The sequence below is a fragment of the Pseudophryne corroboree genome, chromosome 4 (assembly GCF_028390025.1).
Source record: "Pseudophryne corroboree isolate aPseCor3 chromosome 4, aPseCor3.hap2, whole genome shotgun sequence".
NCBI classification, from domain to species: Eukaryota; Metazoa; Chordata; class Amphibia; order Anura; family Myobatrachidae; genus Pseudophryne; species Pseudophryne corroboree.
Window position 1 is genome coordinate 146082717 of NC_086447.1, and position 975953 is coordinate 147058669.

The window sequence follows — 975953 nt, forward strand, 5'->3', positions numbered from 1 at the left end:
TGAAACAGTAACAAAAAAATATATATATATATTTTTTCCAGGCAGTACATGCCCCCGCATTCCCCCCAAAGAGGACCAGTAAGGGTCTGTCTGTGCAGTTTTTATGCAGAGTACTAACCACTATACGATCACAGCAACTTAAACGAGCCAGGTAGGACCTACAATCTTGTTATCCGTAGTCAGATGCGTTATACATTGCGCCACTGGCCCAGATTCGTATTTGTCCGACACACTGTGTGACCGACTTTGCAGCGAAGATGCTTGTTTGACTATGCATTAGACTTAGTGATCATGTACCCCAACTAGTAAGTACACCACGGAAGTAACGTGTGTATAAACCTGCATTACCGTGCATGTGGTTACCAGCAATAGTGAATCTTCCTGTAGAGTCATGCTGTACAAAAACTATTAATAAATTAAATTCCTAACAACACCCCGCTCCTCCAGAGGCTGAGTGTTGTAGGGCAGCAACCTCCGTGGAAAGAACCAGGAAGTAACGTTAAAAAATGGTGTCCTACCATGTTTTTTTTTTTTTTAAACACCTGTTAAACCAGGATCTGAACCAGTGTCCATGCAATCACAATGTTCACTGTGGCCCGGAAGCCTAACCACTTGGCTACAGAGCCACCTGTAAAAACAATAAGCAAAGCTGCTGCAGGTGAGGCCTGAACTCACCATGGCCCTCATTCCGAGTTGGTCGGTCGCAAGGCGAATTTAGCAGAGTTGCTCACGCTAAGCCGCCGCCTACTGGGAGTGAATCTTAGCTTCTTAAAATTGCGACCGATGTATTCGCAATATTGCGATTACTAACTACTTAGCAGTTTCAGAGTAGCTCCAGACTTACTCTGCCTGTGCGATCAGTTCAGTGCTTGTCGTTCCTGGTTGACGTCACAAACACACCCAGCGTTCGCCCAGGCACTCCCACCGTTTCCCCGGCCACTCCTGCGTTTTTTCCGGAAACGGTAGCGTTTTCAGCCACACGCCCCTGAAACGCCGTGTTTCCGCCCAGTAACACCCATTTCCTGTCAATCACATTACGATCGCCGGAGCGAAGAAAAAGCCGTGAGTAAAAATACTTTCTTCATAGTAAAGTTACTTGGCGCAGTCGCAGTGCGAACTTTGCGCATGCGTACTAAGCGGATTTTCACTGCGATGCGATGAAAAAGAACGAGCGAACAACTCGGAATGAGGGCCCATGTTTGCAGTGCTCAACAGATATTGTTTAATGAGCACTGTGTGCTGACCAATTAGTCTTGCTTACTGCAAAATAGATTTTTAATGTCAGCATATTATATATATATATATATATATATATATATATATATATATATATAATAGAGTATAGACGTGGCACTCACGGCAATTGGCAAGAACTCACACAATCAACAAAAGTTCTACAACTTTTGTTGATTGTGTGAGTTCTTGCCAATTGCCGTGAGTGCCACGTCTATACTCTATTATATCTACTTCGGTTTTTACGGAGGCACCGGCTGATGTAAAGAGATTTTTAGCTTTGGGAGTGCCGTACCTTTCCTCTTTATATATATATATATATATATATATATATATACACACACATACATACAACAATGTATATTCATACATACTCAGACCTTAATAAATATATATATATATTCCATATATGCATACATACACATATATATATATATATATATATATTATATACCCATATACATATATCCAGATATATCCTGATACAGAGGTATAATAATTCTTAGAAGTCTGAAACTAAATGTGACCTCACACAGGCTTAAAACCTGAGATGACTGCTGCTTAACCGCAGCTTAGTTAATGGGCCCTATCTAGTGGCCGGCGCCGGGAGCGCGCTCTAGGGAGCAGGCTCTGGGGAGCTATCATGACTGTAAAACCTATGGTAGGTTTATATTGATAGTGTAAGCCCAAACTGAGCTAACCAGAATGTATCTTTTTTTAACAGTTTAAACTAGCATGCATTAGTATGCAATCTAGTTGGATCACCAGTTTCCTCCCAGATGGCAAAACAATATGCAACACTGCTTAGCTTCCAAGATCAGATGAGTTTGGGCGTATCCAGTGTGGTGTGGCTGTAGATTAAAAATACCTACAGCACCTTGTACTCCCAGGTGGCTAACCAGGCCCAACACTGCTTAGTTTCCAAAATCAGATGAGATTGGGCGTATCCAGTTTGGTGTGGCCAAGTGAATTAAACCAAAGCTGCTGCAGGTGAGACCTGAACTCACAATGCTTGCAGTGCTCCACAGATACTGTTTTATAAGCACCATGTGCTGACTAATTGTTATAACATATCTTACTTTACAACAGTGAACAAAGCCAGTACTTGGCTGCCACGGTCATGATTCAGATTTGCAGTCTTTAGGATAATATAATTATAAACAGTTATGATATAAATAATAGTAAGAGAAGTGAGTGTATATCCATGTAATACATCTTAGACATGGCAGGGAAACAGCTTATTAGTAATTGCTGGTGTCTTACTCATTATGCAGACAGACAATACAAAAAATACAAAGACAGACAACTTGCACGACTCAGTAAATAGCACTAAGGTGTCTCTATAAATATATATCTGGCCAAGTGCAGTGCACGCCAGCAATATGCCTGATCCAAATTCCCCTTAACACCCCTGCGCCTTCAATGGAGGAGAGATGTAACACAGGAAATTCTGGAAATACAACAGGAAAAACAACAGGAAGCATGGTTAATATGTCCCCATGCTCACAGTATAACACAAAGTGCCGACTTATAATTATGTAAGCAGATTTAATAAACATCTTATGTTGCATTCAAACCTGCACATATAACTTGTATCCTGTTTAACAAAGACTTCATAGCCTATTGTAATACATATGCAGCGCTGCTGTATTCCCTTTATCAATAAGAGTTGAAACATGAGATTTTATCCAGTGACCCTGACATTTCTGTGTGCAGGGAACATCACTGTGGCAGCAAAGTTACTCACTAGGCTATGGAGCCTGCCTTTTACAACTCTCATTTGTATGCCCCCCCGTGCTCCGTGTACCGTTCTCTATACACGGAGCCGGGCTATGGTGGAGAGGGAGCCCGAAGCGGCATCGAGGGCCGGGGAGCGCGCTGCATAGAGCCGTGGAGCGGCCTATGCATAAAACCACATGGCCGACGCGGCTCAGAGCGGCGGTGGAGATAGCATAAACAGCGGCGCTGGAAGCGGCGGCGGGCGGCTGAAGGCAGTGGCGGGCGGCCAAACACACAGTATCCCACACAGCGGGGCGGCAGCGTGAGCTGACCGCCCTGATCAACATACCTGGACCCTGTGGTGAGGGCTATGATGGGGCTTCTTCTGTAAGTTCCGTCCAGCCTTTACTGCAGGTTTTAGTCCTGCACGTGGTAGTGAGGGAGCTCTTTTTAGAGAGGCCCGACACCCACAGCTGCTATAGCAGCCTTCACTATCCCGGACCCACACCTATTGGAAGGGGGGAAGGGATGTGGTAAATCGTTGAAAAACTTAGAAAAAATTCCAATGAAATGTGGACAAACTCCACAAGCCTTCTAACTGTGTCGAGCACAGAAAAAACACTGAGGTACTCGGGGATATGGAGGGGAGGAGGAGTTTCAAAATTAATTTATTCAGTGCCTTCTTCCTGTGGAAGCCGTCCATATCCCAAGAGTACTCCAGTGACCCCTAGTGGATGAAAAAGAAAAGCATCTCCGCCGTGCGATGCTTTCGCACGCAGGGGGGTAGGGGGGAGGTCCTGACATGTTGGGCGGACTAGGACTGTGCTGGACGTCCCCCGCATGTCAGAGAAACTGATTATAGATGTGCTAAATTTAGCACATCTACAATCAGGTCTGAATCACCTCCATAGTCAATACAGTCACTGACTGAGGGGTGCAATAATGGCAATAATGGATATTATAAGGGATAGGGGACCTGCTAATAGGGGATGGTAGACACGCTACAATCAGTAGCGGGGGCACTGTTATATAATGCAGGCACCCATACATTATAATACTTATTATTGCACCCAATTATATTAGTGTTGACTGCATTATATATGAGTGCCTCTCTCACTCTTACTGATTGTTGTAGCAGCCTAGCAGGTCCCCCATCCCTTATAATGCCCATTATTACACCCCTCAGTCAGTGTGACTGTATTGATTATATATCAGTGCCCCACTGATTGTAACAGACATCTCCTATACACGGTAGCACTTAAAATAGAGTATATTAGCATATTGACATATCACCAGTCAGCGTGTGCCTCACCCCAGCCATGACTGTAGCAGGCGGATGTTAGACACTGTACGTAAAATAACACTGCCCACCCCCCTGTCCCCCACTCCTGCCTGTTGGAATTTGAAGTACAGCAGGTGAATGTTATATAAAATGAAAACAATACTGTAATAAAGTACACTGTAAGACCTCATATTTTTTTCTGTGCACATCCCGGCTCCTCTCTCTAAGCATCCAACGTCATTCACACGTGTCATGATTGGTCACACACACAGTAGTGCAGGACTGGAGACACTGGCCCTCATTCCGAGTTGATCGCTCGCTAGCTGCTTTTAGCAGCAGTGCAAACGCTAAGCCGCCGCCCTCTGGGAGTGTATCTTAGCTTAGCAGAAGTGCGAACGAAAGGTTAGCAGAACTGCTCGAAAATCTTTTCATGCAGTTTCTGAGTAGCTCCAGACCTACTCCTACCTTGCGATCACTGCAGACAGTTTGGTTCCTGTTTTGACGTCACATACAAGCCCTGCATTCGGCCAGCCACTCCCCCGTTTCTCCAGGCACGCCTGCGTTTTCACCTGACACGATTGCGTTTTTTAGCACACTCCCGGAAAATGGTCAGTTACCACCCAGAAACGCCCCTTTCCTGTCAATCACTCACCGATCAGCAGTGCAACTGAAAAACGTCGCTCGGCTTTGTGTAAAACTGCATAGTTTTGTGTGAAAGTACTTCGCGCGTGCGCACTGCGGCCCATACGCATGCGCAGAAATGCCGATTTTTAGCCTAATCGCCGAGCTGCGACCGAAAGCAGCTAGCGATCAACTCGGAATGACCCCCACAGGCATGCACTGGAGCTGGCACCCAAAGCTGCCTAATCACTGACAGCCTGCTGGGAGTATTCAGCCAGCCCAGCTCTCAGACTAGCTTGTGGCCCGCTGGAAATGCCCTTTATTCAGCCTTGTCAGGTGGCCCTCTGGGACCAACAAGGCCGCAAGCAGCCGCTTTGGTTGACTTGTGGTAAATCCTCCACTGCTGATCACTGTCCTTCAGTCTCTCTCAGGGGCTTTGATGTTTCTCATGACACCGTATTGCCATCTGCATTGCTCTGCACATCTGGGAGGTGTAGGGACTGTGCTGTGATTAATGGCATCATTGCTGCTTCACTCCCTGCTGCTAAATTAACTGTATTAACTGAGCCAATGTACTGTATCTACCATTCTTTTTCTGGTGTGTGATTACTTTCCAAACCTCATTTCTGTTCACCCAATCTCTAGTCCATCACTCACACATACTGAAGTGCCTTAGCAGGAGCTTTTGCCACAGCCTCTTTGGCACACATAGCTATTGCTGGTCACACATACTGCAAAGTACTGATGTTTGTGAAAATGGAGACGTGTCACCGCCATTTAGGGGGAGGGAAGAGGTCAGGGATCTCCGTTGTAGCAAGCAGAGATCCGCATAGGCTCGAAGCCACATAAGCACCCGGAATTTTTGTGACATTTGTTGAGGATAGGCAGGGCTAGCCTTAGTGATGGGCAGTGGTGGTCAGGTGACCTAGGGTGCCTATTAGGGATGAGTAGGAGGAGTATATGCAGGGGTATATAGTCCGGGGTATAGGCAGCCATCTTCCTCTTGCCAGTTTTCTTTGGATGTGGTAAGGTGTATATTGTGCAGTCTGTACATTGTTAACCCCCTTCTCACCCTCTGCATTTATTAGTCCTGTGCCAGCTTTGTTTATAACCCCCCCCCCTTGCACCACGTCCTCGTAGAACAGCGCCCCCTCCCCGCCGCCTTGCTGAGGCCGCCCGTCCACTCACAGCGGCTGGCTACCGCCGGCCGCGTGTGCGCGTAGTCCCCCCCCCCCACGCTACGCCGCCCGCAGGAGAATTGGGGCTGCTCTCCCCGGGCGGCGGTGTTTCACCAGCAGCTGCCGCTCTCGGAGCTCGGCGCGGCGCTGGAGCCGCGCGCGCCGGGTCTCTGGCCTCCCTGGGCTGTCAGCCTTCCCCCTTCGCGGCCGCAGTGAGCGGGTCCCGCGACGCTGCACGGGGGTGTGCGATGCCGGGGCTCTCCCCAGCCGGTTCCCCTGCGGGTGCCTGGCTGGTGGAGGACGTGATATCCATACCAGCAGTTTCGGGCACAGCTCGGGGGGCGGGGCCTACGTTTACACATGCATCTGGGGTTGGTAGCCTTTTTCCCCCCGCCGTTCCCATGGTTTCCACTGCCGTGGTGGGCGTGGGGGCATCAGGGGTGAGCGGGCAGGCATCTGGGATTCACCTGGGGGTGCTACCGGTGTCCCAGATCCGGCTGCCTCCGGTCGGTGGCCTGTGGCCCGGTGATGTGACGCCATCTGCTGGCCAGATCATGGTACTGCAGATGGGGTCAGGGCACAGTTCCATGGTCGCTTCATTTGCGGCATTGGGGGGTGCGTCTCAGGCTGCGCCCACGGGTTTCCTGCCGGCTGCTTCGGTGTCGGTGGCCTGGTCCGGGGCACTGCAATTCCCGGTCATGACTTCCGGGGCGTCGCCTGATTTACGAGGGGGTCGGGCCCCTTTTTCGGCCCCTTTTTGGCCACCGGCGTTTCCGCACTCGCAGGGCTCAGTGACATCTTGGCCCGTCCCGAGTGGTCCGGGGTTTGCCCCGTTTTCGGGTTCTTACGCCGGCGGTTTTACTCACGGGGCCCTCCCACAGACGCCTTACTGGTCGGTGCCGTTTTCTCAGGCTCCGTCATCTTGGCACCCTGGTTTTACCTCCCCGGCCACATGGCCTCCATCGTTTGGTGCGGCCGTTGGCTCGGCGAGAGCTCCGGCCTTGGGCGCGCCGGCCCACTGTTCCCAGCCCCCCCCTTTCTGCTTCCCCCCCTCCATTGCCTCCGGTTCCCCCCCCCCGGCGGCTGCCGTTTTTGTACCCCCCCCCTCCCCCCCCTGCTGTCTCCCCGTCAGGTGCCGGTGTGTTGAGGGGGGTCTCTCCCCCGGGCGGATTGTCTGGAGCCATGGCGGCAGCAATGTCCAGTGCAGCGCAGACGGGATTGGTGACGCAGACCGAAAAAGTGGGAACAGGAGAAGATGGGGGATCTCGGGTCCCTGAAGAGGTGCCCTCCGGCCCCGCTGCCGGGTCCGAAGAGGTGGGCGGTCCTTCTGGAACTGGTGAAAACGTTAATTCTTCTTCTGATAGTTCTTCTTCCTGCTCTTCTTCTGATACTAGGTCTTCCGGGTCCCCTAGGCGCCCGCGTAAATTAGCCAGGCTCATTGCTCATCGCTTGCACAAAAGAGATAGGAAGGCTAAGGGCAAGGGTTCGGCAGTCGCGCCGGACCCTCCGCGTTTTGCGGAAATGGTGCACTGCGCAAACACTGCAGTCACCAGGGGTTTGCGTAAACGGATGAGGGAAAAGATTAGGAAGGGGAAATATGTCGACATGTTCACCCTTACGGACGACATGCGGAAGGCTTTCGATAAGGCCAGGAAGGTCGGGGGCATCGTGAAAATGCATTTCGCAATTTTCATCAGTGGCTCCGAGGGTTTTTAGTGTTTACAGCATGCTACGCCGAGACGAGGCCGACGGAGTATCATAACACGGTCAAATATTTGTTCCTGGTGCACGAAATGTACTTGACCTCCAAGGATTACGCGTGGCGGGACTACGATGAGAAATTCCGTCGTAACCAAGACGGTAACTCGACACTACCCTTGGGGTTTAAGGATGTTGAAGTCTGGTTGGAGGTCACCCAACATAATAGGCCCCTTTCCGAGGCCCAAGGCGGCAAACCGGGTTTGGGTGTCCGGCCGAGCCCGCTCTGGGGAATAAAGGGAAATGATTCGCTTTCAACGAGGGCAAGTGTTCCCGGGGTTCTAACTGCCGTTTTCGCCACTCCTGCAAAGTGTGCGGCGGGGGGCACTCGGCCAAGGATTGCACTTCCACTCCCGGGTCCCGGCCCTCTGAGGCTGCCGAGGTGCCTGGAAGTGGAAAGTAAGGCGTTTTCTCCCATTAACATCCCTGAATTGACTAAATGGTTGGGTGCTTACCCTGACATCACTTCAGAGTTGTTTTTGTTAGACGGTTTCCGTCACGGTTTCAGGCTCCCCATCCCGGATTCGGTCCTCGTTGTCTCTAGGCGCAATTTGAAGTCCGCGCGCGATTTCCCTTCAGTTGTCTCCCGTAAGGTGCAGACTGAAATCAACTTGGGGCGCATGTGCGGCCCTTTCCCGTCCCCTCCGGTGCCCCGGCTGTGCATCTCTCCTTTGGGGGTAGTTCCCAAGAAGGCCCCGGGTCAATTCCGCCTCATTCAACATTTGTCACACCCCCGTGCTCGGTCAACGACGCCATCCCGGAGGAGGCGTGCAGGGTGCGATACCAATCCTTTGATGAGGCCTTTCGGTTATTCAAAAGGGCGGGTCCTGGTGCCCTCATGGCCAAGCTGGACATTGAGTCCGCTTTTCGCCTGATGCCCATTCACCCCATTTCCCTTCGTTTCTTAGGTTTCCGGTTAGGGGGGGGGGGGGGGGTTACGTCGACAGGTGCTTGCCGATGGGGTGTTCCATTTCTTGTGCCTACTTCGAGAAATTCAGTTCGTTTTTACATTGGTGCGTGGTGTCAGCCTCCGGCCACTCGGGGGTTGCCCACTACCTAGACGATTTTCTCTTTGTGGGTCCAAGGGATGGTTCGGTTTGCGGGGACGTGCTGGGTTTAGCCCAGAGTTTGTTCGGTCGGCTAGGTGTGCCCGTGGCCTCGGATAAGACCGAGGGGCCCACGGTGTGTCTCAGTTATTTGGGCATTGAAATCGATTCGGGGGCCGGTTGCTGCCGGCTTCCCGCCGATAAGGTGCGCAAATTGCTGGGTCTCATAGAGCAATGCCTCCTCAGTCGTAGGGTCAGATTACAACGGGTGCAGTCGTTACTTGGATCTTTTCATTTTGCGTGCAGGATCATACCCATGGGTCGCATTTTCTGCCGTAAACTTGAGAGGTCCATGGCGGAGGTTCGGAAACCTCACCATACGGTTTATATTTCGCGCGAGATTAGGGAGGATTTGCGAGTCTGGTCCGCTTTTTTGGTTTCCTTTAACCGGGAGGTGTTATGGCCAGCTGAGCGTTGTTCCAACGCCGCGTTGCAACTTTTTACTGATGCCGCCGGCGGTTCGGGCTTTGGGGCTTTTTTCAGGACGGAGTGGTGCGCGGCGCCTTGGCCTTCATCATGGGTTTCACAAGGTTTTACAAAGAACTTGCTTCTTTTGGAATTGTTCCCGTTGATAGTGGCCGTCGAATTGTGGGCGCTTAGCTTGTCGGATCGGAGTATTGTGTTCCGCTGCGACAATCTGGGTGTCGTACACGCTGTTAATAACCAACGCTCATCCTCTCCGCAGGCGCTGCGCTTGTTGCGTTATTTAGTGCTTAAATGCTTGCGGCATAATATTAATTTCACGGCTGCGCATGTCCTGGGGGTGGACAACAGAATTGCTGATGCGCTGTCGCGTTTTGAGTTTGGTAAGTTTAGAGAGCTGGTTCCTGATGCTGCTGTTGGGGGTTTGTCGGTTCCGCCCTTCCTGTGGACGCTCGTTGACTAAGGGCCGATTTGCCTCGTTGACGATATGGCCAGGGGGGGCGACGGTCATGAACACCGCCGCGGTGAGTGGTCTTGCCTATGCGGGCAAGATACCGTCTGGGGTTATGGAAGCCCGGTCTCAGTTGGCTGGGCTTACGTCCTGACTTCTGGAGAGTTTAATATGTTCGTTGTTTTACTGCGCCTGTTGCGCGAACCCAAAAACGTGTTTTACCCGTCGGTTCTTGAACGGCTAGCGTTCAGGAATGGAGGGTGTGAAGTGAATTTTTTAATTTTCCTCCGAGGGGGCCGAATTACAATTGGCATCACTCACGGTCCACGGGAGGTTTTTTGAGTTTTCTCCTTCACTTGGGTTCTTTCGCTGCATGTTTCGTTCCGTTTTCTGTACTTTGAATAGTTTGCTGACGGTAGGAATTTTCTTTTGCAGCTGTTTTGGACGTCTCGGATCATATTTGGCTTACTGGCCATTCTTTCATTTTTTGGGCGGAGAGGCATCCTATGGCAAGGTGAACGGGCGATTTCTTTGGGGATAAGGTAGTCAGATGGTTGGGCGTTAGAGGTTTGCGTTGGATGGGTTTACTTTGCCTGCTGTTCCGCCACGAACGAAGGTGGGGGCGGCCTGGCTGGATTGTCATTCACCTCGGGGGGAATGATATGGGTCGTGTCAAAGGCATCGACCTCATCCTGAGTATTAAGGCGGACTTGGTGGCGTTGCGAGCATCCTGGCCCCGAGTGACAGTTGTATGGTCTGACATGGTGCCCCGTTTTCACTGGCGGGGTTCTGTTCGTTTTTCTGCAATTGAGAAAGCGAGGAAGAAAGTTAATTCTGCGGTGTCAGTGTATGTGCAGGCGATAGGGGGTTTGGTGGTTAGGCACCCGCATTTGGTTCTGGGCAATGTACAGTTTTATAGGGAGGACGGTGTTCACCTTTCCCCTGCGGGTATTGGTGTGTTTTTGGAGAGTATCTTCTGAGTTGTGTCGGGTTGAGTCTTTTCCTTTGGTTTTGGTAGGATGGCGGTCTGCGGTTTTTTGGTTAAAAATCCTTGTTGTGGCGGAAAGTCGCTACCAGCCAGCGGTCAAAGTTACATAAGTGGTCACTGTGGGGCACCCCCTTTTGATTGAACAGCGAGTGTGTCCTCCCCTTGCGGGTGGACTACGGATGTTCCCGTGCGGGTTCGTCCACGGCTCTGCTAGAGTAAGGGGGGTGAGTCCTGCACAGTGCGGGTTATGTTAAGGAGGCGGTTGTGAGTCCCCTCCTATTTTTATTGGTTTATTATAGTTGACTGGTGCTGGTGAGTTGGTAGCGCCTTTTCTCGCCATCCTCCAATATTTTAGTTTAAATGACAGGTCATCAAACAATAAATACCAGTTTTGACCTTTAAATCTAGCAGTTGGTGTCTGTGTGGTTATTTCTTAGTGATAAGCTAGCTAAGTTATAAATGTTAAGTGTGTCAGAATAAAGTCATGGGTGACTTATGGATGGGGATTTTCTGGCCTCTACGACTGGCAGCTGTGTGGCATGATGGGTACTGCAATTTCTGCTTGATGGAGGGGGAGGGGAGGCAGCGGTCAGCATGCTGGGCGGCCTTGCCCTGTGATGGGCGGCCCCCAGCATGCACTCAAATAGATTGAAAATTCGGCTACTTAGCAGAATTTGCAATACAACATGAATCAGGACCTAAGCCTTGAAAAGTGATACATTTCACCATGATAAAGTACAAAACAACCAGCTGTGACATGGCAGTTAGGAGCTGATTGGCTGGTACCTTATCACTGTGAAATGTATAACTTTCAAGGCTTAGTACATATCCCCCTATTATGCCTTGAAGAGTGATAAAGTGGAGGGAGCTAAAGTACCAACCAATTAGCTCCTGTAACTTTTCAAACACAACCTGTACCATGGCAGTTAGGAGCTGATTGGCTGTTACTTTATTCCTCTCCACTTTATCTCTCTCAGTTCCATGGCTTAGTACATAGACCCCTATGGGGTCTATGTACTAAGCCTTGGAGAGAGATAAAGTGGACAAAGAGAAATTACCAGCAATCTAACTGCCATGTCACAGGCTGTGTTTGAAAAATGACAGCTAGGAGCAGGTTGGCTGATACTTTACCTTTGTCCACTTTATCTCTCTCCATGGTGGTTACTCACAATGGGGAACCTCTGAAGAAATGTATCCTCCCTGGGATATCATCAGTTGGTATTCACTATTCATGTAGGATATCACATGATTCTGAAGATGCCTTTTCTGTAGGTATATTACCAAGGTCTTCATCATACAACAGTGGTTCAACCAGACTCGTACCCACTGTGTCATTTCCTGCCCTCTGCATCTTTCAGCCACACCATCATCTCCAGGTGTCTCTCAGCCACACTGTCATCTCCCCCCTGCGTTGTCTCTCAGCACACCACCACCTTCCCCTGCATCATCCCTCAGCCTACCATCATCTCCCCCTTGTGTCATCTCTCAGCACACCACCACCTTCCCCTGCATCATCGCTCAGAATGCCATCATTTCCCCCTTGTGTCATCTCTCAGCACACCATCACCTGCCCCTGTGTCATCTCTCAGCATACCATCATCTCCCCCTTGTGTCATCTCTCAGCACACCACCACCTTCCCCTGCGTCATCTCTCAGCATACCATCATCTCCCCCTTGTGTCATCTCTCAGCACACCACCACCTTCCCCTGCATCATCGCTCAGAATGCCACCATTTCCCCCTTGTGTCATCTCTCAGCACACCATCACCTGCCCCTGTGTCATCTCTCAGCATACCATCATCTCCCCCTTGTGTCATCTCTCAGCACACCACCACCTTCCCCTGCGTCATCGCTCAGCATACCATCATCTCCCCCTTGTGTCATCTCTCAGCACACCACCACCTTTCCCTGGGGGTAATTCCAAGTTGATCGCAGCAGGATTTTTGTTAGCAATTGGGCAAAACCATGTGCACTGCAGGGGAGGCAGATATAACATGTGCAGATAGAGTTAGATTTGGGTGTGGTGAATTCAATCTGCAATCTAAATTGCAGTGTAAAAATAAAGCAGACAGTATTTACTCTGCACAGAAATAAAATAACCCACCCAAATCTAACTCTTTCTGCACATGTTATATCTGCCTCCCCTGCAGTGCACATGGTTTTGCCCAATTGCTATCAAAAATCCTGCTGCGATCAACTTGGAATTACCCCCCCTATGTCATCCCTCAGCATACCATCATCTCCCCCTTGTGTCATCTCTCAGCACACCACCACCTTCCCCTGCATCATCCCTCAGCATACCATCATCTCCCCCTTGTGTCATCTCTCAGCACACCACCACCTTCCCCTGCATCTTCGCTCAGATTGCCATCATTTCCCCCTTGTGTCATCTCTCAGCACACCATCACCTGCCCCTGTGTCATCTCTCAGCATACCGTCATCTCCACCTTGTGTCATCTCTCAGCACACCACCACCTTTCCCTGAGTCATCTCTCAGCATTCCATCATTTCCCCCTTGTGTCATCTCTCAGCACACCACCACCTTTCCCTATGTCATCCCTCAGCATACCATCATCTCCCCCTTGTGTCATCTCTCAGCACACCACCACTTCCCCCTGCTTCATCTCTCAGCACATCATCATCCCCTCTGCGACGTCTCTCAGCCCACCATCACCTGCCCCTGCAATATCTCTTAGCACACCATCACCTCCCCCTGCAATATCTCTCAGCACATCATCATCTCCTGCCTGCATCTCTCTGCAACACATCCTGTTCTGCCTGCATCTTTCAACATCCTCCTTCTCTCTGTGTCTCTTAGCATCTCCACTTCACTCTGTATCTCCTAGTTTTACTGTGTTACACAGCCTCCATCCTTTCATTCTGCGTCTCTATACCCCCCCCCCCTCATTTTGGGACTCTGTGTCCAAGCCCCCTCCCATTCATCCTATGTCTCTCTGTGTTTCCCCCTCCATTCATTGTATGTATCTCTCTGTTTTCCCTCTCCAGTCAGTCTGTGTCTCTTTGTGTTTCCCCTCCAGCATTGTGTGTCTCTCTGTGTTTCCCCCTCCATTCATTGTGTGGGTGGGATGTATCAACATACATCGCCACCCTCGCCGCCTATCAATGCGATGTTGATCACATATGTACTAACATATGCGATCAATATCGCAATGCGGTGACGGAGGCCCCCCTGCGATACCTGTGAGGAGGTGTGCGGTGGGTCTCCGTCACTTCCCTAGGCTCAACATCTGCTCCCCTGCATGGAAGCAGGCAGCAGGCTGTCCCCGGTACCTCCTCCTCCTCCCTGCAGCCGGAAGGACTTCCTGCTGCATTGCTAGGGGGAGGAGGAGATTACCTTCCGGGTCCAGGCTTCCTGGAGGAAGGTATGCCGGGGGAAGGGGGGGTCGGCGTCTGCGGCAGGTTGCGGTGGCCGGCAAAAAGAAGCCCATAGGCTTCTATATGGAATCGCTATCCAGAGATGGCAATACCCCCATGGGCGAAAACGCGGCGGTCAGGTGATAGTACATATGAAAATGCGATAAAACCCCCGAAAACAGGGTTTTTATCGCATTTTCCCTTTAGTACATCCCACCCTGTGTCTCTCTTTGTGTTTCCCCCTCCAGCACTGTGTGTCTCTGTGTGTTTTACCCTCCATTCATTGTGTGTCTCTCCGTGTTTCCCCCTCCAGTCATTGTGTCTTTCTCTCTGTGTTTTCCCACTCCAGTCACTCTTCGTCTCTGTCTTTCCCCCTCCAGCATTATGTGTCTCTCTGTTTCCCCCTCTAGTTATTGTGTGTCTCTCTGTGTTTCCCCCTCTTGTCATTATGTGTCTCTCTGTGTTTCCCCCTCTTGTCATTGTGTGTCTCTGTGTGTTTCTCCCTCTAGTCATTGTGTGTCTCTCTGTGTTTCCCCCTCTTGTCATTGTGTGTCTCTCTGTGTTTCCCCCTCTTGTCATTGTGTGTCTCTCTGTGTTTCCCCCTCTTGTCATTATGTGTCTCTGTGTGTTTCTCCCTTTAGTCATTGTGTGTCTCTCTGTGTTTCCCCCTCTTGTCATTGTGTGTCTCTCTGTGTTTCCCCCTCTAGACATTATGGGGGATATTCAGTTGTTTGAAAAATCAGTTGGGTGTCTGTTTTTTCCTGTCTATTTGACACCTACTGTAACTGACTTTTCAAACAATTGAATACCCGCTTATGTGTCTCTGTGTTTCCCCCTCCAATCATTGTGTCTCTCTCTTTGTTTCCCCAGTCCAGTCATTGTGTGTGTCTCTGTTTCTCCCTCTCCAGTCATTGTCTCTTTGTGTGTTTCCCCCTCCAGTCATTGTGTCTCTTTGTGTGTTTCCTCCTCTAGTTATTGTGTGTCTCTCTATGTTTCTCCCCCTCCAGTCATTGGAGGGAATTCAAATGTTTGCAAAGTCAATGGGGTGTCTGATTATTCCTGTCTATTAGATAGGGAAAAACAGACACCCAACTGACTTTTCAAATAATTGAATACCCCCCATTGTCTCTCTCTCAGTGTTTCCTCCTCTAGTCATTGTGTGTATCTCTATGTCCTTGCTTGGTGGCACCATGGTCCTTGCTTGGTGGCACAATGGTGGGTCTGTGGCAGGCTGTATGGGTACGATGTCCTGGCCTGTGGTGCCCCCCTCTGCTGGGTCTGCCACGACACCCAGGGCACGTGCCCTGCTCACCCCACCCTTGTTCCACCACTGGATGTCGGCCCCTCCCCTTGATGGCGATGTTTGTTATTCACTCTAGTTAAGGCATGTTTTCAGCAGTCTCAGTGTTATTCCTGAAATGTTCTGCATGAATGTACATTACTCCTCAATATCAGTGTCCCATTTATGATATGCATATGGGCAATGGTTCCGGATACCACAGTATGTGTGCTTACTCCACTGACTCCACTTCTTCTTACATTCTTCTTACACTCCACTGTCCTATATCTAGATTGCCTTCTAGTGTGCCAGAGCTAGATTATGGGCCTAATTAAGACCTGATCGATGCTGTGTAATTTCGCACAGCAGCCGATCATGGGGGTCATTCTGACCCGATCGCTCGCTGCAGTTTATCGCAGCGCAGGCTGTCGAAGGCCGTCATTGCCTAGCGATCGCCTCTGAGGCAGAGGCGGTCACTGAGTGGGAGGGGGCTGGACGGCGGCGTTAAGCCCGCCTTTTAGGGGGGCGCGGTCCGGCCAACGCAGGCGTGGCTAGACCATTGGGGGGGGGCCGCGGTGGCTGCGTGACGTTACATGCAGCCGCTGCGACCCAGGGCAGCAAAGAGGTTCTCCCGGCCAGCCGCAGGAGCTGTGCTGGCTGGGAGTAGCTCCTGAGATGTGCAATGGTTTTGAATTACTGCAGAGGAAGGGGGGGCGGCACTGACATGCGGGGCGGACTAGCCCTGTGCTGGGCGTCCCCCCGCATGTCTGAGTGCCTGATCGTAGCTGTGCTAAATTTAGCACAGCTACGATCAACTCGGAATGACCCCCCAGGTCTGAACTGCGCATGCGCTGGCACCGCAGTGCACCGGCGCATGCCAGACAGCCGACGGCCGTATCAGCCCTGCCTGTCAATCAAACAGAGGCGGTCACTGGGCGGGAGGGGGGCGGGACGGCGGCGTTTGGCTGCTGTTTAGGGGGCGAGGTCCTGGCAACGCGTGTGTGCCCGTACCGTTGAGGGGCAGGCCACGGTGGCTGCATGACGTCACATGCAGCCACTGCGACCCTCACAGCGATGAGTAGCTCCTGCCAGCGTGCAGGAGCTGCACTGGTAGGGATTTACTGTGCGATGCTTTTGTACTTGTGCAGGGGGGTCGGTCCTGACATGTGGGGTGGACTATCCCTGGGCTGGGCATCCCCCCGCATGTCTGTGTGACTGATCGTAGATGCGCTAAATTTACCACATCTACGATAAGGTCTGAATTAGGCCCTATGTTCAGACTATATTTGTGCCCATGCTTATTATTCATCATTGTGCCCACAAGTGCATTATTATCTGTTCAGCTGCACCAACTGCTCTATGAACACCATCAGGGAGTCTCTCTGACATATTAATGCAGCAGTTAATTCCACAACATACAGTAGTGCAGACATTCTTTATGCTTTACAGTGAGAGGATCTATCTATGGGTGTCATTCCGAGTTGATTGCTAGCTGCCGCTGTTCGCAGTGCAGCGATCAGTGAAAAAAACGGCTAATCTGTGCATGCGTATGCCCTGCAATGCGCACGCGTGACGTACGGGTACAAAGAGCATCATGGTTTTGCACAGGTTCTAGCGTAGCTTTCAGTCGCATGGCCGAACGCAAGAAGATTGACATGAAGAGGTCGTTTCTGGACGGGAAAAACGCAGGCGTGGCTGGGCGAACGCTGGGCGGGTGTGTGACGTCAAAAGCCGTCCCTCCGTCGTTAGAATCAACGCACACGAAGGGTAACTACTGGGCAGGTCTTGTTTTGCACAAAATGATTTTGCAGGCACTCTGCTGCACAAGCGTTCGCATTTCTGAAAAGCGAAAATACACTCCCCAGTGGGCGGCGACTATGCATTTGCACGGCTGCTAAAAACTGCTAGCGAGCGATCAACTCGGAATGACCCCCTGTATTTCCCATTCCACAAGTCTCACTTTCAAGTCTCTGTCTTTCAGTATCTGAGTTTGATGGACCACTTTCTGCAGTGCATCATTTGTTTCTCTCTGATGTTCCTTTACAGTGTCAGACTGGGGTATGAAGGGTTCACGAGCAGAATACAATGACGGGCCCATATAGTGTGCATATCGCCACCAATGGAGAACGAAGCAAGCCACTAACAGACATTGCATTATAATGTGCAGGCTCAGATTTGCAGCCCCATGTTTACCATATTATATTTATTCTAATAATCTTGATATATCTTACTTCAAATAAAATAAAGGGAGTAATTCAGACCTGATAGTTCTTCTGCGAATTTGCAGAGGTTTGCGTTCAGATAGTCACCACCCTGGAAGAGTGAAAACCCGCACGGAGCAAGTCTGCATACACCTTACGAAAATCTCTGCGTACGCCGGTCAGCTGCAAATCTGTTCGCAACTCACTCAGTATCTAATGATTTTTCCAGTCTGGGCGTAGCCCAGGACTTACAGTATACGTACGGACTGTCTGACATGCCTACTTGGAAGCTGTCACTTATATAATCCTCCACCATTCTTTCAATGGTGACAGAATCATATGCAGTGACAGTAGACATGTCAGTAATCGCTGGCAGGTCCTTCAGTCCGGACCAGATGTCAGCTTTCGCTCCTGACTGCCTGCATCACCGCCAGCGGGTGGGCAAGGAAATGGTATCCTTTTCCTTGCAGCCCCAGTGGCGGGAGAAATTGAAGGAGGAGCTGTTGACGGGTCACGTTCCGCTTGAGTTGACAATTTACTAACCAGCAGGTTTTTGCACCTCTGCACACTTGTGTCTGCTGGAAAGAGAGATACAATGTAGGCTTTAAACCTAGGATCGAGCACGGTGGCCAAAATGTAGTGCTCTGATTTCAGCACTTTGACCACCTTTGAATCCTGGAAAAGCGAATGAAGGGCTCCATCCACAAGTCCCACATACTTTGCGGAATCGCTCCGTCTTAGCTCCACCTTCAATTTATCCAGCTGCTTCTGCAAAAGCCTGATGAGGGGAATGACCTGACTCAAGCTGGCAGTGCCTGAACTGACTTCACATGTGGCAAGTTCGAAGGGTTGGAGAACATTGCACAAGACGGAAATCATTCTCCACTGCGCTTGAGTCAGGTGCATTACCCCTCCTTTGCCTATATCGTAGGTGGATGTATAGGCTTGAATGGCCTTTTGCTGCTCCTCCATCCTCTGAAGCATATAGAGAATTGAATTCAACCTCGTTAAGACCTCTTGCTTAAGTTGATGGCAGGGCAGGTTCAGGAGTGTTTGCTGGTGCTCCAGTATTCGGCACGCAGTGGCAAAATGCCGAAAGTGGCCCGCAATTTTTTGGGCCACCGACAGCATCTCCTGCACACCCCTCTCATTTTTTAAAAAATTCTGCACCACCAAATTAATTGTATGTGCAAAATATGGGACGTGCTGGAATTTGCCCAGTTGTAATGCACGCACAATATTGGTGGCGTTGTCCGATATCACATATCCCCAGGAGAGTCCAATTGGGGTAAGCCATTCTGCGATGATGTTCCTCAGTTTCTGTAAGAGGTTGTCAACTGTGTACCTCTTCTGGAAAGCGGTGATACATAGCGTAGCCTGCCTAGGAATGAGTTGGCATTTGCAAGATGCTGCTACTGGTGCCACCACTGTGGGAGGCCAAACATCTACCCAGTGGGCTGTTACAGTCATATAGTCCTTAGTCTGCCCTGTTCCACTTGTCCACGTGTCCGTGCTTAAGTGGACACTGGATACAACTGGATTTTTTAGGACCATGGTGACTCTTTTTCTGACGTCTGTGTATATTCTCGGTATCGCCTGCCTAGAGAAGTGGAACTTAGATGGGAATTGATACCGGGGACACAGTATCTCAATGACTCTGAACTAATGGTGGATACCGGACGCATCTCTAACACCAACATAGCCGTCAAGGCCTCAGTTATCTGCTTTGCAAAAGGATGACTGCTGTCATATTTCATCTTCCTCACAAAGGACTGTTGGACAGTCAATTGCTTACTGGAAGTAGTACAAGTGGTCTTTCGACTTCCCCTCTGGGATGACGATCGACTCCCAGCAGCAACAACAGCAGCGGCAACCGCAGCAGGTGTACCACTCAAGGATCCTACAGAAGAACCCCGGTTAGGAGAGGACTCCTCAGTCTTGACAGTGACATGGCCTGCAGGACTACGGACGTTCCTGACTGAGGAGGAAGTTGACGTTGAGGGAGTTGGTGGTGTGGCTTGCAGGAGCTTGGGTACAGGAGGAAGAAGGAATTTAGGTGTCAGTGGACTGCTTATGCTCTTACCCAAAGTTTCTGAACTTGACAGTGACTTCTGATGAATGCGCAGCAGGTGACGTATAAGGGAGGATGTTCCTAGGTGGTTAACATCCTTACCCCTACTTATTACAGATTGACAGAGGCAACGGATGGCTTGACACCTGGGGGTATATTTACAAAGATTTGTGTTTTGTCCGTTTTGAATGGTGTTTGAACTCGAATGGTATCGGGTGCATTTTACTGCAACTTTTTGAATCCTGATACGATCATTCACTAAGCTGCCGAGTTTTGCACAATCGTTTTTTCCGATGTCGATGTGATTCGTAATATCAGGCAGTGTTTTACGGGAGTGATGAGTAAAACACTGCCTGACAAAACACAAGGAATCCCGGCCGGATCTGTGAGATCCGTGCAGGGCTTCCTTGTGTACCTTAAAAAGTTGATTAAAGTCTTAAAAAAATCTGAAAAAAATTGCGTGGGGTCCCCCCTCCTAAGCACAACCAGCCTCGGGCTCTTTGAGCCGGTCCTGGTTGAAAAAATATGGGGGGAAAAATGACAGGGGTTCCCCCATATTTAATCAACCAGCACCGGGCTCTGCGCCTGGTCCTTGTTCCAAAATTACGGGGGACAAAAAGCGTAGGGGTCCCCCGTATTTTTTAAACCAGCACCGGGCTACACTAGCCAGGTACATAATGCCACAGCCGGGGGACACTTTTATACTGGTCCCTGCGGCCCTGGCATTACATACCCAACTAGTCACGCCTGGCCGGGGTACCCTGGAGGAGTGGGAACCCCTTAAATCAAGGGGTCCCCCCTCCAGCCACCCAAGGGCCAGGGGTGAAGCCCGAGGCTGTCCCCCCATCCAAGGGCGGCGGATGGGGGGCTGATAGCCTTGTGAAAAAATGTGAATATTGTTTTTAGTAGCAGTACTACAAGTCCCAGCAAGCCTCCCCCGCAAGCTGGTACTTGGAGAACCACAAGTACCAGCATGCGGTGGAAAACCGGGTCCACTGGTACCTGTAGTACTACTACTAAAAAAATACCCCAATAAAAAAACAGGACACACACACACCGTGAAAGTATAAGTTTATTACATACATGCACACCTCCATACATACATACTTACCTATGTTCCCACGAGGCTCAGTCCTCTTCTCCATGTAGAATCCTTGGGGTACCTGTGAAAAGAATTATACTCACATAATCCAGTGTAGAATCCGACCTTTGAATAATCCACGTACTTGGCAAAAAAATAAAACGGAAACCCGACCACGCACTGAAAGGGGTCCCATGTGTACACATGGGACCCCTTTCCCCTACTGCCAGGACCCCCCCTGACTCCTGTCAAAGAGGGTCACTTCAGCCAATCAGGGAGCGCCACGTCGTGGCACTCTCCTGATTTGCTGTGTGCTCCTGTAGTGTCTGTCAGGCAGCACACGGCACAGATACAATGTAGCGCCTATGCGCTCCATTGTAGCCAATGGTGGGAACTTTGCGGTCAGAGGTTGACCGATAGTAACCTCACCGGTGACTAGTTGGGTATGTAATGCCAGGGCCGCAGGGACCAGTATAAAAGTGTCCCCCGGCTGTGGCATTATGTACCTGGCTAGTGGAGCCCGGTGCTGGTTTAAAAAATACGGGGGACCCCTACGCTTTTTGTCCCCCGTATTTTTGGAACCAGGACCAGGCGCAGAGCCTGGTGCTGGTTGATTAAATATGGGGGAACCCCTGTCATTTTTCCCCCCATATTTTTTCAACCAGGACCGGCTCAAAGAGCCCGAGGCTGGTTATGCTTAGGAGGGGGGACCCCATGCAATTTTTTTTCAGTTTCTACACTAAACAGACCCTTTCCCATAGATAACCATGCACAGATCTCACTGATCCGTGCATGGTTATCCAAACTCGACTGGAAAAAGCAGGTCTATTTTTTTGCTGCTTTTTTTAACGATTCGAAAAAAAACAGACCCGCACTTGAGCACTCAGAAACTAACACCCAAATACGAATGAATAGTGAATACCCGTATTGTATGAAATATCAGCAGCGTTTGACCGATGGTCTATTCATTCGTATTTCGGAACTTTGCAAATCAAACCATTACGAATAGTCCAAACACTGCCGAGATTGCTGCTTAGTGAATTCCCGGATTGGGACTTAGAAAAAAAAACACAAATCGGACAAACTCGAATTCTTAGTAAATATTGGCCCTGTTGTCCGGATTTGTGGTGGAATAATTCCACACCGAAGAGGTGGTTTTTTTGGTATTTTGCCCAGGCATCACAATGGGCTTCTTCATCCCACAGACAACAGGTGTCTCCCCCGGTGCCTCATTTAAACAAACCACATCAACATTAGAATCCTCCTCGTCAACTTCCTCCTCAGCGTCAGCAACACCCATATTCTCATCCTGGTGTACTTCAACAGTGACATCTTCAAATTGAATATTAGAAACTGGCCTGTGGGTGCTCCTTCCAGCACTTGCAGGGGGCGTGCAAATGGTGGAAGGAGCCACCTCTTCCCGTCCAGTGTTGGGAAGGTCAGGCATTGCAACCAACGACACACTTGGACTCTCCTTGGGGATTTGTGATACCATCTCAGAGCGCACAGGCCTTTTCTGTGCTCTTTCCAGCTTAACTCATTTAATTTTTCTAGCGGGAGGATGAGGGCTTCCATCGTCATGTGAAGCTGAACCACTAGTCATGAACATAGGCCAGGGCCTCAGCCGTTCCTTGGCACTCCGTGTCGTAAATGGCACATTGGCAAGTTTACGTTTCTCCTCAGACGATTTTAATTTATTTTTTTGGTTCTTTTTACTGAACTTTGGCTTTTTGGATTTTACACACCCTCTACTATCACATTGGGCATCGGCCCTGGCAGACGACGTTGATGGCATTTCATTGTCTATGTCATGTTTAGTGGCAGAAGCTTCAGCCCTAGGAGGAAGTGGTTCTTCTTGATCTTTCCCTATTTTCTCCTCAAAATTTTGGTTCTCCATTATTTTTTGGGAGTTATAAGAGACATAATACGTCACAGAAATGACTGGAATTACTGATGACACAGGACACTACCAATGGTCTGATGCAGCCTAACAGGTTGTTATAATTGTTATACTGCAGCAGTGGATATATATAGCAGCAGCGTATATCGTCACTGGAATTACTGATGACACAGGACACTACCACTGGTCTGATGCAGCCCAACAGGCTGTTAATAATAATATAAGTGTAATTTGTTATACTGCAACAGTGGATATATATAGCAGCAGCGTATATCGTCACTGGAATTACTGAAGACACAGGACACCACCAGTGGTCTGATGCAGCCCAACAGGTTGTTAATAATAATATAATTGTAATTTGTTATACTGCAGCAGTGGATATATATAGCAGCAGCGTATATCGTCACTGGAATTACTGATGACACAGGACACTACCAGTGGTCTGATGCAGCCCAACAGGTTGTTAATAATAATAATAATAATAATAATAATATAATTGTAATTTGCTATACTGCAGCAGTGGATATATATAGCAGCAGCGTATATCGTCACTGGAATTACTGATGACACAGGACACTGGATATATGGCAGCAGAGAACACCAACACTGTGAATGGCTGGACTGATACAGCACAATACACTGACTAACATGGACTGGTCTGTACAACACAGCCCCACTTTACAGCTACACTGGATATATGGCAGCAGAGAACACCAACACTGTGACTGCCTGGACTGATACAGCACAATACACTGAGTGACTACACTGGACTGGTCTGTACAACACAGCACCACTTTACAGCCACACTGGATATATGGACTGGACTGAGCAGCACAACACTTGTCACCTCACTTTCCCGCCCCAATAAACAGAGACTGAGCACACTGAATACACGTCCTCTCACTCTCCGAGACTGGGGTGAAAATGGCCGCAACGCGCGGCTCCTTATATGGAATCCCCAAATCCCGCGAGAATCTGACAGCGGGATGATGAAATTTTGCCGAGTTCGGGTTTCCGAGTCAAGAGGGAAGATCCGAGCCTGGCTCGGATCCGGACTCGGAAGTCAAAGTTCGGGGAGGGGGGGTTGGTTCTCTGAGAACCAAACCCGCTCATCTCTAATAAAAACAATTCTTAAAACCAATCCATGACAAGTACAAAAGAGCAACCAACTTCTTCATCAAACCCGACCATCTCTCATCCTAAGCTGTAGGCACACGCCAAAAAATAGGGACGTGGCCACAGTTGTGCCCCCTGTAGTTGTGCCCCCAGTAGATTTGCCCCCTGTAGTTTTGCCCCCTGTAGCTATGCCCCCAGTAAATTTGCCCCCTGTAGCTGTGCCCCCAGTAGTTGTGCCCCCTGTAGTTTTGCCCCCTGTAGCTATGCCCCCAGTAAATTTGCCCCCAGTAGTTGTGCCCCCTGTAGTTTTGCCCTCAGTATCTGCGCCCCCAGTAGTTTTGCCACCTGTAGCTGTGCCCTCAGTAGTTGTGCCCCCTGTAGTTTTGCCCCCAGTAGCTGTGCCCTCAGTAGTTGTTCCCCCAGTAGTTTTGCCCTCAGTAGATGTGCCCCCCTGTAGATGTGCATCTAGTAGCAGCGCTTACAAAAAAAAAATACTCACCAGCCACGCTCCTGCTTCCCGACCGCTGCTGCTGTCCTCCGTCTCCGGCCGCCGCTCCTCGGATCTATGAGTGAGACGTCATGCGTCTCTCCCATAGCGCCGCACACTGCACAGACACAGGAGGTCAATTATGACCTCTAGCGTTTGCAGGTGCTCCCACAATGCAGTGCGGTGCGCGATGACGTCAGCTGCACCGCACGGCAGCAGTAGCGGCTCTTTCCACGGCAGCGGCGGCAGCGCCCTCAGAACAGCGGCGCCCCGGGCAAAAAGTCTGCTTGCCCGTGACAAGAGCCGCTACTGCTTGTGCTCCCCTTTCTCTCCTTCTTCCCATACTCTCTCCTTTCTTCCTCTCTCTCTCCTCTCACTCTCACTCCCCCTCTCTCTTCCTATTCTCTCTAAACCCATCTCTCTCCTCTCTCTCTCTCTCTCTCTCTCCCTTCTCTCTCTCCCTTTACTCTTTCTCCCTCTCCTTCACTATCCCCCCTCTTCCCCCACTCTCTATTCCCCTTTATCCATTAGGCAGAGAAGGTTGCTGATTAGTATTGTATTTAGTTGTACAGCCCAAGGGATATGTGAAAGAGGGGCAGATTCTATAAACCACAGGACGTACAGTATGGCTGCAGCTCTGCCATGAGCTATTAAATTACCGCAGCTACCCTAAGTGCTAAGACCCAGATGCAGTGTAATTCTAGAGCTCTGGGCACTTAAAACAGAAGTTATGAGTTAACATGCATTTGCTGTGGGCTTACAGCACATGGAAATTGGCAAGTAATTGAATAGCTTTAGGCATTAAACCTGGGATCTGGAACTGCCCGGTAGTCCCATGGCTAACTGAATCGGCCCCAAATTGTAAGTGAATGTATGTATGGTGGCTGGTGAATCTGCATGTCCTACCTTTGCCTCCTTTTATTTGTTCTACTCCTACCCAGTCTGTGGTATAATATTAACATTTGGTACTTAGGTGTTACATGTATTAGCACCAGTGGCGTAGCTACCATAGGTGCAGGGGATGCGGCTGCTACGGGGCCCGAGAAGCCTGCAGGGTCCGTAGCTCCCCTGCATCCTGTCATGCTACAGCACAAAGCAGCCAGGTCGCTGAAGAGACGCTGGTCACTGCTTGATGCGGTTCTGCTGTTCTGTTGAAAGACGTCTGTGGGAGGAGGCAAAGACATGACGTCCCAGCAGGGCAGGCAGCACCACAGCAGCTGACTGTTCCACGAGTCCCAATCTCCCCTCGCATCGCGGGGCCCCCGAGCGTGCATTTGGCAGTTTTCTGGGTGTGCAGTGTTGCTGGCGTGTAAGTGCCGGCCGCAGGCGCCGCTTCTGCTGTTTAGTGCAGGGGGGGAGGGAGGTGCGCTGGGGGCCCTGTGGAAATTGTGCTATGGGGCTCCCGAAGGTGTAGCTACGCCCCTGATTAGCACACACAGGGGAGGGATATATGGGTGCGAGGGTTGGGGCTAGTAAGGTTGGCGGTGGTGTTGGGGATCGAGGGGGGCCCCATAGAAAACAATGTACCGGGCCCCAAGATTTCTGTTGCTCATCTGCATCACCCCTGTCTGTCTGCCCCTCCACTTTAGAATGTAAGCTCTCAGGAGCAGGGCCCTCTCCCCTCTACTCCATTCTCAATACAACAGCACCTAACCCTCGGTTTCTGCCACCCTGCTGTTTATATATGAGTGTTCTGACCGCTGATGCAGAAATGTTAATAAAACTTATCCATGTTTTGCATTGTCTTGTACTGTAGTCACTGTTTTCTTGTTTTCCTCATTTGTTTATGTACTTTGGGGTTAATTCAGACCTGTTCGTAGCAGCAAATTTGTTAGCAGATGGGCAAAACCTTGTGCACTGCGGGGGGGGCAGATATAATGCAGAGAGAGTTAGATTTGGGTAGGTTATATTGTTTCTGTGCAGGGTTAATTCTGGCTGCTTTATTTTTACACTGCGATTTACATTTCAGTTTGAACACACCCCACCCAAATCTAATAGGCCCTACAAACTGCGCGATTTTAGTGAAAGATATGAACGATCTCGTTCATTAATGAGCGATATACCATTTACATCTTTCTGTGTGGAGGCACCAGCGATGTACTATGCGCGGCACCGCGCTCGTTCATCGCTGGTGCCCCGTCGCTTGTGCATGCAGGCCAATATGGATGATCTCGTCCATATTTGCCTGCACTGCTATGGTGCCGGGTGACGGGGGGAGTGAAGAAACTTCACTTCCCCCATCACTGCCCCCCGCTGCCGGGTCGTCCGTCGGCTGTATCCTCTGTCCGGCAGTTCGGCGGCGGATCGGTATGTGTGTAGGGCCCATAACTCTCTCTGCACATGTTACATCTGCCCCACCCACGGGCGGATCCAGAACAAAATGACAGGGGGGGCACCACAATGTGCTCCTGTGAAAGGGGTGTGGCTTTGTAGCAAGGGGTTGGCCTCACAGAGAATGCCATACCCATGAGTCACTCCCTCGTTTTCATCACGCTGGGAGCATAGAGTACTCATATACGCAGCCACATATGCGCAGATACAGACACACATACAAAACACAGTCACGTATGCACGGACTGTCACATACAGTATACACACACAGTCACATATACACAGACAACCAGATACAGTAAACACACAGTCACATATAGTCGCATATACACACAGCCACATATGCACAGTCACTTATACACAGACAGCCACATACAGTATACACACACAGTCACATACAGTTTACGTGTACACAGACAGCTGCATATGCACAGTCACATACTGTATACAGACAGCCAGATACAGTATACACAAAGTCACATATACACACACAGACAGCCACATACAGTACACACACACACACACACACACACACACACACACACACACACACACACACACACACACACACACACACACACACACACACACACACACACACACACACATACAGACAGCCATATACAGTATACAGTCACATAAGCACAACCAGCCACATATACACACACAGCACATATATACAAACAACCACATATGCACCCACACACATATACACACAAACACAGCCACAGAATGTTAAAACATTAATACACTATGCCCCCTTCCCATTGTATTTTGGGCCACATAGTTACAGACTCTTCTATGCACCCTGCTGCATATCTGGTTGTTTGTAGAGGGTGACTGAGGAGGCTGGGGTCACAGGGAGATAGTGGGTGCCATGTGCCCACAGTGCTAGATATGCCCCCACAGTGCCACATATGACCTCACAGTGCAAGATATGCCCCCACAGTGCATGTGCCCACAGTGCCAGATATGCCCCCACAGTGCCAGATACAGATATGCCCCCACAGTGCCATGTGCCCACAGTGCCAGATATGACCCCACAGTGCCAGATACAGATATGCCCTCCCAGTGCCATGTGCCCACAGTGCCAGATATGCCCACATAGTGCCAGATATGCCCCCATAGTGCCACATATGACCCCACAGTGCCACATATGACCCCATAGTGCCAGATACATATATGCCCCTACAGTGCCATGTGCCCACAGTGCCAGATATGCCCACACAGTGCCAGTCTGACAGATATGCCCCCACAGCGCCACATATGACCCCACAGTGCCACATAGACATATGCCCCCACAGTGCTGCTTACCGTTTTGTGTGTGGAGAGCGCAGCACAGCGCACACTTCTCCTGCCTGCCGCTCTGCCCCTCAGTCTGGTCTCCGGCGGCGACGGCAGCGTGTATATCTCAAATCAGGTGCCGGTTCACGAGCTCTGATTGGCTAACGAACCGGCACCTGATTTGAGTTATACATGACTCCGCCGTCACTGCCGGAGACCAAACTGAGTGGCAGAGCGGCAGTACTGCAGGCAGGAGGGGTGCGCTGTGATAGAGCGTGCCGTGGTCCAGGCTGCAGGCTAAACTTAAAGATAAGAAAAAATCTTCTAAAAGACAGGGGGGGCACGTGCGTGGGTGCCCCCCCCCCCTGGATCCGCCACTGCCCCACCTGCAGTGCACATGGTTTTGCCCATCTGCTAACAAATTTGCTGCTATGATCAGGTCTGAATTAGGCCCTTTGTTAGGTGCTGTGGAACCCTTGTGGCACCATAAAAATAAAGGATAATAATAATAATAATAACCTCAACCACTACCTCACCTTATTTCAAAAATCTCCCTTCCTGGGAGAACAAAACACAGCTGATATAGCTGAAACACGTTATGCCTGATTAAGAGGTGAACACGCCACCTCACAGGGGGCGATGTCTTTGCTACTGCGCACTGCCCAAGTGCCACAATGGATTTTAGACAGTGGTCGCACTGTGGATTTGGATGCAGAATGATTGCCAGGTAGTGAGTATTTGTGGGAGGTAACGGGCAGTGCGGAAGAGGGAATAAAACGTAGGTCTGTCACAACCATTATGGGGGCATGTAATAGCTTTCTTTGCAGTGGTACTGGCCCTGGGATCTTAGTTCCGACAGACAGTCTGACATAACTGTAGGGCTAGATGTATCATCGCTTGGAGAGTGATAAAATGGTGACAGAAAAAGATCCAGCCAATCAGCTCCTAACTGCCATGTAACAGGCTGTGTTTTAAAAATGACAGGAGCTGACTGGTTGGTACTTTTCTCTCTCCATTTTATCACTCTCCAAGCGATGATGCATCTCACCCTAAGGGTTTGTCAGATCTTCAATGGTGCAACCGACGTGCAAGCGATGTTCTTAATCAGGCCCAATATTACACATGTCCTGTGGTATACTCGCTGTGGAATCATTCATGAGTTGCAGGCGATCCTATTGTAAATGGAATATGTTTTTATTTTGTAATAGCCCTGGTACCATTAGGAAGATTAGCAGAGACACTTGCAGACTGGATGCTTAGCATTCTGCATTTATATAGGGATAATTTATGATTTCTTTCTAGCGCTTAAACAAGCATGTCATAGAGCCATCAAACGCACTGACGTTAGCCTCACTAATATGCAATGTGAAGTGACCCATGACCCTACAGACAAGCCAAAATGTTAGTACTCAGTTATGAAGATCACCTTTAGGTCAAGATTAACAGTACTTAGTGACCTGAGACATGACATGCAGAACAAAGCTGTACTTGGTCCATTAGTTTTGCATCCACTTTATTCCGGCCTGTACTCATTTGATATTATTTGACTTGCCGTTGTCTTCCTCCTCAGATACACTCCTACACTTTACCAAGTAATGCACAGTGTTTTTTGAGAAGTGAAACAAAGGGACTGAATAGGGCAGGAGTGGGTTAAACTCCTCAGGCTGGGGTCGGACTTGGAAACAGAAGATAGTTTTTAGCCTATGGGTGCAGAGGGTAGGGGTGGTTTCTATGGGGTCATTCCGAGTTGTTCGCTCACTAGCAGATTTTAGCAGCATTGCACACGCTAGGCAGCCGCCCTCTGGGAGTGTATCTTAGCTTAGCAGAATTGCGAACGAAAGATTAGCAGAATTGCGAATAGAAATTTCTTAGCAGTTTCTGAGTAGCTCGAGACTTACTCCTACATTACGATCAGCTCAGCCCGTTTCGTTCCTGGTTTGACGTCACAAACACGCCCTGCGTTCGGCCAGCCACACCCCCGTTTCTCCAGACACTCCTGCGTTTTATCCTGGCACGCCTGCGTTTTTCCACACACTCCCAGAAAATGGTCAGTTTCCGCCCAGAAACACCCACTTCCTGTCATTCACACTCCGATCACTTCAATGATGAAAATTCTTCGTTCGGACGTGAGTAAATCTACTAAGTTTTGTGCTAAAATACTAACCGCATGCGCACTGCGTACCATGTGCATGCGCATTTTCGCCTTAATCGCTCCATTGCGAAAATCGGCAACGAGCGAACAACTCGGAATGACCCCCTATGTTAGGTCAGGGTGCTGGTCAACTTGGACCAGCCTCTTTTCTAGAAGCTTTGGACTGGTAGGAGTATTTCATATTGCTGGGTAATTCATACCCTCCAACTGTACCTTTTTAATAGGTACAGTACCTTTTTTTCATGGTCTGTACCGATTTTTGCCTCTCCAAACTTCCATTGAAAGTATAGGAAAAGGGGCGTGGCCACGCCCCTTTACACGCGGCCACGCCCCTTTTTCGGATTTGTACCGATTTTTCTGTGTAAAATGTTGGAGGGTATGGTAATTTAGGCCTGCTTGTCAGTTAAAAACAACTTGTATTAATTACTTTCTAGTGTTGCTTTATTGTCAGCTAGCATGCCCCGTCCTCACCGTACTCTTAGGACCCCGGCGCGGTTTAGGGTTGAGGAGGATGCTGACGCTGCCTAGGTTGCTGAGCCGTCAATAGCCCCCATAAGTTCCTGATGTCGCCCCTGTGGTTGCTGGCGGCAGGCGGCGGAGGGGGCGCACGGAGCGGAGTCTTCCGGCAGGTCCTTCACCCTCATCGCTGGACATGCCTGAGCACCGCGGCCGGCGGGCACACGGTGTAAGGGGGGAGCAGCGTGGAGCTGTCGTGCCTGGCCCGTGGCCGGTGCACGACCATCCCACGGCAGCATTAGCAAGACAGCGGGCGGGAGAGAGCAGGACAGCCATGGTCCACGCAGGCGTCCTGCTCCCCGCTCAGCGCAGCAGGGGCGGGATGCGGCGCCCCGGTCACTAGCTGAAAAGTTTTCAGGGACTGTTGCTACGAACCACCGGGGAGCGGGCGCTGGAGCTTGTGTGTCCGAATCAAGTGGCGGGCAGTGCGCATAGGAGGAAGGGGAGTAGGGGGTGGGTTGCTGGCTGGCTGAATAGTGCTGTTGAGGCAGGAATACAGCCGTTTTCCCAGGGACACAGCAAGCTGGCCGCAGGCGTGCAGGGACATTATCTCAGACAGGGGCTACTGCGGTGCAGGCAAGGGGGAGGTGTTGGAGTGGCAGAAGGAATGCTGTGGGTAGCAGTGTGCCCGGTGTTGACCCTACGGTACAAGCATCGGCCATGGCAGCCGTGGCTTCTGAGTTGTCCCCAATGGTGGCAGTTATGGCGGAGGATGAGCCATCAACTTCGGCCAGCGCAGGGGGCATGGTTTCCCGACCCAGCTCTTCAGTTGCTTCAGGCCTGCCAGGACATTAGCGCAGCCGCATCTCGGATGGGTGCTGGTGTGAGAGGTTGGTTGGACTGCGGTGCGTGTGGTGGTGCCTGCTGCCGTGCAGGTGTAGACTCGGTACTCACCAGGCGCCGCTCTCTCTCACCTTCAGGTACCGGAACCTTCAACGGACCTGGAATTCTTCAGTCGGATCCGGACACGGCGATTCCCTCTTGGAGCTGACCGTCGACCGAGCTGAGGAGAGAATGGTCTACATTAAAGGGGGTATCGACCCTGCTTCCGGTGGAACAGGGGATACCCCAGGGGTGGCTGCGACCTTCACCGGCTGGGTGAATGGTCATCACCGGCACAAAGCCTCAGCTACCCAGCTTTCACACACTCGCGCTTTCGCACGTAGTGTGATGAAAGGGATTCTCACGTCCGTGAGCAATCCTAACTCCGGCGCTCGGGGACAAACAAGGGACAGACGTACACGGATGCTACTCACCGTCACAAGTCTTGCACTCCGATCTTCTCCACTTACAGGTCCCTGTAAGGAGGCAAAGAGAAACAGCCGTGCAGGGCCTAACTCTGACCCAGTGTCACACCCTATACTATCTACAACAGCAGAGCCCTCAAACTAGCTCTGTGGGTGTGGTGCAACACAACTATGCACAACTTACACAACACATACACTTTGCCCTGCACGGTAACAACATATATCACACTATCGGAGTTACAACATAAAACGGTGCTGTCCCTTTATCTACCCGACTCAGAACACCCAGCAGTGGGGACCGCACAGCTCACCCACCTACCGTACTCTCAGGGTGGCCTGAGCCTAACGCCCAGTGTCACCTTTACTCACCTCGGGGAAAACACTGCTTCGATGGGCCTAGCGCCCCCTAACTGTCCACAGGCCGGAGGCCTGACTTTGCCCACGGGCCTAGCGCCCGCCTACCTTGCTGCCCGTTGGGTGACCTGGGCCTTGTGCCCAAGGTCACCTTATCGTACCTATTTGGCCAAAATCCACTAGGGCCTAATGCCCTCTAATGCTCCCACAGGCCTAGTGCCTGACCGTGCCCCTCGGGCCTAATGCCCGCCTAACTGTGCCCACAGGCCGGTGGCCTGACTATACTTATGGGCCTAGTGCCCAACCTGCGCCCAGGCCTAGTGCCTGCCTATGTGCCCCCACGGGCCGAGAGGCCCGACCAAATGCCCACTGGCCGGGAGGGCCCGACTACATGCCCACAGGCCGGGAGGGCCTGACTGTGCCCACGGGCCTATTGCCCGAACACCCGGTGGTCTAGGGAGGGGCGGGTACAGGGGCGCCTGATAAGGGCCTACCTGACCCGCTGGGAGAGGCACCAGGGGGGAGCTTCGGCAGCCCTTTGCTTCCCACCCCTGGTGACCCCTCCGGCGCTGTTCTTTAATCTTCGGCCGCTGGCCCGTCCTGGCCAGCGGCGCCGCCGTCGTCGCGCCCCGTCCAGCCGCCGCTGGACATCTTCTTCTCCGAGCCCGTCTTCTTTCTTCTTGCCGCCGGGATCTTCTTTCCTCTTCGCGCTCTTCTGCGCGCGCGCCCTCTTCGGCTCCCGCCCGGCGTCTCTTCTGCCTTCGCCGCTCTTCGGCGCGGCCTCCTGCTCCCCGTCCCGCCCGGCGTCTGACGTCAGACGCCGGGGGCGGGGCCTATGACGCGGCGAGCGCCGATTGGCTCGCCGCGTCTCTCTACGATTGGCTGCCGCTCCGGGAGCCGCGATTGGCTCCCGGAGGGGGCCAAGATTCAAACGCTGCGGGCGGCGCTTCTGATTGGCGGCCCGAGCGGCGCCAAGTTCAAAGCGCCGCCGCACCGCTCCCCGCCGCCGCACACTCCGCGCTGGGGACAGACAAGCTGCCCCAGCGCGGCCCCCAGTTAGGGACAGCAGCATGGATGTGCCCACAGGGCACATCCTTACACTGGTGCGCCAGCGCCAGGTCCGGCGGTTCAGAGACGGGATGCTGTTTCTGATGCTTTATATTCTGCGAGCGGCGCTTCGGCTCCGGTTTGTGTTCCCTCTGTTACAGGTGCTTCGAGCGGTGATGACAGGGATGCCGAAGAAGGTGAATTGCTATCGTCGGGGTCGGCCCAAGGTGATCCTCCCACTTCAGTTGGTGAGTCTACGTAAGAATGTTTCTAGCCGGGATTCGTTGTCGTCAGGGTCCCGTAGTTGCGACAGCAGGTCTTCGTCGACGGCATCTTCATCCGTGACGTTGGAGTCTGCGAGTAGCGCAACCAAGGCTAAGAAGCGGGCGGCGCGGTATGCGCAACACGAGGCTCAGGAGGGATGGCAAGTACGACGTTTGTCTTCTAGTGCGCCTAGGGCTAGGAGGCGTCGCAATTTGCCGGGCGCGGTGCATTGCGAATATACTGCGGGGGCTGCGGGATAGCTGTCAGAAGCGGATCCGCAGGGGAGAGTATGTTGACATGTTTACTCTCACTGATACAGTGAAGAAGGAGTTTCGCGCAGCAAAGGCAAAAGGGGGTATAGGGGTTGATGCCTTTCCGGTCGTATTAGAACTGGTTGGCCGGATTCTGCGTATTTGCAGCTTGCTATTTAGAGGATCGGCCAGGTGAATTTTTAAATATTATTCGCTATATCCACCTCGTGCATGAGATGCAGCGCAAATGCAAAGATTCCGAGTGGAAAGTGTACAATGAAGAGTTCAGGCGCAAATAGGATTGCTTGGAAGTCATTGACATTGTCTGTAAGGATGTCGAAGTCTGGTTACGAGATCCACTCAGGGTAGTAAGGAGGCGCCGACGGCAGCCTCTGAAGCGCAGGAGGCGCTTTCTGGCACTTCCCGTGCATCATCTGAAAATTTTTCGACGCGGCGCGCAGCCGGGACGGGCCGTGCAGTTTTTCCACCGAAGGGTAAATGTTATGCTTTTAACAACTCCTCCTGCGCCCTGGGACAGCGACACCTCTGCCTGCATTGCAATGGGGCCCATCCCGCTTCCAACTGCTTTCGCTGAGGTAAGCGGGGTTCTAAGCTCGGAGTTGACGCAGCGCCTAAGCCAACCAGTGGCGTTGTCTCTAAGTAGGGCCCCTACCCTGGTACGCTTGGCAGCTATGACCAAGTGGTTTGCGTTGGTACCCGAACCATGTTGATGCTGAATTTTTGTTGTCTGGTTTTCGTTTTGGTTTTCATCTTCCATTTGAAAGGGAGGTGGTGGTTCATTCTCCCAGGAACTTGCAGTCGGCCCGGGATTTTCCTGAAGTCCTTCAGGAAAAACTCAGTGGGGAAGTTAGATTAGGTCGGATGGTGGGTCCCTTTCCATGAGCTCCGTTGGAGAATTTGATCATATCACCTGTAGGGGTAGTCCCTAAGAAAACTCCTGGCAAGTTCCGACTGATTCAGCACCTGTCTTACCCATCAGGGTCCTCGGTTAATGATGCTATATCCCCCGAACATTGTTCCGTAGGATATCAGTTATTTGATGACGCTCTGGACTTGGTACGGGCTTCTGGCGCTGAGGCTCTGATGGCTAAGATAGATGTGGAATCTGCTTTTCGTTTGCTTCCCATGCATCCGGACTCTTTCCGTTTTTTGGGTTTTCGAATCGACAGGGACTATTTTGTTGATAAATGCTTACCAATGGGATGCTCTGTCTCGTGCATTCTTTGAACGTTTCAGCACTTTTCTACACTGGTGCGTTGAGTTTTCGTGCGGGGGTCGTGGGATAGTTCACTATCTCGACGATTTCCTCTGTGTGGGCCCTGCTGGTTCCAGGCGTTGTGATAGGCTTTTGTTTTCTTTGCGGGCCTTGTTTCTGCATTTTGGGATAACGGTGGCTGAGGACAAGACGGAGGGACCTTGTACATGCCTATCGTTCTTAGGTATCAAAATCGATACGATTGCAGGCGCTTGACGGTTGCCGCAGGACAAGGTGGCTAAGCTTTGCGACGCAATTACTTTGTGCTCTGGTAGGCAAAAGATTACTCTCCGGCAGGCTCAATCTCTTTTGGGTCTGTTGAATTTTGCTTGCCGCGTAATTCCTATGGGTAGGGTGTTTTGCCGCAAGCTCGAGCAGGCCAAGGCCAGGGTTGTCAAGCCGCATCATTTTGTCCGCCTTTCTTCTGAGATTAGGAGAGACCTGTTGGTTTGGATCTAATTTTTGGACGATTTTAATGGTGTGCTGATTTGTTTGGCCCCGGCCGTCGACAACTTTGAGCTGCAGCTTTTCACCTATGCCGCAGGAGCTTCAGGATTCGGTTGTTACCCGAATGGTTCCTGGTGCGTCACATTTTGGCCAGTGAGTTGGCAGCAGAGGGGTCTGAAGAGGGACCTTTTGTTGCTTGAGTTATTTCCGATCATGGTGGCTTTAGAAGTGTGGGGTGCGCAGCTCAGCAATCACAGCATCATGTTCAGGTGCGACAACCTTTGCATGTGCTTCGGGTGCTGGCGTGAGTGGTATCACTTTTGCATGCAGCGCAGTGTTTTGTTTCGGGCTCGGCAAGTTCCCGGCGTCGATAATGCAATCACTGATGCATTATCCAGGGGGCAATGGGACAGGTTTCAGATGCTGGCTCCGGAGGCTGACTCCGTTGATTTGCTCTGCCCTTCTTATGTTTGGCAGGTTATCGAGCAGGACTGGAAGGTTTAGCCCAAAGTTCGCTGGCACCTGCCACCTTACAGGCGTACCAACGGGCCTGGATGGAGTGGGAAGCATTTTCCCGTGACCAAGGGCCTCGAGGTGAGACGGGTTGTCAGCTGTTGTTGTCATTTGTTTGGAAACTCTTTGTGGATGGCCGGTCGAGAGCTGCTGTTTCTCGATACCTCGCTGGGATCTAATTTATCTCCAAATTGAGAGGTATTCTGGATTTCACCAAGAGTTTCTTGTTAGCTAAGGCAATGAAGGGCTAGGCGCGTCTGGCATCTTCCCCTCCTGATAAGAGGCATCCCATCAATGTATCTCTTCTAGCCTCTATTTCGGCGGCAATTGCAGAGGTGGCGGAATCCAGTTTTGAAGTGTTGTTGTTCCGTTTGGCTTTCTCGATGGCTTATCACAGAGCATTTAGAGTTTCGGAATTAGTCGCTTTGTCCAAATGGACAGAAGCACTCATGTTGCGTGCGGATGTGGTCACAGGAGAGGGGACTTTGCTATGCAGATTGCGCCGGTCTAAGACAGACCAATTGGGTAAAGGTAGATGGGTAACGATGTTACCCTCTTGTGATGAGCGGGTGTGTCCGGTGGTTTTGGCAAATCTTTATGTGGGAGTACGGCCGTCATCAGGAGGTTCGTGGCTTCTTTATGCAGATGGCCTACCGCTAACTAAATATCAATTTAGCTGGATGCTACGGCGCTGTCTGTCTGGTTTGGGCCTTTCTCCTCGAGACTTCGGGACGCACTCATTTAGGATTGGTGCCGCCATGTCTGCTGCGGTCGCGGGACGCTCAGTGGCTGAAATTAAGGCTTTGGGCCGTTGGCAGTCGGACAGCTTTAAGCTTTACTTTTGGCCACTGCTTTGCTAGTTTTTGCGGAAGTTGAACCATTGTTACATTTTGTTGAAACGTTCTGTTGTTCATATTTGGTCTTGTTATGTTTTGTTTGTCTTTGTCTGTCTTCCCTTTCTTTACCTACTCGGGGATTAGCTACTCGCCACTGCTGGCAGTGGGGGTCTGGAGTTCTTTGATGATTTTTTGCCTGAACTGACGGACTGAATTCGGATCTACAATTGCAATTCGGCTAATTGGCTTTCAATTATAAGTCCCTCAGCAGGTTTTTACGTTTCACCTCCAGCCGAGTTCACCTGTTTTTGCCTAACTACCCCCTCTCATTACCCCCTCTACTCCCTCTCATTACCCCCCCCCCTTCCTTACACACACACACAACACACACACACACACACACACACACCAGGGACGTGCGGTGAGGTAAATTTCTCAGGAGGCACTGGTTAGTACCAGAGCCAGATTTACACACAATATATGAGCCAAATGGTGCATGTAGGCATTATACACAGGTGCAGAGGTATAAACTCCTGGAAATTTAGTGGGTTTTGATCAGAGATGGGCTGAAAAGATAAGTCTATGGCACTGCCTCACCTGCCATAGACTTTTTACTCCAGAGATTTGACTATAAAAATTATTAGAATAATATAAAGAAGATATTTTTAACATATTCTTTGTATATTTAATATACTTTATACAGTAAAAACTCTAGCACAGACGTTAGTATGACAGGAAAGGCTCTGTCTCACCTGCCTCACCCCACCGCACGTCACTGACACACACACACACACACGATCACCATCTTAGTTTGTTTGGCCTATCCTCTTGTGTCTTTTTGTCCCTTCGATTGGCCTGAAGCTTGTCTCTTTTGGAAATTTACAACAAATAATTTTCTTTTTGGCAGATCCTCTGTTCATATTTTGCATGCATGTGGGTTGACATGGTTCCTTTCTATATTTAACTCTAACTTTATTTTATTTTTCCCCCGATTTATAGGTAGGTTAGTGGATAGTTTGGATGTCTGGGTGATCGGACACTCGTTTGTTTTTTGGGTGGCTGAGTTAATGGCTTCAGACGGGGCTCTGTCTTTGGTCGGTTGTGAAGGAGTACGCTGTATTGGTGTTCGCAGAATGTTGTGGCAAGATTTGAGAGCAAGCTGCTTGAGCAAGTAAAGCTGTTCGGCTTACCGCGAATATTGATTGTTCATCTTGGTGGCAATGATTTAGGAAAGGTCTCTACGTTGCAGCTGCGTTTTGACATCGTGCATAATTTACTGCGCATTATGGAGGCTTGGCCTTGCTGTACTGTGGTGTGGTCTGAGATCGCGCCGCAATTGTTTTGGCAGGGCGTGGTGGATGGCAGGACTTTGGATGAGGTTAGGAAGAAGCTAAATTCAGCCGTTTCTAAGGTAATGTTGTCTGATGGTGGTGCGGTGGTTCGGCATCAGAGAATTAGGTTGCGGTATTTTTATCTGTTTAGGAGGGATGGTGTGCATTTGACTAGGGAATGCCTGTTTATATTTATTGAGGATCTGTTTTCGGTGGTTGCTAGTTTGGTTTAGGGGTATGGTGGCGGTGCTTGGTTTCTGTTGTCAGAACCTCGCTTATTGGCGGGAAAGAACGGATTATTACCTGTATTTGATTACGTTTGCTATTTGGTTTGGGTGCGCTCACCTTCGATGACTGTTATGACATCTGCTGGATCACCCTAATGGGGGCAGCCTCACAACCCGGATGGGTGGGTAGTCAAGTAAAGGTTGAGTGGATACCTTGTTTGGTGTTCTTGGTGTTGTGCTTCTTGTTGGCACTATACAGGGCATTAGTAAGTATTGGGGTTAGACCGCTACTTCCGTTCTTTCTGGCCACCATACTCTTATTTTGTTTACACTACGTTATCAGGTATATAAGATTACTGTTTATAAATAAATAGCCGTCAAGTTTTCTGCCAAATATATGTCTCCGAGTCTTTATTTTATGAATGTCAAATTGAATTTATGTATATGTCGCTAGATGAGTTTGACTGGACAGCCCTCAGCCGTTAAGGGGGTTTAGCGAAACGAAGGGACTGAATAGGACAGGAGTGGGTTAAACCCCTCAGGCTGGGGCCGGACTTGGAAACAGAAGATAGTTTTTAGCCTATGGGTGCAGTGGGTAAGGTTGGTTTCTATGTTAGGTCAGGGTGCTGGTTAGCTTGGACCAGCCTCTTCTCTAGAAGCTTTCCCTCCCTTCAGAGTTCTATTCTATTATTGGTGTTGGTTGTCGGCTGTTGTTTAAGGTGGGAAAGAACGGATTATTACCTGTATTTGATTGTTTGCTATTTGGTTTGGGTGCGCTCACCTTCGAGGACTGTTATGACATCTGCTGGATCATCCTAACGGGGGCAGCCTCACCACCCGGATGGATAGATAGTCAAGTGAAGGTTGAGTGGATACCTTGTTTGGTGTTCTTGGTGTTGTGCTTCTTGTTGGCATTATACAGGGAATTAGTAAGTATTGGGGTTAGACTGCTACTTCTGTTCTTTCTGGCCACCATACTCTTATTTTGTTTACACTACGTTATCAGGTATATAAGATTACTGTTTATAAATAAATAGCCGTCAAGTTTTCTGCCAAATATATGTCTCCGAGTCTTTATTTTAAAAATGTCAAATTGAATTTATGTATACTGTATGTCGCTAGATGAGTTTGACTGGACGGCCCTCAGCCGTTAAGGGGGTTTAATGACACAATTCCTTATTGGCCTAATTCATATTTGTATGCAAACCCAAAGGTTTGCAAACAATTACGATGTCTGGGGATCTGCGCCGGTGCAAGACCTGTTCTGCACATGTTCAGAACAAGTCTTGCAATGTCGCTCACAGTCCTCTTTTAGCCCTAGCATGGTCGACCTGCTGCAGCTTTTGGGAGATGGAGCGGGGACGGCAACTGGCACTGTTTCAAAGGAGTAATGGGTACAGGGTCTGCGATGTTGGAAACAGACTTCATAGACCCAGGTGTCCGGATCTTCCAGCCAGCTTCAGCTTACACAAGCTGGCCAGTGCCTAAAACCATCGGGAATTGCGACTGATGGTTGCAAATCTACTGTGATCCGATGCTGCATACTCAGACGCAACACTCGGATCCTTACTAATGCTAACAGGAGGCATCTATCTCCTACAGACACCTCCTGCTACGTTAGAATGTAAATGACACGGAATTGCACAGCTGCTTACTTGCGCCTGTGCAATTCCTTACAAACATGAATCAGGCTCTATGCGCACACTGACTAGTTCATTTTAGCAAAGATCGAATACTGCAAAAATCCCACTGAAATCAAAACGTAAAATAGAATGGGCTACTGATTGATTGATTTACAGTTTCTTATATAGCGCAGCATATTCCGTTGCACTTTACAATTCATGATTATGCCCCTAATGTCCCTCATTAGTTATGTATGTTTCTCATACTGGGTTATAAAGGTTGATCCTAAACTACCAGATCAGTTCAATATTGCACCGATGTTGGGACAGCTGCTCTGAAAATCAGCTGTCCCTGCGAGTCCTAACACTGTTGACCTTGCCGCTAGTTGTTAGAGTCAGAATTTTATACTGCCTTGTCAAACTAAGTTCAGATATATAGTACGTACTGCCGGATGGGATGCCACGCAAATGGATTCCTCTTTCTAAACGGGACCTCATGCCCATAGGAAGGAGTGGAGCTCCAGAAACCAATGTCAGCCATATGGCAGGAGCACTTTCTCTGTCTGTCCATGGCCTCCTATGCCTGTGGATGTGAATGCAGCTGTTTGCATTGATATGACCACGACACTCCCATAACACGCCAACTGAGAGGACAATTTTTTGCATACACTACGAGCCATGTAGCCGCATGTGATAGAATGGGGAGGCCACACAACATATTTTCCTTGGGACAACTACTGTGTGACCACTTAAAATGAGGTACGGCTGCTTGTTCCTGTCTCTTGAAGCATAGGGATGGACATTGACAATTGACAGGTTTTGTAACTATTGATGGTCTATGGCTGAGAGCAAGTGTTGTTTTTTTCAGTGATGGTGGTCTACTGATACCTCACCGTCTATGGTGGTTGTCCACTGTTGTAAGTTTGTGCATGTACAGCACTCAGACATCCCTGGCTCAAGCAATGATGGTTTTCTGCCAATGGTTTAAAATCATCGACCACCCATGGTGGAGGGATGGATGGCTTTGGTGCTGAGTGTAACACAAGCCTATAGAAGGCTATGGGTCAGTTTCGGCATTGGTGCTGTCAGACGGATCCAATCTGATCCCTCCGCAGAAGGACTCCTGGGTCATAAATCTGGAAGTCCAGGGATCGGCGGCCATCACAAAGAGTAGCTCTTACTGCCCTTACTGTTTAGTACATATGCGGTTAGTATGGCACGGTAAGTGGCGGGATGTACTGCACAAGGTATATGGAGACGAGCATTTATTGCTTTGTCCAAAATTAAAAAAAATTGGATACCTCCCAATAGAAATCCAGCCTCAAATAAGGGGTATCCGGACTCCAGGTCGACAACAAAAAGGTCGACACACCTTAGGTCGACGTCAATTGGTCGACACACCTTAGGTCGACATGGACAATAGGTCGACAGGAACAAGGTCGACATGGACAAAAGGTCGACATTAGTTTTTTATGTTTTTTTTCTTTTTTTGATCCTTTTCATACTTAACGATCCACGTGGACTACGATTGGAACAGTAATCTGTGCGGAGCGAAGGCACCATGCGAGGGAACGTGGTGCACTAATTGGGGTTCCCGGTCACTCTACGAAGAAAACGACACCAAAAAAACATAAAAAACTCATGTCGACCTTTTGTCCATGTCGACCTAAGGTGTGTTGGCCAATTGGCGTTGACCTAAGGTGTGTCGACCTTTTTGTTGTCGACCCTCAGTCCCAGACCCAAATAAGGATCACCCAGATTCCCAGTGGGAGTGAAAAACTGGGTAAGAGATGCTTATTATTCACAATTTAAAACAAGCACAGCTTTATTTACTGATACTTTGCGCTAGTTCCTTCTATTCAGAGGCGTACAGGGAGAGCAGCTGTGTGAAGACTCATGATTAAGAAATTCACAAGCAATCATGCAAGCCATGGTAGCAGGAGAGCCGGCAGAGCCATCGGGAGGACATGCTGGATCAGGCAAATGCTGCTCCAAAGATAGGTGGATTCAAACATATATTAGTGGACTCCAGCCAAAAATAAAGTTTACATATTGGGTAAAGTTATTCTATTACTTTCTTGCCCACTGTGCAGGTTGTTAGTTGTAACTTTTTTATATTTGAACTATGATAAAACTTTACCCGGCGCCTGTTGTGGCTGTACAGTAGCTGAAGTACCTGTCTGAGCGAGAACCTGTCAGCTGCAGTTCTCAGGGATTTTCAGTGATTTTGTTCTTCTAAGTATAAATTGTAGCACTCAAGACAAATTGTTCTTTTTTGTATCTGTCACCACTAATGTGGAAATCAATGTCTAATGTAGAATATCATATTTTCACATAGTTGTAAAATTGTTTTATAATCTAGGCTTTGTTGCTAGCCATATGGCTTTAAATGAAAGCCTATAATCTTGAGAAAACGTCTATTTTCAGTATATTCCCCTTCCTTCTCTGGTAAACATTAGCACACGCAAACAAAGAAACATTTTACAAGACAATGCTGTTTATTAATGTAGACATAAGACAATTTATACGTTATAAGTTTAACTCTTTGCTGCCTTGGCGTGGAATTGATTTAACCTTTTGACACCTTTGAGCGCTTATGTTAGATAATAGAAAGATGGACAGAGTTCACTGAGGCATGCGAAGCCTAATCCCAATAAGTGCCGGCTTCGTGGGAAAAGGACGCCACCTTTAGGGCTGATAGAGTAGCCCCTGGTGATCCTATTAGCAGCGTTAAAGTAGAGATTTATCAAACTTTCTAAAGAGGTCAAGTGGAGGTGTTACCCGTAGCAACCAATTAGATTCTAGCTATCATTCATCTAGTACATTCTGCAGTATAAAGCACTGTAATAGCTATAATCTGATTGGTCGCTATAATCAACACCTTCACTTACCCTCCTTAAAAGGTTTGCTAAATCTTCCCTCTTGGCTTGAATCTTGACTCTGAAGTTATGCTGCGTGTCCTGACCCCTGGCTTGCCCTTGACACTACTTGTGTATTCTATCCTGTCCACTGTTACTGCTGGCCTAGTGGAGTAACCTAGGGACCACACCTATCGGCATTAGCCTGGCTAGACTATGGTTACTTTCAGTGATCTATTGTTGGAGCTCCTGCACCACTTGTGACCGCAGCTGAGACATATAAAAAGCTGGGCAATGTGACTCACAGTCACATCCTTCATGGGCTGCGTGCATACAGTACCATCCACTTTTGCCTATATTGTGTGCACAGATTGGGCTGATCTGCATGGTCACGAACAGTCTGGAGGAACTCAATGGTTGGCAGCACATGGGGCCCCAAATGATTCTTAAAGTCCCTGCCTGTGAATGTCCCACAACAAAACACCATGACCTTTATGACTGGCCCCTAGAGGCAGAACTAGTGGCAGTACAGCCGGTACATTACACTAGGGGCTGCCACAGTGCAGGGGCCCACATCCGTAAGTATTACAATGAGCCACTCTGACTGATTATATGCCACGGTGCTGCCCGCTGCTACTTAACATGATGATTGACACTGACAGCAGTCATGGTCAAGGACCAGCTGGAGGGGAAGGAGGGTTCGCATTCTCCCTTCTCCCCTCTTGCGCCTCCACCCCAGAACGTGCAGCCCCTGGCTTACTTGTTTTTCTGTATGGCTAAGAGTGAGCAGCAGAGAGACCTGAGTGACAGAAGTCTGTGCCTGGCTGGAGGAGGAGTAGGCTGCTCTTTCTCTTTTCCTCCCCTTTCCACTCAACTCCTCTTCCCCTAGTGACTGGACCCCGGCGCAAAAGGAGAGGAGCCTCCCTTACCCCATAACTCGTTGGTCCCAGGGCTTTGCAGCTGCTGTATCAGTCAGGGGAAGCTAGCTACCTACTTCTCTGCATTCAAACAGCTTGTCGTGGAGTGGGTGAAAGGTTAGTTCCTCAATCAAAGCAATACCCTCCCCCCCCAATCGCTCTCCACCTCACCCCCCTCTTTCTCACATCTCAATCCCCTTCTTTCTGTTTCTCCCCATCTGTTTCTCTCTCCCCTCTATCCCTCTCCTTCTCTTTCTCTTACCCTTCCCCCTCTCCCATCTCTCTATCTTCCCCTCTCTCTCCCTCTCTTTCTCTCCACATGTCTCTTTCTCCCCCTTTCCCCCTCTAAATAACCCTCTCCCCTCTCTCTCTCCTAGCATTCTTTCCTCAGCTTTCATATTAAACCCCCTTGTTTCTTTCTGCTTACATCCCCACTGATATTTCCCTTCATGTTCACTTGAACCCTTTCAACCCAATTTACCCCCTTTAATCCCTCTTACAGAGACCTCACATCCCCATAGCTTCTACCCTTCACCCTCTACCTATCACCCACTGCCTCTCCCTTTCACCCACTGGGTCTCCCCATCACCTCATGTCTCTCCCTGTCATCCTCTTCCTGTCACCCACTGCCTCTCCCCATCACCCACTCTCCATCACCCTCTGTTTATCCCTGTCACCCACCCTGTCACCTTCTGCCCGTCAACCACTGCCTCATCCAATCACCCACTCTCCATTACCCTCTGCCTCTCCATGTCCAACTCTCCGTTACCCTCTCCTTGTCACCCACTTCTTCCTGTCACCCTCTGCTTGTCATTATCTTGCTGTCGTCCTCTGCTTGTCACCTTCACTTTGTCACCTACTACCCATAACCCTCTCCCCATCACCCTCTGCCTATCCGTGCCACCCTCTCCCCCCCTGCTTCTCCATGTCATCTTCTACTTGTCTCTCTCTCTTTCTCTCTCCATCACCCACTCTCCATCACTCTCTGTCGTGTGGCATATTGCGAATTTGTGGTGGAGTGGAGGAGAGCCCATAACATATTTTTGCACCTGGACCCACTGCTCCCAAGTTTCATCACTGCCCCTGTACATTCAATAGATTACACACCCTATACACATCCAACTACCAATAGCAAGGTATAATGTTCCCAAGTTCTAGTCAGATAGTAGTCTGCAGTCTGTGTCTGTGTCACTGACATTATCTTCAGAGAGGTAATGTACCTGTCCACAATGCCAAGAGAAGGGAGAGAACCTTTCTTGTTGGGGTAAAGAAAAATGTGGGCGACTATGACCACACCCTATTTTGAACAAAAGAGGTGCTACCATGCTGAGGCTTCTAGTACCACACAGGAAAAAGAAAGAAAAATACTGATGCACACTCTAAGCACTAAGAATACGGATAGCCAAAATAATATTGATAAACTCTTACAATTAACATGGAGCATAAGTGAAGTTGGAGTAAAGGAACACATTTGTGGAAGGATCTGTGGGACAGAATACAAGGGATTATTAAAGTACAATTATAATAATTAAACAACAAATTAATCAATTGATTAAATTAAATGCAGAACAACAAAAGATAATATAATATAATACTGATATTAATGTACATACGGATATACTATAATATGGTATCATGGCAGTTAATTATATAATTTACAGTACTTACTTGTTAAGCCAACAAATATCCAGGAAAACCTCTGTTGTTTTGTTTTCATGGACTTTAAAGTTATAATTGACTTTGAACAATTCTAAAACAATCAATTAATCACTGTTATGTACCTTGATCTTAAGGGGGGTACTCACGGAGCGATATTCTAAGCAATCTGACTAGATTGCTTAGAATATCGGCAGGATCGCTCCGTGTGTAGCCCCCTCGGCGATAGCGATGCGCGGCCCCGCACATCGCTATCGCCGCTGCTAGATTGGCCTGCATGCAGGCCAATCTAGCGGGTCGCTCACTTCACCCGCTGGGTGAAGTGAGCGGCACCCCGTCTCCCCCCGCACGCTCAGCACAGATCGCGCTGTGCTGAGCGGCAGGAGAGATGTGTGCTGAGCGGTTCGCTCAGCACGCATCTCTCCTTGATCGGCCCGTGAGTACTGGGCTTTAGAGTGCTCTAAATGATGCTCTTTGAGTTCTATGCTAGGGCTCATGAACATGTGCACTATACAGTAGCTAAATGATTCAATAGCTAAGTTTGGGGTCCATTTAACAATGCGTTTTAGCTATTTAAAATGAGAATTTACTCACCGGTAATTCTATTTCTCGTAGTCCATAGTGGATACTGGGTACTCCCAGCATCCACTACGGACTACGAGAAATAGAATTACCGGTGAGTAAATTCTTATTTTTTCAAACACTTGACAGTTAGGAACTGATTGGCTGGAGAACCATTTACCATACACAACTCTTTATCTTAAATAGGGAGTACATTCTGCAACTATGCTGAAGGAGTGTGGCCAGCCAGTAGGGGGTGTGGCCAGCCAGTAGGGGGTGTGGCCATGCACAGAGACATGAGGCCAAGCCACAACAGTGGGCATTGCCAACCCACAAATTAAAGTGTATTTTTTATAATCAATTATATGTAAGCCTGAGCCATATATGTAAGTGGACGTAGTGGTGCAGAGCTGGAAAGCCACAGTGACATTCCTACTGATTACACTTGTGTCTTTGCTTGATTTTAATGATTGTACTGTATTTTCAAATTTTCAAATGGTTGTTAAAAATTAAAATGTGTGTTTTTTTCTGCTGATTTCTGATTGGCTGGCCTGCAAAGTGTGGCAAAGGGCTTACTGTAGTACACTGATCCTTGTGATGAATGTCTAGTGTCTCATGACTTGCTGTACTTAATAATAAGCACCAGCTGCAGACATGTCTATAAGAAGTTAGAACTAGATTTTAGATTTTTATTTTTTTTGCATTGAATCTCCTTAATTACATTTACTCACAATTTATTTTATTTACCTTGGCCAAATAAATATTAATAATGAACAGTAAATATTCCCACTAGTCTTATTATGCCCATATGGGCTGCAGTGCACAAGAAACGTGGATCAACTAATAGCATTTGTTGCATTTATGAGGTTCTGAGTGATATACGAGTTTGCTCTGCTTGCTACAGTACTTTTAGTATGGGGTGGACTAGAATGAATTAGCTATCTCAGCAATTACTTATCATTAAAAATCTGCCCTGATTTGTTTCTGTGCATATGACCAGTTCTAGATAACCTTTAATCCTTGCTATATCTGGTCTTAGAGATAACTCAGATAGGTTTCACAAGGTCAAAAAGCTAAATTCTCTAACATCTCTAGCATCTCATAATTTTATAGGTTCTATATGTGATTAGCATATAATTAATATATGACCTGTCATTAGATGTGCAGAACACTCCTGTTGTGTAGTAGACGACAGAAAATTACAAGGGCACAGGTTCCACTAAAAGTTAAGATACAAATAGCTTACAGTATGTCTTATATATCCTTAAGTTATTCTGGGTAAATTCACTAAATTGCATCTTACACTGTTTTATAAGAACAGTGAAGGCAATGGTGCAAGCCCAAAAATTTCACTTGTAATAAAATGTAGACAGTATTTAGTCAAAGCTATTGTTCTTTTGGAAACGCTTTCCGCACATCCGTGGTTCTTTTGTACGTGTCAGCTATTCTCTATAATTGATATAAAGCACCAAACTGCCATCCTGAAATTCCCAGGTGCAGTTGTAGTTATACAGTACATTTAATTTAATTTCATTCTGCAGTAATTTCCCTTTAAAGCGAAGTCTGCTTGGGTTTTTCACCACATGCGACTTTAGATTATTGCAATACATGGTTCACTGAGCTTAAAAATGACATAAAACAGTGATCCTTAAACCTATGTTATACGGATGGTTCTGCATTCAGCTGACTTTGCTTTTCGGGGCTGACCAGTTTGGTAAATCAATATGAGTTATGTGACAAGTGGTGAGTGATGAGGACGACTAATCAGAGATGAGTGATGAGGGACAGTTGATGAGTGAAAAATCATGAGTGATGAGTTGTAAGTGTAAGGAATGGTAAGTGGCAGGTAATGATGGATGAGTAGAAACCAGCCAATCATAAACCATTAATTGTTTATTAGATTTATCAATGTTATTTGGATGACAGATGTGACCAAAAGTGACCGAGGGACCTTTTTTTTTTATCATAGGTGGTGCAGTGCCAGCATAATGCAATCATCAATCTAGAGTTTCTCTTGGAGCCCCGTTAAAAATCCCACTCCTATTCAGTTGTCCTCTCTGCCTTACCGCTGCTGCCACCAAAGGGTACACATGTGGCCACTTACATACACATTTGGCCCCACTTTGATATTTCCCCATTGATGGACATAGGTAGCACAATCTTAAGATACCGTTAACTAGCAATGAAATATCTTTCACTGTATTGTTAAATTAACTTAAACCACCATCACCATAGATACAGTATCCACAGGGATGCGGAAAACAGCGCAAATAAAGGGACAGCAGGAGAAGTCTCTGCAGTACCCCATCCCTTGATAAATAGGACAATGCGGTGATAACCCAATTCTACAGCAAAGAAGCTGGAGAGTGGAGTTATTGCTGCTTTATAAATAGACCACCATCAGTTAGATGTGATCAGGGATAAGTGAAGAAGTAAAGCAATGAGCATTGAAGCATTTGCTATAGTCTTACGCTTTCATACAATTAACCACAATTGTAAACAATAACCATATTTTAAAATTTGATGTAACATCTTTCTCTCTACGGTGGAGATGTATCAAAGCTTGGAGAGAGATAAAGTAGAGATATATAAAGTACCAACCAATTAGTTCCTAACTCTTATTTTTCAAACGTAGCCTGTATTAATGGCAGTTAGACGCTGATTAATTGGTATTGTATCTCCCTCCACATTACATCTCTCCAAGCTTTGATACATCTCCCCATAAATGATGAATGGAACAGAAGTGATGTTTGGACTTTACAAGTACAATGGGGTCTATTTACTAAGCGTTGGACGGAGATAAAGTGCATGGAGATAAAGGGTTCTATTTACTAAGCCTTGGATGGAGATAAAGTGGACGGAGATAAAGTACCAACCAAGGCTTAGTAAATAGACCCCCTTAGTTCTTAAATTTCTTAATTGACATAAATAAGTAGTAGTAATAATAATAATAATAATAATAATACATTTATTGTCCACTTAGCAAATCTCACCAAGAATGTTTGTTCATGTGTCAATATGTTGTTGGGGGAAAATATTCCATATTACCAAAATTCCAAGTGATCGCAAACAAAGACATTTTTTTTTTTTTGCTTATAAATGTATATAGTACAGATTAGTACAGCTAGGGATAAATGTGTGATAAACATTAGAGATGAGCGGGTTCGGTTTCTCTGAAACCGAACCCGCACGAACTTCATGTTTTTTTTACGGGTCCGAGCAGACTCGGATCCTCCCGCCTTGCTCGGTTAACCCGAGCGCGCCCGAACGTCATCATGACGCTGTCGGATTCTCGCGAGACTCGGATTCTATATAAGGAGCCGCGCGTCGCCGCCATTTTCACACGTGCATTGAGATTGATAGGGAGAGGACGTGGCTGGCGTCCTCTCCATTAGAAATTAGATTAGAAGAGAGAGAGAGATTGTGCAGAGTCAGACAGAGTTTACCACAGTGACCAGTGCAGTTGTTGTTAGTTAACTTTTATTTATTTTAATATAATATATCCGTTCTCTGCTATATCCGTTCTCTGCCTGAAAAAAAACGATACACAGCAGCAGCCAGTCACACAGTGTGACTCAGTCTGTGTGCACTCAGCTCAGCCCAGTGTGCTGCACATCAATGTATAAAAGGCAAAGCTTATAATAATTGTGGGGGAGACTGGGGAGCACTGCAGGTTGTTATAGCAGGAGCCCCCAGGAGTACATAATATTATATTAATTTAAAATTAAACAGTGCACACTTTTGCTGCAGGAGTGCCACTGCCAGTGTGACTAGTGGTGACCAGTGCCTGACCACCAGTATAGTAGTATATTGTTGTATGTATTGTATACTATCTCTTTATCAACCAGTCTATATTAGCAGCAGACACAGTACAGTGCGGTAGTTCACGGCTGTGGCTACCTCTGTGTCGGCAGTCGGAACTCGGCAGGCAGTCCGTCCATCCATAATTGTATTACAATATATACCACCTAACCGTGGTATTTTTTTTTCTTTCTTTATACCGTCGTCATAGTGTCATACTAGTTGTTACGAGTATACTACTATCTCTTTATCAACCAGTGTACAGTGCGGTAGTTCACGGCTGTGGCTACCTCTGTGTCGGCAGTCGGCAGGCAGTCCGTCCATCCATAATTGTATTATTATTATAATATATACCACCTAACCGTGGTTTTTTTTTCATTCTTTATACCGTCGTCATAGTGTCATACTAGTTGTTACGAGTATACTACTATCTCTTTGTCAACCAGTGTACAGTGCGGTAGTTCACGGCTGTGGCTACCTCTGTGTCGGCAGTCGGCAGGCAGTCCGTCCATCCATAATTGTATTATTATTATAATATATACCACCTAACTGTGGTATTTTTTTTTCTTTCTTTATACCGTCGTCATAGTGTCATACTAGTTGTTACGAGTATACTACTATCTCTTTATCAACCAGTGTACAGTGCGGTAGTTCACGGCTGTGGCTACCTCTGTGTCGGCAGTCGGCAGGCAGTCCGTCCATCCATAATTGTATTATTATTATAATATATACCACCTAACCGTGGTTTTTTTTTCATTCTTTATACCGTCATAGTGTCATACTAGTTGTTACGAGTATACTACTATCTCTTTATCAACCAGTGTACAGTGCGGTAGTTCACGGCTGTGGCTACCTCTGTGTCGGCAGTCGGCAGGCAGTCCGTCCATCCATAATTGTATTATTATTATAATATATACCACCTAACCGTGGTTTTTTTTTCATTCTTTATACCGTCGTCATAGTGTCATACTAGTTGTTACGAGTATACTACTATCTCTTTATCAACCAGTGTACAGTGCGGTAGTTCACGGCTGTGGCTACCTCTGTGTCGGCAGTCGGCAGGCAGTCCGTCCATCCATAATTGTATTATTATTATAATATATACCACCTAACTGTGGTATTTTTTTTTCTTTCTTTATACCGTCGTCATAGTGTCATACTAGTTGTTACGAGTATACTACTATCTCTTTATCAACCAGTGTACAGTGCGGTAGTTCACGGCTGTGGCTACCTCTGTGTCGGCAGTCGGCAGGCAGTCCGTCCATCCATAATTGTATTATTATTATAATATATACCACCTAACCGTGGTTTTTTTTTCATTCTTTATACCGTCGTCATAGTGTCATACTAGTTGTTACGAGTATACTACTATCTCTTTATCAACCAGTGTACAGTGCGGTAGTTCACGGCTGTGGCTACCTCTGTGTCGGCAGTCGGCAGGCAGTCCGTCCATCCATAATTGTATTATTATTATAATATATACCACCTAACCGTGGTTTTTTTTTCATTCTTTATACCGTCGTCATAGTGTCATACTAGTTGTTACGAGTATACTACTATCTCTTTATCAACCAGTGTACAGTGCGGTAGTTCACGGCTGTGGCTACCTCTGTGTCGGCAGTCGGCAGGCAGTCCGTCCATCCATAATTGTATTATTATTATAATATATACCACCTAACCGTGGTTTTTTTATACCACCTAACCGTGGCAGTCCGTCCATAATTGTATACTAGTATCCAATCCATCCATCTCCATTGTTTACCTGAGGTGCCTTTTAGTTCTGCCTATAAAATATGGAGAACAAAAAAGTTGAGGTTCCAAAATTAGGGAAAGATCAAGATCCACTTCCACCTCGTGCTGAAGCTGCTGCCACTAGTCATGGCCGAGACGATGAAATGCCAGCAACGTCGTCTGCCAAGGCCGATGCCCAATGTCATAGTACAGAGCATGTCAAATCCAAAACACCAAATATCAGAAAAAAAAGGACTCCAAAACCTAAAATAAAATTGTCGGAGGAGAAGCGTAAACTTGCCAATATGCCATTTACCACACGGAGTGGCAAGGAACGGCTGAGGCCCTGGCCTATGTTCATGGCTAGTGGTTCAGCTTCACATGAGGATGGAAGCACTCAGCCTCTCGCTAGAAAACTGAAAAGACTCAAGCTGGCAAAAGCACCGCAAAGAACTGTGCGTTCTTTGAAATCCCAAATCCACAAGGAGAGTCCAATTGTGTCGTTTGCGATGCCTGACCTTCCCAACACTGGACGTGAAGAGCATGCGCCTTCCACTATTTGCATGCCCCCTGCAAGTGCTGGAAGGAGCACCCGCAGTCCAGTTCCTGATAGTCAGATTGAAGATGTCAGTGTTGAAGTACACCAGGATGAGGAGGATATGGGTGTTGCTGGCGCTGGGGAGGAAATTGACCAGGAGGATTCTGATGGTGAGGTGGTTTGTTTAAGTCAGGCACCCGGGGAGACACCTGTTGTCCGTGGGAGGAATATGGCCGTTGACATGCCAGGTGAAAATACCAAAAAAATCAGCTCTTCGGTGTGGAGGTATTTCACCAGAAATGCGGACAACAGGTGTCAAGCCGTGTGTTCCCTTTGTCAAGCTGTAATAAGTAGGGGTAAGGACGTTAACCACCTCGGAACATCCTCCCTTATACGTCACCTGCAGCGCATTCATAATAAGTCAGTGACAAGTTCAAAAACTTTGGGTGACAGCGGAAGCAGTCCACTGACCAGTAAATCCCTTCCTCTTGTAACCAAGCTCACGCAAACCACCCCACCAACTCCCTCAGTGTCAATTTCCTCCTTCCCCAGGAATGCCAATAGTCCTGCAGGCCATGTCACTGGCAAGTCTGACGAGTCCTCTCCTGCCTGGGATTCCTCCGATGCATCCTTGCGTGTAACGCCTACTGCTGCTGGCGCTGCTGTTGTTGCCGCTGGGAGTCGATGGTCATCCCAGAGGGGAAGTCGTAAGCCCACTTGTACTACTTCCAGTAAGCAATTGACTGTTCAACAGTCCTTTGCGAGGAAGATGAAATATCACAGCAGTCATCCTACTGCAAAGCGGATAACTGAGTCCTTGACAACTATGTTGGTGTTAGACGTGCGTCCGGTATCCGCCGTTAGTTCACAGGGAACTAGACAATTTATTGAGGCAGTGTGCCCCCGTTACCAAATACCATCTAGGTTCCACTTCTCTAGGCAGGCGATACCGAGAATGTACACGGACGTCAGAAAAAGACTCACCAGTGTCCTAAAAAATGCAGTTGTACCCAATGTCCACTTAACCACGGACATGTGGACAAGTGGAGCAGGGCAGGGTCAGGACTATATGACTGTGACAGCCCACTGGGTAGATGTATGGACTCCCGCCGCAAGAACAGCAGCGGCGGCACCAGTAGCAGCATCTCGCAAACGCCAACTCTTTCCTAGGCAGGCTACGCTTTGTATCACCGCTTTCCAGAATACGCACACAGCTGAAAACCTCTTACGGCAACTGAGGAAGATCATCGCGGAATGGCTTACCCCAATGGGACTCTCCTGTGGATTTGTGGCATCGGACAACGCCAGCAATATTGTGTGTGCATTAAATATGGGCAAATTCCAGCACGTCCCATGTTTTGCACATACCTTGAATTTGGTGGTGCAGAATTTTTTAAAAAACGACAGGGGCGTGCAAGAGATGCTGTCGGTGGCCAGAAAAATTGCGGGACACTTTCGGCGTACAGGCACCACGTACAGAAGACTGGAGCACCACCAAAAACTACTGAACCTGCCCTGCCATCATCTGAAGCAAGAAGTGGTAACGAGGTGGAATTCAACCCTCTATATGCTTCAGAGGTTGGAGGAGCAGCAAAAGGCCATTCAAGCCTATACAATTGAGCACGATATAGGAGATGGAATGCACCTGTCTCAAGTGCAGTGGAGAATGATTTCAACGTTGTGCAAGGTTCTGATGCCCTTTGAACTTGCCACACGTGAAGTCAGTTCAGACACTGCCAGCCTGAGTCAGGTCATTCCCCTCATCAGGCTTTTGCAGAAGAAGCTGGAGGCATTGAAGAAGGAGCTAACACGGAGCGATTCCGCTAGGCATGTGGGACTTGTGGATGCAGCCCTTAATTCGCTTAACAAGGATTCACGGGTGGTCAATCTGTTGAAATCAGAGCACTACATTTTGGCCACCGTGCTCGATCCTAGATTTAAAGCCTACCTTGGATCTCTCTTTCCGGCAGACACAGGTCTGCTGGGGTTGAAAGACCTGCTGGTGACAAAATTGTCAAGTCAAGCGGAACGCGACCTGTCAACATCTCCTCCTTCACATTCTCCCGCAACTGGGGGTGCGAGGAAAAGGCTCAGAATTCCGAGCCCACCCGCTGGCGGTGATGCAGGGCAGTCTGGAGCGACTGCTGATGCTGACATCTGGTCCGGACTGAAGGACCTGACAACGATTACGGACATGTCGTCTACTGTCACTGCATATGATTCTCTCAACATTGATAGAATGGTGGAGGATTATATGAGTGACCGCATCCAAGTAGGCACGTCACACAGTCCGTACTTATACTGGCAGGAAAAAGAGGCAATTTGGAGGCCCTTGCACAAACTGGCTTTATTCTACCTAAGTTGCCCTCCCACAAGTGTGTACTCCGAAAGAGTGTTTAGTGCCGCCGCTCACCTTGTCAGCAATCGGCGTACGAGGTTACATCCAGAAAATGTGGAGAAGATGATGTTCATTAAAATGAATTATAATCAATTCCTCCGCGGAGACATTGACCAGCAGCAATTGCCTCCACAAAGTACACAGGGAGCTGAGATGGTGGATTCCAGTGGGGACGAATTGATAATCTGTGAGGAGGGGGATGTACACGGTGATATATCGGAGGGTGAAGATGAGGTGGACATCTTGCCTCTGTAGAGCCAGTTTGTGCAAGGAGAGATTAATTGCTTCTTTTTTGGGGGGGGTCCAAACCAACCCGTCATATCAGTCACAGTCGTGTGGCAGACCCTGTCACTGAAATGATGGGTTGGTTAAAGTGTGCATGTCCTGTTTTGTTTATACAACATAAGGGTGGGTGGGAGGGCCCAAGGATAATTCCATCTTGCACCTCTTTTTTCTTTTCTTTTTCTTTGCATCATGTGCTGATTGGGGAGGGTTTTTTGGAAGGGACATCCTGCGTGACACTGCAGTGCCACTCCTAGATGGGCCCGGTGTTTGTGTCGGCCACTAGGGTCGCTTATCTTTCTCACACAGTCAGCTACCTCATTGCGCCTCTTTTTTTCTTTGCGTCATGTGCTGTTTGGGGAGGGTTTTTTGGAAGGGACATCCTGCGTGACACTGCAGTGCCACTCCTAGATGTGCCCGGTGTTTGTGTCGGCCACTAGGGTCGCTAATCTTACTCACACAGTCAGCTACCTCATTGCGCCTCTTTTTTTCTTTGCGTCATGTGCTGTTTGGGGAGGGTTTTTTGGAAGGGCCATCCTGCGTGACACTGCAGTGCCACTCCTAGATGGGCCCGGTGTTTGTGTCGGCCACTAGGGTCGCTAATCTTACTCACACAGCTACCTCATTGCGCCTCTTTTTTTCTTTGCGTCATGTGCTGTTTGGGGAGGGTTTTTTGGAAGGGACATCCTGCGTGACACTGCAGTGCCACTCCTAGATGGGCCCGGTGTTTGTGTCGGCCACTAGGGTCGCTTATCTTTCTCACACAGTCAGCTACCTCATTGCGCCTCTTTTTTTCTTTGCGTCATGTGCTGTTTGGGGAGGGTTTTTTGGAAGGGACATCCTGCGTGACACTGCAGTGCCACTCCTAGATGGGCCCGGTGTTTGTGTCGGCCACTAGGGTCGCTTATCTTACTCACACAGCGACCTCGGTGCAAATTTTAGGACTAAAAATAATATTGTGAGGTGTGATGTGTTCAGAATAGGCTGAAAATGAGTGTAAATTATGTTTTTTGAGGTTAATAATACTTTGGGATCAAAATTACCCCCAAATTCTATGATTTAAGCTGTTTTTTAGGGTTTTTTGAAAAAAACACCCGAATCCAAAACACACCCGAATCCGACAAAAAAAATTCGGTGAGGTTTTGCCAAAACGCGTTCGAACCCAAAACACGGCCGCGGAACCGAACCCAAAACCAAAACACAAAACCCGAAAAATTTCAGGCGCTCATCTCTAATAAACATCCCTAGGTTATTATTGACATTGAATGTGCAGCTGTGGTTTTGTGGCCACCATTATAGCTTACAACAGTAATCAGTACAGAACACAGATGCCCAGAATGCAAACAAAGATAGGAGATTTTGGAAATGGTACATCTGTTTTTTTCCACTGTTTATGTTGATTTTGTGTAGTAAATGTCATATTATGCGTATTTAAATTTGTACACAATAGATGCTAAGTGGTTGGTATTAAAATTACCTGAGCAGACGGAATAAACTCTATCATGTTTGTAATCATAGCAGCCGTCCTCTAAAGACTATACCCACAATAGAATTCCACAGCAGTACATAGGCTTCCCACTCAACATGATAGCAGGTGTGCAAGAATTTCCATGAAATATGGAGTAGTTGGATTTAGATGGATTTTTGTATATCCCATTTCAAACTATGGACAGACTTCCTGAGGACTCAAAAAGAGACAGTCTCACTTATGTATATATAATAAACCCATTTAGTATCTCTGTTTCTATATTATAAAGAGGCTTTTTGAGTGACCAATGTATTTCTTTATGGAGACATACTGTAGGGCTTCATTCATGTTTGTAAGTAAAGCAAAAAAAAAGCAAGTAACTTTGTGTCTGGAACAAACCATGATGCTATGCAAGGGGAGCAAATAAATGTTTTTTATCTTTTCTGTGCAGGGTAAATACTGGCTGCGTTTGCGTGTAGCCCACAAATGTTAGACATTTTTTTTTACACTGCAATTTAGATTTCAGTTTGGACACACTCCACCCATATCTAACTCTCTCTGCACATGTTATATCTGCCCCCCCACCCCCCCTGCAGTGCTACATGTTTTTGCCCAGTTGCTTGCTTTTTTGCTTTACTTACAAACATGAATCAGGCCCATACTAATCACACCTGCTGGACATATAAATAAACTACAGTATATCAAACAAGTATATCAAATAAGTATAGACATTTATAGGATTAGTTGCATTTTGAATCTCCCTCTTCCACTTGCAAAAGAGAGCACTATGAGTTATATGATAACAGACGGTCTACTATTATTATTATTATTATTATTATTATTAATAATAATAATAATAAAAACCTTTATTTATATGGCACCACATGTGGTCTGCAGCAACATACCGAGGGCAAACAACAAGACAGTACATGGTAAAACAGTACAATACAGTAAACATAACATTATAAGTAACACTACAACTCTCAGAACAGCTACAGATAGCATGCATGGATGAATAAAGGGGTGCAGCGCAAGCTGAAACTGGTGCCCATTAAAGTGTCACTGAAAGAAGTGTGCAGAGTGAACCAAGACAATGGGCAGAGAGCCCAAGGAGGAAGTGTAGGTGTAGTTGGTGAGCAAGAGTTGTAGGTTATGAGAACAGGAGGGAAGTGGGTTCTTCTCAATAGGACTTACAATCTAGAGGAAAGGGGGCAAACAGACGGTTGACACATGAGGTGAGCAAGAGTAATGGGATGTGATGGCAAGAGTGGGAGAGATGGAGGATGACAAAAGGAGAGATGATTTTATGGTGAAGTGGTTAAGCAGAGGACTGGTATGCTTTTAATACCAGGTGGGTTTTCAAAGATCATTTGAAACTGTTCATGCTATGGAATAGCCTGAAATAACAAGAAATCTTGGGTATGAGTGAGGAAGACAGGTGGTGGTAACTGGTAGACCAGAGAAGGCGGGAGGGAGCATGTATGGAGATAAGATGGGGAGAAGCATCTGGACACCCAGTGGGAAGGGGAGAGATCTGGAGATGAGAAGCAGAGTTGGGTGTCATCTACATAAAGTGGCCAATGCCACACTAGGTGACTTTTCATCATGCTTCTCAAATAATCCATGGGTGCATTATGTCAACAAACAGCTTATATATGATGGTTTACCATTTACCACTTTCAGTTAATGTAAGAAACATTATTCAAAAGACTCATATTACTCAAAAGGAATGAATATGACTGGAATTTCTCCATACAGAATAAAAACTAAAACTGAGGACAGTATCCTGAATATAGTCTAAAAACAATAGAAACATGGAATTATTATTTAATGGACCCTCCTAATTTTATCTTGCAAACAGACCTCAGTCGGCCTTCCTAATGTGATCTTGTAAATACAAGAATGTTCCTCATTGCTAAATGCACCTGGTGACCTGATACAGTGGTGTAGCAGTAAGTAACTGCCACTGGAAAAAGAACCAAGCTGCTACTCCTATTCTAAGGGCAGTTAAGAAACAAAGTGGCTGCATGAATGAGAACAGACACAAAAATTATGGAGCGCAAAGCAACAGGAACTGATGAAAGTATGAGAAAGAACAGGGTAAGCTGATGACACAGACTGGCAGGTCCATTGACCTGAGCACCATAGCCTGGAAGGGCACAGCCCTGCAACCCCCCAGCCACCATCTGAGCATCTGGCCTGGGCCGCTTTGGGCTCATCTTCTGGCTCAGATGCAGCCCAGGATTCCCCGCTACACTCTATTTAAATGAGCGTCTGGTAATACAACTAACTGTTCCACTTGCATCACTGTCAGCGCATCACCAGCCACGCCATTGAATCTGATCATTGAGCAATTATGCTAATGTTTTTAATTTGTTTAATGCACTTTTCACACATTTCTGATGAACTTAGTGCTGAAAGAGGAGTGCGCTACTGCGCAGACTCCAGTCTTCCTATTCTTCAGGAAAGCTTCATGTCGTATGACAAAATGGCCACCAAGATCTCTAGTAAACATGTGCAGGGGCCATCTTGTCTGTACTGTGAAAAGTAACATGGTGGGAAACAGAAGTTTCCTACTTAGCTTCAGATAGACCTGCAATTACCTGCAATCCACAACATTTTCCAGTGTTCCTGCAACACTACCTGGTACCTACTGTACTGTACATACACTAACTGGTTGGTGAGCTGTATAACACCTCACTCCACTCCATCTACAGTACAAGTGTGTATAACAGTGAGTACAGCTGTACCTATTTTCTCTTCAATAAACCACTCCACTAGTTAAGAAACTAGGCTATTGGCAGTTGTAAGGCATCTTCTGGTGTGTACAGAAACTCTGCTACATCCTCAAGCCAGTACACACTAATTTCCAACACTTAGAAGGAATCTTTTCTAATTGAACTGAACACTCCAGGCGAAAGCTGCTGCAATTCCTTTTAACTTCATTGCATACAGAGTAATGTCTATGTGGTATCAAGGGGTTAGGGCATTGGCGTTTCTACCATGGGTCCAGGGGGGCCCATACCACACACACTGCACCCATGCTGTGTTAATACTTACCTTTCCGGAGTCCCAAAATGGCCACTGCGCATGCGCTGTAGTAAATTAGTCACTGGACCATGGAGGGCTCCATGTTTCCGGAGACTTGAGCATGCGCAGTAGACCGGCACATTTCCGGAGCCTACGATGCCATGGAGAGGAGGGGGCCCACCCAGAGTCTGCCCACGGGTCCCCTCCTCTCTTAAAACGCCCCTGGGTTAGAAAACGCCCCTGGGTTGGGGAGGGGACAAAGTACAAAGGCCCAGGGTGTCCAAAGATGCAATGACAGACCCTCAACAAAGGGAAGCCATGCCACTTCAAACCAGTTTAAAAAGATAATTTTTTTAAATACTAAACACTACACTTGGGTGATATATAAAGCTTAGACATAGCATTTACTAACAATTTGTAAATAAAATTGTACTCATTGAGATGTACCTGTTAGAAGAACACAGGAAAGATATGTAATACGGGAGGCACTCAAAATACCGGCTGTCGGGTTCCCCGCGCTCAGTATACCGGCATCGGGATCCCGACAGCCAGTATATGACGACTATTCTCCCTCTTGGGGTGTCCATGACCGTGCCCGCAAGGGGCTCTTTTGCGCTCTCCCTGCTGCTGGCATTTCACCGGTCGGGATCCCAGTGCCGGCCAATCGTAGTACACCCATGTAATACATAACAGCTTTTGTACTTAAATATGGCCTATACAGTACAAGTTCTGATTGCATTTTCTTTTACATTTATAATCCATTGCCTGACTTCCTTTCTTAAAATCACAGTTAAAAAAAAATAATCTAAGTAAATCTGGGTAGAACAATTTTCATCCTTTAATCTGAGTTAAATCAGCTATCTAGGAAAAGTAAGGAAAGCCATGAATGACAGGTCTAAATAAGTCTTTAATCTGAGATTCATTCTTCTTCCACATGTTAAATCATTTCTCCAAACTCTGCTCAACCCAGCAGTAGTATTTGCTTTAATACATACTGTAGGTAGAATAGGCCTTTTATTTTGCCATCCTATTTTAAAGGCAAATACTGTATTTGCAGTATTTTAACTCCTAAGATACAATGCTAGTTTGTTTCAGAATAGGATTATATATATATTAATGTGCCTCCAGTTTTTGTATTATAATCACTACAGTATTATTTGGGTTCCAATGTATAGAAAGACAGTGTCTAGTTAGACAGTCAACAGGTCAACTCCATATGCTCTAAATGCAATTGGTCGATATAGTAAAAAAGTCCACAATGTCAAATGGTCGACTATGTTTATGGTCGACATGTTCAAAAGGTTGACATAGCAATGGTCGTCTACAAATGGTCAACACAAGTTTTGGGGGATTTTGTCAGTTTTTTCCAACTTTATCTTCTTTTACCACATATATGGACTACAATTGAGAATAGCAACCTTACTTGCAAGCGAAGCGTGGCTATTGTCTAAGTTTGCACCAGTTGTGGTCACAGACTGGGAAATGGGCAAATTTTGTCCAAAAAACATTAAAAAAAAAATCTGTTGACCTTTTTTGTGTTAATAATTTCCATTTGCCTCGTGTGCCTGGTGAGTAATCTGCCACTGGATGTTGGTCTGGTCGCACTCTCTATATTTCTATTATTATGTAGTATTCAAATCTCATTGCTGATACTTTTCAGTTGGTTGTGGAAAATTTTTTTTTTTTTTTGTTATAGTTTATAATGGGGGTCATTCCGACCCGTTTGCACGCAGCGGTTTATCGCTGCAGTGCGAACGGGTCCGGAATGCTCATGCATGGCGGCCACAATGCGTGTGCGCGTCGTTGCCCGGCGACAGGGGTCGCGGGTTACGCTGCTTCCTATGATGGAAGCGGTCGCAGAACAGACCGCAAAGAAGATTGACAAGAAGAAGGCATACCTGGGCGGATCCGGACCGTTGGAGACCATCTTCGGGGAGTGGTAAGGAAAACGCAGGCGTGTCCAGCAGAACGGAGAGCGGATGTCTGACGTCAAAGCTGGCTCCAGCATCACAGAGATCGTCGCACAGGGTAAGTAGGTACAGGGCTGGTCTTCTTCTGCTTGAAACTTTTTTAGCTTAGCAGGACTGCACAAGCGATCACAGCCCTGCTAAGCTAAAATACACTCCACCATAGGTGTGTACTAGTTGATCGCAGCAGCAGCAAAATGTTGCTGGCTGCGATCAACTCGGAATGACCACCAATAGCCCCTTCTTTTCATGCACCTGAGAAGGATTACTAAATCTATTGAGCAGTCACCAATTTATATTGCTGTTCTGAGAGGCACGGATAGGACAAGCATTTGTAAGGTATGCTTGTCCTTGCAGTTCCTTTTGGAGGATCTAGGGGTGACTCCATGTGAGTTAGCTCTCAACTTAGATATATTCATGAATGTGCTATTATCATGTAGCATAATAATAAGCAATTGTATGACCCAAAATGGGTGCTATTATCACATAGCATGACGGACTGCCAGTAGCAGAGATGCCTTGATGTGGCCTGGCAGCCTAATCATATCTTAAGCAAATATATGCAATGATATCTCTGTATTTCTATTATTATGTAGTCTTCAAATATCATTGCTGATACTCTTCAGTGTACTGGGGGAATTCTTTTTTTGTTGATTAGAATAATCCCTCTCTTTCATGCACCTGAAAAGGGTTACTAAATTGATTGAGCAGCTACCATTTTATATTTCTGGCAGCACTCTGCATCAGCCCCAGAGTTCTTATAATTCAGTGTTGAATTTTGCACAGATCCCTCTGCACTATATTTCATACATGTTACATAGATATGCAGTAGAGATGCCTGAAAGTTATTAAGAAGGAGTTGTACTCAATGAAACAAAAGGAAAAGACAATTTTCAGAGGGGCAGATCTGTTGAATCGTACATCAGAGCCAGTTGCACACCATGGGCATGATTCTGATTCAGTTGCGATATTTATGCATGAAACTGCAGATGCAAGCTTTACTGCCATATGCTAATGCCAGATTCAGTTGCCGTTGAGTTTCAGCCCATTTCATGCAAATTGAAATCCAGCAGAGATCCAATCTAATGCAGGTACCCAAAAATGTATATATATATATACTGTATATTTATACTAAAGGTTTTTAATGCTTACTAAAGTGTGGGCTTGTAGAACTTGTTGCCCATTAAAAAAATCAGATTCTGTACTGTATCTTCCAGAAGGTGCTCGATAAACGACAAGTAGAATCTGATTTAGTATAGATACAGTACCCCATTTCATCGTAGGCTAGAATAAATGATTAATTAAGTGCCTGTGAAAACAGAATTGATGCATTAATGTAAATACATCCAATTCAGATTTTATATATATATATATATATATATATATATACACACACATATTGAATAAAGTAAGGGTCCACTGTATCTTCCAGTCTGCTGTCCTCAACAAATTTTACATTGAGACAAGACTAGGGACAGTTACCGTATTGTAAGTAATTAGTATTCACAGACATAGTACTCAAGGGCACCTTCTAATTAAAGGAATATCTTCCTTTGACATAATGATATGTCCTCCTATGGATTAATTAGTAATGCAAACATATGCAACTATAGGACACACATTGTTAATTAGCACTTTTACACAAAACACATTGTCATTTGCTTTCTCGTATTCGTTCATTTACACACAGAAGTTGCCAGATCTCTATTGTGTCCATTTCTTTTTTGAAAAATCTTTTTATAGAACAATTTCAATGAAGGATAAGTGACAAGGATTACAAAAACAACAGGGTGGGCGAGGAAGTGGAGGGTGTGTGGAGTAACAGCATAATATAATGTGATGACTACATTAAATCATGCAATTCAGGTTGATATTGTAAGGCAGATTAATAAATCCATTAGAGCATCAAATTAGTGTTGTAATGAGGAACCTGTGGGAGGAGAGAAGAGGCCTCTGGGAGATTGGGGGAATGTGCACTAAGAAACAAATTGTCCTGATTGTGATATAATCTACAGAGTTTAGTTATGGGCCACATCTGAGAAGTAGGTTTCCCAACGTGTACAAACCCTGGAGCCAAACAGCGGCAAGTTTATCAGGGGAGTTGTAAATCATGCAGGTGCTGTATTCCACTTTGCAAACTTGACAGATTCTGTTTACAATAGAAGAAAGTGAAGGTGGTCCTAGGTTCTGACACTTTACTGCACTTCTACTCTAGTACTGTATGTCAAGTTACATTTTATGTGTCTATGGCTTCCTCAGATGGGCAGGACAAGTTGAGAATATGAGAAAGAGTGAGCCAAGTGGAATTGCTAAATCTGTAGAAGAGTCATGAACCTACTTACAAAGAGAAATTAATTTTGAACAATTGCACCAAATGTGGGACAGAGTATGCCCCATTCTTGTATAATGTCTTTAGCATAGTTTGGAGGTACTAGGACGATTTTATTAAATTCAGAAAACAGGTAATAGTTTTAAAATTCTTTAAGAATGCAAATGCAAAAAAACCTCTTATTTATATTTATTCTAATGTTCAAATTTTCATCTTGCTCCAGGACTTCCCCCATGTCCAGCTCCCACATAGGTTACTGTAGGTTCTATGTGTGTCCTAGATATTGGGGTATCAGGGTTCCTTCTTACAATCAGTAACTACCTTTTACCGGCTCTTCCTATGGTGTTACAAGAAGTTTAGTCACTACTGTCACAAGGTTCCTTCACCATTACCTTGAACCACTTACAGTACTTAGTGAATGTTCCTTAACACTGCTTCAGCACCTACTGGTTGGTGACGGCTAATTCACCTTGACTTATTAGTATGGATCAAGGCTGCTTTGGTAGATAGTAGATGCTGGAGGAAGAATGATTTATGTTTTTAATTGGGTACTAGTCAATTATAAGGATACCACAATATAACCAACACCATGATGTTTCTACTACCTGAAACACTCTTTTCATATTTTGCACTGCCTGTCTGATATGGAGACAAGGGGGAGACATATCAAACCTTATAAAGAGGTGGAGTGGATAAATTGCCGATATCAACCAATAAGCTTCTAGGTATCATTTACCTAGTACAGTATATTCTATAAAACAATAGCTAAAATCTGCTTGGTTGCTATGGTCAACTTCACCTGTTCTCTTTAGAAGCTTCAGTACATAAAATTGTTACTTTACATATACTGCACTTTTTGATGTTTCTCATGATTTGCACAACTTTATATCAAGAGCATAGATATGTCCGGCACAAAGATGCGTCCATCACCATCATCATCAACAACAATTTGGAAACTTGAACCCAGTTTATGGGTTTTGCAAAACAAGTAGACTTTAAAAGATACAGAGGAGCCCTCTTCATCTTTGCCTTTAATAGGATCACCAGAGCCAGGGCAGGCGGACTTAATCCCTTGCTGTAATGACTTAATCCCCTGCTGTAATGACTTAATCCCCTGCTGTATTGTTCTCTCTGTATTGTATTGCAGCTGAGAACAATAGATGAAAGGTTTATGCTAATAAACCATGGTGCACCTAGGCGCAGCAGAGAAGCCAAGATGAGCGTGGCTCCATCTGTACGTGTAAGTCAAAATTGTATGTGTTGTATCTCTTGTGGGTGTAGTGGACTGAACCTACACATGAGATGTCCATGAATGGCATCTCCAAACACAAGTTTGAAATATGGGCAGGAGTTTTTTTTTTTGTTTTTTTTTTACGGGATGATAACGGACTTACATCCAACTGTCAATCTAATCCTTACGGTCATATTTAATTATCAGAATTCTCATTTCTGATAGAGAGTAATATCCTGTGGAGCCACCAAAAGGTATTTGCTCGTCAGCTTGTGGGAAATTTAATTGGCCCCTTTATGTAACCTTATCAATTTACTAATGATCTACTCATGTGTATAGTTCTTAGGAGTTTATAGATTATTCCACTGTGGGCAGTATAGTAGAATAGTGGTTAGCATTGCTACCTCACAGTGCTTGGCCTTGGTTTCTGCTTATAATCAGGGAACTCCCATTTTGCATTTTATAGGTTTGCACTAGGTGTTCTTACTAGTGATGAGCGGGTTCGGTTCCTCGGAAACCGAACCCCCCCGAACTTCACCCATTTTACACGGGTCCGAGGCATACTCGGATTCTCCCGTATGGCTCGGTTAACCCGAGCGCGCCCGAACGTCATCATCCCACTGTCGGATTCTCGCGAGATTCGGATTCTATATAAGCAGCCGCGCGTCGCCGCCATTTTCACTCGTGCATTGGAAATGTTAGGGAGAGGAAGTGGCTGGCGTCCTCTCCGTTTATTAATGTTGATGCAAATATTTGTGCTTATTGCTTAATTGTGGGGACTGGGGACCAGCAGTATTATATAGGAGGAGTACAGTGCAGAGTTTTGCTGATCAGTGACCACCAGTTTTATCCGTTGTCTGCCTGAAAAACGCTCCATATCTGTGCTCAGTGTGCTGCATATATCTGTGCTCACACTGCTTTATTGTGGGGACTGGGGACCAGCAGTATTATATAGGAGGAGTACAGTGCAGAGTTTTGCTGACCAGTGACCACCAGTATTATACGTTGTCTGCCTGAAAAACGCTCCATATCTGTGCTCAGTGTGCTGCATATATCTGTGCTCACACTGCTTTATTGTGGGGACTGGTGACCAGCAGTATTATATAGGAGGAGTACAGTGCAGAGTTTTGCTGACCAGTGACCACCAGTATTATACATTGTCTGCCTGAAAAACGCTCCATATCTGTGCTCAGTGTGCTGCACATATCTGTGCTCACACTGCTTTATTGTGGGGACTGGGGACCAGCAGTATTATATAGGAGGAGTACAGTGCAGAGTTTTGCTGACCAGTGACCACCAGTATACGTTGTCTGCCTGAAACACGCTCCATATCTGTGCTCAGTGTGCTGCATATATCTGTGCTAACACTGCTTTATTGTGGGGACTGGGGACCAGCAGTATTATATAGGAGGAGTACAGTGCAGAGTTTTGCTGACAGTGACCACCAGTATATATAGCAGTACGGTACGGAAGGCCACTGCTCTACCTACCTCTGTGTCGTCAAGTAAACTATCCATCTAGATTCTATACCTGTGGTGCATTTTAGTTTTGCAGTTTGCTGACAGTGACCACCAGTATATATAGCAGTACGGTACGGAAGGCCACTGCTCTACCTACCTCTGTGTCGTCAAGTATACTATCCATCTAGATTCTTTACCTGTGGTGCATTTTAGTTTTGCAGTTTGCTGACAGTGACCACCAGTATATATAGCAGTACGGTACGGAAGGCCACTGCTCTACCTACCTCTGTGTCGTCAAGTATACTATCCATCTAGATTCTATACCTGCGGTGCATTTTAGTTTTGCAGTTTGCTGACAGTGACCACCAGTATATATAGCAGTACGGTACGGAAGGCCACTGCTCTACCTACCTCTGTGTCGTCAAGTATACTATCCATCCATACCTGTGGTGCATTTTAGTTGTTGTGCGCAGTATATATAGTAGGACAGTGCATTGCCACTCCTAGATGGGCCAGGTGTTTGTGTCGGCCACTTGGGTCGCTTAGCTTAGCCATCCAGCGACCTTGGTGCACCTCTTTTTTTCTTTGCATCATGTGCTGTTTGGGGACTATTTTTTTGAAGTGCCATCCTGTCTGACACTGCAGTGCCACTCCTAGATGGGCCAGGTGCTTGTGTCGGCCACTTGGGTCGCTTAGCTTAGTCACACAGTGACCTTGGTGCGCCTCTTTTTTTCTTTGCATCATGTGCTGTTTGGGGACAATTTTTTTGAAGTGCCATCCTGTCTGACACTGCAGTGCCACTCCTAGATGGGCCAGGTGTTTGTGTCAGCCACTTGTGTCGCTTAGCTTAGCCATCCAGCGACCTCGGTGCAAATTTTAGGACTAAAAATAATATTGTGAGGTGTGAGGTGTTCAGAATAGACTGAAAATGAGTGTAAATTATGGTTATTGAGGTTAATAATACTATGGGATCAAAATGACCCGCAAATTCTATCATATAAGCTGTTTTTGAGGGTTTTTTGTAAAAAAAACACCCGAATCCAAAACACACCCGAATCCGACAAAAAATTTTCAGGGAGGTTTCGCCAAAACGCGTCCGAATCCAAAACACGGCCGCGGAACCGAATCCAAAACCAAAACACAAAACCCAAAAAAATTTCCTGTGCACATCACTAGTTCTCACTCTCTCTCACTACAACCGTACTGGTAGATTAATTTACTTCTGTGAAATTAGCCATAGGGTAATGGGGGGCTGATACATAATTGAAAATACACCTGTTTGTGGACCGCCTTATGCATTTAAGACACATCTGAACTTGTAACTGAGAAGGGCAGTAACTTTGAGTTTTGTATGTGGGCAATGTTCAGTGAGGGCGTGTTGACACAACAGAAGGCTAAGTATAAAATCAAGTGTTACCATGTGAATATTTTACACAAAGTATGGGCTAGTTCAAGTCCTGATGCCCACTTGTGAAGCATTAATGGCGTTAGCAAAGTAGCACACTCCATATGTCAAGAGGAAGTCTGCTTGCATAGATGGGTACAATTATGAATATAGGTGAAAATATGCATTTGGGATAAATGTAAGTAAACCTTTAAGGAGTAGAGACGTTATTAAATGGAGAAGTTGCCCACACCAACCAATTAGCTTCTGCCTTTCATTTTCTAGAATATATTCTAGCTAAAAGCTGATTGTTTGTGGTCGGCAACTTCTCCACTTGTCCACTTCACTCTTTATAAGGTTTGACTCATTAGGTTATTCTGACCAATTGCTGCAGACTTGCATTCAGCCCTGCATTGGAGCCTATGTGTGCTTTTCTGTGTGGTAGACAATTTATACTGTAAGCATCACTTTGAGCATTTATAAAGCAGTCTCTGTAAAGTGGTGTGGTCGGCCCATTTGTTCCAGAAGTTCCAGTCGCTCCCAAAGCTTGCTTATCCCTGATAAAAACTATTACCAGTGCTCAGGGGTTTAACTCCCAGAATCAATGGAGACACCTGTCTCCGGGCTCCAAACCCTGAAGGGGCACCTGCATGTACAGCAGCAACTGTGCGGTTCACAGCGGGATCCATGTGTGACTGCTGCTCTTCCAACAGCACTCTGCAGTACACCCGCTTCTGCTGTAGAGGTATTTGGCTCTGTCCCAGGAGCCCTGCTAACACCTGCAATAAGGGGACAGGATGGCTTCCATATGGTTCTGCTCATCCTGCGCTGCATCAAGCGATGTTGCAACTCGTCGCTGCAGCTGAATTGTGAGATGGGACCCAAAAGTAAAAGCTGATTCTGCATGCTGCAGATGGCTGAATCTCGTGAGTCTGACCCTGACCCACCAGCCATTGTCACACAGCTGGAGCCCTGTCAATTTACTGCGGGCTCTGGTCCCTGTAGACCTGCTATCTATATAATTTTGTAAGTCGTGTGTGTATAAATTCTATATATATATTATACACACATATTTGTTTTCCCTTTTTTTAAGGAGGATGGGTACCAAACTCCAACTTGTCTCCGGACGACTGGGATGAACTTACACCACTGCCAGTGCTGTTATTTTTTCTTTAACTTGCACTCGGGTAGATGGTGCCAAAGGGCAGACACTAGTGCTGTAAGGCTGGTTTTGTCTATGTCCTGGTGATGCCTGGTAACATACAAGTGGTCCAGCTGTTCCCTTTTGCAGGATGAAGCATTTGTGACCATATTTCCCCCGCCCTGCAGTACAGGGAATCCCTTCTGACCACCAGAGACCTCATAGGGTACGTTCAAGAATGCTGATGCCGGAAGAATGACACTGCTCAGAATGCCGACATCTGCATCCCGACATGGATAGAAATGCCAGCACTGGGATCCAGAATGCCGGTAACTTAAACCTCTGCCAAGACTCCATCTTGGTAAGCTGCGGGGGGAGGTTAGGTTTAGGCTGCGGGGGGAGGGGGCATTAGGGATTGGCTGTGGGGAGAGAGGGTTAAGGTTAGGCTGCAGCGGAGGGAGGGTTAGGTTTAGGCTGCAGGAATGGGGGTTAGGTATAGGCACCACCGGAAGGGTTAGGGTTAGGCTGCGGGGGCGGGTGGGGGTAGGTCATGTTTAGGCTGTGGGGAGGAAGGGTTTGGGTAAGGAGGGGAGGGTAACCATGCTTACCCAACCCACGTTGGGATTCTCTGCATTAGGATGCCGGTCTCAGTCATATGACAGCCGACATCCCGTCAGCCAGGATATTGTATTTATCCCACCTCATGTGTGTGGGCAGATATCTCCCTGCCACCACCAACATCCCACACCTGCATCTGGAACCTCTCCAGGTGCTGGTGAGTGGTAGAAATATTATCTCTCTATAAGCAATATATTTGAACAGAACAACCTAAGGACATGAGGGTAAACTGGTCTTAGAAATGTACTAATTATCATTTATTGGTTTATTTGCTTAAAAATAAGAAATAAAAAGATTACAATAATGTGCCTTCTATGTCATTACAATGTACTACATCACTGCTGTATTTCCTTTAACACTTGAATTACACTGCAAATACTGTACATGTAGAAACTGTTTTTGCTACTTTGTATAATAAAGTGTTTGATGACTTTAATAAGTTGTGAGCTGCTCGTGTTCTGTATATACAAGTTTCAGCAACTACAGGGTCATTATACTCAGTACTTCTTCCATCCAACCATCGATATTTCACATTTAATTGGCCAAATCCTCCAGTAATTTCTTGTAATGGCTACATGTCATACATCTAGGAACTATTTTCTAGCATTTCTATTATTGCTGCAATTTTGTAATGATATACTATTTTCTCAAGAACCTGTATTATGGTCATGACAAGATCACCTAGTGCCAAATGATTTTTTCTTTTTTCTTTTTTTTGCTGTACTAGTTATGTAAACGGTTAAGTAACAACATTGTCAGATCAAAAACGGATCACAACATGAACGTCCATACACATTAAGGAGAAAAAAATGTTTAAGAATTTTGTGGCTTATAAGTAAAATAAAATGAATTTTATTTTCTTGATGTTCAGCACGTCAAAGTGTTTGTCAGATTGAACTGTAGAAATGAAACATAACTGTACAGATAGATTACTTATTCACATAGGATGTTCAAATACAGGCCCTCATTCCGAGTTGTTCGCTCGGTAAAAATCTTCGCATCGCAGCGATTTTCCGCTTAATGCGCATGCGCAATGTTCGCACTGCGACTGCGCCAAGTAAATTTGCTATGCACTTAGTAATTTTACTCACGGCTTTTTCATCGGTCTGGGGATCGTAATGTGATTGACAGGAAATGGGTGTTACTGGGCGGAAACAGGCCGTTTTATGGGCGTGTGGGAAAAAACGCTACCGTTTCCGGAAAAAACGCAGGAGTGGCCGGAGAAACGGAGGAGTGTCTTGGCAAACGCTGGGTGTGTTTGTGACGTCAAACCAGGAACGACAAGCACTGAACTGATCGCAGATGCCGAGTAAGTGTGGAGCTACTCAGAAACTGCTACGAGGTGTGTAATCGCAATATTGCGAATACATCGTTCGCAATTTTAAGATGCTAAGATTCACTCCCAGTAGGCGGCGGCTTAGCATGAGCAAATCTGCTAAAATCCGCTTGCGAGCGAACAACTCGGAATGACCTCCACAGTCTGTTAAATGTTAATTTGGCTGAACTCAAATGGCTTCATGAGCTTCATGTTACTGCTGTATTTTTTATACCAACTTATATAATTTTGCAAGTATTGTACCTCACACTTATCTACTATACTTTCTCTAGCTCTCCCCTGGGAAATCTTAGAGAGGGAGATCCTGGGACCCTGTATAAGTGTGTGTGAAGGGGGGGGGGTGGTGGTGGTGATGGTGGTGATGTGATTCAAAGCATAATTCAACAGGGTGGGGCTTAATTATTACACCCCCATCCTGACCACTTCACAGGGCAAGAATGCAGAAAGTAGACTCCTCTCCCAGGACATGGCCGCAACTAGGGGGGCACGCGCCCCGGATGTGGCATTTGAGGGGTGGCACACAGGGCTCTATATACCCACTGCGTGTCTGTCCTCCAAGTGTTGTGCACCTCTACCGCCAGCTTCCCCTTTGCTGATCTGACTATGCCACCCCCTAGCCTGTGTGCTGTGAAGTCTGACCTAAGCAGGAAGGAACCAGAGAAGCCAGAAGTGCACCTTGCCACCGCACTATGGCAGAATCGGAGGTGAGGGCAAAGCTGCAGTTTTGGGATGTGAAGGGGAGTGCTCCTGTGGGTTCTATTTCCTAATTGATTCTCATCTCAGATATGTAACTCGGGCAGCCGAGGGGAGGTGTGCCATTGACGGTGCGTGTGCCCACCAGGTCTGGGCACTAGGTGGTGGTGAGTGACAGGGAGCTGGCAGCAGCTCTCCCCCTGCCCCCGTAACCTGTATGCGCCGAGAAGTTCTTATCTACAGTACCGTCAAATTCTATGTTTCTATCTAATGATGGAGCTGATACAGGTGAAGGTCAGCTGCACAGACGGACCGGGACTCCACTAAACCATTTATCATTGTGGTAGTCTCTAACATACACGTCCGATACATTGAGGACATGGATAACCCAACACAAGACTTTTGTTTTATTTATTTATTTATCATTATTTTTTTGTGGGGAACGCGCCTAATTACTGCCTTGCCCCGAGTGATGAGAGTCATAGTTTTGGCCCTGTCTGGGAGTCAGTCAAACTTTCTGTTTTCTTTTATTTATTTATTCCAAATAGTGGACCCTTTCGATCTTACTCCTGTAAATATAAACATTGATGCTCCTATACCACCCTCCTCTGTAATATGCCCTTTTCACAATTACAGGTGAAACTCATAAAATTAGAATATCATGCAAACATTCATTTATTTCAGTCATTCAACTTAAAAGGTGAAACTAATATAGACTCATTACATGCAAAGTAAGATATTTCAAGCCTTTATTTGTTATAATTTTGATGATTGTGGCTTACAGCTTAAGAAAACCCAAAATCGAAAATACATAAAACCAATAAAAAAAGGATTTTAAATACAGAAATGTCGGCCCTCTGAAAAGTATAATCATGCATATGTACTCAGTACTTGGTTTGGGCCCCTTTTGCATGAATTACTGCCTCAATGTGGCGTGGCATGGATTCTATCAGCCTGTGGCACTGCTGAGGTGTTATGGAAGACCAGGATGTTTCAATAGCGGCCTTCAGCTCTTCTGCATTGTTTGGTCTCATGTCTCTCATCTTTCTCTTGGCAATGTCCCATAGATTCTCTTTTTTCTTTAGCCCAGGTAAGATGCTTCTGACGTTGTTTGTTGTTCAAGAGTGGCTTGACAAGAGGAATACGACATTTAAAGTCCATGTCCAGGATCTGTCTGTGTGTGGTGGCTCTTGATGCACTAACTCCAGCCTCAGTCCACTCCTTGTGAAGCTCCCCCACACTTTTGAATGGCCTTTTCCTGACTAAAAAAAAAAAGAACTGGTCTGTTGCTCAGTGGTCCAAAGTCCTCTTTTGTGATGAGAGCAAATTTTGCATCTCATTTTGGAAACCAAGGTCCCAGTGTATGGAGGAAGAATGGAAAGGCACACAATCCAAGATGCTTGAAGTCCAGTGTGAAGTTTCCACAGTCTGTGTTGCTTTGGGGAGCCATGTCATCTGCTGGTGTTTGTCCACTGTGCTATATTAAGTCCAGAGTCAATGCAGCCATCCACCAGGACATTTTTAGAGCACTTCATGCTTCCTTCAGCAGACAAGCTTTATGGAGATGCTGACTCCACTTTCCAGCAGGACTAGGCACCTGCTCACACTGCCAAAAGTACCAAAACCTGGTTTAATGACCGTGGGATTACTGTGCTGGATTGGCCGGCAAACTCGACTGACCTGAACCCCATAGAGAATCTATGGGGCATTGCCAAGAGAAAGATGATAGACATGAAACAGAACAGCAGTAGAGCTGAAGGCCGCTATTGAAGCATCCTGGTCTTCCACAACACCTCAGCAGTGCCGCAGGCTGATAGAATCCATGCCACACCGCATTGAGGCAGTAATTCATGCCAAAGGGGCCCAAACCAAGTACCGAGTCATGTGCATGATTATACTTTTCAGAGGGCTGACATTTCTATTTAAAATCCTTTTTTTTATTGATTTTATGTAATATTCTAATTTTCTGAGATTTTGGATTTGGGGTTTTCTTAAGTTGTAAGCCACAACCATCAAAATTATAACAAATAAAGGCTAGAAATATCTCACTTTGCATGTAATGAATCTATATAATATATTAGTTTCACCTTTTAAGTTGAATTAGTGAAATAATGAACTTTTGCGCAATGTTCTGATTTCCTAAGTTTCACCTGTATTCAAAAGTGCTATTGATGAATATAATTTTTTTCCTGTTTATTAATTTAAGCTTTTTTTTATTTATTTTCCCCCTAATTTTATTACTATTGTAACCATTGATGTCTTATATTCTGGTAAAGTGTATGATATTTTACAATTTTTTGTATACATTTAAATTGTCAACATATTTGTAAACATCTTTCTAGTTAATAAATTAAAGTTTTGTTTCAACTTTATGGGGTATATTTACTAAAGGTTGATTATTCTTTTTTAACGATTTCAAATCAATGAAAATCGATCTGTTTTCTGTACCAATGTTGAGTTTCAGGTGCTATAATATACCTGTACTACAGGTTGAGTATACCTTATCCAGAATTCAAAATCACAAATTTTTGGTTCCCCTACTGAGAAAATGACACAAATATATATATTTATTATATTATATATCTATATAATATATCTATATATACACATAATATATAATATTTATGTCATTATCTCATTAAGGGATGCAAAAATGTGGGATTTAGAATTTTGAATAAGGGATACTCAACCTGTAACAGCAGTGGTATAACTACCAACCCTGCAGCCATTGTGGAGGCTTGGAGGAGCAGGACTGCAGGGGCGCCGCCACTGCTTCAGAGAATATTGATATGCGGACTAGCCGTCCGCATGTCAATCTGCTAAATGTCCCTTCCAAAATGGCAGCCGCCATGGAGGAGAAATTCTTGAGGTCATACTTGACCTCTAGCGTCTATGAAGTGCCGGGACCCGCGGGAGCGCATAGAGCTGCCCGCGGCTGTGGCACCCTGCAACCCTGCCACCTTGCCACCCTGGTGCGGCGACGGCAGCAGCAGTGTCCACGGCTCACTATAGCCTTCAGCTGCAGCGGGAAGGTGGGATCGGGCAGCATTGCCCACGGCTCACTAATCAGAATTGCCCGCAGCTCACTTTAAACACTGGCGGCAGCAGCAAGAAGGGGGGATAGGGCATTGCCCGCAGATCACTGTAACCTCCTGTCAGGGGGAGGGGGTAGTCGCTCACTGGTCAGGCTGCACTGTACTGCACCTATTGTAGTGGCTGGGAGTGTCGAGCATTACTACACAGTGCCCACAGCAGTGTAAACACCATGGGGGTGTGTTGTGGCTAGAGATGAGCGCCTGAAATTTTTCGGGTTTTGTGTTTTGGTTTTGGGTTCGGTTCCGCGGCCGTGTTTTGGGTTCGAACGCGTTTTGGCAAAACCTCACCGAATTATTTTTGTCGGATTCGGGTGTGTTTTGGATTCGGGTGTTTTTTTCCAAAAACACTAAAAAACAGCTTAAATCATAGAATTTGGGGGTCATTTTGATCCCAAAGTATTATTAACCTCAAAAACCATAATTTACACTCATTTTCAGTCTATTCTGAATACCTCACACCTCACAATATTATTTTTAGTCCTAAAATTTGCACCGAGGTCGCTGTGTGAGTAAGATAAGCGACCCTAGTGGCCGACACAAACACCGGGCCCATCTAGGAGTGGCACTGCAGTGTCACGCAGGATGTCCCTTCCAAAAAACCCTCCCCAAACAGCACATGACGCAAAGAAAAAAAGAGGCGCAATGAGGTAGCTGTGTGAGTAAGATTAGCGACCCTAGTGGCCGACACAAACACCGGGCCCATCTAGGAGTGGCACTGCAGTGTCACGCAGGATGGCCCTTCCAAAAAACCCTCCCCAAACAGCACATGACGCAAAGAAAAAAAGAGGCGCAATGAGGTAGCTGACTGTGTGAGTAAGATTAGCGACCCTAGTGGCCGACACAAACACCGGGCACATCTAGGAGTGGCACTGCAGTGTCACGCAGGATGTCCCTTCCAAAAAACCCTCCCCAAACAGCACATGACGCAAAGAAAAAAAGAGGCGCAATGAGGTAGCTGTGTGAGTAAGATTAGCGACCCTAGTGGCCGACACAAACACCGGGCCCATCTAGGAGTGGCACTGCAGTGTCACGCAGGATGTCCCTTCCAAAAAACCCTCCCCAATCAGCACATGATGCAAAGAAAAAGAAAAGAAAAAAGAGGTGCAAGATGGAATTATCCTTGGGCCCTCCCACCCACCCTTATGTTGTATAAACAAAACAGGACATGCACACTTTAACCAACCCATCATTTCAGTGACAGGGTCTGCCACACGACTGTGACTGATATGACGGGTTGGTTTGGACCCCCCCCAAAAAAGAAGCAATTAATCTCTCCTTGCACAAACTGGCTCTACAGAGGCAAGATGTCCACCTCATCTTCACCCTCCGATATATCACCGTGTACATCCCCCTCCTCACAGATTATCAATTCGTCCCCACTGGAATCCACCATCTCAGCTCCCTGTGTACTTTGTGGAGGCAATTGCTGCTGGTCAATGTCTCCGCGGAGGAATTGATTATAATTCATTTTAATGAACATCATCTTCTCCACATTTTCTGGATGTAACCTCGTACGCCGATTGCTGACAAGGTGAGCGGCGGCACTAAACACTCTTTCGGAGTACACACTTGTGGGAGGGCAACTTAGGTAGAATAAAGCCAGTTTGTGCAAGGGCCTCCAAATTGCCTCTTTTTCCTGCCAGTATAAGTACGGACTGTGTGACGTGCCTACTTGGATGCGGTCACTCATATAATCCTCCACCATTCTATCAATGTTGAGAGAATCATATGCAGTGACAGTAGACGACATGTCCGTAATCGTTGTCAGGTCCTTCAGTCCGGACCAGATGTCAGCATCAGCAGTCGCTCCAGACTGCCCTGCATCACCGCCAGCGGGTGGGCTCGGAATTCTGAGCCTTTTCCTCGCACCCCCAGTTGCGGGAGAATGTGAAGGAGGAGATGTTGACAGGTCGCGTTCCGCTTGACTTGACAATTTTGTCACCAGCAGGTCTTTCAACCCCAGCAGACCTGTGTCTGCCGGAAAGAGAGATCCAAGGTAGGCTTTAAATCTAGGATCGAGCACGGTGGCCAAAATGTAGTGCTCTGATTTCAACAGATTGACCACCCGTGAATCCTTGTTAAGCGAATTAAGGGCTGCATCCACAAGTCCCACATGCCTAGCGGAATCGCTCCGTGTTAGCTCCTTCTTCAATGCCTCCAGCTTCTTCTGCAAAAGCCTGATGAGGGGAATGACCTGACTCAGGCTGGCAGTGTCTGAACTGACTTCACGTGTGGCAAGTTCAAAGGGCATCAGAACCTTGCACAACGTTGAAATCATTCTCCACTGCACTTGAGACAGGTGCATTCCATCTCCTATATCGTGCTCAATTGTATAGGCTTGAATGGCCTTTTGCTGCTCCTCCAACCTCTGAAGCATATAGAGGGTTGAATTCCACCTCGTTACCACTTCTTGCTTCAGATGATGGCAGGGCAGGTTCAGTAGTTTTTGGTGGTGCTCCAGTCTTCTGTACGTGGTGCCTGTACGCCGAAAGTGTCCCGCAATTCTTCTGGCCACCGACAGCATCTCTTGCACACCCCTGTCGTTTTTTAAAAAATTCTGCACCACCAAATTCAAGGTATGTGCAAAACATGGGACGTGCTGGAATTTGCCCATATTTAATGCACACACAATATTGCTGGCGTTGTCCGATGCCACAAATCCACAGGAGAGTCCAATTGGGGTAAGCCATTCCGCGATGATCTTCCTCAGTTGCCGTAAGAGGTTTTCAGCTGTGTGCGTATTCTGGAAAGCGGTGATACAAAGCGTAGCCTGCCTAGGAAAGAGTTGGCGTTTGCGAGATGCTGCTACTGGTGCCGCCGCTGCTGTTCTTGCGGCGGGAGTCCATACATCTACCCAGTGGGCTGTCACAGTCATATAGTCCTGACCCTGCCCTGCTCCACTTGTCCACATGTCCGTGGTTAAGTGGACATTGGGTACAACTGCATTTTTTAGGACACTGGTGAGTCTTTTTCTGACGTCCGTGTACATTCTCGGTATCGCCTGCCTAGAGAAGTGGAACCTAGATGGTATTTGGTAACGGGGGCACACTGCCTCAATAAATTGTCTAGTTCCCTGTGAACTAACGGCGGATACCGGACGCACGTCTAACACCAACATAGTTGTCAAGGACTCAGTTATCCGCTTTGCAGTAGGATGACTGCTGTGATATTTCATCTTCCTCGCAAAGGACTGTTGAACAGTCAATTGCTTACTGGAAGTAGTACAAGTGGGCTTACGACTTCCCCTCTGGGATGACCATCGACTCCCAGCGGCAACAACAGCAGCGCCAGTAGCAGTAGGCGTTACACGCAAGGATGCATCGGAGGAATCCCAGGCAGGAGAGGACTCGTCAGACTTGCCAGTGACATGGCCTGCAGGACTATTGGCATTCCTGGGGAAGGAGGAAATTGACACTGAGGGAGTTGGTGGGGTGGTTTGCGTGAGCTTGGTTACAAGAGGAAGGGATTTACTGGTCAGTGGACTGCTTCCGCTGTCACCCAAAGTTTTTGAACTTGTCACTGACTTATTATGAATGCGCTGCAGGTGACGTATAAGGGAGGATGTTCCGAGGTGGTTAACGTCCTTACCCCTACTTATTACAGCTTGACAAAGGGAACACACGGCTTGACACCTGTTGTCCGCATTTCTGGTGAAATACCTCCACACCGAAGAGCTGATTTTTTTGGTATTTTCACCTGGCATGTCAACGGCCATATTCCTCCCACGGACAACAGGTGTCTCCCCGGGTGCCTGACTTAAACAAACCACCTCACCATCAGAATCCTTCTGGTCAATTTCCTCCCCAGCGCCAGCAACACCCATATCCTCCTCATCCTGGTGTACTTCAACACTGACATCTTCAATCTGACTATCAGGAACTGGACTGCGGGTGCTCCTTCCAGCACTTGCAGGGGGCATGCAAATAGTGGAAGGCGCATGCTCTTCACGTCCAGTTTTGGGAAGGTCAGGCATCGCAAACGACACAATTGGACTCTCCTTGTGGATTTGGGATTTCAAAGAACGCACAGTTCTTTGCGGTGCTTTTGCCAGCTTGAGTCTTTTCAGTTTTCTAGCGAGAGGCTGAGTGCTTCCATCCTCATGTGAAGCTGAACCACTAGCCATGAACATAGGCCAGGGCCTCAGCCGTTCCTTGCCACTCCGTGTGGTAAATGGCATATTGGCAAGTTTACGCTTCTCCTCCGACAATTTTATTTTAGGTTTTGGAGTCCTTTTTTTTCTGATATTTGGTGTTTTGGATTTGACATGCTCTGTACTATGACATTGGGCATCGGCCTTGGCAGACGACGTTGCTGGCATTTCATCGTCTCGGCCATGACTAGTGGCAGCAGCTTCAGCACGAGGTGGAAGTGGATCTTGATCTTTCCCTAATTTTGGAACCTCAACTTTTTTGTTCTCCATATTTTATAGGCAGAACTAAAAGGCACCTCAGGTAAACAATGGAGATGGATGGATTGGATACTAGTATACAATTATGGACGGACTGCCACGGTTAGGTGGTATAAAAAAACCACGGTTAGGTGGTATATATTGTAATACAATTATGGATGGACGGACTGCCTGCCGAGTGCCGACACAGAGGTAGCCACAGCCGTGAACTACCGCACTGTACACTGGTTGATAAAGAGATAGTAGTATACTCGTAACAACTAGTATGACACTATGACGGTATAAAGAATGAAAAAAAAACCACGGTTAGGTGGTATATATTATAATAATACAATTATGGATGGACGGACTGCCTGCCGAGTTCCGACACAGAGGTAGCCACAGCCGTGAACTACCGCACTGTACACTGGTTGATAAAGAGATAGTAGTATACTCGTAACAACTAGTATGACTGACTATGACGGTATAAAGAATGAAAAAAAAACCACGGTTAGGTGGTATATATTGTAATACAATTATGGATGGACGGACTGCCTGCCGAGTTCCGACACAGAGGTAGCCACAGCCGTGAACTACCGCACTGTACACTGGTTGATAAAGAGATAGTAGTATACTCGTAACAACTAGTATGACTGACTATGACGGTATAAAGAATGAAAAAAAAACCACGGTTAGGTGGTATATATTATAATACAATTATGGATGGACGGACTGCCTGCCGACTGCCGACACAGAGGTAGCCACAGCCGTGAACTACCGCACTGTACACTGGTTGATAAAGAGATAGTAGTATACTCGTAACAACTAGTATGACACTATGACGGTATAAAGAATGAAAAAAAAACCACGGTTAGGTGGTATATATTATAATACAATTATGGATGGACGGACTGCCTGCCGACTGCCGACACAGAGGTAGCCACAGCCGTGAACTACCGCACTGTACACTGGTTGATAAAGAGATAGTAGTATACTCGTAACAACTAGTATGACACTATGACGGTATAAAGAATGAAAAAAAAACCACGGTTAGGTGGTATATATTATAATACAATTATGGATGGACGGACTGCCTGCCGAGTGCCGACACAGAGGTAGCCACAGCCGTGAACTACCGCACTGTACACTGGTTGATAAAGAGATAGTAGTATACTCGTAACAACTAGTATGACTGACTATGACGGTATAAAGAATGAAAAAAAAACCACGGTTAGGTGGTATATATTATAATACAATTATGGATGGACGGACTGCCTGCCGACTGCCGACACAGAGGTAGCCACAGCCGTGAACTACCGCACTGTACACTGGTTGATAAAGAGATAGTAGTATACTCGTAACAACTAGTATGACACTATGACGGTATAAAGAATGAAAAAAAAACCACGGTTAGGTGGTATATATTATAATACAATTATGGATGGACGGACTGCCTGCCGACTGCCGACACAGAGGTAGCCACAGCCGTGAACTACCGCACTGTACACTGGTTGATAAAGAGATAGTAGTATACTCGTAACAACTAGTATGACACTATGACGGTATAAAGAATGAAAAAAAAACCACGGTTAGGTGGTATATATTATAATAATACAATTATGGATGGACGGACTGCCTGCCGACTGCCGACACAGAGGTAGCCACAGCCGTGAACTACCGCACTGTACACTGGTTGATAAAGAGATAGTAGTATACTCGTAACAACTAGTATGACTATGACGACGGTATAAAGAAAGAAAAAAAAATACCACGGTTAGGTGGTATATAATTATACAATTATGGATGGACGGACTGCCTGCCGAGTTCCGACTGCCGACACAGAGGTAGCCACAGCCGTGAACTACCGCACTGTACTGTGTCTGCTGCTAATATAGACTGGTTGATAAAGAGATAGTATACAACAATATACTACTATACTGGTGGTCAGGCACTGGTCACCACTAGTCACACTGGCAGTGGCACTCCTGCAGCAAAAGTGTGCACTGTTTAATTTTAAATTAATATAATATTATGTACTCCTGGCTCCTGCTATAACAACCTGCAGTGCTCCCCAGTCTCCCCCACAATTATTATAAGCTTTTATACATTGATGTGCAGCACACTGGGCTGAGCTGAGTGCACACAGACTGAGTCACACTGTGTGACTGCTGTGTATCGTTTTTTTCAGGCAGAGAACGGATATAGCAGAGAACGGATATATTAAATAAAAGTTAACTTAACAACAACTGCACTGGTCACTGTGGTAAACTCTGTCTGCACAATCTCTCTCTCTCTCTCTCTCTTCTAATCTATTCTAATGGAGAGGACGCCAGCCACGTCCTCTCCCTATCAATCTCAATGCACGTGTGAAAATGGCGGCGACGCGCGGCTCCTTATATAGAATCCGAGTCTCGCGAGAATCCGACAGCGTCATGATGACGTTCGGGCGCGCTCGGGTTAACCGAGCAAGGCGGGAAGATCCGAGTCGCTCGGACCCGTGAAAAAAAAAGTGAAGTTCGTGCGGGTTCGGATTCAAAGAAACTGAACCCGCTCATCTCTAGTTGTGGCATGGCGTGTCTGCAGTGCAGGCAGCGGTGAGGGGTGGGATCCGACATTGCTACCCAAGGTTGATCTGTAACATGTGTCAGGTACAGTGGCGTAACTACCACCTCCGCAGCCACTGTGGAGGAGCAGGGCTGCATGGGCACCGCCACTGATTCAGAGCAGATCGACATGCGGGATAGCCGTCCACATGTCAATCTGCTAAATATCCCTCCCAAAATGCCACTGCCATGGAGGAGACATGCTAGAGGTCATACTTGACCTGTAGCGTCTAGGAAGTGCTGGGAGCGCTTGCCGCGGCACCGTGCCACCCTGGCATCCCTGGTAGCAAGCATGAAAACTCTTTGGCAATGAGCATTATGCCCTGGAAACACTCATGACATCCAGCTCATGAATTCCCTAGCAACAGGCATTACTCCCTAGCAACAAGCAAGACACCCAGTGCATGAAACCCCTGGTAACAAGCATTACCCCAAGCAATGAGCTTGAAACCCAGCGCATGAAACCTCTGGCAACGAGCATAACACCCAGCACATGAAACCCCTGGCAATGAGCATGACACCCTAACCATGAATCCCCTGGCACCATGCATGGAACCATAATCATGAAACCCTTGGCAATGATCGGGTAATTTAAAAGTAATTAGAAGCCTTACTGTAGGGCTTAACATGTAATAGGCATTGCGGTGTGTGGCATAATGTATAACGGGCATTGCGATGTGTGGCATAATGTATCACGGACATTGTGGTATGCGGTATAATGTTTAACGGGCAATGCGGTGTGTGATAATGTGTCACAGGCATGATGGTGTGTGGTATACTGTATCACGGGCATTGTATATGTGGTATAATGTCTCAGGGGTATTGCAGTGTGTGGCATCATTTATAACGGGCATTGCGGTGTGTGACATAATGTGTCAGGGGCATAACGGTGTGTGGCATAATGTGTCAGGGGCATTACGGTGTGTGGCATATTGTCTAATGGGCATTATTGTATGTGGCATAATGTCGAAGGGCCATTGCAGTGTGTGGCATAATGTATAAGGGACATTACTATAAAGAGGAAAAATGGCAAATAATGTAAGGGGCGTGAATCAGGATTATTTTTTTTCCCCTGTGGTTGCCAATGTCTCAGCGTGCAGGTTGTTAGTTAATTTGACTCATTACAAGCCGCTGATTTTAGGGAATGGGGGCCATTGCGCCCTCAGTGTGACTGCGCTGTGTGCCAGGCACACCTGCCAAACATGTAGTTACGGCACTGACTATTGCTGTTGTGGTCATAATTTGAGCTTTTTGTCCCTGTGTTGGCCTATGACACAATGGAATGCCATAGCTTAAGTTTCAAACACTATCAGGCATCACGGGTGATAATCAATTCATTACATAGTGGTCCTGTACCCAACTTAAGGGTGAGCGGACAGAGTCAATGTTGCTGAAGAGAAGATGACTCTGGCGACATGGAGTGTCAGGGGCAGATGCAGGATTTACTGGGGGTGGTTCCATATTGCGCACATATGCACATTGCAGACACATACATTGCAGACACACATACACATTGCACACGCATACATAGCACAGCATACTTATACCCCTTTCGCACCGCACAAATTACCCGGTATCGATCTGGCATATTTCCGGTTCGACATGGGTCGGTTTGCGGTGTGAAAGGGCCCATGGCGAATTCCCGGGTCGCCTGACGCAGTAATTAAACCCTGGAATAAAGCAGTGTTATTCCCATGTTGAATACTGGGTCAGTGGCAGAGTGAACGGGTTCCCACTTCCCGGGTCGATGTGGGAGAGGCAGCTCATCTCCCAGCACCTCCTCCGCCTCCACTGCAGGCTCAACCCCCTGCCACTATGGCAACCGACCCAGAAAATTGCTGTGTTGGTATGCCTGCTGTTAGGGTCCAATGCCGGATCCGACACAGGAAGTACCCGTTTCCAAGTCCCTGGTGGGATCCGGCATTGGCTTTGTGAAAAGGGTATTACAGACTTTCTATCTGTCCCCACACTCACACATACATAGTACACCATACACACTGCACACAAACATATACATAGCACACTATACACATACAGTACATAGTACACTATACACACTGCACACACACATATACATAGCACACTATACACATACAGTACATAGTACACCCTACACACTGCACACACACACACACACACACACACACACACACACACACACACACACACATACATAGCACACTATACACATACAGTACATAGTACACCATACACACTGCACACACACACACACACACACACACACATATAGCACACTATACACATACAGTACATAGTACACCATACACACTGCACACACACACACACACACACACACACACACACACACACACACACACACACACATATACATAGCACACTATACACATACAGTACATAGTACACCATACACACAGCACACACACACATATACATAGCACACTATACACATACAGTACATAGTACACCATACACACTGCACAAACACACACATATACATAGCACACTATACACATATAGTACATAGTACACCATACACACACACACACACACACACACACACACATACATGGCACACTATACACATACAGTACATAGTACACCATATACACTGCGCACACACACACACACACACACATACATAGCACACTATACACATACAGTACATAGTACACCATACACACTGCACACACACACACACACACACACACACACACACATAGCACACTATACACATACAGTACATAGTACACCATACACACTGCACACACACACATATACATAGCACACTATACACATACAGTACATAGTACACCATACACACTGCACAAACACACACACATATACATAGCACACTATACACATATAATACATAGTACACCACACACACACACACACACACACACACACACACACACACATATACATAGCACACTATACACATACAGTACATAGTACACCATACACACTACACACACACACACACACACACACACATATATACATAGCACACTATACACATACATAGTACACCACACACATACACATTGCACACACATGCATAGCACACCATACACACTGCACATACACATATACATAGCAAACTATACACATACACAGTGCACCACACACACATACACATTGCACACATATACATAGCACACCATACACACTGCACATGCAGCACGCCACACACATAGCACGCCATACACATTGCACACACACATATACACATATCACACTATACACATACATTGTACACCCCACACATACACACACAGCACACTACACACATATATAACACAGCATACACACATAGTACACCACACATTGTATACAGCATACAACACACTCATACATAACACACCATACATACCTACACATTGAACACACTCATATACCCAGCACACCACACACACATTGCACGCACATACAAACACATTGCACACACAGCAAACTACACAGCATACACACATATGCTCACCATGCACATTGCACATCTAGTAGACAACATTTATCAAAGATCACCCCCCCTCCCGCCGCGAGACACACACCTATCTCTCTGAGAAAGAGTGGCTCCGGGAAACACCAGCGACTACCGGCAGCAGGTCTCTTCAGTGCCTCATGGGAACTGCCTTAAAGGGGCTGCGTGCTGACGTTGCAGCTCCCTTTACAGTCACCTAGCCTTTACGTCGGTGTGGAGAGCAGACAGCTGCTCCGTTACAAATACAGCTGCTTGCACTCTGCACCATCTCTCCCCACACCCCAAATGAAAATTAAAAATAAATAGGTGAGCTGTATGATGAATCGCGGGGGGGGTTTCCAGGTACTCGGAAACCCCTCTTGCGTGTGCGTATGAGTGTGGTAGAACATGAGGGATCTTAAATACTGTGGGTAGGGGATGCACTGTTGGGCGGTGAAATGGCAAATATAAATACAGTAGTAGAGGGTTGGGGAAATAGCCAGTTATATGGAGGGCTGGTGCGCCATAATAAAAATACTTTATATGTTTTAAGGGAGTGTTTAAAACTGGCAAAGCTGGAAGACAATGTGACTGGGCAAGGCATTGAGTTCCATAGGATGGTGAGGTACAGAGAGGGTGGGAGGTAGTGTGGACAAACATGAAGTCAGAGGTATACGGAGGAATGCAGTGGTCTAAGGATTTATAAATGATGGTGGAGAGATTGAGCTGGATTATGACCAAGACATAGAGTCAATGAAGCATGTTGCAGAGGGGGAGCACTATACAGCGGGAGAGGAAAATGAGGTGAGCAGCAGCATAAAGAATAGTTTGAAGTTAGTAGAGGTGAGGAAGAGAGATACCAGAGAGGAGGAGGTTAGTCTAAGTGGGAAATTAAAATTCTGGTGACATAAGGGATTGAGAGATGCAATACTACACCTTTCAACAGTGTTCTAGCGCTGACAGATAGAGGTATTTTTCCCAAAGAAGTTTAAAAACCCCAAAAGTGCACTAAAAATCTTGATGCATAATCAGTGATAGTAAATAATTCCTAAAGCACATATACTGTAAATTTGTCATTATTTACTAAAAATATGTATATATCAAAAACACAAATTTATACAGATGAAAGCAAAAAGGAGATAAGATTGCTGATGGATTTTGGATTTGAATTTAGTAGTGAAGTAGGTGGCAAAGTTTAGGGCAGAAAGGAAGGAAAGTAATGTGTGTGTGTGTGTGTGTGTGTGTGTGTGTGTGTGTGTGTGTGTGTGTGTGTGTGTGTGTGTGTGTGCGTGTGTGTAGGGTGGGGGGAGGGGGTGCAGACGAGAGAGTTGTAAGTAGCAATGAGGATTGGAGGATTGGGAGGAGATAAAAGATTTAAGTAAGATTAATTAGGGATTAGTGTGAGACAGAGCACAGTTGTAGGAAGTGAGCATGATTTGGAATGCTCACTTGAGTGCCATAGTTGTGGAGCAGAACGTCAAGCATGACAATGAGAACCAGGACAGCAGACTCAAGACCAGAGGTCAGTGTAGAATTGTAAAAAGTAACAACTTGGTCAGGGCAGGAGAGGGTAAAGATGGGAAAGAGGATGGTGTCCAAAAAGAAGAGGAAGAGGGCATGGGTGAAGAGCAGCAAGGTTATATTTGGTAAGTGTAACTTTGAAAGGGGCATGAAGGTGCAAGAAAACGGCCAAAGGAGAGAAGATGGTGGCCATATAGAGGGAGGGGAAACTTAGTAAAGTCATATATATCACAATAGTCAAGGTCAAGCGAGTGACCAGTAGAGTTAGTGAAGGAGGATGTCCATGAAATAAAGTCAAAGGATGAAGTGGGGGTTAGCAGCTTGGAGGCTGTGGCATCTATGGGATTGACCAATTGTATATTGAAGTCATCCAGAATTAGAAATAGATGGTCAGATGAGAGGAAATGTGAAAGTCAGGTGGCAAATGTATATAATAAGTGGGAGGAGGGATAAGAGAAGCAGTAGATGACCACAATACAGATGTGAATAGGGTAGAAGTGGTACACAGAGTGAACCTCAAAGGAAGAAAAGCAGACTGAGATTTCTGGACTGATAAGGTGTAGCAGGGGAAGAGAAGGACTCTCACACCTCCATGAGGATTTGAATGCAAAACTCTCACACCTGTGCAAGGGGTTTGGGAAAGAATTTTTAATTTAATGCATCTGGTAGACTTGTCAGGTACTCACCTATGCCTGCAAATAGACATATATACCCCATAACACCTGGACAACTTCTTTGAAAGTCAATTCCTAACGTTAAAGGAATTTGTACTGTTTCCATTATGTACTTTTCCAGTTGTAGCTACAATCACACAAAGTGTGTTTTCTCTTTGTTAGTCCCAAGGTCAAGAATCATATGTATTTGCGCAAACAGAAATGCAATTTTCCTGTGTACATACAGTATTTCATAGTTTTATTTTTGGACCTCTCACTAAGATCTTCATGATCCTGTTATTGTGCAGACAGAGATTGGATTATGACTTGTGAATTGCATCATAAAGGCCCTACCCTCTTCTCCAGAGTAGGCAAATTTGACATATTTTGCAATTCATGTAAAGTTGCCCTTATTGTATAAATGTTTGTGAAAATGGCTGCAGTCATGTGTACCAAAAGTTTTTCAAAATGTTATCACTTTTCTGTATATAATACAAATACATAACATATAAAGTATATTATACTATAATATAAAACAGGCCTATTAGAGCCAAAACATAAAATGAATGACACTAGACTAAGTAAGTAAGTAAGTAAGACTAATTAGAAAGTGTTAAAAAAAAGTCTTAATTTGGCAGCTTTTTATGGGTAGCACTCAAGTGATACTATTATATTACTGCTATTACGTTTTATGTTTTGATTCAAAGTGTACAGGATATGAATTCATTTAAAAAATAGACATCATCAAAGTGGGTACATAGCCTAAATAATGTCACATAAAATCATTTGTCTGTATTTATTTTTATGTTCTCTCATTTATAAAGCATTTAACCCACATATTAGGTTAATTACAGGGTATTTGATGACCTCCCACAAAGTTATAATTACAGGTTAATAGCATCCACTTAGCGTCACCTGGAAAATAAAATGCCAATAACATTGGTAGAGATACTCCAGCCAATCTCTTTCACAGACATGGTCACCTTATTATATAGGTTTCTCAGAGAAAAGAGAATAGGTGATTGACAAGCTGTAGTTACTAGAGTTTTTCACACATATTTTCAGCCACATTATTGCGCATGTTTTGTCTGTTTGTTGTGCTTTGTGATAAGGCTGAAGATCAGGATTCTGTATGTAGTTGCTTCCACTTGTAACTTTATAGTGTTTAATTTTAGGGACAAACTTGTCTGCTCCCATAATACACCATTGTTAACTGCAGTACTGTAACTAGAAATTTTCATATCCTGTGGCAGAAAAAGAATTGGTGCCCCCTCTCCCACCATATTTAAAATAGGGATAGTGCACACCGAAGGCGCTCACCAAAAATATAGGGGCATGGCTTCATGGGGAAAGGGTGTGGCCACAGAATAGTACCAGTTCACATTACATGGTACAGTAGTGTTGGTTATTCACATTACACTGCACAGTAGTACCCCTTATTCATGTTATGCCAAGGTAGGGCCCCTTATACAGAGTATGCCAAGGTAGAGCCCCTTACACACATTATACCACAGTGGAGCCCCTGATACACATTATGCTTGGTAGAGCCCATATTATGCCAGGTAGAGCCCCGATAAACCTTATGCCAGATAGAGCTCCTGATACACCTTATGCCAGGCAGAGCCCACATTATGCCAGGTAGAGCCCCTGATACACCTTATGCCAGGCAGAGCCCACATTATGCCAAGTAGAGGCTCTACCTGGCATGATGTTAGCTCTACCTGGCATAAGGTGTATCAGGGGCTCTACCTGGCATAATGTAGGCTCTGCCTGGCATAAGGTGTATCAGAGGGTCTATCGTAGAGCCTCTGATACACCTTATGCCAGATAGAGCCTACATTATGATAGGTAGAGCCCCTGATACACTTTGTGCCAGGCAGAGTCCACATTATGCCAGGTAGAGTTCACATTATGCCAGGTAGAGCCCCCGATACACATTATGCCATTCAGGACCCACATTATGCCAGGTAAAGTTCCCGATACACATTATGGAGGGAAGTCCAACTAGGCAAGATTGGTAGAGCCCACCTTATGCCAGGCAGAGTCCACATTATAATTGGGTGCTGCAGCAACATGCCGCGACACAATAGTACTGCAACTGTTGTCTGAGGTTCTGCCCCCACAGTTCATATGCAATGAACCTTTAATGACATAGTGCACTCCATTGCTTTCCGATAGCATACTGGTAAAACCTAGTTTTGCGCTTTTCTCTCTCAAATCCATATTTGTTACTTTATGAGAAGTATCATTCAGCCACCTTTCTTTATTCATCCTAGCCCTAGCCAGTCTTGCCCTGTGGACACAGCTCCGAATATGATACAAACTCAGACTCTGACAGTTTTTACTGGCTAAATTAACTTGACTGGTATGCAAGCCCATCTGGCAGATTTAATACAAAGTCTGGCTAGTAGGCTACAGAAACATGAATCAACACAAGGACAAGTGAAGCAGTTCCAGGAAGTTTCGATTTGTATGGATTCTATTCAACAAACACTTGAACATTCATGCCCGTACAGTGCCACAGACACTCCAAGTAACATCGAGCTCCTCAGCACCTTACTGTACTTGAAGCGAATACCCCAGAGAAATTTTACGGCAAACCAAAGTTATGCAGAGGATTCCTTAATCAATGTAGGATTCACTTTGAACTGCAGCCTCACAAGTTCCCATCAGCTTGCACCAAGACTGCTTATGTAATATCTAAGCTCTTTGGGTCAGCCGTACATAAGGCATCTCCACTTTGTGTGTGCTCCGATCCTATCCTCTTTGATTATCAGGGGCAGATTAACAGAAAAGGGGGCACATGTGTAGACTCTGTGTGGGCCCCCTCCTCTATATGAAACAGTAGACTCTGGCATTGTGTAAAAGTCTACTGAGCATGCGTAGGCCTCAAGAAACATGGCACTCGCCATATTACGAAAACTAGTCACTAATGTGCATGCTCAGCTGCCATTTTCCTGGTGACATTCGCCACGGCTGCAGCATCGATGTGGGACTCCGGAAAGGTGAGTAATTAAAAATGGGTGCAGTGTGCACAGTGAGGGCTCCCATGGACCCAGGGGCCCATGTGCACTGCACACACTGCACCCATTATAGATGAACCAATGCTGATTATGGAAGATTCATGGAGACTTTCTGAAAAATATTTGAAGAACCTGGGAGAGAGGACTCTGCTTAAAAGACATACAGTGAATATTCGTCAAGGATCTTGGTCTGCAACTCAATACAGTATGCCATTCACTTCCATACTTTCGCATTCAAAGTAAAGTGGAATAATGAGGCCCTGCTTACTGCATTTTGGCAAAGGCTTTCTGATAAAATCAAAGATGATTTTACAGTACCACTAGAGAGCTTCCTCCCGAATTGGAGCCATTAATCTCCTTGTGTTATAAAGTTGATCTTTGCTTCAGGAAGAGAGCTCTGTAGAAAATGGAAAGTGGAGAAAGATATGAATCACGTTATACCTCACAGGGGCAACATCCTCTGCTTTTGTCAATGGGTATTACCCACCTGTACTACTCAGACTACTAAAAACTGTAATCCCACCTGTCTGTGCCACATTTTCAAATGTATTGCTGTTTAGCAAGCAAGCAGCAGAAACTTTTACCACCACATAGAGACTGGGACTGTGCCATTGATCTCCTATCTGGAAAGACTCCTCCCAGGGCAGTACAGATGATGTAATGTTTAGCATCACTGCCTCACAGCACTGAGGTCATGGGTTTGAATTCCCACCACAGCCCTGTGTGGAGTTTGTATATTCTCCCCGTGCAATGGTTTCTTCCCACAATCCAAAAATATACTGGTTAATTGGATCCTGAATTTTTTTTCTAAAACCTAGTGTGTGAGCATGTGCGTGTACATGTGTTAAGGGCAAACTTCATCGGCCAAGTGGTTCTTATCTGCCATTAAATTCTATGTTTCTGTATCATGTCTATCCATTATCTCTACCAGAAGCACAAGCCATTTCCAACTTTATAAAGAAGAACCTGACCAGAGGGTTTATTTGTCCATCTACCTCCCCCGCTGGAGCTGGATTCTTTAGAAAAAAATGGTGGCTTGCTTCCTTGCATAGATTATAGGGGATTGAATTAGTTTAACATCAAAAATTGATTGAAATTGATTGAGAAGTTTCTTATACAAGAAAGAACCCATGAAGATAAGACATTTGAAAAAGACGGATGACACAGCATTTCCATCTACAATACTATGGAAAATTGAACTTGAAACATATATTGGACATACATATATTCAACAATATCACAAGACTGAACTAGACTTTACAGACATTAGTGACATTAGTGACCCTATAATGGCCAATATCAAGCAAGTACCAAAGTTAAAGAAGGAGATAAGGAAATCTCACAATGATCTAGATTGTACAGCATGGCTATCCTGGTTAAATCCAACAAATTGATTCTCTGGATGAAAAAGGTTGCTCATAGGCATCCTACACCTAAAAGGATGCTTTGCTTATGCTTTTAACAATATATTTGGTTATTAAATGTGGTATATGGTTAATAGGTACATTTTGTTCTAGTTTAGAAAATGTTAATATGATAACTGATACAGGCTTTAACTTGCAAGGTATATGGAGCAAAACCACCTGAGAGCAAGGGCGGAGTGTATCAGGAGTGATAAAAATGTGTTTCACTGTTATCATTCCCATGTTACAATGCTTTCAGGCAGTTTAGCACTTAATACAAAGAACACAATGAGTAAACATACTGAAGATAGTACTAGTTACCTATTACATGTCAGGTTGTATACTGACTGACCAAAAATGGCGGTATCAACCACTGTAGGCATAACAAGTTTGACACAAAATTGTGTGTGGGTTATACACCGAGCAGTAACCACAAGCATTCTCACCACCATAGTCTACTCCTTCATGCCAGGCCACACCTGGCGCATAACCCACACATGCCTACGAAGGTTGAGACCGACATTTTTGGTACGTGATTTTAAACCGAACATGTGTATGAAGATGTTGGAATAAATCTGTATGAAACGGTTTTATGCACTATGAGGCTCCCTTTCTTACTTTCATTTTAGAAATATCATTGCCTTCAGTGAATACTGGCTAAAGGTGACGCCAATATCAAGGATCTAAGTGCTCGACAGACCCTAATTAGACCATTGGACACAAGTGGTTGGTCTTGGAATAGTGTGCTGTTGCTGGGACTTGTGGTTCCATGAACTGGAAATTCATTTGAGCACAGACTTTTTAAACTTTTATATATATATATATATATATATATATATATATATAAAATACAAGGGAAATATATATATTTATTACAAACTGATGTGTTTCTGTGCGTGTCAGTATTTCTGACAGATATATTTTGCAAGCAAGGGCAATGTTCATGTCTGGTTATATAAGACCAAACAAGACAAGTGTTTGGAGTAGGACATATGTCAACATAAGAATCCTTGCTCTCTAATCTTGGAACAATTGTTCACCTTGGGTCTTAAATCCATATGATTAATGTTAAACATTGCATATATGTTATTTCTAACACTCAAAATTGAGGCAACAGTGCCCTCTACTGTTCTTAGCATTTATGTATATTTCTTAATTTGACCCTTGTACCCATAACATTTCTTATACAGGAGTTTTCCAGCTTATATAAGATAGAAATTGTAAATGTTAAATCAGCCTTGATCTGCCTGGATGAAACACGGACTGCAGAAGTGCCAGGATGATCTGAATATAACTCGGCCTCTAGACACAGAGGGAGAGGCTTGTGAGTATACTGATGTGATTGCTGTATTGAACATCTGCTGAATTGATCAATAACCTTGGCTAAGTGTATAATAAATTAATATATATATATATATATATATATATATATTCAAGTTATTTGTTGAAGTACTTTTCTGGGAATCCACCCATCTGGGTCTCCCTGAACTTAACCCACCTGTAACACTTCTTCAATTAACATCTGAATTATTTGACAGGGTGCAGGGGGCTACTATATTCTCCATGTTGGATCCCTGCGGTGCCTATAATCTTATTTGAATCAGAGAAGGAAATGAGTGTAAAACACCATTTAATACTTGAGATGGCCACTATGAAAACCTGGAGATGCATTTTGGTCTTAATGCTCCTCTTGTTTTTCAAAATTATTTCTATGAGATATACTGGGATTTACTGTACTGATTTTTGTCTGTGTTTCTTGGTAATATCCTAATCTTTTCTCATTTGCATGTTAAAGAGATATTTCAAAAACTCAGAAAAAAACTAACTTTATTGTAAACTTGCAAAATGTACTTTTGAGGCCAAAACTGTTCCTTTCCTGAGCTACATCATTTCAGGTCCAGGATTGGAGATGGACCACTCAATCACTCCTCAGCTGGCCGTAACCTACAACCCTGAAGGGAGTCCAGCAGTTTTTAGTATTTGCCAATTATTATAGAAAATTCATTCATCTGTATACTACCTTGGCAGCTTCTATCTCCACATTACCCAGCAAAGCAGCTGGTCCTTCACATTGGTCATAAAAAGCCTAACAAGCTTTCTATACACTCAAACAAGCATTCATATTTTCTCCAGTTCTTAACCAGATACCTCTCAAAAGTTCATATGAGAAGTGGATGCTTCCGCAGTTGTGTGTTGGTGCTGTATTATATCAGTATGGTGAAGATCCACAGTTACATACTTATGGGCATTTCTCCAGGAGATTTCTTCAAGCAGAGATGAACTATGCAATTGGAGAGAATAATTCTCGATAAAAAAGTTGGCACTTTAATATTTACGACATTTGTTAGAAAGTGCCAGGTTCCCTATAACTATTTTTACTGACCATAAAAATCTCTAGAGTCTTATGTAATATGGTCCAAGTTTGCCGGAGGTGTGGGATGCTGGCAGACATTTTTATAAAAGGGGCAATTATTTACAAGGCAATATCATGCCTTACAAATGAATGCCGCTTTAAACAAACATCTAAGATAGGCCGGTATCCTGCACCTGTGGTAAATTCGGACCCTATTTCATATGCCCCCTAATATCTAAAAACTGCAAAATGTGTAAATCTTTGCAAGGCTCGGTGCTCTCAGAAAGGAAAAAAGAGCGGTATCGAACCGGTTAAAACGACTGCATCTCACAAAAGAATGCGTCACCAACCGTTGTGAAGGAGACTAACTCACGAAGTTAGATTTACCAGCAGTATCCGCCGAGATTGACTGAACTGAGGCATCCCCAACAGCGGTACACCGTCCCAGGAAGAAACTCCAGCATCTCTTGGAGTCAGTCTCAGCATTCCCTCGGCCACTCCTGTATACGCACTGCAGCCTGCCGCAATGTTATAGAGAAGAACCAACATAATGAACATCCCCTCTCTCTTTAGGGTAATTCTATCGGATGCCTTTCCGAATATAAACACTCCCTCATGTGCACATAATGCAAATAAGCCCAAAGCATAGAAATAAAATATCACTTAGCTTACTGTATACGATCCTTTGTGACAGGGCCCCGTGTCGACCAGGAGTTGACTTTCACAGTATTTTATCTGCGCCGGGAAAAGAATAAACATTCGGCCTCCTTATAAGGATCTGAGGCCAATTCGTCATGGCCGATCTAGAGCTTTTTCAACAGAGCAACCAGCACATGAGAAGGAACATTTCATTATAAACATAATGTAAATATACATAATGCAAAGCACAAAAATAAAACATATCCTATATATATATATATATATATATATATATATATATATATATAAATAACATACATATAAGCGGAATGTCTGGAACCCTCGGGTCCCTAGTGACCTTAATGTGTTCTGAATGTGTATGACCATGTACTGAATGCTCCAATTGTGGATCTACAAGGAACCTTATGGTCGACAGATAACTCAGCAGTCGTCGACAGCAGGGAGTAGTAACCAGGCAAAATAACATTCTTGCGACCCTGAGAGGGTCCAGGGGAGTATACGTAAATAATTTGAATAACACTCCCCCACATAAACTACCGAGTCTGTGCACGAGCTACAGGCCCATGGAACCGCACCATACATACATATTAGTGATGTGCACTGGAAATTTTTCGGGTTTTGTGTTTTGGTTTTGGATTCGGTTCCGCAGCCGTGTTTTGGATTCGGACGCATTTTGGCAAACCTACCTGAAAATTTTTTGTCGGATTCGGGGGTGTTTTGGATTCTTTTTTTTTTTCTACAAAAAACCCTCAAAAACAGCGTAAATCTTAGAATTTGGGGGTCATTTTGATCCCATAGTATTATTAACCTCAATAACTATAATTTCCACTCATTTCTAGTCTATTCTGAACACCTCACAATATTATTTTTAGTCCTAAAATTTGCACCGAGATCGCTGGATGACTAAGCTAAGCGACCGAAGTGGCAGACACAAACACCTGGCCCATCTGGGAGTGGCACTGCAGTGTCAGACAGGATGGCCGATTTAAAAAATTGTCCCCAAACCGCACATGATGCAAAGAAAAAAAGAGGTGCACCAAGGTCGCTGGATGGCTAAGCGACCCAAGTGGCCAACACAAACACCTGGCCCATCTAGGAGTGGCACTGCAGTGTCAGACAGGATGGGCAATTTAAAAAATTGTCCCCAAACAGCACATGATGCAAAGAAAAAAAGAGGTGCACCAAGGTCGCTGGGTGGCTAAGCTAAGTGACCCAAGTGGCCAACAGAAACACCTGGTCCATCTAGGAGTGGAACTGCAGTGTCAGACAGCATGTCACTTCAAAAAAATTGTCCCCAAACAGCACATGATGCAAAGAAAAAAAGAGGTGCACCAAGGTTGCTGGATGACTAAGCTAAGCGACCCAAGTGGCCAACACAAACACCTGGCCCATCTAGGAGTGGCACTGCAGTGTCAGACAGGATGGCTGATTTAAAAAACAGTCCCCGAACAGCACATGATGCAAAGAAAAAAAGAGGTGCAATGAGGTCGCTGGATGACTAAGCTAAGCGACCCAACTGGCCGACACAAACACCTGACCCATCTAGGAGTGGCACTGCAGTGTCAGACAGGATGGCCGATTTAAAAAATAGTCCCCAAACAGCACATGATGCAAATAAAAAAAGAGGGGCACCAGGGTCGCTGGATGGCTAAGCTAAGCGACCCAAGTGGCCGACACAAACACCTGGCCCATCTAGGAGTGGCACTGCAGTGTCAGACAGGATGGCCAATTTAAAAAATAGTTCCCAAACAGCACATGATGCAAAGAAAAAAGAGGTGCACCAAGGTCACAGGATGGCTAAGCTAAGTGACCCAAGTGGCCGACACAAACACCTGACCCATCTAGGAGTGGCACTGCAGTCTCAGACAGGATGGCACTTCAAAAAATTGTCCCCAAACAGCACATGATGCAAAGAAAAAAAGAGGTGAACCATGGTCGCTGGATGACTAAGCTAAGCGACCCAAGTGGCCGACACAAACACCTGGCCCATCTAGGAGTGGCACTGCAGTCTCAGACAGGATGGCCGATTTAAAAAATAGTCCCCAAACAGCACATGATGCAAAGAAAAAAAGAGGTGCAATGAGGTCGCTGGATGACTAAGCTAAGCGACCCAAGTGGCCGACACAAACACCTGGCCCATCTAGGAGTGGCACTGCAGTGTCAGATAGAGATGAGCGCCTGAAATTTTTCGGGTTTTGTGTTTTGGTTTTGGGTTCGGTTCCGCGGCCGTGTTTTGGGTTCGACCGCGTTTTGGCAAAACCTCACCGAATTTTTTTTGTCGGATTCGGGTGTGTTTTGGATTCGGGTGTTTTTTTCAAAAAACCCTAAAAAACAGCTTAAATCATAGAATTTGGGGGTCATTTTGATCCCATATTATTATTAACCTCAAAAACCATAATTTCCACTCATTTTCAGTCTATTCTGAATACCTCACACCTCACAATATTATTTTTAGTCCTAAAATTTGCACCGAGGTCGCTGGATGACTAAGCTAAGCGACCCTAGTGGCCGACACAAACACCTGGCCCATCTAGGAGTGGCACTGCAGTGTCACGCAGGATGGCCCTTCCAAAATACACTCCCCAAACAGCACATGACGCAAAGAAAAAAAGAGGTGCAATGATTAGCTGTGTGACTAAGCTCAGCGACCCAAGTGCCCGACACAAACACCTGGCCCATCTAGGAGTGGCACTGCAGTGTCACGCAGGATGTCCCTTCCAAAAAACCCTCCCCAAACAGCACATGACGCAAAGAAAAAAAGAGGCGCAATGAGGTAGCTGTGTGAGTAAGATTAGCGACCCTAGTGGCCGACACAAACACCGGGCCCATCTAGGAGTGGCACTGCAGTGTCACGCAGGATGTCCCTTCCAAAAAACCCTCCCCAAACAGCACATGACGCAAAGAAAAATAAAAGAAAAAAGAGGTGCAAGATGGAATTGTCCTTGGGCCCTCCCACCCACCCTTATGTTGTATAAACAGGACATGCACACTTTAACCAACCCATCATTTCAGTGACAGGGTCTGCCACACGACTGTGACTGATATGACGGGTTGGTTTGGACCCCCACCAAAAAAGAAGCAATTAATCTCTCCTTGCACAAACTGGCTCTACAGAGGCAAGATGTCCACCTCATCATTATCCTCCGATATATCACCGTGTACATCCCCCTCCTCACAGATTATCAATTCGTCCCCACTGGAATCCACCATCTCAGCTCCCTGTGTACTTTGTGGAGGCAATTGCTGCTGGTCAATGTCTCCGCGGAGGAATTGATTATAATTCATTTTAATGAACATCATCTTCTCCACATTTTCTGGATGTAACCTCGTACGCCGATTGCTGACAAGGTGAGCGGCGGCACTAAACACTCTTTCGGAGTACACACTTGTGGGAGGGCAACTTAGGTAGAATAAAGCCAGTTTGTGCAAGGGCCTCCAAATTGCCTCTTTTTCCTGCCAGTATAAGTACGGACTGTGTGACGTGCCTACTTGGATGCGGTCACTCATATAATCCTCCACCATTCTTTCAATGTTGAGAGAATCATATGCAGTGACAGTAGACGACATGTCCGTAATCGTTGTCAGGTCCTTCAGTCCGGACCAGATGTCAGCATCAGCAGTCGCTCCAGACTGCCCTGCATCACCGCCAGCGGGTGGGCTCGGAATTCTGAGCCTTTTCCTCGCACCCCCAGTTGCTGGAGAATGTGAAGGAGGAGATGTTGACAGGTCGCGTTCCGCTTGACTTGACAATTTTGTCACCAGCAGGTCTTTGCACCCCAGCAGACTTGTGTCTGCCGGAAAGAGAGATCCAAGGTAGGTTTTAAATCTAGGATCGAGCACGGTGGCCAAAATGTAGTGCTCTGATTTCAACAGATTGACCACCCGTGAATCCTTGTTAAGCGAATTAAGGGCTGCATCCACAAGTCCCACATGCCTAGCGGAATCGCTCCCTTTTAGCTCCTTCTTCAATGCCTCCAGCTTCTTCTGCAAAAGCCTGATGAGGGGAATGACCTGACTCAGGCTGGCAGTGTCTGAACTGACTTCACGTGTGGCAAGTTCAAAGGGCATCAGAACCTTGCACAACGTTGAAATCATTCTCCACTGCACTTGAGACAGGTGCATTCCACCTCCTATATCGTGCTCAATTGTATAGGCTTGAATGGCCTTTTGCTGCTCCTCCAACCTCTGAAGCATATAGAGGGTTGAATTCCACCTCGTTACCACTTCTTGCTTCAGATGATGGCAGGGCAGGTTCAGTAGTTTTTGGTGGTGCTCCAGTCTTCTGTACGTGGTGCCTGTACGCCGAAAGTGTCCCGCAATTCTTCTGGCCACCGACAGCATCTCTTGCACGCCCCTGTCGTTTTTAAAAAAATTCTGCACCACCAAATTCAAGGTATGTGCAAAACATGGGACGTGCTGGAATTTGCCCATATTTAATGCACACACAATATTGCTGGCGTTGTCCGATGCCACAAATCCACAGGAGAGTCCAATTGGGGTAAGCCATTCTGCGATGATCTTCCTCAGTTGCCGTAAGAGGTTTTCAGCTGTGTGCGTATTCTGGAAAGCGGTGATACAAAGCGTAGCCTGCCTAGGAAAGAGTTGGCGTTTGCGAGATGCTGCTACTGGTGCCGCTGCTGCTGTTCTTGCGGCGGGAGTCCATACATCTACCCAGTGGGCTGTCACAGTCATATAGTCCTGACCCTGCCCTGCTCCACTTGTCCACATGTCCGTGGTTAAGTGGACATTGGGTACAACTGCATTTTTTAGGACACTGGTGAGTCTTTTTCTGACGTCCGTGTACATTCTCGGTATCGCCTGCCTACAGAAGTGGAACCTAGATGGTATTTGGTAACGGGGGCACACTGCCTCAATAAATTGTCTAGTTCCCTGTGAACTAACGGCGGATACCGGACGCACGTCTAACACCAACATAGTTGTCAAGGACTCAGTTATCCGCTTTGCAACAGGATGACTGCTGTGATATTTCATCTTCCTCGCAAAGGACTGTTGGACAGTCAATTGCTTACTGGAAGTAGTACAAGTGGGCTTACGACTTCCCCTCTGGGATGACCATCGACTCCCAGCAGCAACAACAGCAGCGCCAGCAGCAGTAGGCGTTACACGCAAGGATGCATCGGAGAGGACTCGTCAGAATTGCCAGTGACATGGCCTGCAGGACTATTGGCATTCCTGGGGAAGGAGGAAATTGACACTGAGGGAGTTGGTGGGGTGGTTTGCGTGAGCTTGGTTACAAGAGGAAGGGATTTACTGGTCAGTGGACTGCTTCCGCTGTCGGCCCAAGTTTTTGAACTTGTCACTGACTTATTATGAATGCGCTGCAGGTGACGTATAAGGGAGGATGTTCCGAGGTGGTTAACGTCCTTACCCCTACTTATTACAGCTTGACAAAGGGAACACACGGCTTGACACCTGTTGTCTGCATTTCTGGTGAAATACTTCCACACCGAAGAGCTGATTTTTTTGGTATTTTCACCAGGCATGTCAACGGCCCTATTCCTCCCACGGACAACAGGTGTCTCCCCGGGTGCCTGACTTAAACAAACCACCTCACCATCAGAATCCTCCTGGTCAATTTCCTCCCCAGCGCCAGCAACACCCATATCCTCATTATCCTGGTGTACTTCAACACTGACATCTTCAATCTGACTATCAGGAACTGGACTGTGGGTGCTCCTTCCAGCACTTGCAGGGGGCGTGCAAATGGTGGAAGACGCATGCTCTTCACGTCCAGTGTTGGGAAGGTCAGGCATCGCAACCGACACAATTGTACTCTCCTTGTGGATTTGGGATTTCGAAGAACGCACAGTTCTTTGCGGTGCTACTGCTTTTGCCAGCTTTAGTCTTTTCATTTTTCTAGCGAGAGGCTGAGTGCCTCCATCCTCATGTGAAGCTGAACCACTAGCCATGAACATAGGCCAGGGCCTCAGCCGTTCCTTGCCACTCCGTGTGGTAAATGGCATATTGGCAAGTTTACGCTTCTCCTCCGACAATTTTATTTTAGGTTTTGGAGTCCTTTTTTTACTGATATTTGGTGTTTTGGATTTGACATGCTCTGTACTATGACATTGGGCATCGGCCTTGGCAGACGACGTTGCTGGCATTTTATCGTCTCGGCCATGACTAGTGGCAGCAGCTTCAGCACGAGGTGGAAGTGGATCTTGATCTTTCCCTAATTTTGGAACCTCAACATTTTTGTTCTCCATATTTTAATAGGCACAACTAAAAGGCACCTCAGGTAAACAATGGAGATGGATGGATACTAGTATACAATTATGGATGGACTGCCGAGTGCCGACACAGAGGTAGCTACAGCCGTGGACTACCGTACTGTACTGTGTCTGCTGCTAATATAGACTGGTTGATAAAGAGATGTAGTAGTAGTAGTATGTATGTATAAAGAAGAAAGAAAAAAAAACCACGGGTAGGTGGTATACAATTATGGACGGACTGCCGAGTGCCGACACAGAGGTAGCTACAGCCGTGGACTACCGTACTGTACTGTGTCTGCTGCTAATATAGACTGGTATATAAAGAGATGTAGTAGTAGTATGTATGTATAAAGAAGAAAGAAAAAAAAACCACGGGTAGGTGGTATACAATTATGGACGGACTGCCCAGTGCCGACACAGAGGTAGCTACAGCCGTGGACTACCGTACTGTACTGTGTCTGCTGCTAATATAGACTGGTTGATAAAGAGATGTAGTAGTAGTATGTATGTATAAAGAAGAAAGAAAAAAAAAACCACGGGTAGGTGGTATACAATTATGGACGGACTGCCGAGTGCCGACACAGAGGTAGCTACAGCCGTGGACTACCGTACTGTACTGTGTCTGCTGCTAATATAGACTGGTTGATAAAGAGATGTAGTAGTAGTATGTATGTATAAAGAAGAAAGAAAAAAAAACCACGGGTAGGTGGTATACAATTATGGACGGACTGCCCAGTGCCGACACAGAGGTAGCTACAGCCGTGGACTACCGTACTGTACTGTGTCTGCTGCTAATATAGACTGGTTGATAAAGAGATGTAGTAGTAGTATGTATGTATAAAGAAGAAAGAAAAAAAAACCACGGGTAGGTGGTATACAATTATGGACGGACTGCCCAGTGCCGACACAGAGGTAGCTACAGCCGTGGACTACCGTACTGTACTGTGTCTGCTGCTAATATAGACTGGTTGATAAAGAGATGTAGTAGTAGTAGTATGTATGTATAAAGAAGAAAGAAAAAAAAACCACGGGTAGGTGGTATACAATTATGGACGGACTGCCCAGTGCCGACACAGAGGTAGCTACAGCCGTGGACTACCGTACTGTACTGTGTCTGCTGCTAATATAGACTGGTTGATAAAGAGATGTAGTAGTAGTATGTATGTATAAAGAAGAAAGAAAAAAAAACCACGGGTAGGTGGTATACAATTATGGACGGACTGCCCAGTGCCGACACAGAGGTAGCTACAGCCGTGGACTACCGTACTGTACTGTGTCTGCTGCTAATATAGACTGGTTGATAAAGAGATGTAGTAGTAGTAGTATGTATGTATAAAGAAGAAAGAAAAAAAAACCACGGGTAGGTGGTATACAATTATGGACGGACTGCCGAGTGCCGACACAGAGGTAGCTACAGCCGTGGACTACCGTACTGTACTGTGTCTGCTGCTAATATAGACTGGTTGATAAAGAGATGTAGTAGTAGTATGTATGTATAAAGAAGAAAGAAAAAAAAACCACGGGTAGGTGGTATACAATTATGGACGGACTGCCGAGTGCCGACACAGAGGTAGCTACAGCCGTGAACTACCGTACTGTGTCTGCTGCGACTGGATGATAAATAATGATATAAAAAATATATATATATCACTACTGCAGCCGGACAGGTATATATTATATAATGACGGACCTGCTGGACACTGTCTGTCAGCAGAATATAGATTTATTTATAGAATAAAAAAAAAAACACCACACAAGTGAAGTCACACGACGAGTGTTTAACTTTTTCAGGCAATCACAATATAGTATACTATACTACTAACTATACTGGTGGTCAGTGTGGTCAGGTGGTCACTGGTCAGTCACACTGGCAGTGGCACTCCTGCAGCAAAAGTGTGCACTGTTTAATTTTAATAATAATATGTACTCCTGGCTCCTGCTATAACCTATAACTGGCACTGCAGTGCTCCCCAGTCTCCCCCACAATTATAAGATGTGTGAGCTGAGCACAGTCAGATACGAGTGTTTAACTTTTTCAGGCAATCACAATATAGTATACTATACTACTAACTATACTGGTGGTCAGTGTTGTCAGGTCACTGGTCAGTCACACTGGCAGTGGCACTCCTGCAGCAAAAGTGTGCACTGTTTAATTTTAATAATAATATGTACTCCTGGCTCCTGCTATAACCTATAACTGGCACTGCAGTGCTCCCCAGTCTCCCCCACAATTATAAGATGTGTGAGCTGAGCACAGTCAGATATATACATAGATGATGCAGCACACTGGGCTGAGCAGTGCACACAGATATGGTATGTGACTGAGTCACTGTGTATCGTTTTTTTCAGGCAGAGAACGGATATATTAAATAAAACTGCACTGTCTGGTGGTCACTGTGGTCAGTCACTAGTAAACTCTGCACTCTCTACAGTTCTACAGTACTCCTAAGCTCCAGTAAATCAGGTCAATCTCTCTCTCTCTCTCTTCTAATCTAAATGGAGAGGACGCCAGCCACGTCCTCTCCCTATCAATCTCAATGCACGTGTGAAAATGGCGGCGACGCGCGGCTCCTTATATAGAATCCGAGTCTCGCGAGAATCCGACAGCGTCATGATGACGTTCGGGCGCGCTCGGGTTAACCGAGCAAGGCGGGAAGATCCGAGTCGCTCGGACCCGTGAAAAAAAACATGAAGTTCGTGCGGGTTCGGATTCAGAGAAACCGAACCCGCTCATCTCTAGTGTCAGACAGGATGGCCGATTTAAAAAATAGTCCCCAAACAGCACATGATGCAAAGAAAAAAAGAGGTGCACCAAGGTCGCTGGATGGCTAAGCTAAGCGACCCAAGTGGCCGACACAAACACCTGGCCCACCTAGGAGTGACACTGCAGTTTTCTAGTGAGAGGATGAGTGCTTCAATCCTAATGTGAATCTGAACCACTAGCCATGAACATAGGCCAGGGCCTCAGCCGTTCCTTGCCACTCCGTGTCGTAAATGGCATATTGGCAAGTTTACGCTTCTCATCAGATGCTTTTAATTTTGATTTTTGGGTCATTTTACTGAACTTTTGTTTTTTTGATTTTACATGCTCTCTACTATGACATTGGGCATCGGCCTCTACACACTATATACCTCCTCAACTAATATATATATATATATTGCTGACCAGGGCGCCCCCACTGCACCCTGCACCCATGTAAACGTTGGTGTGAGTGGGAGCAATGGCGCGCAGTGCGATCGCTGCAGTACACTGGTGGGGGTAACGTACCCGGTGCCGGGGCCCGAATATGACTTCATGCCAGTTAAAAAAGATAGACTCAGTAATTGCTGCCCAGGGTGCTCTCTCCCCCCCAGTGCCCTGCACCCTGTTAGTGCTGTTGGTGTGTGGTAGCATGGAGCGCAGCGCTACCGCTGCGCTTACCTCTGTTACTGAAGTCTTCTGTTGTCTGATGTCTTCTGTTCTTCTCATACTCACCCGGCTTCTTACTTCTTTCTTCTGTGAGGGGGGTGACGGCGCGGCTCTAGGAACAAGCAGCTAGGCGAACCAAGTGATCGAACCCTCTGGAGCTAATGGTGTCCAGTAGCTTAAGAAGCAGAGCCCTTGAACTAAGAAGAAGTAGGTCTGACTTCTCACCCCTCAGTCACACGATGCAGGGAGCCTGTTGCCAGCAGGTCTCCCTGAAAATAAAAAACCTAACAATAATGTCTTTAGAGAAACTCACTAGAGCTCCCCTAGTGTGTGTCCAGTCACTCCTGGGCACAGAGTCTAACTGAGGTCTGGAGGAGGGGCATAGAGAGAGGAGCCAGTTCACACCCATTCAAAGTCTTATAGTGTGCCCATGTCTCCTGCGGATCCCGTCTATACCCCATGGTCCTTACGGAGTCCCCAGCATCCTCTAGGACGTATGAGAAAAAAACAATACTCACCAGCCGCGCTCCTGCTTTCTGACCCCTGCTGCCGCTGCTGCTCTGTCTCTGGCCCCCGCCGGCTCCTCTCTATGGGAAATACATTATGACGTCTCTCCCATAGCAGTGCCGCACAAATACTAGATGTGACCCAATTTACCTGGAGTGCCAATAAGTGGGGACATTAGTAACATTGTAATTGCTGTATATATGTATTATGTATGAGGAAGGAAAGGTATGGTGGTAGAGCCATAAAATACACATGCCCCAAAAATGACTGAGATTCAGTACATATGGGGGTGGTGCCAGGATGATGTACCCTGGCTGTGGTGGAAAATCAGTGGTGCTATGGACTGGGGGTGAAGGGGAGGCTTGGTTACCAGGGACTGTTATGACTGTTAGGAGCAGCGCACGGGGCTGTAACGACAAAATGAGCCTCGCCCTCTTCCTGCTGTGTCTCGAGGACTGAGCTGCCTGTATAAAAGGAGGAGAGACAGCGCTGAGAGGGGTCTTGTGTCAGCTGCTAGGGGAGCCACTTCTCTCTCCTCTCTGCACTGCTTGAGCTGTAAACACTGCGGCGCCAGAGGGAGAAGAAGCAGCATACCCGGCGCAGAAGAGCGGAGGAGCAGTCTAGCGGGAGTCCCAGGCTGAGCGGCAATGCCTTTCTGGGAGGCGGAGAGCGGGAGGTGCGGACAGTTCGGAGGAGGGCGCGGCCCAGGAAGGGGGCAGCATCGGAGCAGCAGCGATAGGCTGGGGGAGCACTGGAAGGAGTGGCCATCCATGAGCTGGGCTTTCCCTGAACCCGAACTGCAGCGCTGACAGAAGCTAGTGCCCCTGGCGGAAGAAAAGCATCCAGAACCCGGCCGCCTCAGGGAACCGTCACATCCGCGAAAGGTAGCACCAGCCTCCTAGCTGATTAGAGCGACGGAGCGTTGGTTGCTAAGGAGAAGAAGGGGATTGAAGGCACTCCAATCAGTGAGCAGGGGGCAGGGCTACGCAGGGACTCGGTTGGCCATAGGCTGGAGCGGTGGCTGAAGACAACTCAGGTCTGTCCAATATACAATGCACTATTTCAACACTTATAGAGACACACACCAAATGACAGTTGGCTAATCAGTCAGCCCAAGCTTTTATGCACCCTGTAATTGCTAATACCGGTCTATACACCTGTAAGTCAGGATGACCAGGCTATTGTCCAGAGCTAGTAATTGATAATTCTACAGGGTGACTTTAGCGACCTCCTTTTGTTCACTAACACTTACCTGGACAGGAGCTAGTGGAGTCCAGCATACGGGACAGTGACATCTGTAACAGGAAGGATTATAAAGGCTCACTATTGTTCATAAGAGACTCTCAGCTTCTGCAGGCAGACACATTAGTGAGTCTCCAGCATAGAGACAAAGGGATCTTTACAAGTAATACATCCATCACAAGAGCCTAGTAAGGCGAAAGCAGTGACATTTAGTGGGAGATATTAGAACTACATACTGGTGCTCAATCAACTACTTATGATATAAGCAGAGACAATGGATACAATTACTTCGCTGATAAGGACACATATGGATACAAATAATTAGAAGCAGGAGAGCAGCTACGGAGCAAGGAAATAGCTACTAAGATACTTGTGACACGTTGCCAAGGGTCTAAAGCAACTCAAGGGAATATATATATATATATATATATATATATATATATATTACATGGAGATCAGCAGCACTCCGTTCAGAAGTATAATAAAATTGCTAAGCCGGTGCCCTCCAAGTAACTACCCCAAATGGGGTGTCCATAAATAAATATAGCAATCAGCGGCACCCACGTTTCCCCGATAGGGAAATGAAGACTCTCAGTCGTTGTGCAGTCAACGTTTCAATGTTATTGAGTTTAACATTTTCATCAGGACATAAACAAACATAGTGGAAACACATACCTTTATACCTGTCCAGGGGAAGTCCGTGGCGCCCGCCGTCCGCCGGGTCTCGGTCCTCAAATGATGACGTCACGGAGCGCCGACAGCCGCGGCGTCACGGAGAACCCTGGAACACCTGTGTGTGCTGATTGCAGCCGAAGCCGCGTGATAAAAAACAAAAACACATAGATACAGTCATGACTTATACATGCTGGAAACTAACTTGGATATTTTGCAACATTATGAATTCACAATTAACAGAGATATAGCTACATAAAGTGGCATTGATGGATACAATATGATGCATGGTCTAAAATAAACTTCAGTGATGGGGTCTATACCAATTAACCCAATACATCTCCTAGTTAACCCCATAAGGGAAATGCATACGGTAGCCAAATATAATAAGGAGAACTTCACAGGTTATGATCGTCTAATATTATGTTGCTTGGTTCTGTGGACCAAACTTATAATATGGCGAGAAGCAAAATTGTCTGCCCCTGAACCCACAAGTGCAGAATATTAGAGAAAACAGTGTAAACCCGAGTGCTCGTTGAGTCCTCTGGGCGACAAAGTGTCTAATAGGAAAATCCACCTGGCTTCAGCTTGAAGTAACCTAAGTCCCCTATTGCCACCACGTTTGAGTGGAGGGACATGGTCTATAATTTGATGTTTAAGAACGGCTAGTGAATGTTTGGCGTTTAAAAAATGTCTTGCGACGGGTTGGTCGCTTCTACCAGTGGTTAGGGCTGCTCGGATCGATGTCCGATGTCCGGCCATGCGTTCTTTAAATGAGCATTCCGTTTTGCCGACATAATGTAGCCCACAAGGGCAACTTAACAAGTATATTACATATTTGGTGGAACATGTAAGTCTATATCATATTTTGAACCGTTTGCCTGTATAAGGGTGGCAAAAACTGGTGCCTACTATCATATGATTGCTCGTAGTGCAACCCAGACATTTAACACATCCAGCCCTTTGTGGATTTAAAAAGGATGTGGTGGTGGATATTACGGCTGGTGGAAATTGTACATTAGTTTTGACTAAATGATCTCGCAAATTGCGTCCTCGTTTATATGCGGGCATTAGACTGGTGTTTGATAGTGAACTCAGCTGTTTATCAGGTTGGATTATGGGCCAGAAGTTTTTGCTGACATGATTAATTTCATGACTTAAAGTGTTGAATTTATTGACCCATATAAATTTATTAAGACTCGTTTTTTTCTTTGTTTTTAATAAGTTTGATCTAGGAATTATCATGACTTGTGTTTTAATGGATTGCAGCTCAGAAAGTTGGTAACCTCTATCTGAGAATTTTTCTATCATTTTATCTAATGCTGTACTCACTTTTGTCTCATCGCTAACTATCCTGCGTACTCTGAGCATTTGTGAGTATGGAAGCCCTTTACGTAATGAAATAGGATGATGGCTAGAAGGAAGTAGAATATTATTACGATCCGTGTGTTTTACATACAAGTCAGTGACAATTTTATTGTCAGAGATCATAATTTGTACGTCAAGGTAATTGACGCTGGTCTTATCAATACTGTATGTCAATTTTACAGGAGATGGAGACCCGTTATGTGTTTCAATAAGTGTAATTAATGACTATGTTGAGCCTGTCCATAGGACCAACAGGTCATCTATGAATCGCAAATACGACATAATATTAGAAGAAATGGTAGTGTCAGAAAAAAATAAATCATCCTCAATCTGAAACATAAAACTGTTAGCAAAGGATGGGGAAACATTACTACCCGTAGAACAACCTTGTAATTCGAGACAGTATTGATTATTAAACATAAAATAGTTTCGTTGTAAAGCAAGTTGTAACAATTCCATGAAGATATCTATACTGGGTCCCTTGTATGCAGGGTTGTTGGTAATTAGAGACCTCACTGCCGAAAGACCTTGGTCATGGGGTATTCAAGTATACAGATTGTTAACATCTATAGTGGCCAGTATACAATTTGATGGAATCACTGGTAACTTGTCCAGTTGGTTTAATAAATCTGTAGTGTCCTTGAGGCAGGAGTCTCTAGCTTGAATACAAGTTACCAGTGATTCCATCAAATTGTATACTGGCCACTATAGATGTTAACAATCTGTATAGGTCTCTAATTACCAACAACCCTGCATACGGTCTCTGCCTGAAAAACGCTCCATATCTGTGCTGCATTGAAGTATATAGTAGGAGGACAGTGCAGAATTTTGCTGACCACCAGTATATATATAGCAGTACGGTACAGTAGTCCACTGCTCTACCTACCTCTGTGTTGTCAAGTATACTATCCATCCATACCAGTGCTGCATTTTAGTTGTGCGCAGTATTATATAGTAGGAGAACAGTGCAGAATTTTGCTGACCACCAGTATTATATAGCAGTATGGTACTGTAGTCCACTGCTCTACCTACCTATGTGTTGTCAAGTATACTATCCATCCATACCTGTGCTGCATTTTACTTGTGCGCAGTATATATAGCAGGAGGACAGTGCAGAATTTTGCTGACCACCAGTATATATATAGCAGTACGGTACAGTAGTCCACTGCTCTACCTACCTCTGTGTCATCAAGTATACTATCCATCCATACCTGTGCTGCATTTTAGTTGTGCGCAGTATTATATAGTAGGAGGACAGTGCAGAATTTTGCTGACCACCAGTATATAATATATAGCAGTACGGTACAGTAGTCCACTGCTCTACCTACCTCTGTGTCATCAAGTATGCTATCCATCCATACCTGTGCTGCATTTTAGTTGTGCGCAGTATTGTATAGTAGGAGGACAGTGCAGAATTTTGCTGATCACCAGTCTATATATAGCAGTATGGTACAGTAGTCCACTGCTCTACCTACCTCTGTGTCGTCAATTATACTATCCATCCATACCTGTGCTGCATTTTAGTTGTGTGCAGTATTATATAGTAGGAGGACAGTGCAGAATTTTGCTGACCACCAGTATATATATAGCAGTACGGTACAGTAGTCCACTGCTCTACCTACCTCTGTGTCGTCAATTATACTATCCATCCATACCTGTGCTGCATTTTAGTTGTGCGCAGTATTGTATAGTAGGAGGACAGTGCAGAATTTTGCTGACCACCAGTCTATATATAGCAGTATGGTACAGTAGTCCACTGCTCTACCTACCTCTGTGTCGTCAAGTATACTATCCATCCATACCTGTGCTGCATTTTAGTTGTGTGCAGTATTATATAGTAGGAGGACAGTGCAGAATTTTGCTGACCACCAGTATATATATAGCAGTACGGTACAGTAGTCCACTGCTCTACCTACCTCTGTGTCGTCAATTATACTATCCATCCATACCTGTGCTGCATTTTAGTTGTGCACAGTATTATATAGTAGGAGGTCAGTGCAGAATTTTGCTGACCACCAGTATATATATAGCAGTACGGAACAGTAGTCCACTGTTCTACCTACCTCTGTGTCGTCAAGTATACTATCCATCCATACCTGTGCTGCATTTTAGTTGTGCGCAGTATTATATAGTAGGAGGACAGTGCAGAATTTTGCTGACCAACAGTATATAATATATAGCAGTACGGTACAGTAGTCCACTGCTCTACCTACCTCTGTGTCGTGAAGTATACTATCCATCCATACCTGTGCTGCATTTTAGTTGTGCTCAGTATTGTATAGTAGGAGGACAGTGCAGAATTTTGCTGACCACCAGAATTTTGCTGACCACCAAGGAGTAACCGGGACCACTATATTCAAAAACAGGGTACATAGAGGTCAATTATCACCTCTAATGTCTGTCTGAAAATGGAGCCTGCTGCAGCGGGTGCCCACACTGCCCGTGGCGCTTGCTGCAGCCAGAGTGCGGGATGCAGGGTGCAGGTGGGCGTCGGGCACCCACGGGCTGCAGTGCCCCAGGCGCCCAACCTGCTCGCCTGTACCTAGATCCGCTCCTGGGTACAGTGGAAACCCCCGGTGGGCCCTCTGCCTGGGGCCCCATCACCTCCTCTAAAGATCAGGTTCCAGAATGTGCACTTGAATTATACATTATACCTATGTTACCTTATACTGCACAGGACCATGGTATATTCTCTACAGTGCATTGCTGCTATTAATCTGGTACATTGTCATGCATGCACTAGCAGTATTTGCTAAATATATTTGTCAAGGGGCCCAGACCATGCGCTCTCTAATGATTAGCCAAGCCTCTGAGGCGGCTGTCCCCGCTTACAATACATGTTTTGTTGCAGAAGTGTCACCAGTGTTGCATCCAAAGAACAATGACTTACTTTTGTGTTTTGGATTCTGGTGAAATAGATTTGTATTTTTGCAGTGTGGTGTTTGTGGTCAAACTGAATAACTTTGGGTTTGCATTGTTTGTGATTTATATTTTAAGGAGGTTTCAGGCACAGATATCATTTCTACTACAGCATTCCTTCAAAACATCCCAATTTTGGTGGGACCGTTCTTCTTTTAGTGCACAGTTTCAGCTGCGGGACGCTTCTGGAGCAGTGGTCATGTCCCCAGTTTGATAAAAAATGTGGGGCTTGTGGCATGGCAATTCCTGCAAGGCCACACCCATTGACAAGGCCACTCTCCCTTTTATGGTGCACAAACTGCAGCTTTGGTGCATCCCGATCTGCTGTTCCAAAAATGTGGGAAGTATGAGGGTCATTCTGAGTTGATTGCTCGCTGCCGTTTTTCGCAGCGCAGCGAACAGGTTACTACTGCGCATGTGTATGCACCGCAATGCGCAGGCGCGTCATATGGCTACAAAGTGGATCGTTGCTGAGCGATGGATTTAACAAAGAATCCATTTGCACAGCCGATCGCAAGGAGATTGACAGGAAGAGGGCATTTGTGGGTGTCAACTGACCATTTTCAGGGAGCGGTGCGGCAAACGCAGGTGTGTCCAGGCATTTGGAAGGCGGATGTCTGACGTCAATTCCAGGACCTGCAACGCTGGATTGATCGCACAGGGTAACTCTTACCCTGGTCTTGTTCTACACAAATCTTTTCTGCATAGCAGGGCTGCACAAACGATTACAGCCTTGCTATGCAAAAATACACTCCCCCATAGGCGGCGTCTAGCTGATCACACGGGCTGCAAAAAGTTGCAGCGTGCGATCAACTTGGCATGACCTCTATGTGCTTTTTTCAGACTCAGTCATAAGTACATGTTGAGACTTTTTCAGTTTGATCTTGTGATTTTTCGCACTGTGCATTTGCATATTTTCACAAACTGCATCCTTTTCTTACCTCAGGTCTGACGTACAGCTTTCTGTGACTAGGAGGTCAAGACCAGAGCATCAGTGGGTGTATAATCACGAGAAATGTTCATAAATGCAGGCGCAGTAAAAACAACTACAGCAATGTTATTAAGACACTTTATACAGCAAGGAACCCTTGTTATTCAAGAATGATTCATGCACAAAAGCTTTGCAGGTCATTTCTGATGCTACAAGCCACTTGTGTACTCAATAGCTGGATAGACCAGCCACCAAGTTAAGTATATTTTCATTCTGTGCTGCAAGTTTAGCATTTTTAGTGCCACAAAGCCATGCCTCCAGTCTCATCTCAGCAAGTTATTACAATGGGAGATAGCCGCAACCAATGGAGTCACAGCTCGAGGGCTGATGATGCGTCTGACTTTGAATTGGCCACAAAAAAAGTGAGTTTTAAAAAAAATCGTACACTGCAATTAAGTTTCACAGTGTGAATTGCGGTGTTGCGAAAGTAGCATTGGGAACTGTTTTTGGCAACTTGTCCATTGAATTCGGGATGGAAGATTGTTCATTTTTCTAATATTGGGTTTTAGGACTGTAGGTGTAATTTCCTACAAGGCTTACAGCCTATAGACTTATTTACTTAATTTTCTGCTACAAAATTAGTATACATAATAATAATAATAATAATAATAATAATAATAATAATACTTGACAAGGACTATGAGAAATAATTATAAATAATTATAAACAATGAAGGGGTACAAGCACTTCGAAGGGTTATGAATCACAGCTCTAAGGTGAAAATGGAAAACCAATACAGTCATGTGACTCAGTAGCAACATGGAGTCACTGGACATCAAATGGGACAAACAGCACCAAAAACCCTTGCTGTAGATACAGGTATGAATGCAAATGGTTACAGACACATACAGTATGAGGGTTATGTAATAGGTTCCATTGTTAAGGAACCGGCAACTTTTCAGGGAATTTGCCACTAAATTTAAAGCGGCAATTAGTAATAAGGCATAACCAGCCTTTAAATTTAGCGCCAATCTTGCTGAAAACACAACCGCTCATTAAACTCGGAGCCGATTACATGCTGTCCATAGTATAGAATTCTTTATATTTTTAGCTGCATTTGCATGCAGTGCACTTATCGTAAAGTCAAGGGCAGCACCTGAATGTTAGCAGCTAATCACCTTAAATGTTTTTAAAAGGAATTACTACATTATTCCACAAAGTAAAACATAACCTACAGTAGCTCCCTGCCAAGTTGTATTGTAATGAGTAGAGAAGTAATGGGATGTGAGCTCCTAGATTCTGTATAATTTCAGATGTCAATCTACAAATGTAAAATATGGTCATTTTTTACAATAAGAGAATACGAAAAACATTTATTTCAATAAATTGCATATAAACAGCCATTGCAGCTTATGCATGTAGGGTGGAACACTAAGGGGTAAATTTACTAAAGGTTCTAAAATGAAAAGTGGTGATGTTGCTCATAGCAAATAATCAGATTCTGTCTATCATGTTCTAACATGCAATAGAGAAATGATGGACAAAATCTGATTGGTTGCTATGGGCAACATCATCACTTTCCATTTTTAGAACCTTTAGTAAATTTGCTCCTAAGATTTTTGCTAAATTAATCTCCCATCCTAAAGAGAGAACAGGTCATTAGTCAGCCTCATAAACACATTGCCTGTAAGGAGGATCCTCCTATTGGAGTTATATAAGAGAAGAGTTCTCTGGGATCCACAGCTGGGAAGTGACTCGGACAAGGGAATGGGTGCCACTGGCGTTTCTAGAATGGGTGCAGTGTGTGCGGTGCACACGGGCCCCTGAGTCCAGAGGGGGCCCCCACTGCACACGCCGCACCCATTTTCTAATTACTTACCCCTGGAGTCCTGCACGGACATCCACTGCAGTGTTAAAACTCTGTGAAAATGGCCCAGCGGCCATTTTCAAGCAGTTCTGCGCATGCGCAGTAGAGAAATTTCAGGGAAAATGGCCGCTGTACCATTTTCTCAGAGATCTGCGCTTGCGCAGTAGAGTCTGAGCGCTCTAGTGCTCACACTCTCAGCGCTGCTGGCAAAGAGGAGGGGGCCCGAAAGGAGGAGGCTGCACCCGGGCCTCCTTCTCTGTTAAAGCGCCCCTGGTAGGTGCCCATACTTAAGTGGTGTGGCCAGCCACCATAAAAGCTTGCCCAACTATTAGAGAGGACTGGCAGGAGGGAGGATCTTAGTATAGTTTCTATAGAAACAAACGAAACACCCATGATCATCCATATTCCTGCTCTATGGCTAACTGACCCTTTAATAGAGTAATAATGTATAATACAAGTGCACAGTCTGGAACCTGACATTAGAGGAGGGGTTGGGGCCACTGGCAGTGGGGCCCACTGAGTTTTTCACCCCTGTACCCCTATGGGCCAGTCCAACTCTGCAGCTGGGTATGGGGGCAGGCGTTTTACAGTTTCCCATATATTCTATTTTAATTGCTGTGAAATTAATATTCACTGTAGAGCACATTAACTTTAATTCTTGCATTAAAAATGTTGCTTAAGATCGGCAGATGTCTGCTGCTACTCCGCAGTGCTGAGGGAAAATAGTTTATTGTCAAAAGTACAATAGACTGAAATGCAAAGCTGTATTCCCACAAATAATACCTTTGTGTCAGCCGCTATACTTGAAATAAAGAATCATTAGTTGCATGTATTATGTTTATAGGAGGCAGCTTCCTACCAGCTATGTTCTTGTATACATGCAACAAGAGTCTGTCACTAAGACATTAGTGAACTTAAGGGACCCCAAACGTGAGCGTGCTAATGATCTGCTGAGTGATTTACTTTATTATCTGAATTATTCTAATACATTTGCTTCTGGGATTTCGTAAATAGTAATCTACACCATGGGGCCCATTTACAAAGGCCCCTGCAAATTAAAGAATGTTAATATATCCTAATTGATACACATGGCCATAAGCAGTTTGGTATTTTATGCACTTTCAATACAATCACTTTGCTCCACAGCATACTAAGTATTTCAGGGCACTGGATGCTGGCTTTGTACACTCTTCTTTTCAGGTTATTAAGGCATAAACTTTTTTTAAAGTAAATATACAGGTACAAGGTAAGATATGGCCCACAAATAACACACAACTGAGATGGAGATAATGGGTGTCACGTCAGAATGTTGCATGTAGTGCTGTCTCATCTGTTTTACCTTTCTCTCTAACATCTCAGGACAGCACTAGCAACGGGAGAAAAAGAAAGCTCTTGTGTGGGCGCACTCTTATACAAAGAAGAAAGCTCTTCAAATATGTGTCAAGAAAATATTTAAAACATCCGTTTATTGTTCAAAATTAAAATCGTTACCCATATATGATCCAAAATGTGAGATAAGGAGGATTGTGAGAAAATATGAAATTTTTTTAAAATGTTCTGGTCTATTTTTAGAAAGGTTGTAGACACTTGGTTGTCTAACAGCCGTTTCTCCTGACCACTACAGAGATTCTGTATTGATGGGACCAAGGAAGGAACAAAGTGTGTGATAGGTGTATCTTCAAAGAACCACTATGATTGGATCTATGTTATACACTTGGCTGGCCACCAGTTGCTCCGATTGCACACATATTTTGGATATCTGTTAAAGTTGTCAAAGCCTGACGCTGAACTATTATATAACAGAACACAGGAAGGAAAAAAGATTAAAGTTGTCAAAGCCTGAAATATAATAATATTTCTTTACAAATTTTTTTCTGACTTACTATCCTTCCGTGGACTCTTATCCACGATCCAGGGCGCACGACACCACGGTGGTGGTAGGCGTTGCACCTTGCCTAACGGAGAAAGCAGATCCACACTTTATACTCTATCTTCTTTCAAACCATATTCTTTACTGTGCTTATATAGGTGTACTCTCATTGGTACATAGGCCCTCATTCCGAGTTGTTCACTCGCAAGCTGCTTTTAGCAGCTTTGCACACGCTAAGCCGCTGCCTACTGGGAGTGAATCTTAGCTTAGCAAAATTGCGAACGAAAGATTCGCAATATTGCGAAAAGACTTCTCTGTGCAGTTTCTGAGTAGCTCAAGACTTACTCTTCCAGTGCGATCAGTTCAGTGCTTGTCGTTCCTGGTTTGACGTCACAAACACACCCAGCGTTCGCCCAAACACTCCTCCGTTTCTCCAGCCACTCCCGCGTTTTTCCCAGAAACGGTAGCGTTTTTTCAAACACTCCCATAAAACGGACTGTTTCCGCCCAGAAACACCCACTTCCTGTCAATCACATTACGATCACCAGAACGAAGAAAAAACTTCGTAATGCCGTGAGTAAAATTCCTAACTGCATAGCAAATTTACTTGGCGCAGTCGCAGTGCGAACATTGCGCATGCGCAATTAGCGTAAAATCGCTGCGATGCGAAGAAAATTACCGAACGAACAACTCGGAATGACCACCATAGTTCCTCTACTATCATACCACGCTGCTAATGCCCGATCTCGTCCGATCTTGGAAGCCAAACAGCGTTTGGCTGGGTCAGTACCTGGAGAGGAGACTTCCTGGGAATACCCGGTATTGTAGAGTAGGAACTACTCCTTTTATTTAAAAGGCGAACACCAACAGCAGTATCACCACTAATCGTTTTTCCTTCCTTTGTTCTGTTATATAATAGTTCAGCGTCAGGCTTTGACAACTTTAACAGATATCCAAAATATGTGTGCAATCGGAGCAACTGGTGGCCAGCCAAGTGTATAACATATATCCAATCATAGTGGTTCTTTGAAGATACACCTATCACACACTTTGTTCCTTCCTTGGTCCCATCAATACAGAATCTCTGTACTGGTCAGGAGAAATGGCTGTTAAACAACCAAGTGTCTACAACCTTTCTAAAAATAGACCAGAATATTTTAACATGTTTTCATATTTTCTCACAATCCTCCTTATCTCACATTTTGGATCATATATGGGTAACGATTTTAATTTTGAACAATAAACGGATGTTTTAAATATTTTCTTGACACATATTTGAAGAACTTTCTTCTTTGTATAAGAGTGCGCCCACACAAGAGCTTTCTTTTTCTCCCGTTGCTAATACTTGTACTCTCTGGCTCTGGGCGCACCACCAACTAGGACTATAACTGAAAGATACAAATTTCTTTCCAAAAACCAGAATTGGCCACATTTGGTTTTCTACACATAAACCATAATCCATTCTGGACCAGTGCCCGGTCGTTCTTTGTTCTTTTGCATCTCAGGACAGCAGTCAGATATAAGCCAGGTCAAACACAGCAGCAGGTAGTCAGATATAAGCCAGGTCAAACACAGCAGCAGGTAGTCAGATGTAAGCCTGGTAATACACAGTAGCAGGTAGTCAGATATAAGCTAGGCTATACACAGTAGCAGGTAATGTAGTCAGATGTAAGCCAGGTCATACACAGTATCAGGTAGTCAGATGTAAACCAGGTCATACACAGTAGCAGGTAGTCAGATGTAAGCCCAGTCATGCGCAGTAGCAGGTAGTCAGATGTAAGCCCAGTTATACACAGTAGCAGGTAATGTAGTCAGATGTTAGCCAGGTCATGCACAGAAGCAGGTAGTCAGATGTAAACCAGGTCATACACAGTAGCAGGTAGTCAGATGTAAGCCCAGTTATATACAGTAGCAGGTAGTCAGATGTTAGCCAGGTCATGCACAGAAGCAGGTAGTCAGATGTAAGCCAGGTCATGCACAGTAGCAGGTTGTCAGATGTAAGCCCAGTCATGCACAGTAGCAGGTAGTGAGATGTCAGTCAGGTCATGGACAGTAGCTAAGGTTGCCACCTCATGCATCATCGATTCCTGGAGACCCACCCCCCCAATCCCAAACACTCCCCTCCCCCGACACCAAGCAATGTTCATGTAAATAAAATGATGTACCAATATTTATAAAATAGTAAATATGTATTTTCTTAGAACCTTAATTAGCACCTGTTGCCCTGGCTGTCACGTCAGTGACCTCCTTCAGTAATAACTTTTTCAATGCATTTATTAAATACATTAAAGTTATTATTTAAATGTACTCACCTAGGCTAGTGCGGCACTAGTAGTGCCAAGTGTCGCTCAGCGCAGCAGACAGATAGTGCCAGCTCTCCCCCTCACTCAGTCACAGCCATCCCACGCGCCGCATGCACCGCCGCCAGAGCCACCCCCAGCAATCCCACTGGTTTGTGGGCTGGTGGAGGCAGAGCTCTGCTAAGACTGACAGGTCTGTGTCAGACTGACACAGACCTGTCAGTCTTAGCAGAGCTCTGCCTCCACCAGCCCACAAACCAGTGTGACTGCTGGGGGCGGCTCTAGCGGCGGTGCATGCGGCGTGCATATAGGGGATGGTCATGACTGACACAGTGGCAGACCTGCCTCCGCTTCTAGGTCCCCTTATTCCAGGTGAATGCGGAATCCGGGTGAGGAGAAAGCCTCATGGAGGGTTGCCACCAAATCCTGGAGAATCCTGTAAATCCGGGAGAGGCAACCCTAACAGTAACAGGTAATAAGATGTAAGCCAGGTCATGCACAGTAGCAGGTAATGTAGTGAGATGTAAGCCAGGTCATGCACAGTAGCAGGCAGTCAGATATAAGCCAAGTCATGCACAGTAGCAGGTAGTCAGATGTAAGCCAGGTCATGCACAGTAGCAGGTAATGTAGTCAGATGTAAGCCAGGTCATGCACAGTAGCAGGTAATGTAGTGAGATGTAAGCCAGGTCATGCACAGTAGCAGGCAGTCAGATGTAAGCCAGGTCATGCACAGTAGCAGGTAATGTAGTCAGATGTAAGCCAGGTCATGCACAGTAGCAGGTAATGTAGTGAGATGTAAGCCAGGTCATGCACAGTAGCAGGCAGTCAGATATAAGCCAGGTCATGCACAGTAGCAGGTAGTCAGATGTCAGCCAGGTCATGCACAGTAGCAGGTAATGTAGTCAGATGTAAGCCAGGTCATGCACAGTAGCAGGTAGTCAGATGTAAGCCAGGTCATGCACAGTAGCAGGTAATGTAGTGAGATGTAAGCCAGGTCATGCACAGTAGCAGGTACTGTAGTCAGATGTTTGCCAGGTCATGCACAGTAGCAGGTAATGTAGTGTGATGTAAGCCAGGTCATGCACAGTAGCAGGTACTGTAGTCAGATGTTTGCCAGGTCATGCACAGTAGCAGGTAATGTAGTCAGATGTAAGCCAGGCCATGCACAGTAGCAGGTACTGTAGACAGATGTTTGCCATGGCATGCACAGTAGCAGGTAGTCAGATGTAAGCCAGGTCATGCACAGTAGCAGGTAATGTAGTCAGATGTAAGCCAGGTCATGCACAGTAGCAGGTAGTCAGATGTAAGCCAGGTCATGCACAGTAGCAGGTAATGTAGTGAGATGTAAGCCAGGTCATGCACAGTAGCAGGTAATGTAGTCAGATGTAAGCCAGGTCATGCACAGTAGCAGGTAATGTAGTGAGATGTAAGCCAGGTCATGCACAGTAGCAGGCAGTCAGATATAAGCCAGGTCATGCACAGTAGCAGGTAGTCAGATGTCAGCCAGGTCATGCACAGTAGCAGGTAATGTAGTCAGATGTAAGCCAGGTCATGCACAGTAGCAGGTACTGTAGTCAGATGTTTGCCAGGGCATGCACAGTAGCAGGTAGTCAGATGTAAGCCAGGTCATGCACAGTAGCAGGTACTGTAGTCAGATGTCAGCCAGGTCATGCACAGTAGCAGGTACTGTAGTCAGATGTTTGCCAGGGCATGCACAGTAGCAGGTAGTCAGATGTAAGCCAGGTCATGCACAGTAGCAGGTAGTCAGATGTCAGCCAGGTCATGCACAGTAGCAGGTACTGTAGTCAGATGTTTGCCACGGCATGCACAGTAGCAGGTAGTCAGATGTAAGCCAGGTCATGCACAGTAGCAGGTACTGTAGTCAGATGTCAGCCAGGTCATGCACAGTAGCAGGTACTGTAGACAGATGTTTGCCACGGCATGCACAGTAGCAGGTAGTCAGATGTAAGCCAGGTCATGCACAGTAGCAGGTAATGTAGTCAGATGTAAGCCAGGTCATGCACAGTAGCAGGTAGTCAGATGTAAGCCAGGTCATGCACAGTAGCAGGTAATGTAGTCAGATGTAAGCCAGGTCATGCACAGTAGCAGGTAATGTAGTCAGATGTAAGCCAGGTCATGCACAGTAGCAGGTAATGTAGTGAGATGTAAGCCAGGTCATGCACAGTAGCAGGTAATGTAGTCAGATGTAAGCCAGGTCATGCACAGTAGCAGGTACTGTAGTCAGATGTTTGCCAGGTCATGCACAGTAGCAGGTAATGTAGTCAGATGTAAGCCAGGCCATGCACAGTAGCAGGTACTGTAGACAGATGTTTGCCATGGCATGCACAGTAGCAGGTAGTCAGATGTAAGCCAGGTCATGCACAGTAGCAGGTAATGTAGTCAGATGTAAGCCAGGTCATGCACAGTAGCAGGTAGTCAGATGTAAGCCAGGTCATGCACAGTAGCAGGTAATGTAGTGAGATGTAAGCCAGGTCATGCACAGTAGCAGGTAATGTAGTCAGATGTAAGCCAGGTCATGCACAGTAGCAGGTAATGTAGTGAGATGTAAGCCAGGTCATGCACAGTAGCAGGCAGTCAGATATAAGCCAGGTCATGCACAGTAGCAGGTAGTCAGATGTCAGCCAGGTCATGCACAGTAGCAGGTAATGTAGTCAGATGTAAGCCAGGTCATGCACAGTAGCAGGTACTGTAGTCAGATGTTTGCCAGGGCATGCACAGTAGCAGGTAGTCAGATGTAAGCCAGGTCATGCACAGTAGCAGGTACTGTAGTCAGATGTCAGCCAGGTCATGCACAGTAGCAGGTACTGTAGTCAGATGTTTGCCAGGGCATGCACAGTAGCAGGTAGTCAGATGTAAGCCAGGTCATGCACAGTAGCAGGTAGTCAGATGTCAGCCAGGTCATGCACAGTAGCAGGTACTGTAGTCAGATGTTTGCCAGGGCATGCACAGTAGCAGGTAGTCAGATGTAAGCCAGGTCATGCACAGTAGCAGGTACTGTAGTCAGATGTCAGCCAGGTCATGCACAGTAGCAGGTACTGTAGACAGATGTTTGCCACGGCATGCACAGTAGCAGGTAGTCAGATGTAAGCCAGGTCATGCACAGTAGCAGGTAATGTAGTCAGATGTAAGCCAGGTCATGCACAGTAGCAGGTAGTCAGATGTAAGCCAGGTCATGCACAGTAGCAGGTAATGTAGTCAGATGTAAGCCAGGTCATGCACAGTAGCAGGTAATGTAGTCAGATGTAAGCCAGGTCATGCACAGTAGCAGGTAATGTAGTCAGATGTAAGCCAGGTCATGCACAGTAGCAGGTAATGTAGTCAGATGTAAGCCAGGTCATGCACAGTAGCAGGTAATGTAGTGAGATGTAAGCCAGGTCATGCACAGTAGCAGGTAATGTAGTCAGATGTAAGCCAGGTCATGCACAGTAGCAGGTAATGTAGTGAGATGTAAGCCAGGTCATGCACAGTAGCAGGTAATGTAGTCAGATGTAAGCCAGGTCATGCACAGTAGCAGGTACTGTAGACAGATGTTTGCCACGGCATGCACAGTAGCAGGTAGTCAGATGTAAGCCAGGTCATGCACAGTAGCAGGTAATGTAGTCAGATGTAAGCCAGGTCATGCACAGTAGCAGGTAATGTAGTGAGATGTAAGCCAGGTCATGCACAGTAGCAGGTAATGTAGTCAGATGTAAGCCAGGTCATGCACAGTAGCAGGTAATGTAGTGAGATGTAAGCCAGGTCATGCACAGTAGCAGGCAGTCAGATATAAGCCAGGTCATGCACAGTAGCAGGTAGTCAGATGTCAGCCAGGTCATGCACAGTAGCAGGTAATGTAGTCAGATGTAAGCCAGGTCATGCACAGTAGCAGGTACTGTAGTCAGATGTTTGCCAGGGCATGCACAGTAGCAGGTAGTCAGATGTAAGCCAGGTCATGCACAGTAGCAGGTACTGTAGTCAGATGTCAGCCAGGTCATGCACAGTAGCAGGTACTGTAGTCAGATGTTTGCCAGGGCATGCACAGTAGCAGGTAGTCAGATGTAAGCCAGGTCATGCACAGTAGCAGGTAGTCAGATGTCAGCCAGGTCACGCACAGTAGCAGGTACTGTAGTCAGATGTTTGCCAGGGCATGCACAGTAGCAGGTAGTCAGATGTAAGCCAGGTCATGCACAGTAGCAGGTACTGTAGTCAGATGTCAGCCAGGTCATGCACAGTAGCAGGTACTGTAGACAGATGTTTGCCACGGCATGCACAGTAGCAGGTAGTCAGATGTAAGCCAGGTCATGCACAGTAGCAGGTAATGTAGTCAGATGTAAGCCAGGTCATGCACAGTAGCAGGTAGTCAGATGTAAGCCAGGTCATGCACAGTAGCAGGTAATGTAGTCAGATGTAAGCCAGGTCATGCACAGTAGCAGGTAATGTAGTCAGATGTAAGCCAGGTCATGCACAGTAGCAGGTAATGTAGTCAGATGTAAGCCAGGTCATGCACAGTAGCAGGTAATGTAGTCAGATGTAAGCCAGGTCATGCACAGTAGCAGGTAATGTAGTGAGATGTAAGCCAGGTCATGCACAGTAGCAGGTAATGTAGTCAGATGTAAGCCAGGTCATGCACAGTAGCAGGTACTGTAGACAGATGTAAGCCAGGTCATGCACAGTAGCAGGTAGTCAGATGTAAGCCAGGTCATGCACAGTAGCAGGTAATGTAGTCAGATGTAAGCCAGGTCATGCACAGTAGCAGGTAGTCAGATGTCAGCCAGGTCATGCACAGTAGCAGGTAATGTAGTCAGATGTAAGCCAGGTCATGCACAGTAGCAGGTAATGTAGTCAGATGTAAGCCAGGTCATGCACAGTAGCAGGTAGTCAGATGTAAGCCAGGTCATGCACAGTAGCAGGTAATGTAGTCAGATGTAAGCCAGGTCATGCACAGTAGCAGGTAATGTAGTCAGATGTAAGCCAGGTCATGCACAGTAGCAGGTAATGTAGTCAGATGTAAGCCAGGTCATGCACAGTAGCAGGTAATGTAGTGAGATGTAAGCCAGGTCATGCACAGTAGCAGGTAATGTAGTCAGATGTAAGCCAGGTCATGCACAGTAGCAGGTACTGTAGACAGATGTTTGCCACGGCATGCACAGTAGCAGGTAGTCAGATGTAAGCCAGGTCATGCACAGTAGCAGGTAATGTAGTCAGATGTAAGCCAGGTCATGCACAGTAGCAGGTAATGTAGTGAGATGTAAGCCAGGTCATGCACAGTAGCAGGTAATGTAGTCAGATGTAAGCCAGGTCATGCACAGTAGCAGGTAATGTAGTGAGATGTAAGCCAGGTCATGCACAGTAGCAGGCAGTCAGATATAAGCCAGGTCATGCACAGTAGCAGGTAGTCAGATGTCAGCCAGGTCATGCACAGTAGCAGGTAATGTAGTCAGATGTAAGCCAGGTCATGCACAGTAGCAGGTACTGTAGTCAGATGTTTGCCAGGGCATGCACAGTAGCAGGTAGTCAGATGTAAGCCAGGTCATGCACAGTAGCAGGTACTGTAGTCAGATGTCAGCCAGGTCATGCACAGTAGCAGGTACTGTAGTCAGATGTTTGCCAGGGCATGCACAGTAGCAGGTAGTCAGATGTAAGCCAGGTCATGCACAGTAGCAGGTAGTCAGATGTCAGCCAGGTCATGCACAGTAGCAGGTACTGTAGTCAGATGTTTGCCAGGGCATGCACAGTAGCAGGTAGTCAGATGTAAGCCAGGTCATGCACAGTAGCAGGTACTGTAGTCAGATGTCAGCCAGGTCATGCACAGTAGCAGGTACTGTAGACAGATGTTTGCCACGGCATGCACAGTAGCAGGTAGTCAGATGTAAGCCAGGTCATGCACAGTAGCAGGTAATGTAGTCAGATGTAAGCCAGGTCATGCACAGTAGCAGGTAGTCAGATGTAAGCCAGGTCATGCACAGTAGCAGGTAATGTAGTCAGATGTAAGCCAGGTCATGCACAGTAGCAGGTAATGTAGTCAGATGTAAGCCAGGTCATGCACAGTAGCAGGTAATGTAGTCAGATGTAAGCCAGGTCATGCACAGTAGCAGGTAATGTAGTCAGATGTAAGCCAGGTCATGCACAGTAGCAGGTAATGTAGTGAGATGTAAGCCAGGTCATGCACAGTAGCAGGTAATGTAGTCAGATGTAAGCCAGGTCATGCACAGTAGCAGGTACTGTAGACAGATGTAAGCCAGGTCATGCACAGTAGCAGGTAGTCAGATGTAAGCCAGGTCATGCACAGTAGCAGGTAATGTAGTCAGATGTAAGCCAGGTCATGCACAGTAGCAGGTAGTCAGATGTCAGCCAGGTCATGCACAGTAGCAGGTAATGTAGTCAGATGTAAGCCAGGTCATGCACAGTAGCAGGTAATGTAGTCAGATGTAAGCCAGGTCATGCACAGTAGCAGGTAGTCAGATGTAAGCCAGGTCATGCACAGTAGCAGGTAATGTAGTGAGATGTAAGCCAGGTCATGCACAGTAGCAGGTAATGTAGTCAGATGTAAGCCAGGTCATGCACAGTAGCAGGTAATGTAGTCAGATGTAAGCCAGGTCATGCACAGTAGCAGGTAGTCAGATGTCAGCCAGGTCATGCACAGTAGCAGGTACTGTAGTCAGATGTAAGCCAGGGCATGCACAGTAGCAGGTACTGTAGTCAGATGTCAGCCAGGTCATGCACAGTAGCAGGTACTGTAGTCAGATGTCAGCCAGGTCATGCACAGTAGCAGGTACTGTAGACAGATGTTTGCCAGGGCATGCACAGTAGCAGGTAGTCAGATGTAAGCCAGGTCATGCACAGTAGCAGGTACTGTAGTCAGATGTCAGCCAGGTCATGCACAGTAGCAGGTACTGTAGACAGATGTTTGCCACGGCATGCACAGTAGCAGGTAGTCAGATGTAAGCCAGGTCATGCACAGTAGCAGGTAATGTAGTCAGATGTAAGCCAGGTCATGCACAGTAGCAGGTAGTCAGATGTAAGCCAGGTCATGCACAGTAGCAGGTAATGTAGTCAGATGTAAGCCAGGTCATGCACAGTAGCAGGTAATGTAGTCAGATGTAAGCCAGGTCATGCACAGTAGCAGGTAATGTAGTGAGATGTAAGCCAGGTCATGCACAGTAGCAGGTAATGTAGTCAGATGTAAGCCAGGTCATGCACAGTAGCAGGTACTGTAGTCAGATGTTTGCCAGGTCATGCACAGTAGCAGGTAATGTAGTCAGATGTAAGCCAGGTCATGCACAGTAGCAGGTAGTCAGATGTAAGCCAGGTCATGCACAGTAGCAGGTAATGTAGTGAGATGTAAGCCAGGTCATGCACAGTAGCAGGTAATGTAGTCAGATGTAAGCCAGGTCATGCACAGTAGCAGGTAATGTAGTCAGATGTAAGCCAGGTCATGCACAGTAGCAGGCAGTCAGATATAAGCCAGGTCATGCACAGTAGCAGGTAGTCAGATGTCAGCCAGGTCATGCACAGTAGCAGGTAATGTAGTCAGATGTAAGCCAGGTCATGCACAGTAGCAGGTACTGTAGTCAGATGTTTGCCAGGGCATGCACAGTAGCAGGTAGTCAGATGTAAGCCAGGTCATGCACAGTAGCAGGTACTGTAGTCAGATGTCAGCCAGGTCATGCACAGTAGCAGGTACTGTAGTCAGATGTTTGCCAGGGCATGCACAGTAGCAGGTAGTCAGATGTAAGCCAGGTCATGCACAGTAGCAGGTAGTCAGATGTCAGCCAGGTCATGCACAGTAGCAGGTACTGTAGTCAGATGTTTGCCAGGGCATGCACAGTAGCAGGTAGTCAGATGTAAGCCAGGTCATGCACAGTAGCAGGTACTGTAGTCAGATGTCAGCCAGGTCATGCACAGTAGCAGGTACTGTAGACAGATGTTTGCCACGGCATGCACAGTAGCAGGTAGTCAGATGTAAGCCAGGTCATGCACAGTAGCAGGTAATGTAGTCAGATGTAAGCCAGGTCATGCACAGTAGCAGGTAGTCAGATGTAAGCCAGGTCATGCACAGTAGCAGGTAATGTAGTCAGATGTAAGCCAGGTCATGCACAGTAGCAGGTAATGTAGTCAGATGTAAGCCAGGTCATGCACAGTAGCAGGTAATGTAGTCAGATGTAAGCCAGGTCATGCACAGTAGCAGGTAATGTAGTCAGATGTAAGCCAGGTCATGCACAGTAGCAGGTAATGTAGTGAGATGTAAGCCAGGTCATGCACAGTAGCAGGTAATGTAGTCAGATGTAAGCCAGGTCATGCACAGTAGCAGGTACTGTAGACAGATGTTTGCCACGGCATGCACAGTAGCAGGTAGTCAGATGTAAGCCAGGTCATGCACAGTAGCAGGTAATGTAGTCAGATGTAAGCCAGGTCATGCACAGTAGCAGGTAATGTAGTGAGATGTAAGCCAGGTCATGCACAGTAGCAGGTAATGTAGTCAGATGTAAGCCAGGTCATGCACAGTAGCAGGTAATGTAGTGAGATGTAAGCCAGGTCATGCACAGTAGCAGGCAGTCAGATATAAGCCAGGTCATGCACAGTAGCAGGTAGTCAGATGTCAGCCAGGTCATGCACAGTAGCAGGTAATGTAGTCAGATGTAAGCCAGGTCATGCACAGTAGCAGGTACTGTAGTCAGATGTTTGCCAGGGCATGCACAGTAGCAGGTAGTCAGATGTAAGCCAGGTCATGCACAGTAGCAGGTACTGTAGTCAGATGTCAGCCAGGTCATGCACAGTAGCAGGTACTGTAGTCAGATGTTTGCCAGGGCATGCACAGTAGCAGGTAGTCAGATGTAAGCCAGGTCATGCACAGTAGCAGGTAGTCAGATGTCAGCCAGGTCATGCACAGTAGCAGGTACTGTAGTCAGATGTTTGCCAGGGCATGCACAGTAGCAGGTAGTCAGATGTAAGCCAGGTCATGCACAGTAGCAGGTACTGTAGTCAGATGTCAGCCAGGTCATGCACAGTAGCAGGTACTGTAGACAGATGTTTGCCACGGCATGCACAGTAGCAGGTAGTCAGATGTAAGCCAGGTCATGCACAGTAGCAGGTAATGTAGTCAGATGTAAGCCAGGTCATGCACAGTAGCAGGTAGTCAGATGTAAGCCAGGTCATGCACAGTAGCAGGTAATGTAGTCAGATGTAAGCCAGGTCATGCACAGTAGCAGGTAATGTAGTCAGATGTAAGCCAGGTCATGCACAGTAGCAGGTAGTCAGATGTAAGTCAGGTCATGCACAGTAGCAGGTAATGTAGTCAGATGTAAGCCAGGTCATGCACAGTAGCAGGTAATGTAGTCAGATGTAAGCCAGGTCATGCACAGTAGCAGGTAATGTAGTCAGATGTAAGCCAGGTCATGCACAGTAGCAGGTAATGTAGTCAGATGTAAGCCAGGTCATGCACAGTAGCAGGTAATGTAGTGAGATGTAAGCCAGGTCATGCACAGTAGCAGGTAATGTAGTCAGATGTAAGCCAGGTCATGCACAGTAGCAGGTACTGTAGACAGATGTTTGCCACGGCATGCACAGTAGCAGGTAGTCAGATGTAAGCCAGGTCATGCACAGTAGCAGGTAATGTAGTCAGATGTAAGCCAGGTCATGCACAGTAGCAGGTAATGTAGTGAGATGTAAGCCAGGTCATGCACAGTAGCAGGTAATGTAGTCAGATGTAAGCCAGGTCATGCACAGTAGCAGGTAATGTAGTGAGATGTAAGCCAGGTCATGCACAGTAGCAGGTAATGTAGTGAGATGTAAGCCAGGTCATGCACAGTAGCAGGCAGTCAGATATAAGCCAGGTCATGCACAGTAGCAGGTAGTCAGATGTCAGCCAAGTCATGCACAGTAGCAGGTAATGTAGTCAGATGTAAGCCAGGTCATGCACAGTAGCAGGTACTGTAGTCAGATGTTTGCCAGGGCATGCACAGTAGCAGGTAGTCAGATGTAAGCCAGGTCATGCACAGTAGCAGGTACTGTAGTCAGATGTCAGCCAGGTCATGCACAGTAGCAGGTACTGTAGTCAGATGTTTGCCAGGGCATGCACAGTAGCAGGTAGTCAGATGTAAGCCAGGTCATGCACAGTAGCAGGTAGTCAGATGTCAGCCAGGTCATGCACAGTAGCAGGTACTGTAGTCAGATGTTTGCCAGGGCATGCACAGTAGAAGGTAGTCAGATGTAAGCCAGGTCATGCACAGTAGCAGGTACTGTAGTCAGATGTCAGCCAGGTCATGCACAGTAGCAGGTACTGTAGACAGATGTTTGCCACGGCATGCACAGTAGCAGGTAGTCAGATGTAAGCCAGGTCATGCACAGTAGCAGGTAATGTAGTCAGATGTAAGCCAGGTCATGCACAGTAGCAGGTAGTCAGATGTAAGCCAGGTCATGCACAGTAGCAGGTAATGTAGTCAGATGTAAGCCAGGTCATGCACAGTAGCAGGTAATGTAGTCAGATGTAAGCCAGGTCATGCACAGTAGCAGGTAATGTAGTCAGATGTAAGCCAGGTCATGCACAGTAGCAGGTAATGTAGTGAGATGTAAGCCAGGTCATGCACAGTAGCAGGTAATGTAGTCAGATGTAAGCCAGGTCATGCACAGTAGCAGGTACTGTAGACAGATGTTTGCCACGGCATGCACAGTAGCAGGTAGTCAGATGTAAGCCAGGTCATGCACAGTAGCAGGTAATGTAGTCAGATGTAAGCCAGGTCATGCACAGTAGCAGGTAATGTAGTGAGATGTAAGCCAGGTCATGCACAGTAGCAGGTAATGTAGTCAGATGTAAGCCAGGTCATGCACAGTAGCAGGTAATGTAGTGAGATGTAAGCCAGGTCATGCACAGTAGCAGGCAGTCAGATATAAGCCAGGTCATGCACAGTAGCAGGTAGTCAGATGTCAGCCAGGTCATGCACAGTAGCAGGTAATGTAGTCAGATGTAAGCCAGGTCATGCACAGTAGCAGGTACTGTAGTCAGATGTTTGCCAGGGCATGCACAGTAGCAGGTAGTCAGATGTAAGCCAGGTCATGCACAGTAGCAGGTACTGTAGTCAGATGTCAGCCAGGTCATGCACAGTAGCAGGTACTGTAGTCAGATGTTTGCCAGGGCATGCACAGTAGCAGGTAGTCAGATGTAAGCCAGGTCATGCACAGTAGCAGGTAGTCAGATGTCAGCCAGGTCATGCACAGTAGCAGGTACTGTAGTCAGATGTTTGCCAGGGCATGCACAGTAGCAGGTAGTCAGATGTAAGCCAGGTCATGCACAGTAGCAGGTACTGTAGTCAGATGTCAGCCAGGTCATGCACAGTAGCAGGTACTGTAGACAGATGTTTGCCACGGCATGCACAGTAGCAGGTAGTCAGATGTAAGCCAGGTCATGCACAGTAGCAGGTAATATAGTCAGATGTAAGCCAGGTCATGCACAGTAGCAGGTAGTCAGATGTAAGCCAGGTCATGCACAGTAGCAGGTAATGTAGTCAGATGTAAGCCAGGTCATGCACAGTAGCAGGTAATGTAGTCAGATGTAAGCCAGGTCATGCACAGTAGCAGGTAATGTAGTCAGATGTAAGCCAGGTCATGCACAGTAGCAGGTAATGTAGTCAGATGTAAGCCAGGTCATGCACAGTAGCAGGTAATGTAGTGAGATGTAAGCCAGGTCATGCACAGTAGCAGGTAATGTAGTCAGATGTAAGCCAGGTCATGCACAGTAGCAGGTACTGTAGACAGATGTAAGCCAGGTCATGCACAGTAGCAGGTAGTCAGATGTAAGCCAGGTCATGCACAGTAGCAGGTAATGTAGTCAGATGTAAGCCAGGTCATGCACAGTAGCAGGTAGTCAGATGTCAGCCAGGTCATGCACAGTAGCAGGTAATGTAGTCAGATGTAAGCCAGGTCATGCACAGTAGCAGGTAATGTAGTCAGATGTAAGCCAGGTCATGCACAGTAGCAGGTAGTCAGATGTAAGCCAGGTCATGCACAGTAGCAGGTAATGTAGTCAGATGTAAGCCAGGTCATGCACAGTAGCAGGTAATGTAGTCAGATGTAAGCCAGGTCATGCACAGTAGCAGGTAATGTAGTCAGATGTAAGCCAGGTCATGCACAGTAGCAGGTAATGTAGTGAGATGTAAGCCAGGTCATGCACAGTAGCAGGTAATGTAGTCAGATGTAAGCCAGGTCATGCACAGTAGCAGGTACTGTAGACAGATGTTTGCCACGGCATGCACAGTAGCAGGTAGTCAGATGTAAGCCAGGTCATGCACAGTAGCAGGTAATGTAGTCAGATGTAAGCCAGGTCATGCACAGTAGCAGGTAATGTAGTGAGATGTAAGCCAGGTCATGCACAGTAGCAGGTAATGTAGTCAGATGTAAGCCAGGTCATGCACAGTAGCAGGTAATGTAGTGAGATGTAAGCCAGGTCATGCACAGTAGCAGGCAGTCAGATATAAGCCAGGTCATGCACAGTAGCAGGTAGTCAGATGTCAGCCAGGTCATGCACAGTAGCAGGTAATGTAGTCAGATGTAAGCCAGGTCATGCACAGTAGCAGGTACTGTAGTCAGATGTTTGCCAGGGCATGCACAGTAGCAGGTAGTCAGATGTAAGCCAGGTCATGCACAGTAGCAGGTACTGTAGTCAGATGTCAGCCAGGTCATGCACAGTAGCAGGTACTGTAGTCAGATGTAAGCCAGGTCATGCACAGTAGCAGGTAGTCAGATGTCAGCCAGGTCATGCACAGTAGCAGGTAATGTAGTCAGATGTTTGCCAGGGCATGCACAGTAGCAGGTAGTCAGATGTAAGCCAGGTCATGCACAGTAGCAGGTACTGTAGTCAGATGTCAGCCAGGTCATGCACAGTAGCAGGTACTGTAGACAGATGTTTGCCACGGCATGCACAGTAGCAGGTAGTCAGATGTAAGCCAGGTCATGCACAGTAGCAGGTAATGTAGTCAGATGTAAGCCAGGTCATGCACAGTAGCAGGTAGTCAGATGTAAGCCAGGTCATGCACAGTAGCAGGTAATGTAGTCAGATGTAAGCCAGGTCATGCACAGTAGCAGGTAATGTAGTCAGATGTAAGCCAGGTCATGCACAGTAGCAGGTAATGTAGTCAGATGTAAGCCAGGTCATGCACAGTAGCAGGTAATGTAGTCAGATGTAAGCCAGGTCATGCACAGTAGCAGGTAATGTAGTGAGATGTAAGCCAGGTCATGCACAGTAGCAGGTAATGTAGTCAGATGTAAGCCAGGTCATGCACAGTAGCAGGTACTGTAGACAGATGTAAGCCAGGTCATGCACAGTAGCAGGTAGTCAGATGTCAGCCAGGTCATGCACAGTAGCAGGTAATGTAGTCAGATGTAAGCCAGGTCATGCACAGTAGCAGGTAATGTAGTCAGATGTAAGCCAGGTCATGCACAGTAGCAGGTACTGTAGTCAGATGTTTGCCAGGTCATGCACAGTAGCAGGTAATGTAGTCAGATGTCAGCCAGGTCATGCACAGTAGCAGGTACTGTAGTCAGATGTAAGCCAGGTCATGCACAGTAGCAGGTAGTCAGATGTAAGCCAGGTCATGCACAGTAGCAGGTAATGTAGTCAGATGTAAGCCAGGTCATGCACAGTAGCAGGTACTGTAGACAGATGTTTGCCACGGCATGCACAGTAGCAGGTAGTCAGATGTCAGCCAGGTCATGCACAGTAGCAGGTACTGTAGTCAGATGTTTGCCAGGTCATGCACAGTAGCAGGTAATGTAGTCAGATGTCAGCCAGGTCATGCACAGTAGCAGGTACTGTAGTCAGATGTCAGCCAGGTCATGCACAGTAGCAGGTACTGTAGTCAGATGTAAGCCAGGTCATGCACAGTAGCAGGTACTGTAGTCAGATGTTTGCCAGGGCATGCACAGTAGCAGGTAGTCAGATGTAAGCCAGGTCATGCACAGTAGCAGGTACTGTAGTCAGATGTAAGCCAGGTCATGCACAGTAGCAGGTACTGTAGTCAGATGTTTGCCAGGGCATGCACAGTAGCAGGTAGTCAGATGTAAACGTGGTAATACACAGTACACACATCTTTCTCAGAGCCCTCCCTGCCAGCATATACTTGTCCCCCCCCATTCTTTACAAAAAACATATACAGAAGGTCTATGCCATCACACCTACCAGCAACCATTTACTGCACTGACTGCTGATGATAAAGTCAGAGCAATCAGATCAGGTATTTAGGTCATGATAAAAAAGCAGGGAAATCTCCTTAACACAATCTGCTACTGTATATACTCTGGTTAATATGTAATATAAAAAAACACCAAAGGACTCTAAATCAACAGTTATATGATTATATAAAGTTAGTTGTCAGCCAATTTCAAAAAGCAGGAAAGAAGAATATCTATAAAAAATAGCACACAATGGGGTCGATTCAGTTCAGCAACTTATGAATAGCGCCGGGAATTAGCTCCCAACGCTATTCAATTCAGCTGCTAGTGACCCGCAATTGTCGGGAATTCTTCTCTCATCCCCGGGGGATGAGAGAAGAAACCCGACAAAAGTGCTGCCTCGCGGCCGGCGCGAGGCTGTTTCTGTCGGGAATCAGCCTCGCGCCGGGGGGTTAAGTCGGATAATGCCCGTTCTCCCGACAATTCAACCTGTTTAGTCGGCGAGAACGGGCCATCGCCAACTTAACTGGAGCTGAATTGAATAGCGTCGGGAGCTAATTCCCGGCGCTATTCATAAGTTGCCGAATTGAATCGACCCCAATAAAACAAGGAAGTTACGTGAGTAACATCACCCTCCATTAGAAAGACAGGCTTTCATCTGCACCAGAAAACGAGCAATTTTTGGCTACCGTAATACAGCTGGAGATATGCGCAGCCAAACATCGTGACGGTAGATCATGGAAAATGTAACCTCCACTTATCTATATGTGTTGTGTTATAAAAAGTTAAATATAAAGATACATACTGATATGATGATTAGTATTATTAATATTATTATTATTTATAAAGCAGATGTACAGTATCTTATTTGGATGGATGGATAAAATGTAGTAATCACATTATTATCTTCCATTCGCTTGAGGCTCTATATAAAAAATTATTAACAGCAGGCATTGAAAGAGAAGGGCGGTCCTCCATATGTAAATGCCACTCAGTCCTTGACAAATGTGCTAATTTATTTTGCGGAAGTTATAGCATGTACACTGCAGCTTATTACAATGGCCATACAATCAAGGTTGATGTGCTACTGTATAGAATATAATGTGGACAGATGTGCATGCAAGCCAGTATCAGTTCTCTGTTATTAATTGTAGATCATGAACACATATATATGGTATTTTACACCAAGAAATTCCGGGGTTTTTTTCCCCACTGCTTCTCTGGCCCATCGCAGAGGCAAACGTTGAAGTCGTAAGGGGTCAGTGGTGGAACTTGTGCCAGTGCAAGCAGTGCATTGCACTGAGGCCCTGCGTGATAAAGGGGCCCAGACTCATTGTATGCCGCCGTCACCGCTGTGCTGCCCGCCGCCAGTGTGTGTGTGTGTGCACCGCAGCACTGCCCGACGGTGTCCAGGACTCAGCAGGATCAGTAGGAGGTGGCGCTCTCCTCTCTCCACTGCGGCTGTCTAGGTATGGGTCGTTGGGTCGACCCAACTTAGGTCAACAGTCATTAGATCAACCACTATAGGTAGACATGCATTAGGTCAACAGGTACACTAGGTAGACATGGTCATTAGGTCGACATGTGCTAGGTCGACAGTTCAAAAGGTCGACATGAGTTTTTGGGCTTTTTTTGGTGTCGTTTTCTTTGTAAAGTGACAGGGACCCCAATTAGTACCACGTCCCCTCGCATGGCTCGCTTTGCTCACCATGCTTCGGGCAAGGAGCCTCGCTCCGCTACCGTTGCGCTCGGCACAGGTTACTGGTCCCAATTGTAGTCCATGTGGATCGTAAAGTATGAAAAAGTCCAAAAAATTAACAAAAATGTGATAAACTCATGTCGACCTTTTGACCTGTCGACCTAGTGCAGGAGGAGCGATGGGAGCTCTGGTGGTGTTCGGACGCACTGAAGCATTAGCTGCAGCCAGCCATTCCAGAAACCATGTAAAGTCTGTTTTAGGATTGGATTGGAGTGGAAAGGGGTGGAGGGGCATTTGGAGGTGTGCTGTTATCAGTGTGTGTGTTCAGCTGTGTGTGAGGTGTGCCATTATCAGTGTGTGTGTGTGTGTGTGTGTGTGTGTGTGTGTGTGTGTGTGTATGTGTGTGTGTGTGTATGTGTGTGTGTGTATACAGTATATTAGACCAGATGGCGCCACTCTGAGGTTTGTACTGTACAATAATGCAAAAATGTGCTTTTTATTTCAATGTTTGGGGCCCATGCCTGTCATCAGGAAGATAACTACAAACAGTGCTGTTTATTATACATACAGATATACATCCACATAATTACCTGATTAGCCACACCTGGACTCGTCCTCCATTTGAGCATCTCCGGTCGGCTGTGCTGCAGGAACGTAACTCCGTGCCACCGGTGACATTATCAGGAAGTGCTTATCCTCCGGACCAATCAGGTGTCATGTGTAGTAAATATATGTATATTTAGTTTAGGGTGTAACCGCGTTGCTATATATATATATATATATATAAAAAAACAGCACTGTTTGCGTATGTGCTTATGTCTTCCTGATGACTGGCATGGGCCCAAAAAGTTAAAATAAAAAGCAAATTTTTTGCATTATTCTACAAGCCTCCGAGTACCGCCATCTGGTCTGATATATTGGGACACAAATCCCCTGGAGCTACTAGTGCCAGATTCTTGCATTCAGTACAACATGGACTTAAGTAATACCCATCTCAAACATTGGAGACATCTAGGGGGTGACTCCGAGTTGATCGTAGCTGTGCTAAATTTAGCACAGCTACGATCATCTTACCAGACATGTGGGGGGACGCCCAGCATGTGGCTAGTCCGACCCGCATGTCAGTCCAGTCCCCCTCACACAAGAACAAAAGCAACGCACAGCGGCGATGCTTTTGTACTTGAAGAGTAACTCCCGGCCAGCGCAGCTCCTGCGGCTGGCCGGGAGTTACTCGTCGCTGCCCCGGGTCACAGCGGCTGCATGTAATGTCACGCAGCCGCTGCAGCCCGCCCCCTTATGGTCCGGCCATGCCTGCGTTGGCCGGACCGTGCCCCGAAAATGGCAGCTAAACGCCATCCCCTCCCGCTCACTCCCGCCCAGCGAACGCCTCTTCCTGTCAATCAGGCAGAGGCGATCGCTGGGTAAAGACGGCCTTCAGTCGTCTGGCATGCGCAGTTCCGACCCGATCGCTGCACTGTGAACAACTGCAGCATGTGATCGGGTCGGAATGGCCCCCCTAGTTTGGTGTTGTTATACATTACTTAACTCCATAGAGTGGCGCTACTTTGCTGTGTCCGTGAGGGGGACTCTTGTGATCCTAAGATGTGCACTTGGGCTTTATAATCTTTGTGAAATGCCGGACATTGGGCCCGGGGTAATTCAGACCTGATCATAGTAGAAAATTTGTTAGCAGTTGGGCAAAACCATTTTCACTGCAGCTGTGGCAGATATAACATGTGCAGAGAGAGTTAGGTTTGGGTGGGTTATTTTGTTTCTGTGCAGAGTAAATACTGGCTGCTTTATTTTTACACTGCAATTTAGATTTCAGTTTGAACACACCCCACCCAAATCTAACTCTCTCTGCACATGTTATATCTGCCCCCCCTGCAGTGCACATGGTTTTGGCCAACTGCTAACAAATTTGCTGCTACGATCAGGTCTGAATTACCCACAGTATCTTTATATATATTTTTTATGAGATTGATGGATGGGGTCACTAGTGCTATCTGTAGTTTATGGCATCACTAATGCTGTCTGTAGTATATGGGAGTCACTAGTGCTGTCAGTAGTATATGGGGTCACTAGTGCTATCTGTAGTATATGGCATCACTAATGCTGTCTGTAGTATATGGGAGTCACTAGTGCTGTCTGTAGTATTTGGGGTCACTAGTGCTATCTGTAGTATATGGGGGTCACTAGTGCTGTCTGTAGTATATATTGGTCACTGATGTTATCTGTAGTGTATATCGGTCACTAATGCTGGCTGTAGTATATGGTTCCCTCTCCTCCCCACATTTCCCAGAGTCCCTAGTACTTTATCTCTGAAGCGGTCCTTCTCTTAACACTAAAACCAGGATCTGACGTCACAATCTTATAACAAGTGCGAAAAAATCAGGGTGGACAGGAAGAGTTGCCCTTCAATTGCTGCAGCTCTGGTGTGGGCCCAGGTAAGTAAAGACCCTACAGAATCTAAGCTCAACCCATTTACACTTCTCCTGTGCCATCCGACCCATTCCCTATGTACACAGCACACACTCCATACAGGGTATCAGTATTATTTATGTACAATGCAAAATAGTTTTCAATCAAATCAGGATTATCCTGATTTGATTGAAGACTATTATGCAGTGTACATGAATAATACTGATACCCTGTGTGCCGCTAGGACTTGCCCTCTTCCCTGCGAGGCAATGCCCTTTTTTGGGCGCAAGCCTTCAGCGCACAAAAAGACCATGGTTTGGGGTTGGAGTTGGGGGCACACAGCAAGTTGTTGCACATGGGTCCACCACTCTAGTTACGCCACTGTAAGGTTTGATAATGTTTCTTTCACTTGCAGTCATTCCCATTGAAGTACATGGGAGAGCGCAGATTGACTGAGAGAGTATGGTAGAAGTACTCTTAACCAATCATTACGTGTTATTTCAGGTTAGGCACTGTGCCAGTGCTGTGATCAGGTTTGCACGTTTTAATATTCTGAAGACATACGGTGGTCTATTCATGAAGCTGTGAAAAGTGTGGAGAAGTGAGCCAGTGGAGAAGTTGTCCATGGCAACCAATCAGCTGCTACGTATAATTTTATAGAATGCATTTAAAAATGTTACCTCAACACTGATTGGTTGCACTGGGCAACTTTTGCACTGGCACCCTTCTCCACTCTATTCACTGTTTCATGAATAGACAGAATGGACTACTACATGGACCCAAGAGAATCCAATCAAAATTTTTGTAAAGTAACAATTTTGCAATATGTATTTTTACCATTAACCCCACTAAGGATGCAAGGAATATTACTAGGCTTTTAGCTCAGTATTGGTTGAGTCCTAGGAGGGGTCTGACTTTCTAAGGATTTCCAGCCCTGGGCTGACCAGTTTGGAGCTGGTCTTACAGTATAACAGAGAGACCCCATGCTGCGTGCACTCCTGCTACAGAGTAAACCTACAGCTGGTTCACCCTGGTACTTGTTAGTGGACAATCAGTGGGACCCCTCAATTTTTCAGTACCATACCAGGCTGAGAGGTCAGGGGCTGGTTACTGATTTGGGAGAGGAACCTCACACATATTTCTTTCAACTTTAACACTTTCTTTACTATTTAACTTAATGAAGCCTGCACATCAGTATGCTTCTGTGTGGGGGGTTTGCCATCAGTTTGTAACTATTAGTTGCCGTTAGTTTTGAATTGAAAGATCAAAACCGATGGCATTTAGAGCTGCAAAACCTTTAATAAATGTATCCCTAAGTATAGTACTAGCAGTGTAACTGGTGTCACCTCCAAAACATATATATCTATGACTGGAAATAACAACAGAGAGGCTGAAAAATAAAAATAGTGTTCACAGAGGAATCCAGAGGGTGTCCTTCAGTAACATTTTCTAAATCATCTGAGAATGTTGGGATGAGTAGTACTGAGGAAGATTTAGAAATAGAGGGTGGAGACTGGAGATTCTGGATGGCAGTCGAAATTCCGTATTTCACCGCCTTCAGTATCCTGGCAGCTGGGATCCCTGCAGCTGGAAAAATTATTGCCTCCCTTTTCAGCCTAATCATACAAATGGTTCATCCCACAAAGTGATATCACATGCAATTAGCAGCCCAGTAACAGCTCCCAGCAGCATGGTTACATTCCTCATGCAATCTTCACCCCAACATCCTCATTATTGTCATCCTCGGGAACACCAGATTAAGTGCAATCTGACTCATGTAATGCAATCCACAATTCCTTAGAAGAATATATGGATGTTAGAGCAGCTACCATCTAAGAAGAAGAAGAAGAAGAAGAAGAAGAGTAAGCCTAGTTTCCATCAATTGTCTGTCAAACAATGGTTTGAAAGGGAAAGCAAATATGACAGCCATCAACCCATTCACCAAAGCCATAACAGCTATGTTGGCACTTGATCTTCACCCAATATCTGCAATGAACACAACAGGATTCAGCTGATTGGTAGAGGTCATGTTCCCATGCCACCAAATTCCATGTCTTTTCCATCTCTCTGAAACAGCAATGCCAAAGCTATACAGAGAAGTCAAAGCCAAAGTAATTTCTTCCCTTAAAAATAATATTATGCCCACTATCCACCTAACTATGAATGTGTGGACAAGAGACACTGGTCAAAAAAAAAAAAAAAATACTACAGGTCCATGACAGGTCCACTGCATTGCCATCAGTAGCAGCACCAAAAGTATCATCATGATCATCATGTTCATCATCATACTCATTCTGTAAGCACAGTAGTGCTAGTCCACAACGCCAAGCAGCTTTATGTATTGATGGCTTCACACATACTTGTGTAAACCTGTTGCATAACCTTTGTAATGTTATAATCAAATGGCTGACCCTACTATTACTCTCCTCTGGGTTTCTCATATCTGATAAAAGAAGGCAACATTGTCCATGCAATTCTAGTGGGCAATTTTAAACACATTCTGTGCTTTTCCCAAAAAATAAACTTTGTGGTTCAGAACAAGTCTGTACATGAGATCTCTCCATGGCCTGTAAAATGTTGGGGCATTTTCAGCATCCCTCAATGGTCTGTAGAGAATTGCACCATCTGAAAAAAAGAAAAAAAAATGACTGGCCATGTCATCAGCTACAGCAAGAAGTATTAAAGAAGTGGAATTCCATACCTTATATGCTTCAGTGACTGGAGAAACAGTAGCACACCATCAAGAGCTATACACCTAACCATGATATAGGGAGAGGGGGAACTTACTGCAACACTATGGAGAATCCTTTTAGTTGTGTGCAAGCTACTAAAGCCATTTGCAAGTGTAACAAACCAAGTGAGTTGTGACTTTGCAAGCTTGAGTCAAATCATACCAAGGCCATTTCTAGTCAATTGGCGACCAGTGTGAACTTGAAAAGAAAGCATCCCCACTTCTCCTGGCTGCCGGCGTCTCAGCACGATCCCAGCACTTCCGGCTAGTGCTGTGAGCGTCTTTTTCCATTCCCTGTTACTAGAAGTTGAGTAGGACCTCTAGCATGTCTCCTCCCAGGTGGCAGCCATTTTGTCAGGGACATTTTTAGCTGTAGTACACATGGATGGTTAGTCCGCATGTAACACAGCTGCAGATAGTGGCCGCAGCACACAGTGAGATTGCACCTTTTGCCCGGCCCTAGAAACGACCCTGGTCAGTACACTACTCAACTCAAATATAGTACACTACTCAAAAATCATTTAGAGAAGCTGAAGGAAGTATGTTTGACTATTAGATCAATGGGGTATATTTACTAAAATTCGTATTTTTCCGAATGAGGTTAAAGTTCAAACACGAATGACATCGAAAGTGTAAATTTGCAACTTTTTGAATTTATTACGACTAATTTACTAAGCTGTCGTATTCTGCATTTTCGAATTTTCCGATGTCGATGTCATTCGTATTTTTTGGCAGTGTTTTACGGGAGTGAATTGTAAAACACTGCCGACATTAACACAATGAATCTCGTCCGGATCTGTGAGATCCGTGCTGGGCTTCATTGTGCACCTTTCGTAGAAAAAAAGAACATTTTTAAAATAAAATAAAAAATGCGTGGGATCCCCATCCTAAACAAAACCAGCCTCGGGCTCTTTGAGCCGGTCCTGGTTCACAAAATGTTGGGGGGAAAATGACCGGGGTTCCCCCATATTTCATAAACCAGCACCGGGCTCTGCGCCTGGTCCTGGTTCCAAAAATACGGGGGACAAAAAGCGTAGGGGTCCCCCGTATTTTTGAAACCAGCACCAGGCTCCACTAGTCAGGTACATAATGCCACAGCCGGGGGACACTTTTATATTGGTCCCTGCGGCCCTGGCATTACATACCCAACTAGTCACCCCTGGCCGGGGTACCCTGGATGAGTGGGAACCCCTTAAATCAAGGGGTCCCCCCCTCCAGCCACCCAAGGGCCAGGGGTGAAGCCCGAGGCTGTCCCCCCATCCAAGGGCGGCGGATGGGGGGCTGATAGCCTTTTGTGAAAATGTGAATATTGTTTTTAGTAGCAGTACTACAAGTCACAGCAAACCTCCCACGCAAGCTGGTACTTGGAGAACCACAAGTACCAGCATGCGGTGGCAAACCGGGCCCGCTGGTACCTGTAGTACTACTACTAACAAAAAACCCCCAAAAAAACAGGACACACACATCGTGAAAGTATCATTTCCCCCCAAAAAATTTTGTGAACCAGGACCGGCTCAAAGAGCCCGAGGCTGGTTTTGTTTAGTGGGGGGACCCCACGCATTTTTTTCCAGCAAATTTAACACAATCCAACCCATTCCCACTGATAAACATGCCCGGATCTCATGGATCCGTGCATGCCTATCAGAACACGGTAAAAAAAAGTAGGTCTGTTTTATTTTAGCATTTTTCTACGAATTGTATTTTTTCACGGCAGTGTTTGGCTATTGCACGCAGTGTTTGTGAATCACACTTTTTAGTAAATTACCGAGTTCTACCAAATAACAGGCGTATTTGACCGATGGTGTATTCAGTAGTAATTTTTTTCTTTGACTTCTAAAAAAATACGAATGCCCTCATTACTGCCGTGATTTGAGTTTAGTAAATTCCCGACATGACACTTTGAAGAAAAAACACCATCTCAGTCAAAATCGGGAGCTTAGTAAATTTCCCCCAATATCTTCATTCCTCTCACTATGTATTTTTTTCCGAATAACCAAGATCTTAAGACATGTAAAAAAAAATATATATCTTATGAATTAGCTTTTAGTAGTGCTGGTATTAGTGACAATAATAATAATAATAATAATAATAATAATAATAATAATAATATTAAAAAAAATGTCCACAGAGATACAGTATACAGACAATGAATATGAAAGGTTTTTGTTACAACATCTTGCAGGATTAAATTAAATGCCCAAAATTAACAGTGACAACTCTACCACATCTCATTGTGTCAATTTTTTGAATGGTGGAGGAAAACTGTAACACAAATTAGCATTACAGAGTGTCCATTAAAAGTTTGGGAGGGAAAGAAGGAAATTTGGAACAGCTTGCACACACTAGCTGGGCAGTACATAAACTGCCACCCTCCAATGTGTATGCTGAAAGAAGGAACATTGTAAGTAACTGAGATATAAGGCTACAACCCAAAAATCTAAAGAAATTGGTGTTCATCAAAATTAACTACAAATTGTTTAAGGAACACCATAGTCATCCTTCAAAAACTAGGTATGCATATCTAGATTACAGTGGGAGTATATTGGGGGAAGATGATTATCCTCTTGACATAAACTATAAGCCAGATGATGCCTATGACAATGATAATAACATTTTCAATATCAACATTGATAAAGATTCTATTTTTAGTTAAAACAATTATAGGATATCAATTAACTTTATTTTGTTACACCTAGAAACAAGAAGATAAAAAAAGTAATGTTAAAATTATTTTATATTTCTTTTGTAGAGGCCCAAAAAGAAACCAAACACTGGCCCAGATTTATCAAGCATTGGAGAGTGATAAATAGCATGGTGACAAAGGGGTCATTCCGAGTTGATCGTAGCTGTGCTAAATTTAGCACAGCTACGATCAGGCACTCAGACATGCGGGCAGATGCCCAGCACAGGGATAGTCCACCCCGTATGCCAGTGCCGCCCCCCCCCCCCCCCGCAGAAATTCAAAAGCATCGCACAGTGGTGATGCTTTTGCATTTGAGGAGTAACTCCCGGCCAGCGCAGCTCCTGCGGCTGTCCGGGAGAACCTCCTCGCTGCCCGGGTCGCAGCGGCTGCGTGTGACGTCACGCAGCCGCCGCAGCCCGCCCCTCCAACGGTCCAGCCACGCCTGCGTTGGCCGGACCGCGCCCCCTAAACCAGCCCCCTCCCGCCCAGTGACCACCTCTGCCTGTCAATCAGGCAGAGGCGATCGCTAGGCAACGACGGCCTTCGGCATTCTGGCATGCACACTACTGACCTGATCGCACTGCTGTGATAAACTGCAGTGTGCGATCGGGTCAGAATGACCCCCAAAGTACCAACCGATCAGCTCCTGTCATTTTTCAAACTCTGTGACATGTCATTTAAGAGCTGATTGGTTGGTACTTAATCACTGTGCTATAATCACTCTCCCAGGCTTGATAAATGGGGGCAACTGACTGTAATCCTAAAAATATCCATCCCCTCTGTTGCAGCAGAAGTGACAAACCCCATCAACTGGATATTACTTTATAAGTTTGCTTGTTAGTACTTGGAGGTATACATTTTAAAAATTTTCTTGTTCTGTGCAGTTATATATTAAAATTTCTTCTTTTTTATTGTGAGTGTTAGATTTTTAAATAACATTAAAAATAAATGATAAATATAAATAATATAAATGAAGGCTGCATGATGCTCATATAATGCTTTCCAGAACCATGTCTGGCAGCACCCTGACCACCTCGGGGGGCATCAAGGGTGAGGGGGGGGGGGGTGCTTAGGATGCTAACAACCAAGTCTCTGTAGAGCATTGCATTGTTGGAAATATGTGTGTACTGGCTTGAGGATGTAGTAGAGTTTCTGTACACATCAATGGAGGCCTTACAACTACATACCTGTGGAGTGGTTTTATTGATGATAAAGTAGGTACAGCCGTACTCACTGTTATACACACTGGTAACTGAAGCAGAGCTTGAGCATAGCTGGGTGTCATGCAACTAGAGATGAGCGGGTTCGGTTTGTCAAGATACGAACCCCCCCGAACTTCACCTATTTTACACGGTTCCGAGGCAGCCTCGGATCTTCCCGCCTTGCTCGGTTAACCCGAGCGCGCCCAAACGTCATTATCCCACTGTCGGATTCTGGCGAGATTCGTATTATATATAAGGAGCCGCGCGTCGTCACCATTTTCACTCGTGCATTGGAGATGATAGCGAGAGGACGTGGCTGCATTCTCTCAGTTTCTGCGTTCAGTGTGCTGCAAATATCTGTGCTCAGTGTGCTGCAAATATCTACGTTCTCTGCCTGAAAAACGCTCCATATCTGTGCTGCATTGTAGTATATAGTAGGAGGATATTGCAGAATTTTGCTGACCACCAGTATATATATAGCAGTACGGAACAGTAGTCCATTGCTCTACCTCTGTGTCGTCAAGTATACTATCCATCCATACCTGTGCTGCATTTTAGTTGTGTGCAGTATATAGTAGGAGGACAGTGCAGAATTTTGCTGACCACCAGTATATATATATAGCAGTACGGTACAGTAGTCCATTGCTCTACCTCTGTATCGTCAAGTATACTATCCATCCATACTTGTGCTGCATTTTAGTTGTGCGCAGTATATAGTAGGAGGACAGTGCACAATTTTGCTGACCACCAGTATATATATATCAGTACGGTACAGTAGTCCATTGCTCTACCTCTGTGTCGTCAAGTATACTATCCATCCATACCTGTGCTGCATTGTAATTGTGTGCAGTATATAGTAGGAGGACAGTGCAGAATTATGCTGACCATCAGTATATATATATAGCAGTACGGTACAGTAGTCCATTGCTCTATCTCTGTGTCGTCAAGTATACTATCCATCCATACCTGTGCTGCATTTTAGTTGTGCGCAGTATATAGTAGGAGGACAGTGCAGAATTTTGCTGACCACCAGTATATATATAGCAGTATGGTACAGTAGTCCATTGCTCTACCTCTGTGTTGTCAAGTATACTATCCATCCATACCTGTGCTGCATTTTAGTTGTGCGCAGTATATAGTAGGAGGACAGTACAGAATTTTGCTGACCACCAGTATATATATACCAGTATGGTACAGTAGTCCATTGCTCTACCTCTGTGTCGTCAAGTATACTATCCATCCATACCTGTGCTGCATTGTAGTTGTTTGCAGTATATAGTAGGAGGACAGTGCAGAACTTTGCTGACCACCAGTATATATATAGCAGTACGGTACAGTAGTCCATTGCTCTACCTCTGTGTCATCAAGTATGCTATCCATCCATACCTGTGCTGCATTTTAGTTGTGTGCAATATATAGTAGGAGGACAGTGCAGAATTTTGCTGACCACCAGTATACATATAGCAGTACGGTACAGTAGTCCATTGCTCTACCTCTATGTCGTCAAGTATACTATCCATCCATACCTGTGCTGCATTTTAGTTGTGCGCAGTATATAGTAGGAGGACAGTGCAGAATTTTGCTGACCACCAGTATATATATAGCAGTACGTTACAGTAGTCCATTGCTCTACCTCTGTGTCGTCAAGTATACTATCCATCCATACCTGTGCTGAATTTTAGTTGTGTGCAGTATATAGTAGGAGGACAGTGCAGAATTTTGCTGACCACCAGTATATATATAGCAGTATGGTACAGCAGTCCATTGCTCCACCTCTGTGTCGTCAAGTATACTATCCATCCATACCTGTGCTGCATTTTAGTTGTGCACAGTATATAGCAGGAGGACAGTGCAGAATTTTGCAGACCACCAGTATATATATATAGCAGTACGGTACAGTAGTCCATTGCTCTACCTCTGTGTCGTCAAGTATACTATCCATCCATACCTGTGCTGCATTTTAGTTGTGTGCAGTATATAGTAGGAGGACAGTGCAGAATTATGCTGACCACCATTATATATATAGCAGTACGGTACAGTAGTCCATTGCTCTACCTCTGTGTCGTCAAGAATACTATCCATCCATACCTGTGCTGCATTTTAGTTGTGCGCAGTATATAGTAGGAGGACAGTGCAGAATTTTGCTGACCACCAGTATATATATATATATATATATAGCAGTACGGTACAGTAGTCCATTGCTCTACCTCTGTGTCGTCAAGTATACTATCCATCCATACCTGTGCTGCCTTTTAGTTGTGCGTAGTATAACGTAGGAGGACAGTGCAGAATTTTGCTGACCACCAGTATATATATAGCAGTACGGTACAGTAGTCCATTGCTCTACCTCTGTGTCGTCAAGTATACTATCCATCCATACCTGTGCTGCATTTTAGTTGTGCACAGTATATAGTAGGAGGACAGTGCAGAATTTTTCTGACCACCAGTATATATATAGCAGTATGGTACAGTAGTCCATTGCTCTACCTCTGTGTCAACAAGTATACTATCCATCCATACCTGTGCTGCATTTTAGTTGTGTGCAATATATAGTAGGAGGACAGTGCAGAATTTTGCTGACCACCAGTATATATATAGCAGTACGGTACAGTAGTCCATTGCTTTAACTCTGTGTCGTCAAGTATACTATCCATCCATACCTGTGCTGCATTTTAGTTGTGCGCAGTATATAGTAGGAGGACAGTGCAGAATTTTTCTGACCACCAGTATATATATAGCAGTACGGTACAGTAGTCCATTGCTCTACCTCTGTGTCGTCAAGTATACTATCCATCCATACCTGTGCTGCATTTTAGTTGTGCGCAGTATATAGTAGGAGGACAGTGCAGAATTTTTCTGACCACCAGTATATAAATAGCAGTACGGTACAGTAGTCCATTGCTCTACCTCTGTGTCGTCAAGTATACTATCCATCCATACCTGTGCTGCATTTTAGTTGTGCGTAGTATATAGTAGGAGGACAGTGCAGAATTTTGCTGACCACCAGTATATATATATCAGTACGGTACAGTAGTCCATTGCTCTACCTCTGTGTCGTCAAGTATACTATCCATCCATACCTGTGCTGCATTGTAATTGTGCGCAGTATATAGTAGGAGGACAGTGCAGAATTATGCTGACCATCAGTATATATATAGCAGTACGGTACAGTAGTCCATTGCTCTACCTCTGTGTCGTCAAGTATACTATCCATCCATACCTGTGCTGCATTTTAGTTGTGCGCAGTATATAGTAGGAGGACAGTGCAGAATTTTGCTGACCACCAGTATATATATAGCAGTATGGTACGGTAGTCCATTGCTCTACCTCTGTGTCGTCAAGTATACTATCCATCCATACCTGTGCTGCATTTTAGTTGTGCACAGTATATAGTAGGAGGACAGTGCAGAATTTTGCTGACCACCAGTATATATATACCAGTATGGTACAGTAGTCCATTGCTCTACCTCTGTGTCGTCAAGTATACTATCCATCCATACCTGTGCTGCATTGTAGTTGTGTGCAGTATATAGGAGGACAGTGCAGAACTTTGCTGACCACCAGTATATATATAGCAGTACGGTACAGTAGTCCATTGCTCTACCTCTGTGTCGTCAAGTATACTATCCATCCATACCTGTGCTGCATTTTAGTTGTGCACAGTATATAGTAGGAGGACAGTGCAGAATTTTGCTGACCACCAGTATACATATAGCAGTACGGTACAGTAGTCCATTGCTCTACCTCTGTGTCGTCAAGTATACTATCCATCCATACCTGTGCTGCATTTTAGTTGTGCGCAGTATATAGTAGGAGGACAGTGCAGAATTTTGCTGACCACCAGTATATATATAGCAGTACGTTACAGTAGTCCATTGCTCTACCTCTGTGTCGTCAAGTATACTATCCATCCATACCTGTGCTGCATTTTAGTTGTGTGCAGTATATAGTAGGAGGACAGCGCAGAATTTTGCTGACCACCAGTATATATATAGCAGTATGGTATAGCAGTCCATTGCTCTACCTCTGTGTCGTCAAGTATACTATCCATCCATACCTGTGCTGCATTTTAGTTGTGCACAGTATATAGCTGGAGGACAGTGCAGAATTTTGCAGACCACCAGTATATATATAGCAGTACGGTACAGTAGTCCATTGCTCTATCTCTGTGTCGTCAAGTATACTATCCATCCATACCTGTGCTGCATTTTAGTTGTGCACAGTATATAGTAGGAGGACAGTGCAGAATTTTGCTGACCACCAGTATATATATAGCAGTACGGTACAGTAGTCCATTGCTCTACCTCTGTGTCAACAAGTATACTATCCATCCATACCTGTGCGGCATTTTAGTTGTGTGCAATATATAGTAGGAGGACAGTGCAGAATTTTGCTGACCACCAGTATATATATAGCAGTACGGTACAGTAGTCCATTGCTCTACCTCTGTGTCGTCAAGTATACTATCCATCCATACCTGTGCTGCATTTTAGTTGTGCGCAGTATATAGTAGGAGGACAGTGCAGAATTTTGCTGACCACCAGTATATATATAGCAGTACGGTACAGTAGTCCATTGCTCTACCTCTGTGTAGTCAAGTATACTATCCATCCATACCTGAGCTGCATTTTAGTTGTGCGCAGTAAATAGTAGGAGGACACTGCAGAACTTTGCTGACCACCAGTATATATATAGTAGTATGGTACAGTAGTCCATTGCTCTACCTCTGTGTCGTCAAGTATACTATCCATCCATACCTGTGCTGCCATTTTAGTTGTGCGCAGTATATAGTAGGAGGACAGTGCAGAATTTTGCTGACCAACAGTATATACAGGGCCGGTGCAAGGCTTCTCGGCACCCTAGGCAAACTTCTGCCTACTGCCGCCCCCCCCCCCCCCCCCTCACACTACCTACACCCACCCGCCCCGCAGGTAAATGTGTGGCAGTGGCTTCTTAGAAGTTCCACAGCTGTCAAAAAGAGACCGTCCCCTAAAAAAAAACGATGTAAAAAAAAAGTTTACTGACACAGATTCCGCTGACACAAACACACTGCCACAGATAGACTACCACTACTTACTGACACAGACATCACTTGTTGGCACATACATACTTACTGACAGACACCCCCTAAATGACATAGACACTAGTTACTGGCAGATACCTCTTACTGACACAGATGCCCCTTACTGACAAATACCCCTGACATAGACACCAGTTATTGGCACATACATACCTTACTGACACAAATTTACTGACACAGATACTTACTGACATATACCCTTTACTGACACACACACTACTTACAGATATACAGTACACCCCTTACTGACGCCACTTACTGGCATGTACATAGACACCCCTTGCTGACAAAGATACAACTTACTGACACACAATACACAGACACCACTTACCGACACAAATGCTTACTGACACACACACACACTACTTACTGACACACACACACACAGCACTTACTGACACAAATGCACATACTACACAGAAACCACTTACTGACACACACACAAACACCACTTACTGACATAAATGTCACAAGACACCACTTACTGACACACACAAACACACACACACACACACACACACACACACACACCACTTACTGACACATTTACCACATAGGTGAGACTAAGCGCTGTGTTAGTGTAGTGATGAATAAATAAATGAAAAAATTATGATATAATATAAATGAAAAGAATGAACAAAATAGAAAAAATATGGTGGTAAATAATAATGATAAAAAACAATAATAATAAAAAAATGCTGAAAAAAAATTGTGGCTTGCGGCAATGAATAGGAAAAAAGAGGAGAGTGCAGTGGGTGCAGCAGGTGAAGAAAGGAGAGATTGGAAAGAGGACACTAGGAATAATTAAAAAATAAATAAATAAATAAATAAATAAATAAATAATAAAATATAAAAACAATGGTCTAGTGGCCCGATGTTTACAGGCCCTTCTACGTGATTTGATTTGGTGTGGAGCTGGTTAGAGAAAATTATAGTCCCGCTTTGAACGCTTGGTGGACACTGTGCCTGGCTTACCATAAGTCAGGTCCCGTTCTGTGCGCTATGCGCTTTGACCTGAAGTTCGGGTCTCGGCTTCCGGTGATGGCAGACGCTGGCGGCGGTGCTTTCTCCTTCTCTTGTGTCTGCTCCCACGCTATATCCAATGCATTTCGAGCGGGACCTGACAAAAGGTAAGCCCTTTTTTCCTATTCATTGCCGCAAGCCACAATTTTTTTTATTATTATTCGTTTTTATTATTATTATTATTATTATTATTATTATAATTTTTTATCATTATTATTTACCACCATATTTTTTCTATTTTGTTCTTTCTTTTCATTTATATTATATCATCATTTTTTCATTTATTTATTCATCACTGTGCCAGACATACACTAACACAGCGCTTAATCTCGCCTCCAAAAACGGATTCCCTGATCTATAAATTGAGCAGCTCACATCAAGCACAGCAAACTATTATCATTTACCCCAAACACCACTTACTGACACACACACACACACACACACACACACACACACACACACACACACCCTACATAGACCCCACTTACTGACACACGCACCCTACATAGAGTAGACACCACTTACTGACACACACACCCTACATAGACACCACTTACTGACACACACACACACACACACACACACACACACACACACACACACACCCTACATAGACACCACTTACTGACACACACACACCCTACATAGACATCACTTACTGACACACACACCCTACATAGACACCACTTACTGACAAGAATACAGACACCACTTACTGACACACAGACACCACTTACTTACACAAACAAACACCACTTACTGACACAAATGCACACAGACACCACTTACTGACACAAACAGACACCACTTACTGACACAAACTCACTAAACAGACACCACTTACTGACACAAGGTGAGAGTGTGCGCTGCTTCTCGCAGATGTCCGCCCGCTCTGCCATCCACGGACCCGGCTGTCATCTTCTCAGTGCAGCCTCATCCTCCATGCCCAGGTGTTGGTCCTTCTGGCAGGCGGGGGCCAGGTTCTCTGGGACACTCCGACACTGACGTATATCGCAGCGAAGCGGGGACAGGAAGGAGCCGGTAACAAGATGCAGGAGGGAGCGGGAGGCAGCGGGCACCAATCGTGAGCGGGAGTCCAATTGCGGGGGGAAGGGGGGGAGCTGGTGACAACATGCAGTAGGGCAGGAGCCAATCGCAGGATTGCGTAAAGGCTGGTGGGGGTAACATTCAGCTATACAATCACGGGGGGGACGGACGCGGATAACATTCGGGGGAGCCCAATCGCAGGGACGGGGGAAGTAGCCAACATGAAGTGGGAGCCAATCGCGAGGGGAGCTGCCGGCTGGTAATTTCTTCAGTGTGCTGTGCCGCCCTCCAGTGGTCGCCGCTCATAGGCAGCTGCCTAAAGCTGCCTAGTGGTAGCGCCGGCCCTGAGTATATATATAGCAGTACAGTACAGCAGTCCATTGCTCTACCTCTGTGTCATCAAGTATACTATCCATCCATACCTGTGCTGCATTTTAGTTGTGCACAGTATATAGTTGGAGGACAGTGCAGAATTTTGCTGACCACCAGTATATATATAGCAGTATGGTACAGTAGTCCATTGCTCTACCTCTGTGTCGTCAAGTATACTATCCATCCATACCTGTGCTGCATTTTAGTTGTGTGCAGTATATAGTAGGAGGACAGTGCAGAATTTTGCTGACCACCAGTATATATATATAGCAATATGGTACAGTAGTCCATTGCTCTACCTCTGTGTCGTCAAGTATACTATCCATCCATACCTGTGCTGCATTTTAGTTGTGCGCAGTATATAGTAGGAGGACAGTGCAGAATTTTGCTGACCACCAGTATATATATAGCAGTACGGTATAGTAGTCCATTGCTCTACCTCTGTGTCATCAAGTATACTATCCATCCATACCTGTGCTGCATTTGAGTTGTGCACAGTATATAGTAGGAGGACAGTGCAGAATTTTGCTGACCACCAGTATATATATAGCAGTACGGTACAGTAGTCCATTGCTCTACCTCTGTGTCATCAAGTATACTATCCATCCATACCTGTGCTGCATTTTAGTTGTGCACAGTATATAGTAGGAGGACAGTGCAGAATTTTGCTGACCACCAGTATATATATAGCAGTACGGTACAGTAGTCCATTGCTCTACCTCTGTGTCATCAAGTATACTATCCATCCATACCTGTGCTGCATTTTAGTTGTGCGCAGTATATAGTAGGAGAACAGTGCAGAATTTTGCGGACCACCAGTATATATATAGCAGTACGGTACAGTAGTCCATTGCTCTACCTATGTGTCGTCAAGTATACTATCCATCCATACCTGTGCTGCATTTTAGTTGTGCTCAGTATATAGTAGGAGGACAGTGCAGAATTTTGCTGACCACCAGTATATATATATAGCAGTACGGTACAGTAGGCCATTGCTATTGATATATTACTGGCATATAATTCCACACATTAAAAAATGGAGAACAAAAATGTGGAGGGTAAAATAGGGAAAGATCAAGATCCGCTTCCACCTCGTGCTGAAGCTGCTGCCACTAGTCATGGCCGAGACGATGAAATGCCATCAACGTCGTCTGCCAAGGCCGATGCCCAATGTCATAGTAGAGAGCATGTAAAATCAAAAAAACAAAAGTTCAGTAAAATGATCCAAAAATCAAAATTAAAAGCGTCTGATGAGAAGCGTAAACTTGCCAATATGCCATTTACGACACGGAGTGGCAAGGAACGGCTGAGGCCCTGGTCTATGTTCATGGCTAGTGGTTCAGATTCACATGGGGATGGAAGCACTCATCCTCTCGCTAGAAAAATGAAAAGACTTAAGCTGGCAAAAGCACAGCAAAGAACTGTGCGTTCTTCTAAATCACAAATCCACAAGGAGAGTCCTATTGTATCGGTTGCGATGCCTGACCTTCCCAACACTGGACGGGAAGAGGTGGCGCCTTCCACCCTTTGCACGCCCCCTGCAAGTGCTGGAAGGAGCACCCGCAGTCCAATTCCTGATAGTCAAATTGAAGATGTCACTGTTGAAGTACACCAGGATGAGGATATGGGTGTTGCTGGCGCTGAGGAGGAAATTGACAAGGAGGATTCTGATGGTGAGGTGGTTTGTTTAAGTCAGGCACCCGGGGAGACACCTGTTGTCCGTGGGACGAATATGGCCATTGACATCCCTGGTCAAATTACAAAAAAAAAATCACCTCTTCGGAGTGGAATTATTTTAACAGAAATGCGGACAACAGGTGTCAAGCCGTGTGTTGCCTTTGTCAAGCTGTAGTAAGTAGAGGTAAGGACGTTAACCACCTAGGAATATCCTCCCTTATACGTCACCTGGAGCGCATTCATCAGAAGTCATTGACAAGTTCAAAAACTTTGGGTGACAGCGGAAGCAGTCCACTGACAACTAAATACCTTCCTCTTGTAACCAAGCTCCTACCAAACCACACCACCAACTCCCTCAGTGTCAATTTCCTCCTTAGACAGGAAAGCCATTAGTCCTGCAGGCCATGTCACTGGCAAGTCTGATGAGTCCTCTCCTGACTGGGATTCCTCCAATGCATCCTTGAGTGTAACGCCTACTGCTGCTGGCGCTGCTGTTGTTGCTGCTGGGAGTCGATCGTCATCCCAGAGGGGAAGTTGGAAGACCACTTGTACTACTTCCAGTAAGCAATTGACTGCCCAACAGTCCTTTGCGAGGAAGATGAAATATCACAGCAGTCATCCTGCTGCAAAGCGGATAACTGAGGCCTTGGCAGCTGCGGTGGTGTTAAACGTGTGTCTGGTAACCACCGTTAATTCACAGGGAATTAGACAATTGATTGAGGTACTGTGTCCCCGGTACCAAATACCATCTAGGTTCTATTTCTCTAGGCAGGCGATACCGAGAATGTACACAGACCACAGAAAAAGAGTCACCAGTGTCCTAAAAAATGCAGTTGTACCCAATGTCCACTTAACCACGGACATGTGGACAAGTGGAGCAGGGCAGGCTCAGGACTATATGACTGTGACAGCCCACTGGGTAGATGTATTGCCTCCCGCAGCAAGAACAGCAGCGGCGGCACCAGTAGCAGCATATCGCAAAAGCCAATTCGTTCCTAGGCAGGCTACGCTTTGTATCACTGCTTTCCATAAGAGGCACACAGCTGACAACCTCTTACGGAAACTGAGGAACATCATTGCAGAAAGACTTACCCCAATTGGACTTTCCTGAGTATTTGTGACATCGAACAACGCCACCAATATTGTGCGTGCATTACATGTGGGCAAATTCCAGCACGTCCCATGTTTTGCACATACATTGAATTTGGTGGTGCAGATTTTTTTTTTAAATGACAGGGGCGTGCAAGAGATGCTGTCGGTGGCCCGAAGAATTGCGGGCCACTTTCGGCATTCAGCCACCGCGTGCCGAAGACTGGAGCACCAGCATACACTCCTGAACCTGCCCCGCCATCATCTGAAGCAAGAGGCGGTAACGAGGTGGAATTCAACCCTCTATATGCTTCAGAGGATGGAGGAGCAGCAAAAGGCCATTCAAGCCTATACATCTGCCTAAGATATAGGCAAAGAAGGGGGAATGCACCTGACTCAAGCGCAGTGGAGAATGATTTCAACGTTGTGCAAGGTTCTGCAACCCTTTGAACTTGCCACACGTGAAGACAGTTCAGACACTGCCAGCCTGAGTCAGGTCATTCCCCTCATCAGGCTTTTGCAGAAGCAGCTGGAGAGATTGAAGGAGGAGCTAAAATGGAGTGATTCCGCTAGGCATGTGGGACTTGTGGATGGAGCCCTTAATTCGCTTAACCAGGATTCACGGGTGGTCAATCTGTTGAAATCAGAGCACTACATTTTGGCCACCGTACTCGATCCTAGGTTTAAAACCTATGTTGTATCTCTCTTTCCGGCAGACACAAGCCTGCTGGTGAGACACTTGTCAAGTCAAGCGGAACGTGACCCGTCAACAGCTCCTCCTTCACATTCTCCCGCAACTGGGGCTGCGAGGAAAACGCTAAGAATTCCGAGCCCACCCGCTGGCGGTGATGCAGGGCAGTCTGGAGCGAGTGCTGACATCTGGTCCGGACTGAAGGACCTGCCAACGATTACTGACATGTCGTCTACTGTCACTGCATATGATTCTCTCACCATTGAAAGAATGGTGGAGGATTATATGAGTGACCGCATCCAAGTAGGCACGTCAGACAGTCCGTACGTATACTGGCAGGAAAAAGAGGCAATTTGGAGGCCCTTGCACAAACTGGCTTTATTTTACCTAAGTTGCCCCCCCTTCAGTGTGTACTCCGAAAGAGTGTTTAGTGCAGCCGCTTACCTTGTAATCGGCGTGCGAGGTTACTTCCAGAAAATGTGGAGAAGATGATGTTCATCAAAATGAATTATAATCAATTCCTCCGTGGAGACATTCAAAAGCAATTGCCTCCAGAAAGTACACAGGGACCTGAGATGGTGGATTCCAGTGGGGACAATTTAATAATCTGTGAGGAGGGGGATGTACACAGTGAAAGGGATGAGGAATCAGAGGATGAGGAGGAGTTGGACAAGATGGCTCTGTAGAGCCAGTTTGTCCAAGGAGAAATTGATTGCTTCTTTTTTGATGGGGGCCCAAACCAACCAGTCATTTCCGTCACAATCATGTGGCAGACTCTGTCGCTGAAATTATGGGTTTGTTAAAGTGTGCATGTCCTGTTTATACAACATAAGGGTGGGTGGGAGGACCCAAGGACAAATCCATCTTGCACCTCTTTTTTCTTTAATTTATCTTTGCATCATGTGATGTTTGGGGACTATTTCTTGAAGTGCCATCCTGTCTGACACTGCAGTGCCACTCCTAGATGGGCCAGGTGTTTGTGTCGGCCACTTGGTTCGCTTAGCTTAGCCATCCAGCGACCTTGGTGCACCTCTTTTTTTCTTTGCATCATGTGCTGTTTGGGGACTATTTTTTGAAGTGCCATCCTGTCTGACACTGCAGTGCCACTCCTCGATGGGCCGGGTGCTTGTATCAGCCACTTGGGTCACTTAGCTTAGCCACCCAGCGACCTTGGTGCACCTCTTTTTTTCTTTGCATCATGTGCTATTTGGGGACTATTTTTTGAAGTGCCATCCTGTCTGACACTGCAGTGCCACTCCTAGATGGGCCATGTGTTTGTGTCGGCCACTTGGTTTGCTTAGCTTAGCCATCCAGCGACCTTGGTGCACCTCTTTTGTTCTTTGCATCATGTGCTGTTTGGGGACTATTTTTTGAAGTGCCATCCTGTCTGACACTGCAGTGCCACTCCTCGATGGGCCAGGTGTTTGTGTTGGCCACTTGGGTTGCTTAGCTTAGCCATCCAGCGACCTTGGTGCACCTCTTTTTTTCTTTGCATCATGTGCTGTTTGGGGACTATTTTTTAAATTGGCCATCCTGTCTGATACTGCAGTGCCACTCCTAGATGGGCCTGGTGTTTGTGTCGGCCACTTGGGTCACTTAGCTTAGCCATCCAGCGACCTTGGTGCACCTCTTTTTTTCTTTGCATCGTGTGCTGTTTGGGGACTATTTTTTAAATCGGCCATCCTGTCTGACACTGCAGTGCCACTCCTAGATGGGCCGGGTGTTTGTCTCGGCCACTTGGGTCGCTTAGCTTAGCCATCCAGCGACCTTGGTGCACCTCTTTATTTCTTTGCATCATGTGCTGTTTGGGGACTATTTTTTAAATCGGCCATCCTGTCTGACACTGCAGTGCCACTCCTAGATGGGCCAGGTGTTTGTGTCGGCCACTTGGGTCGCTTAGCTTAGCCATCCAGCGTCCTTGGTGCACCTCTTTTTTTCTTTGCATCATGTGCTGTTTGGGGACTATTTTTTGAAGTGCCATCCTGTCTGACACTGCAGTGCCACTCCTAGATGGGCCAGGTGTTTGTGTCGGCCACTTGGGTCGCTTAGCTTAGTCATCCAGCGACCTCGGTGCAAATTATAGGACTAAAAATAATATTGTGAGGTGTGAGGTGTTCAGAATAGACTGGAAATGAGTGGAAATTATGGTTATTGAGGTTAATAATACTATGGGATCAAAATGGCCCCCAAATTCTATGATTTAAGCTGTTTTTGAGGGTTTTTTGGAAAAAAAAACACCCGAATCCAAAACACACCCGAATCCGACAAAAAAATTTCAGGGAGGTTTAGCCAAAATGCGTCTGAATCCAAAACACGGCCGCGGAAACCGAATCCGAAACCAAAACACAAAATCCGAAAAATTTCCGGTGCACATCACTACATACAACTCACCAGCCAGTGAGTGTATGTAGGTACCGGGTAGCGATGCAGGATGCTGGAACAGCATATAAAACAGCAGGTAATTGTAAGTCTCTCCCTGGAGCTAAGTGGAAGGTGACTGTCTCCAACTATGGCACTCTAAAGGTGCCCATACATCAGCAATCGCTTGGGGCACAAGTCGATTGGGATTGTTAAATCAGGTTTTTTAATATGTTTAATTTCACAGATAAATTGGGACTATAGATTGCTAGTGTATGGGCAACAATCTGCAGATCTGCAGACCATTTCTAGTAAACTGATTAGTCTTTCAAGATTAGCAGATTTGTTTAATTGAAAATGGTCTGCAAGTCATTGAAAAATATCTGTAATGTATGGGCAACGTCAGATGGATTGTAAAAACAATAAATCTGGGGGGGAAAATCTCAGGATCTGTAAAACAATAAATTGCAAATGCAGCTCTATGGGCCCCTTAACACAGTCTCAAGATGGCTCCGCACATGCTCAGTAGTAGACTCAGCAATATGGAGTCTGCTTCCGCATGTTACTCACACATTCAAATAAATCTTTCTTGTAGTGACCTGAAAAGGAAACAGGGTTGAACACATAAGAAAACATCATCATATCATGTGACTTTGACATTGATCCATTCTTCTTGATAGACACACCAGCAAGAGTCCCCTTACTGGCAGCATGGACCACTACAACAGTCTCTTGACTCACAAACTTAGTACTGCTGTCACTCTCATGATTCTGGATGTTTTCTTCATTATGACCTTTAAATCTTGTAAAGTCCCTATGCCTATCTTGGACTTCCACTCACACCAGTCAGATCTTGACTTTGACCATTCTGAGGCATGCTGAATGCAGTGTTTGTGAATTCCTCATCCTACCTCTTAGGTGGCTTGCCGGTATTTGATCTTGCAGAACTTCCACTCTGGTAACCTCTGGTCCAGCGTTGGCATGTCCAGTGACACATATTTACTCTGTAGATCAAATTACAGCTTTTCTGGGACTTGCACTGTTTTTTTAATATGACGTGATTAGCTTTTTTTGTACTTGGATTCCATAATCTGTATCCTTAGCTTTCATGGCTTTGATTTCAAACATGATGCATTTCACTGATTTTTAATTCAACTTGTGTCTTTTTCTTTTAGAATGTGCACATAGGCAATACTTCCAAAAGTTCTGAGATATTTTATACGTGGTTTACACTTGACCACACTTCTATAGGTTATATGTCCTTTACAGCAACTGCCGAAGAAAGTTTTTCCAGATAAATTGCTGTGGACATGGCTTCTGTCCGGAACTGTTTGTCTAGGTCTGCATCCTTCAGCATACATCTTGCTTTCTCTGCCATTGCTTGTTCACTTGCACTGCTTTGCCCAGGAGTATAGGCAATGGTCAATTGTTGCTCTATTCCATATTTCCAAATTGTTCCACCTCTCTGTTTAGGTATTTTCCATCATTGTCAGATCTCAAAGACTTGATTATGTTAATGCTTTGATTCTCTACAAGTCTCTTGTAGTATGCAATCTTCTTTTGCAACTTCAGATTTCTCCCTGATGAAGTACAGATATCATCTTGTGAAGTTATCTATGAACGTCAGAAAGTATCTGTATCCATTTACTGACTTCACATCCACTCTACTTCCATTGGACCAAACACATCTGAATGTACTATCTCAAGTGGTTTTGTAGCTCTGTGTGCTGACTTGGGGAATTTCTGACAACTTTGTTTTCCTAATATGCATCTCTCACATACAGGTTTCTCTTTGTTAGTCACTGACATTGCTGTGACCATCCTGTTCTGTAGCTTTTCAACACTGTCATATCCATGGTGACAAAATCTTCTAAGTGGCGTTCCAGCAAAGAGGTTCCAGTAACTGTGACTCAGTTGTTGTCATCATCACATAACAGCAGCTGCAGGCTACTTGTGCCTGTAGCTATAAATGTCACTTTTCTGTTCTGTAAATACTTTTGTTTAGCAAAGGGACCTATGTGGCCTCTTCAGGACATTTGTGGCTGTAAGATCTGTTCCCATCTCTGGTACATAAAGCACGTCTTGTATCTCTATGACTTTTGTCCTTGTTCCAACTCCCAAGCAGGCTTTAATTGTTCCAACCTTTGTAGTTGTAAGTACTTGATTGAATCACTCCTCATTGCAGCTGAAATGTCTTGTTGTGTCCGAAATGACAAACCGGCAATTGTTTCTTCAGCTATCTGTAACACTCAGGGCTGATTCTTCTTTGCCATTGGGCTGATTCATCTTTGCCATTGCATTTCTTGCTTTGCCCAGGATTCACATTCTTTCGCTTGCATTCCTATGCTTCCTGCCTTGTGAAAACTGAAGCATTTGAATTTGAATTTTCCACTTTTTGTATGCAATGCAGTAGAGTCAGCATTTGACTCACAGTGCACACGTTCTTCGAACTGTAGTAACTTTGACACAACTACTGCAAGAAGTCAAACTCAGGCGCCAAGTTCTTTAAGTAGTTCTTTAAGTAGTGATCTCTTCATCATCTATTTGCAGTCCAACAGATGTTAGTTGCTGAGAACTTTACATCATTTTGCCACTGAAGTCACTCATACTGCTGCATTCATATAACTTGGTGTTGTGCAATACAGTACATGTCTTAAATGTATTCTTCTTATCAGAACTCCAACTTGGTGTACTGTCTGCAGTGATGTCCACATGTCTTTAGCTGACATCATCCCATGTATCATAGAGTACACACGTTGCTCTACACTCCTCATGGCTCTCTCTTTGTTGTCTGGAATTGGACTGTTACTGTCCAGAATCAGAGTAGGATGGAAAACCAGCCCGGGAAATTTATGGAAGCAGCCCTAATGCGGGCAAGGTCTGTTGTGATGGTGGAGTCTGTTGATGGGGCAGGATTCCTCCTCATTGGGTCTGATTCTGAGTTGGGCACAGTTGTGGCCTACCATGTGTCTTTTGAGTTGCATCTGTGACTTTATGCTAATGATGCTACAGTGCTCTTCTCTGGTGTACATCTGTGCAACCAAATATGCAAGGATAGAGATGCCCACTTTCATTGTCTACAGATGCTGCAATCATGCTTACATTGCACAAGAAAAAAATAAAACACATTGGCTCCCACAGGAAAACACACACACACACACACACACACACACACACACACACACACACACTCACTCACACACTGGCCCCCACAGCTAGCATATTCCATAGCACTTCCTTTTAAATTCAGGCACTTTGAAAAATGGAAAATTTGTAGAAGTGGCCTCACATGGGCAGCACCAGAGGTATAACGTGTAACCATGGTGGCAGCACCGCCCCTCACATGTCAACAAACAAAACAGGCCCCACATGCTCATCAGCCCAACAAGGATCTTCCCAGTGGGCCCTGTGGTCAATCCGCCACTGCCGGGATCTACTGTCACTTTGCATAGTCTCTCTTTCATTGCATTTCCATAGCAAACTTCATGGTTGTATAATTCTCTGCACCTTTTAGCTGGATAAACCCCATTATGGGTGTAACTTCTGTATGCATGCTCCTTACAAATATAATTGTGAAAATTGTGTGCTCTAATCTCTTGCTGTGCTGCTACACTGCACTGGAAACACTCATTGCTTTCTTCACTCTGTTCTAACTAAAGGTCCATACACACTTAACGATATAATGAGCGACGTCGCTCATTTTCCCCCTCCTTGAGCGACGTCGCTCATTATATCGTTAAGTGTGTATGCCGCCAGCGACGATCGATGCGCGGCCCCGAGGGTCGGCAACGATCGTCGCTGTCGGTAGGGCATGCATGAAGGATGTGGACTGTCGTCCACGACCTTCATGCAGGGCTGGCGGGGGCGTGACGTCACTGAGCGATATGAGCGGTCATATCGCTCAGTGCGTACAGGCGGCCGCCAACCGGCTGGCCCGGGAGGGGGAGACGTTAGACGATGTCGCTCACAGAGCGACATCGTCTAATGTGTATGGGCCTTAAGACTGACACAACTAAAACAGAGAAAAATAACTAAGTAGTTTATGTGTGTCGCGGCCGCCTGGAACAACAGCAAATCAAGTAATGCAACCTAACTGACAAATACGAACCCGTCGTAATAAGGCAAGGACAACAATGTGGAAACCTCCACAAAAATGACACAACCAAAAATAGATAAAGACAATACGGCTTCAGCCATAAAGTACACAGACTCATCACATAATGACCAAATTATCTGACAGGTGAGGCTTAACACATAGAAAACAGGCTGCAGTTACACAGACTCACCACAGGCGGCCAACAAGAGTCTTCTAAACAAATACAAGAGAAAAACTGGCATGCAAACAGAAATATAACATAAAATTCATCAACAGAAAGCAAACAGGATTGAACCACTGCTTGTGGTTCATAACAGTACCCCCTCCTTAAGGGTGGACTCCGGACACCCTATAAAAGCCAAAGGGAACAGAAACAGAAGTATAACATAAAATACATAAACAGAATGCAATGGGGAATGATCCACTGCAGCGGCTCATAACAGTACCCCCCCTTCCTTGAGGAGGGGTCAAAGGACCCCAAACTCCAGGTTTTCCAAAACAAGGGATACATAAAAAAAACTGACATACTGGTATAAACAGACAATGGCAAGAGGACAGAAACAAGCTGTGGCAACAGCTTGTAACAGTGCCTCCCCCCCTTTCCCCCCTTGATGGTGGCCACTGGACACAAGACAAGATTTAAAAAAAAACAAGGCAAGAGTCAGCAATTATTTATTTTTCTTCTTCTTCTTTTTTTTACATTGTTCTTGAGGTCTGACCAAGGTAATTCCCCAAACATTGTCTGAACTGATGGTACCGTCCAGCAAGGCTGGGTTCAATCCCGAGATTGGTTTTCTAACCTTGGGGGCTGAACTGTCAGAAGTACTGCAAGAAAAAGACAGAAAAGCACATCCCGCAGTCAATACAATAGGCTGAGATTTTTGTGCCGATTTTATAATATTTGGTGGACTCTCAGCAGATAAGACAGGTGACTTAGAGGAACCTGACCTAGTCTCTTTGGGACCATATTTCTTAATGACAGCATCACTGAATGCCCAGGCATCCTGAAGAATGGGATCTTTGGTTTTAATTAAGTTGGACGCCCATTAAAAAGGCTCTCCTCTAAAGGAATAAATCAGATAGAGCACAAAGTTCTCCGAAGTGATGCCCAAAGATGGTCTAGACTGCATAATGGTAACATAGTGTTTGGTGAGCGCAAGAAATTGGGCTAAGTCCCCATTAAAGACTATAGATGTAGAAATATCATAAAAAGTGTCAGGATCTGCTTCATTCCCATCTGACTGACTGGAGTGCATTGCTGGGACCAGGTCACTACCGACCTTACTCAAGGCTGTGGCCTTTGGGACCCTTTTTGGGGTAGTGGCCTTCGGGAACCCCTCTGGGGCAGTGGCCTCCGGGAACCTCTCTGTGGCAGTGGCCTCCGGGGAACCCCTCTGGGGCAGTGGCCTTCGAGTCTCTCGCTCGGACCGCCACCTCGGACTATCTCGCTGGGACCGGATTGTTGGACTCTCTCGCTGGGACCGGATTGTTGGACTCTCTCGCTGAGACCGGATCATCGGACTCTCTCACGGGGACCGGATCGTCGGACTCTCTCGCGGGGACTGGATCGTCGGACTCTCTCACTGGGACCGGATCGTCGTACTTTCTCGCTGAGACCGGAACATCAGACTCTCTCACTGAGACCGGAACATCAGACTTTCTTGCTGAGACTGGAACTCTGGACTCTCTAGCTGGGATCGGATTGTCGAACTTTCTCACAGAGACTGGAACATCAGACTTTCTCACAGAGACCGGAACATCAAACTTTCTCACTGAGACCGGACCATCGGACTCCCTCTCTGGGACCGGGCCATCAGACTCCCTCTCTGGGTCAATAATTATCAAGACTTCTCCCGGGGTTATGGCCTCCGGGACTTTTGTTGAAGCTATGACCTTCAGAACCTCCACTAAAACTATGCCTCTTGAGTCCTTTCCTTGGGAAGCGATCTCTAGAACCCCTCCTGGGGTTGTGCCTCTCGAGACCCCACCGGGGGATACTGCTTCAAAGATCCCTTCTGGGGTTGTGCTTCTCGAGTTCCCTTTTGGAGCTATGGCTTTGGATACCCTTTCTGGGGTTGTGCCTTTCAAGTCCATACCTGGGTGACAGCTTCTGAGACTCCCTCTGGGACTGACACCTGAGCCGTTATATCCGATGCCCCTCCTGGACCCTGAGCATTGGGCACAGCTCCTGGACCCTGAGCATCAGGCACCGCTCCTGGACCCTGAGAATCGGGCAGCGCTCCTAGACCCTGAGCATCGGGCACCACTCCTAGACCCTGAGCATCGGGCACCGCTCCTAGACCCTGAGCATCAGGCACCACTACTAGACCCTGAGCATCGGGCACCGCTCCTGGACCCTGAGATTCCCCTACTGGGGTTTGCAACTCTGATTTAACAGGATAGGGAAAAGATGAGAAAAACATTCCCCTTTGATTCCTGAATCTATAATGGGGCTCCTTAGCCCAAGGACCCCAATTATAAAACAGAGTGCTTTTTTGTGTGGGTTTCATGACAAGTACCTCTGTCACAGTTGAGACAGGAATAGGTCTTGAATCCTGACTCAACTCGGCCAGAGGGCTGGATTTGTTGCCACATTTTGGCCTGCACAAATCACAGATCTGCAGAAAATGCAGAACCCCCACAATATAGGCATAAATTTAAGTTTCTGTGACACTGATGCTCCTCTTCTGAGAACTTGGGCTGCAGAAAGCTTTTGAACCTTTTCTCTCCAACCAAATCTGAGGCTTCTCTTGTCACAATATTGTGAGCAAGAGTCTCTTTAGAGATAGATGAACTCTCAACAAATTCGTTCAGGATAAGCAAAATTTTGGTCAGAAGGTTTTGCAGTTGCTTTAAGGATTGCTGCAAAACTTCCAGCCGCTCAGGTTTCAAGGCACTGAAAGCAGAGTTCAGGGCTGAGAGAGATGCCCGCAGGGCTTGTATTGTTGGCACAGGTGGATTTCAGGCTAGACAGACTGGATTGGACAAGACAAGCCTGGATTCTGAACTGGACAAGACAGGACTGGATTTTGGACAAGACAGGACTGGATTCTGAACAAGACAGGACTGGATTCTGGACTGGACTGGATTCTGGACTGGACTCTACAAAAAAAGAAAACTACTCTGTTTAGTTTTGTTTTTTGTTGTATGGCCGGTGATAATGTTATGTTTAACGTACTTGGAACCCAAGAGATTGGGTGGCAATAGAAGGGTTCCGAGTACAGACATGTGAAGCTGCGGTAGAACTGAAATACGCAGCTAACCCTAACAAAACTCCCTGACTCCGTTGTCCTTCCAAGTGGTCAATTAACGCCTGCAAGACTATGGCTTCTTGTGCCCACAGCAGCCGCGTTTGAATGGGCGAATTAGGTCCGCCCAGACTCCGATGCCTCCCGGTCTTAATAGGAGACAAGGCGTTAACCAAGACAAAGGAGAACAAAGGGAAACCTAACTAAGACTGACACAACCAAAATAGAGAAGGATACGAAAAATAACAAAGTAGTTTATGCCGCCTGGAACTCACGACACAATTAAAGGTGTGCGCAGGAAACATCCAGAACCCAGAGGCTTCGGATACCATACCACTATACTTGAAGGCAACTCAGAGGACAGCAGGAAACGATCCCTCAGACAGGACTCAGGAAACTGGATACCGGACACTGGAGTACACAAGCTGGATGCAGGAACACACCAGAGGCAGGAAGACAGGCTCCACAGGAAGCTGCTGACAGGGACCAGGAACTGCTGATAGGGACCAGGAACAAGCTTGCTGGAAGCTAACCAAGAACTGGAACATACATGTACAATAACAAACTTATATCCCCGACCCTGTACTGCAGGGCTAGCTGGGTAATAAGGGAAGCATGCCCCAATCAGGATGGCTGGAAGCCAGGCAGAAGGTAATGGCCAAAATACTGGCAGGTGAGGCTACACAGACAAGAGCCAGACTGCAGTACACAGACTCGCCACATAATGACCAAATTATCTGACAGGTGAGGCTTAACACATAGAAAACAGGCTGCAGTTACACAGACTCACCACAGGCAGCCAACAAGAGTCTTCTAAACAAGTACAAGAGAAATCCTGTCATGCAAACAGAAATATAACAAAATTCATGAACAGAAAGCAAACAGGAATGAACCACTGCTTGTGGTTCATAATAGTGAGTGTATGGTGCAAATTGGTAGCGGTGCATGCTGCTGTGGCGGTATTAACCAGAAGCTAAGGAGCTAAGCAGGACACTTCTGTATGCAACATGTCCCTTCTACACAGTAATGACAAGATGACATCTGCACATGCTCAGTAGTTATCTAAGCAGCCATCTTGGGATACAGTAGGGCTAAAAGCCTCCCTGGAGGACAGGAAGACAGGAGTCTACACAGTAATGCACTCCTCTTTCAACAGCAGTAAGTAATATAACTTGGAGCAGACTGCAATTATACTGTCACACATCAGGTTCTTAGCCTCACGTACCCCTACGTCGTGCACTTATCCTGGTCGACTGCAGCATATTCCACAGCAGCATCTCTTTCTACAGAGCTTACAGTAACATAGGCACAGCCATATTAGAAACGTCAGGTGACCCAGCCTCATCCAGTCATTTTCTGAATGCTGTGATCACTTGGCATCCAATGCAGTCAGGAGTGTCCTATTTAAACCTGCTCTGGACTCCAAAGCATTGCCAGAACAAATCACTTCTCAGAGTAGCTACCTACTGACTCTGATCTTCCTGTGCATCAAGCACTCTGTCATCTGCCTGTGACCAGCTCTCCTGTTATTTACATGAGCTCCTGTCATCAGCATGTACTCCTTGCAGCACTAACACCATATATCTGAATAATTTGTGCTAACTTCCAAGTAGAAGTTCACCCTGGCTCCAGGTCCTGCTGAATTTACAAGTGTCAGTTCTCCTGTTAGACCCACAATTGCCAGCACTCCTGCTATGCTGTCTGAGTGCTGGATCTGGGTTCCTGCTATAGTACATCAGTTCTCCTGCTGTAGCTACAAGTACCAACCATCCAGCTATTTTTCCTAAGGGTTGGTTCTCACCCTGTTTACACTAAGGTTGACTCTTCTGCTGCATTGTCCTTTTGCACTAGTGCCTGTGCGCATACTGGCCTCCACTGGGCTCCACTTCCAGCTCACTCATCTGAGGCTCTCACAAGTCTTCTGTTACACCTGTTCTCAGGCTAAAGACCAGCATGTTCTTATTTTCCCCCCATCTAAGTACTGTTAGCATCCTGAATCATTTGTAGCGGGTATCTGGTCTTCTTTTTGGTAGTGAGGTCTACCAGAGTCCAGGTACCAGAGTCCAGGGGTAAACTTACTAAGATGGGAGTTCTATTTAAGATAGAATGTTGCCCATAGCAACCAATCAGATTCTACTTCTCATTTATCTAGCACCTTCTAGAAGATAATACCTGAAATCTGATTGGTTGCTATGGGCAACATCCCATCTTATACAGAACTCCCATCTTAGTGAATTTACCCCCATGTGCCAGTTCCATTTCTGTCTCAGGGTGCAAGTTCCAGTCCTATGTGTCTGCACTCCAATGCTCACCGCATCTATTCGCAGAGAGAGAGAGGGACAATGGTCATTCCAGCAGCTCACAGAGCACTGGGCATGCCTCCACTGTGACGAAAATGGGGGCATTGCTCACAATCACGGCACTTCCCACAAGGCTATGCCCCTTAGCCACGAGGTCATATCGCCATCATGCGCAAATGTTCCTCCTTCAGCCACAGCAAAGTTAGGATGCATGCGAAGGCTGTTTGGTAGTGTGTTTGATTGTAGAACATTTGCCAAGCAATGCAACCTTCTTCTAACAATTACATACTGTACCTCCCAACAATTTTAAATTGGGTCTTCTCGTGTGCGCTGAAAGAAACCCTTGGTATATGCCATTTTGGGGGCATGACTATGTATCACGCCCCCCATTTTTCATCATGCCAGGGGGTTCAAAGAGCTGTAGGAGCTGCTGGCCAACCTATCACAGCACAGTGTGGATGACGTGCTATGCAGAGCACCAATGACAGAGTACTCCCCCAACCTTCCCCTGTGCCGTGAGTAGGTAAGTGCCTGAAAAGTGGGATTGTTCTGCTGAAATCAGGACAGTTGGGAGGTACAGTATGTCATTGAATAGTTGCATTCTCATGAAATTTGTAAAGCCCACATCTTCTAACATAGCACTGAATCAAAGCAACCAATCAGAAATTAGCATCCACTGCATTATAGTTTAGTAGAATCTTAAATGCATTATAAGTAAAAGGTACCTATTGGGTATAGTGTGAGATATATATATATATATATATATATATATATATATATATGTTTGCAAAAGTCCCGGCACTCGTCTATAGTAGGTAAAATTGCTGCGGTGCCATCCCAGGGGGACCAGTCCTCCAATACTAGACAGCAGAATAAAGGCGGCACTCAGCAGACTTCTTAGGCAGTATGAAAAAAGGTCAGCTTTATTGAACCGACATGTTTCGGGGCTATACCCCTTCCACAGGGCCTCAAACAACCCTAACTGAACCACAAGTGAGACATAAATACATAACCAAATGACAAACAATCAAAAAGCCCTAATGTGACTCACCTGCTCCATGGCGCCATCCTGTTCGTCCGGACGCTCAGCAGCGCTCCCTCGTCGCCCCTCAGTGACGTCATCAAGCGGCGCCTGGAGTCCGTCACCTTAGCAACTCACAGGCCTCGCTCGTTCGTCATTGCCGGCTGCGTGAGACCCGTGGTACAGCCGGCAATGACGAACGAGCGAGGCCTGTGAGTTGCTAAGGTGACGGACTCCAGGCGCCGCTTGATGACGTCACTGAGGGGCGACGAGGGAGCGCTGCTGAGCGTCCGGACGAACAGGATGGCGCCATGGAGCAGGTGAGTCACATTAGGGCTTTTTGATTGTTTGTCATTTGGTTATGTATTTATGTCTCACTTGTGGTTCAGTTAGGGTTGTTTGAGGCCCTGAGGAAGGGGTATAGCCCCGAAACATGTCGGTTCAATAAAGCTGACCTTTTTTCATACTGCCTAAGAAGTCTGCTGAGTGCCGCCTTTATTCTGCTGTCTATATATATATATATATATATATATATATATATATATATGGTTCAAATAGTACTCGGCACTCAAAAATCCAAATACAATCAGCACGATGGGTGCCCTCCAAGCAGATTAGCAATCACAGAAAAAAGTTAAAGGTGGCACTTCAGGACTGTAGTGAATTCAATAACCAGGCATACCCCGGTCAGTATATCAACATTTCGTCTTTATTGCTCTTGACAAAGGTATGCCTGGTTATTTAATTCACTACAGTCCATGAGTGCCGCCTTTAACTATTATATATATGTTATATATACTGTATATATATATATATATATATATATATATAAAATAAAACAACAATACCCTTTACTCGCGCTGTAATAAATCGGGCAGCACCTGAAAATATATATTTACTGTATGTGATATATATTTACTGCATGTGATATAATGTATAAGCTGTAGCTAGAAGGCACTGTATCTAATGATTTATTTTATTTTACGAGGTGCAAGGCAATCCAATCAGCTAGGGTGCCTGGAGCACCAGACGTAGACCTGAATGGACCTTTCGAATTAGACTTGGTTCTCAGTCTGGAATGTCCAGTCTACACATTCTTATGGGATTTCGCACTCAGCATGCTGTACTCCATGTATGCTGTTGGTTAAATCCTGTCAGTAGTTGCCATAGTAACAATCTGGAACTTTGCCAAACAGAATGTAAATATATTTCCCAACGTAGCGGCAATAAGGTGGCTTAGCAAGCAAGGAAGGGCTCAATACAGAAAACATACATTGTCGTAAAAACTGTTACATGCAAAAAATTACATTACATATTTTGATAGCATTGTTGGAACATTAAAAAATATCGCATTTTTCATACTCATTTAATACCACATTTAATCTGTATAAAATGTAAAAATACATAAGGAAATAATGAAGCACACAATTAAACACAATTATTATATTTTTTTATTTTTTTTAAAAAATCTGTCATTAATGCATATGTGTTATTATAATATACACAGTATTATGGAAAGGTTAGGACTTGGGACTGACGAAACCAATATGAGTTTTGCTCATTTATTTTTCATCCATTCATTAGACTGTATTCTTTCCACAGACAGACTGGGTTTGCAGTCTTCACTGCGAGAGCTACACATGAGCTCAGTGGAAAAAAATATAAATGCTTCAATGGAGCCAGACTAATACTTCCGTACTTAATGTCAAGACACTGAGGTTGAGATACCTTGACAGAACTGTGTTGCAAAGCTATCTTATATTGTTGTCTGCTGATATTACTGCCCATGCTTCAAACTAGTAAATGGAAAGCTAGAAAGTAAAATGGAATGGACTGTAACTCCTTAGCTGCCAAGATCTATTGTGTCTGTTCTATTTACGATTGTCTGAATTGCAATATTTCCTGTGTCACTAGTCTATACATTTGGGGAATCCCCAAACTCCTGAAGGAGCAGGTCACCCTCCTTCCACCTGCCTAGTGAAATGGGCGCGATGACGCAATTCTCAGTGAATTGCATCACCATGCACCTTCTGTGTGAGGCTGTGATACGTGGCATAGCGGCATGAGAGGGATGTCCTTAACGACACAATTCACCACACTTCCCACAGTGGCCCACCTACATCTATGGGAGCTCGCCCACAAAGGACAGAAGGAGAGTATAAGTATGCTATAGTCTAGACCAGTGACCTCCAACCCGTAGCTCGTGAGCTACCGGTAGCTCGCCGTAGTATTATCAGTAGCTCACAGAGCGTTCGGGCTTGGGCAGTCACTGGCACTCCTCCTCCCTTTATTTTTAATATGGTGCCGGCCGTCAGTCAATCAGAGCTCATGGACCGGCAGTGGCGGCACCTGATTGGCTGCCGGACCGCGAGTTTTGATTGGCTCACTTACCGGCACCATATTTTAAATACCCGCCGCCGCCAGAGACTCTGTCACCCTCACCGCAGCCGCTCTCCGGACTTCACATGAGAGGCGCGCGCTGCGCTCTCCTCCCCTTCCGTCCCTCATACAGGAGGAGCAGCACCTGCGGCAGTAGAAGAAGCCAGCAAGGGTTAGCACTGTGTGGAGCACTGTATCGGACACTGCGGGGGGCATTTTATCTGGCACTGTGGGGGGCATTTTAAATGGCGCTGTGGGGGGAATTGTATCTGGCACTGGTGGGGGCATTGTATCTGGCACTGCTGGGGGGCATTATTTGTGTATCTGGCACTGCTGGGGGCATTATTTGTGTATCTGGCACAGCTGGGAGGCATTATTTGAATATCTGGCTCTGCTGAGGGGCATTATTTCTGTATCTGGCACTGCTAAGGGGCATTATATGTGTATCTGGCATTAGGCGGAGGGGGGCATTACTTGTAGTTGTGAGACCACACCCACTTTTGTGAGGCCACACCCGCTTTTGCCGGCAGTCACGCGCATTGGGGAGAGGGGTAGCTCTTTCAGAGGTTTTACTTTCCGAAAGTAGCTCACACCCCAATTAAAGTTGGAGACCACTGCTCTAGATCCTATGCTAGCCTGCAGCTCCAGAGTACAGCATCAGAAAGCTAAATGTAAGGCTGGTCAATACAGAAAGCCAGATAGTGTACTGCCGTAGTCCTGAGGAGTTTCACAATAAGGCATCATACACATCCATTATGTTATAGCATTTAACAAGCTTCCCCAAATTCTGTTAAATGCTGACAGCTCAGAACATAATGGTGCCGATGAAGTGTTGAATGCAAACTGGATGTAATTGCTTCCACATTGCGTGCAGGTAGCCTAATGCGTATCTATGTCCATATGAAGGGCTGTGCGATGTTCAATGGCCTGACTGCCCCTAGCTGCATGCTTGGTTTGATACTGGTATGCAGTCAGAATGTCTCCGGTAGTAATGTCAACATTCATAAAGTCGACAGCAGACGGTTGACATGGTTAAAATGTCAACATTATTAATGATGACACATACACAATGTCATCATTAAAAGAATGTCATTATGTCAACATTTCCATTAGTGTTTGGGATAGCATTAATTTCTGCATTAGGATCACAGTTAGCATTAGGATTAGGCATAGAGTTAGACTAAAAGAACACTGTTAACATTACATCAGCGTCGACTTTCTCATTTGGTCATAATAAATGTTGATGTTGCGAATGTCAACAAAATATGCCACACCCTTGATGCCTGTCTATATTATCAGTCCACACTTGCACCTGCCCTGTCCCACTGTAGATACAAAACATAGATTACTTCTGAAATCAAGTGTACTGTATTTCCACTTCTGTCCAACTCTGCATATGCGTCGACACACCCTCACTGAGCATTGCCTAAGTGAGATCGCTCCCCTAAAACCCAGTTATGCCTGTTGCAAGTGGTGATGTGACTGAGCTGCACCAGGTGAAACCATTTGAGGGAGTGACACCAAAACATGGCTGCACGGAGAGAGGCTGGGTGCTGCTCAGCAGGTCCTGGAGGGACCTCATCGTGTCAAAAATGGGGGTGTGACACAAGACCACACCCCAAAATGTCATACACTAGGGGATGTCAGTACGTGGACACGAGGCCACACCCCCTCAGCGCATGCAATTCAAAATGGCTGTGACATGGTAAGGATATGCACTGGGTGACAGCCACACTGGTGACACCACTGCAACTGACAAGCATATCACATGTACTTGCATAGTCTTGGTTCCGGAGCATGCATACTGCAAAAACATGCATTATAAGATCCACAAACTAGGGTACTTTCAAACCTGCATCAATCCCAATGTAAACAAATACATCTACTCTGTACATACAATTAAACATTGGATTAAACTTGCCAGGAGCGTTGGTGAGCACGACAGTCATTATCAGTGACGTGCGGTCAGCCTCCCCTGTCATACTCACACATACCAATATTTTGTGTATGCAGCTACTCCTGTTCCAACTACATTGTAAGCTCCCTTGAGGCGGAGATTACGATGAGCAAGGAAACTCCCACAGCGCATACTTTAATCATGGAAGGAAAACCTTGCTCGTTTTAGCAGGCACCCCATAGAGGTATAGTATAGATTCCAATGGTACCTCACCGCTCATTGAATCTGCCCCGTTAGTACAGTATTTACAGTATGTCTATATATGTCACTGCTCTGTAAACTGGGGTCATATAACTAAAAATGTGACAATAATTACTGACTGAAGCAGAGATAGGCAACAAGTTGTTCTCCAATCGTGGCGAAGACTTAATTGTCTGCTGACAGAAACATAGATTGTGACGGCAGATAAGAACCACTTGGTTTATCTAGTCTGCCCATTTTTTGCCATTTTTTTACCTCAAAACTTATTTGATCCTTATTTCTTTGTAAGGATATCCTTATGTCCAGGGTCGTAGGTAGAACTTTGTGGGCCCCATAGCAACACTTTGAAGGGGCCCCCGTCCCAATGCTTCTAGAGAGACACTTCTCTGCAGAAGTTGTTAATTGTATGCCCTATAATAGTGCCCTAGTTAATTTTCTTAAACCATAGTAGAGCCTTATTTAATGTTATGCTCCATTGTAGTGCCCTAGTTTCTTTTATGAATCACAGTAGTGCTTAAGTTCACCCTATGTCACATTTCAGAGCTGCCAGTACACATTATGCCGCACAGTACCCCAAATTCACATTATGATATATAGTGCTCCCAGTTCATATTGTACCTCATTACAGTGCCCCGGTTCACATTATATAACATTAAAATACCCTCCAGTTCATTTTATACCACACTACAACGAGCAGGTCCAGGGGCATGCCTAGATATATTGCAGGCCCCAAGGAAAAAGTTTGAAAGGACCCCTACGTACCACCCAATGGCAAAAAATGTATATAACATATGTAACTTTGACAGGGAAGGTGGACCCATCTTAGGTCTGGGCCCCATAGCAAATGCACTGCCTGCACCTGTGGTAGCTACTCCCTTGCTTATGTCTATCCCATGCATGCTTAAATTGCTCTGATGGGAGGCTATTCCACTTGTCCACTACCATTTCTGTGAAGTCTTCTCCTCATATTTCCCCTGAACCTACATCCCTCCAGTTTCAATGCATGTACTCGTGTTCTAATACTTCTCTTCATTTAAAGAATGTTTCCCTCCTGGACTTTGTTAAAACCCTTGATATATTTTAAAGTTTCTATCATGTCCCCCTTTTCCTTCTCTGCTCCTAACTATACATATTGAGATTTTTTAGTCTTTCTGTGTATGTTTTGTGATGTAGGCCATGCACCATTTTAGTTACCCTTCTTTGTGCAGTCTCTAATGTATTAATATCATTCTGAAGACATGGCCTCCAGAATTGAACATAGTGCCAAAGTCGAAAAATATTGAAGAACACACAGCACGTATAAACTGCACACACATGCCCACTGCGCGTGTACTTGTTCCACCGGCTGAGTTTGTGAACGCATAGAGAGCTATCAAAACATTACATATTTAATCCAAATAGTGCACATTGTACACATAGTCCCCCTGCACCACATCAGAAAGTATCAACAGTTTAAATGATTCCAGAACAAGGGGATTCGCCTTTACAGGATAAGAGGGGACAGACTAAGGTTATAAGGTGGTGTTTGGTATCCAGCTGTAGGGTATTTTAAGGGTAACATTCCGGTGTTGGTTTGCGGAAGATCGCATGTTCCTGCGGATAGTTAGGTGCAGAAGCAGAATATAGATATAAACTGTATTTACTGTATATTATGTATGTGGCAGGAATCCAGAGGAGACCACCCACAAGAGCAGTTGGGAAAGACATCGCCTACCTTTTCAAATCAACCTATGACCTCTCCTGTACTGTAAAGGTGCATTCCTGTGTCCAATGGACAACGGGATTACAGTATCCATTGTATTGCTTTTGGAAGACTTGTATAAATAAAGCCTGCTGCAGCCCGGCCTGACACAAGACTCTCAACGTTATCAACCTGATAGCGGAGGACCGGACCGGGAGGCGCATGCGAATATTCTCACGTATGTACATTGACTGTAGCCATTTACTCTGTTGTATTGTAGTGCATAATTTGTATTGTTAACCCCCTTTCAGAAATATTACTCTGTGGTGTCAGAACCCAGTGATTAACTACAAATCGGTGTTGTGTCTTCCTTTTCCTGCTAAGGTTTAAGAGTGTATTAGTAACGCATCGCATTGCTGTATAAGGTTTAAAGTGAATCTCTGGGTGTGTACTTTGTACCCCCAGCGCGGCGTTTGTACGCTAAGTCCGTACAGTGATACAGGACTCTGTACGCAAACAGTGTATAAAGTACAGAGCGTGTGTATTAAGTATAGCGGCCGCTGCGGCTAAAAGTTTAAAGTGTATTTAAGGTGTGTTTAAGGTACAGCTTTATGTTTTAAGATAAAATCGACATTATCAGTTGGGGGCATCGTCCAGTTTTTCCACATACCCGCAGCCTAGCAGGTTAAAGCAGACTTTATCTATCAGCAAAGGGCGGACAGGTATCCTACGTAAACCTTTTTATGGCTGGTGGATACACTGGAAACCCTATTTTATTGCTGATTAGATGGCGTCTGCTCTGCATGGTTTGTAGGGATGCTGGTGGGACCCGTAAAGTAAATACGCAAAGCTATTTAAAAAGTCTGTGAATTTTTGTTTGGCGCCAAATGCGCACACAACACAAGCGTACACCTGTACTTTGTATACCCGCTCACATTGTTGCCATAAGTACTGATTACTAGATTCATTTAGACCTGTGCAAAAAGTAGAGATGTGCACTTGAAATTTTTCGGGTTTTGTGTTTTGGTTTTGGGTTCGGTTCCGCGGCCGTGTTTTGGGTTCGACCGCGTTTTGGAAAAACCTCACCGAATTTTTTTTGTCGGATTCGGGTGTGTTTTGGATTCGGGTGTTTTTTTCAAAAAACACTAAAAAACAGCTTAAATCATAGAATTTGGGGGTCATTTTGATCCCAAAGTATTATTAACCTCAAAAACCATAATTTCCACTCATTTTCAGTCTATTCTGAATACCTCACACCTCACAATATTATTTTTAGTCCTAAAATTTGCACCGAGGTCGCTGGATGACTAAGCTAAGCGACCCTAGTGGCCGACACAAACACCTGGCCCATCTAGGAGTGGCACTGCAGTGTCACGCAGGATGGCCCTTCCAAAAAACACTCCCCAAACAGCACATGACGCAAAGAATAAAAGAGGCGCAATGAGGTAGCTGTGTGAGTAAGCTAAGCGACCCTAGTGGCCGACACAAACACCTGGCCCATCTAGGAGTGGCACTGCAGTGTCACGCAAGATGGCCCTTCCAAAAAACACTCCCCAAACAGCACATGACGCAAAGAAAAAAAGAGGTGCAATGAGGTAGCTGTGTGAGTAAGCTAAGCGACCCTAGTGGCCGACACAAACACCTGGCCCATCTAGGAGTGTCACTGCAGTGTCACGCAGGATGGCCCTTCCAAAAAACACTCCCCAAACAGCACATGACGCAAAGAAAAAAAGAGGCGCAATGAGGTAGCTGTGTGAGTAAGCTAAGCGACCCTAGTGGCCGACACAAACACCGGGCCCATCTAGGAGTGGCACTGCAGTGTCACGCAGGATGGCCCTTCCAAAAAACACTCCCCAAACAGCACATGACGCAGAGAAAAAAATAGGCGCAATGAGGTAGCTATGTGAGTAAGCTAAGCGACCCTAGTGGCCGACACAAACACCGGGCCCATCTAGGAGTGTCACTGCAGTGTCACGCAGGATGGCCCTTCCAAAAAACACTCCCCAAACAGCACATGACGCAAAGAAAAAAAGAGGCGCAATGAGGTAGCTGTGTGAGTAAGATAAGCGACCCTAGTGGCTGACACAAACACCTGGCCCATCTAGGAGTGGCACTGCAGTGTCACGCAGGATGGCCCTTCCAAAAAACACTCCCCAAACAGCACATGACGCAAAGAAAAATGAAAGAAAAAAGGTGCAAGATGGAATTGTCCTTGGGCCCTCCCACCCACCCTTATGTTGTATAAACAATGGAGATGGATGGATACTAGTATACTTATGGATGGACGAGCGACTGCCGACACAGAGGTAGCTACAGCCGTGGACTACCGTACTGTGTCTGCTGCTAATATAGACTGGATGATAATGAGATAAAATTAAAATATATATATATATATATCACACTAGTACTGCAGCCGGACAGGTATATATTATGTAGTGACGGACCTGCTGGACACTGTCTGTCAGCACTGCAGACTCCTAAAGTAAGCTACTAGTATCAAGAAGATAGAAAAAAAAATAAACCACGGGTAGGTGGTATACAATTATGGATGGACGAGCGACTGCCGAGTCCCGACACAGAGGTAGCTACAGCCGTGGACTACCGTACTGTGTCTGCTGCTAATATAGACTGGATGATAATGAGATAAAATTAAAATATATATATATATATATATATCACACTAGTACTGCAGCCGGACAGGTATATATTATGTAATGACGGACCTGCTGGACACTGTCTGTCAGCACTGCAGACTCCTAAAGTAAGCTACTAGTATCAAGAAGATAGAAAAAATAAATAAACCACGGGTAGGTGGTATACAATTATGGATGGACGAGCGACTGCCGACACAGAGGTAGCTACAGCCGTGGACTACCGTACTGTGTCTGCTGCTAATATAGACTGGATGATAATGAGATAAAATTAATATATATATATATATATATCACACTAGTACTGCAGCCGGACAGATATATATTATGTAATGACGGACCTGCTGGACACTGTCTGCAGAATGCGTTTATAAAAACACCACACGACGAGTGTTTAACTTTTTCAGGCAGACAATCACAATATACTGGTGGTCAGCAGACAATCACAATACTGGTGGTCAGTGGTCACTGGTCAGTCACACTGGCAGTGGCACTCTGGCAGCAAAAGTGTGCACTGTACTTAAAATATGTACTCCTGCTATAACTGCTCCCCAGTCTCCCCCACAATTAAGCTGTGTGAGCACTGCAGTGAGCGCTCAGCAGTCAGATAATGATATACAGTATATGATGCAGCACACTGGGCTGAGCACAGATATGGTATGTGTGACTGTGTCACACTGTGTATCGTTTTTTTTCAGGCAGAGAACGGATTCATTAAACTGGTGGCACTGGTCACTGCCACTGGTCACACTATCAGCAGCAAGTAGTACTCCTCCTATATTATGCTCCCCAAAATTTGTGTCTCTCTCTCTCTAGTACTATTAGTCACTCTAAACGGAGAGGACGCCAGCCACGTCCTCTCCCTATTAATCTCAATGCACGTGTGAAAAATGGCGGCATTGCGCGGCTCCTTATATAGAATCCGAGTCTCGCGATAGAATCCGAGCCTCGCGAGAATCCGACAGCGGGATGATGACGTTCGGGCGCGCTCGGGTTAACCGAGCAAGGCGGGAGGATCCGAGCCTGCTCGGCCCCGTGTAAAAAAAGCTGAAGTTCGGCGGGTTCGGATTCAGAGAAACCGAACCCGCTCATCTCTAGCAAAAAGCCGGAGAAATTTGTTGCTATTTAGTTAAAATATAGAATAAATATTAAGGAAGTAAACGTAAAACACAAACACAGTCTGGCCTAGTTAAAAAGGTTTATACAGAAAGAAACTGTGTTGTGTTAAGTAAGCGATTATAGGTAATATCGCTTACATTTATAGAAGTGTGGAATTTGTACTATTGCGGACGTACGGGTTTTGTACACGTGTCTCGGACAAAGTACGAGACTGTGTACGCAACGTAAAGACGTACGCACGGTCGCGTGTTTACGCAACGTGCGTAAGGGTACGACCGCTAAGTACAAATTACACAATAGTATCGTTTAGTTTAGGGGCGGGACAGTAGTCACGCTACATTAGCACAAACTGGTCGGTTTCCAAGATTTAGTTTAAATAAAACCTTTTTTACTGTATTGCCTCTGGGAGTAAAGCTGTTTATCTGAATGAAAGATAATTTTCTGTACAGAAAAACCAAAGTGTATTTGAGTGAGCGAACGTAACAGTGAACATAGTGGACCCCAGGAATTCGGGATCCCGTCGAGTGGTACATCAAGTGAGTGGAGACTTGGTGGCGTGAGGCAGCTGACTCATGTTAATATAGATTGAAGTACAAAGGAGCAAGGTAGCAGAGTACCGCGGCCCAGGAGGTCAGCGAGGTTTAGAGTACCGCGGCCCAGGGGGTCAGCGAGGTTTACCCATATAGTTATTTTGATACGCTCCGGCTGAGGTTTCGCAGCCTGAAAATCGATTCCAGTGGTCGTACGGCGGATAAGTAACAAGTACCTATACGCTGTGCGATTGGACCGCGCGTTCGCGGGTGCAATATTTAGCGCAACGTGATACACTTTTTACGAGCTTTGCGTAAAATTGCGGTATCATTAGTGCTGTATATAGCATACGCAAGCGTGATTTGTGTATAATAAAGGTTTAGGGAGTTTTCGCTGGTCTCTCTCAGGAAATCTCCAAAGGCTTATATTTACTGGAAAGGGTAAATTATTCCCAGAAACTTCCAGTAAATAGAGGTTACATAGGGCCCTAAGTTGGGTACATTGCCTTCGCTATCGACAGTGTATGGTAGTACTGGCCAACGTGGGCGGTGAGTGGATGAAAGCACTCGGAGAACTTTCACCGTTGCCTTATATTGAGTATTTTGGTTTTTTTTGTGGGATTAGCCGAAAGGTCAATACCTGCAAATTATGGGGCCAGTTGCTCAAGTAAGGGACGTTCAACCAGGGTTCAGGTTGACATACCGCGGCCCAGGGGGTCAGCGAGGTTCATTATATGTGAAAAGTATGGTTCACACACAGAAGTTTTATGCAATGAATGGGAACGTATGACTGCGGAAGATATGGAACCATTCCCTAAGGTAGGCAGTTTTGAACCAGAGGTATTGCAGAATTTAAGGATTAGGATATGTCTGATTAAATCCCGAAAACAAAGAGTCAGACACACAGATTGTTTAATCTTAGGGCAGCAAGAGGGTGATATGCAAAGAGAATTAGCTCACGCAGCAGGTTCCAAACCTAGCAGGAAAATTATGGCCACCGCACCACCACCACCGTATACTGTGGGGGAGAAAGTGGCTACAGACAATGGCATATTGGTATCCGATAAGAGTATAGATGATAAATGTACTAACGCTAACTCTTGCCAGTTGTTTCCCATTTTAAATTTTCCTCAGGACTGCGAGCAAGAAGATGAGCCCAGCACGATATCGGCACTCTCTCTAGCAGCCATCATACAGAATACTCAGGTGGGCACGGCCCAACCAGCAAGAGCAGTAGTAAGGCCCCCTAGCGGAGGGATAAGTGAGGTCGTGTCTACAGGTAAGTACGGCACCATACATTATGCAGAGACAATAGCACCTCACATTGTGGAGTCAACTCAGAATGACGTAGTTGAACTAAATCCTGTCAGGGTGATCGCAGTCCCCAATGGGAGGACTGACGCTCAGGGAGTCACTCCCATCAGGAACATTGCCATGCATTGTCCCTGGTCCCGGACAGAATTGAGGTCAATTATGTCAGAATTTCCTGATCCCAGAAAGGATCTAGTCGCATGCCAGAGGTTCATTAAAGAGTTAGGTAACGCCACCGAACCCACAAACAAAGATTGGCGAACAGTACTACGAGTATGTTTACCTTCCAATATTGACCCCGCAAAATTCATTACTGATTGTAGATTAGACGAAGAAGTACCTCTCACTGATGAGTACACTCAGGAGAATGTACGACAAATCAATCTGCAATTAGGAGTATATTTCCCTACTGTTGTCAAATGGAATAAAATATTTTCCATAAGACAAAAAGAAGGTGAAATGGCATCTGAATATTTCCATTGAGCACTGCAGGAAATGGCTAGATACACTGGGATTGAGGACATTAAGGAAAATGTACATCACAGGGAGGTAGCTGTGTCAGTATTAATGGACGGGTTAAAAGAGGCATTAAGAACAAGGGTACAAACCTCTCTACCTAACTGGAGAGGTATCTCGGTGGCTGCATTAAGAGAGTCCGCTATCGAGCACGACCGGAACGTCATTAAGCACAGGGAGTCTCAGGGGGACAAGCTGATGACAGTAAGTATAAATGCTCTTACAACAAAACTGCATCAGCCAAAACTCCAGACCCCTGATGGTAAGTCACGTGTAGTAGTATGCTATAACTGTCAGAAGGAAGGACATTTTGCACGGAATTGTAGGTATAAAAACACACATAAGGTATACCGACCCCCTAGACCAGGATATGAACCACACTATAATACACGTAATTGGGATCAGGAACCGCATAGGAGAAGTTATGAGCCACATGCAGGGGAAACAAGGAGGTATCCACCAAGGAGGGACTGGCAGACCACCGAAAATTCTCAGTTACCCCCCTCACATATTGTAGCTTCCAGTGCGCTGCGGGAGGGTCACAATATACAATAGGGGTTGGGCCACACCTGTAGTCTGCAGCCAGTGAAGTTGATTGCTAGCCTTGGTAGTGAACCTGAGGTCACAGTTGATGTATCTGGTAGATCATTACCTTTTCTTGTAGATACAGGGGCGGCCAGGTCAGTGTTAAATTCGACGGTAGGTATGAAAACAACGGGTAAAACAATTTTGGCAATGGGAGTAACAGGAACAGTGCAACAATACCCTTTGAGTAGACCAGCAGAGATTACGATAGGGCCCTTGCAGATCAAGCATTCCTTTTTGCTAGCTGCATCGGCTCCGACTAATCTACTTGGGAGAGATTTATTGTGTAAAATGAGGTGTGTCATATATTGTACTCCTGAGGGTGTCTTCTTGGATATACCCGAGAATCACGTTCAGGAAGTGCAGGATATGTTAGACACCCCACAAAGGCTAATGTCACACTCTGCTGTTATAGACAGGTGTCCATCAAAGGTAGAGGAAATAATCTCACGAATACCGGGTTCCCTGTGGACCAAAGATGGACAAGACACTGGATTGATGGCGAATGTAGCTCCAGTAGTAGTGCAAATAAAAGATGGTAGGATAGCTCCAAAAATCCCTCAGTATCCTCTGAAGCCAGAGGTGGAATTAGGAGTGTACCCAGTCATAGAGCGCTTTCTACAACAGGGCATCCTAGTCAGGACGTCCAGCACTGCCAATAGTCCCATCTTCCCTGTGAAAAAGAGTGGGGGGAGGGGTTACAGGCTAGTGCAGGATCTAAGGGTGATAAACAAGATAGTTGAGAGCCAATTCCCCGTAGTGCCCAATCCAGCTGTCATCCTCATGCAAATTCCCCCTACTACAAAATTCTTCACTGTCATTGACCTCTGTTCTGCCTTCTTTTCTGTCCCTCTGCACCCTGACAGCCAATACCTGTTTGCATTCACATACAGGGGAGTACAGTACACCTGGACTCGCCTACCCCAAGGTTTCATTGACAGCCCAAGTATTTTCTCAGGCTTTGCATGACTGTTTACAATCCTTTCAACCTGAGAGTGAATCAGTATTAATACAGTATGTAGATGACTTATTGCTGTGTTCTGATTCACTCGAATCGTCCTTGAAAGACACGAAACAGCTTCTGTTTCACCTTTCTAATACGGGACACAAGGTTTCAAAGGAAAAGTTGCAGCTGTGCCAGACCAGGGTAAAATATTTGGGACATTGCTTGACGCAAGGACTTAGACACCTCACCGCTGATAGAATACAGGCGATTCGCGACATGACTCTGCCACAAACCCAGCAACAGATCCGCACCTTTCTTGGAATGTGTGGGTACTGCCAAAACTGGATCCCAGGGTTTTCCATACTGGCTTTACCTTTGCAAGAGATGGTCTCTTCGAACAAACCAGATCGGATCTCGCACACAGATAAATCCGAACTGGCATTTGAGAGACTCAAACAGTGCCTATCACAGGCACCTGCATTAGGCATGCAAGATTATGGGAAACCCTTTGAATTGTACGGTACGGAAAGTGCTGGGTGTGCGGCAGGTGTCCTAACCCAGAGACATGGTGATGCCAGCAGGCCGGTAGCTTACTACAGTGCACAGTTGTACACCGTAGCGCAGTCTCTCCCCACATGCTTGCAATGTGTTGCCGCGATAGCTTTGCTAGTAAGTAAAAGCGAAGACGTAGTGTTAGGACAACCTGACAATCCATACACCTCATGCAGTGTCAGCCTTACTGAACTCCGCCAAAACCAGACATGTCTCATCGGCACGGTTTACAAAGTGGGAATTAGCACTAATGGCCCCTGTAAACATCACCATAAAGAGATGCAGCGCACTAAATCCTGCAACTTATCTGCCAAGTGTGCCTGGACAGGCACAAAGGGTGTAGGATGAGAATGATGGTGAAGGAGGATTTAGTGCAGACACTGATACGCATGATTGTATGGAATACCTGAACCAGACTTTCACTGCAAGACCTGACATTAGTGACAACCCACTGGAAGGCGTAGATTTTACTTTTTACACTGACGGTAGTTGCCACAGACAGACGGACTCGGGAGACTTGTGCACTGGGTACGCAGTTGTAGACGACAGAAGTATCATAGAAGCTGAGACCCTGGGCCCACCGCACTCAGCACAAGTTGCTAAGAGCTGGTTGCCCTAACCAGAGTGTGTGAATTGGCCAAGGGTAAGTCAGCCAATATATACACAGATTCTAGGTATGCCTTTGGAGTAGTGCATGATTTCGGGGCCCTATGACGCCTCAGAAATTTTATGACGGCAGCTGGCACACCTGTAGCGCATGCATCCCACATAAAAAGGCTTCTAACAGCGATACAAGAACCAGACAGGGTGGCTGTTATCAAGTGCAAAGCACACACTTACAACCAAGACCCAATCTCACTTGGTAACAGCCGGGCAGACGAAGCTGCTAAATCAGCAGCCAGCAACCCCATACAAACGAACATCACATCACTGATGACATTCAACACAATCAACACACAAAAATTAATTGAAATGCAAAATTTATGTTCTCCACAGGAAAAGGCGGTCTGGAGGTCAAAGGAGTATGGCCAGGAGTCCTCAGGACTCTGGACAGGTGGACAGGGTAAGCCAGTGGCCCCCAGAGCATATCTTCCAAGCTTAGCTGAGGCGGCACACGGTCTGACTCATCTGGGTAAAGAGGGTATGTGTAAGCTCGTGAGAGCCTACTGGTGTGCGCTAGGATTCTCTTCTCATGCGGGTAAGAGAGCAATGACATGTCTTACTTGCTTGAGGAAGAATATTGGAAAGTCAATACCAACAGAACCATCCCATATCCCTCCAACAGACGGCCCTTTTCAGGTAATACAAATTGATTTCATATAGTTACCACCCTGTAAGAATTTAAAATACGTGTTAGTCTGTATTGATGTGTTTTCCAATTGGGTAGAAGCGTTCCCTGCTGCCACAAATACTGCTACGTTCACTGCAAAGAAAATTGTGCAGGAATTTGTGTGTAGATATGGTATCCTTAGAATAATTGAAAGCGATAGGGGTACCCATTTTACAGGTGAAGTCTTTCAGGTTATGTGCAAACTGATGGGAATTAATAGCAAGCTGCATACTCTGTACCGACCACAGGCGAGTGCGAAAGTGGAGAGAGTGAACAGCACTATTAAGAACAAGCTGAGCAAAGTGATGGCTGAGACTGGATTGTTGTGGCCAGAAGCTTTGCCACTAGTATTGTACAGCATCAGAAACACTCCCAGGTCCCCCCTTAACCTATCACCCTTTGAGATTCTTTTTGGCCGACAACCCAATGTAATGATAGACCCCCAGGATGATTTGAAATGCAATAATGAAGTGACTGTAAAATATTTGGTTAAGATGAGCCAGCAGTTGGGGAATCAAAATAGGAATCTAAAGCTGGTGATTCCTGACCTACCGAACAGTAATTGTCATGACATTGAACCTGGAGATTATGTAATGATTCGAAATTTTCTACGTTCAGGTTGCCTCATTGACAGGTGGGAAGGACCGTACCAAGTCTTGCTAACCAGCACGACAGCATTAAAGGTTGCCGAGAGAGAGACTTGGGTCCACTCGTCCCACTGTAAAAAGGTCGCTGACCCGGAGAGAACCCGTGACAAAGAGCACAGTGTAGAGAACATCGTATCACTGGAGCGTCTGTTCTGGGAAGGTTGAGAGGCAGTTCTGTTGAGACGGCACCTGAGCGCGGAGAACAACAAGACCAGAGGCGGTTGTCGCACCAGTTTTTTTTTTATTATTTTCTCCATCTCCCACTACCCTCTCTCTCTCCTTCTCTTTCTCCCCCTTCTCATTTCCCTTCTCTTCCCTTAACAAGATGGACTTACCCCAAGAGACTGCGTTCCGGGTTTTCCTGTTAATCCTGTTGTTGACCAGGCAGTCTGTTTCGGTGAGGGTCCCAGAGAGGTTGAGAAAGGATCTGGAATGGGTTCTGATGGTGAGGATGGATTTGTAGAATCTCAAGAGAAACACATCACTCGAGCAAAGGCGAGTATCAGAAAGCGATCTGGTAGTCAGGGAGCTCGGAGGCACTGTGAAGGGTTATTGGCTGAGGAAAATTGCATTTGTAGGAATTGTGAGACATAGTCGAGGATGGGTGCATCAAGAGATGTCAGTCCAGCCTTAATATCAACATGGACCATCATCCATTGAGTGATTACCACTCACTAGTGGGTAAGGTCTTAAACCAGACAGAATGCTGGGTGTGCTCACAAGTACCTCAAGGTCAGAGCAAGTCAGGATTAGTACCGTACCCTTTAGCAATAGATGAGGTACTCGAATTATGGGGTGGGAGACCGGTGGACAAGAAATTTATTATTTCTAGGCCCCCTAGTTTGAAGCTCCACCAGTATCATGTAGATAGAACCTTGGTGTGTTTCAACATTTCCAATTACCGAAAACCGGAAAATTGGGAAGTGACATGGAATAACCAGACAATGGCCTTTTCGCACAGAGCTGATAGGATACACATAGCCACTGAACTTGTATGCCAAATAGCCAACAGTGGAAGGTATTTCCGGTATAGGTTTACTCGAGGAAGCAAGACCATGTGGGTTGGAGAAGTATCACCAGGGTACTGTGCTCATATCATCCAGCCTGATACTTGTACTGAGCAGATGGGAGAACTAGGGATTGGGTTTTTCACTTGGAAAGTTTGTAATATGGTAATGTCATATTCTGTCCCCTATGTTCTCCCCGATGATGCCTATTTCATATGTGGGAGGAAGGCGTATAAGTGGCTTGCCCCGAACTCAGAGGGACTGTGTTATGTTGGAAGAGTGTTGCCAGAGGTCATGACCATAACCCATGATAAGATGAAAGATGTTCACCGCAGTGCTCAGGCTCCTTATACTCATACTCACTATGAACACATCGTTAAAAGACACCTCATAGAGAGGACAGAGCACGTAGCCTCTGATTTGATCCACGAATCCACCGGGATTCAATTCCTTCTTGCATTAGACATCACCCGTACTGCCAGAGGAATTATAATTTATAGGTATATCCATGCGCTAGCGAACTTGATAGATAATATCACTGAGATGTATGACGACACCTTCAGGTATACAGGAAGGGAGTTACAAGCTTACAAGACAGAACTGATCCAGCACAGGATGGTCCTTAATTATATCACAGCCGTGACGGGTGGGTACTGTGTCACTTTGGCAACTCAGTATGGTGTGAAGTGCTGTACGTATAATACAAACAGCACTGACGACCCCACAGAGATTATCGATCAAAAGATGGATGATATATTGCAGTTGAAGTGGGAGTTCCGGAGGAGACACAACCTTACCCTGACCGCTGTGGGTAATGAGCTGACCGGCTGGGTCTCATGGTTGAACCCACGAAATTGGTTCTCAGGATTAGGAGAGTGGGCTCAAAATGTTATTATGAGTGTAGGAAAGTTTCTCCTTTGTATCCTGGGAGTCGTCATAATTATTGGCTTGATATTTAGGTGTGTTTGAATTCTAACGCAGCGCAAGCACGGCACAAAATTGATGAGTCTAAGGAGCGGTGGCGCTGTTACAGCAGCAGATTTAATTTACGACCCATCAACAGAGACAGTGTTATGATAAGGATTGCAAATGAATTCCATGGCCTGTTTCTTTCACCCGTTTTTCCTTTGTCTCCCCCTCTGCCCAGATACAACCATCCGGAAAAGACATCGACCATACCCAAGAATGTTTATGTAAATGTTTATGTGAATGTATTTTAGATTTTTGTCTTATCTTCATCTCTACAACCTTCAGTTAATGACACACATAGTCGACAGGTGATATCCACATGTACTAGCACTCACATATGTTCCCCCTCAATGTATCATCAACTAAATGTGCACCCCATTTGTTGGAACAAGAAGCCGAAAAGAGCTCGGTAGTGTTTGTTGGCCCACTTACAGACCCTTAATACGGGATAAGAAGGATTTAATGTATACTTCGCAATACCTCGCAGCTTATCTAGAACATATACGGCACGATGATACATGCCCCTCCGACATGGATTCATACATACATGCTTTTTACTATCCCACTAGGTCATACATTTCCCGCCTACAACTCTCCTCCTACCATCCAATCGTCTGTAGATATTGTATTGATATTTTTCTGTTTAGAGTTTAGATAGTGGCAGTTATTGTTGTCTGCCAAAGGGTGGACTGTCAAAGTCGAAAAATATTGAAGAACACACAGCACGTATAAACTGCACACACATGCCCACTGCGCGTACACTTGTTCCGCCGTGCGTGCACATATCCGCAATTTGCGTATGGTCACTCCCGCGATCCTGCGCGTGGTATGGGTATTTACGGCGGAGTTTGTGTTCTAATACTTCTCTTCATTTAATGAATGTTTCCCTCCTGGACTTTGTTAAAACCCTTGATATATTTGAAAGTTTCTATCATGTCCCCCTTTTCCTTCTCTGCTCCTAACTATACATATTGAGATTTTTTTAGTCTTTCTGGGTATGTTTTGTGATGTAGACCATGCACCATTTTAGTAACCCTTCTTTGTGCAGTCTCTAATGTATTAATATCATTCTGAAGTCATGGCCTCCAGAATTGAACATAGTGCCAAAGTCGAAAAATATTGAAGAACACACAGCACGTATAAACTGCACACACATGCCCACTGCGCGTGCACTTGTTCCACCGTGCGTGCACATATCCACAATTTGTGTATGGTCGCTCCCGCGGTCCTGCGTGTGGTATGGGTATTTACGGCTAAGTTTGTGAACGCATGGAGAGCTATCAAAACATTACATATTTAATCCAAATAGTGCACATTGTACACATAGTCCCCCTGCACCACATCAGAAAGTATCAACAGTTTAAATGATTCCAGAACAAGGGGATTCGCCTTTACAGGATAAGAGGGGACAGACTAAGGTTATAAGGTGGTGTTTGGTATCCAGCTGTAGGGTATTTTAAGGGTAACATTCCGGTGTTGGTTTGCGGAAGATCGCATGTTCCTGCAGATAGTTAGGTGCAGAAGCAGAATATAGATATAAACTGTATTTACTGTATATTATGTATGCGGCAGGAATCCAGAGGAGACCACCCACAAGAGCAGTTGGGAAAGACATCGCCTACCTTTTCAAATCAACCTATGACCTCTCCTGTACTGTAAAGGTGCATTCCTGTGTCCAATGGACAATGGGATTACAGTATCCATTGTATTGCTTTTGGTAGACTTGTATAAATAAAGCCTGCTGCAGCCGGCCTGACACAAGACTCTCAACGTTATCAACCTGATAGCGGAGGACCGGACCGGGAGGCGCATGCGAATATTCTCACGTATGTACATTGACTGTAGCCATTTACTCTGTTGTATTGTAGTGCATAATTTGTATTGTTAACCCCCTTTCAGAAATATTACTCTGTGGTGTCGGAACCCAGTGATTAACTACAAATCGGTGTTGTGTCTTCCTTTTCCTGCTAAGGTTTAAGAGTGTATTAGTAATGCATCGCATTGCTGTATAAGGTTTAAAGTGAATCTCTGGGTGTGTGCGCGCTGTGTGTACTTTGTACCCCCAGCGCGGCGTTTGTACGCTAAGTCCGTACAGTGATACAGGACTCCGTACGCAAACAGTGTATAAAGTACAGAGCATGTGTATTAAGTATAGCGGCCGCAGCGGCTAAAGGTTTAAAGTGTATTTAAGGTGTGTTTAAGGTATAGCTTTATGTTTTAAGATAAAATCGACATTATCAATAGTATTCTAGATGAGGCCATACCAATGACCTATACAGTGGCATTATTACTTCTTTCTGCTGCTGATTCCTCTCCCAATGTAACCAATCATCTGACTAGCCTTCCTCATTGCTTTGTTACATTGCTTACCTGCCTTTAAGTCATCTGACATAGTGGCTCCTAGATCCCTTTCCTCCTCAGTAGTTTCCAGTATAGTGCCATTAATACTATATTTAGCCTTTGGATTTTTGAGACCCAAGTGCATGATTTAGCATTTTTTGGCATTAAACTGTAATATCCACGTTCTTGACTATTCCTCTAGTCTACCTACAGTAGATCCTCAATAATTTGTTTTACCCCTCCTGGTGTGTCTACCCTGTTGCATACCTTTGTGTCATCTGCAAAAAGGCATACTTTCCCTTTAATGCCATTTGCAATGTCACAAAGAAAGATATTAAAAAGCACTGGTCCAAGTACAGATCCCTGGGGTACTCCACTGGTAACATTTCCCTCCTGTGAATGCACTCCATTTCAGTGACGTGCGGTGAGGCCAGGGGCTGGGGAGGCACTGCAGCTAAACACCCCCTGGAAAAAAAAAGTGCAGTCCCCCCACACCGCTAAAACCAGCACCAGGCAGAACCAGCCAGGGGGGGATAATGCCATAGCAGGGGAGACACTCAGTGTGGGGTCTCCCTGCCATGCCATTAAACACCCCCCCAAACCAGTCAGCCCAGGGCTGGAATTTCTCAGAAAGTGGGGTCCCCCCTCCCGAGCAACAACCAGCACTGGGCTGATAGCCCAGTGCTATGCCCCTGGTGGCGGTGGGTGCGGGGTTCATTGTATGCTAATACTGTTCTTTACAGGTGGCCTACAGATCCCAGCAAGCCTGCCCCAGCATGCTGGCACTTGGAGAACCACAAGTGCCAGCATGCCCGGACATAAATGGCCCACTGGCACCTGTAGTCCACCTGCAAAGAATAGTAATATTGTTCTTTACAGGTGGCCTACAGGTCCCAGCAAGCCTGCCCCAGCATGCCGGCACTTGGAGAACCACAAGTGCCAGCATGCCCGGACATAAAGAGCCCGCTGGCACCTGTAGTCCACCTGTAAAGAAAATATAAAAAAAAAACACTACACGTTCTTTAAAAAAAACCTTTATTAAACTGGGTCTTCACCTGGGGGCGGCTGCCATTAAGCTCTTTTGCATGACCGCCGCCTTCCCAGGACTTCCAGCGTCTTCACCTGGTGGGCGGCGGCTGCTAAGCTCTTTTGCATAGCCGCCGCCCATCCAGGACTTCCACGGCGTCTTCGGTCTTCAGGAGCTCTTCTCTGCTCCTCCTACGCCGTCGGCCTGAAAGCCGCTGCCTCACGCTGACTTATATAAGTCAGCGGGAGGGGGCGGGGCGATGACGCGGCGAGCCATGATTGGCTTGCGGCGGCCATTTTGAATTTCAAAAATGACGCTGAGGCGCCATTTTTGAAATGGGTACCGCTTTAGCTGCCAAACTCTGCACAATGGCCCTGAATGCCGCGTCCCGCCGCCGCTACCGCCACCCGCATCTCCGCCGCCCAGCCCGCCGCATCCCGCACCTCCGCCGCCCACACAGTGATTGACAGTAGATCCAGTGACGGATCCGCTGGCCAATCACTGTGGCCTCACTCACAGGGGCGTGCTTTCATAGGTTGAAAGCACGTCCCTGTATGAAAGCGGCACCTCTAATGGTGCCGCTTTCCCATGTTATTTCAATGGGCTTTTCCTGCCCATTGCTAGGCCCTGCCCGCGCCCGCCCCCTGCTCCCATATCTTTTCCCAATCACTACGGGAGGCACCACGATCAGTGCCTCACAAACTAATTATTCACACTTTAATGATAAGTAAAATAATAAAGAAGATACTTATGTATCATAAGTATCTTCTTTGTATTATTTTACTCATTAATGACAGGGGAGGCACTGCCTCCCCTGACTGCACGTCCCTGCTCCATTTACTACAACTCTCTGTTTTCTATCCTGCAACCAACATCTTATCCATTCAACCATCTTAGTCTACAATCCCAAACTTTTGAGTTTATTTAGCAGTCTGCGATGTGTGAGTGTCAAAAGCCTTACTAAAGTCTAAATAAGCTATATATACGGCTTCACATTTACAGTATCTATTACATTAGCCACACAGTCAAAAAAGTAATTGAGGTTTGTTTGACATGATCTCTCTCCAGTGAATCCATGCTGCTTGGGATCCTGTAAATTGCTGGATTTCAGATAATCTACAACTCCTTGTTTCCGTCAATTTCCCTACTACTGATACTTATAGTTCCACAAGAGCAACACAACTAGTTTTTATAAAATTAGTCTAGTATGGGATACACATTTTATCAGAGGAAGAGAAATGATGTAATGGTCTATCCTGACAACAGAAGTGTTACATTACGCATATGCCATTGTTGGCTGTAATATTCCTTTAATCAGGTACACGCATGAATTACACAGGTTCTGTGGCTGGCTGACTTTCAAGTTTGCATTTCCCCAGGTTTTAATCAGCCAGCGAACCTGTGTGTGTAATTCATACGTGTCCCTGATTAAGGGGCTATTATGGCAACCCTAAATAGGGACAGCTATTATTGTAAATACATAAGTAACAAAATATTTCTGCTGCCTTTTTTCGACATACGAAATAAGCCAGGTTCTTCTAAAATGGAAAGGCTAATGCTTTCTATGATTAGTCTCCTCCTCCCCAAGCCCCTAGTTGTGGGTGCACTGAATGTGAGCATCCTGTGGGTTTGCCTTTTGATGCAGCAGTTACATAATAATAGGAAATGGGTGTCATCTTTCAAATTATAGTGACCACTCACACCCAGGAGACTTGTCCTCAGATGCTACCGTATGGCTGGCTGCGTGTAAAACCTATCCTCTGTCTCCTAGAGACGGAGCCCTACCATCTCATCCCCCACCTTTCAGACATAGCCCATTGCTATTCTGTGCTTGGCAGAACATTCGATGCGGCGCCCAATCACTGGGAGCAGCAGCAGCAGACGTCAGGAGGGCTTGTGTGGTTTTTTTCCCCCCACTGTCTTCTTGCACAGCCGACTGCAGTTGCTCACAGACTCAGTGCAGCAGCAGCTCCATTAGAACAGCCCTATTGATTTCTGAATCGCACTGCAGCAACAGACAGGGAGAACTGAAGGATCCGGCAGCAGCAAGGAGCATAGGGGGGAAACACATTTATGTCCTACTGCTCTGTTACTACTTAACCATACCATATAAATACATTTATAGGGAGAGGGCTGATAGGGAGTCATTGCTGAGGATATCACTGCACAATCTATGCACTCAGACATACAGTATGGTAATATATGGGGCATGTTCAGTGTGAGCAGGGTGCTGCAGGGCAGGAGAATGGCTGAGGTTCCTGGTCTAGTAACGGTGATCAGGATGTGTGTGTGTGTGTGTGTGTGTGTGTGTGTGTGTGTGTGTGTGTGTGTGTGTCTTTGTGTGTGTGTGTCTGGGTGGCAGTAAGTCTCTCCTAGACACCCTTATCAAATTATACTACTTGTACTGTATGTATATGCTGTATATAGATATGTATTATTTATTATATATTAAATACAGTATGTATACTTCCCACACACGCACATATATAATTGTGTATATATATATATATATATATATATATATATATATAAAAAACATAATTCTTCTTTGTTTAAAATTTTGCACAATAAGCAAAGTACAGTATATGGGGTCTGCTACCTTCTAGACGGTACATGGTGGTACAGTAGGGTGCACTATTATTACGCTACCCTAAAGGAGTGTCTGCATTGTCCTCTGTTGCTGCAGTGAGCTACAATTAAACATTGTTCTGGTGCACAATGCTTCTCTAGCATGAATTTGTGCATAGACTTACCTAATGGAATGTTAAAAGCATAACTGAAAGAAAAGAAAACCCATAATATTATATATTTTGAGATATATATATATATATATATATATATATATATATATATCTATCGTGTGTGTGTTTGTGTGTGTGTGTGTGTGTGTGTGTGTGTATGTGTGTGTGTGTGTGTGTGTGTATATATGTGTGTGTGTTTGTGTAACACTACATAACTCTCCATCTTTATAAAAAAATATGTGTGTGTATATATTTTTATATGTTTATTTATAGAGACATGTATATACTGTACATATATGTGTGTATAAATATGTGTGTGCATATATATATATATATATATATATATATATTACACAAGGCACCAATACTCAGCTCATTATATTATAATGTAGCTTTGCACATTCCAGGCTTTCTGACATGAGCCGTGCTATGTGCTGTCACCAAATTCCAGTGGAAATGGTGCAAGCACTGCGGGTTAGTAAGAGATGTCTAGGCGTTAAGCCATTATTAGTAAAAGCTATATTGAGCATGTTTGCCAGACAGGCAGAAAGGCTGAACTCTAGGTCCGCCCAGACATGTGCCCTGCCATTTTCGTTTTAATCAGTCTGCTCAGGACGGCTGCTGATTCATTTTGCAGGACAGCCCCCTGGGAGCCTAGGTGGGAGCTTGAGGCGAGCTGCTCCTGCCTCATTGCAGTATTCCACATCAGAGAGACTGAAAGCAGGTCGAGGAGGAATGGATAGGCAGGGATAGCTAGTCAATGAGCATATCAGACTGCAGACCCAGAGCTGCACAATATCATTACATGGAGTAACTCTTTCATTACCAGAAGCCACAGAGAAGCAGCTGGATTTCAGGCCAGTCTGTTTACTTCATGTGTCTAATGCTCTTCATTATTCCAAGCTGAAGAATTCAAATATCACTTGGAGAAAATGATAAGACAGAAACCACTCAGACAGTCACCTGAAAGCCAGACGGCATATATGTAGCATGATCTTCTCTTTACCCAAACCATAATACATCTGATCATCCGATACAAGCTCAAGAGACCCCACACATGTAGCATAAAGCAGATCTGAAATATACATTTGTTCATTTTGTTAATATGCTCCTATGAAACGCAAGGGGTTAAAAATGCTAACACTTTTTTTCTTCTTCCCTGAGCAGAAGGTGAAAATATATCACGTCTAAGTGTAGATTTAGCAAATAATGGGTTAGGGTGGTATACCTGATTTAGCAGGAGACTTTGATTCGTGGGATTGACAACCTTATTATGCAGCAAGCTTATTATCGATATTATTCTACTCTCGGTTGCTATGGCCACCTTGCAGAGAGACATTCAATTTTCTCTCTTCCATCATCATTATCTATGAGGCCATCTGTTGTAGAAAATGAATTCAGCCTCATTTGCATGACTGATAAGCAATTTTTTTTTTATCTATTTAACAGAAGGTCATATGCCGGGGATTTAGAGCTGGTAAAAAAAAATGTGAAAAAAGCCTATAGAGAGCATGAGTGGGAGTGCGTGCATTAGAGGATGTGTGTGGAACTGAAGCAGATCCCTTAGGCCTGCTAGCCTATCGTACCGCATTTGTCATTCCTGCCAGGGCGACATTTTTCCCCTAAGCTTCTGCACACTAAAGAGAGAGGCACACACAGGGCGAGGAGAAAGAGAGAGAGACAGAGATTTTTCCTGTGTCTTCTTTTTACTGTATATCGGTGGGTGTCATTTTTCTCTTCTTTCAGGAATATGGGTTCATAATTCAGATATCTGCGGAGGTACAACTACAGTGTTATCGTGGTATGCTCATTTACAACTATTACTCTTCTATATTTGTTGAGCTTGGTGAAAAGCTTGTACATGGTGTCTTACGCTACTTGTAGGGTAGTTAACTTTTGATGTCATAATTCATCCTTCTTGTTCCATGCTGGGTTTGTGTTGATGTTTGCATTGCATAGGTTGTTGTGTCTGGCTGAGTTAATCCTGCAGTGCAGAAGTGAAGTTGGGATTGCATCAAAGTCTTATGACTTTTTTATATTTGAAAATACAATTAAATAGTCTGCAGTCAGCCTTTATATTTTCCATATAGAATATGTGTGTGCAATATATAAATATCTATCTATCTATCTATCTATCTATCTATCTATCTATCTATATATATATATATATATATATATATATATATAAAATGTGTGTGTTGCATATGGTACAATTAAATAGACTTTCCATTATTTCTAAAGAATTAGATCAGTGAGTTTATTAAACTGCGTGGGGTTAAGAAATAAGTATGTTCAAATGTTTTGATATTGGATTTAGGTTATACTATTTGCTAAGGAGTTACTTTATTATACTATATACCTTTTTTATGGTATGTGTATAATTTTGTAAAGACTGCTGAAAAAGTGATTGGGGGATACGTCCAAGGTTACTTCTTGAATCGACCAATAGTAGCTAGGGAAAACCTGTCATCTTAAACTTATAATGAAGACTGATGGATTCATTCACTCAATCAATCACACTGTATAGGGAGCTCCTTTAATATCGGATTGCAAGAGATTAGGACTTGAATCCTAAAATTGTGTTATCCTCTATTTCACTTGATATTTTAGAATCTCAAGGACTTTGTGTTAATTGGAGACGTGTTTTTATTATGTAACTGTATGTATATGTTACAGAGTCCTAGCAATAAAAGGAATTACTTTTTTATCATTTCACAAATAAATAAAAATAAAGTATGATTGACAAGTATTTTTCCAATTTTTTTTAGCATCATTTACATGTACTTGTATTGCATGCTTTTAGATTGCATAGTATAGAGCGGTATACTAGTACATTTCATACAGCTCGCCTCTATTATGTTTGTCATATACAGTGGTCTATATGTGGTATATATGATATAAGTGTGGTTAAATATACCAGGGTGTCAGTGCATGTTTGAACCCCCCCATCCCCCCCCCAAAAAAAAAAAGTTAATTACCAAGCTTAGAGTCCTCCTTGCCACCCTGACATTTGACTGCTGCTAATTCACTGATTAATCTCATTAATGTGATTATAGTAGGATTTGGAGTTGGCTGCCATTGTTCTGTACAGGCTGCCATTCACACTGAGATCCTGACACGTCTATGTATATATTTGCTGGGATTTTTTCCCTGTCTACTTTTAGTCTGTGGTTTGGTTTCCTGAAATTTTCTGTTTCAGCACTAGGAGCTGTCCAGTGCTGAAGGCAAGCAGAGCAAGGGACAACTTTGTACTGGCAGCAATATGTAGGCTCCCCAGACATTCCCAATTATACTGTATATGCTCAATGTTTTTCATCCAATCACTATTAGTTTGAGGTTTTAGAGACATTAATATCGATTTTTTTTTTAAATCCTAAAAATGACTGCAGAACCATTTTTAACATTTATCATATTTATGTCTTTTGTTCTTTTAGATATCTTGAATTGTTTTATTACAGCTTACTTTGTGTAGTAAATAAAGTGTTTTTGCACCAGCAGTTTTTTTTCAGTTAACCCTTTAACATAGGTCATTGAAGTTGACTAGTAATAATACCAGCTAAGCATATTGTCTGTGAAACTTTCACTAGCCATTCTAGCGATGGCTAGACAACACAGGTCATGTACTATGAATGATTTGTGTACCTATAGACTATAAGAGAGTACACTTTGAGTTATTATATTTCTAATGTCTTTGATTTACTTTTTTTTTTCATTGTTGAAATCTTCACTGTACATTTCACCCACTTTTCTCTTTCCCCATATCTGCACCATACACAGTAGGTGATTTTTATTATTCCATTTTCATTGCATTTTTTTTACAAACTTTTTTGATGTATACACTTTTTTTATCAAAATGGTCTGTCATTTTTTCTAAGACATTTGTATAACCCCTCCCCTTGCATTTTACTCTTTCATCTTCCCACATCCTTCTTCTCCTCCTTCCTTGGCTTTTTCTCTTCCCCTTTTCTCCAACTTAATATTGTTTATGAGTGCTTACTTTTTGTGTGTGTTTTTTTATACACACCTATTGCATTCATTGAGTCATATTGGCAAATGGAATTATAGTTCCGTCTTTATTAAGATGCATCGTCTGATAAAATTGAATTTTTAGAACTCTTAGTTGAAAGGTAGGCGCTTATGGCTCTCTGTGCTGAGTTGGGACTAAAAGTCTCATTGTCACCTGTCAGTCCTAGGCTGCCTTTGAATGCTGGGACTTGTAGTATGCTTATGTTTGATTGTTTATATTTTATTAGTGGGAATCGAAATTAATGCTGATGCACTCCTTTTGAAGACTTTTCCAACTTTTATTGTGTGATAAGTCAGATATATTGTCAAATGGACACTGTTTGCATTTCTATTACTCCACAGAGCTCATTACTTGAAAAGTTGTCAGTTGTCACTTACATCTGTCAGCCACCTGCAGGTGGATTTTATGTTACATCATGTTGCACCCAACTGGCACTATGCATTTTACAGTGTATTACCTAGTAGCATGAAGCATCATATTGGTCGCATGTACCTATATTTATCATCAGACCACATCTGCCATAGCCAGTCAGTGACTGTCTGCAGTTAATGGTGTTCATAGTTTGGAAACAGATACTAATCCCTATGTTGCTTAGTTACAGTATAGATTCTAGGGCAGCATGCCTAATGTATTTTTTTATTATCAAAACAGTTAATATGTCTCATATGCAATAATGGAACAACAGTTGTGTACAATATTGGCTATGGAACCCTTTAATGTGACTTAATCACAGTCATATTTAATATTCCTAGACAGATTACATAACTTATATTGAGAGTCCCCTATATCCTCTTGCCAAGAAGTTCTGAGAAACTCCCAGCTGTGCTCCCCTCAGTCACAGTATATTTATATATGATGTGGAGTTGTATATTAATCATAAAGTTTCATTTATAGTTCAATAGATTTTAGCCAAAGCCAATTACAAAACAACGCTGACCTCAAACCAAATATATAATCATTTATTTTTATTTAAAAATAAAATATTAATCACCTACTACCAATATGTATATTTCTTGCCACCTTGCATAAGGAATATCATGTTTGCTATATAAAAACATTGCTATGTTATCCTTGGGGATCGCTGTAAGGAAACAAAAATAAGAGCACATAGTTTCAGCATGCCATGGTGTGAGTTCCCATCTATTACAATATATACAGTACTGCACACGTTACACAGGCTGCTCTAGAGATTTAGGGGCCTGTGGGTACAATGTTAAAGCATACAGTACATCCCTATACTTGTCTGACTGTGCTGTGCAGCCCAATAAGCAAGAGAGTTGAAGATCATTTGTTTAATCCAAAGCCAGACCTAGCAAAAATATACAGCTCAGCATCCAAGTGCACCCACACATAGAATTTGGGGAATGGACATGTTTTGCTCTTCTCAAAGGATGTCAGACTGAGACAGGGTAAGTCAGCAATATGCTACTGATGCTATTCTGCAGCAGTAATGTAGTCTCTGAGGGAGTTGGTGCTTCATGCATACTACACAGCTAAGCTTTCTAGCCCATTGCTTCACAGACTGTCTGCCGCTTTCATAATAGAGGATATAGTTGAGACTTCAGATGCAGCCGTGCTCACTTGTCCATTCATTCTCGGCATTTAGTGGTGTCAACCTATTAATAACTATTTTTGACTTCAGGTCCATTGCTTTCTTGTCTGAAAACATCATTACTATTGTCCATGTGGCACAATAATTAGCATACAGATGAGAAGTGATCTCGTCTCCAAGCATCAGCTGAAGGAAGAGAACGAAGAGGTGCGGTGGAAAGTTGATTGGATGAATGAAGAGGAATGGTGGGCGTTCAAATGCATTAGAAGAGTTTAGTTGTCATGGAAGAGGGTTGTCAATTTTCTTGGTGCATTTGCTAAGTGGGGAGTCGGGGGGTGTCTGCTCCCAGAATGATTGCTGATCACATCACGGCCTACTAAAAGTGGCAGATTTGGACTTTGTTGACTAATAATTTACCTGCCAGGTGCATCCATTCCCATTACATTTCTCACTCAGGTAAATATACCTTTTTGTCTCCTGCTTGCGTAATGCCAAAAGTGACTTTGTTGATGTATCTGATTAATTATGCATTTTTGTTGATGATATTGCTGTCAGCAACCAAAACTAAGTTTCATGTATCATAACTTTCATCTCATTGATAAATTACAGTTGGGTCCTTCTGGCGATTTACAAGAGAACTAGTGAACCCAACAGCAAACAGCTCAGGAGCTAAAATTAGCTGGCAATGGCTGATATGTATTTTTTTTTTTGTCTAGACTATAGAACTTGCAAGGCATTTTTTGTCATTGTAAATAGCTGCAAATTGACAGTCATTTAATCATCATGGGCTAATGAAGGTAGATTTTACACAGACAATTTCATCTCCTGCTTTGACAAACAAACTAGAAAAATAGAAACTGTTTTTCTCTTTTGCAGTCAGGGATGTCTACGGTATGTGTTATCTACCAAGCTGTTAATCCTATCTCATCTGATATATTGGTTGAAATAATCTATATCTTATTACTGTTAAAACAATATGTACTGTACAGTATGTGGCATTTTGTGCTGGAGTATAGCATGGTCTACTTGTCTCATACTGTAATCTTCACATCCAGACATCTTTACTCTCACTGACCTAATTTAAAAGTCCTGCATGTATTACAGAAGTAGCAGATCTCTAACTTGTTTCACAGATAGGAGAGATAGATAGATAGATAGATAGATAGATAGATAGATAGATAGATAGATAGATAGATAGATAGATAGATAGATGTGTCTGAGATATATGATGATAATAGATGATAGATAGATAGATAGATAAATAGATAGATAGATAGATAGATAGATACAGTAGATGTGTCTGAGATATATGATATGAGATAGATAGATAGATAGATAGATAGATAGATAGATAGATAGATAGATTAGATGATAGATTGCTTTGTAAATGTTGTTATTATATTTTCATCCATTTAAAAAGTATATCTGGCATTTTACCCATCTACCATGATGCTATTATTCATGTACCAGACACCACATTATAGTATGAGAAATAGACAGACAATTACATTAAGTCTGCATTTCCAGTAACCTTTGGATGCGTACCTTATCTTTGGAGCAAAAGGTCTAAGTGTTTTCACCATCTCATCCCACTGAGCAGAGAATGATGTGTATCAAAAGTCCTGTTTTATTTTTACGTCATTTGCTGAGGATTTATTGTGAACAGCGGGTGATGTGCAGTTACTGACAGCCAGCTAGTAGTAGGAGTTTTACATGAATACATATGCCACTGTTACACCCTGTGTCTGCTCCTGCTATGCCTTTTTTATATACAAGTACAATAGTGAGATTAAAACTGGCACACAGAGGCAACAAAGGATAAGAACAAAGAGAGTCACTTTATTATACCATCTATATTGTGAATTCTGTAACATCGATGGTATAACACAGCATCAGTGTTTGTCCTGTCTGGAGGGAAAGTGGCTCGTTTTAATCATTTAGGGGATATAGGGATTTGCTGTGTTTATTATATACCAAACAGAATGCCTAAGTCTTTATATGCCTGCCAACCACAGTTTGTGCTGTAATCTTCCCTCCAGCCCAGACATATGTGTTTTCTGTAAGATGACGCTACATGAAGTAGGTGGATGTTTGTACATGATGTGAAGTCCATGTGTTTATCTCCCAGGTTATTTATCATGAAACTTTGTGCAGCCAGTGAGCTGCTGGCTCTTCCTGGCATTGCAGCATCTACGGATTAAAATTCCATCCAGACTTCTAGATACTGCATAGAGTCTGGTTCACACTGTCTGTTCAATGAAATGCATCTACTTCTAAATGAAATACTTATTTTACAAGAACCGTAAACTCCCTGATATCGGCAACATTGCTAATAATTCGGATTTAGGATATTTACGGTACAGTGTAGAGTATCTTTCTGCATTATTACACCTTTCTATTGTGTGAGAATTTATATAATTGCATTGCGTAATATACAGTATTTCCTGTGTTTGATTGGCCTAAATATATACAATTTGACAGAGCAGTACTAGGGGTTGCATTAATTAGATCCAGCTTTAATACATCAGTTCAGTACAGTAAATCTTATATATCTTTTGCATATTTCTGCTTGGAAGATATATTCACCGCCTTACAACATTGCCAACTAAGCTGGTTTAAGAAATAATCAGGGTTGCAGGCAACCCATCGAGAGCTATTAAATCAAGAGTCTGCCATGGTAGACTGAGAATAGGGACTGAAATCAATACTCTATCTGCCAACAGACCCTTTGCTGCGTTGAAATTCCCACCTGCTTTATGCATCTGGGCAATTGGCTACTGCTGAAGAAATACAGTACACACTTGTGTCTGCAGCCATGTCTGCACCATAATTGCGGAGCAGTATGTTTTTTTGCAACTCTACAACACCAGGATTAACGTTGACTATTAAGAAGCAAATTAAAGATTGCTTAAATATAGGGACTTAACAATAAAAATGCTATTTTAACGGGGCATCTGTTTGCAACTTCAAATTGCAACAATGTACTGTATTATTGGCAATCTGCAGTATTGCTGTATATTAACTAATTGGCTGCTGGATTTTATGAAAGACACAGGTCATTCTTGATAATAAGCGTCCAGTGGAGATTATTTGCATGTTTGGAAGGTTTGAGTGGAAAAGAGTTTGCTCAGCATCGGGGCTATGTCCCTGGTTTATACTCTGAGGTACTGTATAATACACAGTACAAACATGGCGCCACTTTTGAACTATTTTGGAAACATTACAATGTCATTTTTAATAACAGAAATGGCATTTGCTTTGATTGCCTGTTTATCTGTACTGGGGAAAGTCATGTTGGACATGTTAGTTTCAACAAGAGGTGAGAGCAAGAAAGAGAAGGGCCACATAGAGTACTCAAGATTACCACTTGTGGCCCTTCTAAGAAGTCATTTTCTCCTTTATCTTATTTATCATGAGTTCACGGTCTTTGCACACGCATCCCCATAACCTGTATAATAGGGTGATCCATTATTTGGTTCCAGACAAGGTAGACTTATTGCAGCTAATGCATTTCATATTATGTCAGATCCTGCTCCAGTCTACAGCCTTTGCTCTACAATGCAAAAGCTGTGTTATTATCAGACAGGTGAGACGAATGCTACCATTCAGGCTGCTCTATTGGCATGTATCACCTGTGAAACCATGCTGCACTAGCTAGCCAATGACTTGGTGCAGTTGGTGCGGCTCTTGTTAACAACCAAGGACCACCTATGGGGCACCTGAAATGTGACCCATATTATATTTTCCAGGTAGGTCAGCACTTTATAATTATAATCATTGATATGGACTAGCTGATATTATTCATATACCCAGTATGTAGCTATTTCTGACATTGGCTGATATTTACACAGCACATTGGGTGTTGGTCAATGGGTCAACCAGACAGTCAATAAGTCAACCCCATTTGGTTGACATGCAGTAGGTCGACTAGGTCAAAAGGTCTTAAGGGTCAATAGGTCTACATGAAAAAGGTAGCCACCATGAAAGGTCGACAGGTACAAAAGGTTGACACTGTAAAAAGGTTTACATGGGACTGGTTGACACAAGAAAGGTCGACACACGTTTTTCGCATGTCATTTTGTATGTTTAATCACATGTAAGCCAAATTATTAGAAACGTGTACCCACGCGGGCTCACTTTGCTCGGCACGCTTCAGGCAAGGTGCCTTGCTCTGCTACCTCTTCGCTCGGCACATGTTACTATTCTCAATAGTAGCAATGTGGTTGGTGAATGAAAAGATAGAAAAGATGACAAAATAAAACCTGCGTCGACCATTGTCATTTTGACCATTTGAACTTGTCGACCTTTTGTAACTGTCAACCTTTTACATGTTCGACCTAATGCATGTCAACCATATGGGGTCGACCTAATGACTATCGACTGATCATCCGGAACCCACATAAATGATGCATTGGAGCATAGATATTCATAGGTATGCCAGAATAACATAGATGCACACATCACTGATCCTAGTTCACAGCCCATGTGTGCATCCTCTAATCATCTTTATCACAGCTGCAAAGAAAGGGGCACAAAAGCAAATGTGGGGAAGTACAGTACTAATGACACCAAAAAGCACAGCCTATTGACCCACAGTTGTGTTTTATATAACGCCTGAAGGTAAATGGAGATCAACAGCATTCATTTCCAGTAACAATAATAGGCTGCTTTGACTGAGAGTTATAAAATACAGGTAACAGGAATCAGTGCCAAATCAGGCTTGTTTAGCATTGATTCCCGTTTCAAAACTATTGTGAAAACCACCAATGATCGACTGCTTTGGCAAACCGTCTATTAGTAAATATACCCCTAATACTTTAAGGTCCTTTTTTTTAATCACAATGGCCTTCACAATCGTACATATGCACAGTCATTTTCATATTGTATATCATCAATGTTTTGTCTCTGGTGGTCAATGGCAGGGTCCCTATAAGCTACTATTAGTCTCTTTTTCTGTGTGCACGTACAGCCATCGTGAACCATAGTTTTCCATCGATGGTGAAATACCATTGACGGATTGTAATTTAATGGGCAACCCTACTTGTTAGGTAAGGGTATACTCTATATTAATACTCTATATTGAGTGCTTCTTGGGTGTTATACAATTTGTGTCCCTGGAAAAGATATTGATGCCTGATATGTTTTAATCGCTTTAATATCAGGGAGGCATTCTTTATAGCACTCTTACAGCTCACTCAGCAGTTAGTGCTAATCAGGTGCACATAAATGATTAAGGGGCAGATGTATTAACTTGGAGAAGGCATAAGGAAGTGATAAACCAGTGATATGTGCAAGGTGATAAAGGCAGCAGCCAATCAGGTGGGTAATTCTGAGTTGATCGCAGCAGCAATTTTGTTAGCAGTTGGGCAAAACCATGTGCACTGCAGGAGGGGCAGATATAACATGTGCAGAGAGAGTTAGATTTGGGTGGGGTGTATTCAAACTGAAATCTAAATTGCAGTGTAAAAATAAAGCAGCCAGTATTTACCCTGCACAGAAACGAAATAACCCACCCAAATCTAACTCTCTCTGCAAATGTTATATCTGCCCCCCCCCCCCTGCAGTGCACATGGTTTTGCCCAATTGCTAACAAACTTGCTGCTGCGATCAACTCAGAATTACCCCCCAGATCCTAACTGTTAATTTACATATTGGAGCTGATTGGCTGCTGCCTTTATAACCTTGCACATATCACTGGTTTATCACTTCCTTATCCCGTCTCCAGGTTAATACATCTGCCCCTCAATAACTTGTATTTAATGCAATGTACAACTACAGTGGTTTTCATACAGAGAATAGTCCGATCATCATTTACACTTGTGTATATGAGTCCACTGTCAATATATTCATGTAATTTCCATTTCCAGCTATAATTTTTTATGGCTGATCTTAAGGATAATAACTAACTTGTATTTTTATTGTCAGCAGAATCAGTAACTACAGTATATAGTAGCTGTTGCATACAATGATGCTGCAGGTTCAGTCAGTAACTAGATATGGGTGATGAACATTGATAGAAATATGGTAGTGTACAGTCAAATTATGAATGATATTTTGAGTGAACCAAGTTATTTTGAAATGAGAGATAATGTCAAATGGTACTTTCATCTGTCAAAGACTAATGGGTCTATTCATGAAGCAGTGAAAAGAGTGGATAAGTGAGCCTGTGGAGAAGTTGCCCTTGGCAACCAATCAGCTGCTCCATACAATTGTATAGTATGCAAATTATAAATGTTACTTCAATGTTGATTGGGCTCACTTCTCCACACTTTTCACTGTTTCATGAATTGACCATAATATAACGATGATAATAATAATAATAATAATAATAATAATAATACTACAAATAAAGCACTGATTCATTTTTCCATGCTAATTAGGCCACTGGCTGGTACCAGACTAAAGGATATTTATAATCATCACAAACAAAGCAAAACAAATGACACAAACAAAAAAACAAATTGAGTCCTGTTATATACAGTAACTCTGTAATAAGCCCCTGTCCTTTAAATGTATAAGTACAGGTTGAGTATCCCATATCCACATATTCCGAAATACGGAATATGTACTTGTATGCCCAACACTAAGTTGGATGGAAAGCAGACAGAATGTACAGTATGCACCTCGGCACTGCGTACGTGGAATAAAAAGGTACATATTCACTTATATGCAGAGTTGTAAACATTCTGTGGTGTACCTGTCACTATGTGTAGTCTTGGTTGCCTACTATCATCACCTTGTAGCAGCTTATACTAGGTGCAAATTATACATCTGAGAACATGAACACTTCTGTCCAACTCTGCATATCCGCAGTTGGGTTAAAATGCCCTGAGTGGGTTTTCCCTACGTGGGACCTCCTGTAGTTACCCAGTTACAACCCACTAGTGAAGATGTGACTGCAATGCATATGACTCCATATTGTCCGTATTTGCTTACACTTTGGGGGTAATTCAGTTGATCGTAGCAGCAAATATGTTAGCAGTTGGGCAAAACCATGGGGGGTAATTCTGAGTTGATCGCAGCAGGAACTTTGTTAGCAGTTGGGCAAAACCATGTGCACTGCAGGGGAGGCAGATATAACATGTGCAGAGAGAGTTAGATTTGGGTGGGTTATTTTATTTCTGTGCAGGGTAAATACTGGCTGCTTTATTTTTATACTGCAATTTAGATTGCAGATTGAACACACCACACCCAAATCTATCTCTCTCTGCACATGTTATATCTGCCTCCCCTGCAGTGCACATGGTTTTGCCCAACTGCTAACAAAGTTCCTGCTGCGATCAACTCGGAATTACCCCCCATGTGCACTGCAGATGTGGCTGATATAACATTTGCAGAGAGAGTTAGATTTGGGTGGGTTATTTTGTTTCTGTGCAGGGTAAATACTGGCTGCTTTTATTTTTACATTGCAATTTAGATTTCTATTTGAATACACCCCACCCAAATCTAACTCTCTCTGCACATGTTATATCTGCCCCCCATGCAGTGCACAGGGTTTTGCCCAACTGCTAACAAATTTACTGCTGCGATCAACTCTGAATTAGGCCCTTAGGGGGTAATTCCAAGTTGATCGCAGCAGGACTTTTGTTAGCAGATGGGCAAAACCATGTGCACTGCAGGGGAGGCAGATTTAACATGTGCATAGAGAGTTAGATTTGGGTGTGATGTGTTCAATCTGCAATCTAATTTGCAGTGTAAAAATAAAGCAGCCAGAATTTACCCTGCACAAAAATAAAATAACCCACCCAAATCTAACTCTCTCTGCACATGTTATATCTGCCTCCCCTGCAGTGCACATGGTTTTGCCCATCTGCTAAGAAAAAGTCCTGCCGCGATCAACTTGGAATTACCCCCTTAATTCTAGTGCATGTGCAGAACTGAACTGAAAATATATATATATGGTCCCAAAACATACTGACATATAACTCAGAGGCCTTTAATACCTTTAACATGGTGCATATAAATCAGTCTCCGTCCCATGTGTTCTAGGCACTGGCGTATTTATAATGAGTGGAGTGTGTGCGGTGCACAGGGGCCTCCGGGGTCCAGGGAGGCCCACACTGCATACCCTGCATCCATTATTTTTACCCTCCACAGCGGCCATTTCCCTCGGTGTTTCATGCATGCTAAGTAGAAAATCATTAGGAAAATGGCCACTGCACCATTTTCCTGGAGACCTGCACATGTGCGTAAGACTCTGGAACAGCGCTAGCTTCCCCTAGTGACACCATTGCCCAGAGCTACAGCGCTGCCAGCTAGAGAGGAAGGGGCCCAGATGGAGCCTGCACACGGGTCTCCTCCACACTAGATGTTCCCCTGGTTTTAGGTATTGAAAGAGCGAATAAAACATGTCCAAATCCAAATGGACTGGAGTTGAAATACCTATGTCAGAAATGTTTGTAAGTGCGTGTGTGTTTGTGAAATCTGAATTTGTGTTTTTTATTTTTATTGTAAATAAACATATAATAGTGTCGCGTCTACGATTTGTGTCAAGGATTCCAGTATTCCCTCACTCTGTACCACCTTCCGTGTTTGTACACTAGCTGTGTGAGGAAAACTTGTACCGCCTGAGGTGAGTTGCTCACTTTGACCCCACTTTATCACAATTCGCATTTTATATGTGATAGTGATGAGACATATTCGCCACAATGTGCATTGCAACGTTGAAAAATATTGCATGCATTTATCAATACGCAACCACCAGGACAGAGCTTGCAAACGACCTCTGCCTCAGAAAATGCCTAGAAGCTAAGAAATAGCTATCGTTATCACTGCTTTTGTGTATGGACCCAACGAGCTTACTGCGCATTTCAACCCTTGAACTGTGCATCGGTGGGGGAGATGGAGTAGCCTATGGAACACTGCCATTTTCATATAGCATTAGTTGTGGAGTCAAGCTTGATCAATCTGATGGTTTAGCAACATCCATAGAAACCTATGGGGCTGCTTTTGTGCAAGAAATGCTTACATTGTGCAGGGATTCCTAATTTCTGTAACATAACTAATAAATAGGACCCTTTGTCTCATGGCACTAATGTGTGTCTGTGTCTGTTTATGTATGTGGGCGAGTGCTTCTGTGTCTATTTATGTGTGTGGGAGCAAGTGTGTGTTTGTGTCTGTATCTCACAAAATGTCTCATTTATAACATAAAATGAAGGTAGTGTTGTACTGGCTAGATTTATATATATATATATATATATATATATATAGCAATATTCGGTGGCCTGGCACTCAGCACTTTCATCCAAAGAAACAATGCGGACAAGAAGTTTCCTGTCGGCATAGTTTCTTTGAATGAAAGTGCTGAGTGCCGCACCAGCGAGTATTGCTACAAGTTTTTCTTGCAAGGGCACCAACAAAAGCTGCCTATTACTATGGAGTGCCAGACCCGGGAATAATATATACATTGGCGTTTCTATAACGGGTGCAATGGGTGCGGTGCACATGGGCCCCTAGGTCTAGGGGGGTCCACACTTCACACACTGCACCCATTTAAATACTTACCTTACCATAGTCCAGCGGCGGGTGCAGCAATCGCGGCGGAAATCGGCACATGCGCGGTGGCCAAATTGGTCTCCAGATCATGGCGGGCCCCAGGTTTCTGGAGACCTGCGCATGTGCAGTAGACTCCAGAACAATGGCGGAGTCTACAGTGCCGTTTAGATGAGGCGGCCAACCCGGAGGTGCACACGGGCCCCCTCCTCTGTAGAAACGCCCCTGAATGTATATATATATATATATATATATATATATATAGTTACTTCCAAGGTTCGGCACCCCCAACATAATAAATCAACTTGAGCCGGTGCCCTCACAAGGAGAAATGTAGAAAAAACGCTGGTGCGGCACTCAAGCATTAAGCAGCATGAATAACATACGGACGCTGTGTAGTTTCAATCAACGTTTCAATATATAGAATTGATGACAATATTTTTTTTCTCTATATATTTTTCTATATGCACATTTTGTTATGTTACAGCCTTATTCCAAAATGGAATAAATTCATTTTTTCCCTCAAAATTCTACACACAATACCCCATAATGACAACATGAAAAAAGTTTTTTGGGAGATTTTTGCAAATTTATTAAAAATAAAAAACTAAGAAATCACATGTACATAAGTATTCACAGCCTTTACCATGAAGCTCAAAATTGAGCTCAAGTGCATCCTGTTTCCACTGATCAACCTTGAGATGTTCCTACAGCTTAATTGGAATCCACCTGTGGTAAATTCAGTTGATTGGGCATGATTTGGAAAGGCACACACCTGTGTATGTAAGGTCCCACACTTGACAGTGCATGTCTGAGCACAAACCAAGCATGAAGTCAAAGGAATTGTCTGTAGACCTCCGAGACAGGATTGTCTCAAGGCACTAAATCTGGGGAAGGGTACAGAAAAATATCTGCTGCTTTGAAGGTCCTAATGAGCACAGTGGCCTCCATCATCTGTAAATGAATGAAGTTTGGAACCACCAGGACTCTGCCTAGAGCTGGCCGTCCATCTAAACTGATCGATCGGGAAAGAAGGGCCCTAGTCAGGGAGGTGACCAAGAACCCAATAGTCATTCTGTCAGAGCTACAGCATTCCTCTGTGGAGAGAGGAGAACCTTCCAGAAGGACAGTCTTCAAAGCAGCAGATATTTTTCTGTACCCTTCCCCAGATTTGTGCCTCGAGACAATCCATCTCGGAGGTCTACAGACAATTCCTTTGACTTCATGCTTGGTTTGTGCTCAGACATGCACTGTCAAGTGTGGGGCCTTATATAGACAGGTGTGTGCCTTTCCAAATCATGTCCAATCAACTGAATTTACCACAGGTGGACTCCAATTAAGCTGTAGGAACATCTCAAGGATGATCAGTGGAAACAGGATGCACCTGAGCTCAATTTTGAGCTTCATGGTAAAGGCTGTGAATACTTATGTACATGCGACTTCTTAGTTTTTAATTTATAATAAATTTGCAAAAATCTAAAAAAAACTTTTTTCATGTTGTCATTATGGGCTATTGTGTGTAGAATTTTTAGGGAAAAAATGAATTTATTACATTGTAGAATAAGGCTGTAACATAACAAAATGCAAAAAAATCCAGATGCACTGTGTGTGTGTGTGTGTGTGTGTGTGTGTGTGTGTGTGTGTGTGTGTGTGTGTGTGTGTGTGTGTATATATATATAAACAGGGCGAGTAACAGCTATTCTGCAGTGTGATTATTATTTTTTTCTCTCTTTTGCATTTGTTTAGTGCCAACAGTCTATCCCTTGAGAAATAAACACCCATAATGTAAGACTAGAAGTTTACTAGTACATCCTCACAGGACACACTAATACACTTGTTTACAGGAATGATGCACCACCTGTTCAGGCACCGCACAGTCTAATGATGAATACCGAGACATTCTCTCTCTGTGTATCATTATGCAATAAATACATCAGCAATACTACCCCCAATGATTTCTATGCGTTTATTACTGCTTTTCAATAGGTCATTGTATTATTAGCCATTCTGACTGTACATTAGTACCACACAAGGATTCAAAGGTAATTCCAATTGTACACAAATATTTTTTTAAATGACCACCTTCGTCCACGCTCCCCATTACCTGTATTACAAGGTCGCTTCTGTAGGACCCCTTTCTCTGCACTGTTGGGGTCCATATTTATATTGGTCTCCAGAATGGAGGTTCCAATAGTGAAAAGGGCTGCAAGTCAAGTTTTAGATTGACCCTGCCTCCTGTTACATTGTTGAGACACATCAGGCCAACAACTCCGTGGTCCATCCACAACAGTTGTTGCACCTGGGATCTGGCTTGTCAGGCGCCAGAAGTGGTAATAGCAATGAGAGCTGGATGCAGATAGGACTTGGACTTTGGTCTATCAGCCATCAGTTATGGTGTGCCAATAAAATCATGAACTCAACAGCGACGCGTAGAGGGCTGTGGGTAAGGAACCTGTAATACAAACAAGAGGGAGCATGGGAGGTGGTGGTTCATTTTCCACATTTGCAGCATGGAGATGGAATTTATTCTTTGAGATTTACATACTGTTTTTTGCAGTTTATCAACTCAATACATCTGCAAAAGATTCAGCTGGTTGTATCGCATAGCATCCAATAACATAAAAATATGTTGCCTTGGGCTGCAGTGTCGGCGCCATTCCCAGGAAGATTCTACATACAATTATTCTGTGTTTGCAAAGCAGGAAAGCGGCAATGTTAAGGAAGGGAGCGAGCACGACTCCAACATTACAGCCAGCATCTAGTAATCACATTTTGCATGCCAATATATTACGATGTTTTTGGGCAGAAGGAGTACATGGGGGCTTTTATTATTTTAACCACACGCACAATGGATGAGGCACACCTGACAGGTCGTCTTTATGTGTGAATAAAGTTGTCCAATGTTCTGTATTATTATTCGCAAAAGCTGATTGGCTGTGTCTTGTCGCTCTGTTACCATGATGGCTGGTTTCTTATGCCTTGAGATAAGGGTAAGAATAATGGGTGGTGGGTGTGGTAATTATGTTTATAAAAGCCCCAGCCACCCAATGCAAAGAATAGCAGGGGAGTGATTGGGCATTTCATGTCATCATGCCCCATCATACTTTATGTTCTGAGGTGCGCGGAGCCTGATGATGCAATTTACATCCCTGCCCACAGCGTCAGACTGGCCCACAGGGGTACAGGGAAAACCACCGGTGGGCCCCACTGCCTGGGGGCCCTCCTCCTCCTCTAGTGATCAGGTTCCAGAGTGTGCAGATGAATTATACATTATACATATGTTACTTTTTATACTGCACGGGACTATAATGTATTCCCTACAGTGCATTGCCAATATTTATCTGGTACATTATCATGCACGCACTAGAAGTATTTATATATTTGTCAAGGGGCCCAGCCCATGCACTCACTAATGGTTAGGCAATCCAATGTAACGGCTGTCCACACCCCCTCTGGAGACTGACCACACCCCTAAACATGGGCCCCTACCACTGCATTCCCCGGTGGGCCCTTCATGCCCCAGTCCGACACTGACTGCCCACCTCGCAGCATGTAGGCACTCTGCAGAGAACTTCCTGCCCTTCCTGGAGAACAGGAGGTCTTCACCTTAATCCAGAAGTCTCCCAGATATTCTGGTAGAATAGGTGGGATCAGTACGAAATCCCGCCGGATGGGATCCCGGCAGTCTGAATACGGACACCGGGATCCCGACTGGCACAATCCCGACAAGGGGCGAGCGCAACGCAGTCCCTTGGGGGCACGGTACCTCGCTACGCTCAGCACACTAATTTATTCTCCCTCTATGGGTGTCGTGGACACCCACAGAGGGAGAAAATGCCGGGATTGTGCCGGTCGGGATCCCGGTGTCGGTATTTTGACCGCCGGAATTCCGTCCGGCGGGATCTTGACCGCATCCCAAATTGGTCACTATGGATCAGGGAAGTGCAGTCAGGGGAGACAGGGGAGGCAGTGCCTCACTGTTATATTCCAATCTGATGATTACAATAATACAAAGAAGATATTTATAACACAGATTCTGTGTTATAACTAACTTCTTTGTATTATTGTAATCATTTTTGCTGTAAAAAATCCTAGCCATAACTGGATATGAGGCAGCGAGAGCGCTGCCTCACACTGACAATTACAAACTGTATTAAGCAGGGGGCCGGGCCACGGGCGCTGTCAGGAAAAGCCCATTGAAAAAAACAAGGGGATGAGGCACCTCTATCGCTGCCTCAGTGACAGGGGCAGGGCTGTGATAGACGAAGATGCAGGGACGGATCCAGAGGGGGCGTGGCACACTGCTCTCTTACCCTCCCTGATTGGATGCCTGAGAAGGAGGCCTGGTTTTCAGTACTTATTGGCTTCCTCCCAGACCAGTCACTGGGCCAGGGGTGTATCTAGCGGCCCAAGCGCCCCTGGCAAAGTAAGGACTAGTGCCCCCCCACACACACACACAAACACATATTTGGAATAAGGAGGGTATATCAAAAAAAGGCATGGTCTTGTGGGGAAGGGGCGTGACCACACAATAGTACTTCCAATTCAAATTATGCCACACAGTATCATATTACACTGCACAGTAGTGTCTCTTATTCACGTTATGCCACACAGTATCACATTACACCGCACAATAGTGTCTCTTATTCATGTTATGCCACACAGTATCACAATACACCGCACAGTAGTGTCTCTTATTCACATTATGCCACACAGTATCACATTACACCGCACAGTAGTGTCTCTTATTCACGTTATGCCACACAGTATCACATTACCCCGCACAGTAGTGTCTCTTATTCACATTATGCCACACAGTATCACATTACACTGCACAGTAGTGTCTCTTATTCACGTTATGCCACACAGTAGTACCCCTATAGGAAACACTGTCTATAGAAGGCATATGGAGAATGAAAATAGAAATGTGGACCAGTGCTAGTAAATATATTTCTATTTTTATAAGTGGAATGCGGTCAAACCACATTCAGGGATGCGACTGCAATATCTCTGTTCTCAGCAGATCACATTGGCTGCAAACACCTTTGCCTGATTGACAGGGGTGGCGGTGATGGACTGTTGCGGGGACGGCATGGGGAAAACGGGATCAGGCCGTCTGCATTTTCGGGGCGGCTGAGTGACATCACACGCTGCCACCCCTATGTGAAAAATGGCGGCAAACCACCTGCATACGCAGCCTAGCTGCAGCTGCAGGGAGTATTCTACGGTTGCTGCGACCACAAATAAATTGCGGTCGCAGTCGCTGAACAGGCCATTCAGCATGCTGGACCGCCTTGTACTGAGATGGATGAGCATCCCCCAGCATGCAATAGAAAGGACTACAGGTTCTGCTGTTTAGCAGAATCTGCAAACCTTACAGAATAACCCCCGCTGCCATTAGTACATCTGATCCCGCCCATAGGCACACACATATACACTTACATACATACTGTCACACACATATACACTTACATACATACTGTCACACATAAAATACATACAGTACATATGAAATAAAGTACAGTCACATACATACATAGTTACAAACTTATTCACATACATAGTCACACACTAATACACACATAAATACAGTAGATACTTATACACACACATACACATATAGTCACATTCATAAATGCAGTCACAGACACACATACAGACAGACTATATAGTGTTTAACCCCCTCACTTCACAGACAGGGTACACTCAATGCATGTACTTTAGTAGCTCCTTGTCCTCTCCCCCTCTCCTCCATGCTGCTTGGTTGCCTGGCACTGACTGAGGGGCAAATGTATTAACTTGGAGAAGGCATAAGGGCTGATGGCACCCGCTGGTGCAGCTCCTTACACATCATTACGCTGCCTGTAACAATACATCCATCCAGCGGTGGCCTTTGCTGCAGTATACGTCTGGGCTCTGTCAGGGATCAGCTGCCTTGAGTAGACAGGAGTGCTGCTGGTGGCCCCCACTTGGCTGCAGGTTCATGGAACAGGTGAGCAGGACCTGACTGCTGCCCCCCTCCTTATCAGGACCAGCTCCATGCAGCTAAGCAGTGCCGCGATTCGCAGGGTTTTAGGGGGCGGGGCCTTATGTTGAGAAGTGCCCGCCCCCAGAACAGACCTGTGCTGTGTAGTCAGCTAGTGTTATTGTCTCTCCTGCTCCCTCCCTCTCCATAATCCCCCTCTCCCTAACACTCCCTCCTCTTGCTCCCTTCTCTCTCTCCCTGACATTCACTCTTCCTTCCTGACAGTGACTCTCTCTCTCCCCCAGACACTGGGGGTCATTCAGACCTCGCTGTTGATTCAGCCCACAGTGCAGTTTGCTGATGGAGGCAAATTGCACTGCATGGGCAGACACATTGCGGTCGCATCCCCGATGGATGCGGCCGCAGTGTTACTGACAGTGGCAGCTATCGGGCATCGTCATTGCGGCTTTGGGGGGCGGGCCGGATCATTTTTGGGGCGACCGCGTGACGTCACAGCTGCTCCAAAAACCAAAAAATGGTGGCAGACCACCTGACGGCGCAGCCAGGGGTGAACTTTAGTTCCAATGAGTCCACAATCTTATTGCGGATACATCGGGAGGCGGTCTAACACATGCTGGGTGGCCCTCAGCATGTGCGGAGATGGACGCAGATCTGACTGCGTATGCATTGATCTGCGGCCATCTCTGAATAAGGCCCACTGTCTCTCACACTCTCTCTGACACTTTCTTTCTCTCTTCCTGACACTCTCTACCCGACACTATAGCTCATTCCCTCTCTCTCCCTTTCTGACACTAACTTCCTCTCTCTCCCTGACACTGTCTCTCCCTCTCGCACACTATCTCTCTCTCTGCCTGAGACTGTCTCTCCCTCTCTCTTCCCCGACACTACTGTATATCTCACATCCTCTCTCTCCCTGACACTGTCTCTCTTTTTCTGACACTGTCTTCCTCTCTCTCTCTCCCCCTGACACTGTCTCTCCCTCTCGCACACTATCTCTTTCTCCCCGACACTCTCTCTCTGCCACTGTCTCTCTCCCCTCTCTCTGACACTCTCTCCCCCTCTCTCTCTCTCCCTGCCGCACTCTCTCCCTGACACTGGGGTCGATTCAATACGGCAACAGATGAATAGCGCTGGGAATTAGCTCCCGACGCTATTCAATTCAGCTACTAGTTACCCGCAATTGTCGGGAATTCTTCTCTCACCCCCTGGGGGTGAGAGAAGAAAACCGACAAAAGAGCTGCCGCGCGGCCGGCGCAAGGCTGATTCTGTTGGGAATCAGCATCGCCGCGGGTAGTTAAGTCGGAGAATGCTCGTTCTCCCGACAAAACTACCTGTTAAGTCGGTGAGAACGGGCATTCGCCGACTTAACTTTATCTGAATTGAATAACGTCGGGAGCTAATTCCCGGCGCTATTCATCTGTTGCTGAATTGAATCGACCCCACTGTTTCTCTCATTGATACTGTCTCTCTCCCTCTTTCTTTCCATCACACTCTCTCATTCTCTTTCTCTCTCCCTCCCGGACACTTTCTCTCACTCCCGCTCGCTTCTCTCTCTCGCTCCTCCCCCTCTCTCTCTCTCTGACACCTTTTCTCTCTTTTGCTCTATTCCTGACCCACCCCTGTCTCTCTCTCCATTTCTTTCTTGCTTCTCTCTCTCACCCTGGCACCGTTTCTCACTCTTGCTCCTCTCTTTATCCCTGATACCCTTGCTCTCTCCCTGACACCCTCTTTGTCTCTCTCTCTCCCCTCACTTCCTTCTCTCCTAAGGGGAAGTGACAGCGGCAGTGGGAGGTGGATGTGTGTGTGCGGGGACGAGGTGGGGGGTCCAGAGATATCCACGTATTGGGCCCCAAGATTTCTGTTGCTGGCCCTGCCTCCAATCCTCTCTCTGCCCCTGTTCCTCTAGATGGGTGACTACACTCTTATTGTCCTGTCTCTGACTCTATTACCCCACAGCCCCATCCCCATTCAGTCTCTCCACCTGCCCCTGTCTCTGGCCCTCTCCATTTGTGACTGCTTTGTCGTTGCACTGTTTTTGACACCCTCTATTATCTCCCCCAGTCACCTCTCTCTGCCCCTATTCCTCTCCCTCTCGTTGTTCTGTCTCTAACACGATCCCCCAGCCGCACCCTCTCTTTCTGTCTCCCTTTCTTCGCTCATTGCATCACCCACACTGGCCAGTGCCTCCCCAGCCATTGACCTCACCGCATGTCACTGCTATGGATTTGCTATTTGTTAGGATTATGTGTGCTTTTCTCTACCTTTGCTCATGCATGTCTATCATTGCTCCCCAAACTTTAGTGTAATACACCCCCACCACTGTGCTCACTTTTTTTCAATAATTAAATACATTAAACAGTCCTATTTCTGATGTTGCACACTGACGACATAATGTATGTTTTTTAGAAAAAGCCATGAGCTTGTTGCTGTCTGCGCCTCTTCTGTCCCAATGTTGTCCCAGATACTGTAGCTGTACCACTTCACAGTTCACACCATATTTTAATATCATTCTCACAGTTTCTCATAGTGAAATGTCTCTGCCACTTCATATGGAAAAGCAGCAGTGACGAGTCGCTTGCTAAACTGCGGAGGAAATCGTTTTAAGCTTTCAAGCCTCCTTCATTTGCCAGATTACCAGGTTGCGGGTAATCTGTCACAAGGAGCATACTTAGTGGGCTGAAATGTTTTCTATACTGTTAGATATGATGGGTATCATCATTAGATACCTCTGCTAAAATCTTTTTACTTCCGTCATACTGGAGACCTGATAACCTTATTGTGTTATCTAATGGACTCATAGCTCCAGCAGGGAAAAGCAGAGGAGCTACAGTATATACACTGTATTGCAGATAGACGATGATGGGCAGGGTTACCCAGGGGTCATTGTGATGTATTGTGAGAATCCCCAGCGACTGACTTTTGCAATGAGTCGAATAGCATGTCTCATTTTAGGCACTCTCTCAACAGAAAAAGCCATTGGACGACTCAGAAAGATAGATCACCAATTGAGCGTCAAAAATAAAAAGTATTTTGTGAGCTGATTGGTAGAGAATTCGGCGTCTATTTACCATTGGTAGACAATGGGCTGGAGGTCACTAGACTTATATATCACTACATATTGCACATACTGTATACATAGGGATGCACTGCTGCTATTTATCACATGGGGCACCTCTTGGAGAGTTCTCTCCCTGGGAGTGGGGAAGGGGGTGTGTACTAAGCATTGATAAGTGATAAAGTGGAGAGAAATAAAGTACCAGCCAATTAGCTGTCATTTTTCAAACACAGCCTGTAACTTGGCAGTTAGGAGCTGATTGGTTGGTAGTTTATCTCTATCCACTTTATCACTCTTCAAGGCTTAGTACATCTTCCTCCCTGTCACCAGCAGTCTAACACCACAGAAAACAGTGATATGCACATGCCAGGCTAACTACTGTGATAGTGATTTGGCCAGGCAGGGAACCAGCAAACCTCTCCAGCATCCCTGTTGCCCATTGTTAGGTAAAGCTAGCATCATCCTTAGGTCGCCTTAGTTGCGACAGAAACCTAAATGAATAAATTGTGTATAGCAAGGACAGAGCCTTTCCCCTGTGTTTTTGGGCAGAGATTAGGCTTAAATAGATTTTTATGCTCTCCTTTAAAAAAAAGATTTTCAAATGACTGAATCACAAGTTTGAGAACACTGAGGCCTCTGCCAGATAAGGGCCTCGGGCCTGTCAGAGCGTGGGAACTCCCCCTTCAGCCACTTACCTGCCCTGTTCCACCTCTTCAGTCATTCTTACCAATCAACACATCTGTAGACCTATTGTCCTAGGCCAGAGGTTCCCAAACTGTGTGCCGTGGCTCCCTGGGGTGCCTCGGGACACTTGCATGGGTGCCCTGGGTTGGTGGTCCAGGACCAATTCAAATTATTCATGGTCAATATAATAGGCAAAACCAGTGTTGGTGGCTGCCAGTCATAAAATATGTGGCCAAACAGAAGCAAATCTTGTCCCTCACCACACAACTGACCCTAAGGATGACATATAAAAGCGATCTACTTAATGTAATATTTCTTTCTAAATTTCTCAATAAGAAATTTTTGGCCTAGGGGTGCCGTGAAAAAAATTCTGATATTCTAGGGCGCCATGACTCCAAAAAGTTTGGAATCCACTGTCCTAGGCAGTTTGTGCATCATGAATATACAGTATGCTGCCCCTTGGTACCTGTATTTGGCATGCACGTTGCCTGGAACGGCACCCGCCAGCCTAGACACCCGCCACATGGAACTCCCTTAGGACGGTGGGATGCTTAACTGCTTTATGATCCTGGCAGACCTGAGCCCTCATCATGATGTCATGATGTCACATGTACAAAGGGCGGAGCCAGCACAGGGCACATTTTCTCCCTGCTATGGGCATAACTAACCTAATTCCACTTTATTCTCTATGGGGGTTAATCAATTAGGTCTGTTTTTTCGCCCAGCTGAAAAAACTGCACTTTTCACTATTTTTTAGAGTGAATGGGGATTCGCCCTATGTAGTAGCAAGGCACTTTTTTCGCCAAGGTGAATCCACATGTTTTCGCAATGCCTTTTTTCCAAAAAATAAAAGAAGTGAAAAGGCATTGGCAAAAAAATCTGCAAAAATGGCGCGCAATTGAATATGCAGTGGGGTAAATTCGATAGCTCCGGAACTGCCGGAGCTAATTGAATACAGCCTGCTTTCTTGCATAAATCTTCAGGCCAGGAATTGCTATCTCAAAATGGTTCTGTAAATGTTCTGCTACATTACATAAAACTGTCACTATTCACCCTTTTACGATTGTGCTTTGTACTGTATGTCACCAATGTAAACCTGTTTTTTTCACTATAATACTACAGTACATAATCATGAGACAGCTTCTTCTGAAATACAATAGTTCACCCACTTTGACCTATTTAGTAGGCATTTATTGTCTTTAACATCACTTTTGTCCCATTTTATTTCCTGAGCAAATTACACCTGATCAGGCTAGGCATTATTATCATTTTAATGTATTGCAGGGGTGTAACTCCCAGAGGCAATGGAGACACCTGCCTCCGAGCTCCAAGCCCTGCAGGGGCACCTGCATGTACAGCAGCACCTATGTGGTTCACAGCAGGATCCAAGTGTGACTACTGTTCTTCCAACGGAGCTCTGCGGTGCACCCGCTGCAGTTAATCTGCTCTGTTCCAGGAGACCTAACACCTGCAATAAGGGACAAGATGACCCCTGCCCGGTAACACTCAGCCGATGCTGCAGCAAGTGACGGTGCACCTGCCGCTGCTGCTGGACTGTGAGATGGGGCCCGCCAGTGAATGCTGATTCTGCACGCTGCCGGCGGCTGCATCGCAGCGTAGCTGGAGCCATGCCAATTCACTGTGGGTTCCGGTCCCTGTAGCCTAGCTGAGAGTGCTATATATATAATTCTATATAAGCCATGTATGTGTCTACACACAAACACACCATATTTGTTCTACCCTTTTTATTTAAGGGGGGGACTTCATTGAAGTCAATGAAGAAATCTCAAGGTACAAATGAGACTAATGTACTTTTAAATGGTACCCTTGTTACTGTTTTGCTCCCCATTGGAAAACCCAATGGAATATGCTATATAATGAATAAATGTGTTTCTCTTCATTTGGAATTATATTCTTTATTTTTTGTTATTTTGATCAAAGACTTTTTTTTTATTAACTTGCTGGCTCATTTCCATTTTCACTGGTCTTTTGGGTTTTCCCCAGTTTACTCCATCTACAACTAATGTCACACCGTTGGGGAATTTACAGATTCAGCTTAAGCAGAACTTTGCTGAGAACTTTTTGTATCTGCAGCAATTATTTTGACAGACTTTCAGCACTACTTCATGAGGTGCAATAATGAAGTGCAGTAAACGATGAAGAGAAAAGGAGGGACAATGCTACAATTGCAATGTTTAATGCATTCAACGTACAGTAGTAAGCCTCTTGTATCAGTGTGATAATATCAATTACACAATAGCACTTAATTAGTCTATTAAGCATATTGTGGGAGTGTTTGGTGTGGAATTGGTGACAGTAGGGAAAAATGTACTGCAGTGGACCTCCTGAGGGTGGTTAGTCAGTCCAGGGAGCATTGCATTTAATTTACTCATTAAAGCTATTAGCACATGCTGGAAAGCAGAAAAAAAACATGTTTGTAGCTATATATTACTTAGGGACAGTGACAGTTACCACAGTTTAGACTTGAGAGAGTTGAGCCACATCTGGAATGAGAATGCACATGTGGTTATTAAGCTAAAGGGCCCCATACACTTATGCGGCAACATGTCGCAGGTGATCGCAGGTGATCACCTGGCAGCCTCCCGGGGGGGCAGGATAGCCCAAGATACAGCGTATGCCATGCCCTCTGGTTGGACCTGATTGAATGTGCAGCACATTCAATCTGGAGGATCCGATCTGATGCTCACAGGAATGTGCATCGGATCAGATCGGATTGGAAACACCTAAAAAATGCCCGATTTCATCCGATATATTGGGCCAAATGCCCGAAATCCGCTAAAATCGGGCATTATCACTCTAGTGTATGGGGCACTTTACACAAAATCCCTACAATGAGTTGGGAACAGGGCAGATGTATTAAGCCTGGAAAAGTGATAAAGCAGTGATAAGTGCAAGATGATAACGCACCAGCCAATCAGCTCTTAACTGTCAATTTACATATTGGAGCTGATTGGCTGGTGCGTTATCACCTTGCACTTTCACTGCTTTATCACTTCTCCAGGCTTAATACATCTGCCCCAATGATTAATCGGTTTCCTGATTTAGAGAGGTATATGTTTTTTTTTTTATATCACGGAAGTTTGTGAATAGGTGTTCACTGGTAAACTTCTACACTTTTGCAGACCATTGTTCCTTCAAAAAAGCGTCCAAGAACCACTGTTGAGTTCAAAATGTATATGAAGAACTAAGTAAAACTATGATTTGTGCAATGTGAAACCTAATTTATGTAACAGAACACAGCTCAATAAACATTATTAAGTCTATGGTATGAAGTGCTTTGGTGGCCAGTGGTTTACAGCTATTGGCTAATTATGGAGGTTTCTGAGGAAGCAGTTCCATTTTTTTCTTTGGTGTCTTTGGTGTTTTATTAATTGGGATTGTTTATAGCAGTTTGTAGTTTATAGTGCTTGGGTTTGTTTACAATACTTAGAAGTATATTTACTAATGTCCGATAATTTTTTTTTTGTGATTTTGTATTCGATTTTGCATTTGTAGATTTACTGATGGCAAAATCGCACGTAAAATCGGTACTTTTACATAGACGAATATAGAATCCCCTAATTTACTAACATTCAAATTGAAAATCGAACACAAATTGGACACTAGGGGGTAAATTTACTAAGAGGGGAGTTCTATTTAAGATGGGATGTTGCCTACAGCAAGCAATCGGATTCTACTTCTCATTTATCTAGCACCTTCTAGAAGATAATACATGGAATTTGATTGGTTGCTATGGGCAACATCCCATCTTAAATAGAACTCCCATCTTAGTAAATTTACCCCTAGATTGAACTACAAATGCCCAAAATACTAGACAAATAGCAGACAGGTGATTTTAGTTTCTGGAAAACATTCTATTTCCTAAACCTTCATTATGATTCCTATAAAAGAAGAGCTGACGGACGCTATGCCGATGTTTTTGCGATTGAGCGATTATTGGTAAATTGCACATGAATTTGCTTAACACTGGGCAAGCACCAAAGTCTAATAGCAGTGCTGCTTGCACACTGGCAGTTACACAGAGTGATTGAGTTAGGCATTGTTTTTGAGTGCTGATGGGGGAGTGGTTGCAAAAACGCTGGCGTGTCGCACCCATTTTTGGGGCATGTCATTGGGTGCACTTGTGAATACATAGTCAAGTAGCATGTCCGTGGTGTCTCTGCTCAAGATGCCATGCTATAGGATCATTGATTTAGTCAAGATGACAAGTATCGATGGATTTGCGTGTGCGCTGGGAATGTGTACGCAGTTGATGTGCCTTTGCGATTGCTCCACTGACTGTCTCTGTACTTTTCAGCACTGCTGGGGTTTTTTAAAGAGTTTCGCACATCCTCAATCCCCGGAGCATCTGTCAATGAATCAGGCCATATATTAATAATGTAAAGGCTCCACGAGACAGGTCCATATTACATGATTTTAGATGTTTTTATCAATTTTAAAAGAAATCAAGAAAACACTTGAGGGTCTGCACACAACTCTAATATAATGGAACCCAAACATGTGGTTCTACGCGGTTGTAGGAATTAGGGACTTCATTCAGAGATGTACGCAGTGCACAATGGGGGTCATTCCGAGTCGTTCGCTCTGTAATTTTCTTCGCATCGCAGCATTTTTCTGCTTAGTACGCATGCGCAATGTTCGCACTGCGACTGCGCCAAGTATTTTTGCTATGAAGATAGTTTTTTTACTCACGGCTTTTTCTTCGCTCCGGCGATCGTAGTGTGATTGACAGGAAATGGGTGTTACTGGGCGGAAACACGGCGCTTTATGGGCGTGTGGATAAAAACGCTACCGTTTCCGGAAAAAACGCGGGAGTGGCTGGAGAAACAGGGGAGTGTCTGGGCGAACGCTGGGTGTGTTTGTGACGTCAAACCAGGAACGACAAGCACTGAACTGATCGCAGATGCCGAGTAAGTCTGAAGCTACTCTGAAACTGCTAAGTAGTTTGTAATCGCAATATTGCGAATACATCGTTCGCAATTTTAAGAAGCTAAGATTCACTCCCAGTAGGCGGCGGCTTAGCGTGTGTAACTCTGCTAAAATCGCCTTGCGAGCGAACAACTCGGAATGAGGGCCATTGTTCCTACATTTTTGGATTCCCCGGCCCCAAACGGTGACAGGCGGCGGCTTAGGGGGCACTGTGTGCGAGGATGCAGGACCCATTATGCACATACACAGAATGGGTCCTGTGCATTTGCAGGTTCCCCACCATCAGAGATGTATGCAAACCAGAATTAGAGGAACCTCAGCAGCTTCTTGCATGCGATATGTTTTGTTCAGTAGAAATACATAGGGAAGTGTTTGATCTCTTTCATTCAATATGCAAGCAATTTAAATCTAACTTAAAATCAAATACAAAATTGAACATGTAGAAAATATGCCCCTTGGCTAAGATGGGAGTTTTATTTAAGATGGGATGTTGCCCATAGCAACCAATCAGATTCCAGGTATTATCTTCTATAAGGTGCTAGATACAGTGCATCCGGAAATTATTCACAGCGCTTCACTTTTTTTTTCATGTTAAGTTGCAGCCTTATTCCAAAATGGAATACATTTTTTCATTCCATTAAAGTTTTACACACAATACCCCATAATGACAACATGAAAAAAGTATTTTTTAGATTTATGCAAAGTTATTAAAAATAAAAAACTAAGAAATCACGTGTACATTAATATTCACAGCCTTTGCTCAATACTTTGTTGATGCACCTTTTGCAGCAATTACAGCCTCAAGTCTTTTTGAATATGATGCCACACGCTTGGAACACCTATCTTTGGACAGTTTCGCCCAGTCCTCTTTGCAGCACCTCTCAAGCTCCATCAGGTTGGATGGGAAACATTGGTGCACAGCCATTTTTAGATCTCTCCAGAGATGTTCATTCGGATTCAAGTCTGGGCTCTGGCTGGGCCACTCAAGAACATTCACAGAGTTGTCCTGAAGCAACTCCTTTGATATCTTGGCTGTGTGCTTAAGGTCGTTGTCCTGCTGAAAGAGGAACCGTCACCCCATTCTGAGGCCAAGAGCGCTCTGGAGCAGGTTTTCATCCAGGATGTCTCTGTTCATTGCTGCATTCCCTTTCCCTCTATCCTGACTAGTCTCTCAGTTCCTGCCGCTGAAAAAACATCCCCACAGCATGATGCTGCCACCACCACGCTTCACTGTAGGGATGGTATTGGCCTGGTGATGAGCGGTGCCTGGTTTCCACCAAACATGACACTTGGCATTCACGCCAAAGAGTTCAATCTTTGTCTCATCAGACCAGAGAATTTTGTTTCTCATGGTCTGAGAGTCCTTCAGGTGCATTTTGGCAAACTCCAGGCAGGCTACCATGTGCTTTTTTACTAAGGAGTGGCTTCCGTTTGGCCACTATACCATAGATGCCTGATTGGTGGATTGCTGCAGAGATGGTTGTCCTTCTGGAAGGTTCTCCTCTCTCCACAGAGGAATGCTGTAGCTCTGACAGAGTGACCATCAGGTTCTTGGTCACCTCCCTGACTAGGGCCCTTCTCCCCCGATCGCTCAGTTTGACAGACGGCCAGCTCATGGAAGAGTCCTGGTGGTTCCAAACTTCTTTCATTTACGGATGATGGAGGCTACTGTGCTCATTGGGACCTGCAAAGCAGCAGATATTTTTCTGTACCCTTCCCCAGATTTAGTGCCTTGAGACAATCCTGTCTCGGAGGTCTACAGACAATTCCTTTGACTTCTTACTTGGTTTGTGCTCAGACATGCACTGCCAAGTGTGGGACCTTAAATAGACAGGTGTGTGCCTTTCCAAATCGTGTCCAATCAACTGAATTTATCACAGGTGGATTCTAATTAAGCTGTAGGAACATCTCAAGGATGATCAGTGGAAACAGGATGTACCTGAGCTCAATTGTGAGCTTCATGGCAAAGTCTGTGAATACTTATGAACATGTGATTTCTTAGTTTTTTATTTTTAATAAATTAGCAAAAATCTCAAAAACACTTTTTTCACGTTGACATTATGGGGTATTGTGTGTAGAATTTCGAGGGAAAAAATGAATTTATTCCATTTTGGAATAAGGCTGTAACATAACAAAATGTTGAAAAAGTGAAGCGCTGTGAATACTTGCTGGATGCACTGTAAATGAGTAGGAGAACCTGATTGGGTGCTATGGGCAACATCCCATCTTAAATAGACCTACCATCTTTGTAAATTTACGCCTTAGAGTCTATAGCTTTTTCTCGGTCTACAGTATGCTCTTTTGTAGTGGAATTGGTAAGTAGCTCTAAAGTGTTAATTTAGTGTATAGGCTCTTTAGTGGTGAAAATGAGATCTGCTCATTCAAGGTAATAGTAGTTTAATAGGTTTTGTAATATATGTGTTTAATGTATCTGAACTCTATTGGCCAAAAAAAAAAAAAAGGACACTCTTTTGCACAAACTGTTAATGTGACAAATACAGTGTAACTAGATAGCAAACTTGCAGACTTTGCTTAAATGAGTAAAGGTCCATACACACTGGGTATTTTTGCCCAGAGTGTATGCACAGCGATGATGGCTGACATCGCTGGGCTGAAAATCGCTCAGTACATAAACACTGAGCGCTTTTTCCCACTGCCCAGTGATGTCAGCGGGGTTAAACGGCTTTTCATAGCAGGACGCTATGGAAAGCTGTTCACCCCGCCGTTCATCTACTGGTAACCAGAAGATAAACGACGGCCGCCGGCGATGAAGCGGGAGCGCGCATCAGTGCTCATCGCTCATCTCCAGAGCATACACACTGGGCGGTTTTGAGCTGAAAGCAGCTCAAGTCAAAACACCAAAAGTGAGATGCTTTCAGCTCAAAATCGCCCAGTGTGAATGGGTATTGCTGTTTATTCTGTGTAGTGTATAGTTAGGTTCTGTTTTGCACACAGTATACTCTCTCAAGAGCAGTTGTGCTGCAGTGCTGCCTTTGTTTGGACTCCAGAACTGATAGATGTAGAGATTCCTCATTCTCTCTATCTTCCCTCGCTTCACTTCTCCTTGGTAGATGGTTTAACATGAATCACTTCTTGTGTTCCACTATGTTTCACATCATGGGGGTCATTCCGAGTTGTTCGCTCGTTATTTTTTTCTCGCAACGGAGCGATTAGTCGCTAATGCGCATGCACAATGTCCGCAGTGCGACTGCGCCAAGTAAATTTGCTATGCAGTTAGGTATTTTACTCACGGCATTACGAGGTTTTTTCTTCGTTCTGGTGATCGTAATGTGATTGACAGGAAGTGGGTGTTTCTGGGCGGAAACTGGCCGTTTTATGGGTGTGTGTGAAAAAACGCTGCCGTTTCTGGGAAAAACGCGGGAGTGGCTGGAGAAACGGAGGAGTGTCTGGGCGAACGCTGGGTGTGTTTGTGACGTCAAACCAGGAACGACAAGCACTGAACTGATCGCAGATGCCGAGTAAATCTGGAGCTACCCAGAAACTGCTAAGAAGTGTCTATTCGCAATTCTACTAATCTTTCGTTCGCAATTTTGATAAGCTAAGATCCACTCCCAGTAGGCGGCGGCTTAGCGTGTGCAATGCTGCTAAAAGCAGCTTGCGAGCGAACAACTCGGAATGACCCCCCATGTTCGAAGGGGAAAAACCACTTCAGTCTGAGATTGTGTCCTGTCGACTGGAGCAGGTTTTCGACAGGGTGCACAGTGTGTAAGTGGTGGCTGGAACTAATGCTTTTTGTCAAGTATGGGATATAGAAATATATTTCATAGTGAATACTCTTGGTGTTCGGACAGTGGGGGTCATTCTGATTTGATCATAGCTGTGCTAAATTTAGCACAGCTGCGATCAGGAACACAGACATGGGGGGGGGACACCCAGCACAGGGCTAGTCCGCCCCGCATGTCAGTGCCTGCCCCGTCACTGAAGTACAAAAGCATTGCACAGCGGTGATGCTTTTGTACTTCAGGAGTAGCTCCCGACCAGCACAGCTTTTGAGCTACTCGTCGCTGCCCGGTTCACAGAGGCTTGCGTGTGACGTCACGCAGCCGATGCGGCCCACCCCCCCGCACGGTGCAGCCACACCTGCGTTGGCCGGACCGCGCCCACAAAATGGCATCCAAACGCCGCCCTGCCGCCCCCTCTCACCCAGTGACCACCTCTGTCTGTCAATTAGTCAGAGGCAATCGCTAGGCAACAACAGCCGTCGGCTATCAGCCATGCACCAGCGCGCTGCAGTGCCAGCGCATGCACAATTCTGACCTGATCACTGTGCTGCGATAAACTGCAGCGAGCGATCAGGTCAGAATGACCCCCGGTGTCGGAATGGGGCATGAAGGTCCCACCGGGGGGATGCAGTGGTAGCGGCCCATGTTTAGGGGTGTGGCCAGCTACCACTTTGGTTTGCCTAATCATTAGACAATGCATGGTCTGGGCCACTTGATACATATATATAAAATACTACTATTGCATGATAAATTATATAATGTACCAGATTAATAGCAGCAATACTGTAGAAAATACACCCTAGTCTGTGCAGTGTAAGGTAACATGTATAATGTATAATTCAAGTGCAGAGTCTGGAACTTGATCCCTAGAGGAGGAGGTGGGTCCGCAGGCAGTGTGGCCCACCAGGGATTTCCCCAGTGCCCCTGTGGGCCAGTCCAACCCTGTATTCGGGTATGTTTGAGATCTGTGGTGCTACTGTGTTTAATAGGGATTAGTATACAAGCCAGAGTGGTAGTAATGCAGGATATATGTGTACGCAGAAGCTGGGAATATTGGGGAATTTTGATAAGATGTTAAGACCTGATATCGATGGCTAGAAAAGAGTGTTGGCTGTGGATTCAGTATACTGTGAATTCAAATCTACTAACGTGTAATCATTAAAGGATGCTAAAGTCGTGTGTGCTGGTTTGAGGAAGAACTCAGGAAATTTTCAGGGCAGGCACGTTTCCTGATACACCAGAGCTGCACCGCTGAACAAATCAGGTCATTCGCTGGTGAAGCTAATGATGAGTTTGGAGTAGTTCCTTGGGGATTTATGATTGGTGGATGGCTTTCTAAACATGGATGACAAAGGGGATTCACAAAGCTCTACACAAAAGTATTTAAGAACTCCTAAGGCTTCTCAGTCCTATGTGTCAGCTGCTGTAATAAGACAGAGAAAGAATAGAATAGCCCCATGGTTATTGCTGAGGTTGTGTAACAATGACTGGGCTGCAAAATGAACAGTTCATCTGTTGTGTTCCTGAGATCTTTTATAAACACAATGGGCACAGTCATTCTATATGATTGTACGTTCTGATGGGAGAGCAATATAGTGGTTCACCTGAATATAAGAATTTGAGGTTATTGGATATAAAGCAACATTTTTGATATATTAGGATGTATATTATAAAGCAGGCATGTCCAAACTGCGGCCCTCCAGCTGTTGTGAGACTACATATCCCAGCATGCCCTGACACAGTTTTGCTGTCAGAGAAGGCTAAAGCTATGTTAGGGCATGCTGGGATGTGTAGTTTCTCAACAGCTGGAGGGCCGCAGTTTGGACATGCCTGTTTTAAAGCATATACAGTAATTGGTGTTACTAGCGGTGTATGTATGTATATGTAATGTATAATTGTAAATTTTATTTCTTAATTCATAATTTTAATACATACTTGACTACTCTCCCAGGAGACTCCCGAATCTTGGGAGGTTCTCTCAGATGCCCATAAAAGGTAGGCAAGTTTCCCAGAGGCCCCTCACGGCTGCCCAATATGCCACCCACTTCACTTGGGGACTCAGGCTACTGCATAGCCCCACAACGATGCATTAGAGAGCTAGCAATTTTTTAATAATGGCCACCATCAGCAAAATTATTATTTTTTTAAATAACAATTTAAGCATATCCCCCGGTTATTTCTAGTACAGTATCCGTTGTATATAATATAGAATTTAAAATATATTAACATCAAGTTAGGACAGGGTTGAATTGGCCCACACGTGTACATTGGGTCCTATTGCCTAAGGACCCCGCCTCATCCAGGGATCAGTAACTTGGTGGAGCAGAATCATGGATGAACTTGGGGGCTTGGTTTGTTTCTCTACACCAAGATTAGCACTCCTGCCAATCAAAGTAGGTGGTCTTCTTGACACACCCCTTCCCCCTCCTTAAAAAATTGTCCTTGTTCTTTGAATCTCAATAAAGTTTGGCCAAGTCCCTATGTGGTGACTTTACCATTCCCTCTGGCAAGTCCCTCTGTGGTGGCTGGCCTACTACTGAAACATGCAATAGTAGCCCATCTACTGCAGTCTGCCCTAAACACAGGTGCAAGCACATACTTACACACTAATTTTTTGTAATGCGCCAATTAACCTGCCAGTATTTTTTGGGGACTGTGGGAGGAAACCAGAGTACCGAGAGGAAACCCACACAAGAATGGGGAGAATATACACAGTTAGGGCCATAGTGGGAATCGAGCCCATGACCTCAGTACTGTGAGGCAGTAATGCTGACCATTATACCATGCATACTGCCCTGAAAATCCAACAGAGGTTGAAGCAGTGGGTGTATTATATAGGAACAAAAAGACAGCACGCTTCTTCAAAGACTGGCCTGGCAAATTTGGAAGTCAACCACTAGTGCTCAGCTTCTTCTGCAATACAATATTGGTAAATTATGACAATAAGATTTTATATTTTTTTTTACAAATGCTTTCTCATTAATAGGCCCCAAAGAGTGTGTAGGGGAGGGGGAATTAATGTGTCACACTTTGGTGCATTGCTGACATTTTGTCATGGAACAGGTCTTGCTATCACTCTCAATGAGTAAAGCTGTATCTCTGCTATTATGTCCACATTTGTGTTATATTTCTGATATTTTAGGTTAATCATTCCAGTGAATGTACATATTATTGCCTCGAAGCAGAGCAATAAAGAAATTATTAGGGATGTTTACAATTATTAGAGTCTCATGTTTTGGTTTTGGTTCTAATTTAATTGTGTTTTAGTTTTGTCAAACCACTCTCAAGTGTTTTAATTCAGAATTTGGATTTAATATCTGAACCTTGGGTTTTGGATTTCTTGAAAATGAATAAAAACAGCTAAAATTATGTAATTTTAAAATCTGAATTCCAAACCATGAGAACTGTGTTTTGGTTCGATTTGGATCCACAAAATTCAAGTAGGTTCGAATTTCTTGAGTACCGTACCGCACGGCTCTAGAAATGATGGTGTCAAAAATTATTGTTAAGGCATTTAATTGGTCTTTTTATACACAGTATACAGTTTATTGCTGTATGAACATATCATTTATATAAGTTATCAATTTATCGTCTTCTTTGCACTATTTATTGATGGTGAACAGTATATGGGTATTTTGCAAGCAAAACAAATTCTTTTTAAAATATGGGTATCTGTGTACAGTATGTAACTTATTTCCTGGCATAAACTGGGCATATAAGGTACCGATGAGGACACACATCTATGCATTTCTTGTAATGGAAATTATGCCCATTTTGCAAATAACTGCATCAGTTAATTTATGTTCTGCTGGTGCTCCTATGAGCCGAGAGCTGGTATCAGTTTTTCCACACTGTAAACTGTATAAGTCAGACTTATTTTTGATACATTAGCAAGGTGATAGGTTAATGCTTACCAGCTTTTCAGAGTAGCTGTCAGTCTATGTCTCCTCTACAGCAGTAAAATAAAAATTGCACAATGTCGGGTGCTCTAAGGCTGACTGCATTGTACAATGCTTAGTACATTTTTCATCAGATGCCTATTGTGAATTGGCACAGTACAATATGATGAGAAAGGACACCCTTGACACTGGTTACTTTTGTTTGAAAATCTATTTTATGTTGTCTAACATAATTTTTTAAAACACTGGTTTTAGCCTGAAATCAGTTTGAGAGCAATAATATGTCAGTGTTCTTGTGATTGGTTCCTGGACCTAGTGGTGTGCAACATTTGTAGGGTGCAATTCAATTAGTCGTGTAAATTTACAGCAGGGTAATTGATCCCCAGGACTATCCAATTAGCCTCAAAGACAACCCCCTGGCAGCTGTTATCTGGGATTTTTTTTTTCAGGACCTCAGCAGGCTCTGAAAAATAATCCCTGTTAGTGTTAACTACCCTGATTTTGTGATGCTGGTAGCGTTAACACATAGGTACATGAACTTTTCATGGACTGTATGTGTTAACACACAAAAACAGAGAACGGACACAAAACCGGTTTAATTGAATGGCCAGAAGCTAAAAAGTCTGAAAAAGCTTAAGGCTACCCCTGTTTTTCTGACCTGTTACATTTTCGTGGCTAATTGAATTCTTCCTGTAGTATTTAAATGTCAATTGGGGCAGTACAGATGGTGTGAGGCAGTACGGCTGGTGTAATGGTTAGCATTACTGCCTCACAGCACTGAGGTCATAGGTTCGATTCCCACCATGGCCCTAACTGTGTGGAGTTTGTATATTCTCCCTGTATTTGCGCGGGTTTTCTCCGGGTACTCCGGTTTCCTCCCACAATCCAAAAATATACTGGTAGGTTAATTGGATCCCAACAAAATAAACCCTAGCGTGAATGTGTGTGGTAGAGAAAAGCGCTGCGGAATATGTGTGCGCTATATAAATAACTGGTAATAAATAAATACATTTATTTTACAAAAAAAGAATGGAAACCTAAAGTACGCAGTACTTGATGTTGTCATTGTTGTTAATACAAATGTTGGAGAACTTCCCAAAGTTATGAGATGTCTTATTTAAAATCTGCAAATATAGGTGATATGTTTTGCAATGCCCGCTGTACTGTTCTGTAATTGTGTTCACTGGCGTATTTATAATAGGTGCAGTGTGTGTGGTGCACATGGGCCCCTGGGGTCCAGGGGGTCCACACTGCCCACCCTGCACTCATTCTTTTCAATACTTACCCTCCAGAGTCCTGCAGCAGTGCTAGGGTCCTCTACAGAGTATAGGTGCAAATTTATGTTTTTGCTGGTGGGTGCTCAGTGGGAGGTGGAAGCGGAAATTAACGGCCGCCGCAGTGACTAATGCCCATTACACATTATGCAACACACTGTAATGCCCATTACACATTATGCCACACACCGTAATGCCTAATACACATTATGCCACACACCGTAACGGGCAGATGTATTAACCTGGAGAAGGCATAAGGAAGTGATAAACCAGTGATATGTGCAAGGTGATAAATGACCCACCAATCAGATCCTAACTGTTAATTTACATATTGGAGCTGATTGGCTGGTGCCTTTATCAACTTGCACATATCACTGGTTTAACACTTCCTTATGCCTTCTCCAGGTTAATACATCTGCCCCATTATGTGTTATGCCACACACTGTAACGTCAATTTACATATTATGTCTGAAACTATTTTATACCCCACACACAATAATGCCCCATGCAAATGATGCCACACAATAAGGCTTCAAATTACTTTTAAATTACCTGCCTGTCTTCAGGGGTCTCATGTTTGTTGCCAAGGGTTTCATGCACGTTGTCAGCGGTTTCATGCTCTGTGTTCCATGCTCGCAAGGGTCTCATGCGCATTGTCAGAGGTCTCATGCGCGTTGCCAGGGGTCTCTTGGCCGTTGCCCCAGTAAAGTATGGGAGAGTAGGTGTGGGCATTAGTAAGTATACTGCTAGCAACCCACAGTGGATTGAGATGTGCTGGGGGCTGCGAAAGTGCTTCCATCCAAAAACTCTTAAAATGCCCGTCACCGAGGAGACAGGTGCTAGAGATCAAATGTGACCTCTAGCGTCTGTCTCCTCCTCGGCGGTGACCATTTTTGGTGGGGTTTTTTACACTGCAGTGTACGGAAGCACTTCCACAGCCCCCAGCGCGTCTCAATCCACTGCATGGGCTGTGGGGGCTAGAGGTAACTTTACTGGGGCAGTGGCTGGTTCCGTGGGTGCTCCTCATTGTCCGTGGGTGCTTGGACCCGGGAGCACCCACGGAATCAGCACCTATTCTACAGACCCTAGTGCACAGAGATACAGCGATGCCGGCTAGAGAGGAGTGGACCCAGACGGATCCTGCACATGGCCCTCCTCCTCTCCTGATTGTGTTGTATGTAGTTGAAATCCATTCATCTATATTTTTTTAATGCATTCTATAGCTACGTAAAAATGTATGATATTAACATCATCACCCTCATCTGATATCTTCACTAGCTAAAGCCAAGCATATCCAAAACAAAGCTTATCTTCTTCCCTGCTCTCTGAGTTGTTGTCTGCAACAGCACAATAGCCTCAGTCTTCCATGCCCTCCACCTTTTTACAGTAACAAACGTTACTCCTTCATGTATTATGTGCTTTACTCATCTACTTTGCACTCTTTCCCAGTCTTGTCTTTATATTCAAAATATTGCTTATATTTCACACCAAATCTCACTTCAAATCTCCCTTCTTGACTATTGCAACCTATCTAATATCCCTCTTCACCCTTTTATCCCTGATTCAGTCCATCCTAAATGCTGTGGCAAGGATTGTTCTCATCATCCACTGGACCACTTGACATATTCATGCACTGACTAACCTTATGCTCTAGAATCCAGTTCAAATTCCCTGCTTTGTGGAACAACAGCCTATCATGCATCTCAAATCTCATGTCAAAATATTATTTCTTACGTTCTCTTAGATGTATATTTGATCTGGGCCTCTCCTCGTCTTTGGTAACCGACTCTCACTACCTCCTACATACCTTACCCCTGCCATTACCCTATTATAGAAGTCCTTCAAATCTTTAAATGAATTACTGGTCTTGTATTACCTGAAACACCTAAATTCTGGATACTTAACCTAATGGAAATACCTGTTTCGATCTATAAGAAATCGTTGCTTCGGCATCTCATGAAGGCTGCTAAAGTCATAATACCCTGTTATTTGAGAACCACATTCTGTCTCCCCATCTCTCGCTGGTTCCAAAGGCTGGACCATTATATGCTAATGGATAACTTATCGTCCTTTATGAAATCACCCTCATCTAATTTTACAGCTACTTGGTATAACTGGCTAGACTTTAAGGACACACCTGAATATAGAGAACACCTTGCCCCCCCATTACCTGGAATACCGTAAATGTCACAGTGAACTCTATTCTCCCTTCCTTCTATCCCACTCTCCTCTTTCTTATTTTCTTTGTTTACCTGTCCCTTCTTCTGTCAGTATTCCCTAAGAGGTTGTAATGTCAATGATTATTTTGTAATGTTTCTTTTACCTGGAATTGCATTTCTGGTTGATTGTTCGTATTCATTGGAATATTGTCTGTTCCTTACATCTTATCTGTTTGTAGCCTAATGGCCATGTGATCGTTTACTTGTTCTTTTTTAAACTAATGAAACAGATTGTAAAAAATAATAATAATTATAATCTTTAAATGGTTTCTGAAACCCATTCTCTTTATTGGATCCAACCCTACTCCTACATGATACTACTCACAGTGGTACACCTCCAAATCACTTCACTCCTTCCATTTGTCTTAGCTTTGACTTTTCCCTCTAGATTGCAAGCTCTCTCTACTCTTTGTTGTCACATCTGCAGTTATAGTATGTTGTCTATCTTGTACTGTATGTCCCCGCATACCCCAGTGTCTGGTGCAGCAGAGCACAGTGGCCCCTTACAAATCATACAATAATAATTATAAGGTAGAGTGTCTGGAAAGATCGTTTGTACATGGATTAGATCTTTCTTGATCACGAAATAAAGCTGCTCAAATATGTACAAATTGTCCATGGCAGACAAATGTCATCAGCATATTACTGATGCTTCGGCATCTCATGAAGGCTGCTAAAGTCATAATACCCTGTTATTTGAGAACCATATTCTGTCTCCCCATCTCTCGCTGGTTCCAAAGGCTGGACCATTTTATGCTAATGGATAACTTATCGTCCTTTATGAAATCACCCTCATCTAATTTTACAGCTACTTGGTATAACTGGCTAGACTTTAAGGACACACCTGAATATAGAGAACACCTTGCCCCCCCATTACCTGGAATACCGTAAATGTCACAGTGAACTCTATTCTCCCTTCCTTCTATCCCACTCTCCTCTTTCTTATTTTCTTTGTTTACCTGTCCCTTCTTCTGTCAGTATTCCCTAAGAGGTTGTAATGTCAATGATTATTTTGTAATGTTTCTTTTACCTGGAATTGCATTTCTGGTTGATTGTTCGTATTCATTGGAATATTGTCTGTTCCTTACATCTTATCTGTTTGTAGCCTAATGGCCATGTGATCGTTTACTTGTTCTTTTTTAAACTAATGAAACAGATTGTAAAAAATAATAATAATTATAATCTTTAAATGGTTTCTGAAACCCATTCTCTTTATTGGATCCAACCCTACTCCTACATGATACTACTCACAGTGGTACACCTCCAAATCACTTCACTCCTTCCATTTGTCTTAGCTTTGACTTTTCCCTCTAGATTGCAAGCTCTCTCTACTCTTTGTTGTCACATCTGCAGTTATAGTATGTTGTCTATCTTGTACTGTATGTCCCCGCATACCCCAGTGTCTGGTGCAGCAGAGCACAGTGGCCCCTTACAAATCATACAATAATAATTATAAGGTAGAGTGTCTGGAAAGATCGTTTGTACATGGATTAGATCTTTCTTGATCACGAAATAAAGCTGCTCAAATATGTACAAATTGTCCATGGCAGACAAATGTCATCAGCATATTACTGGGGGTCCTGCCAGTCCAAAGTTACATTGTGACATTATGGAGGGGTGATGTAACTAATTGATTAATGAGTCACCTGTATAGACGTGTGTTACGTGCACACAAATACATTACTAGGGTGCTAGCTCTAGGTCTAACAGTATGAAATAAATTGAGAAAGAACACAACCTGTCTTTCCAATCTTTATTCATGGTGGAATACAAAAGCACAGCTACGTCTGGGATAAATGGCCTAGCGCACTCTAGGGACAATTTGCCGCTTGTGTATTTACAACTGTATTGTATTGTATGCTGTGGAGGGGGTTTGGGGCTCAATAACATTTGTACAGTGAGTGTCTGGGGACTGTTTCTTCCTCCTGAGAGATACACATTTCAAAAAATCTTGTAATCTTCTTGATTGTAGTATACCTGTGTATAACTGGAAAAGGTTAGGAACAAGAGATAAAAACAGACGTGACGTGACTTCTTTATTTTTAAGGCGTGTGTCTACATAACCAATAAAAATATGTTTATAAAGTTGTGTCTCTACTGTTTCATGCACTGCCTGTATAATGCACATAGGGGGGTATTCAGAGGTGGGTGCTGGAGCATAGTCACTGTTTCTTTGTACGCAGCGATTGTGCAAAATTATGCAAAAGCTGCCAGAAGCGTCTTAAGTAAAAAGACACCCAATGCAAGCTTCTATCATCCTCTGCCGCATCCAAAGATGCAGCATCTCATCGACCAACTGCACGAACAGCGCACATCTGAGTAACAAATAAAACAGTAAAAGACTGGCTTTGGCATGCCCAGAAAGTAGCGCTGACATGCCCCCATTTCCTGGAACGCTCCCTGTCACTGCCCCCAAACGCCAGCTGCATTTCAATCAAGCTGCAGCTTTTGGGGCATTGTGATCAACTTAGCAAAATCCAGACCTGCAAATGCGCAGTGTGGCTCCTACTCCTGTGCAGATCAAAACACTGTAAATATAACATTTATGTGAATCTCTTTATCAGTAGTATTTAACAACACACAAGTCCATTCTGTTGGGTACAAATCCCCTTACAGTGTATATGCTTAAACTTTGGTATTCACAAAGATCAGAAACTAAACTTTGTAAAATGTACATTCACTTGTTATATATGAAAGAAATTCTTTGTAATGAAAACTTTTTAAAGCAATGATCAATGTCAATTACACTATTAAGGTATTTATTTTATTTCATGTTTTTTATTTTTTTTTAAAGAAATGTTTTTTTGCTATTTCTCTGGTTATTTATCTCCCTTCACAATCAGTTACTCTGAGCAACTGTTTCACGAGACAATGCTGTTCTTCTTTTGCCTTGGAAACACAGGCAAACATAGAAAACCATAGGGATAATTGTTTCCCCAAGGTGCATCTGCGGGAAGTGAGCTGGAGCATCACAGTATCCACTGGGAATGATCATTGACGTCAAAAGCAGCGCTGTACATTTGATTTGCCCTAGTATTTAAAAACCCCACTGGCTTTAATAGAGACTGATACGGTATATCCCCTCTGTGTAGCCATACACATTCCTTTAATCTTCCATTCAACACTTTAGAAGTTTTGAACAAAAGAAATTGAATAGTCAGCTGTTGTACACTTGTACCTAATTTCTACAGAGGAGTAGAACATTAAAAGTTCATGGATTTGCATCTTGGAACAGTTGCTAGCAGAGTAGGGGAAACTACTTTGACGGTAGCCCTCCCCCCTCTAAAGATCTAGTGCCACCCAAGCAGTCAGGCAAAGGCACTTTGCAGCAAGTAACATTGATAAATTCCCATTGCATCCCAAAGAAGTGCACAGGAAAATAAGTGATGTTTGTTACAGTACTATATGGTTGGCACATCTGGAAATTGAATCTTGCTATACTGTTAGCCTGGGTACTTTGGGAAATATGCCTGCTCTGGAGTCTGGACAGTATGGAAGTGATAGGACCAGTAAGTAACATAACTAGAGGTACAAATGCCTCTAGTAAAATGAAGGACTTGTCTGACTAAAACCCCTACTCCAGCTCACAGGTTCCAAAACACGGTCCTCAAGGCACCCCAACAGTCCAGGTTTTAGGTATATCCATGGCTCAGCACAGATGGTTAAATCAAATTGACTAAGGTGCTAATTAAGTCACCTGTGGCCAAGCATGGATACATTTAAGACCAAGACCATTGGGGTGCCTTGAGGACCGCATTTTGGAACCTCTGCTCTACTCAGCTGCATGAGACATCATTGTGACATCATTATGCTGCATTTCTCAGTCCAAAGCAGAAGCTTAGAGCGGTGACAAGGCCGGGGTTATTTGCATAGAGCCTTCCCCAGCGATTGGCAGCTGCAAGCCTCTCAGGGAATACAATGTGTGGCTGGCTGAGCAGGGCGGCACTTCCCCTCAACTAGCTCCCCTGGCAAGTGCCATCCTGGCAAACCAGTAATTACAGCCCTGATAGCACAGTTGCATTTCCATACATCTTGCCTCAATATGCCATACAGCAGGAGATGCCTGGTGTGAGCGAGCATCGGGCATCTTTTTTGCCATGAGCAGATTCTGTTGATTAAAATGATATGCAGCATGCCTATGTTCTCTGTGAGTCTGTGACTGTATCTGCATACGAAATAGTACATTACAGTGTTTTTCTAGGAATAACACTGTAACATGGCATTTCATATGCAGATACAGCCGCTGTCGCACACAGAATATAGGCATGCCGCATATCATTTTAATCAGCATAACCTGCTTGTGCATCTTAATGCATCATTTTGCGAATAAGATACATTTTAATGAAAAGAGTCGCACAAAAAGATACTAAGTACTACCAAGTCACTCCACGGCATGGTGTGACTGGAAGGGCTGTTTAACGTGCCAAGAGGCTAGATGTAAGTGGATATATCTGAATATAAAAAATAATTTATGCCATGAGAGGACAAACAATGGATGGAGGTAGTAAAAAGGGATTTAGTGGAACATTTATAACCTAACTGTATTATATTAATCATATCTAGTGGTTATATCATAATAGGGATGCAATGGTGTTTGTGCATCACAGTATCTTGTGTGCATAAATAAACCCAGATGCAAAAATGTTCCCTATAAATTGCATTCAAACATTGGCAACTATGTACAAAGAGGATTGTCCGAGGTTGGGTATGCTATCCCGGCAGTCAGGTTCCAGGCAGTCAGGATGCTGACTGTCCGACCAACCAGTATTCTGGTCTCAACTATGGCTTCCAGCTTCATCAAGAATTGTTAGGGCTTAATTTTTACATCATTGTTTTTTCCGTTAGAGCCGCACATTCTCTTTGTATGATCACAGTTTTTAAATATGACCACCTATGATACGGTACTCATCAGTTTGATCAAAATGTAATAATGGCTTTGTATACTGTAACAATGATCTATTATATAGTAAATATGTAACAAACCGCATATGGGTGGTCATTCCGAGTTGTTCGCTCGTTGCCGATTTTCTCTATATTGCGATTAGTCGCTTACTGCGCATGCGCAAGGTTCGCAGAGCGCATGCGCTTAGTTTTTTTACTCAAAAGTTAGGTATTTTACTCACGGCATTACGAGGTTTTTTCTTCGTTCTGGTGATCAGAGTGTGATTGACAGGAAGTGGGTGTTTCTGGGCGGAAACTGGCCGTTTTATGGGAGTGTGCGAAAAAACGCTGGTGTTTCTGGGAAAAACGCGGGAGTGTCTGAAGAAATGGGGGAGTGTCTGGGCGAACGCTGGGTGTGTTTGTGACATCAAACCAGGAACGAAACTGACAGAACTGATCGCAATGGCTGAGTAAGTCTGGAGCTACTCAGAAACTGCTAAGAATTTTCTATTCGCAAATCTGCTAATCTTTCGTTCGCAATTCTGCTAAGCTAAGATACACTCCCAGAGGGCGGCGGCCTAGCGTGTGCAATGCTGCTAAAAGCAGCTAGCGAGCGAACAACTCGGAATGAGGGCCATGGTCCAGACCACAGAGTCCTTACGATGGTTTATTCAGGTTATTGTGAGTCAGCCCTGGCTCCGCCCACAACATGAATGTGGGCACCAGGGAGGCGGTTCCACTGTAACTTTGGTGAATGAATTATGTGATTGCAGTCATAGCATTCATAACATCAGGGAAATTTTTGTCATAGATAATTTCTATCCGCCTGTCTGTGGTCTCATTCCAAGACAGCCCCCGTTAGAGATGAACAGATGGGAAGCGATCTGCTTTGTATGGTGATTCAAAAAAAGCAACCCATTTGCACACCACCTGTTTTGCTATACTCCACCTAAGTATTGATAGTAAATCCCTCCCTTTTCTGTATCTAAACCACACCTGTGGTGTACACATCTATAGAGACATGTAAGATAAAGTATGGTTATTTATTCCATAAGCTCGTCTTCTTCACTCACATTACACCAACATAATTTGTCAGTGCTGTTCAATGAAACGTACAGTACGTCTCAGGCATGGAATCCTTGTTCCACAAGAGCTCATGCAGTAATTTCCCTACTGTTGGTACATATTCTTACACACCTGGATGGACCTATATTTTCCCATAGCAACCTGGGCTGGAATAGAATCCAAGACTCCAGCAGTTCTAGGCCACTGTACAACCACCCCACCCCGGATTGTATGGGCCGCTATGGTAAAATTAAAGTTATTATTTAACTATGGTTTAAAAAACTGCATAATGAAATATACCTGAATACTGTAGTAGTTATTACTATTATTATTATTATTATTATTATTATTATTATTATTATTGCCAGTTATTTATATAGCACGCACATATTCTGCAGCTTTTTACAGAGAATATTTGGCCACTCACATCAGTCCCTACTCCAGTGGAGCTTACAATCTACTGTATATTCCCGACAACATGTACATGCACACACATTCTTGCAAGGGTTAATTTTTTTGGTTGGGAGCCAATTAACATGCCAGAAAATGTTTAGATTGTGGGAAGAAACCGGAGAACCTGTAGGAAACCCACACAAGCATGGGGAGAATATACAAACTCCACACAGTCAGGGCCATGGTGGGAATCAAACCCACGACCTCAGTGCTGTGGTTCTATCATTAAAAACATATACATATAGATGACAAACAGACAGATAGATTTTCATTCTTTTCTTTACATGAGCTCTTTCTTTCCATAAGCCGCATTTTTGTTTTCTGTTAGGCCTCTTTTTTCAGTAAGTTGCTACCTATAGGAAGCTTTTAGTTAGTTATAAAAGATGCTCTTATTTTTCTAATCGGTTCAATATTTGATCAAAGTTGGCATCTCAAGGGCCTGACGCTTGTTCACAGTGCGTTTAAGATATTAGGCCTGATTTGGGTTTTGCTGCCAGAGCCTAATTTTCAACTCGAGCTCGCAGTTAAAATAAGATGTTAAAATATATTATAAAATGTTACCTACTCAAGCTTAGATGGCTGCATATTACAGTGCTGCTGAGATTTACTAGGCGTTTGCAATTTAAGTTTGCTGTTTACATGGAAAACCTTAAAAATATTATACGATACAGCCATTAAATGTTCACTGAAAACCTACAGTATACAGTATATATAGCATATCAGCATTAACAGCATCCATTGGGCAGGAGGGCAGTAAAAACTAGAAAACAACTATCTCAATAACAGTTGCTAAGAATTTCCATTGGAACACGGCTTCTGCTGACAGTGGAACTGCGTCTTCTTAAGTTCTGACTCTGACATTCCCACCGCCAGGCTTGGACTGGCCCACAGGGGCACAGGGGAAACCACTGGTGCTCTAAGGATCAGGTTCCAGACTGTGCACTTGAATTATACATTATACATATTTTACCTTATACTGGACTATGGTGTATTTTCTACAGTGCATTGCTGTTATTAATCTGGTACATTATCATGCATGCAGCAGCTGAATTTACTGAATTTAATGAAGGGGCCCAGATGTTGCACTCTCTAATGTTAGTCAAATCAACGTGGTGGCAGGCCACACCCCCTCTGCAGACTGGCCACACCCCTAAACATGGGCCTCTACCACTGCATTCCCCCGGTGGGCCCTACATGCCCCAGTCCGACACTGCCCACCGCTATTAGCCACCCCTTCAGTCACCATACAAGAGCAACTAACAAAATTGCATGGATCTCCCTGCAATTGCAATATGTGTCCCCTGGTGGTAACCATCAGAACACAAGTGCAGTACATCTTGGACGCATGCACAGAATGAAAGCATGTTTTCTGTCCACCTCTGTTTCTACCCCAAAGGTATCCAACATTTAATTTATAACCACATAAAGTATAATGACTAATCTTGATGAATACAGTATTTGGTTCATATAATTGAAATATATAGTATAGTTAAATGGTCATGTTGTTGATAGCCAGCGTGTTTTGTCCTTTTCGAATACCCTATTCCTATCCATTGATTTGAATAGGAAGACGGACAAATGGTTGAAAAATGTTTTAATACAGTACATTCTACCGTAACAGTACAGTATGCAGTATGATTTTTACATCCTGGTCATGGTTCTGTTTATCAAACACCTGTTTAAGCAACACATGTCACATTCTAATAATACTGTATGATGTGGTTTACGGGAGAAGCTTCTAAAGAGAACATGCACAGAAGTTTCCCATAGCAACCAATCAGATTGTTGCTACCGTTTATCTTGTAGCACATTTTATAAAATTACAGAATATGATTGGTTGCTATGGGCAACTTCACCTGTTCTGTTTAGGCTATTTGATACATCTCCCTCAATATCTCATACCTTCATAACATATACTTCTGACTCATACCCCTTTTCCACTAAAGCACGGGTCACCTAACACGGCTGCGACCCGTGCTACAGCCCCCTTTTGAACAGCGGGTTGGTGACGCTGCTACTGATGCGGCAGGGGCGGCGCTGGGAGATCACATGATTTCCCAGCTCCACCCTCCCTATACACTGTGAACGGGAGCCGTGTTGCCTCGACGCGGCTGCCGTTCACACTACACAGCTTACCGGGTTGAACACGTGTTCAACCCGGCTAGCTACCCGGGTAGGATTCCCGGATCGCTTGATCCGGGAATTTGCCGGGGGACCCTTTTCCACTAGGGAAAAACACGGGTAAATGCGTGCCCGCACACTTACCCATGTTTCTAAGAGCTAGTGGAAAAGGGGTATTATTCTATGATAAGAATGGGTCTTTGTGATGGCGTAACTAGAAATGTGGTTTTGAAGGGCACCCAAGATTCTCTTCTCACTGACCTTCCTAGACTACTCTACTGCACCCCTCCTAGCAGAAGTTCTTTTTGAAGACCCAAAAAGCCTTGCAATGTTGATGGCAAGAGTGTAAGTTTGGAGCCCAGTGCCCCACTCCCCTCCACTCGCATTCACTACCAACCTACCATACCAACAGCACCCAGGCACACACTCTCTAAGCAGAGATGGGGGGTTACTAATTACATGGGTCCGGGTTTATTAGAGGGGCCTGGTCCGGGTCATCAGCTAAGGGGGACATGGTCCTGTGCACTGCCTGTGCCCCCTGTACACCTGCCAGGAGCAGGGAACATTTGGGGGGAGAGTGTGAACTTAAGAGGAAGTCTCTACCCATAGGTGATGGTTGCTGTGAGAGGGGCCCTGCCTTTTGCAGATAATATTCACATTCTCCCTCATCATTCTCTTTCACCACCCCAGCAGCACCCAGACATGGAGAGGGAGGACTGCGGCACAAGCTCCCTGATTATTCCTGCTATGTGCCACATAAAGCAGAACCTGGAGCAATGGAGGAGGTCCGTGTGCCCCTTCAGGGTGGCGACTTCCTACCATTGTCTCCTGTATTTAACATACCCAGGGGTTAAAGTGTGTGTGTGTGTGGGGGGGGCGGGGGGGGCGGAACTGAGTTTCACTACCTGTAATGGTAGGGGGAACTAGTTCTACCTCTTCCACTGCCCTGCACAGTAATTCCAACAGAAAAGTCAGCCCTATCACATACATCAATCAATGATGCAGGCTGCGCTAGTGTTACTAATGAGCTGCAGCCACCTTCCCCTTCCTCAAGTCCTGGTGGCTCCATTATCCTCCTGATGGACCACATTCCTCCCTACCTCAGGTCCCAGGGGCTTCCTTTTCCAGCATGGCGTAAGTGATGTCATGCTGTCACTGCTGTTGAAGTGAAGAAGAGCCATGTACATCTAAAGACAAGATGAGAGGGCACTGGAGGGACAAGAGAGGTGGGGAAGCTGCTGTAGGGATACAGGGCATGGAACTGCTGGAGGGACAAAGGAAAGTGAGCTGCTGGAGTGACAGAGGCAGAGATGTGTATACGGGGCACTACTGTGGACATTATGTGTATGGGGCACTACTACTGTGGACATGTGTATAAGCTGCACTTCTGTGGTCATTATGTGTATAAGCGGTACTACTGTGGTCATTATGTGTAAGGGGCGCTTCAGCTGTGGGCATTGTGTGTAAGAGGCACTACTACTTTGGGAATTGTATATAAGGATCACTACTGTGTGGCATAACGTGTATAAAGGGTACCATTGTGTAGCGCAATGTGAATAAAGGGCACTACTGAGTGATGTAACCATAATAAGGGGCATTACTATGTGGTGTAATATGAATCAGGGGCACTACATGGGGTGTAATATGAATAAGATTGTGCTACTGTGTGGTGTAATTTGAATTGGTGGTATTATAGTGTAACTACGCTGCTTCTTTGTGAGATCAATGTCCCTTTTTAAAGTATGGGAAGTAAGGCACTAATTTATAGTTTGCAGGGGGGTGCCGAAAACACTATCACTGGCCCTTGCTCCGCTTAATATAAAAGGGGGTAGGTGGTGGGATAAATGAATTCCACCACCTCTCCACGACCACTTTAAGTCCTGAACGTACCTATTTGGTGGTCACATGGCAGGGAGCTCACAGAGATCCACTAATAGTTTTATTTACTAAAGGTCTATTTTCATCGATTTCAATTCAATAGAAATAGATTTAAATCAATGTTTAGTTTCGGAGACTAAAACACACATTTATTATTATTTAAAGATTAAAATTAAAAAAAACATTTGTTAGTAAATGTGTGTTTTAGCTCCTGATACCCCACATCAATTTAGATACATTTTAATTGATTTGAAAGGGTATGATTCATTAGATCTACATGGAAAATGTCTAAAGTCAATAGGTAAACCCCAAAAAGGTCAGCTTGAAAGAGGTCAACGGGGTCAAAAGGTCGACAGCAAAAATGTAGACAGCAGAAAAGGTCAAAAAGTCGATATGGAAATCGTCGATACAAAAATCGACAATTATTTCTGGGTGCCATTTTGTATTTTTAACCACATGTAACCCAAATTAGTGTACCATGTCCCCTCACAGGGCTCTTCCCAATCATAAATTACGTGGATGGTAAAGTATGAAAAAGTTGAAAAAAACAAATGTGTCGCCCACATGTGTGTTGATCTTATGTGTGTCAACCATTGTCATGTCAACCTTTTTTAACCTGTCGACCTTTTGTACTGACTACCTTTTACATGTCAACATTTTGACCATGTTGACCTTTTGTACATGTCGACCTATACTTTTAAATCATTTGGGGTCATCCTATTGACTGTAGACTAGGGATGGTGATCAGTGGGCTCTCCATTGATGGTTGTCATCAATGGTTGCCATCAGTGGTAACCATTAATGGCACTTAAACCATCGATGGTATGCACCACGCGATGGCCACTGCTGGTAACCGCTGGCAGGGCCGCAGGCCAATAAAAACCATGGGGGTGGGGCTTTGCAGGTAGCCAGACGCGGGGCTAAGCTCCGTGCAGGTAAAAAAAATGTGGTTCTACTCATCCATTAATGGCAGAGAACCGTTGGCTCTCTGTCTTCGATGGCAAAACCATCGGTAGTTAGCCATTGATGTTTGACAACTGTCGATGGTCGATGGCCATCCCTACTGTAGACATTTTTAATGTAGATCTATCAACTGGATACCGATTTGAAAATTGACCTTTAGAAAATAAACCCTTGGTTTGGCTGTGGCTGACAAGGCGATATTAAACATCACATGGAAGTTAGGAAATGAATACAGCATATATCTGGTATCTTACAGAATCTTAGCACCAGCAAGTCTTGTTCAAAATATCCCCAGCAAGACCTCCCAGCTACAAAGGCATCAGTACAACGCAGCATCCCTTACCATACTAGTATACTGTAATAAAGAGATACCACATCCTCTCTCAGATGCTAATCTTGGCTTTAAATAATACAGTAAACTGAAAGCTCTAGGGTTCACTGATGATTGCCAACAATGACCTTCTTCTTCTCTGACACATACTGAAGTCTGACTGCCCCAATTCTGCAGTTCATAGCAATGGTACAAAGAACAGTTTCCAAATAAGTATATCATTAGTTATACCCGTAGGCTGAAGAGAGCAAATTTTCATATCTGAGTAGAATTTGTTGTGATATGCAACACGTTTTTGACAGTATGTAACAATACTATTTAAAGGTGACTATGCAGAGAAACAATTCCATATTGTCAGTTATTGCTGCACTCATTCATTTACAGTACTACAAGTTATTTATATAGCTTACACATATCACACAGCACTATATAGAGAATAGTTACTCAGTCACAGCAATCCATGCACCAGAGAAGCTTACAATCTATGGGGGTTATTCATGTTTGTTAGCAAACCAAAAAGCAAGCAACTGGGCAAAACCATGTGCACTGCAGGTGGGGCAGATATAACATGTGCAGAGAGATTTAGATTTGGGTGGGTTATACTGTTTCTGTGCAGGGTAAATACTGGATGCTTAATTTTTACACTGCAATTTAGATTTCAGTTTGAACACACCCCACCCAAATCTAACTCTCTCTCTGCACATGTTATATCTGCCCCACCTGCAGTGCACATGGTTTTGCCCAGTTGCTTGCTTTTTTGGTTTGCTAACAAACCTGAATAAGGACCTATATTCCCTGACACATGGACACACTAGGGTTATTATTTTATTTCAGCAGTCAGTTGACTTAACAGTCTGTTTTCGGAGTGTGAGAGGAAGCTGGGGCATCCAGACGAAACCAACATAAACATATGGAGAACATACAAACTCCACACAAATTTGCCATGATCAGGAGTTGAATTCATGACCTCAGTGCTGTGAGGTAGCAGTGGTAGCTAACCACTACACCGACCATGATGCTGCATGAAACACATCCAGACACATATGAAAAGTAATATTGATTAAATTCAGATCTCAGACTTAATTTATATTTGTGATTGCAACTTAGCCAATGGACAATGTATGTCCTAACTGCACAGACGCAAGCACCGCAATGCGCCCGCGTGTTGGACAACAACAGCGGTCAGCGACACGATGGTGCGAAAATCTGCTTGCACTGGCGTTCGCAAAGTGATTGACAGGAAGAGGCCATTTGTGGGGTGTAACTGAGCGTTCACTGGGAGTGTCCGGAAAAACGCAGGCGTTCCCAAGCGTTTTCAGGGAAGGTGTCTGACGTCAGCTACGGCCCCGATCAGCCTGTTCTCATCGCACGGTAGGAGTAAGCCCTGGGCAGAGACTGCACAAAGTGGATTCTTGCAGGTCTGCGTAAACATGGAATCGCACGTTTGCACAGCGAGTTTACTATCCGAACATAGAACTGCAAAGTTTGCAGCCCAGCGAACAGGTCTGAATCACCCCTCATGTCACACAGGTGCCCTAGATGCTTTCTAGCCATGGAGGGTGTTCTGCCAAAGTATGGATATTGAGTACTCAATGAAATGTTCTGGTGATGGGATGTTTTCAGCCCCTGTGCACTAGGGAAGTTGCACAGGCCACACTATGAACTACAGTAAGTGCAAGAGATGACCGTCACCTAATGACCTGTGCTTACAGGTTTCTCCACACTTCTTCTAGATTAGCAGCAAATACTGAAGTCGGCATATTTCTTAAGCTGAGACTTGATGACATTTCTGAACTTAATTGCTGGGCTGCCATTGCAATAGAGAGGCACCCATGCCGAACTGCCAAGTTGGAAGGAATAAGATGCTGGCTCTAAAACGTCCCTTTTTTTAGGTTAGCGGCTGATTATTTATTTAGTTTCTCTCTATGCAGCAACGTTGCGATTGTGCTAATAGGCTGATGCCTATTCTCTTGGTTCCCTTATCTCTCTTCTCCAGCTGCCTCTTGAAACTAGAGGAGCAGAGCAATAAAATAGGACTGGGGAGAGCTGGCGAGAGATACCATGGTCTAGCAAACCGAGAATGAGACTAAGACCCCAATTCATTACGCTTCGCCCAGCATGTGCTGTAACCTTGCGTCACTGCGAGGAATCTGCTTTACATTATAATATGTAATATTTATTTTCTCAATCAGTCCAGTTCGCTTTTATTACAAATGTTTTGCATGGGTTGGGTATGTGGCCTAGACTTCCAGCAAGGTTTGTTTTAGAGATGTCATATAATCCGGCTCAATGCATTATTTCCCAAACTGTACATATCCTGTACCATATCCAATTTCTACTACTACTACTACTACTACTAATACTAAATAATAATAATAATAATAATCATAATAATAATAATAATAATAGTAATAATAATAATAATAATAATAGTAATAATAACAACAATTTTTGTAAATCAAATCCCTCTACATTATTAATCTATAGATCAGTTTTAGGAAACTCTGTGGAACTACAAGTCCCATCAAGTCCTGGTACTATGTGGCTGCAAGGACATATCTAATTTGAAGCTTTACAACCATTAGAGATCTTAGATTGCGTAGGTCTGGCATAGATACTCTGCACTGACATGGTGACAGAGCTGGAATAAGGTGGGACACGGTGCCTTAGGCTTCAGTCTCACAGGGCCAGAGCCGGCCCTAGCCAATTTGATGCCCTAGGCAAAATTTTGTCTGGTGCCCCCTAGCTCCGCCGCTAGTTCTGCATCTGTACCTGCAACGCTCAGGTAGTGGGGCCCACCGGGGGGTTACCCTGTGGGCCAGTTCAACTCTGCACAATGCCACACAGTAATGACCATAATACATATAATTCCACACAGTAAAGGAACCTTACACATATGCCCCACATTAGTAATGCCCATAATGCCACACAGTAATGCACCTTACACATATGCCCGACATTAGTAATGCCCATAATACACATATACTGCCACAGATACTGCCACACTTGCTGGTTATACAAAAAGACCTGTATCAAACATGTAGAAACTGTCCATTCTCTTCACTATTCAGTGTGTTTGCTGGTGTCTGTTACTGCATGCCCTTTACTTTATACTGTGGGAGTGATATGCTCTGCCCTCCAGTCTGATGTGTCCAAAAGTCACGCTGCACTGATGTTTCATATAGAAAAGCACAACGCAACTTACTGACCACGTTACAGTGCTGGGTGGCAGGGGAATTTTACGGCATGGACTGACTAGGAAATAAAGTGTGGGGAGAACATTGCCCATGTTATGTCCCTGCAGACTCCTAGGAATTGCACAGGGATAAGGGACACAGGATAACAGGGTCCCCCTCCCCTATGTGCACAAGCAGTATAGGTGATGTCAGGTTTCTGTGAAGCAGTCTTCCAAAATACACATGTGTTATCATAAGAAGCCATCCAGTAATAACCTTATATAGTCAGTGAAAATGTCACAGGTCCAGGAATTGCATTTACTTGGCTTCTGCTGTCTGTCTGAGGTCTCACAAGTCAGGGGCATTCAAGCATGTCAGAGGAAGTTTAAGGCACAGTGTGCATTTTTTTACAAATGTAAACAGCAGTGTATACAAGTACTGATTGAAAACATTTGGAAAGTAACAGTTAGTTTGCGGACTGTCCCTCCCAGCATGAGATACTGCAGGGTCATGCTTGGATGCCCCTAGACATGCTTGGATGCCCTAGGCAAATGCCTAGCCTGCCTATAGCTAAGGCCGGCTCTGCACAGGGCCCCCATGGCCAGAGCACACCCACTGTGCTGTCCTGTAGCAGGGGGCAGGCCAGATGATGAGATGGGGTGGGCCAGATGACGAGTTGATGTGGGCTGGATGAAAAGTTTGGCCGGGCCGAATGACAGGTGGGGCTGTGCTGACAAGAGGGGGAGAGATGGAGGATTGAGAGTAGGCACCTCCCTCCAAGACCCCAAGACCCCCATGGCTTAATCCATCCTGAGACATTGACAGGGGATAACTGTTGCATCTCATGAGGCACCTATGGCTTTATGTTTGCAGTTATCTTGTGTGAGCAAATTGTTCTTGTGATCATCGCCTTTATATGTAACAGACCAAAGTGTAGATTTTGTTAAGCTGCAATGCATTGTCTGCATTTCTATGATCCTGGTTATTTAGATTAGCATTTACACTGAGAAACCATGGTCCTGATTCTGAGTCGCCACCAGTGTCGGACTGGGGCATGAAGGGCCCACCGGGGAAATATAGGGGCCCATTCTTGGGGGTGTGGCCAGCCAACAAAGAGACTTGGCTTGCCATTAGATAGTGTATGGTCTGGGCCCCATGATTAATATATATAGTAAATACTGCTAGTGCATGCATGAGAATGTACCAGATTAATAGCAGCAATGCACTGTAGAAAATACACCATGGTCCTGTGCAATATAAGGTAACATAGGTATAATGTATAATTCAAGTGCACAATCTGAAACCTAATCCCTAAAGGAGGAGGTGGGGCCTCTGGCAGTGGGGCCCACCGGAGGTTTCCCCTGTACTCCTGTGGGCCAGTCCTTCCCTGGTCGCCACCACATGTCCAAATGTGGATACATCTGGAAGGTATATGCAGATTGCCCATGTGCCGCACCATGTTTATGCTGACAGATGGAAGCTCCATGCGTTCCCTGATCTCTCTTGGGAATGTTATGGGAGTGCCAGAGGCATGTAACCAGACTTCCGTGCGTGTTTGAGGAGTGTGCACAGAGAAGTGACGTCTGTTTCTGAGGAATATCTTGCATCTAGCTTGGGCTGGGTGTAAGTAGCGGAGGATAGAAAAACAGTGGGCGACCCACTCCTCAGCTTGAAGATGGACAGATACTCACATAGCATAAGGCGATAAATCTGCTTTTGCTGCCTCCTTGCATAAGACTCAGGCCCTATATGTTTTTGAGCATTGATTTATCTTTTATGTCAGCACAGCGCACTAGTACTAGTAAAATACATTACAATGCTGTATGTCTATGATGCCCAGAGCCGACCCTAACCAATATGATGTCCTGGGCAATTTTTGGCTGGTGCCCCCTAGCACCACCACTAGTTCCACTTTTGTCGCTGCACCCCTTTCCCAGTACACATCACCCCTCACCCACAGCAGTCCTCATTTTGTTGTTCCTACACGCTATATTTTAAATAGGAACAGTGCGCACATTCGGCGCACAGCCCAAAAAGGGGCCTGTTCTTGCTGGGAAGGGGAATGGCCACACAATAGTACCCCCAATTCAAATTAAATCACACAGTAGTGCAACTTTATTCACATTTTATCATGCGATAGTGTCTCTTATTCATGTTACATCACACAGTAGTACTACTTTACCTTATATACGTTACTCCTCACAGTAGTGCCCCTTATATACACATTACATCACACTGAATTGCTCCTTATTCACATTAGACCACACAGCAGTGCCCTTTCTATACGTAACGCCTCACATTAGAGCACCTTATACACATAATGCCACACATTAGTAATGCATTTATACACATAATACCACAGTAATGCCCCTTACACATGACACACATTATTAATGTCCTTATAAACATAATGCACCTTACACATTATGCCAACCTTTATTAATGCCCTTATACACATAATGTTTATTACACATATGCCGCACATTATTAATGCCCTTATACACATAATGACACACATACTGTAATGTCCCTTACACATATGCCGCACATTCTTAATGCATTTATAAACATGATACACATAATGACCCTAAAGGGCCCTACACACTGGCCGATAACAGTGAACGATATGAATGTTCTCATTCATTAATGAACGAGGCACCAACGATGAACGATGTGCGGCCCCGCGCTCGTTCATCATTGCTGCCGGGTCGCTTATGCATGCAGGCCAATATGGACAACCTTGTCTATATTAGCATGCAGTGCTATGGAGCCGGGTGAAGTTTCTTCACTCCACCCGTCACCTCCCCCCCTGCCACTGGGTCGGCCATATCCGCAGTCGGGCAGCTCAGCAGTAGATCGCCAAATGTGTAGGGGGCATTACACATATGCCAAACACTATTGCACAACCAACCCACACACAGCACTCACATGGCCGCTAACACTGCTTGGACACAGATGTGTCCTCATACATCTTGCCTCAATAAGCCATGCAGCAGGAAATGCCTTTTTGCAGAAAATGCATCTTATTTGCATTGCTATGTGGCTAGGATGCCCAAGCAGCTTCTGCTGATAAAAATGATATGCGGCATGCCTATATTCTGTGTGCGGCTATGGCTATATCTTGTACCACTTGTACCACTTTTGGACGGTACTAACCACGGTATACCGGGAACATCACACAAGACCTTTCATATTGGAGATACTCTGACCCACTCATCTAGCCATTACAATTTGGCTTTTGTCAAAGTCGTTCAGATCGTTACACTTGAAAATTTTTCTGCTTCCAACACATCAGCTTCAAGAAGTGAGTGTTCACTTGTTGCCTAATATATCCCGCTCCTTGACAGGTGGCATTGCAGCAAGATAATTAATGCTATTCACTTCACCTGCCTGTGGGTTTAATGTTGGCTGATAGATGCGTGTATATTTCCACATTTACAAGGAGAATGTGGATCATGGGCCTAATTCAGTAAGGATAGCAAATTCTGCTGACTGACGCCTCCGCCCCCCCCCCTGCTACAAGCAGAAATTGTGATCGCCTCGCAATTTCTGCTTGTCAGCAGAAACTAAGGTTGACTCCTGCAAGCGCAGCTTAGCTGCAGCCGCAGGAGTCCCGGCGACTTCTTACCTGTCGTGACATCACGCAGCCGCCACGACTGCGCCCCTGACACGCCCCCATTCGACGCACACAACCCACCATTCGTGTTGCCCCGCCCCCACAATGCTCCGTTTCCTCCCTGAAAATGGAGCATTGCCGCCCCCTCCCGCCCCACGAATGCCTCTGCCTGATTGACAGGCAGAGGCGACCGCATTTTCTATGGCCCCCCGCAGAAAATGCGGACGCATGCGCAGTAGGGCCCACTGCGCATGTGCCCGCGGCACCCCCGCAATAATTCCGAGCGGATCGCGATTTGCGATCCAACCTGAATTAGCCCCTAAATCTACGTCAGAAGCTTGGAGGCAGGGGCAAAAATGTAAATGATTACATTAAAATGATTGGTTCTCTGTCCTAGAGATGCACCCATTCTTCATGATCAGTACATACAAGACAATTCCCAGCAGTGCAAAAATGTAAAGACTTGCTTATTGTGGGAAATTATAATAAGGTACATACTCCATTACAATTATAATGTCTTATATGGCTATTTAAGATGTTGGGCAGTATTCCACATATGTGACAGTCAATCAAGTAAGATTGCCCAGATAAAAATTACTTTTTCCATTTACTTCTATACCTACCCTCCCTAAGATGACAAACCCAAGAATAGGCTACGGTGCATTGCAAAAACGTGATACCCACTGATAGGTAAGGCAGCCATTCTATGGGCTGGACCTATAAATTCAGTACCTACTAGTGACATCATTGTTGTGCTTAATGTGTCAGTAATGCATTTTGTTACAAAGGCAAGTGCAGAAAGAGCTTCCAGGTGCCCAATGTCCCCCCTCTAGACCAGGATTTCCAATGAGTAAAACTACACTGCTACTGTCTATAGTCCTGTACAATAACTCCCACTGACTCATTTTTGCAGGGTAGTGTCGTATGATTTTCTAGAGCAGGGGACAGATACTGTATAATGTTTGCTATTAATATAGAATGGGTTGGGTGTGGGTGAACGGTGGTTGGGATCTCGGCGGTCAACATACTGACATACTGATGCTGGGGTCCTGGCCGCCAGAATGCCAACAGGGGGGCTCGGTGGCTCACTGTGCTTGCTACAGGTTCTATTGCCACTCTATGGGTGTTTGTGGACGCCCATGAGTGGGAATAGTCCTGGGCCCCCTGCCAGCATTCTGGTGGCCGGGATCCCAGCGTTGGTATGTTGACTGCCAGGTTCCTGACCGCCGGGATCTTAACTACATCCCATATAGAATGTATAATTCTAGAGCATGTATTTTGCTATACCAGTGGTTCCCAAACTTTTTTGAATTATGGCGCCCTAGAGTATCAGAATTTTTTTCGCAGCACCCCTAGGCCAAATGTTTCTTATTGAGAAATTTAGAAAGAAATATTAAATTAAGTAAATTGTATTTATATGTCATTCTTAGGTTCAATTGTAAGGTGAGGGAAAGGATTTGCTGCTGTTTGTCCCTTATCTTATGATTGACAGCCACCAGCACTGGTTTTACCTATTACATTGACCATAACTAATTTGAATTGGTCCTGGACCACCAACTTAGGGCACCCGTGCAAGTTTCCAGAGGCATGCCAGGGTGCCACGGCACACAGTTTGAGAACCACTGTACTATGGGGGTAATTCTGAGTGGATCGCAGCAGGAACTTTGTTAGCAATTGGGCAAAACCATGTGCACTGCAGGGGAGGCAGATATAACATGTGCAGAGAGAGATAGATTTGGGTGTGGTGAGTTCAATCTGCAATCTAAATTGCAGTGTAAAAATAAAGCAGCCAGTATTTACCCTGCACAGAAACAAAATAACCCACCCAAATCTAATTCTCTCTGCAAATGTTATATCTGCCCCCCCTGCAGTGCACATGGTTTTGCCCAACTGCTAAAAAATTTCCTGCTGCGATCAACTTGGAATTACCCCCTATATGCAGTAAATATGGATATGTTTATTTCCCAACTTGCACAGCCACTACCCACCAAGCTCTAACAAGGCAAGAGAGGCAAATAGTAGTAGTACTAGCAAGCAAGGAAAGCAATATTGGCCTTAGCCAGAGTTGGATTAAGGAGGGGGGGGGCACAGATGTGAGTGCCCCAGGCCCCCCTCACTCAGGGGCCCCTCTTGGCCAAAGTACAGTACATTGCTGCACTGTGCAATCCCATATGGGGGCAGGCAACATGCCAAAATGGGTCGGGGTGGGTGATTAATGTTGGCGGGCCAGATGGCAGGAGGAGCAGTGCTTAGACGAGAGGGAGGGACTGGAGGCAGGCCCTCCCTTTCCTAAGTGCTCCGGACTGCCCAAAGCCTTAATCGACCCCTGGCTGTAGCAGCTCTACTAATATTACAACTACATATGCTCATCATCAGTTTCAATAATGAAGAGCTACTGATATAATAACATATAATACCACCGGCGTATGGAGTGAAGTGAGCATTGAAGCGCTCAGCTGTCCTCTCATAAAACAGGACAAAGATAGTGTATCTCTCTGTGGACAGGGCATAACGCCAAGCCGTGCCATGAGGTGGACACAGTACGCCATGCTGCAGATGTGCCAGTCACATTGTGGGGGCCCCTGTAATATGGTGAAGGCCTTAAGGATAGTGTCCCACTTGTCCCTCCGATAATCTGGCTCTGCCATGACTCAACCACTCTTTCACTTTACAAATGACTCTGCACAACATCTCGCTGGAAGTGACACGGTTCCTCTCTGTTTATTGTCGGCGTATCTGAGCAAATGAGCCTGCTGTATATCTGATAAGCTAATGGTTATTCCTCACAAATGCAAAAAGTGACTAGCAAATTGCTTTATGGTTTGTCAAACCCTAGCAAGGTTTCTAACTGCGCTGTTTTGGACCGGTGCCTATGCAATTATCTGAGTAGAAGAAGATCAATACAAAAGGGCCTTTCATGGTCCGGCGTATGCCTTGGTGATGTATTTCATTAACCTCTCTTGTACTTGAGGGTCCTGAAATGCCCTTTCTTGTAGACTTTTATGGTTTGCAGATTGATGGGGAAAGTATGATTGCTGTAAATCCTACTGAGAAATAATTATGGTGTGGAAGCAATATGGAGAAAATCACAAATGTGATTATTGACTTAAACCTATTTATCTCAATTACCTGCTTCTTCCTAATGCAGTGCTCTAAATATGAAATCACTTGCAAGCAAAGGAATTGGCGTTTTGTCTTATTCCACCTGGTACTATATACGCGCTGTGGGCGGAAGCAGAGCTGAACGCAAGACAGCTGTAATTAGACACCCACTGCGTGCATAAACGTACGGATATTCTCCACTATGCAGAGATGCCCAAATCTGTGCAACCGTCCGACCTCATACGTAAACTTGTTTTCATAGCCGATATCATTATCATTTCTCAACTGGGCGATATTCAATTGTTATATCATGCCCAATGTCCCATCTAAAGTGACGGGAGATTGCGGGGTGATGTTCAATCTATTTTTTTCCATTGAGGTTGGGTTTAGATACATAAAGCGACTAAACCCGACCAAACTAATGGGGTCAAAGCAATGCGAAAAGTCCTGTTTGTGCACTGAAACGGGTCACTGTTCGTGCATTTCAGGGGGTGTTGAGCTGAAATGCCAGTGCCAGCGCTGATCACACCCAAACGGAGCAGCAATTGAATGGCTCTAGTGGCTGCTGGCGAGAAATACCATTGAATCTCGCAAAATGTATCCAGAAACCATGTGATCTGCAAGGAAAATTATTGTCATCAAATGGTATTATTTATATCCTGTTTTGTTAGCTGAAATCATCCTACAGCAATTAGAGAATAATGTACAACAGTATTTTTGCCAGTGTTCACAAAAATCTGTGTCTCGATCCTTTTTAACTGATACGTTTTTACAATTAGTGATCAGTGACAGCGAAAAAGATAGCCAGTATGCCATATATCAGTGGTGGGGAACCTTTGGCCCTCCAGCTGTTGCTGAACTACACATACCAGCATGCCCTGCTACAGTTTTGCTATTTGGCCATGCTGAAACTGTTGCAGGGCATGCCGGGATGTGCAGTTCAACAACAGCTGGAGGTCCGCAGGTTCCCCACCCCTGCCCTATATGAATCATGAAAAGGGTATATACCAGTGGTTTCCAAACTTTTTTGAATCACGGCGCCCTAGAATATCAGAATTTTTTTCACGGCACCCCTAGGCTAAAAATTTCTTATTGAGAAATTTAGAAAGAAATATTACATTAAGAAGATCACGTTTATATGTCATCCTTAGGGTCAGTTGTGTGGTGAGGGACAAGATTTGCTTCTGTTTGGCCACATATTTTATGACTGGCAGCCACCAGGACTGGTTTTGCCTATTATATTGACCATGAATAATTTGAATTGGTCCTGGACCACCAACCCAGGACACCCCTGCAAGTGTCCCGAGGCACCCCAGGGAGCCACGGCACACAGTTTGGGAACCTCTGGTATATACTGTATTTCCGCATAACATGTCTCCCTTTTGTGTGTTTAGCTATATTACATTACATTGATTGAATTGTGTCTAGAAATGTGATTTATGTATTAAATGAATATAAAGTGCATCTGCAAGGTGGCAAGCCATTTCCATTGAAATAGTCTAATGCAGTGTTTCTCAATTTTTTTTGAGTCACGGCTTTCTAGAGGATTAGAATTATTTTCACAGCACCCCTAGGGCCAACAGTTTCTTACTGAGAAATTCAGAAAAAAATATGAAATTAAGTAAATGGTATTTATAAGTCATCCTATGTGGGGTATCCAGATGATAGATAGACAGTGTCTAGTTAGACAGTCAATAGATAGACACCACATGTTAGACAGACATTTTGTCGACACGGTCAAAAGGTCAACAGGGTCAAAAGGTCAACATGAAAATGGTTGACATAAAAAAGGTAGACAGTTTTTATTTTATTTTACATGTTTTTGGACTATTTCATACTTTCTCTATCCATGTCGGCATAGAGTTGGCTATAAACCTTGTGGCGAGCGCAGCGAGCCACCGAGCCCGAAGCGTGGCTAGCGAAGTGAGCCCCGCGAGGGGATGCCTTTCTACAATTGGGGGTCCCAGCTGACAAAACTATCCACACAAACCACAAAAATGCAAAAAAAATAAATGGTGTCTACCTTTTTTGTGTCGACCATTTTCATGTTAACCTTTTGACCCTGTCGACCTTTTGACCGTGTCGACAAAATGTCTATCTAACATGTGGTGTCTATCTAATTAGACACTATCTATCATCCATACCCCTATGTGGTGAGGGACAGGATTCACTTCTGTTTGTCCACATATTTTATGATTGGAAGCCACAAGCAATGGTTTTGTCTATTACATTGACTGTAAATAATTTCAATTGGTCCTGAACCACCAACCCAGGGCACCCCTCTAAGTACCCCAAGGCACCCCGGGGTGTCTATTAGTGAGTGCCTCCGAAAGGCTCCTTCTCATATTGGCTTATAGGTGCAATACTGCCTATTCTTGCTACCATTAGAAGCCCATGCAGATGCTGCCATCTTGGACCATAATTCCAAACAGTACTATTTTTCTGGAAAAATAGGTACAGGAACTACAGGTCTGGGGGTGGAGCTATTTAAAAAGTTATAGATAAATAGGGATGATAGATAGATGGACTTTAAAATATAACTTATCTCATGGAAAATACATTTTGGTCCACAACAGGTTCAGGAACCCAGTTCCTGATTATGTCATATTTAATAAGAGGTTCAGGAACTAAGGGGGTAATTCCAAGTTGATCGCAGCAGGAATTCTGTTAGCAATTGGGCAAAACCATGGGGGTAATTCCAAGTTGATCGCAGCAGGATTTTTGATAGCAATTGGGCAAAACCATGTGCACTGCAGGGGAGGCAGATAAAACATGTGCAGAGAGAGTTAGATTTGGGTGGGGTGTGTTCAATCTGCAATCTAATTTGCAGTGTAAAAATAAAGCAGCCAGTATTTACCCTGCACAGAAACAAAATAACCCACCCAAATCTTACTCTCTCTACACATGTTATATCTGCCTCCCCTGCAGTGCACATGGGGGGTAATTCCAAGTTGATCGCAGCAGGACATTTTTTAGCAGTTGGGCAAAACCATGTGCACTGCAGGGGAGGCAGATATAACATGTGCAGAGAGAGTTAGATTTGGGTGGGTTATTTTATTTCTGTGCAGGGTAAATACTGGCTGCTTTATTTTTACACTGCAAATTAGATTGCAGATTGAACTCACCACACCCAAATCTATCTCTCTCTGCACATGTTATATCTGCCTCCCCTGCAGTGCACATGGTTTTGCCCAACTGCTAAAAAATTTCCTGCTGCGATCAACTTGGAATTACCACCATGGTTTTGCCCAATTGCTATCAAAAATCCTGCTGCGATCAACTTGGAATTACCCCCCCATGTGCACTGCAGGGGGGGCAGATATAACATGTGCAGAGAGAGTTAGATTTGGGTGTGGTGTGTTCAATCTGCAATCTTATTTGCAGTGTAAAAATAAAGCAGCCAGTATTTACCCTGCACAGAAATAAAATAACCCACCCAAATCTAACTCTCTCTGCAAATGTTATATCTGCCCCCCCTGCAGTGCACATGGTTTTGCCCAACTGCTAAAAAAAATTCCTGCTCGATCAACTCAGAATTACCCCCTAAGTTCCTGCTGGTTCCTGCTGAAAAATTGTTCTGAGTCTAATGGGCCCTACAGACTCGGCGATGTCACCAGGCTCCGTAGACGTGCAGGCAAATATGGATGATCTCGTCCATATTGGCCTGCATGCACAACCGACAGGGCACCAGCGATGAACGAGTGCGGGGCCGTGCACCATTCATCGCTGGTGCCTCCACACTGCACAATATGAACGTTATCTCGTTCATTAATGAACGAGATCGTTCATATCGTGCAGTGATGTCGGCCAGTGTGTAGGGCCCATAAGTGCTTCTGCTTAAAGAAGGGGAGATTAATGAAAATTAAGGAGCAAAGTGCAAGAGCACAAATTAACCAGGAAAGCAAAATAGTTGAAAGGAGTAAATGGTTCCTACAGTAGAATTGGCTGATGTCTGGAAACCATCGATGGTATATAGCCGATGTTAACTTATTTTGCCATTGATGGCAAATAAACAGTTTCCCACCATCATTGGTCGTCACGGGCTACATGTTTTTTTTACCCATTTACATAGTGCTTCTGCTGCACATACAGTCTGCTGCCACCTCCCCCGTGACTTGCAGGCTCAGCTGTCAACAGCCCTGCCCACAACACACAACCCCATGTCTGCTGCTGCAGCCCACCCCCTGGCTCCTCCCAGTTCTTCCCTGCTTCACTGAGTGACATATGGATTGAGATCTGCTGCAAGTGAGAAGGTCCTCCGAGTTCTAACTCTGGCAGACTACCGCAACAGGGCAGCAATGCCAGTGCAGCAGCAGCCAACATAGCCGTGCCTCTGTGCATGTGCTAAACATTCGATAGTATCGATGGTATGTCATAGCGTAGTTTCACACCATCGATGGTTACTGTTAAGGTTGCCATCGATGGAGAACAATGCTGATAGCCATCCCTATCCTACAGTGGTGATGGGATAGATAGTAAAATTAAGTTTGCACAGTTTTCACTACAGTTTCACTCATCTCTAGTGTGCACTGGGTCCAGTCACCATACCAGCAATCGATGCCGATGCCGTAATACCAACACTGGGGGTCAGAAGACCAGCTCAGAAACTCCAACACAGGGGGCAATTCAGAGTTTATCACAGCACCCAAATCATACTTGCCTACAATCCCGGAATGGGGACGGGAGGCTCCCGAAAATCGGGTGACCCTCCCGCCCCCCCGGAAGAGCAGGCAAGTCTCCCGATTTTTTAGGGGCCCCCCTGCCCGGCCCTAACGAGTAAAGTGGGCGTTCCGGGCAGTCGATGACGCGATTCTTGCTGAATCGCGTCATCATAGCAACGCCCCCTGCTGTATAATGCCGGTAATCGCGGCATTACATAGCAGGGGGCGTGGCTTAAATGAAGTGCCGCGATAACCCCTCCCCTGTTCCACCTCCGCCCGCCCCGTTTTGCCTCCGCCCCGCCCCCTACCCGTGTCATAACCCCGCCCTCCTGCTGAGCCGACCTGGCTGCTCTCTCCCGGAGAGAGCAGCCAGGATGTCGGCATGTATGACCCAAATCTAACTCTCTCTGCAGATGTTATATCTGCTCCCCCTGCAGTGCACATGGTTTTGCCCAACTGCTAACAAATTTACTGCTGCGACCAACTCTGAATTACCCCCATAATTCAAAATGCTGGCGTCGGAATACAGACTGTCAGCATCCCGATTGTTAGTATGCCAGGAGAGGTAACGGTCAGACTGTGGGGGGAGGGGAGGTTAGGTTTAGGCTACGTGGGGACAGTTAGGGTTAGGCTGTGTGGGGACAGTTAGGGTTAGGCTGTGTGGGGACAGTTAGGGTTAGGATGTGTGGGGAGGTGCGGTTAGGATTAGGCTGCGTGTGAACGGCTAAGGTTAGACTGTGGAAGGCAGAGGGTTAGTGTTAGGGGGTTACTGTTAGTATACTTAGCAAACAGGTGTCAGGATCCTGATATCAACCCGTGCGCAATAAGCGGCAATCCCTGAAAACTACAGTATAGCGCCTGCATTACGCAGAGTGTATGCACAAAGGCGTTGTTATGATTGGGGTCCTCGCTGTCACGTGTTTTGAAAAAGTGCTGGGCATTGATGGGAGGTGAATAAACAGACGCATGGCGATGGTCTATCTTATTGACATGTTATGGGAGTGTCGCTGAAGAGTTTGCATATAGACACTCAATCGTTCATACTGGAGGCTGGAAAATCTGTACCTGCCATGGGGCTGGTGCAAAGCTCAATGATACAACTGATATTACAGCCTCTATTGAAGCTCATAGTGGGCGTCTCAGTCCTTGCACACTCAAACGCACGGATGCGCACAAGGGAATGTAACCTCATTTGTATAAAGTCGCAGACACAGCTACTGTACTCTGGGCCTAATTCAGATCTGATCGCAGCCGCAATTTTGTTAGCAGTTGGGCAAAACCATGTTGCACTGCAGGTGGGGCAGATGTAACATGTGCAGAGAGAGTTAGATTTGGGTGTGGTGTGTTCAAACTGAAATCTAAATTGCAGTGTAAAAATAAAGCAGCCAGTATTCACCCTGCACAGAAACAAAATAACCCACCCAAATCTAACTCTCTCTGCACATGTTATATCTGCCTCCCCTGCAGTGCACATGGTTTTGCCCAACTGCTAAATAATTTGCTGCTGCGATCAACTCAGAATTACCGCCACTGACAGTCTAGGTTTTAGTTATATACATTGGGATCATTAAACATATAAATTGGAAACAATGTGATACAGTAGCTCTCTCTCAGGTTAGTAAATGTAGACAAAGGCGTCACTCACCCAAATTAAAACTGGTGCAGCTGAAGATGCAAAAGGGGCATGGCTTCGCAGGGAGGGGCGGGGCTTCATGGGAGGAGCGGGGCTAAGTGTTCCGACCCCCATTTTCATTACTCCGGGGTCCGGGAGAGGTGGCCTGCCCCCGGAGACTGGTGTGCCTACTGCGCTGGCTTCTGCAGGGTCACAGGAGCCGGGATGCTATCACTGAGCAGGAGCCGGCACTTTGGTGCCCCTCCTCAGCGGGTGACACGGGTGCACCCGGGTGCGGAACGCACTCACCATGTTACGCTACTGAATATAGAAACAGTTAAATAATAATTATAACCATCTCCATCAACAATAGAACATACAGAATGATATGTTTTCATTCAAACAGTAGTAACTCCCACACAAAAGTGTTACAGAAGGCAGGGACAGAATGACCTACATCCAATCACATCCTCAGAATGGTCACAGCACATATGTGATGAGGAGTGTGTTGATCTTGTCTGAGGCCGTGCAAATTGCAATATGATTACATTAATGAGGACATGACTGTATGTGACAGCCACATGCTGTGAAAATGGTAACACGCATCTCTACATGAAACAAAATTTACACATCCAGCTTATTTCTACAAAACACTGATCTTTGAGCAAAGTAACATGATATACTGTAACCATTGCTCATATAACTGTAAACTGAGTAATGAACTAACACAGATTAAAACATGAAAGGAAGTGGTTGCTACGGGTAGCAGCATTCTTTTCACAACTCCAGTCCCTGAGAACATGTAGGATAATTACTGACCCATAAAAATATACAGTATGTAACTCACTCATGTACTGAAAGAAATCGAGAAAATATGACCTGTTAGGGTTCTCATGAAGAGTCACGAGAAACTGTCCTGAATGATCTCCTGCTGTGTGTGTACTAGTAGCAAATCTGTATGAGCCTTAATGAAGCACTATGGGGGTAATTCCAAGTTGATTGCAGCAGGAAATTTTTTAGCAGTTGGGCAAAACCATGTGCACTGCAGGGGGGGCAGATATAACATGTGCAGAGAGAGTTAGATTTGGGTGTGGTGTGTTCAAACTGAAATCTAAATTGCAGTGTAAAAATAAAGCAGCCAGTATTTACCCTGCACAGAAACAAAATAACCCACCCAAATCTAACTCTCTCTGCAAATGTTATATCTGCCTCCCCTGCAGTGCACATGGTTTTGCCCAACTGCTAAAAAATTTCCTGCTGCGATCAACTTGGAATTACCCCCTTAATGTACAATACTGTGTGTGCCACCTATACTGTAACATATGTGCATGCTATTTTGGGTCTAATAACAGAAATTACATCCTACACAAAGACTGGAATAGACCTTCAATGTTACTTCTACCCATTGCAAATTACTGTGTTCTTCCTAATTAATACAGATCAGAGAGAAGAACCTTACAGAGAAATGTATTATATATTATACCGGTAATGGACAAATGCAAGGACGATTATTATTATTATCCTTTATTTAAAAAGCTCCAACATGTAATGTAACAACATGAATTCTTCAACAGACCATAAGGACCACAAGGTCAAACAATAATAATCCTATTCAGATGTAATAATAATAATAATATTAATAATTTTATTTATATAGTGCTCAAGGTGCTTATGTAGGACTCAAGGCGCTTCTGTAGTTAGGTGGAGAAAAATAACACATAGGGCCCAAATCAGGTTGGATCGCTAATCGCGATCCAACCGCAAAAATGACGATAAGGATGTGGGCGCATGTGTAGTGCCCTTCTTGCGCATGCGCCCACATTTTCTGCGACAATCTGACAATAAGGCAGAGGCATTTACAGGTGGGGGGGGGGGGGATGCGCAACGCTCTGTTTCCTAGGCGGAGATGGAGCTTTGCAGGGGCGTGGCAACAAAACGGGAGGGGTGGCGGCATAAACAGAGGCGTTACAGGGACGGCTGCATGATGTCACACACAGCCGCCGTGATCACAAAGATGGTGGCGGGCCTCCCGCGGGTGCAGAATGGCATCCTTAATTTCTACGATCAAGCAGAAATTACAATGTGATTGCAATTTATACTTGATCAAGGGGGGGGGGGGGGGGGGGCGGAGGCAGCGGTGGTCAGCGTGATGGGCGGCCTTGCCCTGCGATGGGCGGCCACCAGCATGCAATCACAGAATTTGCAATCCAACCTGAATCAGGTCCACAATGCACTCTCCCCTGACCACCATCTATAACCAGGACTTGTACCTGTTCTGTTAGTATGGAAACTGCTTAATGCCCATTTTCTCTTTGCAATGTGCCAATGATAGGCACTGGCCGGCCCTTTAACCTTTAAAGGGGCTGCACGTTACTCTTCGGGCCTCATTCATGTTTGTAATTAAAGCAAAAGAAAAAAAAACATTTTGTGCCTCGAACAAACCGTGATGCCATGCAAGGGGAGCAAATACATTTATATTTTTTCTGTGCAGGGCAAATACAGGCTGCTTTTGCATGCAGCCCACAAATGTTAGACAGCTTTGTTTTTACACTGCAATTTAGATTTCAGTTCGAACACACCCCACCCAAATCTAACTCTCTCTGCACATGCTACATCTGCCCCACCTGCAGTGCAACATGGTTTTGCCCAGTTGCTTGCTTTTTTGCTTTACTTACAAAAAGGAATCAGGCCCTTCATATCAGTTGCACGTTAACTAATACTTTTAATCAGTGAAAGAGACAAACAATCATGACAACAAAATTGCATGCCTCCCAACCTTGTCTTGCAGGGAAGAGGGACACCCATAGCCGCATGCGCCTGGAATTAGGAGGTATGAAATAGCAAGGTGCTAAAGGCTGCTAATGAAGGCTTGGAGGAATGCATGCAACCTCAGGGCCAGAGCCTGCGCTAGCCGCTCAGCAAAGGGATGCAGTGCAGGGAGGCGCCAAACTGAAGAGGCTCTCAGCCTCTCCCTGCTCTGCATCCCTGCTGCTGCCAGCTGCCGCTGTGCCTGTCACACTGGATGACAGGTAGCAGCGCTGGCAGCTTGCAGCGCGGCTCCCTCTCCTCCCCCCAGAGAGTGCATGCAGTGTGCGGCCTCAGCCCACACATAGCGCCGCTGACATCCCGATCTGTTTAGAGGTTTGGAGGCGTGGCCTAATCGCGGGAGCTGTGACCACTCCCCTTTATGGATATTTTTTTTAAGTCTTTGCAGTACAGTGCAGGGTGGGTGCAGTGCCTGATGATCCCTGAGCCACCATCCCTCAGCCCCTCAGCCAGGGTCAATTCGAGGGGGGAGTATGATCACGGTGATGACACTCCCCCCACCCACCCATACAGGAACACACAGTGGCTCAGCATTATCAGCAGCCTCTCTGCCCCACTGCCGCACAGCACACTGAAGCATGTGCTGTGCTGCCAAGATGAGAGCTGATGCTGCTGCTGCTGCTAGTAAGTTGGGAGTGCAGCGGACCAGGGTCCCTCCGGGCCCCTCCATCAGTCCCAAGCCCAAGTAATTAGTACCCGCTCCCTCCCCCTCGTCACTGACAACATCCTAAAGAGCCACTGGAGTAACAGAGCCTGCAAGAAACCGGAGGAGAAGGGAGAGGAGGAGCAGCGCCCGAGCCGGGACCTCCTGCAGGTAACGGGGCCGCACTGTGGAGGGAATGAAGGCTGTACCTGGCATAGGGGGTCATTCAGAGATTAACGCAGATCGCTGCATATGCACCCGGATCTGCGTTCATCTCTGCACATGCTCAGGGCCGCCCAGCACAAAGCAAGACTGCCCAGCATGCATAGCGCTGCCTCCCGATGCATCTGACGTAAGGTTGACCCCCTGGCTGCGCTATCAGCAGCCTTTTTTTTTTTTCTCGGACACTACTGTGCGGTGTAATGTGACTGACAAACACTACTGTGCAGTGTAAAGTGACTGACGAACACTACTGTGCAGTGTAATGTGACTGACGAACACTACTGTGCTGTGTAATGTGACTAGCAGACACTACTGTGCAGTGTAATGTGACTGATAGACACTAGTGTGCAGTGTAATGCGACTGACGAACATAACTGTGCAGTGTAATGTGACTAACGGACACTACTGTACGGTGTAATGTGACAAATGGACACTACTATGCGGTGTAATGTGACTAGCGAACACTACTGTGCGGTGTAATGTGACTGATGGACACTACTATGCGGTGTAATGTGACTAGCGAACACTACTGTGCGGTGTAATGTGACAAATGAACACTACTATGCGGTGTAATGTGACCAACGGACACTACTGTGCGGTGTAATGTGACAAACGGACACTACTATGTGGTGTAATGTGACTAGCGAACACTACTATGCAGTGTAATGTGAGAAACGGACACTACTGTGCGGTGTAATGTGACTGACGAACACTACTGTGCAGTTTAATGTGACTAACAGACACTACTGTGCGGTGTAATGTGACTGACGAACACTACTGTGCAGTGTAATGTGACTAAAGGACATACTATGCGGTGTAATTTGACTAGCGAACTATACTGTGCAGTGTAATGTGACTAGCGAACACTACTATGCGGTGTAATGTGACTAACGGACACTACTGTGCGGTGTAATGTGACTAATGGACACTACTATGCGGTGTAATGTGACTAACGGACACTATTGTGCGGTGTAATGTGACTAATGGACACTACTATGCGGTGTAATGTGACTAGCGAACACTACTGTGCAGTGTAATGTGAATTGGTACTATTCTGTGGCCCCTATATTTTTGGCGCTTCCCCCTGCTGGGGGAAGTGGCATGTTTAAAAGGGTGCTATACCTGGAATAATGTGTGACTGGCTCTACCTGGTGCAATATGTAAAATGGGGCTGTATCTGGCGTAATGTATATAAGGGGCACTACCTGGCGTAATGTATATTAGTGGTACTACTGTGTGGCATAATTTGTAATAATGTTGACTACCGTGCGTCATAATTATTTTACGCCCCTATATTTTATGTCATTTTTTTATGACCCTATATTTATGGATCTTGAGGAGGGGGGGGCACCAAAATGTCTAGTTACAGCTCTCAGGATGAGATCGGTCACATTTGTATTTGCAGAAAGTCACAAAATTGATAGTTTGCAGGAGGGCGCCGAACACCCTAGCACCGGACCTGCTCATGGCCACCAGTTGTCCACCACTAATATATGCAATGCTGGTGATATCTCATCTTACATATATAAGCAATTACACAGTACAACTTCTCTTATTAAGATGTTTCATGCAATCAGATTTTATTCTATGTGTATGGGTAAATGAAGAGTGCCAATTGTATTTGATATGCTGGTTGCATCTGTATTTTCTGTATTATCTTGTATTATTTTGTTTTGTAAGTATGGTTAATGGTACAGTACCACTTCTCCTATCGATTATGTTGGATTTTACTGGATTTTTTGTATGCTGTGTCAGTAACAATGTATTTAAGCATAAAATAAATCAATAAAATGGTATTTCTAGGAAATTTTAGAGATCAATTTTTGATTGTTTAACACAGGAGAGATATATTTTAATTGTGTGTATACTAATATTCAGTTGATCCAAACCTCCGTTTGATGCTGATGTGCCAGTAATGCTAGATCAATTGGCGGAATTAGAGAAACTTCCAGCTTCCTAATTACAAAGTAACTTTTACATGGTCTGATCTGCTGCGAGGCCCTCCCACATAATGTTGTACCTTGCACAGTAATCATTCACATTTGTGCTTTATTTCATTGTTTGTTACATTATAATATTAATGCTCAACTCCATGATACTAAACTGGGGATGAATTGCAAGATGTTAAATCTCCCTACAGTCTTTACTTAATATAGGGGGTAATTCCAAGTTGATCGCAACAGGATTTTTGTTAGCAGTTGGGCAAAACCATGGGGGGTAATTCCAAGTTGATCGCAGCAGGATTTTTGATAGCAATTGGGCAAAACCATGTGCACTGCAGGGGAGGCAGATATAACATGTGCAGAAAGAGTTAGATTTGGGTGGGTTATTTTGTTTCTGTGCAGGGTAAATACTGGCTGCTTTATTTTTACACTGCAAATTAGATTGCAGATTGAACACACCCCACCCAAATCTAACTCTCTCTGCACATGTTAAATCTGCCTCCCCTGCAGTGCACATGGTTTTGCCCAACTGCTAACAAAAATCCTGCTACGATCAACTTGGAATTACCCCCATAGTCAACCCCAATAATACTTAACTGGAGAGAAATTACATTTGTAATTAAATAAAACATTGTTATGGAATGTAATCTGCTGAATGCAATCCAGGCAATAGAATAATTTGAAGAGTATATGCTGTCATACCTAAAAAAAAAAACCTCTATTTCTCTCAGTGGTGCAAGTAGAAAAACTGTAAAAAAAAAATGGGTGTGGCCAAATGCCACATGGGGCATGGCCAATGAAAATGGGTGGGTGATACACATATGGGGGGAGCGGCAGATACACATATGACCCCAATAGTGCCAGATACACGTTGCCCCACAGTGCCAGATATACATTGCCCCACAGTGCCAGATATACATTGCCCCACAGTGCCAGATGTACATTGCCCCACAGTGCCAAATACACATTGCCTCACTGTGCCAGATACAGAAATGCCCCCAGAGTGCCAGATATACATTGCCTCACAGTGCCAGATATACATTGCCCCACAGTGCCAGATATACATTGCCCCACAGTGCCAGATGTACATTGCCCCACAGTGCCAGATATACATTGCCCCACAGTGGCAGATACACATTGCCCCACAGTGCCAGATACAGAAATGCCCCCAGAGTGCCAGATATACATTGCCTCACAGTGCCAGATATACATTGCCCCACAGTGCCAGATATACATTGCCTTACAGTGCCAGATACACAAATGTCCCCACTGTGTCAGATATACATTGCCCCCCAGTGCCAGATACACATGTCCCCCCAGTGCCAGATACAGAAATGCCCCCACAGTGCCAGATATGCTCCCAGTGCCAGATACACATGTCCCTGCAGTGCCAGATATGACCCCAGTGCCAGATACACATGTCCCCCCAGTGCCAGATATGACCCCAGTGCCAGACACAGAAATGCCCCCACAGTGCCAGATATGCCCCCAGTGCCAGATACACATGTCCCCCCAGTGCCAGATATGCCCCCAGTGCCAGATACAGAAATGCCCACACAGTGCCAGATATGCTCCCAGTGCCAGATACACATGTCCCCCCAGTGCCAGATATGCCCTTGTGCCAGATATGCCCCCAGTGCCAGGTACACATGCCCCCCCCCCTTCCCCTGCTGCACACCGCTGCTGCTGTCTTGGGAGGTCATTCCGAGTTGTTCGCTCGTTGCCGATTTTCGCTATACTGCGATTAGTCACTTACTGCGCATGCGCTTAGTTATTTTACACAACAGTTAGGTATTTTACTCACGGCATAACAAAGCTTTTTCATCGCTGTGCTGATCATAGTGTGATTGACAGGAAGTGGGTGTTTCTGGGCGGAAACTGGCCGTTTTATGGGAGTGTGCGGAAAAACGCAGGCGTTCGAGTTGCAAAACGCAGGAGTGGCTGGAGAAACGGGGGAGTGGTTGGGCAAACGATGGGTGTGTTTGTGACGTCAAACCAGGAACGAAAAGGACTGAGCTGGTCGCAATGGCTGAGTAAGTCTGGAGCTACTCAGAAACTGCTAAGAAATTTCTATTCGCAATTCTGCTAATCTTTCGTTCACAATTCTGCCAAGCTAAGATTCACTCCCAGTAGGCGGCGGCCTAGCGTGTGCAATGCTGCTAAAAGCAGCTAGCGAGCGAACAACTCGGAATCACCCCCTTGATCCTGTGTGTGAGGGGAGGAGAGCACAGCCTGCGCCTCTCCTGCCCCTCAGTCTCCGGCAGCGGTGCGGGTGTCTACCCTTAATTCAGCGCCGATCCGTGAGCCAATCAAAGCTCGCAGTCCGGCAGCCAATCAGGAGCCTTGGCTGCCAGACCGCGAGCTCTGTTTGGCTCACGGGCCGGTGCTGAATTGAAGGTAGACACTGAGGGGAGGAGAGGCACATGCTGCGCTCTCCTCCCCTCAAGCAGCAGCGGCGGCGGTGAGTAGCAGCGGAGGGAGGGAGTGGCGGCCCCTCAGCGGTGGGTACGGCGTATCGACGGCTAAATTCTTAAGGGTACGCCGTACCCACCCACCCGTACCCGCCCACTTGCACCGCTGATTTCTCTATACCATAAACACAGTGTGAATATTTCACCCACTAATAGCTAGGGATGAAATGGGGGGAAGAGGAACATTAAGTTATTTGTGCCTAGTATTGTCTTAGGGGCCCAACTGTGGAGGAAGAAAAATGTCTCCCTCCACAGCATGCGCCAAGGTTTTGCGGTGTCACGCATATTGAAGGGGCATGGTAAACCCTCCCTAAATTTAGCCACACCGCTATCCCTCCCAGGCCGCAGTTTGTCTCTGCAGCTCCGACTATAGTCATTGCATCTATAGTATTAACTAGCAGTACTTTAAGATGCCACAAACCCCTGTACAATCTGTGGCACTGGCATACAAAGATAATCTTTATTATTATTATTATTATTATTATTATTATTATTATTATTATTATTATTATCCTTTATTTATATGGTGCCACATCAAATCCACAGCGCCCAGTTACAGAATGCATAAACAAATAAGCAAAACAAGAGAACGGTGACTTACAGTTCAAGACAATTTAGGACAAGTACAGGGTATATAGACATACTGTAGCTGCGTAAGCAGACGACACTGATCTAAATATCAGGGTGGCAGAAAACTGGGGGACTTGGCACGATGAAGGGAGTATTGAAAAGAAGGTAGGTTAAATCAGAGATGGAAAGCACGAGGGAAGAGGGCCCTGATCATGAAAACTTACATTCTAATGGGGAGGGGCACTCAGACAGGGGTAACAGAGATAGAGTCAAATGTGAGCGTGGGACAGAGGGCTTAGGATGAGAGATGGCTGGGTTTGGTGAAGAAATTTTGTAGTGAGGTGGAAAGTCTGATAGGGAGAGGTAGAGAATTCCAGAGAAAGGGGGCAGCACATGTGAAATCTTGGAGATAGGTGTAGGAGGAGAAAATAGGCAGGCAGTAGAGGCGACGTGCATTAACGGAGCGAAGAGGATGGGCAGGAGATAAGGTCTGAGATGTAAATTGGAGAGGAGTGGGTGAGGGCTTTGTAGGTGAGTGTGAAGGCCCGTACACAGTGGTCGATATATCGGCCGTTCTCTTGAACGGCCGATATATCGCGGGATCGTCGGCTAGTGTGTACGGCCGATACGTCTGTGAACTCCGTCGTTCACAGACGTATCGCGTCGGTCGCGCAGCACAGCCGACGGCCAATGTATCTACCAATATATTGGCGCGTCGCTGTGTGTGTACGGGGCGGTCGGCCGACCGCCCGTACACATGCTGCGGCGGCCGGCGGTGATTGACAGCTGAACTGGAAGGGCGTGTGTACATGCCCGCCCAGTTCATGACGTCAGTCCCCGACGGATCGAGCAGTGTGTATGCTGAACACACTGCTCGATCCGTCCATAGATATATCTGCAGATCAATTGATCTGCAGATATATCTATTAGTGTGGAAGGGGAGCCAGTGAAGGGCTTGTAAGAAAGGGGAGGCGCCTGCAGTACGTTTGGAGAGGAAGATGAGTCGTGCTGTAGCATTGAGGATAGATTAGAGTAGAGAGAGGTATGTGTCAAGGATGCCAGATAGGAGAAGATTACAGTAGTCCAGTCTGCAGATGACCAGTAAGTGGATAAGGGTCTTAGTGGTATCCTAGGTAAGAAAGGGACTATATATAATCTCTAAAATACATATAAAATTATATATTCAGTCTATTAAATATAGCATGATGTTTTGTAATTCACTATATTTTGGCTATTTTGGGGGCCTCACAATAATTTATATATTTTAATACATTTTGAAGACTATGTTTACTGACTGCAGCCATCTACCATTTAGACAGGTGACTGAGAGGCCACATTGCCCGCATACTCATCGTCACTACTACCACATTAACATGGAGTTTTTTAATGACTATCCAGCTGAATCCCGTAATCTATGTGAAAAAAGTGAGGGTGAGGAAATCCTGGAGATATTGTGGAGGTGAAAAACAGCAGATTGGGAGAGGGACTAAACGTGGTGTCAGATATACTACCGAAGGGAACGTGTTCCCAAAACTTTCTGCAAATCAATAAAAGGAAGAAGTTTATGTAAAGTAGAGATGAGCGGGTTCGGTTCCTCGGAATCCGAACCCGCCCGAACTTCATGTTTTTTTACACGGGTCCGAGCGACTCGGATCTTCCCGCCTTGCTCGGTTAACCCGAGCGCGCCCGAACGTCATCATCACGCTGTCGGATTCTCGCGAGGCTCGGATTCTATCGCGAGACTCGGATTCTATATAAGGAGCCGCGCGTCGCCGCCATTTCTCTGACGTCCTAGTGGATGCTGGGGACTCCGTCAGGACCATGGGGATTAGCGGCTCCGCAGGAGACAGGGCACAAAAATAAAGCTTTAGGATCAGGTGGTGTGCACTGGCTCCTCCCCCTATGACCCTCCTCCAAGCCTCAGTTAGGTTTTTGTGCCCGGCCGAGAAGGGTGCAATCTAGGTGGCTCTCCTAAAGAGCTGCTTAGAAAAAGTTTAGCTAGGTTTTTTATTTTACAGTGAGTCCTGCTGGCAACAGGCTCACTGCAACGAGGGACTTAGGGGAGAAGAAGTGAACTCACCTGCGTGCAGGATGGATTGGCTTCTTAGGCTACTGGACACCATTAGCTCCAGAGGGATCGAACACAGGCCCAGCCATGGAGTCCGGTCCCGGAGCCGCGCCGCCGACCCCCTTGCAGATGCCGAAAAGTGAAGAGGTCCAGAAACCGGCGGCAGAAGACTTTTCAGTCTTCATGAGGTAGCGCACAGCACTGCAGCTGTGCGCCATTGTTGTCACACACGTCACACCAGCGGTCACTGAGGGTGCAGGGCGCTGTGGGGGGCGCCCTGGGCAGCAATGAAATACCTATACTGGCTAAAAGATACATCACATATAGCCCCTGGGGCTATATGGATGTATTTAACCCCTGCCAGGTCTCAGAAAAACGGGAGAAGAAGCCCGCCGAAAAGGGGGCGGGGCCTATTCTCCTCAGCACACAGCGCCATTTTCCCTCACAGAAATGCTGGTGAGAAGGCTCCCAGGCTCTCCCCTGCACTGCACTACAGAAACAGGGTTAAAACAGAGAGGGGGGGGCACTTATTTGGCGATATGATTATATATATTAAGATGCTATAACGGAAAAACACTTATATAAAGGTTGTCCCTGTATAATTATAGCGTTTTGGTGTGTGCTGGCAAACTCTCCCTCTGTCTCTCCAAAGGGCTAGTGGGGTCCTGTCCTCTATCAGAGCATTCCCTGTGTGTGTGCTGTGTGTCGGTACATGTGTGTCGACATGTATGAGGACGATGTTGGTGAGGAGGCGGAGCAATTGCCTGTAATGGTGATGTCACTCTCTAGGGAGTCGACACCGGAATGGATGGCTTATTTAAGGAATTACGTGATAATGTCAACACGCTGCAAGGTCGGTTGACGACATGAGATGGCCGGCAAACCAATTAGTACCTGTCCAGGCGTCTCAAACACCGTCAGGGGCGTTAAAACGTCTTTTTACCTCAGTCGGTCGACACAGACACAGACACGGACACTGACTCCAGTGTCGACGGTGAAGAAACAAACGTATTTTTCTTTTAGGGCCACACGTTACTTGTTAAGGGCAATGAAGGAGGTGTTACATATTTCTGATACTACAAATACCACAAAAAAAGGGTATTTTGTGGAGTGTGAAAAAACTACCTGTAGTTTTTCCTGAATCAGATAAATTAAATGAAGTGTGTAATGATGCGTGGGTTTCCCCCGATAGAAAATTATTGGCGGTATACCCTTTCCCGCCAGAAGTTAGGGCGCGTTGGGAAACACCCCTTAGGGTGGATAAGGCACTCACACGCTTATCAAAACAAGTGGCGGTACCGTCTCCAGATAGGGCCGCCCTCAAGGAGCCAGCTGATAGGAGGCTGGAAAATATCCTAAAAAGTATATACACACATACTGGTGTTATACTGCGACCAGCGATCGCCTCAGCCTGGATGTGCAGCGCTGGGGTGGCTTGGTCGGATTCCCTGACTGAAAATATTGATACCCTTGACAGGGACAGTATTTTACTGACTATAGAGCATTTAAAGGATGCATTTCTATATATGCGAGATGCACAGAGGGATATTTGCACTCTGGCATCAAGAGTAAGTGCGATGTCCATATCTGCCAGAAGTTGTTTATGGACACGACAGTGGTCAGGTGATGCAGATTCCAAACGGCACATGGAAGTATTGCCGTATAAAGGAGAAAAAGACAACGTCTTTTCAGCCTCAGTCCTTTCGTCCCCATAAGGGCAAGCGGTCAAAAGGCCAGTCATATCTGCCATGGGATAGAGGAAAGGGAAGAAGACTGCAGCAGGCAGCCCATTCCCAGGAACAGAAGCCCTCCACCGCTTCTGCCAAGTCCTCAGCATGACGCTGGGGCCGTACAAGCGGACTCAGGTGCGGTGGGGGGTCGTCTCAAGAGTTTCAGCACGCAGTGGGCTCACTCGCAAGTGGACCCCTGGATCCTACAAGTAGTATCCCAGGGGTACAGATTGGAAGTTCGAGACGTCTCCCCCTCGCAGGTTCCTGAAGTCTGCTTTACCAACGTCTCCCTCCGACAGGGAGGCAGTAGTGGAAACAATTCACAAGCTGTATTCCCAGCAGGTGATAATCAAAGTACCCCTCCTACAACAAGGAAAGGGGTATTATTCCACACTATATTGTGGTACTGAAGCCAGACGGCTCGGTGAGACCTATTCTAAATCTGAAATATTTGAACACTTACATAAAAAGGTTCAAATCAAGATGGAGTCACTCAGAGCAGTGATAGCGAACCAGGAAAAAGGGGACTATATGGTGTCCCGGGACAGATGGTTACCTCCATGTCCCAATTTGCCCTTCTCACCAAGGGTACCTCAGGTTCGTGGTACAGAACTGTCACTATCAGTTTCAGACGCTGCCGGTTGGATTGTCCACGGCACCCCGGGTCCTTACCAAGGTAATGGCCGAAATGATGATTCTTCTTCAAAGAAAATGGACGATCTCCTGATAAGGGCAAGGTCCAGAGAACAGTTGGAGGTCGGAGTAGCACTATCTCAAGTAGTTCTACGACAGCACGGGTGGATTCTAAATATTCCAAAACCGCAGCTGTTTCCGACGACACGTCTGCTGTTCCTAGGGATGATTCTGGACACAGTCCAGAAAAAGGTGTTTCTCCCGGAGAAGAAAGCCAGGGAGTTATCCGAGCTAGTCAGGAACCTCCTAAAACCAGGAAAAGTGTCAGTGCATCATTGCACAAGGGTCCTGGGAAAAATGGTGGCTTCTTACGAAGCGATTCCATTCGGCAGATTTCACGCAAGAACTTTTCAGTGGGATCTGCTGGACAAATGGTCCGGATCGCATCTGCAGATGCATCAGCGGATAACCTTATCGCCACGGACAATGGTGTCTCTTCTGTGGTGGTTGCAGAGTGCTCATCTGTTAGAGGGCCGCAGATTCGGCATACAGGACTGGGTCCTGGTGACCACGGATGCCAGTCTGAGAGGCTGGGGAGCGGTCACACAGGGAAGAAACTTCCAGGGAGTATGGTCAAGCCTGGAGATGTCTCTTCACATAAATATACTGGAGCTAAGAGCGATTTACAATGCTCTAAGCCTGGCAAAACCCCTGCTTCAGGGTCAGCCGGTGTTGATCCAGTCGGACAACATCACGGCAGTCGCCCACGTAAACAGACAGGGCGGCACAAGAAGCAGGAGAGCAATGGCAGAAGCTGCAAGGATTCTTCGCTAGGCGGAAGATCATGTGATAGCACTGTCAGCAGTGTTCATTCCGGGAGTGGACAACTGGGAAGCAGACTTCCTCAGCAGACACGATCTACACCCGGGAGAGTGGGGACTTCATCCAGAAGTCTTCCACATGATTGTGAACCGTTGGGAAAAACCAAAGGTGGATATGATGGCGTCTCGCCTCAACAAAAAACTGGACAGGTATTGCGCCAGGTCAAGAGACCCTCAGGCAATAGCTGTGGACGCTCTGGTAACACCGTGGGTGTTCCAGTCAGTGTATGTGTTTCCTCCTCTGCCTCTCATACCAAAAGTACTGAGAATTATACGGCAAAGGGGAGTAAGAACGATACTCGTGGCTCCGGATTGGCCAAGAAGAACTTGGTACCCGGAACTTCAGGAGATGCTCACGGAAGATCCGTGGCCTCTACCTCTAAGACGGGACCTGCTTCAGCAGGGACCGTGTCTATTCCAAGACTTACCGCGGCTGCGTTTGACGGCATGGCGGTTGAACGCCGAATTCTAAGGGAAAAAGGCATTCCGGAAGAGGTCATTCCTACACTGGTAAAAGCCAGGAAGGAGGTGACTGCACAACATTATCACCGCATTTGGAGAAAATATGTTGCGTGGTGTGAGGCCAGAAAGGCCCCCACGGAGGAATTTCAATTGGGTCGATTCCTACATTTCCTGAAAACAGGATTGTCTATGGGCCTCAAATTGGGGTCCATTAAGGTTCAAATTTCGGCCCTGTCGATTTTCTTCCAGAAAGAATTGGCTTCAGTTACTGAAGTCCAGACTTTTGTAAAAGGAGTACTACATATACAGCCCCGGTTGTGCCCCCAGTGGCTCCGTGGGACCTTAATGTAGTTTTGGATTTTCTCAAATCCCATTGGTTTGAGCCACTCAAATCGGTGGATTTGAAATATCTTACATGGAAAGTAACCATGCTACTGGCCCTGGCTTCAGCCAGGAGAGTGTCAGAATTGGCGGCTTTATCGTATAAAAGCCCATATCTGATTTTCCATTCGGACAGGGCAGAACTGCGGAAGCGTCCTCAGTTTTTGCCTAAGGTGGTGTCAGCGTTTCACCTGAACCAGCCTATTGTGGTGCCTGCGGCTACTAGCGATTTGGAGGATTCCAAGTTGCTGGACGTTGTCAGGGCATTGAAAATATATATTTCAAGGACGGCTGGAGTCAGAAAATCTGACTCGCTGTTTATACTGTATGCACCCAACAAGCTGGGTGCTCCTGCTTCTAAGCAGACGATTGCTCGTTGGATTTGTAGCACAATTCAACTTGCACATTCTGTGGCAGGCCTGCCACAGCCTAAATCTGTCAAGGCCCATTCCACAAGGAAGGTGGGCTCATCCTGGGCGGCTGCCCGAGGGGTCTCGGCATTACAACTCTGCCGAGCAGCTACGTGGTCGGGGGAGAACACGTTTGTAAAATTCTACAAATTTGATACCCTGGCTAAAGAGGACCTGGAGTTCTCTCATTCGGTGCTGCAGAGTCATCCGCACTCTCCCGCCCGTTTGGGAGCTTTGGTATAATCCCCATGGTCCTGATGGAGTCCCCAGCATCCACTAGGACGTCAGAGAAAATAAGATTTTACTTACCGATAAATCTATTTCTCGTAGTCCGTAGTGGATGCTGGGCGCCCATCCCAAGTGCGGATTGTCTGCAATACTTGTACATAGTTATTGTTACAAAAAAAAAAAATCGGGTTGTTATTGTTGTGAGCCGTCTGTTCAGAGGCTCCTACGTTTGTCATACTGTTAACTGGGTTCAGATCACAAGTTGTACGGTGTGATTGGTGTGGCTGGTATGAGTCTTACCCGGGATTCAAAATCCTTCCTTATTGTGTACGCTCGTCCGGGCACAGTATCCTAACTGAGGCTTGGAGGAGGGTCATAGGGGGAGGAGCCAGTGCACACCACCTGATCCTAAAGCTTTATTTTTGTGCCCTGTCTCCTGCGGAGCCGCTAATCCCCATGGTCCAGACGGAGTCCCCAGCATCCACTACGGACTACGAGAAATAGATTTATCGGTAAGTAAAATCTTATTTTTTCACACGTGCATTGAGATTCATAGGGAGAGGACGTGTCTGGCGTCCTCTCCGTTTATAGAGATTCGAGAAGAGAGTGAGACAGAGAGAGACACAGTAGTAATTTGGGGAGCATTAGGAGGAGTACTACTACTACTAGTACTTGCTGAAGTGATAGCGAGAGATAGTGTGACTGTATTATCTGACTTGTGGGGGAGACACTGACAGTGGGGAGCAGTTAGAGTCTGAGAGCAGGACTCAGGACTCAGGAGTACATATAACGTACAGTGCACACTTTTGCTGCCAGAGTGCCAGCCACACTGCCATTGTTTGTGACCACACTGACCACCAGTATAATATATATTGTGATTGTCTGCTTAGGACTCAGGAGTACTACTTGCAAGTTGCTGATAGTGTGACCAGTGACCTGACCACCAGTTTAATAAATCACCACCAGTTTATGAGTTTAATATATATTATATATATATATATAATTGTATATAATATATATATAATATTGTATACCACCTAGCACCTACCCGTGTTTTTTTTTTTTTTCTTTCTTCTTTATACATACTACTATAGTAGCTTACTGTAGCAGTCTGCGGTGCTGCTGAGCTGACAGTGTCCAGCAGGTCCGTCATCAGTCATTACATAATAAATATATAATATATACCTGTCCGGCTGCAGTACTAGTGATATTATATATACATATATATTGATTTCATCTCATTATCATCCAGTCTATATTAGCAGCAGACACAGTACGTTAGTCCACGGCTGTAGCTACCTCTGTGTCGGCACTCGGCAGTCCATCCATAATTGTATACCACCTACCCGTGGTTGTTGTTTTTTTCTTTCTTCTTTATACATACTACTATAGTAGCTTACTGTAGCAGTCTGCGGTGCTGCTGAGCTGACAGTGTCCAGCAGGTCCGTCATCAGTCATTACATAATAAATATATAATATATACCTGTCCGGCTGCAGTACTAGTGATATTATATATACATATATATTGATTTCATCTCATTATCATCCAGTCTATATTAGCAGCAGACACAGTACGTTAGTCCACGGCTGTAGCTACCTCTGTGTCGGCACTCGGCAGTCCATCCATAATTGTATACCACCTACCCGTGGTTGTTGTTTTTTTCTTTCTTCTTTATACATACTACTATAGTAGCTTACTGTAGCAGTCTGCGGTGCTGCTGAGCTGACAGTGTCCAGCAGGTCCGTCATCAGTCATTACATAATAAATATATAATATATACCTGTCCGGCTGCAGTACTAGTGATATTATATATACATATATTGATTTCATCTCATTATCATCCAGTCTATATTAGCAGCAGACACAGTACGTTAGTCCACGGCTGTAGCTACCTCTGTGTCGGCACTCGGCAGTCCATCCATAATTGTATACCACCTACCCGTGGTTGTTGTTTTTTTCTTTCTTCTTTATACATACTACTATAGTAGCTTACTGTAGCAGTCTGCATTGCTGCTGAGCTGACAGTGTCCAGCAGGTCCGTCATCAGTCATTACATAATAAATATATAATATATACCTGTCCGGCTGCAGTACTAGTGATATTATATATACATATATATTGATTTCATCTCATTATCATCCAGTCTATATTAGCAGCAGACACAGTACGTTAGTCCACGGCTGTAGCTACCTCTGTGTCGGCACTCGGCAGTCCATCCATAATTGTATACCACCTACCCGTGGTTGTTGTTTTTTTCTTTCTTCTTTATACATACTACTATAGTAGCTTACTGTAGCAGTCTGCGGTGCTGCTGAGCTGACAGTGTCCAGCAGGTCCGTCATCAGTCATTACATAATAAATATATAATATATACCTGCCCGGCTGCAGTACTAGTGATATTATATATACATATATATTGATTTCATCTCATTATCATCCAGTCTATATTAGCAGCAGACACAGTACGTTAGTCCACGGCTGTAGCTACCTCTGTGTCGGCACTCGGCAGTCCATCCATAATTGTATACCACCTACCCGTGGTTGTTGTTTTTTTCTTTCTTCTTTATACATACTACTATAGTAGCTTACTGTAGCAGTCTGCGGTGCTGCTGAGCTGACAGTGTCCAGCAGGTCCGTCATCAGTCATTACATAATAAATATATAATATATACCTGTCCGGCTGCAGTACTAGTGATATTATATATACATATATATTGATTTCATCTCATTATCATCCAGTCTATATTAGCAGCAGACACAGTACGTTAGTCCACGGCTGTAGCTACCTCTGTGTCGGCACTCGGCAGTCCATCCACAATTGTATACCACCTACCCGTGGTTGTTGTTTTTTTCTTTCTTCTTTATACATACTACTATAGTAGCTTACTGTAGCAGTCTGCGGTGCTGCTGAGCTGACAGTGTCCAGCAGGTCCGTCATCAGTCATTACATAATAAATATATATTATATACCTGTCCGGCTGCAGTACTAGTGATATTATATATACATATATATTGATTTCATCTCATTATCATTTAGTCTATATTAGCAGCAGACACAGTACGGTAGTCCACGGCTGTAGCTACCTCTGTGTCGGCAGTCGGCAGTCCATCCATAAGTATACTAGTATCCATCCATCTCCATTGTTTACCTGAGGTGCCTTTTAGTTGTCCCTATTAAAATATGGAGAACAAAAATGTTGAGGTTCCAAAATTAGGGAAAGATCAAGATCCACTTCCACCTCGTGCTGAAGCTGCTGCCACTAGTCATGGCCGAGACGATGAAATGCCAGCAACGTCGTCTGCCAAGGCCGATGCCCAATGTCATAGTACAGAGCATGTAAAATCCAAAACACCAAATATCAGTAAAAAAAGGACTCCAAAACCTAAAATAAAATTGTCGGAGGAGAAGCGTAAACTTGCCAATATGCCATTTACCACACGGAGTGGCAAGGAACGGCTGAGGCCCTGGCCTATGTTCATGGCTAGTGGTTCAGCTTCACATGAGGATGGAAGCACTCAGCCTCTCGCTAGAAAAATGAAAAGACTCAAGCTGGCAAAAGCACCGCAAAGAACTGTGCGTTCTTCGAAATCCCAAATCCACAAGGAGAGTCCAATTGTGTCGGTTGCGATGCCTGACCTTCCCAACACTGGACGTGAAGAGCATGCGCCTTCCACCATTTGCACGCCCCCTGCAAGTGCTGGAAGGAGCACCTGCAGTCCAGTTCCTGATAGTCAGATTGAAGATGTCAGTGTTGAAGTACACCAGGATGAGGAGGATATGGGTGTTGCTGGCGCTGGGGAGGAAATTGACCAGGAGGATTCTGATGGTGAGGTGGTTTGTTTAAGTCAGGCACCCGGGGAGACACCTGTTGTCCGTGGGAGGAATATGGCCATTGACATGCCTGGTGAAAATACCAAAAAAATCAGCTCTTCGGTGTGGAAGTATTTCAACAGAAATGCGGACAACAGGTGTCAAGCCGTGTGTTGCCTTTGTCAAGCTGTAATAAGTAGGGGTAAGGACGTTAACCACCTCGGAACATCCTCCCTTATACGTCACCTGCAGCGCATTCATAATAAGTCAGTGACAAGTTCAAAAACTTTGGGTGACAGCGGAAGCAGTCCACTGACCAGTAAATCCCTTCCTCTTGTAACCAAGCTCACGCAAACCACCCCACCAACTCCCTCAGTGTCAATTTCCTCCTTACCCAGGAATGCCAATAGTCCTGCAGGCCATGTCACTGGCAATTCTGACGAGTCCTCTCCTGCCTGGGATTCCTCCGATGCATCCTTGAGTGTAATGCCTACTGCTGCTGGCGCTGCTGTTGTTGCTGCTGGGAGTCGATCGTCATCCCAGAGGGGAAGTCGGAAGACCACTTGTACTACTTCCAGTAAGCAATTGACTGTCCAACAGTCCTTTGCGAGGAAGATGAAATATCACAGCAGTCATCCTGCTGCAAAGCGGATAACTGAGGCCTTGACAACTATGTTGGTGTTAGACGTGCGTCCGGTATCCGCCGTTAGTTCACAGGGAACTAGACAATTTATTGAGGCAGTGTGCCCCCGTTACCAAATACCATCTAGGTTCCACTTCTCTAGGCAGGCGATACCGAGAATGTACACGGACGTCAGAAAAAGACTCACCAGTGTCCTAAAAAATGCAGTTGTACCCAATGTCCACTTAACCACGGACATGTGGACAAGTGGAGCAGGGCAGGGTCAGGACTATATGACTGTGACAGCCCACTGGGTAGATGTATGGACTCCCGCCGCAAGAACAGCAGCGGCGGCACCAGTAGCAGCATCTCGCAAACGCCAACTCTTTCCTAGGCAGGCTACGCTTTGTATCACCGCTTTCCAGAATACGCACACAGCTGAAAACCTCTTACGGCAACTGAGGAAGATCATCGCGGAATGGCTTACCCCAATTGGACTCTCCTGTGGATTTGTGGCATCGGACAACGCCAGCAATATTGTGTGTGCATTAAATATGGGCAAATTCCAGCATGTCCCATGTTTTGCACATACCTTGAATTTGGTGGTGCAGAATTTTTTAAAAAACGACAGGGGTGTGCAAGAGATGCTGTCGGTGGCCAGAAGAATTGCGGGACACTTTCGGCGTACAGGCACCACGTACAGAAGACTGGAGCACCACCAAAAACAACTGAACCTGCCCTGCCATCATCTGAAGCAAGAAGTGGTAACGAGGTGGAATTCAACCCTCTATATGCTTCAGAGGTTGGAGGAGCAGCAAAAGGCCATTCAAGCCTATACAATTCAGCACGATATAGGAGGTGGAATGCACCTGTCTCAAGCGCAGTGGAGAATGATTTCAACGTTGTGCAAGGTTCTGATGCCCTTTGAACTTGTCACACGTGAAGTCAGTTCAGACACTGCCAGCCTGAGTCAGGTCATTCCCCTCATCAGGCTTTTGCAGAAGAAGCTGGAGACATTGAAGGAGGAGCTAACACAGAGCGATTCCGCTAGGCATGTGGGACTTGTGGATGGAGCCCTTAATTCGCTTAACAAGGATTCACGGGTGGTCAATCTGTTGAAATCAGAGCACTACATTTTGGCCACCATGCTCGATCATAGATTTAAAGCCTACCTTGGATCTCTCTTTCCGGCAGACACAAGTCTGCTGGGGTTGAAAGACCTGCTGGTGACAAAATTGTCAAGTCAAGCGGAACGCGACCTGTCAACATCTCCTCCTTCACATTCTCCCGCAACTGGGGGTGCGAGGAAAAGGCTCAGAATTCCGAGCCCACCCGCTGGCGGTGATGCAGGGCAGTCTGGAGCGACTGCTGATGCTGACATCTGGTCCGGACTGAAGGACCTGACAACGATTACGGACATGTCGTCTACTGTCACTGCATATGATTCTCTCACCATTGAAAGAATGGTGGAGGATTATATGAGTGACCGCATCCAAGTAGGCACGTCACACAGTCCGTACTTATACTGGCAGGAAAAAGAGGCAATTTGGAGGCCCTTGCACAAACTGGCTTTATTCTACCTAAGTTGCCCTCCCACAAGTGTGTACTCCGAAAGAGTGTTTAGTGCCGCCGCTCTCCTTGTCAGCAATCGGCGTACGAGGTTACATCCAGAAAATGTGGAGAAGATGATGTTCATTAAAATGAATTATAATCAATTCCTCCGTGGAGACATTGACCAGCAGCAATTGCCTCCACAAAGTACACAGGGAGCTGAGATGGTGGATTCCAGTGGGGACGAATTGATAATCTGTGAGGAGCGGGATGTACACGGTGATATATCGGAGGATGATGATGAGGTGGACATCTTGCCTCTGTAGAGCCAGTTTGTGCAAGGAGAGATTAATTGCTTCTTTTTAGGTGGGGGTCCAAATCAACCCGTCATTTCAGTCACAGTCGTGTGGCAGACCCTGTCACTGAAATGATGGGTTGGTTAAAGTGTGCATGTCCTGTTTATACAACATAAGGGTGGGTGGGAGGGCCCAAGGACAATTCCATCTTGCACCTCTTTTTTCTTTCATTTTTATTTGCGTCATGTGCTGTTTGGGGAGTGTTTTTTGGAAGGGCCATCCTGCGTGACACTGCAGTGCCACTCCTAGATGGGCCCGGTGTTTGTGTCGGCCACTAGGGTCGCTAAGCTTAGTCACACAGCTACCTCATTGCGCCTCTATTTTTCTTTGCGTCATGTGCTGTTTGGGGAGGGTTTTTTGGAAGGGACATCCTGCGTGAGACACTGCAGTGCCACTCCTAGATGGGCCCGGTGTTTGTGTCGGCCACTAGGGTCGCTAAGCTTAGTCACACAGCTACCTCATTGCGCCTCTTTTTTTCTTTGCGTCATGTGCTGTTTGGGGAGGGTTTTTTGGAAGGGACATCCTGCGTGAGACACTGCAGTGCCACTCCTAGATGGGCCCGGTGTTTGTGTCGGCCACTAGGGTCGCTAAGCTTAGTCACACAGCTACCTCATTGCGCCTCTTTTTTTCTTTGCGTCATGTGCTGTTTGGGTAGGGTTTTTTGGAAGGGACATCCTGCGTGAGACACTGCAGTGCCACTCCTAGATGGGCCCGGTGTTTGTGTCGGCCACTAGGGTCGCTAAGCTTAGTCACACAGCTACCTCATTGCGCCTCTTTTTTTCTTTGCGTCATGTGCTGTTTGGGGAGGGTTTTTTGGAAGGGACATCCTGCGTGACACACTGCAGTGCCACTCCTAGATGGGCCCGGTGTTTGTGTCGGCCACTAGGGTCGCTAAGCTTAGTCACACAGCTACCTCATTGCGCCTCTTTTTTTCTTTGCGTCATGTGCTGTTTGGGGAGGGTTTTTTGGAAGGGACATCCTGCGTGAGACACTGCAGTGCCACTCCTAGATGGGCCCGGTGTTTGTGTCGGCCACTAGGGTCGCTTATCTTACTCACACAGCTACCTCATTGCGCCTCTTTTTTTCTTTGCGTCATGTGCTGTTTGGGGAGGGTTTTTTTGGAAGGGCCATCCTGTGTGACACTGCAGTGCCACTCCTAGATGGGCCCGGTGTTTGTGTCGGCCACTAGGGTCGCTTATCTTACTCACACAGCTACCTCATTGCGCCTCTTTTTTTCTTTGCGTCATGTGCTGTTTGGGGAGGGTTTTTTGGAAGGGACATCCTGCGTGACACTGCAGTGCCACTCCTAGATGGGCCAGGTGTTTGTGTCGGCCACTAGGGTCGCTTAGCTTACTCACACAGCTACCTCATTGCGCCTCTTTTTTTCTTCTTTGCGTCATGTGCTGTTTGGGGAGTGTTTTTTGGAAGGGCCATCCTGCATGACACTGCAGTGCCACTCCTAGATGGGCCCGGTGTTTGTGTCGGCCACTAGGGTCACTAAGCTTAGTCACACAGCTACCTCATTGCGCCTCTTTTTTTCTTTGCGTCATGTGCTGTTTGGGGAGGGTTTTTTGGAAGGGACATCCTGCGTGACACTGCAGTGCCACTCCTAGATGGGCCCGGTGTTTGTGTCGGCCACTAGGGTCGCTTAGCTTACTCACATAGCTACCTCATTGCGCCTCTTTTTTTCTTTGCGTCATGTGCTGTTTGGGGAGGGTTTTTTGGAAGGGACATCCTGCGTGACACTGCAGTGCCACTCCTAGATGGGCCAGGTGTTTGTGTCGGCCACTAGGGTCGCTTAGCTTACTCACACAGCTACCTCATTGCGCCTCTTTTTTTCTTCTTTGCGTCATGTGCTGTTTGGGGAGTGTTTTTTGGAAGGGACATCCTGCGTGACACTGCAGTGCCACTCCTAGATGGGCCAGATGTTTGTGTCGGCCACTAGGGTCGCTTAGCTTAGTCATCCAGCGACCTCGGTGCAAATTTTAGGACTAAAAATAATATTGTGAGGTGTGAGGTATTCAGAATAGACTGAAAATGAGTGGAAATTATGGTTTTTGAGGTTAATAATACTTTGGGATCAAAATGACCCCCAAATTCTATGATTTAAGCTGTTTTTTAGTGTTTTTTGAAAAAAATACCCGAATCCAAAACACACCCGAATCCGACAAAAAAAATTCGGTGAGGTTTTGCCAAAACGCGGTCGAACCCAAAACACGGCCGCGGAACCGAACCCAAAACCAAAACACAAAACCCGAAAAATTTCAAGTGCACATCTCTGATGTAAAGCTAGATGTTCTTTCTTTTTACAGTATGTGACACATGCTTACCCACATCCTAATGGCCTGTCTACAACAATAACAGGCACTTAATGGCAGAAACTCAGCTTAGCACTGCAAGAGGTCCAAAACCAGCCCCCTGAGTGGGGGCACGTTATCACATTTCTCTTAACTATCCCTTTCCCTTCGCATTTTTTGCAGCCATATGAATAGAACCCTGTTGATATTGTCACTCTATGTCAAACACATTGTGTGTGTGTGTGTGTGTGTGTGTGTGTGTGTGTGTGTGTGTGTGTGTGTGCGCGTGTGTGTGTGGGATTCAGTATGATATCCTGGTTGTCGGGATCCCAGCGGTCAGTAGACCAACGCCTGGATCCTGACAGCCAGAATAGTGGTGGCGAGCGCAGCGTGTCCCCTTGCAGGCCCGGTGGCGACCTTCCACTAATTTATTCCCCCTCAGCTGGTGGCGTGGACTACCACCCAAGTGGGGAATCTGTCCGCCGGTATTGTACCAAGTGTCGGGATTCCGGTGTCGGTATCCTGACTGCCGGGATTCTGACAGCTGGTAAAGTGATTGCCTCCCGTGTGTGTGCATGCGTGTGTGTTTTTGTGTATGTGTTTGTGCAGTTGTGTACCAGATAGTGTAAATTATTTTATATTTAGATATATACATTTTCAATTCTTACTATGAATTATTTTTCCTTCTATCTTGTTTTAAGCTTTTTTAACTCGTGCCGGCTACAACTCATCGCTGCCAAACACTTTCACATTATAATCATAACCACCGCCTACCCTTCACGCCACCTTTCTCTTTCTTATTTGTTCATATTTCTCTCTCCCACGTTCCTCCCACCTATATCTGTCTGTCTCTTCTACTTCTGTCATTTTCCCCTGGTAATGTGCTGGGGCTGCTTTCTCACACTCCCTCCCTTCATGGACCACAATTATCACATTACCACATGAGCTCGGTGGAAATGTCTTAACACATTTCTCTTCTCTACTCTAAGATGCAAGGTTGTTCTTCTACACCTCTATGCAGTGTATATATTATTCCGGGGAGTGCTACATAGCACATGCATTGCTAGAATCGTATGGAGAATGTATCCGGGTCCCAGACACCATGCTTCCTTGTTTAAATAAGAAATCTTGTTTTGTGAATTAATGAGTGTATTTGCCTAGCATAGGATACATTAAAGGTACATAAAATATATCTGTACATTGCAAAACCTTATGTAATGTAATGCTGCAGTGTAATCTGTAGTGACAAACCAGATTCTAAGGGGTATATTTACTAAAGAGTGGGTTTACAAAAGTGGAAATGCTGCTCATTGCTACCAATCAGGCTCTAGCTATTATATTCTAGCAGGTACTAGCCTTTTATTCCGGCGCTAATATATATATATATATATATATATATAAAATACATTTATATATATATATATATATATATAGACATAAATATATACATATATATATATATATATATATTCACTATTCCTAGCAGCAGCAGTCACCCAGGTATGCCTGTGGACGCATGCCTTAATAGAAAGAATTTCCCAAATCAATAGGTAAAACAAATTTCAATAAATAGAACAATGGCACTGCACTTATTATTTCAAATGGGATGTGTTCAGCATGTGACCGAAGCCAGAATACCGACAACCCTCAGGAGATCGGCGCCGAAACACCGTCAGCAAACATCCCAAACGTGAGGGGTTAGAGTTAGGGCCTGGGGGGATGGGGAATAAGGGTTAGGCAATAGGCGGGGTTCGTAGACAACACCCCCAGAGGATTAGCCCTAGCCGACACCACCAGAGGGTTAGCCCTGGCCGACACTCTCGGAGGGATAGGGTTAGCAGAGGGGTAAAATACTTACCCCCATCCGGTGTCGGTATTCTCACTGTCGGGATGCTGCGGTGGGTCATGTGACCGCCGGAATCCCGACTGCCAGCATTTCATACCCAACCCTTTAAAATATAACAAATTGTCCCTTTTTAAAACATAAGCCTACTACCATTGTTCTATTGTTTAATCCTCTAGATCACAGGTTCTCAAACTCGGTCCTCAGTGCCCCACACGGTTTACGTTTTGCAGGTCACCTGTAGATTACACAGTGCACATGCTGGGTGACATAGAAAACATGAACTTTGTGGGGTCCTGAGGACCGAGTTTGAGAACCACTGCTCTAGAAGGTGCTAGATAAATGATAAGTACAATCTGATTGGTTGCTATGGGTAACATCTCCACATTTGAAAACATGCACTTTAGTAAATATACTCTTAAAGGTAATTTTTCTAGTACCGTTTGCAAAAGTAAAACAAATGTATATATACTCTATAAAAACCACAGCAGCACCTAATCCTTGTTTCCTGCCACTCTGTTGCTTATTTGAGTGTTATGACGGGATGTAGTTATGTGACCGGCGGTCAGGAGACCGCCAGTCACAATACCGGCACCTAAATCCTGCACCCTCACTATCCCGACAGTCGGCATGCCGACCAACAGGGACTATTCCCATATTCCCACTCGTGGGTGTCCACGACACCCATAGAGTGGGAAAAGAACCTGTGGCGAGCTCAGATCGCCACCGAGCCCGTAGCGTGGCAAGTGGCAACCGCAGAAAGCCCGCAAGGGGCTTTGTTGCACTCGCCCCCCCCCTCACTGCAAGCCATCTAAATGCCGGGATCCCAACACTGATGCAGCAATTTTCGTAAACTTGCATTGTCTTGTACTTTAAGTCACTGTTTTCTTGTGTACTCATTTATTTATGTACTTTGTTAGCCACTGGGGAACCCTTGTCACGTAATATAAACAAAGGATAATAATAATAATATTACAGCAGTTTCTATGGATAATAGTCAGCCGTGCACCTCTGTTCATATGACCCTCAGAGAATTACAGTATGTCAGCAGTCTGATTTGAAGTTGAACACGACAGTGTGTCACTAGAAACCAGTGACAATGCTAAATCATTTCAGAGTAGTCTAAAGCAAATGTCTGAGTGGTTGCTATGGTTACAGTCAGCACTACATTTTATCTAGGGGCTGCAGTCCCCCCAGTAATATCTGCCACCAGCAGTGAACCAGCCGGATTCCTTGCACTGGGCATTTTCCCTGGTAGTGGCTTCCCATCGGAAGTGCACTCTGCTAATCAAATGCCAGACAGGCAGTCACAGAAGGAGGTATTTTGGTGGTCATTCCGAGTTGTTCGCTCGCTAGCTGCTTTTAGCAGCATTGCACACGCTAGGCCGCCGCCCTCTGGGAGTGCATCTTAGCTTAGCAGAAGTGCGAACGAAAGATTAGCAGATCTGCTACAAAATATTTTCTTGCAGTTTCTGAGTAGCTCCAGACCTACTCCTAGATTGCGATCAGCTCAGTCTGTTTAGTTCCTGGTTTGACGTCACAAACACGCCCTGCGTTCGGCCAGCCACTCCCCCGTTTCTCCAGACACTCCTGCATTTTTACCTGACACGCCTGCGTTTTTGAGCACACTCCCGGAAAACGCTCAGTTACCACCCAGAAACGCCCCTTTCCTGTCAATCATTCACCGATCAGCAGTGCGACTGAAAAGCGTCGCACGAACCCCAGCAAATCTACTAAGTTTCGTGTTAAATAACTTAGCGCATGCGTGCTGCGTACCATGCGCATTTAGCAACAAATCGCAGCATAGCGAAAATCGGCAACGAGCGAACAACTCGGAATGGCCACCTTTGTCCCTCTGGCACTGCCAGTCTGGACTGCGATTAGCAGAGAGGGGATGCAGTCAAAATGTCAGCGGTCGGAATCCCGACAGCTGGCATTTTGCCAACAGCCGGCGCCCCGACACCCACCACTAATTCCCACTCGGTCGGTGGGTCCACGCCACCAACTGAGTGGGAGTAAAACCTGTGTCAAGTGCAGCGAGCCTGCAAGGGGACTTGCTGCTGGCATTCCAACAGACAGGATGCCGCTGTCGGTATACTGACAGCCGGCATCCTGTCTGTCGGTATATCATTATGTACCCAGCAGAGAGTATTTCCAAAGGGAAAGCACTCCCCTGCCTTTCTGTCAGTTCTGCCTGGCTTCTAGAGGCTGCAGCTGATACAGTCCATATAAGCAAATTTTTGTGTGCGTGCGCCGGTCCCAGCACGTGCCCAATCCAATGCGTAGTGGACCTGGCAGGCACTGTTACAGTCTGGACCACTGGCTGGGCTGCAGTACATTCAGACCTCCCTCACCCAAATATGCAGGAGCCTCCTGTTGTTGCAGCATACCATATTATACCTATGCCCTCATATCAACTGGGTTTTGCTGTTAAAAATAAAAACCAGTTGGTAGTGATAAAAAAAAGAACAGTTTTTTTATTTATTTAACAAGCCCCCACAGGGCTGTTTTATGTAAGCGCCAGTTCACTCTAGCTGCCAGCAGGGTTTCCCACCTGTTTACAGACAACCCCTGTATGTGTACAGTTAGCCCAACACCAACAATCATCCACATGCACACACTGACACACCACAATGGCATCGGTGCATGCCAGTTTAAAAGAAAAAATGGAAACTGAGTAGAGCAGTTCCGGGGCAACCCAAAGTGTGTCCCCTGCGAGCCGTGCTCCCACCCACTCCCCACCTGTGTTCCACCACGGTTACCAGCTCCAAGCCTCCAAACACATCAAGGGAGCCCTCTGCGATGTCCAGATGTCTTAACTGCGCATGTGCAAGATCAGAAATACACGGCGCATGCGCGGTTAACAGTAAACTTTGTTCGTCGGCGCTGCTGGTCTCCGATAAACAGTGCACAGAAAGCACAATATCGCTACTGCTCTCCGGGGACACTCCAATGTTAAATAATGTTAAAAAACAACAACAAAGATGGACGAACGAGAACGTTATTTTGCACATAAACGAAGACACGTTGATAAATAGAGGCAATAGGGCCTTTAAAATGGTTAGGATTTGAAAGATAACTGTGGTAGCAATCTTGTTAAACAGGAGGACACAGTGATAGACCTTTTCCTTCTGCAACAAAGGGATTATCACTGATTCATAAATAGACCCCTAGTCTTGCCATTACACTCACTGCTTCTAATCTACAGTATGCAAGGAGAATTAAAAAAAGAAAATGGGTAGTGCCACACTTAATAGCCTGCAAGATTTGGAAAGTGTAGAGCTGTCAGCGATTTATAGCTGCAATTTTTTTGAGGAAATCTAGGTTCCATTTTATCAACAGATAATCAATTCACTGGCATGCTTTAGGACTGTGGGAGAAAACTGGAGAACCTGCAGTAAATCCACAAACACAAAGGGGGAGGACATACAAACTCCCCACAGATAAGGTCCTGGACTAAACTAAACCTATGATCCCAGTGATCCGGGCAGCAATGCTTACTACTTACTGTGCTACTTTGTTGCCCACTATGCCTCTACTAATGTCTAATATGATATGTAGTGATAAGACATACAGTAATCTACTGATACTTTCAGTTTTTTGCTTGGCAAAGGCTGATGCTAAGACAACACGGCATGTGTAAACTCTTACATCAATCCAAAGGCAACTGCCATGTCCAGATCTGGGGTATCAAAGGGGGATTTTCACAGTAATGCTTATACCAGAATGAATGAAAACCAAGTGCACAGAAGATGAATATGGGAAGCCCTGCACTCAGGAGGTCTGGCTCAGAGGTATATGCACTGATGATGTTGGACGATTGTCTGCTACTGCACATTGGTCTAAGATGGTGTCTGCAGAGCCTCAGTTGTAATTTCAGGTGCTTGCAGGGAGAAGTGTATTGGAAATGTAGAGGGCGGTGACAGAGTGGTGTCTTAGCACACGCACAGAGATAATACGTCTTATGGATGTGTTATGGGAGTGTCGGGGAAAACGGTTGCATATACATAGGAGGCCATACGCAGACAGAGAAACTGCACCTTCCACAGGGCTTGAGGGAGTTTCGATGGGGTGGCTGGCCACTGACAGTGGGCGTCTCAGTGCTTGCACATTTGGATGCACGGATGTACACACCAGGAAAGGACTTTCCATAAAATGGCAGATGGGCGACCACCAGTAAAGGCAGCTGTATCCTCAGAATCAGGTCTAGGGCTCATGCAGAGTCTGGCGTACACCTTTTGTTTACTATAAAATATGGCAAATAGTTCTGCCCATACCCTGAAAGATATGGTTACAGCTGGAGAGGTGGGGCATGAATCTATATTGCAGGTGCATGTGAGCTGATGCAGATACACACTGACGAGGAAAGGGGCATGCAGATAGTGCGATTCTGTCTATGTGAGTTCCCTTGATCACCCCAGAGCCAAAGGGGGACATTTACTAAGCAGTGATAAGAGCGGAGATCACATATTGACTAAACACACGGTGCGATTTTGGCTCTGGGCGATTTTTGCTATGGTGAGTTCTGACTATACAATGTACTAGATTGTACACTTTATAGTCAAAACTGCCTGCACAGTCTACTTTAACTTGCGATGCCAACCCAGAAGGAGTGCGTATCTGCATCGCAAGCTATATACACACCGTGCGATATGCACTATGTTTACTACCGAAATAGATTATATACAGTAGTAGTTAAAATCGCACCGTGTATATGCAGAGCCGGCCCTAACCAATATGATGCCCTAGGCAAGATTTTGGCTGGTGCCCCCTAGCATCGCAGCTAGTTCTTCAGGAGATGCCTGGCATGAGTCAGTTGGCAGCTCTGCTAACGTTGGGCGCCTTTTGTTTATGAAAATTTATCTTATTTGCATTACTATGTGGCTAGGACGCACAAGCAGCTTCTGCTGATTAAAATGATATGCAGTATGCCTATATTCTGTGTGCGACTGTGGCTGTATCTGCATATGAAATGTTACAGTACAGTGATTTCCAGGAATACACTGCAACATAGCATTTCGTATGCAGATACAGCCGCAGTCACACACAGAATATAGGCATGCCGCATATCATTTTAATCAGCAGAAGTTGCTGGTGCCCCTAAGCATACCAAATGCCCTAGGCATTTGCCTAGTTTGCCTATGCCTAAGGCCGGCTCTGACAATATGCCTCTGAAGAGGATGAGGATAATGGTTGCCAGTGCTAGCTATCTGGTTCTGATTGGCTGATTGCACACATTCACAGATGAAGCCGATAGGTACTTTCTCTATTTATTGTACCTGATTTTGTGGGTGTATTATAGAATTCATGTGTTGTCACTGTTATTGGTACACAAGAAGATAGATTATACCAGCTGCATTATAGATGGTTAAAAAAAAAAAAGCAAAAAAATAGTAAATGTGTTTTTCATTATCAAAATACATTTTTACAACTTCTTGTGCTTATGACCTGCTTAGGTGTAAATGTTCCTGATGTAGGCTGACATGAACTTGGTGCATACAGTACAGCATAGGTGCCGATACCAAGGGTGCTTCCAGGCCCGAGCACCCACGGACAATGAGGAGCACCCACAGAACCAGCCGCTGCCCCAGTAAAGTTACCGCTAGCCCCTGCAGTGGATTGAGACGCACTGGGGGCTGCGGAAGCACTTCCGTACATTGCAGTGTAAAAAACCCCGACCAAAAATGGCCACCGCCAAGGAGGAGACAGATGCTTGAGGTCTCATTTGACTTCTAGCGTGCCTGTCTTCTCGGCGGCGGGCATTTTAAGGGGTTTTCTTACACAGCAATGGACAGAAGTGCGTCCGCAGCCCCCCACGCATCTCAATCCACTGCGGGGACTGTGGAAGCTAGCAGTATACTTACTAATGCCTGCACCAACTCTCTCATACTTTACTGGTGCAGAGGCTAGGAGACCCCTGGCAACGCGGAAGGAGACCCCTTGCAATGCGCAGGAGACCCCTGGCAATGCGCAGGAGACCCCTGGCAACGTGCATGAAACCCCTGGCAATGCACAGGAGACCCCCTGACAATGCGCATGAGACCCCTGTGAGCATGTAATCCAGAGCATGAAACCTCTGACAATGCGCATGAAACCCTTGGCAACAAGCATGAGACCCCTGACAATGCACATGAGACCCCTGCGAGCATGGAATCCAGAGCATGAAACCTCTGACAACGTGCATGAAACCCTTGGCAACAAGCATGAGACCCCTGACAACAGGTATGTAATTTAAAAGTAATTAGAAGCCTTACTGTGTGGCATAATTTGTAAGGGGCATTATTGTGTGGGGGACATAAAATGGTGTCAGGGCCATAACTGTGTGTGGCATAATATGTAATTGACGTTACAGTGTGTGGCATAATGCATAATGGGTGTTACGGTGTGTAGCATAACGTGTAATAGACATTACAGTGTGTGGCATATTGCGTAATGGTCATTACGGTGTGTTGCATAATGTGTAATGTGCTTTAGGGTGTGTGGCATGATGTGTAATAGGCATTACGGTGTTTTGCATAATGTGTAATGGGCATTACAGTCATACAGTGTGTTGCATAATGTGTAATGGGCATTACGGTGTGTTGCATATGTGTAATGGGCATTATGGTGTGTTGCATAATGTGTAATGGGCATTACGGTGTGTTGCATAATGTGTAATGGGCATTAGGGTGTGTGGCATAATGTGTAATGGGCATTACGGTGTTTTGCATGATGTGTAATGGGCATTACGGTCATACAGTGTATTGCATAATGTGTAATGGGCATTACGGTGTGTTGCATAATGTGTAATGGGCATTAGGGTGTGTGGCATAATGTGTAATGGGCATTACGGTGTTTTGCATAATGTTTAATGGGCATTACGGTCATACAGTGTATTGCATAATGTGTAATGGGCATTACGGTATGTTGCATAATGTGTAATGGTCATTACAGTGTGTTGCATAATGTGTAATGGGCATTAGTCACTGCGGCGGCCGCCCGTTCATTCCTGCTGTCACCTCCCGCCGAACACCCACCAGCAAAAACATAAATCGGCACCTATGCAGTACAGTATGCTTCTGCATAGAGTTTAGTACGTCTTGAGATGCCAAATTAGCATATGGGTTTAAATACGTTATTTTTATGTGCATTTGTTTTGAGCTACTTTTAACACACAAATCCAACTCGGCTTTAGACCCTCAAATCGTAGTCGTGTACTTCCTCATGCAAGGTCCCTACAGCAAATAGGGGGGTCCCTGTTTCTGGAAACACAAATGTATTGCCAGATATCACATTCATCATCATAATGTATCTGCTCGTGCACCAACACCATACTGAGGGGGTAATTCAGACCTGGTCGCGCGCAGGCTATTTTTTGCACTGCTGCGACCAGGTAATCGCCGCCTACAGGGGGAGGGGGTTAGGGCTTTGCAGGGATGCGTTCGGCTGAGCAGTGAGCTGCATAGTCTGTGCAGTTTCTGCACAGCCCAGGACTTACTCACCCGCTGCAATGATCCAGGAAGAAGCTGACGTCAGGATCCCTCCCTGGAAACGGCTTGGCACGCCTGCGTATTTCCGACCACTCCCAGAAAACGATGAGTTGCCGCCCACGAACGCCTTCTGTCTGTCAATCTACTTGCGATCACCGGTGCTATCGCTTTCTTCGTTCCTTTCATCGCTGCCCGGCGATGTCCGTCGCTGGCCAGCGTCGCTCCTGTGCATTGCGGCCCGCACGCATGCGCAGGTCAGACCCGATCGCACCACTGCAAAAAAATTGCAGCGTGTGATCGGGTCTGAATGACCCCCTAAGTGCAAGAGATCCGTCAGAACCAGACATTCCTTCCCCGTTTGCATAGATCTTTAGGTACACGCCCACAATACTGCCATGACACACCCACATGACAGGGTGGTTTAATGCACTTGCATTGTTGCTGCCTGGAAATACAGATCTGACTGAGTACCATATGGCTGGATCAGACCCCAGTGTGCTTCTGTTTACAGGTCCATATTTACAATGAATGGTGCCCCAAATATTGACAGTAAATATACCCTATTATTGAGTTTATTTATTTATTTTTAAACTTTAATATTTCTTGTGCACCAACATATTACACAACTGGTATAATGGAATTATTTTACAAAAGGATGATATGTGATACGTGTCTGGCAAAAACAAGTGACCATAAAAAGAAAACTGAATAAAATTGAAATCTACTAAAACATCTGAAAAAGAATCATAACTACAGAAAGTGCAAATATTCTGATAGTAATCACAGAAGCGCCGCCTGACACAGGCCTTGTGTTTGCATATAGACAAATAATGCGGTATTAATATGCAGGGAACTCATGTCATCCTGACAAATGATCCCTGCAGGCAATATACATTTATTATGCTGATGACAAATGTGACCCTGCTATAAGGTGCATAGATAGTAGCAAAATTATTAAGATATTATTGAATTCCTTTACAAAATTTTTAGCAATAGAACAGAATTATTTGTTATAAACCATATATGTGTGCACATTGAGAAGCAATTAAAATGTAAATAATAAGGATAGCTAGATAGATAGATAGATAGATAGATAGACAGACAGACAGACAGACAGACAGACAGACAGACAGACAGACAGACAGACAGATAGATAGATAGATAGATAGATAGATAGATAGATAGATAGTCCAAGGAATAGACGGTACCCCGGCAGATTGCAATAAACATATTACTTATTTTGAATTATACCCAGGGCCGGTAGAAGGTCCTCTCTGCACCTTTGGCAAAGCTCCAGCCTATAACCCCTTAACCTGCAAACCCCCCACCACAACCACCTCCTGGAGGGGAGATGCACGTGGCCACTAGGTGTGCTTGGGTGAATTGCATGCATACTTAGAGTATACAGACAAAAAAGGAATAACACTAAAGGACTTTCATATACTGCATATGGGGTCCGGTGGGGATATTTAATTGGGGTTGGGTACAGGATGCCGCCAGTCAGAATACCAACAGCGGCAGCCCAAACACCATAATACCTACATTTTTAATGAAATTAATTAGTTTGACCCCTTTTCCTCACCCTCCTACTCCGCAGCCTAACCCTCCCTGGCATACTATCATTCAGGATGCCGGCAGTCAGGATTCTGAAATTGGCATTCTGAGAGGTGTCGTGATTCCGGCTGCTGGTATTCTGAATGTCGGCATCCAACCTGCCGGGATGCCAACTACATCCGTTTAATTGTACGTGTATAAATACATACATACAGTATATATGCACAGACATACATATATTTATATGCTCCTCATTGTGTTCCATCCCCCCATCTGTAATTTCATTACTGACCCCCCTCCATTTGTACTGTATTGTGCCCCACTACCTGTATTTTCCCTGTTATGCTGTATGATCTGTGCTGTCTGTGGTCCGAAAATTTGATAAATGGAATTTATTGATTACTTTGTGATGGCTATATCAAGTTACTTAAACTTTGATTGATTGATTGATTGATTGATTGACTATACCTGTAAATATTTTCATTGTTCTCTTTCTCAAAAAAAATTGTTTTGTTTTGGTTTATCCATCTTTTTGTACCCCTCTTAGGATCTTTCCAAAATATGTATCTATGTTTTGCACGTGTATATAGCTCACTCGTAATTTTTTTGATAATGGCCTTTTTAGAATAAACCAAAATCTTTTTATGCATACTAATTAATAGCTATATCTTAAAACTGAATACAATATAGGTGGAGTGCCCCTGTAAAAGAGTTCTTCTCATACCTATTCTTGGATAGTTCTGTCTTACTACTACCCACTCTCAGGGAGCACCTCCACAGAGTTATCTTCATGGAAACTTGATGGGAAATGTATGATATGTGGATAGTCCAATATTAAAACCTATCTTACTAGTTTGGATTCTCAAGTGCTCAGACCTTCCCTTTCCCCATTTCCTTCACATCACCATAGCATCGTTGTGGCCTCCTCCTACTCTTCTAGCCCTTGTAGTGAGCTCTAAAGAGTGGCAATCACTATTGTTACCTTCATTTTATTTAGAATCACTTGTAGTAGGAGTAAATTCATTAGATGATTGAGAATCACGGCCTTTTTTTAAATTTGCATCGAGAAAACGGTTGTCGTTTTTCCCGTTTTCTAGAGTTGTCAGTCCATCGGTACACGTTGTTATGTTCATAGCCTAGATCCACTTTAGTCTTTTTCTCAGTTTTAAATTTAATGAGGTCCCTTTTGTATACTTATAGTTAATAATTTAATTTATCATACCATTTGGTAGTAGTGTCCAAAATGGGTTTTCGAGTGGTCTCAAGTGTTGCAATTTTGTTTCTTTCAATATATTCATCTCTTTGATGGATTGATCGATGATGAGTAAAATAAGGTCCACAGAACATTTATTTCATATACCAACCCCTTTTTCTACAAATATAGGGTTGTACCAGCCGATGGTAGGGGGATTTCTTACCCGCAGACCGGGCAGTATTTTTAGCATGAAAATAGTCGCTAAGGGATATGCAGTGATAGTAATAGACTAATAAGATAAGTGGTAACTAAAGTATTGGCAACTTCCTGGGACTATGCCTGTCCCTAGACCACTGTGTTTTTGTGATCAACAGAATACAACTTTAATCTACCTCCTGGCTTAATTGTGTTGAGTCTTTGGTCCAGAGTCAATGCTCGGCCATCTACCCAACAGTCCTGATCCACAGAAATCAGTCAGGAAGGCTTCTACTAAAGCCACAGCAGCTACATCTTGCCAAACACTTGAGAAGATCCACGTATCAGTGGTGGTGACACCAATTACTGTCCTACAGTTGGATATTACCATGGTGATCTGCATCTCAGTGGATCAGGTGTGCTTGGCCAATGTTACTGTTATAAACTCTATGTACTGTGAAATGAACAATACTACAAAACTAAATAATGTAAGCACTCTGTTCAATAACTTGTGTTCTTATCATGAAAACCTATCATTTATGTGTACACAAATGACTTCCTTTGCAATAGGGGTTAATGTATAGAACGTAAACTTAAAAATACACATAGTAAATCCAAACATAACGTAATGTTCCGAAGAGCTAATAATATTTGAAAGCATCCATTCAGTGGTGTCTAATCGCCAATAAATGGAAGACTTATTTCCAGTTGGCATTGCAGTTGGCTCCAGTTGGTATGTCACTTATGTCACTTATATGCATGTAACTTACATTTCCACTATTTGTGTTCTACACTGACTTAATTTCAACTCATGTCAATCAATCCAATGCAGATTGAGCTTGTTCTTCAGCTTGTGTAAAGGGCATTGCGCTGTTCGCTGCTGACCTCTTGATGTAATGCATTTTTATGTAGCTGCTGACTTTTGTAGTCTAGGGCATAAGTGTCTAGGGATCAGTGTGATTGACTTATTTGTGATTGACCTTTCTAGTGGTGTCACTCTCTGCAATGAGCTTGCCATCAAATGGAACACATTAAGAAAGCCTAGACCTGTTATCCAAGAATGACATTGGATTGTGGTTTAAGGATTTCCATTTTCTTTATAGAATGTGCTTTTAAATACGTGTCCACGTGGGATTTGACATATTGGTAACGCATTTAATTTGCAAGCTAAATCATTTTCACGCAGCTAAAATAGTGTCATTTTCCTGTTTGACCTGCTGAATGGCATATGGTAAGTGACTGTCTGACAGTCTTCTTTCCATTGATGGACAGTGGGCACTATCATTATGTATTGCTGCATACCGCAGCAATACATAATGTAATGCCACCAATACTTTGCATGAGTCCCGGCAAATCCTTCCCTTGGAAAATGTGCGGTTATTGTCAACACATGCGCACAATCTGGGCAGTACGGATGGTGTAATGATTAGCATTACTGCCTCACAGCACTGAGGTTATGGGTTCAATTCCCACCATGGCCCTAACTGTGCGGAGTTTGTATACTCTCCCCGTACTTGCGTGGGTTTCCTCCCACATTCCAAAAATATACTGTTAGGTTAACTGTATCCCAACAAAAATTAACCCTAGTGTGAATGTGTGTGCGTGTACATACTGTATAGTAGGGAATATAGATTGTAAGCTCCACTGGGCAGGGACTGATGTGAATGGTCAAATATTCTCTGTAAAGCGCTGCGGAATATGCGCGCACTATATAAATAACTGGTAATAATAAATAATGGTTCTACGATCCAGTGAGGATCTCAGCACTGTCCCTCGTATGGCGCCATATCCCTTGTTAAGCTGACCTAAAGCCATATCGAGCTGCTTTGCAGCAAAGCGCTTTATATTGCCACACAGCATCGGTAAATATCTTTGGGTCTCTTACATTAACCATTCAATAAATTGCATTAAATATTGCAATCTCCATTCTCCAGAAAAAGTGCCCATTTTCTCTGCATTTACAGCTTCACAGTATAATAATTGGACTCCTGAGTCAAATACAGGAGGCAGTGGACGGTGGTCGCCTCCAGTCACCAGCCCTGAAGTGGGCACCATGCCTTTCTCCATTGCTGTAGTTCTGCTTTATGCTCCCCAGAGCATGAATAAGCATGTGCTTGGTCTTTCCTCTCAAAGGGACTTCACCTTGGAGTCCGGCTTCAGCTACTTGCCTCCGGACTCCTGGAATTAACTTTTGCCCCCCCCCCCCCCGAGTCATTTGTGCTGAGTGGGATACATGGCAATAATCACTGAGAAAGATTTGCCACATATATAAATTTGTACAGAAAGGACCGCACCAAAAACAACGACAGGTCACACCCACATCTGAAGCACCATCTTCATTTTTTTGAGGTAACACCTTCTCCTCTGAAGCTTAAGGGGTCTATTTATGATGTAGTGAATAGAGTGAAAAAAAGTACCAGTGGAGAAGTTGCCCATAGCCACCAGTCAGCTTGGAAGGAAGCCTTTATTACAGTCTACTAAATGTAAGGGAGATGCTGATTGGTTGACATGGGCAACTTCTCCACTGGTCTGTTTCTCCACTGTTTTCACTGCTTTATGGATCTACCCTTAAAAACTTCTGCATCCATCACCACTGGCATACAGTAACTCTCCTTCCCCACTGCAGGTATAATGACTGTGTTTTCTTATCTGACACCTGGATAGATGGGAAGAGCAGAAAAGCGGGAGCACAAGGGACTGACAAGGACTGTTTATATCTGTCAGACTTACAATCTCCAATACAAAGTGTGAAAACTGACATTATTTTCACACTTATGTTACTTTCACATAACACAAATACAAGCAAACAAGGTTACAGTGCAAGGTGTTATCTCTCAGATCTGTACTGTATACATTCCCTAATTACCTAATACACATTGGGGATGTAGGTGCCCACTGGTTTAATTTGTGTGTCGACCTTTGTCTTTCCGACCTTTTGAACCTGTCGACCTTTTGTCCCTGTCGACCTACTGCATGTTGACCATATGGTGTCGACCTATTGACTGATGACCTAGACACTGTCGACCTATTATCTAGATACCCCTCAGTGCCAGCCATGTGCAGTTGATCGTTGCTGATCAAGCAGCCCAGCAGCAACCCCCACCCGGCAGCTGCAGCGAGGAACAGCCACCAGGTAAATAAATGAAGCAGCCCCCAGCCTCCCAGGGTATTCTGGGTGGCTGCAGAGAAGAGCAGCCGCTTAGTAAATGCAAGGCTGCAATGTCACAATGTTCCGATCATTGATAGACAGATATATCAGTTCCTGATGTTCTGATAAATTAATATTTTAAAAGTGTGAGCGTTTTTTGGAAACATTAGTAGTCCATTAACTGTTTAAGTAAGTATGTATGGGGGAATGGAGTGTGCACCTACTGTGAGGTTCTCCTGGAACATGGCACAGCACCTTGTTTCTGGAGACTTCTCTACTGCGCATGTACAAATCTCCACTGACTTCTCTACTGTGTATGTGCTTTATCTGGTGATTTGTGCTGCACTTCAGAGAGGTAAGTATTGGGTACATGCCGAGCATGCGGTGTGGGGTCCATATGCACCACACACCCTGCACCCATTATAGTTATGCTGATGTTCTAATAGGTGGTAGGAGTCCTACAGCAGGAAGAAACAATGCTTACCTAGCATCATATAGAAAAAGTATTACCATTAGAAAAACAAAAATTATGGTTTACAAACCATCAGGTTCCGATGGGCATCCCCAGGCCTGTCACTAGGCACACTATCAACACTATGCACATTTCAGGTGAATGGGAGTGAAACACCTGAGTCACCTGAACAGAAAAGTAGGAGAACCAGGAATGTAAGAGAACCAGGAAAGTAGGAGAACCAGAAAAGTAGGAGAACCAGAAAAGTAGGAGCAGTGCTGTAACTAGGTGTGTGCGGAGGGGGCACTGCACATAGCGCTACATGGTAGCACTTGTCAATTATCTGTTTTATTTACTTTCACTTGCAGCTTTCTCTCTTTTTGAAGCCCAGCATCTCCTGACCGCCACTGTCTCCTAGCCTGGTCCCTTCTGTCGCTAATACCTATAAAATATTTGTGAACTCAACTTGAGATTTCTTTGTTATTCAGTCATACTGCCATTTCCAGGATTCATACACATTCCCTGTGGCATTGCAGTCAGACAATCTATTCATTGAGCTATCTGCCCTTGCATAGAAAGGTAGATAATTTTAAGCTAGAGAATGCTAACTATTTGAAGCTTACCTTGCACTTTGTAAAAAAAAAATATCATGATTGCAGCTGAGCAGATCTATGCAAGAGATTGGATGTGTGGCTACACGCTACATAGATATGCTCAATGGCAATGCTGATTATTTTTATTTACAAAAGTAGCAGTAGCTTCATATAGTGTTCATAGTTTTTATGCAGGATCAAATAGCTCAATGGCCCTCATTCCGAGTTGTTCGCTCGCAAGGCGATTTTAGCAAAGTTACACACGCTAAGCCGCCGCCTACTGGGAGTGAATCTTAGCTTCTTAAAATTGCGAACGATGTATTCGCAATATTGCGATTACAAACTACTTAGCAGTTTCAGAGTAGCTTCAGACTTACTCGGCATCTGCGATCAGTTCAGTGCTTGGCGTTCCTGGTTTGACGTCATAAACACACCCAGCGTTCGCCCAGACACTCCTCCGTTTCTCCAGCCACTCCCGCGTTTTTTCCGGAAACGGTAGCGTTTTTATCCACACGCCCATAAAACGCCGTGTTTCCGCCCAGTAACACCCATTTCCTGTCAATCACACTACGATCGCCGGAGCGAAGAAAAAGCCGTGAGTAAAAAAACTATCTTCATAGCAAAATTACTTGGCGCAGTCGCAGTGCGAACATTGCGCATGCGTACTAAGCAGAAAAACGCTGCGATGCGAAGAAAATTACTGAGCGAACGACTCGGAATGAGGGCCAATGAGTAGGGTTTTTGATTCGAACTCAACAGGTTATAGGCTTGAATCCTGCATATGGCAGTATATTAAAATGTGTTATTTAACAAAGAGTATTGTCAGAGCCGGCCCTAGGCATAGGCAAACTAGACAAATGCCTAGGGCATTTGGAATGCCATGGGGTACAAGTAGCTTCTGCTGATTAAACTTATATGCAGCATGCCTATGTTCTGTGTGTGATTGCGGCTCTATCTATAAACAAAATGCATTACTAATGTGCGGCATTATGTGTATAAGGTGTACTGCAGTACTTCGTTGGGCGTAACGTTTAGAAAGGGCACTACTGCGTGGTCTAATGTGAATAAAGAGCAATATGGTGTGGTGTAATGTGAATAAGGGACACTACTGTGAGGAGTAACGTGGTACTACTGTGTTGTGTAACGTGAATAAGAGACACTATTGCATGATATAATGTGAATAAAGTTGCAGTACTGTGTGTCATAATTTCAACTGGGGGTATTATTGTGTGTCCATATCCCTTCCCAGCAAGAACACGCACCGTTTTGGTCTGCGCACCAAATGTGCACACTGTTCCTATTTAAAATATAGGGGGTAGGAGCACCAAAATGAGGACTGCTATGGGTGAGGGGTGATGGTGCTGGGAAAGGGGTACAGGGTCAGAGGTGGAACTAGCGTCTGTACAAGGGGGCACCAGCCAAAATCTTGCCTAGGGCATCATATTGGTTAGGGCAGGCTCTGAGTATTGTAACTGAATAACAACAAGCTCTCAAGTTAAGTGCATGGATGTGGTATCAAGAGGATTTGTGTCCAAATCCATTTTCTTGCAGTAGTCTATAAATATTTATAATGTGGTAAGGGGCATCATAGCATGGGTTTTCTCTGGGATCTAAAATGGGAGGGAGGGTGCGCCAATTCTCTCTTTGGCACAGGGCACCAAAAAGTCTAGCTACGGCTATACGTAGGAGAACCAGGAATGTAGGAGAACCAGGAAAGTAGGAGAACCAGGAAAGAGGAAGAACCAGATCATTCAGGAGGGTTTAAGCAATCACTTTGTTGGCAAACTTACAGAATGTAAAAGTGTGCAGTAAAAAGAGAGCACAGCTCTGATTGGATGTTTAGACTTTACGCAGGAATGAAGTGATTATCTGTAGTATCTGTGACAAATATTTCTGTGTCAGTAGCGTGTTAGGAAATGCGCGCAGATTTTCCCTGCAGACGAATAAAGTGCTTTAGGTGTTCAAATTATGTTATAAATGTTTTATTTGTAAGTAAGAAAACAGATGGCATTAAAATGTGTTATACAGCACTCTGCATAAAGTAGGGGGGAAATGTAATAGGAGTGTGCATTACCTGGTTTCTACTGATAAAATGAGAATGTATAATCTGATGTCTGAAATGAGGAGACGGGTGTCTGGTACAGTGTATGGCGTCCCTATATGACCTTGGTACCTTGTCGCTTACTGTGACAGAAGTGTCTACCTGCACCATTAGACATTTCTCATAAAATTCCCTATACCAGGATAAAACCTTGAAGTTTTAGAAGGTTGTGTGACTGATCTAATATAATTGAGATATGTGACACTTTGTTCTAGATTTTATCTTAAAAATTTTTATATTCATTAAAAATTTAAAGAAAAAAGTCTAAAAATGTGTATTGTTTTTAATGCTCATTGTGTGAAAACTTATTAGATGAAGTAGTAGCAATAAAAAGGAATGATTGCACCATTAAGGGTATTTTGAAAGAAAGAAAAAAAACAAATAGAAAATGTATAATGTTATTTTCTGCTGATCATGTCATTTCTTGCCGAGACACTGGTCATTGTGCCTGGCTTAGAGTATACACAGTGCAACTGCGAATTTCTACTAATGCCGCAGCCAGTGGATTTTGGGGCTAATTCAGACCTGATCGCTAGGCTGCGTCTTCGCACAGCGGGCGATCAGGTCTAAACTGCGCATACATATGCACCGCAACACACAGGCGCATCGCACGGGTACAAAGTGAATTGCCGCTCAGCGATGGGTTTGTGCGACGGATCCTTTCGCATGGGCGATCGCAAAGAGATTGACAGGAAGAAGGCGTTTGTGGGTGTCAACTGACCATTTTTAGGGAGTGTCTGGAAAAACGCAGATGTGTCTAGGCGTTTGCAGGGAGGGTTGCTGACATCAATTCCGGTCCCGGACAGCCTGATGTGATCGCAGCGGCTGAGTAAGTCCTGGGCTGCGCAGAGAATGCACAAAATCTGTTTGTACAGCTCTGCTACACATGCGATCGCACACTTGCACAGTGAAAATACACTCCCCCTGTAGGCGGCGACTATCTGATCGCAGCAGTGCAAAAATCGCTTGCTAGCAATCAGGTCTGAATTACCCCCCTTGTGCAGTGTGCTGTGTGTCTAACCCACCACCTTACACAGGAAGTCGCACCATCCGTACCATTCATTGCACATCTGTAGCACAACTGAACTTGCGAGCAGCCCTACAGTTACTCAGGATGTCCTTCAGAACATGACCATTGGTGGTGCCACTGCACGCACTCGATGTCGGTGATCAAGACTGCAATATACCCGCATCTGAGTAGCCAGCCCCCTGTTACCTTCCAGGAACACCCACCAACACTGGCTCTCTGTGTACGTATTCGCACTGTGGGCCTAGTTCAGAATGGATCGTAGATGTGTGAAAAAATGCACATCTACGATCCATTTCTCTGACATGGTGGGGGACACCCAGCACAGGGCAAGTCCACCCCGCATGCGCACACTTCACAGGGCTTCAGCATGCGAGCGCTGCCGCAGCAGTGTTCCATGCTGAATTAGGCCCTGCATCTACTGTCGGAAACCATCCGCCGCAAGCACTGTGTACACCACTGAATCAGGCCCATTAAGTTTGATATGGCTGTCTACATAGGGCTTAATTCAGACCTGATCGCAGCAGCAAATTTGTTAGCTAATGGGCAAAACCCTGGGGGTCATTCCGAGTTGATCGCTCACTAGCTAGTTTTAGCAGCCGTGCAAACGCTATGCCGCCGCCCACTGGGGAGTGTTTTTTACCTTAGCAGAAGCGCGAACGCATGTGCAGTTTCTGAGTAGCCCTGAACCTACTCAGCGCTTGCGATCACTTCAGCTTATTCGTGTCCGGATTTGACATCATACACCCGCCCAGCGACCGCCCAGCCACGCCTGCGTTTTTTCAGACATGCCTGCGTTTTTACAAACACTCCCTGAAAACGGTCAGTTGACACCCAGTAACGCCCCTTTCCTGTCAATCTTCTTGCTGCTGCCAGTGCGAAGGAAAACTTTGCTAGAACCTGAGTACAACCACATAGAGCTTTGTACCCGTACTTCCCGCGTGTGCATTGCGGGGCATACGCATGCACAGAAATTATGTTTTTTCACCTGATCTCTGCGCTGCGAAAATTGGCAGCGAGCGATCGACTCAGAATGACCCCCTATGTGCACTGCAGGTGGGGCAGATGTAACATGTGCAGAGACAGTTAGATTTGGGTAGGGTGTGTTCAAACTAAAATCTAAATTGCAGTGTAAAATAAAACAGCCAGTATTTACCCTGCACAGAAACAATATAACCCACCCAAATCTAACTGCATGTTATATCTGCCCCACCTGCAGTGCAGATCTGAATTAGGTCCATAGCACGCCTACCAAAATGTAAAGCACTCACTACAGTATGTCATATGCTTTACAGCTATATAATATACTGTAGACATGAGAAATAACTTATGGACTTTGTGACAGTTTCAGTGCACTGATACTGTATATCCTAAATTAGATGCAGCAATTAGTGCACATTTGATATTTGTAACACCTGTTGTCACTATTTGAAGATAACTCAATCTGTATTCCTGTGTCAGTGTAGCTTGGTCTTGGGTAGTGACATATCACAGATGGACCTGTGGATTCCTAGTTGTCTGTTGCTGCAGCCATGTCTACGTCCCTTGGGAGGGGAACCCCTTTTTTTGTGGCTAGTTAACATTACAGTGGGAGCATAATGTTTGTGTCTCCCTGCTATAGCATTAGCCCCTGGCTGGTTCAGCCTGGTGCTGGTTTTTGGAAAACAGGAACCTCACACCATCCCCTGTCCCACTATCTTCCAATACCAGCCCAGACTCAGAGGTTGGGACTGGTTATTGTTTTGGGGAAATGCCCCCACATTAGATTTTTTTAAGAAAATAATAATTATTACTGACTTTTAAACAGTAATACTGTTCTGTGCAGTCCTGGGCAATTATTTCCGCTGCAATGTTTCTGCGGGTGTAATCGTTTTAAAAAAACTTGTTGGTTAGTAAATCCGGGGTTTCTATTGATGATGTTATATAATCAATGTTTGGGGCAATGGTCATTTGCAGACTAAAGTGATTTTTTTTGTGTGTGTATGATTTTCCATCTGATTTGTCTTTAATAAATCTCCAGATTGCAAAATCAACAAAAAAATCACACACAAAAAAACAAAATTGATGTTAGTAAATTTACTATATAATGGCCCTCATTCCGAGTTGTTCGCTCGCTAGCTGCTTTAAGCAGCATTGCACACGCTAGGCCGCCGCCCTCTGGGAGTGTATCTTAGCTTAGCAGAATAGCGAACGAAAGATTAGCAGAATTGCTACTAAATAATTATTTGCAGTTTCTGAGTAGCTCCAGACATACTCCTAGATTGCGATCAGCTCAGTCCGTTTAGTTCCTGGTTTGACGTCACAAACACGCCCTGCGTTCGGCCAGCCACTCCCCCGTTTCTCCAGACACTCCCGCGTTTTTCCCTGACACGCCTGCGTTTTTTAGCACACTCCCGGAAAACGCTCAGTTACCTCCCAGAAACGCCCCTTTCCTGTCAATCATTTACCGATCAGCAGAGCGACTGAAAATCGCCGCAGAATCCACAGCAAATCTGCTAAGTTTTTAGTTAAATAACTAAGCCCATGCGCCCTGCGTGCCTTGCGCATTCGCAGTTTGCAACAAATTGCAGCATAGCGAAAATCGGCAACGAGCGAACAACTCGGAATGACCCCCTGTGTGTGGTCAGCACTCACCCTCTCTTTTCTGACCTATTTCCCCATTATAAACCCAATTACTGACCCTTATGTCTTGTAAACTCATTAATAAGATGGGGTATAAACCTTCCTCCTGGTACATTTTTGTATTTGGAACACGCAAAGATTTGCTTAGCCAAATCACTCCATTTATTATAACATCAGCTAATGACTTAAACATTTTCTATCTGCATTCTTTGAAGCAAAATTAAAAAACAAAACATTTTTAAGTGTACTATAATAGGCTGTTTGGAAGAAACTGAGAGCTGTAAGATTATTGTTACATATTTTAGAAAACGGTGAATGCAGCTTTAAATATCTCTTCTGTCTTTTATTTAGTTGTGCTATCAAGCTGTGGATACTTGGAGAAATTAAACAAAGATCACAGGGAGATCAAATGAAAAGCCTCAAACATCGTCCGTTAATTCTCACTGCATGAAATTCCCAGCGAGGAAATTCTTCATGAAGAATTGAGATGTCACCAGTAGAGGAACTCTGCATGAAAACTTAAGGTAATGCTTCTCAATAGGATGTTGGTTAGGAAAATCTTGGTGGGAGGGTGTAGGCTATAACAGAGGGAAACCTGTACTGGCTCTGGAAAAAACATGCTACAGTATATGTTTATCATTACCATGTTATCATGGATTGAACCAATAATAGGCAAAAAGCATTGCAAACATTACTGGCCAGGGAAAATAATATACTGTATTTTTTAAGTGTGCTGGTTACATGGGAAATACATATTTTAATATTTTGGAGTAATAATAATAAATAATAATAATTTTATTTATATAGTGCTCTTTCTCCATCAGGACTCAATGCGCTTGCCAGAGAGAGGCAGTAGATTTACCAAAGCTCCTCAAACAGACACTGGTGGTGTTTCCCATAGCAACCAATCACATTCTGTCTTTCAATTCCTAGAATGCAACAGAGAAATTCTATCTAGAATGGGGTACCACCTCCCCTTGTCTGTGTCACATACCTCCCAATTGTCCCAATTTCAGTGGCACAATCCCGATTTTCAGACTTTGTCCCGCATGTGGGGGCCACAGTGTCCCATGGGCGCGGGGGGGGTGGGGGCTGGAGAGGTGTCAGATTGGGAGAGCCTGTGAACACTGCTGCATTGCAAAACAGCCGGTGATCACTCAATAGGTGCTGTGCACACACGCACGGGGGTGTAGTATTGAATGCCGGCGGCCGGGCTCCCGGCGACCAGCATAACGCCGCCGGAATCCTGACCGCCGGCATACCGACAGCGTGGCGAGTGCAGATGAGCCCCTTGCGGGCTCGCTGTGCTCGTTATGCTGCGGGCACGGTGGCATGCTACGCACGCCATGCTATTTATTCTCCCTCCAGGGGGGTCATGGACCCCCAAGAGGGAGATAAAGTGTCGATATACCGGCTGTCAGGATTCCGGCGCCGGTATACTGTGCGCCGGGATCTCGACAGCCGGCAACCTGAAGACCACCCCACGCATGGCATCTAATCAATGCAGGGAGGTGGGCTGGGGGCTGCCAAATTGCTCAGGGAGCGCGGGGTCCCCCTTCAAAATGATGATAACGGGGAATGTGTGGCCAGACCCTGCCCCTCCCTGTGAAGCCCCGCCCCTCCACCAGAGGCCCCACCCCTTTTTCAAGTGCGGTCAGGCCTCCGTCGCACCATGTCCTGCATTCATACCTTCAGAAGTTGGGAGTGATGGTTTCAGAAGCTTTAGTAAATCTACCCCCGATTCTGAGCTGCGTGCAGGTCCGAATGTGGCTGCACCCAGCGATTTTTTTGGCGCATACATCGGGTGCTTTGATATGTTATGAGCACTTCAGGCTTTTTTGCATCTCAGCCGTGTCTAAATGGGTGTTTCTATGTGGCAGCAATACAAATGCACATTAGGGAACCACTCTGTGAATGCGCGGAGGGCGTGTAGCCAGAGATGCTTCCTATTCTGAGTCTTGCACATGCATAGCGGGCACCAATTTCCGATGGATCTCTGCACCTAGCATGGGGAAGATCTAAGGATGAATGATAGTGAAGATGGCCGCTCTCGCAGGCGTAGGAGTGCAGAGGAGCGATTACATAAGTGCCTACAGCTCAGAATACAGACGTAGCCTATATTCGCGTTAGCAGTCTCACTGGGCATCTGGAGTTGCGCTGACATTATGCTGCGACTGAGAATCAGGCCCTTACTCCATTTTTGTATTTTCTTTTGGCAGCATATTGTAATAAACTGCTAAGGTGCCACAGTGCCTCACAGCACGGGAGAGTGGGGAAAACAGAGCGTACATACATGGAATACAATCATTACTGATGGAACCACTTCTGCATAGGCTTACCATAATATTTATTTAATCCGAGACACCTACTGTATGATTTACACAGGGTCTGTGGCTGGCTAAATTAAAGCCTGAATTTTACATTGTCATAATCAGCTGCAGAACCTGTGTATATCAAACAGTAGGCGTCCCACATTAAAAGGATATTATGACAAGCTTACCTCTGCACCACAGGCAAACATTATTTATTTATTTATTTATTTATTTATTAACAGTTTCTTATATAGCTTCATTGCCCTTTAAAATTGGAAGAACAGTGATAGAACAAAACTGGTTAATACCAGACAGACATAGAGGTAGGAGGGCCCTGCTTGCAAGCTTACAGTCTATAGGGAAATATGCATTAATGCACAAGGATTGGTTCTACCTATTGCATAATGGTCCGGCCAGATTGCAAAGGTTCTTAATGCGCTGTATGATATGATCACTCAGCAATGTTGGCCAAGGGTCAGGAGGATATGAAAGTGAAGAAAGATAGTATATGTGAGGTTATGTTATGTGTGGACCGTATAGTGGGGATGTAATTAGATAGTGAGGCATTGCAGGTTATGTAGGTGGGTCTGGAATTTGATAAGCTTGTCTGGAGAGGTGAGTTTTCATGGAACGCTTGAAAGTTACATGTGATTGAACCGCTGATTAGTGTTTTCCACTATTTTCCTCATTAGCCTTAATATGGAAGCCACAGCTCACATCTTCTATAATAGGTAATAGGTTTAGAAGAGAGTCACCTGTGTTACTGGTTGATGCATTCACCATGCCATAAACCAGATACAAGCACCATCGTCAAATAGAATTGGTCTGGCTTTCAGTTGCCAGGCAACCTAAGCTGGTCTCTATGCACGCTCCAGGATAAGTCAGGGATATTCTGCAGCTCAGAGCCGGTGACGTGCGTCAGTAGGGAAGAGAATGACATAACCTAAACCAAACATAGCTAGCAAGAGACAGCTGACAGGAATGTGTTCCTATAACATACTTGCTAGCAATGGAATTTTCTGTTTGTTCAGGGGGAATAAATGATTGCGGTTAGCAACATTCAACTCACCACCTTCTTCATGTGTAATTTATACTCATCTGATTTAATAGCAGTGTAGGCAACAGTGAACTTGCCGAGCATTGGAGGTCATTTATAGGCACAAGTCACCAAAGGTACAGTACAAACTCCTCTGGCAGCTCTCTGCATATTGATGAGCGCAAATAGGTAAGGTGACCATATTCCCCCTTTTACCTGGGATGCTCATGGATTACACAGGTTCTGTGGCTGGCTGACTTCAAGCCTACATTTCAGATGGTTTAATCAGCCACAGAACCTGTATAATCCATGAGCGTCCCAGGTAAAAGGGTGGTCACCCTAAAATAGGCCTATATCCCCAGCACATGGAAATGCAGAGCAGGATTAGCAGAGGAACAAATGTTTGTGCCGGATTATAGGAAAAATTGGGTATAGTCGGGCGCTTATTGCTAAATACAGATTAAATGAAGCAAGACGTCATAGCAGTGCAGAAATGTGATATTAGATCATGGGATGAGATTATTTGCAGTGTGGAAGCCCATACATGCCTATTTCCACTTTGCCAGAGAACATGAATCTTGCACCAGATAAGATCATTGTTGATCAACCACTGGTTGGGCAGTAATGGTCCAAGGGACCCTCGAGATCCCTTTAATCCAGCTCTGCAGCTTCCACTGGAATGACCTGGCTCTGGGATGGATATAGCAAGTGCCCATAATTCTGCCACAGGTGGGATGGGTCGTTGGGTCGACACACATTAGGTCGACATGCATTGGGTCGACCACTAAAGGTCGACATGCACTAGGTCGACAAGGTGTCTAGGTCGAAAGGGTCGTTAGGGCGACATGTGCAAGGTCGACAGGTCAAAAGGTCGACATGGTTTATTTTACTGTTTTTGGTGTCGTTTACTTCGTACAGTGACCGGGAACCCCAATTAGTGCACTGTGTCCCCTTGCATGGCTCGCTTCACTCACCATGCTTCGGACAAGGATTACCGTTCCCATTAGTAGTCCACATGGATCGTAAAGTATGGAAAAGGTCAAAAAATTGCAAAAAACTCATGTCGACCTTTTGACCTGTTGACCTAATGAACCTGTTGACCTAGACACCCTGTTGACCTAGCACATGTCGACCTTTAGTGGTCGACCCAATGCATGTCGACCTAATGCATGTCGACCTAACGGCCGCAACCCCCATAGGTGGAGTGAGCAAAAATGATGGAGGAAATTGGAAGGGTAACAGTATAACTGAGGGCAGATCTTCCAACCAGAAGAGGATAAAGGTCTGTAACTTGTGATATAAAGTAGTCCAACAGATGGTAATGAGGGCCAGTTGCTTTAGTTAAATACATAGGGGGGAGAATCATGAGGTTTAGAGACATACTGTAAATTTCATCATAACACTTCTGCGTAGGGCACTAACCTTAATTACCTTTATATATAAGCTTACTATACATTTTGACTTAAGAACTACCATTTTAAACAAATGTTCCATAAGGACCGACCCTGCCAATTTTCATATCACAGGCCTATATCTTCTTTGGAAAATGTAATGTCTCTATATCTTGTTAATCAAGGGAAGTTTAGAAAGTATCCCCTGAGACCAACCTCTTTAGCTGACTTAGGTGTACCTAGTAGCTCCAAGGTACTTTATACCGTCAAAACTCTGGTCCAAATGTTAGTATGATAGGAAAGGCTCTGCCTCACCTGCCTCACCCCACCGCACGTCACTGGTACAGATATCTGCAGGTTGGGTTGACCCTCATCTGTGTGAACACACCCTGACTGATATTTACCTGCATGAGTATGCCTTTCTGATTATATGAATCAATGCAGCCAAATTGTGCATGACCTGCTAAGTGGCTTTGTGTGCTCTCATACCCCTTTCACACCGCAGCTATAACCCGGTAAATTGCAGTTTTTTAAGCCTTCCAAAACGGTTCTAGCTGCGGCGTGAAAGGTCTACTTTGAATTTACTGGTTACAGATTACTGGTATTTTAAAACGGGTAAAAAGCAGGGTCCTACACGGTTCAGACCCATTTCATTGTGCAATGTGAAAGGCTCAGAAACGGTATTTCCAAACCACAGAAGGTGATAGGCTGTCTCCATGCGTGATGTCACCAGGCAGAAGCAGGAAATAAACTGGAGGAAACACATGAGAATGAAGAAGCATTTTATTATACAGAAAGAATACAGTTTAAAATGGCAAATTGGAGTGATGAGGAGGTTAGGGAGCTGCTTAGGATCAGAGGGGATGAAGAAATTGCTAGACAAATCACTGGGACAGTGAAGGATGCAGTAATCTACAAAAACATGGTAAAGATGCTTGAAGCTGCTGGGTTCCATCATACGACTAGCCAAATTATTACTAATTAATAAATAATTAATAATTATTAATAATGTGTGGGCCAGAAAAGTCCATTTAAAATGACAACCACTGCTTTCTATGGGAGAAACGGGTTCAGTGTGAAAGGTACCAAAACGGTAATGAAACGGTAATATACCAGTTACAACTAGTGATGAGCGGGTTCGGTTCCTCGGAATCCGAACCCCCCCGAACTTCAGCCTTTTTACACGGGTCCGAGGCAGACTCGGATCTTCCCGCCTTGCTCGGTTAACCCGAGCGCGCCCGAACGTCATCATCCCGCTGTCGGATTCTCGCGAGACTCGGATTCTATATAAGGAGCCGCGCGTCGCCGCCATTTTCACACGTGCATTGAGATTGATAGGGAGAGGACGTGGCTGGCGTCCTCTCCATTTAGATTAGAAGAGAGAGAGTGAGAGTGAGACACTTGATTTACTGGAGCTTAGGAGTACTCAGAGAGTGCAGAGTTTACTAGTGACTGACCAGTGACCACCAGTGCAGTTTTATTATATTATTATTTAATATAATCCGTTCTCTGCCTGAAAAAAAAATGATACACAGTGACACAGTAACAGTATACCATATCTGTGCTCAGCCTCAGTGTGCTGCATCATCTATGTATAGCTGACTGTGCTGAGTGCTCAGTGCTCACACAGCTTAATTGTGGGGGAGACTGGGGAGCAGTAGCAGGAGTACATATTATTTAACAGTGCACACTTTTGCTGCCAGAGTGCCACTGCCAGTGTGACTGACCAGTGACCACTGACCACCAGTATAACTATATTGTGATTGTCTGCCTGAAAAAGTTAAACACTCGTCGTGTGGTGTTTTTATTCTATAAACGCATTCTGCTGACAGTGTCCAGCAGGTCCGTCATTAATTATATAATATATACCTGTCCGGCTGCAGTAGTGATATATATATATATTTTTTATATCATCTGCGGTGCTGCTGAGCTGACAGTGTCCAGCAGGTCCGTCATCAGTCATTACATAATAAATATATCTACCTGTCCGGCTGCAGTACTACTGTGATATAATATATATTGATTTCATCTCATTATCATCCAGTCTATATTAGCAGCAGACACAGTACGGTAGTCCACGGCTGTAGCTACCTCTGTGTCGGCAGTCGCTCGTCCATCCATAATTGTATACCACCTACCTGTGGTGTTTTTTTTTTTTTCTATCTTCTTGATACTAGTAGCTTACTTTAGGAGTCTGCAGTGCTGCTGACAGTGTCCAGCAGGTCCGTCATTATAATATATACCTGTCCGGCTGCAGTAGTGATATATATATATTTTTTATATCATTATCATCCAGTCTATATTAGCAGCAGACGCAGTACGGTAGTCCACGGCTGTAGCTACCTCTGTGTCGGCAGTCGCTCGTCCATCCATAAGTATACTAGTATCCATCCATCTCCATTGTTTACCTGAGGTGCCTTTTAGTTGTGCCTATTAAAATATGGAGAACAAAAATGTTGAGGTTCCAAAATTAGGGAAAGATCAAGATCGACTTCCACCTCGTGCTGAAGCTGCTGCCACTAGTCATGGCCGAGACGATGAAATGCCATCAACGTCGTCTGCCAAGGCCGATGCCCAATGTCATAGTACAGAGCATGTAAAACCCAAAACACCAAATATCAGTAAAAAAAGGACTCAAAAATCTAAAATAAAATTGTCGGAGGAGAAGCGTAAACTTGCCAATATGCCATTTACCACACGGAGTGGCAAGGAACGGCTGAGGCCCTGGCCTATGTTCATGGCTAGTGGTTCAGCTTCACATGAGGATGGAAGCACTCAGCCTCTCGCTAGAAAAATGAAAAGACTCAAGCTGGCAAAAGCACAGCAAAGAACTGTGCGTTCTTCGAAATCCCAAATCCACAAGGAGAGTCCAATTGTGTCGGTTGCGATGCCTGACCTTCCCAACACTGGACGTGAAGAGCATGCGCCTTCCACCATTTGCACGCCCCCTGCAAGTGCTGGAAGGAGCACCCGCAGTCCAGTTCCTGATAGTCAGATTGAAGATGTCAGTGTTGAAGTACACCAGGATGAGGAGGATATGGGTGTTGCTGGCGCTGGGGAGGAAATTGACCAGGAGGATTCTGATGGTGAGGTGGTTTGTTTAAGTCAGGCACCCGGGGAGACACCTGTTGTCCGTGGGAGGAATATGGCCATTGACATGCCTGGTGAAAATACCCAAAAAATCAGCTCTTCGGTGTGGAAGTATTTCACCAGAAATGCGGACAACAGGTGTCAAGCCGTGTGTTGCCTTTGTCAAGCTGTAATAAGTAGGTGTAAGGACGTTAACCACCTCGGAACATCCTCCCTTATACGTCACCTGCAGCGCATTCATAATAAGTCAGTGACAAGTTCAAAAACTTTGGGCGACAGCGGAAGCAGTCCACTGACCAGTAAATCCCTTCCTCTTGTAACCAAGCTCACACAAACCACCCCACCAACTCCCTCAGTGTCAATTTCCTCCTTACCCAGGAAAGCCAATAGTCCTGCAGGCCATGTCACTGGCAAGTCTGACGAGTCCTCTCCTGCCTGTAATTCCTCTGATGCATCCTTGAGTGTAATGCCTACTGCTGCTGGCGCTGCTGTTGTTGCTGCTGGGAGTCGATCGTCATCCCAGAGGGGAAGTCGGAAGACCACTTGTACTACTTCCAGTAAGCAATTGACTGTCCAACAGTCCTTTGCGAGGAAGATGAAATATCACAGCAGTCATCCTGCTGCAAAGCGGATAACTGAGGCCTTGACAACTATGTTGGTGTTAGACGTGCGTCCGGTATCCGCCGTTAGTTCACAGGGAACTAGACAATTTCTTGAGGAAGTGTGCCCCCGTTACCAAATACCATCTAGGTTCCACTTCTCTAGGCAGGCGATACCGAGAATGTACACGGACGTCAGAAAAAGACTCACCAGTGTCCTAAAAAATGCAGTTGTACCCAATGTCCACTTAACCACGGACATGTGGACAAGTGGAGCAGGGCAGACTCAGGACTACATGACTGTGACAGCCCACTGGGTAGATGTATTGCCTCCCGCCGCAAGAACAGCAGCGGCGGCACCAGTAGCAGGATCTCTCAAACGCCAGCTCGTTCCTAGGCAGGCTACGCTTTGTATCACCGCTTTCCAGAATACGCACACAGCTGAAAACCTCTTACGGCAACTGAGGAAGATCATCGCAGAATGGCTTACCCCAAATGGACTCTCCTGTGGATTTGTGGCATCGGACAACGCCAGCAATATTGGGTGTGCATTAAATCTGGGCAAATTCCAGCACGTCCCATGTTTTGCACATACCTTGAATTTGGTGGTGCAGAATTATTTAAAAAACGAGAGGGGCGTGCAAGAGATGCTGTCGGTGGTCAGAAGAATTGCGGGCCACTTTCGGCGTGCAGGCACCGCGTACAGAAGACTGGAGCACCACCAAAAAAACCTGAACCTGCCCTGCCATCATCTGAAGCAAGAGGTGGTAACGAGGTGGAATTCAACCCTCTATATGCTTCAGAGGATGGAGGAGCAGCAAAAGGCCATTCAAGCCTATACATCTGGCCACAATATAGGCAAAGGAGGTGGAATGCACCTGTCTCAAGCGCAGTGGAGAATGATTTCAACGTTGTGCAAGGTTCTGCAACCTTTTGAACTTGCCACACGTGAAGTCAGTTCAGACACTGCCAGCCTGAGTCAGGTCATTCCCCTCATCAGGCTTTTGCAGAAGAAGCTGGAGACATTGAAGGAGGAGCTAACACAGAGCGATTCCGCTAGGCATGTGGGACTTGTGGATGGAGCCCTTAATTCGCTTAACAAGGATTCACGGGTGGTCAATCTGTTGAAATCAGAGCACTACATTTTGGCCACCGTGCTCGATCCTAAATTTAAAACCTACCTTGGATCTCTCTTTCCGGCAGACACAAGTCTGCAGGGGTTCAAAGAAATGCTGGTGAGAAAATTGTCAAGTCAAGCGGAACGCGACCTGTCAACATCTCCTCCTTCACATTCTCCCGCAATTGGGGGTGCGAGGAAAAGGCTCAGAATTCCGAGCCCACCCGCTGGCGGTGATGCAGGGCAGTCTGATGCTGACATCTGGTCCGGACTGAAGGACCTGCCAACGATTACTGACATGTCGTCTACTGTCACTGCATATGATTCTGTCACCATTGAAAGAATGGTGGAGGATTATATGAGTGACCGCATCCAAGTAGGCACGTCAGACAGTCCGTACGTATACTGGCAGGGAAAAGAGGCAATTTGGAGGCCCTTGCACAAACTGGCTTTATTCTACCTAAGTTGCCCTCCCCCCAGTGTGTACTCCGAAAGAGTGTTTAGTGCCGCCGCTCACCTTGTCAGCAATCGGCGTACGAGGCTACTTCCAGAAAATGTGGAGAAGATGATGTTCATTAAAATGAATTATAATCAATTACTCCTTGGAGACATTCACCAGCAGCAATTGCCTCCAGAAAGTACACGGGGATCTGAGATGGTGGATTCCAGTGGGGACGAATTAATAATCTGTGAGGAGGGGGATGTACACAGTGAAAGGAGTGATGAATCGGAGGATGATGATGAGGTGGACATCTTGCCTCTGTAGAGCCAGTTTGTGCAAGGGGAGATTGATTGCTTCTTTTTTGGTGGGGGTCCAAAACCAACCCGTCATTTCAGTCACAGTCGTGTGGCAGACCCTGTCACTGAAATGATGGGTTGGTTAAAGTGTGCATGTCCTGTTTATACAACATAAGGGTGGGTGGGAGGGCCCAAGGATAATTCCATCTTGCACCTCTTTTTTCTTTTTTTCTTCTTTGCGTCATGTGCTGTTTGGGGAGTGTTTTTTTGAAGGGCCAGCCTGCGTGACACTGCAGTGCCACTCCTAGATGGGCCAGGTGTTTGTGTCGGCCACTTGGGTCGCTGAGCTTAGTCATCCAGCGACCTCCGTGCAAATTTTAGGACTAAAAATAATATTGTGAGGTGTGAGGTCTTCAGAATAGACTGAAAATGAGTGGAAATTATGGTTATTGAGGTTAATAATACTTTGGGATCAAAATGACCCCCAAATTCTATGATTTAAGCTGTTTTTTAGGGTTTTTAAAAAAAAAAAAAACGAATCCAAAACACACCCGAATCCGACAAAAAAAATTCGGTGAGGTTTTGCCAAAACGCGTTCGAACCCAAAACACGGCCGCGGAACCGAACCCAAAACCAAAACACAAAACCCGAAAAATTTCAAGTGCACATCCCTAGTTACAACATGCGATGTGAAGGGGGTGTAACTGCTCAGACCCGTTTTAAGAACCGTTTAAAGAACCGTTTCAAAAGCAGGGTTTGCGATGTGAAAGCGGTATCAGTTTCTGGGTATGTGCAGGTCGCAGGAAGAGTTCATGCAAGAGGCAAAAATGCCTATGCTTATATCTTTGTTACAGTACATAGATTAGATCATTTATATCCTTCTCATCAGTGCATAAAAATGTAAGAGAACATCTAGACACATATCCGCTCCCTCCCCTTATATGGTAGAACCCAAGATGTCCCATACTGGTAATCCACACTGCTTGGGCGATACGCATCCTTACTATACATTGTAATTCTGATTGCAAACTGTGGGGCAGATGTATTAAGCCTGGAGAAGTGATATAGCAGTGATAAGTGCAAGGAGATAATGCATCAGCCAATGAATTCCAATATGTAAAATGACAGTTGGGAGCTGATTGGCTGGTGCATTAACACTTTGCACTTATCACTGCTTTGTCACCGCTTTATCACTTCTCCAGGCTTAATACATCTGCCCCATTGGCTGCATCATCAGACAGAATTAAAAGAACTTGGATGCTCCTCCTTGTACTAACAACCCTACTGCATCATGTATTCTAATTATTCCCTGCTGTCATCCCTGGAGAAACAACTTCCATGAGCAGCAGGTTATCGCTGCAAAGCAACTATGCCCAACACTGGACAAGGGGGGTTATTCAGGTTTGTTAGCAAAACAAAAAAATCACAGTAATGGACAAAACCATGTTGCACTGCAGGTGGGGCAGATGAAACACGTGCAGAGAGATTTTGATTTGAGTAGGTTATATTGTTTCTGTGCAGGGTAAATACTGGCTGCTTAAGTTTTACACTGCAATTTAGATTTCAGTTTGAACACACCCCACCCAAATCTAACTCTCTCTGCACATGTTACATCTGCCCCACCTGCAGTGCAACATGGTAAATAAGGCCCAAGGTCCCAAGCAGTCATCTCATGGTGATGGGTTTATCTTGTGCTTCAATTTGCAATTATTGTTACCCTTGTGTCAAAACGGGATTAGAACCGTGTCATAAATGGGAGGAATATGAAGCATATACTGCGATGATGGAGGTGTTTGTGTTGTTCAGCAGAACAGGTAGCAATAATGACATGCTACTATAACACTGCATTGCATTAGTAGCCTGTCAGCTATATCATCTGTCTCTGAATTATTTATTATGAGTTTTTTTATAGCTAGATTTCTCCAGCCTCACATTGCTATACAGTATGTCTTTTCCAAATACATCATTGCTAAGTAGCATACAATGTATTTTCCTGTGGAAGCGGATATGTTAATGGACTTTGTCTTGATATAAAAATAGTCGCTGGCAGCGATGTTATGATCATGGCATTTTAATAAGAGAAATATGCAAGTTTGTAAATTCCAGGCATTCCCTTTCTCTTAGTAATGTATTTATGTAGGACGTGTGTTTGTGCAGTAGCTCTCTTATTGTAACATTTGCAGTAAAATTTCCTATCAATAATGGTATTATTAACATCCGGATTGACCTTACATTAGGATCCATGTTTGGATTTTGAAGAACAATCTCATTTGCTTGCTCAATCCGGTGATGACTCCACAATGTAGTAGAGTAGTGGGAGAAATAAATAGAATTGTTGGTGATAAATTTAAATTCATATAAAGGTTTTACTGGATTTGACACCCAACAAAACTCATACAGTAATGTGGCTTTTCCAAGTATAAGGAGACTTTTCTAAACAAAATGATCATCTACTAGTAAAGGGGCCTGGGATACACAGTATGCAAAGTCACTTTAATCTGTTCCCATCCTGTCCCTGCTTTGTCTCAGCGTTCTCCCCCTATTTGCTGCTCTGCCCCTGACCAACCTCTTCCACTCTGTCCCATTCATGGTCCATCCAAGCCCGCCCTTCCACTCCATCCCACCCCCATACTTACCTCGTTCCTGGCAACCCGGCAGGTTCTCCTACTCTCCAGATAGGTCTATCCAGTCTACCTAGCAGTGGGAGTCATTGGGATGTGCACGCCAGCTCCCACTGCGCATGTATGCTGGCAACAGGATGGACCTTACTAAATTGTTATATTTTATATAGGTTAATTTCAGTGATGTGCTGTGAGGTAAATGGCTCAGGAGGCACTGGCTAGTACCAGAGCCAGATTTACACACAATATATGAGCGCGAGGGTTCATGTGGGCATTATACACAGGTGCAGCAGTATATACTGTACATGTGGGCATTATACTGTACACAGGGTTGTGTCTACTGTATGTTCCCTTCGTGATCAGGAACAGGAAGTGACAGCACGAGAGGGCAGTAGATAACTTCCACCCTTACAGCACATAAATGTTTTATCCATTCTCTGTTCGTTTGAGGTTATTTCGTTTTATCTATGCTCCATTGGACCCTCCCAGGCTCGCTTCGCTCGCCACAGGTTACTATTACAAATAGTTTATGACATGAACCCAAGGGCTTATGGGAAAGGTCCTCTCCACGGAGGGTAACTAGACGCTACCTTATACACAGGTGCAGCTGTATATACTACTGGAAATTTGGTGAGGTTTGATTACAGATGTGCAGACAAGGTAGGCAGGGGAGGTGCCATAGACTTTTTACTCCAGAGTTTTGACTATAAAAATGATTAGAATAATACAAAGAAGATATTTCTATTATATTCTTTGTATTTTTGATCTAATTTATATAGTCAAAAATTTGGAGTATACTGGATTAAGGCAGGAAAAGGCTCTGCCTCACCTCACCTGCCTCGCCTCACCTCACCTCACCTCACCTGCCTTACCTCACCTCTCCGCACGTCACTGGTAATATTCAGTGCCTTATATATTACAAATAAATAGACTAAGCCATAAATACATATTGATTTATTGAGAAAAATAATCTTAACATTTTGTTTAGCATAAGCAGGTCTATGTAGGTCACATGGCCTTGCGACTTCACAACGTAGTTTAGAAATATTTGATGCCCTGGGACATGCGCGGCACAGGGTGCTACAGGGATGTGGCCTAAATTGGCGCAATTTTATAAACAAGAATGTCAGGATGTATGAGAGACTGTTAAAGTTTAAGAAAGGGATATCTACACGGGATACATACAATATCCCTGCAGACGGGATTCCGGCTGTCAGTATTCCGACAGCGGTATCCCATCTGCCGGAATGCTGGCAGCAAGACCCCACACGGGCTTGCTGTGCTTGCCACACATCAGGCCAGGTGGTGAGCTTAACTCGCCACAGGCTCTATTCCCACTTGGAACTATCTATTTATTTAGAATATATCAAATAGACATTACAAATAATCGTGAAGAGGATACAGCATAAAGGAAATAAAGGCCAATAAGGAGCGGTCAACAATAATAAGATACAGGGAAATAGTCCAATAGACAGATATAGCCAGCATGATAGAGGACATAAGAGAATAAGTAGTAGAGGTGGTGGCTTCATATCATGGGGACGCAATGGAGACCCTGATGGTGGCCTAAGAGCACAGTATGGATAGATGAACTAAGCTTTATTTTTGAAACATGTTAAACAAGGAAAATTAGCCTACGCCTACAGTATGCTAAGTCATATGCCTGTTGGTTTCCAGTATATCCACCTACAACTACTGTGTGATCTGAGATTTTTGAAATAATCCCTACACAATTGTAAGCAGTGGCATATCTATAATGAGTACAGAGTGTGCTGCGCAAACAGACCCCTAGGTCCACGGGGGCCCACATCGCAACATCCTGCGCCCATTTATTCTATACTTAGCTTTCCAGAGTCCAGTATCATCAACCGCAGAGCTACAAAATCACTGGGAAAATGGCGCTGTGGCTATTTTGTGGGCAATTTACACATGTGTCGTGGGAAAATCCCCTGGAACATGTCCACCATGCCACTTTCCCTGGCACAGTGCAAGAGTCTTCCAGCGCTAGAGCAATGTCGTCAACGGAAAGTAATATACACTAGAATGAGTTGCATCCTACCCAGCAGAAAGACTCTGTTTTGTAATTTAACTACTAGAATGAGCTGCTTCACATACTCGCAAACATGGTGTCTGCTGTATATATTTCCATTAAGGCGCAGCTTTTATTCATGTGCCCAGAAAGAGGTCAGGATAGAGTCTGCACTGTATCTGTGAGTGTTGTAAAATCACCAAAGACTGGCGTTTGATATACTTGCAGTCGGAATGGATCTTTCATAGTACTGTATGTCTGTATTGTATGCTGGTCCTCTGTCTCTGAGGATTTGCTCCTGCATTATTCCTACCAGTACTGAATCACATTTATATCTTGTTACTAGTATAGGTTTGCTATGCTTTCTATTCTTTACCAGGATATAACTGCTTTTTATTTTTGCTTTATGTATAACGATCAATGTAATGTGCGCTGCTTAGTATTATTGCCAACAGAGATGGCCCTACACTATGGTGGTCATTCCGAGTTGTTCGCTCGTTGCCGTTTTTCGCAATGGAGCATTTAGGTGGAAAATGCGCATGCGCATGGTATGCAGCGCGCATGCATTCAGTAATTTAACACAAAACTTTGGAGATTTGCACAAGCTCGAGCGACGTTTTTTCATCGCTCGAGTGTTCGTAGTGTAATTGACAGGAAGTGGGTGTTTCTGGGCAGAAACTGGCCGTTTTCAGGGAGTGTCCTAAAAAACGCAGGCGTGCCAGGTAAAAACGCAGGAGTGGCTGGAGAAACGGGGGAGTGTCTGGACGAACGCAGGGCGTGTTTGTGACGTCAAACCAGGAACTAAACGGACTGAGCTGATCGCAATCTAGGAGTAGGTCTGGAGCTACTCAGAAACTGCAAAGAATTATTTAGTAGGAATTCTGCTAATCTTTCGTTCACTATTCTGCTAAGCTAAGATACACTCACAGAGGGCGGCGGCCTAGCGTGTGCAATGCTGCTAAAAGCAGCTAGCGAGCGAACAACTCGGAATGACCACCTATATACTTGCCATTAAATTATTATTGCATTTACTGTACTACCTGCCCCAGTGGGGCTTATTTGCATTCTACACAAACTCTGTCCAATGTACAGTACTTAGAAACCAATTAACCTACTAGTACAGTATGTTCTTGGCTGTGAGAGTAAACTGGAGCATCCCACTTAGGTGTCTTTTTTAGTGATGTGCACCGGAAATTTTTCGGGTTTTGTGTTTTGGTTTTGGGTTCGGTTCCGCGGCCGTGCTTTGGATTCGGACGCGTTTTGGCAAAACCTTACCGAAATTTTTTTGTCGGATTCGGGTGTGTTTTGGATTTGGGTGTTTTTTTCAGAAAACCCTCAAAAACAGCTTAAATCATAGAATTTGGGGGTCATTTTGATCCCATAGTATTATTAACCTCAATAACCATAATTTCCACTCATTTTCAGTCTTTTCTGAACACCTCACACCTCACAATATTATTTTTAGTCCTAAAATTTGCCCCGAGGTCGCTGGATGGCTAAGCTAAGCGACCCAAGTGGCCGACACAAACACCTGGCCCATCTAAGAGTGGCACTGCAGTGTCAGGCAGGATGGCACTTCAAAAAAATACTCCCCAAACAGCACATGACGCAAAGAAAAAAAGAGGCGCAATGAGGTAGCTGTGTGACTAAGCTAAGCGACCCTAGTGGCCGACACAAACACCTGGCCCATCCAGGAGTGGCACTGCAGTGTCAGGCAAGATGGCCCTTCCAAAAAATACTCCCTAAACAGCACATGATGCAAAGAAAAAATGAGGCACACCGAGGTCGCTGGATGGCTAAGCTAAGCGACCCAAGTGGCCGACACAAACACCTGGCCCATCTAGGAGTGGCACTGCAGTGTCAGGCAGGATGGCCCTTCCAAAAAATACTCCCCAAACAGCACATGATGCAAAGAAAAAATGAGGCGCACCGAGGTCGCTGGATGGCTAAGCTAAGCAACCCAAGTGGCCGACACAAACACCTGGCCCATCTAGGAGTGGCACTGCAGTGTCAGGCAGGATGGCCCTTCCAAAAAATACTCCCCAAACAGCACATGATGCAAAGAAAAAAAGAGGCGCACCAAGGTCGCTGTGTGACTAAGCTAAGCGACCCAAGTGGCCGACACAAACACCTGGCCCATCTAGGAGTGGCACTGCAGTGTCAGGCAGGATGGCCCTTCCAAAAAATACTCCCCAAACAGCACATGATGCATAGAAAAAAAGAGGCGCACCAAGGTGGCTGTGTGACTAAGCTAAGCGACACAAGTGGCCGACACAAACACCTGGCCCATCTAGGAGTGGCACTGCAGTGTCAATCAAGACAGGGTGGCCCTTCCAAAAAATACTCGCCAAACAGCACATGATGCAAAGAAAAAAAGAGGCGCACCAAGGTGGCTGTGTGACTAAGCTAAGCGACACAAGTGGCCGACACAAACACCTGGCCCATCTAGGAGTGGCACTGCAGTGTCAATCAAGACAGGATGGCCCTTCCAAAAAATACTCCCCAAACAGCACATGATGCAAAGAAAAAAAAAGGCACCACAGGTATACAATGTAGATGGATGGATACTAGTATACTTATGGATGACGAGTGATGACACAGAGGTAGGTACACAGCAGTGGCCTACCGTACTGCTATATACAGTATACTGGACCTGGTGGACACTGTCAGCGAACTGCTAAACTAGTCTAAAAAAAAGGCACCACAGGTATACAATGTAGATGGATGGATACTAGTATACTTTATGGATGACGAGTGACGACACAGAGGTAGGTACACAGCAGTGGCCTACCGTACTGCTATATACAGTATACTGGACCTGGTGGACACTGTCAGTGAACTGCTAAACTAGTCTAAAAAAAAGGCACCACAGGTATACAATGTAGATGGATGGATACTAGTATACTTTATGGATGACGAGTGACGACACAGAGGTAGGTACACAGCAGTGGCCTACCGTACTGCTATATACAGTATACTGGACCTGGTGGACACTGTCAGCAAACTGCTAAACTAGTCTAAAAAAAGGCACCACAGGTATACAATGTAGATGGATGGATACTAGTATACTTTATGGATGACGAGTGACGACACAGAGGTAGGTACACAGCAGTGGCCTACCGTACTGCTATATACAGTATACTGGACTTGGTGGACACTGTCAGCGAACTGCTAAACTAGTCTAAAAAAAAGGCACCACAGGTATACAATGTAGATGGATGGATACTAGTATACTTTATGGATGACGAGTGACGACACAGAGGTAGGTACACAGCAGTGGCCTACCGTACTGCTATATACAGTATACTGGACCTGGTGGACACTGTCAGTGAACTGCTAAACTAGTCTAAAAAAAAGGCACCATAGGTATACAATGTAGATGGATGGATACTAGTATAATTTATGGATGACGAGTGACGACACAGAGGTAGGTACACAGCAGTGGCCTACTGTACTGCTATATACAGTATACTGGACCTGGTGGACACTGTCAGCAAACTGCTAAACTAGTCTAAAAAAAAGGCACCACAGGTATACAATGTAGATGGATGGATACTAGTATACTTTATGGATGACGAGTGACGACACAGAGGTAGGTACACAGCAGTGGCCTACCGTACTGCTATATACAGTATATACTGGACCTGGTGGACACTGTCAGCAAACTGCTAAACTAAAATGCACCACAGGTATAGGAATGTAGATGGATAGTATACTTAATGGATGACGACACAGAGGTAGGTACAGCAGTGCACTCTGCACTGTACTCCTCCTATATATAATATTAAATATACTGGTGGTCCCCAGTCCCCACAATAAAGCAGCACACTGTGAGCACAGATATGGAGTGTTTTTCAGGCAGACAAACGTATACTGGTGGTCACTGTCAGCAAAACTCTGCACTGTACTCCTGCTATAGCTGCTCCCCAGTCCCCACAATTAAGCAGTGTGAGCACTCAGCACAGATATATCATGCAGCACACTGAGCACAGATATGGTATGGAGCGTTTTTTTCAGGCAGAGAACGGATAAAAAAAACTAAACTCTGCACTGTACTCCTCCTAACAGCTGCTCCCCAATCCTCCCCACAATTATAGTAATAAACAAGCACAAGCAATCAAATCAACTGTCTTCTGACTTCTACTAAACGGAGAGGATGCCAGCCACGTCCTCTCCCTATCATCTCCAATGCACGTGTGAAAATGGCGGCGACGCGCGGCTGCTTATAGAATCCGAATCTCGCGAGAATCCGACAGCGGGATGATGACGTTCGGGCGCGCTCGGGTTAGCCGAGCAAGGCGGGAGGATCCGAGTCTGCTCGGACCTGTGTAAAAAAGGTAAAGCTCGGGGGGGTTCGGTTTCTCGGAAACCGAACCCGCTCATCACTAGTCTTTTTACTGAGCCTTGGAGAGAGACAAATACAGACTTGCCTACTCTCCCAGAATGGCTGGGAGGCTCTTGAACATTGAGTGGTCCTCCTGGTCCCCTGGAAGAACAGCCAAGTCTCCTGATTTCAAAGGTACCCTCCATGCCCAGCCACCCAGTAAGCGAGTAAAGTGGGCAGTCCATGCAGCTGATAACGCGATTCTTGCTAAATCAAGTCATCGTAGTCGCGCCCCCTGCTGTATAATGCCGGTAATCTTGGCATTGTAAAATGGGGGATGTGGGGCTTGGCTACAATGAAACAAACGTACCACCTCCTTTATATTGTTATGCCTCCACCCGCCCCCATTGATGCATCATACCCCTGCACCGCCGCCAAGCTGAGCTGCCCTGGCTGCTCTCTCTGGTAAAAAAGGGGCAGACTAGATGGGCCAAGTGGTTCTTATCTGCTGTCTATGTTTAAGGGCTTTGTGTTGCACAGTAAATGTCTGGGAACGGCAATATCCACTTTTATATGATTTGAGTTGATTTCTACTACGACGATCAGGGCACAGGGAAACAGGGGAACCCCTGGTGGGTTCCACTGCCTAAGGGCCCACTCCCTCCTCTAAAGATCAGGTTCTAGGCTGTGCATTTGAATTATACATTACACGTATGTTACATTATAGTGCACAGGACTATGGTGTTTTCTCGGCAGTGCATTGCTGTTATCAATCTGCTACATTATCATATAATTTTCAAGGTACCCAAACAATGCACTATCCAATGGTAAGCCAAGCATCTGCGGTGGCTGGCCACACCCCTAAGCATGGGTCCCTACCACTGCATTCCCCCAGTGGGCCCTTCATACCCCAGTCTGACACTGATGACAATTCTCCCTCTTCTAGTCTACTAGTGTTGTAAGTTACCTATATACTGGATAATTAGAGAAATCCCTGTACTCCTGCTATGCTGTCAGCGAAATCTCAAGGGCTATACTATTACACAAAACAAATAACATGCAACAAACAGCAGCATTAACAAGGGATATTGGTACCATCTCTTGCTTGTATAAGGAAACATTCAGATTTTACTAAAATATTACTAAAGCCATGCACACACTTTTGCATGAGGATCCCGGCTGTTGGGACACTGATGTAACGATACATCGGTTGACTCATACACACTGAACGATATATTGCGCAATACTGTATATCGTTCATGGCAGCATTCCCTGCATCCCATTGTTTTCTGGGTTATCCCATTGGGTCATGCTGCACACCCTGACAGGACTACCCGGCAAACAACCCGCAGGAGTGTGCAATTGGGGCTACACATTAGACGATGTGCCCGATATATCATTTCAATCCACATTGGAACTATATTTTGGGCGATTTATCATCTAATGTGTACCCAGTGTGGGAATTTTGGGGGTAATTCTGAGTTGATCGCAGCAGGATTTTTGTTAGCAGTTGGGCAAAACTATGTGCACTGCAGGGGAGGCAGATATAACATGTGCAGAGAGAGTTAGATTTGGGTGGGGTGTGTTCAATCTGCAATCTAAATTGCAGTGTAAAATAAGCAGCCAGTATTTAACCTGCACAGAAACAAAATAACCCACCCAAATCTAACTCTCTCTGCAAATGTTATATCTGCCCCCCCTGCAGTGCACATGGTTTTGCCCAACTGCTAAAAAATTTCCTGCTGCGATCAACTTGGAATTACCCCCTTAATTCTAAGCGATGTGCGTGGGGTGCTGGCAGAACAGTCAGGCAAGAGCACTCTGCAATCTATGGGACTTATATAATAGCCTGCCAGCTGCACGATCTGCGCAAATTCAAGCAAGTCTGACCGTATTTTTAAAGCGGCAATCCTTTAAAAGGCAAAACCAGGTTGTTTTGCCTTTAAAATGATTGCTGCTTTAAACATACGGGCAAACTAGCCAGAATTTCGCAGACCGTGCAGCTCACAGGCTATTACATAAGCCCCTATATCTTTGCTCATTTTACCATGCATGCCATAGTGATGCACAGGAAAATAAGCCAAGATTGCTTACCTTATTATACGGTAATGTGTGCAGCCAGACATCGCTGCAATGACCAGAGGAACATCACTCAGAATATAATTTCAACCAATATTATTATTTATTTATTACCAGTTATTAATATAGCGTCAGGGCCGGTTCTTGGGCGCTGTGCGTCCCAGGCGACAATAGAGGGCGTGGCTTCGTACAGGGGGCGTGGTCATTTACAGACTGAAATGATGTGCGGTGCGCGATGACGTCATCGCGCACCGCACAGCAAAGGTCCTCTCCACGAAGGGAAACTAGACGCGTAGCATCTAGTTCCCTTCGTGGAGAGGACCTTTGCTGTGCGGTGCGCGATGACGTCATCGCGCACCGCACAGCAAAGGTCCTCTCCACGAAGGGAAACTAGACGCGTAGCATCTAGTTCCCTTCGTGGAGAGGACCTTTGCTGTGCGGTGCGCGATGACGTCATCGCGCACCGCACAGTAAAGAACCTCTCCACGAAGGGAAACTAGATGCGTACGCGTCTAGTTTCCCTTCACAGCGGTAGCAGGGGGCAGGCGGCCAGCGGGGGGATCTTGCCCTGGTGCGGCGCCCTCCGGATGGCGCCCTGCGCCCCGGGCAAAAGTCCTGCTTGCCCGTGGCAAGGTCCGCTACTGTATAGCGTACACATGTTCCGCAGCACTTTACAGCAATCACAATCAGAATTATTTTGCACTCGCAGAAGCTGCACTGCGCACGCGCACACTGGGAACCCAGCGAGATGCTATCAGCGGGGTGGGAGAGGGTGTGCCAACGGCTTTAGAACGCTGTTGGCGGGGCGTGGTCTGGACAACGGAGGCGTGTCCGGAACGTTGGGGTGGCAGGAGCTGTGCTGGCATGGAGCTACTCGTCAAGTACAAAAGCATTGCTGCCATGCAATGCTTTTGTACCTGTGCGGGGGGTAAGACCTGACATGCGGGGCGTTCCCCGCATGGCAGAGTAAATGATCGTAGATGTGCTAAATTTAGCACATCTACGATCAGGTCTGAATTAGGCCCTATATTCCCTACCACATGTATATACACACACACACATTCACACACGGGTTAGTTTTGTTGGGAGCCAATTAACCTACCAGTATACTTTAGGATTGTGGGAGGAAACCCAGAGGGAACCCACGCAAGCACAGTGACAATATACAAACTCCACACAGTTAGAGCCATAATGGGAATTGAACCCATGACCTCAGTGCTGTGAAGCAGTAATGCTAACCATTACACCGTCCGTGCTGTGTTTATCTACAGTATATGATGAACACACAATAATAATAAGAGAGGCTTACTTGAGCCAAGTGATTGTGTTAGAGATGAGCGCCGGAAATTTTTCGGGTTTTGTGTTTTGGTTTTGGGTTCGGTTCCGCGGCCGTGTTTTGGGTTCGACCGCGTTTTGGCAAAACCTCACCGAATTTTTTTTGTCGGATTCGGGTGTGTTTTGGATTCGGGTGTTTTTTTCAAAAAACCCTAAAAAACAGCTTAAATCATAGAATTTGGGGGTAATTTTGATCCCAAAGTATTATTAACCTCAAAAAACATAATTTACACTCATTTTCAGCCTATTCTGAACACATCACACCTCACAATATTATTTTTAGTCCTAAAATTTGCACCGAGGTCGCTGTGTGAGTAAGATAAGCGACCCTAGTGGCCGACACAAACACCGGGCCCATCTAGGAGTGGCACTGCAGTGTCACGCAGGATGGCCCTTCCAAAAAACCCTCCCCAAACAGCACATGACGCAAAGAAAAAAAGAGGCGCAATGAGGTAGCTGACTGTGTGAGTAAGATTAGCGACCCTAGTGGCCGACACAAACACCGGGCACATCTAGGAGTGGCACTGCAGTGTCACGCAGGATGTCCCTTCCAAAAAACCCTCCCCAAACAGCACATGACGCAAAGAAAAAAAGAGGCGCAATGAGGTAGCTGACTGTGTGAGTAAGATTAGCGACCCTAGTGGCCGACACAAACACCGGGCCCATCTAGGAGTGGCACTGCAGTGTCACGCAGGATGTCCCTTCCAAAAAACCCTCCCCAATCAGCACATGATGCAAAGAAAAAGAAAAGAAAAAAGAGGTGCAAGATGGAATTATCCTTGGGCCCTCCCACCCACCCTTATGTTGTATAAACAAAACAGGACATGCACACTTTAACCAACCCATCATTTCAGTGACAGGGTCTGCCACACGACTGTGACTGATATGACGGGTTGGTTTGGACCCCCCCCAAAAAAGAAGCAATTAATCTCTCCTTGCACAAACTGGCTCTACAGAGGCAAGATGTCCACCTCATCTTCACCCTCCGATATATCACCGTGTACATCCCCCTCCTCACAGATTATCAATTCGTCCCCACTGGAATCCACCATCTCAGCTCCCTGTGTACTTTGTGGAGGCAATTGCTGCTGGTCAATGTCTCCGCGGAGGAATTGATTATAATTCATTTTAATGAACATCATCTTCTCCACATTTTCTGGATGTAACCTCGTACGCCGATTGCTGACAAGGTGAGCGGCGGCACTAAACACTCTTTCGGAGTACACACTTGTGGGAGGGCAACTTAGGTAGAATAAAGCCAGTTTGTGCAAGGGCCTCCAAATTGCCTCTTTTTCCTGCCAGTATAAGTACGGACTGTGTGACGTGCCTACTTGGATGCGGTCACTCATATAATCCTCCACCATTCTATCAATGTTGAGAGAATCATATGCAGTGACAGTAGACGACATGTCCGTAATCGTTGTCAGGTCCTTCAGTCCGGACCAGATGTCAGCATCAGCAGTCGCTCCAGACTGCCCTGCATCACCGCCAGCGGGTGGGCTCGGAATTCTGAGCCTTTTCCTCGCACCCCCAGTTGCGGGAGAATGTGAAGGAGGAGATGTTGACAGGTCGCGTTCCGCTTGACTTGACAATTTTGTCACCAGCAGGTCTTTCAACCCCAGCAGACCTGTGTCTGCCGGAAAGAGAGATCCAAGGTAGGCTTTAAATCTAGGATCGAGCACGGTGGCCAAAATGTAGTGCTCTGATTTCAACAGATTGACCACCCGTGAATCCTTGTTAAGCGAATTAAGGGCTGCATCCACAAGTCCCACATGCCTAGCGGAATCGCTCCGTGTTAGCTCCTTCTTCAATGCCTCCAGCTTCTTCTGCAAAAGCCTGATGAGGGGAATGACCTGACTCAGGCTGGCAGTGTCTGAACTGACTTCACGTGTGGCAAGTTCAAAGGGCATCAGAACCTTGCACAACGTTGAAATCATTCTCCACTGCACTTGAGACAGGTGCATTCCATCTCCTATATCGTGCTCAATTGTATAGGCTTGAATGGCCTTTTGCTGCTCCTCCAACCTCTGAAGCATATAGAGGGTTGAATTCCACCTCGTTACCACTTCTTGCTTCAGATGATGGCAGGGCAGGTTCAGTAGTTTTTGGTGGTGCTCCAGTCTTCTGTACGTGGTGCCTGTACGCCGAAAGTGTCCCGCAATTTTTCTGGCCACCGACAGCATCTCTTGCACGCCCCTGTCGTTTTTTAAAAAATTCTGCACCACCAAATTCAAGGTATGTGCAAAACATGGGACGTGCTGGAATTTGCCCATATTTAATGCACACACAATATTGCTGGCGTTGTCCGATGCCACAAATCCACAGGAGAGTCCAATTGGGGTAAGCCATTCCGCGATGATCTTCCTCAGTTGCCGTAAGAGGTTTTCAGCTGTGTGCGTATTCTGGAAAGCGGTGATACAAAGCGTAGCCTGCCTAGGAAAGAGTTGGCGTTTGCGAGATGCTGCTACTGGTGCCGCCGCTGCTGTTCTTGCGGCGGGAGTCCATACATCTACCCAGTGGGCTGTCACAGTCATATAGTCCTGACCCTGCCCTGCTCCACTTGTCCACATGTCCGTGGTTAAGTGGACATTGGGTACAACTGCATTTTTTAGGACACTGGTGAGTCTTTTTCTGACGTCCGTGTACATTCTCGGTATCGCCTGCCTAGAGAAGTGGAACCTAGATGGTATTTGGTAACGGGGGCACACTGCCTCAATAAATTGTCTAGTTCCCTGTGAACTAACGGCGGATACCGGACGCACGTCTAACACCAACATAGTTGTCAAGGACTCAGTTATCCGCTTTGCAGTAGGATGACTGCTGTGATATTTCATCTTCCTCGCAAAGGACTGTTGAACAGTCAATTGCTTACTGGAAGTAGTACAAGTGGGCTTACGACTTCCCCTCTGGGATGACCATCGACTCCCAGCGGCAACAACAGCAGCGCCAGCAGCAGTAGGCGTTACACGCAAGGATGCATCGGAGGAATCCCAGGCAGGAAAGGACTCGTCAGACTTGCCAGTGACATGGCCTGCAGGACTATTGGCATTCCTGGGGAAGGAGGAAATTGACACTGAGGGAGTTGGTGGGGTGGTTTGCGTGAGCTTGGTTACAAGAGGAAGGGATTTACTGGTCAGTGGACTGCTTCCGCTGTCACCCAAAGTTTTTGAACTTGTCACTGACTTATTATGAATGCGCTGCAGGTGACGTATAAGGGAGGATGTTCCGAGGTGGTTAACGTCCTTACCCCTACTTATTACAGCTTGACAAAGGGAACACACGGCTTGACACCTGTTGTCCGCATTTCTGGTGAAATACCTCCACACCGAAGAGCTGATTTTTTTGGTATTTTCACCTGGCATGTCAACGGCCATATTCCTCCCACGGACAACAGGTGTCTCCCCGGGTGCCTGACTTAAACAAACCACCTCACCATCAGAATCCTCCTGGTCAATTTCCTCCCCAGCGCCAGCAACACCCATATCCTCCTCATCCTGGTGTACTTCAACACTGACATCTTCAATCTGACTATCAGGAACTGGACTGCGGGTGCTCCTTCCAGCACTTGCAGGGGGCATGCAAATAGTGGAAGGCACATGCTCTTCACGTCCAGTGTTGGGAAGGTCAGGCATCGCAAACGACACAATTGGACTCTCCTTGTGGATTTGGGATTTCAAAGAACGCACAGTTCTTTGCGGTGCTTTTGCCAGCTTGAGTCTTTTCAGTTTTCTAGCGAGAGGCTGAGTGCTTCCATCCTCATGTGAAGCTGAACCACTAGCCATGAACATAGGCCAGGGCCTCAGCCGTTCCTTGCCACTCCGTGTGGTAAATGGCATATTGGCAAGTTTACGCTTCTCCTCCGACAATTTTATTTTAGGTTTTGGAGTCCTTTTTTTTCTGATATTTGGTGTTTTGGATTTGACATGCTCTGTACTATGACATTGGGCATCGGCCTTGGCAGACGACGTTGCTGGCATTTCATCGTCTCGGCCATGACTAGTGGCAGCAGCTTCAGCACGAGGTGGAAGTGGATCTTGATCTTTCCCTAATTTTGGAACCTCAACTTTTTTGTTCTCCATATTTTATAGGCAGAACTAAAAGGCACCTCAGGTAAACAATGGAGATGGATGGATTGGATACTAGTATACAATTATGGACGGACTGCCACGGTTAGGTGGTATAAAAAAACCACGGTTAGGTGGTATATATTATAATAATAATACAATTATGGATGGACGGACTGCCTGCCGACTGCCGACACAGAGGTAGCCACAGCCGTGAACTACCGCACTGTACACTGGTTGATAAAGAGATAGTAGTATACTCGTAACAACTAGTATGACACTATGACGACGGTATAAAGAATGGAAAAAAAACCACGGTTAGGTGGTATATATTATAATAATAATACAATTATGGATGGACGGACTGCCTGCCGACTGCCGACACAGAGGTAGCCACAGCCGTGAACTACCGCACTGTACACTGGTTGATAAAGAGATAGTAGTATACTCGTAACAACTAGTATGACACTATGACGACGGTATAAAGAATGAAAAAAAAACCACGGTTAGGTGGTATATATTATAATAATAATACAATTATGGATGGACGGACTGCCTGCCGACTGCCGACACAGAGGTAGCCACAGCCGTGAACTACCGCACTGTACACTGGTTGATAAAGAGATAGTAGTATACTCGTAACAACTAGTATGACACTATGACGACGGTATAAAGAATGAAAAAAAAACCACGGTTAGGTGGTATATATTATAATAATAATACAATTATGGATGGACGGACTGCCTGCCGACTGCCGACACAGAGGTAGCCACAGCCGTGAACTACCGCACTGTACACTGGTTGATAAAGAGATAGTAGTATACTCGTAACAATTAGGATGACACTATGACGGTATAAAGAATGAAAAAAAAACCACGGTTAGGTGGTAGGTATATAATAATAAATAATACAATTCTGGTCGGACGGACTGCCTGCCGTGTGCCGACACAGAGGTAGCCACAGCCGTGAACTACCGCACTGTACACTGGTTGATAAAGAGATAGTAGTATACTCGTAACAATTAGGATGACACTATGACGGTATAAAGAATGAAAAAAAAAACCACGGTTAGGTGGTAGGTATATAATAATAAATAATACAATTCTGGTCGGACGGACTGCCTGCCGTGTGCCGACACAGAGGTAGCCACAGCCGTGAACTACCGCACTGTACACTGGTTGATAAAGAGATAGTAGTATACTCGTAACAATTAGGATGACACTATGACGGTATAAAGAATGAAAAAAAAAACCACGGTTAGGTGGTAGGTATATAATAATAAATAATACAATTCTGGTCGGACGGACTGCCTGCCGTGTGCCGACACAGAGGTAGCCACAGCCGTGAACTACCGCACTGTACACTGGTTGATAAAGAGATAGTAGTATACTCGTAACAATTAGGATGACACTATGACGGTATAAAGAATGAAAAAAAAAACCACGGTTAGGTGGTAGGTATATAATAATAAATAATACAATTCTGGTCGGACGGACTGCCTGCCGTGTGCCGACACAGAGGTAGCCACAGCCGTGAACTACCGCACTGTACACTGGTTGATAAAGAGATAGTAGTATACTCGTAACAATTAGGATGACACTATGACGGTATAAAGAATGAAAAAAAAACCACGGTTAGGTGGTAGGTATATAATAATAAATAATACAATTCTGGTCGGACGGACTGCCTGCCGTGTGCCGACACAGAGGTAGCCACAGCCGTGAACTACCGCACTGTACACTGGTTGATAAAGAGATAGTAGTATACTCGTAACAATTAGGATGACACTATGACGGTATAAAGAATGAAAAAAAAACCACGGTTAGGTGGTAGGTATATAATAATAAATAATACAATTCTGGTCGGACGGACTGCCTGCCGTGTGCCGACACAGAGGTAGCCACAGCCGTGAACTACCGCACTGTACACTGGTTGATAAAGAGATAGTAGTATACTCGTAACAATTAGGATGACACTATGACGGTATAAAGAATGAAAAAAAAAACCACGGTTAGGTGGTAGGTATATAATAATAAATAATACAATTCTGGTCGGACGGACTGCCTGCCGTGTGCCGACACAGAGGTAGCCACAGCCGTGAACTACCGCACTGTACACTGGTTGATAAAGAGATAGTAGTATACTCGTAACAATTAGGATGACACTATGACGGTATAAAGAATGAAAAAAAAAACCACGGTTAGGTGGTAGGTATATAATAATAAATAATACAATTCTGGTCGGACGGACTGCCTGCCGTGTGCCGACACAGAGGTAGCCACAGCCGTGAACTACCGCACTGTACACTGGTTGATAAAGAGATAGTAGTATACTCGTAACAATTAGGATGACACTATGACGGTATAAAGAATGAAAAAAAAACCACGGTTAGGTGGTAGGTATATAATAATAAATAATACAATTCTGGTCGGACGGACTGCCTGCCGTGTGCCGACACAGAGGTAGCCACAGCCGTGAACTACCGCACTGTACTGTGTCTGCTGCTAATATAGACTGGTTGATATTTAAAGAGATATTAGTAGTATACAACAATACTATACTGGTGGTCAGGCACTGGTCACCACTCCTGCAGCAAAAGTGTGCACTGTTAATTAATATAATTGTACTCCTGGCTCCTGCTAACAACCTGCAGTGCTCCCCAGTCTCCCCCACAATTAATTATAAGCTTTTAATTTATACATTGATGACTGTGCAGCACACTGGGCTGAGCTGAGTGCACACAGACTGAGTCACACTGTGTGACTGACTGTGCTGTGTATCGTTTTTTTTTTCAGGCAGAGAACGGATATAGCAGAGAGAAGTGAACGGATATATTATATTAAATAAAAGTTAACTAGCAACTGCACTGGTCACTGACTGTGGTAAACTAACTCTGTCTGCGACTCTGCACAATCTCTCTCTCTCTATCTAATCTATCTCTATTCTAATGGAGAGGACGCCAGACACGTCCTCTCCCTATCAATCTCAATGCACGAGTGAAAATGGCGGCGACGCGCGGCTCCTTATATAGAATCCGAGTCTCGCGATAGAATCCGAGCCTCGCGAGAATCCGACAGCGTCATGATGACGTTCGGGCGCGCTCGGGTTAACCGAGCAAGGCGGGAAGATCCGAGTCGCTCGGACCCGTGAAAAAAAACATGAAGTTCGGGCGGGTTCGGATTCCGAGGAACCGAACCCGCTCATCTCTATGTGTTATAGATCTAAATTAGCATCAATAATGTATTTATTCAAAATTTCTATAAGAATACAGTAACTACAGGCCTATTAGACAACTGACATTATGTGCCTACTGTATATAGGGGGTAATTCCAAGTTGATCGCAGCAGGATTTTTGATAGCAATTGGGCAAAACCATGTGCACTGCAGGGGAGGCAGATATAACATGTGCAGAAAGAGTTAGATATGGGTGGGTTATTTTATTTCTGTGCAGGGTAAATACTGGCTGCTTTATTTTAACACTGCAAATTAGATTGCAGATTGAACACACCCCACCCAAATCTAACTTTCTCTGCACATGTTATATCTGCCTCCCCTGCAGTGCACATGGTTTTGCCCAATTGCTAACAAAAATCCTCCTGCGATCAACTTGGAATTACCCCCATAGATAGATAATGTAGATGTACACCATTTGTTCTGAAATATCAAGTAACAGTTCATCCCAAAAGTAATCAGTAGGTTTAAGACTGGAACATTATTCAGGCCAGTAAAATTCTTCTACACCAAACTTGGCACCATTTATTCATGTATGGGAGCATTGTAAAATACTGGAATAAGAAACAGCCTTCACAAATTGTTGCCATAAAGTTTGACGCACACAGTTTTCTAGAATGTCACTGTATGCTGAAACAAGATCATTTCCCTTCATTGGAACTAACTGGCCCTGGTAAAAGCATTAAAATCATCCCCAAATCCTTTTCATCCTCCGCCACCAAATTTTTGCCAGCAGGACGTATTTAGCCAGGAAGCCTTCTCCTGCCATCTGCCAGATTTGTTGTCAGACTGGTAAAGCACAATTCTCCACTCCAGAGAACGCCTTTCTACTAATTTAATATCCAATAGCGGTGTGCCGTTACACCACTCCAACTGATGCATATGTTGAGCAAAGGTTTGTGCGAGGCTGCCATGGAAACCCAGTACCCCTGATGACCAGATCTTGTGTGGCCAACCACTTTTGCGATAAGCAGTTGTTGTTCCCAGTCCTAGACATTCCACCTCACAATAATAGCACTTCCAGTTGATGAGGCAAGCTCTAGCATGACAGAAATTTGACAAACTGTTGTGTTGGAAATGTTGCATCCTATGACATTGCTAAGTCACAGAGATCTTCTCTACTCATCCATTGTCCTGTTCATTTATTTATTTACAGTTTCTTATATAGTGCAGCGTATTACGTTGCGCTTTACAATTGGAAGCAACATTGATAAGACAAACTGGGTAATAACAGACAGGCGGTATCCGGACTCTGGGTCGACACCACTTAGGTCGACACCCATTGGTCGACAGTGAATAGGTCGACACTAGAAATAGGTTGACATGACCATTAGGTCGTCATGGACACGGTCGACATGCAAAAAGGTCAACATGAGTTTTTCAAATTTTTTGTCTTTTGTTGAACTTTTTAATACTTTATGATCCACGTGGACTACGATTGGGAACGGTAATCTGTGCCGAGTGCTGCTGTAGCGGAGCGAGGCACCGTGCCCCAAGCATGGCGAGCGAAGCGAGCCATGTGAGGGGACACAGTGCACTAATTGGGGCTCCTGGTCACATTACGGAAAAAACGACAGCAAAAGAACATGAAAAACTCATGTCGACCTTTTTACACGTCGACCTTGTTCTTGTCGACCTAATGGGTGTGTCGACCTATTTATTGTGTCGACCTAGCCACTGTCGACCAATAGATGTCGACCTAATGGGTGTCAACCTAGACACTATAACAATGGAAATAATTCAGAGACCCAAGGCGCAAACACACTTGTGCAGCCACTTGAGGAAAAAAAGGGCCACCTCACCCTTAACAAATAGATATACACAATACAAATACTCAAAATGAGGCGCTCAGTGTTGTTTCATATAAAATGAATAAATGGAATCATATACTCATAGTCCATAAATGAGATAAGGGCAAAAGAGTCCAATTCCACTTCAACCTTCATGTAGCGGTATGGTGATATCTTCTAATCCACAAGTATCTCACGATGATATAGAAATGGAAAAGGAACAGAATATCATGGTATAGTACGTCCAATCAAGTGAAATGATGCAAACAGTGACAAATGCCAATGTAACAAGAGGGTGGCGTACCCCACTCACACAAATTAGAGCTAAACTCCACACATCAAGGTATCTTTGTATGTTGAACTGTAGATAAATTTCATGACATCAAATGCGTACCATTACTCACTCTGAATCACGTATGTATCCTCCCATAGCGGTTTCTTTAGTATCCTACTCCGGAAAAACGGACGAGGGAGTGGTAATATAAAATCTTATTTATTAAAAATAGAAAGTGAACACTTATGACTCAGGGGTGGCAATGTAGCCAGTATTCAGCCGCCGGCCGAAAACGGCAAAAACCGGCCAGATGTAAATCACAATAACAACCCCAAGAGATACATAAATGTGTCACCTATCTGTAAAAGCACCTATCCGCTTTTACAGATAGGTGACACATTTATGTATCTCTTGGGGTTGTTATTGTGATTTACATCTGGCCGGTTTTTGCCGTTTTCGGCCGGCGGCTGAATACTGGCTACATTGCCACCCCTGAGTCATAAGTGTTCACTTTCTATTTTTAATAAATAAGATTTTATATTACCACTCCCTCGTCCGTTTTTCCGGAGTAGGATACTAAAGAAACCGCTATGGGAGGATACATACGTGATTCAGAGTGAGTAATGGTACGCATTTGATGTCATGAAATTTATCTACAGTTCAACATACAAAGATACCTTGATGTGTGGAGTTTAGCTCTAATTTGTGTGAGTGGGGTACGCCACCCTCTTGTTACATTGGCATTTGTCACTGTTTGCATCATTTCACTTGATTGGACGTACTATACCATGATATTCTGTTCCTTTTCCATTTCTATATCATCGTGAGATACTTGTGGATTAGAAGATATCACCATACCGCTACATGAAGGTTGAAGTGGAATTGGACTCTTTTGCCCTTATCTCATTTATGGACTATGAGTATATGATTCCATTTATTCATTTTATATGAAACAACACTGAGCGCCTCATTTTGAGTATTTGTATTGTCAACCTAGACACTGTTGACCCTGAGTCCCATACCCCAGACAGACATAGAGGCGGGAAGGCCCTGCTCACAAGCTTGTTAATGTTTGTCTATAGAGAGTTCATGCTGAAATTTTGATTGTATGCGCCTGTTAGGAATAAGTGTGGATACAATGGATGTGTTGGCGATGAGTAAAGGGCAACAGCTATATTTCTCATATGAATATAAATAATTAGCTAAAGACTTTACCAAAGTCCCACATTTTTAATTAGTGTATAAATTAAACTCAACAACAGTCATTCAGAATGTTTCCATTTGTTGGCTTCCAAATTGCAAATTACTCATACAGGGGGAGATGCATCAAACATTCTACAGAGGATGAGTGAAAACGTTGCCCATAGCAACCAATCAGATGCTACCTGTAATTGTATAGAATGCACCGGATTGGACACGTCTCCCCTAAATTCTTACTAAAACAATGAGAAGAAAATCTTTAAGATGCTATCTACTGGAATTGTGATTTTAACCCCTTTTCAAATGAATTGTGGTGCAGTCAGGGCCGGTTCTAGCCCTTTTGGCGCCCCGGGTGGACAATAGGGGCGTGGCTTCACACAGGGGGCGTGGTCAGTTACGCCCCCTGTACAGTAGAGTAGCGCCGCTGAAAGAGAAAAAAAAATGAATACTTACTATCCCCGCACCTGACCTCCGCCGGCGCCGCTCCTCTCCTCGGATCTGGCATAGACAGACACTAGAGGTCAATTATGACCCCTAGCGTCTGTGTCAGTCCCACAATGCTGTGCGGTGCGCGATTACATCATCGCGCACCGCACAGCAAAGGTCCTCTCCACGAAGGGAAACTAGACGCATAGCGTCCAGTTCCCTTCACAGCGGGGACCAGCGGGGGACACAGCGGGCAGCACAGCAGTAGCGGATCTTTCCATGGTGCGGTGCCCTCTGGATGGCGCCGGCGCCCTCCGGATGGCGGCGCCCCCGGGAAAAAGTCCTGCTTGCCCGTGGCAAGATCCGCTACTGGGTGCAGTATATTACAAAGGGCTAGTAGACTCATTGCTATCTTATTACTCTGTACTAGTTACATGTCTTGCAATCCTCCTGCATACATAATGATAAATGAGACAGATATTTTAGCATAAAACATGAAGCCAAAAAGTAGACAATACAATTTTAAAATGGTGTTAGAAAATGTTAACAAAAAAAATTTAATAGTGTGTTTATTCCTTCAAGATGTCAAAAATACTCAAAGTGTAAATGGAAATATATTGAAAAACCATGTAAAATATAAGAAAGTGTATGCACTGATATGTAGGTTTAGATTCCTTTTTAAAAAAACAGTTACAGTATCTAAATAAACATAAATAAAATTGACAGCAGGTATTTGTATAGAAAGTAAAATAAAGTATGCTTCTAGCTATGTATCTATGTGCACATGGTAACAAGGAACAGTAAACAATTGCACAAACACAGTAATAGAAACAGCTCAGCAGTTGTACATGTGCTACGCCGGGATCAGTACGAAATCCCGCTGGACGGGATCCCGGCGGTCGGAATACCGACACCGGAATCCCGACCAGCACATGGGATCCCGGTGGTCGCAATCCCGACAGGGGGGCGAGCGCAACGCAGGCCCGTGCGGGCACGGTGCCTCGCTACGCTCGGCACACTAATTTATTCTCCCTCTATGGGTATCGTGGACCGCCATGGAGGGAGAATATGTCAGGATTGTGCCGGTCGGGATTCCGGTGTCGGTATTCAGACCGCCGGGATTCCGGCCGGCAGGATCTTGACCGCATCCCGCTATGCCAAGTCGCTTAAATTGTGCAGCAACCAGTCCATGTTGTTGACCTGTTTCGGGTCAGGGCAGGCATTTATCTTGCACCTAAACATACGATATATATATATATATATATATATATATAGACGATACAAAAACTGCGGCACTCAGGGTCTTAAGTTCAAAAGCTTGTATTAGCACTCGGTTACATCGCGCACCCGCGCGATGTAACCGAGTGCTAATACAAGCTTTTGAACTTAAGACCCTGAGTGCCGCAGTTTTTGTATCGTCTATCCAGTATCTATGCTGAGGGCACCGGGGCACGGAATGTGTGGAGGGAGTGCCGGGCTTTAGGACATTCTAATATATATACATTCTTATATATTCACCTGGATATCAAACTGGCATCTTATTGGCTCTTGGATGTCAGGTGTCTTGGATAGTCAATAAGAAAGGTACGAATAAATCCGAACTTGCGTTAATTTTGACATTAAATACCGAGTAAATCCGAATCCACCCATCTCTAATATATATATATATATATATATAGCACAGCTACGATCAGGTCGTACATGGAACAAAAGCTGCTGCGGCCACTGGCATAGATGTGTATGAAAGCGGCGCAGCGGAAGGCTTTTATAGCCCTCACAGCGCCGCATACTCTCTGAGCCCCGGAGGCTCCTCAGCGCGTGATGTCACAGAAGTGCCTCCCCGCCACAGCCACGCACAGATCCCCAGAGGCTCTGACTCCGCAACACAGCACCTGGCCGGCCTGCCGGCCTGGAAGCCCCGAGATGGCTAATGTAACGACTAGATTGGGTGATATCGCGGAGGGTAATGTCTGGATGCTGACACTGACACTGCACAGCACTCTCACCTTTTACATTGATTCAGCGAGTCAGTCAGGTCTGCCAGTCAGTCACTATTGTTAGCGCCGGTGTCCCAATGCGCCGCATTACAGGGAAGTATACGCACTAAATAAACTACAGCTCCCAGCAACCCTTAGCGCCGAAGCATTCAGGCGCTAAGGGCTGCTGGGAGCTGTAGTTTATTGAGTGCATCTTTTTTCCTGTAATGCAGCGCGTTGGGACACCGGCGCTAACAATAGTGATTGGCTGCTGTGCGAGTCTCCGGGTGAGCCACTGCCAAAGGGAGGACAGCAGCCTAGCTGCTTCCAGGAGGAGAAGCATTACTCACCCCTCCCCCACTCGCAGTACCTCCGGGCCCCATCCACGGCACACGCACACACACCCCTCCACCACCCATGGTGGCTTTGGCCCCCACCCCTAGCACCCCTGCACCCGCCCCTCCCCTTCCCGTGGCACCCCCGCATCCACGGTGGCTCCGGACCCCCACCCCCAGCACCCGCCCCTCCCCCACCACCGCACCAGTACCTCCCCCCACCTGCGCCACCCCTCCCGCGGCACCCCCTCCCCATCCGCATCTCACCCGCCACTCCCCCAACCACAGCACCTACTAGGTGATTCATCAGGCACTGCATGCACTGTTCACGCTGTTGCAAGGGGCTACTACCCCTTACCCATCGCATGCCCTTTGTCCGTGCAATATTTAACCACTCACACACTTACGATTGGAGGTAATACTCCATATAATACAACTATTGCACGCCACAAGAGCGTGCAAGGGTTAAGGGGGCATAGCCTCTCATGACTGTGTGAAGAGCGCCCGTAGGGCGCGATGAATTACCTAGTATATATATATATATATATATATATATACAAACAAATATAGAAAACCACAGCACTTGCCACCCCAGAAGCGGGGTGCAGTGTCTGCACTCACCACTCCTAAGGTGGGGTGCATGCAGCCCATGGCCACCTACCCAAATACATACAAATAGAAAATTCAGCACTCACCATAGCAAGCTCACTTGTCCTCACAACATCAATAAATATATATATATATATATATATATGCACACTAACAGTGCAGGTTTGTTCTTCAGTATACGTGATTTTTGTTTTACAGCAAAATGCTACTAAAATAAACCATTTGTTCACCTTGAAATTTAAGATCACTGCCATTAGCATTTTTTTCCCTATTTTATGTAAAAACAAAACAGACTTGGTTAGAGTTTAGGCTTTTAGTAAAAGCCGGTTAAGGAGTATGGATGGAGAGAGAGTGGGGCTCCATCCATGAGACTCATTTGGGTTCTTCAGGTCTTCAGCTTAAGGGCAATCTATTTAGTACCTAAACCTGTAAGAGGCTGATATTAGCTGTGTCAGGGCTTTGCCCAGGGTTTCACTACCTGGGGAAACAGGCAGCAGGGCTGTTATGAGAGATTGTGATTTACTGACTGTAAGTACTGTGCATATGCCTGTGTTGGTGGTAGGGGCATTAGGTCCTACCACTCTGACAGAGGAAATCTATTTTGTTTAGGTAATGTCCAGGCTAGGATTTACTTTTATATTTTGTGTTTTTGTACTGAACAATAAAACTAGTTATGGCTAGATATGTCTATCAGGAGAGGGCACCTCAACCTTGATCTTCTCACAATGTATATATCCTTAACTACTCAGCTGTTTATATCAAATCTATAGCTAATAGTAATGCCTAGTACTAGGAGAGGATTTTATATAAAATGTCATCTATAAGTAATACTAAAGTAACACTAAGTACTACTAATACTAAGTAATACTGGTATATATATATACATGGAAACCTGATAATAATTGATTGGCTCCTCTAGTCTGCACACTTTATCTAAACTGACCATACTCTGATTGAAGAAAACAGAAACAAAGACAAATCTGCTTCAAGCGCCTAAAATTATTAATAACTGGTTCAAACAACAATAAAGCGCTGCCAAAAAAGCACTGTGCATGTGCCTTTGGTAATTTATGCAAAAGAAAAAGAAAAAAATTGGCTGCGCTTACAGTGTTGTTAGTATACCATAATTGTGGAGAGCTGACAACCGAAATATATGAAATATATTTATTAAAATAATAACACACCAATAAAAACTGAGACACAATATATAGAAAAATTATAAAAATGTATATACTCTGAAAAAACCGTAAATATATTTGATAAACAGTGTCCACAAATTAAGATGGTTATACCAATATATGAAGTATTAAATCAGTGCAGATATAGATTTGTAACACTGTTTAAGAAATGTATCATTACTATTGCATGCTTATCAAAATTGTATCGCTTCAGGAATTTACTCTGATTGATCCCACCATGTGACTACAGCATTATGTCTGATTGGCCATATACTGTACTGTATGTAATTTGTTATTGGGAATTGTTTGCACACTTGGAAGACGTACGCACAGACAGGCCAATAGAGGTCACTGCAGACAGAAGTTATGAACTTTTCTAGCTTTAATACTACAAATTTAATAGTACTTCCCAATAGAAAGTTATCACTCCAATGACTTCATTGATATTAATTTACCTCATAACATAACAGCTCCATTAATGTTATTAGCAAATAGTGGCTTCATTGACTTTGCTGACAATACGGCACAATAGAGATAAATGGTTTCATTACATGAATTAATAGTACTTCCTCTCAGAAAGTAATGTCTTCATTGCCTTCCCTGATAGTAACTTCCACCGTAAAATAATGTCTATATTAACTACATACATTGACACCATTTCTTATAGGAGGTGTTAGCTTTTTGACATATACTGTATGATAGTAGGCCTACTTTTCTTTAGAAAGTAATAGTTCAACTCACTTTGATGGTGCCTTACTACACAAACAAATAAATAGCACAATTGACTTCACTGGTAGTACAACAGTTTCCCATAGAAGTAATTATGTCTTCATTGATGCCCATTGAAAATACATTGTCTTCCTTCATATCATATTTGTGAAGAAAAGTAATGGCAGAATGATAGCACTGATAGGACTTTCCCACCCAAAATACTGTCTCAGTTGATTTAATTGTTACTACTTTCTCAGAGAAACTTCACTGATTTCATTGATAACATTTTCTCAAAGAAAATAATTTTGTTATTGACATAATTGATTGTACTCAACAGTATTGCTCTGTTGACTATTTTGACAGAGGAACTTAAAAATATATTTTTTTTTTATTAACTTTATATCTTGAAATTTAAAATCTTGCTACATAAGATATATCTTACATGGGTGTGGTATGACTGGCCAGCTGTCGGGATCCCAATGCTCAGCATACCGGCGCCGGGATCCTGACCACTAGAATGCCGGCAGCGGGCGAGCGCAAAAGAGCCCCTTGCAGGCTTGCAGCGCTCACCATGCTGCGGGCACGGTGGCGCATGTAACTATTTATTTTCCCTCCAGGGGTGTTGTGGACATCCCAAAAGGGAGAATAGTTGCCGCCATTCCAGAGGTCGGGATCCCGGTGCTAGTATGCTGCGCACCGGGATCCCGACAGCCAGCCAGTCGAGTGCCACCAATCTTACATGCATTATTCATTTATAGTGCTTTTTATTCAAAAGCAATTCCTTTCACTTCACTAATAGTATTGATCACCATCGGTGATTAACACCAATTGCATTAAACCATCAAGTCGGAACCATCGATGGTTTGCACCTATCGATGGTGGTCTTTCTTGCAGTGGTGAAGTGCTGCTGGTGAGCCAATAAGGGAAGAGGTGAGGTTTAACAACACAGGCTTGGAGTGGCGCTAAGCTACATGCCCTGCGCCATTGGAAAGAAAAAAAAAATAATTTCTGCCTCACAGTCATCACTGTAGAACCATCGGATCGACATCATCAAAAGCATGGTCGATGGCATACCTACAATCCAATAGAAATAAATTACTTTACCATAGAAAGTAATGGTACCACTTACTTAATAGATATTATTATTATTATTTACCTTAAGGAATAGTTGCTAAATTAATTTCTAAAGTACTCTGAAAGAATATTTTTCCACGCTATTTTGACAACTAATCCATTGGATTTTACTTACGCATGTAATAGTAATTTTCATAGAAAGTAATGACTGTATTGACTGCACCGATATTACTTGGCAACATGCTGTAAAATAATGTCTTGAATGACTCCATTGATTGTAATTTCCCACTTCATTGATAGAATTTTCCTAAAGAAAGCAATAACTCTAATGACTTCATTGATGGCTCCATTGACTTCAATGGTGGGTTCATTGATGTTTCTAATAGTGTTTTCCCATAGAAAATAAGAATTTAACTGGCTTTATTGAAAGGGGTTTCCCAAATAAATTAATGGCTTCATTAATTGTACATTCCCATATAAACTTATCGCTTCACTGACATAACTGAAAGTGCACCACAGCGTTCCCATTACAGATGTCCTCTTACATCTTTGCTCTGTGCGCTACAAGTCGCGTTACACACAACGCGTGAGTGTTGTGAGATTCGGCAGCTCAGAGCATCTGTTTTTGTGTTTTTTCTGCGAGAGTGCGTCTTAGAGTAATGTAGTAAAGTAATAAGATGCACAAGCAGCTTCAGCTGATTAAAATTAAATGCAGAATGCCTATATTCTGTGTGTGACTGTGACTGTATCTGCATACAAAATGCTATGTTACAGTGTTTTCATGGAACGTGGCATTAACATAGCGCACAGAGCAAATATGTAAAAGGACGCTTCTGTAATGGCGATGCTGCGGTGCCCTTTCTTTCAGTTACTGTATGTCAGTGAAAAAACGCAAAAAAAAGACACTCGGCGCTACTGAGTCCCGCCGCAGCATGTCGCGACTTCAAGGGCTGTTTAGCATGAGTGCAGTAACGATGTAAGAGGACACATCTGTACTTTCCCATTTAAATGGCTCATTTAAGTTAATTTATAGTACTTTCCAATAGAAAGGGATGGCTCTATTAACTCAATTGAAAGTGTTTACATAGTAAGTAATTACTTTGATCTGTTCACTAATTACTTAAGTGACATATAAAAAATAAACATTCACTGCACTTTGTATGAGGCAGACTACAGGTTGTCTTGTGAGATGTAGTTTGCATTCCGATGTACGGGATCCCGAGGGTCAGAAGATCTTTGCCAGAATCCGGACATCTGTCAGAATGCCGACACCAGAGTGCAGACCGCCGGAATCCTGAACGTAAATATGCTGGGGAGGGTTAGGGTTAGTGTTAGGCTGCAGGGAGAGAGTAGGGTTAGGCTGCAGGGGGAGGGGGTTAGACTGCGTGGGTGGGGGGTGTTAGGCTGCAGGGAGAGGGTGAGGGGGTTAGGCTGCAGGGGTGGGGTGGGGTGGTAAGGCTGCAGGGAGAGGGTTAGGGTTAGGCTGCAGGGAGAGGGTTAGGGTTGGGTTGGGATCTCTGAGTCTGTATGCTGCCCACCGGCATCCTAACTGCCGGTCTCCAGAACCCAACCCATCTTGCACTAATTATACCATCTTCATCGTATGGCCACACTTGAGCTACAAACAATGTAAATATATATATATTTATATTTACTGTACGTATATATGTATATATATATATATATATATATATATAAATCACATTCCTGTCTGATTCTGCCATCTCCTGTTCTGTATCTGCCAGTGCAGAATCTTATTGTGGCTTCATTGTTAAAATGATTCAGACTCCGTTGCCCCATGCCTGCTATCTGCCTTACTGTATATTTAAGTGTCTGTTTTGCTATCAGGTGTGCTGGATCATACTGATGTACTGAAGATTTTTTCATGGCAAATAAAAGTGTTTGTATTTTTAACCCTTTAACAAAAGGTGACATTTTCTGAACTACGTTACATGTATTGATGTAGTACTGTAGTTACCTTCTGAAAATAGCTGCTGATTGACATATTCTACACTGGTTATCTAAGACACCACTGGCAGCCTTCTGTCATATAGATTATAGAGGTGTATGTGGTTGCAAATGGATGATTTACTTACTATACTATACTATATAATGTATGTATATGTGTATAATGTATAATGTGCTGGACAGTTTTATATTTTGCAGTACTTTAGGCTGTAACTAGAGGTATGTGAAAGGTTATAGTAAATTTCATGTTTCTACAAACATCAATATTTCTCAGCAGCCAAACTGGTTTATATGAGTTCAATTTAAAAAAGTTCAAACTTGTTCTAAAAGACAAAATCAATCTTTAAAATGTAATTTAATAATTAGTCCTCAAGAAATGGAAAAAATAAAACTTTAGAAACAACCTACAGTATACCATTTAAACATTGTAAGAAAATAGAAAACATTTAGGTTTAATTCATGACTACAGATTTGTGGATCAATGTGTTGTAATTAGAACTACCTGCCATAATGTGCGAATTCTCCAGTGAACCAAACCTTGTGCTTCTTTTCTCTTCTTAGGTATAGTGTATATATGTATTTGCCAATTTACTGAACCCAGAGCAAGGTACCTATATGTACAGTATCTAAATTAAGGGGAACCTATCATTTGGTAATAGCACAATAGCGGATTTCTGTTATCTAATATTTTAGTGGCCTATTTATAAAGGTCAGTCCTCTCTAAACATACAAAACTGCAGTTTCCACATGATTTAAGTAACAGGGTTATTTAGGAAATTTCAGATGTATCTCCTGCGTTAGTCAAACTAAGGGGGAATTCAATTAGTCGTGGTAATGTACCATGGGCTAAAGGATCCCCTGGGACTATTTAATTAGTCCCGAAGGCAGCCCGCAGGCTGCAGTTAACAGTATTTTTTTTTAAATCAAATTTGAAAAGACATCCCTGATAAATAGTTTGTTTTTGTGTGCCTTGGCCGTGTTAGCACATAGGTCCAGGAACTTATCCCGGATTCTATAGGGGGGTACACACGGGGAGATCCATTCTTAAAAACTAAGCAATCTGATTAGATTGCTTAGATTTTAAGCATGGATCTCTCGTGTGTATGCCCCCCAGTATACTAGTCACTATTGCTGGTGCTAGATTGTCTAGCACATCGTTCATTTCACCCCCCCCCCATCACCCCCCCTCGCTCAGCACACATTGCACTGTGCTGAGCGGGGGGAGAGATGTGTGCTGAGCGGTCTGTGATAGATCGCTCAGCACACATCTCTGCCAATGTGTACTGGCCTTATGTGTTAACTTCCGTCAACAGTATAATTTACAGAGAAAAGGGGGCTCTGAATGAATACCGCCGGGCATTAAGACCCAAGGCTACCACCCTCTTTCATGCCCAGTAAATTAATGGGACTAATTGAATTACCCCCTAACACTACAGACTGTTTTTTGGAGAGGTCTCATGTGACGCCAACCCTGGAAGCCTCCATAGTTCACCTGATTACAGTGTATACCAACGTGTCATATAACGGGCACCTAAAAAGGAATTTCAAGAAATGATACTTCTAAAGATCCAGCTGCTTCCAATAATAAATACACCCCTTATTAAGGGTCTACTTTCGAAACTACAATTACGGTTTATTCTCCGAATGGATGTTTTCAAAGACTTGCGTCATTATTTCATTAAAACAGAAAGGTTTCTATGAATGTTGATATACACCAGGTTAGTGCAATAAAATTTAACCATGAGGTGAAGAATAAACACTAATTATTAGATAAACACTAATTATTTCATTAACAACATGTCTGACCTGACAGTAGAGCATGTGCATTAGGCATGTTGAGCGTAAGCTACCACTTCACTTTTTACTCTTCATCTGGATTGTCAAGCCCAGTGGTTCTCAAACTCGGTCCTCAGGACACCACACGGTTCACGTTTTCCATTTCAACCAACAGGTGCACTGTGTATCACCAACTGTCACATTTGAAAAATCTACAGGTAACCTGCAAAACATGAACCGTGTGGGGTCCTAAGGACCGAGTTTGAGAACCTGTGGTCTAGCCTATGTCCCACCAAGAGACATTTGATAAATGCCACACTAAAATAATTTCTTATAACCACGATTTTCAGAAAGAAAAAAAAAAAGAATTATAATTGTTAGGGCAAAATGAGGATTCAGCCTATCAAGTCACTTAGAATTAGGCACAATAGGACCCATTTACTAAAACTGCATTTGGTGCAAACTTTGCTTACAGTACAATGGCAGCAATCAGATACTTCCGTTCACTCTAACTTGTGCTAGACAGAAAATATAATTGCTAATTGTTTGCTGGTTCTAATCTGAGTACAAATGTTGCACTTTAATGCAGTGTTAATAATCAATGTGCGTTATAGGAGTCACTGGGTCAGACGTTTAATAATGCATTGTGGGTTCGGAAAGGGTAATGGTCTTTATGAGTTTGTTTATATCTCCCTACTAACTTGACCTATTTAGTCTCTCTCACTATTTCTTTGTTATGGATTCCAAACCAGGTTCCTTATTTCTGCAGTTTATCAGTACAAGGCTGATTTAATGCTGTGCTGTATAACAATACACCTTACAGCAGCTGGGCCTGACACTTGCCGTGTAATTAAGGCCATGATGGGTTTTGTTGATGGCGAATAAAAGAAAATGGCTTTGTTCTCAATTCCAGAGGCTCGATTGCCGGTTCTCACGCTCACCTGAATTCGACCCACTCTGCATCGCGCACATGATTGGTAGACTGTGAGTAATTGCCGCCCTGGCAGATGACATTTCCATGAAGCACACTTTGTGCTGCTCAAGACTAGAGGGAATTTACAGAATTTATAGCAGAGGAATCTCATCAAACATGGATTTAGGAAATGCCTGTGTGAAAAGCAGAATCTCACAACCAAATATCAGAGATTTTCTTTTGACATTTGCTTAAAATAGGCTCATTGCCCCCAGCCCTTGTTATCTCATGAGTGCAAGACAGATTTAGATACTTTTTTTTTTCAAGTAACCTATATTTTAATATGCAATTTTCACATATACAAATTGTTTTCACAGCTCTTCCAATTACAGCTGCAGAGTGAGGTAACCTGAGGATACTGCACAATTGGCTAGAATGAAAACCTGTTCTAAAAGCACAGAAATGTCTGTTCTCTGCGATGTATAAGCACATATAGAACATTGCATTATAAAACATTGCATTATAAAACAATATGAACCACTCTTAACGGGTTGGCGAGATTAAAAAAAAAAAAAAAAAAAGCATTCGCTTAATGGAAACCAGACGCAGTTTGTTTCTCACTTCGGTACAAAAATTTCTCGCAAATTCATAAATCTTAAATCGGCCTAAAAAAATGGAGCTAAATCGAAACAGGTTTGTCCATTTGTAAGCAGCTTTACATATGAACAAACGGGTTCCAGGAGGAAAATGTAATAAGTGGTGCAGAGGAGAGGGGAGAGTACTAATTTCCTGGGCCCAGGTCTGATGGAGGGCCCGGGCCTTGCCCAGTGGTGGCCCAGAGCACCCTCCCACTTGCACGCTGCTGTGTGCTGAGCTGCAGTGTGGCCAGGGAGGCACTTAAAATAAAAAAAATTCAGTAGGGTGCATGGCCATGCCTCCTGAGATTAGGCCACACCCCCTGAAAAGTACCTGGGCCCAGCCAGGCTCCCTACTGCCCTGAATGTACTAGGGTGTGAGAAGCTGGAGGTGGGGGAGTTTGTGCAAGAATGCCCATATGTTTTGAACTAGCAACCATTTACAAGTCAAAACCAATCTGGTTTTGCCTTGTAAATGATTGTCAGCAGGCCCGCCATCAAGGGGGGACGGTGGGGACTCCAGTCCCGGGCCCTGACTGAGGGGGCCCAGGTGGCAGGAATGAGGATCGCAGGGACAGGCCAGCAGTCTGCACAGTGTGCACCGGCAGGGCAGGCAGTCACGGATGCACAACGAGGAGCAGCAGTGTGTATTCTTTCCATTGAGCCGTCCATGAGCCAATCGAAGCTCATGGACCGGCAGGCAATAAGGAGCTGCCAGCTCCTGATTGGCTGCCGGTCCATGAGCTCCGATTGGCTCATGGCCGGCTCAATAGAAATAATACACACTTCTGCTCTGTGTGCCTCTGAGGCTACCTGTCCTGCCGGTGCGCTGGCCTGTCCCCGTGATCCTCATTGCTGCCACCTGGGACCTCTCTGGTAAGCTTTGGGGGAGCTATGGTACGGGGGGGGGGGGGGGGGTTGTACATATAAATGAGTGTTAAAAATTTGGTAAATCTACAGAGATGGCCATTTGAGACATCTTAATGTAAGTCATGCTTGCCTACTTTTGAATAAGCATTTCAGGCAGCCTTTGAAAGTAACACCAGAGCTAACATATACTTCTACATCTAAGAGGCGTGTCATACAAATGACTTACATCCAAATGTAAATGAGCCCCAAAGTTAGTAAGATCTACTTGTTGTAGTAAAGACACTAATATTTTTCAGGATTTGTTTGTGTATTGTGCTTTACAAGAGGTTCCATAAACTGTAAGTGGCCACGAGAAACCTTTTTTAAAATGCATGTAGCATAGGGATCATTGTGCCGTATAACCAATGCAGAGAAATGGCACTGTTGATCCCATTTGAATGTATTTATCTCTGAATTCTCTTTTTCCCCAATAATGTAACAGCTGCATAATGGGGATAAGGTGCAATCAGGGAGATTGCTGGTCTATTCAGGGAGGCAGGGAGATTGCTGCTATTTCAGTGAGTCTCCTGCAGAATGCAGGAGGGTAGGCAAATATTTGGTTCTTAGCGTTACCCGAGGAGCACCCGTAGCAGATATGGCAAAAAGTGACAGGACCATTTTTGTAGTTTATTAAATTCTACCCACTGGAGGTGCAATCCAAATTTTGATCCGATTGTTTGTTTGGACGTTCTTGTTCACACAACACAAGCCACACATCGGAAATGATGTCATTGGGGGTCATTCCGAGTTGTTCGCTCGTTGCCGGTTTTCGCAACGGAGCGATTAAGGCTAAAATGCGCATGTGCATGGTACGCAGTGCGCATGCGCTAAGTATTTTAACACAAAACGTAGATTTACTCACGTCCGAGAGAAGAATTTTCATCGTTGTAGTGATCGGAGTGTGATTGACAGGAAGTGGGTGTTTCTGGGCGGAAACTGGCCATTTTCTGGGAGTGTGCGGAAAAACGCAGGCGTGTCAGGAAAAAACGCGGGACTGTCTGGAGAAACGGGGGAGTGGCTGGGCGAACGCTGGGCGTGTGTGTGACGCCAAACCAGGAACGAAACTGACTGAACTGATCGCTATTTGTGAGTAGGTCTGGAGCTACTCAGAAACTGCTAAGAATGTTCTATTCGCAATTCTGCTAATCTTTCGTTCATTATTCTGCTAAGCTGAGATACACTCCCAGAGGGCGGCGGCTTAGCGTGTGCAATGCTGCTAAAAGCAGCTAGCGAGCGAACAACTCGGAATCACCCCTATTATGTCAACCGCCTTTTCATCCCCTTAGGGGAGGTTTATTAAAATTCTAATTACGTAGCTTTTCTATTTCCCACTTGAAGAATACCTATGTTACATTTCAGCTTCCTAACATATTGGGGAGTAAGAGAATTAGTGATGAGTGAGTGAGCAATGCATTTGCACACACACACACACACACACACACACACACACACACACACACACACACACATATATATGTATATATTAGAGATGAGCGGGTTCGGTTCCACGGGATCCGAAACCCCCCCCCCCCCCCAAACTTCACCTATTTTACACGGGTCCGAGGCAGCCTCGGATCCTCCCGCCTTGCTCGGTTAACCAGAACGCGCCCGAACATCATCATCCCGCTGTCGGATTCTCGCGAGATTCGTATTCTATATAAGGAGCCGCGCGTCGCCGCCATTTTCACTCGTGCTTTGGAGATTGAACGGAGAGGACGCGGCTGCGTTCTCTCCCTGAAAAGCTCCGTAATCTGTGCTCAGTGTGCTGCAAATATCTATGCTCAGTGTGCTGCAAATAATCTGTGCTCAGTGTGCTGAAAATATCTACGTTCTCTGCCTGAAAACGCTCCATATCTGTGCTCAGTGTGCTTCAAATATCTGATCAGTGTGCTGCATTGTGGGGACTGGGGACCACCAGTATATAATAATTATAGTAGTACAGTACAGTAGGCCATTGCTGTATCTTGCAGCTCTGTGTCACTACAAGTATCCATTCCATATCTGTGCTGCATTTTTGTGAGCAGTATATAGTATTACAGTGCAGCATTTTGGTGACCCAACAGTATATAGTTGTGTACAGTAGGCCATTGCTGTATCTTGCAGCTCTGTGTCACTGCACGTATCCATTCCATACTGTGCGGCATTTTTGTGAGCAGTATATATAGTATTACAGTGCAGCATTTTGGTGACCCAACAGTATATAGTTGTGTACAGTAGGCCATTGCTGTATCTTGCAGCTCTGTGTCACTGCACGTATCCATTCCATATCTGTGCTGCATTTTTGTGAGCAGTATATATAGTATTACAGTGCAGCATTTTGGTGACCCAACAGTATATAGTTGTGTACAGTAGGCCATTGCTGTATCTTGCAGCTCTGTGTCACTGCACATATCCATTCCATATCTGTGCAGCATTTTTGTGAGCAGTATTACAGTGCAGCATTTTGGTGACCCAACAGTATATAGTTGTGTACAGTAGGACATTGCTGTATCTTGCAGCTCTGTGTCACTGCACGTATCCATTCCATATCTATGCAGCATTTTTGTGAGCAGTATATATAGTATTACAGTGCAGCATTTTGGTGACCCAACAGTATATAGTTGTGTACAGTAGGCCATTGCTGTATCTTGTAGCTCTGTGTCACTGCACGTATCCATTCCATATCTGTGTGGCATTTTTGTGAGCAGTATATATAGTATTACAGTGCAGCATTTTGATGACCAACAGTATACATATATAGTACAGTACAGTAGGCCATTGATATTAATATATTACTGGAATATAATTCCACACATTAAAAAATGGAGAACAAAAATGTGGAGGGTAAAATAGGGAAAGATCAAGATCCACTTCCACCTCGTGCTGAAGCTGCTGCCACTAGTCATGGCCGAGACGATGAAATTCCATCAAAGTCGTCTGCCAAGGCCAATGCCCAATGTCATAGCAGAGAGCATGTAAAATCCAAAAAACAAAAGTTCAGTAAAATGACCTAAAAATCTAAATTAAAAGCATCTGAGGAGAAGCGTAAACTTTACGACACGGAGTGGCAAGGAACGGCTGAGGCCCTGGCCTATGTTCATTGCTAGTGGTTCAGCTTCACATGAGGATGGAAGCACTCATCCTCGCGCTAGAAAAATGAAAAGACTTAAGCTGGCAAAAGCACAGCAAAGAACTGTGCGTTCTTCTAAATCACAAATCCCCAAGGAGAGTCCAATTGTGTCGGTTGCGATGCCTGACCTTCCCAACACTGGACGGGAAAAGGTGGCGCCTTCCACCATTTGCACGCCCCCTGCAAGTGCTGGAAGGAGCACCCGCAGTCCAGTTCCTGATAGTCAAATTGAAGATGTCCCTGTTGAAGTACACCAGGATGAGGATATGGGTGTTGCTGGCGCTGAGGAGGAAATTGACAAGGAGGATTCTGATGGTGAGGTGGTTTGTTTAAGCCAGGCACCCAGGGAGACACCTGTTGTCCTTGGGACGAATATGGCCATTGATGTGCCTGGTCAAATTACAAAAAAAATCCCCTCTTCGGTGTGGAATTATTTTAACAGAAATGCGGACAACAGGTGTCAAGCCGTGTGTTGCCTTTGTCAAGCTGTAAAAAGTAGGGGTAAGGATGTTAACCACCTAGGAACATCCTCCCTTATACGTCACCTGGAGCGCATTCATCAGAAGTCATTGACAAGTTCAAAATCTTTGGGTGACAGCGGAAGCAGTCCACTGACAACTAAATCCCTTCCTCTTGTAACCAAGCTCCTGCAAACCAAACCACCAACTACCTCAGTGTCAATTTCCTCATTAGACAGGAAAACCAATAGTCCTGCAGGCCATGTCACTGGCAAATCTGACGAGTCCTCTCCTGCCTGGGATTCCTCCAATGCATCCTTGAGTGTAACGCCTACTGCTGCTGGCGCTGCTGTTGTTGCTGCTGGGAGTCGATCGTCATCCCAGAGGGGAAGTCGGAAGACCACTTGTACTACTTCCAGTAAGCAATTGACTGTCCAACAGTGCTTTGCGAGGAAGATGAAATATCACAGCAGTCATCCTGCTGCAAAGCGGATAACTCAGGTCTTGGCAGCTACGTTGGTGTTAAACGTGTCTCCAGTATCCACCGTTAATTCACAGGGAATTAGAGAATTGCTTGAGGTACTGTGTCCCTGGTACCAAATACCATCTAGGTTCCATTTCTCTAGGCAGGCGATACCGAGAATGTACACAGACGTCAGAAAAAGAGTCACCAGTGTCCTAAAAAATGCAGGTGTACTCAATGTCCTTTTAACCACGGACATGTGTACAAGTGGAGCAGGGCAGACTCAGGACTATATGACTGTGACAGCCCACTGGGTAGATGTATTGCCTCCCGCAGCAAGAACAGCAGCGGCGGCACCAGTAGCAGCATCTCGCAAACGCCAAATCGTTCCATGGCAGGCTACGCTTTGTATCACCGCTTTTCATAAGAGGCACACAGCTGACAACCTCTTACGGAAACTGTGGAACATCATCGCAGAATGGCTTACCCCAATTAGACTCTCCTGGGGATTTGTGACATCGGACACCGCCACCAATATTGTGCGTGCATTACATGTGGGCAAATTCCAGTACGTCCCATGTTTTGCACATACATTGAATTTGATGGTGCAGAATTTTTTTTAAAACAACAGGGGCGTGCAAGAGATGCTGTCGGTGGATTGAATTGCGGGCCAGTTTCGCCATTCAGCCACCGCGTGCCGAAGACTGGAGCACCAGCAAACACTCCTGAACCTGCCCCGCCATCAGTTGAAGCAAGAGGTGGTAACGAGGTGGAATTCAACCCTCTATATGCTTCAGAGGATGGAGGAGCAGCAAAAGGCCATTCAAGCCTATACATCTGCCCACGATATAGGCAAAGGAGGGGGAATGCACCTGACTCAAGCGCAGTGGAGAATGATTTCAACGTTGTGCAAGGTTCTGCGACCCTTTGAACTTGCCACACATGAAGTCAGTTCAGACACTGCCAGCCTGAGTCAGGTCATTCCCCTCATCAGACTTTTGCAGAAGAAGCTGGAGACATTGAAGGAGGAGCTAAAACGGAGCGATTCCGCTAGGCATGTGGGACTTGTGGATGGAGCCCTTCATTCGCTTAACCAGGATTCACGGGTGGTCAATCTGTTGAAATCAGAGCACTACATTTTGGCCACCATGCTCGATCCTAGGTTTAAAGCCTATGTTGTATCTCTCCTTCCGGCAGACACAAGTCTGCAGATGTTCAAAGACCTGCTGGTGAGACACTTGTCAAGTCAAGCGGAACGTGACCCGTCAACAGCTCCTCCTTCACATTCTCCCACAACTGGGGCTGCGAGGAAAAGGCTAAGAATTCCGAGCCCACCCGCTGGCGGTGATGCAGGGCAGTCTGGAGCGAGTGCTGACATCTGGTCCGGACTGAAGGACCTGCCAACGATTACTGATATGTTGTCTACTGTCACTGCATATGATTCTGTCACCATTGAAAGAATGGTGGAGGATTATATGAGTGACCGCATCCAAGTAGGCACGTCAGACAGTCCATACGTATACTGGCAGGAAAAAGAGGCAATTTGGAGGCCCTTGCACAAACTGGCTTTATTTTACCTAAGTTGCCCCCCCTCCAGTGTGTACTCCGAAAGAGTGTTTAGTGCAGCCGGTCACCTTGTCAGCAATCGGCGTACGAGGTTACTTCCAGAAAATGTGGGGAAGATGATGTTCATCAAAATGAATTATAATCAATTCCTCCGTGGAGACATTCACCAGCAATTGCCTCCAGAAAGTACACAGGGACCTGAGATGGTGGATTCCAGTGGGGACGAATTAATAATCTGTGAGGAGGGGGATGTTCACAGTGAAAGGGGTGAGGAATCAGACGATGAGGAGGAGGTGGACATCTTGCCTCTGTAGAGCCAGTTTGTGCAAGGAGAGATTGATTGCTTCTTTTTTGGTGGGGGCCCAAACCAACCAGTCATTTCAGCCACAGTCGTGTGGCAGACCCTGTCACTGAAATGATGGGTTCGTTCAAGTGTGTATGTCCTGTTTATACAACATAAGGGTGGGTGGGAGGGCCCAAGGACAATTCCATCTTGCACCTCTTTTTTCTTTAATTTATCTTTGCATCATGTGATGTTTGGGGCCAATTTTTTGAAGTGCCATCCTGTCTGACACTGCAGTGCCACTCCTAAATGGGCCAGGTGTTTGTGCCGGTCACTTGGGTCGCTTAGCTTAGTCATCCAGCGACCTTGGTGCAAATTTTAGGACTAAAAATAATATTGTGAGGTGTGAGGTGTTCAGAATAGACTGGAAATGAGTGGAAATTATGGTTATTGAGGTTAATAATACTATCAAAATTACCCCCAAATTCTATGATTTAAGCTGTTTTTGAGGGTTTTTAAAAAAAAACCCCACCCGAATCCGACAAAAAAATTTCAGGGAGGTTTTGCCAAAACGGGTCCGAATCCAAAACACGGCCGCGGAACCGAATCCAAAATCAAAACACAAAACCCGAAAAATGTCCGGTGCACATCTCTAGTATATATATATACATATGAAAATAGACAGACAGACAGACAGACAGACAGACAGACAGACAGACAGACAGACAGACAGATAGATAGATAGATAGATAGATAGATAGATAGATAGAGACTACTATCAAACCAAGCGTATACAGGAGAGTGTGACCATACTCAGTAGGGGGCCTTCTGCGGAAGGTGCACGCAGACGACCCACATACAGGCTACATTGATGCATGTAATATTCTTTGCAGAAAACCATCTCTTTCTATATTAGTAAATGGAAGCAAAAAATGATTCAGAATACAGAATACAGAATTACTTTAATCCATGGGGGAAAATGCATCATGCAGCAATTTCATGAAACTGACGTTTACAAATTGGCAGATTTATAAACACGGCACAACGCAAATCGTCATACCCATTTTTTTTTTGGTCTGATAACAATTTGTGGGATTTATTAAGATGCAGTTTGACAAACTGCTGGTAATCTGGGAAAAAACACCAAAAGTGGTGTCTCTGGTGGGCAAGACTGATTATGATGGGAGCACCATTTATACTTCATATTTATAGCACTAAATGTGCCAGCATGTCTACGCCCCTGGCGCTGGCTGGCAACTTTTAGAGCACTGACCTGGCCATAAGTAACTCCCATCCTTAAATGGAGGTTTTCAATACACTATATATTATCTGCAGTGCAGCCGAGTCACTAATATATTCCCAGTCATTGGCCCTGCTTATTGTGCTGAGACTGTGAGCTGTTACTCAGCAGACAAGCAGTCTCCAGTGGTGATTCGGCCACTTATGTGCAGCAGTATCACAGCCTTCTGTTACTAAATGTAGACCTACAAGGCTTTTGTAGCCCTGTATAACATAAAGTTAACAGAAGATTATAATAACATGGTCACAAATGCTGACAGGAGGATTGTGGTTGTATAAACTACTGTACCACCAGGGCTGTTACTACAGAGGAGGTAGCCTGGGACTACTCAGGTAGCCTGAGGAGGTAGCCTAGCGCATGGCACCCTGCCCCCCCCCCCTCCCCCCAGTTCAGCCCACCCCTGACATGTCCCCATTAAAAAATAAAATGGCCCCAATTGAAATACACATATTATACACCCTTAATCATGGGCATAGTGCAAGTCTGGGCAACCCGTGGCTCTCCAGCTGGTGTGAAACTATAAAAAGGACAATCAAGTTGCATGGAGATACCTACACCTGTCAACAGGAATGTTCTCAATCCACAGAAAAGTTTAAAGCAACTTTGGAGTAAAACCTACATTCAAAGACTTCAGAAGTCTACTTCTAAAAAGGATGGCAGATTCCAAAAATATATATACCCGCAATTTGTTTCCCTATTCCCAGCATACTCTCCCACTGATCAGCTGGTAAAGAATGATGCTACTTGTATTTTCTCAACAGCTGGAGAGCTGGTCGGCCAGGCCTGCTGTAGTTGGTGCAGGCATGCCATTGCTATGGGGCCCAGAGTCACAGAGGGCCCTGTAGGCAGGATATATGTAGTTGCATACCAATTTCCCAGATTTGCTTGGCTTGCTAAGCAAAAGGGTCCAACCCATTGGCCAGTCTGAATGGGTTTATATTACATTTTCAGTGAGAGTAGTGTGTAGTGGATGTTATAATGGTAAGTGGGCACTGTAATGTGGCATAATTTGACCTGCTCGTTATATATAATATACATTGGAGATCCCTATAATGTTACATAATAAGAACTGGAGCACTGTAATCTGTCACAGTATGAAGTGTAGGCACAATACTGTAGTGTGGCATAATATAAATTGCATACTTTGAAATGGAGGACACTGTAACGTAGCACAATAAGAGCTGGAGACACTATAGGGTGCCATAATATAAATAATGTGGTATAATGGGAAATGGGGGGAGGCAGTCAACTGACCGCCTGTCGGGATCCCAGCGGTCAGGATACCGACGCCAGAATACTGACACCAGCTGAAATACCGGCGGTTGGAGTCCTGACCACAGGCTGGGTACTCCTCTTGAGTGGTGGTCCACGCCACCACCCGGAGGGGAATAGAAAGCTGTGGCAAATAGAAAGCTGTGGCGACCGCAGGCCGGAAGCATGGCGAACGGACACGTTGCGTGTCCTCTGTGTCGGTCCGACCGCCGGGATCTCGTACTGATCCCGAACTGGGGACATTGTATGTCATAATACGTATTGGCAGCCCTGCAATTTGACATAATGAGAACTACTTTAGGGCACTACTGTGGTTTATAAAAAGAAAAAATAGGGCACTACCAAAGGGCATAACATTAAATAGGGCACTGCTATGATTCAGAAAATAAACTAAGTAGGCTGACCATACTATCCCTTTAAACTGGGGAACTCATAAATTACACAGGTTCTGGGGCTGATTAAAACCAGGTGACATACAGACTTGAAGTCAGCCAGCCACAGAACCTGTGTAATTCTTTAGTGTCCCAGTTTAAAGGGATATTATGGTCAGCCTACTAAAAGCATTGGGACAGGGGCCCCTTCATAATGTTGCTATTGGGCCCACAAAGTTCTCTTATCATGATTTCAATATTATTTAGTATTTTTAAATAATCCAGTAATCTGACTACCATTAAAAAAAACTCATTAAATAATTCTGTCCCCAGAAGTAATAGTCCTTGCTCTTATTACATACAGGTCTATTCTGCCTCATTGTTAGTATCTGACTGGCCAGATAGCTCATACCATCACTGTGTGCTAGTTTCCGGCAGTAAGATATGGATTGCTGGCTGTATTGGTTTTCCCAAACTGCTGCACATCACCAGTGATATTACATTTAAGTCTACACATTGGTGGATAATCCCTCAGTTTGGGGGACCAAATTTCATGGAATGTGAAGCAATTTACAAATAGACTGGAAATTGGCCCTGGATAAATGTAACTCCCTATGTACTTAAGAGCATCTATAAAAAAACAAAAACAAAACATTTCATGGAACTTACAAAAGGGTATTTTCCCTTTAAAGCTGCCATTGCACATCTGCATTTAAAGTAAGACTGCCTTGTAAAAAGTGATATACAGTATGCGACAGAGTGACCTAACAACTATCATAATTTGTAGTGCCAGGAGACTAAACATAGAAACAATAAGTTCCAGCGAATAGTAATAGGGAAATGGCATTTCCTGCTTTCTGTAGCTGCTGAGCCTGGTGGCAATTATACTGGAAACTGGATCACAAAGGGAATTATTGTTGCTTCTTGATTGTAAGCTCCTTGGAGCAGGGCCCTCTTCCCTCCTGCTCCCAAATCCCTCTTCTCTTACACTTTATTTACAGCTCTCTCCTATTCAGCGACCGTCTATATACCCGCATGTCCTTTCGCTTGTAACTGTTCAACTCTTCCAACGGCTGCCTGCCCCTAGTAGTACGCCAATTACTCCTTTGCTTCCTGACATCTCAGCTGTAGTGTGTACTGAGAACTGTGCTGCTAATTGTTACCTGTGCTCTGTTTTATTTTTTACTATCATGCTATGTTCTAGGTACCCTGTATTGTTCTAATGTTTACCGTATGTACGGCACTGCAAAACACTTGTGGCCCCTTATAAACACATTTTTATTATAATAATTGTATCAGAAATATTATATTATTAATAGATAATCTTAAAATGTCATATTTGTTTTTAACCACTGATGGTCTTAAAAACATATCTTTAAATGCATGAAAATGATTCCCAACCGTGGCATAATGCAAGATGCATCTTTCGCTCATTAATTTTAAATTGACATCTGCAAAGATCTAAGTCTTTGAATTATTGATTATGTTCAGTACAAACTTGTCATCAAGAGTGAGATGTCTACCCCATGTTTTATCTTTGGTGCCTAGTTTATCATACTCCATTGCATTAGTAGGTAGGTCCTTCTGACCCCAGGTGAGCCTTTTTCTGTTGAAGGTAATCTTCAGGTGGGATTTTGCCGGTATGCCCATTATCAGTCTTATAGGCATGGCGGAGTCTTTGTTTTTCTTTTTTTACTAATGTTGGTTTAAAGAAAATATTGGGCTGGATGTAGTGAAGTCCGAGCTTGGCGGCTGTGCGGGATGCCGGATGAACGCGGACATCTTTTTAAAAGGGCAATCAATTACAAGGCTAAACCATGCCCTGTAAATGATTGCCCCTTTAAAAAATCATCTGAGTTCGGCCAGCATCCCAGCCTATATTTGAAACTGTTGCTCCAATTGTGGGACACCCTAGTATAAACTACCTATTATACGTATACCAAAGCGTCTGCATCAGTAATAATTCTGTATTTGCTAAAACCTTTTTCAGCGCTGTGGTCCCAGACATTCAGCAAAGTGCAGAAGAGTTGTGACATATGTTGCTCACTGAACTCTAATGTTGTGGATCCAAGTGCTCTGACCCAAAACACAGACATAGGAGGAAGGTTTATTATCATCCAATTTTGTACCCCCTACTAATACGGTTTCTAACCTATAATTATTATTCTAGCTGGAATTCTGACTGTGTTCCTCTACATCTTCACTATAGTTCTATTGATTATAACAGAGGGCCTAATTCAGACCTGATCACAGCAGCAAAATTGTTCTGTAATGGGCAAAACCATGTGCAGTGCAGGGGGGGGGGGTGCAGATATAACGTGCAGAGAAATTTAGATTTGGCTTGGTTATATTGTTTCTGTGCAGGGTAAATACTGGCTGCTTTATTTTTACACTGCAATTTAGATTTCAGTATGAACACACCCCACCCAAATCTAACCCTCTCTGCACTTGTTATATCTGCCCCACCTGCAGTGCACATGGTTTTACACATTAGAGAACAATTATGCTGCTGCGATCAGGTCTGAATTAGGCCCATTATCCGGTATGCAGTTAGTTTGTCGAAAGAATGATGACATTTATGATGTTGATATGATTACAATGTCCACATCATAAATGTCATGGACAGAATGAAGATATTAGGGTTAGGTTTAAGTGGTTAGGGTTAATTTTTAGATTAGGGGCTATGGTTATCATAAATTAGGGTTAGGTAAAGACTTACATTCTGACCCCGTCAACATTTCATCATTGTTCATATGCTGAGTGTTAATATGGTCAATTTCACATGATGACCATATTGATGAATATCGAGCTAATATACTGAACCCAATTGTTCCTGTATAAGAGTCATCCTTATTTCCCCAATTGACACCCTGGTCACGGCTCTGTGTGAAAAGGTCCCTGAAAAATAACAACTCTGGGGCCAGTGACCTGGGAATCCAGCCTGGATAGCTTGCAGGTTTGGTCTCGGGAAGGATCCAGGTAACGGGGTAGTGTGAATGGGTAACCCAGGTCATCTGACCCAGGTCCCTTTCGAACCCTATGGAACGCTGGTTCACTAGCGCTTGTAGATTATATAATTTCCAGGTGTCGGTAGAGGAGAAGCCCTGGTAATATGCCAGCTCCAGCTTGCGATGTGACACTCATGAAAACTCATGTTCAGTGACCTGGGAAGGACCTGGGAATATGGTATGAAAGGGGTATTAAAGTGAAAGAAAAATTGTACTGTCGACATGCCAGCTTTCATTGATGGAATGTGGATGTCAACTTTTGACATGTTGACATTTTGGCACTTAATATTGATAAAATATACCACCTCCGCCCACCGATATTCCAGGAGTGCATTCAGGAATGCATAATAATTTTTTGTCCTTACATATATATTTATATATTGTCGTACAGAAATAGCTGGTATAATTTTGATAGCGGAATGACAAATATGATTAGAGAGCACTTCAACTACTTAATTGTAGAATGCGGAAAGTGTCAAGGATAAGTATTGGGCAATAAAAGGGTATACAAGAAGTGGGAAAAAAACACGTTCACAAGAGTTTTTTTAGGCGTAATTTGCATAGAACAAAGTATACCTATGTTTGAGGTTCTCCTCATTATACTACTTGTTATATATTTCTATCATTAATTCTTGTTAAAGATAGGCTTCTGTGCTGTCAGTGGCACTACCCACGACTTTCTCTGGGGATGTCAGGCATGTCTGGGTGATTCAGAATAACCTGCAATTACCAGCATTATTCAGAAGCACGCATGTGTTACGTGTCTACATGAAGTATGGGGAACACAGAACGCAGACTTACTTATATATATCTCACAATTTAACCTGCGCTGTACTTTAAATGTTACCTGTACTGGATTTAGGGGCACATTTCTCCATGAAAAGCTCAGGGTGTAATATAAAACTAGAAAGATCTTCCCTAGCTGTAAATACATTATTTCTCTATCGTCCTAGTGGATGCTGGGGTTCCTGAAAGGACCATGGGGAATAGCGGCTCCGCAGGAGACAGGGCACAAAAAGTAAAGCTTTAGGATCAGGTGGTGTGCACTGGCTCCTCCCCCTATGACCCTCCTCCAAGCCTCAGTTAGATTTTTGTGCCCGGCCGAGAAGGGTGCAATCTAGGTGGCTCTCCTAAAGAGTTGCTTAGAAAAGTTTAGCTTAGGTTTTTTATTTTACAGTGAGTCCTTCTGGCAACAGGATCACTGCAACGAGGGACTTAGGGGAGAAGAAGTGAACTCACCTGCGTGCAGGATGGATTGGCTTCTTTGGCTACTGGACATTAGCTCCAGAGGGACGATCACAGGTACAGCCTGGATGGTCACCGGAGCCTCGCCGCCGGCCCCCTTGCAGATGCTGAAACGAGAAGAAGGTCCAGAATCGGCGGCAGAAGACTCCTCAGTCTTCTTAAGGTAGCGCACAGCACTGCAGCTGTGCGCCATTTCCTCTCAGCACACTTCACACGGCAGTCACTGAGGGTGCAGGGCGCTGGGAGGGGGGCGCCCTGGGAGGCAAATGTAAACCTATTTTTGGCAAAAAATACCTCACATATAGCCTCCGGGGGCTATATGGAGATATTTAACCCCTGCCATAATCCGTTAAAGAGCGGGAGACGAGGCCGCCGAAAAAGGGGCGGGGCCTATCTCCTCAGCACACAGCGCCATTTTCCCTCACAGAAAGGCTGGAGGGAAGGCTCCCAGGCTCTCCCCTGCACTGCACTACAGAAACAGGGTTAAAACAGAGAGGGGGGGCACTAATTTGGCGTAAGAAATATATAAAAAAGATGCTATAAGGGAAAACACTTATATAAGGTTGTCCCTATATAATTATAGCGTTTTTGGTGTGTGCTGGCAAACTCTCCCTCTGTCTCTCCAAAGGGCTAGTGGGTCCTGTCCTCTATCAGAGCATTCCCTGTGTGTGTGCTGTGGGTCGGTACGTGTGTGTCGACATGTATGAGGACGATGTTGGTGAGGAGGCGGAGCAATTGCCTGTAATGGTGATGTCACTCTCTAGGGAGTCGACACCGGAATGGATGGCTTATTTAGGGAATTACGTGATAATGTCAACACGCTGCAAGGTCGGTTGACGACATGAGACGACCGACAAACAATTAGTACCGGTCCAGACGTCTCAAAAACACCGTCAGGGGTTTTAAAACGCCCGTTTACTTTAGTCGGTCGACACAGACACAGACACGGACACTGAATCCAGTGTCGACGGTGAATAAACAAACGTATTCCTTATTAGGGCCACACGTTAAGGGCAATGAAGGAGGTGTTACATATTTCTGATACTACAAGTACCACAAAAGAGGGTATTATGTGGGATGTGAAAAAACTACCGTAGTTTTTCCTGAATCAGATAAATTAAATGAAGTGTGTGATGATGCGTGGGTTCCCCCCGATAGAAAATTATTGGCGGTATACCTTTTCCCGCCAGATGTTAGGGCGCGTTGGGAAACACCCCTTAGGGTGGATAAGGCGCTCACACACTTATCAAAACAAGTGGCGGTACCGTCTATAGATAGGGCCGTCCTCAAGGAGCCAGCTGACAGGAGGCTGGAAAATATCATAAAAAGTATATACACACATACTGGTGTTATACTGCGACCAGCGATCGCCTCAGCCTGGATGTGCAGAGCTGGGGTGGCTTGGTCGGATTCCCTGACTAAAAATATTGATACCCTTGACAGGGACAGTATTTTATTGACTATAGAGCATTTAAAGGATGCATTTCTATATATGCGAGATGCACAGAGGATATTTGCACTCTGGCATCAAGAGTAAGTGCGATGTCCATATCTGCCAGAAGATGTTTATGGACACGACAGTGGTCAGGTGATGCAGATTCCAAACGGCACAAAGGTGTATTGCCGTATAAAGGAAGAGGAGTTATTTGGGGTCGGTCCATCGGACCTGGTGGCCAAGGCAACTGCTGGAAAATCCACCGTTTTTACCCTAAGTCACATCTCTGCAGAAAAAGACACCGTCTTTTCAGCCTCAGTCCTTTCGTCCCTATAAGAGTCATATCTGCCCAGGGATAGAGGAAAGGGAAGAAGACTGCAGCAGGCAGCCCATTCCCAGGAACAGAAGCGTTCCACCGCTTCTGACAAGCTCTCAGCATGACGCTGAGACCGTACAGGACCCCTGGATCCTACAAGTAGTATCCCAGGGGTACAGATTGGAATGTCGAGACGTTTCCCCTTCGCAGGCTCATGAAGTCTGCTTTACCAAGGTCTCCCTCCGACAAGGAGGCAGTATGGGAAACAATTCACAAGCTGTATTCCCAGCAGGTGATAATTAAATTACCCCTCCTACAACAAGAAAAGGGGTATTATTCCACACTATATTGTGGTACTGAAGCCAGAAGGCTAGGTGAGACCTATTCTAAAAAAATTTGAACACTTACAAAGGTTCAAATCAAGATGGAGTCACTCAGAGCAGTGATAACGAACCAGGAAGAAGGGGACTATATGGTGTCCCGAGACATCAGGGATGCTTACCTCCATGTCCCAAAATTGCCCTTATTACTAAGGGTACCTCAGGTTCGTGGTACAGAACTGTCACTATCAGTTTCAGACGCTGCCGTTTGGATTGTCCACGGCACCCCGGGTCTTTACCAAGGTAATGGCCGAAATGATGATTCTTCTTCGAAGAAAAGGCGTCTTAATTATCCCTTACTTGGACGATCTCCTGATAAGGGCAAAGTCCAGGGAACAGTTGGAGGTCGGAGTAGCACTATCTCGGATACTGCTACAACAGCACGGGTGGATTCTAAATATTCCAAAATCGCAGCTGATCCCGACGACAAGTCTCCTGTGCTTAGGGATGATTCTGGACACAGTCCAGAAAAAGGTGTTTCTCTCGGAAGAGAAAGCCAGGGAGTTATCCGAGCTAGTCAGGAACCTCCTAAAATCAGTGCATCATTGCACAAGGGCCATGGTAAAAATGGTGACTTCCTACGAAGCAATTCCATTCGGCAGATTTCACGCAAGAACTTTTCAGTGGGATCTACTGGACAAATGGTCCGGATCGCATCTTCAGATGCATCAGCGGATAACCCTATATCCAAGGACAAGGGTGTCTCTCCTGTGGTGGTTACAGAGTGCTCATCTTCTAGAGGGCCGCAGATTCGGCATTCAGGATTGGATGCTGGTGACCACAGAGGCCAGCCCGAGAGGCTGGGGAGCAGTCACACAAAGAAAAAAAAATAAATAAAAATTTCCAGGGAGTGTGATCAAGTATGGAGACTTTTCTCCACATAAATATACTGGAGCTAAGGCTAAATTTATAATGCTCTAAGCTTAGCAAGACCTCTGCTTCAAGGTCAGCCGGTATTGATCCAGTGGGAAAAACATCACGGCAGTCGCCCACGTAAATAGACAGGGCGGCACAAGAAGCAGGAGGGCAATGGCAAAAACTGCAAGGACTTTTCGCTGGGCGGAAAATCATGTGATAGCACTGTCAGCAGTGTTTCATTCCGGGAATGGAAACTGGGAAGCAGACTTCCTCAGCAGGCACGACCTCCACCCGGCAGAGTGGAAACTTCATCGGGAAGTTTTCCACATGATTGTAAACCGTTGGGAAATACCAAAGGTGGACATGATGGCGTCCCGTCTGAACAAAAAACGGGACAGGTATTGCGCCAGGTTAAGAGACCCTCAGGCAATAGCTGTGGACGTTCTGGTAACACCGTGGGTGTACCAGTCGTTGTATGTGTTCCATCCTCTGCTTATCATACCTAAGGTACTGAGAATTATAAGACGTAGAGGAGTAAGAACTATACTCATGGCTCCGGATTGGCCAAGAAGGACTTGGTACCCGGAACTTCAAGAGATGCTCACAGAGGACTTATGGCCTCTGCCGCTAAGAAGGGACTTGTTTCAGCAAGTACCATGTCTGTTCCAAGACTTACCGCAGCTGCGTTTGACGGCATGGCGGTGGAACGCCGGATCCTAAGGGAAAAAGGCATTCCGGAAGAGGTCATTCCTACCCTGGTAAAGCCAGAAAGGAGGTGACCGCACAACATTATCACCACATGTGGAAAAAATATGTTGCGTGGTGCGAGACCAGAAAGGCCCCACGAAGAAATTTCAACTCGGTCGATTCCTACATTTCCTGCAAACAGGAGTGTCTATGGGCCTCAAATTGGGGTCCATTAAGGTTCAAATTTCGGCCCTGTCGATTTTCTTCCAGAAAGAATTGGCTTCAGTTCCTGAAGTCCAGAAGTTTGTCAAGGGAGTATTGCATATACAACCCCTTTTGTGCCTCCAGTGGCACTGTGGGATCTCAACGTAGTTCTGGGATTCCTCAAATCACATTGGTTTAAAACCAGTCAAATCTGTGGTTTTGAAGCATCTCACATGAAAAGTGACCATGCTCTTGGCCCTGGCCTGGACCAGGCGAGTGTCAAATTGGTGGTTTTTTTCTCAAAAAAGCCCATATCTGTTTGTCCATTTGGACAGGGCAGAGCTGCAGACTCGTCCCCAGTTCTCTCCCTAAGGTGGTGTCAGTGTTTCACCTGAACCAGTTTATTGTGGTGCCTTGCACCTACTAGGTGTCACGATCCGGGTATCTGGACGCCATTACTTACCCTTCAGATGCCTCCTAAGGCGGGCTCAGCGTTCCAGGACCAGGTTCCGCTGTTCCTGAGTTTCCACATACAGAGTGGTCTTTTCATCAGCCGCGGCCTCCGCTGTGCCCGCGTGGTTAAATGTGCATCTATCAGCCTGGCGTCTCCTGTCTCCGGTGGCCGGCGCCGCCATTACTGTTTCCCAGACCACATGGATTACAAACCAAACTTCCCTCCAAGTGTCTGCATGGGCGCAGCCATCTTGGATTCTGTCATCTGATCATTTCCACCAATCTGCTGTCTGTGTTGTTGATTTGCATAATTGCCTAGCCAACCCCTTCCTTGCTGCAGGTATAAGTAAGCTGTACCTGAGCAAGGAAGACGTCAGTGCTTTGGTTGTCAAACCTAGTTCCTGTTTGTCTCTCTTCTATGATTGTCTTCCAGGTTCCAGCTCCTGTCTCAAGACTTCCACCATAGAGACCCGCACCAGCATTCCACCTGCGGTGTAGCCTGACTCTCCAATCCATTGTGGATTCATCTGTTTCCAGCTACAACACTACCTGCTTCCAGCCTCAGCTTCCAGCAGAGTACAGCTTCCCTTAAAGGGCCGGTGTCCTTTCTACACTTTACCACTCTCCACCGGAATTATTATTTCTCCGCTCTCAAGTTCTACATTTCAGTTCACATTTCATCGCTCCCAAAGTTCATTTATTATTTAACTGGTTCCAGCCAGTATCCACTCCGTGCTAACAACAGTCTGGTTCCAGCCAGTATCCACAGCAGCTGTTTTACCTTCAGCAACCCAGCTCTTCCTGGAACACCAGCTGGTATAATCCTGGGTTATCTCCATTGCTACAGCCGGGCCTGGTAAGGACTTTCCATCTAGAAGATCATAAGAACTATCTCACACTACCAGTGCCCTGTGGCTCCTGCCATGCTGTAGTACTCAGGAACTGTATTTATTCTTTGCTGACTTTTACGTTTTCTTTTATTGCTGCTGTGATGCGGAGTTGTCATAATAAACATCATTGACTTTTATCTAAGTTGTCGTGGTCACGCCTTCGGGCAGTTATTATTCATGTTACTTACATGTCCAGGGGTCTGATACAACCTCCCAGGTTCCGGTACATCTCAGCCCCTACAACTGAGGCTGCCTCCCGTCAGCTCAGGCCCTCAGTTGTGACAGTAAGCACTGACCTAATGAATCCAGCCGGAGACCAGGATCAAGCGGCTAGGTCGATGCAAGAACTGGCAGCCCGACTAGAACATCAGGAGGCTGCACAGGGCCACATCATCCGCTGTCTCCAGGATCTCTCTACTCGGCTGGATGGGATTCAGACAACTCTCCGTGGATCAGGCGCGTCTGGTGCGTCAACCACAGTGACTCCAGCTATAACCCCACCCACCTTACCCATTTCTGCTCCACGTCTTCATCTTCCAACGCCAGCAAAATTTGACGGATCTCCAAGATTCTGCAGGGGATTTCTCAACCAGTGTGAGATTCAGTTTGAGCTACAACCTGGCAATTTTCCCAGTGACCGTACAAAAATTGCCTACATTATTTCTCTTCTCAGTGGCTCAGCCCTTGATTGGGCATCACCGTTATGGGAGAGGTCCGACACCCTGCTATCTTCTTACACTGCATTTGTGTCAACATTCAGGCGCATCTTCGACGAGCCAGGCCGGGTAACTTCAGCTTCGTCTGAGATTCTCCGTTTACGCCAGGAATCACGTACTGTAGGACAATATCTTATACAGTTCCAGATCCTGGCATCCGAACTGGCATGGAACGACGAGGCCCTGTATGCTGCATTCTGGCATGGTTTATCCGAGCGTATTAAAGATGAGTTAGCTACCAGAGACTTACCCTCCAAGTTAGATGAGCTAATCTCACTTTGTACGAAAGTTGACTTGCGTTTCAGAGAGAGAGCAACTGAGCGTGGAAGATCATCTGCTCCAAAATCTTCTACTCCTCCTCCTCGCCAACTGTCACCAACTACAGATGAACCCATGCAAATTGGCCGTTCCCGTTTAACTCCTGCTGAGCGCCGAAGACGTCTCTCCGAGTTTCTCTGTCTGTATTGTGCAGCTCCGTCTCACACCATTAATGCCTGTCCCAAACGTCCGGGAAACTCCAAATCCTAGCTCGCCAAGGAGAGGGCCGGCTAGGAGTAATGATCTCCTCTCCATCTCCTCAAGATTGTAACCTCCCAGTCTCGCTTCAAGTTGCTCAACGTTATCAGAACGTCATTGCCCTCCTGGATTCCGGAGCAGCTGGGAACTTTATTACTGAAGCCTATGTTAAACGGTGGTCCCTACCCACCGAGAGACTTCCTTCGTCCTTTTCCTTAACTGCTGTGGATGGCAGTAAAATTTTTGATACAGTTATTTCTCTAAGGACTCTACCAGTTCGTCTGAGAGTGGGAGTTCTTCATTCCGAACTTATTTCATTTTTAGTGATTCCAAGAGCCACACATCCTGTGGTCCTGGGCCTTCCATGGCTCCGTCTTCACAATCCTACAATTGATTGGACGACTACGCAAATCCTGGCATGGGGTTCCTCCTGTACTAAGACATGTTTGTTTAAAGTGTTGCCTGTCTGTTCTTCCTCCCCCAGGTCGTCTGATGTTCCACCTCCTCCATATCAAGATTTCACGGATGTGTTCAGTAAAGCTTCTGCTGATATCCTTCCTCCTCATAGAGAATGGGACTGCCCGATTGATCTCGTTCCAGGGAAGGTTCCACCTCGAGGCCGAACTTATCCGTTGTCTCTCCCCGAGACACATTCTATGGAGGAATACATTAAAGAGAACCTAGCAAAGGGGTTCATTCGACCTTCTTCTTCTCCAGCCGGCGCAGGCTTCTTTTTTGTAAAGAAGAAAGATGGTGGTCTGCGGCCGTGCATCGACTACAGAGGTTTGAACGACATTACCATCAAGAACCGCTATCCTTTACCCCTGATTACTGAGCTCTTTGACAGAGTTAGCGGAGCTACCATCTTTACAAAGCTGGACCTGAGAGGTGCATACAATCTCATCCGGATCCGTGAGGGTGACGAGTGGAAGACCGCATTTAACACCCGTGACGGACATTATGAGTACCTCGTCATGCCCTTCGGATTGAGCAATGCTCCAGCTGTCTTCCAGCATTTCGTCAATGAGATCTTCAGAGACATTCTATACCGTCATGTCGTGGTCTATCTAGATGATATCCTCATTTTTGCCAACGATTTAGAGGAACATCGTTTCTGGGTAAAGGAGGTTCTGTCCCGTCTCCGTGTCAATCATCTCTACTGCAAATTAGAGAAATGCGTCTTTGAAGTCAAGTCCATTCCGTTTCTAGGGTACATTGTGTCCGGTTCCGGACTATAGATGGATCCTGAGAAACTACAAGCAATCCAGAATTGGCCGGTACCCTTAACCCTCAAAGGGGTCCAGAGGTTCTTAGGGTTCGCCAATTATTACCGAAAGTTTATACGAGACTTTTCCACCATTGTGGCGCCTATTACTGCTTTCACCAAGAAGGGTGCTAACCCGTCCAAGTGGTCTGAAGAAGCCATGCAAGCTTTTCATCTTTTAAAACAGAGGTTCATCTCTGCACCTGTCCTGAAACAGCCTGACATCGACTCTCCTTTCATCTTAGAGGTGGATGCCTCCTCCGTTGGAGTAGGAGCGGTGTTATCTCAGAGGGCTAAAGATGGTCATTTACATCCTTGCAGTTTCTTCTCACGGAAGTTCTCCCCAGCGGAGCGCAACTATGCCATTGGCGACCAGGAGTTGCTAGCCATCAAGCTCGCTCTAGAGGAGTGGAGATATCTGTTGGAGGGAGCTTCTCATTCAATCACCATCCTTACAGACCACAAGAACCTTCTATATCTAAAAGGCGCACAATGTCTCAACCCTCGTCAGGCCAGATGGGCACTTTTCTTTTCCAGGTTCGATTTTAAACTCCAGTTCTGTCCGGGCTCTCAGAATCGCAAGGCCGATGCCCTTTCCCGCTCATGGGAGCAAGAAAATGAGTCAGAGTCTTCAGACAAGCATCCTATTATAAATCCGTTGGCATTCTCCACGGTAGGGATGGACTCTACGCCCCCATCAGGGAAAAGTTTTGTGAAGCCGACACTAAGGAAGAAGCTCATGCATTGGGCCCATGCTTCCCGTTTTGCCGGACATACAGGTATCCAAAAAACCCTGGAGTTTATCTCTAGGTCCTATTGGTGGCCAACTCTGAAAAAGGACGTTTTGGAGTTTATTGCATCTTGCCCAAAGTGTGCTCAACATAAAGTATCCCGCCAGTCGCCTGCGGGGCAACTGGTTCCACTATCTGTTCCCCGTCGACCATGGACCCATTTGTCGATGGATTTTATTACAGATTTGCCCATGTGCAACAAGTTCAATACCATCTGGGTGGTAGTTGACCGGTTCACCAAGATGGCACACTTCATTCCTCTCACCGGTCTTCCGTCAGCTTCCAAGTTGGCTCAAGTATTCATACAAGAGATCTTCCGACTCCACGGTCTTCCAGAAGAAATTATCTCAGATCGAGGAGTTCAATTCACAGCCAAATTCTGGCGAAGTTTATGTCAAGTCCTCCAAGTCAAGTTAAAGTTTTCCACGGCTTACCATCCTCAGACCAATGGTCAAACTGAGAGGGTGAATCAGGACTTGGAGGCCTTCCTCCGCATCTATGTGTCCTCCTCTCAAGATGACTGGGTTCAATTACTTCCCTGGGCCGAGTTCTGTCATAACAACCAGTATCATTCTTCATCTTCTTCAACACCATTCTTCACCAACTTTGGATTCCACCCTAAAGTCCCTGAGTTCCAACCGCTTCCAGCAACTTCTGTTCCCGCAGTGGATATCACCTTGCATCAGTTTGCCAATATCTGGAAGAGCGTACGATCAGCTCTGCTCAAGGCATCGTTCAGGTACAAGAAGTTTGCGGATAAGAAGCGTCGAGCAGTTCCTGCTCTCAAGGTGGGTGATCGGGTATGGTTATCCACGAAGAATTTGAGGTTAAGAGTTCCCAGTATGAAGTTTGCACCTCGCTACATCGGTCCTTTCAAAATTGATCAAGTCATCAATCCTGTTGCTTACAGACTCCAGTTACCTCCCTTCTTAAAAATACCCAGGACATTCCATGTTTCCCTGTTGAAACCGCTAATATTGAATCGGTTTCATTCCTCACTTCCACCAACTCCGAAAGTCCAAACTCAACGAGGCGTTGAGTATGAAGTGGCCAAGATCCTGGACTCACGTCACCGTTACGGTCAACTTCAGTATCTCATTGACTGGAAGGGCTATGGTCCTGAAGAACGCTCTTGGACCAATGCCTCTGACGTCCATGCTCCTGCCTTGGTCCGAAATTTCCACGCAAAGTTTCCTTTAAAGCCTAAGAAGTGTCCTGGGGCCACTCCTAAAGGGGGGGGTGCTGTCACGATCCGGGTATCTGGACGCCATTACTTACCCTTCAGATGCCTCCTAAGGCGGGCTCAGCGTTCCAGGACCAGGTTCCGCTGTTCCTGAGTTTCCACATACAGAGTGGTCTTTTCATCAGCCGCGGCCTCCGCTGTGCCCGCGTGGTTAAATGTGCATCTATCAGCCTGGCGTCTCCTGTCTCCGGTGGCCGGCGCCGCCATTACTGTTTCCCAGACCACATGGATTACAAACCAAACTTCCCTCCAAGTGTCTGCATGGGCGCAGCCATCTTGGATTCTGTCATCTGATCATTTCCACCAATCTGCTGTCTGTGTTGTTGATTTGCATAATTGCCTAGCCAACCCCTTCCTTGCTGCAGGTATAAGTAAGCTGTACCTGAGCAAGGAAGACGTCAGTGCTTTGGTTGTCAAACCTAGTTCCTGTTTGTCTCTCTTCTATGATTGTCTTCCAGGTTCCAGCTCCTGTCTCAAGACTTCCACCATAGAGACCCGCACCAGCATTCCACCTGCGGTGTAGCCTGACTCTCCAATCCATTGTGGATTCATCTGTTTCCAGCTACAACACTACCTGCTTCCAGCCTCAGCTTCCAGCAGAGTACAGCTTCCCTTAAAGGGCCGGTGTCCTTTCTACACTTTACCACTCTCCACCGGAATTATTATTTCTCCGCTCTCAAGTTCTACATTTCAGTTCACATTTCATCGCTCCCAAAGTTCATTTATTATTTAACTGGTTCCAGCCAGTATCCACTCCGTGCTAACAACAGTCTGGTTCCAGCCAGTATCCACAGCAGCTGTTTTACCTTCAGCAACCCAGCTCTTCCTGGAACACCAGCTGGTATAATCCTGGGTTATCTCCATTGCTACAGCCGGGCCTGGTAAGGACTTTCCATCTAGAAGATCATAAGAACTATCTCACACTACCAGTGCCCTGTGGCTCCTGCCATGCTGTAGTACTCAGGAACTGTATTTATTCTTTGCTGACTTTTACGTTTTCTTTTATTGCTGCTGTGATGCGGAGTTGTCATAATAAACATCATTGACTTTTATCTAAGTTGTCGTGGTCACGCCTTCGGGCAGTTATTATTCATGTTACTTACATGTCCAGGGGTCTGATACAACCTCCCAGGTTCCGGTACATCTCAGCCCCTACAACTGAGGCTGCCTCCCGTCAGCTCAGGCCCTCAGTTGTGACACTAGGGACTTGGAGGACTCCAAGTTGCTAGATGTTGTCAGGGCCCTGAAAATATAGGTTCCAGGACGGCTGGAGTCAGGAAAACTGACTTGCTGTTATCCTGTATGCACCCAACAATCTGGGTGCTCTTGCTTCTAAGCAGACTATTGCTAGTTGAATGTGTAATACAATTCAGCTTGCACATTCTGTGGCAGGCCTGCCACAGCCAAAATATGTAAATGCCCATTCCACAAGGAAGGTGGGCTCATCTTGGGCGGCTGCCCGAGGGGTCTCGGCTTTACAACTTTGCCGAGCGGCTATTTAGTCAGGGGCAAACACGTTTGTAAAATCCTACAAATTTGATACCCTGGCTAAGGAGGACCTGGAGTTCTCTCATTCGGTGCTGCAGAGTCATCCGCACTCTCCCGCCCGTTTGGGAGCTTTGGTATAATCCCCATGGTCCTTTCAGGAACCCCAGCATCCACTAGGACGATAGAGAAAATAAGAATTTACTTACCGATAATTCTATTTCTCGGAGTCCGTAGTGGATGCTGGGCGCCCATCCCAAGTGCGGATTATCTGCAATACTTGTACATAGTTACAAAAATCGGGTTATTATTGTTGTGAGCCATCTTTTCAGAGGCTCCGCTGTTATCATACTGTTAACTGGGTTCAGATCACAGGTTGTACAGTGTGATTGGTGTGGCTGGTAGGAGTCTTACCCGGGATTCAAAATCCTTCCTTATTGTGTACGCTCGTCCGGGCACAGTATCCTAACTGAGGCTTGGAGGAGGGTCATAGGGGGAGGAGCCTGTGCACACCACCTGATCCTAAAGCTTTACTTTTTGTGCCCTGTCTCCTGCGGAGCCGCTATTCCCCATGGTCCTTTCAGGAACCCCAGCATCCACTACGGACTCCGAGAAATAGAATTATCGGTAAGTAAATTCTTATTTTCAGAAAGTATTACAAAGCGTTTCTCTAGAATTGTGTGTATGGTGGCAAATCCCGGGATCTGGATCGGCGGGATCACGGGATTTTGACCAAAAATTGCCCAGGATTCAATCCCATATTGGGGCTTCCAATCCTGGGGATTTCGGGATTAGGAAACCCCTTCGATTTTTCAATGCTGGACAGTGCTGCGCTCCCCCTGCTCACGGCGGTGGGCGGTATTCGGCTGTCTGTGCAACGTGACCTCTGACTTCACGTTGCGCTGTGCAGACTGCCGCACACAGCCTGCCGCTTGGACCTCAGCAGTAGATGGACCCGCCCTCCCACCCGGACATATTGGTATGTTTTTATGTGGTCTGGGCAGGGCGGGAGAGTGCGGGACAGCGGCTGACATTGCAAGGGAACCAATCCTGATTCCCAGGATTGAAAAAATTGCCCAGGATTGGCCTACCTAATTGTATGTGCTTTCCAAATGCAGTTGAATCTTGGGACATTATGATTGACAAGCACCTTCATAACCCTAAAACTGACTAATAAAGAAAGTTGGCGGGTGACCTCCGAGCTCATTTGTAAAGTGAACAACATGTTACGTCAAATTTCAAGATTCATACATGTTCCTGTGTTTTGTAGATGGCCAGTTGAAGTTAGGTATTATGATCAAAATTTAATCTTCAGATGTTGACCCTAAACAACAAAGGTGATATTAGCTGTCTTAAAGCATTGTAGGCCCTGGGCAAAGCAGTGCCCTAGGGCACCTAACCACCCATTCACGGGAATACATTTAAAAAAAAATCATAACTTACTCCTCCAGTGGTCCAGGGCCGTCTCACAACATGCTTCCATACAGTGAATAGCTGTCGGTACTCTGATTGGTGGATAGCTCCACCCACCCAGCAATCAGAATGCTGACAGTTATTCACTGTACAGGTAGAGAATGGTGACTGGACACTCTATATGTGTTTGTTTGTGACCCCTTCCTTTTTCTACATACTTACCTACTTCCTGGCTGCTCTCTTCGGGAGAGAGCAGCCAGGTTGGCTCAGCAGGGGATGGGGCAGGGCAATAACGAGCAGAGGGGACCGGGTGGAGGAATGGGGCGGGACAGATGCGGAATGAGGCACGGTTACCGCATCACGTCATTTAAGCCACGCCCCCGCTCTGTAATGCCGATATTACCGGCATTATACTGCAGGGGGCGTGGCTATGATGACACAATTCAACAAGAATCATGTCATTGACTTCCCGGACCGCCCACTTTACTTACTAAGTGGGCGGCTGGGCAGGGGGGACCAGAAGAATCTGGAGACTTGCCTGCTCTTCCGGGGGGCCAGGAGGGTCACCCGATTTTCTAGAGCCTCCCTGCCATTTCGGGGAAGGAGGCAAGTATGTTTTTGTAGCACCTGATATAATTATCTCCAGGAATGATTGAGTAGCTACCACTGTTTGTCCACTCTCTATGTGTGCAATTCACAATCAGAGCAGCCGGGCAGCATTCTCTATCTGCCTCCCAGGAAGCTCCGAAAGCACCTAGAATTGTGAGACCCTAGGCGGCTGCCCAGTATGCCTATACATTGAAATGGCCTTGGATATTAGCTGTGAGTCGCGAACAAAAATAACAAAGGATTTCCCTCCAGTGGCGGCTTCAGAGGAGGGGCTGCAGGTCAGTTCAAATTTCAAATAAGGGAGCCACACCAACTGTCATCAACTGCCATTTCAAACTGACCCATTGGCAGTTGGTTTGGCTCCCCTATTTAAATTTTGAACTAATCTGAAGTCCCACCTCTGGAGCCGCCCATTTCCCTCCCATAATTACCTGCAATGTGCGCAGGTTCCGATGACACATCACACATACAGTAATTGAATCATTCTAAAATCTCCAAAATATATTTTAGAAATGTCAGCAAATGGAACACATGGAATACATGTATCTTATGAGCTTGATGCCAAGTTGAACACAAATCATCCATATACGCTCCAGATTTGCGTGCATGGAAATATGTGTCGATTTCCAACCGTATGCAGGGTAGTACGCATCTTGCGAAGTGCCAACCACTTATTTGTATGCTTGGATTGCTACTCGTCATTAGCAGTATACACTGCACAGCATATACTGTACGTGGTGCAATGACATACCTGGAAACATGCACTATTTTACGGCTATGTCAACCTCTGCACAGCCGCAATGTCACTGACACGGGATGTATTTAAAAATTCCATAATAACATATCAATGTTATGGACGTTGCTAAAAGGTCAATAGGCAACAAGTTGATGTGATCAGAATGTCAGCAGGTGAAATTATGACATTGTCAGAATGTCGACAATAGGGTTTGGCTGAGGGTGGAAGGCTTAGGGATAGGCTGCATGGGAGGAGTTAGGGTTAGGCATTATAGAGGGAGGGTTAGACCAGGAAGGCACAGTTGGAGCTGCTGCAGCCACCAGGAAAAGGTCATACCCCTTTCACACTTAAGCCCCGACTCTTACATGTATCCGACTCGGGATTCTTATCATGGGTTGGAGGCGGAGCTTCAGATAAACTTTCCCCTTTTGCACCATCTCCAGTACCTAGGTCATCACCACTCACTCACACAGGACACTTGGAGATGACGTCATCTCCATTGCTCCTGAGCCAGCTAATAGTCATCCTTTTAGGCATGACACGGGTCATCAATGACCTGGGTCTGCCTTTCACATAAAAGCTGCCCCATGTAGAACCTGGAAATAACCCTGGTTGTGACCTGGGTCGCACACCTGGAATGCAAGACCCTGGTTGACCCTTTCACACTGAACCTGGAGCCGGCTTCTCCACTTGGTGTAAAAAGTGTGTAAGTCACCACTGGCCCACCTGGGCGAGATGTCAACATTCTAACATGTTGACATTTCATCGCTGTCTACATTTCGACATGGTGAATGTTGCCATTATGACTGTCAACATTTCATACCCAACCCATTGACACGCCCTCACTGATCTTTGCCTATGTACGCACGCCCTGTCACAGCCCATTTACTCAGTCACTTGTGAAGATGCAAATGAAACGCGTCTGACTCTACATAATCTGTACTTGCATCTTCGCCTTGCGGGGAAAACACACAAAGTACTCTCTGTGCAATTCTGTATGAGTCCCTATATGTATAAACAATATTTCTTACCTTTAAAATGTCCTTTATATCACTTTTGTGCCTATTAATAATAAAAGATTTGTGGGTAGATATGGCAAATAACTAAGGTTTGGTCTGGTATCACATCTTGCTCAGAATAATAGGAGACCGTCTTTTCTCTACCGATTTGACTCTGCATCGTACTAAGAGTGCTGTGTAGAGATAAGATTGTTTTGTAATAATCTGAACACAGCTTGTGTCTGTCTTATAAACTGATAGCCACCTGTATTTTGCAGAACTTCTAGAGAACAAATAAGACATAATTACATTTTAAAAGCCTTTATGGTTTATGTTATTTATTCCCCACATTTCCCATGTAAGTCTTACTAATCATCTCTAATGCCACTTGTAGCTTGATCGCCTTTCCTGTGAGCCACGTAAAGAACACATAATCGCATCCTACTGCTGTATGCTCTCCCAAGCCTGTGACATAGATAGATAGGGCTCCGGTGCATCTAATATATTCAGCTGGTGAGCCCAGGGATTACCTGGAGATTAGTTGGGCAAAAGAATGCTTCAATAATATCCATATTAATGTCATTCACATAAATAACCTTTGGCTTGAAAGGATACACTGTTATTCAAAAGTCCTTGTCCAGGGATGACACAAGATGGATCACTTCATAGCAGCTAGAAGTCATAATCATTGGTTACCATTTATTGTACAATGTAGCAAATGCAGCTGTCTTTTATGTTGACAATTAGCGTATCAGTTTAGCATCCCCGGCGCAGTTTCAAATAACTGCGGAACATGGCCCAACACACCGTTATAGAAGTCAGAATGACATTATTAAGGATCGAAGGATGTATTCACTGGAGATAATAGTAAATGCATTTTTTTCCACCCAAACAAAATTGGCAGCAAATGACTATGGCCACCTTTGGAGGACTTTTACAGACTATGGCCAAATTCAGTTTTAAAATCAATATGTATGTAAGCATTCTTGAAGCCTGTTATTCTCTGTTCCATTTTAATGGGATGCGGTCAATTTATCTACAATCAAAATCCCGGCAGTCAAAATACCAACAAACATTGACCGATGGTCAAAATCCCGACAAGGTCAAAATCCTGACATGGTCAAAAAACGACATTTAAAATACTGACAAGGTCAAAATCCCGACATGGTCAAAAAACCGACATTTAAAATACTGACAAGGTCAAACTCCCGACATGGTCAAAAAACCCGACATTTAAAATACTGACAAGGTCAAAATCCCGACATGGTCAAAAAACCAACATTTAAAATACTGATAAGGTCAAAATCCCGACATGGTCAAAAAAATGACATTTAAAATACTGACAAGGTCAAAATCCCGACATTTAAAATGTCGACAGGTCAAAAAGTCGACATGAGTTTTTCATGATTTTTTCATTGAAACCGACTTGTTTATACTTTACCATCCAAGTGGACCTGGATGGAGAATATAATAGTGTGCCGAGTGCAGCCAGATGGCGTAAGTATAGGAAATGCGATCTGGGTTACTGGAAAAAAAATGAATTAAAGGGGTTGGAGCAGTTTCTCATGAAAACTGCTCTAAAAACCCTTTAAAACATTCAGGTGATACTAAAATAATATGAAAAGGGTGAGAAAACACAATTTTTCACATTATTTTAGTAAACTAATGGATAAATAATATGCCCGATAGTGACAAATGATTCTCATGAAGAAAGTACAGCATGTTCTAGTTTTCCCCTGATCCTGTTCCGTCATCTGCTACGGTAAGGTATCCTGACCACCGTGATCCAGAGAGCTGGCACATTAAATGCATCACCTATCAGTATGGTACAATACCTGCTTGTGGAATCTAAATATATATATAGGCTTGTTCATTCTTCTGGGGGGCAAATACTAAATAAAGTCTTCAGTACATCAGTTTCAGGGAAATTAGCTTCCACCTTACAGTGTGTCTCTATTACTGTCTAACTTGTATAAATGACAACCATTGTTCTGGAGACCAAAAATGCACTGCAACCTATTGTACAGTATGTAAATGACTCAGCTATTATTGTTTAGATTAGAGGCAAATTGTTGCTACGATTGATGAACATTTGGAAAAAATTCTCAGTGAAGTGTTATATGAGATTATCAGCCTGGCACTGATTAGTACCTGAAAACATGGTAGTTCTCTGTCACACAATTTTTTGCTGAGATAAATCTAAATTGGGTATTATTTGTGTGGCATTCTTGTGTTTGTGTGGAGATTCTTTGGATGCTCCAGTTTTGACTCAAAAATGTACAGGTAGCTTAACTGTCTGCAAATTGGCACTCGTTCATGTTGACCTGTGGTAGGGAAGTTAGATTGTAAGCTCCCGTGGGTCATGGACTGATGTGAATGAATAAACATTGTCTTACTGTTCAGCACTACCAAATATATTGGCACTATACACTGCCGTACTGGGGCATGAAAGGCCCACCAGGGGAGTGCAGTGGTATGGGCCCATGCTTAAGTGGTGTGACCGGTCTCCACAGAAAGCGTGGCCAGCCTACAGAGCCGTGGCCAACTATGAGAGATGACATAGCCTGTGACAACATGGATACTACAGCACATGGTCCGCGGCCCTTTAAAAAGATATATGCTGTACAGCAGTAAATACTGACCCTATATATACCAAATTAATGCACTTTACATGGGGGCCATGGTACCAATCAGTGTATAAAACACAATGAGAATTGCATTAAGTATGGTAAAGGTCAAATACTGTACATGGCATTGTTTAAAAAAAAAAAAGACGTAAATTATTACCACTATTAGGGGTCTATTTACTAAGTCTTGGATGGAAATAAAGTCAACGGAGATAAAGTAAAGTACCAGCCAATCAGCTCCTAACTGTCATTTTTCAACCCCAACCTGTGACATGTCAGTTAGGAGCGGATTGGTTGGTACTTTATTTCCATCCAAGACTTACTAAATAGACCCCTAAGTTACTTTTTTTTCGCAACTACTGTTCATTCTTAGTTTACAATATGCTATAAAATGTTATTACATGCAAGAAGACATTGAATCTGTAACCCAACAACTAATTTTGATTGGTAGGCAGTTGAATCTTAGCGTAATTGCTATGGAAACAAACCAAGCACCCATGTTCATCCACGTTCCTGCTCTACCAGCAACTGACCTCCTAGTAGAGTAAGTGTATAATTCCAGTGAACAATCTGGAACTGACATTAGAAGAGAGGGTGGGGCCTATAGGCAGTGGGGACCACTGGGAATTTTCCCTGTACCCCAGTGGGCCAGTCTGACCCTGCCACTATATACAGTACAATACTAATAACCAGGACACCTCATAAGCAAATACATTGTCCACATTCCAAAGAAACTGTTATAGTGACTAAGGGATATATTCAATTCCTGTCGAAATTCCTGAAGGTCGAAAAAACTGCACTTTTTGCAGTTTTTAGGGTGAATTTCGATAATCCCTATTCAATGTAAGTGCCGTTTTTTGCTTGTCAGAAATTCCGACACTGTCGAAAAACAGGTGGATTGGCAAAAATGCCGCCGATCCACCTGTTTTGGAGAATTTGCGGGCGTTTTGACCCTTTTTTGTCCTGTTTTGCTCACACCAATTCGACTTTAAAAAAAGTCGGATTGGCATGGGCGAAAACAGAACAAAAGTCGTTGAAAACGCTCGCAAATTGAATAATGAACTGTCGGATCCTCTCCGTCGGAGAAGGTCCAACAGGAATTGAATATCCCTTATTGTTCTAAATTGCATACAAGGGGTATTCTGAGTTGATCGCACGTAGCAACTTTTTGCTGCTGGTGCGATCAACCTGACGCCGCCTATGGGGGAGTGTATTTTAGCATAGCTGGGCTGTGATCGCTTGTGCAGCCCTTCTATGCTAAAAAAGTTTCAAGTAAAACAAGACCAGGGCTGCAGTTACTCACCCAGTGCGACAGACCCAGTGATGAAGGTCCCGGTCCTGACGTGAGACATCCGCCCCCACCAAATGCCTCGACACGCCTGCGTTGGACTCACCACGCCTGGAAAACATATCCGCCCCGGAACCCCTCCTGCCTGTCAGTCTTCTTGCAATCGCCGCTGCGATCACATTTATCGCTGGCGGCATTGTTGGCCGGCAACGACACACATGTGCAATGCGTCCGCCGCGCATGCACATTTCTTACCTGTTTGCATCGCAGCGAAGAACCGTTTCGTGTGAACGGGTCGGAATGACCCCCAGTGTCGGTACAGCATGTTGTGCAATGTGTAAGGCTTTTATCACTTCAAGGCAGGGCAAAAACACATCTCTGGCTTCCTGATATACACAGCAATTATTATATCTTGCGTTCTCCTTAAAGGAACCCTTAAGATTCTACTACTCCATTAATATGTCATATGCTATTGCTTTGGATGCATTTTATTCACATCCTTAAATTTTAAGATCCCCACGAGAAGGAATCATTGAAGCAGCTAATCAATCCACCTTCATGCATCTCAATATTCAGTTATTCAGGCATAAAATTGTCTGCAAATGATCCTTTCTTCTGTTTATGTCAGTGAAAGCATTAATTTCAAAGTATTGTTGATGCTTTTACTCTTAGGAAGAAAATATTGTTTAACACAAATCAACCATTAAGATGGCAATGGAGTTATGTGTAAAACAACCTTATAATCAACAAGTACTAAGCAGCCCTAAGGAGGTGATATATATATATATATATATATATATATATATATATATATACGTTCCATAGCAGCACATCAGCTCATAGGATAGTTTCAGCATATCATACTGTACATACGATTCGGTATGTTTTTATTTCCAATGTGGGCACCATTCTACAATCCAATTCCCCTTTCCTGCGGATAATTGTGCCAGAGTCTTTGCTCTCTTGTGCACATGCGCCATCTTCCCTAATATCACTGGGAAAATGGTGGCATGGAGGAGGAGAGAACCGCTTGCTGGCACAAGGAAAGATGCAAAGGGGCTGTTGGAGCCTGTTGCTCAGAGGAGGGGGCCCGCTGCGCACAGGGCCCCCCAGGCATTAATATGCTCCTGGTTGGAGGCTGTGCAGTCACACAGATGTGTCCATCTCTGAATACCAGCAGATGTTCACATGGGGCTTAAGGCCCATACACACTGGGCGATTTTGAGCTGAAAGTAGGTCACTTGTGGTGTTTTGAGCTACTTTCAGCTCAAAACTGCCCAGTGTGTATGCCCCAGCGATGAGCGCTGATGCGCGCTCCCGCTTCATCGCCGGTGGCCGCCGTTCATCTGCTGGTATTACCAGTAGATGAACGGCGGGGTGAACTGCTTTCCATAGTGTCCTGCTATGGAAAGCCGTTCACCCCCGCTGACATCGCTGGCCAGGGAGGAAAATATCTCAGTGTGTATGCACTGAGCGATTGTCAGCCCAGTGCTGTCAGCCATCATCGTTGTGCATACACGCTAGGCAAAAACGCTGGGCAAAAACACCCAGTGTGTATGCACCTTTACTGTCACAGGAATCGAATGGAATTCAGGCCACATTATATACGACTCAGCATAATCAGGCCAAATACTGTATGTAACTGCATGACGGTGCTTGTGCATTATCCATACTTCCTTACTGAAATTGCCTAGTAATACTTTGAGACTGTCCCATGTACAGTAAATGTTAAGTGAAGTTTAATATTGGTTAAATCCAAAACTGTAGATGCTAGTTTCCTTTGTACTCAGTCTCATTATCTTCTAGAAGCTTTTCCATATTAATGGGATTTCTAGCAATAATATCATGTATATAAGGAACCATTCTTTCCATGTGATCACTACCTCTGATTTCTGACCACACTGTAAGCACATCTCAGTGGCGCACCCAGGGGGGGTTTCCGAGTACCCAGAAACCCCCCTCCACTAAAAAAAAAAAAACAATTTTTTTTTTTTTTTAGCTGCATGAGTATTATTAATGACTGTCTAGCTTCCTCTGCAGCCTGCTGTCTTCCTGGTGGCACTTGCAAGTGCAATAAAAGTTTACTTTATTTTAATTATAGTACATATATATCCATGTGCCTACATATATACACATGTATATACATACATACATACAAACACACACACACACACACACACACACACACACATATGATATATATATATACATGTGTATATATATATGTGTACTGTATGTGTGTGTATATATATATATATATATATATATATGTATGTATGCATGTTTAATATGCTATGTATATGTGTATATGGGTTCACTACGATCTCCCAGCGGCCGGCCTCCCGGCGACCAGCATACCGGCGCCGGGAGGCCGGCCGCCGGCTTACCAACAGTGTGGCGAGCGCAAATGAGCCCCTTGCGGGCTCGCTACGCGCGCCACACTATTCTATTCTCCCTCCAGGGGGGTCGTGGACCCCCACGAGGTAGAATAAGTGTCGGTATGCCGGCGGTCAGGCTCCCAGCGCCGGTATGCTGGTCACCGGGAGCCCGACCGCCGGCATACTGAAGACCACCCGTGTATATGTATGTGTGTGTGTGTGTAGATATATGTATATATATATATATATATATATATATACACACACACACACACACACACACACACACAGACACACTAGTTTTATGGACCCAGCATATACTGGGTCACCTCAGTCCCCACCCCCGTGATTGGCTCCGCCCAGTTCTGGAAACCCCCCCATGCAAATCCTGCGTTTGCCACTGCCATCTTACGCACTGCAACAACGAACATGATGCTTGAGCTGAAAGGTGCATCACACATGGATTGTGTTTTGGGATGAAATGTACTATCTAGAAATGTCCCTCTTCTGTTACTGTGCACATGCCAGGCTTTGTTTATGGCATTACTCATTTATGAATTGCCCATAGCACTTGCAAATTTTTATCTTACCCAACCAGCCATTCCGTGTGAAAGTGACATACGGTGGTTTACATCAGTCAATCATAATTTCATTCGTCACCCAAGCAATACTCTTCTTTTGTAGGCATCTATGAATGCTGTTGTCTCCACTGCACAAAGCTATTTAAAAAGCCAAAGTACATGAAATGCAATATAAATAATACAAATATGTAGTAGGCACAAGAGCTGCTGTATCCGGTAATTCATACTGACAGAGGCTTCCAACTTAAATGTATAATGAAAGTATTCCTGTGTTAGTGGTTTCTGTAGTGATTGAAGGCAGGTCCTATGATATCCCTACCGGTCATCGGCCCCTTTTGTTGAACTAACTGATACTGTACAGATGTGTCCTTATACACCGAGCGCCTATAGCCTATACACCATAGGGCTTGAGATTCCCGTTATGACTGCTGCGCTCTCTGAGCAGGGCCGGTTCTAATTCTTTTGGCGCCCCGGGCAGAGAATAGGGGCGTGGCTTCATACAGGGGGCATGGTCAGTTACGCCCCCTGTAGAGTTGTGCCCCCATTTGTGCCCCCTGTAGCGTAGCACCGCTTGCACACACACACAAAAAAAATAATAATACTTGCAATCCCCGCTCCTGACCGCTGCAGACCTCCGCCAGCATCCGCTCCTCTCCTCGGATCTATGGGAGAGACGTCAAATATGACCCCTAGCGTCTGTCAGTCCCACATTGCTGTGCGGTGCGCAATGACGTCAGCGTGCACCGCACAGCAAAGGTCCTCTCCACGAAGGGAAACAAGACGCGTAGCATCTAGTTCCCTTCACAGCGGGGGACCAGCGGGGGACTCAGCGGGGGGCACAGTAGCGGATCTTGCCATGGTGCGGTGCCCTCCGGATGGGTCCGGCGCCCTCCGGAAGGCAGCGCCCCGGGCAAAAGTCCTGCTTGCCCGTGGCAAGATCCGCTACTGTCTCTGAGGTGTAGCGTACTTCTCTTATTTGCATCTTAGATGCAGCAATATCCATCAAAAGTGTTCTACAGACGCAGGGCTGTAACTTTAACTGCACAGGAATTAATTTTAAAGACATACAAAGTTGCAAATGAAGCACAACGGAACTTGGCGTGTGAAAAAGCCACAGCCAGTGCATTGCAACACTTCCTATACATTCAGACTCATCCGCACATATATATACAAGTGTCGCACATCAAATTGATTAGTGCAGTCTAGCAAAGTAGTTTTCTCGATCCCAGTTGTTTTATTTGTTGAATAAGAAGCACATTTTGAACAAGAAAGACGCTCGACGTGGCCATGTCTCCCAGCACCTGGTGCACCGATAGGGTCTATTTGCCGTGACTAGTGCCACATCGTATGAGGAAACATCTGTGGTTCTTGATGTAATATCTGCATAGCTGCGACAGTAGTCTTCAGATTTAAAATACTTGTGTTCTATAAGTAAATGACTACATGGTTAAATACACCATCCAATGACGTTAATTTACCGTATGATGCGAAACATACCTTGCTGCAAATTTTACTTAATATATTGATTTCTGTTTCCCGTCTCTGTCTGTGCTTTATAGTATTTAAAAATGTATATAATGACCCAAAAGTGATTTTTTTTTGTTTCTTTTTGAAAATTTAGCAAGAGGAAAATGCAACAAACAAATAAAGTGAGAACCCTCCCACCACCCACTAAAGCCATGGAATACAACTAACAATGGGCCTAATTCAGACCTGATCGCTGGGCTGCATTTTTGCACAGTGGGCAATCAGGTCTAAACTGCGCATGCGTATGCACCACAATGCGCAGGAGCATCGTACGGGTACAAAGCGGATCGCAAGGAGATTGACAGGAAGAGGGTGTTTGTGGGTTGCAACTGACCGTTTTCTGGGAGTGATTGGAAAAACGCAGGCGTGTCCGAGCGTTTGCAGGGCGGATGTCTGACGTCAAATCCGGCCCTGAACAGGCTGAAGTGATCGCAGCGGCTGAGTAAGTCCTGGGCTGCGCGGAGAGAGACTGCACAAAATCTGTTTGTACAGCTCTGCTACACATGTGTTCGCACACTTGCACAGCTAAAATACACTCCCCCTGTAGGCGCCGACTATCTGATCGCAGCAGTGCAAAAATCACCTGCTAGCGATCAGGTCTGAATTACCTTCATAGTCCTTTGGTTATTACAGTATGTGTAATCACCCTATGTTAAAGTCTGTCTACTGTATTTTGCCTGAAGTAACTGATTTGATGGGGGGGGGGTTTAAATCCAAGTTTGTTGATTTTATAATGTAAGAAAAAAATACTTAGCATACGTAATGTGACTTTTTAAAGCAACAGTCCCAAGAAATAAAGAAAATGCTGGTATTTAATATTTTCCATACTTTCTTCAGCCTGATACTAATTATATATAGAGATCTATGTACTAAGCCTTAGAGAGAGAGAAGGTGGACGGACATAAAGTACCAGCCAATCAGCTCCTACTGTAACTGCCATGGTACAGGCTGTGTCTGAAAAATGTCAGGAGTTGGTTGGTTAGTACTTTATCTCCGGCCACTTTACCTTTCTCTATAGCTTAGTACATACTGTAGATCCCGTAATTCTGCAAATTGTCATGGACTTCCATGGCAACCACAGTCATATGGCACATTATGTAGTGAGCAAAGAGGCTCTGGCACCTACCCCTGAGCTCTGTCTGCTCTGTGGACTATTGAATCTCCCCATTGTGCTGTCCCTCAGCCATACTTTATACACATCAAATAATGTTGAAAAGGATATAATGATTTGTACGAGGTCAGCTGAGACAAACAACAAAATCAGACAAAATAACCCTACAGTATTTGGGATTGCCACTTTAACTTGATTTATAGTTTAAGATGTGATGGTGTGGATGCACTATGTTTAAGGATTTGTATTTACAATATATAACGAATCCTTTTACATACATAAACTGCAGTATGTCATATTTTCTATGCTATCAATAAGAATTAAGGACCTAAGCGGTAAAAGACATGTTCTGAACCTTAGTTCCTGGAAGAAATAACTGCGCTCTTGCACTATAAAATTCAGAGTTTCTTTGCTTAAATACTAAGTAACTGAAAGCTTGCTGAAAAATCCTTTATATTTAACGGAATCCCAAACCAAATGCTGGATTTCATGCATCCGTACTAGATTCTAGTAAAATTGGCTTTGGAAAACTATCGGGCTTTTATCTACTGTAACAAAACTACAAAGTGAAATCTATATAGGACAACTAAATTACTGTAACAAGCAATGATGGCTGGAACAGTCCGAGTGCCGTGCAAAGGTTCGAGACATCAAACTGTAGTTCAAACTGTGGTTAGCCGGCCTTGCTTCAGCTCAGCAAACTGCAGTGAGAAACTTCAGTCAAGTGTCAAAGCTTCAAAGGCTGCACACAGCCAATATACAGTGTGTGTGTGTGTATATATATATATATACTATATATATATATATATATATATACACACACACACACACACACACACACACACACACACAGTTTTTATTGCATGATCCTCTCATTAAATATGACATAATCAGGAACTTGGTTCCTAAACTGGGATGCGTTTAATTCGACGGCTGTCAGGATACCGACGCCAGAATCCCGCCAGCCGGCAATGCCGCCTGCCAGAATCCCGGCACATTGGGACTATTCCCACATGTGGGTGCCCACGACACCCATAGAGAGGGAAGAGATCCTGTGGCGATCGCAGTGAGCCACTGAGCCCACAGCATGACAAGCACGGCATTCTGGCAGGCGGGATGCCGCTGTCGAGATATTGACAGCTGGCATCCCTTCCGCTGGTATATCATACTTAATCCCCTGAACCTGTCCTGGGCCAAAATGTATTTTCCATAAGATAAGTTTTATTGTAAAGTTCATTTTGAGTGTCTTCTTTTCTAAAAAAATCTATTTATCAACTATCTATCTATCTATCTATCTATCTATCTATCTATCTATCTATCTATCTATCTATCTATCTATCTATCATCTATCTTTTTGTTTTTTACTTTTTGGTGGCGAACGCCTTTACATTTGTGTGTCTTACAAACTAGTCCCAGAGTGCAGTATGGAAAACTGATATTCCTAAATATGTACAACATTCAGAGTTAAAATCTGTGTTTCCATAGAAATGCAATGTATGTTTATCTATACTCCAAGACTTGGAACTTGATTCCAAAAGCAGCCCACTCATTTATATGCATATGGCAGTTTTATGGACGCAATTAATCTCCTGAAGTGTAATTTACTCAGTCTCAGGTCTGCTCAGAATGTAAGCATTGGCTAGCATGTCGTGAAGGACACACAAAGACACAATCCAAACTCCTCCTCAAAACTTTATTTATATCACATTCATCAACATGACTCATTATGTAACCCATTAATTACTGGTCAGAGTTTCAACAGGATATGAAATTTGACACTCCGTAAATACATTTTTGAAACTGATTGTTATTTTTATTAATTATGAAAACTGTTATAAATATTATTATCTATTTGCTGGACATAACAGACCAATTGCAATTGGTATACTTGTTATTCTCATCAGTCTCATCACCATTGGAGCTTACAGTCTAAATTCTCTACCCTACTAGTAAAATGCCCTACACACGTCCAGAGATGTGTGCTGAGCGATCTACCAGTGACCGCTCACCACACATCTTTCACCCCGCTCAGCACAGCGCGATGTGTGCTGAGCGAGGGGGGGGGGATCTCTCCGTGTGTACCCCCCTTAAGAGAAAAAAAACTGAATATCTGGAAGAAACCCTCACAAGCAAGGAGAGAACATATAAACGTCACACAGATTAGGCCCTGGTGGAGAATCATACTTATGAGCCCCTGCTGTGAGGCAGCAATGCTAACTACTATGTAACCCTTTTTCCCCAGTCACACATTTAAAATATGTTAAAATTTATTTTTAAAAAATCAGTCATAAAAAAAGCTATCATACTACAGTACTTTATAGAGGCCCTGATGCAGAGCTGGATGAAAATTGGGCATATGTTGGTCTTGAACAACATGCTTAGAACAAAACGCGTACCTTTGCCCATATGCAGATGCTGCATGCAGTGCACTTGCCCCCTATTTCATGGCTGCAACTAGGGGGGGCCCCTAAGGGGGCATGCGCCCCGGGTGCAGAATCTGAGAGGGCGCAGAGATGAGTACTCTGTCTCCCCTCCTTCCTCTCAGCCCTAAGGAGCTACCTTCTGCTGGATCCAAGAACCCTCGCTGCAGGTACCTGCTCCCCAGCACCACCATTTAAACTCCCCCCTATCTGGCATTTAGAATGCTAATGAATGGGGAAAGGGCAGAGACCATGGACTCTCCAGCTGCCCTTTCATTTCCAAAGCGCTGGTCTATGGCCGCTCACACACTCCTGTGCCTGTGTAAGCGATTTCTGCCTCCAAGCCTGTTCCCCAGTACCTTCCCTTCCCACACGCAGCTCCACCAGAGGAGTACAGGGCCCTAAGGGGCTACCTACTTCCGGGTCTCAGAACGCTCGCTGCAGGTCCCCGCTCCCCAGTACCACCAATGTGGACTCATGTGAACCCCCCCTCTGTGTGTGTGTGATACAGTGATTGCACGGCTTATATCAGGTATATAACACTAGCCAGTCTTAGAGGCTCATCTCTGCAACCAGGATAACCCACATTGTGATTCCCGCCTCCCCAGAAAGTTGGTACTCCTCCTCTTTAACTGGTCCTAGGTCCTGACTGGCATACTGGGCTTTGTAGTCCTGCAACAGTTGGCAAGTCCCCCACAGTACTATGGGGGTAATTCTGAGTTGATCGCAGCAGCAAGTTTGTTAGCAATTGGGCAAAACCATGTGCACTGCAGGGGGGGCAGATATAACATGTGCAGAGAGAGTTAGATTTGGGTGGGTTATTTTGTTTCTGTGCAGGGTAAATACTGGCTGCTTGTTTTTACACTGCAATTTAGATTTCAGTTTGCACACACCCCACCCAAATCTAACTCTCTCTGCACATGTTATATCTGCCCCTCCTGCAGAGCACATGGTATTGCCCAACTGCTAAAAACTTTCCTGCTGCGATCAACTTGGAATTACCCCCTATGTCTGAGGTGCATGTTAGTTTTCTTGTGTTCCTGTTCCTTCTCCTATGCAATATGTGCTGGATGCACCCTGATGGTGCTGGATGTCACTTTGCCAAGTGTTTATTACTGTGTTTTTGATGTGGTTCCAAAGTGTGTGTGTGTGTGCATGGAGGGCGCCAAATTACAGCCTTGCCCCGGGTGCCAAAAATCCTAGTTTCAGCCCTGCCTATATATACTCGCTGCTCTCCCGGCAGCTGCAAAAGACTCCAATTTTTTGGGAGTAGACCTTTGCCCCCCCCCCCCCCACACACACACACACACACACACACACCTCCAATGGGGAAGAGAGGCCGAATCTCCCAATTCCAGACCACTTCCAAGTAAAGTGGGCAGGCTTTGCCTATGCCTTTGTGAGTAGTAAATTAGTGAATATAAATGTGAGTAAAATGCATACAACTCTGCATTACCTGTGCTTGTGTATACTCAGTTTTGCAGTATGAAATAACTCAAGATACGCTCTGCATTTCATTAATGCAAAAGTGCAAAAAATGTAAGTATTGGTACAAGCAATACTACAACACAGTTACAATAAAAGAAACATAAAATATATTGAATTAAGTTTAACAAGATCACTACTGCTATAAATATACAGTATATATAAAGTTAACGGCTTGCCGCTGCCGCCTGTTAGTACCGAATCCCTTTTTCAACAGCTCGGAGGCCAGGTGGTGAGACCAAGAACCAAGTAGATTGATTTCATTATTTCTTATTGTGTTGTTCCAGATAAATGCAGAACAAACTTCACAGTGGGAAAGGTTAGCATCAACTAGGGACAGTAATCTCTCCTCCAGTCTAGACAATTAAAATTAGTCAAGTCTACTGGATCAATTTCCCCAATTATGTCCTATTGTAATTATAGCTGCGGATCCATTTCTTGTTCAATACAACTGTAAATTCTGCCATTGAATTTGCCACCACCACCTCATGGCACGAAGTATTACACAGATCGGACCCCCTTCCTATACTGATAGCGTGGCCCTTTCTCTCCCCCCCCCCCCCCCCCCACAAGTGGTATTACCCTGTTCTTTGAATTATCCTTTGAAAATTTTATTAGAAAATGTTTATATTGATCTTAATTATATTTACGCATTTTAAATACATTTGTTTAAAAAAAAAAACCAATATAATAGTATTTCTGACCTGTGTATAACGGGTTGGGATCCTGATCTCTGTATAACCTACCCCTTTCTGAGATCTCCTGCCTCTGCTCGCTCTCTAGTTCTCCTGTGCACACAACTGTACCCCAACTGCTCAAGATGAGGTCTTATTAGTGACCTAGACAAATGTGATACAATGTTTGCATCATATACTAGTATTCCCATTTCATGTATCTCTTGAATTTCTTACCTTTACCGCCACTGCCTGGCTCTGTGTAGCTAAGCAACATTCTGTCAGTCAGTATTACAAAGTTCCTTTTCATCTCAGTAAGTTACAGTGATTACCATGGCTTGGGCACATAATCACAGATACAGTATATCTACATAACATTACATGTGCCAGTCTGTCTACAACACTCTGCAGCAAGTTACTTTATTGTTACAATATGTTAATATCCCTATATACTGTAGCTTAGTATCATCTGCAAATATAGACACCTTCTTTTCAAAACCATCTATAAGATGATTAATAAAATGATTGACATAGGGGGTAATTCCAAGTTGATCGCAGCAGGATTTTTGTTAGTAATTGGGCAAAACCATGTGCACTGCAGGGGAGGCAGATATAACATGTGCAGAGAGAGTTAGATTTGGGTGGGGTGTGTTCAATCTGCAATCTAAATTGCAGTGTAAAAATAAAGCAGCCAGTATTTACCCTGCACAGAAACAATATAACCCACCCAAATCTAACTCTCTCTGCACATGTTATATCTGCCTCCCCTGCAGTGCACATGGTTTTGCCCAATTGCTATCAAAAATCCTGCTGCGATCAACTTGGAATTACCCCCATAGACCGGATCCAAAATGAGATCCCAGCGGTACATCACTGATACATTTAACATACTGTATGATTATGTTGTTCTTTTCATATGAACTGTATATGTTAGGTATTGGGATTTTATGCATAGATTTACTTATTTTGTCATTTTTTTTATTATTATTATTATTATTATTATTATTATTATTATTATTATCTATACATGTAATAAAACTGTAAGGGTTGTATCTGTACATATCATTTTTATTTTAGAAACATACTTCTAGGGACTGTTTACGAAATATGGAGACGAAAAATAAAATTCAGTCTATGGGGGTCATTCCGAGTTGATCACTAGCTGCCGTTGTTCGCAGCGCAGCGATCAGGCTAAAAAATGGCATTCCTGCGCATGCGTATGCCCCGTAATGCGCACACGCAACGTACGGGTACAAAGCCCGTTGTGGTTGTGCACAGGTTCTAGTGAAGTTTTCAGTCACACTGACGGCCGCAAGAAGATTGACAGGAAGAGGGCGTTTCTGGGTGTCAACTGACCGTTTTCAGGGAGTGTTTGCAAATACGCAGGCGTGTCTGAAAAAACGCAGGCGTGGCTGGGCGTTCGCTGGGCGGGTGTATGACATCAAATCCGGACACGAATAGGCTGAAGTGATCGCAAGCGCTGAGTAGGTTCAGAGCTACTCTGAAACTGCTCAAACAGTTTTTGTAGAGCTCGGCTGCACATGCATTCGCACTTCTGCTAAGCTAAAATACACTCCCCAGTGGGCGGCGGCATAGCATTTGCATGGCTGCTAAAACTAGCTAGCGATCAACTCGGAATGACCCCCCATATGTCTGTCTGTTCGTTCCGGCACAATGCAAAAACTACTGAATGAATTTGGAGTTTGTTTTCCCTATTGTATAGCTTAGCAACCAAGAAAGATACTGAGGTATATATGATTTTGATGTGACATCAGGGAGAGGAGCAATAAAGGAAAAAATAGACGCTCGACTTCCAGCGCAAAGCATTGCACTGAAAGTTGGTGTTCCGATCATACTTCTGCGGAACAAAGTTATACAACGGAACCCGACTTAAATTGAGGCAGAGATTCTAACAGGATGTGGCGCAGTTGAGACTCTGTTCATACCACTTATACCCTTTATCCCCACAAATTTTCTTTTTTAATTCAAGCGCTCTCCAGTTTCTTGTAAGTGTCTGCTTCGCTATGACAATCAACAAGTCACAGGGGCAAACGTTCAGGGCTGCAGGAGTAGATCTCAGGACCAGCAGCTTCTCCTATGGGCAGCTTTACGTGGCTCACAAGTTATAAGCCCCAAGCATCTTTTTGTGTTAATCCCTGAAGGAGATACTGTAAATATTGTTTACAAAGAAAGTTTGTCATCAATGTGTACAATATAAAGTGTACATCACAATATTAGATCGCACTACTGTCTTTGTAAAATTAGTTCATAACAGACATCCATGCAAGTGAAACCGCGGACAAACGCTAGATATTATTTTCATTATTTATATGTTGCCACAAGGGATCAGCAGACACCTTACATGGTGCATAAAGAGAAACAGTAGCAACAAAACAAGAAAAAGTGACTTACATAGCAGGACATAGATATGGTTTATAAACATTGCTGGGTCAGCAGTCATAAAACCCAAATAAGCATCAGGAGGACAGAACCAAAGGGTATGGTGCCATTGTAGGCAGTAGGGAGGAGATGATGGTATAAGTGAGGGAAGGAAAAGCACATGAGGGAAGAGGACCTTGCTTGTGAGAGATTACACTCTAAGTTGAAAGGGGCATACAGTCAAGGTTGACACAGGAATGGGAGAAGTGAGTTAGGATGAGAGCTGTATAGCTTTGATAAAGAAGTGGTCTTGAGAGCCAGTATGAAGTTTTGCAGAGAGGTGGAGAGCCTGATAGAGAGAGGGAGAGAGTTCCAGAGGTTGGGTTCAGCACGGGTAAAATCTTTGAAGCAGGAATAGGAGGAAGCAATCAGTTGGGAAGAGAGGAGGCATTTATTTGTGGATGGGTAGGAGTGTAATGGGAGATGAAGTCAGAGATGTAAATATGAGAGGATTGGGTGAGGACTTTGTAAGCGAGTGTGAGAAGTTTGAATTTGGTTCTGAAGGGAAAGGTGAGCCAGTATAAAGCTTCTGGGAGATCGTAGGCAGATGTGGAGTGTTTGGAGAGGAGAGGAGCCAGGCAGCACCACTAAGGACCTTACCCAGCTTCAGCTGCAAAACTGCAAAATCGTAAAATGGATGATTATAGGACGACTGCGCATGCACTGTAAATGCATTGTGCGTATGTGACCTATAATTTGCTATTCTTCTGTGATCACATCTTTCCAGGATGTGATTGCAGGCTGATTGACAGGCGGCGGGCGTTCATGGGCGTACATATGGCGTCTGCAGGAAGTGGTTGTGGAAACATAGGTGTGTCATGGCCGTTTTCAAAACATGGTGCCTGATGCGCATGCATTCTCATTATTCTGAATAGCCCTGGGCCATCCGCAACTGTTGATGGTGCTTGATTTCTGCATATGCATTTCAGTTTTGTATCTGCATATGCAAATTGGCGAATGCATCGGTGGGCAACTTTTTCCTTTCTTGGCGGCTCTTCACATGCTATTTTTAGCAGAAGCAGGATTGAGGAAATTGCTATTTTTGTCTCAATAGTGATCCTTGCTACACAGTATATGGGCCTAGGGGCGGCGTGGAGAGAGGTTGGAGACAGGGAGGTCAGATTACAGGAGGTTACAGTAGTTAAGTGTGGAGATGAGTGAATGAGCGACTTATACCCCTTTCAGACCGCCTGAGGAGGGTGACACACGGGAGCCTGACACGGGAGCTCCCAGTGTGTGACCCGCCTCAGGCACCCCGCTACCGCTGACTGCATCCCGGCTTATTGCTGGGTTGGTGACGTCAGCGGTAACTCGGCGGGGGTGGCGCTTGGAGATCACATGATCTCCAAGCACCCCCCGTACACAGAGAGTGAACAGAAAATGTGTCGCATCGACCCTGGCTCCCATTCACACCGTACAGTGAGCCGAGTTGAACCCGTGTTCAACCCTACTCACGACCAGGGTTGAAATACCAGGTCACTCGAATCGGTATTTCAACCCTTGCACCTTTCAGACCGCACCTGAACACGGGTTGTGGCGCTCATGTGCCAATAACTCGTGTTCATAGGTGGCGGTCTTAAAGGGGTATTAGTTGCTTCCAGGGTGACAAGGGGTCTGATCCTTTAAATGTTTACCATACTATTTACTGCTTCGCTGTACTGTAGCATACTACACCAAATGTATCCTTATATGCCATACCGCACACACACTGGTCACTTCTCACAGTACTGAGCTTTGCGTTATGCATTGCATAATACTATGCAATTGTCTTTTTTCTGCTGCATTAGGCTGATAATGGGGGTGATTCCGAGTTGTTCGCTCGCTAGCAGATTTTAGCAGCATTGCACACGCTAGGCCGCCGCCGTCTGGGAGTGTATCTTAGCTTAGCAGAATAGCGAACAAAAGATTAGCAGAATTGCGAATTGAAAATTCTTAGCAGTTTCTGAGTAGCTCGAGACTTACTCCTACACTGCGATCAGCTCAGCCCGTTTCGTTCCTGGTTTGACGTCACAAACACGCCCTGCGTTCGGCCAGCCACTCCCCCAATTCTCCAGCCACTCCCGCGTTTTATCCTGGCACACCTGCATTTTTCCGCACACTCCCAGAAAACGGTCAGTTTCCGCCCAGAAACACCCACTTCCTGTCAATCACACTCCGATCACTTCAACAATGAAAATTCTTCGTTCAGACGTGAGTAAATCTACTAAGTTTTGTGCTAAAATACAAGGCGCATGCGCACTGTGTACCATGTGCATGCACATTTTTGCCTTAATCGCTCCGTTGCAAAAATCGCCAACGAGCGAACAACTCTGAATGACCCCCATTATGCAGTGTTTTGATGTGTTAGTAAATCCATGATCACTTGTTTGCATAACCACTGCAGTCAGTGCTTTTCTCCTGGCTACAAGCATTTCAGTCGGTTTTAAAGATTCTCTTGAAAGATTCATATCATTCATAATCGTTGGCATTATATATTTTGCTCTCCGTATTTATCAGTGACGCCTTCCCTGGACATCACCACCTGCACATAGGGCCTCATTCACCATGGGTTGTAGTTGTCTGAAAAATAAAAAACTACAGCCCTTTACACTAACATGCGGGGGGGACGCCCAGCACAGGGCAAGTCCACCCCGCATGCCGGGTCCTTCTCCCATTGCTAATATGCAAGCACTTCGGACAGCAGCGAAGCGCCTGCATGATTAGGGTTGCCTGCGAAGGAAGATGGAGGGCCGCCATATTTTGGGTCGCTGCGGCTGCGTGTGACCTCATTGCGGCCCACCCCACATACGGCCCAGACACGCCAGCGTTGTCCGGACCGCATCCCCCAAATGGCGACTTAGACAGCATTCTGAAGCGAACGCGATTTCAGCACAATTGTGGTTCATGCTGAGTCGCCCCCATAATGGTTACTCTTCAGCAGCAGATGTTGGATCAGTTTATCTGGCGCACACTTCTGTATATGAGGCATGTTGAGTGGCATTGTAACCTATTCATTACGTGTAATTGCAAAATCTATGTATGTATTCATATGATCATTGGTTCTTTTTCCTGTTGTGTCACATATTTGACCATCTGTGCATGTATCCTCCATTGAAATCTTTAAATGGCACTTGTAAGGTGGGCAAACTTGGAAAAGCAGAAGGGAACCAGGCACGTGTTAGTTTTACAACATCTTTAAAAAGAATGTTGCAGATAAGACGTCACAATCCACAGACCAGAAAAGGGGCAAGAAGAATCTACGAAGAGTTTCTTCCCCAGGGTCATACACGTGTATTGCAGGTACAGTATTGAAAGTCATGACCACACCATTTATTGTACAAGCTCATACATAGTCCAATCCAATGAATAACGGCAGAAAGTCATTTCATATCTGGCAAACCTGAAATAGGTAATGCAGCACTTTACTACAGGTTGAGTATCCCTTATCCAAAATGCTTGGGACCAGAAGTATTTTGGATATCGGATTTTTCCGTAGTTTGGAATAATTGCATACCATAATGAGATATCATGGTGATGGGACCTAAGCCTAAGCACAGAATGCATTTATGTCTCATATACACCTGGGCCCTCATTCCGAGTTGTTCACTCGCTAGCTGCTTTTAGCAGCATTGCACACGCTAAGCCGCCGCCCTCTGGGAGTGTATCTTAGCATAGCAGAATTGCGAACAAATGATTAGCAGAATTGCAAATAGAAATTTCTTAGCAGTTTCTGAGTAGCTCGAGACTTACTCCTACACTGCGATCAGTTCAGTCAGTTTTGTTCCTGGTTTGACATCACAAACACACCCAGCGTTCGGCCAGACACTCCCCCGTTTCTCCAGCCACTTCCACGTTTTTCCCAGAAACGTCAGCGTTTTTCAGCACACTCCCATAAAACGGCCAGTTTCCGCCCAGAAACACCCACTTCCTGTCAATCACACTACGATCACCAGAACGATGAAAAATCTTCGTTAGGCCGTGAGTAAAATACCAAACTTTTGTGCTAATTTACTTGGCGCAGGCGCACTGCGAACATTGCGCATGCGCAGTTTGCGACTAATCACTCCGTAGCGAAAAAAACTAACGAGCGAACAACTCGGAATGACCCCCCTTATACACACAGCCTGAAGGTAATTTCAGCCAATATTTTTAATAACTTTGTGTATTAAACAAAGTTTGTGTACATTGAGCCATCAGAAAACAAAGGTTTCACTATCTCAGTCTCACTCAAAAAAGTCTGTATTTCGGAATATTCCGTATTTCGGAATATTTGGATATGGGATACTCAACCTGTAATAACATATACATTTAGATGCAGTCTCTACAGTAATGATACAGACAGTATGGGGTAAATGTAATTGGGTTCAAGTTGCTGGAGATCTGGCATTTTATTCAAGAATGGCCGTATTTTTAAAGCGGCGATCAGTTTTGCCTTTTAAATGATTGACACTTTAAAAATACGGCCATTCTCAGACGAAATCCCAGACCTCCAGCAACTCGGAACCAATTACATTTACCCCTAAGGGGTATATTCAATTGAAGTCGAAAGCTGCCGTCTGTTGAAAAGACGGCAGTTTTCGACATTTTTAGGTCGGAAGGGGTTCCGACCCATTCAATATATTCGACAAGTCGAGGAATTCGACTTGTCGAAAAGCACGTGGACCGGCGGAATAGCTGCCGATCCACATGCTTGTGTTTGGCCCCCTTTTCGACCATCTCAACTCGACTTTAAAAAAAGTCGAAGTGAGATGCGGGAGCAGTGACGGGGAGAGCCGCGGGCAGCCAGACGGGGAGAGCAGGAGGATGTCACAGCCGCCGCTCACAGCAGCGTCCACCCGGCTCCAGCAAGCGAGACCTCTCTTGCTGGAGCCGGGTGGACGCTGCCGTGAGCGGCAGCTGTGATGCGGGGCCGTGGAGAGGAGGGACGGGGAGAGACAGAGAGACGAGGGTGGGAGACGGGGGAGAGCCGTGGGCAGACGGGGGAGAGCAGCGGCTATATAGCTGCTGCTGTAGCGCTGCTCTCTCCTGTCTGCCCGCGGCTCTCCCACGTCTAAGCTCCTGCAACTCAATTCGACTTTTTTTAAAGTCGAATTGATAATGCATTGAATAGCCCAGGTCGGATCCATTCCGACAAATGAATGTCGGAATGGATCCAACTTCAATTGAATATACCCCTAAGTCTCTTCTCACAAATGCTTGCTGAGTTATTGAATATCCTGTAGTGTTCCAGAAGTGACTGTAGCGCACTTACTGTCACCCCAGGAGCCGTCTGATCCTGAGGTGAACGTATCTGCGGCAGCTATTATGGATGACTGTGGCAGCCTGCTTACTAGCTTATGTTAATGTGAGAATCTGCATATGTGTGCAGAAAGTCTGTGCAATCTGCATGTGGAGGCCAATCCCAGCCACCGTATTTCCATAAGCAGCTGTAATCATTAGTATCTGGACCTGCACCCTTCCCATGCTGGATGCAAAAGATCCATCTGAAATCGGCATCATGTGTCCTTTCGCATGCTGCAATCGAGCATGAAAGTTGGTTAGCATGCCCACCTCACTCCCATGACACTCCTACAAGACTGCATTCACAATGTCGCCACCCAGACACTGGCCAGAAATGCCCATTTGGCAAAGAGTGGGGTCCGAGGAAGGACCGGTCAACCCATATGCACTAACGATGTTTGTCTGTGTGCTTAAGTCTGATTTGGTGCGCGATTTACTTTGCTATATGCATCGTATGCTGAAATCTGCAAGATCCACGCGCATTGCCACTTGCTTCCATCTCAGAGTCAGCTACTTATTCTTTACTGGTTCTCCTCTCTGTAGTTTTCTTATTGAAAGACTCTCTCTCCAGGTCATTTCTTCACCATATTATCTGTAGACACCCTTTCCACTTCACTAGGGGCCCGATTCAGACCTGATCGCTGCTGTGCGTTTTCGCACAGTGGGCGATTATCGAACTACTGTGCATGCATATGCACCGCAATACGCAGGTGCGTCGCTAAACAGTGACAGGATGGTGCGAAAATTTTGATTGCACAGCCATTAGCAAGGTGATTGACAGGAAGAGGACGTTTGAAGGTGGTAACTGGCCGTTTTCAGGGACTGTCAGGGAAAACGCAGGCGTTCCCAAGCATTTTGAGGTAGGGTGTATGACGTCAGCTCTGGCCCCAATCAGCCTGATTTCTTCGCACTGGAGTAGTAAGTATTGAACTATGCACAGACTGTGCACACTGCATCAAATGGTAAAAACATTAGATGGTGAGTGTCATAGGCAAATGTAGGAGGGTTTCGGTTACCCAGAACCCCCCTCCTCTTGCACAGTGGCTCAAATCTTTACCACAATAGCATTAGTATGTAGGGCCTAATTCTGAGTTGATCGCAGCAGCAAATTTGTTAGCAGTTGGGCAAAACCATGTGCACTGCTGGGGGGGCAGATATAACATGTGCAGAGAGAGTTAGATTTGGGTGGGTTATTTTGTTTCTGTGCAGGGTAAATACTGGCTGCTTTATTTTTACACTGCAATTTAGATTGCAGATTGAACTCACCACACCCAAATCTATCTCTCTCTGCACATGTTATAACTGCCCCCCCCTGCAGTGCACATGGGTGGTCATTCCGAGTTGTTTGCTCGCAAGCTGCTTTTAGCAGCTTTGCACACGCTAAGCCGCCGCCTACTGGGAGTGAATCTTAGCTTATCAAAATTGCGAACGAAAGATTCGCAATATTGCGAAAAGACTTCTCTGTGCAGTTTCTGAGTAGCTCGAGACTTACTCCTACACTGCGATCAGTTCAGTGCTTGTCGTCACAAACACACCCAGCGTTCGCCCAGACACTCCTCCGTTTCTCCAGCCACTCCCGCGTTTTTCCCAGAAACGGTAGCGTTTTTTCAAACACTCCCATAAAACGGCCAGTTTCCGCCCAGAAACACCCACTTCCTGTCAATCACACTCCGATCTCCAGAACGAAGAACAAAGCTCGTAATGCCGTGAGTAAAATACCAATCTTCATAGCAAATTTACTTGGCGCAGTCGCAGTGCGAACATTGCGCATGCGCAATTAGCGGAAAATCGCTGCGATGTGAAGAAAATTACTGAGCGAACAACTCGGAATGACCACCTTGGTTTTGCCCAACTGCTAAAAAATTTCCTGCTGCGAGCAACTTGGAATTAGGCCCCATGTGCACTGCAGGGGGACAGATATAACATGTGCAGAGAGAGTTAGATTTGGGTGGGGTGTGTTCAAACTGAAATCTAAATTGCAGTGTAAAAATAAAACAGCCAGTATTTACCCTGTACAGAAACAAAATAACCCACCCAAATCTAACTGTCTCTGCAAATGTTATATCTGCTGCCCCTGCAGTGCACATGGTTTTGCCCAATTGCTAACAAACTTGCTGCTGCGATCAACTCAAAATTACCCCATAATGCAATGACTAGGGGGTTCATTCCGAGTTGATCGCTAGCTGCCGTTTTTCGCAGCATAGCGATCAGGCTAAAAATCGACTATTCTGCGCATGCGTATGGGCCGCAGGGCGCACGCGCCAAGTAATTTCACACAAAACTAGGCTATTTTACACAGGGGCGAGCGACGCTTTTCAGTCGCTCTGCTGATCGGTGAGTGATTGACAGGACGTGGGTGTTTCTGGGCGGATACTGACAGTTTTCCAGGAGTGTGCTAAAAAACGCAGGCGTGTCAGGCTAAAACGCAGGAGTGGCTGGAGAATCGGGGGAGTGGCTGGCCGAACGCAGGGCGTGTTTGTGACGTCAAACCAGGAACTAAACAGTCTGCAGTGATCGCAATCTAGGAGTAGGTCTGGAGCTACTCAGAAACTGCAGGAAAAGATTTTCGAGCAATTCTGCTAATCTTTCATTCGCACTTCTGCTAAGCTAACATACACTCCCAGAGGGCGGCGGCTTAGCGTTTGCACTGCTGCTAAAAGCAGCTAGCGAGCGATCAACTCGGAATGAGAGCCTAGAGCTGCTGCAAAATGCAGCTTAAGGGAGAGAGCAGAACTGCTGCACATACTAAGTATAGCAGCTTCTTCTACAAAGTTTCCTGTATGTGTGGATCTCAGTGCAGTGGACCAGAGTAGCTACCAAGAAAAAGGATAGTCGCCTTACCCTGAGTTGGAAGAATGTGTGCTTAGAAAGGGCAGTTCCGTCTCTACTGGTTCTATTATGTTTACAGAATTATTTACTTATTTATTAAGGGATGTTTAACTTTTCCTGTGCACTTATTTATATTAGTTAAATATGCCTGATACAGCCTATACTATAGACCATCTATAGTGTTAATTATTAATAATATATTTCATACACAAGCTAGTGTATAAAAAGACCAAGACTCCTGCATTTGCTACAATATTCCGCGGAGCGGCAGATTGTGGATTGCATTTGGAAACCCCCCTGTAGAAATCTTGCGGTTGCCCCTGAGTGTAATGCGGACGGTTTTGCATCTGTCCGATGACTGAGGGACATTTTCGCACAGCGTACACATGCAATCGCACACTTGCACGGGGCGAATTTTCACTCCTCTTGGGCGGTGACTATCTGATTGCAGGACAGTGTAATTTGCAGCACAGCGGTCAGGTCTGAATTAGGCCACAGGTTAGACTCAAATAGGACTCTATGGTGGGCAGTGGGCTGGCAGTAACTATCATTATGTACTGCTACATCTCCCAGTGATTCATAGTGAAGGATCACCGCAATTTACCATATCAGAGCTTCTCTGAGACTCCCAGCAAAAAATCCCTCTTCAGCAAGGAAAACGTACCTCTCACTGGCAAATGTCATGCACTAACGCAATGTGTGACATTTGCTTCAGAGTGGGTAAATTGAATGATTAAAAATTATGGTTTCCGGATGATATTTCAACAATGTATAGGTCGACAGGTAAAAAGGTCAACTGATAAAAGGTCGACTCTACTTAAGACTGACAGGTACAAAAGGTAGACAGGTTTAAAAAGTTGACATGAAAATGGCCAAAACATTAATGGTCAACACATTTCCAATGGTCGGCACATGTTTTTCAACATCTGCTATCACCGTGAACATCTATTGAGAATAGTAACATACTCGAGGTGTGGGGAGAGAAGCGAGCCCATGAGGGTAGAAGTTTTAATCAATGGTGGTTAGATAACAGGTACAATCAAAGATTTGGGACAAAATAAACATGTGTTAACCATTTGTGTGTCAACCATTTTCACGCAGACCTTTTTACACGTGTCATCCTTTTTGTATCTGTTGACCTTAAGCACCGTCAACCTGTCATGTGTCGACATTCTGTACCTGTCAACATAATGCATGTCGGCCATATAGTATTGACCTAATAAGTGTCAACCTAGACATTGTCAATCTATTAATCCACAGGATGCGGTCAAGATTCCGCCGGACGGGATCCCGGCGGTCGGATCCTGACACCGGGATCCCTACCGGATCAATCCCGACATATTCTCCCTCTGTGGGTGTCCACGACACCCATAGAGGGAGAATAAATTAGTATGCCGAGCGTAGCGAGGCACCGGGCCCGCAGCGAGCTCGCAAGGGGTTGCATTGTGCTCGCCCCCCTGTTGGGATTGTGCCGGTCGGGATCACGGTGTCGGTATTCCGACAGCCGGGATCTCGTACTGATCCCTAATCCACACCCTAGAAATATTGCCTAGACTTCATGTGAATGTTGAGATGGGTACCATCTTACCTGGGGCGGATTGGCCATAGGGTAGATTCCCGGTGGGCATGTGGGTCCTGTTTTATTTGTTGACATGTGAGGGAGGGTGCTGCCGCCATGGTTACACGGTATACCTCTGGTGCTGTCCATGTAAGGCTACTTTCAAAATTTTTTCCAGAGCCACTTTAAGTTCTCAATCCGCCTCTGCCTGACTTTGGAAAAAAGTGCAATGGAATATGCTAGTGCTACATAAATGTTAATAAATAAATGAATGTATAGATGTTACAGCCAAGAATTATAAAACATCCTGGTGTCACTGAGCCTTTCACACAGCAGTGGAAAATTGAAACAAATTGTAATACCAAAAGCTATATTATAAATTTAACTTTTTTTAGTCCTGTGGGGGGCAATTTGTTTTATTGCTTTCTGTGATGGCCAATGTGTGTGTTTTTTCCTTTGGGGGCCAATGTGTTTTATTTTTTTTCTAATTTAATCTGCGCTTGCATCTAATTTGCACCAATCATGCATGTACCTGCTCCAACTCAGAACCAGACCCTATGGGAAGGAATCCCACCCCCTCAACAGACCCCACCACCACAACAGACCTCACCCCCTTTTTGTCTGCTTCAATAAATTTCCCAGGCTGGTGTTCCATCACAATCCACCCCTGCATTATATCCCCCCTACTCCCCCCCCCCCCCCCAACTATTCACTACCCCACCACTCGCCTCCTCCATTGCAGTTCGGTTTTCCCCATTTGAACCAAATCAGATTTCTGGACACTGCAGGTGAAGCAGAGATGAACAGATTTGTAGATGTTTTAACTCACACACACTGCAGGAGGATTGATGGATTTTTTTGTACGTGTCAACATACTGTAACACAATAATTCCACTGCATCTCACGCACAAATATTTCTGTACATAGGTGAATTGATGGTGAGGTGTTGCCTGGAATCCTTCTTCAGTTGGAGAAGGATGGCTGCAATACCACTTATGGCACATGGGTGGCAGTAATTAGTTAAAGGACCTCTTGTGTAATTGTACTCCTCTTTATAGCAGGATGAATATACATATGTGTATATGTATGTAGATTATGTGCATACATCATGAAGGTTATCTCTGTCATTTTTTTTTTACTATATAGAGGTGACTTATAATTTGTTGATTTCTACTCTATTCCCCTAACCCCTGCAAACCACACACTTGCTGCTGCTCAATAGCACATTCCCCATTGGGGACAAAATGATTTCAAATGTGCTTACAGATTGTGTTGAAGAATATTGAACAAAAATAAAATAATAAAGCTTTTTTTGTTATTATTTGAATGTAAAATAAATAACCCATGCCCTTTGTCTTAATGGTATCACTGCGTCTTTAATATATTCTTATTCTCAGCATCCAAAGTTTTACTTAAGCTTGAGAATACCTCAGGACGAATGCATATATTTGATGCAGTTCACAGTCCCATGCAGTGTGACATAACAACAAAGATTACAAAGTAGCAATATTTGTGCAAATTCAAAGAGACGACGCTTGTCATGCAAATGGGAGATAAACTAAAGCTCCCTGAGCCAGACGACCATTCTTCTATAGGTTTCACTGGGTGGTGTCAGATTCCAGCAGAGCAATTTTACCTCTCCACTGGGAGCCGAAAATGGTACGTAAGATAAGATGCTTAAAAACAAAATAGTACATTCAGTTTTCTGGAACACCGGCGGCTAATTATACCACGCATAGCATTATTGCTATGTGTTTGTTCGGTTGCTTTGTCTACCTTCTCATTTTAGTTTCAGGCAAGGACAAAACTTGTCATTTTGGTATAAATCTCAATGCATGCAACAATCAGACAATTGTGATCTGTTAACAATTAATACAATTGATATTAATTAGGTTCACTTCAACCAGTAAATATTATAGTCTACACTGGTGAATGTTATTTCCAATATATTTTCAGGTATTTTAGGAGTAATATTGTACTTAAAATAATTTAATACCTACTATTTAGAAAAACGAAAGCTTAAAAATGGTGTTAGGCGGTTAGCTGCTTGGATTTTTTTATTTATGATTAAAATATTAAGCACTATAACCATCATACCAACACTCAGGGGGCGATGTATCAAACCATTTAAAGAGCAATGGCGCTGATGGGGGGGGGCAGTTTTCAAACACGGGATCGGGTCTGCACCCTATGTAACACTTGAGAGGGGACACTGCCTCTATACCCAGCCCAGCACACGCTGCTATGTGGTGGGCTGCAGAGGGTCTAAACGGGAGTATCCTCTCTCTGCATGGAGTTCGTGCAGGAGGGCAATCACTCTGACCCCCCCCCCCCCCACACACACACACACACACACACACATCCTCCATAGAAAGAGAGGAGCAATCACCCTGACCGCTACCCAAACGCACAGTATTTTAATCAAATTTTATTTAGGGAGCTGCGGCGACACCTCCCCATTTCGGCCACACCTCCAGTACCAAAATGGCCTAAAAAGGTTTCAGATAACATAATCTGGCCTCTCCATAAAATGCAGCATAATAGTTCTCAGTAATATACTTTAATACAGTATTTGCTTGAAGCTATTTCCATTTATTGCCTTCAATTTATGTTTTTTTGTTGTTGTATTTTTACTTCTACGCATGATGTAAAATCAAATAAAAAAAATCAAATAAAAATACAGAAAAGGTTATTTGCAAAGTGAAAACAGCGAAGACAAATCCCTCTTCGTCGGATGATGTAACCCTAGAACAACAAAAATGTTATATACAGTGAAAGCGGTGGTTCTAAGAGGGGTGACTGGAGTTTGATGTGTCATTTACACTTTTGCGCAATTCACCGATTTTAACACCTTCGTCGGTGCATTTGCAGGTTTGAGGAGGCACCTCCTGGGAGAGATGAGAAGAGGGGAACCTGGATAATACTGTATATACTTGATGGACCATCTAGACATACTTTAAGAGGGCAAAACCAAAACAGTATACAGTGCACATCCAGCCTGCTTTATAAATGAGGTCCAGAGAAGTGCTACGTTGAGTATAGTAATTGGTATCTGGCTAAGCACATGCTATTTTCATTTAGTGAAGTGATTAGCAGTGAATTAAGTATCAAAATGACCTGCTGGTCCTGCTGATATTGCATGTTTGCCAATTTTACAGGATTCAACTCACTAAACCCCATATAAATTGGCTGTAAAGAAAATAAACAGTTGTAGAGCGCTGAGCTATGTAGAAATCAGTCCGGCAGTGGCTTAAGCAAATTGTGGCTTTATGTGCAATGTGGAACTACAGCTCTCAGCAAATTTTGCCAGCCAAATTCAAGCGATCTCTGCCAACCACCCGCTACCATAGCTCGATGAAAAGTATGTTGATCCACAACAGTTCAAGGCCCCTGTCTAACCTATGGCAAACAGCAGCAGCAACAAACTGCTTGATTCAGATGAGTCGAACATACACTTGTTGGCGAAGCGCAGCTTGCGTATGTTCCGGAACTGTGTGCACATATTTACAGGTGATGCTAAGTTTTACGCATTTCAATCACATCTACACTCATAGAGGAAGTATAACCGGGCTGTAACGAGATGTTCTCCAATAGGCAAAGTTTATTGAGAGTGCATCTACACAACTGTGGCTATGTAGAATGTAAGAGTAGCACTCGAACATGGTGGCAGTGTGCCATCCCCACCCCCTAAGTCCATGATGGCATATCTAGTGGGCGGGCCTGCCAGGTCTGGGAGAAAGAATACCACCCAGAGTGTCCCTTTGGTGCACCAGAATGCTTTGCAATAGCGCTACTGGCTGCAGGGTGCTGTTCCTACCAGCCACATACAGACGCTAAGGGGGCCCTGTGCGATAGCACCACTAGTTATGGCTCTGCGTAAGAGTACATATGCCTGTTTCCTTCTATATCTTTTGTCTATAGTATAGGGCTGGCGCAAATGAGTTCTGTTGATGATGACTAGTATCAAATCAAGTGCATGGATAGGCCTGGGAGCACCACAAGATACGTACACATTCTCTTTCTTGTACACAATGTAGGAACACATCAGCCCCATTGCCATTCATCTCTGCATAAGGCCCTTTGTGCCCTACAAGCACAGCAGTTGAAACATCCCTAAAGGAAAAAAATGCAACTTTTGTGTAGACTAGCCTAGAATGTCATCTATAAAAAGTGACAACAGAGGAGAGCTGCTATGTTTTATAGGCATTTATATGTCTATAAATTCTAGTGTTACCTTACATTTAGCGATCTCTCTGGGTTTTTTGTTGTCTTTGTTTATGTGGGCTATTTATCAATGAAACACTTTGCAGCAGAGAAGGCTGGTTGGGTGCCATTCAGAGATAATTGAGTCGAGAAGGCATTGCAGAAGAAAGAGCCAATGACACATTCAATACCAAGGAGATTTACAAGGTTACATGGTATTTAACCAATGTTCAGGATGTGTGATCTGTAAGTAACCTTGGCAGTCTAGTCATGGTGACACCTCAGCGTTATTTACCTGGCACCTCTACAGCAATATACAATGCCTTTTAGCCTCGACACAATCCAGGCCTTCACAGTGCTTACTCAGAATTTTGGGGGTAATTCAGAGTTGATTGCCGCAGCATATTTCTTAGCAGTTGGACAAAACCACGTGCACTGCAGGGGGGCAGATGTAACATTTGCATAGAGAGATAGATTTGGGTGGGTTATTTTGTTTCTGTGCACGGTGAATACTGGCTGCTTTATTTTTACACTGCAATTTAGATTTCAGTTTAAACACACCCCACCCAAATCTAACTCTCTCTGCACATGTTATATCTGCCCCCCCTCCCCCCCCCACATGCACTGCACATGGATTTGCCCAACTGCTAACAAATTTGCTGCTGCGATCAACTCTGAATTAGGCCCAATGTCCATAAGAATGCAGCTTAACAACTGGTAAGAAGTGAGTGGCATCACTAGTGAAAGTGCAGAGGATTGATAGGGGAATTATCACTGCAGCCCACCAAGTCTCTGCCACTGCTGTGTGTAGGGGACTGACACAGTTTAACAGTTTTAGGCTTCATTAGAAATGAACCATCCGGCTAGTCTGTTCCTGAGCAATAAAGTCTTAGGAAATTCCAATAATAAATGATTTATTGGCATTTGAAGAGTCAGGAATAATTGTCTGACATGCTTGTTCTGCTTCACAATGAAAACAATTGATTTCAAGATGAAACATAGGGAGTATATTGCAGGGGCCAGGGCCCTAGCAGTACTAAAATAAACCCTATGTAGGATCTTGAGAACCTACTGTACCACTTGCGCCTTTTGCTCACGTGTGGCTCCTCATCGCAACTTTCTCCCTGCGGTGTCCATGTAACGGAGACTGACTGCGGACCCCAGTAATCAGCTATATCACAACCGCTGTGCGCATACACCAAAATCCCACTGCCACCACTGATTATAGCCCTTACAGTGAGTGCACTTCCTGGCGCACCACAACACCCAGCATAACCCTAAAGCTCCTGGAGAATCCTTACAATCTTTACCTGCTATTAACCTTGTATTACCTGTTCCTATTTACTACCTGGTTAGTAAACCACCCTGCTGTGTAGATAGATAGATAGATAGATAGATAGATAGATAGATAGATAGATAGATAGATAGATAGATAGATAGATAGATAGATAGATAGATAGATAGATAGATAGATAGATAGATAGATAGATAGATAGATAGATAGATAGATAGATAGATAGATAGATAGATAGATAGATAGATAGATAGTTTACTTACCTGGTTAGTAAACCACCCTGCTGTGTAGATAGATAGATAGATAGATAGATAGATAGATAGATAGATAGATAGATAGATAGATAGATAGATAGATAGATAGATAGATAGATAGATAGATAGATAGATAGAGAAGATTTTCTGCTGGATAAGTACAGCTGAACCTCCTACATAGCTTCTGCCACACTCTGTCTCAGAGATCAGCTGTCTGTAGAGCTGAACACCCCCAAGTGATTCATATCACAAATTATTTATTTTTATCCTTTTAAATAAATAATTATGAAATGGTGACCAAACTGAGTGGAGGTCTTCTAGAGAATTACATATACATATTCAAGCATCTGGCAATACAGTCTGTGTACAAGTCACCACACGGTGTGCATTCTGCTTCTGTAGTTGTCGCCCCAGGCTGTCCACAGGCACAGAAAAGAACCAATGATGGCACAGAGTCTGTTACCCAATTGGGATCAATTATTTCCTCTTGTCCGAATACACATCAGGCAGATAGGAAAGACCTATACGCACAGACCTTCTCCAGCGTGTTTCTGTAAAGTACATGTTTGTACACAACATCAGTATAGTTCAACTAAAATACTGCATCAGATGTACTAAGAATGAAGTGATAAAGTAGAGAGGGATAAAGTACCAGCCAAACAGCTCCTAACTGTCCTTTTTTAAACAGGGCCTGTGACAGGGCAGTTGGGAGCTGATTGGCTGGTACTTTATCACTCTCCACTTTATCACTTTTCAAGGCTTAGTACATCTGGCTTGTAGCTGTATACATGCAAAAACCCTGAGAATTGTTACCCTCAGTGACAATTCTGCCCTCATAGATGCACTCAGGTTTATAAGGTTTTATCAGGTTTTTATGTGTAAACACAAATCAGTGTAATCTTAACTGTAAATTCCACCAGCGTATCACAGGTGAAAACCATGGGATCCGGTCTGAAGATCGACAGTGTCTAGGTCGACAATGTTTAGGTCGACCACTATTGGTCGACAGTCACTAGGTCGACATGGATGGAAGGTCGACAGGGTTTCTAGGTCGACATGTGCTAGGTCGACAGGTCTAAAGGTCGACATGAGTTTTTCACATTTTTTTTCTTTTTTTTAATTTTTTCATACTTAACGATCCACGTGGACTACGATTGGAACGGTAAAGTGTGCCGAGCGAAGCGGTAGCGGAGCGAAGGCACCATGCCCGAAGCATGGTGAGCGAAGCGAGCCATGCGAGGGGACGCGGTGCACTAATTTGGGATCCCGGTCACTCTACGAAGAAAACGACAAAAAAAAAATATCCTCATGTCGACCTTTAGACCTGTCGACCTAGCACATGTCGACCTAGAAACCCTGTCGACCTTCCATCCATGTCGACCTAGTGACTGTCAACCTATAGTGGTCGACCTAAACATTGTCGACCTAGACACTGTCGATTTGATGAACCACACCCGAAAACCATAAACCAGAATAATCCAGTATAAGCATGAAGGCGGTGATTCAACTGCTTTAGGCGCCTGTTGCTCCCGATTAAAGTGACTGGGAGATATTTAATTGCTTTGTGCGACCAGCCCAGAGGCTGCACTAATAGCAGATTTCTCCTCGTACCCCCCACCTGAGGTGCGAGCAGAAGCCCGCATAAAGTATGGCTTTGGGGCTGGGTGCAAGTGTCAGGCATGCCTTAAGTACAGCATGCCCAGCACTTAACATGGGAGAAGATAGTTGTGCAAATACAGTAAATGAAAAGCTCCCAGGTTATACGAGTGCCCCAAAAAATGTAATCACCACCTAAGACTGTGAAAATAGATTTTGAAAATAGTGTAAGATCAACATCACTTTTTTTTTTTTTTCTTCATTTCTATAGTACAGTACTAGTGTTTGCAATTTTTTTTACATTTAATTAAAAAGTTGCTATGGCACTGTGGATCTCATGCAGTATATTTCCCAAAAAAAAAAAGTTTTTAAGGGGTTCCCATAAATATTAAGTATACCCCAGATGTACTATGGAGGGATCGCAGCATTTCATCCATTCCTCCATTTTTGTCTACAAATGCAGTCCCCACAAGCTCCTATTAGAAATGTGCATGAACCTCTGTGTCTTGGTTTTGGTTTTGTCAAAACCACCCTCCGTGTTTTTGTTTGTTTTTTGCTTTTGGCAAAACCACCCTCATGTGTTTGGATTTGTATTTATTGAAAATTGATATAAACAGCTAAAATCATGTATTTTGGAACTATTTTTGTTCCTACAGTATTATTAACCTCAATAACGCTCATTTCCAGCCATTTATAGACAATTTTTTTGAGGACACTCTCCTGTGTGTATCGGCACCTGAAATCACAAAGGAGGGACTTACAGTACAAGAAATCCAAATCCTAAGATTCTGATTTTAAATCTGAGTATCGAACCAAGTGAACCTCTAAATCGAGATTCAGTTCCCCTAAATTCGGATTTCTAAAAAAACGAAATCACACATCTCTAGTTTCCATGGGGTCAATTCAATTTGCCGACAGTTGAATAACGCCGGGAATTAGCTCCTGGAGCTATTCAATACAGTGCCATGTGACGCTTAATTGTCTGGATTTCTTCTCGCACCCCCGGGGGGGTGCAAGCAGAAATCCGACAAAAGTGTGGCGCGGGACAGTTAAGTCTGAAAATGCCCTTTCTCCTGACAAATCAACCTGTTAAGTCTGGGAAAATGGGCATTCGCCCACATAACATTGAGCAGAATGGAATAGCGCTGGGAGCTAATTCCCGGCGCTATTCAGCTGTCGGCAGATTGAATTGACTGGGGGCTGCAGTGCTGTCGGATTTACGCAGCCATGTGAGGCACACTGAGGCATATATCTGAGGCATACTGTACCTTATATTTCCTTCAACATACTGTATATTGCTTGACCAACAGCTGTGATTCAATGAACAATTTCAATAATGATTACATGATGAGTTATGCATCTGAATGACTCATGTGTGCTAAAAAGAACAGAAAAAAAAATACAGCTCCAGGTGGCAGTCTTTATGTTAGGCATTAGCTAATCTTAAATTAAAACATACAGTATTGGGCCTGAGTTGAGCATAACTCTAGTTTCGACTAGATTTTATTTTTTATTTTATGTATGTGAATATTCTAAAAAAATATTCGAATTGATTTTTATTGAGCAGACTAATTTTCCATTGTGGCACACACCAGCACGAGTAATTGTAAAATATACCAGTTGATATCAGGTTGACAATACCTTTTTTTCATTCTACAGATGTGTATTTGTTTTACCCCTTGGTCAGTTAGGCGCTAGGTTTACCTCCAGCTCTCTGAGCTGAACGTACACCTATTTATAGAACATATCTTGCTGGGATTCACACTTCAGGATTTGGAAATGGGCGCACGCAAGTACTGGTGCCTCAGAGTTATATCCATTTTGATTCCATTTACACTTGTGACCAAAAAGGATGAACTGGGCTGTAATAGGCCATTGTCATGTAAGCAAAGTTCAGTGATGGGCTGCTTATGCAAATGTGGGCTATGCTGACCTAGACCTGAGCAAACGTACGTCTGCATGGAGGCATATCGTTTACACCTTATATAGTGTACAGTAGGTGCAAGTGCACACTAATGATGATAACTAGTAACAAGCCAGCCGTACATGCGCACACCTCAGGTTCCATATATGGGCGAGTATAAGCTTTTTTTTCTGTGCATGCTTTGTTGGACCAAAATATGCCCAATTTACGTTCAACTTATTACTATTTTGAAGTCAATAAAAAGAATACAAGTGGAATACAAATAGGAATCCAAGTAGTTGATATGTTATGTTATTGATTATGGGGGTCATTCCGAGTTGTTCGCTCGCAAGCTGCTTTTAGCAGCTTTGCACATGCTAAGCCGCCGCCTACTGGGAGTGAATCTTAGCTTATCAAAATTGCGAACGAAAGATTCGCAATATTGCGAAAAGACTTCTCTGTGCAGTTTCTGAGTAGCTCGAGACTTACTCTTCCAGTGCGATCAGTTCAGTGTTTGTCGTTCCTGGTTTGACGTCACAAACACACCCAGCGTTCGCCCAGACACTCCTCCGTTTCTCCAGCCACTCCCGCGTTTTTCCCAGAAACGGTAGCTTTTTTTCACACACTCCCATAAAACGGCCAGTTTCCGCCCAGAAACACCCACTTCCTGTCAATCACATAACGATCACCAGAACGAAGAAAAAACCTCGTAATGCCGTGAGTAAATTTCCTAACTGCATAGCAAATTTACTTGGCGCAGTCGCAGTGCGAACATTGCACATGCGCAATAAGCGGAAAATCGCTGCGATGCGAAGAAATTTACAGAGCGAACAACTCGGAATGACCCCCTATAGTGGATGATGATTACGTAAGTATTATTGTGTTGAGAATCTTATCTCATTTAACAGTATGTGTGAGTGTTATTGGTAGAGCAGATGCCATTAGCGAGATTACCTTGTGTCTAAGGAGCTTGCACCCCTTGCCCAATTTCTCAACTATTTTGAAATTAGAGGATGACAAGTGATGATGATGATGATGATGATGATGATGATGCAGATGATGATGATGATGATGATGATATTACTAGAGAATGCTAATTTGGAAGTTCCTACTATGCTAGTGCTTAAATTGATGAGGATGATGTTGGATATTATATTGAACTAAGGCTACCACCAGTATCACCACATACCCAACATAAGCTGATAGTCCTACCTGGTCAAATGACAAAGATCCAACTCTCATGTGTGAGAATATTTATACCCCATCCCAGGCAAGACTGTAGCCTTTGTCAGGCTGAAATAAGTTAAAGTAGAAAGGCCGAGTATATAGACAGAAGCACCTCACCATTCTTAACAAGAGAACCATGTCTTCTCAAGAAGAGTCATTACTGAGCAATTGTGAAGACCTCTAATGATTGATTCAAGTCCGAATGAGCTTACATTGATATGAGTGCTGACACTGATAAAGATGAAAGGCAAATGGAGGAAAATGATCACTTTAAATGGGCATCCGGACTCCAGGTCGACAACAAAAAGGTCGACACACCTTAAGTCGCCGCCAATTGGTCGACACACCTTAGGTCGACATGGACAAAAGGTCGACAGGAACAAGGTCGACATGGAAAAAGGTCGACATGAGTTTTTTATGTTTTGGTTTTTTTTTTTCGAACCTTTTCATACTTAACGATCCACGTGGACTACGATTGGAACGGTAATCTGTGCCGAGCGAAGCGAAGGCACCATGCCCGAAGCATGGTGAGCGAAGCGAGCCATGCGAGGGGACGCGGTGCACTAATTGGGGTTCCCGGTCACTCTACGAAGAAAACGACACCAAAAAAACATTAAAAAATCATGTCGACTTTTTTCCATGTCGACCTTGTTCCTGTCGACCTTTTGTCCATGTCGACCTAAGGTGTGTCGAGCAATTGGCATCGACCTAAGGCGTGTCGACCTTTTTGTTGTTGACCCTGAGTCCCAGACCCCTTTAAATGACCACTCTAAAGGCCCATACAAACTTGGCGATAATATGAGCGACATCGCTCATTTTCCCCCTTCCTGAGCGATGTCGCTCATTTTATCGGCAAGTGTCTATGCCGCCAGTGGCGAACGATGCGCGGCCCCGCGGGTCGGCAACAATCGTCGCAGTAGGCAGTGCATGCAAGCTCAATCTGGACTGTCGTCAAGGAGCTGCATGCACGACTGGCGGCTGCATGACGTCACTGAGCGATATGAGCAGTCAGTGTGTACGAGCGACCACCCTGCCAGGGAGGTGAAACACTAGACGACATCGCTTATAGAGCGAACTCGTCAAGTGTGTATGTGCCTTTAGGGCTAGATGCGTCATCCCTTGGAGAGTGATAAAATGGAAAGAGAAAAGGCACCCGCCAATCAGCTCCTAACTGCCATACAACAGGCCCTGGTTGAAAAATGACAGTTAGGAGCTGGTTGGCTGGTGGTTTATCCATTTCCATTTTATCACTCTCCAAATGATGATGCATCTAGCCCATAATCTTAAATAGTACAAAATCCATAAAAAGGTTTTGTATGGGGGTCCAAACAAACCAAGCACACAAAATTAAGATTGCCTGTTGATGAAGGGACTGTTTGTGTGTTTGTTTAATTACACACAATGTCACATTATTTTACAGTAGTATTATTTAATTGTTTTTGCATCTAAGGCCATTTTGTTTTACTAGTAGGAAATGCATATTTTATTAAACTAACATCTAACTTAGGAGTCTATTTAGTTAGCTTTGGAGAGAGATAAAGTGGAGCAAGATAAAGTACCAACCAATCAGCTCCCAACAGTCATTTTTTCAAACACAGCCGGTAGGATGGCAGTTAAGAGCTGATTGGCTGGTATTTAATATCTCCATCCACTTTATCTCTCCCCGAGGCTTAATAGACCTCAAAGTAATAGCTAATTAGCTCCTAGCTGCCAAGTTACAGGGTGTGTTTGATAAATGACAGTTGGTAGCTGGTTATTAGGTACTTTAACTACTTTATCTCTCTCCAAGGCTTAATAAAAAGACTCCTAAGTATCTAGGGCTGTCCTTCCAGTCTGTTTCATTTGCATCTAATGCCTAGTAGCAGAAATACTATAGATCACATTGCCTTGAAATTAGAGACTTGTTCTAAAACCAGTTAAAAAAAATGACATACAGTATCAGGTCAGTTTGGGAAATGGTCCTGTTACACATATCAGTTTAATATTGCGTGTAGTCAACAATATCAGCCAGCTTGCTGCATCTAATAAATGTTATAAAACAGTACAGTAAATCAGTGCAAATTGCTTAAATACTAATTTGGGAGCAAAAAAGAGCTTGAAATTACATGATTTTGTGGGAGATTTTTCCAAGATTTTTTTGTTACCATTGTTCGGCAAGTTACATTTCTGGATGAAATCTAGAACCAAAGCTATTGCCTGAACGCCAACACTTTGAAAGACAGCCGACATTAAATACAGGGCTGTTCCTCCATCTCTATTAATGACAAACATTAACTTGTGAAAGTTATTAGCATGCAGTGTTACAGCAGCTTTTAACAATATGGTATGTACTTATCATCTGTATAACCTCTCACACTCCTATTACTCACCAAGGTACCTTTACTGATTTAGATGAGCCCCGGCAGTGAGAAGGATAATCAGAGTGTCTGGTTTCCAGCACTCTCTTGGATACTGTAGTAGGATGTGTTGGCTGCTATTAGAAGCCTAAAGAAACAAATTATTCCCACACTGCGAATCTCAAGTTACATATTGCAAGCGCTGCAGTTTATGGGGAAGTATCATAACGGAAGGACACTGCCTCCTTATTTTTTAATATAGAAACCAGCTGTTACAGGTGTCAGTAGTGGTGAAATTAATATTCTGTTGTTTATTAGGCAAAAGAGAGGTTATCAACCCATAACACAGGTAGTACACATTAGGCTGAAGTGGGGCCATGTACATAAGAGACTCCAAGGAAACGGCTATAATAATATTTTATTACAAGAAATATAATTTCTTAATAGATTCTACCTACCCATCAGACATCCTTTAGCACTTGCTGAATGGCTGACCCATGGGCATTTGTAGAATTTCCATGAGAACCCAGTGTGCACAACTGTAGTGATCACGCCTCCTGGTTGGCCATGCCCCCTTAGGGTGGCCCTATAATCATGTGTCACAGGCAACTTTTCTCCCAGCATAGATTTCTCATTAAACAGGATGTAGTTGGCATCTTGACGGTCAAGATGCCAGCGGTCAGAAGGGCGTTGCCGGAATCCCGACAGTCAGCCCGAATGTAAGTATGCCTTGTAGGGTTAGGGTTAGGCTGTGGGTGGAGGGGTTAGGGTTAGGGACTAGGAGGAGGGTTACAGTTAGGCTGTGGGATGGGAAGGTTAGGGTTAGGATGTGGGAGGGAAGGGTTAGAGTTAGGCTCTAGGAGGAGGGTTAGGGTTAGGCTGTGGGTGGAGGGGTTAGGGTTAGGCACTAGGAGGAGGGTTACAATTAGGCTGTGGGATGGGAAGGATAAGGTTAGGCTGTGGGGTGAGGAGGTTAGGGTTAGGCTGCGGGAGGGGAGGGTTAGACTCTAGGAGGAGGGTTACAGTTAGGCTGTGGGACGGGAAAGTTAGGATTAGGATGTGGGAGGGAAGGGTTAGAGTTAGGCTTTAGGAGGAGGGTTAGGGTTAGGCTGTGGAGGGGTTAGGGTTAGGCACTAGGAGGAGGGTTACAATTAGGTTGTGGGATGGGAAGGTTAGGGTTAGGCTGTGGGGGGTGGAGAGATTAGGGTGAGGCTGCGGGAGGGGAGGGTTAGACTCTAGGAGGAGGGTTACAGTTAGGCTGTGGGACGGGAAGGTTAGGGTTAGGATGTGGGAGGGAAAGGTTAGAGTTAGGCTCTAGGAGGAGGGTTAGGGTTAGGCTGTGGAGGGGTTAGGGTTAGGCACTAGGAGGAGGGTTACAATTAGGCTGTGGGATGGGAAGGTTAGGGTTAGGCTGTGGGGGATGGGGAGATTAGGGTGAGGCTGCGGGAGGGGAGAGTTAGGCTCTAGGAGGAGGATTACAGTTAGACTGTGGGACGGGAAGGTTAGGGTTAGGATGTGGGAGGGAAGGGTTAGAGTTAGGCTCTAGGAGGAGGGTTAGGGTTAGGCTGTGGGTGGAGGGGTTAGGGTTAGGCACTAGGAGGAGAGTTACAATTAGGTTGTGGGACGGGAAGGTTAGGGTTAGGGTTGGGCAGTGAGTAGGGGAAGGGTAAGGAGAAGGGTTAGCCTATTTACTGTACCAAAATGTGTCAGGATTCAGGCTGTCGGCATGCTGCTGTTGGTATTCTTACAGTCGGCATCCTGCCGGTATCTCGTACCCAACCTTTTTAAGCATAGGTCACAATGCCATTAAGGGTGAGCTTTACTGACTCTTTTCTTTCATACAAATTGCGTATTATCAGCTAACAAACTCACTATTAATCATTCATAATTTGTACATTTATGTGCTGTCTGATACCTTTCTGAACAATAAAATACTTAATTGCAAAGAAAAGTAAAGCCATTAAATGGAAGTACATTATTAATTCATACCTCCTAACATGACCTTCTCCAGGAGGGACACAATGCTCTGTTTCTGGACTATTTTCTTCATTTATGATTGCTGGCACCTGTGTTGAACAGGTAATGGATAAGAAAGGTGTTTCAGCACAGGTGATGGCAATCTTAAATTAAGAGGGAAGTCCAGGAGCAGAGCATTGTGTCCCTCCTGGAGAGGGTCATGTTGGGAGATATGTTAATTGAAAGCTGGACTTTGGAAAACAAGGATTGCAGATCATGTGCTGCACAGTGTACATCTTCTGGCATGCTGGAGGCTGCATTGTGGCCAGACAGCTCCATGTAAGGAGCTTTTATGCCTCTCACATCGCCCTCTGCTGGCTGGCACTCTACTCAGAAGCGTAGTGAGGGTATATGTCAGGCTGGCCCTGTATACTCCCCACAGACAGGCATCCATCTGTTCAGCCTAGCATCGAGCCCATAATGACAAATGTACAAGCACAATATGGGAACATTGGAAAGCAGGCACAGAATCTGAGACTCAGACAATGACTGTCAGGTGGACATTTTTCCATTGTGCACACCAGTTAGAGGTTATAGGAATATCCTTTATTCACAGACGTTTTAGCTTGTTTGCACTATATATGTAAATAACTCTTTGTATCCCGTGTTCTGCAGTCTTGCTAACATACTCAGGGAAGATACAGAAAGAGTCACAACTATAAATTCATAAAACAAATTTCTCTCCCTCGGTTGTAGACTAAACCAGTGTAAGGGATTCATGCCACGTTCTTGCACTGATTATATTGTAACTGCTATCTCTGATCTTCTCTTCCTACAACAAACTTGTCCTTCCTGTAGCCATAGAGAAAGATGTGCTCCAAACATTCATTTATGTTACAGAGACCTTTCTAAGGAAGAATCTGGTGATGTGGCCAAAGAAGTACTGTATTTCAATTAGCTTCATATATATAGTATGTACTGTATGTGTTGTATGTGTAATTCCATTTATTGTGCTTGTAGGAATGTTGCACACATGCTTTGTATGTGAACCATCAGAAAAGACTGTCACGTTGCCAACTGGTTCGGTTCATGTGGGCCTGAACGTGGGGCAGTGAATCGATGGTAATAGGGAAGTGTATAGGAAGTGATATATGGTATTGGCAAAGGTTGTTTGAGTCTGCCATTGCCATAGAGAGTTGTTTAATGCAAATGTTTGCACTTATATTTTGGAATCAGATTTCTGCTTAGACTTACCGAGGGGTCCAAGTATATTTACACTTACCCCCCTAACCCTCCCTTTCTGCAGCTTAACCCTAAATTTCATTCCCCCCCCTTTCCCCCGCAGCCTAACTCTAACTCCCCCTCCCTGGTGGTGCCTAACCCTAACCCTCCCTTTCCCGCAGCCTAACCCTAACCCTCTGGTGGTGCCTAACCCTAACTCCCCCTCACCGCAGCCTGACCCTTACCCTTCCTTCCCCGCAGCCCAACCCTAACACCCCCCGGTGGTGCCTAACTCTAACTCCCCCTCCCTGGTGGTGCCTAACCCTAACCCTCCCTTTCCCGTAGCCTAACCCTAACCCTCCCTGGTGGTGCCTAACCCTAACTCCCCCTCACCGCAGCCTGACCCTTACCCTTCCTTCCCCGCAGCCCAACCCTAACACCCCCCAGTGGTGCCTAACTCTAACTCCCCCTCCCTGGTGGTGCCTAACCCTAACCCTCCCTTTCCCGTAGCCTAACCCTAACCCTCCCTGGTGGTGCCTAACCCTAACTCCCCCTCCCCGCAGCCTAACCCTAACCCTCCCCGGTGGTGCCTAACTCGAACCCTCACTCCCTGCAGCCTAACCCTAACCCTCCCTGGTGGTGCCTAACCCTAATCCCCCTCACCGCAGCCTGACCCTTACCCTTCCTTCCCCGCAGCCCAACCCTAACACCCCCAATGCAGCCTAAATCTAACTCCCACACACACACACGGCTTACCACTGAGGACTTCTGGCAGAGGTCAATTGGGATTCCGGCGTTCAGGATCCTGGCACTGGCATTTTGATCCATGTCGGAATACCTGTGTCAGCATTCCAAGCAGTGTCGGGATTCCGGCGTCTGTATTCCAACTGCTGGGATCCCGAACGCCGCTATCCTGAACAGATCCCTGCAGGAGATACCATGGATATCTCTTGCTTACCTTTCAGCCACCGATCTGGCCAGCTCTCCAAACTATTGTACCTAAATTTATCAAGCTCTGTAAATATTCCATTTTTGAAATTTGACAGCGGGAGCCTTTACCATCTTCTGATGGCGCTAATTCACTGGCGTTTCTATAATGGGTGCAGTGTGTGCAGTGGACATGGGCCCCTGAGTCCAGAGGGGGCCCCCACTGCACACGCTGCATCCATTTTGTGAATACTCACCCCTCCCTCTGGAGTCCCGTGGCGACGTCCATGGTGGTGTTAAAACTCCATGAAAATGGCCCAGCGGCCATTTTCACAGAGTTCTGCGCATGCGCAGTAGAGAAATCTCAGGGAAAATGGCCGCCGCGCCGTTTTTCCGGGGAAATGCGCATGCGCAGTAGAGTCTGAGCACTCTAGTGCTCAGACTTTCCCCGCTGCCAGCAGAGAGGAGGGGGCCCGAAAGGAAGAGCCTGCACCCAGGCCTCCTCCTCTCTTAAAACGCTGATGCGCTAATTGCTAGATCCCACTCGTTCCTTATGGGAAGGAGTCATTGGTTGCAAAAAGGGATTTGGTTCCATCCACCCCTGTTAAGCTTCCTCCGCTGGACGTTGGGCACAAGGGGGTTAACTCAGATCTGATTGCTGCAATTTTTGCAGCCCTGCGATCAGATAGTCGCCGCTTACAGGGTGAGTGGGTTTTCGCTGTGCAGGTGTGCGTTCGCATGTCCAGGACTTACTCAGCTGCTGCGATCACATCAGCCTGATTGGGACCGGAGCTGACGTCAGACACCTTCCCTGAAAACGCTTGATCCCGCCTGCGTTTTCCCTGACACTCCCAGAAAACGGTCAGTTGCCACCCACAAACGGCCTCTTCCTGTCAATCTCCTTGTGATCGGCTGTGTAAACGGATCCTTCGCACCATCCCATCGCTGACCGCCGATGCCCGTTGCAGCCGCGCAATGCGCCGGCGCAGTGCGGTGCATACGCATGTGCAGTTCGGATCTGATTGCCCGCTGTGCAAAAATGCACAGCAGCAATCAGATCTTAATTAGGCCCTAGGTGCGCATGCGTACGCCCAAGTTCATGCTTGTGAAGAAACACAGCAGAGTCAGACTCGGCAGTGCCAAGTGACAGGGATCGCTGGTCTTCAGATCCACTGCCTCTGCATAGGAGCAATGTTGAATTGCTCTGGTGATTTTGTATCCACCGCTGCTACTCTCAGCAAATTGGATACGTAATCCCTCCCAATGATACTTTATTAATATGGATTCTGCAATCTATTTACATTTTTCATTTGACATACTGTACTGTATGCAATATGCAGCAAAGGGAATCCTCATGTTCTTTTTTTAAATGGGAAGACAACGGGACTTTGCATTTACAGTAACTTAATGTACTACTTTAATGTTATATTTGCAATTGTATTTAGCAGTCTTTTACATGGTAAATGCGACCTAGTATTTATAACACTGTCTAGACACAATGTATTATGGGGGTAATTCTGAGTTGATTGCAGCAGCAAGTTTGTTAGCAATTGGGCAAAACCATGTGCACTGCAGGGAGGGGGAGGGCAGATATAACATGTGCAGAGAGAGTTAGATTTGTGTGGGTTATTTTGTTTCTGTGCAGGGTAAATACTGGCTGCTTTATTTTTACACTGCATATATTAACACTTTTCACTTATTAATTTTTTAACACTATTTCTTTATTTTAATTGCATTTCCTTTTTGTATCACTTTCTCTATAGCTTCGGCTTCCTAAATACTAATTTATTAACACTATAGTTTTTTCACTGGTATGCTACGCTGGGCTTTCTGGCTTATGCTGGTGTTTTGGGGTGCCACACCCTGCACCTAGATATAGCGCTAGGGACCCAAAATATACAGAGACGCCTTGATGCGGCTTTGGGGCTTATTCACACATTTGCGCAAATATGTGTAACGAAGATCTCCGAATTCTATTATTATGTGGAATTTATATCTGGTTACGGTTATCATTCAGGGTGCTGGGGGAAACAAATGCCTTTTTTTCGTACTACTTTAATGTTATATTTGCAATTGTATTTAGCAGTCTTTTACATGGTAAATGCGACCTAGTATTTATAACACTGTCTAGACACAATGTATTATGGGGGTAATTCTGAGTTGATTGCAGCAGCAAGTTTGTTAGCAATTGGGCAAAACCATGTGCACTGCAGGGGGGGGGGGGCAGATATAACATTTGCAGAGAGAGTTAGATTTGTGTGGGTTATTTTGTTTCTGTGCAGGGTAAATACTGGCTGCTTTATTTTTACACTGCAATTTAGATTTCAGTTTGAACACACCCCACCCAAGTCGACATAAGCTTTTTTATATTTTTTGGTGTAGTTTCAACCGTCACAGCATGTGGAACCTCAATTAGTGCACCGAGTCCTCTCGCATGGCTCGATTCGCTCGTCATGCTTCGGGGAAGGTTACTATTCCCAATAGCAGTCCACGTGGATGGTAAAGTATGAAAATGTTTTTAAAATAAAATAAAAATATCGACCATTGCCATATCGACCTTTTCACCGTGACGACCTTTTCACCATGTTGACCTAATGCATGCTGACCATTAGTGGTCGACCTACTGACTGCTGTCCTTATTACCGTCTACATAAAATCCGGATACCGTGTAAAATCAGGGTAATGCATAAATATCTCAGATGCGTGCTAGATTTTCTCTATTTTCCTTCAGCAGAACAATCCCCAATGGTTTCTATGGGAACTGCAATCTGCCAGTTTTGTGGAGTTTCTGTCTTTATAGATAAAGCCATCACTTGATGGCATTAGCCATTGTAGCCTAGAGGCTTTGGATACCTCTCCAAATGCCGCGTTCACATGTGTTACCTCTGCCATGCCCATAACCCTGAAGTAAAGACTTTGCCAAGACATCAAGACATCAGAAAAGTTGTCCCTGTAAACATCATCATACTATATTCCAGTGATGAGATATGTGGCGAGGTCATCACTGCGCCATGATGCACCATGCTCAGGAAATAAATTGTGATCATTGATACATAGGCTCCCTAGTGAGATACTGCATGAAAAAGTTGAACCAGACAAAGGCCCTCATTCCGAGTTGATAGCTAGCTGCTGTTGTTCGCTGCGTAGCGATCAGTTGAAAAAAACTGCAAATCTCCGCATGCGTATGCACTGCAATGTGCACGCGCGGCGTACGGGTACAACGAGCATCGTGGTTTTGCACAGGTTCTAGCGATGCTTTCAGTCGCACTGGCGGACGCAAGGAGATTGTTAGGAAGTGGGAGTTTCTAGGTGTCAACTGACCGTTTTCTGGGAGTGTTTGGAAAAACGCAAGCGTGGCCGGGTATTTGCAGGGCGGGTATCTGACGTCATTACCGTGTCACTCGTCGCAGCAATCATCGCACAGAATAAGTAACTACAGGGCTGGTCTTGTTTTGCACAAAATGTGTTTGCAGCCGCTCGACTGCACAGGCGTTCGCACTCCTGCAAAGTGAAAATACACTCCCCCGTGGGCGGCGACTATACGTTTGCACGGCTGCTAAAAGTAGCTAGCGAGCGATCAACTCAGAATGAGGGCCAAAATCGAAAGGACCACAAAAGTGTATTAAAGTGAACTCAACTCAACAAGAAAGCAAACTGTCATAGCATCATTGTAAATAATGGACCTGAAGAAAAAAACAGCTTGATCTTGGTCTGAGTAGCATTGGAAATGTCCTGATTTCACAGAACAGATGTGGCATTAGTTCACTGTTAAGTGCTTTTTGGCAGATTAGTAAATGATTAATTGTACCTGTTCTATAGAGTTTGAATACCTTGTAATGTAAAATAGGAAAGGATTAAAAGACGTAATGATCATGTGTGATTAAGTTGTTACTATGCTAATAAAGCAGATAAAAAAAAAAACTAATTGTTGGCGCATTAAGGGCAAAAAATGACCATTAGGAACGTTAATAAGAATTTGTTTATGTAACTATTGAACCTTCTATTTAATGATCACATACACAATAGTAGTGATACATGTCATTTGTTTTTCTGTTTATTCCAGATACAGTAGAATGCAGATTATCTGAACTAATTGGGAACGAGTGTAGTTAGGATAATCAGTTTGATAATTGGAAGTGTATTAAACTATATATGTACAGGTTATAGGGATGTAGTTAGCATGCCGGCGTTGGGGATCTCGGCGGTCAGGATGCCGGTGCCGGAATCCAGACCCCTATCGGAATACCGGTGCTGGATGCCTGAACACTGAGAATCCCAACGTACGTATGCTGGAAGGGTTAGGGCTAGGCTGCAGGGGTAAGGTTAGGGATAGGCTGCAGGGAGAGAGGGTTAGGTGTAGGCTGTGGGAGGGGAGGGTTATGGTTAGGCTGTGGGAAGGTAGGGTTAGGGTTAGGCTTCGGGGAAAGTGGGAAAGGTTTAGACTGTGGGAGGGGAAGGTTAGGGTTAGACTGTGGGAGGGGAAGGTTAGGGTTAGACTGCGGGAGGGTTAGGGTTAGAATTAGGCTGCAGGGAAGGATGATTAGGGTTAGGCTGTAGGGAGGAAGGGTTAGGTTTAGTCTGCGGGAAGGGAGGGTTAGGGAGAGGGTTAGGATTAGGGTTTCTTTAGTATGACGCCCCTGTCGGGATTAAGACCAGTTGGAATGCTGGATGCTGGGGTCAGTATTCTGACCTCTGGCATCTTAACAACCGGTCTCCCATACCAAACCCAGTATATATATATATATATATATATATATATATATATATAATGATACAATTTAGTTTTATGGGCTACTATACATTCATACAGAGTTTTTCCACAATATCACATGGGGCAGTTTCATGGAAGACCTTACTTGTGATGAGTACTGTATAAGTTAAATTAACAATCACTATATGATTTTGAGTAGTAGAGTATAAAAAATCTGACTGGAAAGTTGTATTCATTACATCTCTGATTGGCTGGTACTTTATCTCCGTCCACTTTATTTCCATCTAAGGCTTAGTAAGTGGAGAAGTTGTCCAAAGTAATCAATAAGCTTCTGCATGTATTTGCTTTATTTATCTCCAAGGCTTGATAAATCTCCCCATAATGTGGATCTAGCAGACTAAGATTTGTGTTTCCTGAAAACAAATGATAATAAGGGCTTTTAGCCACCCATAATTGTGGATCATACGCATGGTGCAGCCTCTCGTCTTACCTTCTGCTTGAGAGGTTTAATCCAAACTGTAAATGCCTCCTATTTGTAATAATGTGGAATACTAATCACACAGATGATACACGGATGCATTGGATGCTTACATGGGATCAGACTGAGTGTATATGTCAAGCATACTTATGTTATGATGACTGTGTGGTTTTACGTGCATCATTACAGTGTCCTGTTGTAAATCACACGTAGCTGCCAGCAATTATTCTCATACGCCAATGCTGGCTAATGATACATGAACAATATCCATAGCCCCAGGTCAATTACTATGGATACTGATTGCTCATGGACTATGTACAGTAATGTTATTTTACATTAATTATAAATATGGATGTGCCTGTCACTAGGATGTGATTGCGCGCAACATTCTGCTGTAGTATTGGATGTCTATCAGAATCCGCTCGTGAACGCAGGGTAATATTCACGGATAATGTTGCCCTAGGCAATTTCAGTGAATAGGTCTTAAATTAGTCACTGATCACCACGTATTTTTGTGCCTCCGAACAGAATCTAACAGCTCCTGGGAAAATTGGTGCTTGGTAATTGGTAAAGACTGGATAGCAAAAAGTTAAATGAAAAGGAAAAAAACATGTCATTGAGAGCTAATAATTTCTAGGCTGTCCGCTGAGTGGTGCTGCCCACAGACAAGGGCCTAGTTGGCCAATAAGGAGAATAGTGTACAACCCTGCAACCCACAGAATACGGGCAATACTGATATTGAAATGTGCTCTAAAGTGAACTGTACAGCATCACACTATATTGGGGAAGATGGGCCTTATTCAGATCTGATTGCTGGGCTGCGTTTTTTGCTGCCCTGTGATCAGATAGTCGCCACCTACAGGGGGAGTGTATTTTTGCTGTGCAAGTGTGTGATCGCATGTGTAGCCAAGCTGCACAAAATGAGTTTGTGCAGTCTCTGCGCAGCCCAGGACTTACTCTTCCAGTGCGATTGAATCCTGCTGATCGGGGCCGGAGTTCCCCATAAAACGCTTAAGCCCGCCTGCGTTTTTCCGGACACTCCCTGAAAACGGTCAGTTGCCACCCACAAATGCCTGTCAATCACTTTGCGAATGCCCGTGCAAATGGATCCTTCGCACTATCCCGTCGCTGATCGGCGAAGTCCGTTGTAGCTGTCCGACGCACCGTCGCATTGTGGTGCATATGCATGCGCAGTTCAGATCTGATCGCCCGCTGTACAGCAGTCAGATCTGAATTACCCTCGATGTATTATAATTTGCATACTATAAAAGTATACAGAGCAGCTAATTGGTTGCTATGAGCAACTTCCCCATTGGCTCACTTCTCCACTCTTTTTACTGCTTGATACATCTCCCACTTATTCCCCCAGGAGAAAACTATATTCTCCAGTATACCCCCCCCCCCCCCCCCAAAAAAAAAAAAAAACACAAACAAACAAACTACTGTAGCCTTTTAAGTGTTTATTTAATATCAATGCTTTTGTCCAGTCCATATTAAACAAACAAGAGAAGTGACTCTCAGTCTATTTCATTTTAGTTGCATCAAATTACAATTTTCCTTGTTTTGTGCAATTTAAGCAGACTTGCCATTTACACACTGCAGCCACTATATTGGCTTAAGCGCTTGTTACAGCTCACTAAGAACTGGGGGCAACCGTAACACATGAATAAATATAAAGTATGCCAGCCAGCATATATGAGCACTTGTATACCACATCAGTTGGGAAATACTTTCTGTTGAGGATGTTTTTCGCTTTACAAGGGTACTAGAAAGAAATGGGGCCGTTTCTTTATAAAGTTAATTCAGCAAAGAATATCATATGTAGAGGTGATTGGAGACTATGGGGTGGATGTATGAAGAGCGCTATGGGGTTTAGCAGTATCTGAGCATGTTATGTGCTGAAGATACATTTCTCCCCATGTAGTAATGAGGGGTGGTGTGCCATGCTCCCCCTCATTATCGGCGCTACTATCTACAAAATAGCGCCAATGTGCCTGCAAATGTATGAGTGGTCAGTGGCATTGACTGTTCCAACAACTGCAGCTATCGATTTTGACAGCTGCAGCTGTCATTGCCATCTATCTATCTATCTATCTATCTATCTATCTACCAACCACACACCCATCAGCCATAGCATTAAAAAAAACACCTTCCTAATATTTTGTAGGTCCGAAATGTGCCGAAAAAAACAGCTCTGAAATGTTGAGACATGGACTCCACCAGACCTCTGAATGTGTCCTGTAGTATCTGGCACCAGGATGTTAGCAGCAGATCTGTTATGTCCTATAAGTTGCGAGGTGGGGCCTCCATAGATCAGACTTGTTTCATCAGTGCTGAATTGGACTGAGGTCTGGGGGATTTGGAGGCCAAGTCAACACCTTGAACTTGCCATGTTCCTCAAACCATTCCTGAACATTTTTAACAGTGTGACAGGGCACATCATCATCCTGCTGAAAGAGGCCACTGTCATCAGGGAACATCCTTGCCATGAAGGGGTGTAATTTGTATGCAACAATGTTTAGGTAGGTGGTACGTGTCAAAGTAATATCTCCATGGTAACCGGGACATATGATTTCCCACCTTAACATTGCCTCCGCCAGCTTGCCTTCTTCCCATAGTGCATCCTGGTGCCATCGCTTCCCCAGGTAAATGATGCACATGTACCCAGCCATAAATAAGATGTAAAAGATAACAAGATTCATCAGATCTGGTCACCTTCTTCCATTGCGCCTTGTCCAGTGCTGAAGCTCATTGTAGGCGCTTTCGGTGGGGACAGTGGTCAGCATGGGCACTATGGGTCTAATTCATGTTTGTACACAATGGCAATGTTCATCAACTGAGCAATTATTGCAGACTGCACGATCACATTGCGCATGTGCCAAGGTACCTCTGTGATGCTGCTTGCAGTGAGATCTCTTTGTAGAGTGATTGACAGGAAGAAACTGTTTGGGAGAGTTAACGGGGCGTGGCAGCAAAACCGCAGGTGTCATGGCCGTTTTCGGTAGGGGGTGTGTATCTGCCTTCAGCTGTGATCATGTACTTAGAGAAACATGGTGGCAGCATGGATACTGCAGCAGCCAGTCTGCGTAACCGTACACTTTCTCTAGGAGTTTATGTTTCTGGTTACTGCGTTGGTGCTGCATGTGCGTATGCAGTTGCTCAGGACATTGCGACGGCTCTGCAGGACGCCTATATTCTTTTCCGGGCAGCAGCTTCACTTGCGTTGATTAACAGTTCCATAGCCTAAACATTGGCAGCTACGTAGGCATATATGTACAAACATGAATTAGGCCCTCCAGCGGCATTTCTAGAGAGGAGGGGACCCGTGTGCAGACTCCGTGTGTGGGCCCCCTCCTCTCCTGTAGCCGTCACAGCCGATGTCCGCCGCTGTCAGCGCTGAGACTCTGGCACAGTGCCAGAGTCTACAGCGCATGCGCAGGACTCTGAAAAATGGCTGCCGTGCCATCTTTCCAGAGTCCTGCGCATGCACTGAAGACTCTGGCACTGTGCCAGAGTCTCAGCACTGACAGCGGCGGACATCAGCTGTGACGGCTACAGGAGAGGAGGGGGCCCACACACAGTCACTGATGGACGCCGGAAAGGTAAGTATAGGAGAAATGGGTGCAGTGTGTGCGGTGTGGGCCCCCTCTGGACTCAGGGGCCCGTGTGCACCACACACTGCACCCATATAGATACACCAGTGCCTCTGACCAGTCTGCAGCTACGCAGTCCTGTATGGAGCAGGCTGCAATGCACTGTGTGAGCCAGTACCTCTAACTTTTTCAGCAATTTGTGGTACAGTAGTTCTTCCGTGGGATGGAACCAGACGGGGTAGCCTTTGCTCCCCACATGATTCAATGTTCCTTGTGCGTCCATAGTCTTGTTGTCAGTTCACTTGTTGTCCTTCCTTGGACCATTTTTGTCAGGTACTGCATTCTGGAAACACCCCACAAGACCTGCTGATTTGGAGATGCTCTAACCCAGTCCTCTAGCTATCAAAATTTGGCCTCTAATCAAAGTCACTCAGATCCTTACACGGACCCATGTTCCTGCTTCCATCACATCAAGAACTGACTGTTCACTTGCTGCCTAATATACACCACCCCTTGACAGGTATTGTAATGAGATAATTTTATTCAATACACCTGTCAGTGGTTTTAATGTTATGGATGATGGGTGTATGAGTGGGTATATATATATATATATACACACGTATATATTATACTCACCTTGACAATGGGGCTACGTGCCTCAAAACGGTTCACGCACTGTATGTAGTGCTTTAATACAACATTCTTATGACAACACAAGCCCCAGAGTGCCGCTGTTTTCCCTTGACTATATATATTATTTGGAAGATTCAAATAAGAATCTTCCAAATAAGAATATATATATATATATATATATATATATATATATACAAAGCGTCTCCAAGCATGCAGCGGCACTCAGGGAATGATGCAAGCCATTATAAGGCAAAAGGTGTTTATTCCATAGTGAAGAAAATGGTCCAACGTTTCGGGGTGCAACCACCCCTTTGGTCCCAATGGTGATTAATGTATAGGGATCAGCCGTGCTGGGACCAATGGGATCCGGAGGGTGGGGATAAAAACGGGGCTATTGGTGCCAGTGAGACATTCCATTTTGGCAGCAGACCTTGAGAAAGACCCGAGGCGGGTCGGAACGCGTGGGTACCTTGCCTGTATACCCCCCACATGCTGACACCGATGTTTATGGACTGAGCCTACGCCTGGATAAAACTGAGACCAGGAGATCCCCTTGCTGCAGCTGGGAGAAACCACCTGGATTCACATGCGCTTTAGAACTGACGCAAATCAGTTCACCAGGAATCGGTAATCAGCCATTGCTTCTGTTTTCTCATGAGGGTGGATTCATTTCTGTGAATGTCTTTGTCCATTGTTGACACATGTTGTGTCAATACACCAGCATCTTCCATATTGGAATCATATTTTGTGTGTTTTTTAGAAGGTTGATGATATTAAATATTTGTTTTTATGGTGTCACACTATTCTCTGTATTCTCCTCTTTTTCCGGTCACCTATTGATATGAACACTCCTAATTAGGAGAAATCAACGGAGAGTAAGAGGTGGATTGCTCCGCTATAAACGGGGCAGGCGCTGGTGAAGTAGTATCTTTTTCCTTTTCCTTTTGTTTTCAATAGTTTATTGCTGCTTGCTGCCATGTGCTTACTCAAACAATTATGGGGATGATTCATTCCTAATTGCTGCGGTTTGTTTTCGCACAGCGGGCAATCAGGTACTAACTGTGCATGCGTATGCACCGCAATGTGCACGTGAATCAAACAACAACAAAGGCCATCACTAGTCATCAACGGGATGGTGCAAAAAATGTGATCGCACGGGCGTTCGCAAAGTGATTGACAGGAGGAGGCCATTTGTGGGCTGTAACTGAGTGTTTATTTGGAGTGTCCGAAAAAACGCAGGCGTGTCCAAGGGGTTTCAGGGAGGTTGTCTGACATCAGCTCCGGCCCCGATCAGCTTGTTTTCATCACACTGAAGGAGTAAGTCCTGGGCTGCGCAGAGACTGCACACAGTGGATTTTTGCAGATCTGCGTACACATGGGATCACACACTTGCACTGCAAATTTATGCTCCCCCTGGAGGCGACAACTATCTGAACGCAGGACAGCAAAGTTTGCAGCCCAACGATCAGGTCTAAATCACCCCCTATGTCCTTTGATCATCTGCCCATTGTGGTCAGATATAGCCTGTCTTAATCAGATTTACTATATCTTTAGGGGCAGCTATGGCTGAGGTTTGCAGCCATGTTAAAATAGACTAACACCCCTTTTCCACCTACGATGCGTGTCGCAGCCGGGAGCCTGACACGGGTGCTACCCGGCTGCGACCCGAATCGGGCCCTTTCCCATCACTAGTCACCATCCCGGCATATTGCCGGGTTGGTGACGCTGCTGGTAACGCGGCAGGGGCGGCGCTGGGAGATCACATGATCTTCCAGCGCCGCCCTTCTATACAGTGTAAACGGGAGCCGTGTCGCATCGACACGGCTTCCGTTTACACTACACCTTACCTGGATCATTGCCGTGTCCTACCCAGGTAGCTACACGGGTAGGATTCCCGGGTTACTTGATCTGAGCCATTTCCACTAGCAAAAAACACGGGTAAATGCACACCCCGTGCATTTACCTGTGTTTTTTGAGCTAGTGGAAAAGGGGTATAAGTGTTAAAGGACAAAGGGGGTCATTCCGAGTTGATCGATCAAAGCAACTTTTTGCTGCCCGTGCGATCAACCCGACGCCGCCTATGGGGGAGGGCTTTTTTGCATAGCAAGGCTGCGAACGCTTGTGCAGCCCTACTATGCAAAAAAAGTTTTGTGTGGAACTAGACCAGGGTAACAGTTACTTACCCTGTGCAATCGATCCAGCAAGTAACAAGTTTTACCAAGGTCCAGGAGGGATACGTTCTTCAAAGGAAAAGACGTATAGAACACAAGAACATTCACTGGAGCTGGAGGGAGGTAGGTGGGTTCAGGGGAAGTTACTTCACAGGAAAGGTAGTGGATAAGTGAAACAGCCTGCCATCAGAGGTGGTAGAAGCTAAGACAGTAGAGCAATTTAAACATGCTTGGGATAGACATATGAATATCCTTACGAAGAACTAAGGCTCAAATATAGTTGAGGTTACCTAAAGGTTAAACAGGGGCAGACTAGATGGGCCAAGTGGTTCTTATCTGCAGTCAAGTTCTATGTTTCTATTTATGTAATTCAGTTTATGTAGTTTAAGTATTGTGCTCCGTATCACAGAAAAAGCCTAATGGGAAACTTCTTGTCCAAGAATTGCGGACGCGAGGTCCCATACCTGTACATTAATTGACAGGTCGATATTTTTTGCCATCATAATGGAGTATTTTCAATAGGCTTCAGCTGTGAAAAACGCAACATTATCACAACTGAAATGCTCTTCTGTTATAGGAAAACATTGTGCAATGTGATACCAACAGAGCTGCTGAATACCTTATTTCTCTGTCTGAAAAAATGCAGCATTCTAATACCAGCCCAAATGCCTGGGTGGTCACACAATGGTGGTCATTCCAAGTTGTTCGCTCAGTAATTTTCTTCGCATCGCAGCGATTTTCCGCTAATTGCGCATGCGCAATGTTCGCACTGCGACTGCGCCAAGTAAATTTGCTATGAAGATTGGTATTTTACTCACGGCATTACGAGGTTTTTTCTTCGTTCTGGAGATCGGAGTGTGATTGACAGGAAGTGGGTGGAAGTGGCCGGAAACAGGCCGTTTTATGGGAGTGTGTGAAAAAACGCTACCGTTTCTGGGAAAAACGCGGGAGTGGCTGGAGAAACGGAGGAGTGTCTGGGCGAACGCTGGGTGTGTTTGTGACGTCAAACCAGGAACGACAAGCACTGAACTGATCGCACTGGAAGAGTAAGTCTCGAGCTACTCAGAAACTGCACAGAGAAGTATTTTCGCAATATTGCGAATCTTTCGTTTGCAATTTTGATAAGCTAAGATTCACTCCCAGTAGGCGGCGGCTTAGCGTGTGCAAAGCTGCTAAAAGCAGTTTGCGAGCGAACAACTCGGAATGAGGGCCAACGTATTTAACACAGAATATACTATATTATGGTCCTTTGCAGACTGAGCCAGAGGGGAAGTGGGTGATAGAGGTTTGTCCAGCTGTATCTCTGGTGTAAAATAACGACCAGCCTACTGATGAATTGTTGGTCAATAAGAGGAGGATACATGCTGGGAAATATGTATTAATTGGAGTTTAATATTGTGAACATGTTTGAGATAGGTCCACATTTTTACTTCAAAGTGTTAAATACAGGTGAATGAAAGATTTGGCTCCATTTATGCTTTCCCCCTCCAGGCGGCTATTTTCTGGGAAGAGTTTTCATGAAAGGGGGACCTCTCTAACGTCTCAGTGTGCAAATTATAGCAAACCCACAACAAAGGAGCGACGTGTGCTGCATTGTGTTTATGCCTCCAGCTCAGTGACACAATCGCTTTTTAGAAATGAAAAGGCTGCCCAATAAATCCTAGATTGTTTTGAGAAAAAAAATGAAAAGAGCCAGCTTAATACTGTGCCTCTGACTGAACAGCAGCCAATTAGTGGCACGGGGAAGTTGGGCATGCACTAATTAGGGAGAAGAAGACGATGGATGGATTAAGTTAGTGTCTTTGCCTTTTGTCTAATTGCTGGACTCGTTTAGATCTGCTGGAATTTTACATTGTATAGACATATTGATTATTATGCAGGGTGAGTATGCAAATGCTTTACAGGACATTTCGACTTTTATTGAATATTATATACTGTACACTGCAGCCTGGGTGCGGATCATTAGATCGACAATAAAAAAAAAAGGTCTACAGTCAATAGGTCTACCACTAATGGTAGACATGCATTGGGTTGACAAAATGTCGACATAGAATAGGTAAACAGTAGGAAACGTCAACAGGGTCAAAAGGTCGACAGGGTCAAAAGGTCAACATGGAAATGGTCGACACAAAAAGGTACACTATTTTTATTTTTTGGGGGTGCTTGGGTCATTTATCTGCCACAAACAAGCCCATTAGTGTACCACATCCTACGAACTTCGGGCAAGGTGCCTCAATCTGCTACCGCTGTACTCAGCACATGTTACTATCCTCAATCGTAGTCCACGTGGATGATAAAGTATGAAAAAGTTTAAAAAAAGAAAAAACGAAAAAACCTTTTGACCCTGTTGACCTTTTGGCACTGCCAACCTAATACATGTCTACCATTAGTGGTAGTCCTACTGACTGTAGACCTTTTTAGTGTAGATCTCTAGTCCTGATACCCTGCAGCCTACACTACACGTTCATCAGAGAAGGAGGAAGCCAGTGGAGGGACCCCCACCTATTGTGTACTACCTGGTCAAGTCACATTATTTTGACCACCTCCTACATTTACATTGGCTGTGCGTAGCCCGTGAAGTACGTCACGTGTTGTGTGCGCTGACTTGGTGGGAATATAAGGTGTGCGATAGGCCGTCTGCACACATATCACGTCGGCTATAAAGGTATGCGAGGCACGACCGACATGCTACAGTGAAGCAGCTCATCATCTGAATGAACCTGGGAGCTACCAGACGTGTGTCTAAAATGACAGCTCAGCCTGTCTAGCTGCTGTCTGTGCTGCACACGACGGTTACTCTATTAGCTGCTGGTCATAATAATGTGACTTAATCATGTAAATGCGCATAAATTATAGTGGTTCAGTTTATTAAAAGTGGAATTGACCTTTAAACAATCTTTAGTTGGTGGACATTTGTTGAAATCTGCAATTTTCTGCAATGCGCCATATGTAATAATCGAACACCCTAGAAAATTGCAGGAAAAATACCATTTTAACTTAAGTCAGTCACTGTAAGCCGCCATCCTGATTTTTTTTAATGTCAGTAATAACCAGTGATGGCTCCAGGGATTCAGTATGGGATCTCGCCGGTTGGGACCCGGCGTTCAGGAGACCGACGCCCGAATCCCAACAGACGGAATCCGGACAGCGAGTGCGCTCACCACGCTTCGGGCCTGGTCTCGCCACACTATTCTTTTCCCCCTCGGGAGGTGGTATGAACCACCACGCGAGGGGGAATACCGGGCTTCTGACGGGATTCCAGCCGTCGGCATTTACACATGTCCTGAATGCCGGGATCCCGGCAGCCGGTATATTGACCACATCCTGGCTCCAAAGGTGGGGGCTGCATAGCAGTCCAAAGTTTAAACAGGGGAGTCACACTGACTGCCACCAACTGTCACCAGGGCCGGCCCAAGCTTATTTTTTTTAGTAAACAAAAATCTATTTTGGTGCCCCTTGATGGGATAAAAGGGTGTGGTCTTACAAGGAAGGGGTGTGGCTACACAATTGTACTCCCCGTGGTACAGGGTGATAGTGGGTGACAGGGAGATAATAGGTTACTGGTGAGGCAGGGGTGACAGGGAGATGGTGGGTGACTGAGGCAGGGGTGACAGGGAGATGGTGGGTGACTGGGAGATGGTGGGTGACTGAGGCAGGGGTGACAGGGAGATAATGGGTGACTGCAGCAGGGGGACATTGAGATAGTGGATGATTGATGTCCCCAGACACAAGATACACATGTCCCCACAGCGCCAGATATACCCCCAGTGCAGATACACATGTCCCCACAGTGCCAGATATGCCCCCTATCAGATACACATGTCCCCACAGTGCCAGATATGCCCCCAGTGCAGATACACATGCCCCCACAGCGCCAGATATGCCCCCAGTGCAGATACACATATCCCCACAGTGCCAGATATGCCCCCAGTTCAGATACACATATCCCCACAGTGCCAGATATGCCCCCAGTGCAGATACATATATCCCCACAGTGCCAGATATACCCCCAGTGCAGATATACATGCCCCCACAGTTCCAGATATGCCCCCAGTGTAGATACACATATCCCCACAGTGCCAGATATGCCCCTAGTGCAGATACATATATCCCCACAGTGCCAGATATGCCCCGAGTGTAGATACATATATCCCCACAGTGCCAGATATGCCCCGAGTGTAGATACATATATCCCCACAGTGCCAGATATGCCCCCAGTGCAGATACATATATCCCCACAGTGCCAGATATACCCCCAGTGCAGATACATATATCCCCACAGTTCCAGATATGCCCCCAGTGCAGATACATATATCCCCACAGTGCCAGATATGCCCCCAGTGTAGATGCACATGCCCCCACAGTGCCAGATATGCCCCCAGTGCAGATACATATATCCCCACAGTGCCAGATATACCCCCAGTGCAGATACATATATCCCCACAGTTCCAGATATGCCCCCAGTGCAGATATACATGCCCCCACAGTTCCAGATATGCCCCCAGTGCAGATACACATATCCCCACAGTGCCAGATATGCCCCTAGTGCAGATACATATATCCCCACAGTGCCAGATATGCCCCGAGTGTAGATACATATATCCCCACAGTGCCAGATATGCCCCCAGTGCAGATACATATATCCCCACAGTGCCAGATATACCCCCAGTGCAGATACATATATCCCCACAGTTCCAGATATGCCCCCAGTGCAGATACATATATCCCCACAGTGCCAGATATGCCCCCAGTGTAGATGCACATGCCCCCACAGTGCCAGATATGCCCCCAGTGCAGATACATATATCCCCACAGTGCCAGATATACCCCCAGTGCAGATATACATGCCCCCACAGTTCCAGATATGCCCCCAGTGTAGATACACATATCCCCACAGGGCCAGATATGCCCCTAGTGCAGATACATATATCCCCACAGTGCCAGATATGCCCCGAGTGTAGATACATATATCCCACAGTGCCAGATATGCCCGCAGTGCAGATACATATATCCCCACAGTGCCAGATATACCCCCAGTGCAGATACATATATCCCCACAGTTCCAGATATGCCCCCAGTGCAGATACATATATCCCCACAATGCCAGATATGCCCCCAGTGTAGATGCACATGCCCCCACAGTGCCAGATATGCCGTCAGTGCAGATACACATGTCCCCACAGTGCCAGATATGCCCCCAGTACAGATACACATGCCCCCACAGTTCCAGATATGCCCACAGTGCAGATACACATGCCCCCACAGTGCCAGATATGCCCCCAGTGCAGATACACATGCCCCCACAGTTCCAGATATGCCCACAGTGCAGATACACATATCCCCACAGTTCCAGATATGCCCCCAGTGCAGATACACATGCCCCCACAGTGCCAGATATGCCCCCAGTGCAGATACACATATCCCCACAGTGCCAGATTTGCCCCCAATGCAGATACACATATCCCCACAGTGCCAGATTTGCCCCCAATGCAGATACACATATCCCCACAGTGCCAGATATGCCCCCAGGGCAGATACACATGCCCCCACAGTTCCAGATATGCCCCCAGTGCAGATACATATATCCCCACAGTGCCAGATATGCCCCCAGTGCAGACACATATATCCCCACAGTGCCAGATATGCCCCCAGTGCAGATACACATGCCCCCACAGTGCCAGATATGCCGTCAGTGCAGATACACATGCCTCCACAGTTCCAGATATGCCCCCAGTGCAGATACATATATCCACACAGTTCCAGATATGCCCACAGTGCAGATACACATGCCCCCACAGTGCCTCCCACAATGCCAGATATGCCCCCAGTGCTGATACACATGCCCCCACAGTGCCTCCCACAGTGCCAGATATGCCCCCAGTGCTGATACACATGTCCCCACAGTGCACCCCCCACCCCACAAAAAAAAGGTAAGTGCTGCTCACCGCTTCGCACCTGCTGCTGTGAGGGGAGGAGATTGCAGCATGCGCATATCCTACCCCTCCGTCTCCAGGGCGGTGTCTATCTTCAATTCGCCGCCGGCCAGTGAACCAATCAGAGCTCGTGGTCCGGCAGCCAATCAGCAGCCTCAGCTGCCGTTCCGTGAGCTCTGATTGGCTCACGGGCCAGCGCCGAATTTAAGATAGTCACTGCCGCCGGAGACGTCAGTGTGCACCGGGCAGCGGTGGCTGGGAGCGGATCGAGACGCTTGCTGGCCACCACTGCTGTAGAGAGTGAGTCACTGTGACTCACTGTCTGCAGCAGCGCCCTCTACTGCCTGGCACTCAACGCGGCTGCGTAGCCCGCGTATGCGCCGGGCCGGCCCTGACTGTCACCCTAAACTGACTCACTGGCAGTTGGTGTGGGTTCCTTATTTAAACTTTGTACTGCGCTGCAGCCCCATCTCTGGAACCGCCACTGGTAATAACGGTCACCCAATGCAGCGTCAGTTTACCATTAAAATAATAATCATTCCCTCATCATATTTGAAAGTAAATGTTTGTGTATAGAATTATTGTTTGTCTCAATTTAAGAGACTGAAACACTGGGAATTCCGCAGCTGCCCTTAGAAAGATGCAATCTGTAGCCTTAAAAACAACTGGCTCTGAGCAAATTAGAAGATTCATTAAAATGTAGTATAGCTGAATAATCTCCTTTTGCTGTGTAGACAAAGATGTAAACAGCAAAATAGGTTCTATTACAAGGCAACATAAGAGTAAGGTTAGCAAATGAGGCAACAACTCTATTTTCTAGTGCACAATCAGTATAAGTTCTTACAATGGGCAATTACCCTAACTGTGTGCCTGCGGCACCAACACAGTTGGATAATCAGTCCATTGCCCAAGGTTGAGCACCTCCCACTTCCTGATTAACCAATTTGCATTATGCTACATTAGCTGTAGTAACCTGAGCTTTTTTTTTCTCTTTTACAAAGTTCGTAAATGTATGTAACCTAAATCAGCACATTTGGAAATGTTGCGTCTTGAGCTAAAACTTGTGTTATTGAAGGAATACTATTAATACCTCCAAATCCTATGATGTAGTCATACATTGGACTGTGATCATACTGTAGGTGGGAACCTCTTACCTGTAGGAGTTAGCAATGAATCACACTGGGCATCTAGATACAGGGATTGTGATCTAGTGTTAGAGGATGTATTGTGATGCTCAGTGCTTAAAGTGGTCCTAGAGAGGTGGTGGAACTCACCCCTCTCCCCACTGCGCCCGTGTAATAAGCAAAAATGGGGTGTGGTCTCGCAAAAGGGAGTGTGGTCTCAAAAAGAAAGGGGCGTTGTCACACAATAGTAATAATGCCCACAGTAGTAGCACCCAAGTGGAAATTTTGAAGTGGGGGTATGGAAAAGTGAAGGTTGTAATTATGTGTGCGCCGAAGGCGTGTGCGCTCCTGAAAAGGGGGTGTGGTCACTCAAAAGGGGGCATGTCCTTCAGTGTAGTTTACCACACCATATACCCCTTATACATATTATGCACCACAATAGTAGGAACCCTTACTGGTGCCCCTTTCACATTATACCACACAGTATGAGCCGAAATTCCCATTATACTCAACAGTATGAGACGAAATTCCCATTATAGCACACGGTATGAGCCGAAATTCACATTATAGCACACAGAATGAGCCAAAATTCACATTATAGCACACAGAATGAGCCAAAATTCACATTATAGCACACAGAATGAGCCAAAATTCACATTATAGCACACGGTATGAGCCGAAATTCACATTATAGCACACAGAATGAGCCAAAATTCACATTATAGCACACAGAATGAGCCAAAATTCACATTATAGCACACAGAATGAGCCAAAATTCACATTATAGCAAACGGTATGAGCCGAAATTCACATTATAGCACACAGAATGAGCTGAAATTCACATTATAACACACGGTATGAGCCAAAATTCACATTATAGCACAGTATGAGCCAAAATTCACATTATAGCAAACAGTATGACCCGAAATTCACATTATAGCACATGGTATGACCCGAAATTCACATTATAGGACACGGTATGAGCCAAAATTCACATTATAGCACACAGAATGAGCCGAAATTCACATTATAGCACACGGTATGAGCCGAAATTCACATTATAGAGTGACAGAGGGACAGGGAGAGTGACAGGGACAGGGAGAGTGACAGATAGAAGGGACAGTAAGGGCATACAGTAGGGAATAGTGAGAAAGAAAGGCAGCAGGGTAAGATTACTGTCACGATCCGGGTATCTGGACGCCATTACTTACCCTTCAGATGCCTCCTAAGGCTGGCTCAGCATTCCAGGACCGGATCCCGCTGTTTCTGAGTTTCCACATGCAGAATGTCAGAGTGGTGATTTCATCAGCCGCGGCCTCCGCTGTGCCCGCGTGGTTAAATGTGCGCTTGTCAGTCTGGCGTCTCCTGTCTCCTGTGGCCGGCGTCGCCATTACTGTTTCAATTCTCACATGGATTACAAACCAAACTTCCCTCCAAGTGTCTGCATGGGCGCAGCCATCTTGGTTTTTGTCATCTGATCATTTCCACCAATCTGCTGTCTGTATTGTTGATTTGCATAATTGCCTAGCTAACCCCTTCCTTGCTGCAGGTATAAGTAAGCTGTGCCTGAACAAGGAAGGCGTCAGTGCTTTGGTTGTCTAACCTAGTTCCAGTTTGTCTCTCTCCTGTGGTTGTCTTCCAGGTTCCAGCTCCTGTCTCCAGACTTCTGCTATAGAGACCCGCACCAGCATTCCATCTGCGGTGTAGCCTGACTCTCCGATCCATTCTGGACTCACCTGTTTCCAGCTACAGCAATCACCTGCTTCCAGCCGAGCTTCCAGCAGTGTACAACTTCTCTTAAAGGGCCGGTGTCCTTTCTGCAGTTTACCACTCTCCACCGGTATTATTATTTCATCGCTCTCAAGTCAATCACCTGCTTCCAGCCCAGCTTCCAGCAGTGTACAGCTTCCCTTAAAGGGCCGGTGTCCTTTCTGCAGTTTACCACTCTCCACCGGTATTATTATTTCATCGCTCTCAAGTTCGTTTATTATTTAACTGGTTCCAGCCAGTATCCACTCCGTACCAACAACAGTCTGGTTCCAGCCAGTATCCACAGCAGCCGTTTTACCTTCAGCAGCCCAGCCTTTCCTGGAACACCAGCTGGTACGATCCTGGGTTCTCTCCATTGCTACAGTCAGGCCTGGTAAGGACTTTCCAACTAGAAGATTATTAGAACTGTCTCACACTACCAGTGCCTGTGGCCCTTGCCACCCTGTAGTACCCAGGAACTGTATTATTGCCCTGCTGACTTTTATGTTTTCTTATTTTCTGCTGTGTTACGGAGTTTGTCATAATAAACATCATTGACTTTTATCCTGGTTGTCGTGGTCACGCCTTCGGGCAGTTATTCTACATGTTACTTACATGTCTAGGGGTCTGATACAACCTCCCAGGTTCCGTTACATCTCAGCCCCTACAACTGAGGTTGCCTCCCGTCAACTCAGGCCCTCAGTTGTGACTGTAAGCACTGACCTAATGAATCCAGCCGGAGACCAGGATCAAGCGGCCAGGCCGATGCAAGAACTGGCAGCCCGACTTGAACATCAGGAGGCTGCACAGGGCCACATCATCCGCTGTCTCCAGGATCTCTCCACACGGCTGGATGGGATTCAAACGACCCTCCGTGGACCTGGCACGTCCGGTGCGTCCACTACAGTGACACCAGCTGTAACCCCACCCACCTTACCCATTTCCAGTCCACATCTTCATCTTCCAACGCCAGCAAAATTTGATGGATCTCCAAGGTTCTGCAGGGGATTTCTCAATCAATGTGAAATCCACTTTGAGCTTCTACCTGGCAATTTCTTCAGTGACCGTACCAAAATTGCCTATATCATCTCCCTTCTCAGTGGCTCAGCCCTTGACTGGGCATCACCTTTATGGGAGAAGTCTGATCCCCTGCTATCCTCCTATACTGACTTTGTAGCTACATTCAGGCGCATCTTCGACGAGCCAGGCCGGATAACATCTGCTTCATCTGAGATTCTTCGTTTACGCCAGGGAACACGTACCGTGGGACAGTATCTTATACAGTTTAAAATCCTGGCATCCGAACTGGCATGGAACGACGAGGCCCTGTATGCTGCATTCTGGCATGGCTTATCAGAACGCATCAAGGATGAGTTAGCTACCAGAGACTTGCCCTCTAAGTTGGATGAGCTAATTTCTCTTTGCACGAAGGTTGATCTACGTTTTAGAGAGAGAGCAACCGAGCGAGGAAGATCATCTACTCCTAAATCTTCTGCTCCTCCTTCTCGTCAACCATCTCCATCCAAGGATGAGCCTATGCAAATTAGTCGTTCCCGTCTATCTCCTGCTGAGCGCCGAAAACGTCTCTCTGAGTCTCTCTGTCTCTACTGTGCAGCTCCGTCGCACACTATCAATGCCTGTCCCAAACGTCCGGGACTCCAGATCCTAGTTCGCCAAGGAGAGGGCCGGCTAGGAGTGATGATCTCCTCTCCATCTCCTCATGACTGTAACCTCCCAGTGTCGCTCCAAATTGCTCAACGTTACAGGAACGTCATTGCCCTCCTTGATTCCGGAGCAGCTGGGAATTTCATAACCGAAGCTTATGTTAAATGGTGGTCCCTACCCACCGAGAGACTGTCCTCGTCCATCTCTTTGACTGCCGTGGATGGCAGCAAGATTTTTGACGCAGTCATTTCCTTAAGGACTCTTCCAGTTCGTCTGAGAGTGGGAGTTCTTCATTCTGAGTATATTTCTTTTTTAGTGATTCCAAGAGCCACACATCCAGTGGTTTTAGGCCTTCCATGGCTCCGTCTCCACAACCCATCAATTGACTGGACGACTACGCAAATACTGGCATGGGGTCCCTCCTGTGCTGAGACTTGTTTAGCCAAAGTTCTTCCTGTTTGTTCTTCCTTCCCCAGGTCAACTGATGTTCCGCCTCCTCCATATCAAGACTTCACGGATGTGTTCAGTAAAGCCTCTGCTGATATCCTTCCTCCTCATAGAGAATGGGACTGCCCAATCGACCTCATTCCAGGGAAGGTTCCACCGCGAGGCCGAACTTATCCGTTGTCTCTGCCCGAGACACACTCCATGGAAGAGTACATCAAAGAGAACCTGGCGAAGGGTTTCATCCGACCATCTTCTTCTCCAGCCGGCGCAGGCTTCTTCTTCGTTAAGAAGAAAGACGGTGGTCTGCGTCCGTGCATCGACTACAGGGGTCTGAACGACATTACCGTCAAGAACCGATACCCTTTACCCCTGATTACTGAGCTCTTTGATAGAGTTAGTGGTGCAACCATTTTCACAAAGCTGGACTTGAGGGGTGCCTACAATCTCATCCGAATCCGTGAGGGTGACGAGTGGAAGACCGCCTTTAACACCCGTGACGGACATTATGAGTACCTCGTCATGCCCTTCGGATTGAGCAACGCTCCAGCAGTCTTCCAGCACTTCGTGAATGAGATCTTCAGGGACATCTTGTACCGCCATGTCGTGGTTTATCTAGACGACATCCTCATCTTTGCTAATAATCTCGAAGATCATCGTTTCTGGGTAAAAGAGGTTCTTTCCCGTCTCCGTGTCAATCACCTCTATTGTAAATTGGAGAAGTGTGTGTTTGAAGTTAAAACCATTCCGTTTCTAGGTTACATTGTGTCCGGTTCCGGACTAGAGATGGATCCTGAGAAACTCCAAGCAATCCAGAATTGGCCTATACCCTTAAGCCTCAAAGGGGTCCAGAGGTTCTTAGGGTTCGCCAATTATTATAGAAAATTTATACGAGACTTTTCCACCATTGTGGCGCCTATCACTGCATTAACCAAGAAAGGTGCTAATCCGTCCAAGTGGTCCGAGGAAGCTACACAGGCCTTTCACCTTCTGAAGCAACGGTTCATCTCTGCACCAGTTCTGAAACAGCCTGACACCGACTCTCCTTTTATCTTAGAGGTAGATGCCTCCTCCGTTGGAGTAGGAGCAGTGTTATCCCAGAAGGCCAAAGATGGACATCTACATCCTTGCAGTTTCTTCTCCCGGAAGTTCTCCCCAGCTGAGCGCAACTATGCCATTGGCGATCAGGAGTTGCTAGCCATCAAGCTCGCTCTGGAGGAGTGGAGATACCTGTTGGAGGGAGCTTCCCACTCAATCACCATACTTACCGACCACAAAAATCTTTTATATCTCAAAGGCGCACAATGTCTCAACCCTCGTCAGGCCAGATGGGCACTTTTCTTTTCCAGATTTGACTTTAAACTCCAGTTCTGTCCGGGTTCTCAGAATCGTAAGGCCGATGCCCTTTCCCGCTCATGGGAGCAAGAAAATGAGTCCGAGTCTGCAGACAAGCATCCTATTATTAATCCGTTGGCATTCTCCACGGTAGGGATGGACTCTACGCCTCCACCAGGGAAAAGTTTTGTTAAGCCAGTTCTAAGGAAGAAGCTCATGCATTGGGCCCATGCTTCCCGTTTTGCTGGACATACAGGCATTCAGAAAACCCTTGAATTTATTTCTAGGTCCTACTGGTGGCCAACTCTGAAAAAGGACGTTATGGAATTTATTGCCTCCTGCCCAAAGTGTGCCCAACACAAAGTCTCCCGCCAGTCGCCTGCGGGGCAACTGGTTCCATTATCTGTTCCCCGTCGACCATGGACCCATTTGTCGATGGACTTTGTTTCCGATCTACCTATCTGCAACAAGTTTAATACCATCTGGGTGGTAGTTGACCGGTTCACCAAGATGGCACATTTCATCCCTCTCACCGGTCTTCCGTCAGCTTCCAAGTTGGCTCAAGTGTTTATACAAGAGATCTTCCGACTTCACGGTCTTCCTGAAGAGATCATCTCGGATCGTGGAGTACAATTTGTAGCCAAATTTTGGCGAAGTTTGTGTCAAGCCCTCCAAGTCAAGTTAAAGTTTTCCACGGCTTACCATCCTCAGACCAATGGTCAAACCGAGAGGGTGAATCAGGACTTGGAGGCCTTCCTCCGTATATATGTGTCTTCCTCTCAAGATGACTGGGTTCAACTCCTTCCTTGGGCCGAGTTCAGCCACAACAATCAATACCATTCCTCATCTTCTTCTACACCATTCTTCATTAATCATGGATTCCACCCTAAAGTCCCAGAATTCCAACCGCTTCCCGCAACTTCTGTTCCAGCAGTGGATGTCACCTTGCGTCAGTTTTCAAATAACTGGAAGAACGTCCGCGCAGCCCTGCTTAAAGCCTCATTCAGGTATAAAAAGTTTGCCGATAGGAAGCGTAGAGCGGTTCCTGCTCTCAAGGTGGGTGATCGTGTGTGGTTGTCCACGAAGAATTTGAGGTTGAGAGTTCCCAGCATGAAATTTGCACCTCGCTACATCGGACCCTTCAAGATTGAACAAGTCATCAATCCTGTTGCCTACAGGTTACAGTTACCATCCTTCTTGAAAATACCCAGGACATTTCATGTTTCTTTGTTGAAACCGCTGATCCTGAATCGGTTTCATTCCGCACTTCCTCCAGCTCCCAAAGTTCAGACTCAACGGGGAGTCGAGTACGAGGTGGCCAAGATTTTGGACTCACGTTTCCGTTACGGTCAGTTACAATACCTCATTGACTGGAAGGGCTATGGTCCTGAAGAACGCTCTTGGACCAATGCCTCAGACGTCCATGCTCCTGCCTTGGTCCGAAATTTCCACGCAAAGTTTCCTTTAAAGCCTAAGAAGTGTCCTGGGGCCACTCCTAAAGGGGGGGGTGCTGTCACGATCCGGGTATCTGGACGCCATTACTTACCCTTCAGATGCCTCCTAAGGCTGGCTCAGCATTCCAGGACCGGATCCCGCTGTTTCTGAGTTTCCACATGCAGAATGTCAGAGTGGTGATTTCATCAGCCGCGGCCTCCGCTGTGCCCGCGTGGTTAAATGTGCGCTTGTCAGTCTGGCGTCTCCTGTCTCCTGTGGCCGGCGTCGCCATTACTGTTTCAATTCTCACATGGATTACAAACCAAACTTCCCTCCAAGTGTCTGCATGGGCGCAGCCATCTTGGTTTTTGTCATCTGATCATTTCCACCAATCTGCTGTCTGTATTGTTGATTTGCATAATTGCCTAGCCAACCCCTTCCTTGCTGCAGGTATAAGTAAGCTGTGCCTGAACAAGGAAGGCGTCAGTGCTTTGGTTGTCTAACCTAGTTCCAGTTTGTCTCTCTCCTGTGGTTGTCTTCCAGGTTCCAGCTCCTGTCTCCAGACTTCTGCTATAGAGACCCGCACCAGCATTCCATCTGCGGTGTAGCCTGACTCTCCGATCCATTCTGGACTCACCTGTTTCCAGCTACAGCAATCACCTGCTTCCAGCCGAGCTTCCAGCAGTGTACAACTTCTCTTAAAGGGCCGGTGTCCTTTCTGCAGTTTACCACTCTCCACCGGTATTATTATTTCATCGCTCTCAAGTCAATCACCTGCTTCCAGCCCAGCTTCCAGCAGTGTACAGCTTCCCTTAAAGGGCCGGTGTCCTTTCTGCAGTTTACCACTCTCCACCGGTATTATTATTTCATCGCTCTCAAGTTCGTTTATTATTTAACTGGTTCCAGCCAGTATCCACTCCGTACCAACAACAGTCTGGTTCCAGCCAGTATCCACAGCAGCCGTTTTACCTTCAGCAGCCCAGCCTTTCCTGGAACACCAGCTGGTACGATCCTGGGTTCTCTCCATTGCTACAGTCAGGCCTGGTAAGGACTTTCCAACTAGAAGATTATTAGAACTGTCTCACACTACCAGTGCCTGTGGCCCTTGCCACCCTGTAGTACCCAGGAACTGTATTATTGCCCTGCTGACTTTTATGTTTTCTTATTTTCTGCTGTGTTACGGAGTTTGTCATAATAAACATCATTGACTTTTATCCTGGTTGTCGTGGTCACGCCTTCGGGCAGTTATTCTACATGTTACTTACATGTCTAGGGGTCTGATACAACCTCCCAGGTTCCGTTACATCTCAGCCCCTACAACTGAGGTTGCCTCCCGTCAACTCAGGCCCTCAGTTGTGACAATTACCTGTTTAGCAGCGGCGGCAGTCTGCGGTACTGTGGATGAGTAGGCTGTGGTAGGCGTGGGGTGGAGGAGGCTGTGGGCCTCGGAGATAGTGCGGATGAGGAGGCTGTGGGCATGCTGAGGTCCGAGGGCAGGGTGGCAGAGGAGGCTGAGGGTGGCTGCAGCGGATCTGGGACCAGGCTGGCTTTATTATCCCTGCTGCCGCATCGAGCTCCTGTGACCACGGCGCTAATATTTCAAAACTGCTGTGGACCGGCAGCCAATCAGTGATAGATTTGAACTAGTAGCACCACGGTCACAGGAGTTCGATGCGGCGGCAGGGGTAATAAAGCCAGCCTGGTCCCAGATCCGCTGCAGCTGGGAGTCTGTAACTATGGCTTCCAGTGCGGCGGTGATAGTAGTGGCGGAGGGACGGAGGGCGGACCGAGAGCTCAGCTTCTTTGTCGGCCCTGCAGTGCTTGAAGAAGTGCCAGTATACCATACCGTTGTATACCGGCCCACTTCGAGCACTGGTAGCACGCCGTAATACACATACAGTAATGCCCACAGCAGTAGCACCCCTTATACAATGCCCACAGTAGTAGTGCCCCTTATGCAATGCCCACAATAGTAGTGCCCCTTATGTCCCCAGGAGTGGTGCCCCTTATGAAGGGGCCCCTTTACAATGCCCTCAATAGTAGTGCACCCCATCAGTAATGCCCTTAATGGTAATGCCCCTGTGTAGTATTGCCCCCAGTAGTAATGCTGCCTGTAGTAATGCCCCCAGTAGTTTAGCCCCCTGTAGTTTAGCCCCAGTAGTTATGCCCCCACTGGTAATGCCCCTCCAGTTATGACCCCAGTAGTTTGCTCCCCCCCCCTTTAGTTTAGCTTCCCAGTGGTAATGCCCCCAGTAGTTTAGCCCTCATGTAGTTTGCCCCATGTAGTTTAGCCCTGTCCCCTGTAGTTTAGCCCCCAGTGGTAATGCCCCCTGCAGTTGTGCCCCCAGTTGTTTAGCCTCTGTAGTTTAGCCCCCATGTAGTTTGCCCCCAGTAGATAGCCCCCGTTAGTAATGCCCCCAGTAGTTTGCCCCCTTGTAGTAATGCCCCCTGTAGTTTCCCCCCCCTGTAGTTATGCCCAAGTAGTTTAGCTCCTGTAGTTATGCCCCCTTGTAGTCTAGCCCCAGTAGTAAAGCCCCCAAGTAGTAATGCTGCCAGTAGTTTAGCCCCCCTGTAGTTTGCCCCTTGTAGTAATGCCCCTGTAGTAATGCCCCCAGTAGTAATTCCCCCAGTAGTTTTCCTCTTTGTAGCTTGCCCCCTTGTAGGTTGCCCCCAGTAGTAAAGCCCCCCAGTAGTAATGCCCCAATACTTTGAGCCTTTGTAGTTTGCCCCCAGTAGCTTGCCCCCCAGTAAAAGCGCCGCTAGTACACATATGGGAGGGAACGACGACACCATACTCACAAACCCCTGCTCCCGCCGCAGTCCTCTCCTCTACACTATGGGAGAGACAGCATGACGTCTCTCCCATAGCGCGCACCGACGAAGCCGGAAGACGGAGCTCTGTAGTGAGTGCCTGCCTCCGGCTTCCACTGTGGAGAGGGAGCCGGGTGCCCGCTGGTAACGCAATATCAGCGGGCGCCTGGCATCTCCCTGCAACGCCGGGACATCGGGTTAGGTGAGCCGGAGGAGGCGGAACTGCGTTCGGTCTCCAAGTGGAACTGACGGAATGCAGTCCCGCCCTGTTCCGGCTCACTTTAACCCCTGGTGATGCTAATAATACATAAGAACAAAGGGTCTACTTCAGACCTGATCATAGCAGCAAATTTGTTAGCAGTTGGGCAAAACCATGGGGATAATTCAGACCTGATCGGTAGGGTGCGTTTTTTGCATCCCTGCGATCAGGTAGTCGCCACCTACATGGGGAGGGTATTGTGTGTGTGAAGGTGTGCGATCGCATGTGTAGCAGAATTGCACAAACATTAGTTTGTGCAGTTTCTGCTTAGCCTAGGACTTACACAGCAACTGCGCTGATCGGGGCCAGAGCTGACGTCAGAAATCCTCCCACAAAACGTTGGGTCCCTCCTGCGTTTTTCCGGACACTCCCTAGGAATTGTCAGTGGCCACCCACAAATGCCCTCTTCCTGTCAATCACCTTGCGATCGCCGGTGCGTTCGTAATTTTCGCACCATCCCGTTGATGCGGATCCCCGTTGCTGCAGTCCGTCGCGCCTGTGCATTGCGGTGCATACACATGCGCAGTTCAGACTTGATTGCAGCCTGTGAGAAAACGCACAGCAGCGATCAGGTCTGAATCGGCCCCCATGTGCACTACAGGGGGAGCAGATATAACGTGCAGAGAGAGTAGATTTGGGTGGGGTGTGTTGAAACTGAACTCTAAATTGCAGTGTTAAAATAAAGCAGCCAGTATTTACCCTGCACAGAAACAATATAACCCAACCAAATCTAACTCTCTCTGCACATGTTATATCTGTCCCCCCTGCAGTGCACATGGTTTTGCCCAACTGCTACCAAATTTGCTGCTACGATCAGGTCTGAATTACCCCCTAAGTGCTGACTTTGGGCCTAATTCAGATCTCATCGCAGCAGTAAATTTGTTAGCTAATGGGCAAACCCATGTGCCCTGCAGGGGGGGCAGATATAACATGTGCAGAGAGAGTTAGATTAGGGTGGGGTGTGTTCAAACTGAAATCTAAATTGCAGTGTAAAAATAAAGCAGCCAGTGTTTACCCTGCACATAAACAATATAACCCAACCAAATCTAACTCTCTCTGCACATGTTATATTTGCCCCCCCCCCCCCCCCTGCAGTGCACATGGGAGGTAATTCCAAGTTGATCGCAGCAGGAAAGTTTTTAGCAGTTGGGCAAAACCATGTGCACTGCAGGGGGGGCAGATATAACATTTGCAGATAGAGTTAGATTTGGGTGGGTTATTTTGTTTCTGTGCAGGGGAAATACTGGCTGCTTTATTTTTACACTGCAATTTAGATTGCAGATTGAACACACCACACCCAAATCTAACTCTCTCTGCACATGTTATATCTGCCTCCCCTGCAGTGCACATGGTTTTGCCCAACTGCTAAAAAATTTCCTGCTGCGATCAACTTGGAATTACCCCCATGGTTTTGCCCATTAGCTAACAAATTTTCTGCTGCGATCAGATGTGAATTAGTCCAATTATCTCAACAAGTGATACCACTGGTATTCATGGTTATTTTCTATTTAGTATTCAACTTTTCTAAACGTGTCAATGCTAGCAGCAATCCGACCACGCCTCGCTCATATAAAGATAGGAGGAAATATAGCACTTACTGTATTGTGTTGTACAGTCCTGGGTCTGATTTATCAATCGCGCAGGAGAAAGTTAAATATGGACACAAAACCCTCACACTGTGTGGTACCGTCACCTTCCACCCATATTTAGAGCTGTATTTATCTTGCACTTGCAGCAACCTGCAAGGGATTGGGTAAAAACCAGAACGGGCCAGACCGCAGAACACTGGACCGAACCAGCTCCCTACAACAAACTCTGCCATTCTGGAGCTAGTAGTGCTTGTCCATGTCCAGCCAGTGTCCTGTCCAGCAGGGTGCCTGTGATAGTTGTCACCTGGGTGGTGGGGAGGGACAGATTACCACCTCCCCATATATTCCAGGAATGGGGTAATAACTGGAACGGTCCGGACCAAATGGGAGGCTGTAATCTCTCCCTCTCCGCCTCTCCAGTGACAGCTGTCACAGCAGTGGCGGATTTGGCGGGGGGCGATTAGGGCAAACGCCCCCCCCCTAAACATACCGCCACCGGGATGGATGGCCGGGTCCCGCTCCGGTGTTGGTGTTATTACTGCTGGTGCAGCCCGGGAACGGACTGGAGAGTGGTGCAGCGCGGCGGGGGAAGGGGAGAGAGAACGCTGCGGAAGAGTGACACAGTGCAGCAGCAGCAGCCAATCTGTCCGTCGGCTTACAGGGAGGAGGGGGCGTGGTCAGAACAGAGGCCGGCGGGGACAGGCTACAGCGATTGTGTACACTGCTGCCTCTGCCGTCCCTTCTCTGTCTCCTCATGCTGCAGCGTGCGGGCCGACTGACTCCAAAATACAGTATGTTTCAGCATGTCTTCCCCCCTCCTAGCTAAAGTGTAAGCCATGACTCCTCCCCCCTCCCCTCCTAGCTAAAGTGTCTGTGTGCCACGTCTCCCCCCTCCCCTCCTAGCTAATGTGTCTGTGTGCCACATCTCCCCCCTCCCCTCCTAGCTAATGTGTCTGTGTGCCATGTCTCCTCCCCTTCTCCTAGCTAAAGTGTATGCCAAGTTCCCCCTCCTAGCTAATGTGTGTGTGCACCATGTCTCCCCCACTCTTCTCCTAGCTAAAGTGTGTGTCTCCTCGTGTACCGTCCCAGTACCGCCCGCCCCCCCCCCCCCAAGTAAAGTGTGTGTCTGCTCCAGTACTGTCCCAGGCACCAGTGTGTATGTCACCATGCCCCCCCTCGCCCAGTATGTTTGTCACCAAATCCCTCTCCTGGCCCCCGTATTTGTCACTATGTCCCTTAAAGCCACAGTGTGTATGTCACCATGTCCCTCCAAGTCAGGGACAGCTCGACGGCCATTTGAGTGGAGTGGCGGGACACATGACTGATCTGGCAGAGGACCTCCAGTCCAGAAGCGGACCTCGGACAGAGAAACCTGGGACAAAGAGCGCAGCCCGAGAGCCGGTCAGAGGTGACAGAAGATCCGCAGACCCGCAGCTCGGGGTGAGATACTGTTTAAGCCCTTCCGCTGCAATACTCTGCCTAACGGAGTAAAGAAGGGGGCAGGCTCCCCTGTGTTTTTTTTTTCCTCGCTGCCACAGTGTACAGTTAATAAGGGGGTAGGATTCCCCTTGTCCCAGTGCCTGCATTATTTCGGCTCACACAGTGTACTGTAATGTGAATTTCAGCTCATTCAGTGTGCTATAATGTGAATTTCGGATTATACCGTGTGCTATAATGTGAATCTCGGCTTATACCGTGTGCTATAATGTGAATTTTGGCTTATACCATGTGGTATAATGTGAATTTCGGCTCATTCTGTGTGCTATAATGAGAATTTTAGCTCACACCGTGTGGTATAATGTAAATTTCGGCTCATTCTGTGTGCTATAATGTGAATTTTAGCACATACCGTGTGGTATAATGTGAATTTCAGCTCATACAGTGTGCTATAATGTGAATTTCGGATTATACCGTGTGCTATAATGTGAATCTCGGCTTATACCGTGTGCTATAATGTGAATTTTGGCTTATACCATGTGGTATAATGTGAATTTCGGCTCATTCTGTGTGCTATAATGAGAATTTTAGCTCACACCGTGTGGTATAATGTAAATTTCGGCTCATTCTGTGTGCTATAATGTGAATTTTAGCACATACCGTGTGGTATAATGTGAATTTCAGCTCATACAGTGTGCTATAATGTGAATTTCGGATTATACCGTGTGCTATAATGTGAATCTCGGCTTATACCGTGTGCTATAATGTGAATTTTGGCTTATACCATGTGGTATAATGTGAATTTCGGCTCATTCTGTGTGCTATAATGAGAATTTTAGCTCACACCGTGTGGTATAATGTAAATTTCGGCTCATTCTGTGTGCTATAATGTGAATTTTAGCACATACCGTGTGGTATAATGTGAATTTCGGCTCATTCTGTGTGCTATAATGTGAATTTCGGCTCATTCTGTGTGCTGTGCAGGAATGGCGATTTGCCAGTCTGTATAACCAGTGCGCAGGGTTCTCTCCACTAACTGGCAACATTTTATTAGTAATGGCAACAATAGAAAATTTTAGGAGCGAACGGGAAGGGCATTTCTAAGTGGGAGGAGCTATGATTAGGGGGAGGAGTCATAATTCTTAAACCGCCCCCCCTAAAAGTTAAGTCTAGATCCGCCACTGTGTCACAGGCACCAGAATGGCAGTTTTCTGCATAAAGACGGTCCAGTCTGGCATTCCGGGATCCAAACAGTTACGTTTTATACCTAATCCCACCTACAAGTCTGTGGCAGTAATGTGTAAATGCAGTACAGTAGGGATGCAAGTTATTTAGGGTTTCACTTGTTTTTAAATACAATAACCAACAAAAAGACAATAACTGCAAAATTAGGAGCTGATTTGGATTATTCCAGCATCTTTTCTCCAGATGCATCTATACAATAGATTTAAGGTCACAGTACTGTAGTAAAACATCCAGAAAACAGGATCGATTAGCTGGACCCAGGTTTTTACTGGCCCACAGGCGTACAGGGGAAACCCCAGGTGGTCCCTACCACCTCCTCCTCCAGGGATCAGGTCCTGACTGTGCACTTGAATTATACATTATGCATATGCTACCATATACTGCACAGGACAATAGTGTATTTTCTACAGTTCATTGGTGTTATTAATCTGGTACATTATCATACATGCACTAGCAGTATTTACTATTTACTGTATACACCTTGTACTCTCTAATGGTTAGCCAAGCATCTATGGCAGCTGGCCACACCCTCTCTCCGGAGACTGGCCACACCCCTAAACATGGGCCCTATTACTGCATTACCCTGGTAGGCCTTTCATGCCCAAATCCGGTACTGGTTGGACACCTAATGCTCTGGCATTGCTCACATTTTCCTCAGTTGTCTAATGGCTGGTATTTGAGAGATTGTGCTTAGTAATGTGTTCAGAGCAGTGATTGGTCATTTCTCTTTACACATCGTTTGTCACCTGTTTAATTAGATCTTTTAGGAAATGCAAAAAAAAAAGAAGTATTGAGCAGAGAAGAGACAAAGTGGAGACTCTGGTCCTGATGCAGAGATGTACAGTTTTTTGCAGTTGAGCAATCATGACAGTCTGCGCGTGCATCTAAGTTGCACTGTGCATATGCCGCAATGGTCATGCAATGGCAATTGCAGAGAGGATTTATTTTCGAAGTGATTGACAGTAAGGGACCATTTCAGGGAGGTAATGGGAAGTGGCAGCAAAAATGCAATCTTCTCACAACCACGTTTGAGGCTGCAACTGCAATCCCATATGCAGCTGCAATGTCTCTAGTGTCTTACTTCCTGCGACCAGGCTGTGCAACGAAAGGGCTAATCAGAACTTTGATAAATTAATGATCTGTGGGGCTCGCGCACAGGACCCATTCTGCGTATGTGCGGAATGGATCCTGCGATCCTGATTGACAGGCAGAGGCATTTGCGAGGAGGGATGGGGGCGACCGGCATTGGGGAAAATGGAAAAGGGGGATCGCAAACATTTTCCGGGAGTAGCAAGGCCAAGCACTGTGTACCGAGACGCAGTTACCTTGGCCCCGGAAGCCACACTGTGGTGGCAAAGCTGAGAGAGCTTAAGCTTACTTAGCCTGCTGACGCAGATGAACATTGCGACCGATGGCAAACTCAGGGAGGACGTGGTATGCACCTCACCCTGCTTTTGCAATGCTATGAATCGCAATTGTGCATTTGCATTCCTTAGTGAAATAGGCCCTGTGACGGCTGCTGAGTCTTTGTACGCAGCCACTGGAATTTTCAAAGTTGCCGACAGGCATCTCAATACAAACCCAGACAGCTGCAACATTTACATATTTTCGCACAGCTACTGCGTACAAATTTGCAGCTGCCGGTATGCCAAGTGGAGTCTTGAAGTTAAACTCCTGTATATTTATATAATTAAAAATGAATAGCTGCACTCCGAGCTTCCATTATTCACTCTTTCTGCTTATCAAGGAGGAGGACCTACGGAGATGCAGACATTTGTGGTTTTATTTCCTGACACCATGAGATGCTGTCGCTGGTGCTCATATACAGTAAGACCAATGTGCCGGAAGTATGGTCCTCCTAGTGACCCCTAGGGAGTGAGTGTAAGTTGATGAATTAAAGGTGAGAGCTGTCATTTCAAATATATTGCCAGCCTGGCTGATGTGGTATCCCAAATTGTTTTGAACCAAAGTGATAAAAACAAAAAGTAGTACAGGTTGAGTATCCCATATCCAAATATTCCGAAATACGGAATATTCCGAAAGACTTTTTTGAGTGAGACTGAGATAGTGAAACCTTTGTTTTTTGATGGCTCAATGTACACAAGCTTTGTTTAATACACAAAGTTATTAAAAATATTGTATTAAATGACCTTTAGGTTGGGTGTATAAGATGTATATGAAACATAAATGAATTGTGTGAATGTGCACACACTTTGTTTAATGCACAAAGTTATACAAAATATTGTCTAAAATGACCTTCAGGCTTTGTGTATAAGGTGTATATGTAACATAAATGCATTCTGTGTTTATATTTAGGTCCCATCACCATGATATCTCATTATGGTATGCAATTATTCCAAAATACGGAAAAATCCGATATCCAAAATACCTCTGGTCCCAAGCATTTTGGATAAGGGATACTCAACCTGTATTAAAAAAAATCATTATAATAAGAACATTTTAAAACTACTGTACAAAAAGCTTCTTGTTGTTAGTAGTACCAAGAAGATGGAGGAAAATCAGTATGTCGACCTCATCCATATTTCCCTAGGCCACCAAGGTACCACAAGGAGTCATGTACATGAACTTAATGGGGGTACAAGTAGAGCATACCTTAGAAGTCAAAGGTTTAATGACTGTCCTAATACAACTAGAGCGGAACAGCCCATCCTTGTTGAAATTCTTAGAATCTTGAAAGACACTTATGGAAACACTTCATTGGAAGCTTAACGTCTACGAGATTGATTCTTCACTTGATTTCAATGGGAAGGAAAAAACTTGCCACAATTTACTAACACTCTGCATGCACTGATGAGCACTCTTCAGTGGAAACAATGTCAAGGTGCACTGGTCAAAAGAAGCAAATTACTGCAAGGTCGGTTTATTATAGGTCTGCAGTATGTCCCACTCTAGCAGATAATATGGGAACAAGTAGACTGTGTCCAGAATGTGTCATCGGGATTAGAGTGAGAAGAACAATATGGAGTCTTTTTCGTGTTTCAGGAGATGGCTATTGGGACGATTTGTGAGAAGTCAGGGAAATTTCGAGTAGTTAGGTCATGGGATAGCTCGTTTGAAAAATGGATCAGAAACCGCAGTGAAAAGAAGATCTTATTTGTTTATTAGACCAAAGAGCTGACATCAGATGCTGGCATTTTGGTCATGAGACATTTGCCAACAAGAACTTGACAAGGCTGAAGAGAGTTTTTATACTACCTCACCTGCAGTTTTCCTTGAAAACTACAGGGACAGTAGAGATGGCTTCTGTGGCAAGTTCCCCTGTACATGTGATATCACTCAAGAATCCAACAAGAAACCCACAATGAATGATGGAATGTGGCAAATAAAGTTTGTTGCAAAGACCTGAAGTACAGCCATAATGTACAAATGCTGCACGTCCGATTGATGTTTTGACGTATATTGCTTTGAGCCAAAGACAATGAAATAAAAGGCAAGAGAATGATCCCATTATCAGAATGGCTGGGTTAAAATGTCTATGAAGTGTCTGTTTTTGTTGCCCTTGTGATACTGTACCTCTGGGCAAAAGGTTTACTTGTATTACTGGACCTAGAGCCTAATTCAGGGTTGATTGCAAAAGCAAAATCTTTCTGTAATGGGCAAAACCGTGTGCACTGCAGGTGGAGCAGATACTGTATAACATGTGCAGAGAGAGTTAGATTTGGGTGGGTTATATTGTTTCTGTGCAGGGTAAATACTGGCAGCTTTATTTTTACATTGCAATTTAGATTTCAGTTTGCCCCCCCCCCCCCCAAAAAAAAAATCTAACTCTCTCCGCACATGTTACATCTACCCCACATGCAGTGCAACATTGTTTTGCCCATTAGAGAAAGATTTTGCTTTTGCAATTAACCCTGAATTAGGCCCAATATACACAGTTGGATGCAATTTAAGCACAAATGTGTCTGGGGGAAAAAAATAAGCATTTTGCTATCTATGCAGAATTAGCCGCAAGGTGAAAAGTGGCCCGCTCAAGCATAGGTAGAAATGTACCCCCTTCTCCCTGCAAATAGAAGGAGCCAGTGCGTCAGGAATACAACAAAAGGTGTGGCTTCTGTCTGAGTACCTAAGATGCACAAAAACACAGTACGCAACTCATACACATTACAGTAAATGGCAGAAAAGTGGAGATAATGAGTACCCATATCACATGGAGGGGTAAATGTATGAAGGAGTGATAAGAGTAGAGAAGTGAGCCAGTGGAGAAGTTGCTGATGGCAACCAATCGGCTACTCCGTACAATTGTATAGTATGCAAATGATAAATGTTACGTCAATGCTGATTGGTGGCCATAGGCATGTCGTGACCGTCTTCATGGCGTGTCTCAGCCTACAACTGCGATTCCATACACAGAAAACATGGCGCCAGCATCTCCCTTCCTGCGCCCATTCTGCGCTGCCATAGGGTCAGGGCTGGCAACAAAATCTTGGGGCCCAGCACAACGGGATTTGCTGCGCTATATAAGAAACTGTTAATAAGTAAATATATATATTTATACACATATATAAATTAGAGCTGAGCGCCTGAAATTTTTCGGGTTTTGTGTTTTGGTTTTGGGTTCGGTTCCGCGGCCGTGTTTTGGGTTCGAACGCGTTTTGGCAAAACCTCACCGAATTTTTTTTGTCGGATTCGGGTGTGTTTTGGATTCGGGTGTTTTTTTCAAAAAACACTAAAAAACAGCTTAAATCATAGAATTTGGGGGTCATTTTGATCCCAAAGTATTATTAACCTCAAAAACCATAATTTACACTCATTTTCAGTCTATTCTGAATACCTCACACCTCACAATATTATTTTTAGTCCTAAAATTTGCACAGAGGTCGCTGTGTGAGTAAGATAAGCGACCCTAGTGGCCGACACAAACACCGGGCCCATCTAGGAGTGGCACTGCAGTGTCACGCAGGATGTCCCTTCCAAAAAACCCTCCCCAAACAGCACATGACGCAAAGAAAAAAAGAGGCGCAATGAGGTAGCTGTGTGAGTAAGATTAGCGACCCTAGTGGCCGACACAAACACCGGGCCCATCTAGGAGTGGCACTGCAGTGTCACGCAGGATGTCCCTTCCAAAAAACCCTCCCCAAACAGCACATGACGCAAAGAAAAAAAGAGGCGCAATGAGGTAGCTGTGTGAGTAAGATTAGCGACCCTAGTGGCCGACACAAACACCGGGCCCATCTAGGAGTGGCACTGCAGTGTCACGCAGGATGTCCCTTCCAAAAAACCCTCCCCAAACAGCACATGACGCAAAGAAAAAAAGAGGCGCAATGAGGTAGCTGTGTGAGTAAGATTAGCGACCCTAGTGGCCGACACAAACACCGGGCCCATCTAGGAGTGGCACTGCAGTGTCACGCAGGATGTCCCTTCCAAAAAACCCTCCCCAAACAGCACATGACGCAAAGAAAAAAAGAGGCGCAATGAGGTAGCTGACTGTGTGAGTAAGATTAGCGACCCTAGTGGCCGACACAAACACCGGGCCCATTTAGGAGTGGCACTGCAGTGTCACGCAGGATGTCCCTTCCAAAAAACCCTCCCCAATCAGCACATGATGCAAAGAAAAAGAAAAGAAAAAAGAGGTGCAAGATGGAATTGTCCTTGGGCCCTCCCACCCACCCTTATGTTGTATAAACAAAACAGGACATGCACACTTTAACCAACCCATCATTTCAGTGACAGGGTCTGCCACACGACTGTGACTGATATGACGGGTTGGTTTGGACCCCCCCCAAAAAAGAAGCAATTAATCTCTCCTTGCACAAACTGGCTCTACAGAGGCAAGATGTCCACCTCATCATCACCCTCCGATATATCACCGTGTACATCCCCCTCCTCACAGATTATCAATTCGTCCCCACTGGAATCCACCATCTCAGCTCCCTGTGTACTTTGTGGAGGCAATTGCTGCTGGTCAATGTCTCCGCGGAGGAATTGATTATAATTCATTTTAATGAACATCATCTTCTCCACATTTTCTGGATGTAACCTCGTACGCCGATTGCTGACAAGGTGAGCGGCGGCACTAAACACTCTTTCGGAGTACACACTTGTGGGAGGGCAACTTAGGTAGAATAAAGCCAGTTTGTGCAAGGGCCTCCAAATTGCCTCTTTTTCCTGCCAGTATAAGTACGGACTGTGTGACGTGCCTACTTGGATGCGGTCACTCATATAATCCTCCACCATTCTATCAATGTTGAGAGAATCATATGCAGTGACAGTAGACGACATGTCCGTAATCGTTGTCAGGTCCTTCAGTCCGGACCAGATGTCAGCATCAGCAGTCGCTCCAGACTGCCCTGCATCACCGCCAGCGGGTGGGCTCGGAATTCTGAGCCTTTTCCTCGCACCCCCAGTTGCGGGAGAATGTGAAGGAGGAGATGTTGACAGGTCGCGTTCCGCTTGACTTGACAATTTTGTCACCAGCAGGTCTTTCAACCCCAGCAGACTTGTGTCTGCCGGAAAGAGAGATCCAAGGTAGGCTTTAAATCTAGGATCGAGCACGGTGGCCAAAATGTAGTGCTCTGATTTCAACAGATTGACCACCCGTGAATCCTTGTTAAGCGAATTAAGGGCTCCATCCACAAGTCCCACATGCCTAGCGGAATCGCTCCGTGTTAGCTCCTCCTTCAATGTCTCCAGCTTCTTCTGCAAAAGCCTGATGAGGGGAATGACCTGACTCAGGCTGGCAGTGTCTGAACTGACTTCACGTGTGGCAAGTTCAAAGGGCATCAGAACCTTGCACAACGTTGAAATCATTCTCCACTGCGCCTGAGACAGGTGCATTCCACCTACTATATCGTGCTCAATTGTATAGGCTTGAATGGCCTTTTGCTGCTCCTCCAACCTCTGAAGCATATAGAGGGTTGAATTCCACCTCGTTACCACTTCTTGCTTCAGATGATGGCAGGGCAGGTTCAGTAGTTTTTGGTGGTGCTCCAGTCTTCTGTACGTGGTGCCTGTACGCCGAAAGTGTCCCGCAATTCTTCTGGCCACCGACAGCATCTCTTGCACGCCCCTGTCGTTTTTTAAAAAATTCTGCACCACCAAATTCAAGGTATGTGCAAAACATGGGACGTGCTGGAATTTGCCCATATTTAATGCACACACAATATTGCTGGCGTTGTCCGATGCCACAAATCCACAGGAGAGTCCAATTGGGGTAAGCCATTCCGCGATGATCTTCCTCAGTTGCCGTAAGAGGTTTTCAGCTGTGTGCGTATTCTGGAAAGCGGTGATACAAAGCGTAGCCTGCCTAGGAAAGAGTTGGCGTTTGCGAGATGCTGCTACTGGTGCCGCCGCTGCTGTTCTTGCGGCGGGAGTCCATACATCTACCCAGTGGGCTGTCACAGTCATATAGTCCTGACCCTGCCCTGCTCCACTTGTCCACATGTCCGTGGTTAAGTGGACATTGGGTACAACTGCATTTTTTAGGACACTGGTGAGTCTTTTTCTGACGTCCGTGTACATTCTCGGTATCGCCTGCCTAGAGAAGTGGAACCTAGATGGTATTTGGTAACGGGGGCACACTGCCTCAATAAATTGTCTAGTTCCCTGTGAACTAACGGCGGATACCGGACGCACGTCTAACACCAACATAGTTGTCAAGGCCTCAGTTATCCGCTTTGCAGCAGGATGACTGCTGTGATATTTCATCTTCCTCGCAAAGGACTGTTGAACAGTCAATTGCTTACTGGAAGTAGTACAAGTGGGCTTACGACTTCCCCTCTGGGATGACCATCGACTCCCAGCAGCAACAACAGCAGCGCCAGCAGCAGTAGGCGTTACACGCAAGGATGCATCGGAGGAATCCCAGGCAGGAGAGGAATCGTCAGAATTGCCAGTGACATGGCCTGCAGGACTATTGGCATTCCTGGGGAAGGAGGAAATTGACACTGAGGGAGTTGGTGGGGTGGTTTGCGTGAGCTTGGTTACAAGAGGAAGGGATTTACTGGTCAGTGGACTGCTTCCGCTGTCACCCAAAGTTTTTGAACTTGTCACTGACTTATTATGAATGCGCTGCAGGTGACGTATAAGGGAGGATGTTCCGAGGTGGTTAACGTCCTTACCCCTACTTATTACAGCTTGACAAAGGGAACACACGGCTTGACACCTGTTGTCCGCATTTCTGGTGAAATACCTCCACACCGAAGAGCTGATTTTTTTGGTATTTTCACCTGGCATGTCAACGGCCATATTCCTCCCACGGACAACAGGTGTCTCCCCGGGTGCCTGACTTAAACAAACCACCTCACCATCAGAATCCTCCTGGTCAATTTCCTCCCCAGCGCCAGCAACACCCATATCCTCCTCATCCTGGTGTACTTCAACACTGACATCTTCAATCTGACTATCAGGAACTGGACTGCGGGTGCTCCTTCCAGCACTTGCAGGGGGCATGCAAATGGTGGAAGGCGCATGCTCTTCACGTCCAGTGTTGGGAAGGTCAGGCATCGCAACCGACACAATTGGACTCTCCTTGTGGATTTGGGATTTCGAAGAATGCACAGTTCTTTGCTGTGCTGCTTTTGCCAGCTTGAGTCTTTTCATTTTTCTAGCGAGAGGCTGAGTGCTTCCATCCTCATGTGAAGCTGAACCACTAGCCATGAACATAGGCCAGGGCCTCAGCCGTTCCTTGCCACTCCGTGTCGTAAATGGCATATTGGCAAGTTTACGCTTCTCCTCCGACAATTTTATTTTAGGTTTTGGAGTCCTTTTTTTTCTGATATTTGGTGTTTTGGATTTGACATGCTCTGTACTATGACATTGGGCATCGGCCTTGGCAGACGACGTTGCTGGCATTTCATCGTCTCGGCCATGACTAGTGGCAGCAGCTTCAGCACGAGGTGGAAGTGGATCTTGATCTTTCCCTAATTTTGGAACCTCAACATTTTTGTTCTCCATATTTTAATAGGCACAACTAAAAGGCACCTCAGGTAAACAATGGAGATGGATACTAGTATACAATTATGGACTGCCTGCCGAGTGCCGACACAGAGGTAGCCACAGCCGTGAACTACCGCACTGTACTGTGTCTGCTGCTAATATATAGACTGGTTGATAAAGAGATAGTATACTCGTAACTAGTATGTATGTATAAAGAAAGAAAAAAAAACCACGGTTAGGTGGTATATACAATTATGGACGGGCTGCCGAGTGCCGACACAGAGGTAGCCACAGCCGTGAACTACCGCACTGTACTGTGTCTGCTGCTAATATAGACTGGTTGATAAAGAGATAGTATACTCGTAACTAGTATGACTATAAAGAAAGAAAAAAAAACCACGGTTAGGTGGTATATACAATTATGGACGGGCTGCCGAGTGCCGACACAGAGGTAGCCACAGCCGTGAACTACCGCACTGTACTGTGTCTGCTGCTAATATAGACTGGTTGATAAAGAGATAGTATACTCGTAACTAGTATGACTATAAAGAAAGAAAAAAAAACCACGGTTAGGTGGTATATACAATTATGGACGGGCTGCCGAGTGCCGACACAGAGGTAGCCACAGCCGTGAACTACCGCACTGTACTGTGTCTGCTGCTAATATATAGACTGGTTGATAAAGAGATAGTATACTCGTAACTAGTATGTATGTATAAAGAAAGAAAAAAAAACCACGGTTAGGTGGTATATACAATTATGGACGGGCTGCCGAGTGCCGACACAGAGGTAGCCACAGCCGTGAACTACCGCACTGTACTGTGTCTGCTGCTAATATAGACTGGTTGATAAAGAGATAGTATACTCGTAACTAGTATGTATGTATAAAGAAAGAAAAAAAAACCACGGTTAGGTGGTATATACAATTATGGACGGGCTGCCGAGTGCCGACACAGAGGTAGCCACAGCCGTGAACTACCGCACTGTACTGTGTCTGCTGCTAATATATAGACTGGTTGATAAAGAGATAGTATACTCGTAACTAGTATGTATGTATAAAGAAAGAAAAAAAAACCACGGTTAGGTGGTATATACAATTATGGACGGGCTGCCGAGTGCCGACACAGAGGTAGCCACAGCCGTGAACTACCGCACTGTACTGTGTCTGCTGCTAATATATAGACTGGTTGATAAAGAGATAGTATACTCGTAACTAGTATGTATGTATAAAGAAAGAAAAAAAAACCACGGTTAGGTGGTATATACAATTATGGACGGGCTGCCGAGTGCCGACACAGAGGTAGCCACAGCCGTGAACTACCGCACTGTACTGTGTCTGCTGCTAATATAGACTGGTTGATAAAGAGATAGTATACTCGTAACTAGTATGTATGTATAAAGAAAGAAAAAAAAAACACGGTTAGGTGGTATATACAATTATGGACGGGCTGCCGAGTGCCGACACAGAGGTAGCCACAGCCGTGAACTACCGCACTGTACTGTGTCTGCTGCTAATATATAGACTGGTTGATAAAGAGATAGTATACTCGTAACTAGTATGTATGTATAAAGAAAGAAAAAAAAACCACGGTTAGGTGGTATATACAATTATGGACGGGCTGCCGAGTGCCGACACAGAGGTAGCCACAGCCGTGAACTACCGCACTGTACTGTGTCTGCTGCTAATATAGACTGGTTGATAAAGAGATAGTATACTCGTAACTAGTATGTATGTATAAAGAAAGAAAAAAAAACCACGGTTAGGTGGTATATACAATTATGGACGGGCTGCCGAGTGCCGACACAGAGGTAGCCACAGCCGTGAACTACCGCACTGTACTGTGTCTGCTGCTAATATATAGACTGGTTGATAAAGAGATAGTATACTCGTAACTAGTATGTATGTATAAAGAAAGAAAAAAAAACCACGGTTAGGTGGTATATACAATTATGGACGGGCTGCCGAGTGCCGACACAGAGGTAGCCACAGCCGTGAACTACCGCACTGTACTGTGTCTGCTGCTAATATATAGACTGGTTGATAAAGAGATAGTATACTCGTAACTAGTATGTATGTATAAAGAAAGAAAAAAAAACCACGGTTAGGTGGTATATACAATTATGGACGGGCTGCCGAGTGCCGACACAGAGGTAGCCACAGCCGTGAACTACCGCACTGTACTGTGTCTGCTGCTAATATATAGACTGGTTGATAAAGAGATAGTATACTCGTAACTAGTATGTATGTATAAAGAAAGAAAAAAAAACCACGGTTAGGTGGTATATACAATTATGGACGGGCTGCCGAGTGCCGACACAGAGGTAGCCACAGCCGTGAACTACCGCACTGTACTGTGTCTGCTGCTAATATAGACTGGTTGATAAAGAGATAGTATACTCGTAACTAGTATGTATGTATAAAGAAAGAAAAAAAAACCACGGTTAGGTGGTATATACAATTATGGACGGGCTGCCGAGTGCCGACACAGAGGCAGCCACAGCCGTGAACTACCGCACTGTACTGTGTCTGCTGCTAATATAGACTGGTTGATAAAGAGATAGTATTCTCGTAACTAGTATGACTATAAAGAAAGAAAAAAAAACCACGGTTAGGTGGTATATACAATTATGGACGGGCTGCCGAGTGCCGACACAGAGGTAGCCACAGCCGTGAACTACCGCACTGTACTGTGTCTGCTGCTAATATAGACTGGTTGATAAAGAGATAGTATACTACTAATATTATATATACTGGTGGTCAGGTCACTGGTCACTAGTCACACTGGCAGTGGCACTCCTGCAGCAAAAGTGTGCACTGTTTAATTTTAATATAATATTATGTACTCCTGGCTCCTGCTATAACCTATAACTGGCACTGCAGTGCTCCCCAGTCTCCCCCACAATTATAAGCTGTGTGAGCTGAGCACAGTCAGATATATATATACATTGATGCAGCACACTGGGCTGAGCAGTGCACACAGATATGGTATGTGACTGAGTCACTGTGTGTATCGTTTTTTTCAGGCAGAGAACGGATATATTAAATAAAACAAACAACTGCACTGTCTGGTGGTCACTGTGGTCGTCAGTCACTAAACTCTGCACTCTCTTCTACAGTATCACAGCCTCAGGTCAATCTCTCTCTCTCTCTCTCAACCCTAATCTAAATGGAGAGGACGCCAGCCACGTCCTCTCCCTATCAATCTCAATGCACGTGTGAAAATGGCGGCGACGCGCGGCTCCTTATATAGAATCCGAGTCTCGCGAGAATCCGACAGCGTCATGATGACGTTCGGGCGCGCTCGGGTTAACCGAGCAAGGCGGGAAGATCCGAGTCGCTCGGATCCGTGTAAAAAAAGCTGAAGTTCGGGCGGGTTCGGATTCAGAGAAACCGAACCCGCTCATCTCTAATATAAATATGTATATCTCTCCTTCCTCCTCCGCACACTCCACACTCTATTTCTCCCCAATGACACCATGCTGCATTCCCAGCTCCCCCACCAGATCCCAAAGCCCTGTATCCCCTCACCAACCCACACTTACCCCGGGGAGATACTCACCTGCACTGCAGTATCCAGACCCGAACACCACACAGCAGGTACCATGCTGCCCTCTCACCCCACCAGAAAAGGCTGGCGCAGGGCATGGGACTTCTTGCCAGGGGAGCTGCTGCCATATCCCATAACTGCCTGCAACAGAGCTGGCACACACTCACCCTGCTCAGTCACTGTGTGTGAGAGGCTGTACCCACACTGCCTACAGCTCGCTGGCCTATTTGGACAAGGCGGATGATATCCCTGCCGGGCACTAAGCAACATATCTTTGGGGCCCCTCTGATCCTTGGGGCCTGGTACAGGTGACCCCTTTGACCCCCTGCATAGGGTTACTTGGGCAGTCAATTATGGAAGGATCGGACCCGTTGCTGCGTATTTGTACACAGTGGCTTCTCAATAGAAATGCAAGTGTCTGTGTCATTTGCATATTTTCCCACATCTGCATACAGGATCGCAGCTGTAAATGCATTATTGTACAACTCTGAATCAGGCCCTTTTAGCTGCAGCGACACACCCCGTCCAACCTCTGCTTCAGTTCCCTTTGTGAAGGGAGCTGCAACAGCAAAATGTGGCAAAATACACATCTGCTATAAAGGAATGAAGTTGTAGGGGAAATAATCGCAACCTGTCCAACTTATGTCCCACACTGAATGGCACCCATGTGTTTGAGTATACCTCCTAATATTTTGCAATGTAAAATTGGGACCACATGCGCTTCCGCCTGAAAAGGGGGCATGACTTTGCTGGGAAAGCAGCGTGGCGGTAAAAGTGGCATGGCCTCTAATCATGCGCCAGATTTCATCACCCTGGGGGCATGCCCAGCACACACTGCGATGCTGAGCTGCCCCCAGGTTCTCCTCAGCACTGTGTAGATGTCATGCCTCTCCCAATTCCCCTTCCCTCCTCCCCCTACAGGACAAGGCAACTTGTGGTTGGGAACCGTGGGATAGCATAACTGTCCCTGAATAGCAGGAATGTTCTGCAGAAAGCGGGACAGTTGGGGGGGGGGGGGGGGGGGGGGTATGGTTTGAGTAGTATTTTTTTTTTAACTGCGCTCATATTACCAATGCTATATATTGACCTGACCAGCCATAAGAAATGAAAGGCCTCTCTAATTCTGACAAGTGCCTGACATTTGAATACTGTACATATTTCTAAATTTGATAAATAACTACAGAATTATGGAGAACCAAGATGCAGATATCATATGATCATCTAGAACTAGCACTGTCAGGTTCCAATGCTTCACAATACTTATTGTAAATTGCTGGTGGCAACATGGATTACAATTGGCATTTCTTCCCTTAAAAACTGTTTAAAATGCCCATTATCTGCGCTTATTAGTATACACAGCATTTCTTCCAGTCAAGGAAATATTTATTTCTCTAACGTCCTAAGTGGATGCTGGGGACTCCGTAAGGACCATGGGGAATAGCGGCTCCGCAGGAGACTGGGCACAAAAGTAAAGCTTTAGAACTACCTGGTGTGCACTGGCTCCTCCCCCTATGACCCTCCTCCAAGCCTCAGTTAGATTTTTGTGCCCGAACGAGAAGGGTGCACACTAGGTGGCTCTCCTGAGCTGCTTAGTGAAAAGTTTAGTTTTAGGTTTTTTATTTTCAGTGAGACCTGCTGGCAACAGGCTCACTGCATCGAGGGACTAAGGGGAGAAGAAGCGAACTCACCTGCGTGCAGAGTGGATTGGGCTTCTTAGGCTACTGGACATTAGCTCCAGAGGGACGATCACAGGCCCAGCCATGGATGGGTCCCAGAGCCGCGCCGCCGGCCCCCTTACAGAGCCAGAAGACAGAAGAGGTCCGGAAAATCGGCGGCAGAAGACGTCCTGTCTTCAACAAGGTAGCGCACAGCACTGCAGCTGTGCGCCATTGCTCTCAGCACACTTCACACTCCGGTCACTGAGGGTGCAGGGCGCTGGGGGGGGGCGCCCTGAGACGCAATAAAAACACCTTGGATGGCAAAAAATGCATCACATATAGCTCCTGGGCTATATGGATGCATTTAACCCCTGCCAGAATACATAGAAAACTGGGAGATAAGGCCGCCGATAAGGGGGCGGAGCCTATCTCCTCAGCACACTGGCGCCATTTTCCCTCACAGCTCCGTTGGAGGGAAGCTCCCTGGCTCTCCCCTGCAGTTACTACACTACAGAAAGGGTTAAAAAAGAGAGGGGGGCACTAATTACGCGCAGTATTAAAGATACAGCATCTATAAGGGGAAAAACACTTATATAAGGTTATCCCTGTATATATATAGCGCTCTGGTGTGTGCTGGCAAACTCTCCCTCTGTCTCCCCAAAGGGCTAGTGGGGTCCTGTCCTCTATCAGAGCATTCCCTGTGTGTGTGCTGTATGTCGGTACGTTTGTGTCGACATGTATGAGGAGAAAAATGATGTGGAGACGGAGCAGATTGCCTGTAATAGTGATGTCACCCCCTAGGGGGTCGACACCTGAGTGGATGAACTGTTGGAAGGAATTACGTAACAGTGTCAGCTCTGTATAAAAGACAGTGGTTGACATGAGACAGCCGGCTACTCAGTTTGTGCCTGTCCAGACGTCTCATAGGCCGTCAGGGGCTCTAAAGCGCCCGTTACCTCAGATGGCAGATATAGACGCCGACACGGATACTGACTCCAGTGTCGACGGTGAAGAGACAAATGTGACTTCCAGTAGGGCCACACGTTACATGATTGAGGCAATGAAAAATGTTTAACACATTTCTGATAATACGAGTACCACCAAAAAGGGGTATTATGTTCGGTGAGGAAAAACTACCTGTAGTTTTCCTGAATCTGAGAAATTAAATGAGGTGTGTGATGATGCGTGGTTTTCCCCCGATAACAACTGATAATTTCTAAAATGTTATTGGCATTATATCCTTTCCCGCCAGAGGTTAGGGTGCGTTGGGAAACACCCCCTAGGGTGGATAAAGCGCTCACACGCTTGTAAGAACAAGGGCTCTACCCTCTCCTGAGATGGCCGCCCTTAAGGATCCTGCTGATAGAAAGCAGGAGGGCATCCTAAAAGGTATTTACACACATACTGGTGTTATACTGCGACCAGCAATCGCCTCAGCCTGGATGTGCAGTGCTGGGTTGGCGTGGTCGGATTCCCTGACTGAAAATATTGATACCCTAGATAGGGACAGTATATTATTGCCTATAGAGCATTTAAAAGATGCATTTCTATATATGCGTGATGCACAGCGGAATATTTGCCGACTGGCATCAAGTCTAAGTGCGTTGTCCATTTCTACCAGTAGAGGGTTATGGACACGACAGTGGTCAGGTGATGCGGATTCCAAACGGCATTTGGAAGTATTGCCTTATTAAGGGGAGGAGTTATATGGGGTCGGTCTTTCAGACCTGGTGGCCACGGCAACAGCTGGGAAATCCACGTTTGTACCCCAGGTCGCCTCTCAACATGAGAAGACGCCGTATTATTAGGCGCAGTCTTTTCGTGGGCAAGCGGGCAAAAGGTTCCTCATTTCTGCCCCGTGACAGAGGGAGAGGAAAAAGGCTGCAGAAATCAGCCAGTTCCCAGGAACAGAAACCCTCTCCCGCCTCTGCCAAGCCCTCAGTATGACGCTGGGGCCTTACAAGCAGAATCAGGCACGGTGGGGTCCCGTCTCAATGAATTTCAGCGCGCAGTGGGCTCACTCGCAAGTAGACCCCTGGATCCTTCAGGTGATATCTCAGGGGTACAAATTGGAATTCGAGACGTCTCCCCCTCGCCGTTTCCTAAAGTCGGCTTTACCGATGTCTCCTTCTGACAGGGAGACAGTTTTGGAAGCCATTCACAAGCTGTATTCCCAGCAGGTGATAATCAAGGTACCCCTCCTGCAACAGGGAACGGGGTATTATTCCACACTGTTGTGGTACCGAAGCCGGACGGCTCGGTGAGACCGATTCTAAATCTAAAATCTTTGAACACTTACATACAGAGGTTCAAATTCAAGATTGAGTCACTCAGAGCAGTGATTGCGAACCTGGAAGAAGGGGACTACATGATGTCTCGGGACATCAAGGATGCTTACCTTCATGTCCCAATTTACCCTTCTCACCAAGGGTACCTCAGGTTTATGGTACAGAACTGTCACTATCAGTTCAGACGCTGCCGTATGGATGGTCCACGGCACCCCGGGTCTTTACCAAGGTAATGGCCGAAATGATGATACTCCTTCGAAGGAAGGGAGTTTTAGTTATCCCTTACTTGGACGATCTCCTGATAAGGGCAAGATCCAGGGAACAGTTAGAGGTCGGTGTAGCACTATCTCAGGTAGTGTTGCGGCAGCACGATTGGATTCTCAATATTCCAAAATCGCAGCTGATTCCGACGACTCGTCTTTTGTTCTTAGGGATGATCCTGGACACAGTTCAGAAAAAGGTGTTTCTCCCGGAGGAGAAAGTCAGGGAGTTATCCGAGCTAGTCGGGAACCTCCTATAACCGAGCCAAGTCTCAGTACATCAATGAAATGGTTCTGGGGAAAATGGTGGCTTCCTATGAAGCAATCCCATGCGGCAGATTCCACGCAAGAACTTTCCAGTGGGACCTGCTGGACAAATGGTCTGGGTCGCATCTTCAGATGCATCAGCGGATAACCATGTCACCAAGCACAAGGGTGTCTCTCCTGTGGTGGTTGCAGAGTGCTCATCTTCTAGAGGGCCGCACATTCTGGACTGGGTCCTGGTGACCACGGATGCCAGCCTGCGAGGCTGGGGAGCAGTCACACAGGGAAGGAATTTCCAGAGCTTATGGTCAAGCCTGGAGACATCACTTCACATAAATATCCTGAAGCTAAGGGCCATTTACAATGCTCTAAGCTCAGCAAGACCTCTGCTTCAAGGTCACCCGGAGTTGATCCATTCGGACAACATCACGGCAGTCACCCACGTAAACAGACAGGGTGACACAAGAAGCAGAAGGGCAATGGCAGAAGCTGCAAGGATTCTTCGCTGGGCGGAAAATCATATGATAGCACTGTCAGCAGTATTCATTCCGGGAGTGGACAACTGGGAAGCAGACTTCCTCAGCAGACACGACCTCCACCCGGGAGAGTGGGGACTTCACCCAGAAGTCTTCCACATGTTTATAAAACTCGACAAGTATTGCGCCAGGTCAAGGGACCCTCAGGCAATAGCTGTAGACGCTCTGGTAACACAGTGGGTGTACCAGTCAGTGTATGTGTTCCCTCCTCTGCCTCTCATAACCAAGGTACTGAGAATTATAAGATGGAGAGGAGTAAGCACTATATTCGTGGCTCCGGATTGGCCAAGAAGGACTTGGTAACCGGAACTTCAAAAGATGCTCACGGAGGATCCGTGGCCTCTACCTCTAAGAAGGGACCTGCTCCAGCAAGGACCCTATCTGTTCCAAGACTTACCGCGGCTGCGTTTGACGGCATGGCGGTTGAACGCCGGATCCTGAAGGAAAAAGGCATTCCGGATGAAGTCATCCCTATCCTGATCAAAGCCAGGAAAGATATAACCGCAAAACATTATCACCGCATTTAGCGAAAATATGTTGCGTGGTGCGAGGCCAGTAAGGCCCCGACAGAGGAATTTTCAACTAGGTCGATTCCTACATTTCCTGCAAACAGGAGTGTATATGGGCCTGAAATGGGGGTCCATTAAGGTTCAAATTTCGGCCCTGTCAATTTTCTTCCAAAAAGAACTAGCTTCAGTCCCTGAAGTTCAGACGTTTGTGAAAGGGGTACTGTATATACAGCCTCCGTTTGTGCCTCCAGTGGCACCTTGGGATCTAAATGTAGTTTTTGGGTTCCAAAAGTCACATTGGTTTGAACCACTTAAATATGTGGAGTTAAAATATCTCACATGGAAAGTGGTCATGCTGTAGGCCCTGGCCTGGGCCAGGTGCGTGTCAGAATTGGCGGCTTTATCCTGTAAAAGCCCTCATCTGATTTTCCATTCGGACAGGGCGGAATTGAGGACTTGTCCTCAGTTTCTCCCTAAGGTGGTTTTCAGCGTTTCACCTGAATCAACCTATTGTGGTGCCTGCGGCTACTAGGGACTTGGAGGACTCCAAGTTGCTAGACGTTGTCAGAGCCCTGGAAATATAGGTTTCCAGGACGGCTGGAGTCAGAAAATCTGACTCGTTGTTTATTCTGTATGCACCCAACAAGCTGGGTGCTCCTGCTTCTAAGCAGACTATTGCTCGTTGGATTTGTAGTACAATTCAGCTTGCACATTCTGTGGCGGGCCTGCCACAGCCAAAATCTGTAAAAGCCCATTCCACAAGGAAGGTGGGCTCATCTTGGGCGGCTGCCCAAGGGGTCTCGGCTTTACAACTTTGCCAAGCAGCTACTTGGTCAGGAGCAAATACGTTTGTAAAATTCTACAAATTTGATACCCTGGCTGAGGAGGACCTGGAGTTCTCTCATTTGGTGCTGCAGAGTAATCCGCACTCTCCCGCCCGTTTGGGAGCTTTGGTATAATCCCCATGGTCCTTACAGAGTCCCCAGCATCCACTTAGGACGTTAGAGAAAATAAGAATTTACTTACCGATAATTCTATTTCTCGTAGTCCGTAGTGGATGCTGGGCGCCCATCCCAAGTGCGGATTGTCTGCAATACTGGTACATAGTTATTGTTATTAAAAAATCGGGTTATTGCTGTAGTGAGCCATCTTTTCTAGAGGCTCCTCTGTTATCATGCTGTTAACTGGGTTTAGATCACGAGTTATACGGTGTGATTGGTGTGGCTGGTATGAGTCTTACCCGGGATTCAAAATCCTTCCTTATTGTGTACGCTCGTCCGGGCACAGTATCCTAACTGAGGCTTGGAGGAGGGTCATAGGGGGAGGAGCCAGTGCACACCAGGTAGTTCTAAAGCTTTACTTTTGTGCCCAGTCTCCTGCGGAGCCGCTATTCCCCATGGTCCTTACGGAGTCCCCAGCATCCACTACGGACTACGAGAAATAGAATTATCGGTAAGTAAATTCTTATTATTTATTTAAAAATGAATAATTCATTGAACATAATTGCAGTATTTTATAACATGTCAAATATTGTGCTGATCAGTGGGTTTGGACTGACAGCAAATCAGATGACCACAGTGCAGCCAGCCGGGGGCTTAGCAATTCCACAACGCGACACTGACATGATGGAGACTAAATCGCATTACCTTTATTTCACAATCCCGAAAAATGGCTCCTGGGGAGAAGTAATTAATTAAACAAGTCAGTTTATTTATAATAAAAGGTCCTACTTTGGGGTGAGAAGCTGTATTGTTTAACTCTAATACACTGCATTGATTAAAAAAGTTACTTCATACTGTATGGATGGTGTAATGGTTAGCATTACTGCCTCACATCACTGAGGTCACGGGTTCGATTCCCACCATGGCCCTAACTGTGTGGAGTTTGTATATTCTCCCTGCTTGTGTGGGTTTCCTCTGGGTACTCCGGTTTCCTCCCACAATCCAAAAATACACTGGTAGGTTAATTGGCTCCCAACAAAATGAACCCTAGTGAATGTGTGTGCGTGTACATGTGGTAGGTAACATAGATTGTAAACTCCACTGGGGCAGGGACTGATGTGAATGAGCAAATATTCTCTGTAAAGCGCTGCGGAATATGTGTGCGCTATATAAATAACTGGAAATAATACTGTACTAGAAAACCATGTACTGTAGATCAGTATCCAGATGATAGATTGACAGTATTGGTCGGCAGTCAATAGGTCAACATCATATGGTCGACATGTAAAAAAAGGTTGGCATGTACAAAAGGTTGACAGTTTAAAGGACGACAGTGCTTAACGTCGACAGGTACAAAAGTTTGACAGGTTCAAAGGTCGACATGACAATAGCATACCTCACAAATTTTCATTTGTGTAGGGAAGGACAAAGGCGCGACTGAAAATAAGGGGCAGGGCTTAGTAGCAAGGGGCCTGTATCGGAATGCCGAGATGGAAATCCCCATTTTTATCATGCTGGGGGCTCGTCCAGCACATTCGGAGCTGCTGGATAGCCCCCAGCTTCTACTCGGAGATGGCACAGTGTCTGTGGATGATGGGCCCGTCATCCATTCTCCGCTCCTCTGCATTGCAAAGCAGCGCTTTCAGTGTTTTCCCCCAAAGCCCCCTGCCCGCAGGATACTGCGGGCCCATGGATTGGACATCGGGCTAGTCCCAGAAAAATGGGATTGTCCTACTGGAATCGGGACAGTTGGGAGGTATGGCCATTGTTGACATAATTAAAGCTTAGACTTACTCAGATGGCTGACGATGGCTGCCCAATGGGTATCCAATGCTGTGTCCTTGCACATCTGCAATGCTGGCAGTGGGTGTCTTTTATCCTCAGACACCTCCTGCAGCATTAGCATATTTCCACATCAATGCAAATAGCGTACAACTTAGAATCAGGCCCATTGCTTCTTAGTTGCAGAGTTGTAGCAGTGATAATGCGCCCTGGGACGCACATGTGAAGTCATAATATCACAAAGAGGGGGCTGCATCAAAACTGCGACCAGGAGTCTGAGCTACCTGCGTTTCCTAAGGATGCACAGGGTGGATTTATGGTTGATCAGATATCTGCGGTTCCAGGCACGATGCATGCTAGTTGTAGGTGTCATGTTGCAGTAACTCTCTGCCTTGCTCCCTGGGTGGCTGCACTGCTCACACCCCCCTGGAGTCCAATTCTGAGTCTGATACATCTCTGTGCACAGACACACACAGCGACTTATAGCATACATTGCAGGTGTCATGTTGCAGTAACAGTACCACCCTCTCTGCCTTGCTCCCTGGGTGGCAGCACCGCTCACACACTCTTAGCAGCTGTGCCAGGAATACGACAGGAGATGTGGCATCAATGTAAGCACAAAGGAGACCCGAAAACACAGAAAATAAGTCAAGGCTTATGAGATGTAAACTGAACAAGACACAAATAGAAAATGTTAACATTTATAAAGCCTAGACTAACAAACATGGCGGCAGCCTTCCTCTTCCCAAACAGAAGAGAAGCATGTTTCATGTTCAGAACACTGTAATCCTGCCACTAGACTGCAGCCACCGCAGTTACACTAAATTTGCATAAATGGGTGTGTCTTTCATGCTTTCGGTAAATAAGATATAGCTGGTGGCCATCATTATCATAATCACCATCATCATCATCATAATCACCATCATCATCATCATCATCATCAGATCACAGCTTGCACTAGATATGGAGTACCTGAAGGTCATGTTCCTCCATACAGGCTTAATTGGGTGCTTTAGGAGGCCATTATACAGTAGACTCCTAATGGCCATGGCCACGTGACCCCTCCAACCCCTGGATCCGGTCCTCTTGTCATGGGGAGTTGCAAATTGAACTTGCCAGAAAAATAAAAAGATGCCATCACGAAATTACACTCATACGCTGTAAACAAAAAGGCAATTTCATTCGAAACAGGCGCAGTTTGTATGTATGTCCAACTCTGAATAAGGATCATTGGGGCAGATGTATTAACCTGGAGAATTGATAAAGAAGTGATAAAGCAGTGATAAGTGCAAGGTGATAACGCACCAGTCATTACAGATTTGAAAAATGACAGGAGCTGACTGGCTGGTGCGTTATTGCCTTGCACTTACCACTGCTTTATCACTTCTCCAGGCTTAATACATCTGCCCCAATTAAGAAAGAAAGAATCTGTATTCTTCATAATGCAGCTTTTGCCTTCACCACTTAGAAGATATTTGCTAGATGTGTATTAGCACCTTTCCCAGTGAGGGTGCCTTCGCAGTGCTAAGTGCATGGTTCCTTACCTCTTCATAGTACTTACAGTCCTTTGGGAGGAGGGAACCAACAGAAATCATTCAAAGATGAGGACCACAAAATGCCTTTCTTAGGATTGCAGCAGCCGTGTCAGGTTATTCTCACACATTAAGTGCTAAGTAGAAAGCCATGGGTGCTTAATGCTCATTACAGCTCTTAGGTAGATGGTGCCATTAAATAGTGCTGTAGTATTAGTATTAGAGATGTGCACTTGAAATTTTTCGGGTTTTGTGTTTTGGTTTTGGGTTCGGTTCCGCGGCCGTGTTTTGGGTTCGACCGCGTTTTGGCAAAACCTCACCGAATTTTTTTTGTCGGATTCGGGTGTGTTTTGGATTCGGGTGGTTTTTTTTTAAAAACACTAAAAAACAGCTTAAATCATAGAATTTGGGGGTCATTTTGATCCCAAAGTATTATTAACCTCAAAAACCATAATTTCCACTCATTTTCAGTCTATTCTGAATACCTCACACCTCACAATATTATTTTTAGTCCTAAAATTTGCACCTAGGTCGCTGGATGACTAAGCTAAGCGACCCTAGTGGCCGACACAAACACCGTGCCCATCTAGGAGTGGCACTGCAGTATCACGCAGGATGGCCCTTCCAAAAAACACTCCCCAAACAGCACATGACACAAAGAAAAAAAGAGGCGCAATGAGGTAGCTGTGTGAGTAAGATAAGCGACCCTAGTGGCCGACACAAACACCGTGCCCATCTAGGAGTGGCACTGCAGTGTCACGCAGGATGGCCCTTCCAAAAAACCCTCCCCAAACAGCACATGACGCAAAGAAAAAAAGAGGCGCAATGAGGTAGCTGTGTGAGTAAGATAAGCGACCCTAGTGGCCGACAAAAACACCGGGCCCATCTAGGAGTGGCACTGCAGTGTCACGCAGGATGGCCCTTCCAAAAAACACTCCCCAAACAGCACATGACGCAAAGAAAAAAAGAGGCGCAATGAGGTAGCTGTGTGAGTAAGATAAGCGACCCTAGTGGCCGACACAAACACCGTGCCCATCTAGGAGTGGCACTGCAGTGTCACGCAGGATGGCCCTTCCAAAAAACCCTCCCCAAACAGCACATGACGCAAAGAAAAAAAGAGGCGCAATGAGGTAGCTGTGTGAGTAAGATAAGCGACCCTAGTGGCCGACACAAACACCGGGCCCATCTAGGAGTGGCACTGCAGTGTCACGCAGGATGGCCCATCCAAAAAACCCTCCCCAAACAGCACATGACGCAAAGAAAAAAAGAGGCGCAATGAGGTAGCTGTGTGAGTAAGATAAGCGACCCTAGTGGCCGACACAAACACCGGGCCCATCTAGGAGTGGCACTGCAGTGTCACGCAGGATGGCCCTTCCAAAAAACCCTCCCCAAACAGCACATGACGCAAAGAAAAAAAGAGGCGCAATGAGGTAGCTGTGTGAGTAAGATAAGCGACCCTAGTGGCCGACACAAACACCGTGCCCATCTAGGAGTGGCACTGCAGTGTCACGCAGGATGGCCCTTCCAAAAAACACTCCCCAAACAGCACATGACGCAAAGAAAAAAAGAGGCGCAATGAGGTAGCTGTGTGAGTAAGATAAGCGACCCTAGTGGCCGACACAAACACCGTGCCCATCTAGGAGTGGCACTGCAGTGTCACGCAGGATGGCCCTTCCAAAAAACCCTCCCCAAACAGCACATGACGCAAAGAAAAAAAGAGGCGCAATGAGGTAGCTGTGTGAGTAAGATAAGCGACCCTAGTGGCCGACACAAACACCGGGCCCATCTAGGAGTGGCACTGCAGTGTCACGCAGGATGGCCCTTCCAAAAAACATTCCACAAACAGCACATGACGCAAAGAAAAATTAAAGAAAAAAGAGGTGCAAGATGGAATTGTCCTTGGGCCCTCCCACCCACCCTTATGTTGTATAAACAGGACATGCACACTTTAACCAACCCATCATTTCAGTGACAGGGTCTGCCACACGACTGTGACTGAAATGACGGGTTGGTTTGGACCCCCACCAAAAAAGAAGCAATTAATCTCTCCTTGCACAAACTGGCTCTACAGAGGCAAGATGTCCACCTCATCATCATCCTCCGATATATCACCGTGTACATCCCCCTCCTCACAGATTATCAATTCGTCCCCACTGGAATCCACCATCTCAGCTCCCTGTGTACTTTGTGGAGGCAATTGCTGCTGGTCAATGTCTCCACGGAGGAATTGATTATAATTCATTTTAATGAACATCATCTTCTCCACATTTTCTGGATGTAACCTCGTACGCCGATTGCTGACAAGGTGAGCGGCGGCACTAAACACTCTTTCGGAGTACACACTTGTGGGAGGGCAACTTAGGTAGAATAAAGCCAGTTTGTGCAAGGGCCTCCAAATTGCCTCTTTTTCCTGCCAGTATAAGTACGGACTGTGTGACGTGCCTACTTGGATGCGGTCACTCATATAATCCTCCACCATTCTTTCAATGGTGAGAGAATCATATGCAGTGACAGTAGACGACATGTCCGTAATCGTTGTCAGGTCCTTCAGTCCGGACCAGATGTCAGCATTAGCAGTCGCTCCAGACTGCCCTGCATCACCGCCAGCGGGTGGGCTCGGAATTCTGAGCCTTTTCCTCGCACCCCCAGTTGCGGGAGAATGTGAAGGAGGAGATGTTGACAGGTCGCGTTCCGCTTGACTTGACAATTTTGTCACCAGCAGGTCTTTGAACCCCAGCAGACTTGTGTCTGCCGGAAAGAGAGATCCAAGGTAGGCTTTAAATCTAGGATCGAGCACGGTGGCCAAAATGTAGTGCTCTGATTTCAACAGATTGACCACCCGTGAATCCTTGTTAAGCGAATTAAGGGCTCCATCCACAAGTCCCACATGCCTAGCGGAATCGCTCCATGTTAGCTCCTCCTTCAATGTCTCCAGCTTCTTCTGCAAAAGCCTGATGAGGGGAATGACCTGACTCAGGCTGGCAGTGTCTGAACTGACTTCACGTGTGGCAAGTTCAAAGGGCATCAGAACCTTGCACAACGTTGAAATCATTCTCCACTGCGCTTGAGACAGGTGCATTCCACCTCCTATATCGTGCTCAATTGTATAGGCTTGAATGGCCTTTTGCTGCTCCTCCAACCTCTGAAGCATATAGAGGGTTGAATTCCACCTCGTCACCACTTCTTGCTTCAGATGATGGCAGGGCAGGTTCAGTAGTTTTTGATGTTGCTCCAGTCTTCTGTACGTGGTGCCTGTACGCCGAAAGTGTCCCACAATTCTTCTGGCCACCGACAGCATCTCTTGCACGCCCCTGTCGTTTTTAAAAAATTCTGCACCACCAAATTCAAGGTATGTGCAAAACATGGGACGTGCTGGAATTTGCCCATATTTAATGCACACACAATATTGCTGGCGTTGTCCGATGCCACAAATCCACAGGAGAGTCCAATTGGGGTAAGCCATTCCGCGATGATCTTCCTCAGTTGCCGTAAGAGGTTTTCAGCTGTGTGCGTATTCTGGAAAGCGGTGATACAAAGCGTAGCCTGCCTAGGAAAGAGTTGGCGTTTGCGAGATGCTGCTACTGGTGCCGCCGCTGCTGTTCTTGCGGTGGGAGTCCATACATCTACCCAGTGGGCTGTCACAGTCATATAGTCCTGACCCTGCCCTGCTCCACTTGTCCACACGTCCGTGGTTAAGTGGACATTGGGTACAACTGCATTTTTTAGGACACTGGTGAGTCTTTTTCTGACGTCCGTGTACATTCTCGGTATCGCCTGCCTAGAGAAGTGGAACCTAGATGGTATTTGGTAACGGGGGCACACTGCCTCAATAAATTGTCTAGTTCCCTGTGAACTAACGGCGGATACCGGACGCACGTCTAACACCAACATAGTTGTCAAGGCCTCAGTTATCCGCTTTGCAGCAGGATGACTGCTGTGATATTTCATCTTCCTCGCAAAGGACTGTTGGACAGTCAATTGCTTACTGGAAGTAGTACAAGTGGGCTTACGACTTCCCCTCTGGGATGACGATCGACTCCCAGCAGCAACAACAGCAGCGCCAGCAGCAGTAGGCATTACACTCAAGGATGCATCGGAGGAATCCCAGGCAGGAGAGGACTCGTCAGAATTGCCAGTGACATGGCCTGCAGGACTATTGGCATTCCTGGGTAAGGAGGAAATTGACACTGAGGGAGTTGGTGGGGTGGTTTGCGTGAGCTTGGTTACAAGAGGAAGGGATTTACTGGTCAGTGGACTGCTTCCGCTGTCACCCAAAGTTTTTGAACTTGTCACTGACTTATTATGAATGCGCTGCAGGTGACGTATAAGGGAGGATGTTCCGAGGTGGTTAACGTCCTTACCCCTACTTATTACAGCTTGACAAAGGCAACACACGGCTTGACAAATGTTGTCCGCATTTCTGGTGAAATACTTCCACACCGAAGAGCTGATTTTTTTTGTATTTTGACCAGGCATGTCAATGGCCCTATTCCTCCCACGGACAACAGGTGTCTCCCCGGGTGCCTGACTTAAACAAACCACCTCACCATCAGAATCCTCCTGGTCAATTTCCTCCCCAGCGCCAGCAACACCCATATCCTCCTCATCCTGGTGTACTTCAACACTGACATCTTCAATCTGACTATCAGGAACTGGACTGCGGGTGCTCCTTCCAGCACTTGCAGGGGGCGTGCAAATGGTGGAAGGCGCATGCTCTTCACGTCCAGTGTTGGGAAGGTCAGGCATCGCAACCGACACAATTGGACTCTCCTTGTGGATTTGGGATTTCGAAGAACGCACAGTTCTTTGCGGTGCTTTTGCCAGCTTGAGTCTTTTCAGTTTTCTAGCGAGAGGCTGAGTGCTTCCATCCTCATGTGAAGCTGAACCACTAGCCATTAACATAGGCCAGGGCCTCAGCCGTTCCTTGCCACTCCGTGTGGTAAATGGCATATTGGCAAGTTTACGCTTCTCCTCCGACAATTTTATTTTAGGTTTTGGAGTCATTTTTTTACTGATATTTGGTGTTTTGGATTTGACATGCTCAGGCGCTATCAACAGTAATCATATAAAAGGTATAAAGTTCTCTTACAACTCATATAATCTAAATAGCCGCAAATAGGGTAGAATGGCCAGTGGAAGTGGCCAACACAATCACACCTGATTGAAACCAGGTGTAGCACAAACAATTCTAATTAACCCCTTGCGCTATTAAATAAAAGGCAACATGACGTGAAGACACATGATTAATTGGTTAAGATAGTTTTAATATCCATAAAATAAATTATAAACATATAAAAAATGAATTGATTAGTATGCACATACAAATAAAAAAGCTAAATACTAAACCTACTATTTGAGCATAAGAGGTGGATCATATAACTAATTGTGACCATAACGGATTATTCAATAATCATAAGTTGACGATGTCCATATTTCATATTCTCAAAATAGGATAGTCCCATTAAATGTGCTCGTAGAATTTGATTTAGGTATGTACCAAACAGGTAAATTGAACCAATATATCAGTTGTGAGTGGTTCTTTTACATGTGGAGATATTCTCCAGACAGCACGGAGGAAATTTTAAATGTCACCTGGGGCTTGGTGCACGGCAAGCACCTAAGGAAAGCTCACGTTTGCCACAGTCCGTGAGTGGTGCACTCCGTCTTCTATTGTGTCAGGTTCTCACACACACACCTTAATTCACGTTGAGAGATAGAGGTCTGTCCGGCTCCCGGAGCTTTGCGCACTGCAGGCGCTGATTAGATGGTTTTGCTCCCGTCTTCAAGCCGCCGCATATAGCGTCCTCCTTGTCTCCCGCTTGTCAGCCTCAGGCAGTATTGCACATCAATAAGGATCTAGTATCAAATGTCCATTGGGTCACAAAGGGCACCTTCTCTGACGCGTTTCGCTTCTAATTGAAGCTTCCTCATAGAGTCTATGATGTGCAATACTGCCTGAGGCAGACAAGCGGGAGACAAGGAGGACGCTATATGCGGCGGCTTGAAGACGGGAGCAAAACCATCTAATCAGCGCCTGCAGTGCGCAAAGCTCCGGGAGCCGGACAGACCTCTATCTCTCAACATGAATTAAGGTCTGTGTGTGAGAACCTGACACAATAGAAGACGGAGTGCACCACTCACGGACTGTGGCAAACGGGAGCTTTCCTTAGGTGCTTGCCGTGCACCAAGCCCCAGGTGACATTTAAAATTTCCTCCGTGCTGTCTGGAGAATATCTCCACATGTAAAAGAACCACTCACAACTGATATATTGGTTCAATTTACCTGTTTGGTACATACCTAAATCAAATTCTACGAGCACATTTAATGGGACTATCCTATTTTGAGAATATGAAATATGGACATCGTCAACTTATGATTATTGAATAATCCGTTATGGTCACAATTAGTTATATGATCCACCTCTTATGCTCAAATAGTAGGTTTAGTATTTAGCTTTTTTATTTGCATGCGCATACTAATCAATTCATTTTTTATATGTTTATAATTTATTTTATGGATATTAAAACTATCTTAACCAATTAATCATGTGTCTTCACGTCATGTTGCCTTTTATTTAATAGCGCAAGGGGTTAATTAGAATTGTTTATGCTCTGTACTATGACATTGGGCATCGGCCTTGGCAGACAACGTTGCTGGCATTTCATCGTCTCGGCCATGACTAGTGGCAGCAGCTTCAGCACGAGGTGGAAGTGGATCTTGATCTTTCCCTAATTTTGGAACCTCAACATTTTTGTTCTCCATATTTTAATAGGCACAACTAAAAGGCACCTCAGGTAAACAGTGGAGATGGATGGATACTAGTATACTTATGGATGGACTGCCGAGTGCCGACACAGAGGTAGCTACAGCCGTGGACTACCGTACTGTGTCTGCTGCTAATATAGACTGGATGATAATGAGATGAAATCAATATATATATATGTATGTATATATAATATCACTAGTACTGCAGCCGGACAGGTAGATAATATATTTATTAGGTAATGATGACTGATGACGGACCTGCTGGACACTGTCAGCTCAGCAGCACCGCAGACTGCTACAGTAAGCTACTATACTATAGTAGTATGTACAAAGAAGAAAGAAAAAAAAAACCACGGGTAGGTGGTATACAATTATGGATGGACTGCCGAGTGCCGACACAGAGGTAGCTACAGCCGTGGACTACCGTACTGTGTCTGCTGCTAATATAGACTGGATGATAATGAGATGAAATCAATATATATATATGTATGTATATATAATATCACTAGTACTGCAGCCGGACAGGTAGATAATATATTTATTAGGTAATGATGACTGATGACGGACCTGCTGGACACTGTCAGCTCAGCAGCACCGCAGACTGCTACAGTAAGCTACTATACTATAGTAGTATGTACAAAGAAGAAAGAAAAAAAAAACCACGGGTAGGTGGTATACAATTATGGATGGATTGCCGAGTGCCGACACAGAGGTAGCTACAGCCGTGGACTAACGTACTGTGTCTGCTGCTAATATAGACTGGATGATTGATAATAAGATGAAATCAATATATATATGTATGTATATATAATATCACTAGTACTGCATCCGGACAGGTAGATAATATATTTATTAGGTAATGATGACTGATGACGGACCTGCTGGACACTGTCAGCTCAGCAGCACCGCAGACTGCTACAGTAAGCTACTATACTCTATAGTAGTATGTACAAAGAAGAAAGAAAAAAAAAAACCACGGGTAGGTGGTATACAATTATGGATGGACTGCCGAGTGCCGACACAGAGGTAGCTACAGCCGTGGACTACCGTACTGTGTCTGCTGCTAATATAGACTGGATGATAATGAGATGAAATCAATATATATATATGTATGTATATATAATATCACTAGTACTGCAGCCGGACAGGTAGATAATATATTTATTAGGTAATGATGACTGATGACGGACCTGCTGGACACTGTCAGCTCAGCAGCACCGCAGACTGCTACAGTAAGCTACTATACTATAGTAGTATGTACAAAGAAGAAAGAAAAAAAAACCACGGGTAGGTGGTATACAATTATGGATGGACTGCCGAGTGCCGACACAGAGGTAGCTACAGCCGTGGACTAACGTACTGTGTCTGCTGCTAATATAGACTGGATGATTGATAATGAGATGAAATCAATATATATATATATGTATGTATATATAATATCACTAGTACTGCAGCCGGACAGGTAGATAATATATTTATTAGGTAATGATGACTGATGACGGACCTGCTGGACACTGTCAGCTCAGCAGCACCGCAGACTGCTACAGTAAGCTACTATACTATAGTAGTATGTACAAAGAAGAAAGAAAAAAAAAAAACATGGGTAGGTGGTATACAATTATGGATGGACTGCCGAGTGCCGACACAGAGGTAGCTACAGCCGTGGACTAACGTACTGTGTCTGCTGCTAATATAGACTGGATGATTGATAATGAGATGAAATCAATATATATATGTATGTATATATAATATCACTAGTACTGCAGCCGGACAGGTAGATAATATATTTATTAGGTAATGATGACTGATGACGGACCTGCTGGACACTGTCAGCTCAGCAGCACCGCAGACTGCTACAGTAAGCTACTATACTCTATAGTAGTATGTACAAAGAAGAAAGAAAGAAAAAAAAACCACGGGTAGGTGGTATACAATTATGGATGGACTGCCGAGTGCCGACACAGAGGTAGCTACAGCCGTGGACTACCGTACTGTGTCTGCTGCTAATATAGACTGGATGATAATGAGATGAAATCAATATATATATATGTATGTATATATAATATCACTAGTACTGCAGCCGGACAGGTAGATAATATATTTATTAGGTAATGATGACTGATGACGGACCTGCTGGACACTGTCAGCTCAGCAGCACCGCAGACTGCTACAGTAAGCTACTATACTATAGTAGTATGTACAAAGAAGAAAGGAAAAAAAAAAAAACCACGGGTAGGTGGTATACAATTATGGATGGACTGCCGAGTGCCGACACAGAGGTAGCTACAGCCGTGGACTAACGTACTGTGTCTGCTGCTAATATAGACTGGATGATTGATAATGAGATGAAATCAATATATATATATATATATGTATGTATATATAATATCACTAGTACTGCAGCCGGACAGGTAGATAATATATTTATTAGGTAATGATGACTGATTGACTGACCTGCTGGACACTGTCAGCTCAGCAGCACCGCAGACTGCTACAGTAAGCTACTATACTATAGTAGTATGTACAAAGAAGAAAGAAAAAAAAAAAACCACGGGTAGGTGGTATACAATTATGGATGGACTGCCGAGTGCCGACACAGAGGTAGCTACAGCCGTGGACTAACGTACTGTGTCTGCTGCTAATATAGACTGGATGATTGATAATGAGATGAAATCAATATATATATGTATGTATATATAATATCACTAGTACTGCAGCCGGACAGGTAGATAATATATTTATTAGGTAATGATGACTGATGACGGACCTGCTGGACACTGTCAGCTCAGCAGCACCGCAGACTGCTACAGTAAGCTACTATACTCTATAGTAGTATGTACAAAGAAGAAAGAAAAAAAAACACGGGTAGGTGGTATACAATTATGGATGGACTGCCGAGTGCCGACACAGAGGTAGCTACAGCCGTGGACTAACGTACTGTGTCTGCTGCTAATATAGAGTCTAGACTGGATGATAAATTATTGATAATGAGATGAAATCAATATAATATCACTAGTACTGCAGCCGGACAGGTACTATATATATTTATTATGTAATGACTGATGACGGACCTGCTGGACACTGTCAGGTCAGCACAGCACCGCAGACTGCTACAGTAAGCTACTATAGTAGTATGTATAAAGAAGAATGAAAAAAAAAAAAACCACGGGTAGGTGGTATACAATATTATATATATATATATATATATTATATACAATTATATATATATATATATATATATATATATATATATTAAACTGGTGGTGATTGATTATTAAACTGGTGGTCACTTCAGGTTACGTTGCAACTTGCAACTAGTACTCCGAGGCCTAAGCAGACAATCACAAAATATATTATTATACTGGTGGTCAGTGTGGTCACAACAATGGCAGTGTGGCACTGACTCTGGCAGCAAAAGTGTGCACTGTACGTTATATGTACTCCTGAGTCCTGCTCTCAGACTCTAACTGCTCCCCACTGTCAGTGTCTCCCCCACAAGTCAGATAATACACTTACAGTCACACTATCTATTATCTAATCTAGTATAAATATCACTTCAGCAAGTAGTATAGTAGTATACAGTATAGTAGTACTCCTCCTAATAATGCTCCCCAAAATACTGTGTCTCTCTCTTCTCTAAACGGAGAGGACGCCAGCCACGTCCTCTCCCTATGACTCTCAATGCACGTGTGAAAATGGCGGCGACGCGCGGCTCCTTATATAGAATCCGAGTCTTGCGATAGAATCCGAGCCTCGCAAGAATCCGACAGCGTGATGATGACGTTCGGGCGCGCTCGGGTTAGCCGAGCAAGGCGGGAAGATCCGAGCCTGCTCGGACCCGTGTAAAAAACCTGAAGTTCGGGCGGGTTCGGATTCAGAGGAACCGAACCCGCTCATCTCTAATTAGTATAACACATTATTTCAGCATTTAATACTGTGGGGGATTTCAGTTCTCTGCGATATGCATGAAGTGTCACCTACATCAGTATTACCGGTATCTGGGCCTTAATTAGGTTGACAGTCAGTAGGTCAACCACTTGGTCGACATGGTCAAAAAAATCCATGGGCATTATGTCGATATGTAAAAGGTCGACAGTGCAAAAGGTCAACAGGCACAAAATGTTGTCATGGTCACATGGTCAACACATGTGGTCGACACACATACGGTCAACACAGCTTCTTTTTCTCTGAAGTTTTTTTATTTTACCATCCACGTGGACTACGATTGGGAATGGGCAGCTTATGAGCTATGCTAGGGGACGCTAATTGGGGTTCCCTGTACTGTTACGAAGAAAACAACACCAAAAAAAACAAAAAAATACTTTCTCGACGTTTTGTGTTGACCTTTTTCATGTCAATCTTTTCAAGTGTCGACTTTTTTTCATGTTGACCTTTTGCACTGTCAATCTAATGCCCATATCGACCTTTTGGCCGTATTGACCTTTGCCATATTGACCATTAGTGGTTGACCTAATGACTGTCGACCTAATTAGGGTCGACCCAGTGATCCATGCCCAATACTGGCTTTCATCCAACTGAGGTGCACTGGAAAATTAGCAGTGTTGGGCTACTGTGATTCTCAGAGATGAATGCAGCTGAATGTTTCAGCAGCATATTGCATTTTCTCCTATATATTTACTCATTGCAAACATCGTACACATTTCCCTACCTGCTGATATAGTAAATGAAGTGTAAACAGTAGAGTTATAAATGAAATATAAATGAAATATAAATGAAATATAACTTAGAAAGTGACACAAGTCAGAAGTCAGAATTTAATTTGCATGTGATTTAGGGCTACTCCATATGGTGTGTGGTATGGAAGGTAGATAGTAACTAGGTCGACAGTGTCTAGGTTGGCCACTATTGGTCGACAGTAAGTAGGTTGACAGGGTGTCTAGGTCGACAGGGTCTTTAGGTCAACATGGTCTAGGTCAAAAGGTTGATATGCGTTTTTTATGGGGGGTTTGTGTCGTTTTCTTCGTAGAGTGACCAGGAACCCCAAATAGTGCACCGTGTCCCCTTGCTTTGGGCAAGGTGCCTCACTCCACTACCGCTGTGCTCGGCACAGATTACCGCTTCCGCAATCGTAGTCCATGTGGTCATTAAGTATGAAAAGGTTCAAAAAAAGAAAAAAATTGTGAAAAACGCATGTTGACCTTTTGACCTGTCGACCTTGAACATGTCGACCTAGAGACCCTGTCGACCTAGTTACTGTCGACCAATAGTGGTCGACCTAGATAGTGTCGACCTAGAGACCGGATCCCGTCCATATGGAGGGTCCGCAAGAATGATATCATGGTCCGATGCTGCATTCCGCCTCACTAGTACCACTTGCATTTATTTTATTGATACCTCGCCTCCAGTAACTTCCTATTCATGTCGTCACTGAATATGAAAGTGCACTTAGCCACTGGTTCAGCATTGTGGAGCCCCAATCTTAATGTATGCCCTGGTCATGATTTTGTCTAACACAGGAAATGTAAAGGTAGATAATTGTGGTAGCTACCGACACAAGGGTCTATTTATGAAGCAGTGATACTGCCTTTCTTTTACTTTTTTTTCCAGAGAAAGGGCTTAGCATCACTTCATTCTATTTAGAAAGAATAGAAACCACTGATTGTGCTTGCAGTCCATCCTTTTTCGGGTGGTTATGGGGACAGTATTGTTTGCTCTGTTTATCAAGAGGTAGAAAGATGGAGGCTCCCAATACCATTCTATGGGGGACCTGCACAGCTGGATAGTCCCTTGCAGGATTCATTCCTGGTCTACTGGCAGTGCATGCTATATTGTCTGATCTCTTTGCCAACAACGTCTGGCTGCCAGTGAGGTGAAGGAAACCTACACGTAGGAGCAGAGTTTTTGCCGGGGTTCCAAGATTAGTTTAATGTATGCCACAATCTGTGGTAATATGGAATGTTAACTTTCATAGGGACACTGCAGATATTAATAAGTACACTTTGTAAGGCCCCCACATATAGCTGCATTTTTCTCCCAATACCCAATGGCTGGCTTCTCATTTGGAAACAAATACCAGCTTTAATAATCCTGCTTCTGCCCTACTAATAATATCGGCCTCAAGTGCAATTTCAGAGGCAGGTGGCACCACTTGCGACAACATACAGGACAACGATTAGGTCTGAATTAGCCCCACAGTCTCTTCCTGCTGCGGGGGCGCAAGCGCAAAATATTTATTTTTATGTCTGAGGTGGGGGGGGGCACATTTTTTACTGATCGCATTGGGATCCAAATTGTCGAGAAACAGCCCCGTGTGTGGATCCTGTCTGAAGACATTTAATGGCATACTTGTCTACTCTCCCAGAGGATGGTCTTCAGTTTGCCGGCTGTCGGGATCCCGGCACATAGTATACCAGCGCCGGAATCCCGACAGCCGACATACCGACACTTTTTCTCCCTCTTGGGGGTCCACGACCCCCCTGGAGGGAGAATAAATAGTGTGGCCACAGCGTGGCGAGCGCAGCGAGCCCGCAAGGGGCTCATTTGCGCTCACCACGCTGTCGGTATGCCGGCGGTCGGGATCCCGGTGCCAGTATGCTGGTATACCATACTACTCCCCTCCCAGAATGTCAGGGGAACTCCTGATTTTGGGACTCTTGGATCTATCTGTAGTACTTCGCAACATTGTGGTCCTTCCCTCTACTGTACAGTGCCATATATTATGGCATCATACAGCGGGTGGGGGGCCATGCCACACACACCTCCCACTCAGGCATTCCTCTCCAGCCTCTCCCAGGTGGCATGGGAAAAACCAGCCAGTATACTAATGAATTAGTATAACATTTCTAAAGCACCTTATTTTCATATCTATGCCGCATTTGCACTTCATGCCTGGATGACGTCACTGGCTCTTAGGCTGAATGCGTAGTGGTAATCCTGTAGGTGAATATAGCAACGGGGGCCTTTAAGCTTTTTGGCATTAGCTGTGTGTTGATGCTGTGAGCGTTTTGACTCCAGGATAGTTGTTACACTCTGCACATAGCTGCTAGATTGATGCCCTGACTGATACTCAGTAACTTGGCAGGCTTCAGCAGCAGACGCCTTGAAGAATTTAATTTGTCGCTTTCTTAATGGACCATAACCTTCCATGACAAGGTCATTTGCTGCATATTCATTTAGGACACAACAATTGTCAGTACAAAAGCAGTGCAGAATGCAAACTAAAATGTGCATTTTATCTGGCTGAACCTTCAGATCCTTTTAAAGTGTCATTACACAGAGATCAAATAGAAACAAATACTGTACATGCTTGTTTATGAAGGCTTCCTCTGTGCCACTCTGCTGAAAGGCCTTCTGTTACCAGATGGTGCTACGTGCTTGTCCCAAATAATAATATATATTATAAGGGCAAATAATGCTTGACTATGGCACAGTTGTTCAGCAAGTGGCATTGTGTCTCCCCCTTAGTACAAGACTTTATAAGTTTCTGTTTATGTTTCAGGGCCAGATGCATCATCGCTTGGAAAGTGATAAAATGGAGAATGATAAAGAACCAGCCAATCAGCTCCTTAATGCCATTTTTCAAACACAGCCTGTGACGTGTCAGTTAGGAGCTGATTGGCTGGTACTTTTTCACTTTCCATTTTATCACTTTCCAAGCGATGATGCATCTAGCCCTCTGTCTTATAAATAAGACTAAGAATAAAATATAGTAATGGGAACACACAGTATATATCGGAGTTGGCTATTATAATACGCAGTATAACATTCACTGTCATACTTTTAGAAGCCACTGATTGTAATATTAAACTTTAATAGCAAAACAAACACAATACAATGTGGTATACCAGTTCCTTAAACTGTATTACATATGATCTTCCCTTTTTCTGCTTAGTACTTATTCTGTACTGCTCTGTCCTCTGGAAGAAATGGGTCGGATGTAATGAAGTCTGATTTGACTAGAAGTGCGGGTTCCCAGCCATATTTTGACTTTTTTTAAAAGTGGCAATCATTTACAAGGGATGGTTTAACTTGTAAATGATTGCCGCTTTAAAAAAATGTCTGAGTTCAACCAGGTACCCGCACCTCCGGCCAACTCAGACTTCATTACATCCGACCCAAAAGCTGAGTATAATCCATCTGGAGAAATGTATTAAATTCTAAAGCGGACAAGAGGGGGTGTAGCCTATTGTAACCAATCTGGCTCTTGCTAAAATGTATTTATTACCTTTTATAAAACAATACATAGGGGTATATATATACTAATGTTCGGTTCAAAATCGATGTTGTTCGATTTTGACTAATGATTTTGTGTCCGGTTTAGGATATCCATTTCAAAATCGAACATGAAATCACCTAAAGCTCAAATATAAAATCAAATGACATAGAACAAACACTTCCCTATGTATTTACATTGGACACAAATTCACATGCAAGAAGCTGCTGTGGTTCCTCTAATTTTGGCTTGCATACATCTCCGATGGTGGGGGTTGTGTGCAGTCTAGGTCTGGGTCCCCTCCTCTCTGGCAGGCAGTGGCAGTGACAGCGACTCTGAGCTCTAAGTGGTGCACACTGCACAGGTCTTCAGGAAAATGATGTTGCGGCCATTTTCCCAGTGATTTTTCAATACTGCACCTGCACACCACCTAGTGCTTAGAGTCACTGTCACTGCCGCGGGACTCCGGAGAGATAGGTACTGAGAAAATGGGTGCAGGGTGTGCATTGTGGGCACCGCACACATTGCACCCATTATAGAAATACCACTGCATAGAACCTGTTCTGAGCATGGGCGGAACGGGTCCTGCATCGTTGTACAAAGTGCCCCCTAAGCAGCAGTATGTCACAGTTTGGGAACAGGCAATCCAAAGTTACATTAATGATGTGCACGTTGCACTGCATCCATCTCTGAATGAGGCCCATAATTCATACAGTGAACCACATGGTTGGGTCCCTTTTTATTAGAGATGTGCGCAGATCCTCAAATGTTTCTTGATTTCTTTTAAAATTTATAAAAATATCTAAAATCATGTAATTTGGACCTGCCTCATAGAGCCTTTATAGTATGTGTAATACCTGATTGATTAATTAATCGCTCCTGCAATTGTGCGCGTTGAGGATGTGCATTTGTTCAAAACGCCCAGTAGCCCTGAAATGTATAGAGAGGCCCACCTGAGCCATTGCATAGGCACAGCAACTGCGTACACATTCCCAGCGCACATGCAGACCCATCGATAATCGTCAGCTCGAGTAAATCAATGGCCACACAGCATGGCAGCATGAATGAAGGTCTTCTAGGGAATAGAATGTTGTCTAGAAGCTAAAATTGCCTATCTGTTATTAGCCTATTATTTGGGGGATTTGTAGTTTGATTTTGTATTCGAAATGTGTTTGATTTTCAATTCAAATGTTAGTGAACAGGGATTCTATATTAGTTTATGTAAAAGTACAAATGTTTTGGCGATACTCTATTTTGAGTGGGGTTTGGTTTTATATTGGATTTTACATTCAATTTTGCATTTAGCAAATCTCCAATAGTAAATATACCCCATAGAATCTGATTGGCTGCTATGTGCATCATATTCAGTTGTCCTCTTTAGAAGGTATGATACATATGATGTAAGGGTGATCATTATTCGTGTAATCTATTCTTACCTTATCACCTACAAAGAGAGGAGACTGGTTTGGAACTGAGGTTCAGTATGTCAGTCAGGTGAATGCAGCCTGAGCTTCTGTTGCCAACTTCCAATTCAGTACTTGGCTTCCACTGTCATTTCTTTTTGTCATAGATGTGGCTGGGGAGCAGATGCTATAGCAAAGAATGAAGTAGACTTAAGAATTGTAAAAAAAAAAAAGAAGCAAACATAAGTATAAACAAACACCCAACACACACACTCACTATCTCTCTCTCTCACTCTCTCTCTCTCTCTCTCTCACTCCATCCTCCCCAGCGTAATGTGTAAAAGGAGGCTCTTCCTGGAGTAATGTGTAAAGGGGACTCTACTTTGTGTAATCTGTAAAAGGGGACTCTACTTGGCGTAATCTGTAAAAGGGAACTCTACCTGGTGTAATGTATAAAAGGTGCTCTACCTGGTGTAATGTATAAAAGGGGACTCAACCTGGAAAAATGTGTGACAGGGGCTCTACCTGGTGTAATGTGTAAAAGGGGGCTCTACCTGGAGTAATGTGTAAAACGGGGCTCTACCTGGAGTAATGTGTAAAAGGGGGCTCTGCCTCGAGTTATGTGTAAAATGGTCTCTGCCTGGTATAATGTATATAATGGCCTCTACCTGCTGTAATGTGTATAAGTGGCACTACTGTGTGGCATAATTTAAATAATAGAGACTACTGTGCAGCGTAATATGAATTGGTATTATTTTGTGACCACGCCACTTTCCCATGAAGCCACACCCCTATATTTTTTACGATCACCTTCGGAGTGCACAGGCCCTATTTTAGTCATGGGGGGCACCAATTCTCTCTCTGGTACATGGCACCAAAAAGTCTAGTTACAGCTCTGGTCTTCTTACATTCTTTATGGTTCAATGTAAGACCAATAAGAGACTGGTGACTTTTTTTCACCCCCAAAGCTTGACATTGTATCAAATTCACTGTGCATGCGGCTTTCTTGTTTAATGCATGATGTATGTCACTTATATTTTGTGAGTGCAAAGTCTCATCACGTATTTCCTACTCATACCACTCAGTGCTTTAGTCTTTGTAGGATGCACATATTGAGAATATTAATAGCAAGAAGCTGGGCAGAGCAGAAGAGAAGCCTTCAGCTATAAATTCTGGTGTGCATGCTCCCATGCTGTTCAGCCATTGTGTATAGTACACTACTAATGAAGCAAAGCCAAAATGCAAGACATGTGAAGAACTGATGTATTCATCAGTGACAATATGCTAATATATATATATATATATATATATATATATCTTTATATATATATATATATATATATATCTTTATATATATATATATATATATATATATATATATATATATATATATATATACCATGATTTGCGATGCACGAAGCAGTCTGCAGTATACAGGCTTAATCCACCCAAAAACCTCTGACACACTTTCAGTGGTGCACTGGCGGCATACGTGGGTCATGATGCATGCTACAAAATTGCATTTATCTGCATGTAGGGGGTAATTCCAAGTTGATCGCAGCAGGAAATTTTTTAGCAGTTGGGCAAAACCATGTGCACTGCAGGGGGGGCAGATATAACATCTGCAGAGAGAGTTAGATTTGGGTGGGTTCGGCCAGCCACTCCCCTGTTTCTCCAGACACTCCCGCGTTTTATCCTGGCACGCCTGCTTTTTTCCGCACACTCCCAGAAAACGGTCAGTTTCCGCCCAGAAACACCCACTTCCTGTCAATCACACTCTGATCACTTCAACGATGAAAATTCTTAGTTCGGACGTGAGTAAATCTACAAAGTTTTGTGCTAAAATACTTAGCGCATGCGCACTGCGTACCATGCGCATTTTTGCCTTAATCGCTCCGTTGCGAAAATCAGCAACAAGCAATCAACTCGGAATGACCCCCCAGGTTTTGCCCAACTGCTAACAAAGTTGCTGCTGCGATCAACTCAGAATTACCCCCATAGTTATGTATTTATGGGGATACATTGAGTCCGACCATCTCAAAATGTAATTAAATACAAATTAACTACAAATAATTACATTTATGATGTTTTTCTCTTTAAAAATCAAATGCAAAAGTCCAAATAGAAGGTGAATACATGGTCAGCCAGCAATATAGCAATAGCAATGTCTATTCTAGCACCATTCCTCTAGTGCAGTGGTTTCCAAATTCGGTCCTTAAGGGCCCCCAGCAGTTCATGTTTTCCAGGTCTCCTCACAGAACCACAAGTGAAATAATTAGCTCCACCTGTGGATCTTTTAAAATGTGTCCGCAAGTAAGGACTACACCAGTGCACCTGCTAGGTGACCTGGAAAACATGAACTGTTGGGGGTCCTTGAGAACCAAGTTTGGGAACCACTGATCTAGCGCCTGCAATAGCGCCGAGATAGGGAGGGTACTAATCACCAAGGCCTGGACCTGAAGGAGGGGCCTGGCGGGGCCAAGGTCTGCTGCTCGGCTCATCCCCCTCTCCCTTACCTGCTGGCACCTTCTGTTTTGTATCCCCCCCAGCCTGGCTGCAGTGGGTCTAAGGGGAAGCAGGTGCAGCAGCCACTTCTGTCTGTAGCAATTGCACTTATTGCAAACCCCCCCCCCCCCTCCTCCTCCTTGATCTGCTCATGTGTGGGGGGCACAACAGCACCCCTTGTGGAGCATGCAGCTTCGCTTTGAAGCGCACCAAATATTATTGCTTTACTATTTGTTTTCTATAGGGAGGGATGGCCACGCTGAAACATACTTTTACTGCACATCTATAGCATGGCGATAATCTGCCCTGCACTCTTCCCGATTCTCAAACATGTGGCATCATGAAGTCAAGATGAGGGTAAGAAGCTGCTAGAAGGAGCTGAGCGCTTTAAACATCCTAAGGCCGGCTACAATTCAGAGTAATGTATAGTTGGCGGATCTGACGGGTGACGAGACTCTGCTTCAGCAAGTACATACACCCTTGCATGATGCAGATGACCTCACATATCTTCTGGTTGACCTTGCAGCAGGACCAACCAGAAATGTTGCATACGACTGCGGGAGCATGCAAAAAATTTTTACGATATGCCTGATTTGTTGCTACCATTTGCCCAGAAACTGCACATTAAGCCGATATATATCGTTCAAGTGTGGACCCACCCTAAGGGAGCTCCAGCTGGCAGTGGTGACTAGAGCGGGTGGTCTGCAGATTAAATTGCATGGTGACATCTTCCAGATATAGTAAAGGAGAACTGCGCTAATTTGTACCACACAAACTCACTAAGCTGGTTGCTGCTGATATACTATTAGTAGGTGTACTACAAAACACCTACTATAGAGAATTACAGTAATGGAAAAGAAGATAGTTCAGCGCATCCCTTGCTTATTCCTATCCATATGAATATTAAAACAATCTAAAATAATCAAAAAGGGAAGGTATATAGAGATAGATACTAGACAGATTAATCTGTCTAGTATCTATCTCTATATACCTTCACTTTTTGATTATTTTAGATTGTTTTAATATTCATATGGATAGGAATAAGCAAGGGATGCGCTGAACTATCTTCTTTTCCATTACTGACATCTTCCAGAGCCTGAGAAATCAGCGGTTTCAGAGGGGAACTTTAAACACTTACTATTGTTACTAAAACAGTTACAAATTTGACTACTTGGAGCTGTGGACACATTTTGTCATTATAAGTGATACTTTGGTTCTTTTGATACATTTGTGCCATGAGCCAAGGGCAACACCACCCACCAGATGTCTTTGATATACTGTATGAGCTACTTGTGACTGGTTTTTTTTTTATCTTTCATTAATTAATTCTGGTTACATAAGCACTTGTGTGTTTTTTCTCTTCCGCAGTGTTACCAGAGGATTTACTTCCATTTTATATTAATATTCTATTTATAATGAATTTTATTATGTTTTTATTTTAAAGTAGATTAAATATATGAAATGTGATTCAATCTTTCTGCGCTCTCTCTGTATGTTCTGTTTTCCAGTTAGGCTGCAGGGTTCTGTTCCAGACAGTTAACTTCTAATGTCACAGGGGAGCGAAGGTGCCACACTCTAGGACCCGCATCCTCAGGTGGCACTTCTCGCACACATCTAGTTATGACCCTGCTTTGCTGTACTTGATCTATGCATGCCTACGTCTGCACAGATGAAAGCAAATCATATACTGTATAGAGCAGCAACAAGTATGGCACTCCTGGTGGCTGGAAACAAACGTACTCGGGGTAATTAAGACCTGATCGCAGCAGCAAATTTGTTAGCATTTGGGCAGCTCATCATTATGAGTTGATCGCTAGCTGGCATTGTTCGCAGCACAGCGATCAGGCTAAAAATCGGCACTTCTGCGCATGCGTATGCGGCTCAATGCGCACGCGTGACGTACTTTCACAAAAGCCGATGCAGTTTCACACAAGGTCTAGCGACGCTTTTCAGTCGCACTGCTGGCCGCAGAGTGATTGACAGGAAGTGGGTGTTTCTGGGTGGTAACTGACCGTTTTCGGGGAGTGTGTGTAAAAACGCAGGCGTGTCAGATACAAACGCGAGCGTTAATGGGAAAACGCAGGCGTGGCTGGCCGAATGCAGGGCATGTTCGTGACGTCAAAACAGGAACTAAACAGTCTGAACTGAAGTGATCACAAGCTAGGAGTCGGTCTCGAGCTGCTCAGAAACGGCACAATCTTTTTTTGTAGCAGCACTGCGATCCTTTCGTTCGCACTTCTGCTAAGCTAAGATACACTCCCAGAGGGTGACGGCGTAGCGTTTGCACGGCTGCTAAAAGCAGCTATTGAGCGATCAACTCAGAATGAGGGCCCATGTGCACTGCAGGTGGGGGGGGGCAGATATAACATGTGCAGAGAGAGTTAGATTTGGGTGGGGTATGATCAAACTGAAATCTAAATTGCACTGTAAAAATAAAGCAGCCAGTATTTACCCTGCACAGAAACAAAATAACCCACCCAAATCTAACTCTCTCTGCAAATGTTATATCTGCCCCACCTGCACTGCACATGGTTTTGCCCAACTGCTAACAAATTTGCTGCTACGATCAGATCTGAATTACCCCCTCAGGCAGTCATAAAGTATGACGACGTTTCGATGCCAGTTTGCTGTGACATTTTTCACAGATCTCTGGTCACCAGGAGTGCCATACTTGTTGCTGGTCTATATTGAATTTATGTGGGGGCACCACATCAAATCTGTAATGGGACACACACACGCGCGCACACACACACACACACACACACACACACACACACACACACTATACAGTGCCTTTGCACAGTGCGTAGTTAGTTCAAGATAACAGATGTTTGAACTATATATGAGCTCCAACAACCTGTGATGACCTAAAGTTATCTAGTGAGATGGCAGCCACCTTTCTCTGTTGGCAGGACATGGTTGCTGCTCTGCTCTGGTGCCTGCCCTGAAGACAGGACTGCAGAAAACAGCTGTGGCCTCAGTAGATTAGTTACACTGTAGATGGAGTCTTTGTTACATGTACATCTAAGTGAGACTCAAACATTTTCAGGAGATAAAAATTCAGTGCACTTATGAGAAAATGATACAAGAGTTATACAAGTGTGCAAAAGAAAGCTTTCAATTTGCTGAACATTAAAAGTTCTTGCTTAAAAAAAAAGAAATTGGATTAGGGTTCTTTAGGACCATTTATTAACTTAAACTATTGACGATCCACACTTTATATATGCAAGAGCACACAATTGTAATAGCGTATTACCTGGTATATGCAGAGATCTCTTGGGAGGCGTTCAATTCTGCATGGGTTTACTGCCATTATCTCTAGTGTGTACTCTCATCTGCCCTATACTGGGTGCAAAAGAGAAGCCTCATAAATATATATACATACTACCAAGTGTCCTGTGTCAGTTGGGACTGTCCCTATTTAAAGGCATCCTGATCAGCCTAGGCATTGGGATATACGATCCATTCACGCTCCTCTGCATAGAATTAACCTACCAGAATGTTATTGGATTATGGGGGTCATTCCGAGTTGTTCGCTCGCAAGCTGCTTTTAGCAGCTTTGCACACGCTAAGCCGCCGCCTACTGGGAGTGAATCTTAGCATATTAAAATTGCGAACGAAAGATTCTCTAAATTGCGAATAGACACTTCTTAGCAGTTTCTGAGTAGCTCCAGACTTACTCGGCATCTGCGATCAGTTCAGTCAGTTTCGTTCCTGGTTTGACGTCACAAACACACCCAGCGTTCGCCCAGACACTCCTCCGTTTCTCCAGCCACTCCCGCGTTTTTCCCAGAAACGGTAGGGTTTTTCACACACACACCCATAAAACGGCCAGTTTCCGCCCAGAAACACCCACTTCCTGTCAATCACATTACGATCACCAGAACGAAGAAAAAACCTTGTAATGCCGTGAGTAAAATACCTAACTGCATAGCAAATTTACTTGGCGCAGTCGCACTGTGGACATTGCGCATGCGCATTAGCGACTAATCGCTCCATTGCGAGAAAAAAATAACGAGCGAACAACTCGGAATGACCCCCTACGAGAAGAAACCGGAACGCCTGGAGGAAACCCATGCAAAAACTGAGAACATGCAAACTCCACACAGATATGGCCCTGGTTGGAATTGGACCCATGACCATGGTGCTGTGGGGCAGCAAAGCTATCAATAGTGCCACCAGACTGCATAGTAAATCCTTGCAAGACAAACAGTTCAAACTAATCATTATTAACCTTAAAAAAGCACATTCCCTGCAGGTGAATAACATCACCAGAGAACAAAGTAATGACACTATAGGACTGATTCAGAGTCTTCCCTGTTTTTGAATCACACAACACGGTGTGCACATTTGGTGCACAATATGTTTTTGAAGTCACAAGTAGGTGCATGCTCCATTTGCACGTATTGTGTGCAAATAGAGACCAGCATGAAGAAGGAATTTCTGAGCGGCAACTAAGTAGTGAGTATCAAGAGGTATATCTGATGGGAATGTCATGGGCATGCATGTAAGTCTCCGTAGCATGGGGATGGTGTGAATGCCAATACTAATTTTGATGGCTGTGTTTGTGGATGCTAGTAGAGTGGGCAGTATAGGCTTGCACTATCAGATGCACAGATTTGCGACTTACAGTAGTTCGGCCGATTGTCACATTAAGACATAAAAGTGAGCACAATGCCGCTGCTGTATGGAAAAGTGGCCGCAGAAGTGTGCGGTTTATGTTTATATATGTTTAGTTCTAAGTTTTGTGTTTTTCATCCTTGTGCAGAATTGATGGTGAGCAGGACATTTTTACTTAGTATATCTGTGGCAAAGCCTGTAGTACATTTACAATATATTTATCAAAATTATTTTTACTAGAATAATGTGAAAAAGGGTGTTTTCACACCCTTTCACATTATTTTAGTGTAACCAAAATGTATTGAAGGGCTTTTGGAACAGTGTTCGTAAAAAATGATTCCAAGCCCTTTATTTAAGTAAGTAGATCGTATTTCCCATTCTTGTAATGGAAAATGTGATCTGCCCTAAATTTTACTGTGCTAAGGGGAATTGTGTAAAAATAGGGAGCCCTGCGATAACAATGCTATCTGGAGATGGTGTTACGTGGGCTTCTCCCTGTTTCTCCTGCTCTGCTCAGATAGACAGAGCAGAGATGGAAACCGGCCCCTGTGATTAGCTTTGTGGTCTAAATAGACCACAAGCAGATCACTGGGAAAAAAAATACTCACCTGCACCAAGGGGCCCGGTAATCAGTGATCGCTAAGTGTCTCCTCCAGTCAGCTGGTCATCAAGCTCTTGCTCTGCAACCCCAGTCAACTGTGCTGTTAACTGGCACCTTACTTTACAGCATATGAGATGTCAGTTTACAGCATGTGTGTGGTACAATCTCAGGGTATTTTTCACAAAAAATACCCTTAGAATTGTGGAAAGTAGATTAGCAGGGACAGAGCTTTTTTGCAAGTTCTGTTCCTAATTACTACATCACTGTGATGTATTTAGAGGCAGCTCCAGGAGGGGGCTTGCAGTGCAATCCAAAATTCAAATAGGGGAGCCACACCAACTGCCATCCCAAACGCTGCCAATTATTGCTGGCCGGGACTCACTGGCAGTTAGTGTCGCTCCCCTATTTGAGTTTTGGACTGTGCTGCAGCTCCACCTCTGCAACTTCCACTTATTGTGTGCAATTATTGGATTGCAGACTGTAGCAAATTTATCACATCCTGTCCAAGATGCAGATTGTGATAAATATGCCACATAGTGTGTACATAGCATGCAAATATGCAGTGGACAGCCTACTGGCAAAGACATAAAGTCCATTTGTACAGCTGTCTCCTAGCGTGAGACACAGAGACAGAGAGGCTAGTCCTGGACACTTTAACAATCCCTGAACTGAAAACAGCTATTTTACTCTTAATAGAATAATAATATACAGTAAAAGTATACAAATATATTAGGGATAAGGCACTCCTTACTGTAAAAGAGAAGAATCTTACAAGTAGTCAGTTTTGAGTTAAGAGCCCAGAAAAAAAACATTAGGTTGTCGGACAATTACTTAAACATCACAGGAACTGGAAGTGTCTTACTTAATGTTTTACTAATAATATGGATTGCATTATTAATTATAATACACAAATTTTCCTAATAAAGGCTGAAGTGATAACAGCAGAAATGGACAATTATATGTATTGACGTCAGAACGCATTGTGCAAAATTATATTATGGGAGCTTAGATGAGGGATAAAATACCCTCTGCTGTAAATTACAAAGACATAAGTCACACAGGAATTCTATGCCATGTAAAGACACAAGGTCGCAGGCTAAGTGATTTAACAAAGGTAATGCATTTCCAAGGTGTCTTTTAATATGGCTAATAATCTACAATATGTGGGGCATGATTTATTATTATGTAACATTTGATGCTGTCAAAAGGCTGGTGCTGAGGAGAATAATCCACCTCCTTCTCTGCCCCGCCTCTGCCTCCATCTCTTCTGATGCTGCCCTGCTCAGTGATGTAAATGCTTGGACGACAGGCCAAGCTCCACCCACTATATGTTAAATATGTAAGGTGTGCAGGGATAGGCTGAATCCCGGCACAACAGGGTTATTCCCACTTGTGGGTGTCCTCAACACCAATAGATCCTGTGGCAAGCGCAGTGAGCCACTGAGCCTGCAAGGTGACTCTTATTGCTCGCCCTGCTGCCGGCATTCTGATGGACGGGATGCTACTGTTGGGATATTGGGCCTAATTCAGACCTGTTTGCTTGCTAGGGTTTTTTTGCAGTCCTGCATTCGCATAGTCGACGCCCATAAGGGAGTGTATTTTCGCTTTGCAAGTGTGCGAACGCATGTGTAGCAGAGCTGTACAAGCAGATTTTGTGCAGTCTCTGAGTAGCCCAGGACTTACTCACGCCTGCGTTTTTCCAAACACTCCCAGAAAATGGTCAGTTGACACCCACAAATGGCTTCTTCCTGTCAATCTCCTAGCAAACGCCTGTGCGAATGGATTCTTCGCACAAACCCATCGCTGAGCGGCGATCCACTTTGTATCCGTGCGACGAGCTTGCACATTGCAGTGCATACGCATGCGCAGTTTAGACCTGATCGTCCACTGTATGAAAATGCAGCCTAGCGATCAGGTCTGAATTAGCCCCATTGACAGCCGGTATCCCGTCTACCGGTAAATGGTATATTGGGAGTAATTCTGAGTTGATCGCAGCAGCAAGTTTGTTAGCAGTTGGGCAAAACCATGTGCACTGCAGGGGGGGCAGATATAACATGTGCAGAGAGAGTTAGATTTGGGTGGGTTATTTTGTTTCTGTGCAGGGTAAATACTGGCTGTTTTATTTTTACACTGCAATTTAGATTTCAGTTTGAATACACCCCACCCAAATCTAACTCTCTCTGCACATGTTACATCTGCCCCCCCCCCCCCCCCCCCCCCCCCCCTGCAGTACACATTGGGGGTAATTCCAAGTTGATCGCAGCAGGAATTTGGTTAGCAGTTGGGCAAAACCATGGGGGAATTCCAAGTTGATCGCAGCAGGATTTTTTATAGCAATTGGGCAAAACCATGTGCACTGCAGGGGAGGCAGATATAACATGTGCAGAGAGAATTAGATTTGGGTGTGGTGTGTTCAATCTGCAATCTAAATTGCAGTTTAAAAATAAAGCAGCCAGTATTTACCCTGCAGTGCACATGGTTTTGCCCAACTGCTAAAAAAAATTCTGCTGCGATCAACTTGTAATTACCCCCATGGTTTTGCCCAACTGCTAACAAATTTGCTGCTGCGATCAACTCAGAATTAGGCCCATATTCCCTTTAATATTTCAATTAATTTAAAAAGCTATTTTTTAAAAATTGCTCTAGCCCCTCGCTCTCCTGGTCTGCAATGTCCCAGAGATCACAGGAGCTAATTACACAGCGCCCACTGAAGATGGATGCTCACTGCATGGACTACACAAAAATGGCTGCCACTGGTCAGTAACAGAACTCCTGGCCCCTTCTGAAAGTGGAGTGATTAAAGGAGCTGAGCTGATGGAGAGTGGTTACTGTATAAAGTACAGATGAGTGAAGCATTTGCATTGATATTTTTGCATTGATCTAAACTGAGTGAATTGTGATGTAGGATCAGTACAGTTGTCCGCTCGACACAATGTGGACAGTAGTATTATTTATCTAAACTATAGAAGGAGGAGGAGAGAGATTTGTCTGTATAGTTCAAGCAGAGTCTCTGTGGCAGCCATAGCTCTTCACAGAAATGTAAAGCCTTACAGAGAGATTGCCCTTGTGATTTGTGTCTTTTCATGCAGGCCATCAATTATGGTACCCACTGACAGAGCAAGCTTGTAATGCTTATTGACTGATCTTATTGTGCTGATCATATGAGTGAGTGAGTGAGTGTGTGGGCGGGATGTACTAAAAGCAAAATGAGGCCAAAACTCAGAAAACTTCAGTTTACTGTGCTTTAGCCGCATTTCCCATATATATCAAGCTCCAGAATGCGATACTTTCCAGAGTTTGGACCCAATAGCCAATGCCATCTATAGATTGTGTTGCCTTATAGAAGCCTACGGGCTTCTTTTCGCATTATGCACGGAGAGGGATCCAATAGGATCCCTTATAGTGTCCACCAAGCTTGCACATGCATTTGCCAAAGGCCGCACATGCCGAGAGGGATTCCTGAGTCATAAACCCGGAAGTCCATTAATCATACAGGACAACTCTTTTCGGAAGAGCTGTCCATTACGATTTTAATTGTAATTCTACATACAAACTGGTATTATTAACCCCGCTATACAGGATATGGGATAATTGGTAGGATGCATTGCATTCAAAATTGATGCTTGATACATCCCATCCCCTGTATATGGCTTTGGTCTGGCCATTGAATATTGGGGTGTATAGCTGGTGCAATTTACAGGATGAGTAGGTATATGAAACAGACCTTGTGCCGTAGTATGATAAACATAGCATGGTTCCTTTCTGTAGAGGGAGAGTGACAGTGCATAAGCCAAATTGGGTTACGCTGTCATAACAATCGCTGTGTTCATAATTGTACTACTGTACCTATGTGCAGCTGAGTTGTAGTTCATATCCTCTGAGGAGTTGCGTGTTACAGGGTCTCTATAGATTGTGTTTGTGCTCCTTCCGATTATCGGTGCATGTAATTCAATATTGTTGTCTTTATCAATGTTCTTTGCTATTTTATCTCATGTCCTATTCATCATTGCAATATTGCATTTCCACACAGCAAGTCAGTCATGCTCAGTCACTCTGGGATAGATTTACTAAAGCTTCTAAAAAAATGAAAAGTGGTGATGTTGCCATAGCAACCAATCAGATTCTGTCTATCATTTCTCTGTAGCATCCTAGAAAATGATAGACAGAATCTGACTGGTTGCTATGGACAATATCACCAATTTTAAATTTTAGTAGCTTTAGTAAATTTACCCCTCTGATTCTACTCTGTAAATTAAGCACCTAGGTGGTCATTCCGAGTTGATCACTAGCTGCATTTGTTTGCAGCGCAGCGATCAGGCTAAAAAATGGCAGTTCTGCGCATGCGTATGCGGCGCAATGCGCACGCGCGTCGTACGGCCACAACGAACGATGTAGTTTTGCACAGGGTCTAACGAAGCATTTCAGTCGCACTGGTTGCCGCAGAGTGATTGACATGAAGTGGGCGTTTCTGGGTGGCAACTGACCGTTTTCAGGGAGTGTGCGTAAAAACGCAGGCGTGCCAGTAAAAACGCAGGCGTGGCTGGGCGAATGCTGGGCGGGTTTGTGACATCAAAACTAGAGATGAGCGGGTTCGGTTTCTTTGAATCCGAACCCGCACGAACTTCACTTTTTTTTTCACGGGTCCGAGCGACTCGGATCTTCCCGCCTTGCTCGGTTAACCCGAGCGCGCCCGAACGTCATCATGACGCTGTCGGATTCTCGCGAGACTCGGATTCTATATAAGGAGCCGCGCGTCGCCGCCATTTTCACACGTGCATTGAGATTGATAGGGAGAGGACGTGGCTGGCGTCCTCTCCATTAGAATAGATTAGAAGAGAGAGAGATTGTGCAGACAGAGTTTACCACAGTGACCAGTGCAGTTGTTGTTAAGTTAACTTTTATTTAATATATCCGTTCTCTGCTATATCCGTTCTCTGCCTGAAAAAAACGATACACAGCAGTCACACAGTGTGACTCAGTCTGTGTGCACTCAGCTCAGCCCAGTGTGCTGCACATCAATGTATAAAAGCTTATAATAATTGTGGGGGAGACTGGGGAGCACTGCAGGTTGTTATAGCAGGAGCCAGGAGTACATAATATTATATTAATTTAAAATTAAACAGTGCACACTTTTGCTGCAGGAGTGCCACTGCCAGTGTGACTAGTGGTGACCAGTGCCTGACCACCAGTATAGTAGTATATTGTTGTATACTATCTCTTTATCAACCAGTCTATATTAGCAGCAGACACAGTACAGTGCGGTAGTTCACGGCTGTGGCTACCTCTGTGTCGGCAGTCGGCACTCGGCAGGCAGTCCGTCCATCCATAATTGTATAATTATATACCACCTAACCGTGGTATTTTTTTTTCTTTCTTTATACCGTCGTCATAGTCATACTAGTTGTTACGAGTATACTACTATCTCTTTATCAACCAGTGTACAGTGCGGTAGTTCACGGCTGTGGCTACCTCTGTGTCGGCAGTCGGCAGGCAGTCCGTCCATCCATAATTGTATTATAATATATACCACCTAACCGTGGTTTTTTTTTCATTCTTTATACCGTCATAGTGTCATACTAGTTGTTACGAGTATACTACTATCTCTTTATCAACCAGTGTACAGTGCGGTAGTTCACGGCTGTGGCTACCTCTGTGTCGGCAGTCGGCAGGCAGTCCGTCCATCCATAATTGTATTATAATATATACCACCTAACCGTGGTTTTTTTTTCATTCTTTATACCGTCATAGTCAGTCATACTAGTTGTTACGAGTATACTACTATCTCTTTATCAACCAGTGTACAGTGCGGTAGTTCACGGCTGTGGCTACCTCTGTGTCGGCACTCGGCAGGCAGTCCGTCCATCCATAATTGTATTATAATATATACCACCTAACCGTGGTTTTTTTTTCATTCTTTATACCGTCATAGTGTCATACTAGTTGTTACGAGTATACTACTATCTCTTTATCAACCAGTGTACAGTGCGGTAGTTCACGGCTGTGGCTACCTCTGTGTCGGCAGTCGGCAGGCAGTCCGTCCATCCATAATTGTATTATAATATATACCACCTAACCGTGGTTTTTTTTTCATTCTTTATACCGTCATAGTGTCATACTAGTTGTTACGAGTATACTACTATCTCTTTATCAACCAGTGTACAGTGCGGTAGTTCACGGCTGTGGCTACCTCGGTGTCGGCAGTCGGCAGGCAGTCCGTCCATCCATAATTGTATTATAATATATACCACCTAACCGTGGTTTTTTTTTCATTCTTTATACCGTCATAGTCAGTCATACTAGTTGTTACGAGTATACTACTATCTCTTTATCAACCAGTGTACAGTGCGGTAGTTCACGGCTGTGGCTACCTCTGTGTCGGAACTCGGCAGGCAGTCCGTCCATCCATAATTGTATTACAATATATACCACCTAACCGTGGTTTTTTTTTCATTCTTTATACCGTCATAGTCAGTCATACTAGTTGTTACGAGTATACTACTATCTCTTTATCAACCAGTGTACAGTGCGGTAGTTCACGGCTGTGGCTACCTCTGTGTCGGAACTCGGCAGGCAGTCCGTCCATCCATAATTGTATTATTATAATATATACCACCTAACCGTGGTTTTTTTTTCATTCTTTATACCGTCATAGTGTCATACTAGTTGTTACGAGTATACTACTATCTCTTTATCAACCAGTGTACAGTGCGGTAGTTCACGGCTGTGGCTACCTCTGTGTCGGCAGTCGGCAGGCAGTCCGTCCATCCATAATTGTATTATAATATATACCACCTAACCGTGGTTTTTTTTTCATTCTTTATACCGTCATAGTCAGTCATACTAGTTGTTACGAGTATACTACTATCTCTTTATCAACCAGTGTACAGTGCGGTAGTTCACGGCTGTGGCTACCTCTGTGTCGGCAGTCGGCAGGCAGTCCGTCCATCCATAATTGTATTACAATATATACCACCTAACCGTGGTTTTTTTTTCATTCTTTATACCGTCATAGTCAGTCATACTAGTTGTTACGAGTATACTACTATCTCTTTATCAACCAGTGTACAGTGCGGTAGTTCACGGCTGTGGCTACCTCTGTGTCGGAACTCGGCAGGCAGTCCGTCCATCCATAATTGTATTATTATAATATATACCACCTAACCGTGGTTTTTTTTTCATTCTTTATACCGTCATAGTGTCATACTAGTTGTTACGAGTATACTACTATCTCTTTATCAACCAGTGTACAGTGCGGTAGTTCACGGCTGTGGCTACCTCTGTGTCGGCAGTCGGCAGGCAGTCCGTCCATCCATAATTGTATTATAATATATACCACCTAACCGTGGTTTTTTTTTCATTCTTTATACCGTCATAGTCAGTCATACTAGTTGTTACGAGTATACTACTATCTCTTTATCAACCAGTGTACAGTGCGGTAGTTCACGGCTGTGGCTACCTCTGTGTCGGCACTCGGCAGGCAGTCCGTCCATCCATAATTGTATTACAATATATACCACCTAACCGTGGTTTTTTTATACCACCTAACCGTGGCAGTCCGTCCATAATTGTATACTAGTATCCAATCCATCCATCTCCATTGTTTACCTGAGGTGCCTTTTAGTTCTGCCTATAAAATATGGAGAACAAAAAAGTTGAGGTTCCAAAATTAGGGAAAGATCAAGATCCACTTCCACCTCGTGCTGAAGCTGCTGCCACTAGTCATGGCCGAGACGATGAAATGCCAGCAACGTCGTCTGCCAAGGCCGATGCCCAATGTCATAGTACAGAGCATGTCAAATCCAAAACACCAAATATCAGAAAAAAAAGGACTCCAAAACCTAAAATAAAATTGTCGGAGGAGAAGCGTAAACTTGCCAATATGCCATTTACCACACGGAGTGGCAAGGAACGGCTGAGGCCCTGGCCTATGTTCATGGCTAGTGGTTCAGCTTCACATGAGGATGGAAGCACTCAGCCTCTCGCTAGAAAACTGAAAAGACTCAAGCTGGCAAAAGCACCGCAAAGAACTGTGCGTTCTTTGAAATCCCAAATCCACAAGGAGAGTCCAATTGTGTCGGTTGCGATGCCTGACCTTCCCAACACTGGACGTGAAGAGCATGCGCCTTCCACTATTTGCATGCCCCCTGCAAGTGCTGGAAGGAGCACCCGCAGTCCAGTTCCTGATAGTCAGATTGAAGATGTCAGTGTTGAAGTACACCAGGATGAGGAGGATATGGGTGTTGCTGGCGCTGGGGAGGAAATTGACCAGAAGGATTCTGATGGTGAGGTGGTTTGTTTAAGTCAGGCACCCGGGGAGACACCTGTTGTCCGTGGGAGGAATATGGCCGTTGACATGCCAGGTGAAAATACCAAAAAAATCAGCTCTTCGGTGTGGAGGTATTTCACCAGAAATGCGGACAACAGGTGTCAAGCCGTGTGTTCCCTTTGTCAAGCTGTAATAAGTAGGGGTAAGGACGTTAACCACCTCGGAACATCCTCCCTTATACGTCACCTGCAGCGCATTCATAATAAGTCAGTGACAAGTTCAAAAACTTTGGGTGACAGCGGAAGCAGTCCACTGACCAGTAAATCCCTTCCTCTTGTAACCAAGCTCACGCAAACCACCCCACCAACTCCCTCAGTGTCAATTTCCTCCTTCCCCAGGAATGCCAATAGTCCTGCAGGCCATGTCACTGGCAAGTCTGACGAGTCCTCTCCTGCCTGGGATTACTCCGATGCATCCTTGCGTGTAACGCCTACTGCTGCTGGCGCTGCTGTTGTTGCCGCTGGGAGTCGATGGTCATCCCAGAGGGGAAGTCGTAAGCCCACTTGTACTACTTCCAGTAAGCAATTGACTGTTCAACAGTCCTTTGCGAGGAAGATGAAATATCACAGCAGTCATCCTACTGCAAAGCGGATAACTGAGTCCTTGACAACTATGTTGGTGTTAGACGTGCGTCCGGTATCCGCCGTTAGTTCACAGGGAACTAGACAATTTATTGAGGCAGTGTGCCCCCGTTACCAAATACCATCTAGGTTCCACTTCTCTAGGCAGGCGATACCGAGAATGTACACGGACGTCAGAAAAAGACTCACCAGTGTCCTAAAAAATGCAGTTGTACCCAATGTCCACTTAACCACGGACATGTGGACAAGTGGAGCAGGGCAGGGTCAGGACTATATGACTGTGACAGCCCACTGGGTAGATGTATGGACTCCCGCCGCAAGAACAGCAGCGGCGGCACCAGTAGCAGCATCTCGCAAACGCCAACTCTTTCCTAGGCAGGCTACGCTTTGTATCACCTCTTTCCAGAATACGCACACAGCTGAAAACCTCTTACGGCAACTGAGGAAGATCATCGCGGAATGGCTTACCCCAATTGGACTCTCCTGTGGATTTGTGGCATCGGACAACGCCAGCAATATTGTGTGTGCATTAAATATGGGCAAATTCCAGCACGTCCCATGTTTTGCACATACCTTGAATTTGGTGGTGCAGAATTTTTTAAAAAACGACAGGGGCGTGCAAGAGATGCTGTCGGTGGCCAGAAAAATTGCGGGACACTTTCGGCGTACAGGCACCACGTACAGAAGACTGGAGCACCACCAAAAACTACTGAACCTGCCCTGCCATCATCTGAAGCAAGAAGTGGTAACGAGGTGGAATTCAACCCTCTATATGCTTCAGAGGTTGGAGGAGCAGCAAAAGGCCATTCAAGCCTATACAATTGAGCACGATATAGGAGATGGAATGCACCTGTCTCAAGTGCAGTGGAGAATGATTTCAACGTTGTGCAAGGTTCTGATGCCCTTTGAACTTGCCACACGTGAAGTCAGTTCAGACACTGCCAGCCTGAGTCAGGTCATTCCCCTCATCAGGCTTTTGCAGAAGAAGCTGGAGGCATTGAAGAAGGAGCTAACACGGAGCGATTCCGCTAGGCATGTGGGACTTGTGGATGCAGCCCTTAATTCGCTTAACAAGGATTCACGGGTGGTCAATCTGTTGAAATCAGAGCACTACATTTTGGCCACCGTGCTCGATCCTAGATTTAAAGCCTACCTTGGATCTCTCTTTCCGGCAGACACAGGTCTGCTGGGGTTGAAAGACCTGCTGGTGACAAAATTGTCAAGTCAAGCGGAACGCGACCTGTCAACATCTCCTCCTTCACATTCTCCCGCAACTGGGGGTGCGAGGAAAAGGCTCAGAATTCCGAGCCCACCCGCTGGCGGTGATGCAGGGCAGTCTGGAGCGACTGCTGATGCTGACATCTGGTCCGGACTGAAGGACCTGACAACGATTACGGACATGTCGTCTACTGTCACTGCATATGATTCTCTCAACATTGATAGAATGGTGGAGGATTATATGAGTGACCGCATCCAAGTAGGCACGTCACACAGTCCGTACTTATACTGGCAGGAAAAAGAGGCAATTTGGAGGCCCTTGCACAAACTGGCTTTATTCTACCTAAGTTGCCCTCCCACAAGTGTGTACTCCGAAAGAGTGTTTAGTGCCGCCGCTCACCTTGTCAGCAATCGGCGTACGAGGTTACATCCAGAAAATGTGGAGAAGATGATGTTCATTAAAATGAATTATAATCAATTCCTCCGCGGAGACATTGACCAGCAGCAATTGCCTCCACAAAGTACACAGGGAGCTGAGATGGTGGATTCCAGTGGGGACGAATTGATAATCTGTGAGGAGGGGGATGTACACGGTGATATATCGGAGGGTGAAGATGAGGTGGACATCTTGCCTCTGTAGAGCCAGTTTGTGCAAGGAGAGATTAATTGCTTCTTTTTTGGGGGGGGTCCAAACCAACCCGTCATATCAGTCACAGTCGTGTGGCAGACCCTGTCACTGAAATGATGGGTTGGTTAAAGTGTGCATGTCCTGTTTTGTTTATACAACATAAGGGTGGGTGGGAGGGCCCAAGGATAATTCCATCTTGCACCTCTTTTTTCTTTTCTTTTTCTTTGCATCATGTGCTGATTGGGGAGGGTTTTTTGGAAGGGACATCCTGCGTGACACTGCAGTGCCACTCCTAGATGGGCCCGGTGTTTGTGTCGGCCACTAGGGTCGCTAATCTTACTCACACAGCTACCTCATTGCGCCTCTTTTTTTCTTTGCGTCATGTGCTGTTTGGGGAGGGTTTTTTGGAAGGGACATCCTGCGTGACACTGCAGTGCCACTCCTAGATGGGCCCGGTGTTTGTGTCGGCCACTAGGGTCGCTAATCTTACTCACACAGTCAGCTACCTCATTGCGCCTCTTTTTTTCTTTGCGTCATGTGCTGTTTGGGGAGGGTTTTTTGGAAGGGCCATCCTGCGTGACACTGCAGTGCCACTCCTAGATGGGCCCGGTGTTTGTGTCGGCCACTAGGGTCGCTAATCTTACTCACACAGCTACCTCATTGCGCCTCTTTTTTTCTTTGCGTCATGTGCTGTTTGGGGAGGGTTTTTTGGAAGGGCCATCCTGCGTGACACTGCAGTGCCACTCCTAGATGGGCCCGGTGTTTGTGTCGGCCACTAGGGTCGCTAATCTTACTCACACAGCTACCTCATTGCGCCTCTTTTTTTCTTTGCGTCATGTGCTGTTTGGGGAGGGTTTTTTGGAAGGGACATCCTGCGTGACACTGCAGTGCCACTCCTAGATGGGCCCGGTGTTTGTGTCGGCCACTAGGGTCGCTTATCTTACTCACACAGCGACCTCAGTGCAAATTTTAGGACTAAAAATAATATTGTGAGGTGTGAGGTATTCAGAATAGACTGAAAATGAGTGTAAATTATGGTTTTTGAGGTTAATAATACTTTGGGATCAAAATGACCCCCAAATTCTATGATTTAAGCTGTTTTTTAGTGTTTTTGGAAAAAAACACCCGAATCCAAAACACACCCGAATCCGACAAAAATAATTCGGTGAGGTTTTGCCAAAACGCGTTCGAACCCAAAACACGGCCGCGGAACCGAACCCAAAACCAAAACACAAAACCCGAAAAATTTCAGGCGCTCATCTCTAAATTCAAAACAGGAACTGAACAGTCTGAAGTGATCGCAAGCGCTGAGTAGGTTTTGAGATACAAAAATACTTTGTAGCCGCTCTGCGATACAACCATCCGCACTTCTGCTAAGCTAAAATGCACTCCGAGTGGGCGGCGGCATAGCGTTTGCGCGGCTGCTAAAAACTGCTAGCGAGCTATCAACTCGGAATGACCCCCCTAGTTCCTAATATAAGCCTGATTCAGAGGAGGTTACACTGCCAGTGTCTGCGGATCTGAGTCTTCATGACATCGCCATTGACATATATTTCCATTCAATTGTGATGTTACTTGCTCTTTAAATTCCTAATGTTGCAGACAAGCAGAATTCAGAAGCATACAATTCCACAACAAGTACATTCTGTAATACATAGCAAAAGACAGGCTAGCACTTCTGCAGAAAAGGCATCTGCTGCTTAGAATGCTTACACACAAGGAAATTCTCAGACAAAACAAAAGAATATGAATGTGCGACCTGGAATAACCCAACATCTGCACGGGATGAAATCATAAAAGGAAAAGTATATACTGCTTGGTACACATGCAGATGTCTCTGTCTTGTTCTCTGACATATATTGGGGGTCATTCCGAGTTGATCGTAGCTGTGCTAAATTTAGTACAGCTACGATCAGGCACTCAGACATGCGGGGGGACACCCAGCACAGGGCTAGTCCGCCCCGCATGTCAGTGCCGCCCCCCCCCCCCCCCCCACTTCCCCCGCAGAAATGCAAAAGCATTGCGGCTTTTGCATCTCAGGAGTTACTCACCTCTCCACTGCCCCGGGTTGCAGCGGCTGCATGGGAAGCCTGCGTTGGCTGGACCATGCCCCCTAAATGGCGGCTTAATGCTGCCGTCCAGCTCCCTCCCACCCAGCGACCACCTCTGCCTCAGAGGCGATCGCTAGGCAACGATGGCTGGCATGTGCTGGCGCACTGTGGTGCCAGCGAATGCTCAGTTCTGACCCGATCGCTGCGATAAACTGCAGCGAGTGATCGGGTCGGAATGACCCCCATTGTTCAGTGTATCCTGCAATGTCATGCATATAAGACACTGGCTCTTTAAAGCGCACCTTTGCTGTTATGCAGCCTGGGGCCCTATAAACTCCTACACTGTAAGCAGTTTTATTGGCTCCTTATATCTTGCCCTATAGTGTTAATGGATTCAGTATGATATCCCGGCGGTCAGGAGACTGATGGGTCAGGAGACCGTGGACAGGGTTATATTCCCACTCGGGTGGTGGCATAAACCACCACTCGAGTGGGGATTTCATCCGGCGACCGGGATTCCGACCGCTGGTAAGTCAGCGGGTGTTGGGATACCGGCGTTGGTATCCTGACAGTCGGGATCCTGACAGCCAGTAATTTGAATGCCTCCTGTGTAAATGCATGGATGTGTTTGGACCATGACTGAATGTTTTGAATGAAACACAATATAAGTAATACCTGCAGAACAATAGACCACACAAATAGGGCTTCCATTATTCTTAAATAAAAAAAAAAACTAGGACAACTTGTGACCTGAAGTTTGCTCAAGCCATACATTACTACACGGTGCCCTGTGCAGGCCCCCCAAAGCACATGACATTATAATGTCATGCTGAGTGGGCAGGGCCACAGCCACCAGGAAGAACAAAAGTTGCCAGATGATCGCCAGGATGCTCCGAGGGGCTATACAGGCTGCAGTATGCATGATTGGAGCATCGAAACGATGCTTCAGGCAGCACTGCAGCAGGAATATTGGCTGCAGGGTGCACAACCCTAGTTATGGCTCTGATTATAACCCATTCTCCCACTTAGGTCCCAACCAAGGTAAAATGTTGGAACTATCACAAGTTGTCCTTAAATGGGGCTTCACCAGGAGTTTAAATAACATAGTAACATAGTTAATGAGGTTGAAAAGAGGCAAAAAGCCCATTGGGTTCAACCTGTATTCTGTATTAAGCAGTGCACATTATAATGCACCAGCCAAAATAATGGTTTTCGTACCAATTGACAACTATATTTTGTATCACTCCCATATATATAATGTCAGTATATTAAATGCTATACTTTGTAAGCTAGAAAACTGTCCAAACCGTTTTTAAATGCATTTACAGAGTCCGCCATTATTATCTTCTCCGGAAGGGAGTTCCTAATCCTTATTGCCCTTAGTGTGAAGAACCCTTTCCTACGTTTTGCAGGGAATTTTCTCTCCTCTAGCCTCAGTGAGTGCCCACGTGTCCTATACAGAGTTCTATTAATAAACAAATCCCCTGCTAACTCTTTGTATTGATCCTTTACATATTTGAAGATATTAATAATGTCTCCTCTTAGTCTCCTCTTTTCAAGGGAATACATATTTAACCTAGTAAGCCTGTCCTCATACTCCAGTGTCTCTAACCCTTTAATCAGCTTAGTAGCGCACCTTCGAACTCTGTTGAGTTCCCCGATATCTTTTTTATAATATGGTGCCCAAAATTGAACACAATATTCCAGATGCGGACATACCAATGATTTATACAGAGGCAGGATTACATCTTAAGAAGAAAATAAGCAATATGAGTTAAACAGTCCCTACAAGGTTTTCTATTCTTTGGTTCTAAAAATCACAATGGTGTCCTAATAATTTGCTATAATACCATAAATTAAGAAACTAACGGAGTTTAAGGAGACTATTAGAATACATGCTTGGCCTATGGGGGTCATTCTGAGTTGATCGCTCACTAGCTAGTTTTAGCAGTCATGCAAACGCTATGCTGCCGCCCACTGGGGAGTGTATTTTAGCTTAGCAGAAGTGTGAATGCATGTGCAGCCGAGTTCTGCAAAAACAGTTTGTGCAGTTTCTGAGTAGCTCTGAACCTACTCAGCACTTGCGATCACTTCAGCCTATTCGAGTCCGGATTTGACGTCATACACCTGCCCAGCAAACGCCCAGCCACGGCTGCGTTTTTTCAGACACGCCTGAGTTTTTGCAAACACTCCCTGAAAACGGTCAGTTGACACCCAGAAACGCCCCCATCCTGTCAATTTTCTTGTGGCCCCCAGTGCGAAGGAAAACTTCGTTAGAACCTGAGCACAACCACAAAGAGCTTTGTACCCGTACATCGCACGTGTGCATTGCGGGCCATACATATGCACATAAATGCCATTTTTTCACCTGATCGCTGCGCTGCGAAAATCAGCAGTAAGCGATCAACTCAGAATGACCCCCTATGTCCAGTCTTACTATGAGGCGACAATGGTATCTTGGCTAGCGCTGGATGCTGGAACATCAACAAGAGCATTTCCATTCTCAGGCCAGTGAGAAGAGTTCCTCGATCTGTAGAACACTGCCAGCATCCATCCCCAATCTCCATTTAGCATATTTCACATTGCATAATATTATTCATGTCCTTAACTAGGAAAGTTCAAAAATGGAAAGAATAAAAAATTCTCTTAAAATGATTCCATTTGAATCATAAAGGAACTAAATTGTGAATATGTATTAATCTCCTTAATACAGTAGAGAGGTGCAATCACAAATTGTTCATAATACGCCACTCTCCTGAAGTCTGCATAACAGTGATATTATGCATTCAAGAAAGAGTTTTACATAAAGCTGAATTTTATGAATAAAGCGAAATAAACCTGCTTTACATCTGCTTATGCGAAGGGGGTTTACTGTGCTGGCCTTTTGCAATGCATGCAACTCTTTGGCTTGGAACACAGTTTTCCATTTGTTCATTTCATTCATATAGTTTGTAGTAATCACATGACCACATCCATGGCAACATAATTCCGTATGAATGCATGCCTCGTAAATAAATTGCTTTGGCTGGGACAGACTATGGCGCTGATTAACGGGTGGACGCTGTTTCAATTTTGACACAGTTTCATGATGATTGGAGAACTGTGCATGCATCGGAGATGCAGGGTGCATGTGCCTCCATACAGCTGCGACGTTGGTTGCTGTGCCTCCATACAGCTGCAGCATAACTGACAAATATTCCTGCTCACACTGACATGGCGGCTGTTTGCAAACTCAGCTCTTATAGGGAGATCTGTCCTTTGCGATACTAATCGCATATGTTAGTACATATGCTATTATTATCAATGCGTTGTGTGGCGGGATATACCGCAAAAGGTTAGTACATTCCTCCCTAAGAACCCTATTCAGGTTGAGTAGCAGACTCTGCTAAAAAGCAGAATCTGCTACTCAGTAAGATTGCACGATGAGGGCCGCCCAGCACAGGGCAAGGCAGCCCAGCATGGCAAGTCCCGCCCAGCATTGAGATTACAATCTAATTGCGTTATCATCTGTGTCCTGGGAACTGCAGATACCTCCCTGCGCGTATGCAGCCGCACGCATCACAACCACTTTCTTTATCGAAACAGCTGCATGTGACATCACACAGCCGCCCCGAAAACAGCCAGGCCACGCCTGCATTGGCAGGACCACTCTCCCGTAATGCCGTGACGACGACAAATAAAGGTCATCATTTAGAGTTTGGAGCGAATCCAGCTAAAGGGTGCAAATTTGCACCTGGACAAACCATAACTCTAAAAGAGGTCCACAGTGCTGAATGGCACTGCTTAGGAAACTGTCTGTTCTGCACAATTTAGTTAATGAGAAATAATAAACAACATTATTGTCTCCTCGTTTGTAGATTCATCTTCTATCTAGTACACTCAGCTAGGATAATCTTACAGCGTGCTTTGTTTCCTGTGTGAGGAAAGCTTGTGTACTGTAAATAAATGATAAGGTTTACACTTGTAGTGTGTATTAATATGTTGTCATACAGTCCAACACATGAAAACCGGTACAAATTAGGAAAGGGGGAGTGGCCACGGCCCCTTTCCTATACTTTCAATATTAATTTGGAGAGTCAAAAATCGGTGCAAAGCCCTTTTTGGCCCGGTACAGACCATAAAAAAAGTACTGTACCTGCCAAAAAGGTACAGTTAGAGGGTACAAACTCTGTATCAGAGATCACATTCACGGTTCAAATTTTGTTTGGATGTGCAGTATTTCTGAGTTTGTTTCCACCAATGGAATAATGGAGTCCTACTGTGGAGATTTATCTGGTGAAAATTCTGACAGCCTATTTGTTTCACCAGCCACAAGTTAGGGTAGTCTAGACCCGTTTACAATGTAAGTTCTCACAAGCAGGCCCCTCCCCCCTCATGTATCATTTCTCCCCTTGGTCTCACTAACTACTGTAAGCTGATAGACATATGGTGTAAGTATTCCCACTCATGTAATTATGCACATATGTTATTTGGGTGTGGTATATTTTATCATTACGAGAATGTTGACATGGTTGTGTCATCAGCATGCAGCATATCAACATGCTTGGCTTCTCGACATTTGTCACGTCGACGTTCATCATGTTGGATGAAATGTTGACATGATTTTATTGTCAACAAAAGTCCCATGTGGTCTATAGGTGACTTACCTGGTACAGCACATCTGGCTGCTCTAGCTGGGACTGATGGTGGCGTCATTATACCTTATAACAGGTCCTGTCATGCTTTGTTTGGTGAGTATGACTAACCTCTAACTCTAACCCTAACCTCCCCTCCCACAGCTTAGCTCTAACCCTCTCCTGCAGAACCGGGCAGAATGTGGACATTTCACATATTGGCATTGGGAACATGTCGGCATTCTGCAGATGCTAACATTTCAACTGTGTGGACATCATAACTGTTGACATCCCATGTTACTTTGTGTAACCTGTTTTGAGCGTTTGCTCTGTGCAGAAAGTTTTGGTACCTCAAAATAAATGCTAATGTGATGTATATAATACATTTCTGCGCATATTATATGGCAACTGAGAAGCAAACAAGAAATCTGCTGTGGTTCCCGCAGATATAGTAGATTGTATGCAGGGGTTAAAGTGTGTGTAAATGAATCCAGCATTTCAGAACTGTATTAAGGGGGTTATTCAGGTCGCATCACTAAGCGATGTGACGGCAATAACCCCACTGGCGGCGCCAGGGTGCATGTGCAGGTACCATCCAGCACGGCTGCCGAATGCTTTCAGCTCGTAGTGGTTGCGAACACCTCTGCCTGACAGGCAGATGCATTTGCGGGGCGGGCGGGGGGTGGCGTTGGACCATTGTGGGGGTGTTTTCTGAATATTTTTTTTTTAAATAAAACAAAGGTGTATTCTATCATGGGTTGAGTGGCTACATGTGGCTCATTATACTTATGCTCAGCATGAGTTTGTGGATTTGACGATGGAGTCAGAAGCTGGGAGCAACAGCAATAGCCTAAATAACCTTTTTTGGTGGAACGGGAACAAATTAGAACAATATAGTATCAATTACTATTAGCTGTTTTTTTTTTAGCACATACTGTTATCTTATACAACATCCATCCATCTGGCATTTGTCCCACATGAATTTTTGCAGACAGGGATGAAGGCAAGTCAGATTATTGGCTGCATTGTGAGAGGAATCAGCAGCAGAAAGAAAGAAGTAATAATGGCGTTGTATAGGTCATTGGTACGGCCTCATCTAGAATACTGTGTTAAATTCTGGAGGCCAAATCTTCAAAAGGATATTAATACATTAGAGACTGTACAAAGAACGGCAACATGGTACATGGCCTACATCACAAAACATACATAGAAAGACTAAAAAATCTCAATATGTATAGTTTGGAGCAGAGAAGGGAAAGGGGGGACATGATAGAAACTTTCAAATATATCAAGGGTTTTAACAACATCCAGGAGGGAAACATTTTCCAAATGAAGAGAAGCAATAGGACACGAGGACATGCACTGAGACTGGAGGGGGGTGGGGAGGTTCAGGGGAAGTTTGGGGGAAAATTACTTCACAACAAGGATAGTGGACAAGTGGAATAGCCTCCCATCAGAGGTGGTAGAGGCTAAGACAGTATAGCAATTTAAACATGCATGGGATAGACATAAGGATATCCTTACAAAGAAATAAGGATCATATAAGGTTTGAGATAAAAAAATATGGTTAAAAAAAGGGGCAGACTAGATGGGCCAAGCGGTTCTTATCTGCCGTCAAATTCTATGTTTCTATGAATTGCTGAAGATGTAAGCATCATGGGATGAACCAGGATAGCCAGTTACAACACTCATGATTTTAAAATTCATTATAACATCCAGCCAAATTGCCCAATATTGTGCTCTGGTGCTAGCTATTGCACATTCATGGAATAAGTATGATGTCTATATAAGTATAAATATGTGCACTATTCAACTCATAAAGCTGCTGATGGTTCTCTGATTGATCCTCCAGGGTTATCATAGCCAGGTGGTGATTTGCATTGTGCAGGTAGGTGCACAACATACCATAACCTTGCACATCCATTATTACTACTTTCACACTGCCCTACATGCTTTGGGGTACTTAAAAAGTCATCGCTATCAATTTCTTACCATTAGAATGGTGTTTAGAAGCCAAAATCAAATGTCTAACGTCATTCTAAACATTTGGGGATTTGAGGTCCGATTTTTAGTTCGATTTCAAACCGATTTGCAAATCTAATTTTAGTAAATGAGGGGATTCTATGTTGGGCTATGGGAAAAGATTGATGTTTTTCAGAAATTTGACTTTAGAATCGAATTGACATTCAGTTTGGCCTTTAGTAAATCTCTTCAATCCAAATTGAATGGAAATCAAATGGAATTCAAATGGGAAACCCCTTGATATTCCAAAATCGAATTTTAGTAAATATATCCCCAGTTTGCCAAAAGAATGAACAGAATGACAAGGAAAGCTACAAGGTTGCCCTAGAACTGAGAAATAGAAAGCTAATGAATAAACTATAATCCATAAATGTAACTGAGTAAACCAATACAGTATATGTAATTATGTACTGGTTAATTGACAACAATGACCAAACAATAAGTGACAAAGGTCAAATAACCAACAACAGATTTAAATAGTGTAGATATTTACCTGTTCTGACGCTGGGATCTTTTAGTAAAAACCTCAGCCAAAATATATCTTTATAGCAGTTACTTGTACGGCCTGAAGAAAATATGGTTTATATACCGTATACCTGACAGTTTCAGCAGTTCAGGCTTATTGTAACCAGCTGTGGAACTGGAAGTCCCAACATTCCCTGCCAGCTTGCAGATTGGGCCTTGTTGTCTACAGAGAGAACCATGGGTTAACTAACTCTGGTGTAGATGGTGTCTAGCTAGATGCTACACAGTATTTAATTGCATAAATTATGTTTCATTATAAGTGTATGGGGTGACAAAGTGGAAAATTGCAACTAAAAACTCTGCGGCTGTATTGAACAGGCGTAACCTATTATTTTCTATGGGCAAGTTCCTTAAAGCTAATCCGTATGTCCTCATTTGAATACTGTACTTAGTTAGCTGTTATGCTCTTTGCAAGCTCAGCCCATTAAAATATGCTTTTCATTTAATGCGCAATGTGTGACTGCACTTAGCTTAATAAGCATGTGTAGAGAAAGAATGGTTGTGAACAATGAGGAGAACTGGAGCAAAGAAAAAAATACAGCATGGTAAATATAGTAACAATACAGATCTATATTATTTTCTTTTTAAAACAAGGTCCGTGGAAATGAAAAGAGAAGACCACACAAAACCCACTTTGTCTCTGTCCCGTCAATGCCCAATGGCATGACAAAGGAAACACTGTGGTTGTCAGCATAGTAGTTAGCATTGCTGTCTCACAGCACTTGGGTCTTGAGTTGATTCCTGAACTGGACCCTATTTGTGTGGAGTTTGTATGTGCTCCGTGTGTTGTCATGGATTTCCATTGAGTACTCCAAATCTCCCCCTAGAATCCAAATACATAGCAGAAGATTTACTGGCTGCTGACATAAATGTACCAGAGCATGTATGTGTTAGAGAATTATAGGGTCTATTTACTACGCCTAGGAGAGAAACAAAGTGGAGAGAGATAAAGTACCAACCAATCAGCTCCTATCATTTTATGCACATCCTGTTATGTGGCAGTTAGGAGCTGATTGGCTGGTACTTTGGGATCTATGTGCTAAGCCTCGGAGAGAGATAACGTGGACAGAGATAAAGTACCAACCAACCAGATCCTAACTGTCATTTTTCAAACCCAGCCTGTTAGGAGCTGATTGGTTATAATTTATCTCTGTCCACTTTATCTCACTCCAAGGCTTCGTAAATAGACCCCAGAATGTAAGCGCCAGCAGGGCATTGGCTGATATGAATAAAAATATCCCCCATACAGCACTACATAGTTGGTGGCACAATATAAATTAGAATAATAATATGCAAGACACAGACCTTCCCATCAGTTGGCACTGTCACCTCCGTCTTATCCATAAAATGGGCAGAGGGCAACTGTACTCTGCATTCAGACAACTTACAGTACAGTATGTTTCACATATACTGCTTGTGTCTGCAGCTTGCTAATTACCTGCAGCTCTGACACATTTTATCACTGGTGCCTTATTGCCGGACACAGGTGAAATCATTCACGGGAGCAATAATCTTGTAGAACAGGAAGACAGTGGCCGTGCATGGGTAGTAGTGCAGAGCAGTGGTACAGTATGATTGTTCCCACAGTTCCGTCAGGTTCATTCTATTGCATTTAAATATTCCACCTAACTAACTCATTTTTGATTGACTTGGCCATTTACATTTGATTCTACTGAATCTATTTCATCCTAAATTTTCAGACCTACACCTGTCAATTTTTTGACAATTTGTTAGGCATCAGCTCAATGGAATAAAATCAGTGCTGGCACCATGGTTAGACTTACAGGGCCAAATTCAGACCTGATCAATGCTGTGCATTTTCGCACAGAGGGCAAACAGCTGTTAACTGCGCATGTGCATGCACCGCAATGCGTACGCGTGTCGGCAAACAACAACAGGCATCGCCGGTCAGTGACAGGCTGGTGCGAAAATTCTAATCGCACAGCCATGCGCATGGACAGGAGGAGGCCGTTTGTGGGTGGTAACTGACCGTTTTCTGGGAGTGTCAGGGAAAATGCAGGCATGCCCAAGTGTTTTCAGGGAGGGTGAGTGACGTCAGCTCCGGCCCCGATCAGCCTGTTCTCATCGCACTGTAGGAATAAGTCCTGGGCTGCGCACAGGGCAAATCATTCAATGGCGAGTGAGGTGCAAACGGATTTGCAGCTGTCTGACTGAGGTTTTTTTTAGCAACTCGGTGTACACATGTGATCACACACTTGCACGGCAAATATACACTCCTCTTGGGCGGCGACTATCTGATCGCAGGACAACAATTATAGCAGCCCAGAGCTCAGGTCTGAATCACCCCCACAGTCCACAAAGCTTGTGTCTTGGGTTCATTTCCGACAAGGGGACTACCTGCGTGGCGTTTACATGAAGTTCCCTTATTTCTGTAAGGTACGACTGTTATCCCCACAGTCCCCCTCCCTCCAAAAAATTTGCCCCTGGGTTGTGTGTGCCTGAGGCTGAAATTAGACCATATGCTTCACAAGGGAAGAGACTGATGTGCTTGTTTGTTGAAGTGAAGGTAAAGGTTTGCAATAAAAATCCCCAGTTTGTTGTTTGTAGAATTAAACAATACAATTACTGCATGAGAATCAAAGGTTTTTTTTTACTACACATATAATAATGCTAAATTAGAATGTAGATTTATTTTAATTAGATTTATAATCTTGCAATAATTAATATTCTATATATTTTTGTAAAGACGGAAGGAAATCAAACATCTACTAATCAAAGGCACAAGGAGCCAAGCGACAATCTGAGAAAGCATTTTGTATGTATCTAGGCCAAACCGTCAGTGTCACACGATTGACGTTATTTCAGAGAATTCCCTTTGTGCATTGAAGCGATCTTTCTTCATGCTGCACTATGAAGAGGAATCTAATATGAAATATAAATGCCACAGTGCTACATCGCAATACTTGCGTTCTAGTAGTCACTGCGTCTTGTGTGCATTTTAGAACCCATATTGATCACTAAATATTTCATTCCACAACTATGTGTGAGAGGTCTGAATGGTGCAGTTCTACCCATGTGGTACTCAGATGCTTGTCAGGAGTCTTACAGTGCATGAGGAGGCTACAGAGGGACAAGTTGTTACCTTTATACTGTATGTGGAATTGCGATAACTCAGTGGGAGTCTGGACAGTTGATGGCAGAGACACGCACTTATTGAAAGTGTCATGACACCTGCTTAAGGTTAATACAGTCGGAACAAAATGCATTTCTTAGTGCCACAATTAGTGGTCATAATAATCATTTTGGGGTAAAAGTGCTAACTTTAACACATCGGCACCACTATCTAAGCAGTAGTGACCTAAACTATTAGTAATGTGCAGTGCAGTGTAAAACTGCCAGTCTAAAGTAGAGATGTGCCTTTGGTTCTCCAGAAATCCAAATCCACACAAATTTTGTGGATCGGAACCGAACCAAGACCCGGTCCAGATCCCCCGAGATGATCCAATCCAAACTGAGGGCTTTATTCAGGTTTGTTAGCAACCCAAAAAAGCACACTAATGGGCAAAACCATGTTGCACTGCAGGTGAGGCAGATGTAACATGTGCAGAGAGATTTAGATTTGGGATATATTGTTTCTGTGCAGGGTTCAAACCTTCCTGTGGTTTGTGCTTCCCGATATATGGATTTCGGATTGCAAAAATTACATGATTTTAGCTGGTTTTATACATTTTTATCAATTTCTATCAAAGATTATCAAACCGAATTCCAAAGCCAAAATAAAACACTTGAGGCTGATTTTGACAAAAACCCGTTGATGAAAACAACAAGAAGGAAGATAAAAAAAAACACAATGCAGTGTTTCTTTTTTGAAGTTGTATTGGAAGTAATAAAACTGATATGTTATCAGCATGGATGGTGTAATGGTTAGCATTAATGCCTCACAGCACTACGGTTTTGGGTTCAATTCCCACAAAGGTCCTCCTAACTGTGTTGAGTTTGTATATTCTCATCTGGCTTGTCTCGGTTTCCTCCGATTACTCCGGTTTTCTACAATGTTCCATAAATACGCTGGTACGTTAATTGACTCCAAACAAAAATGAGGCCTAAAGTGGGTATGCGGTCAAAATCGTGCCAGTGGGGATCCTGACAGTCAGAAGACCTACAGGGGGATCCCAAAGGCCAGAATCCAGACACATCCCAGAGGTAAGTACAGGGGTTGGGATTAGGGTTAAGCACTAGGGGGAACGTTGGGGTAAAACAGTGAGTGGGGGAGGGTTAGGGTTAGATTACGGGAATGGGAGATTAGGGTTAGGCTGCAGGAAGTGGTGGTTAGGGTTTGACTGTGGAAGGGATGGGTTAGGCTGCAGGAGGGGTGGGTTAGAAATAGGGGTAGGAATAGGGTGAAATGTCAGGATTCTGGTTATCAGGATTCCACTGCAGGTCTTCTGACAGTTGGGATCCCACTGGCGTTATCTCTTGCCCAACCCCTTGTGTCAAAGTGGTAGTGAACAAAGAGGCGTTTATATCAAAGCTTGGAGAAAGATAAAGTACCAAACAGCTCCTAACTGTCAGTGACAGGAGCTGATTGGTTGGTAGTTTATCTCTCTCCACTTTATCTCTCCAAGCTTTGATACATAGTGTATGTGTGTGCCCTATAGATTGTAAAGGGCCCTACACATTAGGCGATATGCCGCCGAGGTGCCCGATGGCCAATACGGCCGACGGGGCGACCTGGCGGCACGTGGGGGGGAGGGGGTGACGGGGGGAGTGAAGTTTTTTCACTCCCCCATCACCCAACCCCATAACAATGCATTCTAATATGGATGAGATTGTCCACATTGGCCTGCATGTATAAGTGACCCAGCACCAACAATGAATGAGCGCGGGGCCGCACATCGTTCATCGTTGGTGCCTACACACTGAAAGATATGAACAATATCTCGTTCATTAATGAACGAGATATCGTTCATATCTTTCAGTGTGTAGGCATTGTTCTTATCTTTAATTGATGTCGCCTAATGTGTAGGGTCTATAAGACTGATGTGAAGGGATAACTAATTTCTGTAAAACTTGTGTGCTTTATATATGTGCATTATATATATACCTGGTAAAAATTGTTCTTGAATGCCCTACTGTAGATCATTAACTTTAAAGGATTGCAAGATTACCTGCATTTATTACACCAATTCAAAATGCAAAAATACCTATTAAAAAAAATCAGTCTATCCAAGGTTTTATGGAAATTTTGAGATAAAAATCCGTCCTTTGTTCACTTTAGGAAACATTTGCCTTCCAGCACACAACCCAAACAGAGGTATGATATGACTGAAGATCAACCGCACAACGCTTATTAATCATGACATGACATGGCTACTTAATTCATAGGAAAATAAATATCTGATACACAATTCCATCTATACAAGCATTTTATCATTTAAATACCTAAGCAAACGTGTGGTTATGATACAGGAAAATATGCAAAACAAAGTACCCAATTTGATTTACTACAGCAAAGATTACACGGCTATATTTTATCGTGTGCACCATACATCACTTCATCTTCTAGCATTTCTCACACTATCACACGGAAGCATGTTTGCTAAGCTAGCACAGGCTGTCAGATATTACATTCACTGGCAGTAGCTCGCAATCTCTGATGCTATTGTTAGTGTGATACATATGCAAACAGGACTGCATTCTCTTACCTAGAAAATATTTCTGCTGAAGCTACTGTACTATAAGACCAGTGTTGCTGACAATCTAGAATAGTTGTTTTAATTATTGTTCTGTATTGGTCTAAGTAAAAATATAATAATAATAATAATAATAATAATCATCAATTATTGGACTTTTTTTATTCTTTAGAGTCACTCTATTTTCTTTATATGGGTTTTCATGTTATGGTGACTTCAGTTTCACTTAAATGTGATTTAACTTTTACACCTACTTGCCTGCCTTTCATACTTCCCCATCATCAATAGGCGTGGCAAATCATAGGATTATGCTAATTTCATCATAACACCTAACCCCGGGCACTCAGGTGGTTGGGGCTTGATGAGTTCAGTTATGCCAGTAAATGGGTTGGGCAAGGCATATAAGAGCTGACTTGCATCACCATGGATCGGACAGAACTGAATGACATTCAGGCCCAGAATTATCAAGTCTTGGATAGTGATAAAGAGCATGGTGGTAAAGTACCAACCAACCATGTTATAGGCTGTGTTTGAAAAATGACAGTTAGGAGCTTATTGGTAGGTGCATTATCACTTCTCCAGGCTTAATACATCTGCCCTTGAGCACTTTATGGCTGGAGGAAAGCACCCATCTGAGATTTATTTGCGTTGGCAGATGTTTGGGAGGTGTCATCTTAATCTGGACATCTCCTGGATGTTCTGGGTAGGCAACTATGGGGCTGATGCAGAGTTCAACACAAGTCGGCTGCACCTGCCCCTGAGTGGTGTGCATGGTTCTAATGGTGTATTTTTGACCCTACTGTAGACAGAGATGTCCATGACTGCAAGTTGACCACCCCTTTCTGTGTGTGTGTGTGTGTCACGTGTTTTCGTTGAGACTCTTGTGGGTCGCCCTCTCACTTATTTGCAGAGGCTCTCTCCTTTTGGGGAGAGCCAAAGATATCTTTCCCCAGGGGGAACTTCAGCCAACCCTGGGCAAGAAAGGAGAAACCCCAAGCCGTGAGGCGGAAGTAAGCTTGAAGACCCTTGGCACTGGAGTTCAGGGAGTCAAGGGGTCCCTCTGAGCTCCGACAAGGGGGGACCCAAAGATCCTTTTTCTTCTCAGTAGGCCACTTTCTCCAGCCCTCTTCATGATGAAAAAGATACATCTGGGGGCATATTTATGCTTCTGCCCAACTTAATGTAGCCCACAATTCCAAGGGGCATGGGGGGGCAATAACTGGTTACCCAGGCCCAGGCTTGATGTAGATGGGGGACCCAGCCAGCTGCTACGATGACAACATTTTTTTCTTTTTTTTTCGGAGTAGGCATGGCCATGCCTCCTGGATTTAGCAACACCACCTCCCAGTACACCTGCAGCGGAGCTGCAAATGAAATGCATATGAGACTGCATCGCCTGTACTTGCAAATCCTCATTCTGGACCATTGTGCGGTGTCAAAACATGCAAAATATGCCCCACTGACAGGCATATGTTCAACTTTCCATCAGCCCCTATGTGTTTATTACATGATACCTTATTTTTCTTTTAATCCACTTTTGTATTCTAGGCATGTCCCTATCATACCCAGGGCCATCTTAATGTATAGGCACACTGGTCAGCTGCCCAGGGCCACACATTTCTATAGGCCTCCAAGCAGGAGCAGGTGGTCGTCACACATCGTAGAGTGAATGGTTGTCAGCATGCTGGTTGGTGGATGGCTGGAGCGATCCACCAATCAGAATGCTGATAGTCATTTACTGAATTGAAGCATGTGGAGAGATGAGACAGGACAGCAGGAGGGACATGTTATCATTTTTTTTTATTGGTTCCATTAATGGGTGTGTAGGAGCTCCAATGCATTGCTTTGCCCAGTGCCTACAATGCTGTCAAGATGGTACTGATCATACCTGTATGTAAACAGAGGTTTTTGTTTTGTTTTTTCATTGCACTGGGATAAAATACATTACTGAAAAGCACACAAGGTAGTCAGCCAGCAAGACCTGTGTGTACAGTAGAAGTTGCACTAGGACAAGCAAATAAAATTAGGCAATATGAAGAAATACTACACACTACAGCACGTCTTTGTAAAGACTCCTTAAGACAACAGTTGACGTAATCTTGAGAAATTTGAATTTTTACTGTATTTATGAATATTATACGATTAAATAAACATGTTTAAATAAAGGTATCAGGGGTATAGGGGGATATTTTCAGCATAATTATCATCAAGAATTTTATTGTTTAGAATGTCATAGAATGAGCCTTTATCTTCCCATCTGTCTACTAAAATTGATAGTGGTAGCTACGTTAATTATATAGAATTTTGTTGTTTTACGTCGTGAGGACACGTATTGAATTGAGTATTCCTCATAAATGCTGACGATAATAAAAATATGAAATCCATGTTTTCCATATTTAGAACAGAATATTATCCAATACATTGTTGTTTCTATAGTCATTAGCCAAGAGATGTCTGTATTGTGGATGGTCATGTAAATAGGGTAAGCTCCTATCCATAATCTGCACCATTTAATTTCAATCACTAAAACATCATTTTGTCATTTTAATATCGATAGTTAACAAATAGAAACCAACAGTATATATAGCAATATATAGTTAGATATAAAAGTTATAGACGTACAGTATATTGCCTTGCACATAATATTATTGAGCAAAAGTTTGTGTAGCCACGGTGCTGGTGGCAGATTGTCATTTGCATTTTACTTACCTACTGTACAGTAAGGGTTATAAAACTTATTAAAAAAGAAAATAACCTCCTTATTAGGCTAGTGAAACATGGACTCTTTTGCCCACTGATTTGGCCACGGGACACCAGTAGAACATACAGTACTGTACATTCTCTTAGGTCTTCACCTCTCTATAGAAATAAGGCCTGAATAAGATGGTTCCTTTTTTTAGATTCATTCTTTCATAATAGTAGGACTTGGTAGGACTGTACACATCATAGTACAGTGTAGCAGTAGGTATGAGCAATACCAATGCCGGAATCCCAACAGGGGTACAATGCCGATGCTGGAATATCGGCGAGGTAGGTGATTCTCCCTCTGTAGGTTTCCATGACACCCATAGAGGGAGAATAGAATCTGTGGTGAACGAAATGAGCCACCATGCCCACAGCGAGCCCGCATGGCGCCTCAATGCGCTCTCTCCGCACACGGGATGCCGCGGTCAGTATAGTGGCAGCTGGCATCTCGTACGCCGGGATCCCATAGCGATCCCTAGCGGTATTATAGTAATATGGTAGGAATTGATAGTTGATCATTTTTGGCAGCTAAAGTTGTAGGTATTGGTCTTCTGAATGGATGTCTGAGTTTTGGTAAAGGTCTTCCACTGATACAACTGTGAGCTAATCTGTGTAAGCAAAAAAATTAAAATTAAATAAAAAAAATCAATATATAGCCTTCCAACTTATCAGTATGCCAACATAGAGAAATGCCATGCCATGTGAAATTCTCTGCCACTCCAGAGAAAAACAGTACTCCCACTCAACTATTCCGGTATACACCATTCCCCTGGTTGTTCTAAAGATGAGCATAGGGGGTGATGCAGATGTGGACGGATTTAGCATTGCCGCTGCTGCTTGCTTCCTTGAAAGCAGAAGCGATGCCAGCATATGGCAATGCAGCAGGAGGCATCTGGTATAAGTAGTCGCCTCCTGCATGCATGTGTGATTCACTGCTGTGTCTGAGAACCCAGCATCGGATCACCTGCAATGCCATCGGCCGGCTGAGTGACCCATGAGGTTACACAGAGCGGCATCCGGAGCTCCAGAGCGGCATTCTGGCCAGGAATTCCCAGTCAGAAGATGGAGACCCTGGCTTTGCCACTCTGCTTTATGTGAAATGGAGGCCATCGCCGCCCCCGCCCCCAAACAGCTGCACACTGCCAATCAACTGACTTGAGCAGCCGTAGTACATCCAACAACACAGGACCTCTACTGCACATGTTCAGTACAGGTCCAGCGCATGGGCAATGTGCTGAACATCAGTACAGTTGCGTCCTTCTATAGCCTGCAATCAGATCTGAAACCCCCCCATAGTGCTCTTTCCAGACTTTCCAAGACTTGTTGTGAAAAACCCTGTAAATGATCTCTAGTGCCCATATGGTAGGGAATATGGAGTCTAAGCTCCACAGAGGAACTAATGTCAATGATTAAGTATTCTCTGTAAAATGCTGTATAGTATGTAGCTGCTATATAAACAACTGTTAAGAAAGTAGAAGAGCATCTCATTTGCCAATTACTTCTTTAACAATGCCAGTGGCGACTCCAGAGGTGGGGCTGTTGCGCACTGCAGATTTCAAACAGGGGAGTCACACCAACTGCCACCAACTGTCATCCCAAACTGACTCACTGGCAGTTGGTGTGGTTCCCCTATTTGAACCTCTGGTGCCGCCACTGATGCTAACCATATCAGTTGCTGACATAATCTACATTAGGGTATGTAGCCAATATGCTGATATTCAACATGTTGACATGGACACTATGTTGACAATGGACATGTCGACAAGAACATAATGTTGACATGGTCATTATGTCAACATTCTAAATGTTGACAGTAAGAATATCAAATGCCGACTGTTAACATGTACAATGTTGATATTGACCCATCACATGTCGACATAACATCCGTCAGCATTTTGTGCCACATCCCCAACATTAGCAATGATCCCTACCCTTTCAGCTTCTGATCTTCAGACCAGAGCCAGATTAACAACACTGTTCCTGGGGCAGTCGCCCAGGGGCTCCCACACTTTGAGGGGCCCCACACATACTGTACATCGCCAGTAAGGAGCACTGTGGCATATGATAACTGGGGTTTCAACTTTCTGTGTTGCACAGTGTCGGACTGGAGCATGAAGGGCCCACAGGGGTATGCAGTGGTAGGGGCCCATGATTAGAGGTGTGGCCAGCCACCGCAAAGGTTTGGCTAACCATTATAGAGTACCTGGTCTGGACTCCTTGATAATTTATATAGTAATTAATGCTAGCGCATACATGAAAATGTGCCAGATTCATGACAGCAATGTACTGTAGAGAATATATCATAATCCTGTGCAGTATAAGGTAACATATGTATAATATATAATTCAAGTGCACAGTCTAGAACCTGATCCCTAGAGGAGGAGGGCCCCCCAGGCATTGTGGGGTCTACCAGTGGTTTCCCCTGTACCCCTGTGGGCCAGTCCGAGCCTGGTCTGGCATATGTTAACTGGGGTTTCTGTGTGGTATAATGTGAACTGGGGGCACTAGGGGGGTTTAACACATTTGTGGTGCCTGGAGTATTTATATATTGTACTTTTTATGACATGTCTTCATGACAATTTTATTAGAGGGTTCCAACAAGTTACTTGCTCTTGGGCCCCCACAAACCATAATCTGGCCATGCTTTAGACCATCTTGCCTTGGGTTCTGTTCTTACTGAATAATTGGGAGCTCTTTTATGCTAACGCTCCGTGAACGTTCCGTATTTGTGGGTCTTACAGCTTTCATTTACATACCTACACACACACACACACACACACACACACACACACACACACACACACACACAAGCATGGTCTATACGTATAATGAACGCAGCAGCTTTCATGAATACCAATCACTCCATTTGAATTCATGTGGATATTAGAATGTACAAAGATGAGCTTTTCTTTCCCAGCCACGGGTCACCATATGCTTTTCTTTGTCTCCTGTTTTCCAGACAACCCACCTGGGCTTACCATCCCTTTCCTCATTTAGCTCGGTCCACCAGACAAGCAGACAAGGCTTCAAATGCTCAGGTACATAAACTAAATACTTCTGGAATGCTTGTGTAGAAAGGTTCTTGCAATTAAGTAATTTATATAATTAGGATGTATGTGGATATAGAGGTAATGCATGAAATTACAGGGTTCACTTTATAAAAGCTTGTAGAGAGGTAGCTGCAAAGTGGTGCAACCGATGGGATGTGCTTTCATGTTCTTGATTGCGCTACACAAATGGCAGCATCTTACTGGTTGCTAGGGGTTACAGCATTTTATTTTGCTGTTACCTGTGCATTATTTCCTAAATGCCCCCAATATTTTCCAATAAGCAATATGGTTTATTTATTCTTCTATTGAATGAAAAATGTAGGCTTTCTTTATTTAATTCTAAAAGTAATTGTCCTCGCATCAGTTCAGTTAGGAGGAGTACAAATTATCATACCCAATGTGCTTTACAGCATACCTGGGCAGGTAATAGCAAGGCCGTAGCTACCATAGGTGCAGGCAGTGCAACTGCTATGGGGCCCAGAGCTGAGAGGGGCCCACCTTCCCTGTCACAGTTACATGTGTTATATACATTTTTCACCTTTGGGTGGTACGTAGGGGTCCTGTCAAACTTTTTCCTTGGAATATATCTAGGTATGCCCCTGGACCTGCTCGTTGTAGTGTGGTATAAAATGAACTGGAGGGCATTTTAATGTTATATAATATGAACCGGGGCTCTGTAATGAGGCACAATATGAACGTGGAGCACTATATATCATAATGTGAATTGGGGGTACTGTGCGGCATAATGTGTACTGGCAGCTCTGAAATGTGACATAGGGTGAATTTAAGCACTACTGCGATTCAAAAAAGAAACTACTATGGGGCATAACATTAAATCATTAAAAAAGGCTCTACTACGGTTCCGAAAATGAACTAGGGCACTATTATAGGGCATAAAATTAACAACTGCTGCAGAGAAGTGTCTCCCTAGAAGCATTGGGATGGGACTTCCTTCAAAATGTTGCTATGGTGCCCACAAAGTTCTGGCTACGCCCCTGATTTATAGCTTCATCTTCCCTCCTCTATGCCAGAGCTTCCAACCAGAGGCAAATAATAAGAATTTACTCACCGGTAATTCTATTTCTCGTAGTCCGTAGTGGATGCTGGGAACTCTGTAAGGACCATGGGGAATAGACGGGCTCCGCAGGAGACTGGGCACTCTAAAGAAAAGATTAGGTACTATCTGGTGTGCACTGGCTCCTCCCTCTATGCCCCTCCTCCAGACCTCAGTTAGGGAAACTGTGCCCGGAAGAGCTGACATTACAAGGAAAGGAAATTTTGAATCCAGGTTAAGACTCATACTAGCCACACCAATCACACCGTACAACTTGTGATAACCTTACCCAGTTAACAGTATGAAATACAACTGAGCCTCACTCAACGGATGGCTCATAACAATAACCCTTAGTTAAGCAATAACTATATACACGTATTGCAGAAAGTCCGCACTTGGGACGGGCGCCCAGCATCCACTACGGACTACGAGAAATAGAATTACCGGTGAGTAAATTCTTATTTTCTCTGACGTCCTAGTGGATGCTGGGAACTCCGTAAGGACCATGGGGATTATACCAAAGCTCCCAAACGGGCGGGAGAGTGCGGATGACTCTGCAGCACCGAATGAGCAAACACAAGGTCCTCCTCAGCCAGGGTATCAAACTTGTAGAACTTTGCAAATGTGTTTGAACCCGACCAAGTAGCCGCTCTGCAAAGCTGTAAAGCCGAGACCCCTCGGGCAGCCGCCCAAGAAGAGCCCACCTTCCTTGTGAAATGGGCTTTTACCGATTTTGGATGCGGCAATCCAGCCGCAGAATGAGCCTGCTGAATCGTGCTACAGATCCAGCGAGCAATAGTTTGCTTTGAAGCAGGAGCACCCAGCTTGTTGGGTGCATGCAAGATAAACAGCGAGTCAGTCTTCCTGACTCCAGCCATTCTGGAAACATATATTTTCAAAGCCCTGACTACGTCCAGCAACTTGGAGTCCTCCAAGTCCCGAGTAGCCGCAGGCACCACAATAGGTTGGTTCAAATGAAACGATGACACCACCTTTGGGAGAAATTGGGGACGAGTCCTCAATTTTGCCCTGTCCATATGGAAGATCAGATATGGGCTTTTACATGACAAAGCCGCGAATTCCGACACACGCCTAGCCGATGCTAAGGCCAACAGCATGACCACTTTCCACGTGAGATACTTTAGTTCCACGGTCTTAAGTGGCTCAAACCAGTGGGATTTCAGGAAATCCAACACAACGTTAAGATCCCAGGGTGCCACTGGTGGCACAAAAGGGGGCTGAATATGCAGCACTCCCTTAACAAATGTCTGAACCTCAGGCAGTGAAGCCAGTTCTTTTTGAAAGAAAATGGATAGGGCCGAAATCTGGACCTTTATGGACCCCAATTTTAGGCCCATAGTCACCCCTGACTGTAGGAAGTGCAGGAAACGACCCAGTTGGAATTCCTCTGTAGGGGCCTTCCTGGCCTCACACCAAGCAACATACTTCCGCCATATACGGTGATAATGCTTTGCTGTCACGTCTTTCCTAGCCTTTATCAGCGTAGGAATAACTTCATCCGGAATGCCTTTTTCCGCTAGGATCCGGCGTCAAACGCAGCCGCGGTAAGTCTTGGAACAGACAGGGCCTTTGATGCAGCAGGTCCTGTCTGAGAGGCAGAGGCCATGGGTCCTCTGTGCGCATTTCTTGCAGTTCCGGGTACCAAGTCCTTCTTGGCCAGTCCGGAACAATGAGTATTGTTCTTATTCCTCTCTTTCTTACTATTCTCAGTACTTTTGGTATGAGAGGAAGAGGAGGAAACACATATACTGACTGGTACACCCACGGTGTCACTAGGGCGTCCACAGCTATCGCCTGAGGGTCCCTTGACCTGGCGCAATATCTTTTTAGCTTTTTGTTGAGGCGGGACGCCATCATGTCCACCTGTGGCAGTTCCCATCGGTTTGCAATCAGTTGGAAGACTTCTTGATGAAGTCCCCATTCTCCCGGGTGGAGGTCGTGTCTGCTGAGGAAGTCTGCTTCCCAGTTGTCCACTCCCGGAATGAACACTGCTGACAGTGCTTGCACGTGATTCTCCGCCCATCGCAGAATCTTTGTGGCTTCCGCCATTGCCATCCTGCTTCTCGTGCCGCCCAGGCGGTTTACATGGGCGACTGCCGTGATGTTGTCTGACTGAATCAGCACTGGCCGGTTTTGAAGCAGGGGCTCTGCTTGACTCAGGGCGTTGTAAATGGCCCTTAATTCCAGTATATTTATGTGTAGAGAAGTCTCCAGACTTGACCACAGCCCTTGGAAGTTTCTTCCCTGAGTGACTGCCCCCCATCCTCTGAGGCTTGCATCCGTGGTCACCAGGACCCAGTCCTGTATGCCGAACCTGCGGCCCTCGAGAAGGTGAGCACTCTGCAGCCACCACAGAAGAGACACCCTGGCCCTCGGGGACAGGGTGATCAGCCGATGCATCTGAAGATGCGATCCGGACCACTTGTCCAACAGATCCCACTGAAAAATCCTCGCATGGAACCTGCCGAAGGGAATGGCTTCGTATGAAGCCACCATCTTTCCCAGGACTCGCGTGCAGTGATGCACCGATACCTGTTTTGGTTTAAGGAGGTCCCTGACCAGAGATGCTAATTCCTGGGCTTTCTCCACCGGGAGAAACACCTTCTTCTGTTCTGTGTCCAGAATCATGCCCAGGAAAAGCAGACGCGTCGTAGGAATCAGCTGCGACTTTGGAACATTCAGAATCCAGCCGTGCTGTAGTAACACTTCCTGAGAGAGTGCTACGCTGATGAACAACTGCTCCCTGGACCTCGCCTTTATGAGGAGATCGTCCAAGTACGGGATAATTATAACTCCCTTCTGCCGAAGGAGTATCATCATTTCGGCCATTACCTTGGTATATATTCTCGGTGCCGTGGACAGGCCAAACGGCAACGTCTGGAATTGGTAATGACAGTCCTGTACCACAAATCTGAGGTACTCCTGGTGAGGTGGGTAAATGGGGACATGCAAGTAAGCATCTTTGATGTCCAGCGACACCATAAAATCCCCCTCTTCCAGGCTTGCAATAACCGCTCTGAGCGATTCCATTTTGAACTTGAATTTCTTTATACAGGTTGAGTATCCCATATCCAAATATTCCGAAATACGGAATAATCCGAAATACGGACTTTTTTGAGTGAGAGTGAGATAGTGAAACCTTTGTTTTTTAATGGCTCAATGTACACAAACTTTGTTTAATACACAAAGTTATTCAAAATATTGTATTAAATGACCTTTAGGCTGTGTGTATAAGGTGTATATGAAACATAAATGAATTGTGTGAATGTAGACACACTTTGTTTAATGCACAAAGTTATAAAAAATATTGGCTAAAATGACCTTCAGGCTGTGTGTATAAGGTGTATATGAAACATAAATGCATTCTGTGCTTAGATTTAGGTCCCATCACCATGATATCCCATTATGGTATGCAATTATTCCAAAATACGGAAATATCCCATATCCAAAATACCTCTGGTCCCAAGCATTTTGGATAAGGGATACTCAACCTGTATAAGTGTTCAAGGACTTTAAATTCAGAATGGGTCTCACCGAACCGTCCGGTTTCGGTACCATAAACATTGTGGAATAGTAACCCCTTCCCTGTTGAAGGAGGGGGACCCTGACAATCACTTGCTGGAGGTACAGCTTGTGAATTGCCGCCAGCACTACCTCCCTTTCCATGGGGGAAGCTGGCAAGGCTGATTTGAGGTAACGGCGGGGGGGAGTCGCTTAGAATTCCAGCTTGTATCCCTGAGATACAATTTGTATAGCCCAGAGATCCACCTGTGAGCGAACCCACTGGCTGCAGAAGTTTCGGAGACGCGCCCCCACCGCACCTGGCTCCGCCTGTGGAGCCCAAACGTCATGCGGTGGACTTAGTGGAAGCAGGGGAGGACTTTTGTTCCTGGGAACTGGCTGCATGGTGCAGCTTCTTACCTCTACCCCTGCCTCTGGCAAGAAAGGATGCGCCCCTGACCCTCTTGCCTTTTTGGGAACGAAAGGACTGCATTTGATAATACGGTGCTTTCTTAGGCTGTGAGGAAACCTGAGGCAAAAAAGTCGACTTTCCAGCTGTCGCTGTAGACACGAGGTCCGACAGACCGTCCCCAAACAATTCCTCACCCTTATAAGGCAAAACCTCCATGTGTTTTTTAGAATCAACATCTCCTGTCCATTGCCGAGTCCATAAGACCCTCCTGGCAGAAATGGACATAGCATTAATTCTAGAGCCCAGCAGGCAAATGTCCCTCTGAGCATCCCGCATATATAAGACGACGTCTTTGATATGGCCCAGGGTTAGCAAAACAGTATCTCTGTCGAGGGAATCTATGTCGTCTAACAGAGTATCTGTCCACGCTGCTACAGCACTACACATCCAGGCTGAAACAATAGCAGGTCTCAGTAGAGTACCAGAGTGTGTATACACTGACTTCAGGATAGCTTCCTGCTTTCTATCCGCAGGCTCCTTTAGGGCGGCCGTATCCTGAGACGGCAGGGCTACCTTTTTAGATAAGCGTGTCAGCGCCTTGTCCACCCTAGGGGATGTTTCCCATCGTAACCTGTCCGTTGGCGGGAAAGGGTACGCCATCAGTAACCTCTTAGAAATCACTAATTTCTTATCAGGGGAACTCCACGCTTCTTCACACAATTCATTTAATTCATCAGATGGGGGAAAAGTCACTGGTTGCTTTTTCTCCCCAAACATATAAACCCTCTTGGTATTAACAGGGTTACTCTCAGAAATGTGTAATACATCTTTCATTGCAATAATCATGTATCGGATGGCCTTGGTCATTTTAGACTGTAAATGTGCCTCATCATCGTCAACACTGGAGTCGGACTCCGTGTCGACATATGTGTCAACCATCTGAGATAGAGGGCGTTTATGAGCCCCTGACGGTTTCTGAGTCGCCTGGGCAGGCGCGGGCTGAGACCCCAGCTGTCCCAAGGCTGCAGCGTCATCAAACCTTTTATGTAAGGAGTTTACATTGTCATTTAAGACCTTCCACATATCCATCCAATCAGGTGTCGGCCCCGACGGGGGCGACACCACACTTATCTGCCCTTGCTCCGCCTCCACGTAACCTTCCTCATCAAACATGTCGACACAGCCGTACCGACACACCGCACACACACAGGGAATGCTCAGACTGAGGACAGGACCCCACAAAGTCCTTTGGGGAGACAGAGAGAGAGTATGCCAGCACACACCACAGCGCTATATAACACAGGGATTTTCACTGCTAATAAGTGATTTACCCAATAGCTGCTTTTTTTGTCTTATTTGCGCCTAAATTTATGTGCCCCCCTTCTCTTTTTAACCCGTCTTGTACCTGGATACTGCAGGGGATAGCCCTGCACCCTACAGTGACCGGAGTGTGTAAGTGTGCTGGGAGCAATGGCGCACAGCTGCGATGCTGTGCGCTACCTTAATGTAGACAGGAGTCTTCAGCCGCCGATTTCGTCATCTTCAAGCTTCTGTTCTTCTGGCTCTGCGAGGGGGACGGCGGCGCGGCTCCAGGAACGGACGATCAAGGACAGGTGCCTGTGTTCGAACCCTCTGGAGGTAATGGTGTCCAGTAGCCTAAGAAGCACAAACTAGCTGCGAGCAGGTAGGTTTGCTTCTCTCCCCTTAGTCCCACGTAGCAGTGAGTTTGTTGCCAGCAGAAGCTCACTGAAAATAAAAAACCTAATAAATACTTTCTTTACTAGCAAGCTCAGGAGAGCCCACTAGGAGCACCCAGCTCTGGCCGGGCACATATTCTAACTGAGGTCTGGAGGAGGGGCATAGAGGGAGGAGCCAGTGCACACCAGATAGTACCTAATCTTTTCTTTAGAGTGCCCAGTCTCCTGCGGAGCCCGTCTATTCCCCATGGTCCTTACGGAGTTCCTAGCATCCACTAGGACGTCAGAGAAATTGGAATTGGAATACAGTGGCCCCACTGGGGTGGGTGACACCCAGTGTGCCGTACTCACCCTGTCACCCCTCCTGTGCTTGCAAAAGAGATGTGGCCTTGTGGCAACGAAGCCACACCATCTGATGAATGATTTTTGGGGTGACTGCGTTTTACTCCCTGGTTCTTGTCATGCTGGGAGAAGGGCTGGCTATGTTTCTTTTGCGGCTTCACTGAGCCTGCACCAGCCCAATGTAGCTGAGAATTGCAGAGCAAAGTCTTCAGGATTATGGTCCTGCATCACTGGACTCCCTCACTTCCGGAGCCCAGAACTGCCAATACCCCTGCAGTGGCAATGGATCTGTTACTAAAGCCACCCACTAATTAGGAGCACCAGAAGGGTCAGCAGGAAGAAGTTATTGCTGCTGGTGCAGGTGTCAAGATGCAGTTGACCTTGTGCAAGACGACCTTTTGGGGTCGACCTAGACGATCTTTTGCTGAACTATACTCGTTATAGGAACTATCAGGAACTATAGGAGCTGTCACTGTTTGTATTGCATTCTGTATATTGTGTAAGTTAAAATAAAATACATTTCTATCGCACCTTAGCTATTGTAGTTGACAGTTCTTTTCTTGTGTGCACAGCTCATGTGCAGTAAGTTAAGAAGAAGGCTGTTCATTAGACAAAGTTCTGTACAGATTTTAAAGTGGGCATCATCATCACTTGCACCAGTCTATACTGAACACCCAAGATCTGGCATATTTATGCTTCCATCCAACTCTGCAAGCCAGCAGTTATGGTGCCACGACCACTTTGAACATGAGGATGCCCTGTTACAGCCCGGTGTTGCCCCTTTAGGAGCAAAGTGAGATGCAACTAAAATGTGGGTTACTGCATCTCCCACACATTGTATGTCAGGTGTCCCCAGGCACAGCCTAATGACGGGCACTGTCTCCGAGCGGGTAACGGCGGGCGTGCGCATTACGGGCCCCGCGCATGCACAGTAGTGACCCGGTCACAGCTGTGCGAACAAAAGCATGCTGCGATCAGGTCGGAATGACCCCCAATGTACAGTGCTGCATAGTACAGCAGTGCTTTATAAATGAAATATAATTATAGTTTGTGTTAGCATGGTTCATGAGCACAGTAATACAATACCAAATTAATGCATCAGTTTTATACGAACCCTTATAGTTTAACCCAGAGATAGTGAGCCTGTAAGTTACCCGCTGATGTGAACCTACGGTACAAATTCCTGTCCGCCAAAGCCACATCACCGTGGGAACCGTGGGTTGTCTGTCTCTAGAGATGTGTGCGGACCCCGTGTTTGGGTTTTGGTTCTAATTTCATCCTTGTGTTTTTGTTTTCCAAAACCACCCTTAAGTGTTGTTTGATTCAATTTTTTGATTCATTTCAAAATTGATAACAAATCAATAATCATTGATAAAAATCTATAAAATCAGCTAAAATCATGTAATCTTTGTAATCCAAAACCCTAAATCCGAATTCCGCAGTAAGATTCGAGCTGGGACTTGGTTCAGAATGGATCTCCTCAGTGGAGCCGGACCAGGTTTTAGTTCAGTTCAGATCCACAAAATTCGGGTGGATGCGTGATGTTCTGGAAAACCGAACTGCACATCTCTAGTCTAATGTAACCCTATTGATGCATGTCAACTCTCATTACAGAATGACAGACATGCTGTATTTTGCCTGTTGATTAACTATGAGATGCATATATTTTTAAATATTATTCTGATTAATTTGTTTAACTTATCATTACTGAACTGTATCACATCACAAAACGCAAACACCATAAAATTAATGTGATTGTGTCTTATTCCAGAGAATGATGTAAATATAAGATCTTAATAGTGCATGTATCCAGGAGCGGCCCTTGGTGCGGGCAAACAGTGCCTGCGCCCGGGGCGCTGCGGCCTGGGGGCGGGGCCGCAGTCGCCCCGCAGGCACCGCCGCCTACACGCACCCCGCTCCCCGCTCCCAGGCTGCAGTGGACGCCGGGGGCTGTGTGGGCGTCTGCTGCAGCCGGCTCCAGTGACAGACACTAGAGGTCAGGATTGACCTCTAGTGTCTGTGCGGCGCTGCTATGGGAGAGACGTCATGACGTCTCTCCCATAGAGAGGAGCCGCGGGAGGCAAGAGACGGAGCAGCAGCAGCGGCGGTGGCGGACGGGAAGCAGTGGTAAGTATTGTTTGTTTTTTGTGTGTGTGTTTTTTTTTCAGCGGCAGGGGGCACAGCAGCAGAGGGCACAACTCCAGGGGGCACAGCATCAGAGGGCACAACTCCAGGGGGCATGCAGCAGAGGGCACAAATACAGGGGGCACAGCAGCAGGGGGCACAAATACAGTGGGCACAGCAGTAGAGGGCACAACTCCAGGGGGCACAGCAGCAGAGGGCACAAATACAGGGGGCACAGCAGCAGAGGGCACAAATACAGGGGGCACAGCAGCAGAGGGCACAACTCCAGGGGACACAGCAGCAGAGGGCACAACTCCAGGGGGCATGCAGCAGAGGGCACAAATACAGGGGGCACAGCAGCAGGGGGCACAAATATAGGGGGCACAGCAGCAGAGGGCACAACTCCAGGGGGCACAGCAGCAGAGGGCACAAATACAGGGGGCACAGCAGCAGAGGGCACAAATACAGGGGGCACAGCAGCAGAGGGCACAACTCCAGGGGGCACAGCAGCAGAGGGCATAACTACAGGGGACACAACTACTGGGGCACAGCTACTGGGGGGAAAAGCAACAAGCGACGGGGCGCAACTCATGGGGCACAGCTACTGGGGGCACAGCTACAGGGGGCAAATCTACTGGGGGGCACAACTACTTGGGGCAAATCTGGGGGCATAATTGTGGGCATGCCCTTATTTTTGGGTGCGCGCTTCCGGCGCACACAAACTTTTTTACCGCGGGGGGCGCCAGTGGAAACTTTCGCACTGGGCGCCACAAGGTGTAGAACCGGCCCTGCATGTATCAATAAGCAGAGAGGACTCAAATGTTCTGCTTTATAAGACACGCCAGAGAAATGATGAAAGCATGTTACTTATGTCTATCAAATCATAGCTAAGATGTAGCGGAGAGTCAGGGCGCTGGATCAGTCAGGCTGATCTCTTTTAAATACTGTAAACAGCATAAGTCACAGAAATAATCTTAAAAGAACATTTGTGCCAAGAAGCATGTTTTATTAAATGCTTGTGAGCCTGATCTGAATTGAGATTTTTACGACTTCTGATCATCAAAGACAAAAAGTTGTCATAAAATATAGTAACAAAAACATCCATTATACAATATTGTTCAAAACTGGTACAATATTTTCCTATATTGTAAATAGAATAGTTCACTACCAGCAGGATACGAAAAAAACATATTCATTTGCAAAAATGTGTAAAAAATAAAATAGATGGTATTACTGCATATATTGAAACGGGTGTAGTATGGTATGCTGGCGGCAGGGCTCCCAGCGGGCAGCATACCGGAGCCAGAATCCCGACCGCCGGCATACCGATACCTGGGCGAGCGCAAATGAGCCCCTTGCGTGCTCGCCGTGCTGCAGGCACAGTGGCGCGATACGCACGCCATGGTATCTATTCTCCCTCCAGGGGGTTGTGGACCCCCAAGAGGGAGAAAAGGTGTCGGTTAGAGATGTGCACCGGAAATTTTTCGGGTTTTGTGTTTTGGTTTTGGGTTCGGTTCCGCGGCCGTGTTTTGGGTTCGAACGCGTTTTGGCAAAACCTCACCGAATTTTTTTTGTCGGATTCGGGTGTGTTTTGGATTCGGGTGTTTTTTTCAAAAAAAACTTAAAAAACAGCTTAAATCATAGAATTTGGGGGTCATTTTGATCCCAAAGTAATATTAACCTCAATAACCATAATTTCCACTAATTTTCAGTCTATTCTGAACACCTCACACCTCACAATATTATTTTTAGTCCTAAAATTTGCACCGAGGTCGCTGGATGACTAAGCTCAGCGACCCAAGTGGCCGACACAAACACCTGGCCCATCTAGGAGTGGCACTGCAGTGTCACGCAGGATGGCCCTTCCAAAAAACACTCCCCAAACAGCACATGACGCAAAGAAAAAAAGAGGCGCAATGAGGTAGCTGTGTGACTAAGCTCAGCGACCCAAGTGGCCGACACAAACACCTGGCCCATCTAGGAGTGGCACTGCAGTGTCAGGCAGGATGGCCCTTCCAAAAAATACTCCCCAAACAGCACATGACGCAAAGAAGAAAAAAAAGAGGCGCAATGAGTTAGCTGTGTGACTAAGCTCAGCGACCCTAGTGGCCGACACAAACACCTGGCCCATCTAGGAGTGGCACTGCAGTGTCAGGCAGGATGGCCCTTCCAAAAAACACTCCCCAAACAGCACATGACGCAAAAAAAGAAGAGGCGCAATGAGGTAGCTGTGTGAGTAAGCTCAGCGACCCTAGTGGCCGACACAAACACCTGGCCCATCTAAGAGTGGCACTGCAGTGTCACGCAGGATGGCCCTTCCAAAAAACACTCCCCAAACAGCACATGACGCAAAGAAAAAAAGAGGCGCAATGAGGTAGCTGTGTGAGTAAGCTAAGCGACCCTAGTGGCCGACACAAACACCTGGCCCATCTAGGAGTGGCACTGCAGTGTCACGCAGGATGGCCCTTCAAAAAAACACTCCCCAAACAGCACATGACGCAAAGAAAAAAAGAGGCGCAATGAGGTAGCTGTGTGACTAAGCTCAGCGACCCAAGTGGCCGACACAAACACCTGGCCCATCTAGGAGTGGCACTGCAGTGTCAGGCAGGATGGCCCTTCCAAAAAATACTCCCCAAACAGCACATGACGCAAAGAAAAAAAGAGGCGCAATGAGGTAGCTGTGTGAGTAAGCTAAGCGACCCTAGTGGCCGACACAAACACCTGGCCCATCTAGGAGTGGCACTGCAGTGTCACGCAGGCTGGCCCTTCCAAAAAACACTCCCCAAACAGCACATGACGCAAAGAAAAATGAAAGAAAAAAGAGGTGCAAGATGGAATTGTCCTTGGGCCCTCCCACCCACCCTTATGTTGTATAAACAGGACATGCACACTTTAACCAACCCATCATTTCAGTGACAGGGTCTGCCACACGACTGTGACTGAAATGACGGGTTGGTTTGGACCCCCACCAAAAAAGAAGCAATTAATCTCTCCTTGCACAAACTGGCTCTACAGAGGCAAGATGTCCACCTCATCATCATCCTCCAATTCATCACCGTGTACATCCCCCTCCTCACAGATTATCAATTCGTCCCCACTGGAATCCACCATCACAGCTCCCTGTGTACTTTGTGGAGGCAATTGCTGCTGGTGAATGTCTCCATGGAGGAATTGATTATAATTCATTTTAATGAACATCATCTTCTCCACATTTTCTGGAAGTAACCTCGTACGCCGATTGCTGACAAGGTGAGCGGCGGCACTAAACACTCTTTTGGAGTACACACTTGTGGGAGGGCAACTTAGGTAGAATAAAGCCAGTTTGTGCAAGGGCCTCCAAATTGCCTCTTTTTCCTGCCAGTATACGTACGGACTGTCTGACGTGCCTACTTGGATGCGGTCACTCATATAATCCTCCACCATTCTTTCAATGGGGAGAGAATCATATGCAGTGACAGTAGACGACATGTCCGTAATCGTTGGCAGGTCCTTCAGTCCGGACCAGATGTCAGCATCAGCAGTCGCTCCAGACTGCCCTGCATCACCGCCAGCGGGTGGGCTCGGAATTCTGAGCCTTTTCCTCGCACCCCCAGTTGCGGGAGAATGTGAAGGAGGAGATGTTGACAGGTCGCGTTCCGCTTGACTTGACAATTTTCTCACCAGCAGTTCTTTGAACCCCTGCAGACTTGTGTCTGCCGGAAAGAGAGATCCAAGGTAGGTTTTAAATCTAGGATCGAGCACGGTGGCCAAAATGTAGTGCTCTGATTTCAACAGATTGACCACCCGTGAATCCTTGTTAAGCGAATTAAGGGCTCCATCCACAAGTCCCACATGCCTAGCGGAATCGCTCTGTGTTAGCTCCTCCTTCAATGTCTCCAGCTTCTTCTGCAAAAGCCTGATGAGGGGAATGACCTGACTCAGGCTGGCAGTGTCTGAACTGACTTCACGTGTGGCAAGTTCAAAAGGTTGCAGAACCTTGCACAACGTTGAAATCATTCTCCACTGCGCTTGAGACAGGTGCATTCCACCTCCTATATCGTGCTCAGTTGTATAGGCTTGAATGGCCTTTTGCTGCTCCTCCAACCTCTGAAGCATATAGAGGGTTGAATTCCACCTCGTTACCACTTCTTGCTTCAGATGATGGCAGGGCAGGTTCAGGCGTTTTTGGTGTTGCTCCAGTCTTCTGTACGTGGTGCCTGTACGCCGAAAGTGTCCCGCAATTCTTCTGGCCACCGACAGCATCTCTTGCACGCCCCTCTCGTTTTTTAAATAATTCTGCACCACCAAATTCAAGGTATGTGCAAAACATGGGACGTGCTGGAATTTGCCCATATTTAATGCACACACAATATTGCTGGCGTTGTCCGATGCCACAAATCCACAGGAGAGTCCAATTGGGGTAAGCCATTCCGCGATGATCTTCCTCAGTTGCCGTAAGAGGTTTTTAGCTGTGTGCGTATTCTGGAAAGCGGTGATACAAAGCGTAGCCTGCCTAGGAAAGAGTTGGCGTTTGCGAGATGCTGCTACTGGTGCTGCCGCTGCTTTTCTTGCGGCGGGAGTCCATACATCTACCCAGTGGGCTGTCACAGTCATTGTTATGATTCCCGTACTCCAGACCAGAGGAGATCTTATGGCAGAGGTCTGAGTACTGGAAAGATATGCTGGTTACGGGAATAGGAAAGCCTAGTAACCCCTGGCGCCCTAACTCCGTTGTCTCGCCCGTGTTATCAGAAATCCCCTGCGAGACTATGGTTGCTTGAGCCCATGGCAGCCGCGTTCGAAGGGCGGATTATGTCTGCCCAACCCCGATGCCCCCTCAGGTCTTAATGGGAGACAAAGGGAAATCCGAGACAGGGTGATAACAAGGGGCCCTCTGACTAAGCAACCAGGCCAGGGGTTACAAGCTATCTAACTTAACCAAAAGTATGTGCGGACAAACCGCCAGGGAAAAGGACAACCAAAGATCCACTGATCCGTTACTCCTATCCAGCACCGCTGGATACCAGAGTGGACTTGTGGGAGCGGAATCCTCCGCAAAAGCTCCAGAACACAATAAAACTAAATAATAAATAGTAAGCGGTCAAGCCGCAACACACGGCTACGCCGCGACTCACGAACACCACAGGATGTTAAAGGTGCTCGGTAGGACTCCAGGAATAGCTGACAAATTCCGAGTACTGGATCACTGAGGACAGGAACAACCGAATTGAGCAGGACTGGAAACTCTCTGTAACTGACACAGCCAACAGGAAGCTAACACCGGCGTCTGTGAGAAGTCCTGAGAGTGCTTTTATTAGGAAACCCTCCAATCCGGATCCAGACAGGGTAATCATAATTATGCCGTGCAGCTGCATGCCCGGCAACTTTGCTATCGTGAAACTCCGTCAAAACCGTTGCTCTCAAAAACTCGGGGACAAAAAGACGACCAGCAGGAGTATTACCAGGAGCTTGATGTTGAAGCTGCTTCAACTGGGTAAATAAATCTTGTGTGAGGCCTGCCCGAATGACTGAAGACGGAAGTATGGGAGTAACAGGACTGTTGTCTTGAACTGGAAGAAAACTGCGTGACAGGGCATCTGCCTTAGTATTCTTGGAACCTGGCCTGAAGGTGATAATGAACTTGAAACGAGTAAAAAATAAAGCCCAACGAGCTTGCCGGGCATTCAGCCGTTTAGCTGATTCAATGTATTGAAGATTTTTGCGATCAGTCAAAACTGAAATGGTATGAGTGGCTCCTTCAAGCCAATGTCTCCACTCCTCGAAAGCCCATTTAATAGCCAGTAATTCCCGGTTACCAACATCGTAGTTGGATTCAGCAGACGAGAATTTCCTGGACATAAAGGCACAAGGATGTAATTCTAGGGAATCCGGATCCTTCTGAGACAGGATAGCCCCTACTCCAACCTCCGAGGCATCGACCTCAACAATGAAAGGCAATTCTGGGTTGGGATGTCTGAGGACAGGGGCTGAGACAAAGGCTTGTTTCAAGGCCTGAAAAGATAACTCCGCTTCACGTGACCAGTTGGTAGGATCTGCTCCCTTTTTAGTCAGTGCCACAATGGTAGCAACTAGGTCAGAGAAAGAGTGAATAAATCGTCTATAGTAATTCGCAAACCCTAAAAAGCGCTGAATTGCTTTTAAATTGGTGGGTTGCGCCCAACTAAGGATGGCTTGGAGCTTCTTTGGTTCCATACAGAATCCCCGAGGGGAAATAATGTACCCTAAAAAGGATACCTCCGTGACATGAAATTCACACTTCTCCAGCTTGGCATAAAGGTGATTTTCACATAATTTTTTTAAAACCTGACGCACCTGGGTAACATGTTGTTCTATAGAGTCAGAATATATCAAAATATCGTCTAAGTAGACTACAACGAATCTTCCAAGAAATTCACGGAGCACATCGTTAATGAGATCCTGGAAAACTGCCGGAGCGTTGGACAGGCCGAATGGCATAACCAGATACTCATAGTGGCCTGACTGAGTACTGAATGCCGTTTTCCACTCATCCCCTGACTTGATTCTGATGAGGTTATATGCTCCTCTTAGGTCAATCTTAGAAAAAATCACAGCCGAACGTAGCTGATCAAAGAGGACAGAAATCAGCGGCAAAGGGTAAGTATTCTTTACTGAGATTTTATTCAAGGCTCTAAAGTCAATGCAGGGTCTGAGTGATCCATCCTTCTTCTCCACGAAGAAGAAGCCTGCACTTAAAGGGGATTTAGATGGCCTGATAAATCCTTTCCCTAGGCTTTCTTTAACATACTCATTCATGGCCACAGTTTCAGGTCCGGACAATGCATATAACCTTCCCTTAGGCAAAGTGGCACCAGGAATTAACTCAATAGCACAATCATAAGGCCTATGGGGAGGCAGAATATCCGCATTGCCCTTGGAAAATACATTAACAAAATCCTGGTATTCCACAGGAATGGGTGCGGGAATGACAGCAGCAATTCTGATGGGAAGCGTAATACATTCCTTATTACAGATGGTACCCCATTGTAAGATCTCCCCCAACTGCCAATCAATGATGGGATTATGAAAGGCCAGCCAAGGGTGACCCAGAACCACAGGAACTGCTGGGCAATGGGTAAGGAAAAACTCAATCTTTTCAGAATGCAGAGCTCCTACCGAAAGAAGAACAGAAGGTGTACAGAGAGAAATAACCCCATTGGACAAGGGACTCCCATCTAAACCATGCATGGTGATACACCTACCCAGGGCTAACTGAGGAATACCTAAGGCCTTGGCCCATGTTAAATCCATAAAGTTCCCTGCAGCTCCACTGTCCACAAAAGCCGAGACCGAGGAACAGAGGCTGCCAAAGGAAACTTTAGCTGGAACTAACAGCAAATTATTTGAGGAGATAAGCTGTAAACCAAAGTGAACCCCCTCACCACTCACTTGGTCGAGGCGTTTCCCGACTTGTTCGGACAACTACGGGCAAAATGTCCCTTACCCCCACAGTATAAACAGAGACCAGAATTTTGCCTTCTGGTTCTTTCTTCAGGAGACAGTTTGGAGAGGCCTATCTGCATGGGCTCCTCTATGTCCACAGGAATGGAAAAAACACAAGGAGTAGACCCGACAGATGCTCCTTTTTCAGCCCTCCGCTCTCTGAGACGACGATCAATCTTAATAGAGAGCTCCATGAGTTTATCGAGAGTCTCAGGAGCGGGATACTGAAGGAGACTGTCTTTTATAGACTCAGATAAGCCGAGGCGAAACTGACTGCGCAGGGCTGGGTCATTCCATCCACAGTCGTTCGACCAACGGCGAAACTCCGTACAATAAATCTCTGCGGGATTCCTACCCTGTCTGAGAGCACGCAACTGACTCTCGGCGGATGCCTCTCTATCAGGGTCGTCATACGAAAGCCCTAAGGACCCCAGAAAGGCGTCTACAGACAATAAAGCTGGATCGTCTGTCTTTAAACCAAAAGCCCAGGTCTGAGGATCCCCCTGTAGCAGAGAAATAATAATTCCTACCCGCTGAGATTCCGTACCTGAGGAGACTGGTCTTAAACGAAAATACAGTTTACAAGATTCTTTAAAATTAAAAAACTGCTTTCTATCCCCAGAAAAACGGTCAGGCAGATGCATTTTTGGTTCAGGAATGACCCTCGGGGAAGTCCGTAACAGATCTTCCTGTGACCTCACCCGAAGGGACAGATCCTGAACCATCTGAGTAAGCTCTTGAATCTGGCTAACTAAAAGCTGGCCCGGATTTGGCCCAACTCCGGTGGGATTCATGAGGCTGACAAATCTCCCAACTGAATAAGGGAAAAAATTAACTCCTGTTAATTTTAAATTTTAGTATGGCCGGTGTTAATGTTATGATTCCCGTACTCCAGACCAGAGGAGATCTTATGGCAGAGGTCTGAGTACTGGAAAGATATGCTGGTTACGGGAATAGGAAAGCCTAGTAACCCCTGGCGCCCTAACTCCGTTGTCTCGCCCGTGTTATCAGAAATCCCCTGCGAGACTATGGTTGCTTGAGCCCATGGCAGCCGCGTTCGAAGGGCGGATTATGTCTGCCCAACCCCGATGCCCCCTCAGGTCTTAATGGGAGACAAAGGGAAATCCGAGACAGGGTGATAACAAGGGGCCCTCTGACTAAGCAACCAGGCCAGGGGTTACAAGCTATCTAACTTAACCAAAAGTATGTGCGGACAAACCGCCAGGGAAAAGGACAACCAAAGATCCACTGATCCGTTACTCCTATCCAGCACCGCTGGATACCAGAGTGGACTTGTGGGAGCGGAATCCTCCGCAAAAGCTCCAGAACACAATAAAACTAAATAATAAATAGTAAGCGGTCAAGCCGCAACACACGGCTACGCCGCGACTCACGAACACCACAGGATGTTAAAGGTGCTCGGTAGGACTCCAGGAATAGCTGACAAATTCCGAGTACTGGATCACTGAGGACAGGAACAACCGAATTGAGCAGGACTGGAAACTCTCTGTAACTGACACAGCCAACAGGAAGCTAACACCGGCGTCTGTGAGAAGTCCTGAGAGTGCTTTTATTAGGAAACCCTCCAATCCGGATCCAGACAGGGTAATCATAATTATGCCGTGCAGCTGCATGCTGCACGGCCAGGAAACAATTTGACCTGATTAATTAGACCTAGCAACGGGGAACGCGGTCCGACAGTGGCGTCCCCGTTGCTATGGTCTGAGCGGCTCCGTGCGCCCGGCGTCTAGCGTTGCTAGGGAGCCGGCGGCTGTCTGCCTGCGGCGTCCCTAGTTGCTAGGCGCCGGGCCGCACTGACGGGCGGACCCTCGGCGCCTAACAGTCATATAGTCCTGAGTCTGCCCTGCTCCACTTGTCCACATGTCCGTGGTTAAGTGGACATTGGGTACAACTGCATTTATTAGGACACTGGTGAGTCTTTTTCTGAGGTCTGTGTACATTTTCGGTATCGCCTGCCCAGAGAAATGGAACCTAGATGGTATTTGGTACCGGGGACACAGTACCTCAAACAAGTCTATAGTTGGCTCTGCAGTAATGATGGATACCGGAACCACGTTTCTCACCGCCCAGGATGCCAAGGCCTCAGTTATCCGCTTTGCAGCAGGATGACTGCTGTGATATTTCATCTTCCTCGCAAAGGACTGTTGGACAGTCAATTGCTTGGTGGAAGTAGTAAAAGTGGTCTTACGACTTCCCCTCTGGGATGACCATCGACTCCCAGCAGCAACAACAGCAGCGCCAGCAGCAGTAGGCGTTACACGCAAGGATGCATCGGAGGAATCCCAGGCAGGAGAGGACTCGTCATAATTGCCAGTGACATGGCCTGCAGGACTATTGGCATTCCTGGGGAAGGAGGAAATTGACACTGAGGGAGTTGGTGGGGTGGTTTGCGTGAGCTTGGTTACAAGAGGAAGGGATTTACTGGTCAGTGGACTGCTTCCGCTGTCGCCCAAAGTTTTTGAACTTGTCACTGACTTATGATGAATGCGCTGCAGGTGACGTATAAGGGAGGATGTTCCGAGGTGGTTAACGTCCTTACCCCTACTTATTACAGCTTGACAAAGGCAACACACGGCTTGACAAATGTTGTCCGCATTTCTGTTGAAATACTTCCACACCGAAGAGCTGATTTTTTTGGTATTTTCACCAGGCATGTCAATGGCCATATTCCTCCCTCGGACAACAGGTGTCTCCCCGGGTGCCTGACTTAAACAAACCACCTCACCATCAGAATCCTCCTTGTCAATTTCCTCCCCAGCGCCAGCAACACCCATATCCTCCTCATCCTGGTGTACTTCAACACTGACATCTTCAATCTGACTATCAGGAACTGGACTGCGGGTGCTCCTTCCAGCACTTGCAGGGGGCGTGCAAATGGTGGAAGGCGCATGCTCTTCACGTCCAGTGTTGGGAAGGTCAGGCATCGCAACCGACACAATTGGACTCTCCTTGTGGATTTGTGATTTCGAAGAACGCACAGTTCTTTGCTGTGCTTTTGCCAGCTTAAGTCTTTTCATTTTTCTAGCGAGAGGCTGAGTGCTTCCATCCTCATGTGAAGCTGAACCACTAGCCATGAACATAGGCCAGGGCCTCAGCCGTTCTTTGCCACTCCGTGTGGTAAATGGCATATTGGCAAGTTTACGCTTCTCCTCCGATGATTTGAATTAAGATTTTTGAGTCCTTTTTTTACTGATCTTTTGTGTTTTGGATTTTACATGCTCTGTACTATGACATTGGGCATCGGCCTAGGCAGACGACGTTGATGGAATTTCATCGTCTCGGCCATGACTAGTGGCAGCAGCTTCAGCACGAGGTGGAAGTGGATCTTGATCTTTCCCTATTTTTGGAACCTCAACATTTTTGTTCTCCATATTTTAATAGGCACAACTAAAAGGCACCTCAGGTAAACAATGGAGATGGATGGATACTAGTATACTTATGGATGACGAGTGACTGACGACACAGAGGTAGCTACAGCCGTGGACTACCGTACTGCGTCTGCTAGTATAGAGATGATAATGATATAAAAAAATATATATATCACTACAGCACGTATATATATAATATAATGACGGACCTGCTGGACACTGTCAGCAGACTCCTAAACTACTAGTATGAAGAAGATAGAAAAAAAAACCCCACCACAGGTAGGTATGCAATTATGGACGAGCACTGACGACACAGAGGTAGCTACAGCCGTGGACTACCGTACTGCTTCTGCTAGTATAGACTGGATGATAATGATATAAAAAATATATATATATCACTACTGCAGGACAGGTATATATTATATAATGACGGACGTGCAGGACACTGTCAGCAGCAGACTCCTAAACTACTAGTATGAAGAAGATAGTAAAAAAAAACCACCACAGGTAGGTATACAATTATGGACGAGCACTGCCGACACAGAGGTAGCTACAGCCGTGGACTACCGTACTGCGTCTGCTAGTATAGACTGGATGATAATGATATAAAAAATATATATATATCACTACTGCAGGACAGGTATATATTATATAATGACGGACCTGCTGGACACTGTCAGCAGCAGACTCCTAAACTACTAGTATGAAGAAGATAGAAAAAAAAAAACCACCACAGGTAGGTATACAATTATGGACGAGCACTGCCGACACAGAGGTAGCTACAGCCGTGGACTACCGTACTGCGTCTGCTAGTATAGACTGGATGATAATGATATAAAAAATATATATATATCACTACTGCAAGACAGGTATATATTATATAATGACGGACCTGCTGGACACTGTCAGCAGCAGACTCCTAAACTACTAGTATGAAGAAGATAGAAAAAAAAAACCCACCACAGGTAGGTATACAATTATGGATGAGCACTGCCGACACAGAGGTAGCTACAGCCGTGGACTACCGTACTGCGTCTGCTAGTATAGACTGGATGATAATGATATAAAAAATATATATACATCACTACTGCAGGACAGGTATATATTATATAATGACGGACCTTCTGGACACTGTCAGCAGCAGACTCCTAAACTACTAGTATGAAGAAGATAGAAAAAAAAAACCACCACAGGTAGGTATACAATTATGGACGAGCACTGCCGACACAGAGGTAGCTACAGCCGTGGACTACCGTACTGCGTCTGCTAGTATGGACTGGATGATAATGATATAAAAAATATATATATATCACTACTGCAGGACAGGTATATATTATATAATGACGGACCTGCTGGACACTGTCAGCAGCAGACTCCTAAACTACTAGTATGAAGAAGATAGAAAAAAAAAACCACCACAGGTAGGTATACAATTATGGACGAGCACTGCCGACACAGAGGTAGCTACAGCCGTGGACTACCGTACTGCATCTGCTAGTATAGACTGGATGATAATGATATAAAAAATATATATATATCACTACTGCAGGACAGGTATATATTATATAATGACGGACCTGCTGGACACTGTCAGCAGCAGACTCCTAAACTACTAGTATGAAGAAGATAGAAAAAAAAAACCCACCACAGGTAGGTATACAATTATGGACGAGCACTGCCGACACAGAGGTAGCTACAGCCGTGGACTACCGTACTGCGTCTGCTAGTATAGACTGGATGATAATGATATAAAAAATATATATATATCACTACTGCAGGACAGGTATATATTATATAATGACGGACCTGCTGGACACTGTCAGCAGCAGACTCCTAAACTACTAGTATGAAGAAGATAGAAAAAAAAAACCCACCACAGGTAGGTATACAATTATGGACGAGCACTGCCGACACAGAGGTAGCTACAGCCGTGGACTACCGTACTGCGTCTGCTAGTATAGACTGGATGATAATGATATAAAAAATATATATATATCACTACTGCAGGACAGGTATATATTATATAATGACGGACCTGCTGGACACTGTCAGCAGCAGACTCCTAAACTACTAGTATGAAGAAGATAGAAAAAAAAAACCCCACCACAGGTAGGTATACAATTATGGATGAGCACTGCCGACACAGAGGTAGCTACAGCCGTGGACTACCGTACTGCGTCTGCTAGTATAGACTGGATGATAATGATATAAAAAATATATATATATCACTGCTGCAGGTATATATTATAATATAATGAATGACGGACCTGCTGTACACTGTCTGTCAGCAGAATGCGTTTATAGAATAAAAAAAAAAAAACACCACACGAGTGTTTAACTTTTTCAGGCAGACAATATACTGGTGGTCACTGGTCAGTCACACTGGCAGCAAAAGTGTGCACTGTACTCCTGCTATAACTGCTCCCCAGTCTCCCCCACAATTAAGCTGTGTGAGCAGTGAGCACTCAGCACAGTCAGATATACATAGATGATATTATCATGCAGCACACTGAGGCTGAGCACAGATATGGTATGTGACTGTGTATCGTTTTTTTTTCAGGCAGAGAACGGATTTTAAATAATAAATAAAACTGGTGGTCACTAGTATAACTATCAGCAAAACTCTGCACTCTCTGAGTACTCCTAATGCTCCCCAAAATTACTAAAATTAAATTACTAGTAAATCAAGTGTCTCACTCTCTATCTAAACGGAGAGGACGCCAGCCACGTCCTCTCCCTATCAATCTCAATGCACGTGTGAAAATGGCGGCGACGCGCGGCTCCTTATATAGAATCCGAGTCTCGCGAGAATCCGACAGCGGGATGATGACGTTCGGGCGCGCTCGGGTTAGCCGAGCAAGGCGGGAAGATCCGAGTCTGCCTCGGACCCGTGTAAAAAGGCTGAAGTTCGGGGGGGTTCGGATTCCGAGGAACCGAACCCGCTCATCTCTAGTGTCGGTATGCCGGGTGTCGGGATTCCGGCGCCCGTATACTGTGCACCGGGATCCCAACAGCCAGAAAACTGAAGACCACCTATTGAAACAATATAGAAAGCTACTGTAGGGGTTGAATATCAAAGAAGTTCTGGAGACCACTCTTCTGTGTTTTGAAAGCATAACACAAATTAGTAGAAAGCGTCTCACATACAATTAGAATTGTTTGCACTTAGTAAATGCTAATTGGAGTTGAATTAGGTTCCACATAGACAATACTGCGGTAAGAGGAAGTGAGGAAGAGCATGAACCGATTCCAAATCAGCAAGATTAACGTCTAAGGAAATACATTTTGAAGCCACACTGCATGCACCAGGGCCGTAACTAGGTGTGTGTGGAGTGTGCTCCGCACATAGCACTGCAGGGTAGGGGGCGCTGCATTATCTAATTACTTTCACTTGCAGCTTCCTCCCTTTTTTAAGCCCAGCATCTCCTGACCGCCACTGTCTCCTAGCCCCACCCCTTCTGTCGCTAATACAGCTAATACAATACCTATACAGCATTCATGGACTTGACTTGATAACTCTTTGTTGTTCAGTCGCACTGTCCTTTATTACATTTTGGGATGCTGATGTGCCTGGGATTCAAACCCGTTGCCTATGACACAGCAGTCAGACACTCTATTCATTGAGCAATCTGCCCTTGCAAAGAAAGCTTGAGAATTCCAAGCTGTAGAGTTTAAACTATTTGAAGCTTACAATGTACTTTGTGAAAGGGTGATCAGCGTTGCGGCTGGGCAGATCTATGTAGTATGTGGCTGCCAGGGATTGGATGTGTGGCTGCACACTGCATGGAACTGCTCGATTATGGTGCTGGTTATTTTTTTTACTGGGTATAGGTAGCTTCATATAGTTAGAAATTTCATAGTTTTTATGCGGGATCAAGTAGCTCGGTGGGTGGGGTGTTTGGCTGGGATGCAGCAGGTTGTGGGTTTGAATCCTGGGTGTGGCAGTATATTGAAATGTATTATTTAATAAGGGGTTTTGTGGCTGAATAGTGGCAAGCTCTCGGGTTGAATACATGAATGTTATAAAGAGGATTTGTGTCCAAATCCATTTTCTTGCAGTGTTCTATACAGTAAATGTGTGCGTGTAATTTATATGTGGGAAGGGGCATCATAACATGGGCTTTCTCTGGGATCAATTTTGTCATGTACCTTCCCCGCGAGGCATACACCTTATGTCCCTATTGGAAAAATTGTGGGGGGGGACGACAATTATTTATCTGGCACAAAAGTCTACTTCTGTTTCTTGCATGCACTGCCAATTTATTTTTCCAGCTCTCGAAGCACATGTGAGTACAATCTCAATGTCTGGCTTTCTAAGCTGAATAATTGTGTAGTTGCTTGTTGTTGTCTCCCCTTGTTGGAGCAATACAAACAGGCAGATCTACTTTCTCTGTCACTTGGCATATTTGTGGGCAAAGCCATTTTTAAAGGTACTCACAGCCTATATTTCTGTATTATTATTATTTTGTATTTGTCTTATGTAAATCTTAAGGGTTAAATATGTAAAAATACATGTTACATGACTTTATACAGTAAATACAAGTAAGCTTTCATGCACTCGTGCAGAACTCACAAACTACTACAGAATACATTCTTGGGGCGGGATGTAATGAAGTCCGTATTTGGCTGCCTTGCGGGATGCTGGCTGAACGCGGACATTTTCTTAAAGGGGCAATCATTTACAAGGCTAAACCATGCCTTGTAAAGGGATGTGGTTATGTGACCAAATGATTGCCTCTTTAAAAACATCCCTGCCGTTGTCTTCACTTCCCTATAATCCTTCTACCCTCTCACATAGGGGAATATTCATCATGAAAAAATTTGTGCAATGAGAATTTGTAGTTGTATTCTCTCACAATTTTTTCATTATTCATCATGCCCCCATCAGAAAATTATGACTTTTTGAAAAACTGATATTTTTGAGAAGGCAGTTTCTCAAAAAGTGATAATTTTCCCCTCTGGCTGCAGCCGCGGTATCCCCCGCAAACCCTGCTGGCACTGTGTCCCCCTGTCCGGCTCACCTTGCTGCAGCTGTGCCCACCCCCCTGGCACTGTGTGTCCCGCTGCAGCCACGCCCTCTGCTCACCCCCTGACGCCGGCACCTTTTTACTGCGGGTGCCCGGTTGCAGAGATTGCTTTTCCGGAGTTTGATGAATGTCACAATTTCTACATCCCCTGGGGAGTGTAGAAATTGGGACATTTAAAAGATAATGAATATGCCCCATAGCCCTCCTGTCAATTCAATGGAGATTCGATCATGTTCTCACAATATAGAAGTTTGGGGGGCATGGCCTAGTGGTATGTGTGACATAATTGTGTACTATGGCATTGGGTGCTTTGCTAAGACTGGAACTGTACAAATAATATGAGAGGGGGAACAGGAAATCATGTCTGATCCATGATCATGATATTTACAGTATATGCATAAACACACATGCATTCTTACAATTACCCCACCTGGCCCTATCCTGCAGTGTTCTACATCTGCCTACAGCGGTAAGAGTAGGCAGTGCAATCAAAGTTTGGCTGAATGGGGCACTTTTTAGTGTTGTTTTAGGAAGCTATGTGGTCAGTCACACAGAGCTTTGTTAGGCTGGCGCTTGTTATTTGATGTCATTGTCTGTACATATACACCAAACGTATGGGGGCATTTTTATTATCTTTTATTTGTCACAATTTCTACACTCGGATGTAGGAATTGTGATATTCATCAAACTCCAAAAATGCTTTATTTTTGGAGTTTGAAAGTGATACTGTCCGCAGTCCTGAGATGGCGAACTGCCCCCGAATCGCTTCTCAAGCTGCTGATCACACCCAGCAGAGGGGGGAGGAGGAGGGGGGGTGTCTGTGGCTGCAGCTGGAGAGGCCTGTGCCAGCAATAAGGGGTCAGCTGGGAGGGGGAGGGGTGCAGCGCTCAGCTCTGTAGTTGGGTAGTGGGTCACAGTGCCAGCGGTGGAAGCCAGAGGAGACTCCAGCGAAAGCACTCACCTGTGAAGCTGGGCAGTGGGTCACAGTGCCGGCAGGGGAAGTGGTAGGAGATACCGGCTGCAGCACTTACCTGTGGAGCTGGGCAGTGGGGGTCACAGTGCTGGTGGGAGGAGACCATGGCTGCAGCGCTCAGCTGTAGGGGGGCATAGGGGACACAGCTGCAGCGCTCACCTCTGGAGCTGGGCAGCGAATCACAGTACCGGCGGGGGAAGAAGGAAGAGACCTGACTACAGCGCTCACCTGCAGGGGGGCATAGGGGACACAGCTGCAGCGCTCACCTCTGGAGCTGGGCAGCGAATCACAGTACCGGCGGGGGAAGAAGGAAGAGACCTGACTACAGCGCTCACCTGCAGGGGGGCATAGGGGACACAGCTGCAGCGCTCACCCCTGGAGCTGGGCAGCGAATCACAGTACCGGCGGGGTAAGAAGGAAGAGACCTGACTACAGCGCTCACCTGCAGGGGGGCATAGGGGACACAGCTGCAGCGCTCACCTGTGGAGCTGGGCAGTGGGACACAGTGCTGGCAGTGGGGAGCGGGAGGGGACCCCAACTGCAGCGCTCACCTACAGTGGGGCATAGGGGACACTGCTGCACCGTTCACCTCTGCAGCTTGGCAGCGGGTCACAGTCTCACACTTCTGAAAAACTGTCTTGCAAAAATATATTTTTTTCGGAAAGTGATAATTTTATTATGGGGGCATAAACAATTTAGAAGAAAATATCAAATGCTAGAATGAGGATTGAAAACTAAAGTTTCTCATTTCACAATTTTTTCAGGATGACTACGCCCTATGGTCTCTTTTTAGTGCTGTGAGCATGAGCATAACTGAATGCTGGGACTTGCATCTGAAGTGATCACTGGGACTTATAGCAGAATCCACTCATCCACTGCTTTGGAATCCCAAACTGTACTTAGAATGCACTAAAGCCAACCTAAGTGTTCCCGATTTGAGATTTCAGTTCCACTATGATTATTATTATTATTATTATTAAGAATTATCGTGGCGGAAGCAAAAGTCCAAAAGTGGCTCCAATGTGCTTATGCCGGGCCCTGGGGCATGATCAAAGGCACAGATCAGGAACCTATTGGACACAAAGCTCCGCAGCCCTGGCTGTGAGACAGACCTTATGTCCATATGATATTACTGGAAGAGAAAACTAGCTTTTGCTTAAAACTTGGGCTCTCCAGAATTTGTTTTACCATACAATATAAGCTATCAGATATAAAAGTTTTTCAATAAGCTATAGAAAAAGCTACCTAAATCATAAAATGGTAAGATGGTGATATATGTGTAGAGACACATATATATACTTCAACACTCCAAACCAATGAAGGAAATGGTCAATGAGAAAGTAAGATGACGTTAATTGCACCTTCTAGTGAGTAGAACAATGTATCAGTTAGACTATAGGCATGTGTGACATTTATCATTGCATCATGACATGGAAGTCAGCTGAACCAACATTCATGAAAAGTCTGCCTGGGTTGGGTGTGTGTGACCGGCGGTCACAAATACCCAAAAAATACAGACGGCAGGATCCCGGCATTTAGAGGGGGGGGGGGGGGGGGCGAGCGCAACAAAGTCTCCTTGCGGGCTCGCTGCACTGGTCACGCTGCGGGCTTGGTGTTGAACTGCGCTCGCCACAGGTTCTATTCCCACTCTATGGGTGTCGTGGACACCCACAAATATGAACAGTCCCTGTTGGTCGGCATGCCGACTGTATGGATAGTGAGGTTCCAGGATGTAGGTGCAGGTATTGTGACCGGTGATCTCCTGACCGCCGGTCACATAACTACATCCCTTCTGCCTTTCAGTTCATAGGAGGCTAGTGACATACTGTGGCACTATGTCACAGGGGGCTAGTGATGTACTGAGGCCTGATGCCACAGGGGGCTAGTGATGTACTGAGGCACAATGTCACAGGGGCTAGTGACGTACTGAGGCATGATGCCATAGGGGGCTAGTGATGTACTGAGGCACAATGCCATAAGAGCTAGTAACGTACTGAGGCATGATGCCATAGGGGATAGTGATGTACTGAGGCACAATGCCATAGAGGGCTAGTGATGTAGTGAGGCACAATGCGATAGGAGCTAGTGACATAATGAAGCATGATGCCATAGGGGCTAGTGACGTACTTAGGCATGATGCCACAGGGGGCTAGTGATGTACTGAGGCACAATGCCATAGGGGGCTAGTGATGTACTGAGGCACAATGCCATAGGGGCTAGTGACATACTGAAGCATGATGCCATAGGGGGCTAGTGATGTACTGAGGCACAATGCCATAGGAGCTAGTAACGTACTGAGGCATGCTGCCATAGGGGCTAGTGACGTACTGAGGCATGATGCCACAGGGGCTAATGATGTACTGAGGTACAATGCCATAGGTGCTAGTGACATAATGACGCATGATGCCATAGGGGCTAATGACGTACTGAGGCATGATGCCACAGGGGGCTAGTGATGTACTGAGGCACAATGCCATAGGGGCTAGTGATGTACTGAGGAATGATGCCACAGGGGGCTAGTGATGTACTGAGGCACAATGCCACAGGGGCTAGTGACGTACTGCGCATTATGCCATAGGGGCTAGTGACATACTGAGGCATGATGCCACAGGGGGCCAGTGATGTACTGAGGCACAATGCCATAGGGGCTAGTGACATACTGAGGCACAATGCCATAGGGGCTAGTGATGTACTGAGGCATGATGCCACAAGGACTAGTGATGTACTGAGGCACAATGCCATATGGGCTAGTGACGTGCTGAGGCGTGATGCCTTATGGGACTAGTGATGTACTGAGGCACAATGCCATAGGGGCTAGTGACATACTGAGGCATGATGCCATAGGGGCTAGTGACATACTGAGGCATGATGCCATAGGGGATAGTGATGTACTGAGGCACAATGCCATAGGGGCTAGTGATGTACTGAGGTATGATGCCACAGGGGGCTAGTGATGTACTGAGGCACAATGTCATAGGGCCTAGTGATATACTGAGGAATAATTCTATAGGGGCTAGTGATGTACTGAACCATGATGCCACAGGGGGCTAGTGATGTACTGAGGCACAATGCCATACGGGCTAGTGACGTGCTGAGGCATGATGCCACAGGGGCTAGTGATGTACTGAGGTATGATGCTACAGGGGCTAGTGATGTACTGAGGAATGATGCCACAGGGGCTACTGATGTACTGAGGCATGATGTCACAGGGGGCTAGTGATGTACTGAGGCATGATGCCACAAGGGCTAGTGATGTACTGAGGTATGATGCCACAAGGGCTAGTGATGTACTGAGGTATGATGCCACAGGGGCTAGTGATGTACTGAGGCATGATGTCACAGGGGGCTAGTGATGTACTGAGGTATGATGCCACAGGGGCTAGTGATGTACTGAGGTATGATGCCACAGGGGCTAGTGATGTACTGATGTATGATGCCACAGGGGCTAGTGATGTACTGAGGAATGATGCCACAGGGGCTAGTGATGTACTGAGGAATGATGATACAGGGGCTAGTGATGTACTGAGGTATGATGCCACAGGGGCTAGTGATATACTAAGGAATGATGCTACAGGGGCTAGTGATATACTAAGGAATGATGCTACAGGGGCTAGTGATGTACTAAGGAATGATGCTACAGGGGCTAGTGATGTACTAAGGAATGATGCTACAGGGGCTAGTGATGTACTAAGGAATGATGCTACAGGGGCTAGTGATGTACTGATTCATGATGCTTCCCTGTATAATTAGTTCCTAGTGAATATACAGTATAGGTAAAACATTAGTTCACCATACAGTGAGCAGCTGTCCCCATTGGGTCTGATGCAGAGTTGGACAGAAACCAGGTGTATACTGCCACCGAGCTATGTGAACAGAAACTGTGTATATTTGCTGATATGCAGAATTGTACCAATCTTGTGGTGTGTCTGCCTCCTGTGTGTACACTTGGGATGCTTGTAGTTATCATCATCAGTATGCACTTGCACTTATCCAGTACTAAATGCAAATAATACAACTCCAAACAGGTGCATTTATGCTTACTAGGAAAGACAATCCCCCAGGATGTTTTTGTCCCAAAAATACCTGGGATTATAATCATTAAATCTTGGGTATTAAAAGATTCAAAAGACACTGTGTTTTGGGCTGTGGAAGTAGGATAATAATAATACTTACCGTCTCAATTCCAGTTGCACTATTTAGTCCTAACAGGCTCTCTCAGCTGCCCATTGAATAGATGGAGTCCTATGATGCAGTTGTTCTCAGTCACTGATTGGCTGGGAGTGCACTGCGCAGTGACATCACCACCTTGTGGCCACTGCTGTGTGACAAAGGTACCTGTGTAAGTTAATTTATAAAGATTGTAAGCTTGCGAGCAGGGCCTTCCTACCTCTATGTCTGTCTGTTTTTACCCAGTTTTGTTCTATTACTGTTGTTCTAATTGTAAAGCGCAACGGAATATGCTGCGCTATATAAGAAACTGTTAATAAATAAATAAATAATAAAGAAAGCGCAGTGCAATTATATGCATGCTCCGCTCCGACAATATTGCCTTTGTTCATCTTTGTATCAGCCCCTTTGTAGTAATCGTAACACTTAATATACTGTAGCTAAAAAGAAAATGTTACATACACAAAACACCAAATGTCAATTTGCTAGACAAATATTCAAATAAAGGGGTATTTGTGTAATGATTATGCCACAGATATGGATTTCAGTGAACCTATAATGTTTATACAGTAAATGCCCTTTACCAGTCACCTATTTACTCCAGAGATTATTGCAAAACAAATGGGAAACACAATTCCTCTTATACCCAGTCAGGTGAATATGGTTGTTACAGGATTTCCAATCTAGCAGCAATGTATTTGTGCAACAGCAGCGTGTAACTGTAATTCACCCCTGTGAAATCGCTGTCCTATTTCCCAGGCACTGTCATTGTCAGTGTAGGTGGTCTGTCTCGTGCGCCCCCTTGTGTCTCTTTCCTAGTATCGTCTGCTACTGTAGCTGAGATGTGCATTCTGTTGTTCCGCTGATGTATTGGTTAAGAAAAGGATCAGCATACTGTAAATAGGGAAAGAAAACAATATAGCAGGAGATGCATAATAAAATGGCAACACAAGGGCTGTATCTTTGTGGTCTGTTCAATTGGTGGAAACGCCGCCAACGTCACTTCAACTTGTCCCCCTCGCAGTCCATTTGGACTTAGATTTGGGTGGAGTGTTTTCAAACTGAAATCTAAACTGCAGTGTAAAAATAAAGCTGTCATTTGTGGGCTACATTCAAAAGCTGCATGGCCGGATTAAGGGAGGGGCGACAAGTGCGGCTGTCCCAGGTCCCCTACACACTAAGGGCCCGCACACATTCCGATATTGAATCGAAGGAGTCTCCCTCTGGTGGCTCAAGACTGTGTGCTTTGGCGTGCTGTCCTGCTGCTGCTCTGCTCCAGACGTCTAGAGGCGGGTAGGTGGGTTGTGTGTATGTGTGTGTATTTGAGTGTGCTCCAGTGCGCTGTCCATGTGTGTGTATGTGGTGTGCATGTGTGTTAGTGATGTGTGTGTGTGCACTTGTGCACGCGTCCCTAGGGGGGCTTTGCCAGCGATAATGGTGACCTCCACAATCTCTGTCATCCTGGCCCCCACCTGCCTTTATCCAGCCCTGAAAAGCAGTTAGTATTTACATGCTTTGTTCCAAACACAAAGTTACTTGTTTTTCTTTGCCAGGGTCTACGTCCCCCTGCCATACAGTACACTAACAAAGACAAAGTTGCAGGTGCACAATTCAAACACTACCAATTTATTAATAATAATCATTGCAGTAAAATGTTGCATTTTGAGCGAGGTTCTTCGCATAGTTATGGCCATAAGTAACGGCTTGCCCACCGCGTCCAGGTGACCTCATTATTCGGGCAAGTCCCTAACATTTTGGGGGGTACCAATCTAGGGTGCGGGACACCCCAAAATGAAGCAGCTGAGTGACCCCAGGGCAACACTAAAGTTAAAAAAAATATATAGTGAAAAAAGTGAAAATAGGTTAGTAAGAGAGGCTGCTGAAAACAGCAGAGGTTAATTAGTGAGAGGTAACGAGGTGACAATTAAAAGCAGTGAGAGGTAAAGTAGTGAGAAGTGAAGCTGGGAAATGAGTTAGATTGAAGCAAAACACACGATAGGGATGAAAGTAAATATGAAAATAAGTGTTAATCTGTGTTGCTCCTGAGGCCAAACATCCACAGCAGTCCAGGGGAACCCACACCCCAGAAATCCACCCCCACATCTAATAGTCCGATATACATTTGTGCAGGACTCACCTTGCTCTGTATGCAGTCTTCACATAGTTATGCGTTGCCCTAGGGTCACTCAGCTGCTTCATTTTGGGGTGTCCCGCGCCCTAGATTTGTACCCCCCAAAATGTTAGGGACTTGCCCGACTAATGAGGTCACCTGGACGCGGTGGGCAAGCCGTTACTTATGGCCATAACTATGTGAAGAACCTCGCTCAAAATGCAAAATGTTATTGCAATGATTATTATTAATAAATTGGTAATGTTTGAATTGTGCACCTGCAAGCTTGTCTTTGCATGCAGTTCTACTGAAAAGTCTCCGCAGGGTCGCACCTCTCATTACCGGTGTGCACCCCAGGACCCCTCCCCTGTATACAGTACACTTAACCTGGACATCAGTAAAGGTGGTGGCAGCTATAAGACAGTAATTTGGTAGCAATCAGCTACAAAGGGTCAGAAGAGAAGTTGTCACAGGTGGTGAAAGGATCAGCATTGATAACAAGCAGCTGTAGCACCAAGCCTTGTCACATCATCATGAGCAGAAGCAGCACCACGTAATCAGGCAACATTATGCAAGCAACATGTGAGAGAGAGTACCATATGGACTCACATGTCCTGACAATATTACAAAATGTGATTAATAATTGGCAGAGACCCAGAGCACTGCAACGTGATTATGGAGGAACATCATTATGTAGTAGTGTAGAACAGGAAACATATCGCAGCTGCATTGCATTGGGTTCAACTCGCCCTTATTCCGCGCTTTGCTCATCTCCTCTGTCTTAGTATAACTCACTTCCTATCATAGTGTAAAATGTATTGCTCTTGGCACAAAGTGTCTCTTCTCACTTTCATCGATCCAACACATCCTGAAACATTTTACATACACTTCTTGTTAGCAACAAATTGCCATTGCATAAGTCTAAAATGAATGCAATAGACGGAATAGCACTTTCAATATGCTTATGCGGCTTAATGAGCAGCAAAAAGCCATGACTGAGTAAGTCATGGAGCATTACCAGATACTGGACGGTGCCGGCTAACATCCTCGGCAATGACAAGTCGTTGGGAATTTATGCCAGGTGATCACGTCCTTTCAGGAAATCTACCAAGCAATTAGTCTGATGATCCCACTCATGTTCCTCATAGAGAAATTTTGAATCATCACGCAACACAGCAATAGCAATAGATATAATGATGATCAGGGAGATGCTGCTTTTGGCAGTAATAAATGAGTGTCAATGGAATGGAAAACTTTTTTTATTTAGGAAATGGGTTCCAGTGTCAGGTCAATAAAGACAATTTCTGATTAAAGACAAGGCACTGTGTTTTAGATGTATCAACATGTTGTGTATTGACCACAGGGCCGGTGCTATGGTGTTCGGCGCCCCCCTGCAATACTATACTAGCCCGGCGCCTCCCTGCTTTGCATACCCTTGCTGAACGAGTTGCGCCGGCCTGAGTGACCATATTAGACATGAAGTGAGCAGCCTGATGAAGTTCTCCAAGTTGAATTAATGGTAACTCATACTGGTCCCGGTGGTGCCTGCAGTTTCAGCAGCGGTAACAATGGCTGGGTGCTTGAGGCAAAACTAGTCCCTTCTGCTTGAAGATTAATAAAAGAATTTCTGCAGATCCACCTCTGTAAGCAATGAAGCATACAGGGGCTAATTCAGACCTCATCACTCGCTAGGTTTTTTTTTTGCAGTCCTACGTTTGCATACTTGCCGCCCATACGGGAGTGTATTTTAGCTGTGCGAGTGTGCAATTGGATGTGTAGCAGAGCTGTACACACTGATTTTGTGCAGTCTCTGAGTAGCCCAGGACTTACTCAGCTGATGCGATCACTTCAGCCTATCCGGGACCGGAACTGACGTCAGACACCCACCCTGCAAACGCTTGGGAACGCCTGCGTTTTTCCAAACACTCCCAGGAAATGGTAAGTTGACACCCACAAACGCCTTCTTCCTGTCAATCTCCTGGTGGTGCTTCCTGGTTGCACAGCTGTTCCCAGGCTCCTCCCCCCCATTATATTGTCTCCGTTCCTGGTTCTCCTGTCCTCCTCCTCCATGATGCCGCCACTTCCTTTTACTCCTTCCAGTGGCACTGCCTCCTCCTCTCCAGTGGCTCTGCCTCCTCCTCTCCAGTGGCTCTGCCTCCTCATCTTCAGTGGCTCTGCCTCCTCATCTCCAGTGGCTCTGCCTCCAGGAGTGCGAAAATTAGATTAAGTCTTACCCCCCAACCTAAAACATTCTTACACCCATGTAAGTATTAAAGAAACAGGTGCAGAGTGTGCACCCATTATATATAGTTTATATACGCCACGGTATGCAGCGCAGCATTGTGTTGTCAAGGTGAAAATTTGCTCCTTCTAAGTTGATTTATTCCAAGTGCTAAATGAGTCCCAGTGTGCTTGTAAGCCATGTATTTATACTACTTATCTCCATTTTTATGTCCCATGGGATTTTATTTAGCTTTGTACAGTACCTGCAACATGGCACTCAGTAATTCCTGACAGTCAGTATTCTCAAAGACTAGTACCCAGATGCATCACTCAAATTATAGCTACATTAACTTATAACTACATTAAACTGTGTATGAGGTCTGGTGTAAAGTTACAAAAAGATGATGATACTATCAGCAGGATTATATAGTCACTAGTGATTGGCTGACTGTTGCTTATTTGGTCTGTTGATGATAGTGCTTAACTCATTAGCATTGCAGCTACTGTCTATCATATCAATTGAGGGATCTATAAGTGTTATTATTGTAGGACAGAATATTCCTAATTGATTTTGAGTATCCCCTTTCAGATATGAAAACAACATATATTTTTATGTAATTTCATTTGCATTTGATTTGTAATTACATTTTATATGTTAAATGTGACTAACATTTACTATTATTTTCAAGACAGTATTCTATCTTGTGTATATGGCAGATCATTAGTATTACATTATTATATTGTATACAAATAGGGTAATATGACTTTAGAATTTCACTACTAACACTGTCAAGCTATATCTCTATACTGTCTATCAGGAGGTGTAAGTCCAGTATATACACTTGTTGCTCCTGATGTGTGGGCCAATGCTTTAGTGGACTTGTATCAACATCGATTAATACACTTTTTTAGCGGGTCTTCGTTTAAAACACAACTGTGTCTACCTCTAAATGACAGCAATGGGCTCAATTAGAGAGGTAATTATTAAGAGATAAAGGGCATACTTGTCTTGCACCATTATACACTCTGAGTGAAAACACTAGCCACCCTGCGTAATCTGAGGGTTACTCAGACGGGCGATGTATTTGCAGACGATCCAAGGCTGAGTCCTCAGACTCAGCAGGAGATCTCAGAAGCTTGCCGCAGACGTCTATTAGTACAAGGCGCCTCCGGCAGCTGCTTTGTGTCCATCTTTGAATCAAGCCCATAGCACTGAGCCTATATTCATGTATACGTCTAAATTAGGGAAGCCAATCCCGGGCCATTTTTTCAATCCCGGGTATCAGGTTTGAAAAATGGCCAATCCTGGGAGTCCCAGTATACCCGGGATTGGCTTTTAACTATGTGGCTGCCCCCTCGCCCCGCCCCACCCCACGGGTGGGGAACATCCTCTGCTCTCTCCTGGCAGCTCCCAGCGGCGTGTGATGGCGCAGCGTGACCTCTCACGCTTCGCTGGGGAGCCGGAAGAAGGAAGCTGGGCAGCGTCTGAGCATCCTGTGGACGCTCAATGCTGATCCCTCAATCCCCGGAATTGGAGCTTCCAATCCCGGGATTGAATCTGGCCCTAAATCCTGGGATCCCGCCGATCCTGATCCCGGGATTGGCCACCATAGTCTAAATCTACAGTAGGTGTATGAATTTTCAAAATATGACACAGTATACACCAAAGAATCAACATACAACCTGCATTAAGCTATTGCTAAACATGTTGCAATAGGCCTTGGAATTTTATCTATTATATGTTCCTTTCCAATGAAATAACATTTATACTATCAGTGTAATGACCTGCGCTAAATTATAAACAATACAGAATAATTAATGACGGTTCTTATTACATTGTCATAGAGCAAAAAATGTACTCAGACCCTGGGATTAGGTTCCACTCAGTGTCTGAACTAGTTATACTGGCTACAACTGGGGTAACTGGATTTAACATGGGATAATTATACACCGAATTATATATTTCCATAGTTTCCTGATAATGCCACTCTGTCAGTCCCTCCATTGGTTACCTGTATTCTACCGTATTCAATATAAAATACTTTTACTCACACACAAGGCCATTAACCAAACTACACTAACGTACATCACTTTGCTTATCTCAAAATATTTCCCAACCCAACCTCTTCGCTCTTCACAAGATCTACGTCTCTCATCCACACTCATTACTCGCTCCCACTCACGATTGCAGGACTTTCTTTGGGCTGCACCCACTCTGTGGAATGCCCTACCACACACAGTAAGACTCTCCTGTAGTCTCCAAACCTTCAAACTCACCATTTCAGGCAAGCGTATCAAATTCCAGAACCGCCCACATAACTTTCATAAACTTTCCTATCAAACTGCATTACTCTGCACAGTCCACACATATCCTCACATGTTTTCTCATTCTTCACTTTCCGTTCCTCCCGACCCCGGTTCATCATTGCTGTGTGACCATATCACACCAAGAACCTTTGCAATCTGGTGGACAACTATGAAATAGATAGCACCTATCCTTGTGTATCCATGCCTATTTCCCTATAGATTGTAAGCTTGCGAGAGGGGCCTTCCTACCTCTAGGACTGTTTGTTATTACCCAGTTTTATTAAATCATTGTTATTTCCAATTGTAAATGTAACGGAATTTGCTGCACTATAAAAGAAACTGTTATTAAATAAACAATGTGCTTACACTCTATTCCTACTGTATGTCCTACTTGTTATAGCTCTCAAACGATTACAAGGATTCTTTGCTATGCTCTACACGTAGGTTCCTCTTCTAGTGTGACCCATCTGCTGTAAAGAAGTCTCATGTACACCAACAGCTTCCCTAGCTTGCCTACTCATTCCACCCCCTAGATCTAGTAGCTGTGTCCATGGGGACAAGAAACGGCTGATTCTCTCACCATGCCCCCATGAAGTGATTTTGCATTAAATCTGCATAATACCTGAGTCCATGAAATCTGTCTGGCAACATGTAGTTGCTTGACACGTGTCTTGCTATAATTGGGTCTTCTACGCTGTTCCCTTAAGGGAAGCCATAGGAAATTGGGGCATGGCCAAAGTAGGGCCATGGCTGCATCACATTAGGGTCTTTTGATCTCAGACTTGGGCCCAGGTTCCAGTACTGTCTCTCCATGCCCTTGTATAGACCTTACAGGACCAGGCTACCCTTTATCATAGGCAGTTAAAGGGAGGGATTACAGATGTTCAGAAACCCCCTCCGGGCCTGAGCTATGAAGAGAATCTGCCCATGCACTTACTGTACATTGTTTCCAAGCTGCGGCTTGATTTATAGGCTTAATTTGAGGACAGAAATGTTATTATAATACATACATGGCCTGTTCAAACAAGTGATTTTATTTATATACATATATATATATATATATATATATATATATATGAGTGAACTATATATCCTGCATGAAGTATTTTAGTCTGTATATACATACAGTAGTATAGGAACATTCTGGTGAAAGACAAAGTTGGAAATCCCCCTGACAAAACCCTGCATATGCCCCTGCAGACTGAGCTCTCGAGTACGTCGCTCTCCAGTCTCTGGTTCCTGGGATGATGTTCCACCAATGACTGCCAAGAGGCCTCTGTAGATGCAGACTGCATATGGTGCCTTTCCCCAGCTTTGGCGCCTGTGAGAGACGTGATGTGCCACAGTACAAACAAACCATCTATATGATGCCACAAAGCTGAAAGCATGCATCTGTCCTTGCTAACATTCTCACAGTTTATACTTTAAGGAGTTGAATCTATAATGCTTTAAAAACTTACCTTTTCACTGAAGCCTATCACTACTCCGCTTAATGCCCAACATTTTGCACCCCATACCCCATGCCCTCTCTGTATCCCCCTATTGCCCAATACAATTTAAGCTCTTGTGAGCGGGGCCCTCTCTGCTCATGTTTTATGCATTTTGCAGATTGTAATTATGCATCTATGCCAATTTGTTTTTTGCAGGTGTCTGTCTATACTGTTCACTATATACACATTGCTGTCCTGGATGTTGTTTACCTACAGTATGTACAGTGCTACTGAACTCTTGTGCCTCTTTAGAGATAAAGCACTAATAATAATAATAATAATAATAATAATAACATAGCGCAACAAAAAAATTTAATGTTTAGTTGCCAGGTACAGTATACATGAATGAATTCACTGTATTTTGAGGTTGTTGAATTCAAAGATGCAAATATAATTGGCTCTAGTTCTTGAGATAATAGATAGCATCAATTAATAGGGAACTTAGGGGTAGCCTTGGGGAGAAGTAAAGTGGGCAGAGATAAACTACCAACCAACCAGCTCCTAACTGTCATTTTTCAAACACAGCCTGTGACATGGCAGTTAGGAGCTGATTGACTGGTACTTTGGGGTCTATTTACTAAGAACTGAACGGAGATAAAGTACCGGCCAATCAGCTCCTAAATTCCATGTCACAGGCTGGCTTTGAAAAATGACAGGAGCTGGTTGGCTGGTACTTTATCTTCATGCACATTATCTCAATCCAAGGCTTAGTAAATAGACACCTTTATCTCTCTCCACGGTACATAGACCTGATAGCCATAACATGTGCATATGGGAATATACCGTAATATTCTAGAAGGAGAGACACATGAATATTCTAGGTGTTCGCACAATCATTCTAGAATATTCCCCCTCTCTATATAAGTGATCGCCCACTGTCAGTTGATAGTTGGCAGTTCACATTGTCTTTCGTGCTTTTCTTGTTTCTCATCTGTATCTCTCAAAAATTAGATCCAAACTAGCAAAAATAATGTCATATTTGGGGCAGGATACATTACTCCAATGAATACATGTATATTGGGGTCGTATCATGCGCACACTGCAGGGGACACTGGAGGGGATCCAATTAAAACTCAAAAAACGTGAAAAAAAATCCATATGCTCCTAAAGATGGCATCACCCAAAGAGTCCAAGCTCTGAAATGTATCGCATTCCAGAGCTTGTGCATCTGCGAAAATGGCCAAACCTCCTAAAAGGGCGTTGTCTGAGGTTTGACTACAATACTAGTTTTGATATATTTGAATCAGTACCACAAAATTACTACAAAATGTCTCAAATATAGATGGGTGTTGATCAGAATTATAATAATAACAATAATAATCATCATCATCATCATAATTAGTCAATATTCCATAAATAGGTAATTATTTATCCTTTTGCAACATGCATTATTAATTACTGGAAAACAAAGAATTTTTCCAAAGATAACATTTTTGGTTGGCAAACAGAAGGAAAGTTCTTGACAGAGATAACTATGTTCGGGCTTAAAGGAAATGACATTTTTGTGACGCTTTGCAATTGCAATTATCCTTGGTTTCCTGCATGAGTCAGTGCATGACCTTACACTCCGGCAAAGCAGGTCGCACAAGGCAGCATTACTTATGTTCTCATTTTTAAGCTTACTAATAAATAATTTTCTCAAAATAATGAACATATTTGACATTTTGACCTGTATTTTCAAAACAGAAGAATTTCCACCATAAAAATATAGTTATGATTCTTATATACTGTTAAAGTACTTTAGTTATAAAAAAAAAAAAGTACAAAGAATATACAGTACATATTTGAAAAGATTAATTAAAAAAAAAAAAAGATTAATTTTATATATAATGGTATTGCAACCATCCATTGCTGTTTTATTGATGTAATATTATGTAATGCTCAACTGACATAGCGCTTGGAAATTACAGTCTTATGAAAGAAATTTTGGGATGTTTGCAGTTAATTATTTCTTTATAACTGTGGCCATCCTTCCCCCCAGCAGAGGTGCTGGGGGGAAGGATGGTTAGAAGGTTGGAAGAATTTGAAACTAGGAGCCTGGGGGGAGGGTTTAACTAGAAATTACGGGTCATGCTGTTAGGTTCCTGGTGCTCAGAACAAGGCAGATGTTGCGTAGTAAGTCCAGAGCACCAGAACGTGACGCTGAAATAAGGTGTGGTTTGGAAATAGCCCCTAGCAGCCTACCTCCATTGTTTCACCCGTGTGGTCAGTTCACACCTGCGTGACTATGGTTTCTTGGGCCCACGGCAGCCGCGTTTGAAGGGCGGATTAGGTCTGCCCAACTCCGATGCCCCCAGGTCTTAGAGTGAGACAAGGCGTGAACCGAGACAGGATAATAACAAGGGGACCTCTAACTAAAGCAAACAGAAGGCTAGGGGCTACTAACAACCCTAAAACTAAGTATATGTGCGGCACGCCGCCAAAGGAAAAGAACAACAAAGGAAATGCTGTCCACACGCCGACACAATACTGTTGTGTACCGGCGGTGACAGCATATGCAGAACCCTCTGCAAAACACCAGTAACAAATAAAACCAAAGAATACAGCGGCCTAGACCGATGGACGCGGCAAAGCCGCTACTCACGGAACTGGTACAAATACTGGCAAACGGACAGGAACCCCCAATGTAGCCGACACAGGCTCTCAGAACCGGAGGACAGGCAGAATCCCGAACGACAGACCGGTGGACACCAAGAAGCCAGATACTCGACCAGGCACAGACAAAGCCACAGGACTTCTGGACACGAACGCTTCACAGCAGGACACGGGATCAGACACTGGATCAGACACTGGAACCGACACTGGAACCGACACTGGAAGCAGCTAGACAGAGACTGCTAGACAGGAGCTCAGGAACTGGCAGGAACTAGCTCAGAACTCAAGAACTATCACCGGCGTCTGTGTATTGCACTGAGCCAGAATATAACAGAGAGCCCTAATTAATTATGTCGTGCAGCTGCCCTGTTGCACGACTCCAAACTGACAAGATGCAATTAGCAGACAGGTGAGGCCAAACACATGGAAACAGGCAGCAATTACACAGACTCACCACCGGCAGCAAACAAGAATCCTCTAAACCAGAGCAAAGGGAAATCCTGGCCTGCAAGAGAACTATAAATATAAAATAGGAATGAACCACTACCTGTGGTTCATAACAGTACCCTCTCCTTAAGGGTGGGCTCCGAACACCCCATGACACCCACAGGGAACAGAAACAGAAGTATAACATAAAATACATAACCAAAATGCAAAACAGGAATGAGCCACAGCCGTGGCTCATAACACATGCAGTGAGAATAGTGGGGATGGCGGTAGTAAACAAAATGGGGGAGAAGTTGGGGGGAGGCTAAGAGCAGCCGGTAAGGGTACTAACATGGGAACTAAAAGAGGTCTTACCAAAGCACTAACTAATAACGATTATGGGTCATCGTTGCTACATAAGGGGAAAGCTGTCCCTAACGCAAGGGGAAATACTTATCTTAGTTGTATGTATGTGAACACTAGAAGCCTTACTGGTAAAAAGGGCGAACTAGAAAAACTTGCAGCAAGCAAACAGTATGATATTATAGGCATTACTGAAACTTGGTGGGACGAATCTCATGATTGGACAGTCAATCTAGAGGGCTATATGCTGTTTAGGAGAGACAGACTAAATAATAGGGGTGGAGGGGTGTGTCTTTACGTAAAGCCATTTTTAAAACCTGATATACAGGAAGATATTGAGGAGGTGACTGTAAGCACTGTCAAGACGTTATGGGTAGAAATTGCAAAGGAACAAAAAAGTTAGTATTGGGTGTATGCTACAGGCCGCCTGGTATTAATGTATCTGATGAGGAATTGTTACTGAAGCAAACTGAAAGAGCAGCAGGAGTAGGTGCCATAGTAGTGATGGGAGATTTTAACTATCCAGAGATAAACTGGAAAAACGATTTATGTGATACTGCTAGGGGTAATATGTTTTTAAACACACTAAATGATAACTACTTAGTTCAACTAATTGAAGAACCCACCAGGTACAATGCAATCTTAGACCTGGTATTAACAAACAATGGGGAATTGGTATCAGGTATTATAGTAGGGGAACCCATAGTAAACAGCGACCACAATATGGTCACATTCAATATCAGTTTTGATAAACAGTCCTATACTGGGTCAACTAGGACTCTAAACTTTAGCAAAGCGAAGTTTGAAATGATGAGGGTATTTTTCAGGGATATTGAATGGGAAGGTTTGTTTCTAGGAAAAAATACTACGGAGAAATGGGATGTATTAAAATCCCTGCTAACTAAATATACTCTCAAATTTATTCCTACGAGCGGCAAAAAAAGGAATAAAAATCATAAACCGATGTGGCTTAACAAAAAGATAAAGGAACTTATGGGCAAGAAAAGGCGAGCATTTAAAAAATCTAAATCTGACGGGAAAGCGGAGTCATTTCAGCACTATAAGGACTGTAACAAAATATGCAAAAAAGAAATAAGAGCGGCTAAAGTAGAAACTGAAAAACTAGTAGCAAAGGAAAGCAAAGCGAATCCCCAAAAATTATTTAAATACATTAATAGCAAGAGATTAAAGGAGAGTATAGGCCCTTTAAAAGACAAGTTGGGAGTCTTAAGCAAAAATGATAATGACATAACAGACACACTAAATGATTTTTTTTTCAACAGTATTTACTAGAGAGGACCCAATTCAGAGACTAACACACAATCTCAATAATGAGAATATCCCACTGATAGGTACTTATTTAAGCGAGGAGGTAGTCTGTGACCGATTAAAACATTTAAAGATTAACAAGTCACCGGGCCCCGATGGAATTCACCCAAGGGTTCTAATGGAGCTTCAGTCTGAACTTGCAAAACTGCTATTTTTGATCTTTAAGGATACAGTTATATCAGGTATGGTTCCCAAAGACTGGCGTATAGCGGAAGTAGTGCCTATATTCAAAAAGGGAAGTAAAGCTGAACCAGGTAATTATAGACCAGTTAGTCTTACTATCTATAGTGGGGAAAGTATTGGAAGGTATTCTAAGGGATAGCATTCAGAAGTTCCTTGAAGCCAATAAGGTCATTAAAAGGAATCAACATGGATTTGTGAAGGACAGATCCTGTCAAACCAACTTACTTGGCTTTTATGAAACAGTAAGTGCAAACCTCGATCAGGGTAAAGAGGTGGATGTAATCTTTTTAGACTTTGCCAAAGCTTTCGATACTGTACCACACATGCAACTTATCTACAAGCTACAAGAAATAGGGCTAAGAAGCACAATATGCACTTGGGTCAGAAATTGGTTAGATAATATGGAGCAGCGCGTTGTGGTTAATATATCTTTTTCAAATTGAACTGAAGTGCTAAGTGGTGTGCCACAAGGCTCGGTATTATGACAGCTATTGTTCAACATTTTCATTAACGACCGAACAAAAGGTCTAGAGAGCATGGTGTAAATTTTTGCAGATGATACCAAATTGTGTAAGGCTATAAATACAGAGGAGGTTGCTGAGTCGCTTCAGAATGACTTAGTGAAATTAGAAGCATGGGCAGCCAAATGGAGAATGCACTTCAATACAGACAAGTGTAAGGTAATGCACTGTGGTAACAAGAACAAAAATAACACCTACATACTAAATGGGGTAAAATTAGGGGATTCTGTACTGGAAAAGGACTTAGGTGTTCTCATAGAGAGCAAACTAAGCAGCAGTACCCAAAGTAGGTTTGCAGCAAAGAAGGCTAATAAGATATTAGCATGCATAAAACGGGGAATTGATGCAAGGGACGAGAGTGTTATACTCCCATTATATAAATCACTAGTGAGGCCACACCTGGAATACTGTGTACAATTTTGGGCACCATACTACAAAAAGGATATACTGGAGCTAGAAAAGGTTCAGAGGCAGGCAACCAAACTGATTAAGGGCATGGAGACGCTGGAATACGAGGAAAGGCTTGCAAGACTAGGCATGTTTACATTGGAAAAGAGGAGACTAAGAGGGGACATGATCACCATCTACAAATATATAAGGGGACAATACACAGAGCTTGCGCGGGACCTGTTTTTGGTTAGATCAACACAGAGGTCTCGTGGGCAATCACTCAGGTTAGAGGAGAGGAAATTCTGCACAATAAGGCGTAAAGGCTTTTTCACGGTAAGGACAATACGGGTTTGGAATTCCCTGCCTGAGGGAGTTGTTATGGCGGGCTCAGTCAACACCTTTAAGAATGGGTTAGATAAATTCCTAATGGATAAGGATATCCAGGGTTACGGGGCATAGTCGGGTTACGGGGCATAGTCACGCAATATAGTTACCATAAAAAGAGGGATAAAACGCAACGGCTGACATCAGCATCCGTCAAAATTCTAGACCAAAATAATCCTGCATAGGAGACCACAAATAGGTTGAACTCGATGGACAATTGTCTTTTTTCAACCTTAGATACCATGTTACTATGTTACTCTTTTTCATTAATACAATTTTAAAACTCTTAAAATGCATGCGTTATGAATAAAACACCATTACTAATTATACATATTTGAGAAGTCCCCTTGACCTGTAGAAAAGTATTCAGCATCGGTCTCACCCTTTTTATCTATTTTAATTTGTTAGAGTGTATATATATATATATATATATATATATATATATATATATATATATATATTGTAACACTGTAGGGGTGCCAGGCGCCTTTTCCTGGGGAATATGGTAGCACGCAGCAGCTGAGGAACAACACAAGTCCAGTTTCTGGTACAACTGACCCCGGCCAGTTTTATTGAAACAGAAAATAAAACAAACCCCAAAATAAAAATACCTTGCCTGTCCGGCACTAACTAAACATAAGATATTCCTAACTGTCACTAAACAAAACACAGAGTTCTTCAGTACATACTGTATAGCTTACTTGCATCAGAAAGCGTGTCTCTCACACACAGATCCCTCAGCCTTCCCAGGCAGTCTGCCCATACTAATCAGGTTAGCAGCACTATAACACACTTACACAGCTGAAACCCTGATTAGCCCTCTGTGAGGCCAAAGATCCGAACTGGGCCCAATGTCTAGAACTCGCCTTATCTCTCTCTCAGAGCCTTTACCCAGCTTTTACAGCAAACTGAAAAGGTTCAGACAAAACAAAAAGCATTTTTCCTAGAAGTTAACATTTTCTAAAACATGTAAGACAAGAACCTGGGACAAATATACCTGCCCTCAAACACTATCCCAGTGTTCTTGTCACATATCCCCCTCCCCTGTTTCGACCTAGGGGCCGGAACACTTGTAGCCCCCAAACAGAAGATGCGAGACAATGCATCTGCGTTGGCCAATTGTGTTCCCGGTCTATGTTCGACAGTAAACTTAAAGTCCTGCAACGCTAGAAACCATCTAGTTACACGAGCATTCTTGCCTCTATTTACATACATCCATTTTAAAGGGGCATGGTCTGTCACTAGTCTGAATTGTCTACCCAAGAGGTAATATCTCAAGGTATCTAGTGCCCACTTAATGGCCAAAGCCTCCTTTTCCACAATGGCATACCTTTTTTCATGCTCATTGAGTTTCCTACTCAAATAAATGATAGGGTGTTCGTCCCCATCTCTGGTTTGGGACAGCACAGCACCTATCCCTACCTCTGAGGCATCTGTCTGTACCACAAATTCTTTTGAAAAATCTGGTGTTATCAACACCGGTTGTGAACACAAAGCCACTTTTAACGCTTGGAACGCCTTTTCTGCATCAGGGTTCCATTTCACCACATTTGACTGCTTCCCTTTGGTAAGGTCTGACAACGGCACCGCTGTGGTCGCAAAATTAGGAATAAACCGTCTATAGTACCCAGTAATTCCCAAAAAAGCCCTTACCTGTTTTTTATTCACTGGACGAGGCCAGTTTTGAATAGCATCAACTTTATTCAATTGGGGCCTAATCAGACCTCTGCCTATGGTGAAGCCCAAGTATTTGACCTCCTCCATTGCGAGGCAGCACTTCTTTGGGTTAGCAGTTAACCCTGCCTCTCTGATTGAGTCCAGTACTGCTTGTACTTTAACCAAATGGGACCCCCAGTCTGTACTGTGAATTACCACATCATCCAAATAGGCAGCTGCATATTTTCTATGGGGCCTCAAAATTTTATCCATCGCCCGTTGAAAGGTTGCTGGAGCCCCATGCAACCCAAAGGGTAACATCTTATACTGGTACAGCCCCTCCGGAACCGAAAAGGCTGTTTTTTCTTTGGCGCTATCAGATAAAGGTATTTGCCAGTAACCTTTGGTCAGGTCCAATGTGGTGAGAAACCTGGCTGTTCCCAGCCTTTCTACAAGCTCATCCACACGGGGCATGGGGTATGCGTCAAACTTGGACACCTCATTTAACTTACGAAAGTCATTACAGAAGCGTATGCTACCGTCGGGCTTCGGGATGAGCACTATGGGACTGGACCACTCACTGTTAGACTCCTCTATGACTCCAAGTTCTAACATGGTTTTAACTTCCTTAGAAATAGCTTCTCGCTGAGCTTCAGGAATCCTATATGGCTTTAAATGAACCCTGACCCCTGGTTCTGTGACAATGTCATGTTTTATTATGGTCGTTCGGCCAGGCAGCTCTGAAAATACCTCCCTATTTTGGATGAGAAATTCTTTAACCTGATTGTTCTGATCAGCTGATAATGTCTCTGACACCTTCACTGCGGGAAGCAACCGGGGTGAAGACACCGAAGGGCAAGGCTCCGCTGACAGAGACAACCTATTGTCATGACTGAGGTTTTTGTGAACCCGGTGTAGTGAAGTCTGTGCGGGCGACTGGAGGATTATGTGAATACTACCACTGACCTGGTTCTGAAATGCTGTGGACTCAGGGTTTCCTCCGGTGACTGGGAAGAGGAACCGCAGCAGAGATGGCCGAATCTAGGTTCTCCTCATGCAGGATTAGGTCGGCAGACAGGAGGCATGCTGAAGGTCTCCTGAAAGACAGAACTGGAAAGGCACTGATGAATCAGTGAAGAATACCAGGTATAATTGTGCTAACGGGGTGCTTGGAGACACTGAGGTGCTTGCGGACACTGAGGTGCTTGCGGACACTGAGGTGCTTGCGGACACTGAGGTGCTTGCGGACACTGAGGTGCTTGCGGACACTGAGGTGCTTGGAGACACTGAGGTGCTTGGAGACACTGAGGTGCTTGCGGACACTGAGGTGCTTGGAGACACTGAGGTGCTTGGAGACACTGAGGTGCTTGGAGACACTGAGGTGCTTGGAGACACTGAGGTGCGTGGAGACACGGAGGTACGTGGAGGCACTGGGGTGCGTGGAGGCACGGAGGTACTGAAACACGGAGATGCTGGAAGCACGGAGATGCTGAGGCACGAGGTGCTGGAAGCACGGAGGTACTGAGGCACGGAGGTACTGAGGCACGGAGGTGCTGGAAGCACGGAGGTACTGAGGCACGGAAGTGCTGAGGCACGGAGGTGCTGGAAGCACGGAGGTACTGAGGTACTGAGGCACGAGGTGCTGGAAGCACGGAGGTACTGAGGCACGGAGATGCTGGAAGCACGGAGATGCTGAGGCACGAGGTGCTGGAAGCACGGAGGTACTGAGGCACGGAGGTGCTGGAAGCACGGAGGTACTGAGGTACTGAGGCACGAGGTGCTGGAAGCACGGAGGTACTGAGGCACGGAGGTACTGAGGCACGGAGGTGCTGGAAGCACGGAGGTACTGAGGCACGGAGGTACTGAGGCACGGAGGTGCTGAGGCACGGAGGTGCTGAGGCACGGAGGTGCTGAGCTCTGGAGATCCCAACTACAACAGTAGTAAAACTGAAACACGACAACTGTGGTATTAGTGGAGAACACGGAATTCTGTACTGTGCCTTTAAGACAAAACACTGCAGCTGTGCCTTTACATTGAGACTCAGGGAAATGGTGAAATCAATGGCAACACAAAGGTAAACCATACGGTAACAAGGGAACAGAGTTTCCACAGGAACTTAGGTACAAAGGTTACCTTTAGGGAGCTCAGCTTTTCAGACTCACACAAGGCTGTATGTGACACAAGGAACTGGCCCAGATTGTAACTCAGCCTCCTGATTTATACTTCCTGGTCCTTGATGATTGGTGGGCAGGATTAGGTGATGTCACTGACATGTGACTACTCTAGCCAAGGCTGTAGTGTAGAATGAGGCCTAGCAGGCCAAGAGAACACTGAAGCCTGGACTTCTGCAAAACACAGGATGCTTGCTTTTAGATTACTGAATTCAGCCTCACACAGGAGACCACCACAGGTGGAGCTGATTACCTCTCAGGCAGAGAACTCAGGAATACTCATAGTGCTGACAAGCTGTTTAACTCCGTGAGTGAAAAGACACAGGATCCAGGACAGATGGCAGGGGTAAGTCACCAAATATAAACCTACAGTCAGGATTGTGACAGTATCCCCCTCTTCAAGGGTGGACTCCGGACACCCATCTTGAATCTTAGAGGAACTTGATGAATAACTTGTACACAAAGCTTCTAAAAAGTGGAAACCAGAGGGTCCAGAACAAAACTTAAGCTGGATTCTTTAGAAGTCTTCCTGATCTTCATCTTCAGAACAGGTAGACCATCCATCATAGACAAGACTGGAATTTCCTTCATCCGAAAGGACTGAGGAATAAACTGTAGAAGGTTCCAAAGGTTTAGGACTAAATTCTTTAACTACAGCGTTACTAAAAGTCTGTAAGTCATGGAACACAGGATCATTACTCTCAAAGAGCATGTTGGCCCACTCCAAAGCTCTTCCTCTGAATGCCAGGAACAGATATCGAGTAACGTTGGAAGGAGTTATTGCACCTAAAGGATCAGACTCCATCCGAGAGAGAAATTGTTCAACCAGAGCGGCATATTGCAATAAATCTCCATCAAAGTAAATAGGTGGAAAACCATCAGACGAAAGCTTAGAGGATGAAACTGAAGAAAGCTTTGGCTGGACGAGTAGGACTGGATTGGATCCGAGGATACTTGGATTGGCTGGAGCCAAAGGAGACGGACCAGGCTGGTCCTGGAGTATTGCTGGACCGGCTGGAACCGGGACGGACTGACCAGGCGGAGCCTGGAGTATTGCTGGACCGGCTGGAACCGGGACGGACTGACCAGGCTGGGCCTGGAGTATTGCTGGACCGGCTGGAACCGGGACGGACTGACCAGGCAGGGCCTGGAGTATTGCTGGACCGGCTGGAACCGGGACGGACTGACCAGGCAGGGCCTGGAGTATTGCTGGACCGGCTGGAACCGGGACGGGCTGAGCCCTTTCTTCACAGGGCTGGGCTGAGGCAAGAGCCCCCACTTCACGGGGCTGGGCTGAGGCAAGAGCCCCCTCTTCACGGGGCTGGGCTGAGGCAAGAGCCCCCTCTTCACGGGGCTGGGCTGAGGCAAGAGCCCCCTCTTCACGGGGCTGGGCTGAGGCAAGAGCCCCCTCTTCACGGGGCTGGGCAGCACTCTGTAGAATCTCTGGCTGGGCAGCACTCTGTAGAATCTCTGGCTGGGCAACACTCTGTAGAATCTCTGGCTGGGCAGCACTCTGTAGAATCTCTGGCTGGGCAGCACTCTGTAGAATCTCTGGCTGGGCAGCACTCTGTAGAATCTCTGGCTGGGCAGCACTCTGTAGAATCTCTGGCTGGGCAGCACTCTGTAGACTCACTGGCTGGGCAGCACTCTGTAGACTCACTGGCTGGGCAGCACTCTGTAGACTCACTGGCTGGGCAGCACTCTGTAGACTCACTGGCTGGGCAGCACTCTGTAGACTCACTGGGGCTGGACGCTCTGAAGACGCCCCTCCTGGGGCTGGACGCTCTGAAGACGCCCCTCCTGGGGCTGTGGACACGGACTCCTCTGTGACTGTAAATGGCTTGAACATTCTTCTCTGGACACCCAACTTGGGATAAGGTCTTTTAACCACCGGACCCCAGTCATAAATTTGAGTCTCTCTCAGAAGAGTAGCCTTCTTGATACCCCCGTCAGCAGCAGAAGAATCGGATACTGTGGATGACTTGTAGACATGAGCACTATGATACTGAGATTTGTCACTATTACCTGGCTTGCGAAGAATGCAGTCTTTAACAAAATGACCAGAATTTCCACAGTAAAGACAGAGATGTAGCTCCTTACGCCGCTGACGTTCAGCTTCAGAGAGCTTGGGCCGTGGATAGCTCTGATGAAAAACTTTCCCTTGCGCAGAGGAAGAGACTCTATTAACTGGATGGAACAAAACAGGATCAACAACGTTGGTAGTATTCCTGAAGAGATCAGGCATCACAGAGAGAATACTAGGCAAAAGTTCTTGTAACTGTAGTAACATCTGGTAGAAAATCTGCAGTTGGTCAGGAGTCTTAGAGCAGAAGGTCATAGAATCACTGGAGGACGAATTCCGCTGCAGACACTGTGCCAATCGATGCTGAGTCGACTCCAGACCTTCCAAGCGTCCTGCAATATTGCTTAGGAGGTCATGCGTCAGACTAACACTTTCGGCCGGGTCCATGTGGCCAGTTCCTACTGTCATGACTGAGGTTTTTGTGAACCCGGTGTAGTGAAGTCTGTGCGGGCGACTGGAGGATTATGTGAATACTACCACTGACCTGGTTCTGAAATGCTGTGGACTCAGGGTTTCCTCCGGTGACTGGGAAGAGGAACCGCAGCAGAGATGGCCGAATCTAGGTTCTCCTCATGCAGGATTAGGTCGGCAGACAGGAGGCATGCTGAAGGTCTCCTGAAAGACAGAACTGGAAAGGCACTGATGAATCAGTGAAGAATACCAGGTATAATTGTGCTAACGGGGTGCTTGGAGACACTGAGGTGCTTGCGGACACTGAGGTGCTTGCGGACACTGAGGTGCTTGCGGACACTGAGGTGCTTGCGGACACTGAGGTGCTTGGAGACACTGAGGTGCTTGGAGACACTGAGGTGCTTGCGGACACTGAGGTGCTTGGAGACACTGAGGTGCTTGGAGACACTGAGGTGCTTGGAGACACTGAGGTGCTTGGAGACACTGAGGTGCGTGGAGACACGGAGGTACGTGGAGGCACTGGGGTGCGTGGAGGCACGGAGGTACTGAAACACGGAGATGCTGGAAGCACGGAGATGCTGAGGCACGAGGTGCTGGAAGCACGGAGGTACTGAGGCACGGAGGTACTGAGGCACGGAGGTGCTGGAAGCACGGAGGTACTGAGGCACGGAAGTGCTGAGGCACGGAGGTGCTGGAAGCACGGAGGTACTGAGGTACTGAGGCACGAGGTGCTGGAAGCACGGAGGTACTGAGGCACGGAGATGCTGGAAGCACGGAGATGCTGAGGCACGAGGTGCTGGAAGCACGGAGGTACTGAGGCACGGAGGTGCTGGAAGCACGGAGGTACTGAGGTACTGAGGCACGAGGTGCTGGAAGCACGGAGGTACTGAGGCACGGAGGTACTGAGGCACGGAGGTGCTGGAAGCACGGAGGTACTGAGGCACGGAGGTACTGAGGCACGGAGGTGCTGAGGCACGGAGGTGCTGAGGCACGGAGGTGCTGAGCTCTGGAGATCCCAACTACAACAGTAGTAAAACTGAAACACGACAACTGTGGTATTAGTGGAGAACACGGAATTCTGTACTGTGCCTTTAAGACAAAACACTGCAGCTGTGCCTTTACATTGAGACTCAGGGAAATGGTGAAATCAATGGCAACACAAAGGTAAACCATACGGTAACAAGGGAACAGAGTTTCCACAGGAACTTAGGTACAAAGGTTACCTTTAGGGAGCTCAGCTTTTCAGACTCACACAAGGCTGTATGTGACACAAGGAACTGGCCCAGATTGTAACTCAGCCTCCTGATTTATACTTCCTGGTCCTTGATGATTGGTGGGCAGGATTAGGTGATGTCACTGACATGTGACTACTCTAGCCAAGGCTGTAGTGTAGAATGAGGCCTAGCAGGCCAAGAGAACACTGAAGCCTGGACTTCTGCAAAACACAGGATGCTTGCTTTTAGATTACTGAATTCAGCCTCACACAGGAGACCACCACAGGTGGAGCTGATTACCTCTCAGGCAGAGAACTCAGGAATACTCATAGTGCTGACAAGCTGTTTAACTCCGTGAGTGAAAAGACACAGGATCCAGGACAGATGGCAGGGGTAAGTCACCAAATATAAACCTACAGTCAGGATTGTGACACCTATCTTTCCAGGGTTTGATTAAGTTAACATGGTAAATCTGTTCGGGTTTTCTCTTTCCCGGCTGGTATACTTTGTAATTAACCTCATTCACTTTTTCCCTAATTTCAAATGGACCCTGCCATTTAGCTAGGAATTTGCTTTCCACAGTGGGTACCAAAACAAGAACTCTATCTCCAGGAGCAAATTCCCGTATCTTGGCACTCCGGTTATAGACCCTCTGTTGAGCACTTTGGGCCTGTTCCATGTGCTCTCTGACAACAGGTACCACGGCTGCAATCCTATCCTGCATTTGTGTTACATGCTCAATAACGCTTCTATAAAGAGTGGGCTGTCCTTCCCACGTCTCTTTGGCAATATCCAACAGCCCTCTGGGGTGTCTACCATACAACAAATCAAATGGAGAAAACCCCGTAGAGGACTGAGGAACTTCTCTGATGGCCATTAACAAGTAGGGCAACAAACAATCCCAGTTTTTCCCATCTCTCTCAACAACCTTTTTTAACATACTTTTTAATGTTTTATTAAACCTTTCCACCAACCCGTCAGTTTGGGGATGGTAGATGGACGTCCTGAGGTGAGTGACCTTAAATAACTTGCACAATTCTTTCATGATCCTTGACATAAATGGAGTACCTTGGTCAGTCAAAATTTCTTTTGGTATTCCCACTCTACTAAATACCTGCACCAGCTCCTTAGCTATCGCCTTGGTTGTGATAGTGCGTAAAGGGACAGCCTCAGGATATCGAGTGGCATAGTCCATAATTACCAGGATATACTGATGGCCCCGAGCAGACTTTAACAAGGGCCCCACGAGATCCATGGCTATTCTGTCAAACGGGACCTCTATAATAGGCATGGGAACTAGTGGGCTCCTGAAATGGGGTCTAGGGGCATGATACTGGCATTCAGGACAGGAAGAACAATATTCAGACACTTCTTTATAAACCCCTGGCCAAAAGAACCTTTTTAAAACTCTTTCAGTGGTTTTTTCTGCCCCTAAATGTCCTGTGGTAACGTGACTATGAGCTAAATCTAGTACCGTTCTCCGATAAGGCTGGGGAACTACCAGCTGTTCTACCACATCCTCACCCCTTTTGACAATGTGGTACAAGAGCTCATTACAGATGGCCATGTGGGGATACGTAACCCTGTCACCTGGTACCACAGGTTCCCCATTAACAATCTTAACATTCTCTCTAGCCTTTATTAAGGTAGGATCCTTTAACTGTTCAGACGCAAACAGATCCTTCTTTACCTCCAGGTCAGGCACGCTTTCAGTTCTAACTACTATGTCTCTGTTCCCGGCAAGAGGGTCCTCACTGGACTCCCCATCTGTCACTTCCCCAGCCAAACTAGCAAAAGGCAAAGGGCCAGAAAGTTCCGAAGACCCACGTACATCCATAAAATCACCGGTATTATCAACTGGCTTTTTACTTCTCACATCTGTTGATAACCGTGATTCCCACAGTTTCCAAAAATGAGGAAAATCCCTCCCTATTATGGCCTCATGCACCAAGGTAGGGACCAGTCCCACTTTAAACATTGCTGACCCACAACAAGTTTCTATATTCACCTCAGCAGTGGCATAATGTTGGGTATCCCCATGTATGCAAGTTACCCCAATAGGTATTTGCTGGACCTTTAAGGGGTTCACTAACCCAGCTTTCACAAGGGTAACTAAACTTCCTGAATCTAGCAAGGCCTCTACCCGGTTACCCTCTAAGAACACATCACACATTTGTTTTTCCAGCTCAGGTGAAGGTACCACAGTACAGGCTAACCTAGCAAAGAAAGACATTCTGCGACATTCAAAGGCAGCATCACATTGCATGGGTTCTTGCATGACTGGGCAATTGGCAACAACATGACCTGGCATACCACATCTAAAACATTTAACCACACGATTATCAACCCGTTTGGGCAACATAGACCGTTCTAGCCCCATTGGCCTGTCTCCAGGGCCAGTGTTTACAGTCTCTCCAGCCTTGCGTTCTCTTAACCGCCCAGCAACGTTTTCCCACGGAACAGTCTTACCAGTCTTTACTGAAGGGCGCTGTCGAGGATCTATGGGTTGCTGGGTGGTCATCAGTAGTTCCTCTGCTGCCAAATACCGCTCTACCATGTCTACTAATTGGTCAGCAGTACCCAGGTTTCCATGGCTCACCCACTTGCGCAGGACCATGGGCAAAGATCTCAAGTAGCGGTCCATGACGACTCTTTCAACCATCTGGGGACCAGTTAATGTCTCTGGCTGTAGCCATTTTTTTGTTAGCTGAATAAGGTTGTGCATCTGAGAGCGCGGAGGCTTCTCCATGGCGTACACCCAACGGTGCACCCGTTGTGCTCGTACTGACAGCGTGACTCCCAGGCGGGTCAGGATCTCAGTCTTTAGTTTATCATAGTCCCGAGCCTCAGCAGGGCTTAAATCAAAGTACGCTTTTTGGGGCTCACCTGACAGAAAAGGTGCCAGCAGACTGGCCCACTGTGCTTTTGGCCAGTTCTCACGCTCTGCAGTCCTTTCAAACGTGGTCAAGTAGGCCTCCACATCGTCAGCCTCTGTCATTTTCTGCAAGAAGTGACTGGCCCGTATAGAACTAGAGCTGGTCGGAGCACTGACGGCCACATCTCCAATTCGGGCTGCAAGGCTCTGCACCACTTCTGTTAAGGCCTCTCTATCCTGACGCTGTTGCCGGTAAAGTTCGTCAATAGCCACCTGCTGCTGTCTCCTATTTTCCTCCATTACCACCTGCTGCTGTCGGTTGGCCTCCTGCTGAGCCGCTGTAGCTTGCAGCAAGGCTTTAAGCAGATCCTCCATGTCGACAGATTTTTCAGGCGGCTTTGTAGCTGCTTTCACCCAAGACATATATCAAACCCTCAGGGGTGAGTCTCAGTAACTTCACACTGGGCTGTATCTGCATAAACCACCGTTTTCTGCAGGCCTCACAAAGCTGCTGCTTTCACTTATGCGCAGAACGGGGATGCCCGCATTCTCCACCAAGTTGTAACACTGTAGGGGTGCCAGGCGCCTTTTCCTGGGGAATATGGTAGCAAGCAGCAGCTGAGGAACAACACAAGTCCAGTTTCTGGTACAACTGACCCCGGCCAGTTTTATTGAAACAGAAAATAAAACAAACCCCAAAATAAAAATACCTTGCCTGTCCGGCACTAACTAAACACAAGATATTCCTAACTGTCACTAAACAAAACACAGAGTTCTTCAGTACATACTGTATAGCTTACTTGCATCAGAAAGCGTGTCTCTCACACACAGATCCCTCAGCCTTCCCAGGCAGTCTGCCCATACTAATCAGGTTAGCAGCACTATAACACACTTACACAGCTGAAACCCTGATTAGCCCTCTGTGAGGCCAAAGACCCGAACTGGGCCCAATGTCTAGAACTCGCCTTATCTCTCTCTCAGAGCCTTTACCCAGCTTTTACAGCAAACTGAAAAGGTTCAGACAAAACAAAAAGCATTTTTCCTAGAAGTTAACATTTTCTAAAACATGTAAGACAAGAACCTGGGACAAATATACCTGCCCTCAAACACTATCCCAGTGTTCTTGTCACAATATATATATGTATATGTATATATATATATATATATATATATATTATATATATATATTGCCCTTCTTTAGCTCATTTTCATTTTATAGCATTTATGAATGTTATTAAATAATGCCTTATTATTCAGTTTACAAAAGATTATGATAAAGGTCGTAGCATGGGGAGTGTGACTGGTGCCGCCATCCTGGACACAAGGCCAAGGGGGCAACACTGCTGTGTCCCTATGGGACACTGTAGAGCAGGCCTGGCAAATCTGTGGCTCTCCAGCTGTTGTGAAACTACACATCCCAGCATGCACTGCCACAGTATTGGTATTAGAAAATATTAAAACTAGTGCAGGGCATGCTGGGATATGTAGTTTCACAACAGTTGGAGAGCATCAGGTTGGCCAGGACTGCTGTAGAGGCTGCCCGCCACCCTTTATCACCTTGCGGGGTGCTTATTGTAAGCTGTCATGATGTCAAGTGCACCAGTGGAGTGGACATCAGTGCAGTGAGTTATTATGATACATATGATCATATTAGAATAATAATAATAATAAAAAATATTATTATTATTATTATTATTCAGATATATACTGTCTCTACAGGTGTGTGTGTATATGTATATGTACTAACGAGTGTTATCATTTGGGTGATTCTTGGTATGAGGTTCTATTACAGAACCACCAGTCACCCCATTGGAAATAAAGTTTGTTCTGATCTCTGACCTGAAAGAAGCTCATAAAAGGACTATATGAGAACTGTCAATTGTGGACATTGAGCGCTCCCCTTAATACCATTGTTTTCCATATCTATCTATCTATCTATCTATCTATCTATCTATCTATCTATCTATCTATCTATCTATCTATCTTCCTCTCTCTCTCTCTCTATATATCTATCTATCTATCTATCTATCTAGTTATATATAGATATATAGATATATATAAATAGATCCATATATATATATATATATATATATATATATATATAAAATGACTCAGATAAATTCACACAAATTACGTTTATTAATAAAAATCTGAAAAAATCAAGTATTTGTTATTTTTTTATGTGTGTTATAGAGTATATTACTGTTTTGATTGTTTTTAAATGTTATAATTAGTGATGAGCGGGTTCGGATCCTCGGGATCCGAACCTCCTCGAACTTCACCCATTTTACATGGGTCCGAGGCAGACTCGGATCCTCCCGCCTTGCTCGGTTAACCCGAGCGCGCCCTAACGTCATCATCCCGCGGTCGGATTCTCGCGAGATTCGTATTCTATATAAGGAGCCGCGCGTCGCCGCCATTTTTCACTCGTGCATTGGAGATGATCGTGAGAGGACATGGCTGGCGTCCTCTCAGTTTCTATGTTCAGTGGGCTGCAAATTGTGCTGCAAATATCTGTGCTCAGTGTGCTGAAAATATCTGTGCTCAGTGTGCTGCAAGTGCAAATATCTACGTTCTCTGCCTGAAAAACGCTCCATATCTGACTCTGCTCAGTGTGCTGCAAATATCTGTGCTCAGTGTGCTAATTGCTTTATTGTGGGGACTGGGGACCAGCAGTATTATATAGGAGGAGGACAGTGCAGAGTTTTACTGACCAGTGACCAGCAGTATTATTCGTTCTCTGCCTGAAAAACGCTCAATATCTGTGCTGCATTGTAGTATATAGTAAGACAGTGCAGAATTTTGCTGACCACCAGTATAACTATATATATAGCAGTACGGTACAGTAGTCCACTGCTCTACCTACCTCTGTGTCGTCAAGTATACTATCCATCCATACCTGTGGTGCATTTCAGTTTTGCACAGTTTGCTGACCACCAGTATATACTATATAGCAGTACGGTACAGAAGGCCACTGCTCTACCTACCTCTGTGTCGTCAAGTATACTATCCATCCATACCTGTGGTGCATTTCAGTTTTGCACAGTTTGCTGACCGCCAGTATAACTATATATATAGCAGTACGGTACAGTAGTCCACTGCTCTACCTACCTCTGTGTCGTCAAGTATACTATCCATCCATACCTGTGGTGCATTTCAGTTTTGCATGGAGACGCTGGAATACGAGGAAAGGCTTGCAAGACTAGGCATGTTTACATTGAAAAAGAGGAGACTAAGAGGGGACATGATCAACATCTACAAATATATAAGGGGACAATACACAGAGCTCGCGCGGGACCTGTTTTTGGTTAGATCAACACAGAGGTCTCGTGGACACTCACTCAGGTTAGAGGAGAGGAAATTCCGCACAATAAGGCGTAAAGGCTTTTTCACGGTAAGGACAATACGGGTTTGGAATTCCCTGCCTGAGGGAGTTGTTATGGCGGGCTCAGTCAACACCTTTAAGAATGGGTTAGATAAATTCCTAATGGATAAGGATATCCAGGGTTACGGGGCATAGTCACGCAATATAGTTACCATAAAAAGAGGGATAAAACGCAACGGCTGACATCAGCATCAGTCAAAATTCTAGACCAAAATAATCCTGCATAGGAGACCACAAATAGGTTGAACTCGATGGACAATTGTCTTTTTTCAACCTTAGATACCATGTTACTATGTTACTCTTTTTCATTAATACAATTTTAAAACTCTTAAAATGCATGCGTTATGAATAAAACACCATTACTAATTATACATATTTGAGAAGTCCCCTTGACCTGTAGAAAAGTATTCAGCATCGGTCTCACCCTTTTTATCTATTTTAATTTGTTAGAGTGTATATATATATATATATATATATATATATATATATATATTGCCCTTCTTTAGCTCATTTTCATTTTATAGCATTTATGAATGTTATTAAATAATGCCTTATTATTCAGTTTACAAAAGATTATGATAAAGGTCGTAGCATGGGGAGTGTGACTGGTGCCGCCATCCTGGACACAAGGCCAAGGGGGCAACACTGCTGTGTCCCTATGGGACACTGTAGAGCAGGCCTGGCAAATCTGTGGCTCTCCAGCTGTTGTGAAACTACACATCCCAGCATGCACTGCCACAGTATTGGTATTAGAAAATATTAAAACTGGTACAGGGCATGCTGGGATATGTAGTTTCACAACAGTTGGAGAGCAACAGGTTGGCCAGGACTGCTATAGAGGCTGCCCGCCACCCTTTTCCACCTTGCGGGGTGCTTATTGTAAGCTGTCATGATGTCAAGTGCACCAGTGGAGTGGACATCAGTGGAGTGAGTTATTATGATACATATGATCATATTAGAATAATAATAATAATAATAATAATAATAAAAATTATTATTATTATTATTATTATTATTATTATTCAGATATATACTGTCTCTACAGGTGTGTGTGTATATGTATATGTACTACAATTTTGGGCACCATACTACAAAAAGGATATCCTGGAGCTAGAAAAGGTTCAGAGGCAGGCAACCTCCAGTATATACTATATAGCAGTACAGTACAGAAGGCCACTGCTCTACCTACCTCTGTGTCGTCAAGTATACTATCCATCCATACCTGTGGTGCATTTCAGTTGTGCGCAGTATATATAGTAGTAGGCCATTGCTAATGATATATTACTTGCATATAATTCCACACATTAAAAAATGGAGAACAAAAATGTGGAGGGTAAAATAGGGAAAGATCAAGATCCACTTCCACCTCGTGCTGAAGCTGCTGCCACTAGTCATGGCCGAGACGATGAAATGCCATGAACGTCGTCTGCCAAGGCCGATGCCCAATGTCATAGTAGAGAGCATGTAAAATCCAAAAAAATAAAGCTCAGTAAAATGACCCAAAAATCTAAATCAAAATCGTCTGAGGAGAAGCGTAAACTTGCCAATATGCCATTTACGACACGGAGTGGCAAGGAACGGCTGAGGCCCTGGCCTATGTTCAAGGCTAGTGGTTCAGCTTCACCTGAGGATGGAAGCACTCATCCTCCTGCTAGAAAACTTAAAAGAGTTAAGATGGCAAAAGCACAGCAAAGAACTGTGCGTTCTTCTAAATCACAAATCCCCAAGGAGAGTCCAATTGTGTCGGTTGCGATACCTGACCTTCCCAACACTGGACGGGAAGAGGTTGCGCCTTCCACCATTTGCACACCCCCTGCAAGTGCTGGAAGGAGCACCCACAGTCCAGTTCCTGATAGTCAAATTGAAGATGTCACTGTTAAAGTACACCAGGATGAGGATATGGGTGTTGCTGGCGCTGGGGAGGAAATTGACAAGGAGAATTCTGATGGTGAGGTGGTTTGTTTAAGTCAGGCACCCGGGGAGACACCTGTTGCCCGTGGGACGAATATGGTCATTGACATGCCTGGTCAAAATACAAAAAAAATCACCTCTTCGGTGTGGAATTATTTCAACAGAAATGCGGACAACTGGTGTCAAGCCGTGTTTTGCCTTTGTCAAGCTGTAATAAGTAGGGGTAAGGACGTTAACCACCTAGGAACATCCTCCCTTATACGTCACCTGGTCCGCATTCATCAGAAGTCAGTGACAAGTTCAAAAACTTTGGATGACAGCAGAAGCAGTCCACTGACCACTAAATCCCTTCCTCTTGTAACCAAGCTCCTGCAAACCACACCACCAACTCCCTCAGTGTCAATTTCCTCCTTAGACAGGAAAGCCAATAGTCCTGCAGGCCATGTCACTGTCAAGTCTGACGAGTCCTCTCCTGCCTGGGATTCCTCCGATGCATCCTTGAGTGTAACGCCTACTGCTGCTGGTGCTGCTGTTGTTGCTGCTGGGAGTCGATCGTCATCCCAGAGGGGAATTCGGAAGACCACTTGTACTACTTCCAGTAAGCAATTGACTGTCCAACAGTCCTTTGCGAGGAAGATGAAATATCACAGCAGTCATCCTGCTGCAAAGCGGATAACTCAGGCCTTGGCAGCCTTGGTGGTGAGAAACGTGTTTCCGGTATCCACCGTTAATTCACAGGTAACTAGAGACTTGATTGAGTTACTGTGTCCCCGGTACCAAATATCATCTAGGTTCCATTTCTCTAGGCAGGCGATACCGAAAATGTACACAGACGTCAGAAAAAGAGTCACCAGTGTCCTAAAAAATGCAGTTGTACCCAATGTCCACTTAACCACGGACATGTGGACAAGTGGAGCAGGGCAGACTCAGGACTATATGACTGTGACAGCCCACTGGCCACTGTGACAGCCCACTGTGACAGCCCACAGCCCAGATGTATTGCCTCCCGCAGCAAGAACAGCAGCGGCGGCACCAGTAGCAGCATCTCGCAAACGCCAACTCATTCCTAGGCAGGCTACGCTTTGTATCACCGCTTTCCATAAGAGGCACACAGCTGACAACCTCTTACGGAAACTGAGGAACATCATCGCAGAATGGCTTACCCAATTGGACTCTCCTGGGGATTTGTGACATTGGACAACGCCACCAATATTGTGCGTGCATTACATCTGGGCAAATTCCAGCACGTCCCATGTTTTGCACATACATTGAATTTGGTGGTGCAGAATTATTTAAAAAACGACAGGGGCGTGCAAGAGATGCTGTCGGTGGCCCGAAGAATTGCGGGCCACTTTCGGCATTCAGCCACCGCGTGCCGAAGACTGGAGCACCAGCAAACAGTCCTGAACCTGCCCTGCCATCATCTGAAGCAAGAGGTGGTAACGAGGTGGAATTCAACCCTCTATATGCTTCAGAGGATGGAGGAGCAGCAAAAGGCCATTCAAGCCTATACATCTGCCTACGATATAGGCAAAGGAGGGGGAATGCACCTGACTCAAGCGCAGTGGAGAATGATTTCAACGTTGTGCAAGGTTCTGCAACCCTTTGAACTTGCCACACGTGAAGTCAGTTCAGACACTGCCAGCCTGAGTCAGGTCATTCCCCTCATCAGGCTTTTGCAGAAGAAGCTGGAGACATTGAAGGAGGAGCTAAAACAGAGCGATTCTGCTAGGCATGTGGGACTTGTGGATGGAGCCCTTAATTCGCTTAACCAGGATTCACGGGTGGTCAATCTGTTGAAATCAGAGCACTACATTTTGGCCACCGTGCTCGATCCTAGATTTAAAACCTACATTGTATCTCTCTTTCCGGCAGACACAAGTCTGCAGAGGTTCAAAGACCTGTTGATGAGAAAATTGTCAAGTCAAGCGGAACGTGACCCGTCAACAGCTCCTCCTTCACATTCTCCCGCAACTGGGGGTGCGAGGAAAAGGCTAAGAATTCCGAGCCCACCCGCTGGCGGTGATGCAGGGCAGTTTGGAGTGAGTGCTGACATCTGGTCCAGACTGAAGGACCTGCCAACGATTACTGACATGTCGTCTACTGTCACTGCATATGATTCTGTCACCAGTGAAAGAATGGTGAAGGATTATATGAGTGAACGCATCCAAGTAGGCACGTCAGACAGTCCGTACGTATACTGGCAGGGAAAAGATGCAATTTGGAGGCCCTTGCACAAACTGTCTTTATTTTACCTAAGTTGCCCCCCCTCCAGTGTGTACTCCGAAAGAGTGTTTAGTGCAGCCGCTCACCTTGTCAGCAATCGGCGTACGAGGTTACTTCCAGAAAATGTGGAGAAGATTATGTTCATCAAAATGAATTATAATCAATTCCTCCGTGGAGACATTCACCAGCAATTGCCTCCAGAAAGTACAGAGGGACCTGAGATTGTGGATTCCAGTGGGGACGAATTAATAATCTGTGAGGAGGGGGATGTACACAGTGAAAGGGGTGAGGAATCGGACGATGAGGAGGAGGTGGACATCTTGCCTCTGTAGAGCCAGTTTGTGCAAGGAGAGATTGATTGCTTCTTTTTTGGTGGAGGCCCAAACCAACCAGTCATTTCAGTCAGAGTTGTGTGGCAGACCCTGTCGCTGAAATGATGGGTTTGTTAAAGTGTGCATGTCCTGTTTATACAACATGGGGGGAGGGCCCAAGGACAATTCCATCTTGCACCTCTTTTTTCTTTCATTTTTCTTTGCATCATGTGGTTTGGGGACTATTTTTTTGAAGTGCCATCCTGCCTGACACTGCAGTGCCACTCCTAGATGGGCCAGGTGTTTGTGTCGGCCACTTGGGTCGCTTAGCTTAGTCACACAGCTACCTCATTGCGCCTCATTTTTTCTTTGCATTATGTGCTGTTTGGGGACTATTTTTTTGAAGTGCCATCCTGCCTGACACTGCAGTGCCACTCCTAGATGGGCCAGGTGTTTGTGTCGGCCACTTGGGTCGCTTAGCTTAGTCATCCAGCGACCTCGGTGCAAATTTTAGGACTAAAAATAATATTGTGAGGTGTGAGGTGTTCAGAATAGACTGAAAATGAGTGGAAATTATGGTTATTATTGAGGTTAATAATACTATGGGATCAAAATGACCCCCAAATTCTATGATTTAAGCTGTTTTTGAGGTTTTTTTGTAAAAAAAAAACAAATCCCAAAACACACCCAAATCCGAAAAAAAAAATTTCAGGGAGGTTTTGCCAAAACGCGTCTGTATCCAAAACACGGCCGCGGAACCGAATCCAAAACAAAAACACAAAACCCGAAAACTTTCCGGTGCACATCACTAGTTATAATACACAGTGAGGAAGGGTTATTGCTTGAATTGAAAATTGTGATTTTTTTTTTTCCGGAGTAATCAAAAGGGGTTATCAAAACAAAATTGCCCAAAATATATACAGTATCTATGAAGCGACTTGTGTGACAGCACTCTACCTAGCAGTGCTGCAGCCAAAATCTCAGCCTGCAGACGCATGCACTATACTGGAGCATTTAAGTAAGTATATAGTTGCTTGACAACTATGAAAAGATTGTAATTACGTAACTAACTATAGTGAATAATATAATTGCTATATGCAGGGCCGGTTCGAGGGCCCTCTGCACCCCAGACAGGAAATGGGGGCGTGGCTTAATACAGGGGGCGTGGTCAGTTACGCCCCCTGTATAGTAGTAGCGCCGCTTAAATGCTGAGCGGTGCGCGATGACGTCATCGCGCACCGCACAGCAAAAGGTCCTCTCCACGAAGGGAAACTAGACGAGTAGCATCTAGTTCCCTTCGTGGAGAGGACCTTTGCTGTGCGGTGCGCAATGACGTCATCGCGCGCCGCTCAGCAAAGGTCCTCTCCACGAAGGGAAACTAGACGCGTAGCGTTTAGTTCCCTTCACAGGGGACACAGCAGCGGACAGCACACAGCGGGCAGCGGAGGGCACAGCAGTGGCGGATCTTGCCATGGTGCGGCGCCCTCCGGAAGGCGGCACCCCGGGCAAAAGTCCTGCTTGCCCGTGGCAAGATCCGCTACTGGCTATATGCTAACATGACATGTACATAAAAGTAGAACCATGCATGTGGCTGTTTTTAGAATCCACTGGATAATGCGAATTATTTATCTTTCATTGGACAATATCACTGTGGGCTGTATATAAAATAAAACAAAAAGATGCAATCAGTGTGTTTAAAATGAAATAGCCTTCAGGTTTCTCTTTCCATAGTACAGATAACAATTGCCAAGGGGACAAATAATAAAAGGCAACATTTTTCAGTTGTACAGTAGATTGCTGTAGGGGGGGATTCTTAGGGAGGTAGTAAGTTGCAATTCCTCTTAAACTCACATCTAATATTTGAACTTTAAACACTGTAGTGTTCACTGCTAAAACCATAAAAGTATTATAATATTTATTATCTAAGCATGTTCTTTCAGTAGTGATTAAAATATCCGTTTTCCTTCTGTCTTTTACTTCATCGCTTTTATCTAGGTAGAGCTGCTTCTTTTGTACCTATTACCTAAAGCAGGGGTGGCCAACCAGTCAGAAACAAAGAGTCAAACATATTGTTAGGCACGTCAAAGAGCCGACATCGAGCCGCAGGCGCACATGCAAAAATGGGGTGTAGCCTTGTGCCTGCTAGGCCACGCCTCTGGTATAATATACATTTAAAAAACCAGATCCACATAAAATACATTTTTAAAGCCAGATCCAACATAAAATACATTTAAAAAGCCACTTCCACATAAAATAATTGAGAAAGAAAGATCCACATAAGATATATTGAAAAAGCCAGATTTACATAATACACTTCAGCTCCCCCATGTGTCACTCCAGCCAGTACCCTGCTGTGTCACTTCAGCCAGCTCCCCCGTGTGTCACTCCTGATAGTACACTCCTACAGTATGGCACTCCGGCCAGCTCCCCCATGTGTCACTCCTGATAGCACACTCCTACAGTATGGCACTCCGGCCAGCTCCCCCGTGTGTCACTCCTGATAGTACACTCCTACAGTATGGCACTCCGGCCAGCTCCCCCATGAGTCACTCCTGATAGCACACTCCTACAGTATGGCACTCCGGCCAGCTCCCCCGTGTGTCACTCCTGATAGTACACTCCTACAGTATGGCACTCCGGCCAGCTCCCCCATGTGTCACTCCTGATAGCACACTCCTACAGTATGGCACTCCGGCCAGCTCCCCCGTGTGTCACTCCTGATAGCACACTCCTACAGTATGGCACTCCGGCCAGCTCCCCCATATGTCACTCCTGATAGCACACTCCTACAGTATGGCACTCCAGCCAGCTCCCCCATGTGTCACTCCTGATAGCACACTCCTACAGTATGGCACTCCGGCCAGCTCCCCCATGAGTCACTCCTGATAGCACACTCCTACAGTATGGCACTCCGGCCAGCTCCCCCGTGTGTCACTCCTGATAGTACACTCCTACAGTATGGCACTCCGGCCAGCTCCCCCATGTGTCACTCCTGATAGCACACTCCTACAGTATGGCACTCCGGCCAGCTCCCCCGTGTGTCACTCCTGATAGTACACTCCTACAGTATGGCACTCCGGCCAGCTCCCCCATGAGTCACTCCTGATAGCACACTCCTACAGTATGGCACTCCAGCCAGCTCCCCCATGAGTCACTCCTGATAGCACACTCCTACAGTATGGCACTCCGGCCAGCTCCCCCATGAGTCACTCCTGATAGCACACTCCTACAGTATGGCACTCCGGCCAGCTCCCCCATGTGTCACTCCTGATAGTACACTCCTACAGTATGGCACTCCGGCCAGCTCCCCCATGAGTCACTCCTGATAGTACACTCCTACAGTATGGCACTCCGGCCAGCTCCCCCATGAGTCACTCCTGATAGCACACTCCTACAGTATGGCACTCCGGCCAGCTCCCCCATATGTCACTCCTGATAGCACACTCCTACAGTATGGCACTCCGGCCAGCTCCCCCATATGTCACTCCTGATAGTACACTCCTACAGTATGGCACTCCGGCCAGCTCCCCCATGTGTCACTCCTGATAGTACACTCCTACAGTATGGCACTCCGGCCAGCTCCCCCATGAGTCACTCCTGATAGCACACTCCTACAGTATGGCACTCCGGCCAGCTCCCCCATGAGTCACTCCTGATAGTACACTCCTACAGTTTAGCACTCCGGCCAGCTCCCCCATGTGTCACTCCTGATAGCACACTCCTACAGTATGGCACTCCGGCCAGCTCCCCCATATGTCACTCCTGATAGCACACTCCTACAGTATGGCACTCCGGCCAGCTCCCCCATGTGTCACTCCTGATAGTACACTCCTACAGTATGGCACTCCGGCCAGCTCCCCCATATGTCACTCCTGATAGTACACTCCTACAGTATGGCACTCCGGCCAGCTCCCCCATATGTCACTCCTGATAGTACACTCCTACAGTATGGCACTCCGGCCAGCTCCCCCATGTGTCACTCCTGATAGTACACTCCTACAGTATGGCACTCCGGCCAGCTCCCCCATGAGTCACTCCTGATAGTACACTCCTACAGTATAGCACTCCAGCCAGCTCCCCCATGTGTCACTCCTGATAGCACACTCCTACAGTATGGCACTCCGGCCAGCTCCCCCATATGTCACTCCAGATAGCACACTCCTACAGTATGGCACTCCGGCCAGCTCCCCCATGTGTCACTCCTGATAGCACACTCCTACAGTATGGCACTCCGGCCAGCTCCCCCATGTGTCACTCCTGATAGTACACTCCTACAGTATGGCACTCCGGCCAGCTCCCCCATGTGTCACTCCTGATAGCACACTCCTACAGTATGGCACTCCGGCCAGCTCCCCCATATGTCACTCCTGATAGCACACTCCTACAGTATGGCACTCCGGCCAGCTCCCCCATGTGTCACTCCTGATAGCACACTCCTACAGTATGGCACTCCGGCCAGCTCCCCCATATGTCACTCCTGATAGCACACTCCTACAGTACGGCACTCCGGCCAGCTCCCCCATGTGTCACTCCTGATAGCACACTCCTACAGTACGGCACTCCGGCCAGCTCCCCCATATGTCACTCCTGATAGCACACTCCTACAGTACGGCACTCCGGCCAGCTCCCACATGTGTCACTCCTGATAGCACACTCCTACAGTACGGCACTCCGGCCAGCTCCCCCATGAGTCACTCCTGATAGCACACTCCTACAGTATGGCACACCGGCCAGCTCCCCCATATGTCACTCCTGATAGTACACTCCTACAGTATGGCACTCCGGCCAGCTCCCCCATGAGTCACTCCTGATAGCACACTCCTACAGTATGGCACTCCGGCCAGCTCCCCCATGAGTCACTCCTGATAGCACACTCCTACAGTATAGCACTCCGGCCAGCTCCCCCATGTGTCACTCCTGATAGCACAGTCCTACAGTATGGCACTCCGGCCAGCTCCCCCATATGTCACTCCTGATAGTACACTCCTACAGTATGGCACTCCAGCCAGCTCCCCCATATGTCACTCCTGATAGTACACTCCTACAGTATGGCACTCCGGCCAGCTCCCCCATGTGTCACTCCTGATAGCACACTCCTACAGTATGGCACCGGCCAGCTCCCCCATGAGTCACTCCTGATAGCACACTCCTACAGTATGGCACTCCGGCCAGCTCCCCCATGAGTCACTCCTGATAGTACACCTACAGTATGGCACTCCGGCCAGCTCCACCATGTGTCACTCCTGATAGCACACTCCTACAGTATGGCACTCCGGCCAGCTCCCCTATGAGTCACTCCTGATAGTACACTCCTACAGTATGGCACTCCGGCCAGCTCCCCCATATGTCACTCCTGATAGTACACTCCTACAGTATGGCACTCCGGCCAGCTCCCCCATGTGTCACTCCTGATAGCACACTCCTACAGTATGGCACCGGCCAGCTCCCCCATGAGTCACTCCTGATAGCACACTCCTACAGTATGGCACTCCGGCCAGCTCCCCCATGAGTCACTCCTGATAGTACACCTACAGTATGGCACTCCGGCCAGCTCCACCATGTGTCACTCCTGATAGCACACTCCTACAGTATGGCACTCCGGCCAGCTCCCCTATGAGTCACTCCTGCTAGCACTCTCCTGTGTCACTCCTGCAAGGACCCTCATGTGTCACTACAGCCCCCCCCCACTCCCCCCCCCCCCCCGAACACATACCTCGTGCCATTGCAGCAGCCCCTTATGTGTCCTCTGTTTGCCAGTGGGTGTCTCACCTGGCTCTCTCAGTTATCAGTGCCCGTAGTGCTGCTGCTGCTGCTACTGACTGTCTGGCTGGAGTGCAGCAGTTTCCGGATCTGATGTGGTCACGTGACTTCGAGTGTCGGGAGCCACATTTGAATAAAGAAAGAGCCGCATGAGGCTCAAGAACCACAGGTTGGCCACCACTGACCTAAAGGGACTGTGCAACCTAAGCGGTCATATAGGGACCAGGGGTTTTGGGGGCTTTAACACACTGAATGAGTAACATCATAATAATAATAATTTTATTTATATAGTGCTCTTTCTCCAATAGGACTCAAGGCGCTTAACAGATACAGAGCATAATATAGTACAGAAAATAATGAAGTACATTTTCATAAGATACAGAAGAATGTAGATACTAAGGGACATTATGGAAATGCTTGAGTAAACAGGAAAGTCTTGAGTCTACTTTAGAAGGATTCTATAGTTGGGGCCTCTCGCACTGTGCGGGGAAGTGAGTTCCATAGAGTCGGAGCCCCATGACTAAAAGCTCGACCCCCAGATGAATTACGGGAGATTCTAGGTACTGCTAAAAGTCCTTCATCTACAGATCGCAGTAATCAAGTGGGGCAGTATGGGGTCAGAAACTGCTTCAGGTACCTTGGGCCCTGGTCATGTAGTGCTCTGAAACTCAGTAAGCCAATCTTGAAGATGATTCGCCATCTTACAGGCAGCCAGTGAAGGGAGTAGAGTATGAGTGTGGCTAGAGCGGGGCTGGTTGGTTAATAGCCTGGCAGCTGTGTTTTGCACCAGCTGTAAGCGGTGCAATTCTTTTGCTGGGAGACCAAGGTAGAGGGCATTACAGTAGTCTAATCGAGATGATACAAATGCATGGATGACTTTTGGCAGATCATCTGAGGGAATTAAGGGGGTCATTCTGAGTTGTTCGCTCGTTGCCGATTTTCGCAACGTAGCGATTAAGGCAAAAATACGCATGCGCATGGTACGCAGTGCGCATGCGCTAAGTATTTTAGCACAAAACTTAGTAGATTTACTCACGTCCGAACAAAGAATTTTCATTGTTGAAGTGATCGGAGTGTGATTGACTGGAAGTGGGTGTTTCTGGGCGGAAACTGACCGTTTTCTGGGAGTGTGCGGAAAAACGCAGGCGTGCCAGGATAAAATGCAGGAGTGTCTGGAGAAACGGGGGAGTGGCTGGCCGAACGCAGGGCGTGTTTGTGACGTCAAACCAGGAACGAAACGGGCTGAGCTGATCGCAGTGTAGGAGTAAGTCTCGAGCTACTCAGAAACTGCTAAGAATTATTTATTCGCAATTCTGCTACTCTTTCGTTCGCAATTCTGCTAAGCGAAGATACACTCCCAGAGGGCGGCGGCCTAGCGTGTGCAATGCTGCTAAAAGCAGCTAGAGAGCGAACAACTCGGAATGACCCCTAAGTGCTTGATTCTGGCTATGTTCCTCAGGTGAAAGAATGAGGATTTGATTGTAGCTGTTATCTGATGTTTACATGTCAAGCCACCATCCAGGACAACGCCAAGATTCCGCACATGATCAGTGGTCTGTAATTCTGAATCCCAGAGTGTAAGTCCAGTTGGTTGGCTATGCTGCAGTCTTGTCCTTTGATGTTGTGGTCCTAGCATGGTGCCAGCCAGCTATGTTCCAGCCAGTGACATGCAGGGAGAGCAGCCATCAATTTCTTACCTTGTCAACTGCTGCTCTTTGATGTTTGTAGGCTGGGTCCCAAAGAGAGATGATGCCACCTCAACCTGCACCACACAACTAAGTAGTGAAATTAGGTAGGGCATTGCCTATGTGAGGAGACATCCAATATAGAGTGGTGTTAGGGTGCCCAGTGCACATTCCCCAGCCCTGTTTGTATACCTTCAAACATTTTTAAAAGTCAAATGAACCCTACTTTTAAACATCTCCATCAACACCAAGCTTAAATTGACCCAATCATGCCCACCTTCCTATAAAGCCCCGCTCACTGTGGAAGCACAAGTATCGGGACAGCCCAGACAATTCTGGACTATTAGGAGGTACAGTATGTGCTGGTTTTGTGCATTGCATATAATTGTACAGTATAAGCAGTTTAGAAACAGAACACACCTGCGAATGGGTATAAGGTTTGTGGTACTGTGCCGGTTTGCAGAAGGAACATGTTGGGCGATACGATAAAGCGAAGATACGATACATTTAGGTGAGAGGTGAAAAACCTCCATAATAAGATTATGATTGAAGATACGGCATTTGATCTTTTTTTCACGTGCGGCTGCCAGATAAGAGCAAAAAAAACAACCAAATACTTAAATCGCTTGTATGCCTCGTGCATGTCTTTGATATAAAGCTATAGGTCCACTTTTAAGTCCTTGTATGTTTATTTTGATACAGTTTTAAGAGAATAGAATTTTATAGTACCTAAAAGAGAATCATCATCAAAAGGCGAAAATAAACAGCAGATTAGTAATCATGGATGATTATGGGGAACTGGCTCATGAAACGAGATATTGGATAGCCCCGGCTCCCTGCCCTCTTTCCTCGTACATGGCATAAGTACAAAGACGGAATCTGGAAGAGTGGGTTTAGCTCCACTGACTCACAGCTCCTGTCTCCTTTCAGGCTGTAATCACTGTGCCTTGAAGATCATAAAAGTATATCAGAATTTTTTTTTATGTGGCTTGAGGTACATTGAAGCTCACTATACAGAGTGTAAATGAGGAGGCTTATTATGAGGGAAATTTCCAAATGGAAGCAGTGAGTAGTTTATCATACATTATCAGAAGCTATTTAAAAAAAAAATGCAAAAAGCAAAAGGTTCATGAATGTGAGCTCCGACTAAATGAGAGCTGCATTTTGACTCGTATTATCTGTGGAATGAGATTCTCGCTTCTGTAAAGAATTTTTCAACCCGCTATCCGGCATTGTCATTTTTTTAAGGCACACAGAAGCATTGCTTGTTTTTAATACTTTAGTGACATAACTGTGCCCAGTGTCAGACTGGGGCAAAAAAGGCCCACCGGAGGAATGCAGTGGTAGAGGCCCATGCAAAAGGGGTGTGGTCAGCCACAAGAGTGGGTGTTGCCAGCACCACAGACACTTGGCCAACCATTAGGCAAATCTTGGTGTAGATTCTATTGAAGTGAACATAACGTCCATGTTTATCAGTGGTCTTACTCTACTAGGTAAATGACCCCCTACTAGAGTAGCAATGTATAATTTGAGTGCAGAGTCTGGAACCTGACTCTCTAGAGAAGAGGGTTGGGCCCTCAGGCAGTGGGGCCCACAGGGTATTTTCCCTGTGGGTCAGTCCGACCCTGCCTGTGCCTTTCTATGTAACACTAGCTAGTGTACTTTCTTGCCTAGAGCCTATAATAAGGGTGTTCATGATTGACATGTAGTGGAGGTCATTTACAAAGAATGATGCACCATAAAGTACCTTGGTTTTGCACTGATTCACCTAGATGGTCCAGTCAGCTCACACTGAGATACACTCAGAAGTAGCCTCCATAAACTAGAAGCGCCTTTCCATGTGCAGAGAAGCAGAAAAACATTAAAGAGGTGTCGACGTCACATGAAAGTTCAAACTTTTACACCTTTAGTAATACACATTTCATATACATCATTCTTGGTGCCACTGCATGCCTCATGTAGTGGGATGTCCAAGTGGGCCTTTCAGAGCAGGGGTGTCTTAATAACTGTAGTCACCTAGTCAAGCCCCACCCACCAATGCACATACTGTAGCCGTAAATCTACATGAGCACACAGCAGGGATAGCGTAGCATGGCGCGTTTCACTGTGATTAACGTTATTAAGGCTCTGGACCTGTGAGGTTGGTCTACTCTCCAAGGTGGCAGAACTCACCAAAATTCAGGAGTTGCCCAGACATTCCAGTAGAGTAGGCGAGTATCAAATAGATACATTACTCGGCCTTTCTTCTAAAATAAGAGTTTAGCCTTATTTCTGGTTTAACAAGGTCACAAGAGTTCAGGACATCTGGGCTGAGTGCTATTTTTTTTAACAATATGTCACTTCTGTGTTGAAAGGAATTTATTAGATTGCTCATACATTAGCACACCTAGACATGTACCTCTCCTGCCAAATGGCAAATATAGTATCTCATCACCGTAGTTTGACCTGGTCAGAGATGGAGCATACTTGTTGGTACACAGGGGCAGATGTATTAAGCCTGGAGAAGTGATAAAGCAGTGATAAGTGCAAGGTGATAATGCACCAGCCAATCAGCTCCAATATGTAAATTAACAGTTAGGAGCTGATTGGCTGGTGTGTTATCACCTTGCACTTATCACTGCTTTATCTCTTCTCCAGGCTTAATACATTAGCCCCACACTGTGTAATGTGAATAAACACAAAATGGGCAGTTCATTACATAAAGATAAAAAATAAGCAAGTGTTTTCATTTCTCACTGTTAACATAAAGGGTAATGGTTTCAGGGAGTTGCCAAGCTGTCTAACAATAGGATTGGTTGAAGATATGAGGAGATGGCTTGTTGCCCGTTCTTGTTAATTTCTCTTTTGATACTGTACTTTTATAATGCTATGCATAGGAACTGCAATGTATTAGTAAAAGAATAGGAGGATACCCAGACTCCACTAGCTTTGAGATCCAAGCTGGTGTAAAACGCAAGTTCGTGGAGTGAGAACATCTGTGAACGTAGACTCTTAGGGGGGTTTTCAGTTGTTTGAAAGGTCAGTTGGGTGTCTGTTTTTTCCTATCTAACAGACAGGAAAAAACAGACACCTAACTGACTTTTCAAACAATTGAATTCCACCCTTAGCAGTTTATCCCCGTATGATAATCTCTCAGCATAATGAAATCAGGGCTTTGCACTACACAAAATGAGGTGTACCACACACATTGTTGCATCTTATCACCAGTGACTTTTTTACTTTATTCATCTAAACCAAATGTTCTTAAATTGTACACTTTGCCTGTGTGTTTCACAAATCTATGTCCCCTTGCCCATTCATTCTGGGCCTACCACTATGGCATATCCTGGGGGTCCCGAAAGTCATCAAGTACTGTATGCTGTACATGCAGGCTTGGACTGGCCCACAGGGGTACAGGGGAAACCACCGGTGGGCCCCACTGCCTGGGGGCCCACCTCCTGCTCTAAGAATCAAGTTATAGACTGTGCACTTGAATTATAAATCATACATATGTTACCTTATACTGGACTATGGTGTATTTCTCTAACGTCCTAGTGGATGCTGGGAACTCCGAAAGGACCATGGGGAATAGCGGGCTCCGAAGGAGGCTGGGCACTCTAGAAAGATTTAGGACTACCTGGTGTGCACTGGCTCCTCCCACTATGACCCTCCTCCAAGCCTCCGTTAGATTTTGTGCCCGGCCGAGGTTGGATGCACACTAGGGGCTCTCCTGAGCTCTTAGAAGAAAGATAGTCTTAGGTTTATTATTTTCAGTGAGACCTGCTGGCAACAGGCTCACTGCAGCGAGGGACTAAGGGGAGAAGAAGCGAACTCGCCTGCTTGCAGCCGGATTGGGCTTCTTAGGCTACTGGACACCATTAGCTCCAGAGGGATCGACCGCAGGCCCAGCCTTGATGTTCGGTCCCGGAGCCGCGCCGCCGTCCCCCTTACAGAGCCAGAAGCAAGAAGATGGTCCGGAAAATCGGCGGCATGAAGACATCAGTCTTCACCAGGGGCTATATATGAGGTAAATACCCCTGCCAGATTCCATAAAAAAGCAGGAGAATAGGCCGCGGAAAAGGGGCGGAGCTATCTCCCTCAGCACACTGGGCGCCATTTTCCCCTCACAGTTCCGCTGGAAGGAAGCTCCCTGGCTCTCCCCTGCAGACTACTCTACAGAAAAGGGTAAAAAAGAGAGAGGGGGGGCATTTAATTTGGCGCAGTATATAGTTTATATAAAAAGCAGCTATAAGGGACATAACTCAGTTAGTCCCTGCCTTATATAGCGCTCTGGTGTGTGCTGGCATACTCTCACTCTGTCCCCCCAAAGGGCCTTTGTGGGTCCTGTCCTCTATATTGAGCATTCCCTGTGTGTGTGGAGTGTGTCGGTACGGCTCTGTCGACATGTTTGATGAGGATAATGAGGTGGAGGCGGAGCAGATGCCTTTAGAAGGGATGTCACCCCCTGGGGGGCAGACACCTGAGTGGATGTGCTTATGGAAAGAAATGAGTGCACGTATAGACTCATTACATAAGAAATTTGACGACATGCCGACTGCGGGACAGCCGAGTTCTCAGCTCGTGCCTGTCCAGGTGTCTCAAAAGTCATCAGGGGCTCTGAAACGCCCGCTATCTCAGATGGTACAAGTAGATGTCGACACGGATACTGACACCAGTGTCGACGACGAGGAGTCAAATTTAATGCCCATAAAGGCCATTCACTGCATGATTGAGGCAATGAAAGAGGTGTTAAATATCTCTGATTTACATCCAGGTACCACAAAAAAGGGTATTATGTTTGGGGAGAAAAAACTACCTGTAGTTTTTCCCCCGTCAGATGAATTAAATGAAGTGTGTGAAGAAGCGTGGGCTTCCCCTGATAAGAAATTGGTAATTCCTAAGAAGGTACTAATGGCGTTCCCTTTCCCGCCAGAGGATAGGTCACGTTGGGAAACACCCCCTAGGGTGGATAAAGCGCTCACACGTTTGTCCAAAAAGGTGGCACTACCGTCTCAGGATACGGCCGCCCTTAAGGAACCTGCTGATAGAAAGCAGGAGGCGATCCTGAAGTCTGTATATACACACTCAGGCATTATACTTAGACCAGCTATTGCGTCAGCATGGATGTGCAGTGCTGCCGCTGCGTGGTCGGATAAACTGTCAGAAAATATTGACACACTAGACAGAGACACGATTCTGCTGACAATTGACCATATCAAAGACTCAGTCTTATATATGAGAGATGCACAGAGGGAAATCTGCCGGCTGGCATCTAAAATAAGTGCATTGTCCATCTCTGCTAGGAGATGCTTATGGACTCGCCAGTGGACTGGAGATGCAGATTCCAAAAGGCACATGGAAGTTTTGCCTTATAAGGGGGAGGAATTATTTGGGGATGGTCTCTCCGACCTAGTTTCCACAGCAACGTCTGGGAAGTCAGCATTTTTACCCCATGTCCCCTCACAGCCTAAGAAGGCGCCATTTTATCAGGTTCAGTCCTTTCGGACCCAGAAAAACAAGCGGAGAAAAGGAGGGTCTTTTCTCTCTAGAGGCAGAGGTAGGGGAAAAAGGCTGCAACAAACAGCAGGTTCCCAGGAGCAAAAGTCCTCCCCCGCTTCCTCTTCCAAGTCCGCCGCATGACGGTGGGGCTCCACAGGCGGAGCCAGGTACGGTGGGGGCCCGCTTCATGAATTTCAGCGATCAGTGGGCTCGCTCACAGGTGGATCCCTGGATCCTTCAAATAGTATCTCAGGGGTACAAGCTAGAATTCGAGGCGGCTCCACCCCACCGGTTCCTAAAATCTGCCTTGCCGATTGCTCCCTCAGACAGGGAGGCGGTGCTAGCAGCGATTCACAAGCTGTATTCCCAGCAGGTGATAATCAAGGTACCCCTACTTCAACAAGGCCGGGGTTACTATTCCACACTATTTGTGGTGCCGAAACCGGACGGTTCGGTGAGACCCATTTTAAATTTGAAATCCTTGAACATATACATAAAAAAATTCAAGTTCAAGATGGAATCGCTCAGGGCGGTTATTGCAAGCCTGGAGGAGGGGGATTACATGGTATCCCTGGACATCAAGGATGCTTACCTGCATGTCCCCATTTACCATCCTCACCAGGAGTACCTCAGATTTGTGGTACAGGATTGCCATTACCAATTCCAGACGCTGCCGTTTGGACTCTCCACGGCACCGAGGGTATTTACCAAGGTTACGGCGGAAATGATGATACTCCTTCGAAAAAAGTGTTTCTCCCGGAGGAGAAAGCCAGGGAGTTGTCTTCTCTAGTCAGAGACCTCCTAAAACCAAAACAGGTATCGGTGCATCACTGCACGCGGGTCCTGGGAAAGATGGTAGCTTCTTACAAAGCAATTCCATTCGGCAGGTTCCATGCCAGGATTTTTCAGTTGGACCTGTTGGACAAGTGGTCTGGATCGCATCTTCAGATGCATCGCTTGATAAACCTGTCCCCAAGAACCAGGGTGTCTCTTCTGTGGTGGCTGCAGAGTGCTCATCTTTTGGAGGGCCACAGATTCGGCATACAGGACTGGGTCCTGGTGACCACGGATGCCAGCCTACGAGGCTGGGGGGCAGTCACAAAGGGAAGAAACTTCCAAGGACTATGGTCAAGTCAGGAGACTTCCCTTCACATAAATATTCTGGAACTAAGGGCCATTTACAATGCCCTAAGTCAAGCAAAATCCCTGCTCCTACACCAGCCGGTGCTGATCCAGTCAGACAACATCACGGCAGTCGCCCATGTGAATCGACAGGGCGGCACAAGAAGCAGGATGGCAATGGCAGAAGCCACAAGGATTCTCCGATGGGCGGAAAATCATGTACTAGCACTGTCAGCAGTGTTCATCCCGGGAGTGGACAACTGGGAAGCAGACTTTCTCAGCAGGCACGACCTCCACCCGGGAGAGTGGGGACTTCATCCAGAAGTCTTCCAAATGATTGTAAATCAGTGGGGTGGTCCACAGGTGGACATGATGGCGTCCCGCCTAAACAAAAAACTAGAGAGGTATTGCGCCAGGTCAAGAGACCCTCAGGCGATAGCTGTGGACGCTCTAGTGACACCGTGGGTGTACCAGTCAGTTTATGTGTTCCCTCCTCTACCTCTCATACCAAAGGTATTGAGAATAATAAGAAAGCGAGGTGTAAACACAATTCTCGTGGTTCCGGATTGGCCAAGAAGAGCGTGGTACCCGGAACTTCAAGAGATGATCTCAGAGGACCCGTGGTCTCTGCCGCTCAGACAAGACCTGCTACAGCAGGGGCCCTGTCTGTTCCAAGACTTACCGCGGCTGCGTTTGACGGCATGGCGGTTGAACGCCGGATCCTGAAGGAAAAGGGCATTCCGGAGGAAGTCATTCCTACGCTTATTAAAGCTAGAAAAGAGGTTACAGCAAATCATTATCACCGCATATGGCGGAAGTATGTTGCATGGTGTGAGGCCGAAAAGGCCCCAACAGAGGAATTTCAACTAGGTCGATTTCTGCATTTCCTGCAAGCAGGAGTTAATATGGGCCTAAAACTAGGCTCCATTAAAGTACAGATCTCGGCTCTGTCTATTTTCTTTCAAAAAGAACTAGCTTCAGTACCTGAAGTTCAGACATTTGTGAAAGGAGTGCTGCATATTCAGCCCCCATTTGTGCCTCCTGTGGCACCTTGGGATCTCAACGTGATGTTGAGTTTCTTAAAATCACATTGGTTTGAGCCACTAAAAACCGTGGATCTGAAATATCTCACGTGGAAAGTGGTCATGTTATTGGCTTTGGCTTCAGCCAGGCGTGTGTCAGAATTGGCGGCTTTATCATGTAAAAGCCCTTATCTGATTTTCCATATGGATAGGGCAGAATTGAGGACTCGTCCCCAATTTCTCCCAAAGGTGGTGTCAGCGTTTCACCTGAACCAGCCTATTGTGGTGCCTGCGGCTACTAGGGACTTGGAGGACTCCAAGTTGCTAGACGTTGTCAGGGCCCTGAAAATATATGTTTCCAGGACGGCTGGAGTCAGAAAATCTGACTCGCTGTTTATCCTGTATGCACCCAACAAGCTGGGTGCTCCTGCTTCTAAGCAGACTATTGCTCGCTGGATTTGTAGTACAATTCAGCTTGCTCATTCTGTGGCAGGCCTGCCACAGCCAAAATCTGTAAATGCCCATTCCACTAGGAAGGTGGGCTCATCTTGGGCGGCTGCCCGAGGGGTCTCGGCTTTACAACTTTGCCGAGCAGCTACTTGGTCAGGGGCAAACACGTTTGCAAAATTCTACAAATTTGATACCCTGGCTGAGGAGGACCTGGAGTTCTCTCATTCGGTGCTGCAGAGTCATCCGCACTCTCCCGCCCGTTTGGGAGCTTTGGTATAATCCCCATGGTCCTTTCGGAGTTCCCAGCATCCACTAGGACGTTAGAGAAAATAAGAATTTACTCACCGGTAATTCTATTTCTCGTAGTCCGTAGTGGATGCTGGGCGCCCATCCCAAGTGCGGTTTATCTGCAATACTTGTACATAGTTATTGTTAACTAAATCGGGTTATTGTTGAGCCATCTGTTGAGAGGCTCAGTTGTTTCATACTGTTAACTGGGATTCATATCACGAGTTGTACGGTGTGATTGGTGTGGCTGGTATGAGTCTTACCCGGGATTCAAAATCCTTCCTTATTGTGTACGCTCGTCCGGGCACAGTGTCCTAACTGAGGCTTGGAGGAGGGTCATAGTGGGAGGAGCCAGTGCACACCAGGTAGTCCTAAATCTTTCTAGAGTGCCCAGCCTCCTTCGGAGCCCGCTATTCCCCATGGTCCTTTCGGAGTTCCCAGCATCCACTACGGACTACGAGAAATAGAATTACCGGTGAGTAAATTCTTATTTTTCTACAGTGCATTTCTGTTATTAATCTGGTACATTGTCATGCATGAAGCAGCTGAATTTACTGTATATATTTATGAAGGGGCCCAGACGTTGCACTCTCTAATGGTTAGTCAGACCAATGAGATAGCAGGCTACACCTCCTCTGTGGACTGGCCACACTCCTAAACATGGGCCCCTACCACTGCATTCCCCCGGTGGGCCCTACATGCCCCAGTCCGACACTGTGTACATGCTTTTATTTATTCTGCTGTGTGGATAAGTGCTTTTGGTTACACGGACCATAGTATTTATTGGATTTGTGCCATCAGTCCTCTACATGCTCCTTATAAACACTTTAAACTATGTTGCATTTTTGAATGATCTTTTGATACTTTTTTGCATTAACTTGTATGTGCTGGCTCTTTGCTTTACATGTGCACAACATTTGTATGTGCCGTTTGTATATGAGGTGCAAAAGAAGTGCTTCAAGGTGCTGGGTGATCCTCCATTCACACAGACTCCATAGGAAATAAAACATGATGTGCCCGGTGAGTCAGCCCACTCTTATAGAGAGGCAGTAGGTATGAGATAAGTGCCTGTGTGACCTACAGTATGCAGGAAGAGAACTGTAAGGCAAGTTCTGGGAAAGGAGCAGAACAGAGTGTAATGACAGAGAGAAGAGAATAATGGATGACACAATAATGTGTTGTACTGCATAGTGTATTATTTATAGTTTTTAAAAAAAGTGGTGAATAACTGAAAGAGCTAATTACAACAGAAACTCAATCATAGGTTTAGTGTGGATGAGCTGTATTTTCTTCAGGTACAAAGTGTACAGCATATCATTCATTTCTAGACTGCAATTTTTCTACAGAAAATTAGCTGTTGTCTCACCGGTAAGTCTGTTTTCAGAGACATTATATTTCCCTTATTTAGCAACTTAATAATAGTGTTTTAAATATAATAAATGGAAAATAATAAATATTTTATTCTACATTGATAATTTTGTTCATTTTTCTGTTTGAAGTGGAGAAAACCCTACATGTATTTGGTAAATGTGATTTTGTGACTTATTGCCTTCATAGATATTTTGCATTTCCAACCCTGGAAGTAAATATTAAGTGTTCTGATCATAATGCCAGCAGGACCCCTCTACAAGAGTGAGCAGGAAGCAGAAGTGCAATAGTGAGCAGGAAGAAGAAGTGCAATAGTGAGCAGGATGCAGAAGTGCAATAGTGAGCAGGATGCAGAAGCGCAATAGTGAGCAGAAAGCACAAGCGCAACAGTGAGCAGGAAGCAGAAGCGCAATAGTGAGCAGGAAGCAGGAGTGCAATAGGGAGCAGAAATCACAAGCGCAATATTGAGCAGGAAGCACAAGCACAATAGTGAGCAGGAAGCAGAAGCGCAATAGTGAGCAGGAAGCAGAAGCGCAACAGTGAGCAGGAAGCAGAAGCGCAATAGTGAGCAGGAAGCACAAGCGCAATATTGAGCAGGAAGCACAAGCGCAATACTGAGCAGGAAGCAGAAGCGCGATAGTGAGCAGGAAGCAGAAGCGCAATAGTGAGCAGGAAGTAGAAGCGGAATAGTGAGTAGGAAGCAGAAGCGCAATAGTGAGCAGGAAGCAGAAGTGTAATAGTGAGCAGAAAGCACAAGTGCAATAGTGAGCAGGAAGCAGAAGTACAGTCATACACAACGCAACTGTGCCTTTATGCTAATGCGGCAGCCAGGGGGCTTCTGACTGAGGTTATGGCACTAATCTCCCTTTGCACAAATATGCACCACTGGTTGCACCATCAGACATTGCAACAGCCTACAGAGGTGCAGAGTGTCCTATAGAACATGGCCACCGGTGCCAGTGGAACTGCGGCATAATATGCAGTCACTGGAGACAACATGCCCATTTTTGACTCGCTCCCCCTTCCCGCTTACCTCTACAAAATGCTCACTGAAACTGCCTCTCCCTGCCTTTGAATTAGTTCTGCGACTCCCGACGGTTACCATTGGGACACATGCGCTAGGCAGCTCAGTCACATGTGTAGACTAAACACATTGGTCACTTGCATTCAGTCACCTCTGAATGAGGCTTAATGCTTTCTTCAGCAGACCTAGTGTGGGCTGTAGCACAGAGAAGGGTTTCGTTAAGGGGGGGTGTATAGAGTAAGAGATGGCATCTACATTCCCTTGGCACATTTCTTCAGAAGGCTTCACTGGGGCCATGCCCCACCCACCCTCTTGAACGAAGGCCCAACCCATTTCTTGGTGGCCCTGAGAGGGTGGGAAGACATCAGCAACAGGTGTGAACAGAAAACTAGGAGCCACTTCTGATATAAGATTTACATAATACAGGAAAGGGACTTCTAATGCCTCCTTTTAGGTGAAAAAAACAAGTAGCACAGTTTAATATATTTAAGCTAATATTGATTCTACTCTAATCATATCATGCACTAGTGTATAAATTCTATCATGAGCAGGACCCGCTCTACCCTTGGTGTTCACATCTATATTACATATATACTGTATGTCCCTGTTTCATGTATGCCCCATATTCCCAATTTTCTGCTTCTGCCAAGCACTATGGCACAGTGTCAGACTGGCCCACAGGGGTACAGGGGAAACTTGGCCCCACATCCTCCTCCAGGGATCAGGTTCTAGACTTTGCACTTGAATTATACATTATACATGTTACATTGTACTGCACAGGACTATGGCATACCTCACAACTGGCCTGATATTCGTAGGACAGTCCCATTTTATTGGGACTGTCCTGCTGAACCACCTGTGGGATGCAGTGTCCCGCGGTGGGGGGAGGGGGGGTTTGCAGTTGGGAGGCTCCTGTAACTGCTGCTCTACTTAGCAGCTCACAGAGCGCTGGGCATGCCCCCTTCAGTGACAGAAAACAGGGCATGGCTCGCAATCGCGGCAGTGCCGCGAGGCCAAGCCCCCTTTTGAGTAGGCCATGCCCCTTTTCGGGCGAGCGCGCAGAAGTCCCTCTTCCAGAGATGAAAATGTTGGGAGGTATGCTATGGTGTATTTTCCATTGTGCATTGCTGTTATCATGCATGCCCTAGCAGTATTTACTATGCAAATATATTAATAATAATAATAATAATTTTATTTATATAGCGCTCTTTCTCCAAACAGGACTCAAGGCGCTTTACATCAAAACAAGCATAATACAGAAGCTTAACACAGCAATACACAGGCATAAAAATGAAAATATAAAATGCATAGAGTAATCATAATGCAGGGTTGGTGTAGGCATTTTGGGTAATAACTTCCATTGGCTGTGTATTCCACCCTCACAGGGTACCAGGTGCGGCAGCCATCTTCGGCACACATTGTAGGATTACCCTGGGTGGAATAGTCCATCCCTAGAAGAGGTGACACAAAATGGGGGTGATTGCAGCATCCTAACATTCAGAGTAAGGTACAAACAAAACTATTAGGTCCATGTATTTCCATCCCATCCACAAGCGTACCAGATGAGGCAGCCATATTGAGTGCGCTAGAGAGGCTACACTGGGAGGTAAGCCATACATGGCCCCAATGCATACATGGGAGAACGGGCACTTGTGTAGTCGTATGATATAACCTGCATGAGCAATCCACGTGAGGCACATCCTACCCGCAGAGGAACCACCAGAGGCCCCCATTTGGGGTGCACTGTGTTAGATGCTGCTGGCGGGGTGTGCAGTCAGTGGAAGCACACCTCACAGGAATACCACACGGTAGGGTGGAAGTATGCAGTAAAAGTGTTTTGTTTTTTTTGTTAAGAAGAAGAAAGCACATGATGAGATCACCTTTGCAGGTAAACAGGGAAAGAAGGGAAATTATCCTGGTCTAATTGGAGCAGTACGGGGAGGGTATGAGAATGTGGGGAGCACACTCAAATCTGAGGAAAATAATCATGCTGAGCCTGGCTTTGGTGCTCTCCCCACCAGTTAAGGGTCCCAGACCATGCACTCTCTAATGATTAGTTAAGCCTCTGTGGTGGCTGGCCAGAACCCCTCTGGAGAGTGGCTACATTCCAATGCATTGGCCCCTACCTCTGCATCCCCCCGGTGGGCCCTTCGTGCCCCAGTCCGACCCTGGTAGCACATTACAAATTACAACAGCATAAAAGTAATAATAATATTAATAATAATAATAATAATAATAATACATATACTATTAATGAAAGAGTTCCATTTGAAATAAAAATGACTGTCCTGGATATATCAGGATGTACAGATGGTCTCTCTGCCAGGATTAGGAAGAAAGTTACTCTGAAGATCCTCCAACATGAGCCCGTCATCCAGGTATAACATACTCTGCGCCTGAACTTCCCTCTTAATTTAAGACTGCAATTATCTGTGTTGATCTAGTTAATTGATGAGAATGGTGTAATTACCGCAGACAATTAATAAAGTGGAAAGTCCAAAAGCAGACCATTTTCTACCTAGTGGAAGGGCTCATGTTGGGCGGTCTGGGTTACCATTCTAGCAATTATGTTACTGAACCAATAAAAACCTTAAAGATAATAATAAAAGATGATATGTGGGGGTGTTGCCCTTAGCAACCAATCAGATTTTAGCACCATCTTTTATCTAGTATATTCTGTAAAATGATAGCTAGAAGATAATTTTTTGTTATGGGCAACATCTTCACATGTCCTCTTTATAATGTTAGATAAATAAGAGTCCTCAATATCTGCTGTGGTCCACGGATGCTCTCTTAGATCTTGCCAGACTGGCATTTATAAAACTTGTATCGCATTGTTTAACTATTAACAACATTCTGGCAGCAGCAACTTGAAGAGCATTCCCACAGCTAGGCAGGTATTGGGGAAAGCCTCAGCTCCCCTGTCTCACAAGAGCAGGAGGAAGCATTCCATTTCCATGGCCAATGTTCCTCACTTACATACAGTGAGTGGAGATATAGCTTGTTCCCTATGAGCGAAGGGAGCAAATGGGGATTATATTAATTTTTTACACATGGCATACCTTTTTAAGATTACTAGATGCAATCCAATGTTGTCTGTCCACAACCCTATGACAAGGAAAACATTCTGTGCTTTTACACCAGTTCTCTATATCATCAGCCAAAGTTACTACAGTATTTTGCCCATAAATATGAAACAAAGCTTCTCTATGGATACAACTACTGTACAATTGAGACATGGAGCCCAGCAGAGCTGTACCCTATCACAGGGCAACCTCCGCTTGATGATGTAGATGCATGGCTGAAAAGCGCATAAGTAGTCCAAAAAGATGAATAAATATATTAGTAGAAAGTGTAGAAAGGCGCATAAAGGCCAATGAATTAAAGTCATCTGAAGGTGGAGAAAAAAGAAAACTGTAAGCATTTTATGAAGCATCTGTCGTACAATAGGCTGAGAAATATATGAAACACCATACATAAAAATGGGCAAAATGCTGCAATACTACTCTGCATCATATCATGTACAGTATCTGGGTTGTATATCAACATGTTTCTAACCTGGCAGACATGTAATTTTCAGTCGATATTATTTAATATGTCTAATCCTATACCACACACAAATAACCATGCCCATGCTATGAACCCAAGCAATGACAACAATGGAAATGTAAAGAATTAATTTGAATTCAATATAATTACTAAGCTTATCACGTCACGTAAAGGAATCCTTGTTCTAAAATAGAATTAAAAGGTTGTGTGACAGTCTGCAGCAGACAGTGCATTGATAGTCTGTGCATGAAGAATAAGAGCATTCACTGCCTGCTAATCTATTCCCAGATGGAGGTGGATACAGACGAGAACCGGCATCGCACACGCTCCAAAGGTGTCCGAGGTACGTTCCGTGCTTCACTAAATCACTCAGGGCCTCCACTCAGCAATGACCTTCATCCTGCAAAATCTCTCTACGCAATTCATTCTGACCCTTACTTTTGCATAACCTTTCGGATAATTTTCTATAGCAGAGGGGTACTTATGATAGATGATACATTTTTATATATTTTCCATTCTCTCTACAGTTCCTGTGGAACCAGTCATACAAGAGCTGTTCAGGTTAGTGCTTGGAGTGTAAAATGTATCCCATTAGCAATTTAGAAAATTCAGGCATTTTAATGGGCATAATGCACTTTCAAGTTCACCGGTGCCTTGCTTATGCCCTGCTGCATTGATTAAATTAATTCTCTCGAGGCTTGCTAATAAAATAGATTTGGCATTGTCTCCTTTCTTTTTTAACTCCAGTTATTTGATTTGTGTCTTTCTGTCTTTTTTTGTCCTCCATCTCCCTAATTTACCTTTCAGCCTCTAGTACAGGGCTAGGCATCCCTCTAATTAACCTATCTGCACTGTTTCTAATGCAAGGGAAGGAATCCCACTAAGACACCTGTCTGTGTGTAGTGCAGGAATCTCCTTCCTTCTAATTCACCTACCTGTATCTTAAGGTGAGTACACACTGGCTGATATATCGGCCGTTCTCTTGAACGACCGCTATATCGTTGGTCCGTTGGCCAGTGTGTACGAGCGATATGTCTGTGAACTCCGTAGTTCACAGACATATCGTATCAGCCCTGCAGCACAGCCGACGGACAATATATCGTTAGATATATTAGCACGTTGGTGTGTGCGTACGGGCGATTCATGACGTCAGTCCCTGACGGATCGGGCAGTGTGTATGCACAGTACACTGCCCGATCTGGCTTTAGATATATCTGCAGATCAATTGACCTGCAGATACAGTATATCTGTAGGTGTGCACCCAGCATCATTCAGTTACATTAATCCAATTCACCTGTATGCATCTAATACAAAAATAGCCAGACCTTAATTCACCTGTCATTACATAGAGCAGGTGAATGTATCCTTTAGTTCCCCTGTCTGCCTCTAGTGTAGGAAAAATAATCCACCTTGTTCACGTGTCTGAATCTACTACAGGAATACCCATATATATAGGCTTACCGTACTATCCCTTTAAACTGGGACACTCATGAATTACACAGGTTCTAGGACTGATTAAAACCAGGTGAAATGCAGGCTTGAATTAAGCCAGCCACAGAACCTGTGTAATTCATGAGTGTCCCAGTTTAAAGGGATAGTACGGTAAGCCTACATATATATCTACAGTAATTCACATAATGCAGATAAAGGAATACATCTGGTTCACCTGTCGGTCTGTAGTGTAGGAATAGACATCCATCTACTATACCTGTCTAAAGATAGTGTAGGAATAAGCATTCATTTCGTATACCTGTCTGTATACACAGTAGGGCCTTATTCAGAGAAGTGCGCTAATGCAGCTGCAAGTGCGGTTTTATATGCAACGCATCTGCAGATATCAGCAAGTGAAGCTGCCGCACAGAAATTAAAAGACACGACCACCGGTTGACCGGAGTGACTGCAACTCATTTGCATCTGTATACACATATGCAGCCTATACGCAAAAACGGGAAACATCAGCTGCTCGAGTAGGTCTATGGCAGGCTGGCTGCAGCAGTAGTCATGCAGCGCCATGTTTTTGTATGTTAGAGTTCGCAGCTAACGTCAGACTCACGCCCTGAAAACGCCCATGACACGCCTGTGTTTTTACAACCACTCCCCGCTAACACCATGTATTGTTAACACCCTCAAATGGTCACTTCCTGTCAATCACTTTGGGAGGGAATCCTCGCTGTGTGCGGGTCCGCAGTGACGCTTTGACACATGCGCAATGCAAACAAAGCACATGCACAGTCTGGCGATAATGGCTCAGTTCCGTGGAACATCTGCTTTGCGTACTTCTCTCAATCAAGCCAATAGTGCAGGAATAGGTTTCCATCTAATATGCCTGTCTGTATATGGTGCAGTAATAGGCATCCATCTAATATGCCTGTCTGTATATGGTGCAGGAATAGGCATCCATCTAATATGCCTGTCTGTATATGGTGCAGGAATAGGCATCCATCTAATATGCCTGTCTGTATATGGTGCAGGAATAGGCATCCATCTTTTATGCCTGTCTGTATATGGTGCAGGAATAGGCATCCATCTTTTATGCCTGTCTGTATATGGTGCAGGAATAGGCATCCATCTAATATGCCTGTCTGTATATGGTGCAGGAATAGGCATCCATCTAATACGCCTGTCTGTACATGGTGCAGGAATAGGCATCCATCTAATACACCTGTCTGTATATGGTGCAGGGATAATCATCCATCTAATACGCCTGTCTGTATATGGGGGGTAATTCCAAGTTGATCGCAGCAGGATTTTTGTTAGCAATTGGGCAAAACCATGTGCACTGCAGGGGAGGCAGATATCACATGTGCAGAAAGAGTTAGATTTAGGTGGGGTGTGTTCAATCTGCAATCTAATTTGCAGTGTAAAAATAAAGCTGCCAGTATTTACCCTGCACAGAAACAAAATAACCCACCCAAATCTAACTCTTTCTGCACATGTTATATCTGCCTCCCCTGCAGTGCACATGGTTTTGCCCAATTGCTAAAAAAAATCCTGCTGCGATCAACTTGGAATTACCCCCATGGTACAGGGATAGGCACCCATCTAGTATGCCTGTCTGTATATGTTGCAGGGATAGGCACCCATCTAATATGCCTGTCTGTATATGGGGGGCAATTCTGAGTTGATCGCAGCAGCAAGTTTGATAGCAATTGGGCAAAACCATGTGCAGTGCAGGGGAGGCAGATATAACATGTGCACAGAGAGTTAGATTTGGGTGGGTTATTTTGTTTCTGTGCAGGGTAAATACTGGCTGCTTTATATTTACACTGCAATTTAGATTGCAGATTGAACTCACCACACCCAAATCTAACTCTCTCTGCACATGTTATATCTGCCTCCCCTGCAGTGCACATGGTTTTGCCCAACTGCTAAAATATTTGCTGCTGCGATCAACTCAGAATTAGGCCCATGGTGCAGGAATAGACATCCTTCTAGTATACCTGTCTGTATATGGTGCAGGAATAGACATCCATCTAGTATACCTGTCTGTATGGAGCAGGGATAGGCATCCATCTAGTACTGTACTGTATGTATGTATGTACTGTAGCAATAGGCATCCATCTAATATACTTGTCTGTATATTGTCTATATATACTATAGACACCCATACAATTCATATGTCTGCACCAGTGCGTGTATAGGCATTCCTCTATTTGACCTGTGCAGGGAATAAAATCCAAGTAACCAATCTGACCTAACATGTATTCTCTAACATGTGAGGAGTGAGTTTACATATGGGTTGATGAAGGGTTGACATTCCTTATCCAATTTAATAATATGCAAGTAAATTAATCTCTGTAATTCACATACATGCAAGTGGTGTAATAATTTGCATATGTCTAATTCATTTCATTGTGTCTGTTGATGGAATAGTCAACTTGTGATTTTCCTTTTTTGTAATTATAAATGCAGCATACCCAGCCAAACTTTGATTGTTTAAGCCTGGCCTAGTTTTTTATCCAAGCCTTGCACCGACCATATTTTATCCCTTGTTCCTTTTCTACAGCTGTCCTACTCCTGGCTGCGATGGGAGTGGCCATGTTAGTGGTAAATATGCAAGACATAGAAGGTAATTATAATGTCTGTATTAGTCACATTTCAAGCTTTATACGTACTCTTATTTATAAACGTGATTCCAATCCATTTGTGCACTTAGCATGTACTATATATTCCATATGTGATATACCATACCTCCCAACATGACCGTCTCCAGGAGGGACAAAATGCTCTGCTTCTGGATTTTTCTCTTAACGTAAGATTGCCGGCACCTGTGTTGAACAGGTAATGGATAAGAAAGGTGTTTCCGCACAGGTGATGGCAATCATACAGTAAGAATGAAGTCCAGAAGCAGAGCATCCTGTCCCTCCTGGAGAGGGTCATGTTGGGAGGTATGGATATACAGCAAACTAAATTTACAGTATATGATAACAGGATAATTTGGCAACTGTCACACTTTACTTTGTAGCACCTTTGCGCAGACCTTTCACATAACTTTTTATCATGTATTACCTGATCACTGTGAAGGTATATATATGCACCCAACAGCCATAACATCAAAACCTCCTGCATAAGGGCCCTCATTCCGAGTTGCTACTTTTAGCAGCTGTGCAAACGCATAGTCGCCGCCCACGGGGGAGTGTATTTTCGCTTTGCAGGAGTGCGATCGCCTGTGCAGCAGAGCGGCTGCAAACACATTTTGTGCAAAATAAGACCAGTCCTGCTGTTACTTATTCTGTGTGATGATTGCTGCGATGAGTGACACGGTAATGACGTCAGATACCCGCCCAGCAAACACCCGGACATGCCTGCGTTTTTCCAAACACTCCCAGAAAACGGTCAGTTGACACCCAGAAACTCCCACTTCTTGTCAATCTCCTTGTGTCCGCCAGTGCGACTGAAAGCGTTGCTAGAACCTATGCAAAACCACGATGCTCTTTGTACCCGTACGCCACGCGTGCGCATTGCAGTGCATATGCATGCGCAGATTTGCTTTTTTTTAAAATAATCGCTACGCAGCGAACAACGGCAGCTAGCTATCAACTCGGAATGAGGGCCAATATTGTGTAAGTCCCGCTCATGCCATCAAAACAGCTATGACCCATCAAGGCATGGGTGCAGCAGGACCTCTGAGGGTGTCCTGTGGTAACGGCACCAAGACATAACTACAAATACTTTAAGTCCTGTGAGATACGGCGTGGAGCTTCCATGGCTCAGACTTGTTTTTCCAGCACATTTCACAGATGATTGAGATCGGAATGAGATCAGGGGAATTTAGAGGTCAAGTCAACACCTTGTACTCTTTGTCATGTTCCTTAAAATATACCTGAACATTTTTTTGCTGTGTGGCAGTGCACATTATACTGCTGAAAGAGGCCACTGCCTTTCAGGAAATACCATTGCAATGAAAGGATGTACTTAGTCTGGAACAATGCAGGTGGTACGTGTCAAAGCAACAGCCACATGAATGCCAAGACCCAAGTTTTACCAGTAGCACATTGCCCAGAGCATCACACTCTCTCCCTGGCTTGCCTACTTCCCATAGTGCATCCTGGTGCTATCTCTACCCCAGGTACACAACGCATACCTACCTGGTTGTCTACGTGATTGATCAGACTAAGCCATCTTCCTACATTGCTCCATGGTTCACTTCTAAATTTTACACTTTTTATGATGGGCAAGGGTCAGCATGGGCACTCAGCACGGCTACGCAGCCCCATACACAGAAAGCTGCAATGCATTGTGTGTTGGGAAACCTTTCTGTCATAGTTAGCATTAACTTTTTTCTGCAATACGTGCTGCAAAAGCTCTTTTATGGGATCACACCAGATGGGCTATCCTTCGCTACCCACGCACATCAATGAGCCTTGGGCACCTATTACACTTTCGCCGGTTCACCGGATGTCCTTCCTTGGATCACCTTTGGTAGGTAGTGGTGCTGCAGACCGAGAACACCCCGCAAAGCCTGCTGTTTTGGAGATGCTTTGACCCAATCATCTAGCCTTCGCAATTTGGCTTTTGTCAAAGTTGCTCAGATCATCACACTCCCCATTTTTCCCACTTCCAACACATAAACTTCAAGAACTGACTGTTCACTAGCTGCCTAATATATCCCACTCATTGACAGGTGCCATTGTTACGTGATAATCAATGTTGTTTATTTCATCTGTTAGCGATTTTAATGTTATGGCTAATGGGTGAATATAATAATAATAATAATAATAATAATAATTTTATATATATATATATATATATATATATTAGGATCAAGTTCCCATAATTCTTAAAATGTATATACATAATTCTGACTGAAGGCATAATGGGATGTGGTAGACTATTACATTATGGCAATGTGGTATACAGGAAATACCTACACATAATGTACTAATGCCAATATGACATCTAATGACTAAATTGCTACCTACATATATTTATACAGAGACTATCACAAGGCACATGCCCTCCAACATTTTACACATGAAAACTGGTACAAATTAGGAAAGGGGGCGTGGCCACAGGTAAAGGGGGGCATGGTCACACCCCCTTTCCTATACTTTCAATGTTAATTTGGAGAGTCAAAAATCGGTACAAAGCCCTTTTTGGCAGGTACAGACCTTTAAAAAAAAGGTACAGTTGGAGGGTATGAAGGCATCCAAAAATATTGGTAGTAAGTTCTCTGTTTGCACATGTGAAACTCTCACAGGGACATGGGTCTGTTATACTGTAATCTCTACATGGTTTGTTTGTTGTTTGTTTTGGTAACTTCCATTATCCTCTATTCTATATGTGTAGGAGTTTATCAGAGGTTTTTCTAATTATCATCATGTAGAGTGGAAATGTTATATTGGCAGTGGGAGACTTGACGCCAACATAGAATGTATTATTCCAGACATCCATATATTATTAACTGATCCATTGTTTTTCCTGACAACAGTACAGTATTGTGTTCTTGATGGTGTATGCTTGAATAATTCTATTATAGATTGTTTTCTTCTAAAGGGAGCTATATCAAAGCTTTCAGAGAGTTAAAATGGAGAGACAAAGTACCAATCAGCTACTACCTGCCATGTTACAGGCTATGTTTGAAAAATGATAGGAGCTGATTGGCTGGTACTTTATCTTCCCCCATTTTATTCTCTCTCCAAGCTTTTATAAATCTCCCCATAAACCATTCAGATGACATCCGAAGAAGGAGGCACTTCTCCCAAAAATGCTAAAATTGCTTTACAAGTCCTTTTGTCCATTGTAAAGGTGCATACACACGATCGCTGACATCGCTGGGCTGAAAATCGCACAGTCCATACACACTGAGCGATTTTTCCCTCTGCCCAGCGATGTCAGCAGGGGTGAACGGCTTTCCATAGTAGGACGCTATGGAAAGCCGCTCACACCGCCGTTCATCTACTGGTAATGCCAGTGATGAACGGCGGCCGCCAGCGATGAAGCGGGAGCGCGCATCAGCATTCACCGCTCATTGCTTGTGCATACACACTGGGCGGTTTTGAGCTGAAAGCAGCTCAACACACCAAAAGTGACCTGCTCTCAGCTCAAAATCGCCAAGTGTGTATGGGCCTTAACACATTTCATGTGTGTGCTTTGTAGCTGCTGTACTGCGTACAGTATGAGTGGCATTTCCAAGTTTTCTTAGATGAGACAGAGTTTCCCAGCTTCCAACACAACTCCTAATTTTCCCACAACTATATAAAGTGTTGTCATTTGCTTCATAACCATTGCTCTACTATGTCTGCAGTGAGAGGCTGAAAAAGTGTAGAATGAGCCCAGGACCAAACTACTACATACTGTAAACTTCCACTACAAGGAAGGTGACTGTGGTACTGTATGACTTTGGTCCTTCCGAGAACTATGGGGAAAATTCAATGACCAGAGTTCCAAGTTCCAATAGCAAACAATCTTTGGTTATTGTATTAAAATGCTGCTAATTATTCTATATATGCAAATCATTTTAATATGTTGGAAAGGCAGTTGTCTGTTTGTAATGTTTTAACTGGGTCTGTGATTACCACCTGTTTGGTATGACTGGGGATTAGCTACGGAAGAAGTTCCAGTTTCCGCTTGCATAGATTGGCTTTGCTATTCGAGATGTGACGTTCCCATGGATGGATTAAAGTCTGTAGAGAATCAGTACTGTGTAGTATAGTTTCTATGGCTGGATGCTTTGTTTCCTATGTCACTGAGTGTAAGCCTGGTCTGAGAGACATAACGATTAGGGTACTATTGATGCATTACAACAGATCAGAAGCTGTGTCTCTACATTGAAAAGATGTATCTAATCGAAAAAAAATTCTATTAGATTTAATGTACTTGTGCCATACAGACTGAGAGTCATTTATGGACCATAAAGATAAGATGGCTCACACTGCGCATTGTGTTTCTGCTGCGCTGATACATAACCCCACTCCCCACAGTCTGTTTGAGCAGATGATATTTTACTCATTTTGGTTCCATGACTCAAATACATCTTTCTGAAAAGTAAAACCCTCCCCTGAAATCCTGTCCTACCACATGCTAACCACGCAATTAGTTATATATGTATTCAAATTTTGCTCATCCAACGCTTTTATATATTGTATGACTGTGAGTGCTAATAGTGTCCTCATTATTTGATTTTTGGTTCTTATGTACCAAGACATTTGGATCATTAGTCTGTGCATATTAATGTAATGGTCAAGGGGGGTAATTCTGAGTTGATCGCAGCAGGAAATTTTTAGCAGTTGGGCAAAACCATGGCCCTCATTCCGAGTTGTTCGCTCGCAAGCTGCTTTTAGCAGCATTGCACACGCTAAGCCGCCGCCTACTGGTAGTGAATCTTAGCTTAGCAGAATTGCGAACGAAAGATTCTCAAAATTGCGAATAGAAATTTCTTTGCAGTTTCTGAGTAGCTCGACACTTACTCTGCTACTGCGATCAGTTCAGTCAGTTTCGTTCCTGGTTTGAGGTCACAAACACACCCAGCGTTCGCCCAGACACTCCCCCGTTTCTCCAGCCACTCCCGCGTTTTTCCCAGAAACGGCAGCGTTTTTTTACACACACCCATAAAAAGATCAGTTTCCGCCCAGAAACACCCACTTCCTGTCAATCACACTCCGATCACCAGAACGAAGAAAATTCCTCGTAATGCCGTGAGTAAAATACCTAACTGTTGAGTAAAATAACTAAGCGCATGCGCTCTGCGAACATTGCGCATGCGCAGTAAGCGTCTAATCGCAAAATAGAGAAAATCGGCAACGAGCGAACAACTCGGAATGAGGGCCCATGTGCACTGCAGGAGAGGCAGATATAACATGTGCAGAGAAAGTTAGATTTGGGTGTGGTGAGTTCAATCTGCAATCTAAATTGCAGTGTAAAAATAAAGCAGCCAGTATTTACCCTGCACAGAATCAAAATAACCCGCCCAAATCTAACTCTCTCTGCACATGTTATATCTGCCCCCCCTGCAGTGCACATGGTTTTGCCCAACTGCTAAAACATTTCCTGCTGCGATCAACTTGGAATTACCCCCAATGTCCCATTACCTCTAACTTTTACACAAAATCTTAACTTGTTCAGGTTAATTAGCAATATAGGGCCTAATACATGTTTATTCGTAGATGCAATTGCAGTTGTGATTTTCTAGGCTACAGAACTGCTAATGTTAGCAAGTGAAGCCGCCCAAAAATGAAAAGAGACTCTCACCTGAGCTATCATAAACTCATTCGCAGTTGCGTACACATTCGCAGCCTACACGCAAAAATGAGGAACTTCGATATTAAGGTTTGGCCTATGGACTGGACACAGCTGTAGCTGCTCAGATGCCGGTGCCTATTACACCGTGGAGAGGAGGACTCTGCATATGGGGCCCCCTCCTCTGTTAAAACGCCCTTGCATATAGGGGCCTATTAATTTTCACTAATGGAACCGTTATACATGCAGGAACGCTAGTTTCCGCATGTTTTTTGTAACGCACTAATTCATTATTGGGGAACTGATGAGGCCGCCTAATATTCAGCAGGGAGGCACTCGATATACTGGCTGTCGGGATCCCAGCACTCAGCACACCGGCGCCGGGATACCGACCGCTGGTATACCAACACCTAATCTCCCTCTTGGGGTGTCCAAGACACCCCTGTAGGGAGAATAAATAGCACGGCGCACATAGCGCACCACCGTGCCCAAAGCGTGGTGAGCGCAGCAAGCCTGCAAGGGGTTCTTTTGCGCTCGCCCCGCTGCTGGCATTCCGGAGGTCAAGATCCCGGCGCCCAGCATACCAGAGCGCCGGGCAGTCGTAGTACACCCATTCAGCAAACTCCAAAAATTGAACGTTTTCAAAGTTTGCCTGCAGGAACCAACACCATCTCCAGATGTTGCTAATTTCCGGCACTCCACTCCTTCCTTTGAGTAGAAGGCCCAGATTTGAAAAGCGTATTCTGAGTGTATTCCTTAGCCTCCTCTGCAGTGAGTGACCTGCGATTGTTTTCATGTGTGACCTGCAGGACAGACCCAGGACAGGTAAGTGTCAGAGCTACTGAAGTATCAGTGTTACTTATCACAGGGACAGCTGCTCTTCACATCAGCTATTCCAGAACCAAAGCAATGGTGAGTTGTATGCTAATTATGTATCCACTGGCCCTCGTGATGAGTAGACCCCATAGACATTATGTTATCCATGTGCTGTAGGTGGGCCTATTTTCTTTTAAAGTGCCTCTTGTCATTCAATGATATAAAGACATTCCTGGATAAATTTGGCTCCCAAAACTGTATATTGGACTCCTTGAACTAGAGATGTGCATTTCGGTTCTCAAGAAATCCGAACCCACCTGAATTTTGTGAATCCGAACCGAACCAAAACCCAGTCCGGATCTCCGGAGAAGATCCGAACCGAGCCGATTCCTAGATCAGATCTTCCTGCAGTTCAGAATTCAGATTTTAAATCTGAATTTCAGGTTTTGGATTTGGTTTGAATTTCAAAAATAACATGATTTAACTGTTTTTAGCATTTATTTTTTTTTAAATCTGGATCCCAAACAAAAACCAGTGAGGCGGCTTTGGCAAAACCAAAACCTCTGATGAATTAGAACCAAAACCAGCAAAAATGGCCCGGCGCACATCTCTACCTTGAAAACACTCTGTGTTGTGTATTGTTGCGTTCCATTACTGTGCTTTGTTTTTACAGTAAGTAAATTGTATTTTTGATAAATCACATACAAAAGTGGCTCCGGTCTGTGGCCCCATCAAATTGACCTTGTGTCCATCTGTGACAGGAATGTACTTATCATGTAGAAAAATGTTAAATATTCATAGGGAAATGATTATTCAAGGGGAGACATTGTTTGATTGACAGACTTATTTTTTTGTAATTGTTTTTCACAATATATTTTCTTCTAAACACAATAAAATAATAAGGTGTGGGATACACATTCGACACGCGCACCCATAAATAGGAAGAGCCTCGCGGAAAGGGGGCATGACCTCGAGCTCGCTAGGCCACGCCTACAATATGTGGGGGGTTTTGGGGGTCGTGGCTGCACATCACACCCCTTTTTTTGTCACACTGGGGGAAGCTCTGCACTCTGGCAGTGTCTGGGCTGCCCCCAGCCTCCTCTCGACACTGAATCCCATTCACTTACTGGTCACCGTTGCTCTGTAGCTAGAGTAGTGACTTGACACAGTGTCTCCCAGCCTCCCACCCACACATAGGACAATGTGGCCCGCGGATGCAGCAGTGGAATAGTGCCCGAAAAATGGTACTGTCCTGCTAAATTCAGGATGGTTGGGAAATAGCATATCTGAGTTTCTTAATAATTCATTTTAATTTCCTACCAATAACTATTGCAATGTTATAAAATACAGCTTTAATTATTAGGAGTGGACAACAGATAGATTATGCCTAACCCCAGTGGCTTCTGGGAATATACTAGAGTAAACGAATATTAGACAGCCTGTCTACAGAATGTGTAAACACTTGTATTGCACTGTTAGGGGGCGGGAGCTAAGATGTTTCCTATCCAGAATTGTAATCAGACTATAGCGTTCTAGAACAATCACTCCTAAGCATCAGCTTATAAAATGAAGGTAATTAATGGAGCAATTACATTGTACCAAAGCAGTAAAAATAGAAGCCTTCCATGTGCAATGCCTTGTATATAAAAACACAGTTGGCAAACACAGTGAAAAGCCTTGTGAGGTTACATATAGTTTCACTATAAATACTGCAAATACTTTATGAGGGGAGATGTGGCCGGGGAGTGCAGCAGAGAGCAATGCCTACAAGCAGACATAGGCAGCACTTCCCCAATGCTAGCCACCTTTCATTTGGCCACGCTCTCATTATTTCTTCTGCATTATCCCGGCGGAATGGTTTAGGCTACGGTGTATTTATTTTGGTTGATGGTGTAATGTGGTCTGGTGTTAGTAATCCAAAGTCTGTAAACTTTTGTGAAGGATAATATAGTGAAGAGCGCGTAGAAATCTTTCTGGATCTGTGAAACCTAAACAAGATATACAGGCTGATTTCATTTCTTTTAGGCAAAATTCAGCAATCTGTTTATTTTTCTTCGTTTTGCAGTATGCATGTAAGGACTGTACATATTGTGTATCACCTTATATACAGCCAAAACAACACTGTGCAAGATAGTGCATTCTCTCATTGTTCCTGCAAATATTGTGCTAGATGTGCCAGAACGAAGCAATGGTGCTGCTCAAATTGCTGCTTTCAAGTCAGTGGCGTCGAAGGGGGTTCCGGTATGAATGGTCGACCATGTTATGGTCGACAGTCATTAGGTCGACCACTATTGGTCAACATAGACATGGTCGACTTGGACACATGGTCGACACATGAAAATGGTCGACACATGAAAAGTCGACATGAGTTTTTTAACTTTTTTTGGTGTCATTTTTTGCGTAAAGTGACTGGGAACCCCAATTAGTGCACCGCGTCCCCTCGCATGGCTCGCTTCGCTCGCCATGCTTTGGGCATGGTGCCTTCGCTCCGTTACCGCTTTGCTCGGCACAGATTACCGTTCCAATCGTAGTCCACGTGGATCGTAAAGTATGGAAAAGTTCCCCAAAAGGAAAAAAAAGTTAAAAAACTCATGTCGACCTTTTCATGTGTCGACCTTTCATGTGTCGACCATTTTCATGTGTCGACCATGTGTCCATGTCGACCAATAGTGGTCGCCCTAATGACTGTCGACCATAACATGGTCGACCATGTGAACGGATCCCGTCGAAGGGATGGGGGGCGGGGGGGGACTGATTATGCAGGCCCTGGCAGTCAGCCTGCAGCACTGCAGCCTCTCTTCACAATTGCTGTGGGTTCAGATAGTAATGCCCCTATATGTTATGCCCTTATACACATTATGCCAAACAGCAATGTCCCTTACACATACAAACATTATCACCACCCCACCCCTTATACACTTTGTGCTCATCTGCTTTAACTTACTTTTTATGCCTGACTGTTGCTGGAAGGGGGGGTTCTGTTTCCTCCATGTTAGGATTTCTGCAAGCTGAGGCTGAGCCCTCTTCTTGATGGGGCAGAAGGCGGAGCTGGCCATGGTTAGGATGAAGAAGGAAGCATGATACAGCCAGGGCCGGGCACAATGCTAGTGTTTCATGTATCTTAGCGGGTGCCTAGCAATTCGGCTTGTGGAAACCAGCGGTGGCTGAGCATGGTGGTCTGGGGGCAGCAACATCACACTTCCCTTTCTAAGACCCTGAGAGGGGCAGCGGAACCCAACAACACTGGCTGCAAGGCAAGCATGTGAGTGGAGGTACATTAGCTGCCCGGGGAGAAGAGAGTAGGGCAGGGACCATGCTGCTGCTGCCCACCCAGTACTGAGTATAGACTTCAGGACCAGGCAGCAGAAAGAGCCAGGCACACCGTTACTGATATACATTGCATAGGGCAACTGGCAATTAGAGAAGGTGGCGATGGCCAGTTTCACCCAAAGAGCATCTGTGCTATGTGCGAAGCACTGTCCGCACCACCCTAGTAACGGCTCTGCATATCTTAAGGTAAGTGCACTCAAAATACACATGTAAATGTGGCAATGTAAGAATGCTTTTTAAACATGGGAAATTATTTTCAGTTGAGTTGGAAGATTTTATGTCTTTTATTTTGCAAGTCTGTAAAGAAAAGTCTAATAAAATATGGTCTAGAACATGGGTCTTCATCCTGTGGCCCTCCAGCTGCTGTGAAACTACACATCCCAGCATGCCCTGCCACAGTTTTGCTATTAAGGTATGCTAAAACTGAGGCAGGGCATGCTGGGATGTGTAGTTCCACAGCAGCTGGAGGGTCGCAGGTTGAAGACCCATGGTCTAGAAGGTGTATATGGCTCCATATAACTTTACCACATAGTATACTAGCCTATGCTGTGAACATGGTTTCATACAGACACTTTGTTTTAGAGCAGTGTTGGTATAAATGCATTTCCAGAGCTGAATAACTCATTGCTTCTAACCAACACCGTGATGTTCAGTTATGTGTAATGCACGCACCATCACTCTGTGAGTAATATGTGTGTGGGTATAGAGAGAACAGGTCATTAGAGCTGACACAATATCAGTATTTGCAGAAAGTTTCTAAATATATTCCATGAAACATTCATTAAGAAAAGTGGTATTTTAAAATATTCTGCGCTGCTTCTTCATACAGTTTATCTGGACTTAAACGTTTATGTTTGCAACACATTGGGTAGTAAATTAATAGTACATCCTACAATTGTTAAAATTATTAATAATGCCTTTTTCAATTATGCTCCAGCCATTTTGAAGGCATTTGGAATTTTGCAAGCCTTGATGCAGCCAGGTAGGTCGTTTCCAGGTTGCACACAGCAGGAGAAATAAGACTTGTCTGCTTCCATTTTGTAGCTTGGGAAGATAAGTTGTTTGTAGAGATAAGAAGAAAGGTGCTAGGTGCAGTTGTCATTAGGAATCAGCATGCCATTCGGCTAATTGGCCGATTTGTGTGCTGGGTCATAAATAAAATAGCAGAGTTACGTCGCATGCATATATTGCTTCCAAAGACATCCACCCCAGGTGTCAGATTGCTTCATACATTTAAAGAGTCAGGGAGAGAGTCTGTCTTTGGGGAGGGGGGGGGGGGGGGGGTTTGAGTTGAGGGATTTGGAAAGAATTCAGAAAGAGGTAAAATTAGAGCTTACGAAGCTCTGATGGTTTCAGGGGCAGATTGGAATGGAAAACCAGCCCAGGAAATTTATGAAAGCAGCCCTAATGGGGGTGCGGTCTGATGTTAGGGTGGGGTCTGTTGAGGGGGGCGGGATCCCTTTTCATAGTGCCTGATTGTACGCAATTGTGGCTTTCCTTGCGTCTTTTGCTGCATTTGTCTCTGAGACCAGGGGCGGATTGGGAATTAAAAGTGGCCTTGTAAAATTCTGTAGAAGTGGCCCAACATGGGCAGCAGAAAAGGTATAACATACCGTGTAGGCATGGCAGCATCACTGGATGACAGAGTTGCTGTACTGCAGAGATGGAATAACAGAATGAATGGGGACAATGCAGTGTACTGAGTGTGGTGGGCTGCCTGTCATGTGGAGGGTGGGACCACAGAACAGGCCCCACAGACACATCAGCCTACCAGGAATCTTCCTGGTGAGCCCTATGGTCAATCCGCTCCTGGATGGTTTAATACAGCGCATCTGTACTTGCTAAAATCCACCAGCAGGGGAGGCAAAGACAATAAGCCAGCAATATTTGTTATCTTGTACAGTCCCTTCCTAACAATATAGGTTCACCTAACACTGGGTCACCTAACACTGGGAAACTGAAAATCCTCCTCTGCTTACTAGTTGGGTTTATGTAAATCATCCAAATATTATTACATATGATTATCAATTATCAATATAAAATATGTGTGGACCTATGTTCTGGAACTTATGATTAGGCTGGGTACACATCTGAATGATGGGTCAGCCGGCTATCCGGCGGGCTGACTGATTAAAGTGTTTTGCACAAACAAATTGTGCATACAAACTCACTAATCCATTGACCGACATGTCTAACCATGGGAATCAGTAGTGACAGGGCACTCACAGACTCAGGCAAATGTACAGCCAGCATGAATGACATAATTCATAGACATATCAGGTGTAAACATGAGCTGATGGCCGAAACGATATCATTCATTAACTGAAAGATATATTGAATAGTGTATCCAGCCATAGCCTAATACATTGTGTACTATAAATTAGTTAGGTTTAATTAATAATTGCTATATGTTTTCTGATGACAGTGAAGTCTAAACAACTTTGTAATACAGTTAAGAGAACCTTGAGACAGCATTTCAGGTAATCGAGGCAAAATTCATGTTTGCTGTATAAACCTATGGGGTTCATTCATGAAGCAGTGAAAACAGTGGAGAAACAGACCAGTGAAGAAGTTGTCCATGGCAACCAATCAGCATCTGTCTTACATTTTATAGAATGTACTTTATAAAGGCTTCCTTCAAAGCTGATTGGTTGCCATAGGCAACTTCTCTATTGGTCATTTTCTCCACTCTTTCCACTGCTTCATGAATAGACCCCTATCCCAGTAGCCTGATTTTTACTGTCATTGGTAATAGTAATTTTATATTTTGCATTTTGTCTGGAAACAACACAGCAGATCTCTCTGTAACTATAATAATGTATTCCATTTTAGCTTACATAACTGTTTTGACTCACAAGAAGCTAATATCTGCATTAAAATCTACAAACAAGTAGATCACATTAGTGCTTTGTACATGGAGGAAGCTCTGTGGACCTGGTGGCAACTGTGCATATCAACAACATACTATCCAATAGGTGGGGAACCAAAGGCTCTGGCAGTTCCCCACCTGTTTAGAACCCAATTATTTAAGTATGTAATTACTCTGACTGGTATAAGCACCTGTCACCTGCACATAGTGAAGGCAGCCATTTTTTGAAGTTAACCAGTTTCTCAAGGACAAAACCTATACATTATAAATGAATTAGTAACACGCAAATTCTCCTAGTCACTACATGCACACGCGCACGCAGGGGGGGTTTCCGAGTACCTAGAAACACCCCCCCCCCCCCCCAAGCCGCTGATCTATTGCACAGCAGTTTGACAAATTTTTTTTTTTTTTTTAGTACACCGCGGCGTTCTGACTGCAGCTTGAGCCTCTCAGTGTCTCTCCCTGCGCGGCTGCACACTGAGAGGCTGGCTACTGCATGTAGGGGGAGCTGCAGTTCCTCTCAGGCTGAGAGGGGAGAGGCGCATAGTGTGTATTCACATCCCGCCAGCGGCCAGCCAATGGGACTTACTCAGTGCAGACTCCAGCACAGCAGGGTCCAGGTCTAGGTCTGTGATGTGTGTGAATATGCCGGGGCCGGCACCGCCGGTATTTAATAATACATTATGCTATCTGTGACATGATCACCATGAGTGTGGGAACCGGAGGAGGGGAGGGGGGTTTGGGGTAGGAGGAAGGCCACGGGCGCTGGTACTTAATAAAATATGTGGTCATCGGCCAGCATTAGTGCGGGAACCGGGAGGGGTGGGCGCCGGTTTTCATAATAAATTATACTTTGATACATGTGCGGGATGGTGCTGTCTGTCTATGGGGGAGGGGGAATGATCATGATTCCTGTATGTGTCGCCTGTCTGACTAAGTGTGTAGGGAAGGAAAGGATTGTCATGGAGCCTATGCTGCCAGTCTATACAGGGGGGGAGGGGTGGAATGATTAGGGTGCCTGCATGCTGATATATTGTGTGGGAGGGGGGTGTTTGTGGTACATCAGTCTATGTGGGGGAGGGGGGTCATGGTAAATCAGTCTACATGGGGAGGGGGGTTATGGTAAATCAGTCTACATGGGGAGGGGGGGTCATGGAATCAGTCTACATGGGGGGTCATGGTAAATCAGTATATGTGGGGGAGCGGGGGTTATTGTGGTGCATCAGTCTATGTGGGGGGGTTGTGGTGCATCAGTCTACATGGGGGAGGGGGGTCATGGTAAATCAGTCTATTTGGGGAAGGGGGTGTTGTCGTGGCGCATCAGTCTATGTGGGGGGCTAGGGGGGTTGTGGTGCATCAGTATACGTGGGGGAGGGAGGGAATGGTCGTGGTGCATCAGTCTATGTGGGGGGGGTCATGGTGCATCAGTCTACATGGGGGAGGGAGGGTCATGGTAAATCAGTCTATGTGGGGAAGGGGGTGTTGTCGTGGCGCATCAGTCTATGTGGGGGGCGAGGGGGGTCGTGGTGCATCAGTCTATGTGGGGTAGGGAGGGGGGTCGTGGTGCATCAGTCTATGTGGGGTAGGGAGGGGGGTCGTGGTGCATCAGTCTATGTGGGGTAGGGAGGGGGGTCGTGGTGCATCAGTCTATGTGGGGTAGGGAGGGGGGTCGTGGTGCATCAGTCTATGTGGGGTAGGGAGGGGGGTCGTGGTGCATCAGTCTATGTGGGGTAGGGAGGGGGGTCGTGGTGCATCAGTCTATGTGGGGTAGGGAGGGGGGTCGTGGTGCATCAGTCTATGTGGGGTAGGGAGGGGGGTCGTGGTGCATCAGTCTATGTGGGGTAGGGAGGGGGGTCGTGGTGCATCAGTCTATGTGGGGGGCGAGGGGGGTCGTGGTGCATCAGTCTATGTGGGGTAGGGAGGGGGGTCGTGGTGCATCAGTCTATGTGGGGTAGGGAGGGGGATCATTGAAGTACGCAATAAAGTATATGTTGCAGGCTTAATCCGGTTAGACTTTTTTTCATTGGTCTATACCCAATTATTTGGAAACCCCCCTTTCAAAATCCTGCGTTTGCCACTGACATGACTAGCATGCATGAGGTATGACCAATATTTATGCAGCTCCGGTTCTTTCTGACATGACTGTCAGCATTGCGATAATTTAACATTAGAGCATTGCATTGCAGTAATCATGGTTTGTGCAGTGCTTATCTTCATGCATCAGGAAAACACTTGTTGAGAGGATAGAAAGTTTACTGTAGCAATTTTTGGTGTGTCAAATTATTTACAGGGCTGCTGGATGTTGCTGCTACATAGTTAGCAACTCACACACACACACACACACATATATATATATATATATATATATATATATATATATGTATGTACATAGTTACCAACTCACACACATATATACTTGAACACATAAGCAAATCATCTGCATCTGTGGCTCGAAAATACATTTGATATACTCACTGTATTCATAACTGGACGCATTTATGCACCCCACTTTTTTTTTTATTAGCCTTTATTTGTAGGGTGCCAGAGGAGTTCCGTAGTGCCCCACACACTGGAAGAACATAGCAATATTACAAAGAATAAGGGTTTTCACAGTAGTTACATACAAAAACACAACTTTACTGATATGCATAATTAAAATGTGCAGATTACGTAATGATGTAGCAGATTATGGCATTGTGGAGGTCAGAGAGCTAAATGGAGGAGTGGTACACTTAGCAAAACAGATGATGGCACATTTTTGTGCAGGGAGGCTGATGGAGCGAGGTAGGGTGTTCCAGAGGAAGGGGGGAGCAGCACAGGAGAAATCCTATAGTTGGGTGTGGGAGGAAGTGATCAGGGAGGAGAGGAGGCCGCAGTTATTGTAAGAGTGAAGAGGACAGGAGGGAGTGTGAGGATGAGGCTGGGAATGTATGAAGAGGAGGAGTGGTTGAGGGCTTTGAAGATTAATTTGAGTTTGAATTTATTTATGACAGGAACAGGGGGCTTAGCAGAGGAACTGGCAGAGGGATGACAGCAGAGGTAGAGTATCATGAGACAAACATGAGGCGTGCAACAAGATAATGGATACACTGAATGGAGCCAAGGCAGGTGATAGGTAGACCAGTAAAAGTAGGTGTCATCATTATCAATTGGACTTGTACCAGCCCAGCCAATCTCTGTGTAATGTGTACACAGACTTCTGAATAGCTTGCAATTCCATGTACATGCTCATGACCCACCTGCACAAACTTATGCTATGTGCGAACACCCAATCACTGCCAAGTGAATTTCCCACTGTTGCTCAAAATTGTGGATGCAGACTCACATGCGTAGTTGGTAACAATAGTAAGGTCCGTCCACAGTAGTTACTTACATTCAACTCAGAGCCAGGCCCATATTATATGCACATGCTACCTGGCTGTATGCCAGCATAGTGCAAGCTGCAGTATTGCAATGAATCCTGTACCATACCTAAGTTATCTGTGTACTGGTATACAAATCCAATCTGATAACAGTAATTCCGTAGACATTAAAATATTGAAAAGCAAAATATAAACGTGCAAATATGTGGCAAAATTTCTAATATAGATAGTTGTTGCGGTCTTGTTGGTGGGCTCAGATTCAATCACATCACTTACAGTATTTGGCAGAACCATTTAGAATGATCAGATCTACGTATTCAACAATCACATTGATTTTTGGGATAAAGGTGAACTCCGGCCAATACTTATTGTTGAATTTTGGGGTGAAGTTCATTCATTTTAAAATAGAAAGTTCTACTTACAGTACCTGCAGAGATTGCCTTCCACTAACCCAGTAGGTCTCCCTGAAGACCCCAATGTTCCATTGCTCTATTCTCTGCAACTACCTCTAGTCTTCTTCAAAGATGAAATATCAGTTCTAATGTCCTTCCCCTCTGAATGTTCCACTCATACAAAGTGGAAGTTCATGATAGATGGGTGTTTACACCATTGTGTGTATAAAGGGAGGTGGGGGTAGCTGGACTGGACCCCTGCGTTTATGGATGAGAATGGAAGAAAACAGCTATGGACTGTTGTAACTGTCAGAGTGACCTTCCAAACTTTGGACACAAGGCAAATAGAGTAAGAAGATTTTTGTCAAAGTTATTTATTAAAGTAAAGGTTGAGTCTCCCATATCTGAAAATCCATTATCCAAAATCAAAAAAAATTTAAGCACGACTGAGTGAAACCTTTGCTTTCTGATAGTTTAATGTACACAAACTTTGTTTCATGGACAAAATTCTCACCTTCAAGTTGTGTGTATAAGGAGTATATGAAACATAACTGCATTCTGTTCTTAGACTTAGATCCACAAGATATCTCATTATGGTATGAAAATATTCCAAAATACAGAAATATCCAAAACACTTCTGGTCCCATGCATTTTGGATATAGGAGGCTCAACCTGTGCTCACGCTGTCTCTGCATTACTGTGTCACCGGCATTGCAGTACTACTTTATAAAAGGGATCGGTATGAAACCTCCAATCAAAATGCAGACGGTCGAAATCCTGACACCAATTGACCGATGGTCAAAATCCCGACAAGGTCAAAATACCGGCATTTTACATGTCGGTATTTTGACCTTGTCGGTATTTTAAATGTCGGTATTTTGTCCTTGTCGGGATTTTGACCTTGTCGGGATTTTGACCATCGGTCAATTGGTGTTGGGATTTTGATTGGAGGTAAACTGACTGCATCCCTTATAAAACCTAACTTTATATATTACTGTATTGGCCAACAGCAGATGGGATATTAACCCTGTGTGACCCCTGCAAACCACACAGCACCAGCTTATGGATGTGCAGCTTGTTTCATATTGGACACATTACTTTGTCTTGTGTGTAATATATAGTACAAGGGAAATTATGTTACGTAAAAAAAAAAAAAAATCTTTAAAAAAAAAAAATCTTGATATTTATGCAGAGTTCCCAGTAAAGGGATGATGTTAGGTGAACAGAGAGTAGATTGTGTTATACAGTACATAATATAAGTGGAGTGAATAAAAATCCTGCCTAAATTAAATAAAATGATGTATTATATTAATGTAGTAATCACTTCATGGGTAAGATAATATTATTATTTTCATGCATGCTTCATGCCTCTCTATAGAAGGGAATTTCTCAGTTAACATTACAGTTAGAAAGTACCCAGTTATATATCCATAACAGTAATATATTAGTGGCATTGGCTTCATCGATTGTTTCTGTATCCCACAATGCACCTGGCTTCTGATAGCAGCTTTTATGCTGGTTTACTGATGTTTTTCATGTGCTCAGGGGACAGTCTGTGTTGGCGAGGCAGCAGCACACTCTCCAGTATGAGCTAACTAGAGTGTCTGGAATGGATTCATAAACATGCCTGGTGTCATAGAATGGAACGTTGTAAGCTACTGATGAAGCATCAGAAAGGATTGGAATGCGCTTATCCTTTCAAAATATGATGTAAACTAATTTCCTCAGTGCTCTGTAATAAGCACCCCTTTGTATATATTACTTAATAATGATTTCCATATCATGCCATTAGCATTCTAATGATTTAAAGATGTACTTGTGTTGGCTATATATTGTGGAAGCAGTCATTTTGTGAGCTGCACTAATATTCAAGGGAATGATGCCGGAATCTTGTGACATCACTCTTTACAGCACTTTAGGCGAGGCCAGGCACAGTGACTTCACTAGGTCCTAATGAATTGATAGGCCACATTCTCATAAATATTGGTTCAGCCCACAAAATGGATGGCTTCCTCCATTTTATATGAGGCTGGTGCACTTTGAACGCATGTGTATACAGTATTGACTTGCCCCCTTAGATATAAAGTTAGTGAAGAGTTTAATTCTCGACTGAACAAAAAAAAATCAATATTTATAGAAAAAAATCTTGGGGGAGGGGGCTGAATTTGGCTGTTTAGATGCTACTTGCCATTCCGGATTGGCCTATCGTTTCCACCAGCATTCCAATCTTGTTCTCACATCCCATAGAGGCGCTCAGGGAAACTTTTCTCTATGGCATGTTGCCAGTACCACTCAGCATCATACATGGTGTAGGCAACATTATGCTACAGAATGTGGCTCTTTTGTATGGTAGTCAGTGGCTGTTCTTGCCACGGGCAAGCGGTACTTTTGCCCGGGGCGCCGCCTTCCGGAGGGCGCCGGCGCCATCCGGAGGGCGCCGCACCAGGGCAAGATCCGCCACTGTGCCCCCCGTAGTGCCCTGCTGTGCCCCCCCCCCCCCGCTTTGAAGGGAACCAGACGCGTAGCGTCTAGTTTCCCTTCATGGAGAGGACCTTAGTTGTGCGGTGCGCGATGACGTCATCGCGCACAGCAAAGGTCCTCTCCATGAAGGGAAACTAGACGCTACGGTCTAGTTTCCCTTCGTCTAGAGGACCTTTGCTGTGCGATGCGCGATGACGTCATCGCGCACCGCACAGCATAGTGGCACAGACACTAGGGGTCAGAATTGACCTCTAGTGTCTATGCTGTTCTATGGGAGAGACATAATAACGTCTCTCCCATAGATCGAAGAGAACAGAAGAGAGGAGGAGAGGAGAAGTGCGGCGCCGCCGGCGGAGGGGGTCTGGATCAGGAACGGGGATGGTAAGTATACTTTTTATTTATTTTTATTTTTTCTTTCAGCGTGCTGACCACGCCCCCAATCGAAGCCACGCCCCCCCATATTTTGCCCGGGGCGCCACAAATCATAGAACCGGCCCTGATGGTAGTACTCTAGTTAAGTTATTGGTATTAGAAAGTAACTATGGCTTCAGCAACCTAAAGTCCCGAACAAGAATTTTATGACTCCAACTAACATACAAGTAACTACAGCCATTTACTAGGAGTCCAAATAAAAAGGCATGAGTGACTGTAGCACTCAACTTTGTATGTTTGTTGGAGCCACAAAATTCTTGTTCAGGGCATTAGATTACTGAAGCCTTACACCTCTTTCACACAGAAAGCAGTTGAAGCCCTGGCTTTTACATGGCATTTCAAGCTGGGTTAGTTTCTGGTCCCAGCCTGTACCCCCTTTCAGACAGAAGAAGAAATTGCTGGGTCAAGTATTTGGAACTGGTAATTTGCCAGGTCAACCCAGGTCCTTCTTCTGTGTGAAATGGTAAACCGGGGGTTGCAATTCCTGGGACTTCGGCCGTGTCACAACTGAGGGCCTGAGCTGACGGGAGGCAGCCTCAGTTGTAGGGGCTGAGATGTACCGGAACCTGGGAGGTTGTATCAGACCCCTGGACATGTAAGTAACATGATGAATAACTGCCCGAAGGCGTGACCACGACAACTTGAATAAAAGTCAATGATGTTTATTTATGACAACTCCGCAACACAGCAGCAGTAAAAGGAAACATAAAAGTCAACAGAGGATAAATACAATTCCTGGGTACTACAGGGTGGCAAGGGCCACAGGCACTGGTAGTGTGAGATAGTTCTTATAATCTTCTAGTTGGAAAGTCCTTACCAGGCCTGACTGTAGCAATAGAGAGAACCCAGGATCGTACCAGCTGGTGTTCCAGGAAAGGCTGGGCTGCTGAAGATAAAACGGCTGCTGTGGATACTGGCTGGAACCAGACTGTTGTTGGTACGGAGTGGGTACTGGCTGGAACCAGTTAAATAATAAACGAACTTGAGAGCGATGAAATAATAATGAAGTTTGGAGTTTGAGAGCGGTGAAATAATAATGCCGGTCATAAATGACAAACTGCAGAAAAGGGGTACCGGCACTTTAAGGAGAGCTGACCTCTGCTGGAAGCTGGATGCTGAAAGCAGGTAGATCTGTAGCTAGAAACTGGTGAATCCAAATGGATCGGAGAGTCAGGCTACACCGCAGATGGAATGCTGGTGCGGGTCTCTGTAGTGGAAGGATTGACACAGGAGCTGGAACCTGGAAGACAATCACAGGAGAGAGACAAACTGGAACTAGGTTTGACAACCAAAGCACTGACGCCTTCCTTGCTCAGGCACAGCATATTTATACCTGCAGCAAGGAAGGGGTTGGCTAGGCAATTATGCAAATCAACAATACAGACAGCAGATTGGTGGAAATGATCAGATGACAAAATCCAAGATGGCTGCGCCCATGCAGACACTTGGAGGGAAGTTTGGTTTGTAATCCATGTGAGAATTGAAGCAGCAATGGCGGCGCCGGCCACAGGAGACAGGAGACGCCAGACTGATGAATGCACATCCAAACCACGCGGGCACAGCGGAGGCCGCGGCTGACGTAATCGCCACTCTGACACTTTGCATGCAGAAACTCAGGGACGGCGGCGGAGGCCGCGGGAGACGCCATGCCAGATGTAATATGGCGTTTACTGTGACCGCGTCTCAGAGAGACAGGAGAGGATGCAGGAATGTAAACATCAGGATAACAGATGGGATCCAGTCCTGGAGCGCTGAGCCAGCCTTAGGAGGCATCTGATGGGTAAGAAATGGCGTCCAGATACCCGGATCGTGACAGCACCCCCCCCCTTTAGGAGTGGCCCCAGGACACTTCTTTGGCTTTTGAGGAAACTTGGAATGGAATCTCCGGACCAAGGCAGGAGCATGGACATCAGAAGCATTGGTCCATGAACGTTCCTCAGGGCCGTAACCCTTCCAGTCAATAAGATACTGTAGTTGACCGTAACGGTGACGTGAGTCCAGGATCTTGGCAACTTCGTACTCAACGCCTCGTTGAGTTTGGACTTTCGGAGTTGGAGGAAGTGAGGAATGAAACCGATTCAAGATCAGCGGTTTCAACAGGGAAACATGGAATGTCCTGGGTATTTTTAAGAAGGGAGGCAACTGGAGTCTGTAAGCAACAGGGTTGATGACTTGTTCAATTTTAAAAGGACCAATGTAGCGAGGTGCAAACTTCATACTGGGAACTCTTAACCTCAAATTCTTCGTGGATAACCATACCCGATCACCCACCTTGAGAGCAGGAACTGCTCGACGCTTCTTATCCGCAAACTTCTTGTACCTGAACGATGCCTTGAGCAGAGCTGATCGTACGCTCTTCCAGATATTGGCAAACTGATGCAAGGTGATATCCACTGCGGGAACAGAAGTTGCTGGAAGCGGTTGGAACTCAGGGACTTTAGGGTGGAATCCAAAGTTAGTGAAGAATGGTGTTGAAGCAGATGAAGAATGATACTGGTTGTTATGACAGAACTCGGCCCAGGGAAGTAATTGAACCCAGTCATCTTGAGAGGAGGACACATAGATGCGGAGGAAGGCCTCCAAGTCCTGATTCACCCTCTCAGTTTGACCATTGGTCTGAGGATGGTAAGCCGTGGAAAACTTTAGCTTGACTTGGAGGACTTGACATAAACTTCGCCAGAATTTGGCTGTGAATTGAACTCCTCGATCTGAGATGATTTCTTCAGGAAGACCGTGGAGTCGGAAGATCTCTTGTATGAATATTTGAGCCAACTTGGAAGCTGACGGAAGACCGGTGAGAGGAATGAAGTGTGCCATCTTGGTGAACCGGTCAACTACCACCCAGATGGTATTGAACTTGTTGCACATGGGTAAATCTGTAATAAAATCCATCGACAGATGGGTCCATGGTCGACGGGGAACAGATAGTGGAACCAGTTGCCCCGCAGGCGACTGGCGGGATACCTTATGTTGAGCACACTTTGGGCAAGATGCAATAAACTCCAAGACGTCCTTTTTCAGAGTTGGCCACCAATAGGACCTAGAGATAAACTTCAGGGTTTTTTGGATACCTGTATGTCCGGCAAAACGGGAAGCATGGGCCCAATGCATGAGCTTCTTCCTTAGCATCGGCTTCACAAAACTTTTCCCTGATGGGGGCGTAGAGTCCATCCCTACCGTGGAGAATGCCAACGGATTTATAATAGGATGCTTGTCTGAAGACTCTGACTCATTTTCTTGCTCCCATGAGCGGGAAAGGGCATCGGCCTTGCGATTCTGAGAGCCCGGACAGAACTGGAGTTTAAAGTCGAACCTGGAAAAGAAAAGTGCCCATCTGGCCTGACGAGGATTGAGACATTGTGCGCCTTTCAGATATAAAAGGTTCTTGTGGTCTGTAAGTATGGTGATTGAATGAGAAGCTCCCTCCAACAGATATCTCCACTCCTCTAGAGCGAGCTTGATGGCTAGCAACTCCTGGTCGCCAATGGCATAGTTGCGCTCCGCTGGGGAGAACTTCCGGGAGAAGAAACTGCAAGGATGTAAATGGCCATCTTTAGCCCTCTGAGATAACACCGCTCCTACTCCAACGGAGGAGGCATCCACCTCTAAAATGAAAGGAGAGTCGATGTCAGGCTGTTTCAGAACAGGCGCAGAGATGAACCTTTGCTTTAAAAGATGAAAGGCTTGCATGGCTTCTTCAGACCACTTGGACGGGTTAGCACCCTTCTTAGTGAAAGCAGTAATAGGCGCCACAATGGTGGAAAAGTCTCGTATAAACTTTCGGTAATAATTGGCGAACCCTAAGAACCTCTGGACCCCTTTGAGGGTTAAGGGTACCGGCCAATTCTGGATTGCTTGTAGTTTCTCAGGATCCATCTCTAGTCCGGAACCGGACACAATGTACCCTAGAAACGGAATGGACTTGACTTCAAAGACGCATTTCTCTAATTTGCAATAGAGATGATTGACACGGAGACGGGACAGAACCTCTTTTACCCAAAAACGATGTTCCTCTAAATCGTTGGCAAAAATGAGGATATCATCTAGATAGACTACGACATGACGGTATAGAATGTCTCTGAAGATCTCATTGACAAAATGCTGGAAGACAGCTGGAGCATTGCTCAATCCGAAGGGCATGACGAGGTACTCATAATGTCCGTCACGGGTGTTAAAGGCGGTCTTCCACTCGTCACCCTCACGGATCCGGATGAGATTGTATGCACCTCTCAAGTCCAGCTTTGTGAAGATGGTAGCTCCGCTAACTCTGTCAAATAGCTCAGTAATCAGGGGTAAAGGATAGCGGTTCTTGATGGTAATGTCGTTCAAACCTCTGTAGTCGATGCACGGCCGCAGACCACCATCTTTCTTCTTTACAAAAAAGAAGCCTGCGCCGGCTGGAGAAGAAGAAGGTCGAATGAACCCCTTTGCTAGGTTCTCTTTAATGTATTCCTCCATAGAATGCGTCTCAGGCAGAGACAACGGATACGTTCGGCCTCGAGGTGGAACCTTCCCTGGAACGAGATCAATCGGGCAGTCCCATTCTCTATGAGGAGGAAGGATATCAGCAGAAGCTTTACTGAACACATCCGTGAAATCTTGATATGGAGGAGGTGGAACATCAGACGACCTGGGGGAGGAAGAACAGACAGGCAAAACTTTAAACAAACATGTCTCAGCACAGGAGGAACCCCATGCCAGGATTTGCGTAGTCGTCCAATCAATTGTAGGATTGTGAAGACGGAGCCATGGAAGGCCCAGGACCACAGGATGTGTGGCTCTTGGAATCACTAAAAAAGAAATAAGTTCGGAATGAAGAACTCCCACTCTCAGACGAACTGGTAGAGTCCTTAAAGAAATAACTGCATCAAAAATTTTGCTGCCATCCACGGCAGTTAAGGAAATGGACGAAGGAAGTCTCTCGGTGGGTAGGGACCACCGTTTAACATAGGCTTCGGTAATAAAGTTCCCAGCTGCTCCGGAATCAAGGAGGGCAATGACGTTCCGATAACGTTGAGCAACTTGAAGCGAGACTGGGAGATTACAATCTTGAAGAGATGGAGAGGAGATCATTACTCCTAGCCGGCCCTCTCCTTGGCAAGCTAGGATTTGGAGTCCCGGACGTTTGGGACAGGCATTAATGGTGTGAGACGGAGCTGCACAATAAAGACAGAGAGACTCGGAGAGACGTCTTCTGCGCTCAGCAGGAGTTAAACGGGAACGGCCAATTTGCATGGGCTCATCTTTAGTTAGTGACAGTTGGCGAGGAGGAGGAGCAGAAGATTTTGGAGCAGATGATCTTCCACGCTCAGTTGCTCTCTCTCTGAAACGTAAATCAACTTTCGTGCAGAGTGAGATTAGCTCATCCAACTTAGAGGGCAAATCTCTGGTAGCTAACTCATCTTTAATACGCTCAGATAAGCCATGCCAGAATGCAGCATACAGGGCTTCGTCGTTCCATGCCAGTTCGGATGCCAGGATCTGGAACTGTATAAGATATTGTCCTACAGTACGTGATCCCTGGCGTAAACGGAGAATCTCAGACGAAGCTGAAGTTACCCGGCCTGGCTCGTCGAAGATGCGCCTGAATGTTAACACGAATGCAGTGTAGGAAGATAGCAGGGTGTCGGACCTCTCCCATAACGGTGATGCCCAATCAAGGGCTGAGCCACTGAGAAGAGAGATAATGTAGGCAATTTTTGTACGGTCACTGGGGAAATTGCCAGGTTGTAGCTCAAACTGAATCTCACACTGGTTGAGAAATCCCCTGCAGAATCTTGGAGATCCGTCAAATTTTGCTGGCGTTGGAAGATGAAGACGTGGAGCAGAAATGGGTAAGGTGGGTGGGGTTATAGCTGGAGTCACTGTGGTTGACGCACCGGACGCGCCTGATCCACGGAGGGTTGTCTGAATCCCATCCAGCCGAGTAGAGAGATCCTGGAGACAGCGGATGATGTGGCCCTGTGCAGCCTCCTGATGTTCAAGTTGGGCTGCCAGTTCTTGCATCGGCCTGGCCGCTTGATCCTGGTCTCCGGCTGGATTCATTAGGTCAGTGCTTACTGTCACAACTGAGGGCCTGAGCTGACGGGAGGCAGCCTCAGTTGTAGGGGCTGAGATGTACCGGAACCTGGGAGGTTGTATCAGACCCCTGGACATGTAAGTAACATGATGAATAACTGCCCGAAGGCGTGACCACGACAACTTGAATAAAAGTCAATGATGTTTATTTATGACAACTCCGCAACACAGCAGCAGTAAAAGGAAACATAAAAGTCAACAGAGGATAAATACAATTCCTGGGTACTACAGGGTGGCAAGGGCCACAGGCACTGGTAGTGTGAGATAGTTCTTGTAATCTTCTAGTTGGAAAGTCCTTACCAGGCCTGACTGTAGCAATGGAGAGAACCCAGGATCGTACCAGCTGGTGTTCCAGGAAAGGCTGGGCTGCTGAAGATAAAACGGCTGCTGTGGATACTGGCTGGAACCAGACTGTTGTTGGTACGGAGTGGATACTGGCTGGAACCAGTTAAATAATAAACGAACTTGAGAGCGATGAAATAATAATGAAGTTTGGAGTTTGAGAGCGGTGAAATAATAATGCCGGTGATAAATGACAAACTGCAGAAAAGGGGTACCGGCACTTTAAGGAGAGCTGACCTCTGCTGGAAGCTGGATGCTGAAAGCAGGTAGATCTGTAGCTGGAAACTGGTGAATCCAAATGGATCGGAGAGTCAGGCTACACCGCAGATGGAATGCTGGTGCGTGTCTCTGTAGTGGAAGGATTGACACAGGAGCTGGAACCTGGAAGACAATCACAGGAGAGAGACAAACTGGAACTAGGTTTGACAACCAAAGCACTGACGCCTTCCTTGCTCAGGCACAGCATATTTATACCTGCAGCAAGGAAGGGGTTGGCTAGGCAATTATGCAAATCAACAATACAGACAGCAGATTGGTGGAAATGATCAGATGACAAAATCCAAGATGGCTGCGCCCATGCAGACACTTGGAGGGAAGTTTGGTTTGTAATCCATGTGAGAATTGAAGCAGCAATGGCGGCGCCGGCCACAGGAGACAGGAGACGCCAGACTGATGAATGCACATCCAAACCACGCGGGCACAGCGGAGGCCGCGGCTGACGTAATCGCCACTCTGACACTTTGCATGCAGAAACTCAGGGACGGCGGCGGAGGCCGCGGGAGACGCCATGCCAGATGTAATATGGCGTTTACTGTGACCGCGTCTCAGAGAGACAGGAGAGGATGCAGGAATGTAAACATCAGGATAACAGATGGGATCCAGTCCTGGAGCGCTGAGCCAGCCTTAGGAGGCATCTGATGGGTAAGAAATGGCGTCCAGATACCCGGATCGTGACAGGCCGTGGTCAAAAGCCGGGTTAAAGTTCCAGGATTTTCAACCCGGGATGACCTTTCACACAGAAAAGGACCTGGGTTAACCTGGCAAATTATCGGGTCCATATGCTTGACCCGGCAATTTTTTCTTCTGTCTGAAATGGGTATAAGTTTCTTTATAATACCAATAACGGTCCAGAGTACTATGATATGAAAGAACCACATACTGTTGCATAATTTGTATTCACCATATATGATGATGATGATTGGTAGCGGCTTCCAGGTTCATGTAGGTCTCCTAGTAATATATATACACTGCTATTTTATAGGTGGTTGGAGTTCTTCTTTATATTTTGTCCCATCTGTATACATAGCAATTTAGCTTATTATTAACTGAATTAAGAACTTCTTCTCCAGAGTACTTTATATTAGTTTATGATATAAATAAAGGCAACCACATATGGCCTGATCCTACTGTCTAACATGATTGTGAAGGATACAGTCCTTCCTGAACACTAGATTAAATCCCCATAGGCATCCATAAAGCCTCATATAATTTCTAATTTACCACTTGCCGTATGATGTGGCAGAGGAGTTAGAGGACAGAACGATGAGGAGGGATAAACCTTTTATGGTCACATCTATGTAACTACTGAAACCTTTGTGGAGTATGTGCTAAATATCTCTTAGTGTTCTCTTGTCAGTAGTATTTTCCTATATTTTCCAAATTTAATGATTTGTTTGTATGCAATTTACATTAAAGAGGAAAGATGTGTGTAATGTTTATTGAGATAACTAGGGCAATGGACAGATTTCTGAAATGGAAAGATGATCCTGAATGATCCTGAATAATGTGGGTCAGAGGGAAGTCACTATAAGACAGATAGGACAGATAATTATTAACGTAATTACTACAGGACTAAGCAAAGTTTGAATCATTGACCACATAAGTCTTTAGCAGCTTCACTAAGGTAAAAGGCGTATATTGGGGGTCATTCCGAGTTGTTCACTAACTGGCGTTGTTCGCAGTACAGCGATCAGGCTAAAAATCGTCATTTCTGTGCATGCGTATGGACCGCAATGCGCACGCACAACGTACGGGTACAAAGGCCTTTATGGTTTTGCACAGGTTCTAGCGACGTTTTTATTCGCACTGGCGGCCGCAAGAAGATTAACAGGAAAGGGGCGTTTCTGGGTGTCAACTGACTGTTTTCAGGGAGTGCTTAGAAAAACGCAGGCGTGCCAGGGAGAACGCAGGCGTGGCTGGGCGAACGCAGGGCGGGTGTGTGACGTCAAAAGCCAACCCACCAACGTTAGAATAAACGCACATGAAGAGTAAATACAGGGCTGGTCTTGTTCTGCACAAAATGTTTTTGCAGGCGCTCTGCTGCACAGGCGTTCACACTTCTGCAAAGCAAAAATACACTCCACGGAGGGCGGCGACAATGCGTTTGCACGGCTGCTAAAAACTGCTAGCGAGCGATCAACTCGGAATGACCCCCATTGTGTATTACTGCCTAAAGGAGATGCAGGTTGTATATTGATAGGGGCGAAAAGTGCGAAAGCGGTGGCATTGATCACTTGGGTGGCATGAAGTCTTAATTTTTAACAAAATATTTACTGTTAATTGATAATTATTCTCCTGTTTTTATTACTACTTGTCTAAATGCCCAGTAATTCATTCTCAGTAACAATGTTAAGACTCTGCAAGACTATGAGTCTACAGACCTATTAAAGTGAATCGGAGAATTAGTGTGGCCAGCCTTCCGTGTGTTTGTATTTTTGTAAATACGTCCTTTCAACTTTAAAACAAAACATTATGTAAAAATGATAGCTACAATACAGTAATTCTTTCATAGAATATGACTTTTTTTTAAATATATATTTATAAACCTTTATACATTTAAAAATGCTTTACTCAAAATCAAAGAACTTTGAAAATTATTGGTGGTATTCATTTCTTTTGCCCCCTTCCACACCCGTTCTGTTTCTGCTGACGGGCATGGTATCATCATTTCAGCTCGTTACCCCTGGGGTAGCGAGGCGCCCTCACCCTTTACGCGGTTAAACCTGATTACTATGGGCGGAATATGCGCGATAACGGGGATCACTTTAGAAATTAGATTGGGCGTGATATATGATTTGAATACCGCCCTATGTACAGTATATCTGTTGTTACTGGGGACTCACCTCCAGTGATATCAGTGTTATTGGCAACAATAAGCACTTGCTATATAAGGGCTTAACCATTAAGTTGAACGGGCCTGTGTTGCACATGTGTAGACAGTACTTTCTGAATGCTTTAAGTAACGGGCTCTTTCATCATTAGTTGCCTGATTGTGGGAACTGATGCATCTTCAGATGGCATTATTTCCTGGAGCCTCACCCCCTTTTTTTGTAAGGCGTTCCTGAGTGCAAAGAGGGATCAATTCAGATTCATCCACCTCCTCTGGCACACTTATGGGCCCTACACACTGGGCGATAATACTGAAAGATATGAATGATCTCGTTCATTAATGAACAAGATACCGTTCATATCTTTCAGTGAGGAGGCACCAGGAATGAACGATGTGCGGCCCCGCGCTCGTTCATCGCTGGTGCCCCATCGCTCGTGCATGCAGGCCAATATGTACGAGAACTTCTATATTTTCCTGCACTGCTATGGAGCCGGGTAACAGGGGTAGTGAAGAGACTTCACTCCTCCCGTCACTGCAGCCCCCCCCCCCTCCCCCGCAGCCGGGTCGGCCGTATCCGCCGTCGGGTAGCTCGGTGGCATATCTGCCATTGTGTAGGGCCCTTTACATTTACTGTCAATGTTAACTTTCACCACTACTAGAGAGCTATTAAAGTGGCAGTGCTAGGGATTGCGGTGTAACTGTCCTAGAACCAAAGCATTACTAAGTTGCTCTGGTGCTTTTGGCACCTGCCACCGCAATTTTTGGTGATTAAGGGATGGGCAGTCTGGGCTTAATTGTGAGAAGGCCCCACTGTGTGAAGCTAAAATAAATCCTATTGCCATTTTAACTCAGTTCAGGAGTTGTCATAGATTAAACTTTGCTTGTTTATGCTCATGTCCCATAGAGGTGCCATCAAAAATAAGTGAGGCTTTACCTTTCATTGTAACCGGAAATGGACAGAGCAGCACAAGTTCTCAAGTGTACCTCATGGCATTGTATCTGCCACTTTGGGTTACTGATAGTGAAAGCTCTGTCTGTGGGGTAGGAAAGAACAGGGCATTAGCTGCTTTAGAAGATACTTCAAAGAGTGTGCTTGACTTCTATAGGTCAGGTGACAGAAGGCTAATCTCTGCATTGTCTCCGGCAGCACTTCTCACATTTAGGAACTTGTTTCAAACCTCAGCATTTTATCAGGCTCAGGACTGGGCATAGAGGCCCTTGGACACTACCACCTTTCATGAGTCTAGCAAACCCACTGTTCATCAGCGCACATGCATCTATCAGGTTTATATAGGTTTAATCCTGCCATTGCTACTTAGCCATGGAATGGACACTGGAAAACATAACCTTTTGAATTGTCTGTATCAGTGTCCTTTACAGAGCCGGCCCTAACCAATATGATGCCCTAGGCAAAATTTTGGCTGGTGCCCCCTAGCACCACCACCACTGTTTCCACCTCTGACCTTGCCCCTCTTTACCAGCACCATCACCCTTCACCTATAGCAGTCCTTATTTTGGTGTTTGTACCCCCTATATTTTAAATAGGAACAGTTCGCACATTTGGCGCACAGCCCAAAAAGGGGTGTGTTTTTGCTGGCAAGGGGCATGGCCACACAATAATAACCCCAATTCCAATTATGCCACACAGTACTGCAACTTTATTCACATTTGATCATGCGATAGTGTCCATAATTCATATTACATCCCACAGCAGTATCACTTTACCTTATAAACGTTACTCCTCACAGTAGAGCTCCTTATTCACATTACACCACACTGAATTGCTCCTTATTCACATTACACCACACTCTATTGCTGTTTATTCACATTAGATGACACAGTAGTGCCCTTTCTATATGCAACGCCACATAGTAGAGCACCTTATACACATAGTGCCACACAGTAATGAATTTATACACATAATTCCACACAGTAATGCCCCATACACATATGAGACACATTAATGTCCTTATAAACGTAATGCGCCTTACATATTATGACAACCTTTATTAATGCCCTTTTACACATAATGTCCCTTAGACATATGCCGCTCATTATTAATGCCCTTATACACATAATGACACACATAATGTTCCTTACACATATGTTGCACATTATGAATGCCCTTATACACATAATGACACACATAGTGCCCCCTACACATTTGCTGCACATTATTAGTGCACCTATACACATAATGACACACATACAGTAGTACTCTGTTACACATATGCCACACATTATTAATGCCTTTATACACATAATGACACACATAGTGCCCCTTACACATATGTTGCACATTATTAATGCATTTTTACATGACACACATAATGCTCCTTACAAATATTCTGAACACTATTGCACAACCAACCCACTCACATGCACATAGCACTCATACTGCCACTAACACTGTGATATCTGACTCTGCTTGGATACAGATGTGTCCTCATAAATCTTGACTCAATGCTAACGTCGGGCGCCTTTTTTATGAAAATGCATCTTATTTACATTGGTATGTGGCTAGGATGCACAAGCAGCTTCTGCTGATTAAAATGATATGCAGCATGCCTATATACTGTGTGAGACTGTGACTGTATCTGCATATGAAATGCTACACACAGAATATAGGCATGCTGCATATCATTTTAATCAGCAGAAGCTGCTGATGCCCCTAGGCATATCAAATGCCCTAGGCAATTGCCTAGTTTGCCTATGCCTATGGCCGGCTCTGGTCCTTTAGATTGTAAGTTCTTATGAGCAAGGTTCTCTACCCTAATGTGCTTTTCCTACCATCATCTCCTCCCCACTGCCCACAATGGCACCAAATCTTTGGCTTCTGCTGCCCCGCTGCTTATTTGATTATTATGACAGCTGATACAGAGATGTTTATTAACCTTATCCATGTTCTGCTATGTTTTGTACTGTATGTCACTTTTTTCTTGTTTTGTTGATACTGTTTCTGTCCCTGTACTTTGGGCCTAATTCAAGGTTGATTGCAAAAACAAAATCTTCCTCTAATAGACAAAACCATGTGCACTGCAGGTGGGGGCAGATATAAAATGTGCAGAGAGAGTTAGATTTGGGTGGGTTATATTGTTTCTGTGCAGGGTAAATACTGGCTGCTTTATTTTTACACTGCACTTTAGATTTCAGTTTGAACACACCCCATCCAAATCTAACTCTCTCTGCACATGTTACATCTGCCCCACTTGCAGTGCAACATGGTTTTGCCCATTAGAGGAAGGTTTTGCTTTGCTGTCAACTTTGAATTAGGCCCTTTGTTAGGATCTTTGGACCCATTGTGGCAATATATAAATAAAGGATAATAGTAAAAAATGATATTAATATTAAGTGAACAAACTGTTCAAATATTTGCGTCATCATGTATTTAGTGCTGCTCTCTGCAGGAGTTTGACCCTAAGTGCTCAGTCCTTTTCCAACCCCACCTCATAGCATAATGAATCAACCATTGGCTTCCCAGCTGTATTCAGATTTCATAGACTTGAATTTCTACACACACATATATATATATATATATATACTGTATACAGAATATACAAGCAAAAGCAGAACTTGAAGATTATTTCACCAGAACTTGTTCCTTTTCACATCTATGTTATGTCCTGTTTCTTGAACTTGGGCTCTGATGAATGGCTACTCTACATGCTGCACTCCCCTTTCCATCAGGAACTTTGACACAGTCTGGAATTGCTGGCGGGTAAGAAATCACATTAACCAGGGCTACAAAATATAGCAACAATAAAAAAGAAAAACATTCTGTGGGTGACGTATAAAATAGATATGAATTTCTCACCGTCATGCAATATAATTATTGCTGCTACTGAGTCACTCAGTTACTAGATTGCAGAGGTGAAGTTAAATTATAATATTCAATTAAATGTAGGCATTGGCCGAATGAACAACATGCTGCAAATCAATTCTTAGAAAAAGATATCCTGCTTGTACAAAATGAATTCAGTCTATGACATCTGTTGATCATGCTGGGCAAACGGGAATACAGTAGTCTCAGTTAGAAATGCAGTAAGTACAGAGACAGATTAATAAGGAGAACTATTTTTAGTAAATGGAAAAAAAGAAAATGTTCCGGTGTGCAACTATCGCTGCATGAGGTGTAGCTGCTTAGAGGCCCGGAGGAGAGGAAGCCTTGACTATGCCAGGTCGCTCTCTCTAGAATCCACCTCACCTCTTCTGCACAGGACTGGCCTATTCATTCAGTGCAGTATCCAGCAATAACAAGTTCTACTTTTGACCAGAGTAGTATGGAAGCTAGACCCGTCACCTGCACAGAGTGGAGGAAGCCATTTTCTAAAATGAAGAGAAAACAAATGATTGTAAAAAGAATGAGGTGGTTTAAACCTCTAGGGTAGTGGTTAGCATGGGTGCTGATCAATGTACTTAGTGGGTCTATGGTGTTGTGGGTGGGGGTGTCTTTGTCCGAGTTTATTTAAAGGCTTGGACTGTGGCCTAAAGTTTATGTTATGTTAGGTTGGTGGTTTATTGTTGGCTATTTTGTGGTAGGAAATAAATGGTAGGTCACAAAGTCCGGGTGCATTTATATTATTTGGGTCACTCCCTTTGTTGACTGGTTAGTTGGCTGTACCACATTGATGAGGTCAGCGTCATAACCCAATTGGGCGGTTAGTCATCATAGAAGGTCCAGTGAATATCTTTGTTGTGTTTGTGCATCTTGGGCAATATCCGCCAACAATGCATGTTTTTGTTTGTTATTGGGGATTGCGTTGATTTTGGCTGTCCTTGTTTTGCCACCATCGGCGAGATGTCATGGAGTCCGAGATTGCTGGAAGGTGCGGGATGCCGAACGATCTTGGACGTTTTTTTAAAGGGGCAATTACTTACAAGGCAAAACCATGCCTTATTTTCCCTCAACTATAACTTTAAATAAATAAATAGATAGTTTTCCTTGCTAATTTTATGTCTCTGTGTCTTTATTATTATATTGCAGTTGTTAGGTCATTTGTACACATGACACACCTCATCCAATAGAAGGTGTATTAATATTTATGATCATGTCATGACTTTGACGTCACTGACTCATGCTACTTCAGTGATGTCACTGCTTCCTGATGAAGTGATAGGTCGAATCTTGGATCAGCTGACAACAAAATTGATGCATCCACTGTGTGTCCATTGGGTCTCTAGAAATGGTTGAGTATTGAAGTCATCATGGCCTTATTACCTGATAAAGCAATCAGGTATCAGGTTATTTAGTTCTGCATTTGTTTCTATCCCCGCTAATCGTGCCAGATTTGAGGAGGCTACAGTCCTGTGAAATATCTATCACCCTTCCTCATCATCACCAGGCCCTTCACCCCACATAACAATACTTCCCGCTTCCAGCACTAAAAGCGTTAAAAGCAAATATATAGGAAACATGCAAACGAGGACTGTCTCTTCCTTTGTTAGAAAATTATAGAATTTTATCTTTTTTTGTGTGCGGTATTTCTTTCTCTCTTTTTTTTTCATTTCATATACCTTTTCACCCACCAGTTTGATTGCCATGGCTGCAGCCGTGGGTGAATAATTGCCTGTCTTCACAGGAGCATGTTCTGGAGCTAAAGTCGAGTGCTTTCTTCCTGATGTATGCCTCATTTGGATTCAGCCGACAGCCTTGGGGCTGTATTATTCATGCCTTGACAGATAGCACTCACTAAAAGCATTGGAACAAGGCCAGGTACTGGCAGAGAGATAGTAAAGCATTGCAACTTGCAACCGAGAAGACTATGTATTCTAGAAAGAAAGAAAAAAAGAAAGAGAGAGAGAGAAATCCTTATTTTCCTACTGAAGGTTTTACAGTGATGGAATATTCATTTGCATCAAAATAAAATTTTCTAAAAATAAATGCATTTTCTTCTTGGTCCATGCTTAGAAAAAAAAGAAGACAAGTTTCCACATCTAATTACAAAGCTGATTTTAATTAGTATGGCACTGCATGTGAAAAATGAAGATTCACTTGGATGCGTGTAACACATTGCAGTGTCTGCCGAATGCTCTAATTAATGTATGGCTCCTCTGTAACAGGGTGCACTGTGGGATATTCATATAAAATTCTGTACACACTGTCTGTCTCTCTGCATTTCAGTTCGCAGTACCTTGGAAAATAAGTAATTTTCCTACTCTGTTCTCGCCGCCAATTCCAGATGCATAACCCTTTTCTTCAACGGTGTAGCTTTAAAGCATTCATTTCTAAAACACAGAGCAAGGATAATGATGAATAAAACTCAGTGGAGGTCACTAGTTATGATCTTGTCAGCTGCAACGTGTTCCATAAGCACTGGAAGAATTGAACTTATAACACTGGGGGTTGGTTTACTAACAAGCAGAGATTGTTTAGCTGCTGGATAAGAAAAGGTGGATAGGTGGATCGGTGGTTAAGCGCGTTGAATGTCAAACAATGACGTTAGGGAGTTAATTGCTAACAAAGTAGAAATGTGCACCCATAGCAACCAATCAAGCATTTACTTTCACTGTCTGTCTTCAACAACGGTGTTTATTGGTTGTTATAGGCAACTGTGTGTTTTCACCTTGCTAGTAACTATAGAATCGAGTGCGATGAACTGAAACAAGTAGAGTAACCCAATGCATGACACTACAGAGTATAGAAGGCAAAAGTGCACTGGCGTATTTATAGTGTGTGCAGTGTGTGCAGTGCACACAGCCCTCCGGAGTCCAGGAGGGATCACACCACACACCCTGTGCCCACTATTTTTAATACCCTCCGGAGTTCCGCGGCTGCAGAAATCATTGGGAAAATGGCGCGGTTCCTGTTTCCTGGTGTTTCACTCATGCGTAGTAGGAAAATCACTGGTAAAATGGCCACCGCACCACGGAGATCTGCGCATGCGCTTTAGGCTCTGGGACAGAGCTAAGGTCCCCTCTAGTGCCCAGAGCTACTACGCTGCCATTTAGAGAGGAGGGTGCCCAGATGGAGTCTGCACACGGGCCTCCTCCTCTCTAGATACACCCCTACAAATGTGGCATACTAGCACTACCCTCACACATTGTGTACATGAATGCAACAATGCTGGGTGGACATAACACTGAGTTGTACCTTCTGCTTCAATTAAACTTGCTCCATATGTGACTTATTATGGGACCTATGTGCCTTTTGCAGTCAATTCTCTGAAACCTGTTTCAATGTCTAACGCCGTCATTAGGTAGCGTTAGTTACAGGCTACAGTTGTGCACATTTTCCAGGAGAGAGGTTCAAAGGATCCCTCTTTGCCAGGGCCGGACTGGTCATCTGGCACTGGGCCCATGGGTTGTTGGTCCGGTCACACAGGGTTGGGCAATAAGTGCAGACTTCCTGCCTGCTGTTTGTGCACCCACTCGCTCATCGGCCCATCAGCATCCGGCATACAGATAGATGGGGGTGTGACCCCATGACACGTACCACCCCCTCAGCCACGGCCGTTCATCTCTTGACGTGCGCGCGAACATGGACGTGCCAGGTCTGTTTCATGGGGCCAGTCCATCCCTACTCCCTGCCTGTCCATACTAGCACATATGCAGCCTGATGGTCACGCAAGGGCATGGGGCATGCTAGGTCTGTCTCCGGAAGTAAACTCACAGCATTACCTATTGCTGTCCTTCCTACTCTGCGCTCGGAGAGTCTCTTATCAAAGCCTGTGTACATAAAATAACATCCCAAAAATAATTACTTATTAATGTGATCTGCAATGAAAATAACTGATTCTGTAGTTATCAGGGAAGAATTGCGGGACATGATAAATTGGCCCCAGTGTATTTAGCATTACACCTAAAGTTACAGTAATGAAGTAATCTTATCACGCACATGTGGACACAGCCACATGAAATATATAGCATTCACATTCGTTTTCAAATAGTTCCTAAGGGAGATGAGGGCAGGTATGGAAAAAAAAGAGGTGAGTGTGATTACATTATTTGCATAATTAAATGGGTGTATAATGATACTAATCAATACAGAAATGTTCCACGTGCATTTAGTTTGCGGACATTAATCACTTACTGTGTCCACACACAGGTGATATTGATGTGAATTTCTAAGCTGGAGATAAAGTTAAGCTGGGTACACATCAGACGATAATGTGTACCCAGCGAGATCGGGAGCCACAGACCCGGCGGTGTACCGGCATCAGCGAGTGCATACACACTTGCTGATGACTGCAGCAACGGAGCAATGGCATATTGGAGGCCCAACCGGGGCGGCATTGCTAGCAACACCTCCAGCTTGAGTTGCCTGTACAGATGACGGGAGCGCGCATCGCTAGTGATGTGGTGGGTGCACACTGGACGATTTTCAGAAAATGGTCATTATCGGCATATTTGTTAAAAATGCTTTCCAGTGTGTATCCGGATTTAATGAAACGCTGGTGTAATAAGCTACTGTTAATGAAGTTCAGCTTAGCTCACCAGGGTGGAGATGTTTCAAACCTTTTAAAGAGGACAAGTGAAGATGTTGCCTGTAGCAACCAGTTTCATGCTATCAGAAGAATGTACTTGATTGGTTGCTATGGACACTTCTCCACTGGTCCTCTGTAGAGGGTTTGGCACTTTTGTTTATAAGGTTCTATAAATTTCTGTAGCTGCGTACATAGCAAAGGAAACAGACAGGGTAAACAAAGCAATAAACTGACATGATAGTATATAGCCAATCTTTCCCTTACATATCTGAATGTGCGATGGACATGTAAAACCGTCAGAGTAAATATGCAAATATATTGCTTGCTGGGGTAGACCAAGGAAATGCAAATGCATAAGTCCAGATGGAGATGCGCACACACAAGAAAAAGTGCACTAATTAGCTCTGCATGGTGCAATCGAATATAGCCCTACATTTAATTTATCATCTGCGCATATTAATAAATGCAAATAGCAGCTCGGCAAGCATGGTTCTAGTAGAAGAGTACAAATATATACAAAAGTTATGTGAAGATAAACTGTCCCTGCTGGAAAAGAAATATGCTTTGCCAGGGAATATACATTGGATGTCCTCCGCTGCACACCTTTAAAACAGGTTACAATACTGAGGGAACTCACCCCCCAAAGCAATCCTCAAAATCTCCAACCTTAGTGACCATTTGTTTTGTCCTTAACTCTCCTCTGGTTTATTCTTTTGGTAAATACTGTACAGTCGGGTTGTGTACCAGCCCCTACTTGACGCTATTCTTCATAGCATTAGAGTTAATGGGCATTTATTGAGCTTCAATTATGCGATCTCTTTGTATCAGGCACTAAAGCACTGCATTCACTCATTTGTAAATGCAGCATTAGATGAGGACAGTACGGGAATCACGGGCAGTCTCTGTATACACAGGTTTTTGGGAAGTACATGCAGGATCAAGAGTGCAATATTCTCTGCTTTTTGCTATTATCCAATCAAGCGTGTGGTATAAACAGGGCGTGACTCTCCTCTGTCATTGGCCAGTGTCATTTGCATATGATTATGATCAGTGTCAGGTCAATCCTTGCTAGATCGGTGTACTATCTAGTTCATCTCACATGTCAATGACATCTCACATAAGCCAAAATCTCACATAAGCCAAAATCGTAAGCACATGTAGTCCATATCTCAAGAAAAGTTAGTCAAAATCTGTCCTATCTGGGCTCCGGGGAGTTCTAGGGAAATTACAAGTAAAAATCGAACATAGCAAGGATCTCACCGTGTGTACACACCTTAAGAACTGCATTACAGATTGAGTATCCCATATCCAAATATTCAGAAGTACGGAATATTCCGAAATACAGATTTTTTTGAGTGAGACTGAAATAGGGAAACCTTTGTTTTCTGATGGCTAAATGTACACAAACTTTGTTTAATGCACACAGTTATTAAAAATATTGTATTACGTGACCTTCAGGCTGTGTGTATACGGTGTATATGAAACATAAATGCAATCTGTGCTTAGACTTAGGTTCCATCGCCATGATATCTCATTATGGTATGCAGTTATTCCAAAATACAGAAAAATCCGATATCCAAAATACTTCTGGTCCCTAGCATTTTGGATAATGGATACTCAACCTGTATTAATTACTACCTTTCTTTATGACATCCATGACAGCTGACCCAAAAAGTGAGTATTTTCTATTACAGAAGTGACTGTCCTTTGAATTGTTCTCATGTGGCTGGGTACGCAGCGAGTTTTGTTGCACTCTATCAATCTGAAACTCTTATTGGTCTGAATCGCCACATTAGATGCAACCACATCAGGCTGGGCTTTCCCCAACATTGTTGCATCTGATGCGACCAGTTAGAAACGCCCACTGTGTGGGTGCCGGAGAATAATCTTCCAGCAGCTGCCAATCTCAGAGGGACTTCCTGACCCCTCTGCTTCCTAGTTCCATCCCCAGTGCCCGCCGTGCTGCCTATCACTGCTGATCGGGTAGCCCAACAGCCCCCCCCCCACTCTGTGGCTGCAGAGATTGGCAGCCACTGAGGAAATGTAATAAAAATCGTCCTTACTTTGCCTGAAAACGCCTACATTTTCCCGGCGGCTGCAGAGAGAAGTAGCCACCAGTAAAACGTAGGATCGCAATAGTTGCAATGTTCCGATCATTGATGGCCCAATATTTTTATTTTATTTTTAAAAGAAATCATGTTCTTGACCTAATTCAATTAAATCATGAAAAAAAACCCTGACAATTTCTGAACAAATTATGGTCTTGAAGACTTACTAGGACCACCACACCAGGAATAATTGAATGGGGCAGGGAATCTGCACAAGCACTGCACAAGGCACAGTACTGTAAGTTGCATTGCTTAACAAGAATACCTTAAAACTATTAGTTTGTCCTCCTACAACAATAGATGATAGATGCAAAATAAGATGACGGTTCTTGATGCAAAATTAAAAAACAGATAAGACTTTCCCAAGTAGTCGTGAGTGTCACATTTAGGTTGTTCCTTTATTCTTGCCTTTGGTTCCTATTTAATATTTACTCTTATTAGTTCAATGGCATTTAATACTGAAGAGTCAGTGCTCATACCATTGCTCTATTCTGGATAGGCAGCAGCTGCTCAACGCTTAGGATCAATGTCCTGGAATAATCTGTGCCCAGACAGCCAGTGTTTTCTGTAAGAGATGAGAACCCCCCCTTTTTCACTTGTGCGGTACAATTTACATCACGCTACAGAGAGATCAGTGAACAAATCTCAATTTTTCATCAACTTCAAAGCACACATTCAAACAGAACATTCTAATAAGGACAGTACTGTATGGGAATCTATACACCTCTTGTCATGTAGGAGGTTGATGGAATAGAAGCGTCCTCCTTTATGAATTAGAGGTGAGCACACAATTTCTGTTGCCATGGAAATGCACAAACACTCCTGGCTTTGGCAATGACAGATAATGCAAACATTAACAACAATCCCGAAATGCATTGACATAAGAAGGAGAATGATAAGAGACATACATTGCTTGACTGGTCTTTCATCCAAACCTCCTACACATATTCTGAATTACAGTACAGGCACTTTTTTTAAACAAATTTCCATTTTTGGGGGGATCCCTACAAAATGTAAGCATCTCCTGAATGTACGATGGGGAAACAGCTGCAGTGGTTCCCCCATTTCTGACCACAATTGCAGCCCCCATAACTTTCTATGGGGACTGCTATGTTGTGAAATTTACCAAGATAGTTTCAGCCACTGAGAGGGCTCATTTTACTTTACACATTGCAGGGACAAGCTTCTATCCGAGCCACTGTCTCTGGATGTGCTTCTTGATACATCCGGGTGGAACATCATTTCTTTTTGTCGTGACTAACGATGATAAGAACTGTGACAGAGTTTCTATCATCACACTTAGGGGCCTATTTACCAAATATTGCAGTGACTTGAAATGTATTTTTAGGGTTATGAACTAGTAAAGAGATGAAAGGACACGTTGTTTCGTAAAGAGACTTACCTGTAGGGTATGTAGTTGGCATGGCATCTCGATGTACGGGATCCCGGCGGTCAGAAGACCGGTGCCGGAATCCCAACAGCTGTCTGGGAGAGGTTAGGGTTCGGCACAAGCGGGAGAAGTGGGCAAGGTTAGAGTACTTACCCTAAAAATGTGAGGGTGTCTTGTTGGGATGAAGATGTCGGTCTTCTGATCACCAGCATTCTAAGCACCGGGAAGCTGTACCCAACCCTCCTGGAGAAGGTTGAAAAGTAAAGTGATAACTTTTATAGATATAGATGCCAAGCTCCAGAAGGCCAAGCATTTCCAAGCTTGGTAAATAGGGTCTTTTCTCAGTCACCACAGAACGCTATGGTTTTGCGAACGTAAAGAGGGGGACCATCCTTGGTTTCCATTTGGTACATTATGGTAAATGGTCCTAATATTCTAAAACATGGCAACCCTCAAAAAACAGCAATTTTGGGATGTATCTTCTCCTTAACATACCCCTTACTGGGCGCTGAATCAGAGGTGAACACTATAGCAATTTCTTTCTGCAGTTGCCCGCTGTTTAAATATCTGCACATGCACAGAAGCTGAGTGACATGCTGCTGGCATTTGGGGGTAGCGACAGGAAGGGTCCCAGAAAATGGCAGCATGCCGCCCCCATTTTCTGGGTGCGCTGAAGCTAGTCCTTGGATGCAGCTTTACTGGCTCCGGCAGTGCGGTTTCACCAGACATCCGGAGTAACCTGAAGGTTACACAAATGTCCAATGTTCAGTTGATCTGATGCTGCGTCTTTGGACACAGCAGCAGGTCAAGGAAGCCCACGGTGGTCGTCTTTTTACTTAAAAAGAATTCTGTGGCTTTTGCATATTTTAGCACAGGGTACAATGATGCAGCACTGTGCTCTAGCACCTACCTCTTACTTAGCCCCATAGACCAATTGGATTTGTCTTGTACTGATCTTGCGATAGAACTTCAACTATTTCCATTGCATTCCTTCCGCATAAGATCGTTAAAAATAACTTAATAATGTGTACTCAACAAATACCTAGAACAGACTTTTCAGTTATTATCTATACACTATAAGTGCAACTTCAAGCAGCATAGAACACAGTGGCGTAAGTTCGTCAGAGTGGCCCGGAGGCAAGATAAATATTGGTGCCCCCCTTTTTCCTATATTAAGATAAATATATGTATGTATGTGTGCGTGTGTGTGTGTGTGTGTGTGTGTGTGTATATATATGTGTGTGTGTGTGTGTGTGTGTGTGTGTGTGTGTGTGTGTGTGTATGTGTGTGTATATGGAGTGTTCTGAAAAAAAAATTATATACTGTATTTATACATTTGATTGTCTTTAATTTTAAATCACACATTTCTTAGCAGTCATACCCAGGATTAGAACCCATGACCTGTTACACTAACAGCAGACACTTTACTGATGGAGTTATTTACTCCTGTACAGGAAGCATGAGAATTCTAACTATATGAAGTTACGTGTAATTGTCAGAGAAGTATCTTCATATAGTTAAAATTCTCATATTTCCTATACAGGAGCAAACAGCTTCATCAGTAAGGTGTCTGCTTCCAGTGTAATAGGTTTTGGTTTCTAATCCTTTGTGTGACACTTGTAAAATGTGTATATTCAGTATAATAAAGAGGGTGTGATTTGTAAAGTGCAGGGACCAGTGAGGAAGTCGGCCACTGAAAAGACAGCGACAGTTATCAATTAACTTAATTCAATGGTGTCACAGAATGGGAGGAGAGGTGCCCCCCTTCAGAGCAGGAGCCCGGCGGCAGATGACTCCGTTGCCTCCCAGAGTTCTGCCTCTGATAGAACAAGTATAATAATGTAGGAAGTTGGACAGTATATACCATAATGCCTGTTGTAGAATTGTCCATGTTTCTTTTTTGCTATTCCTTGACATGATAATAAAAGGGGTAATTCAGATCTGATCGCAGATGTGCTAAATTTAGCAAATCTATGATCAGTTTCTCAGACATGCAAGGGGACTCCTAGCACATGGCTAGTTCGCCCCGCATGTCTGGCCCTACCCCCCCCCCGCAAGGGTGCAAAAGCTGACAGGCCCCTGGCAGGCAACTACTCACCGCATCCCGGGTTGCAGCGGCTGCGTGTGATGTTATGCAGGTGCTGCAGCCCACCCCTGCAACGGTCCGGACACGCCTCCATTTTCTGGACCACGCCCTGCAACGGCGTTCTAATGCCATTAGCACGCACCCTTCCACCCCGCGACCGCCTCTGCCTGTCAATCAGGCAGAGGCGATCGCAGCCCAGAGATGCTTTTAGCATCTCACTGGGCTCCCAGGGTGCGTGAATGCACTCCACAAAAATATTCAGACTGCGATCGCTGCAGTTTTAATTATCCCAAAGTTTCCTTCTCAAAACAAAGATCTCTAATCTCTGTAATTTGGTTGCACAGCTGGAATAGTCTCACCAGGTCCAGACATTGGCGTTTCTATAATGGGTGCAATGTGTGCGGTGCACACGGGCCCCTGGGTCCGCATACATTTTAATACTTACCTTTACGGAGTCCAGCGTCGGGTTCTGCGATCACGGTGGAAATCACCGCCAAAATGGTCACTGCGCGGTAGCCAAATTGGTCTCTGGATCACGACGGGCGCCATGTTTCTGTAGACCTGCGCATGCGCAGTAGACTCCAGCACAATGCCGGAATCTACAGCGCCACCTGGAGGTGCTCACGGGCCCCCTCCTCTGTGGAAGCACCCCTGGGTCCAGACATTGTATGAATCACTGCAACATCTCCATTAGTAATGTTCCAGGATCTGCACATCGTGACAGTGACAGTACACAGTTGTTTGCAGCACTGCGGTTTCCATTTATTCAGCTGTTTCCCTTATACCATGGTACACATAGAAGCTGGGACTCAGCAAACCATAGATACTTTTATATCACTGCATTGTTGTCCACAGTCATTGTCACCTGTAAGCCACAGCAAAGCATCTGCTGGACATTAGGACAATATAACAGGCAGAAAAAGACTGAGTCAGCAAGTCAAAAATAAAACATTCCTCTAAGTGACACTCTGAAGCACAATACACATCTTAAGGATTTCAATCGCAACCATAGGCCCTGTAAAGCTGGATACATAAACGTAAAATGCATTGGAAATAAAGATAATTGACGTGTTCACGCTGTATTGGATGCTCCACAGGGTGCAACGAAAACTGCAACAGTGTCATATGCGCCAGGCTGTTGTCAGACATACCTTATACATAACTGCACCCAGCTCTTCATATGCCACTAGCACAAGATACGGCTGTACTGTATCTGGCAGTGTTACTAATGAAATGCGGATATTGCACTACCCAATAATCCATCAGTGGTGATCTCCTTGTGGTTATTTCTGAAAAATAGCTTAAAGAAAATAGAAAAAAATGATGGTGTGTGCTTGCAGTGTTACTAATTACATGCGGCTATTGGACATAAGCAATCAAATAGTGATTAGAAGCAGCCCCACAGCTGTCACCTTACCACATGTGAGTGTAAAGGGAATGTTCTGCTTCTTTAGAACAATGGTTATAAGGCTTAAATGTAAGAATTGTGAACAGGCATGTATTATATAGCCACAGCACAAATCAATTATGCACAATCAGCTGCAAGAGGCAATCTGCAAATCTTATAAAGTAGCCAATGAGAAGTGTCTAAAGGGCCCTACTCACTGGCCGACCCGCCGCCGAGCTGCCCGACGGCGGATACGGCCGACGAGCGACCCGGCGGCGGGGGGGCAGTGACGGGGGGAGTGAAGTTTCTTCACTCCCCTCATCACGCGGCTGCATTGAAGTGCAGGCAAATATGGACGAGATCGTCCATATTGGCCTGCATGCACAGCCGACGGGAGACCAGTGATGAACGAGCGCGGGGCCGCGCATCGTTCATCGCAGGAGTCTCCACACTGAAAGATATGAACGAGTTCTCGTTCATTTATGAACGAGATCGTTCATATCTTTCAAAAAATCGGCCAGTGTGTAGGGCCCTTAACTAATGTGGCTGATCATCACCATCGTCATCATCATTATCATCAGTGTTTATTTGTAGAGTCTGTGCCCATTTATTAATTCACACCCTTACTGTACTTGACCAACAGTTGCCCACAGCTATCCTCATCCATTGCTGTTCCCCTCTAAGCATGGGGAGCGGTAAGTGTAAGAAATGACTAGATTTGTATACAGATGTGTGGTACAGAAATGTGTATTTTACACTATAAAAAAAGACTCGTACATTCATCTCTGCATGAACCCCCAAGTGGTTAGTGCCCTAACTCTACGGTGAATGACCTGACCCCCACAGCCCCAGAAAATTCCACAAATTAGAGAAAGTATGGGCATTTAAACTGAAGACTGCCACTATAGTACATGAGAGATCAAAATGCCTGCAAATTCCATAGTTTCTGCCGTCGGGATCAGTTAACCTACTTCCATCATCAAACAACTACACTGAAAAGGGCAGGCAGAGAGAATGATCCTGGTTATTAAAGCGATGTCTTAGAAATGTACATGTCAGCAGGCTGCTGAGGAAGTACTTGCCACTGGGTTTAGAGAATCACTTCCAGATACCTGTCTGCCCCTAAACTCTGTTCAGACGGAAATCTCTCTGCAGAATCAAAGCGAGACTGAATCCCTTCAGTTTGTACTGTAGCAACGCTCTTCAAACGCTGGGGTACATTTACTAAGATTCGTAATTTCCGAAAAAAGGTCAAAGTTCAATCACGAATGACATCGACAGTGTAAAACTGCAACTTTTTGAATTGATTACGATGGATTTACTAAGCTGTCGTATTCGGGTTTTTCTTTTCTTCCGATGTCGATGTCATTCGTTTTTTTTTACCTATTTTTACGGCAGTGATTAGCAAAACACTGCCGTTTTTTTTTACAATCAATCTCGGCCGGATCTGTGTGATCCGTGCTGGGGTTCTTATTTTTTTTTTTTTTTATTAAACACTGTAAAATAATTAAAAAAAATGCGTGGGGTCCCCCCTCCTAAGCATAACCAGCCTCGGGCTCTTTGAGCCGATCCTGGTTGCAGAAATATGGGGAAAAAAATGACAGGGGTTCCCCCATATTTAAGCAACCAGCATCGGGCTCTGCGCCTGGTCCTGGTCCCAAAAATACGGGGGACAAAAAGAGTAGGGGTCCCCCGTATTTTTAAAACCAGCACCGGGCTCCACTAGCTGGACAGATAATGCCACAGCCGGGGGTCACTTTTATATAGTGCCCTGCGGCCGTGGCATCAAAAATCCAACTAGTCACTCCTGGCCGGGGTACCCTGGGGGAGTGGGGACCCCTTCAATCAAGGGGTCCCCCCCCCAGCCACCCAAGGGCCAGGGGTGAAGCCCGAGGCTGTCCCCCCCCATCCAATGGGCTGCGGATGGGGAGGCTGATAGCCTTTGTTGTAAAAGAAAAGATATTGTTTTTAGTAGCAGTACTACAAGGCCCAGCAAGCCTCCCCCGCATGCTGGTACTTGGAGAACCACAAGTACCAGCATGCGACGGAAAAACGGGCCCGCTGGTACCTGTAGTACTACTACTAAAAAAATACCCAAAAAAAGACAAGACACACACACCGTGAAAGTATAATTTTATTACATACATACACACATACATACATACTTACCTTAAGTTCCCACGCAGGTCGGTCCTCTTCTCCAGTAGAATCCAAGGGGTACCTGTTGAAGAAATTATACTCACGAGATCCAGGGGTCCAGGCTCCTCGGGAAATCCAGGGGTAATCCACGTACTTGCATAAAATAAGAAAACGGAAAGCCGAGCCACGAACTGAAAGGGGCCCCATGTTTTCACATGGGACTCCTTTCCACGAATGCCAGAAACCCACTCTGACTGATGTCTAAGTGGGTTTCTTCAGCCAATCAGGGAGTGCCACGTTGTAGCACTCTCCTGATCGGCTGTGTGCTCCTGTACTGAGTGACAGGCGGCACACGGCAGTGTTACAATGTAGCGCCTATGCGCTCCATTGTAACCAGTGCTGGGTACTTTCTGCTCAGCGGTGACGTCACTTTAGGTCAACCGCAGGGCAGAAAGTTCCCAGCATTGGTTACAATGTAGCGCATAGGCGCTACATTGTAACACTGCCGTGTGCTGCCTGTCAGTGAGGACAGGAGCACACAACTGATCAGGAGAGTGCTACAACGTGGCACTCCCTGATTGGCTGAAGAAACCCACTTAGACATCAGTCAGAGTGGGTTTCTGGCATTCGTGGAAAGGAGTCCCATGTGAAAACATGGGGCCCCTTTCAGTTCGTGGCTCGGCTTTCCGTTTTCTTATTTTATGCAAGTACGTGGATTACCCCTGGATTTCCCGAGGAGCCTGGACCCCTGGATCTCGTGAGTATAATTTCTTCAACAGGTACCCCTTGGATTCTACTGGAGAAGAGGACCGACCTGCGTGGGAACTTAAGGTAAGTATGTATGTATGTGTGTATGTATGTAATAAAATTATACTTTCACGGTGTGTGTGTCTTGTCTTTTTTTGGGTATTTTTTTAGTAGTAGTACTACAGGTACCAGCGGGCCCGTTTTTCCGTCGCATGCTGGTACTTGTGGTTCTCCAAGTACCAGCATGCGGGGGAGGCTTGCTGGGCCTTGTAGTACTGCTACTAAAAACAATATCTTTTCTTTTACAACAAAGGCTATCAGCCTCCCCATCCGCAGCCCATTGGATGGGGGGGGACAGCCTCGGGCTTCACCCCTGGCCCTTGGGTGGCTGGGGGGGGGGGACCCCTTGATTGAAGGGGTCCCCACTCCCCCAGGGTACCCCGGCCAGGAGTGACTAGTTGGATTTTTGATGCCACGGCCGCAGGGCACTATATAAAAGTGACCCCCGGCTGTGGCATTATCTGTCCAGCTAGTGGAGCCCGGTGCTGGTTTTAAAAATACGGGGGACCCCTACTCTTTTTGTCCCCCGTATTTTTGGGACCAGGACCAGGCGCAGAGCCCGATGCTGGTTGCTTAAATATGGGGGAACCCCTGTCATTTTTTTTCCCATATTTCTGCAACCAGGATCGGCTCAAAGAGCCCGAGGCTGGTTATGCTTAGGAGGGGGGACCCCACGCAATTTTTTTTGAGAAAATAATCACTTTCCCACCCCTTCCCACTGATATACATGCACGGATCTCATGGATCCGTGCATGCCTATCAAATCACGGGGAAAAAAAGCAGTTTTTTACGAGTTGTAATTTTTCACGGCAGTGTTTTGTGTTTTTTTGCTTTGCACTTCTTAGTAAATGACCGAGATTCATACTTAAACAGCCGCGTTTTGACCGATGGTGTATTCATTCGTAATTTTTTACCTGAACTTGGAAAAAATTACGAATGCCCTCATCACTGCCGTGATTAGTGCTTAGTAAATTACCGAGATGACACTTTGATGAAAAAACGCCATCTCGGTCAAAATCGGGAGCTTAGTAAATTTACCCCCAAGAGTGGAGTATGAAGCTGATCTGAGGTAAAAGAAAATCTCGCCAGGTCAGGCAAAGCTGTGGTTCAGCCCTACCTCGCTGGACACCATTCCATATTGAGAATGACAAGTAAATGAAAGTGGAAGAAGTACCCTTGCAACCTTGTTCTATCTGATACATTTCTTATACATTGCTGTACAGTACCTGGAAAATGTCTTATTTGGAACTTTTCCTTTGCTGTTACTGGGACAACTGAATCTTACACTTTGACTTGTGCTTGAATTTAATGTACAGCACACATTGGAATTTCTTGGAGAATCTTTCTTCAGCCGTTACCATGGCAACTGTCTAGCCTGTCTTACCCTCTGGTGGACTTCCATCTGGACTGTCTTGTTGAACATTTTATGGAGGTCATTGAACCTTTCACATTTTTTTGTGACTTTCACCTCTGCTTCTATGAGAAGAACAGTAAAGTGGAAGTTAATAGACTTGTAAGTTCCCTTTATCAGTCTTGTGCAATATTTTAAAATATTTATTTTAAATAATTATTATTGCATTATTTTGTGTTTCTCATGCCAGAGCTCTGTTATCAATTCACTTTTGTGTTTTGCTTTAAATTACTGTAATATCAAATTTTATACTATTTTATGCTTGTCATAAATGATATTTATTGTACTTGAAAGCCTTGATTTTCCATAACGGAATTATGTTTTCATTTTATACTGTGATTGTATGCGTTCTTTCTCTAAAACTCACTGGATGCCTATTGTAATGGGCAAAATGGCCAAGGTGTAATGCCAAATCAGCTTTGATCTCTATGCCATTGGTCTCTACCAGTGCTTTACAGAGCAAGATGTTGGCATTAATAGAAGAGCATAAGTTTGCACAAACCAATAGAAGGATTTGTGGTCTCCTGGACAACTATAAAGTGCAAAAATGAAATTTCATTTTGTGGAGCAAGATTATTGAACTAAGGTTTCAGAGGGTGCTTTTTAGGGGTATTCTTCTCTGTGTGTGGTGCATGGTCCTCATTACGCCACAAAGGACTTAATCTTTTGGTCTAGCGCTGAACTTTTAATATCACCTTCTTCATGCACGTTGGTGTAGAAGTACTTTTCTAGGCATATGTGGGCAATGTAATAAAAAGATTCACCCACACACAAGGTGACACATCATCAAAGCACACACAATGTCTCCTCACTGTCATGATAAATGTAGCTAAACCTAGCAGTATGTTAGGAGAAGATTATGTGTATAAAAAAGGGATGGTTATAATACAGTTGGAGGTTGTAACACATTATAGAATGTTTCTTTAAAGGCTCAGGCTAGTATGAGAGGGGTGAATCCATGTATGCAAGGTTGACTTCCTAGTAACTACTGATAGTTACAATAAGAGTTTGTTACTTTCCTGAGGGTATCCTGGTGGGACATGAAGCCCCAAAAAGCTGAATATGGGCCATTATGGGATAATCAGGAATTTATTTAACAGATGCTTTGTGGCATACTGCTGCACCAGCTTCTAAAAGTGCCTATGCAGAGGTTCTCAAACATGGTCCTCAAGGCACCCCAAAGTCCAGGTTTCAAGGGTATATCCATGGCTCAGCACAGATGGTTACATTAAATTGACTGAGGAGCTACTTAAGTGACCTGGGGCCAAGCATGGATAAACTTAAAACCTGGACCGTTGAGGTGCCTTGAGGACCATGATTAAGGAAAATCTGGCCTATGGTGTGGGCATATCTTAGCACACTGGTACAAATCTGGCTCTGATTGATATAATTTGGGCAAATATAATTATATATATATGCCTACCAAGCTGTTGGTCTGAGATGTTACTTATTAGTCCTGAGTGTCACCATTGGAGTATATATATATATATATATATATATATATTTATTTTTATATATATATATATATATATATATATATATATATATATATAAGTTGAAAAGTGTTCGGCACTCCCAAATAAGGTGATTATGGTGCCCGATGCCTTCCAAGGCAGGATTCTGCAGTAACAAATAACAATTGGCTGGCGGCACTCTTAGGACTTTAAATCATAGATCCTCTGGAGACCATATGAAAGAAGGTCAAAAATGTCTCTCTTTAGGACCTTCCATTGATGCCTTTCCATGAAAATTTTATATTTCACTAGTCTTAGTTGGGCTGAATTCCAGAAATTTGTCTTCCAGGATGTGAGAAATGTAACTTGGATATCTGAAATAGATAATTATTGGATCTGTCCCCGTTTCATCCAATATGATCATCAAAATTAACTCAAGCAAAATGGACCAAATTATTTTTAGAAGTGTCTCATTGTTTTGTGGATGTTCTGTAGTGCTTAAAAGAAAGCAAATATAATGGGCATTTATCTTTTACTTTGCAGAGTTAAAGGTTTATGAGTTCATGCATTAATCAGAAGTTTTATAAATATTACCCCTTGTATTACCAAATTAGTATATGGCACCACTGCCTCTTCAGATTTAAACTCCTGGTTACCTAAATCAGTTCACATTTTACATTTTTCAGATTAAACTATGTACATATGTGCTACATCCACTCTGATTAAAATAGAAAGCTGTAGTCCTCTGGTTAGAGGAATTTTACTTGTTGATGGTCCAAGGGGTAAATGTCTAAAGCCGGAGTTTTTATGGGTGGATTGGAACCTGCTGCTTTGGACCCTCATACCTCCAGATATATTATATAGTGGTTTGGAGGGTTAAAACTCAAATTGCTGGCACTGGCTGATGGATCTAAGCTCAACAAAACCCATTAAATTATCAGTGTGTTTTAGTAAAGACTGTGAATTCAAAAAGTGCTTTTTTTGAATGGCTATAGTATATAAAGGTGGATACTCAGGGGCATTTTAAGAGAGGAGAGGACTTGTGCACAAGCTCCATGCGGGCTCCCTCTTCTCTCGCAGCACAGTAGACATCTCTATTGTGCATGTGGAAATAACTGTGAAAATGGCCACCGGGACATTCTCCTGGTGATTTTTGGCTGCAATGGGACTCTTAAGGGTTAAGTATATTTATAAGTGTGCAGGGCATGCAGTGTGGGCCCCCCTGAACCCAGGGGCCTGTGTGCACCAAAAACACCCATTGCACCCATTATAGATATGCCAGTGTGGATACTGTCTTCTTTTTTAGTTTATAGGAGTTTCAATAGTGGTACTGTAGCAGTGAGAGCAGGGAGTGGAGAGAAAAGATTAGTGGATTGTAGACAATTAGCTTTTAAATTACTGAGATTTGTCTTGGCTGTGTTTTATCTACATTTTTTTTTTTAGTTTAAAATTTCTTGTCCATTGTAATTTTTTTTAAATAGCTACGGGTATGGGTCATTAGGTCGACCACACTTATGTCGACAGTCATTAGGTCGACCACTATTGGTCGACATGCATTAGATCAACATGGTCATTAGGTCAACATGTTTTTTTTTAACTTTTGTTGGTGTTGTTTTCTTCGTAAAGTGACGGAGAACCCCAATTAGTGTACCGTGTCCACTCGCCATGCTTCGGGTAAGGTGCCTCGCTCCACTACCACTGTGCTCGGCACAGGTTACTATTCCTAGTCATAGTCCACGTGGATCGTAAAGTATGAAAAAGTTCAAAAAATGAAAAAAATGTGTGAAAAACTTATGTCGAACTTTCCCCATGTCGACCTAGCACGTGTCCACCTAGTGTCCATGTTGACATAATGCATGTTGTTGACCAATAGTGGTCGACCTAATGACTGTCGACCTAAGTGTGGTCGACCTAATGACTGTATCCCATGTCTACTGTCTTATTTGTGTACGTGTTGTTTAAGTGTACGCATTTGTTGTCTAAGTGTTTAAGTGTTGGTACTGCCTTATGTTCAGTCTTGTCTGTCTTATTTGTGTCTATTAGTCAGGATGGCTGGTGGGAGGAGAGGGGATGAGGTTGACAAGACAATTTCCAATATATTACCAATTATAATGAAGCCCCATTGTGTTAAGATAATGCATTGTTTATTTTCTTGCAAGATATGCCATAATAATATTACAGGTTGAGTATCCCATATCCAAATATTCAGAAATACGGAATATTCCGAAATACGGACTTTCTTGAGTGAGAGTGAGATAGTGAAACCTTTGTTTTTTGATGACTCAATGTACACAAACTTTGTTTAATACACAAAGTTATTAAAAATATTGTATTAAATGACCTTCAGGCTGTGTGTATAAGGTGTATATGAAACAAATGAATTGTGTGAATGTAGACACATTTTGTTTAATGTACAAAGTTATAAAAAATATTGGCTAAAATGACCTTCAGGCTGTGTGTATAAGGTGTATATGAAACATAAATGCATTCTGTGCTTAGATTTAGGTCCCATCACCATGATATCTCATTATGGTATGCAATTATTCCAAAATACGGAAAAATCCGATATCCAAAATACCTCTGGTCCCAAGCATTTTGGATAAGGGATACTCAACCTGTATTAGCAGCTCAAGTCAGTCAGTGTTGTGAGAGATGAGAAATGATCTAGGGTTCCAACACATAAACACAATATTTTATAAGGCCTGATTCGTGGAGTGAATGCATCCCGAATATTATCATACAGAGTCAAAGTTGCGATTTCAAATGCATGCATGGAAAATTGTGTTGAAAATGTAGTGGTAGTTCCTGGGCAGTGACAGGGAGGTAGCTTAGCGCATGCATGATGACGGTCCTTGTTGTGGGCTTGTCTTGGGTGTGTTGGTAAAATTACACACACAGACGCTCAACCGCTCACACAGTAGGCCATGCTCGAACAGAGAATCTGCACATGCCATAGGTCTTTTGCTAATTTCAATGGTGCTACTGATGGACCATGCTACTGGTGGATCATCAGGTATTTCTTCTGTACAGATGCTGACAGTGGGCATTTCAGTCCTTTACACTCGTTTGCACGGATGTGCACCAGGGAAGGTCTTTGTTGCAGCATTTGCATACAGGCGCAGATGGGTGACCGCCAATAGACGCAGACAAGGACACAGCTGTGCCCAACTCAGAATCAGTCCCTAAGGGCTAAATTTACTAAGGTGGAAGTTTTTAGAACTGGTGATGTTGCCCATAGCAACCAATTAGATCTATCTATTATCATCTAGAAGCAGCTAGATAAATGTTAAGTAGAAACTGATTGGTTGCTATGAGCAACATCACCAGTTCTAAAAACACCCACTTCAGTAAATTTACCCCTCTGTGTCTTTCAAAAAGTGGTTGAACAAAATATACATGTCAAAAATACTATTCATCCTTACATCATGATTGGTCTGCATGTCCATTGCTACAAATCATTGGTTACATTTAATCGTTATCTTGAACAAAGACAGTGAAAGTGAAACTAATATTGGACAATGCCATTTTACCTCCAAGCTATATTTGGCTATTCAGATATGTGTGACATCCATCCTCAACCCAACGGCCTGGTGGATTTTCTTCTTTACTCATTAAATTGAAAAGTAGGAAACAGGTGCTAATCTCGTTTCATACAGTCAGCTATTTTAACAAGGCAGAAATACTACTTCTGTCAGACAGAAAATAATTACATTGAATTATTACTCTCTTTCATCTCTATTATATAAATTATATTATTTTCTTAAAATCTTACAACTTTCTTATTTGAAGAAAAAAGAAGTTGTAGTTTAGAAAAGCATGTAGGAAGTACATGTATGTATATAAAGCTATACATTTAAACTTTAAAGTATTTTTTATTCTTTATTTATCGCAAAATTATTGATCCAACTTCATGAATAATAAGATTTTACTCACCGGTAAATCTATTTCTCGTAGTCCGTAGTGGATGCTGGGACTCTGTAAGAACCATGGGGAATAGCGGCTCCGCAGGAGACTGGGCACAACTAAAGAAAGCTTTAGGACTACCTGGTGTGCACTGGCTCCTCCCACTATGACCCTCCTCCAGACCTCAGTTAGGATACTGTGCCCGGAAGAGCTGACACAATAAGGAAGGACTCATACCAGCCACACCAATCACACCGTATAACTCGTGATACTATACCCAGTTAACAGTATGAAATATAACTGAGCCTCTCAACAGATGGCTCAACAATAACCCTTTAGTTAGGCAATAACTATATACAAGTATTGCAGACAATCCGCACTTGGGATGGGCGCCCAGCATCCACTACGGACTACGAGAAATAGATTTACCGGTGAGTAAAATCTTATTTTCCCTGACGTCCTAAGTGGATGCTGGGACTCCGTAAGGACCATGGGGATTATACCAAAGCTCCCAAACGGGCGGGAGAGTGCGGATGACTCTGCAGCACCGAATGAGCAAACTATAGGTCCTCCTCAGCCAGGGTATCAAACTTGTAGACTCTTGCAAAAGTGTTTGAACCCGACCAAGTAACCGCTCGGCAAATTTGTAAAGCCGAGACCCCTCGGGCAGCCGCCCAAGAAGAGCCCACTTTCCTCGTGGAATGGGCTTTTACAGATTTAGGGTGCGGCAGTCCAGCCGCATAATGTGCAAGTAGAATCGTGCTACAGATCCAGCGAGCAATAGTCTGCTTAGAAGCAGGAGCACCCAGCTTGTTGGGTGCATACAGGATAAATAGCGAGTCAGTTTTCCTGACTCCAGTTGTCCTGGAAACATATATTTTCCAGGGCCCTGACTACGTCCAGTAACTTGGAATCCTCCAAGTCCCAAGCAGCCGCAGGCACCACAATAGGTTGGTTCACATGAAAAACTGATACCACCTTAGGAAGGAATTGGGAACGAGTCCTCAATTCCGCCCTATCCATATAAAAAAATTAGATAAGGGCTTTTGCATAATAAAGCCGCTAATTCTGATACACGCCTGGCCGACGCCAAGGCCAACAGCATGACCACTTTCCACGTGAGGTATTTTAGCTCCACGGATTTAAGTGGCTCAACCCAATGCGACTTCAGGAAATCCAACACCACGTTGAGATCCCACGGTGCCACTGGAGGCACAAACGGGGGCTGACTATGCATCACTCCCTTAACAACAGTCTGAACTTCAGGCAGTGAAGTCAGTTCTATTTTGGAAGAAAATCGATAGAGCCGAAATCTGGACCTTAATGGAACCCAATTTTAGGCCCATAGTCACCCCTGACTGTAGGAAGAGCAGAAATCGACCTGGCTGAAATTCCTCCGTTGGGGCCTTCCTGGCCTCACAGCACGCAACATATTTCCGCCATATGCGGTGATAATGGTTTGCATTCACTTCTTTCCTAGCTTTAATTAGCGTAGGGATAACTTCCTCCGGAATGCCCTTTTCCTTCAAGATCCGGCATTCAACCGCCATGCCGTCAAACGCAGCCGCGGTAAGTCTTGGAACAGACAGGGCCCCTGCTGCAGCAGGTCCTGTCTGAGCGGCAGAGGCCATGGGTCCTCTGAGATCATTTCTTGGAGTTCTGGGTACCAAGCTCTTCTTGGCCAATCCGGAACAATGAGTATAATTCTTACTCCTCTCCTTCTTATTATTCTCATTACCCTGGGTATGAGAGGCAGAGAAGGGAACACATACACCGACTGGTACACCCACGGTGTTACCAGAGCGTCCACAGCTATCGCCTGAGGGTCCCTTGACCTGGCGCAATATCTTTTTAGCTTTTTGATGACGCCATCATGTCTACCTGTGGCCTTTCCCAACGGTGTACAATCATTTGGAAGACTTCTGGATGAAGTCCCCACTCTCCCGGGTGGAGGTCATGTCTGCTGAGAAAGTCTGCTTCCCAGTTGTCCACTCCGGGAATGAACACTGCTGACAGTGCTAACACATGATTTTCCGCCCATCGGAGAATCCTTGTGGCTTCTGCCATCGCCATCCTGCTTCTTGTGCCGCCCTGTCGGTTTACATGAGCGACCGCCGTGATGTTGTCTGACTGGATCAGCACCGGCCGGTGTTGAAGCAGGGGTCTAGCCTGACTTAGGGCATTGTAAATGGCCCTTAGTTCCCGAAAATTTTTGTGTAGGGAAGTCTCCTGACTTGTCCATAGTCCTTGGAAGTTTCTTCCCTGTGTGACTGCCCCCCAGCCTCGAAGGCTGGCATCCGTGGTCACCAGGACCCAGTCCTGTATGCTGAATCTGCGGCCCTCTAGAAGATGAGCACTCTGCAGCCACCACCACAGCGACACCCTGGCCCTTGGAGACAGGGTTATCCGCCGATGCATCTGAAGATGCGACCCGGACCACTTGTCCAACAGATCCCACTGGAAGATCCTTGCATGGGACCTGGCGAATGGAATTTCTTCGTAAGAAGCTACCATCTTTCCCAGGGCTCGCGTGCATTGATGCACCGACACCTGTATTTGTATTAGGAGGTCTCTGTCTAGAGACGACAACTCCTTGGACTTCTCTTCCGGGAGAAACCCTTTTTATCCTGTTCTGTGTCCAGAACCATACCCAGGAACAGTAGACGCGTCGTAGGAAGCAGCTGCGACTTTGGGATATTCAGAATCCAGCCGTGCTGTTGTAGCACTTCCCGAGATAGTGCTACTCCGACGAACAACTGCTCCCTGGACCTCGCCTTTAAAAGGAGATCGTCCAAGTACGGGATAATTATTTCGGCCATTACCTTGGTAAATACCCTCGGTGCCGGGGACAGACCAACGGCAACGTCTGGAATTGGTAATGACAATCCTGTACCACAATTTTGAGGTACTCCTGGTGAAGAGGGTAAATAGGGACATGCAGGTAAGCATCCTTGATGTCCAGTGATACCATGAAATTCCCCAGGCTTGCAATAATCGCCCTGAGCGATTCCATTTTGAACTTGAACCTTCGTATATAAGTGTTCAAGGATTTCAATTTTAGAATGGGTCTCACCGAACCGTCTGGTTTCGGTACCACAACATTTTGGAATAGTAACCCCGGACTTGTTGAAGGAGGGGTACCTTGATTTCACCTGCTGGAAGTACAGCTTGTGAATTGCCGCCAGTACTACCTTTCTCCGAGGGCAGCCGGCAAGGCTGATGTGAGGTAACGGCGAGGGGGAGTCGCCTCGAACTCCAGCCTGTATCCCTGTGATACTACTTGCAGAACCTAGGGATCCACCTGTGGGCAAGCCCATTGGTCCCTGAAGTTCCCGAGACGCGCCCCCACCGCACCTGTCTCCACCTGTGGAGCCCCAGCGTCATGTGGTGGACTCAGAGGAAGCGGGGGAAGATTTTTGATCCAGGGAACTGACTGTCTGGTGCAGCTTTTTCCTTCTTCCCTTGTCTCTATGCAGAAAGGAAGCGCCTTTGACCCGCTTGCTTTTCTAAAGCCGAAAGGACTGTACCTGAAAATACGGTGCTTTCTTAGGCTGTGAGTAAACCTGAGGTAAAAGTTTTTCTTCCCAGCTGTTGCTGTGGATACGAGGTCCCAGAGACCATCCCCAAACAATTCCTCACCCTTATAAGGCTGAATCTCCATGTGCCTTTTAAAGGCAGCATCACCTGTCCACTGCCGGGTCTCTAAGACCCTCCTGGCAGAATGGACATTGCATTAATTCTGGATGCCAGCCGGCAAATATCCCTCTGTGCATCCCTCATATATAAGACGACGTCTTTAATATGCTCTATGTTAGCCAAATAATATCCCTGTCTAGGGTATTAATATTATCTGACAGGGTATCAGACCACGCTGCAGCAGCACTATTTATGCTGAGGCAATTGCAGGTCTCAGTATAGTACCTGAGTGTGTATATACAGACATCAGGACAGCCTCCTGCTTTTTATCAGCAGGCTCCTTCAAAGTGGCCGTATCCCAAGACGGCAGTGCCACCTTTTTTGACAAACGTGTGAGCGCCTTATCCACCCTAGGGGATATGTCCCAACGTGACCTATCCTCTGGCGGGAAAGGGTACGCCAGCAGTAACTTTTTAGAAATTACCAGTTTCTTATCGGGGGAACCCACGCTCTTTACACACTTCATTCACTCATCTGATGGGGGAACAAAACACTGGCTGCTTTTTCTCCCCAAACATAAAACCCCTTTTATGTGGTACTTGGGTTCATGTCAGAAATGTGTAACACATTTTTCATTGCCGAGATCATGCAACGGATGTTCCTAGTGGATTGTGTATATGTCTCAACCTCGTCGACACTGGAGTCAGACATTATGTTGACATCTGTGTCTGCCATCTGAGGTAACAGGCGTTTTTTTTTGAGCCCCTGATGGCCTTTGAGATGCCTGGGCAGGCGCGGGCTGATAAGCCGGCTGTCCCACAGCTGTTACGTCTTCCAGCCTTTTATGTAAGGAGTTGACATTGTCGGTTAATACCTTCCACCTATCCATCCACTCTGGTGTCGGCCCCACAGGGGGCGACATCCCATTTATCGGCCTCTGCTCCGCCTCCACGTAACCTTCCTCATCCAACATGTCGACACAGCCGTACCGACACACCGCACACACACAGGGAATGCTCTGACTGAGGACAGGACCCCACAAAGTCCTTTGGGGAGACAGAGAGAGAGTATGCCAGCACACACCAGAGCGCTATATAATGCAGGGATTAACACTATAACTGAGTGATTTTTCCCCCAATAGCTGCTTGTATACAGTTACACATATTGCGCCTAAATTTAGTGCCCCCCCCTCTCTTTTTAACCCTTTGAGCCTGAAAACTACAGGGGAGAGCCTGGGGAGCTGTCTTCCAGCTGCACTGTGAAGAAAAAATGGCGCCAGTGTGCTGAGGGAGATAGCCCCGCCTCTTTTCCGGCGGACTTCTCCCGCTTTTTCTGGAATTCTGGCAGGGGTATATTTACACCTATATAGCCTTCCTGACTATATATGGTGTAGATTTGCCATCCAAGGTGTATTATATTGCCCTCAGGGCACCCCCCCCCCCCCAGCGCCCTGCACCCATCAGTGACCGGAGTGTGAGGTGTGCATGAGGAGCAATGGCGCACAGCTGCAGTGCTGTGCGCTACCTTGTTGAAGACAGAAGTCTTCTGCTGCCGATTTTCCGGAACACTTCTTGCTTCTGGCTCTGTAAGGGGGCCGGCGGCGCGGCTCCGCAGCGCGGCTCTGTAAGGGGGCCGGCGGCGCGGCGCGGCTCTGTAAGGGGGCGGCGGCGCGGAACATCGAGGTCGGGTCCTGTGGTCGATCCCTCTGGAGCTAATGGTGTCCAGTAGCCTAAGAAGCCCAAGCTACCACCAGTTAGGTAGGTTCGCTTCTTCTCCCCTTAGTCCCTCGCTGCAGTGAGTCTGTTGCCAGCAGATCTCACTGTAAAATAAAAAAACTAAAATATACTTTCTTTCTAGGAGCTCAGGAGAGCCCCTAGTGTGCATCCAGCTCAGCCGGGCACAAGATTCTAACTGAGGTCTGGAGGAGGGTCATAGTGGGAGGAGCCAGTGCACACCAGGTAGTCCTAAAGCAGGGGTGTCCAACCTTTCACCTTCCCTGGGCCACATTAGAAGATGAAAATTTGGTTTGGGCCGCACATAAAATAAAATAACAGTAACGATACCTGATCATCCAAAAAAAACATAGAAAACATAGTTAACATATTAAACTTACTTGGAAATGAAGTTAGTGAGATGTTTGACATTGTTTCTCAGCCACCAATGCATCCATATTTGCTTTGATGCAGAATTCCACAGCCAATTGTGTGTCAAAATCCGTTGTGTGAACCCAGCCTTAGTCTCCTGACTACCAGAAAGTGGCTTACCTGGAGTTAGGATGCTGGAATGAAGACTGTCCGCTTTAATGGATGCTGGTACGAGGACTGACTGCCTTGATGGATGCTGGTATGAGGCCTGAAGTAATGGATGCCTGGAGGGAGAGAAGATCTTGGTTAAATATGGAGCTATGTGGGTGAAGAATGACAGGAGACTACCAGAAAGTGGCTTACCTGAGAGTTCGGATGCTGGGATGAGGACTGTCTGCCTTTATGGATGCTGCAGTGAGGACTGCCGTTAAGGCTGCTGCCTCTTGTTGTGCGTAGATGTGTGCCTGGTATGATAATGTACAAGGTAAGACAGTAATGGGGTATAAGGGCCATAACATTGCAGAGGAGACAGAGGAGGACATTGTATACGGGGAATAATAAATCCTGCAGAGAGATGGCGGCCTACGCAGCAGTTAAAAGCCGCCATCAATCACGGCAAAAATGAGCTAATTTATTGCAGGTCGGAGCCCACCGGGTGTTTCATTAGGTCCCCGGTGGGCCAGTCCGACCCTGCAAAACAGTGAGGGAGCGCTGCGCAATAGTGATGGCCGAAGCGCAATACAGTTCAACCGGCTCACCTACACTCCACACAGGCAGCAAGATGTGGCCTGTAGGAGCTTCTAAAATGGACGGGGGGCAGGTGAAGCTGGCGCGCTGGCGTCACTTTTGTGACGCGCTCACCCATACTTCGCACAGGCCGCAAGATGTGGCCTCTCGGAGCTAATATAATGGATGGGGCGGGTGAAGCGCGCTGGCGTCACCGTTGTGATGTGCCCCGGCCGCAAGCGCCGTCAGTGTAACTTGAAACTTTAGAATTTCTTTTTTTTTTAAAAATTGCACTGGGCCGCATTACTAGCCGACCTGGGCCGCATGCGGGTTGGACAAGCCTGTCCTAAAGCTTTCTTTAGTTGTGCCCAGTCTCCTGCGGAGCCGCTATTCCCCATGGTCCTTACGGAGTCCCAGCATCCACTTAGGACGTCAGAGAAATAATTTTAACTTTATCAAACATAGTAACATAGTATCTAAGGTTGAAAAAAGACAATTTGTCCATCGAGTTCAACCTATTTGTGGTCTCCTATGCAGTATTATTTTTGGAATAAATTTTGTCTGTTGCTGATGTCAGCCGTTGTGTTTTATTCCTCTTTTTTTAATAACTATAGTGCGTGACTACACACCATAACCTTGGATATCCTTATCCATTGGGAATTTATCTAACTTATTCTTAAAGATGTTGACTGAGTACGCCATTACTACTCTCTCAGGCAGGGAATTCCAAAAACGTATTGTCCTTACTGTGAAAAAACCTTTTCGCCGCTTTGTGCGGAATCTCCTCTCCTCTAACCTAAGTGAGTGTCCACGTGTCCTCTGTGCTGATCTTACCAAAAACAGGTCCTGCGCAAGCTCTGTGTATTGTCCCTTTATATATTTGTAGATGTTGATCATGCCCCCTCTTAGTCTCCTCTTATCTAGTGTAAACATGTCTAGACTTGCAAGCCTTTCCTCGAATTCCAGCGTCTCCATGCCCTTAATTAGTTTGGTCGTCCGCCTCTGAACCTTTTCTAGCTTCAGGATATCCTTTTTGTAGTATGGTGCCCACAATTGTACACAGTATTCAAGATGTGGCCTCACTAGTTATTTATATAATGGGAGTATAATACTCTCGTCCCTTGCATCAATTTCCCGTTTTTATGCATGCTAATATTTTATTAGCCTTCTTTGCTGCAATCCTACTTTGGGTACTGCTGCTTAGTTTGCTGTCTATGTGAACACCTAAGTCTTTTTCCAGTACAGAATCCCCTAATACTACCCCATTTAGTATGTAGGTGTTATTTTTGTTCTTGCTACCACAGTGCATTTGCTTACACTTGTCTGTATTGAAGCTCATTTTCCATTTTGCTGCCCATGCTTCTAGTTTAAGTCGTTCTGAAGAGACTCAGCATCCCCCTCCGTATTTATAACCTTACACTATTTGGTATCATCTGCAAAAATTGACACCATGCTCTCTAGACCTACTGATAGGTCGTTAATAAAAATGTTGAACAATATTGGTCCAAGTACAGACCCTTGTGGCACACTACTTAGCACTTCAGTCTAATTTGAAAATGATCCATTAACCACAATGCGCTGCTCCCTATTATCTAACCAATTTCTGACCCAAGTGCATATTGTGCTCCCTAGCCCCATTTTTTGTAGCTTATAGATAAGTTGCATTTGTTTGGTACTGTGTCAAAATCTTTGGCAAAGTCTAAAATAATTACATCCACCTCCTTACCCTGATCAAGGTTCGCAGTTACTGTTTCATAAAAGCCAAGTAAGTTGGTATTACATGATCTGTCCTTCACAAATCCATGTTGATTTTTTTTAATGACCTTATTGGCTTCAAGGAACTTCTGAATACAATCCCTTAGAATACCTTCCAATACTTTCCCCACTATAGATGTAAGACTAACTGGTCTATAATTACCCAGTTCAACTTTACTTCCCTTTTTGAATATTGGCACTACTTCCGCTATATGCCAGTCTTTGGGAATCACACCTGATATAACTGAAGCTTTGAAGATCAAAAATAGCGGTCTTGCTAGTTCAGAGTGAAGCTCCATAAGAACCCTTGGGTGAATTCCATTGGGACCAGGTGACTTATTAATCTTTATATTTTTTAATCGGTCACAGGCTACCTCCTCACTTAAATAAGCACATAGCAGTGGGACATTATCTTTGTTGAGATTGTGTGTTAGTCCCTGCATTTGGCCCTCTCTTGTAAATACCTTTGAAAAAAACTAATTTAGTTTGTCCGCTATGTCATTATCATTTTTGATTAAGACTCCCAACTTGTCTTTTAAAGGGCCTATACTCTCCTTCTTTAATCTCTTGCTGTTGATGTATTTTTAAAAAAAAAATGGATTTGCTTTGCTTTCCTTTGCTACTAGTTTTTCAGTTTCTACTTTAGCAGCTCTTATTTCTTTATTGCATATTTTGTTACAATCCTTATAGTGCTGAAATGACTTCGCATTCCCGTCAGATTTGTATCTTTAGAATGCTCACCTTTTTTTGCCCATTAGTTCCTTTATCTTTTTGTTAAGCCACATTGGTTTGGGATTTTTATTCCTTTTTTGCTGCTTGTGGGAATAAATTTGCAAGTATTTTTAACTAGCAGTAATTTTAATACATCCCATTTCTTTTTTTTCTTCTTGAAACAAAATTTCCCATTCAATGTCCCTTAAAGCTTCCCTCATCATGTCAAAGTTGGCTTTGCTAAAGTTTAGAGTCCTAGTTGAGCCAGTATAGGACTGCTTATGAAAACTGATATTGAATGTGACTATATTGTGGCCGCTGTTTCCTATGGGCTCCCCTACTATAATATTTGATACCAATTCCCCATTGTTTGTTAATACCAGGTCTAAGATTGCATTGTACCTGGTTGGTTCCTCAATTAATGAAATAAGTAGTTGCCATTTAGTGTGTTTAAAAACATATTTCCCCTAGCAGTATTACATGAATGGTTTTTCCACTTTATCTCTGGATAGGTAAAATCTCCCATCACTACTATGTCTCCAACTCCTGCTGCTCTTTCAATTTACTTCAGTAACAATTCCTCAACAATAACAAGGTACCCTATGTGTAAGTTTTCATTCAGTAGGTTTCCTGTATCTATGTTTTCATAAGTTTCATGTATCCTATAGACCAGTGTTGTATGATTTGAACCATCTCACCTGACAAAGGCATTTGTTTGTCTTGAATTCTGATGCTTTTCAAGCGCTTTGTGAACCCGCACCTTAATTAATATGATCGATGGTATCCTGAGCATGTAAAAATTTGAGATGGTGATTTGCAAAGTGGTATTTTGGTTGTTAGTTTTGGCAGTTTTGCCTTTAATACATGAATCCAGTGTTGTACCCAATGTAAAACACAAAAAGACACAATTTTACCAAGTCGCTGCATGAAAAATTTACCCTTAAGTGTTATGTATCCAGTCCATAAGCTACTGGATGGAGGAATCCAAGGGCGTGATTCAAACCTGATCGCTGTTGTGTGAATTTGCACAGCGGCCGATTATGATATGACTGCGCATGTGTATGCACCACAATGTGCAGGAACGAGGTCAAACTGCGAAAATTTTGATCGCTAGGTGTACGCAATGTGATGACAGGAAGCGGACATTTGGGGGTGGCAACTGCCCATTTTCTGAGAGTGTCAGGGAAAACACAAGCGTTCCCAAGCGTTTTTTGGGACGGTGTGTGACGTCAGCTCCGGCCCCGATCGCCCTGTTTGTATCGCACTGTAGGAGTAAGTCCTGGGCTGCGCACACAGACTGCACAGACTGGAAAAATCAATCGATGGTGAGTGAGTTGCGAACGGATTTGCAGATGTCCGCTGACTGGTGAAGTTTTCGCACGGCGTACGCATGCATCCGCACACTTGCACGGGGCGGGTTTTCACTTTCTATGGGCGGCAGCTATCTGATTGCAGAGGAGCAATCAGGTCTGAATTAGGCCCCAAATTATATAGGTTTTTAAGGAACTTTAAGCAATTGTCAGTACTATATCATGGAGAGTTTTCCATTCATATAAATTGTATGAATAATTTACCAATACCGAACATGTAGTCTAGCGGCTGTGCGGGATGTTGTCCGAACTCGGAGGTTTTTTAACAACTTAACTGATGATTTTTTTCCCAAAAAAACACTCCAAAATTGTCTGGGTTTTTTATGAGTGAATTAGGTGAAGAACATGAATTTGACCCTATCCAAAATGATTTTAGTTAATATATATATATATATATATATGTATATATATAAATATTTTCCCCAAACATCGAAAAACATCGATCGGGAACATTGTGACCATCGACACATTGGAATCATTGCGACCATCGCGGCTTTCATAGCCTCCTGGTACACGGGGGGAGGAGGCGGGGTAATTTACACTCAACAGCGGCTGCTATTGTCCGCAGCCACTGGAAGTGGGGGATCCTGCCGTGCTGACCGATCAGCAGCACGGCAATCAGTAGGGGAGAGTGCAGGGAGGCAGAGGGACCCTCTGACAGCAGCAGCGGATGTTAGTTTCTCTTCCCTGTCGCTGCTAACACTGTTTATCTGACTGGTCGCATCCTGTGTGACCAGGTAAGATAAAGTGCTTGCAGGCATGGTAGCATCTGATGCGACCATGCCAGGCAAGTGGTTAAAGGGGCAATCACTTACAAGGCTAAACCATGCCTTGTACACCATTGCCCCTTTAAAAAAATGTCCGAGTTCAGCCGGCATCCCGCACAGCCGCCGGACTCGGGCGATATTACATCCCGTCGGTAATCTGATTTGTTTAGATGAAAAATAATGGTAGCAAATGTAAAAATATTTTAGGGAATACCAATATTTTCTATAAACTGGCTCTGTCCATCAATGTTAAAGTGTGGAGTTGCTATCAAGTCACATCTTTTTGTATTGTGTTAATTTCTACATTACATCTATAAAGATTGCTCAGGCTCTTGGAATCAGCATGCTGGGTATTTCAGAGGCCCAGTGTTCCAAGTAAGGTTCACTCCTAGGTTCCAGAAACATGGCCATTGCTCTAGTTCAGTGTCGGACTGGGCATGAAGGGCCAACCGGGGGAAAGCCATGGTAGTGCCCCATGTTTAGGGATGTGGCCAGTCTCCAGAGGGCAAAGCTGGCCCTAACCAATATGATGCCCTAGGTAAGATTTTGGCTTGTGCCCTCTAGCACTGCCACTAGTTCTGCCTCTGACCCTGCACCATCACCTATCACCCATAGCAGTTCTCATTTTGGTGCTCCTACCCCCTATATTTTAAATTGGATCAGTACACACCTTCATTGTGCAGCCCAAAAAAGGGGCGTGTTCTTGCTGGGAAGGGGCATGGCCACACAATAGTACCCCCAATTCAAATTACGCCATACAATAGTGCAACTTTATTCACATTATATCATTCAATAATGTTCCTTATTCATGTCACATTACACAGTAGTACCACTTTACCTTATATACGTTACTCCTCACAGTTGTGTCCCTTATTCACATTAAATCATACTGAATTGTCCCTTTTTCACATTACACTACACCATATTGCTCTTTATTCACATTAGATCACACAGTAGTGCCATTTCTATACATTACACCACACAGTAGTGCACCTTATACACATAATGCCACACATTAGTAATGCCTTTATACACATACCAGTAATGCCTCTCACAATTATGACACATTATTAATTTCCTTATAAACATAATGCACCTTACACATTATGCCAACCTTTATTAATACCCTTATAACCATAATGGCCCTTACACATATGCTGCACATTATTAATTGGCCTTTTACACATGACACACATAATGCCCCTTACACATATGCCGCACATTAATTTGCTCTTATACACATAATGGCACACATAGTGCCCCTTACACATATGCCACACATTATTAAAGTATTTATACACATGACACACATAATGCCCCTTACACATATGCTGAACGGGAGGCACTCCATATCCCGGCTGTCGGGACCCTGGCACTCTGCATGCCGCCGCCGGGATACCGACAACTAGTCTCCTTCTTGGGGTGTCCATGACACCCCTGGAGGTAGAATAAATAGCGCGCCACCGTGCCCCCAAGGAGCTCTTTTGCGCTCGGCCTGCTGCCGGCATTCCGACGGTCGGGATCCTGGCACCAGTATGCTGGGCACCGGGATCCCGAGCGCCGGCATACCATAGTACGCCCATGCCGAACACTATTTCAAAACCAACCCACCCACAGCACTCAAACAACCGCTAACACTGTGACTCTGCTTCCATACAGATGTGTCCTCATACATCTTGCCTCAGTACGCCATGCAGCAAGAGATGCCTGGCATGAGTCAGCTGGCAGCTCCTTTTTTGCACTGCTATAGCTATGTGACTAGGATACACAAGCAGCTTCAGCTGATTAAAATTATATGTGGCATGCCTATATTATGTGTGCGACTGTGGCTGTATCTTTACAGATTTTCTGTGATTTACAGAATTACACTGTAACATGGCATTTCGTATGCAGATACAGCCGCAGTCATACACAGAATACAGGCATGCTGCATATCACTTTAATCAGCTGAAGCTGCCTGTGCCCCTAGGCATTCCAAATACCCTATGCATGTGCCTAGTTTGCCTATGCCTAGGGCCAGCTCTGCCAGAGGGGGTGTGGCAACACACCACAGAGGCTTGGCTAACCATTAGCAAGTTCATTGTCGGGGCCTCTTGATAAATATAGACAATAATTACTGCTAGTGCATGCATGATAATGTACCAGATTAATAACAGCAGTGCACTATAGAAAACACACCACAGTTCTGTGCAGTATAATATAACATATGCAGGGCTGGACTGGGACTAAAAATAGGCCCTGGCATTTTTGAAGCACACAGGCCCACCTCGGTGTCAGCATCTGACTCCTCCCCTTACTATTCCTGACTCCTCCTACTTCTTAGTCTATGCTCTTACAAATATAATTAATATTATAACAACATACAAGTGTACATCATTCTCTATTAAAATACACACAACCAGAGGTTGAAGTGGGGGTATAGAAAAGTAAAGGTTGTAACTAAGCACTCCAGAAAAGGGGCGTGGCCACTCAAAAGGGGACATGTCCTTCAGTGTAGTTTACAACACCATATACCCCTTATACACATTATGCAACACAATAGTAGGAACCCTTATACTAACTAGTACTGGTGCCCCTTTCACATTATACCACAGTATAAGCCGAAATTCACATTATAGCACACGGAATGAGCTGAAATTCACATCATAGCACACGGAATGAGCCACAATTCACATTATAGCACACAGAATGAGCTGCAGTTCACATTATAGCACACAGAATGAGCCACAATTCACATTATAGCACACAGAATAAGCCGCAATTCACACAAACAAAATGAGCCAAAATTCACATTATAGCACATAGAATGAGCCAAAATTCACATCATAGCACACGGTAGGAGCCAAAATTCACATTATAACACACTGTATGAGCCAAAATTCACATTATGCCACATGGAATGAGACAAAATTCAGGGGGAGTGACAGAGGGACAGGGAGAGTGACAGAGGGACAGGGAAAGTGACAGCAGGGACATAGGGACAGGGAGAGTGACAGAGAGAGGGACAGCAAGGGCATACAGTAGGGACTAGGGAGAGAGAAAGGCAGCAGGGTAAGATTACCTATTTAGCAGCGGCAGTGCTGAGGATGCTGTGGTCTGCGGTGTGGTGGATGAGGAGGCTGTGGTCGGCGCAGGGCGGAGAAGGCTGTGGGCATTGAAGATGGTGTGGAGGAGGAGGCTGTGGAAGCTGACGGAGGTGCAAAGAAGGACTGAGGGCACAGGTTTAGCTCCTCACTGTACGCCCATCTAGAGCAAGGCAATCTATATTTTAAAGCCAAACAGAGAGCCTCACCCATACCGATGTTGACAGAGAAGGCTGAGAGCAGTGCCGGTGTAGCAGAGGAGGAGGCAGAGGGCAGCAGCGGTGCAATGGAGGAGGAGGCGGCTGTGGTCAGCGGCCTTTTGTGCAGCACTGCAGTGCGGCTCCTATGACCGTGGTGCTACTATTTCAATTCTGCCGCGGACCGGCAGCCAATCAGGAGTGGCCGCGCGGACGAGAGAGGTGAGGACAAGAGAGAGAGAGGTGAGGACAAGAGAGAGAGGTGAGGACAAGAAAGAGAGGTGAGGACGAGGAGAGAGGTGAGGACGAGGCGAGAGTAAGGAACAAGATTGAGAAAGCGAGGTGGGGATGAGAGAGAGCAACAGGTGCGGGCAGAGAGAGAGAGGTCAGGACCTGAGAGAGAGAGATGAGGGCAAGAAAAAGAGAGAGGTGAGGACAAGAGAGGTGAGGACGAGAGAAAGAGAGGTGAGGATGAAAGAGAGATGAGGATGAGAGAAAGAGAGGTGAGGATGAGCGAGAGTCAGTAACAAGACAGAGAGGTGGAGACGAGAGAAAGAGAGAAAGAAAGAAAGAAAGAAAGAAAGAAAGAAAGAAAGAAAGAAAGAAAGAAAGAAAGAAAGAAAGAAAGAAAGAAAGAAAGAGTGAGAGGTGTGGGTAGAGAGTGAGAGAGAGGTGTGGACAAGAGAGGTGGGGATGAGAGAAAGTGAGGTGAGGATGAGAGAGAGTCAAGAATGAGGTGTGGGCAGAGAGAGAGGTCAGGACCTGAGAGAGAGGTGAAGACGAGAGAGAGCGAGAGGTGGGGACGAGAGAAAGTGTGGTGAGGATGAGAGAGTCAGGAACGAGATTGAGAGAGAGAGGTGGGGACAAGAGAGAGAGGGGGGTGAGGACAAAAGAAAGAGAGGTGAGAATGAGAGAGAGGGGGGGTTGAGGACAAAAAGAGAGGGGGGTGAGGACAGAAAGAGAAAGAGAGAGAGAGAGAGGGGTGTGTGGAAGGGGGGACGGAGGGCGAGAGAAAGGACAGAGAGGGGGAGAGAAAGGGGGGCACAGAGAGAGAGGACAGTGAGAGAGAGAGGGTAGGACAGAGAGAGGGGGGAGTGAGAGGGGGGAAGTGGGAGGGGGGATGGAGGGTGAGAGAATGGACAGAGAGAGGGAGAGAAGGGGGAACACAAAGAGAGAGGACAGTGAGGGAGAGAGAGAGAGAGAACAGACAGAAAGAGAGAGAGAGAACAGACAGAGAGAGAGAGTAAGCGTCACCAGGGCATGTATACACCCACACTCACCTTGGCCATTGGGGCAGCACTCTCCCTGCAGTCCTGATGCTGCAGCTGTGTGCTGTTCTGCTGCTGGGGCCGGGATCCAGGAACAGGGGCTCAGACAGGAAGGCTGGGTGCTTGTTGGCGGGTGGTAGCGTGTAGTACACCACACGCTGTTGCCCAACGCCATGTTGGGGCTGCTGCTGCTCCTTGCTCTTCTTTGCACCGCAGCCGCTCCTGGACCCAGAATGGTGTGTGGCTGTGCGTGATGACGTCGCGCTTATACTGACTTCTGGAAAGCTGGGAGGAAAGAAAAGAGCAGCCGCACTTTTCTGCAGAGCACAGCGCCGAGTGCTGGGAGTGTCGACAGGGAGGCGGGGCTACTCGGGCAGGAAGCAGGCACTGACAGTCAGACCGGCCCATCTGGCCATCGGCCCTTCTGCCATTTGCCAGAAGTGCCAGGTGGCCAGTCCGGCCCTGAACATATGTATAATGTATAATTAGTGCACAGTCTGGAACCTGATCCCTAGAGATTAAGTAGGGCTCACAGGCAGTGGGGCCCACCAGGGGTTTCCCCTGTACCATACCAAATCCAGACACAAGGCTAAACAGATCATTAGTACTTAGACATTCCCTTTTGGGGTTTGAAATCTATAGGTTGAAAATCTAGAGTAAGTGGTTATCCACAATGTCAGTAACCCTTATCTTTCCATGAACCATTTTTAGATTTTGAGAAAAGGTTAGCGTTTTCAATATTCTCAACAAGGCATATAAGTACAGATTTATCATAAATTTAGGTGGGGGTACAATAATTGTACACTATCTAGGTCATTAAGGAATAAAAAACACAAAGAAGAATCTAAGGGGGATATTTAATTGTTTGAAAAGTCAGTTGGGAGTCTGTATTTTCCTATCTAATAGATAGGAAAAAACAGACACCCAACCGACTTTTCAGACAATTGAATTCCCCTCTAAATGCTCTTATTATTAGTATGTGTATCACAAAGCACCACAAAACCTTCTTAAAGTCCTTCTACTCATCCAGACTGAACGAGATCTCTTACCACTGAGCCAAGGAGGACGAACTCCTGACCACTGTAAAAGCTGTTATGATACCTATTATGGAATTATAAGGGAGCCAGTATTTTATAATATTTCATCCCAAAGCCACATGGACTCGAAGGGTTTGTCAATAAATCATAGATTTGAGATTAAATATACAGGTTGAGTCTCCCTTATCCAAAATGCTTGGGACCAGAGGTATTTTGGATATGGGATTTTTCCGTATTTTGGAATAATTGCATACCACAATGAGATATCATGGCAATGGGACCTAAATCTAAGCACAGAATGCATTTATGTTTTATATGCACCTTATACATACAGCCTGAAAGTAATTTTAGCCAATATTTTTTATAACTTTGTGCATTGAACAAAGTGTATCTACATTCACACAATTCATTTATGTTTCATATACACCTTATACACACAGCCTGAAGGTCATTTAATACAATATTTTTGATAACTTTGTGTACTATTAAACAAAGTTTGTGTACATTGAGCCATCAAAAAACAAAGGTTTCACTATCTCAGTCTCACTCAAAAAAGTCCATATTTCGGAATATTCCGTATTTCGGAATATTTGGATATGGGATACTCAACCTGTATAATTTTTAAAAAGTTATTTAGAATATGCATTTGAACATCTGAGAGTCTGTGAATTCAAGTTCAATGTAAGCATTAAATTACAAATAATGAATTTTGCTAATATTCCTGCACTAATGGTTCTATAACCATCTGATAATTATACTTGATCCTCAAGAACAATTAGCACAAAGTAGGAATTGATCACTTGATGCCCTGGCTGTCAAACTAATTGTTCATTGAGTAATAATTTCCTCGAGAGTGTTCTGCCTGTGGAAAGTATGGGGGTCATTTCGAGTTGATCGTAAATTTAGCACAGCTACAATCAGGCACTCAGACATAAGGGGGGGGGGGGACGCCTAGCACAGGACTGGTCCGCACCGCATGTCAGTGCCTCCCCTTCCCCCTCTCCGCAGAATGCACAGCGACGATGCTTTTGCATTTCAGGAGTACCTCCCGGCTAGCGCAGCTCCTGCGGCTGGCCAAGAGAACCTCTTCGCTGCCCTGGTCGCAACGGCTGCGTGTGATATCACGCAGCCGCCGCGGCCTGCCCCCCCAAGGGTCCGGCCACGCCTGCGTTGGCCGAACCACACCCCCTTAACGCCGCCATCCAGCCCCCTCCAAAGTGCTGCTTGTTGCTGGATCCAGGGACCTGGAGGAGGTTCATCAAGGTTATGAGGAGCGGCCGTAGGGGCCTCTCGGGAGTAGAGATGAGCGGGTTCAGTTCTCAGAGAACCGAACTCCCCCGAACTTCACGTCACAAGCCTGGATCCGAGTCAGGCTTGGGTTTTCCCGCCTAACTTGGAAACCAGGACGAGGCAAAACGTCATCATCCCGCTGTCGGATTCTCGCGGGGTTTGGATTCCACATAAATAGCCGCACGTCGCCGCCATTTTCACTCCGGCATTGGAGAGTGTAGAGAAAGGACGTGTCTCCGTCCTCAGTGTCCTCAGTGTCCGTGTCTTGTGCTGCATCTGTCCAGTCACAGTTGTTGTGTCCACTGCTGCCATATGTCCAGTGCTGCTGTGTAAGTCCAGTCCAGTGGTGCTGTGTTGTGCTGCATCAGTCCAGTGGTGGTGTGTTGTGCTGCATCAGTCCAGTCACAGTGGTGGTGTCCTCTGCTGCCATATGTCCAGCACTGCTGTATAAGTCCAGTCCAGTGGTGCTGTGTTGTGCTGCATCAGTCCAGTCACAGTGGTGGTGTCCTCTGCTGCCATATGTCCAGTACTGCTGTATAAGTCCAGTCCAGTGGTGCTGTGTTGTGCTGCATCAGTCCAGTGGTGGTGTGTTTTACTGCATCAGTCCAGTGGTGGTGTGTTTTACTGCATCAGTCCAGTCACAGTGGTGGTGTCCTCTGCTGCCATATGTCCAGTGCTGCTGTATAAGTCCAGTCCATTGCAGTGGTGCTGTGTTGTGCTGCATCAGTTCAGTGGTGGTGTCTTGTGCTGCATCTGTCCAGTCACAGTTGTTGTGTCCACTGCTGCCACATGTCCAGTGCTGCTGTGTAAGTCCAGTCCAGTGGTGCTGTGTTGTGCTGCATCAGTCCAGTGGTGGTGTGTTGTGCTGCATCAGTCCAGTCACAGTGGTGGTGTCCTCTGCTGCCATATGTCCAGTACTGCTGTATAAGTCCAGTCCAGTGGTGCTGTGTTGTGCTGCATCAGTCCAGTCACAGTGGTGGTGTCCTCTGCTGCCATATGTCCAGTACTGCTGTATAAGTCCAGTCCAGTGGTGCTGTGTTGTGCTGCATCAGTCCAGTGGTGGTGTGTTTTACTGCATCAGTCCAGTGGTGGTGTGTTTTACTGCATCAGTCCAGTCACAGCGGTGGTGTCCTCTGCTGCCATATGTCCAGTGCTGCTGTATAAGTCCAGTCCATTGCAGTGGTGCTGTGTTGTCCTGCATCAGTCCAGTGGTGGTGTCCCTGTGCTGCCGTATATGTCCAGTGGTACTGCCGTATATGTCCATTGATACTGCCGTGTATGTCCAGCGGTATTGCCATATAAATCCAGTGATCCTGCCGTGTAATTCCAGTGATCCTACCATATAAATCCAGTTATCCTGCCGTATAAATCCAGTCATCCTGCCGTATAATTACAGTGGTGCTGGCGTATAAGGCCAGTCCAGTGATACTGCGTATATGTCCAATGATACTGCCGTCTATGTCCATTGATACTGCCGTATATGTCCAGCGGTACTGCCGTATATGTCCAGCGGTACTGCCGTATATGTCCAGCGGTACTGCCATATAAATCCAGAGATCCTACCGTATAATTCCAGTGGTACTGGCGTATAAGTCCAGTGATCCTGCCGTATCAGTCCAGTGATCTTGCCGTATATGTCCATTGATACTGCCATATATGTCCAGCGGTACTGCCGTATAAATCCAGTGATCCTGCCGTACAATTCCAGTGATCCTGCCATATAATTCCAGTGATCCTGCCGTATAATTCCAGTGGTACTGGCGTATAAGTCCAGGGATCCTGCCGTATAAGTCCAGTGATCCTGCCATATATGTCAAGCGGTACTGCCATATAAATCCAGTGATCCTGACGTATAATTCCAGTGATCCTGCCGTATAATTCCAGTGGTACTGGCATATAAATCCAGTGATCCTGCCGTATAATTCCAGTGATCCTGCCGTATAAGTCCAGTGATCCTGCCGTATATGTCCAGCAGTACTGCCGTATAAATCCAGTGATCCTGCCGTATAATTCCAGTGATCCTGCCGTATAAGTCCAGTGATCCTGCCGTATAATTCCAGTGATCCTGCCGTATAATTACTGTGGTACTGGCGTATAAATCCAGGTATCCTGTTGTATAAGTCCAGTGATCCTGCGGTATATGTCCATTGATACTGCCGTTTATGTCCAGCGATACGGCCATATAAATCCAGTGACACTGCCATATAATTACAGTGATCCTGCCGTATAAGTCCAGTGATCCTGCCGTATAATTCCAGTGGTACTGGCGTATAAGTCCAGTCATCCTGCCGTATAATTGCAGTGGTACTGGCGTATAAGTCCAGTCCAGTGATACTGCCGTATATGTCCAATGATACTGCCGTATATGTGCATTGATACTGCCGTATATGTCCAGCGGTACTGCCGTATATGTCCAGCGGTACTGCCGTATAAATCCAGTGATCCTGCCTTATAATTCCAGTGGTACTGGCGTATAAGTCCAGTGATCCTGCCGTATAAGTCCAGTGATCTTGCCGTATATGTTCATTGATACTGCCATATATGTCCAGCGGTACTGCCGTATAAATCCAGTGATCCTGCCGTACAATTCCAGTGACCCTGTCGTATAATTCCAGTGGTACTGGCGTATAAGTCCAGGGATCCTGCCGTATAAGTCCAGTGACCCTGCCGTATATGTCCAGCGGTACTGCCATATAAATCCAGTGATCCTGCCGTATAATTCCAGTGATCCTGCCGTATAATTCCAGTAGTACTGGCGTATAAATCCAGGGATACTGCCGTATAAGTCCAGTGATCCTGCCGTGTATGTCCAGAGGTACTGCAGTATAAATCCAGTGATCCTGCCGTATAATTCCAGTGATCCTGCCGTATAAATCCAGTGATCCTGCCGTATAATTCCAGTGATCCTGCCATATAATTACAGTGGTACTGGCGTATAAGTCCAGGTATCCTGTCGTATAAGTCCAGTGATCCTGCGGTATATGTCCATTAATACTGCTGTTTATGTCCAGCAGTACGGCCGTATAAATCCAGTGATCCTGCCATATAATTACAGTGATCCTGCTGTATAAGTCCAGTGATTCTGCAGTATAAGTCCAGTGATCCTGCCGTATAAGTCCATTGATCCTGCCGTATAATTCCAGTGGTACTGGCGTATAAATCCAGTGATCCTGCCGTATAATTCCAGTGGTACTGGCGTATAAGTCCATTCCAGTGATACTGCCGTATATGTCCAGTGGTACTGCCGTATAAGTTCAGTGGTACTGGCATATAAATCCAGTGATCCTGCCGTATAATTCCAGTGATCCTGCCATATAATTCCAGTGATCCTGCCGTATAGTTCCAGTGATCCTGCCGTATAAATCCAGTGATCCTGCCGTATAATTCCAGTGGTACTGGCGTATAAGTCCAGTGATCCTGCCGTATAATTCCAGTGGTAATGAAGTATAAATCCAGTCCAGTGATACTGCCATATATGTCCAGTGGTACTGCCGTATAAGTCCAGTTGTACTGGTGTATAAATCCAGTGATCCTGCCGTATACTTCCAGTGATCCTGCCATATAATTCCAGTGATCCTGCCGTATAAATCCAGTGATCCTGCCGTGTAATTCCAGTGATCCTGCCGTATAATTCCAGTGATCCTGCCATATAATTCCAGTGATCCTGCCGTATAATTCCATATAAATCCATATAATTCCGTATAAGTCCAGTCCAGTGGTGCTGCCAAATAAGTTCAGTGGTGCTGTACTGTGCTGTATATTATTTACTCTAAATAAAGGGGTTATTAATATATAATCCAAATAATTTTTACATGGTTTGCCCTTTGAGGTGTAGGGGTACGCTCTCCTGTGCCGTATATTGTGTTATATAACTCCAGAAAAATAATGTAGAACAAAAATTTGGAGGATAAAATAGGGAAAGATCAAGAACCACTTCCTCCTAGTGCTGAAGCTGCTGCCACTAATCATGACATAGACGATGAAATGCTATCAACATCGTCTGCCAAGTCTGATGCCCAATGTGATAGTAGAGTGCATGTAAAATCCAAAAAGCCAAAGTTCATTAAAAAGACCCAAAAAAAGAAATTGAAATGGTCTGAGGAGAAACGTAAACTTGCCAATATGCCATTTATGACACGGAGTGGCAAGGAGCGGCTAAGGCCCTGGCCTATGTTCATGACTAATGGTTCAGTTTTACATGACGATGGAAGCCCTCATCCTCCCGCTAGAAAAATGAAAAGAGTTAAGCTTGAAAAAGCACAGAAAAGAACTGTGCGTTCTGAGATGGTATCACAAATCCCCAAGGAGAGTCCAAGTGTGTCGGCGGTTGGATGCCTGACCTTCCCAACACTGGACGGGAAGAGGTGGCTCTTTCCACCATTTGCACACCCCCTGCAAGTGCTGGAAGGAGCACTCACAGTCCAGTTACTGATATTCAATTTGAAGATGTCACTGTTGAAGTACACCAGGATGAGGATATGGGTGTTGCTGGCGCTGAGGAGGAAGTTGACGAGGAGGATTCTGATGTTGATGTAGTTTGTTTAAATGAGGCACCGGGGGAGACACCTGTTGTCTGTGGGATGAAGAAGCCCATTGTGATGCCTGGGAAAAACACCAAAAAAGTCACCTCTTTGGTGTGGAATTGTTCCACCACAAATCCGGACAACAGGTGTCAAGCCGTGTGTTGCCTCTATCAATCTGTAGTAAGTAGGGGTAAGGATTTTAACCACCTAGGAACATCCTCCCTTGTACGTCACCTGCAGCGCATTCATCAGAATTCAGTGTCAAGTTGTGAAACTTTGTGTAAGAGTGTAAGCAGTCCACTGACACCTAAATCCCTTCTTCCTCTTGTACCCAAGCTCCTGCAAGCCACACCACCAACTCCCTCAACGTCAACTTCCTCCTCAGTCAGGAACGTCAGTAGTACTGCAGGCCATGTCACTGGCAAGACTGAGGAGTCCTCTCCAAACCGAGATTCATCTGTAGGATCCTTGAGTGGTGCGCCTGCTGTTGCTGCCGCTGCTGTTGCTGCCGCTGCTGGGAGTCGATCGTCATCCCAGAGGGGAAGTCGGAAGACCACTTGTACTACTTCCAGTAAGCAATTGACTGTCCAACAGTCCTTTGTGAGGAAGATGAAATATGACAGCAGTCATCCTTTTGCAAAGCGGATAACGGAGTCATTGACAGCTATGTTGGTGTTAGACGTGCGTCCGGAATCCACCAGTAGTACAGTGGGGTTTTAGAGAATTGTTTGAGGTACTGTGTCCCCGGTATCAAATCCCATCTAGGTTCCACTTCTCTAGGCAGGAGATACCGAGAATGTACAGAGACATCAGAAAAAGTGTCCTCAGTGTCCTACAATTTGCAGTTGTACCCACTGTCCATTTAACCACGGACATGTGGACATGTGGACAAGTGGAACAGGGCAGAGTAAGGACTATATGACTGTGACAGCCCACTGGGTAGATGTATTGCCTCCTGCAGCAACAACAGCAGTGGCACCAGTAGCAGCATCTCGCAAACGCCAACTCATTCACGCCAACTATACTACGCTATGTATCACCGCTTTCCGTAAGAGGCACACCGCTGACAACCTCTTACAGAAACTGAGGGACATCATTGCACAATGGCTTACCCCAATTAGACTCTCCTGGGGATTTGTGATATCGGACAACGCCACCAATATTGTGCGTGCATTACATCTGGGCAAATTCCAGCACGTCCCATGTTTTGCACATACAATTAATTTGGTGGTACAAAATATTTAGAAAAATGACGGGCATGCAAGAGATGCTGTCGGTTGCCCGAAAAATTGCGGGCAACTTTCGGCATTCAGCCGCAGCGTGCAAAGACTGGAGCGCCATCAAACACGACTGAACCTGCCCTGCCATCAGCTGAAGCAAGAGGTGGTAACGAGGTGGAATTCAACACTCTATATGCTTCAGAGGATGGAGGAGCAGCAAAAGGCCATTAAAGCCTATACATCCACCTACGATAGGCAAAGGAGGGGGAATGCACCTAACTCAAGCGCAGTGGAGAATGATTTCCGTCTTGTGCAGGGTTCTCCAACCCTTCGAACTTGCCACACGTGAAGTCAGTTCAGACACTGCCAGCTTGAGTCAGGTCATTCCCCTCATCAGGCTTTTGCAGAAGCAGCTGGAGAAATTGAAGGAGGAGCTAAGACGGAGCGATTCCGCAAAGTATATGGGACTTGTGGATGGAGCCCTTCATTCGCTTTGCCAGGATTCAAGGGTGGTCAATCTGTTGCAATCAGAGTACTACATTTTGGCCACCGTGCTCAATCATAGGTTTAAATCCTACGTTGTATATCTCTTTCCGGCAGACACATGTCTGCAGAGGTTCAAAGACCTGCTGGTGAGAAAATTGTCAACTCAAGTGGAACGTGACCCGTCAACAGCACCTCCTTCACTTTCTCCCGCAACTGGTGCTGCAAGGAAAAGGATAAGATTTCCGAGCCCACCCGCTGGCGGTGATGCAGGGCAGTCAGGAGCGAGTGCTGACATTTGGTCCGGACTGAAGGACCTGCCAACAATTACTGACATGTCTACTGTCACTGCATATGATTCTGTCACCATTGAAAGAATGCTGAACGATTATATGAGTGACAGCATCCAAGCAGGCATGTCAGACAGTCCGTACGTATACTGGCAGGAAAAAGAGGCAATTTGGATGCCCTTGCACAGACTGGCTTTATTTTAGCTAAGTTGCCCCCCCTCCAGTGTGTACTCCAAAAGTTTGTTTAGTGCAGCTGGTAACCTTGTCAGCGATCGGCATAGGAGGTTACTTTCACAAAATGTGGAGAAGATGATGTTCATCAAAATGAATTATAAATTCTTACGGGAAGATCTTTACCAGCAACTGCCTCCAGAAAGGACCTGTGATGGTGGATTCCAGTGGGGACGAATGAATACTCTGTGAGGAGGAGGATGTACACAGTGAAAGGGGTGAGGAATCGGAGGATGAGGATGAGGTCGACATCTTGCCTCTGTAGAGCCAGTTTGTGCAAGGAGAGATTGATTGCTTCTATTTTGGTGGGGACCCAAACAAACCAGTCATTTCAGCCACAGTCGTGTGGCAGACCCTGTCGCTGACATGCTTGGTTTGTTAAAGTGTGCATGTCCTGTTTATACAACATAAGGGTGGGTGGGAGGGCCCAAGGACAATTCCACCTTGCACCTCTTTTTCTTCTTTGCATCATGTGCTTTTTGGGGACAAGTTTTTTAAAGTGCCACCCTGCCTGACACTGCCGTACAATTCCAGGGGTACTGCCGTATAAGTCCAGGAGTACTGCCGTATAAGTCCAGTCCAGTATTGCTGTCTTGTGCTGCATCAGTCCAATGGTGGTGTCTTATGCTGCCATAAGTCTAGTGGTGGTTTCCTGTGCTGTATATTATTTACTCCAAATAAAAGGGTTATATACATTACTTATATTATTATCCAAATAATTTTTACAGGGTTTGCCCTGTGTGGTGTAGGGGTACGCTCTCCTGTGCTGCATATTATTATAATAGCTTCAAATAAAAGGGTTATTATTTTCCAAATTAATTTTACAGGCTTTGCCGTGTGTATGTTTGGTTTAGGGTTACGCTATCCTGTGCCACCAATATTGTGCGTGTATTACACCTGGGCAAATTCCAGCACGTCCCATGTTGTTTGTGCCGTACATTTGTGTCGCTTAGCTTAGCCATACAGCTACCTCATTGCACCTCTTTTACTTCTTTGCGTGATGTGCTGTTTGGGGCCTAGGTTTTTTTAAGTGCCATCCTATCTGCAATTGCAGTGCGCTCCTAGATGGGCCAGGTGTTTGTGCCACACACTTGTGTCGCTTAGCTTAGTCATACAGCTACCTCATTGCACCTGCTTTTCTTCTTTGCATCATGTGCTGTTTGGGGCCTATTTTTTAAATCTGCCATCCTGTCTGACACTGCAGTGCCACTCCTAGATGGGCCAGGTGTTTGTGCCGGCAACTTGTGTCGCTTAACTTAGTCATCCAGCAACCTCGGTGCAACTTTTAGGCCTAAAAACAATATTATGAGGTGTGAGGTGTTCAGAATAGACTGGAAATGAGTGGAAATGAATGTTATTGAGATTAATAATACCGTAGGATCAAAATTACCCCCAAATTCTGTGATTTTAGCTGTTTTTATGTTTTTTTCAAAAATCATCCAGATCCAAAACCAAAACACGAAAGGGTGATTTTGGCAAAACCAACCCAAAACCAAAACACGAGCGGGGAATTAGAATTAAAACCAAAACACAAAACATGCAAAGTGCCCCCCGCACTTCTCTAATTAAAACTATATATTGCTATTTCCTTAAAAGTTCAGTTACGTGATTACTTTATAAATAAAATGTAATCCAATAAAAATTCCGTAATGGCAGAAACTTTGGTGAAAGCCATCCTGTGAGGATCAGCATGCATGTAGCATTCGGATTCCCTCATCTGTATGTGAGATGAATGTACATCTGCCTCGTGCTAATGAATTTCCTAAGCTTTCTCTTCATGGCAAAAGAGCATGAAATCTGCAAAGAGGGGGGAGGAGGGGAGGGACGTATATAAAAATAATATTTATACCACGAGGAAGCAGAACTGATAAGTACATTGACAGTCTAAAGAGGCTAATGGATTAAGATACTGAGCATTACTCTCCGTCAGACAGTAAGCATTTTCAGGGATCATTAAATCCGGAATCATCATTGCCTTCCTCATAGCGTTTTAATAATTATTTGAAGCACAGAAGTCACAAATTTGTGCATTTCCCATAATGACAAAATTGCATTTTAGTGATGTGATTATCTCCTACACTGGAGTCTGCAGCAGTGAGCAGCATAGATCTTATTAAAAAAGATGTTTTGATACATACGCACCTTTTATCCTATTGTGGATGTCTCACTTTAACCAGCAACTTTATTAGCTTCATTAATTATGCCACTGGATTACATTAGTGAGCAAGTGATTAGCCCTTGACAGGAAATATGATTTGGGGCAAAAGGAGAGTTATTCGCACAGCACAGTGCAGTGTTGTATACGTTCACTAAGGAGAGGCTAGAACAATGGGAGAGATTGCATTCGCTGCCTGTCCTCGGCTGAACTTTGCAGTCTAGGCTATACATTATTAAACCACGTCTCTTATAGAGCACGTGCTGTGCATTTATGTTTCATGTTTGAGTTATGGAAAGAGATGAAGACGGAGACAGCTGGGAAGAAATGTATGTGCTGCTTATTATAGCATCTAGCTTGGGTGCACAGTTGTAAATATAGGCTGGAACATATTTTTAAGCCTTAGAAAAAAAATATAAAAACCGGCAACGTATATAAGCTGGAGGGTCTTTGGGTCTTTTTAGAAGACTGGATCGCACATAAAATTTCATCTTTAATTGCATTTTATACTGTATATATATATATATATATATATATATATACTGTATATAGAGAGAGTTGTTTCACACAATTTCCCATACATTTCCCATACTTGCATGTATACTGAACACTGATCCACTTTGCAATTTGCTTCTGTCTAGCTTCTGAATTTCTGGGTGTGATATTATTGTGTCGATGAATATAGTTGCAGTTGTATTCAGACAATATAGGAGTTTATCAGGTCTGTTAGCAAACTAAAAAAGCACTAATGGCCAAAACCATGTTGCACTGCAGGTGCAGAGAGAGTTAGATTTGGGTGGGTTATATTGTTTCTGTGCAGGGTAAATACTGGCTGCTTTATTTTTACACTGCAATTGATATTTCAGTTTGAACTTACCCCACCCAAATCTAACTCTCTCTGCACATGTTACATCTGCCCCACCTGCAGTGCAACATAGGGGCCGATTTAGACCTGGTCGCTGCTGTGCGTTTTCTCACAGGCTGTGATCAGGTCTGAACTGTGCATGCGTATGCACGCAATGCATAGGTGCAACGGATCACAGCAACGGGGAGCGCCGGTCAGCGACGAGATGGTGCGAAAATTCCGAACGCACTGGCAAACGCAAGGAGATTGACAGGAAGAGGGTGTTTGTGGGTGGCAACTGACCGTTTTTAAGGAGTGTCCGGAACACCTGGTCCGGAGGGACCAGACGTTTGGAGGGAGGGTTTCTGACGTCAGCTCCGGCCCCGTTCATCGCAACAGCAGAGTAAGTCCTGGGCTGAGCAGAAACTGCACAAACTTATGTTTGTGCAGTTCTGCTACAAATGCGATCACACACCTGCACACACCCAATACCCTCCCCCGACTACCTGATCGCAGGGATGCAAAAAACGCACCCTACCGATCAGGTCTGAATTACCCCCATAGTTTTGCCGATTACTGTGCTTTTTTGGTTTGCTAATAAACCTGAATAAGGCCCCATGTCATTTATTTTACCAAACCTGCTCAGCATTGTAATCTGTGTATCCAGTCGGTCCTATTTTATGGTTAGTCAATAACTTCCCATATGATACCATTGGATGAATAGATTTTTAAATCTGACAATAAAATCTGATCTTGTTGCAATAGATTGAATTAGATTTAGTGACGGAAACACTTCCTTGCAGTGGATATAAAGCGCTTCTGGAATGGTCGATTGAAGGCCCTTTGGTAACCAGTATCTTTGATAATTTTTCCTCACACCCAATAGAGACACACAGTAATTGGTGGAGTTAATGATAATAGATGGTAATATGTTCAGATGGACATCACATTGATGAATGGTAGTATATACTGTAGCTCCAGATCGAATTTCTCGTTTGTATACAAGACGCTGGTTGCCAAAGGACCTTCAATCGACCATTCCAAAAGCGCTTTATATCCATTGCAAGGAAGTGTGTATCCTCCACTAAATCTAATTGAATCTATTGCAACAAGATCAGATTTTATTGTCAGATTTAGAAATCTATTCATCCAGTGACCACCAATGGTATCATATGTGGAGTCATTGACCAACCATGAAATAGGACACACTGGATGGATTCTGAATCAGAGGACTGAAACAGCACAATTTGGCCATGCACTTTGTGGCCAAACTTGACACAGATTTAGAGGTTTGGTGTACAGGCTGAATGACTAGATTTGTCATGTCACTTATTAACCACTTAACCTTCAGTCAGGCACAGCTGGCCTGACAGGCGCCGCAAAGCTGTTCTCGCTCCCTTCTCCACCCCAAGTGGGCGCAGGGCCTGTCCCTCCTAGTACCTTCCTATCTCTAGGTGCTGTTCGAAACCCCCCTAGTCAGTTTTCCCGCCGCCTGCGTGGAGTGCGGTAGTGACCCTCCTGGCCTATCAGGCACATGGCGCCCAAACTCCTCTGACTTTTGTAAGGTTCGTTTTTCCTTTTATTTTCATCTATTAATTGTTTATTTTGCTAATTTTATTAATGACATTACAAAGGTTGTGGATATTTTGTGAAAATATGTAGGTTTGTCCAGGGTGGCCTCTCAGGCACACTGCGCCCACACTTATACTCATGTTCCTGTTTTCTCTGTTTTGCTTCAGATTTTCTTCTGAAATGTCCCGTAAAACCTACGATTTCTCTCTTTGTACGTCCTAATGAAGGTCACTCATCACTTTAAGAGCGTTAGAATTGAGTTAATTAGGTGCTAATGACGATTTTCTAACAGGCACCTGTCAGGCGCACTGCGCCTGAACCCAGAAGTCCCAGAGGTGCGCCTGACGGAGGGTTAACTGTCAACTTTTTTTTCAACAAAATGCTCAGAAATTGTATTTGATTAAGTTTAAAAGGTATTTTTAATAATATATTTAAATATTTTAATAATAACAAATATACACATATCTAGGGAGTGTTTTGCCCCTGTGTCCATAAGCCTCCACTAGAAAGTATCTTCTCACCTCGCACTGGCAATCTCCACCCCCCTGTGATCATAAATTCTAACAATACCTCCCAATCCCCCTTAGTAGTTAAAAAAAAATCCTTATTAACCACCCTCTCCTGTTAAAAGACCATGGGGCAGATGTATTAAGCCTGGAGAAGTGATAAAGCGGTGATAAGTGGAAGGTGATAACACACCAGCCAATCAACTCCTAACTGTCATAATCTACATATTGGAGCTGATTGGAGCTGATTTTGCGTTATCATCTGGCACTTATCACTGTTTTATCACTGCTTTATCACTTCTCCAGGCTTAATACATCTGCCCCCACGTTTTTTTGCACCCCTCCTCCTCCCTGTGACAAGTAGTCTATTTTTATTTTTTAAACCCCCCCCCCTCCTCTCTCACCTCTCCAGCCTCATATGACTTTGCTACCCCTCCCCCACCGATAACTAGATCCCCCCAGGGGGTTACCCCCCACCCCCATTGGCATATATGCCCCTCCACCACATGCAGAACTCAGCTGAGCATGAGTCAGGGGGAACTGATCATCAGATCTACATAGTTGTGCTGAGGGGGGGGGGGGCGATATTTCCCTCCTCGCACTTTTAGTTACGATGCACATGCCAAGGAGAGACGCTTGCACAGCACACTGGAGCACGATTTCGGGAGTAATGCCGGTGGTCACAGACCGCAACATCCCTCCCAGGGGGCCACAGCAGGAGGAGGATGTCCGTTCTGCAAATTATCCTCCAAAACTGACGGGGGACAAAGCGGGGCAGCACGGACATACTGTATGGGATGCAACCTGGTCAGGTAACGCACTCCTGGCTGCGGTCGTATCGCATACATTTATACCAGGCAGGTGGTTAAAGAATCTCTAGTTAAATGGGCAGTTCCCATTAAAATATGCATTTTTATTATTCACAGATAGTATCCGTCAAAGAGAAGAATTCTGCTATGTCCATGATAGTTTGTTATTGTTGTTCTCTGTGGGTGATATTTCTATGACCTCAATCACAAATAATACATAAAGCATTCATTTATTATATAAATGTAATAAATATTTTGTATATCCAAAGTTATCTTCGAATGTAAATGCACATGTGCAACATGTGGATAATAGATCATCTTAAACACATAACAAATATAAGAAATGTCAGTAATACTAAATTCCGGGGGAGATGTATCAAGCCTTATAAAGATATTAAGGGAAATGTACTAAGCCTAGGAAAGTGATAAAGTGGAGAGATAAAGTACCAGACAATCAGATCCTAACTGTCATTTTCAAACTCAGCCTGTAACATGGCAGTTAGGAGCTGATTGGCCGGTACTTTATCACTCTCCATTTTATTACTTTCCTAGGCTTAGTACATCTCCACTTACAATATGGAGAAGTTGTCCAGAGCAACCAATCACTCTGTCATTTATCTAGCACAGTCTATGAAATGACAGAAGCTGATTTGTTACTTTGGCCAACTCCTCCACTTTATCTCTCTCCAAGGCTTGATACATCTCCCCCTCAGTGCATTACTGATGTATATGGAAAATATATGGTAAACTAGGACTGCAATTGCGTGATCAGAGCCAGCCCTAACCAATATGATGCCCTAGGCAAGATTTTGGCTGGTGCCCCCCTAGCACCACCGCTGGTTCCGCCTCTGACCTTGCACCTCTTTCCCAGCACCATCACCCCTCACCCATAGCAGTCCTTATTTTGGGGTTTGTACCCCCTATATTTTAAATAGGAACAGTTCGCACATTTGGCGCACAGCACAAAAAGGGGTGTGATTTTGATGGCAAGGGGCATGGCCACACAATAGTAACCCCAATTCCAATTACGCCACATAGTACTGCAACTTTATTCACATTTTATCATGCAATAGTGTCCATAATTCATATTACATCCCACAGTAGTATCACTTTACCTTATAAACGTTACTCCTCACAGTAGAGCCCCTTATTCACATTACATCACACTGAATTGATCCTTATTCACATTACACCACACCCTATTGCTCTTTATTCACATTAGATAAACAGTAGTGTCCTTTCTATACGCAACACCACATAGTAGAGCACCTTATACACATAATGCCACACATTAGTAATGCATTTATACACATAATTCCACACAGTAATGCCCCTTACACATATGAGACACATTATTAATGTCCTTATAAACATAATTCGCCTTAAACATTATGACAACCTTTATTAATGCCCTTTTACACATAATGTCCCTTACACATATGCCGCACATTATTAATGCCCTTATACACATAATGACATGTATAGTGCCCCCTACACATTTGCTGCACATTATTAGTGCCCCTATACACATAATGACACACATACAGTAGTACCCTGTTACACATATGCCGCACATCATTAATGCCCTTATACACGTAATGACATGTATAGTGCCCCCTACACATTTGCTGCACATTATTAGTGCCCCTATACACATAATGACACACATACAGTAGTACCCTGTTACACATATGCCGCACATTATTAATGCTCTTATACACATAATGACACACATAGTGCCCCTTACACATATGTTGCACATTATTAATGCATTTTTACATGACACACATAATGCTCCTTACACATATTCCGAACACTACTGCACAACCAACCCACTCACATGCACACAGCACTGCCACTAACACTGTGACCTCTGCCTCTGCTTGGATACAGATGTGTCCTCACAAATCTTGCCTCAATGCTAACGTCGGGCACCTTTTTTTATGAAAATGCATCTTATTTGCATTGCTATGTGTCTAGGATGCACAGGCAGCTTCTGCTGATTAAACTGATATGCAGCATGCCTATATACTGTGTGAGACTGTGGCTGTATCTGCATATGAAATGCTACACACAGCATATAGGCATGCCGCATATCATTTTAATCAGCAGAAGCTGCTGATGCCCCTAGGCATATGAAATGCCCTAGGCAATTGCCTAGTTTGCCTATAGCTATGGCCGGCTCTGTGCGTGATCCTGGCGTAGATTGGGCCTGACTCAGATGTGATTGCAGCATCAATGGTGTTGCATGCATTGGCAGACTGCACATGCATCTCAGCCACAGTGTGCTCGCACCAAGGTACCTTTGTAATGCCGCTCGCAGTGAGAAATCAGTCACAGAGTGATTGACAGGAAGAAGCTGTGTGGGGAAGGTGGCGGGGAGTGTCTGCAGGCATGTCGTGCATGTTATTTGGGGTGTCTCATTGTGCGACTGTGATTTCGTAAGCACAACACATGGCACCAGCGTTGCAGCTTTCATGGCTATTCAGCGCAGCAACAGAGGCACTCAAGGAATCGATGTTACTCACATCTGTGTCAAGGTTGCGAAGGAGTACGCAGCTGGTGAGAATATTGTGATGTCTTCAGTGGGCGTCTCTGTTCACTTGTTGGGCGGTTGCTACACTTGTGTTGCATCACAGTTGCATCACTGAAAATGATCGCTGCGTTGGCATTGCGACATCTGAATCATGCCCATTGAGGGATCCATGTTAAACATGTTGGACCAGAAGTGCCTAATTTCAACAAATGTGTCTGGGTAGTGGTCTACAGTATGCGTGCCCTAGGCACAATGGCTCTCAATCGGATGTGGATGGAGTGGCGGCTCATGCAGCAATGTATCAATGTTCAGTACTTTGCGCATGCGCCAGACCTGTACTAATGATGTGCAGTATGGGTCTGCGACGTTGGTTGCACTACGGCAGAGGTTCTCAAACTCGGTCCTCGGGGGCCCACACAGTGCATGTTTTGCCGGTCTCCTCACAGAATCGCAAGTGAAATAATTAGCTCCACCTGTGGACCTTTTAAAATGTGTCAGTGAGTAATTAATACACCTGTGCACCTGCTGGGTTACCTGCAAAACATGCACTGTGTGGGCTCCCGAGGACCGAGTTTGAGAACCTCTGCACTACGGCATCAGACTTCAGTGAGTAGCAGCCATATTACTTCCAACCACATCTGAATTTGGAACAAAGTCTCCAAAAATTAGTTGCATACTGTAAGTTGAGCATATTGGCCGTCATTCCGAGTTGATCGCTAGCTGCCGTTGTTCGCTGCATAGCGATCATTTAAAAAAATTGCAAAACTACGCATGAATATGGGCCGTAATCGTAATGCACACGCGCGGTGTACGGGTACAAAGAGCATCGTTGTTTTGCACTGCTTCTAGCGACGATTCCATTCGCAAAGGAGATTGACAGAAAGTGGGAGTTTCTGGGTGTCAACTGACCGTTTTCTGGGAATGTTTGGAAAAACGCAGGCGGGGCCAGGCGTTTGCAGGGCGGGTGTCTGACGTCAATTCTGGAACCTTCATCGCTGCAATTATCGCACAGAATAAGTAACTACAGGGCTGGTCTTGTTTTGTACAAAATGTTTTTGTACCGCTCAGCTACACAGGCGTTCGCACTCTTGCAAAGCGAAAAACACTCCCCCTTGGGTGGCGACTATGCGTTTCCACGGCTGCTAAAAGTAGCTAGCCAGCGATCAACTCGGAATGAGGGCCATTGTGTTTGCTGAATTATTAGTAAGCTACATAATACAGATGTAGCCACGCTCATCTATTATCCTGCAGCTCGGCTGCATGGGCATATGTGTCGAGCCTAGGCACGGATGCAACTTAGTAGGCCAAGCTGCGTCTTAGTACGCCATCCATGTGTTCCTATGGGTACTTAGATGCACATGGGCATCCTAGTCGTGGACACATGCCAAGCTGGATCAGCGTGGCTACATCTATATGTATCTTTTACAATAAACTATTCTAATTCAATTTGAATCTCCCCAATACCAAAATTAAATATTCAAAATCCTACATTGTTTGATCGCGTTTGAGATAGTGACACTTTTGCTTTCTGATGGATCATTGTACACAAACTTTGTTTCATGCACAAAATGATTACAAATATTGTATAAAATAAAATTACCTTAAGGCTTTGTGTAGAAGGTGTACATGAAACATAACTGCATTTCATGTTTAGTCTCGGGTTCTATGCTCAAACTATCTCATTATGGTATGCAAATATTCCGAAATCTTACAGGTAAATGCAAGACATTTCTGATCCCAAGCATTTTGGATATGTGAGACTCAACCTCTATACAGAATTCTGTAATTGAAAATTAATCTTTCTCCCATGCACTTTCTGAGCTGATATTGTGTTTATGAAAATGCTGCTTATCAATTTACTAAGAAATAGGGATCTCACAGAACCAATGGAATCAGTAATTTACTGCATGACATCATTTAGAAAGATAAACAACAAATAATAAGAAACAACAATAAATAATGATCTGTAATGTATACTTATTCCTAATACATTGTTCTGTATTGCAGTGTTTACGGCTGTCCTTTGGCCAAGAAAAGGAAAACCCAAGATAATAAGCCTTTAGAGCCCTCACCTAAACGAAAACCTTACTCCTGCAAAACAGACAACTCCTCAGTAGACGAGTGCTATGAAACAGATGGGACAGAGGAAATGGACGAGAAGGAGGAGGAAGAAGAGTACTCTGATGACAATGAAGACCAGGAAGATGAGGAAGATGAAGAAATAGATAGGGATGATGAAGACGAAATTGAGGAAGATGAAGATGAATATGAAGAGGAAGGAGAGGAAATAGAAGATGATGAAGATGATGATGAGGAGGATGACGATGAAGACCAAGGTAATCGTTAAATGTTTGTAGGGTAACAATACTTATCGAGTTAAATATTTTGAAATTACTCCTGCTTAGACCTGTCTTTATGAAACTGCATGATGGGATAATTAAATATAGGTTTATATACCCATGTGTCTATTTTCCCTGTGACGTGAGCATATGCTAAAATCATAACACTACAAATGGCAAATAATTCAACTGATCAGAATTATTTTGCCAATGTAATTAAATAATAGGAGAAATCTATGTTATTGGCAGACATGGTTCCAATGTTTACCCATAGACTCAACCACCCACAAGAATTGCACGGCCCACTATAGAGGTTGAGACCTACCAAGACTACCACAGTATGTGAATGGATGAGTTACATGACTTTCAAATAATATGTCCCATTTTTACCGTTAAATTTTTGATAATTGAAGACTACAGTCCTCTGCTGGCTGTGACAGCATAGACAAACATCACATTCCCAGCATCACGCTAATATTGTGGCTCAGCAGCCAGCAGCTGATTTCTCCTTCTCTTTTATTTAAGCAGCCGCGATACATAAAATAAATATACATGACATCTTTCTTTTAGTTTTTTTAAATATATATATATATATATATATATGAGCAAAAATGCCAAATCTTGAGCTATAGGATCTAAGCTGCACCTCTAGAAGAACCCTTTGTTAGTACGGGTTCAATAAATAAGATAGAGCAAATGGGAATCTGAGGGCGCTAAACTGATACCAGTAATGTGTACAGTAATACCACCATAAGTGTTAGAAATTCAAAGGCACTTTAACATAAAACAACACTTTTTAATTTGTTGAAATGTCCATTAAAACATTCCAAGCTGAGTGCAGATACATAAAAAAACATCCATATATTGTACAGACATAAGAGACATCCGATAATCACTGTTTAATCAAAGATTCATGGAGAAATCAGGAATATTGGCTCATGTAGATACAGATGGAATTCATAGACAACCCAATGCGTTTTGACAAAATGACTTCCTCTTTGAGACTGTACCTCCAAGGCGGAACACTCCACTCAGTTTATATATTTATTCCTAATTGTATGGTATACTGGATAGATTCCACCTGGTCCCTGATTGGGACATTTTTAGACAAATTCTTCTTGAATGAACCTCAGAAATAGGTTCAGCCTTACAGAAAGAAGTATTTACCTTAAATGACTCATACCTCTGCTTACTCAATTACAGCTTGAGATTTACCCTTGAGGAAGTCATTTTGACGAAACGCGTTAAATTTTCTATGCATTCCATCTGTATCTACATGAGCCAATAACAGAGTGCAAATTCCTGATTTCTCCATGAATATTTGATTACACAGTGATCATCGGATGTCTCTTACATCTATACAATATATGGATGTTTTTTGATGTATCTGCACTGAGCCTGGAATGTTTTAATGGACATTTTAACAAATGAAAAAGTGTTGTTTTATGTTAAAGTGCCTTTGAATTTATAACACTTATGGTGGTATTACTGTACACATTACTGCTATCAGTTTAGCGCCCTCAGATCCCCATTTGATATATATATATATATATATATATATATAAACATATAGATATACTGTATATCTCAGTTATCATGCTTTAACTGTAAACACAACAAACATCATGTTTATGCCTAATATTCATGGCTTTATGAACCTTCATTATTTATGGAGTGCCATAATTACGCAGCATGCCTTTTTTTTTTACATACAAACGGTCATATTGACGACATCTACAGAGGTTTGGTGAGCTGATTCATTTGCTCCTGAAATGCGTATCATTACAGTACATGAAATGTGAAGAGACCATTCATCAACCATCAAAAAATGTCACATGTACAGTTGTGTACATTTCACTTTGCCATCATTTGCAGATTCCATAGGTTGAATTTTGACATAGTATTACAAGGTGAATTTAGCACTGATTACTTCTATTTTCCAGATCATGATTTATGCTTAGCTCTTATTTTCTTTTTATGTAATTTTTCTTAAGATAGTAATTTTAAGTTCAGTTAATTATTTTTCATTAGTTTTTGAATAGAAGAATATTTGTTTACTAGTATGAGGAGGAACTTATGTGTCAGTATATCAGTTTTAGATATAGTTGTGTCAAACCTTCTAAAGAAGACAAGTGGAGGTGTTGCCTATAGTAACCAATCAGATTGTTGTTATTATATTGCCTGTACTGGATAAATGATTCTGATTGGTTGCTATGGACAGCACCCCCACTTATTCTTTTTAGAAGGTTTGATAAATGTCCCCCTTAGTTTAGAAGCTGTGGTCTGCTTGAGTGTTTTGGATAGTCTGGAGACTAACTCACTGCTTTTGTTTATTGAGACTGTCCAATTCACATTAAGTATTGTCTGTGGCAAATATGATGGAAACCCTCTCTTCCCCCCACCCCTCCCCAGGAACAAAGACTATTTCTGGGGAGTTACTTTGTAAAGATTGCAGAAGTGTCCTAAATGAGTACAGATGCTCAAAGTACGTTCTCATTATTTTATTAAGAGATTGTAGATAGTCTCAGATCTCTAAACCTGACTGTATGCTGTCTCTCTTCTGAATGGCATCTTTGGTGAAAGGGATATTAACATGCAGTTTCACATTCTGTTAGACCACATGCACATTAGTCACCCAGAACTATTCCAGGTTATTGGGTGGGACCTCAATCATTAGCAAACGTTTCTTTAGACAGTTTTCCTTCCCTTCATTCATATTTTGCCCCTAACTGTTAATTTGTGTACTTTCTGATTGATTTCAGTAGCAGACTAACTTTGTCAATTTTCTGGTTGCCTTACTATATGGACAGGTGTAACTTGTTGTAGATCTGTGGCATGATAAGTATGTCAGCCAGCAATACATACTCGTCTACTTTTGAAAAAGTATATCAGGTAGATTGTGACAGTAGCACCTATCAGCGCGGACGTATACTTCCACATCTAAGAGGCGTGTCATAAAATGACTTACATCCACATGTAAATGAGCCCTAAAGTTAGTAAGATCTACTTGTTGAAGAAAAGACACTGATATTTTTCTGGGGGGTTTTTGTGTAATGTGTATTACAAGAGGTTTCATATACTGTAAGTGTCCACGAGAAACCTTATTTAAAATGCATGTAGCCATAGGGATCATTGTGACTTATAACCAATGCAGGGAAATGCCACTGATGGTCCTGTTTGAATGTATGTATCTCTGATTTTTTTTTTGTTTTCCCCCAAGAATGTAACAGCTGCAAAATGGGGATAAAGTGCAATCAGGGAGATTGAGGGGACTATTCAGGGAGTCAGGGAGATTGCTACTATTTCTGGGAGTCTCCTGTAGAATGAGGAAGGGTAGGCAACTATGGGGGTAATTCCAAGTTGATCGCAGCAGGAAATTTTTTAGCAGTTGGGCAAAACCATGTGCAGTGCAGGTGTGGCAGATATAACATGTGCAGAGAGAGTTAGATTTGGGTGGGGTGTGTTCAATCTGCAATCTAATTTGAGTGTAAAAATAAAGCAGCCAGTATTTACCCTGCACAGAAACAAAATAACCCACCCAAATCTAACTTGATCGCAGCAGGAAATTTTTTAGCAGTTGGGCAAAACCATGTGCACTGCAGGGGGGGGGGGGGGGGGCAGATATAACATGTGCAGAAAGAGTTAGATTTGGGTGGGTTATTTTGTTTCTGTGCAGGGTAAATACTGGCTGCTTTATTTTTACACTACAATTTAGATTGCAGAGTGAACTCACCACACCCAAATCTAACTCTCTCTGCACATGTTATATCTGCCTCCCCTGCAGTGCACATGGTTTTGCCCAACTGCTAACAAAATTCCTGCTGCGATCAACTTGGAATTACCCCCTATGCAGCAAAATGATATGCTGAATACCAAGCAAATGCTTAATAAAGTGTTTTCTGCTGTTTGAACTCCTGCTCAAACTTTCTCTACCACCACATAAGTCACTTCCCCATCGTCAGGCCTGATGCACTTCTGATCTTCCTGAAGTCCCCATTACAAAGTCTGGAGCATGTAACAGATGGACGTTTGATTCATATTTTACTATTTCTGTTAGTGTGCTTTATATATTTTATAACCTACATTCAGAAGGTGGATAAATAGGGGTGACTAATTTTAATGTCTTGGACAGTGCAGCATGTTATAATGGCACTTTGTTACATGAAATTACCTCCCAAAATAAAAGTTTGTCTGATAAATAACCCTCAGTGCAGATTTAATAGAAATGAACCACGCACACAAAATAATCACTCCGGCACTCTCTGAGGAGATAAAACAAATAATAGAGTGTGCGCCACAGTTATCAACGTCCAAATTGTCTTGTCCCAGAAAAAAAACACTTGAACTACAAATATCCTTTATACAAGTTTTGCCTCTGTTCCAGCAAGTAGCTGATACTGTAAGTGCTTCTAAGCTCCAAGAAAATATATCTGACATCAGTTATCCATGTAAATAAAAATGATATTATACATAAAACCATGGGGTTTCCGCACAAACTGTATTTTGCAGCTAAATTGCACTGCAGTGACTGAATATGTAATACACTTAAAGGGACAAGATTATCTATGAAATGACCAAGATCATACAGATTAAAACAAGAAAATGCAGCACTATAAAGTAGTGATGAGCGGGTTCGGTTCCTCGAAATCCGAACCCCCCCGAACTTCACCCATTTTACACGGTTCCGAGGCAGACTCGGATCCTCCCGCCTTGCTCGGTTAACCCGAGCGCGCCCGAACGTCATCATCCCGCTGTCGGATTCTCGTGAGATTCGTATTCTATATAAGGAGCCGCGCGTCGCCGCCATTTTCACTCGTGCTTTGGAGATGATGAGAAGACGTGGGTGCGTTCTCTCAGTTTCTGTGTTCAGTGTGCTGCAAATATCTGTGCTCAATGTGCTGCAAATATCTGTGCTCAGTGTGCTGAAAATATCTACGTTCTCTGCCTGAAAAACGCTCCATATCTCTGCTGCATTGTAGTATATACAGTAGTAGGAGGACAGTGCAGAATTTTGCTGACCACCAGTATTATATAGCAGTACGGTACAGTAGTCCACTGCTCTACCTACCTCTGTGTCGTCAAGTATACTATCCATCCATACCTGTGCTGCATTTTAGTTGTGCGCAGTATATATAGTAGAAGGACAGTGCAGAATTTTGCTGACCACCAGTATATATATAGCAGTACGGTACAGTAGTCCACTGCTATACCTACCTCTGTGTCGTCAAGTATACTATCCATCCATACCTGTGCTGCATTTTAGTTGTACGCAGTATTATATAGTAGGAGGACAGTGCAGAATTTTGCTGACCACCAGTATATATATATAGCAGTACGGTACAGTAGTCTACTGCTCTACCTACCTCTGTGTCGTCAAGTATACTATCCATCCATACCTGTGCTGCATCTTAGTTGTGCACAGTATATATAGTAGGAGGACAGTGCAGAATTTTGCTGACCACCAGTATATATATAGCAGTACGGTACAGTAGTCCACTGCTCTACCTACCTCTGTGTCGTCAAGTATACTATCCATCCATACCTGTGCTGCATTTTAGTTGTGCGCAGTATTATATAGTAGGAGGACAATGCAGAATTTTGATGACCACTAGTGTATATATATATAGCAGTACGGTACAGTAGTCCACTGCTCTACCTACCTCTGTGTCGTCAAGTATACTATCCATCCATACCTGTGCTGCATTTTAGTTGTGCGCAGTATTATATAGTAGGAGGACAGTGCAGAATTTTGCTGACCACCAGTATATATATATATATAGCAGTACGGTACAATAGTCCACTGCTCTACCTACCTCTGTGTCATCAAGTATACTATCCATCTATACCTGTGCTGCATTTTAGTTGTGCGCAGTATTATATAGTAGGAGGACAGTGCAGAATTTTGCTGACAACCAGTATATATATAGCAGTTTGGTACAGTAGTCCACTGCTCTACCTACCTCTGTGTCATCAAGTATACTATCTATCCATACCTGCCTGCATTTTAGTTGTGCTCAGTATTATATAGTAGGAGGACAGTGCAGAATTTTGCTGACCACCAGTATATATATAGCAGTACGGTACAGTAGTCCATTGCTCTACCTCTGTCTCATCAAGTATACTACAAAAGTTCAGTAAAACGACCCAAAAATCAAAATTAAAAGCATCTGATGAGAAGCGTAAACTTGCCAATATGCCATTTACGACACGGAGTGGCAAGGAGCGGCTGAGGCCCTGGCCTATGTTCATGGCTAGTGGTTCAGATTCACATGAGGATGGAAGCACTCATCCTCTCACTAGAAAACTGTAGTGCCACTCCTAAGTGGGCCAGGTGTTTGTGTCGGTCACTTGGGTCACTTAGCTTAGTCATCCAGCGAACTTGGTGCACCTCTTTTTTTCTTTGCATCATGTGCTGTTTGGAGACTATTTTTTAAATCGACCATCCTGTCTGACACTGCAGTGCCACTCCTAGATGGGCCAGGTGTTTGTGTCGGCCACTTGGGTCGCTTAGCTTAGCCATCCAGCGACCTTGGTGCACCTCTTTTTTTCTTTGCATCATGTGCTATTTGGGGACTATTTTTTAAATCGGCCATCCTGTCTGACACTGCAGTGCCACTCCTAGATGAGCCAGGTGTTTTTGTCGGCCACTTGGGTCGCTTAGCTTAGCCATCCAGCGACCTTGGTGCACCTCTTTTTTTCTTTGCATCATGTGCTATTTGGGGACTATTTTTTAAATCGGCCATCCTGTCTCACACTGCAGTGCCACTCCTAGATGGGCCAGGTGTTTGTGTCGACCACTTGGGTCGCTTAGCTTAGTCATCCAGCGACCTCGATGCAAATTTTAGGACTACAAATAATATTGTGAGGTGTTCAGAATAGACTGGAAATGAGTGGAAATTATGGTTATTGAGGTTAATAATACTATGGGATCAAAATGACCCCCAAATTCTATGATTTAAGCTGTTTTTGAGGGTTTTTTGTAAAAAAAAAAAACGAATCCAAAACACACCCGAATCTGATAAAAAAATTTCAGAGAGGTTTTGCCAAAAAGCGTCCGAATCCAAAACACGGCCGCGGTACCGAATCCAAAACCAAAACACAAAACCCGAAAAATTTCCAGTGCACATCACTACTATAAAGTATAAAGTAGGTAATATATTTTTTTTAAATGTGCTTTTTTTTTTTATAACCCACAGGTCATTGTGAGATGGTATAGGTTGGATCTGAAATGCCGGTGGGTGGGTTGCTGCTGTTTAGAATCCCAGAGCAAGCTACCCCCTAACCCTTCCTTACTGTAGCCTAACCCTATCCCTCCCTCCCTGCAACCTAACCCTAACTGCCCCTCCCTGAAGGTAAACCTCCCCGCCCCCTGTGCTGCCCAACCCTAACCCTCAACGGGGGTGCCGAAGCCTAACCCCCTCCCTCCCCGCACCCAAAACCTAAACCCCCTTCCAACAGCCTAAATCCCCCCCAACCCCCCCCCCCCCCCCATCACCTGACTCACCTCTCGGGCATCCTGCCAGTCACTCGATCGGGATCCCGGTTGTCAGGATGCTGCCGGCGCAGGCATTGTGATCCTATTTAGATGCCGACATACTGATCAGTGTCGGGATTCCAGCATCAGTCTTTTGACAGCCGGAATCCCGACCGCCGGAATCCTGACCAGATCCCGATAGTATATATGTGCTTCAACATTTTGGTTAATTTGTAAACCAATTACCCCAAAAATAAAAAGCAAGTTTAGCCAGGATGCACCATTTCCAGATTTCCTTCTTTGAGCTTATGGGAGAGATGTTTCAAGCCTCGGAGACAAATAAAATGGAGAAGTTGCCCAAATCCACCAATCATCTTCTCACTAATTTCATAGACTGTGTAGAAAAATGACTGTTAGAATCTGATTGATTGGTTGCTTTGGGCAACTTCTCTACTTTAACTTTCTCCAAGGCTTGGTACGTCTCTCCCTCTATGTACTTTCTTAGTCATTCCAGTCAATGTCAATTCTGAGCCTTCATCTTTTTTTATTTCTTTCGACATTTACTAGTTTCATTCAGCATCCACCAATGAAAATTGGGAATACATCCCTGCTATTCCTTCAGAGTATAAGAGTGACTGTGGGTGGAGGATGGGAATGTTAGGCGTATGCAGTAAGGAGTTTGCAGTGGGGGTTGGTATTTAGGGGGGAAAAATTGGTACACCACCTAAAAATATGTTTTGACTTTTATCTAAAGTGTCCAAGTCAACATAGTATGATCACTTACAGTAGGAATGTGAGGAGCAGCACTGTTGAACCATTTACTTCTGCATACTTGCACGTGACGCCAAGAGATTTTATCTAGCTACGTGTAGACTTTACCAGATGTCGACAAACACTCAAGATCTCACAACTTCGAGTACTCAGTTGCCAACACCGCCAGTTCTGTGACAACACAACATATCCAACAGGTAGCTAGCTCTACAGTATATAACTATCTTACATACTTTATAATCTTGTGAAATTCTACTTGAGCAGACACTAAACACTCAGACTTCACAACCTTGGGCACTCAGTCCCCTGCACAATGATTTACACTGACGTGCGTTTGTACAGCTGTCCCAGGCTGCTCTGCAGTGTAGTACTGTAGTATGAGGACACTAGGAGCAGTATTGCCATCTAGTGGTTATTGCATGTATTACGTCTGCCCCTGACTGCATGCCAGGGACAGACATTTTACAGGATCTACACAATAATTCTACAATGCATGTCCTTAGTAGGACATAAGCAGCAGAAGTGGGTGCCCAAACCACAGTGCAACACTGAATCATTGGTAATGGCCAGTGGTGCCAAGAGAGGGGGGGGGGGGGAGAGGGTACAAATTACCCAGTCTGTCTGTCTATCTATATCTATATCTATATATGTCATGGCTGGCACTCTGTCCAAAATACTGTGCAATTTCCTGGGTGCCCTTAGCGGGATGACAGGTAGTATAAGCAGAAATACTGTGGCGCTCTTGAGACTTTCTAATGTAACAATATATTCTATTGATGACCACTAATGTTCAAGTCAACATTTCAGTTTATTAAACTTTAATCATAGTAAGTCCTGAAAGTTATGTTGTAAGTGTGTGTGTGTGTGTGTGTGTGTGTGTGTATACAGTGATTGCACTTACACGCTATAGCGCATCCTTTATCCCAAAATTACAATGGAGGATCCTCTTTCACAAAATGATGGTGTTCCAGGGAATGCGCTCTGCAACCAATGCAGCTTTTATGTGACTGTCCCACCATCCTAATAGTGAACACTTTTGTCCCAACTGCTGGGAGGTATGTCATGCTCCTGTGAGTGGGTACTTCTCATGTGCTAGACAGGCCCCCAAAGTGATGCAGCCATGCAACTAACAGGGTGTGGCCACACCCCCTGCAGGGGGGGCCCCAGGAAGTTACTGTACCAGGGCCCAGGATTTCTCTTGGCAGCCCTGGTAATGGCTCCCACAGTAGGTGAAAGGAGAAGCAAGCAGTGGCCATGGATACATGCAGGGGCGGGATTCAGTGGAGACAGGAAAAAGGAGACCCCTCCACCCCTCGACCCACGGTTGATTCTATTTCGGAGTGGGAGAAGGGACCTTCTGACGTATCTAGGGGAGGAGACACGTCACCAGGGGGAGGAGCTACGGGCGAACAGGGTCCCCGAAAAGTACCCTCGCGGGCTCGCTTCGCTCGCCACGCTTCGGGCTCGGTGGCTCGCTACGCTCCGCTTCGATCGCCACCTGATTACTAAAGGTAATAGTTGGTGGCGTGGATAGTGGAGGAACTATCCCGCTGGCATAGCTCCTCCCCCTTGTGTCGTAACTCCTCCCCCTTACGGAAAAGGTCCCTTAGCCCACTTGATTCTAGCATCTACCCTCGATCCACCTTTCACTTAGTTCAATACACTAGTTAAATGTAAGAGGTGCGGCGGTGCCTGCTGCCGTGCAGGTGTATTTTCGGTACTCACCAGGCGCCGCTCTCTCTCACCTTCAGGTACCGGAACCTTCAACGGACCTGGCAAATCTTCCGTCGGACCCGGACACGACGACCTAGGAGAAAGGAGATTGCTGAGTGCCGTCCTCCTAACTGTGGACCGAAACGCCCTCCGACCCAGAGAAAAATAGTGCGTTCGGGCTAGGTGAGGGTCATCCCAGGCGTCCGCCTCAGAGCCCGAATTTCACCTATTGGCACTCTCGCACCAGGTGGAAATTCTACCTTGCACCGGCGTGCAAGGCTCACCGTTCGCCCTGAAGGAAGGGAGACAGATAGGGACACACACAGAAGGAACACACAGACCGATGTTACTCACCGTCCTACGTCTTGTACTCCGATCTTCTCCACTTACAGGTCCCTGTAAGGAGGCAAAGAGAGAAACAGCCGTGCAGGGCCTCACTCTAACCTAGTGTGCATCCGCTACACTAACTACATAAACAAAGCCCTCAAACTGGCTCAAGTGTGGGTGGTGCAACACAAACTATGCACAAACTCTATAACAACATTTTGCCCTGCACGGTAACAACACACACATCGGAGTACAACATCAAACGGTGTGGTCCCTTTAGATCCCTACCTACACTCTGGGGGGGGTGGACGCCGCACAGCCTACCCACCTCCTGTACCCTACCCTTATGTGGGCCTCAGGCCTGCCTACCTAAATACTTCAGGGTGGCCTGGGCCTAGCGCCCAGTGCCACCTTTATTCACCTCGGGGGAACTTATTCCCTGGGCCTAGCGCCCCCTGACTGCACACAGGCCGGAGGCCTGACTTCACCCACGGGCCTAGTGCCCGCCTAACTTGTCACCCGTTGGGTGACCTGGGCCTAGCGCCCAGGGTCACCTTATGTTACCCTGTTCGGCCAGAATATACAAGGGCCTAATGCCCTCTAATGCCCCACAGGCCTATTGCCTGATATGCCCCTCGGGCCTAATGCCCGCCTAACCGTCCCACAGGCCTGTGGCCTGACTATTCCTAAGGGCCTAGTGCCCAACTGTGCCCCAGGCCTAGTGCCTGCCTATCCGGGCCGGGGGGGTTCCCCGGCTACTCGTGGCCACGGGCCTGGAGGGCCCGACTAAATGCCCCACGGGCCAGGAGGCTCGACTAAATGCCCACGGGCCGGAAGGGCCCGACTACGTGCCCACAGGCCGGGAGGGCCTGACTGTGCCCACGGGCCTAATGCCCGAACACCCGGTGGTCTAGGGAGGAGAGAAGGGGGCACCTTAGAAGGGCCTACCTGCGGTGGAGAAGGCTGCAGTGGGGAACTGCACAGCTCAATTGCTTCCCACCACTGCAGCGCTTCTAGGCCTGGATGAACTCTTCTGCCGCTGGCCCGTCCTGGCCAGCGGCGCCGCCGTCTCCTCGCCGCGTCCAGCCGCCGCTGGACATCTTCTTCCAGGAGCCCGACGTCTTCCAGCCTCTTCAGCGGCCACCGGAGCTCTTCTTCCCATGGCCGTCGTCTTCTCCTCCACGCCGGACTATCTTCTGCGCTCCGGCGCGCTGACGACCTTCTCCGCTGCTCCCGCCCGGCGTCTTCTTCTGACTTCGCGCCCCCGCGCGCGGACCTATCTTCAGGCTCCCGCCCGGCGGCTGACGTCCGACGCCGGGGGCGGGGCCTATGACGCGGCGAATGCCGATTGGCTCGCCGCGCCCCTCTCCGATTGGCTGCCGCTCCGAGAGCCGCGATTGGCTCCCGGAGGGCGCCAACATTCAAATGCCCCTGCAGCCTCTGGTCCGGTGCAGGGAAAAGGGTAATCCCTGCACCGGACACCCGCCGCCGCCACACACTGACAGGCGCTGGGGACAGACAAGCTGTCCCAGCGCTGTCAGAGACATTGTCCCGCAGGGGACACAGGCGCCCTGGCTGCTGCAGCTGGAATGTGTCCTGTAAAACAGGACACATTCCCACATATATGTAAGATTTTAGTTTCAAAAGGAAATAATAAGGCACCATTAAAACCATAAATTCAGTTAAAATGAAATAGATTTGTAGGATTGATACCGATGTCATAGTAAACAGTATATTGATTATATAGCTATATGGGATCATTTGAAAGTTACACTTTAGGCAGCTGATAATACATGTAAATGATCTGAAAACCTGCAAACTAATATGAAATCTTCACATAAACTGTACATTAACCACTTAACTGAGGATTATTCCCTTCGAAACCGTTCATAACATTGTTCTAATAATTTTTTTTTATTTTATATGGTTTAAAAAGTTTTTTTTTTTTTTAAATGTATGTTATTCACAAATGCAGAAAGGATCTCCTCTTGAAAAACTGAGGGAGGGGGGCAGTGGGGCAGTGATGTGATCTGACCAGGGGCAGATTGGGATGGAAAACCAGCCTGGGAAATTGATGGAGGCAGCCTGAATGGGGGCGGGGTCTGTTGAGGGGGTGGGGTCTGTAAAAGGGGGCGAGATCCCTCCTTATAGGGCCTGATTATGAATCAGAAGGTTTTCACATGGTTCAGTTAAGATACCAGCATTCGGCATCCCAGCATTCGGAAATGCAGATGCCGGAATCCCGACATGAATTGGACTGCCGATGCCGGCATCTCAGCATGAATTGAAATGCCGGCGCCGGGATGCCGAACAACGGAATCCCAATCTAGCTGGCGGACTTCATTACTGTAAGCTGCGGATGGGGGGACTTAGGGGTGGGAGGGTTAGGATTAGGCTGCGGGTAGGGGGACTTAGGCTGCGGTGGTGGGAGGGTTAGGGTTAGGCTGTAGGTAGGGGGGGATTAGTGTTAGACACCCCCAGGGAGGGTTAGGGTTAGGTTTAGGCTGTGGAGACGAATTCTACAGTCTCCAGAGTGCCGCCTTCCAAGAAACAGTCGCCCCGCACGCTGCTTCCGGTGCTGACTTATATGGACGCCGCAAGAGGAAGAGCTTCTGTGCTAGTTGTCTAGTGGGGATTCTGGTTACTCAGAACCCCCCCCACCCCCCGCCCCTCTGCATGCATCACTGGCACTTCCATGACTGCGGCCCACACCTCCTTTCCTACAGCCAGCGTGGCCAGGCACTGAGCCTCCGCTGGCTGTGGGGCGGTCGCTGCAGCCCGGACTAGGACACAATAGAAGCGGTGAGACTGGGGACACCATGCCTGTCAGGGGAGAGGGAGGGAGGTAGTGCGCCGGGCAGCACATCGGAGTTTGATTGAGCTTCTGCACATGCACAGAAGATTTAACCTAACGCTGACTGACTGATTGGAGGCGAGCTCGAATCGCAGCCGGCCCAGTGAGTCAAGGAAACCGGCCATTGAGGGGACAACTGGACCGGCCTAGGGGGGTCTGGCATGGTGTCCCGGGGGATCTGGCCATGCCAGTAAAGTGGTTAAATGACAATATGTGCAAATTACATTGATACTCCTAGTAGGTTTGTAGTTACATTGCCAGCAGTCATGATACCGACGCCAGGATCCCGACTGCTGACAATGCTGACAGCCAGAATCCCGGCTAGCAGAGGCTGTTCCCTCTCATAAGTTTCCACAACACCCAAGAGTGGGAATAGAACCTGTGGCGAGCCACCGAGCCTGCAGTTTGGCGAGTGTAGCGAGCCCACAAGGGGAATCTTTGGGCTTGCCCCACAGCCAGCATACTGACAATCGGGATGCCGTTGTCGGTATACTGACGGGCGGCATTCTGATCGTCGGTAACTTACACTGATCCCCTCCTAGTATACTAACATTTCAGAATATTTTCTTTAATATCTAATTTCCAACTTTCAGTAACTCACCATTGGCAGAAATATGATTCAGGCCACATGTACCCACTTAGGTGTCATAGAAAATGTCAAAATTTTGCAGAGCAGTGATATTTTAAAATATCATGTATGGATAGTTCGGAGACGGTGACAGCTCTGTCTTCAGATCTACTCTGGAAATCTTCGCTCAGAATAAAATCATCACTACAAAGAGCTTATAGCTAATTGCCCAATGTCTGCACTTCTCATCGTAGTGAACAGAGATTGATGTCACAATATTCCAGATCATGAGTTTATTTAGAAAGAAACGCAGTGTTAGCGAGTCAGGAGAGTAGCCGCCAGTTACTCAGCTTGTAGGTGCTAGCACAAATTTGTCTAAATTTCTTGTCTCAGGTTTGTGCACTGATTTACATTTTTTTTCATTGACATGTAATATGTCCATGTTGCCGCTATAGGTAAAAATCAGACATACTGTATCAGGTTTTTTGTAAATGACACTAAAAACAAAATAAAAATAAGTAGTACTGGATAAGGATTTTCTAACTGAATAATAGAAAATTACATCAAATTTACAGGGGAATTAATTTTTTTGCTAAGGGTTTAAGCTTTAGTTTATGTATTTGTAATAATTGTCCTTAGCCGGTCACTCTCAAATCTAGTTTCACTTTACTATACCAATTTTGGCCAATTGACCAGATGCAGATCTCAGAATATATCTTGTATACCCAAACTCCGATTATTTATTTTTTGATGATCCCGAGCGCCAAGATCCTGACCGGATCCCATTGCTTTTATTGTAAAGGATTACTTATTAATTTGGGTCTAAACTTGCACAGTTCAGTAACATAATATCACCCATATACTTTCACTGGTCAAGAGCCAGATAGACTGAATTAGGGTCACAAGCATTTCTGACACATAACGGGTGTGGATTATTAGATCTACACTAAAAAGGTGTACAGTCAATAGGTCTACCTCTAATGGTAGAAATACATTAGGTCGACAGGGTCAAAAGGATGACATGGGTTAAGTAGTCAGTAGGAAAGGTTGACAGGGTCAAAGTGCTGACATGGTCAAAAGGTCGACATGTAAATGGTCGACACGAAAAAAAAAGGTAGACACAATTTTTGGGGGTGTTTTTTTGGGGTGTTTTTTTTCACTTTTCTGCCACAAACAAGCCCCAGTAGTGTAATACATCCCCTCACATGGCTTGCTTTGCTCACCATGCTTGAGGCAAGGTGCCTCGTTCTGCTACCGCTGAGCTGGGCACAGGTTACTATTCCCAATTGTAGTCCACGTGGATGGTAAAGTATGAAACAGTTGTAAAAAATGGGAAAAAATGAAAAAAAAACTTGTGTCTACCGTATGTGTGTCGACCATTGTCATGTCAACATTTTGACTATGTCAACCTTTTGACCTTTCGATCTAATGCATGTCTACCATTAGTGGTAGACCTATTGACTGTAGTCCTTTTTAGTGTAGATCTATAGTCCGGATACCCACATAAACAGCCCCATTGCATGCTCAGAAGTAAATGCAGATCTGTGCTTGCGTTCTTAGTTGTTCGCATCAATGTTGCCAGACCACCAGAATCATTGCTCATTTGCCATAGCACTACCCTTACCTCAAGAGATCTGTCTTAAAAGAGATGTGATCAGCTTTGACATGGCCGCGGAACATTTATACTATTGTATGTGCGAACGTCCAACAGCTGCCCAGTTACCGCACAGCCAGTTATCCACAAGTGGAGACGTGACTGCGACTGCATATGACTTGGAATCACTCGAAGTTGATCATGATGGCTTCCTAATCATGTGCAGTTGCTAAACACTGTGATATCTGTCCACAAAGCGGACTAATCTGCAACTATTAATCAGTCCCTAAAGTCAGTGGTTCCCAAGTGTTTTTGAATCACAATGCCTTAGAGTATCCAGTTTTGGAACTACTGCCTTAAGAGTTTAATTGGTCTCTTTGGCTGACTGCACTGTGCAAGTTTGCATTTATCTTTGTAAATAACACTCACTATCTTTATTAACAACATTATGCTTTGATGCATTTCTTCTTGACTCTGCTAGGACCTTGGGCCCAATTTCAAAAAGGTTGCTGATATACCAGCTCACTTCAGGTCAGGCTATGGTAGTGTGCTGTGCTAAACATTGGCTCTTAATTATGAAATCATTAAATTAAAATGAGCATAAAAATAAGCTTACCAACAAAGTTTGTGTACATTTGCTTGGGACACATTGTACAATTGGAAACATTCTGAGGGTCCTCCGCCAAGTGATGTTTTTCAAATCCACTGATTTTTGGCCGTTTTTGTAAACGGATTTAAACTGGGAATATCATTGAATGCAAAGCACGCCTGGTTTTGCATGTAATACTATTTCCTCTTTAAATCTTGTGGCAAAATCCGCAGAGTATGGTGGGTTCGAAAAAGCCTCTTGATACATATACTCTATTGACTTCATTCAAATTAGAAGAATTGCTACACTCAATGGCCCTCATTCCAAGTTGATCGCACCAAGCAACTTTTTGCTGCTGGTGCGATCAAGTAATCTCCGCCTGTGGGGGAGTGTATTTTAGCATAGCAAGGCTGCGATCGCTTGTGCAGCCCTGCTATGCTAAAAAAAAGTTTCACACAAATCAAGACCAGCCCTGGACATACTTACCCTGTGTGACGAATCCAGCGATGATGGGGTCAGCTTTGACGTCAGACATCCGCCCTCTGTTCGCCTGCGTCTTTTCTTACCACACCCCGAAAACGGCCTCCAACGGTCAGTTGACGCCCCGGAACGCCTTCCTGCAGTCAATCTTCTTGCTGTTGCCGCTGCGACTGCTTTCTCCGCTGTCAGCGTCATTGCCCGGCAATGGCTGTCGCCAGGCAACGACGCACGTACGCAATGCGCACGCCACACACGCGCATTCTAGACCCGATCGCACCGCTGCGAGGAAGTGCAGAGTGCGGTCGGGTTGGAATGAAGACCCATGTTTCAAATGTCTCAATGTTAAAAGATACATTTTTATATAGAATAAACAGGAAGTTTTGGTTAAATGCTGCAAAAACAAACAGAAAAAACAAAACAGATTGCAATTTCCACACTGCATACTGTAGGTCACAATCTCAGTTACAGAACAGAACAATTGGGCTATGTTTCAAGTATTACATTATTGATCTTTGTTTTTTATTCATACAGTAGCTGCAGCTCTTGCTGGCTCTTAACAATATCACAAATGTGGTGCAGGCCTGAGAGAGGTGAAAGGGTTATTTTTTTGTGCGTTTTCTTGCAGACGTTTGATATTAAGAACACTACTCTTCACATAGCAACCACAGTATACATGAGTCAAGTTTGTTTTCCTTCAAATAGCCACAGTTTTGATACTGCACAAATTCTATGACAAACACCCACGCATTTTACCCTGCATAGCTTACTTATGTGCGCCACTTGTCATCATCGGGAATGCACATTTCTAAGACAACAGTTTTAGCAATGACAGGCTAGAAAATATTCATACTGTATTTAATTTGTTTCTGCTTCTAACCCCCAGTAACATTCAGAAAATTGTACTGTAGCTTACATATAAAACTCCCCCTTGCCCATCTGAATATGTCAGTAAAATATACCAGTGGGAGCCAGGTATGAGAAGAGCTTTTATATAACCAGACCTGTGAATGCACTCTGATTTTCTGCAAGGCTCACTGATTAAAATCAGTGCTCTAACATCAGCAGCTTCAGCTCCCACAGGCGCAGAGGTTGTCATGTCTGTGTTAGGGGCAAGAATAGGCTGAGAGGGATTTAGGCGGCTTGTTTCATGAAAGGCTGGACAACACCTTGCGTTCATAAATAAAGTGACTTGAGCAGAAGATTAAATGTCTGCTGAGGTGAAATCTCTCATTGTATACAATGGGCTATGTTCTGTAAGCGTGGCAGAACCTGAAAATGTTCTTAAAAAGTCTTTGATGTAGCGACTCTATAAAGTTGCTCCCTGTTCTAGTAACATACTTTATTAATGATGCAAAAGTGTTCTTTGTCTTTTATTATTTCCTAGAAAGTACTCTTTTCAGTAAATACATATTCTTAAGGGTTTTTATTTTTTTCATATAGAGGGGGGATATTCAATAATCCTTGATCAATGATCGAGGGTAATTGTCTCGCCGGGGGCTATTCAATTAGTCCCGATAAGCCGGTGCGAGATGCGGCTTATCTGGGATTTGTTTCACCAGTCTCAGGCAGGTGAAGCAAAATCCCTCAAAACAGCCCTGTCCTTACCCAAAAACGAGTCTGTTTCTACCGAAAAACACACAGGTTTCGCCGGAACATCGGGAACAATCACCTGAAGCTTATTCGACACACACATCCTGTAGCATGGCATCTAGGAGCTGATTGGCTGGTACTTTATCTCCGTCCACTTTACCTCTCTCCAAGGCATAGAACGTAGACCTGTATTGTGGCAGTAAGAATCCTACTGTCCATCCACTTTCTACCTATTCTCATAAGAAGAGGAGGAGATAACTTATATTCTAAAAACCGAAGTACAATGGACAATCCTAAATACTAGCTAAGGACAACTTCCCATTCTACTTTTCGGTATAGAAAATATCATTATATGTTTGGAGGGAAAACAATAATTATCGGCTCACGCTTACAGATCATTTTCCATGACACTATTAGAGAACCATTAAATGCCTATAGAAGAGCGAGACAAAGGAAGATGCTTTATACATTAATCTCAATAAAGTAGAATACTGAGCGTTGCATATCAGCATTCAGCAGCCGATGTGTGAGTGTGGCAATGGCTACAATGAAAGGCTGCACTGCCTCTATCTGACAATACTACAGTACAACATACAAGTGGGAGGAAGGATTGGTGAGCTCCTGTTTTGGTGTTCTTATTTTTATATACTGTCTATTACATATCTTTCTATCGGGTTGGGGCTGGGAGACCGGCGCTGGGAATACCGGCGATCAGCATACCGACCCCAGGATCCCGGCAGAATGCCGGCTGGGGGGGCAGGCGCAACAAAGCTCCTTGCGGGCTCGCTGTGTTCGCCATGCAGTGGGCTTGGTGGCTTGCTGTGCTCGCCAAAGGTTGTATTCCCACTCTATGGGTGTCAAGGACACCCACGAGTGGGAATAGTCCCTGTCAGTTAGCATGCCGACTGTCAGGCTGGTAAGCGGACGGGATCCCTTTCTATCTACCTGTCCATGGCATATTTATAATGGGTGCAGGGTGTGCGGTGCACACAGGCCCCTGGGAAACCCTGTTCCCATTTCGTTACTTACCTCCTGCCTATCCCATACCGTTACTGACATCATCAGAAATATGGCATCTGCACCATACTTCTATTGCTTAATTCAGAACACAAGGTGCAGATACGTAATAGCCACACATAATGCCCAATTATAATGTATTCGCATCTACTGTATCTAATGAAGCAACCAACAGCCATTGGGGCATATTCAATTAGCAGCTGGCTGAATGTCAGCACTGACTATTCCCCGCAACTTTACCGTAGTAGCTGTGAGAAAAAGTCCATGTTAACGGGTACCCTCTGGGATTTAGGGCCTAATTCAGCATGGGTTGTAGTTGTGTGAAAAATCGCACAACTACAACCCTTTACATGCGGGAGAGACGCCCAGCACAGGGTCCCCCCGCTAACTTGCGAGTGCTTCACTCGCCATCTTTTTGGTCGCAGTGGCTGCATGTAACATGACGCAGCCACCGTGGCCCGTCCCGCAAACGGTACGGACTCGCCTGCGTTTCCAGACTGCACACCCCCAACGCCACCCTCTAAACTATGCATCAACGCCCCATCATGCGAATGCCTCTGCCAGTCAATCAGGCAGATGCGTTTGCATATGTGAGATGCCGTTGCGTACACAAACCGCAAAAGTGCTTCAGCATGCGAATGCATCATAGATGCGCTCCATGCTGAATTGAGACCTTAGTGCACTAGAAGACCCACACATTTCAGCAAATTATGCAGAATCTTTGGGTTACCACCAGGCATTACTCCACCAAATACATTTCCTATACAGTTCTTTGTGTGTATGCCTGAATTCGTACTGCGGCTTTGTAAGCACATCATTAGTATGCATGCACATTGTGAGTTTTTAGGGGCTTTTACACTAGCACAGTAGAAAAACAACAATTAACTCAGGGAACCTCAGCTTTTTTATCATATGTAAAAAAAATACAAACAATAATGTATTAAGTAAGTACTAGTATACAAGACATGTCATATACAGTACCAGGACATTCTGTATCCTCTCTGCTGTTTTGCCCCTTCCCCCTTCCCCTCCAAGCATGGATGATACTACTCCAAAACTTTTCCCATTAAGATGGAGTTTCCTCCTCCTCCTCCTCCTCCTCCTCCTCCTCCTCCTCCTCCTCTACAGCAGCTGGCTAGAGTCTTGCCCATTTCCCTCACAGTGGGAGCTGTTGGGGCATAATCCCATACTTCCATTGTGTGTGCACTGTGGAGACATGACAGACCTTCTGAAAATATTATATACTGCAGATTATTCCACCCTTTTGCTGAGATACACTTAAATAAACTGTACTGAAGTCGGCTGTCTTTAGAGCCCAACCAGTGCTGGTTAAAATGTTTCAAATTATTTCAAAACAGCTACGGTAGTTTGCCATAAGTTCCACAATTGATTAGTGAATTTTAAAACAAGCGCTTCATCATGAAGATTAAGAACATTTAAAGCAAATTCAAGAAAATGTTTTTGAAAAAGCACAAATCAGAGGAAGCATATAATAAGACATTAAAGACTAAAAACCTTCCGAGAGCACTCTCAAAGTCATCATAAAGAAATATATAGACTGAATTTGTCTAGATTATAACTTTCGAATCTAAGCATCCATGGCACAATGGTAATTTGGAAGCCAATAAAGGTGATGGTAACTTTGTTAGCATTACAGTCTTCTATAGTAGAGACAGAAGAAAATGTGTATGCAACAGCAATAACTCAGGCACATAACAAATCTGTGCTGTATTGGGATGTATCAAAAATTAAATAAAAATAGAAGATAATTCATATTCTCTGTAACTAATTTATTTTGGGGTTTGGCATTCTGCCTAATATAGAAGCCTTTGGGATTAATGCCATTATAGTCCTTTTGGGGGGGGGGGGCTTTTTTGGGCTTAATATTGCTCTACAATTCACCACAGAGAGTAAGATTCCAGATTATGTTTGAAGACCAGTTCTGACACTGCAAACAGTTCAATCTCAGTACAATGTTTCCTATAGATCAGGGCTGGCCAAACCGGTCCTCGAGATCTACCAACAGGTCATGTTTTCTAGGTCTCCAGGAGATCTGTAGGATTGTCAATTAGGAATGAATGCAGCACATCTTAATTAGTAATGACTACACCTGTGCACCAGCTAGGTGGTCTGGAAAATATGAACTGTTGGTAGATCTCGAGAACTGGTTTGGCCAGCTCTGCTATAGATAGACATGGTGGCATCACATTAGCATAATGCTATAGTACAAGCAACCTTGTAAAAATAGAGGGCATAATGTTGGAGCAATATATACTGTAGACGTACGTTTCATTGACAGAAAACTGTTGAAGGCTGCAAGTGACCTAAAGGATGTATATTCCAGCAGGATTTAGACATACAGTAAATTGCACACAAAAAAAGCATATTGGTGTGACTTAGATACAATAAAAATAAAAATATTGTCCAAGATTATACCAGTCAAAGCACAGATCTCAATCCTATTGAGAATCCGTGGAGCCATTTGAACATTTCTGCTCACTGACAGTGGAATGGGCAACATTTCTGCATCCAGATGTGCAATGCTGGTAGAAAGTTACCCAAATATCTGTATTTCTTCCATGGGGTCCCCTGCGCTGTGCTATATATTAATCTGGCGCTGGTTATCTGTGATCCTTACGAAAATGGGCAGCACAATGGTGCAAGGGTCAGCTTAATGCCTCATAGCACTGAGGTCTTGGGTTTGATTCTCGCCAAGACCTAAACTCTGTGGAGTTTGTTTGTTTCCCAGTATTTGCGTGGTTTCCTCAAAGTGATCGAGTTTCCTCCCACAATCCAAAAACAGTCGGATACTCTAGGTAAAATGGCTCCTCAATTAACCCTAGTGAATGTGTGAGTGTGCACATGTGTGTACGGGTTGGGTTAGGGTGGACGGCATTTGGGATCCCGCCGGTCGCCATACCGACGCCAGGATCCCGATGTTTAGATTGCCAGTGGGGGTGGGAGTGAGTTCAACGAAGCCCCTTGTGCTATTCTAGTCCATGTTAGTCGGCATGCCGACTGTCGGGGTCTGCATAGGCCGGGATCCCAGCTTCGGTATAGTGACTGGTGGTTTCCCAACCGCCGGTCACATAACTACATCCCGTGTGTACAGAGTAGGGAATATTCATAGTAGGCTCCACTGAGATAGGAACTGATGGGAATTGACTATTAGTAAATACAATGGAATACATCTATTTTTATTACCATGAAACTTGGCAGAAATTGAGAGGATATATGAGCTATTGCTGCACTGCTCTGGGAATTCATTATTAGCACTACTAAGTGAGAAGTTGTGAACACCTGCTTCTCTGTTATATCCCAAATTGTCTAATCAAATTCTCATAGCAGACAACTCCAAAATACATATACGCTTTCCTTTAGAATCTCTGTGTTATTTTAAGCAAAGGTTCTTGACTTTGTTGGCAGACACCGAGATTATCTATGAATCAGTTCCACAATAGAAATAGTTCCCTTTTACTTATTTTAATATTGTTTACACATTATGCTATATGCTATTACAAAAAAATAGGATAAATGATAGATACATACATACATACATACAATAATAACATCAAAACCTAACAAGATGTTAATATACTAGTTGCTGGCACAAAATGTTCAACATGGGGTCCAACCTTAACAGTATGTTGGCCGAAGCCTTCCCTAATACATTAAGTGGTACGCTGGTACCAATGGTGATGCTACCATAGGTGCAGGCAGTGCAGCTGCTATGGGGCCCAGAGCTATGAGGGGCCACCTTACCTGTCACAGTTACATATGTTACATACAGTACTTTTTTTTTCCCACAAATGGCTGACAAACTTTTGCCTTGGGGCCTAAAATATGTCTAGTTATGCCCCTACACCTCTGTAGTTTGGTATAAAATGAACTAGGGGGTATTATAATGTTACATAAAAGGAAGTGAGGCACTGTAATGTGGCAAAGTATGAACTGGGTGGACACTGTATGACATAATTTGAATTGGAGGTACTGTGTTGCATAATGTGTACTGGCAGCCCTACAATGTGACATCATGTGAACTAGGGTACTACTGTATGGCATAAAATGAATGACTGCTACTTAGAGGTATCGCTCTAGAAGGATTTGGACAGGGGCCCCTTCAAAATGTTGCTATGGGGCTCACAAAGTTCTGGCTACGCCTCTGGATGGTACCATTAAGGAGTCCAATGTTAACTGTTGTATTCAGATTTATTATTTACTTATCCGTATACATTTTTAACATTGTTATTGCTATTATGAATTCATTTTACACTATGTAACAAGCAGGGCCATAAGGAGGTGTGTACCAGCCATACCAGCCCTCGTCTGCAGTCCTCGACCTGCTCCGGCTCACTGCTCCTGTACTGAGTCGGAAGAGACGTTATGTCTTCTCCCCTAGTGTTCTAGGAGGTCTTCTGCTGCTTGGACTGTCTGTAAAATGCTCTGTGCAGCAGCTATTAAGTCAACGCAATGTGATTCACCTGTCTGCCCCCTGAGGCGATTAGTTATGACGGCTTGAGTGCCGTTCAGGGGGAAGGTGAAGCACACGGCCAGGGGCGCAACAAGATCTTTGTGGGCCTCAATTTTAAGGGGCCCCTCAACTCAGATTTTCCGGGAGAGAGTAGCAAGAGGGACATAGAGAGAGAAAGAGAGAGACTGAGTGGCGGAAGGGACATAGAGACAGAGAGTGGTGGAAGGGACATAGAGAGTGACAACATTAACACAGAGACAGTGCCAGCAGGGACACAGAGACAGACAGTGACAGTAGGGACAGAGAGAGAGTGCCGGCAAAGACATAGGGACAGAGATAGGCAGCAGGGACATAGGGACAGAAAGAGGAAGCAGGGGCATAGAAACAAAGAGAGAGGCAGCAAAGGCGTAGAGACAGAGTGTGGCAGCAGGGATGTAGAGGCAGAGAAAGGCAACAGGGACGTAGAGACAGATAGAGAGGCAGCAGGGATGTAGGGACAGATAGAGAGGCAGCAGTGATGTAGAGACAGAGAAAGGCAACAGGGATGTAGGGACAGATAGAGAGGCAGCAGGGATGTAGGGACAGATAGAGAGGCAGCAGGGATATAGGGACAGATAGAGAGGCAGCAGTGATGTAGAGACAGAGAAAGGCAACAGGGATGTAGGGACAGATAGAGAGGCAGCAGGGATGTAGGGACAGATAGAGAGGCAGCAGGGATGTAGGAACAGAGAGAGTGGTAGCAAGGATGTAGGGAAGAGAGAGGGGCAGCAGGGATATAGGGATGTAGGCAGCAGGAATGTGGGGACAGAGAGGCAGCAGGGACATACAGTAGGGACAGAGAGAGACAGCTGGGACATAGGGACAGAGGCAGCAGGGAGTAGGGATTGAGAGAGGCAGCAGGGACATACAGTAGGGACAGAGAGAGGCAGCTGGGATATAGGGACAGAGGCAGCAGGAAGTAGGGATTGAGAGAGGCAGCAGAGACATACAGTAGGGACAGAGAGAGGCAGGTGGGACATAGGGGCAGATAGAGACAGCTGGGACATAGGGACAGAGACACACAATGCCCAGAAGCTAAATTATCAGTAAACTTTGTGCCAACATGACAAGTGACACTGGAATAGCTCTTAAATCCTCAGATGGGATGAAGCAGAAAGATAAACCCATACTCAGTGATACAGCCATAAACTGAACTTTTTAAGCAACAGATGGTCATCTGTCCCGTAGTTGGTGCATAGATTTAGGAGCAATAAGTCAAATGACAAGTGATACAAACTTATTTGCAGAACTTTGCCAGCATCAAAGTCTATCTAACAGGCAGGAGTGCTGAGAGGGAAGTGGGGTAGGTACATTTTACCCAGGGTCAGGCCTTCTTGGGTGGCCCATCTGTTGGGGCCCTGGTTCAGTCATTGAGACAGAGCAGTACCCCAATTTCCACATATACATTATTATAAATCCATAATATGCTCAGCAGGGTGTGACCATGCTTCCATGAATAGTCACAGCAAAGCCTATCGATGTCTCAGCAGCCCACCTCACAGGTGCTAGTTGTATGCCAACAGAATTGGCCACAGTTTACTAATGCTCTTCATTACAAACAACAACAATCTGGGAGCATCAGTAAAGGATGTACTGTATGCTCCTGGCTTGGAACGTAGGCTGATATTTTTATGTCATTGACAAAATCCTAGTTGACAAGTATATTATTTTGAGTGAAAGAAATATGATAGAGCATACAGGAACTGCATAAGAGAGACCTGAACAATGCTCTTATACTATCAGATTGTTGGGCAGAGGTGAAAGGCCAGAGGCTGCATATGGATGTTTAAACACAAGTGCAATGCGGATGGCAAAGTTGATTGGTACAAAGATGATACTGCGGAAAAGACTTCTCATGTTATTAAGTAGAATGGCCATAATGGATTAAACATCAGCTTCAGAGAAGAGATGTTGGCGTATGGACTAACCGCAAGCTGAGTGTTGCTTGGAAGCTACCTCTTTTGGTGGGGCAGTAGGTGGGATTGTGTCATAAGTTATCATTATGTATTCCCACTGTTGTGAAAGGTTACTCTCTCATTGTATATTTTGCAACATATTTCCAGGTACATAAAGTCTTAATATTTGAGCCCTCAATAGATACTAGATAAGTAGAAACTTTTCTTCCCAAAGAATCTATGTGTATTGAGTCTTTTCAGTAACAGTTCTCCAGATGGAAGATCGTTGGGCTGCTGTAGTCATTAAATTAGCCAACATTAACCTCTTCCTGAGATGACATTGATTCCTCTCATTCATACATTCTTTAATATTTATTTTATAATTATTATTATTACTTATTTCTAAGGAAACACAAAGGTCTGCAGTGCTGTACAATGGGGAGTTGTCAGGATTCTTGGTTTGGTCTCTTTTATCCTAGTGCTCATGCCCCTTACTTTGCAAAATTGACTTTGTGATTTGGTTTGCAAATATACTATAAGATTACTCATTGGCTAACAAAAACAACGTGCCTGCAGCAATGTCCGGCAGCTGTAATAGTGGACTTTGCATTCATGATGCCGCCAGCAGTCTCATATTTTCAGTCTTCATCTCCTTGAGGTATTAAGGGTGTCTGGACCTAGCAATCAGTGCTAGGTGATTGTCTTACTGTATCTGGCTTACTGCTGATCACTGCACTAACCTGTTCCAGTTATTCCTTGTTTGCTGACCTGGTTGTTCACTCTTTGTGGCTGTACTCAGTACTGTCCACCCACACATGTATCAGACCCTTGGCACTGTTTATGACTACAAGTATGCTTCTGTTTGATCCTTTGCTACTGTTTTCATCCATGTCTATTAGATCCTTGGAACCGTTTAACACTTCTGGCTGATCCTTTGAATTGTTTGCTCATACATATACTCTTACCACACACTTGGACCGTATTAAATCACACTTCTTGTCTGTTATATGAAATCTTACTAACACCATTCTGCTTGGAATTATCATTGCCTGATAATAGTATATACTGTTGGCAGAGTGTTGCGGTGTCGGATAGGCATGTTAGTCCACACAACGGCACTTAACCAGGATGATTGGTTTATTCATATAACAGAGATAACAGCTTGTATTATATAGAAGATGTTCTGCAGCAGCAGGAATTCACAGTATACATGTGAAGCAATACAGCGGTGACACAGCGTCTCAGCACACACAAGGTGCGGCTGCGGGGTAGACAAGGTCACACACTGAGCACAGCAGAAGCTGCATATCAGTGCACTTGTCTCTCCCAGGAAGAACTCTCTCAGACTGTGCACTAAGTACCCCCTCCTGCACAGAGCTGACACTAGGAGGGAAAACACTAGAGCAGTGAAGCTGCCTCTTGCTGGGAACGGAGACAGACCACAGAGTGATCCACTGTCTAAAATATACCACTAGCTACAGCATTTACTATTCATGGTTAAATAGCATTGCTTCTGTACAGTGCTTTATGTCTGTGGAAAAAAGGTGCCCGTACTCCAAAAACATGTGTCGGTACTCACCTAAAAATACAAGTTGATTCAAGATTCATAAAAGCTTCCACACTCTGGATAATTGCTCAGACACTTCATTTTTTCATTTCTGAAATTATTTCAGTGATTTGTTCCCCTTTCTGGGACTAGTTATAAGAATTACAGATTACACCAAAAATAATGGTGACAGTTCTGTAATGCTGAATATTCCCACAAAAGAAGCACAGGTTCTGTCTAAGCTGCTTATGCTTGCTACTGGTACTGTACCTCACACCGAGGTCCACCCCAGAGTTCAAGCCAATGGGGTCATCTTCTGAACATATCTGGTAGCTTCATCACCATACTCATGTGACAGGAATAGAAAAATAATACATTACAAAATACAGAAACTGAGGAAAATGTATATGCTGGAATCAAATCAGCACAAGACAACCTGTTTGCTAGAACAATAAGCACAATGAGACACAATAAGAGGAGATCAAGCAGAATGGGGGGTGGCAGTGCCAGTGATTGGATGGACCTGCTCATAAGAGCTTATAGTGTAAAGGAAAGAGTCTGAGACAAGATAGGGTGAGACAGAGTGGAGTTGTTGATATTGGAGAGCCGGCATTACAGGATGAGATTGGAGGTAGACTGGCTTTGATGAAAATGTTCTAAGGAGCATTTAAAGCATTGGAGGCTGGTTGGTAGAATGGTCGGGTGTAGGAGTGAGTTCCATAGGTGTGGAGTAACACAGGAGAACTCTTGAGTGTGCATATAAGAGTAGTAGAGCGGTGAGGCAGCAACTGTTGATAGAGTAGTGTGTGTGGGGGTGGAGCATGGAAGGTGAAGAGTTTGGAGATATAGGGGGAGAGATTAAGTGCTTAAAAGGTAAGGGTGGCATATTACTGTTGGCATTGGACTATCTATCTAGCTACTGTACACACACACACACACACACACACACACACACACACACACACACACACACACATAAAAGTAGCCAAATATGGGGCTGCAGTAACTGGCATGGGCATTCCAGTTTTGTTTCTTCTGGCACTTCCTACAGCTGAGATTGTTTCCACTCAAGAAATAATGGTAACTTATTGAAGAATTGCTCCCCTTATCTTTTTTTTTCCAGGCAAAATGCACTTAGCAAACCCATATGACTGGCATTGAAGGGGGTGCAAGATTGCGACCTAAAAGACACAAATGCGTCTCTTGGGATGGACATGACATGTGTCTACTCAAACCCTGGTGCAAATGAATTGCAAATTGTTGCTGATGATGATGGCCGCAGGCTGACATTTACAGTCTACTGGACACACTTTAAAAAAAAAAAGAGCTTGTTTTCTAGCCCTACTGTATTTAAGAAGGGGAAGGCTGCTGATACATTTATCAGTGTGGACTTGAAAAAAAGTTTTCTAAAAAACTAAAGTTTGAAAAAAAAAAAGCGTCTTGATTGATTTGCATTTCCAGACTCCAGCAACTTGGTAACGCCTTATCTACACTTTCCTGCAGTTTGCTGTAATGTGTCTGAGTTTTTGAGCACCTTTTGTACTCCCAGTAAAACCATACCTCCTCTCACACATACATGTATTCCTAGCTTTTAAGGTAGCCATACATCAGGTAGGTATCGGGACAATTCCTCATATTGCTGATGTCTGGGTCATGGGATTGGGGAAATCCAACATGTTGGAAATTTGTCAATTTGCCGATTCTGACAAAAATGATAGGGATCGGCAAGCTAAGGGACTATTAACATGCTGCATTTTGCATATTCCCTAATGCATCACCAATCATCGATGTCGATCGGCAGTTTTGGTCTGCGGATCAGATTGGCATAGGCAAAATGGGTAATCGCGGCTCACTTGCATGGTGATGGGGCTGCATATGCTACCTACAGTATGCCTGACATAGCTTTATTCTATCATTCCGTTACAAAAACAGAGGCAACTTAAAACAATGGGCCTAATTCAGACCTGATTGCTAGCAGGTGATTTTTGCACTGCTGCGATCAGATAGTCGCCGCCTACAGGGGGAGTGTATTTTAGCTGTGCAAGTGTACGATCGCATGTGTAGCAGAGCTGTACAAACAGATTTTGTGCAGTCTCCACGCAGCCCAGAACTTACTCAGCCACTGTGATAATCTCAGCCTGTCCGGGACCGGAATTGACGTCAGGAACCCTCCCTGCAAACGCATGGACACGCCTGCGTTCTTCCAACCCCTCCCTGAAAACGGTCAGTTGCCACCTAGAAAAGCCTTCTCCCTGTCAATCTCCTTGCGATCGCCCGTGTGAACGGATCCATCGCTGAGCGGCGATCCGCTTTGTACCCGCGCGACGCACCTGCAAATTGCGGTGCATACGCATGAGCACTTTGGACCTGATCGCAGGCTGTGAGAAAAAGCAGCCTAGCGATCAGGTCTGAATTACCCCCAATATAGAGAAATGGTACAGAACTAAGGCGATCTATTGCATTCCCACTCATAACATAATACTTATACATTCCTTCTTAAATGCATCTTAAATATTACTCCAAGGTTGAGTCTCTAAGATCGATAGATAAATGATTTATTTGATACCCTCCGCTCACCACTACAACAATCTGGGTTGTCTTACTGGGTCTCACATTGAGCCATAGCAGATTAAAGGAATACGTTAAACACATCTGAGTGACACATACACCTCTTGTACCACATTCTGCAGTTCTGAAACAATGGGGGTAATTCCAAGTTGATCGCAGCAGGAAATTTTTTAGCAGTTGGGTAAAACCATGTGCACTGCAGGGGAGGCAGATATAACATTTGCAGAAAGAGTTAGATTTGGGTGGGTTATTTTGTTTCTGTGCAGGGTAAATACTGGCTGCTTTATTTTTACACTCAAATTAGATTGCAGATTGAACACACCCCACCCAAATCTAACTCTCTCTGCACATGTTATATCTGTCCCCCCTGCAGTGCACATGGTTTTGCCCAACTGCTAAAAAAATTCCTGCTGCGATCAACTTGGAATTACCCCCCATATATTTATACAGGTGAAGAGGAGCACTTTTTTATATGCAAAATATTGGTTCTCGCTGCTTGTCAGCCTTAAACCTGTTAGGCTCAGTATAAGTGTATTCTTTTATTTTGCTTTAAAATAATGTAAGCCTTAAATCTGTATAAAAAAAACATCTATTGTGGAGAGAAAACACCAGGCATTAGATAATGAATTATTATGATCATCAGTATAGGACGAAAATGAGCATTTATCATGAACTGCAGAATGACAAAAAGCAAGTCATTTATCAGTAGCTGGAGGGTTGTAGAAGTGTAGAATTTGAACAATTTACATATTTTTACAACACAAACTTTGTACTGATTTATGTGACTGTCTTCAATAGGAAAAGTAATGCATATTTACAATATAATTGTATCCTCCCGTCGCTGAGGTGCAGGGTATTAAAAAATAACAGTAGCGTTATCAAATCATGAAACCCAGTAAACAATTGAAACAGTAAGCACACTGGATCTACTTCAGAAGTGGAAGCAGTACCGATGTTTGCACACTTGATTGCATAATCATTGTTTGCGCAGTCTGCTACTGTGCATGTGCAAAAAGTCTAGTAATCCCTTACTGCGCACACGCTTGTGGTGGTGCATGTTTTGCATATGACTTCTGTGATCCATGGGTGGTACAGAGTGGAGACTGGAAGGCTACTTAGGGGGTCATTCCGAGTTGATCGCTCGCTAGCTATTTTTGCAGCTGTGCAAACGCATAGTCGCTGCCCACTGGGGAGTGTATATTTGCTGTGCAAGTGTGCGATCGCATGTGCAGCCGAGCAGTACAAAAATAGTTTGTGCAGTTTTTGAGTAGCTCAGAATTTACTCAGCTGCTGCGATCACTTCAACCTGTCCGGTCCCGGAATTGACGTCAGACACCCACCCTGCAAACACTTGGACACGCCTGCATTTTTCCAAACACTCCCAGAAAACAGTCAGTTGACACCCACAAACTCCCTCTTCCTGTCAATCTCCTTGCGAAACAGTCTGTGTTATGGCATGCTTCTCACTGCAGCAAACAGCTCTCCGTGTATATTACCTTTGTCTGTAGCAGAATACTAGAGATGGAAGGATAACAGCACCACCCATTGGCCAAGATTCCATTTAGAAGAATTATACAAAAATTAAACGTTATCTCCATAGGTGTTTTTTAGTGCTTGTGTATATATATATATATATATATATATATATATATATATATATACAAGAGACACACTGTTTCTTTCTGTGTAGACTAAGTGAGGATATCTGCTTGTATAAATACTTTATGTTCTGCCCACATGTAGTATACATCACCCATGTACCCATAGGCATGCGCACAGGCATCCCCTAATGTCCGGCGCCCCCTGCACACACGCCTGCTGCTGCTGCCAATTCCCGTCTCTTGACGCTGAAGGGAGGAGAGCACTGCGCACGTCTCTCCTGCCCCTCACTGTTTCCCCGTTTCTGGCAGTTATTTAAAATGTCTCTGGCTGTCAGCCAATCAGAGCTCGCGGACCGACTCTTGATTGGCTGCCGGCCCGTGAGCTTTGATTGGCTCACAAGCCGGCACTATATTTCATATGGCCGCCGGAGACTGGGACTCTGTGAAGTGAGGTGCAGCAGAGAACACGCGGTGCGCTCGCCTCCCCTCAGCGTCAGAGACGTGAATCGGCGGCACTGGCAGCAGGAGGGTGAGGGGGCATGTGTGTATCTGGCACCACTGGGGGCATGTGTATCTGGCACCGCTGGGGGCATTTGTGTATCTGGCACCGCTAGGGGCATATGTATCTGGCACCACTGGGGGCATGTGTGTATCTGGCACCACTGGGGGCATGTGTATCTGGCACCACTGGGGGCATTTGTGTATCTGGCACCGCTAGGGGCATATGTATCTGGCACCACTGGGGGCATGTGTGTATCTGGCACCGCTAGGGGCATGTGTATCTGGCACCGCTGGGGGCATCTGTGTATCTGACACCGCTGGGGGCATTTGTGTATCTGGCACCACTGGAGGCATATGTATCTGGCACCGCTGGGAGCATATGTATCTGGCACCGCTGGGGGCATCTGTGTATCTGACACCGCTGGGGACATTTGTGTATCTGGCACCACTGGGGGCATATGTATCTGGCACCGCTAGGGGCATTTGTGTATCTGGCACCGTGGGGGGAATTTGTGTATCTTGCACCGCGGGGGGGGGGGGGGGGGGGGCGGGCATTTGTGCATCTGGCACCACTGGAGGCATTGGTGTATCTGACACCACTATGGGGGCATATTAGGGAGGCCAATCCCGGGGCATTTTTTCAATCCCGGGATTCGGGATTGAAAAATGCTCAATCCCGGGATTCCCGGGATCCCGGGATTGCAGTAGGGATCAGTGTAGGGAGCAGTGTAAGGAGCAGGGAAAGTATATGTGGAGGGCAGCAAGGCAGGGTGGATGTAGGGAGCAAAGGAGGGTGGGTGTAGGGAGCATATAAGGAACTGGAAGGGAGGGTGGGTGTAGGGAGCAACGGGAGAGTGAGAGTAGGGAGCAGCGGGAGAGTGGGAGTATGGAGCAGCGGGAGAGTGCGAGTATGGGAGCAGCGGGAGGGAGGATGTCAGGAGCAGAGAGTGTGGGTGTAGGTAGTGATAGTACTTTACTACTTGCGGGCACCAGCTAAGGACACACGTACTACTACTGACCGCGCTGGCAGCATTTCAAACGTAGCGCCGGCCGCCAGCCAGTCAGAACTGGCAGTCCGGCAGCCAATCAGGGGCCGCGGCTGCTGCCGCTTCCCTGATTGGCTGCCGGTGTCTGCCAGCTCTGATTGGCTGGTGGCCGGCGCTACGTTTGAAATGCAGCCAGCGCGGTCAGTACGTGTGTCCTTAGCTGGTGCCCGCAAGTAGTAAGTACTATCACTACCTTAGCTGAAAGCCGGGCAGCGCTGAGCTATAGTGCTCAGCGCTGTCCGGCAAAACTGCGCATGCGCACTGTAATCCCGTGAATCCCGGGATTGGAGGCTCCAATCCCGGGATTCAAGTCCCGGCATTTTTGGGCCCAAATCCCGGGATCCCGCCGATCCCGGGATTGGCCTCCCTAGGGAATATGTTTATATTGCTGTGAGTGCCAATAGGTGGTGCTAGATATGCCCAATAGGCAATGCTAGACACGCCCAGTAGGTGGTGCTGAACACACCCCTCCGACGGTGCACCCCCTATTAAAATGTTCCTGCATGTACCAGGATACAGACTGACATGCACAAACAAATTAGAGCAAGCAGTGAAAGAACGTATATCATTATCTTATTTGCCAAGAGATTTCAGTGTCTGTTAATTAAAGTGCAGAGTGTGACACTGCAGAAGGAATGGTACCATCGGAAAGGGTACTGCCAGCAGCAATCTGTCTGGGTCCATCCCTGTGATGCTGGCGATATGCGATAGTAGTTTTTTCTTATGCTGGAAATAAACCATAGACAAGGTTTGTCCTAATAATAATAATAATTGTTCCCAGGAGGATCTAGCTGACTCTTGGTTCCCCTACCCCCCTTTCATTCAATACTACAGACTTGGCAGGAAGCCCTCAATGATTACCAAAAACAGCGCTAAAGCACAGACGATGAATTCTGCAAGAGAGTTAACCCCTCAGTGCTACAGAGAAGCTGATACAGTTTACTCATGTTCTCTAGCAAGTGTCAGCAGGAACAACATCAGTTAATGTCTTTGTCCAGCATTGGAATTACCTGTAGAAAATAAACTAACAAGCGTATGTGTAGATATTGATTGGACACAGAGCGTAGGCAAAAGTTATAGTGGCAGGATTGCTATATTTAATGGTATTGCAAAGGATTCAGGGACTAGATTTAAGCAGGGCCGGTTTAAGGGCCAATTGGGCTTGGAGCTGAAAATATTCAAGGGCCTACTGTGAGATGCGGAGGAGCTGTGATCAGTGTGGGTGTGGGTGGGGCCAGAGCCACATGGGTGTGTACATACTAGAGGTGAGCGCCGGAAATTTTTCGGGTTTTGTGTTTTGGTTTTGGGTTCGGTTCCACGGCCGTGTTTTGGGTTCGACCGCGTTTTGGCAAAACCTCACCGAATTTTTTTTGTCGGATTCGGGTGTGTTTTGGATTCGGGTGTTTTTTTCAAAAAACACTAAAAAACAGCTTAAATCATAGAATTTGGGGGTCATTTTGATCCCAAAGTATTATTAACCTCAAAAACCATAATTTACACTCATTTTCAGTCTATTCTGAATACCTCACACCTCACAATATTATTTTTAGTCCTAAAATTTGCACCTAGGTTGCTGGATGACTAAGCTAAGCGACCCTAGTGGCCGACACAAACACCGGGCCCATCTAGGAGTGTCACTGCAGTGTCACGCAGGATGTCCCTTCCAAAAAACCCTCCCCAAACAGCACATGACGCAAAGAAAAAAAGAGGCGCAATGAGGTAGCTGTGTGAGTAAGATAAGCGACCCTAGTGGCCGACACAAACACCGGGCCCATCTAGGAGTGTCACTGCAGTGTCACGCAGGATGTCCCATCCAAAAAACCCTCCCCAAACAGCACATGACGCAAAGAAAAAAAGAGGCGCAATGAGGAAGCTGTGTGAGTAAGATAAGCGACCCTAGTGGCCGACACAAACACCGGGCCCATCTAGGAGTGTCACTGCAGTGTCACGCAGGATGTCCCTTCCAAAAAACCCTCCCCAAACAGCACATGACGCAAAGAAAAAAAGAGGCGCAATGAGGCAGCTGTGTGAGTAAGATAAGCGACCCTAGTGGCCGACACAAACACCGGGCCCATCTAGGAGTGTCACTGCAGTGTCACGCAGGATGTCCCTTCCAAAAAACCCTCCCCAAACAGCACATGACGCAAAGAAAAAAAGAGGCGCAATGAGGTAGCTGTGTGAGTAAGATAAGCGACCCTAGTGGCCGACACAAACACCGGGCCCATCTAGGAGTGTCACTGCAGTGTCACGCAGGATGTCCCTTCCAAAAAACCCTCCCCAAACAGCACATGACGCAAAGAAAAAAAGAGGCGCAATGAGGTAGCTGTGTGAGTAAGATAAGCGACCCTAGTGGCCGACACAAACACCGGGCCCATCTAGGAGTGTCACTGCAGTGTCACGCAGGATGTCCCTTCCAAAAAACCCTCCCCAAACAGCACATGACGCAAAGAAAAAAAGAGGCGCAATGAGGTAGCTGTGTGAGTAAGATAAGCGACCCTAGTGGCCGACACAAACACCGGGCCCATCTAGGAGTGTCACTGCAGTGTCACGCAGGATGTCCCGTCCAAAAAACCCTCCCCAAACAGCACATGACGCAAAGAAAAAAAGAGGCGGAATGAGGTAGCTGTGTGAGTAAGATAAGCGACCCTAGTGGCCGACACAAACACCGGGCCCATCTAGGAGTGTCACTGCAGTGTCACGCAGGATGTCCCTTCCAAAAAACCCTCCCCAAACAGCACATGATGCAAAGAAAAAAAGAGGCGCAATGAGGTAGCTGTGTGAGTAAGATAAGCGACCCTAGTGGCCGACACAAACACCGGGCCCATCTAGGAGTGGCACTGCAGTGTCACGCAGGATGTCCCTTCCAAAAAACCCTCCCCAAACAGCACATGACGCAAAGAAAAAAAGAGGCGCAATGAGGTAGCTGTGTGAGTAAGATAAGCGACCCTAGTGGCCGACACAAACACCGGGCCCATCTAGGAGTGTCACTGCAGTGTCACGCAGGATGTCCCTTCCAAAAAACCCTCCCCAAACAGCACATGACGCAAAGAAAAAAAGAGGCGCAATGAGGTAGCTGTGTGAGTAAGATAAGCGACCCTAGTGGCCGACACAAACACCGGGCCCATCTAGGAGTGGCACTGCAGTGTCACGCAGGATGTCCCTTCCAAAAAACCCTCCCCAAACAGCACATGACGCAAAGAAAAATTAAAGAAAAAAGAGGTGCAAGATGGAATTGTCCTTGGGCCCTCCCACCCACCCTTATGTTGTATAAACAGGACATGCACACTTTAACCAACCCATCATTTCAGTGACAGGGTCTGCCACACGACTGTGACTGAAATGACGGGTTGGTTTGGACCCCCACCAAAAAAGAAGCAATTAATCTCTCCTTGCACAAACTGGCTCTACAGAGGCAAGATGTCCACCTCATCATCATCCTCCGATATATCACCGTGTACATCCCCCTCCTCACAGATTATCAATTCGTCCCCACTGGAATCCACCATCTCAGCTCCCTGTGTACTTTGTGGAGGCAATTGCTGCTGGTCAATGTCTCCACGGAGGAATTGATTATAATTCATTTTAATGAACATCATCTTCTCCACATTTTCTGGATGTAACCTCGTACGCCGATTGCTGACAAGGTGAGCGGCGGCACTAAACACTCTTTCGGAGTACACACTTGTGGGAGGGCAACTTAGGTAGAATAAAGCCAGTTTGTGCAAGGGCCTCCAAATTGCCTCTTTTTCCTGCCAGTATAAGTACGGACTGTGTGACGTGCCTACTTGGATGCGGTCACTCATATAATCCTCCACCATTCTTTCAATGGTGAGAGAATCATATGCAGTGACAGTAGACGACATGTCCGTAATCGTTGTCAGGTCCTTCAGTCCGGACCAGATGTCAGCATCAGCAGTCGCTCCAGACTGCCCTGCATCACCGCCAGCGGGTGGGCTCGGAATTCTGAGCCTTTTCCTCGCACCCCCAGTTGCGGGAGAATGTGAAGGAGGAGATGTTGACAGGTCGCGTTCCGCTTGACTTGACAATTTTCTCACCAGCAGGTCTTTCAACCCCAGCAGACTTGTGTCTGCCGGAAAGAGAGATCCAAGGTAGGCTTTAAATCTAGGATCGAGCACGGTGGCCAAAATGTAGTGCTCTGATTTCAACAGATTGACCACCCGTGAATCCTTGTTAAGCGAATTAAGGGCTCCATCCACAAGTCCCACATGCCTAGCGGAATCGCTCCGTGTTAGCTCCTCCTTCAATGTCTCCAGCTTCTTCTGCAAAAGCTTGATGAGGGGAATGACCTGACTCAGGCTGGCAGTGTCTGAACTGACTTCACGTGTGGCAAGTTCAAAGGGCATCAGAACCTTGCACAACGTTGAAATCATTCTCCACTGCGCTTGAGACAGGTGCATTCCACCTCCTATATCGTGCTCAATTGTATAGGCTTGAATGGCCTTTTGCTGCTCCTCCAACCTCTGAAGCATATAGAGGGTTGAATTCCACCTCGTTACCACTTCTTGCTTCAGATGATGGCAGGGCAGGTTCAGTAGTTTTTGGTGGTGCTCCAGTCTTCTGTACGTGGTGCCTGTACGCCGAAAGTGTCCCGCAATTCTTCTGGCCACCGACAGCATCTCTTGCACGCCCCTGTCGTTTTTTAAAAAATTCTGCACCACCAAATTCAAGGTATGTGCAAAACATGGGACGTGCTGGAATTTGCCCATATTTAATGCACACACAATATTGCTGGCGTTGTCCGATGCCACAAATCCACAGGAGAGTCCAATTGGGGTAAGCCATTCCGCGATGATCTTCCTCAGTTGCCGTAAGAGGTTTTCAGCTGTGTGCGTATTCTGGAAAGCGGTGATACAAAGCGTAGCCTGCCTAGGAAAGAGTTGGCGTTTGCGAGATGCTGCTACTGGTGCCGCCGCTGCTGTTCTTGCGGCGGGAGTCCATACATCTACCCAATGGGCTGTCACAGTCATATAGTCCTGACCCTGCCCTGCTCCACTTGTCCACATGTCCGTGGTTAAGTGGACATTGGGTACAGCTGCATTTTTTAGGACACTGGTGAGTCTTTTTCTGAGGTCTGTGTACATTTTCGGTATCGCCTGCCTAGAGAAGTGGAACCTAGATGGTATTTGGTAACGGGGGCACACTACCTCAAGAAATTGTGTAGTTCCCTGTGAACTAACGGCGGATACCGGACGCACGTCTAACACCAACATAGTTGTCAAGGCCTCAGTTATCCGCTTTGCAGCAGGATGACTGCTGTGATATTTCATCTTCCTCGCAAAGGACTTTTGGACAGTCAATTGCTTACTGGAAGTAGTACAAGTGGTCTTCCGACTTCCCCTCTGGGATGACGATCGACTCCCAGCAGCAACAACAGCAGCGCCAGCAGCAGTAGGCGTTACACGCAAGGATGCATCGGAGGAATCCCAGGCAGGAGAGGAATCGTCAGAATTGCCAGTGACATGGCCTGCAGGACTATTGGCATTCCTGGGGAAGGAGGAAATTGACACTGAGGGAGTTGGTGGGGTGGTTTGCGTGAGCTTGGTTACAAGAGGAAGGGATTTACTGGTCAGTGGACTGCTTCCGCTGTCACCCAAAGTTTTTGAACTTGTCACTGACTTATTATGAATGCGCTGCAGGTGACGTATAAGGGAGGATGTTCCGAGGTGGTTAACGTCCTTACCCCTACTTATTACAGCTTGACAAAGGCAACACACGGCTTGACACCTGTTGTCCGCTTTTCTGTTGAAATACCTCCACACTGAAGAGCTGATTTTTTTGGTATTTTCACCAGGCATGTCAACGGCCATATTCCTCCCACGGACAACAGGTGTCTCCCCGGGTGCCTGACTTAAACAAACCACCTCACCATCAGAATCCTCCTGGTCAATTTCCTCCCCAGCGCCAGCAACACCCATATCCTCCTCATCCTGGTGTACTTCAACACTGACATCTTCAATCTGACTATCAGGAACTGGACTGCGGGTGCTCCTTCCAGCACTTGCAGGGGGCGTGCAAATGGTGGAAGGCGCATGCTCTTCGCGTCCAGTGTTGGGAAGGTCAGGCATCGCAAACGACACAATTGGACTCTCCTTGTGGATTTGGGATTTCAAAGAACGCACAGTTCTTTGCGGTGCTTTTGCCAGCTTGAGTCTTTTCAGTTTTCTAGCGAGAGGCTGAGTGCTTCCATCCTCATGTGAAGCTGAACCACTAGCCATGAACATAGGCCAGGGCCTCAGCCGTTCCTTGCCACTCCGTGTGGTAAATGGCATATTGGCAAGTTTACGCTTCTCCTCCGACAATTTTATTTTAGGTTTTGGAGTCCTTTTTTTACTGATATTTGGTGTTTTGGATTTGACATGCTCTGTTCTATGACATTGGGCATCGGCCTTGGCAGACGACGTTGCTGGCATTTCATCGTCTCGGCCATGACTAGTGGCAGCAGCTTCAGCACGAGGTGGATGTGGATCTTGATCTTTCCCTAATTTTGGAACCTCAACATTTTTGTTCTCCATATTTTAATAGGCACAACTAAAAGGCACCTCAGGTAAACAATGGAGATGGATGGATATTAGTATACTTATGGATGGACTGCCGAGTGCCGACACAGAGGTAGCTACAGCCGTGGACTACCGTACTGTGTCTGCTGCTAATATAGACTGGATGATAATGAGATGAAATCAATATATATATATGTATGTATATATAATATCACTAGTACTGCAGCCGGACAGGTAGATAATATATTTATTAGGTAATGATGACTGATGACGGACCTGCTGGACACTGTCAGCTCAGCAGCACCGCAGACTGCTACAGTAAGCTACTATACTATAGTAGTATGTACAAAGAAGAAAGAAAAGAAAAAAACCACGGGTAGGTGGTATACAATTATGGATGGACTGCCGAGTGCCGACACAGAGGTAGCTACAGCCGTGGACTAACGTACTGTGTCTGCTGCTAATATAGACTGGATGATTGATAATGAGATGAAATCAATATATATATGTATGTATATATAATATCACTAGTACTGCAGCCGGACAGGTAGATAATATATTTATTAGGTAATGATGACTGATGACGGACCTGCTGGACACTGTCAGCTCAGCAGCACCGCAGACTGCTACAGTAAGCTACTATACTATAGTAGTATGTACAAAGAAGAAAGAAAAAAAAAAAACCACTGGTAGGTGGTATACAATTATGGATGGACTGCTGAGTGCCGACACAGAGGTAGCTACAGCCGTGGACTAACGTACTGTGTCTGCTGCTAATATAGACTGGATGATTGATAATGAGATGAAATCAATATATATATGTATGTATATATAATATCACTAGTACTGCAGCCGGACAGGTAGATAATATATTTATTAGGTAATGATGACTGATGACGGACCTGCTGGACACTGTCAGCTCAGCAGCACCGCAGACTGCTACAGTAAGCTACTATACTCTATAGTAGTATGTACAAAGAAGAAAGAAAAAAAAAACCACGGGTAGGTGGTATACAATTATGGATGGACTGCCGAGTGCCGACACAGAGGTAGCTACAGCCGTGGACTAACGTACTGTGTCTGCTGCTAATATAGACTGGATGATTGATAATGAGATGAAATCAATATATATATGTATGTATATATAATATCACTAGTACTGCAGCCGGACAGGTAGATAATATATTTATTAGGTAATGATGACTGATGACGGACCTGCTGGACACTGTCAGCTCAGCAGCACCGCAGACTGCTACAGTAAGCTACTATACTATAGTAGTATGTACAAAGAAGAAAGAAAAAAAAAAAACACGGGTAGGTGGTATACAATTATGGATGGACTGCCGAGTGCCGACACAGAGGTAGCTACAGCCGTGGACTAACGTACTGTGTCTGCTGCTAATATAGACTGGATGATTGATAATGAGATGAAATCAATATATATATGTATGTATATATAATATCACTAGTACTGCAGCCGGACAGGTAGATAATATATTTATTAGGTAATGATGACTGATGACGGACCTGCTGGACACTGTCAGCTCAGCAGCACCGCAGACTGCTACAGTAAGCTACTATACTATAGTAGTATGTACAAAGAAGAAAGAAAAGAAAAAAACCACGGGTAGGTGGTATACAATTATGGATGGACTGCCGAGTGCCGACACAGAGGTAGCTACAGCCGTGGACTAACGTACTGTGTCTGCTGCTAATATAGACTGGATGATTGATAATGAGATGAAATCAATATATATATGTATGTATATATAATATCACTAGTACTGCAGCCGGACAGGTAGATAATATATTTATTAGGTAATGATGACTGATGACGGACCTGCTGGACACTGTCAGCTCAGCAGCACCGCAGACTGCTACAGTAAGCTACTATACTATAGTAGTATGTACAAAGAAGAAAGAAAAAAAAAAAACACGGGTAGGTGGTATACAATTATGGATGGACTGCCGAGTGCCGACACAGAGGTAGCTACAGCCGTGGACTAACGTACTGTGTCTGCTGCTAATATAGACTGGATGATTGATAATGAGATGAAATCAATATATATATGTATGTATATATAATATCACTAGTACTGCAGCCGGACAGGTAGATAATATATTTATTAGGTAATGATGACTGATGACGGACCTGCTGGACACTGTCAGCTCAGCAGCACCGCAGACTGCTACAGTAAGCTACTATACTCTATAGTAGTATGTACAAAGAAGAAAGAAAAAAAAAAACCACGGGTAGGTGGTATACAATTATGGATGGACTGCCGAGTGCCGACACAGAGGTAGCTACAGCCGTGGACTAACGTACTGTGTCTGCTGCTAATATAGACTGGATGATTGATAATGAGATGAAATCAATATATATATGTATGTATATATAATATCACTAGTACTGCAGCAGGACAGGTAGATAATATATTTATTAGGTAATGATGACTGATGACGGACCTGCTGGACACTGTCAGCTCAGCAGCACCGCAGACTGCTACAGTAAGCTACTATACTCTATAGTAGTATGTACAAAGAAGAAAGAAAAAAAAAAACCACGGGTAGGTGGTATACAATTATGGATGGACTGCCGAGTGCCGACACAGAGGTAGCTACAGCCGTGGACTAACGTACTGTGTCTGCTGCTAATATAGAGTCTAGACTGGATGATAAATTATTGATAATGAGATGAAATCAATATAATATCACTAGTACTGCTGCCGGACAGGTACTATATATATTTATTATGTAGTGACTGATGACGGACCTGCTGGACACTGTCAGGTCAGCACAGCACCGCAGACTGCTACAGTAAGCTACTATAGTAGTATGTATAAAGAAGAATGAAAAAAAAAAAAACCACGGGTAGGTGGTATACAATATTATATATATATATATTATATACAATTATATATATATATATATATATATATATTAAACTGGTGGTGATTGATTATTAAACTGGTGGTCACTTCAGGTCACGTTGCAACTTGCAACTAGTACTCCGAGGCCTAAGCAGACAATCACAAAATATATTATTATACTGGTGGTCAGTGTGGTCACAACAATGGCAGTGTGGCACTGACTCTGGCAGCAAAAGTGTGCACTGTACGTTATATGTACTCCTGAGTCCTGCTCTCAGACTCTAACTGCTCCCCACTGTCAGTGTCTCCCCCACAAGTCAGATAATACACTTACAGTCACACTATCTAATCTATAAATATCACTTCAGCAAGTAGTAAGTATAGTAGTATACAGTATAGTAGTACTCCTCCTAATAATGCTCCCCAAAATACTGTGTCTCTCTCTTCTCTAAACGGAGAGGACGCCAGCCACGTCCTCTCCCTATGACTCTCAATGCACGTGTGAAAATGGCGGCGACGCGCGGCTCCTTATATAGAATCCGAGTCTCGCGATAGAATCCGACAGCGTGATGATGACGTTCGGGCGCGCTCGGGTTAGCCGAGCAAGGCGGGAAGATCCGAGCCTGCTCGGACCCGTGTAAAAAACCTGAAGTTCGGGCGGGTTCGGATTCAGAGGATCCGAAACAGCTCATCTCTAGTATATACACCCCTAAACTATCAGCTCCACTGTTTCCCTAAGTACATAAAAATACAAAACTTGCATACATTTCTGAGAAAACTAGAAAAACTATTTTAATACTTATGATTTATGGCTGACTGTGTGGACTGCGGAGTGGCTGATTATGTTGCCATTATGATGGGCCTATTTTTATGTGGAGGCCTGGAGCTGCAGCTCCATCCGCCCCATTGTTAATCTGGCCCTGGATTTACAACAGCAAGGGGTCCCAGGCTGAAGGTAACAGCATGTCACTGGAGGTGTGACCAATTCTCCAGCCGGCATCCAGTCATGAGCCGGCTCTGTAGTCCAGAATGCCATGTTAATTATCACCCTACTTCCAGGGTCAGGCTGTACTTCTTTTATCAGCATGCGCAGTCCATCAGGCTAAGAAGTAGATGCCAGAGAGGCAGGGGCGGATCCAGAAGAAAATGATAGGGGGGGCACCATGGAAGGGGCAAGTACATTTGCGTGCGGCTTCGGTGCATGTGAGGTGGCGCTTCTTATACAATGCCCACAGTTGTAGCGCTCATTATGCAATGTCCACTGTACTGGTAGTGCCCCTTATATAGACCCCATAGTAGTGGTGCCCCTTTTGCAATGCCCGTATTGCCCCCAGTAGTAATGTTGCCTGTAGTAATGCCCCCAGTCATTATGCCCCCAGTGGTAATTCCCCTGCAGTTATGACCCCAGTAGTTTACCCCCCCCCCTTTAGTTTAGCCTCCCAGTGGTAATGCCCCCAGTAGTTTAGCCACCAGTAGTAATGCCCCCCTGTAGTTTGCCCCATTGTAGTTTAGCCCCTGTAGTTATGCCCCCTTCTAGCTTAGCCTTCAGTAGTAATGCCCCCAGTAGTTTGGCCCCTGTAGTTATGCCCCAGTAGTTTGGCCCCTGTAGTTAAACCGCCAGTAGTTTGGCCCCCCTGTAGTTTAGCCCCCAAGTAGTAATGCCCCTGTAGTTAAGCCACCAGTAGTAATGCCACTGTAGTTACGCCGCCAGTAGTTAGCACCTTTGTAGTTGGCCCCCAGTAATAGTCCCCCAGTAGTTTGCCCCCAGTAGATGCCACCCAGTAATAATGTCCCCCAGCAGTTTGCCCCCAGTAGATGCCCCCCAGTAATAATGTCCCCCAGTAGTTTGCCCCCAGTAGATGCCCCCCAGTAATAATGTCCCCCAGCAGTTTGCCCCAGTAGATGCCCCCCAGTAATAATGTCCCCCAGCAGTTTGCCCCCAGTAGATGCCCCCGAGTAATAATGTCCTCCAGTAGTTTGCCCCCAGTAGTAATGGCCCCTAGGAGTTTGCCCCCAATAGATGACCCCCCAGTAGTAATGCCCCCAGTAGATGCCCCCCAGTAATAATGCCCCCAGTAGATGGCCCCCAGTAAAAATGTCCCCAAGTAGCTGCCCCCAATAGATGACCCCCCAGTAGTAATGCCCCCAGTAGATGCCCCCCAGTAATAATGCCCCCAGTAGCTGCCCCCAATAGATGACCCCCCAGTAATAATGCCCCCTACGAGTTTGCCCCAATAGATGACCCCCCAGTAGTAATGCCCCCAGTAAAAATGTCCCCCAGTAGCTGCCCCCAATAGATGACCCCTCAGTAGTGATGCCCCCAGTAGATGCCCCCCAGTTATAATGCCCCCAGTAGTTTGCCCCCCCCAGTAGTAATGCCCCTTGTTGGTGCCCCCCCAGTAGTAATGTCTCCCGTAGTTTGCCCCCGTCTCTCCCATAGCGCACGGCGCACAGTGACAGCGCCGGAAGCCGGAGCTCAGTATTGAGCTCCTACCTCCGGCTGCCGCTGTGCAGGGAGACGGGCGCCCGCTGGTAACACAATGTCAGCGGGCGCCCGTCATCTCCCTGTGCGGCGTCGGGGGAGGGGGACGGGGGATGGGGGACAGAAGGCAAATGACAGGGGGGGCACGGGCCCGAGTGCCCCCCCTCCCCCCTGGATCCGCCACTGTGGAGAGGATCAGAACAAACTGTCTTATACCCCTTTCATACCCCTCAGACATACAGCAAAAACCAGTGTTTTTGCCTGAGAATGTGCGTCGACACGGGTTTTTGCTATGTGTGAACAGAAACGACCCGGATCCGGGTCCATGACCCTGCTTTCTACTAAGGTTTTTCCGGGTATGACCGGGTTGCCTCTAGTGTGAATGCATCCAACCTGGGTTTTTAGACCCGGGTTGGAAGAAAAGTTTTTGATTGGCTGATCAGCTAATGGATATAACATAACCCAGCTAGGTTTAGACTATTGCACAGCAGACTATACAAATGCTGTATACTTACAGGACGTCACACACGTGAAGGGCAGATCTCACACTGAGGAATGGTAATACTGGCTGATAGCTGGGTGTGGCAGGGGGACTGGGAGTAGGAGCACCTTAGTAATATAAATAATGACCTAGTAGGTAGCACAGATTTAAAGCAAAATATATTTAAATAGGAAATATATTTTGCCATTAACAAATATTAAAGGCTGAATAATATACATGAAAGCGTCCCCTTTAGATACACCCCAAATTCCAGGGCAGACCCGGGTTCAGTGTGAATGCATCAGACCCAGAAATATTCTGGGTTTTTGGTGTAGTGTGAATGGAGTACTCAGACTGAGGGGTGGTCTTCAGGTTGCCGGCGGCCGGGCTCCCCTGACGACCACCATACTGGCGCCGGAATCCTGACCACCGGCATACCGACAGCTTTTCTCCCCGTTGGGGGTCCACGACCTCCCTGGAGGGGGAATAGATAGCGTGGCGTGCGTAGTGCACCACCGTGCCCGCAAGGAGCTCATTTGTGCTCGCCCAGCTGTCGGTATGCCGGCGGTCTGGATTCCGGTGCCAGTATGCTGGCCGCCAGGAGCCCAACTGCCAGCATCACATTCTACACCCAGACTGAGACCCGGGAAATTCCCGGATAGATAGACCTGGGTCATTGCTGTATATTTCCTGGGTCACATGTCTGAAAGGGCTATAGGTGTAACCTATAGGTTACAATAGCTAAGTTCAGTTAAAGGTGGTGTAATCCAATGGAACTAATGGGTTCACCTCCAAAAAGTTAAGCTTTATGGAGCATGGTAAATGGGGAATTATCACAGAAAGGTATAGGGACTGCTGTTGTGATCCCTAGGATAGACTGCAGCAGATATTGGACATATCTACTGTGGTGCCCCCTATTTAAATAGCTCTGATACTCTACAGACATTTTTGGAGGACTGACCACAGTTTCCAGTGTAAAAAATGTATTTAATAACATCTTGCTTCTCCTATTATATACGGTATTAGCTACTGGATTTTTAGGACTTTTAAAACCTATTAACTCGATCATTGTCTAATAGCATTCACATGGACATGTGGGAAACAGCTCGCCTATCACAGATACTTACTGGACCATCTACTGTCACATACAGAGTAATGGCAATAGGTTTAGAAAAAACTGAAAGTACTTTAATACTTCCATGTATATTTCAGTAATACGCTCATTCTAACAATAACACTTATGTTAAATGTATTTCTGAAACGTACTGTCATTTATATAAATCATATTAATCAAAATCAAATTTTCAACAAATACAAGTGAAATCTTACAGTTACATTATTTGATCAGCAGTATGATGCAACTTGTCACTTAAAATAACTTTCCAGTGATGTGATGCGTTTATTTGCCTTGTACCATAAGATTTTTTTCTATACTCCAGTAGCTAATTTTACCTCTGGGCTGCAGGACTGCAGCCCCCCCCCCCAAGTAAAATCCGCCACCTGAATAATGTCAGTGAAGCCGGACGCAGTCCATGACTGCACATGCTTCACTGTGACTTAGGGATGGCCATTGACCATCAATGAATCAAAATCATTGATGGTCTGTGGCTGATGTTGAACACTTTAGACATCGAAGAAGGAGAACCAGATGGTTTCCTACCATCAGTGGTAAAGACCAACCAGATATTTTTTCCCCACCCCCTAGTTTGTGTCGGGACATGCAGCATAGTTCCACCCCTGACACCCACAAAGTCCCACCCCCAGTCACTGATTGACCAGCAGCCCACCCCTTAGTAAAGAAGGGATGACCATCGGTGGGTGAAACCATCTGTGGTTCCCTAGCAGATGGTTTTATACCATCAATGTTAGCCATCAAAGGTACCATCAATGGCAGCCATTGATGGGTAAATGTCCAATAGCCATCCCTACTGTGACTGGCAGTGACTTCCTATTGGAAGTCCTACCTGTCAGTCTCAGACACACAAGGCAGTTCAATTGGGAGGCATTTCCTCACTCTGGGACTGCCAGACTGGGCTGCAATAAGCAGAGAGCTAGCTTCCTTTCTCACAGCTTAATCTGGCTTTTATGGGCTGCAGTCGATGTAGTCCATACAAGCCAGGGGTCTACACAGTCATACCGCAGTGTCTACACATGTGCCGGTCCTGGCACCTGCCGGATACATTGCACAGGTGCCGGGACTCAGGACTAGCTGTCAACTCTCTTCTCCAGACACAGGGACTACGACAGTGGACCCCCCCTCCCCCACCACGTGTTTACGAAGTAGGAGCACTGCTGCTTATTTCTATTAACAATTCTACATTGTAGACTTACAATGTAAGATTTGTTATGTAATTACCTTCCTGTGTGCATCATGGGAGATGTGAAATAATGCTGTGATCGCAAGAGCAATAGTTCATGTAAGTAACACCTTTTAGCAGCCTTTATCATCTCAAACTGATCTGTCCTAGGCCCTTCTGATTGGCTGGTCTACTTCAGCCAATCAGATATGCCTGTGCAGGCTTTAAAACAAATGTGTAATGTCGAGCAACTGCATATTAAACATACTGTATAATTAGCTGGCAGTTTACATTTGTGGGGGTTTCATCAAGACCCTTATTGGCTGTTCTCTCCCCAAGTCACCTGAGGGTCTCTCCTTCTGGGGAAAGCCTTGACCAACCTTGGGGTGATATTGGCCACCCTGAGTCTTGTAGTAGAGGAAAGCCTGAATATCTTTCTGCCTTCCCAGACAGCACCCATACATGTTACATTTCAAAATATGATACATCATAAAAGAGACATAACAAGAGGATGTACAAAAGAGGAGCGGAAATTTGAGATAATTATAACGGGATGGGAACTGGCGGACAAAGGGGGTCATTCCGAGTTGTTCGCATGCAAGCTGCTTTTAGCAGCTTTGCACACGCTAAGCCTCCGCCTACTGGGAGTGAATCTTAGCATAGTAAAATTGCGATTACACACCTCTTAGCAGTTTCTGAGTAGCTCCAGACTTACTCGGCATCTGCGATCAGTTCAGTGCTTGTCGTTCCTGGGTTGACGTCACAAACACACCCAGCGTTCGCCCAGACACTCCTCCGTTTCTCCAGCCACTCCCGCGTTTTTCCCAGAAACGGTAGCGTTTTTTCGCACACACCCATAAAACGGCCAGTTTCCGCCCAGAAACACCCACTTCCTGTCAATCACATTACGATCACCAGAACGAAGAAAAAACCGTGAGTAAAATACCTAACTGCATAGCAAATTTATTTGGCGCAGTCGCACTGCGGACATTGCGCATGCGCATTAGCGACTAATCGCTCCGTTGTGAGAAAAAAATAACGAGCGAACAACTCGGAATGACCCCCAAAGTGAGGTGAAGCCAGTCCATTTTATTTCCTGGTATTCCTGAATATATAAGCTATGTAAACATAAGAGGGAACGACGAAAACAATATAATTTTATATGGCTGTCATAAAATCAGTGATATGGCAGGTTTTATTAAGAAGAACTCAGTAAATCAGTCGGATTATAGTGTAAGAAAATTATAATGCCACTAAAGTAGCCATCAGTATAACAAGAGGGATTTGTTATTTTAATTGACTGTCTTAAAGCAATGGCCATGTCTGTGATCAGGCAACATGGTCACTCCCTGCAGCCTCATTGTGGTTATTTTGTTAATAAATAACATTTAATTACAAGTGTGCGCATCACAAAGGCTGGTAACATTATGCAACACTGTTTTTAAGATTATTGTATCTACCTAATTTCCATGGGTATGATTTCCTTTTATAAGTCAATTTCATTATTGTAACATTCTGCTAATTGGAGGCATGAAAAATCCCTTTGAATTATAAAGGATTAATTGTTAGGTACTGCCTGGTCAGCACTGTAACATTGTAACAAATAGCTTGCTAATGTGTTGAGAAATACTAATCCTTTTGTAATCACGTGTAGCAATGTTTATAAAGTATCCACATTAGCGCCGCAGCAATTTGTAATTAGATAGATATTTCCATGCTTTATCTCATTAGCTGCTGAGTGAAAGGTAGATATTGTTTTTAATGGTAAGGCTTGGTTTGTCTTTTTCTTTTTCCACAGTCTTCAGAACTAAAATGTTAAAAGTGGTTTTATATATTTTGTAGATAAATGTAGATTACAGAAGACTGAAAACTAAAAATGCATTTTTTTCTTAAAAAACAAACAAAAAACAGGTGACTGAGTAAAGACATATAAACAATAGGGGTGTGCACCAGGCCATTTTTCAGGTTTTAGTGTTTTGGTTTTGGATCTGGATCTCCTTCGTATTTTGACTCTGGATTGGTTTTGCCAAAACCACCCTCGATGTGGTTTTGGCACATCTATGAGTAGTAGTGTACGGCAGCTGCAGTAGTGATGCACCAATAGAAATATATTTTTTGCTATGGGTCACACACAGATATATAGCAGTAGTGTACGGCAGTACTAGTAGTCACTTAGTGACACACCAATAGAAACATATTTTTTGCTCTGGATCACACACAGAGGATATATAGCAGTAGTGTACTGTAGCCGCAGTAATAGTAGTAACTGAGTGACGCACCATTAGAAAATTAAGTATATTTTTTGCTGTGAGTCTGGATCACACACAGAGGATATATAGCAGTAGTGTACAGCAGCCACAGTACTTGTAGTCACTGAGTGACGTGCCAATAGAAATACATTTTTTGCTCTGGATCACACACAGATATATAGCAGTAGTGTACGGCAGTACTAGTAGTCATTGAGTGACGCACCAACAGAAATATATTTTTGCTCTGGATCACACACAGATATATAGCAGTAGTGTACGGCAGTACTAGTAGTCACTGAGTGATGCACCAATAAGAAAAATATTTTTTGCTTTGGATCACACACAGAGGATATATAGCAGTAGTGTATGCTAGCCACAGTACTAGTAGTCACTGAGTGACACATCAATAGAAATATATTTTTTGCTCTGGATCACACACAGAGGATATATAGCAGTAGTATATGGCAGCTGCAGTACTAGTAGTCACTGAGTGACGCATCAATAGAAATATATTTTTTGCTCTGGATCACACACAGATATATAGCAGTAGTGTACAGCAGCCACAGTACTATTAGTCACTAAGTGACACACCAATGGAAATATTTTTTTTTCTTGATCACACACACAGGATATATAGCAGTAGTGTACGGCAGCCACAGTACTAGTAGTCACTGAGTGACGCACCAATAGAAAATGAAATATATATTTTTTGCTCTGAGTCTGGATCACACACAGAGGATATATAGTGGCAGTGTACGGCATCCACATTACTAGTAGTCACTGCGTGACGCATCAATAGAAATATATTTTTTGCTTTGGATCACACACATAGGATATATAGCAGTAGTGTACGACAGCCACAGCACTAGTAGTCACTAAGTGACACACCAATAGAAATATATATTTTTTCTGGATCACACACAGAAGATATATAGCAGTAGTGTACGGCAGCCGCAGTACTAGTAGTCACTGAGTGACGCACCAATAGAAAATGAAATATATATTTTTTGCTCTGAGTCTGGATCACACACAGAGGATATATAGCAGTAGTGTACAGCAGCCATAGTTCTAGTAGTCACTGCGTGACGCATCAATAGAAATATAGTTTTGCTCTGGATCACACACAGATATAGAGCAGTAGTGTACAGCAGTACTAGTAGTCACTGAGTGATGCACCAATAGAAATATATTTTTTGCTTTGGATCACACTCATAGGATATATAGCAGTAGTGTACGACAGCCACAGCACTAGTAGTCACTAAGTAACACACCAATAGAAATATATATTTTTTCTGGATCACACACAGAAGATATATAGCAGTAGGGTACGGCAGCTGCAGTACTAGTAGTCACTGAGTGACGCACCAATAGAAAATGAAATATATATTTTTTGCTCTGAGTCTGGATCACACACAGAGGATATATAGCAGTAGTGTACAGCAGCCATAGTTCTATTAGTCATTGAGTGATGCACCAATAGAAATATATTTTTTGCTATGAATCACACACAGATATATAGCAGTAGTGTACGGCAGTACTAGTAGTCACTGAGTGATGCACCAATAGAAATATATTTTTTGCACTGGATCACACACAGAGGATATATAGCAGTAGTGTACAGCAGCCGCAGTACTAGTAGTCACTGAGTGACACACCAATAGAGATATATTTTTTGCTCTGGATCACACACAGAGGATATACAGCAGTAGTGTACTGTAGCCGCAGTACTAGTAGTAACTGAGTGACGCACCAATAGAAAATTAAGTATATTTTTTGCTGTGAGTCTGGATCACACACAGAGGATATATAGCAGTAGTGTACAGCAGCCACAGTACTAGTAGTCACTGAGTGACGTGCCAATAGAAATAAATTTTTTGCTCTGGATCACACACAGATATATAGCAGTAGTGTACGGCAGTACTAGTAGTCATTGAGTGACGCACCAACAGAAATATATTTTTGCTCTGGATCACACACAAATATATAGCAGTAGTGTACGGCAGTACTAGTAGTCACTGAGTGATGCACCAATAAGAAAAATATTTTTTGCTTTGGATCACACACAGAGGATATATAGCAGTAGTGTATGCTAGCCGCAGTACTAGTAGTCACTGAGTGACACATCAATAGAAATATATTTTTTGCTCTGGATCACACACAGAGGATATATAGCAGTAGTATATGGCAGCTGCAGTACTAGTAGTCACTGAGTGACGCATCAATAGAAATATATTTTTTGCTCTGGATCACACACAGATATATAGCAGTAGTGTACAGCAGCCACAGTACTATTAGTCACTAAGTGACACACCAATGGAAATATTTTCTTTTCTGGATCACACACAGAAGATATATAGCAGTAGTGTACGGCAGCCGCAGTACTAGTAGTCACTGAGTGACGCACCAATAGAAAATGAAATATATATTTTTTGCTCTGAGTCTGGATCACACACAGAGGATATATAGCAGTAGTGTACAGCAGCCATAGTTCTAGTAGTCACTGCGTGACGCATCAATAGAAATATAGTTTTGCTCTGGATCACACACAGATATAGAGCAGTAATGTACGGCAGTACTAGTAGTCATTGAGTGATGCACCAATAGAAATATATTTTTTGCTATGAATCACACACAGATATATAGCAGTAGTGTACGGCAGTACTAGTAGTCACTGAGTGATGCACCAATAGAAATATATTTTTTGCACTGGATCACACACAGAGGATATATAGCAGTAGTGTACAGCAGCCGCAGTACTAGTAGTCACTGAGTGACACACCAATAGAAATATATTTTTTGCTCTGGATCACACACAGAGGATATACAGCAGTAGTGTACTGTAGCCGCAGTACTAGTAGTAACTGAGTGACGCACCAATAGAAAATTAAGTATATTTTTTGCTGTGAGTCTGGATCACACACAGAGGATATATAGCAGTAGTGTACAGCAGCCACAGTACTAGTAGTCACTGAGTGATGTGCCAATAGAAATAAATTTTTTGCTCTGGATCACACACAGATATATAGCAGTAGTGTACGGCAGTACTAGTAGTCATTGAGTGACGCACCAACAGAAATATATTTTTGCTCTGGATCACACACAAATATATAGCAGTAGTGTACGGCAGTACTAGTAGTCACTGAGTGATGCACCAATAAGAAAAATATTTTTTGCTTTGGATCACACACAGAGGATATATAGCAGTAGTGTATGCTAGCCGCAGTACTAGTAGTCACTGAGTGACACATCAATAGAAATATATTTTTTGCTCTGGATCACACACAGAGGATATATAGCAGTAGTATATGGCAGCTGCAGTACTAGTAGTCACTGAGTGACGCATCAATAGAAATATATTTTTTGCTCTGGATCACACACAGATATATAGCAGTAGTGTACAGCAGCCACAGTACTATTAGTCACTAAGTGACACACCAATGGAAATATTTTCTTTTCTGGATCACACACACAGGATATATAGCAGTAGTGTACGGCAGCCACAGTACTAGTAGTCACTGAGTGACGCACCAGTAGAAAATGAAATATATATTTTTTGCTCTGAGTCTGGATCACACACAGAGGATATATAGTGGCAGTGTACGGCAGCCACATTACTAGTAGTCACTGCGTGACGCATCAATAGAAATATATTTTTTGCTCTGGATCACACACAGAGGATATATAGCAGTAGTGTACAGCAGCCGCAGTACTAGTAGTCACTGAGTGACACACCAATAGAAATATATTTTTTGCTCTGGATCACACACAGAGTATATACAGCAGTAGTGTACTGTAGCCGCAGTACTAGTAGTAACTGAGTGACGCACCAATAGAAAATTAAGTATATTTTTTGCTGTGAGTCTGGATCACACACAGAGGATATATAGCAGTAGTGTACAGCAGCTGCAGTACTAGTAGTCACTGAGTGACGTGCCAATAGAAATATATTTTTTGCTCTGGATCACACACAGATATATAGCAGTAGTGTACAGCAGTACTAGTAGTCAGGGACGGATTGGGAACAAAAAGCGGCCCTGGAAAAATTTGTACTAGTGGCCCCACATGGGCAGCACCAGAGGTGTTAGGTCTAGCCATGGGCCATGGCAGCAGCACCCTCCCCCCAAGACTTTCCAGATAGTGGGCATATCCAGCATCAAGGGGGAAGTTAAAAAGAAATAAAATTAAATATTATGAGCACATTGTATGATACACCTTCAGAATTTAGGAAACTATATCATTCTTTAGAAAGATATATTTTCTTGCTTATTACACCAACCGTATCCCAATCACTATTCACTCAATCTTATATGTCAGCAAAGCAGGCAGACAGAGCATACACTAGATCATCTGCAATCACAGGCTAAGTAGCAAAGAAATTTTCATATATGCAAATTATTTTACATCTTATTCATTATGTCTATAAAAAAGACCACATGTCCTCAAACAAAACAGGTCCCACGGGTGCGTCGGCCCACTGGGAATCTTCCCTGTAAACCCTATGGCCTATCTGCCTTTGCTAGTAGTCATTGAGTGACGCACCAACAGAAATATATTTTTTGCTCTGGATCACACACAGATATATAGCAGTAGTGTACGGCAGTACTAGTAGTCACTGAGTGACGCACCAATAGAAAAATATTTTTTTTCTGGATCACACACAGAGGATATATAGCGGTAGTGTCTGGCAGCCACAGTACTAGTAGTCACTGCGTGACGCGCCAATAGAAATATAGCTCAGATATCACAGCTCTGCGACATGCCCATAGAAAGTATTTTAGAATGACGGTAGCTGTGATATAGTTAAACAAAATGTGTAAATCCAGGTCTGGAGTGGAATAAAGGTCAAGCAGGATATGAAGGGCTTTCCTTTATTTTCATTTATATTGGCAGATACATATTGTAATAACAAAATATAAAACCTCCTCTAAAATGTTCCTGTTGGTTTCTATAATACAAAGTATCTGGAATGGCAAATACAGCATCATTGACTGTTCAGGTGTGTTGCCCCTGCAGATAGACGTTTATGACTCACAGGTGTTCGCAGGCTGCTTCCCAGAAGGCACCATGGATCATGCAGTCAGACCCGCCACCATCTTACTGTACTCCGTTTATTAGACAGGTGCAGCTGAGACATTTTTTTTAGGTGACAAAAATAGTTTCATGAGTCTGTGCTCATGTCTGCAGGAGAAGGATAGCGTGTGGAGCAAGCGAAAACTGTATCCACTAAAACAGCTGTTGTTGTTTTTGTATCCATACATTTTCTATGACAAAATGTGTTTATTTAATATTCTTTCTTATAGCGGGCAACACTCACTGTATAGCGGGTTTAAAGAAAATCCGGTATTAATGAAAATTCTTAATGCTATTCCATAGAGAAGTTGCATAGATATTTCATCCAAAACATATTTTGTGGCAGAACAAGAAATGTTATAACAGTTGTACATCTTTTTGCCATTCTGCACTGTATTTGTAAATTCAATGTTACGGAAAATGTATAGGCTATGAGTGGGGGCAAGGTGTCAATGTAGGAATTTGCAGTACAGGTTGAGTATCCCTTATCCAAAATGCTTGGGACCAGAGGCATTTTGGATATCGGATTTTTCCGTATTTTGGAATAATTAGATACCATAATGAGATCATATGTTGATGGGACCTAAATCTAAGCACAGAATGCATTTATGTTACATATACACCTTATACACACAGCCTGAAGGTAATTTTAGCCAATATTTTTTATAACTTTGTGCATTAAACAAAGTGTGTGTACATTCACACATTTCATTTATGTTTCATATACACCTTATATACACAGCCTGAAGGTCATTTAATACAATATTATTAATAACTTTGTATATTAAACAAAGTTTGTGTACATTGAGCCATCAAAAAACAAAGGTTTCACTTTCTCACTCTCACTCAAAAAAGTCCGTATTTCGGAATATTCCGTATTTCGGAATATTTGGATATGGGATACTCAACCTGTAGTACATTTAATGTTTAAGGCCAAAAAAATCGGGTAATAAAACCTGTAATAAATTCCCATCAATACCTTCATTATTACTGGATTATACATTTAATTTGGCTTGAAGGTTATTATAAAGTTGTAAAGAAAAAATAATGTTATGTGGAAAGTTGGATTATCTAAAGGCATAGTACTTCGCCAATGAGCGACAAGCTGGTGCGAAAATTGCGATTGCACGGCCATTCGCAAGCTTATTGACAAGAAGAGGCCATATGTGGGTGGTAACTGACCGTTTTCTGGGAGTGTCAAGAAAAACGCAGGCGTGCCCAAGCGTTTTCTTTAATACTAAAAGCAGTTCCAATCATGGAATACAATTCAATCACGTAGGGATATGGCATATATCCACTTTTACATCCAATAATTTGTGAGGGTGGCTTCCTACCAGATTTGGAAATTTTGAAGCGCTTATAAAAAAAGCTGTGCAGATGTTTCAGCAATCCCGGGAAAACCAGCTCCAATGGTCAGCACCCCGTCCTCTCCTCGAAATTGTGTTTTATATACATGAGTGGATTACACTTACTAGAGATTAAGATTAATGAATCTATGGTGCATTATCTCTAATTGAAAGGTTCTTTATGATGGTAATACACTAGATTGTGTTTTATATATTTTTTACATGGTTTGACATTGGACCATTGGATACATACTGCCCATTATCACCCACATTGACAACTTTTGAGAAGGAAGTGGGACGTGAGAGAGATTACCGGCCTTTAAAGATAAGTAAAGGTCTACTCCTTCTAAAAAAAGTGAACTAGGAGAGCGCAGGAGATAGGATCTCCAAATTCTACTAGTAATCCGACATGCCCCTGGACTTGCTCGTTGTAGTGTGGTATAATATGAACTGGAGGGTATTTTAACGTTATATAATATGAACCAGGGCACTGTAATGAGACACACTATGAACGGGGAGCACTATATATCATAATGTGAATTGGGGGTACTGTGCGGCATAATGTGTACTGGCAGCTCTGAAATGTGACATAGGGTGACCATAAGCGCTACTGCGATTCAAAAAGAAATTAGGGCACTATTATGGGGCATAACATTAAGTAAGGCTCTACTATGGTTCAGAAAATGAACTAGGGCACTATTATAGGGCATAAAATTAACAACTGCTGCAGAGAAGTGTATCTCTAGAAGCATTGGGACGGGGGCCCCTTCAAAATGTTGCTATGGGGCCCACAAAGTTCTGGCTACGCCCCTGGTGTGAACGGATTTGCAGCTGTCCGCTGACTGAGGGATATTTGTGGCACGGCGTGCACATGCGATCGCACACTTGCACAGCGAATATACACTCCCCTTGGGTGGCGACTATCTGATCGCAGGGCTATAATTTTAGCAGCCTAGCGATCAGGTCTGAATCACCACCAAAAAACAAATTTAAAAAATCATCTGTTAGTTAATGTGGAATTTAGAGATGAGCGCCTGAAATTTTTCGGGTTTTGTGTTTTGGTTTTGGGTTCGGTTCCGCGGCCGTGTTTTGGGTTCGAACGCGTTTTGGCAAAACCTCACCGAATTTTTTTTGTCGGATTCGGGTGTGTTTTGGATTCGGGTGTTTTTTTCAAAAAACACTAAAAAACAGCTTAAATCATAGAATTTGGGGGTCATTTTGATCCCAAAGTATTATTAACCTCAAAAACCATAATTTACACTCATTTTCAGTCTATTCTGAATACCTCACACCTCACAATATTATTTTTAGTCCTAAAATTTGCACCGAGGTCGCTGTGTGAGTAAGATAAGCGACCCTAGTGGCCGACACAAACACCGGGCCCATCTAGGAGTGGCACTGCAGTGTCACGCAGGATGTCCCTTCCAAAAAACCCTCCCCAAACAGCACATGACGCAAAGAAAAAAAGAGGCGCAATGAGGTAGCTGTGTGAGTAAGATTAGCGACCCTAGTGGCCGACACAAACACCGGGCCCATCTAGGAGTGGCACTGCAGTGTCACGCAGGATGGCCCTTCCAAAAAACCCTCCCCAAACAGCACATGACGCAAAGAAAAAAAGAGGCGCAATGAGGTAGCTGACTGTGTGAGTAAGATTAGCGACCCTAGTGGCCGACACAAACACCGGGCACATCTAGGAGTGGCACTGCAGTGTCACGCAGGATGTCCCTTCCAAAAAACCCTCCCCAAACAGCACATGACGCAAAGAAAAAAAGAGGCGCAATGAGGTAGCTGTGTGAGTAAGATTAGCGACCCTAGTGGCCGACACAAACACCGGGCCCATCTAGGAGTGGCACTGCAGTGTCACGCAGGGTGTCCCTTCCAAAAAACCCACCCCAATCAGCACATGATGCAAAGAAAAAGAAAAGAAAAAAGAGGTGCAAGATGGAATTATCCTTGGGCCCTCCCACCCACCCTTATGTTGTATAAACAAAACAGGACATGCACACTTTAACCAACCCATCATTTCAGTGACAGGGTCTGCCACACGACTGTGACTGATATGACGGGTTGGTTTGGACCCCCCCCCAAAAAAGAAGCAATTAATCTCTCCTTGCACAAACTGGCTCTACAGAGGCAAGATGTCCACCTCATCTTCACCCTCCGATATATCACCGTGTACATCCCCCTCCTCACAGATTATCAATTCGTCCCCACTGGAATCCACCATCTCAGCTCCCTGTGTACTTTGTGGAGGCAATTGCTGCTGGTCAATGTCTCCGCGGAGGAATTGATTATAATTCATTTTAATGAACATCATCTTCTCCACATTTTCTGGATGTAACCTCGTACGCCGATTGCTGACAAGGTGAGCGGCGGCACTAAACACTCTTTCGGAGTACACACTTGTGGGAGGGCAACTTAGGTAGAATAAAGCCAGTTTGTGCAAGGGCCTCCAAATTGCCTCTTTTTCCTGCCAGTATAAGTACGGACTGTGTGACGTGCCTACTTGGATGCGGTCACTCATATAATCCTCCACCATTCTATCAATGTTGAGAGAATCATATGCAGTGACAGTAGACGACATGTCCGTAATCGTTGTCAGGTCCTTCAGTCCGGACCAGATGTCAGCATCAGCAGTCGCTCCAGACTGCCCTGCATCACCGCCAGCGGGTGGGCTCGGAATTCTGAGCCTTTTCCTCGCACCCCCAGTTGCGGGAGAATGTGAAGGAGGAGATGTTGACAGGTCGCGTTCCGCTTGACTTGACAATTTTGTCACCAGCAGGTCTTTCAACCCCAGCAGACCTGTGTCTGCCGGAAAGAGAGATCCAAGGTAGGCTTTAAATCTAGGATCGAGCACGGTGGCCAAAATGTAGTGCTCTGATTTCAACAGATTGACCACCCGTGAATCCTTGTTAAGCGAATTAAGGGCTGCATCCACAAGTCCCACATGCCTAGCGGAATCGCTCCGTGTTAGCTCCTCCTTCAATGCCTCCAGCTTCTTCTGCAAAAGCCTGATGAGGGGAATGACCTGACTCAGGCTGGCAGTGTCTGAACTGACTTCACGTGTGGCAAGTTCAAAGGGCATCAGAACCTTGCACAACGTTGAAATCATTCTCCACTGCACTTGAGACAGGTGCATTCCACCTACTATATCGTGCTCAATTGTATAGGCTTGAATGGCCTTTTGCTGCTCCTCCAACCTCTGAAGCATATAGAGGGTTGAATTCCACCTCGTTACCACTTCTTGCTTCAGATGATGGCAGGGCAGGTTCAGTAGTTTTTGGTGGTGCTCCAGTTTTCTGTACGTGGTGCCTGTACGCCGAAAGTGTCCCGCAATTCTTCTGGCCACCGACAGCATCTCTTGCACGGCCCTGTCGTTTTTTAAAAAATTCTGCACCACCAAATTCAAGGTATGTGCAAAACATGGGACGTGCTGGAATTGGCCCAGATTTAATGCACACACAATATTGCTGGCGTTGTCCGATGCCACAAATCCACAGGAGAGTCCAATTGGGGTAAGCCATTCCGCGATGATCTTCCTCAGTTGCCGTAAGAGGTTTTCAGCTGTGTGCGTATTCTGGAAAGCGGTGATACAAAGCGTAGCCTGCCTAGGAAAGAGTTGGCGTTTGCGAGATGCTGCTACTGGTGCCGCCGCTGCTGTTCTTGCGGCGGGAGTCCATACATCTACCCAGTGGGCTGTCACAGTCATATAGTCCTGACCCTGCCCTGCTCCACTTGTCCACATGTCCGTGGTTAAGTGGACATTGGGTACAGCTGCATTTTTTAGGACACTGGTGACTCTTTTTCTGAGGTCTGTGTACATTTTCGGTATAGCCTGCCTAGAGAAATGGAACCTAGATGGTATTTGGTACCGGGGACACAGTACCTCCAACAAGTCTCTAGTTGGCTCTGCAGTAATGATGGATACCGGAACCACGTTTCTCACCACCCAGGATGCCAAGGCCTCAGTTATCCGCTTTGCAGTAGGATGACTGCTGTGATATTTCATCTTCCTCGCAAAGGACTGTTGAACAGTCAATTGCTTACTGGAAGTAGTACAAGTGGGCTTACGACTTCCCCTCTGGGATGACCATCGACTCCCAGCGGCAACAACAGCAGCGCCAGCAGCAGTAGGCGTTACACGCAAGGATGCATCGGAGGAATCCCAGGCAGGAGAGGACTCGTCAGACTTGCCAGTGACATGGCCTGCAGGACTATTGGCATTCCTGGGGAAGGAGGAAATTGACACTGAGGGAGTTGGTGGGGTGGTTTGCGTGAGCTTGGTTACAAGAGGAAGGGATTTACTGGTCAGTGGACTGCTTCCGCTGTCACCCAAAGTTTTTGAACTTGTCACTGACTTATTATGAATGCGCTGCAGGTGACGTATAAGGGAGGATGTTCCGAGGTGGTTAACGTCCTTACCCCTACTTATTACAGCTTGACAAAGGGAACACACGGCTTGACACCTGTTGTCCGCATTTCTGGTGAAATACCTCCACACCGAAGAGCTGATTTTTTTGGTATTTTCACCTGGCATGTCAACGGCCATATTCCTCCCACGGACAACAGGTGTCTCCCCGGGTGCCTGACTTAAACAAACCACCTCACCATCAGAATCCTCCTGGTCAATTTCCTCCCCAGCGCCAGCAACACCCATATCCTCCTCATCCTGGTGTACTTCAACACTGACATCTTCAATCTGACTATCAGGAACTGGACTGCGGGTGCTCCTTCCAGCACTTGCAGGGGGCATGCAAATAGTGGAAGGCGCATGCTCTTCACATCCAGTGTTGGGAAGGTCAGGCATCGCAAACGACACAATTGGACTCTCCTTGTGGATTTGGGATTTCAAAGAACGCACAGTTCTTTGCGGTGCTTTTGCCAGCTTGAGTCTTTTCAGTTTTCTAGCGAGAGGCTGAGTGCTTCCATCCTCATGTGAAGCTGAACCACTAGCCATGAACATAGGCCAGGGCCTCAGCCGTTCCTTGCCACTCCGTGTGGTAAATGGCATATTGGCAAGTTTACGCTTCTCCTCCGACAATTTTATTTTAGGTTTTGGAGTCCTTTTTTTTCTGATATTTGGTGTTTTGGATTTGACATGCTCTGTACTATGACATTGGGCATCGGCCTTGGCAGACGACGTTGCTGGCATTTCATCGTCTCGGCCATGACTAGTGGCAGCAGCTTCAGCACGAGGTGGAAGTGGATCTTGATCTTTCCCTAATTTTGGAACCTCAACTTTTTTGTTCTCCATATTTTATAGGCAGAACTAAAAGGCACCTCAGGTAAACAATGGAGATGGATGGATTGGATACTAGTATACAATTATGGACGGACTGCCACGGTTAGGTGGTATAAAAAAACCACGGTTAGGTGGTATATATTATAATAATAATACAATTATGGATGGACGGACTGCCTGCCGACTGCCGACACAGAGGTAGCCACAGCCGTGAACTACCGCACTGTACACTGGTTGATAAAGAGATAGTAGTATACTCGTAACAATTAGGATGACACTATGACGGTATAAAGAATGAAAAAAAAACCACGGTTAGGTGGTAGGTATATAATAATAAATAATACAATTCTGGTCGGACGGACTGCCTGCCGTGTGCCGACACAGAGGTAGCCACAGCCGTGAACTACCGCACTGTACACTGGTTGATAAAGAGATAGTAGTATACTCGTAACAATTAGGATGACACTATGACGGTATAAAGAATGAAAAAAAAAACCACGGTTAGGTGGTAGGTATATAATAATAAATAATACAATTCTGGTCGGACGGACTGCCTGCCGTGTGCCGACACAGAGGTAGCCACAGCCGTGAACTACCGCACTGTACACTGGTTGATAAAGAGATAGTAGTATACTCGTAACAATTAGGATGACACTATGACGGTATAAAGAATGAAAAAAAAACCACGGTTAGGTGGTAGGTATATAATAATAAATAATACAATTCTGGTCGGACGGACTGCCTGCCGTGTGCCGACACAGAGGTAGCCACAGCCGTGAACTACCGCACTGTACACTGGTTGATAAAGAGATAGTAGTATACTCGTAACAATTAGGATGACACTATGACGGTATAAAGAATGAAAAAAAAACCACGGTTAGGTGGTAGGTATATAATAATAAATAATACAATTCTGGTCGGACGGACTGCCTGCCGTGTGCCGACACAGAGGTAGCCACAGCCGTGAACTACCGCACTGTACACTGGTTGATAAAGAGATAGTAGTATACTCGTAACAATTAGGATGACACTATGACGGTATAAAGAATGAAAAAAAAACCACGGTTAGGTGGTAGGTATATAATAATAAATAATACAATTCTGGTCGGACGGACTGCCTGCCGTGTGCCGACACAGAGGTAGCCACAGCCGTGAACTACCGCACTGTACACTGGTTGATAAAGAGATAGTAGTATACTCGTAACAATTAGGATGACACTATGACGGTATAAAGAATGAAAAAAAAAACCACGGTTAGGTGGTAGGTATATAATAATAAATAATACAATTCTGGTCGGACGGACTGCCTGCCGTGTGCCGACACAGAGGTAGCCACAGCCGTGAACTACCGCACTGTACACTGGTTGATAAAGAGATAGTAGTATACTCGTAACAATTAGGATGACACTATGACGGTATAAAGAATGAAAAAAAAAACCACGGTTAGGTGGTAGGTATATAATAATAAATAATACAATTCTGGTCGGACGGACTGCCTGCCGTGTGCCGACACAGAGGTAGCCACAGCCGTGAACTACCGCACTGTACACTGGTTGATAAAGAGATAGTAGTATACTCGTAACAATTAGGATGACACTATGACGGTATAAAGAATGAAAAAAAAACCACGGTTAGGTGGTAGGTATATAATAATAAATAATACAATTCTGGTCGGACGGACTGCCTGCCGTGTGCCGACACAGAGGTAGCCACAGCCGTGAACTACCGCACTGTACACTGGTTGATAAAGAGATAGTAGTATACTCGTAACAATTAGGATGACACTATGACGGTATAAAGAATGAAAAAAAAACCACGGTTAGGTGGTAGGTATATAATAATAAATAATACAATTCTGGTCGGACGGACTGCCTGCCGTGTGCCGACACAGAGGTAGCCACAGCCGTGAACTACCGCACTGTACTGTGTCTGCTGCTAATATAGACTGGTTGATATTTAAAGAGATATTAGTAGTATACAACAATACTATACTGGTGGTCAGGCACTGGTCACCACTCCTGCAGCAAAAGTGTGCACTGTTAATTAATATAATTGTACTCCTGGCTCCTGCTAACAACCTGCAGTGCTCCCCAGTCTCCCCCACAATTAATTATAAGCTTTTAATTTATACATTGATGACTGTGCAGCACACTGGGCTGAGCTGAGTGCACACAGACTGAGTCACACTGTGTGACTGACTGTGCTGTGTATCGTTTTTTTTTTCAGGCAGAGAACGGATATAGCAGAGAGAAGTGAACGGATATATTATATTAAATAAAAGTTAACTAGCAACTGCACTGGTCACTGACTGTGGTAAACTAACTCTGTCTGCGACTCTGCACAATCTCTCTCTCTCTATCTAATCTATCTCTATTCTAATGGAGAGGACGCCAGACACGTCCTCTCCCTATCAATCTCAATGCACGAGTGAAAATGGCGGCGACGCGCGGCTCCTTATATAGAATCCGAGTCTCGCGATAGAATCCGAGCCTCGCGAGAATCCGACAGCGTCATGATGACGTTCGGGCGCACTCGGGTTAACCGAGCAAGGCGGGAAGATCCGAGTCGCTCGGACCCGTGAAAAAAAACATGAAGTTCGGGCGGGTTCGGATTCCGAGGAACCGAACCCGCTCATCTCTAGTGGAATTTAGACCCTGAAATACAAAATCAACCAAGCATCGACTAAAAATCGATTTTTAGTAAATATACCCCTACATCCCACATTTACTTACAGATGATTTTTGACATATTTTTTTTTAAAAGGATGTAAAATATCGTCTGGTAGTAAAACGTGTCATTTAGACCCTGTAAAAAAAAATCTACCCAACATCGACCAAAAATTGATTAACATTGACCCAAATCGACTTTTAGTAAATATACCCCTAGAAAGGTGTACCTGCAGTCATAGCTTAAGTGGCACAAGTTATACTAATTGCAGGCAGTTAATCAGGCGGTTTCTATTTGTCTGTAATACATGTTGTTTTTTTTGTTTTGTTTTTTAAAGTGAGCAACAGACATTTAGGAAAAATGTGCAACTGTAATTGTACCTAAAGGGGTATGACACACGTGAAATATTAGGCCTTTATGGACTCATCAGCAGTTGCTACTATATGTCAGAGCTGCCTTTGTTTTCTGCTTCTAAGATATGATAGTTAACTATAAAAATGTATTGTTAGTTTACCCACTCATTGCAGTCAGTCAAGGTCCTGTATTACGCATTGTACAAGAGCATTGGCACCAGACTCCATCTTTATGTGTGAATGACATCAATAGACGCATCTGTGTGTGCTTCACGTCCTATTGGTATGCAAGCTAACGTCACTTGGTGTGCTGAGGGAATGCAGAAACGGGAATTAGGAGAAAGGGAAAAGATTAATCAGACACTGAAATATGAAACATGATATATCGAAAAGCAGTAGCATAGCTGTATCACGTATATAAATATACTTCATAGACAAAATGGGAAAAAGTGGTAATAAAAAATACTGTGCAATTAGCATGCACAATAAAACCACAAAGCTACAGTGACAGATAATATGGGCCAAGAGGTTCTTATCTGCTGTCAAACTCTGTGTTTCTTTGTAAAGTGACAGGTACTGTATAATTAAAATAGGTGTACCAGTTTTATATAGGGTACAGAATAAGCTTGCTAACTGATATACAGTACGACAAATAATCTAGTATATATTCACTTACCAACCACGAAACTGCAGGAGAGTTCAAGGAATGCAACACAGCCTGGACAGTGCTGGATTTCCCAGTAGCCACACGAGGCAAATGCCTAGGGGCGCCACTAGATGGGGGCCGGCACAGTAGTCTTCCTGCATCAGTTTTCCAGTGCCCCCATTCAGCTGTGGCTATTTGGACCGAGAACAAAGACTACATTCCCCAAGATGCATCAGAGGAATCTCAGGTGGAATGGGTGCATGTAGAGGTGCAGGAACCGGGAAGATTAGGTTCATGTCTGGGAGAATCTCAGGATCGTTCATGTGTGAAAGAAGAGGAGGTTCTTAGCACACAAAAGGCCCAAAGAAGAGGTAGCAGGAGGGGGTGGGGCTGGGTCTCACCAGAACCTGTGGGAAAGAGGGAGTGGGCACCCAGAAATAATGTGCCTACACCGTGCTGACCCCTAAATCTGCCTATGAGCCTAACAGTCCATCTTATTCACGATGGGGCTCTGGGAGGAGCACTAGCTGCGTTTCTTTTGTTGCCAAGAATCTGGATGTTACATAGACCTAAGAGGACACGATCCATTCATATTGTGAGTAATCAGTTGCTGAATGAGAGCTGTGTGGTTTTTATTTATTTAATATACTACTAAATTTGGTGTGTGTGTGTGTGTGTGTGTGTGTGTGTGTGTGTGTGTGTGTGTGTATACTGTCGTTTGTTTACTATGTTTTTTTTACCGGCTGGGTACTGGTACCAGCAGGACATTGATATTACGGCAGGCTTGCTGCTGGTACCAGTAGTCCTCTTGTAAAAAACTATATTATTTAACTATTTATTTTTACTATTACCCTATTACCTCTACAACCACAACCCAGGGGGACCTCCTTTTTTCTGGGGGGGGGGGGGGGGGGTGTCCCATCTTCTCTAGGGATTCCAGCCTGAGGCGACCACTTGGCAGTGGCACCCCATGCTGTGGGTTCTTCTGCTACACATCAGCTGCCCGGGATGAGTCAGGCTAGTGCTGACTATTGAGAATAGGAAGGGCCCCCAATTACCCCCACCACCCTATTCCAATACCAGACTAAGCTCAGAGGTGTGGCTGGTTAATGATTTGGGGATTAATTTGAAACCTTTTTAACAATATAAATAAAATGAAGCTTGCACAGATCATAGTGATTTATGAAGGCTTCACATAAACTCACCTGCAGCACACAGGTGTATTATTTGAGTAGATTAGCCATTTTCTTTGCTGCAGGTTTTAAACCTGACGCTTAGTGAATCTGGGGTCTCCATTCTTTTATTTAACAAAACATCAATAGTGAGGCGATGTTCTAAAGTCGTCGTTTGGTCAGTTTTTTCATTGGTTTGGCCGTTAGCAAATGGGTGGATTGCAAAACCGACTGAAAAAAGCACTCAAAACACTAAATTTGTCCTTAGGTAAACATACCCTTTAACATTGTCTATTGTATTACTATTTACTGTACCTTGATTTACCTTTTTTTATATGCAAAATCATATTTTGAAGCTTGTGTTTCCATGAGAACCAGAATCCTGTTTATGTAAAAGAAGTTTATTTAGAATAAGGGCACCAACAGCTTCTGAACTTTATAATAACACTTTGGGGGCAAAAGTGAGTCTTTATAGTTTGATAAATTGTTCCTGTGCTTTTACTACAGATCCCTAGGCTACAGATATTATTCCTAGGGGCCTAAACAATACATTCATACTTACATGGGGTCCCAGTTCTGTGCAGTTGAGTTAAACTTCAATGGGGCTGGAATTAATCAACCACAATATATTATTGTTGTTAGAAATCTGGAGTTTTCCTGAGACAGACAGAACTGAGTGTATTCATGAGGCTGGGTACACACTAGAAAGATATATTGTTCGTTTGAGCAACAAACTATGCATCAGTAGCAGAACAATGTTAACAGACATATCAGGTAGGCCGTGGAGCACAACTGTTCCCAATATATCGGAAAAATATACTGTATCACTGCCTCTGTATGTGTGTACAGGTAAGCTACTGACTGCCTGTACACTGGCTGCAGGGACTAATGACAGTGACATCACAACTTTAATCCTCGCTCAGTTTGCTGACATGAGGTGTGTGTCATGCTTCATGAAATTAAGTTTTACAAAAACATATCCTATTGTGTTTTTGCAAAGCACTGCAGCATGTTTTAATTAATCTTATTTTATATGCAGTACTCATTTTCTACCACCAGATGTCATTTAGACGTAATTGGCCTGCGCATCTGCTGGGAACCCCATTCACATAAAATGCAGCCCCTGGACTCTCTTAAGTCCTCTCCCAGACTTATTTAGGCTTAGGAGAGTGAAGCCTAATGTCGAGTCCTGGGTTCACCACGGCGGCTATGGCATACAGCTCCACTGCCGATCCGGATACACTGCCAGCACATACACAGTATTACATACATCTACACATGTATGTTTATATGTGCTTAGCGGCTCCCCCCCTGCACTAGTAGTCGGCGCCCTGCAGCCACTGCTGGTAATAAATATCTGCATATACAGTATTAAATAAAAATAAAAAAACCCAGCAGCATACAGTAATATTATCCTAAAATCTGTTTAGCACAGGGCTATAAACCAGTAGCGTAAGTTTGTCCCAGATGCCCGGAGGCAAGATAAATATTGGTGCCCCTCCCCTCGCTATATATAGATAAATATATGTATGTAAATATATATATACTAGGTGCTTCATCGCGCCCTACGGGCGCTCTTCACACCGTCGCAAGGGGCTACGCCCCCTTAACCCTTGCATGCCTTTCTGGGGTTCAATATTTGTATTATATGGAGTATTACCTGTATTCCTTTATTAGTGGTTAAATATTGCACAATGAAAGGGCGTGCGATGGTGAAGGAGATGCAGCCCCTTGCGACGGAGTGAACAGCACATGTAGGGCACGATGTACAGAATGTAGCGGGTGCAGGGGGGGACTGCGGATGGGGGAGGGTGTCTGTAGATGCTGCAGGGGGAGGGGGCGGATGCGGGGGGGGGGCCCGGATGGGGAAGGGTCGGGAGGTGCTGCGGGTGGGAGAGGGGCAGAGGAGAGGGGGCTGCAGATGGGGGAGGGGTCTGGAGGCACTGCAGTTGGGGGAGGGGCAGGGGTGCCATGGGTGGGGGAGGGGCAGGTGCGGGGATGTTGCGGATGGGTGAAGGGTTCCGGAGGTGCTGTGGGATGGGAAGGGGATGGGGTGCCGGGGGGTGGGGTAGGGGGTCTGGAGGCGCTGCAGGTGGTGGAGGGGCAGGTGCGGGTGGTGCGGCAGATGCGGAATGGGGTCTGGAGGTGCTGCAGGTGGCAGAGGGGCAGGTGCAGGGGTGCCGTGGGTGGGGGAGGGGTGGGTGAGGGGGGACCGCTGATAGAGGAGGGTGTCTGCAGATGCTGTGGGTGGAGGGGGAGCAGGTGTGGGGGGAGACATATATGGGTGGTGGATGGTGGAGGGGGTCTGGAGGTGCAGTGGGTGGTGGAAGGGCGGGGGAGTGGGAGCCGCGGGTGGTGTAGGGGGTGTGGAGGCACAGCGTGTGGGGGAGGGGTGTAGTGCTGCATGTGGTGGAGGGGAAGGTGCAGAGGTGTAGTGCATTGGGGAGGGGTCTGGAGGCGCTGCGGGTACTGTATCTGCCAAAAAGGTAGTTGGAGGGTATGCAGTAACAGGGCCAGGACAGGGGTGACAGGGTCAGAACAGTGGTGACGGGGCCAGGACAGGGATCACGTGGCCAGGACAGGGGTGACGGGGCAAGGACAGGGGTGATGACGGGGCCAGAACGGGGCCAGGACAGAAATTACAGGGACAGGTTAGGGGTGACAGGGCCAGATAGGGTTGACAGGGCAAGCACGGGGGTGACAGGGGCAGGATAGGGGTAACAGGGCCAGGATAAGGGTGACAGGGCAAGGCCAGGGGTGACAGAGCAAGGCCAGGGGTGATAGGGACATGACAGAACACAGGGCACGGGAGAGATTGGTATTAGGGACATAACAGTGGTGACAGACAGATGTGTGTTACCGGAGTCACTGCTGCTGGCTGCTTCTGTTCTACACCAACCTGTTGGGATCTGCTGCTGGTAGAGACTTGGCATGGCTGACTCTCTCAGGCTGGAGTCCTGCTTCCTCTGCCCATCCGCATCCCTCCCCCCCACTCCTCAGTCACACACCGCGGACCTCGTGCGGCTGCCGGGCACTGCGGTAAGGGGAGACTGGGAGTGACTGGTTAGCCCCCAGGAGACGCTGCGGCTGGAGGGAGGAGGGGGTCATAGCATGCACACGGCGCAGACCTCGCGGCTGCCGGGCACTGTGGTAAGGGGAGACTGGGAGTGACTGGTTAGCCTCCAGGAGACTCTGCGGCTGGAGGGAGGAGGGGGTCGGCGCCTGCAAGCAGCGCGGACTTCTGCAGTGCTGCCCGCCAGGTGTGAGAAGGACCTGGGCGCACCTCACTGCGGGCGGCAGTGCTGCAGCTAGCGGTGGGGTTGCCGGGGGTGGAGATAACAGAGGCAGTACGGAACCTGCACAGCGGCAGGTGCCCCACAAAACTAGAGATGAGCGCCTGAAATTTTTCGGGTTTTGTGTTTTGGTTTTGGGTTCGGTTCCGCGGCCGTGTTTTGGGTTCGAACGCGTTTTGGCAAAACCTCACCGAATTTTTTTTGTCGGATTCGGGTGTGTTTTGGATTCGGGTGTTTTTTTCAAAAAACACTAAAAAACAGCTTAAATCATAGAATTTGGGGGTCATTTTGATCCCAAAGTATTATTAACCTCAAAAACCATAATTTACACTCATTTTCAGTCTATTCTGAATACCTCACACCTCACAATATTATTTTTAGTCCTAAAATTTGCACCGAGGTCGCTGTGTGAGTAAGATAAGCGACCCTAGTGGCCGACACAAACACCGGGCCCATCTAGGAGTGGCACTGCAGTGTCACGCAGGATGTCCCTTCCAAAAAACCCTCCCCAAACAGCACATGACGCAAAGAAAAAAAGAGGCGCAATGAGGTAGCTGTGTGAGTAAGATTAGCGACCCTAGTGGCCGACACAAACACCGGGCCCATCTAGGAGTGGCACTGCAGTGTCACGCAGGATGGCCCTTCCAAAAAACCCTCCCCAAACAGCACATGACGCAAAGAAAAAAAGAGGCGCAATGAGGTAGCTGACTGTGTGAGTAAGATTAGCGACCCTAGTGGCCGACACAAACACCGGGCACATCTAGGAGTGGCACTGCAGTGTCACGCAGGATGTCCCTTCCAAAAAACCCTCCCCAAACAGCACATGACGCAAAGAAAAAAAGAGGCGCAATGAGGTAGCTGTGTGAGTAAGATTAGCGACCCTAGTGGCCGACACAAACACCGGGCCCATCTAGGAGTGGCACTGCAGTGTCACGCAGGGTGTCCCTTCCAAAAAACCCACCCCAATCAGCACATGATGCAAAGAAAAAGAAAAGAAAAAAGAGGTGCAAGATGGAATTATCCTTGGGCCCTCCCACCCACCCTTATGTTGTATAAACAAAACAGGACATGCACACTTTAACCAACCCATCATTTCAGTGACAGGGTCTGCCACACGACTGTGACTGATATGACGGGTTGGTTTGGACCCCCCCCAAAAAAGAAGCAATTAATCTCTCCTTGCACAAACTGGCTCTACAGAGGCAAGATGTCCACCTCATCTTCACCCTCCGATATATCACCGTGTACATCCCCCTCCTCACAGATTATCAATTCGTCCCCACTGGAATCCACCATCTCAGCTCCCTGTGTACTTTGTGGAGGCAATTGCTGCTGGTCAATGTCTCCGCGGAGGAATTGATTATAATTCATTTTAATGAACATCATCTTCTCCACATTTTCTGGATGTAACCTCGTACGCCGATTGCTGACAAGGTGAGCGGCGGCACTAAACACTCTTTCGGAGTACACACTTGTGGGAGGGCAACTTAGGTAGAATAAAGCCAGTTTGTGCAAGGGCCTCCAAATTGCCTCTTTTTCCTGCCAGTATAAGTACGGACTGTGTGACGTGCCTACTTGGATGCGGTCACTCATATAATCCTCCACCATTCTATCAATGTTGAGAGAATCATATGCAGTGACAGTAGACGACATGTCCGTAATCGTTGTCAGGTCCTTCAGTCCGGACCAGATGTCAGCATCAGCAGTCGCTCCAGACTGCCCTGCATCACCGCCAGCGGGTGGGCTCGGAATTCTGAGCCTTTTCCTCGCACCCCCAGTTGCGGGAGAATGTGAAGGAGGAGATGTTGACAGGTCGCGTTCCGCTTGACTTGACAATTTTGTCACCAGCAGGTCTTTCAACCCCAGCAGACCTGTGTCTGCCGGAAAGAGAGATCCAAGGTAGGCTTTAAATCTAGGATCGAGCACGGTGGCCAAAATGTAGTGCTCTGATTTCAACAGATTGACCACCCGTGAATCCTTGTTAAGCGAATTAAGGGCTGCATCCACAAGTCCCACATGCCTAGCGGAATCGCTCCGTGTTAGCTCCTCCTTCAATGCCTCCAGCTTCTTCTGCAAAAGCCTGATGAGGGGAATGACCTGACTCAGGCTGGCAGTGTCTGAACTGACTTCACGTGTGGCAAGTTCAAAGGGCATCAGAACCTTGCACAACGTTGAAATCATTCTCCACTGCACTTGAGACAGGTGCATTCCACCTACTATATCGTGCTCAATTGTATAGGCTTGAATGGCCTTTTGCTGCTCCTCCAACCTCTGAAGCATATAGAGGGTTGAATTCCACCTCGTTACCACTTCTTGCTTCAGATGATGGCAGGGCAGGTTCAGTAGTTTTTGGTGGTGCTCCAGTTTTCTGTACGTGGTGCCTGTACGCCGAAAGTGTCCCGCAATTCTTCTGGCCACCGACAGCATCTCTTGCACGGCCCTGTCGTTTTTTAAAAAATTCTGCACCACCAAATTCAAGGTATGTGCAAAACATGGGACGTGCTGGAATTGGCCCAGATTTAATGCACACACAATATTGCTGGCGTTGTCCGATGCCACAAATCCACAGGAGAGTCCAATTGGGGTAAGCCATTCCGCGATGATCTTCCTCAGTTGCCGTAAGAGGTTTTCAGCTGTGTGCGTATTCTGGAAAGCGGTGATACAAAGCGTAGCCTGCCTAGGAAAGAGTTGGCGTTTGCGAGATGCTGCTACTGGTGCCGCCGCTGCTGTTCTTGCGGCGGGAGTCCATACATCTACCCAGTGGGCTGTCACAGTCATATAGTCCTGACCCTGCCCTGCTCCACTTGTCCACATGTCCGTGGTTAAGTGGACATTGGGTACAGCTGCATTTTTTAGGACACTGGTGACTCTTTTTCTGAGGTCTGTGTACATTTTCGGTATCGCCTGCCTAGAGAAATGGAACCTAGATGGTATTTGGTACCGGGGACACAGTACCTCCAACAAGTCTCTAGTTGGCTCTGCAGTAATGATGGATACCGGAACCACGTTTCTCACCACCCAGGATGCCAAGGCCTCAGTTATCCGCTTTGCAGTAGGATGACTGCTGTGATATTTCATCTTCCTCGCAAAGGACTGTTGAACAGTCAATTGCTTACTGGAAGTAGTACAAGTGGGCTTACGACTTCCCCTCTGGGATGACCATCGACTCCCAGCGGCAACAACAGCAGCGCCAGCAGCAGTAGGCGTTACACGCAAGGATGCATCGGAGGAATCCCAGGCAGGAGAGGACTCGTCAGACTTGCCAGTGACATGGCCTGCAGGACTATTGGCATTCCTGGGGAAGGAGGAAATTGACACTGAGGGAGTTGGTGGGGTGGTTTGCGTGAGCTTGGTTACAAGAGGAAGGGATTTACTGGTCAGTGGACTGCTTCCGCTGTCACCCAAAGTTTTTGAACTTGTCACTGACTTATTATGAATGCGCTGCAGGTGACGTATAAGGGAGGATGTTCCGAGGTGGTTAACGTCCTTACCCCTACTTATTACAGCTTGACAAAGGGAACACACGGCTTGACACCTGTTGTCCGCATTTGTGGTGAAATACCTCCACACCGAAGAGCTGATTTTTTTGGTATTTTCACCAGGCATGTCAACGGCCATATTCCTCCCACGGACAACAGGTGTCTCCCCGGGTGCCTGACTTAAACAAACCACCTCACCATCAGAATCCTCCTGGTCAATTTCCTCCCCAGCGCCAGCAACACCCATATCCTCCTCATCCTGGTGTACTTCAACACTGACATCTTCAATCTGACTATCAGGAACTGGACTGCGGGTGCTCCTTCCAGCACTTGCAGGGGGCATGCAAATAGTGGAAGGCGCATGCTCTTCACGTCCAGTGTTGGGAAGGTCAGGCATCGCAAACGACACAATTGGACTCTCCTTGTGGATTTGGGATTTCAAAGAACGCACAGTTCTTTGCGGTGCTTTTGCCAGCTTGAGTCTTTTCAGTTTTCTAGCGAGAGGCTGAGTGCTTCCATCCTCATGTGAAGCTGAACCACTAGCCATGAACATAGGCCAGGGCCTGAGCCGTTCCTTGCCACTCCGTGTGGTAAATGGCATATTGGCAAGTTTACGCTTCTCCTCCGACAATTTTATTGTAGGTTTTGGAGTCCTTTTTTTTCTGATATTTGGTGTTTTGGATTTGACATGCTCTGTACTATGACATTGGGCATCGGCCTTGGCAGACGACGTTGCTGGCATTTCATCGTCTCGGCCATGACTAGTGGCAGCAGCTTCAGCACGAGGTGGAAGTGGATCTTGATCTTTCCCTAATTTTGGAACCTCAACTTTTTTGTTCTCCATATTTTATAGGCAGAACTAAAAGGCACCTCAGGTAAACAATGGAGATGGATGGATTGGATACTAGTATACAATTATGGACGGACTGCCACGGTTAGGTGGTATAAAAAAACCACGGTTAGGTGGTATATATTATAATAATAATACAATTATGGATGGACGGACTGCCTGCCGACTGCCGACACAGAGGTAGCCACAGCCGTGAACTACCGCACTGTACACTGGTTGATAAAGAGATAGTAGTATACTCGTAACAATTAGGATGACACTATGACGGTATAAAGAATGAAAAAAAAACCACGGTTAGGTGGTAGGTATATAATAATAAATAATACAATTCTGGTCGGACGGACTGCCTGCCGTGTGCCGACACAGAGGTAGCCACAGCCGTGAACTACCGCACTGTACACTGGTTGATAAAGAGATAGTAGTATACTCGTAACAATTAGGATGACACTATGACGGTATAAAGAATGAAAAAAAAACCACGGTTAGGTGGTAGGTATATAATAATAAATAATACAATTCTGGTCGGACGGACTGCCTGCCGTGTGCCGACACAGAGGTAGCCACAGCCGTGAACTACCGCACTGTACACTGGTTGATAAAGAGATAGTAGTATACTCGTAACAATTAGGATGACACTATGACGGTATAAAGAATGAAAAAAAAACCACGGTTAGGTGGTAGGTATATAATAATAAATAATACAATTCTGGTCGGACGGACTGCCTGCCGTGTGCCGACACAGAGGTAGCCACAGCCGTGAACTACCGCACTGTACTGTGTCTGCTGCTAATATAGACTGGTTGATATTTAAAGAGATATTAGTAGTATACAACAATACTATACTGGTGGTCAGGCACTGGTCACCACTCCTGCAGCAAAAGTGTGCACTGTTAATTAATATAATTGTACTCCTGGCTCCTGCTAACAACCTGCAGTGCTCCCCAGTCTCCCCCACAATTAATTATAAGCTTTTAATTTATACATTGATGACTGTGCAGCACACTGGGCTGAGCTGAGTGCACACAGACTGAGTCACACTGTGTGACTGACTGTGCTGTGTATCGTTTTTTTTTTCAGGCAGAGAACGGATATAGCAGAGAGAAGTGAACGGATATATTATATTAAATAAAAGTTAACTAGCAACTGCACTGGTCACTGACTGTGGTAAACTAACTCTGTCTGCGACTCTGCACAATCTCTCTCTCTCTATCTAATCTATCTCTATTCTAATGGAGAGGACGCCAGACACGTCCTCTCCCTATCAATCTCAATGCACGAGTGAAAATGGCGGCGACGCGCGGCTCCTTATATAGAATCCGAGTCTCGCGATAGAATCCGAGCCTCGCGAGAATCCGACAGCGTCATGATGACGTTCGGGCGCGCTCGGGTTAACCGAGCAAGGCGGGAAGATCCGAGTCGCTCGGACCCGTGAAAAAAAACATGAAGTTCGGGCGGGTTCGGATTCCGAGGAACCGAACCCGCTCATCTCTACACAAAACTGCAGCTAAGAAGTGTGGAGTGTGCCAGAAAGTGACGCTCCTCCGCGCCAGAGAGACCCTGCTGAGTATGCTGATGTGGGGGGTCAAGCACACAGTGAGCCGGTGCCCGTCTGTCTGATTTTCACGGGACAGTCCCATTTTTTGGGGTCTGTCCCGCTATCCCACCCGCGGGCCGCAGTGTCCCGCGGTGGGGGGTGGGCAGTTGGGAAGCTCCTGTACTCGCTGTTCTGCTTAGTGGAGGGAGAGGGAGCATCAGGGGGTACGGATTAAGGGGGGGTCCGGCAGCAGAGCCGGATTAAGGGGGGGCCCAGGGGGTACGTACCGCGGGCCCCACAGTTTTAGGGGTCCCCCCGGCTGGAGTAGCTCTGTCCCAGCTCTGAAGCTCCCCCGTCCTGCCAGTAACAGCAGCAGCATTGTGCTACAGTCAGCACACGCTGCTGCGTGTTGGCAGGTCTGTGGTGTTGCAGGGAGGCAGCAGTCTCCCTGCTTTCTTCTGCCTGTGCGGGTGTGTAGGGGGGAGCAACCGCCCCCTCTGGATTTACCCCTAGCTGAGGAGCCAAAATCCCATTTAAAAAAAACCACAATTCCCGGAATTTGCATAAGGGGGCGTGGCCACGTGTCCCGCGATTATGCCACGCCCCAAGCCCACAGCAGGCACAGCAATGAGATAGGGTTCCTGTCTCAAGTGCCCTGGGCCCCCCGGACTCATAATTCGCCCCTGGGGGCATACCAGCAGCTCACAAGAGTGCTGGGCATGCTCCCTCACTGATGAAAGCGGGAAGCCACGCCCCCTTTTTGTTGTCCACGCCCCATTTTTGCCACACATGTGTCCCTCCTTCTGCCTGAAGAAAGCTGGGATGTATGCACCCCTGTCTGCCTGAAGAAAGCTGGGAGGTATGCACCCCTGTCTGCCTGAAGAAAGCTGGGAGGTATGCACCCCTGCCTGTGCCGTGCCCATACCATCTGCTTCTTTTCCTAGTCTCCTATAGATTTGCCCAGATCTGTGACTCATTTGACTAACTCCGCCCAGTGTTGTGACTCCACCCAGCGTTAGCAAATGAGGCACAAAGTCACAGATCTGGGCTATTATATAGGGGGGGGGGGTGCGTGCGTGCGTGCGTGCGTGGAGTGTTCTGGGGGGAAAAATGTGTGTATGTACAGTATAAATTTCGTTGTAATTTATTTTAAAGCACACCTTTCGTAGCAGTGATACACAGGATTAGAACCCATGACCTGTTACACTGAAGGGAGACACCTTACTGATAGAGCTATTTGCTCCTGCTTAGCAAGCCTGCAGATTCTAACTATATGAAGCTATATGTCAGTTCAAAGCCATTGCAACTAGGCAGATCCAAGAAGTGTACAGCCACACACTACACAGATCTGCTCAGTCACTCACAATGCTGATTATTTATCTGATAATTATTTTACAAGCGTTATACCCAGGATTAGATCCCACATCCTATTACACTGGAAGCGGACACCATTCTGATGGAGCTATTTACTCCTGCTTAGCAAGCCTGCAGATTCTAACTATATGAAGTTACTCGTAATTGTCAGAGAAATAACTTCATATAGTTAGAATTCTTGTGCTTCCTATGATGGAGCAAATAGTTCATCAGTAAGGTGTCTGCTTCCAGTGTAATAGGTTGTGGGTTTTAATCCTGGGTATGATACTTGTAAAATGTGCATCTATAATAGAGAAGGTGTGACTTGCAAAGTGCAGGAAGGAAGAGATAGCAGCGGCTATCAATTAACTTGAATGGTGTTTCTGAACACACGGAACGGGAGGAGAGGTGCCCCCCTACAGAGCAGGAGCCCGGCGGCAGCCGACTCTGTTACCTCCTAGAGTTACGCCTCTGCTATAACCTCTTATGAGGGTCCACAAACAAAAACTGCACACCTCCCTCCTGAAAAACACTGGGGCTCCTGCCAACACCCTGGGCTCTGGGTAACTGAGTAACAGGTAAAAATCTGTATCCTAGAGTGTCATACTAATACTGTATATAATAATAATAAAATAATAATAATAATAAATAATAATGGAAACACAAAGATCAAAAACATTTGAAAAGGCTCTGTTACCACTTTATTGCAAATATATTTTCTAAAATTTTCTTTGTATTCTTTATACAAATATCTTCTTCCACAATGTCATCCAGTGTGGGAAAAATGTATCAAAACCCATCTAGTATATATATATATATCAATATAATAGCAGTTGTACTTTATGAGAACATCTGCAGAATCATAATGAATGTGAAAGGCAATTAGCCACTTCAGTTCAGCCGTGGTGCCGCAGACGCTCATAGAATCCAGTTGTGTCATTTAATATGCTTTTTCCCCCTTATTATTTTATTTCAATTGGATTACAAGCTTCCTGGTGGTTTAATAAGATAGAAGATAAAACAAAGATGACTGATAATGAGATGGTCAGTCGGATTGTTTCAACTGTCTTTTATTCGAATAAGAGAAATGCTAACCTTTGTGTATTTCATTGACATTCATTCTACAGCATATTAATATAGCGGAAGCACCTTTAATTAATTTCAGTGACACTTCTGTACAGGTATGTTGTGTATACTGTATACAATGGAGTGCCAAAAGTCATGGGATAGCAGTATGTAAAGGTAATGGTAGGTTATGCCACCGAACTGTGGGGGTAATTCAGAGTTGATCGCAGCAGTAAATTTGTTAGCAGTTGGGCAAAACCATGGGGGTCATTCCGAGTTGATCGCACGCTCCCGATTTTCACTGTGCTGCGATCAGGTCTCTACTGCGCATGCATATGCACTACAATGCACAAGCGCGTCGTACAGGTACAATGAGGATCGTTGCTGAGCTATGGATTTAATGAAGAATCCATACGCCCAGCCGATCGCAAGAAGATTGACAGGAAGAGAGCATTTATGGGTGTCAACTGACCATTTTCTGGGTGTGGTAGGGAAAACGCAGGTGTGTCCGGGCGTATGGAGGGCGCGTGTGTAACGTCAGTTCCGGCACCAAAAATACTGAAGTGATCGCAGCGGCTGAGTAAGTTCAGACCTACTCTGAAACTGCACAAACTGTTTTTGTAGAGGTCGGCTGCACAAGTGTTCGCACACTTACAAAGTGGATATACACTCCCCCGTGGACGGCGACTATGCGATTGCACGGCTGCTAAAAACAGCTAGCGAGCGATCAACTCGGAATAACCCACTATGTGCACTGCAGGGGGGGCAGATGTAACATGTGCAGAGAGAGTTAGATTTGGGTGGGGTGTGTTATGTTCACTTCAAACTGAAATCTAAATTGCAGTGTAAAAATAAAGCAGCCAGTATTTACCCTGCACAGAAACAAAATAACCCACCCAAATCTAACTCTCTCTGCACATGTTATATCTGCCCCCCCCTGCAGTGCACATGGTTTTGCCCAAATGCTAACAAATTTGCTGCTGCGATCAACTCTGAATTACCCCCTGTGTCTTGGAAATGGCCAAACCTGCATCACTTGTAATCTGACATCTTGTGAGTGAAGTTGAACACCGCTAGACTGCTCATGGCAAGGTGACATGAATTATCAAAGTTCAAATGGGGCATGATAGTTGGTGCCCGACGGATGAGACATTGCATTGCTTTATGATCGTGACCAGCAGGGTTGCCATCAGATATGATGGGGCCAATGACTGACAAATTTAGCAGGTCCCCTCCCCCCATAGCTCCCCCAAAGTTTACCAATTTGAGGGGGCATGGGTGGCAGCAGTGAGGATCACGAGGACAGACCAGCTGCCTTCTCACCAGCTGGGCAGGCAGCCACAGAGGCACCCACAGAGCTGCGGTTGTAATATTCTTTCTATTAAGCTGTCCGCGAGCCAATAGGAGCTCATGGACCAGCAGCTACTAATTGGCTGCCAGTCCGTGAGCTGCAATTGGCTCACGGTCGGCTCAATAGAAAGAATACAACTGCAGCTCTGTGTGCCTCTGTGGCTGCCTGCCCTGCCGGTGCACAGGCAGCTGGCCTCTCCCCGCGATACTCACCGCTGCCACCCGGGCCCCCTCTCAATCAGGGCCTGGGACTGGAGTCCCCAATGTCCCCCCTTGATGACGGGCCTCATGACCAGCAACGTCTGGCCAGAATTGTCCGTGGCACAGACAAGTGACCCTGGTTTAAATCACACGCAGGAGGTACCATATCAAGAAAGTCAGTGCAGCGTTCTTTAGCTTCCATGGGATATGTGAGCAGAAGACTCACTAGAGTGCCCCTCTTAACACTGTGACGCCAGACACAGCACCTCCCCTGGGCTTGTGACATCGTTAATTGGACCCTGGAGGACTGGCAACATGTGGTGTGACCTGATGAGTCATGGTTCCAGTTGTTTTAGGCTGATAATAGGGTTTGGATGTGGCGCAGTCCCCATGGACCCCAGTTGTCAACAAGGCACCGTGCAGGCTGGTGGTGGTTCCATAATGGTGTGGTGTGTGTTCATGTGACATGGGTTGGATCTGCTGGTCTGCATGCACACATTATTGATGTTGCAATGCTTAATGACCATTTGCAGCTCTTCATGGGCTTCATGTACCTCCCACAATGATGGAATAGTCAAGCAGGATAATGCACCATATCGTCGGTCCCAAGTTGTCCATATTTGGTTCAAGGAGCATTCTGGAGACCTTCTACGAATGGTGTGGCTACCATGTTTGCCCAACATTAACCCAGTTGAGCATTTATGGGACGTGGTGGAAGGTACATTCACATCCAAGATCAATCACCTACAAATATCAGAGAGCTGTGGGAAGCTATCCAGATGTCAAGAGTCAACATCTCTCCAGAGGTCTTCCGTACACTTGTGGAATCGATGCCACATTGAGTTGCTGCACTTTGCCGTGCTAGAGGGGGTCCTATACTATACTAGGCACCTATACCATAACTTTGGGCACTTCAGTTCTATATCAGCCGTCATTTGTGTGTGATTTATTACATTTGCATGTCAGGCTTTCATATACCATACTGTATACCTAATATACCATGTGATGTGCAACTGTACAACACTAATGTATTTGTACTCTCACTTTTAGAATAATATTATGTATTAGCATAACAATAAGGAGTGCTACATAAAATATGTTTTGCATGTGTCTATTAAAAATAATCAATTTGTACAGAAATAAAATATATTATTTATCTATATTCTTTCCCACCTACACAAGAACCGTATTACTAACACCTTCCTCACGCTTGATATATGGCAGTCACTGTATAACACACACACACACACACACACACACACACACACATATTAAAATATATATATATATATATATATATATATATATATGCCCATGGTTCATGTTTGCTGCTTATGTGAAAACAGATTCAGCCTAGTGAACGGCACGTCCTCTTGCATTATCTTATCACATTAGTCATATGCTGTGGCGTTTGGGGCACTGAGAGTGACATTGCAGCCCCAGATCTACACATACATATATATATATATATATAAACATTGGAGACGTACATAAACATCAGATTTTCGTACATCTCTGAATAAGGGCGTGTATCCATTTGATAAGTAATGTAAGAGACAGTTTCCAAGCTGACTGTTTCATCAGCAGAGGTGGCAGGATCTGAGTTTTCCAGTCCATCATCAGAGGAAACACTTTTCCGAGTTGTCCGGTGTTCCATCAGCGGTTGCAGTTATGGCCAAGTCCTGGGCTAACACAGGAACATCATTTTCTTAGTGTCTTCTTAATCTGCAACTTCATACCAATTACTATGTAACAAAAATACTCTTCCTAAGTATTTAGTATTCTATAAGTTAATTAAGATATAAGAATTCAAGAAGTAATCTGCGACATTATAATAATTCCTTTGGGACAAAAATACTATCCCTAAGTACCTAGTACATTATAAGAATATTTCCGTGCTACTAAGGAGAATCCAGGAGAAAGTACACTAACCATGGCAAAGACCCGCCAAGCGTCTTGTGCTAATTGGCGCACAAGTTGTTGCTCTGTAAGTTGCAGAAGTACTACCCCAGTGTTTGTGTACGTTGCGTCTGTGCAAAATTCTGCAAAAGGAGGAGGTGTCTTAAGTACAAAGTCGCCCATTGCCAACCTCTGTCTATGAAGATGCAGCATCAGATCAACTGCAGACACATCAGGCATATGAGTGACCCTCAGGTTACTCAGGATGTCTGGTGAAATCATACTGCCAAGGCCGCTGAAGATGCACCTAAGGACACAGCCATTGGCTTTGGCATGCCTTGAAAATAGGGCCGATTTTCTGGAACACTGCCCACCGCCAATCATGCTGCAGCTTTTGGGGCGCTGCAAGTGACATTGCACAGCCAGATCAGCACATGGGAAATGCGGCTTCTGCTCATGTGCACATATTAAAACATTGGAGTTGTGCTTTAACATCAAATTAGCATACATCTCTGAATCAGGCCAGAGGCACGTGTGCAGGCTCTGATCATCTCCCTCCTTTCAGGTCGGTGCTGTAGACCATGGCATTGTGCCAGAGTCTACTGCGCATGCACAGGTCTCCAGAAAAATGGCGTCTGTGCCACATTCCTGGGGACATCTCCATTGTGCATACCACTGGAAAATGTCCACAACCTCATTTTCCAGTAATATTTGCAGCCGTGCAGGGTGTGCGGTGTGTGGGCCCTCCTAGTCCCTGGGGCCCATGTGCATTGCACACCTTGCATCCATTATAGATACGCCAGTGAATCAGGCCCATTGCTTCTATACTCAGATGTTTAGCAGTCACAAAAGCAGGTACACTAATGTCATTACCAGAGACAATATATTACACACTACATTACAATTTCTGTTGCCTACACACAATGGGGGGAATTCAATTGCCGGTGAAAGGTGTGAGTTGCCGTTGCCACAGAATTTCAAATTCACACAAAACTGCTCACAACCTTATGGCGTGCAAGCAGTTTTGTGCGAGATCCAGCTGCTGCAAAGTGCGTCTGTTGCTGTGCTGATTTGCCCAGGCGAAGACATCCGCCCGCAATTGAATTCCCCCATTATCTCTGATGGCTGAGACTGTCCAACAAGATTGTTGCTGTGACATGAAAAAACAAAAGCATAATGTAAATTATAAATACAGTATGGTCCTTCTGCAATCTAGTAACTTTGTGTGTCAGCAATTTGCAGAGAAATACGGCACTTGGTATATGCAGTGATGAGCTATGTGCAGGAAAACAGCAGGGATTTTAAATTATATACTGTAGATATCACCAAAAAGCTGCATATTCTGTAGAGAATAAAAATGAGATAACAACTCAGCTGCACTTGGTCCAGCTAGGTACAGTATATAGCCGTACGATGAAATCATAAATTGTGACAATCATATAAGAAAAATCTTAATTACAACCTTCAGGTTTCTTAATAGTATGAAATTGTCAGTGTTGTGCGTAGGTTCTCAACACAAAAGTTTTCCATATAGAGGATTTGAATAAAAGAAACACATATGGGCAACCAAGACTATGCTTGGATTGACACTCTGGAGCAATACAATGATGTGACAAACGCAGGTTAAACAGACGCTGCTGATATTTTTCTCAGCTATATTTTAGGAATATAAACCACCTCTCAAACTGACCAAGTACGACGCAAAGCACCTGAACCTTCATATACTGTATGAGATGTTAGTCCGGGGTCTGTCATGATTGTTATTGACCAAGGCCATTCATAATTACAAAGTTGTTTCAATTCTGTATGAATATATATGTGTCATAGGGGTCTATTTACTAAGCCTTGGAGAGAGATAAAGTGAACAGATAAAGTACCAACCAGCTCCTGTCATTTTTCAAACACAGCCTGCAACATGGCAGTTAGGAGCTGGTTGATGGGACTTTATCTCCTTCCACAGTTTATTAAATAGACCCCTAAGTTGTCTATTGGGTATGGTATATCGACAATAATATTGGCTACATTCATCATGTCGGCATGAGAATATTAACATGGTGCCAATTGACCATGTTAACATTTGTCATGTAGGCAGTGATGAAATATTGACATAGTAGAATGTCAACATATCATCTGACAACATATATACTGACAATGTCGGCATTTCACCTGTTGACACTCTGTCAAGCACTGACTGATTGTTGACTATTACAGTAATTTGAACAAATTTGTCTATAAAGTCTTTCTGCAGCACAATGAGGCTGATTCTGAATAGGACACAAAGTGGCTATACTGTAGGTGCAAGTGAGAAGCATGGCCGCCCACTGAGTGTACAACAACCGCAGCAGCCATCATGCTAGGTGCAGGACCTCCACCAGAAACAGGATTCCCCTCACTACCATGACACTCCCACAACACTACCATGACACTCCCACAACACTCCCGACACTACCATGACACTCCCACAACACTACCATGACATTCACACAACACTCCCGACACTCCCATGACACCCCCACAACACTCCCATGACACCCCCACAACATTCCCATGACACTCCAATTATACTCCTATGACACCCCCACAACACCCCCATGACAGACCCACAACACTCCCATGACACTCCCACGACACTCCTATGACATCCCTACAACACCCCCATGACACACCCACAACACTCCCATGACACTCCCACAACACTCCTATGACATCCCTACAAGACCCCCATGACACACCCACAACACTCCCATGACACTCCCACGATACTCCCATGACACCCCCACCAGTCAGATCTCTTGCTTGTTGCTGCCCAGTTTCCACCTAGTTTCAGACCATTTTACATCCAACTATCAATAGGATGAAAATGCTTCAATTGACATCTGCCTATGAGCCTAAATCTCGCCTTTTGCATTCATGCACAGAAATCTGGCCAAACCAGAAATAGCCCCTGAATGTCAGAAAAACGCAGGTAAGTTCCCTATAGTCCTTCCTGTGAGACTCCCCACTGCAGAATGTGAAATTCAAATTACTTGTAATTAGAAATATACAGTTCAGTTCCCCAGAAATCCAAATCCATCTGAATTTTGTGGATCTGAACCGAACCAAAACCCAGTCTGGATTCTAAAGGAGATCCATACCAAACCAAGTCCCAGTTCGAATCTTACTGAAGTTTGGAATTTGGAATTTAAATCCAAATTTTCAGGTTTTGGATTGTAGAAATTACATGATTTAGCTGCTTTTATAGCTCATTATCAGTGATTATCAATTTCAAACTCAAATGAAATCCGAATTTGAACCAAAACACTTGAGGGTAATTTTGCCAAAGATGATGAATTAGAACCTGCACATCTCTACTTGTAATGAAAACACTTGTGCAGTACATTCAGAGTGTTTTTCTCTAGGCATTATGGATAAGCAGTTTTCTCTAAGGCCCTCATTCCGAGTTGTTCGCTCGCTATCTGCTTTTAGCAGCATTGCAAACGCTAGGCCGCCGCCCTCTGGGAGTGTATCTTAGCTTAGCAGAATTTGCTAACGAAAGGTTAGCAGTTCTGCTATTAAATATTTCCCTGCAGTTTCTGAGTAGCTCCAGACTTACTCCTAGATTGCGATCACTGCAGACTGTTTGGTTCCTGGTTTGACGTCACAAACACGCCCTGCGTTCGGCCAGCCTCTCCCCCGTTTCCCCAGCCACTCCTGCGTTTTTGGCTGGCACGCCTGCGTTTTTTAGCACACTCCCGGAAAAAGCTCAGTTACCACCCAGAAACACCCACTTCCTGTTAATCACTCACCGATCAACAGAGCGACTGAAAAGCGTCGCTCGGCCCTGTGTAAAATTGCATAGTTTTGTGTGAAAGCACTTAACGCGTGCGCCCTGCGGCCCATACGCATGCGCAGAACTGCCGGCTTTTAGCCTGATCGCAATTCTGCTAAAAACGGCAGCGAGCGAACAACTCGGAATGACCCCCTAAGAACAGATCATGTGTCATCTCCAGAAATCATGGAAATCACATTACCATCATTTCCTAGACAATGGCCCATAACACCACATTAATTGGGTCTGCACATTCTCTGAGTCAGTTGGTATTCAGCATATTATTACTGTATTATAATTGGTGTAAACATTAATACACCATAAAACACTTGATATGCTTGTGTTATTATGCCAAATTAACTGTCTTATTATAGGTCACATGATTTTCACAGTTTTCATCAAATCTAGCCATTAAAAAAAACATAGCAAAAAATAACGGAGAGACACTGGCAGTGACTACACATTGTAGTACAACCACTTAAATTAAAAAAGTTGCAATATTTTGATAAATTGGATAAATTGTATTTACAGTTTTCACTCTTGCGATTGAATGAAACATTCTAGCTACGGCAATGTCAAAACTGCATTACAGTATCAAAGGCCTCTTGCTGTGCAATATATACTGACATACATTTCAGTGTTTCTATATGTTTTTATGACTCCTGTGTCAATGTATTGTTACATTAAGAAATGCAAACATTGTCGCCAGCACATAACAAAGGAGGAGACGACTGTAATTACTAGAAGTATGAGAAGTCAGGACACGCGTACAGTGAGAAAATATAAGTGGCCATGGTACAATGCCTACCAATTAATGTTGAGTAGCTTCATACATGCTATGTTATAGTAAACAATTCACTTTCTTTACCTATTATTATTCTTTATTTATATGGCACTACAATGGTACCACAGCGCCTAACAAAGTACATAAACAAATAATAATAATAATAATAATAATAATAATAATAATAATGTGCCAAACAGGAAAACAGTACAAGACAATGTAGGACAAGTACACAGCAGAGACGTGTGGTGAGTAGAGATGAGCGCCTGAAATTTTTCGGGTTTTGTGTTTTGGTTTTGGGTTCCGCGGCCGTGTTTTGGGTTCGACCGCGTTTTGGCAAAACCTCACCGAATTTTTTTTGTCGGATTCGGGTGTGTTTTGGATTCGGGTGTTTTTTTCAAAAAACCCTAAAAAACAGCTTAAATCATAGAATTTGGGGGTAATTTTGATCCCAAAGTATTATTAACCTCAAAAAACATAATTTACACTCATTTTCAGCCTATTCTGAACACATCACACCTCACAATATTATTTTTAGTCCTAAAATTTGCACCGAGGTCGCTGTGTGAGTAAGATAAGCGACCCTAGTGGCCGACACAAACACCGGGCCCATCTAGGAGTGGCACTGCAGTGTCACGCAGGATGTCCCTTCCAAAAAACCCTCCCCAAACAGCACATGACGCAAAGAAAAAAAGAGGCGCAATGAGGTAGCTGACTGTGTGAGAAAGATAAGCGACCCTAGTGGCCGACACAAACACCGGGCCCATCTAGGAGTGGCACTGCAGTGTCACGCAGGATGTCCCTTCCAAAAAACCCTCCCCAATCAGCACATGATGCAAAGAAAAAGAAAAGAAAAAAGAGGTGCAAGATGGAATTATCCTTGGGCCCTCCCACCCACCCTTATGTTGTATAAACAAAACAGGACATGCACACTTTAACCAACCCATCATTTCAGTGACAGGGTCTGCCACACGACTGTGACTGATATGACGGGTTGGTTTGGACCCCCCCCAAAAAAGAAGCAATTAATCTCTCCTTGCACAAACTGGCTCTACAGAGGCAAGATGTCCACCTCATCTTCACCCTCCGATATATCACCGTGTACATCCCCCTCCTCACAGATTATCAATTCGTCCCCACTGGAATCCACCATCTCAGCTCCCTGTGTACTTTGTGGAGGCAATTGCTGCTGGTCAATGTCTCCGCGGAGGAATTGATTATAATTCATTTTAATGAACATCATCTTCTCCACATTTTCTGGATGTAACCTCGTACGCCGATTGCTGACAAGGTGAGCGGCGGCACTAAACACTCTTTCGGAGTACACACTTGTGGGAGGGCAACTTAGGTAGAATAAAGCCAGTTTGTGCAAGGGCCTCCAAATTGCCTCTTTTTCCTGCCAGTATAAGTACGGACTGTGTGACGTGCCTACTTGGATGCGGTCACTCATATAATCCTCCACCATTCTATCAATGTTGAGAGAATCATATGCAGTGACAGTAGACGACATGTCCGTAATCGTTGTCAGGTCCTTCAGTCCGGACCAGATGTCAGCATCAGCAGTCGCTCCAGACTGCCCTGCATCACCGCCAGCGGGTGGGCTCGGAATTCTGAGCCTTTTCCTCGCACCCCCAGTTGCGGGAGAATGTGAAGGAGGAGATGTTGACAGGTCGCGTTCCGCTTGACTTGACAATTTTGTCACCAGCAGGTCTTTCAACCCCAGCAGACCTGTGTCTGCCGGAAAGAGAGATCCAAGGTAGGCTTTAAATCTAGGATCGAGCACGGTGGCCAAAATGTAGTGCTCTGATTTCAACAGATTGACCACCCGTGAATCCTTGTTAAGCGAATTAAGGGCTGCATCCACAAGTCCCACATGCCTAGCGGAATCGCTCCGTGTTAGCTCCTTCTTCAATGCCTCCAGCTTCTTCTGCAAAAGCCTGATGAGGGGAATGACCTGACTCAGGCTGGCAGTGTCTGAACTGACTTCACGTGTGGCAAGTTCAAAGGGCATCAGAACCTTGCACAACGTTGAAATCATTCTCCACTGCACTTGAGACAGGTGCATTCCATCTCCTATATCGTGCTCAATTGTATAGGCTTGAATGGCCTTTTGCTGCTCCTCCAACCTCTGAAGCATATAGAGGGTTGAATTCCACCTCGTTACCACTTCTTGCTTCAGATGATGGCAGGGCAGGTTCAGTAGTTTTTGGTGGTGCTCCAGTCTTCTGTACGTGGTGCCTGTACGCCGAAAGTGTCCCGCAATTTTTCTGGCCACCGACAGCATCTCTTGCACGCCCCTGTCATTTTTTTAAAAATTCTGCACCACCAAATTCAAGGTATGTGCAAAACATGGGACGTGCTGGAATTTGCCCATATTTAATGCACACACAATATTGCTGGCGTTGTCCGATGCCACAAATCCACAGGAGAGTCCAATTGGGGTAAGCCATTCCGCGATGATCTTCCTCAGTTGCCGTAAGAGGTTTTCAGCTGTGTGCGTATTCTGGAAAGCGGTGATACAAAGCGTAGCCTGCCTAGGAAAGAGTTGGCGTTTGCGAGATGCTGCTACTGGTGCCGCCGCTGCTGTTCTTGCGGCGGGAGTCCATACATCTACCCAGTGGGCTGTCACAGTCATATAGTCCTGACCCTGCCCTGCTCCACTTGTCCACATGTCCGTGGTTAAGTGGACATTGGGTACAACTGCATTTTTTAGGACACTGGTGAGTCTTTTTCTGACGTCCGTGTACATTCTCGGTATCGCCTGCCTAGAGAAGTGGAACCTAGATGGTATTTGGTAACGGGGGCACACTGCCTCAATAAATTGTCTAGTTCCCTGTGAACTAACGGCAGATACCGGACGCACGTCTAACACCAACATAGTTGTCAAGGACTCAGTTATCCGCTTTGCAGTAGGATGACTGCTGTGATATTTCATCTTCCTCGCAAAGGACTGTTGAACAGTCAATTGCTTACTGGAAGTAGTACAAGTGGGCTTACGACTTCCCCTCTGGGATGACCATCGACTCCCAGCGGCAACAACAGCAGCGCCAGCAGCAGTAGGCGTTACACGCAAGGATGCATCGGAGGAATCACAGGCAGGAGAGGACTCGTCAGACTTGCCAGTGACATGGCCTGCAGGACTATTGGCATTCCTGGGGAAGGAGGAAATTGACACTGAGGGAGTTGGTGGGGTGGTTTGCGTGAGCTTGGTTACAAGAGGAAGGGATTTACTGGTCAGTGGACTGCTTCCGCTGTCACCCAAAGTTTTTGAACTTGTCACTGACTTATTATGAATGCGCTGCAGGTGACGTATAAGGGAGGATGTTCCGAGGTGGTTAACGTCCTTACCCCTACTTATTACAGCTTGACAAAGGGAACACACGGCTTGACACCTGTTGTCCGCATTTCTGGTGAAATACCTCCACACCGAAGAGCTGATTTTTTTGGTATTTTCACCTGGCATGTCAACGGCCATATTCCTCCCACGGACAACAGGTGTCTCCCCGGGTGCCTGACTTAAACAAACCACCTCACCATCAGAATCCTCCTGGTCAATTTCCTCCCCAGCGCCAGCAACACCCATATCCTCCTCATCCTGGTGTACTTCAACACTGACATCTTCAATCTGACTATCAGGAACTGGACTGCGGGTGCTCCTTCCAGCACTTGCAGGGGGCATGCAAATAGTGGAAGGCGCATGCTCTTCACGTCCAGTGTTGGGAAGGTCAGGCATCGCAAACGACACAATTGGACTCTCCTTGTGGATTTGGGATTTCAAAGAACGCACAGTTCTTTGCGGTGCTTTTGCCAGCTTGAGTCTTTTCAGTTTTCTAGCGAGAGGCTGAGTGCTTCCATCCTCATGTGAAGCTGAACCACTAGCCATGAACATAGGCCAGGGCCTCAGCCGTTCCTTGCCACTCCGTGTGGTAAATGGCATATTGGCAAGTTTACGCTTCTCCTCCGACAATTTTATTTTAGGTTTTGGAGTCCTTTTTTTTCTGATATTTGGTGTTTTGGATTTGACATGCTCTGTACTATGACATTGGGCATCGGCCTTGGCAGACGACGTTGCTGGCATTTCATCGTCTCGGCCATGACTAGTGGCAGCAGCTTCAGCACGAGGTGGAAGTGGATCTTGATCTTTCCCTAATTTTGGAACCTCAACTTTTTTGTTCTCCATATTTTATAGGCAGAACTAAAAGGCACCTCAGGTAAACAATGGAGATGGATGGATTGGATACTAGTATACAATTATGGACGGACTGCCACGGTTAGGTGGTATAAAAAAACCACGGTTAGGTGGTATATATTATAATAATAATACAATTATGGATGGACGGACTGCCTGCCGACTGCCGACACAGAGGTAGCCACAGCCGTGAACTACCGCACTGTACACTGGTTGATAAAGAGATAGTAGTATACTCGTAACAACTAGTATGACACTATGACGACGGTATAAAGAATGAAAAAAAAACCACGGTTAGGTGGTATATATTATAATAATAATACAATTATGGATGGACGGACTGCCTGCCGAGTGCCGACACAGAGGTAGCCACAGCCGTGAACTACCGCACTGTACACTGGTTGATAAAGAGATAGTAGTATACTCGTAACAACTAGTATGACACTATGACGGTATAAAGAATGAAAAAAAAACCACGGTTAGGTGGTATATATTATAATAATAATACAATTATGGATGGACGGACTGCCTGCCGACTGCCGACACAGAGGTAGCCACAGCCGTGAACTACCGCACTGTACACTGGTTGATAAAGAGATAGTAGTATACTCGTAACAACTAGTATGACACTATGACGACGGTATAAAGAAAGAAAAAAAAATACCACAGTTAGGTGGTATATATTATAATAATAATACAATTATGGATGGACGGACTGCCTGCCGACTGCCGACACAGAGGTAGCCACAGCCGTGAACTACCGCACTGTACACTGGTTGATAAAGAGATAGTAGTATACTCGTAACAACTAGTATGACACTATGACGGTATAAAGAATGAAAAAAAAACCACGGTTAGGTGGTATATATTATAATAATAATACAATTATGGATGGACGGACTGCCTGCCGACTGCCGACACAGAGGTAGCCACAGCCGTGAACTACCGCACTGTACACTGGTTGATAAAGAGATAGTAGTATACTCGTAACAACTAGTATGACACTATGACGACGGTATAAAGAAAGAAAAAAAAATATCACAGTTAGGTGGTATATATTATAATAATAATACAATTATGGATGGACGGACTGCCTGCCGACTGCCGACACAGAGGTAGCCACAGCCGTGAACTACCGCACTGTACACTGGTTGATAAAGAGATAGTAGTATACTCGTAACAACTAGTATGACACTATGACGACGGTATAAAGAATGAAAAAAAAACCACGGTTAGGTGGTATATATTATAATAATAATACAATTATGGATGGACGGACTGCCTGCCGACTGCCGACACAGAGGTAGCCACAGCCGTGAACTACCGCACTGTACACTGGTTGATAAAGAGATAGTAGTATACTCGTAACAACTAGTATGACACTATGACGACGGTATAAAGAAAGAAAAAAAAATACCACAGTTAGGTGGTATATATTATAATAATAATACAATTATGGATGGACGGACTGCCTGCCGACTGCCGACACAGAGGTAGCCACAGCCGTGAACTACCGCACTGTACACTGGTTGATAAAGAGATAGTAGTATACTCGTAACAACTAGTATGACACTATGACGACGGTATAAAGAAAGAAAAAAAAATACCACAGTTAGGTGGTATATATTATAATAATAATACAATTATGGATGGACGGACTGCCTGCCGACTGCCGACACAGAGGTAGCCACAGCCGTGAACTACCGCACTGTACACTGGTTGATAAAGAGATAGTAGTATACTCGTAACAACTAGTATGACACTATGACGACGGTATAAAGAATGAAAAAAAAACCACGGTTAGGTGGTATATATTATAATAATAATACAATTATGGATGGACGGACTGCCTGCCTGCCGACTGCCGACACAGAGGTAGCCACAGCCGTGAACTACCGCACTGTACACTGGTTGATAAAGAGATAGTAGTATACTCGTAACAACTAGTATGACACTATGACGACGGTATAAAGAATGAAAAAAAACCCACGGTTAGGTGGTATATATTATAATAATAATACAATTATGGATGGACGGACTGCCTGCCGACTGCCGACACAGAGGTAGCCACAGCCGTGAACTACCGCACTGTACACTGGTTGATAAAGAGATAGTAGTATACTCGTAACAACTAGTATGACACTATGACGACGGTATAAAGAATGAAAAAAAAACCACGGTTAGGTGGTATATATTATAATAATAATACAATTATGGATGGACGGACTGCCTGCCGACTGCCGACACAGAGGTAGCCACAGCCGTGAACTACCGCACTGTACACTGGTTGATAAAGAGATAGTAGTATACTCGTAACAACTAGTATGACACTATGACGACGGTATAAAGAATGAAAAAAAAACCACGGTTAGGTGGTATATATTATAATAATAATACAATTATGGATGGACGGACTGCCTGCCGACTGCCGACACAGAGGTAGCCACAGCCGTGAACTACCGCACTGTACACTGGTTGATAAAGAGATAGTAGTATACTCGTAACAACTAGTATGACACTATGACGGTATAAAGAATGAAAAAAAAACCACGGTTAGGTGGTATATATTATAATAATAATACAATTATGGATGGACGGACTGCCTGCCGACTGCCGACACAGAGGTAGCCACAGCCGTGAACTACCGCACTGTACACTGGTTGATAAAGAGATAGTAGTATACTCGTAACAACTAGTATGACACTATGACGACGGTATAAAGAAAGAAAAAAAAATACCACGGTTAGGTGGTATATATTGTAATACAATTATGGATGGACGGACTGCCTGCCGAGTTCCGACTGCCGACACAGAGGTAGCCACAGCCGTGAACTACCGCACTGTACTGTGTCTGCTGCTAATATAGACTGGTTGATAAAGAGATAGTATACAATACATACAACAATATACTACTATACTGGTGGTCAGGCACTGGTCACCACTAGTCACACTGGCAGTGGCACTCCTGCAGCAAAAGTGTGCACTGTTTAATTTTAAATTAATATAATATTATGTACTCCTGGGGGCTCCTGCTATAACAACCTGCAGTGCTCCCCAGTCTCCCCCACAATTATTATAAGCTTTGCCTTTTATACATTGATGTGCAGCACACTGGGCTGAGCTGAGTGCACACAGACTGAGTCACACTGTGTGACTGGCTGCTGCTGTGTATCGTTTTTTTTCAGGCAGAGAACGGATATAGCAGAGAACGGATATATTATATTAAAATAAATAAAAGTTAACTAACAACAACTGCACTGGTCACTGTGGTAAACTCTGTCTGACTCTGCACAATCTCTCTCTCTCTTCTAATCTAATTTCTAATGGAGAGGACGCCAGCCACGTCCTCTCCCTATCAATCTCAATGCACGTGTGAAAATGGCGGCGACGCGCGGCTCCTTATATAGAATCCGAGTCTCGCGAGAATCCGACAGCGTCATGATGACGTTCGGGCGCGCTCGGGTTAACCGAGCAAGGCGGGAGGATCCGAGTCTGCTCGGACCCGTAAAAAAAACATGAAGTTCGTGCGGGTTCGGTTTCAGAGAAACCGAACCCGCTCATCTCTAGTGGTGAGGTGACCAGAGCCAGAGTATATGAAATATACAAAGAATATCTTAAAAATTTATTTTTCTGCATTATTCTAATCATTTTTATAGTCAAAACTCTAGAGTAAAAAGTCTATGGAAGATGAGGCTTCTTTAACGCACTTCTTTGATCAAAACTCCAGGAGGATATACTGCTGCACCTGTGCAGAGCTGGCCCTAATCAATATGATGCCCTAGGCAAGATTTTTGCTGGTGCCCCCTAGCACCGCTGCTAGTTCTACCTCTGAGCCTGCACCCCTTTCCCATCACCATCACCCTGTTGTGGAAAAACAGACTCAACGTGAATAGTTGTAGCCAAATTGTAAAGTTTATATTGATAATGGCAGAGCAAGATTACAATAAAGTGACAGTCAGCATGCACTTACAAGTAATTACAAGGGAGCTCCATCTGCCTCTCGAACATGGCATAGATGGCCCCTAATATTGCATATTACAAAGAATTACTCCACCCAAGCTTGGACCAATCATAGCAGGCCTTGAGGCCCGTTCCTCCTTATCGAACACCATCTGGTCCTGGGTGGGCACATGACACAAATCAGCAAGACTAGGGTGACTTAGCAAAGTAAAGCAAGTTCTTGTCACGTACCTACATTCTTTGTCAGCAAAACATCTTACATAATAATGTCTGTTACGTATTACATGATATTAAAAAGTCAGAATAGATTCTATACATTGCTTAAATTTCCTTAACAATTCTCACCCTTTTGATAATTTTATTATCACACATATATAAAAACATAAACTAAAAGGTAACAATGGCAGTACTACTAATGCTAAGAGGGTGGTGTGACTGTGACTGGGGATGATATAGCCACAGACGCACCTGGGCCTACCCTGACTCTGTTGCCACACCCCGCAGTCAATTGGTACCTGCAGGTCAAAGTCTTGTCCTTTAGCAGCCGCTTTTCCCGGGCGAATTAGGTCCACCCAGTACTCTGATGCCCCCAGGTTTTATTATGTGACAAAGTACCAATTGAGACAGGATGTACGCAAGAGGAAGAACTGACTAAGTACTGCCTCGCGGTTGCTATTCTGCTAAGCATTCACACACCTTTATTGAAGCATTCACACACCTATCTATCTAGCTGTAAGAATAGTAACAGCAGCCGGAGGTGCACTAGGGCACAGAGACCACTCGGTGAATTCGCTGGAATCGGAATGACTGACTCGTCGAAATCACTTCTCGGGATAAACTCCCTCTGGGGTGGTGTCCAAACTGTCGAAGTGCACCTGCGGGACCCTCTTTCAGAGATGATGTCTTCCACCCAACTCTTACAACAACTGAGGGGTCTCTCAGAAGAGATGGGCAGTTGGGCTGGGCCATCAGACGGTCATCTCTGTGGCTGTTATCATTCTTCCTATTAGGCGAGCGAATCCACATTTTTCCTGAAATGAGAAATACAGCACATTAAGCATTTCCAAGCGATCAAAAGAAATACAATCAATCCTATCACTACCACTATGGGTTTTATTAAATCCGATAATAGATTGTTAAACCATACACCAATTGACCCCATCCAGGAGAAGGGATTCCATCCCTCCTTGGATATGTCTCTAGCTTGTTTCTGTAATTCCTTTACTTTATTCATGTGCGCTTCTATGGGGTCATGTGAGTCCTCAATCCAGGTACAACATTCCTTCCATATAACAGCACACGTTCCTCCCTCCATAGCTAACAAATAAATGAGAGCCATCCTATTTTGTAGGGTCACCTTCCTAATTTGAGCCTTTTCTTCATTGATAGCATGGATGGCACTTGTGGTCTCATTAATTATCCCATCCATAATATTTGCATATTTATTTAACTTATTTGCTAATTCAATTCCCCAGCCTGTCCAGGCAGGGAACCACATCCAGGCTTTATCTGCTGCAGTAAACAATTCTCTCTTGTATCTAGTCTCTCTAGGGCTTGTTTCTATCATATTGGTAAAAGAGATGTTCTCACGCTGTCTTATGGCTGGCACAACTCTTCCTATAGTGCAGTTCCCCCAAGCTCCCATAGGAAGCCATGAGTATGCCCTATTTCCACAAATATAGTATAGGCCTTGCTTCAGCACCCTAGGGATTATCTTACCATGGTTTCCCAACCAGCTCTGAAACCATACCATATTATTGTGCACTTGGGTCTTACAATCCCAATCATTCTCATCCATCTGGTTAGGACAGGCACACCTAGGGGCACAAAGAGCTTTCATTTTTGCACACCAACATTGATTGTTACAGTTATCGTTCACCTTGTCACATAACTTTTCATTGTATTCCATGTTAAACACTAAGGCAGCATTTTCACAATTTGTTTCTCCAACGTATACCTTCGGTAAATTGACTAGGTGACCTTTTAGTTCAGCCACGTGGTTAATAAACATAGGCCCTATACACATAGTGGGCGGAGAGATTATACCAGCAATTTCTAAATATATTCCTAGGTCTGAAAGAGCATTGTGAGCAGTGTGATTTATGTCTATTTCAACATTATAGCTATAATCTGTGAGGTTAAGATCATTCATCGAGATAGGGATACCAATCAAAGGGATTCCTTTATGGTTAGCAGGAACATAAGAACAGATCCAACAGTCAGTGGCGTTCAGCTCCTTAGCGGTCTGCTGATGTAGAAGCCATATAGAGTTCTTTTGCTGTTCTCCTTTCACCTGCACACACTGATATAAAGCACAAACAAGCAGGCAGAAAAACAAGCGTATCTTAACAGTCCATTCAGTTCTCTTCTCCCCGGGGGCCCCATGCTTTTAGGACCAGTTTGCATCATTGACCTGAAAGTTAATTTTCTTACAGTGAGAAGCGTACTTTCCTCTCCACTTTGACGGAGGTCACTGTGGTCAATAGCACCTGGTACGGGCCATCAAATCGGGGTTCCAGATGTGTCTTGTGGATCTGGTAAAGAAGAAAACACTTTGCCATGCAAATTAGTCAGTGGCTTATGAAGCTGAACAACGTAGTCAGTAAGAGAAGCGTACTGTCCATGCAATTTGAGTGGCAGCCTGCCAAACAGTATCTCAAATGATGAAAGTCCATGTAATCCCTTTGGGGTATACCTCATTGCAAAAGGATCTACTAGTAAAGCTTGTACCCATGTAAGTTTTGTTTGCTCACAGATCTTAGACATTTTTAATACGCTATTTGCTCTCTCAACCGTTTCATGTAGGCCATACCTGCACACAAATTCAGATATCAATTTCTTTGCTGTTACTGCAGCCGTTACCTTGGCAACAGGCCACGCCTCTATCTACAAGGAGAACATAACCATTCTGTTATAAAGTATTTCAAACACTGTGCAAACCAAAATATAGCAATCATAGCAATCATTCCCCCTTTGGAAACATATGAAGGGAGATGTGCACACAATCGACCATCCTCATGTTTCCAAACAATATTTATTTATTTATTTGCAACCTGCCTTCCCCCATTTACCAAGTGTTTGGGGACCTGCCTGATTTGACATACTTTCTCTCTTGAGAACACGGGCTGCTCCACTGTCCACCAGATACTCCACTGAGTAAAAAGGCATTTCAGAGAGGGTCAAGTGGACAACGGCATCACCCCCCTACTCTCCGAGTGTTAGGAAACGAGTACAATGTTACAAATTGAGACCCTGGAACTCTGTGGAATGTGTGACAACTGGGGAGTTCCAGTACTCATGAGTGAAGCTGCGGTCAGTATGAATGGCCGCAGCAAGACCTTTTCTAACCCTATAACCATTACTCCTCCCAGTGGTCGGATGGTGCCTGAGGTGCTAGTCTTCTGCCCAAGGCAGCCGCGTTTGAATGGGCGAATTAGGTTCGCCCAAACTCCGATGCCCTCCAGTCTTACAAGGTTACAAGGCACCACCTGAGACTGCGAGTGAGGGGAAAACTAGCTACAGCTAAGGTGACTATAACATGAGAACTAAACAAACAAGTTATGTGCAGCGCTGCCGCCAGTACAAAAACACAAAACTAAGGCTAGTGGGAAGACCCACAAAATATGACACTGTAGTTACCAGGCTAGTAAACAAAAGTATAGCACTCTAAATAAGTACATAAGAAATCCTGGCATGCAAACAGAAATATATCCTAAAATACATGAACCGAATGCAGCTAGTGGGAAGACCCACAAAATATGTCACTGTAGTTACCAGATTAGTAACCAAAAGTATAGCACTCTAAAGTACATAAGAAATCCTGACATGCAAACAGAAATATAACATACAATACATGAACCGAATGCAAACAGGAATGAACCACTGCTGTGGCTCATAACATCAAGATGACTGGTAACACTGGAAGCCCTCCCTGTCAGGCGCTATCCTGCCCACTTTTTGGAGCTGGACAATTTCTTGCAATGTGGCCCTGTTTCACACAATTGTAGCACTTCACATTTCTGGACTCCCAATTGTTCCTCCCCCTAAACTTACCCCTCTGGGGGTTACCAGGTGTGTCAACTACCATCACCCTCTGGACCATTTTCTTCTGTACCTCCTGTATATTTCTCTGTCTTCAGCTGGCTAAACTCACTTGTACCAGGCATGAACTGCTCTCTAACAAGTTAGGCTGAGGCTTGAGGCAAGCGATATTCCTCAGCCCTTTCATCTCTCTCACCTTGGGTTATTTTAGGAGTGATGACAAGCTCACCTTCCACTCCACACAAAACCCTTCCTCCCCCTCTTTCTCATCTGACTGTACCTCCCCTCCTTGCTGATTTGCCCTTCCTGTTCTTGTTTCTGATGTAAAAAAAATACTTTGGGCTTTTTGCTGTCTTTTATAAGATTCTACCATCCACCTACTCCAAGCTGCCTATTCATTTGGCTCAGTGAATTTTGTTTTATAATTTTTGTAGAGGGTTGCCCAGCGGGATAATTCAAAGGTTCCCTCTTTTGGGATCCCACAATCCATCCCCCTAGTCAGCCTGACCCACTTAGGTAAATGCCGGCTGACCCATTTGCCATATTTCTTACTCATCTCCTCCTGTGGGGTACGAGGAGTCTCAGGACGTCCATTACTCTGATTTGGTGATCGGCCAAATCCACGTTTACTGTGACTGTTTCCCATAGCCCGGCTATGGTGGAGGGGACTCTTGCACCCCTCTCTCAGTGTTTCACAGCACTATATTCTATGGCTATTGGCTGTTAGGGGAAATCCCACACAGCGAATCCCCGCTTTTGGTCCCTCCAAATTTTCCAACAGAGCCAAATGAAAATCAGCAAGGCGAAGATGCCAAACAATATTTGCCCTCTAATGTCCTCTAGGTTAAACCATGCAAGTAAGGGATTATCTAAGTAAGAAGTATGATTTTTCATGAGACACAGAGAGACGCCAGTCTGCAGCTTCAGGACACGCCCTTCAGTGTAGCGAGAAGCAGACTCAAACCAGTGTACACAGAGCTGTCAGATAGCAGGCCAGGAGGTAATCAGAGATTATATCGCTCCTGTTCTGTGGGGAGAGCCACAATCGGTTGCCCACAGACCGGTATTGACAAGCAAGGGTAGACCAGCAGAGAAACTACTCTTCACCAACACTTATCCTTATATTTGTCCTTCCACTATGCAGACAATGTTAATGACAGTTTACGTGACAGACTGAGAAGATAGGAAACATTCGTGTCTGAGGACGATAGGGTCCTCTTACTTTTTATTCCACTGCCCCCAGCATACTTGGGGCAGCACAATCATTCAGCCATAAAGGGCCTCTGTCATGCTGATGTGGCAATGTGCCAGCATCTACATACACTCACACATGCATATCAAAACAGATATTACAACACAAAACAACTATTCAGGTTCTTGGGATCTGTACTCACGATAGTGGGACGGAGGGTCTTAGGAGCAGAGGAGGGGAGAGCAGACAGAGACACAAATGTTCTCACCTTTTTTGAATGGCGCCAATCTGGTCTCCAGTCCTCCGTTCCTGTCCTGATTCCGTTCCAATCGTTTTCAGATCCCGGGTTTCGGCACCAAATTGTTGTGGAAAAACAGACTCAACGTGAATAGTTGTAGCCAAATTGTAAAGTTTATATTGATAATGGCAGAGCAAGATTACAATAAAGTGACAGTCAGCATGCACTTACAAGTAATTACAAGGGAGCTCCATCTGCCTCTCGAACATGGCATAGATGGCCCCTAATATTGCATATTACAAAGAATTACTCCACCCAAGCTTGGACCAATCATAGCAGGCCTTGAGGCCCGTTCCTCCTTATCGAACACCATCTGGTCCTGGGTGGGCACATGACACAAATCAGCAAGACTAGGGTGACTTAGCAAAGTAAAGCAAGTTCTTGTCACGTACCTACATTCTTTGTCAGCAAAACATCTTACATAATAATGTCTGTTACGTATTACATGATATTAAAAAGTCAGAATAGATTCTATACATTGCTTAAATTTCCTTAACAACCCCTAAGTCATAGAAGTCCTCATTTTGGCTCTCCTACCCCCTTTATTTTAAATAGGAAAAGTGCACACATTTGGGGCATGTTCTTTTGGGCACAATAGTGCCCCCAAATCAAATTACGCCACACAGTAGTGCCCCTTATTCACATTACATCACACTGAATTGCTCCTTATTCACATTACACCACACCATATTGCTCTTTATTCACATTAGACCACACAGTCTTATGGTATGCCACACAATAGAGCACCTAATGCACATAATGCCACACATTAGTAATGCCTTTATACACATAATACCACACAGTAATGACACTTAAATATGACATACATTATTAATGTCCTTATAATCATAATGACACAAATAATGCCCCTTACACATATGTTGCACATTATTAATGCATTTATACACATGACATGCATAATGCACCTTACACATATGCCGAACACTATTGCACAATGAACCTACCCACACACAGCACTCACACAGCCGCTAACACTGTGACCTCTGCCTCTGCTTGGATACAGATGTGTCCTCATACATCTTGCCTCAATATGCCATGCAGCTCCTATCCAGCTCTGCTAACGTTGGGCACCTTTATTTGCAGAAAATGCATCTTATTTGCATTGCTGTGTGACTAGGATGCACAAGCAGCTTCTGCTGATTAAAATGATAATAAGCATACCTATTTTCTGTGTTCGACTGGGGCTGTATCTGCATACGAAATGCTATGTTACAGTGATTTTCAGGAATACACTGTAACGTAGCATTTCGTATGCAGATACAGCCGCAGTCACACACAGAATATAGGCATGTCGCATATCATTTTAATTAGCAGAATCTGCCTATGCCTAGGGCCGGCTCTGCACCTTTACATAATGCTCACATGAATCCTTTGGCTCATATATTGTGTGTAAATCTGGCTCTGGAACTAGCCAGTGCCTCCTGAGCCAGTTACCTCACCGCATGTCCCTGGTACATGGTATATAAACAGTTCTGCATCATGGGACAGGACACTGAAATAAGCAGCAGGGTGGCAGAAACCGAGGGTTAGGTTTTGTTGTAGAGAGTATGGAGTAGAAAATAGACTAACAGAGGGAAAAGCACTTGAGTGGAGAGGGTCCTGCTCGTGAGAGCTTACATTCTAAAGGGGGGGGACGGACAGATATGGACAGGGTCGGACTGGCCCATAGGGGTACCAGGGAAACCACCGGTAGGCCCCACTGCTTGAGGGCCCACTCTTTCCTCTAGGGAACAGGTTCCAGACTGTGAACTTGTATTATACATTGTAGATATGTTGCATTACACTGCACAAGACTATTGTGCATTTCAAGTCTCTGTGGAGGCTGGCCACACCCTCTTTGTAGGCTCGCCACACCCCCAAGTATGGGCCCCTATCACTGCATTCCCCCGGTGGGCCCTTCAGAATCATACCCCAGTCAGACACTGGATATGAATGACAGTTGGGGTTCACAATGATATTACTAATCATTTTACATATTTCTGAGGTATACCGAGGAGATAAGAATTACTAAATACAATTTAAATACTTAATAAGTCTATTTATTATGCTCAAACATGTGGACCAGAAAATTTCCATCAGTTATGTTAGTGAACAGGTGGATAAAGAGAAAAATAAGAAGTGGTATGGTATCACATTTTAACACTGTACTACTAGGTGGTGGGGATACTGAAACAGATACAGGAACTATTCCCACTCGTGGGTGTCCCACAGAGTGAGAATACAACCCATGGTGACCACTGAGCCCGCAGCATGGCAAGTGCGTAAGGGGCTTGTTGCGCCCACCCCCCCACCGGCATTCGGCTGCCGGGATGCCATCGTCGTTATGCTGACCGGCAGACTCCTGACCGCCGGTCACCCAATACACACACTATTCTAGTATATATAACACTTTACATGCTGTAGTGCTGTAAAGAAATAATTAATAACCCTTACAGTAGGGGGAAATTCAATTATCAGCAGTAATTTACAGCACAGGAAAAAGGTGGTAGCCTCAGGCTTTAACTACCGGGGCTATCAATTACAACACCTTTTTCTGGCTTGGTAAATTACGCTCATTAACCCATAGAATCCAGGATAAGTTCCTGTATCTATGGGTTAACACGTTCGTGGCACTGCAAACAGGCCATTTAAAACAGATTATTTTTTTTGAGCCAGCTCAGGCTTGAAAATAAATCCTTGTCACCTACTCTAATTGAATAGCCCTGGTTCTTCAATTAACCCGCAGTAAATTTCCATGGCTAATTGGATTCTCCTCTATGTCTGAGTTTCTTATTATTTTTTACTTATTGTTAGTATACTGGGGGCAGATTTATTTAAGCTTGGAGAGAGAAAAAGTGGAGGGAGATAAAGTACCAACCAATCAGTTTTATCTGTCATTTTTCAAACACAGCCTGTAATATGGCAATTAGGAGCTGATTGATGGTACTTGATCGCTTTCCACTTTTTAGTACATCTGCCCCTAAGTGAGTGTTATGAATATATAGAATGGAATCATACTAGGATAACTAGTATGTTAAAGTTGCCACTACAACCTGTTAACCTATTCATGTACCTACTATATTCTAGGGGGCATAGAGGATATAGCCCCACACTAAACTCTGCACATTAAGCAACCCAACCTGTCTAGTGCTGGTACTGGTTGCGGGTTTATTGTGGAAGGTGAGTGGAGGTGGGGTGGGGGATGGGAGGGAGAGGTTTAAAATGTATTTATTTATGTATTTATTTTATTCATTTATTTATTTATGTCTTATGTAGTTTTCCCATACATTTGAATGGGTTTTCTAGTGCACCATTGTAGATCACAATACAGTAAAAGCCCGGATAACATGCTGATAACACAGTACACTATTAAATCTGTAACATAACAGTTAAAGAAATTGACAAATAAAAAAATAAATGGTCATAATGGGGGTAATTCCAAGTTGATCGCAGCAGGAATTTTGTTAGCAGTTGGGCAAAACCATGTGCACTGCAGGGGGGGGCAGATTTAACATGTGCAGAGAGAGTTAGATTTGGGTGTGGTGTGTTCAATCTGCAATCTAAATTGCAGTGTAAAAATAAAGCAGCCAGTATTTACCCTGCACAGAAATAAAATAACCCACCCAAATCTAACTCTCTCTGCACATGTTAAATCTGCCTCCCCTGCAGTGCACATGGTTTTGCCCAACTGCTAACAAAATTCCTGCTTCGATCAACTTGGAATTACGCCCAAAGTTAACAAGAAATGTTTTTGTTTGTTTCTTATGTTGGGTTATGACCTTCTTCCTACTCATGCATTGATAACTGCACCGTGTGAGAATTGCATGTACTAGTTTAAGCGCTTTTTAAACTAGATAGAACATCCTTTATGACAGTGAATAAATCAGTGATGCCGTGACATCTTATGAATGACTTTTGTGTGGTATAATAAGCAATCACTACTATAGATTTGAGGACATTACATTATAACGATGCAAATACTGACACTGGTACTGTGCATGGTGGTGACATTGTGACACACTGTGGACCTGATTCAGTGGAGGACATTGAGATTTTTTCTGGACTTGCGGCTATGGTAATAGGTAAATGCTAGTTCCAGCCTGCCTTGTGTACTTGTGTGTGCATGCCCTGACACTTCACTTTCAGTGGCCCTGGACAGGGTCAATCTTTCGACAGTTATAAATACTCCACCATCGATGCATCATCGTTCCCAGCATCAATACTTGCACCAGCCTATGGCAAGCACTGTGTCGCTTACATAACGTCTGCAAAACATGTCCTCTGTGACTGCGGTACTGCTTCTGAGAACGCATCCACTTGCATTGACATGCCCATGACCCTCCCATAACACGCCCATGAGACTGCCTTCTCTTGCATCACTTCAGGTCACCGCCCAGGAACGCCCAAGGTTTTTGACACTCGGTTCCTAATGCCAGCGACCCCGTGTGTTCCAGAGTTGTACAGTCAGGGAATCACAAATGCGCTGTAGGGGTTTTCAGGACATTTCGTGCATGTGTAATAGCAAATAATCACCTGCGCTAGCATCGGTACTGCGTCCACCCCTGAATCAGCGCATTGTGTCAATGTAAGGCTGGCTACATCTGCCAATCCTTGAGGGTGCAGTGAAACGGAACAAGGTTGGAACAATGGTACTCATTAGAGTATCATACCCAAAATCTATGCTACAGTATAAATGCTGATTGCAGTTAAGTTAAATTATTGTGAAATTCAATTGGTTTTGTTACTGTTACTCTGTAGCAAATGTATTATATTCTGTTAACAGACAGCGTTGATCTGATTTGGTGTCTTAGAGAGTCTATAGGGGCAAAGATTGTTATGTAATGAGGGTTCCAGCATAAAACAATGTCCTGCCCTTTATGGCATAAATCTAGCCAGTGATGTACAGTAGCTGTAATGGGTCCTGGGTGTGCAGGTGTACAAGGTCCCATAGGTCAAGGTGTGCAGCCACTATACTTGTTTCCATCGACTCTGTCTTTCTGTCAGTTTAGTTGGAAGGATGGTGCTGACATAAGAGACAGCAAAGACTGTGGCACCATGCCAGTGTCTTAGCTATGATATACATGCGCCATCTTACTTAATACATTGGTGGAAAGAGGCCACCACTGGCAACAGTTATAGGGGGCCTTCTGCACACAGCATCCTAGCTCTTAAAAATGCCCCTACATCTAACAAAATCATGTCATTATACTAAGACATGGGGATATATTTACTATTGGGTAGTTTGTCAAAGCCCTGATCATTGGCAGTTTTAAAGCGGCAACAGAAATAAATGATACACTAGCTTGATTCAGCATTTATTGTGTTGCCACTTTAACCACTTAACTGGCTAATATTTTACCAAAAAACTGCTCAGAAATTGTCATTTTTTAGGATTGAATTACAGTTAAGAACATTTATTTAAAACATATCCAACACGATTTTATTTAAAAAAAACAAAAACAACTTATTTTGAAAAACATTGGTGGCCAATGTATTGGTCCACAGATGATTGGAACATCCCAACCATCACAGTTTTATGTTTTCCTGGCGGCTGCTCCTCTCTAAGCTCTGTTTGCACAAATGTACTAATTGTCTACATAGAGCAGTCATAGGTATAAGAGTAAATATGTTTGTGCCTGGCCATACTACTGCTTCTCCATTTCAACATTTTTGCTTTTCTCCTAAAAAAAAACATCAGTTTAGCCTCATATATGTATGATTCTAAGTTATATTAGATAAGTGAGGGCTCAAATCTATTCACTTCTCCGTAAAAGCCTTAGAATTGAGCAAAAATAGGAGCATGAAGGCATGTTATTGTATTTTTGTGAATTACATTTTATTAAAGCAAATATTTGATTTGTTGGTATACATTTATTAAGTGGTGGATTGCAAAATGTAAAGAGGTAATGATGTCAAAACAAAAACATCCGTGTTTTGCCTTTAATATGATTGCCGCTTTAAATTTCAGGCTTAAACACGCCGCTTAGTAAATTTTCCCCCGTTGTATTGTTTTATGTGCTACAGTAATTTTCACCTTTCAGCAATGATAGTAAAAGTTGCTCCCTTAAATTACAGTCACAAAATCATCTTACCCTGATGGTGCAGTACCAGGGGGTCCGGACTATAGGCCATCAGTGTCTAGGCTGACAGTCAATAGATCGACCCCATATGGCCGACATGTATTAAGTCAACAATTACAAAAGGTCGACATGGACAAAAGGTCAACAGGTTCAAATGGTCGACATGGCAACTGTCGACACGTTTTTGTTTTTTTGTTTTTTTTTCATGTTTATGGACTTTTTCCATTCTCGACTATCCATGTCACAAATCATAACCTTTAGTAACCTTGTGTCAAGTGAAGCAGAGCAGAGCGAGACACCGTGCCCAAAGCGTGGCGAGCGAACGTGTTTCTAAAAAGGGTGGTACCAGATGGAAAAACTATCAACAGTAACCCCCAAAAAAATTTTTAAAAAAGTGTGTCATCCATTTTTGTGTTGATCTAATGACTGTCACTCTGAACATTGTAGATGTATACCACACCCCAGTAACAGTATCTGCAGGAGTTTCCTACTTAATCACTGGATTCTGTTTCCATTGTTGTCACCTGCTGGTCACATACTGTATAGTATTACAACAGCTGTGTTTTGTTTTGTTTGTTTTTTGTTTTGTTTTTATAAAGCTCCAACTTTTTTTTTTTTTTGCCTATGTGAAAACCTTTATTTATCCCTCCACCTACATTTACCTATGAGAAAATGGCTCATGCATTCCAATGTCAGAATTTATATGTCACATGTTAGGGACTTTAAAGGAGTCTTGTGTAGGATTGCAGTATGAATGTGTCTCTAACACTAACAGTAAATTCTGTTAATTCATCTACAAATGTCACTTAGTATTCTAGCTATTTTTCTCTGTTCGCTTTTTAGACCATCACCCAATGGATTGTCACAGTTCTCGAATAATGCACGACCCAGAAAAGGATGATAATAATAACGATGAATACGATAATTATGATGAACTGGTGGCCAAGTCGTTGTTGAATCTTGGCAAAATAGCCGAGGATGCAGCGTACAGAGCCAGAACAGAATCTGAAATGAACAGCAATACTTCTAATAGCTTGGAAGATGACAGTGACAAGAACGAGAACGTAGGACGGAAAACGGAGCTTAGCTTAGATTTGGACAGTGATGTAGTTAGGGAAACAGTGGATTCCCTCAAACTACTGGCACAAGGACATGGTGTAGTGCTTTCAGATAACCTCAACGACAGGCACTATATTGACAATGCATCGCAGGAAGATACAAGAAATATGAACTATCTGACATTAGGGAAGCCTATGAATAACGGGCATGCAGAGAAAATGGTAGAGGAAAGTGATGAGGAGGTGTGCTTGAGCAGTTTAGAATGCTTACGTAACCAATGTTTTGACCTTGCACGGAAACTTAGTGAAACAAATTCTCACGACAGAAATCAACAGCAAAACATGATCATGAGAATGCCCAGGGCAGACGAAGACTATTCCGATCGAATGCCAGACAGGAACTATTCAGACATGATGAACTTGATGAGACTCGAAGAACAGTTGAGTCCCAGATCGAGAACTTTTTCTAGCTGTGCAAAAGAGGATGATTTCAACGAAAGAGATGATGACACTACCTCCATCACCTCTGACAGGTCAGAAGAAGTCTTCGATATGACGAAAGGTAATCTGTCACTGCTAGAAAAAGCCATAGCACTGGAAAGTGAGAGAGCAAAGGCAATGAGGGAAAAGATGGCCATGGAAGCTGGAAGGAGAGACGGCATGAGAATTTGTAATGACCATGCAATGAGACACCTCTCAGGGGAAGAAAGAAGGCCAAAGTCCAGTGATGGCCATGTCAAAAAGCCATGTTATACAAAAGGTAATATTTAGTTGTATTTCTCTAGCCATGTTAAGAAAAAGGTTATATAAATATATTTATAACCTTGTGCATATATATATAAAGGAAATGAGTAAGGAAATATTAATCCAGTGTCTACCCATATGATATGAGAGTGAGGGAAAACTGTTTAGGGCATGTCACCAGTATGGTGGCCATCTTGAAGTTGGCCATCTTGGATGCAACTCTAATTCGTTTGGAATATAGTCATGTGACATATCAAACAGATGCAGCATTTTATTAGAAAAACAATTATGCTCTTTGATTTACTGTACCTTTATTAGTTCTCAAACTTTAACATAAAGTTTATAGGATTAATATTTCTGTACTCATTTCCTTGTTATAAGGGTGTTTCCACGCTTATGGACCACTCTGTGTGTGTATATAAATATTTATATGTATTTATATTTATTAATGGTACTGTATACAGGTTGAGTATCCCTTATCCAAAATGCTTGGGACCAGAGGTATTTTGGATATGGGATTTTTCCGTATTTTGGAATAATTGCATACCATAATGGGATATCATGGTGATGGGGCCTAAATATAAGCACAGAATGTATTTATGTTTCATATACACCTTATACACACAGCCTGAAGGTCATTTTAGACAATATTTTTTATAACTTTGTGCATTAAACAAAGTGTGTCTACATTCACACAATTTATTTATGTTTCATATACACCTTATACACACAGCCTGAAGGTCATTTAATACAATATTTTTAATAACTTTGTGTATTAAACAAAGTTTGTGTACATTGAGCCATTAAAAAACAAAGGTTTCACTATCTCACTCTCACTCAAAAAAGTCCGTATTTCGGAATATTCCGTATTTCGGAATATTTGGATATGGGATACTCAACCTGTACTATGTTTAAAGTTGCATCTGCCCCCTAATGCCTACAGACAGTAGAGGAGACATTTGGTGGGCTCAACCAATATTGAGGTTACTTATGTGGTAGGAACTAGTGGTATCACAAAGTGCCCTGTGCCTCTATGTTGTATTCCTACCGACTAAATACACTGCATTCTCCTCACTAAAGTTAAGCACACAAAATATCACACTTACTGTAATAGCTGATATTGTAGGTACATTGTATAGATATTTTTTGTCAGAATGAAAATGCTCATTATGAAACCATATAGAGCCACTGTCTAATGATGGATGATTGATGAATTATAATATTCAGCTTTTCTCAATATTTATTGCTTGAGTTTATAATGAGCCTTGATGTAGTGTAGAGCTAAAGAGGGATGGATGTGCAATTCAAGTGTCTCGCTGTGTATGTGAGATGCACTAATCTAGTGTCTCTAAATCACTTGCAACAATATGCAATTAATTCTTTTTATATTAATTGATGATCCCATTAGCCCCTTTGAATTAGATATTTTCGAGTCTATAACAAGTAATATATTCAGCATTTAATTATAGAGAAATGTTCTTTTTTTTTTTTTTTGTGGAAACCAAGGAGAAAGTGATACTTCTGTAACCATGTCTTAATCTTTTATGAAAAAATTAAATAAAATAAGAATGTACAAGACAGGTTGTTATTACCTGGACCTGCTGAACATTAGTTTTTAAAAAAACCACATCAAAACGATTATGAAGATTTATGTATTTTAACACTTGTAGAATATAAAAGTAAGTGTACACGTACTTTAAATATTTATTATTATTTATTTATTTACAGTTTCTTATATAGCGCAGCATATTCCATTGTGCTTTACAATTAGAACAATAGCAATATAACAAAACTGGGTAAAAACAGACAGACATAGAGGTAGGAAGACCCTGCTCGCAAGCTTACAATCTATGGGATCATTCAAGAAGCAAAACAGAAACCTTTAATCTCATTCTAGCTCAAATATGAACTTTAAATTATAACTTCAAATAGTACCCATACTGCATAAATGGTATTGTACCATTTCAAAATATCCACCTCATCTTCAGCTTTTGGGGATGTACCTGTATGCAAAAGTGTTATTTATTTTAAACCGTCTCTTCTCCATTTTGTTTTGGCAGGTTAAAAAGAGGAGAGACAGGAGCTCTCATAAAGATAACTGGTTTATGCGGAGAAACACAAGTGCATGTTGCACAGGACAGGACAGTCTAATAAAGCAGATAACAGAATGCAGACAGGTGGAAAGAAGAGCACATTCTACTCTCTCCAAACTCTGATCTTTTATCTACTTTGCAAAGATGACTGTGAACTGCAACAGCACCACTCCATAAGGATCAAAGTTCTCCATGAGAGCTTCAGATCTTACTCCCTCCTTTCATGTAGATGCAAAACAACTAGAGAAACAAAAGTTTTCCATTTCTGTTCTATAGGTAGATTTAGGGGACTGATTCAGACTTATACACATCAGATGCACAAGAGTGTCTATAATGAGGGGGGGGAAGGGGGGGGGAGCAGTGCGCACGGACCAGCGGGGGACCACACCACACACCCTGCACCCATTTAAAAAAAAATATTTATCCTCCAGAGTCCTACACTGGGAAAATGGTGAAATTGACTTTTTCCCAGCGTTTCACGCATACACAGTAGGAAAATCACCAGGAAAATGGCTGGCGAGCACTAGACTCTTAGACATCACTAAGGTCTCCTAGTGACACTAGTGCCCAGAGTCTATTGCACTGCAAAAAAAGAAGATCCCAATTGGATAAAGGACCCAAATTCCTTAGCAATTTAGGATAAGTATCCATTTGGGTCATCCACTTTTTTCATCCTTATAGTCACAGTACCGCCATCTTCTTCAGATCCCCCATATCTATTGCACTGCCGGCTAGAGAGGGGGAGGCCTGGATGGAGACTGCACATGGACCTCCTCCTCTCTTGATGCATCCCTGGCCCCTATCAGCTTATCAACCGTTATATATATCAGGGAGCATTTGAATCAGCCCTATCTTGGTGCAAGAGAGGCCATTTGTAATTAGAAGGATTTCGACTTACGCACAATAGCCCGCAATTCCATCTACATCCCTACACATTGGCGTATCTATAATGGGTGCAGTGTGTGTGCGGGGGCCCACACTGCACACACTACACCCATGTTTAATTACTTACCTTTTCCGAGCCCTGCATTGGCACTGTATCTGCAGCTAAAACCACCTGGAAAATGTCCGCTGCGAATGCGCCGAAGTGATTAGCCAGTGGAAACATGGCAGGCGCCATATTTCTGGAGACCTGTGTATGTGCAGTAGGCTCTGGCACAATGCACCGTAAAGAGGAGGGGGCACACAGGCCCCCTCCTCTGTTAAACTGCCCCTGTGCCCATAGCACGCTTATCTTATGTAGGAATGATTAGTTGCCAGCCGGTTATACTCAGTGCAGCACCTAGTGGATCATAGGTGCATATGCAGACACTGGCGCATGCACATTTGGTGAAAATTATAGATATCCCTCCGCAGAGCCGACTTGCGCACATTCCTGAACTAAGGAGGTCATTCCGAGTTGATCGTAGCCGTGCTAAATTTAGCACAGCTACGATCATCTTCCCTGACATGCGGAGGGACGCCCAGCACAGGGCTAGTCCAACCCGCATGTCAGTTCGCCCCCCCCCCCCGCCACAAATACAAAAGCATCGCACAGCGGCGATGCTTTTGTATTTGTGGAGTAACTCCCGGCCAGTGCAGCCCTGCGGCTGACCGGGAGTTGATCGTCGCTGCCACTGGCCGCAGCGGCTGCGTGAGACATCACGCAGCCGCTGCGGCCCGCCCCCCCAACAGTCCGGCCACACCTGCTTAATGCCGCCATCCAGCCCTCTCCGGCCCTGTGACCGCCTCTGCCTGATTGACAGGCAGAGGCGGTCGCAGGGCGGGAGAGGGCTGGACGGCGGCATTAAGCAGGTGTGGCCGGACTGTTGGGGGGGCGGGCCGCTGCGGCTGCGTGACGTCTCACGCAGCCGCTGCGGCCAGTGGCAGCGACGATCAACTCCCGGTCAGCCGCAGGGCTGCGCTGGCTGGGAGTTACTCCACAAATACAAAAGCATCGCTACTGAACGGTGCCGGCGCACTGCGGTGCCGGCGCATGTGCAATTCCGACCCAATAGCTGCGTTGCGATAAACTGCAGCGAGCGATCTGGTCGGAATGACCCCCTAAGTTTTAAATGATCAGCCCCATTTATGACTTACTATCATGACAAGGAGTTCTGCAGCAGCCCTATTGTATCCAAATAATTTTAATCATTAGTCATCAGTTTGACACACTTACGAAAACCGCTGATGGTATCATGATTCATAATATTTGCATGAACAGGAAGGTAATGATGAAGGAAATGTGCCCTGATAGAGCTGTTTACGGTTGGATAATGATGCAAGGTACGGACAGTGACTGCACATTAATTATCCCTTGATGGTTAGGTGGTAGAAATGATTTGAGATGCAAGTCATGATTTGTCTTAGGTGTGGATCAATAGCAATTTATTTCTTAAATGCAATTCATTCCTCTTCCTTGTATGAGAACACCACTGAGCGTCATTCAATAGCAGACAGAAAGGTAAATTCATTAGTACCATAAAAAGGTACAATGCCTGTATTATGTACTGGAGCCTGTCTGCTGCTGGATCTACAAAAGGACAATTTTGTGTAGCTCCCTTTATCGCACCTTTAGGAGTAAAATATAATTCATACTGTATTATACAAAAATGCATGAAAGTTAATTAAATATTTAAAAGTACAAGTATATACCAGCAGGGGCGGATTTAATTTTATTTATGTATACATATTTACTAAATTGGACAGATTACAGGGGCAGTATGTGCATACCTCCCAACTTCTGCCCGTTTGGAATCGGGACATGCCGCACCGGAGTTGCGACCGTGGCTAAAAGGGGGTGTGGCTTCAAGGAAAGGGGTGGAGTCTCGCAGCAAGTGGCGTTCCCTTTTGCCGCGACCCCCGTTTTTGTCATTTTGATGGTGTGTCCAGCACTCCATGAGCTGCTGTACAGCTCCCGGCTCCCCTCCTTGCGCTGATAGATGCCGGCATCTATTCAGTGTGATCACCGGCTGCTTTGCAAAGTAGAGCAGCAGTGATCACAGGATCTCCCAACTGCCCCCCACCCGCCCGCCCACGGGAAACTGCGACCCGTGGGAGGGACAGTGTCCAATTAGCGGGACTGTCGTGCATGTCCTGCCTGTTTACATTCCATTCTAGATGGTATATGGTACATTACAGTGGATATTTTGCAGTTACTGGTACATTTCAGGCTGACAGTACAACACAAGCATCCAAGTTCCGCCCCCCAAAGAAGGGCCTCACGTGCCCAATGGGAAATTCACCACTGTAAACCTAATGCATTCCATATTAAAGCAAAATAATATGGTACAAGTCACCAGGTCTTAAAGCAAAAAATGATGTATGTGTGTATATATATATATATATATATATATATATATATATATTTTCTGTATATGTACGTACAGGATAGATAGATAGATAGATAGATAGATAGATAGATAGATAGCCCTCTCTCACAGAATAAGTCAATTTGCGGAACTTCAAGGGCTTCAGAAAACAGACTAAAGACACAGCGTGTTGCTTCCGAAGTTTCAGTTATGTACTACAACTTGTTTTGAAAAACGTTGTAGTACACAACTGAAATGACAGAGGCAACATGCTGTGTCTTTAGTCTACTTTCTGAAGATCTTGGAAGTCCCAAATCTGACATATATATATATATATATATATATATACACACAGTACATATATATATATATATATATATATATATATATATAGTAAAAAAGTCAAATTGTAGAAGTATATATATATATATATATATATATAAAATAAGCATTATTACCATTGTCTTCTAGAATAGTTAGTATAGCACAGGGCTGCCATCAGAACTTCTGGGGCCCGGAACTGACAAAATAGGCAGCCCCCCCACACACACGCACACACTAAAAATAAATATATAAGTTGTAACACTGTAAGGGTACAAGGTGCCGTTTCCTGGGGTAAATGGCAGCAAGAAGCAGCTGAGGAATCACACAAGTCCAGTTTGTGGTGCAACTGGCCACAGCCAGTTTTATTAAACAGAAAATAAAACAAACACCAAAAGAAAATACCTTGCCTGTCCGGCACTAATTAAACACAAGACGTTCCTAACTATCACTAAACAAAAACACAGAGTTCTCCAGTAAACACTGTATAGCTCACTTGTATAAAGAAGCGTGTTTCTCTCTTCAGAGAGTCTCCAGTCTCCTCAGGTAGTCTGCACACACTAATCAGGCTAGCAGCCCTAAAAAGCTCTTGCACAGCTGAAAGCCCTGATTAGCCCTCTGTGAGGCCAAAGACCCGAACTGGGCCCAATGTCTGGAACTTGCCCTATCTCTCTTTCAGGGCCCTTATCCAGCTTTTCCAGTAAACTGAAAAGGTTCTGACAAAACAAAACATTTTCCTAGAAGTTTTCATTTTTCTAATACATGTAAGACAAGAACCTGGGACAAACATACCTGCCCTCAAACACTATTCCAGTGTTCTTGTCACAATATATATATATATATATATATATTTAGTAATAAAAATATATATAGTAAAACAATTATTAAATCCTGTGAACAGTAGCGGTGGCGCTTATACATGCCTCCAATAGTAGCGCCGCACCGCTTACACATAATGACCACACACACACAGATACACACATACCCATACACACACACACACACTCAGAAACACACGTACACACACACACACACACACACACACACACACACTTTCTCATTCTTACTCACTCTCCCTAACTTAGCTATCACAGGAGCTGTTGCAGAACATTCTTCTGTGACCTGTGGTAGCAACCAGCATGGTCCCGTGTAGCCCCACCCCCTCCATTCTGGTAGCCCCGCCCATTTTCATACCCGAGTTCTGACACTATCACAGGAGGGGGAGAGGATGCTGCAAACTTCAATTGAAAACATCCCTCTCAAAATGGCCGCTGCTTCAGAGGAGACAGTTATTAAAGATACTAGAGAATCCTCCTCTAGTATCTTTAATAACTGTCTCCTATGAGGCGGCGGCCATCATCAGAAACAGATGGGCAGTTAGCATAGGATATATTTCATGAAATCAGAATGGGCCTGATTCAGGTTTGTAAGCATAGCAGAAAAGAACACAACTGGGCAAAACCATGCTGCACTGCAGGTGGGGCATATGTAACATGCAGAGAGATTTAAATTTGGGTGGGTTATATTTTTTCTGTGCAGGGTAACTACTGGCTGCTTGTGCATGTAGCCCACAAATGTTAGACAGCTTTCTTTCATACTTGCCAACCTGGCTGCCTCCTCTTCCGTGAGGGGGCAGCCCAGTCGGCACATCGGCACATAGGAGGCGTGGCCGGCGGATGCTGGGCTTGCTGTGGGTGTGGTCAGCTGGATGGTGGGCATGCCGGGGTGTGGCCTTGAGAATGCGTCTTAGTCACTCAAGGGGTTTCATGCTCGTTGTCAGTGGTTTCATGCTCGTTGCCAGGAGTTTCATGCTCGTTGTCAGGGGTTTCATGCTCATTGCCAGGGGTTTCATGCTTGCCAGTGTTCCCAGACTCCTGGCACTTCCAGGTAATGCTATACATGCTATGCTGCCCTGACAGATGCTAGAGGTCCAGTAGAACTTCTGGCATCTGTCTACTCCTAGGCAGCGGCCATATTTGGAGGGACATTTTCAGCAAATTTTCATGCAGATGGCCAGACTGCATGGAATCTGTATAACACAGGCAACAGTGCCCCTAAGTCACCGTGTGGTCTGAGGTCTGCCTACATTGTCTGCAGTGGTGCAAGTAGAATTTTTTTCTTAGTGGTACTGATAGTAAAAATGGGCATGGTCACGTGTCATGTGGGGGCGTGGTCACACAAAACTAGGTGAGTGGCTACATGACAATAGAGGCATGGCCATATTATGCCACACATTGTAATGCCCCTTACACATTATGCCACACACCGTAATGCCCATTACACATTATGCCACACACCGTAATGCTTATTACACATTATGCCAGACATCGTAATGCCCATTACACAATATGCCACACATCATAATGCCTATTACATATTATGCAACACACAGTTATGTCACTGACACCATTTTATGTCCCACACACAAAAATGCCCCTTATAAATTATACCCCAAATTATGGTGGGCTGGTGGTACTGAGTAACACCACCATATTTCTTAATGGTACTCCGTACCACCCCGTACCACCCTACTTTCAGCACTGATTGTCTGTCTCCTCTCCAGTAGAAGCCCAGAGAGGAGACCCATCATTAAGCACCACCCCAACCCAAGAAAGCTGCCACGATTCACAGGTCTGCGGGTAGGAGACATGGCTAAATGTCACCATGCGCTTCACTTAGCCCCACCCCCTCTAGCCGCCACCGCAGTTTTTGTGACTTTGTCCCCCGCTTCACTAGAAAGTGGGTGGAATGTGGGAAACTTGTCTACTCTTCTGTACTTGAAAAATCATGAGTCTCACGCAACTTCAGAAAGAGTAGACAAGTATGACCCAGCTTAAGGACTAAAGAGAGGACTCATCGTGGCTACATCTGTGCCCTAGTGTCACAGGGCAATTGTGGGTGCTGGCGCATCTCGGGCAATTGCGCGTCATAGACACCCGCTCCATGCACATGAATGGGAGCGTCTTTGTGCGCTGCCACGGCGCAGCGCTGGATAGCCTAGCTGCGCCAGCAGTGCATGTTTGCGATGTAGCCACGCTGGATGAGCATGGCTACATCTGTATCTGTCTATTGGAGACATTAGAGCACATGGAGGAAACATCACATCAATTAATCTATTTTACTTTTGTAACAGATTCACTTATGAGGTTTACAAACAAATTGGAGAACAGGATCTGAGCTATTAAGGATTGGGTTTGGACTGTTATGGTTTATTTGTTGGGCATAGTACATCTATTTACTACTGACCTGTTCCATAGAATAATAAGGAAAATAACATCTAGAACCTAAGCATAAATTAATATCTTAGGCTATAAATGGGACAGTTATGCATTCTCATGTTTGTTTGTTTATACAGAACACATTTTTACTAAATAGCTTATATTTCATTGCTTTGCCAGGCTTTAGTGATATCTGTAATGTACTGTATAATATAGAACTGTCTAATTTTTACCCTACACTTTTTTACCACATGAACTAATTAGGGTAGATTATTCTAATAAAAAAAATAATTAAAAATCACATCTAATTGCTAATGAGCAACTTAAGGCAATGGCTTGTATGTAATGTCTACTTAAGTAGTATTGTAATTGCTCCTTGGAGTCTTGGAAGGTACTGATGAATCTTGTTGGTTGAGTTACTTCTAACTAATGTTCATCTCTTATAAAGGGTAATTTCACCTTGCAGATTTACCTGTAAACAACTCCATTTACAAATGCTAATTGTTTATAAGACAGCTACCATAATACCCCACATGCTCCTTCTGACAATGCCTTTTTTCTCTAAAGCACTACACAAATTGTAACTCCAAGTATTTTCTCTTGTTCGTTGTGCCCAGCACAGGGCAATGTACAGTATAATGTAGATGCCATTGCATCTGTCTGTGCAGGCTACAACCAAATATAAGGTATTGTACCTGCAACATCTTGCCTGCTCTGTGTCATATTTTAATTCCCTTTCCGAACATGGCCAATCCCCAATGACTTCCTATCCTGAACCCAATGATATCACACATATTTCTTACTACTAGGATACACCCCCAATCTATTGTATTGTGAGAGGATTTGTACACATCATCAGTAAGATTGACAGGAGAGTTCTGAACGAAGATAAAGGATTAGGGTGAAGAGAAGCGAGATAATGGCATCTGTACTGAATGGTGAGCTCTGCAAGCAGAATTACTAGCACCATCACAGAAACTAGGTAAAGTCCTATAATATTCATCCCTTAATATTTACATTACAGGGAAAAAAAGAACAACATGACAACTACAAAGTCCCTTTTAGTGTAGATCTTATGTGGGCATGTTATTTGGCCTCTGTGAAGCACAAAGTAATGTTGGCTAGATGGCATGTCATTTTACTTTGCCATAACCACACTGATATCACAATTTAATAAAAAGGTACAATGTAATCAGTCTGTCACTTAGTGGTGATGCAATGTATCACAATTTAGTAAGTAACCTGAACTCGCCATTAAAGAATCATCATCCCCAAGTCCGGGGGTAATCCCAGAGCATATATAATACAACAAAGTATGGTAAATACAACATTATTGCCTGCTATCATCACACAGTTATTACCAAAAGAGTTTATATTGTAGATTTGCAGCAATTTATGGCATAATATATGCAAGGTCGGACTGGCCCACAGGGGAACAGGGGAAACCACCGGTGGGCCCCACTGCCTGTGGGCCCTCCTCCTCCTCTAGGGATCAGGTTCCAGACTCTATTCTAGTGCACTTGAATTATGCATTATACATATATTACATTATACTTCACAAGAATATGGTTTATTATATATTTACCAAGAGGAACAGAACATGTACTCTGTAATGGTTAGCCAAACCTCTGTGGTGGATGGCCACGCCCCAGTGGAGCCTGGACACACCCTTAAGCATGGGCTCTTACAACAGCATCCCCCCAGGGGTCCTTCGTGCACCATTCCGACACTGAATATATGTGTATTATGTGACTGAGTTTTGAAAGTGTATTTATTAGTAAGTACGGCATAGGTCAGTTTGCTGCAAATGATCTCCATGCAGTTCTGATCTGCATCCTCTGGTGGTGAGCAACAGTGTGTCTTCAACCCATGCTTACAAGTAAGACATTGGACACTTGTGTCCAGGTCTGAATCAGAACCACTTAGGGGTATATGCAATTAGCGGCGAATCGCAGCAAATTATCGCCGTTTTTAAATTCGACACAATTCGACCGTCCAATTTCGGCAAGTGGTTGCCGAAATTCACCATATATGGAAAACGGATTCGACAGTCCCGCAGGCGAAAAACGTCCGATTTGACGGATTTTGCAGCGATTTAAAAAAACGGGAAAAACCCGGAAAAAAATGGCGTGGGGTCCCCCCTCCAAAGCATAACTAGCCTCGGGCTCTTCGAGCTGGTCCTGGTTCTAAAAATCCGGGGAAAAATTGGACAGGGGATCCCCCGTATTTTTAAAACCAGCACCGGGCTCTGCGCCTGGTGCAAAAAATACGGGGGACAAAAAGAGTAGGGGTCCCCCATATTTTATACACCAGCATCGGGCTCCACTAGCTGGACAGATAATGCCACAGCCGGGGGTCACTTTTATACAGTGCCCTGCGGCCGTGGCATTAAATATCCAACTAGTCATCCCTGGCCGGGGTACCCTGGGGGAGTGGGGACCGCTTCAATCAAGGGCCCCCCCCCCCAGCCACCCAAGGGCCAGGGGTGAAGCCCGAGGCTGTCCCCCCCCATCCAAGGGCTGCGGATGGGGGGCTGATAGCCTTGTCAAAATTGAAAGAATATTGTTTTTTCCAGTAGTACTACAAGTCCCAGCAAGCCTCCCCCGCAAGCTGGTACTTGGAGAACCACAAGTACCAGCATGCGGGAGAAAAACGGGCCCGCTGGTACCTGTAGTAGTACTACAGGAAAAAAAATACCCAAATAAAAACAGGAGACACACACCGTGACAAGTACAACTTTATTACACACTGCCGACACACACATACTTACCTATGTTGACACGCCGACTGCCACGTCTCGACTCCGACGATCCGGGGTACCTGTGAAAAAAAAAACACTCACCTGATCCAGTGTCCAGAGATAAATCCATGTCCAGAGATAAAATCCTCGTACTTGGCAAAAAAAAAACACGAACACCCGACCACCGGACTGAAAGGGGTCCCATGTTGACACATGAGACCCCTTTCCCCGAATGCCGGGACACCACGTGACTCCTGTCACCGAGGTCCCTTCAGCCAATCAGGAAGTGCCCCGTCGTAGCGCTCACCTGATTGGCTGTGCGCGTCTGAGCTCAGACAGCGCATCGCACAGCTTCCTCCATTACTTTCAATGGTGGGAACTTTGCCGTCAGCGGCGGGGTTACCCGCGGTCAGCCGCTGACCGCGGGTGACCCCACCACTAACCGCCAAGTTCCCACCATTGAATATAATGGAGAGGCTTTGCGATGCGCTGTCTGAGCTCAGACGCACACAGCCAATCAGCAGAGTGCAAGGACGTTGCACTCGCTGATTGGCTGAAGAGACACTTCAGTGACAGCTGTCACGGGGGTGTCTGCATTCGTGGAAAGGGGTCTCATGTGTCAACATGGGACCCCTTTCAGTCCGCTGGTCGGGTGTTCGTTTTGTTGTTTTGACAAGTACGAGGATTTATCTCTGGACCCTGGATCAGGTGAGTATAATTATCTTTTATTTTCAGGTACCCGTGGATTCTACTTGGAGAAGAGGACCGACTGCTTCGTGTCAACATATGTAAGTATGTGTGTGTCGCAGGTGTGCAATAAAGTTTTACTATCAAGGTGTGTGTCTCCTGTTTTTATTTGGGTATTTTTTTCCCAGTAGTACTACAGGTACCAGCGGGCCCATTTTTCTCCCGCATGCTGGTACTTGTGGTTCTCCAAGTAGAAGCTTGCGGGGGAGGCTTGCTGGGACTTGTAGTACTACTGGGAAAAACAATATTCATGTCATTTTCCTCAAGGCTATCAGCCTCCCATCCGCAGCCCTTGGATGGGGGGACAACCTCGGGCTTCACCCCTGGCCCTTGGGTGGCTGGGGGGGGACCCCTTGATTGAAGGGGTCCCCACTCCCCCAGGGTACCCCGGCCAGGGGTGACTAGTTGGATATTTAATGCCATGGCCGCAGGGCACTGTATAAAAGTGACCCCCAGCTGTGGCATTATCTGTCCAGCTAGTGGAGCCCGATTCTGGTGTATAAAATACGGGGGACCCCTACTCTTTTTGTCCCCCGTATTTTTTGCACCAGCACCAGGCGCAGAGCCCGGTGCTGGTTTTAAAAATACGGGGGATCCCCTGTCCATTTTCCCCCCGGATTTTTAGAACCAGGACCGGCTCGAAGAGCCCGAGGCTGGTTATGCTTTGGAGGGGGGACCCCACGCCATTTTTTTCCGGATTTTACCATTCCATTTAAAAATAAATAAAAAATAAAAAATATTATTTTTATAAATATATAAATAATACTTGTGCCTCCAAAAAAGACAAACCAAGTACCTAATCCCTTCTAATATAAATAGATATGCTATTACCAAGAAAAAAACCCACAAAAAAAACATGTTTTACATTTTTTTTATTAGTTTCACCCACCAAATTGTGGCGGATTGAAATTGACGAATTTACTGTCTAAAAGCACTGTTGTCGAATTTCCAAACTTCAATTGAATATACTTTGGTCGAATTGCAGCACTTGTATCATTGCAGAAAAGTCGAATTTGACAAAAGTCGAATTTCAAAAAGTCGAATTTTGAAAGTCCGTTTTTTTGACGGAAAGTACTGAATTGCATTGTCGATTTTTTGTTTTTGGCGAAAAAGTCCCGAAATTCGACAATTTCGGGAATTCGACCGCAATTGCATATACCCCTTACTGTCTCAGCTTGTCTGCATTTAATAGTGCTCATAAAACAGTATTGTAAGCGGGTGTGGATGATTGGATCTACACTAAAAAGGTCTACAGTCAATAGGTCTACCTCTAATGGTAGACATTCATTAGGTCGACAGGGTCAAAAGGTCGACATAGAATAGGTAGACAGTATGAATGGTCGACAGGGTCAAAAGGTCGACAGGTTGAAAAGGTCGACATGGAAAAGTTTGACACTCACCTTGCTTCGGGCAACCATTCCCATCTGTCGTCCTTGTGGATGGTAAAGTAAGAAAAAGTTGGAAAAAAAAATGTGTCTACTATATGTGTGTCAACCATTTTCATGTCGACCTTTTGACCATGTCGACATTTTAACCCTGTCGACCTGTTGAACTGTCTACCTTTTACATGTCAACCTTTTGATCCTGTCGGCCTAATGCATGTCTACCATTAATGGTAGACCTATTGACTGTAGACCTTGTTAGTGTAGATCTGTAGTCTGGATAGCATTGTAAGCAGAAGTAATTTTCACCTCATTCCACTGTTGCCCAGATAGTGTATTTTGCAAGAAAAATGCAACACTTTCCATTATTGTGATGGCTTTACAGTATAAATTATATTTTTTTCCTACTAAACACTTTATTTTAAAGAAAATACATTTTATTTCAAACAACATATTTCTAATCTGTAAACCAATGTATAAAGTAATCTGCCGCTTTATTGCATTGGGATACATACGAAAGACCTGCAGAGGGGATGCCGGCTGTCAATATACCGAAGGCGGCATCCCGTCAGCTTGCTGCAGGTTATATTCCCACTTGGGTGTTGGCGTGGACCCACTATCTGAGTGGGAATTCTGGGCTGATTCCGACCGCCGACATTTCCCATGCTGTCGGGATTCCAGCATCGGAATCCTGAACTGTGGGATCCCAACAGCCGCTATATTAAACGCATTCTTTTAGTAATGTGCCAAGAGCAAAGTAGTGTCTACAGTATGCTGAGGCAACGCATTGCAGGACGGTAAATGTAAAATAAATACAGTATGTTTGCTGCCTTTGTCTAAATTAGTACAGCGGTCAGAAAATTAATAAAGTGACAAGGTGGGTAATTCCAAGTTGATCGCAGCAGGATTTTTGTTAGCAGTTGGGCAAAACCATGTGCACTGCAGGAGAGGCAGATATAACATGTGCAGAGAGAGTTAGATTTGGGTGTGGTATGTTCAATCTGCAATCTAATTTGCAGTGTAAAAATAAAGCAGCCAGTATTTACCCTGCACAGAAATAAAATAACCCACCCAAATCTAACTCTTTCTGCACATGTTATATCTGCCTCCCCTGCAGTGCACATGGTTTTGCCCAAATGCTAACAAAAATCCTGCTGCGATCAACTTGGAATTACCCCCAATATGTGTTTGTTATTTTGTAGTATAGATTATACTAATGCAATACTTCTACTGTTAATATGAAAGATTATATTGGATTCAGAAGTATCATTATTCTTAAACCATTATTGAGAAGTATTCTCTCTGATTTCTTTTAAGATAAGTCTAAACCAGTGCTGAAAGTAGGGTGGTACGGGGTGGTACAGAGTACCATTAAGAAATATGGTGGTGGTACGCAGTACCACCAGCCCACCGCTGGGGCATAATTTATAAGAGGCATTTTTGTAAAATGGTGTCAGTGTCATAACTGTGTGTGGCATAATATGTAAGACATTACAGTGTGTGGCATAATGTGTAATGGGCATTACTGTGTGTGGCATAATGTGTAATGGGTGTTTGGTGTCTGGCATAATGTGTAATGGGCCTTAAGGTGTGTGGCATAATGTGTAATAAGCATTACGGTTAGGGTGGCCAATCCTGGGATCGGGATCGGCGGGATCCCGGGATTTAGGCCTAAAATTGGCCGGGATTCAATCCCAGGATTGGAGCTTCCAGTTCCAGGGATTTTGGGATTAGAAACCTCCTTGTTTTTCCAGTGTCAGGCAGCGTTGAGCATCCTCAGCAGGCTCAGACACTGCCCGGGTCCCTCCTCCCAGCTCCCCCTGTGCAGCGTGACGTGAAGTCAGAGGTCACGCTGCACAGCCATAATGTGTAATGGGCATTACAGTGTTTGGCATAATGTATAAGGGGCATTACAGTGTGTGGCATAATGTGGCTATGCCCCTATTGTCATGTAGCCACTTCCCTAGTTTTGTGTGACCACACCCCCTCATGGCCCGTGACCACGCCCATTTTTACTATCAGTACTACTAAAAAAAAATTTCTACTTGCACCACTGGTCTAAACATTTTACATTTCATCTGTAGATATTTGTCTTAATCCATTGAGCAGCACAGTACAACAAGTTTACTTTAACTCTAACCCTAACATTGCATGTTTTCCATATCTCTTTACTGGTACAAAAGCGTGTTCATCACTGACTTACACATTGTAAATGATGGTGGTACTAATTATTTCACTTGTGACTCTGTGAAGAGACCTGGAAAACATGTACTGTTCTCTGAGGAGCGGAGTTGGAAAACCCTGCTCTTTAGACACTGTTACTCTATTTTTTGCCTTCCCGTAGCTAATAGACCAATTGTAGAGATAGCCATTGTAAAAACAACTTGACAAATGGCACTTGTTGAAGTAGAAAACTAAACGCAAATTAAAATAGAGCCCAAGTGCCTTCATACCAAAATAAAGTGATTTTCCATATTACTTTAGAACATATGTTTATCCCAAGAGGTCAATAAGTACAATTAAATGAGTACAATTTGAAAGAAAATGTGAAATTTAACAGTCTGGAGATTTTTTTTTGCCCACAACAGTTATAAGACAAGGCTCCTGTGCCGGCAAGGGAGCTGGTGTGTTGTAATGAGGAGTCGATTGGATTCATTTGGATCGCTCTTTAAGTGGTGCCTTTATTAGAAACAACAACAAAACAATTTACGATGCAAAGTTTGCAAGTAAGCTGTCATAAAAAATTACACTGAAATAACAGTACAAAAAAATAATCATAAATAAATAACATTAAACTCGTTAGTGGTTCCAGAAAAAAGAGAGCTGTCACTCAGGGACCAGCACTAATATAGAACTTAAACACACCCCTACAACCCTATACGCTGAGCAGTCAAATGCTAGACATACTGTATAAAGGAAAAAGGGAGGAGTCAACATAACTTTTAAAGGGATACTGCTCCTACAACCTTGTGGTTTGACCCGACATGCATAAATATATACAGTAACTTACACTTCTCTTCTTTTGTAAATATTACGGCATGTGAAGTGTTAGAAACTAAGTAGACACAACACTGTTTGCTTGCACACAGTTATTTAGCCCAATGTAAATGACAGAAAAATGTGTTTAAAAAGAAGCATTTTGTATTCATATAGTGAATAAGTGTTTTGCATCTAAATGGCGGGACTGGTGGATTACAGGCTACATATACTGTATGATGTATATGTAGAGTATGTATACACCTGGAATCCCCAAAAGTAATTTCCCTTTTTGTGAGGCAACATGAGTTCATTATGGTGAAAGTTAGATGGTCTGTGACAAACATATATGCATATTGTGTGTGTACATATATATACATATATATATATATGATTGCAAGAGAATGCCGCGCCACTTGTGATGCCACAAATTCCCAGATAATTCAAAAACACTCCCAGTTATTTGGGCGTCAGCTGCCCCCCCAAAAAAATGACAATGGTAGGGTGCCGCAAAAGAGAAATAGGAATACCGGATAGGGGTTCTAAGCGACCTGAGGTGTTTATATATGGCCGAGTACAACAAATATATAAATATATATAAAAAATATATATAAGAAATATGTGTAAAAATTTGTAAGAAGTCTTAGAGACGAAACGCGTTGGGCCTTCACCCAGAGACCTCCTGCTATATCAGTTAAGACTCTTAATACTATTTTTTCCACATTTGAGTAGCTTATTTGCAGACTATCTGCACTTTACTTGAGAATTTAATATATGTCCATTCCTTTTTTTTAAATAGTCATTTTTTAGAGAACTGCATTTTATATAAAGGATTCTCATTATTTTTATTGTTATATTTATTGGTACTGTATTTTAACCCTATTTCTAGTGTTGTGAAATAAATAAATTTATTTTTTACAAATTTTTACACATATTTCTTATATATATTTTTTTTATATATTTAGATATTTGTTGTACTCGGCCATATATAAACACCTCAGGTCGCTTAGAACCCCTATCCGGTATTTATATATATATATATATATATATATATATATATATATTCAAATATACAGATATATACAGTATATACAGTATATATACTACATAATATATATACTGAATTAGAAAAATAAATCCCACTCCTGCATCCTTTCTATCTTTTGCTTTATCATTTGTTAACATGTTTCTATAAGAAAGAAAAGAATCGTATTACAAATTTGCATAGCGCTACCCAGGGGCGTAGCTATCTCATTCGGGGCCCCATAGCATAAGTCAATGCATACACGTCCCCCCACTCATTTATGACACCGTCACCATAGCATAATCTCCCCCCCCGCCCCCCCCCCCCCCCCCCCGTGTGCGCACGCACCCTGCACGGAGGCACCCCCTATAGAGCTCTCACCATTGTGGCCGCAGTGTGCTGCTGCACTGCCGCCACATCTGCTCTCCTGGCCGGCCCAGCTCCGTTCACTGGCCCTCATTCCGAGTTGATCGGTCGCAAGGCGAATTTAGCAGAGTTACACACGCTAAGCCGCCGCCTACTGGGAGTGAATCTTAGCTTCTTAAAATTGCGACCGATGTATTCGCAATATTGCGATTACTAACTACTTAGCAGTTTCAGAGTAGCTCCAGACTTACTCTGCCTGTGCGATCAGTTCAGTGCTTGTCGTTCCTGGTTGACGTCACAAACACACCCAGCGTTCGCCCAGGCACTCCCACCGTTTCTCCGGCCACTCCTGCGTTTTTTCCGGAAACGGTAGCGTTTTCAGCCACACGCCCCTGAAACGCCGTGTTTCCGCCCAGTAACACCCATTTCCTGTCAATCACATTACGATCGCCGGAGCGAAGAAAAAGCTGTGAGTAAAAATACTTTCTTCATAGTAAAGTTACTTGGTGCAGTCGCAGTGCGAACTTTGCGCATGCGTACTAAGCGGATTTTCACTGCGATGCGATGAAAAAGAACGAGCGAACAACTCGGAATGAGGGCCACTGTCTCTTCACAGACGCTGGGTGGAGGCGTGGCCGTGGTCCGGGGAAGTCGGACGTCCCTGCATACTCAGCCGGCCGGGTAAGCAAGTGTGGCTACAGTACAGCAGCGCAGCACACTTCTAGTAACGCTGTCAGGGCTCAGCAGCTGGGTGCAGGGGAAGGCTCGGGCCCCATAGCAGCCGCATCCCCTGCACCTATGGTAGCTACGCCCATGGTGCTACCATCCTACGTGCACCACACCTAGCTATACTTAATGCAGAAGCAACTGACACTCCTTTACAGATTATACAATTAAATGATGGTGGGGAAGGGGAGCTTACTAGGGTAAGAAGACAAGTGTTGAAGTTCCAAAAAACAATAGATTGCACTGGAAATTTTATATACCTTTATTATTCACCATGTCAGTCTTGGGCAGAATGTATCAAATAATAATAATAATAATAATAATAATAATAATAACAAATTATTATTAATAATAATAATAATAATAATAATAACAACAATAGTACTACTTCAATAGAACATGTACATGAGTATATATGGCAACTTTAGATAGTGTTGTCACATACAGTAAGCTTATTCTGCCCATACCAGAAGGAGTCACAATCGGGTGAAAGTATTCTAGGCTAGTGTTTCCCTTCTCTGGTCCTAGTTGGTGCACAGGTGTATTCATGGAAGAATTGTTACTATGTTGTAGTAAGCTCCTTATAGAAGTCTGAAGACATGTGACATTTGCTAGTGCTTTGCTGTTTGGCTTCTTTACATTCCATGCACTGTGATTGGCCTGATTACACAGTGGGTTTACATTATCTGATTTATTTTCTGTATTGCTAATTTATTTCTTCATTGCTGAAATTTGCCTAATTTCAGAATTGGCCAAAACAAGTCAGCCATCTCATTATAGTAGACATGCATTAGGTCGACAGGGTCAAAAGGTCGACATGTAAAAGGTAGACAGCTCAACAGGATAACAGGGTCAAAAGGGCAACATGGTCAAAAAGTCAACATGGCAATGATCGACACATATGGTAGACACAAGGTTTTTAGGTTGTTTTTCTTTACTTTTTCATACTTTACAATCCACGTGGACTATGATTGGGAATAACCTGTGCCGAGTGCATCGGTAGCAGAACAAGGCACCTTGCCCGAAGAATGGTGAGCGAGCCAAGCCATGCAAGGGGATGCAGTTCACTTATGTGACTTGTTTGTGGCAGAAAAGTGACAAAAACACAAAATCTACACAAAAAAATACTGTCTACCTTTTGACCCTGTCGACATATTGACCCTGTTGACCTTTCCTACCTATTCTATCAACCTTTTGACCCTGTCGACTTTTTGACCCTGTCGACCTAATGCATGTCTACCACTAGTGGTAGACCTATTGACTCGACCTTTTTAGTGTAGATCTAATCATCCACACCCATGTGTTACATAAAGAACATTTGCCAGCAGATATGGCTCAGCATATTACTGTATATGCATACCTCCCAACATTGCTGCCTGTAGATGCAGGATTAAAAAAGGGGGCGGGACCTCAGGAAATGGGGGTGGAGACTCCGGCAACAAAGTGAAACCCCCTATTGTATCACTGTGGGGGCATGCCCAGCACTCTTCAAGATGCTGAGCTGCCCCCAGGCTCTTCTGGCACTATATCTATTTACTGGGTATAATATGAGTGGCCGGCTGCCGAGATCCCGGGGGCCAGCATACCAGCGCCGGGATCCCAACCGCCGGCATACCGACAGCTGGTGAGTGCTAATGAGCTTCTTGCGGGCTCACTGAACTCACCACGCTGCGGACACAGTGGCGCTGTACGCGCACCACGTTATTTATTCTCCCTCCAGGGTGGTCGTGGACCCCCAACAGTGAGAATATGTGTCGGGCATGGCGGTGGTCGGGATCCCGGCGCCGGTGTGCTGGTCACTGGGATCCCAGCTGGCGGCATACTGAAGACCACCCCTATTTACCCGCTGCTTACCCACTGAAATGCTGTGGAGAGCAGCGGTGTGTACTCCCCCCAAACCCCCCCACTGCAGGTCACTGCGACCCCGTGGGTTGGACAGTGGAATAGTCCCAGAAAAACTGGTTTGTTACGCTAAAGGCAGGATAGTTGGAAGGTATAGTTTATGTATTAGCTAAATGGTGTAACTATTATACAAGTTAGTTACAGGCAAGGTTGAACTGGCCTAGTGGGGGACGGGTAAATCCCAGGAGGGACCTTCTGCTTCAGTGCTACGCACACTAGCATCAAGGAATTGGGTCCATGCAGGGGCAGCCCGGTCTCTATGTCTTGGGCTGAGGTAGCTTGGTCAATACTTTTAATATTTCTAATAAAAATACTTATCTCTCTGTGTACAGTACTCCAGTGCTGCTGCCCTGTAATGCTGAGAAGGTTCCTGATCAATGCAGGAACTCCTCAGCAGTATTTGCTGTACTTTGATTGGCTGAGTGACACATCTCACACAGTCACTCAACCAATTGCAGCACAGACACACCCCTATATACATTAACTACTGGAAAAGAAAGAAGGTGGAGGTAAACAGGAGGCTGTCAGACCATGGAGATTAGATGCCAGGGGTTGTGCTGCCATTATAACAGCGGACAAATGCTGCCAGGGGCCCCACCACTTGCACCTCTTGCGACATGATCTCACCCTGGACTTGTGGATTTTTGTACACAGCTCAATGGGATACCATAATTGCAGTATATAGCTGCATTTACTCGTGGACACAAGTAAGGTGTGTCTAATTAAGTCGACCCCTATATGTGAGAGAGACACACAGCATGTGTGAGAGAGACACACAGCATGTGTGTGAGAGACACAGTGTGTGTGTGTGTGTGTGTGTGTGTGTGTGTGTGTGTGTGTGTGTGTGTGTGACACTGTGTCTCAGTGACTGTGAGAGGCTAATTGGGTGCATATCATTAGACTAAAGGTGGCGCTATTATTGTATTATTCTACTAACGCTGCCACTGATTATTATCATTAGACTGTAGGGGCAACAGATAAAATAAATTAGACATGGACACAGTGCTGAGAATGCATAATATCATCATACCCTCCAACATGACCCGCCCCACTAGGTACAAAATGCTCTGTTTCTGGAATTCCCTCTTAATTTATTATTGCCATCACCTGTGAAGAAACAGCTTTCTTATCATTTAACTAGTTCAACACAGGTGCTGGAAATCATAAATTAAGAGGGAAGTCCAGGAACAGAGCATTTTGTACCTAGTGGGGCAGGTCATGTTGGAGGGTCTGTATCATGCTGTGTCCTTTGTGGGATGACCACGCCCCTCCCATTGATGACCACACCTACCCAACGGTTGGTCACACCTCTTCATCTGAACCCTGCAGATACATTTCCCTCATAGTGCAATACTTAGACAATAGAGTGGCAGTGTATTATTACAAAAGCTATACAGACAGCCACAAGTCAGTGGAACTGTTGCTGAACACTTTTGTGCCTGTGTATTTCTGTGTTAAGGTTCTGCCTGCCATATTGAACAGCAATACAGGTAGCAGGCAGGGGATGTAGTCATGTGACCGGCCGCCGGCAAAACAGCCCCAACCTGCAGACAGCAGATGGTGCTTTTGTTAGAGTGTACTGTAGATTTGGAGAGAGGAACAGTTGTACTGAAGATTCACACACCACTAAGGAAACAAAATAGGTGAAGTAGATGAAGCCATTTGGATTATGGTTCTCACTGAGGAGCACCCCTAGAGTTATATAGAGATTTATTTATTTAAGTGGGCAAAGGTCAGTGTACAGGCGGGATGACCACTGCACCACACACACTATGGTAAGTGATGACAGAATGTACTGTACTGTACAAGCATAATGTGAAAACCATTTTACAGATATGTTTTACTACTTCCCTGATTTTTTTTACGTACCTATATGATGTAGAAGTTGTACATATTAGAATATATTGATTTTAAATTATAACTGTTTTTCTTATGTGCAGATCCCTCACGAACTGAGAAAAAAGAGAGCAAGTGTCCCACCCCCGGCTGCGATGGAACAGGCCATGTCACTGGCTTATATCCTCATCACCGGAGTTTATCGGGCTGTCCACACAAAGATAGGGTACCTCCAGAAAGTAAGTTGTGCCTTATAAACAGTGTCAGCAGATAACTAAATCCAATTCTATTTGTAAATGCCTCAAAAAAATACAATTGCAATAAAATAAGATTTTACTCACCGGTAAATCTATTTCTCGTAGTCCGTAGTGGATGCTGGGAACTCCAAAAGGACCATGGGGAATAGCGGCTCCGCAGGAGACTGGGCACAACTAAAGAAAGCTTTAGGTCACCTGGTGTGCACTGGCTCCTCCCACTATGACCCTCCTCCAAGCCTCAGTTAGGACACTGTGCCCGGACGAGCTGACATAATAAGGAAGGATTTTGAATCCCGGGTAAGACTCATACCAGCCATACCAATCACACCGTATAACTCGTGATACTATACCCAGTTAACAGTATGAAATACAACTGAGCCTCTCAACAGATGGCTCAACAATAACCCTTTAGTTAACAATAACTATGTACAAGTATTGCAGACAATCCGCACTTGGGATGGGCGCCCAGCATCCACTACGGACTACGAGAAATAGATTTACCGGTGAGTAAAATCTTATTTTCTCTGACGTCCTAGTGGATGCTGGGAACTCCGAAAAGGACCATGGGAATTATACCAAAGCTCCCAAACGGGCGGGAGAGTGCGGATGACTCTGCAGCACCGAATGAGAGAACTCCAGGTCCTCCTCAGCCAGGGTATCAATTTTGTAGAATTTTGCAAACGTGTTTGCTCCTGACCAAGTTGCAGCTCGGCAAAGTTGGAAAGCCGAGACCCCTCGGGCAGCTGCCCAAGATGAGCCCACCTTCCTTGTGGAATGGGCTTTTACAGATTTTGGCTGCGGTAGTCCAGCCGCAGAATGCGCCAGCTGAATTGTGCTACAAATCCAGCGAGCAATAGTCTGCTTAGAAGCAGGAGCACCCAGTTTGTTGGGTGCATACAGGATAAACAGCGAGTCAGTTCTCCTGACTCTAGCCATCCTGGAAACATAATTTTTCAAGGCCCTGACTACGTCCAGTAACTTGGAATCCTCCAAGTCCCTAGTAGCCGCAGGCACTACAATAGGTTGGTTCAAGTGAAAAGCTGATACCACCTTAGGGAGAAACTGGGGACGAGTCCTCAATTCTGCCCTATCCATATGGAAAATCAGATAAGGACTTTTATATGACAAAGCCGCCAATTCTGATACACGCCTGGCCGAAGCCAAGGCCAATAACATGACCACTTTCCGCGTGAGATATTTTAGATCCACGGTTTTTAGTGGCTCACACCAATGTGATTTTAAGAAACTCAACACCACGTTGAGAACCCAAGGTGCCACTGGAGGCACAACCGGGGGCTGAATATGCAGCACTCCTTTTACAATGTCTGAACTTCAGGTACTGAAGCTAGTTCTTTCTGGAAGAAAATCGACAGAGCCGAGATCTGTATCTTAATGGAGCCTAATTTTAGGCCCATAGACACTCCTGCTTGTAGGAATGCAGAAATCGACCTAGTTGAAATTCCTCTGTTGGGGCCTTTTTTGGCCTCACACCAAGCAACATATTTCCGCCATATGCGGTGATAATGTTTTGCAGTTACATCTTTCCTGGCTTGAATCAGCGTAGGAATGACTTCCTCCGGAATGCCCTTTTCCTTTAGGATCCGGCGTTCAACCGCCATGCCGTCAAAACGTAGCCGCGGTAAGTCTTGGAACAGACAGGGCCCCTGCTGCCGCAGGTCCTGTCTGAGCGGCAGAGGCCATGGGTCCTCTGATATAATTTCTTGAAGTTCTGGGTACCAAGCTCTTCTTGGCCAATCCGGAACCACGAGTATCGTTCTTACTCCTCGCCTTCCTATTATTCTCAGTACCTTTGGTATGAGAGGCAGAGGGGGGAACACATAAACCGACTGGTACACCCACGGTGTTACCAGAGCATCCACAGCTATCGCCTGAGGGTCCCTTGACCTGGCGCAATATCTTTTATAGCTTTTTGTTGAGGCGGGACGCCATCATGTCCACCTGTGGCCTTTCCCAATGGTGTACAATCCTTTGGAAGACTTCTGGATGAAGTCCCCACTCTCCCGGGTGGAGGTCGTGTCTGCTGAGAAGATCTGCTTCCCAGTCGTCCACTCCGGGAATGAACACTGCTGACAGTGCTAACACATGATTTTCCGCCCATCGGAGAATCCTTGTGGCTTCTGCCATCGCCATCCTGCTTCTTGTGCCGCCCTGTTGGTTTACATGTGCGACTGCCGTGATGTTGTCTGATTGGATCAGTACCGGCTGGTTTTGAAGCAGAGGCCTTGCCTGACTCAGGGCATTGTAAATGGCCCTCAGTTCCAGAATATTTATGTGTAGGGAAGTCACCTGACTTGACCAAAGTCCCTGGAAGTTTCTTCCCTGTGTGACTGCCCCCCAGCCTCAAAGGCTGGCATCCATGGTCACTAGGACCTAGTCCTGTATGCCGAACCTGCGGCCCTCTTGAAGATGGGCACTCTGCAGCCACCACAGTAGAGATACCCTGGTCCTTGAAGACAGGGTTATCAGCCGATGCATCTGAAGATGTGATCCGGACCACTTGTCCAACAGGTCCCACTGAAAAGTTCTTGCATGGAACCTGCCGAATGGGATTGCTTCGTAGGAAGCTACCATTTTTCCCAGGACTCGCGTGCAATGATGCACCGATACCTGTTTTGGCTTCAGGAGGTCTCTGACTAGAGATGACAGCTCCTTGGCTTTCTCCTCCGGGAGAAACACTTATTTCTGGTCTGTGTCCAGAACCATCCCCAGGAACAGTAGACGTGTCGTAGGAACCAGCTGTGACTTCGGACTGTTTAGAATCCAACCGTGCTGTTGTAGCACTTTCCAAAATAGTGCTACCCCGACTAGCAACTGCTCCTTGGACCTCGCCCTTATAAGGAGATTGTCCAAGTACGGGATAATTAAAACTCCCTTTTTTCGAAGGAGTATCATCATTTCGGCCATTACCTTGGTAAACACCCTTGGTGCCATGTACAGTCCAAACGGCAGTGTCTGGACTTGGTAATGGTAATCCTGTACCACAAATCTGAGGTACTCCTGGCGAGGATGGTAAATGGGGACATGCAGGTAAGCATCCTTGATGTCCCGGGATCCCATGTAATCCCCCTCGTCCAGGCTTGCAATAACCGCCCTGAGCGATTCCATCTTGAACTTGAATTTTTTTATTTATGTGTTCAAGGATTTTAAATATAAAATGGGTCACACCGAACCATGCGGTTTCGGTACCCCAAACCGTGTGGAATAGTAACCCCGTCCTTGTTGAAGTAGGGGCACCTTGAGTATTACCTGCTGGGAATACAGCTTATTAATTGCCTCTAGCGCAGCCTCCCTGCCTGAGGGAGTTGTCGGCAAGGCATATTTGAGGAAACGGCGGGGGGGAGACAACTCGAATTCCAGCTTGTACCCCTGAAATACTACTTGAATGAAACAGGGATCCACCTGTGAGCGAGCCCACTGATCGCTGAAATTGTTGAGACGGCCCCCCACCATACCTGGCTACACCTGTTGAGCCCCCGCGTCATGCTGTGGACTCAGAGGAAGCGAGAGAAGAATTTTGATTCTGGGAACAGGCTGACTGGTGCAGCTTTTTCCCTCTTCCCATGTCTCTGTACAGAAAGGAAGCGCCTTTGACCCGCTTGCTTTTCTGAAGCCGAAAGGACTGTACCTGATAATACAGTGCTTTCTTAGTCTGTGAGGAAACCTGAGGTAAAAATATTTCTTCCCAGCTGTTGCTGTGGATACGAGGTCCCAGAGACCATCCCCAAATAATTCCTCACCCTTATAAGGCAGAATCTCTATGCGCCTTTTAAAGTCAGCATCACCTGTCCAGTGACAGGTCTCTAATACCCTCCTGACAGAATGGACATTACATTCATTTTGGATGCCAGCCGGCAAAAGATCCCTCTGTGCATCCCTCATATATAAGACGACGTCTTTAATATGTTCTCATGTTTGACAGGGTCACCGACCACGCTGCAGCAGCACGATCTGCAGGTCTCAGTCTAGTACCTGAGTGTGTAAATACAGACTTCAGGATAGCCTCCTGCTTTTTATCAACAGGTACCTTCAAAGTGGCCGTTCCTAAAACGGCAGTGCCACCTTTTTTGACAACCGTGTGAGCGCCTTATCCACCCTAGGGGATATCTCCCAGCGTAACTTATCCTCTGGCGGGAAAGGGTACGCCATCAGTAACTTTTTAGAAATTACCAGTTTCTTATCGGGGGGAACCCACGCTTTTCACACACTTCATTCATTCATCTGATGGGGGAACAAAACACTGCCTGCTTTTTCTCCCCAACATAAAAACCCATTTTTAGAGGGTTAATGTCAGAAATGTGTAACACATTTTTTATTGCCGGGATCAAGTCACGGATGTTCCTAGTGGATTGTGTATATGTCTCAACCTTGACGACACTGGAGTCAGACTCCGTGTCGACATCTGTGTCTGCCATCTGAGTGAGCGGGCGTTTTTGAGCCCCTGATGGCCTTTGAGATGCCTGGGCAGGCACGGACTGAGAAGCCGGCTGTCCCACAGCTGTTACGTCATCCACCCTTTTATGTAAGGAGTTGACACTGTCGGTTAATACCTTTCACCTAACCATCCACTCTGGTGTCGGCCCCACAGGGGGCGACATCACATTTATCGGCATCTGCTCCGTCACCATATAAGTCTCCTCATTAAACATGTCGACACAGCCGTACCGACACACCGCACACACACAGGGAATGCGCTGACTGAGGACAGGACCCCACAAAGCCCTTTGGGGAGACAGAGAGAGAGTATGCCAGCACACACCAGAGCGCTATATAATGTGGGGATTAACACTATAACTGAGTGAAATTTCCCCAATAGCTGCTTGTATATATAATATTGCGCCTAAATTTAGTGCCCCCCCTCTCTTTTTAACCCTTTGAGCCTGAAAACTACAGGGGAGAGCCTGGGGAGCTTTCTTCCAGCTGCACTGTGAAGAGAAAATGGCGCCAGTGTGTCTGAGGGAGATAGCTCCGCCCCTTTTTCGCGGACTTTTCTCCCGCTTTTTTCTGGATTCTGGCAGGGGTATTTACCACATATATAGCCTCTGGGGCTATATATTGTGGTATTTTTGCCAGCCAAGGTGTTTTTATTGCTGCTCAGGGCGCCCCCCCCAAGCGCCCTGCACCCTCAGTGACCGGAGTGTGAAGTGTGTATGAGGAGCAATGGCGCACAGCTGCAGTGCTGTGCGCTACCTTGGTGAAGACTGATGTCTTCTGCCGCCGATTTTCCGGACCTCTTCTTGCTTCTGGCTCTGTAAGGGGGACGGCGGCGCGGCTCCGGGACCGAACACCAAGGCTGGGCCTGCGGTCGATCCCTCTGGAGCTAATGGTGTCCAGTAGCCTAAGAAGCCCAAGCTGGCTGCAAGCAGGCAGGTTCGCTTCTTCTCCCCTTAGTCCCTCGCTGCAGTGAGCCTGTTGCCAGCAGGTCTCACTGAAAATAAAAAACCTAATTCTATACTTTCTATCTAGAAGCTCAGGAGAGCCCCTAGTGTGCATCCAACCTCGGCCGGGCACAAAATCTAACTGAGGCTTGGAGGAGGGTCATAGTGGGAGGAGCCAGTGCACACCAGGTGACCTAAAGCTTTCTTTAGTTGTGCCCAGTTTCCTGCGGAGCCGCTATTCCCCATGGTCCTTTCGGAGTTCCCAGCATCCACTAGGACGTCAGAGAAATGGAGATGGTCCGTCTTCTGGGCGTGTTATGAGAGTGTTGCATCTGTGTTTGTGTACACAGATGCTTCATCGCTCACAATGGGAGCATTCTCTGCACAAGCCATGACAGTGGTGAAAGCTTCCATGGTGGGACCGATGACATCTACCTACGCTCACAGTGGGTGTCTCAGTCCTTGCACATTCATTTTTCAATACTCATCTCTCCAGAGTGAGTCCCCCACAGACAGAAGCATCTCTCCACAAATCTTTGGGTGTAGTGCCCATTTTCCCAGAGTTTTGCACATGTGCAGTAAGGAATTCTCTGGGAAAATGGACGCTGCACCATTTTCCCCGGAGATTTGCACATGCGCCCCTCTAGTGCTCAGACTCTATTGCGCTGCTGAGCGCCGGCTACAGAGAAGGGCCTCCTCCTCTTATGATACGCTCCTGGTTGGGAGTAAAGCAAAAGAAATCAGGAGTAACATTGTACTTGTACAAACCATGATGCAACGCAAAGGGTGCAATTATATTTATAAATTTTTGTATGCTGGGTAAATACCGACTGCTTTAGCATGTAGCCTATAAATGCTGGACAGCAGAATTTTTACACTGCAATTTGGATTTGAGTTTGGACACGCCACTCCCAAATCTAAATCTGTACACATTTGTAAATCCACCCCACCTGCAGTGCAACATGGTTAGTCCAGGTGCAAAGTTACTTGCTTCTAAAGCATAAAATCTGTTCAGGGAATCTGCAAATACAATGCAAATCACTATAATCTTTTGTAACAAGATCGTAAGTAAACATTGTAGCATGAGAAATTAGTTTTGCAAATAAAAAAGTATTAAATCAATAATAAATACACTGCCTTAAATGCCTGCTGCCATAAATAAGCGGTGCCAGGGATCTGTTATAGGCTGTCTCTTGACCAACATCTAGTAACAGATTGACAGGATTGCTGGTCACATAATGCCTGCTATACTGAATCCTTGCAATTATAGGGCCTAATGCAGACCTGACCACGGGGGTCATTCTGAGTTGATCGTAGCTGTGTTAAATTTAGCACAGCTACGATCATTCACACTGACATGGCCGCCCCGCATGTCAGTGCCCCCCCCCCGCAGAAGTGCAAAGGCATCACTCAGCGGTGATGCCTTTGCACTTCAAGAGTAGCTCCCGACCAGCGCAGTGGCTTAACGCCACCGTCCAGCCCCCTCCCGCCCAGTCTCAGAGGCAATCGCTAGGCAACGACGGCTGCCATGGACCGGCGCATATGCAGTTCCGACCCTATCGCTGCGGTGCAAGAAACTGCGATCGGGTCGTAATGACCCCCCCACAGCAGCAAATTTGTTAGCAAATGGGCAAAAACATGTGCACTGCAGGGGGGGGGGGGGGGTGCAGATATAACATGTGTAGAGAGAGTTAGATTTGGGTGGGGTCTGTTCAAACTGAAATCTAAATTGTAGTGTAAAAATAAAGCAGCCAGTATTTACCCTGCACAGAAACAATATAACCCACCCAAATCTAACTCTCTCTGCACATGTTATATCTGCCCTCCCTGCAGTGCACAAGGTTTTGCCCATTTGCTAACTAATTTGCTGCTGCGATCAGGTCTGAATTAGGCCCATAGTACATCTCTGCCCACTGCCTTGTCATTCTATTGCCTGTACTGAGTGCCTGATTCATGGGGGTAATTCCAAGTTGATCGCAGCAGGAAATTTTTTAGCAGTTGGGCAAAACCATGTGCACTTCAGGGGAGGCAGATATAACATGTGCAGAGAGAGATAGATTTGGGTGTGGTGAGTTCAATCTGCAATCTAAATTGCAGTGTAAAAATAAAGCAGCCAGTATTTACCCTGCACAGAAATAAAAGAACCCACCCAAATCTAACTCTCTCTGCAAATGTTATATCTGCCCCCCCTACAGTGCACATGGTTTTGCCCAACTGCTAAAAAATTTCCTGCTGCGATCAACTTGGAATTACCCCCCATGTTTGTAAGTAAAGGAAAAAAGGCAAGCAACCGGGCAAAACCATGTTGCACTGCAGGTGGGGCAGATGTAACACGTGCAGAGAGAGTTAGATTTCGGTGGGTGATAACATCTTGGAGTAAACTTCAGGAGATGATCCTGTTATGTAGAAAATAACTGTGGAAATGTAGGAAATGATTTATTTTATTGGTATTATCCCTTTTGTGATCTTGATGCCCAGGTGAGTAAAATAAAAATATCCAACATATGATCAAATATAAGCCCTACAGTATATAAAAAATGTAAGAACTACAAAATATATAACGATAATAAATTATCAAAGTAGTTTCTGGTGATGATAAAACAAAATTAAACTAAAATATTGTTCCAGTTGTCATGATGAGAGCTATGGTTGCAAAGTGGTTAACCAGCATTACACCACAACACTATGGGCAGTATGGATCGTGTAATGGTTAGCATTACTGTCTCAGAGCACTGAGGTCCTGAGTTTGATTCCCACCATGGAAGCGTATATATTCTCCCCATACCAACGTGCATTTCCTCCCCCAATCCAAAAATATATTAGTAGGCAGTGGCGTCACAAGGCGGGTGCGGGGGGTGCGGCCCGCACCCGGGTGTGACGCCTGGAGGAGGGTGACACCAAATGTCAGCTCCTCCGCACTGACAGGAACCAGGTGCTGCAGTGAGAAAGTCTCATACAGCACCCGGCTCCTGTCACAGAAGAGGAGCCGACAGCGGACGGAGACTGGCTCTGGGGGAAGCCCAGCATCTCCGGAGATGCTGGGCACGCCCCCAGAGTGACTATTCCGGGGTCCCCGCGAAGCCATGCCCCTAAGTACAAGGTCACGCCCCCTTTTTGCCGCGATCGCGGCAGGAGATCAGGGGCGCGCACCGGGTGTCACCACACCCGGTGACGCCTCTGCTAGTAGGTTAATTGGCTCCCAACAAAAATTAACCCTAGAGTGTGTGTGTGTGTGTGTGTGTGTGTGTGTGTGTGTGTATGTATGTGTGTATACATGGGCACACCAGATGGGCAAAGTGGTTCTTATCTGCTGTCAAATTATCTGTTTCTATGACATAGATGATACAAAAGTGGGTGGCAGAACTGAAATCTCTTTTGTACTCAAATTTTAATAAGCTTTCATTTATTCTACTTATACTGACTCCTCTGTTGTCTTCGCTTTATTTTTTTCTCTCTGCCAAGTTCTCGCCATGCATGAAAATGTTCTTAAGTGCCCTACGCCAGGCTGCACCGGGAGAGGCCATGTAAACAGCAACAGGAATTCTCACAGAAGGTAGGCGCACTGTCTCTGGAATGGCTACAGACGGACATTTCTACTGCAGCAGCACTTTCTGCTAGTCCCACTTGCATTAGAGAGATGACAGCTGGTGCTTACTATGCTTTCTTAAACTACTGAAAAGTTTCAGTTTGTCATATAACAAGATAAAAAAAAATGTGATCTAGGAATTTTTTTGGCACAAAACCAAAAACTTTTCCCCCCCTGACTACTGCCCTTCAAACAGCAATATACTATTCTACGTGATCCAGAGAAGGTGATTTGCGCGAGCAGGCAAAATATTTCTGTATTTTGTCGTATTTTAAAGAACAGCAATTGCAAATTTCAAAATTGTTAACAGCAATTTATAGTGTAGGAGCAGTAGCTTGGCAATATACATGGATACGTGACAAGTGTAAAACTAAATCAAAACAACTCAGTTTTTCTGTTATAAAGTAGTGGAATAAGTCAAAATGTTTCATGTTAATGTTGTATTCAGCAAAATACAGATGTGTCCACGTACATCTTTGCTGTTTTGCTCAATTTGGCACAACATGTAAAACACGGCTAAGCTGTTTTTCACGACTAGCGAGAGGATGGATTTTAAAATTTTTGTTTGCCATAATAGAATATGTAGAAAGTAACATATTAAAGAAGCAAATTAAGAAAAATCACAAGGCATGGCTAAATTTCTGAATCTGTGGCATGCAAAACCGTGCCATACATGGCGGGATATAGCAAAGATGTATGTGGACACATCTAGACATATTATGGGCACGGGACCCACAGACCTAAAGAATTAACACTGTAGTTCTCTTGCAGATCATTGCCTATTGTCAGGGTTGGATCAAGCCTTGGGTGAGGGGGGGGGGCAGGCCTGGGGCACTAAAGTCAGGGGGCCACTCTGGAAGGGGGGGAGGGTATATTAGATTGTGCATACCTGATTGGTATCCTCTGTGTTGAACTATTTAATTGATAACTGTGCTTCAACACAGGTGATTGCAATCATACCTTAAGAAGGAAGTCCAGGTAGAGAATTTTGTCCCTACTGGAATGGGTCATGTTAGGAGGTATGGATTGTGTATATTAAATGTAAATCAATGGTGTATATTAGATTTAATCTAATACGTTTATAATGCCTGGGTTCTGTTTATTGCTCTATCTAATTGAAAGACAACTATTTTATAATATTTTCTTGTAGCGGAACAAAGACAACTTATACCCCTTTTTTCCACTGTTCAAAATCCCAGGTTTCTGCACGTGAACGTGCAAAACCAAGGATTTTGAAGTCAGTGTAAACATAACCTACTCGGGACTAGCTCCCAGGTCCCTGTCCCAGCTCCCAACCAGGGTTACAGAACTGAGACCTGTGAAATCGCCTTTTTGATAGACCCGGCAATTTCCTGGGTTGCAGTAGAAAAGGGGTATTAAACAACCTTTAAAATAAACATAGAAAATGAAAATCTATAATTTATGTAGTCACATGCAAGAATAGCAGCAGCGTACCACTGCTTACACACTGGGACAGAGCTCAGGAGTTCATGCTCTAGACCCTCATTAGATAACAGGTTACACAGGACACAGACACGCAGGCAGGAGAAGCTGGGTTCCTTTTGACACTTATAGCTCTCTCCACCCTCCTATCTCTGCTCTGATTAAAAAGCTTTATAGGTAGGTAGCATACCCTCCAACATTTTATGCATAAAAATCGGTACAAATGAGGAAAAGTGGGAGTGGCCATGGGTAAAGGGTGCGCGGTCACGCCCCTTTTCCTATACTTTCAATGGAGGTTTGGAGAGCCAAAAATCGGTACAGACCATAAAAAAAGGTACTGTACCTATTAAAAAGGTACAGTTGGAGGGTATGAGGTAGGTCATGAAACCTGATACTCCTAGGTCTCTCTGCCTGCACTGCATACTGTCCTTCTCACATTCTGGCTGCCTGGTCCTGCTGCAGCATAAGAGGGAAAGCTTTTGATGTCAGTGTCCTCCAGAAGGGGGGCCCCTGACAAAGGGGGGCCCAGGGTACAGTATGCCCTGCACCCCCCACCCCTTAATCTGACTGTGCCTATTGTTGTACTATTTTGCAAAGTTTACTAATAATCTTTATTGATCGGTAACTGTATTTGTGTAGCTAAATCCCCAACACCGGCACAGAGAAAATCACATTCAGAACGACAACTAGTCATCTGCTAATGGTATAGCAGCAGCTACAGCAGCAGTAGCAACTGCACATAGTGGCCTGTGCAATACTATACAACTAACATTCACATGCTGTAGTAGGCATCTGTATGAAATAGACACGTCTTGCCAACATCTATGATCTGAGCGCTACCTTGAAAGCCGCAGCATCTGGTCACCATCGCAGCCATCTGCCGCTGCCCCTGGCCCGTTTGCATAAGTCAAAGTTTACTCAGACTGCCCGTAGGAACCACACTGTCAGGTCCAGGAAGCCTGCGCCCAACGATGCCCCAGCATGCTTAGGAATGCTTTCTAAATCCGGAGTACTGTGCAGTGATATCAATGAAAAACTTTAAATGTCCCGAGAACTCTGCTTAGAGTTTCCACCATGGCTAGGGGTTCTAAACCTTCCCCTCTGTCATCTGCATTTATTAAACGGACATCGTTCCATCTTCTCTATTATATAAATTGCACCACGTTGCATATATTTACATCCAGATAACAGATATCTGTTTGCATGACACAGGACTGTAAGTCAATGGAGTCAGAAACCCAACAAAATAGATTTATTATACAGTATATTTAAATAAAACTCCACCTATAATAAACTTCAATAAAATGACTTAGGCAAAACATTTCTCTTCATCCAACTATAACACCTACCTAGCTTACAGCCATCTCACTATGTATTGCTCAATGGAACATACTGCACAATTGAAATGATTGTGTCATGTCACTGATGTTAATATGGAATGAGGAATGTGCGGTGATGTTTCTTCTGCTGTAGTCTTTCAGGCTGTCCTATTGCTGCGGCAGAGAAACTAGCGAAAGCCCAAGAAAAACATCAAAGTTGTGATGCCTCAAAATCTAGCCAAGCATCTGATCGTGTATTAAGGTGAGGAGTGGGGCGTCTTTGTGTAAATATAAATCATAGATATCTGTTGTAACAGACTGATACTCATCATGAATAACACCGGTGACAATGACAGGTTGTCCAAGCTTCTGTCAGTAAAGGAATGCTATATGAAGTATAACTACAAAACGTTGTGATGCTGTGACTCACTGCCTAGTATTAATATAGGGGTACAGTATTAAGCCTGAAGAAGTACTGTAGATAAAGCAGTGATAAGTGGAAGGTGATAATGCACCAGCCATTGCTGTCATTTTCAAACCCGTAATGATTGGCTGGTGCATTATCACCTTCCACTTACCACTTCTTTATCACTTCTCCAGGCTTAATACATCTGCCCCATATGTTCTCAATGCACTTTTAACTTAATAATATGAAATACTTATAGTAAATGCAAATGAAACTATTATAATGAACTGTAACAGTAGACTCAGAGTCTAAGCAGTTTTAATCAATGGAAAATGTAATAATCAGTTTGGGGAAAAATATGGGAAATTTGTCCTGGTAGTCCTAAATGTCACACACTACCCCTCCCACAATGGGTTTGGCCATGCAGTGGCCAAAGGGGCTTGAACTCATGGACCTGCAGAGGGTGCTATGGGGAACCAACTTTGCAATGACAACATATTTTTCTAATACATAAATACTAAGGTATTGCGCTCCACTAGACCAAAATATAAAAAGCAATATATAGTATCAACTTCATAAAAAGTCTGAGCGAACCCAATAAATATCATATATGTAGCAAAAATGGTCACATTAAATTTATATTTGCACACACCATAGTGTGCAAATGTTAAAAGTGACGTACAGTATACAGTATAAGTGTTATCTTTAATTGCTCCTGATGAGTGATCATCGGCATATAGGAAATTACTTTGGTTGCCTTTTATCATTCAAAATAACAATGATGCTCCCATTGGTACAAAGATTGTTCTCATAAAAGCCAATAGCAGCTCATGTTTTTCTTTCAGGCCAATGTGTTTTGTAAAGCAATTAGAAATTCCTCAGTATGGTTACAGGAACAACGTATCAACGACCACACCTCGCTCCAACCTGGCCAAGGAACTAGAGAAATATTCAAAGACTACGTTTGAATATAACAACTATGAAAATCACGCGTACGGAAAGAGGGCTATAGCTCCAAAGGTGCAATCTAGAGATATATCTCCAAAAGGATATGATGGTAAGTAAAACACATTTCTTACCTGTGTTTTCAGGTCAATATAAAATACAATAACATGACTGAATACTGTACATATCTTATTTGATTATATAATCAGTATTTAGTAATGTTGTCTTTATTGATCAAAGTTATATATAATATCGCTATTAATGGGATGAACAAGGAAACTGCACCCCCCAACCCCCTTTAACCTTTATGCTTACATTAATTGGAGTTCAAGAATGTCTTAGATATGAGAAACCTCAGAGCAGTTTTAAGCTTATTTCTGGTGACTGGGCATGGAAATTTGGTAAGTAGGGACCTTGTCAAGAGATAAGTGGTATTATTATGCAGCTCACATTGGGGAGGGGAGTTAGCATATTAAATGCAGCTTAACCGCATAAACTGGGACATGTAATTTGTAACCTGCCAACATTTAAGATTTGGGGTAAAATATGTCCCAACTCTAATCCTTCCAAGCCCTTTTGATTCACCCATACACATGTTTCATCACAGTCAAATCTGCCCTATCAGTGATTCATTTACATTATCAGCATTTGCATTTCAAGTATCCCTGCTCCTGTGACCATCTGTTTTGTCAAGTATCATTTTGTACCACTGGTTTATCCGCACATCACTGTTCCCTGTGTTACCTACAATAAACATCATTATGTGTTCACTGCCATTGCCAGTCAATTTTGGTTTCTCAGTAAACCAGGGGAGTTCATGACAACACTGGGCAGAACTTTGACCCCGGGGAGCCTGTTCCGAGCCTTCCACTGGATTGATTTAGATGAAGTGGTAACAGTGGATCCCATAAGACTTACTAGGGGGTTGAGGTCCCGGTCGGACCTCCCGTTGGTGTACGCTGGAAAAACTTTGACACAGGGAGCCTGTTCTGGGCCTTCCATTGGATGGATTTGGATGAAAACTTTAATGAACTGTAATAACTGAAATAACCATAACTCAATGAACTAAAATAACTGACAGAAATGGAGGTGGGAAAACAAATATGGTGTACCCAAAAGCCTTGTAATAGCAACATTGATAACAGAAGGAAAACTTTAAACCCATCTTGCAATGGAAAAGTGAATATAAAACTAAACCGTAAGGAAAGCTGGGGATTAGGGCTACTGGTGACACACCAAAAAAATAAGATTTTACTTACCGGTAAATCTATTTCTCGTAGTCCGTAGAGGATGCTGGGGACTCCGTAAGGACCATGGGGATAGACGGGCTCCGCAGGAGACATGGGCACTTTAAGAAAGAATTTAGTTCCTGGTGTGCACTGGCTCCTCCCTCTATGCCCCTCCTCCAGACCTCAGTTAGAGAAACTGTGCCCAGAGGAGATGGACAGTACAAGGAAAGGATTTTGTTAATCCAAGGGCAAGATTCATACCAGCCACACCAATCACACCGTATAACTTATGATAACTACCCAGTTAACAGTATGAAAGCAACATATCATCAGTGCAAGACCGATGCAACTATAACGTAACCCTTATTGAAGCAATAACTATATACAAGTACTGCAGAAGAAGTCCGCACTTGGGACGGGCGCCCAGCATCCTCTACGGACTACGAGAAATAGATTTACCGGTAAGTAAAATCTTATTTTCTCTAACGTCCTAGAGGATGCTGGGGACTCCGTAAGGACCATGGGGATTATACCAAAGCTCCCAAACGGGCGGGAGAGTGCGGATGACTCTGCAGCACAGATTGAGCAAACATGAGGTCCTCCTCAGCCAGGGTATCAAACCTATAGAATTTTGCAAAAGTGTTTGAACCCGACCAAGTAGCAGCTCGACACAGCTGTAGTGCCGAGACCCCCCGGGCAGCCGCCCAAGAAGAGCCCACCTTCCTAGTGGAATGGGCCTTGACCGATTTTGGTAACGGCAATCCAGCCATAGAATGCGCTTGCTGAATCGTGTTACAAATCGAGCGAGCAATAGTTTGCTTTGAAGCAGGGGCACCAATCTTGTTGGATGCTTACAGGACAAACAGCGCTTCAGTTTTCCTGACTCTAGCCGTTCTGGCCACGTAAATTTTCAAAGCCCTGACCACATCAAGTAACTCGGAATCCTCCAAGTCACGTGTAGCCACAGGCACCACAATAGGTTGGTGAATATGAAAAGATGATACCACTTTCGGCAGAAATTGTGAACGGGTCCGCAATTCTGCTCTATCCATATGGAAAACCAGATAGGGGCTTTTATGTGACAAAGACGCTAATTCTGACACACGTCTAGCCGAAGCCAAGGCTAATAACATGACCACCTTCCACGTGAGATATTTTAACTCCGCCGTTTTAAGTGGTTCAAACCAGTGTGACTTTAGGAAACTTAACACCACGTTAAGATCCCAAGGTGCCACCGGAGGCACTAAAGGAGGCTGGATACGCAGCACTCCTTTTACAAACGTCTGAACTTCTGGTAGAGAAGCCAACTCTTTTTGAAAGAAAATGGATAGGGCCGAAATCTGAACCTTAATGGAGCCTAAGTTTTAGGCCCAAATTCACTCCAGTTTGTAGGAAGTGAAGGAAACGGCCCAGATGGAATTCTTCCGTAGGAGCATTCCTGGCCTCACACCAAGAAACATATTTTCGCCATATACATGATAATGTTAAGATGTCACGTCCTTCCTAGCCTTTATCAGCGTAGGAATGACCTCATCCGGAATGCCTTTTTCCACTAGGATCCGGCGTTCAACCGCCATGCCGTCAAACGCAGCCGCGGTAAGTCTTGGAACAGACATGGGCCCTGTTGCAACAGGTCCTGCCTTAGAGGAAGAGGCCACAGATTTTCTGTAAGCATTTCCTGCAGATCCGGATACCAGATCCTTCGTGGCCAATCTGGAACAATGAGGATTGTTCTCACTCCTCCTTTTTCTTATTATTCTCAACCCTTGGGTATGAGAGGAAGAGGAGGAAATACATAGACTGACTGGAACACCCACGGTGTCACTAGGGCGTCTACCGCTACTGCCTGAGGGTCTCTTGACCAGGCGCAATAACTCTGCAGCTTTTTGTTGAGGCGGGACGCCATCCTGTCTATCTGTGACAGTCCCCACCGAACTGCAATCTGTGCAAAGACTTCCTGATGAAGTCTCCACTCTCCAGGACGTATGTCTGGTGAGGAAGTCTGCTTCCCAGTTGTTCACTTCCGGAATTAACACTGTTGACAGTGCTCTTACATGATTCTCCGCCCAGCGAAGAATTCTGGTGGCTTTCGCCATCGCCACTCTGCTCCTTGTGCCGCCTTGGCGGTTTACATGAGCTACTGCGGTGACATCTGACTGGATCAGAACCGGTTGGTCGCGAAGAAAGGTCTCCGCTTGACGTAGGGCGTTGTATATGGCCCTTAGTTCCAATATGTTGATGTGAAGACAAGTCTTTTGACTTGACCAAAGACCTTGGAAATTTCTTCCCTGTGTGACTGCTCCCCAGTCTCGGAGGCTCGCGTCCGTGGTCACCAGGATCTAGTCCTGAATGCCGAATCTGCGGCCCTCTAGAAGGTGAGCACTCTGCAGCCACCAGAGGAGAGATACCCTGGCCCTGGGGGATAGGGTGATTAACTGATGAATCTGTAGATGTGACCCGGACCACTTGTCCAGTAGGTCCCATTGGAAAGTCCTCGCATGGATCCTGCAGAAGGGAATGTTTTTCCCAGGACTCGAGTGCAGTGATGCACTGACACCTGTCTTGGTTTCAATAGGTCCCTGACTAGAGTCATGAGTTCCTGGGCCTTCTCTATCTGAAGGTAAACCCATTTCTGGTCTGTATCCAGAATCATACCCAAGAAGGGCAGACGAGTTATATGAACCAACTGTGACCTCGGGAAATTGAGAATCCAGCCGTGTTGCTGTGACACCTTCAGCGAAAGTGACACTCTGTTCAACAACTGCTCTTTTGATCTCGCCCTTATTAGGAGATCGTCCAAGTATGGGACAACTGTGACTCCTTGCTTGCGTAGGAGCACCATTATTTCCGCCAATTACCCTGAAATTGGTCATGACAATCCTGTACCGCAATTGTCAGGTACGTCTGATGGGGTGGATAAATGGGAAGGTATGCAGCCTTTATGTTTAGATACACCATCAAATCCCCCCTTCCAGGCTGGCGATGATCGCTCTGGGAGATTCCACTTTAAATTTGAACCTTTTCACGTATAGGTTCAGAGATTTTAATTTTAAAAATAGGTCTGACCGAACCGTACGGTTTCGGGACTACAGCCAAGGTTGAGTCATATCGCCTTCCTTGTTGCAGGAGGGGAACCTTGAGCACCACCTGTTGGAGATACAATGTGTGAATTGTATTTAATATTATCTCCCTTCCTGGGGCAGAAGCCGAGAGGTCCGATAAGCAAAAACCGGCGAGGAGGCACCTTTCGAATTCCAGCTTGTAACCCTGAGAAACAATTTCTTATTGCCCCGGGAACCACCTGTGAGTGAACTCAGATGTGGCTGAAGAGTCGAAGACGTGCTCCCACTGGGGCGGACTCCCTTAGCGGAGCTCCAGCGTCATGCGTTGGATGTATTAGAGGCCGGGGAGGACTTCTGTTCCTGGGAACTAGCTGTGCCCTGTGCCCTTACCTCTGGTAAGAAAGGACGCTCCTCGTACTTTCTTGTTATTCTGCGACCGAAAGGACTGCATTTGATAATGTCGTGCTTTCTTAGGCTGTGAGGGAATATAAGGCAAAAGATCAGAATTACCAGCTATAGCTGTGGAGACCAGGTCCGTGAGCCCTTCTCCGCACAATTCCTCAGCCTTGTAAGGTAAACCTTCCATATGCCTCTTTTAGTCGGCATCACCTGTCCATTGCATGTTCCACAGGACACTTCTAGCAGAAATCGACATAGCGTTGACTCTAGAACCCAGTAGACTAATGTCTCTTTGGGCATGTTTTATATATATATAAGACAGCATCTTTTTTAATATATATATATATATATATATATATATATATATATAAGGCATGAAAATGAGCTGGCACTCACAGAGACTTATTTTTAAACATGCAAACAACACAGTTTGATGCCAACGTTTCAGGGTATGACCCCTTTTATCAAGACAACCATGTAATTACAGAATAAAGACATTTATACATTACCAAACACCGCGTGTGCAGTTCGTCCACGGCGCCCGCAGAGACCCGATGACGTCATTGGCGCTGGCCAGCGCCGGCGACCCGGCGTCAGAGGGGGGCGTGGCAGAATTGTAAACAGTGACCCATCACCATGGAAACCAAAATCGGCTGTGGGAGAACGCAATGGATGTCTGATTAGTAACATAAAGTTTGCTGTGCAATCACTTTATTAGTGTGTGGGAAGGACAGATACCCACTGCATAACGAAAACTCAATACTTTGTACTTTAAATCATTAATGTCCCTGCTGGCCTGCATGCATAGTAATCAGCAGTGCCAAAACAAGGGACCATGAGTCCGTTGTTCATATGTATGAATCGTTTAGCGGGGGCATACCTACACCAATTACACAACAACAGATGGTAAACTGTACTGAGTATAATCTATGACTACTAGACTATATTCACACTGAACCATGAACATCCGACCCTATTATCTCCCTGAAGTATACTAGATGTATCTATCTCTTTAAATCATAAAAAGCAGGTGTAAGATAATAAGTCATTGAGTCCCAGAGGTTTCACCGTCTGTAGAGTATGGATCCACCGAGCCTCCTTTTGCAGTAGAATACGGCCTCTGTTGCCCCCTCTTGAGGATTCTGTCACCCCGTCTATAATTTTATATCGAATAGAAGAGATGCTGTGGTTAAATTCCTTGAAATGTCGGGCCACCGGTTGATCTCCCCCTCGACCTTCTATGGCTGCTCTTATACTGGATCGGTGTAGGGCAATTCTTTCTTTGAATTGTCGGATGGTCTTTCCGATGTATAGGAGACCACAAGGGCACTTGATATAGTAAATCACATACCGACTGAAGCATGTGAATGATTTCTTGATCTTGAATTCCTTGCCCGACCTTGGATGATAAAAGGTGGCACCTGGTTCCAGGCTACTACATGTTGTGCAGCCAAGACACTTAAAGTTGCCCGGTTTCCGAGTTAGAAAGTGTGTAGCCGGCGGAGATCTAAAGTTGGTGATGTCATTATGTACCACTGCATCTTTAATATTCCGCCTCCAACGATAGGAGGGTAGAATGGAGGTGTCCTTAAGAGCCCTTAATTGTTTGTCTTGGGTGACAATCGGCCATATCTGTCTTGCCTTACGCATGACCTCCGTGTTTGATGTAGAATAGTCCTGTGGCCATACTATACAATTGATCTTCTGTGCGGAATGAGATTTTAATAATAGACTTGAACGATCCTGCATCAGCGCTCTTTCTTTAGCTTTCCTTAAATACGCTTGATCCTAATGTTGATATCAACATCCTGGATACTTCCATTAAGTTCACTTTTTCTTCCAGTTTTGAAGAGATTCACTTCCTGGATGTGTCTGTCAGACAAGATATTTCTCATCAACTACACACTTCCCTTTTTGTAAAGGACACTGATAGAAATACAACTTTACATGCGAATAGCTATCATCCTCCGGCTCTCAAATGGGGATTACCCTATTCGCAATTCATTAGGATCAAGCGTATTTGCAGTGATCCATTGGAAGCGATTAAACAAATAGACATCATGACCCGCAAATTCATCCTCAGAGGTTATAAATTAAAACATTTAAGGAAAGCTAAAGAAAGAGCGCTGATGCAGGATCGTTCAAGTCTATTATTAAAATCTCATTCCGCACAGAAGATCAATTGTATAGTATGGCCACAGGACTATTCTACATCAAACACGGAGGTCATGCGTAAGGCAAGACAGATATGGCCGATTGTCACCAAAGAAAAACAATTAAGGGCTCTTAAGGACACCTCCATTCTACCCTCCTATCGTCGGGGGCGGAATATTAAAGATGCAGTGGTACATAATGACATCACCAACTTTAGATCTCTGCCGGCTACACACTTTCTAACTCGGAAACCGGGCAACTTTAAGTGTCTTGGCTGCACAACATGTAGTAGCCTGGAACCAGGTGCCACCTTTTATCATCCAAGGTCGGGCAAGGAATTCAAGATCAAGAAATCATTCACATGCTCCAGTCGGTATGTGATTTACTATATCAAGTGCCCTTGTGGTCTCCTATACATCGGAAAGACCATCCGACAATTCAAAGAAAGAATTGCCCTACACCGATCCAGTATAAGAGCAGCCATAGAAGGTCGAGGGGGAGATCAACCGGTGGCCCGACATTTCAAGGAATTTAACCACAGCATCTCTTCTATTCGATATAAAATAATAGACGGGGTGCCAGAATCCTCAAGAGGGGGCAACAGAGGCCGTATTCTACTGCAAAAGGAGGCTCGGTGGATCCATACTCTACAGACGGTGAAACCTCTGGGACTCAATGACTTATTATCTTACACCTGCTTTTTATGATTTAAAGAGATAGATACATCTAGTATACTTCAGGGAGATAATAGGGTCGGATGTTCATGGTTCAGTGTGAATATAGTCTAGTAGTCATAGATTATACTCAGTACAGTTTACCATCTGTTGTTGTGTAATTGGTGTAGGTATGCCCCCGCTAAACGATTCATACATATGAACAACGGACTCATGGTCCTTTGTTTTGGCACTGCTGATTACTATGCATGCAGGCCAGCAGGGACATTAATGATTTAAAGTACAAAGTATTGAGTTTTCGTTATGCAGTGGGTATTTGTCCTTCCCACACACTAGTAAAGTGATTGCACAGCAAACTTTATGTTACTAATCAGACATCCATTGCGTTCTCCCACAGCCGATTTTGGTTTCCATGGTGATGGGTCACTGTTTACAATTCTGCCACGCCCCCCTCTGACGCCGGGTCGCCGGCGCTGGCCAGCGCCAATGACATCATCGGGTCTCTGCGGGCGCCGTGGACGGACTGCACACGCGGTGTTTGGTAATGTATAAATGTCTTTATTCTGTAATTACATGGTTGTCTTGATAAAAGGGGTCATACCCTGAAACGTTGGCATCAAACTGTGTTGTTTGCATGTTTAAAAATAAGTCTCTGTGAGTGCCAGCTCATTTTCATGCCTTATACTGATTCCAGAGGGCAGGGCACCGGAGCAGATTGACGTTTATCACAAGCTTAGAGTGCCGGACTTCTCTTCATTATATATATATATATATATATATATATATATATATATATATATGTATATATATATACATATACTAGGGTCAATACCATGGTATCCTTATCTAGGGTTTCAGTCTCCGCTGATCAGGTATCTGTCCACGCTGCTACAGCGCTATAAACCCATGCCGACACAATCGCCGGTCTGAGTAGTGTATCAGAGCTATCGAGCTATCTGCAGGATCCCTGAGGATAGCTGTTAAGTCAGCGCTACCTTTTGGGTAAACGTGACAAAGCTTTGTCCACCCTAGGGGAAGATTCCCATCGTATCCTGGCCCTAGTAGGGAAAGGATACTCCCTGAGAATTCTTTTTGGGAACCTGCAGTTTCTTGTTTGGAGATTCCTGCTCTTTTTCTTCATGAGAGGAGGGAAATTTACCTCAGCTTTCTTCCCCTTAAACATGTGTACCCTCGTGTCAGGGACAGATGAGTCATCAGTGATATGCAAAACATCTTTTATTACAATAATCATATATTGAATACTTTTCTGCCAGTTTTGGCTGTAACTTTGCATTATCGTAGTCGACACTGGAGTCAGACTCCGTGTCGATATCAGTGTCTATTATTTTGGATAGTGAGCATTGTGAGACTCTGAAGGTCTCTGCGACATAGGGACAGACATGTGTAGATTCACTGTCTGTTCTCTAATCTTTTGTGCAATAAATTTACCTCAGCACTTAATTTCACATATCCAATCAGGCATCGGCGTTGTCGACGGAGACACCACTCACACACACATTTGCTCCATCTCCTCCTTAGGAGAGCCTTTTACCTCAGACATGTCGACACACACATACCGACACACCACACACTCAGGGAATGCTCTTCTGAAGATAATTCCCCCACAAGGCCCTTTGGAGAGACAGAGAGAGAGTATGCCAGCACACACCCCAGCGCTATATGACCCAGGAAAAAACACAGCAATTTAATGTTTACCCAGTAGCGCTGTTATTATCTGCGCCGAATTATGTGCCCCCCCTCTTCTTTAAAACCCTCTCTTCTACCGTGGTATAAGCAGGGGAGAGTCCGGGGAGCTTCCTCTCAGCGGTGCTGTGGAGAAAAACATGGCGCTGGTGAGTGCAGAGGGAGAAGCCCCGCCCCCTCATCGGCGGGCTTCTGTCCCGCTAAAAGTGTAAAATTGGCGGGGGCTCATGCATATATACAGTGTCCAGCTGTATATATGCTCCTTTTGCCAAATAAGAGGTTTATATTGCTGCCCAGGGCGCCCCCCGCTTGCGACCTGCACCCTTACAGTGACCGGAGCATGTGAGTTGTGTGGGAGCAATGGCGCACAGCTGCAGTGCTGTGCGTTACCTCAGTGAAGATCATGAAGTCTTCTGCCGCCTCTGAAGTCTTCTTTTCTTCTCATACTCACCCGGCTTCTATCTTCCGGCTCTGCGAGGGGGACGGCGGCGCGGCTCCGGGACGGACGGCGAGGGTGAGATCCTGCGTACCAATCCCTCTGGAGCTAATGGTGTCCAGTAGCCTAAGAAGCAGGACCTAGCTTCAGAGAGTAGGGCTGCTTCTCTCCCCTCTGTCCCACGATGCAGGGAGTCTGTTGCCAGCAGAGCTCCCTGAAAATAAAAAACCTAACAAAATACTTTCTATCAGTAAACTCAGGAGAGCTCACTGAAAAGCACCCAGCTCCTCTGGGCACAGTATCAAACTGAGGTCTGGAGGAGGGGCATAGAGGGAGGAGCCAGTGTACACCAGGAACTAAATTCTTTCTTAAAGTGCCCATGTCTCCTGCGGAGCCCGTCTATCCCCATGGTCCTTACGGAGTCCCCAGCATCCTCTAGGACGTTAGAGAAACAAAACAAAAACACATTGGGCAGCCACATCATGGGTGTGTTGGAAGAGCTACTAAACTGCTAATTATTTTTAAAATGTTGACAGTTACATCCAACTAATTGATGACTTTATAATTTGAGGATTTAAACCCGGGCAACGCCGGTTACTTCAGCTAATAAAAAATAAAACAAAAAGCATGACTCCTCCTAACTACTTAACCAGCACTTGAACCCTTGGCTGCGTCCACTTAAACTGGGGGACTGAGAATGCGGCCCTCGTGTTAAAGGGAAATCCAGCAGTAATCTAGACATTCTGGGTCAATCAAACTATTTGCAGTGAAACCCACAGCGAAGAGCCACTTACAGTATAATACTGTAAACCAGCACCAACCTTCTCATTGAGAGCATTTCCTTTATGTGCAACTTTATTCTCACTAGGACATGCTAGGTACGGATGCGTCTTAGGTTTGCTCTACCATAGGTCATTGTGAATTGATATACATTAAATTTGTTATACGGATGCCTGCATTATGTTACACATATATAAGAAGAGAAGAAAAAAGGTCAAGAGTCTGAACTGTATCTCTCTACTGCCGGAGGTAAGGCTCCGGAGCCTGACATGTAGATGTCTGTATACAGTGAAAAAGTTTGCCTATGTCTGCTATATGACAACTATTCCATCGTGACTTTGTATTTTCCACATGTAAAAGGGAGAGAACAATAAGATAATCAATGTCTGTTGGGGTTGAGATTTAATCAAGTTTCATTGTAAGGAAAATGTTAGCTATTATTTCACTTCCACCTCTGAGCAATGTTTTTAATGTTTAACAAACACAGGGCCTGATTCAGAGTTGTACGCAGTGCCAATTTTACTGCAGTTGAGCGATTATCGATAGAATGTGAATGTGAATGCACTGTGAATGTGGTGATGGTCTTTCCAGGGCTGTTGTGGTGAGGATTTATTTGCAAAGTGATTAACAGGCAGATACTGTTTGTGGGTGGCAACCGGAGTAGGGCAACTCAAACATAGACGTGTGTCTTCCTGCATCTGCAATCACGTACGCTGTAGAAAGGGCTCGGGCGTCCTACTGCCTGCAGCCATGCCGCCAGCGTCATTGTACGCAGATGATGAGATTTGCCAGGTCTCCAGTGGGTGTCCCAATACATCTCCAGGCGGCAGCAGCATTAGTATATTTTCCTACTTTAGCTGTGTACAAATTCGCATCTGCGAATGCATTCGTGTACATCTCTGAATCAGGCTTGCATCGCCAGTGTATATAAAGGGGCGCAGTGGCCCCCGAAACGTTGGTGGCTATTGGATGTTTTTTCAATACAGATAACGATCATCAAGACCCCGAATGCCGCTGTACTTTTTCATTTGATTGATAGATAGATAATATATATATATATATATATATATATATATACAGTATATATTTATTTTGGGCGAGAACGTGTCACGTGATGTTTGCTTTATCCTCGTGTTTTACCTTTAATTGAGGACAGAAGTCTACATTGTGGGAAGTCCGTATGCCATCTCAGAGAAATGCTGTCTTGGAATTATTGATGAATGCCCCTTTCTCTCTGCAGCTAAACGCTACTGTAAGAACTCCAGCCCGACAAGCAGCACAACGAGCAGTTATGCCCCCAGCAGCAGCAGTAGCAATATGAGTTGTGGCGGAGGCAGCAGCGCCAGCAGTACGTGTAGCAAAAGCAGCTTTGATTATTCCCATGACATGGAAGCCGCGCACATGGCAGCCACCGCCATCCTGAACCTCTCCACTCGCTGCAGGGAGATGCCCACGAACCTCTCTACCAAACCTCCAGACCTCTGCAACAGGGTAAGTATACCATGCAACTCATCTATTGTAAAATAATCTTGGCATGTTAGTGTCCTCCGTTTTATTATGTCCCATATTGCACAACGCGCATCTTATGTTGCTATTTGTAATTTAGATTTAAAATCAAACTGTCTGCCAAAAATGCAAGCTATATGTAACCCCCCCTTTAATCCCAGGTGTATATGGGCTACCTACAATACTACCAATGTGCCTCCACCCAAGTATTGGGAAGTATTTATGGTCCTACTTGGGAAAACCCATGTGTAAATGGTACCATTGGAACGTAATGGTGCAATAAGAATTTTGTACAACAAGAGTACACAGTTAAAGAAACCAATAGTTGTGTTTATTTTCCACTGGCCACTTTAGCTGACCTTTCCTCAGTAACCTCTAACACGTTCATGTGAGAATCACAATAATATGACATACAGATATTTATAATGGTTTGATGTATTCTGAGCAAATCATAAACTGATTACTATTCATATTTGTTATGTATTCAGTATATAGTAGAATGTCCTTCTATAGGTATAAAGCTTACATTACAACACAATGATCCTCTGAAAATATAATGTTGCAGTTAAACCCAGGTTTAAATTAGTCTCTTTAGGTACTATAGTAACTTTAGTGCACTCGTTGGGGCCCTCCTTTATTTGTAAATCCAATATACTGTAGATGTGGCTCATGACTGTATATTAAAGGCTTCCTCATCTCTCACCCACGACTGAGCCTCCTTGCTGTGAGCTGCACTGTTATGAGAATAATAAGCTGGGCAGCTCTTACAAGATAGTGAGGGGTGTCATTCCCCAGTATTACTCCCCCGATTCCCTGCTCTGCTGACTGGCGCTGGGAAGCTCTATTTCTGCTGCAGCCTCCTGAATGCCTGTCACTGGGAACACTGCCTCCTGGATCCGCCCCTTAGATGCCAATAAATCTGCTGCTCTGCCTCCAGCTGCTCCTACACCTTGAGCTTGCTGCGGCTGGCCACCTCTCCAGCTCCACCCCAGGCTGGGTGTGTGTGCAGGGAGTATTTCTTTCTCACCCCCATAGTCCTGCATCAACAGCCCTGAGCTCCGCCTCTGCCACACCACCGCTGATGCTGATGCCGGGACACCGCTTCACATGTCACAGCTGACCAGGACTGCAGGCTGCACACTACGGAAGCTGGCTGCTGGCTCTGAATCTGCCCACTTGCGATGCTGGCTTCGCCCAATTCCATCGCTGCCATCACCAGATGTCACAGCTACCCGGCTGCTGTGATCTCCAGTGGGGCGGCCAGTGAGCAGGCATAGCCTCCAATGAGCTCCACTTTATAATAAGGACATCACAGCTCCGGCTGTGTTCCCAGCTCCCTCTCCGGCATCACTCCCCCTCATCCTGTGCCCAGCAACCAGTTTACAGCAAGATGTTACAGCTCCACTGCTTGGCACACTGGCTGAGGTGTGAGACCTGGAGGGAGGGATCAGGAGACTGCTGTCAGCTGTGAATGACAGCTATTATATCTCTCCCTCTCCAAGAGGTCACATGTCCCCTCCTGAGGTGATGCCCCACCCACTAGCAATCACCCCACTGGATGATTGATAGCTGGGAGCAGAAGGATTTGCTTGACATTTTCTCAGTCACTGGCCACCAATGTGTACATTAATAGGTTTACACATATAATATATTTTTAGCATGTATATGAATACATATCAGTAAAAATACATATGATTGGGTTTTCCTTTTTACATTGTCTACCCTGTATTACAACAGAGAGAACAATATAAAGTGTAAATATATAAATTATACATATACGTTACCTCACTTTTACCTATTTCTGTTCACATATATATGTTTAACCCCTAATTAGGGTTACATATATTAAGATACTTTTAAATAAATAATACTCACCCCACACCCTCCATATTGATTTGGATGTGCATAGTAAATATGTGATAAGTCATATATCTAGCCTATAGGTACAGTACCTTCCCCATAAAAATCCTCCTTCCCTTTTCTGTACCCAACTGTATCTCCCAAAGACATGAAGAATAGAGAGCTCTCATTGCAGGATGTTAACCACAAAAGCGAGACAGTCTGACTTGATAGGTGGTGCTGGGTGCATGATTGGATTGGCTGCAGGTACTATAGTACCTGTCCAATCAGGTGCTATGCTGACTACACACCTTCAGCCCAGGCACTATGAAAATATGCCCATTCCTCTTTCCAGAGTGCAGACAGCTTTACTTCTCTGGCTGCCATACTTGGTGATTCAGCAGCACAGCTAAGGTCAAATTGGAGATGAGGAGAAGGGACTATACCACCGCCAAAAAATGCAGGAAGTTTCCAAAAGTGACATAACTGATATATTGTATAAAAATTTAAAAAAAACACTACAGAACTGCTGAAGTAAGAATAAAAACACAGAAAGGTGGTGATTTAGTACTTTACTTTTATAACAGTAAAACATGCTTTCCAATTTTAAAAAGGTCACAATATTTCCCTAACAGCTTTGTAAGGTCACTTCGCTTGAGGGGCTGAAGTCCTTCCTGTGTGGTTAGCAAGAACAAGTCAGAAACTTACTATGAGCTCTGTCCATGGTACTGGATACTGTACTTAACCCTGCAGCCTTTCATATTGCACCGTACTCCTAGTGAGGATATATTGCTCCAGACACCACTGGCGGCACTTGCTGTTTATGTGTTACTGGTTTGGCGCTAGTTTTCTCTAACAGCATAGATACAGGTGTAGATAGCCAAACTGGTAGTCATATAGAGGAGAAAACCTTTTTAAAAACTGAGTTCAGTTTAAAAAAAAAATCCTTAATTAAAATGGCAGTCTACGCTGATTACAAATTGCCCTTGTATTGTAGATTCCATTCTGAATTAGAGGTATAGGGCTTGACACAGAGGTAGACACTAAGCAGTAGTAGATGCTTTGTCACTGATGCTGCAGGCGCTAGAATGTCTATGGAGACACAAAGGAGCACTATGAAACTCAGATCGGCCACACTAATGTCCAACGGAATGTGACATCTGGGGTCCGTGGAATTGCGTATTTCAATGCAGTCCCTGACAATGGCATGCTGTTAACATGCCTGCCGACTAGTGATGTGCACCGGAAATTTTTCGGGTTTTGTGTTTTGGTTTTGGATTCGGACGCGTTTTGGCAAAACCTCCCTGAAAATGTTTTGTCGGATTCGGGTGTGTTTTGGATTTGGGTGTTTTTTTACAAAAAACCCTCAAAAACAGCTTAAATCATAGAATTTGAGGGTCATTTTGATCCCATAGTATTATTAACCTCAATAATAACCATAATTTCCACTCATTTTCAGTCTATTCTGAACACCTCACACCTCACAATATTATTTTTAGTCCTAAAATTTGCACCGAGGTCGCTGGATGGCTAAGCTAAGCGACAGAAGTGGCCGACACAAACACCTGGCCCATTTAGGAGTGGCACTGCAGTGTCAGACAGGATGGCACTTCAAAAAAATTGTCCCCAAACAGCACATGATGCAAAGAAAAAAAGAGGCGCACCAAGGTCGCTGTGTGACTAAGCTAAGGGACCCAAGTGGCCGACACAAACACCTGGCCCATCTAGGAGTGGCACTGCAGTTTTCTAGCGAGAGGATGAGTGCTTCCATCCTCATGTGAATCTGAACCACTAGCCATGAACATAGGCCAGGGCCTCAGCCGTTCCTTGCCACTCCGTGCCGTAAATGGCATATTGGCAAGTTTACGCTTCTCATCAGACGCTTTCAATTTTGATTTTTGGGTCATTTTACTGAACTTTTGTTTTTTGGAGTTTACATGCTCTCTACTATGACATTGGGCATCGGCCTTGGCAGACGACGTTGGTGGCATTTCATCGTCTCGGCCATGACTAGTGGCAGCAGCTTCAGCACGAGGTGGAAGTGGATCTTGATCTTTCCCTATTTTAACCTCCACATTTTTGTTCTCCATTTTTTAATGTGTGGAATTATATGCCAGTATCAATAGCATTGGCCTACTACTATATATACTGCGCACAACTGAAATGCACCACAGGTATGGATGGATAGTATACTTGACGACACAGAGGTAGGTAGAGCAGTGGCCTTCTGTACCGTACTGCTATATATACTGGTGGTCACTGTCAGCAATACTCTGCACTGTACTCCTCCTATATAATACAGCTGCTCCCCAGTCCCCACAATTAAGCAGTGTGAGCACAGATATATGCAGCACACTGAGCACAGATATGGAGTGTTTTTCAGGCAGACAACGTATACTGGTGGTCACTGTCAGCAAAACTCTGCACTGTACTCCTCCTATATAATACAGCTGCTCCCCAGTCCCCACAATTAAGCAATAAGCACAAATATTATTAATAAACGGAGAGGACGCCAGCCACGTCCTCTCCCTAACATTTCCAATGCACGAGTGAAAATGGCGGCGACGCACGGCTGCTTATATAGAATCCGAATCTCGCGAGAATCCGACAGCGGGATGATGACGTTCGGGCGCGCTCAGGTTAACCGAGCCATACGGGAGAATCCGAGTATGCCTCAGACCCGTGTAAAATGGGTGAAGTTCGGGGGGGTTCGGTTTCCGAGGAACCGAACCCGCTCATCACTACTGCCGACCCTGCGCACCTGCATAAGTAAAACATCAGGCACTTGTGTCCGGGTCTGAAGTAGGCCCATAGTTTCAACTGGGATTTAATCTGTGTTCCAAAAGTAAAAATAAACACACAAGGTCAAATCAATTGTTTTTACAATGCTTTTATTGATATAGGAAAATGTGCTCGTTCCCCGGTGTCACAGTGAGTTTTTCTCCATAATTTTTATTTTTTTACGTAAACTGTTTTTATTAAGCAAGGCAGCAGACAGATCATTACAAGAATACATTTCCAAAGGAGGGGACAAAATCATCAAATATCATATATGTCAGTACAATACGTGTGAAGCACCCAAAGTAGGGAAATAAGTTGTCTGCATAACTTACAACATCAGAACATTTAGAGGGGGAACATTTTAATAAAACAGCTTAGGAAAATAGGAAAGGAAAGAGAGAGAGGGAAAAGAAGGAAGAGAGAAAAAAAAAGGAGAAGGGGAAAGGCAGGTGAGAGTGTCTGCGCAGAAAGGACGAGTTCCTTGGAAGATAAGGGGGGGAACTTTATCAATTAGGGATCGGAGACATATTAGAAAGACACCTTACACGGAATATGAGGGGGGTTATGTAGCCATGTAGGACCGATATACAGGAGATTCTTTAAAGTCGTACCAGGGAAACCAGATAGCTGTGAAGTTAACGGTTTTCCCAGATGAGAAGGAGATAAGGTCTTCCATGTCTAAAAAGTAATCGATCTTTGAAAACCATAATTTAATCGAGGGTGGTGAGGTGGATCTCCAAAGAGTTGGAATAACCGCTTTTGCTGCGTTGCTAAGATGTCTCAATATGGAATGTTTATAGGAATGCGCCCCTGCGGAGGTGTGGTTGAGGAGCCAAAATCCCGGGTCTTTCGGGATCACATCCCCCACTATCAGTTCTGAACACTTGAATACCTCTGCCCAAAATGGAATTATAAGAGGGCAATCCCACCAAATATGCACAAAGCTCCCTGGGGCATTTCTACATCTCCAGCACAGATTCGAGAGGGAGGGGAACATTTTATTAAGAACCAGAGGAGTCCTATACCACCTATATATGAGTTTATAGAGGGTCTCTAATGTCAATAAGCATAAAGAGCTCGCTTGGGCGTTACGAAATACGGAACATAATTTTTATTTTAATATAATATCTTTTTGAAATAATTGATATTGTCTAGACAGTATCACAGACATCGCTCTGACCAGGGCCAGCAGCAAAACAGCAACTGCAAATAAAGGGACTTCATAGAAGTCTATGTTCATTCTCCTTCATCTTTTTCAGGGGCGCAGGTGATAGCAAACACTTTGGTACCGTGCCAGAGTCTTTGAGGGAGGCAGTCAATTTACCGGCTGTCGGGAATCCGGAATCCTGACACCAGGAGAAATACCACTTGGGTGGTGGACCACGCCACCAACCGAGGGGAAATAAAACCCTGTGGCGACTGAAGGTCGCCACTGGGCTGGAAGCATGACAAGCACAGTGATCCCACGAGGGGACATGCTGTGTTCGCCGGCAGTATCCCGGCTGTCGCTGCCAGAATCCCCGACCCCCGGCTGGATTCCTTACTTGGATGGTGGTCCACGCCACCAACCGATGGGGAATATAACCATGTGGCGACCGTCAGCAGAAGTTGATGAGCATCCCCCTCTGTCTCAAACATTGTTACTTGGAGACCATTCAGTCATCTGCTAACAATGGGGGCAGACATGTTGTGTATGCCTATTAATTCACTAGGAGATAGTGACACCACCAAGACCATTCACAGTACACTGTGATACTCTGAATGCTCAGCCCTTTATATTGATTCTAAACTATAGATAGAGGGCAGGGCAGAAAGGGCATTTAGCATCAGGAGGGACAGTCTCTAGACAAAAATTCTAAAATTATTATATAATATTAAATGACATCTTCATTAAGATTGATCCATAAATGAATGTTCTACCTTTCATTTATTTAAATTTATTGGTGGGCACTTCCGTTATGCATTTTTTCTATGAATGCTTTCTGTACTGTTTAACGTACAGTATATCCAGCAGTCGACTATTTGAGTTGCTGAATGTGACACAGCACTGTGCAGTATAACTGTGGCCAGTATAATAAAGCTGATCTGTGTTGTGCCCAGTGGCTACAAAAGATAATAAGAAATAAAGATGAAATAAAGGCTTTAATGAAAGAAAGGCCGGCAGCTTAGTAATGTATTAAGCAAAAGTTACAGAAGGCCACATACAAGTTGCTAAACATCATCTGAAGTTCAAAACCCCTTTCCATTATCTTCATTCAACTTCCATCCTAACCATGGTATTGACCCCTCCTATGTAAAACAGTGATCATGCACTGTCTCCCGGGAACCTAATGGCTTTGTTATTCTGTTTTGTGTAGGAGATCACTTGGAATATGTGTTTGGAGGTGAATGCACAACTCATAAATTATCTTGGAACTTTCACGCCTACACAAATAGATGTGAACTATGGGCTTGATTTAGAGATGGACGATATAGCACAACCAAGGGTTATTCAGAGATAAACGCAGATCGCTGTATACACAGCCAGATCTGCATTCATCTTTGCACATGCTGGGGGCCGCTCACCACAGGGCAAGGCCGCCCAGCAAGTGTGAGACCACCTTCCGATGCGTCCGCAATCTAATTGCGAAAGCATCAGATCTAAGTTTGACCCCTGGTCAGTGGCCATTTTTTTTGGGGAGAGGCTGCGTGTGACAGCATGATGCAGCCACCCAGAAAACTGTCCTGGCCCTCCCCCGTTTTCCCTGCACCACCTCCACCACACCGTAACTCCACCCCCGCAACAGCCTCGCCTGTCAATCAAATTGCGGTCGCATCCACCGGGGATGTGACTGCAATGTGTGTGGCTTGGCAGCTACTGTGCGCCCGCTCCACACTGGTGGCAAACAGCGCTGCAGGCCACTGTTGAGGCTGGGTCTGAATGACCCTCTTTGTATGCAACGGCTGTGCTAAAATATGCAAAATCCGTAGGAGGTGTCTTAAGTTAAAAGACACCCACTGTCGGCTTTGTGATCCGCTTCTGCTTCCAGTGACCCATCAAAAGATCATCTGCGTGGACGTCAGGCATCTGAGTAACCCTCAGGTTACTCAGGGTGTCCAGTTAAGTCACGCTACTGGAGCCAATGAAGCTGCGTCTGAAGAGCTGACATGCCCCCATTTTCTTGGACACTGCCTGTCACCACCTCCAAATGCCAGCAGCATGCCAGTCAGGCAGCTGCGTTTGGGGCAACACTGCAGCCCCAGTTCTGCAATCGCACAGTACGGCTTGTGTTTATGCTCAGTTCTAAAAACATCTGAGCTGTAAACATTGAGTTTAAGTACACCTCTGAATTAGGGGCCTCATTGAGACCTGATCACTGTTGTGCGAAATCACACAGCCGCCGATTATCCAATAACTGCACATGCGTACGGATCATAATGCGCAGGTGCAATGCCAAACTGCAAAAAAATCCTGCGTCTTTTTTTATTGTTAGGTGTACGCAGGCTGATTGACAGGAAGGGGGCATTTGGGGGTGGTAACTGGCCATTTTCTGGACGTGTCAGGAAAAACGCAGGCGAGGGTGAGTGACGTCAGCTCCGGCCTGATCAGCCTGTTTGTATCACACTGTAGGAGTAAGTCCTGGGCTACGCACAGACTGCACAGACTTGGAAAAAACACTCGATGGTGAGTGAGTTGTGAACGGATTTGCAGCTGACCAGCGTTTGCAAATCTATTCGCACGGTGTATGTAGACTTGCACGGGGCGGATTTTCATTCTCTCTAGGCAGCGAATATCTGATCGCAAACCTCTGCAAATTCGCAGAGGTGCTATCAGGTCTGAATTAGGCCCTAGACCCTGTGTTCCTCAAAACACACTTCAAAAGATTTTCCTCTATTTTGAAATGAATACATTTAAAGATTTTCATACAATAGAAGAACAGTCACAATGTTTGGAGAGGTCACAGTTAGTGCTGTTATTCAGGACCTGACTAATGCTGGGTACATACTTGGCTAACAGATCAGCCTTCCAGCTGATCCACCAACCTATCTGACGATCGGTAAGTGCATTAACATGTGCCCGCCCAGTTGTGATGTCAGTCACTGGTGGCCTCTGCAGCAAGTGTTTGGGCGATCTGCAGATATATCGGCCATCGATAGGTTGCTGCAGGGCCGATGCAATACGTCTGTGAATGACGTCATTCACAGACATATCGGGGGTACACACCCGCTGATACACGCCCACAATATATCGGCTGTTCAGTTGAACAGCACATGTATCGGCCAGTGTGTACCCAGCTTAAGGGATCCAAACACCCTAGGCTAGGTTTATATACCTCTAGTGCTATTTGATCTGCATATCTAATGATGTTTGTGGAGTTGAAAGTAGACTTCCGGGGAATGTAAGGAAGACTCAAATGATAATTGCATGTAGTTCTTCTGGCTACCCAGATGACGCTAGAGCACAATGTATGTAAATTAAAGGTTTTAGCAGTAAGTAACATGGTCATATCGGAATCTGGTTTCTAGGTCGACAGTAACTAGGTCGACACTATCTAGGTCGACCACTATTGGTCGACAGTAACTAGGTCGACTGGGTCTCTATGTCGACATGTTCTAGGTTGACAGGTCAAAAGGTCGACATGAGTTTTTCACAATTTTTTCCTTTTTTTGAACCTTTTCATACTTAACAGTCCACGTGGACTACGATTGGAACGGTAACCTATGGCGAGCGAAGCGAGGCACCTTGCCCGAAGCATGGTGAGCGAAGCGAGCCATGCAAGGGGACATGGGGGGTCATTCCGAGTTGTTCGCTCGTTGCCGTCTTTCGCAACGGAGCGATTAGGTGGAAAATGTGCATGCGCATGGTACACAGCGCGCATGCGTTAAGTAATTTAACACAAAACTTTGGCGATTTACACAAGCTCAAGCGACGTTTCTTCATCGCTTGAGTGATCTTAGTGTGATTGACAGGAAGTGGGTGTTTCTGGGCGGAAACTAGCCGTTTTCAGGGAGTGTGCTAAAAAAAGCAGGCGTGCCAGGTAAAAATGCAGGAGTGGCTGGAGAAACGGGGGAGTGGCTGGCCGAACGCAGGGCGTGTTTGTGACGTCAAACCAGGAACTAAACGGACTGAGGTGATCGCAATCTAGGAGTAGGTCTGGAGCTACTCAGAAACTGCTAAGAATTATTTAGTAGCAGATCTGCTAATCTTTCGTTCGCTATTCTGCTAAGCTAAGATATACTCCCAGAGGGCGGCAGCCTAGCGTTTGCAATGCTGCTAAAAGCAGCTAGCGAGCAAACAACTCGGAATGAGGGCCCTGGTGCACTAATTGGGGTTCCCGGTCACTCTACGAAGAAAACAACACCCAAAAAACATTAAAAAACTCATGTCGACCTTTTGACCTGTCGACTTAGACCCTGTCGACCTAAAGACACTGTCGACCTAGAGACCCTGTCGACATAGTTAGTGTCGACCAATAGTGGTCGACCTAGTTACTATCTACCTTCCATACCACACCCGGTCATATCGCCACAGCCATCTGGCAGTCACTCTAAGAATTTCCCTTTACACTACATTGGGATGGCTGGATAACTATCAAGCTTCTTTAATTAAGCTGCCACCAACATGGAATGAATTTTACTCTTTGGTTGTCAACTGTGTGGAGCCTCTCACTCCCTCTCCATGTCCTGGTTCCCTATGCTGCAGCCTAATCAGCCCATGGTTGGTCATGCTCTTTTATTATTGTTACCTTCATTATATACATTCATGAATGACCTGCAAATGATGCATTTACAATTTATTCATCCACATCTGGTTGATAGTCAGTTCTCTAGGGAATAAAACTTGGGTATGTGTATCAAGATCACTGATTGGATAAGTTGCCATATCTTCCACTGAGATTCTACTTCTCATTTATCTAGAACCTTCTAGAAGATAATACCTGTAATCTGATTGGCTGCTATGGGCAACGTCACATCTTAAATAGAACTCCCATCTTAGTAAATTTACCCCCTTAGAGGGATATCAGCCATCTTTCAGCTACACTGACTGCACTTCTCAACCCCTCTCTGGTAGTCACATGACCAACTCTGAGGTGATGCCCAGCCCATTGGCAATCACTCCACTGGGTGATTGACAGCTAGGAGCATGTGGACATTAACCCCTTAAACACCAGTATAGTTATACCCACTGAAATCTGATAACATATGCTAATACACTATAATTAACGTACATATAGCCTTAATTTCTATATGGAACTCCTCCTGCCAAATAAAGAAACCACATACACACACACACACACACACACACACACACACACACACACACACACACACACACACACACCTAAATATATATATATGAACCTTAGAGGTATTTTACCTCATGAACTACTCCTTTCCTTCAGAAAGTCGGACAAGCTTCATGCGTGTGCAGAAAGTCAGTCAAGCGTCATATGTTGGCAGAGATGGGCAAGGGTGAAATGTGTACAGAAATTCAAAGCAGCTTTTCTTAGGCATATGCCGTGTATACACGGTGCGACGGCCGATACTGATTTTATTGACGCCGGAGGCCCTGCCTGCACCCACTATATTTCCTTGCGATACCGATCCCGCATGACTGCGCATTGGCATCGCAAGGTGCATACACATGGTGTGATATGCACTATATTTATTTCTGATATGGACTATATAGTCCATATAGGAGGTAAAATCACACTGTGTGAAGGCCCCTTAAGGATGTCCCAAGGAGCTCCGTCATTTACAGGGCGCCACTATCCACCACTGTCCCGTCACTGCGATGGTAGCTGGAGCCGTTATCCTGAAAGACCTCCTCAACAGCACCAAGCTGGCTGCTGCACTATCACACGGCACCGTCATGTCTAAGCATCTGCCCCTTCCTGACCTCATCTGTTTGCAGCCATAGCTAGTGTTGTACTCTGGGGTCACTACTACCATTGGGAACAATGACACTCACTTTACACTGTCTGCTTATATCGTTTGAGTATAAATGGATCTAGCCCGATCCTACAGCACTTTTTAACACAGTGGCCCTGCTGCCAAATTCTATAATATACATACTGTACAGTATTTGTCTGTCCAGGTCTGTGATGATCAGTATCAAACCATACTGTTCTTGTCTACTCTCCCAGAATGTCTAGGAAAATGGCATGATTTTTAGGGGATATCTAACAGAATCTACAGTATCTGGGTACACACTAGGTGGACGGATCGGCCATCCGGTTGATCCACCGATCTATCTGACGATTGATAAATGCATACACACCAATTGTTGGACCCATGTGCTGTGCCTGACATCACAACTGGGCGGGCATTAACATGTGCTCGCCAGGTTGTGATGTCAGTCAGCAGCAGCATCTGCAGCAAGTGTACCCGTATACACAACACAATGCGCCAATATCGGCCACCGGCTGTGCTGCAGAGCAGACGCGATATGTGTGTACACAGACATATTGCTTGTACACACCTGCAGACGCCCCCATGATATATCAGCCATTCAAGTGGACGGCCAATATATCGTCCAGTGTGTGCCCAACTTAACCCTTCTGGATCCATTGTCTTCTAGAGTCTACATTCTAGTGGACAGGGTTATGATTCGCTCATCCCACCTGCGCTATGGGAGTCACACAAAGTCAGCAACTGTTTAACATTCTCTATCAAAATCCAAATATATGACATGTGCTGCATTGTCACAGTCCAGTGTACAATTTACTTACTGAAGAAAATGATTCAGATTAGCGCATTACCATTATCATTGATTTATAAATCTTGGCTGTGAAATATTTTGCCCAGAACTGATATCAGGTTAATTTCTGTTAATTTCCTAGCTGTGATTTGTTTCTAAATATTCCCAGTACATCTGCATTTTGTCACTGACATATTAACAAATGTTTCCATTAAAATGAAAGGACACATGGGTGGAAGGCATCTGGCCATGTACTATACAAATCACCTTTCTAGATCTTGTAGTCTAGGGACTACTCGGCACAAAACATCAAAATATATCAAAAGTATTGGTAGGGTTCTGGAAGACAGTGTTTCATAAAAATAAGGAAACTGATATAAGAATAGGAAAAGATTTTGAAATTAGAGGAAGTCTAAAGGTAACAAAGAAGACATTCTTCACAGACAGAGTGATAGATCCATGGAATCGTTTGCTAACACCTCTAGGGTGATTTAATTACTAAAATAAGTACATACACATTCACTATTAGGCTTAGATAGAACTTAAAAAATCTCTTTAAAACTCTCCATCTCCTGTGCAAACAAATAAATTGGTTCGCAATCAGCCACTCAGAAATGGTTCATTGGTACTGTACATTCTCAATCAGCCAATCAGAATTGGTTGACTAGTTTTGCCACCTGTCTTTATAATCATTGTGTATTTGCCCATGCTCTCAAGCACAGGCATATTGTACAAGCATATACATGTGCAGATCTGTACCTATATGCAATTATGCAAACATGATCTTACCACTCTTGACAAAGATTGGTACTCCCTTCCTTTCCTGGTCCTGTCTTTCTAGGCACAAGAAGGTACAAGAGTCAGATTCACACCTATCTATCTATCTATCTATCTATCTATCTATCTATCTATCTATCTATCTATCTATCTATCTATCTATCCTGTAGGTTTTCTGTATGTTCTTTATCTTCTGTTTTTTATTTCAAACAGTGGGGCAGATGTATTAACCTGGAGTCGCATAAGGAAGTGATAAACCAGTGATAAATGCAAGGTGATAAACACACCAGCTAATGAGCTCCAATATGTAAATGAATAGTTAGGAGCTGATTGGCTGGTGGGTTTATCACCTTGCACATATCACTGGTTTATCACTTCCTTATGCCCTCTCCAGGTTAATACATCTGCCCCAGTATTTGTAATATTCAGAGTTTATTACAGTATATCAGTTATTTATTTGAAGACTCTTACCTGGGCTGAGAATATAGTAAAAAATATTGCACTGTAAATTTCTGTAAACAATATATTGCCAATCAGTCATATCTACAGTACACTATGTTACACTTTAATTACATTTTCTAATTTTTGCCATGCAATCTTTGCCAAATACGCTATGTATATTAATGTAGTTTGCTTTACATTCATGCATTATGTCCAAATAGTAACATTGTCCCATCCAAAACTGGGACAAATAAAACCAGCCCCAGATCTCTGTAACCATGCCTAGGGAGGCCAACCCCGGGATACCTGGGATTGGCGTTTCCCTGTGTGGCCGGCCCCCTCGCCCTGCCCCGCCTGCTCGCCCCGCACACATAACTTACCATACACCGGGGAAAGGCGGGTGGGAAACATTAGCTGCTCTCTCCCGGCGGCTCCCAGCGGCATGTGACCTCTCACTGCATGTCACACTGCGCAGGGGAGCCAGGAGGAGGAGGCCGGGCAGCGTCTGAGGGTCCTGAGGACGCTCAATGCTTATCCCTCAATCCCTGGGATTGGCCTCCCTAACCATGACCTCAATTCACCCCATACCATCCCCCAGCCATTACCAGTGTCGGACTGGGGCGTGAAGGGCCCACCGAAGGAATGCAGTGATACGGGCCCATGTGTAGGGGTGTGGCCAGCTGCCACATTGGTTTACCTAACCTTTAAAGAGTGCATGGGCTGGGCCCCTTAATAAATATATACAGTAAACACTGCTAGTGCATGTGTAATAATGTACCAAATTCATAACCGCAATGCACTGTAAAAAATACACCATAGTCCTTTGCAGTATAAGGAATTATATGTATAATGTATGATTAGTGCAGTCTGGAACCTGGTCCTTAGGGGTGCATCGGGCCCCCAGAAAGTGCGGCCTACCGGGGGTTTCCCATGTACCCCTGTTGGCCAGTTCAACCCTTTACTACACACACTTTAGTGATTACGTTTTCATGCAAGCCTCAGCCTCAGCCTCAGTTTTTATGTGTGTAGGACACTTTTATATTTTATAAACTGCAGTGACATAGTTTAGACTGATACAGTATTTTTGAAAGCTTGTTACAATCTGCTTGTTGTGCGCATAATGAAATTATAGTGAAAACATTATTATACTCCCTACATGCTCCCTACTACATTTTTGGTCGTTACCTCAGCAAATTGTTGGACATTAATATTATAAATTGCTTTATTGCATTATAGTGGAAGACATCCAATAGTCCAACAGTAACACTCATTGCTGCCTAATACTGTAGAAAATTGATTATTTCTCCCCTCTGGATTTACATTAGTAACTGATTTATTCTCGGTTATACACAATCTTTCAAAACAAATTAAAGGATAAAGAGCCTAAATAATTTCCAGTGGCTTCAATTGTGCATAATAAAGGTTAGAACAGTGATGTGTAATAGGCGTACGTAGGGCCGCCCGTTCCAAGCCTTAACTTGCTGCCACCAGCTCCAGATTTGTTGTCATATTTCTTTGCTATAGCTTGTAAGAGGATGCGGTTATGCGACCAGCGGTCAGGAGACCCCCGGTCACAATACCGACGCCGGGATCCCAACCCCTGAATATCCCATCGGTCGGCATGCTGACCAACAGGGACTATTCCCACTCGTGGGTGTCCACGACACCCATAAAGTGGGAAAAGAACCTGTGGCGCAGCGAGCCACCGAGCCCGCTGTGTGGCGAGTGCAACGAGCCCGCAAGGGGCTTCCTTGTGCTCGCCCCCCCTCGATCACATATACCCAACCCCTTGTAAGGAAGTGTATCAGGTTACTTATGACAGGGTTTGGAGGAGGCATCTGATATCAGTGACCAAATGGCACTCATGCAGGGAGAGTCCAAGAGGAATCAATATGTAAGCAACTGTAAGGGGTCGAATTACTTTTGAGTAATTTCAAGCATATGTTGTACTTATGGCAGATCATGGATGTTTGTACTGTACGCAGAGCTATGGGGTTGCAAACAAACATCACGATTTCGGTTCAAAATCAGGGCGCAACTGGGGAGACATGATCTGCTTCTGTTGGCATTTTCATGCTGTTGCAATGGCCCATCACTAGCATTGAAGTAATTGAATTTACCCCTAAGGCTGCAGATTAGGATGGGGACACAGCTACAGGGGCTAGTATTATATACCACATCTAATGTTTCCCAAAAACCAATCCATGTAGGATAAGTGCGTTGAATTTGGAGATGTCCCTTAAATATCTGAATAAAGAGTGTGGTGACATAAAATCTTTGGAGCAGCACAACTTTTAAAATTCCTTAAGCAGTTAATATTTTATTGAAATGATCTAAAAACTCAGTGTAAAATTTCACATTAATAAATACAGTGAGTCATTTGTAAACTGTAAAAAATGCATTCCCGCACAACTCATAGGTTTGTGTAAATGCTGCTACTTGTCCACCTAGCACAAATGTATGTGCATGCCCATTCGCCAGTTGTGAGGTACAAATGCACAATGTAAATATTTGGGGGGACTGTAGGTGCAGATGGTAATACAGGTTGAGTATCCCATATCCAAATATTCCGAAATACAGAATATTCCGAAATACGGACTATTTTGAGTGAGAGTGAGATAGTGAAACCTTTGTTTTTTGATGGCTCAATGTACATAAACTTTGTTTAATACACAAAGTTATTAAAAATATTGTATTAAATGACCTTCAGGCTGTGTGTATAAGGTGTATATGAAACATAAATGAATTGTGTGAATGTAGACAGACTTTGTTTAATGCACAAAGTTATAAAAAATATTGGCTAAAATTACCCTCAGGCTGTATGTATATGGTGTATATGATACATAAATGCATTCTGTGCTTAGATTTAGGTCCCATCACCATGATTTCTCATTATGGTATGCAATTATTCCAAAATACGGAAAAATCCCATATCCAAAATACCTCTGGTCCCAAGCATTTTGGATAAGGGATACTCAACCTGTAATCGTGGTATAATATGTAAGAACGTCTTGCCTAATATCACTTTAGGAGAACTCCTTTCTTTCATTTTTACATTCAAAATTTCCTCCTAATACAATGTTCATTCAAGAGTTATTTACTTTATTTCTAATGATGTCTGACAATGTCTCACATCACAAAATTAACATTTTTCATTATTAGGGGAATATATTTGCACCTAGCCGGGACTCATGAAGGAACATCCTAATTCCCTAGTTTAACCAATCACACACCAGCAGATGAAATCTTAGAAATCCCTTTAAACTCCAAAAATCTCAAAATGCTAATATTTAATTACTAATAGTAATAAATACATTTGCGTGACATGATAAAAAGTCTGTTGAGTTGTGGGACTACGTTTCTGCTGCTTTGTTACTGACCTATAGAGTCTGCGATTTACCATACAGGTGCAAAATATCAGCAAATGAACCCTGTAATAAAATTGGCTAATTAATACTAGCTCTAACTTTAAATATTAATAAAAATAAACCTTTGATGCTATTAAATATTGAACTTTAATTTTGGATTAAAATATATTCTACATTCTGTTTGCTTAAAATAAGTTCATAATACAGGTTGAGTATCCCATATCCAAATATTCCGAAATACGGACTTTTTTGAGTGAGAGTGAGATAGTGAACCTTTGTTTTTTGATGACTCAATGTACACAAACTTTGTTTAATACACAAAGTTATTAAAAATATTGGCTAAAATGACCTTCAGGATGTGTGTATAAGGTGTATATGAAACATAAATGCATTCTGTGCTTAGACTTGGGTCCCATCCCATGATAGCTCATTATGGTATGCAGTTATTCCAAAATACGGAAAAATCCAATATCCAAAATACAGGTTGAGTATCCCATATCCAAATATTCCGAAATACGGAATATTCCGAAATACGGACTTTTTTGAGTGAGAGTGAGATAGTGAACCTTTGTTTTTTGATGACTCAATGTACACAAACTTTGTTTAATACACAAAGTTATTAAAAATATTGGCTAAAATGACCTTCAGGCTGTGTGTATAAGGTATATATGTAACATAAATGCATTCTGTGCTTAGATTTAGGTCCCATCACCATGATATCTCATTATGGTATGCAATAATTCCAAAATACGGAAAAATACGGAAAAACCTCTGGTCCCAAGCATTTTGGATAAGGGATACTCAACCTGTACTTCTGGTCCCAAGCGTTTTGGATAAGGGATACTCAACCTGTATAATAATAATAATAATAATAATAATAATTATTATTATTATTATTATTATTATAATAATTATTATTAATATAATAATAATAATAATAAGAATAATAATAATAAGAAGAAGAATAATAGTATATATAATAATAATAATAATAATAATACAAAAATATATATTTTAATCTATTTAACTTTTTTTGCATTTGAATGCACAGCATGGCAACTGTTTTATATTATGAAGAAAAAGAAAAACAGTGCAATAAGACACTCATTTTAAGATACACAATTTAACTTACAGTGGGAGTCATCTGAAATTGGAAATGTTATGCCAGTATAGAGAATCTCATTTTTCTTTTTTTATATTCAATGAGACAATCGAGCCTTACATAAGATTAGGCTGCATTGTGTGGGCACGTTGTCACGACTCAATGCAGGAAGTTTACAGGAAGCACACAATCCAAATAAGAAAAAATTAAAACTACAAATAAAGAAAATATTAAAATATATCTATAGTGAAAAGCTAATTTCACACTATTAATCCATTCCTTTCAGAATCCTGACATTGATGTGGATGAAAATGGAACACTGGACCTTAGCATGAACAAACAAAGACAACGTGATGTCTGCTGCTCCATTCTAACGCCACTGGAACCAATGTCACCACAGCGGCAGGCAGTGATGAATAGCCAGTGTTACCAAATGAATGAAACTGACTGCTGGGATTTACCAGTAGACTACACTAAAATGAAACCCAGACGGATAGATGAAGATGATTCCAAAGACATTAATGTATGTTCCACCCACTGGAAGGTCACATTTGTAACCATATGGTTCTGTACCGCAATATAATATTAAAGTGGGATTGTCACCTACATGCACTGGAGGCAGCCATGTTGTGGTTTAAACCTACAGGTTCCCAAACTCGGTCCTCAGGACTCAACACAGTTCATGTTTTCCCGGTCACCAGTAAATTTTTAAAGTGCGTTAGTTGGTGATACACAGTGCCCCTGCCTGGTGACTTGGATAACATGACCTGTGTGGGGTCCTGAGGATCGAGTTTGAGAACCACTGGTATAAACCATTATTTATTCCAAACTAGTGATGTCATTGAGCCATGAGGAACCAAGGTTCTTGACTTACTGACCACATGATGGCTGCTTCCGGTTTGTTTGGATAAGGGATTCACTAACACTTAAATATAAATGACAGCGTCACAAAAGTATCGTAAGCATGTGTATATGCTTCTAGCTGTAATCCCACATAACAGCCTGCATTTATTGCCATTCTAATCTAAATTTGCAGGAATATTATTACATATCACAGTATTAAACTTAGAGCTGGTTAGAATACTGATTTTGCTTATATTTATATGAAAGACAATCGTTCTTACTTTTTTCAGACTCATCTTTATATTATACAATATATTTGTACTTTAGATACTTTTGTACATATGGAGTCTGCAAATTTAACATATTTTATTGCTCATTTAGTCAAGAGCAGTTATCAAGAAAACAAAGGTCCTCTTAATTCAGAGATGTACGCAATCCTAATGGTTTATGTACATCTTTCATGTTTATCAGTCTGTACATACGTAGGATCTACACTGCACATACGTAGGATCTGCACAGTGCACATACGTAGGATCTGCACAGTGCACATACATAGGAGCTACACTGCACATACGTAGGAGCTACACTGCACATACGTAGGATCTGCACAGTGCATACGTAGGAGCTACACTGCACATACGTAGGAGCTACACTGCACATACGTAGGCTCTGCACAGTGCATACGTAGGAGCTACACTGCACATACGTAGGAGCTACACTGCACATACGTAGGATCTGCACAGTGCACATACATAGGAGCTACACTGCACATACGTAGGAGCTACACTGCACATACGTAGGATCTGCACAGTGCATACGTAGGAGCTACACTGCACATACGTAGGAGCTACACTGCACATACGTAGGATCTGCACAGTACATACGTAGGAGCTACACTGCACATACGTAGGAGCTACACTGCACATACGTAGGAGCTACACTGCACATACGTAGGATCTGCACAGTGCATACGTAGGAGCTACACTGCACATACGTAGGAGCTACACTGCACATACGTAGGAGCTACACTGCACATACGTAGGATCTGCACAGTGCATACGTAGGAGCTACACTGCACATACGTAGGAGCAACACTGCACATACGTAGGAGCTACACTGCACATACGTAGGAGCTACACTGCACATACGTAGGATCTACACTGCACATACGTAGGAGCTACACTGCACATACATAGGAGCTACACTGCACATACGTAGGAGCTACACTGCACATACGTAGGAGCTACACTGCACATACGTAGGAGCTACACTGCATATACGTAGGAGCTACACTGCACATATGTAGAGGCTACACTGCACATACGTAGGATTTGCACAGTGCATACATAGGATGTGCACTGCGTATGTGCAGATCTGTACCTGCGATGACGGATTCAGTGGCACCTAAGCTGCAGCATGTTTGCCATGCTGTGGGCATTTGGGGGGCGGGGGAATGGGCGGCGACAGCCAATGTTACAGAAAATGCGGGGGTGCCAGTCCTGTTTTCTGGGTGTGCCGTGGCCAGAAGCTGCAACCTTGGGTACAGCTTCATTGGCCCCAAAGCGTGAATTACACGGCCATCCTGAGTAACCAGAGGGTTTACTCAGATGACTAATGTTCACGTAGATGATCTGATGGTGCGTCTTTGGACACAGCAGTGGATCACAAATGCATGCAGTGTTGTTCCACTACAAGTGGCTCCTGCTGCCTTTATATCTCAGCTGCTGTGCACTTAGCATCCATCTCTGAATCTGGCTTATAAGCACTGTGAAACAGGCATGTGCTGTACGTTATCAGTAGTTGCAAAGAAGCATTTTTTAACAAAAAAAATGACATTATTGTTATTCCTAGCTGATGCTGTGCAAATCAGTCCCAGGCATCAAAGTGTATATGTAAAAGTATGTAAGTAGGTACAGTATACTAACCTCACTACACACACAGAGGGGGTCAAGTGAACATAGATGACAGTGGCAATGTCTGCTTGTGCATTGCAGTGGAAGCTCTTGTGTGTGACATATTTTGCATGGGCATTCCTAGTGTATTATGGGGTAGATATTTTTCACTTAACAAAAATAATATGTTCAACATGTGAAAATTATGCATGTCAACAGTACTATTTTACTCTAAACCTAACCACAACAAGACATTGGGGGGAATGTAATAAAGAGTATGAGAACCAGGAAGTGCGGGACTTCGTCCAAGTTCTCAAATATTTTAAAGCGGCAATCCGTTACACAGCAAAACAAGGTTGGTTTTGCTGGGTAACTGATTGCCACTTTAAAAATATGTGAGAACTCGGACAAAGTCCCGCACTTCCTGGTACTCGCACTGTATTACATTCCCCTCATTGCATTTGTGACATGAACTTATCGATGCACAATATTTAAAACAAAAAGCAGCAACTACACTTAGGAAAACGCGTTGTGCTACATTATTATATTTCTCACCATAAGTATCATATATTGTAGTTAATATAAAGTATGCAGGAAAATTTTAAAATATCTGCTGCATTATATCTATACTGTATATCCCAGCCAGTATATAGCATGTGTATATACCGCTACTACATAGACGTGTATATACAGTATACTTCAGTCAATTTTTGTCACAGATTTCTATGTATTAAATGGTGAAAAGCCCTATCTTATATATATATATGCTTTACCTTACCTATCAGTGGGTTACCACCACTGGAGATAGTACTGCTAACATCGGAAGTTATCCCAGCCAGCAAAATGATACACCAGATGTTGCAGAAAAAAGCTTCCTCTTACTCTGGGGAAACCTATATAGTAAAGATCATATTAGAGATGTGCGCCACACCATTTTTACTGGTATTGGTTTTGCTTCTAAGTCATCGTCCACTTTTGGTTTTACCTAAACGCCATTACTGGTTTTGATTTTGTATTTTTTTTTTAAATGACAAAAAAAGCTAAAATCACATAATTTTGGCCCTTTTTTGTTCCTACAGTATCAATAACCTCTATAACATTAATTTCCAGTAATTTCCAGTCAATTTTGATCACCACACAGCTCACAATATTGTTTTCATCCAGTTTAGGCCAAAGGTTGCAGCGAGCTGAAACATTGCCACACAGCAGTGCAGAAATGTAAAGTGGTGCATGATGGAATTGTCCTTGGACTCTCCAACCCATCCTTTTAAAAAGGACATGCACAGTGTAACAAACCAAGAACTTCAGCGACAGGGACTACCACTTTGTGGCTCAAGTGCTTGGTTTGTATGGGCCCCCACAAAACAAGCTACCAATGGGCTTAAGGCAGCTAAGCTAACAGATCTGCAGTGGCAAGTTGTCACTGTCACTACCATCCTCATCCTCACCCTCATAAGTGTGTACATCATCCTCACACAATATCAACTCATCCCCACTGGAATCCAGCATTACAGAAGTCTCTGTACTTTTATGCAATTGCCGGTAAAGGTCCTCCTCGTGGAATTTGTAATTCATTTTAATTAACATCATCTTTTCCTCATTTTGAGGAAGTAGCCTCCTATACTGATAACAGATAAGGTCCCTGGCTGTAATGAAAACGCTTTCTGAGTGCACACTGTGAATGGGCCACTTAATTAATGGGCTTCCAAATTGCTTTTTTTTTTCCTTACAGCAGTCAAAGGTACTCTGTGGCATGCCTATTTGTACAGTGCCACAGAAATAATCCACTATTCTTTGGATGGTGACCGCATTAGATGGTCACAAATATAGAGGTGTCACTAATTTTAGGCAATATGTCAAAATATTTTGTTGACTGAGTTTTTTCCTGGTAGCTGCCAGAGAACCTGAAGGAGGAGATGTTGTTGTGTCATGTACAACTTGCTCACCAGGAGCTTTTTGCATCTCTTATGATATGGGTCAATTGGAAAGATAGACTCGATGTACGACTTAAATCTAGGATTAAGCACAGTCGCCAAAATGTAGTGATCTGTTTTCAAGATATTGGCAACCCTTGGATCCTAGGAAAGTGAATTAAGGACTTGATCTACAAGTCCAACATACTTACCGGAATCACTTCGTTTCATCTCCTCCTTCAATTTCTTGAGTTGATTTATCAAAAGCCTAATTAGGGGAATGACCTGACTCAAGCAAGCAGTGTCTAAACTCACTTCACAGGTGGCTACTTCAAAGGGTTTGAGCACCTTGCACAAGACAGAAAGTATTCTCCACTGTGCTGGACTACTGTACACTCCCTTCCTCTCCCAATGTCATGGCTTGTTGCATAGCTGTGTAGGACAATAATTAGTTTTTTTTAAAATGTCCTGTAACAGCTGAGGAATGGCTTTTTGGGTAAAATGGAACTGAGATGGAATTTGATACCAGGGACACAGGACCTCAATTAACTGTGTAAAACTCACTGCTTTAATGGTGGATATTGGATGCAGATCTAATACTAACATAGCCATGATGGTGTCAGTGATCCACTGTGCGACTGTGTGAGTGCTGTCATACTTGCTTCCTCTTGCAAAGGATTGTTTCACAGTCAATAGTTTTTTAAAAATAGAAGTCATCTTGATTCTGAGATGAAGATCTATCCCCAGCAGCAGGCCTAGCACTGAAGGATTCTTCTGAAGAATCCTCGATAGGTGAAGAGTCACCTAGCCATAACAAACTGGATGCTGGACTACCTCTGATCATTACCAAGGATATTGAAGATGAAGGTGTTGGCAGTGGAGATTTCAGGTGCTGGGATCTAGTTGACAGAAGAGAGCTAGCTGAAGCTGGACTGTTTATTGTAATTTTCTAGCACCAATTTCTGAAGATTTGAATAACGTTTCATGAGCTTACTGCAAATGACGTAACAGGGATGAGGTTCCTAGATGGTTAACGTCCCTATCCCTTCTTACTGTGGCTTTACAAACACCACAGATGGCTTGATAATTATTGTAAGAATTTAGGTAAAAATAACTCCACACATAAGAGCTGGATTTGTGTGTCCTATGCCCAGGCATGACAATGACCTTCTACTTATCATGGCCAAGAGCCACTTTCACTGGTTCCTGACTTACACAAACAACATCCTCCTCCTCATCAGCAACATCCTCATTAGCACTGGTGTCAGCTAAGCAAATATCCCCCTCATCCTCTTGCACTTCCACAGTAGCATCCTCAATTTCTATGACAGCAGTTTGACTTGTGCTGCTCATTTCCACATTTGCAAATGGTACAGAAATGGTGGAAGGAGGCTTCTCTATGATTACAGTATCAGAAAGTTCAGGTTCACACATATCACTTATGGAAACACTTAGGGGTAAATTGACTAAGGTGGGAGTTTTTTTTAGAACTGGTGATGTTGCTCATAGCAACCAATCAAATTCTGCTCAACATTTCTCTAGCTGTTTCTAGAAGAGAATAGATAGAATCTGATTGGTTGCTATGGGCAACATCACCAATTCTAAAATACTCCAACCTTAGTAAATTTACCCCTTAGACTCTCCTCAGAGATTTTTGATATTTCTGTTTTTGAATGCACAGTTTGTTCTACTGTCTTAGTGGTTTTCATTTTTTTGACAACTTTTCTAGACTCTGAGTGGAAAGATCTTGCATCATCATGGGAGGCAGAAGAAGATGCCTCACTGACAGTTTCAGAACTACTACTCATAAATAAAGGCCAAGGCCTGAGCTTTTATTTGCCACTGCATGTGATGAATGGCATGTTGTCAATTTTAAGTTTTTGTATGCTAAACTTTCCCTTTAATAGAGGTGTTTTTGTCTTTACCCCCGTAAAACATTGATTTTTTTTATTTCAGATGCCCTGACTTAAAATTTCTATGCCCTTGAACATCGGCTTTAGTTGACATTATATTACTAATATCATTATCATGACTGGTTGCAGCAGCTGCAGCAATTGTATTTGGTTGCTGCTCCTGCTGTTCTCTAAATTGATTGTTATCCATTTTCTAACTGGTAGCTCAGCTCACACTGTATGGAGTTACAGGGCTTAAGTGAAGTGAACAAAGCGCACTGGGGTACAGAGCATTCTGAGGTAAGTAGAGTGCACAGAATAGTACAAACAAATTACACAACAATATATTTTTTATTTTTTTAACCTTCAGCTCAGCTCACAATGTGTGGAGTCACAGGGCTTACAGGAAGTAAACAAAGCACACTGGAGTACTGAGCATACTGGGGTAGGTAGAGTGTACAGAACAGTACCAATTATACAATAATATATATTTTCATTTTTCCTTTTTTAACTGGCAGCTCGGCTCACACTGTGTGGCGTCAGACCGCTTTTATGCATGCACACTGGGCTACAGAGCGCACTGCGGTAGGTAGAGTGCACAGAACAGTCAAAAGAAAATTATACAACAAACAGATTTACTTGAACCCTGGGAGTTTGGGAGCATTTGAACTTGCTAAAATCCAAACCACTTCTCTCTAGATCATATCAATCCTTCCTTTATTATCGCTAGAGAAGCATAGAATTTGATGGAAGATAAGAACCACTTGGACCCTCTAGTCTGCCATAAACATACACACACTTACACACAGAAGTATGGGGAGAATATACAAACTCCACACAGTTAGGGACATGGGTGGAATCAAACCCATGACCACATTGCTGTGAGGTAGTAATACTAACCATTATACCATCCATACTGCTATCACTGGTAATGTACATCCACGTTCCCCAAGACTGGCTTGGTGAAGTTACTGTATGGCTTACCACTGTCAGGCATGTTTCACCAAGATGGCTGTGTATCACTAAGGCAGCTGTGTGTAGCTGAGGCAGTTGTGTGTCTCTGAGGCAGTTGTGCGTCACTGAGGCAGTTGTGTGTCGCTGAGGCAGTTGTGTGCCACTGAGGCAGCTGTGTGACAATCAAGCAACTGTGTGTCGCTGAGGCAGCTGTGTGTCACTGTGGACACTGACTTGGCAACAATTTTATTGATCGGTTATGGTGATAGTTGACTACATACTGTATCTCTGTGATAAGCAACTCAAGAAAATCAGCTATAGTGCCATATACTGATAAATAGGCCCAAAAATGTGAAATACAAACTTAAATAAGATTAAGATAATGAAGTTTACAGTCCTAGAAACATTTCACTAATACTGATGATAATACTACTACTACTACTACTACTACTATTACTACTACTGCTAATAATAAGAATACTATATAACATTTTACTATGCAACCTTAGGACTATGATACTCCTGTTGCATCTGTGAAAGTTGGAATGCTTAAAAAATGACCCTTAATTGCGTAAGATCAGAAGGATGGTGGCAGTAAATTGAAAAGAAACATAAAACTGGTTCATGGTTCGTCAGGAGGTTGATTGCGGTATCTTTAGAAAGTTGTCATGTTTCTATTATGGTGTTGTGGAATATAGATTGTACAGATCAGAAAAAAAGGCACTTCCTTGTTACAAGTCAGTTGTTTGTTTTACATCAATTGGTTTGTTTCAAGTTCATAATTGACTACTACAGTAACTGCATTGGGTATGGGATGCAGGTGGCCTGGATCCGATCAGCATACCGATGCTGGGATCCCGACTCTAGAATGCCGGCAGTGGGGCGAGCACAACGAAGCCCATTGCGGGCTCGCTGCACTCACCACGCTGCGGGCTCGGTGGCATGCTGCGATCGCCACAGGTTCTATTCCCACAAGTGGGAATAACCCCTGTTAGCTGGGATTCCGGCTGGCGGCATTGTCAGTGGTCGGGATTCTGGTGTCGGTATCCTGACCGCCGGGAACCCGACTGTCAGCAATGTAACTACATCCTGTATAACTAGCTTGGAGCAAATTAACCTGTTGCACTTCATCATTTGTCATATTTCTTTGTTTGAATACTCATTTAAATCCTCTGAATATTCATTAAGCTTCAGGTCAGCTATAAAAGCACCCTATTCATCTTGGTATCCATGCTGACCTCAGTCAACACAGGAAGGAAAGTCTGAACACCACTGAGCCCTAGTAGAGAGAAAATAAGAGTGCTTGTATGGTTCCATAGCCAAACATGGAAACCGTGATTTATAGGACCGGTGGATATAAGTGATACACCGACTGATAACCAAATAATTTTTCTTTTAGTGGCTGAAACACTAGACAATTTACATATTAAATGTGTTATTCCTATCAGGGGCACCAGAACATTTTCAGGTTGGGGGGACCAAGATAAAATTTTATTTTGGCAAATATATATCCATGTATGGCGATCGGATCATGGCCTGACCTTGAGATGTATAAAGTAAAGTGATCACATCAGCAGTCATTAGATGGCACATGCGTGAGTGGCTGTTATCAGGGAAGGATCTGGAGGATCCACTCATAGCTCCCATCCTGTGTGAAGGTAGGCATGGATGGTATTGAGACTTGGCTCTTCCCTTTAGCAGGGTAAATTTTTAGCTAAGCCCGGTGGGGGGTTGGGTTGTCCCATGCAGGGGGTCGAGGGGGTTTGGGTCCAATGTGGGGAGAGAGAAGGGACAAAGGGGGAGCTGAGTGGGAAAAGGTGACCCCAGTCCAGAGTAACTATCCACATTCTGTAGGGGTCGGAGCCAGGAGGCAGGCGGAGAATGGCTGTGTAGAGGGAGGAAGTGGAGCCACCAGCAAGGAGATTATCTTCGTACAGAGATTAGGGATGCGGTCAAGATCCCGCCGGACAGAATCCCGGCGGTCGAAATACCGACACCGGGATCCCGACCGGCACATATTCTCCCTCTGTGGGTGTCCACGACAGCCATAGAGGGAGAATAAATTAGTGTGCCGAGTGTGGCGAGCGCAGTGAGCCCGCAAGGGGCTGCGTTGCGCTCGCCCCCCTCTTGGGATTGTTCCAGTCGGGATCCCAGTGTCGGTATTCCAACCGCAGAGATCCCATCCGGCGGGATTTCGTACTGATCCCAGAGATTACACAGACACACCTCCCATGGTAACCTTAGATGGCGCCCCGCAACCCAGTGCATTGACTGGTGCCTCTCAAATGTTGGGGGTGAGGTGGTCTCTTGAACCCCCTCCCTCATTCTGACAACTCTGATTCCTACCTTAATATTACACCCACATTCATGTAGTCAATAGGCTTTATGTAGCCAATAGGCTTTATATATATAAAATATATATATATATATATATATATATATATACTGGAACAAATGAGGCGGCACTCAAAGACTTTGAAGTACAAGCAAACGTGTATTAGTGCTATCTACGTTTCGGGGACCGCCTCCCCTTCGTCAGGATAACTGCACAAGTGTAACAACAAACTTAAATAGCAGTGAATTTACCCCTCATTTGTTCCAGTACATGCACTGGGGTCACCCCCCGGAGGAAGACACCAGAGCAAGCTGGTCCCTATGGAACATCTGGAGTGCCGGAGTTATTTGTTTTATATATATATATATATATATATATATATATATGCAGCGGTCAGGCTCGGCACTCCTTGCAGGGAAAAATTACTTGCTGTGGTGCCATCTCAGGATGTGTGAAGTCCTTTGTATATCCATGCAAGCAGAGGCACTCAACAGACTGATAAGGTAAACGTACAGCCTTTATTACGGACAGGTGAGTGATGTTAGACATTGTTAATACTTGTTAGATAGGGTATATTAGATGTGGTTTGTTGTATGTTATTTGTATTGCTTGTCCCTGAAGACGGGGTATCACCCCGAAACGGCGTAGGACCGTAATAAAGGCTGTACGTTTACCTTATCAGTCTGTTGAGTGCCTCTGCTTGCATGGATATATATATATATATATATATATATAGTGGAAAAATACACTACAGGCTGATCCAACTTTGATGTAATGTCCTTAAAGCAAGTCAAAATGAGGCTCAGTAGTGTGTGTGGCCTCCATGTGCCTGTATGACCTCCCTACAATGCCTGGGCATGCTCCTGATGAGGTGGCGGGTGGTCTCCTGAGGGATCTCCTCCCAGACCTGGACTAAAGCATCTGCCAACTGCTGGACAGTCTGTGGTGCAACGTGGCATTGGTGGATGGAGCGAGACATGATGTCCCAGATGTGCTCAATTGGATTCAGGTCTGGGGAACGGGTGGGCCAGTCCATAGCATCAATGCCTTCGTCTTGCAGGAACTGCTGACACCCTCCAGCCACATGAGGTCTAGCATTGTCTTGCATTAGGAGGAACCCAGGGCCAACCGCACCAGCATATGGTCTCACAAGGGGTCTGAGGATCTCATCTCGGTACCTAATGGCAGTCAGGCTACCTCTGGCGAGCACATGGAGGGCTGTGCGGCCCCCCAAAGAAATGCCACCCCACACCATTACTGACCCACTGCCGAACCGGTCATGCTGGAGGATGTTGCAGGCAGCAGAACGTTCTCCTTGGCGTCTCCAGACTCTGTCACGTCTGTCACATGTGCTCAGTGAGAACCTGCTTTCATCTGTGAAGAGCACATGGCGCCAGTGGCGAATTTGCCAATCTTGGTGTTCTCTGGCAAATGCCAAACGTCCTGCACGGTGTTGGGCTGTAAGCACAACCCCCACCTGTGGACGTCGGGCCCTCATACCACCCTCATGGAGTCTGTTTCTGATCATTTGAGTAGACACATGCACATTTGTGGCTTGCTGGAGGTCATTTTGTAGGGCTCTGGCAGTGCTCCTCCTGTTCCTCCTTGCACAAAGGTGGAGGTAGCGGTCCTGCTGCTGGGTTGTTGCCCTCCTACGGCCTCCTCCACATCTCCTGATGTACTGGCCTGTCTCCTGGTAGCACCTCCATGCTCTGGACACTAAGCTGACAGACACAGCAAACCTTCTTGCCACAGCTCGCATTGATGTGCCATCCTGGATGAACTGCACTATCTGAGCCACTTGTGTGGGTTGTAGACTCTGTCTATTGCTACCACTAGAGTGAAAGCACCGCCAGCTTTCAAAAGTGACCAAAACATCAGCCAGAAAGCATAGGAGCTGAGATGTGGTCTGTGGTCACCACCTGCAGAACAACTCCTTTATTGGGGGTGTCTTGCTAATTGCCTATAATTCCCACCTGTTGTCTATTCCATTTGCACAACAGCATGTGAAATTGATTGTCAATCAGTGTTGCTTCCTAAGTGGACAGTGTGATTGACTTGGAGTTACATTGTGTTGTTTAAGTGTTCCCTTTATTTTTTGAGCAGTGTATAAATAAATATATATATATATATATATATATATATATATATAGATAGATATAGCAAATACCAATGACTCATCACAAAATCTCCTGAACCATTTTTTAAAGTGCATATTTGAACCTATTTTTGCCTCCAGTACCCGCAGCCAAATGGCTGCATCATTATGGAGGAGGCTGAAACCACACGACTAGGAACATGACTAACTTTGGTGTAGGAGTATTTTAGCTTCTGTAAAATGTATATGGCTTATACTCTCACTTATAGGGGTATATTTACAAAGATTCGTGTTTTTGCCGTTTTGAAGGGTGTTTGAACTCGAATGGTATCGGGTGCATTTTACTGCAACTTTTTGAATCCTGATACGATCATTCACTAAGCTGCCGAGTTTTACACAATCGTTTTTTCCGATGTCGATGTGATTCGTAATATCAGGCAGTGTTTTACGGGAGTGATGAGTAAAACACTGCCTGACAAAACACAAGTAATCCCGGCCGGATCTGTGAGATCCATGCAGGGCTTCATTGTGTACCTTAAAAAGTTGATTAAAGTCTTAAAAAATCGGAAATAAATTGCGTGAGGTCCCCCCTCCTAAGCACAACCAGCCTCGGGCTCTTTGAGCCGGTCCTGGTTGAATAAATATGGAGAAAATAATGACAGGGGTTCCCCCATATTTAATCAACCAGCCACGGGCTCTGCGCCTGGTCCTGGTTCCAAAAATACGGGGGACAAAAGGGTAGGGGTCCCCCGTATTTTTGAAACCAGCACCGGGCTCCACTAGCCAGGTACATAATGCCACAGCCGGGGGACACTTTTATACTGATCCCTGCGGCCCTGGCATTACATACCCAACTTGTCACCCCTGGCCGGGGTACCCTGGAGGAGTGGGAACCCCTTAAATCAAGGGGTCCCCCCCTCCAGCCACCCAAGGGCCAGGGGTGAAGGCCGAGGCTGTCCCCCCATCCAAGGGCGGCGGATGGGGGGCTGATAGCCTTTTGTAAAAATGTGAATATTGTTTTTAGTAGCAGTACTATAAGTCCCAGCAAGCCTCCCCCGCAAGCTGGTACTTGGAGAACCACAAGTACCAGCATGCGGTGGAAAACCGGACCCGCTGGTACCTGTAGTACTACTACTTAAAAAATACCCCAAAAAAAACAGGACACACACACACCGTGAAAGTATAAGTTTATTACATACATGCACACCTCCATACACACATACTTACCTATGTTCCCACGAGGCTCGGTCTTCTTCTCCATGTAGAATCCTTGGGGTACCTGTAAAAAAAATTATACTCACATAATCCAGTGTAGAATCCGACCTTTGAATAATCCACGTACTTGGCAAAAAAATAAAACGGAAACCCGACCACGCACTGAAAGGGGTCCCATGTTTACACATGGGACCCCTTTCCCCGACTGCCAGGACCCCCCCTGACTCCTGTCAAAGAGGGTCCCTTCAGCCAATCAGGGAGCGCCACGTCGTGGCACTCTCCTGATTGGCTGTGTGCTCCTGTAGTGTCTGTCAGGCAGCACACTGCACAGATACAATGTAGCGCCTATGCGCTCCATTATAGCCAATGGTGGGATCTTTGCGGACAGCGGTTGACCGAAAGTAACCTCACCGCTGACCGCAAAGTTCCCACCATTGGCTACAATGGAGCGCATAGGCGCTACATTGTATCTGTGCCGTGTGCTGCCTGATAGACACTACAGGAGCACACAGCCAATCAGGAGAGTGCCACGATGTGGCGCTCCCTGATTGGCTGAAGGGACCCTCTTTGACAGGAGTCAGGGGGGGTCCTGGCAGTCGGGGAAAGGGGTCCCATGTGTAAACATGGGACCCCTTTCAGTGCGTGGTCGGGTTTCCGTTTTATTTTTTTGCCAAGTACGTGGATTATTCAAAGGTCGGATTCTACACTGGATTATGTGAGTATAATTTTTTTCACAGGTACCCCAAGGATTCTACATGGAGAAAAGGACCGAGCCTCGTGGGAACATAGGTAAGTATGTGTGTATGGAGGTGTGCATGTATGTAATAAACTTATACTTTCACGGTGTGTGTGTCCTGTTTTTTTGGGGGGTATTTTTTTAGTAGTAGTACTACAGGTTCCAGCGGGCCCGGTTTTCCACCGCATGCTGGTACTTGTGGTTCTCCAAGTACCAGCTTGCGGGGGAGGCTTGCAGGAACTTGTAGTACTGCTACTAAAAACAATATTCACATTTTTACAAAAGGCTATCAGCCCCCCATCCGCCGCCCTTGGATGGGGGGGACAGCCTCGGGCTTCACCCCTGGCCCTTGGGTGGCTGGAGGGGGGACCCCTTGATTTAAGGGGTTCCCACTCCTCCAGGGTACCCCGGCCAGGGTTGACTAGTTGGGTATGTAATGCCAGGGCCGCAGGGATCAGTATAAAAGTGTCCCCCGGCTGTGGCATTATGTACCTGGCTAGTGGAGCCCGGTGCTGGTTTCAAAAATACGGGGGACCCCTTCGCTTTTTGTCCCCCATATTTTTGGAACCAGGACCAGGCGCAGAGCCCGGTGCTGGTTGATTAAATATGGGGGAACCCCTGTCATTTTTTTCTCCATATTTATTCAACCAGGACCGGCTCAAAGAGCCCGAGGCTGGTTATGCTTAGGAGGGGGGACCCCACGCAATTTTTTTTCCAGTTTTTACACTAAACAGACTCTTTCCCATAGATAACCATGCACAGATCTCACTGATCCGTGCATAGTTATCCAAACTCAACTGGAAAAAGCAGGTCTATTTTTTTTGCTGTTTTTTTTTAACGAATCGGAAAAAAACAGACCCGCACTTGAGCACTCAGAAACTAACACCCAAATACGAATGAATAGTGAATGCCCGTATTCTATGAAATAACAGCCGCGTTTGACCGATGGTCTATTCATTCGTAATTCTGAACGTTGTCATTCAAACCATTACGAATAGACCAGACACTGCCGAGATTGCTGCTTAGTGAATTCCCGGATTGGGACTCGAATTCTTAGTAAATATTGGCCATAGTGTCTATAAATATATTGTACTCTGTATACGTTACATACTATTGCTGAATGTGTTCCCACAGTGAGACAGCGTGAATGTTTCTGAGTTCAGAATATAGGAAAAAGATTGTCACAGCGGCAGATGTTGTAGGCCTTGGAGAGTAATAAAGTGGAGAGAGATAAACTACCCACCAATCAGCTCCTAACTCTCATATTTCAAACACGTCCTACAACAAGGAAGTTAGGTGCTGATTGTCTGGTACTTCATCTCTCTCCGCTTTATCTCTCTCCAAGACTTAGTACATCTCCCCCTGTATTACAGCATTTTCATGTATAATTAACAGAAAAACAGAGACACGGGGCAATGCCTGGATTAATCTAACCACCTATGTGTATACATTTGTCATCATCCACTGTAGCCTTCGTAAATCACTGGCCAAACATCATGCATCAGTAAGAAATATAGGCAGCTACCTTCATAGCAACCAATCAGATTTAAGCTATCATTGTATAGAATATACCATCTGATTGGTTGCTTAGGACAGCTTCTCCACATGTCCTCTTTAGAAGGTTTGATACATCTCCTATTCAGGGGGTGATGTATTAAGCAATGAAAAGAGTGGAGAAGTGGACCAGTTGAGAAGTTGTCCATAGCATCAACTTCTACCTATCATCTATATATTAATAGCAGAAGAACGACTCTTATGAGTGACAGATTTCTATGATGCTTTGTCTGAGCAGGGCACATAATATACCAAATTAAAAGTTTTGGTCTGTAGGTGTTGTAATTGTTTGCTTCATTTCGGAGTTCTGTGACAAAATGTCCACCTGTCATTTACAATGCATCACCACTTTCCCTGTGCACCTGCTAAGTGACCTGGAACATGTAGCCTGCTGGGTGGTCTGGAAACTGTGACAGTTATTTGCAGCCACCCACTAAGCAGGGATTTTTAAAAATTTGACTCCTAAGGGGTGAAAGTGGTAAAATGTTCCAAACCTTTGCCCAGTTGAAAACAGGCACATCAGCTTTTTTTTTTTTTTTTTTAGAATGTAATTAAAAAATTCTACCTCAGAGCTGACTGGTTGCTATGGGCAACTTCAATACTGGTCCACTGCTGCACTCTTTCACTGCTTGATACATCAGCCCACTCAGTTTTTACATTAGGTTGATAATGATAATGACAAGATATCTGTAGGCAATATATAGGGCTGCTTTTGACACTGTGGACCACCCTCTCCTACTGCAAATCCTTCACTCCATTGGTCTGCGTGATACTGCCCTCTCTTGGCGGTCTTCCTACCTCTCTGACCATTCATTCTCTGTCTCCTCTCATGACTCCACCACCCCCTCACTTCCACTAACTGTAGGTGTACCCCAAGGTTCTGTCCTTGGTCCTCTTCTTTTCTCTCTCTATACGTCCTCACTAGGTAAGCACATTAGTTCTTTTGGTTTCCAATATCATCTCTATGCTGATGACACTCAAATCTATCTTTCCTCTCCAGACCTCTCCCTTGCTCTCCTCACTCATGTCTCCAACTGTCTCTCTGCTATCTCTGTTTGGATATCCCAGTGCTTTCTTAAACTTAACATGTCTAAGACCAAGCTAATCATCCTCCCTCCCTCCCGCATAACCTCACCTCCTACAATCTCATTATCTATTGATGGCACTACTATCTCCTCTAGCCCCCAAGTGCGCTGTCTTGGAGTAATCCTTGACTCCTCCCTCTCCTTCAAACCACACATTCAGCACCTCTCGCAAGCCTTCCGTTTTCATTTAAAAAATATTTCCAGGATCAGACCCTTTCTTACCCAGGATGCTACTAAGACTCTTATCCACTCACTGGTCTTCTGCAGACTGCACTACTGTAATCTCCTCCTGACCGGCATTCCTGACAAATACCTCTCTCCACTCCAATCTATCCTCAATGTTGATGCCTGGCTCATTTTTCCTCACCAAATGCACTACATCCACCTCTCCTCTCTTACAAGACCTTCACTGGCTCCCCTTCCCTTTCAGAACCCATTTCAAGCTTCTCACACTCAAAAAGCCCTCACCTACTCCTCTCCTATCTACAACTCTGACCTTATCTCCCTTTACACTCCCACCCATCCTCTTCGCTCTGCTAATGCACGCCGACTCTCCTGCCTACTGATTACTTCCTCCCACTCCTACCTCCAAGATTTTTCACATGCTGCTCTATTTCTCTGGAATTCCCTACCTCTACCCCTCAGACTCTCCACCTCACTACAAAACTTCAAAAGGGCTCTCAAGACCCACTTCTTCACCAAACCCAGCCAAATCTCATCTTAACCCTCTGTTTCACGCTCTCTATGCACTCGGTCTGTGTCACCCCAGTCTGTCTACCCCTCCCCTTTAGAATGTAAGCTCTCACGAGTAGGGCCCTCTTCCCTCATGAGCTTATCCTTTTTCTTACTTTAATAGTCTTCAGCTGCATCAAATCCAGCAGTCTTCTGCCACCTGATACTTATTCCAGTGTCATCTGCTGATGCAGCTATGTTTAGTTACCCTGTACTTGTCCTATATTGTTGTCAACTGTAAGTTGCTGTTTTCCTGTTTTGATGATTTGTTTATGTATTCTGTAATTGGGCGCTGCAGAACCCTTGTGGCGCCATATAAATAAAGGATAATAATAATAATAATAATAATAATAGTAAAGTGTTATCAGAAGACCCTGGTGTTTCTACTTTATCTTTATCTCAGTCGCCTTTATACCAGTTCCTGTAGCACCACCTGTAGTCCATGCTGAGACGCAGACACAGTAAAGTTTTGAGCTACACCAATCATCATACATGCACAGATGCTCATGGTCATTCAGAGGAGTTGCAGTAGATGAGTCCATTGATAGCTGGCATACAGCTGCAGTTCAGATTATTCCCATGAACAGTCCACCGTGGCTAAGAATTATTTTACAGTCCAGTCTTGTGACAAATGACTGATATGTTTAGCTGGGATATTCAATTTAAATGTAAAAACATGCTTTATTATCATCGTGCATGGTTCTGTACATTCTTCTCAACTGGTAGGAAGCCATGTTGGCTTTTTACTTACTAAAAAAGTTCAAATAAACAGTAACCTGCACACTAGTATGATTAAAGCTAATTGTCTGTGGTACGTTACTGTACATTTGCACTTTTGCATTGTTGGTGAATAACCCTCAGTGTGTACATATGTCATTTCATTCTCATGTCACTACTTTAAATCCCTTAACAGCTGTTTCATTCTTGAGGTACTGTATCAAGCAAACCTATGTCCAGAAATAATGTCACAGTTGGCTTTGTGGGAATGAGTACAGTCCGATACCAGTTAGATAAAATATATAACTTTTTGCACTTGTTTGTAAATCTAGAGCCCCAGGTAAAGATTGAGTCAGGTCCATAGATAGAGCTACATAAGCGGTGCCGCTGCCCAAGGCTAGAGCCATAGGGATTGCAACATTGCTGTCCCACTTCATCTGTGTTTGGACTGCAGCTACCTGGAATAGTACTCTGCAACCAGCAGAGATGCTGCAGATCTGCCCGGTTCGTTCTTAGGACGCAACAGGCAGTGCTCCTCTTCATGTTGTTAGTAAATGTATGCTGTATGTGGATGCTGGAAGTTGCATCATTGCCATCCACTTGTTACACAGGAAGTGTTTGTTATAGAGGAAGTGCCTCTGCAAGCATTGTTCTGTATGACTGCCGATACAGTAGTAAACACACACTTCTGCAGCTTTACAGAAATCATACTTGCCTTCTTGTCTGTCTTCTCTCTGGCCGAAGCCCGGAGAGGAGATGCTGCTGGAGGCTTCGAAGGGCAGGACTGGACTTACATGTCAACCCGAGTAAACTGTTGCAGTTTGTGGGTCAGTGGTGGGGATAAATGGCGCCATTCGTATCACTTAGCCCCACCCTTTTTGCAGTGGCTTATCTACAGAGGAGGGGACCCGTGTGCAGTATCCGTGTGTGGGCCCCCTCCTCTCCCGTAGCCGGCAGCGCTGTTAATGCTTTGAGCACTAGAAACTCTGTCACAGTGCCAGAGACAACAGCGCTTGCGCAGGTGTCTGGGAAAATAGCGCGGTGGACATTTTTTCGAAGACCTGCACAATCGCTGTAGACTCTAGCACTGTGCCAGAGTCTCTAGTGCTCAGAGCACTAACAGTGGGCCAACACATGGAGACTGATGGACACCAGAAAGGTAAGTATAGAAGTAATGGGTGCGGTGTGGGCCCCTTTTGGACCCAGGGGCCTGTTTGCACCACATACATTGCACCCATTATACATACGCAATTGCCTCTCGCAATTCAGTGACTTTCCCCCATCCTGCCGGCTTTTGTAGGAAGTGCGAGGAATGGGGGAGATTTTCCTACTCTACTGTGGGTGCTGGAGGAGACTCTCCCAAAAATTGTGAGTCTCCTGCAACTTCCGAGAGAGTAGACAAGTATGCCAGAAACCTGTGTTGGTTTGCACACAGACCACTTTACAGTGGTCAGTCAGCTTGAAATCACACATTCATTGAGTGGTGCCAGCACATGGAGGACAGTTATTGAGTTATGGTGTTAAATTCAATCCTCAGAGCTTTGCTACCATGATGTTTGGCTGTGTGCACATCACTGTATATTAACATAGCCAAACATTGATAATTTTCCTACATACCTTTGTGGGGTACAAGGGAAAATGTGTTATGTTACTGGTTGCAAAGTACTTTCTACCAACCGTTCGTAGCCGTTAATGGCCATTGTGGGGAATTCCCACCAATTGTTATAATGTAATGCATTTAATTTCATATGAATATATAATCAGCTTCTTAAAACGTGTGACCCTACTTTGAAATAAGTACTAAATGGTCAATTATTCAGAAAACAACATAATACATTATCACATGTTTAAACTAAAAAGTACTTTATGTTAAAAGGTTTTAATAATATTGATATTCTTTTTCTGCAGCATGATGATCTTGATCCATTCCATGATGCTCTAGATGACAGAAGGTACCCTGGTGATGTCACAATTCCAAGTCCTAAGCCAAAATATCCTCAGTGTAAAGAGAGCAAAAAGGATTTACTAACGTAAGGATTCCATGAACTGAATTACATTTTCATCTTCCTTTTCTTTTCTCTATTCTGACTAGTACAGTTAGGCACTGACATGTGTACAATATGCCCAGCCACAGAGGATAACTCTCATGAAATAGAGAATAGAAAATAGAAAATCATGTACAGTGAATTGGTACCGGAAAAAAACGCAAATTAATAAAGTGACCTCTGATTAGTGGCAGGGGCATTTTAAGAGAGGAGGGGGCAATCCTAAAGTCTACTATTCATGGCACAGTGGCCATTTTCCTAGCAATTCCCCCTACTGCACATGTGCAAGACAATGGGAAAATGGCTGCTGTGCCATTTTCCAGGTGGTTTTACAGGTCTTCAGCAGTGGATGTCAGACTGAAAAAATGGGTGCAACGTGTGCGGTGTAGGTCTCCCTGGACCCGAGAGGCCCATGTGCACCGTAGACACTGCACCTATTATAGATATGCCAGTGATTAGTAGGTGGAGCCAGACACCGACACCGAGCTCAGAGAGACAGGACTGGAGAAATAGGCTGAGTAATAAGAGCACAACATACTTGTCACTCAGTTCTACAGTATGAGTAAAATGAAAAAAGTAACAAATATTGTTTTGACGTTTTTCTTAGGGGGATACAGGGAAAGACAACAAGGGGAAGGAAGGGAGGTTATGAGGGGGATGGGAATTAATGACGATGTCATCTCAAAGCATGTGTAATAAAAAAGAAGTCGATCAATTGTAAATATACATAACAGAGACTTTTTTCTATATTTTTAAAGCATTCTACGTATAAGTTTGATAAATTTGGCCTTTATTGCGGCTTTGGATTACTTTACTTTAATTATTCATTTACAGTACCTACTGTATTATTACTTTCTTTGCAGCAGTAACAATAATAGTAAGAATCTGTACAATATTGTTGATATTGGGGGTTCGTTCACAACCAAGTGTCAAAGTGCGCAAAACAGCAGTAGTTCAGGATGAAGAGGAGGCCAAATACGAAATGACTGGTTAAATATAAACCACCCAGAAGCATTTTATTTTTGTGGCTGTCTGTGCAAGTTCCTTCTTAAATACAAATAAGGCTCTCTTTGGGTTCAGTATGATATCCCGGCTGACGGGATGCCGGCTGTCAGAATCCCGACAGAGGCATCCCGACAGCCGCAATACCGGCAGCGAGCGCAGCGAGTCCCCTCGCAGGCTTGCTACACTCGCCACACTTGGGTCCCAGCAACGAGCTTCGCTCGCTACGGGTTCTATTCTCCCTTGGGTGGTGGCGTGGACCTACCACCCAAGTGTGAATACCGGGGAGCAGTCGGTATTTTGACCGCTGTCATTTTACCGGCTGTTGGGATTCTGGCGTCGGGATCCTGAACGCTGGTATCCCGACAGCCGGTATATTAACTACATCCCCTGTCTTTTGTGTTGTTACTGAATCAATTCACTGGTAATACTCTTCACTAGTTTATTGTATTAATGATGGCATCTAAAATTTATCTTTTCTCTGGGTTAACTATTAGAATGTTATTTTGCCAAAAGTGCACTTAGTAGGTTTCCTGAAAGTGACCGTGCTTCCTGCACAGTGAACGCTTCTTCTTTAAATTAAGTCAGCACTTGTATTTTGTTAAAAAGGAACAAACTAAAATGTTGACTTTATGTGCTATACACTGTATATGACATGGTGAGAGTTTAAGGTGGGACAGGACTTGCCTTGTGTCAATAAAACTGTCCATACATCCAATTCTTTAACCTGTTCACAAGACAACTGGAACACTTGGGCATATCTAATAGGATCAGAGTTGGCCGGAGGTGCGGGGTGCCGGCCGAATGGGGAGGTTTTTATAAAGCAGCAATCATTTACAAGGCATTGTTTTGCCTTGTAAATGATTTCCGCTTTAAAAATTTCTCAGAGGTCGGCCAGCATCCCGCACCTTCGGCAGACTCAGACCCTATTACATATGCCCCAATGTTGTAATACATGTGTTGAGCTTAATTACACAGCTCCAGTCTTTTAGTGGCCAGGTCACATGACAGGACCACACTGAACATGATGTACTGCCATACCGGATGCATAGGTATGTGGTCCACATGATACCCACCATCAGTGTTGGACTGGGGCATGCAGTGCCCATCAGTGGTAGGGGCCCATGTTAGGGGTGTGGTCAGTCTGCAGAGGGGGTGTGGGCCTCTTCAAAAATATATACAGTAAATTCAGCTGCTGCATGCATGATAATGTACCAGATTAATAATAGATTAATAACAGCAATGCACTGTAGAAAATACACCATAGTCCACTATAAGGTAACATATGTATGATGTATAATTCAAGTGCACAGTCTCGAACCTGATCCTTAGAGCAGGAGGTGGGCCCCCAGGCAGTGGGGCCCACCGATGGTTTCCCCTGTACCCCTGTGGGCCAGTCCAAGCCTGCCCACCATACACACTGGTACCCAGATGGCCATCAAGACTGCCTGTAAATCAGAAGTCCAAAAAGGAACAATCAATATCACATTAGATACGGTCTTATGCTGTCCCTGTTTCAAAAGAGGTTTTGTATCATTGTAATTACTTTAGTTAACTAATTAAAATACACCTATAATACTATTTATTTATTTATTTATTTTCAGATTGTCTGGTTGTCCATTGGCTGACAAAAGTATTCGAAACATGATAGCCACCAGTTCGCAGGAACTAAAGTAAGAAACTATATTTCTCTTTTTTTTTTACATTGTTTGTGTTATATGATCACCATTTAATAAATCCATTTTTGTATTATTTATGCTTTACTTGACTTTTTCTTGATGTTTGAATTTGTGGAAGTAAAGGTACTTGGAGCAATGCAGAAAATTGAATCTTTGCCTTCTCGAGGGCATCATAAAACTTTACGCCAGCTCCTGGTTGTATTATCCTTCATTCCCATCTGTTTTACTACTCCTCATATAACACATTTATCTTTCTGGATATTACTTTTCTTTACAGCAATGCTGTTAATACTCTTTATATCAAGTAAATAAAATGCACTAGTGAATTGTGTTAGGATTGCAATTACATAATACGTAATTTTTACCCTTTACGATTTATTAAAATAACTATTATTCAAAAGAATAATACATCCTATAATATACAGACTAGGTACCTTAAAGGGGTTCCCCAGATCAGGGCCTGCACTAACCAAATCACAGGGCTGTCACTAGGGCTGTGTGACTGGTGCTACTGTCCAGGGCACAGGGCCAGGGACACCTGTGTTGGGCATCTGGGGTGTCTGCTGGAGGGACACTCTGTCCTTAGCATGCCCCTGCCACCCAGCACTGTTCTCCTGGCTGCTCTCTTCCATGACATCATAACATCACATGTGCAGGGGCCAGGGCAGACATGGAAGAGTCATGCTATGGCTCTGGAAACCTAAGAACCAGGGATAGGAGGAAGCTAGTCACTGAATGAATAAAAAAAAGAGACTAGGGACACACAAAAGTGAAGTTAGTAAGGACAACCTTTGCTATAAATATCTGCACTCACATAGGATAACAGAATTCAGCATACATTACCGGCTCTCGTGGACTCCCACCACTATCCTACATCAGCGCTTTGCATACAGGAAGCTCCTGAGGTCCAAGCCTGGTTTTCGGTGCCGTTGACATCACTTCCACCTACATCACAGCAGTCCCACCTTATGACACCCATGCAATGCTCATCATTTGTTTCACATTTATAATGACCAACCTGGGATTACAAGAGAAGATTTATGGAATGGAGACACTGTAGTTTGCTAATCTCCCTTCTCTAAGTATACATGGAAACAGATTTCACAGGTCTTGATAATTTGGTGGTCTTTTGGGCTTTTAGAGAATAGTGTTCCAGCATCCCGCCAACTTCCTAGTGAAGAGGGCAAGATGAGGAGAATAATATCTGTATAGAGAAAACACACATTTTAGTTAAGATTAAGGTAAACACAAGCTATAGGGATGGACTTATTTGCAGGGGTATATAGGATAGAGACGATAGAAAGCAGAGTAGAAAAAGAAGACGAGAATAGATGCTTTAATCTTCAATGGTGGGATGAAATTATAAAATGGTGATGGAGGGGTTCAGGGTAGAAATGAGCAGGTCGCTGGTTCAGCAATTGTACACAATTTCATGATGGTTATTATCAATCCTATCCTTAAAGTAGGAATCCAGATCTTTGGCATTAACTGCTTGGAGTGGACGGGTTCAGAAGATATTTAAATGTATTTAAAAGGTGTATTTCTTTGAGGTGTGTACAAATCAATCTCTCTCTCTCTCTCTCTCTCTCTCTACCCTTTTTGGTTACTTCTTTTCATTTGATGTGTGAAAAAAATCATTATACTGAAATTCATAAAACATGACCCGCAAATAAAAGAGCAGATTAGATGGACCTCTAGCTTCTTTTCTACAATCACATTTTGTGTTTCTGTGATGAATGTGGTACGTTTAGGTAATGCAAACTGGAATTCTCAAATGCAATGGAACAGCAGCAAGGTGTCCCTGGAATTATCCTCACTGAGTGCTGTATAACAATTGCATTACAGTAGCACTAAATACCTGTAGTACATTTGCCATCACTTATAAGCAGCATGGTTTGATAGGCTGATGTTTTTATAAATAGAGCTTCATAACAGCTGTCTCAGCTGCTAAAACAAATACTATTAGCTACTTCTTACTTGTACAAGCGCCACTCTATCAGTTCTGCCCGAACAGCTGATTCCAGCAAATCTATCAGACTAGTTACCTGCCCGTCAAAATGGGAGCCGGGGCTCTCTCATGCTGAGGTGTGTAGGTGTGTGTGTGTGTGTGTGTGTGTGTGTGTGTGTGTGTGTGTGTGTGTGCGCCTGAATGGAGCAACACTTGAATTGCTGCGTTGGGCAATATCTAGTGGCCACCGGTGTGCCATAGAGGTGAGGAGCAGCATTACCCTTTTATTATATAAGATTTGAATAAGCCTGGATAAGCAGCAGAAGGTCTCAAGTGTTTGATAGATCTTATACATGTGCATTTTGGAAATCTACTTATACAGTAACCTCATGTTCAGCAACATACGTGGCCTCACATATTTACTGACTGAGAGCTGTTTTCAATTCTCCCGCCTCCTGGACTAGCAGTAGTGACATGTGGCATCGCTGGGTCCCATAGAAAAACTTGGTAAAGGGCTGACAACTTCTGCCAAAGCCATGCTCTGCTCCTCTGAGTCTGCTTGGGTCTGGGGCATGCACATTTGCTCACCGATGGGGCTCACAAATGGGGCTTATAGCAGTCGCACCCCGAGCAGTTGCAGTAGTTCTGCCACATCCGACTAGCTACTTGTCATCTCTGTTCTGCATGTTCTGCACAAGTTGCCAATTCCTGAAATAATGCACAATTAACACAATTAAAAGATAACATTTTGTAAAGCTATCATTTTCACTAAGTGCAACATTTTTCTCATTGGATGTCAGCTAAAAAAGTTTCCGGAATGCCACCATGATTACAGCAGTAAATGGGCACTAAAAATGTTAGTCACTTCCGAGTCCTTCCTTTCTTGAAAGAAATTAGCTCAGATTAAATTGATAATTTGTAGTCTGTAGGCAAACACATGCTTCAGCATTTTCTATGGTTATTTAACTGTGGGCAGGACTAACTGTGGTTCACACTCACTCTAAGGCCTAGGCTTTGTTGGGTATTAAGTCATGCTCTTGTTTGTAGAGGGTATAACATGCCAAAAAGGGTAACCTCTTTAAGGGAAAGTGGTGGAGTAGGATGGGAAGATCACACATGACACAATAGGGTATGACCCCATAGGTGCCACTCAAAACATCCCTGAGTTTCATTTTGTGGCACTAGTGCCAAGAATTGCCTAGCCCTGCTCTGTGATGCTCTAAGAGCATAGCTTACCCAACTTTGCAGAGTTCTGGCCTGGTTAAAGTATAATGGCAATTGCATATAAGCATTAGGGCCTCATTCAGAGGTGGGCACCATGTTGATTGCAGATGCAGTGGAGCAATGTTTTGCACATGCACTGAAAGCCATAATGCGCACCCATAGCGATGGCTTAGCAGCATTGTATGCACTGACGATTTATTTGCACAGTGAGTGGTGACAGGTAGTCATCAATTGGGGGTTGGGGACAGGGGTTGCAATAAAAACGCAGGCGTGTGAGGACCGTTTTCTGTGTTCTGGGGTTACCATAGTCAGGCACTACAAATTCATCTCCAGGTGTTTTAAATGAGTCGGTCATTCAGAGACAGCATAGGGTTGCTTACAGGTTCAATGGGGCCACTGATGTGCGCCTGAACTTCCCAATGTTTTTGCTTTTGTATGTAAGCGGCGGATGTGAGACTCCAGCAGGAGCATCGCAATGCACAAGACGATGTCGGAGTCATTAGCATATTTTTTCATATGAAATCGCAGCTGCACATGCATCTCTGTGCACCTCTCAATCAGACTCCTAGTCAGTAACTCGTCGCCGGTAGCAATAGGCTGCCGGTAACACAGAGGATGCTGCGGAGGAGGGAGTCAATGCTGGTCCTCACCGGACAGGTAAATGAAGTGAAATACTGGCAGTATAATAATATCACTGAAGATACAGTGACACTAAAGGAAATATACCACCAGCAAATAGTAACATTGGTAAATGGAGGCCTTAGCATCTGACAAATTACACATCCAGAAATCAAAGAATACCACTGTAAATTAGGATCAGACTGCAATTAGGGCTTTTTGTCACCCACAAAATGTTTACGACTTAGTATCTTGAAAATACACTAAACAAAATAGTTAAAAATTACTTTATTGTAGCCTTAGAAACCCAATAATGATTTTTCGGCATGTTACATTTTTTATTATACAAGGAGAACCTACTGTATCTGAGGAACCTGATCGTTAAATATTGATAAAGTCTTCTATTCCTCAACTTAATATGTGAGCGAAACCAACATGCCGCATACAAATGCTTTGTATGTAACAAACACGGGTTGCTAATTGCACAGTGCTGATTATGGCCTCTGTGGGTAAACAGGTGATATAATGAGACCAGTGCTGTTTTCCTGACAATAAAGGTGAGGCAGTAATCAATATATGAACTTAGAAGGAATGGAGGATATTGTATCTGGTACACACTGTGTTTAAATACATATTGTAGACAACTCGTCTTTGGAGGTTCAGCATGTGTGCTGCAAGTTCCATACAGGATAACTGAGATCACAGCCAGTGCTCTAGGAGCCATCTCTCTAAGGGGGCGGTGTACTAAGCCTTAAAAAGTGATAAAGTAGAGAGTGATAAAGTACCAGCCAATCCGCTGCCATGTGACAGGCTGAGTTAGAAAAATTATAGTTAGGAGCTGATTGGCTGGTATTTTATCACTCTCCACTTTATTACTTTTTAAGGCTTAATACATCTGGCCCTAAACAAAATAAATATATTTTGTAATAAAAAACATCATCTTTTTTGTAAAGGACAGTGATTTTCTGCAGTCACTGTGACTGCTGTAGTTGCTCAGGAGTCCATGCTGACAGCTCTCATTAGATCCCTGGCAGAAGAGACAGCAACAGAGCACAAGAGTACATGATCACCCTGTGTCTTCTTATCTCTGCTGTGTGTGTGCAGTGAGCCATTGCATTAGCTGCTACTGTTAGTGTATTCAGGCTGAGAGAAGGAAATTTATTTTAGTAATCTTTAGTTAAACTCATTTGTTTAATTAAACTATCTGGTGTCAGTAATGATTTTAATAATATAAATATAGGTAGGGCCTACAAGTTGCTGGCAGTCCAGTGTTCACAATAAAATAGCATCTAATACAACAAAAAACATACTTAGCAACATACAGTATTCTTAGTCGACCTGGCAAGAAATATATGCTTAGGGATAAATTCACACAAGGTCGAAAGGCATTTGGAATTTATTGCATAGCTGTCACATTAACATCTATATAGTGAGAAGAAAATAACTATCACAGTGAATAGTTGCAAACAAGAAATTCAGTAATGTAGTCAGCAATGTTAGTATCAATACAAATCAAATGTTCCTAAATATATTGTTACAAACATTATATAGAAATATCTCGTAACATGGATTTAAGCATAGATGCACCCATATGCGGGGGTAGACACACCCTTTGCCCGCAGCGCATTCTTCTACCAACTATAATCTCCCTGAAACTAGTTTTCGATGGTAGGCAAGTATGAACTACCGATATTTCCATTCTGTCACCCAGGGCTATGTGGGAAGGACGCTGAAACCAGTATGCTGCCAAGGGGAAGATGGGGTATTAATGTGTCTCTACTTAATGCACTGATCTAGTATATGGGCTATGGAGCACTCATCATGATGTGTTTACTAAACTTAGTTACAATGTACTTTTTTGCATTTTATATATAGGGCCTGATTCAGGGATTTACGTAAATTTGATATTTACGTAAATATCCGATATTTCCAGATCTGTGTTGGTGCAGTAGCCACATTTATACCCTTTTCACACCGCCAATGCCGGATCCCACCCGGGAATTGGAAATGGGTCCTTCCTGGGTGAGATCCAGCATTGGACGCTGCTGCTGGCTTCCCCGACCCGGCTATATGCCGGCAGGTTGCCATAGCGGCGGGGGCTGAGGCGGCACTGGGATATGAGATCATGTCCGTGCCGCCTCTCCCTGTTGTAATGAACGGGTCCCAGGTCGTATCGACCCGGGAGCCCGTTTACGCTGCCAGTGATCCAGTATTCAACCCGGGAATAACACTGCTTTATTCTCGGGTTGAATTGCCGGGTCAGGCGACCCGGGATTTTGCCTATGGAGCTTTCACACTGCATGCTGACCCGTGTCGACCCAGCAATATGCCGGGTCGATACTGGGTTATTTGTGCGGTGCGAAAGTGGTATAAGTTACAGTATCCTTTATTTTAAATCACACATTTCTTAGCAGTCATACCTCTCACATTGATAGGCACCTTCAGTCTCAGCCTCCTTTATTTAAGGCACACATTTCCAAATACTGTAATATTGTAGCCAGACACCTCAGTCAGTTCAAAACCATTGCAAACAGACAGATGTATATAGTGTGCAGCCACACATCCAATCACGTGCAGGCATAAACTACAGATATCTGCTCAACTGCCATGCAAAAGTATATTGCGTCTTTGACAATAACAACTCTAGTTAAAGTTTGCAGATTTCCTTTGCCGGAGCAAATAGCTCCATGTGTATGTGTCTGACTGCAATGTAATAGGTGATAGTTTTGAGTCATGGATAAAACAATATTTTGCCTTATGTGTCTATACCAAGGTGTCTATACACACTGAAGGTGCTTAGGGATGGATGGATGGAAGGAAGGGATGTGTCTATACACACTGAAGGTGCTTAGGGATGGAAGGAAGGGATGTGTCTATACAAACTATAGGTGCTTAGGGATGGGAGGAAGGGGAGGGTGAGTCAGTCAGTCAGTCAGGGAGTAGATAGGAGCGGCCAGAGAGCACAAGGAGCAAAGGAGAGGAACCAACAAATGAAAATGATTAAAACAGAAAACTGACAGGTGCCGCCTTACAGTGCCCCCTGCCTGCCGGCACTCTGTGCCATGGCACATGTTGCATCACCCTAGTTACTTCCCTGTCAGCGGGGGAAGGGGGTTCAGGCTAGTAAGTACCAGTCTGGAAATGCTACCCTGGCAGGGGCTGGACAGCAACAGTGTGCTTACGCCTTAGACGGAACATACTGTAAAATGCAAATGAGATGTTACACTTAAAACATTCATAAATGCTAACAATTAGCTTCTTCACATTTGAGAAATACTGCACATCTTTCCCTATAGCTCAGGTGCAAATTCTTATGCAAGCCACATTACAATTTCAACAAAGGAAAACAAGCAAATTTACACTGTGAGTAAATCACGTCCGTGCTTATGTCATCCTCATTTCAGCTAATTATCACTTCATTTGATTTGCATAAGCAAACTTGTGAAATGAATACCTCGGGAGGGAATACTTTGCCAATGTCTGTTACATGTGATCTGGTGTTTAGTGATAACAGCACCCCAACCCCAAATATGACGTGATACAATTATGTTCTGCTGATTTATGTATCTGATAAACTGACAACTTGTTCACTGCAATTGCAGATTACAATATAGAAGCAGATTTGTGAATCAATGCTGCCACCTAGCAGGCAATCTGAGTACTGACAGTTAGGGATCCAGGATTTGCAGTCACATTTTGAAACAGTTTATCAATGATTTCAAGGATCATAAAGAGTAGAGACCAGTAAACTGGCGGTAAATAAATCACTGACAGTGCTGCACTGAATCTACTAACAAAATGTACAACATATGGGAGGACTGGAAACCAGAAGCAGGTGCTAAATGGACAGAACTGAGGCTGCATTCAGGTGCACACTAGTACACAAGGGGTAGGCTGAATTCATTTACTTATTATCGCTCCCGCTACTCCGCCAGCAGACGCAAGAGCGGGGGCAGCATTTTCCACCTCTGAATCAGGCTGTCAATATATGTGATATATTTGTTGCTGCGTTCATTTTAATCTGCTGCCAACAATAAAGTATAAATCTGTTTGCTCATCCTCTATGATGTAGGTAGGGACTGCGGTTTGCTAAAGAAATATGGAGGTTCCTTGAGAACCCCAGCTACAAGAACTGTGGAGAGTGGTGATTAAAGAATTTATTTGACAGAGAACATATACTATAAATACAATGCACACGTATCACAACTAGCTGCACCGATCATTTGATGTCACTAACAGATAACATAACCCCCCACCTGGGGATGAGTTGAGGATGACAGCGATCAGGATGACGGAGGTTAGGATGCAAGCATTTAAAATACTGTGCTCACAACGAAATCCCAAAACATGGCCAAAATCCCGGCGCCGGTACTCCAACAACACTTGCAATACCGACGCCGGAGTCCTGACCGTTAGCATCCTGAACTTAAGTGAGGTCTCCCAGATTTTAGCCATGCAGGGCAGGGGGGGGGGGGGGGGATTAGGTTTAAGCTGCGGTGGAATGGTTAGAGTTAGACTGAGAGGGTTGGGTTCATGTGACCGGTGTTTAGGATCCAGCCGGTCACCATACCGATGCCGGGATCCCGAGCTTTAGATTGCCGGCGTGAGGGGCGAGCACAATGAAGCCCCTTGTGGGCTCGGTGGCTCACTGCGGTCCGCCGGTATCATAACTACATTCTGGCTGCGAGGGAAATGAGGGTTAGGTTTAGGCTGCGTGGAGGTGGGTTAGGTTTAGGCACCACTGTGGAGGGTTACGGTTAGGCTACAGGAAGAGAGGGTTAGGGGGGTGAGAGGGGAGGGAATACATACTTACCCGAGCTCCACAAGTATTCTGTGCATCGGGATGCCGGTTTCGTTCATATGACTGCCAGCATCCCATCCACTAGCATTTCGTATGTATTCACCCGGCTGATCCTGGGTTTATGTTATCGTTAAGACAGTACCGATTTTAAGGGGTCATCCCGCCATCCTACAATCAATGTGCTTGTTATGATTTGTAGGAGGTTGGAGGCAGTGGAGAGTGGTACTGTTATTCATTAAGTGTGGCTATGCCAGTTACAATGTGCTATATCTACACCCCTGCCCATTCAGATGGTTTGGAGGCTTTGGCAGTACATCAGTGCAGAATGAAGAGACCAGCATCATAGCTTATATCTACCTATCAATAAAGTAGTTTACTAACAAAGTAGCAGAACAATTATGAGCCTAGATGAGCATTACTTGTGATGTACTGATGAAGAATAAGAAATAGATACTGTTGGCGGCTAAGGAACCCCTGTGAAGCGTAGCGAAATACTAACTTCTGATGTGTTAAGGTGTCCAGCAGCTGCAGATGGACAATTGTATGCAGAGGCGTATCTAGAGAGGAGGGGACCCGTGTGCAGTCTCTGTGTGTGGGCCCCCTCCTATCCCGTAGCTGGCAGCGCTGTGAGTGTTCTGTGCAGTAGAGACTGTGGCACAGCGCATGCGCAGAGCTCCGGAAAAATGACACCACTGATTCTATGTAATAAATAGAAATGATTATAAATATACAGTATTTTGCATCAACTTAGTGCAGATACTCCTAGGAACCCTGAATTGGTATGCCTAGCTGCCCCCTATTTTTGGTAATTGTAATGAAATGTCCCCCTATCTAGATGTACAGTTCGTATGCTCCCCTTTGTATAGATGTCTGGTATATGCTTCAATAAAATCAAAGCTCGACTTGTAGGAGATTTTTTCTTGACTCCAGGATGTTGTTACGCACACCAGTGCTAACAGGAGTATACCGGTGTATGAACAGAGAGGGAAGCGAAGCAAACGAACTCACAGACAGTATAACATAACATACACAGGAGGTGATGGAATAACTAATAAACACAAAGTGAACGGAGAAGCCCAAAGGCTCAGGAATTGGGTGTCTCCCTAGTGTCAGGAATGCTCAGATGGAATAGAGCGGACAATGAAGCGATGTGTAGTGATTTAACATGTGAAGCACCTGAAATGATGTTGCTAAGAGCAACAGAAAAAACCCCAAAGGGTTACCAACGGGTGTGGGAATAAACTCCTTGGTCAGAGATAGAAATATAGACACAAGGAGAGTATCCACAATCCTAACCCCCACTTGCAGGGCACAGGTTCAGCTTACTGCCACTAAACTGACACCTGGACGCCCTGCACAGTGAGGGAGGATTAAGCAAGAAGGTCTGAGAGTACAGCCGCAAACCTGCTGGGTTCACAGAATAGCAAAAGAACCCCAGCAGGTCAAACAACTGACTCCAGTCTTACTGCTAGGTCCGGAATGGCAGAATGAAGTACAGAATCCCAAGGCCTATTCGCAGTAAGCAACAAGTAAATACAAAGTCACATAGTACTAGCTAACTGTCTGGAACTGACTAACAAACAAAGATTCAGCAGCATTTGCCTAGCCTGAGAGGATGGTTTATATAGCAGGTGCTGTCCACGCCCCACTCAGACCTCACAGACTGTGAGCACAAAACCAGCGCCGGATTCCCTGCCGTGCACAGAGCCTGTAACCACTACACAGTAAAAACCCGGACCGGAGTATCAGCTGCGCTCAGGTTACTTCGCTAACACTTGCCTCCCGGTTGCCATGGCGACGTGGCAGCACAGAGCAGGAGATCCTAACAGTACCACCTCAAAGAACCCCTACCACCGGGTTTATCGGGGAACTGCGAGAAGAAAGAGCGTATCAGTCTGGGGGCATGAAGATCACAACTGCGCACCCACGACCGCTCCTCCGGGCCATACCCCTTCCAGTGCACCAAAAATGACAGCCGACCCCGAACCATCTTGGAGTCACGAACCCTTTCAACCACAAACTCCCTCTGACCCCGTATCAGAAGAGGAGAAGGTCTTCCACTGGAAAAAGGATTACTAACCGCCAGTTTTAAAAGGGAACAATGAAATGTTTTATTGATACCCAATGAACGGGGCAGATCTAACTGAAATGCCACCAGATTGATAACCCTGGTGATCTTATAAGGGCCGATGAACCGGGGGCCAAACTTATGAGATGGCTGCCTTAACTTCAAATTCTTGGTGGACAACCAGACGAAGTCTCCTAATTTGAAGCTGCAGGGTCTTCTCCGCTTATCAAAAACCCTTTTGGTCACTAATGACACAGACACAAGGGCTTTCTTCACTTTCCTCCAAATACCCCTAAGGACCGAAACAACAGAGGAACCACCAGACGTGGAATCCAGGGGGTCAAAAGAATTGGCCTTAGGATGATGCCCAAGGGAGAGATCCCTGTAGCAGAGTGAGACGCGTTGTTATAGGCAAACTCCGCCATGGACAGATGAGCAACCCAGTCAGTATGACACTTGGAGACATAACACCTGAGGAACTGCTCCAAGGACTGGTTCACCCTCTCAGTCTGCCCATTAGACTGTGGATGGTAGCCTGACGACAAGCTCACAGAAATCTGGAGATCAGAACAAAATGCCCTCCAGAATTTGTCCACAAACTGGGATCCACGGTCAGAGACCACATCAAGTGGCAACCCGTGGAGGCGCACAACATGCTGCATAAATAACTCAGACAGGCGTCTGGCCGATGGCAACCCAACCAGTGGAACGAAATGCGCCATCTTCGAAAACCTGTCAACGACAACCCAAATGGCTGTCATCCCCGAGGATTTGGGCAAGTCCACCACAAAATCCATGGAAATGTGGGTCCATGGCTTAGACGGAATAGAGAGTGGATGTAATGGGCCGACAGGAACCCCTCTAGGAGTTTTATTTCGGGCACAAACGTCACATGCCCGAACCCACTGATCCACATCCCTAGCCACCGAGGGCCACCACACCGCCCTAGACAGCAACTCCCGAGTTCTGGCAATACCCGGATGCCCTGCCGACCTCTTGGCATGGAATTCCAGGAACACTCGCTGTCTTAACCTAGGAGGCACAAACAAGAGACCTACCGGAAGGTCTGGAGGAGCCTGCTCCTGTGCTCTAAGGACTAATGACAAGAGGTCCTGGGTAATGCCCACTTTAATACATGATGGGGACACAATGGGCAATGGCTCCTCGGTGGTCTCTTGAACTGGAGCAAAACTCCGCGAGAGCCTTGATGTTTTTTGACCCAGGGCGATATGTTATCAAAAAATTAAAGCGAGCAAAAAACAAAGCCCATCGTGCCTGCCTGGCATTGAGCCGCTTCGCTGACTCTAAATATGCCAGATTCTTATGGTCGGTGAGAATTGAGACCACAAACTTAGCCCCCTCAAGCCAGTGTCTCCACTCCCCGAGTGCATCCTTTATAGCCAACAATACCCGGTTACCCACATCATAATTCATCTCGGCAGACGAAAATTTACGGGAAAAGTAAGCACAGGGATGAAGGCGATTATCAGACACCCCCATCTGAGAGAGCACTGCCCCAATACCTATCTCAGAGGCATCCACTTCTACCACAAAAGGACGCTCTGGATCTGGGTGTCGCAGCACCTTGGCCGAGACAAATGCCCTTTTGAGACGGGCAAAGGCCGCTTTGGCCTCACAAGACCAGTGAACAACATCCGCCCCTTTCTTAGTGAGTGCCACCAAGGGGGCCACTATAGACGAAAATCCAGCGATAAACCGTCTATAAAAATTCGCAAAGCCCAGAAAACGCTGAAGCGCCTTCAAACTAGTGGGCTGCACCCAATCCAGGACTGCCTGTACCTTAGAACCCTCCATTTGGAAACCTTCTGAGGAGATAATATACCCTATAAATGCGATTTGCTGGACTTCAAACTCGCACTTCTCCAGCTTCGCCCCAAGCTGGTGGTCTCTGAGTTTCTGGAGGACTAAGCGTACATGCTTCCGATGTTCCTCCAGGGAATGAGAGAAGATTAGGATGTCATCTAGATAAACAACTAAGAATCTATCCAAATATTCCCTGAGCACATCGTTCATGAATTCCTGGAAGACTGCCGGGGCATTAGAGAGCCCAAAAGGCATCACCAAATATTCATAATGCCCTGAGTGGGTATTAAAGGCAGTCTTCCATTCATCCCCCTCTCTTATTCGGATTAGATTGTAAGCACCGCGTAGGTCAATCTTAGAAAAAATGGTGGCAGTACGAAGCTGGTCAAACAAAACCGAAATGAGAGGCAGTGGGTACGAGTTTTTAATCGTGATACGGTTCAATTCCCTGAAGTCGATGCAGGGTCACAACGAACCGTCCTTTTTACCCACGAAAAAGAACCCCGACCCAACTGGGGACTGTGAGGGTCTGATAAATCCCTTAGCCAAGTTCTCCTGAATGTACTCTGCCATAGCCTGAGTCTCAGGACGTGACAGGGAGTACAACCTGCTCTTGGGAAGCTTAGCATCCGGCAACAAATCAATGGCACTTTTTTGGAGAACACATCCGCAAAATCTGCATAACATCCTGGCAATCCTGGCAAACTTAGCTGCGAGAGCCTGACTGGAAGGCTCAAGCAACTCCTGAAACAATCACTACCCCAACTAAGAATCTCCCCAGAGACCCAGTCAAATTGAGGGTTATGGGCCCTTAACCAGGGTAACCCCAAAACCAATGGGGCAAAAGAACAGACAGTCACATAAAAAGACAATTTTTCAGAGTGTGTGGCTCCAATAAACAAAGGAATTTGGCTGGGTGCAGGAGGTAATTTTACCCTGGGACAATGGTTCCCCGTTTAACCCACAGATCTCAATCTCTGATGCCAAAGGTACTGAGGGAACAGAGTGTTCCAGGGCGAATTGACGGTCCATAAAAACCCCATCGGCCCCACTGTCAACAAAGGCCTCAGTCTTGACAGTTTGACCGAGGATCTCCAAAGTCACCGGAATGAGAAAAGTCTTTTTAGGAAATTCTGACTTCTGGACTGACAGGATATTTCCCATCACCCTCAGGCCCTGAAGTTTTCCGGTTTTTCTGGGCATGATACTACAACATGACCTTTATTCCCACAGTACAAACACAAACCCTGCTGTCTCCTCCGCGTCTTCTCACGCGAGGAGAGGCGGGTAGCCCCAATCTGCATAGGCTCCTCGGAATATTCCTCAGAGTCTGAGGTTCCCTTGGGATAAAAGGAAACTGCGGTCTCCCTTTCAAGCCTACGCTCTCTCAGCCGTCTATCCACCCGGATGGATAACTGCATGAGCTGATCTAAGCTATCAGGCGAGGGATATTGTACCAGTTGGTCCTTTATCTGGTCAGAAAGGCCCCTTCGGTACTGGTTTCTCAGGGCTGGGTCATTCCACTGGGTATCATGAGCCAACCTGCGAAACTCCGTACTATAAACCTCAGCTGGCCGTCGCCCTTGCTTAAGAACCGTAATCTGAGCCTCGGCTGAAGCCATCTGGTCAGGGTCATCATACAAAATGCCCAGTGCCGTAAAAAAAGCATCAACACTTTTAAGCGACGGACAGTCAGGCTGTAACCCATATGCCCAGACCTGTGGGTCTCCTTGTAGCAAGGAAATCACCATGCCCACCCGCTGAATCTCCGACCCAGAAGACTGGGGCCTAAGCCTGAAATATAGCTTACAGCTCTCCTTGAAACAAAAGAACTGCGAGCGATCTCCAGAAAAACGATCCGGGAGATTTACTTTCGGCTCCTTAACCCCTGAACTTGCCGCTGCTGCTGCGGGAGCTCCGCTAGCGGCCTGCGGGGTGTTCATTTTAATGGACATCTCATTAAATTGTCGAGTCAGGACCTGCACCTGATCGACCACCTGTTGCAAAGTATTTTGAGGGGTATGCTCCATATTCCCACAAAATTTCAACAGGAGTAGGGCTGCTGAATATGTTACGCACACCAGTGCTAACAGGAGTATACCGGTGTATGAACAGAGAGGGAAGCGAAGCAAACGAACTCACAGACAGTATAACATAACATACACAGGAGGTGATGGAATAACTAATAAACACAAAGTGAACGGAGAAGCCCAAAGGCTCAGGAATTGGGTGTCTCCCTAGTGTCAGGAATGCTCAGATGGAATAGAGCGGACAATGAAGCGATGTGTAGTGATTTAACATGTGGAGCACCTGAAATGATGTTGCTAAGAGCAACAGAAAAAACCCCAAAGGGTTACCAACGGGTGTGGGAATAAACTCCTTGGTCAGAGATAGAAATATAGACACAAGGAGAGTATCCACAATCCTAACCCCCACTTGCAGGGCACAGGTTCAGCTTACTGCCACTAAACTGACACCTGGACGCCCTGCACAGTGAGGGAGGATTAAGCAAGAAGGTCTGAGAGTACAGCCGCAAACCTGCTGGGTTCACAGAATAGCAAAAGAACCCCAGCAGGTCAAACAACTAACTCCAGTCTTACTGCTAGGTCCGGATTGGCAGAATGAAGTACCGAATCCCAAGGCCTATTCGCAGTAAGCAACAAGTAAATACAAAGTCACACAGTACTAGCTAACTCTCTGGAACTGACTAACAAACAAAGATTCAGCAGCATTTGCCTAGCCTGAGAGGATGGTTTATATAGCAGGTGCTGTCCACGCCCCACTCAGACCTCACAGACTGTGAGCACAAAACCAGCGCCGGATTCCCTGCCGTGCACAGAGCCTGTAACCACTGCACAGTAAAAACCCGGACCGGAGTATCAGCTGCGCTCAGGTTACTTCGCTAACACTTGCCTCCCGGTTGCCATGGCGACGTGGCAGCACAGAGCAGGAGATCCTAACAAATGTCTACTTACCATCTGGTGCTGTTGGTTAGACATTGAATTTAATAAAAGGGATTGCATGAATGTTGTATGAATTCTATGAGTGGTATCTCTTACAATGCTGTGACTGAGTGGTATCTTCTACAATGCCGTGACTGAGTGGTATCTTCTGCCATGCTGTGACTGAGTGGTATCTTCTACAATTTTGTGAATGAGTGGTATCTTCTACAATACTGTGAAAGAGTGGTATTATCTACAGTGCTGTGACTGAGTGGTATCTTCTACCATGCTGTTACTGAGTGGTATCTTCTACAATGCCGTGACTGAGTGGTGTCTTCTACCATGCTGTGACTGAGTGGTATCTTCTACCATGCTGTGACTGAGTGGTATCTTCTACCATGCTGTGACTGAGTGGTATCTTCTACAATGCCGTGACTGAGTGGTATCTTCTACAATGCCGTGACTGAGTGGTGTCTTCTACCATGCTGTGACTGAGTGGTATCTTCTACCATGCTGTGACTGAGTGGTATCTTCTACAATTTTGTGAATGAGTGGTATCTTCTACAATACTGTGAATGAGTGTTATTCTCTACCGTGCTGCGAATGAGGTGTACTTTTTACAATTTAGTGAATAAGTTTTATCCTCTGCAGTATTATGAATGAGTGGTTTCTTCTACAATACTGTGAGTGAGTGGCATTTTCTACAATGCTGTAAATAAATTGTATCTTCTGCAATGTTGTGAATGAGTGGTATCTTCTACATTGCTGTGAATGAGTAGTATATTTTACAATGCTGTGAAAGAGTTGCATGTTCTAAAATGCTGTGATTGAGTGGTATCTTCTACTATGTACTGACAGAGTGGTGCCTCCCACAATGTGATGAATGAATGGAACCTTCTACAATGATGTGAGTGACTGGTATCTTCTATAATTCTTAAATTCTACAACTTTGTGATTGAGTGGTGCCTTCTACAATACTGTGAATGAGTAGTATTTTCTGTAATGCTGTTAAAGAATAGTACCTTCTACAATGCTGTGAATGAGCTGTATCTTCTACAATGCTGTGAATGAGTGATAACTTCTGTAATGCTGTGAAAGAGTGGTATCTTCTGTAATGCTGTGAATGAGTAGAATCTTCTGTAATGCTGTGAATGAGTAGTATCTTCTGTAATGTTGTGAATGAGTGGTGCCTTCTACAATGCTGTGAATGAGTTGTGTATTCTACAATGCTATGAATGACTGAAATTTGTAACAATACTGTGATTGAGTGGTCCACGATGCTGTGAATTAGGGGTACCTTCTACAATGCTGTGAATGAGTGGTATCTTCTACAATGCTGCAAATGAGTAGTATCTTCTGTAATGCTGTGAATCACTGTTATCTTCTGTGATGCTGTGAATGAGTGGTATCTTTTACAATGCTGTGAGTGACTGGTATCTTCTATAATTCTCTGAATGACTTAAATTCTACAATGCTTTGAATGAGTTATGCTTTCTATAAAGATGTGAATGAGTGGTATCTTCTACAATGCTGTGAATTGTATAGGGCCGGTGCAAGGTTTCTTGGCACCCTAGGCAAAACTTCTGCCTAGCGGCCCTCAACACCATCAATTACCCACTTTCCCAGTCAGTAAGGGGAAAGCGCAGAGGCGGTGTCTTATACGTTTCCCAGCCGTCTGACTGCATTGAGTATGACAAGATGTATTGCTCAAAGACATCCTAAATTATTTGATGGGTACACTCAGTGGCACCCCCTTCCCAGGTCCTGGCACCCTACCCAGCAGCCTATCTCTTTCTATTTCATTCTGTCTCTCATACATACATACATACATACATACATACATACTGTACATACACTGCCTTTCCCATCCATACATACATACATACATACATACATACATACATACATACACTGCCTCTCTCATACATACATACATACATACATACATACATACATATATACATCCATATACTGCCCCTGTCATACATACATACATACATGCATACATACATACATACATACTGTACATACACTGCCTCTCTCATACATACATACATACATACATACATACATACATACATACATATATACATCCATGCATATATACATCCATACACTGCCCCTTTCATACATAGATAGAGCCATACACTGATGCTTTCATACATGCATACAGTATAAACATCCATACACTGCCTCTCTCATACATATCTACATCCATACACTGCCTCCATACATACATACATACATATATACATCCATACACTGCCTCTATACATCCATACATACATCCATACACTACCTCCATACATACATACATCCATACACTTCCTCCATACATCCATACATACATCCATACACTACATCCATACATCCATACACCGCCTCCATACATATGTACATATACACACCCATACATACATCCATACACTGCCTCCGTTCATACGTACGTACATATATACATCCATACACTGCCTCCGTACATACGTACATATACACATCCATACACTGCCTCCATACATACATACATACGCACATATATAATCCATACACTGCCTACATACAGCTACACTCTGCCTCATATATATATATATATATATTCATTCTATCTCCACCCACACACACACTTCCTCCATATATACATACATCCATATTTACATGGTCTCCATACTTAAATCCAACCCCTCTCCTCCCCCATCCAGGGCGGCAGACTTTGGTTATTACCTCTTCCACGGGGTGTGACTCCAGGCAGGGACAGCTGCATCTTTCCGCTGGCAAGTAAGTAGTGGAGGGATTACTTCTCCCCGCTGCTGCCATCTCCCGGCTCATGGTGACGTCTGGGTTAACATTGCTTGGCTGCAACCTGCTGCTGCTGGCGGGGAGGCACTGCTCCCGTTGCTGCTGCTGGCTGGCGGCTGTGATGGTTGAGGGGCAGGCGGCTGCTGCCTCTAATTAATAGCCGTTGCTTATCCTCAATCCTCCCGCCCCTCCGGAACCCGCAGAAACATAAAACACAAAAACAAAACTGGTGCTGTGGGTTGCGGAGAAGGGGGACAGTGGCGGCCGCTCATTGCTCATGTTGTGCTGCTGACTAAGTGCCGCCCTCCAGCGGCTGGCGCTCCTAGGCAGTTGCCTAAAGCTGCCTAATGGTAGCGCCGGCCCTGGAATTGTATAATTCTCTGAATGACTGTTAAATTGTATAATTCTCTGAATGACTGTTAAATTCTACAATGCTGTGAATGAGTTGTGCTGTCTATAACCTGTGAATGAGTGATGTCTTTTACAATGCTGTGAATTACTGATATTTTCCGCAATGCTGTGAATGAGTGGTATCTTCTACAATGTTGTGAATGAGCAGTATCTTCTACAATACTGTGAATGACTGATATTTTCAACAATGCTGTAAGTGAATGGTATCTTCTGTAATGCTGTAAATAAGTGGAATCTAATGTAATGCTGTGAATGAGTTGTATCTTTTGCAGTGTTGTGAATAAGTGGTATCTTCTGTAATGTTGTAAAGTAGTGGTGCCTTCTATAATGCTTTAAATTAGTGGTATCTTCTACAGTGTTATGGGTTACTGGTATCTTTTATAATTCTCTGAATGACTGCTAAGTTCTACAATGCTGTGAATGAGTGGTGCTTTCTATAAAGCTGTGAATGAGTGATGCCTTCTACAATGCTGTGAATTAGTGGCATTTTCTAAAATGCTGTGAATGAGTAGTGCCTTCTACAATGCTGTGAATGAGTGGTCCCTTCTACAATGCTGTGAATGAGTGGTGCCTTCTACAATGCTGTGAATTAGTGGTATCTTCTAAAATGCTGTGAATGAGTAGTGCCTTCTACAATGCTGTGAATGAGTGGTATCTTCTGGGATGCTGTGAATGAGTAGTGCCTTCTACAATGCTGTGAATGAGTGGTATCTTCAAAGATGCTGTGAATGAGTAGTGCCTTCTACAATGCTGTGGATGAGTGGTATCTTCTTTAATGCTGTGAATGAGTGGTATCTTTTGTAATGCTGTGAGAAAGTGGTATCTTCTGTAATGCTGTGAATGAGTGGTATCATCTGTAAAGATGTGAATGAGTGGTATCTTCTGTAATGCTGTGAATGAGTGGTATCATCTATAAAGCTGTGAATGAGTGGTGCTTTCTACAATGCTGTGAATGAGTGGTATCTTCTGTAATGCTTTGAATGAGTGGTATCTTCTGTAATGCTGTGAATGAGTGGTATCTTCTGCAATGGTGTATATGAGTGGTGCCTTCTACAATGCTGTGAATGAGTGGTGCCTTCTACAATGCTGTTAATTGAGTGGTGCTTTCTACAATGCTGTGAATGAGTGATATCTTATGTAATGCTATAAATTAGTGGTGCCTTCTACAATGTTGTAAATTAGTGGTATCTTCTGTGTTGCTGTGAATCACTTGTGGCTTCTATAATGCTGTAAAAGAATTGTATCTTCTAATGCTGTGAATGAGTGGTATCTTTTGCAATGCTGTGTATGAGTGGTGCCTTCCACATTGCTGTGAATGAGCGGTGCCTTCTACAATGCTGTAAATGAGTGGTGCCTTCTACAATGCTGTGAATGAGTGGTATCTTCTGAAATGCTGTGAATGAGTGGTATTTTCTGTAATGCTGTGAATGAGTTGTGCCTCCTACAATGCTCCGAATTAGTGGCATATTCTACAATGCTGTGTAGGCACAGTGTTGCTTTATACTGTGTGTGCTGAAGCAACTCCTATTAATATCCTTTTAATCAATTGTGGTATCAAATAGTGAGCGAATTACAATATATATTATTTTACTGTAGTAAAGTGATCATTACTTAAAGTTTCCTATACCACTTTAGGGGGGTAATTCAGACTGGATCGCTGCAGTGATCACAGTCTGAATTACTTTATGGAGTGCACATGTGCAGCGGCCGCACTGCGCATGCGCACCCCGGGAGTCCAGTGAGATGCTATCAGCATCTCACTGGCTGTAACCGCCTTTGCCTGATTGACAGGCAGAGGCAGTCGCAGGGTGGGAGGGGTGTGCCAACAGCGTTAGAACGCTGTTGGCGGGGCGTGGTCCAAACAACGGAGGCATGTTCGTACTGTTGGGGGGGCTGTGGCAGCTGCGTGACTTCACACGTAACCACTGCGACCTGGAATGCGGTGGGTAGCTCCATGCCAGTGCGCAGGAGCTGCACAGGTAGGGAGCTACTCGCCAGGTACAAAATCTTCACCGCCATGCGATGCTTTTGTACCTGTGCGGAGGGGGGGGGGGGCAGGGCCTGACATGCGGGATGGACTAGCCCTGTGCTGGGCGCCCCCCCCGCGTGTCAGAGTAAATGATCGTAGATGTGCTAAATTTAGCACATTAACGATCAACGCTGGATAACCCCCTAGATTAGAAAAATATCAGTTGACCATTTCTATTGTATTTATCACTGTATGTGGTGATAAATTCTACATTATACTAAAGTATGTTGAGTAAAACCTTTATTTCTGATGGTCACATCATTGACAATTCAAAGAAGCAATGAACTCAATAATTACAAAATAAATTCCATTCTATACAGTAACATGTCAAAGACACAAATGCGGTGGTACAAGTTAGCTGGTATGGGCCAGTATAGCATACCATTAAGAAATTAGTAGCCAGTACATTGTACTCCCTACCACCTTACCGCTGTACCATTAGCTAAATGCAACGTTCAATGGGCCGTAAGAGACAGGTGTCAGCCCAGCAACTCCAATAGATCTGAATGCATCCACAGAGTGCTGTTTAGTGGGTGCATGGTGTGAAACCACGCCCCTTGTCATGTGTGACCACACCCATTGTGACGTGTGAACATGCCCCTCATGACTTGTGACCATACCCATTTTCCATATGATTGCTTTGCCACACATGCACAGAGTAGCAGGAAAAGATTAAACCAACTTGTGCACAACTGCACAAATGTGTTATCATAATGTCTAAATATAATGATATAGGGTACAGAAAACACTCTGCACCCCCACATGACATTAGATGACCTACAATGAGAACTTTTATTTTGCTGAAACTACACATTATGTTGTATGTTACAGATGCTAATCATTATATTGAATATTTTTTGTATTCTATATTATATTATGCCTTTTTCTCATTAAATGGCCGAATATACATTTTTCTGGTTTTAGGTGTCCGACTCCTGGCTGCGATGGTTCTGGACATATAACTGGAAATTATGCTTCCCATAGAAGGTATTCACACAGGGATAGTGATAACGTCAGGAAATTTATTATAGAAAACTTCTGAAAGAAAAGATTGATATAACTCATTTTCTTTCATTTTCTAAACAGTACAGTAAAATAGCCAAATCTGATTGGTTACTAGGGGTTACAACCCCTTTTTGTCTTTGCACCAGTTTTCCTAGATGTCCGCTATTGAGTCGTATGAAGAATAAAGAGAACAGAAACATAACTTTTTATTAAGTGTTTGGTATTAGAGAAACAAACTGCTACACAGATGACATGGTGAAGAGCTATTTTATTTTAACATACATTTAAATGCTTATAATATGTTCCCAGCTCAGGTCCAGTATTTGCTAGAGTGATAAAAGATAAAGAAGCACCCTCCTTTATACCTACACAGATGTTAAATGTACTACTAACTCTCAAGACAGGAATGGAACAAACAGTATACTGGATAAACATATCTAAGCATAACTATTTCTGATCTTGATATACTGGCTTTAAAATGGAAACATAGAATATGACAGCAGAAAAGAACCGATTGGTCCATATAGGTTGTCCTTTCAGTGTCTACCCATTCAGTTGGTCCTTCATTAACTACTTTTTTCCTTTCCCAGTCTTTCAGGTTGTCCGAGGGCAAAGAAAAGTGGAATCAAGATAGCACAAAGCAAAGAAGACAAGGAGGACCAAGAACCTATAAGGTTACAACAATTATTTAGATTGTGAAATACTGGATATGATGTCTCCATTTTGAGAAAACATATTGATTTATTACAGGAAAATAATATATTTGGGCTTCATTTAGTGTTAGGCTCAAATCTAGCTAAATGGTACAAATTTGTCAAATTACTGTGGAACAGATGGAATTTTCTGTTTTTCATGAAGGGAAAATACTGGCATCTCATACATGTAGCACACAAATACTGGGCAGTTTTATTTTTATGACAGTGATGAATGCTGAACCAGATTGCACCAGATCCCAATACTAAAGCTAGATCCCCTGCAAAGCAACATTTCACCATCTACAGTAGCTGGCTTGATGGGTTGAGTATGACATGTCAACAGTTATAATATAGACAGTGATGAAATGTTGACATGTTAGAATTATCAACATTTCGTTCTGGTGGCCCAGCAGTGACTTACCGTCTCCTGGCGACTGCAGCATCCTCAATTGTCACTTCTGGTTCCAACCTCCAATTCCCCGACAGTCAGGTAAGTATTTGACCACTACCCCTAACACTAATTCCTACTCCTAATCTTCCCTCTAGTGCCTAACCCTAACCCCCATGTCGATATTTAAAGAATGCCAACATCACTGTTGACATTGTCGACATTATGAATTGGTGGAGCCAATGGTGTAAGGACCAATGACATCACAAAGAAGCATGGCCGCTGCCACCAGTAACTGCAGCAGTTTCCAGAGTCTTCTCAAGGTGCTCCAGGGGGCTGCATAGACTGCAGAATGCCTGGAGTGTCTAAAATATGCTCCATCCAGTGCTGCAGCTGAGAACTTGGCTGCAGGCTGCTGTTCTACTCACACTGCTAGCCAAATGCAGAAACAGTGGGGCCACAATGGTGCTGCCCACTGAGCCCTGTGCTCTGTGCAGTGGCACTGCTCGCACACCCCTAGTTATGGCCCTGGCTACAACAGTGTCAATCCTGAATTTGTGGAGTGTTGGGAATAAAAGCCAGATGAAGTAGGTCCAAGAATTTGTAAGGGTGATGAAAGTTTGTGAGGCGAGTGTAGGCAAGTCTCTCAAGTAGCTTGGAGGGGCATGGGAGCTGAGATATGGGACAGTAAATTGAGAAAGAGTTAGGGCCAGAATTTTGGTGTTTTTTTTAAATGTATTTACTTTCAGGATATGAGTAATCACTGCATACTTGAATAATGGTGGAAAGGTAGCAGGAGTGAGAGAGAGAGAGATTATAGATTTTTTATTAAGGTTGGGATGAGCATAGAAGACAGAGCTATTTTTGTATAGGGTGTAGGATCAATAGGAGAGGTACATAGTAGAGTAGGATGATTAAAAAAGTTTAGGTACATCGGGGGGAAATTTACTAAAGATGTTAAAACAGAGAATTGGTGATATTGCCCATAGCAACCAATCAGATGCCATCTGTCATTTTCTAAAAGGCAATAGATAAATAATGAACAGCATCTAATTAGTTGCTATGGGCAGCATCACCAATTCTCTGTTTTAGAAGCTTTAGTAAAATTACCCCTTCATCTTCATTTGTGGAATCAAATGAAGAGAATGTGCCAGAGGGTTCAGGGAAGGAATTTAGCCATTCGCTAGCAGAGGAAGAGCATAGATATTGGATCTTATCAATCTTGTCTTTGATATAGGAAGCACAATCTTGTGCACTGATAGTAGCTGGTAGGTTAGGTAAGACTAGTAGCCTTATGAGTTTCCCTCTATATACAGTATAAAAATCAGAAGATTGGTAAAAAAAAAAAGTAAGTCATCATGTTGGCATGTGATGGCAGTGTGAACTCTAATATATAGATCCATTGTGGCCACACTAATTTAGAGGCATAGCTGTGCTTCTCTGCTGATGTCAATCTATGTACATCTGGAGTCTGATTTCATAGAAACAAAAATCTGAATAAAAGATTTTCAGATCCTACAACAGGTGGGCTCCATTTACTATGGCTTATTTCATGCATGGACATATTTATCAAAATTATTTTCACATTATTTTAGTATCACCTGAATGTACTAAAGGACAAATGGAGGAGAATTCACAAAATTCTCCTCCAAGCCTTTAAATTTGAAGTTTTTTAGTATCCAGAATGCATTTCCCATACTTGTAATGGGAAATGCAATCTGCTCGAATTTAATAAAAAAATTGTAAAGAAATACCTGGAGGGAGCCCTGTGATAATAACGCTATCTTAAGATAGTGTTATCAGGGCTTCCCACCAGTGCCCTGATTCCTGCACAGCCTTTTCTGCCCGCTGTCACTGAAAGCTGAGTTCAGATCCAGACCCTATGATCAGCCATGCTTGTCTGATAGACACACAGGCTTATCACTGTGTGCAAAAAAAAGGAATAAAAGTAATATTTACCTGCACCCAAGAACCAGGTTAGTGAGGGCAGCTGGTCATCTGATAGTTGTGCTCCTACTGTGACCCCCGAAGTAGATGCTTTGAAGCTGGCATCTCACTGTACAGCACCGGGGGTCACAGCGGAGCACAGTATCAGATCACCGCATTTAAGATGCAGATTGTGATAAATATGCCCCTCAGTGCCATAGTGATATTTCTGAATATGCTGCTGGTATTTAACATTACTTACTTGTTTGGTGAGGTTCTCCTCATTGGCAGTGTCCGCTACTGAGCTCCTGGCAACCTACTGCTGCCAGCAAAGGGTTGTTCACGAATGCGCATACAAGATGGCTGTCTGTGCATGTGCACTGCACTTCCACCTGGCATGGGCTCAGCAATGCCTAGAAGGCTTTTGTTGGGTATGTATTGCTAACCCCATCTATAATGGCATAAACGGCACAGCCATGAACAGTGGTAAGCTAAGCTTACGGCTGTTTGGTAAATACAGATGTAGGACATAACCTCTTTAGTGAGTGCTAAAGGGCTTAGTCCAGTGGTTCCCAAACCTTTTTGAATAAAGACGCCCTAGAGCAGGGCTGGCCAAACCAGTCCTCGAGATCTACCAACAGTTCACATTTTCCAGACCACCTAGCTGGTGCACAGGTGTAGTCATTACTAATTAAGATGTGCTGCATTCATTCCTAACTGACAATTCTACAGATCTCCATGAGGCCTGGAAAACGTGACCTGTTGGTAGATCTCGAGGACCGGTTTGGCCAGCCCTGCCCTAGAGTATTAGAATTTTTTTCACGGCACCCCTGGGCCAGAAATTTCTTATTGAGAAATTCATAAAAAAATATTAAATGAACTAAATTGTGTTTATATGTCATCCTTAGGTTCAGTTATGTGGTGAGGGGCAGGATTCACTTCTGTTTGTCCACATATTTTATGACTGGAAGACCCAAGCACTGGATATGTCTATTACATTGAACATATAGGGGGAGATTCAAATGTTTGAAAAGTCAGTTGGGAGTCTGTTTTTTCCAATCTAATAGACAGGAAAAAACAGACACCCAACCGACTTTTCAAACATTTGAATTTCACCCATATAATTTAAATTGGTCCTGGACCATAAATCCAAAGCACGCCTTCCTGTGCCCCGAGGCACCCCAGGGTTAGTTTTATTCTTAAATGGAGCCCATAGATTTACAGTATAGACATTTTCTACATTTCTACAACTCTATGAATAGAGTTTATTAGTCTCATCACCTAAGGATGAATTAGTGCAATTGCTCTTGCCAACTGCCTTTTCAAAGCCGCAGACTTATATTTGACTGCAGATCAATTAACAACAAATTTATTGCACCATGGAATATGATTTTAGTTCCTCATAACAGAAGTCAAGCTGGGATATTATCTGTCACAGATATTATGAGATATCTTCATCCAACGTAATGTATTGTAAATCTAAATTACCAAAATACATCATACTTCACTAAACTCCAGGATATATCATCTTTGAGGATGTCGAGATGTGCAGGATGTCAATGTCAGATGTTGACATTCACAATGTTGACACTGACATAATGTGTACATTGGCAGTATGTCGATATTGTAAAATGTCAACAATCGTCATGTCAACAATGTGATTTTCAATTTTAATCTAAGCCTAAACCTAACTCTGACAGCATCTTAACCCTAATCGTAACCCTAGTTTAACCATTACCGCACCCAAACCCTAAACCTAATTGAAACTTAACCCTGACCCTAATCTTAAATGATGTGTTGACATTCTGGCTGTCAACATTCACAATGTCGAAATTCTATATGCCGATATTAAGTCAGTGTTGACACTGTGAATGTCGGCAAGTTGAATGTTGATATTCTGATTTTCGTCATTCAGACCATGTCAACAGTCTTGTGTCGACATTACAAATTTCAACATTATGAATGTTGACAACCTGACTACTTACCATAATCATAATGAGAGAAAATGAATGGAGAGTTGCTAGGTTCTGCAAGTATATCTACTATATGTATTTCCATCTCTCTCTAAATATTTATGTATACAGTAATCGATGGACAGTAGAAGGAGATTATCCAGGTAATGGTGATGACAACACTGGGAGCCAGGTTATCAATAACATCCTGAGTTGGCGTCTAATTTTTTTTTTTATGCCGTAGAATCTCTAGAATTTGGGAAGCTCTTGACTAAGAAACGATATAATCCAGGCAACATTTTAAAAAATTTATCATGTGGTACCCAGTGATATTTTTTCCCAGCAGAGCTATTTGCAACTGTTTGTATGTATTTTAGTATTCCTCATTATCTAATGTATTATATAGAGTACAGCAGGTGTGTGTCTTGTGGTTGTAGGTTTTGTGGAACTATACATCCTAACTTCTGGTCCATGTCATTTCATCATTGTTATACTGCCACAAATTGCCTATTATTTTTACTTTCCTTCAATATTGACAAAGCTTTGTATGTGAATTGAGGGTGAAATTGTTAACTTTGTGCAGTTACTGATATGTAGTGAATAATATGAGATGTTTCTGAATTGAAAGTAATATCTCCTGTCATCTCACTTCGATTACCAGATGCCCAGTTCCCGGGTGCGATGGACAAGGTCATGTGACAGGAAAGTATGCATCGCATCGCAGTGCATCAGGATGTCCACTGGCAGCAAAGCGACAGAAAGATGGCTACTTGAATGGATCACAGTTCTCATGGAAATCTGGAAAAACTGAAGGAATGTCCTGTCCCACTCCAGGATGTGATGGTTCTGGACACATCAGCGGTAGTTTCCTCACACACCGAAGGTAGGTCACTGCTTTATAAAGAATTATGGCAACGCATGGGCGAATTTCCTTTTTACCAACTGGAAACAATACATAATACATGACTCTTAATGGTCCCTGAAGCATTCCTGCCACATTGTTCATTCAAGTTTTATAATACATGTATAATAAATCTAGACACAGCCTGTACTGAATCCCTAATTAATAGAAGTCAAATCGTTGTTCAAGGTGTAATAAACTTAATACATTAAGTAATGTTGTGGATTCACTGGAACAAAATAGAAGCCTTCTAATCTTCAGTATTATGTCAAGCTGGCAGGATTGAGACCCAAGGGAGCTGAGAGAGGAGGGATAGGTACTAAACACTCAGGCCTGTTGGAGGGTCCTCTTTGCAGCGCATGGAACTGCTTTGGAGTGCCAGACATCGTAGTTTGCCCTGATTTTGTGGGGGAAGGGATGTGGCCACGGCACTCAGAGTAAGCCAGGCCAAGTGGATGTCTCAGTGGCCCTGTTGAGAACTCCCAAGCTGTGCACAATAGTTACCAGAATCAAAGTACGGTAGTTATGGACCCACCATTCTGTGGATTAGCATCCAAGCAATCTATAAGTGTAAGAATAATAAATCATAATCAATTTCTAAACATTTTTATCTAAGCTAGCCATGTTTTAAAATAAATTCCCATTAAGTAAGATTAAACAAAACAAACAAACTGTATAGGTTGTATTCAATAGCTGTTGGGTCCTTTCCGACGGAAAGGACCCGACAGCACTCTATTCAATGCCGAGCCAAACCCGACAGGTTTGGCCTGGTCCCGACAGTGTCAATCCGACTTCTTTTACAGTCGGATTGACATTGTCAGAAACTGGGCTAAAACCTGTCGGGTTTGGCCCTGCTTCTGACAATACACGCGGCTCGGCGGTTGAAGCCGCCGATCCGCGTGTATTTCGACACTCTTCCGACAAGTCGGGTTGCCCGACTTGTCAGAAGAAAAGGCCCGACATTGAATAGGTCAGAACCCCTTCCGACCTCAATCAGTCGGAAACTGTCGCCTTTCCGACAAGATGGCAGTTTCCGACTCCTGTTGAATATGGCCCTATGTGACAGATAATAATGAAAGATACATGAATTTTAACATGTAAATATTGTTGTAGAATATGCATCCCTGTTTATACATTAAATATGCAGAAAACATTATGGGATATATCAGAGTTCCCCAAACTTCACCATTACAGTCCAGGTGTTATGGCAGGGGTCAGGGAACTTTTTTACCTTTTACTCCAAAATATATTAAGATACGCTGAAGTTACCCCCTTGATTTGAAAGGAAGGAAATCATATATTATTGTGCATATATATACTGGTTATCACTGTTTATATGGCATTTCTGTGTGTATACATATATTTTATATTTAATTTTATTTTTTATATATATATATATATATATATATATATATTTATTTATTTATTTATTTTATTATTTATTTTAACCAATCATTTTTTGGCAATGAATGGGTTAATTAAAACTTTCTCCCCAAAACACCAGAATTAATGTAAGAAAGATGGATGAGGGGGGAAGGGGGAGGGGGCGACACGACTTTTAGGAGACAGATGGTCACATCCTCAACTCAGTAATGTCAGTGGGAATTTCCCACTGTTATGTGGGCCACTGTCTGATCCTGCGGAAACTCCGTCAGCAGTCAGCCACAGAACACTTCAAGTTCTGTGTGTTGGTTGGCGGGCATGTGGGCGGGAGGACAGGACAGCGCAGGACGGGCGGGCATGAGGGAGTGCGGTGTGACGTTAGTACATCATACCGCGGCCAGGAACACAGCACAGGGCGGCCAGGAGCACAGCGCAGAGCGGGCAGGAGGGAGCGCGATGTGAGTGTGTCAGCATGTCACATCATGAGCCGGCCGCTGCTGGACGGGGCTTTGTCTTGGCAGCGCGACCATCCATTACCTCCAGGAATTTCATTTGTACCCCTTTTCCCTGACCACTGTGTTAAGGATATCCATGCTTGAGTACGGATGGTAAATCAAATTGACTAAGGTACTAATCAAGTCACCTGTGCTCAGGCACAGATATCCTTAAAACCTGGACTGTAATTGCAGGGTTTGGGAAACTCTGGGAGATATTTTATAACATAGCATAGTATGAAGGATTAACCGGCAGAGGGTACAAATTAGTATGGTATACTGACACAGCAAGCAGAAACTGCCACCATCTGTTTCTTCAGTACAGCTCCCAAGCAACACTGTGGTCTATTTACTAAGCCTTGGATGAAGAGAAAGTGGACAGAGCTAAAGTACCAGCCAATTAGCTCCTGTCGTTTTTTAAACCCAGTCCCTGACATGGCAGTAAGGAGCTGATTGGCTGGTACTTTATCTCCGTTCACTTTATCTCCATCCAAGGCTTGGAAATTAGACCTCACAGCCCATAGGTGTTGCTACACGCCAACAAATACTGTAAAGTTTAAATAAACCAAATATTAATATACTGTATTAGCATATTTTTACAGTTTTTTCAAGTAAACCTAAAGGATCTACTAAGCCTTTAGTGAAAGTAAAAATGTCAAAATTAATGAACATCTTCTGACATATTAGAGACACATTGACAAAATTTAGAGTAGTTTGTTGCTTTAACTCATTTGCTGTGCAATGGTGAAGATAAACTAAGATTTCGGGGACTCTATTTTATGTAAGGCAGCTACACATACTGTATCTGTGTTTGCATCTTTTGCAGGAGTTATGTGTGTGACTTAATCCTACAGTAATACTAATATAAACCCTTCCCTGTTGTATAGTCATGCATCTGAAAGTGCAAAGACTGGGACACCCACTTTGTGTGTCTTCAATCACAACCATCGGTCACACCATTGCAACCATTTCTGTGACACACACGTGACACTCCCATAATACACCCCTAAGACGGAATGTGCATCTGAATAGCCACCTACCAGTCACTGTCCAGGAACGCCCAATACACTACAGCTCAATTGGTCCTGCAACTCTGTACGCACACCTCATTGGATGCATGCACTTTTTTTGGATTTAGATGTGCGGTTGAAAAACATTGACAACGTGTGTGAACATCAGCATTGTATCTGATTCAGGCCTATATTGCAAATTATTTAATGTTTTTTGATGTATTACTTTTCATTTTTATGGCCTCAGTTTATTTTGTCTTTAACCTGTTTTCCATGATATTGTCTGATTTATTTTATGCTCATTGTTCTATTCTTAAAATAATCCTAAAGAGTTAAAAAAAACTACCTACTTTACAGTTTAAACTTTATTTTAGTTTATCTGGATGTCCAAGAGCTACATCAGCAATGAAGAAAGCCAGATTATCAGGAGAAGAGATGATGACTATAAAGCAACGTGCAACAAATGGTATATGCTGTTTTTAATAATTATAAAGATGGTGTCCGGTTACTAATTTGCATAAATTATTTTACAATATAAGAAAATTCTTAACTTGCCAACATGTGCATAAAGACCATGTGTACTATACTATGTTTTTATGATTTAAATTAACATAACACTTTAATTTCACAACCTTGAATCCCCAACACACAATCTGTGTCAATGTAGTGACAATACAGTATATATTATGCATTCCAAAAAACAATTGTATATACGCTTATCTGTGAGTAGTGTGCCAATAGAAAAAAATCCCAAAATATAATGTTAACCTGTGTACCAGTCTAAATCAAACAGAACAAAATATACATAATTACACCATAAATGAATAGGATGCACAGAGAGGATGTAACACAAACAAAAAAAGAAATGAGGAGCAAGTAGAAAATGAAAAAGTCGTAAGAATAAAAAAATGCTTTATTTTTATATATATATGTGCAAAAAGTGGTAGGACCCAGCGCCTTCAGTGATGTACGTTATCCCGTAGTGGATATTACAATCAATCTCAATATGCGTACCGGAAACCAGTAGATTTTCAATTAGTACATAATGCCTCTCTGTATCCTTGGTGATCCGGTCTTCCGGAGTTTCCAGTGATCCAGTACGCCAACCACAGTATAGAAAACAAATGGACAATAATAGTGTAGTATTTTGGCTACGTAGAGAAGTAGTGATGATTATATTTGGTGCCGTGAACGTGCTTTAAACCTTGCAACAAATAATGCAAGTGCACTCCTCTTGTGAAAAATCCAGTGAAGGATTAAAGGTATTCTTATCCAAGTGAAGAAGATAATTATATATAATAATACCTTCAATAATAATATAGCTTGCATATATGAATTCTCTGAGAGGTCTTCTTCAGCATTTGCGGTGAATACCTTAAATATGAGACTCCCAGTGGGAGAGAATAATACTCATAGTGTAGTATTTATAAAAAGGATTTAATGGCATATAAAATAAAACAAAGTAAAAAGGTGGACTCGTACAATATATAAAAAGATATAAACGCTTATCTGCTTATCCTTGAGGAGGAGTGGAATGTGGAACCAACGCGTTTCGTCCTTTATGCTTTTTGGCAGGACTTCATCAAGGGGTAAATAGGTATACACTGTATGTGTAAGCTATATAAAGGAAGGAGTGCAGGGACTTCCGGCGTTGTGAATGCGCTACTGCGCATGTGCAGGATTTTGTTTTCCCGCCATGACTAGTGCGGACGCGCGGGATTGATTCTGTCCCGCGATGATAACAATACATCGCGCATGCGTGGGCATATATTTGTGTTGGCGCGAGATCTTAAATGCCGCTGTGGTTATCTACAGCGGCGTGACGTCAGGTTACTATGGTAACAAAAAACGGGGGCATAACAGGATGTGTTTTGATTTTCAAAAATATAACTCCAATAAATAGCAATAAAGACATTGTTGTCTTAATAAATGATTGCCATGAAAAATTATTAGGGTAGAAAGGGATCATTATCAAAATATGTGGTCAAACTTTTATTTAAGTCACAAAAGTCACTGCCAAATGGTGCATTGGTGAGGAATTTGTTTGCACAGACTAATTTTTTAATATAGTATTGGCTGGAAAAAACAATTAAAAAAACAACATGGCCATATTTAATGTAAATCTTTAGTAAATCAGCTCATTTGTGTCTATCCAAAATAAGAAAATATTTCAGTGAAAAATATCCAAGCAAATATATATTAGGTAGAATAATTTGTACAATACATTATTTGTGTTTACAACTATGGTTAAAAGTAAATGTTATATTGAACTTGGTTCCAAAGTTGTCAGGTATCCGGTCTTGGTTTTCACCTTGTCATACCCTATCAAACACTGATCTGTAGGTCATTACATGGAAGATCTTTTGAACAATGGCCACTACTTTGATGTGTGCAGGGTCACCATTATTCACAGGAGTTCAGGGCTTTACATCTGTCCTAAAGTCAGATTTTGTCACACATGTCATATAAAATACAATATACCTGCTTTTATGTTATGTGGTGGGGGTGATCTGCATGGTGTTTTTACTTGTATATGTTGTATTATCATTAAAACCTATAATAGGGCTCATTATCACAAAGCATCACATTAAATTCTATATCTTTTGTTCTAAGTATGCTTTATTGACAGTAATGGTAATTCTGGTGTTAGTATTGTTTTGAGGTTTACAACTCTATTACATGTCTTCTCTTTAATATCCCTTTAGGTATAGAAAATGATGAAGAAATAAAACAATTGGATGAAGAAATAAAGGAATTAAATGAGTCTAATTCCCAGATGGAATCTGATATGATTAAACTGAGAACTCAGGTAACACTTTCTATAAACAGTACTGAAAATATCTTGTTAAGATCAATTAATATAGAATGTTATTACTAGCTCTGTCTGCAGATCAGCTATGTTTGAGTTTTCTATATGATATGCCACTAACTTATTAATAAACAAAAAAAAACTAAAAAAAATAATAATCCAGTAAAGCTTTTATTCTCATACTCACCCATACTTCATGCATGCCAAGTTAATTTTTTTAAGTGAACTTATTCTTTTATCTAAGGTAAAGTTCACTTTTGGTAATTTTAACAAGGGTAGGCTAAACATGGAACACAGTAGCATACAGCATAACAAACTGTGATACTAAAAAAAAATAATTACCATTATCATTTCAACATTTTTCTTTTTAAAGCTTGCACTCTTTCTTTGTTATGTGCATGTGCATGAAATATCTAGACCACATCTTAATGTAACATACGTGAGTGCATCTGTACTTCTGTAAATACCGTCTTCTGTGGCCACATAATCATGCTGGCTGCATGGTATTCATCAACCGAGACATCAGATGTAAATATTGACAGTTTGGGGAAGGGAAAAATTACATGGAGGGTAAGGGTGAGGATGAGAACTTTTTGACCGTTTTTATTTTAAAGTGTTGCATTCAAATGTGTGGCACTGTTTTTTTATTTTATTTAATATGAAGTCCTGTTAATCACAATTTGGTATTAAGAGAGAGTTCAGTTAAATAAGTGGAGTAATTCAAAATTAATAGTAAAATTGAAAAAAAAAAAAGAAAATATATAAAGTCATACTGTCTACATACTTGGGATTATTGATTAAAGTGTAGTATAACAGTTTTGCTTGTTTAATAAAATTTAGTCGTTATGATTTTATCATACAAAGAGGTGGAATTAAACAATCACACATGACTGATGATTTTTCAAACACTAATAATTTTAAGCATTATCAAAGCCATTACAAATTCTGGCTTGTATCTTTACCTTTTGGTTGATTTGTTAGCCTAGCGTAATGGCTAGTCTAACAACAGTGACACCTGTTGGTCATTCAATTACATGCATTATTTGCTCACGTCAATCAGTTCCACCTCTTTTGCTTCATTCTCTGCCCCCTTTTCAGCTTCTGCTCCCTCCCACTAGGTACTGGACGAGCGTCCTGTTGCTTGCCAAGAACCCTGTGTTGATGAATACCAATTTCATGTAAGTTACACGGGAGGGGAGGTTGTGTGGTTTTTCCATGTAACTTACACGAAATTCAGCCTTTGAAGAATAAAAGTTATTCTTAAATTAGTATTTGATTTTTTTTCTTCTAGTCACACATTATTTACACTACAAATATTTTTTGAACAAATAAAATAATTGGTTTAGTAGGAACGAAAGAGTATATTTATTACTTATATAGCGTACAATCAGAATAATTTGGAGATAAACTTGATTAATATTTTTTTTAATTCTAATTTATTGTTTGATTGCTTGTTTTTAATACTTAATTAAAATATTTTTGAAGTTTAAAATTATTATTTTTTTCAAAATACTAAAGTTATTATACAAAAAGATTTGTTTAAGTAAAGCCTATATAAGAACTTAAATATAAAACATGTCCTATTATTCTATTTAACAGAAAATAAAATGTGTAACATAATATTATTTTGCAGTATAATATACAGTAGATTTATATGAAAAAAAGAAATTTGAAATATGAATTTACATTCTTAAATAAATACCACAGAATTAAATTTTAAGTAAAGCGCAAAATCCATCTAATATATACAATAGTTTTACTGTACATGTCATATACAACCAATCACATACACTTCATTAAAATTTACCATATAAAGCTGAAGACATTTTCATTTTATTTTTTAAATAAAATAATCTAACATTGCCTATATAAATAAATAAAAAGCTCAATAGCTAAAAGGTGTGGAAGAATGTTTATAGAATCTACTCAAAACACAAATATTATTATATTTACTGTGTTATATTTTTTATTATTATTTTACTTTATAATATTTTAGCACAAATATTTGTTTCCTTTACTGTAGTAGAAAATTACATTTCAATATTGATTAGTTGCTATGGATTATACTTTCTAACATAACATGATTTGGAGGATTAGCAGGAAAAAGGTACGAGAGAATAAACAAACAGAGAGACAGCAAAGTGATATCTTATAATACAGCGCCATCCTGTCCTTCCAGTATAGCTTCCAAGCTGCATTTTGCCTCATTATTTTGAGATCACCATTGGAAAAAATGTCTATACAATGTCAACAAGTTTGTTTTCAGAATGTGTCAATCACCTCACTTTAGAGCACAGCATAACAGCACATATACATTTTACTAAATGAGTAGTCTAACAAAGTATGCTCTACCAAAGCATGAATAATCTATATGACTAATTTTTAAGGGCATAGAAAGTGCACCAGATATGCCTGTTTTTTTTAGTTTTTACTTTAAGACTTAAAGCTTGAACAGTTTTCTAACCTTTATCTAAACAGCATGTTGACTAAACTGAAATCCCAGTTATCGTTATGTGGGTAATGTCATACTTTGCCTACATGTGTTGTAACAGTTTGTATTATATTTTGTACCTGTGTGTGCTTTGTAGATTACTACAATGGAGAGTAACCTGAAGACAATAGAGGAGGAGAATAAAGTAATTGAGCAGCAAAACGAATCTCTTCTGCATGAACTGGCCAATCTAAGTCAGTCTTTAATTCATAGTCTAGCTAATATCCAGCTGCCCCATATGGTAAGTGAATGCAGTTGTCCCATTATACACTTTTAGCAGACAGTGGTTGATCAAATTAATTTATACTAATTTAATTTGGATTGTTAAAATATAAAGACATTAATTAATATCTAAAAAATAAATTGGTTGTCTCTTCTCTCTACAGTATGTAGTTTTCCTAATATTCTAGGGATTTGCAGTAATGTAATAGGGTCCAAGTTTACCGGCCGATCTTGGAGGGTTTTTTTAACGTGAAAATCATTTACAAGGTATGGTTTTGCCTTGTAAATGATTGGCGCTTTAAAAAAATCCTCTGAGATCGGCCGGTATCCCGCACCTCCGGCAAACTTGGATTCTATTACATATGCCCCTTTGTTATCATTTGCATAGTGTTGGCATTATCGGATTTCTCTCCCACCTTTAGTTAGAATGGTATCACAGTACTTTCTCAATACAGCAGTAGCCCTATGTATTATCAAATATACCCTTATTCACCTCAAACTTTCTCTTCTCACCAGGCACTGTTAAACTACATCTGCAATTAATATTTTCAAATTCAAAAGTAATGACACCTGTTATTTATTTGCCTTTCTAGTCATTTGTTCCAGATATATATTTTTTTTAGGTATTTTTCTTTTTATCTGTTCCTTTTTTTTCCTGTTATCCCTGCCACAGTATTATTGGGGCAAGGGAATTACATAAGTGCAATTCTATTTTAAACTACAAGACAATTACTTATAATTTGCATTGGTGCCAGGTCTTCTATCATGGTGCCACCATCCTCACCTCTTCTGCTTCTCCTCACTGGTAATCCCTACACATTCTATATTTAAAAACTTGTATGCAATTTAAAATGCTGCAGTCATAGGGGGGTATTCAATTGTTTGAAAAGTCAGTTGGGTGACTGTTTATTCCTGTCTATCAGATAGGAAAAACAGTGACCTGACTTTTCAAACAATTGAATTCCACCCATAATGTCTACTACATCTAAATACCATAATAAGCTTTGACTCTAAATATTGTTCTAATCACCATTGGAACTCTACCAATGGTCTACTCTTCTCTTTTTTCATTAGCTCATCCCATTCACGTCTTATGGATATCTCTAGTGTATAACATGTATGGAATTCATGACCAAGCTTGATCAGACCTTTCTGCTTTCTGCATTCATCTATCAATCATTTATATATCATCTTTTCAGAGACTTATATACCTAATGTTAATGTGACATTTTGTCTGATTCATCTTACTCCATCTGTATAAACTATGTTGCCCTCCACCCTTCCGTCCATGACTTGGAGCTGTGCACATGATCCAACTTCTGCAATCCAAACCAAGCCATCTTTTCTTGTTCCATGTCTTTTTCCAGATTGTAAGCTCCTGTGAGCAGGATCACCTCCACCATTTGTATCTGTCTGTATTTAAATAGGAGTTATAACATACCTTTATACTGTGCAACCTTTTTGAGAATGTCTTAAAAATTGATGATTGAATGATGATAAATAAAACAATTACTGTACATATATTTCCAAAATCACAATAGAACAACACATTTGTAAAGTAATGTCCCTATAGTATTTTATATTAGTGATTCAAGTATATACAGTGGTGGCCAAAATTGCAGACATTTTTTGAAATTTGAATGTTTTTCAACTTTGAATGCTTATAAAAACTGTTTCACTTCACTTAGTGCAATGATACGTATATCAAATGAAAGGCAATTTAATACTGAATTCAACACAATAAACAGAGGTCAAATATTTGCATTAAAAGGGGAGTTATGCTACTTTCAGTCAGAAAAAGAAGCACAGATGTGTGAGATTCAAGAAGCGGATTGTAGTAACAGCTACTACCAGCCAATCGGAATCGTCGTTCCGGGGACCAATCAGATGTCATTTATGAGCAGGTGCAAGGTCATGTTCAAAGGTGGGAAAGGTCAGTTTGGCTGTTTCATTTTGCAGAATAAAGTTGGTTACTGAAGTGCAATTACGGTTGGATGTTTGTGTGTATTGTTTAGTGCTATTGATGGTGTAAAAAATAAATACAACAATGTCGTCCAGGAAGAGATCCAGGATTGTGGTGTTACGTGAAAATGGTCTTTCGTATGCAATTATTGCGAGAGAAGTTGGTGGCAATGTGAGAACATCAGGAGTACCAAAGTTTTGTTTACGCTATCAGGAAACACAATCTATACAAAACAAAGAAGGAAAAGACCGGAAAAAGTGCACAACAGTTGTTGATGATAGGAGAATAAAACGAATTTGCGTCAGGGACAGATGGATGTCATTTGCGGCCATTAGCAGTGAACTGAGTGCAACTGGTGTTTTTGTCAGTGCAAGAACGTTATGGAGAAGACTAACAGAGGTTGGCCTAAAAGGTAGGAATCCCCGAAAAAAGCCATTCCTGAATAAAGAGCAGCGGCAGAAACTAATACAGTGGGCAAAAGAACACATTGCATGTACAGAAGGTCAGTGGAAACAAGTGATATGGAGTGACGAAACTAATATATCGATATTTGGTAGTGATGGGAGAAAATATGTGAGACGTCGCATCGGGAAGAGGTACATCCAGATTGCATTTAAGCGACAACAAAGAATCCTACAAGTGTTATGATATGGGCATGTATGACAGCAGATGCTGTAGGCCTCCTTCATGTCATAGATAGCACACTGAACAGCAGAAAGAACATTGACACCATCCTACAACGAAAACTTCTACCTACTATCAGGGATCTTTTTCCAGATAATGCCCCTTTTTTTTCCAGCAGGATTCAGCTCCCTGCCACACTGCACAGATATGCAAACAGTGGTTCACGGACAATGACATACAGGTGCTGGGATGGCCAAGAAACAACCCAGACCTGAACCCCATAAAACATTTGTGGTTCCGTTTGAAAAAACTGGTATATCTGAGCCGTCCATCCAATAAAAGAGAATTAATTGAGGCTATAATTGTCTAATGGCACCACATAATAAAGAAGGAAGAGCTCCAAACATTGGTTGGCTCAATGCCACGTCGCTGTGCTGCTGTCTTGAAATATAAAGGATACCCAACAAAATACTGATGGGACAGTGACATCATAAGTACACAGGGATTTTAACCCTAAGTGTTGTTTTCACTACATAACTTACCTTGTAATGCAAATATTTGACCTTTATTGTGTTGAATTCAGCATAAAATTTCCTTTCATTTGATATATAAATCATTGCACTGCATGAAGTGTAACAGTTTTTATAAGCATTCGCAGTTGAAAAACATTCAAATTTCAAAAAGTGCCTTCTTGGCCACCACTGTGTATATATATATATATATATATATATATATCCCCCTGTGTGCAATATATATATATATATATATATATATATATATATTAATTCCCTATTAATTCAATATATATTTTTATTTTTCACAATGTATTAAGCCATTATACTGATAATTTAAATTTGGTGTATTGACTAAATTTGTTAAAGGGCGGTGCAGTGAAGATTGTAATGTGATTTGTGCTGAGATGTCAGAAATGTTCAGTAAGATGTTCGGTACTAAATAACATGATATCCATTGCACTCTCTGCTGTATTTATCATACCTTAAATGTATTTGCACTAAATATATATTTGCAATTTTTGTATGGTCCATTGTTGGCTTTACGTGCAACATTATTACAGAAAAAATTAAAGTAGTTTTTAAAAATATTCCATGATTTTTAGCAAATATAAATTCCTAATGTGCTGATATAACAAAATAATTTAGATAATTTGCAATATATATATAAAAGAAAAACTCTCCCAAAGATATGCAATATGTAATTATTTAAAGTAATACAGAGAACATGCTAAACTTATGAAAATTACAATAATTAATAGAAATATATTACAATTGTGCCTTTCTTCCCATATCATATTTAATATATATCTAGGAGCCAATATTATTTATAAATTAAATATGAATTTCAGATGTTTTTTTAACTTTACACCTGTGTTTAGATGCATATCTATCTATCTATCTATCTATCTATCTATATATCTAGGATTGGGAGGGGGGGGAGGGGGGGCGCTAAGCATATTGTTGCACCTGGGCCCATCACTCTCTAGTTCCACCACTGAACCCATCCTTGTGAGAAAATATGCTAATTAACAAGCGTATACAATTTCTAGTATGAGAAATATTTGAAAATATGCAAAATTATACAAATGGCACGGAGATTACAGGCCACAAGAGTTTACAGCCTGAGAGGTATTAAAAAAACAATAACTGATAAATGAGGCCACAGTACTAACTTCAGGAGACAATTTTGTTGTAGAAACTGATTATTTAAAAACACATTTAGCATGATTATCCCTTATAGCCTTTTTACTTCCTAGCATTCAAACTGCTAACAGTGCTACAATTACATTGCATTTGGGAATGAAACATATCAAGATACTGATTGGCAGGTCAGAAGACAAAGGAACTTGTGTCAAAGGCTATATAAGCCAAGTTGTTGAAAAATAACACTTGCTGAATTTGATGTATTTTCATAAGAGCTAGGAGAGGCCTTTTTTAACATGTTTCAAAGCTGCTCGACAGCATAAAGTTGGAGTGAAAGGGGAGTAGGGGGACCACGGCTGCAGCGCTATTTCTGCAGCCGGGCTGTAATTATGTCCTGGGGGTGGTGTGTGCTGTGGCTGCAGATACCCGGCAGAGATACTCTGCTGTGATGGTCCTGTGGGGAAAGGGGGAGTTCATGGCTTTGAAGACCCTGCAGCCTGAAAAAATTGTTACAGAATGCAATGAGAATTTGAAATTTAAAATTCTCTTTGCACATTTTTTTCATGATGAATATGCCCCCTAGTGACAATCTTTGGCGTGAAGTGATACCTACCGCTGTCACATAAATGCTATCACTAGTAGCCTTTTGTGACACTACACATGCACATCCATAAGGCTACCCATGTACAGCAGTGTTAATTTTGTCAACAAAAATTTTAGCCGACTACAGGTTATTTCAGGACTAAAATTAGTCTAAAATGAAAACTGAGTGTCATGATTTGGGCGCAGCAATTCTCCAGATACGTCAATCTGAGAACGCTGCCCGTGACACCTTATTGTGGGCTAGGGTTTACAATTTTGTCTCAGGAAGAGCAGGTCACACCCTTCTGGCCAAAGCATCTCTGATGGGTTCCCCCCAGGCACTTAAATGCATTCTCCAAGCCAACTCTGGTTTCCTGCTTCAAAGGGTATGTGACACCTCTGGCTGTACTGTAAAGAAGATCTATCCCAGCATAGCAATTAATGTTCTGCCATTTGACATGCAAAGACATTTAACTGCTATAATACTACTTTATGTACATCGATACATCAATCAGAATAATACAAATTTTAATCATGCCCAATCTAGTATAAGCCTGGGCACTACACTGAGATCCACTGACTAAATCTTAACTAAAACAAAGAAAAAAAAGCGACTTATACTAAAACTAAATTTAAAATCCTTGTTAAAATTAACATTGGAAGTAGGGTTTTAAAGAACAATTATGTGTTCTAGATATTTGCAGAAAATAAGTATGACCTGCTGTAAAAGAAATAGGATTATGTATCGCACTTGTTTGTTTTAACAAACTTATATTAATTTGTATATGATATATGGAAGCACTACAGTAAGTCAGACCCAGTATGCAACTCATTCTTAGCCTACTGAGCCTAGATTTCTACACACATAGTTAAAGGTATGTAAACTTCTCAAAGGGAATTTTAGAGAAATGTTCTTCGGCAAAATCCATTACAGTATCATTAAACTGTTTGCAAAAGTTATGACTAAAATATTGACTAAAATTAGACTAAAATGAAAACTGAGATCCACTAACTAAATCTCGACTAAAACAAAGCATAAGAAAAAGACTAAAATGTGACTATAAACCAACTACAATTTTAAGTAAGCTACTAAGAATAAAACTAAATTGTAAATCCTTGTCAAAATGAAAACTGATGCACAGTATGGTATTTTGATAAATGCCCATGGCAAAGGAAGAAGACTGCAGAAGAGGGATCAGATGATCCATCTCCTGTGAAAAATGCTTCCATGACCACAAAGCTGGTAGTACCATCTAAAGATGGCATTAGCCAACGGGGTCAACTCCCGAAAGGCTATACAGTCCCCATATAGAATAATTGGAACTGCATTATTTAGCCTATTGCAAGGATATCGCTGATATCTCTTGCATTAGGGTCTTGCTAAACAGCCCCCCCAAAATTAATTTAGCAATGTTTTTAGGTGAAAGGGCCTTGATAAATACTGTAGTCCCCTAAATGAGCATTTTCATAGAACTGATTGCTAGCAATAGTGAAAGCTGCATGCAACACTAAAACCCAATCCAAAGCCAGGGGAAAGCTTGTCAGATACACTTTGCTTACATTATTTATTTGTTATCAAAGAGCATTACCTAGGTTTCATTGATGGTTTGGAGTACACACTGAGCACTTCAAATGAATGCTTGTGTGCTCAAGCCTGACAGGGGGAACCAATCAAGCAATCCACCTTTCCAGGATAATCTGTTCACCAGGAACACTATCCTAGGCTGATTTTTCATTTTATCTGCCCCTGTTAAGATTGGTGGGTTGCGCACATCACAATTTAAATATGTAGAGAGCTGATGAACTATCTGCAAAATAACTTAATCCCTATATACAGTAAAATTGGTGTCACAAAATAGTCTGGAGATGGTCTCACTTTAATTGCATTTTATTATTGAGTTTTCACTTCTGGCTGACATGTATTCTTCCACTCTTCATTATTCACAGGTTTACCGAAAAATTGAAGAAGGGAACTTTAGTGAAGAGAATGGTTATAATTGAGCGAGCAAGAAAACAAAACAATTTATATGTGATTATTCTCTCATTTAAGTGGGGTTTGAATGTTACAAATTCCTTTATAGAACATAACACACAATTCAAAATTGAGTTTTGTCATATGAGTAGGCGTTTATGGAGTACACTCAGAGAAAGCGATGTATCTGGCAAGTGTAATAGTTGGAAGCACTTTAAAAGGGTTTAGCACAATGGAGGAGTTTTTCTGTTTACTCAGAGAGTAAAAGATATGCAATGCAAATTTTTTTTACAGATGTTATCTCGGTCTGGCAATTGAAAAGACTATTATGCTAATCGTGTTTGTGTTATCAAGGGTGATAGCAAGGTTGTTTAGCAAGGGTGACCCTTACTGTCTAAAATTTTTTTAACTGTCCCCCTCTTTTACCAGTGTTTTAATGTTTTATAATAGGAGCTAAGGATATATCCAGAGAATGAATTCTAGACTGAATGGGAAGTAATATGGAATAAAGGATACTGATTGTAAACTGTCTTATAGGATCCCATCAATGAACAAAATTTTGATGCCTACGTGACTACTTTGACGGACATGTATACAAATCAAGATCGCTATCAAAGCCCGGAAAATAAGGCACTTCTGGAAAACATAAAGCAAGCCGTAAGAGGAATACAAGTCTAAACAGCTACCGGGTTTTTTTGGGGGGGTTTTGGTGAAGGTTTTGTTCGAACAAAAAAAAGTAAAAGATGCCTCTTGTTTTCTGCTGCTGTAATCTACCAGAAAAGTGTTATATATTTATTCATTTTGAGACAGTGTTATGCTTACAAGACTCCATGATGATTTTATGTCTTGCTTTAAAAATAGTTACTGCTGAATAGATTTTGAATACATTCACATTTTGTACGTTTTCATATAAGCTAACATTGTGTGATATGCCATGTAATATTTATAGCTGCTAATGTATGCACATTTTTAAGGTAAATATATTTCTGAAAAGGGAAGCTGACGAAGAGAATCAGAGTGTAGATTTTTTATGCTTTGGTTAATCAACGTTTTAGTATTTTGAACTGGAAAAGAAAAAAATCCGCTTTCGAAAATGGTATTACCATCTACAGCCACTTTCTAGACACTTTTTATTTGGCCTCTGATTACATGGGGTTCTTGAGGTTGCGAGAATACATTCTGGTGCGCATATTGTTTCACAGCAAGAAGAATCTATGTGAAAAAAATTTGCTTTATTTTTTAATGATCCTTCAAGTGGAGGCTGGAACTTTTTGGTAAGATACACAAAAGATTTCTTCGCTGTAAGACAACATCAAGCTACGGAAAACTGTTGTGGAAAGTCAATGCAGCTTAAAAGCACTTTTCATTCTTAACTGAGCATCATCTGATCTCAATAAGGGAACATCTATTGTTGAACTATATCAGAAGTGGACGATGTGATGATTCCCACCTATCTTTTTCAAACAGACTTTGGAGAAATAGCCACAACTCACCCCTTCACTCCAGGATTGATTATTTTCCCTTTGAACTGCCTGTTAGACAAAAAATATACTCATACTGGAGTCCTGCGTTTTTGATTGAGGATGAAAGACACTATTTTTAATACATTTTTTGTTGCCTTTTTTGTTTTTCATTGTCTTTTCATTTCATTGGGGGTTTTACAATTAATGCAAAAAATAAAACCTGTTTCTGATCCCTGGAATAATTATGAGAATAGATTTAGTAGAAAAAGTAGACCATCTAATTTCAAACCTTTAGCTCTTATATCCAACTATTTCTTTTTTTTTCAATGCTGGTTCCGTTTGTCCGTTGTGAAAAAAAATATAAAAAAATGGGATTGTTGCTAGCTCATCCTTTACGGAAAAATAATGTGAAGTTATATTACCAAACTTCGACAGCACTTACAGTATTTATTTTAATTGTACTGATTTTAATGCACATTTTCTTTTCTTTTTTATTTAAACATTTATTTTCTTCTAAACAACTGCACTAACCATATGCATAAGACCACTTTTTAAGTCACGTCAAAGATGTGTTGTGTTTATAAAGATGTCAAAAAGGATTATTATTTTTTATTTAAATTGCATATCTTTTTCCTTCCATGTATTGATGTTATGCAGAAAGTACAATGTACTTAGAATTTTGCTATGAAAAACAGATGGCTTTTTTAAGAAAAAAAATAAAAAAAAATATTTTTAGCAAAATAGGACATACAGGGTCATTGTCCCCACAATGTGCCAGTTGATAATTTGCACTTACCTTGTCCTATATATCCATAATATACGGAGGTGTGCAATTTTTTTGTGTCTATAGCCTTTGTGACACTAACTTGGGAAAAAAAAATATTATACCGGAAGCCATGATGGCTGTTTCAATAATATCGCTAAGGGAGGTTACAGGGATCTGACAACTAATATTCTAATACAATACTCAACCTCGGTATATATATGTATAAATATATGTATATCCCAGTGGCACTTTATACTATTCACTGTACAAAAGCTAACAGTTTTCCAAGAGGACTTTAATAAGTAGCTGGGAAAAGATTATGTAATTACTTTGGGGGGCTTTGCAGTATGTTATCTGTAAAGACCTGTCTTTCTGTTGTGCTATTAGTTGTAGCGGTCATGTTCAGAACTGCCTTTTCAAAAGCCGAAGCAAGGTGCTTGATGTTCACCTTCTGCCATATCCATATCATACTTCGCCTTGAAGCTCTTTCTCAAGGCGACCATTGTTAATACTGGCATTTGCCCTTTTCCACTGCATTGTGTCTGCAGCTTCTTTGCCAATATAGTAACGCTTTCAGTAGATTAATAGATAGTATCAGTTGGGAATATTATTGTTATCACCTATGTACAATGGAAAGGGATTTTAAGCACAAAACTGCTGCTCATTTAATGGTGGTACATGATACTGTATCAAATCAAACCTATCTGTGACTATTATATATAGGGATCACAAAAAAAGTGTCACATATTAGAATGCTGACCTTTCATATGAAATTATTGTGAGTCATCGAAGTTTATTTATTCTAACTTATTGTTCATTTTCATTTCTAAGTTTAATTTAAGTAATCATTTATTAAGACAGAATTTTGTATAAACTATTTATTGTGCTCTCTGTGGAACTGAAGTTTGATTTATTTTTGTACAACACGGCATGGATTTGTTGATGACATTTTAATTTTGCGATAAATGTGTGGAATCACAAGTTGCTGTGATACTTCATTTTTAAATTGTGAACTTTGTACAAATTTTGTCATGCTGGATGTCAACACATCTTACTCTAAATAAAAAAGACAAAAACAATGTGTTGCCATATTTGTAGCACAGTGGTTCTATGAGTCAACATTCTCACCCTACTCAATGTACTGGCAGCCACAGCAAATAAATATTCAGCTGGTATTTTCCGTCTTCATGTCCTTTGGTTTTTAATTTTTCTTTGCTTCCATCATTTTCTTCATTTATGGAATGTGTGTGTGATATATTCCACACATCATAAATATTGTGTTTCACTAGAGAGACGCGCTGGCCTGCATTCTTTCATTTTGCAATACCTTTTAGTAAAAACAAAAATTCTAAATAGACTAAGGGCTAGATGAGTCATCGCTTGGAAAGTGATAAAATGAAGAGAGAAAAGTACCAGCCAATCACCTCCTGTCATTTTTCAAACACAGCCTGTAACATGACAGTTAGGAGCTGATTGGCTGGTGCTTTTTCTCTCTCCATTTTAAAACTCTCCAAGCGATGACGCATCTAGTCCAAAGCCAGCATTCAGACTTGTATGAATCAATGTGACCACAGGAACCTATCCTTGCACTTGTCCTAACAGCCATCATCATCATCATCATCATCATGCAGTTGCACAAGCACTAGCTCTATACTTCTAAGGGCCTAATTAAGATCCCGAAGGATCTGAGGCACATGACACAAAGTAGTGATGTTCAGTACTTTGCGCATACACCCAACCTGTACTTTACACATCCAGTACAGGTCCTGTATTGTTGGATGCACTACGGCTGCAGTTGTCAGTAGATTGACAGTCTGCTGACATTTGGGGGTGTGGAGGGAGCAGCAGCAGCAGTCGTTTCATAAAACAGGGGTGTCTCCATTGGAGGATAAGATTTCCTGGTCTGTTCATCAGAGCTGTGGAGGACATCTCGCGTGACCCCATGGGTGATGCAGCTGGCCAATGGTGTTGCAGATTATCCAATTCTGCATTCTAGAACTCCACGCTGGATCACAAATGCAAGCAGGAGGCATCTACTTATACCAGACGCCTCCTGCTGCATTACCATACTAGTGCATCACTGCTGCTTCCAAGTAAGTACCAGCGATGCACCATCCAGCCACATCTGACTAATACCCCTTTTCCACTAGCTCAAAAAACTCGGGTAAATGCATGAGGGCGCGCATTTACCCGTGCTTTTTGCAAGTGGAAAAGGGTCCCCCCGCAAAAACCCGGATCAAGTGACCCGTGAATCCTACCCGGCTATCTACCTGGGTAGGACACGAGAATGATCCGGGTAGGATTGTAGTGTAAATGGGAGCCGTGTTGATGTGACACGGCTCCCGTTTACACTGTATGGAAGGGCGGCGCTGGGAGATCATGTGATCTCCCAGCTCCGCCCCTGCCGCGTCACTAGAAGCGTCACCAACCCGGCAATATGCCGGGTTGGTGACTGTTGATGGGAAAGGGGCTGAGCACGGGTCGCAGCCGGGCAGCTCCCGTGTCAGGCTTCCGGCTGCAACCCGTGCTCGTAGGTGGAAAAGGGATATTAATGTGCACAACTCTGCATAGTCTGCAATTACGTCTACACCCCATGACATACCCTCACTAAGCCTACATGCTTATTAACTATTGCCACAAAATGACAACCGTTCAGCTGCAAATAGGTTTGTGTCTGAGTTGCAAATGACTGTGAATTGCATTTAGTTGTGTACACTTGGCTACAGAGCATAGGCAGTGCTAAAAATTACAAGATCCATACCCAAAACAGACTTCCGTACAACTGCAAATTGGCCTCTACAGGTTCATGAGTTACAGACACTGGGCCTGACTCGGCATTGTATGCAAGATGCGAATGTGTACGTAGCAGCTGTACAAAAATATGCAAATGTCAGTGCCACCTGGATGTGAATTGAGATTCCCACCAGCGGTTTTGCAAATCCTAGGTGTTGCGTACAAAGATGCAGCATCCGGTGCAGAACAGTCCATTTTCAAACTTCCAAGTAGCCTTAAGGTTGTGCAGCATGGCTGCAGAAAGTAAGACACTGGATTAATTGCAGTTGCGTACATGGGTGTAGCGAGGGTGGCTCCAGTCGCTGGAAAACTTAGAGGGCGCACCACCATCTGCTCATCCTTCCTTCTGCTCACTATACCATGGGCCGCTGTACAGGCAGCCGCAGCCAGTGTCAGACTGGGGCAAGGAGGGCCCACTGGGGAAATGCAGTGGTAGGGATCCATGCTTAAGGGTGTGGCCAGCCAATAGTGGAGGTGTGGCCAACCACCACAGAGGCCTGGCTAACCATTAGAGAGTGTATGGTCTGGGCCCCTTAATAAATATATATAGTAAACACTGCTTGTGCATGCATGATAATGTAGAAGATTAATAACAGAAATGCACTATAGATAATATACCATACTCCTGTGCAGTATAAGGTAACATATGTATAATGTATAATAAAAGTGCACTAGGATGCAGTCTGGAACCTAATCCCTAGAGGAGGAGGTAGGCCCACAAGCAGTGGAGCCCACCAGGGGTTTCTCCTGTTCCCCTGTGGGCCAGTCCAACCCTGGCCGCAGAGCAGGAGGAGGAGAAGCAGAGGGGTGCACACTGACTCGGACTTTGAGACTAGGTAGGGAACAGGGAAGGTCAGAGGTAACAGCAGGAGATAATGACAGCCAGCACATGCCGGAGTTCTGCCGGCCTCTTTATATGTCTCACTGTCTGCTTGTAGCTGTGCAGCAGGTTACTTCTGTCCTGCTACACAACTCTCTGCCCGGCTGCTGCAACACCTCTTTCTGCCCCAGCTGCTGCAGCACCTCTCTTTGTCCCAGCTACAGCAGCAACCATCTCTACCCCGGCTGCTGCAGCATCCCTTTCTGACTCAGCTGCTACAGCACCTCTCTCTACCTCTGCTGTTGCAGCACCCTCTCTGCCCCAGCTGCTGTTGCAGCACCAATTTTGGATTTTTCAATATTTTTTCTTTTCAAATGTAACATGCCCTTGCTCCGGGCACCATGGCACCTAACTACACCTCTGGTTGCGTATGGGATTGCAATTGCAGCCTCAAACACGCTCCCATACTCCTGAGGTTTTGCCATCACTCCCCGTTACCTCCCCCAAACGGTTCCCGTCAATGACTTTGCGAATAAATCCTCTCTGTGACCACTGTTGCAAGACCTTCGCAGGAAAATATGCGCAATGTGGCTTAAACACATGAGCAGACCGCCGATAATCAACTGCGAAAATATAGGGGTGTTGTAGATCTCTCAACCAAGCCAACTTTGATCCCTTATTTTAAGTTGATAAAGGGCCTCATATAATTTCACAAGTGGATTTTATTTAATTTTAATGGAAAAATACAGATTTATATTAATAATAATGTAGTGTTTTCCATATATGTTTTTGATATATATTTTGATTATGTTTATTGTACCATAGCAAGCTTCTGTATATATTTTTCATAACATTAATACAATGAGAATAAGGTTTTTTCTATAAGGTCAATCCCTTTCTATATGTTCAAATGTGCCTTGGCCTTGCAAGTGTTCGCAAATGAGGTCAATATATCACTATGGGGCACATTTACTAAGCAGTGATAAGAGCGGAAAAGTGAGCCAGTGGAGGAATTGCCCATGGCAACCAATCAGCACTGAAGTAAAATCTATAATTTGCATACTATAAAATGATACAGAGCTGCTGATTGGTTGATGGGGAAATTTCTCCACTGGCTCACTTCTCCGTTCTTATAACTGCTTAGTAAATGTACCCCTATATCACCATTTGTGTAAGCCAAACCTATCCTGAGTGTGGGATAACTGGACTGTGTAGTGACTTCTGAACTGTTGCCTACACTCAGTAAGGCATGAAAGGCACAGATGTTTACCCTATTGCGGGGCGGGGTTGGGTACGAAATACTGCCAGTTGGGATCCTTATGGTCAGCATCTCAAAACATCCAGGTAAGTATTCTCTCCCTACCCCTAATCCTACCCCCCTAGACCTAACCCACCCCTCCTGCAAACTAACCCTAACTGCACCCCCCCCCCCCCCCCCCCTCCTGCAGCCTAACCCTAACCTCCAGGGGCAGATTGGGATGGAAAACTTGCCCTGGAAATTTATGGAAGCCGTCCTAATGGGGGTGCCATCTATTGAGGGCGTGGAGTCTGTTAAGAGGCTTTCTTGCATCTTTTGCTGCAGTTGTGTCTGAGACCAGGGGCGGATTAGGAACTAAAAGTGGCCCTGTAAAATTTTGTAGAAGTGGCTTGACATGGGCAGCACAAGAGGTATAACATACCGTGTAGCCATGGCCAGTTGCTGCAGAGATGGAATAACAGAATTAATGGGGACAATGCAGTGTACTGAATGCAGTGGGCTGTCTGTCATGTGGGGCCACATGACAGCATACAAAACAGGTCCCACATACACATCGGCCTATCAGGAATCACACAACCTAACCCTGACCTGCCCCACAGACTAACACTAACCCTTCTTCTAGTAATGCCTAACCCTAACCCCAGAACTTACCTCCATTAGGTGTCAGTACCCCACTGTCAGTCTCCTGACTGACGGTATTTTGACCTCATCCCTTATTGCGGAATGGCCTGTGCTCTGAATACTTTTTTTTTTACATATCAACTACTTTATTAAAAGTAATTTTCAACACTTGGAGGGTTCCAATGTAATACATCTAAGCAAGGCATAAACACATTACGTAAAATAGCAATGAAATAGAGTTTATTGCTTTCATTTATTACTTGCACTCAGGGTCGGACTGGCCCACCGGGGTGCAGGGGTAACCCTCGGTGGGTCCCGCTACCTGGAGGCCCATCTCCTCCTCTAGAGATCAAGTTCCACACTGTGCACTTGAATTATACATTATTCATATGTTAACCTTATACTACACAGGAGTATGGTGTATTTTCTACAGTGCATTGCTGTTATTAATCTGGTACATTATCATGCATGCAATAGGAATATTTACTGTATATATTTATCAAGGGGCCCAAACCATGCACTCTTTAATGGCTAGCCAAACCTATGGAGACTGGCCACATCCCTAAACATGGGCCCCTTCAAACACATTCCCCTGGTGTGCCTTTCATGACCCAGTCCACCACTGTTTGCACTATCTATCACACACACAGTTGGCTACAGGAGAGACCCCTCAGGATACCACTAAGCTAAAGCCCTAGAGTCATGGGGAGAGAGGAATTATGGAAGTACATCCTAAAACTCATGTGCCAGCCGCGACACCATCAGTTACATGTTTTATTATGCAGAAAGAATGTTAGTGGTGACCTCCCCTGAATACCTGCCCACATCTGCCCTACTTGAAACTGCTCTTTAACATTAATACTGTAGCTGTGGTAGCAGCCCTTTCCATTTTACCTTGGTGCACGCCAGATGAGACATGTCCGACCTGGGAGCAGACATGTTATGGGTAGCTCTTGATTTGAAGTTAGGTCACCTTCATGTTATTGCGCAGCAGATAAATAGTATTTTTCTCCAGCAATTATAAGTAGAAGCGATATACAGTATATATATATATATATATATATATATATGGGGTTATCAGCCCCCCAAAGAAAACAAAACCCTCATACATGAAAAAGGGCACAGTACACAGACCAGTATGTGCTTTTCTGCCATAGAAAATGTACAATTAATTGGAGAGGTGTGCGCAGGAGACCTAGGGGGTCATTCTGACCCGATCGCATGTTGCAGTTTATCGCAGCAGTGCTATCGGGTCAGAACTGTGCATGCATTGGAGTCGCAGTGCGCCGGCGCTGCAGTACGATCGCCTCTGCCTGATTGACAGGCAGAGGTGGTCGCTGGGCGGGGGAAACGAAACGGTGGCGTTTGTTCGTGGGCGCGGTCCGGCCAATGCAGATGTGGCCGGACCGAATGGGGGGCAGGCCGCAGCGGCTGCGTGACGTCACACGCAGCCGTTGCGGGCCGGGGAGCGGCGAGTAGCTCCCGGCCAGCACGCTAAAGCTGCATTGGTCGGGAGCTACTCTTGCAGTGCAAAGGCATCGCCGCTGTGCGATGCCTTTGCACTTCTGCGGGGGGGCGGGGGGGGGCACTAACATGCGGGGTGCGATAGCCCTGTGCTGGGCGTCCCGCCGCATGTCAGTGTGAATGATCGTAGCTGTGCTAAATTTAGCACAGCTACGATCATCTCGGAATGATTCCCCTAATCACAAGGCACAATCAAAAGATTCTCCTACTGCCCCTAACTGAAATGCTCATTTAAATCTGCGTACAGAATGAATATATTTAATATTACAAAACTGTTAGAGCCCCCAGAGACATGGCTCAGTGCGGCAGTCCCTAGCATTGCAGCCAGGAAGAAGCTTAGTAAGTGTGATAGTATAGCGTTAATGAAAAAGCCCCAGACACATCTAAATTCCATTCTAAATGAGTAGAAGTGATTTTTCAACATACTATAACACATTTCTTAATATATTGTTAACGGAAACTGTAAACATTTAGGAAAATGAGGAAGAAATTTTAATTTTGTAAATTGTAGTATTTCACTTTACATAGGAGACTGTAACCAATGTGGACTGTATGGAGACATCTGAAACAGAGAGAATACACTACTGTTAAAAAGGTAAGATGTTTCGGTAATTGTGCACGTTGGTATTGGTATGTATACAAGTATTATATTGATATCGTGCCAGCAAGGGTCCATATTGCAGTACAGGGAAAAATGACAGTGAAACACAAATGGTTTAATAGACAGTAATAAGGTGCAAACAGACATTGCAGTGGCGTGCGGTGAGGTCAGTGGCTGGTGAGGCACTGCAGCCATAATGTCCGCCGAATCCCGCCGATGACCCCTAACGCCGCTGAGCCAAAGCCCGCTACTGCCCCTGAGCTGATGCCCGCTACCCCGTCACCGCCAACAGCTTACAAACTCGCCCACCATCATCAGCCCCGACCCTCCACCACTTATTCGCATCTCAGTCCGATGCCGCCACCAATGCCGGCAGCCTGCCTGCTTATCAAACATGTGATGAGCAGGCAGCTAATATATTGTACATTTTTATAGAAGAAAAAAAGTGTTTGGGACTGGGGAGGGAGTGGGAGGAGAACATGAATGCAATTTTGTTGTCCAAGGCTTCCATTAACTTACGGTTAACTTACGGTGCGTGGGTGTGGCGATATTAAGTTAATAGAAGTTAATTAAGTTAATAGAAGTCCTGGACAACAAAATAGCCAGCAGTGGGTGACAGGAAGAGCGTGACGCCAGAGAGAGGATGACAGCTGTGGGTGACAGGGAGTGGGTGACGCCAAGGAGAGGGTGACAGGAAGAGCGTGACGCCAGGGAGAGAGTGGCACGCTATGTTTGTGTGTGCCTATGTCTGTATGTGCTGCTCTATGTCTGTATGTGCCTATGTCCGTATGTGCTCCTGTATGTCAGTATGTGCTCCTGTATGTCCGTATGTGCTCCTGTATGTCAGTATGTGCTCCTGTATGTCCGTATGTGCTCCTGTATGTCCATATGTGCCTATGTCTGTATGTGCTCCTGTATGTCCGTATGTGCCTATGTCTGTATGTGCTCCTGTATGTCCGTATGTGCCAATGTCTGTATGTGCTCCTGTATGTCAGTATGTGCTCCTGTATGTCCGTATGTGCTCCTGTATGTCAGTATGTGCTCCTGTATGTCAGTATGTGCTCCTGTATGTCCGTATGTGCTCCTGTATGTCCGTATGTGCTCCTGTATGTCAGTATGTGCTCCTGTATGTCCGTATGTGCTCCTGTATGTCAGTATGTTCTCCTGTATGTCCATATGTGCTCCTGTATGTCCGTATGTGCTCCTGTATGTCAGTATGTGCTCTTGTATGTCAGTATGTGCTCCTGTATGTCCGTATGTGCTCCTGTATGTCCGTATGTGCTCCTGTATGTCAGTATGTGCTCCTGTATGTCCGTATGTGCTCCTGTATGTCCGTATGTGCTCCTGTATGTCAGTATGTGCTCCTGTATGTCCGTATGTGCTCCTGTATGTCCGTATGTGCCTATGTCTGTATGTGCTGCTCTATGTCTGTATGACCCTATGTCTGTATGTGCTCCTGTATGTCTGTATGTGCCTATGTCTGTATGTGCTCATGTATGTCAGTATGTGCTCCTGTATGTCCGTATGTGCCTATGTCTGTATGTGCTCCTGTATGTCAGTATGTGCCTATGTCTGTATGTGCTGCTCTATGTCTGTATGTGCCTATGTCTGTATGCGCTCCTGTATGTCTGTATGTGCCTATGTCTGTATGTGCTCCTGTATGTCAGTATGTGCTCCTGTATGTCAGTATGTGCTCCTGTATGTCCGTATGTGCTCCTGTATGTCAGTATGTTCTCCTGTATGTCCATATGTGCTCCTGTATGTCCGTATGTGCTCCTGTATGTCAGTATGTGCTCCTGTATGTCCGTATGTGCTCCTGTATGTCCGTATGTGCTCCTGTATGTCCGTATGTGCCTATGTCTGTATGTGCTGCTCTATGTCTGTATGACCCTATGTCTGTATGTGCTCCTGTATGTCTGTATGTGCCTATGTCTGTATGTGCTCATGTATGTCAGTATGTGCTCCTGTATGTCCGTATGTGCCTATGTCTGTATGTGCTCCTGTATGTCAGTATGTGCCTATGTCTGTATGTGCTGCTCTATGTCTGTATGTGCCTATGTCTGTATGTGCTCCTGTATGTCTGTATGTGCCTATGTCTGTATGTGCTCCTGTATGTCAGTATGTGCTCCTATATGTCCGCATGTGCTTATGTCTGTATGTGCTCCTGTATGTCAGTATGTGCCTATGTCTGTATGTGCTCCTGTATGTCAGTATGTGCTCCTGTATGTCCGCATGTGCCTATGTCTGTATGTGCTCCTGTATGTCAGTATGTGACTATGTCTGTATGTGCTCCTGTATGTCCGTATGTGCCTATGTCTGCATGTGCTCCTGTATGTCAGTATGTGCTCCTGTATGTCCGTATGTGCCTATGTCTGTATGTGCTCCTGTATGTCAGTATGTGCTCCTGTATGTCCGCATGTGCTTATGTCTGTATGTGCTCCTGTATGTCCGTATGTGCCTATGTCTGTATGTGCTCCTGTATGTCAGTATGTGCCTATGTCTGTATGTGCTCCTGTATGTCAGTATGTGCTCCTGTATGTCCGTATGTGCCTATGTCTGTATGTGCTGCTCTATGTCTGTATGTGCCTATGTCTGTATGTGCTCCTGTATGTCTGTATGTGCCTATGTCTGTATGTGCTCCTGTATGTCAGTATGTGCTCCTGTATGTCTGCATGTGCCTATGTGTATGTGCTCCTGTATGTCCGTATGTGCCTATGTCTGTATGTGCTCCTGTATGTCAGTATGTGCTCCTGTATGTCCGCATGTGCTTATGTCTGTATGTGCTCCTGTATGTCCGTATGTGCCTATGTCTGTATGTGCTCCTGTATGTCAGTATGTGCCTATGTCTGTATGTGCTCCTGTATGTCAGTATGTGCTCCTGTATGTCCGTATGTGTCTATGTCTGTATGTGCTGCTCTATGTCTGTATGTGCCTATGTCTGTATGTGCTCCTGTATGTCTGTATGTGCCTATGTCTGTATGTGCTCCTGTATGTCAGTATGTGCTCCTGTATGTCTGCATGTGCCTATGTGTATGTGCTCCTGTATGTCCGTATGTGCCTATGTCTGTATGTGCTCCTGTATGTCCGTATGTGCTCCTGTATGTCAGTATGTGCTCCTGTATGTCCGTATGTGCTCCTGTATGTCCGTATGTGCCTATGTCTGTATGTGCTCCTGTATGTCAGTATGTGCTCCTGTATGTCCGCATGTGCTTATGTCTGTATGTGCTCCTGTATGTCCGTATGTGCCTATGTCTGTATGTGCTATTGTATGTCCGTATGTGCCTATGTCTGTATGTGCTCCTGTATGTCAGTATGTGCCTATGTCTGTATGTGCTCCTGTATGTCCGTATGTGCCTATGTCTGTATGTGCTCCTGTATGTCAGTATGTGCCTATGTCTGTATGTGCTCCTGTATGTCAGTATGTGCCTATGTCTGTATGTGCTCCTGTATGTCAGTATGTGCTCCTGTATGTCCGTATGTGCCTATGTCTGTGTGTGCTCCTGTATGTCAGTATGTGCCTATGTCTGTATGTGCTCCTGTATGTCATTATGTGCTCCTGTATGTCCGTATGTGCCTATGTCTGTATGTGCTCCTGTATGTCCGTATGTGCCTATGTCTGTATGTGCTGCTCTATGTCTGTATGTGCCTATGTCAGTATGTGCTCCTGTATGTCCGTATGTGCTCCTGTATGTCTGTATGTGCTCCGTTATGTCTGTATGTGCTCCTGTATGTCAGTATGTGCTCCTGTATGTCCGTATGTGCCTATGTCTGTATGTGCTCCTGTATGTCCACATGTGCCTATGTCTGTATGTGCTCCTGTATGTCAGTATGTGCTCCTGTATGTCTGTATGTGCTCCTGTATGTCCGTATGTGCTCCTGTATGTGCCTATGTCTGTATGTGCTCCTGTATGTCCGTATGTGCCTATGTCTGTATGTGCTGCTCTATGTCTGTATGTGCCTATGTCAGTATGTGCTCCTGTATGTCCGTATGTGCTCCTGTATGTCTGTATGTGCTCCTGTATGTCAGTATGTGCTCCTGTATGTCCGTAAGTGCCTATGTCTGTGTGTGCTCCTGTATGTCAGTATGTGCTCCTGTATCTCCGTATGTGCCTATGTCTTTATGTGCTTCTGTATGTCAGTATGTGCTCCTGTATGTCCGTATGTGCCTATGTATTTATGTGCTCCTGTATGTCAGTATGTGCCTATGTCTGTATGTGCTCCTGTATGTCAGTATGTGCTCTTGTATGTCCGTATGTGCCTATGTCTGTATGTGCTCCTGTATGTCCGTATGTGCCTATGTCTGTATGTGCTCCTGTATGTCTGTATGTGCCTATGTCCGTATGTGCTCCTGTATGTCAATATGTGCCTATGTCTGTATGTGCTCCTGTATGTCAGTATGTGCTCCTGTATGTCCGTATGTGCCTATGTCTGTATGTGCTCCGGTATGTCAGTATGTGCCTATGTCTGTATGTGCTCCTGTATGTCAGTATGTGCTCCTGTATGTCCGTATGTGCCTATGTCTGTATGTGCTCCTGTATGTCTGTATGTGCTGCTCTATGTCTGTATGTGCCTATGTCTGTATGTGCTCCTGTATGTCTGTATGTGCCTATGTCTGTATGTGCTCCTGTATGTCAGTATGTGCTCCTGTATGTCCGTATGTGCCTATGTCTGTATGTGCTCCTGTATGTCTGTATGTGCCTATGTCTGTATGTGCTCCTGTATGTCAGTATGTGCTCCTGTATGTTCGTATGTGCCTATGTCTGTATGTGCTCCTGTATGTCAGTATGTGCCTATGTCTGTATGTGCTCCTGTATGTCAGTATGTGCTCCTGTATGTCCGTATGTGCCAATGTCTGTATGTGCTCCTGTATGTCCGTATGTGCCTATGTCTGTATGTGCTGCTCTATGTCTGTATGTGCCTATGTCTGTATGTGCTGCTCTATGTCTGTATGTGCCTATGTCAGTATGTGCTCCTGTATGTCCGTATGTGCTCTTGTATGTCTGTATGTGCTCCTGTATGTCTGTATGTGCTCCTGTATGTCAGTATGTGCTCCTGTATGTCCGTATGTGCCTATGTCTGTATGTGCTCCTGTATGTCCGTATGTGCCTATGTCTGTATGTGCTGCTCTATGTCTGTATGTGCCTATGTCAGTATGTGCTCCTGTATGTCTGTATGTGCTCCTGTATGTCTGTATGTGCTCCTGTATGTCCGTATGTGCCTATGTCTTTATGTGCTCCTGTATGTCAGTATGTGCCTATGTCTGTATGTGCTCCTGTATGTCAGTATGTGCTCTTGTATGTCCGTATGTGCCTATGTCTGTATGTGCTCCTGTATGTCCGTATGTGCCTATGTCCGTATGTGCTCCTGTATGTCAATATGTGCCTATGTCCGTATGTGCTCCTGTATGTCAATATGTGCCTATGTCTGTATGTGCTCCTGTATGTCCGTATGTGCCTATGTCTGTATGTGCTCCGGTATGTCAGTATGTGCCTATGTCTGTATGTGCTCCTGTATGTCAGTATGTGCTCCTGTATGTCCGTATGTGCCTATGTCTGTATGTGCTCCTGTATGTCTGTATGTGCTGCTCTATGTCTGTATGTGCCTATGTCTGTATGTGCTCCTGTATGTCTGTATGTGCCTATGTCTGTATGTGCTCCTGTATGTCAGTATGTGCTCCTGTATGTCCGTATGTGCCTATGTCTGTATGTGCTGCTCTATGTCTGTATGTGCCTATGTCTGTATGTGCTGCTCTATGTCTGTATGTGCCTATGTCAGTATGTGCTCCTGTATGTCCGTATGTGCTCTTGTATGTCTGTATGTGCTCCTGTATGTCTGTATGTGCTCCTGTATGTCAGTATGTGCTCCTGTATGTCCGTATGTGCCTATGTCTGTATGTGCTCCTGTATGTCCGTATGTGCCTATGTCTGTATGTGCTGCTCTATGTCTGTATGTGCCTATGTCTGTATGTGCTGCTCTATGTCTGTATGTGCCTATGTCAGTATGTGCTCCTGTATGTCTGTATGTGCTCCTGTATGTCTGTATGTGCTCCTGTATGTCCGTATGTGCCTATGTCTTTATGTGCTCCTGTATGTCAGTATGTGCCTATGTCTGTATGTGCTCCTGTATGTCAGTATGTGCTCTTGTATGTCCGTATGTGCCTATGTCTGTATGTGCTCCTGTATGTCCGTATGTGCCTATGTCCGTATGTGCTCCTGTATGTCAATATGTGCCTATGTCCGTATGTGCTCCTGTATGTCAATATGTGCCTATGTCTGTATGTGCTCCTGTATGTCCGTATGTGCCTATGTCTGTATGTGCTCCGGTATGTCAGTATGTGCCTATGTCTGTATGTGCTCCTGTATGTCAGTATGTGCTCCTGTATGTCCGTATGTGCCTATGTCTGTATGTGCTCCTGTATGTCTGTATGTGCTGCTCTATGTCTGTATGTGCCTATGTCTGTATGTGCTCCTGTATGTCTGTATGTGCCTATGTCTGTATGTGCTCCTGTATGTCAGTATGTGCTCCTGTATGTCCGTATGTGCCTATGTCTGTATGTGCTCCTGTATGTCAGTATGTGCCTATGTCTGTATGTGCTCCTGTATGTCAGTATGTGCTCCTGTATGTCCGTATGTGCCAATGTCTGTATGTGCTCCTGTATGTCCGTATGTGCCTATGTCTGTATGTGCTGCTCTATGTCTGTATGTGCCTATGTCAGTTTGTGCTCCTGTATGTCCGTATGTGCTCCTGTATGTCTGTATGTGCTCCTGTATGTCTGTATGTGCTCCTGTATGTCAGTATGTGCTCCTGTATGTCCGTATGTGCCTATGTCTGTATGTGCTCCTGTATGTCCGTATGTGCCTATGTCTGTATGTGCTGCTCTATGTCTGTATGTGCCTATGTCTGTATGTGCTGCTCTATGTCTGTATGTGCCTATGTCAGTATGTGCTCCTGTATGTCCGTATGTGCTCCTGTATGTCTGTATGTGCTCCTGTATGTCTGTATGTGCTCCTGTATGTCAGTATGTGCTCCTGTATGTCCGTATGTGCTCCTGTATGTCAGTATGTGCCTATGTCTGTATGTGCTCCTGTATGTCAGTATGTGCTCTTGTATGTCCGTATGTGCCTATGTCTGTATGTGCTCCTGTATGTCCGTATGTGCCTATGTCTGTATGTGCTCCTGTATGTCTGTATGTGCCTATGTCTGTATGTGCTCCTGTATGTCAGTATGTGCTCCTGTATGTCCGTATGTGCCTATGTCTGTATGTGCTCCTGTATGTCTGTATGTGCCTATGTCTGTATGTGCTCCTGTATGTCAGTATGTGCTCCTGTATGTCCGTATGTGCCTATGTCTGTATGTGCTCCTGTATGTCAGTATGTGCCTATGTCTGTATGTGCTCCTGTATGTCAGTATGTGCTCCTGTATGTCCGTATGTGCCAATGTCTGTATGTGCTCCTGTATGTCCGTATGTGCCTATGTCTGTATGTGCTGCTCTATGTCTGTATGTGCCTATGTCTGTATGTGCTGCTCTATGTCTGTATGTGCCTATGTCAGTATGTGCTCCTGTATGTCCGTATGTGCTCCTGTATGTCTGTATGTGCTCCTGTATGTCTGTATGTGCTCCTGTATGTCAGTATGTGCTCCTGTATGTCCGTATGTGCCTATGTCTGTATGTGCTCCTGTATGTCCGTATGTGCCTATGTCTGTATGTGCTGCTCTATGTCTGTATGTGCCTATGTCTGTATGTGCTGCTCTATGTCTGTATTTGCCTATGTCAGTATGTGCTCCTGTATGTCTGTATGTGCTCCTGTATGTCTGTATGTGCTCCTGTATGTCTGTATGTGCTCCTGTATGTCAGTATGTGCTCCTGTATGTCCGTATGTGCCTATGTCTTTATGTGCTCCTGTATGTCAGTATGTGCCTATGTCTGTATGTGCTCCTGTATGTCAGTATGTGCTCTTGTATGTCCGTATGTGCCTATGTCTGTATGTGCTCCTGTATGTCCGTATGTGCCTATGTCTGCATGTGCTCCTGTATGTCCGTATGTGCCTATGTCCGTATGTGCTCCTGTATGTCAATATGTGCCTATGTCCGTATGTGCTCCTGTATGTCAATATGTGCCTATGTCTGTATGTGCTCCTGTATGTCCGTATGTGCCTATGTCTGTATGTGCTCCTGTATGTCAGTATGTGCTCCTGTATGTCCGTATGTGCCTATGTCTGTATGTGCTCCTGTATGTCCGTATGTGCCTATGTCTGTATGTGCTGCTCTATGTCTGTATGTGCCTATGTCTGTATGTGCTCCTGTATGTCTGTATGTGCCTATGTCTGTATGTGCTCCTGTATGTCCGTATGTGCCTATGTCTGTATGTGCTCCTGTATGTCAGTATGTGCCTATGTCTGTATGTGCTCCTGTATGTCAGTATGTGCTCCTGTATGTCCGTATGTGCCAATGTCTGTATGTGCTCCTGTATGTCCGTATGTGCCTATGTCTGTATGTGCTGCTCTATGTCTGTATGTGCCTATGTCTGTATGTGCTGCTCTATGTCTGTATGTGCCTATGTCAGTATGTGCTCCTGTATGTCCGTATGTGCTCCTGTATGTCTGTATGTGCTCCTGTATGTCTGTATGTGCTCCTGTATGTCAGTATGTGCTCCTGTATGTCCGTATGTGCCTATGTCTGTATGTGCTCCTGTATGTCCGTATGTGCCTATGTCTGTATGTGCTGCTCTATGTCTGTATGTGCCTATGTCTGTATGTGCAGCTCTATGTCTGTATGTGCCTATGTCAGTATGTGCTCCTGTATGTCCGTATGTGCTCCTGTATGTCTGTATGTGCTCCTGTATGTCTGTATGTGCTCCTGTATGTCAGTATGTGCTCCTGTATGTCCGTATGTGCCTATTTCTGTATGTGCTCCTGTATGTCAGTATGTGCTCCCGTATGTCCGTATGTGCCTATGTCTGTATGTGCTCCTGTATGTCAGTATGTGCCTATGTCTGTATGTGCTCCTGTATGTCAGTATGTGCTCCTGTATGTCCGTATGTGCCTATGTCTGTATGTGCTCCTGTATGTCCGTATGTGCCTATGCCTGTATGTGCTCCTGTATGTCCGTATGTGCCTATGTCTGTATGTGCTCCTGTATGTCCGTATGTGCCTATGTCTGTATGTGCTCCTGTATGTCAGTATGTGCTCCTGTATGTCCGTATGTGCCTATGTCTGTATGTGCTCCTGTATGTCTGTATGTGCCTATGTCTGTATGTGCTCCTGTATGTCAGTATGTGCTCCTGTATGTCCGTATGTGCTCCTGTATGTCCGTATGTGCTCCTGTATGTGCCTATGTCTGTATGTGCTCCTGTATGTCCATATGTGCCTATGTCTGTATGTGCTCCTGTATGTCCGTATGTGCCTATGTCCGTATGTGCTCCTGTATGTCCGTATATGCCTATGTCTGTATGTGCTCCTGTATGTCAGTATGTGGTCCTGTATGTCCGTATGTGCCTATGTTTGTATGTGCTCCTGTATGTCCGTATGTGCCTATGTCTGTATGTGCTCCTGTATGTCCATATGTGCCTATGTCCGTATGTGCTCCTGTATGTCCGTATGTGTCTATGTCCGTATGTGCTCCTGTATGTCCGTATGTGCCTATGTCTGTATGTGTTCCTGTATGTCCGTATGTGCCTATGTCCGTATGTGCTCCTGTATGTCAGTATGTGCTCCTGTATGTCATTATGTGCTCCTGTATGTCCGTATGTGCCAATGTCTGTATGTGCTCCTGTATGTCCGTATGTGCCTATGTCTGTATGTGCTGCTCTATGTCTGTATGTGCCTATGTCTGTATGTGCTGCTCTATGTCTGTATGTGCCTATGTCAGTATGTGCTCCTGTATGTCCGTATGTGCTCCTGTATGTCTGTATGTGCTCCTGTATGTCTGTATGTGCTCCTGTATGTCAGTATGTGCTCCTGTATGTCCGTATGTGCCTATGTCTGTATGTGCTCCTGTATGTCCGTATGTGCCTATGTCTGTATGTGCTGCTCTATGTCTGTATGTGCCTATGTCTGTATGTGCAGCTCTATGTCTGTATGTGCCTATGTCAGTATGTGCTCCTGTATGTCCGTATGTGCTCCTGTATGTCTGTATGTGCTCCTGTATGTCTGTATGTGCTCCTGTATGTCAGTATGTGCTCCTGTATGTCCGTATGTGCCTATGTCTGTATGTGCTCCTGTATGTCAGTATGTGCTCCCGTATGTCCGTATGTGCCTATGTCTGTATGTGCTCCTGTATGTCAGTATGTGCCTATGTCTGTATGTGCTCCTGTATGTCAGTATGTGCTCCTGTATGTCCGTATGTGCCTATGTCTGTATGTGCTCCTGTATGTCCGTATGTGCCTATGCCTGTATGTGCTCCTGTATGTCCGTATGTGCCTATGTCTGTATGTGCTCCTGTATGTCCGTATGTGCCTATGTCTGTATGTGCTCCTGTATGTCAGTATGTGCCTATGTCTGTATGTGCTCCTGTATGTCAGTATGTGCTCCTGTATGTCCGTATGTGCCTATGTCTGTATGTGCTCCTGTATGTCTGTATGTGCCTATGTCTGTATGTGCTCCTGTATGTCAGTATGTGCTCCTGTATGTCCGTATGTGCTCCTGTATGTCCGTATGTGCTCCTGTATGTGCCTATGTCTGTATGTGCTCCTGTATGTCCATATGTGCCTATGTCTGTATGTGCTCCTGTATGTCCGTATGTGCTCCTGTATGTCCGTATATGCCTATGTCTGTATGTGCTCCTGTATGTCAGTATGTGGTCCTGTATGTCCGTATGTGCCTATGTTTGTATGTGCTCCTGTATGTCCGTATGTGCCTATGTCTGTATGTGCTCCTGTATGTCCATATGTGCCTATGTCCGTATGTGCTCCTGTATGTCCGTATGTGTCTATATCCGTATGTGCTCCTGTATGTCCGTATGTGCCTATGTCTGTATGTGCTCCTGTATGTCCGTATGTGCCTATGTCCGTATGTGCTCCTGTATGTCCGTATGTGCCTATGTCTGTATGTGCTCCTGTATGTCAGTATGTGCTCCTGTATGTCCGTATGTGCTCCTGTATGTCCGTATGTGCTCCTGTATGTCCGTATGTGCTCCTGTATGTGCCTATGTCTGTATGTATGTGCTCCTGTATGTCCATATGTGCCTATGTCCGTATGTGCTCCTGTATGTCCGTATATGCCTATGTCTGTATGTTCTCCTGTATGTCCGTGTCTGTTTGTTTGTGCTCCTCTATGTCCGTATGTAGCACGTTATGTCTGTTTGTGCCCCTCTATGTCTATATGTTTCTATAACTGTATGTGCCCCACCAATATGTCCTGTATAGTGCTCCCTCATCTATATTTTCTTTATTGTGCTGTCTCCCCTCCCATGTTCTGTATTGTGCTAATCCTTTTTTATATGCTTTTTAATGTTCCCCAAATCTGTATTTTTCCTTAACCATTAAAAATAACCCACCAACCACATACCTGATGCCACCAGCACCCTGCTACCACACCCGCAGCATAGTACATCACGTCCGCAATGCTGATCCTCCTCCCAAAAGCAGTCATGATAAAACACCGGGGGTCAATGTTTGGGGCAGTGTGAGGGCCCCCATCTGTGAGTTAAAGTGTACTTCACCATCTTGTATGTTCCTGAGTGTGCTCCAGCCCCCTTCGATAAGTTCTTTACTGTGCCCCCCCCCCCCCAATTCCCACCATATGCACTGTATTTTATTTATTTTTATTTATTTTTGTATTTTTATATATATATATATATATATATATATATAAATTTAATAAATTATATTCAGACACTCCAGAGTCTGCATTTTCTTTATTGTCCTGTTTAAATCTACCCCCCCCCCCCCCCGTCTCCCTCCACTATGGACCCTGCTTCACCCCTGACCCCAGTACTAACCATAAGAACTCTTCTTGACCTCTCTCCTCGTCTGTGAGGATCCTCATGCAGTGCAGACGGCAGTAGCATCGGGAGAGCAGGAGTCGCTGTCAGGGAGCCGGGAACCAGGTATCTCTTCACACAGCCATGCGCCTAGGAGAAGCCACCTGTCAGCGCATTGAGGCATCCCTTTGCAAATCGGGCCGGCGCGGAGAAGCCGCTGAAGTGCTGCAACTAAGCGGCGCTGGCACTGGCAGGGCTTACATATTACTGCCCTTTGGCTTTGAAATGAGACGGCGGGGGGAGGACGGAACCGCTGCATCCGAGTGTGCGGCACACAGGGAGACCGGGCTAGCCGGCTCCACGAGCAGTGCAGGGTACTGAGGTCCGGGAACTTAGCTCCCAGTGCCCCAGCGCCACATGCAGGCGCTCACACGGAGCTAGTCTGCACGGCTGGGGACCGGGAGCTCAGCTTAGCAGTGCACCCCCCCGAATCTACCACTGCCCAATCACCTCCTTCACAGTGACAGGGGCGTGTTTTCATATAGGCTGAAAGCACGCCCCTGTCAAAGCGGCACTTATACTAGTGCCGCTTACAGGGATTTTTTTCAATGGGATTTTACTCCCTGCTGGTTGGCCCCGCCCCCCGCTTCCGGCACCTCCGAACACGGATTTTTACAGGATAAAAATGATTAAAATAATACAAATATACTTATGACACAAAATCTGTGTCATAAGTATCTTCTTTGTATTATTTGAATCATTAATGACAGGGGAGGCCCTGCCTCCCCTGACTGCACGTCCCTGGTACAAAAGGAAAAACTCAAACAGTTAAATATTTTGACAACCAAGGTAGTGACATCACTCAGTGACCCAGTGTCCCGGGAGGGGCAAACAGAAAGGATCATACTCAGTGGGAGGCCATCAGCATGGAAAATATTGGCGCAAAATTAAATTTTTAAGTAATAAAAAAAATGGCTCTATTCTACATTACTACAAAACAAGGAAGGTCCCCAAGACAGGGTGGACTTGCTCTGCCATAATGGGGTATATTTACTAAGGTGTGAGAACGGCGCATGCACAGTTCTGACCTGATCGCTGCGCGGCGAAGACCAGCAGCGAGCGATAAGGTCAGAATGACCCCCAAGGTCACCATTATCTTGCCTGAGATCAGATGACCACTGATTCCCTGCACATGACTCCAGTGACCTATCAGCAGCTGTCACGATCCTGACTGTAGTTCTCGTATTTGGAGACTTACCCCTGCCATCTGTCCTGGATCCTGTGCCGTTTTGCTCACTGAGATAAACAGCTTGTCAGCACCATGAGTTTCCTGAGTTCTCTGCCTGGAAGGTAATAGTTAACGAGCTCTACCTGTGATTAATCTTTGGTGTGAGCCTGAATTCAGCAATCTGAAGTTTAGGCCTAAAAGCCAGCATCCTCTGTTTGTTTGCAGAAGTTCAGGCTTCAATGTTCTCTCGGCCTGCTAGGCCTCGCTCCACTTCACAGCCTAGTCTAGAGTACTCACATGACAGTGACTGTTCACCTGACCCAGAGCTGTCCAATCCTGTGCCAGCTCTGAATCACCTGACACTGCTCACCAATCACCAAGGACCAGGAAGTATAAGTCTGAAGGCTGGAGTTGGAAACTCTGCCAGTTCCTCGTGTCACACACAGCTCTGTGTGAGCTTTGAAGCTGAGCTCCCTAAAGGTAACCCTTGTATTTTAGTTCCTGTAAAAACTCTGTTCCTTTGTTACCCATTTTGGATTACATTTGTGTTGCCATTGATATCCAGTATTTCCACGAGTCTCAACTTAAAGGCACAGTATGGTATTCTGCAGTCTCAACTTAAAGGCATAGTTGCAGTGTTTCATCTTAAAGGCACAGTACAGTATTCCACAGTCTCAACTTAAAGACACAGCTGCAGTGTTTCATCTTAAAGGCACAGTACAGTATTCCACAGTCTCAACTTAAAGTCACAGTTGCAGTGTTTCATCTTAAAGGTACAGTCGCAGTATTCCAGTCTCAACTGAAAACCACAGCTGCAGTATTCTACCGTCACAGCCGCAGGGTTCTTCAGCCTCGTACTAGAGTTATAGCTACAGTCATCGTTCTACTTTCAGTTGCGTTTCTAGTTATATCCGGTACCAGCCCGCATTACAGTTGCATCCCAGTCTCATCAGTAACCAGTCCGTCTTACTATCTTGCCAGTAACCTTGAGTACATAAGCACCTACTCCTGTGACACTATATCCAGTACAGTCTCACCTATACATTCATCATCCTGCTATCAAAGTCCCTGGTGATCCAGTGGTCAGGATACGGCTTCCTCTGCCGAGGCCCGGGTTCGATCCCCGGTTAGGGATTGCTCCTTCTTCTCACTGATTCCTACAGACCAGCCTAATATTCACATAGTCTCCCAGTTGCCCGCACAGACTTCACTAACACCGGGTTCACAAAACCACAGTCATGACAGTAGGAACTGGCCGCATGGACCCGGCCGAAAGTGTTTGTCTGACGCAGGACCTCCTAAGCAATATTGCAGGACGCTTGGAGGGTTTGGAGTCGACTCAGCATCAATTGGCACAGTGTCTGCAGCGGAATTCGTTCTCCAGAGATTCTCTGACCTTCTGCACTAAGACTCCTGACCAACTGCAGATTTTCTATCAGATGTTATTACAGTTACAAGAACTTTTGTCTAGTATTCTTTCTGTGATGCCTGATCTCTTCAGGATACTACCAATGTTGTTGATCCTGTTTTGTCCCATCCAGTTAATAGTCTCTTCCTCTGTGCAAGGAAAAGTTTTTCATCAGAGCTATCCACGGCCCAAGCTCTCTGAAGCTGAACGTCAGCGGCGTAGGGGGCTACACCTCTGTCTTTACTGTGGAAATTCCGGTCATTTTGTTAAAGACTGCATTCTTCGCAAGCCAGGGAATGGTGACAAATCTCAGTATCATAGTGCTCATGTCTACAAGTCATCCACAGTAGCCGATCCTGCTACTGCTGACGGGGGTATCAAGAAGGCTACTCTGAAAGAGACTCAAATTTATGACTGGGGTCCGGTGATTAAAAGACCTTATCCCAAGTTGGGTGTCCAGAGAGCCATTTAGAGTCACAGAGGAGTCCGTGTCTACAGCCCAAGGAGGGGCGTCCGTGTCCACAGCCCAAGGAGGGGCGTCCGTGTCCACAGCCCAAGGAGGGGCGTCCGTGCCTACAGCCCAAGGAGGGGCGTCCGTGCCTACAGCCCAAGGAGGGGCGTCCGTGCCTACAGCCCAAGGAGGGGCGTCCGTGCCTACAGCCCAAGGAGGGGCGTCCGTGTCTTCAGCCCCAGGAGGGGGTTCTTCAGAGCGTCCAGTCCCAGGAGGGGGTTCTTCAGAGTGTCCAGCCCCAGGAGGGGGTTCTTCAGAGTGTCCAGCCCCAGGAGGGGGTTCTTGAGAGTGTCCAGCCCCAGGAGGGGGTTCTTCAGTGTCCAGCCCCAGGAGGGGGTTCAGAGCGTCCAGCCCCAGTGAGGGGTTCAGAGCGTCCAGCCCCAGTGAGGGGTTCAGAGCGTGCAGCCCCAGGAGGGGGTTCCGAGTGTGCAGCCCCAGGAGGGTTATCCAGTGTTCAGGCTCTAGTAGGGGCATATGAGTCTTCTACTCAGGAAGGAGTGTCTGATCTGTCAACTCCAGGAGGGGTGCTGGAGATAGCAACCCTGAGAGAGGTGTCTGATTCGTCAACCCCAGGAGGGGTCACCACAGTTTCAGCCCCAAGGGAAGTATCCAGAGTCAAGTTTCCAGATGGGAATCTTTGTGCTACAGATGCAGTTATGAACTCCTGTTCGCCGTCTTCTGAGAGCACCACCATCATGTTGGCATCCAGCATGGTTCAGGTCCAGGATGGACCATCTGAACACTTGGATTCTACTCACTCCGGTTCCAGCCGGAATCCGTCTCCCCCGGTTCCAGCCGGTCCAGCAATACCCCAGACCCAGCCTGGTCAGTCCGTCCCGGTTCCAGCCGGTCCAGCAATACCCCAGGCCCAGCCTGATCAGTCCGTCCCGGTTCCAGCCGGTCCAGCAATACTCCAGGCCCAGCCTGGTCAGTCCGTCCCGGTTCCAGCCGGTCCAGCAATACTCCAGGCTCCACCTGGTCAGCCCGTCCCGACACCTACAGGTCCAGCAATACTCCAGGACCAGCCTGGTCAGCCCGTCCCGCTTCCAGCTGGTCCAGCAATACTCCAGGACCAGCCTGGTCAGTCTCCTTTGGTTCCAGCCAATTTAAGTATCCTCG

General features: G+C 44.8%; 1 protein-coding gene, 1 long non-coding RNA gene and 1 pseudogene across 11 annotated transcripts; 2 read left to right on the forward strand and 1 right to left on the reverse strand.

The window, feature by feature from the left end:
- Positions 1–116236: 116236 nt before the first annotated feature.
- LOC134913827 (5S ribosomal RNA) lies at positions 116237–116355 on the forward strand (annotated as a pseudogene).
- Positions 116356–138025: 21670 nt separating this feature from the next.
- Positions 138026–500172, reverse strand: LOC134909068 (uncharacterized). The gene is made up of 3 exons (XR_010175837.1): positions 500088–500172; positions 494360–494513; positions 138026–138732 (listed from the first exon to the last, which is right to left on the reverse strand). It is a non-coding gene; the product is annotated as an uncharacterized LOC134909068 (long non-coding RNA).
- On the forward strand, positions 192589–953230 carry MYT1L (myelin transcription factor 1 like). 10 transcript variants are annotated; one of them, XM_063915485.1, is made up of 24 exons: positions 192589–192933; positions 306610–306782; positions 533375–533453; positions 618233–618287; positions 618472–618505; positions 621951–622013; positions 711042–711370; positions 817630–818604; positions 841314–841448; positions 850325–850415; positions 853365–853472; positions 854510–854673; positions 866240–866490; positions 884781–885017; positions 904369–904490; positions 907112–907180; positions 928772–928834; positions 929443–929526; positions 934475–934696; positions 937976–938067; positions 940307–940410; positions 941529–941588; positions 942999–943142; positions 950460–953230. In XM_063915485.1, exons 4-24 carry the CDS (start codon positions 618233–618235, stop codon positions 950598–950600), a joined length of 3543 nt encoding a protein of 1180 aa, XP_063771555.1. In that variant the 5' UTR covers positions 192589–192933; positions 306610–306782; positions 533375–533453; the 3' UTR covers positions 950601–953230. The 10 variants fall into 10 exon arrangements, with proteins under 10 accessions (XP_063771555.1, XP_063771559.1, XP_063771550.1 ...); XM_063915480.1 differs by having other exon boundaries at positions 192591–192933; positions 854462–854673; XM_063915483.1 differs by having other exon boundaries at positions 192932–193015; positions 854462–854673.
- The last annotated feature ends 22723 nt before the right edge of the window (positions 953231–975953 follow it).

Excerpts from the sequence above, each read along its gene's own strand:
- MYT1L (XM_063915480.1), top strand. The coding sequence starts at position 618,233 with ATGGAGGTGGATACAGACGAGAACCGGCATCGCACACGCTCCAAAGGT. Across the intron at positions 928,835-929,442 it reads AATTATGCTTCCCATAGAAG|TCTTTCAGGTTGTCCGAGGG; the intron begins GTATTCACACAG and ends TTCCTTTCCCAG. Across the intron at positions 938,068-940,306 it reads AAAGCAACGTGCAACAAATG|GTATAGAAAATGATGAAGAA; the intron begins GTATATGCTGTT and ends ATATCCCTTTAG.